The sequence below is a fragment of the Mesoplodon mirus genome (assembly GCF_964341445.2).
Source record: "Mesoplodon mirus genome assembly, chromosome: X".
In the NCBI taxonomy this organism is placed as follows: Eukaryota; Metazoa; Chordata; class Mammalia; order Artiodactyla; family Ziphiidae; genus Mesoplodon; species Mesoplodon mirus.
The window spans coordinates 72,117,535-73,270,967 of NC_138981.1; the positions used below are offsets into that span (position 1 = coordinate 72,117,535).

Here is a 1,153,433-nt window from a genome sequence, read left to right on the forward strand (position 1 = left end):
AAGTTCTAATGATTACCTGTCAAATGATCCTAAGAGTCATCATCACTAGAAAGAGCAGACGTGGCAACTTGTACGGGAAGGGCATCTCATTGCAGCCCCACAGCTAAACTATGTTAATAGAAAGAAAAGTAGCTTTCAAAGTGTGACCTGGGATGTTGTGTTAAACCTCTTGCATTTTTAAAAAGCCATCATTAAAGAAGAGAATTGAAACATATCAAAACACTTGTTTAAGAAAAAGAAAGTGTGAATACTCATGAACTTCAAGGTGCTTGAAGGATAATACAGCTACTTGTTTAAAAATTCAATTAACCTTATCTTTCTTAAACTTGATTCATTAATAATCTCACAGATAAATTGCTAGTTTTGAAATAATGATGTTATCTTTTGAATATGTCCTGTCTGGGAAGGTTTAAAAATGACTTGGAATTGACAGAAAATGTCACTCTTCTTTAATTATTTGATTCAAGAACAAATCATAGTTCAGTGAATGATTTCTGCATGAAGAGAACATCAGCAGTCTCTTATCTGTTGCAAGTAAGCTGTTGGGGACTCAACGACCACAAAGAAAAACACTTCAGGTTCTCATTCAGCAAGTAAATAAGAAAAACGTTTCAGATTCTCATACACTAAATGAGATGCAAAAACAGTTTGCAGGTAATGTATTGTAAAGGCATATCCCATGCCTCAGAACACTGATTTCAAACAGAATGAGATCTGATGCTGGCATCTAGAACAGTTTGCTAAGTAAACCATAACCATGTATCATTTGATTGCCTTTTTCACAAACCTGACACAGTTGGCAGACGCCTAGAAATAAAACCAAGTATACAGCTGGACAATTAGCTAAGAATTTAAGTAATAGACCGTTATCAACAAATAAATCAGTTCCAAGACAATTTTTAATTTCTTGGTATATATACAAACTTTTAATATTAAAAAATAGGATACCACGCCTGAAAGGCATTAAAAACAGACTTTATTTCCTCTGAAAACTTACTGTTACAGTGTGCAAATTATGAATAATCATATATTCATGCTTTTGGAAATGCATATAAGAACATCAATCAAGAGTTAAGAGAGAAATTATCCAATACCAATAGCAGTAAATAACTTATTTGTAAGAAAACTGCTTTGAAGGATCACTACTATTTAGCAATCAAATTTCAACAAAAATTTTTCAAGGTTTTTAGGACTTTAGACAAAGGGCTGCCTTCTCCAGAACTACAGCTGTGACCGAAGTTAATCATTAGTGTGGCCATTATTTTACACAAAGTGCTGCCCATCTCAGAAACTACTATTCCAGAAGTTAACCATTAACATGACTATTTTCCTATGAGCAGCTAGATATCATAGAAGATGGGGAAATTATAACTCAGTTTTCCTATAGAAAAATATATATTTATAATATACATATCATATATATCTATCTTTTTCTGGGTAGGCATACCAACTAGACAAAAATACAGTAGCAACATAGGGTTAGTAACCAGTTTTCATGTTGATCACTAAACTGAATGGTATTATCATTTTTGGTTAATAAGAAGCATGCATAACAAACATTTTAAACACATGAATAAAAATTCTTTGATAATAGCTATTTTCAAAATTTAAAATTAGCTACTGAAATTTCTGCATCACATACAGCATCTATATTTTATTCATATGACTTCAGGTTTATGGTTTTACAACAAAACTAAAAGGTTTTCCTTTAAAGCTATGAAAACAAGTATATGCAGTAATTAAGATAGCTGAAAAGAATGCTCTTAGAATAATTTCTATTACATTCTGAGGCAACAGGAAATATCTAAAGTTCTCTAACACAAGGTTTTTAACAGTTGTGTATTATCTTAATCATCACTAATCATATTCAGGAGCTTTTAAACATTTCAACCGTATTTAATAAATAACCTGGAAGAGAAATTCCGATGCTGGCTAATGGATGAAATAGGGTACAGTATGGACTGGGCCATGAGACCACAGAATATCTCCTTCATTGTTTTAGAGAGCTGTAGTAAAGCTATCAGTATTTTTCTAGTCATTCTGGGTGTACCCTGATTGGCTGTTTACATAAGTGTGCATGCTGCATCAAGAGGCCTTAACTCTAAGACTATAACAAAGTACAATATCTTAATTGGTGCAGCTTACTGCAATTGTATTCAGACTCAATACTCTCATATAGTGGAAGCTTTTATATTGCTGGTACTGTGGGGCAGAGCCAATACCCGGTGCTTATAGGTATGTATTGTGCATTTAGCGCATGCCGTAGTTGGGTTTCAGGAAATATGATTTAAGATAGATCTGAATCCATATAACAAAGTAGGTTATAATGTGATTCTATTGTCCCTGATTTGTATAACATTATGAAAGGGGAAGAAAGGGATAGAGGGGATTAAAGAGATAGGGGAGAGGCTATACAATGGGGAGAAGGATTAGGAGTAGCCTGAGAGGCTGGGAAGATTTTCTTCTGGATTCAGCTATATCTGCAGGGGGGTTTAAAAGGTGAGGCAAGAGCTACATTCCTTGATTCTTTCCATTTCTCATGAGTCTGTGACCTGACAGAGCTGGCTTCCTTTAAGATCTCTGAAGTCTGGAGAGGTCAGAGCCCTGCTGCAGCTGAAGTATGTAAGAACTATGTGCTTTCTACTGCAGCTATGGCTCTCTGATCAGCAAGATAGGCCAGACTGAATGACAACGCACTTTTAATGTATTTATTTATTGAAATAAGTTGTTGAGTCCAAACTATTGCTCAAAAAAGGTAAACCATTAGAGCTTGGCATTTGGAAAGATTTTAATATAGGCACTGTCACTGTAACTAGATTTGCTGCCTATGTACAGCCCTTATATTTTTATGTTAAGTGCATCTTAGGGTTTACCAATTGTCATATTCTATTTAGAGTCCTTGGTGGTTTCAGGTTTACCTACTAGAAGAGGAATACGAAGAGTTTATAGACTGTTTTCCTTATTAAGATTCAAAACCACAATTCCATGTTACTATGTTTACTTTTCTATTAGACTATAAAATATTAATTAAGGAAATAGACTTTTATTTTAAAAGCTTAATGCAATAAGAACACTGTGATCTATTGTGTTGGGGGAGGTGACAGCAAACAATTATTTGCTGCATGAGATCTTTGATATTCACCCCCAAGTCAATGAGAAAATTCTAAAACAACTTTTATTCCAGAAAAAACATTCTAAGGATGGCACTGCATTTATCTTCAAAATCATTCTCATACAGTAGACATATGGAGAAACTGAGGCCCAGAAGTTAAACAATTTGCTTAATATCATCGGTGGCATAGCTAAGACTAAATTAGGTCCATAGACAATTAGGCTAGTGCTCCAGATACCCGACTAGACAGAATTTCCAAATACCAATGAGCCTATTCAAATCTTTCCATTTCTTCAGTATTGAACCTTCCTAGTGTGTTCAGGATTCACATACAAATATCACTACTAACATTTAAAAGAAAAAAAAAACACTGAGTAATGAACTCATGACTTGTTTGTAAAAATGTCTACTTTAATATTAGCATTTTCAATACTCAAGATAGAAAACAAAACAAACCTCTATTTCAAGCATAGGCTCCTGCCTGGATCATGACACTTTAGTTTTTATCAGCTATATTTATGTATGCTTTTATCATTTGTGTCACGATGCTCATACCCATAAAGAAAATATAACTCAAATAATCAAATGAAATATGTAAGCAGATTTTGAAGATGTGGTTTTCAAACAAAGATCCAAAGTGGCAAGCAAAAGCTGTCCTAATACCATAGAATTATTAACAATGCATAGGATCACTTTCTTAAACATAGCTATATTTCTGGGAATCAATCCATTTATAATTTGTATCTGCTAATTCCACAGGTTTGGTATCTTAACGCAGGCAAGTCAATGTGCTTTACAAGTGTTTTGTGGTCTTGGAATGTCTTTTTAAGGAAAATTCCCTTTTGGATTTCTATCATCTGTTTCTCTTGGTAATTCTGCATGTCAACTGGCTGCTGCTTTGTAACATTTTTCAAACAGTTCTTCCATCAAGAGGACTCTGAGGCTAGGAGGATTTTCCAAAATGTGCTATTCAGTTTGGTGTATACTCGTTATTCAGAGGGCTCCTCTGGGTTTCTCAGATTTGCGCTTTCCTTGGGAGTCTCTGAGTTGGCCTCTGGTATAGCACTGGATTCTGAAGCCTCTGGTTGTAAACTGTCTCCATCCAGGATAATGTCTTCAGGATTTGGTGGGGGTGGACAGAAGTCTTCGTTGGGGCAGATTTGTTGGAAAAGTGCTTCAGCCTGGCCAGGGAAGAAAGGGCACAAGAGTTTTTGAACATTAACTTAAAATGTATATGCCTTTCTGGAACTATCAAAAAATGAAGTATCACCCTTAAAATATTCTTTAAGTTATAGAACTTTACATAGCACACATGACCTTCTAAAAACTGCTTTCAGAACTCCGTGACTTTTCTCCCTCTAATTTATACATTCATTCAGGCCCACCCTTCAAGAATATCAGTACTTGCTAAGACTCTTTATGAAGTGCTCAGATAGTTGAGATTTTAAGGTCATTCATTCTACATGTCAACAGAAACACAATTTCCCTTAATATCCTTTATATAATTTCCTAATAGAGCCTGTTTGTGATATTTGTACAGTCTAATTTAGCAAATACTAAGTTTAACAAGTCATTGTTCAAATCAAGAAAATTCTTCATTGTTTGCTGAACTATTTGCTTTTCTAATTTTCCTCTCCCTGTGCTTTGAGGAATATAACACAGTGTCCAAGACAATGGACACTGAATAGATAACCATGCCCAAATGCTGGCTCTGCCACTTAGCAGCGATGTGATCTGGGGAATGCTTACTCAGCTTCTGAGTCTTGCCCTCCTTGCCTATAGAATGGCAGAGAGTAAGCCTCTCTATTTGGTAACTGTAATCATTGTTATTAATAATAACATAAATTAAAATGTTGAGATTTAAGCTGAGCTTAGTCTGGCAGGGTAAGAGAATAATAAAGTAAATGTGATCTTAATTAACAACAACAAATACACACACATACAAGAAAGTAAATGTGGCAAGTAGCACTGTTATTCTATTCTAAACATATTCCTGCTATTATTTAGATGAATACAGTTCTTTGTTAGATAAGGGTCCCTGCCAGGCTAGGGAGCTTGCACTCTAGCCTACTGGTAAAAGAACATCATTAAAGGGTTTTAAACATATGCTTGTTTTGCTTTAAACGTTACAATGTCTGTCTGTACCACTTCAACCCTTCTTCCCAAAGTACACGCAAGGTCATCCATTAGGCCAGGAGTTGACAACTATGGCCCACATGCTAGATCCAGTCTGCTGCCTGTTTTCATAAATAAAGCTTTATTGGAACACAGTTACTCTCATTCATTTATCTATGGTCTACAGCTGCTTTTGCACTGCAATGGCAGAGTTGAGTAGTTGCAATTATATACATACATTATATGGGCTGCAAAATCAAAACTATTTGCCATTTGGCCATCTATAGCTGGTAAACTCCTACATCAGGTGAATAAAACCAGTATTTTTGGGATAGGGTGAAGGGTTGGTTAAGCAGAAACTTTTGAGCTTTGATGTCGAGTTGAAAGAAGGGACAGGGAGAGAAAAATAGCTTCTTTCCTTCTTAAGTATAGTTCAAAGTTATATTTTTAGACGTGCCATTTTATTATGGATATTTTGAAAGTAAATATTTGAGATGCCTGCTTTGCTTCCATCCTGGGGTCTTACCATATACATCTTTGCTGGAGACATTTAGTCCCTAGAAGCAGGACTGAGGTCAGACAGAGCCTCTACCTCACACTTTAGTTCCTCTAATGGTCATTGTGTCTGTTATCTCTACCTTGTCTGCCTATAGAAGTTCTCCTTCTCCTTTACTCTCTGCATGCAATCAATCAGCAAATCCTATCAATTTTATCTCTTAGTTCTTGACTCCACCTGTTCCTCCACTAGAGACATAGCCCAGATATGCACCATCTTTCCTCTGGACAACTGCAACATCTCAGAACTGGACTGGTCACTTTGCCTCTAGGGTTCCCCTGTGTAATCCACCTTTATGCTGCCCTTAGAAGGGTCAGTGGAATATGAAATTCTGTTTATGCCTTTTTTTGGCTTAAAACTCTTCTAACAGGATAAAAATCCAAGATACTTATTATGTCAAACAACACCCTTCAGGCCTATCTTCTCTGGTCTCATCATCTTTTTCTTCATCCCATCTCTGCCTCTCAGGCTTTTTGCTACACTGTTACCTGTTTATCGGTACTTTTTCAAACATACCATGATGTTTACACCCTGGGCTGGAGCAAATGCTATCAATTTGATTGTCTATCACTTGGATGAAGAATTGTTACTCATCTTTTATATTCTTCCCTGTAAGGTTATCTGACTCCTAGATACAACTCATGGCTCCTCTATATTACATTTATACTTTCGATATCATTCTCTTATTGCATATACCACACTGCAATGTCATTTGTTTACACGTTTTTCTCCTTTACCAGACAGTGATTCATCCAGGAATAATGACTGGGTTTTAGTTAACTCTGAATCCTTAGTGCCAGGCATGGAGTAGAATCTCTCTTTCTATCTCTCTTTTTATATATATATTTTAATATATATATATATATATATATATATATATATATATATATATATATATATATATATAAATGGAAGAACTTTAGAAACTGTATATTATACAAATGTTGAATATAAATATTGTAACAATTATTATTATTACTATTATTACTGTTCCTCTTACTTCTACTCCAATTCCTCTGTATCTCACACCTAGTCTCCCTTTTGCCACCTCCCTCTAGGATAGATTTTCTCCTGAACTCCAGTCCCTGTGGCTAGATCCCACTCGACCTGTTTTTGTATATCCCTGTCATGAACAATGTGTGTCCTAAGACTGCCAAACAATTGCAGGTTGCTGCCCTGCTTTTATTTGTGTTCTACCTGCTTGTGGAAATGCCACCTTCAGCTCACTGCCATTGGCCCTCTCTGATGCCAATTTCCTACAGCCAGACTCCAGTCTTTCCCAAGTCTCTCCTTTTTCCAACTGTTGGAACCTTTTAGGGTCAACTGCCACTTTCTGGAAGGTCTATCTAATGCTTCTTGGTGAACTTCATTTCATTTGTCAACTAAGCCCCAGTTCTGAGAGTTGTCACCAAGAGGTTGGTTCAGAGTACTTAACTGTCAACTTTTAATCTTCCTTGCTCTTTTAAAGCCAGAAGTTAGCTTAAAGGGTAAAGACTTTCATGTGGTTAAAATAATTAAAAAGGGCTAATTATATTGTGAATTAGTTTCCTTATATTGGGAAGTACAGAGAGGACACACTGAGTTATTTAGATATTCCTATGTTTCTTAAACATACATCTACACAAAACAAATATTTTGTCAATCTAGCAGTTTAATGTATTTAGGATGTATCTGCATTAACGAGTTGAAAGTAGCATAGTATACGAGATGAGTGTACAAGCACTGGGGTCCTACAGACTTGAGGTTAAATCTTGGATAAAAAATGTAACAGCTATGTGATCTCTGGAAAAGTTATTTAGCCCCTTTGGGGCTTAGTTTCCTCATCTGCAAAATGGGGATATCACAGATACTTAACTCATAGGGTTGTTGTGAGAACCAAATACAATAATATATATGAGATGATTAGGACAATGCCTGGCATATAGAAAATGCTCAATGAATGGAAGCTTCAGAAGATATGACACCTAAAATTGCCCTCTCCCTCAATGGCTTGAGAAAGTGAATGCTACTGCACTATGTGAGCAACTTGACAGTTCCTACGACCTATAAAGCTGGTGTTCAACTTACAAATTATGTACCAAAAGTCATAAGCAAGATGCTGATCTGTCCATATGAAAAACATTCTACATGGTGGTTAGACTGCCAGCCCAGTCCACATCAGCCAATATAACCCATTTCATACCTTAAGTATAATACAGAGTACAGTACTATTTAACTATTCTTGCTCCCAAGGCAGTGGCAGCTCCTAGGCAATGGGGGCTCCTGAAGAAGGAGGGAGCTATCACTGGCTTGGGAGTATAGACAAGTAGGGACTATAGACCAGTCTGTTCATCAGTATCTGTGGGTAAATGAAACACTCCCTGTATTAAGAAAAGAAGTATCTATGTCAGGTTCAGAAAAAAACTGGAGTAACATAAACTACAATAACTAGCAAGTCACAGAAAGATTCACATAATAGGGAATGTCATGGTATGCTCCTGCACACGACTTTAACTTGTGAGTAATAAACAGATCAGATTACTTTATATTTTTAATATGTCTTCAAATCATAAATAGCTTCATATGAACACAAGAGAGACAGGTCTATGTTATTCAACATCTATACATTTACAAATAAGAAGAGCAGATGCAAACTTGCCAACTAGCAAAATGAAGCATTTTATTTCAAAAAAAATAGAGAAAAAGAAAAATGAAATCTGCAGGTACTTATGTTTCCTACACAGGCAAAGCTTAGGTGATATTCTGAAGGGCTTTTAGAGATAATTTCGAAAACAGAGTCATCAGTTAGTGTTTGGGATGAACACAGCATGACATACTGGAATTAGAACAGATTTTATCTGAATAAACTGGCTATTTTTAAAATGTTATTATTGATGCCCTTTAAAGTAGGCATTATAATATTTCTTCCCAAACTGATGTGAGGTTAAAAGCTGTATAACAAATATAAACCTACTTATAATTAATAGTATACAACAATTAGCACCCTAACTAGCATTATTACTGTTTTCTTCTGTGAAAACACTGCACTCAAGTCTATCTTCTTGGGAATCATTATCTCATGATAAAATTATCCTTTAATTATAATCTTTTAGCTTGCAGTTTAGATCATATTAGCACTTCATATTAAGTCCTTATTTAAGGCCTTCCATTTTGGTTAAAAAAAAACATTAAAGTTCACTCAGGAATAAAGTTACCTGGCTGATAACTTGCTGGTAATTTCTTCTTGGAAAAAAATGGACCATCAAAGTAAAAATGACTTGGCCATTTTAAGCCATAAATGTAGATATTGAACCATCCTGAGTTCCTATTAAACTAACAGAATAAATGATGGATGAGAGATGTGACTTCCTATTTTTGTTTGTTATCACTGATTAAATATGATTATCCTGGATCACCACTAGACTCTGAAGATGAGAAACAAAGAATCTGGTAAAAAACTGTAAATGTATAGGTCATAGCCTTGCTGCTATGCCTAAAAATTAGATTAAAGGCTCAAAAAGGCCATCTGCTCCTATAAGATCCCTACCACTACTGGGAATGAAACTTCCATCTGTGGTCTTAGAACAACGTTAAATTATCCATTTATTGTTTCAATAAACAGATGAGCCAACTATATTGGTGAAAAGTTTAGACTTATACCTTAAAAAACGGTATTTTCTGCTCTTCTCTTCCTGTCAAGTGCAGAAAAGTGTGTTTGTACATGCATATGAATTTTCAGCTTAGTAGACTCATAATTCACTTTTGGCATTTTGTATCACCTGCCCTGTACCTATTCATAACCCTGCCCAGGAGTGCTGTCACAAAATTCCACCTTGATTTAACATACTCCTCAGCAGCTATTATAGTAGCTTTGGGACACCAGCTTGTGTCAAAACATTAAAGGAATCATGTTAATTGTGAAAAACTATATGTTCTTTTCCATGGTAAGAATGTGCCTTAAAAATGTTCCATTTTAAAAATACATTTTGTCTATTTGGGTCTTCTGCCCATTTTTGGATTGGGTTGTTTGGTTTTTTTTGCTATTGAGCTGCATGAGCTGCTTATAAATTTTGGAGATTAATCCTTTGTCAGTTGCTTCATTTGCAAATATTTTCTCCCATTCTGAGGGTTGTCTTTTGGTCTTGTTTATGGCTTCCTTTGCTGTGCAAAAGCTTTTAAATTTCATTAGGTCCCATTTGTTTATTTTTGTTTTTATTTCCATTTCTCTAGGAGGTGGGTCAAAAAGGATCTTGCTGTGATTTCTGTCATACAGTGTTCTGCCTATGTTTTCCTCTAAGAGTTTGATAGTTTCTGGCCTTAAATTTAGGTCTTTAATCCATTTTGAGCTTATTTTTGTGTATGGTGTTAAGGAGTAATCTAATCTCATACTTTTACATGTAGCTGTCCAGTTTTCCCAGCACCACTTATTGAAGAGGCTGTCCTTTCTCCACTGTACATTCCTGCCTCTGTTATCAAATATAAGGTGACCATATGGACATGGGTTTATCTCTGGGCTTTCTATCCTGTTCCATTGATCTATCTTTCTGTTTTTGTGCCAGTACCATACTGTCTTGATTACTGTAGCTTTGTAGTATAGCCTGAAGTCAGGGAGCCTGATTTCTCCAAAGAAGATATACCGACTGCTAACAAACACATGAAAGAATGCTCAACATCATTAATCATTAGAGAAATGCAAATCAAAACTACAATGAGATATAATCTCACACCAGTCAGAATGGCCATCATCAAAAAATCTAGAAACCATAAATGCTGGAGAGGGTGTGGAGAAAAGGGAACACTCTTGCACTGCTGGTGGGAATGTGAATTGGTACAGCCACTATGGAGAACAGTATGGAGGTTCCTTAAAAAACTACAAATAGAACTACCATATGACCCAGCAATCCCACTACTGGGCATATACCCTGAGAAAACCATAATTCAAAAAGAGTCATGTACCAAAATGTTCATTGCAGCTCTATTTACAATAGCCCGGAGATGGAAACAACATAAGTGTCCATCATCTGATGAATGGATAAAGAAGATGTGGCACATATATACAATGGAATATTACTCAGCCATAAAAAGAAACAAAATTGAGCTATTTGTAATGAGGTGGATAGACCTAGAGTCTGTCATACAGAGTGAAGTAAGTCAGAGAAAGACAAACACCGTATGCTAACACATATATATGGAATATATGGAATTTAAGAAAAAAAAAACAAATGTCATGAAGAGCCTAGGGGTAAAACAGGAATAAAGACACAGACCTACTTGAGAATGGACTTGAGGATATGGGGAGGGGGAAGGGTAAGCTGTGACAAAGTGAGAGAGAGGCATGGACATATATACACTACCAAACGTAAGGTAGATAGCTAGTGGGAAGCAGCCGCATAGCACTGGGAGATCAGCTCAGTGCTTTGTGACTGCCTGGAGGGGTAGGATAGGGAGGGTGGGAGGGAGGGAGACACAAGAGGGAAGGGATATGGGAACAGATGTATATGTATGATTCACTTTGTTATAAAGCAGAAACTAATACACCATTGTGAAGCAATTATACTGCAATAAAGTTGTAAAAAATAAAATAAAATAAAATAAAAATACATTTTGTATGCCTTACTAGTTATACGCCTTTTGAAATGACTCAAGTTTACAGAGGAAAAAGTTTGTGTATTTCAAAATACAATGATAGGCCACCATTTAAATGAGAAGCAATGTTTCTTTAGAATACTGGCATTGTAAATCCATTTTTCTGAATATGTATTTCTAACATCTTCTATCTTTATTCCCACAATGGAACTCAAATAATCTCTTGTAGGTCATCATTATATTGAAGAATGTGAAAATATTTGATATTAAAGTGGCTTTGTTGTTCACCGAGAAAAAGTTTAGGGGCAAATTGCAGAGATGTTATTAAATGAGAGAGATGCTTTTTAAGTTTCTTTTCACACCTCCTAGAGGAAAAAAAAACAATTCACTTTCCCTACCACACCAACTTCCTAACATAAAACCAAGAAACACCAACAGCCTTACCTGTTTGACTGCATTATCATTTCCTAAAGCACAGTCTGGGCCAGAGCAGACATAAACGTTGGATGGTAAATCATTATATGAGTTCCTGCTGACGTCTGAAGAATCTCTCATATTGAAGTAAAGAGCCCACAGAAGTCTTGGCTTTTCAACTTCTTCATTTTCTAAATGTAGACATAAATTTTACTTACATCTAAAGCACAACATGCCTCTCAATTACTACAACATGTAGCCAATTGCTAACAAAGCTACCACTATATATTTTAGTAAATCAGAGCTTTGTATGTAAACTATAGTAAATCTGTATCCACACACTCTAATACATGTGTATATTTCAAGCAATGATGGCTTTTCAACCTAAGACAAGTTAGATTTTTAAAATTATTTTGATTATTAGTAAGTTACTTAGATTTAACTCCAGTCATGTTCCCTTGGATTTCTCTTATTTCTCATCACCAGTATGAAAGCACTTATGATCACATTCATCTTTAAATTATGCCAATGAAGTGAGAAGTTAACATAAATTGATTTTCTTATGTTTCACATGGATAAACCAACTTAAACAATTATAAAGTAAGTCAATACTATATACAGGATTATGAGATGACCAGAATAGAGAAATCTATAAAGACAGGAAGTAGGGGAATTCCCTGGCGGTCCAGTGGTTAGGACTCAGTGCTTTCACTGCCGAGGCCCAGGTTCAATCCTTGGTTGGGGAACTAAGATCCCACAAACTGCGTGGCATACCCGCCCCACCACCCTCAAAAAAAAGACAGGAAGTAGATTAGGGTTACCTAGGGCTGTGGGGGAATTGAGCGTAAGTGCAGGTTAATGGCTAATGGGTATGAGGTATGGGTTTCTTTTTGGAGTGATGGAAATATTCTAAAATTGACTGTGGTGATGTTTGAACAATACATTTAAAAACATTGGATTTTATACTTTAAATGGGTGAATTGTATGGTATGTGATTCTCAATAAAGCTGTTATTAAAAAATAGTATATACAGGATTAAAAATTGGATCCTAACTCACTAACACTCTGTCCTACTAGATTACAAAAGTAATGCCAACCAACAAACAAATAACAAAAATATGATTATGAGACTGTAAGTTGTTTTCAGTGCACATTCTCTCATTTACAGCAAGCATCTATTATGTGTTAGGCATCAGGCTAGGAGCTGGGGATACAAAGATGAAGTAGACTTAGCCCTTATTCTCTTGCTCTTTCATGCTCCCTAATACAGAGCCTAGCACATAACAGATGCTCAATGAATAATTTCTGAACCAATTTTAATTTTGCTTTCAGGTATAATCAAAGCATCCTGTGCTTATTAAAAGATCCAGCCCTCTTAATCTCAATACCTAAAGCCTAATTCTTGCTATCTTAATAATTATTTCTATGCCTCTCTTCTTTAGAAATGTTATAATTATATTTACTTTGGTTGAAAACAGAAAATATTGCCGTTAATATATTTATTGACTACAGTATTTTCTTAGCCTGAATCTGAAGAAAAATTCAAATGCTGTACAATGATAATAAAGGATGTGCATGATGATTACCCAAGACCATAAGGCACCTTGTGAATCATAAAGAAAATTCTAAAGGTATAATTATCTAGTTAATTAACTCTTACTGGTAGATTTATAATCAGTGTAGAAAAGTTAGCTAACTGCAATCTTCAGTTAAAAAGAATGTCCCATTCCCCAATTCAGGACAAATAGGTTTTTTATTATACTTAATTTAAAATATCTCCACTACAACAATACCAAATATGTTCTTTTTCTAGTTCATCCTGAATAATCCATAATTATTAATGTGATAGGATGAAGAAACTCTGGATGAAGTGATCCTTTAAGATGCCCCTTTCTAATGCTAAGATCTATGAGTCTAAGGTATCACTAACTTCATGTAAAGCACACAATAGGTGGCAAAACCTACTTACTGACAAAATAAAGGAACATAAGACACTCATATTTCACAGCTAAAACCATATGGCTCTTAGTAAATTTATTGGTGAGCTTAGTTTCAGTAAATCTTACAGGAAGATAGTTAAACATACTGCCTATCACTTGTGAAACCAGACTCTAGGAGCATTGCAGAAAAGTGAGCTAAGGTCTGGAAGTCCTTTAATATTGCTCATTCCATTTCTAAGCATATACTAAGAGAGCTTATCTTATATTTTATGAAAGTTCCAGCTCAGAGAAGGGCTTTCACTCAGTAAAAGTTGGGGGAAATGAATAATTCAATTATAGGAAAGAAATTTCATAGAGGTTGAAGATTTGAAAAGAAACTGAGAGGAAGATGAAAAGTTGACATAGGCTGAAGATAAATGCTCTAGATACAAGGGAGTTATCGGGCTTTGACCTTAAAATCCTCAAAGAAACATGTAATTGCTTCATCTTTCTTTGAGGCCAGCTGGAAGGCAGAGAGATAGCTGGAAAAATAACATGCAATTGTGCAGTGCAAAATTGTCAAAAAATTATTAAAGCTGTCGAGGTTTGGTTAGGAATACATCACTTGGCCAGAAATAGAACTGGTTTTCTGTAATAGCTCATTTCATTCAATTAGATTGTGCAAAGGACTAAACAAGTAATAGGTAATTTAGAATAAAATCTTGGGCGAATTAAACTGGGGCAAGTACAGAATAAAGTAGGCTGAAGAAAATCAACAGTGACACACCAAATAAAAGCAACAAATAGTCCATAGCTGCATGCCATGTTTAGGGAGAGAGTGAACTATTTTAGCAACATAGCACAGTAGCACAAGACCAAGAGAGTAGGAAGACTGCCACAGCTGTGACCTAGACTGGACACAACAAATACAAAAAGGAATTAACATAAGGCATTTTCCTTCTCAGCTCAGTAAAAACACCCTCACCAGCCACCTATTTCAAAATGACACCTATAAGGGGAATTCCTGCTTTTAGGCAGTGCTGCTCTTTTGAGATAGGAACTGAATGAGACAGAATGAGATAACGCCACATGCTGTAACCAATGGAGGGAAAAAGAGAAAGATGGTGCAGTGATGATATTACACTGCAGACATTTGAAGATATTGTACTAATGAAATTCTTGCTTCAATTTGTATGGAAAAATCTCAATTTCCTGGGTAAAATAAGAAATCACTTAGGAAAGTTCTACCCATGCTTTGAAGGATATTATGGAATCTGGAAGAATTAATGCACATACGAATGGTGAGCAATCACCTCATTTTCTCACTTGCAGAATCAGGTTTACTAAGCATAAAGTATCTGAAATTTCCTTGGACTGTCAAGTAGGGAAGAGTTTAGAGATCTCTGATGTTCTTAAAGGAGGCTGGGAAGTAGGGCTCTTAGAAGTATTAGTACAACTGCTCCTTAAGACAGAGCATATGTTACGAGCTCCAGCTGATACCTTAAACACAAACAAGTAAGAAAGAGAAGGAATAGAAGGAATACCTTCACAAGGCTATTGGATTCCTCAGATACAAAGGCAAAGAAGTACTGTGTTTGAGAAGAGAACATTATCTTTTAATATGATAAATAAACTTCACTGCAAAGTGACTAGGCTGACTTTCACAAAAGCTCAGGAAGCACAGCACTACACAGAACATATAAGTCGAATAAAAAGAAAATAAGCTTAAATAATGTTATTCCTCTGGCACACATTTTAAAACAAAATATTTATAAAGCTTTAAATCATAAGGTTTCATATCATTGTCAAATAATTAAAACATAATAGTAAAAGCCATCAATCTGTGAAAATAGGGGCTTTTGCTACAGAGAAGGATGTGCTTTAATGTATTAAAAGTCCATATTGCTCATAAAGTTCCTTCTTCCTCATTTAGGCAGGAAAATGAATTGAGTTCTCTTCTCCAGGTGACTTTGCCTCTTTGACCTGCCATGGCCCAGTGCTCACTTTATCTGGTGATTCATTTTCAATAACTCCAACAGTATTTGTTCTGACATTTTAATTAAAATATGACCACTACCTCATCCTGATGATAAAAAGGCCTATGTGTCAGTGAAAACTGGCTTTTCAGTGCCTCAGTGCACCTGAGGACCCCTCTGAGCACATAGTTCTTACTAAAGAATTTCACTCAGGTTCTAAACAATAAAGCATTTCAAAATGGGATCACATTAACCATTAAGATTAATGTTTAAAAATTTAAAATGGCTAGAGGATGCTAAGTAATGAATATGTAATTTCCCCATCTTGATTTTTTAAAAAAGAAAATGCATTTAAAAAGTGAAGAGCAATGATATAATATTCAAATTTAGTATATTATTTAGGACCACCACACAATGAAATTACAACCAAAAATTATGAAAAAATTCAGAAATAAAGAAGGAATTCTGAGTTTTTATAAGCAAGGTAACTAAAGCCAAAGATAAAACTATTATTCCATTTTACATTTAGGAATATTATTGTGTACTGTAACTCTGCAATCAAATTTTTAACAATACATTTATATGAGACTTTCCAATGGAAAAAAAAAGTAAATATGAAACAAATTAAATTCCAAACTAAAGTGAAGTAAATTTTCAGACTGCAGAATTTGATTCAAGCAGCCCAAAAAGAAATTAATTATATTGATATTAGCTCCTGAGAACGGAGCAGTTTGTTTTCCTATGTAAATGTAAATGCCCCTTTATGCACTATCTTGCAAAGAAAACAAACAAGACACACAGAAGATGCGCTAAAAGGAAATACAATAGGTAGGGGTAAATAAATGGTTGCCTGAACAAACATAACATCCAAAGAAAATGAAGATATATGAATTAATGAACTGGCCAGGATTCAAGTGGACATCCAAATCCTATAATGAAAATCACCGTCACTTCATATAAATGAATAAGATCCATTAGGCCATGTTTTGATCACCTACACATAGAATTCACTATAATTTGCTCCATTCACAGCTACAAGGGCTACCCTATGATGCGGGGAGAAAAGTTAAAAAAAATTCGTGGTTGAAAAGCATCTTTCCACCATGAGTAGGCAGCAAAGTGGCATATATGTTTTGAAAGCTAAATATTTATCACATCACTAGCATGCTATGTATGAAAAGACAATTATTGGTTATGAAGGATTCCTACATTTGCCAATTAATAGCTTAACCTTCTCTCAGTTGAACTAAGTTTTTTTTTTTTCTTTATAAATGAAGATAACTTTTTCTGATAAAGGAATATATGCTCTTCATACAACATCTATAAAATAAAGAAATTAAAAGGAAAAAAATATACATAATCCCACCAAAATTGAGAGATTTCCTGACAGTCATTTTTCTATGCATATGAGTATGTACACATATAAATGTATTTTTTGCACTTAATTATATACATTGTGTGTGAGATGTAGCTTTTTCACTTATCATTATAAATATTTCCCCATTTTTAGGAAGAGAATGTGCTTAGTCATCCTAGTAAAACATGTAAGCATTGGTGCTGAATACATCACCTTTCAATTCAGGTTGCAGAAACCTTCCTGAGATCTCTAAAGAGGAGTAAAGTGGTCACGTTACCTTTCCATCATGAATCACTGATTATTGTTCTTACCTATCTCCTTTTCGGTATATGGAGTAAACAATTTCTGCACAACTGGTTCTAAATCTTCTCTTGCTGTTTTAGAAGACGTACACGTCAAATGAACCAAATCTGTTTAAAAAAAAATATTTTGAGTTCCTGCTTATCACAAATTTCACTGTGTACTCATATTCAAGGCACTAAGCTGGTGCCATGGGGAATACAGCCAAGCACATCATGGCTCCTGCCTTTAAGAACTTTATAACTTAGGGATGGGGGACATGTAAAAACCATAACAATATGCTATGTGTGTTTAAAAAAATAGTGAAAATATATGTTAACTAATAACCAAGAGGGAGCACACTAAGACTCAAGACTAAGTACCAGTTGATGGTTATGTAAAACCAGCAAGGTAAAAAAGCTTAGGAAACCATTTATTCATAGAAAGAGCTTAAGCCATCCTTATAATATTCCCAATGAGAGTGGAAAAGGATTGCTAAGCAAAATATTGTATAAAAAGACTGAAAGTGGACTGTTTTTTTTACCTAGAGAACACACACTATTCTTCAGACAGAAAAAAACATTTATACAAGCTTTACTGATAAGTTAAAAACAAATCATCTATTCATTATAGCGTTCTCTAAGGAAGTTTTTTGGGGAACATTGTTAGCTTAGTTGAATCATACATATACTTAAAAGTCCATAATATGGCACAAGTCAAAACCAGTGTAATATTTTCAGGATTTCCAAATCACTTTGTTTTGCATTTACAGGTTCATGGGGCCTAGACCTCAGAGAACGTTTGGGTTAGAGAATATCATGTACAAAAAAGGTCCTTCACAGAAGTGAAATACTGTAGCCTAAGACACTTAGAATTCCTAAAGGCCTACATACAAAGGGCAAAGGAAGGACAAAAGGTTCTACATACTGAAAGGAAGAACTAAGGGGATCCCTAAATGGGAGTATTTCTTGTGGTTTTGGAAAGGGTTTAGGGCAGAACAGAATTATGGCAGAAAGAATATATATTAGAGAAAAGTAAAACAACTGAGACATTCCTACTCCTAAAACACCAGTAGAGAAGTACACACACTTCTTTTCTAAAAGTTTACTTTAGGCTAGTAGACTTTTTTAAACCCCAGGAACATGGTTCAAAGTTTATCATGGAAGCGCAATATCAGAATAGAATTCTCCTTATTAAAATTAATTCCCCATTCTATTCTAAAATATATCTAAGCATAAAGAGACTCAATAACCATGTGAGCTAAAATCAAATTTTGTAGTATTTTTTTCCAGGTGCACCAAAGAAAGTGATATTCTAAGAAAGTTCCTGTGTTATGTATGGCCTAATAAAATATCTACCTTATTTAAGCAATGTTTTTATATGAATATAACAATGACTCCCATTGGTTCTGGGATATTGAAGGATATACAGTATTTCAAAAGTATATTCAAAATAATAACCTTTACAACAAAATTATTCCTAATGAACTTAAAATTTTCAAATGCAATATAACTTTGGTAGGGAGGGAGTTTAAAGTCCCTAGATAAATGCTGAATTAAACAGAGTATATAACTATAAAGGCAGAAATATCTGATGTAACACTTGAGAGAAACTGTCCTATCTCTCTTATCCCACAGTCTCACAAAATACCAACATTCACGTCAAAGTTCTCAATTTTCCAGTTCTTTCCTATTCAACTAATATACACTAGGGGGAAAAGCAGATGAACATGAATATAAATAAAAAAGCATATTTTGAAAAATATCTTAATGGTAAACTACTAGTTCTATGAATCAGGATATATAAAAGAAATACACCAGAGTAACTATATCCTTATGTTTCCTAACAGTGTAACAGAGTTCAGTTCATGGAATGCTAGCAAAAATTTCTAGTAATAAAGTCAGATTATCATCTTGTCCTTAATAACTTTTATTACAATTCTTAGAAGGAAAAATTAAAGACATCTATACCTTGAATTCTAATACCTTGATTCTGCTTAGATGCTACATTATTAATTCATTTACAAATTTAAGGTATGAACAATTTTTTCTCCCTGCTTATTACCTGCTTTTCCTGTTATCTATGTCACTTCCTTGTATAGGTTACTCTGAATTTATTGCTTCTTTTCAAATCAGAGGTTGATTGTATTTTTTTTAAATTCAGATTATTTTCAGAATTGGTTTATTAATCTTCATACATCTCGTAAGTCTTTAGCAAGGGCAAGTTTTAGAGTCAGTTTTCCTCTTTGTCGAATATAACTTTCACTTTTCAATAGGTGTTTAATAAACATTTGTGGCTAAAGACAATTCACTTCCCTGCCATGAGCAGACATTAAGTACTCACAGTCTTAGGAAGACATACTTGTGCATACAAATATATGTATGCATACACATGCATATGGAAAATTTTACTAGCTACTTATATGAAGTGTGGAAAAATTATCTGACTGACCAGGGTAGAAGTAAGGAAAGCATAAGTGGATAATCCTCAAATTACTTAAATCTGCCTGAGAAATGTTCACAGACGCTTTAAGATATAGCTTTAAAATTCTCAAAAGAATTTAAAAGATTATCTAGAATTTACTGTATGGTGAACGTGAATGTGTCAGACACTACCCTAAGCATGTCAGAAGTATTACTTCATTTTACCTGTGCAACAGCCAACTATTATCTTCAGTTTACAGGTGAGAAAACAGAGGAACAGTGGAGTTAAGCAGATTTCCCAAAGTTACACAATTACTAATAGGAAAAGCTGGGGCTCAGAGTTGGAATTCAAGCCCATGTGGTCTGCCTCTAGAGTGCCTGCTCTTAGTCACTGAACAATGTTGTGTAACTGTAATAATCTCCTGTAGAAGGTGCAGCTAGTCACTTAAGGCAGCAACATTCAAACTGGGAGGTGTATAAAGATACAAGAGGACTTTCCACAAGGTAAATAACTCTAAGGGAGTCACTGTCCAGATGCTCAACCTCACCTCCTGCGATTTTATTACACAATGCATTTCAAGAAATTTACTTTGTGTTTAATAATCCTTTATCAAAACTGTAATATATTTAGGATAGTTTGATTAACTTTGCACAAATATAATTGGATTAATTACTGAATCCAGAAGACATTTTTTAAAGCTTACTGTCTTCGGAAATTAAAAAAAAAATCTATTTCTATTTATTATTTGAAGTGGGTGATAGTGGGTATCAAATATCTCTGACACTTAAATTCCATTGAATACATTTAAAGGGGTGATGTTACCATTTTACCATTACATACCAACATTTATAATGTTAGAAACTACACTTTTGGGATTATTTGAATCTTATGAAGAAAAACAGTATATGTCAAATTATACGTGTTTGAGGGGTACATGAGTAAAAAGGTTTCAATACCTTAAGGTGTTAATGTAATTGCAAAACCATACCTATAGAACATGTTGTCATATTTCTACCAAAATTTAACTCTGTGTAAAATGCTCCTTTCTATTCTGTGACCTTAACTCCTCTCCACGAAACTAACTTGCTCAGTAAATGCTAAAAATGACCTCAAATTAGATCAGATGGGGCAACTGCTTTCCTAAAAGCATCACATTCATTAGTGCCAATTAACAACTATAACTAAGATTGTAGAAGATGCAATAGAACTGGAAACATGAGCCACTGGCATCATGTGAGATTATAACTGACTCAAAAAATGGTTTAAACCTTGACTCTACCTTTTATAAAGTATGCTCCTTTTACTTCATTTAGCAACTGCTTAAAGGCTTAACGGGCTAAAAGATGACAAAATGTGTTCTCTATCACAATTCTTCTCTTGGCAATATATTTAGCTTTGTATCGGCATTAAAGAAACTGCAAAATATCCTATTCAAATTTATAAGCTTTTGCACAGCAAAAGCTGTGCAAAACAAAGTGAAAAGACAATCTATGGAATGGAAGAAAATATTTGCAAGTGATGTGACCAATAAGGGCTTAATTTCCAAAACATACAAAAAGTTATACAGTCCAATATCAAGAAACAAACAACCCAATGAAAAAATGGGCAGACCTAAATAGACATTTCTCCAAAGAAGACATACATATGGCCAAAAGGCACATGACAAAATGCATAACATCATTAATTATTAGAGAAATGTGGGAGCACCTCAACATATAAGCCAAATGCTAACAGCCATAAAAGGGATAATCGACAGTAACACAATAATAGTGGAGGGACTTTAACAACCCACTTACACCAGTGGACAGATCATCCAGACAGAATATCAATAAGGAAAAACAGGCCTTAAATGGCACATTAGACCAGATGGATTTAGTTGATATATATAGAGCATTCCATCTGAAAGCAGCAGAATACACTTTTTTCTCAAGTGCACATGGAACAGTCTCCAGGAAAATCACATATTGGGCCACAAATCAAGCCTCAGTAAATGTAAGAAAACTGAAATCATGCCAAGCATCTTTTCTGACCACAACACTATGAGATCAGAAATAAACTACAGGAAAAAAAAACTGTAAAAACACAAACACGTGGAGACTAAACAATATGTTACTAAACAACCAATGGTTCGCCGAAGAAATCAAAGAGGAAATCAAAAACTACCTAGAAACAAATGACAACAAAAACATGATGATCCAAAACCTATGGGATGAAACAAAAGGAATTCTAAGAGGCAAGTTTACAGAAATACAATCTTACCTCAGGAAACAAGAAAAATCTCAAATAAGCACCTAAACTTACACCTTAAGCAACCAGAGAAAGAATAACAAACAAAACCCAAAGTTAGTAGAAGGAAAGCAATCATAAAGATCAGAGCAGAAATAAATGAAATAGAAACAAAGAAAACAACAGAAAAGATCAATGAAACTAAAAGCTGGTTCTTTGAGAAGAGAAAATTGATAAACCTTTAGCCAGACTCATCAAAAAAATAAATAAACAAACAGGAGATGACTCAAATCAATAAAATTAGAAATGAAAAAGGTGGAGTTACAATTGACACCACAGAAATAAGAAAGATCATAAGAGACTACCACAAGCAACTATATGCCAATAATATGGACAACCTAGAAGAAATGGACAAATTCTTAGAAAGGTACAATGTTCCAAGACTGAACCAGGAAGAAACAAAATATGAACAGACCAATCACAAGTACTGAATTTAAAAACTTCCAACAGAGTTCAGGATCAGACGGCTTCACAGGGGAATTCCATCAAACATTTAGAGAAGAGTTAACACCCATTCTTCTCAAACTCTTCCAAAAAATTGCAGAGGAAGGAACACTCTCAAGCTCATTCTATGAGGCCACCATCACCCTGATACCAAAACCAGACAAAGACACCATAAAAAAGGAAAATCAGAGGCCAAAATCACTGATGAACATAGATGCAAAAATCCTCAACAAAATACTAGAAAACAGAATCCAACAGCATATTAAAAGGATCATACACCATGATCAAGTGGGGTTTATCCCAGGGATGCAAGGATTCTACAATATATGCAAACCAATCAATGTGATATACCACATTAACAAACTGAAGAATAAAAACCATATGATCATCTTAATAGATGAAGAAAAAACTTTTGACAAAATTCAACACCGACTTATGATAAAAAACTCTCCAGAAAGTGGGCAAAGAGGGAAATTACCTCAACCTAACAGAGGCCATATATGACAAACCCACAGCTAACATCATACTCAATGGTAAAAAGCTGAAAGCATTTCCTCTAAGATCAGGAACAAGACAAGGATGTCCTCGCTTGCCACTTTTATTCAACATAGTTTTGGAAGTCCTGGCCACGACAATCAGAGAAGAAAAAGAAGTAAAAGGAATCCAAATTGGAAAAGAAGTAAAACTGTCACTGTGTGCAGATGACATGATCCTATACAGAGAAAATCCTAAAGATGCTACCAGAAAACTCCTAGAGCTCATCAATGAATTTGTTAGAGTTGCAAGATACAGAAATCTCTTGCTATACACTAATAATGAAGGATCAGAAAGAGAGATTAAGGAAACAATCCCATTTACCATCACATCAAAAATAATAAAATATCTAGGAATAAACCTACCTAAGGAGGCAAAAAACTTGTCCTCAGAAAACTATAAGATACTAATGAAAGAAATAAAAGATGACACAAGCAGATGGAGAGATATACCATGTTCTTGGACTGGAAGAATCAATACTGTGAAAATGACTATACTACTCAAAGGAATCTACAGATTCAATGCAATCCCTATCAAATTATTGATGGCATTTTTTACAGAACTAGAACAAAAAAAATTCAAACTTTGTATGGAAACACAGAAGACCGCAAATAGCCAAAGCAATCTTGAGAAAAAAAAATGGAGCTGGAGGAATCAGGCTTCCTGACTTCAGACTATTCTACAAAGCTACAGTAATCAAGACAGTATGGTACTGGCACAAAAACAGAAATATAGGAACAGGATACAACCTCCAGAAATAAATCCATGCACCTATGTTCAATTAATCTATGACAAAGGAGGCAAGAATATACAATGGAGGAAAAACAGTCTCTTCAATAAGTGGTGCTGTGTACACAGGACAGCTACATGTAAAAGAATGAAATTAGAACATTCTCTATCACTATACACAAAAATAAACTCAGTATGGATAAAGACCTAAATGTAAGGCCGGATACTATAAAATTCATAGAGGAAAACCTAGGGAGAACACTCTTTGATATAAATCACAGCAATATCTTTTTGGATCCACCTCTTAGTGTAATGAAAATAAAAACAAAAATAAACAAATGGGACCTAATGAAATTTAAAAGCTTTTACACAGCAAAGGAAACCATAAACAAAACGAATTGACAACCCACAGAATGGGAGAAAATATTTGCAAACAAAGCAACCAAAAAGGGATTAAACTCCAAAATATACAAACAGCTCATGCAGCTCAATAACAAAAACAACAACAAAAACTGATCAAAAAATGGGTGGAAGATCTAAATAGACATTCCTCAAAAGAAGACATACAGATGACCAAGAAGCACATGAAAAGATGCTCAACATCACTAATTATTAGATAAATGCAAATCAAAACTACAATGAGTTATCACCTCACACTAGTCAGAATGGCCATCATCAAAAAATCTACAAACAATAAATGCTGCAGTGGGTGTGGAGAAAAGGGTACCCTTCTACACTGTTGGCAGGAATGTAAATTGGTACAGCCACTATGGAGAACAGTAAGGAGGTTCCTTAAAAAACTAAAAATGGAGCTACCATATGATCCAGCAATCTCACTCCTGGGCATATACCCAAAGAAAACTGTAATTTGAAAGGATACATGCACCCCAATGTTCATTGCAGCACTATTTACAATAGCCAGGTCATGGAAGCAACCTAAATGTCCATCAACAGAGGAATGGATAAAGAAGATGTGGTATATATACACAATGGAATATTACTCAGCTATAAAAAAGAGCAAAATAATGCCAGTTGCAACAACATGGATGGACCTAGAGATTGTCATACTGAGTGAAGTAAGTCAGACAGAGAAAGACAAATATCATATGATATAACTTATATGTGGAATCTAAAATAAATGGTACAAATGAACTTATTTATAGAACTGAAATAGAGTCACAGATGTAGAAAACAATCTTATGGTTACTGGGGGGAAAGGGAGGGAGGGATAAACTGGGAGATTGGGATTGACATATACACACTACTATATATAAAATACATAATTAGTAAGGACCTACGGTATAGCACAGGGAACTTTACTCAATACTCTGTAATGGCCTACTGGGAAAAGAATCTAAAAAAAGAGTGGATATATGTATATTTAGAACTGATTCACTTTGCTGTACAGGAGAAAGTAACCCAACATTGTAAATCCACTATACTCCAAAAAAAATTAGAGAAATGGAAATCAAAACTACAATGAGGTACCACCTCGCACCAGTCAGAATGACCATCATCAAAAAGTCTACAAATAATAAATGCTGGAGAGGGTGTGGAGAAAAGGGAACCCTCCTACACTGTTGGGAATATAAATTGGTACAACCACTATGGAGAACAGTATGGAGGTTACTTAAAAAACTAAAAATAGAACTACCATATGATCCAGCAATCCCACTCCTGGGCATATATCTGGAGAGAACTCTAATTTGAAAAGATACATGCACCCCAGTGTTCACAGCAGCACTATTTATAATAGCCAAGACATGGAAGCAACCTAATTTTCCATCAACAGATGAATGGATAAAGAAGATGTGGTATACATATACAATGGAATATTACTCAGCCATGAAAAAAGAATGAAATAATGCCATTTGCAGCAACATGGATGGACTTGGAGGTGATCATACTAAGTAAGTCAGAAAGAGAAAGACAAATACTATATGATATCACGTATATGTGGAATCTAAAAATGACACAAATGAATTTATTTACAAAACAGAAACAGACTCACAGACATGGAAAACAAACATAGTTATCAGAGGGGAAAGGTGGGGGGAGGGATAAATCAGGAGCTTGGAATCAACAGATAGACACTACTAAATATAAAACAGATAAACAACAAGGCCCTACTTTATAGCACAGGGAACTATATTCAATATTTTGTAATAACCTATAATGGAAAAAAATCTGAGAAAGAAGAGATATGTATATATATATATGTGTGTATGTATATGTATGTATATACATACACACACATATACATATATATAACTGCATCACTTTGCTGCACACCAGGAACCAACACAACATTGTAAACCAACTATATTTCAATTTAAGAAAAAAAGAAACTACAAAAGAAGTTTTAATTCATAGACCATAGCATAAGGGTAATAACTGAAAAACTTTGGTGAATGGAGTGCCAGTCACAATCAGCACCACTGAAACAAGAGCATCTGAAACTCAGAAGTCAGACATCACTCAACACAAACCAGAAATAACACACTTTCAGTTCTCTAAAACTGGGTTTGGAACACCCATTTCTCACATAAATGACTGCCTTCTTACAAGTTGTTGTTTTGAAACACATGGGAAGTAGAACTTCTACTCAGAATTTGAACAATAATGTACACATTTAAAAGTGACAAAAGTGAGAAGTCTAATGTGCAGTAGCAGGGTGAGACAGTAGAGGATGGCTATGCAGGTCTGGTATTACTTTGGTCTTTGTATCAATTTGGCCAAATCAGTTTATCTCTCTGGCCTCTGTTCTCATGATTAAATGGAAGGAGTGGAATTAGTTCCATCTACAAGACTTCTTCTAGTTCTAAAGTTTTATGAATCTAACTTCATACTCATCAGCCATAATTCTTTCAATGATGACAGATGTTAACCCAAAAATTGATGACATTACAAATGTGAATGTAAAACCTAAATGAATGCTTGCTGAAAAAAATAGGAACTCTATTTCTCAAGCTTCTGAGACTATCACACACAGCAGTCATACAAGTAAGCAAAATTGTCCCAAATGCATTTAAAGAAACTTTACGTATGGGCTAGTCAACAAGTGCATTTTGTTGGGCAACCTAACTAGGACTAAATAATTTATGAACATAGGGATCGATGTGGCTCATAACTTGTCTTTCATATAGGCATAAAGGCCAAATGTCATTTATGTAATATAGTCCAAGTAAGAATATGACTGTGTCAGTAAGACAGAAAAGGTCAGAAACACATTTTCTTTATGATACCAAGTGAGCAACTGAGTTTGATGACATATGGCACACAGTTTGGTTTCTGAATCTAACCATGAAAAACTCCAGAGTAACTCGAGTCAGTTTGCACTTTCTCAATAGAATTTAATGGAAAAAACAAAACAAAACAAAAAACAAACCCTTGAATGTCAACTTAAGATCACTAGGAAAAATCAGTTTATTTGCAAGATCAAATCCGTGCTTCATGACAATACTAATAAAAGAGAAAAGAAAAAAGGCACCAATGATTGTGTTAAATCATTATCTAAACTCATTTTTATAAAAGGTATATAACATTTTCTTTAAAGAATCATAAAAGCAGAAAAGATTATATAAACCAGTACCTACATAAAATTCTTGATTTATGATCAATTCTTGATCCATTTATATATATACTTATGTGTGTGTGTATATATATATATATACATATGTGTATATATTCACGCTATGTATTTGTAAATATATATTCACACTATGTATTCATAAATATATAACCATATCACAGATAAATAACATGCTGTAACATCAAATCCCAGAATAAAGCAGCTGCTACTGACGGACCATGTACACAAAAATAGAGATTTCAAGCTGCTTAGAATACGAAAAAGTACTGTAAAAAAGTGAAACTGAATGTCAAATGGAAGGGCTACAGAGATGATGTTTTGCTCATTTACAAATTATTTTAAAAGAAAATAAATTCCATATTAGATTCATTTAGAATATAAAAAAGGATGAGTTGAAAATAAAGATGTAAGGTATGTTTTGAAAGATGCACTATGTGTGTAAAAAATATAACTTGTTTACCTTTGGAAAACATAATAAATAAATTTCAAATATTTAAAAATCTTAAAACTTGAATCAAATTACCTGGAGGGGAAGTTAAATTGATTTATAGATTAAAAAAATGTAACATTACTACTTTAAAAAGATAAAATAACTAGGCTAACCTAGGGTTGCTTAGAAAACCCCTACATTAATGGATAACAATGATTTGCTATCAGTGTATCAAATACACTTAACCAATACTGACCTCTGTTTATATTGCAATTACAGTAAGACCTCATTTATTCAGAAGTATTTCATCCACAATCAAGAACCAGGAAGTGTGCCCAAACCCCCCTGAAGAAAGGCTTCAGCACCTAAGGTAGATGTTAAAATACCCATAGACTAACACAACCACTTTCTCAGGACTTGGTTATGTTAATATTACATCAATTTCAACAAGCTTGGCTATCTTGTTTTCTGGCCCTCTGCAGATTCCAAGTAGCAAATAAGGGGGAAGAGCAGTGTGTGGAAAGAGCGGCCAGAAAGAACATCCTGACAGTTGCATGAAAACAGCTGGAGGAAGACATAAAATGTAGATGCAAGAAATGATAAAAGCATGACAGTCTAGGGTCATTTAGCATAGGAACAAATAGACTTAAACACCTCAATAGGCCTCAAGGGCATCACTGGATTACAATGAAATATAATAAATAATGTTCACAATATCCCTAAATTATAAGAAAAAGGTTAACTATATATAAAATAAGTAACTAGTAAGGACCTACTGTATAGCACAGGGAACTCTACTCAATACTCTGTAATGGCCTATATAGGAAAAGAATCTAGAAAAGAATGGATATATGTATATGCATAAGTGATTCACTTTGCTGTGCACCTGAAACTAACACAACATTGTAAATCAATTATACTCCAATAAAAATTAAATAAAAAAGAGTTAGGGACCAGAAAACAAAACAAACAAAAAAAGGTTAAATTATGTTTCATATATTCAGTATACTATGGCAAAGGAAATGTGTGAAACATGCTAGGAAGGTAATTATTAAAAAACTTCAATCCTAATAAATTTCAATCCTGAAAGGATACATTTCAGCTATCTGAAGAATGCATTTGAGGAGACTACAGCACCCTAGGGGATGCTAAAAAAATGATGCATTACTGACCAGTATTTACAAGCTAATTGATATTTCTAACTGGCTTTCAAACTACTCCTATCTAACCTCAATTCCATTGTAATGAAAACTCATTTAACAAGTCACCTAAAATATTTTCATTTTGAACAAACGGTATCTCCAGGTTCCTTAGAAGGCATCTCTGCCAGGCATTTCTGGTCTGTATGCAGATCAGATGTCTGCTTTTGGAGCAGGAAATTATTCTGAAATAAATATGGATAATCATTGGCTCAGTTCACCAACACACGTGTCCAAGAGTATTCATCCATGATTTTGGAACACACCTCTATGGTTCCTACGATCTTTCTAACTCTGGTGATCTTTTTTTTTTTTTGTGGTACGCGGGCCTCTCACTGCTATGGCCTCTCCCGTTTCGGAGCACAGGCCCCGGACACACAGGCTCAGCGGCCATGGCTCATGGGCCCAGCTGCTCCGCGGCATGTGGGATCTTCCCGGACCGGGGCATGAACCCGCTTCCCCTGTATCGGCAGGAGGACTCTCAACCACTGTGCCACCAGGGAAGCCCTCTGGTGATCAATTTTTAAGTAAAAACTAATATGTACTGAGCACTTTTTTTTTTTCTTGTTCGCGGGCCTCTCACTGTTGTGGCCTCTCCCGCTGCGGAGCACAGGCTTTGGACGTGCAGGCTCAGCGGCCATGGCTCACGGTCCCAGCCGCTGCACGGCATGCAGGATCCTCCCAGACCTGGGCACCAACCCACGTCTCCCGCATCAGCAGGTGGACTCTCAACCACTGCACCACCAGGGAAACCCTGTACTGAGCACTTTTAAGTGTTATACACTGTTCACATGAATTTGATCCTGATAACAATCCTGAGGTAGGTACTATCATCATCCCTATTTTATAGATAAGGAAGGTGAGGCACAGAGAGATTAAGTAATTTGCCTAAGGTCAATCCAACTAGTATGTTAAAGAGCTGGGATTTGAACCCAGACTGTTCTCAACTACCATACAATACTGTATCGTTAGAATGCATCTTTCTTGTTAACTGAACTATACACTATCCCCATACTACCTGAAGGTAAACTTCAATTGTACACTTACGGTTTTATAAATTCTAAATCAAGCCAAATATAAGCCATGAAAATTTCTTAAATTAAGAAGACTAAAAGGTGAAAGTGAATTTAAGGCATTTTAATGTTTTAAGTACATTCTTGGCTACATACTTAAAGACTATGGTGTGGTGCAGTATTGACATAGCATTAGATGAAGAATTAAAAAGTCTAAAGCATGTGATTTGTAAAAAGAAAAAATAAAATTGTTTACAAATGGAAAATATTGAGAGAATTATATGTTCTAGCTTATTACACAATGCCTAAAACATTAATATAAGATTGTCTTCAACAAAGACTACAAAATGAATTTTATGTCTGCTTCACTGAATGCAACACAGCAATTGAAAAATATTTAATATAAAGTATCAGAGTGTTGGTCAACCCTGAATTATACTGTAAAAGGTCACAAAATTCTACCCTGTTCTCAATGGGAAGAAAGTAAAAGCTGGTGCTGATTCAAGAATGAGCAAGTTTGAGCAGTAGATACTCAACAGAGGTAAAGATAAACTGAGCACCAGAATTAGTCAACGAGTACTTAGTATGTGCTCAGAAAGAATAACATAAAACCTTCGTTAACTAAAAGCAGAGTACCTGTGACAAATTTAAATTCCCTTGTTTTTTCATATTTATTTAAGTGGAGAAAAAAACACCTTTGAAATCAATAACATCATTAAAAGGAAATAAATCATTAGATATAGATTGCTGTGGCTAATGAAGAATGGACTATACTAGAGTTAGGCTTCAATAAAACCCAGTATTTAAAGTAAAAAAACGACTTAAGGACCTACTGTATAGCACAGGGAGCTATATTCAATATCATGTAATAACCTATAATAGAAAAGAATCTGAAAAAGAATACATATATAACTGGATCACTTTGCTGAACATCTGAAACACTGTAAATCAACTATACTTCAATTAAAAAACACAAATTTTTACTAAACAATTCCTATTTTTTGCCTAGAAGCCATAATTTTGTCATATGTCTTTCAAACAAGCTAATTTGCTCATGAATAATGTATCTTTAAAATGCATTTCACTGTTAAACAACTGGACTATAAATCACCAAACTTCACATCATTTACTTTCTATACATTTCATTTTATTAATTTTGAGGAATGAATTCAAGTCACAAAGCCTCAATGGTATATATTCTGATTATGTTTGATTTACTCAGGTACAACTGCATTAGTTACAGTGGTTGCCAACATTTGTCTTCAAGTGATTCTTTCAAGAGGAAGAACGATGAGTTTAGATTATGATTTCAACATTATAGCCTCAATTTTTAGAACAAGTGAAGGCTTTTGGTTCCACTCAGCTGGAAATACTGATTATTACATTCCTATCATTTATAAAATGGGGCCAAAGTCTAGATGTATTTGTCTACTTAAGTAACAGTTTTAAGGGAAAATAAGCCACAGTAAAACCCACTTAATGACTAAAAAATATCAAATTTACACAACATTTAGAATTTATTCTAATACTATTTTATTTTTTGATTTCTACAAAATGATGAGCACATGGATGATCAACAGCTCAACATCGTAATTAATATAAATATGAGAAAACCACAACATAGCAAACCTAGATATATAAAAACAAGAACATTCAGACAGAATAGTAAAAAGTCTTCTCTCAAGAATTCTAATTGTGATAAATTCTTCTGAAGATACATTTTTCCAAGTATGAATAATGTCAAATTCCATAGAACTCCTCCCTCAAAAGGTGGGCTCTTACACCATAAATATTCAGCACTTTCACTTCTTGGTGCTTGACCTGGGAAATAATGAAAATTTTCTGTGAAGAAACAATTATATAAATTTTAAAAACCTGTTCTACTGGGTTCAGGATATGCTTTATTCAAAAGGTTCAGGAAAAAAGACAAAACTCTTAAAAGAGATTTAGAAGTAAAAGTAGAGAGAAGAGAATGACTATGTAACACTATAAGCTAAGAAATTTGTCTATAACCAGGGAGCTTCAAAAGGAAAATAAAATGAGCTGGGACTTTTTAAATACATGCATGTTATTATAGGAAGAAAGCATACAAGATTTAAAAATGAACATGAACTTCTTTTTTTTCTCTGGAACAAGGCAACCTATAAATAATAAATTCGAACTTATCTCTTTCAGTCAACCTTCCTGGTATAAGCTGCCTTACTATTGAGACTGAAAAAACAAAACCAGTCCATTTGTCTATACTGCTGGTTTTATATTTATAAATTGATTAAGCTATAGCAAGTATTGTAAGATAATTTAATCACAGAAAAAAGAAGTGAGAAAGTTGGAGAAAGCTTTAAAAGAAAAAGGATCTTAGCTATTTTGCTTAAAATACTGTCACATACATTATTAAAAACGTATACAGGACAGGTGGCTTTTTGCACACACATGCAAAATCTGACCAATGAGGGTGTTCGATTTGTATGGGATCTTTCTAAATTCTTTAGACTAACTCCCACCCCCAACTTCTAATGAAGAAATCAAGACACAAGAAAATAAGAAATTTGTTCAAGTTTAAATAACTAATTGAAAGTAGTAATTCTGTAGACTCTTGGGCCAATATTCTCTCCACTATACCAGTATGCTCCTTAAATTTCCTATAAAGTCAAGCTGGAAATTGATTCCCACAACATTAGGACAAGAACTAAAAAACAAATTATTAGAATAATTTTTCATTTCAATTTCATGACATATTAAGACAGAGTGCCTTAAAATCCTTTGTTTTTCATTTGCTAGTGGGTAAAAAAATTCTAAGAAACTTTAGTTTTTTAGCTTTAAAGTTAGAAAATGTCACTTTAGAAACAAGACTTTGCAGGTAGCTTTTTTTTTTTTTTACTCAAAGTACTAAGCATAATGTACATATTGGGTTGACCAAAAGGTTCATTTGTTTTTTTCCATAAGATGGCTCTAGTAGCACTTAGTTGTCTTTAACTTCATTCCAAACAGTTTCCTTAGATTTTATGTGAGAGCTGTCATATCAGTGTGCATTTATGAAAGACTTATCAAAATTGGAGAACTTTTGTGTAGCAATTTTAATATTGAACATGGAAGAAAAAAGCAATTTTTGGCATATTATGCTTTATTATTTCAAGAAAGGTAAAAATGCAACTGAAATGCACAAAAAGATTTGTGCAGTGTATGGAGAAGGTGCTGTGACTGATCCAAACATGTCAAAAGTGGTTTGCGAAGTTTTGTGCTGGAGATTTCTCGCTGGAAGATGCTCCACGGTCAGGTAGACCAGTTGAAGTTGATAGTGATCAAATCGAGACATTAATTGAGAACAATAAACGTTATGCCATGTGAGAGATAGCCGACATACTCAAAATATCCAAATCAAGTGTTGAAAATCATTTGCATCAGCTTGGTTATGTTAATCGCTTTGATGTTTGGGTTCCACAAGTTAAGGGAAAGAAAACCTTCTTGACCATATTTCCGCATGCGATTCTCTACTGAAACGTTCCGTTTTTAAAACAAATTGTGACAGACGATGAAAAATGGATACTGTACTATAATGTGGAAGGAAAGAGATTGTGGGGCAAGCTAAATGAACCACCACCAACCACACCAGAGGCCGGTCTTCATCCAAGGAAGGTGATGTTGTGTATATGGTGGGATTGGAAGGGAGTCCTCTATTATGAGCTCCTTCCAGAAAACCAAACGATTAATTCCAACAAGTACTGTTCCTCATTAGACCAACTGAAAGCAGCACTCGACAAAAAGCATCTGGAAATAGTAAATAGAAAATGCATAATCTTCCATCAGGATACCACAAGACCACATTTTTTTTGATGATCAGGCAAAAACTGTTACAGCTTGGCTGGGAAGTTCTGATTCATCTGCCGTATTCACCAGACGTTGCACCTTAGGATTCCATTTATTTCGGTCTTCACAAAATTCTCTTAATGGAAAAAGTGTCAATTCCCCGGAAGACTGTAGAAGGCATCTGGAAGAGTTCTTTGCTCAAAAAGATAAAAAGTTTTGAGGAGATGGAATTATGAAGTTGCCTGAAAAATGGCAGAAGGTAGTGGAACAAAAGGGTGAATACATTGTTCAATAAAGCTCTTGGTGAAAATGAAAAATGTGTCTTATTTTTACTTAAAAACCAAAGGCACTTTTTGGCCAACCCAATACTTATGTTCTAGGAATAGAAATGGCAAGCCATGGTTCTGTTCCTCATATTGGATAAGAAATGTAAAGCTAATTATGCTATAACTACTCTGACAAACAGTATAGTATGGTGGTTAAAAGTGTAAGCCCTAGAGTCAGACTGTCCGGGTTCAAATTCTGCTTCTCCCTCTTACTAAATCTGTGACCTTGGGTGAATCATTTACCTTTTCTGTGTCTCAGTTTCCTCGTCTGAATAATAGAAAAGACAATGGCACCTATCTCAGATTTGTTGTGAGGGATAAATTAAGTTAATCCATGTGAAGTACTTAGAACAGCGCCTGTATATATTAAGTACTTGATAAATGTTAATTATCATTATTATTAAATTGTAGTAAATGTTAACTTAGAAAGAAGTTCGAGTTCTACATAAATAGAAGAGCAAAAGCCTAAGTACATGAATGAGGCAGGCGAAGGTGATAATATTTGAACTAAGATTTGAAGGATGAACAGGCATTTAACTGGTCCGCAAGGCCAACCCTTACGAAGCTTATGATAGTCTCTGTGTGAAATGCAGGGGTGAGTAGACAAAAGTTTGCCTCACCACAAATTGCTTTAACAGATACTGTCAAAGAATACACTTCATCCAAAGGTGGGGATCTCCTATATTTGGAAAGTGCAGAGATGTCCTACCACCATTTCTTACCACATAACATCTAACCCTGGAGAACTTAATAATATGAGGGAAGTTCCTTGACCTCTATAGTGATTCCATTAATAAATATAACTCTATTACATGAGAAAGCTACTAAGACAAATACATGTGAAATGCATTTTAGTGTTTCCCCCAAAGAATATACTGGAAATTTAACGATGTCAAAATTCCAAGGAAATGTCCCAGCGATGTTTAAAATAACTAAGATATTGATTTTTTTTAAAAAAAATGTGAAGATCACAGTACCACTTCATGCTACATATGACTACAGAACACAAAGATACATGCTTTGTTCTTCTCAATCATTAGAAAGACTTTCCTCAATGAACTGACCTGAAGAAGAGGTTTGGGGATGAGAAAGTATACACACACAAAAATAAATGAAATAAGCAGGAACAGAATCCAAATGACAAAGAAGGAAGGAGCCACATGGGAAAGGGCTAACTTAAGATGGATCACTGATTAAGTATGTTGTGAGGCAATTTGGAAAAGTGGTTTAAAATTTCAGGAAATTATGTATCAAAGTAGGAAGGTTTGTAATGAAGCATAAAGAAAAATGCTCAAATTTAATGACCACTTGAAACATTTTTATATTGTAGCAGCCTGGAAATAAACACCCCAAACTGTGGATTCAATTGTACATAATCAAAATTATAACAAACATCTGGTATAGTAGGTCACATTTTGGCTACACTATTATACATGTCTGCAATATGATCCTTTGTCTTTGTGGCATAACCAGATAAATCTGTTTTTAATTCATACTGTAGAGAAATCAGAAAATCAAGGTAAACAAAAAAAAAAAACCCTAAAAGTTAGTTACCTGTCTTCCCACCATTTAGGGATAACCACTCTTATGACTATTTTGGCATATACTCTTTGGAATTTGTTTCCTATACAGTGATGTACCGATAAATACACATATGTGTCTGCATATGTATAAATAAAACACACAAATAGGTTCATCCCTCACAATACAAAATTAGTTCAAAAATTTTACTCATGACAGAAAATTTATATAAGCAAACTTTATGTTATCATTATAGTTAACATGAAACCACAGAGTTTCTCTTTTTTTTAAAATCTGTATTGGAGTATAATTGCTTTACAATGGTGTTAGTTTCTGCTTTATAACAAAGTGAACCAGTTATACATATACATATTTTGCCATATCTCTTCCCTCTTGCGTCTCCCTCCCTCCCACCCTCCCTATCCCACCCCTCCAGGTGGTCACAAAGCACCAAGCTGATCTCCCTGTGCTATGCGGCTGCTTCCCACTAGCTATCTATTTTACTTTTGGTAGTGTATATATGTCCATGCCACTCTCTCACTTAGTCACAGCTTACTCTTCCCCCTCCCCATATCCTCAAGTCCATTCTCTAGTAGGTCTGTGTCTTTATTCCCGTCTTACCCCTAGGTTCTTCATGACATTTTTTTTCTTAGATTCCATATATATGTGTTAGCATACGGTATTTGTCTTTCTCTTTCTGACTTACTTCACTCTGTATGACAGACTCTAGGTCCATCCACCTCACTACAAATAACTCAATTTCGTTTCCTTTTATGGCTGAGTAATATTCCATTGTATATATGTGCCACATCTTCTTTATCCATTCATCCGATGATGGACATTTAGGTTGCTTCCATATCCTGGCTATTGTACATAGTGCTGCAATAAACATTGAGGTGCATGTATCCTTTTGAATTATGGGTTTCTCTGGGTATATGCCCAGGAGTTGGATTGCTGGATCACATGGCAGCTCTATTTTTAGTTTTTTAAGGAACCTCCATACTGTTCTCCATAGTGGCTATACAAATTTCTATTCCCATCAACAGCGTAGGAAGATTCCTTTTTCTCCACACCCTCTCCAGCATTTACTCTTTGTAGATTTCTTGATGATGGCCATTCTAACCGGTGTGAGGTGATACCTCAATGTAGTGTTGATTTGCATTTCTCTAATAATTAGTGATGTTGAGCAGCTTTTCATGAATGTTTATTTTTAATTATTTTTTACCCTTAATGTTTATATTATGCTTATAAGTTGATAAGAAAAGAATAATCAATAGACACATGAAATGAATAAGGGATTCACAGAAAAAGTATAAATACCCAATAAACACTAAGAAAGGATGGTCAACTTCATGAATTATTAAATACACATTTAAACAAAATATTTTCTACTTTCAAACTGGCAATGGAGATTTGATAAGATAATACCCAGTGCTCTTGTTTGTTTAGAGAAACAGACATGTTTGCTTATAAACTACCATTAGATATGCAAGTTGATACAACTTTGGGAGGGGGCAATTTGACATTATATATCAAAAGCCCTAAAAACTCCAGAAACATTCAGAAACTTTGGGACTTCCATTTCCACACAGGTGGGGTAAAGGTATTCTTCTCTATTGTTCTTGCTAACTACAGCTAAAAATCTTGGACATAATATATAAAACAAACATAAGAAAACCCGGGCTTCCCTGGTGGCGCAGTGGTTGGGAGTCCGCCTGCCGATGCAGGGGACGCGGGTTCATGCCCCGGCCCGGGAGGATCCCACATGCCGCGGAGCGGCTGGGCCTGTGAGCCATGGCCGCTGAGCCTGCGCGTCAGCAGCCTGTGCTCCGCAACGGGAGAGGCCACGGCAGTGGGAGGCCCGCGTAACGCAAAAAAAAAAAAAAAAAAAAAAAAGAAAACCCTGAATTACAGAGAAGAAAGGCAGACCAGCTAGGGACCTTGGGACCAAAGGAACAAAATGGCAAAGTTCCCTGGGTTTTCTTTTGTTTTTTAAAATTAATTAATTAATTAATTAATTATTGGCTATGTTGTGTCTTCATTGTTGTGTGTGGGCTTTCCCTAGTTGTAGTGAGCAGGGGCTACTCTTCGGTATGGTGTGCAGGCTTCTCATTGTGGTGGCTTCTCTTGTTGTGGACCACAGACTCTAGGTGTGCAGGCTTCAGTAGTTGTGGTGCACAGGCTCAGTAGTTATGGCTCATGGGCTATAAAGGGCAGGCTCAGTAGTTGTGGCGCATGGGCTTAGTTGCTCCACAGCATGTGGGATCTTCCTGAACTAGGGCTTGAACCTGTGTTCCCTGCATTAGCAGTCGGATTCTTAAACACTGTGCCACCCGGGAAGTCCCTCCCTGGGTTCTCTTTTTGCCTCATGTATCTCAGACTGGTTACCAGAGAAACTGGCAACCAAGAAACATCAATGGACTCAGACAAAAAAAACCCCAACAAAAGTCTGCTCTCATTAGTCAGAATACCAGGAAAGGGGCAACCTAGCAAGATAAAAAACTTTTAGACATAGTTGTTCTACCCCAGTCAAAGACCATAGAAAAAAACCAAGGCCCCACCTCTACACTCACCATTAAAGGCTGAACGGGGAGTGTAGACTTCCACTCTTCACCAGGCTATAATGAGCTGCCCCAACCTCCCTGGTAAGGTGGTGTCAAAGAAGGCCAAGTATGGAGCCAGGACTTTCATCCCCACAAGGAGGAACAGTCCCCATCCTCTACCATGTCAGCAGAGACCATGATGGGATCCTAGATTTTCACCCCTACCCAGCAATAAAGAGGACTGCTCCCCAGCCCCACTGTGGTGGTGTCATAGGAGGCCAAATGGAGAGTGAAGTCTCTCACCATTGCCTGAGTAATGAGGCCACACCCTCTCCCACGGTGTCATTGAGGCCATGTGGGGAGCAGTGTCGAGACATTGCTGCTCCTCCTAGCCAGGTTGGAATGAGTGGAGGCCTAGTGGAGAGCCAGCAGTACAATCAATCAGCAGTAATAAGGAAGTTCTCCAACGTCTGGGTGCCAGGAGAGGCCAAGTGGGGAACCAGGACTTCCACTACCACCTGGCAGTAACAAGGGAGCACTCCCTTTCCCCACCAAAGCAGTGTCAGAGGAAGCCTAAGAATAAGATCTAAGTCCCATTATATAACAAAAATGCCTGGGTATCAATCCAAAATTACTCATTATACCAAGAACCAGGAAAACCTCAACTTGAATAAGAAAAGACAATCAGCAGATGCCAACACGACACAGCTGCTGTACTTGTCTGAAGATTTAATGTAGCAATCATAAAAGTGCATCAGGGACTTCCCTGGTGGCGCACTGGTTAAGAATATGCCTGCCAATGCAGGGGACAAGGGTTTGATCCCTGGTCTGGGAAGATACCACAGGCCACGGAGCAACTAAGTCTGTGCACCACAACTACTGAGCCTGCGCTCTAGAGCCCACGAGCCACAACTAACTGATCCTGTGCACCACAGCTACCGAGCCCACACACCACAACTACTGAAGCCCGTACGCCTAGAGCCCGTGCTCTGCAACAAGAGAAGCCACTGCAATGAGAAGCCCGTGCACTACAATGAAGAGTAGCCCCTGCTCACCGCAACCAGAGAAAACCTGTGTGCAGCACTGAAGACCCAATGCAGCCAAAAAAAAAAAAAGCATCAGTGACCAATTACAAACATACATGCTGGAAACAAATGAAACAAATTATCTCAGCAAAGAAAGAGAAAGCCTTAGCAAACAAGTAGAAGATATTTTTTTGAGAAAAGATAAATTGTTTATTTCTGTCTACAAAGCACAATATACATAATCATTATAATTTATAGATAGCTTAAGAAAAAAAAGGGTTCCTTAAATCCAGAAAAAAAGAACATTAAAACATTAACAGTAATCTAAAAAATAAAAAGTCACAACCATCCCTCATCAGTTCATTCCATCTTAGTAATGAATTCTTGTTCTAATCAATCATGGGTTAGTTGTCTCCTGATACCTGCTTTTTCACGAGAGATCTGAAAGTCCTGATGCATTCCACAAGTAACAAGTAGAAGATTTAAAGAAGAACCAAATGGAAAATTTTAAACCAAAAATGTAATAATTAAAATTTTAAAACATAATGGATGGGTCCAAGAGCAGAATGGAATGCACAGACGAAAGAATCAGTGAACTTAAAAGTAGAACTGTAGAAATATGACACAATATGAACAAAAGAGAGAAAACAGACTATACGAACATGAACAGAAATACATGTAGTTTGGGCTCTTCTTGCTCTTTGTACTATCTTTGTACTCTCTGTGTCAATACTATCTTAGTATTGTTACCACTTTGGCTATACTCCTTCATATAATCCACTGTGTCTAGCAGGGTACACTGCTGTCAATAGGTGTAATAAATATCTTTGAATTAAAAAAAAATGAACAGAGCCTCAGAGACATGTGGAACTATAGTGAAAGATCTAATAGACATGTTTCCTCCCAGAAGAAGGAGGAGAAAGAGGGTTGGCTGAAAAGTACTCACAGAAATAAAGGATGAAAATTTCCCAAATTTGACAAAATATATAAACCTGCAGATTCAAGAAGCTGCACAAATTCCAAATATTGATAGAATAAATCCAAAGAAATCCATTCCAAGACACATCATAATCAAACTTCTAAAAATTAAAGACTAAGAACAAAATCTTGAAAGTAGCCTTGAGAGAAAAACAAACAAACAAACAAGCAAACACTAGCTATAGTGGAAAAACAAACAACAGCAGATTTCTTATGAGAAACCATGAAGGCCAGAAGAAAGTATACCTTACCATGGAATACTACTCTGCAATAAACAGGAATGAACTATTGATACATGCAACAGGTTGGTTGATCCTTAACGAAATTACACCGAGTGAAACAACTCAATCTCAAAAGACTACATACTGTATGATTCCTTTTATATGACATTCTCAAAATGGCAAAATTATTGAGATGGAAAATGGATTAGTGGTTGCCAGGGATTAGGTAACAGGTGTGGGGAAGGAGGGATTTGGCTGTGGCTATAAAAGGGCAACAACAGGGATCCTTGTGGTAATGTCATAAGAATCTACACATATGATAAAACTGCATACACACATTGTACCAGTGTCACATTCCTGGTTTTGATATTGCACTATATTGGAAGAAACTGGATGAAGGATACATGGGACCTTTCTGTACTATCTTTGCAAATTCCTATGAATCTGTAATTATTCCAAAATTTAAAAAAAATCCATACTTTGACCCAATAATTCCACTAAAAAAAAATCTTACAAAAAATAATGGATGGGGCTTCCCTGGTGGCACAGTGGTTGAGAGTCTGCCTGCCGATGCAGGGGACATGGGTTCATGCCCCGGTCCGGGAAGATCCCACATGCTGCGGGGCGGCTAGGCCCGTGAGCCATAGCCTCTGAGCCTGCGTGTCGGGAGCCTGTGCTCCGCAATGGGAGAGGCCACAACAGTGAGAGGCCCGCATACCGCAAAAAAAAAGGATGCTCACAAATATTTACTTATAAAGATGTCTGTTTGTTACAGGACTATCAAGTAAAATTTTTCAAAACAATCCAACATCATGGGATTAAATAAAAATGGCATATCCACAATCACTGAAAATTATATCATAGACGTGCAAAAAGATTTTTGATACATTATTAAGTCTTTTTAAAAAGCAGATTATAAAACAGTATATAAATTAGTATTGCATTTTTATGAAAATATACATGCATACACAAACAAAAAAAGAAACATAATCAGGTATTTATCATTTCTAGGTAGAAAGATTATAGTAATTTTACTTTTCTTTTTTTACGTCTTCCAAATTGTCAACAGTGAATATGCATTATTAGACTGGGAATACAAAATATTTCACATAGAAAAATAATCAATAAAAATAAATTTACAAAAATATTCACAAACATAAAATAAATGCAATTTAGAAAACTAAAAATGTGCAGTTTCATTTTATACTTAAGATGCTAACACAGATAAAAAGACACACACAAAACTGGCTAAAGTAATAGGGGAAAAATAATATGGATAGATGTCAGGGTAGAGATTTACCTGTATCATTACAAAAGGAAAAAAACCTTCTCTGAGCTACTTTTTCAAATGGAAATTTAGGATTACAGCAATATTGGATAAGTTTTCTTCCCTCTCCCTGCTGGCATCAAGCTCTCACTTCTCTTTGACCACATTTTTGTCATTTTTTTAAAGTAACAGCACTACACTTGTAAACATAGGCAAGTGTTCCTTGACTAGGCCAAACCAGATTAGTCTTCTACTTCTCAAAATTCATGTAAGAGTTTCAGAAAAACTTAATATAAGTTTATAGAATTTAAAAACATACTAGCTAATGATACTGTTATCTTTTCCTCCTATGACTCTCTAGTGTCTAGTTTGTTGGTACCTCTCTTGTGGTATTTTAATAGTCTGCCTCTTGCAGCTACTTCTGTGTTTGTCTTATGTGTCCCACTAGATTGTGAGTCCCCCAAGTTCAGAGGCTATGTTGTATTCATCTTTATCTATCCTGATATGCCTACCAGAGCACACAGTTAATATTGTCTTGTTCCATTAGATGTGCAGTAAGATTATGAATACTTCAAATCAGAAATGTCAGCCTCTGTTCCTTTATAATCCCTACAAGTACAGTTTAGGTCTAGGCATAGTGATGGCTAATGTATACATGCTGATTTCAGCTTACTGAAACATCTTTAAGAAATATGTTGTAAGAGACATGATACATGAGAGTGGTGAGACAGAAATTTTGATACACACAAATAAAAGAACAGATAGATTAATTAGTCTCTAACTTTAGTCTCATAAAAAAGAAATACATTGAGGATTTATACACGGTAGAAATTCAGCAACTAGATTAAGAATTCGAAGGAAAAGTAAAGAGGAAAACTAGCAGTAAAGAAAATAAATTTTGTGAAAGTAAGTTTCCAATAAACCTAAAAAATTAAAGAAAGAATCCTTGCAAAGGATCTTGGAACTAGACCTCTGTGAACTGGCTCTTTCAGTTTGTCCACTTAAAAGGAATAATAGGAGGACCTACAAGATGGTGGAGGAGTAAGATGCGGAGATCACCTTCCTCCTCACAAATACATAAAAATACATCTACATGTGGAACAACTCATACAGAACACCTACTGAACGCTGGCAGAAGGCCTCAGATCTCCCAAAAGGCAAGAAACTCCGCATGTACCTGGGTAGGCAAAAGAAAAAAGAAAAAACAGACACAAAAGAAGAGGGACGTGGGCTTCCCTGGTGGCGCAGTGGTTGAGGGTCCGCCTGCCGATGCAGGGGATACGGGTTTGTGCCCCGGTCTGGGAGGATCCCACATGACGCGGAGCGGCTGGGCCTGTGAGCCATGGCCGCTGAGCCTGAGGGTTCGGAGCCTGTGCTCTGCAGCGGGGGAGGCCACAGCAGTGAGAGGTCCGCGTACCGCAAAAAAAAAAAAAAAAAAAAAAAAAAGGGACGTGACCTGCACCTCTGGGAGGGAGCTGTGAAGGAGGAAAGGTTTCCACACACTAGAAGCCCCTTCGCGGGCGGAGACTGTGGGTGGCAGAGGGGGGAAGCTTTGGAGCCACGGAGGAGAGCGCAGCAACAGGGGTGTGGAGGGCAAAGTGGAGAGTTTCCCACACAGAGGATCGGTGCCAACCAGCACTCACCAGCCCGAGAGGCTTGTCTGCCCACCCGCCGGGGCGGGTGGGGGCTGGGAGCTGAGGCTCGGGCTCAGGGAGAGGACTGGGGTTGGTGGCGTGAACACAGCCTGAAGGGGGCTAGTGCACCACAGCTAGCTGGAAGGGAGTCCGGGAAAAACTCTGGACCTGCCTAAGAGGCAAGAGACCATTGTTTCAGGATGCACGAGGAGAGGGGATTCCTTCCCTGTCTGCCCACAGAAGGCAGAGCACGGCTTAAATGAGCTCCAGAGACGGGCATGAGCTGCGGCTAACAGCTCGGACACCGGAGACGGGGACGAAACGCTAACGCTGCTGTTGCAGCCACCAAGAATCCTGTGTGCAAGCACAGGTCACTATCCACACACCACCGCACCACCCCACGAGCCTGTGCAGCCCAACACAGCCAGGGTCCAGTGATCCAGTGACAACTTCCCCAGGAGAACACACGACTCAGGCTGGTGCAGTGTTACTCTGGCCACTGCTGCCACAGGCTCGCCCTGCATTCCAATTATAACTACTGTACCCCTCCCTCCCTCCGGCCTGAGTGAGCCAGAGGCCCCTAATCAGCCGATGCTTTAACCCCGTCCTGTCTGGGGCGGGGAACAGAAGCCTGAGGGCAGCCTACATGCAGAGGAGGGGCTAACTCCAAAGCTGAACCCCAGGAGTTGTGCAAACAAAGAAGAGAAAAGGAAATCTCTCCTTGCAGCCTCAGGAGCAGCAGATTAAATCCCCACAATCAACTTGAGGCACCTGCATCTGTGGAATACCTGAATAGACAAGGAATCAACCCAAAATTGAAGTGGTGGACTTTGGGAGCAACTGTAGACTTGTGGTTTGCTGCCTGCGACTGACTTGTTTCTGATTTTTATGTTTATCTTAGTATAGTTTTTAGCACTTGTTATCATTGGTGGATTTGTTTATTGGTTTCATTGCTCTCTCATTTTTATTAAGTACATTTTTATTTTTATTACTTTAGTTATTTGTTTTTACTTTATTATTATTTTTTTATTTCTCTTTTTCTCCCTTTTCTTCTGAGCTGTGTGGCTGACAGGGTCTTGGTGCTCCAGCCTGGTGTCAGGCCTGAGCCTCTGATGTGGGAGAGCCGAATTTACGGCACTGGACCACCAGAGACCTCCCAGCTCCATGTAATATTAATCGGCGAGAGCTTTCCCAGAGATCTAAGCCTAAAAGCTAAGACCCAGCTCCACCCAATGGCCAGCAAGGTCCAGTGCTGGACGCCTCATGCCAAACAACTGGCAAGACAGGAACACAATCCCACCCATGAACAGAGAGGCTGCCTAAAAGCATAATAAGTTCACAGACACCCCCAAAGACACTACCGGATGCAGTCCTGCCCCCCAAAAAGACAAGATCCAGCCTCATCCACCAGAACACAGACACCTGTCCCCTCCACCAGGAAGCCCACACAACCCACTGAACCAACCCTACCCACTTGGGGCAGACACCAAAAACAACAGGAACTACAGACCTGCAGACTACAAAAAAGAGACCCCAAACATAGTAAGTTAAGCAAAATGAGAAGACAGAGAAATACACAGCAGATGAAGGAGAAACGTAAAAACCCACCAGACCAAACAAATGAATAGGAAAAAGACAGTCTACCTGAAAAATAATTCAGAGTAATGTTAGTAAACATGATCCAAAATCTTGGAAAAAAGAATGGAGAAAATACAAGGAACGTTTAACAGGGACCTAGAAGAACTACAGAGCACACAAACAAGGATGAACAGCACCATAAATGAAATTTAAAAATCTCTAGAAGGAATTAATAGCAGAATAACTGAGGCAGAAGACCTGATAAGTGAAATGGAAGATAAACTAGTGGAAAAAATTACCACAGAGCAGAATAAAGAATGAAAAGAATTGAGAACAGTCTCAGAGACCTATGGGACAATATTAAATGCACCAACATTCAAATTATAGGGGTCCCAAAAGAAGAAGAAGAGAAAAACAAAGTGTCTGAGAAAATACTGGAAGAAATTATAGCTGAAAACTTTCCTAACATGGGAAAGGAAATAGTCAATAAAGTCCAGGAAGTGTGGAGGGTCCCATACAGGATAAATCCAAGGAGAGACATGCCAAGACAAATTATAATCAAAATATCAAAAATTAAATACAAAAAAATATTAAAAGCAGCAAGGGAAAAGCAACAAATAACATACAAGGGAATCCCCATAAGCTTAACAGCTGATCTTTCATCAGAAACTTTGCAAGCCAGAAGGGAGTGGCAGGACATATTTAAAGTGATGAAAGGGAAAAACCTACAACCAAGATTACTCTACGCAGCAAGGATCTCATTCAGATTTAATCGAGAAATCAAAACCTTTACAAACAAGCAAAAGCTAAGAGAATTCAGCACCACAAAACCAGCTCTACAACAAATGCTAAAGGAACTTCTCTAGGCAAGAAACACAACAGAAGGAAAAGACCTACAAAAACAAACCCAAAATAATTAAGAAAATGGTAATAGGAACATACATATTGATAATTACCTTAAATCTAAATGGATTAAATGCTCCAACCAAAAGACACAGAGTAGCTGAATGGATACAAAAACAAGACCCATATGTAGGCTGTCTACAAGACTCCCACTTCAGACCTAGGGACACATACAGACTGAAAGTGACAGGATGGGAAAAGATATTCCATGCAAAAGGAAATGAAAAGAAAGCTGGAGTAGGAATTCTCATATCAGACAAAATAGACTTTAAAATAAAGACTATTACAAAAGACACAGAGGACACTACATAATGATCAAGGGATCAATCCAAGAATATATAACAATTGTAAATATTTATGCACCCAACATAGGAGCACCGCAATACATAAGGCAAATACTAACAGCCATAAAAGGGGAAATCAACAGTAACACAATACTACTAGGGGATTTTAACACCCCACTTTCACCAATGGACAGATCATCCAAATGAAAATAAATAAGGAAACACAAGCTTTAAATGACACATTAAACATGATGGACACTATAAAACCCTTAGAGGAAAATATAGGCAGAACACTCTATGACATAATCACACCAAGATCCTTTTTGACCCACCTCCTAGAGAAATGGAAATAAAAACAAAAATAAACAAATGAGACCTAATGAAACTTAAAAGCTTTTCCACAGCAAAGGAAACCATAAACAAGATGAAAAGACAACCCTCAAAATGGGAGAAAATATTTTCAAATGAAGTAACTGACAAAGGATTAATTTCCAAAATTTACAAGCAGCTCATGTAGCTCAGTATCAAAAAAACAAACAACCCAATCACAAAATGGGCAGAAGACCTAAATAAACATTTCTCCAGACAAGATACATGGATTGCTTAAAAACACATGAAAGATGCTCAACATCACTAATCATTAGAGAAATGCAAATCAAAGCTATAGTGAGGTATCACCTCACACTGATCAGAATGGTCATCATCAAAAAGCCTACAAACAGTAAATGCTGGAGAGGGTGTGGAGAAAAGGGAACACTCTTGCACTGTTGGTGGGAATAGAAATTGGTACAGCCACTATGGAGAACAGTATGGAAGTTCCTTAAAAAACTAAAAATAGAGCTACCATACAACCCACCAATCCCAGTACTGGGCATATACCCTGAGAAAACCGTAATTCAAAAAAAGAGTCATGTATCACAATGTTTATTACAGCACTATTTACAATAGCCAGGACATGGAAGCAACCTAAGTGTCCATTGACAGATGAATGGATAAAGAAGATGTGGCACATATATACAATGGAATATTACTTGGCCATAAAAAGAAATGATATTGAGTCCTCTGTAGTGAGGTGGATAGACCTAGAGTCTATCATACAGAGTGAAGGAAGTCAGAAAGAGAAAAACAAATACCATATGCTAACACATATACATGGAATCTAAAAAACAAAAAAAAAGGTTCTGATGAACTTAGAGGCAGGATAGGAATAAAGACGCAGAAGCAGAGAATGGACTTCAGGACATGGGGAGGGGGAAGGGTAAGCTGGGACAAAGTGAGAGAATAGCATTGACATATATACACTACCAAATGTAAAACAGATAGCTAGTGGGAAGCAGCCGCATAGCACAGGGAGATCAGCTGGGTGCTCTGTGACCCCCTAGAGGGGTGGTATAGGGAGGGTGGGAGGGGACACAAGAGGGAGGGGATATGGGGATATATGTATACATATAGCTGATTCACTTTGATATACAGTAGAAACGAACACAACATTGTAAACAATTATACTCCAATAAAGATGTTAAAAGAAAAAAAGAATTGGAAAGTCACAGAAATCCTTTCACCGGAGAGGTTAACAATGGTGCCTGTGAAGATTTAGCCATAGAAATGTTTAGAGGTAAGGGGAAGGTATGAAATGACTTACTGTATGAACATACACTGTTTGAACAAATACTGTGAATTAAAAAAAAATATATATATATATATGGCAAAACTCTATTAACAGAACCCTGAGAACGGTAACAACAGCTGTCCCCGTTTACTTCCTAAACAAACACAAAAGACAAAATACCAGACTCTGTTGTGCTTACATGTGCCTTTCATGCATGTCATTGTTGAGGAACATAACTCAATGACCCGAACAGCAAAAGCTCCTGGTTCTTCTGCTGGCACTGTCAAAATGGAAATCTAAAAAGCAGAAACAAAATATCAGACATAGCTGTTAGATCTCATTTTCATTTTTCTATCATTAGAGTGTAATTAACTTCCAAACTGAGTGTCTTTTTTCAAACTCTCATTGGTGTTTGAAAAACATTGATCTGAAAGGATTGAATTTTAGAACACAGTTTGAAACATAAAGCATGCACATGTGTCCTAATGTCCAGTTTCTGCATTACTGATATATTTACATATGATATATATATTGCAGTACTTTAATTTGTAGACAATAAATATTTCAAATATCTTTAATATTTATTAAATCCTTCACTTACTACATATTTTCAAAGGATATGATTAATTACTTCTGAGTTGTATGTACTTCACTGTTTGAAATCAGAGCACATTAAATTAATTTTGATCATTCATATTGGCTAAAAATAGCAGTTATAGAGCACTAAAAATTTAAAATGTTACAAATTGCAAAGAAATTGAAATAAGCAAAGTATATGTCAAAATATACCAAAGTACAGCTAAACATATACCAAAATGTTTCAAAATGAATGGCTTCAAAGTAATTTAAGGACTTCATTAATATGTAGTATGCTGCCCTAGGCACCACTCTTATGCTATATGGCTTTATATTTAAAAGACTTTAAATAACCATCAGGTCAGTGTTTCTCTACAGAACCAAAAGCTTTAATATTAATTCTCAATTTAATCTTCAATCTGAGGAAACTATATCATTTTATATAGGAAGCATTGCCAAAAAGTAAAGCCCCATTTGTACTTTCACCTGTGAGCATTATGCTTAGATTTTTGACTGGCAATGTCACACTGATAGCCTACCGAGGAAGTGCCTACAAGTTCTGAAACTAGACATTATTTTGATAATCATGACTATCTTACTATCATTACCTGTATATACATTTTGGGTTTTACAATGTCTCAAAAATTGTGTTCTCAATATTCCTCTTAACTCCTTTTGCTGCTGTCTATGATAAAAAGTGTTGTACTTTAACATTAAAGAGAGAGGAACCACTAAAACATGGATTTAATGTCATATGATAATTATCAAATGACTATGACTAAAAAACATGTGTATAACTGGAAAGGTATCTTAAGGACTGTATCAACACGTAAGTACTTCTTTTGTTTCCTACAACTATCATCTATATTTTTTTAAAAATTGAGATATAATCAGTGACCCCCTACCACAGTGCCTTCTGTCTGAACCCTGAGAATGTAACTGTCTTAAATCTCAGAGAGATTATAACAGCCATCAAAAGATAATTCCTTCAACACTTTAATACCACTTCCATAAAATTTATCTAGACCAACACCTACTCTTTCCTCGAAGTCTCATCATTTTATTTGTGCTTCAAAATTTAAAAAGGGGAAAAAACTCATATAGCAAACAAAAAAAGGCAGGCCAGGTGTACATTTTAGATTGATCTCTCTGATGGCTGTATGGAGGATAGATTTATAGGAGACAAGATGAGACGCAGGGTGACCAGTTAGAAGGAAGAGGTGATGAGTTCCAAAACTGGAGCAGTGAGAATAAGGATCAAGAGGAAAAGCAGACTGGAGCAACTTCTAGGATGTACAGTGACAAGAACCTGGAGGCTCATGAGATGTCAGAGATAGGAGGAAGAAGTTGTCGTTGGAAGGATGTAAGTGCTTTCATGGAAGTAGGAAGTGATGGATGAGTAGTTTGGCGAGGGAAGACGGTGAGTTCAGCTCTGAATATGTTCAGTTTGAGGAGTCCTTGGGACAGATGTCCAGTAGGAAATTTGGCCTGTGGGCCAAAAGTCCTGGGAGATATACAAGTGGAAGGCTGTCACCAACTTTTATGCAGAGTTGGAACCAGGAGAGTACATGGAGTCAAGAGGCAAGTGTGCAAAGAGTAACAGATATGGTGGGCTGAGCTGAGAACCCCGAGGAGGCCCAATACTTAAGAGGAGGATAGAGCCCACAGAGGAGGCAAGAGAGGGAATAGCCAGAGAGTTATGAGGAAAACCAGGAGAACACAGTGTCATGGAAGCCAAAGGAGTAGAGAGTTTCAAGAGAAAGGGAATAATCAACACTCTCAAATATACCAGAAAATACCTAGTAAACAAAACCCCCAAAACGCCCTGTGGTCTTGACTAGTACAAAGTTATTAATAAACTTACCAAGAGAAACTATGGTAGGAATGTGAGGGTAGAAGCCAGGTTGGTCTAGAAATGAATGAGATGTAAGGAGCTGGAGGCAGCAAGTAGAGATACCATCTCAAAAATATTGACAGGAGCAGGGGAGAGATTGGATACTAGCTACAGATGGGGGAAGACTCAACGGAGCATTTTTCTGTTTGCCTTATTATTTTAATTTTTGGAACAGAAAATGCTAATACCTGTGTATAGGTTGAGGGGAAGGTGCCAATAGTGGGGAGAGGCTGAAAATGTAGGAGAGAGAGCAGGCATGCAGGGTGGTGTGGGTGCATGTGTGTGTCAATGGTGCTGGTGAAAGGGCTTGGCCTTGGACAAGGAGGGGAGACCCCTCATTAGTCTCTGTGCTGGTGTACATAAGTTGTGGGTGGTCGGGCAGGAGGTCAAAGGGCACTGTGCTTAGTAGGTGTCCTTACTTTTCTCAGCAAAGTGATGGGGGAGAGTGAGAGGGCTAAAGGTGGGTAAAATAGTGAAAAGTTGAACTAGGCTCTGAGGGGAGAGGGCACTGTCTGAGCCAGTGAGGAGGTAACTGGTGGTGGGTACTGAGGGTCCTGCTGGGTGAGGTTGGTGCCCCCAATACTGTGGTGGCGCCAGTCTGTCTGGTTGTACTGCTTTCCCAGTCAGCCCTTAGTGATCCAGGTGTAGATCCCAGCTTCATCCAGGGATGGGACTTTCCTCTGTGGGTGCAGATGAAGAACATGGCTACACAGGAATTGAAGGTGTTGGAGAAAGAGCAGTTCAGAAGATCCACCATGTGGTCTAGGACACAGAAAAGGAAGAGGGCAGAAGGGAGCTGGTAATCCCAGAGGAAACAGAGGGAACAAGGAATTGTAGGTCTCTTTTAATAGGTCAATGAGTAGGCTGGGTGGGGGTAAGAGAATGAAAAAGCTGGAAGGATCATAGCAGATTAATGCCACTGTAAACCCATGACCTCCAGACTCAACTGGACCCCTCAACACTGCCCAGCCATCTGACCACGAGACAGGTCACTCTCCACGGTGATTATTTTACACCCTTCCATGAGCTTTGACCCAACCCCACACTCACACCCCCATTCTCAGGAGGTAACCTCACCTTGTAATTTAAAAAGTAAATAGAACCCATCAGATGGGAACCCCCAAACCTACACATTCTCCTGCATTCACCCTCTTATTTCAAAGTGTCTCACATCCCATCTAAGGGCAATGTTTTTTACCTGTTCTCTGAATCCCATCCTCCCCAGCCTTTACTCGACCTTGCTGCATCAATTATCCTCCTTTTCTCCTGGGAATCTTCAACCTCTCCCTCTCTACTGGCCCCAACCCCATCAGTTGAAATAAACTCTAATACAGGGGGCCCCAACCCCCGGGCCACGGATGGGTACCGGTGTCTGTGGCCTGTTAGGAACTGGGCCGCACAGCAGGAGGTGAGCGGCAGGCAAGCGAGTGAAGCTTCATCTGTATTTACAGCCGTTCCCCATTGCTCGCATTACCACTTGAGCTCCGCCTCCTATCAAATCAGTGGTGGCATTAGATTCTCATAGGAGCGTGAACCCTATTGTGAACTGTGCATGCGAGGGATCTAGGTTGCACATTCCTTATGAGAATCTAATGCCTGATGATCTGAGGTGGAGCTGAAGCGGTGATGCTAGCACTGGTGAGCGGCTGCAAATACAGATTATCATTAGCAGAGAGGTTTGACTGCACAGAGACCATAATAACTCAATTGCTTGCAAACTCATATCAAAACCCTATCAGTGAGTCGCAAGTGAAAACAAGTTCAGGGCCCCCACTGATTCTGCCATATGGTGAATTGTATAATTATTTCATTATATATTACAATGTAATAATAATAGAAATAAAGTGAACAATAAATGTAATGCGCTTGAATCATCCCCAAACCATCCCCCCCACCCCGGTCCATGGAAGAACTGTCTTCCATGAAACTGGTCCCTGGTGCCAAAAGTGTTGGGGACCGCTGCTCTAATACTTTAAAGAAATGCCCTCTTCGCTTCCACATCCCTCTGCAGGAATCACTTCTTCCCTCTTACTCTTCCCAGCTTAGCTTCTTCAGAAGCATCTGTTTGCTCTCTTCACTTTTCTGCTTTTGTCACTCTTCGACCTATTCACAAAGCTTATGGTTTACTGGGAGCTACAGACAAGTAAACTGGCAACTACAGGACAGTGTGATGAGTGCTATGATTTTACCACTTTTTGCTCACACCTGTCACACTGTACTGTCGTTGCTATTTATCTGTCTGTATCTGTATCCTCTAGACTGCAAGCTATGAGGGCACAGATGCTATCATGGTCAGCACTATCTCCTCAGAACGCAGCACACTGGCTGGCATGTCGAAGGCACTCATTGTCTGCTGAATGATTAAATGAAAGAATTTGCACTCACTCGTAAAATTAACATATTTGCTTTATATAATACAAAGCTTCCAACTTAAGGAAATTTCGGAACCTATTATTAGCAGTAGCATACAGGATAGGTCTGACAGTCACACTTACTGAGTAAGCTGCTTTTATCAGTCCTGTAAACTATGGTCAGAAGGAGAAGGTGGCATACTTCTGGAATTTAAGTGTTCAAACTGAGGAAAAACCACAGGTATAAAGACATTTCTATCGAATCAGGGGTTATGAGGAGGAAGGGGGTACCGAAATGAACCATGGTGATGAGGAAATGTCAGAACTGAAAATGTGTGCTGATATTCATTCACACCGGGCCCCTAATGGTGAGCTTACCACCACTGCTGTAGGATTGGTTACCATAAAGCCTTTTCCTCCAAGATTTTTAAATGCTTCTAAATGCTTTTCTTCTCATAGTAATATACTTTCAATTTCATAGAAATAGCTGTAAAAAAAACTACGATGATTTCAATATTCCTAGAATAAATCTGTTATATAAGATGCAATTATTTGTTCCACTGAAAGGAAATCTTTAAGAAACCAAGATTATTACATAATTGCCATTATGTGTTTTTAAAATGCATTAAATGTATTAGTACATATTGGTTAATATATTTTATTTCACCAATATTAATTTACACATATTACCATGTAGATTAAGTTAGTAACATGTTATTAAAAGAGTACAGGACTGGAATTACCTGTTGATCTGAATCTGTTTTTAGTACAGACCTATCCGTAATCAAGACTGCCCTGGAGATCTGCCTGTAATGCAGAAAACAGTTAATAAGTGACTCAGATTCCATGGATACATTTCATTTATATAGCTATACAACCACCAGAAGGTATGTTTCAAAGAACTGTTATAATAAAAGTGTCACCTCCCCAAACCAAGTCAAGTTCTGCTTTAATCTTTTCTTGGCTGATGAAAGGAGGATGTGTGACCTGGAGACAGACCCCAGCTGATGCAAAGGAGTCAACATTAGGCTAGGCTCCTCCACAAAACCAGACCTTGTAAGAGAACAGTGGTAAGACACTGAATATATCTTTGGTTTGGTATACATTTGTATCTTACTTGAAGAACAGAGTCATACAGAAGTGTCAATGTAATCACACAGATGAATTTCCCCAAGTTTCACCTTCCCTTGCAGAGTGGCTGGAGAGGTGCCTTACCTGTATTGCACATGCAAGCATGTGTTCTCAGAAAAGTAACTGTCTTCCACAAGGAAATGCTTAGAGATTATTCTCTGACCAAACTGATCTATGATTGCTTTACATCTACAAAGAAGATAAGCACAGCAAAATAATTCTCATCAATGATTACATAATTGAGAAAATGAACATAATCAGCTACCAATCTTGAATCTAAAACTAATGTCTTAAAAGACAAGATTTTAAAATTGCCTACAATTTCACATTTTTGACACAAAACTTCACTAAACTGCAGAATATACATTCTTGTTGTTATTTTGAACTCTTTTAAACTATAAAATAGACTAGAACTTATTTATTTTGAATGCTTAATAATAAGAATAAAGCTAGGCCAAGTATTATTCTATAAGCTTTTCTAATGTTTAGGAACATAGAAGCTTTTTCTTTGTTTAGGAAACAGGCTTTTTTTTTTTTCCTTAACAGATCTAAGGAGAGGGGGAGGAAAATTTGATTAAATATCTTATTATATAATTCACAGCCTAGAAAAGTCACTAAAGGCTTTTTATTTTTCTGTTAAGTGTCACTTTCTCTTTTGTTCAAGAATAGCTATCGTGTCCCACGTGTGATAATGTTTTAAACCAAAAAAACGGGATGGAGCTTCTTTTAATATCTGTTTCCACTTTACTCCAAAGGATGATCATATAAAGATTTCTTTCAAGTGCTGTTTCCAAATAAGGAAAACACTTATGCATGGACATTATCAGGTCTCTGTCATCTGATATGTGTTGGGAAAATGAATCATATAGAACCCTCCACTGACCTTATTTCAATGTGTCTAGATAAAAGGATGAAAATTAGAATCCATCTCCTTACAGTGCCACAAGTTATAAACGTACTTTATAGGGCTCATTATCCAGACTAATGGACTAAGGGAAACATCCTTGAAATGGACTTACAAGCACTGACAAAGCCAGTATGCAATATTTCAGGAACTATATGCAAATGCCTGCATGTTTTCTCTATCTTTTTATTATGGAAATAGCACAATTTACTTTTGTCACAGCTTTCCTTTAGGGACTAGAATTATTTTATTAGAAATACACTTATGTGTTGCTCCTCATAAAACGCAAGCAAATAATTTCAAACTTATGTCATATTTTAAATATACTGGTATAAATTAAAATATGTTACATCACTCTAAAAATAAGCCAAGTAAGAGCTATTTACTAGGCATAAAGGCATTAACAGTAAAATGACAAATACCCAAGGCCAATTGTGAATTTAATGTGTATTCCCTAAAGGCAGATTATGATATGCTGATATTCTTGAATAAATGGTATGCCACTGTCATCAGGATAGACTATGATATCTCGTGATGTTAGATATACATATTTTTAATCAATTAACTACATATTAATGCATATGTTATATTACATTAATATTTACATGTTTTTTTCCCCATCTCACCTCCATTCCACTTCCTTTCTCTTCCCCACTTATGTTTCTATGCATATCTCTTCACATTTCATTAAACTAGAGCTCTCACTTTATAAAATACTTAACTACATAGATATAAGATATTTATACCTATTTTCCAAAATAAGTATTTAAAAACTGAAAGGCAAGTTACTCATTCAGTCTCCTGTTTTATTTATTTATTTATTTTTTAAAATTAAAACAACTTTTTTTGGGCTATGCCGTGAGGCTTGTGGGATCTTAGTTTCCTGACCAGGGATCGAACCCGGGCCCTGGAAGTGAAAGTACCGAGCCCTAACCACTGGACCACCAGGGAATTCTCTCAGTCTCTTGTTTAAGACATTCATATATAATTTAAAACACAAGGTACTTTGGCGAGGGAAAAGAGAAATCTGCTGATCCATCATGAAGCACTGATCCTTATTTGTCCTGGAAACACTGACAAGCCTTTTTCTCACCTTTAACTCAGAGACTATACAAAGTCAAGAGGGAATAATCTGGGCAGAAAAAAGAAGGTGTAAAAATCTTCTATATCTTAATAGGGATTTGGGTTATACAGATTTATCATCTGTCAGCACTCAGGTAATGAGCACTTAAGATATGGGCACTTTAGGGACTTTCTTGGTGATCCAGTGGCTAAGACACTCCCAATGCAGGGGGCCCGGGTTCAATCTCTGGTCAGAGAACTAGACCCTACCTGCATGCCACAACTAAAGAGCCCACATGCAGCAATGAAGATCCTGCGTGCCACAACCAAGACCCAGCACAGTCTAAATAAATAAATAAATATTAAAATAAAAAGATTTTTGTACTTTATCATATGTAAATATTACATCAGAAGAAAAAGCTGTAAACAAATATTAAACTCTAGTTAATGATATGCATACTGAAGTGTTTAGGGGAAATTGTACTGATACCTGGAATTTACTGTGAAGTGCTTAAAAACAGTGAATAGATGAACAGAGGGATGAATATTTGTGTAGACTTATGATTAAGCAAGCATATTAAAATGTTAACTGCAGAATCTATGTGGTGGATATATAGGTGATCATCTTGAAATTCTTTCAACATTGGCATAGAGTTGAAAATTTTCACCATAAAATGTTGGAATCAAATTGAGAGAGGGAGTGATGTTAGTACAAATCTTGGACTCCAGTCTAAGTCTTTGCAAAGGGCTCCCATTTAAATAAACCACACAACTAAACCTTGCCCTCAAGCTTGTGGAGAGCTCCTTGCTTGTAGGCTTCCAAACACTAATGGGGCTGCTTTGGTGGTAGTTACACCTTTGGTGACAGGCAGACATTGGTTTCAGAAATTATGGTATTAGAACTACTGAGGACCACTCAAGAGGGAAGGATGGGTGCATGGAGATTGGGGAGCTCAACTATGCAAGCACAATATGCCAATAAATGTGCCTCTTTATGCTGAAGCTTCTGGATGAAACAGTGATTCTTAGAGCAGAAGGAGGAGAAGGAAGCAAATCAGAATCACACCTGGGGGACTTTTTCAAATTATAAGTACCCCTGGAGATTCTGATAAGCTCCCAAATCCCAGGGAAGAATCACCATGTAGTGTGCCACAGTACTGCTGTATCTTTACGCTGTGCTAGGTGGAGAAAAGTCAACAGCTATTGCTACAGAAAAAAAATATTGATTTCTGCAGAAATTAAGGTGATGGTCACATATGCTGAGTCAGTCTGGTAGATGATAATACAACTTACCTGAAGGTCTCATGCTAAAGTACTAAGGCTCCAGGCCTGAGCAAAGCTGTTCAAACTAAAATACATTCAAGTAAGTGATAAGATTTGTTTTCCCCTCAGATACTTACTTACTGTCATATATTAGGCTTAACTGGGAGAACAACGAGTAAAGGAATATTGATTTGGTACCTAGACTTAGACTTTGTATTACAAAGATTAATATAAAAACATTATGATATTCAAGTAATGAAAAACAACAAAATGAAACAGTGCTGCCAGAGACATTAAAATACCCCCTTGTCCACCCCTCCCACATGAACCTGAGGAAGCCATTAAAGATTAACAACATTCTGGATTTAGTTGAGGGCCTTGCTGAGCCTCATAAATAGTAAATTGAGGAGGAACATGATAGGAATTTCCAGTTACACGGACACAATGACCAAGCTGATCATAAGAATCACTGAAGCCAGACAGAACATTTCTAGAGCTGAGCTTTCTAAATCAACAAATCACAACAGTTATTCAGTTCTTGGTTCAATGACATGAGGACATAAAGAGCAAAATGATGATAAGGAAGAAAAAAATCAGCAAGATGAAAACTCTTTATCTGGAATTTGGCCCAGAAGATAAAAATAACATTAAAACAGGTAATCCATTCTCTATAATCTTCAGAATTAATATCCCAACTGTTTCTATGATAAGGAATACACAAATCACATATGAAATCATGAAAAGGAAAATATATTAAGGAAATTAGAAGATTCCCAGTAATTGAAGGAAACAAGATAATTCCCCCTACTCACTATGCCCTTCCATACTTTCTCAAACACATTAGTTCAAATGCCACCTCTTCGATGAAACCATTCCAAAATGCCTATTACTCATTTTTCTTGGGTAAAAATCTGCTCCAATAGTCTCAAACATGATTACAATTCCAAACCTATGGTTCTCTGTTGTAATCAATCCCAAGCTCTGTATCCATATTTTTAACTATTACCTATTTTTTCTGGATAGGTAACAGACAGTTAAATCATGGCTCCTCACCTGCTTCCCCACTTGGAATCCCAGTCTCAGTTAACGGCATGACCAGCAGTTATAGAGTTTCCCTAGCTCAAAATCTCTCTTCCCACATCTAATCTGCTACTCAAAACTAGCCCCTTTTCTCCATCTCCACTGACACTGCCCTAGACTCTTGTTAAGTCTAATAAGACAATGGACTGCTAACACATTGGTAGCTCATTTGTTTGACTTAAGTGTGTGGCATAACAACCATGTGCCAAGCACTGTTCTAAGAGGTGAAAGCTTGGGGGGGAGGGGCAGAGTATCAGGGAATGCTCTTTGGAGGAAGTGATACATTAGCTGTTTTTAAAGCAGTTAAAACCAGTTAAAACAAGCAAATAAGAAGAACTTTTCAGTAGAAGGACAGCATCTGCAGGGGTACAGAGGCAAGTAAGAGAAATACAAGGAGGGAACCACAAGCAGTTCAGTGTTACTGACAATAAAATGGAAGCAGAGAGAGAAGAGAGATGAGCTGAGAGAGGCAGGCAAAGGTCAGACCCCAGAGTCTCATATGTCATGTAAAAGGGTCTCAGACTTCATTCTGAAGTGATATAAAGTCACCGAAACTTTTTACATAGGGAGGGACAAAGCCAGATCTGCATACTGAATAGATCTCAATGTGTAATTATCTCATTAATTTATTTGTTCTTGTTTTTTTTTTTTTTTTTTTTGGTACGTGGGCCTCTCACTGTTGTGGCTTCTCCCGCTGCGGAGCACAGGCTCCGGACGCGCAGGCTCAGCGGCCATGGCTCACGGGCCCAGCCGCTCCGCGGCATGTGGGATCTTCCCGGACCGGGGCACGAACCCGTATCCCCTGCATCGGCAGGTGGACTCTCAACCACTGCGCCACCAGGGAAGCCCCAATTTATTTGTTCTTTAATGTCCCCCAGTAGACTCTAACCTCCATGAGAAAAAAGACCATGATTGTCTTGTTCTGTGCTGTATCTCCAGTGCCTGGCACACAGATAACAACTGTGCATGGATGACTGAATAGATGGACGGATGATGGAAGTATTCCATGTATGTGAATAGTGCAGAGACAGAAACAAAGACACAGAATCTCTGATTTAGCAGGTAAACAATCTCTTTCCATCACAGTGCTTCTTCCAAATCACTTCCAATCACAGAACTTGTTAAAGTTCACTCATCTAGTAAGTGGGGAAGCCAGGGTACAGATCCAGGCCTACCTGACCTTAGAGCCTGTAATCTTTGTACACAAGGGCAAGATTCATGTTTTATTTATCTCTTTATCCTCATAGCAACTAGCATGTGGGTTGGTGGAGGTTAAATATCTAGAATATTACCACTATCATTTTGCAAATCGGACATACTAAAATCAGAAATTCAGCGATTTTCCGACAATGACAAATGGTATTAAGAATCAGTCACCTCACGCTTGTTCTAACATACTATTCATTACTAACTTCCAAGTACCTGGGAAAGGTAGAGTTATTCCTGACATCAGAGAAAAAGATATCTCCAAGAAATAGTAATAGCAGGAAATCTAGTAAGTGAGACAGCTGAAGTTCACAAGAACACTAGCTGAAGTAATTAGATTCAGACTACTGGTTACAGACACGTCTGGTCCAAGGTCATCCATACCTTACCCTAATATCAAATACTACACTGCTAAATGGCCAAATCTAATGTACAGGAGTTTTACATGGTCAGCACTGCTGCAAAGAAAAAGAAAGCTGCTCAACAAGAGCATTCAGTGTCTCCAGAAACAGTCAACAAAGGGGTTCAGTATTAGAATTTAATGAGAGGGTAGAGAAAAGAACTACTGATACCCATGTCCTCTAAAAATTAGTAAAGCAGAGTCAATGGATAATATAGCCAAGAGAGCACAGTCAATGTGGATCTCAGGAGAGCAAATTAAACAAAAATGAAAAATAAGACAATACAAGTTTTTCTTATGAAAAAGAAATACTTTGAAGACCAGGTTCAAGATGGCAGAGTAGAAGGACGTGTTCTCACTCCTTCTTGAGAGAGCACCAGAATCACAACTAACTGCTGAACAATCATCGACAGGAAGACACTGGAACTCACCATAAAAGATACCCCACATCCAAAGACAAAGGAGAAGCTACAATGAGATGGTAGAGGGGCACAATCACAATAAAATCAAATCCCATAACTGCTGGGTGGGTGACTCACAAACTGGAGAACACTTACACCACAGAAGTCCACCCACTGCAGTGAAGGTTCTGAGTCCCACATAAGGCTTCCCAACCTGGGGATCTGGCAAAGGGAGGAGGAATTCCTAGAGAATCAGAATTTGAAGGCTAGCGGGATTTGATTGCAGGACTTTGACAGGACTGGGGGAAACAGAGACTCCATTCTTGGAAGGCACACACAAAGTAGTGTGTGCATCGGGACCCAGAGGAAGGAGCAGTGACCCCATAGGAGACTGAACCAGAACTATCTGCTAGTGTTGGAGGGTGTCCTGCAGAGGCGGGGGGTGGCTGTGTCAATAAGAGGACAAAGACACTGACAGCAGAAGTTCTGGGAAGTACTTATTGGCGTGAGCCCTCCCAGACACCCATCAGAAGACAAGTGGATTAAAGTTTTACTGACCTCTGCCCACTAGAGCAACAGCCAGCTCTACCCACCAAGTCCCTCCCATCAGGAAACTTGCACAAGCCTCTTAGACATTCTCGTACACCAGAGGGCAGACAGCAGAAGCAAGAAGAACTACAATCCTGCAGCCTGTGGAACAAAAACCACATTCACAGAAAGACAGACAAGATGAAAAGGCAGAGGGCTATGTACCAGATGAAAGAACAAGATAAAACCCCAGAAAAACAACTAAATGAAGTGGAGATAGGCAACCTTCCAGAAAAAGAATTCAGAATAATGATAGTGAAGATGATCCAGGACCTCGGAAAAAGAATGGAGGCAAAGATCGAGAATATGCAAGAAATGTTTAACAAACACCTACAAGAATTAAAGAACAAACAAACAGAGATGAACAATACAATAACTGCAATGAAAAATACTCTAGAAGGAATCAACAGCAGAATAACTGAGGCAGAAGAATGGATAAGTGACATGCAAGACAGAATGGTGGAATTCACTGCTGTGGAACAGAAAAAAGAAAAAAGAATGAAAAGAAATGAAGACAGTCTAAGAGACCTCTGGGGAAACATTAAACACAACATTCACATTACAGGGGTCCCAGAAGGAGAAGAGAGAGAGAAAGGACCCGAGAAAATATTTTAAGAGATTATAGTTGAAAACTTCCCTAACATGGGAAAAGAAATAGCCACCAAAGTACAGGAAGTGTAGAAAGTCCCAAACAGGATAAACCCAAGGAGAAACACGCCGAGACACATAGTAATCAAATGGGCAAAAATTAAAGACAAAGAAAAATTACTGAAAGCAGCAAGGGAAAAAGGACAAATAACATACAAGGGAAATCCCATAAGGCTAACAGCTGATTTCTCAGCAGAAACTCTACAAGCCAGAAGGGAGTGGCATGACATATTTAGAGTGATGAAAGAGAAGAAGCTACAACCAAGATTACTCTATCCAGCAAGGATCTCATTCAGATTCGATGGAGAAATCAAAAGCTTTACAGACAAGCAAAAGTGAAGAGAATTCAGCACCACCAAACCAGCTCTACAACAAATGCTAAAGGAACTTCTCTAAGTGGGAAACACAAGAGAAGAAAAGGACATACAAAAACAAACCCCAAACAACTAAGAAAATGGTAATAGGAACATACATATTGATAATTACCTTAAATATGAATGGATTAGATGCTCCAAACAAAAGACACAGGCTCACTGAATGGATACGAAAACAAGACCCATATATATGCTATCTACAAGACTCCCACTTCAGACCTAGGGACACATACAGACTGAAAGTGAGGGGATGGAAAAAGATTTTCCATGCAAATGGAAATCAAAAGAAAGCAGGAGTAGCAATACTCGTATCAGATAAAATAGACTTTAAAATAAAGAATGGTACAAGAGACAAGGAAGGACACTACATAATGATCAAAGGATCAATCCAGGAAGAAGATAAAACAATTATAAATATATATGCACCCAACATACGAGCACCTCAATACATAAGGCAAATGCTAACAGCTAAAAAAGAGGAAATCGATAGTAACACAATAATAGTGGGGGACTTTAACACCTCACTTACACCAATGGACATTATCCAAACAGAAATTTAATAAGGAAACACAAGCTTTAAATGACATGATAGACCACACAGATTTACTTGATATTTATAGGACATTCCATCCAAAAACAGCAGATTAAACTTTCTTCTCAAGTGTGCATGGAACATTCTCCAGGATAGATCTCATCTTGGGTCACAAATCAAGCCTCAGTAAATTTAAGAAAACTGAAATCATATCAACCATCTTTTCTGACCACAATGCTATGAGATTAGAAATCAATTACAGGGAAAAAAAACGTTAAAAACACAAACACATGGAGGCTAAACAATACGTTACTAAATAACCGAGAGATCACTGAACCAAAGTGGAAGTCAAAAAATACCTAGAGACAAATAACAATGAAAACACGATGACCCAAAACCTATGGGATGCAGCAAAAGCAATTCTAAGAGGTAAGTTTATAGCAATACAAGCCTACCTCAAGAAACAAGAAAAATCTCAAATAAACAATCTCACCTTACACCTAAAGGAACTAAAGAAAGAAAAACAAACAAAACCCAAAGTTAGCAGAAGGAAAGAAATCATAAAGATCAGGGCAGAAATAAATGAAATAGAAACAAAGAAAACAATAGCAAAGAGCAATAAAACTAAAAGCTGGTTCTTTGAGAAGATAAACAAAATTGATAAACCATTAGCCAGACTCATCAAGAAAAAGAGGGAGAGGTCTCAAATCAATAAAATTAGAAATGAAAAAGGAGACGTTACAACAGACACTGCACAAATACAAATCATCCTAAGAGACTACTACAAGCAACTCTATGCTAATAAAATGGACAACCTGGAAGAAATGGCCAAATTCTTAGAAAGGTATAACCTTCCAAGACTGAACCAGGAAGAAATAGAAAATATAAACAGACCAATTACAAGTAATGAAATTGAAACTCAGAATAAAAATCTTCCAACAAACAAAAGTCCAGGACCAGATGGCTCCACAGGTGAATTCTACCAAACATTTAGAGAAGAGCAAACACCCATCCTTCTCAAACTCTTCCAAAAAATTTCAGAGGAAGGAATACTCCCAAACTCATTCTATGGGGCCACCACACCCTGATACCAAATCCAGACAAAGATACTACAGAAAAAAAAAAATTTACAGACTAATATCACTGATGAATACAGATGCAAAAATCCTCAACAAAATACTAGCAAACAAATCCAACAACACATTAAAAGGACCATACATCATGATCAAGTGGGATTTATCCTAGGGATGCAAGGATTCTTCAATATATGCAAATCAATCAATGCGATACACCATATTAACAAATTGAAGAAAAAAAAACATATGATCATCTCAATAGATGCAGAAAAAGTTTTCGACAAAATTCAACACCCATTTATGATAAAAACTCTCCAGAAAGTGGGCATAGAGAGAACCTACCTCAACATAATAAAGGCCATATACAACAAACCCACAGCAAACATCATTCTCAAAGATGAAAACCTGAAAACATTTCCACTAAGATCAGGAAGAAGACAAGGATGTCCACTCTTGCCACTATTATTCAACATAGTTTTGAAAGTCCTAGATACGGCAAATCAGAGAAGAAAACGAAATAAAAGCAATCCAAATCGGAAAAGAAGAAGTAAAACTGTCACTGTTTGCAGATGATATGATACTATACATAGAAAATACTAAAGATGTCACCAGAAAACTACTAGAGCTAATCAATGAATTTGGTAAAGCAGCAGGACAGAAAATTAATGCACTGAAATCCCTTGCATTCCTATACACTAATGATGAAAAATCTGAAAGAGAAATCAAGGAAACACTCCCATTTACCACTGCAACAAAAAGAATAAAATACCTAGGAAGAAACCTACCTAGGGAGACAAAAGACCTGTATGCAGAAAACTATAAGACACTGATGAAAGAAATTAAAGATGATACAAACAGATGGAGAGATATACCATGTTCTTGGATTGGAAGAATCAATATTGTGAAAATGACTCTACTACCCAAAGCAATCTACAGATTCAATGCAATCCCTATCAAATCCCCAATGGCATTTTTTACAGAACCAGAACAAAAAATCTTAAAATTTGTATGGAGATACAAAAGACCCCGAATAGCCAAAGCAGTCTTGAGGGAAAAAAACGGAGGTGGAGGAATCAGACTCCCTGACTTCAGACTATACTACAAAGCTACAGTAATCAAGACAATACGGTCCTGGCACAAAAACAGAAATATAGATCAATGGAACAGGATAGACAGCCCAGAGATAAACCCATGCACCTATGGTCAACTAGTCTATGATAAAGGAGGCAAGGATATACAATGGAGAAAAGACAGTCTCTTCAATAATTGGTGCTGGGAAAACTGGACAGCTACATGTAAAAGAATGAAATTAGAACACTCCCTAACACCATAAACAAAAATAAACTCAAAATGGATTAGAGACCTAAATGTTAAGACCAGACACTATAAAACTCTTAGAGGAAAACATAGGAAGAGCACTCTTTGACATAAATCATAGCAAAATCTCTTTTGATCCATCTCCTAAAATAATGGAAATACAACAAAAATAAACAAATGGGACCTAATGAAACTTAAAAGCTTTTGCAGGGGGCTTCCCTGGTGGTGCAGTGGTTGAGAGTCCGCCTGCCAATGCAGGGGACGCGGGTTCGTGCCCCGGTCCAGGAAGATCCCACATGCCGCAGAGCGGCTGGGCCCATGATCCATGGCCGCTGAGCCTGCGCATCCGGAGACTGTGCACCGCTAGGGGAGAGACCACAACAGTGAGAGGCCCGCACACTGAAAAAAAAAAAAAAAAAAAAAAAAGCTTTTGCAAAGCAAAGGAAAGTACAAACAAGACGAAAAGACAACCCTCAGAATGGGAGAAAATATTTGCAAATGAATCAACGGACAAAGGATTAATCTCCAAAATATATAAACAGCTCATGCAGCTCAATATTAAAAAAACAACCCAATCAGAAAATGGGCAGAAGACCTAAATAGACATTTCTCCAAAGAAGACATACAGATGGCCAAGAAGCACATGAAAATCTGCTCAACATCACTAATTATTAGAGAAATGCAAATCAAAACTACAATGAGGTATCACCTCACACCAGTTAGAATGGGCATCATCAAAAAATCTACAAATGACAAATGCTGGAGAGGGTGTGGAGAAAAGGGAACCTCTTACACTGTTAGTGGGAATGTAAATTGATACAGCCACTATGGAGAACAGTATGGTGGTTCCTTAAAAAACTAAAAACAGAGTTACCATATGACCCAGCAATCCCACTACTGGGCATATACCCAGAGAAAACCATAATTCCAAAAGACACAAGCATCCCAATGTTCATTGCAGCACTATTTACAATAGCCAGGTCATGGAAGCAATCTAAATGCCCATCGACAGATGAATGGATAAAGAAGATATGGTACATATATACAATGGAATATTACTCAGACATAAAAAGGAACGAAATTGGGTCATTTGTAGAGACGTGGATGAATCTCGAGGCTGTCATACAGAGTGAAGTATGTCAGAAAGAGAAAAACAAATATTGTATATTAACGCATACATGTGGAACCTAGAAAAATGGTACAGATGAACTGGTTTGCAGGGCAGAAATTTAGACACAGATGTAGAGAACAAACGTACGGACACCAAGGAGGTAAGGCGGCGGGGTGTGGTGGTGGTGGTGGTGTGATGAATTGGGAGATTGGGATTGACATATAAACACTAATGTGTATAAAATAGATAACTAAAAAGAATCTGTATAAAAAATAAATAAAATAACATTCAGAAATTTAAAAAACAATAAATAAATAAACCTTGACCTTTGGGGAAAAAAATGAAAAATAAGATCCAGCTGAAAATAAGTATGCATTTAGTTACATATTCCATATTTCTCTTCTCAACATTGGTATGATACTTTGATGTGTAATCACCATGCTAAACTCAGTGCTATGATCATTTATGCTTCTATCAGGTTTCCTCAGTGAAAGGTGAAAAGAAAAGCACAGAAAAGGTTATCATCAGTTTTTAATCTTTGTTCATTCATTTAACACAAAGCTACTGCGTATAATGGGTGATAGGAACCTGCCTTGGTTCTGGAGATAAAGCAGTGAGACCCTGACTTTTCTTAGGGGGAATTTATAATTATAAAAGGGGACCTGAGTTGGGGGGCTGGGTTCTGATCTAGTCTGTGGGATCAGGAAATAAACTTAGACCTTAGACCTGAAGCATGGTTAGCTCTTAACTACACCGAAGAGTAAAGGGGATGTCAAGTGTTCCTTATAGGAAAATTGGGGGAAAAAGGTAATATAAAACCACAAGGAGACAAATACAAACATCTGCAGATTCCTTGACTAATATGCCAATTACACTTAGAATAAACAATTACTTGAGTCAACCTGGATTGCTTAAAAAGAAATGTATGCTGGATATGCCCAAATATAAACTCAAGTTTTTCCCCTCAAAAAATTATCCCTCACTTTATATTCAAGTCCTAACAAAACATCTCCTATCACTGGTAGGTCTCTCAATTATTTGATTTTGAATGACAAAATAGTATTTGGGAAAGATACATTAGCCTGAGTCAACTTCAATCAATGCTAGCTTTAGATGTTTATAGAGACTCTTTGAGTTGATAGAATGGATATTTTAAAGAAGCAAAATTTCATAATTACTAGCAAAGATATGAATTTACACTTTTGAAGTAATGGTTGTCTCTTAAAAGAAACATTTGAAAGATCCCATACACAATTTAGTATAGTGAGAATACTGTAGATATCGGGAATATTATAAATGCAGGTCAAATGTTTAACTGTCCCACTATTAAGGAATTAAATAGTTATGGCTTGGAATAAGTTTTCCAGTATGAGAATCATATGCAGAATACAAAATGGCTGTATCTTAACCACCCCAAGATGGACAAGAAAAAAATATTCACTGGAAAACTGAGGTTCTAGTAAAATAATAATAAACAGCATAAGTAGACATCTTGCTATTTCATTTACATTCATTAAAGTAGACACATACAAGTTGTTTGAACATTTTTTTTTTCAATTTCTCACTGGGACTGAAGATAACCCAGTATGTGAGAATGGACTACATTTTGGCATATAAAACATCTTAAAATAACTTACTTCTAAGTGTTAAGGAAAAACTAAGTACTTTCAGTAACTCAACTGAAGCATGTCATAGCTGGAGGAGACTCGAAAACTACTGCAGAGTCCATCTAACTCATCTTGCAGATAAGGGAACTGGCCCAGAGAAAAGTGACTTGTGTCCACTGTCACTTATGGCAGTGACAGAGTTCCATGTCTTCTTTCCCTCCAGGGTTACCTGACCATTGCATGCCTTCAGAGTTGTTAGAGAATAACTGTTATGTTTGAGGTCCTTCTACAAAGATGCAAAAGAAATGAATTAAGACCTAGAGTCCCCAGTCCATCATGGAATATAGTACCACTGGCTAAGTCCTGAACTTTACCTTACAGATCAGTGTTTCTTAGTGTCATCTAAGGAGCACCTACATTATATTCATTTGGGGGTGTTCCTTAAAACTGCAAATTCCCTGGCTCCACTCTAAGCACATTATCCAATTTCACTCTCCCAGCGTGAGGCACAGAAATGTGTATTTTTTTTTAAACAAGTTTACCTAGTGATTCATAGGCACATTAAAATTTGAAAACTACCAAACTTTGGTCGTTAGACCCTTAGCCCTCAGCTATCTGTTGCAACTGAAATCTGCAGCAGACCACAAAGAAGAGTTCTTCTGTTCAGAGTTTGTAATAAAAACTAAGTCAAAGTTAAGGTAAATGTAGCCTTTAGTTCAACAGATGTTTTTACTGTACTAACATATCCTTTTTTTTTTTAAAACAAACATGAGCCATGCAAATTCTTCATGTCAGTAAAAGTAACGTGTAGGACTGGAATGAGGCCCCCAAAAGGTAAAAGAATCTAAGTAAATAAACACCAAACAAGCAATTCATTATCTGCCTTTACATCATGGGTACATACTCATGCTTCAAAATGAATGCATAAGGAAAAATGACTCTAAGAGTCATAAAGACAACTATTCCTTCATGAACCTCCACAGAGCCCTTCATGCATCAATATATGAGTATCTTGGGCCTTCAGGGTGGATTTTTTCACTGTAGATTATCATGCTTCATTTACGTAGTACCTTTCTGTTAAATTGCTAAAAGTAAATTATAAGCCTTTAAATGATGTGCCTATTTTATCTTATACTAGAGAATTACTTTTCTAAAGCAAATTCACTGTTTAACTATTACATATTCTAGCTGAATTTGTTCTCCACCATATCTTGAAATACTAGTCGGTGCACTATAACTGGCTTTTAAGAAGTTAATAGACATTTTATGCCACTTAGACTATACAGAATTACTGTAAAATGAAAAAAAAACAGCTTAAAACTTATATTTTTAAGCTTCCAGTTCAAGATATTAAGGTATTTTATGACCTGAAAAATACTATTTCTTTATATACCCCTAAAAACAGTCACACAAGAGATATAAGTCAGTATATGCTTAAGAACATATAACAAAAAAGAAAAATACATAGCAAATTAAATAGCTCCTAAAACTCGATCCAGTTGACCCATTTAAGTTTCAGTGTAAAACCCAGATATCAAAGAATACTACTTATTTAGTGTAATTTAGACAACAGAAAATGCTAGTAACTAAATAATAAATCCTAGAAAAATATAGTTGAAATATAAAAATACACAGATAAATAGACTGTGCTCAGCTTTCTTTAAAAGCAGGTACATCCTTATTTCAATCCTAAATCAGACTGCAGACCTCATACGGTTGTAAAAGAATTTATCCTCAGATAACAGGGCAGCATAGTTTATGACAACAATCTACCTAAAAACTCATTAAAGTCTTTTCTCTTGGAGTGACATGCATTATCAGCAGAGATTAATCTGATGAGTCTTTAGGTAAGCTCCATTTTTAAAAATGCAATAACAGAGGGCTTTGTTGTCATCTGATGAAAATCAATTAGAGGAGGTAAGGCTATAAGGAAAACTAACATCACTCATCACCCAAACCCGGCAGCTGAAATGATCTGTCTTCCAAGCTTGGATGATCAGGAGCTATAGTCATATTGTAGGGAAATTAATTTAGTTTCTATATTCTGAACTCACTTTCCTTGTTCTGGAAGATGTAAACACAAATTACTTTTAATCAAGGTTGATATGCTATTAATTCCAAGGAGGATCTTTGAAGAATCATTTTTTAAAAATCGACTTTAGCATTTTTCACTTGTGTTTGGGATGTAAATATAGGAAGGTAACTTATATCATCCTCACTTTCCAGATTCTTTGTCCACGACAAGGCACTGTACCAAATGGCGAAGACAATAGATTCCACCAAACACTGCACACATCCTAGGAAGAGAAAAGGAAAATGAGGATTAGAATTCTTGAGTTCAAAATTAGGGTAACATAATATTCTTTTAAATATCTAACATTTAATAAATTTAATTGGTCTTAGAGAAAAAAAGATTTTGACAATTTATTACCTTTTCTATCATGGTATTAAGAATCTCTCAGAGGTAAGATTAGTAATATTTTAATGCAGCACAGGTAATAGTGCTAATAATACAACGTGGAAGCCTAGAATTCAGACCAAGCCAAAAGTGTCCCTAAACAAAGCTCAGCTACCCCCAACACCAAATCAGCTACTGAGATACATAGGCTACAAATAGCCTCAAAAGGTGATGAATGAGACCCCCCCCAACAGAAGTGACCGCAAAGAAATGTTAAGGAAGAAACAAGCAGGGAAAGCTCTGGAGATTTACCATAAAAGTAAGCAAAAACTAAACCGGGAACTGAAAACCAGAGCAGTAAGCACAAGAGTTAATGCTACAGAAGCTCTAAGGAGTTTGCCTAACTCATGAATCTAAGGGCTGGGGTTTTAATGCCCACCCACGTAGGGAAAAGAGAGGCCTTAGGATCCAAACAAGGCAGGGAGTAGAGAATGAGATATTCTCTAACAACATCTGGATCCTTAAAAGGACTCAGTGAAGAGGTGATCAAGGTAGAAAATCCAAAGACTACAAGAGAGAGAAAACATAAGAAATTGTTTTACCTAAAGCCCTGTGTGGAAGAAGATATATATACCTCTATATTTATAACCAGTGGTCTGCTCTCACATAGGTTGGAAATTTGAAATTACACTACTACATGATCCAAGAAACCCTCAACCAATAAAACATCATTAAAGTGGCTCTGGGTCAGTATTACCTCCTGGAAACTTGGTGGAAGCAACTGCTAAAACTTTCTGGAGCAATATGACCTCAACCCAGGCCACATGGATTGTCACAGAGTTCCCTTATGATGACTTTATAATCTAAAATTATACAACAGATGAAGAAACACATCTTATCCTGAGTGAGAATTATTGGACACAATAAACAGCAGAATTAGATTCCCAAAACACTTTACTCAGATAGTAGAGCTATCAGAGATTATAAAATGGGTATGCTTAAAAGGGATGAATTAAAAACATAAGAATGATGGAAAGTCCAGGAAGAAGACTGTGGTAGGCTGAACAATGCCCCCATTACAGATGTTCACATCCTAATCCCTGGAACCTGTGGATATGTTCTCTTACACAGCAAGAGGGTCTCTAAAGATGTGATTAAATGAAGGATCTTGAGCTGGAGAGATTATCCTGGATTATCCCAGTGGGTGCGATGTCATCGGAAAAGTACTTTAAAAAAGGAAGCAGAAGGGTCAAAGTCAGTGAAGATTTTGAGGATGGAAACAGAGGTCAGAGTGATGCTACTGCTAGAAGGGGGTCACAAGCCAAGGAATGTAGGGGCCCTTTATAAGCTGGAAAAGACAAGAAACAAATTCTCTCCTAGAGCCCCAAGAAGGAAGATAGCCCTGCCCACCCATTTTAGACTTCTGACCTCCAGGACTATAAGATAATAACTTGTATGGTTTTAAGCTAATAAGTTTGTGGTGATTTGTTATGGCAGCAATAGCAAACTAATATAAAGACCTATAAGTATATGAATATGATTATGACAGAGGTGACATTACAGACCAATGGGGAAAGAATGGACCATTGAACAAGTGGTTTTGAGACAACTGTTTTACACCATATTCAGAATCAATCCCAGGTAGATGAAAGGTACAAATATAAAAGGCAAAGCTTCTAGAATATAGGAGGATATACATTTGAGCTCAGGGGAAAGAAATATTTCTTGAATAAGATACAAAAAGCAAAATCATAGAGAAAATCTTGAAAAAAATGAAGTATTTTAAAATTATAAACATCTGGACAACAAAAGAAAATGAAAAGCCACAGACTAGGAAAGATATGTGCAAATATCTTACAAATTATTTAAAATTATCAGTTTGGATAATAATTTGGCCATGTCTAATAAAGTTGATGATGCATACACCTACAGTGCAGCAATTCTATTAGGCATAAAACTTACAAAGACTCTCAGACATATATACAAAAGAAGACGTGTATAAAAGTAATTGTTGCTGCATTTTTTTTAGACAGCAAAACATAGTGGTTATGGGGAAGGATTCTGACTGCCTGAGTTTATACCTCAGCTATTCCACCTACTGACTGTGTGACCTTGAACAAGGTATTTAGCCTCTGCGTATCCTATTTTCTTCATCTGTAGAATGAGAATAATAGTATTTATATCACAGAGGATTCTTCTGGGAATTAAATGAGTTAATATTTGTAAAGAAGCTACACAGTGCCTGTCATACAGTATTACATAAAGCATTCATTAAATAAATAAATATAGGTACTACTTGATATACATCACATGCAACCCAAATGTCCATCAAGAGGAGAATGAACAAAAGAAAATGCGGTATATTCATATGTGTAGTAAAGAATTTAACCTGGCCCACAAAGACGTCCGGCCTTTGTTCTTGGTTTCTGGGAAGTCATCTCTAAGCCCTTGGAATGCCAAGCCTGAAAGAAGTGTCCTTGTTTGTGTGTGGCCCTTGGGGCACCAGACAGTCTAACAATATGACTTAGGGGGAGGGCTGGCCACACCAGAGTCTTAGGGTGGGGAATAGTCATGCCAGAAAGACCAAAGTGTGATTTAGGGTGGAGACTTTGGGAACTGTGGTATTTCAGTTAACCTCTGGTGGGGCTGGAGACTGAGATCAGCCCCATGGGCAAATCAGTCACACCTGAGTGATGGAGCACCAATGAAAACTCTGGACACTGAAGCTCCGCTGAGCCTCCCTGGTTAGCCATCTTCTGTGCATAGTGCTATACATCAATAAGAGGAGAATAACACGGGGAGAGGAAAACTGAAAGCTCCACATTTGGAACCGCCCTGTAATCTATCCTACACACTTCTTCCCTTGACTGATCTCAAGCTATACGCATTCCCTGTAATAAAGCATAACGGTGGGGCTTCCCTGGTGGCACAGTGGTTGAGAGTCTGCCTGCCGATGCAGGGGACACGGGTTCGAGCCCTGGTCTGGGAGGATCCCACATGCCGCGGAGCAACTAGGCCCGTGAGCCACAACTACTGAGCTTGTGCGTCTGGAGCCTGTGCTCCGCAAGGAGAGGCCGCGATAGTGAGAGGCCCGCACACCGCGATGAAGAGTGGCCCCTGCTCGCCGCAACTGGAGAAAGCCCTCGCACAGAAACGAAGACCCAACACAGCCAAACATAAATAAATAAATTAATTAAAAAATATATATATTAAAAATAATAATAATAAAAAATAAAGCATAATGGTGAGTAACAGCTTTTAGTGAGTCGTGGGAGTCCCTCTGGTGAACTATCAAAACTGAGGGTCATTTTGGGAATCCCCCAAACTTGCAGTTTGTGTCAGAAGTGTGGGAGGTCTTGTGGGGACTACACCGTCTAACTGTACAGTTGGCTTAATCTCTCACATTGTACTACAGAATACTATAAGCAATTTAAATGAATGAACTACAGCCCCATCTATCACCAGGGATATATGGCAAAAACATAAAAATTGAGTGATAATAGCAAGTTGGGGAAGAATATATCCAGAGTGATATCATTTATAAAAAGTTTTAAAACTTTATATGCAAAATAATACTATATATATATATACACACACACAATATCATTTATGGACACATATACATGTAGTAAAAGTAAACAAATATTTAAGGGAATTATGAACATGAAATTCAGGATAGTAGTTATCTCTGAGAAGGGAAAGAGTGAAAGTTACACTGAAGGTTTCAATTGCTCAGTTTCTTTAAAAAATATATTGAGAGCAAATATGGCAAAATGTTAAGATTTGGCAAAACCGTGAGTGGTTACATGGCTGGTCTGTATATTATTATCTGTACTTTCTGAAACATCCTTAAAATACTTCATAACCAGATTATAATGAAAAATATAAATGAGTGATACAGATAAGTGACTCTCTCTAAATATGGCATAATATTCTTATTGTATTTCTAAATTCAATCATTTTAGTAGTTATGACCAAGCTAATTAAGTTAGGTAATAATTCCTTCTGGTATAGAACAACGAGGAAATCAGGGTTTTTTTTCCCATTGAAAAATTTAGACTAATACAAGAAATGGCACACTAGAGCAAGCAAGCAAAATTTCATGTGTTCAGAAACCCTTTAGACTGCAAATTGTACCCAGGACATTAGCTACAAGATATTCTCTTCTCCTTGTTTATCTTGTTCACCAGTCACATATCAAATTATGAAACTATTTATTACCTGCGTTGGTTCACCTGGTATTATTTGAGACATTGTACTCAGATTCTAAAGAGTGTTAGATGAGGTCATATTTCTGCTGGACTGTTTAGCTACATTTCTCAAGTGATATTCTGCCTCCTGTTATTGGTAAGGGAATACTGATACAGTGAAATTGATGTGATCACGACAAACAGCCCAACTTTCACCATCAATTTCCTGATGATATTGAAGATCATATGCACATGAAATGTTACTGGCCCACTAAAAACAAATAGGCTGAATTAGGTTAAGGCCCCAATATGGACAAGCAAGTTAAAAGTGTGAACCACATGATTAGTATTCTCATTAGCCTGGCAATATCTTTTTCATGTGAATAGTAGCACCAGTGTTTCCAACTTCCTCTTAAGTAGCTACAGATGAGCTGTTACCAACTGACCTGTGGAGTTTTTCATTTCACTTAGACTGGTACGTTTCTCTCTCTCTCTCTCTCTCTCTCTCTCTCTCTCTCTCTCTCTCTCTCTCTCTCTCTCTCTCTCTCTCTCTCTCCCTCTCCCTCTCCCTCTCCCTCTCCCTCTCCCTCCCTCTCTCCCTCCTCTTTCTCCCTCTCCCTCCTTTCTCTCTCCCTCCTCTCTCCCTCTCCCTCTCCTCTCTCCCCCTCTCTCCCTCTCTCTCTCCCTCCCTCCCTCTCCCCCTCCTCTCTCCCCCTCCTCTCTCCCTCTCCCTCCTCTTTCTCTCTCCCTCCTTTCTCTCCCTCCTCTCTCTCTCCCCCTCTCTCCCTCTCTCTCTCTCTCTCTCTCTCTCTCCCCCTCTCTCCCTCTCTCTTTCCTTCTCTCTCTCTCCCCACCCCCAACACACACATCAATTCCCCCTCTGGGGAAAAACAATTTTTTTTTTTTTTTTTTTTTGCAGTACACGGGCCTCTCACTGTTGTGGCTTCTCCCGTTGCGGAGCACAGGCTCCGGACGTGCAGGCTCAGCGGCCATGGCTCACGGGCCCAGCCACTCTGCTGCACGTTGGATCTTCCCGGACCGGGGCACGAACCCATGTCCCCTGCATCGGCAGGCGGACTCTCAGCCACTGCGCCACCAGGGAAGCCCGGGAAAAACAATTTTAAGTATCTTCGCAGATTGCAAGAAAGGCAAGGGGATCAAGTTCAGAATTAGTCAGAGATTGTATAAGGTTAAAAAAGCATAAAACATGTCATAGATTACAAGTTTATCAAAAGCATGAGAAATCCACTTAACTAAAATGAAATGCAATTTTCTACAGAGACCTCCTTTCATTATATATTGCACTTGTTTATGAAACATATTGCTACTTTAGTATATAATATTATCAAGTATCTTTTTGTTTGAAAATTCATTTCTATGAAGTTTTTATGGTAAATGAGACCTCTGAAAAATACATTTAAATATAAAATGTAATAGAGGCATCTATATTTATTTTAGTAAGCCATGAAAAAATTACCAGGTTTTCAAAAACATGATTTATTAACAGTGGACATATACTATATGGAAGAAACATAAGAACGTAAAGATGTTAAGAACTGGTTTGTGAGGATGATGGTGAATATTACAGAGGAAGAAGTACAATAATGACACTGTCATGATAATCCAACAAATTTCCTTTTAATTTTAAATGTGAACATAGGAAGTATTTTGTGCTCTTGGAAAGATGACTTGATATCTTCTGTAAGTGTCTGTAACTGCAAAAGCATACAGTTGTATGTATATGTGTTTTTCATACTGCTTCTCACTGGCCTTTTTTCCCCTACAGCAGGTTTACCTGTTAGGGGAGCTATGTGTTGCTCACAGTGGTGGCATTTGTTCTTTCTCACTTCAGTATTTTCATCAATGTACCTAGTGCCCAAGTGACAAAAAACAGTGTTTTGTAAAAAGTGCCGGGCAAAATGATGGGATTGATGAAAACTCCACTGTGTGATATTCTTATGAAGCATTATCACACTTAGTCTTTTTAAAAAAAATGTTTGTGGTTAGGGGAGAGCTACTTGGTGGTAATGAGCCACTGAGGAACTCTTTTATGAATGGGTAAGAAGCACAGCAGCAGGCAGTTCTTGAGAGCTGCATTCAAAACTCATTTACATGAGAAGTAGGGAATTACATGAGAAGTGAAGAAATAACTGTTGGCTACATAGTGGTCTTTGGTGCACACAGTCAATAATAATGACAACAATACAAATAATCAGCATGGCTAGCACTGAGTGCTCACTAAATGCCAGAAGCTTTACATGTATTAACACATTGTATCCTACAAATCCATGAGGCAGATTTTTAGAGATTTGGAAACTGAGGGAAAGAGAGGTCAAGTGACTTGCTTAAGGTCATTTAGTAAACGGTACTGCTGAATAAAAACTCAGGCGATCTGGCCCCAGTGGCTTCTCAGTTAACCATCATACAAACTGCTTCACTGTCAGTACCATCTTTTTTGGTGTTATGAAGGAAAGCAACACGGAGTCAGTCAAAGTTACTCTTAGAATTGTTCTAATTCCTGACGAGTTGTAAAGATTATTACAAAGAGTAAAATAACTCCTCAATTTCTACATTGTCTCCTAAAAAGTACATGTTTATTCTCTATCTTTAATGTTAAATGGATTATGTGTGACTTCATTTTAGTTAGAACATAGCTCAGAGTAAGAATAACCATGGGAGTTCTCATCTTTAGAGTACTTAGCAAATTATGAATACTTTGCAATTCACATTTTAAAAAGTGATTTATAAAGTATATATTGGTAAGCTAGAGATTTTTAAACAGAGAAAGTGCTGTTAGTAGAAAGAAAACACTTTACCATTAATTCTTTGGGAGGTAATAAGGTTCTACAAGACACGTTTTCTTCCAGTGCATTAAATGGCAGCCTAGTGATCCAAGGGTTAACATGCCTTTTGATGGACAATTAAGCTGCCAAAGATGGTGAACATCAATGACTATGATGCCAGTCAGGTCCCAGATTTCCCAGTTCATATCAGCCATCCTGGGGCCTAACATAATGCCTGGCAAGACAGCTCTGTACATCTACCTTCTAGAGTGTACTATGGGGCTAAGAGGCAAGCAAGTATACGTTTTATGGGACTTAAAAAACATCTACAAACATACTAAATACAGTAGGTAATACTATCAAAAAAAAAGTCACTACAGAAATACATTTGAAACACTTTATCAAATACCATTAAAAACAAACCAAACAAAAAAGTCCATTATAAGAGAGTTCTGAGTGACCACTGATCATCATCACTGTGCTGTAGTGACACTTCAGCTTAACCTGTACTGATACAGAAGTTCCAATCAACAGTAATTAGGCAAGTCTAAGTTTCATTAGAGACAGACAAGCTTCAGTGATTCCATCTATCTATACAAAGTTCAACTGCAGTTACTTATTTGTAACTATATTCAGACACATACATCTATCAGAGCACTACATTTAAAGTAACATATTGAGCTTTCCATCATGTTTAACCAGTGCCTGCTGGTCTGAAAAACCTGTGTGAGGAGTCTTACATGTAGGTGTATGTGTTTATTTTTAAACATTTAAATACACACATACACACAGTGGGTCCCAAACGTCTTAGTGCTGTTGACACACACATACTTTTAATATATATTACATAGAATAGAGTATGTTTATGGGTTACATACTTACATTGCATATTTATACTACTACATCATGTTAACTGGTTACATATTTATATTACTTAGCAGGGTGTTTACTTATACTACCATCCTTTTTTCCCTTTTTTTCTACTTTCTTCCAGCAGGAAGTAGGGAGAAGGAGGGTGACTGTATAGTGGGTGTCAGAAATGAATGATGCATTTTTCCTGTAGTTGGTCTGTCTCCTGGGAATACAAAATTGGGCAGCATGTAAGTCACAGCATCATCTCCCCCCTCCACTCAATATCTCCCCAACAACTGAAGCTAGTGTCATCCAACTCAGCATAGACTTCCTATTGGCCCAGAACTGAATGCTTTCTTGAGAGCAAGAGCTACACAACAGGGAATGATTCCTGAAGCCTCAGGAAACAGTTATGTTCATAACAATCCCAAGCTAGGCCTCATCCCTTGCTATAAGTTCTTGGGATTCATTACTATGAAGTTTTAGACTATGCAGCAAGACCATGAAAAAAGAAAGAAAAACAAAAAAACCAAAAACACCTCAAATGAGTGCTCCATTACAGCGTGGTCTCATTCACAGTGATCCAGTATGATCCAGTATGATGATATTGGTCATGGTGATAGAACCCAAAGGAACTTGTTTAGCAAGCAGTGATCACCAAAACTAAAAGGTCACTAAAAGTCAAGTGTAAAATCTCAGTCATGATGTACAAATTGCACAGAGATCAAGAGATCAGCTCTTAGAGGTGGTTGTGCAATCCATGTGGATGGTCAACCTCTGGAGTCAGGCTGCCTAGGTACCTATCTGGATTGCCCCACTTACTAGCTGTGTGACTATGCTTCAGTTCTCAAGACTATAAAATGGGGATAATAATAAAACCTATCACATAGGGTTGTTGCGTGGATTAAATGAGCTAATGCCTGTGAAGTGCTTATTCTGTGCCTGATACACCATAAACATTCAATAAATTGTAGCTTTTGTTGGCTATCACCTTCTATAGCAAAGAGGACAATGATTAAAGACTGTACCACCCATGTGGGGTTTATAAGGCTAAACTGCCATTACTATGAGAATCTGCCTCCAGGTGTTCAAGGCCTGTAGTTTCTTCTAATACAATTTAAGCAACTTAGGTACCTAGTCAAGTCAACTACCTTCCCCAGAGGAAACTGTGAGAGTTGTAAGAGAACCGCTGATGCTGATGAGCGCTGAGATTTACTTCTTCATTCCTAAATATTTATGAAACTAGGCCTACTATGCATCAGCTGTAGTTCTGGATATTAGGGATATAAAAGTCAACAACACAAACACTGTCCTTGCTGACACATAACTTATCTAGTACACAAGAGAGACAAGAAATAAATAGTAAACAGTGATATGTGTTCTGAAACAGTAAAACAGGATAACGTGAGGGTGATACATGGGTCTGAACATTAGATAGGATAATCAGGGAGAGCCTCTTTGAGGAACTGATATTTGAGCTGAGACGTAGGTGACCAGAAGACATCAACTATGTGAAGATCTAGAGAAAGAATATACTAAGCAGAAGAAACAGCAAATTTGAAACTTGGAAGTGCAGAGTAGCTCGGTGTATTTGAGGAAGAGAGAGAGCACCAGTGGGGTTGGAATGTAGTGACTTAGGGAGAAATATCGTATGAAATGGGGTCACAGAGATAGCCAAGGTCTTGACCATGCAGGGCTTCAAAGGCCACAGCAAAGATATTGAATTTTATTCTAAGAACAATGAGAAGCCACCAGAAGGTTTTGAGCAGGACAGTGACACAATCAGACTTGTATTTTTTTTTTTTTAAATGAGCCTGGCTGCTGTCTGGATAATTGTCAAGGGGGCAAGAGTGAAAAAGGGGAGGCCAATTATGTCTGCAGTAGACCAGCGAGAGATGATGGCGGCCTGAAGCAGGGTCATGGCAATAGAGACGAAGTGGAGAGACTGGGGACATATTTGAGACATAAAGCTGACAAGAATTGCTGATGGACTAGATATAGCAGGAAGATATCTTCCTGAAGACAAGTTTAAGGTAATGCACATATCCATGAGAGCAGTCTCCCCTCTGAAGTGTGTAACAATCAAATTCAACTGCTCAAGTCTGGTACAGTCTTCCCGTACAAGCAGCGCTTTGAAGGGCTTCTGCAGAAACCCTCTTCCTCCACCTGGGGTGTGGTTATTAGAGTCAGCTATTTGTTACAAACTCAACAATCACTAACTCCTGACCATTCATCAAAATTACTACTTAATACTAATTTCTACACAGGAGGGCACAATGAACGGATTAGTTTCTGTGCTTTCAAGGAGTTACCATGGGCCTGGAAGGGCACAGCATTATTAATGATTCAAGAAATTATATGGTATAAGTATCTGAGTCAGTGGGTCTTTTGATGCAAATTTCACACTCACTGAAAAGGTTGTGGGCAGATGGATTGCCCTTTAGGCACTGCCGTCACTCTGGGAAGGCATTATCATCATGCTTAACTTAGAAAAAGCTGCCAAAAAGCAGTACATAGCCTTCAGAAAACTCACTCCCAGAAACTGCCCCTATTTTATAGATCTTAGCCATATATCTAGCTTCCTCTGTTCTTGGTGACATTCGGTAGATGATTCATTCTTTTTTTGTTCCAGCTTTTCCAGCTGTCCTTAAATTTAACTTTCTGTGGGAAAAGTCACAATAAAACTATATGTATTGGATGACAGAAACTGATCTGTATGTAATAACTGCACCAGGGGCTCAGAATAAATTAGCATAAATTATAGAGTACAAGTCATCATTCAATCTTTAAAAAATAAAGTCTTCCAAAAATACTGGGGGTCAATTTATACGCTTGGGTCACAACCTGGGTTCTGTATCTACAGTTCTTGTGTAAAATGGCTCCCTGGTTTGTAAAAGGGCCAGAATCACCATGCCAACTCAATGATTCTTCAATACAGCCCATCACAATGACATCCACAGAGCTTTTAATGAAAAATCACTGGTGTTTCCTGACTACTCTTTAAACATATTATAAACTAAGCTCTTGATAAAACTGAATTTTTCAGTCTGAACACTCAGGCTAATAGCCTCATGTTTCTTATTTGCCACATGTCTGCTAAGGCAAATTCATTTAAAAATAGATCTTTCAAATTCAAAAGAAAGCCTTTTGTTCAAACTTTTGGGATGTAGCAAACATGTCTACAGTAAACCAACTTATGTTCTCCATGAGATTTCTTTTGATTAATCTCCTTTCTCAGACTTTCTCTGTTTGACATTCTGTAAATGACATACTCATCTCTTGTTTGAATAATCCTTATTCAAACCCTTGATCCATTTTCCTGCGTAGTCTTCAAAACTCAAATTGTACAAATAACACAGGTAAAAAGGCATCAATTTTCAATCAGGACAATAATATACTCTTTTATTTCTAATGCCCTTTATGATTATGTCAAGTATTATGTAAGTCTTTCTGAATGTAGACACAAGAATACCCAAAGCAAATATCTTCAGAGATCCCTACATAATGACCCCTGGATCCCTTTCATGAGCTGAAAAATATGTGCACAGCCATCTTCTCAGACATAGTCTTTCATGCTATTTTCCTGCCTTCTCACATTGCCTTGTGAAACAGCCCTTCAGCTAATACTCTTCAGCTTAGTATTTTACTATCTACAAGCTCTCAGTGTCAACTATAAATTGGAAAGCAACTGGGAGAGTTACTATGCTGACCCCCCAATCATTTAAAAAGATGTTAAAAAAAAAAACCCAAACATTGATCCTTAGGAGAGCCTACTGTAAAAACCTCTCCATGCAAGTAAGAGCTCATTTAAACCACCCGTTTGTTTCTTCCTTCCTGTGTTTAAGCTAGATCTCTATGCATGACTAAACATTATCCCCAACCCCATGGGGAGAGGACATTTTTTTAAAGCAGTCTTGGTATAAAATCTTATCAAAGGCTTTTTGAAAATCTAAACTGTTCACTGGCTCCGCCTTGTTCACACCTTATTTACCCCTCTCAAAGAACCCTGTTAGATGCTGAGGTATAATTACCTCACAAAAACCATGTTCTTTCCTCCTGTGGGTTATATGTTCAATAACTTCACCCTTTAGCTATTTATTACAAAACTGACTCTCAAGTCGAATAGTTAGCCTTATTCCTCTGTGGTTCCTTGGGCTCCTTCTTTAAACTATGCACCCTTTACACCTCTACAAACCAAAGCAATTGATTTCCTTCAACTGTCCCTCCCAACCTGAACCCCTGCCCAAGCCTGTCACATTTTAAACTGAGATGGTTCGCACACAAAAGTGACCCAGGGCTCTGCAATCCCAGATCCTTTCATTTTTTTTTTCCTTTGTTGACAATTCATATAGTAAAATAAAACAAAGTAGAGTCACTTCTGTTGGGCAAATCCTAGAAATGGCCTGCAAACCTTCTCAGTTCAAAGGTTAATGGTACTGGCCTGGGACCTGAAGGTAGAGCTGTCAGCCATGATTCACCTCTGGCTGTGTTATGAGACTGAAAGTGCTCAAATTAGCCAACCAGTTACCTGCCCTGCACTAATTTGCAGTAGATGCAAAAGTATTAAGTCATGGACTTAGCCCTCTGTTAAGCATATGAGACAAATGACATTACTAAGCGCAATAACTAGAGAAAAACTGAAGATTATATTATGTGGTAGAGACTAAAAGCATTCTAAAAGTGATTTCAGAGAAGGAAGAGGTCAACATGTTGGAGGAGGCAGAATTACAGAAACAGAGAAAACCTTTACAACAGCTGGACCAATTCCCTGTTACAGAACATCAGAGAAGTTAAACTACTTGCCAAAAAGCACACAGCTTCTTGCAGCCAGAGGTACTGGAAGATCTGATGGCTGGCCCTGAATCAAGCTTTGGAAGAGGAAAAGGGTAGGCTGTTAGGGGTGGGGGCTGACTCTAAAAGGTGAGAAAATATAAGGAAATGTATAAAGGTGAGAATGTATATAGATATCTGAATAACTGAATGGATGTACAAACTGGGGAATGACAAGAAGGAGTTGAAGGATCAAATGATTATGGAATGGGGTTAAAAGGTAGGTAGAAGCGTTGGATCTGATGTGACAGACAACAGAATGCCACTGGAAGTGACATGTCATCTCAATGAAGGTGGCAGATACTGGGAGCAGGAGGGCTGCTAAGGGTTACAGCAGGAACCCAGTTAAGTGATAAGTCCTGGATCATGGCAGAAGAGTGGAAACTGAGGAAAGCATAACTCTAAGAAATTGAGAAGAAATAACACAGTAATTAGGACAGAGTCAAAGTTTAACCCCAGAATTTCTAGGCTGTCAACTTGTGACAAGAAAAATATCGCTGGAATGCTTGTGGTTTCCTTAAGGGGTGCTCAATTTATATAGTAACTCAAAATCCAAGTCTAGACTTCGCAAATGGTATGTGCATGGTATAAATACACTACCTACCACAGTTGCTAACTAAGAGTTTGATGTAATGAAGAAGAATTTTAGAATGGCTATAATAATTTTCAAAAAATCTCAATTTGGTGAAAAATATCAGCCTCTTAAATGCACAAATAAAAATTGTCATTTACCTATAGCAAGGAGTTGCCAACTGGAAGTCCATAGGATAAATCCACCTGTAGATAAGTTTTGTATGACATCACAGTTAAAAAAAAATTCCCTTGGCAAAAACGATCTGTATCTCTAGCTTCTTTGAATAAGAGAAAATCTGACAACAATGGGTCTGCAATTCAGACTTAGGGTCCTATAGCAGCTGCTCCCTTTAGATGCATCCTGTGCTCAACAGTTCAGTGTGGTCTCTATCACTCCCAACATGTCCTTCCCAACTTCACTTCCTTTCTATGACCTGATTGGTCCCTGGAGACATTTGTCATTGCAATCCCTATGCCTCTGTTGTTCACTAAGTTTTCTTTTGATATTTTTATTTACCTTGTCATGAATGTTGTATGTTAAACGACTATTATTCAGGATGTTGTTCATTACAATTTAAAATAAGGATCTTCTAAAAGAAAAAGAAATCCATTAAAGACACAGCAAAATGCAAATGTTAACAGAATTGGTAGAATTCTGACAGTGTTCATTCATTTTATTAGCTATAGAAGATACTGAAAAAGGGAAAGGTATTTGATGTTCTGAGGTGGCCACAATTTATTTTTCTGAAAACAAGTAGGGTGTTTCCATTTCAAATTGACTGTAACAAGTAATGGAGGAATCTTGGGAAGGCTTGTGAATTATCTCAGCTTCCTTTAGATTAAAAAAAAAATCTACCTATGAGAGGCAGTGTTAAATCAAAGGTTAAACCTTATTTTGAATTCCTCTTACTTAGAATGCTAACACATTTTATACTTCGGTTATTTACTATTTAATACAGAGATATTCTTTGTACTTTTCAGACATTAAAATTAACACAATGAAAATACAAATTTGAAAAATAAGCAATGGTCATTCATGTGAAATTCACATCTGGGTCTGCCTAATGACAGAGAATAAAGACAATTTTCCTCACTTGTGAACATGTCTTCCTCTGTCAAACTAAAAGGAAAAAAAGAAAAATGTCACTTTCAAAGATACAAAATAAAATAATTATACTGCACATTAATTAGAAAAAGTGACAACTTGTTTTCTAAGTTCACAAAGTCTCGGATTTTTTTCAAATATAAATTTATTTTAATAGGCTCTGACAGATGTAATGCTTGACTGCACAAAGCTGTGGTTAGAGTTTAAGTATCATCAGCTATGAGTGGTGGAGATCTACCATTCCCATACATGCAACTGTAAAAAATACAAAGCTCAGCAGCAAGAAATTTCCCACTTGTCCCACTGTAATTAAGTTAAAAAGAACATGCGAATCCAAGTAAATAAGTTCCTGAAGAATAAGAAGCACTGAGTTTAATGAGATATATTTTTTTTCTGTTTCATATATTAAGCTGCCACTTCAATTACTTGTTCATAACAAGCTCAAGTAAAATTCATAAAAGCAACATAATATCTATCCAATATATTATTCAGATAATTGTATATATTTGGAGCATAACCTAACTCTTTGATGCCATTAACCCCAAACAACAGACATTTAAACTGATAGAAGTCTAATTGAGTACTGCTTCCAACAGTGATTTAGATTTTACTGAGAGCAGACCAACACTGTACTCACTTTCAACTTTGCCCTGGTGACATCAAATTGTATTACAGATAAAATTGTGAAAATTTTTGGCTGGTAGCCCTTATCCTACATAGCCTTTAAAAATCCAATTTCAGTGCCTATCAAGGTAGGAATCAGCAGTGGTAATTTTTTTTTTAATACAGATGCAAAACAATAGGACCCATTACTAGCTGAACTTTTGACAGCACTATTCATGATTTATGAGTTTGTATATAATTTGATTATTCTATTAATTCTGCTGATTACTGCTTCAGCTAATAAACTGAAGGTCACTTCCAAAATAAATCTTCATTACATTTCACAGAAAGTAACTGCCTCCAACTAGTTGTTTTCTCTAATTAAAAACTAATGTTAACAAGAAAGAAAATAGACTTCAGGGTTACTGCATCTGTTGCTACAAGAAAAATGTACTGTGTGGATATAATGTTCCCAGGACAAATCCAACAAAACAGAAAGTATCTCTTCATCTAATTTCTTTACTTTCAAAATGGAAGAACTATTTTATACATATCCATTTGTACTAATTTTGAAATTACAAGAATAAAATCTGAACTGTATTAATGCTTGAGAATTTGAAAACAAAGAATCTTTGAAAATATTCTTTAAATTCATTAATGTAAAATGTAAGGCAATGTTTTCATTTCTAAAGTTATAAATGTGGGATTCTATTCAATATATATGAAAAATGAACAGTAGGTCTTTGCCTTAACCTGAGTTTTTCCTAAAGGTGGCAAGAGACCTTCTCTGCCGCTTAAGATAAATACTGGGCACAAGGCCCTGACAGCTTTGGAGGGAGATCAGAGGAAAAATGGCAAGGGCTCACATTAATATATTATTCTTATTTAATCTATTTTTACACACAGAACATTCTGTGTCCTGGATTTAATGCTTCATTTTATTATTTTTTTAAAGTTCTCTAGACCTTCAGCTGAGGTCCTATCATCAAAGCTGTTGAATCATACAACTACACAAACCAATAAAGAAAATTAAACATGATGCATATTTTTCCACAGAAGTCAAAAAGTAATCCTCAAACAGGAAATCATATTTCAAAAGATAGAAAGTTTGCATATAAGAAATTATTGGGACACAGAGATGCTACAAAGAGCAGGTAGCAGTGATTTGTACGCTCACCCATGGCCTCAATTGGGGTACTGTCACAAAGTCCACTCTAACTTGCTCATTGTGCCCTGGTCATATTAACCTTTCTATAACTCAGAAGACCCCAACTTAGACCTTTGACACAGTTCCCGCTGCCTAGAATCTTTCCTCAAATCATTGAAAGCTGAAACGGTACAATCTGTGGTGTCACTACACTCAAATGCCACCCCCTGAGTGGCCTTCCCTGACCATCACAGCATCTAATGGGGCACCTCCCTGCCCCGACCAACAGTCACTTCCTTCCATATCATCCTGTATTTTCTGCACAGTACATATAATTCTCTTAAATTTTGTCTACTGTCTTTCCATCCAACACTCTTCAACATTCCCACCCCACCAGAGACGTTCTGTTTCCAACAATGTATGTCTAGCACCTACAGAAGAGCTAGTATAAAGCATTCAGTACATGCATTTATTAAATGAATTCTAATTTTTATTCTAAATTTGCATATGATAAAACAGAGCGCTCAAATTTATAGTCAACGCTCTCCTAACTTTTCATGTAAAACAGTATTCGTTTTAGGTCTTTGGTAAAAAACTCAGTAACTGTGACCCAGTGAGTGAGTGAGTGAGTGTGTGTGTGTTTGAGTGTGTGTGACAGTGTATGGGTGTTTAGACAAAACGCATATGGCTACCAAAGAATGAACAAAAACTGCCAATGTATTGGTGGTAACAAACATAATGAACACTCTTACTAGGCTCCTCCTGATCAAGAGTACACATCTGCAAGACACGTTAGTGGCTCAATCTTTGGCCAGGGAAGATATCCGTTTCCAAGAGGACATATTCAGTGGAAAGGAAAAAAAAAATGAGATCAGAACCTGTTTAAGTCTCCAAGGTCTCAGAAACTTTTTGCAGTTTACAGGTTTATTTTAAACTTTCTAATGTAGGAAAAGCTGATTTCAGTGAAACTTCAAGTTTCTAGTTTAATAATAATAATAACTAGTATTCTTTACTCCTGTAAAAAAGTAGTACATAAACATATAAACATTGAACTATTTTCTACACTATTCCTACATTCTGGGAAAAAATGTTTTGACTCTGATAATTTGACCTTGGAAATATACACTCTTCTTCCCAGTCCTCACTGGAACCTTGTGAAAACACATTAAAAAAAAAGAGGGTGTGTGTAATCCTTTCCCATAACTTAATTTCCCCAGTATATGGACTCAAGCATACCTCTTTTAACTCTAATGGGAAATTCAAGTTTTTATCAAGTTATTTACAGAAGGATCAGTTTTTTCCTTTGTCAATAAACAATGTAAATATTTAAAAAGGCAAAACGTGCTTACAACACTAGAAGCCATGGTAGGGAAAAAAAAAAGCTTTAACATTCTCAGACTTAGACAACAACAACAAATTTGTTTATCCAATGATACTTTCCATATTGAGCAATCTGGAGGAACTGTTTTGGTTTTCAAGCATTAGAGTAGTTTTGACACTATGCATAAATTAAGGCTGGGATACTAAGTAAATAACAGGATGGTCAAAGTAAAGAGGATAAATGTTAAGAAGGCTATTTTAAAAACCAAAATGATTCAAAGTAATTCTGATTAAAAAAATTATCTCACTAACTTAATTTTTACATTCTTCATACTTTCTATACTATCTAAATTTCTTATCATAAGCATGGATATTCTGATAAGCAGAAAGAGAAAAAAAATATTTCCTTTTAGGAAAAAAATAAAGCTCAACTTGCTGCAATGTATAACCAGGAAATGTACAGTAGCACGTTAGGAAAGAAAACAGCAAAAGAGTATCCGAGGCTTATTGAATATATTTATGCACTGCTGAAGACACATCTTTCAATTGGCTTTATGGAATTAAAAATACATAAAAATCTAGAACCACAGAGATAGCTCATATATCTTATATACTATGTTTTTCTTCTGAACAAGACATCTAAAATTATGTTTTCCTTTATTCCTAGAACACAAGGAAACATACATATTGGCTGTTAATAAGCTACCTTCCATTTGGTAAGGTAAAAGTGATAAAAGCCATCACTCATAGGTGAATTCCAGATTTTGTATGAATTTTATGCTAAGTTTAATAACATAGTGGTTCTCAACCTTGGTACTCTGCAATACAGTGTGCCTTAAGCTTGTGGGAGAAAAAAAAAAGGTGGCGTTACAGTGAGACTTATGCAGAGACTATAGCCTCTCAACAAGGCCAAAGCCTGAGTGGGTCAAACATGCAAATGGATGGATGCCCCATGTATGCTGATAAAGAAAGGGCTTGAGAACTACTGGTTGTCTAAATATCCTATTCTTAATAAAACAAAAAAGCATCCTACATCACAGAGAACCTCAAAGCTGTCCAAGTACCTTTCACTACGCTTTTGTGCTTTGCTGTCTTCGGCACCCTTTTTGCTACCGGGATTTTATTTCCCAGACAAGTAGCGTGTTTTTCTCATACCATTTCAACATATTAACTACATGCTCCAAACTGACATTAAGGAATTAAACCCACTTAGGTTTGCAAACTTAGCTTTGTATCCCTAGAGAAAACATTCCTACTTATGGGGAGATTTTACCCATGGTTTGACATCTTCCAGGAGGAACAAAATGCACAGAAGCTCAAGTTTAATCTGCAAGGTTGACAGATTCATTTTCTTAATCTCACTAACTATATATCATATATGAGGGTATTTAAAAGACCTTTCTGAATGCAGTGATCAGGCCAATTTTACTAGTATTCTGTGACTAAGATCATTCCCATAAAGAATGGTTAACAGCAGAAACATTCAGTCTGCTCAACTGACTGAACATCAAGAGCATCAGTATATTTATTGGGCCCTTAAAAATACCAGCTCCAAAGTTTACATTCCAAGGAAAATTCTTTTCTACTCCAGCCAGTATTCAGGAATAAAGCAATATCTTTTCTCATGTAAGTTTTGATAATATTAGATCTCTAATTATTATATACCAAAAAGTGTATTGGAGATAAGTAATAGTCTCATTATGGCCAGAATATTTAAAATTTGAAAGAAGATAACCAAATGCTTCTGCTTTACACTTGATTTATCTGTACCATACAGACACTGCCTTAGTCTGCTGGTTTTAAAAGAGTCCATTTTAAGCATTAAAAGGTTCATGTCCTAAACAGACATTCAATAGTGGTTTTTATTTCTACTTTAGAAGTACAAAGAAAACTAATGCTTGTTTTCAACTGATTTGTTTGTGAAACAAGTACATCATAACATGCACTACCACAATGCAGGGAAAAGTCAGGTCTAACCTCACAAAAAAGGGACAAGCAACAAAGCCAGTTCTAGGCAGGGGAGGAGGTGTTGTACTAGATTTCAGACAGCAGTGGCTCTGATCCTGGTACATCCACCTCTATCCTAGGACCACTACAGGATGACAGTTAAGTGTTGATTTTGAAGACATCATGGAAGGTGGAAACACTTCAGTAAAAAATTTGGCTCTCAATTCATTAAGCATTTGGAACCACTCCACTATACCTAAGAACCTGAATTCACATCTGCACAACTTAAGAAACTTGGAAATTTTAAAATTTTGTATAACAAAGGCTCATGTAGTGCTTATCATGAGCCAAGTACTCTTCTAAGAGCTTTGCAAATATTCATTTCCTTAATCCTCATAACAGCCCTATATTGTTATTCCATTGTTATATAGGAGGAAACTGAAAACACAGGGTGGTTAACCAGTAGGTAAGTGCCAGAGCCAGGATTCAAACTCAGAAAGTCTGGCTTCAGAGTCTCTACTCTTAACTACTACACTATGCTACCTCTAGGATATGATATGTTAAAACATAAAATTAGGATCAAAGTTAATTGTTCATTCAACAAATGTATGTAATTCAAAAGAGGTTATTTTAGAGTTAATTCCTTCTATTTTTAAATGCACCTGAAGAATATGGGTCTATGCATATGGGACCACAATTAAAGATTATAGATTCAAAAATGAGTATTTTCAAATTCAAATATAAAAGAGATTTACTTAAGAAAAATAGCCACACTGTGATCCCGTTGTTCTTTTTTTTTTTTTTTTAACATCTTCATTGGAGTATAATTGCTTTACAATGGTGTGTTAGTTTCTGCTTTATAACAAAATGAATCAGCTATACCTATACATATATCCATTTTTCTTTTAAAAACTCCAGTTGGGTAAGCAAAAAGTTTGAAAAATATGGCTGTTTACAAATACATGTGCACTTGTATGAATTAACGTAGGGATACCAGTCTAAATGTAAGTTAAAAATTACAGGTTTATTATATTCAATGTATGTGAATTAAAAACTGTAGGAGTAATTAAAATAATTAGTTGAAACTAGTTTGGCTTCTTGAGTAGGCTAAATATACCTTCCTGTTTATGCTACTCATTTGTTTAGCAAACTCTGTTTACATACAGAGTATAAAGTAAAAACATTCAAATTGTTATGAATGTTTAACTGGTGAGATTAAAATTGGTGAAGTTTTGCCATATGGAAGTGGGGTGTTTTTTTGGCAAAACTTTTATTCTATTTCAATATATCAGGCAAGTGAGAACCTATTGCCTAATTTGGGGAGAGGGGAGAAGATGAGGCATGAACAGATAGAAAAATAAGGAGGAGGAATGGTTAAAAGCTACATTAATTATTTCAGCCCCAAGAGAGCTCTCTTTTACAAATTATTTCTCTAGTACCTGAAAGATAAAACAGTTTCTGTCCTGCAGTATTTAATTTCTTTCCATGGTAATTTCTAATTCCGTTTTCAAAATATTTAACTTATTAAGCACCTATTATGTGCCAGCCAAAGTTCTAAGCAGTTAACTATGTATGAGAAAAGTATACCAAATTCAATAGTAAAAAAAGAAAAATTATGGAGTACCCATTTACGCGTTAGGAACTACAGGAGACATAGAGATGACTTAATTTTATACCGCAAATATATCTATCAACAGACTTAAATTATTAGGTAATTTAATTACATAATTAAATTCTAAATCTAGTTTGTATAAACTGGTCTACAATATATAAATTAATGTTTCAGTAATTACAAAAGCATTAATTCTAAATATCGAAACTGTGAAGTCATTCAATTTTTGTTATAATACCCTACATCAGTGTTGGACAATTTTCAACATACTTTCCCTAACATCATCACATTTAAGTCTCACAATAGCCCAGGTCAGGAGGTAGGGTTAGATTTAATTACCCATAATACAGGTAAAACAATTGAGGCTCTGAGAATTTAAATGACATGTTCAAGTTCATGCAAGTAATAACATGACAGAGCTAGAATCAGAACCCAATTCTAAGACTGATACTTTCATAATACATGGAAAACTTTCTTTCTTGGAAATAGGACAAGGTATTTTATAAAAAGATTCCGTTTTTGAGCATTCCTTACTAAAGTAGAATATAAACTGATGAATAATTGGAAATGAACAGCTTTGTTACAACTATAGATGATCACATTAATTAGATCAATCTGGAACAAAACCAAATTAAACAAGGGAAGTGAAGAGAACGTCTGGAAACCTAGCTATCTAACATAGCTGGCAAATAAAGCCTTAGATCTTTGTAATCTGGCTGCCCTAAGGTTTTTTTTTTTTCCCTCTTTGAATTGACTGGAAAATAAACACACTTCACATATTATTTCTATTACAGTTGCATAATAATATATTGGCTCCAAAGAGATGGGTTAAGAATTGTTTTGAATGATACTTAAGTTAGTCTATGCAATCACACAGTGTTACCTTTCAATTTAATCAAACTAAAATTCCAGCTCTAAACATGGACTTAATTGAAATATCATTGGACTTAATGCGAATATCACTCTTGCCCTATATATAGTCAGCCACCTTTCACTCTAATACAAGTTATTAGAATTATTTTAAGACCTGGAATAGCACACATAGACCTGGCATAGTTACTTGAGGAGAAAATGATTGGGTGAGTTTAATCTAGTATCTGAATAGCACTGAAGGGGGAAGGGGACTATTAGTAAAGTAGAACCTGAAACTGTATAATTTGTGTAACCAATATAATTCTAATATATTCGTAAGAGTCACAATAAATGCTCCAGCACCACACACTTAAGTGTAATATGTTTTTTTAAAATTAATTAATTAATTTATTTATTTATTTTTGGCTGCGTTGGGTCTTCATTTCTGTGCGAGGGCTTTCTCTATTTGTGGCAAGCGGGGGCCACTCTTCATTGCGGTGCGCGGGCCTCTCACTATCGCGGCCTCTCTTGTTGCGGAGCACAGGCTCCAGACGTGCAGACTCAGTAGTTGTGGCTCATGGGCCTAGTTGCTCCGCGGCATGTGGGATCTTCCCAGACCAGGGCTCAAACCCGTGTACCCTGCATTGGCAGGAAGATTCTCAACCACTGCGCCATCAGGGAAGCCCGTAATATAAGTTTTAATAAGAGGTTATTCCCAAATTAAAAGACTTGTCCTGTCAAAACCAGAGGAATAATGCAGGAAAGGACACAAAAGCATTCCACTGTTTTATTAATGACAACGCTCACTGATCTGTGAATAACCTGGAAAAAAATGAAGATTATTGAGTTACTTTACCTGTCTATCCATCCATCACCAGAGAACAGGTTTCAAAATGATGGATTATCTCACCACCCTGCAGTTTATCCCACACAATACTCTCTCATACAAATATCATCATGCTTACCCCCTATACTTTATGTATCATCTCCATGCCAATATCAACTATTAACTAGAGGGAAAACTGTCTGGAAAATCATATACAAAAGACTCAAAAAATGAGGTATGTCACTCTGTTTATTTTACCCTCTAGGAGTTTACAGTTTATAAAAAGCCTATTCAAAAAATAGTCCTCAAACTATTGGGAGACAGGCTTTTGGTTAACCTATTCTACAATGCTAATTTAATAAGGACAGTTCTCAATTGAAATAGTACATTCCAGTGGTTCCTAACCTTTCTGAGGTGTGATACACCCCTTGAGACACTGATAGAAACTAGGAACCTCCTAAAAACTGCAGCTATGCACATTACACACACAGAATTTGGCATGAGATTTCAGGGTATATACCCCCAAACTCCTGAAACCCAGGTGATTTATTCCAGGCATTGGAAGCCAGGTTAAGGACCCCTGAATTTGAAGAATGCCTATTATTATACCAGCCTTCCACTGCTGTCTATTTTAAGCTGAGATATGTGTTTTTAAGATGATGGCTATAAGTTGGCTTATGCTATAATTGAAGATGGCCAAATTAAAAAAAAAATTAAGAGGATTGTAATTACATGTATTCTTTAAATGTGTGGATTGAAAGAAAGGAAAAGAAAATATACCAAAATATTTAGTGTGGTTATTGTTAACAGGTGATGGGATTTAACTATAATAATCAATAGTAATGCTTCTGTTCCTGTTTTCCAAAATTTCTGTACATGAAATTATATTTCTTTAAAAAAATATTTATTTATTTATTTTGGCTGCACTGGGTCTTAGTTGTGGCACACGGGATCTTTAGTTGTGGCACATGGGATCTTTGGTTGTGGCATGCAGGTGGGATCTAGTTCCCCAACCAGGGATGGAACCCAGACCCTCTGCATTGGGAGCACAGAGTCGTAGCCACTGGACCACCAGGGAAGTCCCTATGTTTCTTATATAATAAAGACATAATTTAATTAAGCATGTTGACACCAACAATAGGAAAATGATTAAATAAATTATGGCACATAGGTCCATATACCAGAGAACTGTTCATCCCTTAACATTTTAAGTATGCATATACATACATGTTCATACATAGATATATGTATAAGCATGGGAAATATGGGAAGATATGCAACTAACTTAACAATGGTTAACTCTGGGGGTGGAATTCTAGGGTGGGAAATAGGGCTTGCATTTCTTTATAAAAGTGAGTGTCTGGGGGCTTCCCTGGTGGCGCAGTGGTTGAGAGTCTGCCTGCTAATGCAGGGGACGTGGGTTCGAGCCCTGGTCTGGGAAGATCCCACATGCCACGGAGCAACTGGACCCGTGAGCCACAATTACTGAGCCTGTGCATCTGGATCCTGTGCTCCACAACAAGAGAGGCCACAACACTGAGAGGCCTGCACACTGCGATAAAGAGTGGACCCCACTCGCCACAACTAGAGAAAGCCCTCACACAGAAACGAAGACCCAACACAGCCAAAGATAATAAATAAAAATGTGACACCTTTATTTAAAAAAAAAAAAGTGTCTGTGTGCTTTATTATTATTTTTTCAGTATTTTCATTTTTTTCCTACCTACTAAGATTATATGTTACCCCAAAATTTGCTTTTTAATGGCTATTTAACATCTCCTGACAGGTATACTTTGCTAAATGACCTACATGAATTATTCCATTGATTCAAGTGCCAAGAGATTTTAAACTGTTCTGTTCCTTAAAGAATTTTTACATAGTTCCAGATTATAGAACCAAAGGTTGAGTAAGAAGAATGTAAGAAAGACCTGAAAGAACATTTTATTCTCCCTGCCTGTCAACATTTAACTAGAGTAGACTACACCAAATTAAATATATACTGAGTTGGACTAAACCAATATTTCTCAAACAGGGATTATTTTGCCCTGGGGGACATTTGGCAATGTCTGGAGATATTTTTGTCTGTCACAAGTAGGTAGGTGAAGGTAGTGGCATCTAGTGGATAGAGGCCAGAGATGCTGCTAAGTAAACATCTTAAAATGCACAGGACAGCTCTTCCAACATCACAACAAAGAATTATACTGCCAAAAATGTCAACAATACTTCAATTGAGAAACTAGCCTAAATCAAGAGCCTCTAGAACAGTTATGTATCTCACAGAAATGGACCATGTTCAATGACAGGTGGGGTCAGACCACTGATGGTTCTTAGCATAGAGTGGAGCCCAATCTTCTTGCTCTTTCCTAGAAATGGATTGGTTAACAGAGCGGTCTGAGATTCCTATAACTTCCTAAGTGTCATCTGTGTGCTTTGATTAAATTAATTTCATATCATATCTGTTTAGGCTCCTTCAAATCATTTCTGAGTACTGATGGCATTCATTCCTGCATTGAACATTCTGGAACCTGATGAAATATGTTTTCTTATTCTTTAATTGGCCCATGAGTGTGCATTTTATTTTCTTTCCTCAACTACAGTAAACACTATTGACACTGCCATCAAAGTCTGACTATGTCATATTCTTTTTCATATATATCCACTACACCTAGGAGAGTATAAAGTAGAGAACAGATGCTTAAAAAATAGCTGTTGAATTAAAATGGGAAGAAATGAAAATAATTAAACTTATAACAAATGACAGAGATGCTTCTTCACAAGTTTTCTGTCACTTTAACTAAATCTTTTCCTTCTTGTTGATTAGAATTGGGCCTGGAGAGCAATTCCCCTGGCTGCTTCCTCTTCAGCAGTGTTCCCTAAACAAGCAGCATCAACAACATCTGGAAACTTATTAGAATGCAAATTTCCAGGCCCCACTTCAGATCTACAAATCAGAAACTCTGGGAATGGGACACAGTCATCTGTTAAATTCTGACGTAAGTGAAAGCTTGAGAAATACTGCTCTATGGGCCCTTTAACACCTAATTTTTGCAGCAATTCATAAATACCAACTATTCACTCATTTATCCATCAAATACTTAATGAATGACCAATAAATACCAGGTATTGCACTCAGGCAATTTCCTAACATCAGGGTTTTAAAAAAAAATTATTATTATGTTTTGTAGGCACAAGTCTATCCAATTGATTACACTAGGGTTGGAAAACCTGCCACCTATTTTTGTAAATAAAGTTGTTTTGGAACACAGCCATGTCCATTCTTTTACATACTGTCTAAGACTGCAAATAGTTTCAACCAAAACCATATGGCTTGCAAAGCCTGAACTATTTACTATCTGACCCTTACAGAAAAAGTTTGTTGACCCACTGGATTAGAACACAAATCTAGCTCAGTTCCTAACTTGGTCTCATACTTGTCCTGGTAGCATTCTACAACAGCAGCAACAGCAGCAGTAATCATCATAATCATAGTAACAGTAAGAGTAATAACACCTAACACTTATGTAGTACTTACTAAGGCAAGCACTGTTTAAGCACTTTCTAGATATTAATTCACTTTAAGCCTCACAATCTATGAAGTAGATACTACTATTATTATCCCCATGGAAAAATTGAAGAGACTGGAACACAGAGAGGTTAAATAACTTGCACAATGATACACAGCTAGTACATGGTGAAACCGGGATTTGACCCCATTGGTCTGGCTCTAAAATGTACACTCTGGTTCACTGCACTAAACTTACTTCTCCACACCACTAGAGCACAGATATCTGCTTGCATCTACCCAAAGAGGTACTTGTAAATTACAGTTCCAATAGCAATATTTTCAAGTTTTCCCGTCTCTCCCCAGTCTTTAGAGCCCAGAAGCACCTTTGTTATTCACTCTTTAGAACCTCTTCTTTTTATAAGCTCTTAAGGATGATTATCTGAGTAGAAAAATAATGCTTTCTTTTATAGAAAATTCTCACAATGGTTCTCAACCCTTATTAGGTCATGGATGCCTGTGAAAATCTGATGAAACTACAAATATTTTTATGAAGATATACGTATAACCTGTTATATATAAGTTCCAAGGACCTATGGACCCTAGATTAAGAACCTTTGGTATATTTCAATGCAGTTCCATTCAGCTGCACTGCTGCAAAACAATAGTGTGTAGCGATCCACTATGAAAATATTTCTTAACCATATGATTTATATACTTGATGTTCAATTAATTAATCCGTTTCTTTTTAATTCACTCTGGCAATTTTTTAACATTTAATTTCAAATATTTAAGGCTTGATTCAATAATCAAGCCTTACATAAATACATACACACATACATTTGGATTGGTCAAATCTACCAACAATTAGACATAGGGCCAGATTCTGCACCTAGGTGTATCGTGGAGTTCTACTTATGACACTGTGGGAGGAAACCAATGGGATTTGGAGCATAAAACAGATCAATGCTAACTGGTCCCCCAAATGTATAAAACATAACTGCTACTGGGCTCATCTGCATTACTGTTCATCAAATGCATACATACAAGTTATAGGGGTGGGGGTGAGATCGATTTGCTCATGGTCTGTTTCTCCTTTTACCTTTATCAATTAGGTAAATTTGGGAAGTTGACATAATTTCTTTATTCATCTAAACTGGTATTTCCTATTGGGCATAGAATCAGAACATGTTTCTAGACCATGGTAAGGATGGCCCTTATTCTCTCCTGTCTTTTTTGTGGGGGTGGTGGGTGGTGGTGGGGGAATGACTATGCATTGACTGTGAGAAAAGAAATCATAGCAAATTACAAGTTGTTAAACCACAGATATTTTAAAATCCCCCCAAATAACAATGTTTTAATTAACTATCTCCTCAAATTTTTCCAGAAAACACTGTTTAAAGAAACATTGTAGAAGAAGTGAGTTGTGTAGAATGCATACCAGGAAATCTGCTTTCTAGCCTCAGCCTCCCTTTACCTTAACTTTCCTCATTTGTAAAATTAGACAACCGGTCAAAACAATGTAACAGCATTCTTCCAACTCTAAGATTTTCTGTTATATCACTAGCAAAATAGTAGGGAGATTTTTACAAGATGAGAGATTAAGGAGAATGCTGATGAGGGGGGAAAAATGTACCATTAAAGAATCTAGATCCGTAATCTAGCCCACACTTGTTGGGGTGAAGGGGTAAGAACATTGGGGGCAGACAGTAAAAAGCCATCTCAATTTAGCTTTTTCTGACTTCACATGCAGTTGAAGCCATAAATAAACTCATAAAATTTTCCATCAGTATAATCTTTCATCAATTTTAAGGCTTCTCTTGGTTTTCAAATATGTCGATCCAGGTTAACAAACATATCTTAGATTTCTGAAAATTCTCTGAATAAAAAAACTTGATTACAGAACAAAATAAGCAGGTTACTTTGGTCTGAGAGATGTTTTATACTATGAGTTCTCCAAACGGAACAATACAACATTCAGTAAAGTGTATGTTTTGATCTTGGACTTTGGACTAAAGAAGTTATTTTTTTAAAGCAGAGGAAAAAAGACAAAATATAAAATACCTTACACTTTATATTAAAAAACAAATTCCATGGTTATGACAAAATCATAGTAGCATCTATGTGGCCCATTTGGGGCACCATTCTTTCTGCCATTACTGATTGAATGTATCAAATGTGAGATTCCCTTTCCTGTTGTTCCATGCTATTCCTATAATCTTGAGCAAGTTACTTATATGTTTAGGACTTTTGGTGTTCTTTCATTCTCTTTTTTAAAAAGCTCTAAGTTAATCAATGTGTGTTCCACAATTTCCTGAGGTAGATCGCACATCTATTCAATTTTCCATATACAATACTCAGGAAAATGATATTTGAATGCGAATACTTGGTACAAAATATTCAGTGGTGATTTTACACACACACACACACACACACACACAATTTATATTACATGTTAAAAGTAAAACATACTCATTCTGTATGTTTTAACAATCCCATTACATTAAAGGAAAAAAAGGAAATAAAATGTAGGCTGAAATCTGAAGAATGGAAGGCTGAATTACCTAGTAAACTATTAGTTAAATTCTCTCTCTTTACAAAAAACAAGTAACAATCTCTGGGTAGTCTAAGTCTATTTATAAAAAAAAATGTAGAGTTTGTTTGCTCCCACAGGTACTGCTCCATTTCATAGGTTATGAAAACATGACACAGTATATGAAACCCATTCTGAACTAGAAAGTAGTTCTAAAGGCTACCATGTTACCAACCACACAGATAACAGAAACAAATTAGTTGGTTAGGGCTTAAAAAGGACTTCTGTTTGGAAGATATAGTGTGAGAGTTTAAAAACCTATATACTGCATACATATCCTGCCCAGTGTGCCAGGAAAAATATTAACCAACTAATATACAGTAGGGGAAATTCTATGGCTTGCTAGACTAGAAAAATATATAGGTTTCAATGACTTTCTTCCAGTATGGTTCAATTTATGTATCTTGACATATCAATGGGTAGTAGGTAGCACAATAAATAAGCTTCATTTTCTTTGCTGAAAAAAACCCTACCTATTTAAATTGATAAAAAGCTCAAAGGGTGTTCATTCATGAAAGTTATCTCCAGTAGTTAAAATGTTATACTGTTTATGCAGAATTCATTTAGAATGCAAGGATATGACTTACAAAAGTCTTTGAATCCTTCACATAAATATGCATGCATGCCATTTATAACAGTAGCCTTGATGAGAACACACTGTAACTGGCTGTGAGAAATGCTTAAGAGGGTTATATTAAAACAGAATATAAAATGGTGGTTAGAAGTCACAGAACAGGTGATACCTAATTCTGATAACCTGGTGATAAAAAGTGTAGACTATGTATATGTATAGATGGTGGTAGTGTTAGTACTTTAGGATATAAACAGAACAATATTTATATGAAATTATAAAGCATTATGCAGGGAATCAAATATAAAATTAAAAGTTAATATCCCTAGGCCAAGTAAATATATTTTATTGTAATTTATAAACACACAGATTCATATATATAATATGTAGGAAGAACTCAGAGTTGCCTTAATTACCAAAGAACCACCCAAAAGTTTAATATACTACTTCAAACAGTCTTTTGTTGTTGTCTTTAATATCTATCTATCTACACATACACATACACATTTAATTATATCATTCCCTGAAATTTCAATTCACTTCAAATTGGAGAGAGCTAGATATAATTTTTATAACAAACATTAAATATGAACCACACACAAAATTCTGAGATAGGTTTGCAGAGGATAAAAAGATACAGAAGGCTGATAAAACCTCAGCCTTAAGAAGGTTACAATCATCTTTGGTGAAAAAGATTTCCTTTGTCTAGAATTCAACATGTAAGAGTGTCATTCAAATTTTTTATCAGTACAGGACAAACAAATGAAACTTTTAAATGCTGTTTCCCTTATAAACAACAAATAAACAGACATTAAATATATATTGACAAATATATGAATTAGGAAAGGAAATAAATGGATTTTGTGAAAAAATAAGAATGAGGTTAAATATTCCATTTTCATAAAGTGCTGGTAAGGAATCCAGTGGGCTTCTGCTCACTCCCCAGTGAACTGTTCATTTTGTCCCTATTCCTTACCCTATCCTTACCCTAGAACTCCCCTATTAGTTTCAATTGATAGGAGGACCTCTGGTCCTGGGGGACATGACACTGCCCATTCATCCCTACTTTGACAATAGGTGGAGGAGGAAAAACTTGTCTGGAATTACACAGACCTATCTTTCAGAATTAAGTTACTTTCAAATTTATATCATTCTTACCACCATTCATAAAATCACATATTGGACTAGATACTGTGAAGGGACCTCCTATTACTAACAAAAGACTATTTCTTACATTAAACATAATTTTTATTGCACTGCTGAGAGTGAAGGAAATAAGAGAAATGTCCATAGGAAATCCACAACCCCAAACACACATATGCACAGTACAAACCCTGAGCTGAACTCAAAGCTTTGAGCAACAAACAGTGCAATTAAAAAAACAAAAACCAAGTTGTGTTGCCTGTATCAGTGTGGGAGCTGTATCTGGGGTTCCTTTATTAAGCAAGGACCCCCTGAAGGGAGTTAGAATGGTCCCAAGTCTTTAGTGCCTTCCGGCTGAAGGAAAAAACAAATAATTCTTGAAGGAAAGCATTCTTAATTTGGGGCCCCAGATTTCCACAGATTAAAATCAATCAAATACAAACTCTCAGTCAAAAATAAGCATGGCACAAGGAAATAAATCATTAACATAAATCAACAGAAACAACACATGGCAGAATATAAAATATCTGTATATGAAAGAAATGACCAAGCAAAAGAGACTATCAAACAATGACAAGGAAGATTTGGGGGGAAAAAGCAGAACTTCTAAAAATGAACGATAAAAATACTGGAGTAAAAAAAAAAGGGTTAAATTGCAGATTAGTTACAGGTGAAGAGAATTAATAAACTGGAAAACAGACCTTTATTAGGTACCCAGAATGTAGCAGGAAGGACAAAGAAACAGAAAATATGAAAGAAAGATTAAAAAACATGGAAGAGAGAATGTTAAGTTCTAAAACATACCTATTTGTGGTTCCAAAAAGGTGAAAATAAGAGACAATGGATAAAAACAACATTTGCAAGATACTGACTGATAATTATCTAAAATAATAAATGACAATCCACAGATAGAGGAACTTGCAATGTAGTTGTTTGAACCATATGGAATTGTAGGTCAAAATGTTTTAATATTGTTAATTTCATATGGTTTGACCTATATCAAGCTAGATAAATACAAAGGAACCAATACCTAAATTCACTGTAGTGAAAATGCAGAACACTGTAGACAAAATATCTTAAAAACAGCCTGAGAAAAAAGAGATATCACTTATAAAGAAATGACAATTAGGCTGACATCAAACAACAACAAAATGGAACCCAAATGACAGTGGAATAAAATGTTAACGTACTGAGAGAAAAGAACTGCCAATGTAGAAATGTTTACCTAACAAATATTCACTCAAGAAAAAAAGGCAAAAAAAAAGTTATTTTTATATGCACACAAACTAGTAAGCATTAACTGCCCAGAGCATAAACTAGAGGAACTTTTAAAATTATATACTTCAGAAGGAAGGAACAGACTCCTGTTAACTGCACTTACACTACTTGGTAAAAGATAGAAATTGTCAGATGGAATTAAAAATATGTAATAATATGCTATTTAGAGCTCTAAACATAGTTGAAAAATAAAGGGATGGAGAAAGATATAACAGGCAAATATTAAAAAGTTGGAGTAGCTCTTTGATATTAGACAAACTAGACTTTAAGAAAAAAATATATATTATTAGGTTTGGAGAAAGTCAGCAGACTATGCAAAACCTTAAATTCATCAGGAAGATTAAACAATTATAAATTTATATGATCTTAAGAAATTGCCTCAAAATACATATAAGGTAAAAATTGATAGAATTATAGGGAGAAACTGACAAATCAAAAATCATAATGGGAGATTTCAAAACACGTCACTCTATTATTGACAGATCAAAGAAAAAACACTTCAATAAAAATAAAGTTTGAAAATGACAACTCGAAGCTTGACTTATCAGACTTCAAGAGCAATAATTAGAGAGCCCTGTAACCAACAACTAGATAAACACATTCTTCTTGAGCACACGTGGAAAAATTATTTAAAAAATTGATGACATACTAAGTCATAAAGTTCAAAGAATTAGTACCATAAAGACATATTTCTATACAGAGTAGAATTAAATGAGATGGTAAGTGCAGAAGAATCAACCAGATTAGCTATTTTAAAATACATAACTCATGGGTCAATGAAGAAATCACAATGGAAATTAAGATAATTAGGATTAAAAGATCATGAAAATAATATATAATAACTGTGTAAAATTCAAAACAATAGTTAGAACTTTACCATATTAATGTTTATATTAGAAAATTAAAAATGTGACTATTTAACTCATTAGGTTTCAGCCTAAGAATTTGCAAGGGCAGGGCAGGGGAGGGATGAGTTGAACAAAACCCAAAGAAAGCAAAATAAAGGATAATAAAAACCAGAAATTAATGAACTAGGATACAAAGAATCAAAAAACCCAAAAGTTGATTCTTTAAAAACATAATAAAGAGATTGAGAAACTTGTCCAAGGTTACATGGCTAATAAATAGAGGAGCCAGGATTTAAATCTAGGCAGTCTGTTTCCATAGTCCAGGTTCTTAACTACTATGCTCTACTTCCCCCAAAAGTGCTAAGTATAAAAGAAAAGATTGCTATATTTGACTACATTAATCTAAATGACCTCCACACATCATAAATACCATAAGGCAAGATACATGCAACACATTTAACTGAGAAAAGATCAGTATTCAGAATATATAAAAACACCTACAAATCAATAAGAAAAAGACAACAACCCAACAGACAAATGGGTAAAAGACATGAACAAGCATTTCCCAAAAGAGAAAACATGAATAGCCAATAATCATAAGAGAAGACGCTCAACCTCATTAGTAATCCAGGAAATGTAAAATAAAAATACAATGTGATGATACTTTATGTGAATTAGACTGACAAAAATTAAAAAGTCTGATAACATCAAATGTTGGCAAAGATGTAGAGCTATGAGAATTCTTATATACTATACTGCTGGGGGAGGTAAACTGGTACAACTCTCTGGAGAAACAACTGGGCACTATCTTGTATGAACCTTCATATATCCCATGACTCAGTAATTCCACACCTAGATATGTATACTAGAGAAAATCTTGAACTTGTATACTCTGAAACATACACAGGATGTTAATAACAACAAAAAACTGGAAAAACCCTGTGTCCATCAACAGACAAATAGAATAATAACTTGTGGTATATTCAAAATGGAATACTATGTAGCAATGAAAATAAGTTTAACTATAACCACACACAACAAGGATGATGCTTTGAAACATAATACTGAGTGGAAAATGGAATTTACAGTAGGATTCTATTTTATAAAGTTCAAAAACAGGCCAGACCGATTATATCATTTAGGTAAGTAGGTAGGCAGGCAAACAGATTATAAAAGAGTAGGACAACAAAGTATATGTTTGCATATACTAAATCTTGACTAAATCTCATTTTTGTCTATTTTTCATCTGTTATTCAAGTATTAGTTTAAAAGAGATAAGAAAACCAATACCTGTCTTACCTGCAGAAACACTGAGGGAGTTCTCCTTGGCCATATAAAGGAAACAAAAATGGAGTGTTGCCATACCGCCCAAGACAGTGAAGAAAGTTTTTGGTAGCTCTGAGACCATCTATAGTACTGCTGGCTGTCTCTGATGTCATTGCAATTGAATGTAGGACAAAATATTGGAGGTTGGGGGTCAATTTCTGAGTTTTTAAATATTCAGAAAATGTAATTTCCTCATAGGCTATGAAAAGAAAGATGAAAATTTATCAATTAAAATCAAAACCAAACTTCTATTTAAAACCATTGCACAAAAATGAGATCAGGTCTGTTTAAAACACTTGGCAAAGGACACAGGTGGTAATATTATTACATTTTATTTTTATTTTTATTTTTTTTCGGTATGCGGGCCCCTCACTGTTGTGGCCTCTCCTGTTGCGGAACACAGGCTCCGGACACGCAGGCCCATCAGCCGTGGCTCACAGGCCTAGCCGCTCCACGGCATGTGGGATCTTCCCGGACCAGGGCACGAACCCGTATCCCCTGCATCGGCAGGCAGACTCTCAACCACTGTGCCACCAGGGAAGCCCCTATTATTACATTTTAGACAGAGACCATTGATTGTGGGAGGACAAAAAAAAACTAGAAACAATCTCACTATCCTAATTGGACTAATGATACAACTTTTAAGCTTTAGATGATGATTCTTTGTTTAGTATTTTATGGATTTAAAAAATTAGAAAAGTATTAAATAATTCATTAATCATCACAACAGGTTTCCACAGTTGGCAATAATCTTACTTTATTATCATTAAAACTGCAGAATAATGCCAATAATTATACTTTGAAATATTAAATATGACAAATGGCAATTTTTTTGGTGAAAACGATAGAGTAATACTTGATTTTTTTGAATTGCTATTTCTTCCTAAAACTACGAATAATGAACTATGACTAAAAGGTAATGACAATAATTTCTGTATGGCTAGTGGAATCAGTCTTACTGCCTTATAATCACACCTCAAAACATAAGGATCCCCTAAATACTATCCCTTTAAGCCAAGAACAGAAAAAATGTAATTGGACTGTTAGTGGTAGACAAAAACTTTATAGAAATAATATAAACAAAAATTATAAAAATTTCCTAAGAGAATATAAGTTTATACTACTGTGGAGAACAATCTGGCAGTATCTAATGGACTTGAAGCTTTAAGAACAAGTGCTAGACTTTTAATATTCCATCTAATATAAAAAAAAAACTGCTGTATTTCTCATTGTAACTTTATAAGTGAATTGTCAGTATATTCCTATTCTGGATAACTCTTCCAGCTCAATGCACTTTACGTGTAAAGCCCTGATATTAAAGTGGTGTATTCAACTTTCAACAAACTCTGAAGTAACTGGTCCCAGATCACACAGTGAGATGGGTCAAAACCAAGACTAGAAACCATCCATATCTTTGCCTAATCCAAGGGTTTCCCACCCCCATACTATCTAGCTTGTTTTTAATCAATCAAAATAAATAATTCAACATTCCAAGCAAAAGTGATCCTGGAAAAATGAAAAAACATACAGATTTTTAAATGACTGATTAAAAAATTAATGGATGGGGGTGTGGGAGAGTAACATATACACACCACTATATGTAAAACAGATAAACAACAAGGACCTACTGTACAGCACAGGGAAATATATTCAATATCTTGCAATAAACTATAACAGAAAAGAATATGAAAAGGATATATATATATATAATATAAATATAACTGAATCACTTTGCTGTACTCTTGAAACTAACATAACATTGTAAATTAACTATACTTCAATTTAAAAAAATGATTAAAAAATTAATGGATAATGAAAAGGTAGTATCATCTATGAAGAACCAGTTGACAGCAGTGTTTAATTAACAAGAATAAAAATGAACACCCAGCACAGAATTGCTGTCATGATAAAAATGTTCTACAGCTGCACTGTAGCCATAGTAGCCACTAGCCACATGTGGCCACTGAGCACTCCAAGTGTGGCTAGTGAGACTGAGGAACAAATTTTAAATTTTATTTTATTTTAATTAATTTAAATTTAAATAGCTACATTTTGCTAGAGGCTAACCTATTGGACAGTGCAAAGTAAAAATATTCTAAAAGCATAGCGAGTGGCTCATTAAATCAGAGCAAGCATATTAAAATAATAAGAAATCTCAAATAATGTAAGGAAACAAATTTAATGAAAAACAATACCTTTATATTCATCAGGATGTTCCTCATACTCCATACAAAATGTGAGAAACTTCATTAGCATTCGCTTTTCTACCATAGTAAGTTGTTTGCTATTAAAGACATCTGCTCTGGAGCAAGGAACCTGAAAAACATGATTTTAAAAGTTAAGAAACTGCTTCCTAGTGATACAATTATTCCAAATGATATTTTCTTTCCCTTTAAATAGAACAAGATTATTATTCCCTTTCTAATCAGGCTATTTCATGTTACTTTCCATCAGTTCTTATGGCATCTCTGTTGACTTCAGAGCTAATTAACTTGTGAGCTCTCTTACTTAATCCTGCCAAGTTGCTCTTTATGCCATTAAAAGGCCACCAGCATGTCACCCCTAACTGGGAACAAATGACAGCTCAAATCTAGCAACGTTGTCTGAAATTAACACTTTCTCAACACCAACATCAAGCTGCAGAATAAATCATGAGAAAATTAACATTAGACATTTTAATTGGCAATCTCTTACTATTTACAGTTGTTAATTACCATGCAGGATTGGATTTTGCTGCTTTACCAGGAAAATAACAGTCTCATTTGCTTATCCTTCCCAAATAAAACACAGTAACTCAAAATCATACCCAGTTACAATACTTGCTCAGCACAGTACCTGTTCCACTCTTCCTTCTCGAAATGCAAGAATCCTGGTAATGTTTTTGAACTCTGCATATCGGCTAACATTAGATTTGATTAGAAGATCAATTAGCAATCCTCGAGAATACAGCAGCTGTACAAAGAAAATATTTTAGAGAATGAAATAAAAGGTGAAATACTGGAAAAACTGATAAACACTAAATAAAGACATATAATTTTGTTATATTTTAAATTATTTGTAAAAGGCATTATACCTATTAATATTATAATACATAACACAATTTATTATAGGTTCACCACTGATTATCTGAAATTCAAAAAATTCTGGAATCCAAAGTTTTTTCATAACTGACCCAAACTGATACAAGGCTCTTCCATCCGCTTGTCCCAGTTAATGTGAATATTCATACAACTCACTGCAGAAATATTAATATGTTTAATTATAGAGTGGCTCTTCAGACCCTGCTAAGAATGTTACATCATATATAAAATATCAGCCAGCATATATACTGTATTACTTTCTAAAATATATATTTTTTAATTCAAATAACAACACACCAAGTCCCAAGCGTTTTGGATAAAAGACTATAGCTTTACATAAGGCCAGGTGGTTATTAAGAAGAAACCAGCCTGCTGGACCTCCTCATAAACTAAAAAAGAAAAAGACTGGCTACGCATGTCCACCCAAAGAGTCAAATTATACGGTCTCTGTAATCCTAGCAGTCTAGATTTATATGATACGTCTTTCTCAAGAAGTGAGGATGATGGTTATTGCTAGCGCGCATGTGAAACTGATTTAATCTTTCAATATATCTCATAAGCAACTTCAGAGAGACAAAAACAATTTCAAAAGTATTATTTAGCATGCTTTGAATTTAACCAAAGGGATAAATGCAACAGATTTCACTACTTCCTACACTGAGATACCTTTAAGTACCTATAATGCGATAAATATTAAAAATGTAAATATTACTTCTGAAATAAGGAAGAAAAAGAAAAAAACAGCTTAACTACAAAAAAAGGAAATTTAAATAATCAATCAAAACCATTACTTTGGGGGTGGAACCTTCAAGATGGCAGAGAAGTAAGATGTGGAGATAACCTCCCTCCCCAAAAATACATCAGAAATACATCTACATGAGGAACAGCTCCTACAGAACACCTCTGAACGTTGGCAGAAGTCTTCAGAACTCCCAAAAGGCAAGAAAATCCCCACGTACCTTGGTAGGGCAAGAGAAAAAAGGAAAAACAGACACAAAAGAATGGGGATGGGACCTGCACCTCTGGGAGGGAGCTGTGAAGGAGGAAAAGCTTCCACACACTAGGAAGCCCCTTCACTGGTGGAGATGGGGAGTGGGCAGGGGGGAAGCTTCAGAGCCATGGAAGAGAGCGCAGCAACAGGGGTGCAGAGGGCAAAGCAGAGAGATTCCCACACAGAGGATCAGTGCCGACCAGCACTCACCAGCCAAAGAGGCTTGTCTGCTCACCTGCCGGGGCGGGCAGGGCTGGGAGCTGAGGCTCGGGCTCATGGAGAGGACTGGGGTTGGCTGCATGAACACAGCCTGAAGGGGGCTAGTGCGCCACAGCTAGACGGGAGGGAGTCCGGGAAAAACTCTGGGCCTGTCTAAGAGGCAAGAGACCATTGTTTCGGGGAGCGCGAGGAGAGGGGATTCCTTCCCTGTCTGCCCACAGAAAGCAGAGCACCGCTTAAAAGAGCTCCAGAGATGGGCATGAGCTCCGGCTACCAGCTCAGACACAAGAGATGAGCACAAAATGCTAACACTGCTGCTGCAGCCACCAAGAATCCTGTGTGCAAGCACAGGTCACTATCCACACGCTGATGCACCACCCCGCGAGCCTGTGCAGCCCACCACTGCCAGGGTCCTGTGATCCAGGGACAACCCCCCCAGCAGAACACAGGGCACGCCTCAGGCTGTTGCAACCTCACTCTGGCCTCTGCTGCAGCAGGCTCCTCCGGCATTCCAATTGTAACTACCTTACCCCTCCTTCCCTCCTGCCTGAGTGAGGAAGAGGCCCCTAATCAGCCAATGCTTTAACCCCGTCCTGTCTGGGTGGGAACAGAAGCCTGAGGGCAACCTACACTAAGAGGTGAGGCTAAAACAAAAGCTGAACCACAGGAGCTGTACAAATGAAGAAGAGAAAGAGAATTTTCTCCTTGCAGACTCAGGAGCAGCAGATTAAACCCCCACAATCAACTTGAGGTACCCTGCATCTGTGGAATACCGGAATAGACAAGGAATCAACGCAAATCTGAGGCGGTGGACTTTGGGAGAACTGCAGACTTGGGATTTGCTGTCTGCAATTGACTTGTTTCTGATTTTTAAGTTTATCTTAGCATAGGTTTTGGGCTTGTTATCATTCATGGATTTGTTTATTAGTTTGGTTGCTCTCTTCTTTTACTTTAAATATTTCTTAAATTTTAATAATTTTATTTTATTGATTTTTTTTCTTTCTTTGTTTCTCCCTCTTCTACTAAGCTGTGTGGCTGACAGGGTCTTGGTGCTCGGGCCTGGTGTCAGGTCTGAGCCTCTGAGGTGGCAGAGCCGAGTTCAGGACACTGGACTACCAGAGACCTCTAGGCCCCATGTAATGTCAATCAGCGAGAGCTCTCCCAGAGACCTCCATCTCAATGCTAAGACCCAGCTCCGCCCAACAGCCATCAAGCTCCAGTGCTGGATACCGCATGCCAAACAACTAGGAAGAAGTGAACACAACACCACGTATTAGCAGAGAGGCTGCCTAAAATCATACCAAGTTCAAAGACACCCAAAACACACCATGGCATGCAGCCCTGCCCAGCAGAAAGACTAGATGCAGCCCCAACCATCACAACACAGGCACCAGTCTCCTCCACCAGGAAGCCTACACAAGCCACTGAACCAACCTTACCCACTGGGGGCAGACACCAAAAAAAACAGGAACTACAAACCTGCAGCCTACAAAAAGGAGACCCCAAACACAGTAAGTTAAGCAAAATGGAAAGACAGAGAAATAAACAGCAAATGAAGGAGCAAGGTAAAAACCCACCAGACCAAACAAATGAAGAGGAAATAGGCAGTTTACCTGAAAAAGAATTCAGAGTAATGATAGTAAATATGATCCAAAATCTTGGAAATAGAATGGAAAAAATACAAGAAACGTTTAACAAGGTACTAGAAGATCTAAAGAGCAAAAGAACAATGATGAACAATGCAATAAATGAAATTAAAAATTCTCTAGAAGGAATCAATAACAGAATAACTGACAGAGAAAAACAGATAAGTGACCTGGAAGATAAACTAGTGGAAACAACTACCACAGTGCAGAATAAAGAAAAAAGAATGAAAAGAACTGAGGACAGTCTCAGAGACCTCTGGGACAACACTAAATGCACTAACGTTCGATTACAGGGGTCTCAGAGGAAGAGAAAAAGAAAGGAAATGAGAAAATATTTGAAGAGATTATAGTTGAAAACTTACCTAATATGGGAAAGGAAATAGTCAAACAAGTCCAGGAAGCACAGAGAGTCCCATACAGGATAAATCCAAAGAGAAACGTGCCAAGACACATATTAATCAAACTATAAAAAACTAAGTACAAAGAAAACATATTAAAAGCAACAAGGCAAAAGCCACAAATAACATACAAGGGAATCCCATAAGGTTAACAGCTGATCTTTCATCAGAAACTCTGCAAGCCAGAAGGGAGTGGCAGGACATATTTAAAGAGATGAAAGGGAGAAACCTACAAACAAGACTACTCTACCCAGCAAGGATCTCATTCAGATTCGATGGAGAAATTAAAATCTTTACAGACAAGCAAAAGCTAAGAGAATTCAGCACCACCAACCCAGATTTACAACAAATGCTAAAGGAACTTCTCTAGGCAGGAAACACAAGAAAAGGCAAAGACCTACAAAAACAAACCCAAAACAATTAAGAAAATGGTAATAGGAACATACAAATTGATAATTACCTTAAATGTAAATGGATTAAACGCTACAACCAAAAGACACAGACTGGCTGAATGGATACAAAAACAAGGCCCATATATATGCTGGCGAAAAGAGACCCACTTCAGACCTAGGGACACATACAGGCTGAAAGTGAGAGGATGGAAAAAGATATTCCAAGCAAATGGAAATCAAAAGAAAGCTGGAGCAGCAATTCTCATATCACACAAAATAGACTTTAAAATAAAGCCTATTACAGGAGCCAAAGAAGGACACTACAGAATGATCAAGGGATCAATCCAAGAAGAAGATATAACAATTGTAAATATTTATGCACCCAACATAGGAGCACTTCAATAAATAAGGTAAATGCTAATGGGCATAAAAGGGGAAATCAACAGTAACCCAAATACTACGGGACTTTGACATCCCACTTTCACCAATGGACAGACAGATCGACCAAGATGAAAAATAAGGAAACACAAGCTTTAAATGATACATTAGACAAGATGGACTTAATTTATATTTATAGAACATTCCATCAAAAAACAAAAGTATAGGGCTTCCCTGGTGGCGCAGTGGTTGAGAGTCTGCCTGCCAATGCTGGGGACGTGGGTTCGTGCCCCGGTCTGGAAGATCCCACATGCCACGGAGCGGTAGGCCCGTGAGCCATGGCCGCTGAGCCTGCGTGACCGGAGTCTGTGCTCTGCAACGGGAGAGGCCAAAACAGTGAGAGGCCCACATACAGCAAAAAAAAAACAAACAAACAGAATACACCTTCTTCTCAAGTGCTCATGGGACATTCTAGAGGATAGATCATATCTGGGGTTACATGTGAAGCCTTGGTAAGTTTAAGATAATTGAAATTGTATCAAGTATCTTTTGTGATGACAATGCTATGAGACTAGATATCAATTATAGGAAAACACTTTAAAAAATACAAACACATGGAGGCTGAACAATACGCTACTAAATAACCCAGAAATCACTGAAGAAATAAAAAAAATATCTAGAAACAAATGACAATGAAAACACAAGGACCCAAAACATATGGGAGGCAACAAAAGCAGTTCTAAGAGGGAAGTTTATAGCAATACAATTCTACCTCAAGAAAGAAGAAACATCTCAAATAAACAACCTAACCTTATACCTAAAGCAATTAGAGAAAGAAGAACAAAAAATACCCAAAATTAGCAGAAGGAAAGAAATCATAATAAAGAACAGGTCAGAAACAAATGAAAAAGAAATGAAGGAAACAATAACAAAGATCAATAAAACTAAAAGCTGGTACTTCCAGAAGATAAACAAAATTGATAAACCAATAGCCAAAGTCATCAAGAGAAAACAAAGAATACTCTAATCAACAGAATTAGAAATGAAAAAGGAGAAGTAACAACTGACCCTGCTGAAATACAAAGAATCATGAAGGATTACTACAAGCAACTATATGCCAATAAAATGGACAAGCTGGAAGAAATGGACAAATTCTTAGAAAATCACAACCTTCTGAGACTGAAACAGGAAGAAATACAAAATATAAACAGACCAATCACAAGCACTGAAATTGAAACTGTGATTAAAAATTTTCTAACAAACCAAAGCCCAGGACGAGTTGGCTTCATAGGCAAATTCTATCAAACATTTACAAAAGAGCTAACACCTATCCTTCTCAAACTCTTCCAAAATATAGCAGAGGGAGGAACACTCCCAAACTCATTCTACGAGGCCATCATCACCCAGACACCAAATCCAGACAAAGATTTCACAAAAAAATAAAACTACAGGCCAAAATCACTGATGAACATAGAAGCAAAAGTCCTCAGCAAAATACTAGCACACAGAATCCAACAGCACATTAAAAGGATCATACAACATCATCAAGTGGGGTTTATCCCAGGAATGCAAGTATTCTTCAATATACACAAATCAAGCAATGTGATACACCATATTAACAAATTGATGGAGAAAAACCATGATCATCTCAATAGATGCAGAAAAAGCTTTTGACAAAATTCAACACCCATTTACGATAAAAACTCTTCAAATAGTAAGCATAGAGGGAACTTACCTCAACATATTAAAGGCCATATATGACAACCGCACAGCCAACATCGTCCTCAATGGTGAAAAACTGAAACCATTTCCACTAAGATCAGGAACAAGACAAGGTTGCCCACTTTTGCCACTATTATTCAACATAGTTTTGGAAGTTTTAGCAGCAGCAATCAGAGAAGAAAAAGAAATAAAAGGAATCCAAATTGGAAAAGAAGAAATAAGCTGTCACTGTTTTCAGAAGACATGATACTACACATAAAGAATCCGAAAGATGCTAACAGAAAACTACTAGAGCTAATCAATGAATTTGGTAAAGTAGCAGGATACAAATTTAACACACAGAAATCTCTTGCATTCCAATACACTAATGATAAAAAACGTGAAAGAGAAATTAAGAAAACACTCCCATTTACCATTGCAACAAAAGAATAAAATACCTAGGAATAAACCTCCAGAAGGAGATAAAAGACCTTCATGCAGAAAACTATAAGACACTGATGAGAGAAATGAAAAATGATACAAACAGATGGAGAGATATACCATGTTCTTGGATTGGAAGAATCAACACTGTGAAAATGACTCTACTACCCAAAGCAATCTACAGATTCAGTGCAATCCCCATCAAACTACCAATGGCATTTTTCACAGAACCAGAACAAAAAAATTCACAATTTGTGGGGAAACACAAAGACCCCGAATAGCCAAAGCAATCTTGAGAAAGAAAAATGGAGCTGGAGGAATCAGGCTCCTCAACTTCAGACTATACTACAAAGCTACAGTCATCAAGACAGTATGGTACTGGAAAAACAGAAATATGCATCAATGGAACAGGAGAGAAAGCCCACAGATAAACTCACACACCTATGGTCAACTTACATTTGATAAAGGAGGCAAGAATATATAATGGAGAAAAATTAGCCTCTGCAATAAGTGGTGCTGGGAAAACTGGACAGCTACATGTAAGAGAATGAAATTAGAACACTTCCTAACACCATACACAAAAATAAACTAAAATGGATTACAGACCAAAATGTAAAGGCCAGACACTATAAAACTCTTAGAGGAAAACTTAGGCAGAACACTCTTTGACATTAATCACAGCAAGACCCTTTTTGACCCACCTCCTAGAGAAATAGAAATAAAAACAAAAATAAAGAAATGGGACCTAATGAAACTTAAAAGCTTTTGCCCAGCAAAGGAAACCATAAACAAAACCAAAAGACAACCGTCAGAATCGGAAAAACTATTTGCAAACAAAGCAACTGACAAAGGATTGATCCCCAAAGTATATAAGCAGCTCATGCAGCTCAATATCACAAAAACAAACAGCCCAATCCAAAATTGGGCAGAAGATCTAAATAGACATTTCTCCACAGAAGATATACAGACTGCCAACAAACACATGAAAGAATGATCAACATCATTAATCATTTAAGAAATGCAAATCAAAACTACAATGAGGTTTCATCTCACACTGGTCAGAATGGCCATCATCAAAAAATCTACAAAGAATAAATGCTGGAGAGGGTGTGGAGAAAAGGGAGCCCTCTTGCACTGTTGGTGGGAATGTAAATTGATACAGCCACTATGGAGAACAGTATGGAGGTTCCTTAAAAACTAAAAATAGAACTACTATATGACCCAGCAATACCATTACTGGGTATATATCCTGCGAAAATCATAATTCAAAAAGAGTCATGTACCACAATGTTTATTGCAGCACTATTTAAAATAGCTAGGACATGGAAGCAACCTAGGTGTCCATTGACAGATGAATGGATAAAGATGTGGCCCATATATACAATGGAATATTACTCAGCCATGAAAAGAAAGAAATTGAGTTATTTGTAGTGAGGTGGATGGACCTAGAGTCTGTCATACAGAGTGAAGTAAGTCAGAGAGAGAAAAACAAATACCGTATGCTCACACATATATATGGACTGTAAAAAAAAAAAAGAAAAAGGAAAACAATGATTATGATGATCCTAGGGGCAGGACAGGAATAAATATACAGACAAAGAAAATGGACTTGAAGACACAGAGAGGGGAAAGAGTAAGCTCGGACAAAGTGACAGAGTAGCAATGACATATATACACTACCAAATGTAAGATAGCTAGTGGGAAGCAGCTACATAGCACAGGGAGATTAGCTCTGTGCTCTGTGACCACCTAGAGGGGTGGGATAGGGAGGGTGGGACGGAGACACAAAAGGGAAGGCATATGGGGATATATGTATACATATAGCTGATTCACTTTGTCATACAGCAGAAACTAACACAACATTGTAAAGCAATTATACTCCAATAAAGATGTTAAAAAAAAAAACAACCTATACAGAGCATAACCAGCCAAAAAAACCCAAACCAAAACGAAACAAAAAACCATTAGTCTGAGTATGCAAGAGGTTCAGTACAGACATTCTGTAAATCAGTATCAGTTAGGTAAATTTTTAAACTATTATATTAGGCTAACATTGTGCAGAAGAAACACAACTGACACTGCTTTTTTAAAAAAATCAATTACCCTGACTAAATATGCCATGTTACTTCATTACCTTCAGCCTAATACACTACACAACTCATATAGCTCATGCTTTTAAGAATATATTGCCAAGTCTTAATTCTATAATTATAATAAAAAATTCACTTCAAATACCTTATTTGTTTAAAAACACAAATACTCAAGATTCAATGATCCCTCACTATCATAATAATTTTATAAATATTAATATATCAAACACAGAATGTATTTTAAGATCTAATAAACCTTAAGATTTAATGCCAGCTTTAAAAATAAAGCATTTAAGATACCACTGAAGAGTGAAAACACATTTCAATAAAAACTACATAACCTTTTGTCTGAAGCTTAGAAATCATTATGTACCATATTTAAACCTAAGCTTCTTTTCCATCATTATGTAAGTGACCTACCATAGCAATTTCACAGTGGTGAGAGGCTAAAGAATACTTCAATTTGATTATAATAATGGCAACAAAATTAAATAATTAACAACTCTTGCCTCACTTGGCAGGTTGGTTTCATAATTATTAAGGGTATGGACTTTCTTAGAAATGAGTTTTATTTGTAAGAACTTCTTCTTTGATCATCTTATCTATAAGTCTAAGCAGTATAGTACTATATTTTACTTAACTAACCTACCCTGAGCTATAAGATTTCTTTTTAAAAGGCTGTATACAGGGATGAGTTTTGTAAACTGTAAAGCACCACAATACGTGTCAGTTTTATCATGATGACTCTGAAATGGAATGCATGTAGAAATGTCAAATAGTTTGGCGATATCAAATTGGACTTTAGGAAAGAGGTAGGGCTTCAGGTAGACATTTATCGATCACCTTACACTCAGATGTAATAACTGCAATTATTACAACAGATGGAATTTCCCAGGAGTAACTGATTCACCCAGTATCATGGAATATACTGCTTTCCACACAGTAAGTACTCAATAAATGTTCATTAAATGACTGACTTTTTAAAAAATTATAATAAACCTCTTGTATTGCTATGGTTATACATTCTTTAGCTACCCCTGCTTTTGTAGGATGAGTACAGTAAATCATTATTAGTTATTTTTTAAACATGTGAACCCATGAAACCTATGCAGGACAAAATACAACTGCCTTAACTCCTCTAGACGTGTTTGTTTTTAATTTACCCTAAGAGAACCACTATTATTAACTGTTCAAACTCGTGAAAATACCCAGAAATCTCCTTCAGAGTCTCCTCAAATATCTCAGCATCTAATTAAACTATCTCCCCCTGCACCACAACCAGCCCACATTTTCTTATACAACTGAATCATTTCCTACAATAATTCCAAAAATTCTAACAGCACTTCTTCTACCATTTCCCTTTGCAAGATTTATACTATATTTCAGCTAACATAAAGGTTAGAGACTTTTATGAAGTAGTCTTGATTCTTAACCACCATTTATATCACCGTTTCTTTCAATTAAGCATTACAAATTCCACGTAACTAATTCAAAATGAAAATTTCAGAACAAAACCTATTTGTTACTTGACTACTTCAGTGTTTTGTCTTATTTATTGTTTTTTGTTTTTTTAAATTCTTTCCTGCTCATGAGAATAGGAAGACTATTAGTGAGCTATGATTAAACTTCCACCCAGAAATTAATAGCCAAGGTAACATGGAAAGAATGCTAGATTCCAAAGGATGGCAGGATCAAAGTAGGTGGAAGATACGGTACAGAAATATGAGGTAGGACCAAGGCAGTAGCCAACTCAAACCAAGGCAGAATCAGGCACAGAGAGCTATGTCAGAAAGAAACTATGAGTAGTAAAAAGATATTCATATTTTCAGGCATCAGGTTCAAAGAGATCAGCAGTATGAGGATGTGTGATTGGATCAGCAAAATGTGAGGAGCATTAGTCCCTCTCTTTATAACCTGGAACTTCAGGAGAGCACATTAAATAGAAAAGCCTAGTTTTGAGGCAACTTTGATGTTATTCACCACCCTCTCCTACTTCTTTTCAATTTCTCATTTGCCCTCAACTTACGGTATTTGGTCTGTTTCTTTCTACTTTCACCAGCCCTATATTGTAACCCTTTAAGGCCATTACCTTTTATGTTACTGGTTTTCTATTTTTTGCACTAAATTAGCCTTGCTTCCTATAAACCCAGTACAACACTATACCCTCCTAAGACTCAGGGACCTCTTCTGAAGTCATACTGACCTAACATTAGAGGTAAGGATAGAAAAATAACTGAAGTAAATAGCATTCTTCCCAATCTCCCTGCCCCCACTACTATTAAATTATCCTCCAAAGTCCTCACACCTGAACCGATAATTTTCAAAAACGCATTGTTCTTTTCAAAATGTTCATCATCATACAGATGTTAAAATAGTTACTATATAAAGAAGGGCTAAACAAAAGTTCATTTAATGGATTGACTATAAATAACATGCATCTGTAATTAGGTTAATTAGACTTTTTTCTTGGTAGAATTCATAGTGCCCATGCAGTAGGAGGAGAATATTAGGGTGGAATATGTGTTCCAATACAGAAGAATCCTTGATATAGTACTGAGCATTCTTAATGCGTTTTTAACTATGTTTAAAGAATATTTTAATGGAACTATAAACTTCAGATAATATCTCTTTATAAAGTAAATGTTCTACATTTCAGAGAATAAAATTATTAAAATTGGGTTTATGGACCCAGATGCTATTTTCAATCAATTAAAATTTAGTATTATTCTATGAAAAGATGGGTAAAACTGGTACTTACCTTTGATACCAAATCAATATTAAATCTCCTGCCTTCCTTAATAATTTGCGAGTAAGTAATCCTATTTTTCTTTGGTTGCTCTGCAGTGTCTTTGGCCATAGGCACACTTTCACTTGTTTCCTTTTCTGAAGTTGAGGGCACAGAAGTTTTATCATCACAATCGTTTTCTTTCTCCCCTGTCGCTTCAAAATCATTTACTTCTAGGGCACTCTCTGGATCACTGCTTGGAGTTTGTTCTGTGGGTATTTCACAGCTTGCAGTACTTAATGACTGATCTTCTGTAGGCAGGCAGGCAGAATCTGCAGCTTCTGTGGAGTTCGCAGATGTCACAGAAGCGTGATTTTTCTGCAGTGCACCAGCTTCTTCGACATCTTCATGCAAATCCTGACTAATGAGAAATTATAATAATAATCCACACCAGGCTTTTGATAATTATACTTGGCTACCTTTTTGTATTATTTTAACTTTCAATGGCAATTTTTATTTCTTTACCTCTTTTATCTTGGATGTTTTGCTTTATGTGACACACATTTAACATTCATCTGTTAAGGTTTCAATACAATATGAAACGTACTTAAGATGTGAAAAATATACATAAAGATTTCAGGGTTTAGCAGGCCATGCCATGTGTGTGTGTGTATTTTTTGGTGAAAAGCAGATTCTTATTTTTTAAATATAATTTTTATTTTATATTGGGGTATAGTTGATTTACAATATTGCATTAGTTTCAGGTATACAGCAAAGGGATTCAGTTATACATATACATATATCCATTCTTTTTCCGATTTTTTCCCATATAGGTTATTACAGAATATTGAGTTCCCTGTGCTATACAGTAGGTCCTTGTTGATTACCTATTTTATAAACAGTACTGTGTATATGTTAATCACATGCATATTTTTGAGCATTTAAGGCAGACGGGAATTGTATTTTAGAAACAAATCAAAACAGTGCTTACAAGTACATCCTTCAGAATAAACAGATCGAGGTTCAAAGCCTCACCCTAGGACTAGATAATTCTGTGAACGTAGACAAGTTTTTTATCCTCTCTGACCTAAATTATCCATCTATAACATAGGGATAATGCCACCTACCTCACAAGGTTGTTCTGGAGATTAAATAAAGTATCACGTGCAAAGAACCTGACACAGTGCCTGGCCCACAGTAAATGCTCAACAGTGGTAATTACTGTTGAGCAAAGATTATTATTCAAAGATTATTACTGTGGTGTGACAGAGCTAGAAAAAACTGCCGTGAAAGTGTAAGTTGGCTTATCACAATGTGGTATCAAACAGGATCTTTCTAAATTCTTTCCTGCTGTATTTTGTTTTATTGTTAGTGTCTATTACTTTACTGGAAGTGCCACTTCCAAAGTTACTACTAGAGTTAACATTCTCAGTCCATTATTGCCTTGATTGACACAACAGGCTCCCGTTCAGTGTGTCTGCATCATGTATCTCTCCATGATGTTTTATCCTCCACAGAACCTACGTTTCCACTGATTTGCCCTACTGCTCAACACTAAAAATTCCTTGTACATGACAGGCTGTGGGAAGTAAACATCTGCTAATTGATTGCTCAAGAACTAACAGCAGTTCTTTCTCATACTGAATCTCAACCCTACCCCGAAAAATCTTCCTCTTCCAGTCTCTAAACCAAATCACCTTCTTTATCAACTATCTTCCTTGTCTCATTTCTCCTACTTTCTGAAATGGCATCTCTAACTCCTAATTTATCAACTCAAATCTCCATGATTTGGCCCATGTTAATTGCTTCTTCTGGGCTATTCTTCCCACTTCCTGTAATATCACAATTCCCTCATCCCCAAACAATCACATACCTCACCAATCGACACATTTTAAGAAAAAGTTTAAATTTCACTTCCAACAAGTCTTCCTTAACCCAACCACAGTCATCATTCTGTTACTCCATGCCCCATAGCACACACATGCAATTTACCTTGCATTTATTTATCAGTTCCTTTTTAATAGCCTTTTGGCTGCCCCATATATACTTTATCTTCAACTAGACTTTAATTTCCTTGAGGGAAGACCCTATCATCTTGTCTTGAGTGCCCCTCACAACACTTACTGCATTACTCTATAGATGTGGTATTTAATAAATACGTGATGAATAAATGGTTTATACATGCAAAAGATGGAAGTATAAATATATATTTATATAAAAATTTATAAATACATATTTATAAATATATATATATATATATTTAAATATGAAATAAACATTTGTATTATAGAAAACACAAAAAAACTAGGCCAGGAAAAAACAATAAACTTTACATTCAAAAGTTTGTGGGGAGGAGCTTCAAGATGCTAGAAGAGGAAGACGTGGAGATCACCTTCCTCCCCACAAATACATCAGAACTACATCTACATGTGGAACAACTCTTAGAGAACACCTACTGAACACTGGCAGAAGACCTCAGACCTCCCCAAAGGCAAGAAACTCCCCACGTAGCTGGGTAGGGCAAAAGAAAAAAGAAAAAACAGAGACAAAAGAATAGGGACGGGACCTGCACCAGTGGGAGGGAGCTGTGAAGGAGGAAAGGTTTCCACACACTAGGAAGCCCCTCCACGGGTGGAGATTGCGGGTGGTGGAGAGGGAAAGCTTCGGAGCCACGGAGGAAAGCGCTGCAACAGGGGTGTGGAGGGCAAAGTGGAGAGATTCCCGCACAGAGGATGGGTACTGACCAGCACTCACCATCCCGAGAGGCTTGTCTGCTCACCCGCCGGGGCGGGTGGGGCTGGGAGATGAGGCTTGGGCTTCAGAGGTCAGAGGTCGGATCCCAGGGAGAGGACTGGGGCTGGCTGCGTGAATACATCCTGAAGGGGGCTACCATGTCACAGCTAGCTGGGAGGGAGTCCGGGGAAAAGTCTGGAGCTGCCGAAGAGGCAAGAGACTTTTTCTTGCCTCTTTGTTTCCTAGTGCGGGAGGAGAGGGGAATAAGAGCACCACTTAAAGGAGCTCCAGAGACGGGCGTGAGCCGCTGCTATCAGCGTGGACCCCAAAGACGGGCATGAGATGCTAAGGCTGCTGCTGCCGCCACCAAGAAGCCTGTATGCGAGCACAGGTCACTATCCCCACCCCCCTCCCGGGAGACTGTGCAACCCGCTACTGCCAGGGTCCCGTGATCCAGGGACAACTTCCCTGGGAGAACACACGACGCACCTCAGGTTCGTGCAACGTCATGCCAGCTTCTGCTGCCACAGGCTCGCCCCGAACTCCGTACCCCTCCCTCCCCCCAACGCCTGAATGAGCCAGAGCCCCCGAATCAGCTGCTCATTTAACCCCGTCCTTTCTGAGCTAGGAACAGATGCCCTGAGGCGACCTACACACAAAGGTGGGGCCAAATCCAAAGCTGAATCCTGGGAGCTGTGAGAACAAAGAAGAGAAATGGAAAATTCTCCCAGCAGCCTCAGGAACAGCGGATTAAATCTCCACAATCAACATGATGTACCCTGCATCTGTAGAATACCTGAATAGACAACGAATTATCCAAAATTGAGGAGGTGTACTTTGGGACCAACAATATATATATATTTTTTCCCTTTTTCTCTTCTTGTGAGTGTGTATCTGCATGCTTCTGTGTGTGATCTTTGTCTGTATAGCTTGTCTTCTACCATTTGTCCTAGGGTTCTGTCCGTCCTTTTTTTTTTTTGTTTTTTTTGTTTTTTTGGGGTTTTTTTTTTAGGATGGTTTTCAGCACTTGTTATCATTGGTGGATTTGTTTTTTGGTTTGGTTGCTCTCTTCATTCTTTCTTTCCTTTTTTTATTACTTAAAAATGTTTTTTTTAATTATTATTTTTTAATGACTTTATTATATTTTATTGTACTTTATTTTATCCTCCTCTTTCTTTTTTTTTCTCCCTTTTATTCTGAGCCGTGTGGACGACAGACTCTTGGTGCTCCAGCCAAGCGTCAAGGCTGTGCCTCTGAGGTGGGAGAGCCAAGTTCAGGACACTAGTCCACAAGAGAACTCCTAGCTCCACGTAATATCAAAAGGAGAAAATCTCCCAGACACCTCCACCTCAATGCCAAGCCAGCTCCACTCAACGACCAGCAAGCTCCACTGCTGAACACCCTATGCCAAACAACTAGCAAGACAGGAACACAACCCCATCCATTAGCAGAGAGGCTGCCTAAAATCATAATAAGGCCACAGACACACCAAAACACACCACCAGATGTGGACCTGCCCACCAGAAAGACAAGATCCACCTTCCTCCACCAGAACACAGGCACCAGTCTCCTCCACCAGGAAGCCTACACAACCCACTGAACCAACCTTAGCCACTGGGGACAGATACCAATAAACAACGGGAACCATGAACCTGAAGCCTGTGAAAAGGAGACCCCAGACACAGGAAGATAAGCAAAAGAAGAAGACAGAAAAACACACAGCAGATGAAGGAGCAAGGTAAAAACCCACCAGACCTAACAAATGAAGAGGAAATAGGCAGTCTACATGAAAAAGAATTCAGAATAATGATAGTAAAGATGATCCAAAATCTTGGAAATAGAAAGGAAAAAATACAACAAACGTTTAACAAGGAACTAGAAGAACTAAACAGCAAACAAACAGTGATGAACAACACAATAAATGAAATTAAAAATTCTCTAGAAGGGATCAATAGCAGAATAACTAAGGCATAAGAACGGATAAGTGACCTGGAAGATAAAAGAGTGGAAGTAACTACTGCAGAGCAGAATAAAGAAAAAAGCATGAAAAAATTGAGGACGGTCTCAGAGACCTCTGGGACAACATTAAATGGACCAACATTCGAATTATAGGGGTCCCAGAAGAAGAAGACAAAAAGAAAGGGACTGAGAAAATATTTGAAGAGATTACAGTTGAAAACTTCACTAATATGGGAAAGGAAATAGTTAATCAAATCCAGGAAGCACAGAGAACCCCATACAGGATAAAGCCAAGGAGAAACACACGATGACACAATTTAATCAAACTATTAAAAATTGAATATAAAGAAAAAATATTAAAAACAGCAAGGGAAAAACAACGAATAACACACAAGGGAATCCCCCTAAGGTTAACAGCTGATCTTTAAGTAGAAACTCTGCAAGCCAGAAGGGAGTGGCAGGACATATTTACAGTGATGAAGGAGAAAAACCTAGAACCAAGATTACTCTACCCAGCAAGGATCTCATTCACATTTGACGGAGAAACTAAAACCTTTACAAACAAGCAAAAGCTAAGAGAATTCAGCACTATCAAACCAGCTTTACAACAAATGCTAAAGGAACTTCTCTAGACAGGAAACACATGGAAAATGCCTACAATAACAAAGCCAAAACAATTAAGAAAATGGTAATAGGAACATACACATTGATATTTACCTTAAATGTAAATGGATTAAATGCTCCAACCAAAAGGCTTAGACTGGCTGAATGGATCTAAAAACAAGACCCATATATATGCTGTCTACAAGAGACCAATTTCAGACCTACAAACACATACAGACTGAAAATGAGGGGATGGAAAAAGATATTCAATGTAAATGGAAATCAAAAGAAAGCTGGAGTAGCAATTCACATATCAGACAAAATAGACTTTAAAACAAAGACTATTACAAGAGACAAAGAAGGACACTACATAATGATCAAGGGTTCAACCCAAGAAGAAGATACAACAATTGTAAATATTTATGCACCCAACATATGAGCACCTGAATACATAAGGCAAATACTAACAGCCATAAAAGGGGAAATCGACAATAACACAATCATAGTAGGGGACTTTAACACCCCACTTCCACCACTGGACAGATCATCCAAAATGAAAACAAATAAGGAAACACAAGCTTTAAATGATACATTAAACAAGATGGACTGAATTGATATTTATAGGACATTCCATCCCAAAACAACACAATACACATTCCTCTCAAGTGCTCATGGAACATTCTCCAGGATAGATCATATCTTGGGTCACAAATCAAGCCTTGGTAAATTTAAGAAAGTTGAAATCATATCAAGTATCTTTTCCGACCACAATGCTATGAGACTAGATATCAGTTACAGGAAAAAAAAAACTGTAAAACATACAAACACATCGAGGCTAAACAATACACTACTTAATAACCAAGTGATCACTGAAGAATTCAAAGAGGAAATCAAAAAATATCTAGAAACAAATGACAATGAAAACATGAGGACTCAAAACTTATTGGATGCACCAAAAGCAGCTCTAAGAGGGGCGTTTATAGCAATACAATCCTACCTTAAGAAATAAGAAACATCTCAAATAAACAACCTAAACTTACACCTAAAGCAATTAGAGAAAGAGGAACAAAAAAACCCCAAAGTTAGCAGAAGGAAATAAATCATAAAGATCAGATCAGAAATAAATGAAAACGAAATGAAGGAAATGGTAGCAAAGATTAATAAAACTAAAAGCTAGTCCGTTGAGAACATAAACAAACTTGATAAACCATTAGCCAGACTCATCAAGGAAAAAAGGGAGAAGCCTGAAATCAACAGAATTAGAAATGAAAAAGGAGAAGTAACAACTGACACTGCAGAAATACAAAGGATCATGAGAGATTACTACAAGCAGCTATATGCCAATAAAATGGACAACCTGGAAGAAATGGACAAATGCTTACAAATGCACAACCTTCCAAGACTGAACCAGGAAGAAACAGAAAATATGAACAGACCAATCACAAACACTGAAATTGAAACTGTGATTAAAAATCTTAAAACAAACAAAAGCCCAGGACCAGATGGCTTCACAGGCGAATTCTATCAAATATTTACAGCAGAGCTAACACCTATCCTTCTCAAACTCTTCCAAAATATAGCAGAGGGAGGAACACTCCCAAACTCATTCTATGAGGCTCCCATCACCCTGATACCAAAACCAGAAAGATGTCACAAAGAAAGAAAATTACAGGCCAATATCACTGATGAATATAAATGAAAAAATCCGCAACAAAATACTAGCAAACAGAATCCAACAGCACATTAAAAGGAGCATACACCATGATCAAGCGGGGTTATTCCCAGGAATGCAAGGATTCTTCAATACACGCAAATCAATCAATGTGATACACCATATTAACAAATTGAAGGAGAAAAGCCATATGATCATCTCAATAGATGCAGAAAAAGCTTTTGACAAAATTCAACACCCATTTATGATAAAAACCCTCCTGAACGTAGGCATAGAGGGAACTTCCCTCAACAAAATAAACACCATATATTTCAAATGCACTATCAACATCGTCCTCAATGGTGAAAAACTGAAACCATTTCCACTAAGACCAGGAACAAGAGAAGGTTGCCCACTCTCACCACTCTTATTCAACATAGTTTTTGAAGTTTTAGCAGCAGCAATCAGAGAAGAAAAAGAAATAAAAGGAATCCAAATTGACAAAGAAGAAGTAAAGCTGTCCCTGTTTGCAGATGACATGATACTATACAAAGAGAATCCTCAAGATGCTATCAGAAAACTACTAATCAATGAATTTGGTAAAGCCACAGGATACAAAATTAATGCACAGAAATCTCTGGCATTTCTATACACTAATGAAGAAAAATCCAAAAGTGAAATTAAGAAAACACTCCCATTTACCAATGCAACAAAAAGAATAAAATATCTAGGAATAAATCTACCTAAGGAGACAAAAGACCTGTATGCAGAAAATTATAAGACACTGATGAGAGAAATTAAAGATGATACAAATAGATGGAGAGATATACCATGTTCTTCGATTGGAAGAATCAACATTGTGAAAATGACTATACTACCCAAAGCAATCTACAGATTCAATGCAATCCCTATCAAACTACCAATGGCATTTTTCACAGAACTAGAACAAAATATCTCCCAATTTGTATAGAAACACAAAAGATCCCGAATAGCCAAAGCAATCTTGAGAAAGGAAAACGGAGCTGGAGAAATCAGGCTCCCTGATTTTAGACTATACTACAAAGCTCCAGTAATCAGGACAGTATGGTACTGGCACAGAAACAGAAATATAGATCAATGGAACAGGGTAGAAAGCCCAGAGATAAACCTATGCACTTATGGTCACCTTATCTTTGATAAAGGAGGCAAGAATACACAGTGGAGGAAAGACAGCCTCTTCAATAAGTGGTGCTGGGAAAACTGGACAGCTACATGTAAAAGAATGAAATTAGAACACTTCCTAACACCATACACAAAAATAAACTCAAAATGGATTATAGACCTAAATATAAGGCCAGACACTATCAAGCTCTTAGAGGAAAACATAGGCAGAACACTCTATGACATAAATCACAGCAAGATCCTTTTTACCCACCTCCTAGGGAAATGGAAATAAAAACAAAAATAAATAAATGGGACTGAATGAAACTTAAAAGCTTTTGCACAGCAAGGGAAGCCATAAACAAGACGAAAAGACAACCCTCAGAATGGCTGAAAATATTTGCAACTGAAACAAGTAACAAAGGATTAATCTCCAAAATTTACAAGCAGCTCATGCAGCTCAATATTAAAGAAACAAACAATCCAATCCAAAATTGGGCAGAAGACCTAAATAGACATTTCTCCAAAGAAGACATATAGATGGCCAAGAAGCATGTGAAAAGCTGTTCAACATCACTAATTACTAGAGAAATGCAAATCAAAACTACAGTGAGGTATCACCTCACACCAGTTTGAATGGGCATCATCAGAAAATCTACAAACAACAAATGCTGGAGAGGGTGTGGAGAAAAGGGAACCCTCTTGCACTGTTGGTCGGAATGTAAATTGATGCGACCACTATGGAGAACAGTATGGACGTTCCTAAAAAGCTAAAACTAGAATTACCATATGATCCAGCAATCCCACTACTGGGCATATACCCAGTGAAAACCATAATTCCAAAAGACACATGCACCCCAATGTTCACTGCAGCACTATTTACAATAGCCAGGTCACGGAAGCAACCTAAATGCCCATCGACAGACAAATGGATAAAGAAGTTGTGGCACATATATACAATGGAATATTACTCAGCCATAAAAGGAATGAAACTGCACTGTTTGTTGAGACATGGATGGATCTAGAGACTATCATACAGAGTGAAGTAAGTCAGAAAGAGAAAAACATATATTGTATATTAACGCGTGTATGTGGAACCTAGAAAAATGGTACAGATGAACTGGTTTTCAGGGCAGAAGTTGAGACACAGATGTAGAGAACAAACATATGGACACCAAGGGGGGAAAACTGCGGTGGGGTAGCGATGGTGGTGTGCTGAATTGGGCGATTGGGATTGACATATATACACTGATGTGTATAAAAATGATGCCTAATAAGAACCTGCAGTATAAAAAAACAAACAAACAAAAAACAACTAATACTAAACTTTCTTTGGGTTATCTGTATGGAAATATGTAAATATAAATGTTTCAGACATTACATGAAATTTCTAGAAATCTTATATGTTCTGGTATCATAAGTCATAATTCTAGTTATTACTTTATAATGTGTATCACAGAAATAACTAAATTTCCTTGTCAGTTGCATTATTATGAACTTTCATCAAATCTTTAACTGTGGTCATTTTTAAGTCTTTTGCCATTTACAGACAGTTCTGGGTGTACTGTGATGCTTTTGCAAAAATGTTCCTATAAAAGGGTTTCCTCTTCAAGGAGTTCATGGAAAAGACTCTGACAAGTACAGGTTTCTGGTAACTGACTATACTGCTGAACTGAAAGAATAAGCATTTTCAGAACTCTAATGGAAAACTGATGAATTCATAAAAGTGCTAACAAAAGATCAAGATAAAAAAAGAATTAATTACATGGGACTGGGTGAACTGATGAGGCTGATTATAATTTTTGTGACTTTCTGTTTGAATTTAAAAAAATCCCACAAGGACTCAGAGGCAAAAAACATACAAATCAGCTTTCACTGCAAAGTAAAGGAGCTGTTCCATCAGAGGATTACTGGACTGAATGTCAATAGTATGACATAGTATGAGTATGTTTCGTGTTTGGTAATTGCAATCATTATTTCTTTTGTTGTGGTCATCCATTTACAATGCTTGGTGTCAGTTTATTTATCTCTTGTAAAAATAAAATACAGTGTATGTGTGTGAAAAAACAAACAAACAACCCATTCCAAAAATGGGCTGAAGACCTAAATAGACATTTCTCCAAAGAAGATATGCAGATTGCCAACAAACACATGAAGGAATGCTCAACATCATTAATCATTAGAGAAATGCAAATCAAAACTACAATGAGATATCATCTCACACTGGTCAGAATGGCCATCATCAAAAAATCTACAAACCATAATTGCTGGAGAGGGTGTGGAGAAAAGGGAACCCTCTCACACTGTTGTTGGGAATGTAAAGTGATACAGCCACTATGGAGAACAGTATGGAGGTTCCTTAAAAAACTAAAAACAGAGCTACCATATGACCCAGCAATCCCACTACTGGGTATATACCCTGAGAAAACCATAATTCAAAAAGAGTCATGTACCAAAATGTTCACTGCAGCTCTATTTACAATAGCCAGGACATGGAAGCAACCTAAGTGTCCATCAACAGATGAATGCATAAAGAAGATGTGGCACATATATAGAATGGAATATTACTCAGCCATGGAAAGAAACGAAATTGAGTTATTTGTAGTGGGGTGGATGGACCTAGAGTCTGTCATACAGAGTGAAGTAAGTCAGAAAGAGAAAAATAAATACTGTATGCTAGCACATATATATGGAATGTAAAAAAAAATGGTCATGAAGAACTTTAGGGCAAGATGGGAATTAAGACACAGACCTACTAGAGAATGCACTTGAGGATATGGGGAGGGGTAAGGGTAAGCTGGGACAAGGTGAGAGAGTGGCATGGACATATATACACTACCAAACATAAAACAGATAGCTAGTGGGAAGCAGCCGCATAGCACAGGAGGATCAGCTCAGTGCTTTGTGACCACCTACAGGGGTGGGATAGGGAGGGTAGGAAGGAGGGAGATGCAAGAGGAAAGAGATATGGGGACATATATATGTGTATAACTGATTCACTTTGTTATAAAACAGAAACTAACACACCATTGTAAAGCAATTATACTCCAATAAAGAGTTTTAAAAAATAAAAAAATAAAAGAAATAATTAAAAAAAAAAGTTTGTGGGCAGTGAACAAAAAGTGCCTCATTGAAATTAACACAAAAAACACTACAATAAGAAAGGTTACAAGGAAAGAATAACTTATTTTAAATGTTAAGAAATAAAATACCATTGTTACTGTTATAATCTAGTAATTTCAATTAAATATAATGAAAAAAGGATGATATCATTAATGTCAAAACAATTTTCAGATCTAGGAAACGGTAGTGGGAAAATTCTAGTCCTGGGTGTATTACTTAGCAGATATTAGGCAAGTCACTTAACCTTTCAGATTCTCGATCTACGAAATGGGAGACCATTCATCTGCCTTAACTTTCATGAGGCTTTTGTAAGATAAATGAGCTAACATATATGAAGAGTATTTTTCATAAACTCCAAAAGGTTAATCAAACATAAGATATTAATCAAACCTAAGATATTGTTAAATTTCCCACAGGTCAATAGGCAACTCAAAACATGTGTTCTTAGGTTTTTAATCACATGTTGAAAGCTCTCTGGCCACATAACCACAAAGGAGCAGCACCACTGCCATTAAGCAACATTAAAAATGAAGAGCAATAATATGAAATGTGATTTGTATATTTTCTACAGAATTGTTCATGCTTTGCATTCACTTGCATTATTTTGCAAACCAGTAAACCAAAGTGTGTTCCATGAGGGATCTAAGGTGACAACTTTCAGCCAAAAGTTCCACGTCTAAAGATTAAACTAAGAAATGGCAGGATAATTAATTATACTTTACAGGTAAGACAGAATATGGCAATTTCTCTTATTACAGAGCATGATGATGACACCATGGAAAGTGAGCACAGCTACTAGCTGGTCAGTGGCTCTCTATTATATTCTGAGAAAGGGAGCTTTCTAGAGTGAATGAAATGCATTAACCAGTACTGGACAATCTGGAAAATATAAGTCCAAATACTTAATTAAGGGTATAAGTTTAAGGAAAGGAGTTATTCTTTGTGAATTTGTTCTACATGCATAAGCTATTAAGTTTTACTATTCTCAACATCATAATCTGGTGAAATTCCTAGCACTATGGAAAACACATGCAATAGAAACACTATTGTTTCCTTACTTTCCATTAACGACAACTAAAATATTTTTTGGAGTTCTGCCAACATTGAATTTAATACCTAACTAGAAGTTATAAAGACACCAGAAAACTCCCCAAATTCCACTTAATTCCTCAGCAAGCAAAATTCTGTTTATCAAAAATGACTTATCATCCCTCAAATTTAAAACTTTATACTGTGGTTAAAAAAATTTTTTTTCTTAAAAAAATAATTCAAACTTTGGAGAACACTTCAGAATAATAACTCAATTTTATTAATTTTAAAGTATCTGAAAAGTATAAAAACACATTTGCCATTTGTTAATGAATGTGGCTGAATTATAAGCTCTCGAGGGCTTTGAGTTCTAAAACACTACTATGATTTTAACATACAAAGGGGAAAAATCTGCATCATTAGTTCTTATAAAAATTTTCAATATGAAAATAAATTGACAGATGAAATCTAATGTCACTTATGTTGCTTATTTGAATTTCAAAGGATATTTACAATACAGTGTAACAATATTTTTGAGATAATTTTACCTAATTGCAACTGCTGAATAACTGCTTAGTTGAATGCACTTTTTACCGCTTGCCACAATCTACATATAACTCTGAGAATTTAGGGGTATAAATTCTGATATTATCTAGTATCGCTTATCAATTAATGGTAGTAACAAGGGAATGCCTCAAAATGAATATGTCTTATTAATGCCTTGTAACAGTCACCCTTTTAGATAAGTCAAATGAAAAATTGCCAACCAGCTGGTTAATTTATTCAGCACAGGTGTTCACTATTTATTTTTCAGTCATTTGCACCATTTTCCCCCACAGTATAGCTTGTTGCAGAAATTGTATTCTTTTACTTTGATGTATGCACTTTGTGCTAAGGCCATTCACTTTTGATTTTCACAGTACACGTTACACTGCTACCCAGCTGTTTATTCCTGCAAATAAATGTTTAATGGTTACTCATAAGAATCAGACTATCAAAAAGTTGTTGTTCCAGAAAACAGCAATATAAAAAAACCACTGTAGTCGATTTTGAATTGCTGCAATATAATATATTGGTAGATATATTTCCTTATTTGTTACCAACTTAAAATGTTAACATGTTCAGTAGAATATAGCTGAAGTATCAACCTCTTGTCACATTTCTCCAAGAACAAAATAGCATAAGGTGGTGTACAGTAGGTACTATTGGTTGCCTAATCAACAACCATTATTGGCTTCCTCCCTGCCATAAGAGCTGCAATTTTGTTCCAATATCAGGCAGAAGGTACCCAGAACTAGGGGATGGATCATGACTGATTAAAACCAATTATGGTAATTTTACTGCCCTTTGTTAGTAAGAGTGATTGATTTAAGAGTGAGCAGGTTATGTAGTTTTAGCCAGTGAGACAAGGGAGAATCTGCTGGGGGCTTTGGTAAAGACTCCCTAGTATAATAGTAACAAACAAACAAACAAAAGCATACACATGTTAGAAGAAAATCTCTCCCCCTTCATTTCACGTTGAGATTTCTGCTGTGTGAAAACCTGTTCAGAATCGTGGCAACTATCTTGTAACTCTGGACAGGAAGCTAAGAGAAGTGCTGGGCACCTACCCCAACTCTTATGTGATTAAGATTCTCAATTAGTAAATTCTGCAACAGGACCAACCAATCCACCCACCTGCCTACCCTCCCACCTACCCATCCACTTTTAGTTGGGCACTGTGTCACTTATAGCCTAAAACAAACTTACTTGTACACAGTGGTAAATTATAGCTTCCTCTAAATTATAAAACTTATAGGTGATTTTTCATTTTTTTAAATTTTGTATTTCTTTCTTCTTATTGGTATTATTATGTTTTTGCTTAAAAGGCTCATGTTACTTATAAAATTTTTAAATTAAAGTTTTAGAATCTAAAGTAAATAAACAGAATTTTAGATGACTATTACAATGTCTTTATTTTAGTATCAATCCACCAAAGAGCTGGTTCATCTGTAAATCTAAGAAGCAAGTTTTCATCCTGTTTTAACATTATCACGCCAGAATGGGGGAAACAGTGTTCAGTATTATGCAAAAAAAGAAAGGACAAAAAAGGTACAAGTTCTTGCCAATATTTTAGAAAGATAAAAATCTCTTCTCACTAAAGAAACTACATGACATCATGTAATTAATAGGCAATCATCTTTTACCTAAGAACTGTTTGGGTTTGCATAAATTAAGTGTGAACTAATGTACTGTGCCTTTTCATCTTCTGTTGGATATTTAAAACCAGAAATAGCAGCTGCTTTTATTCCCTCACCTAAACTACTGTATCTTGTGGCGTACAAACTACAGTCACAACAACTAAAGGTTACTGGATTCATCCCTTATCTTCCAAACATTGGGAGTTAGGCACTTTAATTCCCCAATATAGATATAATTACTTTACAATTCTAAACACTATTCTAGTAAATTAAAGAAGTAAATGTACTTCTTTAGGTGCTAGTCTTCACAAAGGAAATACTTTATTCACTTGGTGGAATGGCTTCCTTGATGCGCATACATGTATTTATCTGATTCCTGAAATACAACGTGACACAATGGAAACAGCACAAACTTTTGAGTTAGATAGATGTGGGCTCAAATCCTGGTTCTCCTATCTCTGGCTCTCCCTGGTCATAGCACAGATTAAATGAAACTGAATGAAATAAAATATGTAAGGAAGCAAGTTATAGCAGCTGCCACAAAGATAATATACAATAAATGCTATAGTTCTTTTACTCTTCCCTTCTATAAGTCAACTGTATAATCACAAAATTTGTTTCAAAGAAAGATAATCTATGTATAGCAAAAGTATTTCTGGCCCAAACTAGAGATTATCTCACTTATTACAAGCAGCATTCAGGGTAACAAATCACTGATAAAACAAAACAATCTGGGTAGTTCTTTATAGAATCTGTGATAACTGGACTTAAGTTATGAAAAGAGACTAATCCCTACAATTTCTATTTTAATATTTAGCCTAAATATGCAATAACCAAAAAATACTAACTTTAATGTTCAAAAGATCACTAAAACCTTTAGATTGAACACTTAAGAATTATTTTTGAAAATAAGTAAAGTCAACAATCATAAAAAAAAATAATGTGCTATCCTATATGTTTACATTAGAATATGGTGTTACTGACTTGCCATGTAGTTTGAGGTATTTTCCAAGCAGTGGTGATGGGTTTGCACTGATCTACTTGCATCCTTGCCCTGTCCTCCTTGTAATCAAAGATTAAAAATCAAAAGGCTACTGGTTATGACTATAATATTGTTTGTGGCCAAGAGATAGACACTATTCTTCCTTGATGAAATATCAAGCGACATCTATGAGAATCAAACCATAGATTTTGGCCTAATAAATGTCAACTCTATAAGCTAACTCATCTGGTCTAAGATGGGAAGACAAGTCATAATATTTCAGCATTCATATCATTATAAAGCTATCTTTACATGATATTTTAGAAATTTACCAAATTATCAATATTTAAAACAATATTCTATATGCATAATTTACCAAGGATTGAGGTTTGACTTCTCTCTATATGCCTGATGCAACTAAATAAAATAAACTCTTGGCATGAATGACCATTAAAGTGTAAGGCTTTTGGTAATTTGTCATTTGGTCAGATTGTGGATTTGACTTGCATATGCTGAGAGAGTAGTGTACAAGATCAAGATAATTAGCAAGTGAGAGAACCTAAATGATTGCCCAGCATTAGCGTATAATTACAAAGTCCTCAGGAAGTGATAATAACTTCCTTTATGAAAAAAATGCTCATTAAGTGAGCCTAAGGATAAGCAGAAAATACAATTAACTTGCAGTATGTGGCTATGGACAGAAAACACATGACTCTCAATAGAAAATAGACTAAAACAAAAGTCAGTGGAAAGGAAGACGTAAAACCGTTCCTCTTTGCAGAAAACATGACTGGCTATGCAAAATTCCGAAGGAATCTACCAAAAAAATCCTAGAATAAGCACGTTCAGCAAGATTTCAGGATAAAAGATGAATGCATAAAAACCAATTATATTTCTAGATACGAATAATGAACAAGTGAAAACCAAAATTAAAAAGGCAATAATACCACTTACAATTGCACTTGCTTCAAAGAAAATTAAATACTTAGGTATACAATTAACAAAACATGTACAGAACTGGTATGCTGAAAATTACACAATCCTGTAGAATGAAATCAAAGATGACCTCCCTAAATGGAGAGGCATACCTTGTTGATGGATTGGAAGACTCAAAATAATAAAGATATCAATTCACCCCAGGTTGATCTGTAACTTTACTGCAGTTCCTATCAAAATTCCAGCAATGTTTTCTAGACATGGACAGGCTTATTAAAACATTTATATGGAAAGGCACAAACTGTAGAACAGCTAAAACAATCTTGGTAAAGAAGAATAAATTGGGGGAAATCATTCGAACTGATGTTAAGTCCAACTATATAGCTGCAGTAATCAAAACAGTGTGATATTGGTGTGGGAAAAGACACAGACATCAATGGAACAGAAAACAGAATCCAGAAATAGACCATCCAAGTCCAGCCAGTTGATTTTTGACAAAGATGCAAAAGTAACTCAATGGAGGAAAAACAGCCTTTTCAACAAATAGTACTGAAGCAACTGGATATCCTTAGGTTAAAAAAAATGAACATTGACCTAAACCTCACACCTTATACAAAAAATAATTCAAAGTGGATCATGGACTTAAATGTAAAACGTAAAACTACACAATATTTTTTTTAAAAAAAATAGGACAAGATCTCTTGGCTCTACAGCTAGGCCAAGAGTCAGAAGAAAAATTTGATAAATTGGACCTCATCAAAATTTAAAACATTTGCTCTGCAAAATACCCTGTGTAAAGAGGATGAAAGACAAGCTACAGACTGGGGGAAAAACTTGCAAACCACATATCTAACAAGGGACACATTTAAAATATATAAAGAACTCTTAAATCTCCACAGGAAAAAAAAAGTCCATCCAATTAAAAAATGAGCAAAAGACATGAACAGATATTTCACCAAAAAGGACACATGGGTGGCAAATAAGCACATGAAAAGATATTCAAAATCAGCCATCAGGGAAATGCAAATTAAAACCACAACAAGATATCACTACTACACACCTATAAGATTGGCTAAACTAAAAAAGTTACACCACCAAATGATGGTGAGGATACGGAGAAACTGAATCACTCACACATGCCTGGTGGGAATGTAAAATGGTACCGCTTCTCTGGAAAAGTCAGTTTCCTCTAAAACTAAACATATATATGACCCAGGAATTGTACACTTGGGCATTTATCCCAGAAAAATAAAAATTTACGTTCACACAAAATCCTGTAAACCAACATTTATAGCATTCTTATTTTTTTTTTTTTTTTTTTTTTTTTTTTTTTTTTTTTTTGCGGTATGCGGGCCTCTCACTGTTGTGGCCTCTCCCGTTGCGGAGCACAGGCTCCGGATGCGCAGGCCCAGCGGCCATGGCTCACGGGCCCAGCCGCTCCGCGGCATATGGGATCCTCCCAGACCGGGGCACGAACCCGTATCCCCTGCATCGGCAGGCGGACTCTCAACCACTGCGCCACCAGGGAGGCCCAGCATTCTTATTTGTAACAGACAAAATGGAAACAGCCCAGATGTTCTTCAATGGATGAATGACTAAACAAACTGTGGTACACTGCTACCATGGAATACTACTCAGCAATAAAAAGGGACAAAATACTGATGCAAGCAACAACCTAGATGAATCTCTGGGTAACTATGCTGAGTGTAAAAAGCCAGTGGCAAAAGGTTACATACTGTACAGTTCCATTTACATAATGTCCTCAAAAATGACAAAATTAGGGGGCTTCCCTGGTGGCGCAGTGGTTGAGAGTTTGCCTGCCGATGCAGGCGACACGGGTTCGTGCCCTGGTCCGGGAAGATCCCACATGCCGCGGAGCAGCTGGGCCCGTGAGCCATGGCCGCTGAGCCTGCGTGTCCGGAGCCTGTGCTCTGCAATGGGAGAGGCCACAACAGTGAGAGGCCCGCGTACCACAAAAAAAAAAAAAAAAAAAGACATAATTATAGAGTTGGGAAACCGATTAGTGGTTGCCAGGAGTTAGGACTTTGGGGAAGGAGATGAGGTGTGATTATAAAATGGCAACAGGAGGGATCCCTGTGGTGATGGAACTGATCTGTTCTCTGACTGTGATGATGGTTACATGAACCCACATATGTGTTAAAACTGTACAGAATGAAACACAGACACACACACACACACACTATATCCACAAAATGTAACAGTAATATCAATAACACATATGTAAACAAAGCAATAACAACAAAAAGCCAGGAACCTGCACCATATTTTTCATTACATATTTACAAAAGGGGATTCACAAGGAATTTTGTGATGTATCCCACAAGAATGTTGAGGATCTACTACATAGTGATATCATTTCTTAGGGAGAAAACGAGGGAATTTTCTAAGAAAACCAAAACTAATCTCTTAAAATGATAAAATTTTTATTTTAATCAGTTTTTTTTTTTTTTGGCTTCGTTGGGTCTTTGTTGCTGCCGACTTTCTCTAGTTGCGGCCAGAGGGGGCTACTCTTTGATGCTGTGTGCGAGCTTCTCATTGCGGTGGCTCCTCTTTGTTGCTGAGCACAGGCTCTAGGCGCATGGGCTTCAGTAGTTGTGGCTCGACGGCTCAGTAGTTGTGGCTCAAGGGCTCTAGAGCACTGTCTCAGTAATTGTGGCACATGGGCTTAGTTGCTCTGTGGCATGTGGGATCTTCCCAGACCAGGGCTCGAAACCGCATACCCTGCATTGGCAGGCGGATTCTTAACCACTGTGCCACCAGGGAAGCCCTCTAATCAGTTTTAATACTCATCTTTCTAAAGTGTATTTCAAATATCCCCACCTTTTCAAGTGGAGTAGAGAGAACATAATTTAACTTTTGCCTGAAGACATCGGGATAGAATTATGATCAATTGTTATACTGTGCTATAATACAGTGATGTCTTTGAGGGATCCTGATTCGAAGCCATTTGCCCCTACACTAAATGGCCCAAAGCCTGCTCTCAGCTTTCTGATTCTGTCTACTTTTCCTCTGTTAGTCTATCAACTAACACGTAAAACAGCAGCATGTTGGAGCCCACAGGGACTTCTGAGATGACCTAGTCCAAGGGGACATCTTTTGCTCAGTATCACACAGTAAGTTGAATCATAAAGGCAGAAGTATAACCCTGGTCTCAGTGTGGTTCTTAGTGTGCCTGCCTCCAGCAGACACCCCTTTCCTATTTGCCGCTTTAAACTACTATAGTAGGAAAACCAGAGAATAGGGTTGTCAGAAATATGTATTCAACAAAGTTTTTGATTTAAGCTAGTGGGTCCTGGGTGATGAATTCTCATATAAAGTAAATCTTTGTGACAGGTATTTTGGTCCTAGTCCTTTTCATATAATGCCAAGTTTGTGGTCATGATCCAAAAGGTTAAGGATGCCATAGTCTGGCTGGGGCTAAGAAAGGTACTGTTATTCCTGTTTACTCATGTTTGTAGCACTTATTATAGACAAGTGGATTTTCTGTACATTCCCCCACTGGATGCTCTTAGGGCTCATCCTGCTTACTATGGCATTAATAACTAGCTACCCTTTTCCAAGTAAATGAAGACATATAGAACATTATCCCAGTTCACCTCTTGTTCCACACTCTAATGGGCAATGAAAATATATAGCAGAGTCCTACTTTTCTGTTTTAAAACAAACCTTCCACCACCAATCTTTTATCACTTTCAGAAGTTCCAAAAATGAAACTGAAGAGATCAGAAATAAAAAACAAGATGATTTCATCTGCACTCAAAATGTGTCATTTCAGTCACCAGAAACCATAAACACTAATTGTCATGAAGCATAGAGAAATCAAAGGCCTTGAAATAGCAAAAGTACCTCTCAAAGGGCCTGAGTGTGACTGCCACTATATTCTAGTCAAGTAGTATTCATGGACACACAAGAAAGTTACCAAATGTTTACTCTTGGTTTCATTAAAGCATATGAATTTTCAGTTGAGATCACCTTCTGTTCTAGATCTGTCTACGCTGGGTCTAAACAATATCAGAGAGTTACACCTTTCCATACTGAATGCCATTTAGCATTATGCAAATTGTAATACGTATCTGACATTTCAAAGGCTGTCCTTTTGCAGAAAATCATAGAATATTAACTATGTATTAATGGCAGAAAATGCTAGTCACCTGACAGATATGAATATAGGTTAAGAAATCAACCACAGGTTCCCCAACTTTTCACAGGCTCAGGTCACGCTTACCACTGTGCCACAACAAGGATATGTATGGTGACAGTACATGTCCTGAAAAATTTCTAATATCTTGGATTTTAAGTTTTAATTACTATTAAAGAGCTTGACAGTCTGATTTCTAAATCCCTCAACTCCATAACTCCGTAACAGTTGAACTGAACTGTGTGATTGTTACCTTTCAGCCCATCAAACATGTCATCTGAAAAAATAAACTATTCCAATTGTTTTAAAACAATTAATCCTTTCACTCAGGAGACACTGAAAACATTACTTCCCCCCCACTTCTCTCTGGATTTACAAAAATATGCCCCCAGATGTCATGGCCACTCAATTTGATTTTTTTAATTCAAAATTATAATTTTCCATTTCGCTACACTTAATGTTATCTAAGAGTTAGAAGAACACTGAATTAGGATTAAAAATCCCTGGGCTTTAATCTTGGACTCCACCACTATCTAGCTTAGGTATGGCCTTGACATTTATCAAGCCATGTGACCTTCAGCAAATTAAACTCTTTGAGCTCCACTGAGGACTCTGTGAAAAATCTAACTAATACTATTTGCTCTATCCTAGCACAGGAGCATTGTAAGGATCAAATAAGAACACTCTTGCACTGCTGGTGGGAACGTGAATTGGTACAGCCTCTATGGAGAACAGTATGGAGGTTCCTTAAAAAACTACAAATAGAACTACCATATGACCCAGCAATCCCACTACTAGGCATATACCCTGAGAAAACCATAATTCAAAAACAGACATGTACCAAAATGTTCATTGCAGCTCTATTCACAATAGCCCGGAGATGGAAACAACCTAAGTGTCCATCATCGGATGAATGGATAAAGAAGATGTGGCACATATATACAATGGACTATTACTCAGCCATAAAAAGAAACAAAACTGAGCTATTTGTAATGAGGTGGATAGACCTAGAGTCTGTCATACAGAGTGAAGTAAGTCAGAAAGAGAAAGACAAATACTGTATGCTAACACATATATATGGAATTTAAGAAAAAAATGTCATGAAGAACCTAGGGGTAAAACAGGAATAAAGACACAGACCTACTTGAGAATGGACTTGAGGATATGGGGAGGGGGAATGGTAAGCTGTGACAAAGCGAGAGAGAGGCATGGACATATATACACTACCAAACGTAAGGTAGATAGATAGTGGGAAGCAGCCACATAGCACAGGGAGATCAGCTCAGTGCTTTGTGACCACCTGGAGGGGTGGGATAGGGAGGGTGGGAGACGCAAGAGGGAAGGGATATGGGAACAGATGTATATTTATGACTGATTCACTTTGTTATAAAGCAGAAACTAATAAAAAAATACAAAAAAAATAATGTATTTAAAAGAGGTCGCGGGATTTCCCTGGAGGTCCAGTGGTTAAGACTCCATGCTTCCACTGCAAGGGGTGTGGGTTCGATCCCTGGTCTGGGAACTAAGATCCCACATACCACGCAGTGTGGCCAAGGAAAAAAAGTTTTTAATAAAAAGTAAAAATAAAAGAGCTCAGTAAATTATAAGTCATTAATATATTATCTAAACAGAGAAAACTGAAAGTTTTATTTTTTTCTTCCAGTTTTATTGTGATATAATTGACATAATGGCACTGTATAAGTTTAAGGCGTACAGCATAATGATTTGATTTACATACATCATGAAGTGATTATCACAATAAGTTTAGTGAACATTCATCATCTCATACAGATACAAAATTAAAGAAATAGAAAAAATATTTTTCCTTGTGATGAGAACTCTTAGGATTGACTCTCTTAACAACTTGCATATATAACACACAGCAGTGTTCATTATATTAATCATGTTGTGCATTATATCCTTAGTACTTACTTATAACTGGAAGTTTGTAACTTTTGACCGCCTTCATCCAATCCTCCCTGCACCCTGCTGCCACCCCCCACACCCCCACCCCCATCTCTGGTAACCACAAATCTGATCTCTTTTTCTCTGAGTTTGTTGGTTTTTGAAGTTTAATTGCGACAACATTGATGGACCTAGAGGGTATTATGCTAAATGAAATAAGTCAGATAAAGACAAGTACTACATGATATCGCTTATATGTGGAATCTAAAAACTATTACAAATGAACAAACATAACAAAACTTATGTTACATTTTTAAAAATGCAAACCAGCATATCAAGTAGACTTGTAGCAACCAATGCCATATAAATTCTTACTGCTGGCTTCTTCTGAAGACATGTGAATAAGAAGTCATGAACATAGTTTATTGTAAGTAAATACTTTTCATACCTGGCATAACAAATCACTTCCACATGTTGAATGGTTTTGTCCTTCCTGCTAAGAGCAATAGCTTCTTCATTTTCAAGGATCTTCTCTTGCCACAGTGTGCATTCATTTACAATATCACTGTTTTCCTAAACAATATACAGATAAGAAATTGTAATTAAATTGGGTACTCTGAACCTCTACTTTTCTGAGAAAATTTATACCTTTCTAAATTCACGCTTTTCCTCTCATCCCATCAAAATGCACATATTACTTATTAATAATAAAGTTTTACATTTTGTTGTTAAAATAGCAGGCCCAAAATTACTTCATTCTGCTTACTTTCAGATTTTTGAAGGTTGGTCACTAGCCGTGTCAAATTTTGATTATATGTAAAAGTATTTTTGAAAAGTACTCAGCCCAATATAACTAAGGACTTTATAATAATCGACCTGAATATTTTATATTTAGAAATACAATAAAAACAAGAACGTATAACAAAGTATATAAACTCTCACTAAGGATTGAAAGTGGCCCTTTAAGTTTTTCAATAATTCCTAATTATATTTTATGGAGAAAGTTACATGATACAATATTTGAATACAGGGGATTTTTGAAGATGTCAAGATATACATTTTCCAAAGGCCAAGGATCAATTTTTAATCTGTTTAAAATTTTAATCCATTTGTTACACATCTCTCAGAGAGAAAAATGTTTTAATGTATTATATATAGTCAACAAACTAGTAGTGAAATATAACTACAGTAGCCTTTGTTTTAAGCAAATTCACCTCAGAAAATTTCTAAAGTTACAGATTTCATAAAGTAGGGCAATAATTATTTTTAAAAGGCTGCATTGTCCTGAATTTAATATTTTAAGCTGAAGAAAAGTAGTGGCAGATGGCTCTTATTATCAAGTGTAATTATTAGACAGCATTAAACATCCCAACGTAAATAGAAGAGGAGGTGAAGTACGGGAACTTTGAACATATAGACAGGGGTTAGCAGCCTGAAAAAAGAACTATGGACCAGGGACAAAGAGTGAAGGGAAAAAGGATATGGTGACAGAGTCAAGATGTTGGAGTAAAAGAAGCATTAAAATAAAAGAATCATCTACAAAAATATTTTGTTTTAATAAATCTAACCCATTACCAAAATTTATTTTTTAAAAATCCCTTCACTCACCAAAAATTTTCCATTCAGACAATTAGGGTATTTTTGTTGCTGTTGTTCTGAGAATCTAGACTAAATTTTTGCATGGAAGTATTGAATATGCCTCAACATGAGGCGATCCTCACACACACTTCCCAAGGATAAGGTTCAAAAAAGGGTTTCTGATCAACATAAAATATTTGAGGCATATTCACATGAAATATTTGAGGCATATTCGTTTAAACAGTTAAATGAATCTATTTATAACATTTATTTTCTTGATTTATACATAGTTTGAGTTATTACATGAAATGTTACTTTACAAATATTGCTTGTTTCTCCACACTCTCATTTCATACAATAATAAGATTCAAACTGAATCGTCAGTGTACCTTCAATGTCAATGTCTTTGTCATCACTACACTTTTTGAGTCATATATACCATTAAATCAATCAAGAAAACTAAAATGCTTAGCTTGGTACATGGTAAGTGCTTAGTTAAGTCTTAGCTGTATCATTCTTAGTTAACTGAATACAATTTTCTAGAGTCTATCATCCTCCTTTCCCAAATGTCTGAACCCTTTTGAAATACAGCAGTTTCTGGTTCTATGTATGATGTTCTCAGGAGGAATTCCATTTCAAGCCACATGCACCATTTACATAAAATTAGGACAGTTTTTTTAATGCCTCATAAAAACTGGTAAACTGCATGACAATCAACTTCCCGTGTTAAACGTACACTGTAAATGATCTCTAAAAACTTCTTTACAATGATATCCAACAGTTGTAGTAGTGAGATCCTACCCTTAGGGAAAAAAATTACTAAATTTATAGTTTATTTCCTTGCATTTTGTTTTTCTGTCAGGTATGATTCTGTCAGGTGACTTCTATAAATATGTAAAACCACCAATGACTGAGATCATTTCAAATTAATGTATCTTCCCCAAACACTAGGTTTTTTTCCAAAACATACTAACTGAAAGAACAACTAGTAATATGTGAGATTTTATAAGGACTGAAATATTTTTTCTGAAAGACTGGGAGAAAAAAAATCTTGCGTGATATTTGGGCATACAGAGTAATTAGCAAATGGTATGAAACATATATGATTTATTCTTCAGCCAATGTTATCTGTTTATACTTAAAAAGTGAAATCTATATTTTAGAGGTATTGGAAAAATATTAGCTGAAAAGGTGGCTGCACAGGTTTTGTTAAATAAGTAAATAAAAATAAGTTATCAATCCTATATTACAGATGAAACTCCGTGTCTTCTTCAATGCAGGGTTGTTATGTGATACAAAATATAACCTAGTAGATTAAAAAATCAGATAAGAACTTTACCTGGTGTTCCTTTAGCCAGGACAACAGTCCTGAAAAGCTAAAACTGGCCCAGTTTCCTCCATAGTAGCTTCTTCTGTAACAATAAAAAATAAGAGTAAAGAAAAGGGTATAAAAAAATCAAGTCACTGATCTTCATCCCATGTCATTTTCAACATTGCTACCCCAGAGTTCAAAAGCACACATAATAGGGATGCTGAGATTAGAGAAGACAGTAGAACAAAATAAATAGAAGTGGGTCTTTCAGATCTCAAAGTCAACTTTTCATTGTATAAGGAGTTAAAAGATCACTTTGGCCCCCTTAGAGCTTTCAGCACTGATCAAGTGCCACTGGATCATGTGATTATGAACATCCTGATATGGTCACTGAGCAGTATATTTGTTTTAACATAAACAAATCTCACTCCTGGGTTAATAAAAATGGCTGGGAAGAAAATCTTGGTAGATCTCAAAGAAAGCCACTGGAAAAAACTGTTAAGTTTTCCACAAGCAGTAAATATCCACTGCTAGCACCACCACCAAACTCATCTCTCATGCCTAAATAAATAAATAAATTTTGTATATATACATATATAATTGGCTACCCGAGATCTACTGGAAGGCCCTGTGCCACTCTAAGCCTTCAGGGCCACAAATAAAAGTAGATCCTGGGACACAGTCATTCACTTCGATTTCTGTGGTAAGTATAACAACAACAGTATTTCCACTGGTAACTGGGTAAACTATTCTTCACTCCACAGTCCTGTGAAGATCACTCCATTTTAGAGAACCCAGAGGTCTCCCAGCTAGGATCAGGTAAACCTTGTAGACACTGGACTTCTGATTAACTTCTGTAAGTAGCAGACTTTTGGCAACCAGAACTCTCAGTACTACATACTGGGCTTCCCAATCCTTGCAAAACTCATCACGTTATACTGATTCTTTGTATGATGAGCCCCAAAGTACACTCAAACCCACCTACAATATCCACTCTAGTTCTGAGAGATTCTTGGTTTTGTTTACATTTTTGCTTCTCTGTATCCTTCTCTAATGAAATAAAAATCTATAAAAGGTCTTCTTGAAACAAAAACTGAAACCTTTAAGATGATATCTAAAATTACTCATCCATAATGCTACTGGATATCTTCTAAAAATTCTGATAGATTTCTCCTCAATCAACTCTTGATTGGTCTCAAGAAGAGTCAGTTTTCAGGCTCAAATATTTTACCCAAAATCACTGCTTGCTCTAACAGAGAAAATGGTTAAACTGAACACCTGTGCAGGTAGGTCTATTAATACAGATCACTACTTTACTTATAATCTGATAGTTCTCTTGGGGATGATGCAAATCCCTACACTGTCCAGATCTCTAGAGAGCTTTAAAATTTAGGCAAAATTTCAGCTATACTAACAATTCTAGGTGTTGGAATCAAGGAAGCCTAGAAGCTATGATCCCTTGGATCAGAGACAACAGTGGAAGGAGAAGGTGGGCAATAGCCAGTATAGAGAAGAATGAGGGAAAAGAGAGGGATGTTAGAGTTTTCCCATAGCAAATTTATACTCTCCTCTCCCTTGCCTGAGAATAATACACTTCTGCCATGCCTTCCCATCCTCTAAATATATCACTCAACAAAACTATAAAATATCCTGAGTGTTGAAAAAAATAACCCTGAAGCAGTGATAAAAACCACTGTCTTTACATTTTTTGCTGAGATATTTAGATTTCTTTTAAGCCACCATAAGGTCCTAAGTGAGAAGCTCTGACCACTGGGTGAAAGCTTCAAGACCTAAGTAAAAATTTTTAATGGCTACATCAATTTATAAGTAGTAAATATATATCAGAAATCTGACAATCAGGGTAGACAAAGACTTCTCAGACAGGACACAGAAAGCAATAAAAACTATCGATAAATTAGAATTCATCAAAATGAAAAACTTTTCCACAAAATACGTCATTTCAGAAAATGAATGGGCTAGGCACAAAGTAGGAGAAATATTCACAAAACATATCTGACAAAGGACTGGTATCCAGGATATAAAGAACTCTTTCAATTTAAAAATAAGACAAATATGCAAATTTTAAAGCGGGCAAAGGGTTTGAACAGACATTTCACAAAGGAAGATAGATGTGGTTAATGAACATATGAAAAGGTGCTCAACATCATTAGTCATTGGGTAAATACACATTAAAATAAGCATTAAAAATGAACATGAGATACTGCTACACATACACCAGAATAGGTAAAATTAAAAAGACTTACAAGACCAGGTGTTGGTGTGGATGGCCAGAATGCTCACACATTTTGGTGGGAGTAAAAAATGGTACAAATACTTTGGAAAACTGTCAGGCAGTTTCTTAGCAAACTAAACATATACCAACCTATGACCCAGTAATTCCATTCCCAGGTATTTACACACAAGGAAAGCATATGTTCACAAAAGAGCTGTACAAGTTTTTTCATAGCATCTTTATTCGTCAATAGCTCCAGACTGGTAACAATTCAAATATCCATCAATAGGAGACTAGATAAATAAGCTGTGGTATATCCATATGATGGACACTATTCACTAATGAAAAGGAACAAACTACTGATACAAATATAACAACGTCAATGAATTTCAAAATACATTTTGCTAAGTGAAAGAAGCTTTGCCCCAAAAGAGTGCATTCTCCATGATTCCTTTTATATGAAGCTCTGGAACAAGCTAAATTAATTGATCTGTGGTGAAAAACATCCTAAGAGTGGTTGCCTTTGAGGGTGGGAGTAAGGGCAGGAATTGACTTTGAAGGGGCGTGAGGGAACTTTCTGGAGCGATGGCAATGTTCTTTATCTTGATAAGGTTCTTAGTTACACAAGTGTATGCGTTTGCTAAAACTTATTAAATGGTACACTTAAGATCTGTGCATTTTCTTGCAATTTTATCTCAAAAAAAAGAACCATGAATAACTAGTTAATGATACACATGCTGAAGTGTTCCAGACTGAAGGTACTGGCCTTGTACAACTTACTCTGAAATGCATAAAACAGTAAGATGGAATGATAGATGGATAGAAAAATCAATAAATGGATAATTATATAATAAAGCAAATACAGCAAAATGTTAGTGGTAGAATCTAGGTAGGGGAAACATAGCTGTTCACAGTGCAATTTTCTCAACTTTTCTGTGTATGTCTGAAAATTATCATAATAAAATTTTAGAAAAACAAAAGTAATCTAACATGAGTTTTCAAACACTGACCACAATGTGCCAATTTCCAAGATAGTTTCTGCTATTATTAAAAGTCTTAAAAAGCTCTAAGAAGGGCCATCTTGCTGTTTCTTTCCATTATTAAATGACCTGAGGTCAGTTCATGGTCAAATTCTATTTTTCTCCCCTATACTTGCTCATATGGTTTTTGACAGAGCTAATTGGTTCTAGTATTTTTCCATGCAGCTCCTATTTTCAACTTTTCCTGTTGATGTGCTCTTAACATCAGCATCTGGTGATCTCATCCAATTATGTATGTAAAAGGTGAAACATGGTTTTCATTACTGTGGTCTTTCTGACAAAAGAGGGTAACATAATTATTAATAAACGCACTATAAAACCAAAGCAGATTTTGACTAAATTTATTTTGGTATTTGCATGGTTCTAAATATTGTTTACAATACCCTAAAGAGAAAGCCAAAGAATTTAGGTAACAAAATCACGACAAAAAGAAAAATAAAAAATCAATACAAGATTGTAATATGCTCTCTAGAACATTATTGCAATAGAAATAGTAATAATTAAAGCCCACCAAATATTTTCTTAAATTTTATCTTTAAAGATATAGCTTCAGAATTCTGACATTCAAATTCAATTATAAAATACTATTTCTACAGTCTTTAAAACTGTTTCTGTAATGAATAACAAGGCTAAGTTACTGGTTTTGTTTTTAAAACCATAGATACGATTTTAAGGACAAAGTGAGAACTTCCTGACTGAGGAAAAAGGGGAATGGAATATTTTCTGCCAATTTTGTGTCACATCTGTCTCTGTACATCAAGTAAAGGAAAAAGTAGTTTATGATGAAGGATGACGTTTATCTCTATTGCCAGGAACACTATTTTATATGATGAAAAAGACTTCCTTAAAACCAGAGTCTCTCTGTGAAACTAGAGAGTGAGTATTCACAGTATTTAAACAGCAAACATAAAACTATTATCTAAAGCCCTCTCAAGTTTCATGATGGAAAAGTGACCTCTAATTTTTAGCTGGAACAGTAAAAATCACAAACGGACATTTTTTATTTTCAAAGGCAGAAAAGCCCAATTATCACAATACTGAGGTACAGCTTTGCATTGTGTGAAATATTGACTTTACCATTGTAGAAAACATGGTTTTAATCTTTCTAAAATTTCATAAAGCTTACTCAAAGTACCACCTACGTTTTTCCAGACACACAAAGGAAATGAGTTACACAACTGTCTTCATTAACACCAACCAGTAAGACAGAAAAAACAGTATTAAAAGAGTAACGAGATTTCTCATCGTTTACATAGTGTTTAATATTAAAGCAACATCACTTTGCTTAATGTCTACTAACAGAAAAGAAATACATTACAGGTAGACATAAAGAAAGTTGAGCTGTAAGAGAAGGCAGAGGATGAAACCTATTAATTAGAGCCTATTAATTAAATCCTAATAATGTTCTTTTCTATTGTGCATCATAATTACAAATCAGTATTGAATATTTAGCAACAGCCATAGTTACATGATGCTAAACTACATCCTGTATTGGGAAATGGCTTCTGTAAACAAGGACAAGAACATTGACAAAAGATAGAGCTACTGACATTCAGGCACATTCATCTGGGAACCATTTTAATTATTAGGAAACTGAGGAGTTGAAAATGTTTTCAGGAAGGTAGCAGATGGAGGGCAAGCCTGCTCAACAGAAAAGAGAAGCAGCTTAGCCTAAACTCTAGATGGCTGTATTCTATATTCACTGCTCCTAAATTCCTTTTCCTAGGATAGTAGTAATACCACCTTCCACTGACAGCATCTTTCATTTTCAAAATTGTTTTCACAACTATTTTCTCATGGATTCTTCCAACAATCTTGTGAGGCAGATAAGGGTGTTATTTTACAGATGAAGACACTGAAAATGGTCTATGTAGAGATTAAGTCATTTCAGGGCCACACAGCTACAACTGGCAGGACTGCCACTGAAACTTAGCTTTCCAAACCCTAATCCTGTCCACTGCAACAAACAATCCCAAACATCTAAGCTGGCTAGCAACATTTAGACCATAGGATACTATAATGGTCGCTGTGGTTTAATGAAGCCAAACACTTAGATATCAAACAGCACCTGGACCCAATTACTAAATTCACCTTTACCAAACTGTATCCCATCAATAACATGGGCTGTTAACAGGGATTCCAAGAAAAAAGTTTCAATGACAAAATAAATTTGGAACATGCTACATTTAAAAGAGTAAAACCACCAGAAAATGGTTTATTTATGGCAGACCTTCTCAGCACCATTAAGTATCTTAATGTCTGTTCTCTCCAAGAAGGAATACATTCAGTTAACCAATGAGCATTTTTTTTCTTGAAACAGCATTTGGTTCAACAGCGTATTTTGAGAAATGCTGGTTTAATTCATGTTAAGGGGAAGAAGAAAAATAGGTACTATATATGTTGAGCTTGTCATTTTCCATTCACTATCTCATTTAATCTTGACAAGAATCCTGAGAGATCAGTGCTATAATTATCCCCATTTTAAAATTAGAAGGAAAAAGAAAAAGACCAACCATGAAGTTGAGTATCTTGTTTTAACTCACTCAGCTAGGAAATGGCAGAGCCGGTCCTTAATTAAGCCCAGGGCATATCAGGCCCCCAAGCCTATGCTCTTTCCACTATATAAAACACTGCCTGCTATAATAAACAGGATTGGAATACTTAAAATTATAAACATAAGCACATAATACAAATCTTGGAATCTGACTTACTGTAAGTAAAGGCGATGGGATCTATTGATATTTACAGACATTAGATGGGATGAAGTCTAATTTTTGTTTTGTTTCTCCAACTCATCTGGATAATGAAAATGGAATAATAACTTCATGAATACATCTACTCTAATGCCAAACCTGGAGGGACTATTCATTTCTAGGACCTAAAATACAATCAATTTTATTACATATCTCATATTTAATGTGCACAAATATTTTTATGTATATGATAGGAGTAGGAAAATAATAGTGTGGCATGTCTACTTGTATCAATTTGCCAGCTATACACCATGCACACTGAAAGAGGCTCTATTCAATTTAAATTTGGTTGTAGTATTACAAAGAACCATGACATGTTTCTGTCTTCCTTGTTGACAAATAACAGAACAGCTCAGGGAATATAATAGACTTACCCCCTACACAAATTCTCATTTACTAAAAGCTCCATATACTTGATACACAAGAAAGTCAAGCTCCTTTCACCATACCCTCATTCTAAGATCAAGGAAGGTCAGCCTCCTTGGTAGAGTATGCAGATGCAGTTCTAATGTTAGAGAGGAAGACCAAGCCCTTACTTGGTTTTTAGAGTCCTATAAAGCTATAGGAAACTGCTTTGGCAATTAAATCAGTCTGCCGGAACGAAATGGCAGGCTGTGTTCCCAGTCATTAGGGCTGGAGAAGAGACCTTCCTATGTTTAGAGTTATTAGTCATTCCACACTAGTCCACCCATTCAAATCCATTTTTAGACAACCAAGCCAGGTAGACGAGTGGGTAATGTACAAAGGCTGCCCTCAATTCTTGTCTTCCTCTATGATCTCATCTATTTCAACTGACTCAATCATCACTTCTCTATCAATGACTCACAAATTGCCATCTGCAATCTGGGCCCTCTGGGGAGAGCTCCAGACTCATAGCTATTGACATTTCTGTACTGAAAATACATATCATGAGTCATTAGCTTACTGGACATCACCCTCCACTAAATATCCCAGATTAATTTTAATCTCTACAGGTCCAAAAGGCAAATTTATTAACTGTCCCCCACCCAAAATTTGGTTTTCCTCCTGATTTCCCCATTTCAATAAATGCCAACACGATTCTCACAGCTGCCAATGCTAGAAAATCTTGAACTCACTCATCATCCCTTCCTCATTTGTCAATTCTAGTTAATTTCTCAAACCCTTTCTATCTTTGGATCCTTACAACTGCTGCCTTATTTCAGGCCCTCTCTCTTATCCCATTTTTTTCATTAGCCTCCTCAAAGGTTTCCCTGCCTCTAGTTGCTTCCCTTCCAACCCAACCTTCACATTACTGCCATTGTGATCAGGTCTTGGCAGACCACATTATGTCATTCCCTGGCATAAAGATGTTTAATGGTTTACTAATGCCTCTAGAGTAGAGTCCAAAATCCTTGGCATCGCTCTAAGAACCTTCAAAACTTACTTCCAACTTACTGTCCAGCTTTATCTCTAGACATCACTCTTCGCTGCCATGCATCCAATACATTAGCCACAACCACACAGTTAACACTGCCTGAGTGAGTCAAGCGCCTGCATGTCTCTCTGCTTTTATTAATGCTATATCCTATACCCAAGGTTATTCCATCACAAAACTAATGGTGGAACTAGTCAAACCAGTCAGAACTACTCAAATCCAGTATCATTTTCTCTGTGAAGCCTTCAGCTCTCCAATAGATAAATAAAACTGATCTTTGTGCTTCTAGAGCTCTGCACATACTTCTGTAAGAGCTGTCATACTGTCTTTTTTTTTTTTTGGTGGTACGCAGGCCTCTCAACGCTGCGCCCCCCCGCCCCACGCCACCCACGCTGCGGAGCACAGGCTCCGGACGCACAGGCCCAGCGGCCATGGCCCACAGGCCCAGCCGCTCCGCGGAACGTGGGATCCTCCTGGACCGGGGCACGAACCCACGTCCCCTACATCGGCAGGTGGACTCTCAACCACTGCACCACCAGGGAAGCCCCATACTGTCTTTTTTAATGTGAAAAAAGAAATTCACGTGTATTTACAGGTATAACAATTCATGCATTGATAAAGAGGTAGTAATATGATTGCTTTACCTTAGCGCAGTATAACCGATATGATTGCTTCATGGTAGCCTAGCCTATACACTAATGAATGAATCATTATACAATTTTTATCTGTCATATTGTCTTGTAATTAGACTGCATGAGTGTTTCCTCTGACTAGACCAGGAGAAACTTAAGGGCAATAACAGCAGTTTGGTCATCTTGGAACCCTTAATGCATGGTCATAATTGTTAACTAAGAGGAGTAAATGCATTGCTATTAATCAAGGCTTCAGGATCATATGGACCTGGGTTCAAACCCCAGCTGTGCCTCTTACTAGCTGTGTGACCTCAGTCAATAACCTTACAGTTACTCTTTAAAAGCCTCAATTTCTTTATCTTAAAAATAGGAATGAAAGCACTTAAAGCAGTGCCTAGCCCATAGTAAGTTATCATCCTCCCCCACCCTCTATGCCAAGTGTAGACACAGGAGAACACGCCCACAGGAGTCTCCAGTGCCCTTTTCATTGGCAATTACCAGAGTCCAGTGCCAGCCAGGCATAGCTAGGTTCACTGACAACCCTGAGAAGGAAGGAGAGAGACAAGAATGGGGACTGCTGAGAGAACCACAGAACTGACAAGTCAAAGGATTGAAGATTGCTGACCCCCTCTCCCTTCTTCCCTATCCTCTACTTCATAGTCACAGCTCCTAAAATTTACCCTTGCTTTGCCATGGAAAGGCAAATCAAACTCCAGTTTCATTAATGGGGAAAAAAGGAGAAATTAGAGTGATAAGAAAAAGCTTTAAGCTTTATTGCTGTTGATCACTCTGCTTCCAGCTGTCAAGCTGATTAACAGTCTTCAAAGCTCCAAGGAGCTGGTAAGAACAGTTGCCATTTCAAAGTAAAAACAAAACCCACAAAACCCTCCTTTTCAAAGGAGAAGGAGGGTGAATGATAAAGAAATTGCTCAAGAGGAAGAAGGTGGGGGGGGAGAGGTAGTGAAAAAATACATATGTACATTCAATTATCTTTGCCTGTAGTTTTCTGGTCTATGTGAAAGCTATCCTCATTCAAACGCACTGAATAAAACAAGTCAAAGTTAGTAATATCTAGAGAGATGCTGATATATCATGATTTCTGCAAAGAGCTATCTCAATCAATCTAGCTTCTGTTTGAGCTCTATAGGAAAAAAAAATCCTCCTTATGCAAGAATTGTCATTTGCAAATGAAGCTCCTGTCATACAGATTTCAGTGACCTAAAGATAAAATGACATTTGTCTCAAAACCATAAAAATTCACGAATTGCTTCCAAGGATTTTTTTTTCCACACTGCCCTCCAAAATAAAGACTGAACATATTCCCAGTGATTCCAAAGTAAAAGCCTTTTAGTGAACCTGGTACATATGACTGTCAGACCTTGCTGGCCACACCTCAATTTTTTACATGTATCCCACTGGTCCCTCACAGGGACTCTTCAAGGTAGGTGGTACGCTACGCCAATTTTACAGTTGAAGAAAACAACATAAGTCACATAACTAATCAGTGACAGAGTAACAGCCTGAATTGGGTCTCTTGATCATCAAACCCAGGATTTGTTTGTCTTCCAACCCTACAGCTTATCTTAGTGAAAGAGCATAGGCTTTGCAGTCTAATGGACCTGGCTTTAAATCCTGGTTCGTCCCCTTAATAGAAATGTGACATTGGACAAGTTATTTCAATTCTCTGAGTTTGTTTCCTCATCTGCAGAAGGAGAGAATTTATACTTCTTTTAGAGAAATATAATAAAAATTAAATAGCTTAATATTTGTAAAGTACCTAACACAGTACTGAGCAAATATTTAGTAAATGGTAGCTATTATTATTACATCACGTTGTTTGTAACAGCATATACCATCCTGAATACTAGATTACGTTAAGCAACTGAAAACTACTTTCATTCATAAATTAGTGCCACAGACCTCATGAAATGTCTTTAACATGGGGGAAGAGAGAGGGAAAAGCTAGGGTAACACTTGCTTCTTTGATACATTTTTCTCATCCTTACAGGAGACACAGTGAGGTTTTCTTTCTTTCATCTAGGTAATAGAAGGTAAAATATTTTTTTTTTCTTCTAAGTGAGGTTACATTTCTTTTACTTCCCTATCCCTTTATGGTAGTCTTAAATCTAAAACCTTTCAAATACTTATCTTTGAGCTACCTTATTGACATATGTGCAAGTATTCCAGTATAAGAGAAACAGCCATGTTGTTTTATTTTTGCATTAAAAAAAAACATAAACAGACCTGAATTTTCACAAACTAAAACCACTAAAAAGAAACTTCACAATAGGATTAGCTGTTGAATCAATACTGGTTCCTTTTATTAGGAGCCAATAATCATTGAACATCTGAACAGATTATTTTTGTTCTTTCACTGCAGAAGAAAGGCATCAGACCTAAATTTTTCCCACAATTCCACATATTAATTTCCAGGGCAGAAAAAACATCATAGAGTTCATTTAACACACAACTGCAGATGCAATTTCTGAGGTGACTCAATGAGGTAGAGTTCTATTAAGCCACACACAAAAAAAATGCCTCTAATAAGAAATCACTTTAACTCTTTCTATAAAAGGAAAATGATGCTAGTTCTCAAAGATCCTTATAGTCCCATATCCATGGTGAGAAGTCAATAAGAAGTTATTGTAACCACTCCCATTCAAGCCACCCTCCTACCACCAAATCTAAATAATGCCCCCATTACTCTCTTAGAGCACTACCCTTTTTTCCTTCATAAGCACAATTTATAATATAAAATTTAAGCATGTTTAATGTCTGTTTCCCCCTACTAGGGTCCAAGGTCATCATGAGGGCAGGAGTCATGATCCGTTTTGTTGTTCACCTCTCAATACTTGGGGACTAGCAATACCCATAATCTCATCCGGTTTTACAACTGGTTTCTAATCATAATGTATACATTTCTTGAGAAGTGACAATTCTTGGCAAACTTTAGTGTCTCCCACCTCAGTGCCAAAACATAAAGATGAAAAATGATATAGAGGAAAAGGGGATGTCAAAATAATGTCAAGTCAATGGTGGAGAAACAGTGAACCCAGAAAGTGTCTTTTGAAATCGTGGTCAGCCATAGCTCTACAACTCTCAAGAAACTTACTGGGATGAATTTTCCTAATACAATCCTATATGATCTCATCTAGTTTTGATCAACTATTTATCGGTGTAAAAATTGTTTTTTAATTGTTTTTTCCACTATTAGTACCATAACATAATATTACTAAATAATATCCTTAAATGTGAAAATTATGTGCAAACAGACACGATGATGAGACACTATTATGGCATATTTTCACCTCATCAATTCAATTCATTTTATCCTTTCACTCATGCATTCATCCATTCTCATAAAACTACCTTTAATTCCACCAGATACAATACACCACACCAACAGTGGTCTCTCGGGAGTGGTATGTGGGCAGAATGACATGTATATTTTTATGTATATGTGCATGTAATATACAGACATATACATTGCTTAAATCTTTATGACAAACATATGTATATTTTTATGATTAAAGGCAAAACGTTTTTTCAAACAAACAAAAACAGAAAACAAACCAGAGACAAAATAATTGTTTACTTCTCTTTATCACAATTCTTAAATAATTCTTAACTAGACACAGTTACTAAATAGAAAACAAAAATTTCGTTTGTCAGACCAAAGAGAAATCTAGCCCAGAAACTGATAGACATGTAATGGTGACATCAGTTCCTAACCCCACAAGATAATACTATTTAGATTAATATCCTTCTTTGGTCAAACTATTAAAGTATAACAATGTTTTCAACTTTCAGAAATAATAATATGGTTATTACATAAGACTAAAACATCAACAGCTGTATCTGTGACATTCATTTGGGTTGACATCATAAATCCACTAAATACTTAACAGAATCGGATGTAAAGACTTCAAACACTGAATACTCGTTTTTAAAAAAGACTCTAAGAAACCATGAATTTGGACTAATTCAGTGAGGTAACATCATGATTTTCAATTTATTTAGTTTATGTTCTCTTTGTCTGAAGCAGTTACAGTAGAAAGTAAAGACTTATAGGAAACAAAATAAAACTAAACAATGACATATATGATTAGAAGAAAAGACTGACTGAGGATGTGCAGATGAACAATTATTGGTAGAAGCAGATTCTGTTCAAGTGTAAACTTTTGGTCCTGTTGCACCTCCCTCCAGCAACTTCAAGATTAAAGTAAATGCCAATCTCTACATTCTGAATTGCTAATTGCTTTTCTAAATCACAGCACCTATTCTCGAACTTTCACATGTCAACAGCTCATTAATATCTACTGTAAATGTAGTTCTCTAAAAAGAACCACAGATTTTACATTTATTTAGACAGATCATTGGCACACAAAAATAGGGCTCCTTCAATTACAATTTGGCAGAAGTTAACTTTAATTTAAAATCTGCCTGTGAAATTTATGACAACACAGCAATGAAATGACTATTTTAAATGAGATTAGCTGCTGTTGATAGTGATAATGCTTGGATAGTGCTTATAAATCAACAGAGGTTGTACTTAGGATTTTATAATGAGTCATTTCAGAACCATCAACTATCATCACTTAAATGGTATATAAATGTAAACAGTGTCAGGAGGTTAAAGTACTAAGTTGATCTTCACAAAATCATGAATGTAATGCATACACATAAAAAAACTCAAAGTACATTTTTGCCTGCTGTTATTCCTACAGCTTTTGTCTCAGTTAATATTTAATGTTTTAATATAAGAAAGACTTTAACCAAGATTAGAAAAACAATACCACTCAACAGTTCATCAGGATGAAATAATCAGTTCAGGTCACTATTCTGCTGGCTAACTACATAAACCTTCCTGCAAAAAAAGAGAGAATTTTACCTAATTCCTTATCATAACACTTAAGTTTATTGAGGCACAGCAGTTACACAATCTCATTAAAGTCACTGACTTTGTGAATTTTTAAATTAGAGAAAAAGAAAAATATCATAAGGTGATTTTACAAATATACAAATGTGGTAAAAATTTGGGAAAATATCCTTTTTCCCAATATTAGAAATTTATAAATAAAAGCCATATGTATATGGATGTCCACATTTTGCTTATACAGGAAACTGGAAACAGCCTCAAATACAGCAGTAGAGAATTGGTTAAATAAACTGCAGTGAGTTTGTATGAATAAAATAAAATATAGCTCACTACAATTAATTGGAAAACCACATTTTTGGCAAGTTAAAATGTTGTTTAAGTATAAAACAAAAAAAGTACATCTTCCCAGGAATGCAAGAATTTTTCAATACCCATAAATCAATCAATGTGATACACCACATTAACAAATTGAAGAATAAAAAACATATGATCATCTCAATAGATGCAGAAAAAGACTTTTGACAAAATTCAACATCCATGTATGATAAACACTCTCCAGAAAGTGGGCATGCAGGGAACATACCTCCATGTAATAAAGGCTATATATGACAAACCCACAGCTAAAATCCATACTCAATGGTGAAAAGCTGAAAGCACTTCCTCTAAGATCAGGAACAAGGCAAGGATGCCTACTCTCACCAATCTTATTCAACATAGTATTGGAAGTCCTAGCCACAGTAATCAGACAAGAAAAAGAAATAAAAGGAGCTCAAATTGGGAAAGAAATAAAACTGTCACTGCTTGCAGATGACATCATACTATACATAGATAATCCTAAAGACGCCACAAGAAAACTACTAGAGCTCATCAGTGAATTCAGTAAAGTTGCAGAATACAAAATTAATGAATGGAAATCTGTTGTATTTCTATACACTAACAATGAACTATCAGAAAGAGAAAGTAAAAAAAAACACCCCATTTACCATCGCATCAAAAAGAATAAAATACCTAGGAATAAACCTACCTAAGGAGGTAAAAGACCCAAACTCAGAAAACTATAAGATACTGATGAAAGAAACTGAAGAGGATACAAACAGATGGAAAGATATGCTGTGTTCTTGGATTGGAAGAATTAAAATTGTTAAAATGACCATACTACCCAAGGAAATCTAAAGATTCAATGCAATCTGTATCAGAATACCAATGGCATTTTCCACAGAACCTGAACAAATAATTCAAAAACTTTATGGAAACACAAAAGACCCCGAATAGCCAAAACAATCTTGAGTAAGAAGAACAGATCTAGAGGAATCATGCCCCCTGACTTCAGACTATTATACAAAGCTACAGTAATCAAAACAGTCTGGTACTGGCATAAAAACAGACACATAGATCAATGGAACAGAATAGAGAGCCCAGAAATAAACCATGCACTTATAGTCAATTAATCTACAACAAAGGAAGTAAGAATATACAGTGAAGGAAAGACAGTCTCTTCAATAACTGGTGCTGGGAAAACCAGACAGCTACATGTAAAAGAATGAAATTAGAACATTCTCTAACACATGAAAAGATGCTCAACATCACTAATCATCAGGGAAATGCAAATCAAAACCACAATGAGATATCACCTCATACCTGTCAGTATGACTATCATCAAAAAGAACACAAATAACAAATGTTGGAGAGGATGTGGAGAAAAGGGAAGCCCAGTAGGAATGATATGTGGTGTTCAGAACTTGGTTTCTAAATCCCATTCTCAAATACACAGAGAGAGGGTTCTTGGAAAAGTGGTTGATTCTAGGGCTAGAGCAGGGAAAACACAAGATGAGGCTGGAGCATCTTGCAGTGTCAGAAAGTAAGGAAGTGCTCAAACAAGGATAGGATATTTCACAAGGACACAGGAACCAACTGGAAGAAACTCACAATGACCAAAGCTGGAACAATTTGAACAACAAAATAAACAATGGTAGTATGAGATTATAACCCCTAGTATAAAATAAATATCTATGAACCCACAGTGATACATATAATTTAATAAATAAATAAATGAAGAAGAAGAGACAGCTCTTATTTACAGAATAATTGCAATAAATAAGTGAAGATGGAAGAGGAAAATAGAAAATGACCATTAGGCAAACATTAGTGTACCTTGGGGGAGATAATTTGAGACTATTAACAACTAAATGCAAAGTGGGATCCTGGACCAGAACCTGAAACAGAAATATAACATTATTGAAAAAAATCAGTGATATTCAAATTAGGTCTACAGTTTAGTAGTTAGTATTCCACCAATATTAATTTCTAAGTTTTGATAATGGTACTATGGCTACATAAGATGTTAGCATTAGGAGAAGCTGAATAAAGTATATACAGAACATCTCTGTACTAATTTTTCAACTTTACCACAAATCTAAAATTTGTGCAGAAAATCTTAATATTTTAATGCATTTAATGTATTATAATGTTTATAAAATTTACACATGCAGGCAGATGCTCCACTGTTTATCCTTTGGCTTCATATGCCACCACCACCCCAAGCGCCAGAACACCACTACAGTTTGAGAAGCAAGATTCTAATTTATTCAACAGTAGAACTTAATTGAGAAATAAGCAAAAATACAAGGTAATGATTTTCTACTGTGTCTACAAATTAGAATTAGTTAGAATAATTCAACTAATTGGTTTTTAATATATACAGGTACATCAACAACAAAGACAGTGTGGTATATTTCAAAGAATGTTGGAATAGGAATAAGATCTGAGTTTTTCCCCAGTCATCTGCTTGTTTGACTATGGGCAAACCTCAACTTTCTCATCAACAGATAACTCCCTTCCAAACTACCATGAATCTACCATCTGTAGATGAGCAAGGACCAATGTTGCACTGAGCATATATGAGGTAATTCTAAATTCCCATCACTAGAACAGTGTCTTGGCATATATAATATTTATCAAATATTTATTTAGGGACTGCTGTATTCCAGACCTCTCAGGCACTGGGGATATAAAGATGACTAAGACATAATCTCTAAGAGTCTAATAGAGCCAAGAGATCTATAAACAATAATAATACTGTGTGAAAAACATTATAAGAACGTACAGAATACTTGAAAGTAGAAGCAAATAGAAAAATTAATACTACTTGGATTATAAAGGAAGACTAGAATACCACTAGAAAGTGGTATACTAGCTGTGTCCTAAAGAAGGAGTACTCTATTCGCATAGAATAGGGACCAGCATGAAAAAAAGCATAAAGATGTGAGAGAATACTGTATACTTAGAGAGAGTACAATGATGGGATACTGTTGAAGCAGGCTATAGGCGGAAGGGGAAATTTCTATGAGAATTTACAACTGCAAACTTGAACCACAGGTGATTATGGTGTTCTAATGCATACTACTCACGTAAACCAAGAAAACCTCAAGCCTAGAAATTAACATACAAATTGTTTTGAGCCAGTGTAGATGATGGTTCCCCAAAGTTGTTGATGTCCTAATCCCCAGAAGCTGTGAATAAGTTATCTTATATGGCAAAACGGACTTTGCTAACATGCATAAATAAAGTATCCTGAGATGGGAGGAATATCCTACGGTATCCAGGTAGGCCCCAATGTAAACAGAAGGTTCCTTATGAGGGAGGCAAGAAGGTCAAGGGCAGAAAAACAAGGTAGCATGATAGAGGGTGAAGTGAGGCTCTTGAAGACGGAAGAAGGGGCCATGAGCCAAGGAATGAGGTGGCTTCTAGAAGCTGAAAAAGATAAGGAAACAGATGCTCCCCTGAATCCTCCAAAAGGAATGTAGCACTGCCTGCCTACAACTTGATTTCAGACCCGTAAGATTCATTTCATACTTCTGACCTGCAGAACTGTAAAAGAATAAATTTGTGTTGTGTTAAGCTACAACATTTGTGGTAATTTGTTACAGCAGCAATAGGAACTAATATGGTCAGTAATAGCACTAGCTGACCAGGCAAAAGTAAATGCAAAACCACTTAGTACGAACATACCCCCTCAAACAGGTCACACAGCGTTCCCACAGATAAAGCCCCACTAAAGAAAAACTGGAAATTTTAGGGAAAGGAAATAAGAGAAAGTACTGACCCTGAAGATGGAGAGAAAATGACAAACAGCAGTATTAAACCTCAAAGAACTTCACATAAAATACTTCACGTTTTAAAAAAAAATGAACTGAAACACAAAGAAAGAACATGATGGCTTTAAAAAATAACCCAACAGGACTTCTAGAAATGAAAGTCATTGAAGAAAATGATAGCTAGGATAAACAGAAAATTAGACTCATCTAAAGACAGAATTAATGAACTAGAGGTTTGCAAACTTTTTCTATAAAGGGCCAGATAGTAAATTTTTAGGCTTTGCAGACCACACAGTTTTTGTTGCAGCTACTTAGCTCTTTGACTTTGTAGTGTGAAAGCAGCCATAGTCAATATGTAAACATGTATATCTGTAAGTATGTAATAAGCATGGTTGTGTTCCAATATGACTTTATTTTAAAAAAAAAACAAGTGGCTGACCTGTGGGTCATAGTTGCTAACCCCAGAACAAGAAGATAAAGCTGAGAAAACTACTGAGAATGCTGTATCAAAAGGTAAAAAGATGAAAAATATGAAAGTGACATTAAAAGACATAAAGGATAGAATGAAAAGGTGCAATTTATAAGAGAATTTCCAAAAGAAAGAAGAGAGATGTTTGAAGAAACAGTCGAGGGTTTTCCCACCAACAAAAGGCATAAGTCATCTGATTTCAAGAAACAAAACAATTTCTGAACAGTATAAATAGAAATAAAATCCACACCTTGACAGATAAGAGGAAGACTATATAACTATAAAGACAAACAGAAGAATATCAAAGCAATCAGAAAATAAAAAAGAGAATTCACCTACCAAAGTATGACATTTCTCAACAACAACAAACAACAGTATTGTTAGAGTAATATAAGTTAACATTTACTAAGGGCTTACTATGTTTCAGGCACTGTTATAAATCCATTACATTGATTATTTTATTTAATCCAATAAACAATCTTATAAATTACTATTATAACACACTTTAGATCAAGAAACTGAGTTACAGAAAGATTAAGTAACTTGTCAAAGGTTACACACCTAGTAAGTGAAGAAACCAGGACTTAAACCCAGGTATTCTAGCTTAAAAGCCCATATACAACTTCCCAGTTGGAGCCAAAGCACGGAAAGTTGGTTGAAATGTAAAAGGTACCATTGCTACAGAAAGTAGTAAGGCAGTTCCTCAAAAAATTAAAAATAGAATTACTATATCAATTCTGGGTATATATCCAAAAGAACTGAAAGCAGGATCTTGGAAGATATATATGCACATCATGCTCATAGCAGCATTATGCACTATAGTCAAGAGGTGGAAGCGAGTCAAATGTTTATAAACAGATGAATAAATATAGTATATACATACAATGGAATATTATTAAGCCTTAAAAAGGAAGGAAATTCCGACACATGATACAAAATGGGTGAGCCTTGAGGATATTATACTGACTGAAATAAGCCAATCACAAAAAGACAAAAAACGTATGATTCCAATTATATGAGGTATTTGGGAAGTAAAATTAATGGAGACAGAAAGTAGAAAGGTAGTTGCCAGGGGCTGGGGGGAAGAGGAATGGAGAGTTATTGTTTAATGGGCATAGAGTTCAGGTTTGTAATATCAAAAGTCCTGAAGATATGCTACACAACAATATGAATATACTTAACACTACTCAACTGTATACACTTAGAAATAGTTAAGGTGGCAAATTTTATGTTATGTGTTCTTTTTACCACAATTTAAAAGTTATTTCAAAAAAGATATACTCCAATAAAGATGTTAAAAAAAAAAAAAAGAAAGCATGGTAAGGTATGTCCGTGGAATAGAGACATATGTACTACTGTAGATGTAAAGCAGAAATGAAAGGGCTATGGAAGATTGAATCTAACTATGAAGAACCATAAATGCTAAAATGAACAAAAATGAGAAAATATTTAAACCTGGCTCAGAGCAGGAAAACATTCTATAAATCAATACCTAGATGTATCTAAACTCTCAAAATCTACCAAGTCTGAGGCTCTAAAATAGAAGAAAAAAGTTTTGTCACTTTGAAATACTATGTATTAAGGTATAAGTTCTTAAAATTATCAAGTCTTTCTAATTGATTCATTGTTAATCGAAATTAGATTTAGCTTCTTATATTCCTAATCAAAATTTACTTTGTAATATCAGTAAACCCTATGTGATTTATAAAATATTCTTCATTGTGTGAAGATCTCAGGTTTTAGAATAAGAAAACACAAAATAAATTTGCATTTAAACTTAGACATGCACTAGCTGGGTAAAGTTAGAAAAATTACTTAACCTCTCTATGCCTCACATCCCACCCCCATTTGCTAAATTGGGATAACACCACACTCCTCACTCAGCTGTGATGAGAGTTAAATTATATAACGTGTAAAGAAACTGATATGGGAAGTAGCTTACAGTGCGAGCACAACAAATAACTTTGGGAAATTTAAGATTTTATTTTCAATTTTAGGTTAATTAACATTATCAGAAATAAATTTGAATTTACATTCTTATTAAGCCTTTTTAAAGCACACTGGCCCAGTACCTCAGCTTTCAAGGCAGCAAGTTTTTCAGCATGTGAATCCCTATGTCAAAAAGACTGAATTAAGGCATTAACACAGCAGTTACACACGTGATAGTGAAAGATAATTCCAAGAGCAGGACTTGAGAACAGAAACTAATTTAATTTAGAAATTTCATCCAATAACTGAGGAGTTATGTTTTGAAAATAAATCTAGAAAGGGTAAATGAACTAATACCACTTTTGGATTCCTACATATTTACAATGGGATAATATATGAGAAGGCACTGTGGACTATAACAAATCTTGTTATTCTTAGTATTCTGACATTCTGAAAAACTTGCAGTTACTATCAAACAGAAAATATAAAGTCATTATTTCTTGTTTCCTTTCTACTCCTATTTAATGAACAATTAAAGGGCCAAAATGCAATGGTCAAAAGCACTAAATAGATAGGCAAAAAGTTAAGGGTTTGTTTCAGGAGGAAGGGAAAGATTTATGCTTTATCTTAAACTTGAATTTTCCATTAACATCCTTTTTATCATCACATTTAAGGAAAAAGGGGAAAACAAAATTCTAGATATTCTAGATTTTTCTAATAGTTTAAATTTTGATGAATTTTAAGAAAACCACATACTCTTATCAGCCGATTTTTTCAACAATCAAATGCAAAGCCTAAAATACAACAGCATATACAGGTTTTACACACCCACACAGGTATATAATTAAAAGGTCAGGTGTGAGGTTTCCAAGCCTCTTGGAGAATTACCATTTAAAAAAACAAAATCACTCGTGAAAAATAAAATTATGGTACATTTGGTTTATGCTCAAAGGAAACAGAACACTATTTCACAGAGTATAATAGTAAAACCTGTACATTATATATTTCACATGTTTTTGGTGAAAATTAAACAATTCCAATTATTTTCCTAACTTAAAAAGTTTATATAGGACGCATATATATATACACACGTGTGTGTATATTTAAATTTTAATTTTGTATAGAGGTATTTAGGAAGTATCAAATGCTACCATTGATAAACTTACGAATCAACATGCAGAACCCTCTGGCCACTTCTTGAACATGCAGCCGCAATGATGGATTCAGGCAAACCTATAAAAACATACACCTATATCATTTAGAATGTAGAAATATATATATATATATATATATATAAAACACAAAAAATGTTCATGCCGTCGCTGTATAGAAGAGTTTAACAAAAGAGGCTCATTCTTGTATTCAAAATTATAGTTTGTATTATGCTGTTGAACGATGTTTCTTAAACATATACTACTAATACTGAAAATTTTATCATGTGGAAAAGAGGTTTTTAAAAATCAAGTACTTAAATTCTTTTTATCTACCAATTACCATAAATGAGCAACTGTCAAAATATTGTTCATATAGCACTTTGTTATTTAGAAACTATGTTCACACACTAGCTCATGTGATTCTCCCAAATGCACTGAGAGAGAAGGATCTGCATACACATTTTAGAGATGAAGAAGAAACTAGGGTGCAAATTGGTTAACTTGCTGCCCAATGCTTTAAAAAAAACAAAAGTTCTAGAGTTGAAATTTTAACCCAAATCTTAACTCCAAGCCACAGTGCCTCTTTGAGGGAATGGCATACATTTTTCAGTTTAAGCAATAGGTTAACTAATTTAAAAAGAGGCCATTTACATGATATATTATTTTACTTTTGGTTAATACACCAGTTTGATAAGAATATTACTGTTTGGGAATTAAATTAAGCCACACCATAAAGTTTGTTATCGTAAAAGGAAATATATATATTACTACTACCAGTACCAAAAAAAATTTCCTAAAGATAACAATTTTATAATAAAAAATTCAGATGTTCAGCTACATCAGCTAGTTAATACTCTATGTTGTAAATTCAAGACTCTTCCATAACTTTTTATCATAAGAGCTACCATTTCAACAGAGGCTATTAAATCTTTTATATCAGTCCGATGAACAAAGCATGTTTTGAAGGTTTAGTGCTGCTACTGTTTCACTACAATGAGATACCCCGGTCCTCTTGGATTTTTACCTAGTAGAAAAGAAATAGCATTCTTTTGGCAAGGGTTTAAACTACACACTAAGTGTCAAGGATTTCAAGAAAAGAGAATGTAAAAAGCATTCTTTATGTAAAAAGCAATATGCATATGGAAGCAACTGATGTAGTCAATCTGTAGTTAAAACCACATTAAATAAAAGATCCAGCTGCATTCATGGAAGAACTAGAGTTTTCTAGTGGTGAACACTTTGTGGGTATAAAATGTTTGGTTCAAAAACGAAGTTCTGACCAAATGTACTGAATATAGCCATTAAATATCAATTATTGGAAATAAGCCATCATAAAGTTGCAACCTTAACTTTGGATATAATACATAGGAAAAACAGTTTGTGGTGTAGGAGGAAATAGAAGGAAGAAAGGAAAATTCTAAATAGTTAAGCATATTTAGTTCTTCAAACAGTTAAAACTGTATTGTTCTAATGTCTTTTATCTTAAGACTATCTGAACTTTTTATATCTAAAAAATAACTTTCCTTATTAATGAAATGCAGTCACTATGGTACTGTAAAAGCTGCTAAGTGGCTTAAAAAGGACAATAGCAAAGAAATATTCAGGAAGCAGAATTAGTAGTATGTTTATGTGTGTAATAATGACAGCATTAATAATACACCACCAAACATCAGTACAGGGCTTTATGATTCACAATGCATTTCCATATACATCATCTCATTTATTCCTCATTATAACCCTGGGAGGCAGGCAGTATTATCCATGTGAAAAAAATGGGATGACAAATGTTAAATAACTTGCCAAAGATCAAGTAATTCAGTAATTCGGCATCACAAATTCAAATTACCATGGTAAATTCACTCTCTCCAACTTGGACAAGAGTCTGAGAATGAGGATGTAAGGGCAGGATAGCAACGTAATGAAATGGGCATGGTCCCAGTCAGACAGAGCTAAGTTTGAATCTTAGTTTTGCTGCTTAACTAGCTATGAGATCTCAGGCAAGTCACTTGCCTTCTCTGAGCTTTTGTTTCTTCATCCATCAATGGGAATACCACCATCTACCTCGTAGGGTTGTTCAGTTGTTAGCAGAGGGTACTTGCTCTATAAAGAATACCTACTTTTATTTTCTTCAGAAAGATATTTTAGAAGCACTACATTTTTACCTAAATACTACTCCAAACATACACCCATTTTTACCAGATGCCAACTCCAATGGCAAACAATAATAAAATTACCCTCCTCTATTTGGATCAAATTAGCTGTTACTTTGGATTGCGATCAACACTGTCAGGAGTCCTGTCTCTGCTGACAAAGCAAAGCCAAGGACAGGTTTCAATACTGAACATGATTTAAGTTCAAATTACATAAAACCAAAATGATTATCATTTGTGTTTTCCCTTAATATTTCCATGCAGACATCCCCTCAAGTTCGTGAAACTGATAGGCTATTTCTGTGTTAAATGGTAAGGGCCTATTATCGTCATGCTTTTTTTTTTAACTGTGAATAAATTTTAGTAAATGGACAGTCATGCAACTACCACCACAATCACGTTTTAGAACACTTCCATCACCACCAAATTTTCCTCGAGCCCCTTTGTAATTAATCCTCATCCCTACCTCATGCCCCAGGAAACCAGTTTTGCCTTTTCTAGAATTTCATGTAAATGGAATCATACAGAACAGTATATATAATTTTTTTCTGGATTTTTTTTTACTTAATATGATACTTTTGAGATTCATCCATGTTGTTGTATCAGCACTCCATTCTTTCTAGTTGTTACTAATCCATTGTATATCATCATTTTCTTTTTTTATCTGTACATCAGTTGATGGGCATTTGGATTGTTTCCAGTTTGGGACTATCATGAAATAATGATACTATGAACATTGATGTATAAGTCTTCCAGTGGTCATATGTTTTCATTTCTCTCAGATAAATACCTAAGAGTGGAATTGCTGGGTCATATGGTAAGTGTATTTTAACATTTTAAGAGACTTCATTTTTTGAAATGGCTATATAGTTTTGCATTCCCACCAGCATTGTATGAGATTTCCAGTTGCTCCACACTGTCACCAATTCTTCTTATTTTTAGTCTTTTAAATCTTACCAACTCTAGCGTGGGTATAGTGGCATCTCATTGTGGTTTTAAGTTGCATTTCGCTGAGAATCTTTTCATGTGCTTTTTGACCATCCATATAGTTTCCTTTGTGCAGTATCCAAGTATTTTTCTCATTTTATTATTGGATTGCTTTCTTATAATTGAGTTGTAAGAGAACTTTATATTGTCTGGATACAAGTCCTTTTTAAAATATATGCCTTATAGGTATTTTCTCTTTATCAATGGCTTACCTTTTCATTTCTTGTGTTTTTGATAAGTTAATGTTTTAATCTTTATGAAGTCCAACTTACTATATTTTCTTTTATGATTCATGCTTTTTGTATTCTATGTAAGAAACTTTTACTTGATTCAAAGTCACAAAGATTTTCTCCTAAATTCTTCTAGAAGATTTACGGTGCTAGCTCTTAGATTTAGGCCAATGATCTGGGAGTATTTTTGTTTGTTTATGTTTTTTTTTTATTGGGGTATAGTTGTTTTACAACGTTGTGTTAGTTTCTCCTGTACAGTAAAGTGGAGTTTCCTGTGCTATACAGCAGGTTCTCATTAGTTATCAATTTTATACATATTAGTGTATATAGGTCAACCCTAATCTCCCACTTCATCCCACCCCCACCCTTTCCCCCTTTGGTGTCCATATGAGAATGATCTGTTTTGACTTAAATTTTGTGTATGTTATGAGGAAAAGGTTTAGGTACCTCTCTTAAGGTCGATATCCAATTATTCCAGCATGATTTATTGAAGACTATTTCCTACCTTGGTAACTTTATCAAAACTCAATTGACCATGTCAGTGTGGGTCTGTTTCTGGACTCTCTGTTGCATTAATCCATGTGTCTATCCTTATGCCACTACCACACTGTCTTGATTATTGTACATTTTACGGTTAAGTCCTAAAATCAGGTAGAATAAGTCCTCCAACTTCATTCTTTTTAAATATTGTTTTGGCCATTCTAGATCCTTTGAAGTGCCGCATCTTCAATACGCTTTAATGTTATATAATGCTACACAGTTTTATAGACAAAGAAGCCACAGACACATAGAGGTCTGGACAATTTGTCTGACTTTACAAGGTTGGGTTTCCTGTCTCTTTGTGGCCACAACTCACTTTCCTACTGGAATGTCAGCTTCATAAGAGCAGGGACTGTGTATATTTTATTCACCACTGAATTCCCAGTAAAGCAGCGTTTGTGGTAGGTTTTCAACAAATATGTGTTGAACAGAAGATATCTTCATGCTTAGAATGATTAGAACGACAGACTAATAATACAGTTAATAATGTCTTCCTGGCCAGGATTTCATATTTCTTTCCACCCATTCAATAAACACCGAGTTCCTTGAACAGAGGAGGCACATAGTAGATTCTCTATAAATACCTGTTTAAGGAAAGAAAAGAAGAAAGACATACAATAATGGGGAAAGGGAAGAGAGAGAGTGAGGGATAGAACAGACTGTGATAGGTAGTGAGGGGAAAAAAAAAGATAAAGGCAATGCCTAGCCTAAAAGAGCTCAGAGTCTAAAGAATAAGAATTTAAAGGAACTGAAATAATAAAGGTAATTAAAACTGTTAGGGGAACACAAAGGAAAGAAGCATTCCCTCTGTAGAGGGGAGTCATGGAAAGCTCCAAGGAGCAGGGGACACTAACCAGCTGGGTCTTTCAGATCTGTAATAACACAACGGAAAAGTGTAGAAGAAAAAAGCTGAAGGAAAAGGGAAAGTTGAAGGGAATATTCTTGGCAAAGGGTGAAGGAAGAGAGTACCAAAAAGTGATGCCCAAAAGTGGTTGGAGCCAAACTTTGGAGTCTGAACTTGAACCTGTAAGCAACAGGGAGTCTAAGATTTTAGCCATAAGAACAAGATCTAATCAGTGTTTCAGAAAAATAACTCTAGGCACAGCACGAAGGATGAGTTTGCATAAAACTGGAGCTTTAGGTTTCACTTTTTTTAAAATTCTTATTTAGGAAAAGTTAACATAATTAAACTTTTTGGTCTTACTTATAATTTAGCAAAATAAGTAAAACAACTAACTGCTTGTTTTGCTTAAATTAATATTTATAAGCTCAATTTTAATACCTTTTAAACCCTTGACTAATTTCAAAATAAAGCCTTTTTTTTAAAACAATTGGCACCATAAAAAGTGAACGACTTAGCTTCTGAATCATTACTCAAATTCACACAACATCCTTGTGAGGCATTTATATGGAACATATATAGGCTTATTACAATGAATTATACAGTCTCTCCCACAAGGGAAAGCCAGACATGAGTTAGAAACAAATAATCAGGGTTAAGTCACACAGCATTACACTGGAAACACACCGTAAAAAATGTGAGTACAAATATACAAGGACAATGTTTTCAACTGTAATATAGGGCTAATAATATATCTCATAGGGATATAGGGAGGAATAGGTTAAAAAATGATATAAAACACCTTACACAGTGTCTCCTAGCACGTCGCTGACATTCAATAAATATTGGTTCTCTTCCCTTCTCTTCCTACCCCTTCAATAACAAATCTGAAGTTACCTGAAGTTATACTTAAGTTATTTGAAGGGAAAAAAACTACCATTTGTTTACTATTGACTTAAGTTATCCTCAAAGATCTAACAACTTAAAATAGTTTTTTGAAAAGAAGTCCAATAGCCTTTTCTATACATACACTATAGGGCTTTTCCAGATGTATGCTACAGAAGTTCATCAAATACTTAATATCATTTAAACATTTCACACATTAAATATGATCATTAAATTTATTAATGAGGCTGTTTCAAAGAACTCTGCCAAAGGATTGTAGGAAAAATGTATAAATCTGATGCAAGATCATCAACTTTTACTGGCAAGTCATTTTTATCAAACACAGGTAAATACTAGGTATTACATTAGCATTTCATAACAGCTTGTAACAGGGGAAACTGAGGTTTGTTACATTACATCCTTCTCAGTTGAGGTTCTGTTATAAAGTTGGCAACCAGAAAAAAATATATTAGAAGCTTACAGAATGTTATATGATCATATAACAAACACATAGTCCCAGCTCTATGATTTTCCAAAACCTGTCTAGATAAAATAAAGATGTTTCACTATCAAACGAAGCTAAGCTAAAATCAAGCCCAAAAAGGTATGAAATTAGCGTTTTCAAGAATCTTATCTAAAATATTTTATAGGAACGAAACCATTAATTATTCATTTTTCAAAATCCCCTTTTAATCCAAATCCTTAATGTTGAACCTCATCACTTACAACTAAGTTTACAACTAATTTAGCTTAGCACTCTATGGTCTATTCTTAAAATTGTATTAGTATCTGAAATTGATTTTTTCCTAACACTATACTTACATAAGATAAACATTAAATACTTACACCACTCCCAGCATATCAAACAATAAATAATAGATTCCCCTGACAGGACTTTGATGACCTGGCAAAGCCTGAGTGCTTTCAGCCCAAATCATATGAAATCATAAATCAATCTTTATTTTATAGAACATTTCAAAATGGATTCCTGCTTTCTACCTTGAAAGTCATTTCATGTGTTATTTATAACTAGTGAAGACCAGAATGGAAAGAAAATTACATAGAACTAGAAAATTTACTGCGACTTTTTATAAAGAATAACTTCTTTTTTTTAGGAATAAAGTAGAATTACTGGCAAGGAAAAACTTGTGAGTATAAGAAGCTTTTAGAGAGCCACATCCTTTACTACTTAAACAACCCTATGTACAGACCTTCTGTACCATCGTAAACAAAGCATAAACAACATTAGGTACAGAACTGACTAGATTGAGCAATGCAAAGGTAAAGCGACCCACTTATCTCATGTCACAGCTGCTCAAAAAAAGTGACATCACAAAATTAGACAGAAATTAAATTTCAACCCAGGTTTAAGTAGTTTTGTTCATTCTTATTAAATTATTAGTTAAAAGGTTTATATCTTATATTTACTTTTCAGTGGTTACCTTAAAAAGAAAAAAACTGCCAGTGAAATAGCTTAGGGAAATTCCAAGAAGTATAGATAAAAAGACTGTTTTTAAATTGACAATTATTGTAATTCACTTTGACCTACACGAAATATCAAACATACTAATAAATGTAGTAATTTAATATTTATGGACTTCTTCCTCATGGGAGAAAATACTGTTATTAATATCTATGTAATTTTTAGAACTTTGGATAAATATACTATCCATTAAAATATTAACTCACAAAATTTATGTTAATTTTTAAAAATTCAATATAGTGTGAACTTTTAGGAATGTTTAACAAGAACACTGTTTCAATACTAGGAAAATTGGATTCTTGTTTTCAGGTTTATACTAAATAGCTGAAAAGTCACTTAACCTCTCTGGAATTCAGCTTCCTTATAAATATCCTTATAGATAAAATGAAGAGCTTGAAATAAGTGACCCATAAGGTTTGCTGCAAGTTCTCAAAGGTGATTGCTAGTGATAGATCAACAACTTGGACTCTGTTCTTGTGCAAATTACTTGAACTTAAAAATAAAAACAGGATAAGATGGTATTAGCAGCAAAGTTGCTGAATCTCCCTGAGACCCCATGAAAACAGACAGTGCAACCAGGATACCGAAACCAAACTCCCAGGGACAACATCTACAACAAAGCTAGATGACAAAATATCGTGATGAACTCCAAAATACAAGTGGGTCATTACAAACCTTCAATAGCTATAAGACCAACGTGATACCAGAGACTGTGCAAGAGGAAATGAAGGGAAGACAAAGAAATTTGTGACAGCGCTGAGAGCCAGAGAGCCCCAAAACTGCTGTCAGGCACTCACTGGAAGCTTGCAAGGTCATTGTGAAAATAGCAGCAGAAAGTGGTAGGGGACTTCACAGGCTCCAACCTGTGGATGAGTGCAAAGGAACCCCTGGGAGTGCTAGGGTGGTGAGGGAGTGGGAATGGAGTTGGGCCCTATGAACTTAGGAAAATGAAAAACTGTCCTTCTAGATAAATCCCTGCACAGAGGAGTAACTCTTGGGAATATAATCCAAATTCAGCAGAACAGGGAAAATAGGTGCAAAGGGTAGAGAAGGCCCATACAAAACTGGGGGAGGGTGACACAGCTATCAGATCTCAGATCTCAGGCTATTTTTTGGATTACTTGGTGAAAATACAGGAGAGCTCTAGAGCAGTTAATTAGAAAAGCTATCCTGATCCACACTCCCTATTAAAAACACAAGGAAAACTTTTTTTCACTTAAAAATGAGCAAAACAAAAGGATCTTTGTTGAATCCCATTCAATGCACAGTAAAATATATATATACATGAGAGAGAGAATAGAAGTGAAATAACAGCCTAACAGACAATGAAAGCATCCCAGAAAGACATGCTTGCAAATTAGATGAAAACTATAAACTAACTATGGTACTATAAGCTAAAAGAAATTAAGAAAATAATAGACGCTCTGAAAGAACATAAATCAGAATTAGAAAAACTTAAAAAGTGTGGTGATTAGATAATAGGAATACTTGAAAAAAGAATAAAATGACTCAAGAAGAAATGAAAGAAAAATCATTTCAGAAATAAAAACTAAGCTAAAAGGAGTACTAGAGCAAAGAAATACAATGGATAAATGCCTTAGGAAGAACTGAAAATGCAAACAAGGGCATAAAGCTACTGTAGTTATGTTTAAAAAGGAGAGCCCTTGTCCTTTGCATATATATTGAAATATTTACAGATGGAATGATATAATATATGGGATTTGCATTAAAATAATCCAAGATTGGATCACGAAATGAGAAGGTGGAAGGTACAGAAGAAAAGAGGCCATAAATTGATAACTGTTGAAACTGGGAGATTGGTACATGGGGAATTATTTTATTCTATTTTGTTATGTTTGAAACTGGCCATAATAAAAAGTTTAAAAAATAAAATTTAATACCAAATTTACAGATCTAATGAAAGGCTGGGTCTACCAAATAAAATAATCCCTTGGAAAGCAGAGATTTAGCATTTTGTTTTTTATCTAAACCGAGAAAACTATATCAACTCAAATCTCTTAATGAAAGTTTTATTAAGTAATGTAAATATTTGCCAAAGACCTATTCCATGCCAGGAAATAAAATAAGCAGATTCCACTACAATTTATTTTTACTTAATTTTCTTAATACTAATATTTCTGTTGTATCAATTTAAGTGACCAAAATGATCTTTTCACAGCAAAGGATATCCCAGTTGAGCTCTCTTCAAACTTAATAACAAATAACATTTAACTCGTGATGAGGAAAATAAGGTTTCTTTAACAATATTTAACTTGTAATGAGGAAAATAAAGTTTCTTTGTTCAGAACATATTTTACTTACGTGCCACAGAAGAAAAATGACCTTTACTGTATTATTTATAAAGCTATGAGACTAAAATAGATGATGAGACTGTGCTCATTCCAAGAATGTTACAAAATCACACAACAAATAATTTTCCTTCCTTATATGAAATCCTATAATGAAATCCATTTTTTAAAAAGTAGAGAAAAAAAAACCTTATGAGCCTTATAAACTAAATTTGAAAGGGCCTATGAATTTGTTACTATATACCACTCCTTAAGGTAAAACACTTCAAATTAAGTTTTAAATGTAGTCTCATTATGTATCTAAGAGAAAACTGGCTACAGTATCATTGAGAAAACACTGAGGATAATTATCTTATCCTGCTTATTAAAAAGCTGAACAGTGATTACACTGAGTTTATTAAAATAAAACAAAGGATAAAATTTTATCTAATGGGGCTTCCCTGGTGGCACAGTGGTTGAGAGTCCGCCTGCCGATGCAGGGGACACGGGTTCATACCCCGGTCTGGAAAGATCCCACATGCCGTGGAGCAGCTGGGCCCATGAGCCATGGCCGCTGAGCCTGCGTGTCCAGAGCCTGTGCTCCGCAACGGGAGAGGCCACAACAGTGAGAGGCCCGCGTACCGCAAAAAAAAAAAAAAAATTATCTAATGAAAATTACAATTTTATTGCATTAAGAATTTCTTAAATGCTGTAACAAGAGGGATAAACCAAAATCAATGTAAAAGGTTTATGAATCACTTGCCAGTGATTTTACACTTTAAAATGTATATTAAAAAATACTTTAAAATCAGCAGGACAGTTACTTTTCTTTTTCATTTCCTCTCTTACACTGTAAATATGATACAATGCTAAAGAAAATATTTTAATCAGCCATAACCCGACCCCTAACAAATTTTTCTTTTCGTTTTTCCTTTATTTTCTATTCTTTGTCCACAGGTACACATAAGGCAGTAGAGGATGGGGAAACTGAAAACAGGGGTTAAGTACTTTACCCAAAGTCATATACCCAGTAAATGGCAAAGTTAATACTGGAACCTATCTAGTCTGGCTTCAGGACATCTAAATCTCTTTGTCCATCCCCATCAAGCAAACTTAGAATTAATTCAGCTTCCCAAATGGCTTCAATCTTGGAAATAGGTACTCTAATTGGTAGATACCAGTAATACTAGAAAGGTATGTTCCCTTTTGTAAATTAAAAAATTGGCATTCAGGGGCAGCTATTAAATCAGCTATTAAGCAGCTATTAAGCAGCTATTAAGAAGGAATCAAAGACCTAGAAAAAAACAACATTTTGCAAGTCCTGATGAAAATACTTATTCATATAAGGACTACCTATTGATGTTAAAACAATGCTGTGAATAGCTGGTATCAAATTGAATGTTTGCATAGTGCAAAAAGCAATATACAGATTATTTTCAATACACAGGGGAGGGGCTTCCCTGTTGGCGCAGTACATCCAAAAATACATCCATACAATGGAGGCATCATATTGTCATCATCCTAATCCTGGGTCAACCTAAGCAACACTCATAGTGGATCAACCAGATATTTTGTCTTCTGGTATGATCCAACACGACATCCATATCACCAAAGATGTTCTAGCCAAAAACATTAACCTTGAATCCAACAAGCCTTTAGATGTAACTTTCAGTTTACAGGGAAAAGACAGTCTAGAGGAACAAGGTAAATGATACTACAAGGAAGAAAGCAGCCAAACCTAAAACGTAAGGATCACTGGCCTAGTCTCTCTGTGACATCTCAGTCATCATTTAAAAAAACAAAAAAAAGACAAGCTAGAATAAAACAGACTTACAGGATATAACAACCAGAAGCAATGCATAATAATGAACTGGACACAAGTTTGCATATATCAGCTGTAAAGGGTATTTTGGGGTGGGAGAATGTAGAAAGTTAAACATGGTCTGTGTGCTACATGGGATAAAACAGTACTGGAATGGAAAGAAAAGTGAGAATTATTGACTGAAAAAGTTGCAGAACGCCGTGTACCTAACGATCTTATTTTGTCGTGAATGTGTGTTTATGACATTATACATTTCCTGAGGGAGGCAGGGGCCTTGAAAAGCTGAAAACCAAAGGGCAAATAAATACAATTCTTTTGGTGAATATGCATAACTTACTGAAGTTGAAGATTTGCAAGCCTAGAATACTATATAATAGCTGTGTGTGTGGGGGGGGGGAGTATGTGGGGGAATTACACCTATATGTATCTGTACAGACGAATCTCACAAGCATAACACTGACCAAGGAAAGCAAGTCACAGAAAGAATACATAAAGTAGAATTCCAAAAGTTAGACAAGGGTCAAAAACAGGAAAAATTAACAACATATGGTTTGGTGATATACATGTGATAAAAAAACACTTTAAAAAAAACCAAGAGGACAATTAAAGCGGTTTACCATAATGGTTACAGCTGTGGGAAAGGAAGGGGAGATGGATCGTGGTGCACCCAGGGAGCTCCTATGGTACTGGTAATATTCTGGTAGTGTTCTGTTTCTTTAGGTGGGTCATACATACATGCCACTCACTTTGTTATTGTCCACTGAAAGAAAGAAATAAAAAATATGTATACATACACACACATATATTTCATTTGTATGTATGATATTTTGTAATAAAAAATATCCTAGGCCACACTGTAAAACTGCCTACTCCATCAGTCCACCAGAATCCTCTGAGACATCAGGGCTCTTCGATATACAACATTATTTCCAAGCTTTACTATGATAAGCAGCTTTAAAATAGATGTTGTCACCCTTGTAGCTTTTTACCTCTATTGAATGATTTTTCTCACAATAAATTCTCAGATCTGGAGTTACTGAGTCTAAGGGAATGAACATATTGACAATTCTTAGTACGAACTGTTACTCTGCCAAAATGTTGTCCCAATTTATAATACCATCAGCATTTCAACTGAATACAACTTCATCAACAATTAGTGATTACTGCTTTAATTTAATGTTTTTAATTATCAGGTTAGTTTGCATTTGACTATTAATCAGAAAAAATATTTTCCCTGCAGTTTGTTGACTATTTGTAACCTCTCTTGTCTGTTTACACTCTCTGCCCATTTACCTGTAGAGATCTTGACATTTTTCAAACAAATTTGAAGGTATTATTTTTATGTAATTAGTCCTTTGTTATGAGTTGAAAATGCTTCTACTCTGTTTTCCTTTTTCTTTTAGTTTGCTATTTTTCAGAGTAGATGCTATAATTTTTTTATATATTCAAATATTGCCTTGTGTTTCTTGAGATTTCAAAGAGGGAAAGTTATCATTTCTCTACAGATCAGATGACCCAGTCTATTCCCACTTTATAGTTCCCACTACACTAAAAGAGACACCCAGATTACTGGCAGAAAGTCCAAAAACTGATCATATAATAAAAAAAAATAAAGGAAGTATTTCAATTCAGTGGAGAAACAATCGATCGATGGTGTTAGAATAACCAGCTAATGATTTAGAAGGAAAAAACCCTCATATTCTACAACAAAGTAAATTTCAGGTGAATTAAAATTTAAATGTAAAAAATAAAATATTAAAAAAGAAACTAAGCATCAATATTTACTTAATCTCGGAGGGAAAGTCTTTGTATGCATATCTCCAAAGGCAGTAACCATAAAAGAAAAAAACATTTGATAGATTTCACTACGTGAAAATTATAAAGTTTCATACATGAGAAACCACCATAAAAATAGAAGGCAAATTTACAAAATACATGACAAAGATTTAAAGTCTTTAGTATATAAAGAATTATTACATGTTGAAAAGAAAAAATGGCACAATAGAAACATGGGTAAGGGCAATTTACAAAAGAAACATAATTGACCAATATACCTATTAAATAGTCAACCTCACTTATGATTTGAAAATGTGAATGCAAACAAGGAAATATTTTTTTGGCTACGATGTTGACAGTAATTAAGAATAAGACATTCATAGACAATGTTGAAAGACTATGGAAAAATAAGCATTCTCATACTCAGCTGGTGAGATTAGACTGGCAAACTTTCCTTAAGGCAATTCATCAATACAAATCAAAAGCTTTACGTAACCACCCTCTAAAATTCAATTTAACAGTTACAGTTCTAGGTATTTATCCTAAGGAAATAATTAAATACGTACAAAAGATTTAGTCACACCATGTTCATCACAGCCTTATTTTATGAAAGTGAAAAACTGAAAACCTTAAATGTCCAACAAAAGTTGCTAATTTAAATAAATGACAGGACACTTATAGAAAATAATATTTACTAAGCATCTACTTAATATGACATTTAATAAACTTTTGGAAATGACATAATCATAAAGATGAAGAACAGATTAGGGGTTGCCAGAGTTTAGGGATGTAGGTAGGAGGGAGGTGTCAATGACTATAAAAAGGTATCATGAGAGAGTATGATGAAACTGTTTTGTATCTGGATGTGACACCAATCTTCACGTGATAAAACTGTACAGAACTAAACACACACAAGTACATGTAAAACTGGTGACATCTGAATAAGGTCACTGGGTAAGGTCAATTACCTGGTTATGCTACATGTAGTTATGCAAGATCTTACTTACCACTGGGAGAAGCTGGGTGAACATATACAGGATTTTCCTATATTATTTCTTACAACTGCATGTGAGTTGAATTATCTCCAAATGAAAAGTTTTTTAAAAAGACACTGAGGAAGAAGATTTGATTAATATGGAATGATGTTCATAACATACTGTGAAGCAAAAAACAGAATAGCATACACATGGGTCTGGAAGTATATTCGTAAAAGTGTTAGTTATTAATATTATTTGTTAATGACACAGCCCTTGGAGGGAAAAGATACCACATCTACTCTGTCAATTACGATGCATCCATTGCAAGTGCTGACAATTGTTGACAACTATAGGAACCAAAAGAAGAGTCAATTAAAAAAAGAAAAGCTTCATAAACAGAACAATGAGTCTCATACTTGATCTTGAAAATTCAATTTATAAGTGCTTAAAACTAAAAAAAAAATCTTAAAAAGACAAAATGGCAAACCCTCGCACATGCACGAATAGCCTATAGGTCTTTTTTTTTTTTTTTTTTTTTTTGCTGTACGCAGGCCTCTCACTGTTGTGGCTTCTCCCGTTGCGGAGCACAGGCTCCGGACGCGCAGGCTCAGCGGCCATGGCTCACGGGCCCAGCCACTCTGCGGCATGTGGGATCTTCCCGGACCGGGGCACGAACCCGTGTCCCCTGCATCGGCAGGCGGACTCTCAACCACTGCGACACCAGGGAAGCCTCTATAGCTCATTTTTAACAATGGTTTTATTTCTGTGGGAAATTACATATCTTGTAATCAAGATATTTTTCCTAGGGAAACAGATTATCACTTGAAATATGACTGTATTTTCTGATCCCATTTCTAGCCATTACTTTAGTGGCTGATTCTGTTTTTTTCAGTTTTAAGGGATAAACACAACCAAGTCATTCAGTTCACCTTCATCAAAAGGTTTGCAAGTTGACGACAGATGTCATGATGCTGTCAATAATGAGTTAACACCACAAGGCTTTGCTGACATCAGGATTTTAATGTCAACAATGGTAACTCCCCACAATGAAGCAACTGTCAACTGCTAAGCTAGAACACAATAATCTAATCTTGAGAGTATAAGGTATTTTTTCACGTGGAAGAATCCAACCAGCTCAATCTAATACCTACCCAGAGCAACTCCAGTCTTAACAGTTTGACCTCAGTCAAACTTAACTAAGCCTTAGGTTCCACATTTGTAAAATGGAGATAACAATAAGCATCTAACACAGACAAGGTTACTGTGAGAATCAGATGAGATAATGCATTTAAGGGCTTAGCACTGGATTCAGCATAATAAATGCCAGAAATAATTTCATATATTTGTTTAACAGTGTGTTGTACATACTAAATTTAATTCTGTGTCCTCTATTTGGCCTAGATAGCTCATGCCAAAGTAACAGAAAACTAAGGATTAGAACACAACTCTGCATCTTCCTAATACGCCTGCTATCTGTATGTAAAACCTTCTTTCTCTGTACTTTAGCTTGTGCAAACTTTTCCATAATTATTTTAAATGCATATACAGAAAAGCAGTTTAACAAATGTGCAAATTCAGATCACAGATACATGATCCAAAACAGTTCAAAGCAATACAAAATGACTAAAACTGCCATTAACCAATAGCCATTGTAACTCAACATCAACACTAGACTGGACAAAAAAGATATGTATGAACACTACTCAGGAGAAAAAGCAGATGTTGGTACTTTTGTAAATGTGATATAAACCAAATCAGTCAAGCGGTATGACATTACCCACTTAAGCTCTTGGTAAAATCTAATATGAGATCAAACACTCATGTGAAGCACTACCCTGGCGAAAAGCTGCCCCTGGTCTCTTCACCTATTTTCAAACTATTTTTTAAATAGTCCCATTATGATAACATGATAGCTCTCATAATCACACTTGGAGAAATCAGTATCTGTGATAAATTATCATCTCTTTTTACACTGCCCTTTAATAAGATTATTAGAAAAGCAAAAAAGAATATATCAATCTTTCAAAGTATCCCTATTTTGTTGGTCACAACTAAATATCCCCAAAATGTTTCCAATCTCTCTAGCATATATACATAATATATACATGTGTATATATTGACACGTATGTGTATATATATGTAGTTTTGTAATATAAACTGGGAACTGATGATTTTTAGACTATTTTACTTTTTAAACCATTTACATACATAGCAGGCACAGGCACAGCCTAACTTTTCAGTGGAAAGACTGTAGTGAAACTGCACAGATGATTTAGCATGAGTAACAGGTCAATTACATGGAATTATAATTGTTTCTGTGCATTGGGATTTTATGTGAAACATGAGAATGTGATGGTGAGCAGCCGTGTTTGATTTTAATTGCTGTATCTTGAGTTCTCCAAAACATCATGATACTGGAGAAAATGAGAAAATGACGTGAGGCATGGGAGATGAAAATGATGCTGCGGAGAGAACTCTGGTAACAGATGCGCCTCTCTCTGAGGGATTGGCTCAAACTTATGATTTACAGGGAAGCGTAAGCCTCTCCAGAGAGTCTTCTCCAGAGTTATATAACTCCCTTTACTTTTCTAGGTATTGAGAGCAGAAAAGGCATACTTTTCCATCAATAAATGCGTGAAGAATTGCAAAGCATTTTTCAGAACAGCAAAACCTGTAAGCTCTCTTTAGCTCCTTCAGCATTCTTACACTGACAAGGAAGAGTTTCACATTATGCCTCAAACAAGACAAATCTGTTCAAAACAAATGACAAAAATGAAAGCTGGTGAACAAAACAGAGTAAAAGAAAAAAATGGAAAGAAAACCGTCAGTTCAGAAGTCTGATAGAAATAGTGGTAACAGACACACAAAGGTCTTAAAGAAAAAAAAAAGTAAAGAAAACCGTCAGTTAAGAAGTCTGATAGAAATAGTGGTAACAGACACACAAAGGTCTTTCCCACCAAACAGCCAATGGGAAGAGCAGGAAGATGACTCAGACACCTGAATCTTTCCACTGCTCTCCATGAAAGCTATGAGCCTTTCCTTGGAAGCATTCATGTAACAGTAGTGGTGATAAAAGCACCTCAGTATGGCATTATGGGCTATAAAAATCAACTACATTTTCTGAGCACTTACTAAGCATTTTACAGAATTATTCCATTGAATCCTCAACACAGCTCTGTGAGATTTATTCTCTTTTAGAGATGAGAAAATTGAAACTTAGACATTAAGGAACATGCGTGAGGTGGCACAAGAGGCATAGCTGACTCAAACACAATCTGTCCCATTTCACAGCCACCTTGTCAATCACTACACTATGCTCTCAAATGAGATACATACATGTCAAGGTAAATAAAACATATGGATGGTATAGCATTTGTAAAACCAAATGACTTTTGAAATATTACTTTCATTCCTACTCACTATGTTATTCAGTTAATCAATATTCTCTAAACTTTAAAACTTTTTGCCCCTAGCCACCCCCAAAATATATGTGAATATATGTATGTGTGTGTGCTTCACACAGTGATACACACATGAAATATATGTTTCATGAAACTATACTCATCCTGGGACTTCCGTGGTGGTCCAGTGGTAAAGAATCCACGTTCCAACGCAGGGGATGTGGGTTCAATCCCTGGTCGGGGAACTAAGTGGGCAACTAAGCCCGCACGGTGCAACTACTGAGCCTGCGCACCTCAACTAGAGAGAGAAAACCTGCACGCCACAACTAGAGAGAAGCCCACGCACCACAACAAAGAGCACGCATGCCACAACGAAGATCCTACGTGCCACAACTAAGATCCAACACAGCCAAAAATAAATAAATATTTTTTAAAATGTTGCATACATGTAATATATTCTAATACGTATTCTATTCTACTTCTGTTTTTTTTTAATGCTGGAATTGATTTCATGACCCACAAATAGGTGGCATCTTGCAATTTAAAAAAAAACCAACTCTGCTCTAGACTACAGGTTCATGGATTTTTGGAAATACAGGCAGAGAAAGTATGGACATCCTCTGATATTAGAACCACACACAGGCATCCTGGGAGAGGATTAAATAAGATACATATATGAGAAATCACTTGGCAGAGAGTCTGGCATAAACAGGTATTTAGTAAAAATCAGTTTCCACGATACCTCCTACAACATTACTATCCCCCAACGTTTAGAGAAGTGAAGTTACTCCACCACCATCATAAGCATTATAGTCAATGAGCTGCTGGCCAAAGTTAACCACCTTAAAGTTTCAATGCTCAACTAACATCAAGAAATGGAGCTGTGCTACCTACATGACCTTTCCTGATGAAAGCAGCTTATCATTTCCAAGAAAATGTTTTTTTATGAACCACTCTGATAGAAAAATTTCTGAAGTATATCAAACACTGACTTGACTTCTTAAGAGGACTATACAGAATTGTCTTTTCTCAAGGACCCAGGGTCATAATTATGCACACACAATGGTAAATTTTAGAGCTGGTAGATGCCTACCTTAGAGGTCACCTAATTTAAGTCTCTCACTTTACAGATGAACAAATTGATGTCCCAAGATGTTATGCAATTTGCCCAAAGTTACCCAGTAGGAAGGTTAAGTGATTCCCATTATGCCATGCTGCCACATCGATTTTGGACTATGCTGAGCATGATCTAGCATGGTAGTCAGGATTTAGGAGCAATACTCCTTGTAATTTTCCCCATGTTTGTTATTTTTGTTATCTCACTTCTTTCCCCATACTCTTTAGCAATAAAACTCTTAAATCAAAATAGGATCTATGTGTTTATGCTCTGCAGGAAAAATGTTAAGCTAGCCTACTCCACAGGCCATTTAGGGGAAGAATTCCAAAATATAATATGTGTGGTGTACTTTAGTAAGGAAAGGGATGCAGAATGAATCTCTACGTGGCCTTCAGAAAGCAAGAAGGATGCAATAAAAAGGCCACATTGGCTTAAAACAGCTCTGAGCATGTGACAGTCAGGAACCCCAAACAGCTCCTCAGAATAGGCAACACAGTAAATGTCACAAGGGCAGGGATTAGGCTCTCAGTAAGTGTGGGTTGAATATCCTAAAAAATGGGTAGTCTGTCACTACACTAAATGGTGCCAGGTCATTGTGCTGTCCGATGTAGGTTTGCATTTTCGGTATTTGTCTCTCCCCTTTCCCATAAGGATATGAACTGTCACTTATGTCTAATGACACCTCTGAAACACGGCTTTTGCAGAAGTTGATAATGTTTCCTATATCTTCTAATAAGATGCTTCTAATACACTCTGAGCATGCTAGAATTTTCTAAAATAAGAATGAATATGCTCTAAATAAGAGAATGAGGGATTCCTCTATGTAAGAAGCATGCTGATATTATCCCATAACTCTCATAACTTCCATCTTGTCTGCCCTTCTGTTGAGTGGATGGCTCTGCTGCGGGTTACAGATTACACAGATTGCCAGATAAGTCACCTGCAGTGAGGTATTATGCTACTGGGACTATTTTTAACCTGCAACTGATGATACTTCTCTGTAACCCGCAAAATTATCACTCAAATGTCTTTTTAAATGGCAAAATGCCTTAAAAATGACAACCGTGGGCCTCCCTGGTGGCGCAGTGGTTGAGAGTCCGCCTGCCAATGCAGGGGACACGGGCTCGTGACCCAGTCCGGGAGGATCCCACATGCCGCGGAGCGGCTGGGCCCGTGAGCCATGGCCGCTGAGCCTGTGCATTCGGAGCCTGTGCTCCGCAATGGGAGAGGCCACAACAGTGAGAGGCCCACGTACAGCAAAAAAAAAAAAAAAAAAAAAAAAAAAAATGACAACCGTGCACCCAAACTGAAGGCCATTTTCTAGACACTTATTACTATATCCATTTTTAAAAATAATTGTCATGATTTTTTCATTAATTTTTTTTATATTGAACTCACTATATCCATTTTTGTCCTCTCCCTTGAGACTCCATTTGGCACTCCTTCCTTATTCCATTTTCTTCTATATTTTCCATGGTTCAAGTACTTTATCTTATTCTTCTGCCTTTGGGTGTTCAAGTGATATTTCCTGTATTTTGTAATCAGGAGGAAATGGGCTTAACTAAGAAAATACATACAAAACTTTATTTTCCCATAATCTCTTCAAAACATGATCTTAAGGAAAACGTTGTGTTATGAAGAATGAAAAGAAATACAAATTAATCAAGGTCAAAGGGGTTTAAAATATTATCCACAGATTATTTTACTTGATAAAGCAATTGTCTCTTGATGACCTTTAACTATAATTAATCTGCTAAAAGAAAAACTGCATCTCATAACCTATTTCTTCATGTTTCTGATACATGCATGATTAATTCTGCTTTTGTTATTAAAACTGAATCTTTGAAACACTGATTTTTCTATGATTTACTCAAGCTAGTACATCTAGTAAGGCAAACACATCTTAAAGACCACTTTCAGCAAACTATTTCAGAACAGAAATATTCCAAACACATTAAAAATCATTCTTATTCAGTAATGATTGGAATTATTGGATTCGTTTATTTGGGAAATGGCTTTTATCCAATTTTTCCACTTTGACTTACCTAAAAACAAAGCTTCATATCATAAATTTAAACAATGTGCTTGAAAAGTAAAATTGTGTTCACTAAGTGATATGAAAAACTTCTAACTCAAATAAGTTCTTCCCATACTTTGAGAAATAACATTACTCTCATGGAAGTAAGTCTAAAATGAATCTTTTTCCAAATACACCAGATACCCCTGATGCAATTTTCTGGATCACTCACAGAATCTTCCTACCTCTATCATAACGGACTCTAACAGGATGGATGTAATCCATATTATGAACTGAACTAGAAGGCAAAATATGTCTTATATAAGAATTAACAGCACTTAATGATAAGAATTAGCACTCTTATCAATTAAAATTTGAATCAAGATAAGAAAAAGTATCTTAATGATTCAAAGTAATTTTTAAAACACCCTAAGTGCCAAGGTAAAACAACAACAGCAAAAAAGGCAGTAACATAGGACCCAAGTATGGTATAACAACTATTCTAAACTGGATATTGTTCTAAGTTTTAGGATAGACTGGAGAGAATAAATAGCGTCTGCTGACTCCTTCCAGTTCTCATCCAACATCTGTTCATAGCAGCTACAGCAAGGTTATCTGTAGCCATGCAGTTTTCAGCTTGAGAATAAACATGTCCGTGCTGTTTTGAAAACAATTCCCCAGGTACAACTAGAATAAGATAATTTTTGGTTAGACAACACTGGAAAGGTTATCTAGTTTACCCTCCTTATGTTCAAAAACAAGGAAACTGAGGCTCAGAGAGATTAAGTTCCTAGCCCTAGCAACGCACACAGTTAGTTAGTGGCCAAGCAAGGTCTAGAACCAAGTTTTCCCAATTATTTCTATTAATATGGGTTAACTCTGAGGGTCAGAACCACTGATTCTCCTTCTGGTATGGAACTGACCTTTGGAAATTTACCGGCTGTGTGATCTTGAGCAAATTGCAACCTTTCTAAGCTCTTTTGCCTCCTCTGTATAGTGTAAAGAATACGTACTCTAACAAGATTGTTGTGAGGATTATATATGGCTTGTAAAGTGCTTAGCACGTCGATTAGCAAATAATAAGCATTCGAAAATAAGCAGTTATTATTTTTACTCCCAACCTGGAAACATGGCTGCTCCTACTGTTTAAGAAGACAATGAACTGAATTCATCAACACAATGGACAGAGTCTCAACCACCGGGGTTCCCCAGCCTACCACGTTCTGTAGACAGGAGAAAACCCCACCCAACAAACTATTTCACCCCATCTAAAATCCACCCTTTACACTGTTAAGAAAAACAAAATACCAACTGCTGCCAAATGTTTTCTGCCACGTGTTGTACGTGTAATTTGTCGACTAGAAATTGCAGGGGGAGTTCTGGCACCACCCAAAACATGAAGAATAAATGATGGGAAAACAAGGGGAAGATAAGATCACACACCTGAACTGGACTCACAGACGCTTGTTCTCAGCTCATTTAGCTGTGGGTAGATAGGTGGGTGGTATAAAGCAAAATGATTTCTTTCAGCACCATAAAGCAGGAATAATGGCCACCACAACAAATTACAGCCCCCTAGGCTTCTCAGCAAAACATAAAATAGTCCGTTTCATCGCCTTAGTAAATTAAAATGTACACGGGCAACAACTGAGTAACAAAATGTATCCGAGCTGCACTGCACCCTAGGATTATATAAATATAAGAAAAATTCCTATGAAATGGCGAGACAAAATGATGGGGTATATCACCTTGAAATTAACAAGGAGGAAATCATGTCATGCCAAAGGTGTCTCCATTGACAAAATCCTCACCCTCCGTTCTCATGACACTGCAAACCCACCTCCCTCTAAGGAAATTACAGGAATCACCCGCAGCAACCAACCTCAGCAATCGACATCGACCAGATCGACCCCCACTCAAATGGCGCTAAGCACCGCGGGTCCAAGCCCCTCCCTGCAGCTGCCAAGTCCCGCGCTGGCTCCAGACTACTTCGCTTCCTTTCCGTCCTCCCTCTCACGCTCGACCCCCAACATTTCTCGCCGACCCTCGCCACTGACAGAGAAGGTAGGAACGGGAAAGACTTCCTACACTTTGTCCAGGGAGTACCAGAGCCACACATACCCGTCCCTATTACGACCACATCAAACTCCGAAGGTAGATTATCCGCCATCTTGACAGGAAACGTGTCATGTGACTATTGCTTGTGGAAAAGAGATCAAGTTAAGCATTGCCGTTGTAGAAGGCGGAAGGGAAAACACTGCATTCTGGGTATTGTAGTTCCTGGGTGGCGGGTCCAGATAGGCGGCTACAGCATTGTATTTGAAATGTTTTACGCGAATGTTAAAAGCTCTATTCATTTTCCAGGCTGAGTGCAGTAGTGCATTTAGCCTGGAGTTTGGGGGTAGAAAAGAGTTGTAGATTTTTACTCTGATGGCCAGGATGAATGTGGGAAGACCTGGGAACCCCTTGACAATGATGAAGCAAGAATTGTTAGGAGACAAGGAGGGCGGAGTGAAATTGAAAGGGGATTGCTTTGTGAAGAAAGGAAATTTTCATTCCAGTCTGGAAACTGTTTGTTTCCCCCAGCATGTCTGTATTTTCGTTTCGGCCTGCGAGGCATAATTTTCACACCAATACCTTCAAACTCTATCCCTTATCTTTTTTTGTCTCTGTCTCCCCAATGAAAACCCACGAAAAATCTCGCCCTAGCTTCGCCAGAATGGAACCGTCACTGCATCTGTATTTGCTCTAGTTAGTCCGATCAGCCACCTTGGCCACATACATATGCAAAATTAGTCTTGCTTTACAGGAGGGAAAAAAGTTATGAAAACATAGTAGTTGCTTGATAGGCGTTTATTGATTCTGAATCTGGTTTTATATATGTATACAAGGAGTTCATACAAGATTTTCCCAATAAGGTACCACAGAAATGATCAAGGTAAAGTGGCCTTTATATTCAAGTGATTGTATTTGTTGAAGAGGATTTAGATTGCCTGTGCCAAGCAGCTAATGTAGCTCTGATAAGTATTTTCAAGGTCGACCTCCTCCCACCCGTACCCCCAGCCCCATTATTTAAAATGCTTTGCTGTCTGACAATTCCAAAGTAAAAAAGAGGTAGAGAATGCATGGGAGGGAGGGAGGGTAATTTTTGGATCCCAGAAATTCATTGTGTAGTTATTTTACCATTGGTTCAAGATAATTCAGAGAGTGTAGTGGTGGACCTTCCCTTACACCACCTGACTGACCTCTGAGCTGTTTGTGGTTCCCCAGTCACACTGTTGTTCCTTCATCGTGGAATGGTCTTCCCGTTCTCTAGCTAACAATTATCCCCAAGGCTCAGAGTCATTTCCACCACCTCCTCTTACATTTCCTCCCTAGACTGGGTTATATTTCCCTACATTGTGCTACCTCTCTGTCATAACCTCCCATATTGCACTGAAAATTATTTCCATTTATGTTTGTTCCTATACTGGACACATATCCCCCAAAATACATACCCAGATATACAATACCCTAAATTATAAGCCCCTATATGACAAGGATTGTGCCTTATTTATCTTTTTACCCCCTGCATCTAACATAAGCCTGGTGTATAGTAGGAATTCAGTAAGTGTTCGCTGAACTAAGCTTGGCTTTGATTCCCCTAATAGATGGTAAGTACTATAGATTCAGAAATTTCCTAACAAATATAATCACACTGTGAAGATACAACTCATTAACTCATTTAATTTTCCTTAAATACTCATTGAGTACCTACTATGTGCAAGGCACTGATTTAGATGCTGGGATTACAGCAATGAAAAAACAGACAAAAACCCCTGTCTTCATGAAGTTTACATCTAGTGAAGTAAAACAAAATAAACAAGTAATTGTGCTGTAGTGCTAATTTTCCACTCTGTTTTTCCCCAAATTTAAAATCCTTTTCTTCCCCCTGAGGATAGAGAGCACAACCCTCAGAAAGGTAAAAGTGACAGCCTATACTTAGCTTCCCTTTCTTTAAAGTTATCACACCCTCTCTGGGCATAGAAAAGATTATTATATTCGAAAAATATAAAGCATCTGCATGGAGAAAATGCTCAAAATACCTTTTCCTCCCAATGTATTTTTGTTAATTTTTTACAAGGCAAAAATGAATGTGGGAGTTGACAACATCAATAAAATAGCATAAAACAAAGCAGCTTAATTGCTGTCTATTCTATTATTCTAAGGACATCTATTTTTGAGAACTGAAATATTTTATTTGGATAAATCACAATACAATGAGATGATGGATACCTACAATTTGACTACCCTGTTAAATCACTGTGACATTGATTTTTTACTTAATGTTTTCTTGAATTGAAAAATCACAATTCCCTGGACATTTACCTTGTATTCAGAAGTTTATTCAAGTGTGGGATCTGATGTATCATATTTTTACAAACCAGTAATTTAATGGTCTCCTCCTATGCCTTTTCTTTGAGCTCCAAATCCATATATCCAACCCCTTACTCAGTATCTTTTCTGAACATGTCCAATACTGAATTCCTGAATACTTCATCTCCACTCCCAAACCTCTTCGTCCAGTGTTCCCCAGCTTAGAAATGGTACCACCTTCCCAACGGTTACTCAAGTCAAAAACTTAAGTACCATCCTTGATATATTACTCTCTTTCACCCTTAAACCAATCCATCAGCAACTCTTGCCAGATTTATCTCAAAGATATATTGTAAATATATCCACCTCTAAATCTGTTCTGCCCCCATAATCTCTTCCTAAACTGCAATAGATCCCAGCTGGACACATCATTCATGCTTGCTTCTCCCCAGTCCACACCCCACACTGTCGGTAAACTTTTAAAAATTCAAATCTGATCATGTTCTTCTTTACCTAAAACGTTCATGATTGCCTATTGCTCTTAAAATCTACTCCAAGATTTTCAACGTGTTGTAAAAGGCCCTGCTGAACTCAACAGTCTCATCTCATACCTCTCAATTTTCTCTAAGCTCCAGCCATATTGGCTCTCCTTCCTTTCCTCTGATATCCCATACTCCTTCCTACTTCAGGACCTTCCCACATGCTCTTCCATGTGCCTGAGGTAAACTTTGATCCTGCTTCCCCCTTTCTTCTAGCTTAATCCTCATTTTGCAGTTCATTCGAAACAACACATAATCTGGCAAGTGCCTCGGTCTATCTTAGGATCTCACCCTATACTCCTCCTCTGTTGAACTTTTCATGATGGGAAATATCAAGTTCCTTATGCAATTACGCATTTCATATCTGCCATCCTCTTAGAAGGTAAGTTCCACAAAGTCAAGGACTGTTCCTATATTGTTCATCATTATATTCCCAGTACATCATTCAGTGCGTGGCAAAAAATAGACACTCAAAAATATTCGATTTATGAGTATATATCCAAAGCAAATAAAAACACTATCTTGAAGAGATATCCATATTCACTGCAGCATTATTCACAGTAGCTAAGATACGGAAACAACGTAAGTGTTCATCAATGGATGAATGAAGAAAATGTGACATATATATGTATACTAGATATAAATATTATTTAGCCTTAAAACAGAAGGAAATCACACAGATGAACCTGGAGAACATTATGCTAAGTGAAATAAGCCAGAAACAGAAAGACAAATGTCACATGATCTCACTTATAAGTGGAATTGTGAAACAAAATTTTAAGTCAAACTCATAGTAGCAAAGAGTAGAATGATGGTCACCAGAGGCTAGGGGTAGGAATAAAGGGGAGCTATTGATCAAAGGGTACAAAATTTTAGTTATAAGATGAATAAATTCTGGAAACATAATGTACAGCATGGTGGCTAGAGTCAATAATAATGTATTATATACATGAATTTAGCTATGATTGTAGATCTCAAGTGTTCTCACCACACACAGACACACAAAAGGTAACTATGGGAGGTAATGAATATGTTAATTACTTTTATATGGTAAGCATTTCACACTGTATACATATATCAAAACATCACGTTCTATACTTGTATACCTTAAATATATGGAATTTTTGTCAAAAAATAAATTTCAATCTACTTAGTGAATGGATGAATAATACGGTGGAGGAATTCTTCAGGAAACAACACAAGAGTACAATTTTTTTTTTTAGTTTCTGCTTTATAACAAAGTGAATCAGTCATACATATACATCTGTTCCCATATCCCTTCCCTCTTGCGTCTCCCTCCCTCCCACCCTCCCTATCCCACCCCTCCAGGCGGTCACAAAGCACTGAGCTGATCTCCCTGTGCTCTGTGGCTGTTTCCCACTATCTATCTACCTTACGTTTGGTAGTGTATATATGTCCATGCCTCTCTCTCACTTTGTCACAGCTTACCCCTCCCCCTCCCCATATCCACAAGTCCATTCTCAAGTAGGTCTATGTCTTTATTCCTGTTTTACCCCTAGGTTCTTCATGACATTTTTTTCTTAAATTCCATATATATGTGTTAGCATATGGTATTTGTCTTTCTCTTTCTGACTTACTTCACTCTGTATGACAGACTCTAGGTCTATCCACCTCATTACAAATAGCTCAGTTTCGTTTCTTTTTATGGCTGAGTAATATTCCATTGTATATATGTGCCACATCTTCTTTTTCCATTCATCTGATGATGGACACTTAGGTTGTTTCCATCTCCAGGCTATTGTGATTAGAGCTGCAATGAATATTTTGGTACATGTCTGTTTTTGAATTATGGTTTTCTCAGGGTATATGCCTAGTGGTGGGATTGCTGGGTCATATGGTAGTTCTATTTGTAGTTTTTTAAGGAACCTCCATACTGTTCTCCGTAGAGGCTGTACCAATTCACATTCCAACCAGCAGTGCAAGAGTGTTCCCTTTTCTCCACACCCTCTCCAGCATTTACTGTTTCTAGATTTTTTAATGATGGCCATTCTGACTGGTATGAGATGATATTTCACTGTTGTTTTGATTTGCATTTCTCTAATGATTAATGATGTTGAGTGTTCTTTCATGTGTTTGTTGGCAGTCTGTATATCTTCTTTGGAGAAATGTCTATTTAGGTCTTCTGCCCATTTTTGGATTGGGTTGTTTGTTTTTTTGCTATTGAGCAGCATGAGCTGCTTATAAATTTTGGAGATTGATTTTGTCAGTTGCTTCATTTGCAAATATTTTCCCCCCATTCTGAGGGTTGTCTTTTTGGCTTGTTTATGGTTTCCTTTGCTGTTCAAAAGCTTTGAAGTTTCATTAGGTCCCAGTTGTTTATTTTTGTTTTTATTTCCATTTCTCTAGGAGGTGGGTCAAGAAGGATCTTGCCATGATTTATGACATACAGTGTTCTGCCTCTTTTCCTCTAAGAGTTTCATAGTTCCTGGCCTTACATTTAGGTCTTTAATCCATTTTGAGCTTATTTTTGTGTATGGTGTTAGGGAATGATCTAATCTCATACTTTTACATGTCCCTATCCAGTTTTCCCAACACCACTTATTGAAGAGGCTGTCCTTTCTCCACTGTACATTCCTGCCTCCTTTATCAAAGATAAGTTGACCATATGTGCGTGGGTTTATCTCTGGGCTTTCTATCCTGTTCCATTGATCTATCTTTCTGTTTTTGTGCCAGTACCATACTGTCTTGATTACTGTAGCTTTGTAGTATAGTCTGAAGTCAGGGAGCCTGATTCCTCCAGCTCCGTTTTTCGTTCTCAAGATTGCTTTGGCTATTCAGGGTCTTTTGTTTTTCCAAAAATATTTTGAAATTTTTTGTTCTAGTTCTGTGACAAATGTCAGTGGTAGTTTGATAGGGATTGCATTGAATCTGTAGATTGCTTTGGGTACTAGAGTCATTTTCACAATATTGATTCTTCCAATCCAGGAACCTGGTATATCTCTCCATCTATTTGTATCATCTTTAATTTCTTTCATCAGTGTCTTATAATTTTCTGCATACAGGTCCTTAGGTAGGTTTATTCCTAGATATTTTATTCTTTTTGTTGCAATGGTAAATGGGAGTGTTTTCTTGATTTCATTTTTAGATTTTTCATCATTAGTGTACAGGAATGCCAGAGATTTCTGTGCATTAATTTTGTATCCTGCAACTTTACCAAATTCATTGATTAGCTCTAGTAGTTTTCTGGTAGCATCTTTAGGATTCTCTATGTATAGTATCATGTCATCTGCAAACAGTGACAGCTTTACTTATTCTTTTCCGATTTGGATTCCTTTTATTTCCTTTTCTTCTCTGATTGCTGTGGCTAAAACTTCCAAAGCTATGTTGAATAAGAGTGGTTAGAGTGGGCAGCCTTGTCTTGTTCCTGATCTTAGTGGAAATGGTTTCAGTTTTTCACCATTGAGGATGATGTTGTCTGTGGGTTTGTCATATATGGCCTTTATTATGTTGAGGAAAGTTCCCTCTATGCCTACTTTCTGCAGGGTTTTTATCATAAATCGGTGTTGAATTTTGTCAAAAGCTTTCTCTGCATCTATTGAGATCATCATACGGTTTTTCTCCTTCAATTTTTTAATATGGTGTATCATGTTGATTGATTTGTGTATATTGAAGAATCCTTGCATTCCTGGAATAAACCTCACTTGACCATGGTGTATGATCCTTTTAATGTGCTGTTGGATTCTGTTTGCTAGTATTTTGTTGAGGATTTTTGCATCTATGTTCATCAGTGATATTGACCTGTAGTTTTCTTTCTTTGTGACATCCTTGCCTGGTTTTGGTATCAAGGTGATGGTGGCCTCGTAGAATGAGTTTGGGAGTGTTCCTCCCTCTGCTATATTTTGGAACAGTTTGAGAAGGATAGGTGTTAGCTCTTCTCTAAATGTTTGATAGAATTCACGTGTGAAGCCATCTGGTCCTGGGCTTTTGTTTGTTGGAAGATTTTTAATCACAGTTTCAATTTCAGTGCTTGTGATTGGTCTGTTCACATTTTCTATTTCTTCCTGATTCAGTCATGGCAGGTTGTACATTTCTAAGAATTTGTCCATTTCTTCCAGGTTGTCCATTTTATTGGCATAGAGTTGCTTGTAGTAATCTCTCATGATGTTTTGTATTTCTGCAGTGTCAGTTGTTACTTCTCCTTTTTCATTTCTAATTCTATTGATTTGAGTCTTCTCCCTTTTTTTCTTGATGAGTCTAGCTAATGGTTTGTCAATTTTGTTTATCTTCTCAAAGAACCAGCTTTTAGTTTGGTTGATCTTTGCTATCATTTCCTTCATTTCTTTTTCATTTATTGCTGCTCTGATCCTTATGATTTCATTCCTTCTGCTAACTTTCGGGCTTTTTGTTCTTCTTTCTCTAATTGCTTTAGGTGCAGGGTCAGGTTGTTTACTCGAGATGTTTCCTGTTTCTTATGGTGGGATTGTATTGCTATAAACTTCCCCCTTAGAACTGCTTTTGCTGCGTCCCATAGGTTTTGGGTCGTCGTGTCTCCATTGCCATTTGTCTCTAGGTATTTTTTTAAATTCCTCTTTGATTTCTTCAGTGATCACTTCGTTATTAAGTAGTGTATTGTTTAGCCTCCATGTGTTTGTATTTTTACAGATCTTTTCCTGTAATTGATGTCTAGTCTCATAGCATTGTGGTCGGAAAAGATACTTGATACAATTTCAGATTTCTTAAATTTACCAAGGCTTGATTTGTGACCCAAGATATGATCTATCCTGGAGAATGTTCCATGAGCACTTGAGAGAAACGTGTATTCTGTTGTTTTTGGATGGAATGTCCTATAAATATCAACTAAGTCCATCTTGTTTAATGTATCATTTAAAGCTTGTGTTTCCTTATTTATTTTCATTTTGGATGATCTGTCCTTTGGTGAAAGTGGGGTGTTGATGTCCCCTACTATGAGTGTGTTACTGTCGATTTCCCCTTTTATGGCTGTTAGTATTTGCCTTATGCATTGAGGTGCTCCTATGTTGCGTGCATAAATATTTACAATTGTTATATCTTCTTCTTGGATCGATCCCCTGATAATTATGTAGTGTCCTTGTTTGTGTCTTCTAATAATCTTTATTTTAAAGTCTATTTTGTCTGATATAAGAATTGCTACTCCTGCTTTCTTTTGATTTCCATTTGCATGGAATATCTTTTTCCATCCCCTTACTTTCAGTCTGTGTGTGTCTCTAGGTCTGAAGTGGGTCTCTTGTAGACAGCATATATATGGGTCTTGTTTTTGTATCCATTCAGCCAATCTGTGTGTTTTGGTGGGAGCATTTAGTCCATTTACATTTAAGGTAATTATTGATATGTATGTTCCTATTCCCATTTCCTTAATTGTTTTGGGTTTGTTATTGTAGGTCTTTTCCTTCTGTTGTGTTTCTTGCCTAGAGAAGTTCCTTTAGCATTTGTTGTAAAGCTGGTTTGGTGGTGCTGAACTCTCTCAGCTTTTGCTTGTCTGCAAAGGTTTTAATTTCTCCATCAAATCTGAATGAGATCCTTGCTGGTAGAGTAATCTTGGTTGCAGGTTTTTCTCCTTCATCACTTTAATTATGTTCTGCCACTCCCTTCTGGCTTGTAGAGTTTCTGCAGAGAGATCAGCTGTTAACCTGATGGGGATTCCCTTGTGTGTTATTTGTCGTTTTTTCCCTTGCTGCTTTTAATATGTTTTCTTTGTGTTTAATTTTTGACAGCTTGATTAATACGTGTCTTGGCGTATTTCTCCTTGGATTTATTCTGTATGGGACTCTCTGTGCCTCCTGGACTTCATTAACTATTTCCTTTCCCATATTAGGGAAGTTTTCAACTATAATCTCTTCAAGTATTTTCTCAGTCCCTTTCTTTTTCTCTTCCTCTTCTCGAACCCCTATAATTCGAATATTGGTGTGTTTAATGTTGTCCCAGAGGTCCCTGAGACTGTCCTCAGTTCTTTTCATTCTTTTTTCTTTATTCTGCTCTGCAGCAGTTATTTCTACTATTTTATCTTCCATGTCACTTATCCATTCTTCTGCCTCAGTTATTCTGCTATTCATCCCATCTAGAGTATTTTTCATTTCATTTATTGTGTTTTTAATCATTGCCTGATTCATCTTTATTTCTCCTAGGTCCTTGTTAACTGTTTCTTGCATTTTATCTCTTCTATTTCAAAGATTTTGGATCATGTTTACTATCATTATTCTGAATTCTTTTTCAGGTAGACTGCCTATTTCCTCTTTATTTCTTAGGTCTGCTGGGTTTTTATCTTGCTCCTTCACCTGCTGTGTGTTTTTCTGTCTTCTCATTTTGCTTATCTTACTGTGTTTGGGGTCTCCTTTTTGCAGGCTGCAGGTTCGTAGTTCCCGTTGTTTTTGGTGTCTGTTCCCAGTGGCTAAGGTTGTTTCAGTGGGTTGTTTAGGCTTCCTGGTGGAGGGGACTAGTGCCTGTGTTCTGGTGGTTGAGGCTCGGTCTTGTCTTTCTGGTGGACAGGTCCACGTCTGGTGGTGTGTGTTGGGGTGTCTGTGGCCTTATTATATTTTTAGGCAGCCTCTCTGCTAATGGGTGGAGTTGTGTTCCTGTCTTGCTAGTTGCTTTGCATAGGGTGACCAGCACTGTAGCTTGCTGGTCATTGAGTGAAGCTGGGTGCTGGTGTTGAGATGGAGATCTCTGGGAGATTTTTGCTGTTTGATATTATGTGGAGCTGGGAGTTCTCTTGTGGACCAGTGTCCTGAAGTTGGCTCTCCCACCTCAGAGGCACAGCACTGACTCCTGGCTGCAGCATCAAGAGCCTTTCATCCACCCGGCCAGGTACTTGGGGAGTTTCTTGCCTTTTGGGTGGTCTGAGGTCTTCTGTCAGCATTCAGTAGCTGGTCTGTAGGAGTTGTTCCACGTGTAGATGAATTTCTGATGTATCTGTGGGGAGGAAGGTGATCTCTGTGTCTTACTCTTCCGCCATCTTGAAGAGTACAATTTTAAATGGGAATAAAATGATTTGCTTGCCCAGTAGAATGTTTCATCAGCAGGTTTTGTGTTTATAATTGAACAGGTAATACACACGTGGTGAAGAAAAAATTAAATCAGCACAGAATGTCATACAAAGACATATTAGTAAGTCTCCATACCCTCATGGACCCCCTGTTGTCTTCCCCAGAAATAAACACTGTTATCAGTTTCTAGTGAATCCTGCTAAAGATTGTGTGTGTGTGTGTTTGTGTGTGTGTATGAGGGGAGCGGTAATCCCTTTATTTCTTTTTTGACAGAGACAGTAACATGCTGTAAACATTATTCCTTATTTTACACCTTTATTTTTTCGTTTAATACATATTTGGGAGATCCTGTATTCTCAGTACATATAGGGGTGCCTCATTTTTAATGGCTTCCTGTAATTCCATTATATGGATATGCCATGATTTATTTAATATTCCTTTATTGATGGATATTTAGTTTTTTCTAGTCGTTTGCTACTGTAAGTGATGCTGCAATGAACAGCCTTTTCTTAGAGAGGCAATATAGGATAATGGTTATGAGTTCAGGTTTGAGTCCCTATTCCATCCAACTGAACAGTCTCAGGTAAATTATTTACTCTCTCTGAATCTCAGTTTCCTCATTTGTAAAGTGATGACAATAATATTACTAACACTCCAAGGTCGTTATGAAGGGTAAATAAATAAAGTGTTTAAAACTACATTTGACTGGTAGTAAGCACTCAATAAATATTATTCTTAATAGTAGTAACCTCAGCAGTAGTAGTAGTCATTGTGAGCATGAGGGTGGTAACAACTTTCACCAATCTGATTGGCAAAAATGAAAATATTTGATAATATAGTATTGGTAAATGCATGGGGAAGTGGGCACACTGATACATTGCTAATAGAAGTCAAAATTAATATAATTTTTTGGATGGTGATTTGGCAATATCTGTCAAAATGTTAAATGTATATACTGGTGATTTAGCATTTTCTAGTTTGGACTTTATCCTATTTGTGAACTTTTAAATTCTTATTTGTGATACTATAATGCCATATTGATCATTTAAATATTTTTCTGATCCTTGAGTTTCAAATTCGTGTGATCAAAAAATAACTTTTTAAACAAATAACATTATAGTAACTTCTCTAAGAGACCATATTTATTTAGTGTAGAAAGGGAGGAATTATTCATGATTCCTATCTTTTGCTCACATATGTTCAGTTTCTTCTTTGTAATTTTCTTGTGGTCTTAAAAAACTTATGTTTATTCTTTTAGCTGTCATTTATATTTTTTGTGAAATGGTGTTTATGAAACAAAATAGAAAAATAAATAACAGAGGTAGTTAATGTACCTGAAAAAAATGACGTTTTATGTTAATAATTATTTTGACATGCAGTACCATAGCATAGATAATCTGTTCTCAAAAAATATATAAAATGTGTTCCCTCCAAGATGGCTTGGGAACTGAACATATATACATATTTAAGAAAGGCTTATATAAATTCAAGAATCATAAGTTCATGGATAGGAAACTTTGTTCACTGAACTATCCCAAGCATCTAGAAGAATGCTTGTAATTGAATAGGAACTCAATAAATATTTCTTAAATGATGAAGGGGTGGAGAGCTATAATACTTCCCTATGAAATCCCTTTCACTACCATGGTTAACCTCTTTCCCAAAGTGTGTTCTGGGAGGAGAAAGTAATTCTTCAGGATATTAATAGGGGTTTCATGATCAAATACATTTAAGGAGCAATTAAATTTAAATGGTTTCTTTACTGGAGAACTCTTCAAATCTTTTATAATAAATATACATGTGAATTATGAGGATTTCACAATAACTTTTAAGCCACAGAACACACTTTAGAAAACACTGGGCTGGAACTGGTCTGATCCAGAATGGCATTTCTTATGTTTTCATAGATGATGTTATTGCCCCATCATCACTAGGACATGCAAAAGAATTTCTAGGAGTGGTAATGAGCCAGACGAACCAGAACTATTATATACTTTTCCCAGATTTCAGTGTTATTAGTACAGTTTATGATCCAGCAGTCACATAATTTTACACACACACACACACACACACACACACACACAATTGAATCCACTACAGTAGAATCTCATTCTTACCATATTGTAGAAAACCAAACTAACCAGACACTGATCTTCTACTGTATAAACTAAAGCAAGAGTGTCATACAAACCATCAAAACTCTGAGTTCTTTAAGAGAGCTTCTTAGAAAATAGCTATGTCTGTATGAATGTATAGCTCTTAACACCCCCCCCAAAAAAAAACAAGCAATAACAGTTCAGGAAGTAGATTATTAACATCTTACTACAAGTTCCAGACTTACAAAGGAAAGTTTTTAAAAACGAAGACCTAGTGTTAGAGCTTGCTTTGAATTAAAAATTTTCTGTCTAAGCCTGTTGTTGTAGTGGTAACAAAAATTCACAAGCACAAGTGCTCTGGACAATAAAACATAGCTAAAAGTGGAGAAAGTCCAGTCTACTGGAGAAAACAACCTGAAATTATACAAAGTAGAACTTTTGTGAGCACACAAACTATCTCAGTTTTACAGTATACACAGATGAAGTCAACTTAGACTTTTCCATTTCAAATAAGTATAAATATTATTACATCCATTTTCTGCTGTATAAAATTCAGGTTCTTTGAGTTCATGTTCATTTCCATCTTTAAAAAGTATTCAGTGTAATCACAGGAATCATTTCCACTATATCAGAAATATGTTTTAAGTGCTAGTTTTAGTAACAAGATGATTATTTGTAGTAACTATTGTATTTGTCAGTTTCTTCAAAACAGAAATTTTCAGAACACTTTGGCATTTTTTCATATTCCTTACAAAAAAAACCAATAAACTTAATAATTTTGTGGGAATTTCATGAACAATTACAGAAAGCCTTGCTGCTCTTCTTTTAGCTGTTTAATTGTAATGTCATAGTAACAGAAAGCAGCATACCCAATTCTGCATGGATGAATAAGCACATTCAATAAGGAAGATTTAACAGAGTAAATCAAACACTGGATTAAACATTTTATGCATAACAGACCACAAAATGGGCATTCATTTTACCAATGGATCCTTGGCATTAGAAGCAAATAGAAGTGCATACCAACATAATTAAACTGAATATTCAGTGGCCTGATTGTAAAGTTTCCCTATATTTTATCGAACTAATATCCAGTTAATTAGAGTTGTCTAAACATACTCAAGCACACACAATGAAAAGATTAAGTATAAACATTATTCATTTGCATTTCATCACTCAATAAAATAATTTGTTTTCTTCTGTTTTATTATCCCCAAAGTTTGAACGCAGCAAATTTTCTGTTTGGTTGCACAAAGTAAAAAGTTTAGACAAACACATGGAAATCTGCAATATAGGATGGGATGGCTTCCCATTTAATTGTATTTGATTTTTCATTTTTGATAAAAAAATTCTTATTTAAAGAGATAATCTCAAAGGGTGAGCTATTTCCCCCCAAATTTGCTGACACAACATTACATCAGTATTTATAACATGAATATTCATAGTAAAATTTTAAAATATTCTATAATTTGTACCAGTAGTCTCTCCTATTATTTGTGTTTTATTAGTACAGTTTGTTTTTACTATAATACATAGTATTACTATAATACATTCTCAATGCAAAAGCATTTTAAATTACTCTTTTTCAGGAAATGGTTGAACAACTTAAGATTCTGATCCTCAAGGATAATGTTTTATTAAGTCTATGTATGACTCAAACCATTAGGAATAGAAAGAATCATTTCATATTTGGACTAATTTTGTGACAAGTTTGAATATGGTGAGGTCATTTGAACCATATTTTACATTCTCTATAGGTATAGAATGGGAGTCTTGAGAGAAATATATGAAATACCTACTAAAAAGCAGGAATTGTCTCTGTATTTCTGTAGTACCAATGTCTACCATTGCCACTGTACCTCCTGGGAGCTACCACTCCTACATCCTTCCAAAAGGCAGCAATCATGTTTTAAATACCACACAACTTCAAGCCTCTAACCACTGGAGGAAAAGGAATAAAGCTGACCAAAGAGAATCCATGGCTTGCCAAGATTTATGCCTAGACTTGAGGCCTGTTTAAAAAGATAACCAAGGCCAACCAAATTCCCTGTTCGGGAAATTCTAAATAAATGACATAGATAGAAGATATAGTATAAGAGAAGCTGAAAGAAGTATTGAGATTTGTCTTGATGTAAAATGGGCTGGAGCAGCCATTGTGTAAGGCATCCATGTTGTATATGGCCATAATCAAGATAAATAGGCTACCTGAAGAAAAGGCGTTGTTCTTCAAGAGGAAGTCAACTGGTAGAGAGAAAGGAGAGTGGAGGAGACCTGCAAAGAGAAGTACAGGTGCCATGAGAGCAAGAGCAAGTTCCCACCCTTGTGAGGAAAGAGTTGTGTTATCTGTCCCATGATGATTGACTGTGTTTTGTTCTTTTATCCTCCAGTTCCAGCAGACTCCAGTGTATCTTTACAATAACACCGCCTTTTCTTCACGTAGCCTGGGTGAGTATTGCTACCAAAAGAGTTTTAATTAAAAGATTTTAAAACACCCATGTAACCAAGGACAAATTAGCATATGTGCCCTATAAAATAAGAGACAATTACAGATGGTTCTCTGCAAACTATTTCTCCACCCAAAAATTACAGCTGAAAGAGGTTTTTATTATCACCATTCAAATATTATCACAATTCAAATTTAAATAGTGATCAAGAAATCATAGGATGAGAACAGATCTTAAGAGATAATCTATCTTTTGCCTTCAACCCAGTTCATAGCCAAATTATTGCAGGTGGCTGGAAGAAGCTATTATATTTTGAATACCTCTGGAGATTTGTATTTCATTATTTTTTGCCCATTTCTTAACTGTTAGGAAACAACCACTGCAATGCTGGTTTCTATAATTTTTAATATTAAGTTTGGAGTTCTAAGTGATGTATTAATGACTTATTAACATATCATCATGAAATGATTGAATATAAAACAAGTGATGTCAATTCAGCCTAGCATTCAAAACCCTCCATACAATGATCTGAATATAAGCATGATGTCAAGGAGTCTGTGAGAAATGTTATAGAACTATCAAAACATATGAAATCAGCTGCATTAATGGTGAAAACTCAGAGTCCTAATTGCCCTACTGCAGTATACAAATTACAGGTTTTCATCAAGACAGAAAATTGAAACTGTGGTAGCCAGCCTCCAAAATGGCCCCAATTGGTCCCACATCCTGGCATTCATGCCCTTGTGCAGTTCTTTCCCATGTAAACTTGGCTGACCTGTGTACAAATAGGATTTTGTGGAAATGATGGAGTGTGACTTCAGAGGACAGGTCATTTAAGACATTGCAGTTTCCACCTTACTCTGTCTAGGATCACTTGCTCTGGGAAAATCTAGCTGTCAATTTATGAGGACATTCAAAACTCTGTGGAGAGGTCAATGTGGCAATAACTTCTGTCCACAGGCAGCAAGGAACCAAGGCCTCCTGCTAGCAGCCATGTGAGTGAATGAGCATTCTTGGAAGTGGATCTTCCATTCCCAGTTAAGCCTTCAGATGCCTGCAACCTCAGCTGTCATCCTGACTGCAACCTGACAAGAGACCTCAAAACAGAGCTCCTCAGCTAAGCTGTTCCTGAATTCTTGATCCACAGAAACTGTGAAATAATAACTGTCTATTGTTTTAAGATACTAATTTCTAGGGTGATTTCTCATTTAGCAATAGGTAGCTAGTAAAAGAAATAAAGCACTATAATCCACCTCAGGAAGACATTTCGATCATGCTATCTCATGGAGAGAACTGCCACTGCTACAGCCAAGAAATCTATGCCCCTACTTCATCCCAAATGTTTTAGTCAAGTCAAGCCCTAATCTAACCTTCCCAGCTTTATCTACCATTACTTCTCCACTACCTATACTGTATGGTCCAGCAAAACTGGTCAATTTCACTATTCCTTGAACATTTTTATGCCTCCATGTCTTCATTCAGATTGTTTTCTCTCACTGAAAAGCATTTGTTTTTCCCGTCTTTGCTGTGAAAGTCACATTCCCTTCAGAATTCCTTTAATTTGCCATCTGCTCCATGAAAGCTTTACTGATCTCCCAAACTGGGTGATACAGTTTCTTACTTTTAAGCCCTGTATTATTCAGGACTATTTTAGCTGCAAGTGTCAGAATCGCAAATCAAACTAGGTCAAGAAAAAAGGGAATATATTGGCTCACAAAAGTGGGTTAGCCAAAGGGTAGAGATGATTTAACCATGACTGGATCCTGAGGCTCAAACAATGTCATGATCTCCCTCTCCCCCCACCCCTCTCTCTATCTCTCTCCATATATAAAGGAAGACTCTGACTGTTCATGTCTATCAGGGTCCCAGCAGGAATTGAGGGCACACTCAACCTGCATAATTTGTTCTCAGAGTTTGGGGAAACCTGCAAAGAATTTTGCAGTAATTACAACTGAGGAGAGATGTTATCCTCACTGGACCAGAAGAGATAAGGGGTGGGGATAGTTACATGAGTCCAGAGAGGGTAGCTGTATGGAGAAGGCCACCTGGCATGTGCTGTGACTTCAGTAGAGGGATGCAGCCAATTCACAGCAAACTTGCAAAGAAAGAACCGCAGGAATAAATATCCTGGCTGGCCTCATTTTCCTCCCTCCCTTATTTTAATCTCTTGAGGCTCCTCACTGGCTGAACCCAAAAAGAAAACAGAGGACAAAGAAGTCCATTAATTTATTTCATGAAGGTCAGCCTTCCAGGGCTCAGAGCAGAATATAAAAGTGTAGATAATATCAATAGCTCTGGAGAGAGGGAGGGAAAATATTTAGGACACCCTACTTTGGTCATATGCCCATACATAGACCAATCACTGTGGCACAGGACAGGCTAGTCAGGTTGACCAGCTTGTGTCACATGATCACCCTGGGGGAAGGGGACTGAGGTGGGGGCAAAGTGACACAATAATTAACAGAACCACTAGAACTGTAGATTGATACAAGGGTAGTACCCCAAATGATACTGGATAAAAATGTATGTCTAATGCAAACCCAGTTCTGCTTTAGACCTTTTTTGAGGGTATTTATTGATTTCAGTCTTAAGTTCTGACTTCTCTTACCCCACCAATCAGAGTAAAAGCACCTAGAGAACACAACTTATGTGTTTTTTTTTAAATCATCTTTGAGTCCCCTGCAGCCTCTATCACAATACCTGGAGCATAACAACTCTTAAATAAAGTTAATGAATATTCAGTTGAAATATCTTTTGTTTATATATTTTGAGAACAGTTAATGGAAATATAAAGTAAAGCATTTATCTTCATTCTATTTTGAGAAGTTTCATATGTTCCAAGTTGGCTCAGAGATGTCTTTTTTAAATGCCTGGTAATGAATGATTTGTATGTTTTTGCTCTTACAAAAAGTTATACCAGAGCTTGCATTGTTGGCACAGATGCCCTTATCTAAGAGTGACATGAGGTTATGATTTACAATCTGTCAGATTTTCTCAGCTGGAAACCCTGCCCCCAAGGTACATTTCCTGCACATACATGGATGCTTTGCTCCATATATTTATGGCCATCTGTTTCTAGGCATTTAGGCATACTAAAAAGTTGGTTTGACCTTTGCCATAGATCTTAAATAATGATGAAGTTGAGAGAGATTAACTGTACTACATGCCATGTGTTATTTCTCCTAATAAAACTTTGAAATGTTTAAATTATCAATACATACACTTATGTGCAAAAAACTATTTGTTAGTGAAATGAAATAGTAATTAATATCTTTATTATCCTGGAGATATACTTTTATTTTAATAAAATCACAGATCTGTGCAAATTTCATAGAAGTGGCATGATTTGACTTGTCATAATGTAACATTGGGGCCTCCCTGGTGGCACAGCGGTTGAGAGTCTGCCTGCCGATGCAGGGGACACGGGTTCGTGCCCTGGTCCGGGAGGATCCCACATGCCGTGGAGCGGCTGGGCCCATGAGCTATGACCGCTGAGCCTGCGCATCCAGAGCCTGTGCTCTGCAACGGGAGAGGCCACAGCGGTGAGAGGCCCGCATACCACAAAAAAAAAAAAAGTAACATTGACAAAATTTTGCACATAATCTAATAAATATTCGTTTAAAATCACCAAAAGAGGGCATCATTTTTGAAACTAAAGTTGTAAGTTTGTCTTTGCTTTTCCTTTGCAAACTGCCTGGCTCCATTAGGACCTAGTCTTAGAATCAGAAATAGTGTCATGGCAGTTGAGGTATGAGTAATGTGGGAAATGTTTGTGACCACAATCATACAGTTGTGAGAAGATGTGCAAACACAGATATAAAATGGTCCTAACTTTGGATTTGCTGTAATTAAAAGGGGAAAAAATAAATACTTCAGTTTATAAATGCTATCAAAATTATTCTTTCTTATTTATCCTCTATTTCACACATCCACTTACTCCTTTATTATATTTTCTGTTGTGAGTCTTTTTATTCTAAGAAAACATCAAACAGCTTCTACAAAAAGATATTTTTAATGTGAATATTCAGTCTCAATTATATATTTCCTATGATACAAGCTCATAGGTGTTCTGAATTCTTGTTTAAAGGATCTAACCTATAGTAGGCCTTCAGCTTCTTCTTCAATATCTTTATTTTATTGTGTTTTTATATAGCTCTTTCTTTGCATCTGCCTCTCATTTTATCTTTCCCTAATCCTATGTGGCACATTTCTTTTCCTTCCATTCAATGAACATTTTAAAAGCACCTATTATTTTCAAAGATGAATAAGAGAGATGAAGGGTCATGATGGAAAGGATGGACACACACACAGATGTTTTATATAATATCAGTCATAAGATGAGTATGATAAGAAAAGTGTAAATAAAATAATATGAGCCTGCAGAATAAAGATCTATTCATTCTTTTTTAATTAATTAATTTATTTATTTGGCTGTGTTGGGTCTTTGTTGACAAACACAGGCTTTCTCTAGTTGTGGCAAGTGGGGGCTACTCTTTGTTGTGGTATGCGGGCTTCTCATTGCAGTGGCTTCTCTTGTTGCAAAACACGGACCCTAGACACATGGGCTTCAGTAGTTGTGGTGTGCGGGCTCAGTAGTTGTGGCTCGTGGGGTCTAGAGTGCAGGCTCAGTAGTTGTGGCGCATGGGCTTAGTTGTTCCACAGCATGTGGGATCTTCCCATACCGGGGCTCGAACCCGTGTCCCCTGCATTGGCAGGCATCTTCTTAACCACTGCACCACCAGGGAAGTCCCAAGATCTATTCATTCTGCCAAGAAGGATGGGAGAATGCATACAGGAGATGGTAGCATTAGGGTAGGCCTTAAGGAAAGAATAGAAATTAAACAGATGGAAATGAATGAAACAGGCATTATCAACAAGAGAGAAAACATGATCTGGGATATGGAGGCAGCAAAGTTCATGAGCTTTGAGGAAAAGAATAGACTTATGTGGTTGTAGTATGGAACATGGGGAAGAATTGGTTAAAAATGAGATTTTAAAAGTAGTTACAGTGAGATCATGAGGGACTTGAAAGAGAGGCTAAGAATTGTGGACTTTATAGGTAACTGGAAGCACTGAGAACTTTTGGTACAAGCAAAGGTATAATTATATCTTTAGAAGAAAATTCTGCTTGTGGTATGAAGGATATAGTAGAAAACAGGAGATAGAATGATCAGTTAGGAGGCTATTGCAACAAATGAGGAAAAGAAAATGAGTAATGAAACTAGGGCAGTGGCAGTGAGAATGGAATGAGAATGAATTTGGGAGACTGATCAGTAGAAATGACACACCAGTCAATATGTTGTGGAATGGATGTGAGGAGAAATAAGAAGTCAAACTTGACCCTAGGTGATTGGAGGATGGCAATGAAGCCAAAGATTTTATCAAGGCTACCATGTTGCCCAGTTCTAGGAGGCACCACTGACACTGTGTTCTATATAAATGGCATCCTCTGGAGTAGTGCAACACACAGCCTGCACAGCTATAAACAGGGGTCCTGGTTTCTGTTTCCCTCCTTTATTAAGAAAGTACCATTTACTGTTATTGACCAATAGAAATTTTAATGACATTGATTTCTGAGATGACAAGTAAGCCATATAGTAAAGCGGAAATAAAACAGTAAGAGAATAAAATTTAGGGAACAGCAAGTGAACAAGTTGAATAATAAACCATTGAAGTGACTAGGGATGTGTGTTTAAATGTTATTTATGCATCAGTTTATTATGCTGTTTCATTTGTATTGTTACAAAAAGCAGTTGTCTGGGACTAACAGTGGACTTTCAAACTAGTGTTCTCAGGGTTTAGGACAAAGCAGAGTTTGTTTTAACAGCTTTATTGAGAAATAGTTCATATACCATAGAATTCATTCATTTAAAGTGTACAATTCAATGGGTTTTTAGTTTTTTTCACATAGTTGTGCATCAACACCATTTTAGAACATTTTCATCACCCCGAAAAGAAACTCCATACTCTTTAGCTATCACCCCCTTTTCCCTTTTGACACGCTCCCACTCCCTAACTCCTGGCAATCACTAATCTACTTTATATCTCTGTAAATTTTCCTGTTCTGGACATTTCATATGAATGGAATCATAAAATACGTGGTCTTTTGTGTCTGGTTTCTTTCACTTAGCATAATATTTTCAAGGTTCACTCTTGTCATAGCATGTATCAGTACTTCATTCACTTTTATGGCTGAATAACATTCCATTGTACAGATACACCACAGTTTGTTTATTCATTCATCAGTTGATGGACATTTGGGTTGTTTCTACCTTTTGGCTATTATGAGTAATGCTACTTTAGTAATGCTATAAATATCTGTGTACAAGTTTTTTTTTAATATGTTGGGGGTAGGAGCTTATTAATTAATTAATTAATTTTTGCTGTGTTGCATCTTGTTTCTGTGCTAGGGCTTTCTCTATTTGTGGCAAGCGGGGGCCACTCTTCATCGCAGTGCGTGGGCCTCTCACTATCGCGGATTTTCTCGTTGCGGAGCTCAGGCTCCAGATGCGCAGGTTCAGTAGTTGTGGCTCACGGGCCTAGTTGCTCCACAGCATGTGGGATCCTCCCAGACCAGGGCTCAAACCCGTGTCCCCTGCATTAGCAGGCAGATTCTCAACCACTGCGCCACCAGGAAAGCCCCCTATGTGTACAAGTTTTTGAATGGACATTTGTTCTCGTTTCTTTTGGGTATATACCTGGGAGTGGAATTGTTGAATCACATGATAACTCCATGTTTAATGACTTGAGGAACTGTCAAGACTGTTTTCCAAAGTGACTGCACCATTTTACACTCTCACTTGCATTGTATCAGGGTTCTGATTTCTCCATATCTTCGCTAACACTTCTTATTATCTGACTTTTTAATGCTAGCCATCCTAGTAAATGTGAAATAGCATCTCATTATGGTTTTTATTTGCATTTCCCTAACTGTTTGGAGCTAATAGCAGACCTTCAAACTAATATCCTCACATTTAGGGTAAAGCAAAGGTTATTTTTAAATCTTGACATAGTTTATTTAAGAAGATATATTTACATCATTTTTTTGAGTATGCAAATGAGAAAGAATCAAAAATCGTTAAAATTAAAAGATATATTGAGTAGACCTAGTAGGTACAACACATCAGCAGAGTATAAAAGATGAATAAGAAGTAGACATATCCTTCTTTGAGAAAAGAAACAAAAAGTGGCTTATTATACCAGACATTAGATGATAAGTGCCATTATACAGGAATAAACAAAATGCCATGGACATGCAAAGGAAGGAGTTCTTCCTTCTGCTCCGTGGGCTGGTAGAAGTCTTCAATGAGATTAAAGCATTAAAGTCAAGATATGTCTGAAGAACTAGGAAGAGGTCTGTCCTGCTGTAGCTAAACAAACTGTCAAACTTATTTCTTCACATAAAGATTATTTTAAGTAATAAAACATGTATTCTGGATATCTTTATAATTGTTAGGTGATATAGCCAGTTTCTTCCCTTGGTGTAATTAATATATGAATTCTTACATTGTCCATTAAACATTTATGCTGATTAGGACATTGACAAATATAGTTTGAAACAAGTTCCTTTATAACATGTGGACTATAGGTAGAGATTTAAATGGCGGAATAATGTGTAATTTTGAACAATGTATATTGAGCTAACAACCTAAGTGTCCATCATCGGATGAATGGATAAAGAAGATGTGGCGGGCCTCCCTGGTGGCGCAGTGGTTGAGAGTCCGCCTGCCGATGCAGGGGATACGGGTTCGTGCCCCGGTCTGGGAGGATCCCATATGCCGCGGAGCGGCTGGGCCCGTGAGCCATGGCCGCTGAGCCTGTGCGTCCGGAGCCTGTGCTCCGCAGGGGGAGAGGCCACAACAGTGAGAGGCCCGCGTACAGCAAAAAAAAAAAAAAAAAAGAAGATGTGGCACATATATACAATGGAATATTACTCAGACATAAAAAGAAATGAAATTGAGCTATTTGTAATGAGGTGGATAGACCTAGAGTTTGTCATACAAACTGAAGTAAGTCAGAAAGAGAAAAACAAATACCGTATGCTAACACATATATATGGAATTTAAGAAAAAAAATGTCATGAAGAACTTGGGGTAAGACAGGAATAAAGACACAGACCTACTAGAGAATGGACTTGAGGATATGGGGAGGGGGAAGGGTAAGCTGTGACAAAGTGAGAGAGAGGCATGGACATATATACAGTACCAAACGTAAAATAGAAAGCTAGTGGGAAGCAGCCACATCGCACAGGGAGATCAGCTCGGTGCATTGTGACCACCTAGAGGGGTGTGATAGGGAGTGTGGGAGGGAGGGAGATGCAAGAGGGAAGAGATATGGGAACATATGTATATGTATAACTGATTCACTTTGTTATAAAGCAGAAACTAAAACACCATTGTAAAGCAATTATACTCCAACTAAAAAAAAAAAAACCAAAAACTAAAAAACTAAATACAATGTGGGACTTCCCTGGCTATCCAGGGGTTAAGACTCCATGCCTCCACTTCAGGGGGTGCGGGTTCAGTGCCTGGTGGGGGAATTAAGATCCTGCATGCTGCATGGCAAAACAAAAACAAAAACAAAAACACAAAAACTAAATGCAATGAGCTATAATAATAATATTGTAATTGCCATCATTTCTTATGGGGTTGCTGTTAGGTATCTTAAGTACATTATCTCTAACCCTTTGGGGAACTTTACAAGGTAGATATCTTCGTCTTCATTTTGTAGATTAAATAGCTGAGGTTCAGAGAGGTACAAAGGCATTTGAGACATAATTCCTATATTGAACTCTCTCATACATAACTAACTTTTCAAGCCAATGTTTTGGCTTTACACCCCATCTGCACAATGTGACTATAATTTGGCCTCCCACAAAACTTGACACAAAACTTGACTCCTTCACTGGCTTTCACAAGAATTCCAATCATATTGAGCATATCATTCTTGTTTGTCTATGTTTGCTTTTTTGTTTTGAGTTTTACTGAACATTTGTGGGAACACAGTATGATCACTGCACGTTGCATAAAATTTAATGACAAAAATCCTTCTAAGTTTCTCTGGTTGCATCAACAATGTGTGTGCGTGTGTGTGGGTGTATGTGGTGTGCGCTTAGCAGGGAGGGGGCCAGCGATTCTTCCATTCCCTCCTTCCTATTTACTTGCAGTCTTCCTCCTTACTGTCCAGTCTTTTTGACTTGGATCTTCTTTGATCCAAGATCTTTCCCCTGGACCTTTTAACCTTGCTCATTTCTTCAACAGCACTGAGTTTTGAATTTTTCCTCAGCTCTTCCAAACTCATACAGCAGGTATAAATTGCACTGTCCCAAAATTCAGATATGAAACTTCAGAACTTCTATTTTACTGTAATTCAGATTAGCTAATGAATCCCATTTTCACAAATGGCAGAAAACTTAAAACTACCAATTCAATGTAACTCAGTCACCATATTTTTAAATATGGTCAGTGCAGGACTTGAATTTATCACTTCCTCCTCCTTTTATCTTCAAAATTGGTTGCATCAGCACTGTGTTGATCTCTTCTTGGGGTTCTGTAGCACATAGTTGCTTTACAGGCACCATGTTGAGGTATGCATGATGTATGCAGGCTGCCCTGAGGTCTATCTTCCTAAACACCTCCCACCACAATTGCTGATCTACTGCCAAGGTACATCCCTAGGAGGCTTTTAGTTTTCAGTACACTACACCTTAAGAAGCTAGGCAGTGGTCTCTGGTGGTCTGCTTTCCACACTCCGAAAAACAAAAACATAACAAAAGCCTCACTTAATGGCTGATGATATCAACGCCGTGTTCTCCGCTTTGGCTCCATATATAAATTTTAGAATGCCAGGAACATTTTTTTTATCAGCTATACTTGGGTCTTATAAATCAAAATACTTTGGATTTTAAATTATCACGTCTGTTATAAGTTTCAAAATCAGCTCGGTGCTTTGTGACCGCCTGGAGGGGTGGGATGGGGAGGGTGGGAGGGAGGGAGATGCATGAGGGAAGGGATGTGGGAACGGATGTATATGTATGACTGATTCACTTTGTTATAAAGCAGAAACTAATAAAAAAATTAAAAAAAAAGAAATAATAAAGGAAATTCTTCAAGCTGAGAAAAAAAATCCAATCAGCAACTCAGTTGACATCTTTAAGACAGGTTCACCCTTCAGGCATGGGCAGGGCATATTGTAAGCTATCTCTGTTGCCCAATTAGTGGGAAAGAATAATGGATACAAGGGATAGAGGCAGTGGAGATGAAGGATCTCAAAATATTAGCTCACAGTAGTTCACATAGACACCCACAAGAGCTCAACAAATAAAGGTCCCTAAATTTACCACTATTCACACTCCCTAAAACGCAGTGGGAAATTTGAAAAAAATTAATCATTTCTGTTATACAATAATATAACATTAATATTGAGACATAACTTTAATATTTACTTACTAGAGAAGAGGAAGGAAAAATGACATGTGGAAATATATGTACACTTCATACGTGTTCCACTGAAACTCTGTTTTTGTCAACTTTTGTGAACAAGGACATGAGAAGCATGAGTGTAAACTAGGTTGCCTACCCTGTTATTCTAGGACAGTAAGCTCCATGAGGGCAGATATGCTGTCTGTTTTGTTTACTGTTTTTATCCTTGGTGATTAGAATAAGGCCTGGAATATAACAGTAGAAGCTCAATAAATATTTGTTACATAAATGAATGCTGGAATTTGTTTGGCATGCACAGTGTTGACAATAAAAGAATAGTTGCCAATATTTAAAAATTGGAGTATTTCATTTAAAACTACAGATTTTGAGGCTTTCTTGAAAATTCAAGGGATATGGCAATACTGGATCTGTATCCCCACAGGACAACGGAATTGAGTAGCATATTTGCTTCCCAATTCACTGCAGTCCCCACTGATCCTTTGTCTCAAATAGCCCACCTCCTTCATTCATATTACCTGCCTTTATCTGTGTAGATATTTGAGTGTGTGATCCTTTCTTAAAGTTATTAATTAATTCCACACATATACACATGCACATGCGCACACACACTAAATAACTTTATGTTAAGATATCCACTACTTGAGTGAATGAAACAAATAGTCTATGAGGAAATGTACATTTTATCCATTTTCTGATTAATTATTTTTGAAAATTTGAGGTATAAAACTTATTTCAAAAAAGTAAATATAAGCTTCTCGTGTAAGGTTTTAAAAATCCACAGAAATGTTCTCCTTTATTTACCAACAGGACTTCTTAATCATTTGATTCCTTCCCAAATAGCTTAGCTTCTAAAGTCTTCAAGAAAAAGAACAGGATGTCCACTTGTCCCCACAACAATTTTCCTCGGAAGTGTTGTTTTTCACCCACCCCCAGTTTCTTTCGACTCCTAAATCTGTCAGCTTATTTGTTCAGCTTGTCCTGTGGAGGCAACTCACTTTATTCTACATACTTTATTGAGTGTCCTTGAAGTTTTCTGGACTCTTCTGTCAGAACATTATGGTGCTTTGGGTAGATATAAGTTCACAACTTACTACTCCTCACAGACTTCCTGATGATACATTTGTATCAGACAGAAAATCAAACTCAGACTGCCTCAAGTTTAAAGAATTTGTTGACTTGTATAACTGAATATCAAGGAGTGTGGCCCAAACAATGTCACTTCATTTTTCAGCTTTACCTTCTGCTGTATGTCACTCCTTTTTCAGACTGTGGTGGCCCTCCAGTGACTCTAGGCTCTCCTTTTCTAGTGACAAGATGGTTGCTATAGCTTGATCCTCTTAGTTAAATAGTCTTAATAGGGAAGATAACTTACTTTTCTTTCAATCAACCCAGTAAAAGTCTCACTAGCTCCAACTGGGCCATGTGCCCATCTCTGAACAAATCATTGTGGAAATACGAAGTTCTTAATGGCAAGGATCAAGTGACATAGGTGGCTTGCCTTAGAACTTGGGATGGACTCAGCTCCACCCTAAGTACATAAACTGAATAGAAGAGAAGATAGTACCTCTAAGGAAAATTATGGTACATTTTGTCACAAACCAAGTGCTGAATGATTCCTCAGGAACAAAAGTAATAGACGTCTACTATAGCATCTTAAGAGTAGGAAAATATATTGGGCTACATTTTCTATTTTTATTGATATATTAAACTTGCATATAATTCAATTTCTTTAAGACCCTGTTAATTTCTTTCACATCTCAGAATTCAAGGCATTTACTAATTTACATTATTGTTTATAGTTTCTGGCAATTTAAAATATAACCTTTATTTTCTCTTTTTCTTATTGCTTTATATTCATGTGTACATCCTGTTAGCATATATTCTATATTTCTGTGGTAGACATGGACAGGATAGAGGAAGAGGCCCCTGGAAAGTGCCTTTCCTGGGAAGAAGTCCCAGGAGTTAATTCTTAAATAATATGACAACTAAGAAAGTTATCACTTGGGATACAGCTTCATTATATTGGATTGGCCAAAAAGTTTGTTCAGTTTTCCATAACATCTTATGGAAAAACCTGAACGAACTTTTTGGCCAGCCCAATATTTTAATCTCTCTACAGCTGCCTTAGAGCACAATTTTTAAACCTATATTTTGTTTTAGAGGCTCTAAAAACTAAAATCATACCTAAAATCACCTTTTTATATGGTTTTTGAGAAAAGGTAGACAACAGAAAAAATATACTGTCATGTTTGTCACTTAAGTTTTCTAGATATTTGAGCATAGAGCCAAGATCTGTGGAGTCTAAGATGAAAGCTACTGGAGAAAGAGCTGCAAATGGGCTAGGAAGACTAACATTACTGTCCTGGATATGGGTAACTGGTTCCATCTCACCTGGCATCTGTGTCTAATTCTCAAGGGTTCTATTTGTGGTTTAGGCCAAGACACTAGTAATCCCTTCAGAGAAGTGGATTAAGATTCACTGAAAGGGGCAGAAACTAAGTCAAAGTGACTGAAATTACATGTGGATGTAGGAGGAAAAGATTGCAGCTGGTTGAAAATGCAGGTGCCTGTGGAGCTTCCCTCAGGCATACTGAATATTGGATTAGGGCAGGAGTTCTCCAACATGAGTATCAGAATCACCTGGAGCACTTAAAACAGATTCCTCCACTCATTTACCAAGTTCCTGATTGGATAGATAGGTCTGAGGTGGGGACTGAGAATTTGCCTGGGAATTTTGCAGCAAGTTCCTATGTAATAATGATGCTGCTGCTCTTGGGACTTCACTTAGAGAACTACTGGATTATGGCAACAAGACTAATTACAGACTCTCATCTTCTGGTGGAAATTGAGAGCTCCGGGTAAAATGCCAGGCTTGGTCAAGCATTGTTTTAGGAGGAGATGATACTAAACCTTCAGTCTGAAGGTTTCAATACCTAAATCTTGATAGGGCAGAGTAAGTGGGGACTGACATCTCCTGGGCCATGGTGCGCTGGAGCCGTCCACATCTCTTCCTAGCTCCAGGTTCAGGAATGTTAGCTTGGTGGCTTGAAATCGACCTTGGTGGGAGATTTACACCACACATATTAACCAGCACATCACTGCCTACAAGTGATATTGAGTGGTGGTATATGATAAGGTTAGATACTCTACAGACCCTATAACCCACAAACGCGGCTTTTAAGAACTTATATTCCAAATACAATTATAGCTATCCCATTAAAATTGTGGGGTATTATTCATTCAACAAGCATTTATTGAACATTTGCCATGTGTCAAGAATGGTGGCAGATGATGGGGATACAGCAATGAACCAGAAAATCAAAGTCTTTACCTTCTTGGAGCTTACACAATTCTAGAGAAAAGAAATAGTTGTAATGTGAGTGATTTAGCTTAAATAATTCTTTGTTCAATAACTGCTGAAAGTACATTAGCAACAAAGAGTATAAACTGTTTTTAAAACTCAAAATAATGAAGAAGGTTCCTAGTTGCTATCTTTACAAGCCCTGAAGCCCAGTGGAATACTGTAATTATGAAAATTATTTTTATCTTTTGACATTTACTACATATCCAATATGCTTATTGAAAGTGCAGATGTAATTACAGTCTATCTGGCTCTCTCCAATACCAAATGTGTTCAGATTTAGAAACATTGTGGGTACTTACTGCTTCTTAGGTAAATGTTCCCTCATTGCTGGATACAGAGTTCATTGCCTTCACTCTCTGTGTATCATTTTTAAAAAGAAAAACTTGTGCCATCTGGGAGAAAACAGTTGAAGGAAAGAGGCTTAAAGGTTAGGCTTAAAATATTTACATTTTTGCCAAAAGGATAAATACACGTTAATTTCAAGAAGAAAGTGGTGTGTTTTTTTTTTTAACATGGCTTGGTTTTGTCGATTATCCTTGTTTCTATTATACAGAGTGACAAATTTTAAAGAAGTAATTATTTAATGTGTGTTAGGTATAGTAGGGCAATTTCTGAAGTAGGTAATGGAGAAGAGGATAGGAGTGGGAATTTAAGAAAGACCTGACATGAACATAAATGTTGCTTCTGGGCTCTACCCTAGGCACCCCTCTATCTCCACTCCCTTGCCTGCTAGAACTTGCCAGGTTCGAACAAGGGTGTCAGAATGGGCAAAGGCCTGCACTTTTTGGTTGCTGGGTGAGTGAGGATATGAAAAAATAACACATTTTTACTCTCATCTCACGGTCTCACTAATAATATTTCAATTGCATAATTAACATGACTTCCTCTACAGTCTTATTATATTCTGAGGCTACTCAAAGTGAAGTCCTTTGACCAGCACCTGACCCCAAACTGTTATGGGCCTGGGATAAGTACAGAAATTGAGAGTTAACATTAACAAACATTTATACGAATTAACAGTAATTTAATGTATATTGAATATAATAATTAAAAACTGGGGCCTGTATTTTATGTCTTTTCATTTTTCTAGTAATCATTGTATTTTACAAGTATCAGTCTGTAATTACAAATTTCTTAAAAAGTTACTTCACAACAGATGGTTTGAGAAGCAGTTGTCTAAGCAATTTTTAAGTCAATGTACAGTTATTACCTTTAAAATTGTTGATAGGGTGCTACTTTGGGAGACAGATCTCAAGGGTGAGAAACCCCTTTACCCTGCTCCTTCTCTAGCCATACTTCTCCTTTGAGGCATTCGTGGGATGGTAAGAGGACAGAGAAGATGAGAACGGTAATAGCTTACAAATACTTGTCCTTCTCATGCCATTCATTCCCCCCACATACTGAATGATAACCATGACCCACTGACTGCTCACAGCTAGAATGCTCTGCTATATCTACGTACCTCTGCTCTGCTGGTTGTATACTTAGCAAGAGTCAGTTTATGAAAACGAAATCAAATATCTCAGACCGACTGAATAAAGTTTAGTTGCTTAAAAAAAAATGTTGAACTGTGGGGAAACTGCCACAGAGTGGGAAAAACCATAATCTGAAGAATTCTGCACTTAGACTTACTTACAAAGGTCTTTAAGGTTTTTCCTTATTTAAAAGAAATAAATTGAAATAGTAACTGACTGTATAGAACTTGAGTCAGCAGACGTGCTCTCAAAGAAAAGCCTTGGCTTCTATGTCAACAGATCATCAAATATACATACGTTTATATTATTTACATTTCAACAAAATGTTTTAGATATGTCACATTTTTCACTAAATTTTTTAATGAGCATAGTTGCTTTACAATGTTGTGTTAGTTTCTGCTGTACAGGAAAGTGAATCAGCAAGACATATAAGTATATCCCCTCTTTTGTGGATTTCCTTCCCATTTAGGTCACCACAGAGTATGGAGTAGAATGCCCTGTGCAATACAGTATGTTCTCATTAGTTATATATTTCAGACATAGTATCAACAGTGTACATATGTCAATCCCAATCTCCCAATTCATCCCACCCCCCTTTCCCCCTTGGTAGCCATACCTTTGTTCTTTACGTCTATGTCTCTATTTCTGCTTTGCAAATAAGATCATCTATACCATTTTCCTAGATTCCACATACACACATTAATATATGATATTTGTTTTTCTCTTTCTGACTTACTTCACTCTGTATGAAAGTCACTAGGCCTGTCCACATCTCTGCAAATGACCCAGTTTCATTCCCTTTTATGGCTGAGTAATATTCCATTGTATATATGTACCACATCTTCTTTATCCATTCCCCTGTTGATGAACATTTAGGTTGCATCCGTATCCTGGCTATTGTAAATAGTGCTGCAATGAACATTGGGGTGCATGTGTCTTTTTGAATTATGGTTTTCTCTGGGTACATGCCCAGTAGTGGGTTTGCTGAGTCATATGGTAATGCTATTTTTAGTTTTTAAGGAACCTACGTTCTGTTCTCCACAGTGGCTCTATCCATTTACATTCCCACCAAAAGTGTAAGAGGGTTCCCTTTTCTCCACACCTGCTCCAGTCTTTGTAGATTTTTTGATAATGTCCATTCTGACAGGTGTGAGGTGCTAAGATACCTCATTTAGTTTTGATTTGCATTTCTCTACTACTTAGTGATGTTGAGCATCTTTTCATGTGTTTGTTGGCCATCTGTATGTCTTTGGAGAAATGTCTATTTAGGGCATCTGCCCATTTTTTAATTCTGTTGTTTGTTTTTTTGATATTGAGCTGCATAAGCTGTTTGTATATTTTGGAGATTAATCATTTGTCAATTGCTTCATTTGCAAATAATTTCTCCCATTCTGAGGGTTGTCTTTTCATCTTGTTTATAGTTTCCTTTGCTGTGCAAAAGCTTTTAAGTTCCAATAGGTCCCATTTTTTGTTTGTTTTTATTTTCATTACTCTAGAGGTGGATCAAAAATGATCTTCTGCAGTTTCTGTCAAAGATTGTTGTGCCTATGTTTTCCTCTAAGAGTTTTACAGTGTCTGGTCTTACATTTAGGTATTTAATACATTTTGAGCTTACTTTTGTGTATGGTGTTAGGGAGTGTTCTAATTTCATTCTTTTACATGTAGCTGTCCAGTTTTCCTAGCACCACTTATTGAAGAGACTGTATTTTCTCCATTGTATATTCTTGCCTACTTGTCAGAGGTTAGGTGACTGTTGGTGTGTGGGTTTATTTCTGGGCATCCTATCCTGTTCCATTGATCTATATTTCTGTTTTTGTGCAAGTACCATAATCTCTTGATTACTGTAGCTTTGTAGTATAGTCTGAAGTCAGGGAGCCTGATTCCTACAGCTCTGTTTTTCTTTCTCGAGATTGCTTTGGCTCTTTGGAGTCTTTTGTGTCTCCATACAAATTTTAAGATTTTCTTGTTCTAATTCTGTGAAAAATGCCCTTGGTAATTTGATAGGGATTGCATTGAATCTGTAGATTGCTTTGGGTAGTATAGTCATTTTCATGATATTGATTCTTCCAATACAATAACATGTATGTCTCTCCATCTGTTTGTGTCATGTTTGATTTCTTTGATCAGTATCTTATAGTTTTCTGAGTACAGGTCTTTTGCCTCCTTAGGTAGGTTTATTCCTAGGTATTTTATTCTTTTTGTTGCAGTGGTAAATGGGAGTGTTTCCTTAATTTCTGTTTCTGATTTTTTGTTGTTAGTGTATAGGAATGCAAGAGATTCCTGCGTATTAATTTTTTATCCTGCAACTTTACTACATTCATTGATTAGCTCTAGAAGCTTTCTGATGGCATCTTTAGGATTTTCTATGTATAGTATCATGTCATCTGCAAACAGTGACAGTTTTACTTCTTTTCCAATTTGGATTCTTTTATTTCTTTTTCTTCTCTGATTGCCATGGCTAGAACTTCCAAAACTATGTTGAATAAAAAGCGGCAAGAGTGGACATCATTTTCTTGTTCCTGATCTTAGAGGAAACGCTTTCAGCTTTTCACCATTGAATATAATGTTAGCTGTAGGTTTGTCATATATGGCCTTTATTATGTTGAGGTAGGTTCCCTCTATCTCCACTTTCTGGAGAGTTTTTATCATAAATGAGTGTTGAATTTTGTCAAAAGCTTTTTTTCTGTATCTATTGAGATGATCATATGGTTTTTATTCTTCAGTTTGTTAATGTGGTGTATCACATTGATTGATTTGTGTACACTGAAGAATCCTTGCATCCTTAGGATAAATCCCACTTGATCAGGGTGTATGATCCTTTTAATGTGTTGTTGGATTCGATTTTCAGGTATATTGTTGAGGATTTTGGCATCTATATTCATCAGTGATATTGGCCTGTAATTTTCTTTTTTGGGATATCTTTGTCTGGTTTTGGTATCAGGGTGATGGTGGACTCATAGAATGAGTTTGGGAGTATTCTTCCCTCTGCAATTTTTTGGAAGAGTTTGAGAAGTATAGGTGTTAGCTCTTATCTAAATGTTTGATAGAATTCGCCTGTGAAGCCATCTTGTCCTGGACTTTTGTTTGTTGGAAGATTTTTAATCATAGTTTCAATTTCATTATTTGTGGTTGGTCTGTTCATATTTTCTGTTTCTTCCTGGTTCTGTCTTGGAAGGTTGTGCATTCCTAAGATTTTGTCCATTTCTTCCAGGTTGTCCATTTTATTGGCATATAGTTGCTTGTAGTAGTCTCTCATGATCCTTTGTACTTCTGCAGTGTTGGTTGTAACATCTCATTTTTCATTTCTAATTTTATTGATTTGAGTCCTCTCCCTTTTTTTTCTTAATGGGTGTGGCTAAAAGCTTATCAATTTTGTTTATCTTCTCAAAGAACCAGCTTTTAGTTTCAATGATCTTCACTATCATTTTCTTCATCTGTATGTCATTTATTTCTGCTCTTATCTTTATGATTTCTTTCCTTCTACCAACTTTGGTGTTTCTTTGTTCTTTTTTCTCTAATTGCTTTATGTGTAAGATTAGGTTGTTTATTTGAGATTTTTCTTGTTTCTTGAGGTAGGATTTTATTGCTGTAAACTTCTCTCTTAGAACTGTTTTTTGCTGTATCCCATAGGTTTTGGATCATTGTGTTTCTGTTGTCATTTGCTTCTAGGTTTTTTTTTATTTCCTCTTTGATTTCTTCAGTGATCTCTTGGTTATTTAGTAGCATATTGTTTAGCCTCCATGTGTTTCTGTTTCTTACAGTTTTTTTTTTCCTGTAATTGATTTCTAATCTCATAGTGTTGTTTTTGGAAAAGATGCTTTGTACGATTTCAATTTTTCTTAAATTTACCAAGGCTTGATTTCTGTCCCAAGATGTGATCTATCCTAGGGAATGTTCCATGAGCACTTGAGAAGAAGGCATATTCTGCTGCTTTTGGATGGAATGTCCTATAAATATCAATTAAGTCTATGTGCTCTAATGTGTCATTTAAGGTTTGTGTTTCCTTATTAATTTTCTGTTTGGATGATCTGTCCATTGATGTAAGTGGAGTGCTAACGTCCCTCACTCTTATTGTTTTACTGTCAATTTCCCGTTTTATGTCTTTAGCATTTGCCTTATGTATTGTGGTACTCCTATGTTGGGTACATAAATATTTACAATTGTTTTATCTTCTTGGATTGATTCCTTGATCATTACATAGTGTCCTTCCTTGTCTCTTGTAACAGTCTTTATTTTAAAGTCTATTTTGTCTGATGTGACAATTGTTACTCCAGCTTTCTTTTGATTTCATTTTCATGGAATACCTTTTTCCATCCCCTCACTTTCAGTCTGTATGTGTCCCTAGGTCTGAAGTGGGTCTCTTGTAGACAGTGTATATATGGGTTTTGTTTTTGTATCCATTCAGCCAGCCTGTGCCTTTTGGTTGGAGCATTTAATCTGTTTACATTTAAGGTAATTATATGTATGATACTATTGCCATTTTCTTTCTTGTTTTGCATTTGTTTTTGTAGTATTTTTTTTCTCTCATGTTTCCCGCCTAGAGAAGTACCTTTAGCATTTCCTGTAGAGCTGGTTTGGTGGTGCTGAATTCTCTTAGCTTTTGCTTGTCTGTAAACTTTTGATTTCTCCTTTGAATCTGAATGAGAGCCTTGCTGGATAGAGCATTCTTGGCTTTAGGTTTTTCCTTTTCATAATTTTGAATATATCATGCCAGTGGTCCTGCATCCTGGACACAGCACTCCCACCCCAGAGGCCGAGGCCCAACTCCTGGCCAGGGAATTAATAGCCCACAAACCATGAGAAAAAAGAAAGGAAAGAAAGGGGGAAAAAAAGCAAAAGAAAGTAGACAAAAGCCAAGACAAATAGCAAAAACAAAAACAAACAGCAACAACAACACACACATACAATAAAAGAAGGAACAAAACAAATGGATACAACAAACTGAAGACAAAGAAAACAACAAAACCGAACTAGCAGAAAAAAAGAAGACAGAAAAGAAAAAAAAAAGAAAATACAAGACAACAAACAAACAAAGGAACTAAAAAATGAAAACAATCAATAAGGACTAAACTACCGAAAACAAAAATTGCAAAATAAGGCAAAAGCAGAAAGCAAACTAAAAAAAATGCAAAGAAAACATAAACAAACACATAAAAATGATCAAAAAATCAAAAAATAAAGAAAAAAGAACGAAACAAGAAAAAACCAAACAACAAAAAATAAAGTAAAAATAGAAAAATAAAAAGATATATTAAAAAAATAATAAATAATAATAATGAAAACAACACTGAGCAAAATGAAACAAACAAAAAGAGAATAATAGTAATAAGAATATTTTCCTGGGGCCTCCTCTGTCAGTGTTCTTACTCCCTCAGTGAGCCATGGCCAAACCCCGCCTCCCCAGGAGGCCCTCCAATACATCTAGGTAGGTCTCTGGACTTGCTGTGGGCCCTGTGGGGGTGGCTCAGACTCTGACCTGGCCCAATTCCCACATGTACTTGCCCCCAAAGTCCACTGCTGCTGAAGCTAGACCAGTCTCAGTTGTGGGAACACTTGTTGTCTATTCAGATATTCCACAGACAAAGGATTTGCCAAGGAGATCATGGGGATTTAATCTGTGGCTTGTGTAGCTGCAAGGAGAGATTTCTGTTCCTCTTCCTTAGTTGCACCGCTCCTCAGGCTCAGCTTTGGTTTTGGCCCCACCTCTGCATGTGCACCACCCTCAGACATCTGTTCCCCTCCCAGGCGAGAGGGAGCAAAAGCAGGGGCTGATTCAGGCACACTTGCTCACTTAGGCCAGGGAGGGTACAGTGGCCACAACTGGGGTGTGTGCAAGTTGACTGTGGCAGCATAGACCGGCAGGCAGTTGCAACAGACTGGGGTGCACTGGTGGGAGTCCCTCCCAGTGCCTGCTGAGGCAGGGGCTGGCAGGTGGGTGCTGTGGTGTCCTTGTCCCTTGTGTGACACTCAACAATGGCACCTTGTTTCCTAGGTATACCACGCTTCCTCTAGGGACATTCCCGGCCTCAGAGCCCCTCACTCCTGTCCCCTCTGTTGTATCCACACAGCCAACATTGGTCCTGTACCCAGATCTACTCTCTTAACCCCATGCTTTAGCACTCAGCCCCCATCAGCTTTGGTGGATTCCTGTTTCAGGTAGGGGTGCCCAGGACTGATTCCCAAGGAGGCTTTGGGATGGGCGGCACTCAGGACCCCAGAGCCTATGCGAGTGGAGGAGGCCTTGGCTTGAGGGGCAGGTGAGCCTGTTCAGATGGGTGCCCGTCCCAGTGCCGGTGGAGGCTGAAGAAGCCAGCAGGTGGGGAAAGGGGTTGTAATGGTGGCTCCGACACTTGCGCGCCACTCACCAATGACACCTTTCTTCTATGGTGTCCTGGGCTTTTTCTGCAAATTTTCCGAGCTGTGGCGCTCCTTACACTTGTCACTTCAGGCTATCTTTTCACAGCCAACAGCTGTCCCCTCCCTGGGTCCATGCTCCAAGCCCCACTTTCCAACACCCAGCCCCTCTCCACAACAGGAGACACATGACTCAGGCTTGGGTGCACAGGGGTGCAGCACAGACCATGCACGCAGTTCTTTGTCCTGCCTTCCACAGACCGTCTGCTGTATTCACCTTTGAGCCCCTGAACGTCCCTTTCTGTCCTAGCTATTTTCCCCACCATGAGGGGGTTTTCTGAGTGCAGGGACCTCTCTTCACCTTCAGCTTCCCACCAGGGTTGCTGGTCCCTTTTTTGATTCCTCTTTTCTTTTTTTCTTTCTTTCATCCTACCTGGTTGAGAGGGTTTTTTTCTTGTCCTTTTGAGTGTCCGAAGTCTTCCACTAATGTTTAGCATGTGCTCTGTGAGAACTGTTCCATTTGTAGATGTATTATTATTATTATTATTTTTGCAGTATGCGGGCCTCTCACTGTTGTGGTCTCTCCCATTGCAGAGCACAGGCTCCGGACGCGCAGGCTCAGCGGCCATGGCTCACGGGCCTAGCCGCTCCACGGCAAGTGGGATCTTCCCAGACTGGGGCACGGACCCATGTCCCCTGCATCGGCAGGCAGACTCTCAACCACTGCACCACAAGGGAAGCCCTGTAGATGTATTCTTGATGTACTTGTGAGGAGAGACGATTTCCCCATCCTCCTGTTCTACCATCTTGACTTCTCTTTCATTAATTTTTTAATAGTAACCTCCAAAGTATGGTTCCCAGTTACACTGTTTAAGAGGGCATCTACAGTATGGACAAAGGTATGACAAGTGTTCATAGAATGGAGGGATTATATTGTACTGGAATTTCAGGTATGACATCATAGAATACTTGGAGAGACATTGAAAGATGGGTAGTATCGATAAATATATTAGTTCAGGAAAAACTGCAGGAGAAAAGGGATAAAGACAGGAAGGCATGAGCATATTTCTGAGGGGTACAGTGGGGCTGGGTCAAACGTGGAGGAAGGTTCATACCAGGATCATAGACTATTATTGTAGATTAGCTAAAATAAATTCTATGACCTCAGAGCAGCCATCCTGGTTGAGGGCTCTCAGCTGTGCTCTGGGCACAGTTGCTTTCAAAAGTTTTGGGGGCAGCAACCCACAGTAAGTTTCTATTGAAACTACATATATAGAAGAATTAAGGAGCATCATCAGGAAGAGAAGGGACCAGTAGGAGAGGAGCAAGAACAGCATAATGACAAGAGTCTGGAGGAATCCTTTAATCCTGATGTGAATAATGAGAAAAAACCAAAGTCAATCTGGGTTTTGATGCCTCATCTAATGTTTAACAGTATCTACAATTCCTTTAGAGTTTTCAAACCAAGCATACTACTTTTTTTCTGAATATTAGAAAGAAACAACTCATGCCCATCATATTACTTAGGCATATATGCATATCTGTGTTTTTGCCGAGAGAAATTGAAGTTGAAGAAAAAAATAGATTTTATAAAACAACTCAGTACACACATGATGTATTATGTGTACTAGAGTCAAAGTGCTCTGATATTTTCTATTCAATTTGATTTCATTAAAAAATGCTGGCTGGTACCCACTAAACTGATTTCAGTACCCAGTAAGGGTTGTGCCTCTCAGCTTGAAACGTACGATCTAGGGAAGTGGTTCTCAATGGGAGGTACTTTTTTCCCCCAGGGAACACTTGGCAATGTTTAAAAATATTTTTTGTTCTTGCAATTGCAAGGGTTGGTGATGAGGTGGGGGTAGCTACTGGCATCTAGTGTGTAGAGGCCATGGATGATGTTAAACCTCCTAAAATGCACAGGACAGTCTCTGTCCCTCCTCTCCCAACAAAAAAATTATCTGGCTCCAATTGTCAATAGTCACAAGTTGAGAAACTCTGCTATAGAGAACCCATTACTGGTATGTGAGAATTTGCTCTAGAGATTTTTATTTTCCCTAAGACTCCGGTGGTTCCTTTATTGCCATCCTGCAACTTCTAATGAGTACAGCTGGATGAGAATTCACTCTCCTCTTTTCTATTGCTAGGTGCCCTTAGGTCCCTTCTGTAGCACAATTATACAGAGACAAGAGGATTCACTCCTAAGATAGTTAAGATGTCACTATCCAAATTCTAAACTTCATGAACTGACTGTAGAATGGTTAGATAGGTGCAGTTTATAGTCTTTCATTCCACATTGGTGTTCTATTTAGATTGTTTTGCACATGCCACTGTGCCTTTTCTGAGGCCATAACATTAAATATATTGACTCTGCTATAAATTTGTTGGATGCTGTAGAAACGTGAAGTTAACACTGGAGGGTAGAATATGGGAGAAGTGTTATAAAGAAAAGGAATGGTTTCTTACAGGAATTTGGAAAGTCAAAAATACAGTCAAAGAAAGGAATTTGTTCACAGTGCAGCATATGATGAAGTGCCAAAAGGAAGTGAGGACATAACTCCTGCCTACAGCCACATGAGTGAAGTTTAAAGTGGATCTTCTTAAGCCTGTCAGCAGCCCGGTGAGTGAACCTAGACATACATCGTCCCCCAGAGAAGCTTTGAGATGGCTGCAGACTCAACCAAACCTTGACTGCAGCCTTGTGAGAGCCCCACAGAAAGTATTCTTAGCCCACAGAAACTGGGAAATAGATGCTTGTTCTTTTAAGCCAATACGTTTTGAGTTTAATGTTTGTAAATTATATCTTTATATATCCATTTCCTTAATTTTTTTAAGTTTTGAAGCTTCTTTTGTATTATATATATATGTATTTTTAATTTAATTTATTTTTATTTTTGGCTGCATTGGGTCTTCGTTGCTGTGCATGGGCTTGCTTTTTTTTTTTTTTTTTTTTTTTTTTAGTTGCAGCGAGCAGGGGCTACTCTTTGTTGCTGTGCATGGGCTTCTCATTGTGGTGGCTTCTCTTGTTGTGGAGGACAGGCTCTAGGCACGTGGGCTTCAGTAGTTGCAGCACGCAGGCTTCAGTAGTTGCAGCATGCAGCTCAGTAGCTGTGGCACATGGACTTAGTTGCTCTGCGGCGTGTGGGATCTTCCCGGACCAGGGCTCAAACCCGTGTCCCCTGCATTGGCAGGTGGATTCTTAACCACTGTGCCACTAGGGAAGTCCCTACATCCATTTACTTTCAACCTATGTCTTTTAATTGAAAGTATATCTCTTTTAGACAACAAATAGTTGGGTCTTACTTTCTTTCTATCCATTTTGACAATTTCTACCTTTTACTAGGTGTATTTAGTTCAGTAATTTTTAGTGTAATTATTGACATGTTTGATCCTACCAACTGCTTTTGTTTTCAACTTGCATCCTCTGCCTTTCATTTCTTTTTCCCTCCTTTCTTGACTTCTATTCAATTATTTGAATTTTATAGAATTACATTAAATTTCTTGATGAATGCTTAGCTATAATATGCATTTTATTTCTTTGTCATTTTATTAATCCATAAATTCTGTAGTTCACTTATAGTTAATAATATCCTTTCTGCTATAGTTGTTATATGTACTATATCTAAATACTTTCTAATGACTGCAAGACAATGTTATTTTTTCATTAAACAGTTATGTGATTTAAAAAACAATTAAGAACAAAAGGGCAAAGACAAAGTCATTTTTGCATTTACCCAGATATTTGCCATTCCAGTGGTTTTTATTCTTTCTAATTGTCTGAGTTTCTATCTGGTATTATTTTCCTTCAACCTGAAGAACTTCCTTTAGCATGTCTTGTCATGCATATACAATAGTGATGGAATTATCTTAGCTTTCTTTTTTTGAAAATGTCTGTATTTCCACTTCATTTTTGAGGAATATCTTTGTTGGATATACAGTAATGGGTTAACGGTTTTCTTTATTTCAGCATTATTTTTTTCTCTCCATTCTTTTGTAGCCTCATTCCTTTCTGATGAAGCCAGGTGTTAATTGAACTATTGTTCCCCACTACCACCATCACCACCAATATTGTTTTACTCTTGCTGCTTTCAAGATTGGCTCTTCATCTTTGGATTTCAATAGTTTACTTGTGATGTTCCTTGGTATGAGCATCTTTTTGTTTATTTTGCCTGATGTTTGTTGAATATCTTGAATCTTCAAATTTCTGACTTTCATCAACTTTGGGATATTTCAAGCAATTATTTCTTCAAAAAATTTTTCTACCCCATTCTGTTTCTCCTCATCTTCTGGAATTGCATTTTCACACATGTCAAATCACTTGATATCACCTAATGGTTCCCTGACTCTTGGCCTTTTATTTTTCAATCTTTTTGTTCTCTGTACTTCACCTTAGATAATTTCAATCAATCTTCAAGTTCACTTACTCATTCCTCTGTCATTTCCATTTGGCTGTCAAGTCTATTCTGAACTTTTAATTTCAGAAAGTATATTTTTTCAGTTCTAAGATTTCCATTTACTTCTCTTTTATTATTTCTCTTTCCTTGCCGAAACTTTTATTTATTCAAACCATATTTTTTCACTTCATTGAGGATGGTTATTATAGCCACTTTAAAACTGTTGTATATTAATTCCAACAACTGATTCATCTTGGGATTAGATCCAATTGATTATTTTTCTCTTTCTGAAATGGTCCATTTTCTTGGTTCTTTATATGCATCATAATTTTCTACAATATCCTGGATATTTGGATGTTAAATTGTGAAGATTTTGGATACCCTTATTTTTCCCCATTGAGTGTTTGTTGACTCCTTTGTTTTAGGAGGTGACTTTTTTTGTAGGTGGGGCTGGGCTGAACTTCAAACTCAGTTCAGATTGGATTTAGATATGTCTATGTTCAGGAATTACCCATGACTTGTCAGTTTGCAATCTCTGGTCTACAGTTATATGGTTTAGCTGAGATGTTTTCAGTCTGTTCCATACATGCCCAATTCAGAGATCACTCAGAAACGTGGATGGACAGAGTTTGGGGATCCACTCTTTGGTTCTTTCCCTTGCAGGATTCCTCTATTCGCATCAGCATTCCCAGTTTCCTGCATTTAATGTTTTTATTTCACAGGCCAGAGACAAGTTGTGTTTTGTTGTAGTTGTTGTTTTTCTACATGAATCCCAGCCAGCTGTGGACTGCAATTAGCCTCAGGCTAAAAACTGAACAGATAGGAATTTTTCTCCCTTCCCCCAAGTGAACTTGCCCTGCCAACCCAGCACAGATTTCTTTTCACTCTCCAGTATGTTCAGATGTGTGCTTTTTGTTTTATGCCCAGATTTTATAGTTACTTTATGCAGTGGGGTGGGGGTGGAGAGTTGTCAGGGAGGGTCATAATCTATCATACCTGGAAGTGGAACTCTATGTAGTTTAAAATTTTTTAATAAAAAATTTCAAACAAAAACAGAAAACAGTACAGTGGATCTCCATATACCTATCACCAGACTTGGTAACTATCAAGATTTGCCTCACTTGCTTCAGCTATCTCTTTTTTGCTTCTTCTAATCTTTCTTAGGTATTATTTTTTATATCTTTATTGGAGTATAACTGCTTTACAATGGTGTGTTAGTTTCTGCTTTATAACAAAGTGAATCAGATATACATATACATATGTTCCCATATCTCTTCCCTCTTTCATCTCCCTCCCTCACACGCTTGCCATCCCACCCCTCTAGGTGGTCACAAAGCACCGAGCTGATCTCCCTGTGCTATGCGGCTGCTTCCCACTAGCTAACTACTTTACGTTTGGTAGTGTACACATGTCCATGCCACTCTCACCCTGTCACAAATCACCCCTCCCCCTCTCCATATCCCCAAGTCTATTCTCTAGTAGGTCTGTGTCTTTATTCCCGTCTAACCCCTAGTTTCCTCATGACATTCTTTTTTTCTTAGATTCCATATATATGTGTTAGCATGCAGTATTTGTCTTTCTCTTTCTGACTTACTTCATTGTGTATGACAGACTCTAGGTCCATCCACCACATTACAAATAACTAAATTTTGTTTCTTTTTATGGCTGAGTAATATTCCATTGTATATATGTGCCACATCTTCTTTATCCATTCATTTGATGATGGACATTTAGGTTGTTTCCATCTCCTGGCTATTGTAAAGAGAGCTGCAATGAATATTTTGGTACAAGACTCTTTTTGAATTATGGTTTACTCAGGGTATATGCCCAGTAGCGGGATTGCTGGGTCATATGGTAGCTCTATTTGTAGTTTTTTAAGGAACCTCCATACTGTTTACCATAGTGGCTGTACCAATTCACATTCCCACTAGAAGTGCAAGAGTGTTCTATTTTCTCCACACCCTCTCCAGCATTTATTGTTTCTAAATTTTTTGATGATGGCCATTATGACTGGTGTGAGATGATATCTCATTGTAGTTTTTTTTTATTCGTTTCTGCTTTATAACAAAGTGAATCAGTCATACATATACATCTGTTCCCACATCTCTTCCCTCCTGCATCTCCCTCCCTCCCACCCTCCCCATCCCACCCCTCCAGGCGGTCACAAAGCACCGAGCTGATCTCCCTGTGCTCTGCGGCTGCTTCCCACTATCTATCTACCTTACGTTTGGTAGTGTATATATGTCCATGCCTCTCTTTCGCTTCGTCACAGCTTACCCTTCCCCCTCCCCATATCCTCAAGTCCATTCTCAAGTAGGTCTGTGTCTTTATTCCCGTTTTACCCCTAGGTTCTTCATGACATTTTTTTTTTAATTTCCGTATATATGTGTTAGCATACGGTATTTGTCTTTCTCTTTCTGACTTACTTCACTCTGTATGACAGACTCTAGGTCTATCCACCTTGTTACAAATAGCTCAGTTTCGTTTCTTTTTATGGCTGAGTAATATTCCATTGTATATATGTGCCACATCTTCTTTATCCATTCATCCGATGATGGACACTTAGGTTGTTTCCATCTCCGGGCTATTGTGAATAGAGCTGTGATGAATATTTTGGTACATGTCTCTTTTTGAATTATGGTTTTCTCAGGGTATATGCCTAGTAGTGGGATTGCTGGGTCATATGGTAGTTCTATTTGTAGTTTTTTAAGGAACCTCCATACTGTTCTCCATAGTGGCTGTACCAATTCACATTCCCACCAGCAGTGCAAGAGTGTTCCCTTTTCTCCACATCCTCTCCGGCATTTATTGTTTCTAGATTTCTTGATGATGGCCATTCTGATTGGTGTGAGATGATATCTCATTGTAGTTTTGATTTGCATTTCTCTAATGATTAATGATGTTGAGCATTCTTTCATGTGTTTGTTGGCAGTCTGTATATCTTCTTTAGAGAAATGCCTATTTAAGTCTTCTGCCCATTTTTGGATTGGGTTGTTTGTTTTTTTGCTATTGAGCTGCATGAGCTGCTTATAAATTTTGGAGATTAATTCTTTGTCAGTTGCTTCATTTGCAAATATTTTCTCCCATTCTGAGGGTTGTCTATTGGTCTTGTTTATGGTTTCCTTTGTTGTGCAAAAGCTTTGAAGTTTCATTAGGTCCTATTTGTTTATTTTTGTTTTTATTTCCATTACTCTAGAAGGTGGGTCAGAAAGGATCTTGCTATGATTTATGTCATAGAGTGTTCTGCCTATGTTTTACTCTAAGAGTTTGACAGTTTCTGGCCTTACATTTAGGTCTTTAATCCATTTTGAGCTTATTTTTGTGTATGGTGTTAGGGAGTGTTCTAATTGCATACTTTTACATGTACCTGTCCAGTTTTCCCAGCACCAATTATTGAAGAGGCTGTCCTTTCTCCACTGTACATTCCTGCCTCCTTTATCAAAGATAAGGTGACCATATGTGCATGGGTTTATCTCAGGGCTTTCTATCCTGTTCAATTGATCTATATTTCTGTTTTTGTGCCAGTACCTTACTGTCTTGATTACTGTAGCTTTGTAGTGTAGTCTGAAGTCAGGGAGCCTGATTCCTCCAGCTCCGTTTTTTGTTCTCAAGATTGCTTTGGCTATTTGGGGTCTTTTGAGTTTCCATACAAATTGTGAAATTTTTTGTTCTAGTTCTGTGAAAAATGACAGTGGTAGTTTGATAGGGATTGCATTGAATCTGTAGATTGCTTAGTGAAGTAGAATCATTTTCAAAATGTGGATTCTTCCAATCCAAGAGCATGGTATATCTCTCCATCTATTTGTATCATCTTTAATTTATTTCATCAGTGTCTTATAATTTTCTGCATACAGGTCTTTTGTCTCCTTAGGTAGGTTTATTCCTAGATATTTTATTCTTTTTGTTGCAGTGGTAAATTGGAGTGTTTTTTTTATTTCACCTTCAGATTTTTCACCATTATTGTATAGGAATGCCAGAGATTTCTGTGCATTAATTTTGTATCCTGCCACTTTACCAGATTCATTGATTAGCTCTAGTAGTTTCCTGGTAGCATCTTTAGGATTCTCTATGTATAGTATCATGTCATCTGCAAACACTGACAGCTTTGCTTCTTCTTTTGCAATTTGGATTCCTTTTATTTCCTTTTCTTCTCTGATTGCTGTGGCTAAAACTTCCAAAACTATGTTGAATAAGAGTGGTGAGAGTGGGCAACCTTGTCTTCTTCCTGATCTTAGTGGAAATGCTTTCAGTTTTTCACCATTGAGGATAATGGTGGCTGTGAGTTTGTCATATGTGGCCTTTATTATGTTGAGGAAAGTTCCCTCTATGCCTACTTTCTGCAGGGTTTTTATCATAAACGGGTGTTGAATTTTGTTGAAAGCTTTCTCCACATCTGTTGAGATGATCATATGTTTTGTCTCCTTCAATTTGTTAATATGGTGTATCACGTTGATTGATTTGTGTATATTGAAGAATCCTTGCATTCCTGGAATAAACCCCACCTGACCGTGGTGTATGATCATTTTAACGTGCTGTTGGATTCTGTTTGCTAGTATTTTGTTGAGGATTTTTGCATCTATGTTCATCAGTGATATTGACCTGTAGTTTTTTTTTCTTTGTGACATCCTTGTCTGGTTTTGGTATCAAGGTGATGGTGGCCTTGTAGAATGAGTTTGGGAGTGTTCCTCCCTCTGCTATATTTTGGAAGAGTTTGAGAAGGATAGTTGTTAGCTCTTCTCTAAATGTTTGATAGAATTCACCTGTGAAGCCATGTGTTCCTGGGCTTTTGTTTGTCGGAAGATTTTTAATCACAGTTTCAATTTCAGTGCTTGTGATTGGTCTGTTCATATTTTCTATTTCTTCTTGTTTCAGTCTTGGAAGGTTGTGCATTTTTAAGAATTTGTCCATTTCTTCCAGGTTGTCCATTTTATTGTCATAGAGTTGCTTGTAGTAATCTCTCATGATCTTTTGTATTTCTGCAGTGTCAGTTGTTACTTCTATGTTTTCATTTGTAATTCTATTGATTTGCGTCTTCTCCCTTTTTTTCTTGATGCGTCTGGCTGATGGTTTATCAATTTTGTTTATCTTCTTAAAGAACCAGCTTTTATTTATTTATTTATTTATTTATTTGAGGTATGTGGGCCTCTCACTGTTGTGGCCTCTCCCATTGCAAAGCACAGGCTCCGGACGTACAGGCTCAGTGCCAATGGCTCATGGGCCCAGCCACTCTGCGGCATGTGGGATCTTCCTGGACAGGGGCATGAAGCCATGTCCCCTGCATTGGCAGGCAGACTCTCAACCACTGCACCACCAGGGATGCCCAGAACCGACTTTTAGTTTTATGGATCTTTGCTATCATTACCTTCATTTCTTTTTCATTTATTTCTGATCTGATTTTTATGATTTCTTTTCTTCTGCTAACTTTGTGGATTTTTGTTCTTCTTTCTCTAATTGCTTTAGGTGCAAGGGTAGGTTGTTCATTTGTGATGTTTCCTGTTTCTTAAGGTAGAACTGTATTGCTATAAACTTCCCTCTTAGAACTGCTTTTGCTGCATCCCATAGGTTTTGGATTGTCATGTCTCCATTGTAATTTGTTTCTTGGTATTTTTTTGATTTCCTCTTTGACTTCTTCAGGGATCACTTCGTTATTTAGTAGTGTATTGTTTAACCTCCATGTGTTTGTATTTTCTACAGATCTTTTCCTGTAATTGATATTTAGTCTCATAGTACTGTGGTCGAAAAGACACTTGATACGATTTCAATTTTCTTAAATTTACCAAGCCTTGACTAGTGACCCAAGATACGATCTATCCTGCAGAATGTTACATGAGCACTTGGGAATCATGTGTATTCTGTTGTTTTTGCATGGAATGTCCTATAAATATCAATTAAGTCCATCTTGTTTAATGTATCATTTAAAGCTTGTGTTTCCTTATTTATTTTCATTTTGGATGATCTGTCCATTGGTGAAAGTGAGGTGTTAAAGTCCCCTACTATGAACGTATTACTGTCAATTTCCCCTTTGATGGCTATTATTATTTGCCTTATATATTGAGGTGCTCCTATGTTGGGTGCTTAAATATTTAAAATTGTTATATCTTCTTGGGTCGATTCCTTGATCATTATGTAGTGTCCTTCTTTGTCTCTTCTAATAGTCTTTATTTTAAAGTCTATTTTTTCTGATATGAGAATTGCTACTCCAGCTTTCTTTTTGTTTCCATTTGTGTGGAATAACTTTTTCCATCCCCTCACTTTCAGTCTGTATGTGTCTCTAGGTCTGAAGTGGGTCTCTTGTAGACAGCATATATTTGGGTCTTGTTTTTGTATGCATTCAGCCAATCTGTGTGTTTTGGTGGGAGTATTTAGTCCATTTACACTTAAGGTAATTATCGATATGTATGTTCCTATTCCCATTTTCTTAATTGTTTGAGGTTTGTTATTGTAGGTCTTTTCCTTCTTTTGTGTTTCTTGCCTAGAGAAGTTCCTTTAGCATTTTTTGTAAAGCTGGTTTGGTGGTACTGAACTCTCTCAGCTTTTGCTCGTCTGGAAAGATTTTAATTTCTCCATCAAATCTGAATGAGATCCTTGCTGGGTGTAGTAATCTTGGTTGTAGGTTTTTCTCCTTCATCACTTTAGATATATCCTGTCACTCCCTTCTGGCTTGCAGAGTTTTTGCTGAAAGATCAGCTGTTAACATTATGGGGATTCCCTTGTGTGTTATTTGTTGTTTTTCCCTTGCTGCTTTTAATATGTTTTCTTTGTATTTAATTTTTGACAGTTTGATTAATATTTGTCTTGGCATATTTCTCCTTGGATTTATCCTGTATGAGACTCTCTGTGCTTCCTGCTCTTGATTAACTATTTCCTCTCCCATATTAGGGAAGTTTTCAACTATAATCTCTTCAAATATTTTCTCATTCCCTTTCTTTTTCTCTTCTTCCTCTGGAACCCCTATAATTCGAATGTTGGTGCATTTAATGTTGTCCCAGAGGTCTCTGAGACTGTCCTCAGTTCTTTTCATTCTTCTTTCTTTATTCTGCTCTGCAGTAGTTATTTCTACTATTTTATCTTCCAGGTCACTTATCCGTTCTTCTAACTCAGTTATTCTGCTATTGTTCCCATCTAGAGTATTGATAATTTCATATTTTGTGTTCTTTATCGCTGCTTGTTTCCTCTTTCATTCTTCTTGTTCCTTCTTAAATGTTTCTTGCATTTTGTCTACTCTATTTCCAAGATTTTGGATCATCTTTACTATCATTATCCTGAATTCGTTTTTCAGGTAGACTGCCTATTTCCTCTTCATTTGTTAGGTCTGGTGGGTTTTTTATCTTTCTCCTTCATCTGCTCTGTGTTTTTCGGTCTTCTCATTTTGCTTATCTTACTGTGTTTGGGGTCTCCTTTTTGCAGGCTCCAGGTTCGTAGCTCCCGTTGTTTTTGGTGTCTGTCCCCATTGGCTAAAGTTGATTCAGTTGGTTGTGTAGGCTTCCTGGTGGAGGGGACTAGTGCCTGTGTTCTGGTGGATGAGGCTGTATCTTGTCTTTCTGGTGGACAGGTCCACGTCTGGTGGTGTGTTTTGGGGTGTCTGTGGACTTATTATTATTTTAGGCAGCCTCTCTTCTAATGGATGGGGTTGTGTTCCTGCTCTGCTAGTTGTTCACCATAGGGTGTCCAGCCCTGTGGGTTGCTGGTCATTGAGTGAAGCTCGGTGTTGGTGTTGAGATGTTGATCTTTGGGAGATTCTCACCATTTGATATTACATGGAGCTTGGAGGTCTCTTGTGGCCCAGTGTCCTGAAGCTAGCTCTCCCACCTCAGAGGCACAGCACTGACTCGTGGCTGCATCACCAAGAGCCTTTCATCTACACGGCTCAGAATAAAAGGGAGAAAAAGTAGAAAGAAAGGAAGAAAGAGGATAAAATAAAATAAAATAAAGTAAGATAAAATAAAATAAAGTTATTAAAATAAAAAATAATTATTAAGAAAAAAATTGTTTTAAAGTAAAAGAAAAGAACAACAAAACAAAACAAAAAGACGGATAGAACCCTAGGACAAATGGTGAAAGCAAAGCTCTACAGAGAGAATCTCACACAGAAGCATACACATACACACTCACAAAAAGGGGAAAAGGAGAAAAAATAATAAATCTTACTCTCAGAAACCACCTCCTCAATTTGGGATGATTTGTTGTCTACTCATGTATTCCACAGATGCAGGATACATTCATTTGTTTGTGAAGATTTAATCCGCTGCTCCTGAGGCTGCTGGGAGAGATTTCCCTTTCTCTTCTTTGTTCACACAGCTCCCCGGGCTCAACTTTGGATTTGGCCCTGCCTCTGCATGTACGTCGCCAGAGGGCATCTGTTCTTTGCTCAGACAGGACGGGGTTAAAGGAGCAGCTGATTAGGGGGCTCTGGCTCATTCTGGTCGTGGGAAGGTAGGGGTGCGGATGCGGGGCGTGCCTGTGGCGGCAGAGCGTGGCGGGACGTTGCACCAGCCTGAGGTGCACTGTGCGTTCTCCTGGGGAAGTTGTCCCTGGATCCCGGGACCCTGGCAGTGGCGGACTGCATAAGCTCCCCGGAACAGAGGTGTGGATAGTGACCTGTGCTCACACAGAGGCTTCTTGGTGGCAGCAGCAGCAGCCTTAGCGTCTCATGCCTGTCTCTGGGGTCCACTCTGTTAGCTGCGGCTCACGCCCATCTCTGGAGCTCCTTTAAGCAGTGCTCTTAATCCCCTCTCCTCGCGCACCAGGAAACAAAGAGGGAAGAAAAAGTCTCTTGCCTCTTCGGCAGGTCCAGACATTTTCCCATACTCCCTCCTGGCTAACCGTGGTGCTCTAAGCCCCTGCAGGCTGTGTTCAAGCCGCCAACCCCCGTCCTCTCCCTGCACTCCAACAGAAGTCCGAGCCTCAGCTCCCAGCCCCGCCCGCCCCAGCGGGTGAGCAGACAAGCCTCTCGGGCTGGTGAGTGCTGGTCGGCACCGATCCTCTGTGCGGGAATCTCTCTGCTTTGCCCTACACACCCCTGTTGCTGTGCTCTCCTCCGCGGCTCCAATGCTTTCCCCTCTGCCACCTGCAGTCTCCGCCCACGAAGGGGCTTCCTAGTGTGTGGAAACCTTTCCTCCTTCACAGCTCCCTCCCACTGGTGCAGGTCCCGTCCCTATTCTTTTGTCTCTGTTTTTTCTTTTTTCTTTTGCCCTACCCAGGTACGTGGGGAGTTTCTTGCATTTTGGGAGGTCTGAGGTCTTCTGCCAGCTTTCAGTAGGTGTTCTGTATGAGTTTTTCCACGTGTAGATGTATTTCTGATGTATCTGTGAGGAGGAAGGTGATCTCCGCGTCTTACTCTTCCGCTATCTTCCCCCTCTCCTCTTAGGTATTTAAGGAAAATCCTAGGTGGCATTATTTTGCCTCTGTGTACTTCTGTATGCATCTGTAAAAATTTTAGATAATCTCTTACATAACCACAATGCCATTATCATGCCTAAAATATTAACAATATTTTTGGTATTATCTAATATCTACTCCGTAAACAAATGTTCCTGATTGTTTAAAAATGTATGTTCAAATTAGGATTCACATGAGATCCACAAACTGCATTTGATTGATATGCCTCTTTGGTCTCTTTGAATCTAAAGCAGTATCTTCTTTCCACCTTTATTTTCCCTACTATTGGCTTGTTGGAGAAACCACATCGGTTGTTCATATGGAATATTCCACATTCTAGATTTGTCTGTCTCCTTCCTTGAGGTGTCATTTTACTTGTTCCTCTGTCCTTTATGTTTCTGTAAATGAGAGTTAATTCTAGAGAGGTCAACTTCTTGGCAAGAGTAGTTCACAGATGATGCTGTGTACCTAACACCACAATGTCTGGACAGGTTAACAATATTTTGCTCTAAACCAAAAGTCACGAATTAATGACAACACATGACCAAATCTCGTACATTGACATATTTGAATTCAATTGTTAATTGCTATTTCTTGTTTTGCTTGCTTTGTTGTTTTTCCTAAAGTAATTCCAAGGAAAACAAACAAAAATAGCTGTAGCTGTTTGTCATCAAGTGTGGGAAAATGGAAGACCATGATTGCTTCCTATTTCAAGATAATTCTTACACCAGAGAGCTTCATTCATTTATATTCCCTGCCAGGCCCCTGTAAACATATGAATGTGACTGCTGCTATACATATTTCCAACCCATCATAGCAGGTACACCAAATCTCTGATCACGTGTTGAACCTACTCTCAGTAGTCAACTCACCTTTATCCAAACCACATAAAATTGTTTTTGGTGTACTGAAAACTCTGTGTCTCTGTATAGCTGAACTCCAATTTGATGCTTACATTGTCTTTACTTTTTAAGAAATGGGAAAATTAGGGAAATTAAAAGAAAATATAACCGTCCTACAACCCTGAAAAATAAAATTATATATGACCAAAAAATCTTTCATAATCCCCAAAGTTTTGAAACTGATTAAACTCCTTTTAGAGTTTTACCACATATTTTCCACAAAATTCAGAGGGTTTAAGGTAGTTCGTAAGCTAAAGCACTGATGTCTCTCATATGCAATATCTTAACTTAGACTCTTTAAAAATAAACTATAAACAAAAGGCCATATATGAAATGAGTTTTTACAAACTCAGATTTGTTGAAGAAGACAGTATTTTAAGCTCACAGGGATATAAATAAATATGAAACTTTAGTACCAAACATGCAAACCAGAATGTTGAAAAACATAAGTTACAGGTTAAGCAGCATGTTGCCCGTTCCTTCAGGGACAATATATTTATGTAGTGTCTAAATTGAGACAAAAGAAGTTAGAAAGAGGGGGGAATTACCAAAAGAGTGTGTTATAAGTATTCTCCTTGAGATGGTTTTTGAAAGTCTTTAAAAACTGGGTGTGTAAGTTAAAGCTGCTTTTAGCACTTCCTCGACAGCTCACCTTAGATTTTGCTAAACTTGGCAGCATGATAGGGGTCATATTTTCACACGGATGCACTCTTCCTGAACAGAATGTATTTGACAGAAACAAGTGTTTCTTTCATGCCAGGCATTTGTGTGTCTGCTTTCCATAACAAACAGCAAGACAAAGCTCACCATTCTGGACTCTCTCCCAATATTTCTATGGGAGAGAGCTATGAAATTTAGCTATGAAAACAAGGTTTTTATTTCATAGTTTGGAGGCATGACCTTTAAAAGTTAACTCTTTAAGAGAACACAAAATTTTCCCTCAATAAACATTTTATCTTTTACGATTTGACTTTTGTTTTCATTTCTTTAGATATCCCAAAGTCTATCCTCAAATCACCTGAATTGATAATGGAGATGTTCTCATAACTTAGCCTTTTTTTTCCCTCTCACAGAATTTAGCATTTTATTATAGTTCTTATTTGCATTATTTTCTGTTTCAGATACTAAGTCTGATCTCCATAATCAGATTGGGGCAAGCATATATTTTGTTTCTAGGTTTTTTGACAGAGTCTGCAAGAGTACAAAGCTGCCAGAGTTTTGTCTGAAATGGATTGTTTTTCAAGATTTCAGCTGTTTTCATATTCTATCCTTTCATAATGAATAGAGTCTGTCCCCAAAAAGGACAAATTATTATGGTAGGTTAGGATCTTAAGTAAAAAAAAAAATCTTGCCAGTCTATATCTAAAATATATGTACAAATATACCACAAGTCTAACTCCAGGAGTTCCAAAGCCAGCATGCCATGCTGCCAGTATTCTGCCTTCCATGGAAGTCAAAGCATCCAGTGAAAACTTTGACCCAAAGAATGACCCTTCAGTTCTTTGTTCTAAAGCAGGTTATTAGAAGGAGACTGGCAAGAAGACCTATTTTTAAAGGGTTACATTCCTCTTAGGAAGAGAGACAAATGTGTTTTTTTTATTTTTAAAAGAAAATGGATGAATTAAAATTGATATTTTATCTGAATATAATTATGTCATCATAAACATCATCATTATCTTTGTGACCCTAAGTGACTGAATTGGAATAGCATGTTAGTATATTTCGCATAACCCCTTAATTTTTACTGTCATGGTTTCCTTTTTAAAATTTGCTTTATTTAGCTTCTGATGTGTTCAGAGATGCTATTATCATCTTTTCCAGTTCATAGGTCCACATTATTCACTGTTCAAATACAATATAAAACTAGAACAACTATTTTGTGCTGAAATCAATTTTGCCATTTTTCCGGGAGAAAAAAATATCAAGTTTCTTATAGACAGAAAACTGATATACAGAGATATTAATTGATTCCATACTTCATAGGAGTGCTACTTGTACCTGAAATGAGATATTAGAAAACATTAATATACGTATCATTCTGTGTGACTTCACATCACTAAACTTATGAAAGTCTATTTAGAATAGTGGTGAATTAGATACAAATCAGATGCAAAAGCATCATAAAAAACAATTTTATATCATTTCAATATGAGTTGAAATTTATTTTTAGTCTTTCTCTTAGTGTCCAATATAGTCGTTATAAAGCAAGGATTACACTTCATGAACTAGGCCTTGTTAGCATTCGCAAAAGTGTGTGATTGTGTGTGTAGCTTTCAAGTTTTAGTTTGAATACAAAACTGAACTTTGCTGCCCATGTGTAAAATCCCTGAATTTTCTAGGCTATTCCAGCCTGAGGAGAAAAGTTATATCATCAGAAGAACAACAAAACTAAATTTTTCTGATACTTCTCCCATAACTATTGCAAGAGACCAGGAAGAAGAAGAACGGGTGGTGTATCTTAAATAACAATGCCCTTCCTCTCTATTTTTGTCTAGCTAACTCCTGACCCCCATTTTGAGTTAGGTGGCTTGCCTCTGTACATCCATAAAACCTTATGCCTAACTTTATCCGCTTTTCACAGTGTTGATTATAGAATTGTAATAATTGATTTACATATTTGACGCCTTATGCCCTTTCCGTCATCTCATTCCTCTTCTTCTTTCTCTCCTCTTTTTCTCATTTCCAAATGACCACACGTACACAAGACTATGAGCTCCTCTCTGGTAGGGACTATGCCTTGTTGGGCTTTGCATTTCTAGCACTTAGAATAATGTCTGGCACATATAATGACCAAGCAGTATTTATTGAATGAATGTGTATGAATAAATGAATGCTTAGGAACTAGTCATATCAACTGTCACCATTTTCTTTGTTTCCTCCAGCTTGCTAGCATAATGTACCCTGTTGCTGCTAATTCCCACCATATTAGTGATGCCCATAACAAAATACTACAGACCGGGTGGCTTAAACAACATAAATTTATTTTTTCATAGTTCTGGAGGCTACAAGTCTGAGATCAATGTGTCATCAGGGTTGGCTCCTTCTGAGGGCCGTGGAGGAAAGATTTGTTCCAGGCTTCTCTCCTTGGCTTATAAATGACCATCTTCTTCCTGTGTCTTCACATGTTTTCCCTTTGTATATGTCTGTGTCCAAATTTCCTCTTCTTCTAAGGTATAGGGATAACACTCATATTGGATTAGGGCCCACCCTAATGACATCATTTAACTTAGTTACTTCTTTAAAGACCCTTTCTCAAAATAGTCACATTCTGAGTTTAATTTTGGGGAGCGCACATTTCAGCTCATAACACCAAGGGTGCTGTTACTAGTAATAACCATGTCGTTAAGCATGTATTTTCTGAGCACATATTTTGCATCAGAAAATGTGCTAAGTGCTTTATATGCACATCTGTGACACGTAAGGTTACCCCCGCACCTACCACAGGCAAGCATACCCACGGAAACCCACCAATATTTTGTCCATTCTGTGGTTTAGTAGTTAACCCCTCTAGAGAAAGTACCCTTTACGTCCATTGGTGTGATACCCTCCTAAGGCAGGTACAGAGAAGCACTGCTCAGTACAATTAAAGACTTAAAGACATAGCTCTTTTCCTTTTTTTTTTCTTTCATTGCATTCTCCATGTATGATACCTCAGCCATGAGTCCACAGAAGGTAAACCAGGGGACGATGCTGAATGAGAACCTTGGGGCTATACTCAGAATTGTACCTCCCCATCCATCCCCACTTACTGTCTTTATGTGCTTTGATTCCCTCTTCTTTTAGTTTGAATTTCCCCCAGTACTTACATGTAATAGATCCATGGCCAAACCACTTCCTTTATATCTCCAGATATATCTGATTCCTAGAAAATACATAGCCTAAGCTCTCAATTGGAGATCCCAGCTAAATCTAGCTGCAAATTGAGTCTTCACTATGTTTTCTAAAAAATTTTGACCTATGAAATTGTTTTTTCCATTTTAAATATACTGTGAGAGGTGGTGAAGTGGTAACTTTCTTAAACCTGTAAGCATTAGTTTTTTGTTATGAGGATTGAGGAAGTTTGGGCAGAACTGGAAATTGAGAGAACCTGAGTGTTTGGGGGAAGAAAGAGACTGTAATGTAAAGGGAAATAACCTTGTGAGTTCATGAAGTCCATCTTTTTGGAGCTAGATTATACAAATGCCTATATAATAAGCACTTAAGAGCATAATTAACTTCTGCATTTTTCCTTCTCATGAGAAAAAGTTTATACTCAGGTAGTGGAAAAAGAAAGGAGTTGGTACATGAGTGAAAAAAAATCAATTCTCTTCTTTTAGTGGTGTTGAGAATAGCTACAACTGTAGCGGCTCCAAAGCTGAGCAAGTCCTGGTAGGTGAATATGTTCTACTTCAGCCTCTCTGTGGATTGATAACAACATCCTGCATTCAGGGCCAAGGAATGGTTGACTTACTCAGTCCCTCACCATGTGAGTAGAGACAGAGTTGCCCAAGGACTTTATTCACCTAGCTAAATCCTTCCCTCTAAAGATGATTTTGGAAATCCAATTACTCTTGTGTTAAAAAAAAAATGAATCCTAAATATACGCTGTAAGCTTTCTTTATTTTAAAAACTTGAAATCAATAGAGAAAAAGGGAGTTCAAAGTTATTTTCCATTCTATAAGGGCTCCACTACACGATTCAATTAGCACCTTTGTATTTATCACAGTTTTAAATTTAATTGACAACATGTTTCATAGTCCTTTAGTATTGTGATTACATTGCAGTACATTAATAATATCAAAACTTTTCAAGCTAGATTACCAAAATTGTGGTGACCTTTGCCAGGACTTGACAGAGATTGTTTCCCCATACTTCAATCCTTTCATCCTGTTTAGTTTACCAGAGCCTCTTATAATTGCTGTTCTTGTACTGTCAGGTAAAATTTCACATCTCTTTGCAGAGTTAAACTTATTGAGTTGGTGTTTCATATGCCAGACCTATACATTTTTTTCTTATCCTTGGGGATTGCTTATTCACATTAGTGGCAGCTGAGTAAACATATCAAGCAAACAGGAGCCATCCCTTCACTTGAGAACCAGGTAACAAGGGTACAATTATCAGTGCTAGTAGTATTACATCTCCAGTAGAATTTAAAGGATCACTTTTAATTACAGGTAGAGAACGCAACATAGCTGAACTATTTATAAAATTACAAATCCCTTCACAAACATTTTGGAAACTGACTTTTACAAGTTATCATTATCATAAAAATGTATTTTTAAATGTATGCAATTAAAATTTTTACCAACAATCACTGTGGAGAGGAAAAAGTCCCTTAGTATGAATTCTTTAGGAGAAGGCAACACAGCATTTTTTTCACCTGGAATTTTAATTTGCAGATCTAATATCCCTGTCCAAAGAAATGCAATTTAGTATAACTTGCACCAATATGTAACATGCCACTTAGGTGTCCCAAACAAGGTCAATCTCCATCTCAGTGACCCTTAAGTAGGGCTTAAGGACTGACAGGATTTCTTTACAGTTCTAGGCTTTACACTGTTGGCACTTCTCATAGATTGAAAATGCTTCATTAGATCTTAAATTTTCCTAACAATATTATATGATATCTATAGGTGAGTCTTCATGTTTCCCAAGCAACAACAAAAAAGGGGCTATTATTAAAGAGAAAATATTATTAAATTTTCTGTTTGGTATTGATTCCTTTTTTTAATATAATATCTACTTCACAGTATTATTTTTACCCCTAACTAATAAGCCAAACCAAATATATGGCAGGTATAGAGCATAATTTGGATATTTCACTGGTCAGTTCTTTTCCACACCATTATTGGGAACATCATCCTACTGGCTATAGAAGCAAATGACTAAAACTCAAGAAGGCTTATATTATACTCTCATGTATACTCAAAGGGTCTGATGAGAGGAAAAGTGACATGTAAAACCCTGTGTAAATAAAATAATCCTATACTATTCTATGTAGATAGTTCTTTGGGACAAACAACTTATGTTAAAAAGCTTTGTACAGGGACTTCCGGGTAAGATGGCGGAAGAGTAAGACGCGGAGATCACCTTCCTCCCCACGGATACACCAGAAATACAGCTACACGTGGAACAACTCCTACAGAACACCTACTGAACGCTGGCAGAAGACCCCAGACCTCCCAAAAGGCAAGAAACTCCCCACATACCTGGGTAGGGCAAAGCGGAGAGATCCGCACACAGAGGATCGGTGCCGAGCGGCACTCACCAGCCCGAAAGGCTTGTCTGCTCGCCCGCCGGGGCGCGCAGCGTTGGAAGCTGAGGCTCGGGCTTCGGTCAGAGCGCAGGGAGAGGACTGGGGCTGGCGGTGAGAACTCAGCCTGAAGGGGGCTAATGTGCCACAGCTAGCCGGGAGGGAGTCCGGGAAAACTCTGGAGCTGCCGAAGAGGCAAGAGACTTTTTCTCCCCTCTTGGTTTCCTGGTGCGCTAGGAGAGGGGATTAAGAGCGCTGCTTAAAGGGGCTCCACGGACGGGCGCGAGTCGCGACTGAAAGCGCGGAGCCCAGTGACAGGCGTGGGACGCTGGGGCTGCTGCTGCCGCCGCCAAGAAGCCTGTGTGCGAGCGCAGGTCACTGCCCACACCGCCCTTCCGGGAGCCTGTGCAGCCCGCCACTGCCGGGGTCCCGGGATCCAGGGGCGGCTTCCCTGGGAGAACGCACGGCGCGCCTCGGGCTGGTGCAACGTCACGCCGACCTCTGCCGCTGCAGGCTTGCCCCGCACTCCGTGCCCCTCCCTCCCGCCCGGCCTGAGTGAGCCAGAGTCCCCAAAGAGGCTTCTCCTTTAACCCTGTCCTATCTGAGCGAAGAACAGACGCCCTCCAGCGACCTACACGCAGAGGCGGGGCCAAATCCAAAGCTGAGACCCAGGAGCTGTGAGAACAAAGAAGAGAAAGGGAAACCTCTCCCAGCAGCCTCAGAAGCAGCGGATTAAAGCTCCACAATCAACTTGATGTACCCTGCATCTGCGGAATACATGAATAGACAACACATCATCCCAAATTGAGGAGCCCGGAGTCAGTGCTGTGCCTCTGAGGTGGGAGAGCCAACTTCAGGACACTGGTCCACAAGAGACCTCCCAGCTCCACATAATATCAAACGGCGAAAATCTTCCAGAGATCTCCATCTCAACACCAGCACCCAGCTTCACTCAACGACCAGCAGGCTACAGTGCTGGACACCCTGAGCCAAACAACTAGCAAGACAGGAACACAACGCCACCCATTAGCAGAGAGGTGGCCTAAAATCATAAAAAGTCCACAGACACCCCAAAACACACCACCAGACGTGGACCTGCCCACCAGAAAGACAAGATCCAGCCTCATCCACCAGAACACAGGCACTAGTCCCCTCCACCAGGAAGCCTACACAACCCACTAAACCAACCTTAGCCACTGGGGACAGACACCAAAAACAACAGGAACTACGAACCTGCAGCCTGCAAAAAGGAGACCCCAAACACAGTAACATAAGCAAAATGAGAAGACAGAAAAACACACAGCAGGAGAAGGAGCAAGATAAAAACCCACCAGACCTAACAAATGAAGAGGTAATAGGCACTCTACCTGAAAAAGAATTCAGAATAATGATGGTAAAGATGATCCAAGATTCTATTTCCCAGATCCAAAATCTTGGAAATAGAATAGACAAAATGCAAGAAACAGTTAACAAGGACCTAGAAGAACTAAAGATGAATCAAACATCGATTAAAAACACAATACATGAAATAAAAAATACTCTAGATGGGATCAATAGCAGAATAACTGAGGCAGAAGAACGGATAAGTGAGGTGGAAGATAAAATAGTGGAAATAACTGCTGCAGAGCAAAATAAAGAAAAAAGAATGAAAAGAACAGAGGACAGTCTCAGAGACCTCTGGGACAACATTAAACGCACCAACATTCGAATTATAGGGGTTCCAGAAGAAGAAGAGAAAAAGAAAGGGACTGAGAAAATATTTGAAGAGATTATAGTTGAAAACTTCCCTAATATGGGAAAGGAAATAGTTAATCAAGTCCAGGAGGCACAGAGAGTCCCATACAGAATAAATCCAAGGAGAAATACGCCAAGACACATATTAATCAAACTGTCAAAAATTAAACACAAAGAAATCCTATTAAAAGCAGCAAGGCAAAAACAACAAATAACACACAAGGGAATCCCCATCAGGATAACAGCTGATCTCTCAGCAGAAACTCTACAAGCCAGAAGGGAGTGGCAGGACATACTTAAAGTGATGAAGGAGAAAAACCTGCAACCAAGATTACTCTACCCAGCAAGGATCTCATTCAGATTTGATGGAGAAATTAAAACGTTTACAGACAAGCAAAAGCTGAGAGAGTTCAGCACCACCAAACCAGCTTTACAACAAATGCTAAAGGAACTTCTCTAGGCAAGAAACACAACAGAAGTAAAAGACCTACAATAATGAACCCAAAACAATTAAGAAAATGGGAATAGGAACATACATATCGATAATTACCTTAAATGTAAATGGACTAAATGCTCCCACCAAAAGACACAGAGTGGCTGAATGGATACAAAAACAAGACCCATCTATATGCTGTCTACAAGAGACCCACTTCAGACCTAGAGACACATACAGACTGAAAGTAAGGGGATGGAAAAAGATATTCCATGCAAATGGAAACCAAAAGAAAGCTGGAGTAGCAATTCTCATATCAGACAAAATAGACTTTAAAATAAGGACTACTAGAAGAGACAAAGAAGGACACTACATAATGATCAAGGGATCGATCCAAGAAGAAGATATAACAATTGTAAATATTTATGCACCAAACATAGGAGCACCTCAATACATAAGGCAAATACTAACATCCATAAAAGGAGAAATCGACAGTAACACACTCATAGTAGGGGACTTTAACACCCCACTTTCACCAATGGACAGATCATCCAAAATGAAAATAAATAAGGAAACACAAGCTTTAAATGATACATTAAACAAGATGGACTTAATTGACATTTATAGGACATTCCATCCAAAAACAACAGAATACACATTTTTCTCAAGTGCTCATGGAACATTCTCCAGGATAGATCATATCTTGGGTCACAAATCAAGCCTTGGTAAATTTAAGAAAATTGAAATTGTATCAAGTATCTTTTCCGACCACAATGCTATGAGACTAGATATCAATTACAGGAAAAGAGCTGTAAAAAATACAAACACATGGAGGCTAAACAATACACTACTTAATAACGAAGTGATCACTGAAGAAATCAAAGAGGAAATTAAAAAATACCTAGAAACAAATGACAATGGAGACACGACGACCCAAAACCTATGGGATGCAGCAAAAGCAGTTCTAAGAGGGAAGTTTATAGCAATACAATCCCACCTTAAGAAACAGGAAACATCTCGAATAAACAACCTAACCTTGCACCTAAAGCAATTAGAGAAAGAAGAACAAAAACATCCCAAAGTTAGCAGAAGGAAAGAAATCATAAAAATCAGATCAGAAATAAATGAAAAAGAAATGAAGGAAACGATAGCAAAGATCAATAAAACTAAAAGCTGGTTCTTTGAGAAGATAAACAAAATTGATAAACCATTAGCCAGACTCATCAAGAAAAAAAGGGAGAAGACTCAAATCAATAGAATTAGAAATGAAAAAGGAGAAGTAACAACTGACACTACAGAAATACAAAAGATCATGAGAGATTACTATAAGCAACTCTATGCCAATAAAATGGACAACCTGGAAGAAATGGACAAATTCTTAGAAATGCACAACCTGCCAAGACTGAATCAGGAAGAAATAGAAAATATGAACAGACCAATCACAAGCACTGAAATTGAAACTGTGATAAAAAATCTTCCAACAAACAAAAGCCCAGGACCAGATGGCTTCACAGGCGAATTCTATCAAACATTTAGAGAAGAGCTAACACCTATCCTTCTGAAACTCTTCCAAAATATAGCAGAGGGAGGAACACTCCCAAACTCATTCTACGAGGCCACCATCACCTTGATACCAAAACCAGGCAAGGATGTCACAAAGAAAGAAAACTACAGGCCAATATCACTGATGAACATAGATGCAAAAATCCTCAACAAAATACTAGCAAACAGAATCCAACAGCACATTAAAAGGATCATACACCATGATCAAGTGGGGTTTATTCCAGGAATGCAAGGATTCTTCAATATACGCAAATCAATCAACGTGATACACCATATTAACAAACTGAAGGAGAAAAACCATATGATCATCTCAATAGATGCAGAGAAAGCTTTCGACAAAATTCAACACCCATTTATGATAAAAACCCTGCAGAAAGTAGGCATAGAGGGAACTTTCCTCAACATAATAAAGGCCATATATGACAAACCCACAGCCAGCATCGTCCTCAATGGTGAAAAACTGAAACCATTTCCACTAAGATCAGGAACTAGACAAGGTTGCCCACTTTCACCACTCTTATTCAACCTAGTTTTGGAAGTTTTAGCCACAGCAATCAGAGAAGAAAAGGAAATAAAAGGAATCCAAATTGGAAAAGAAGAAGTAAAGCTGTCACTCTTTGCAGATGACATGATACTATACATAGAGAATCCTAAAGATGCTACCAGAAAACTACTAGAGTTAATCAATGAATTTGGTAAAGTTGCAGGATACAAAATTAATGCACAGAAATCTCTGGCATTCCTATATACTGATGATGAAAAATCTGAAAGTGAAATCAAGGAAACACTCCCATTTACCATTGCAACAAAAAGAATAAAATATCTAGGAATAAACCTACCTAAGGACACAAAAGACCTGTATGCAGAAAATTATAAGACACTGATGAAAGAAATTAAAGATGATACAAATAGATGGAGAGATGTACCATGTTCTTGGATTGGAAGAATCAACATTGTGAAAATGACTCTACTACCCAAAGCAATCTACAGGTTCAATGCAATCCCTATCAAACTACCACTGGCATTTTTCACAGAACTAGAACAAAAAATTTCACAATTTGTATGGAAACACAAAAGACCCCGAATAGCCAAAGCAATCTTGAGAACGAAAAATGGAGCTGGAGGAATCAGGCTCCCTGACTTCAGACTATACTACAAAGCTACAGTAATCAAGACAGTATGGTACTGGCACAAAAACAGAAAGATAGATCAATGGAACAGGATAGAAAGCCCAGAGTTAAACCCACGGACATATGGTCACCTTATCTTTGATAAAGGAGGCAGGAATGTACAGTGGAGAAAGGACAGTCTCTTCAATAAGTGGTGCTGGGAAAACTGGATAGGGACATGTAAAAGTATGAGATTAGATCACTCCCTAACACCATACACAAAAATAAGCTCAAAATGGATTAAAGACCTAAATGTAAGGCCAGACACTATCAAACTCTTAGAGGAAAACATAGGCAGAACACTCTATGACATAAATCACAGCAAGATCCTTTTGGACCCACCTCCTAGAGAAATGGAAATAAAGACAAAAATAAACACATGGGACCTAATGAAACTTAAAAGCTTTTGCACAGCAAAGGAAACCATAAACAAGACCAAAAGACAACCCTCAGAATGGGAGAAAATATTTGCAAATGAAGCAACTGACAAAGGATTAATCTCCAAAATTTATAAGCAGCTCATGCAGCTCAATAACAAAAAAACAAACAACCCAATCCAAAAATGGGCAGAAGACCTAAATAGACATTTCTCCACAGAAAATATACAGACTGCCAACAAACACATGAAAGGATGCTCAACATCTTTACTCATTAGAGAAATGCAAATCAAAACTACAATGAGATATCATCTCACACCAGTCAGAATGGCCATCATCAAAAAATCTAGAAACAATAAATGCTGGAGAGGGTGTGGAAAAAAGGGAACACTCTTGCACTGCTGGTGGGAATGTGAATTGGTACAGCCCCTATGGAGAACGGTATGGAGGTTCCTTAAGAAATTACAAATAGAACTACCATATGACCCAGCAATCCCACTACTGGGCATATACCCTGAGAAAACCATAATTCAAAAAGAGACATGTACCAAAATGTTCATAGCAGCCCTATTTACAATAGCCCGGAGATGGAAACAACCTAAGTGTCCATCATCGGAAGAATGGATAAAGAAGATGTGGCACATATATACAATGGAATATTACTCAGCCATAAAAAGAAATGAAATTGAGCTATTTGTAATGAGGTGGATAGACCTAGAGTCTGTCATACAGAGTGAAGTAAGTCAGAAAGAGAAAGACAAATACTGTATGCTAACACATATATATGGAATTTAAGAAAAAAAAATGTCATGAAGAACATAGGGGTAAGACAGGAATAAAGGCACAGACCTACTAGAGCATGGACTTGAGGATATGGGGAGGGGGAAGGGTAAGCTGTGACAAAGTGAAAGAGCGGCATGGACATATATACACTACCAAACGTGAGGTAGATAGCTAGTGGGAAGCAGCCGCATAGCACAGGGAGATCAGCTCGGTACTTTGTGACTGCCTGGAGGGGTGGGATAGGGAGGGTGGGAGGGAGACGCAAAAGGGAGGGGATATGGAAACATATGTATATGTATAACTGATTAAATTTGTTATAAAGCAAAAAAATAAAATAAATTTAAAAAAAAAAAAAAAAAAAAAAAAAAGCTTTGTACAGAGATCTATTTTTCCAAGTGTTTTCTGCTTGAATGGCTTTTGATGCTCCCACGAGAAAAGAATAGATGGCCCTTCCTTGTAAGTGTTTTATTGCTTCTGCTGTACTGAGAGTCTGCATTGAGAAACAGTTACAACTGGTAAGAGTTAAATCTAAAAAGGGCTGTTCCCAGCCTTGGCACTCTTTTTTTCTCTCTCCATGTTGTCTCTGATTAATTTGGTTTCTGTTTTTTATAGCAAGCGTCTTCCTTAAATATCTGATGATATTTGGCTTCCCATTCTTGTTGAAAATGAGACACCACAAAGCTATAAAGCTATTTTCAGATGCACCAGGACATAAAAAGCACCTTCCATGCAGTACTCAGAAAGTGACTGAGGATATAGTCTACCAAATAAAGGAGTAAATTAGGAAATAAGAGGATTAAAGGAACATAGGATTCAACACAGGATGATGGAAAAGGGAATTCCTAGAACAATAAACATGCAACTGACTTGGAATGAAAGTAACCTAAAACGGAGTAGAAAGGTAAAGTGCTCCAGGAGGGAAGTCTTCTGGGAAAATATGAACTGAGAAAGTATTTGACATGTTTGCTTATATGGAAAAAAGTATTGAGACAGTGATGGGGTGTTTGGATCGAATTAGTAATAAGTACATAAAAATCTAGGCATATATGAGGCAATTATCAACATCTGGGGAAACAAGAAGTTGTTAGAGTAAAGAAATGAAATCACAATATACTTACTATTGGCTGAACTCTGAATGAGATGTATATGATCATACCAATGTAAACACTGAATACTGATTTTACCCAAATTGTGATATAACTATACTGGGAGTGTGGGCGAGGGGAAGTATAAGGGTGGAAGTGGAAGGATCCTAAACCTAATCAACTGTAAGAGGAAGTCAAAGGGAAATATTTAAAATTGATTAATCAAGAAATAGCAATATAAGCATATTATTTAGGAATGTGGAGGTAAATGCCAGTAGAAATAACTAAAATATATGAAAGTTGTTTCCTTTTATGAGGAAGTTTAAGGGGTTGGGAATAGATTGGCTGGGGGCCTATTATTTACTGAGGGTCTTTTAGCATTGTTTGACTTTTAAAACTATATTCATTTTCTACTTTTAATAAATTAAACAGATTCACCTGAGCAGTTAATTACAAAGCAGATTCCTGGAGATATGGATTCATTTAGCACACAGGGATGAATCTGCATTTTAAGTAAACATCTCAATTCTAAGAAACACATCAGTGTAGCCCGTTTTTGTTCTTGTTCCAAATATAACTTTTTTAAAAGGCACGTTTGGAGATTTTACATTGTTCTTCTAATTTTATAGTTGTTATCCCTTCCTTGGCTTGAACCTTCCTAATAGTATATAAATGTGTCATTTAAAAATATTTGTCCTTGAGTGTGTTTATTTTTCCATGTTTTTTTCTTTTTTTTGCGGTATATGGGCCTTTCACTGCTGTGGCCTCTCCCGTTGCAGAGCACAGGCTCCAGACGCACAGGCTCAGCACCCATGGCTCACGGGCCTAGCCACTCGGCGGCATGTGGGATCTTCCCGGACTGGGGCACAAACCTGTGTCCCCTGTATCGGCAGGCAGACTCTCAACCACTGCGCCACAGGGAAGCCCTATTTTTCCATCTTTTGTATGCCTCCTTTTACAGTCTGAGCTTTTATAATCTGAGCTCATCTGAAAGCTCCCTGTAACGTAACATCATCTTTAGATTCACTCTCCCTTTCTTGTACTTGGGGATTATTTTTAGTTATATAGGGAGATTTTCATTTTTGAGAGCTTCCCAACCTCTTAATGCAGTTTCTCATTCCGAAGTACTCCTTGGTGTGAGCCTTCATGGAGTCCGCCATTAGCCCCACCAAGGAGGGGCTGCTGTGTCGCCTCAGGCCAAACAACCAACAGGGAGGGAACTCAGCTCCACCCATCAGAAGACAAGCAGATTAAGTTTTACTGAGCTCTGCCCACCAGAGCAACACCCAGCTCTACCCACCACCAGTCCCTCCAAGCAGGAAGCTTGCACAAGCCTCTTAGATAGCCTCATCCACCAGAGGGCAGACAGCAGAAGCAAGAAGAACTACAGTCCTGCAACCTGTAGAACGAAAACCACATTCAAAGAAAGATAGACAAAATGAAAAGGCAGAGGACTATGTACCAGATGAAAGAACAAGATAAAACCCCAGAAAAACAACTAAATGGAGATAGGCAACCTTCCAGAAAAAGAATTTAGAATAATGATAGCGAAGATGATCTAGGACCTCGGAAAAAGAATGGAGGCAAAGATCGAGAAGATGGAAGAAATGTTTAACAAAGACCTAGAGGAATTAAAGAACAAACACCTAGAAGAAATAAAGAACACAAAACAGAGATGAATAATACAGTAACTTAATTGAAAAATACACTAGAAGGAATAAATAGCAGAATAACTGAGGTGGAAGAATGGATAAGTGAATCTGGAAGACAGAATGATAGAATTCACTGGCACAGAACAGAAAAAAGAAAAAAAGAATCAAAAGAAATGAAGACAGCCTAAGAGACCTCTGGGACAACATTAAGTGCACCAACATTCTCATTATAGGTGTCCCAGAAAGAGAAGTCAGAGAGAAAGGACCTCAGAAAATATTTGAAGAGATAATAGTCGAAAAGTTCCCTAACATGGGAAAGGAAATAGCCACCCAAGTCCAGGAAGTGCAGAGAGTCCCAGGCAGGATAAACCCAAGGAGAAACACACTGAGACACATAGTAATCAAATTGACAAAAATTAAAGACAAAGAAACATTATTAAAAGCAACAAGTGAAAATGACAAATAATATACAAGGGAACTCCCATAAGGTTAACAGCTGATTTCAAGGCAGAAACTCTACAAGCCATAAGGGAGTGGCACAATATATTTAAAGTGATGAAAGGGAAAAACCTACAAACAGGATTACTCTACCCAGCAAGGATCTCATTCAAATTCAACGGAGAAATCAAAAGATTTACAGACAAGCAAAAGCTAAGAGAATTAAGCACCACCAAACCAGCTCTACAACAAATGCTAAAATAACTTCTCTAAGTGGGAAACACAAGAGAAGAAAAGGACCTACAAAAACAAACCCAAAACAGTTAAGAAAATGGTAATAGGAAAATACATATTGATAATTATCTTAAATGTGAATGGATTAAATGCTCTAACCAAAAGACACAGGCTTGTTGAATGGATACAAAACAAGACCCATATATATGCTGTCTACAAGAGACCCACTTGAGACCTAGGGACGCATACAGACTGAAAGTGAGGGGATGGAAAAGGATTTTCCATGCAAATGGAAATCAAAAGAAAGATGGAGTGGTAATACTCATATCAGATAAAATAGACTTTAAAATAAAGAATGTTATGAGAAACAAGGAAGGACAATACATAATGATCAAGGGATCAATCCAGGAAGAAGATAAAACAATTATAAATATATATACCCAATATAGGAGCACCTCAATACATAAGGCAACTGCTAACAGCTATAAAAGAGGAAATCGACAGTAACACAATAATAGTGGTGGACTTTAACACCTCACTTATACCAATGGACAGATCATCCAGACAGAAAGTTAATAAGGAAACACAAGTATTAAATGACACAATAGACCAGATAGATTTAACTGATATTTATAAGACATTCCATCCGAAAACAGCACATTACACTTTCTTCTTAAGTGCACAGAGAACATTCTCCAGGATAGATCACATCTAGTGTCACAAATCAAGCCTCAGTAAATTTAAGAAAATTAAAATCATATCAAGCATCTTTTCTGACCACAACACTATGAGATTAGAAATCAATTACAGGGAAAAATATAAAAAACACAAACACATGGAAGCTAAACAATACGTTACTAAATAACCAAGAGATCACTGAAGAAATCAAAGAGGAAATAAAAAAAATACAAAGAGACAAATGACAACAAAAACACAATGCTCCAAAACCTATGGGATGCAGCCAAAGAAGCTCTAAGAGGGAAGTTTATAGCAATACAATCCTACCTCAAGAAACAAGAAAAATCTCAAATAAACAATCTAACCTTACACCTAAAGGAACTGGAGAAAGAAGAACAAATAAAACCCAAAGTTAGCAGAAGGAAGGAAATCATATAGATCAGAGCAGAAATAAATGAAATACGAACAAAGAAAACAATAGCAAAAGTCAACAAAACTAAAAGCTGGCTCTTTGAGAAGATAAACAAAATTGATAAGCCTTTAGCCAGACCCCATCAAAAAAAAGAAGGAGAGGACAGAAATAAATAAAATTAGAAATGAAAAAGGAGAAGTTACAATGGACACTGCAGAAATACAAAGCATCATAAGAGACAACTACAAGCAACTCTATGCTTATAAAATGGACAACCTGGAAGAAATGGACAAAATCTTAAACAGGTATAAACTTCCAAGACTGAACCAGGAAGAAATAGAAAATAGGAACAGACCAATCACGAGTAATGAAATTGAAACTGTGATTCAAAATCTTCCAACAAACAAAAGTCCAGGACCAGATGGTTTCACAGGTGAATTCCATCAAACATTTAGAGAAGAGCTAACACCCATCCTTCTCAAACTCTTCCAAAAAATTGCAGAGGAAGGAACACTCTCAAACTAATTTCACGAGGCCACCATCACCCTGATACCAAAACCAGACAAAGATACTACAAAAAAAGAAAATTGCAGACCAATAACACTGGTGAATATCGAAACAAAAATCCGCTACAAAATACTGGCAAACAGAATCCAACTACACATTAAAAGGATCATATACCATGATCAAGTGCAATTTATCCAAGGGGTGCAAGGATTCTTCAATATATGTAAATCAATCAATATGATACACCATATTAACAAATTGAAGAATAAAAACCATATGATTATCTCAATAGCTGCAGAAAAAGCGCTTGGCAATATTCAACACTATTTATGATAAAAACTTTCCAGAAACGGGGCATAGAGTGAATCTACCTCAACATAATAAAGGCCATATATGACAAACCTACAGCAAACATCATTCTCTATGGTGAAAAACTGAAAGCATTTCCTCTAAGATCAGAAATAAGAAAAGGATGTCCACTCTCACCAGTGATATTCAACATAGTTTTGGAAGTCCTAGTCATGGCAATCAGAGAAGAAAAAGAAATGAAAGGAATCCAAATTGGAAAAGAAGAAGTAAAGCTGTCACTGTTTGCAGATGACATGCTACTATATCTAGAAAATCCTATATATGCCACCAGAAAACTACTAGAGCTAATCAATGAATTTAGTAAAGTTGCAGGATACAAAATTAATACACAGAAATCTCTTGCATTTTTATACACTAACAATGAAAAATCAGAAAGAGAAATTAAGGAAACAATCCCATTTACCACTGTGACAAAAAAGAATAAAATACCTAATAACAAACCTACCTAAGGAAGCAAAATACCTGTACTCAGAAAAGTATAAGATACTGATGAAAGAAATCAAACACGACACAAACAGGTGGAGATATATACCATGTTCTTGGATTGGAAGAATCAATATCGTGAAAATGACTATACTACCCAAAGCAATCTACAGATTCAATGCAACCCCTATCAAATTACCAAGGGGATTTTCCCCAGGATTGGAACAAAAAGTCTTAAAATTTGTATGGAGATACAAAAGACCCTGAATAGCCAAAGCAATCTTGAGTAAGAAAAATGGAACTGGAAGAATCAGGCTCCCTGACTTCAGACTATACTACAGTGCTACAGTAATCAAGACAATATGGTACTGTCACAAAAACAGAAATATAGATCAATGGAACAGGATAGATAGCCCAGAGATAAACCCATGCACCTACAGTCACCTAATCTATGACAAGCAGGCAAGTATATACAATGGAGAAAAGACAGCCTCTTCAATAAGTGGTCCTGGGAAAACTGGACAGCTACATGTAAAAGAATGAAATTAGAACACTCCCGAACACCGTACACAAAAATAAACTCAAAATGGATTAAAGACCTAAGTGTAAGGCCAGACAGTATAAAACTCTTAGAGGAAAACATAGGCAGAACACTCTATGCCATAAATCACAGCAAGATCCTTTTTGACCCACCTCCTAGAGAAATGGAAATAAAAACAAAAACAAGCAAATGGGACCTATTGAAACTTAAAAGCTTTTGCACAGCAAAGGAAACCATAAATAAAACAAAAAGACAACCCTCAGAATGGGAGAAAATATTTACAAATGAATCAATGGACAAATGATTAATCTCCAAATTATATAAACAGCTCATGCAGTTCAATATGAAAAAAACAAACAACCCAATTAAAAAATGGGCAGAAGACCTAAATAGACATTTCTCCAAAGAAGACATACAGATGGACAAGAGGCACATCAAAAGCTGCTCAACATCACTAATTATTAGAGAAATGCAAAATCAAAACTACAGTGAGGTATCACCTCACACAAGTTAGAATGGGCATCATCAGAAAATCTACAAACAACAAACGCTGAAAAGTGTGTGGAGAAAAGGGAACTCTCTTGCACTGTTGGTGGGTGTATAAATTGATACAGCGACTATGGAGAACAATATGAAGTTTCCTTTAAAAAGCTAGAAATAGAATTACCGTATGACCCAGCAGTACCACTCCTGGGCATATACTCAGTGAAAACCATAACTTAAAAAGACACATGCACCCCAATATTCATTGCAGCAATATTTACAACAGCCAGGCCATGGAAGCAACCTAAATGCCCACTGACAGCAAATGGATAAAGAAGATGTGGTACATATGTACAATGGAATATTACTCAGCCATAAAAAGGAAAGAAATTTGGTCATTTGTAGAGACATGTATGGACCTAGAGACTGTCATACAGAGTGAAGTAAGTCAGAAAGAGAAAAACAAAGATGTATATCAATGCATATATGTGGAATCTAGAAAAATGGTACAGATGAGCCAGTTTGCAAGGCAGAAATAGAGACAAAGTTGTAGAGAACAAACATATGGACACCAAGGGGGGAAAGCAGAGGGAGGGTGATGGTGGTGGGATGCATTGGGAGATTGGGGTTGACATATATATGCTAATATGTATAAAATGGTTAACTAATAAGAACCTGCTCTATAAAAAATAAATTTAAAAAATGTATAGCTCAAAAAAAAATACAGCTTCTCTCTTGGGATCTCAGTCAATGAGTTCAGGTCAAAATTTTTTCTGAACTTAATTGTCTCGGGTTATGTAGACAATCAGAGTTGTCTGAGTTTCAATTTGTTGTCTTTGTGTTAAATTTAAGAATTACCTCTCTGTCTAATTCTTGCCTTATGATGCCACAGGATACAATAATATAGGGCCTTACTGCTTTTCCTGACGCTACAACAAAATCTCCTATTTCTGAGTTTACACATGGGAGGTTTTCCTCTGATGGATTACTGTATCCTAACCCCTGACCTACTTGCTGACTTTAAATAAGAAATGCTGAATGAATTCAAAACATGCATTTAATATACTTTATTATTTTTTTAAAATTTATTTATTTTATATTTATTTATTATTTTTGGCTGTGTTAGGTCTTCATTGCTATGTGTGGGCTTTCTCTAGTTGCGGTGAGCAGGGACTACTCTTTGTTGTGATGCGTGGGCTTCTCACTGTGGTGACTTCTCTTGTTTCAGAGCACGGGCTCTAAGCACACAGGCTTCAGTAGTTGTGGCTCACGGGCACCAGAGCATAGGCTCAGTAGTTGTGGCGTGTGTGCTTGGTTGCTCTGTGACATGTGAGATCTTCCAGGACCAGGGATGAAACCCGTGTCCTCTGTATTGGCAGGCGGATTCTTAACCACTGCGCCATGAGGGAAGCCCAAAACATGCATTTTAAATGGGAAGCAAAATATCTAGCTTAGAATTGAAGAAACTAACATGAATATTTGGAGAAATTAATCTTTCATTTAATGTCCTTTAATTTCTACTATAACATTCTGACTGATGATTTCTGGACACCAGATAATGTCTTTTTTTTTAATCTATCTAACTAAAGCAAAATGTTGCTTCTAATGATTCCTCTTGCTATATTAAATATCTTACTTAGGAAATTTTACCCTTCTTTAAAATTTAAGATTCCCGTAATACAGACGAAGTAATGACCACTTGAGGCATCAATCTGGGAAAATGTACTTCTGATGTTTGAGGTATCTGTGCTTACTCAAATTAATCATTTTAATGCCCTATTAATTTTCACATTAATCATAAAAGATTTTGGATTTTCTTAATGTTGAAACCATTACATAATTCCTATCACGTTCTTTATTTGCATACATTAAAGCAGAGTTATGTAATATCCAGGATATAACACAGGCACTCATTAAATGTTTCTCAACTTAGATTACACTTCTGGGGTAAAATCATGAATATGAAGACAGAGAAAGATGACCAGGAACAAAGACTATTTTATATTACTTTGAATATTTTACATGATGCAAATAGATTGTCTTTTAAATACGGAAAATAAATTTTTATAATTCTCAAATAACAACATAATTGAATCAGCATTGTATGTACTTAATTCAAAATCATTTAAAACATACTCCAACCATAGACCAAATATTCCAATTAATTAGTCGATGTCTATTTCTAAGGCATTAACTGATGCCTTAATCCTTACATTCCTAATATTAGGACTCAGTTATATCACTCTGGCATTTCTTGAATACAATTCAATATTAAATTATGAAAGAGCTAAGCCTCAGAAATCTACTGTTACTTTTGTTTTCCTTTCTAGCCCAGATGGAGAAATGGTTATATCACACACATTTTAATGTGACCTCTATAACTTTTTACAAGACAGATTAATGAGATTTTGTTCCAGTGACTCTGTGAAATTAAAAGTGGTTGCTAACCTAGAGACCCAGAACTTACCCATTCATATTTAAGGGTTTTCCTTACTGGCAGAGTGAAAAGAACTGGCCCAATCACCCCAGCAGTTCTTCAACTGATTGAAGTGATTAAATTGCCCATTTTGAGTGATCAGTATCCATGGTAAATGTTTTTATCCTGTTCCTTATGGAAAAATGAACTAACTAAAAATATTATACATAGTTCTTTGTATTTTTAAAAAGTGAGGACAGATGGTTTTTAAATAAGCACTATTTGACACTAAATACTAGTTCTTTATAAAATGTGGACATTACCCGGAAGTTGCCATTTGTAGTCAGTAGGGCTGCATTTGATCGTTAAGAAGTCTGAACAGAAATCCTGCAGTACCTCTGTGTTTCCTAGTTTAAACAAGAGGTCACTTTCCAGATTGAGGTTACTGTGTGTGTGACCCTGAAAAACGATAGTAGGGCACTGTTTTTTTTTTAAAAAGAAACTTTCTTACTCTTACACAGCTAGATTTTACAGATATATTTAGCACAACTTATTTAATACCCTATTTCTGAAAGAATTCTAAAATATTTTGACCAAATGTTAACACTTTTTTCCTTCAAGGCAATATTTATGTAGACATGAATGCAAGGAAATCATTTGTGACAACATCTCAGGAACCTGCACACACAGAAACTTCTCAAGATAAGAGCTGCGTATGTAAGCACATTCTATAAAAATAGCAAATTATTATTATTGAAAACAATTGGTAAGTCAATAAAAAAGAAATATTATTTCAGCATTGAATTTCAATAAGTTTAAGATGCACAGGAACACATAATATGTAGTTTACATTTTCATCACAAAGTAAAATGTTAACATGCTAGAAACCTGGAGGAAGTCCAATTTATTTGAAAACAAAAATAATTACCTTATTTACAGTCAAACAATGCTGTGGCAGCTATATTGTAGACTGAAGAGTTCTTTCAGAGTCTTTCTATTGATTTTATTGTTTATTTCCATTTTCTTTTACCTTTAAAAATTTTAGGCAATTTAGTTTTGAAAAATAAAAGGATTAAATACCCCTATTTGTCACTAGATGGCGGTAACTCCAGGATGGGTCTCTTGCGGTAAAGCAGTAAAATGGAAATTTTTGTTTGCTTGCACTAAAGATAAAGGTACACCACTAGTTACCTATGATTGAGATTTTAGTGGTAGTGGTAGAATTAGTGTGTGTTTGTGGGAGAAGGGAAGATGGAGGCATGTATGTGCGTGTGTATGTGTGAATGTTTTTGTGTTGAAGACGTTGTCCATGGCTTACAAGAGAATTGAAACTCTGTTTTAGATTACTTTTTTGCATATGTATGAAATTAAAACCAAATAAGGAATTAGAAAAAGATAAAAATTTCATATGGTAAAATACAGAACATTTTCATTTTCATACATTACCCTTTTGTGCAGACATTTAGTATTTATATTCCAAACAGAATGATTTACAAATCATTATTGATGATGATAGCAGGACATCATTTTTATATAAGAGCAGGTCACATCTTCTATTTGGCGTTTTCTTCCTTTTCAGACATTTTGGACTCAGAATGCATAGTTTAGAGAAGTCATTTGAATATGCATGTCTTATTGAGTTTTAAATGAATTTTTGAGACTCCTAGTGAGAAGTGATAACAATGGGAATTTATACCTTGTATGAAGAGCCCTCCCAGGACAATAGAGCCAAGTGTGATTTGCTACAGTAAAGGCCTCATGGTGAGAAATTTTAGTGAGTAGCATGATGAAAAACAGTTCATGCTTAGAGCAAAACTTTTCAGAAGTCAGTATCCAAATAGGATACAAACATCAGTTTATGTTAAACGGTATTTGGTTCTTTCATCAACCATCAGTTATTGGTGAAAAATTTCCTTTTGGAGCACTCAAATTTCCTACTCCAGCCATAAAATTGCACTGTGACCTGACATCCTGACCGTTGGAAACAGTTGCATAGAATGTGGAATGTGACATGTTCAAAGAAGAGAAGTGATCAGATTCCTTACTGGAGAAAATCAAAGGCTGATCAGCTCTCACAGAGCAAGGTGAAACCTGTTGAAGGTTCTGAAAGAAGAGAAAGAATTTTGGACAGAGCAGAGCTTTGTATTCTTTTAAGCAACTGTTTTTGCACAACGGCTGCTGTGTTTGCACCTGTCAGACTTCACCGTGAACTTGGAGAAAAGGGTTGATAATTCAAGTAAAGTAACGTCCCTTTCACTTTGTTTTATCATTGTGAAGTTTGAGTTTTGTAGATAATCTGAAGGTCTCACCCCTATATTTCATCACTCTCTCATACTCCTATCCTCCAGCCATATTTACTATTATCTTCATGCCTCTACCTCACACATCTTGCCCCATCCTTCCACCCACTTTCTTCACCTAGCTGACTTCAAGTGATCTTTCATAATGGCTCAAGGATCAACTCACCTGAGAAGCCGTCCCTGATTCCCCCTGTGTAAGGGTTGCCAGATTTAGCAAGTAAAGTTAAGGGAAACAACTAAACTTGAATTTCAAATCAGCGATGAACAATTTTTTGTGTATGTCCCAAATATTGCATCCTGTATTTTTACTTGCTAAATCTGGCAACCTTACCTTAGTTAAGAGATTTTTTTGTCATTTACAAAATGCAGTGTTTCATTGACCTTATCAAATAATTCCACATGAGAATTCCTTCATCATTATTTGTTTCATATACTAACAAAGTACATGAGTATGGCTTTTGTGAAAGGACTGATTACAAAATGTTACAAAGTGGACTTCAATACAAAATTCTCCATTGTTCCTTTTTGGCCTGATTAAACTATGTTTATATCTTTACTCTGCAACATCTTAGTATGGCAGAGGGATAGCCTACCCTTGCTAATTGATAAGCTTTCAGTGTGATAGAGCAATGTAACAAAAGAAGAGTTCCTCGGTTTATTTCAACAGAAAGAAGGGTTTATGCCTGAGTATTGTTACTCATAGTTGATAATGGATTAAAATACAGTTATTGTAAGAAGTATAAATGCCTCTATTAGATCTTTGTGAAGAAACCACCATAAATGCCAATCAACGAAAATATCTCTAGTAACTCCTTCTTTTACTTAATAAGGGATATCCCATCTTTAAAACATTAAAAACAGATGTCACTGTGCTTCACTGCTGATGTATGTAATAGAAATGACACACTAATTAATTTAATGCAGTATAAATGTACTGATTATTTATCATGGCTGACAATAAAATTATGAAAACATTCAATTACAATCAGTGGTAATTCATTATTTATTGATTTTACATTATGCACACGTTAATACAATGCACTTACTTACGCAGAAGGGATAATTTTTCTGTTGATATCCAGACATTTGAATTCATCAGTTTTATTTAAAAAAAATTAAGTTTGAGTAATAAGAGTTGATCCAAACTGAAATAAGAATGTGCTTGAGATATTAATATCAAACCGATTTGTCTCCTTTAAAGGGATGCCTAAGAAATATAAGCTTCTGAGCAAGATTTCATTAACTTTTAATATGCTGCTCAATTATATATCTCTGAGATGGCCAATGATTTGTCACTTCCTAGAACTGCACAGCTTTCAGCACTTAAACACATACCCTGCACAATGCCTAATAGAATATCTTGTGTACAGTAGGAATGCAACAAATATCTGCTGTCTAAATGTTGATCTTGAAAAAAAATGTAAGAAATTTTTATGATGGAAATGTGTTCTATAGATTTTCGGAGAAGGTATTGTCACCTCTGCCTGTGGCAGTCAGGGAAGACTTTAAAACTGACCAAATACTTTGGAAGATAGATTTTAATAAGCTGAGCGAGATAATTTTAGGCAGAGTAACAGCATACACAAAGGCTTGAAGGCATGGAAGAGAAATGCTTTGAGGATATTGACTATAACAGTTTTTGAGGATATTGACTATAACAGATATTGACTATAACAGTTTGACTTGTAGGAGAGTAGTGAGAATAAAATGTGACGATTCACTGGGGCCAGGCTGGGGAGCAGGACAAGATAAGCAGGGTGTCTAGAAAAGGTGAGTTCATAGTGGAAACAAGTTCCATCACTTACCAGTGCTACCCTAATAATTGTTCTTCTACCATGCCATAGGCCCCAAGTAGTCCCTTGGCTTGGTATCTTGGCTCAACCTAATATTGTATATATAAATGAATTTTTAAAAGCAAATTATTCTATTTGGTGTAGGTCATTGGAGAGAGCAGGGGGCTTTTTTTTCTTACAGTGCAAGACAGTATTTCTCCTACTTTAAGGTTTCCATTAAACTGAGTTTGATTCAGTATATTAGTAAAGCCAAAACTATAGTGAAACTTCTCCCAATACTATCACCTGAATTCTACACTACAAGCATAATTTTCTTTTTAGTTCTGACAGGAAATTATTTTCATAATCATTTTTCAAAACAGAAAATGAGTGACTCTAATTTAAGCAAAGGAGAAATCAGCTTTCTAGTTGGTGAAAGGGGGGAGGAGAACTATAGCCTCCCTTTCCAACACTTTTCTTTGCTTGTTTTTGGGGATGTAACTCACTTAATTGTAAAGGTATACTGTTCGGGATTCCATTATTTGAACAACTTTCTTTCTGGAAGCCTATTTCCTGTTAGTTTTTCCATATCTCTTATAACCTACATAAATTACTATTCACAGAAACTTAGAACATGTTTGCATTTATAGAAATTTCTAATGAAGAATATAGTGTATGTACTTCAGGGTCTCCTTGGCTTTCCTGTTCACTGTCAATATTATCAATTCTACTTCAGCACCGGCAAGTTAAGACATTAAACAATATTCCATGTACTACATTTAACTTGAAAATTAACTGAGAATTGAGTTCTTTTAGGGACCAGGCATATGTGTGGCTTTTTTGTTTATACAAGTAGATTTATGCACTTGATGAAGATGATTGCAATAATGGAAATGGATTGAGGAGAAGCAGTATTATAGGTAAAAGTTCTCTGACAAGTATGTCTCCTCTCTCCTTTGCCTGCAACCTGGCAGTCTTAAGGTTGGGTTAAGTTGTCTGTGAGAAGAAATGGTGGAAATGGGAACTCAGGAACACTAATGTGTGAGTGGAGCTTCATAGACAAAACTGATCATTCTGTTATGACTATGAAATCAGTAGAATTCTGGAATCCAGACAGCATGGAGGAGTACAGCACCAGCTAAGGCTTCCTGTTTATTTTTATGCATAGGACCCATTAAAACTAAGTAGTTGAAGGATAAATGGACAAGATGAGGCCCAATCAACAGCCAGATGAAGGATAAGTAGGTATCTTTTTTATATAATGTGTTCCTGGAGAATATATATTTTTAAAATTCTTTACCATAAATGAAAATCAAGCAACAAGTGTACTTTATCCTGAATGCGACTTTATCCTGAATGCATGTGGAGTGCTACCATCATCTCTTCTGACATCATTGGAAATCACTGATAAGTGGTTAAAGTAGGCAAGAAGTGGAGAAGATAGATCCTTCTCCAACTGCGAGGGCAAGGTTCCTCAAAATGTCTTTAATAGAGGTCATATTTGATGAACTTACAACTTTAGGCATCCAGATTTAGAAGCACTGACCCCATGAGTGCACCCAGAAGCCCTTATAAATGGATTTTAAATGTATTAAACTGAGACGATGACTCTGGCACATTAAGAGATGGACTTACAAGGGCTTTTTTCACATTATAAATGACCAATACATAGGACTGCCCAATTAGTGTCATTTGTCGTACTTTGCTCATAAGAAACTGCTCAGAATTTCCTTCTTTCTCCTCTCCTCACTTGAGGTTTCAAGGAGAGGCTTATCACCTTGTTTCACTTTAATGCTGGTTGTGTGCGCATTAGTAGATGGTAACAGTGCTCCTCGTTCTCTAGTCTACCATTCAAATGTTCACAGCCTTTCAGGTGTTATGACTCAGTTTCTTCTTTCTCAAGCTGCAGATCTCAGAGAAGCATAGAACCCTGGAAGTTCTAGATGAAAAAAATCTTTTGGGGAATCCTTTAAAAATGACCCCATTTAGAATTAATTTGTTTCAACTCTTCTTCCTACCAAACATGCTGTCGGATCTTCTTGCCTGTATCTCAATTCCCTCCTTCTCAGATGCCTGAATATAATTCTAAGGCCTGGGTTGCTTTCCCTCTGCTTCTTGTATGCCCCCCTGATTGCACTGCAGAAATGTATACTTTGTCTCCTACTCATTTCCCTTTTCTATTACTACTTGTCTGCATTCCCCTCTCCCTAAATTTCTAATTCTTCCCAGTTTGGGGAGTCATAATTTGTATATACTGAAACCGAAATTTTGAAAAAAATGTTTAAAGATAAATTATAATAGTTAACAGGAATAGCACTCTGTGACAATCACTATTCTAAGCGCTTTAAATTTGCTGTATATATTAACTCTTGCAATCTCACAAAATTCTATGGGAAAGTACTATTATTATTGTTCCGATTTTATAGATCAGGGAACTGAGGCAAAGCAAAGCTAATTTGCCCGAGATCACCCAGTTTACTAAATTGTGGAGCCAGAATTTGGACCCAGGAAGTCTGGCTGCAGATTCCACTCCCTTATCACTAGGCTAGACTGCTTTCTCAGAGAGGAATAACTAAAATTTAGTCTGAAGGGATCTTAAGGTTGTGGAGGGATTGCTGTATTGTAGAGTTCTAATTAAGCACCAAACAATGAATAAAACAGTCAACTGTAAAGTACCAACAAGTACAATTACTCCTACTATAGTGGGACATCTTGAGTTTATGTTCATTTTCATGAAGTATTCCTCTTCATTGGTTGAATTTAAGGCAAGTTTTGGACATGTTGAAAATTTTTCAATAGTTTGGAATGTGCAGATACATTTTTGTGCCATTCTCCCTCACCTCAGAACTTAGGGATTTCAAATGTAAACTCTGAACGTTGTTTTATTAACATTAAAAAAAAAGCTTAAACCTGCAATTTATGCTTTGTGTCACCCTATGCGGAATGGCTTAAAATCCAAGATAAAAGCTTTATCTAATATTCAGATGGGGTATTTTTTCTAACATTACAACCCTTCTATTTCTTAAAATAATTTTCCTATCTTGTTTATTAAAGATGCAACTTTATATTTAAAATATCTGAACTTAAAATTCTTTTAAAATTTAGTGTAGAGCAATATTTTTTAAAGAAATGAAAGTGTAAGCATAGTGCAGTGGTTAAGATTTGGGTTTCTAGGGACATATCTGAATATTATTTCCGGCTTAGCCACTTCATATCAGTGTGACCTCAGACAAGTTAATTATTTTAACCCACAGTCTCCTCATCTGAGAAATGGGGATAATAGAATCTACTTTTCATTGCTGTCTTGAAGATTAAATAAGATGACGTACAGAAAGTTTTTAGTACGATGCCTGCACAAAGTAAGCATTCAATAAATGTTAGTTATATAAATAGCAGTACAGTAACTTTATTATGAATATTTTACATTTTTAAACAACTCTCTCAACTATCAGATGGTGTGTATATATATTAACTAGTAATATATTATATTACTAGTTAATATAAGTAGCTAGAGCTGTTTATCTATATGAATTCAGCCAAAAATGCTTCACTCATTTTTGTCTGAATTGTTCCAGCAAAACCTAGGGAAGGCCTTAGCTATGTTTTCAATAACACATCAGTTAGAGTTCTTGCTTTCTTTACTCATCTTTTGCAGAAGAAAAATAACAACAACAAAAGGCAATAATTGCCTAGTATTCTGATGCCTCTGGGAGTATAATGCCTCATGTTTATATTTGCCTCATGTCAAAGAAAGGTACTTATTTCTCTCCTACTCAAGATGAAGAGGGGTACAGTCTCTTTTTTTTTCTCAAGTCAGAGCTGGTTATTTTGCATTCAGTAGTAAATTTACATTAGCTTTGTGTAGTTTTAACATCTCCCAGCAATGATTAGAAATAGTTATCATCCCAGCAATATTTAGAAATAGTTATGTCAGTGACTTAGTTCCTCAGTCAAAATACCCTTACATAATACAAAACATGTAGAATAAAAAAGTTAATAAGGTTTCAAACAGAGATTTAAATGTTTTATTACATAATTATGTAAATTGAATATATTTTATTATATTTATTATATTTTATAATATATTCATTGTAAATGTATAACAAAATTTTTAGGGTTCATAGAAGCAAACATAACAATGTAAATTTATCATATTTAAAAAAGCTTTTGTGAGGAAATTAATGCTTAGATAAGTAAAAAATTAAATAATTCTTAAGTAATCTGAGAAGCCAGCCATCACTAAAAAGATCTAAAAACTACTAATAAGCAAAATCATCATTCTTTTAACAAAAAAAACATATCTTTAATGCACACCAACCTCTTAGACTCTACTTCAAAATTGTTAATAATGAACATTTATATAACTTATCAGCTTATGAATGACTATCACATATCATTCATTTATTAAACACGTATGGGCACCTACAATGAGCCAGGCACTGTGGTTGGCACTTGAAATGGCATATTGGTTAGATACGCGTGATCCCTAACCTGACTAACGTTATTCTAGGAGAGGACCTAATACAAAAGACTGTAATAAAAGGCAGCATGTTTTAACTGCGTTAAGAGAGGCACAACATGCTATGAGAGTTCAGAAGAGAGACAGCCCATTTCTGGCTAGGAAAAAAAAAATGAAGGAGTTCTTTGTGGAGGTGAATTGGAATACAGTCTTAAAGGATGGTTAATATTTGGATGGGTGGAGGTGAGGTGGCATGCAGCAACATATTCTATGTGGAAAGAATGACATAAGCATTAACACCAAGGTGGGAGGGTATAAGAGGTTTGAGAAGAGTGGAAAGTAATACCCATTTACCAGTGTACAGGCAACATGTCAAGAGTATTGGAGGAAAGGATGAAAGGTAACTCAAAGAAGAAGTTAAATGTCACTCTTAAAAGTTTGGAATTTATCTGGTGGCCAGAGAGCTAATAATGAAGATGTTTAAATAGCAGAGTGAAACTTTAGAAAAAATAACCTGGTATACTCGCTAGATTGCAGTAGGAAGCACCTGAAAGTAGAGAGACTGAGGTAATTGTTGTAATGGTACAAACAACCAATAATGGACAAAACTAAGGTGGCAACATTGAGAATGGAAAAAGGTATTGCTGAAAGGGAAGTCACGAAACTTAGTGACTAATTGGATGAGGGTATAATGGATACAGAGAAATCAAAGGTTTCTTCCAAGTTTCTGTAACAGGTGACTAGCTGTATGGAGAAAGCATTAAGAAATATCAGAAGTGAAAATCAAAGAACAGATTTGAAGGGAGTAAGATAATTAATCAGTTTGGGGCATGCTGAGTTTGAGCTGACCATGGGACATCCAAGTGGAAATGCCCAATTTGCCAGGAGAGTTTTAAGAAAGCTGGAAATAAGGTTTGGGGTAATCTGTAAAGTGGTAGTTGTTGAAGCTGTAGAAAGTTGATGAAATCACCACAAGTAAGACTATAGACATTAAGGAATTTTAGCATTTCAGGGTCAAGAGCAAGGACGTGAAAAGGAAAAGGAGAGTAAGAAAGAGGAGAAGCAGATTACTGGAAAGCCATGAACGCCAAGGATTAGGTGTTCAAGACTGATGCCGGTAGTGTAAAAAGCTTCAGAATCTCAAAGGATGAGGATTTAGAAAACAACTTTGAACTTGGCATTAGGAGATCAGTGATTACCTCTGTGAAAATAGTTTCAGCCAAGTGGTGAACAGAAATCAAATTGCAAAAGGTTAAGGCATGGAAGTTTGCTAAGGAAGAAGAGAAACAATTATAGATTTTCAAAAAGTGTATGAAAGGTTGGTAACTCCAGGGCAAGTGGATCTCAAAGTTTTGCAGACATTGGAATCACCAGGGCTTGTTACAATGCAGGTTGCTGAGCCTCACTCTCAGAGTTTCACATTCAGTCATTCTTGGGTCAGGCCTAACAATTTGCATTTCTCTCAAGTACTCAGGAAATGCCAGAGTGGTCCACAGACCACACTCTGAGAACCACTGGTTAGGGTTGAGGAAAGTTTTTGTCTGTCTGTCTAAAGGATTTCTAGCCTTGAACATTTTTAATAATAGTAAAAGGGGGAAAAAAGATCAAGTAGAGAGGAAGAGATTGGAGATGCCGAAGAGAGTGACTTGGAGGTAAGAGGGGTCATGAATATCAGTGAAGGGAGTAGAGAAGACTTTTTATTTTCCGAGGGATGAAGGAAGAAGTAGAAGATAAGAGGGAATATGGACAAAGCTTTTTAGGGGAAAAAGGAGGTGGAGGGAGCTCCTTTTGAATAACTTTGTGGTAAAATCATAGAGAAGTAGGAGGCAATAGCTGATGAGAGGGAGGGGGAGGGTGACTTGCAGAGTAGAAAAGGGTTGGAGTTGCTGCTGCAGGGAATTTAACAGGGAGTCAACAAAATGAATAAAAGGATACTAAGTAGTAGTGGGCGTCCAGCTGAAGTTAGAATGGCTTGAATTTGAACAGTCAAAAGCCTAAGATTTAAAGGGGAACGATACATATGGAGATAGAGATGGACTTTAAAGTTGACACATCTCCTTCTCCCGTAGAACAGTGCCATTAGGGGTATGATATGTTGAAAGTTGGCAAGTTCTTATACTTTCTGAGGTGCTTTCAGAGTTTCTTTTTACATTTCAGTTAGCAAATATTCATTTTTTCTTTAAGCATATGATTTTTAACTGTTAATCCTTCAGTTTTGGCCAGTGGTTTTCTCTCTCCAGTGGACCCCCTTCTCCATCTTTGCCTCCCTTGGAACTCATCTTTAATTTATTGTTAAACTGAATGAGAAAAAAGAATTTATATTATAGAAGGCCATTTTATAGCCAGTTTCCTAAGAAACCATATATTCCATTGAGTGGGGTATACCTATAGGCTTTAGCCTGTTAAACTCTTGATTATATGAATGCTTTCATTTCACATTTATTGCCTTGCCCAATCAACTTCCTTTTATTGTTTGTCTGAAAATGAACCTTAGAGGACTCTTGAGAGGTTCTGATTAGAGGCCATATTAGAGGGTGCAACCTCAGTCATCTGAGGATTTCAAATAATACCATTCATTACCTTGGGTTTTGCTTGAATGCCCATTCTAAAAACCACCCCCTTCAAATGGTTCTCGACATTTCATAATCCTGCATAAGATTGCCAATATATTTATTTATTTTTAATGAAAATGGTGCCTGCTTTCACTGACAATGTGGAACAAAGTAGAATGTTTTGCCTAAAGTCACAAATGAGCACCCTCCCCCTCCAAATTGAGCATGAATTAGGAGTAAATGTAAATTGCTAATTAAATCACAGAAGATTATAGCATTTCAGTGTATGAGAGGCTACACTTAGGCCCCAAATCATTCCACTGGAATAGTGGCATCTAGAACTTCTTGTTCTGATGAGATATGATATCTGTTTGCATTAATTTTGTTCTTATTTGCTGGAGTGCCTGGAATGCACACACCTTGAGTATTTACGTAGTTTTAGTTTAGTGCCTCTCTCCATAAAGAGTCATCTCCCAAGGGTACTCTGTTTACTGCAGCCTTTATGATTTTATATTGCTTCATGCAGTTCCAACTTACAGGGTGTTGTTGTGCAAGGCTTCCTTGGGCCTTGTAGAAACCCAGACTTATTTAGAAATCTGTTTGGTTTATGGAAGACATTAAAGTCAGAAAGGGATAAAAGCAAACTCTCCATGTGGAATTTGTCTCAATCTCAAAGCCTAGATAATAATAAGAGAAGAAATAGCATAATAGAAATAAAGTAATCAAAATATCAAGAAAACCCAAGGAGAAAACACCTGGTCTATTAGATCTAAATGACTAAACCTTTAAGTTACAAGTATCCTTTATGAAAATTACCAAGTTTATTTTCTAGAAGGCTGCAAACGGGAGGGAATTCAAATAATGAAGCCAATGGTTTTTTGTGTATTTCAAGCTTCCAAGGGACTTTAACCCTTCAATGATCAATTTTAGTCTCTAGTATTTCTACTAGAATTTGGACCTTAATCTCTGGTAATAATCAAAATATTACTACATATCTGATAGATCACATTAAATATATGACATATCTAGTTTGAGCCTTTTCAACAGTTGTTTTCAGTAACAAAAAGTAACTTTTTGTTACTGAAAACAACTTTTGTTTTTCAATATTACAAATAGTGATTGCAGGCTGAATGTTCTACCTTTCCTTTTTATGTATCAGAATTTCTTAAATTTGAAACATTGAAATATCTGTGCAACATTCCATTCCTGAAAACTCCAAACCACTCTGCAAATAAAAAGGATTTGATAATGTGAGTGTAGCGATACACAGGGAGCACAGCTTGGCCTTAGGATTTTTAATGCAGTTAGAGAAATTTCTAAAAAGAAAAAAAAAACACCCAAAAACCTTCCCTTTTAAAGTCAAACTTATTCATCTCGAAATTTCAATCACACTCAGTTATCAAAGTTGAGTTATTTCAGCACACAGCTTAATAGACATTTCTGTCAAAACACTTGTTGAACACAATTTGGGATTTATCTTTAAAAAAACCTGGTAAATACCAACATTTCTATTAGTGCTTTCCTATTCTTTTCTGAAAATCTCTACTTTTCAGAATAATCTGATAATCTTTCTGATAATTTTTATCAATTGTCCTTTTTTGTTCCTTCTTATTTTCTTTCCACAACAGTAGCAAACTAGAAAGAACAATTCAATGCCTTTTGTGGCTGCACCCATTACAGTCTATTATGTTAGAGTCACTTTTCACCATTATTCTAAAAGCAACTATCATCATAACTTCTTAGCATTTTGACTCCATACAATTAAAAATTGAAACTTTAAAGTGACTCAAAGGATAGTTCTTACTACATGGTTGATGAAATGATAAAAGGAGAAAAGATGTTGAAGAGAGAGGCTGAAAAATCCAATTTAGGACATTTATATCTTACTAAGGGAGGGGAAAAAACGCCCACTTATTCCTACTCTTTGATACTGCTAAGTACAAGGAGATCTGAGTAAAATTCAGTAAGTTGCTAAAATTATTTACATTCTGTAAGAGTATTGGAGACGTTGTCTTAGCTGTATCATTGATAACGTTTTGTAAGGAAACAAAAGCATAGATTTCACTTTCTGAATAACAGCCTCTAGAGGAGAGGAGCACAGGAAAGGAAATACCTTGATCTCAAAGAATTGAAAGGTCGACAAGGAGTCTTCAAACAACTTTGCTAGTGATCTAACCACCATATGGTGTGTGGAAAAGACCATGTCTTTTCCCTGGAATATACCTTGCCTAGACATTTTGCTTATTATGAGCTCTTACAGTGCATTTGAGGGCACTTGACAAGTGGAGAAGGAGAAATCTTGAGCAACACTTCAGGACGTGGAGCTCTAATCACTGAACCATCCAAGCCCACAGATGAGGGAAGAAAATGCAATATTAAAGAGCACAAACCCTGGCTCTTCTCTCATATTCTGTAATGACTGTCTTGAGACATAAGGGAAATTTTCTTATCAATTTTAGCCGAGGATGGGACAGGGCAATCCTGAAACTAAGGGATGGCGACACAGAAAGCCGAGTCTGTTCCAGGATAGCGGCGGAAGTTCCGTAAAAAGAGGCGTCCGTCCGCCACCCAAAAACCAAGTATCTGCCTGTTTCCAAAGTGTTCACAGGCTCGCTGTGCCTGCTGATTGTCAGTGCATAGGAGCGGGTTAGCAACCCGCGACTGTGATTTGAGTGCGATATTGGACGCTGGTTCCTCTGTGCACTGGATGTGGGAGAACTTACACCAAGCGCACTAGATGGGCTGGAGAAAAGCTGACTGTTTACTTCTGAACTCACTGGACTCATCCTCTTGGAAGCTGGGCGAAGCCATTTCTTAGCTCCCGCAGAGTTTGGGAGCAATGTGCAAATGGAATTGGAGCTGCCACCTCTCTTTCCTCGACTGAACCCGGGTGCGGGGTGGCAGCAGATTGGGGCGAGGCACAGTCTGGAATCCCCCTTTGTGTTCCCACCTCGACACCCTTGGGGCGCGGAGGGGAGGAGTTCGTATCCTAGGCCACTTTGAGAGCTCTGCGTAATAATTGGACGTTCTCTCGTCAGACTGCTAGGCATGAAGCAGAGGCACCACACCGCCCCCTTCTCGGGCTCCATCCCCATTCACCCGCTGGCCCTGAACTGCCTCAGGTAGTCGGGAGGCAGGCCAGGAGTCTCCACCTCCTCGTGGGCGGCAGCCATTCGGCGCGCTCGGGAGCCGAGGGCTTGGGACCCATTGGCTGGGGGCCGCTGCCAGTCTCGGGAGGGGGTGTGGTGGGGGTGGGGTTTCGGACCGCCACTGGTCTCGGCCGCCTACGGTTTGCTGGGTGGTGGGTGAGCGTGAGCTTAGCTACTGTAGAATTGCAAACAGTTGGGAGCAAGCGAAAGCGCGCCAGAGAGAGAGCGAGAGAGTGAGGGAGAGAGTAGGAGGAGACCAAAAAGAGACAGGGCAAGAAAGCGAAGGCCTGAAGACCAACGATTTGAGACTGAATGACCATGGCCGTCTCCGCACCTCCGGTGATCTCTGCAACTTCCAGCGGCACAGGCGTCGCGGGGGGCTTATTTCGGGCCGAACCCCTGTACTCGACTCCTGGAGAGCCTCCTCGTCTCACCCCCAATATGATCAACAGTTTCATGGCTAATAACCACAGCGGCAGCGCGGGGGGTGGCGGGGTCGGTAGTGCTAGCGGAGGCAGCGGCAACACCAACACCAACGAGTGCAGGATGGTCGACATGCATGGGGTGAAGGTAGCTTCGTTCCTGATGGACGGCCAGGAACTGATCTGCCTGCCGCAAGTCTTTGATCTCTTTCTCAAGCACCTGGTGGGAGGGTTGCATACAGTGTACACCAAGCTGAAGAGACTGGACATATCTCCGGTGGTGTGTACTGTCGAGCAGGTCCGGATCCTCCGCGGGCTGGGGGCCATCCAGCCCGGGGTCAACCGCTGCAAACTCATCACCAGGAAAGACTTTGAAACTTTGTTCACCGATTGCACCAATGCCAGGTGAGATACTCGTTTCTTGGCTCGCTCTTCCCGCTTTGCCCTCTTCTGCATGTCTCATTCTCATCCAACTTTGTAGAGAGTGAGTATTAACTAGCTTGCTCTACTCTTTACGGTGTAAGACGGTGGGGAAAGAGGACTGGAAGGACTCATTAATTGCCTGTCCCTTCTAGTCCGAGCTCAGTGGCAGGGCTTGGGTCTAAGAAAATCCCGCACAAACTTCAGTTTGCGGTCCTGTACTGAAAGTTTCCAGCCTTTCTCCCATATCTTGCATGGCTTTCTGGCTGCTTGTGGTTATTTGTTAATTTCTCTATTTTGTTTTCTTTCTTGCTCTTTTGTGGCCGTACGGGTCGGATAGGTTTTTCTCCTGAACACGGACACCAAGGGCTTTCTCGATGAGTGGGCTGGCTGAGCTGTAAACTGGGCTCCAAGCTGGCAATCCAGAACACAGCATTTGGGGGATGCAGAGGGTCGGAAGTCTAGAATCCATCCCAGAGGGTGATTCGTTCCCCATCCTGTGTGTTTGTTGTGAGAGTGCGTTGGTGTGTGGTGGTGGTGATGGCGATGGTGTGTGTGTGTCTGGGTGTGTGTGTGCGTGTGAGAGAGAGACAGAGAGAGAGAGAGAGAGAGAGAGAGAGAGAGAGCGTGAGGACAAGTGCTCACGCCTGCTGCGCAAAGCTTCCCCGTACACGATACAGGAAAGTCGATGGAGCCTTTTTTTTTTTTTTTTTTTTTTTAAAGAACGATGACAGATGTCACTTTCCTGGGATCGTCCCTTTGGGTCATCTGCAGAGGGCAATGTGGGGCATGAACGCTGGGTTTGGGACCGGGTTGGGGGTCGGAGTAAAAGTTGGCAGGTTTTCCAGAGAGGATGCTTTCAGCTTTTACCCCCAGGCAAACAGTTGGAAGGATCCCATTCCCCCAAAGAGAGGATTCCATAAATGATGATGGCCAGCTTCTCTGGTTGTAAGTGTACCTCCTTCATATCACAGCTCAGAAGTACATTATAGAACAAATAGACATTTGCATATGTCCATAAGCAAATTTTATTCAATGTTTCTGAGTTTTATAAAAAAAAGAAAAGTAAACTATATTGAAGATTATTTGATTTTTTTAAGACCTGTAAATTAGTCTTCTTAGTATTTATTCCATCTGCAGTCTGTTAATATCTGTTAGGAAAGTACACATTTGGCAGATGTGATTAGCATACAAACTAAACCACCATCACCAGGCTAAAGGGAGCAAAGTGTTTTGTTGTAAAATAGCACTGCTGTTGATCATTTTGCAGAAAACTTCTGAAGAGGTAGACTTTCTTACAGTGCAACTTTAGATCATAAGATCTCTGGGTTTATGAACCAAAACTAACTCAGTTGTCACATCTGTTGTAAAAGCCAAATTACTATGTATAGTTGAAGTATACTGGCAACTTGTAGACAAACTGTTGCTGACTGCTACAATCAGATAATGGTACAGAACTTACAAGGCAACCTTTTGTTTTTCTTTTTTTCCCTTTGAGCAATGTTCTCCTGTGTTCTAGCAATTAAACAGAAACCTGTTCATATGAGAACTCCTACCTGATTCATATCTGGGGCTTAAAAACCTGGTTTATTAGATCACATTTTCTTAAGGAAGATGGATGGCCTTAAAACACAAAGGATAACTGCTCTCTCAATAAAATAAGCAAATATAGGTTTTAAGAGTAGAAAGGATATTTTATTTTGACCACAAAGCACCCTACTAATACACAAACTCAGAGGGTTACGAGAGATTTCAGATGAGGGCCATCTAGTTTATTTGTTGTCATTTGAAAAGATTTAAACAATCGCAGACCTGAAAACCTAATCTTTTCTCCTCCTCCTCCTCCTCCCTCTTTATCTTCTTTTTCTCCTCCTTCTCCTCCTTTCTCCCTTCCCTCTTCTCTCTCTCTTACAAATGCCCACTCTTAAAGAGGAACAGTGATTACACATAGGAAATTCTACGTTCTTTAATAATTAATTTACACACCCTTGAGCAAAATCTATGACTTTCATTAAAAAAAAGATTCGTATTTTAATGTGATTTTGATGCTTTCCTCTGTAAATAGAAACTTTAATTTTTATTAGAGCTACTTACTGAAGGCAAAAATGACAAATTTCTCTGTATCCAGAGGCAAGTGTTCTTATACTATTTTTGGACCCTGTTATATGATGTGTTTTTAGGTTATTATTTTTATTCAGTTAAGTTTTATTTAATCCTTATCACAGCATTTACAATGCCAACTTTTTTTGGAGTTTAGATTGCTTTTGTGTATGTGCACATATAAAGGTGATAGAGAAATATTAAAAATGTAAGAATAAATATATATGAGATATGATGCAAGTGCTTCCTATGGCAATTTTTTTCTTTATGAGTATTTACTGCATGCATTTTCTATAATTGTGTTACAAGTGTTGCAATATATAACTGTAAAAATTTATGAAATATATTCTATGAATTCAATCTATAAATAAAGATGAGGAAAACTACTAGAAACATCTATATTGCAGTTTCTAGGTAGTAAACAAACCCTCACAATTTCTGGAAAAAAACTAATTAACATTACCAAATTTTGTTGCAAAACGCCCTCATCATCACATAGTTAAAAAACTACAAAATATGATAATGCTTGTAATGAATGCCTTATGACTTGAGGTAACATTACTTACAGATCTGTGTACTTTAAATCATTCCCAACATCTGAATGATTTTATAAAATTGTGAAATTAGTGTTTAAGTAAACATTATTTCTATGACTTTTCTATTCAGTGTAAAGAAAGATGAGGGCTGTAAATAGGAATGAGGCCCAAGAGAGACAAAATATGGTAGATGAGCCACAGAGCCAGTAAGAGAAAAGAGATGTAGGATATGAGCAGAATGATGCCATGAGAGGGAGTGAAAGATGGATCAGAAGAGCTTATAGAGATGCCCAAAGAAGATGAGCGAAGTACCAGTGGAGACTTGGCTAAAGAGGATTGTCTTGCAGGACTCATGACTTCCTAACACTTTAAGCTAAAAGGGGGAAAAGTGCAAGGAAAAAGTCCGAGTGGAAACTCCTACATACTATTCTTATTTGAGAAAAGAGATTTATCTTCATGTCCTGATGGATAAATTTCCATAGTGTATTGTAGAATGGAAGGCCTATTTGTAATGGTGTCATTGGCAATTTTCTTTTCCTACATAACAAACATTTCTCCCCCTCTCTGTCAGATAACTGGGGAAGAGTATAAGTCCTGATTTAGGGTATTTTAATTTGAAATGCTTCCTACACTATTCCAGAACACACAAAATAGACCATTTTCAAATTGGTCATTTTCAAAGACCTTAAGGTATTGCCACTAAGTGACACTTTGATTTAGCTCAGGGCACGTTTTTATTAATGCACGCTGAAGAAAAATGAATGAGTAAAATACATATATGATTGTTTCTTTGACAGTACTGAAAGCCACAAAAAGAACTCAGTCAGTGCCTTACATTAACTACTTTTATTAGCTAATTATCAAAATACTCAAAGTTGTCTTCCCAGAAAAGAAGTTGGAAAATAATACCTGCCTCAGCTACTAGAGAATAGAAAGACTAAAACTCTTGACTATTCATTGTTCTATTAAATAAGTCAAGCTTTACATCACTGCAGTTGCAGAGGGCTATATAAGTATTTTTCCTTGATACCCTTTAGCTTCAGAAATTAATTGTAAAAAATATTATTTTGATGGTTATTAAGAAATGATAAAAAGACCCAAACCAAATAGGAAAAATTGTTACCTTGTTTTTGCAGATAAAGCACCGTGATTATTTTTTCTACTTCTTGTCCAAGAGAACTTGGAGTTTTAATATCAGAGAATGCAGGCAGGTCAGAAAGCAAATGTCTAAAAATCTCACTCTTATGCAATGGATTTTCCTTACTAAATTCTTCAAAGTTTAATGTGGAAGTAAAATATTAAATTAAAAATTGGTATTCAGTAAATGTGAAAAATCAGCCAATACATTTTAGTGTTATCTCTCTTTATCTACCTATGTATATAAGAGTTACATTGTCAGATTTCATGATCAACATTTAATTTCATTTGAGGACCAGCTGATTAAATGTTATTCAGTCATTTACATATAGTTAAATGGATGCTTAAAGAAACAAGAATGTATGATTAAGAAAACATTTTAATGCATTTAGAGACATGATTCAATATATATTCAAATTAATAAAGTTCATTTTTTAAGTAAAAATTTAAATGATCCAGTTGTGGTTTACTGTTATTTTGACTGTGTGAACAGAACATAAATGGGCTTCCACATTAGAATAACTTTATGTGACTTATACTGACTTTTACAACAGTTTAAAACTACTGCTTTCAAGTACTAGAAATATGATTATTTTAAGCATTCAATGAGTTTGGCTTTGTATTCACACTTGATGAATATAGTTCATAATCCATAAAGAATAACAATTTACTTTGAAAATTGATGTTTTCATTCATAGTAAAGTTAAGCAAAATCAAATTTTTGAAGAACTTGCATCACTTTCCTGGGCTAATATTTTGTATGACTTACATTTTCGGAAATGATAAAAGGTTTTAGAAATTAATCTGGGCAATAAATGCAGACATTTTAATTCATGGGATAATGAGGGGATAGTCATGTCTGTTAAAAGTAGTCACATAGTCAACAATGCACTGTCTTTTATTAGAGAATGATGTCAAGATTATAATTAAAGCAATCTAGTCATGTGCCAGTGCACAGAACTTCCACATGCACATTCATTTTAAATGCACACTTCTGTATAACCAACAATATTTGTATTTATCTAATACTTTAGCTGGATTTCATATTTGTCCCAAACACTCATTATTGGGTGAGGGATATTATATTAAAGAAATGATGCATGGTATCATGGAGAATATCTTTGGATATTTATATATGATATTAACCTCAGTGTATAGTACATGAATGCCAATAAATAATTAGGAAGTGATGGTCTTCAGACACTGATGTTTTAGATGGTTTCATACAGGAAATCCCAAATAACTGTATAAAATATCAAGTCTGAATTGTTTGCTGCTTTCTTAAGTAACCTTATTTTGTCTTAATGAAATCTCTAGATGTTTTAAAAGTGCTTCCAGCTGGCAAATGTAATTGTGAGAAATCCTAATCATAATATATTATATTTCAGTTGGCAATCTATATCTCCAGTGGCACTTTATCTGGTGCATTTCAAGAAACAACTGATTTAGATAGATCCACTCTATACATCTCAAATATACATTAAAACTGCCCTAATTGACAAAAACTGAAAAGATCATGTTTTCAGAGAAAGGACATCAAACCTTTCCCCAAAAGGAAAACAATTAGGTATTAATGATATTCTTGTTGCATATTCAAAAGGTCTTTGGTAGCATTTTTTTCCTCCTTTTCTTCCCTTTCACCATCTCAACCTGCAAAACTCTTCACTGTCACTTCACATCACACAATTCTAAAAAGATAAAACAACATTTAAACACATTTGCTTTGGAAGGGAAATCGAGCATTTGCACCCAATAAGCCTGATTGTGGAACTGCATGCAAATTGTGTTTTGATTTATCTCTTTTACACTTTTTTCCATTTGAATTGATCTTGCATTAATTTCACCAAGCAGCTCTGTGAGGCTGCAGATGTTGCCCTGTGTTTAATAAATCAATGAGACAGATCTGAATGAATCACTTCAGATGGATTCTCTGCTCGGTTTGATGTCTAGATGTTATTCTTAGCTTGTTATCATGACAGATGCATTAATGTTCCCATACACTGCCAGCAATGTCAAAGAGACTGAAGCTTTTAAAGTGGCTGCATCCTTTTTTCCATTTTCTGCTAGAACAACTAAATTTATTTTATTTTATTTAGGAATCAGAGAAAAATAACAAACCAATCATACGTTTCTTCATGGGAAAGATTCTTAATTTTCATGCTATGTTAACTCTTCCAAAATGGTGGAAATCAGTATCTTAAAAGCTAAATATAGTGTAGCTGCTTAATAGTGCCTCCACATTAATATGTAATCATGGTAGGAAAAATGAGAATAAGTAATATATGATTGGGACACATTGAAAGTGTCACTATAAATAGAATAATGCTGTATCCAAATTGATTACAGAAGGGTGTTAGTTTTTAAATCCTTACTAATAAGCTTCTTGTTGGCTTAATGCAGCTGCAATATACTCTTACCAAGGGATTTAGGACTCCTTCAGGATTTAATATTTCTTTTTAGTAAGAAGGAGACAGCCTGTGCATTGTGTATTTATCATTTCCTCACTTTGCAGTGCTGAAAATCTTAGAAAAGTTTATTTCATTTTAGTATGTCTCAACTATTATATTTTGGGTAATTATTTGTAAATTACAAATCATTCAATAACTGTAAGTGCTACTTTTATAATTTAATTTCTTAGACTATAGAAAAACATATGCACTCCAAAAGGAACTTCTATAACTCTAGTGAAATTTATTACCTACCTGCATTAAATATCGTCACTATCATACTTTGTTTCCTTTCATCCATGGCATCATTGCCTTGGTTTTTGGAGAGAAACAATTCTGTTAATTGTTGTGAAGTATTTTGAGTTTAATGTTGTCAGTGTTATAACTTTTTAGTTAATCTCTGATGTTTGAAAATACAGATTTTAAAAAAGATATTCAGTTTTTCTCTTGTTTAACTTTCTGGAGAATATATATTTTTAAAAATCAGCTTTCAGAGGTAGTTCCTCTTTGCAGGCCTTTACAGTATTCTTTCATCATAATTTTACTGTTAGCTTTATTAGAATAGGAAAACAGGAAACATTGTTAACTGATACCATTGAGGTCTCAAATTCTTCAGGACATTTTTATCTCCAGTGTTAGGCTAATCTTGGAAGCTTAAGATTCATGCTATGATCTACAGTATAGTTTAAAAAGAAGTTTCTAATGAAGTTCAGTAAGTTATGGACAAGAGTTAACTTTTTTTTTTCAAATTTTGCTTAAAGCATGGGAATGTCTTCATGGTGAGATCTTGCCACATCCTTCTTTAAAGATAAATTTATATATTAGAATTGGTGAAATTATTCTACTGAGAATGTGATTATAAGATGTAATATACATTGTTTTATGCAAAATTGGATATAATATAGCTAAAGAGCAAACTGATATATTTATCGCTACCTGTAATGATATCCCTAAAATAAAACTGAATTTTTTACATAAAACAAAACCTTGGATTTGTAATAATAATTTCTGAGGAGTTATCTTTAACTTCAGTAATATTCACTGTAAAACTTTAGTAAGCCTGATATTGTATACATATTAGACACCTAATTCACATTTGTTAAATGAATACAATCATGGACACACACACACACATTTATTCCTCTCATCAGAATTCTTTACACAAATTGCTGTGCTTTAAAAAAAAAGCTAAGAAGTAGTTATGTAAAGTATACAATTATAAAAAGACACTCATCCTAAAATTTTAATTCCATTATAAAACCATTTGTAATCATGCCATAAAATTTTCACAAATATACATATAAAGCTATCAAAATCTATTACATGAAATTAGAATGTTTAAGTGAAATGTATCTTTAAAGAAAGTGTGACTTCTTGATTTTTTAAGTGAAAACCCATAGGAGGTGTTCTAATATTATTAATAGGCAAAAATTAATAAATAAAACAAGCCTACTATCATAAAATGATTCTCAACTATTTAGATTTATACTACTTGATGTCAGCATTAAACCAGGCAGTTGACTTGATCTTTTTTCAAACAGTGAATGCACGTTTATGAAAAATGAGTTAGTAAGAAGAGGGTTCTCCTTCCTTCTATCTACAGTTTGTGAATAGAAAGAGAAATACTTAAGTATAATGATTTACTTTTTTCTTGGATAATCTCAAGACACATCCAATTGCAACACAAATTTGCATGAAGTATTCCCCCCCATTTAAAGGAATAGCTTAGTTTGTTCTGGTGTAATTAATTTTGAAGAGTAACATTTCCTTTCATCTAGGACCCCTGAGGTTGAAACTATTCTTACGCATGTACTATTTTGACCCATTACAATTATTTAGTTTATTAGAGCAAATAGTGGTGAAAACTTTGTGATTATACTACTGGAAAAATATATAGTACAGGAAAGTTTAAAAAATAATGAACCACAGTATTTTTATTGCTCTATAACCTTTTTATTTTTAAACAGGTTAATAGTGTGAAATGTAGTGTGTATGTTAAGGTATAAAACATTCAGTTGCAATTGTGTCCAATGATCTTATCAGGTTGCTGGCAACTGCTAGCTGCTAACAGCATTTAGGCTACATTTAGTCTATCTGCTATTTATGTGATGGGTTAAAAAGAAAAAAAAGTAATATTGATCTGTTTCTGGATTAAAGTTTGAAATGGGCAACAGCCTGAACACAAAAGACTTTTTTTTTTAAAGATTTCTCAGCTTGCCATTGATCTCCTGGTTTTATCGCATTCATTATTTATTAAAAGAATTTGCAAGCTAAACATAATGTTAAGCTAGTTTGCACACAGGGACCACACTTAGGAAATTGAATGGAAATTGCATTAGAGATGAACATCTGTGCTATTTTTCCACTCATGTGTTTATGGGTTTGTATAAAAGGTGTATTGGATTAACAGTTATAACCATTATAGCTTACAGCAATATGTTAGATTCTGAGCTTTTAGTTATTTTGTAAGAAGTCTGTCTCTCAATTGTTTGCCTAAGAAGTATAGTAATATCATCAGAAATAATATTTGGATAAATTTATTTTATTATTATATTTGTTAATGCATTATCTACATTATGTATCAATTGTGAGACTCCCTGCTTTATTGAAGTAAAAACAGTTTTTAAAATGCATACTTAATTATCATGTAAGACTATACTATCTCTTAATGGATTTTGATAGTGGGATACATAGGTGCTATTTACACAGTACCTATTTTAAGAAAATTGAGTTTAATGCCATATTAACGCACACCATATTCACAGAAATTATATAAAAATTTTAATGTGACCATCCATAAAATGTTATTATATATATATATATATATATATATATATATATATATATATATATATATATATATATATATATATATTAGGCCTTGATCCTTCTGAAAGGATAATAAACATTCAGGCACTGAAGACTTGCTCTATATAATACTACAGACAATAGGGTGAGATGCTTTATGATATGGTTCCCCTCTTGAATTCAATCCAAGCTACTTTAATTATAAAAACTCAAGAGGAGCTCACCTGAAATAGTTCTCTGGAGGACATAAGTTAGATCCTAGTGAGTGTCTTCATTGCAATATTGTCTTTAATCTGTAAACTTTTGGAAAATTCATTCTATCCACTTAATTATTAGAATTTAAATAAAACAAAAACTTCTTTACAATAATTTTGATCTCTCATGATTAGATTTGTCATAATTATGTGTGTGTGTGTGTGTGTATAGAGTATATTCTGTGGTGCCAGGCAGTGTTTGTTCTGGGTGAAGAGAGTGAACAAAGCAGTCTCTTCTCTCATGGAGCTTACATTCTAGAATCATGCTGTCTTTAGCTTTTATATTTTATATATTTTATATTTTATATCCCCCCTTTTATATTTGTTAAATTGTGAAATCTTTGAGATTACAAATTTTTGCCTTATCCAGTGTTGAATAATTCTTAAATTTCCTTTCTCATATCTGCCTCTTATGTTATATCAGTAAACACTAGATTTTTTTGTCTTTAGAATTATACCAGAAAGGTCCAACTAAAAATAGTCAGTTATTGATATATAAAATATTTTAGTTTTATGAATGTAGGGAATTACTTAGGTTATAAATAAAATATACATCAAGAGGAGCTTGGAATAAAACAGGTATTTCCACTTAAGAATGGCTGTAGTTAATTGACTTTAATATCTTTTCTCTGACATATATTTGTTACAAGGAATATGAGTCCTTAAAAATTGATAAAATTAGTCATTCTATGAGACATATGCTTTTGTAATAGAATGTGCAACTATGGATTAGAAAAACATGTGTTTTTTTCCCCATGTAAAAAAGCTTGCTTTCATTTATGTTAGAGTTTTAAATAGATCCTCAAGCTTGATTTGCTTTGGTTATAGTGCTATACAATATTATGTGCCAAAAATTAAAACACAGATGAGAAAAAGTTATTTGTTTTTATTTGTGCAGAATACATTGACCCTTACATGTTTTACATTTAAGCATACATAACTCTGGAAAATAAGATCACTTGCAAACATGTATAATTAAATGTTTAATGTTAATGTTAAATTTGCTGCCTTGAAAATAGAATATGATCTGTTAAACTTCTAAATGTATTTTGTAAAAAAGTTTACGAGTACTATCTAGGTTTTTATTTGAGGAAGACAAAAGGGGAATTCATTCATACAAAGAAATTTACTGCATAGTACATTTTATGCATTGAACACAAATTTTTGGTCTCATTTTATAAGCCAGTTAGAATATTCAGTTTGAACACACACACACACACACACACGTGTGTATCGTGTGTGTATACGTATATATAATATGTATCTATTGTATATTTCCAATTCACCCCATTTGTCACTTCAACAAATATTAAATAAGTTCCTGCTATTAGTCTGTACAAGGCTACTTTTCAAGGGGAGAGTAGTGATCTTAAGAACTATCCAAATTCTTTTTTGTCTCATCTCCAGATTACCTAGGTAGAGTTTTATTATTACATGGTTAACTTTCAACTAACCTACATTTATGCAAGGAATAGTAAAATCGTGGAAAATTAAAATAACATTAATTAGGCTTTGCAGTACGTTAGAAAATGTTTATGGTACCTTTACCTGTCTAAATATATTTTGCTTACTTTATTCTACTATTAAATTGTATTTACATTTTATAAATATGCACTGGTGGGAAGGAGAGATAGCCAAGAAACATGCTAAGGTTGAACTAAATCTGAAATTAAATGCTTCGTGTAGAAAACATCTGAAGTGAACAAAGCATAAGCAGACATAGAGCTTATTTGTCATAGCTAACAGCTGTGTACTGTATCATGTTAGTTAGCACTTAACTAAATTAGTATATTTTGCTTGAATTTTTTCTTATGTTGTCTAGGGAAAGACTTATCCACTTAATGGATACAGTACTCATTATAGCTATTAGCAGATCAAAACCTGGCAAACTGCATGAGTCCAGTTGTTGACTTTAACATGCTTTCCTGTACTTAGGACCCCTAAATAACCATCTTCCATAAGTTAAATAAACATTCGTTCACATCAGAGGAATCATGGCTTTTGGGTTAAAACACATTGATAAGTATAGCACTAAATCAGATTTTTGTGAAGTGTTCATGATTGGGATACTTAATCGATATTCCACTTGCAGTTTAAAAAATGGAACATTATAGTCTTGATGCTGATTATGTCTTGCAAGAGTGGGCATTTTGACGATGGGCACATGTTGAACACTGTGATCTCTGAAGAGGGTAGTAACTGCTCCAGAGCTTAATTGATGCAAGTACATTTGGCATAGCTGCTTTCTTGCACTTCCAGTTGTTTTGGATGTGTCCTCGACATACTATAAGACTGACAGGTTTTTACTATTTTAGGGGCATGTTCTTTCTCATCAGGTTGTATGATGTTTACATAATCCCCATTCTCCCAGTATAAAGCTTTTCTTATTCTTTGTAGTTTAGTTCCATTGAATTGAATGACTGCTCTTCTGCGTATTGTTTTGTTTTTTTCCCCCGCAGGGACTCTCAGTTTTTAAATGTAAATACAACTCAAGAAATTCCGCTTTTTAGATCTTTTTCTGTATTAGTGGGAAAAATGTAAAAGTGCCCATCAAAGAAGCGGCAGTGGAGCTCAATAATTTAAAGTTTTCTGTCCAATTAGGAAGGTTCTTGATTTTAAAGATAGGAGGACTCTAATTTGGGTCATGTTAGCATTGATGTAGCTCCATTTGTGCATGGACAACGGAATGAAGTTAAATAAGGGTGAAGAAAACTTGATGAGAAAATATTTCTCATGGAAATATTGAATGGACTACGAACTAGATGATAGATTAGAGGAAGGCAGCATAATGTAGACTGATGAAGTCCTTTCCGTAGCGCTGTTGAATGATCTCTTTTAATTGCATTCATTTTATTTTAGCAGTTAGTTTAAGCAGATTCATGAGCAGGAACAGAAAGGATAAAAATATTAGCTATAAGTAAAGATAAAAAACACTAAAGGTAAAATGTTATTCCATTTGCGGTGAGATGGTAGCATTTGAAACCATAATAGAACATTTGCATATGTGTTGTCACTAAAATAATATTCCTTTACTACACTAGTAAATGTTACATTAATTTTTAAAATGTTTTATGCAGTGTCCATTTATACTTCTTCTGTAAGTTGCCTTACTATTACTGGTCTGTTAGCCTGATTCTAGCTTGCCATAGTAGCACATTTTTGAAACACATGTTGAGTATGAATGTTTTAAAAAGGGTTACATTTTGCCTTTGGGTATGTGTGTGAAGTTTTTATTGTATTCAATAGTAACTAAGTTTGCATTTTAGGGAGTAATTTGAACCACTGCATTCAAGATTGTTTAATGAACATTAAAATTTGAATTAAAGAACATCAAAGTGGCATTTTTGTCATTTTTGTATTTAATACGTACAGTAAAGTTTAAATATTTCCTTCATGCTTTCTGCCTGAAAATATATCTGGAAGTTTAAAATTACTAGCTAGGTGTAATAGTAAAAAAAACTTTACATGTAGGGCTTCCCTGGTGGCGCAGTGGTTGAGAGTCCTCCTGCCGAAGCAGGGGACACGGGTTCGTGCCCCGGTCCGGGAAGATCCCACATGCCGTGGAGTGGCTAGGCCCGTGAGCCATGGCCACTGAGCCTGTGCTTCCAGAGCCTGTGCTCCGCAACAGGAGAGGCCACAACAGTGAGAGGCCCGCATACCACAAAAACAAAAAACAAAACAAAAAAACTTTACATGTATATACTGGTTTATAGTTTATATAGTACTTTCATATACATTAGTTCATTTAATCTAATCCTTAGTCTATTTTTGTAATTTTGTTGTGAAATTTCTAAATTTTTCATAAACAGATGGCTGATCACTTTACAACATGATACTTCTGGGGGTCACTTAATCTCATATAGACTTTTTTCACTCAATACTAAATCATCATCATCCATAGTTATATGAAACTTATAATGCTTCTAGGGGAAGAGTAGTAGGAACAAGATCACAGTGGTAATGTTGGGGGGTCATATAGGGCCTTTTAGGACATTTTGAGGACTTTGAATGAAATGGGGAGTCACTGCAGAGTTTTGAGCAAAGCTATCACATGATTTGACCTAGGTTTCTAAAGGATCACTCTGGCTGCTAAGTTGAGAACAGGCTTCAAGTCGGGCAAGGTTAGAAGCAGTTAAGATGCTACTGCAGTGAACAAGGAGAGAGATGGTGGTGGTTTAGACCATTGTGGTAGAGTAGAGATAGTAAGAATTGGTCAGATTCTGGGTGAGTTTTGAAAATAAAACCCATAGAACTTCCTGATGGACTAGATACTGAGTATGAGAGAAAGAAAAGAGTCACAGAAAACTCCAAGATTTTGGTGTGAGCAACTGGAAGGATGCATTTTCCATCATTTGTGAAGGGGAAGGCTGTAGGTGGAGCAGGTTTGGGGAGAAAGTTCAGGAGTTCAATGTTATACGTGTTAGTTTTTAGATACATTTTAGCCTTTTCAGCAAAGATGTAGTCATTGGATGTAAGTCTGGTGTTTGAAAGATATACCTGAGCAGGAAATATAAATTTTGGAGAGGAGTGACTGTAAATAGAAAAAAGGAGAGTTTCAAGGACTGAGTTCTGGGCTCACCAACATAAAGAGAATAGGGAAAAGAGGAGGAATCAACAAAAGCCTGAGAAGGAACATGCAAGGAGGTAGGAGGAAAACCAAGAGAGAATGGTGTCCCGAAAGCTAAGAATAGAAAATGTATCAAAAAGGAGGCAGTGATCAACTATATCAAATGCTGCTAATAAGCTAAAAACCATGAGGGCTGAACATTGGTCACTGGATATGGCAATTGCAGTCATTGGTGAGCTTTATGAGAGTAGTTTGGGCAGAATAGTAAGAATGAAAAGTCTGAGTGACGTATTTAAGAGAGATTATTAGGGCTTCCCTGGTGGCGCAGTGGTTGAGAGTCCGCCTGCCGATGCAGGGGACGCGGGTTCGTGCTCCGGTCCGGGAGGATCCCACATGCCACGGAGTGGCTGGGCCCGTGAGCCATGGCCGCTGAGCCTGTGTGTCCGGAGCCTGTGCTCCGCAACGGGAGAGGCCACAACAGTGAGAGGCCCGCGTACCGCAAAAACAAAACAAAACAAAACAAAACAAAACAAGAGATTATTAGGAGGAGATGAAATAGAGAGAGTATAGACAACTCTTTCCAGGGATTTGCTGCAAAGAGAGCAAACAACTGGAGGTGGGAGGGAGTAGCTTGAGAGTAGGGGGAATGGATCAAGAGGTTATAGCATGTGCTATTAGGAATAATCCAGTAGAAATTTAAAAAATGATGTTGTACAAAAGAGAGGAGTATTGCTGAAGTGATATTCTTGAATAGGAGATAGCAGATAGGATCTAGTGCACAAGCAGAGGTGTTGGCTTTAGGTAGGAGCAAGGTTAGTGCATTTCCATTAACAGATGGTGTAGATACTGGTTGCACTGGTATTGGGACTCCATGGGAGTCCTCTTCTGAATGTTTCAATTTGCTCAGTGAAGTGGGAAACAAGTCATTAGTTAAGAATGAGGATTGGAAAGGAGGTTTTGGAAATTTGAGGAGAAAGAGAAAATGTAAAATAGCCATCTTTATGAGTAGGAGAGTAAGCTACTTAAAGTTTAGTATGATTGCCAGGCAACGTTAAATGCCCATTGAGGTTTTTGGTCATAAATTCAGAATGGTCACTATGGCTGTGTGTTTTAATTCCACCATGTAAAGCTGCATCAGCCTGATGCAAAGAATGCAAATAATTGGATTTAATAAGAACTGTGGTTTTGCTAAGTCATATGAGTATAGCAAAGCCAGAGGGTGCAAGAGACTTGAGGGTTCATGCAAAAAGTGATTATAATGAATGACAACACACTTTAAACTGGTAAGGAAAAAAGAGGATTTCAAGGAAGTGAGAGACAGTGAAAGGATGGTGGTTTCAATGAATTGGAGGTTCCAAGAAAAGGTCAAATTATTTTTGCAGTTGGAGTACTAGAAGGAGTGAACCAGAAAGAAGTTGTGGTAGTCAGAGGGTAGGATGCCTGAAATTAAGAATATGGAGGAGTTGAAGTTATTGCTAATTACAAGGTTTAGGGTATGGCCATGAGCATCAGAAGTAAAGAGAACAAGATCTTTGGACGAGAGGAGGTAAAAAAATGGAAAGGCTAGAATGTTGGTCATTTCATCTATGTGTACATTGTTCATTGAAATTCCTATGGATTAAGAGAGGAGTTTTAATGAGTTTCAAATTTTGTAGTACATAGAGTAATGCTGTTAGAGTTTGCTTTGTTAAAAAAACTAACTTAATTTCTAAAATTTTAAAATTAAATTTATTAGAATTAAGAACTCAGGGAGATCAACTTGACAAATGTATTCTTTAAAAATAATCCACATTAACTATATTATGAAGATTTGAATATTTACTTAATAATCCCTGTTTTGCCATGGGCATGCTGTGCTTCAGTTCAGCCGTCTTGAAGAGTATGAAGAAAAATAACATTTTCTAAATAACTGAAATAATGTTTGGTTTATTTCATGTGTAGCTAACATTATTTTACAGTAGATGAGGAACTTCATTTTATTATGAACTGATTTTATACCAGAAGCATTATTGGTCCCAGGATGTGTGTTTGTTGATCTTATTAGTGTGTCATATACTCATGAAGAGTACATTAGGCTCCTACTTTCATTTCAACACATTGGTAGTTTATAAACAGAGTAGTACAAAGCTGCTACTCATGGTCCAGAGCTAGGAAATAGTCATGGTTCTTTACTTATAGATGGTTCATAATGTATTCAAAGTGGCATAAACCCAATCAATATATATACTTAACACCTGCTGTTCTGATTCATGTATTATTAACCTCACATGGAATCTACTTAAACAGCTCCTGCTGTAGTCACTACTTCTCCTCACTGCTCTTTAACTCCTTTTGGGATTTCTGTGACCTTGGAGGTTTGATGATGAAGAAATAGTTAAGCTTTAAATCAGGTTCTCATGTGAAATCATAGCAGAGAAAAGCTAAGAAGTTGGTGATCTCAGTCTTAATTCCTTGCTAATTACCTAGGAAACAAAGTTTTTCTGGTGGGGCATGCCCAGCCATTCACCCGGTACATTAATAGAGTGGTTGGGAAGAAAGGTTTGGTCAGCTTTTGCAAACTAATAGATTGTGTCACAGATTCTGAGTGAGTTTTAATTTCTGCAGCTGGAGAAGAGCAAGGGAAGCCAGATGTAGTAACATCTGCTCCTAAGACTCTTGTTTAGGGAAAAAAAGGCAGATCCATTGTTAAAATTTGATTTTAGCTCTGTTGGGTTGATTAAAAAATATCTCGTTTCCCTTCTTTATATAGCACTGAAAAGAGATATGTGCATACACTAGACACTGGGTTATCTTAATTAGGATAGGCTGTGCAAAGTGTTGTGGAAAAACTATTTTAAGCACTAGGACCCTAATATCAACTCCACAAAAGCCAAGTAAAGGAACAAGTGATTACTCATCCTGCCCAGTATTTCAAATTTGATGAGTTTAGAACTGCAAATGAATATTTTATGCAAGCATGAATCATTGGCGGGTTTGTTCAAACTGAATGGAAGTGAACTAAAGTAATGTAAACTGCTTAAGAAAACTGAAATCAGAAAATGTTAAGGTTGAGGTTCCTTTCCAGGAAGAATTGCATTATAGAAATACTCAAGGTCTTGTTGAAAACAACCATCTTTAATAACTTTTTTTCTTTTTTTTTTTTTTTTTTTTGCGGTACGTGGGCCTCTCACTGTTGTGGCCTCTCCCATTGCGGAGCACAGGCTCCGGACGCACAGGCTCAGCGGCCATGGCTCACGGGCCTAGCCGCTCCACAGCATGTCGGCCATGGCTCACGGGCCTAGCCGCTCCACGGCACGTGGGACCTTCCCGGACCGGGACCGGGACACGAACCCGTGCCCCCTACATTGGCAGGCGGACTCTCAACCACTGCGCCACCAGGGAAGCCCCGAAAACAACCATCTTTAAAGATCTAGCTGAAGTCTTAGCTCCCTCTCTGAGGACTTCTTTTATCACCTGCAGTGATCTCTTGCTTCTCTGAACTTTGATCTGTAGATAGCCTTTCTTCTCCTTCCCCTTTCCCCTCCCCTTCTCCGCCTCCTCCTCCTTCTCATTTTATAAATTGTTTTAATCTGTATATGTTTTCTCCCTCCCAAAACTACCTTCCAAATTCCTCAACTTCAAGCAGTCTGATGTGTTGTTTTATCATTCATAGCGCCTAATATAGTACATGGATGTAAGTACTCAAAATGTTTTCAGTTTGTTGCTTTGACAGTGTAACTATGATTTATTATAATTAAATGCATTTAACTTAGGGAAATGTTCATATTTTAAGGAAATTTTTTGTTATACCTAAGGGGTGTATTTTTCTGATTCTGTTTGACAGCTCCTCTTGAACAATGAAAGCCTAGGGAATTACTATTCTGTCTCAGATAGCCACATTTTTCCTTACACTTTCTAGATGTATGACCATCTAAGCCTCAGTTTTTTCATCTAAAAATGGGGATACTCTTAGTCACATAACTTCTGGGCTGGTTAAGAAGATTAATTGAGATCATGTACATAAAGTGCTTAGCACATAATAAGAGCTCAGTAAATGTTAGCTCTTCTTAGTGAAAGTGGTATCACACTACTATGTGTGAGCACACACATACATTCAGAGCACAAGAAAAAGAGCAAATCTCAGAATAAAATGAACCAGTTTTCAGAAATTTTTGCTACTAGAACTAAATTAACTGGTTGACTGTGAGTGACACTGTATGCACTTCATTTTCTAGGAAGTTCCTGTCTGTTGACTTTCTAGGCTTATATGGCAGCTGGTAGGCCATTTATTACTAGTTCTATTTTGGTGGAAAATTCAGCCTTGTGTGTCATTTAGAGTTTGTGACACATGTACCCTCCCAAGGCTTAATGAGTTGTCTGCAGATGGGCTGTTATTTATTACAGTCATGTAGAATAAAATTGATTGTCTTCTAAAATTAATTTTTCATTTGCCTCCAGCCTTGCTTTAATAGAGGACACACAGTTGCCTGTTTGCAGAAATACTGTTTAATCACATTAATATCTCAGCCCCCCAGGCTGAAGAAGATAATTGTACAAACGAACAGCAAAATCTGTATCTTTAACTTCTTTTTATGATTAAATTATGCAAATGACTTATCTCCTGCCCTTCCAAGCACTAATCATCTAATTAGGAATGATGTGTTAAAGGGATGGTTTTGAATCAGGAGAGGGATGAATGCAGAAAGCAGAAAATGGGAGCTGACAATGAAACCACTGAAGGCACAGTAATGTGTACTAGATGAATCTACATATATAGTACAAAAAGAAATGGGAAGGCTCATACATACTATCCATAGACCTGACATGTGTCATCTTTTGGCAGGAAATATAGTTCCCTACCTCTGATGACATCTTTTTTGGGATTAACTTCAAATTCTTAGTAAGGCAAGTGTTAAGTTTCCTGCGTTCTTGAAAACTCAAGAGATCTAGGGGTTTTATTACCTCACCCAATGAAGGTGTTGGCTTGCTTTTTGAATCCATGGAGGATAATCTGCAGCCAGGGAATGGGACTGCATATTGATTATGAATATACACAAGGTTTTCAGATTACTGGTTTAACAAAAGCAGTTCCCCTTTCCCTGAAAATTAAAGTCAGGACATGCAAACCCAGAAAAAATATAGTCCTCCTGTTAGGGAACTTATCTTTAAATTCCAAGCATCATTCCAGGTATGTATTTGCAAGATCTTACCTTCTCAGTTTTGTGCTTCTGCTTCCAGACATTGATTGTGAAGAGATTTTAGCACAATTGTCCTATTAGCTGTGGCCATAATTATTCTGTACAATATAGAGATCATTTCTTTATCAATGATAAATACTTATTATGTTAATTAATAACTATAATGATAATAAATAATATTATTAATGTTCCTTAGAAACCATGTCAAATTTTATACATTGACATAGTACTTATAATGTAAAACAAAACATAGTAAATCAGACCATAGCAATAAAATTACTGTGGGTATTTTAGAGCCTCTTAAAATTCTTTCTTATAGGTACATTTATGAGAGTCAGAAATCATAATGTTTATGTCCTTTTAATATAGTCTTTAATTGATTTGAATTTTGTGTTGGTTATTACAGTGACCTCCAAGGTATTTTCTTCATATAATGTAAACCATTTCCCAACATATTTGAGAACAAAATCTCAAGAAATATATACAAAATAGAACATAATTTTTTTTTGTTTTTTTGTACCAGATTTGTACCAAATAAACATTCTCAAGTTCTTGAAAGTCATGAAAGTGCTATCATTCTGTTACTATTTCTCATTGAGCTTATTCTCCTGCATGTGCTGGTTCAGTTCACCGAGAAGACCCAGTGATCACCAGCAGCTGCTGTTTATTGGTGTGTGGCAGATCTTTACTATATTGATGCCAACTGGATATAGGCATTTATTTAACATCTTTTCATGTTAAGAGTAGGCATCAAACTATAGTTTATCTGCTTTTATTGAGGAAAAATGTTTAAGCTGTTTATTCGGACAGTTGAAGCCAATGAGTCTGACTTACTGTACTTTCCAAGGTTGACATTTTTGAACTCTGTTGTTGAGATTTGACATGCATTCCTGTAGAGGACAGCCATTTATATTTAGATTTCTACAGTGAAGAGACCACTGCTTTCAGGATTGCAGTGAATTCAGAAGGGTTAAGTTAGCCTATGGAAGTGAATAGTGAGTCCTTTATAACTTATTTCATTGCCATCCCATGAAGCTTTTTCTCTCTTTTCCCTTTGGAAACTAACATGATTATTACATTTCTCACCCCCCCCCAAAGTCGTGCATTACCATATCATATGATAAAAAACAGTGAACTGAATATGTCCCTATTAATACATTCTTTTTTGAGATTGAGTTAATCCTTAGTCACCACTGTGGTTTTCTAATGAGTCTAAATAAGTTTAACAGGACTTCCCTGGTGGCACAGTGGTTAAGAATGTGCCTGCCGGGCTTCCCTGGTGGCGCAGTGGTTGAGAGTCCACCTGCCGATGCAGGGGACACGGGTTCCTGCCCCCATCAGGGAAGATCCCACATGCTGTGGAGCGGCTAGGCCCGTGAGCCATGGCTGCTGAGCCTGCGCGTCCGGAGCCAGTGCTCTGCGATGGGAGAGGCCACAACAGTGAGAGGCCCACATACCGCAAAAAAAAAAAAAAAAGAATGTGCCTGCCAATGCAGGGGACACTGGTTCGATCCCTGGTCTGGGAAGATCCCACATGCCACGGAACAACTAAGCCCATGGGCCGCAACTACTGAGCCTGTGCTCTAGAGCTTGCAAGCCACAACTACTGAGCCCATGTGCCACAACTACTGAAGCGTGCATGCCTAGAGCCCGTGCTCTGCAACAAGAGAAGTCACCACAATGAGAAGCCCGCACACCACAACAAAGAGTAGCCCCCACTCGCCACAACTAGAGAAAGCCTGCGCGCAGCAACGAAAATCCAACACAGCCAAAAATAAATAAATAAACAAATTTATTTAAAAAATAGGTTTAACAGACATTCCTTTGGTTTTAAGGGCGCCAAAGAAGAATGGTTTGAATATCTGGGAATAGTAGTAATCGATTTTATAATCCCTGGCTTCCAGTAAGTTTTCCACAACATGTCATTTGTATATGATGATAGAACAGTGATATTCAAACTCATTTTTATTATTTTATTATAATAAAATAAATATTTATATGATTTATCATTTAATTCTTTACAAAAAAGATTAACAGAAGATCTGCTTTAGTTGACTGAGAAACTCAGTCACAACATCAAGTGCTACCCGTATCTCCTGGGCTCTTAAAACACCTTTACAGAATCCTTGGGTTATGAGAAGCAGATTTTAAAACATAGTTTGGAGCAACTAAGTGCTTTTTAAGTATTATCAAGAAAATTAGAAAACAGTTTGAATCTAAAACTCCACTATTTTTTCTTCATTTAAGGCCTAGATGCATAAAACAAGCTGACTATCCACCAAATGGGAGATTAGGTACCCTCTACAGGAAGCTTATCTTCTCTGAGAATTGAAAAAACACTCAGAGAAGTTTATCATCTACTGTTACATTATAGTCAGAATTAAGAGATCACTTTCTTAAAATTCCAAACTACAAGCATTTGGGCTTGTAATATGCCTCAGGAGGACTCAGAGGAATAGGAAGTATGGGAGATTAATGTGCTACTGTTTTATTTCTCCTCCTCTTCAATGATTGGGAAGGTGAGTGATCTTTGGAAAACCTGAGCTTGCCATCCATTTATGGTGACTTGGTATATGTCAAACCTTAGTAAATCATCTGATGGCGAAGAATATATGCCTCTGGTGAACCCTACCTGTAAGAGGCAACCTTCTTTATTCCCTAAGAATGTAGGGAAGCACCATCAATAGTTTTTCTCAGTGCTGCTCTCATTCATGTGACTATTTCTTTTCTCTAATCCTTTATACTGTGTAGTGGTAGGGAATCTTAATGAGATGGGACAGGGCCTAACTCCAGGCTGTAATTTCTAGATAATTAGTTTAAATGACTGAAACAGAGGAAGAACATGTCTTTTAGTTTGCTAAAGGGCCTGATTCCTTACCCAGTGCATACTTAACCTTCTGGCATGCCTGGTTCTCTAGAATCTTGCCTTTGGTTGATACCAGTTTTGTGGTAGTGATTAATTTCTGTATTTTTTGTAGGAGCTCTTGAAGTTCACTCATTTTCACAGTTCTAATAAACCATTCAGAATGATATTTATTCAATGTAGAGCATTATATAGCCTTCTTTCATACATATTCTATATATAGAGGTTATTAAATAAATTTTGAATAACTTTCTAATGCCCCACAGCATTAGTTTCAAAACCTGATTTATTAAATGGCATTCATTACCATGTATCTGTACCCAAACAGACATGGTTGCTGCACTGTAATTAAATGAAAATTTGTAGATTGAAGTTCCTAAAAAAAATCAGTTTGCAATCTTTTTATAGGGTTTGAAGTTATAATAATAATTTCCATTTATTGAGCATCATCTGTGAGGCAGACATGGTGCTTAGGACTTTCCATTCGTTACCCAATTTAATCCTCACAACCACCATACAAGTTTGCTATTGCTAGTCTATTTTTACAGTTGAGAAAGCTGAAGCTAAGGGAAATTAGATAAAAGAGCTAGTCAGTGGAGAGCCAGGAATTCTCTGACAGCAAACCTATGCTCTTTTTGACTATTCTATTCTGTACTAACTAAAATAATACACTAATTAAACATCTGTAAATTGGGTCACCAACTGGATCAGACTTGAGGAAAGGATATTTGAAATAAGGACAGAAAATTGAAATGATCTGTATTTGGTTGCTTAGAATATAGAACACATCTTGATCACTGATATATACTAGTGCATTTTTGAGGGGTAGCAGTGTTGGCAAATGCTAGTTTTCTTCAGATATATTCCCATCAAGCTCTGATTATGAATGGAATAGAGATTGTCATCTGTGTAATGAATATCTGTTTATTTTGACAAGTCAGTTATTCATTGAACTTAACAGTAAACATTCCAAATAATGAAAAATATATTGCAGGGGGAAATAGAGTCATTGAACCTACAATTGTTCTCTCTTGTCTACTGCCTTTAAATGATAAAATGGTGTTTTGAAGACAGGTAGTAACAATCCTCTAAAAAATAATTCAGGCAGTTGAATGTTAAGTAGGATGTTTATAGGGAGCTATAAACTGGAAAAAGTCTTACATCTCTACTGCACAGGACTTAATTATGCAATTTGCTGCGACTTCAAGGAGAATGAGAGACCACGTTCCATTCAACATTACAAAGGAAGCCCATTGGGGAAAGGAATAGTGAGAATCCATACAAATTGGGGTCCAGACCCCAGGCAGGGTTATAGAATAAATCAATTAAAATTTTCCTAATTATAAGGGTGATCTAAATTGTAGGGCATATATGGATTTCCTTTTTCATACATATATTTTCATGACACTTTGTTAAGTTAGTACTATCTCATTTTGCGAATGGAGGCACCAAGTCTCGTAAGGATTGTGTCCTATCAAAGCCAAACTGGCAATGGTGGAAAAAAAATGGTAATGTACTTAATTTGAGTCCTCTATTCATCAGACAATGTTTTCTATAATGTCATTTTCATTGCTATATAACTCAATTTACACAGGGATCTTGGAATAGCTTATTAACAGTAGTTAATGAAGTATTACGGTTACATAGGATGACAATAAAATTTAATGAGAGGTATTTCATTATAACAGAGTGAGATGTCTGACTGGATATTGTGAAAACATGGTCAGAGGTGTCAACTACCTCGAGATTATAATTGATTCTATCAGAGGAAAATTTCTCCTAAATTTCTGCCATGGCATAAACCATTATAAAAGTGTATAGAAAAAGGTTTACTAATGATCTCTCTTTCAAATCTTACCATATAAGGGAGAAACTGCAAGATATTTTAGTTGATATATACTTCCTATTCAGTAGTAACTAATGAGGTAACTTGCCATTTGACTTAGATGGTTTTTGGGAAAACACTTAACAAAACTTTTCCAATTTGAGAACAGGAGGGTACCAGTATGTATCTAAGTCTGAGATTCCACTATGAGAAAGGAGGAAACTCTAGGACATAGAACATCAGAAGGGTTAGAGTAGAGAGGATATACATACCACGGAGATGGGATAAAATAAATAATAATGGGTTTCCAAGATTGATTTATTGTCATATACTTCTAAAATGGTTTGCAAATAACTACTGACCTGTCTTCGGGCAACTATTAATAAGGAAGTGCTATGTCAGTAGGGAAGGAGGTTGTTTTATTGGTTAGATAGTCTGTTTAACTACAAAGAAAGGGAGCTTATAAAATTTTATGTGGTCTGGAACATTTTAGGTATTTTTATCTGTACAACTGATAAAACGAAAGGGATACTCAATAGTAATTCCAGACCAGCCAATGTCTGCTGATAGTGTAATGAGCATAAATTGTTAAGTCCATTTTCTCTGGTCTTTATTTTCTTTTTTCTCTTCCACTGTTTAAATGCTGTAAATCAAGAACTAAGGGAAGATAGGGAGGATAGTGATTAAAACTCAGGGCAAATCAGTAGTTGGGAAGAGTTGTGTTGACCTTTACTCCCCACCTTCAGTCTGGTTATAGGTAAGGAGATATTCTTTGATGGTGCTTACAATAGAGTATTTCTGTGGCTGCAACACTGATCTTACCAGATAAGGTACTTGACATCAGTTTCTGTCTTTTTTAATATAAACCTTGTGGTTGGCTGAATAATGGCTTCCCAAAGATTTCCACATCCTAATCCTCAGAACCTGTGAATATTACCTTATGTGGCAAAAGGGTTTTGCTGATGTGATTAAGGTTAAGGATCCTAAAATAAGGAAAGTATCCTGGATTTTCTGAGTGAACCTGACATAATCAAAAGGGCCATTATAAAACTTAGGTAGGAGTATCAGTCAATAACAGGAGATGTGATGATGGAAGCAAGAGGTTGGAGTGATGTGAGGAAGGAGCCATGAGCCAAAGAATGCAGGTAGTGTCTAGAGGTTGCAAAAGGCAGGAAAATGGATTCTCCCCTGAAGGAACCAGGCATGCTGATACCTTGAGTTTAGGCTTCTGCCCTCCAGAAATATAAAAAAATGCATTTGTGCTATTTTAAATCACTAAGTTTGTGATAATTTATTACAGCAGCAGTAGGAAACTAATATATACCTTAAACTCAGTTGTCTCTTCCCATAATATCTATTATGTGACTGAGTACACGGTAGACAGTAAACATTTTTTTGCTTGGCTATATTACCAGAAAAGCTAGTAAAAGATTAACTAGAAGTGACTTTGAGGATCTTTATATAATCAGTGGGCAGTTGTTGAAAAGATTTGGAAAATCTTCGACATTTTTGTAAAATGCTGGAATTTGTCCCAGAGAGATTAAGGATTAAGGTAGCTAAATTCTATGCAAAATACTATAGGTCTCCATATTCACACAAATATTTAGAAAGTATAGGAAGTTAGTTGTCATTAGATATTTTGACTGTGTTTACATTTAGCTCTGGCAGAAATGTCTGAATGCGATGGACCATCCACATTGCTACTTTTATTGCTGGAATTAAAACCAAATTATATTAAATAGGAAGAATGATAACTTCGGGAGTTTGGGGGGGCTTTGGTTGCATTCACCTTCATAAACCATTGTCAGTGAGCAAATGTAATTTATTCAATTGCTTATTAAGACTTCATCATATTGATAGGTGCAAATAATGGACAAGAGCACGTCACAGATAGGCACGTTTAAAATAACAATAGCCTGTATGGCTCTGTAACAGCCTCAGAATGAGTTATATAAAATACTGTGCTTTTCAGTTTAGTCTGAAGGCCCTTAGGTAGGGTGTATTAGTCATTAAGTAAAGTAACTAAACCAAAAGAATATAGGTAAGACTTTTCTTAGGTCATGGTACCAAAGTTCTAAGTAAAAATGTTACTATGTAGGATATAGCTGAATTAAAAATACACAAAATATTAAAATAAAAAATATGTCATATTCATATTTTAATGTCCCTCTGGCAATGAAACATCATAAAAATGAAATTTATAATTTTCCTATTGTCAGATGGTCACTCTTTCTACTTTTTCTATCTTGTTAATAGTGTCACCTAATCCCCTAGACTTTCAATCTCATAATAGTTAAAAAAAAAAGAGACTTCCTTTGTTTTTCACATCCAAACTACCAAATCCTGCTGCTTCTTTCTTCTCAATATTTCTGAGACCATCTCCTCCCTGGACTCCTATGCAGATCTCTACATTTCATTCTTTGCATCATACCATAAACCCTATACTAACTCCTCTTTTTTCATCCTCTGCATATTTGACCAATTTCATTACTCATTACTCTCCATCATGGAGGCTTTTCTGCAGACATTTTACTGTGCTTCAATTTCCCATACTCAAGAAGCATTCACTTCTGGAAAGCTCACTGCACTCCTTTACACTAATACATGTCTCTTACCCTTTTGAAAACTACTTCAAAACTTCTGTTTTAAAACAATCTCTTTTAATTAGTCTTACCCAACTTTGATTCCCCTTTATTCTTACTGTAGTTTCTAACACCTACTGATTCCATTACTTGTGTTTTGTAGGTGAAGCAGTGCCAGCCCATACTCACGATGACACTCTTCTTGCTAGGTGCTTGGCTCACCTTACCTCTATCAATGTCCCAGACGTGTGTAGTATCTGTTGAGTGTTCTTGAATGCAGTTTCAGATTTATACACAGTCAAGTTTCATAGAACAATGGCCAAAAATATTACTCCATATTCTCACTATTATGAATAGTGTTGATGTAAACAATTGTTTGAAAAAGAATCCAAAAAACCCTAGTTAAAGAAAAGAGCACTTTGTGTATGTGATTGCTGCTTTCTAGGTTGTTATCACCTTGAAATCAATAAGAAGCCTTGTGTGTTTTGATTTTTCCACAAAACAGTGGCTCACAAATAGGAGGTGCTCAATAAGTATTGAGTTTAATCAAAACATTATAATGAATATTTTATTAATGATTAAATGATACAACTGCTTTTGGTTTTTACTATTCAGTCTGTTTGCAACCAGCTTGACTTTATCAGTGAGAAATACTGCCCAAATCGCGATATAGTGAAAAGTCAGTATTTTTTATAAAGTAAGTGTGTGTGGTTCTGTGTGTTATATACCCTGGTAAAGGGCCTGTCACATAGTGAATGCTAGTTTAATGGTAATTGATAAGAGTAGTATTTTTAAAGATCCAGTCTTCCTTTATGGGATGTGAAATAGAGATTTGGTGGATTTTTTTTTTTTTTAGTTTTTTTTAAGTTAGTTTCTGCTTTATAACAAAGTGAATCAGTCATACATATACATCTGTTCCCACATCCCTTCCCTCTTGCGTCTCCCTCCCTCCCACCCTCCCTATCCCACCCCTCCAGGGATTTGGTGGATTGTTGCTATAAGTTGTTGTCTTGGTTAACTTCATGTAAATGTCTAAAATACATTTACCAAGTAGGGTTCATTAATATATTTAGCACTAGGACACAGATGGTGGATTCCAAAGATTTGAATGATCTGCTCGTTTTTCCTACCTTCAATGAATCCCATTGGATAAACAACATCTGCACACGTGAAACAACAAAAGAATATAATTATCAAAACATGCAATATAGACTCCTTAGGTTCTGTAGAAGTTTAGAAAAGGATCATGATGTTTTCAGTTCTTTAAAAAACGTATGTCTGCTTTTCATTTATTTTGGATGGTGTGGAGAATCACAACCTCCTTATCCTTAAACATTTAAACTATACACTGCAAGAATTTGGCTTATCTTTTTTATGCAGTAGAGTGCCCTCTGGTGAATGTTCATTCCAGTGTAAGGATTCTTTTTCACTGAAGTTTTTTTTTTTTTTTTTGTAAAATTAGTCATTCTATGCAATATTATTGGAAAATAAATTCTATTTGCTCATCAGTTTCCACAAAGTAAGGACATGTTGAATAAGAGGAAGACAATATCTGATTTATAATTAAAAATTTAAAATGATTGTGACTTAAGTCCGTGTAAATTTCTTTTACTCAGTACAACAAAAATTTGCCTGCCTTCTTTTTTCCATTACCATCCTATGTGAGAAGTAAATTCAACTCCCTGCATTTATTGACAGTGTTGCCAGTTGTTACTTTTGCATTTCTAAAGATAAAGAGGTTGTACTAATACTGATGGCTCAATAAAATGCAACAACGTCAAGGAAGTTATTCTTCTACAGGGGAAAGCATTTGATCTGCAGGCTCAGATATCACAGGTCAAAATTGGGTTGTGTTATTTTTCCCCTTATTTAAGCCATGAATTCTGTTAACCTTTTCTTTAGAACATGCTTGCTTAAGGAAGTAGAATCTATGATTTTGTGGATGTAACTAGAGGATATCTTGTGTTTAAAGTGGCGTTTAACAATATAACAAGTCAGGGAGAATAGATATTTTAGACAGATATGTTTTAAGAATTTCAATGTAGATTTTTATGACCTCAGCCCAATTCTTGACTCTTTTCAAGGAGTAAACCAAACGTCACCAAAACAAGCAAGGTGAATATCTTAAAAGAACAATAATCATCCTTACCAATTATTTTGTCTAGGTACTAAGAACTCCTTTAGACAGTTTACTTACTAAGAGGTATGTGCGGTTAGTCACAAGATAACTAGCTGCAGGTTCCATCTACTATTTGTGAATAACTCTATTGTTTTCTTTATATACTTTTATATGACATTAGTATTTCAAAGATCTTCATATCATTTTTTTAATTGGACATAGGTTGAAGAGAATATACTGTAAATTCTTCTAATTATTCATAAGTCAACTTCGCTGTTCACATCATTGTGATGTGATCTTCTTGCCCCGGTAGTAACCTTTATGTATATAACTTGAAACTGACAGATTGATGGAATTGTTTAGAATTCTGCCCCAATTCAGCTAATTTGACTGAGGGAGACTAAATAGCACTGAGTTGATTTTTTGTAAAAATATCAAAGCCATGGAGAACTTGGTTAAAGTGAAACCCATCTTATGTTGGGGATAGTGCATCTTGGGAAAAACCCTGCATATTCTTCATGAAGAAACTTATAAGCTCATTAAAATGTAGTCTCCTTCCAAGATATAACTAAGTAGAAATATTTGACAAATATTATTTTATGCACTTAAAGTTATTTATTTCAGTTGGTTGTTCATTGTAAAATACTTGTGGTTTCTTAAACTACTCTTCAAGGGAGAAACTATTAAATATTTAACATGAAAAACTTTATAGAATGAAGATGGAAAATTATGGGTTAATAAATAATATATATAAGTTATTTAGTAGTAATTAGTTTTCCTAGATTAAAGTATATTTTATTTGGGTATATTGAGAGAGTAATTCTACCATGATCTCTATTAAATTCAATCTAAATTCATACAACTTGGACAAGTGCTTGCTATGATTTTACCTTTTTCAGACTAGAAGCATACTTACTCTAAGTGACTCAGGTTCTAGTCTGTCCCTTTCCCATTTTTTTATCAGTTTTATTGAGGAATAACTGACAAATAAAATTGTATATATTTAAAGTGTTCAATATGATGAGTTGATATATGTATACATTGTGAAATGATTACTATAATCAAGTTAATAACATCCATCATCTCTCATAGTTAACTTTTTTTTTATTCCACTTGTAAGTGATACCATACAGCATTTATCTTTTTCTGATTTATTTAACTTAGCATATAGCCCTCCATTTTCATCCCCATGTTGTCAAAAATGACAGAATTACCTTATTTTTAAAGGCTGAATAATATTCCAGTGTGTATGTGTGTGTGTGTATGCCCATGTGTTTGTGTGTGTATTTGTATCAATATAGTCACAGTTTCTCTATCCATTTATCTGTTGGTGGACACTTAGGTAGGTTCCATATCTTGGCAATTGTGAATAATGCTGCAATGAAAATGGGATTGCAGGTATCTCGGGGAGCTACGGATTTCATTTCCTTCAAATACATACTGAGAAGTGGGGTTGCTGGATCGTGTGTTAGTTCTATTTTTAATTTTTTGAGGAGCCTTCACACTGTATTGCACAGTTGCTGCACCGTTTACATTCCCACCAACAGTGTACAAGGACCTGAATAGACATTTTTCCAAAGAAGACATACAAATGGCCAATATGTACATGAAAAAGTGCTCGACATAACTAATCATCAGGAAAATGCAAATCAAAGCTGCAATGAGATATCACTTCACACCTCCTATTATCAAAAGGACAAGAAATAAATGTTGGTGAGGATTCAGAGAAACAGGAGCCCTTGTCCTTTTCTAACTTACTGTGTGACGTAGGACAAGTCACATATTATTCCTCAGCCCTGTTTATTTGTAAAAGAGGGATAATAACCACCTTACTTACTTCTATGAGTGATTGGAAAAAACTGAATAAAAACTGTGAATGTAGGTTTGCAAAGCATCAATATACATTTTTATATCTGTTTTATCCTTCCCTTCACTAAATTATAAGCTATTTGAATACAGAAACTGTATTATCTCATCCTAATTTTCATTTAGTAGATACCTACTATGTCTAGGCTCTGTTCTAGCTACTTGGAACAAAAAGATTAATAAAATACAGTCCCTATGCTGGAAGAGCATATGCTTTATTTTATGGAGGGAAGGAGGATGGGATAAGAGATTTTGAGGACTTGGCAGTGGCAGTGGGGATGGAGAATGGATTTGTTTGAGAGCCATCTCTGAAGTAACATTTGACAGGATTTGCAGACTGAATGAAAAAGTGGAGAGAGCCTTTTTTGGTCTTGTGACTCAGAGCAATGCACCATACCTTGTACATAGTAAGGGGTCATTAATTTGTTGTCTAACGGGATTGATTAAGGTTTGTTGAGTAATTGAAAAAATGCATGAAAGAATAAATGCCAGCTTGTATGTATAATGTTCCATCTAAACAAGGCATGGTGGAAATTTCAAAGACAACTAAGATCTGGTTCTTTACCTTCAAAAATTTGTAATGGAGTTGTAAGCTCTTACCTGCTGTCTACTCCACATCAATAGCTTTTATGCTTTACAAAGTGCTTTTATATTTATTCTTTCACTGAATCTTCATAAAACTCTATGAAGAACAGACTTTTCCCTCATTTTATAGGGAGGGAAAAAAAACTTACCTAGGTTCTACTACTAATAAATGATAGAAGGACTAGTGAAAGCTGTCCTGTGTGTGTTGAAAACCAAACTCTGACCAATCCCTTGCTAGTAATCTGTCACTGATGAACCACACCCACTTTATCATTTTGTACAGTCAGCATAACATATGAATTTGCACTCCTTGGTATATACATTCAATTTTTTCTTAAGTTATTTTCACTGGGGGTTGTTCCAAAAGGAAGAAACTAGGTTTACTTGTTTTTCAAATCCTCTCCTAGTTAGTGTTCTGTCGGCACATGCTGAAGAATTCATGTCACTGAGAATCTTTGGCACCAGATGATGGTTGGGTCTGAGTCTGTTTATTATTTTCCCTTCTTTTTTTATTTTTATTTTTATTTTTTATTAGTTCCTGCTTTATAACAAAGTGAATCAGTTATACATATACATCTGTTCCCATATCCCTTCCCTCTTGCATCTCCCTCCCTCCCACACTCCCTATCCCTCCCCTCTAGGTGGTCACAAAGCACAGAGCTGATCTCTCTGTGCTATGTGGCTGCTTCCCACTATCTATCTACCTTACGTTTGGTAGTGTATATATGTCCATGCCTCTCTCTCGCTTTGTCACAGCTTACCCTTCCCCCTCCCCATGTCCTCAAGTCCATTCTCGAAGTACTTTCCCTTCTTGCATTGCCTGTCTCAATGAACACTGTTGGTAAGGTACATACTGCATTTGTAAAATGTAGACTGATTTGCACATGTCTTCTGAAAAATAAAAATACAAAAAATGCCTTCCACTTATCAGGAAGGCATCATGATATAATAGAAAGACACCAGAAACTGGATGAGAGTCAGAAGGCCGAGTTCAAGTCATGGTTCCAGAACTTATAAACATGTAGCCATGGCAAAGTAATTTAGTTTTGCTAACTCTCTTTACTCATTTGTAAGATGGGAATAATAATAACCATCCTGTTTGCCTCATTGAATATAAAGTGTCTTGTTTTCCTCACAGTTTACTATCAGAGAATCTGTCCTTGGACCTACCCCTATAGCAGTTTTCTAAACTAGAGCAATGCCACACACTAAATGGACTTCAGTGGCCTGAAAGGTTAATGCTCTTTCATAACATGGGATGTTTGTTCCCATACTTTAGGAGGGAAATCTAGGTGCAATATTGGGTAAGTCCCTTATAATCTTTATTGTAATTCACTTGAAAACTGATAATGTCACTTGATAACATTATAAACCAGTGATTCTCAATGTTTGGAGAGCAGCACAGTCTGCAGTGGACCTTGTACATTTTCATGTGACACCAAAAGATTCAGTGGTTTGGTGTGGGAGAATCGCTGTTACAAACCCTGTTTTAACCATGAAATGATCAAGGAACAAGGAAGTAAGGTAAAATGGTTTAGTCAAATGTAAAGATTAGTCAGATACATGTTCCCAGTTTGGGGTCTATTATTTTATGCTCCAGGCCACACTTCTGCCTTCTATTGTCAAGAAGGGGAGAAGTAGATTGGGTGACATTCCCATATGTCCTAGAACACAGATCCATTGTTTTCTCCTTCCGTAGATTCTACAATCCAATCAGTCTTTGTGTAATTTTGCATCATATTGCTTTACACTAGTGCCAGGATCTTTTTAGTGGATGTAGTCCATTCACAAGCTATCAAATTTTTATTAACAAATCTGATGTGGCTGCAGATTTCGCTAGGCATATGCTAAAATATGCTGCCATTAAAAATAAATTTTTAGGATTTTGTTACCAATTATGATTCTGGTAGAAGACCATAATAAATCTGGAAACCTTAGACCAACAGCAAACGTCTGTATTTTTAAATAAAACTATATTTTTGTGGACCCGTAAAATGACTGAGAAAGAATATAATTTGGTTTTGCTAAAGTAAAGAGCCAGGTAATGGGTATCGGAGCTGAAGCTTTGAATTAAAACATTTGTAATACATCGGGCCCAAAATGATCTCCTTACACACCCTAAAATGGAAGAAAAATACCTATTTATGTCATAAGATAAGTAGCTTTGAGGTAAAATTTGGACCTAAACATTTCCTATACCATAATACTTATATCGGCTTTATTTTATTCTATTCTATTTTAGTTTTGAATAATTTTCATTTTCATTACTTGATAGAAACCCCATAACTTGCTATATTTGATTTGGGTTAATGAAAAAAATGCAAACAGAAAAACAGAGTTCATTCTAGCAAGTTAAGCATTTCAGCCTGCCCTCCACAGTACTTTTCCAGCATGGTAATGATATTTTGCTATTCAAAATTCATATAGTTTATAATTAGAAAAGACTACAGTTCCTAATACAAGGTCCAAATATAATACCATTTCTTGATCACAAATAATAACTTTTTTGAAAGTTAGAGCACCTCAGTGGGGTTTTGGGATTGGGGTTACATTTCTTTGTCCATCTGTAGATTGATATTTACAAAACTATTGGGCAGAGAGTATGTTTGTAGAGGACTTTGAACTCCTAGCAGGAAAAGCATAATTTAAAAAGTAGCTTTTTTGGGCTTCCCTGGTGGCGCAGTGGTTGAGAGTCTGCCTGCCGATGCAGGGGACATGGGTTCGTGCCCCGGTCTGGGAAGATCCCATATGCCGCGGAGCGGCTAGGCCCGTGAGCCATGGCTGCTGAGCCTGCGCGTCCGGAGCCTGTGCTCCGCAAATGGAGAGGCCACAACAGTGAGAGGCCCGTGTACTGCAAAAAAAGAAAAAAAAAAGTAGCTTTTTATTATCATCGCACAACCATTATAATTGGTGCAATTTGTTGTGTTGAGCGCTGAAGATCAGGGTTCGTGGATTACATTGTCAGTTTTGTCATAAACTTCCTATTTGATGTGAACATCCAACTTCACACCTTTTGTTCCTGAATTTGCCTTCTGTAAAATGTGGATAATAATATTTAACTACATCATACAGGATATTATGAACCTTAACTTTCCTTTTTCAAGATTCTCAAATATAAAGGACCATAACAATTATTAGCACACTTTATTCTGAGTGGCACCTTTGTGGACAGTCTTAGCATAGCATGTATAAATAAATTATAGAGATAAAATCTTCTCCTTCTCTCTAGTATGTAGTTATAGAATTTTTCATATATCTTTCCCCTATATTCCCTCCTCCCACTCATGGACTTGATGGCGGGATCTTGTATTCTTCTGACTTAAGTTGAAATATTATTCATTTCACTCATTATATAAGTATTTATTGAACACCTACTGTGTGCCAGGAATTGGGTTTAGTGCTGGAAGTTCAAAAATGGTACTTCCCTGTCTCTGCTTTTAGAAGGCTTAGAAGTATAGATCACAGGTTTCTTCAGCTGAGTTCTGCTGTTCTTCAGGCACATGCAAGAAAGCAGCGTGCTGACAGGGCCCAACAAAGCATGCCAGTTTATCATGCCTATTATTTCAAAGGAGAGAAGCTTGAGGTGCTGGCTCTTAGCTTCCATCATTCATCTATTACCTAGCTGTGTGACCTTGGGCACAGTAGCATAGCTCCTTTGCGTCTCAGTTTTCTCATCTGTAATCTTTAAGACCTCATTTAGTTCTGAGTTTCTGTGAGTTTCTGTCGTCCTGCTATAGGTAAGACAGCAGTTCTTAAAGGCAAGGGAGTTTGTTTCTTTTGATTAGCCTTATTAGGCAATCAAGATTGTAGAAGAATGTCTGAGATGAAAGGTCCCCTATCAACCCTTGAATAAATAACACCTTTCATTGTGTATGTAAAGGGAAATGATGAGCTTGGTGATCCTATCTAGCCCACCATAGACACAAACACAAACAGGCTCTCAAACTGAGTTTGTTGTCTTCTTGGATTACATTTCCTTAATTTAGAGGACCAACCAAAATTGGACTTTACTTTGAGGCTGTTGTTGTGTGCAGTGTTAAGTGAAGGCAGAAATGAAATGTTCATATGATATACATTTTAATATAAAAGCTATTTTGTATTAAAATGCATGAACGTTTGCATTTAGGATGTGTATAATTTTTCTGTGTGATTATATCCTTTTAAGAATAAATAATTTAAAAACCACTTTTAATCTTGTGATAGTTTAATTTTTAAAAAATCCCCCAAAGCAAAGGAATGAATTAGTCATAGCTTTATTGTTGTTAGTCTATGGACTTTAGCTCTGTAAACTTCTGTTCAAGATTCCTTTGATTGAGAATTAAATAAGAAAAGTTTAAAAAGATAGACAAGAAACACTGACATAAGCTCCAAAATTTTTTGCTGACTTTTAGTTAACAAAGCTCTAAATGGCTCCTAGTCTTCCACCTGCAATCAAGTGTGATAAACCTCCACAGCAGAAGTAAAATTCTAGGGGAAAAAAGTTGGAAGCTCACACTTACACCATAAAACCTTGTTTATTGCAACCATCAGTCTTCTAAGATATGCCCCACAATGGGATTTGGTAAAGCCATTACAAGGTGCCGTATGAGTTCCATTTGCCTACAGTAAATAGAATGTCAGAAGTGTCAGGGGGAAATAAATATCGGTCTGGTTAAAAGGGAGCAGAGATGGCTCAAAGCATCATTGAGAGGATTGATTTATCTGGCGTGCTGTAATGACTGCAGATGTGGATCTGTTATTCTAGATGAGCAATGAATTTGATGAGCTGATAACACAGGGCCAGAGAGGCCTGGTTTTAATTACTGATGAGGAATTTATCTGTGAAGCACTGTGATTTACTGAGGGTTTGTTCTGTTATTGACAGGTGACCTTGGGGCTTTTCTTTTCTGATGAATCCCCAAAAAGGAGGTTTTAAAAGAAATAATCAAACAAAATGTATTTTATCTGTACTGAGAACACAACGAAGTCATTTGAGATACATTGTTGGGGTGGAAACTACATTTTTTCTACACATAAAAAGTTTGCAGTTCTGAGTATTTGCTGCTTATAAATTACTGCTGATATTTACTCAAGTATATTTTTGTATTTTTCCTTTTAAGTAAGCCTTAATTATGTGAATAGATGTTGGCATTTATTAGTGTGCCTCTGTCATTAGTATAAACTGTTGGGGCAGATTTGGACAGAACCCTGGGATGCATAGCATAGCTGCTTCATTAAACGATGGCTAATTTGTGTAATTTGAGTTGGGAGTCAGAGAGGGGTTTATGGCTCAGACATAGCTCTCTTGGTGGCCAGCAGTTTCTTGTTCTTATGAATGGTGCAGAATAGTAAAATTAAAGAAAGGAAGGTCAAAACCACAATGATCATTTGTATTCATTGTATTAACTCCCCTCCTTAAAGTTATAGAATTTGCCTTAAGTTAACTAAATGACAAATTTTGGATATTTGTTGTGCTATTTCTATGCCTTTTATCTTGGTAAAGTGGAGTTCGGTATGGAAATTCTATATATTAAAATATTAAAATGTAGCACCTTTAGGCCTTCATCTAAAGTATACTTTCAAAACTATGAGCTCCAAAGAATCACATACCTATTTTACTTTATTTCAACCATCAGGTTACAGAAGTGATTCTGTGGCAAACACAGTAATTTCTGTTGTTGCAATTGTTTGTAAGAAACATTGACCCTGTCCAGTTTACAGATACAGTTAATTGTTTACAAGCTATTTAAAAAATCACTAAAGCAGGAAAACATCTGGACCTCAAAGGTTCCTAGAAGAGACCTGACTTGCCCTGAGTGGTAATTATGTGTATAAATGTGCTATTAGTTTGTTTGGGAGAAAATCAAGGATCAATCAGTTGAGAGGTAGTCACCTAATTTTCTGTGGCAAACTTTATATCTTATTGTATTTCTTTCTTATTTTGCTTTTATTTCTGAAGAGCTAACAGGCAGTGGCACTGCAATTTCTTTCTGAGGATTGTAATGTTTTCTGCAAAAATTGTTATATAATCTAGAATGTTGAAAATCTTCACATATATAAATAAGCTGAGGTTTGTATGTCTGCATTTGCATGCATGTACAGATCAACAACTAACTAAGCTATTTTATTTATAGTGGATTTCATTAACTAATATCCTGAATATTTTGGATGGGAGAATTTTATGGTGAAAGACAAATGTGAATATTTTAGAATGGATTTATAACTTAAATAGCACCCCAAATTGTGTTATTATAATGTATACTTAATGTATGCATTCCTGAAACTATGATTTTTTGATTTATCAAACCTTCTTGACTTGAATTTTTTTTTTCAATTAGAGTAAATTATACTACAAAACTATGGTAATCAAAGCAGCATGGCACAAAAAACAAACACACAGATCAATGGAACAGAATAGAGAATCCAGAAATAAATCCATGCCCCTATGGTCAGTTAATCTATGACAAAGGAGGCAAGAATATACAATGGAGAAAAGACAGTGTCCTCAATAAGTGGTGCTGAGAAAACTGGACAGCTACATGTAAAAGAATGAAATCAGAACACTCCCTAACACCATACACAAAAATAAACTCAAAATGGATTAAAGACCTAAATGTAAGGCCAGACACTATAAAACTCTTAGAGGAAAATATAGGCAGAACACTCTTTGGCATACATTGTAGCAATATTTTTTTTGTATCTGTCTCCTAAGGCAAAAGAAATAAAAGCAAACATAAACAAATGGGACCTAACTAAACTTACACAAAGTCTTCAGTGCAGTCTCCTGACAGCATTCTATTAGTCTCCATGGCCAAACTCCAAAAAAAAAAGAAAGTAAATGCCATAAATTCCATTTACTGTGGTGAGACTGAGAAACCAAAATTAAATACTTTTGAAAAGTTGATCCAGTAAAGGAATGAACATAATTAAGAGGCTACTGATAGACAAAGGAATAAAGGTGGAGTAGGCACTTGCTTATGAATTATGTCTACAATGTGATATTTAATAAACACATCAGAATTTCTGTATCTAAACTAATTATTTAGATATAAACATTTCTCACTAATACTGTTCCTGCTCATAACATTTTTCAGTCACCATTTTTGCAATTATATTCTAATCATGTATTTCATTTTTCTTAGTCATTGGTGTCAGCCCTTTAGTATGATTTATCTTTCATTATAACATCATAAATCTACATATTAGTGAAAAACTGGAAAACTCAAGTAATCTTTTTCTAAGTCCCATTTTACTTGTTTTTTCTGCAGCCTTTGAGAAGTTTGGAATTCTTTCTTCCTTGCCTTCTGTGACAATATAATTTTCTGGTTTTCTTTGGACTCTTTGATCACTCTTCATCATTTGCTGGTCCCACTGCACCCCCATACCTAATGAATAACAAAATTCTGTCCCAAGCTCTCTGTTCTTCTACCTCTATATTCACTACCTTGGAGAGTTCGTGACTTTAACTGTCGCCTCTTCAAAAACGATCCTCAAACTCCAGAAACAATAGCTTCTCTTTTCTGTCTTAAAATTCTAGCTGCCTTCTGTCATGTCCTACTTCACATATCCCAAACTGAACTTAGAGTTTTCATCTCTAAATCAGCCTTCATAATGTCCTATATTTATTGGTTGTATGTATAATAACTGTATATATTTTTCATAGTTGTGTATAGCATCTCTATGATTTCATTTGACAAGCTTATGATTCCCACTCACACTTTCCTGACTTTTGACACCATCTCCCCCTCCACCCACTTTCCTCTCCTTCCCTACTTTCCATTTCCAGCCAACCGTAACATACAATAACTATAATGTTGAAATAGCTTCCTGGCTTTTTCAGTCTCTTCATTTTTCTGGTTTATCCTTCATATTGCTTCTATTGATTTTAAAAATTGTACAGCATGCTGTTATTTTCCTTAAGAATCTTTAGTGACTTTTTAATTGCCTTTAGTATTAAATTTGGACTCCCTAGCTAAGTATTCAGTCCTTTCCATTAGGTGATTACCACCTACCTATAAGTACTTATCTGGCCTTCAGAGTGTTCACTCTAACAGCTTCAACGATCAGTCATGGGCTTGTGGCTAACAAATTAATACCTTAAATTTGATGTTGTAGAAGAATGATGAAACTGGTGAATCAACTCACTTGGCTTTGCCTCTAGCCAAGTAAGTATGAGTAAGTCAGAGATCTCTACAGTGCATGCAGAAGACACTCAAAAAATGTTGATAGAATTAAAATACTGTCTTAAAGTTTTCAGGACTTCCCTGGCGGTCCAGTGGTTAAGACTCCGTGCTTCCACTGCAGGGGGCACAGGTTCGATCCCTGGTTGGGGAACTAAGATCCTGCATGCTGTGTGGTGTGGCCAAAAATATATATATAATAACATAACATAAAATAAAGTGTTTTCTCTCTGTATGATTATTTAAAAATAGTTATCTTTATTTCCACGGATGAACATGTATATCACAACTATAATGAAATCCAGAGAGCTTTCTGCATTAGTTCTAGACCTTCCTTTGTTTTTATTCAGTTTATTATTATTATTATTTAGCCTCAGCTGGCATTGGTCTAGGACTAGGTTAAAGAACAGGTCTTGTTTTGTTTTTTTTAAACATCTTTATTGGAGTATAATTGCTTTACAAGGTGTGTTAGTTTCTGCTTTATAACAAAGTGAATCAGCTATACATATACATATGTTGGGTGGGCCAAAAAATGCCTTCATTTTTTAAGTAAAAATAAAAGACACATTTTTCATTTTCACCAAGAACTTTATTGAACAACATATTCACCCTTTTGTTCCACTACCTTCTGCCATTTTTCAGGCAACTTCACAATTCCATCTTCCCCAAACTTTTTACCTTTTTGAGCAAAGAACTGTTCCAGGTGCCTTTTACAGACTTCCAGGGAATTGACACTTTTTCCATTAAGAGAATTTTGTGAAGACCGAAATAAGTGGAAATCCGAAAGTGCAATGTGTGGTGAATACGGTGGATGAATCAAAACTTCCCAGCCAAGCTGTAACAGTTTATCCCTGGTCATCAAAGAAACATGCAGTCTTGCGGTATCCTGATGGAAGATTATGCATTTTCTGTTGACTAATTCTGGATGCTTTTTGTCGAGTGCCGCTTTCAGTTGTTCTAACTGGGAGCAGTACTTGTTGGAATTAATCATTTGGTTTTCCGGAAGGAGCTCATAATAGAGGACTCTCTTCTAATCACACCATATACACAACATCACCTTCTCTGGATGAAGACCCGTCCTTGGTGTGGTTGGTGGTGGTTCATTTCACTTGCCCCATGATCTCTTCTGTTCCACGTTGTTGTACAGTATCCACTTTTCATCACCTGTCACAATTTGTTTTAAAAACGGAGCGTTTTCATTACGTTTCAGTAGAGAATCGAATGCGGAAATGTGGTCAAGAAGGTTTTCTCGCTTAACTTATGTGGAACCCACCCAAATGTCAAAGTGATTCACGTAACCGAGATGGTGCAAATGATTTTCAACGCTTGATTTGTATATTTTGAATATGTCAGCTATCTCCCGCGTGGTATAATGTTGATTGTTCTCAATTATTGTTTCGATCTGATCACTATCAACTTTAACTGGTCTACCAGACAGCGGAGCATCGTCCAGCAAGAAATCTCCAGCACGAAACCTCGCAAACTACTTTTGACACGTTCGATCAGTCACAGTACCTTCTCCATACGCTGCACAAATCATTTTCATGTTTCAGTTGCATTATTACCTTTCTTGAAATAATAAAGCATAATGTGCCAAAAATGTTGCTTTTTTCTTCCATCTTCAATATTAAAATGGCTACACAAAAATTCACCGATTTTGTAAGTCTTTTTTTTAAATGCACGCTGATATGACAGCTGTCACATACAATCTATCAAAATTGTTTCAAACAAAGTTAAAGACAACTAAGCGCTACTAGAACCATCTTACAGAAAGAACCAAATGAACCTTTTGGTCCACCCAATACATTTTTCTTCATGCAAGCTACACACAGTATACTACTCTTCTTCATCCTTATACGCAAACGTTTTTATTTGTATTTATTTATTTATTTACTAAATGGAAAAAAGTTAACTCTTAAAATATTCCTTATTTTCTTTAACATCTCAGCAGAATTGGGCATTTGATGGCTTCTGGGCATTCTTATTTTGGCTTCTCTGGAATAATATTCTTGATTTCTTCCCTACCTTCTTGATCTCTTTTTGGAGACCCTTTTAAAAACACTTGATGTGTCCATGGCATATGTTTGGAAATAGATCTTTATTTTATTCTAATTTTCTTTGAGGCACCATTTCTCTTAAAATGGCACAGTAGGATTTATTGAATTAGAAATTTTTATGGGATTTTACTTCCTGTCTCTATAAGAGTCAAAATAATGAAAATTAGCAGCTTTCATAGTTTTCAGAGTCATTGGGTTCACAGTGAAGGAACTTGTGGTTGAACTGAATGTTCTTGCATCTCTTTAGTTGTTTAGAATGGAGAGAATTACACAGTCATTAAACATTTATATCATGTAAATATAAAGCGAGAGAAACCTAAACTTCTTGTGTTGAAAACAAAATTTATTTATTCAAGTAATTAACATTCTAAAACACAAGGTTGACATTAAATTATGAGAAAAGCATTTGTGATGTCAGTATATGGCATAAGGTGTAAAGAGTAAGATAGTTTCCTTTCTCTTTCCCCTCTTTCTGTCTCATTCTTGGTTACAGTCCTTCCCAGTGTCCCCCAAATTATATTAACTCTTTCCTTCTTAGGCAAGATATGTCTTTTCCCACCTTTTTTTATTTTCCTCTACACTTTTTGGGAAATAAGCTACCCTTTGGAAGGCACATAGTTGACAAATTGGATCACATCTCTAGAATACCTGGATCTAAGGGAAACATAGAGTTCAACCTCAGGAATTCTACCATGTAAGAATTCTTGATAATATATACCCAGAATGGACTGAAGTTTCTTAGATATTCTTTTTGGGAAGAGTTTGCTAAGCCAAACAGTAATGATAAGGTTGAATATGTATTATTTTAAAAACTATGCAAGACAACTTTCAAATGTTTTAGTCATATCTAGGTATATACAAGCAATGGATGTACTATCCTAAGATGCAGAATATAAATAGACTTCTATAAAATCTAGGTTCTGCTTGAATAGATAGTGGATGCATGTGTTAAGAAAAATTACAAAAGGCTATGGTGTAAAAAGGAAGTCTTCCTTCAATCACCCCCTGTCTGCCACTCACCTAGTTCCCTTTGACTGGGTTTACATTTATTGAAGGTTGTGGCACTTCAGTTCTGAGCACCTGCCCCTTGCAAATTAGCTGAGTAGCCTGAGAAGAGGTTGGTGAGGATGCAGGCACAAGGGCTAGGTTCTTGTATTCTTTTTTTTTTTTTTTTTTTTTTTTTTGCAGTACGCAGGCCTCTCACTGTTGTGGCCTCTCCCGTTGCGGAGCACAGGCTGTGGACGCACAGGCTCAATGGCCATGCCTCACTGGCCCAGCCGCTCCACGGCATGTGGGATCTTCCCGGACCGGGGCACGAACCCGTGTCCCCTGCATCGGCAGGCGGACTCTCAACCACTGCGCCACGAGGGAAGCCCAGTTCTTGTATTCTTGATAGCAGATGAGGGAAGCTCTGCTGTTTGAAATAACTTGACAAGAGTAAGGATAGATCATTACCTAAACTTCTACACAAAAGAAGTCAGGTTAACATATGTTAGATTCAAAAGTTTTTATTATGACAAATGTGAATGAGCCGTATTTGAGTATTAAAACAGTACTTCTTGGCAACTTTGTTAGCAGTTCTCAGATATGACTATATGGATCTACCTTCTATAAATACAAAATTTTCACTATATTCAATGACTATTTCCTCCTTTCCTGAATGAGCAAATCTGTGTATATTTATAAAATGATAAACTAAATATATTAATAACTAATCCAACAATATGATGATTTTGTGTGCATTATAACATCCACCTTTAAATATATCATTGATCTCAAATTTGATACAACATTTGATTGCGCATGTATGAACAGGTTGTGACCACCAAATATTGTCAGGGAGATATCATGGCTTTAGGAAATATAATTATAAACAAAAGATTCATACTTTTGGAGATAAATGTTTTTCTGGATACCTGTTTGATAGTTTTTATCTGTGACAGGGAGATTGGATTGAATGCTGAATTCAACAAATACTGCTCCAGTGACTTTTCAAGAGGGGTTTGGAAAATTAATATAGTTGAAAAGAGAGGGAGATAGCAAAAGTGAACAGTAATAGTTATAAACATTGAAAAATAAAGGGACTGTAATAACTATACAGGCACTTCTTTATTCAATATGGTATTGAAATACATTTTACCTTTGAATAATGCAATAATAAAAGAAGCATTAAAGGGAATATAAAGAATGTGAAAGGTAAGAATGAAATAAACATAGTAACTAAAATGCCATGTCATCTATTATACACATCCTATTTGAAAAAAAAATAGGTTTATTTACAAACCACTCTGCCCCATTTTGTTCTTCTACTCTTAACTAATAACAAAACAATTATGCATCATAACTTCTATTCATGAGATTTAAAAATGCCCTTTTTGATAATTAATGTGTAAGCTGTAAATTCATTATTAATAATAAAACTACAGAAAATGTCACTTATCACATCTAAATATTTACAATGGAAACTTGAGACAGTGAAAAGTATTGAAAGAATAAAAGAACAATTTATTTGAATAGTATATTACTATTTCAGGGAACATACTAATGCACATGCAAAATGCATAAAATATTAGTTAAGTCAGTAATCAAATCTGGTGGTTAAACATAGGTCTGGATTTGAGAATGATAGATAATATCAAAAACACAAAAATAGAAATAATGAGAGTCTTACTAAATGTAAAACTGCTTTAAAAAATACTAGTGGTTTAGGGCTTCCCTGGTGGTGCAGTGGTTGAGAGTCCACCTGCCGATGCAGGGGACACGGGTTCATGCCCTGATCCGGGAAAATCCCACATGCTGTGGGGCGGCTAGGCCCGTGAGCCATGGCCGCTGAGCCTGCGCTTCCAGAGCCTGTGCTCCGCGACGGGAGAGGCCAAAACAATGAGAAGCCCGTGTACCGCAAAGAAAAAAAAAATTACTAGTGGTTTAGAAAAAGAAACAAATAATATTAATAACATTATAGAAGAAATCAGTAGATGAAGGAGGAAAGATCATGTAGAAAGCAAAAGAAACAAAATGGTTAGAAATTGTAAACAGAGTGAATACAGGTAACAAATATGTCATGAAAACTCTCAGGTTACACATATCCAAAGGTGAACAGATCCAGTGTTTTTCCAACTGTGGTTCTTGGAATTCCAATATCATGCAGAGTTGCCTCAGGGACTATGGAGCAGGATGGGGTCTGATAGTTGTAAAGGGGCATTAATTAGAGTAGTTCTGTTACATGTTGGGCTTCCAGGTAGGACTGCTTAGATAAAGGATATAGTGGTGTATCTCCTCAATCTCTTTGTTTTTCTGTCTCTGTCTATCTTCTTGCTCTGGGTGACTGCCCAGCTAATATGAGAAAAAGCCATGAATATCATGCTGTATATTACAGCTAGGATAGTGTGTAAATCAAACAATCTAGGAAGAACATATGAATTTATTCTGCCTCAAAAACATTTCAATCTTCAAAATTAGATCTTAGTTTGTGATAATTTTATAGAAAAAAGTTTATTAATAAATATTTATCTTGTTATACTAACGATTTACATTGTCTTTAAAGATTATTATATAAATGGTTTCCTCAAAATAACTGTTAAATTACTGTCAATCTTTCCTCAATTGTTGAAAAATATTTTCCATTTATTGATTTTTCTAAAATTGGTCCTTAGCAGAAAACTTTGTTAGTGAGAGTTAGTGAAAGTCTGCTTTTTTGGTTAACTTTTAAGTAAATGTTATCAGCACTATCACATTTATTGCATGGTTAATACTTTCTGATCACCCTTTGTGCTGAAGTTTGATGGTTGACGGTAAAACTGGAGTATATAATTCCATGAATTCTAAAAAAGAATAAAAGACAATTCTTTGGATCACAGTTTACTTGTGGAACTTTAAAATTCATGAGGGCTTATGCCATCTTTCCCCTTTGACTCTTTTTGTGATTTCCCATTAGGATCTGCACATTGTATAAATTGTGAGATTTGAGTAAGGACAATTATTTTTATATTATTTGTATTCCATATAACTTAAAAAATTCAATTTTACTTAAAAATCTATGTAAAAGGAAATACTTCCCCAGTCCCACAAAACTTGAATTCTTAACTCTGGGTTGTAATTACTGGAAATGTGATAAAAGGATTTTAAAGAAATACATAGAGGGTTGATCTGCTCTCATTTCTTCTTTGATATCCTGAAAGAACTTGGGAAAATAGTTTGAATGTCCTTCAAATACACATTGATAGAAATAAGATGTATGATCCATTTTTATATTTTAGTAAATTTTTTTTAGTAAAAACTGGCACTATGATGAACTACTTAATGTCACTTTTCTAATGTAACATTTGTACAAACTCAGAATGTAAGTTGATGCATTTAGATTGTAATGTTTGGGTTTATGCAATATTTTCGATTGGGGACATTGCATATGAAATAGTTTCCCTCTTAACAATTTCTGAGAAGAAGGTTTATGATCCCTAGGGAACTTTCCATGGAATCATTTTTTTTATATCATGTTGTTTAGTACAAAAGAGCTTGTAACCAAACTACTTTTAAATAAAAAATATTTGGTAAGTTGAAACATGAATAGTGAAAATGGTTATCTGTTTTAACACAACATTAAATCTTATATAATGGAATTTGTGGACCAAGTTAGGACATAGAATGTCATTACATTAAAATAAAAAGTTAAATGAGAACACAGCACTATAATGAGTTCTAGTTATTTTTCCTTGAAGGAAACTTAATTTATGATCCCTACCGTCTAATAGTTGGTGCATTTATAGTCATATTTTAAATAAGTATTTATTAACATAAATAACAAACTGGAGCAATACTTAGATCCATAAAGTCAGATGTATTTGTCTACTTAAGCTGCCGTAAAAAATATACCACAGACTGGATGGCATAAGCAACAGAAGTTTATTTTCTCACAGTTCTGGAGGCTGGACCTTCAAGATCAAGGTGTCAGCAAGTTTGGTTTCTCTTGAGGCCTCTCTCCTTGGCTTGCAGATGTTTGCTTTCTTCCCTCTGTCCTCTCATGGCTTTTCCTCTGTATGCACAAATGCTAAAGAGAGAAATCTCTGATGTCTCTTCCTTTTTTTATATAGACACCAGTCATATTGGATTGGAAGTCCACCCTTATGACTCATTTAACCTTAATTACCTCTGTAAAGGCCCTATATTCAAATACAGTCACATTGGGGGTTACGGCTTCAACATACAAATTTTAGGGGGCACAATTCAGTCCATAACATCAGGTAAACCTCCTAATATACAGTTTGCTTTACATGAAAATAATGCATTTAATTGGATTAACATATAAGAATAGGAATCTCTCAATCCTCTCAAATATTAGCAGGATGAGTTGGGTCTCTAGAAATGATTGCTTCAGATTGTGACAGGCTGGAGTATTGGGTCAGTTCTAGATGATGAACTGTGATGCATAAAGGGATCTACACATGGTCTATTCAGAATACCATTCTGGAAGTACAGGATGGGCTCTGTCCGACTTAATAGCAGCTCATGAACAAATGGCCTAAGAGCCAACAGTGCAAGAAGGGGATCAAGGTAGGTATCAGTTGGTAATGAGTAGATTCCTTTGGGAATTGGATACAAAACAATCATATGGCAACTAGAGGATGAGAGTTCTGGGGCATGGGGTCAGTTATTGGATGGGAGGGTTTAGGCAGTCAGGGATAACAGAAAGATAGTGCAACTGGTACTGAGAAGGAGAAGCTGACAGTAAAGTGGTAGTTGAAGAGTCCCAAAAGGCAGACATAATTTCATGATTTTACCGAAGGGTGCTAAATGGAAGTCTAAGGAAGAGAATGCAGCACTAGGGAGTGGGACACAAAACAGACTACTTAACCAGGAACGTTGGATCAAGGAAAATGGCCACCAACCAGGAGAGCATTGGAAGGGAGAGAAAAGTCTGAGGAAGTGGCATGAAAGAAAGAAGGGAAATTACCACGGTCCTATGCGAAGGGAGTCCAATTTTTTATTAGGCCAAAGTTGAAGATGACCAAAAAAGAAGAAAATACTTTAAATTGTACAATAAAAAAGGGATATGTGTGGGGGCAGAGAGAGAAGTTTAATGTCTAGGAAAGAGGGTACAAACTTTGTGTTATGATGCAATGTGAACCTGCCTCAAAAATTACACTACCAAATAGCTACAACTCCTGCTTACAAAGTGGGGAGTATTCCACAAAAAAGCATATTATTGAATGGTTATATCACAACTCATGGATGAATTAATAACTCATTGCTTTGTAAACAATAAGAACTTAATAAATAATACCTAACTTATATTCAGTCACTGGCCTTTGTGCTATAGCTATTTATCCTATCCATAGGAAGGGACTGAAGTATACCCAGTGTTGAACTTCATATTTTTTATGTATAATGTAATGTCCTTAATAGAGAACTTTGCTTCCTTTTACATCAAACCTCAAAAAGATGTTTTCTTTCTTACCTCTAGATTTTGGTTTCTGTTGGTGTCTTTTAAAATTTTAGCCTGATACCCTTTTTGTTAAATCTCCAACGTTAGCATGATGTCCCAGCAATGAAAAATTCCCCTTCCTGAGCTCAAGTATACTCTGAATTTTGATGCCGATAATTAACCTTACATAGTTATGTATATTATGTAAGTAAATGTGTATTATTTTTATGTGTATATACAATAAAGGGCATCTTCTTTCTCTCCTCATTTATTTGGTGCTAGATAAAACAAAACCCTTTTTCTTGTACTGGAAAATAGAACTGGGGATGTCTTTATAATGAGGAGCTTACCATCAGCTCATAGATCATCCTGACAACTTCTGTTTTCAAGGGAAGGTCCAAACAGAAAGGGACATCACAGTTTGTATCCCTGCCAAAAGGAAAGATAGACCTGAGCTTTAAGGAGAAATAGCCTTTTGCTGTTCATCTGGCTGTTGGGGTTGGAGTTATTTATCTTCTGTTGTGCACTCATTCTAACACATTGAATGCTGGACTGATGTTCCCATTTCCAGATGATGACCATCTTTTGAGAAGTAGGGCCTTGGTGTATCGCTGTGTGGCTTGTATGTCTTAGTAACATGGAAAGGTGTTTCATCATTTATCAAAGAGGGTTCTCTTTGAAATTCTAGTTTCATAGCTTTCTCCATAATTCTCTTCTCTATGTTTGGAATGTTGTTTCTCTTTTGTCTTGGGCTATTGATCTGGTATTTGCCCTTTCCTGTAAGAAGGAAAACTGTCATTTAGAAATAATTTGAGTTTCTGAGTTTATTGGGTTTTTTTTTTCACTTAGGAACTGAAAATGGGCTGAAGTATGCACATTTATCTAATTTATCTAGAGATGAGTTCAACTTTAAGAAGTTATTTAAGAACTCGTGTATTTTTGTGTGAAGTTTTGGTTATCTGTTTTAAAAAACAAAAATCTTGATAAGTACCATGGGAACGTATTTGATTCTTGTGTCTGTATTTGCTAGTGTGCTCACTATCTCTCGCTTGAGAAACGTATTCCACACATATTTGGTGGTGAACACTGACGCATGTGTATTCTGTAACTTATTAATCACAAACCAGCACTTTCCACACTAACTTGTACAAATACTAGTAGATGACCCAAGTTACCCAGAACTTTCATAATGAGTTTAATAACCATCCTTATTTTCAATTTGAAATGTATGTTAATAACTTAAAAAGTGAGGTGACATCACAAGCCTTTTTCTAAAATTAGGTTTTTGCTTAACATTTTATTGGGAGGCAAAATTTGCAAATATAATTAATAAAACATTTATAAGAGGAAAGGGTTTTCTCAAATGCTGAGAACAACTGGATTTTCTTTTCAACTAATTCAGCATTCTGTTAATCATACTCCTGAAATAATGATTTAATATGCAACCATTTTATACAATTTAAGAATAAGAAAATGCATGAACTTCAAAAAAACATAGAGTTTCCCTGTTATTGGCATCACAAATAATATGCTTTACTCAGCAAAGCTGCTTTGTTGTTTCTAATACAACCCCCAGCTCCACCACCACCCCCATACTTGGAGAGTTTAGTTCCTGCATGTGGCAGGAGCCTTCATTGAGGTTCTGAATGATTGGTTAGAGCTGACAGTACTGACAGGGAATGGAGATGTTCTTTGTTAACAAAGGCAGAGATGCTCTTCACTTCCTAGTGTGCTCTGGCCTTAATATTTCTGTAATAAAATTATGAATTTTGCATGCCCTCTCTTGAAAATCTATGAACACTCTAAAATGAGAGCTAATTTGTATTTCCAAATATGCTAATCACCTGCATCCAGAAGTGTAGGGAACATATATATATATATATATATATATATATATATATAATTCTGTATATGTTTCAACAAATAATTTTGTTGCGATTTTGTTTCAATTCAATATTTCAAAATATTCATCCTCCCCAAATACCATGTTAGGAGGCTAGTGTTCTTTTAAAAAATTCTTTAACTAGCTGATTTTCATGACTGGCAACTAGTGGCTTGGGATGTTTTTATTTCAGATTCAGGCTTGGAATTATCTAGTTTTAGAATTTACCAAAGAGATTTTCCCCCTGTTATTTCTTTTTTTTTGCATAAAAGAGGTCTTGGTTTACAAAATGTGACACAGATTTTTCTCAGTGGATATTATTTTGAAGTTTTTGAATATGGATCTGAAATTTGTCTACCCTTTGCTTCACAAGGTTTCTCCTTTGAAAAAAAAAGTCTGGAGCTACAAAGTAGCCTATTTGTCCCAAAACTTATGAAAAGGAGAGGGAGGGAATGTTGGGACTCATCTTGATAACAACAATCATCCTTTGTAAGGTTTCTTTCCAGGCTAATGGCTGGTGAAATTTTTCTGGGTAGTTAAAATGAAATGAAATGAATTAAAGAACATGAAGGAGAGCAAGCAGAATGGTTTATTGCTCTTCTTTGAAGGCACAATAACTATACTCTGTCTCTTTTTGTTACTCATATCTGTGTGGCAGATATTTAAAGCCAGGGTCTTGAATACCATTATGGCTAAATAAGGGCTATAAATCCAGAACTATGGTGCAAAATTATATGGCTAATAGGTACTAAAGCAGGATGCCAAAGACTCCAGTCCCCAAGTTGTTTTAACTGATGAATATTCATAGTTGAAGAAAGGAGCAAGCACAGTTCGTTCCCCCCTTTGAGAAACATCATACTAGAAGTGGCAGAACTAATGCCTGATTAAAAAAAAAATACACAAATTGAATATGGACATAAGAAAGCAAAGCACTGTCCGAGTCAGAGTTGTTATTTCTTTTGGAACTGTTCAAGAGTTTTCCTGAGAACTCTATAAAGAAGAATGTGGTTTTGAATGTATGAAACAGTTAAGTGGTAGGTGATTTAGTATAATTCAATTAAAAAATTAATCAGCTAGGTGACTTGGATTTTGGAATGAACAAAAATTGGTCTGGAAGCTTGCAGCTATCAATGCAAAGGTTTCATGAATTGGTATAATTCAGCTTAAAAAGCACTTGGTTTTATGGTGTTGTTACACAGCTGAAAAAATAAAGTGTCATATCAGGTTGGGGGTCACATTTGTCTAAGAAAAACTAACAGGAGGATTTCTTTTGTCAACATAGGAGATGAGTTGTATGATAAGGGAAAATTATACTCTCTGATCTACCTTTCTGTTACAGAAGTGACTAGGGATTAAAGCCTCAGTCTGGAGTTGCATTACTTTTATATATTTTTCATGTAAGGCAATTTTTGCAAAAAAATTCTGGCAAAAAGAGTTCCAAATTTCTTTACAAATCACAAGTCTGTTTGGGATTCTCAGTTTTCTTTCTTTCTTTAGTTTTCTGACAAATGGATTTAGAAGGAAAGAAAAGCCAAGTACTCCAAGTCAAGAAGTTGTGTGTATGCATACTATGTGTTTCTAATATGTCTGTATCCATCATAAGTTGTATGTGAAAAACAATTCTCTTATTTTTACTTAAAATAATGGAATGTACATTGTAGTGTCAATATAATTTGTCATTGGCAAATTACACTAATTTCTCATTAAAATACACTTTTAATGTTAACTGGATACAAATTTTGTCATGAAAATATAAAGAGATTTTTTTTGAGAATTTTTGCCCTTGTCATTTGGATATAGAGATAAATTTAGTCAGTCATTTAGTCTGACAGAAAAAAATAGTCTACCTACTCTTCCAAATGTGGAGATCACTATTGTTTTAAATATACGTCACTATTAAAATAATGTAATAGTTGAAATTATTTGACATTTAAAATAATGTTTTACATTTATTGAGCATGTACTATGTGCCCAACAGCAATATAATAAGCTCAAGCTCAATCATCTGAGATGGAGCTCATTGATGAATGAAGTAGGATTATATCCAATATGTTTTAAAAATTATGATACCTGTGCTTGCCTTTTTTTTTAATACCACAGATTAGTTGGGTACAAGAAAAGTGCTATGTTGGTTTATAAGGAATTAGCTTCCTACTTCTATAAAGAGAGCTTTTCCCCTATATCCTTTGGTGTGTTTATTCAACATCTTTGCTTGGTTTTCTTTATCTCACCAGCCATCATATGTAATTACTTCATTTTTTATCATCCCTGTTTGTATTAAGCATTCTTTTAGCCATACTCTCTGGAATAGGCTTCAAAGAATACTCATTCTGCCAAAAATATTTACTCCTTATGAACTAACTTTGTTCCTGAAATTCTCAATACTAGTCATGTAGGTCCCCCCACCCCGCCAAGATCTTGGCATTAATGCCTCTGTTAAAATGCTGTTTGGTTCTTCAGGGTTGGCCTGGATGTGGTATGCAACCCTGGGCATGTTGGCCCTGGATAACCAGTAGAAGGAAGGACAATTGGGAGAAATCATGTTGATGATCTTGAAAGATGCTAAAGACAAATCTGCCTCAATTCGTTTGCTTATTCATTACCACCAGCCAAGAATGGTGTAATGAGTTGGAATTCTGAACTCTTTGGAGGTACCAAGAATGCAACTTCTCTGAACCATCCAGTTAGACCAGTTTCCAGGTTGGGACTTGAAAGCCCATGTTCTGGCAAGAGTAAATTCTATGTGCTCTAGGGTGGGAGATAGTAGTAAGGATAAACCTAGGGAAATAAAGGACAGTGGGTTGTGCCTCTGGGAGAACTTCTTAAGGTAAGTTAGAGGAGGACTCTGTAGATGAAATTCTTTATAGGAAAATGGATAATGAGGAGTTTTTCAGTGTAGGTGTTCGTAATTCAAGATAGATAAACATCTCTCTGCATTTGATTCCCTTGGGAATATATTTTTCAGGGGGATGAACTTAAAGGACATAAACTTTGGATGAGGAAGATTCTTCTAAATGGTACAAATTATATCATTTGAAGGCTGTGGACACTGACATTTGCATATAGAATGAGTGGTGACCTGGTCAAGAAGACTGAGTATAATTTAATGTGTTTTGAGAAATATCAAGCTGGTCTACCACAATTGGACTGGCTTCTCTGATTCCAGCTATTATTATTTTGCAACATGAACTCTGCCTACAAATTAATCTTACGTACTCAACATTTCCTGAACACATACAGCACTCTACCAAATTTTTACCTTGGCTACCCCCCTTTTTAAAATAGATCTTATTTTTTAGAACAGTTTTATATTTATAGAAAAAATGAGAAAATAGTACAGAGGGTTATCATATACCCTATACCTCATATACCCTGTACCTCATTTCCCCTGTTGTACATTAGTATGGTACATCTGTTACAAATAATGAACCAATATTTACAGCTTATTATTAACTAAAATCTATACTTTATCCATAATTTCTTAGTTTTTAACCTAATGTCCTTTTTTTTTTTTCTGTTCTGTGATGCCATCCAGGATGCCATATTACATTTAGTTATTACATATTACATTTAGCCTCTCTTGAGGCTCTTGTTTGTGACAGTTTCTCAGACTTGTCTTGTTTTTAGTGACCTTGACAGTTTGGGGGGATACCAGTTAGGTAATTTGTAGAATGTCCTTAATGAGATTGTCTGATGTGTTTCTCATGATAAGCCTGAGTTATGTTTTTCTCATAATAAGCCTGAGTTATGAGTTATAAGACCACAGAGGTAAAGTGCCATTTTCATCACATCATATCAAGGATAGATACTATCAACATAATTATAACTGTTAACTTTGATCTTTTAGGATAAAGTTTTAACTCTTTGGTTTAGCTTCCTATCTTGTCTCCTTTTCCACCATTTCCTGCTACCAACCTTCACTGAAGCCACATTGAACTACATGTACTTCACGCTGTTTCACCTCTTTAGACATGCAGTTCCTTCTGTTTACTTTTCCATCTTCATCTAGGTCATGCATTCATGTAGTTCATGCCTCCTCCGGGGTGTCTCTGCTCAGTCAGATTTAGATGAGCCTCTTCTCTGTTGTTATAACAATGTCCATATTCCTATAAAGCTCTTATTAAGCTGTTTGATAGCTGTTTTTACTTGTTTGACTTTCCCACTGGACATAATCTCCAGGACAAGAACCATGTGTTATTTGAGTTTGTATCCTCAACCAGCAAACGATGTCTCATACTTTGTGGGCACATAGTAAATACTTATTGAATGAATAAATGAATGCAGGAGTGAGTAAAAGAACTATGAAGTTGAAAACACAGTTGTTAACATAAGCTCATACATTTTATGTCTCACATAACTATTTCCCCTATAATTCACTATTAAAAGGAAGCCTATTTAAAAAGGGGAAAAGATACGCATCCGTTTCTTGTTGAAAATCTAGAACGGATGAGTTTGATGGAGTGTCCTTTGGCAGTACATATTTTGTCCTCTCTTTGTTCTACATTTGATGTGTTCATTGACATGCAGAATTATGATCATGTGGTCTTGTGAGATCTTTAATTATTTTAGATTAATGTTGTTCAAGTTTTGAAACAAAAGCAGTTTTCACCTTAATCCTGAGGTAATCAGAATTTCCTGAATCAGAATAATCCATTTGTGGCTCTTTTTGGCTAATCAACGTTCTATTATAGTTTTACTTGACAGATTTTGCAGGGTCATATTCATGGTAATAAATATTTCTTAATTCTAATGATTTGTCGACAATCACTCTTTTTACCTCATTAGCCTCATTTTTGTATGATGATCTTTAGATGCCTTTTGGTAGATTCCCCTTCCTAAACATCATCAATTTTTTCCTAATGATACGGGAAACATTCATAGTATATTTCTGACAATCCAGGTTGGATTAAAAATAAAGGAGGAGGAGGCATTATTTTGCTGTGCTGACCAACTTTTAAATATAACTTTATTTCCTCCTTTGAAAACCTTCAAATATTTAATGGCTATCTGGTAGCACTAGACAAACATGATACATTCTTGCAAGGAAATAATCAAGTCCTTCATGGCAAAAAGACAAATGCCAAACTAGCAGCTTTTTATGGTTATGAAACCTATTCTTAAACTTTGAAAATGATGTATATGTTGGTAAAAATATAATATTCCAGCAAAAGTCATTGCCCATTTATTAAGCTGCTACAACAGTACTGTGTTTACATAATGAAAAGCTGACATTTGGGTAGTGTTTACTTTAATAAAATTGTCCATTGCTTCTCTCTGATTGTATCTGTACTTATATAAAAGAGCAATTCAGATAGAATAATAGTTTGCATGGCATAATGAATGTGTGTCCCTGCCAGTACATAATGCAAGAACGTGAAATTAATCAAAATATAAGGTTTTTAAAGTTTCCAATACTGGGTGTATGTTTTTGTCTTGAGTTCAGTTGATTCGTGGAATAACTGAATTTTATATTAAAATTCAATAAAAGAGGGTTTTCATTTAAAAATATTAAAATTGTTATTTAAACAAAACAAGCAAATATAAATCATGATAAAATAATTCAGCCATGACAGGATGTGGCTGTGTTATATGGATTAACGGGGTAACTGCTAGAAAGTGAAAACTACTAAAAATCAAAGGAAAACAAAGAGGAATCTTTAGGATTTGCATTTTTGTTGCCAGTGAGCCACTTCTCTGCTAATAGAGAAAAGAGTAAGGTCACAATACCAAATTATATCCATCACAGTTTATATCATATTTTATGTAGTATTATTACAGGTAAGAGTGATGAGATAAAGCAGTCATGGTTACTGGTGTGAACTAAGGTAACTAATTTAGGTTGTTAATTTTAGGTTGTTAATTTTCTTTTTATTCCACCTTTTTTTTTTTTTTTTTTTTGTGATACGCGGGCCTCTCACTCTTGTGGCCTCTCCAATTGCAGAGCACAGGCTCCGGACGTGCAGGCTCAGCGGCCATGGCTCACAGGCCCAGCTGCTCCGGGGCATGTGGGGTCTTCCCAGACGGGGGCACGAACCCGTGTCCCCTGCATTGGCAGGCGGACTCTCAACCACTGCGCCACCAGGGAAGCCCCTTTTTTTTTTCCATCTTAATGAAATATACCTACAAAGGAGTGCACACATCATAAGTATACAGCTTGATTAATTTTTGCAAGTAGAATACGCCTGTGCTTGTGAAGCCAGCACCCTGAATTAGAGCATCAGCAACACCCCAGAAGCCTCTTGTTTGCCCTTTTCAGATACTAGCACCCTGCCAAAGGTTAAGCTGTATTCTTACATTTATCATCATATGTTTGTTTGCCTATTATTTTTATAAGTAATACTTCCTTTGTAGTTATTACATAATATTGGCTATATTCCCCATGTTGTATAATATATCCTTGTAGCTTATTTTATACCTAATAGTTTGTACCTCTTAATTCTGTACCCCTATATTGCCCTCCCTCTTTCCCTCTCTTCCCACTAATGACCACTAGTTCTCTATTTCTGTGAGTCTACTTCTTTTTTGTTATTATTCACTAGTTTGTTGTATTTTTTAGATTCCACATATAAGTGATCACGCAGTATTTGTCTTTCTCTGTCTGACTTATTTAATTTAGCATAATGCCCTCCAAGTTCATCCATGTTGCTTCAAATGGCAAAACTTCATTCTTTTTTATGGCTGAGTAATATCCCGTTTTATATATATATATATATATATATATATATATATATATATATATATATATATATATATATCACATTATTTATCCATTCATCTGTTGATGGACACTTGGGTTGCTTCCATATCTTGGCTATTGTAAATAATTCTGGCATGAACATTGGGGTGCATGCATCTTTTTAAATTAGTGTTTTTGTTTTTAGATACATACCCAGGAGCAGGATTGGTGGGTCATACGGTAGTTCAATTTTTAATTTTTTGAGAAACCTCCATACTGTTTTCCACAGTGGCTGCACCAATTTTCATTCCCACTAACAGTGGATGAGGGTTCCGTTTTCTCCACATCCTCTGAAGTATTTATTATTTGTAGACTTTTTCATCATGGCTGTTCTGACTGGTGTGAGGTGTTATCTCATTGTGGTTTTGATTTGCATTTCTCTGATGGTTAGTGATGTTGAGCATCTTTTCTTGTGCTGTTGGCTATCTGCATTTCTGTTTGCCAATTATTGAGCTTCCTCTAAATAGAATCACGATGTATGTAGCCTTTGTATGTATCTGGCTTCTTTTATTCATTGTATCTGTATGTATACAATGTATGCATATATCTGAATGTATCTGTGAGATACATTCATATTTTTATGTTTAGTGATAGTTTGTTCTTTTTTATTGCTGCATAATATTCCAGTGTACGAATATATCACAATTTATTTTGTCATTCTAATGTTGAGGGACTTTTGGGTTGTTTCCATTTTGGAAGCTATTATAAATAGTGTTTCTATGAGCATTCATGCTATATATATAGGTTGTATCATAAGATACTCTTATTTTAAGTTTTATAGATGCTGCCAAATAGTTTTATACTCCCATCACCAAGCAGAGTATGAGAGTTCTGGTTTCTCCACTTTATTATTAACACTTGGTATAATCCATCTTTTTTGTTTTAAGCATTCTAGTGTCTGTTTAATGAAGTCTGTTAAAATTATTAGAAGGGAAAATATGTATCTGTATAGGAATTTTTAAATATAGAAAAAGTTTTATTCAGTCAGTGAAGATCTGTAAGTGATAACCTGATATTAATTGCAGAGTCACCTGGCTGGGAAGAACAAGTGTCCTACTCAGTGTCAGCATTTCTCCATAGAGAAGCTCAATGTCATTCACTTTATTTCAGTCTTTTTATCTCACCAATTTCAACTAAAGCAAGCAACTTCCAAACTGATTCTATTTAAACTGTCATTTGAAACCAGCCCTGTAAGCTAGTGGAATCCTGGAAATGAAATATTTAATAGTCTTGAAAGATTAACCTGATTAAACCCAATTCTGAATTCTAAATATATACTCACCAGGCCAGAGTTTTGACGTTTTTTGGTGATTAACAAGTGGGCTATGCATTTTGAAAGTCTATGTAACTTTTAGGAAATGTCAAAATTGGATACTCTCAAACAAGAGTATACGTAATCACTGTGGCTGCTGTATCAGAATATTTTACTTCTTGTTCTTCATTTTTTCTCGTATGGTTTTTAAAACTAGATGTCAGTGAAGAGATAGTTACTCTGCCAATCATCATTTTCTGATCATTACCTCTTTAAGAGAGATTATTTTTCATCTGCTTTACCAGATTATCTTGATGTGGTAGGTTGCCCACTACTCAGAGAAAGTGGATTTACACAGAGGCAGAGAATATATTCTTTGGTTTTGTTACCACTCAGGGTTTCTTCCAAGAAAGATGTGTTCTCCACAGTCTCTGGTTACCTTTTTCAGTTAATCAGAATAAATATGTAATTATAACATAGAAAGAGGAGATGTTGAAAGGTACCTGATCATTGTTTATGAAGGCTAATTTATAATATATCAACAATTTCAATCAGGTCATAAATTAACTCAGAGGTGGCATTGTTTTCAGAGTCATGGAATCCATAAGATTTTTCTGTCTGAAGCCACCAGATTATTAACATTTCCACCCTATCACCCTAATATTAGGCAATTGGCAGTATTTTTGTAGCATTATATTTAATATTTTAATATTTGTTAAAATTTTTGTGTTCATAGTTTAGAATAATTTCATTTTTACTTTACCATATGTCAGTATCTGACTATCTGGGAAATTCAATGAGTGTTCTGTATTCACAGAGCGATATTTGTATGTCAGGTCTACACTGTAATATATTTTAAGAATTGGTTATCTTGTATTAAGAAGTGGGGGGTTATTCCTAAAAGGGTTTAATCTGTTATTAGGTCCTAAGTGAGGTCACATTGCAAAGCCACTCAAGAGCACTGGTTACATCAATATGAGTTTATTGCATGTCTACACTGAATTTAAAAAAAGGATAGAAGCTTTTCTATTGTATAATCAACCTCTGAGTCAATTGATTATCCTAATACTACTAATACTACTTCTAATACTGAATAAATATCTTGGAAAGATATAGTTATAATTAATTTATGGATGGAGCAAGGAAAGTTATTTGATTAGATTGAGGTTGAGGTATAGCAGAAGGAAGGCTGGAATAGCTGGCGGAAAATTTATAGTCCTTAGTTGCTATCTGTGTAACATTATGAAAGTCACTTAACTTCTCTTGATCTTAGCTTCTTCATCTGTAAAAGGAGGAAATATTTACCCTTACCATCTTATATATCCATCATAAGCATTAAAAAGATGTGCAAACTTAAAGCACTCTGTAAACTTAGTACACTGTTATTAGGATTTTACGAATCTAGGTTATAGAGATTGGCACTAAAATGTATTACAGGAAGAGAAGAAAACTTTATTTCTGTTGAGTACACATTATATATGATAACTGGTAAAATAATGGAACATAAAACAGAAAAATACATTTGCACCTTGTGTTATGTATATTATGCAATTTTAATTATTGAATAAAAGTTTGCACTATCAGTAAGTGATAGTCTGATAAAGGATTTAAGGCAAGACTATAATAACAAAATTAATATTATTATAGAAAATAATATAGGATATAATGTGATAAAACCAATAAAACAAAGATATTGTTATAACTATCTTACTTTGAGGAAACATTGAAAAAAATAACTCATTCTGAGTTCTCCACCACCAGTTCTTCCTATCCATGGCAAAGGAATGAAAGTAAATGTGAAAATTCAAGATTATCAAAGACAAGTTAACTAAAATGTCATCAGTGGGATCATGTATATGTAATGGCTGGGTATGTTTGAGAACTGATTCTCTATTATTTTGGTACTAGTTTTGGAGGGATATTAAATACTTGCCTATCACTTGGATATTTGTAGCTCAATCAGAGTATTGCTTTGTTCTAGGGAAATAGGTTCATATTGTTTTATGGATATATACAATTAATTGGAGCTATAAAAATGATTATTAATAATATTACGTATTTTATGACTGTACTATTTCTTCTTTTTACATCTTTTCTCATTTTCTTCATTTTAGGTTATTATAAATTCTGAAAACGTTATCTGAGTTCTATACATTCTTATTACAAACTCCCTTTATAGGTAACCACAAAGTTCCAGGAGTAGAGAAATTAGATATACCATTCTGAATAACATTTATTTGGTTTTTAATTTAATGTCACTGAAAGGCCTCTGCAATATAATAATTCAGTGAATCCACAGTAATTTAACACCAAATAAAGAGCTTATAATATTGATCTTTCTAGGTTATTACATCTGCTTTTAAAGGTAAATGAAGCATTAACACCTGAGGCTACAGCATTGATCATAACAGTGCCATTGTAAAAGCCTCACTGCTGTCAGTTTACTTCTAAGATAAAATAAAGGGCAGCCTACCTTTAAATCAGGTGATTAACTTACTGGATGCGCAATGTGAGATTTCCAGTTAGTTGCAACAAAGCACATTTCCCTGTAGGTGTTCTGACTCTTAACTTGTACAGATGCTGCAAGCATCAGATGCTTGCTTGCATTACCTTTCCAGTTATACAATGTATCCACATTTGCTCTGAGTTTTAAAAATATATCATTAAAAGAATTTATGTAAAGCACAGTTGTCTATTTAAAACAGATATATGCTTTAAATGAGTCTTGGAGATGCTCTGTCTTCACAGTCTCATAGAAATATCAAAGATGTAAAAGTAGCAAATTTTGTCTAAGTTTCACTAAATGAAAAAATATTTTAGCTTGTTCGAAATTTCTCGTTCACTGACAATCTTATCGCCTCTTAAATGACTACTTCCTAAATTCCCTTCTGTTAAATTGTTGTTGCTCAAATGATCAATATGTGTTGCTTTTTTGCATGTTGATGTGCAAATCCAAGAATTTCTAAAAAAAAACACCTTCAAACAAGACTAGTGAGATTCAAATTTAACATCTAAATAGCCCTGGAAAATAGAGTTCTAAACCAGTTTTGACATGAGAGGTAAATAATAGATTTTTATGGCTTCAGTTTAAGACTTTTAAGGGAACTTAGTATAAACATGTGACTCAGAGGAATGTGCTAATTGTCAACAAAATTTTTTTTTACTTTACTTTCTATTTGCCTTCATCTTTAGTTTAAGAACCAGATGGATTTTGAAAACCAGGAAGCTCTGGGATGGATGGAAATGTAAAAAAGGCTAAATCCATAAATACCATATAAGCCATCCAGGAATCTGGTTGGATTCTTCATGTTTACTATATTAGGGAGGTGATTCCAGTAAGGAGGTGACAAATATTTGTAGATTATGTTATCTGTACTTGTGATGCTCTGGTCAGTATGCTTCCCATATTTACAGATAAATATATTAAATCCTAACAAATATTTTGTATGGTTGATTGGATTTTCAAATGCTCCTTATGAATATTATAAATCAGGAAATACTAAATTGAAAAGAATCAGCTCCAAGAAAAATCCCTGGGTATAAAAGGGGCATTAAAACTTTTGTTAGGTGATCAACTTTAATCAAAACATAGTTTACTTTGAATATAGTATCTACACTTCAGAACATGGGGAAATTGGTGTTTCTGACAATTGGCTAATACTTTCTAACATGTTTAAATGAATTTGAGCATGTATTATAGATGATCATCAGACACACATATATATGTAACAGCATCACTTTAATATTCTTCTGTCTATTTCAGAGTAAGGCAAATATAATCTTCAGAATTGTTGCTGAAGATGAATGACAATTTATCCATCTTTTCTTTCTCTTATTCATTACCTTTTTAGAAACTTGAGATTCTTATATGATGCTCTCTCCCTTTCTTTGGTGTTTGCTCTCAAATATTTTTTGCAAAGCAATTAAAAGTCTTATTTCAGTAACTAATTTATATCATATGCCAAATTCAAAAATGGTAGCTAAGAATAAAATTCAGCTCTAGCAAGGAGGCTTTTAACAAAGAATCCTTGCATCTATTCCAGTGACTTCCCAGTGGTAATTAAATAATTTCTTGACTCACTATTTCTGCACTTCTCTGCAAATGAAACTTCTCTACTTACTTTTTGTTTTATTTCACAAGAACTAAAGTACTCATTAAAACAAGGAAGGAATGAAAGCTAGTACAACTTAAGATACACTGCCAAGTATGTGGTCTGTCATTCAAATATATATGCGAGGGAGGAGGTTTGTAAAACAAAAATTGTGTTAAATATATTTTCAGTTTGCTTAAAGAAGAACTCACAAAATAAGTTTTTCTGAGATAAAGATGAAAAATGCACATAGGGACAGGTGGTGCCATTAACCTTGCTGTTGGGACTGACAGATCAGTACCCAAGTGGCATCAGGACAGGGAGGCATCAGCTTCAGTAATGGAGAGATGTCTGGGGGAAAGATTACTCTATCACAGTGATGGGTTCCTAGCATGTTATAAATCGAAGATTGTTCTTTCCTGCCACTGAGATGAGCAGCTCTTTCTCCTTTCCAGAATGAAATGTCGGACAGAGACAGGGAACAGATGAAAAGAAAAATGTAGGAGAAAATTTTATCTCTTTAACATAAATCTCCAGGAGGGACAGAAAGACAGTGTAGTGCCAACCTCCAGCTTAAAAGTGAGGTGAAGAAAATGCCCCCTTGATGCAATTCCTTCTCATCCTCTCATGCAGAATAGTTTGAGGATGATAATAATTTTCTACTTGGCTTGATGTAGCTTATTTCTTAATTTTAAAAAGTCAGACACAGAAAAATTTTAAAGAACTCACAGTTTTGGTTTAGCATGAAAGCCATCTTGGGCTGGGATGATATTCAGTTAGAAGAAGGTACAGTATGTAGTAAAATATATAGAGCTCAGGTCTCGATTTCTGGCTAACCACAATTCTACATAAGCAACCCTGCGATTTTAAGCAAGCTACTTATTATTACCCTCTTTGAGTGTAGGTCTCCTCATCAATAAACTGGGAATAATAATACTGATCTCATAAGTTACTGAGAAAATTCATGGGATGACATATAAAAAGAACCTAGCACAGTGCTTTGTGCATTGTAAATAATTGAAAATGTTAGTCTCTTTCCCTTTCCAATAGCCTGTTAACTTATGTAGTGAGCATTTGTCTTTTCCTAGAAATGGTTAAATGGCAACAAAACCTTTTTTTTCTTATTGTTTAAAAATTTATATTACTGTCATCAGTATGATAATATCATCTAGGATATGTATGTGCATATATATATATATATATATATATATATATATATATAAAATCACTAACTTACGAAAACTGATAGCATTTTGAATAAACAAAATGAAACACACCTAATTTACAGAAGAAAAATTTCCAACAAATTATCTAGAGTAAATCTGTAACATGAGGAGGGTGGTAACTTAATCATCGTCATTTTAGCCACAGGTTGGTTTTAAATGACTGGCCTAAAACCCCAGAGAGGATTATTAGCAGAGCTAGAAATGAGCAACAAGTCATTTTTCTTTCTATGCAGCACAATCTTGTTTGGTTTATATAATTTGTCACTGGGCAAGCTAGATTCACATAGGGATTTTCTTAAAAAAAAAGTAAAAGAGAAGACAAACTAGCAGAAAGAAAGCATGCAATGCAGACTCGGGTACCCTTTTTAGGGAAACAAGAAGAGCATCAGGAGATCCTAATTGATCTATATGCAAATTAATCATCATACTTGTCAACAGTGGAATGCCAAATTAGAACTCCTTGAAGAAGAGCATATTGTTCCTTGACCTACTCTATTCTGAGCAAAATAATAGATCATAATTTCCTCGTGAAGAGAGCAATACCACTGGTCTGAGAGCATTTTTAATAAACAAAATGAAAGATACCTAATTTACAGAACAAAAATTTCCAACAAAGTATCTAAGTTTGTAATATGAGGAGGGTGGTAGCTTTATCATCATCATTTTAGCCACAGGTTGGTTTTAAGTGACCTGCCTAAAACCCCAGAGAGAATTATAGTCAAAGTATAGAAAAAAATTCTTACAAAGTAACATGTTGAATTAAGGCTGCAGCTCTCAAAGTGTGGTTTAAGGTTTGCCTAGGAGCCCCTAAGATACTTCCAGGAAGTCCAAACTGTCCCCTCCTTTTCCAATTACACACGTGTGTAAGGCTGGATTTTTCTCTGTGTATTTCAACCAAAACAACATAGTGCATCAGACTGAATATAGAAGTAGATAGAGAATTCAGCTATCTTCCAGATATACAAAAATGTAAAATAAAGCCATTCTTCTCACAGAATGTTAAAAAATGTTTTTTTTGTAAAATAGTTATTTTTGTTAATATATATTGGTTTTATTATTGTTATTTATTTATTTATATTATATTATATTATATTATATTATTATTTTTAACATCTTTAAGTATAGTTGCTTTACAATAGTGTGTTAGTTTCTGCTTTATAACAAAGTGAATCAGTTATACATATAAATATGTTCCCATATCCCTTCCCTCTTGCGTCTCCCTCCCACCCTCCCTATCCCACCCCTCTAGGTGGTCACAAAGCACCGAGCTGATCTCCCTGTGCTATGCGGCTGCTTCCCACTAGCTATCTATTTTACGTTTGGTAGTGTATATATGTCCATGTCACTCTTTCACTTTGTCACAGCTTACCCTTCCCCCTCCCCATATCCTCAAGTCCATTCTCTAGTAGATCTGTGTCTTTATTCCCGTCTTATCCCTAGTTTCTTCATGACCTTTTTTTTTCTTAGATTCCGTATATATGTGTTAGCATACGGTATTTGTTTTTCTTTTTCTGACTTACTTCACTCTGTATGACCGACTCTAGGTCCATCCACCTCACTACAAATATCTCAATTTTGTTTCTTTTTATGGCTGAGTAATATTGCATTGTATATATGTGACACATCTTCTTTATCCATTCATCCGATGATAGACACTTAGGTTGCTTCCATGTCCTGGCTATTGTAAATAGAGCTGCAATGAACATTTTGGTACATGACTCTTTTTGAATTATGGCTTTCTCAGTGTATATGCCCAGTAGTGGGATTGCTGGGTCGTATGGTAGTTCTATTTTTAGTTTTTTAAGGAACCTCCATACTGTTCTCCATAGTGGTTATATCAATTTACATTCCCACCAACAGTGCAAGAGGGTTCCCTTTTCTCCACACTCTCTCCAGCATTTATTGTTTCTAAATTTTTTGATGATAGCCATTATTATTGTTATTTTAAATGAATTAATAAGTTGGAAAGTGATCCTAAGACCAAAAATCTGCTACACTAAGATGTAAGGATTTTTATTTGTGTTTAGAGATTAGATCATCTCATAATTTACATATATATATATATATATATATATATATATATATATATAGTCTGATTATAAATGTAAAATATGCTAGAGAACATTTGGGAATCTATATAAACGCAAATATAAACCTCCTATATTTCCACCATCCAGAGGTATTGCATATCTTCTCTCTTTTCTTCTATGCATATATCTACCTATTTATTTAAACAAAACTGTGATTACAAGGCATACACATTTCTCTATTCTTTTTTTCCATTTAACTTTATATCATTAATACTTTTTCAATGTTTTTCATAATCTTTAGAAACATTCTATTTACTGATGGTGTAATGATTCCTTATATGTAATCTTTTACATTTTATTAATGGTGATCTTATTATTATCATCTTCATCATCATCATCACTCTTGTCATTATATCAATTATTGAGTTTTACTTATGTTCTAGACACTGTGCTAAATTCTTAACATGCCTTATAGCATTTAATTCACTTTTGAGGTGTCTAGCTATTTCCTCTAAGAAGTAATCTTCTTTTTTTTGTCCCTTGAGTTCTTTCTATCATGGGATATAGTGGGCAGATCATACTTGAAAGGGAGTGAGGTATATTGGACCATCTCTTGCTTTTAGTAAATAAGAAGCAAAGGGAAAAACTGTCTAATTTTTGCAATCTAACTCATTCTAATGAGCACTATCTATATAAACATATTGTGGTTATTATTTTTTTTCTGCTTCTGTTTGATGTGATTAGCTAAGGTCCTCTCTTCCTCTCCACCCCTTCTTCAGGATTCCTGGGATGGAGGAATTTGCTCCATTTAGTTTGGTTGGAAATACCACAGATATGGCTCCAGGTCTGGTAGGGGCCAGGAAGCCTTAAATGCAGAGAAATCACCTCACAGATATGCAGTGTACTGCTAATTCCAGTCTACTGTGTTAAGAATCCAAATAAAGTCTATAGTTTAATACTACTGTACCAATGGTAATTTCTCAGTTTTCATAAATATACTATGGTTATGGAAGATGTTAACAGTAGGGGAAGCTAAGGAAAGGTATATGGAAACTCTCTGTACTATCTTTACTCTTCTGTAAAGCTAAAATTATTTCAAAATAAAAAAGTTTTTGAAAAAAGAAACAGAAAAGAATGCATACCAGTGGTTATGAAGACAATCAGGCAGGAGAATGTGGATCTCTCAGTACAAGCTCTCCATGAGGGTTGTGGAGTACTAATGACATTTCTTGCATATTGAACAAAAAATATTTTCCAGGATAAGGTGCCAACATAGAAATTATAAGTTTTGACTGCCTCATTTTCATACAGTTCTGTTTAAATTATTTTATCAGAAAGTTGTTCACACTTTTTAAGCTTGGCTTTGCACATTAGATTTTTTTGAGAGTATTTGGGCACATTCTAAATGGCCCAGACATGAGGAAACTTAAAGCACAAGTTTATTGAAGTGAAAAACTCTGAGAAACAGTTTTCTTTCACTGAATTTAAAATTCGTTCTATTTTGCCTTTGGAAATGTGAGTTTGATTTACTTAGATAGGAAAATCAGAGGCTAATCAGATTTTGCCCCTCCTGTGCATGTGCAATGCCAATTGAAATAAGTGATTATTTTTCATTATAATCAAGATTATGTATTATAAATATTTTAAATACCATATCCTATAGTTTAGGCATATATGTTTTAAATGTAACTTCTTAAGAGAAAATCAGGTTAGAAGTATAGCAGCTAGGAGTGAGAATGAGTTCTTAAAATCAATGATAAAAATGTATGAAAGGACAAGAATACTTAGTCTAATACATTTTCCTGGGTACATATTTATGTGCCATGCTTAACTTCAGAGTTGTATTCTTTGAATAATAACTTGTTATTTATAGAACAAAATAATTTTTCAGAAGATACCCATGTTGCTTGTGGCAAGACTCATTAAACATTTAAATAGTGTTATTCAGTACATCATTAAAATACATGTACAAATTGTTTATTTTAAGTTGTCTATCTGTATATCAAATATAAAACGTTATTAATGTTCTGAGTGGAGGAGATTTTGACTAATTTTTGAATGGGTTTATTGTCATCTAATATTTTGGGAACCTTTCTTTTCTTTAAGGAGACTAAAGGGAACTTTTATTTCTGTGGGTGATCGTGACATGCACATTTGAAAATGAAATGCTTATAACCAGGACATGGAAGCAACCTAAGTGTCCATCAGCAGATGCATGGATAAAGAAGATGTGGCACATATATATAATGGAATATTACTCAGCCATAAAAAGGAATGAAATTGAGTTATTTGTAGTGAGGTAGATGGACTTAGAGTCTGTCATACAGAGTGAAGTAATCAGAAAGAGAAAACCAAATACCATATGCTAACACATATATATGGAATCTAAGAAAAAAAAAAGTCATGAAGAACTTAGGGGTAAGACAGGAATAAAGGCACAGACCTACTAGAGAATGGACTTGAGGACGTGGGGATGGGGAAGGGTAAGCTGGGATGAAGTGAGAGAGTGGCATGGACATATATACACTACCAAATATAAAATAGATAGCTAGTGGGAAGAAACCACACAGCACAGAGAGATCAGCTTGGTGCTTTGTGACCACCTAGAGAGGTGGGATAGGGAGGGTGGGTGGGACATGCAAGAGGGAGGAGATATGGGGATATATGTATATGTATAGCTGATTCACTTTGTTATAAAGCAGAAACTAACCCAACATTGTAAAGCAATTATACTCCAGTAAAGATGTTAAAAAAATAATTTAAAAATTAAAAAAAAATAAAAATGAAATGCTTAATGGATTCAAGAATAAATGGGAACAGGTTTGTCTGTCAAAAATTAAATAGCAGTATTCTTTGACTAATATCAAAATCTAATCTAAAATAGTTTTAGCCATTTCATACAGGTGACATCTGTGCTTAAATATAATTTTTCTCTCCCGGTTCTGGCATGACTGTTAATTACTTACTCAATGTAGTTCAACATTTAGTTAATAAATATGTCAAGCTTTTACCATGGTGTTCTTTTTGCAGAGTTGTGAATTTACAATTAGTTTTAGATTTACAGCATGGTGACAGACAGTGCTGTATAAATAGAGGTTAAACACACAATTTACATATTAATTTCATGATTCATTTATTCAATGATTTATGTGGATATAGATTGTATTTAATCTCTGTGCTGTAGTTGTTTCAGGCATGACGAACAGAATCACTATACTAGCAGAGAAGTAATGATGTCTGTATTGAACTATAGGAAGTTGAGAGGAAAATAAGAAACATTTGGAAACACGATTCACTATCTTTAATACTCTCTGAGAGGCAAGTGAAAAGCAATAATGGATTTTTAAAAGGACCATGTCTGACAACACTGAGAGTGGAGGAGGAGGGAAGTTAACCAGCTAGCACAGTGCCTTGCACATAGTAAGCACTGAAACATTTGTTAAATTGCAGCGACTTGAAATTGAAGATCATGATATATTTTTAAGTCTGGATAAAACTTAAGTTAAACTTTGAGAAGTTGTAAGCAATTATCTTTAACTGGTTTCTGTTAATTAACCTTGTTTCCTTGTGACAAGTACACCCATAGTTTTAGAATTTTCTTATCCATTCATGTACCTTTATTTGATATTCTTGGTCATATTGAGGTAATGCTAAAATATAGATTACAGTAAGAGATTTTCTTTCTGCTTATTTATATTTGAAATATTGATATATCTGAAGGATTGAAATAGATTGTGTCATGTAATTAAAAAAAAGTTTGTAGTGAACGTGGGTTAGGTTTAAATTGACCTATTTAAAGTTTTCAACATATTTCAAAAAAAGAACTATTTAAGATAGGTAAATTCTGTATATACACTTCTTTTTGCAATATCAAACCTTATGACAAAGCAGTTTAAATCAGACAAAACTTAATAGTTGTGGTAATATTCCTGGATCAGCTTGTGGTCTTCAAACTGACCTCATTTTGTTCCTTTTAAATAGGAACCACACTATTGTGGAGAATCCTTAACTTAGTGCTGAGAGATTGACCTTGTTTTGTTTTCAAGAAGGAGATCATGCCCTACAAACCTGATATTCTCAAGGCCCTCTCCTTTGTGAAGGTACAGATGTAAAACCCATTAATGCTCAGCAAGGACTGTGGAATGCTTTCACAGGTCACTGAGCTGGGTTCTCCCAATAGGTAAACTACTTTGGACATCTTTGTATTAAGCATGAACTTTTTAAGTCACTAGGGTTAACATTTCGTGTGAGAATTGGAATTTTTGAAGTGAACTTCTAGTGGCATGAAATAATAACAAAAACCAGGCACCATTTATTTAATTTAATAAAATAAATCTATTCAGTATGCTTTTATTTAATTTCTTTTTTAATGCCAGGTCCTTTTACATACTCAAAAGATCTCATTTAATCCTCAAATACCCCCTCAATAAGGTATTATTACTTCCGTTTTACAGATGAAATATCTGAGCCTCTGAGAGATTAAGTGGCTTGCCCCATGGCCAATTTATGAGGATTCGAATCCAAATGGGGGTTCAATAGACTTACTTTTTCTTTCACATCATGTTGTTTCCTGTTAAGGGAAGGAGTTTATGTGTTTGCAAAGTTATCTGAAATATCCCAAGAAGTAAAAATGGAGGATCTAACCCAGGTGCTCAATCTTCAGTCTTGGCAACATTGCTTCCACTCTTTTTTTTTTTTTTTTTTTGCGGTACACGGGCCTCACTGTTGTGGCCTCTCCCCGTTGCGGAGCACAGGCTCCGGACGCGCAGGCTCAGCGGCCATGGCTCACGGGCCCAGCCGCTCCGCAGCATGTGGGATTCTCCCGGTCCGGTCTTGGTCATGAACCCGTGTCCCCTGCATCGGCAGGCAGACTCCCAACCACTGCGCCACCAGGGAAGCCCTGCTTCCACTCTTAATGTTGCTCAGTCTAATAGTGTCTATGATGATTCCAGTAATTTTATCTGATTTACTTAGTGGACAAAGTTGATTACTTCTATTGCCTTTGTTGCCTTTTGTTGGTTCAATTCCAATTATTTCTCAAGTTTGGAGTTCCCATATACTTCAGAAAAGTTCTAAGGGCCAAAAGAGTTGGCCCTTAGACCAATGACAATACATGTTCACACTTTTCCACTCAGTAGTGTCTCAGTTCTTTTCTTGAATGCAGTGGTTTCTTTGACTTCACTCAGAAGTGATGAAAAACTGTTTCCAATAGAGATACTATACAAATCTGTGATATGTGTTCAGTCCCTGGGGTAATCTAATGACTTAATACAGGGGGATATAGTGGAAAGTAAAGCCCTGGTATCAAAACAGTTGGGGTAAAGCAAACAGAAAGTTTCTCAAGCCAGTTCTTTGCTTCCTCTTCCCCTAATGGTTCTTATCTCCTTTCTTCACTCCTGTATTCTATTGCCATGCTGCTTTCCAAAGAGTGAGGCAGGGATTAAGACTTGATTTCATCTGAAAACGTCTTCTGACTACTTAAAATTCACAGTAAGAAGTGCCGGATTTAACATTGTCAAAAGTGATTGACTAGGAGTGGAGGGTGGAGAGGAATTCCTGGGAGGAAAATGTTTAATAGAGTATATGTCATTCTGGGGCCAATACTTGAAATGATAGCTATTTCCATTTGCTGAGCACTTAATAGGAACTTTTCAACTTTAGCAAATGGAGGAGAATAAAATAAGCCTCTTTCCATTAAGAAAACTTAGTTTATTATAGCCTTCTGCACTGTGAGCTGTCTTCTCAGCCAATGAGCAATGCCACCTAGAGCATGCATGTGGAAGAAAATTGAAGTAGGGTGAGTGAAGTGGTCATTTTTAACAGTAGATTGCCTAGAAAAAGGTAATTTGAACGAACAGGCAGGTATTCTTGGTAAGATTTCAAATATGATCTAAAAAATAAACACTTGAATGCTAAGGGCAGGAAAGGGTGCCAAGTCTTAAATATTCTTCTCCCATATAACCCCACAAAGCTGAATCGATTTCATTTCCATTTATTTAAATAATTTGCATACTATCAGCCGTGTAGTCTCATCTTTGTTTATAGATGAGTTTCTTTTTTTCTTAATAGACATAGAGTTAAATCTCACTTTTAAATCCCTAGAAATTGTAATGTGATGAGTAGCTGACTATAGGGAGCAGGTGTCAAACAATATTTAAATGACATTCTCAACAAAATAAATATTGAACCGCCCTGTCACTTTGGTGAGGGAATAATCTGCTCAGAAAAATCCCATTCATTGTATACCGCCTCTGACATTTGTTCTCAGGAATTATTTGCAGTTTATCTTATGAGCTGGAGCCTTTTATCAGCACAGCAGTTGAACTACAGTGTGAAAAAATGGTAATTGAGTATTTTATCAAATGCTTCTAACAAAACGGACTTTGTAAGTCGTAAATGAAGATTAAAACCATTGCTCGCAGGGATGAACAAATTGGAATGATTTATTATCTGAAGCATCAATATGTCATTGTTCAGAAATAAAATAAAAAGAAACAAACAACCCCAGCTCCCCTCCACATTAACACTCCCCTTCACCACCCCACCCCGAGAGATATGCACCCAAAACACCCTTAGTTGCAGCCAAAGCAGTGAAGGTAAGTACAATTGAATTATTTGCGCTGGTGAAACCGCTAAAGAAAAAGACAGGAAAAAAAGCATCATAATAATAGGCCAGCTGCTGCGGGACATTATGTAAGGAAAAGAGACAGTAATAAAAGAACCGTGTCAAAGGAAAGCAACTATAAATATGTATTTCAGTGCTCCTGATTACAGAAAGAGGATTAAATATAATAAATGGGGCAATTTAGAAAAGTGAATTTACTGCTTATGTTTAACACCTAAGTAGCCAATGCTTTTAAAGTGGGCTTTATCTCACTTATCTAAAATAGCTTTAAAGAATGATGTTAGAAGAATATGCATTGCAGGAGTGCTCTGTCTTAATTATTTTCATTTTGGAATGATTGGATTAAATGCAGCATGTCTGTGTATTCAGACTGTAGCCACCAAGTAGATTAACAACATGAAAATCATTCATGGGGACTTGATATGTTTTTCTCACATTTTATTAAATAAATATTAAGGTTTTTCTTTTATAAGACCAAAGGTCAGAATTAAGTTGAGTAAAAGAGAAACCTTTTTTGTGATAGTTCAAGCTACAAAAAATGGTGTTGTGTGACTCTGGGAATGTCATTGAATGAGAATGTTTAGCTTCCTTCCAGGCTGCCAGCAGGATGCCATTGTCTTTGCAGTTCATTCTCTGTGTGAATCTAAGAGCTTACCACTCATGACTACTCACTAAGTACAAATCAAATGCGCTTACATCAGGTAGAAATCCAGGCTGGAACCATTTAAGGCATGTGAAAAAGAATTAGGTACAGCTCTTTTGGTTAGGATAAAGGAAGCTTTATTCTCTTCCCTCATTGCCCCCAAACTTCTATCTCTTTCAGATTTTTGGATATAAAATTTAAGAGGCAATTGAATGTTAACATGCCAAGCACAGAATAATTTTATAAAGAATTCATATGTTGTTGAATAATATTTTAAAAAGTTAAAGAATCTTCTCCCTTGCAATAATGCACATGGAAACAAAACAATTTTCTGAATATAGTTTTTGTATAATATATGCTTAAAATATTTATGTGATTTAGATATTGACAGCAACTTGAAAACTGAGTTCATCCAGATAGATGCACAGATTTGAGTAAAGCTAGCAAATTTGTAGAAAAAACAATATAAAATCAGATGTACTAACTTGCACCTGGGAGAGGACATTCTGAATTAATGAAAAATTTGAGTTATAGGATACTCCTAAAAATTACAATTATTAAAAAATAACAAAGGGATACATATTGGAGTCCCCATATTTGAGGTGATGAATATGTTTGTTACCTTGATTGTGGTGATGGTAACATGAGTATATACATATGTCCAAACCAAATTGTATATATTATACCTCAATAAAACTGGGAGAAAAAAGAAATTATGTGCTTCACACGGAAACAAGCATTCATATGTAAATCTATTGCAACATGAGGTATAAACACTACTACACTAGTACTCAATTCACCATATTCATTTGTGACATTGATGAAAAATTTGATCTTTCCAAACAAATTTTGGATATGATTCTCCTTACAGACACAAAACCAAGAAGTTAGTTATATTTCTGCTGAGGAAAAAAAAATAAGTTGAATATTTTAATGTTAGCTGGTTAAAATTAGTAAGTCTTGGGAATTCCCTGGTGGTCCAGTGGTTAGGACTCGGCACTTTCACTGTCATGGCCTGAGTTCAATCCCTGGTCAGGAAACTAAGATCCTGCAAGCTGCTCGGCACGGCCAAAAAAAAAAAAAATTACTAAGTCTTATTACAAACTGTACTCTAAAAGTATTGGTAATCACGCCAAATATGTTAAAAAAATTAAATTTGAAATGACAATATTTTTCATGGACACTGAATATAAACTCATTTATTACAATATTTTTTCAATGCTAAAAAGCCAAAAATAAAATCCATCATAGAACAGTGAAAGAAAAAACTACAATTTTTCATGTACATTCAGTAACTTCAATTGCTCTTTTCTGACAGCTATTCTAATGACTATTCTAATGAATAGATATTTATATACATTTGTTGTGGGACTGTGCTTAAGTAGCTTGTTTTCTCAAGTGGGTTAAGTCAGCTCACCTACCACTTTATTTGCACCTATACTAAGTTTTTTCAAATTTCATTTTTGTTAAATAGGATAAAGATATTCAGCATTTTATTTGAGAAACATCAAGATTAAATCCTTTATATTAAAAGCTTGGTATCACCAGCAGTTCTTTCCAATCCACGTTAAATTAGATAGGTTCAAACTCAACAGCTTTTAAAAACCTGAAGATGTTACAAAACTGTTCTCTTACAATGTAACCAACAGTGAGTTACTACAGGTAACAATGTAAAAATCTTTCACTAGATTTCTATATTTATAAAAAATGGGAATATTAGAAATAGTATTATTGAAAGAGAGGCGTTATGATGTTATAAAAAGAGTGGTGGGTTGGACATTAGGAGATGTGAGTTCTGCTGCATGTTGGTCATGTGACTGGAGTAAGCTAACCTCTCTAAGCCTTTGTTGTCTTATTTGTGATACGAGAGAGACTTGATAGATTATTTCCTTTAACTCTTAACTATCTGTGACTTCCTGAAACTGGAACCAGAACCTTAGCGTCCTGTTTTATAGTTCATGGCACTGTGCTATATAGACTTGTCCCTCACTGTAAAGGTTTCTTTTGGGCTGGAGAAAAATAATTCCCAAGTTCTCAGCTCTCTGTGGGAAATAGGCTTTATCATGATTTTTGCTGAAGTACAAACCTGGGGATAAGATAACAAGAGGACTGCAACTAACATCTCTAGTCATAAAGGTGCATGAGGAGTTGAGAAAGGATGGATAATCTCCACGGTCATTAGGTTCAAAGCCATCTTAAAAGTTTTACCTGATAAGATCAGCATTGAAATGTACAGAGATCAGTGCATATTATGGGGAGTGAATGTTAACAGTTCCTTGTACTTCCCATGTTTCAATAGAAGCAGTTAGTTTTATAAATGAACACACGTAGGCAATACTACTGTGGGAAGGATGAGTGGTAAAACAGATTATCTCAGTCTTCGTAGAGTGTAGAGGTCTCCTTAAGGGAACATTTATATTTATCTCCAATAGTACCTGTTGTATTAACTTTCTAAAAGACTAGTGTCACTCTGTATTTTAAAAGACTTGTTACCACTTTCCCCCCTTTCAGTTGCCTAAAACAAAGGCAAAACGTGAAGGTTATCAAAAACAGAAAACATTACCTAATTTTTGTCTTTGGTAATCAGAGTTTTTAAAAAATTCAACCTCGAAACAGAATTCCAATAACATTACTGCTTTATTTTTTGAATAAGTACTAGCTGACTAAAGGTAATTTGATGGACATGCCCTGTCTTTGAACCAATATTTTGAATGTTGAATCAGCACATTTGTGCACAGTATAAAATCGGAGAATAAACAAAGCATTAATTGTGCATTTCTATTTCTTTAGTTAGCACACTTCTAGAGTCATTGGTAGTCTAGTAACTTTGCATCTTATGAAAGAAGTGGTGCCTGCTACAGTGTGGTCCACAGATGCTGAGATCAGAGATAAAGAAGACGCATTTTACTATCTTAAAGAGGAACTTTGGTAGAGGGGAGATTTTCTTTTAAAGGTAGGTGAGCGCGGAGATTGGAATGGAAATATGTCTGGGGTATGGTAGAACTATCTACACAGTACACCTAAATAACATGATCATACCTATTTATGTATATTATGTAGATAATATTAGTTATAATTACATTTATACATATGATCATGTTATCTATGTGTATAATGTAAATAGTATAATGTATATCTATATATGTAAAAATAAAATTTGTGTATGTGTGAGTATATGAAAGGAATTGTTTCTTATTCTGTCTGTAAAACTAATGGGATTTCAACTAACAAAATGAAGTTGTCCAAAGCTATGACTTGAATTTAGAGGAAAAGCAGGTTCTAGGCCAATGGTTTTCAAACTATCATGGATCAGAAACTCCTAGAAATCTTGTTAAAACACAGATTGCTGAGCCCCACCCCTTCTTTCTGATTTGGTAAGTGTCCTGTGGGACCAAGAATTTGTATTTCTAACAAGTTCCCAGGTGATGCTGATACCACTGGTCTGGGGATCACACTGAGAAGCACTGTTCTGGAATCAATCTACTAGATTTTTCCTTCATATCCAATCTATCTTAACTCTGTAGGAAACAAGGACAGGTGCTAGAGTCAACTCAACTATAGGTAATGAAATGATTTTAAACAAGTTCCAGAACCTCCCTGAACCTTAGTTTCCTCATGCATAGAATGAAGGGATTAGACTTGCATAATTTTGAAGGCCACTACAACACTGAAATTCTAAAAATAAAAGAGAGATAATGACAATTGATAATATCAAAGTATATAATTTTACTATATTATATGCCTTCATGAAGTGGTTTATGCAATGTATTTCATGTAAATTTGTAGCATGATCTGGAGGCACCATAGCTTAATAGTTAAAAGTGTAGGTTCTGGAACAGACTGCCTGGATTTGAATGCTGGCTTTGTTGCTAACTTGCAACGTGAGCTTGGGCATGTTACTTAACTTCTCTGTTTCTCAGTTTTTTCAACATGTTATGTGGTTCCTACCTCATGGAGTTATAAAGAATAAATTATATTATCCATGTAAAAGTGCATAAAAAAATTTCCTGATGGTCAATAGGTGCCATATAACTATCAGTTACTAATATTATTAGCCAGTTATATAACTTTATCTCTACAAAATATTTTATGGAATATTGAACTAATTTTTCTGTTTTGTCTTTGATAGTCAATATCTTCTTTAGATAAAAAATAATTTAGATAGTAGTCTGAAATAATCATAATCGCGCAGCTCAGATTACTTTCTAAATTATTTTTCTAAATGTTTAAGGCCAAATTTAAATCAATTCAATTTGTTTGATTATTTTTATATTGATTAATGATCATGAGTTTACACTAATGATTAGCCTTGCTTTTGATTTGTAATTTTTGAAAGGAATATATCATTCATTACTGTGGATGAAACCTTCTGTATACATATACTGAATATTCAGTATCTAAATTTTAGAGAATATTCCACTAAGTTCTAGAAGACAAATTGAGATAAGTGAACATAACTTTATTCATTAGAATTTCCTATACTGTTGAGATGCATGTTCATATGAAGGTCTGTGAAGGTAAGAACCTATTTAAGTATAAATAATTATATATCTGCAGACTGTCTTGACTGTGTTGACATGGAGAAGTCTGAAATCTGAAAATTTCAAAAGTTACTGATTCTTTTAAAATATTGTGTTTCTTGAAAATCAGTACCTGAAGTGGAGAGTAATGATTGAATGCCTTCTCCAAGATGAATTCATATGTTTTCTCATGTCACTTCTCCCTGGGTGTCATTAGTCTATTCATTTAGTCATTTTAGGCCTAAGTCACTTCATCTGTAAAATGTGGTCAGAATTAATGGTTTTAAGATCACTTTTAGCCATTATGTTCTGTGATTCTTTTCCTATTAGTACTATAAGAAAGTCATTACAGTAGTGTGCCAAATAGAGATTGTTCATATTCATTGTCTTAATGTTTTAAAACCATTCCTGGCTTAGTATGTTAAGCATATACCTCCACTTTTTGGCACTAAATGTTATAGTTAGATTCATTGTTGACTTAAATTTCACCATACATTGTCTTCATGGCTAATATAGGTAAAACAAGTTCTTATTACATTAATGTCACAGACCACAGCCTGCCAGGTTAAATTCTGACACCAGAAAATTTGAGGTCAGTCAGAAGGAGAAGAGAGAGAGTAAGGACCTAAGAAAATATTTGAAGAGGTAATAGCTGAAGACTTCCCTAACATGGGAAAGGAAACAGTCACCCAAGTCCAGGAAGTACAGGGAGTCCCAGGCAGGATAAACCCAAGGAGGAATACGGCAAGACACATAACAATCAAATTGACAAAAAATTAAAGACAAAGAAAAAACATTAAAAACAACAAGGGAAAAGCGACATATCACATACAAGGGAACTCTCATAATGTTATCAGCTGATTTCTCAGCAGAAATGTATTGGGGGGAACAGTAGTGGATGAGAACAATTGGCAGGGAAAACAGATGACTAGAAACATAAGGACTTTTTTTTTCTTTCAAGGAAATTAATGGTTTCAGCTCTGTGGATGAAAAGAGCTGGGTTAAGTTCATTTTATCATGTGTGAAACTGTAATAATAGATTTTATTGCTTTATTCATCTCATGGAAATATAATAATCTCAAATTTCTTAAGTTCCTTGAGAAAAGCTAGTGTGCAAATTAAAAGCAATTATAGTGAGTAGTAGCTAACATTTAGTGAATTCTTACTATGTGCTCGGAATTCTTCTAAGTGCTTTATATATATTGACTCATGTAATCCTCACAACAACCTTTGAGTTAGGTACTATTTTTATCCCTGTTTTTCAGCTGAGGCACAAATAAGCTAAGCAATTTGACCCATCTCACATGGCAAGTAAACAGTGAAGCTTAATTGAGGACCTAATAGTATACTAGTGATAAGAAATACTCCTTAGAGACTGTTATTACTAGGTGCAAAATTACCTTCTTACTCAAAGCTACCTGAGCCAAATATACAGTAATAGTAGAGATAATATTTTTAGAATAAGTTTACAAAACAAAAAAATGATGATTCCTCAAAATCAATACCTAGGCTTTATCTAGGAGGGAAGTTGAAGGTGTGGCTAGGCTGTCCTAGATGTTTGTGCTATGCGCTCTATTGTTGCTGTCTTTGGAGAAATGTAAGTGTTGGTGAAAGCCCTCTGGCTTATCACCATATTTGGCTTGAACCTTTAGCAGCCAAACCCTACATACCACATAAAGGGACAATCCACTGCCATGTATTTTAGCGACTCTGCCAGTAGTCTGCCTATTTTTTAAAAATGTAAGTTCTGATAATACAGATAATCAAAATTCACAATTCAGAGAATAATCTGGTCTTCTGTAAGGGCAGGGAGAAAATTTTCTTCCACATAAAAAGAACTCAACAGTTCACTGGATGCATTATCTTTTTTAATATCCTCAATCCATAGAACCTGATATCTTCTTTTATCAAAGGCAGGACTAAAACCTAAAACTATATTACAACGGGACAAAGTTTATGTAGAAATGAAACGTTAAGCGTCAACATGCTTAACTGTACAGCAGAATGGGCTGAAATTATAGAACTTGATCGTTGTTCTCTAATGGGGTTCTTTAAGATTTGTCATTTTGTGTTAAAAATTACTCCCAGACTTTTAAGTCTTTGCTGTTGGTTGTATATATATACTATTTTTATCTATTAGGTTTGAATTTTTAAGCTAATGGAATGATTGTTTCTAAATGTGAGGCTTTCAGAAAAGTGAATAGGTATTAATTCTCCACTCACTCCTCTAAGTGGAAAACAACCAAAGATGAAATTCATCTTTTAATTATATTTTTTCTTAAAAAATTAATGAACTCTCACATCTATTTTCTAATTTATATTCAGAAAATTCTTCAATTGGGTAAAGCTGGGTTGGGGGTGGGAATGCATGCAGATTGTAGAAATTCATGTTTTCAAATGGGTGTATTTTGGTCAACACAAAGTTGAATGACTTATAGAGCTTTGAAGGCTGATATTGGAACCTAATGCTGCTGATCCTTAGACTTTGGTACAAAATATGACTTTGAATAGTAAAACCATTGTTTCTACACTGATACTGAATACAGAAAAGAAACAACACATAGATTTCTTTTTGAGACTATAGCAGGGGACCTATGATTATGAAGCAAGTTGGAGGGAAAATGAGACAATGATTATTAAGTAAATTTCTCCATATGCATACTTGTGAATAGCTCACTCTATATAAAAGAGTTATGAATCACATGTAATTTGCCAGCACCTCTAAAAGTCATTTGGATTAAAAGACATGGTTAGTTAGAAGTTGGATTAATTTCAGGTGAGATTTTTCTATAAATTTATGTTTAATTCCTCAGTAGTCATTGATTCTGATGCTTCAAAACCACAAGAACATAAAAATCTCTTCACTCTTTATACTTGCACATATTTTAGCAATTTTTCTTCTAACTCATTGATTATCACTCTTGCCAAATTCATTATTATATTTGGATAATAGGAGGACAGGATATAGACTCAACAGTATTTGAAGTATAGTTTTCCATTTGATTTGACAATGTGCAGATTTCATCTGTTTCACTTTTAACATGTGAGTGAACACAGATATCCTTTTTGGGTGCTGATAAGTTCCCCAAAGAGGGAGATATTTCCTCTTTTTTTAAAAAAAAATCAAAATAAATCAAATTAATATTTAGACAAATGTCTAAAAAAACCCTTCAATTTGCATAAATAAATGAATAAACCAATTAACTATTTCTTGGTTGTCTACTATGTGTCTACTCTATAATATATATTGTAGGGGACATTTATAAGAAATATAAGATGTTTGGGCACTCACACAGCTTATAGGCTCCTGTAGGAGTCAAGACACACAAAAAATAGTACACAACATCCCTATATCAAGTAAGTGCAAAATTGTATACTATGGAGAACAAGTGCTCTAGGAGGACAGAGGAGAGATAGTCTCATCAAGACCCCTCAAAAATTAGTTTCTTTGACTCGCTGTGTTAATGTTGTCCTTTTTTGTTGATGCTGTTCAGCGCCTCAATATTTCCTGCCCCACCCCCGCTCAAATTTCTACTTGCAATATTTTAAGGCTAATTCAAATATTACCCTTTCCTTGAGTCCCCACAGTTAGATTTGATTTTTCCCTTTTCTGTGTGTAGAATATTGTAACACAATGTTTCTAATATTTTGTTTGTCTCTAGTGCCTATCACAGTGCTTTGCTCATAATAGAACTTCAATATATGTTTGTTCAATGGAATTGTTATTAAAGATGGGAACTGTAAAGAAGCTGGGCCCTGAGAGATGAGTAGGAATTGGTTAAGCAGAGAAAAGTAAGGAATACAGTTATGGGGGTGCAATTGAATTTGGCAATGTTATAAGCAGTAGAAAAGTGCATTCTAAAATATAGTTTTATTTGAGTATAATAAAGGTATTTTTACACTTTCCATTGTATTCCTCAGAACCAATGGCTATCAATGTAAGAGCTAAGATATGCTACCTCAAATTTTATTATGCCCTTGTTAAAATAGTTTTATAAAAAGGTTTGGTGTGTTTTTAATTATCCTTCTTAAAATAATACCTATGATGTTAAATATATTATTTTAATGGAAGAGGGCATTTTGAGGAGAGTGGGGAAAAAAGTAAAAGATGATAAAATTTAACTTGGATTAAGAAAGAACTTAAGAGTAAATGATAAGAAAGTTAAGTTTATTGTAGAGGTCACTCTCTGAAAGTAGCTAGAGTATAGAGATAAAACAACTAAAAAAAAAGAACATGAGTAAAACTGCCTTGTATGAGGATTACTAAGATAGTTTGGATTGGGATAGATTGGACACTTAATTAAAGGGTTGGAAAGATCTCTAGTTATTTCTGATGCAGAGTGAAAATGACATAAACCTGTACCATTGAATAGCAACTAGATTTAGATTGCTGTCCCGTTGAATTGTATGGATCAATTCAGAAGTCAACTCAAGTAAGGTGGTGTACATCAGAGAAAATTCCCTGCAAAGATTTGCTTGATAATTCCACATCATAAGATCAGTTGAAATTTTTTTTTGAATAAACAAAATCTTTCCCTAACATAGTAAATACTGAAAGACTCTCAATGGGATAATGTAGCTTTTATCAATATATCAGCAAGTCTGTGGCTCTCTTGGTTTTGTGTATCAGTTGTAATAATTTTTCGGTGGGAGAGGACTAAAGATTTTGACTACTGACAGGACCACAAAAGAGCTTCCCCCCACTCCAAATGGTTATCTTCCTCTTTAACAAAGATGACATCCAAAGAGGGGACATACAAATGACCCCATGCCACTCAACAGACAAACCAATTATTTGGTAATAGAGAGATTTTTAAAAAACTATTCATTCATGTCTCTGTTACTATTCATAAACCATTTTATACTGCCCCAGTTATCTGTATATGTATTTTAGGAAAACAAAATTATAGAAAAATAAGTTATATGTTTTTACAAATAATATATAGTTATATCTGTCTTTCAAAAGGTCTTATTACTTCACTTTTACTTTCAATTAGCCCTATACATTAATTTCCTATTTATTTATGAAAGAATGAGCATTTCCTTTTTTTTCTGAAATCTCCTACTTTATTTGAACAGGATGCCCAGCCAACTTTCCTAGGATTTCTATTACTTACTGGTTGTTAGTTACAACTCAGTTCTAATTTACTCAGTCAATTTTAATGTACTCTTTTTGGCCTCTATTTAACACACTTAAATTATTACATATTAAATGATGCCTTAGTCAGTGTCCTAAAAGAATACACATATTCCTATTTGTCCCTACTGAGAACGCAGACTATAGCTAATAAGTGGGAAAAGTCTCCTTTAAAACAAATATTCCATCAAATAACATAGAAAATTACTAAAAAGAGTTTCAGCATATCACCATTTAGTTTTTCTTCAGATTAAAAACAAAAGCATGTTTTTGATATAAAGTTAGTAATACGGGATATGGTTTTTGAGAGCTCTATATTATTATGGTACTGTGGGAAATAAAAAAGATTAGTTCACCTGCAAACAAGCTATGCTCTCGATATCAGTAACCTTTGGGAAAATCAGAAATGCTTAGCATTTCCAAATTTTGTGATTCTGGTTTAGTAGGGTTACACCCAGCTTCATATTTAAGAGAAACCCTGTAGGTCATAAAAATAATATGCTTATTGCTTTCACAGTTGATTTTAATGTTTAGAACACTTTCTTTTGATCTTTACAGAATGTGCATTTTAGATCTAGGTATCCTATTTCGGTATTTTTATATTTTTCCTTTAGGGAATATTATTCGAGTGCATCTTGCACCAGAAGTTTCAAGGTCAGCATTACTTGCACAGTTGTAATAGTCCCAACAGAAAGATAAATATATATAGACTGAGGCTGGAGTTCCAGTTCTTTCATTTGCTGAAGGTCAACAGCCCCTTAGAGGTACTTTCTAACCTTCAAATGTCTATAGGTTAAATTACTGATGAATCACTGCACTTTTCTAAATGGAGGAAACCTACATTGCACTGGGAAGCAGCCCAATATATTGTCTTTTGACTGATGTAATTCTGAACAAGATGGGAAGCAATTTCAATTCAGGCCCAGTTCCAAAACTTTATGGAAATGACTGTAAAACTGACCACTCAGGCTGAATATACTGGCCAAAAAAATATTTAGTGACACCATTTCTTTTACAAACCTGAGTTGAAATGTTGTCTTAGGATAGATTTAGAATGAGCTGACAATTTAAGTTCTCAATCATGTAAAGATTTTAAATTATGTAATTACTGAAGGCATATAGTATTTAAAAGACTAGGAGTGTTGGGGAAAGAATTAATTAATAAAAACAATAAAGAGCATTACAAAAGAGGGTAATATAAAAACCATCTTCAGTGAATACAAAATGATTTGAAGCTTGAGGTAATTATGTAGCACAGAGTATTGAAGGCAGCACAGCAGGACATAGTAAAACTAAATGAGACACGACTTTGCACATTTCTACTGGCATGTTTTAGAGAATTTGATCCCTGCAGGTCAGGGTTGAAGGAATTAAACAGGCAGAATAAAGAAGAATTCATTGCAGCTGGTGAATATTTTTCCTCCTACATATAATGAAGTAATACATCACAAAGGGTTTAAACCACAAACCTTACTGTGTAATTTAAAACTTCTTTTTAGTTTAGTAAAATTTCTATTACAGAAAGTTAATACCACAACACCATTTTGATATTGTCCTTTCAAAAATGATTTCATGTTTAATTATTTAAATTTTAATTATAGATTGATACTAATTTAGAATCACTTAGTTAAAATCTTGGATGGAATAATAATTTAAAATAACTTTTTGTAAACTTTTAATTTTATATTGGAGTATAGTTTATTAAAAATGCTGTGATAGTTTCAGGTGTACAGCAAAGTGATTTAGTTATACATATACATGTATCTATTCTTTTGCAAATTCTTTTCCATTTAGGTTATTACATAATACTGAGCAGAGTAGGTCTTTGTTGGTTATCCATTTTAAATATAGCAGTGTGTACATGTCGTCTCAAACTCCCTGACTATTCCTTCCCCCTATCTTCCCCCCGGTAACCATAAGTTTGTTCTCTAAGTCTGTGAGTCTGTTTCTGTTTTGTAAATAAGTTCATTTGTATCATTTCTTTTTAGATTCTGCATATAAGTGTTATCATATGATATTTCTTTTTCTCTGTCTGACTTACTTTCACTCAGTATGACAATCTCTAGGTCCATCCATGTTGCTGCAAATGGCATTCTTTCTTTCTTTTTAATGACTAATATTCCATTGTATATAGGTACAACATCTTCTTTATCAATTCATATGTCAATGGACATTTAGGCTGCTTCCATGTCTTGGCTATTGTAAACAATGTCCCAATGAACATAGGGGTGCATGTATCCTTTCAGACCATGTTTTTCCCCAGATGTATGCCCAGGAGTGGGATTGCAGGATCATATAGTAGCTCTATTTTTTTGGACTACAGGCCTTTTGTCTCCTTAGGTAGGTTTATTCCTAGGTATTTTATTCTTTTTGATGTGATGGTAAATGGGATTGCTTCTTGAATTTCTCTTTCTGATCTTTCATTGTTAGTGTATAGAAATGCAACTGATTTCTGTGTATAAATTTTGTAACCTGCAACTTTACCAAATTCATCGATGAGCTCTAGTAGTTTTCTGGTAGCATCTGTAGGATTTTCTATGTATAGTATTATGTCATCTGAAAATAGTGACAGTTTAGCTTCTCCTTTTCCAATTTGAATTCCTTTTGTTTCTTTTTCTTGTCTTATTGCCATAGCTAGGACCTCCAAAATATGTTGATAATAGTGGCGAGAGCTCTCAGCTTTTCATCATTGATTATGATGTTAGCTGTAGGTTTGCCATATATGGCCTTTATTATGTTGATGTATGGTCCCTCTATGCCCACTTTCTGGAGCGTCTTTATCATAAATTGGTGCTGAATTTTGTCAAGAGCTTTTTCTTATCTATCGAGATGATCATATGGATTTTATTCTTCAATGTGTTGATATGGTGTATCACATTGATTGATTTGAGGATACTGAAAAATCCTTGCATCCTTGGGATAAATCCCACTTGCTCATGGAGTATGATCCTTTTAATGTATTGTTGGATTCAGATTGCTAGTATTTTGTTGAGGATTTTTTCCATCAATGTTCATCAGTGATATTGGCCTGTAGTTTTCTTTTTTTGTGGTATCTTTTTTTTTTTTTAAACATCTTTACTGGAGTATAATTGCTTTACAGTGTTGTATTAGTTTCTGCTTTATAACAAAGTGAATCAGCTATATGTATACATATATCCCCATATCCGCCCCCCTCTTGCATCTCCCTCCCACCCTCCCTATCCCAAGCTTCTAGGTGGTCACAAAGCACCGAGCTGATCTCCCTGTGTGATTCAGCTGTTTCCCACTAGCCATCTATTTTACATTTGGTAGTGTATATATGTAAATGCTACTCTCTCACTTTGTCCCAGCTTACCCTTACCCCTCCCTGTGTCCTCAAGTCCATTCTCTACGTCTGCATCTTTATTCCTGTCCTGCTGCTAGGTTTGTCAGAATGACTTTTTTTTTTTTTAGATTCCATATATATGTGTTAGCATATTGTATTTGTTTTTCTCTTACTGACTCACTTCATTCTGTATGACAGTCTCTAGGTCCATCCACCTCACTACAAATAACTCAATTTCATTTTTTTTCTTTTTTATTGAAGTATAGTTGATTTACAATATTATATTAGTTTTAGGTGTACAACACAATGATTTGATTTTTTTTTTCTTTCTTTTTTTTTTTTTTTTTTTTTTTTTGCGGTATGCGGGCCTCTCACTGTTGTGGCCTCTCCCGTTGCGGAGCACAGGCTCCGGACGCGCAGGCCCAGCGGCCATGGCTCACGGGCCCAGCCGCTCCGCGGCATATGGGATCCTCCCAGACCGGGGCACGAACCCGTATCCCCTGCATCGGCAGGTGGACTCTCAACCACTGCGCCACCAGGGAGGCCCAGTGATTTGATATTTTTATAGAATACTCCATTTAAAGTTATTATAAAATATTGACTGTATTCCCTGTGTGTACATTACATCCTCGTGTCATATTTATTTTATACCCTGTAGTTTTTATCTCTTAATCCCCTGCTCCTATCTGGCCTCTCCCCTTTCCCTCTCCCAATTGGTAACAACTAAATTGTTTTCAGTATCTGTCAGTCTGTTTCTGTTTTGTTATATTCATTTGTTTTAGTTTTTAGATTCCACATTTAAGCAAAAACATATGGTATTTGTCTTTCCCTGTCTGACTTATTTCACTAAGCATAATACCCTCCAGGCCCATCCATGTTCTTACAGATGGCAAGTAATAGCTAAGTAATATTCCATTGCATGTGTGTGTGTGTGTGTGTGTGTGTGTGTGTGTGTGCGCCTTCCTTATCCATTCATCTCTTGATGGACACTTAGGTTGCTTCCATGTCTTGGCTATTGTAAATAATGCTGCTATGAACATTGACATGCATGTATCTTTTCAAATTAGAGTTTCCTTTTCTTCAGATGTATAACCAGGAGTGGAATTACTGCATCATATGGTAGTTTCTATTTTTGACTATTTGAGGAACCTCCATAGTGTCTTCCATAGTGGCTGCACCAGTTTGCATTCCCGCCAACAGTGTACAAGGCTCCCCTTTTATCCACATCCTTACCAACATTTGTTATTTGTGTTCCTGTTGATGGTAGCCATTCTGACAGGTGTGAGGTGATATCTCATTGTGATTATTTTTATTAGTTTCTGCTTTATAACAAAGTGAATCAGTTATACATATATATCTGTTCCCATATCCCTTCCCTCTTGTGTCTCCCTCCCTCCCACCCTCCCTATCCCACCCCTCCAGGTGGTCACAAAGCACAGAGCTGATCTCCCTGTGCTATGCGGCTGCTTCCCACTAGCTATCTACCTTACGTTTGGTAGTGTATATATGTCCATGCCTCTCTCTCGCTTTGTCACAGCTTACCCTTCCCCCTCCCCATATCCTCAAGTCCATTCTCAATAGATCTGTGTCTTTTTTCCTGTTTTACCCCTAGGTTCTTCATGACATTTTTTTTCTTAAATTCCATATATATGTGTTAGCATACGGTATTTGTCTTTCTCTTTTTGACTCACTTCACTCTGTATGACAGACTCTAGGTCTATCCACCTCATTACAAATAGCTCAATTTCATTTTTTTAATGGCTGAGTAATATTCCATTGTATATATGTGCCACATCTTCTTTATCCCTTCATCTGTTGATGGACACTTAGGTTGCTTCCATGTCCTGGCTATTGTAAATAGTGCTGCAATGAACATTGTGGTACATGTCTCTTTTTGAATTATGGTTTTCTCAGGGTATATGCCAAGTAGAGGGGTTGCTGGGTCATATCATAGTTCTATTTTTAGTTTTTTAAGGAACCTCCATACTGTTCTCCATAGTGGCTCTATCAGTTTACATTCCCTCCAACAGTGCAGGAGGGTTCCCTTTTCTCCACACCCTCTCCAGCATTTATTATTTGTAGATTTTTTGACAATGGCCATTCTGACTGGTGTGAGGTGATACCTCACTGCAGTTTTGTTTTGCATTTCCCTAATGATTAGTGATGTTGAGCATCCTTTCATGTGTTTGTTGGCGATGTGTATATCTTCTTTGGTGAAATGTCTATTTAGGTCTTCTGCCCATTTTTGGATTGGGTTGTTTGTTTTTTTTGATATTGGGCTGCATGAGCAGCTTGTATATTTTGGAGATTAATCCTTTGTCAGTTGGTTCATTTGAAAATATTTTCTCCCATTCTGAGGGTTGTCTTTTGCTCTTGTTTATGGTTTCCTTTGCTGTGCAAAAGCTTTTAAGTTTCATTAGATCCCATTTGTTTATTTTTGTTTTTATTTCCATTTCTCTATGAGGTGAATCAAAAAGGATCTTGCTGTGATTTATGTCATAGAGTGTTCTACCTATGTTTTCCTCTAAGTGTTTGATAGTGTCTGGCCTTACATTTAGATCTTTATTCGATTTTGAGTTTATTTTTGTGTATGGTGTTAGGGAGTGATCTAATTTCATTCTTTTAAATGTAGCTGTCCAGTTTTCCCAGCACCACTTATTGAAGAGACTGTCTTTTCTCCATTGTATATTCTTGCCTCCTTTATCAAAGATAAGGTGACCATATGTGTGTGGGTTTATCTCTGGGCTTTCTATCCTGTTCCATTGATCTATATTTCTGTTTTTGTGGCCAGTACAATACGTTCTTTTTTTTTTTACATATACATGTTTATTCTTTTTCAGATTCTTTTTTTTCTCACACCCACATTGTATTTTATTTTTACAAGAGATAAAAAAACTGACACGAAGCATTGTAAATGAATGACTGCAACAAAAGCAAAAATGATTGCAATTACCAAACATGAAACACACTCATGCTATGTCATAATATTGACATTCAGTCCAGTAATCCTCCACTGTAACAGCTCCTTTACTTTGCAGTGAAAATTGATTTGTATATTTATTGCCTCTGAGTCCTTGTAGGATTTATTTTTTATTCAAACAGAAAGTCACAAAAATTATAATCAGCCTTATCAGTTCACTCAGGCCCATGTAATTAATTTTTTTTTCATCTTGATCTTTTGTTAACACTTTTATGAGTTCATCAGTTTTCCAGTAGAATTCTGAAAATGCTTATTCATTCAGTTAAGCAATATAGTCAGTTACCAGAAACCTGTACTTGTCAGAGTCTTTTCCATGAATTCCTTGAAGATGAAACCCTCTTATAGGAACATTTTAGCGAAAGCATCAGAGTACACCCAGAACTTTCTGTAATGACAAAAGACTTAAAAATGACCACGGTTAAAGACTTGATGAAAGTTCATAGTAATGCAATTGATAAAGAAATTTAGTTATTTCTGAGATATATATTTTAAAGTAATAACTAGAATTATGACATAATATTATACCAGAACATATAAGATTTTTAGAAATTTCATGTAATGTCTGAAACATTTATATTAACATATTTCCATACAAATAACCCAAAGAATGTTTAGTATTAGTTTTTTATGGGTTTGTTTTGTTTTTTTATACTGCAGGTTCTTATTAGTCATCAATTTTATACACATCAGTGTATACATGTCAAACCCAGTCCCCCAATTCAGCACACCACCATCCCCACCCCACTGCATTTCCCCCCCCTTGGTGTCCATACGTCTGTTCTCTACATCTGTGTCTCAAATTCTGCCCTGCAAACCAGTTCATCTGTACCATTTTTCTAGGTTCCACATACATGCATTAATATACGATATTTGTTTTTCTCTTTCTGACTTACTTCACTCTGTATGACAGTCTTTAGATCCAGCCATGTCTCACCAAATGACTCAATTTCATTCCTTTTTATGGCTGAGTAATATTCCATTGTATATATGTATCACATCATCTTTATCCATTCATCTGTCGATGGGCATTCAGGTTGCTTCCATGACCTGGCTATTGTAAATAGTGTTGCAATGAACATTGGGGTGCATGTGTCTTTTGGAATTATGTTTTTCTCAGGGTATATGCCCAGTAGTGGGATTGCTGGGTCGTATGGTAGTTCTATTTTTAGTTTTTTAGGGAACCTCCATTGTGTTCTCCATAGTGGCTGTACCAACTTACAATCCCACCAACAGTGCAAGAGAGGTCCCTTTTCTCCACACCCTCTCGAGCATTTGTTATTTGTAGATTTTCTGATGATGCCCATTCAAACTGGTGTGAGGTGATACATCATTGTAGCTTTGATTTTCATTTCTCTAATAATTAGTGATGTTGAGCAGCTTTTCATGTGCTTCTTGGCCATCTGTATGTCTTCTTTGGAGAAATGTCTATTCACGTCTTCTCCCCATTTTTGGATTGGGTTGTTTGTTTCTTTAATATTGAGCTGCATGAGCTGTTTATATATTTTGGAGATTAATCCTTTGTCCATTGACTCATTTGCAGATATTTTCTCCCATTCTGAGGGTTGTCTTTTCATTTTGTTTTTGGTTTCCTTTGTTATGCAGAGCTTTGAAGTTTAATTAGGTCCCATTTGTTTATTTTTGTTTTTATTTCTATTACTCTAGGAGGTAGGTCAAAAAAGATCTTGCTGTGATTTGTGTCAAAGAGTGTTCTTCCTATATTTTCCTGTAAGAGTTTTATAGTGTCAGGTCTTGCATTTAGGTCTTGAATCCATTTTGAGTTTAATTTTGTGTATGGTGTTAGGGATTGTTCTAATTTCATTCTGTTACATGTACCTGTCCAGTTTTCCAGCACCACTTATTGAAGAGACTGTCTTTTCTCCATTGTATATTCTTGCCTCCTTTATCAAAGATAAGGTGACCACATGTGTGTTGGTTTATCTCTGGCCTTTCTATCCTGTTCCATTGATCAATATTTCTGTTTTTGTGCCAGTACCGTACTGTCTTGATTACTGTAGCTTTGTATTATACTCTGAAGTCTGGGAGCCTGATTCCTACAGCTCCATTTTTCTTTCTCAGGATTGCTTTAGCCATTCAGGGTCTTTTGTGTTTCCATACAAATTTTAAAATTTTTTGTTGTAGTTCTGTGAAAAATGCCATTGGTAGCTTGATAGGGATTGCATTGAATGTGTAGAATGCTTTGGGTTGCATAGTCACTTTTACAATGTTGATTCTTACAATCCAAGAACATGGTGTATCTCTCCATATATTTGTATCATCTTTAATTTCTTTCATCAGTGTCTTGTAGTTTTCTGCATACAGGTCTTTTGTCTCTTTAGGTAGGTTTATTCCTAGGTATTTTATTCTTTTTGTTGCAGTTGTAAATGGGAGTGTTTCCTTGATTTCTTTTAGGTTTTTTTCATTAGTATGTAGGAATGCAAGAGATTTCTGTGCATTAATTTTGTATCCTGCTACTTTATGAAATCCATGGATTGGCTCTAGTAGTTTTCTGGTAGTATCTTTAGGATTCTCTATGTATAGTATCATGTCATCTCTTTGTCTGGTTTTGGTATCAGGGTGTTGGTGGCCTCATAGAATGAGTTTTGGAATTTCCCTTCCTCTGCAATTTTTTGGAACAGTTTTAGAAGGATAGGTGTTAACTCTTCTCTAAATGTTTGCTAGAAATTGCATGTGAAGCCATCTGGTCCAGTACTTTTGTTTGTTGGGAGCTTTTTAATCAGAGTTTCAATTTCAGTACTTGTGATTTGTCTCTTTATATTTTCTATTTCTTCCTGGTTCAGTCTTGGGACATTGTACCTTTCTGAGAATTTGTCCATTTCTTCCAGGTTGTCCATTTTATTGGCATAGAGTTGCCTTTAGAAGTCTCTTATGATCTTTCATATTTCTCTTCTGTCAGTTGTAAGTTTTCCTTTTTCATTTCTAATTTTATTGATTTGAGTCATCTCCTTTTTTTGATGAGTCTGGCTAAAGGTTTATCAATTTTGTTTATCTTTTCAAAGAAGCAGCTTTGAGTTTCATTGATCTTTGCTACTGCTTTCTTTTTCTTATTTCATTTATTTCTGCTCTGGGTTTTATGAATTCTTACCTTCTCATAACTTTAGGATTTGTGTGTTCTTTTTCTCTATTTGCTTTAGGTGTAATGTTAGGTTGATAATTTGAGGTTTTTAATGTTTCCTGAGTTAAGATTGTATTGCTATAAATTTCCCTGTTAGAACTGCTTTTACTACATCCCATAGGGTTTGGATCATTGTGCTTTCATTCTCATTTGTCTCTAGGTATTTTTTTTATTTCCTCTTTGATTTCTTCACTGATCCATTGATTGTTTAGTAGCATATTGTTTAGCCTCCATGTGTTTGTTTACAATTTGTTTACATTTTTATTGTAGTTTATTTCTAATCTACTTGCATCATAGTCAGAAATGATGCTTGACATACTTTCAATTTTCTTAAATTTACCAAGTCTCGCTTTTTGGCCCAGCATGTGGTCAATCCTGGAGAATGTTCCATGTGCATTTGAGAAGAATGTGTATTCTGCTGCTTTTGAGTGGAATGTTCAATAAATATCAATTAAGTCCATCTGGTCTAATGTGTCATTTAAGGGCTATGTTTCCTTATTGATTTTCTGCCTGGATGATCTGTCCATTGATGAAAGTAGGGTGTTGATATCCCCCACTATTATTGTGTTATTGTTGATTTCTCCCTTTATGGCTGTAAGTATTTGCTTTATATATTGAGGTTCTTCTCTCTTGAATGCATAAATATTTACAATTGTTATATCTTCTTCTTGGATTGATCCCTTGATAATTATGTAGTGTCCTTCTGTGTCTCTTATAACAGCTTTATTTTAAAGTCTATTTTGTCTGAAATGAGTATTGCTACTCCAGCTTTCTTTTGATTTCCATTTGCGTGGAATATCTTCTTCCATCCCCTCACTTTCAGTCTGTATGTGTCCGTAGGTCTGAAGTAGGTCTGTTGTAGACCGCATATATATGGGCCTTGTTTTTGTATCCATTCAGCTAGTCTATGTCTTTTGGTTGGTGCATTTAATCCATTTACATTTAAGGTAATTATCTATATGTATGTTCCTATTACTATTTTCTTAATTGTTTTGGGTTTGTTTTTGCAGGTCTTTTTTCTTCCTTTCGTCTCTTGTTCTCTTCTCTTGTGGTTTGATGACCATCGTTAGTGTTGTGTTTGGGTTGCTTTTTCTTTTTCGTTTGTGTATCTACTATAGTTTTGGGGTTTGCTATTCCCATGAGGTTTTGATATAGCAGTCTTTATATGTACAATGTTGTTTGAAGTTGCTGGTCTCTTTCCCGCCTAGAGGAGTTCCTTTAGCATTTGTTGCAAAGTTTTTCTGATGGTGCTGAATTCTCTTAGCTTTTACTTGTCTATAAAGTTTTTGATTTCTTTATCAAGTCTGAATGAGAGCCTTGATGGTTAGAGTATTTGTGGTTTTAGGTTCTTCCCTTTCATCACTTTAAATATATCATGTCCCTCCCTTCCAGCCTGCAGTGTTTCTGCTGAGAAATCAGTTTATAACCTTATGGGAGTTCCCTTGTATGTTATTTGTAATTTTTCCCTCATTGCTTTTAATATTTTTCTTTGTCTTTAATTTTTATCAGTTTGATTACTATGTGTTTCAGTGTGTTCCTCCTTGGATTTATCCTGCACAGGAATCTCAGCACTTCCTGGACTTAGGTGACTATTTCCTTTCCCATGTTAGGGAAGTTTTCAGCTATTATCTCTTCAAAAATTTTCTCAGGTCCTTTCTCTCTCTCTTCTTCTGGGACCCCTATAATGTGAATGCTGTTGTGTTTAATGTTGTCCCAGAAGTCTCTTAGACTGTCCTCATTTCTTTTCATTCTTTTTCTTTATTCTTTTCTGTGGCAGTGCTTTCCACTATTCTGTCTTCCAGGTCACTTATCCAATCTTCTGCCTCATTTATTCTGCTATTGATTCCTTCTAGTGTATTTTTTATTTTAGTTATTTTATTGTTCATCTCTGTTTGTTCTTTAGTTCTGAAGGTTTTTGTTAAACACGTCTTGCAACTTCTCGATCTTTGCTTCCATTATTTTTCCGTGATCCTGGATCATCTTCACTATCATTATTCTGAATTCTTTTTCCTGAAGGTTGCCTATCTCCACTTCACTTAGTTGTTTTTCTGGGGTTTTATCTTGTTCTTTCATCTGGGACATAATCTTCTGCTTTTTCATTTTGTCTAAATTTCTGTGATTGTCATTTTCGTTCCACAGGCTACAGGATTATAGTTCTTCTTGCTTCTGCTATCTGCCCTGTGGTAGATGAGTCTATCTGAGAGGCTTCTGCAAGATTCCTGATGGTAGGGACTGGTTCTGGGTAGAGCTAGGTCTTGTCCCTCTGGTGGGAGGGCTGTGCTCAGTAAAACTTTAATCTGCTTGTCTATTGAAGGGTGGGGCTGTATTCCCTCCCGGTTGGTTGTTTGGCCTGATGCGACCCAGGACTTCAGCCTACAGGCTGTTTGCTGGGGCTAATGCCAGCCTGTGGGAGCTCCCACACCAATGAGTTCTTCCAGAACTGCTGCTGCTAGTTTCATTGTTCCTTCAGTGAGCCACAGCTGCCTCCTGCCTCTGCAAGAGACCCACAATACTAGCAGGTTGGTCTGTCCCAGTCTCTTATGTGTCACTTATTTTTTCCCCTGGGTCCTGGTGCACACAAGCCTTTGTGTATGCCCTCCAAGAGTGGAGTTTCTGTTTCCCCCAGTCCTGTGGAAGTCCTGAAATCAAATCCTGCTGGCCTCAAAGCCAGGTTCTCTGGGGACTCCTCCTCCCATTTCCAGATGCTGAACCTGGGAAGCATGGTGTGGGACTCAGAAATTTCACTCTAGTGAGAGAACTTCTGTGGTACTGTTGTTTTCCACTTTGTGGGTCACCCACCCAGCAGGTATGGGATTTGACTTTATTGTGATTGCACCTCTCCTACCTTCTCTTTTTTTTTTTTTTGTGGTACACGGTCCTCTCACTGTTGTGGTCTCTCCCATTGCAGAGCAGAGGCTCCGGATGCACAGGGTCAGTGGCCATGACTCATGGGCCTATCCGCTCCACGACATGTGGGATCTTCCCAGACTGGGGCACGAACCCATGTCCCCTGCATTGGCAGGCGGACTCTCAACCACTGTGCCACCAGGGAAGCCCCCTCCTACCTTCTTGCTGTGACTTCTACTTTGTCTTTGGATGTAGGGTATCATTTTTGGTAGGTTCCAGCACTTTTCTTGTCAATGGTTGTTCAACAGTTAGTTGTGATTCCAGTGTTCTTATAAGAAGGGGTGAGAGCACGTCCTTCTACTCTACCATCTTGAGCTAATTCCAAGATAACTTTTTTTTTTTTTTTTTTTTTTTGCGGTACGTGGGCCTCTCACTGTTGTGGCCTCTCCCATTGCAGAGCACAGGTTCCGGACGCTCAGGCTCAGCGGCCATGGCTCACAGGCCCAGTCGCTCCACGCCATGTGGGATCTTCCCGGACTGGGGCACGAACCCGTGTCCCCTGCATCGGCAGGCGGACTCTCAACCACTGCGCTACCAAGGAAGCCCCAAGATAACTTTTTTAACAAAATTATTTGTGAAAGTCATATATGAAATATCTTAATACAGCCTATTGGTATAATTTGTGACAAATGCATCACCTCAGTTATATCTAAAATTTAATCTTTACTGTTAGTAGAGCATATGTTCAAATTTTCCTATAAAATATAAAAATCAATGGCCATGTCTTCCATAAATTTATATCAGAGGAATAATCTCTTTTCTATCATTAACCTTTTTATTATTAGACACTCCTTGTTATTGTGCTTTCTTTTAATTTGTCTATAAGCTGAATAAAAATGGAATCCTTTTGATTTCAAATAGAGATTTTGAGATTTACATATATATATATCATGTTGATTATAAAGGGCTCTGGTGAAATTGATTATGTATGTACTTGTGTTATTATATTTTATAGGGTTTAGTAATTTTATTATACAGGATTATTCTTGAGAATTCAGGTTTTGGGGGATATGTAGAGACTGCACACAGAAGATAAAATAGTAGATGCTACTGGCTACTTGTTTGAAGACAGGGAGCCCAGAAACAGGGATGCAGCACATATATACACACATTCCATAATACACCCATTCACAAACATACTTTTTCTGGTTTCAAAGTCATATACAGAAACATACAATTATATACAGAAGCATAATCTGAGTAGTTAAGGTGATGAAAACTCTCCAATTCTACCAATACAAGTTGTCAATCTGGTATCCTTATAAAGTGTGACAAGTAGCTCCATATTCACATATCATAGGGTTAAAGAAAAAAAAAAGAGCTTTGACCTTCCTGGACACATTCTTTCCAATGACCAAGGGACAAATGAGACCAAGTTAACAGTCCATGGTCACAGCTGGCTCTCATTATGGTTTGTTACAACCTGTATCACTACCCAGTGATAGAAAGTGCCTTTCTGCTTTTGGTGTAAAAAATTAATTTGTCAGTTGTATTGTCTGTGAGCAGCTGTCTGAACACTAAAACATACAGCAACCCCATCATAGGAGGTTAGTTTTACTATGAATAGGTGGTCCTGTGACCATACGATTTCATTTTATGTAGAACATTTCAGAATTTCTGCTTTCTTAATGAAATCGCTTTCTGACAAGAGTAATGACAAAAGGATAATTTATTGGAATTCAGTCAGAATGTATGAGACTGTTAAATTACTCTACTGCAAGTGAATCAGGGGCTAAGTGTGTGAAATTGGAGGTAGCTGAATTGTGAGTGATAATACTCAGTAGTCACACCAAATTATGTTGGCTTAGAAAATGTTTCATGCTGTACTCATACTGCTGTCAGAAGAATAATAGCTGGATAAAAGAAAAAGTAAAGATATTTCCTCTAGTAGATAATTCTACCTATTTATATATGGTCAATGGGATATTAATAGGGAGGCCATATAATTTATCTTCCATACTGGAACATTATTGAGGGTGAAACTGGGAGTGCCATTAATAATTACATCAATTAAATGGGCATAAACTAGGAAGGACTGTTTCAGACAAATTGGGATGTATAAGTATCTTAAGAATGAGATGGAAAACTTTACAAGATAGTTCCACAGATGACTGAGGACTGGCCAATAGTGAAACTCATTGTCATCTGCCTAGTACTGAAGTTACATTTGTATAAATGAATCAATTTCCATATAATATGTATTCACTTTATAACATGAGGATATAATATAGTTCCTGAGCATGTTGAGTCTATGGATTTTTCTTCTGAGACCTAAAGAAGTTTGAATGTGGTAAGGTGTTGCAATATCATTGGATGGAAATGACTCATACAATGGCTGCCATCAAAAGTGATATAATTCTGTAATTTCTACTAGTGTTTTGACCTTTTTGGCCTACTTCCAGTTTCTGTTTCCTTCTTAGAATTTTTGTTTGAGACTGATTTACAATCTAACAAAATGTGGTATGTTTTATTTGCTTCCCCTTTGAACCCTATTTTTTCTGCACATCTGACTAATATGTATATTCTAGTTAAAAGAGAAGCTTGAGAAAAACACTCTTAATTCTCTTGTTTGCTCTGATACTTTCTCACTGTGGCCTCTTAGACAAATGGCCAAGTGGTTTTGTTAACATCTTTATGAAGTTTTATAATAAACTGTGAATACATATTATGCAACTTCCTTAGTTTTTTCAGCTGAAAGATGATATAGCCACATGGAGTATTATTATCTCAATAGAACCACAAACTAAGTGCTTTAGAGGTGTAACAGTCATCCACAAGTCTTTAATTCACTGTTCAAAATGCGGTTGAAAAGATTTTTCTAATTTTGAAAAGGCTGAATTATATCAGTTGTTCCAATGCCTCTGAATTATTTTCATAGAAAAAGGTTTCAAAGTTCAGGTGCAACTTGTAAATGATGGCAAAAATTATTTTAGCTGTGAGCTGCTTGGTTAGTTCATATTTGTTTCTGTACTTCTGCACCTTTGATGTAAAACTAGATCTATTTAATTTTCATAATATTTTGAGAAAAAACAATTCAATTAAATTTTTTTTTGTGACTGTGTAACTGTGCTGTTGAAAGATAAGGACACTCACTCCAACCTCTTCATTGGCTAAGAGGAAATGTAATCATCAATGTATTCTCTTAGTTCAGTCCATTGTCAAGTTGCATTATTTCTTAATTTGTATCTTTAGATTCTGAGATATGTTGAGTTTGGAAAGTTCCTCTTTACTCTGTCAACACCTTTGTTTCCTTTTAAATAATTTTCCACTTTTTAACGCACATATTTTAGTAGCCTCAGACTTTACTTTTGTAAGCTACACAACCACTTTTCATGAATATATAGTATCTTTTTTTTTGAAGGAGACTAGGTAATGCCAGTTGCATTTTGTAATTAAGTTACTCTGGGTCAACCTTTGCACAATAAGTAAGAAGCAGTTTTATCATGATTCCTATGTTACATGCAGTTGAGTTCACCTTCTTTACCTCACTCCTCTACCCTAAATGAGGATTTTCATTCTACTTCTGCTTTTTTATATCCAGTGACATGTGAATATAATGATTATGTTTAACTATGCAGTGACTGTGAAAGTGCTCAGCACAAAGTAGGTGCTTCTTTGCTGAATATGATTTGGCCATAAAATTTTGTTTTGTAAAAGATTTGTATGCTGAGATATGATTACCTAAGGAATATTCAGGACTACCGGGAGTTGTGATGGTTGCTTTAGTCTAGGTTTTACCTATAGTAACAGAAAAAGGTGAATACCTCCTCCAAATCTGTTTCATATTCTGAGAAGTCAGGTTATTCCATAACTTGAAAAAGATGTCATTGCTCATTCAAATGAAGAAACAAATGTTTCCAAATAATGTGCATCCACATAGATCTCAGCTTAAAATCAGGGCCATTTGTAGCATTTCTCCCCATTTGGCCTCTTACATCCATCAGCATTTTGAGAAGGGTGTATGCATTTGCAAGCAAGTAGCCTTTCCATAAAATTTGCAGGTTGCTGACAGTAACAACATAAAACCTATTTTAGAGATTCTCATTCTATATTTTTTTAGTATACAGTCATCCCAGATAAAACACTTAATGAAGAAACTTTAAGGAACTACTACACTTTACTTCTTTGTGAAAGAAAATTGCACCATGGTGATTGCGAAAATGTTGTCTCTAATTCAGTGTTGATAATGTTAGGTTTTAATGGGATTTCACGTTACTGGTAGAATTTCTCAGATTATGTTACTTTTATTTTAGCCATGAGAGATATTTATTTTTTAAAAAGTTTCCTTTATAAATATACCAGTTTTTAAAATAAAACATTTTAAACTAGTATAATAAAAAAAACAAAATAAAATCCAAGAGGCTCATCTTAATTTAACTTCCCAGTGGCTTTACCCTTGAATACCTGACTGTACAATTTATAGTAATCTTAGGTTGTGGTACATGAAAATTCGATTTTGCTAGCTTTTCTGCTCATTCAGTTTCCTACAATTTAAAATTTATTTAAATGGAACAAATATTTACCCGCATCTAAGAAAAATTTTCTTTCAATTTGAAACAATGCAAATGTTAATGTCGGTATTGTGACCAATATAATATGAAATGGATTTCTTTAGTGGTCCATATGTTAAGAAAGGTAACAGGGAAAAGGAAAAGGAATACAATGTCTGTGTTATATGTGATCTACCTTGCCCTTAGAATATTGAGCTAACACACTGGACTCAAGCAAGGTAAGAGGAATAACGATCATAAAACATATACAAGCATCCATTACCTGTGGCTTTCAATTATTTCAGTCATGGAAAAATTGGACATGAGAGAGAAGAGTAATGAGATTATTCTATATATTCTGTAATGTTAACAAAGAACATTATAGAAATGTCTTAAAGTTTTCACTGTATTACAATGGATTGGGCAACAGATCAACATAACAGCATAATTTTCTTTGTATTTACCAGAACCAAATATAGATTAATAAATATTTTATTGAAAGCATTTAGTTTTTAAAACCTTGTCATACTGCTCCAGTGATAACAAATTATCCTTGAAATATATAGAAAATTATTCTTGAAATATAAAGAAACTGCCCTGTGGTCAATGATAGTCTTAACTACTTGTCAATCAAAAGCAGAAGTTTGTGGAGACATTTAATTGCAAGATAATGTAGTCATCAAAATGTCGTTGTGGTAACTGACAGCTCATTTTGGACTGAAAGCATACAACTACCTCCCCTGAGGTCAGAGATGTTCAGAGGTTAACTTAGTAATGACAAGTCCTTTATTATCACATAATGACATTGAAAAACATTGCAATTATACTAATAAATTAATAACAGTAATAAAATGACAGTCATAATTGCATAATATACAAGTTGTCAACTGAATTTTTGTTACATGGTCGGAATTTTTATCTTATAAGTATATCTGCACTATGTTAATTGTTCTCAATATGGCATAGACAAAGAAAAATTTCTGAAAATTTTCCAAAGCCATGTCTATATTTATGGGAGGGCAGTATATCCATATTTTTGATCCCACTTATTTTCTTTCCTCCTCTCTCTCTTCTTCTATTTTACAAAGCCTTAAAATAAATATGGAGAATTAGTAATTACCACCTGACCCAGTGTAAATATGTAGTTAACATCCTTATTACTTCACCAAGCTTTATCTTCTGTCTTCTTAAGGTTTTTTGGCTTAAATGTCTTCTACTTCATGCATTCAGATAAATGAAGGGAAAAGGACCTGGTTTGACATTTTTCTCTTTTCTTTTATTCTATAACTCTCCTCACTCTTGGGAAGAATACATTGTATTTACCAAACATTTTGCACAAATGTTTTATAAAATAGATCCACTTTTTATGTTAAAATGAATGATAATGTCAGTAATTACTTCTAAATAGCCAGAGATACAATTTTAGTATTTAGATTAGTCTAAATAGCTGTAGACAAAATCTTTTATTTCCTAACTTTGCATAACTCTAGAAAATAGATCTCTTTAGTATCTGATTTCTTTCTGCTGTGAAATCTTCCAGTTAATCTAATTTAAAAAAGGATAAATTTCTCTATGAGTAGATTAATAATAGATTTATGCGTGAAGTGATCTAGCTATGAGTTTGCACTTGGTGGTTGACATTTATTCATACAGAAAGCCTCTGAAAAAAGGTTTAGATGGCTACTGCTTCCATTGGCCTGAATTACAGAGAATTAATTGTATGTTTTTGCAAACTTTCTCCTGGGATTGGAAATGACCTTTTATAATGGTGAGTTGTTCCTTTTAAAATATTTTCTTACAACTTTTTCTTTATATCTTCTCTTGAGTGTGCTTAAGCACTCCTGAGTGTGCCAAGGAGAAAAGTTTTCCTCTTTGGTACCCAAAGTCAGAAAGTTTACCCAAGTCACTGCCCAGGCCATAAGATTAATAAACTGTTAAAGATCTAATTTCTTTAAGATAAATTTGAAAGTAGTGCACAATAGCTATATATAAACAAAGAAGCTTATATTGTTTTTTTTTCCTCAGTGGAGAGAAGGAATGCTTATAGTCAAAATACTAATGATAATAATAATAACCAGTATTTACTGAATAAAGTTAACTACGTTCTGGCACTATTTTAAGAACATCACATATATAATCACACATAATCCACCAAAACTGTATGGGGGAGGTACTACTATTATTGACATTTTGCAGGTGAAGAAACTGAGGCGCAGAGAGGGTATGTACAACTAGTATGTTGTAAAGGTGGGTTCAAACCCAGGAAATCTGTCTCCAGAGTCCATGTTCTTAAGCCACTAAGGATATCATAGGACAATATACTGTAAAGAAGTCTGGAGTGGGAATCAAGAGACCTGGATACTAATTTTATTTTTACGGTTAGTAAGTAGTCCTATGATCTGCACAAGATTATTCACTGGTCCCAAGTCTCCTCACATGCAAAATTGAAAAGTGCAGGGGTCTCTAATCTGGGGTTATGAGAGCTTCAAAAGCAGACTAATTATTTTGGCATCCACACCTTGCCCACTGAACTGCTTCAATGCTTAACATTTGTTATATTGTCTATAGAGGGTGAACTTAAAGGAAAAGAGGTTTTGGCTCAAATGTGAAGTAGACCTTGTTAGTCTAAGCTGTCCAAAGATGGAAGAGGCTAACTTAAGCATATAGTGCATTCACCGTCAGTGGAAATTTTCAGGCAGAGGTTTAGAGGACAATATGATGGGGTGCTTAAGAGAGGACTCAAGTACCAATTATGCAGTAGGGTAGACTGGATGACACCCACTCAGCTTTATTAAAGTATGATTGACAAATAAAAATTGTATATATTTAGTTTGTACGATGTGATTTTTAAAGTGTATAATGTGATGATATATACATTGACTTTTAATGTTCTTTCTACTCTGAAGTTTTATGATTCTGTAAATCCCATCAACATCTTATTCATTCATTTAAAAAGAGCAATCTATCTATAACTATAGGTACATATATATGATTATGTGAATATACTGTATACATTTTTTCTTTAAGAATCTGGCTTATAGAATGAATCTTGCATGAATTTCATCTATTTAAAAAGTTTGTAGATGTTCTAGTTCTAAAGCTAAAATGTAAGTGGCAATTTTGCTTATTTAAGAAAGATAGAATGTTTAAGAATATAGATTTATAGCTTAATATGGCATTATACAGAAGGCTTCAACTATCTATTAAGCAGATATTTTGTAATGGAACATACTCTAACTAGGTGAAACTACATAAAGAATGGCATTGGAGATAAGTTGTACTCCCTTGACACTTCCTTCCTTATACCTTAATTATAAACAACAGAATGGTTGTGAGTATGGGACCTAGAGAAAGCATTGTCTAGATTTAAATGAAGGCTGTACCATTACTACCTGTGAAATTTAGGAAGTAATTTAACATTTTCAAATCTCACTTTCCTCATTTGTAAACTGGGGCTAATAAGGGTCCTGTCCCCTAGGGTTATTGTTAGGATTAAATTATTTAATATGTGGGTCTTTTAGCCAGTATTTTATATCTATGTTTTTTCTGTTTTATTTTTTAAGCTTTATTGAGGTATAATTTAAAAATATGAATTGCATATATTTAAGGTGTGCAACTTGATGTTTGTGTTTTATTTTTTAGTGTGATCCAATATTGACTTAAAGATTGTGATAGAAGATTGATGGTATGTTTAAGGGTCATATAATGTCAATATTGCTACGTGAATACCTGGTATCTAAAGCATATGGCTTTCATGTCAATATACGCTAGCTATCTGCACTCTAGGCACTTGTCATAGAGCTCCTACATAAATGAGTAGTTCACAGCTTCCACCAAAAGTTCAAGAGAAATGAGTGAAATGAGTGAAGTGAGGGATGGAGAAAAAGAGAGACAGAGAGAGAGAGAGAAAGAGAGAGAGAAGGATGAGTTAACTAGGTTATTTCAGAGCCATGTTTTTAAATCAAGTTGGATGACTCAAAAGTGTATCTGTAATGTAGTACCTGATTGTTCTTGCAAATGCTCTTACTGAATTGTGATTTAATATTTGAGGCTGTACTTTTATTGAGTATTGAATTAAATTTTAGTCAAATGAACAATAAGCTTGAATCTATTTTTAATATAATTATCTTCTTGTAACTTGATTTTTTATTTTTATTTTAGTTTAATTTTCATTGTTGCCATTGGTATCGTAAGGATATTGTACAATCAACTTGGTGCCATTTTAATGAAGCCATTACTACTTATCAGTAGTAATTTTGTTCTTTACAAAGGTGGAAGCTGGGAGTAAAGTCTTTCACAATAACATTCCCAAATTTAGAAGAAGTGTCATTATTTTGAACCTATGGGGGGGTGTTTAAGAAATAGAATGTTGTTGAATTTAGCTAAATTCTTTAATTAAAACAAGGTGAACAGAATTTTTTGCCTTATAGAGAGACTATTACAGTATAGTGGAAAAGTGGAAGCTTTGAGTAGATAGATGTGGTTCTAATCCTTGCTTGGACACTCACTAGCTGTGATTTTGGGTAAATTACTTAGTTTTACTGAGCCTCAGTTTTTTCATTTTTAATTTGTATTAGTAATATCTGCTGGACAAAGCTGGAGAACTTCATTAAATAATGCATGTAAAACTTCTGTTGAATACTTGTATGTGAATGACTATTTCTGGAGAATTTAAATTTCTCACCTTGTCAGGCTGCTCCCTTAAATTTCTCCAGTGGTCACCATTTGCACACAATAAAATGTGAATGGCACACCTTGGAGTTGTGCAATCTTCGGCCCTTATTTACATGTTTAAATTTTCTTTCTTAAAGGACCTTTACTTTCTAGATTTTAAAGAGATAAATTTTAAGTTGGATGTGTTCAGAACAATTCTAATGACCCTATCTTCTGTGAGGAGTGAAGAAGCCAAGTGAAGGAAATAATGATCTGTTCATCGATCTATCCATCTACCCATCCATCCATCCATTATTCCATTATGCTGGTATTTTTCAAGAGTTGGCTGTGTGCCAGGCACCATCATAGTAACTCAAATCTGTGTAAGTGGATGAAAAGAAAATATGTGTTTGAACTTGAGTAAGTAAACACCTTGAGGGATAAAATGACACAACTACTTTTTTAAAATAAGGGCTCTCTGCTGTTAGATAAAACTAGGTATTTTCCCTTCACTTAGGACATCTGCCTAATATTCCTTTGGCTGTCACTGTGAAATACTGGGCATTTTTAAATGGATGGTGAAAATTGAAAGGAAAGGAAATGTTAATGTAAATACTTTCTTTCTAATAACTTGCAGATTCTTGTGTTTTCCCCACTTCTGGCTTTCCTTTTCACCAAGAAACATATATCATTCTTAAACCAGTCTTACACCCTAGGCTTTGAGAGAAAAATAGATGTTAGATTGAGATTCCTATTAGTTTTCCAATGGTTGGTTATTCCTGGTGAATCAATATTCTTTACTAAATGCCAATATCAAATAGTAGTGAAGTCAAGAATAGATTATTTTTCCTCTGTTCCCATTACAAAATTAAGCTATTATGAGTGTAAGAGAAAAGATTGGAAAAAATCAGTAATGTATACCTTAAAGCTTTTCAGTGATTTCAGTTACCTTAGAATTTTCACTGATTAAGAGACAGAAGGGACATTAGAGATCATTTAGTTTGATGTCTCATTTTATAGATGAGGAAACAAAATCTAAAAAAAAAATGATATGGCTTGCCTTTCGTAGCTCAGATGTTTAGTAATAGCCACTGGAACCTAGTTTTTGAGACTCAGCCCAGTGTACTTTCTGGCACATCAAGCTTACTCTCCTCAATTTTCCCTTATTATTTCATTTATCTTCAGGACTATAAGGGATAACTAGAACAAATATTTCTTTTCAATCCGCATTAAATTTTTATTTCAGTATTTTTTACTTTCCTTTCTGCATTTGTGTATTTCCCAATCTTCCTTATAATTAGTAGCTTTTCCCCATTCCTACAATACATGTTTTTTTTTTTTTTTTCTTCTTCCTTGGTAACTTTCTTTCTCAGCTGGTTTTCTTCTTTTTTTCGTTCTTCATTGGAAATGTTTACTATAGCTACATATAAAAACACAGAAACAATTTCATTCACACCTACCATGTTAACTCTGTGGTTTTGATCTCTCTATGGATCAAGAAGGATACTCTTTTCCTTTTGGTTATGGACACTGTACAAGGAATGAAAGGGTAGAAATCCCGGTCTAATTATATCCTGTGTATTAAGCTTCTTAGGAGAGAAACATGTATTGTATTTGTGAGATTATAATCTAATAAGGTATTAGGAGCATCTCATTGGGAAAGTCATTCACTTGAAGAATATCACTTTCATAGGTGACCATTAACCAGAAAGTGAATATTGGAGGTAAAATAGGATAAGTGTTCACTTAAAATTGAATTTCCAAGTAAGAATCATAAGAAATGTATTAATTTCCTTGCAGCTTTATTTTTAATCAGAAAAATCTTTGATTTTTTTTCTCTTTATCTGCCAATATGAACCAAATTGTGTGAAATGTTTACTTCAGTAGAAGTTCCAGAAAAAGAAGAAATTCAGAAAGAAAAATGGCCTCTGATTTTGAGGCCTGAGACTCCTACTTTTCAGCTTTCTCTTCAGTCTCTAAAAGTAGTGTTTTGTAGACTGTTTCCATTTGGGTTTGGGAAGATTCTGCTTATACTTAGCTTTCAATTCATTTGCCTTTAATTCTTGAAATTCAATTAGATATAAACATTTTTTTCTTGCCCCCACTTCCCTTTTGCTTTTTAGGACAGCAATTTGGAAGGGTTGGGTGGGTAGGTTACCATTTTATCCATCTCTATTACTCTGACTGATAGAGTTATTAAGTAAAGGCAAACTGTAATTCTTTATTATCTGCCTGCCTCATTCTGCTCTTTGCCCTTGAGAAGAACTGGTTAAAGATCAGAGTATTATTGAAAACTCCTGAAAAATAATAACTTGTTTGGCCACTCAAGCAATGACAATTCCTTGGGAAAACAGGTTTATTGTGTATGTGTGGATGGGAAGGGGTATTCATCTTGAAGTACTTAAGTGATGTGATGGGGGTGGAGAAATTATTCCTCTAGAGTAGTTGAGAAACAGTGGTATTCATAAAGAGAAACTGAGAACATCTATATGATAAATACCCTTGTAATTAGTGAGATCATTAGCATGGACAAAGTATACTTTAGCATCCACAGAGAAGTCTTTAAGCTAAGCAGTTAGCTTCACTATGAAGGGGGGGGGGAAACCAAAATGAGCTATATACAGCTGAATAGGCTTTTCAGAGTCTCTAAGGAGGTGACTTGTCTGTTGATGGCCAGTGGGGGTAGACTGGTGAAATAATTACTTAACAGCATGTAAACAATGTGAGATGTGAAGTACACTTTTCCCCCTTTTACCCCCCTTTTTCATTGAGAGAGTTTCTTGTTGCAATGGCACCACTGGGACAGGCAGCAGAGAAATTTGATTAAATGGATGCCTGGAGTCATGACCCTGTCTAAACATGGTGCAGCTCTCAGCATTAATCAAAGAAATTTTTTTCTTACTTAAAAAATTCTGACCTTGCTGTATATGAGTATTAGTGAGCTTTGGATTTGGTTGTGGTTGAATAAGGGGCTGTGTAAGTCCATGTGAGCATTCTATTTACAGATAAAAAATGGAAGAGGAGGCTGTCTTCAAGGACAACAGAAAAATATAACATTATTTTATATCATGTTAAGGGACTTTCATTTCATAATAGCCTATCAACAGCCAGTGGGATTTGGAGCTCCATTAGAATTCACTAGGACTCATTTATTGCAAACCACTGTTGACATTGATCTGAGTGTTTAGAAGATATTTATAACATTGTAGTTGGTGTGGGATTCCAGTGTTCAGAAACTCTCTGGGAATGCTTTTATTTTGAGCTAGTGTTTGAAAACTCATTGGAAGTGATTTTTCTTGGAAAATAGAGAAATATACATGTTTGGTGACAGAACAACTAGAATTGTGGTCATTGGTGACTCAGATAAAAGCAAGAAAAATGGAACTTTCCTGAACAGGCATGTGCCATTGTATTATTGTATTATGCCCGAGTAGGCATGTGCCATTGTATAATAAGCAGAATATTTGCTTCAGGTGAGAGATTTGTTATTCATCCTTGTTTTAGGAAAGAGAACAAATTTGGTATAACTAGATAGATATTTCCCTCACAGGAATTGGCTTATCAGAGTGTAAAACTGATTTTATATCATCAAAATATTACTTGTTTCAAATAAGAATTTTTGTGGAATGTGGACTTACATTAAAAAGCTTTATTAACATGATGGATCAGGTAAGGAGGTCCAGCTAATTGAAGTTAGTCAAATATTTTATTGCTAATCCTTGTTGAAAATCTTTTTAATAATATTGGCCCATTTTATTGCCTGCCTTATGTAGCATAGTACAGTGAACATAAATATAACTTTATTTGGGTGATTAAGCTCTTAGGACCTCAGAATCATCATTCTCTCACCATTTTGATTGTGCAGCAATGTGGATAGATAGAAGTTTGGTTTTTCTGTGTCTTGCAATATGCTTGTAAGTTAGTGATAAAACAATAATAATTTTAAAATATCACTTCTTTATATTTTCTCCTAATCATAGTTTATAATTAAATAAATGGTGTTAATTATTCTAGCTAATTGAATTTTAGATAATCAAGGTATTTAATTTAGGTTTTCCTTGGATGACAGTGATGGAAGTTATGTTTACATGTTTTTGTGTGAAGTAAGTAGACTTGTTACAATACTTTTGACAATAAACATATGGGACCTTAAGAAATACAGACGTGGAAAGCATCACTCCCTTGAGGTAAAAGTATTAATTTAGTGACTTGAATTGAATCATTTAGATTGCTTAGACCATGGCCATGTGGATTTAGTCACTACTTCATGATTTGAACATCTATGGAGAACATGATTTCAAATGTACAGAGATCATTTGAACTTAGCATACATATACATGAATATTTACTTACAAACCCACAATTTCACCGTTACTCTGAGAATGGAGGAGTGTATTTTTCACTACAGAATTATGATTCAAACTGGTGTACTGTAAAAAATAAAACCAGCTTTGTATTTAAACATGGAAATCTACTTAACAATGCTTGTCCATTCACCATGGAGTTTGCACATGTCCCAGCAAACAGTTTTTGCTTCATACATCATCGGATGAAAGGCTATCAAGTTGCTACTGTTGGGACAGTTACAAGAGGCGAGGCTGTTGATGTCAGTAAATGTAGGCTTCATCAACAAAAGCTAACCGAATGCGGTCAATTATACTGCTTGATGACAACAGGGCTTTAAAATAACAGCAAGGTCACTTGCATAATATTCCAGACAAGAGCCCTTTCCTAGAACCTTGATATTACCTCTAGCTATAGAATATTAAATACTCTAAATTACAATGTAAATCCCTGAAGAAAAAAATGGAAGCAAGTCTGTCTGCAGTCTAATCGTCACTGACTAGTGCCTGTCCTCCAGGTTGACATTGCTATCATATAGGGGATTTTATCTGCCCTCTACTTTTACATAAAAGGTAAATTGGCAGGAAAGTGTACATGTCAGAGAATTATTATGGAAAATATCAACGCTTGATTGTAGGTGATTTTTTACTATCAAATGTCTACTTTCACAATTAAAAATCATAGATTAATATTAAAAATAAAATTTGACTAATATAGGTGTCAAATCTTTCAACTCGCAGTGGGTGTGATGGGTGTGGTTTGGAGGAAGGGAAGTAGAGACATTACACAATTCCAGGATCTAACCCTTCTCAAACCTGCAGGTGCTTATGTTAGTGATGATACATGTACTGAGTAAGACCCTGGGAGGTCCTGAGCCATCAGGAAAAATAGGATTGAAATACATTCCCATTCTGAGCTTATAAGGCTCCGTTTGAAAAGATTTTCACCAACTAGGAGTTTTCTGTGTGACGCTCAGTTAACCTGAAAATTAAGCTTAAGTGAAAACTCACATTTGCCTGAAAAGTATGGTAACTAAGGTTTCATTGTAAAATGTTGATAAAGTGTCATAAATGTATGACTCTATAGTCACTGAGCTAATATCTAGAAATCTATGCAAGTGGTGGGTAAATTTTTTATGACATATTGGTATATATATCTTAGTACTCTGTGCTACTTATTTCTTACCATTGTTTTTGTGATAAATGAAAAGATTTTATTTTGAAAACACTTTGATTCTTCAAGATCAGTACTGTCTAATTAATAAATACTATTTTCCATGATACTAAATTGTATCTAAGTATCATATTATTGGTATGGCCTCAGATGGCTAGCTATTAGCTCTATTTGTGTATGATCAGATCTAGTACTAAGCAGTGTATTTCAATAAGTACTTTAATCCCTGAAAAGTAAAATGAGGAAAACTTTGGCTGCAGTTCCACCTTTACTACTGAACTCAACTTCTTAATAAGAGTTAGTCAATCTGTAATTAATGATTATAGTATCTATCTTCAGGTACTATTTTGGTATATGTGTATTGAGATAATATATTAAGATCATTTTGAGTTCTTTAAAGAAACGTTATTATAGACACATAACACTAACATGTCTAAAATACAGGGACCTGACAAAATGCTGTATTGTTATTATCAGAGGATTAGCTGTGATAGTAACAATTATGCTGAACTGAACAATTTTTAAAAGATAGATTTAAATTCTGAATATTTATCTATCTTTTGTGTTTGTTTAGGATTAGAAGACTAAAATTCCATAATGGCAGGCTAAAGAATTTCATCAGTGCAACATACTATAACCTATTCGTTTTATCCCATCAAATTTATAAGATTATATTACAGGAAAAAAATACACCGAGAGTAAGAAAAGCATGTGTATATTTGTGCATGTGTTGTATTTTGCTTAATGCTATCATTTTAAACAAGCGTTAAGTAATTTACACTTATTAGTTTCTCATTGATTTGTTGCTATGACTAGTACTTTATAAATTGATATTATACTGACTCTTTTGCAAAGAAAAGAAAACAACATATGGAAAGTACCTTGTGATTTAGAATATTCAAAATGCAGAGCTATACCACTCTATGATTTAATGCCTCCAGATGTAGACTTCTTATATTTTCATGAGTTTTCTTCTTTTATTCTATTGATTTCCACATTTTGAAGTTTTCATATTTAGCAAGGACCATTTAATCTCATTTCCTCATTCTTCAAATGAAAGAACACTTAAAAGATGAAGTAATTACATATTTAAAAATCATGCACACTTAAAAAAAGGTGAGCTTGCTGGATAATTTCAAAAGGCTGTGTCACCGAAAGCCTGCATTATGTTGAAGGGAAAATGCAATAGAGACTTACTTCCCATCCTTGTGTGAATTCTCCAGTGAGTCTGTGGGAAAGAATGACCTTTGCTGATCTTCTCACACTCTTAGCAGTAGCAAGTGTGGTCACTTAGTCTGAACTTGAAGCAAGAGGATGGTGAAGAGAGCTTAAAAGCTAATAATGAGAATTAGTAACTAGTGGACAAGTCTAAACATAGGCAAAATGTGCCCTTGTTGCCTTAAATCAAAGGAGCCTGACACTCCTTTATGTACCAGGTTTCTCTTGATACTGGTCAAAGAGTGGTAGATATTTGGGAAAAATAATGAGATGTACAATACTATAAGGTTAATCTTGATTGAAATGTTAGTCTTTGATAATTATTTCAACATTAAATTGAAATGACTATAAATATGAATTTCATTAGCTGGCACAAAATGAAACAGGAAATATCGTTAAATCTGGTACTACCTCTCAAAACAATTGCAATACCTGGTGGAACAAGAACTTATTCCTTATAACATTGTTTCACAAGAAATCAGAGCAAGGGAACTCACCAGTCCAGATTTCTACATTTTGAAGTTACATTTAGTAAGTATGGTAGATTTTATAGACTTTCTATCCCCATATATCAAATAAAACAAATTCCCTTTACTCTTATGGTAATGATACTTGGTTTACCAGAATAGTAATTATAGCAGACATTTATATCCCTTACTATTTGCCAGGCATTAACATGAACACCTTAATATATTTTGAACTCATTGAACATAGGCAAAAACCCATGAAATAAATGCTGTCATTATTCCTATTTTACAGATGAGGAAACTGAGGCACGGAAGATTGAATTACTTGGTCAAAGTCACACAGCTAATAAGTGGTGGAATTTTTTTTGAATGAAGTTCCTAATCCTGGCTTCAAATTCCATGCTCTTTATTTCTTCACCACAGTGCCTCTTAGGTTTTGTGCAAATTTGCCAAGAAATCAGGAAAAGGGAAGGAAAGAGTCTGAAGGTCTGCAATAGTTTTAAAAACTTCTTTCTGAAAGATTCTATGAAAAATGAGAAGCAGATTCACTATGTGTACTGTGTTTCTTTCCTTCATGAGGTTAAATGAAACTCTAGAAGATAGGAAATTAAATACCCTGATACTGCAACATTGAAATTTTTTCACAGAAAAATATGTCAAGAATTGTTGGCTACATAAAGTACATTAATAAACTTTGTAAATTATCTTTAAATAATTGCCAACCTTTTTGAAATCCGTTTAAAAATGATTTGAAATATTTTCATCACCTTATCACCTGCACAGTTAATAAAAATCAATAAAAACATTGTTTTTTACCTTTTACCTGGCAAATATTTTTGAATTGAGTGATTTTCCTAGGATGCCTTAGACTACTGTGGGATTTGGGTACTGGCTTATTCTTTATCCAGGAAGATAAGTATCAATCAAGTATACATTACTGAATGGAAAAAAGAGTCTGCTTCTGTCAGAGAGCTATTTGTAAGTAATTGAACGTGGTTGTGTGTGTGGGGGGGTACTATTTGACAGCTTTCTTGGTACTTCAGATAATAAGTTTCTAACGATTCTTGACCAGGAAATTGGAGACTTAATCCTGTCAGCTGCTGATCTGAGTATGTTTATAGCCTCAATTCCATTTTGCATCATCTGTGCCCAAAACTGTAGGGTGACATAGAGCCTAGAAAATTACAACAATAGAGACTTCTAATCATATCCAATGGAAGAAGTATCCATTTTTTTAAAAGGTAGAATTCTGCTGCAGTCACCTATTGTCTAGAGGAAAAGAGAGAAAGTAGCCGAAGTAGTAAAGGTCAAGAATAACAACTAAAGTGATAATAACACCCTTGGCATTTTAGGCATTAGAGTTTGGACTTAGAGAATTCAAGAATAAGGGTAAGGTCTTTAAGGATTTAGCTGGAGATTAAGAGTACATCACAAAGGTTAGCAGGTGAAATTACTTGTGAAATAGTGTTCATTATACTGATACCCTTGGAAGATATAATTTAAAATATTCTACAATCTATTATATATTGGATAGATAGTGGAAACTTAGATTACTATTTTCAAAATTCTAGAATTCTAGAAAGAAACAGCAAATACCAAGGGTTTAATGATATAGCCCCAATCAAAAAGTAACTGAAAGTGTGAATGTATATAGAAATATACATCCTGTTGAAAATTGAGATCCTCTTTGGACCCCTTGCCCATTTCTTTTACATCATTAATTTTCTAGTTCTCTAGGTTCGAAACCATATCTTTACGTTTTTGTCTTTGGTCTCAGGCAGTATATCAACAAGACCTACCAACTTTTTTTTCTGTGTTGTATTTTAGAAAAACCTTTTCTTTTAGTTTTATTTTCTTATTTTTCATACTGACTTAGGCTGTTTTCACTTCACATCTGGAACTTCTTTTACCATCTTTTAGTCATATTTGCTTCAGTCCACAGTCATTTTTCCTTTCTAATCCTATTGAAAGATACTCTTGCCTACAATTAATTTCTTCCATATTGTTTCTATGCTCAAGTATCTGTGGTGAAAAGTCCGTAGGCGGGCCTCCCTGGTGGCGCAGTGGTTGAGAGTCCGCCTGCCGATGCAGGGGATATGGGTTCGTGCCCCAGTCCGAGAGGATCCCATATGCCGCGGAGCGGCTGGGCCCGTGAGCCATGGCCGCTGGGCCTGCGCGTCCGGAGCCTGTGCTCCGCAACGGGAGAGGCCACAACAGTGAGAGGCCCGCATACCGCAAAAAAAAAAAAAAAAAAAAAAAAAAAAAGTCCGTAGGCTCCTGCCTGACGTTCAGGGCTTTCTGACAGATGTCTTTCCCCTTGTCTAACTGCTGCAGGAGAGCACACACACATCTGACCAACTTCTTTTCTGGTTAGCTTTTATAGGCTTTCATTTCTGGATCCATAAATCCTAATTAAACTCAACAACCTTCAATGAGTATTGCATTTAAAATACTTGCAGTTTTATTTGTCTTCTGGATTTTATGTTACTGATGATATCCTTTGGATACTGTAGTGTAGTTATAACCAGGAATTCCAGAGACGTATTTGGGTGAGCAGTATTACCATGATATTATTTTTCCTTTCATTTTAAATCATTAAACTTTTCAAGATATTTTCTGTATTCCTATAAAGTTTCTCTCCTCTTTCTGTGAAAAAGAGGTAATTCAGAGCTAAATTTAACTTTAATTAACCAATCAGGGTTGCTGGGGATCAATGTGCTTATCCTGATGAAGTTGATAGTTCAGCTATGGCTTCTTTATCCTTATGGTCTCAGGAAATGGGAAGTGTTGAGGTTGTTTCACACCTTCTTTTTCAAAGCCAATAAACCACATTTTAATAGCCTCGTGAGTTTACTGTTTCACACATGAAATGATGAGAGGTAAGAATACAAACTCTTTTCGTTTATAGATAGATTTCCTGACAAGGATTAGATTGTGTTTTTAAATTCATTGCAGAAAAAAAATAAAAGGAAGGAAGAGGAAAGAAAAAAATGGAAAGAAAAGATAGAGGAAGGGAGGGAGCAAGGAGTGAAGTAAAGAAGGAAGGAAAAGAAAGAAAAAAACAGTCATGTAAGTAACAGAAAGAAGAATAAAACTTATTTGAATCAATTTTGTCACTTTCTAGAGGTAAAAGTATTATTCAAGTTTTATTCAATAAATTAATCAAGTTTCTTAGAAAATATAATGGACCATGCAACCTCAAGTTACACCAACTGTCTGACAAGGCAAAGCTGGATTTATGCAAGTCTCCTGTTTACCCAAGAATGCAGACATTTCCCTTACGAAATGAGGCAGCCTTATCTTTATTATTCTAATTCATTTTAGTTTACAGTTTTGCTGTAAACAATACTTCAGAAGCTTACTTCAAGATTCCTACATAAATGAACAGGAAAAAATAATGCTCAGTGGTGGTAATCTACATTTCATATACTGTATGATTTAAAAAAAGGTATTTCTGGATAACAGAAAAAATAATTAAACAATGATAGTTGTGCTTTATTTAGTAGAATCTGTGTGAATAATGGAAGGTAAATTGAGCTGCTGAAAAATCTTTGTATTTTCTAAAAAATAAATGTTAGTCAGATTGTGATGACTTTGAAACTCAAGTACTAGGAACATCAAAGAAGACATTCCTATGTCTTTTAATCTATGCCAAAATTGCTGTTATGGTAAAACATTTTTACTTGAGTACTAGTACGCAGTGCACAATAATCTGCCTAACCTCTAGTCAGGGCATAAATTCAACTTGGTCCCATCTCTCTTTCTGTGCAGGTTGAAGACCAGAGTTTTATTTGCTCTGGCAAACATTCCTTGGTGAAAACCAAGTAATCTAATGTTAATTGCATTGCCTTACCCTGATACCCACAGAAAGTGTCATTTCCATATTTCAGGAAAAATTTAGAGTATCTGTGTTCATAGAAAACTATCCATTACATGTCATAAAAATTATGTAAGTTAGACCTGAAAGTATTACTAGCTTCCGAAGATAAAATCCTATAAAATGAAACAGTTCAGCATGGGTTGGAGCAGTATGTACCGCTTTCATCTTAAGATAAAACCCAATAAAATAAAACAGCTGACTTGAGCTGGAACAGGGTGTGCTATCTCTATACTACAAATCTGTTTCTTATTTCCTGTCTATATAACTGAAACATCAGTTGTAAAGTTTTTACAGTATTTCTCCCTTTCCTCCATTCAAATAACACGTTTCCTTGGTAAAGGTGAATAAAAATGTAGATTCCCTATTGAGTTTCCCTTTTTGGTGTTAGTTTTACGCCCTGAGACGCTATGGGAGAAATTTTTTTTTGTTTGTTTGTTTTGGGTTTTTTTTTGTGTGTGTGTGGTACGCGGGCCTCTCACTGTTGTGGCCTCTCCCGTTGCGGAGCACAGGCTCCAGACGCACAGGCTCAGCGGCCATGGCTCATGGGCCCAGCCGCTCCGCGGAATGTGGGATCTTCCCGGACCAGGGAACGAACCCGTGTTCCCTGCATCGGCAGGCGGACTCTCAACCACTGCGCCACCAGGGAAGCCCTATGGGAGAAATTTGACTACATACAATCACTGAGAACATAGACTTTCATTTTAGAATTCAGGATGTTTGGGGGCTCAACAAATAATTATTTAAGTAGTTTTCAGCTTTAAAAATTAATATACTTTTATTTATTTTATTTCATATTTTAAATTCATGTCCTAAGTGCTCTTTAGCATAACTTTTTCAGGGAGAAGTTGTTTGTAATTTCAAGCACACAAATGCATTTGCAATTTCCCTTAAATAATAAAGAATTATCAGTGTAAAAAGAATAATATAAAATCTTGGATCGTGATTCTTCTGGTAGAGGTAGTTACTAGTCACACTTGGATTCTATGATTCTCAGTGGGAATTTTATTTTTATAAATACCAAGGAATTTAATTTTTATATAATAATATTATCTATTCACACCCCATATTCAAATGTCATCATTTTTTGCAAAAATGTCCTTTACAGCTAATTTTTTCTTCCAGTTTAATTGAGATATAGTTGACATACAGTACTGCATAAAGTTAAGCTGTACAGAATGATTTGACTTACATCTTGAAATGATTATCAGAATAAGTTTAGTGAACATCTATGATCTCATTAATTTATTTATTTTTATTTTTATTTTTTAACATCTTTATTGGAGTATAAATACTTTACAATGCTGTGTTAGTTTCTACAGTATAAAAAATTGAATCAGCTATATGTATACATATATCCCCATGTCTCCTCCTTCTTGTGCCTCCCTCCCACCCTCCTTATCCCACCCCTCTAGGTGGTCACAAAGCACTGAACTGATCTCCCTGTGCTATGCAGCTGCTTCCCACTAGCTATCAATTTTACATTTGGTAGTGTATATATGTCCATGCTACTCTTTCACTTTGTGCCAACTTACCCTTCCCCCTCCCTGTGTCCTCAAGTCCATTCTCTACGTCTGTGTCTTTATTCCTGTCCTGCCCTTAGGTTCACCAGAAATTTTTTTTTTTTTTTTTAGGTTCCATATATATGTTTTACCATATGGTATTTGTCTTTCTCTTTCTGACTTACTTCACTCTGTATGACAGACTCTAGGTCCATCCACCTCACAACAAATAACTCAATTTCATTGCTTTTTATGGCCGAGTAATATTCCATTGTATATATGTGCCACATCATCCTTTATCCATTCATCTGTCGATGGACACTTAGGTTGCTTCCATGTCCTGGCTAATGTAAAAGTGCTGCAATGAACATTGTGGTACATGTCTCTTTTTGAATGATGCTTTTCTCAGGGTAAATGCCCAGTAGTGGAATTGATGGCTCATATGGTAGTTCTATTTTTAGATTTTTAAAGAACCTCCATACTGTTCTCCATAGTGGAGGTATCAATTTACATTCCCACCAACAGTGCAAGAGGGTTCCCTTTCTCCGTACCCTTTCCAGCATTTACTGTTTGTAGGTTTTTTGATGATGGCCATTCTGACTGGTGTTAGGTGATACCTCACTGTGGTTTTCTTTGCATTTCTCTAATGATTACTAATGTTGAGCCTCCTTTCATGTGTTTGTTGGCAATCTGTATATTTTCTTTGGAGGAAGGTCTATTTGGGTCTTCTGCCCATTTTTTGGTTTGGGTTGTTTGTATTTTTGATATTGAGCTGCATGAGCTGCTTGCATATTTTGGAGATTAATCCTTTGTCAGTTGCATCATTTGCAAATATTTACTCCATTCTTCAGGCTGTCTTTTCTTCTTGTTTATGGTTTCCTTTGCTGTGCAAAGATTTTAGGTCTCATTTATTTATTTTTGTTCTTATTTCCATTTCTCTAGGAGGTGGGTCAAAAAGGATCTTTCTGTGATTTATGTCATAGAATGTTCTGCCTATGTTTTCCTCTAAGAGTTTGATAGTTTCTGGCTTTACATTTAGGTCTTTAATCCATTTTGAGTTTGTTTCTGTGTATGATGTTAGGGAGTGTTCTAATTTCATTCATTTACACGTAGCTGTCTAGTATTGCCAGAACCACTTACTGAAGAGACTGACACTTCTCCATTGTACATTCTTGCCTCCTTTGTCAGAGATTAGGTGACCATAGGTGCATAGGTTTATCTCTGGGCTTCTATCCTTTTCCATTGATCTATATTTCTGTTTTTGTGCTAATACCATACTGTCTTGATTATTATAGCTTTGTAGTATACTCGGAAGTCAGGGAGATCGATTCCTACTGCTCAATTTTTCTTTCTCAAGATTTCATTAACTATTCGGGGTCTTTTGTGTTTCCATACAAATTGTAAAATATTTTGTTCTAGTTTGGTGAAAAGTGCCATTGGTAGCTTGATAGGGATTGCACTGAATCTGTAGATTGCTATGCGTACTATAGTCATTTTCACAGTTTTGATTCTTCCAATCCAAGAACATGGTATATCTCTCCATTTGTTGGTATTGTATTTAATTTCTTTCATCAGTGTCTTATAGTTTTCTGCACACAGGACTTTTGTCTCCATAGGTATGTTTATTCCTAAGTATTTTATTCTTTTTGTTGCAATGGTAAAATGGGAGTGTTTCCTTAATTTCTCTTTCAGATTTCTCATCATTAGTGGATAGGAATGCAAGAGATTCCTATGCATAAATTTTGTATCCTGCTACTTTACCACATTCATTGATTAGCTCTAGTAGTTTTCTGGTAGCATCTTAGGATTCTCTATGTATAGTATCATGTCATCTGCAAAAAGTGACAGCCTTACTTCTTTTCAAATTTCGATTCCTTTTATTTCTTTTTCTTCTGTGATTGCTGTGGCTAAACTTCCAAAACTATGTTGAATAATAGTATTGAGAGTTGACAGCCTTGTTTTGTTCCTGATCTTAGAGGAAATAATTTCAGTTTTTCAGCATTGAGAGCGATGTTGGCTGTGGGTTTGTCATATATAGCCTTTATTATGTTGAAGTAGGTTCCCTCTATGCCCACTTTCTGGAGAGTTTTTATCATAAACATGTGTTGAATTTTGTTGAAATCATTTTCTGCATCTATTGAGAGTTATCATATGTTTTTATCCTTCAGTTTGTTGATATGTTGTGTCATACTGTTTTGCATATATTGAAGAATCTTTGCATTCCTGAGATAAACCGCACTTGATCATGTTGTATGATCCTTTTAATGTGCTATTGGGTTCTGTTTGCTAGTATTTTGTTGAGGATTTTTGCATCTATGTTCATCAGTGCTATTGGCCTGTAGTTTTCTTTTTTGTGTGACATCATTGTTTGTGGCTGGTATCAGGGTGATGGTGGCCTCGTAGAATGAGTTTGGGAGTGTTCCTCCCTCTGCTATATTTTGGAAGACATTGAGAATAATAGATGTTAGCTTTTCTGTAAATGTTTGATAGAATTTGCCTGTGAAGCCGTCTGATTGGTCCTGGGCTTTTATTTGTTGGAACATTTCATTCTTTTTTTCTTTTTTTTTTTTTTACAACTTTATTGCAGTATAATTGCTTCAAAATGGTGCGTTAGTTTCTGCTTTATAACAAAGTGAATCAGTTATACATATACATCCGTTCCCGTATCTCTTCCCTCTTGTGTCTCCCTCCTTCTCACCCTCCCTATCCCACCCCTACAGGTGGCCACAAAGCACCTATCTGATCTCCCTGTGCTATGCAACTGCTTCCCACTAGCTATCTACCTTATGTTTGGTAGAGTATATATGTCCATGCCTCTCTCTCACTTTGTCACAACTTACCCTTACCCCTGCCCATATCCTCAAGTCCATTTTCAAGTAAGACTGTGTCTTTATTCCTGTTTTACCCCTAGGTTCTTCATGACATTTTTTTTTCTTAAATATCATATATATGTGTTAGCATACAGTATTTGTCTTTCTCTTTCTGACTTACTTCACTCTGTATGACAGACTCTAGGTCTATCCACCTCATTACAAATAGCTCAATTTCGTTTCTTCTTATAGCTGAGTAATATTGCATTGTATACATGTGCTACATCTTCTTTATCCATTCATCCAATGATGGACACTTAGGGTGTTTCCATCTCTGGGCTATTGTAAATAGAGCTGCAATGAACATTGTGGTACATGTCTCTTTTTGAATTGTGGTCTTCTCACTGTATATGCCCAGTAGTGGTATCGCTGGGTCATATGGTAGTTCTATTAGTAGTTTTTTGAGGAACCTCCATACTGTTCTCCATAGTGGCTGTACCAATTCACATTCCCAACAGCAGTGCAAGAGTGTTCCCTTTTTCCACACCCTCTCCAGCATTTATTGTTTCTAGAATTTTTGCTGATGTCTATTCTGACTGGTGTGAGATGATATCACATTGTAGTTTTGATTTGCATTTCTCTAATGATTAATGATATTGAACATTCATTCATGTGTTTGTTGGCAGTCTCTATATCTTCTTTGGAAAAATGTCTATTTAGGTCTTCTGCCCATTTTTGGATTGGGTTGTTTTTTTTGTTGTTGTTGTATTGAGCTGCATGAGCTGCTTATAAATTTTGGAGATTAATCCTTTGTCAGTTGCTTCATCTGCAAATATTTTATCCCATTCCAAGGGTTGTCTATTGGTCTTGTTTATGGTTTCCTTTGCTGTGCAAAAGCTTTGACGTTTCATTAGGTCCCATTTGTTTATTTTTGTTTTTATTTCCATTTCTGTAGGAGGTGGGTCAAAAAGGATCTTGCTGTGATTTATGTCATAGAGTATTATGCCTATGTTTTCCTCTAAGAGATTGATAGTTTCTGGCCTTACATTAAGGTCTCTAATCCATTTTGAGCTTATTTTTGTGTATGCTGTTAGGGATTGACCTAATATCATTTTTCATGTCCCTGTCAATTTTTCCCAACACCATTTATTGAAGAGGCTGTCCTTTCACCTCTGTACATTCCTGCCTCCTTCATCAAAGATAAGGTGATCATATGTGTGTGGGTTTATCTCTGGGCTTTCAATCCTGTTCCATTGATCTATCTTTCTGTTTTTGTGCCAGTACCGTTCTGTCTTGATTACTGTAGCTTTGTAGTATAGTCTGAAGTCAGGGAGCCTGATTCCTCCAGCTCCGTTTTTCGTTTTCAAGATTGCTTTGGCTATTAAGGGTCTTTTGTGTTTCCATACAAATTGTGAAATGCTTGTTCTAGTTCTGTGAAAAATGCCAGTGGTAGTTTGATAGGGATTGCATTGATTCTGTATATTGCTTTTGGTAGTAGATTCATTTTCACTATGTAGATTCTTCCAATCCAAGAACATTGTATATCTCTCCATCTATTTGTATCATCTTTAGTTTCTTTCATCAGTGTCTTATAATTTTCTACATTCAGGACTTTTGTCTCCTTGGGTAGGTTTATTCCTAGATATTTTATTCTTTTTGTTGAAATGGTAAATGGGAGTGTTTTCTTGATTTCATTTTCAGATTTTTCATCATTAGTGTATAGGAATGCCAGTGATTTCTGTGCATTAATTTTGTATTCTGGTACTTTACCGAAATCATTGATTAGCTCTAGTATTTTTCTGGTAACATCTTTAGGATTCTCTATGTGCAGTATCATGTTATCTGCAAACAGTGACAACTTTACTTTTTCTTTTCTGATTTGGATTCCTTTTATTTCCTTTTCTTCTGTGATTGCTGTGGCTAAAACTTCCAAAACTATGTTGAATAAGAGTGGTGAGAGTGGGCAACCTTGTCTTTTTCCTGATCTTAGTGGAAATGCTTTCAATTTTTCACCATTGAGGATGATGTTGGCTGTGCGTTTGTCATATATGGCCTTTATTATGTTGAGGAATGTTCCCTCTCAGCCGACTTTCTGAAGGGTTTTTATCATAAATGGGTGTTGAATTATGTCAAAAGCTTTCTCTACATCTATTGAGATGATCATATGGTTTTTCTCCTTCAATTTGTTAATATGGTGTATCACGTTGATTGATTTGCATATATTGAAGAATCCTTACATTCGTGGAATAAACCCCACTTGATTACAGTATATGATCCTTTTAATGTGCTGTTGGATTCTGTTTGCTAGTATTTTATTGAGGATTTTTGCATCTATGTTCATCAGTGATATTGACCTGTATTTTTCTTTCTTTGTGACATCCTTGTCTGGTTTTGGTATCAAGGTGATAGTGGCCTCGTAGAATGAGTTTGGGAGTGTTCCTCCTTCTGCTATATTTTGGAAGAGTTTGAGAAGGATAGGTGTTAGCTCTTCTCTAAATGTTTGATAGAATTCGCCTGTGAAGCCATCTGGTCCTGGGCTTTTGTTTGTTGGAAGATTTTTAATCACAGTTTCAGTTTCAGTGCTTGAGATCGGTCAGTTCATATTTTCTATTTCTTCCTGGTTCAGTTTTAGCATGTTGTGCATTTCTAAGTATTTGTCCATTTCTTCCAGGTTGTGCATTTTATTGGCATAGAGTTGCTTGTGGTAATCGCTCATGATCTTTTGTATTTCTGCAGTGTCAGTTGTTACTTCTCCTTTTTCATTCCTAATTCTATTGATTAGAGTCTTCTCCCTTTTTTTCTTGATGAGTCTGCCTAATGGTTTATCAATCAATTTTGTTTATCTTCTCAAAGAACCAGCTTTTAGTTTATTGATCTTTGCTATCATTTCCTTCATTTCTTTTTCATTTATTTCTGATCTGATTTTTATGATTTATTTCCTTATGCTAACCTTGGGTTTTTTTTTTGGTGGTGTTGTTGTTCTTCTTTCTCTAGTTGCTTTAGGTGCAAGATCAAGTTGTTTATTCAAGATGTTTCCTGTTTCTTAAGGTGGGATTGTATTGCTATAAACTTCCCTATTAGAACTGCTTTTGCTGAATCCCATAGGTTTTGGGTCGTCATGTCTCCATTGAAATTTTCTTGTAGGTATTTTTTTATTTCCACTTTGATTTGTTCAGTGATCACTTCGTTATTAAGTAGTGTATGATTTAGCCTCCATGTGTTTGTATTTTTTACAGGTCTTTTCCTGTAATTGATAACTAGTCTCATAGCATTGTTGTCGGAAAAGATGCTTGATACAATTTCAATTTTATTAAATTTCCCAAGGCTTGATTTGTTACCCAAGATATGATCTATCTTGGAGAATGTTCCATGAGCACTTGAGAAAAATATGTATTCTGTTGTTTTTGGATGGAATGTCCTATAAATATGAATTACATCCATCTAGTTTAATGCATCATTTAAAGCTTGTGTTTCCTTATTTATTTTTGTTTTGGATGATCTTTCCATTGGTGAAAGTGGGGTGTAAAAGTCCCCTACGATGAATGTGTTACTGTTGATTTCCCCTTTTATGGCTGTTAGTATTTGCATTATGCATTGAGTTGCTCCTATGTTGGGTGCATAAATATTTACAATTGTTACATATTCTTCTTGGATAGATCCCTTGATCATTATGTAGTGTCCTTCTCTGTCTGTTCTAGTAGTCTTTATTTTAAAGTCTATTTTGTCTGATATAAGAATTGCTACTCCAGCTTTCTTTTGGTTTCCATTTGCATGGAATATCTTTTTCTGTCCCCTTACTTTCAGTCTGTATGTGTCTCTAGGTCTGAAGTGGGTCTCTTGTAGACAGCATATATATAGGTTTTGTTTTTGTATCCATTCAGCAAATCTGTGTCTTTTAGTGGGAACATTTAGCCCATTTACATTTAAGGTAATTATCGATATGTATGTTCCTATTCCCATTCTCTTAATTGTTGTGGGTTTGTTATTGTGGTTCTTTCCTTTCTGTTGTTTTTCTTCCCTAGAGAAGTTACTTTAGCATTTGTTGTAAAGGTGGTTTGGTTGTGCTGAACTCTCTCAGCTTTTGCTAGTCTGTAAAGTTTTTAAGTTCTCCATCAAATGTGAATGAGATCCTTGCTTGGTAGAGTAATCTTGGTTTCAGATTCTTCTCCTTAATCACTTTAAATATGTCCTGCCAGTCCCTTCTGGCTTGCAGCATTTCTCCTGAAAGATCAGGTGTTAACCTTATGGGGATTCCCTTATGTGTTATTTGTTGTTTTTCCCTTGCTGCTTTTAATTTGTTTCTTTTTATTTAATTTTTGACAGTTTGATTAATATGTGTCTTGGCATATTTCTCCTTGGATTTATTCTGTATGGGACTCTCTGTGCCTCCTGGACTTGATTAACTGTTTTCTTTCCCATATTAGGGAAGTTTTCAACTATAATCTCTTCAAATATTTTCTCAGTCCCTTTATTTTTCTCTTCTTCTTCTGGAACCCCTATAATTCGAATGTTGTTGCGTTTAATGTCGCAGAGGTCTCTGTGACTGTCCTCAGTTCTTTTCATTATTTTTTCTTATTCTGCTCTGCAGTAGTTATTTCCACTATTTTATCTTCCAGGTCACTTGTCTATTCTCCTGCCTCAGTTATTCTGCTATTGTTCCCATCTAGAGTATTTATAATTTCATTTATTGTGTTGTTCATCATTGCTTGTTTCATCTTTAGTTCTTTTAGGTCCTAGTTAAATCTTTCTTGCATTCTATCTATTCTATTTCCAAGATTTTGGATCATCTTTACTATCATTATTCTGAATTCTTTTTCAGGTAGACTGCCTATTTCCTCTTCATTTGTTAGGTCTGGTGGGTCTTTACCTTGCTTCTTCACCTACTGTGTGTTTTTCTGTCTTCTCATTTTGCTTATCTTACTGTGTTTCGTGTTTCCCTTTTGCAGGCTGCAGGTTTGTAGTTCCCATTGTTTTTGGTGTCTCTCCCCAGTGGCTAAGGTTGGTTTAGTTGGTTGTGTAGGCTTCCTGGTGGAGGGGACTAATGCCTGTGTTCCAGTGGATCAGGCTTCATCTTTCCTTTCTCGTGGGCAGGTCCACATCTCTTAGTGTGTTTTGGGGTTTCTGTAGACTTATTATGATTTTAGGCAGCCTCTCTGCTAATGGGTGGGGCTGTGTTCCTGTCTTGCTAGTTGTTTGTCATAGGGTGTCCAGCACTGTAGCTTGCTGGTCGTTGAGTGAAGCTGGGTGCTGGTGTTGAGATGGAGATCTCTGGGAGATTTTCGCCTTTTGATATTATGTGGAGCTGGGAGGTGTCTTGTGGACCCGTGTCCTGAAGTTGGCTCTCCCACCTCAGAGGCACAGCACTGACTCGTGGCTGCTGCAGCAAGAGCCTTTCATCCACACAGCTCAGAATAAAAGGGAGAAAAATTAGAAAGAAAGAATTAGTAGATGTAGAAAGAAAGAAAGGAAGAAAGAAAAGAAAGAAAGGAGGGAGGAAGGAAGGAAGGAGGAGAGAAGGAGGAAAAAAGAAAGAAAGAAGACAAAGTAAAATAAAATAAAGTACGATAAAATATAATAAAGTTATTAGAATAAGAAATAACTAAGAAAAAGAAACAAACAACAACAACAAAAAAAACGGATGGATACAACCCTGGGACAAATGGTGGAAGCAAAGCTATACAGACAAAATCTCACATAGAAGCATACACGTACACACTCACAAAAAGAGGAAAAGGGGAAAAAATCATAAATCTTGCTCTTAAAGTCCACCTCCTCAGTTTGGGATGATTTGTTGCCTAAAGGAAGCAAGGAAGGAAAGAAAGAAAGAAAGAAATGAAGAAAGAAAGAAAGAAAGAATTTAAAGTAAAATAGAATAAAGATAAAATAAAATAAAGTTATTAACATAAAAAATAATTATTAAGAAAAAAAATTAAAAAAAAAAACGGATGGCTGGAACCCTAGGACAAATGTTGGAAGCAAAGGTGTACAAACATAATCTCACACAGAAGCATACACATACACACTCACAAAAATAAGGAAAAGGGAAAAAATCATAAATCTTGCTCTCAAAGTCCACCTCCTCAATTTGGAATGATTCATTTTCTATTCATGTATTCCACAGATGCAGGGTACATCAAGTTGATTGTGGAGCTTTAATCTGCTGCTTCTGAAACTGCTGGGAGAGATTTCCCTTTCTTTTCTTTGTTCTCACAGCTCCCGAGTCTCAGCTTTGGAATTGGCCCTGCCTCTGCCTGTAGGTCACCGGAGGGCGTCTGTTTTTTGCTCAGACAGGACGGGGTTAAAGCAGCAGCCGCTTCGGCGACTGTGGCTCACGCAGGCCGGGGGGAGGGAGGAGTACGGAATGCGGGGTGAGCCTGCAGTGGCAGAGGCCAGCATGACATTGCACCAGCCCGAGGCGCACCGTGCGCTCTCCCAGGGAAGCCGTTCCTGGGTCCCGGGACCCCGGCAGTGGCGGGCTGCACAGGCTCCCTGGAAGGGGGGAGTGGACAGTGACCTGCACTCGCACACAGGCCTTTTGGTGGCGGCAGCAGTGGCCCCAGCGTCCTACGCTCCTCTCTGGGGTCCAAGCCTTGAGCCACAGCTCGCGCCCATCTCTGGAGCTTCTTTAATCAGCGCTCTTAATTCCCTCTCCTCACGCACCAGGAAACAAAGAGGGAAGAAAAAGTCTCTTTCCTCTTCAGCAGGTTCAAATTTTTTCCCAGACTCCCTCACGGCTAGCCGTGGTGCATTAACCCCCTGCAGGCTGTGTTCACACCGCCAGCCCCAGTCCTCTCCCTGCACTCTGACAGAAGCCCGAGCCTCAGCTCCCAGCCCCGCCCACCCCAGCGGGCGAGCAGACAAGCCTCTTGGGCTGGTGAGTGCCTGTTGGCATGGATCCTCTGTGCGGGAATCTCTCCACTTTGTCCTCCGCACCCCTTTTACTGTGCTCTCCTCCGCGATTCTGAAGCTTCCCCCCTCCGCCACCTGCAGTCTCTGCCCATGAAGGGGCTTCTAGTGTGTGGAAACCTTTCGTCCTTCATGGCTCCCTCCCACTGGTGCAGGTCCCATTCCTACCTTTTTGTCTCTGTTTATTCTTTTTTCTTTTGCCCTACCCAGGTACGTGGGGACTTTCTTGCCTTTTGGGAGGTCTGAGGTCTTCTGCCAGCATTCAGTAGGTGTTCTGTAGGAGTTGTTCCATGTGTAGCTGTATTTCTTGTGTATCTGTGGGGAGGAGGGTTATCACCGCGTCTTACTCTTCCGCCATCTTCCCCGGAAGTCCTCTTGGAACATTTCTAATCACAGTTTCAATTTCAGTGCTTGTCATTGTTCTTTTTATATTTTCTGTTTCTTCGTGGTTCAGTCTCGGAAGGTTGTGCTTTTCTAAGAATTTGTCTATTTCTTTCAGGTTGTCCATTTTATTGGCATATACTTTCTTAGAGTAATCTCTCATGATCCTTTGTATTTCTGCAGTGTCAGTTGTTACTTCTCCTTTTTCATTTCTAATTCTATTGATTTGAGTCTTCTCACCGTTTTTCTTGATGAGTTTCTGGCTAACGGTTTATCAATCTTCTTTATCTTCTCCTCCAAGAACCAGCTTTTAGTTTTATTGATGTTTGCTATTATTTCCCTCTTTTTCATTTATATCTGGTCCGATATTTATGATTTCTTTCCTTCTGCTAACTTTGGGCTTTCTTTTGCTCTTCTTTCTCTAATTGCTTTAGGTGTAAGGTTAGGTTGTTTATTTGAGATGCTTCTTGTTTCTTGAGGTAGGATTGTACTGCTATAAACTTCCCTCCTAGAACTGCTTTTGCTGCATCCCATAGGTTTTTGTTCATCATGTTTTCATTGTCATTTGTTTCTTGGTATTTTTTGATTTACTCTGATTTCTTCAGTGATCTCTTGGGTATTTAGTTGTGTATTGTTTAGCCTACATGTGTTTGTATTTTCTACAGAATTTTTCCTGCAATTGATATGTAGTCTCATAGCGTTGTGGTCAGAAAAGACACTTGATACGATTTCAATTTTCTTAAATTTACAAAGGCTTGATTTGTGACCCAAGATATGATCTATCCTGGAGAATGTTCCATGAGCACTTGAGCAGAAAGTATATTCTGTCGTTTTTGGATGGAATGTCCTATAAATATCAATTAAGTCCATCTTGTTTAATGTGTCATTTAAAGCTTGTGTTTCCTTATTTATTTTCATATTGAATGGTCTCTCCATTGGTGAAAGTGGGGTGTGAAAGTCCTCTACTATGATTGTGTTACTGTCGATTTGCCCTTTTATGGCTGTTAGTATTTGCCTTATGTATTGAGGTGCTCCTATGTTGGGTGCATAAATATTTACAATTGCTATAACTTCTTGGATGATCCCTTGATCATTATGTAGTGTCCTTCTTTGTCTTTTGTAATAGTCTTTATTTTAAAGTCTATTTTTTGTGTTATGAATATTGCTTCTCCAGCTTTATTTTGATTTCCATTTGCATGAAATACCTTTTTCCATCCCCTCACTTTCTGTCTGTATGTTTCCGTAGGTCTGAAGTGGGTCTCTTATAGACAGCATATATATGGGTTTTGTTTTTGTATCCATTCAGCCAGCCAGTCTTTGTCTTTTTGTTGGAGCATTTAATGCATTTTTATTTAAGGTAATTATCAATATGTATGTCCCTATTACCATTTTCTTAATTCATTTGGGTTTGTTATTGTAGGTCTTTTCCTTCTCTTGTTCTTCTTGCCTAGAGAAGTTCCTTTAGCATTTCTTGTAAAGCTGGTTTGGTGGTGCTGAATTCTCTTAGTTTTTGTTTTTCTGTAAACGTTTTAATTTATCTGTCAAATCTAAATGAGATTCTTGCTGGGTAGAGTAATCTTGGTTGTAGGCTTTTCTCCTTTATCAGTTTAAATATGTCCTGCTACTCCCTTCTGGCTTGCAGTTTCTGCTGAAAAATCAGCTGTCAACTGTAAGGGGATTCCCTTGGATTTTATTTGTTGCTTTTCCCTTGCTGCTTTTAATATTTTTCTTTGTATTTAATTTTGGTAGTTTGTTTAATATGTGTCTTGTTATGTTTCTTCTTGGTTTTATCCTGTACGGGACTCTCTGTGCTTCCTGGAGTTGATCGACTATTTCCTTTCCCATGTTAGGGAAGTTTTCTACTATAATCTCTTCAAATATCTTCTCAGACCTTTCTTTTTCTCTTCTTCTTCTGGGAACCCTGTAATTCGAATGTTGGTGAGTTTAATGTTGTCCCAGAAGTCTCTGAGACTGTCCACAATTCTTTTCATTCTTTTCTCTTTATTCTGCTTTGAGTCTGTTATTTACACTATTTTATCCTCCAGGTCACTTACCCATTCTTCTGCCTCAGTTATTCTGCTATTGATTTCTTCTAGAGTATTTTTAATTTCATTTATCGTGTTGGTCATCATTGTTTGTTTGTTCTTTAGTTCTTGTATGTCTTGGTTAAATGTTTCTTGTATTTTCTCCATTCTCTTTCCAAGATTTTGGATATCTTTCCTATCATTACTCTGAATTCTTTTTCAGGTAAACTGCCTATTTCCTCTTCATTTGTTTGGTCTGGTGGGCTTTTACCTTGCTCCTTCATCTGCTGCATATTTATCTGTTTTCTCATTTTGTTTAACTTACTGGGTTTGGGGTCTCCTTTTTACAGGCTGCAGGTTCATATTTCTCATTATTTTTGGTGTCTGCCCCCAGTGGGTGAGGTTGGTTTAGTGCGTTGTGTAGGCTTCCTGTTGGAGTGGACTTGTGCCTATGTTCTGGTGGGTGAAGCTCTATTTTGTCCTTCTGGTGTCAGGGCCACATCCAGTGGTGTGTTTTGGAGTGTCTGTGAACTTAGTATGATTTTAGGCAGCCTTTCTGCTAATGGGTGGGTTTGTGTTCCTGTATTGCTAGTTATTTGGCATGGGGCATCCAGCACTGGAGCTTGCTGGCCATTGGGTAGGGGTGGGTCTTACTGTTGAGACAAAGATCTGTTGGAGAGCTCTCTCTGATTGATATTACATGGAGCCAGGAGGTTCCTGGTGGTCCAATGTCCCAGGCTCAACCCTCCCACCCCAGAGGCTCAGGCCCAACAGCTGGCCAGAACACAAAGACCCTATGAGGTACAGGGCTCAGAAGAAAAGGAAGAAAGAAAAAAACAAAAATGAAAACAAAAACAAAAAATGGACAGATAGAACCTTAGAACAAATAGTAAAAGCAAAGCTATACAGACAAAAATTACACAAAGAAGCATGCACATGCACATTCACAAAAAGAGAAAAAGGAGGAAAAAAAAATATATATATATAAAGGAAGAATGCCATCATACCAATAAACAAATTCACCAATGATAATAAGCACTAAATACTAAACTAAGATAAACATAAAACCAGAAACTAATTAGACACAGAAAGCAAACCCCAAGTTTTAGTTGCTCCCAAAGTCCATGGCCTCAGTTTTGGGAACATTTGTTTTCTATTCAGGTATCCTTCAGATGCAGCGTTTATCAAGTTGATTGTGGGGATTTAATCTGCTGATGCTGAGGCTGCACAGAGAAATTTCCCTTTCTCTTCTTTGTTCGCTCAGCTTCTGGGGTTCAGCTTTGGTTTTCGCTCTGCCTCTGCATGTAGGTCGCCCTCAGGCATCTGTTTCCTGCCCAGACAAGAGGTGGTTAAAGCAGCGGCTGATTAGGGCTTTCTGGCTCACTCAGACTAGGGGGAGGGAGGGGTACGGTAGTCATAATTGGCATGTGGGGCAAGCCTGTGACGTTAGAGGTCAGCATAGTGTTGCGACAGCCTGAGGTGTGCCTTGTGTTCTCCCGGGGAAGTTGTCCCTGGATCACAGGACCCTGGCAGTGGTGTGCTGCACAGGCTCCTGGGAGTGTGTGGATAGTGACCTGTGCTTGCACACAGGATTCTTAGTGGCAGCAGCAACAATGTTAGCGGTTCATGCCCGTCTCTGGTGTCTGAGCTGATAGCCACAGATTGCGCCTGTCTCTGGAGCTCATTTAGGCACTGATCTGCCTTCTGTGGGCACAGGGAGCAAGAATCTCCTCTCCTCGTGCACCATGAAACAGAGGTGTCTTGCCTCCTTGGCAGGTCCAGACTTTTTCCCTGACACCCTCCCAGCTAACTGTGGCACAGTGCATTAGCCCCCTACAGGCTGAGTTCACACAGCCAACACCAGTCCTCTCCCTGGGATCTGACCTCTGAAGCCTGAGCCTCAACATCCAGTTACCGCCCGCCCCAGTGGGTGAGCAGACTCAGGTTGGTGAGTGCTGGTCAGCACTGACCCTCTATGTTGGAATCTCTCTGCTTTGCCCTCTGCACCCATGTTGCTGTGCTCTCCTCTGTGACTCTGAAGCTTCCCCCCTCTGCCACCCGCAGTCTCCACCCACGAAGGGGCTTCCTAATGTGTGGAAACCTTTCCTCCTTCACAGCTCCCTCCCACTGGTGCAGGTCCCATCCCTATTCTTTTGTCTCTGTTTATTCTTTTTTCTTTTGCCCTACCCAGGTACGTGGGGACTTTCTTGCCTTTTGGGAGGGCTGAGGTCTTCTGCCAGCATTCAGTAGGTGTTCTGTAGGAGCTGTTCCACATGTAGATGTATTTTTTTTGTGTGTGTGTGTGTGGTACACGGGCCTCTTACTGCTGTGGCCTCTCCCATTGCGGAGCACAGGCTCCGGACGTGCAGGCTCAGCAGCCATGACTTACGGGCCCAGCTGCTCCGCGGCATGTGGGATCTTCCTGGACCGGGGCATGAACCCGTGTCCCCTGCATCAGCAGGCGGACTCTCAACCACTGAGCCTCCAGGGAAGCCCTAGTTGTATTTTTGATTTATTTGTGGGGAGGAAGGTGATCTCTGCGTCCTACTCTTCCGCCATCTTGAAGGTCTCCTCAGTGGGAATTTTTAATTTAATAAGTTCTAACTGGTGAAATTGCTTAAAAGAATAAGTGAAGGAAAACCAGCAATATTCAAATCATCATTATTCCATTAGTATTGCTTATTCTGTCTCTTGAAGTATTTTCCTCTGATTAAGTGCAATTTGGATTTTTCAAGGCCATAAAATAAGCAATGAATTACCCACAACAGTATAGCTGAAGTAGTCAGAAAGTACAATTTCCTCTCTGTATTCCTGTCCACTCAGCACGTTGGTACACTTGCATACACATACACACAAGGGCACAGATACACACAGCATTTCTTTAGTTGTACAGCCTCACTCTAGGAGGTTTCTCTCTTTCTAATTAAATACACATAATCCATTCGGCACCTTTGTGAAGTTCACAAGTTGATTCCCTCTCGCTCTTTCTCTTGTCTTCTCTGTTTTCAACTAGACAATGAAAACAAAGATACAGTATAACTCATTTTCTCATTATTGATTTCATGCACCAGCTGCCAGCTGTTTTAGCTTGTTCATTTATATAACCCTCTGGGTAACTTTTTAAAAGTACTTTTCTTGGACCATCTGTTAAATATGATTGCTTTAATAATTAAAGACTCACCATCATCTTTCAAAGAAACATAATTGTTGATGTTGCAGCTGAGATATCAACATTTTGGATTCAGATACACAGACGGGTTTCATTCCATGAATCAGTATCAAATCAAATTCTTTGAGACACTAGTACTTCATGATTCCCCTCCTGTCGCCTCCCCCTCCACCACATGCCCTGCCAAACAGTTTATGTTAAGGGGAAAAGTTCCTTAATATTTACAACTTAAGCTTTCTGTTTAAAGTCTTATTTTCCCCTCAACTTTTGTTTTCAGGTATTAGGGATCAATACTTAAGCCTGTTAAAATCTCATTTTTATGAATACACAGGTAGTTTTTAAGCATATATTCAGGAAGGCACTTCAGGTGGATGTACTCATAAGACCACCCATTGTAATGAATGCAGATATTTTTGTAGAGAGAATCAAGCTCATGGATTCTAATGTGGAAGTATTGTTTATGAGTCAGCATCTCACCATCTGTCTTTTACTTAGTTGAAGGCTATCTCATGTACAGACAGAATCTGGGAACAAACCTTCTACTCAGACCCTTATCATCTTGGAATGTTGCTAAAATTGACACGATTTGCCATTAGGCTTATGAGTGATGCTCTTTCTTAGTTTTCTTTACTTACCATGGTAGATATCTACACTTTGTGTTATTGACTCAGGATGTGTAGGTTTTTAATCTTTAGCATTGGAAGTGCATTTATTGGGTGATAAGCAAAAGACATCAAACCATTATTTGAATGTCATCACCAGAGTTTAATTCAAATGTGAAAATGGATACAACCTCAGTTTGAACTCTTCTTTAAGGCTCTGACTAGGCCTAAATGTTCCAATGATTTTTTCATTGCTTAAAATGTTTTTTGAGGAAAACTTGCTTATAAAAGCTTTTGCCTTTTGTTTCCACTATGTACCAGTTCTATAGGGTGAAAAAAGTATATCAATTTTTATGCCACCTCTATACTATTATCAGTACATTTAATTTTTTTACAGAATTATTTGTTCAGACCTATAACTCATTGCTCTAAAATTCATGTTTGCTAAATTTGACATGAGGGAAATTGCAGTATATATATATATATATATATATATATATATATATATATATATATATATATATTTTTTTTTTTTTTTTTTTTTTTTTTTTTTTGCGGTACACGGGCCTTTCACTGTTGTGGCCTCTTCCACTGTGGAGCACAGGCTCCGGACACGCAGGCTCAGCAGCCATGGCGCATGGGCCCAGCTGCTCCACGGCATTTGGGATCTTCCCAGACTGGGGCACGAACCCGTGTCCCCTGCATCGGCAGGTGGACTCTCAACCACTGCGCCACCAGGGAAGCCCGCAGTATATTTCAGATTTTTGAGGTGTAGGTAACATTTTCTTTTTGTGAAATCTAACAAAACAGTTTTCTTCAAAATAGAATAAAGGAAATGTTTTCTTAATACGGTGAGCATAACTTATATTAGCTTCTGTGAACATGAGAATTTGGACATTTTGTTTAAAAAAAGCATTCCCATCTTTAATAATTTTGTCATTATAAACACAGCTCTATTCTAGTCAGCTTTGGACTCTGGCCCCTGTTAATTTTTAAAATGGAAAAGAGTAGGTTGACATTTCTGAGATAACTGCTTAAATATTCTTACAGATCAAATTGATCTCATTCAGCTTATGGTGTTGTTTGAATGGGAAGCTGCATTTTTACAGTAATATTTGCTTTTCCATGAACCTTCTCATCATAGTTCTTTTACATCTCACACAGCATAATCATTTTTAGAAACATTACCAAGTTCTAATGAACTATGGAAACTAAGCTGAACAGTGGTCCTCTGAGTTGACTTTCTCTGTGTATTCTTAGTTATATTAACGTGTCTATATTATATTTGATGAATATTTATTAAAGCACTGCATTTATTATTTTTATTCTGTACAAACAGGATTACAAATTGTTTAGCAGTTGATTCTGTGTCTTAGTTTTAGGAAATAGGCACAAAAAATACTTCCTACCATTTAGAGTTTTTAAATGCCTGGGTACACAACGTTTTACACAGTGGAAGCAACCTGAGCTCTCTATGAGGAAACATAGGTAAGTGTTCCCCTTATAGAAGCCAGTACAACTTTTAGGGTCAGGTCAAAAAATAAATAAATAAATAATGATCTTATCCTTAGGGTGAAATTCTATGATGTAACATTCTTCATATATGTAAATAAACTAGAACAGAGTAGTACCATTTTTCCTAAGCTTTTTCATGGCTTTCCCAAACATGTAGCCTTAATAAGGAGTGCTTGGGTATTACCTCCGTGTTTTAAAATTCATTCTTACATTCACCTGAAATCCAAAGGAAGAAACTGAATTGCTACACCAATGTACACTTGGTTAAATGGAGTGAACTGATTAAAGAATAGCAATAAAGATCCTGTTTATGTATTTCTTTTTTTTTCTGAATATACATCAGGCAAAAGTATTGATAGAAATATTCTCCCCTTTATTCCAAAACAAAGGGCTTAGGTCAATCCTGTAGAGACAGAGAAGGTGATAACTGAGTGGAGTTTCTAAGGATGATTAGGAGTTGGCTGGGCAGAGAAGGTGTGTGTGTGTGTGTGTGTGTGTGTGCGCACATGGGTGTGTCTGTGTGTGTTGGGGGGGCAGAATTACAGGCAGTGAAGGCACAAGATTTATGGATTGCTCTCCTCCTCACACCCTATTTAATCTTTCCTCAACCTTCCTGTCACCTACCCTCCCACCCCAACCCTGTGTTTTTCCCCTCCAGAATTTTGTTTCAGATTATAATTTGAATAAACTCAAGTGTAGTCTAATATTTGCTTAATACCAATATTTCTATATAGAAATAGTTATACCAACAAATTGGACAACCTAGAAGAAATAGATAAATTTCTAGAAACATACAATCTTCCAAGACTGTTCATGAAGAAATAGAAAATCTGAATAGACTGATTATTAATAAGGAGATTAAAACAGTAGTCAAAAAGCTCCCAGCAAACAAAAACCAAGGACCTGATAGCTTCACTGGTGAATTCTACAAACCATTCAAAGAAGATTTAATACCTATCCTTCTCAGACTCTTTCAAAAAATTGAAGAGGAGAGAAACCTTCCAAACACATTTTGTGAAACATTACCCTGATACCAAAAGCTGACAAGGAAACCACAAAAAAAGAAAATTACAGGCAAATATGCTTGATGAACATAGATGCAAAAATCCTCAGCAAAATACTAACAAACCAAATCCAAAAATACATTAAAATGATCATACACCACGATGAAGTGGGATTTATTCCAGGAATGCGAGTATGGTTCAACATCTTCAAATCAGTTAGTGTGATTAACAAAATGAAGGATGAAAATCATATGATAATCTCAATAGATGCAGAAAAAGCTTTTGACAAAATTCAACACCAATATTTGATAAGAACTCTCCACAAAGTGGTCATAGAGGCAACATGCCTCAACATAATAAGGGCCTTATCTTACTCAGTGGCAAAAAGCTAAAAGGTTTTCCTCTAAGATCAGGAACACGAGAAAGATGCCCACTCTTGACACTTTTATTCGACATAGTATTAGAAGTCCTAACCATGGCAGTTGGGCAAGAAAAAGAAATAAAGCCATTTAAATCAGAAAAGAAGAAGTAAAACTGTCACTACTTACAAGTGACATAATACTATATATAGAAAACCCTAAAGACTCTGCCAAAAAAACTGGTAGAACTAATGAATGAATTCAGTAAGGTTTCAGAATAGAAAATCAATACACAGAAGCCTGTAGCATTTCTATACACTTATAGCAAACTCTCAGAGAAATTAAGAAAGCAATCCCATTTGCAATTGCATCAAAAAAGAATGAAATACCTAGGAAAAAGTTTAACCATGAAGTGAAAGACTTGTGTGCCAAAAACTATATGACCCTAATGGAAGGAATTGCAGAAGAGACAAAAAATGGAAAGAAACTCTGTGCTCATGGATTAGAAGAAATCTACAGATATAATGCAATCCCTATCAAAATGTCAATGGAGTATTTCACAGAACTAGAACAAATAATCCTCATATTTTTATGCAACCACAGAAGACCTTGAATAGCCAAAATATCTTGAGAAATAAGAACAAAGCTGGATGTATCACACTCCCTGATTTCAAACTATATTACAAAGCTGCAGTAATGAAAACAGCATGGCACTGGCACAAAAAATGACAGATAGATTAATGGAACAAAATGGGGAGTCCAGAAATAAACCCACACATATATGGACAATTAATCTATGACACAGGAGCAAAGAACATATAATGGAGGAAGGACAGTCACTTAAACAAATAGTGTTGGGAAAACTGGACAAGCCACCCTTTTACAACATACACAAAAATGAACTCAAAATGGATTAAAAACTTGAATGTAAGACCTGAAACTGTAAAGTTCTTAGAAGAAAATATAGGTGGTAACCACATTGACTTCAGTCTTAGAGATATTTTTGTGAACTTGACTTCAAAGGCAAGGGAAACAAAAGCAAAAGTAAACAAATAGGACTACAGCAAACTAAAAAGCTTCTGTACAGCCAAGGAAAGTCTCATCAAAATGAAAATTCAATCTACTGAATAGAAGGTATTTGCAAATCATATATCCAAGGGGTTAATATCCAAAATATATAAAGAACTCATACCACTCAGCAACAAAGAAACAAGACAATTAAAAAATGGACAAGGAATATCTCAATAGACACTTTTCCAAAGAAGACATACAAATGGCCAACAGACATATGAAGAGATACTCAACATCACTAATTATTAGTAAAATGCAAATCAGAAGTACGAGATGTCACCTCACACCTGTTAGAATGGCTATTATCGAAAAGACAAGGAATGAAAATGATGGAGAAGATGTGGAGAAAAGGGAACAGTTGTGCACTGTTGGTGGGGCTGTAAATTGGTGCAGCCATCATGGAAAACAACATGTAAATACCTCAAAAAATTAAGACCAGAACTACCAAATGACCCAGCTATTCCACTTCTGGGTATATATCTGAAGAACATGAAAACACTAATTTGAAAAGATACATGCACCACAGTATTCATGGCAGCATTATTTACAATTGCCAAGATATGGATACAACCTATGTGCTCATTCATGGATGCATGGATAAAGAAGATGGAATATATATATATATATATATATATATATATATATATGTATGTATATATATATATATTCCATATATATATATGATGGAATACTACTCAACCATAAAAAAAGATGAAATCATGCCATTTGTGACAACATGGATGGACCTTTAGGGTATTTTGCTATGTGAAATAAGTCAAATGAAGAAAGACAAATAACATATGATTTCACTCATTTGTGGAACATTAAAACAAAACAAAGAAAAAATGAAAACAAACACATCAATACAGAGAACAGATTGGTGGTTACCAGAGGGGAAGGCAGTTTGGGGGTGGGTGAAGGGGGTCAACTGTATGGTCATGGATGATAACTAGACTTGTTGTGGTGATCACTCTGGTGTTTGCAGATGTTGAACTATAATGCTGTACACCCAAAATTAATATAATAATAATAGTAATAATGATAGTAGTAATAATATTTAAGCAAAGAAATAATTATATCTTTCAGCCAAGTTGTAAGAGAGAGAAATAATTCACTTTAGAAAATCTGCATTACTAGCTAGGGCTCTTTGAGTTTGTATGTTTCTTCCAATCACTTTCTCCACTGGCTAAATAAACTTGTTTACAGTACTAGTCAGAATAGATTTAGTTGAGACAAACGTGTGTTTTCCAAATTATCCCCTCTGAGTCTTCTCAAACACATACACACACACGTGCACACACCCACCCACACCCACACACACACACATACTCCAGATCTGGGTAGCAATTATGGAGTTGTTGTAAAACCCCTCCGACCCTGCTGCTAACTGATAATCCTCTTCTTTTTAACCTCTTATTGTTTGGCTTCCTGAAAACTCTATGGAACAGATTCATCTTGAGAATCTCAGCCAGAAGGAATGCAGCAGCATGGTAGCAAAAATGAGTAGGGAAAAAACCCCTATTAGGAGCTCTTTCTTCCTCTCAGCTCATCTTTGATTATTCTTGATTGCAAAAAGAAAAAAAAAATATAGTCTCCATTTTTCAAATGACTGATGAAAGGATGCTATGAACATGCTGTTAAGACTGAAATTTTACGCACTTTCTATGGAAGTCCAGCTTTAACCAGTCTATAGCTGACATATCCTAGTAACAATCTGATTAATGGGGGTTGGAGGAACCTTCAGCTCCTTGGATAAGAAGCTAGGCCTGCAGAATATCATTGAAATTTCCATTTTTGAAACTTTCAGATCAGATTTGAAAATGATGATCTAGTGTTACAGAGCTAGGTTGCATAGCCAGTGGGAAGTGAGAAATGTTAATGGATGTTACATATTGGTCAAGAATGTGCCACAAGAGAAAGGAATAAATAGGACCATTACGTTTTGCCTTGTGTGTGTTTAACTAAAAAGGATATCTTTAGGTTCTTACAGATAATTTTATTACAGTTAAGATTAATTAATGTTGCTTCTGATGCTGAATATAAATGCTATTATCAACCTGAAACATAAAATTCAAGGCCAAACGAAGAATTAGGATGAATTATATTGCAATACAAGTTTCATATGAAAATGTCACCTGTGGGCTGAGCTATATTTTAATATTATACATTAAAAATATCCACCCTCCATAATTTGTGACATCTTGCATTATTCTAGAACACAAGATTTTCTAATATCATTACAGCAGGGAAAGGAATCATAAACTTGTATGGTAACGTAGAAGACTAAGAGCAAAGTGAGAAAGCGTTACATTCTGTTTTCAGTTGACTAGAATGATTCCTCCTGCACATTTGATTCATCTGTTCATTTTAGATTTGTGGTTTCTCTAAGATTGTTTCATCTAATTAAATATTCATTGTTTATATAGCATCCATATAATGGTATCCAATATGTTACATATCTATATGTCTTCTGTTCCTTTAGACACTATAAGCATTTGTAGGATAATAACGTAGAATCAGATGTTTCTATATCACAATCACTACTACCCTGCAGAATGATCTCATTCCCAAGGATATTTCCCCCACTACTTCAAGCTTCCGTTCTGTTGGCATCTTTATATAAAACACTGGAGGAGTGGTAGATGGAGGATAAGAGTGAAACATACACACACACACATCCAAGCACATGTATTAGAATGGACATTTCTTACTTATACCTTTTTCTGTTTTTTCCCCAGGAAAATAAGATCAATAAATTTTTCATTCTTGATGACCCTATAAAGGTTTAAGGAAAAAACACACCTTTACATTTCATAGTATCAACAAAATGCATATTTTCACCCTATTGTTTAATAGTTCATTAGTGTTTTTTATATGATTGTTATTCTTCCAAAAGCCTGCAGCTCATGTACATTACTTTTGATTTGAGTGCATCTCCCTTCTATTCTTTCCTAAGAAGAGACTGAATCTCTTTTTATCCTTTTGGTAATGAAAAACTTTAACAAGCCAATGCTAAATGATTTCCAAAACAAAAAATTTGAACACAGATATATGACCAATAAATAACTTATTCAAAAGACACTTTTACCCCAATGGCATTAAAAGAAGCAAAACTTACATGTTAAATAATATTTTACTGGTACCTTAATATTTATCTTTGAATGATGATCCGGAATGCATTTTTATTGATGAGCATATTTTGAGTTATGGTATGCACTTTATTATTCTGAGGGACCCTTGAAAAACCCATTATTACAATGTTATTAAGTCAAAACACATATAAAACCTGAAATAATCTTTTGGAAATGAAAGAACAACTTGTCTTTTTTTTCAGTCCCATCTGGCAATTTGCTAGAATTTGAAAAACTCTTTAAAATGTACCTGCATTTTAAGCATTTTTCAGCAACAATATATAATTTGTAATATTGTGCATAATTTTATTATTTTGTGTGTAGACCTACTGTCTATCATTTTGTCTTTGTTGTTGTTTTTTAATGTTTTTGTTGGAGTATAATTGCTTTACAATGGTGTGATAGTTTCTGCTTTATAACAACATGAATCGTTGTTGTTTTAATTGGAGTGTTTAAGGTCACCAGAGGCAAATTGTGAATATTACTTAATATTATAGTTTAAAAAATGTGGTTGATATCTAAGGATGGCGGTTATTGAAATGATACATTTTTCAGTTTATATATGATTTTTTTTTCAGTTGAATAATTTTTATTCCATTATTTAATTCCAGTGTTTCAAAAAGAGAACTCCATTGGCTTTCTTGATATTTTATGAGAGGATCTCCCTTTCAAGAGATATAATGGCATTTCAGTTTGTGTAATCATAGCAAGGTTATTATTCATTTTGTTAACACTTTTTCTCTAAGCAAAATAAAATTATTTCATAATTAAGTATAGTGTTTAAAGAAGGGCTTTATTTGGAAGGTGTCAAGATACCTTGCAAATTGGTGTACTAAGACTTATAGTTTTTTATTCAGTAGATGCAAGCATATTTGCACTATCACAAAAAGATATACATTTAATAAACTGCTCATTTTTATAAAATATTCTAAACATAGTGCTCTACTTGCATCATATGACAGAATGATGAATATTTTGACATGAAAATGAAGTTGAAAAGAATACAGAATAAATTATATCTATTTTCTCCTTTAAGTATTGAGTTAAGTATGACAGATTCAAAAGGATTTCTTTTGAAGCATTTAAAAAATAATAGAGACCACCACTCATTTAAAAATTCAGAAATAAGAAAACTAACTTACCAGGTATTACCTTGACGGTTACAATTGTAATAATTATGAAAAAGTAAACAAACATCTGATCCATATTAGTAAATCTCTGTAATACGTCCAAATGATTATACCTATAGTAAAACATGCTGGGACTATTTCAGAAAAATCCTTGGATTATTCTTGCTTTTCACTAAGCAAATATTCATTGTGTGTTTAATGAGTGTTAGCCTTTAGAGCAGTGCTAGATACTTTAGAACAATGCTAGAAACTTAAATATTCAAATAAGGTGTTGAGAGTTTACATAGTCACTATGGCCCAGGCCAAATATGAATATAAAATTTAGAGTCCATGATTTCAGTTATACTGTGAGGTATAAATTCAGAGAAAGAGAGTATCTTTTTGGCATTAATTTTAATAACAGAAGTTATTAAATTATATATAGTTGTATATATATGTACATGTATACACACACACAGAATTGACAGAAAAATGCAGATAGCCAAAAAATAAACTTTAAAAAATTGGCTAGGGGTCTTCCCTGGTGGTGCAGTGGTTGAGAATCTGCCTGCTAATGCAGGGGACACGGGTTCGAGCCCTGGTCTGGGAGGATCCCACATTACGCGGGGCAACTAGGCCCGTGAGCCACAACTACTGAGCCTGCGCGTCTGGAGCCTGTGCTCCGCAACAAGAGAGGCCGCGATAGTGAGAGGCCCGTGCACCACGATGAAGAGTGGCCCCCACTTGCCACAACTAGAGAAAGCCCTCGCACAGAAACGAAGACCCAACACAGCAAAAATAAATTAATAAACTCCTACCCCCAACATCTTCTTAAAAAGAAATTGGCTAAAGTCTAAAGTGTAAAAGTGATGAATTTTAACGAACATCTTTAAAATAAATTAAAACAAATTTAAGATGGTATAGTAAATAAAATAAAGAAGTTTAAAAGGAGGGTTGTTTTGAAAAAATATTCGTAAGAGATATACCAATACAACATATGGATAACTTGGGGGAATTCATTTGCAAAGGAAAGAAAAGTCTTAATTCCTTGACATTCCCCCACTTCATTCTAATAATTGTTTCACGTGAAAGGAAAACATACACTTTCATGTTTTCTAAGACACTTAACCTCTCCCTTTTCTAGAGCCTGTGCAAACAGAAGTGCTTATAACTCCAACATGTTACCAACTTACTAAACTTTGAAAAGACAGTGACTCTGAAATAGTGTAGATTTGCCAGTTGCTAAATAGATGATTTTTCAGTACTATATTGTAGTTAGTCTTACATTTAATTGTGATAATACTTGTATTCTAGAAATCATAGTATTAGCTTAGGAGCAGTTCATCAGTATTTAGCAAAAATCCTTTGGTGAGATGGCATAGACTTGAGACTTCGTGCTTAAATTCTAAGTTTTCTGGCACTTTTGGCTAGTTCAAATATAAGAAAATAAGGCCAGAATCTAGTATATGACACTGATTAATTTTCAACCCAAAGAAAAACTGGTTCTAGGAAAAAAACTATTTGTCAAGAAATTCAGATTGTTTGGAATTTATTCCTATTTAATAACATAATATTTCCCTAATAAAGTTTTTCTAATAAGACATATATGTTTAGATTATACTTTAAGTATATCAAATAATCTAGGGTTTCAAAGTCAAATTTAACTGCTTTATTTGGAATCAAATTTTCTTAAGTTTCTTTTTTTTTGAAAACGTAGTAATTAAAGAAGTAATTGATTTGGGGCCTCATTTTTCGTTTGTTAAGGTATTCTTGGTGTTTCAAATAGATTCCACAGAAAATTTTCTGTCTAATTATCATCCTGTTTACAACTTCATAACCTTTAAAAGTTTGCACTAAAATATGATATGGTCAGCATTAAAATATTGTGATCATGTAAAGGATCCTGTTGATATTGTCATGTGACAGCGTGGTGAGGTAAATTTCCCTATGTTGTGACAATGGGCCTTGCCTAACCACAACTTAATCCTAACATTTGAGAAGTTGTCAAAACTATATTATAACTGATTTTCAGAACTCTTCTATGAAGACAGCTTGCTTCTACTTAATTGAAAATATACATGATTGCTTTCACTAGTCTTTTTTTTTTCCTTTTAGCAAGAGACCAAAATTGGAATTTTAATGATGACAGTTAATTATAAAATTATCTTTTCCCCTGAAAAATAGTTCAGAAAAATCATGTGGTCTAGTATTAAGATTTCATTTCTCTGGATGGACCACATACATGTTTATATGTAGGCTTACATTCTACACACACACTATGTTCAGCAGATGAAATGTTTGAACCACAAGAGTATTTAAAGGACATAAAAGGTTATTTGATTAGCAGGCTATTGTTACTTACAAATGAATTTTGTCTCCTACAATTAAAAAAAAAACATTTATCCTTGTGTTGCACATGGTTTTCATTTTACTTTTTGATTTTAGTACTCAAAGACTATTAAAATAGGACATTAGTTTCTTTCCTATTAAAAGCCTTTAAAGAAAGTGATGTTTTTAAAAGAAAGTCAAGACTTTGAACACCTTTGAGTTTTTCTCCCATTTCTAAATGCTCTGTAAATTGTGTGTGAATAACTGAAGACCTGTATGCTTATATTGTGACATTGCTATTGATTTGTAAAATTTTTGTTTGCTGCAGATTTTAATGGGTAAATGACAAGTGTGAGGTAAGAAGCACATGCTATTTGTGAGCATGACAAAAAATGTATTGTTTCCTACTAGGAATACACCTTCAGAAATAACTGGGTGGTCTTTTATTGCCACTTGATGTGATTTTTAGGGGGAAGCAGTCACAGATACAAAGACATTCTTCAGGATGTGATCACTATAAGACCAAGGACCTTACAAGTAAGCAGAGTAAAAGCCTAAAGATCTCATGTAGGATTGCCACATTGGTTAGAAGAAAAAAAGGGAAGACCTAGTTGCCCTGGAGAGATGAGGAGGCAGTCTGAAATCTCTTGATTTTCCGTGTGAAGATTGCTACACTTTCTACAGTGTGGAAGAGAAAGAATGCAGTACTAAGGAGTCCTAAAAAAGGGGTGACTATAGAGACACTAGGAGAAGCATGATGTGATGGGTGGAAAAGACCCACAACACATGCTGGGGAGTATTGAATCATTTCTATTAACAATGATTCATATTCATATAACTAACAGAAGGGTAGAGTCCTTTTCTTTCATTCATTCTTTTATTGTTCTTTTCTTTCATTCTTTTAAAATTTTGTTTGAATTGAGAGACAAAATGTTAGGAAGAATTACCTCCAACTACCTGTGACAGTATTGCTGATAAACTTTCAGAAAAAAAAAATGCATGGCTGGTGAAGTTTTAGACTTAAGGGGGCATATCTTCTAACAGATGGAGTATACACATAGCTATGTATGAATAAAGAAGATGCTTATGCATTATTTGAGAAGACAGTTATGGGAGTAACCTCTAATAATTTATAAATTGAAAAGGGTAAATATACAAAAGGACTAATACAGACAATTTCTGAAAAGGAGAGAAAAACCCCACTTAGTCACTTAAACAAAGAGAATAACCAAAAGAAAATATTAGGTAGTGAAATAGCTAACAACCTTCATAGGTATTCATTTAGAGCTAATCATAACCCTTGCTGGGAATTTAGCTAAGAGATGTATATTTGAATAAGCTGCCTAGATATCCATATATTGGAAATTTTGTTTGAAGACTTAATGGTGGGCCTGTTTGATTTTGCTAAAATGTTAAAATTGACACCTAAAATACAAGACAGTATCAGAATATTGATTTTCACCAAGGAGAAATAATTATTTTACTTTATTGGGATCAAGTGATAAAGGCAAAAACTTGTATTAAAAAAACCTGAGTGAGGGGCTTCCCTGGTGGTGCAGTGGTTAAGAGTCCACCTGCCGATGCAGGGGACACGGGTTCGTGCCCCGGTCCGGGAACATCCCACATGCCACAGAGCGGCTGGGCCCGTGAACCATGGCAGCTGAGCCTGTGCGTCCAGAGCCTGTGCTCCGCAACGGGAGAGGCAACAACAGTGAGAGACCCGTGTATCACAATAAATAAATAAATAAATAAATAAATAAATAAATAAACCTGAGTGAGATGATACATAACACTTTTGAGGCAACAGAAAACTAACTCTGGAATGTGTGGAAGGACTACAACAATAATATTTAGGGAAGGAAATTTTAGTTAGAGGAAATTTTCTGTAATTCAAAATTCATAATTCATGGCATTGCAACAAGATAAAAAGTATTAAAATCAGATAATATAAAAAAATTCAAACTATGTTCATAAAGATTTTAGTAGTATACACAAAAATCTGGGGAATAATGAACATAATAAAGAAATAAAGATTAATTTTAATTTCCATTAAAAAGCAATATTTCATTGCATCAAAGATTTGATATAAGACCTGGAAAAATGAGCTTGCTCTTGACATTTACATTTGAAATAAATACCATCACCTCAAATACTTTTTATCAAACATGTGTCTTCTAAAGACTTTAATCATGTTTTATAATGTTAGAGCTGATTTTGTTATCAAGGGGGTGTTAAGTAGTTAGGTTTTGTTGTTCTCAAAGAATCACAGCATAGTGAGAGAGACACACATATGACTGAGTGCTATGACACAGGCAAGCACAAAGTGCTATGTGAGCAGAGGGGAAGGAGCCATTGTTAGTTTATGTCTTTAAAAAATGTAAAAAAAAAGAGGCAACCAAGGTTAATGTTAAGATCAGCACATTATTTGACCTCATTTTACTATTAGAAAGGAATAGGGGAACTTATTCAGAGCAGAGGGACAGGAAGTTTCACAGCCCTTCTAAATGTTTGTTTTCACCACTTTGTCTTAGAGGCTTTGTGTACATGATCTTATTGTTAGACACTACAAGGAGCTATCCATTAGTTATGGTTCTTGCTTTTAGTTGTTTGCATTTTAAATGATAAAACCAGCAGATACTGATGGGGTTAGGTAATGTTGAACATATCAATAAATAGATGAAAATGTACATACTGTTATGTCTTTTCACTTTTATCATAGGTGGAGGAAGTGGGATGGTTGACAGCAGTTAGTGGGAGTGGTGTTTTTTTCTCTGTGTAACTGTTAGGCAAACTATGTCTTTCATTTTCTATGTTTCTAGGAATTTTCCAATGAGGAAGTCCCAGATAAAACTAACTGTCTAAAGGAGAAATGAAAATAACAGTGACTTTCTGGATGAATGACAGCTTATTTTTACCTGCATGCAGGGTTATAGGAAAGACCTGAAATTCTACAGGATAGATGAGATTACAACATTCCTATAACCCCACTCAGAATGTTATGTTTAGTTCTGGTTACCATATTTTTCAAAAAGATGTAGCATTTGAAAAGCGGAATTAGATTGACCTAGAACTACCAGGTATTAACTGTGAAGACAGGATAGAACCCTGAATTTCTGTAATCTTTAAAGAACAAAGGTTGAAGAAGATTTAATTGACAATAAACTCACTTCAATATACATATAGATAGAGACGTATAAATTTCAATAGAAGTGAAACTTGCTTCTGTACTTCTCAGGTTTTCAAGTCAGTTTTTCTGTAGCATGCAAACAGAGCAATACTCTACTGATTTCCTTTGTGAAGTAAAATGTCTGAAGAATTTTCATTCAATACTTTTCTGAAACATAGAAAGGATATGCCCCTTAGCTGAATACCACTGACAGACATTGTGCTAACTATTTATGAATCAAGAAAAAGTATGTCTCAGGAGTGGCAACTAAGTTACAATAGCTACTAATTTCTCAGAGAAATTTTAATTTAATCTACCTGTATTTTAGGCAGGTTGTTGGCAACTCGGAAATCAGAGAACCATAGAGTATTTGAGCTATGATAGGCCGGAGAGGTCAATTTATCCAACCCTGGTTTTACAAATAAGGATACTGGGATGTAGAAAAGGGCAATCATTTGCTCATGGTCACACATCCGGTTGCATTGTTGATACTAATACCCAAGTCTCCTTATGTCTTGTTCAGTGTTCTTTCTGTGACACTATTGCTTACAGAATAGGTTGTTTGAAAATTCATTTATAACTTGGTTTCATGGAACTTGGAAAGTCAGTTTTCATGGAATCAGTCATAAGCTCAGAGTTCTCCTTTGTTCCATTCTATACTTTGTTTCCATGTTAATTTAAGCTTTAAGTCATATTAATGCTAGCTTTAGACTCTCTGTTACACATGTCCATTCCTTTTTATTTTCATCTCTATCTACCTGGTTATCTCATGCTGAGGACATTGCCGCAATCTTCTGCCTGATCTCACCTCCAGACACTCTTGTAGCAATTCATTCTGCCCATCCTGTCAGTTTCCACTTCCTAAAGCATTGTTATCCTCTTTCTTTGTTTTCCAAAACCTATCTATTCCTCTAGGCCCCAATCAAACGTCATCTCTTTCATAATGACTTCACTTGCCACTCTAGGTATAAGTGATGGCTTCAACTAAATTCTTATAGCTATTAGTTTATACCACCATGCATTCAACTTTCATTCATCTGATATTTTTAAATGCCTACTCTACACCAGGAAATCATGTGGCGTTTATCACTCACAGACTTTCAATGTAACAGTTTGTGACTATGATATGTCTCTCGTTTCAGATTGTAATATTCTTGATATCAGGGACCATGCTTGAAGATCTTTGTATTCTCCATAGCCTATAGCAGAGAGGCTTTTGTGCATAGTTGATGATCAGTAAGTATTTGTAGATAAATATTGAACTAAGAAAGTGCTATCATAGGGTAAGGAGATAAATGTGGCCTCTGTGGGATCAGTACGAAAACTGTTAGCTATCAATTATAAGTATGTTTGAAGAGCTTCCCTTAACCCTTAAAGAAATTGGTTCTTTACATATCGTGAAAGTGATCAAGCAAAAAAAGTATCAAGAAAAAGGGATATTTCATTCATATTTAGATAGATAAATATTGTCAACAACAGGAAGTGGAAGAACACTGAATCAAATTAAAAAGCCTTTAGTCTCAGTTTCTACATATATAAAAGTGGGAAAGTGTTTCAAACCCACTTTTGTGCACAGAATAGTTTTACTCCTTTAGTTAATGATGAGAAAAATGTTCTGTTAACTGTAAAACTATGTAACAATAAGGTCTTATTATTTAACATGAGATTTTGGATACAAAAAGGAGCTACATCAAAAGGTAATTATTTGTAATGTTAAGTATCTGCCTCTGATGTCTTAATTGGTGAGGAACATGTTTTTTATTTTATGTTATCTTATCCTATTTTATCTTATCTTATTTAATGGTGGTAGAGTGGTCCTTGTCAGAGATTAAATCAAGGGATGAATGTAAAGAATTTAACAGACTTTGAAATAAGTAATCTTCTTCATTCCCACTCCCACCTCTTAGTATTACATTGAGAGCATGTCCAGGCTGAGATTCCTTTGCTCTGACCCTGCTTGATTGTCTTCATCTGCAGCTAGACTAAACCAGATAGGATTACCAGAACGATCAACTGGCAAATGAGCTCATTTTGTTAGAAACAGCTTAGCTGAGTTCTGCTTACAGAACTGTTAGTGTTTCACGTCGAGTTTAAGCTGCATTAAACAAATAAGCCAAATGTTAGAAAAAATTAAGGTATAATTAAAATAAACTTTAGAATATTCTTTCTCTCTTGAATAACTTTATAATGACTCTATACTTTTCACCCATCAATAATTCAGAATATTTGATGCCATTAACTAAATTTGGGCTCATGATATTTCTGATCAACTTTACCTACTCAGTGAAAATTCACTCATTCTAAAACACACCAGCTATCCTTATATAAATTAAGCCCCATCATCAATGATGTAAATCAGTGTAGCATAGAAGAACTAGGTTCTTAAAATATATTTTATTAGAATAAGCTCGAAGACTCTATACAGTGATGGATTTAAATGAGTAAATTGTCCCTTCACATAGCCAATATTCAGTTCATTGACAAATTTTTACTGAGTGCCTAGTCTGTGAACAAGAAACCTAAACTCATTCTTCAATGGAGATTGCATTTCAAAAGGAAAATAGATCTAAGACATGTAAATAAATAAAATATTTACACATTACTATAAATGCTATGAAGGAAACACCATCTTAATCAGCAATTAACAGTTGGAGGCTGCGACAAAGTTCTCTCTACAGGCAGCATACAATTTAGAAGTAGGCCAATTTACTATCATCTTAGTGTGTTATCAAACCATCAAAACCAAAGTTAACTAAAAGCTGATAAAGCAGTGTTTGCATCCAATGTCTCAGGGGCTTTAATGTACATCTACCATAAATGTTTGGTTTGGCTTCTAGAACATTTACTTAGTGTTTTCTCTGAGCCATTCTGAACATACTATAGAAATACATAATCATCAACCAGAAGACATGAAATATAACTAGTGTAACAGGGTTTAAAAAGTCCCTTACAAAAGGCTGGCTAGAACTCCCATATGGATCAAAGGACAAGATTCAAAGGGTCACTCATGGTGTCCTTAGCCAAACCTACAAACAAGGAGAAAAATTTCCAACAGAAATATTGTGAACAAATATGCCAGAACAATAAATAATTTAAAATTTATGAAGGCTTTGAAGGATTTTAATGTTAAACTTTATACAGTAGAAATGATTTCAGATAGGTTATCTAATAATTAAAGTTAATTTATGTGACTGATATTTACAATATATATGTATTGAAACCCCCTTCTTACAAACAAAAATTTTAAAATGCTGTAAGCTCATTTATCTTTACTATCAACGCATCCCATATGTAATTTTCCCTTTTTTTCCCTTTAGACTGTCTTTAAATCACACTGACATTTAAAGCGTCAAGCTCATGCACCAAACTATTTCAGAAGAAACATATTTAGTATGACCAAGGTTTTTGTTATTCTCAAATAGTTCTAGGAAAAATAAATTTCTGAAAGGAGGAAAATAGTTTTATTTTTCAGGTTCTTGAATCGGAAGATCATGCCTTTAGAGACTTAAGTGATCAAGAGGTTGTTTGGATACCCTCTGGAAACTTAAATGAGCCTAAAATATCCAGGCCTCTTTCAGTTCCTTTTTCTTTTGAAATACATTCTTGTCAAAGAATTTCCAGGATCTCTAAAGAGATTAAACAGGTTTATAAAAGCTGCTGTGGAGCAAGAGTTGACATATAAAATGAATAAAATTATTAGTTAAGAGTGAGGGAAGCTCCCCAAAACCTCCAAAACTGGAAATGCAAAAGTTAACATGACTTAATCATGTCTCCAGAAAGAAACTAAAAAAAAATTTTATCGACACGTATTTACTGGTCATTCATCCCCTACAGATGAAGTTCGGGATAGGGGCAGGGCATTGCTTGACTTATGTCCTATTTATTTATCATATTTTTTCCCAAATCAACATTTTGTTTATTGTATTGGGCCAGGAAAATACATTACATGACTAAAAGATCTTGTCTGTGTGAGGAACAGCTAAAGCCTAATTTAGCAGTCCCCAAAATATGGTCATATATGCCAGGTTAACAGGTGACTTCCATTTAAAAGCCTGAGACATTTTTCCAGCTTTATCGAAGTAACTGGCAAATCAAATTTGTGTATTTTTGAGGTGTACAATCATTTTACATATATCAAAGCATAGGAAACATTTTATTGATCTTTTGGAATTTTAAATATATGGTTACTACTCTGATTGAACGATACTGCTTCTGAACAAATTCAGAAATATAGAAGTCACGTTTTAGTTTGAATGTCAAAAATAAAGTATATGTATTTAACTTGTGGTCCCTAAAGTCCTAGAATTATAGCTAGTGTTAGGCAGTATTGTAAAATGTATTCTCACATTTGACAAGACAAATGAGAAATTTTCAAAAGTCGAGGTAAACTCCTAATTTTCTAAGAAATTTTAAGATCCTTAATAAAAGGACAGTTAACTCACGTATGTTTATATATTTATTGTATAATTCTAACAAGAATGTTTCAGTATTTGGTAATTTCAAAATCTATGCTTAAATAATCTATGAAGCTCAAGCTATAGAAGATTTAAATTATTTTTAACTTAGCATAATTATGTACATATGGTGACAGTCAAAAATGTTGTGTTGTCTTCAGGAAATATTATAGTTAAAAAAGGAGGATCTCTGGTAAAAGGGGAAAAGTCCTCCAATATAAAGCTCATTGGATTAAGGAAGTATGCATTATCATTGACTTGGTATGTATGAGTATATTCTACTTTAAGAAAATGTAATTTCAAAACAGGTTGTGTGAGTGAACTATAAAGCAAAATCAAATAGTTCTGACAATCAAGTGACAATCAAGAACACAAGAGTAGGTGAAAAAATGCTCACCTTCCTTCACTGCCACCTCCTTGCCCCCACAACCCCAGATATATGTTTGCATCTGTGGGTTTTTTTTTTAAATGTTTCCATAGGCCTTTAAGCAGGGAAGCAGTTGCCTTTCAAAAACAAACAAACACCTGAAATGAGTCTTTTAACAAAAAGGCTATTAGAAGAAGAGATTATGAAGGGGGTGATGAACTAACCATATATATTTGTAGTGGACATTAGAAGGAGGTTTCTGTCTCTATACTACTAAGAAGTGCAATAAGGCTCAAAATAGCCAAATTACACTACTTATAGTTTTTTTGTATCTTGTCATTTTAAATTTCATTGTTCTTTATTAAAGGGTTTAGGAACACCGGGAAATACTATACTACTGGAAATAATGGTTGTTTTGTTAACTAAGATAATTATGTGGGTTTTTTATTGATCTCTTTTGTATGTGTTTAACTTATTTTGTGCAGATGTGTGTATGACTGTGTATGTGTGTTTGTGTCTGAGGGTGTGTGTGTGCATGTGTAACCCTTTTGGGGAAGATGTAAGATAGTTCAGTATTGCTTCAGAAATCAGTATATAGTGAGCTGTGTGATTAATGGCTCCATATTTAGGAAATTAAGGCATAACATTGATATTGGCTTACTTTCATCATCCTGTTGGCCAAATAAAAATGAGAAAAAAAAAAAAACTAGAAGAGATTTTTGTTCCCTAAAAAGTGTTGGAATACCCAATGGGATGGGAAGGAAGGCTCTTGAAAGAAAGGGGAAAGACACAATATTGCTGAATCTTTTTTTGGAATTGTTATGACCCGAGGCCATTTTCTTCAACAGAAATTTACAACCATATTTCCTTGCCTTCATGTATAGAAAAGCCCTAAACCACATGACATTTCACATTATTCTATACTCAATGGGGATTAGACTAGAAATGTAATAACATTATTCATATATTTAAAACACTGTCTAATAGAAATTTAGGCTTTCCTACCTTCTTTGTGCTCTTCCCTGCTGGTGTTTCATTGTGTGTAACCTATCTAAAATTTCTGCAGAATTTAAGAAGATTTTTTGTGAAATATAATAAAGCCTTGATTAATTGGAAGCTACTAACCAGAACTCTCAATTAACCAGTTTTATTTATTTATTTTTTGCTACACTCTCCTTTTAGAAGGAAGAGGCAAATGACAAGAAAACAAGCTGTTAACAGGTATTTATGTATTTATTTTTTAAAAATCAACTTCCTGGGAATGTCCTGGAGCCTGTACAGATTCAGCCCAACATCAGTAATTTTATTCCTTGTACTATACTTACTAAGGTAGGAAAGTAGAGCCATTTAAAATTTTCAGCAGCAAATATTGAATCTTGCTTAATCTTTAGTTAATAATAAAAAAAATGAAATTCAAATAGCTAATTAGAACCTGTCTATCCATTTGAGGGTTCTAGTTAATTGGGGTCTTCATGGTTTCACTATTGCCAGTTAGTGATCATTCATATGTATTAACTGGGAGTGAATCCCAGGAATCCGAAGTTGGGAGATGACTTCCAGTCACAGAGAGCAACTCCTTCCCTGGGAACTAAAGCAGAAGCTAGAGAAAGGCTGCAAAGTTGATGGGGGTTGAGTAAGGGTCACTGACATAAAAATCATGACATCTATGTAAAATAATGGGAAGTAATTCACCTGTGCCATGGCTCTGAAATGCTTAGGAAGGTACATTCACTTTTGCAGGGCAGCACAGGCTATTAAGTGTGCTACAGCAATAATGGCAAAAAACAAAACAAAACAAAACAAAACAACCCAGGCCTTCTAATCATCTGGAATTTTTCTAAGCATTAAGCACAGATATATATATATATATATATATATATATATATATATATATATATATATATATATATAGTAGGCATGCTACTATTTCTAAAATATTAGGAATTATTTTTTCTCTAAAAATACATTTTTAAAATATTTGGAAGTCTAAGATTTATGCTTGAAACTTCCTAAAATATCTATGAAAATTTCAGTTAAATTGCAATCAGAGACACCATACTGCTCCAGACTTCATACCTTTTAGGTTGTAATGGGAACAAAGAATGGGCAGTTAAATCAGAGATGCAAGGGAGAAGGAGGGCAACCCATGATTCTAAAGTACAGTTTGATATTGACTGCCACACACCCTTCTCAGGTTAAATCACCTTATGGTGATTTTACCCCCTTCCTTCAGGGCTGCTCATGATGCATGTTTTATCTGTAATTTTCTACAAGAAAAATGTCATAGTATTGTTAGAGAGATGGGGACCACACCATGTGATTTATCCTGGGTTTTCAACATAGAAAATGAAAATCATCATGGTGGTGTTTCTAATATCTGGGGCATTTTCTGTACTAAATATTACTCTTAAATATCATGCACACTAAATAGTACCCAAGTGACCTGAAGCAGTGGATGTGCCTCCTTAAGTGCTAAACTTATTTTTAAACTGTGACTTCAATGCTGGCGGAGACTAGAACCCACTAGATTTCATTAATGAATGACTTTAACTGAAAAAGTTTAAGTGGATTGAGTTTTGAGATTAGGTTTGGGATATTGAAAGTAAGTGCTTTGATTTTATATGAATGCAATTGAATTCAGGCATTGAAATTGACATTTTTTTAGTAAAATATGTAAATGAATGTCAACTTCTTGTTTTTAATTAAGCATAACAGTAGTTTATAACTGTATAAATTTATTTCTAGATTAATCAGAACACACATTACATATATGTGTATATATATATATATATATATATATATATATATACACATATATGTAATGAGTTTTTATACTAACTGTAATCTGAGGAAAACTGTGAAATGTTTTTGAAAGTATGTGTGCTGACACTCAAATAAACTACAGAGAAACAGGAGAGTTGCAAACTCTAATGCCTACTGAGACAAGGGTGGTAGCATAAATGAAAGGCCATAAGCAATAGGGAGTGGTGGGGACTATGGTGACCTAGAGAGCATATATTCTTTCCAAAGGTGGCAGCTATTACTTAGCTCAGCTGATTGCTACCAGGTGGGAATGCAGGCCCACTGTTGTTAAGATTTGACTTTTTAAGAGAAACTTGGAATCCAGATTTTTATATGAAATTCTCCAATTCTTAAATGTTGGTAACTAACTCAATAAAAAGCAACACTATGCAGGCAAAGCAAAACCCATCTGTGGTCTGGATCTAGCCCATGGGCTATCAGTTTGCAACCTCTGCTTTAAACTGTAAGTCCTCTAGGTACTGTGGTTTAGAAAATCACAGTATGTTATAAATGCACCCAGAGATCTTGATGATGGAAAATTCAAGTAAAGTAAATAAATAATAAGTGGAGTGCTTGTAAATAATTCTCCTGATACTCAAAATGGTGGTTATGCACTTTGTGATTTTTTCTTACTACATGGAAATAGCCAAGATATTTTTCCCTTAATGTGGTTTGAAAACTAAGATAAAATTATGAATTTTTCATTTTCATATTTATCAGTGCAATGCAGTATGAAAGATAATTTCTTCTATGTCCAAAAGAGAATATTTAAGTTAGGCTCTGTCATATAACATAATTAAGGCTACTACTTAAAGCCCAATTTATGGTGCTTTAATGGGAAGAAAGTCATGTATATAGCATGTGTTGTTTTATTTTAAATTGGCTTGCCTTTAAACAAATTCCCTATTTTATTTGGTGAAATTCCTTTGTTTTTACAAATGGTTAAAGTAAGAAATAAAAGAAATGTAAGTAGTTAGCACAACAAAACTTCATCTGAACTTTTGATAGGCATTGGCAAAGATAAAACAAAAGCTGGTCATTTGAGATTTTATTGAGGTAACTTTTTGACTGATCTGAGACTTTGTTTGTTTGTCTGTCCTGCCTTGGACCTTAGCACATAATCCCACTGTGCTAAAGTGCTTTTGACATCTGTATGTCCCTTTCATCACTGGCAATCCAAAAGAATATTTGTCTAAAAAGGAAACAATTAAATTCCAACCTCTCTAGCAAAAAAAAAAAAAAGAAAACCGAAAAAAAAAAATCCAACACTGCTAAACCTGCTTTAATGACTCCTATGATCTGTACCACAAATCCTTAGTCAGGATGGTAAGTTAATATTGCCATTTTTGTTGGGAAACATTTATCAGAGGACTTAAAAAAAAGAGAAAAGTAAAAAAGAAAGAGAAAGAAAAGAATTCACAATCTCAAATCCTAAATTAACTAAAAAAAAACCCACCCCTCATTTGTTGACATATTATTCTACTTGCAGATTTAACACAAAAACATATGAAAGATGATAAATTGTTGGACAACTGGTCAACACATATGACAATGTGCAAAATAGCTGATGTTTTACTTAAATAAAATTTGGGTGGGCAGTGCTACCCTTTCTAGATCATCAGATAGTTTTGACCACAGGTAATCTGTTGTGTGATAGGGATGAACTACGTTTAAATGTATTAATTAATTAAAACCATTCCCTAAAAACTCTAACAAGTAGAGATTCTTAGTTAATTGGCTAGTCCTGAAAGATACAGAATCTAAGAAATAAGTGACTTTTTGATGCATTTGACCAATGTAGACATATAAATAAGGTTATTCAGGATAAATTTTGATGAACTAGTACTTTTTATAATATCTAACATTTTTTGAACATGATATCCCTGGTGTTTTCCATGTATTAGTTCATTTAATCATCATAACAGCCCTATAAGGCAGGTGCTATTATTGTGATTCTTGTTTTATGGATGATGACATTAAGGTACAGAGAAAGTTAAATGATTTATCTAATGCCACACAGCCTACAAATACCAGAGTCAGCATTTGAATCAAGTCCATTTGATTTCAAAGCTCATATACTTTGGATCAATATATTTTATAACCTGACAACTGGAATCAGACTAATTACCAAAACATGTAATTTCATTATATTTATATATATATATACATATACATTATATATATATATATATATATATATATATATATATATATATATATATATACTTTTTCTGACTTATCAAAAATGACATTTCTATTCTGAAATCAATTTTGGTAACATCACTTTGGTAGTGTGTAAAGTTAGCAACATTAATTTTAAAATAGTTCAAATAGAAAGAGCAGGAAATAATGAGAGATACCTGTGGACCAATAATCAGGTCTACATTCTGCTACATTTGATTCAGAGCTCAATTGAAAAAATTACAGATACAGATGTTTCTGTAAAGCATTAGTGATATGATTAACACTAATATTCTTTCTATTATACTTCACCCTTCATTGGAAGTAACCACTATTTTAAAATTGGTGTGTACCATTGCTATGTTTTTAAATTTTATGTGTATTTATACGTAAATAATATGCAGAATTGATTTTTGTGTTTTTAAAATGTACCTAAATGGTTTGGTATTATAGTATCATTTTGTAATTGTTGTTTTTGCATTATGTTTTTGAGATTTATCTGCATTGATACACGTAGATCTAGTTCATTTTTAAAAATTGTCCACTATACTCTTTCATTCTCTGAGTATACCACAGTTTGATTATTTTTTACTGTATTGATGAACACTTAGGTTGTTTCTAATTTTTGTTGTAATGGGCATCATGTTTTCTTGTGCCCCTGTGGGAAAATTTCTCTGGTGTATGAGCCAGAAGTGAAATTGTTGAGCTGTGGGCTATGCACATCTTCAACTTAATAGTTACTGCCAAATTGCTCTCTAAAGCTGTTCTGATTTACCCTCCCACTAGCATTTTATGAGAGCTCCTATTTCCCAAGATTCTTGCAAATGTAGTAGGTATTTTTAACAAAAATTTCTTTGAAGAAAAAATAATTATTTTTCATTGATTCTCTTTCATGATTATACACAGACAAAACGTTTATTCCGATCACAGTGTGCATGATGATGTTTACTGATACTATATATGTGTCATTATTTTTCATTAAAAATATATGCAGTTCAGGTAAGCATAAGGATACTACGTAAAATTTGGAAAGTTTTTTCCAGGTTTCAAAGCACTTTTCCATAAAGCCTCATTTGATGAGATATTGTGGTATAGCAGGAAGAGCTCTGGAAAACGAGTCAGAAGTTCATGGCCTGAAAACAACCCTGCAAATCACTCTATGACTTGGGACCTCAGTTGCTGCATCTAAAATTAGGATGTTGGACTAAGCTATCTCTTAGAGACATACTATAACCTTTGATCTATGATACATATCGCCCCTTTTCCTTGAAGCTGTAATTTACTTATTGTGCATAAAACATAAAGACAAAATTGAATCTTATCAATTTGTGAAACTGTTGTAACACACTCTCACTTAGTTAAGATCATGAGTTTATCCTGTTTATCTTTGTGTTTCTCTTAATTCAAGGACAATTGGGGGTGGGGGGGAAAGAAGATGGGAGCAGGAGCTCAGCATTATAAGGACTAGTCAGTAGCAACACACCATCTTGAATTAATCTTCAATGTTCCACACTCTGAAGCATTACATTGCAAATGCTGAAAATACAATGAAAGTTCAACCACTATTTTTTGTGGCTTTGTGTTTCTTTTCAAGCTCTTTTTATGCATTTCAGATTCAGAGAAAAGAATATTCAGTATTTTCAGCTCACTTAAGATTTGATTCTATCAGTGCTTTTTTGGTGCTGCACATAGCTACTTAAAGTAGAGGGAGGACTAAGGTTGACTGTTCTGTATTTCTTTTTGGATGGGGGAGGGTAAGTAATTGATTTTGTGTTTGGAGAGACTTTTCATTAGAAAGATCTGGTTCTTTAACCTGAGGCTTAACAAAGAGCTTTCAGGCTTTCTTAGATTCTATGTGTACTGGAAAGAACACTCAGTTAGAAACCTATGTAATATTGTAAGAGATTAAAGTATAAAAGGGAGAGAGTTGAAACTGATTTTATTTAACCTCCCAGAATTGCAAATATACCACACTCACAAACACTCACACATTCACACACACAAGTATATCCTATCTCAAGCACAGAATACCTATTATTTTCAATGACTTTTAAAAAGGAAACTCAGTTTATCTACGAAGATATTGAACAAAGTTATGTTTTTAGTGAAGCTTCTACTTATGGAAGGTAGCAACTCTGGCAAGCAGAATCTAAATCAGTTCATCTCTGGTGATGAAGACATTTTGGGGGGCCTCTCATTTTTATGAATAGTCCTGGGAAAAAATGTTTGACTACGGCCTTCCTAGGAAGTGAATTGACCTCCTACAGAGATTCAACATCAGATATTACAAGAAAATTGTGGTTCACACACTTTGTTCAGATGATCTCCAGATTAATACAATTCATGTGTATCCCTCATTGTCCAAATGTGACACTAAGCCTAGAGAATCCCACATAAGTTGCTTTTGAGTATTCTTACCCACTTTGACGTATTTGTGAACTGACTGTGGGGCCCATATCTAAGAACTTCCATTGCTATTTTTGCTAACTGGCATTTTGCTTTACAGTTTAAGCATACTCTGAAAACCACTATTTTGCTCATTGTGTTACTTCCACTAGTTCAATGAAGAGGAACTTGTGCCAAGTTAATCTGGACTATTTTTGCCCTGATCTTACTTATCCTATGTGGGGATTTAATCAGGTTATCTAACTTCTTCAATAAGCACTAAATAAATCACTCAAAACACAAGATATTCCAAAGTCTTTCAGCTAGTTTCTGTAGGTCAGAGCATTTTTAAGACAGCACATCTTGGATATAACCACAAAGTAGCTGATAAGACTGTTGGGAAATTACTACTCTACTTTTAAAAAGAATAAAAATCATGGTTCTGAGTGTTTATTAAAAAAAACAGGAAAGGAGGAAATGTAAGCATTGCTGTTTTGCCTTTTCATCTTCATTTCTAAAAAGTATTATTTGCAGTTGAGATATTAATGATCTTTATTTACAAAACCGTTTGCTGTTGTTCTATGTACTACTCCTTACTGAGTGCAGACGCTTTTGTTAGCTTGAACGAATCCTTGGCAAACAGCATTTATGTTTTATCCACAAAACATCAAAATCATGGACACTGTTGTCTTTACCACTGTCTCCAAGAATACCCAGGTGCTCTGCCACTGATGGCATTTAGATAATAATACTATAATATTAGTATGAAAAGATTCCTTTTTGCTTTTATTGAAAACCCAGTTTGAACCTTGAGCAAGTCATTTACATGATGTTTCCTTGGGATTACCTACATTCTTGTCCACTCTGACCTTGTAATTTTGCTCACAGTTGGAAATCTAATGCAGAGTGACTAAGATAATGTAGTTTACACAGACTTTAAGTGGAGTGACATTATAGTCAAGCAAGTGTCACATCACCCAAAGTGAAGGAAGACTTAATTACCATAATCCCGTGAATACTAAAATTTCTTGGCTATGTGTAGCATAATAATGCAATGTTCTGCATGTTCCATTTAATAATGTGAAGGTGCAATACATTAGGTTTCAGGTTGTGTGTCCCTTTAATATAAAGGAAAGGAAAGTGAATTATAGACGGAAAATGGCCTTTTGTAAGTAGGATACTTGTCTGAATGTTCAGGTGAAGTTGGTCCTTTCTTTTAAACTTAGAAGAGTTGCTTAGTGATGTGAAAATAAAGGGACTGCTAAAATATCCATAAATCTAGACACCAGTGAGTAGAGTGACAGACCATGAATTTCTCTGGAGGGTGCAGGGTAGATTTAACTAAATGACTGAGACAGGATAAAGAGGAAAGGTTGATAACCACCTATTATTGTGCAATGCGGAACATATCATTAATTTACAAAGAGAGTGGTGACATTTTCTAAAAATTGTATAGCCCTATTCTTAAAAGTTTGTCAGTGTAACTAATTAGTTGCTAAAATGGAGTGGATTCTAAGACCCAGTATGAATGCATTTGAAAAGGCAGTGCATTGTCCCTAAATTGGTAGGGTTTGTAATACATCTTGATGAATGCTACAAAATAATGTTCAGAAATGGGACTATTATGCCAAAATGGCCGTTCTTTGGTTTGTAGTCCTTGAAGGAGTTATGTTCCATGGCAACGTGCTCAACAGTCCTGCATACATGTGAAGTGCCTTAAAGACGTGTCCTGCTTTCTGTTTTTGGTAACACTGAGTTTTCAATACAAAGAATAAACTTACTCAAAGTGTTCACCTCCTCCCAGCATATTAGGATTACAAAGATCTGCTGTTACTTTGGATTATTATTGGGAATTTTTGTTTTTTAACTAATTGTAATCTTCAAAAGGGGGCAAGTACAAAATGATTCAGCCACAAAATGTAAAACATTATTTTAAAAAATCCATTAGAAAACTAAGATGTAAAAACTGTATGTAGCCCAATCAACAGATTCATGTAAGTTGGTATCTCATAATTCATGATATAAACTGATAGATCATCTGATATCTAGTATTCTAGATTTTTAAAAAAATATTTAAAAGATGTTAAAACATATAAAATATTGAAGCCTATTAATAATAGCAGTCATACTTTGATTTATTGCAATTAGAAGAGGTTAAAGCATTTTAAACTGATTTATCATTACCAAATATTCTGCCTGTGATAATATTTTTATTTAAATATATAAACAAAGTTATTCTTTGATTTCTATTTGATGAAAATCAAATAACTTGGATGTTTTCATTTAAAATAGCTAATTCTAACCAAATAGTATATTTCTACAATACAATTAGTCTGTAGAGCTGTATACTTATACTGCTTTAAAATGAAATTAGCCTAAATAACAAATATAGCTATTTTATATTCTTTATGCTGCAAGAGTTTTACAAATACCCATTAAATCACATATTGATGTATCTAACATATTATGTATAAAGAAGTTAGTAGTTTTTATTTTTTAATCATGGATTACTTTTGGAAATAAAGCACCCACTGTATTCAAAACATTATATGAAGGGATTTGGGACATCTGTTTGAGGCAGCCCATTAAAAAATTTTATATACATATTTTACTTTTTGGTTGCATTAACTCAAATTGTGCTTTCCTTAATTCGTTTGTCCAGCTCTCCTTCTTCAAAAATCACTGCTTGTGATTTTTGGGACTAAGTTGGACTCCTATTCATGTAGAGATAAAACAGTTTTTAATTAAGTTGGGCTTGGCACAAAAATGGTTAGAGGCAATGTTTGTTTTTTTTTAATGAAGTTTTTGTTTTGGAACAGTTTTAGATTTACAGAAAAATTGCAAAGGTAGAGCGACTTCCCATGCACCCTGTGTCCATTTTCCTAATTGTTGTTAATATTTTACAATTAATGAATCATTTGTCACAATTAATGAACCAATATTGACACACTATTGTTAAAGTTTATAGTTTATTCAGACTTCTTCAATTTTTTTCCCTAATGTCCTTTTTCTATTCCAGGATATAGGAGACTACCTCATATTTAGTCATCATATCTCCCTAGACTCCTCTTGGCTTGTGACAGTTTCTTAGATTTTCCTTGTTTTGGATGACCTTAACAGTTTTGAGGAGACAGGTTAGGTGTTGGTAAAATGTCCCGTAATGGGAGTTTGCCTGGTGTTCTTCTCATTGTTAAATTAGGTTTTTGGAAGGAAGACAACAGAGGTAATATTCCATTTTCAACACATCATATCAAAGGTACATACTATCATTATGACTTATCATTGTTGAGGTTGACTTGATCACCTGGTTCCTGTACTGTTTGTTAGGTTTCTCCACTGTAAAGTTACTTTTTTCCTTTTTCTTGACTGTACTTTTTGGAAGGTTTTGGAAGGGAGTCACTATGTGCAGCCCACAGTTAAAGAGCAGGGAGTTAGTTATGCTTGACATTCTTGTTTTTTTTTTTTTTTTTTTTTTTTTTTTTTGCTGTACGCGGGCCTCTCACTGTTGTGGCCTCTCCCGTTGCGGAGCACAGGCTCCGGACGCACAGGCCCAGCGGCCATGGCTCACGGGCCCAGCCGCTCCGCAGCACATGGGATCCTCCCAGACCAGGGCACGAACCCGTATCCCCTGCATCGGCAGGCGGACTCTCAACCACTGCGCCACCAGGGAGGCCCATGCTTGACATTCTTAAAGGCAGAGTATTTGCAGAAATTATTTGGAATTCTTCTGCAAGGGAGATTTGTCTCTTTTTAATATTTATTCATTCATTTTTTTCACTATGGTCTCATAAATATTTAATTTATATTTTAGATTATAATCCAATGCTACATTATTTATTTTATTGCTTAAATTTTTCTAGCTTTGGCCATTGGGCACTCTTTCAGTTGGCCACTGGGTACCTTCTACATGCCCCTATCATTGTAAATTTTTTGAGCCCTTCTTTACTTTCTAGCACTACAAGATACTCCAGGCTCATTTGGTAGATTTACTGCTCTAGTCCTAGAATCAGCCATTAAGGGAAAGTTTGGTTAGAGGAAGATTTGATCTTCTCAATCATGAGCAAGTGTTGGAGGTGGCTAAGAAAGAGGGTCAGGGGGACTCTCTCAGATCCATTTTCTTGTTGGTACCCTAAAGTTTCCATCATCCTGATAATACACATAGACCTCATTGTTTCACCACATATATCTCCTCATTTCTTTCACAATATCTAGTGTTATCATATCATATCTTCTAGATATCATAGTCTTCTACAGTCACACACATTCATGGTCATGCATAGATTTAGAAATGTACTGTGCAACTCTCCAACATACATGTCCTTTCTGCAAAACACCGCTCATGCCCTGCATCCAATATACTAAGTTTATCAACAGTTCCTGAGTCACTGTGGATTCATTTTTTTTTTTCTTCAGAGAAGGTTTGTGGTCAAATAAGTTTGGGAAATATGGGGTTCAGTAAAAATAAACAAGTTTGTTTACCACAGGTCTTCTCAGGGTTTATACTTTGTTAATTTTCTCTATGAATGTATAAGATGTAATATACACAATTTCTCAGTCTTTTTCGATTAAAAGAACCTTTTTGTTTAGAGAACTAGTGTTCCATGAAGTACACTTCTGCTATAGTGGTAAGAGTCCTGAGTTTGTAGTCAGAGATCTTGTGTTTAATCCCTCACTGCTAACAGCTAGCTCTCTGATCACAAGCAAATCACTTAACATCTCTCTTTGTTTTCTTATCGATCAGATGGACCTATGGATGTCTCTCACAAGATTGTTGTGAAGGGCAAAAATGAGCAAAATATGCAAGAACTTTTTGGAAAAGCTAAAACGCTTTGGAAATTTAATAACCACTGTGAAGGTGGGGACTGTGCCTTTGTTTTGTTGACCACTGTTATCTCCAGTATCCAGCATATTTTCCTGACATTTAGTCTTCAGTATCCAATAACTATTTATTGAGCAATTGAATATTACTATCACTTACATTATTTTCTATTTTTCTCCTAGTGCTGTATAGCAGCCTATGACATTTTATAAATTGTTTCTGAAATTAGGAGTCTATGTAAAAAAAGGTAATAATAATAACAGCATGCAGGCACAGTTGAAGTGGCTATATGCATGAAAAAAAAAAACTTTTGATTGCAGCCTTTGTTTTACTGAGCATGTGTTCCCAGCCAATGACTGGCTGCATTCAGATTAGTTTCCATTGCTTCAAGCTGACCAGATTTCCTTTTGAAATAAGGGCACTGGAGCTTTCACCTCGACACTGTGGTGATGTAAAATTCCTGCTGCAGAGTCACTGAGCTGGTGCTAGAAGAAGAGGAGCACCTGTGAGCACAGGCTGTCAGAAGGCCCTCTGAACCCTAGAGTGTTGAGGCTACAGCTGCTGGGTTGAGAAGCAATTGGAAGCGCTTTGTCACTCCTTTTTGTGCAACCGCAGGAGAGCCACTAAAGGATTTTTACCTTCTTTGGATATATAATCTGTGTTGATTAACAGGAGTTATTGGGTGGATCTGTGCTGCGGGTGGCAGGGCAGGCCCTGTTAAGCAACATATTTTGGTAAGGATAGTAGTGTCCAGATAGTAACAGGAACAGGGACCTCACATCATCTGTTTTGCCTAATCCCCCACAAAACAGCATATTCTATAAGTATTCTCAAAGGCAAACATTTTAGGTTCCAGCTTCTCTTTTCAGGAAATCAACTGGAGCATGTTTATTATATTTGATTTTGAAAAATTGTCAGCCTCCCTAGAAATGCTAGGTGATTATTTGAAATGTAGGAAGACACATTTAGCTTTGGAAATTGTAAAAGTATTTTAATCAAGTTCTAGGTTTGTTGGTAAGTTAGTGAGACAATAGGCAAGATCAATGCAGGGTTTTTTCCTTTCTTACTATTTAAATCATAAGGACACATACTAGCAAAGCTTTGTTCATCATGTAGTTCATGAATGCTGGAAAACAAAAAAAGCTTTAGTTAAAAAAAGCCTCTATATAGGATACTTTTCACTTTTCACAAGTGTTGGTCAGACATGGAAATTCCACAGATAGTTTAACAATTTGTAAAATTGCTCTTATTTACACTCTGAAATAGTTAGAAATATCCCCCATGTCTCCTTCCCCATTAAAAGATGAAGTATATACTTTAATTTAAAGCTTCTATAAAATATGTGTGTGGGTGGAGAAGCGAGGGCTTAATATTAGATTATACAGTACTATGACTGTATTGCCTGATGGATGTATTATTTTTTCTCTGAATCTACCTTCACTAAATTATTCATTGCAGATTTTAACCAAATTTATTAGTTCTGTATTTAATTGAATAGATTGTGGGACAAGAGATTCTTTCACATGTGCTCTTGAAAATTTTGCAACTTTTATGTTAAATAGAACCATCTTCTTTAAAATAAGCATTTACATGAAGGGGTTTTAAGCAAGCATTTAAACCTTAGTGCAGAAATTACATTCTGGAATCTTTCCTTGCACTTTGAAAATTCACCGAGTTTTTTGAATTTATGGAAGCACAGCTAAATTCCAGCAACTGCAAAAATAATTAGTAAAATTAAGTTGAAAATTTTGTAAACAAGTAAAGTAATTATTCATTCTGTACCATACCACAAATGTGGGAGGATATGTTAAATGATAAATTAGGCATGAACTGTTTTAATCTGTAAACTGAACATGTTAGCAAACGGCTTGCGTTTGTAATTAGTATTTACGGCCACAGGAGAGTGCCTCTTTTAAAACAGTGACAGGAAATTGATCAGTTTAGGTTGTCATAGCAGCCAAAATAGTTCCATTGCTTCTGTTGGGTTTAGCCTATTATGCTATATGCCCATGTTTAGAAATACATTTATGAACTATAAACTACTCAATAATGCAAAAGAGGTTGGGATGCCAAAATGCCAAACTGACAGAAGTCTGAATGAATGCTTGAACAATTCATAACAAGCTTAAGTGTTCTATGGTTGTCATGACATTTCTTTTACAAAGCAAGTGATGTCTGGAAAAAAATCTTAAAACTAGATGAAAATGCAAATCCCTTTATGACAGTATGTGGCTGTCACATTTATAATAACAGACAATAATTGATGATTTATGAGATGACACCATGGCGACAAAGTCTTTCATCATTGGCACCCCTAGGTTACTTTTATATGAGGGGCTTGCGGGTGCCTGTGAAAAGTTTCTAACATGACATACAAGAAAGTCTACTCCTATCTTAATCCATTAGATCTCATTTAATGCAGGTTGGAAATATGGTAGAGATTTTCAAATCATCTGACAAAGTGAAAGCTGGCAATGTCTTTGGTAAAAAAAAAATGTTAAACTAGTGAGCACGTTCAGTAGCTGAAAATGGACAGATTTGTTTCTGTCACTTAACGTTTCAAAGAAAATCTGTAATGCCGCTCTTAAGTGTGAGTGCAAGCTGTTAGGTTGTTTAAAGTTATGGTATCTGATAATATCCTTATATAGGGAGGTGGGAGAAGGAAAAGGGGGTGCAGTGTGCATTGAACTTGCTTGAACTCAGAAGAAAGAGGATTTTTAAATTTGATTTTAATGTTGAGGTCTTTCTAAAAGTGGAATAAATGTACAATTGCATATTCTAGGTTGATTTTAATGTGTGTGGTAGACTGAGGAATAACATGTTGCCATTATTTAAAGAGGATCATCTATCAGTTTTTCTGTTGTAGGTTATTTAAAATATTGGAAATATAATGAACCTTCTGCCTTGGTTTTACTGTCAATTTATCAAAAATGAAATTATTCGATATTTGGACCTCTAGAAAGTTTCCTGGATTTTTCTGCCACCTATTTGATCAAAACAAAGGGATAAATAGATAATCATTTTGAGATCCTTTGAGTGGAGTTATCTATGTTTTATAAGGAGCTGTAGAAACATCAAAAATCAGAGATATTGAATGTAAAATGCTGAAACTATCTGACTTTAAATGACAGAAATATAACATAAGCATGCATATCAAAGTTAACCTAGCTTTTATACATGAGGCTTTAAAAAAATGGATGTAAGGAATTTTCCAAACACTTACTTCTTATCTAATTTAAACCTTTCTAAGGATAAAAATACCTAGTACTTATTTCATTCAGAGGATCAGATAAGCCAATTATATAAAGTAGGATCTCTGGTATCTATTCATTAATACCTTTTATTTATACATTTCCTACAAGGCTCTGGTAGGAATATAAAATCCTTAATTAACTCTGACTATTCTCAGAGTTAGTAATTTTGCTCCCAATTAATAGTTAAGAAAATGGAGTTTACCATTCAATGTCATAATGATTTACCTCAGTTTATATAAGAAAATAAGTTAATTTTGATTACAAATCTTCTTCTAGATGATGGAGGAATCACACAAGAAGACATGATTTTTAATTTAAAATGACACCTGGTCTTGGCTCAAGATTTTACTCAGTGATCTGGAGTATATATAAGATGCAGAACGCATTGTCTCTATTTCTTAGGAGTTTATAATTCAGTTGACCAAGATATTAACTATAAGCATGAATCAACCAGAAAATAAACGCAAAGTACTGAATTAAGAAAGCATAATGTTGTATTATATATAGATCACAGGCATAAGAAGTAAAGCTATTTGTGATAAGGGAAACAGTCTGAAATGGCTTCATAGATGATAATAAGTTAGGAGGTAAGAATATTCTAATTCAGACCTTAAATGAATTTGGGAGATTTGAATTGTCAGAAAAGTGCTACTCTAGGTTTTGAGAGCCCAAATGAACAAAGACACAGAGATAAACGTAATCATGGAATATGATAGGAACATTGTAGAACTCTGTCTGACTTAACACTGAAGTGATAGCACTGGGGACTAGTAAGAACAACACTTTGATATTGAATAGTCACCTTATTTGTTTCTCTACCTCTGTTCTTGACTGATCTTGAGAATTAGTCCATCCTCCACACTGCTGCACATCACTACTCCCCTTGATTTTACAATAAAGTCCAAATATCTTAACATGACTTTCAAAGCCTTTATATCAGTGGCTCTTAACTGGAGGTGATTTTGCTACCACTAGATATTTGGCGATGTTTGGGGACAATTTCGGTTGTCAACACGGGGTGGTGGTGGTGCTACTGGCATCTAGTGGGGAGAAGCCAGGAATGCTGCTAAAATTCTGTAATGCAGAGGGAAGCTCCAGAAATACCAAAGAATTTCTCAGCTTAAGTCGTCAATTATGCTGAGCTGGAGAAATGAGAAATGCTACCTTATATGTAACCCCTGCCACCTTTTTAATCTCATCTCAAGCTACTTTCTCCCTTACTATCAATTCCACTGCTTTGGTGCCCTTGAACATTTCAGTTTCTCTCTCACTTTCAGATTTTCATAAATGCTCTTCTCTCTACCTGGAACACATGTCTGTTCCCCTTCTTCCCACACTTCTGTCCTTCAACCTGCTAAAACCTATTTACTCTTCTAGATATGCCTATTTAAAAGACTCTGAGTGCAGGAAGCATGTTGTATTCATCTTTGTATCCCCATTGCTCAGCATGTTGTTTGAGACACAATAAATTCTTGTTAAAGAAATAACATCACTTGGTAGGGGTTTGGATACTGAGTTAAACAAAGATGGTAAGGACCTGGGTGATTATCTATAAGGGCTGTGGGAGTGAAGAGGAAGAAGTAAATTTGAGAGAGACTGCAAAGGGAGAATTTCCTCAGATTGGTAAATGATTTGATGTGGATTGTGACAGGAGAGTCAAAGATGATTTCTAGAAACCAGGTAGACTGAGGGAATGGGGACAGAAATGATGGAGTTCATAAGGAAGCTTGATCTTGAAGAGTTAGGTGATGATTTACTGATGTCTATAAGCAGCGAGAAAAATATTTCAGTCTGAGTGAACTTACTAGCTCTGTGATCATTTAACCCCAGTTTCTTTATCTGTAAGATGGGTAAAGTATGAGTACCTACCTAACTGGATGGCTGTAAAGATTACATGAGTTAATACAGATAGATCCTATGTTCAACTGTACTGTTATTGAAGAGGTAATAAAGCAGTCTGACTTGAAAAAAAACACTTATCAAAGTGCTAGACAGATAGTTAACACTTAATAAATGTTAGCTATTATTATTATTTTGCTGTAAGTGTCCTTTCCTTCATTGGTCTTTGCCTTTTGTTTTTGTTTATTTTTAATTTTTATTTATTTATTTTAACATCTTTATTGGAGTATAATTGCTTTACAATGGTGTGTTAGTTTCTGCTTTATAACAAAGTGAATCAGATATACATAGGTTCCCATATCTCTTCCCTCTTGCGTCTCGCTCCCTCCCACCCTCCCTATCCCACCCCTCTAGGTGGTCACAAAGCACCAAATTGATCTCCCTGTACTATGCGGCTGCTTCCCACTAGCTAGCTATTTTACATTTGGTAGTGTATATATATCCATGACACTCTCTCGCTTTGTCACAGCTTACCCTTCCCCCTCCCCATATTCTCAAGTCCATTCTCTAGTAGGTCTGTGTCTTTATTCTCATCTTACTCCTAGGTTCTTCATGACCATTTTTTTTTCTTAGATTCCATATATATGTGTTAGCATATGGTATTTGTCTTTCTCTTTCTGACTTACTTAACTCTGTATGACAGACTCTAGGTCCATCCGCCTCATTACAAATAGCTCAATTTCATTCCTTTTTATGGCTGAGTAATATTCCATTGTATATATGTGCCACATCTTCTTTTTTTTTTTTAAATTAGTTTCTGCTTTATAACAAAGTGAATCAGTCATACATATACATCTGTTCCCACATCCCTTCCCTCATGCATCTCCCTCCCTCCCACCTTCCCCATCCCACCCCTCCAGGCGGTCACAAAGCACCGAGCTGATCTCCCTGTGCTCTGCAGCTGCTTCCCACTATCTATCTACCTTACGTTTGGTAGTGTATATATGTCCATGCCTCTCTTTCGCTTTGTCACAGCTTACCCTTCCCCCTCCCCATATCCTCAAGTCCATTCTCAAGTAGGTCTGTGTTTTTATTCCCGTTTTACCCCTAGGTTCTTCATGACATTTTTTTAAAAAATTCTGTATATATGTGTTAGCATACGGTATTTGTCTTTCTCTTTCTGACTTACTTCACTCTGTATGAGAGACTCTAGGTCTATCCACCTCATTACAAATAGCTCAGTTTCGTTTCTTTCTATGGCTGAGTAATATTCCATTGTATATATGTGCCACATCTTCTTTATCCATTCATCCGATGATGGACACTTAGGTTGTTTCCATGCAGCTCTATTTACAATTACCTTTTGAAATTAAACTTCCTTCAGTACATCTACTACCTTTTCCATGAAGCCTTTTATGATGATTCAAGGGAAAGATGATCACCTTCCTCCTCTAAACTCCTATATCATTTTAGTTTAGCAACTTTTTTTTGCACTTCTCACATACTGCCCAGTCCTACATTTGCGCATGTATTTACATTGTGAGTTCCTCGAGGGTAGGACTGTGACTTACTCATCTTTTCTTGACATATAGAAAGTGCTAAATAAATGTTAGGTTATGATAATTAGTTGTCATTGTTATTATATTTGGGGAATCATTAGGGTATGATAGTTTACTCTTAGAATTAATGTGTTCTCTCATTTATATTCAGTATCAATGCTCCTAATATTTTCAAAAAGCATCAACTTTGTTTTATGAAATAGTACAGAACATCATTTTAAATTGAGTACTAAGCAATTTGAATAATTTAAATGTATTTAATTGATGCTAGTCAAGTTTCATTATTATTGGAATGCACACTTGATTAAAGAGCATTTTTTAATTAGATATTTTTAAGCTATTATGTAATAGTGAAAGGTGTTTTGTTTATAAGTTATGAAAGACTATTTTTGCTTTTAATGCCAAACCTTTGAAGAAACAGATGTATTAAAAGATTGCATAAAAGATGATGGACTTTTTTAAAAAATGAAATAACCAACGTCCATGAATTTCCAAGAATGCACATCCCTTGTGGTTTCCCTTGAGATTGAAGATATAAAATATCACTTATATAAGTGTTCAGAACTAAGTTCAGAAAATACAGCCCAGGGATGTCTGGAAAGTTTTGTAGTTACATTATGTAACTTAAGAACTTCAGTGTGAGATATTCTTTCATGTCTTTTGCACAGATTTAAGTTCATTCAGTGATTCAATAAACTTCTCTGTGCTTAGGGAACTGTTTTATATTTGTAATTTATTTACTATATGTGGGCATGATTCCTAGTTGGATCAACCTTCTTTTACTATAGATGTGAGTACACCTGCCATAGAATTCAATTGGGACTTCAAGTGCACATCTTAGGGACATACTTTCCCTTTGGTTTACATGTGTAAGCAGGACAGTGTAATAAATGAGTCTTAACTGAAAGGTTACGTGAGCATACTCTGATTTATAATGACCAGCTCTAACATATAACATCAAAGGACTAGGTGAAGCCCCATTTGGAAGATGTAATTTTTAATATGTTACAGTATTTCCTTCCAAGCAATTTCATTCTATCTTATAAAAACAGAACTTTTCCAAGTTTTCAGTAGCCTTGGTTAAGTGGTACATAATTAATCAAGTTATTTTTTTTATTTTTTTTGTGGTACGCAGGCCTCTCACTGTTGTGGCCTCTTCTGTTGCGGAGCACTGGCTCCGGACGTGCAGGCACAGCAGCAATGGCTCACGGGCCCAGCCACTCCGCTGCATGTGGCATCTTCCCGGACTGGGGCACGAACCCGTGTCCCCTGCATTGGCAGGCAGACTCTCAACCACCGCGCCACCAGGGAAGCCCTAATCAAGTTATTTTTGACATTTGGGATAGTTTCTTTGATGTGATTAGCTATTAGGCAAATGTACATTTTTCAGAAAATCGTGATAGTTTCTTCAAAGAAGAGAAAAGGTGGAGTTACCTGGATGTTGCATGAATAGCATGAAGAATATTAATATTTGTTTCACTATTCACGAACTTGCATCAACAAGTGGTGACATTTAGCTGGTAAAAAAATAACTGAAAGAGGTAAACTAATGAGGCAGTATTCCATAAATATCTATGAATATTTGGTTGACTTCCTCAGAATAGGTGAGACAAGGGCTAGAAATAGATGTAATTTCATAAATGTATAAACACATTATAGACCAGAAAACATCTTATTATTCAACCTTTTATTTAATCAACTTGAGTGATATTTAAACATAGCTAAATTCAACTTCTTGAATTATACAGGGAAAAGTGCCTATCATAATTACTTTTATTCTCTGCCTCTCCCATTCTTTAAGGCCTAGATTATGTCACCTCCTCCATATACCCTTCTTGAAGGGAAGGGAACAAAAAAATATATTCCCCCTTTTCTGAACTCTTCTTACATTCTTTGTTGTGTATCACTCATATATTTATTATTTCTTTCAGTTTATTAAAAATATTTATTGAGTACCTATATGTACTATAGGTACTATTCTAGGTACTTGACATACAGTCATGAACAAGGTAGACAGAAAAAAAAATTCCTGCACACAAGGAACTTACGTTCTAGTGGGTGGAGACAGACAACAAACAAGATAAACTAGTAAAATGTATATATTATATTATATTATATTATATTATATTATATTATATTATACAGTAATAAGTGCTAGAGAAAAAATTAAAGATGTAAAGGGGGATTTGAAATTTGAGGAAGAGGTGAAGAGAAATTTTGGATAAGGAGACTGGGGAGTCTTTACTGAGGTGGCTTTTTTTTTTTTTTTTTTTTTTTTTTTTTTTTTTTTTTTTTTTTTTTTTTTTGCGGTACATGGGCCTCTCACTGTTGTGGCCTCTCCCGTTGCAGAGCACAGGCTCTGGATGCGCAGGCTCAGCGGCCATGGCTTATGGGTCCAGCTGCTCTGTGGCATGTGGGATCTTCCCAGACTGGGGCACGAACCCGTGTCCCCTGCATTGGCAGGCAGACTCTCAACCACTGCGCCACCAGGGAAGCCCTACTGAGGTGACTTTTGAGGAAATACTTGAAGGATGTGAGTGAACCAGCCATGTGGGTATCTAGGGGAAGAACCCTCCAGGTACAAGGAACAGTAAGTGTGAAGTTCCTCAGGCAGGAGCTTTGACTGATTTCACCAAAGAACTGCAAGAAGGGCAGTGTGGCTTGAGCGGAGTGAATGAGGGAATGAGTGGTAAGAAAATAGACGAAAGAGGTGACAAGGGGCCAGAACATGTAGAGTCTTGCTTTTACTTTTAAGGAAATGAGAAGCCATTGGAGGGTTTTGAAAAGAGGAGTGACTTATTGTTACTTAAGTTTTAATATAATTATTCTGTGGAAGGATCTTGTCTACTAGGATATTTTAACCAAGGATTATAACAGGAATATATACAGTCAGAGAATGATCCAGGTATCTAAAATCTTCAAAAGATTAGAAAGAATGACCTGTAAATCAGTAGATGAGTCTAAAAGAGGACTATTTGATGAGTATTTTGATAACATGGGGTTCAAAGCTCAATGTTTTACAGAAAGAGTGAAAATGATCTGGAAGCAATAATGAGGAGCAAGGTAGACACCTACTTCACCTCAGGCCCAGTAGTATGAGGGGTGTGGGAGAGTAAGCAGCTAACACTTGAGTAGGCTCATATATTTTAACCATGTAATAATGTCTTTAACTGCGGTCGATGTAGGCCTTATACACTCAACTACACTGCAAGTCTTCTAAGTAAGATTGAATAAGAGTGTGGAAATTCACAGGTCTCCAGGTTATATATATACGTACCTCACTGTATTTGTTAGTTCCTGGGGACAAGGGCAAGGTCAATGTTCAGGAAATTCTTTGTATAGGAAACAAAACTTCACAAATAGTCACCTTTTAAAATAATGAATCAGGGAATTCCCTGGCAGCCCAATGGTTAGGACTCCGTGCTTCCACTGTTGGGGACCCTGTCCCTGGTCAGGGAACTAAGATCCCGCAAGTCACATGGGGTGACCAATAAATAAATAAATAAATAAATAAAAAGCAAAAATAAAATAAAATAATAAATCATAATATCCTTCAGAGAACAAAGTTGCTTTAAAAAAAGTATTAGTAGTGTAGATTGCAAATAAAAAGAGAAAACATAATTCTATTATGACAGAATGAAGTCATATAAGCATACAGAGAACCATAAGAAAACAATTCTTTCACCTGATGCATTAAATGACATAATGAAAATACTCAAAAATATTATACTTAACACTATTTTAACAACTTATGAGGATAGAACAAGTCAAGGTTGGTAAAACAAAAAAAGAGAGTACTTTTGCCATGAGTGATTCAAGCAATTAAAAATAAATGTAAAAATGTTTTCTGTTACTCATGGCAATATGAGTATGAAACAAGTTCAAGTAATAAGATGTGTTATATGTAAGGTTTATTACTTCTTCTCAAATAGGAAAATGCTTTATCCAAAGAACACTGAGTTGTTTTTGTTTGTTTGTTTGTTTTTGCAGTATGCGGGCCTCTCACTGTTGTGGCCTCTCCCGTTGCGGAGCACAGGCTCCGGACGCGCAGGCCCAGCGGCCACGACTCATGGGCCCAGCCACTCCGCGGCATGTGGGATCTTCCCAGACCGGGGCACTAACCTGTGTCCCCTGCATCAGCAGGTGGACTCTCAACCACTGCGCCACCAGGGAAGCCCCACTGAGTTTTTATAGCAAGGGAATATAATAGGAAGAAAAGATGCTCATAGGATTCATTACTAAAAATAACACTAAAATATAGTATTGACAGTATTTTTAAATTAATTAGGAAGTCTGTTAGAGGTGTTGATAATGAAACTGGCACGGTTTTAGTTTATGTTGACCTCATTTAAGGCATAGACATAATTTATGTTTGTTCAGAAATACTAAGATATGTCCAGAATATATGAGAGAATGACTAATCCCTATAATAAACTTTCAGTCGAATGCTAGGAAAAATGTATTCCAGATTTTCACTTATGTTCTTACATCAGAAACAGATCTACATCCCTATTTTCAAAGTTTCTGCAGAGAACAGCATGTATATCTGGTTAATGGTCTAAAAAATAGTTTTAGATCCAAGTTTTTTAAAAAAAAAAACTTATTACAATTACTTACTTTAGATTTTTTAAAAATGAAAGCGTCCTATCTGAAGAATTTTAAAGACCTAAAAGGAAAATGTGGAGGAGGGAAAATGCATGTGAATCAACTCATGAAACACAAACATTAGAATTAGTTTCAGACTGGATTAATTATTTTTCTTCTTCTTTGGTCACGTAGAGTAAAGCTACTTGAACACAGAAACTTGAACTAACATGATTTAGCCTGAAAAGTTTTAGTTAACATGATAATGTGATAATCAACTAAAACAGTGCATTCATCGATTCATTTATCAACAGTATTGAGAACTGATAGTACTGTGCTAGGTGCAGGAAACAAAGCTTGGAAGTTTGGAAATCTAGTTGGGAATACAACATAGCAAAATTTAATGAGCATGGTAGACCTGGATTTATATCCCCAGCTCTTCCACTTGACCTTCTGCCAGTTACATAATCTTGTTGAGACTCAGTTTTCTTATTTATAAAAAGGATAATAATATTCTCTATGATATTGCTTTGTTGTGGGAATATATGATGCATGTTAAGTACCTACCTATCCTTCAGTACTCCATCTGCAAGGGGTGGATTTTCTCTTTAAATTTCAATCCATTTTCTGTGATTACAAACTTGACATGATTAGTACAGACAAAAGTTTTGAAGAGGGAGAGATCACTGTGGCCTAAAATACTTTGTGACTCCATGGATGAGAGAATGGCATTGAACTTTGGTTGAACGTTGAGTTGTATTCAATGGCTAATGGTTGGGGAAGAGCTTCTAAGTGGAGGTACACCATACTCAATGATGTAGAGAAAAGAAGGGAGAAGTTTTTTTTAAAAAAAATTTTGTGGAAGTATAGTTGATTTACAGTGTTGTGTTAGTTTCTGGTGTACAGCAAAGTGATTCAGTTATATATGTTTGTATATATATATATATATATATATATATATATATATATTCTCTCTATATATATATGTATATATACATACATATATATGTATATATATATATATATATATATATATATATATATATATATATATATACATACATTCTTTTTCATATTCTTTTCCATTATGGTTTATTGCAGGACATTGAATATAATTCCCTGTGCTTCCCAGTAGGACCTTGTTGTTTATCTATTTTATATTTAGTAGTTTGTATCTGCTAACCCCAAACTCCTAATTTATCCCTCTGCTATCCCCTTTCCCATTTGGTAACCATAAATTTGTTTTCTATGGGAGTCTGTTTCTGTTTTGTAAATAAGTTCATTTGTTTCATATTTTAGATTCAACATATAAGTGATATCATATGGTATTTTTTTGTATATATTTTTATGGTATATATCTTTTTCTGACTTACTTCACTTAGTGTGATAATGTCTTGGTTCATCCTTGTTGCTGCAAATAACATTATTTTATTCTTTTTTATGGCTGAGTAACATTCCATTGTATATATGTACCACATCTTCTTTACCCATTCCTCTATTGATGGACATTTAGGTTGCTTCCATGTTTTGACTATTGTAAATACTGCTGCTATGAACACTGGGGTGCATATATCTTTTCAAATTAGAGTTTTCTCCAGATACATGTCTAGGAGTGGGATTGCTTGATCATATGGCAACTCTATTTTTAACTAAGGAACTTCCATACTGTTTGCCATAGTGGCTACACCAATTTACATTCCCACAAACTGTGTAGGAGGGTTCCCTTTTATCCACACCCTCTCCAGCATTTGTTATCTGTAGACTTTTTGATGATGGCCATTTAACAGGTGTGAGGTGATACTTCATTGTTGTTTTGATTTGCATTGCTCTAATGATTAACGATGTTGAGCATCTTTTCTTGTGCCTCTTGGCCATCTGTATGTCTTCTTTGGAGAAAGTTTTATTTAGATATTCTGACCATTTTTTGACTGGGTTGTTTGTCTTATTTGTTACTGAGTTGTAATGAGCTGTTTGTATATTTTGGAAATTAAGCCCTTTTTGGTCACATCATTTGCAAATATTTTCTCCCAGTCTGTAGGTTGTCTTTTTGTTTTGTTTTGTTTTGTTTATGGTTTCCTTAGCTGTGTAAAAACTTATAAGTTTGATTAGGTTCCATTTGTTTATTTTTGCTTCTATTTCTATTGCCTTGGGAGACCAACCTAAGAAGACATTGCTATAATTTATGCAGATGAGTTTTGATAAGTCAGTTGAGGCAATTTTTTTTCTAGGGCCTTGAGGCCCAAAGGTTTAAAAGCATGAGTATTACATATGAAAAAGATAGGCAGAATATTCAATCTCAAGGATGGATGAAGATTTTGCAGCACATTTAAACAGCTCTTCAGGAGAATTATTTGAGAAATTGAAAATGATACTTCTTTGACTTTTGTGTTTTCTATTTTACAAAGCTTTCTCCTACTCCCAACTCATTTGTTTCTCAGGCCATTCATTTGAAGAAAGCAATAATAATTGTTTTCCTTCTTTTTTTCAGGTAAGAAAATAAACACTGTGGGTTCTGTAATTAGTAATTGGCAGATTTAGGACTTAAACACATGTCATTTGACTGAAAGCACAATACCCCCTTCACTGCACTGTACCACTGGAGTGCTATTCAACGTCACTATACTATGGGTTCAAAACAAAATGATACTATTTGGACTATATACAATTAACTAGTGATGGATTCTCAATTGCAGTCTTTAGAAACTGTAAAGTCTAGCCTATAACAACATTTGAATGCACTATGACCATATTTGATAATCTCTGACAAGTATAGAATAAACGTCTATTATATGCCAGATACTGTGTTGGATAGAAGGGATACAAAGATGAAAGTAACCTGTCAAGTAGCCCTGTGTATTGTGAATATTAGGTTCAGATAGTTGGAAGAGAATGGGAAGTTGTGGGAAACAGTTTTTTTGTAAGCGTGTTAAATTGTATGCTAGTGGTATGATTCAAGTGCTATGAGAACACATGAGAGGATTCCTTTCCCTACCTTAAAGTTAGGAAAAGAACCTCAAACACAGATAAAGTAGATAACACTACTGGGTCTCTAAAAGTACTGTTCTTATATAAATGTCTTTTACACAAAAAATAGCATATTAGATCATTTTACTAGGATTGCTTCAATTAGAAATTTTAATGCTAACCCCATAGGTAAACCAGCTGCATTTGTGTGAGAATCTTGAGATTTGAGAAGAAGAAGTTGAATTAAAGTGGAGTAGAAAGAAAATATCTGGGAGGAGCTCTCCTGGAATATGTGCTTCCTATCTATTCCTCTTAGGACCTGGACACAAGACAGCTCTTGAATTGCTTTTAGTCACATGCACCATGTATGTTTTGTTTCCCTAACTTCACTGTAAACTTCTGGAAGACAGGTGTCAAGAAACTTGTTTTGATAACCTAGATGCAATAATGTGGACATTAATAGTTGCTCAATAAATAAAATAAATAAATGAATCATCAAATAAATATGAATCAATTTAAAAAATGTTTGAACTAGGGTAGAAGGTGACATTAAATTAAATAGACATATATTAAGTCTTTACCCCAGGTCCTTCAAGAGCCTACCTTCTTTTTCCATCCAGGATAATCCAGGGGAGTAGTTTAATTTTTGAGATTAGTAAAGGGAGAGGAATATTTGGCTAGCTGTCTATTGAAGAGCAAGAACTAACCATTACTCTTCTTTGCTGATGGTTTGTCAAGTTACTCATACAAAGCTGAATAATTTTTAGTTATTTTTACAGACCATTACTTATCCTATCAGCCTTCTTAGGTTACATAGATATGGTGTGTGAGGCAAGTGTTAAGAAAATATATTCATAATTAAGTGACAATTGATTACTGAAACACTTGGAGCAGTAACTGGGCAGAGTAGTACTTCATTTCAATATACAAGGAGTAATACAGAAAATATAGGAAAGGGAGTAAAATATATTTTTTTATATAGTTGACCTAAAGCTTGTTCAAATTGATAAATGCCTTCTTTCCAAACAAAAAACTAAACAAAAGCAACTGAAAACTTGCTCTGAAGTAAACAGGTGAACAGTACGTAAGACAAAGCAGTTCCTCAAAGGCATTCTTAGTACATGGTCATTATTTAACCCCTGACTGAAAATAAACAATGCTGACAGAGTGTGTTGGGGAGCCATGATATATGAACAGTGTCAATGCTGTAGGCTGATAACCTATAGCTTGACATCCTTATCTATAAACTTTGACAGATATATCACTTTGTTACTGTCACTATATTAACTTGTTTCTTTGATAGCAAAAGATAATCTTTCCACTGTCTAAAACAGCAATACTTTACTGAGTGAAATATTTGCGAAGCTGTCAGTGATGTTCAGTTTTTACTAAGGAACAATCCTTTAAACTTGGATTCATATTAAATTGCTATTTCTCAATATGGGATTAAGTTGTTTACATATCAACAGTAAACAATAAATTGTTTTGTCATATTGAATTATTGGTGCCAAATAATCATGACAGCTTCCTTTTAAAAATAATGCTTTGCTAGAAAATGTTGCTCTGGTTGCCTAAATTAAACATTGTTGCCTAATAAATTAATATTTTCGTCTTGTGAATTTTAATAGGAAATTAACAGCTGTTCCTAGTTGGAACTGACTACTTGCTTTCCTAATAGTCTTCTACTCTGTGGATACAGTGGGAATTACACAAGCCTCATTAACATGGGAAATTAAATTTGTTTCATCCTATTGTGTCTGGGAATTTGAAGAATAGTCTTCTAGTGACCCTTTTTCAACAGTTCAGTTTTTTAATTTTTTGCTTGATGTATTTTCTGCCATTAACCTGATATCATTCACTTGATATTAGATTAATTACTAATTTCAGTTTGAAATTTGTTGCCTTAAATCCCAAACCAAACATGTTTGGAGATGGGATGCCGATCCAGATTGTGCTTATTCTTCTCACCTTTTCTTTTCCCAAGGAATATCGTAATTTACCTTATTTTCATTAAAGAACATCTTCCCTATTCTACCTCCACAATGTCCTTGTTGTGTCCTATCTCTGGGAATCTTTAATTGACAGTCCAGTCATCTTTCTGCTACACTTGCTGGATCTGCCTATCCACATTAGTCATACAGTTTATTGTCAAAGTTGTACTTAGGACATGAGAATGGTTTCATGAGCTCTATGGCTTTGGCAAGTGTATGTATCAAGTGTTAGTCTACAAGGAGATGATCTTCTTCTTCTTGTTGAGATGTATTGCCAATATGTGCTGAGCACATGTGTCTTATTAAATAGTCCAGCGCTGTTAGAAAAAAAATGAGACTTAAAAGCAGATTGAGATTATTATAGCTAGGAAAGAAAATCAGTCTTTCTTTCTTCTTTCCTTCCTTCCTTCCTTCTTCCTTCCTTCCTTCTTTCCTTCCTTCCTTCCTTCCTTCCTTCCTCCCTCCCCCTCTCCTCCCTTCCCTTCCTTTCCTTTTCTTTCTTTCTTTCTTTCTTTTCTTCTTTCTTTCCTTCTTTCTTTCTTTTTCTTCTTTCTTTCCTTCTTTCCTTCTTTTTCTTCTTTCTTTCTTTTCTTTCTTTCTTTCTTTCTTTCTTTTCTTTCTTTCTTTTCTTCTTTCTTTTCTTCTTTCTTTCCTTCTTTCTTTCTTTTTCTTCTTTCTTTTCTTTCTTTCTTTCTTTCTTTCTTTCTTTCTTTCTTTCTTTCTTTCTTCCTTTTCTTTCTTCTCAAGGACCATTTATGGAGAACATGGTTAGAATTGCTTACTCAAGATCATGCAGTTTCCTCATTGCTCTCTGTGGTGTGTATCAGTCCCTGGAGAACAGAGCCCTGTTGGAAGAAAACTAGTAACATTTGTTCTTATTTTGCTTAATTCTAAATTATCTTTTTCTTTGATTTTTTTGTGGTAAGAAAAAGGAATTTATGACTTCCCTCTATATTTTTATCCTATTTCTATAGCATCTTAATTTTAGACAACAGGCTCTCATAATTTTTTTTTTTAATTTTACTCCAGGATGTTATCTTGCTTTTGAGTTTGGCTTGGTGCAGTTTTATCTTAAAGTTCTTCCTCATTCACTCTTTCCCTTCCCCTCCATTCTTGGTACTGACATTCAATTTTCTACATCATATTAAAATACTTCCAAGAAGATTTCCCTCAAATTTATAAAAAATAAAATATTACTAGAGTGATTTGTACTCAACACAAAATTTCATCTGAAGAAAATGTGCACTCCCACTGTACCTTGGCTCAAGTCCAGAATTTCCAGCAAGAGGGAAATTACAATATTTTCTCAACAAGGAGGAAATTGTTAGTCAGAGGATGTCTGAGAGAGTTATCCACCTGATACACTGAGAAACTCTACCAAACTATTTTGTATATATAAGAAGATACGACTGCCTCTATAAACCACCAGGTTTCCGAGGGGAAGAAAGAAAATGGGCTCACTAGTTTTATTTCTCTTTTAAATATTCTCAACCCCTTTCTGTTTATATTTCTGATTTGCAGTCAAACAATAAGTTTGCTGGCCCTTATTGAGAAGCTGGTGGACCAAAGCGAGAGTCGTAACTGGGAAATAGAGAAGTCAAGCAAAATGTGGGAGATTGAAGGATGTAGATTTAGGAATTTAACAAGATTCTATATACAGAAACCTCCTTTTTTTTGTCCCTGAAATGAGATTCCACAGAGGTATGAAGATAAATGTGACTTTGTACTTAGTTGATGAAATGAATGCTTGTTTTTTTTGGGGTGGTGGGGACTGTGTTGGCTCTTCATTGTTGCACGCAGGCTTTCTCTCTAGTTGTAGTGAGCGGGGGTTATTCATCGTTGTGGTGAGCAGGCTTCTCATTGTGATGGCTTCTCTTGTTGTGGAGCACGGGCTCTAGGGTGTATGGGCTTCAGTAGTTGTGGCACGTGGGCTCAGTAGATGTGGCTGGTGGGTTCTAGAGTGCAGGCTCAGTGGTTGTGGTGCACAGGCTTAGTTGCTCCACGGCATGTGGGATCTTCCCAGACCAGGACTCGAACCCATGTCCCCTGCATTGGCAGGCAGATTCATGGCAACTCTTCCATCAGGGAAGTCCTGAATGGTTGGTTTAATTTCTGAAGGGACTGACTGGGTAGGGTGGGAGGAGTACAACTCAAAAAATTGACTCATAGTGAATGGATTCAAATAACTTACCCTCTGGTTTTGCTACTTTCATTGCCTTAATTGGAATATATATATATATATATATATATATATATATATATATATATATATATATATATATATATACATATATAGTGTTTCTTGTTGCAGTTTATATGTGATATTTTTAAATATAAAAGAAAGGCTGTCTGAGGTGTGTGTGTGTATGTGTAAACTCATTTATTATAAATGAGCTTTCTGTTACTTAACAGAGACTTAGGTTCCTTTAAATAACATTTCTTGGTATAATAGTAGCAAAAAGATGCAGAAATATCTGTTCATAAGGAAGGTGGGAATGCAGAACTCTAGATAAACTTAATTGTTTAGAAGGCAACTTTCTCATGTTTAGCTTGTGCAATATTGAATGGGAATTTCATGAAAGTGTAGCTCTTGTGGGACGGGTCTCAGAAAATTTTGTGGAACGGTAACACCAGTAAGTAGTTGCTTTTGTAAGTGAGCTCCTGATTCTTGGATTGAGGCAGGGCAGCCATAAGTTCATACAGGTGATACCCAGCTTCAGGTAGGTAGCATGGTCTAATAGAAAAGGCATAGGTTTTGACATCAGAGAAATCTTGGTTCAAATCCATGTACTATTTCTTCTAGCTATTGGGAATTGGTGAAAATTTCTCACATTCTGTGAGCTCAGTGTCCTCAGCTGCAAAATGAAAATAACATTATCCTAAAGGGTCATTGTGTGGAGATTGAGACCTGACACATATCAGTGCTCAGTAAATGACAGTCTCATCTGCAATGAGCATTCCTAGTTGTACAGTTTGCCTATTGGCTTCAGTTCCCGATAGAGAACATAAACAGTTAAGGAATAAAGCAGGGCATCTAGTCAATCATATTTACCTCAATGATAGGAAGCTGTGCCAGTAAACGCATGGGCCAGTACTATATGCCAGTTAAATAAACAACCGCACTTTCTGTGTCTATAATTTATTATGCTCTAGGTCTCTGAATAAGATACTTTTCTTTTGACCAGAAATAAACATCACTGATGACTTTATTGTCTTGTGATGCATAAATGAGGAGGCAGACTGTTAATAAATTTTTGTGACAGATGCAGACATGCACACTTACTTTTCCTTGAAGAATTATAAATTAGCATCTTTAGAGAGGGCTTCCTTAAAATATTCCATGGAGTATATGCCTTGTCTAATAAAATCCCAAGTACTGTACATGTATTTGTGCCCAAGCATTTTTCTTTTTGTAATAGAACACATTTACATGAACAAAAAAGAGAACCTGTCACATTTTCCCATAAGTTTATTTTTATTCTATAATTGCGTTACAGAAAATTTACCCTCTGTGTAACCCTTAATCATATTCACATGCACCTAAACTGTATTGCTTAGTGTCATAAGTTAATAATAATAATATCCTTCATTTACATTAATGTAAAATTGAAAGAACACAAGAAATTATAAACATTTAAAGTTATTTGCTTCATTAAGGCATAAATTAATAAAGGTTTTGAATTTATGAATTCAGTCTCCTAGATATCAGTAATTTTGATTACATTTTATTTTTTAACCATAGAACACTTTGTACAGTTTTAAAGAAGTTTAGTATATTGTATGCTGCCCTTAAGTTTTTAATGACTTTTTACATAATGAATCACATACAAAGAAAAATATATATAAATAATTATATATTATGTAGGAGTTTCTAGGAACTGACGGTCGAAGCTAGTTTTCAGCCACTTATACAACTATAAAATGTATGTTTCTTCTCTAGACTTTTCCTTTTCACTCCATTTACCATGCACCAAACCACACAATACTTTATAATGTACACTTGCACTCTGATTTTTAGTATAAGTACATTGTAAATTATGAATGTAAGTTTTATGGCATAACCTTATAGAGCTTGAAGATAAAATATTTCATGGATATGAGCAGATGCTTTCATACATGTGCCCAGCAAGTACTTTTAGAGTGCTTACAACAATAGTTAACAATTGTATAGTGCTTCATAATTTAGTAAGTGGTTTAGCACATGTTATTTCATTGATCTTTAAAGCAGCCCCAAGAGTTAGGTGGTGCCAAGTAAAGAGTCCCTTTAGAGCGACAGATAAAGGATGCCAGGATTATTAATGGCTGAGGGAAGATTTAAAACATAGTATTTGAGCAGTGCCTTGAAGGGTAATTGATTTGAATGGGTGTAGGTTAGGATTAAGGATATTCCAGGTGGAGGGAATTGCACAAGCAAGAGTGAAGTGGTGAGAAAGCATAGGGTGTGTCTGAGACATGCAGAACAATTCTGTTTGGCTATAAAGAGAAACAGGTTAAAGTTTTTTGAGTGAAGACCTGGTAAAAGAATTTTCTTTGCCTTGTTAATTTCTTTAAAGATAAATCCAAATTTCCAACACAGAAACCTTTGTTGTATGAATGTATTGGTATCATCTTCCTTTGTCAAATCAACTTCTATTATAAAATAATTCAATTTTTGGAATGCTACTTAGCTTTTAACTAGAGGGGGAAAAATTCTCAGACATATGGAAGAAACACTTTGTTTATCCCAGCTGGTTGTACTGGAAAAAAGTCCTGCTTAGTCATATAGGATAACATTTATAATACTTAAATTCTTATACCATTGACATTACAGCTATGTAAATAGCTTCATAGTTTAATGGAAAATGAGGGAAGCCCCCTGGGGAGGGTTGAGGCAACAGGCCAGAATAAAGTTGAAAAACTTAAACTTATGCCAATAATGTGCATGTAGGAACTACAATGAAAATTGGAGGAAAAAACTCTCACTGTGTAAATATAGTTCATTGTTTGTTAGTATTTAAGGATATGACATCCTTACAATTAAGAAGCTTTTTCTTAAGTTAGTGCAGAACAGAAAAGAACTGACATTTATAGTATGAATGGTGAAATGAGTCAAGTAAATACTCTACCAGGAAAAAAGTTGCAGATCCAAGTTTCTATTTGATCTTTTTCTTTGTCTTTTCCCTGAATCAACTGACAGAATAGTTTTAAAAGACTAATTTGTCCTTGTTTCGTTTTATATTATGATTCCATTATTTATCTTCTTTGGCTATAGTTTTCCTTCCTCTTCTGGAGGAAGTTGACAGTGAGAATAGCATTGCCGTATTTGGAATCTTTTGTGATATTTGGGGGGAAGGTTACCTTGTAATTGATTGTCCTTCATACATGAAAATCACCCTTTTGAGTCTTGCTTTTGATGTTTTTAAAAAAATTCTTTTGTTTTATTTTAGCTCAGTCTATGTTATCTCTTCTAGGCCACGCCCTGTTTTCAATGGTATGCCTTTGCAGAAAGCTTCTTAGGAGACAGTCTGTAATTGTTGGTCCACATAGGGATCAAAACCTTTGCTTTGGCCTAACCCAGTGTTCTAACTAACCAGTCTGTATTCATGACGAGTCAGATACTAAATTTCAAATCATCAGCCAACCATTATTACACTTGAGCTGTTATTTATTATACTGCCCTACTGTCCTCAAAGAGTTCATTCAGCCTTCAGAAATAACTTCATACTCTTACGAATGGTGTATAATGGAAAAAAATCATAATGATCAGATTCATCATTTTTATCATATTAAATATCATCCAGTAAACACGTATTTACCATCATTTCATGCTAGGTAGAAGCTGTACAGATAATCTAAGTATAGTGATATCTTCCTGAAGGATTTTAAAATTGAAGGCAAATCTAATGCACATCAACACCTAATGGATACATGGCAGGATGAAAACACTGAAGAAATGTAAATAGGTAAAATGTATACATTATATACATGGGAGGGCTAAATGTATTTTAGGTGAGAAGACAGTAGATACATTATTTTTGTAAGTAGAAAGAGGTACAGTTAATTTTGAGAGATCCATATATTGATTGTAGCTGGATACAGGAAGATGATCTCTCCTTCTTTGATCACTCCAGAAAGTTTCAAAAAGTGGAAGGATATTAAGGGGTTACAAGTAGGAATAGCAATGAAAAGGTTTGGCAATCTTTGTAATCGTAGGAGGAGCTTTTCTTGTGCCATTTGGGTGGAGCCCTTGAAGGAGAGGAAAGGAATTTGCCATACTCAACCTAAGTTACAATTAGGGGAATAGGGTTAAAAGATCAGCTTTACTTAGGGTAAAGAGTCCTGGTGAAGAACTATGAAGCACAGATTAAGTAAGGTGATAAGCTAGGGTTAGGTAAGGTTTAAGGTATGGTATGACCCAGATAATGGCTAGGATGACAGCTTTCCTGAAGCAGCAAATAACTATGTTTAGTGGTAGTAAAGGGTGAAAGAACAACTTAGAAATTATACTAGTTGGGGTGAGCAGGTGTAAGATCAAAAAATAAATTAGTACAAAGGAATGCGTGTAATACTGAAAGTGAATGCTTAGGAGACTGATATATTAGGAAAATTATGTAATAATGTTGTGATTTTAAAATAGCAAATATTTTAGCCATGGAATTGAATGATGAACATGGAGCTCTTCTTCTTCCGTATTTGGACTTGGTGCGTGCATAGTTAACTAGGCAAAAGGATACTTATCAGAGTATTAAAGTTGATGGTACTGAAGTTTCCATCTGTTGATGGGTGTGACATTACTTATGTGGGGTGTGTGTGTGTGCACATGTGCATACGCACCTAGCAGGTTTCTCCCCCACTCCATGTGCGCCCTCTTTTTCCTTTGGTAGCTATAGTTATTTCCTTAAAGTCTGACTTGCTTTCTCTCTCTACTTAAGAACGAGTTTTACCAGTTCTGAGGGTTGATTTGACTGTGTTGTCTAAGGTGTTTCTCTACACACTTTTTAAAAAATTATCAGTTCTTTTTTTACACTATAATTACTAAAGAAACGCTTTTTGTAATATATTCATTAGATAACTTTGTAATGTAATGTATTCTTAACTCTGAACAACTTTGCTAAATTTATAGTTATATAAACTTCCCCCCAATTCTAGATGCTTATTGGAAGAATTAAAATAAAATGTGCCTTTATTTCCCTGTCTGCCTCCAGCTTTCTCTTTCAAACAGAGAGAGGATAATTTCTTGTCATTGTGATTAAAATATTTCAATTCATTATGCTTACTAGAGTGCTGGCTTGTAGAACTAGCATTCTGAGTCTAAGTCTCATTCTTCAGTCTAACCCCAAAGAGACAAGGTACAGATTTCCTCTAGGTATTTATTCATTTTGAATAATTCCGTTTGCCTTTACTTACAAAATAGGATAAAAATAAATGAAAAATAAGCATAAATATGCAAATAAGAAACTAGAAAAACATTTAATGAGAATAAATTATATCCAATTTAGACCCTTTAGAAGAGCTGATATGTTTGCTTTCTTTAAATAGATTTCACTTAGAGAGTGCCTATCAGCCAAAATGCAGGAGCAGCATTAAAATATTTAGAGTACATCCCTTTTTGTCAGTTTTCTTTTGTTATTTCTTTTGCCTGATGATTCCACTTATATCATTCAAAAGAATTCAATCCAGATGATAGGAGCTCTTTGTTACATTTAATAACTTACAAGAACAATTTACTCTTTTTTTTCCTCCACATTATAGGGTAGTCCTTTATTTTTATTTTTTTAATTTTAACATCTAATTGGAGTATAATTGCTTTACAATGGTGTGATAGTTTCTGCTTTACAACAAAGTCAATCAGCTATACATGTACATATATCCCCATATATCCTCCCTCTTGTGTCTCCCTACCACCCTCCCTATCCCTCCCCTCTAAGTGGACACAAAACACCAAGCTGATCTCCCTGTGCTATGTGGCTGCTTCCCACTAGCTATTTATTTTCCATTTGGTGGAGTATATATATGTCCATGCCACTCTCTCACTTCATCCCAGCTTCCTCTTCCCCTTCCCCGTGTCCTCAAGTACATTCTCTACATCTGCGTCTTTATTCTTGTCCTGCCCCTAGGTTCATCAGAACATTTTTTTATTTAGATTCCAGATATATGTGTTAGCATATGGTATTGATTTTTCTCTTTCTGACTTACTTCACTCTGTATGACAGTCTCTAGGTCCATCCACCTCACTACAAATAACTCAATTTCGTTTCTTTTTATGGCTGAGTAATATTCCATTGTATATATGTGCTACATCTTCTTTATTCATTCATCTGTCGATGGACACTTAGGTTGCTTCCATGTCCTGGCTAAACAATTTACTCTTACATTAACGAGTCTGCCCTTTTTCTTTAAAGACAGGCTGTGTTGTAGATTGAAGTCTAGGGTTGGTTGTATATTGAACATGGATCATGCCTTTTAATTGGTTCACAAAGTATTGTCTTATGTTTGAGGGAGAGATGTAGGTTTTATAATTTTTTTTTGAAAATAACACTGCGAATTGGGCAAAATCTTTTATAAATTCAGAATTTGAGATTCTGGTCAATAGAAAAATTTTGCAGATCAGTTCTACCACTCCAGGGAAAGATTTTTGCCTCTTTTTCTTATCAGTGATTTATTTCTATGAAATAAATTTGGTCTCAGTATATGATGGATTGTCTGCAGAGAAAAGAATTCCATTCTGGGACTACAAATGTTAGGAATGTCAGTTGTTCTGCAGTCTCTTGGAAGTATTTCCACAGGTTTAGACTATGGGTGGCTTGATACTTGGAAATTCTCTAAACTTTAGGTTTTTCTTTGCTGAAACCGAAGCTGATTCTAGATCCCTGAGAAAAATTTGTTTATAAAAAGAAGTGTTCTTCTAGCCATGGTTGTCAAAAATAATGGTAAACTTTCCAATATAAATGAAAAGTCTTAAACATATAATATTTAAGAAGCAAATACCATTAAATATTTACTAACTTGATTCAGGAAATGGAAATAAAAACAACCAAGGCTAGAAAAATCTGAATCAAGTGACCTACTTGATAATATAAGGGACATATTTACATATATGTTTGGATTTAAGTTTTCTTGTTCTAGTTCCAGAAAAGATAATGGTTGGAGGTTTATTTTAGAAAGCAAAAGGTTGATGTAGTATAAGTATTTCTTGATTTCAGAAACTGACCTTGACAGTTTTTTAGGTTGAGTGATAAAAAGATTTGGAGGATTCTTCAAATCCCAATGCATCTAAACAGAAGTTTGTATATTATTTAAAAGTTAGAACACTATTTGTTTATTTCAAAACTGTGATGAAATTTATACTAACTACAGTGAGATTGTTAAATTCAGAATATGCAATAAAGTTAGCAAGAGAGATTAAATAGAACCTTTAGATCCCATATTATACAATTTACAAATTAATAAGACAGTAGCTTAAATATAATGTAGATATATTGTGTAAAATCCCAAATAAAAGCAGAAAATTTAAGATTAAAAAATAGCCACTGAAACTGATATCATACATATACTCTTCAAGAAATGTCAGTAGAAAAATTCAAACAAAAGGATGAATATAAATACAGATTATTAAATTTATAATTTATAGATGCATATTTTCATAATGTTACTGAATTCAGTTGTTAAAATGCTATTTTGCTTGGTTTTTATTTTTACAAAAGCCACCAGTGCTAATGCCTACTTGATTGTTGGCCTGCATGAGGCGAATGGCTAATTACTATTGATGATATTATGAATTTATGGGCTATTTTAATTCTACAAATACAATTCCTACAGCCAACTGAAAGTGCCTATTTATTAGAACTGGAAAACAGTCAAATGAGTGGCCTAGAGTGAAAGGCTATGTTAAAACTGTCTTCTTTAGCTATTTTAAAAACTTTTTTTGACATCTAATTTACTTGATATAGAATTTTCATTCCAGACAAAAATATATAGTATATTCTTTAATTTGTATTCTTAAATTCCTTATTCACTTTGTTTAAATTATCAAAATCTTTAATAACCTGAATTTGTCTAGAAATTCATGTATCAATACTATGGGAGCTGGTCCCTAAACTTGTTATTTTTAAAGTGTTTTATAATGTTAAGACAATATTGAGTGGTAATTGTCCCCTTTTATACAAATGAAAGATAGGTTGGAAACTTAAGAGCCAAGTATCTAGCTATAAACTCCATTAATTCAGGGCCAGATCTAGCTTGCTTTTTATTGTACCCTTAGCACCTGGTATGCTGCATTGCATATACAGGTTGTTGAATATATAAAGGCCAGATTAGAGTCTCTGAATTTGTCCTTTACAAAATTCAAAATTTTTTGGACTTTTGAAAATGCAGAGGAGACATTTATACTTTTTTTCTGATGATCACAAAAATTGAGAAGCTAACAAACCTGTATAAATAGAGTGGAGAATCTTTCTCTGTGAATTCACTTCCATTTGACCCTATAATTTTTTTCTTTTTCCCATTGCATGTTCCCCCATACTTTCTATAAATTGTGTCCACTAAGATTCAAGTAAGCAAAATTTTATTTTGACTTAAACACTTGGGGTATTGAAATACATAGATTTCAAATGTAACCTACAGGTGTTTCAGAGGATTAAGTTCTATTTTTTACTACTATAATAATGTAACTCAAAAGCTATCCATCAATTCCAACCAATAGTGATAAGAAACATGCTAAGAGTCACTTATGTGATGTTGAAGCCTGAGTTTTGCTACCTAGGAACATTAGCTTGTGGTCCTATTCAATGTAGCAACCCCTGTGCATATTCCCTTCTGTATAAGCATTAACTCTGTTATGAGTGACTAAACTCTATTGTTTGCTGCCTTGAAGTTGTCTAAATTTTATCTATCCATTGAGTAAATTTCCTCTGCTATTTTGGGCTTGCAAGTGAATAATCTATGTATACCAATCATATATAGTGATTTTTTATATGTTCATAGTTCCTCCAAGTAGAGAACAGAAGCTGCGGAAAGGAAAATTATATTACTCATAATGGTCTTTATGAGTTAAAAGTGTGTAGCCACCCTTACGTAAATTTTGTGTCCCTGGGAAAATTGAGGTGATTATTATTTAGCCAAATTGGTTTTATTGAATTATTTAAGGATGAAGTAATGGGTTATGCAATGCTCAGAATAATTTTTAAAGCAAATTGAAGAAAATAGGTGAAAAAGAAAAATGAAACAAATGGTGTCTCATTTAGAAAGTAATATTCAAATGGATTTAAGTACCACAAAATTTTTTCACAATACATAGTCAGCGATGATAGGGAAGAATAATATGAGCTTTTGAAAACTTGTATCCAACTGAGAACATGAAAGATCAGACAGTGAATGTGAATGTGATGATTGGTGCAAGTAGTGTAGTGGTAGAAATGATACAATTATTTAAATGCATGAGTCTGAGTATCGTACACAGAGTGACTCAACTCCCCTGTTATAATACCATTACTGCCACCACAGAATCACAACAATAATAATAAAAACAGAATAATAACAGTGTAATGAGAGTAATACCAGTGGTCATTTGTACAGTCTCTTAAAATTTCAGGTTCTGAATCATTAGATTATTTACTCAAGACTAGTTGTATAATTTGTACAACCAGTAGACAATGGCTGTTTTGAGTTTTGTACTAGTCATCCATTTGACTTTACATTCTTTTTTTTCTGAATTATTCTTTAAACAGCTCATAAAAGTTGAACCTGTAAAGGTACCATTGATCATTCTATTTGTGATAAAAATATGATATTTGGGCAAAAGGGCTTGGATTAATAAAGACTTTTCTATATTTAGTTAGAGTTTTTCTGGTCTTAGTGAAAAAAAATTCTTTCTGGATTGTCAGGTCTATAATAAAAAGGAAGTTTTAGGGTCCAGAGAAAACTCACTTAAAACAAAACAAAACAAAACAAAACAAAAAAACTATCTGCTAGTTTTATTTGGATTGACAAGTGTGCCCAGGATACACTGTTGGCTGCCACTGAAACATGCTTCATCAGAGAAGTCCACAAAATCCCAAGTCAGCTGAAATGTTAAATAACTTAGACTATCGGAATCTTGGAAAAGTTTGAGCAACAGGAAACAAACTGGGTGTTTGTTTTCCGTTCGTTTGTAGGTACAAAAAAGAATTCGGAGAGTATTTACATCTTCCCATGACATTTTGTGCTGCTACAGTTTTCAACAGATTAGAGTATAATATTAAATAAATACAACAAAATGAGCTCAGGGTTCTGTTTTCCCTGGTACTGAGTGACAGTAATCCGCTCTGACAAAAGAGGGTTTCTGCCCTTAGTAAAAGCTGTTATGTAGTTTCCTCTATAGCCTGTAATGCACATTGAGAAAGGAGGAATCAGAAATACCAGACTGAGAAGAAATACCATTCATCTGAAGCTTGGAAGAGTAGTCAAGTGTTCCAAATGTTCCAGACAAATATACATTTTTCAAGCTTTATTGAGATATAATTGACATATAACACTGTGTAAGTTTAAGGTGTACAGTGTAATGAAATGATACTCATATGATTTGGGAAGTGTTTACCACAATAAGATTAGTTAATACATCCTTCACCTCACATAATTACCATATTGTTGTTATGCTGAGAACATTAAAGCTTTTACTCTGATAACATTTTTCAAATATATAATACAGTATTGTTAACTATAATCACCATGCTGTACCTTATACCCCTGGAAATTATTTATCTATAACTAAATGTTTGTACCCCTTTGACCAAAATTTCTCCATTTCTCCAATACCTCTGCTGCTGGCAACCAGCATTCTACTCTTTGTTTCTATGAGTTCAGTGTTTTTAGATTCCACATATAAGTGAGATCATACAGTATATTTCTTTCTCTGGTTTATTTCACTTAGAACAATCCAGGCAAATATCTTGTTTAGCAGACATTATAGTTGTTGTGTACAACTTACACATAACAGTGTACACTGGAGAGTCAAAATGATACATCTCATTTATAGAATGGAATTTGGTATAAGACAGGTCTGTTTTTCTCCATCCTGTGGGTTTATTACTATAAATATCTCTAAAGAACCTAATCTATGAAATTACTTCCATCTGGAGTATTAGTTTTAGGTTTACAGAATTTTGCTCTTGCATGGCCAAGTGAGAGTTGTACCCTAATTAAAAATTGTGCTTGTGGATTTTGAATCACATTATGAAAGCAAAACTGTTAAGACTACAAGATACAATTCTGTTATATGAGAATTGGAGACGATCAGTAAAATCATACTTAGAAGAAGCATAGTATTGTAGTTGAACACATGGACTCTGAAGCCAGATTGTGGAGACTCTCACCCTAGATTCAGCATTTACTAGTTATGTGATCCTGTCCAAGTTGCTTAAACTGTCTCTTTCAGTTTCTGAATCTGTAAAACAGGGATGGTGATGATAATAATAAGGCTGTTTTAAGAATTAAATGAGTCATTATTTGTAAAATACTTAGGACAATGCCTGGTATGCTGGAAGAGTATATGTGTTTGTTAAACACATACATAAAATTGGGGGAAGAAATTACTTCAGCCCTCACCCATGAAATTATAGGTTGATATTTCCTGTGGTGGTATCTAGAAAAACTTTTCTGATTAGGTCCACATGGTTAGACATATAAAGCTCAAATACAGTATTATTATGATTTCTTTGATAAATATACTGGGTGTTCCAGATTTCCCAGGATAAGTCTTATAGTACATGCAACTAAAATAATGTCCACTGGTAAGAAAAAGAATAGGCGATTCTCAATAATTTAGGGGCTGTTTATAATATTCCTTTTCTTATTTCTTTTTTTTTTCGTTCACCTTTTGTATACCAAGCTGTGTGCCGGGCATTTAAAAATTTTACTAGAGCATGGGTAGATAATATAAAAGGAGATGAAACTCCATTTTTAAAGTTATCAGTAGCTATGATAGATGGTTTGGCTGAAGGAACCATTTAGGTTGCAATTGTGGGAACAAATGCATGGTTTCATTTCAATTATTATGTCTTTACTTTGGAATTATGTAGCTAGATAATTAAACTGTTCTGTAAAATTAGGCTAAGAAGTTAACCCATTTAATTTCTCATTGGCAGCAGATTATCAGGTATTTACTGTACTAAGAACAAAGAATGAAGAAAAATGATCAGGAGTTTATTGTATTTAACAATGAAAGTCCAAGCAATGCAGAAAAATATCACATATATTCTTGGGTCAAAGGGAGAACAGGCTTGTGAATGATGCAGCGCTCATGGAAGGTTATCTGCAGCATCAAGTGACATGACACACAGAAAAGCATTAATTAATTGGGACTGTGCTATGCAGGGTGTAATTCTTAACTCATTTGGTGTTTTGGTCAAGAGCTTACCTGTATGAGAGAAAAAAAAATCTACCTTTTACCATGCAGAATTTGATTTGTTAGCTTTTAGTGCTTTCATGTATATGATAGCAACTTGACCATTTTTTTCCTCCTCATGTACATGCAATTTTATGCCTACTTTAAAAACTGTGCCTTTTTGAAACTTAAGCTAATTTCTTCACTTATGACTTCCTGATTGGCTACTGTATAATATTTTCTCAATCTTTTCAAGAATAAAAAAAAATCATTTATCTTGATGGTTCATTTATCCGTCATGATATACTAATATAATTGTGATTCAAGTAAAAGTATAGAAGCATATTGTATTATACAAACTCATTTTGCAATCTGACAAGATTAAAGGATAGTTGCAGAAATTCCTAAACTATCTACATCATGTGTGACCAGGTTCCATTTTGTTTTTGTCATGTGTATCCATGGAAATCCCTTCCCCTCACTACATTTTTATTTTCTTGAATTCTCTTCAAATGGAATTCAGTGAAAAAATATCATTTCTTAGTGAGGGCTAAATTAAAGGAGTGTCATTTGGATAAATCAATTGTGACTTATAAGCTGATGACTGGTATATATCTTTGAAAAATATTTAACTTCTTGATTCTAGCCTCTGTTGTGGCAATTACTTTCCACATCTGTCAAGGTCTTTTAGCATCAAGTTTTTCACATTTTGATTAAATATAGGGTTGTTACAGAAATGGTTAGCAGCTTATATTGAAAACCTGTGTATTCCAAACTTATATCAATTTGAAACTTATAATTCTGTTTGTACATTAGCAGAAACTTAAGTTAAATAATAAAATATTAAAATTTAAATTTGATTTGAGCCAGAGCAAATGTGGCTAAAAATATTATGATGTATTTAATATTAAGTTCTCAAAAACATATGAAGTGTGACTTCAAAAAATTGTCCCAACTGCTGTTTTGGTTTGGCATCCCCAAATAGGGACTATTTTGGATTAATTCTAAAAAGAAAATACAATAGCAGATTTGGATGGAAGGCTGAATGTATTATTTTTAAAGGTCTAGGACCCTGTATCAGTGTACACAAATGAGTTTACATTAGTAAAATGTCAGTTTGTATACTCCCAGAAAACTGGCTAGAAATGGCAGCACAAGATTGTGCATTCATTCTTAAAGCAGTTCTACTCTTTTTACAAATAAATGACACACTCTGAATGTACAAAACAGCATTAAGTGGATAATGACCGTTTTAACATGGGATTAGTGATCCAAAGAAGTGAAATCTGTTTCCACTCAATTTGTGGCATTTTGCATTTATGTATATCTTTATTCCATGGCAATTTTTTTATTAGTTTCTGCTTTATAACAAAGTAAATCAGTCATACATATACATCTGTTCCCACATCCCTTCCCTCCTGCGTCTCCCTCCCTCCCACCCTCCCCATCCCACCCCTCCAGGCGGTCACAGAGCACCGAGCCGATCTCCCTGTGCTATGCGGCTGCTTCCCGCTATCTATTCCATGGCAATTTTTAAGAGGATTGACTGATTTCAAATGAATTTGATATACTAGGAAATAGATTGCAGGATATCTCAATATGCATATCTTCTGTAATTGTCCTGAGGGAGATCTATAGTTCATTAATTAGTCAAATTTTATTAGCTTACAATGTATTCTGAAATATGAGCAGTCCTTTGAATTATAGACTTCCCATTGAGCTACACCATAATCCTGAAATCTCTACTGATATACCATTAAAAATTCAGAAGTTATGCTCATAAGAAAAATTTTATCAACTACTAATTTTTTTTTTTTTTTTTTTTTTTTTTTTTTGCGGTACACGGGCCTCTCACCACCTCGGCCCCCCATTGCAGAGCACAGGCTCCGGACGCACAGGCCCAGCGGCCATGGCCCACGGGCCCAGCTGCTCTGTGGCACGTGGCATCCTCATGGACCGGGGCACGAACCCGTGTCCCCTGCATCGGCAGGCAGACTCCCAACCACTGTGCCACCAGGGAAGCCCTATCAACTACTATTTTAATTCAAGGATGTAACTGGAACTGTTCAGTAACATCAAAAATCAGTCAACTCTCTTGTTTTCGCCTTTTTCAAGACTAAATTTCTGTGGCAAAATGGAACTGAGACTAGGTGCATTTTCCTCTCCCTGAGGTTTTTTTATAATAGAGAAAACATAGGTAAGAATAGAATACATATAGTTTTTTCTTTAGCCTGTTATGTGATGGAGTATATAAATTCATTTTCTTTTATTTATGTTTTTAACTGAAGTATAGTTGATTTACAATGTTATATTAGTTTCAGGAGTACAGCATAGTGATTCAGTGATTCAGTGATTCAGCATAGTGATTCATAGTGATTCAGTGCTCCATTAAAAGTTTTTACAAGATAATGGCTGTAATTCCATGTGCTATACAATATACTCCTGTTGCTTATTGATTTTATACCTAGAAGTTTGTATATCTTAATCCCATACCCCTATCTTGTCCCTCCCCATTCCCTTGCCCCTTTGGTAACCACAAGTTTGTTTTCTGTATCTGTGAATCTGTTCTATTTTGCATATACATTCATTTGTATTACTTTTTAGACTCCACATATAAGTGATATATGCTATTTGTATTTCTCTGACTTACTTCACTTAGTATGATAAACTCTGGGTCCATCCATGTTGCTGCAGATAGCACTATTTCATTATTTTTTCATGGCTGAGTAATATTCCATTTCATATATATACCACATCTTCTTAGTCCAGTTGTCTATTGATGGGTACTTGGGCTGATTCCATGCCTTGGCGATTGTAGATAGTGCTGCTGTGAACACTGGGGTGCATGTATCTTTTCAAATTAGTGTTTTCATTTTCTTTGGATACATATACAGGAGTGGAATTTCTGGATCATATGGTAGTTCTATTTTCAGTTTTTTTTTTTTTTTTTTGCGGTACGTGGGCCTCTCACTGTTGTGGCCTCTCCCGTTGCAGAGCACAGGCTCCGGATGCACAGGCTCAGTGGCCATGGCTCACGGGCACAGCCTCTCCGCGGCATGTGGGATCCTCCCAGACCGGGGCATGAACCCATGTCCCCTGCATCGGCAGGCGGACTCTCAACCACTGCGCCACGAGGGAAGCCCCTATTTTCAGTTTTTTGAGGAACTTCCATACTGTTTTGCATACCGGCTGCACCAATTTACATTCCCACTAACAGTGTACAGGGGTTCCTCTTTCTCCACATCCTTGACACATTTGTTATTTGCAGGCTTTTTGATAATAACCATCTGACCGGTGTGAGGTGATATCTCATTGCTGTCTTAATTTGTTTTTCTCTAATAATTAGTGACGTTGAGCTATGCCTGTTATCCAGCTGTATATCTTCTTTGGAAAAATGTCAATTCAAGTTTTCTTCCCATTTTCTGATTGGGTTGCTTGTTTTTTGCTATTGAGTTGTATGAGATGTTTGTATATTTTGGATATTAACCCCTTGTCAATCACATAATTTGTTATATTTTCTCCCATTCAGTAGGTTGTGTTTTCATTTTGTCAGTGGTTTCCTTTGCTGTATAAAATCTTTTAAATTCAACTAGGTCCCATTTATTTATTTCTGTTTTCATTTCTTTTGCCTTAGGAGACTGATTCAAAAAATGTTGCTACAATTTATGTCAAAGAGTGTTCTGCCTATGTTCTCTTCTAGGAGTTTTATGACTTCAATTTAGGTCTTTAAACAATTTTGAGTTTGTTTTTGTACATGGTGTTAGGGAATGTTCCAATCTCATTGCTTTACATATTACTGTCTAGTTTTTCCCAGCAACACTTGTTGAAGAGACTGTTTTTTACTCCATTGTATATTCTTGCCTCCTTTGTTGTAGATTAATTGACCATAAATGAGTGGGTATATTTCTGGGCTCTCTATTCCATTCCATTGATCTATGTGTCTGTTTTTGTCCCAGTACAATGCTGTTTTGATTACTGTAGCTTTGTAGTATATTCCGAAGTCTGGAAGGGTTATACCTCCACCTTTGCTCTTTTTTCTCATATTCCTTTGGAAATTCAGGGTCTTTTGTGGTTCTATATAAATTTTAACATTATTTGTTCTAGTTCTGTGAAAAATGTCATGGGTATTTTATAAGGATTGCATTAACTCTATAGATTGATTTGGGTAATATGACCATTTTAACAATGTCAATTCTTCCAATCCAAGAGCACCAGATATCTTCCCATTTCTTTGTATCATCTTCAATTTCCTTCAACAATATTTTCTAGTTTTCAGTGTATAGGTCTTTCACCTCCTTGGTTAATTTTGTTCCTAGGTATCTTATCCTTTTTGATGTGATTTTTAAAAAGGTTTTTTTTTTACTTTCTCTTTCTGATATTTCATTATTGGTGCATAGAAGTACAATGGATTTCTATATATTAATCTTGAATCCTGCAAACTTACTGAATTCATTTATTAATTCACATAGTTTTTGGGTGGAGACTTTAAGGTTCTTGATGTAAATTATCATGTCCTCTGCAAATGGTGACAGTTTTACCTCTTTCCTTCCAAATAGGATACTTTTTATTCCTTTTTCTTATCTGATAGCTGTGACTAGGATTTCCAATGCTATGTTAAATAGAAATGGCAAGAGTAGTCATCCTCTTCTTGCTCCTGAATTTAGTGGGAAGACTATTAGCTTTTTTATTGAGGATTTTTGCCTCTATATTCATCAAAGATGTTGGCCTGTAATATTCTTTTTTTGTAGTGTCTTTGTCTGGTTTTGGTACCTGGATAAAGTTGGCCTCACAGAATTAATTTCAAAATGTTCCCTCCTCTTCAATTGTTTTGGAATGGTCTGAGAAGGATAGGTATTAGTTCTTCTTTATGTGTTTGGTAGAATTGCCCTGTGAAGCTGTCCAGCCCTGGACTTTTGTTTGCTGGGAGGTTTTTTTTTTTTGTTATTACAAATTCAATTTCAATTCTCGTGATTTGTCAGTTCAAATTGTCTGTTTCATCTTGATTCAGTTTTGGCAGGCTATATGTTCCTAGAAATTTGTCCATGTCTTCTACGTTGTCCAATTTGCTGGCATATAACTGTTTATTACATTCTCTTATGATTCATTCAAGAAGACATAATTCAGTATGAGACTTGTTTTGTGGCCTCGTATGTGATCTATCCTGGAGAACGTTGCATGTGCGCTTGAAAAGAATGTGTATTCTGCTGTTTTTCAACGTAGTATCCTGTAAATATCTATTAAGTCCAACTGGTCTATAGCGTCATTTAAGACTGCTGTTGCCTTATTGATTTTCTGTCTCAGTGATCTGTCCGATGATGTCAGTGAGGTATTAAAGTCCTCTACTATTATTGTATTATTATCAATTTCTCCCTTTATGTATACTAGTTTTTGCTTTATATGTTTAGGTGCTCCCATATTGGGTGTGTATATGTTAACAAGTGTAATATTTTTCTTGTATTGATCCTTTTATAGTTACATATGCTCTTCTTTGTCTTTTGTTATAGCCTTTATTTTGAAGTCTATTTTGTCTGATATGAGTACTGCTACACCTGCTTTCTTGTCATTGTTGTTTGCATGAAATATTTGTTTCTAGCCCCTCACTTTCAGTCTGTTTCTTTAGCCTTGAAGTGAGTCTCTTGTAGGCAGCTTATTGAAAAGTCTTGTTTTTTTAATCCAATCAGCCACCTTTATCTTTTGATTGGAACATTTAATCCATTGACAGTTAAAGTAATTATTGATAGGTATGTACTTATTGTCATTTTATCACTTGTATTCCACTTGTTTTTGTAGTCTTTTTCTGTTCATTTCTTTTTCTTTTGCCCATTGTGGTTTAATGATTTTCCTTAGTAGTATGCTTGAATTTCTTTCATTTTGATTTTTGTGTATCTATTGTAGGTTTGTGATGTGTGGTTACCATGGGATTCATATATTGACTTATAATTATATCTACTTGATTTAAACTGATAGTCACTTAAGTTCAAACACATTCTAAAAGATCTACAGTTTTTCTCCTTTCCCTCACATTTTTTGTTTTTGATGTCATAGTTTACATTTTCATGCTTATCTCTTCAATGATTATTATAGTTATCACTGCTTTTACAATTTTATGTCTTTTAATCCACATAATGGCTTATTTAAGTAATCTTCAATATTACTACGTATCTGCCTTTTCTAGTGGGATTTACTCTTTCATATAGATTTTTACTTTTTTTTTCCATTTAGAGAAGACACTTACTTAAACATTTCTTTTAGGGTAGGTTAGTATTGCTGAATTCTTTTAGAGTTTTCTTGTCTGAGAATTTCTTTTTCTCTCCTTCTATTCTAAATGATAATCCTGCTGAGTGGAATATCATAGGTTTCAGGTTTTTCTTTTTCAGCACTTGGACTATATCATGACACTCCCATCTGACCTGCAAAGTTTCTGCAGAGAAACCAACTGATACCCTTATGGGTATTCCCTTGACATGACTCTTTGCTTTTCTCTTGCTGCCTTTAGAATTATCTTTTTATTCTTAACTTTTGGCATTTCAATTCATATATATCTTCCTGTGGGTCTGTTTTGGTTCATCTTGTTTGGGAACCTCTGTGCTTCCCATACCTAGACATCTTTTTCCTTCTTTAGGTTTGGGACGTTTTGAGCCACAATTTCTTCAAATACATTTCTATACCCTTCCCCCTCTCTTCTCCTCTTGGAACTCCTATAATGCGAATTTTGGCATGTTGAATGACATGCCAAAGATCTCATAGATTTCTTTCATTTGTTTTCATTTTGTTTGTGGCATGGAGTGAGCAGGGCCTGAGTGTTCACTCAGCTCAGACTGGGGAGTGTTGTGAGGCAGCAGCTGCTATGGCAGATCTCTCTCTGCCTTGCCTGGGGTCAAGTCCAGTACCTGTGCCCTCCTCACAAGTGGAGTCTGTGCTTCTCCAGCCTTTCTATCTGTCCCAGTGGTTCTCCAATCAGCCAAAGGGTCTTGTTTCCCACATGTAGGACCCCAGGACTGGGATGCCTAGTCTGTGACTCTCCAGAGTGTCCAGCCGTGCAGTCTCCCTTTTCATTTGAGTCCCCTTCCGGGGTACAGGTCCTGACCTAATCTCTTTTCTTCCAGTCCTACCTGACCACATGTGTATCTTTCTTACAGTCTCAGTTTTTTTTCTTTTCTTTTTCTTTTTTTTTTTTTGTGGTACACGGGCCTCTCACTGTTGTGGCCTCTCCTGTTGTGGAGCACAGGCTCTGGACGTGCAAGCTCAGCAGCCATGGCTCATGGGCCCAGCCACTCCGCGGCATGTGGGATCTTCCCAGACCAGGGCACAAACTCGTGTCCCCTGCATTGGCAAGCGGACTCTCAACCACCGCACCACCAGGGAAGACCCTAGTCTCAGTTTTACATGGATCTTTCTGGTGGTTTCCAGTTAGTTTTCCAGGAGAATTGTTCCACATGTAGATGTATTTTTGTAGTGTTTGTGGGGAAGGTGAGCTCCATATCCTTTTAGTCTGCCAGCTTGATCACCCTCTCCACTTCACATTAATTTATTTTTGAAAGTTGAACCAGCCTTGCATACCTGGAATAAATCCCATTTGTTCTTGGTGTAAAATTATTTTTATACATTGGTGGATTTGATATGCTAATATTTTGTTGAGTATATTTGCACCTATGATTATGAGATTTAGTCTTTTTTTTGGTAATGATTTTGTCTGGTTGTGATGTTAGGGTAATGCTGGCCTCTTAGAATGAGTTATGGAGTTATTTCCTCTGCTTCTATCCTCTGAAAGAAATACTGGAATATTTATATAATTTCTTCCTTAAATATTTGGTAGAATTCACCAGTGAACTCACCTCAGCCTGGTGCTTTCTATTTTGCAAGTTTATTAATTCTTGATCAATTTCTTTAATATATGTAGATCTATTCAGATTATTTCTTTTTATAAGATTTGCAGATTGTGTTTTTTAATGAATTGGTCTATTTCATACAAGTCATCAAAGTTATAGGCATAGAGTTGTTTATAATATTCCTTTATTATCCTTTTATTAAACTTTTAATGTCCATGACATCTGTAGTGATGTCTCCTCTTTCATTTCTCATATCAGTTTATTTGTCTTCTTTTTCCTTAGTTCACCTAGTTAGAGGCTTATTGATATTATTGAACTTTTCAAAGAACCAAATTTTGATTTCATTGATTTTCTCTATTAATTTAATCTCTTCAATTTCTTTTATTTCAACTTTACTTATAATTATTTTTTATGTTTTGCTTACATTAGTTTTAATTTGCTCTTTTTCTAGTTTCATAAAGTGGAAACTTAGATGATTGATTTTAAATCTTTACTTTTTAAAAATATATGCTTTCAGTGCTCTAAATTTCCCTCTGAACAATGCAGTCACTGCATCTCATGCATTTTGTTAAGATGTATTTTCATTTTCATTCAGTTTAAAATATTTTTACATTTCCCTGGAGACTTCTTCATTGACATGTGTTATTTGGAAGCATGTTGTTTAATCCCTAAGTAGTTTGGAATTTTCCAGCTGTCTTTCTGTTATTGACTTCTACTTTGAATCCATTATGGTCTGAGAGCTGATATTGTATGATTTCTCTACTTTTAAATTTGTTAAGATGTATTTTATGGCCTAGCTTGGTGAATCTTCTATGTGAGCTTGAGAAGAATGTGTATTCTGCTGTTGTTGGATGAAATAGTCTATAGATGTTCATTATATCCAGTTGATTGATGGTGCTGTTGAGTTCAACTATGTACTTATTGATTTTCTGCCTGCAGGATCTGTCCATTTCTCTTAAAGGGGTGTTGAGGTCTATGACTATAATAATGTATTCATTTATTTCTTCTTGCAGTTCTATCAGTTTTTGCCTCACATATTTTGATACTCTGTTGTTAGGGTTAGGTACATACACATTAAGTATTATTATGTTTTCTTGGTCAATTGACCCTTTTATCATCTTGTAATGGACCTTTTTATCACTAATAATTTTCCTTGCTCTGGAGTCTGTTCTGCCTGAAATTTATATAATGACTCCACCTCTCTTTTGATTAGTGTTTGCATGGTATATCTTTTTCCATTCTTTTACTTTTAATCTACGTATGTCTTTATATTTAAAGTACATTTAAAGTATATTTCTTGTAGACAACATATAGTTGGGTCTTGTTCTTTGATTCACTGTGACAATCTCTTTTACTTGACATATTTTAGATCATTGACCTTTAAAGTGATTATTGATATAGTTGGATTAATATCTGCCTTATTTGTAACTGTTTTCTGTTTGTTGTCCTTGTTATTTGTTCCTATTTTTGTCTTTCACCCTTCTTCTACATTCTCTGGTTTACATTGAGCACTTTTTTTAATTTTTACTTTTTATAGATTTATTTATTTATTTTTGGCTGTGTTGGGTCTTTGTTGCTGCACGTGGGATTTCTCTAGTTGTGACGAGCAGAGGCTACTCTTTGTTGCAGTGTGCAGGCTTCTCCTTGCAGTGGCTTCTCTTGTTGTGGAGCACTGGTTCTGGGTGTGCAAGCTTCAGTAGTTGAGGCACACAGCCTCAGTAGTTGTGGCCCTTGGGCTCTAGAGTGCAGGCTCAGTAGTTGTGGCACACGGGCTTAGGTGCTCTGTGACATGTAGGATCTTCCCAGAGCAGGGATTGAACCCGTGTCCCCTGCATTGGCAGGTGGATTCTTAACCACTGCACCACCAGGGAAGTCCCTGTATTGAGCACTTTATATCATTTAATTTTCTCTCCTCTTTTGCAAATCAATTATACTTTTTTTTTACATCATTTAGCAGTTGTTCTAGTGTAATGGAACATACATTTTGAACAAACCCAACTCTACTTTCTAATAACATTGTACTACTTCCTAGGTAGGGCAACTACCTTATAATAACAAAATATCTCTAATTCCTTCCTCCTGTCCCTTGTATTATTACTGTCATTCATTTCACTTATATATAAGCTATAGTCATTGAATGCATTGCTATTATTTTGAACAAACTCTTATCTATTAGCTAAATTAAGAATAAGAAATGTTAAGGTTTTATAGTACCTTCATTTATTCCTTCTCTAATACTTATCTTTTCTATATGTAGACAGAGTTTCTGACCTACATGATTTTCTTTCTTTCTGATTAACCTATTTTAACTTTTTTGCAAGCCAGGTCTACTGGCAGCAAATTTCCTCAATTTTTGTTTGTCTGAGAAAGTCTATTTCTCCTTTACTTTTGAAGGATAATTTCACAGAATACAGAATTCTAGTTTGGTGGGCTTTTTCTTTCAACACTTCAAATATTTCACTTCACTCTCTGCTTGCTTGCATGGCTTCTGAGCAGAAGTCAGATGTAACTCTTTGCTGTTCTACAATCAATTTTTTTTTTTTGGCAACCTGACTTATATCCAGGTATTTTTCTTAATCTCTGGTTTTCTGAAGTTTGAATATTATATGATATGTAGTCAAATGTAGTTATAATAGCACTGTCTTCTGCCTCCCTATACCTATGGAATTGAATATGAGGATGAGAGCTTGAGAGTTTCAATAATTTATTCAGAATGCAGCCTTATGCTTATGGAAAAAGGAAGAGGGAATAAGATGTCATCTCAGCAGCCTGTGGTACTCAAGGAATTCTGGGTCAGGAGGGCAGATAGCAATTCTGTAAGTAACAGAAGTGGTTGGGATCAGAGTACTACATGGCCTGTTATCTCAGCCAGACTGTGAGAAATCTTCGTGAGGCATGGCCTGTTACAGGATTAACTGTGCTTAGTTATGACTGATTGAGAACAGCTAGGCATTCAGGGTCAAGGTAACCTACATGCAAGAATCTCACAATCAGTTTAACTTATACTATTGTGTAAATTTAAGTGTAGGATGTACCTAAAGAAAACCAACTAAATTCATGCTTACTTATTTACTAGTTAAAATTCTCTATTGATCGCATGTGCTAGGTTTAGTTCTAGGCACAGAAATGTAATAATGAACAAAACAAAATTATATTTACATTATAGTTGAGGGAGACAAATGATAAATGAGTAAACAAATAACTTATAAGTCATATGAGATAAGTACTATGAGGAAAAATAAGGCAGAGAAAACAAATGAAAATGTCTTTGGGATATTTTTTCAATTAGGTGGTTAGAGAAGGCTTTTCTGATGAGGTAGCATTTGAGCCTGAATAAAACGAGTGGCAAACAACCTAAATATTGGGTAAGAATATTTTAGGCAGAGACAGCAGAAAGTACAAAGACTCTGAAGCTAACACTTTAAGGCTTAGTCTGGTGAGAGAAGGGTGAAAATTTTATACGCATTGGTGTTTGTTTGGGGTATGGCAGATCCCCAAAGTGGATTGTCCCCAGCAATACTTACCAACATGAAACTACACAGTAGTCAGTTTTAAATAAAACATCTCACTTCATTTAGTAATTATATTTTAGTCTATTCCAAATCGTTCCAGTAAATTTGATTGACAAATTACATGAAAGAGAAATTTTGGTTTTAGACTCTCTTTCTTATACGTTGCTCTTTTTACAGTATCAGAGTCTAAACTTATAATTGAACTATCCAAACTCTTCTTACTTTTCAGGATATTTTATACTTTATGCTCTTTTTGTGTCATATTTTACATAATAAAATTTTCATTAAAAAGCTAAATATTGGAAAAAGCTCCGAGTCAAAAAAGATTTTTCAATATGACATTCATGATAGGATCTGTAAGTCTTTAAACAGGACTGGATTAAGACCTTGTGAGTAATGTGAAAGGGTAACATGCAATCTGGAAATAAAACTGTTCACCCAGTCAGGGGCTGATAGAATGTGATTAATGAAGGAGATAATGGACTGAAGAAATATAACAAAAAAGTACATTTGTCTTGGTTTTGGCCTGTGTTTTGATGCAAGCTAAAGAATACAGTTTTATTCCTGAGGGGAAACTAACAGTAGGTAGTCTTAGGACTTCTGATAGGGATGATGTGGTCACGAGATAATACAGCGTTTTGGTTCTCAATTAATATTCAGCTTCTGTAAATAAGAGATATTTATTATAATGGGTTGTAGAAGTTGGTTTCACGTTCAAGTCTGTACCAAAGAATTTGTAACAGAAAGAGCCAGATATAGTATAATTGGAAACAATTATAAAGATTTCTTTGAAGGTAAAGTGTTAAGCATGTGAGGCAAAATTTACTATATGGACACATTACTTATTATATAAGGGCTTAAACAATTTTAAAGTAAAAGAAATAAGAGGGATGGTTTTAATCACAAATAATTGGTTTCAAGTCGTGTAAATATTCCAAAAATAAACATTTTTTTCACCTCAAACATGAAAGTAACATGCTGTTTTGTTCTTCAGTTGTTTTATAACACATGTTTTACCCTGTAAAACTTGTTTCCCTAAGAAGCTTAAGTTGTAGATTGGAAGAGATATTTATAGAAGCTGTATAAACTATTTATTTTATTTTCCATTTTTTTCTTTTTACTGGGGTATAGTTGTTTTAAAACGTTGTGTTAGTTTCTATTGTACAGTAAGTGAATCAGCCATATTTATACATATATACCCTCTTTTTTGGATTTCCTTCCCCTTTAGGTCACCACAGAGCACTAAGTAGAGTACCCTGTGTTAATACAGCAGGTTCTCATTAGTTATCTATTTTATACATATTAGTGTATATATGTCAATCCCAATCTCCCAAATCATCCCACCCCACCTTTTCCCCCTTGGTGTCCATATGTTTATTCTCTACTTCTGTGTCTCTAATTCTGCGTTGCAAACAGGTTCATCTGTACTATTTTTCTAGATTCCACATATATGCATTAATATACGATATTTGTTTTACTCCTTCTGACTTACTTCATTCTGTATGATATTCTCTAGGTCCATCCACATTTTTGCAAATGATCCAGTTTCATTCCTTTATATGGCTTTATCCACTCATCTGTGGATGGGCATTTAGTTTGCTTCCATGACCTGGCTATTGTAAATAGTATTGCAATGAACATTGGGGTGTATGTGTCTTTTTGAATTATGAATTTCTCTGGGTATATGCCCAGTAGTGGGATTGCTGGGCCATATGGTAATTCCTCTTTTAGTTTTTTTAAAGAACCTCCATATTGTTCTCCATAGTGGCTATATCAATTTACATTCCCACCATCAATGCAAGAGGGTTCCTTTTTCTCCACGCACTCTCCAGCATTTATTCTTTGTAGATTTTTTGATGATGGTCATTCTGACTGGTGTGAAGTGATACCTCACTGGAGTTTTAGTTTGCATTTCCCTAATAATTAGTGATGTTTAGCATCTTTTCATGTGTTTGTTGGCCATCTGTGTGTCTTCTTTGGAGAAATGTCTATTTTGGTCTTCCATCCATTTTTGGATTCAGTAGTTTGTTTTTTTGATATTGAGTTGCATGAGCTGTTTGTATGTTTTGGAGATTAATCTCTTGTCCCTTGATTCCTTTGCAAATATTTTCTCCCATTCTAAGGGCTGTCTTTTCACCTTGTTTATGGTTTCCACTCCTTAACACCCTACATAAAAATAAACTCAAACTGGATTAAAGACCTAAATGTAAGACTGGACATTATAAAAGTCTTAGAGGAAAACATAGGAAGAACACCGTTTGACATAAATCACAGCAAGATCTTTTTTGGCCCGCCACTTAGAGTAATGAAAATAAAAACTAAAATAAACAAATGGGACTTAATGAAACTTAGAAGCTGTATAAACTCTTAAGGACCATTATAAGGCATCCGGATGCTTCTCAAAAATATTTATGAAAAGATTAATTATACTTTTGCAAGAATTTTAACTGTTTCTTGAAAATGCTGTCTGAGAGAATCCTTCAGTTATTTAAAAACGACCTTTGAGCACTCACTGTGTACCTGACACCATGCTGTAGGCTTTATATGTTTGCACATTTGGATTCATGAGGATTCAAACATATTTTACTAACCTCTAAGTTTGTGTGACAAATTAATGATGGAAACAGATATATTTCACTGATTTTAAACTTAGCAAACTTAACTTGTAAATATTGAAGATAATGAAAATGCTCTGGTTCATTCTTTGTAGTTTATGCTTTCTTAGATAATGCTTAGTTTTACTTGGAATAAGAGTCTCCTAAACTTCATTTTAGCACATCTAATGATTAGAATTGCAACAATTTTATAACAAAAACATCTCTGATATGATAGTAAGTGTGCAGATCTGGTGCTATTAAGTAGCATACTTAGCTATTTTTAGTCCCAAAGTTATGTTCCTTTACTCAAAAAAATTTTTGATAAAATAAAAATGCCATGCACAGGATAATGAATGTCTTTTTATATATAGGACTATAATAAGAAGCTGCCTTTGTATGATATTAATAATGTTCTCATTACTTACTCTTTACTGTAAAATTGTCCAGTGATTCTCAAAATGTGTTTGTGCAATTGAATTGCTAGTCAAGACTTAATTTGAAAATCAAGTTTGCTCCCCCTTCAATTTTAACAACTCAGAAACTTCTCCGTTTTTCTTTCTTTTCAATCCACACATATGATTTTAATTGAGCATATTCATTACTTTGAAGACATTTAGAGAATTATAATAGATCCTTCTTTTGATATGTAACTTTTAGTGTACCATTACTTTGATATAATTACTTTTTTTTAAAACAACTTTATTGGAGTATAATTGCTCTACAATGGTGTGTTAGTTTCTGCTTTGGAGGGGTGGGATAGGGAGGGTGGGAGGGAGGGAGATGCAAGAGGGAAGAGATATGGGAACATATGTATATGTATAACTGATTCACTTTTTTATAAAGCAGAAACTAACACACCATTGTAAAGCATTAAAAAAAAAGTGAATCAACCATACATATACATATATCCCCATATCTCCTCCCTCTTGTGTCTCCCTCCCACCATCCCTATCCCATCACTCTAGGTGGTCACAAAGCACCGAGCTGATCTCCCTGTGCTATGTGGCTGTTTCCCACTACCTATCGATTTTACATTCGGTAGTGTATATATGTCCATGCCACTCTCTCATTTCGTCCCAGCTTACTCTTCCCCCGCTCCCGTCCTCAAGTCCATTCTCTATGTGTGCGTGTTTATTCCTGCCCTGCCCCTAGGTACATCAGAACCACATTTGTTTTTTTAGATTCCATATATAGGTATTAGCGTATGTCTTTTGTTTTTCTCTTTCTGACTTACTTCACTCTGTGTGACAGCCTCTAGGTCCATCCACCTCACTACAAATAACTCAATTTCATTTCTTTTTATGGCTGAGTAGTATTCCATTGTATATATGTGCCACATCTTCTTTATCCATTCATCTGTCGATGGACACTTAGGTTGCTTCCATATCCTGGCTATTGTAAATAGAGCTGCAATGAACATTTTGATACATGACTCTTTTTGAATTATGGTTTTCTCAGGGTATATGTCCCATACTGGGATTGCTGTGTCATATGGTAGTTCCATTTTTAGTTTTTTAAGGAACCTCCATACTATTTTCCATAGTGGCTGTATCAATTTACATTCCCACCAACAGTGCAAGAGTGTTCCCTTTTCTCCACACCCTCTCCAGCATTTACTGTTTGTAGATTTTTTGATGATGGCCATTCTGATGGGTGTGAGGTGATACCTCACTGTAGTTTTGATTTTCATTTCTCTAATGATTAGTGATGTTGAGCATCCTTTCATGTGTTTGTTGGCAATCTGTATATCTTCTTTGGAGGAATGTCTATTTAGGCCTTCTGCCCATTTTTGGATAGGGTTGTTTGTTTGTTTGTTTGTTTTTTTTTGATGTTGAGCTGCTTGTAAATTTTGGAGATGAATCCTTTGTCATTTGCTTCATTTGCAAATATTTTCTCCCATTCTGAGGGTTGTCTTTTCATCTTGTTTATGGTTTCCTTTGCTGTGCAAAAGCTTTGAAGTTTCATTAGGTCCAATTTGTTTATTTTTGTTTTTATTTCCATTTCTGTAGAAGGTGGGTCAAAAAGGATGTTGTTGTGGTTTATGTCATAGAGCATTCTGACTATATTTTCTTCTAAGAGAGAAACTTCTCCCTTGATTCATAACAAATGAAGAGCTGGTTACTTAAAAATAAAAGAGAATCAAAAGCTCAGAACCTCAGCCTACTGTCACATGAGTAAAACATGTTAGGGATCATAGTGGTTTCTTAAAGAAATAAACTTACAAAAAAGATATTTTGGCACTAAAATGTGTAACAACAATTTAGTAAGTTTTATCAGAGGAGAAATTTAGCCTTTGAAATAGAAAAAGATTTTTTACATGTCTCTATATACAATATTATTTAATTACTATAAGATTACTAAATTTCAAACTGCTATCTGTAAACAAATTATGAATGCTATGTTTAAAATGTAAGCTTTCTCTGGGCTTTCTTTTCATAAAGAATGCTTAGTGTACTCTAACCAATTATAGAATTGAATTCCAGTATAATAGAGCTTATTTTTAAAACACATATGTGATTATACAACAGGTCAAATGCCATGTTTAGAAACATAACCAGTATGTGCCTTAATATTGAATAAATATTATGCATTTAACTATGCAAAATATTGCACTAAGCATTTATATTCTTGTGTTCTAGCATGTATTGTTTACTATCTTAAATATAAGCATCTGAAATTTTTAGATTATAAATTATTCATTATCAGAATGTATCCTTGTTTTACAGGCAACAAAACTCAGTGATCTGAAAGATTTTAAATTTTTCCTGAGAATTGATAGCAAAGGAAATATCTCAACAAATATCGATAGATCATTAGGCAAGGAAACTTACAAAGGAGTCTAGAACAGTGACACAATTTGGAATTATATTCTAAATTAGTAATTTTCAACAAATTCACATGTAAAATAAAAAAAAGAGATCCATGATGTTAACAAAATCTTTATTGCCTACTCTCCCACCACAATGAGATATATAATTGTGAACATAACATGGCTTCATTATTGCTTGCCTACTAGAGCCTCAGCCTGTAGACTTAGACTTACTTTACAAGTCTAAGTCAAAGTAATACCCATTTTTAATTTCATGAAAAAAACAAACAACAAAACTAGCCAGGTGCTTAAGGCAGCTGCTAGCTTAAAATTAAATTAAATGGTCTCATATTTTAATTATTCATGCTAAAAAAATCTGTGAATTCCAGTGTAGCTTTTTACACTGAATTCCAGTGTAACCCTCTTGCACTTGAATGCCTCAATAATGTGTGAGGAATAATTTGTGTTATTTTGTCATCATATACCATCCAATTCAAAATACAATATTCAAGTGTTTGAGGGAAGCACTTGTTTGAATGAATGGATTAAGGACTCATATTTATTTAATTATTCTTTAGTGGATACATTTTGAATGCTGTTCACTTACATGTAATATTTCTTAAAATGGGATCAATGCACAACATTAAATCTAAGGAGCATTGAATTGAGATGGTTCTCTTTCCCACTCCCACCTCATACGTTTGGAAGAAGAATGTTATGCAAGTAAAAGTATGGGAGAAAGAGTTTTTTTTTGCTTTCTTTACTTATTGCTAGAAAAGCTTAGTGGTATTTTCAAAGTGATATTACCCCTCAGAAAAGGAGTAATGCATCTTTAAAAGCTAAACTACATCTTCTTTACTTTTATCAAATTCTCTATAAATCTTTCATGACAGTTTATTTAACAAAGTGTCATTGAAACTGTATAGATGATTGATGTGACCCATGTAAGATCAACATGAAATGTTTGTAAATGTCAGCAAAATGTGGCCATCTAAAAGCATATAGTGATGGAGTTTCTGTGAAAGTGAAAAACAAACAGAAAAATGTTTATCTTATTCTTTACTTTCTGGTATGCAATTACACATTCATAGAAGAAGTATTGTATTTAATTTTCCTTGGAGTTCATGTCATCAGAGGTCTAATTTGCTTTTGACATTTACCCTTTCAAATCTTTGGTCTCTTATTCATTGGATAGGTTTTCTCTATCATGTATGAAAAAATACTATAGACCCAGAACTTCTTAGCAAAAAGATAATTATTTTGGAAAGTATTAGCATGACCTTGACCAAAAACCTTTATGGGAGGCTATCCACATAGAGATGCCATTGAAGAGATCCCATCTATATGTGTAGACAAAAAAGTGTTGTTCATTTTCCATTTAATTGAAAAACATTTATGATGTAAAAACAAATGTTATAAGATAGAGAATGAAAGAGAAGGAAAATAACAGATTAAACTATAAATATATGAGTACCTCAGTAGCTCACTCTGACTTGAATAGTTTCTTTATATTTCTCATAGATGTATTTTTGTATAAAACAAACATTATCCTTAGAATAAATTCCTTCCTTGGGAGTGATGTTTTGGTTGTTATATTTTTGCATTATATTGACACAAAAGCAGAATGAATAGAGTGAAATTAATGCAGATGATGAATGGGAAATGAATAGTAGAGAATACAAAACTGAAATTTGAATATCAGTTGTCATCGTGAGATTTTCCCATTGAAATGAGAACATTTTTGCAGGAGGGGGATTGTACATGCATTGTTCACCTAACTAATACATTCTTCACTCCTTTTGGCAAATGAATTCACAAGTCCCCAATACAATGAAGAATTGCAGAATGCCTATTCATCATTATAAGCTGCTTCCTATCATAATGGTTTTGAATGATTTTGTATATATATGTATTTATACATTTGTAAATTTTGTATATATGTATTTATACATTTATAAGTATATATACATATATACTTGCATAGTATATATTTTTAAATGGTATATGGATGCCGGTTGGAAATGCTTGGCAATGTTACAGCAGAACCATGATTAACTGAAAAACAAGTACTTTAAATCCTCAATTAAACAAATTTCTCTGGGGAGTTGTACTTAACTTTGAGGAGAATATGGCAAGATAAGGCAATTCAAGAAGTATCTTGGCATCAGTACCCATTTCATTTCAATTTTATTTGCTCTCTGCATCTCTATGGCACAATGTTTAGTTATGTTCAGAGTGATTACATTAAGCTATAACAAGATCTCTGTTATCTGAGAAAGATTCCATTTTATTTATAAGCTTGTATTTGCAAAAGTAGGAAATTGTTCTAACATATTTCTAAAGATATTAAACTATAGGACTTTAAGCATAATTTAAATAGTCATTTTGAGCAGATTCAGCAAAGCTCTATGACATACTAACTATAATATTCCATTCCCTGAACAATTCTGTTAATTATTATACTTTGAAAAACATGTTAACTATCTTTAAGCCTATTATATGTGTATGATTTTATTTTCATGTATATGATAATACTCAAAGAACTGTACTGGACATTATAGGAGTATATGTAGGCACATGTTTTTCCTGCTTGACCCTTGAATCTAATATGAGAAATAATTCATGTATTTCTGTATTGATTAAATAAAAGGTAAGAAATGTAAATGCCTTAAGACAGGTATAGAAAAAGATAGAGAATAACGTGGCCTCAGAAGGATGAAAGGCTTTTAGCTGCTAAGAATAGGAAGACTTACAATGAATAAGAATGACTGAAAGTCAAAGTGTCAATAAGAAAAGAACTATACATTATTAAGAAAAGAACAGAGCTGAGCTCAGTATTATGCATTTTCTTGACTCTTAAATTTCTACAAATCATAATTCAAAACTTAACAATTTTTATAAATTTACTTTACTGTTTTTCTCTGAAAGAAAATGTATGGATAGTTTTTCTTCCATGACAATATTTGATTTTTTACTCTAGTGAAAATATAAAACTTGAAATATACTACAGCTTTAAATTCAGAGAAAGAGAGACAAATAACAAAATATTTGATAATGTCATAAAGTTCAACTTAATCAAAATGCACAAATGGGAATTTTTGGTATATTTGGAACTCTTCTATCCTTTCAGAAAAGAGGTATGGACAGATATTTGCATGTCCAAAAAAGAGTTGAGCTATATTTGCTTCCTTTGCAAACCCTCTGTCTTGATACTGTCAGGGATACTTGCATGTTCCCAGCAGCTCCGTTTTGAAAGGAAACTGTGGTGTCCATCAGATCATGCTTAAATGCATGGAGCACCCAAGACTATGGCTTTGAATTTGTGACATTCTTGACTAGCAGAATGCACATCCAGATATCATAGTTTCTGACAGATATCTGTAGGTCCTTTGAAGTAAAGGGCACTGGATCCAATGAAACTGGCCATAATTTTGACAACCTGGAAGAGATGTGTACATAATGTTGTGGGATATCACATTGATGCCTTAAGTCTTCTGTGCCCTGACTCGTGCAAGCTTTAAAAAGGTGGTTTAGAGTATCTGTTACTTCAAAAAGAATTACCTAATTTTAATCTCAATACAGAGAAAGATTGCTTTAATATATTCATTTTCAATGCTTTTTCAGAATGAATGACCTGAAGAGCTTTGCATTTGGGGCTCTCTGTATAGTAAACACAAAAATGGGATAATGCATTTGTTTTGTCTATATGTTACTGATTTCCTATACTATGACCTTTGAAGACCTTGATAAATTCATTTTATTTTGCCAATTTGGGGCAAGGAAGCTGGAGGTGTTAAAGACTGTGCTATATGGTTCCCCATGGCTGCACAATCTAAATGCAAATCTAACATTGCAGATGAAAGTAGTAGGCTACATGGATAAGTTGTTGAATGGTAGAAGTGGGGTTGGTACTTTATAGTGACAGACAGAATATGGTTTGTGAGGATTCTTCAAGCTCATAAGGCTATTTTACATGTTGGGGTAACTGGCTTCAAATACCTACCCTTGTAATTTAGAAAATGTTCTAAAGGTGAAATCATGGTGTCAGCAGAAATGATGCTGAACTCTCTTTTCTTTTTTCCTAAGTAATATCTTATTGTTTCTTGTTATCAGCAACCAGAAGTGATTAGAAAGTTCCAATTCTGCTTAAGAATGAAAGATGTGAAAGAATTACCAGAGCAAGCCTTGGTTACTGCATTCTTATTTGGACAGTATTTTCAATCTAGAAATATATAGTAACTGTCAATGGTTATGAGTCAAGTTCATTTGTGCTTGAATAATAAAATAGAATATAAGCAGAACACCATGAAATATATAGAGCTGCATGTTTACATTTTGGTGTTAGAGTATTGCTGACTACAGTAATGTTCTAAGTACTTGGATGTCATTTAGGGAGCTCTCCTCTTCATTTGCGTACATTTGTAACTTTGTAAGCTATTTCCCATTTTATTCATCTTATTATTTTCTTGTTATTATTTATTGGTATGCCATTTATCATTTGTCCTTATTCCATTTTTAACTGAGCATGTCTTCACTTAATTATTTAATTCTAAATCCTTCTTTTAAGATGTCAGGGACTCTCTTCATTATGTCTGTTGAAAGCTAGTGGGCATATTACCAATTCTTTTTTGAGCTTTTTGCTAAAGATATGAACTCATTTCTAGTTAAGGCATCTGTAAAATACCACTCTATATGCTGATTCCAAGCTTGTTACTCCTAGAATTTAATGCACCCACCGAACAAGTTTAGGAAGTGTGTCTTGTCATCATGTTAAAGACTTGTATTCAAAATCCAACAAAACCCAAAAGACAGTTATAATGTGATATTGTCTAATATGTTGGAAGTTAAAGACTTAGCTGTTTATTTAGCCTGTGTGGCTTAGGAAGGGAAGGGTAAGGACAAAGCGATAAGGACCAACAGTTGGAAGAAGACATATTTAATGTCCTCCATTTTAAACCCCAGTCCGCAGTAAGCCTCACAAAGATAACATTGTTGGTAGAAGAGATGTGACAATACATTTTTAGGGAGTTACCTGTGGAAAATTAAAGTGGATTAAATCATTAAGTCATTCAATAAACATTTATTAAGTGTTTACCATGTGCCATGAATTCTACTAGGTTCTGGTGATGTGGAAATGTATATACACACATATATACATATTTTATGCATGCATCTATGTTTTTGTGTAAAGTTTCCAAATTCTACTAGATTGATAATGAGTGCTAACCAATGGTAAATATTAATAATTCAGTAAGCATTTGCTATATCAAATTGAATGAATTGAGATTGTTATTGCCTTATTCTCCAACTTTGAAAAAGGGAACTTAACATTGTTTCCTACCGAAACTGTCTCTTTCTATCCTGACAGATGCTCTCGGTAAGTTAGATATTTCATTGATATTCTACTGTGGCACTGCTAATCTTATTTTGATTGAAACAACATTCTGGACAGCAAAATTGATGGGTGCTTATGGTGAGGCTGTTGCAAAAAAGTAGTAAGAAGGTTTCATATTTAGGTGTGCCTGGGGCAAGAATTATGACCTTCTTTAAAGTTATAATTTAGAAAATATTCTGCTTATTGTGTTTATTTTAGCACAGTATGGATTATCAATATATGTATTTAAGGATTTTTAATATCTATATTTTGATTGACATACCTTTTGTCATTTTCAATGATTTTCTTGCCTAAACAACATATAATAGAGTTTCACAGTCGACAGGACATTTATCTTTCTTGTTAGGTGATACCTTTTCCAACACAGAAGCCGTGCTGTCAGCCATATGTCATATAATAACATCATCAGATTCTTGAAGACCACTATCATGTAGCATATTTGTTGCACAAGTTAATTTTAGGACAGTTTTGTTAGATAGAAAATATAAAGAGGAAGTAAAATAAAAATTAATACAATGTGGAAGATATTATGCTTAACTTAAAATACACATTATATGTCAAAAGATAAGAGATATTTTTGCACAGCGCTATAATTTAGTCATTAGTCTAGCTCTTTGCTATTATCTAAAATAAGTATTTGAACTAAACTAAATTATGATCTAAAAATGCAGTAAGCCTCACTAATTGGTGGAATCCAAACCTCCAAATTATTATCATTATTATTTTTACTAAATCACAAGCTGAGCTATTTTTTTTTAATCCAGTGACTCAGAACTGGAAATGAATTTATAGATTTTCTATAACGATTGAACTAGAACAAAACCAGTATATCAAAATAGCCTCTAAACTGAGCAGATATCTCATTCAGTTCACTCATTCTTAGCATAAAATATTTTTATACTATACCTATCCTTAAGATATGTTTAAAAATAAACTTAGAACACTGACAACCTTGTGAGTTTTGCCACTTTAATATTTTATTTATAGTGATTGTTTGCGAGACTGTTTTCCCCTCTTTATTTCTGGCTTAAAATACCTTTTAATTCACTAGTTAGTTTTAATTAATGTTTAGAATAATGAGTAACTTAGGATGGAGTGTTCTATATCTGATAAAATGTCAACCTTATTATTTGGATTTATGGCAGTTTTATTTATTAACAAAACTTGAATTCTCTTTGGTTTGAATTCTGCTATGATTTTTCACCTAGGAAACATTTTCCTCCCTATATGAAATAAGGATTTTACCACAGTAAGCATAGGAAATGAAGAACTATTTTCTAATCATTCAATAAGACATTATTCAGTATTAGGGCTGTGTGCATCTGAAGAAATAAAGTTGTGGGGGTATAGATTTTTTTTTTTCCTGAAAGAAGGGAGAAATATTTCTTGAAAAGAGACAGATGGCAGCATGATACATTATTCTTCACTTAGGGAGAGATAGTGTAATAAGACAACTTTCAGTTGTAAATAGCAGTTATGATTTAAGTAAAGACCTGTTTTTGTCCTGTAAGGCAAAAACATTATAATAGTAAATGATCACTAACTGTTCAGATATAATCACCTTATGTTGTACATGTCCCCACTAAACTGCATTATTTAAAATAACATATCTCAGACATTATTTAATTAGTTGAGTTGTTTCAATGAATAATTAGTTATTCTAAAAATATGTCCATATAGATTTTTTTTTCTGACAGCTTCTTGATCATAATTAAAACCCATGTATGTTTTACAAGGTTCAGAGATGGAGGATTTGAAGAAAACTTGTAAAACTAACAAACACTGCATGCTAGATCATTGGACACATTGAATATCAATTGTTTTGCTAACATTGTTAACTGAACCTGGTGACTCATGAGAGATTTTTTTCGTTCAGAACCAAACTCAAATACTTTTCCTCAGGGTTAAATTACAGCCAGAGAGAGTGACATTACACACACACACACACACTTAATCTTCTATTCTACAGTACTATTTACTCCCATTCCAGATACTAAACATACTGCCTCTTATAGGAATGTTTTACATTAAATTTATATGACAAAAGTAATACACACTTAATACTATTACCTGTTGGGGGAAATCAGGATTTTGAAAATTGAAGAGGATGATAGGAATAAAAGGCAGATATTGTTTTCTGATAGACTAAATCCACTATTATTGCTGTCTTTATATTCCAACTAATGTGCAGCAACAAGTTAATACCCAATGGCAATTGACATTAAGACTGGCTAATGGTCAATGTTTGATATATGTAAAAGCACAGTTTATACTAAACCAGCTGTACGTACCATGGAAAATCATATATAACTAGAAGATACAATGTTTATCTCATATATTTGTTTTGGATTTTTTCCTGCTTTGAACACTAGCTAGATTCTCAAGCTAGTTTTGATTATGTGATTTTTTTCTAGCAACACATATACTAAAATTGGAATGATACAGAGAAAGATTAGCATGGCCTCTCTACAAGGCATGCACATTTATGAAACAATCTTCACATTTATCATTCTCATCTTTAAGGACCAGATCAAATGCCACCCCCTTTGGTCTCTTCAGGATGAATATTTCTCTCTTTTTGTCCTCGAAATGCATTGTTTATGTCAGTATTTTAGTCCTTAGTGTAAACGTATATTTTTCTTATTATATTTTGAGTTTTGACCATGCATAATGCATCTTTATACTCCCCACAACATCTAACACAGTGCCTTGTGCATAGTGGGTGCTCAAAACATCTTTACAGAGTTGAATTTTTATGAGTCATTTGCTGAACATTAGCTACAGTATGCACATGTGCAAGTACACAGGTTTATAAATTATATAAAATAAATGAGAGAAGATCACTTAAATTTACCAGTTGCTCTAAGTTTTGGAAGCTTTCTGGATGTCTAAATGATAAAGGAATTGGTGACAGATTTTAGAAAGAGAGGAGAAGGCATTGCATATGAAAGGAGAAATATCCCTGGTTCAGGCCTCACTTTTTAAAGCAAGCAGTTGTTTGGAATTCTAAAACAATTATACTGACTATTAAGGAATAGGCTCATGTAAAATATTGTGGCAGTAGCTGAGCTTACCCCATTATGTCATTTGGGTTCTGTGTTTATTTTTGTTATATATCGTGGCTTATAAGTGTACCATTTTCCCTTTGGGACTACTAGAGTGACCTCTTTTCTCAGTATGTATAAAAAGTTAAAGGTATCTTGTAACAGCTTACAGCTCATGGGGAAAATGTGCCTTTGCATCTGTTTGCTTGTAGACATTGTGTTATTAAAGAGTTGCCATTTTTTCCCAAAAATAGTATTTAGGAAAAAACACAGTCTGGAAAAGTTATGGGCATTTTATTTTCAGCACATCTAAAGCTTTCCAAGTGTTCTGAATGAGCCACTGCACACTTTGATATTTTCACCTTCAAGTCTCTCTGTCTCTCTGTGTATATGTGTATCTATGTATTATGTATGTATGCACACACACAGGTATATATTTGTTACATTTTTTTTTACCTTTCTCAAATATGCCATGGTAAACAAATGGTTGCCTTCTATTAACTTGCAGAGAATATTAGCTTAACTGTTTTGACTGGTGATGCTGAAGCGCAGCAACGATTCTGTATCTTTACTGCAATCTTAAAACTTGCCACGAGTGGAAGAAGGATTGTTGAATTGCCACCACTATACAATTGCACCAAGATTAAGTAAAATGTTCATTAAGTAAAATGTTCACCTCTGTAGAATTTAGCTGAATAGAATCCATCAAATCATGGTCATATTTTTCTAAGTGTGCTTGGAGCTCTGTGGATGTGCAAATGAAGGACCGTATGGAGGTGGCTTTCTCCAAGGTACCAGTAGGTATGGTTTTGTGGGTTGCACGTGCCTGTTGGCACTGTTGGCAGTTCAGCACCCTGGGAAAGGCATTGCTTTCAAACATGAGTAATTGATGAATTGTACATAATATGCAAATGTGAATGCATAAATCTCCTGAATGACAGCTTAATTTATGTAAGCTTTTAAGAATGTGGGATTACATTTTAATTAAATATCTTCAAAGGCACCCTGACTTATTCAGTCTTTTGGCTGCTGTCTTTAAAAAGAAGTGGGGGAAGGTTTAAATCAAAATTTTACACACACTATTCACATTTTCCAACTAAGTGGTCATTGCTTAACAGAAAAATCAAGGTATTTAAAGAAGAAAAGCATTTGTCTTTAATTATAAGAACACTGCCATTATATTACAATGGTTGCAGTTTGTCATATATGATAGATAGATATAGAAAAAATATATGTGGTTTGAAAATTAATGTCTTAAACTTTATATGTAATTCTTAAACATATTTCAGATACTACTATATATTTTAGTATGCCAAATTGAACAATGGTAATTGTGGATAACATTTCTTAGTATAGATTGTTGGGATAGTAATACTGTATATGACCTCCTACATGTTATTATCTTAAAAATACCTAAAATAAAGAGTCAATGGAGACAGAGCTGAACTACCCACCTTTGCTCTTAAATATGTAGTGTGTAGAGATGTAGTTGTGTGTGTGCATAGTTTTAACCTCTGTTTAATAATAGTATATCAAACTTTATGTAATATGAAGACTAGGATAAAAAGGGTAATTAAAAATCTTTGAAATTTTCCACTTAATCTTTCTAAGTGATCAGATTATGAATTAAAAGGATATAAATTTAATAGATCCACTTAAAGTATGTTGTAAGTGCTGTTAATTCTTTTAAAGTATAGCACAGGGAACTCTACTTAATGCACTGTGGTGACCTAAATGGGAAGGACATCCAAAAAAGAGGGGATATATGTATATGTATAGCTGATTCATTTTGCTGTACAGTAGAAACTAACACAACATTGTAAAGCAAATATACTCCAATAAAAATTAATTAAAAATAAAATATATTTCAATTTATTTATAGTTTATAGTGAATCACATTGCCCATAAGTAATAAATTTTATAAATCTTGACCAGTTATAGGCTATGCTTAGTTTTTACCTATTTTTTCCTACATATTCATTTTCTCTTAATTTGCATTGAAAAGCTTAATTGTTGACTACAGAGAAGTGGTACCTATATGGCTTTGCTTGAATATGCTTTTCCTCTAATGTATCATTGTAGTGGTTAATTGAACAAACTCTGGAATCATACTTCCTAGGTTTCAAATTCCAGCTCTAACACTACCTGTTGTGTGACTTTGGGCAGATCATTTAACTGTGCCTAAGTTTCAGAATTTCTGTCAGAATGTGGTGACAATATAAATCACTTAGAAATGTGCCTGGTACTTGGTAAGCCCCATGCAACTTATTGTTATTATTTATTTTCACTGTTCCCATCATACTCTCATTTTTACCTTGCAAGCCTGTCTCCTCTCTGGTCCCAAGACAGCTTCATTCTTACCTCTATGATTTAGTCTGGAATGGGTGTACCATGCATCTTCTTGTCCAGGTCCTATCCAAATAGAGACCTGGCTAAGGGCTCCTTTCCTCCATAAAATCTTCACTGACTCCTACCTCTGAGACAGCTCCACTTTTCTTAGTTTTCCTCTGTCACAGTCTTTGTTGTTTAATCATTTCCTAATTTCTTTTGTTTGTACCAGATTTACAGTTGTGAAACCTATAGTCCACTTATTTGGTTTCTGTCATGTAACCTAAAAATTACTCCTAGTGTGAAGTACTAGCCCCCTTTATCTTTTTTGCCTTTACCCAAGTTTAGTAAATCGTGGAGATGCAAGATGTATCAAGCCTCAAATGAGATGAGATGACCAGGCAAAACTCCACCCTTCAGGCCCTGCTTGTTCTATTACGTTATGGTTGAGTTTGTTTCTTCCACTCTGAAGAGGTGCTCTTCTGTTTATCAGAAATTAAGGAAGTGTCATTTGTCCTACACTAGGTCAAGAAATACATGCATATGATATAGTGGATTTAGAGTCAGACAGATGAGAGCTACAGTTTGTATCTCTTGGCTGGCCTTCAGCAAGTTAACCTTTCTGAGGGTTAGCTTCTGGTCTTAAAATAGGGGTAATAGTACCCATCTTATGGAATTATTCAGAGAATTAAATTAAGTTGATGTGAACTTTAGCATAATGCTCAGCACATAGTAGGTGTTCATTTGTCAGTACTTTTCCTTCCTTTTAATCATCCAACAACAGTAACAGAACTCATAATAACGGGCTATGCAATGGAATTAAAGCTCTTCCTTAACTGAGATCTGGGAAAGGAACAGTGGAGAGTTTGTCCAGGAGCAGTATGTGACTAAATTTTCAAATTTCTTCTCTGCAGGGACCAGAATGTATATATGCCTAATTTTAACACATACTATTATTTTTTAAAGGAAATAAAAAGGACCAAAATCACGATGATGCAGCTGTTTGGGGTTTTTCAGTCAGAATATGGACTTAGGTTTTTCCAGGTCTCAGAGAAGACAAACATTACTCCACTGTGGGCTCATAATTGGATTCACTTTAAATATAATTTATCTGGCTGTAGTCATTTCAGCTCTTTGAAACAGCCTATTATATACTCTTTCCTGTTTGATTTTGTGAACTGGGTATACTTTTTCTGTAGTCTAACTCAAACTACATTTGTGTGTAAGATACTATGCCAGGAACTGTGGTGGGCTCAATGATGAAATCGGTAAGCCTCACACAAAACTGTCCATGTGGGCCTAATATGGTGAGGAGATCTTGCAGAGCACTTTGCACTAGCTAGGGTCTCACTAAATATCTATTTAATTTGATATTTCAATTCCTAGAGAATAGAACTTTTTCATAGAGTATGCATGTAAGACTGTTTACCTCTATTCCTTTTTCAAGCTCACTTTTTTTTTAATAAATGACAGTTCTATATTTAAAATACTCAATGACAGTTTAGGTTAAAATTTTCTCTTCCACACCATAACATAGATTTTAGCAAAAATAACTTTTTTTTTTTTTTTTTTTTTTTTTTTTTTTTTTTGCTGTACACGGGCCTCTCACTGTTGTGGCTTCTCCCGTTGCAGAGCACAGGCTGCGGACGCGCAAGCTCAGCAGCCACGGCTCACGGGCCCAGCTGCTCCACAGCATGTGGGGTCTTCCCAGACCGGGGCACAAACCCATGTCCCCTGCATCGGCAGGCAGACTCTCAACCACTGCGCCACCAGGGAAGCCCAACTTTTTAAAAATAATAAAATGTCTAATTATAAATGATCTCTTAATTGAAACCATTCTTATCAACTACCCGTAAATTAGAAAAATAAATTATGATCTTTGTTATAAAAGGAAAGCACACAAAGTTTTTTTCTCCATGAGGTAAAAGTTGTAAAATATTTTCATATTGCAACCACTACTCAGATAGTACAAAGAACATAGGAGTTTAAAGTCAAGCAGACCTGATTTTGAATTTACTTACTAGCTGTGTGACATTCGGCTGGTTATCTGATCTCTATGAGCCTCAGATTCCTAATCTGTAAATTGAGGACAATAATATCTACTAGCAGAGTTTTGGTAGTTATTATATATGTTATATCCATATATCTATATTATCTATATCTCATTCTATCCATCTATCTCTCATCTATCATACTTTATATATCACACTTTATATCTCAGTGTTTCCATTTACTTTTGCTTGTATACAGTCAAATTCAACTCAGATAATTATAGACATGCATCATTTTTAGTAGTCCAGATTGGAAAAATGAAGCAAAGGAGAAATGCTTAAAGGGATTATAATGATTATTATGGAAAGACCCATGGGCTGGAAATCAGTAAACATGGGTTGCAATCATGGTTTCTTTCTAACTAGCTGTGTGATCATAGATAGGCAAGCCATTTCATCTCTTTGAGCTTTAGTTTCCCTATTTGTATGAGGAAGAATTTGCAGTGTCTCCTCAGGTTCCTTATAGCTTTAACTTTTTAGGATTCTTTAGGTTCTTTGACTCTTGAGTTAGCATAGCATGGCAAGTCAGTGTGTGGGACCAAGATTCAGATTACCTGGGCTCTAATCTCAATTACCCAATGTAATAGCTGTATGACTTGGGAAAGTCACTTAATCCCTTGAGCCACAGTTTCCTGATCTTTACAATGAGCAGGACAATAATCATATACACTTTGTAATGTTGTTAAGAGTATTAAATGATTTGACATACATAAAGAACTTAGAAGAATTCCTGATACATAGTAAGTACCTACTAAAAATTACGTTATTATTACACAAAACTGCAGAGGAGGTATACTAATGAAATATGTCCTGCTTATCTCATATCCTGATGATGCAAGCATATATTCATAAGGCCAGTGAGTATAGCCATTAATCCAGCAGGATAGTTTACCCATCTGTTTCAATATTGAGATCTTACTTTGAATCTGCACAGAACTGAATAACCTGTATTTAGGTCCAATATTATATTTCCTTATATTGTTAGACATCCCTTCATTAATTCATATCTTACATTTGTAAAGTACTTGAAAGCAAAATTCACATCTTATACTTTCTATTGTCCCTCATTCAGATCATCTGACATTGGACCTTACTCCTAGTAGATGCTCATGAATAGTCGACTGATGATACAGGTTTTAATCCTTCCCAGAGTAGCTGCATTAAAAAAAAAACTCCACAGTTCTCATTTTAAGTTTAATATGACTCTAGATACATATTTATGGAAGAATGCACCCTGAATCATCATGAGCAAATAACAATACTGGGCAGTATGGATGATAAAGGTTACAGATGACCTCAATTTATAAATCACATTTTAGGCTAGACTACTTTCACCATCACATTTCTGACTGATTCTTTTCCGAAATAATGTATCCTTGTATATTATATTTCTAGATGTTAAATGCTCACTGTTGTGCTATAAGATTGGAAAAATATTGTCTTATTGTTAGAAGAAGAAAATTCTGCTGATTAAAAGAATTAGAAAGTCTCTTTAAATCTATTCTTTATAATTATTTAGAATGTTTACTTAGTATGGTTTGCATGAGGCTTTAAAACAAATAGACTAGAAAATTACTAGAAAATAGCCTCTTTGGGCAACAAGAATATTTGCTCTGTCATTAATGTTTACTTAAGGAAAAGCTATGTAATTAAAGTCAGGAAGTCACAGTATACTTTAGAAGGAATCTTAAACTCTTTTTGCCTGCTACCATTTGGACATAGTTACAGAGCGCATCCATGTATTCTCTTATTCATTTTGCAATTTATTTCCTCTCCATTTGTTTTAATTTTCAGAGCACTCACATTACGTGCACTGTAAAATGGAGACAAGTTGTTTTGTATTCTTTGTTCCTAAGTAGAAAAAATAACAAGTACAGACATCTCCGTAAAATATTGTATGTCTCATTCTAAAAACAAACCAAGCCCAGGCTAATTTTGTAGAATGCAATAGTGAACAAAAAAGGGTAAACTTCCATTACTGGTCCCTGTGCTGGGGGCAGTTGTGGATCTTAGAGCAATGTACCATCACTGGTCTCATAATCTGGAGGCAATACAGGAGATGGCTCTCAGAAACAAAAATAGAATGTCAGATAGTCTGACTATATCTGAATAATAATGCCAAGAAATGTAATGCTGGTTACCAGCAATCGACCTAGGTCAAGTTTGTTCATTTCTAGTAGAATCAGACCAAACCCAGATACTTCATTCCCTTTTAGTTATCCGAGTTTGAGGAGGCTATGTGCTGGGTAGGTCATATAATGATTTCCTGTGGCTTAAAACTCACCTTTAAAAGAAATTCAGTAGGTCTGGAGTAAGGCCTAGGCAGCTGTAATTTTTAAAAGCCTCACAGGTAATTCTGATATGTTTCTCAGATTGAGAATCACCAGGTTAATCTTTTCTATGATAAAAATTGTCTCCCTTTTCCATTTTCTTCAGGATGAACTGCTTTCCCAGTGAGACTATAAATTAAGTGAGCAATGGTTTGCTGTAACCATTAGAGTCTTAACACTGGTAGATTTTTTTAGGTAGTGAATTGTAACCCATCTCTTATAGATGTAGGCAGGTCCTTTCAATTGATGCGTGTATGGATTCATGAATACAGTTGTATGTGACTTGATTTGGAGGATTGGAGTTGAAGACCATTAGCTAAAATGGTAACATAAAGTACGTTAAAATCAGCCTAGATACAGAAATAAACTCCAAGTAGAAGCAAATTCAGTTTCTTAATATGTACTATGCACTCAGTAGACAGAATTCCTTAGAATACAGAATAATTCCACAAGAAAATACAACTATAGCCTAAAATGTAAAAAGTTTAATCAGCCAGTCTGTCTTCTGGCTATTTGATGTACACAATACCTTGTACTCCAGATGTTTTACTTACATGAACATAACCATTGTACCGGACAAACTTCTTAACAGGATGACTGAATTTCTCATTACTCATGTAGGTATTTTGTTGCAATACAGTTGCCACTTCAGATGTTAAATCTGTTTTGAAATACAAGGATCCCTAATTTCTTTACAAAACAAACTCTATGCACAATGATGTCACTAAAAGTGGCCATAATCAATATTCAAATAATGTATACAATAATACAAAATATTTCATTTAACAATGTTTGCTTCTATATGAAAAAAGAAACAAACCTTTATTTTGGCAGCAAGCATTTCCAAAGGAAGCAAATGTTTTAGTCACTGTGGCCAAAATAAATGTTTTCTTTAAGGCTGTTAAGGCAGCCAAATGTTTTCATAGCATTTTCAAAATGTTTCCACCCTTTATTTTCACAAAGAGAGTCTCTCTCCTTCCCACCCATCACCCTATGGAAATATTTTGAGAATGTATTTTGACCATGAAAACAGCAAAAACATTTTGAAAATGTTATCTTTGTAAGTGTTAGAAGGATGCTCTCAAAGTTTAAGGAAGTTTAACCAAAAATGACAGTATAGTGCAGTTGAAAGAATACTAGAAGTGATGGAAATAGATACTGGCTTTGACTCTGTAGCTTACTTGTTAGGTCATCTTTAACTGATCACCTCACCTCTCTCAGGTTTCAGTTTATTAATCAGCAAGATGAGGGAGTTTTACTAAATGCCATATAATTTGCATTTCAGTAAAATATCTATTGAATACATCGCGACAGGCAGGGACTTGGGACCTGGGACCTGGGACCCATTGCCGCAGTGCTGCAATGCTTGCACCTGGACAAATCTCTCCTTGAGCAACAAAATACAAAGAAACTATAGGGTCTAAAAATAACTGCGTGCATGCCCAGTTGGGGCAAATTCTAGACAGAAATATACAAAAGACTAAAAAACCCAACTGCCACTTCTGAAGAGCCCAAGGCAAAAACTGGGCATTGGGAGCAAAAGCAGGGTACTGCGCATGTCCCCTGCACACACCACCACCTAAGGGGTGGGCACACCACCTAAGCCACCCCTCCAGCCTGACCCCTGGACACTCCCCTACCCTCACCCAATATAAGGAACAAGCTCGCACCCCCCCACTCACGGAGCCATTGAGTGAGCAAGGGAACCTGTTACTTGTTCTTGCTCCCCAGCAGGGGCCCCAATAAAGCCTTGCCTGAATTTCTTGTCTGGCCTCTGGTCAACTTCTATTGATTGGGGAAGACCAAGAACCCTGGTCAGTATCAACATGAGTCTTCAAAGGTCTAAGTATCTTCTATATTTTTTAAATAAAACGCGACCCATATCATAATTTTATTTTTATAATGGTAAATTCTCTTGCCCTTATGTTTTATTTAAATAAAAACAAAGAAACAAATAAAACAAACATAGTATTCTGAGACCTGAATTAAGCATTTCCAGTTATGTGCAGGTACTATAAACCTGAGCAGCTATGGATGGATTCAAGTGTTTTCCAGCACAATACAACCGTCTCTAAAACCAGTTTAAATGATTTTCCTCTTTGTCTCAGTTTCCCGGACTGGGCAAGTAAAAATACCTGCATCTGTCTTAAATTTGATAAAGAGGAAAAAAAGTGAATATAAACACTAAATGAACCATGAGTAGTATTTTTTTCATTGTTCTGTCACTGTGGTTTAAAACTTTAGGCTGCTTATGGAATTCTAAGGAGATTTACTCAGACAATATGGATAAGAAATTTGAGAAAAGCAAAATATGATGCTCATTATGTACTATACTACAGTGAAAGAAAAATGTTATACCAATTAAATAAACTGCATCAATTTAACAGTTCTAAGGTTCTTAATTACAAGACTACTACCAATAATAGCTGTCAAATTGTCAAGCACAATTATTAAAGACTATGTACCAGGCACCACTCTGCAGGCATACTTTGTCTCTCATGTGTGCTCATGTGTGTGTGTGCTCATGTGTGTGTGTGTGTGTGTGTGTCTTTTCTATAACTCTGAGAGGTAGGTGTTAATACTTCTAATTTGCAGATTAAGAATCAGAGACACATAGAGGTTAAATGACTTGCTTAGTATCAAATCACTTGCCTAGGTACAGCTGGCAATAGGCTCAAAACCTGATCTACATGATATTAAAGGAATTAAAACATCTGTGTTTCTTTGTCATACAACTGCTGCAACTAACAGCCTTTATAATAGTAATGCGATAGATAGGTGAAGGGTATGAGCTGGACAGTTTCATCAGTTCCTAGAGACCTTTTCACTTGGACTTTAGAATGAGACTAAGACAGAAGCAATCTTGATTGTCCTGACAAATGATCTGTCCAAAGCAAGGCTCCAAAGTCAAACTCTGGTCATAATTCTTGGAGGTCTATATCATGCCTTTTGACTTAGAAGGCCACAAGGTGCTTTCAGCCCATTAGTGTGGCCTAAATGGAAAGGGTGTTAGCCCTGCTCTAGTATGACCATGGATGTTACCTCTGCCTAATTCTGAATGACAGTGAAATCCATATGGCTGCAGGTGAGCAAATAGTATAACAAACTTACAGGAAGATGTAGCCGTGACATTTTGCATACATGGAGCAAGGCTGTAGCAACTGAAGAAAGGTATCTGGAGGTGCATTTTAAAAATTTATTTGTTTGTAAGGACTGCTCTTGATTTGTAGTTGTTCCTAAATTAGAAATTTTCCTTTCTGTGTCAATTTTTAAAACTCACAAATATTGAGTGACTACTAATACCCCAACAATTTTTTAGCATCAATAATGTATGTAACTAAATATAAAGATGCAGGGATCCTCAACGAACTTGAAATACAGTTAGGGAAATAAAACATTAATTAAATTTTAAATTGGAGAGACATGAGCACGTCTGACTAAGATATAAGAAATGTCACAATGAAGCTGAGTGGAATGAACGAATAAAGTAACTTCAGAGCTGTGATTGGGTGCTTAACTCCCAACTTCAACATCTTCCAATCAATATGTTTAATCTTGTAGTTTTTTCTGGAATAAGCCACTATGCATATTTCTTTTCTACCGCTGAATCACCAAGTGACAACTTTATCTCTCTTGGTTTCATCTTGTCTTTTTCAGACTCTTTTTTTTTAATATCAATGAAATGAGGTTTAAAAAACAAAGATCATTTGATGCACCAATATTTACAGACGACTATATGTATTCTAGACCAGTGTTGTCCAATAGAAATATGATGAGCCACAAATTTGATCCCCATGTGTAATTTTAAGTTTTCTAGTTTCGACATTTAAAAACTAAAAAGAAATAGGTAAAATTAATTTTAATACATTTTATCAATCCCAATATATCCAAAATAATATCACTGCGACATGTAATAATATAAAAATATTAAAGATATATTTTACATTATTAATTTTTTGTACCAAGATTTCAAAATCCAGTGTGTATTTTAGTTACACAATATCTCAATTTGCACTCACCATGTTTCAGGTGCTCAATAACCACATGGGGCTACATAATATTATAAGGCATATTTTGATGTGTAAATTTCTATACTTCAGCTGTAATTATTGTTATATTAAAGAACAGTTTAAATGAAAGAAGTGCAATGCTTATAAAAGCTAGAGCTATGATAAACTATTCCTTCAATACCAAAATCCATTCTTATTAAACAGGCAAATAAAAGTGAGTGACCATAGTTTTAGCATACGGCTGAACAGTGACACTGCAAATATAGTTTGCATTACAGGTAGATGATTTACCGAAATATCGATAGCTAGGTTTCTAGCATAGATATGGTATTAACATTAAATGTTTTGGAAATGCTTTTAATTGCTGCACATCACATTATCTGTACTTTCCACCATGTGAACATACATATTGTAAATAATTCCTTAGAACTGTCCCTGTTTAGGAGACTGGCAGTTACTTAGCAGTCAACTTAGACTTTTTTTTCAATGTTGCATTTTTAATTTAGGTAAGAATCATACCTGTTTTATAGTTATGACTTCCCATAAATTATCATGAATTATCACTAAATATGGAGATGGCCTAAACCAATTTATTCATATGCCAATATTTTCTCTTTAGCACTTGAATGTATACTGTTTGGCCTGCCTGTTGAATAGCATTTTTCTCAAAAGTGTATAAACTCAAAGTCTGAAATATTAAATCAATTCGTTCTTGTCTTTGTCACTCTAAATCTAGTCAATTTTGATTTATATATTACTTATAAATATTTGTTTCTGGTTAAAGGCTGATAACTTACTTGCTTTGTGTTTCTTTGCTGATATATATTATACTTAGAGAGTTTTAAAAAATCATCACCATTTTAAACGTTTGCATCATATCAAAAATTTAATGTTAAAAAAATTAATGTAGTAACATTGTACATTAACTACCAATGTGTACATAGGCAGCTTATTTCTTTTGAAATATCCTACTCAGATTACAAAAAACAATTTTGGATTTGAAATAGTTAATTTTAACTGGAAGTAAGGACACTGTTGCTCAGAATACAGTTGGATTAGTTGGCTACCCATTTACCTTTGTGGATAGTTAATGTACAGAAAAGAAGAAGTCTTGATAATGTAGGAAGATCCAATAAAAAACCTCGAGACTCTGAAGAGTGAGAGTTGCTATTGAATTCTCCATAAGCCATGCTGACTGTTATTGTCCCCCCATAAAAAGACAGGAAAAATTGACCCATATGGAGGCAAGTGAAGGCTTTGGTATTATCCCAAAGATCCTATAATATTAAATAGAAGGAACAGAGGTCATTTAACCTGACATCTTCAGCTTACGAATATAGAGAAATGGCGTCCAAGGGGTGGGGTAACTCACCCAAGATTGTGCAGATTATAATGGCAGTTCCAAATCTGTTGTAATACTCTTATGCTTCTAAATATGCTCATTTCCAGGACTACTAAATGTTTAAGAAAAGAGCTTTCCATATCTTTTGGTATATAGATATGTTTCTCATAGTTAAGTTTTGCTAAAATCAGATACTTTACACTGTGTTTCTTCATGATTTTTCATTGCAGATATAATAGTTTTATCTTCAATTATATAAAATATGAAAATGGCAAGGTCAAACAAAGAATTATTTGATTTAGAAAACATGACCACCATGGTTTCCTTTCAGACAGTTATGTTCTGGTAAATGTTTAACAACTGGCTGCGGGTTAGGGTGGGAGTGGAGCTCTGATTTGTAGTACTGGCTGATTTCCGTGGTGTAAATACTCCCAGCACGGCCTATTTCAAGCTACCGACATGAGATCCTCAATGTGAAGTTAGGAGTTGCTGCATATAATTGGTGCTCGAAAGCTGGTAAAAATTGGTTCTGGCACATCACTGCTTTCAGAACCCAAATGACAGACTGGGGATCTGATTCAGGGTCTTTTTTTTCACTTGGGTTCTGAGTTTTAGTTTATATACTTATACACTCACTGATACATACATTCAACTTCTGAATTTCATGATTTTGTCTGTATTCTCTTTCAACCTGATGCCGACCAGGGTTCTTGGCCTTCCCCAATCAATAGAAATTGAGGTCAGATAAGAAACTCAGGCAAGGCTTTATTGAGGCTCCTGCTGCAGCAGGGGGGAGCAAGAACAAGTAACAGGTTCCCTTGCTCACTCAATGGCTCCCTGAGTGGGGGGGCGAGCTTGTTCCTTATATGGGGTGAGGGTAAGGGTGTGTCCAGGGGTCAGGCTGGAGGGGTGGCTTAGGTGGTGTGCCCACCCCTTAGGTGGTGGTGTGTGCAGGGGGCATACGCAGTACCCTGCTTTTGCTCCCAATGCCTAGTTTTTGCCCTGGGCTCTTCAGAACTGACAGTTGGGTTTCTTAGTCTTTTGTATCTTTCTGTCCAGAATTTGCCCCAACTGGACATGCACACAGTTATTTTTAGTCCCTTATAGTTTCTTTGTATTTTGTTGTTGGAGGGGATGTGTGCCTTGGTGCAAGTATTGCAGTACTGCAGCAAAGGGTCCCAGGTCCCAGACTGTCTCAAACCCAATATCCATCACTTTGGTAATGGATTACTATTTCTCCATATATTAAAAATATTACCTTGAGTAGTAATAGATGCTTGCTCATAGGAGGATGTAAACCTTAACATTAATCAGGACATTTCTTGATTAAAAACAAAACAAAACAAAAGGAATTTCCCAACACTACAAGTAGCAATATTTGAGCAAAACCCTCATGTCTTTGACTTTGACGTGAGGTCCTAAATAATATGACATACTTCCTCTAAGAACATCCTTTATTCATATCCCACACTACCATTCACTCCTTCAAGGAATGAAGTTGTAAAAAAACAATGCCATTTAAAGTAGAAATCTTGAAAAATAAACTATGAACTTCCAGTGTAATGTTTCAGAGGACGGAAACATCTTGTATTCATTGCAATTTATCTGGAACACAACTTACTTAGACTTTCTGTAGTACTCTTAGTCAGAGGTGATTAACCACCAATTTTAGAGCACTGACAGTTGCACAATGTTAATGTTTAATTAGCTAAAGGGAAACACCTGTAGTGTGGAGGAAGCGACTAAGATTAAACTATATGCATTCAGGTTGTAACAAAAGGCAAATTAAATGAGCGTACTATTTATCTTCAGGGAAAACATAGTTGCTAAATTGTTGGACATCCCCAACTCATGGGAAGTACAAGCAGTGAGTAACCTTTTGCATGTATATTTTGTTGCTGGCTTTTTACCAGTAAATTCCAATGAGGAATGTTTGTGAGTTTTCCTGTCCTTCCAGCACAAAGGCAGGCTGATTTTGTTCGGGACGTTTAGACAGATCTATCACACCTTCAGTTTAATGTTTCATGCCTTGCACTTGACATGTTACATCTCACCCAAAGAATTGGTTTGCCTCCCTTTCCTTCTCTTCTTCATCAGCCTTCCTGTATTCAAATGGAGGGGATTATTCTAAGTGCTTTCTTAACACCTTTCCTTTGCTGCTACTTTCACATTTATAATTATCCTTTCACGAAAGGATAAAAAGATTTAAAATGATTATTCTTGGCAACAGGCCTAAGGTGAAACCCTGTTGTAGTTAACGTGTAAATTATAATGTGTGCAGTTGTGAAGATGGGTTTGTGAAATGCTCCTCTAAACGCAAGAATTTAAAGGAAGCTGTCATAGAGTTTGTACTCTTTAACGGCTTATAGTCATTGAAAAGCATCTCAAGATATGTTATATCTGAAGGGTAAATGAAGAGTTTAAGTTAAATACAACCACTAACTTTCTGGAAGACAGGAAGATAAAGGATACAATAGCCTCTCAGCAAGGGTTTAGGAAAATGCAAAACCCCTTCCTTCCTCACTGTTACTTTGAAGTTTATTTGGAATGATTAATTTTCCTGTGGCTTAATGTAAATTGAGAATTAAATAGAAACTGTGTTACCTCACTGACTTTGCTTCCCCAGTTTTCAAACTAAGCTTGTGGATGGCTTTTCTAACCAAGTGCATTAGAAGTAGAACAAATCCTTTCATTTAAATAGGAAACTAAAGGAAAATACTTTTCGATTTTTATATCCTGCCAATTTTCAAAAAAGTTTTCTTTCAAAAGTTTAGATTGCAAAAAATATTCAGTGTGATTCTCTCCTGTTGCACTAATTGTAAACCTGCCACCTGTTAATATTTTTTTATTTTAAGCCAGTTCTGGGAGAGTTCAGGAGCCAAATATATTTGGCTCTTACTTCTGCCTCCAAAGCTCCAAAGCAATCTAACAAAAGCACTTCCATAGCATAGTACAAAGAATCCTGATAAAACATGAAAAATAATTCTCTTTCCCTCCCTCCATCCTTTCCTTCCTTCCTTCCTTCTCTCCTAGATGATGTTTACTTTGTACCAAGAATTTTGTTAGGTACAATCAAGAACTACATATTCAATAAGCTATATAGTCCCTATCAATAAGAAATTTAGAGTTAAGGCAAGTAGCTATATTCTAGTTACATCTTTTTTTTTTTTTTTTTTACAACAGGCAAAGTGGGACAAGCTGCTAACTTTACCATGGTGCTGAGATGAATTTAATTTACATTCATACAATGCCTGAAAGGATGAAAGTGTTGTACACATGAAATGCAAGGAAATGCTTTGCTGTTCCGAACATAGAAGGAGCATTAGAGTGAGGGTCATCATCAGCTCTTTTGTGAGGTGGATGTTACATTGCTCTCAGTACACCCCACTGATGGGGTTAACTTGCCAAGAGTCTTTAAGAATTTTAAATCTTCTGTGGTTTTGACCTTGATAAATGTTATTTTTTTCCCAAAAAGGAGAAGCAATCAATAGGTTTTCACTGCTTAGAGCAGGCTTTAAATTATATTTAATAATTATGTAATAGAAGCATGTTAGTTGAATTTATCTTGGAAAAAAATATCAGTGATAAAACACTTCTTTTTGAAATACTTCTAATTTTAGGTTATAAAAGTTTATTTCTATCTAATCCTCCTGCCTTGAGGCGAGTGTTATTTAACAGCATATTTGTTATTGTTTAGCCTGCTGTGCCAGAAAATAGCATTCTCTCAAAGAAGAAAACAACCCCCAGAAAGAGAAAGTCCAAAGACAATGAATACATACACGCTGAGATTCTGTCACAAAAAGTATTTTCTAGTACAATATTTATAATAATATTAATATAAGAGTAATGGTCTAGATAATGGCATGAATCAAAAAACAAAAGCAAAACCACACAGAATAAATACATTTTTAATAATAAATAAATACTCATTTCTTATTTATAAATACAGTTCCCTCTTGTAAACTTTGAAAAAGTTTCTAATGTTTTTTTACTCCATTTCCCTCCCTATATTTTGGGATAAATTTTGTGAATTCAAGTGTTAAACAGTGAACATAGTGTGTATATATTCATTTTCTCACAGTAAAACTATGGTTTTCTATTTTGAGCTGTGTCAGGCATTTTTCTAACCTTGAACTGTGCTGTGGGTTTAGCCATCAGGAAGGAGCCCACAACAACATATCCTACTCTTAGAGGCCTATATAGGCTTTGAATCTAAATCTAACATATGGATAAGCTGGTGAAGTTTGATTTCAAGTTTATCTCACATTAGTTAGAAGTCAGTCTTAAGGACTTGTATCACATTGCCCTTTTTGCAACCTTGTTTTGTTGCTAGTAGGAGCTATAGGATCAAATTGTCATCAGTATTATCAAGAAATCTCATCTGAAATGGAGACCCACATTAGCCATGGGTGCTATTAAATTCCATTTTGCTTCAGAAAGTGGTAAAACATTCTAGTGAGAGTCAAATGTACTTATGAGGGAACATTAAAATATGCAAATTGCATTGATTTTATTTTCCTATAGTTAAAGAAGAGATGTAAGTTATAGGTATGGGGGGAAATAACCATGTTTTTTGGAAAAGGTTCTCTTTTACAGGAAGAGTTTATTCACACTGGGTGAGGGGAACCTAGAAGGAAATAGGAAAATAATCTTTGCCAGCAGTTGGATTTGTTAAGTTTGTTTGCGTGAAGACAGTGAAGTAAAAGGTTATTTTGAGAATTCCATACTGAAAGTGATAGTACTTTTGACTTAGAACAGCTAATTGAAAAACAAAAAAACAGCTTCAAGTATACCCCTATAAAAACATTATCAAAGTAATTGTATGCTGCACCACACCACTACTGTATAAAGTGAGAATCTGTTTAAATTGGAAAATTCTGCTCAAAGATGCTCACACATAATCTATTTCTTTTCCCTTCTTGCATATTATTTTATTGTGGAGGATTTTAGAGAGGGGAGTTTCCCTTTCCAATTCTTCATAATTCCTTGAATCAAATCATTTTGATACCCATTTAGCAGATGATAAAACTGAAGCATAGAGAAGTTGAGTTTCTCAGGGTCACAAACTGTATCAATGGCACAGATAAATTCAGTTTCTGGGTTCATAGTCGCTTGCTGGGCTATTGAATTTTGCTGCCTCACGGGAACAATGATTTAGGAAGAAAAATGACTTTTAGAAAAGTGTGTTAATGTGCATCCAGGCCGCACTGTGTCAGGATTTACTCGTGATATTTGAATCTACCCAAATTTACCTGACTTCAAAATGAAAGGGAGGGTGGGCAGGGAACCTTATAAATGCATGTCCACTGCCATGGCCACCTTGAAGATCTTCATGCCTATTTACAAAAGTTTAGCAACTTATCCATGACTATGCCACAGTCAGCAGCAAAGAAAAATTAGAATTTAGTTCTCTATTTTCTAGTCAACTGCTATGAGCTATTCTGTCTTTGATGAAAATTTTCTTTATTATTTCGAAGCGGGAAAGAGGTGGGGGACAAAGGCTTTTAGGGGGAGGAATACCTAAAAAAACTGTTTTCCTATCAAAGTAAGGAATGGGGAAGGAAAATGAGAAAGAGATCTGTATATAAACATGTATTACATGTATTACAGTTACCTTAAGGAAAAATTAGAGTTGTGAAATTAAAGTGTAAAGGTTGAGCTCTTGAACTTTGCCTTACAAGTAAGGACGTATTGGGACGTAAATTAAGTATGTAGTAGGAGATGGTTGGGAGAGTTGGAAATTCTTTCAGTACTATCATTCAGATGAGACAACTACTTTTCTAACATGTAAACTGCAGGATATATCTCTCTGGCTAGACTTATTTTGGCCTTCAAAATTATTTCAGTGGAAATTTAACTCAATTAATAACTGCAAGCATAGTAATATTACTGTTGAATTTATATAGCACTTTAAAAATTGTGGTAAAATACATATAACATAAAATGTATCATCTTAAGCATTTTATTTATTTATTTGAAAAGAATTTTGGTAAAATACATGTAATATATAACTTACCCTCTATACCATTTTAAGTGTATAGTTCAGTAATATTAACTGTAATCACATTGTTATGCAACAGATCTCCAAAACTTTTTGATCTTGCAAAACTGAAACTCTATGCCCATTGAAGAACAACTCGCATTTCCCCCCCTCCTCCCAGCTACTGGCAAACACATTTCTACTTTCTGTTTCCATGAGTTTAATTACTCTAGATACCTCATATAATTGCAATCTTATAACATTTGTCTTTTTGTGACTGTCTTATTTCACTTAGTATAGTGTCCTCAAGGTTCATCCATGTTACAGTATGTGTCAGAATTTTCTTCCTTTTAAGTTGTATAGCACTTTTAGCTTTTCAAACTGGTGTTCACATATATTGATTAATTATCTACACACAACTCTAAGCTGAGGATAATGCTATAGTATTATGCACATATTTTGCCCTTTTTTGGGGTAATTTTCCATAGGACCAATCCAGCAGCTTTAGCTAAAATAGACATATGAGAAAGTGGAAAACTATGTATACTTAGAAGTTAATGAATTATCTGCTTTTGACCAGAAATGTAGCATGATTGTAATGATCAGATTAATAGATTATTTAGTTTACATCTCTAATCGTAAAATGAGATAACATATTTAGAATAGTCATGTAATTTGCCTGAGGTCAAACAGCTCAATAATGGCAAAACTGGTATATTAGTTTTCTGTTGCTGTGCAACAAATTGCCTCAAATTTAGCAACTTAAAATAACAACCATTTACTGCTCACAATTCTATCTGTCAGAAATCTGGAGGGGCTTGACTCTGTTCACAGTCTTACAAGGCTGAAATCTAGGTGTTGGTCAGGGTGGGCTGTTATCTGGAAGCTCTGCAGTAGAATCTGCTTACAAGCTCATTGACGTTGACACAAGCTAGTTCATTTCAACTGTAAAACTTGTGTACCTGTTTTCTTGCTGACTGTCAGCCCAGGGTTGCTCTTGGCTTCTAGAAGCTACCTGCATTCCTTGACATATAACGCTGTCCATTTTCATACCAGCAATGGTGTGTTCTCTAATTTTCTGTTTTTAAAGAGTTCATATAATTAGATTAGATCCACCTAGATAATCTCCTTTTCAATTAGCTCAGTCATGTGATTTGTTACCTTAATCACATGTAGAAAATCACCTTTGCCATGTAATATAACTTAATATCTCATTACATTCACAGTTTTAGCAGTTAGGGTTGGAAATCTTGGGATGGAGGAGAATTTTGGAATTCTGCCTCCCACAACTGAGATTAGAACTCAGGTTTAAGTCCTAGTGCTTTCCACTGCATTACACTGAATATCTAAGATTGTTTAAAGTAGTTTTATTTTAATATGGGTTGCTAATATTTATCCACATAGAGCAAACTTTTAAAAATATTTTAAATCAGCAAGGAAACTGGCTTCTGTATTTATCAATTAAATATGTGCTTCCAGGCTGTATTCCTAACCATAGAGACTAGTGCAGTCAGGTTAATAGTGATCAGCTTCCTAAAAATCTTACTCAACTTCCTAAGCCCTCCAGAGTTGTGATATTAACACCATACTCCTTAGATTTCTGATTGACATTCAAACATGAAATGTTAACTCTTGAGATCATCATGGGATTATGCACAGACTGACAATTACCAATGGTAATTGCCAGACATGAAAAATAATATTTTGGCTAGTTGTAACACACTCCCTTAATGCTGGTACTGAGTTCCCTTTGTGATAATCATTAAAGAGATCCTGTATGATGACACAAAGTAAAAGGCAGTGGCCTTTCAGAAAAACAGCACCGTTTACAGCAGGTTATACTGAAACCTTCCCAAGACAGTGGAGCTTAACAAAATTTTTCCCCAGGAACCCTAATACCTTGAAGATATTTCACAGTGGAAGGGTTCTAGTGTCAAATACTATGCTTAGCAGATAGTGAATCTACTCATCCAGCTGGAGAAGAACATTCATTTAAGAAGTAATTAGAGAAAAGGGAAGAAAGATATATTGAGGCAGATTGCTAGACCAAGGCATTTATAATTTATTTTGTATGCACTCAGGAAGTATTGAGGGTTCTAGAGCAAAAGATGACATAATGAAAGGATGTTTCACCAAAATTCAGATCACAGTTTATGTAGAATGTATTGGAACAATGAAACAACTTGTTGAACATAACCTGGGCATGAAGTGATGAGGGCCTGAAGTAGGGTGTTAGAGATAGGAATGGATAGAGATGGAAATTTGCAACATATATTACAATGGAACAAAAATATTGGAGACTGAAAATGAAGGGAGAGGTGGAGGGAGAATCAAAATTACCCTCAAGTTTATAGTTTTGGCAACGAAAAACATGCCTATATTGCTGACAAGACAAGAGAAGGAAGGTGTGGGGAGTGGGATTTGGGGAGGCATATTTTGAATTTGAGATGCCAGTGGAATGTATCCAAATGTGAATGTTAACTTCTTAACATTCTCTTAATATCAAATTTTTGAGCAGTGACACATTCTTTGAATTCAAGGATGCCTGTATTTTAAAAACATTGTGTCTGACAGTGATATGATACACTTTAGAAAGGGAAATGGTTCTTTTTTAAGCCTTTTATTTTATTATTATTTTTAACATCTTTATTGGAGTATAATTGCTTTACATTGTTGTGTTAGTTGCTGCTGTACAACAAAGTGAATCAGCCATACGTATACATATATCCCCATATCCCCTCCCGCTGGCGTCTCCTTCCCACCCTCCCTATCCCACCTTTCTAGGTGGTCACAAAGCACCTAGCTGATCTCCGTGTGCTATGCGGCTGCTTCCTACTAGCTATCTATTTTACATTTGGTAGTGTATATATGTCAATGCCACTCTCTCACTTCGTCCCAGCTTACCCTTCCCCCTCCCCGTGTCCTTAAGTCCACTCTCTACGTCTGCGTCTTTAGGGAAATGGTTATTTAATTTGATTCACTCTAAGATTTACTACGGTGCAGTGATTCTATCGATGTTAATCGGAATTACATAAGCAGAACGAAAAGAGGCTACTAAGAATTCGTCATATGCCAGCATTTCTGTTATACAATCTTTGTTAATTATACTAAGACGTTTATTAGAATTCAGTCAATTTATGACAAAAACTAAACTTGTTTAAAGGTGCTAACACCAGGCTTAGAGCACATTTAATTTAAATAGGGAGCAGAGTTAAGTAAATGAAGTATAAAATAGCTTCACATTTATACTTTCTAAGAAGTGAGTAGTCAACCCTTAAATTGTCTATTACATCAGATTTCTTTTTTATTGAAGGAAAAATAGAAATTCAGCATTAGAAAAGGAATTAAATATCACCATTTAAAATAATAACTATAAATTATCCAATTTATTACAATCATAAGATTAATGCTAAACATGAATTATTCTACATGATCCTTGGTACTGTAATACATGACCCCAACAAGGAAGATTTTCCCTCATCCCCTGAACACCCTTATGTTAAAGATAATTTCCTTAGCTTCCCTAACTCTAATGGAATGCTGGTATTGATGCTTTTAATGTATTCAAATTTAAGATTTGGATATGCCTATAAGAACTGAAAAAGGGAGTAAATGGTAATGGAATATAAATGACCTTGCCTCTGGTGTGTTTTTTTGTTCCTTGTGTTGATAACTCCTAGAAACATGATGAGCCACACTTTAAGTTCCCATAAACCAAGAGCTGATTGACGCCCAGTTTAACATAAGCACCATTTTATGAGAGTTACCATAGTGACCAGGTTCCAGTTATCAGCTTGAACAATTTCATATATGATTAATGTTAATTGCCCATTTTGCATGGATGACTTTTTCCCGGGTGCTGAATTGGTTGCTGCTGCCTTTGATCTGGTTGAGAATACAATCCAGTGCAATAGTTAGACAAGTGATCAGTTTGCTAACACTGAGAGAAGATGGATTTAAGTTGCTGTGAGGTCAGAGTTTGTTTCTCTTCATAAACACTGAAAGGTCAGGTAGAGTTTAACTGCCATTGGCATCCTTGAAATGTTGTAATAAATGTCAGGCCTAAGAGATTATTATTATCCACAATGCAATTAAAAGTCTTATTGTTCTGATAGAAAGATTCTTATTCAATTTAACAAGCATATTGAAAAGTCAGAGCAGCATTCTCATAGTCAGGTAAACAACACCTTCAAAGCTAATGGCATTCTTGGTTTTCTTGGTTTCTAATGTAATTGAAAAAACGACACATTCAGGGACTATCCCAAGGGATTTTAAATATCAGTGATGGCTCTGAAAAGTGAATCCCAGGTCATGGCTCGCAGCTCCCACTTCAGGAATCCAATTGCAGCGATCTTTATAAGTTGCTGCTAATATCACAGTTAACTGCCACTATATCCTCAGTTTGTCCAAGAATGTTATGAGTGTTTCTTTAAAGAGTAGTAAGCCAAACTTTCATTGAAGAGGATAACATGACTTGTGGTTCCTCGCTAAATCATGTGCTGACCATATATGGTTTACATTAAATATCTTGAAGTCTCATGACATCACTAATTAATTTATTAATAAGATATTTTCTTTGAAATAAAATTACTCAATTGTTTACTCCTTGATTCATATACAAATGGCTGATGATACAAGATAAAAATAACTCCAACAGTGAAATTTCATAATCTTAATGAGCAAAGTATCAGCTACTTTATTACAACTTGGAATAGATATTTCACAGACTGTGGCATATCTTGTTGACACCAGAAGACCTACTGAATTTCTTTCTTAGGGACCCGTCAACTCTACAGAGTTTATAAACTTTGAGGTAACACTCTGATGGTAATCCTCTTTAACTGCAGAAAAAAAAATACTGTTGATACATATTTCAATTTTTTTTCTTTAATCTCAGGAAGCTGAGTTACTATTTCATTTCTCCTGAAGAAGTTTACAGAGTGAAGGGTAAAATACATATCAGGATAAATTATGTTATAGGATGAACTGGACCCAGAGAAAATCATGATTCTTTGATATAATTTCCTTCCAAACCACCTATAAATGTTACACCTAATGTTGATTTTATAAAGCTGATGATCTCAAAGATTTAGCTGAGCTTTTAAATAAGAGTTTTGCTATTTTGGCGGGTTGTTTGCCTTGTACCATAAAGTTTTGTTTATGGTGCTCATGGGTGATATATCCACTGAGCCATTTGAGTGGGAACTTTAAAAAGGGCCTGTTTTATTTTACAGAGTACAAATAACCTTGTAATTAAACTGAAAACAAATAATTGCCAACAAGCAATTATCATTCATTTAAAGAGTAATTACATGGTTATTTGTGCCCTGTAAAATAAAGCATTACTGAAATCAGTAACACAATCAATATTTTAACAGAAACAGGATGCTGCAATGATGAACCTTTCAACCTATGCTGATTAAACTGTCACCCAAATAACAGTTTTCTAGTTAAATCACCACATGTTTATTTGTCTCGATTAATATGTAAATATCTGCCTAATGCTAATAAAGCTCTTAAAGATAAGAAGTGTGGTAAGATCATCTATCAAGAATATTTCCCAACTTTCTACAGAGTCCTCCATAGTCTTTCGTCATGTTGTCAGGCTTGTGTTCTTTGAAAAGAAATGCAAGAACTTTATTGCTAGGAATGTCTTACTACTGAGGGTTATTTGGTCTAAAAGTAAGAATAAATCTATCTTGTATTAGTATGGAGCTCTATTGATTATAAAGCACCTTCACAAATTTTATTCTAATTAGTTTACCCTAGGGGCCCAAGTCTTCTTTCCAAGAGTATAAACAAAGACATCTGAATATGATTTTTCTCTCTGATAAGTTTAAACAAGTGTGGAAGGATACATCACACAACCATACTCACTAAAGAGTTAATCATAAATTTTAAATAGCAGGTCAAACACGCATCTCTATCACTAGACCTTAAGCTCTTCAAAGGCAGAAGCTGTTCTAGGTTCTCACAATATATCAATGAACAAACAGACCAAAACCCTTGCCCTTGTCAAGCTAACTTTTTAACCTTGTAACCCTGATACCTAGTTTCAATGCCAGATACACACTGAATGGGCACTTAGTGCATGTTTGTTTATTGGATGATTGAATAAGTGAAACTGTCATTACACATGAATAACTGCTGGAACCTTCAGCCCTTGAATAGGTCTTGAAGTTTGTAGGAACTTTCAGACGTAAGACAGTATCTATCATCTACCCTTCTTTAACCTTGTAAATAGTCAGATTGGACTGGATCATATTTTGAAGCTCTTATAATTGCTGTAAAGTCCAAAGTTTAAAAGTGATTACCTGATGATTAAATGATGGCTTTCAATTTATTTGGTCAATAATAGAGCAATCTAAGGAATATTTGGAAACTGTAGCCATGGCAAAATAATGTGTCCTATCATTACTTATTAACTGATTTTATTTAACCATTTACCAGCCCCTACTGTGTGCTAGACACCATGAGAATTGCTCAGGGTATAGTGACAAACAAAAACAGACATATGTGCTGCCTTCATGACCTTACGTTTTAGTTGGGGAGGCTCACAACTAATCATATCAACATCATAAAATTATAAACTGAAAATAATGTTAGGATGGAGAATATGATCCTCTTGGCTTATAGCATTTGTAGTAAATACTACCGAGCCATTTGTGACATTAGCCATGAATTCCCCAATACGTAATCTGATGGTGGGAAATTTGACCGAATTTTTCAAATCTTGGAATTTAAGGTAGAACCATCAGACTAAGAGGCCTGTAATCTAGTGCCCCCCAAGCCAGAGTCAGCTTACTGGAAAAGAGCTACATCAAATTGTGAGATTGACCAATAAATTTAGAACAGAACTATTTAAAACTTATAGCTTCCAAAGTATACTGTCAACAACTGTCTCAGGGAAGTAGAGTGAGCATCAGGCTGCTTTCTTCTGGAGACAGCCTGTCTGAAATTGATTATAAGCATAAAGACAGCACTGAAATTTTTATGCTGGAAAAGTACAGAGTTATCAGGTGGTCTTTAATAAAGGTAGTAGGCTTGAATTCTGACAAATAGAAAGATACAAAGAATCACTTGGAAAGTACAGACTTGGTGACGATTATTCAACAAAAAATGCCTTTTTCTAATGACTGCACATAACCTGATGAATATTGTTCAGTGACCTTGGGATCCTTTAGGGTATTTGAAGTAAACTGGATATTTTTCTTATCACTATTCCTTCAAAGAGTTAGGAAGCCATAAAACAGGGCAAGGACAAACAGGATAACAATGCTGAATTAAAGAAAATAAATTATAGCCCAAACTTGAGTAGAAAGAGGGAGAGGAGATTCAGTTTATAAAATTGAAACATTAAATGAGAAAAAAAGAAACTTTCATGCTAGATTGATATACAATACTGATGTACAATGAAAGAAAATAACATCAGCACAGTGTATGAAAAATGAACGGGGTAATAGTACCTCTGTGTAAGGTTGCTAGAAGTTGTCTTCATTTAAAAGCAGAGTTTGTCTTACATTGATGGAGCACTTTGCTACTGCAAAGTTGATAGAGTGAGGTTTAACTTAAATTTCTTTGTGAACAAAAAGTCATTTTTGGAAATGTTCCTTATCTGAACCTTATAAATTTTTGCAGCTTGGGTTATTTAATATAGTATTTTGCAGTATTTTGTCAAAATCCCTCTTATTCAGCTTTGTAAACTGAATTTCTACTAAGAAGCAACAGCAATATTTTAAGTAACGTTAAGAAAGTAATATTTGAAATACACTGCATGACTTGAGAATGACTTGATCCTAATGTTCAGTGACATAAGTCTGTTCATGTGGTGACAGCTTCTAAATGATATATTCAGTACACTGACTGTATTAGGGTACAAGATGGAAGCCTGATACTGACTTTCTATTTCATTATTTTATGGATTAACATTTGCAACTGCAAACTGTTCACACCTGGGTGAAGAATGTGCAAATAGAATAGGTTAGGTTAATGTGTTAAGTTTAGCATCAACCCATCAGTTAAAAATACCAATTAATCTGTGAGACAAAACAACCTAGATTGCAAAGGTGGCAGGTTTCCTTAGTACAGCCACTCCAAGAGAGTGTACTGCTGGTTATACAGCCTGGTTTAAATAATAGGTATGAAAAAAACCTGAGGGCAGGGGTTCTTTGTTCCTTGTGGGCTCCCAGCAGCTGTGGAAATGTTAGTAAATATCAGGTCTTATTCTACATGTCAGCTTTTTACCCCTCACCTCTGGCATGCTGAGCAGAGACTTAATCACTTCACATTCTATACGATCCTAATTCTGTAACCCCCTATCTCAGATCTCAGTTGCATGTATTAATACCAGGGATCAAGTGTACCTTTAAGAGCGGGGGTAACTTTGGGTTTCTCACAACAGGTAAGCTGTATTGCAAAGTGCTGGCTTGTAAATAGAATCTAAACTAGAAATTGATCTCTTATGGTTTTAATGCTTGCCATAATTATTTTGGAAGTTTAGTATAAAGTATTGGTGCTTTAGTAATCAATGAAAATAGTCTTTAATATAAAATTCTATCATTCTTGGCAATTAAACAAGATTTAGGCAAATGTAGCAAGTGATGGTATTTCCAAAGAGCATATTTTAACCTGATCTTTGTCTGTTTTTCAACAGTTCAAGGCCTGGAAGGCCTCCTAAGCGTTCTTTGGGAGTGTTGCAAGACAATGCTCGCCTTCTGCCCCATTCAGTCCCAGGCCTCTTATCACCAGGACTTATCACTCCGACAGGTAATAAAATCCATCCGATGATCAGCCTTGTCTCTTCATACTGCCCAGCATTTGAAATGAACTAATATTGATCTAACTGCCTTGTCCTTCAGGGTTTTTCAAGCTCTACTAGAGGTTACATTATTGAATTTTTTTGAGTATTCATGAAAACATTTTGTTATTCCAGTGACTCAAATCAAATGGACATGACTTAAAAATTAATTGTCATTTCCTTGTAAGAAATCTCTTTCAAGGCCTTATTGTGTGTATGTATGTATGTTTTTGTGTGCTGTGGGCAGAGATGGCGGGGGGCGGGGGAGACTGGCCAAACTAGCATTTTCTCAAAGCCTCCTATGGGATGTAGTATACCTGCTTGTTGATATGTCTCAATAATATTCCTTTTGTTTCCAAAAGTTCTGGGCATCTGTGTATCTTTTCCATGTTACTTCTCTAGGATAAAATGTAGAAATAATATGCATCATCCCTGGTAGTACCTTATGATTAGAAAAGAAGAAGGTGCAAGTAGTAATTGTCTTAAATAATGATTCAGTGTTTTTCATCGAACACTGTGATAAACAGTACTCCCCTAAAAATACCAGTCTCATAAATTTGCATTTTTGAATCTCTGAAACAAAGAACATAAAAGCACATAAAACACTCAAAAATAAGCTTGCAACTATACCTCAATTAAAAAAAAAGAATTGAAAAAAAATAAGCTTGCTATTTCTCTAACTGAACCTTTAAAAATCATTAAAGCTACTGTGTGGTAGAAAATGTATTTAATGGCAATATGATCTTTGTATCTTCAATAATACATAAAACTAAAAAAAACCTAATGTGTTTTGAGTATTAGGTCCTAGGTAATGCAAAATTATATGAGCAGTAGTCCTTGTCACAGTAGAATTAGGGAGAAGGTCATGTAAACTAATAATTTCAATTTCATTAAAGTATGATAGAGACTATAATACAAGTACATACAAGTTGCTATAATATCACAGAATGGGAGCAATTAAGTCAATTTGTTAAGTTGAGTAATGCTCATAGAGATTTGAGTTATGTCTTATAGGCTGAGTGTTGGACAGATGGAGAATCAGAGGAAAAACATCCTCTGTAGACAGATATACACTGATGAGAAAGGGCCTGGTATGCTAGGGGGAATAGCAATTAAGTGGAAGAGACTGGAGCAGAGATTTAAGATGGGAGACTTATAGGTGATACAGTTAGAGTTAGAAAGAGTGGGAAAAACCAGCTTGTGAAGCTATCTTGTTTAACAGTTTAGGATTTTCCCTATAGACCAATGGTTTTCCAAAGGATCTTTCAAGGACTTTCCTTACTGGCTGACATGGGATTGGAGAAGTACTTCTAGGTTCCCCACTTCTGCCTCAGAATTTTACATGTTCTATTTCATATAGGATTTTGTTCAAATAATAAAACAAATGCTGCTGTAGGTAAAAGGAACCACTGATAAGTAACTGAGTAAATACTTTAAAAACAATTGCTGTTGAAGGTAAGTAGCAATGAAGGGAGAAATACTGAGGACCTGAATTGAGGAGAATTCAATAGAGTAGAAAAGAGATTCATAGTTGCTTCATAATTAGAATTAATCACACTTGATAACTGATCAAAATAGAGAGTGAGAGGATGAAATCTAGGATGATTCATGTCTAGCCTAGGTTATAAATTGGATGATTATGTCATTAGCTAACATAGAGAATTTAGGAAGAGACTCAGGCTTTGGGGATTAAATAATGATTTTTTAGACTTTAAATATTTATAAACAAATTCTGATACAAGAAGAAAGCAGCCCTGTGCATATAAATGAATATAGAGGGCATAACAGTGCCTGAAATATATTACCTTGGTGCTCAATAAATGATAATCTATTTATTGACTTCTAAAATACATTGACAGAGCCTAGAATCAGTACCATGTAAATAATCAGGTCTCTGTCCTGATGAAAGATGTATCCTGTGTAGATGGAAGAAAAAAAGATTTTATAATTGGTTTGAGGCTAATGTACTCTTGAGTAAACTTCGGTACCTTATCTGTTGAGAAAAACCTGTAATATATATTAAGTTTCTATTATGTACCAGACATGGGTGCTAAGTGTTTTATATAAACTTTATTTAATCTTATAGTAACCTTATGAATATTGTCTTCATTTTTCAAGTAAACAATGTATGGCTCAGTGAGTTTAAATTAATTGCTTGAGGTTACAGAGCAACTGAGTGGCAGAACTGGGTTTTAGACCCAGGTCTTTTAAAGTCCAGGGCCCATACTTTTTCCTCATCATAATGATGTCTTATAGTAATGTTAAAATCCAGTTTGAGGTTTTCATCCCCTCCTAATTTGCTTGGCATGTATGCTTCAATTCCTACAAAATAACGGAGCCTCCTTCCTTGGATTAGAGCCTTGGCCTTCCGTCTTACAACTTGGATTTACCACAATGAGAATTATTGGAACAAAAAAAGACTCCTCAATTCATAACCCTTTGCTTGTGCCTAGAATGAGATGGTAGAGACAGATAAAGGATTGAGTACGGAAAGGCATGAATACTTCAGTCTAAATGGCAGACAGTAGAAAAATCATTAAACGGGAAGGAAGAGGAATCTGCACAGCTCTATAGTAATTTCTCTTCTTAGAATACATTAATTTATTTCACATGCTCAAGGATATCCTACTCAATTACAGTCATATAAGAAGAAAAATGCTCTGTAAGCCAAGTAGAAATAATTCTGGGATTATGCATTATTTTGTATTAGACACGCTTCTTCACTCCTCCATTAACAAAGATAATTGAGATAGAATCAATTCTCAATTTAGCTATCAGTAAGTTTCATATTTGGCATTACACTTACTATCCATTAAAAACTTAACTTTCATTAATTTTACTTAAATATACTTTTGAAGAATTCAGTTGATATTTTTAATGATCTGTTATGGGTTGAGAATTATCCTTTTTTTCCCAAATGATTGTTAAAATGCTTTACAGTATTTTCCTGTTTCAGGTCCTTATGTCTCAACATTTTTTTTGTAAAGAAAGAGATAATATTTTACAGCTCTGTATAATTTTACATACAACTGTCAAATTAATTATTGATAAGAGTCTGCTGTTATCTTCTGTTTCAATGTCATATGTCTGGAGAAGCCTCTTTGAACCCTGCTGAGTTTGCCTAAGTAAATGAAACTTGTTCTCCATTTGTTTATATTATTTCTTTGCATATGCAACTTGAAAATGGGGTCTAAGGGTAACAAAATACAATGATCATGACATCTCTTTTTAAATATAGTGGTGTTTTGTATATTATTTTTGCCTTTAAATTGTTATTTCCCCCCCAACAGTTGCAAGCAAAAAAGTGCAAGTAAAAAGGTTGAGAAATGGTTAAGTCATCATGCTTAGATGTGAGAAGAGTTCTCTATTTATTCATATAGCTTGACATGTAAATTCTTTAAAATGCAGAATAATATCAGGTATGCCATATTGTTTTAACTGCTTAGCATAAAGGTATTTCAAATTTTCTACTTTATGTGATTTTATTTCCTTTTTTTGATGTGTATCGTTTTTCCATTTCAAAGATGTTTATTTTCCTCTTCGTTATATTTCCTCTATATAATGGAAACTGATTCATTCAAACCCCACTAATTCAGATCTTGAGATAATTCAGAGAGTGGCTATGCTAAAGTCTCTGGTATTAATAAACGTATCTCATTTAGCAAATGAAAAGTATAAATAAAAATGTGTGTGTGTGTGTGTGTGTGTGCATTGGTGTAGGGTCATTAAAATACTTGGGAAACTTAAATGTACTTAGGTATCTAAAAATTACTTCAAAAAATTAATTTCTATAAGTATAATCAACATACTAATTACTGATGATAATTCTATTTTCACTAAGATAGGACCCCACAGGTACTATTCTTGACAATATTGTCTGATATCCATTTAGAGATTATATCTATGTAACTACAGACCAAGAGATATAGTATGTATGTATATATGTATGTATCTATCATCAATTAATACCTGTCTATAGATAAAACTGTATATGAATTCATGATTTTCATTTAACATATGTTTCTTTTTTTAAATTGGAGTATAATTGCTTTACAATGTTGTTAGTTTCTGCTGTACAATGAAGTGAATCAACTATATGTATACCTATATCCCCTCTTTCTTGGACCTCCCTCCCACACCCCCCCATCTCACCCATCTAGGTAGTGACAGAGCACCGAGCTGAGCTTCCTGGGCTTTATAGAGTGTTCCCACTAGCTATCTATTTTACTCACAGTAGTGTATATATGTCAATCCTAATCTCCCAGTTCATCCCACTCTCCCCTTCCCCTCCTGTGTCCATATATCTGTTCTCTATGTCTATGTCTCTATGCCCGTTCTGCAATAGGTTCCTCTGTACCATTTTTCTAGATTCCACATATATGAGTTAATATATGATATTTGTTTTGCTCTTTCTGACTTACTTTACTCTGTATGACAGACTCTAGCTCCATCAACATCTCTACAAATAACCCAATGTTGTTCCTTTTTATGGCTGAGTAATATTCCATTGTATATATGTACCACATCTTCTTTATCCATTCATCTGTTGCTGAGCATTTAGATTGTTTCCATGTCCTGGCTATTGTAAATAGTGCTGCAATGAACCTTGGGGTACATGTGTCCTTTTGAATTATGGTTTTCTCAGGGTATATGCCTAGTAGTGGGATTGCTGGGTCATATGGTAGTTCTATTTTTAGTTTTTTAAGGGACCTCCATACTGTTCTCCACAGTTGGCTGTATCAATTTACATTCCCACCAACAGTACAAGAGGGTTCGCTTTTATCCACACCCTCTCCAACATTTATTGTTTGTAGATTTTTTGATGCTGGCCATTCTGACCAGTGTGAGGTGATACCTCATTGTAGTTTTGATTTGCATTTCTTTAATAGTTAGTGGTGTTGAGCATTTTTTCATGTGCTTCTTGTCCATCTGTATGTCTTCTCTGGTGAAATGTCTATTTAGGTCTTCTGCCCATTTTTTAATTGGGTTGTTTGCTTTTTTTGATATTGAGCTCCATGATCTGTTTGTATATTTTGGAGATTAATCCTTTGTTGCTTCTTTTGCAAATATATTCTCCCATTCTGAGGGTTGTCTTTTCATTAACATATGTTTCTTGAACATCTGTTCGGCACCAAACATTATGAGAAAACATTACAACACATTGAAATAAAATTCATTTTGTGAGTCAGATTTTTCTCAAATTCCATCTAGACTTTTATTGAGTTACTACAAAATGATGAAATTTAATATTTTTGCCTTCATATATTGCACTGCTGATATTCTCATCTCATGTTTCTGTCTCTGTTTCTATTGTACAATCTGTGTGTCTTAATTCCCTGATAAGTCATTAATACAAAATAATCCTATTACCTAGTATTTTCTGTAAAATATTTTGAGTTATAGAGGGAAAAAGAAGAAGGACTTTTATCCCCATCTTTCTCTGCAGATCTGGAGAAGTGCTGATATCCCTGGATCACACTCAAAGCACGGATTAGTCATGTGTGCCTTTGAATTTCCCAAAATATGACTACTCCCCTTTCCTCAGTTTATGAATCATTTCAAACAGACAGACATGGAATTTGTCCTGAGAGAGATTTAAACTGACAGCTTACAAGGAAGTAATAAAGTGCTTCAAATGAAATTCCTGTAGTGTTCACTCTTTAAAAGATAGCAGATTCTTCATCTTTTTTTTTCCTTCGAGTTCTATTGTGACAAAATATTTTTAGGAATTTCAGCTGCCATCCAATTCCCGGGAAACTGAGCCTGTGAATATCCAATCCTGTAATAGTAGCTACAACAATCAACTCAGGATTGGCAGAGCCATAAGTAGAATCCTGCCAGGTCTTTGCAGTGAGATTTTAGCTTCATGATATGGAATAATGCCAGTTAGCCTGATAGCATGATTGGAATCAGCACCCTTCCCTTTTCAAGATGCATTTCATGTTCTTACTCAGTTGGCTTGGATGCTAAGAAGTGGTCATAAGGAGGACAAAGTGGTCCTAGGCCTTTCTTCTGTGAGTGTAAGACAGGAGAGATCTATCTAGAAAGAACCAAACCAACCTTTTCAATTGTCAACTTAAGACATTTCTGTTTCTGTGACTATCTTTGACGTTTTCAATGAGTAATATTGTAAAGCATGCTTCATGTCACACAAATGGTAACTACTTTCATGTCATTGCATTTTCTTTATTTCTCATGTGTCCAGGAAGAACCATTGGCCTAATAGGAGCCAGAGTTGAATGACTAAAATTTTCTAATATAGAGTTTAGACTAACATACAATTTTGGTATCTCCACTAAACAAAAAGATTAACTACATCAGTTTAATAACAGGAACTTCATTCATTATATTAGCTAAATCTGGGTTTCCATAACACTGATTTCTATTTAAATATTTGTCAGTGCTTTTTTCTATATATATTATAATTATCCTAACCTAAAAATGTCTCCACCCAATGTTTTTAGGTGCCTGCGATGGCTCATAGAGCAAAAGCCATTGCTTATTTCCAATGTAGATGGAGGAGAAAACTTGGAATTTAAGCAAACCTTACAGGATGGTGATGGTGATGATGATGATGATAAGCTTTATAGTGCTTTTTTAAGTGCTCCCAAATCTTTAATGTGTGTCTATGTGTATGTAGGTAGCTAAACTTTAAGTTTTAAAAAAGAACACTTTTCAAGGTCCATCCATGTTGTCACGAATGATGGGATTTTATTCTTTTTTATGGCTGAGTAGTATTCCATTTTATATGTATACCACTTCTTCATTATGCATTCATCTATTGATAGGAACATAGGTTTCTTCCATATCTTGGCTATTTTAAATAATGCTGCAATGAATATAGGGGCATAAATATCTTTTCAAAATAGTGGTTTTGTTTTCTTTGGATAAATCTCCAGGAGTGGAATTGCTGGATCATATGGTAGTTCTATTTTTAATTTTTTGAGGAACCTTCATACTATTTTCCATAATGGCTACACCAATTACATTCCCATCAACAACACAGAGCAGTTTGCTATTCTCCACATCCTTGCCAATATTCGTTTTTTGTTGTCTTTTTCATAATAGCCAACCTGATAGGTGTGAGGTGATACCTCATTGTGATTTTGATTTGAGTTTCCCTGACGAATAGTGGTGTTGAGCATTTTTTCATGTGCTTGTTGGCAATCTGTATGTCTTCCTTGGGGAAATGTCTACTCAGATTTAATCAGGTTGTTTGTCCTTTTGATGTTGCACTGTATGAATTTTTGTATATTTTTGGATAAGAACTCCTTATCAGATATATCCTTTGAAAATATGTTCTCCCGTTCAGTAGGTGACATTTACATTCTGTTGATAGTTCCTGTCACTGTGCAAAAGATTTTTACTTTGATGTAGTCCCATGTGTTTATTTTGCTTTTGTTTCCCTTGCCCGAGGAGATGTATCAAAAAAAATATTATTAAAACCGATGTCAAAGAGCTTATTGCTTGTGTTTTCTTCTAGGAGTTTTATAGTTTCATGTCCTACATTTAAGTCTTCAATACATTTTGAATTTATATTTGTTCATGGTGTGAGATAGTAATCCAGTTTGATTCCTTTGCAAGTAACTGTTAAGTTTCCCAACACTATTTACTGAAGAGGTTGTTTTTTCACCATTGTATGTTCTTACATTCTCTGTTGTAGATTAATCGATCATAAGTGTGTGGGTTTATTTCTGGGCACTCTGTTCTGTACCACTCGTCTATGTGTCTGTATTTGTGCCAGTACCATACAGATAGGATTACTATAGTTTCATAGTATAGTTTGAAATCAGGAGTGTGACATCTCCAGTTTTGTACTTTTTTTTTCTTAATATTGGTTTAGCTATTTGGGGTCATTTGTGTTTCCACACAAATTTTAGAATTTGTATTCTAATCCAAATGAGGAATTATTTATTACACTTCTATGAAAAATTCCATTTGTATTTTGTTAGGGATTGCTCTGAATCTGTAGATTGCCTTGGGTAGTATGGTCATTTTAACAATATGAATTATTCCAGTCCATGAACATGATATATTTTCCATCTGTCGGTGTCATTTTCAATCTTGTTCATCAGTGTCTTATAGTTTCTTAGAACAGGTCTTTTCCTACTTAGATTTATTCCTTGGCATGTTATACTTTTCAATGAGATTGTAAATGGGATTGTTTTCTTAATTTCTCTTTCTAATAGTTCATTGTTAGTGTCTAGAAATGCAACAGATTCCTATATATTAATTTTATATCCTGCAACTTTACTAAATTCACTGATGAGTTCTAGTACTTTGGTGGTATCTTTAGGATTGTCTATATATATTATAATGCCATCTGCAGAGTAACAGTGACAGTTTTATTTCTTCCATTCCAATTTGGATTCCTTATATTTCTTTTTCTTGTCTGACTGCAGTGACTAGCACTTCCAAAACTATGTTGCATAAAATTGGTGAGAGTGGGCATCCTTGTCTTGTTCCTGATTTTAGAGGATATATTTTCAGTTTTTCACTGTGGAGTATGATGTTAGCTGTGGGCTTGTCATATAAGGCCTTTATTAGGTCAAGGTTTGTTGCTTCTATACCCATTTTGTGGAGAGTTCTTATAATAAGTGGATGTTGACTTATTAAAACAATAGTTCATTGAAGTTTAGATAATTTATGTTTTCTGTATTTCTACTGTAGAGCTAAGTGATTCAGATATATATATATATATATATATATATATATATATATATATATATATATATATATATATATATATATATATATATATATTCTTTTTCATATTCTTTTCCAGTATGGTTTATCACAGTATATTGAATATAGATCCCTGAGCTATAAAGTAGGACCTTGCTGTTTGTTTCGTTTTTTTCTTTTTTTAACATCTTTATTGGAGTATAATTCCTTTACAGTGGTGTGTTAGTTTCTGCTTTATAACAAAGTGAATCAGTTATAAATATACATATATCCCCATATCTCTCCCCTCTTGCATCTCCCTCCCACCCTCCATAACCCCCCCTCTAGATGGTCACAAAGCACTGAGCTGATCTCTCTGTGCTATGTGGCTGCTTCCCACTAGCTATCTATTTTACATTTGGAAGTATATATAAGTCCATGCCACGCTCTCACATCTTCCCAGCTTACCATTCTGCCTCCCCATGTCCTCAAGTCCATTCTCTACATCTGCATCTTTATTCCTGTCCTGCCCCTAGGTTCTTCAGAACCATTTTTGTTTTAGATTCCATATATACATGTTAGCATATGTTATTTGTTTTTCTCTTTCTGACTTACTTCACTCTATATGACAGACTCTAGGTCCATCCACCTCACTAAAAATAACTCAGTATCATTTCTTTTTATGGCTGAGTAATATTCCATTGTATATATGTGCCATATCTTCTTTATCCATTCATCTGTTAATGGACACTTAGGTTGCTTCCATGCCCTGGCTATTGTAAACAGAGCTGCAATGAACATTGTGATACATGATTCTTCTTGAATTATGGTTTTCTCAGGGTATATGCCCAGTAGTGGGATTGCTGAGTTGTATGGTAGTTCTATTTTTAGTTTTTAAGGACCCTCCATACTATTCTCCATAGTGACTGTATCAATGTACATTCCCACCAAACTTCTATGAGGGTTCCCTTCTCTCCACACCCTCTCCAGCACTTATTATTTGTAGATATTTTGATGATGGCCATTCTGACAAGTGTGAGATGATATCACATTGTAGTTTTGATTTGCATTTCCCTAATGATTAATGATGTTGAACATTCTTTCATGTGTTTGTTGGCAATCTATGTGTCTTCTTTGGAGAAATGTCTATTTATGTCTTCTGTCCATCTTTGTATTGCATTGCTTTTTTTTTTTGATATTGAGCTACATGAGCTGCTTGTAAATTTTGGAGATTAATCCTTTTTCAGTTGCTTCATTTGCAAATATTTTCTCCCATTTTGAGGGTTGTCTTTTGGTCTTGTTTATGGTTTCATTTGCTGTGCAAAACCTTTTAAGTTTCATTAGATCCCATTTGCTTATTTTTTGTTTTTATTTCCATTTCTCTAGGAGGTGGGTCAAAAGGATCTTGCTGTGATTTATGTCATAGAGTGTTCTGCCTATGTTTTCCTCTAAGAGTTTAATAGTGTTTAGCCGTACATTTAGGTCTTTAATCCATTTTGAGTTTATTTTTGTGTATGATGTTAGGGAGTGTTCTAATTTCACTCTTTTACATGTAGCTCTCCAGGTTTCCCAGCAGCAATTATTGAAGATGCTGTCTTTTCTCCATTGTATATTCTTGCCTCCTTTATCAAAGATAGGGTGACCATATGTGCGTGGGTTTATCTCTGGGCTGTCTATCCTGTTCCATTGATCTATATTTCTGTTTCTGTGCCAGTACCATACTGTCTTGATTACTGTAGCTTTGTAGTATAGTCTGAAGTCCGGGAGCCTGATTCCTACAGCTCTGTTTGTCTTTCTCAAGATTGCTTTGGCTATTCGGGGTCTCTTGTGTTTCCATAGAAATTGTGAAATTTTTGGTTCTAGTTCTGTGAAAAATGCCATTGGTAGTTTGATAAGGATTGCATTGAATCTGTAGATTGCTTTAGGTAGTAGAGTCATTTTCACAATGTTGATTCTTCCAATCCAAGTACATGTTATATCTCTCCAGCTATTTGTATCATCTTTAATTTCTTTCTTCACTGTCTTATAATTTTCTGCATACATGTCTTTTGTCTCCCATGGTAGGTTTATTCCTAGGTATTTTATTCTTTTTGTTGCAAAGGTAAATGGGAGTGTTTTCTTAATTTCACTTCCAGACTTTTCATCATTAGTGTATAGGAATGCAAGAGATTTCTGTGCATTAATTTTGTATCCTGCTACTTTACCAAATGCATTGATTAGCTCTGGTAGTTTTCTGGTAGCATCTTTAGGATTCTATATGTATAGTATCATGTCATCGGCAAACAGTGACAGCTTTACTTCTTTTCCATTTTGGATTCCTTTTATTTCTTTTTCTTCTCTGATTGCTGTGGTAAAACTTCCAAAACTATGTTGAATAATAGTGGTGACAGTGGGCAACATTGTCTTGTTCCTGATCTTAGTGGAAATGCTTTCAGTTTTTCACCATTGAGGACGATGTTGGCTGTGGGTTTGTCATATATGTCCTTTATTATGTTGAGGTAAGTTCTCTCCATGCCTATTTTCTGGAGGGTTTTTTTTTTTCATACATGCGTGTTGAATTCTGTCAAAAGCTTTCTCTGCATCTCTTGGGATGATCATATGGTTTTTCTCCTTCAATTTGTTAATATCGTGTATCACAGTGATTGATTTGCATATATTGAAGAATCCTTGCATTCCTGGGATAAATCCCAGTTGACCATGCTCTATGATCCTTTTAATGTGGTGTTGGATTCTGTTTGCTAGTATTTTGTTGATGATTTTTTCATCTATGTTCATCGGTACTACTGGCCTGTAGTTTTCTTTTTTGTGTGACATATTTGTCTGCTTTTGGTATCAGGGTGATGGTGGCCTCGCAGAATGTGTTTGGGAGTGTTCCTCCCTCTGCTATATTTTGGAAGAGTTTGAGAAGAATAGATGTTAGCTCTTCTGAAAATGTTTGATAGAATTCACCTGTGAAGCCATCTGGTCCTGGGCTTTTATTTGTTGGAAGGTTTTTAATCACAGTTTCAATTTCAGTGCTTGTCTTTGGCCTTTTTATATTTTCTGTTTCTTCCTGGTTCAGTCTTGGAAGGTTGTGCTTTTATAAGAATTTGTCTGTTTCTTTCAGGTTTTCCATTTTGTTGGCATATAGTTGCTTATAGTAATCATTCATGATCCTTTGGCTTTCCCCAGTGTCAGTTGTTACTTGTCATTTTACATTTCTAATTCTATTGAATTGAGACTTCTCCCCTTTTTTCTTGATAAGTCTTGCTTATGGTTTATCAATCTTGTTTATCTTCTGAAAGAGATAACTTTTAGTTTTATTGATGTTTGCTATTGTTTCCCTCATTTCTTTTTCATTTATTTCTGGTCTGATATTTATGATTTCTTTCCTTCTGTTAACTTTGGGGTTTCTTTTGTTCTTCTTTCTCTAAGTGCTTTGGGTGTAATGTTAGGTTGTTTATTTGAGATGTTTCTTGTTTCTTGAGGTAGGATTGTACTGCTATAAACTTCCCTCTTAGAACTGCTTTTGTTGCATCCCATAGGTTTTGGGTCATCGTGTTTTCATTGTCATTTGTTTCTAGATATTTTTGAGTTATTCTTTGATTTATTCAGTGATCTCTTGGCTATTTAGTAGTGTTTTGTTTGGCTTCTATGTGTTTGTATTTTCCACAGTATTTTTTCTGTAATTGATATGTAGTCTCATAGCATTGTGGTCAGAAAAGACACTTGATATGATTTCAATTTTCTTAAATTTACCAAGGCTCGATTTGTGACCCAAGATATGATGTATCCTGGAGAATGTTCCATGAGCACTTGAGTATCATGTGTATTCTGTTGTTTTTGGTTGGAATGTCCTATAAATATCAATTAAGTCCATCTTGTTTAATGTATCATTTAAAGCTTGTGTTTCCTTATTTACTTTTATATTGGATGATCTGTCCATTGGTGAAAATGGGGTGTTAAAGTCCCCTACTATGATTGTGTTACTGTCGATTTCCCCTTTTATGGCTGTTAGCATTTGCCTTATGTATTGCGGTGCTCCTTTGTTGGGTGCATAAATATTTACATTTACTAAATCTTCTTGGATTGATCCCTTGATCATTATGTAGTGTCCTTCTCTGTCTGTTCTAGTAGTCTTTATTTTAAAGTCTATTTTTTCTGATATGAGATTTGCTACTCCAGCTTTCTTTTGATTTCCATTGCATGAAATATCTTTTTCCGTCCTCTCACTTTCAGTCTGTATGTGTCCTTAGGTCTGAAGTGGGTCTCTTATAGACAGGATATATATGGGTCTTGTTTTTGTACCCATTCTTCCAGTCTTTTTCTTTTTGTTGGGGCATTTAATGCATTTACCTTTAAGGTAATTATCAATATGTGTGTCCCCATTACCATTTTCTTAATTCAGTTGGGTTTGTTATTGTAGGTCCCTTCCTTCTCTTGTGTTTCCTACCTAGAGAAGTTCCTTTAGCATGTGTTGTAAAGCCTTTGTTATTGTAGGTCTTTCCCTTCTCTTGTGTTTCCTCCCTAGAGAAGTTCCTTTAGCATGTGTTGTAACACCGGTTTGTTGGTGCTGAATTCTCCTATGTTTTGCTTGTCTGTAACAGTTTTAATTTCTCTGTTATATCTGAATGAGATCCTTGCTGTGTAGAGTAATCTTGGTTTTAGGTTTTTCCCTTTCTTCACTTCATATATGTCCTGCCACTCCCCTCTACCTTGCAGAGTTTCTGCTGAAAAATCAGCTGTTAACCTTATGGGGATTCCCTTGGCTGTTATTTGTTGCTTTTCCCTTGCTGCTTTTAATATTTTTTTCTTTTTATTTAATTTTTGATAGCTTGATTAATATGTGTGTTGGCGAATTTCTCCTTGGATTTGTCCTGTATGGGACTCTGTGCACTTCCTGTACTTGATTAACTATTTCTTTCCTTTATTAGGGAAGTTTTCAACTTCAATCTCTTCAAATATTTTCTCAGTCCCTTTCTTTTTCTCTTCTTCTTCTGGGACCCCTATAATTCGATTGTTGATGCTTTTAATGTTGTCCCAGAAGTCTCTGAGACTTTCCTCGATTCTTTTCATTCTTTTTTTTTTTTTTTTTTTATTCTGCTCTGTGGTAGTTATTTCCACTATTTTATCTTCCAGGTTACTTACCTGTTCTTCTGCCTCAGTTATTCTGCTGTTGATTTCTTCTAGATAACTTTAAATTTCATTTATTGTGTTGTTTATCCCTATTTGTTTGCTCTTTATTTCTTCTAGATCCTTGTTAAGCCTTTCTTGAATTTTCTCCATTCTATTTCCAAGATTTTTGATCATCTTTACTATCATTACACTGATTTCTTTTTCAGGTAGGCTGCCTATTTCCTCTTCATTTTTTTGTTTTGATGGGATTTTACCTACTCCTTCATCTGCTGTATGTTTCTCTGTCTTCTCATTTTTCTTAACTTACTGTTTTTTGGGGTCTCCTTTTTACAGGCTGCAGGTTCATAGTTCCCATTGTTTTTAGTGTCTGCCCCAAGTGGGTAAGATTGGTTCAGTGGGTTATGTAGGCTTCCTGGTGGAGGGGACTGTTGCCTATATTCTGGTAGATTGGGCTGGATCTTGTCTTTTGGTGTGCAGGACCACATCTGGTGGTCTGTCTTGGGGTGCCTGTGACCATATTATGATTTAAGGCAGCCTCTCTGCTAATAGGTGGCATTGTTTTATGGTCTTGCTAGTTGTTTGGCATAGGTTGTCCAGCACTGTAGCTTGCTGGTCGTTGAGTGGAGCTAGGTCTTAGCATTCACATGGAGATCTCTGGGAGGGCTTTCACCATTTGTTTTTTTGTGGAGCTAGGAGGTCTCTGGTGGACCAGTGTCCTGAACTCGGTTCTCCCAATTCGGAGGCTCAGGCTTTACTCCCGGCTGCATCACCAAGACACTGTCAGCCACATGGCTCAGAATAAAAGGGAGAAAAAAAGAAAGAAAATAATAAAATAATATTATGAAAATAAAAAATTATTAATAATTAAACAAATTAAAAAGTAATAAAGAAAAGAAGAGTCCTCTCCCCGACCCTGACGGGTGGGCAGGCTGCCCTGAGGAGGCGGGGAGGGGAGGGCTGGGCCGGCCGGCGGGCAGACGACGATGCCAAACTTCTCCTTGGTCCCCAACTGCACGTGGAAGCACACACAGTCGGACCTGGCCTTTTTCAGGTTCCCGTGGGATCCAGCCAGATGCCAGAAGTGGGTGGAGAATTGTAGGAGAGCAGTCTTAGAAGATAAAACACCTGATCAACTAAGTAAACATTATCGATTGTGTGCCAAACACTTTGAGACTTCTATGATCTGTAGAACTATACATTTTGCAGAGGCATTAGAAAACTAAAGAATGATTGGGTTATTTTATTTCTCAAAATTAATTGAAGCAGATACTTGTGAAGTCATTGGGAGGGCCCTTATAGGACAGTTCTTTGAGATAATGCAATACCAACAATATTTGATCTTACCAGCCACTTGAATAATCCACACAGTAGACACAGAAAACGAATAAAAGAATTGAGTGAAGATGAAATCAGGACACTGAAACAGAAAAAAATTGATGAAACTTCTGAACAGGAACTGAAACATAAGGAAATAAACAACAGCAATGCTCAGAACCCCGGTGCAGAAGTGGGTGAAGAACAGGAGGAAGACATTTTACCTCTAACCCTTGAAGAGAAGGAAAACAAAGAATACTTAAAATCTTTATTTGAAATTTTGATTCTTATGGGAAAACAGAACATACCTCTGGATGGACATGAAGCTGATGAAATCCCAGAAGGTCTCTTTACTCCTGATGACTTTCAAGCAATGCTGGAGTGCCGGATCAATTCTGGTAAAGAGGTTCTGAGAAAGCGCTTTGAGACAACAGCAGTTAACACATTGTTCTGTTCAAAAACACAGCAGAAACAGATGCTAGAGATCTGTGAGAGCTGCATTCGAGAAGAAACCTGCAGGGAAGTGAGAGACTCTCACTTCTTTTCCATCGTCACTGACAATGTGGTGGACATAGCAGGGGAAGAGCACCTGCCTGTGTTGGTGAGGTTTGTTGACGAATCTCACAAGCTGAGAGAAGAATATGTGGGCTTCCTGCCTTATGAAGCTGATGCAGAAATTTTGGCTGTGAAATTTCACACTACAGTAACTGAGAAGTGGGGATTAAACATGGAGTACTGTCATGGCCAGTCTTACATTGTGTCCAGTGGCTTTTCTTTCAAAATGAAAGTTGTTGCTTCTAGACTTTTAGAGAAATATCCCCAAGCTATCTACACATTCTGCTCTTCCTGTGCCTTAAGTATGTGGTTGGCAAAATCAGTGCCTGTTATGGGAGTATCTGTCACGTTAGGAACAATTGAGGAAGTTTGTTCTTTTTTCCATCAATCACCACAACTGCTTTTAGAACTTGACAATGTAATTTCTGTCCTATTTCTGAACAATGAAGAAAGAGGCAAAGAACTGAAGGAAATTTGCCTTTCTCAGTGGACAGGCAGGCATGATGCTTTTGAAATCTTAGTGGACCTCCTACAAGCACTAGTTTTATGTTTAGATGGTATAAATAGTGATGCAAATGTAAGATGGAATAACTGTATAGTTGGCCAAGCATTTTTACTCTCTAGTGCAGTAACAGATATTGATTTCATCATTACTATTGTTGTTCTTAAAAATGTTCTATCTTTTACAAGAGCCTTTGGGAAAAAATCTTCAGGGACAAACTTCTGATGTCTTCTTTGCAGCCAGTAGTTTGACTTCAGTGCTGCATTCCCTAAATGAAGTGATGGAAAATATCGAAGTTTATCATGAATTTTGGTTTGAGGAAGCCACAAATTTGGCAGCCAAACTTGATATTCAGATGAAACTCCCAGGGAAATTTAACAGAGCTCAGCACAGTAACCTGGAATCTCAGCTAACCTCTGAGAGTTACTATAAAGAAACTCTAAGTGTTCCAACAGTGGAACACATTATTCAGGAACTGAAAGATATATTCTCAGAACAACACCTCAAAGCTCTTAAACACTTATCTCTGGTACCCTCTGTCATGGGACAGCTCAAATTCAATACATCAGAGGAGCATCATGCTGACATGTACAGAAGTGATTTACCTAATCCTGACACACTCTCTGCTGAGCTGCATTGTTGGAGAATCAAGTGGAAACACAGGGAGAAAGATATAGAACTTCCATCCACTATTTATGAAGCCCTTCATCTGCCAGACATCAAGTTTTTTCCTAATGTTTATGCATTGCTGAAGGTCTGATGTATTCTTCCTGTGATGAAGTTTGAGAATGAATGCTATGAAAGTGGACGAAAGCATCTCAAAGCATACCTGAGGAACACTTTGACAGACCAAAAGTCAAGTAACTTGGCTTTGCTTAACATAAATTTTGATATAAAACACGATTTGGATTTAATGGTGGATACATATATCAAGCTCTATACAAGTAAGTCAGAGCTTCCTACAGATAATCCAGAAACCATTGAAATACCTAAGAGAATTTTAAAATAGGCTTTCTCTTATATTTGATATTTGAAAAAAATCTGTAAGAAATTTGAAAATATCTTACAGAAAAGTTGTAAAGTGTACGTAGGCCACTTAATCACTGAATATCTTGATCTGTAGGCTCCCATTGAGTACATTAGTCATTGATAATCTGCCTGTTTAAATGGCCCGTTTGAAGTCCCATGCTTTGGAGACCTAACTGTTCTTCCAGAAGATAGCATTGAAAGTACCATGTTACACTCTGTGTGATCTCTGCTAATGGCACTTTGAAATTGTATTAAGTCATTTTAGATATAACATTTGTCACTGTGGATCCAATTGTCAGGTACTTAGTTATCAGTTCTTTGAAGAAATAAATTTTGAGGAGGTATGGGGGGAAGGAATACATTTTATAAAACATTACAGTGAAGCTCATGACTGACCTTTGAATAGTAGGAGTTTTAAGTATGCTGTTAAAAATCTGTAAGGGATCATTAAAATGATCAAACTTGTAAGAGAAACGTGTGAGCTCACCAAACTAGGATTTCAGTGTAGATTTTGCCCTTATCAAATGAAGTTGAAGGAACAAGTTATAGTTAAAGTTTGAATGGAAGAGCCTGCCATTGTTGTTCCACATCTGATTGTTGCTGTTTACGTTCCTTTATTGAGCCTACATCTTCATAAGCTTTTTGACAGGTATATGTTGAACACTTCTGTTTCATGGTCAAGACAGGATCAGAGACCATGGATACTGCCAACTGATTTGTCTGTTTTCTTCTGTCTTTTTCCAAGACTATATCTACTGCCTCATCTTGATTTACAAGCAAAACCTAGAAAACCTACAAAAATAAGTGTTTTGTGGTTTGTCTAGGAATAATATAGAAAATATTGCTGTTATTTTTGGTGAAGAAAATCAATTTTGTATAGTTTATTGCAACCTAAATAAAATGTGAATTTTGTTTAAAAAAAAGGAAAAGAGAGAAAAAAAGAAAGAAGAGAGAAACCAAACTAAAAAACAAATCCACCAATGATAACAAGAGCTAAAAACTATACTAGAAAACAAACAAACAAATGAAAAAAAAAATGGACAGACAGAACCCCAGGACAAATGGTAAAAGCAAAGCTATACAGACAAAATCACGCAAAGAAGCACACACATACAGTCCCACAAAAAGAGAAAAAGGAATATATATATATATATTAAAAGGAAGAGAGCAACCAGTTCAATAAACAAATCTACAAATCATAATACACTCTAAATACTAAACTAAGATAAACATAAAAAACAGAAACAAATTAGAGGCAGAAAGCTAACCCCAAGTCTACAGTTGCTCCCAAAATACACCACCTCAATTTTGGGATTATTCATTGTCTATTCAGGTATTCCAGAGATGCAGGGTAAATCAAGTTGATTTTGGAGATTTAATCCGCTGCTCCTGAGGCTGCTGGGAGAAATTTCCATTTCTCTTCTTTGTTCACACAGCTCCTGGGGTTCATCTTTGGATTTGGCCCCGCTTCTGCATGTAGGTCGCCTGAGGTTGTCTATTATTCGCTCAGAGAGGACGGGGTTAATGTAGCAGCTGATTAGGGGGCTCTGGCTCACTTTGGCCAGGGGCAAGGAGGGGTACGGAATGTGGGGTGAGCCTGTGGCAGCAGAAACTGGCATGACATTGCAACAGACTGAGGCACCCTGTATGTTCTCCCGGGGAAGTTGTCCCTGGATCACAGGACCGTGGCAGTGGCGGGGCAGCATAGACTCCCAGGAGGGGAGGTGTGGAGGGTGACCTGTGCTTGCACACAGGTTTCTTGGTGGCTGCAGCAACAGCCTTAGTGTTTCATACCCGTCTCTAGTGTCTAGGCTGATAGCCGTGGCTCACGCCCATCTCCGGAGCTCATTTAGGCAGTGCTCTGAGTCCCCTCTCCTCGCACACCCCGAAGCAATGGTCTCTTGCCTCTTAGGCAGGTCCAGACTCTTTCCCGGGCTCCCTCACGGCTATCTGTGGTGCACTAACCCCCTTCAGGCTGTGTTCACACAGCCAACCGCAGTTCTCTCCCTGGGATCTGACCTCCAAAGCCCGAGCCTGAGCTCCCAGCACCCAACCCACCACCCGGCGGGTGAGCAGACAAGCCTCTCAGGCTGGTGAGTGCTGGCCGCCACTGATCCTCTGTGCAGGAACCTCTCCACTTTTCCCTCTGCACCCTTGTTGCTGCACTCTCCTCCATGGCTCTGAAGTTTCCCACCCCCTCCACCCACCCCCTGTCTCCACCAGTGAAGGGGCTTCCTAGTGTGTGGAAACTTTTCCTTCTTCACAGCTCCCTCCCAGAGGTACATGTCCCATTCTTATTCTTTTGTCTCTGTTTTTTCTTTTGTCTTTTGCCCTACCCTGGTACATGGGGAGTTTCTTGCCTTTTAGCAAGTCTGAGGTGTTCTGCCAGCATACAATAGGTGTTCTGTAGGAGTTGTTCCACATGTAGATGTATTTCTGATGTATTTGTGGGGAGGAAGGTGATCTCCACGTCTTACTCCTCCGCCATCTTGAAGGTCTCTCCTGGACCTTGCTGTTTGGGTGTTGAATTTTGTCAAAGGTTTTTCTGCATCTATTAAGATGATTATATGATTTTTATTTTTTAATTTGTTAATATGGGGTGTCTCATTCATTGATTTTCAGATTTTGATCCATTCTTACATCCCTGGGATAAATCCCACTTGATCATATTGTATTACCCTTTTAATGTATTGTTTAATGTATTGTTGTGGATTTTTGCATCTATGATTATTAGTGATATTGGCCTGTGATTTTCTTTTTTTGGTTATCTTTGTCTGGTTTTGGTATCACTGTGATGGTGGCCTCATAAAATGAAATTTGAAGCATTCATTCTTCAGCAGTTTTTTTGGAATAGCTTGAGAAAGATGGGTGTTAACTCTTCTTTAAATGTTTATTAGAATTCACCTGTGAATATATCTGGTCCTTGAATTTTGTTTGTTTTTGTTTATTATAGATTCTATTATATTACCTGTAATTGGTCTGTTGTTATTTTCTATTTCTTTCTGGTTCAGTCTTGGGGGATTGTACATTTCTTGGAATTTGTCCATTTGTTATAGGTTGTCTATGTTATTTGTGTATAATTGTTTGTAGCAATCTCTTATTATCATTTGTGCTTCTGTGGTGTAAGTTGTGTCTTCTCCTCTTTCATTTCTAATTTTATTGATTTCAGCTCTCTCTCTTTTTTTTCTTGATGAGTATCTCTAAAAGTTTATCAATTCTGTGTATCTTTTCAAAGAACCAGCTCTTAGTTTCATTGATCTTTTCTATTTGTTTTAGTCTATATTTCATTTATTTCTATTCTGATCTTTATGATATCTTTCTTTCGTTTAATTTTGAGTTTTGTTTGTTCTTCTTTTTCTTGTTACTTTAGGTATGAGGTTATGTTGTTTGATATTTTTCGTTTCCTGAGTTAGGCTTGTATCACTATACAATTCCTTTTAGAAGTGATTTTGCTGTATTCCATAGTTTTTAGATTGCTCTGTTATAATTTTCATTTGTCTCCTGGTGTTTTATGATTTCTTCAGTGATCCACTGGTTGTTTAGTAGCATATTGTGTAGCCTCCACGTGTTTGTGTTTTTTTGCAGTCTTTTTCTCAAAGGTGATTTCTAGTCTTATAGTGTTGTGGTCAGACAATATACTTGATATAATTTCAGGTTTATCTAATTTAATGAGACATTTTGTGGCCTGGCATGTGATATATCCTGGAGAATTGTTCCATGTGTACTTGAAAAATATGTATTCTGCTGCTTTTGGGTGGAATAGTGTATATATATTTCTTAAGTCCTTCTGGCCTTATGTGTCTTTTAAGGCCAGTGTTTCCTTATTGATTTTCTTTGTGGATGTTGTGTCCATTGATGTACTAGGGGTGTTAAAGTCCCCTACTATTATTGTCTTATTGTCAAATTCTCTCATTATATCTGTTAATCTTTGTTTGATGTGTTTAGGTGCACCTTTGTTGGGTGTATATATACTTACAATTGTTATATCTTCTTGGATCAATGCCTTGATCATTGTGTAATGTCCATCTTTGTCTCTCGTTATTCTTTGTTTTAAAAGTCTATTTTTACGGATATAAGTATTGCTACCCTGGCTTTCTTTTCATTCCCATTAGCTGTAATAACTTTTTCCATTCCCTTACTTTCAGCATGTGTGTGTCTTTAGATCTGAAGTGAGTCTCTTGTACATAGCATATATATGGGTCTTGTTTTTGTATCCATTTAGTCCCTCTATGTGTTTTGGTTGGATCATTTAGTTCATTGACATTTAAAGTAATTAATTATTGATAAGTATGTACTTATAGTTATTGGTTTGATTTTGTAGTTCTTTTTTGTTCCTTTCTTCTTCTTTTGCTTTTTCCCTTGTGATTTGATGACTATCTTGAGTGTTATGTTTGGATTTCTTTCTTTCTCTGTGTGTGTGTGTGTGTCTATTATAGATTTTTAGTTTCTGGTTACTATGAGGTTTGTATATCACAATCTCTCTATCTCTCTCGGATTATTTAAGTTTCTGATTTCATAAGTTTAAACACATTTTAACAACCTTGCATTTTTACTCCACCCCTCCATGTTTACCATTTTTGATATCATATTTTACATCTTTTTTTGTGTGTATCCCTTAACTATGTATTGTGTATATAGATGATTTCATTCCTTTTCTCTTTTAACCTTTCTACTAGCTTTATACATGCTTGATTTTTTACCTTTACTGTATATTTGCCTTTACCCATGAGATTTTTCCTTTTATAATTTTCATATTTCTACTGTGTCCTTTTGGTTTTCATTTAAAGAGGTCTGTTTATTTCTTACAAAGCTGCTTTTATGGTGCTGGACTCTTAGCTTTTGCTTGTCTGTAAAACTTCTCTTTTTTCCATCAAATCTGAATGAAAGCTTTGTTGGGTAGAGTATTCTTGGCTGTAGGTTTTTCCTCTTCATCAGTTCAAATATTTCATGCCACTCCCTTCTAGTCTTTAGATTTTCTTCTCTAAAGTCAGTTGATATCCTTATGGTCATTTACTTGTACCTAACTGACTGCTTTTTCCCTCACTGCTTTTTAATATTCTCTCTTTACTTTTTACTATCTTAATTACAAAGTGTCTTGGTGTGGTCCTCTTTGGATTGACCATGTTTTGGACTCTCTCTGCTTCCTGGACATGGATGTCTGTTTCCTTTCCCAGTTTAAGGAGGTTTTCAGCTAATATGTCTTCAAATACGTTCTCTGCCACTTTCTCTTCTCCTCCTGGGAGCCCTATAATGCAAATGTTAATATGCTTGATGTAAATGTTTCTTAAAGGGTCCTTATTTATTTTTATTCCTTTTCCTTTTTTCTGTTCAGCTTCAGTGATTTATGCTAATCTGTCTTCCCACTCACCAATCAGTTCCTCTATATCATCTGAACTACTGATTATTCCTTCTAGTGTATTAAAATATTTCAGTTATTGTATTCTTCATCTCAGTTTGGTTCTTCTTTATATTTTCTAACACTTTATTAAAAACTTCTATCTTCTCACTCTGTTCATCCATTCTTCTCTTGAGTTCTTTGAACATCTCTATAATTGTTATGTTGAACTCTTTATTGGGTAGATTGCTTATTTCCACTTCACTTAGTTCTTCTTCTGGGATTTTATCTTTTTTCTTCAGTAGGAACATATTTCTCTGTTGCCTCATTTTGCCTAATTTGTTGTTTTTATTTCTATGTATTGGTAGGTTGATTACTTTTCTAGACCTTGGAGAAGTTGCCTTTTATAGGAGACCTCCTATGCTTCCCAGTAGCACACTCCCCTCTGCTCATTAGAGTTATATGCTCTAGGGGTGTCCCCTATGTGGACTGTGTGGATCCTTCTGTTATGACAGGCTGCCTACTGTGGTTAGTCTGGTAGGTGTGACTCACCCCCATTTCAGTTGGTTGCCAGGCCTTGCCTTGTGCGGAGGCTGTCAGTGCTGGTGGGAAGGGCTGGGTTTGGAGGCGCTGCTGTGCAAATACATGTTCCAGAGTAAATGGTTGTGGCCCTTGGAGTTCTGGATCTACTGTTGGCCTGCTGGTGGATGGGGCTGTTTTCTGACATGGTTGGCTGCAGGTTCCATGGTGTTGAAAGCTTGTGGTGGCCTCCTGGTGAGTGGGACTAGATCCTGGGCCAGCTGGCTGTGAGATCCAAGGTGTATCAGAGCTGGCATTGGGCTGCTGATGGGTGGGGCATTGCAAAGACATGTCCTGGGACTGGTGCCAGCCTGCTGGTGGGGGCAAGGACTGAGGCCCAGGGCATCCCAGAGCTAGAGATCACCTGCTGGTGGGGTTTTTGGCTGCAGGACCCTGAGGTCCTGGAGCTGGTGTTGGTCTGCTGGTGGGTACAGCAAGATCCCAGGGTGGCTGCCTGAGGGGCCCAAGGTTGCCAAATCTCCTGTTGACATGCTGTTGGGCAGAGCAGGGTCCCAAAGAGTCTCAGAGTTGGTGCTACCCTGCTGGTGTCTGGGCTGTTTCCTGACATAGTAAGCTATGTGGCTGTGTTGGTCCTAGGTCTGGTGCCTGCCCACTGGTGGGTGAGGCTGTTCCCAGGACTAGTTCTGGCCCATTGGTGGGTAGAGCTGCATCCTGAGGTCTCTGGCTACAGGGTCCTCAGAGTCCTGGTGCTAGTGCCATTGTACTCGTGTGTGAGCCCAGGTCTTGTGACGTCTGGTGTGCAAGGCTGGGTCCTGGTGCTAGTAAGCTAGAGTGAGGATTACAAAAATGCACTTGCCAGCACTGGAGTCCTTGTTGTAGAACAAGCTTCCAAAAATAGCTGCCTCCAGTGTCTGTATCCTCAGGGTGAGCTCCAGTTGCCTCCTGCTTCTCCTGGAGGCTCTCCACAATAAGCAGGTAGGTCTGACCCAGGTTCTTGTCAAATTACTGCTTTTGCCCTGTGTCCTGGAGCACATGAGGTTTTGTGTGAGTCCTTTAAGTGTGGAGTTTATTTCCCACAGCCCTCTGGCTCTCCCAAAAGTAAGCTCTCCTGGCCTTCAAAGTCAAATGTTCTGGGGGCTCTTCTTCCAGGTGCAAGATCCTTGAGCTGGAGAGTCTGATATGGGGCTCAGACCCCTCACTCCTTGGGGAAAACCTCTGAAATTGTAATTATCCTCCTGCTTGTGGGTCACACACCTAGGGCTATGGGTCTTGATTATACTGTGTCTCTACCTCTCCTACCCCTTTCATTGTGGTTCCTTTTTTATATGTTTAGTGGTAGAATATCTTTTTTGCTAGTATTTTGATCTTTCTTATCAATAGTTATTCTATAAATAGTTGTAATTTTCGTGTGCCTGTGGGAAGAGGTGAGCTCAGGGTTTTCCTGCTCTGTCATGTTGGCCACTCCCCCATACTACATTTTCTTTAACCATTTCTCCATCAATGGGCACTTATGTTGTTTCCATATCTTGGTTGTTGTAAATAATGCTGTGTGATTTCACTCACATGTGGAATCTAAAAAAAGACAGAAACAGACAAAATAAAAACAAATTTATAGATACAGAGAACAGATTAATGCTTACTAAAGGGGAGAGGGAGTAGGGGGATGTGCAAATTGGGTGAAGGGGGTCAACTCTATGGTGATGAATGGTAACTAGACTTGTGGTGGTGATCACATTTTAGTATATACAGATCTTCAATTATAATTCTGTACACCTGAAATTTATATAATAATAAAAATTAAAAGAATGATTTTCAAATGTTTTCTCATGTGATACTCGTAGCAATCCTGTAAGCTTAGCATTAATATTTCTTATTAACAGATGAAGAAATTGACTGTTCAAGAATTTAAATGATTTGCCTCAAATCTTAGAGACACTAAGAGGTGGAGTCAGAATTTCAAAGCCCAGGTCTCTTGACCATTAATACCATAACTTTACAAATACACTGAGCTATATCTTTCAAGCAAAAACTTGACAATGAAAATTGAGGCTATAAATCTTCAGGGTCATATCAGAACTGCTTAAGTTAAATATGAGAGATAGGATGTGTCATGTTTTGGAAGTAGGAAATTCTTGGAATAATCCATATAATTAACTGTTGGTGATTGTATAACTTCAATAAAATAAAACCTTGATCTTCTCCTTTCCTTTTTTGATCATTCTTATAGAAGTTTACAGTGTGGGACAGCTATTATAATTAGATATGGCTATAGTTTTCTCTTCAAGAAGTATAAAAAAAATCTTTTGAATGATTGCAACTTACTTTTCCTGTAGAAAAAGGTAACAGTTATAAATTATTTCTTGTGACAACTCTTGAGTGAATTACTTTGATATATCTGGCTAATGAATTAATATGATTAAGTTAATGAGAAATAGAAATGTTGCCAAACTCCATTAGTCTGGCTGTAATGCTTCTCCACATTTACAGTTCTAGCTTCCCCCTATGTTGAGAGGATAACCACACACTGTCATTGTGATAAATGATATATTGCATATTGCCCTGCTTTCCATCTGGTCAATACTCAAACCATCCCCAAATGAGAAATCTTATAAAAATCACATTGTCGCAGACCAAGTCTAGTGAATTGTAGAAAGATACATTTGTCTTTCCAGGACCCATCCCCCAACCCTGTCTTCTCAATCATAGGCAACGTACATGAAATGAAATATACAACTCTTCACCTACTATATGTGTGACTCTTTCAGTATCTGCTCTTTATGCTGGCTTGTTTTTTCCCAGGGAAGAAGGAGTCCATTTAAGTAGCACAATAAAACTTTCCATTGTACAATATGCCTGACAGATGATAAGCTACTTTGTCACCACTTTATTTTATTGGCTGCAGTGGAGGGCTGTATTGAAATAACCCATTATAATACTAAAGCATGTAGTTAGGCTAATCAAAAAATATTCTGTATAGTTATTAAAAAATACTCTGAGTATCAATCATTCAAGGAACTCTACAGAACAAAATATTGAATACATTTCATACTATTTTCAATTAAAGAAGTTAAGGGTAATAAGATTTAACACCTGTAGGCATCATGTTCATATTGTGACCAGCAATGAGTAACAAAAATTAGCCTCAATACCTGGTTCCCACCTTTAAAAAAACTCTATAGACCACCAGATATCTTTCTTTTATTATCAGCCAAAAGTTGGAGGTAGGGATTGATTACTGTGGTGTTCGAGGTGGTGAAAAAGTTTTGTGTGACTTCTTTGTTCCCCCCCCCCTTTTTTTTTTTTTTGCTATACATGGGTCTCTCACTGTTTTGGCCTCTCCCATTGCGGAGCACAGGCTCTGGACACGCAGGCTCAGCAGCCATGGCTCATGGGCCCAGCCACTCCACGGCATGTGGGATCTTCCTGGACCAGGGCGCGAACCTGTGTCCCCTGCATTGGCAGGCGGACTCTCAACCACTGCGCCACCAGGGAAGCCCCTTTGTTCCCCTTTTTGCAATGTATAAACTCTGGATCATATTTTGAACTCATTTTGTTTATAATCAATAGAGACAAAATCCTGAGAGTTCTCAAAATGGAAAAAAAATTATTGTGTTTTTGTACACATGCCTGAGTCATTGTAGAGAGTGCCCAAATATAGAACTTAAAAATGCTACTAATATATGCTTTTAGTCTCAGAGTGATTTCACTTAATCCTTTTAATGTATACCTGAAATTACCAGGTGAGAAGTTTTAAAAATCTTTCTGTAAAATAAATCTGGGTTAGCAAATCATTTAATATTCTACTTACATTAACACTGGAAATAAAAGTTATAATTCTGACTTTAAATGACAACATAAAAAGGGCCAGTTAAACTCTGACTGAGTTTTCTCTGTTGTCTGATTCCTCAAAAGTAATGTTTTCTTTTTCAGTATTGTTACTTCTGTAACCCAAGCACCAACAGAGAAGAACTATCTTTTTAACCATATAAAATACCCTTTCCCCCTTGTATCCCATGTGAAGGTACATAAAGTTACTTAAATCACTGTAATAAAAAATAAATGAAAGCATCTATACAGGATAGCAATGAATATTAATTTGAAGTCAGGGTGAGAAAAGATGGGTAGTTTCTCATATAGAAACTGGCATTGGTGAAAAAGGGCAATTGGCAATAATCAATTGGTGGATAGAGTGTCATCATATGCAACTGAGGATTGTTGCCTATGTATCTTTATTTGAAAAAGATTGAGAATATTCCTTGCTAAAAATACATTCTTTTTAAAAAGGTTTTTTTTTTGGTGGCATAACTTTCATAGAATAAACTTTACATATCTAAATGTACAATTTGGTACTTTGACATATGTGCATACCCACAAAACCATCATCACAATCAAGAATGTGAACACATTCAATACCCTAAACTTTCCTATTTCCCCAACCGTACTTCCCTGTCTGTCTCCCAGGCAGCCATCAATCTGCTTTCTGTCACTATAGCTTGTATTTTCTAAACTTTTATATGAAGGGAATCATAGAACTTGCATTATTTTTGTCTAATTTATTTTACTTAGCATAATTATTTTCAGATTCCAAGTTGTTGTGTGTATTAATAGTTCTTTCATTTTTATTGCTGAGTAATATTTCATGGTATGGATATACCACAATTTATTCCTACATTTCCCTCCTGTAGATATTTGAGTATCTAAGTTTTTGGCTATTGTGAGTGATATTGCTTTAATCCTTTGTCTACCCATTTTTCTGTGGATATGTATTTTCATTTCTCTTGAATAAATATAATACTGGGATTACTTGGTTGTATGGTAAGTGTATGCTTAAGTTTATAGGTAACTTTAAAACTGTTTTTCAGAGTTGTACAATTACATTCCCATCAGCAATGTGTAAAAGTTTCAGGTGCTCATATCATTGCTCACAGTTGGGGTGGCTGGTTTTAGAAATACATTCTTTGACAATCTATCCATAAATCCTGAATTCAAGCCTTTGCACCAAATACTGTACTGTTTAAAGGTTAATCCTTGAATTAAAGTAAGTCATACTTTGTTTAATCATGAGACCTTAGTATAAATGGGTATCTATTTCTGCTTAAATGTAGGATTATAGTCAATGAGGAATGAAGATTGAGGATCAGAGTGAAGGGCCTATCCTTCTGGGGTGATAAGTGGTTTCTTTCTGTGTAACATCATGGACCTTGACATTGTGAAGTAGAACAAAAGAAGGGACAGGGGAGAGAAGCCAATATTAGAGAGATAGGAAAGATACCCAAACATATTCTTCCTACCTCATGGTTTGCCTAGAGTCATCGCAGGGTAGAATTAGACAAATATTTTCAAGCTGAAAGTTGGAATCATACATTTTATGACTTTCTTATTTCACAGTTTGCTCTTTGATTGGGATCACACTTGAAAGCTGAAATAGATATTTCTGGGGGAAAAAAAGCAACTTCTCATAAGGGTAAAGAAGAAAAATATTTTTTTTTGAATTCATTTATGTGAAGGGCTTTATGTACAGACCACATACTTTGGGCTTAGATGCTTTGGTCACAAGGGGTAAAAAAACCAAGTCTAGTTTTTCAGGAAAAGCTCTCAAGATATTACACCTCACTGTGAAAGTGTGAGTTGAATTAAAAGCTTAATTAAACTAATTAGATAAATGGATTAATAGCAAAGAACATTGTCCTTAAACTGTGAGAAATATGTGGTATTCCATCACACTATCAAAGAAAAACCGAAGTTTGAAGTCAAACATTTTCTGGTGTGTATTTTAGTGAAGAATATATGGTCTATGGAAGTGGACCTTTACATTTTCTGAGCATAACTTCTATGCCTACTACTAAAAAAAAACAAAAACAAAAAACTTTTGTGTGTCCCAGGCTGATGTTGATATCTGTACATTTGATTTTATTTTAGGACTACAATATCTGTTGAGTGTTTTGTGAAAGATAACTAAAATGACCGAGGGTGTGGAGAGGCTTGCATAGGAAGCAAGTTAAAATGAATTGCACGCTTTATGCAAGATAGATAAAATTTAGAAGAGAATATGGTCTAAGTATACTAGCCTGTTAAAGACATGTACTGAGTGATTGAAGACCTGTTTACTAATTTTCATAATACGAAACAAATATCTTGAAGATTGGAGGAGGATATAGGAGTAATACTTGAAAACTTTATAGGCTGAAAAGGAGAGAAAGATATTGATTTTTTGGTTTAGAAGTGTGTTTGTCTCAGTTATAGTCCAGTGAATTGTCTGTTAGACTTATTCAGATAACAAAGTCATAGAGAATGATTAAGAAATCTTAGGAATGTTCATGATAAACCCATTTTCCCCCAAAGGTGACATTTGTTGAAGTAAATGATCATGATTTCCCACAAATCATCCTTGAGTGTCCTGTTAGAGGTAGAACAAAAGAAAGGCCTATTTTCTCATGACATTGCTTACATTGTTCATTTCTAAAGAAATAACATTGTTTAAAAGAGGTATGTAAAATAAAGTTATTTTTGTCCTTTTGTATGTTTTTGAGGAATTCCAGCTAAAAATATGTTTGTTTAAATATTACCTTTGTTCATTTGAGCAGCAATGAACACTCCTTTAATAAGTTACATATTCAAATTTATTTTATATTAGTAATTTACAACTAACAGTAACTGATATATTGTGGTTTTCCAAAAATTTAACATAAAAGTTAACTGAAGATAAAATACATAGCTTCCAAAGTTGTGTCCATGTTTAAAATCCCAAAAGGAGAGTTCTTTAACATTAGTCCTAGTTGTAGTCGACAGATCAACCCTCCTGTAGTCAACCCTCCTGTAGCACTTCTGATCTTTCAAAAATACAAATCTCTTATTACCCCTTGCTTGAAACTCTTCTATGGCTTTTTATTGACAGCAGAATAAAGTTCCTTAACATGGAAAAAGAGTCTTTCTGATCCAGGCTCATCATAACTTTTTACCATCATCTCCTACAACTCCTTCCTCAAACATCATGTACTGTATAACCTCATTAAACGTCTCTCTATTCTTCAGATACCCCTTGCTCTTCCACACATCCATGACTTTGTGTATACTCTTCCCTCTGGTCTGCTCTACTTATGAAGGTGAACAAAAGCTATTATGTCAAAACAGAATCAATTTTGACATAGGAATGTCTGAATTAGCATAGCAAGATATTAATTGTATACAATTATTTTATTCTCTTTAAAATAAAATACTTGAATAGTGTGACCATTTCTGTCAGTTTACTATGAGTATCAAGCTCTTTCAACGAAAGTATTTAATGAATACTTATTGAGCATGATTTACATTTTGACTTTTACAACCTCTTTGGTGTCACTAATTTATGCCATTTTAAGGTTTTGATTCCAGAATGGCAGGACTAATGATGCCACATAAAGCCAAATAATATCTCTGGTGTGTCAAATGTGTGCAAAAGTAAGAACTTCTATGATGCGATCTCCATTGATTTGATTACTTGAAAAAAGGCACTGCCAACCTTTGTGAAGTCCTAAGAATTACTTACTACACATGCTCTGTTACCCAGAAACATGGACTGACAACTTGAGACTGTTAAAAGTACTCTGGAACATTGATTTATCTGCTAGCAGCTCCCCTGTAGCCCGATTACATTTTTATTTTTAATTTATTAATTTGAAGTCCCAGCCATTTGTCTGCACTATTGCATGATGGAGTTGGGGAGAGCAGCTGGAAGGAAAGTAGAAATCAAAGATGGTGGAGAGAAAGTACCCCAAGATGAAGCTTCACCACAGTATGACTACCATTGTATGAAGTTACAGAAAGGGAGGGAGGAAGTTAATTGTCCATTTTGTGTTTGTCTAGCTAGTAAAAAATATGGGTTGTATGCAGTGTTTCCATTCACAGCATAGGAAACTGAAGAAGTTCTGAATTTTATCACCTGGGTTGGGTATAGTATGATGACAAACAAATAGATAAGGAATTAACAAATTGTTTGAAAGGGACAACATCTCTTCTCTTTCATTAACATTCTTCCATATTAATCAAACAAAAATTAAAAACCTATGTGCATTGAAGACTGTATGACCAACATTTTGTAATCAAGTCCTACTGGCCAGACCATATTCACCTTGGGTTAAACCATGCATTAGATTACACTTATAGTTCTTGCCAGACTCAGGAGTACTCCCCTTTCTTTCTATGGTTGGTCCATCTAAGAATGACCTAAAACTCTATTTCATGTAACCCCATGACTTTAATAAAATGCCATTTCTTTTTAAATTGTATATTTTCCTTTATGGATCTTCAGTATTTGACTGTGTCTTTCTTCTCGAAAACCTTATATGCTTTTGGCTTTATGACTGTACACTATTCCTAATTTTTCTCTTAATCCATCCTATTTTCTGCTTACTCCATTTTTGTACCGTTTAAATATTATTTCTGGCAACTTATTAACTATTTGTTATTTTTAATTGTTTATCTTTTTTCAAAATAATTAATCTCAAATTTTCAATTTATCTCATCAAATTTACCCTGATCCTCACCTAAATATAAAGGAAATCCAGTTATCTGACTACACTGAACTTGTTTATAATTTTCCTGTCACATACAAATTTCCTTAATAAAAGCAAAGAGATAAAAGGGACAGCCAATATGTAGAAATTTCTCAGTTAATTGTGATATGCCAAACAATACATAATTTAAAAGTTATTCATAGCTCTTTTTACAAAGCATTGTTTTTAAAAAATGTTTTATGTTTTTTGAGGTGGAAGTAGTAACTTCATCTATGTAATATCTCATTCATTCAACTCATTTATTTAGTATTTAGTCAGTGGGGATTTGAAGTTTAGTATAACATGAGACCTGCCTTCAAATAACTCACCCTCCAAGTTGGGAGAGTGTCTCAATAAACTTGCAGTTATGAGATAATTGTATTTAGGTCTCTTTGCATATGAAAGAGAGGACACCATAAAAGAGAGACTGAGACTGTTTTAGACCAAAGAAATAATTTTGTAATTGAAATATTTGAATGTGTAGGGAGACAAAGGAGTTTACCATAAGAATAAGGGTGGGGGGCACATTTCTCTAAGTATAACGAGTGAAAAGTGGAGAGAGTCATGACATACTTTCCAAAAGACAGATATCAGTGTTCACCATAGGTATGTGTCCTTTTGAGAACAGCTCCAGCAAAAAGACCTCGAGTGTATCACCTTCCCACTTTCATTTTATAATAGCTTGAAACAGTTTGTTTTGTTGCTGATGATGATTACTCTCTTAAGCATGCGTAGTACCTTAGAAATTTAAAAGAATTTTGGTGACTACTACCACATTAAATCCTTTAAGGTAAAGTGGAGTATTTATCTCAACACTTTTGCTGATAATGAAACTGAGGCTTAGACAAATTAAATGGTTTGCTCAAGAATACAGAGTTGGGGCTTCTCTGGTGGCGCAGTGGTTAAGAATCCGCCTGCCAATGCAGGGGATATGAGTTTGATCCCTGGTCTGGGAAGATCCAACATGCTGTGGAGCAACTAAGCCCATGCACCGCAACTACTGAGCCCACATACCACAACTACTGAAGCCCATGCACCTAGAGCCTGTGCTCCACAACAAGAGAAGCCACTGCAATGAGAAGCCCGCACACCGCAATGAAGAGTAGCCCCCGCTTGCTGCAACTAGAGAAAGCCTGTACGTGGCCAAGAAAAAAGAATACAGAGGTAATAGAAGTAGAATCAGAATAGAAATATAACTTTTATGGGTCCATATTTAGTGCTCTTACAATGGCAAAAATGTGAAAACTGCTATGTTGAGAACTGAGTGCATTTAAATGTGAGGCACACAAAGGTGTTATATAACTAGCTCTATGACTGTGAGCCTATTTTTCTTTCTTTTCTGTACCTGACTTTCCTCACCCGTAGAAAGAAGATAACAATAGTGCTGGCCTAATAAGTGTGATGTAAGAGTTAAATGACATTATGCATGTAAATAACTTAGCATGGTGTCTGGAATAATAAGCATTCAATAATGGTCAGCTATTACTATCATTATTATTATTTGGGAAATATGACTTAAAATCATGTAGCCATGGCATAAAGGTACTATATTACAGCTGATCCATCTGAAAGGGGGTCTTTCCATTTACAACTTCACTTGGGAGGTTTAAGAATCAGCAAAAATAATTTAAAAAAATGAATGATTGTAAAATTATGGTCATAAAGCAGTCCCATTTTTCTCAACTTAAAAAAGTTATAAAATAATGTTTTGCTTAGCTCTGATAAATTCAATACATCTTTAAAAAATCTCTGTCTAAACATAACATTATTTAATTGTTTTTGTCTGGGCATTTTAGAGAATGTATTGGGTTGGCCAAAAAGTTCATTCAGGCTTTCTGTAACATGAAAATCCTGAACGAACATTTTGGCTAACCCATTTGATTCATCACTTTTCCACTACTGGGTAGTTGCTGCCTGCCAATTTCCGGATAGTCCTAAGTACCTCTCAATTGACCTTTTTCTACATAAGAGGAAAATCAGGAGTAGCCAGCACATATAAATATTCATCAGTTTATACTGGGCCTACTACTATCTGAAATAAAATGCCAGGAAGATCAAAAACTAAGAAACAGGATGTAGAATGTGAAAGACCCTGAGGACAGAGGCTACAACCATGATGGAAGGAAAATTTGCATCACCTAACCTGTGTGAGAAACATTAGCAGCTTCACATCCATTTTTGTAACCACATTTGTATGTATAAGAAGTAGCCCAATCAGCAGAGTCATTGTCAGGTATGAAGCGTGATACCATGTGTCTTGATCTCTTCTGCTGGCACATTCAGTACTGTTACATCTTTTGGTGAATACCCAAATTATGGCTGCTGATCTGGAAATTAAATTGCTGGACCGGTAGCTGTTCCTCAGCTGGAAAATGGTATGAGTTATTTATTTATTTATTTATTTATTTATTTATTTATTCATTCATTCATTCATTCATTCATTCATTATGTAGCATAGAGCTGATTCACTTAGTTTCAAAATTACAGACTCCAAATTAGATAAATATTTGCTTTATGCTGTAATTTTTAGTGTTATGATTGCTATAATTTGTTGCTCTTCTGACAGTCTGTGAAAAAGATGTGGGTCTTTAGTACATTAAAATACAATAAATTAACGGAAACTACTGTGTTAGAGAAGTAATAGTCCATATGTTTATGACTGCTGATGGGATGCCTGGTTGGCATCCAGGAATGTTAGGGCTAAACAAAGTTTTCATCCAATAATGAATATCATCTCTCACTCTTTGGTCCTGATGAGCCAAGGGACTGAAATATTCATGACCAAATGCTTACCTGTGAGAAAGCCATGTATTGCAAACATGTGGGTGCTAATATAATGATTACAGTGTTTAGTTAATCCTATGTCAGAAATACATTGATATGCAAAGCAGATTTCCTTTCTTGCTGTAAAATCATTTTTTTGACTGAAGACATATCAGGTTCTCATTCCTACTGTATTGAATTTACAAAATGCAAGAGAATATGTAACTGTTACTTGATGATGTTAGAACGTGTGCTCCATATCACACAGTTTTGGCCTCTGTGATAGTGCTTCTTTACATCTATACTGAATAATAGTTGCTTTCTTCCCACACCAGTTTATGGGCTCACTGTGGTCCAAGTCTGTTTTATTCTCTCCCATCCCCTCTCCCTGCCAGTGTCTAACATTGTATATTACCTTTAATAGTTGTTGAATATGTGTTTGTTGAATTGAAATATGCATATAAAGATATGCATATCACATATCTAGGCTAAACTCGAACAAAGAGTTTAAATTTGGTTACCTATTAACTCTTTGTCCTTGATAAAAGACAACCCAGGCTTCCTTGGGTTAACAGTTATACACCTTAATTTGTAAAATGGAAAAAGGGAAAAGTCTGATTTTAGTCCAAGAATTATTATTAAAAAAACAGGAAAAGAGATCAATAATACTAAATTTATTTAAGATTATATTTGTGAGAAAAAATAATAGATAACATTTATTGAACACTTTGAATGCCCAGTACTGTACTATACACACATCATCTCATTTAATCTTCACAACAACTATATGAGATAGGTAATGTTACTATTTTGATGTTATAGATAAAGAAATTATATAACACTAATATGGGGGGTGGTGATGTGATTTTTCCAAGGAAACAATCTGCCATAAATGTTGGCCATAAGATTTCAACCCAGCAGTCCTGACTCCAGAGCTTGTACCCTTAACCTTTGCATTTTTGGGAAAAAAATAAGTTTTTTTTTTTTGAGTGTTAGGGGATGATTAATCATTATCTTAAGAATTTGCTACTTTTTACATTTTAGAATAAATACCCCATCTCCAGCCAATACTTGCCCCATGATTTCACTATGAACAGTTTGTTTGTTTGATTGCAGAGATAGTGATGTAAAGATGGAGGACACTTGTCTGCCTTTTGTCTACGTCTCTGCTTGTTTGCTTCTCCACTGGACAGGTAAGGGTAGAAAAGAAAGCAAAATTCCCTGGAGCAAGAGTAAGGTATCAGATTTATTTCGCATTTCAATCACCCTTCCACTCAATAACACAGATAATCTAAAATTTAATATAATCCCTCCAGTCTGAAAAACAACTAAGGGCAAAAATGTTAAAGTGATTTAGAGCCCATGATCTTTTTTATAAGCATCAAAATTTTCATCCAACTCTTAGTCTATTTTGGCAAGTTAAATACGTAATATTACTCTTATTTTCATACCTGTAATTTAAATTAAGAGTTAGACATTTTTTAGGAAAAAGTTGTTAAGAACAGATCATATATATATATATATATATATATATATATATATATATATATATATATATATATATTTAGCTTCCAACATTTTATTTAGTTTTTTTATTTTTTTAACATCTTTATTGGAGTATAATTGTCTTACAATGGTGTGTTAGTTTCTGCTTTATAACAAAGTGAATCAGTTATACATATACATATGTCCCCATATCTCTTCCCTCTTACATCTCCCTCCTTCCCACCCTCCCTATCTCACCCCTCTAGGTGGTCACAAAGCACCGAGCTGATCTCCCTGTGCTGTGAGGCTGCTTCCCACTAGCTATCTATTTTATCTTTGGTAGTGTATATATGTCCACTGCCACTCTCTTACTTTGTCCCAGCTTACCCTTCCCCCTCCCCGTATCCTCAAGTCCATTCTCTAGTAGGTCTGCATCTTTATTCCCGTCTTGCCCCTAGGTTCTTTTGACCATTTTTTAAAAGAACAGATCATATTTCATAGTATTTTTTGTATCTGAGAAATATGGGCAGATTAAAAAGTGAACCCTAAAGGGAAAGAATAAACTCAAGAAATGAAAGATATAATCTTTCATAAGTCTTAGCCTATTGAAACAATATTTCTACACTGTCTTATTAAATTAGGCAAGATTACCTTTTCATTTTACTAATGTAGATGGTTTGTGTGGTTGTGTACTTTATTCCTAAGGAAAAAGTGCATGAATCATATCACAGAATAAGAAATAAAACATGGGCTAAAATAGTAGTAATTTAGATGGCATTTAATAGTATTCGTTATTTTTCAATTATTTTTGTAGCAGGTTTTTCCCTTGAAAGGCTCAATTAATATGGGAATAAATCATGTGCAAATTGATTGGCTATCCCTTTCAAATGAACTATTTCCAAAATTCCACCAGCAGGTGGATTCAGCCTAAGGTGGTCAGTGTTCAGTGTTTGGCTTGGTGAGCTGAACCTCTTGCTTCTGAAACCTTGGGGAGGGGCAGATGCCGCTAAGCTGTTGTTTGCCCATATATACCTTTTTTTTTTTTTTTTGCAGATTGTAAACCAATTGAACTGTGTCTTCTTTTACTTTCCTTAGTATTAGCACGGTGGGACTTGACCTTCTCCGCCCTTGTCCTGGTATTGTCAACCTCAACCTCACTCTTGAAGCCCCTTTATTTAGACATTGGACGTATAGAGTATAGAAAAATTTGGGTCACATGTCTGTGGATTAGAGGAACCTTTTTTTTTTTTTTTTTTTTTTTTTTTAGAGGACCTGTTTTTAGTGGAGGTGTGAAAGCAATGTAACATTCTCCAATGCCCCAGTCTTGTTATTTTGCCTGATGCCCTTTTGCCATGCCAGAGAGAATCTCTATTACATAAAAGAAAGAGGTTAACTTATAGAAACAACTGTATATCCATTCAATGAAATGCTATTGAACACCGACTAAGTGCATGGCAATTAAAGTAAACCCTAGGAGTTTCCTTAGATATTATTTATAATTACATTGGTCAGTGAGAATGTCTATTATGCATTGGTAATAGATGGAAATACATTTTGCAAAGGTCACCATTTATGAATCAAAGTTTGTATATATAAGTCATTGATGTTGTTCTCTTAATTGTTCCTATGATCATTTTGACCTTGTCATTTGATGTACTGTTTTGCTTTATGTTGGGATGGTGCTGCCTCAGTCAGCTTTTAGAAGAAATGAAGCCTAAAGTGCTGCAGCACACACATACATACCACCACCACCACCATCATTGACACCACACATACCCCACACACCAAGCAGCTGCTTACAGTAAAACACATTATTGACATGAGTCAATTTTGAGGGAAAGATGGTGTCACAGTGTTTTCCTTTGTACCATTTCTGGTTGATTTTAAATATGTATTTTAAAATCTATTAGTAAAGGAAGCAAACCTACCATTGTATGGCTGATTGGTATGGGTGGTAACTTGGGGATGTAAGGTAGCTAACTCCTTTTCACATTACATATTACATGGTAAGGAAAGCACAATGCATTAGGAAGAGTTAATTCCCACTATCATTAACGCTAAATGGTTCTGCACATATATGCAGAAAGCTGTTTTTGTTACTCCCTGCACACACTCAGTGCTCATTGGAGTGCAGTTGACTTGGGCCTAGCAATCACTGAGCAGGTGACTTGATTACACTGAAATCAGGCAGAAAATGTCCTCTTCTGGCCACTCAAGTGAATCACTCAAATTATCGAGTGGCAAAACTAATTCTATGCCTTGGGACACCAGAGCTGCCACATCCTATAAGTCAAGCCTTCACTTAGAGTAAAATTGTTTTTTATTTTATTCTCTTTCATTTATTATGCTTATTTCAGTTAAACCACTTAGTGAATGTGAATCAGTCAGTGTGCTTGGGTAGGTTTAGATATTCAACCTCCTCATCTACTGGTGCCAATACTTTAGAGTTGCAATGCATTTAGGAAACATCCAAAATTTATTATGATTCTTACCATTATTAAATACAAACAATGCTATAATTTTAAAATGAGGCACAATAGGGAAGAAAATATTAAATAATATGAGCTTTAATGAAATTTTACTCCTACTAAATTTTTCTTAGTAGAAGTACAGACACAAGCTTTAGAAAATGGGACATACTTTCAGTTAAATACAGATTCTTAAGTGAGAGATAATTTACTCTTGGCTAAACAAACAGTGCCTCCTGCCCATCTCTGAAGCAAACCTCCATGCAGTTTCTTACCCACTTTTGAATTTCTGGATCAGATTTAACTCTTTTTAACAGAATCATTGTTATATTTGTGCATATGTGTAGAAATTAAAGTGCACAATAGAATCCTTATATACATATCAACTTCTATTTATCATTTTAATGGGACAAAGAAAATGTAACATCTTAAAATATGTAACACAAATTTTATGTAACGTGCAGTTTTCTGTCCACTTCTGCTTATTGCTTGTATATAATAGGAAAATGTACTATTTTGTAGCAGTCAAAAACCTGAACTTAAGACCAACATTTTAAAGAATAGTCAGTAGTTGCATATGTTTCTGTGATTGGGAGCATTTTCTTAGTGACGTAGTAGACTATTTGAAGATTTGTTCTCCTACTACAGAATGTCCCTTAAAATTTTGTTGGGAAATGACAGTTGAATTGCTGAGAATTTTCTGCCTATGTATGTTCATTTAACAATATTCAGTTGTACTTGCAAAAGTGGATGAGTTATAGTGTAGGATGTTAGATGTCACATGTCAGATGTCACACACACGCATTTCTTCAGGTTGGCAGCTGGGAAAAGATACCATGTTCTACATATTTTGTTTGACATCTCAAGAGGCATTTGTGTATTTTGAGATATACAGGTATGAGTCCTTTTCTCTGGGAACAATGTATCCAAATTATACATGATATTTTTGTATTGATAATAATAATGATGTTAATTTCCCACTTTAGATAACACAGTTTAAAGCCATAATGAATGCTTTGTTCCTGGTAGAAATGTTTTCAATTTCTGTAAGGCAGTTATTAAGAAATAGTTTTTGGCATGTTTAATAGCATTTTCCACAATTTTGAAGTATAGTATTATATAATTCTAGTAACATGTAAGAGGAATATTTAAAATCGTATTTAAAATGCATAATGCATGAATACTGCTTAAACTATGCCCTGATTTAACAATTGTTAAAATTTTCAATGAATTCTGTTAGGTATACAGTGAAATAATTTTTAAAAAAATATTTATATGTAAAAAAGATCAGGTCAGGAGAAAAATATTTTTTCTCCTTTATATTCTTTCAGGTGTAAGTTAAAAACACTATTTTTCTTCATAACAAGATTGGGATTATGAAGGCTTTTTTAACCTAGAAAATCACTAAAAGTATAGTCAGACCTACCACTTATATTTTATTAAATCTACATCTGACATTACTGGTATATTCCTAAGAATAATTGGAGTAAAATGCATTTACATATTAAGATGTTTAATTTGAATGTTCACTTTTCAACTTAATTTCCATAAATAACTTTTGGAGTCAAGGAATACATTAATTTAAAATAGTTATTAATCAACCCACACTTACCTTTAATAAGTGACCAGATTTATACTAAGAATGTAAGTAGGCCTCAATCATCACTTTCTGTGAAAACTATTATTTATCAACAAAAGATGAGGTTTATTTTCCTGGCTTATAAATATGCAGATTTATAGAAATAATTACAGTAATCTTTGTGTTGAAAATTGGAGTCTTTGGAGTCTAATGGAGATCACCTTTGATTGCAAAATTATATGCCTTCATGAGATTAGAACTTGAGTGTTGCAAATTTCTTAGTGATACCGAGAAAATTATATTGAAATAGTTGGATCTTTTAAAACTTAAATGAAGCATATGAAGACTCTTGAAAAGTATACAAGGCAATACAGAGATGATAATTTTGAATGATTTGATTTTAAATATTTGGAATTTTGCAATATCTTATAAAAGAAAATTGAATTTAATCTATGGAAAAGTTTCATTTCAGATGAGTATGTTTGGTTTTTCTCCTCCATGACAAGATGGGAGAAATATGTTTGTGTAATCTAACTGCAGAATAAAAGCTTCTAGGATTAAACTATTAGATAGATGAAATGAAGTGTTCTATAGCATAAGTGCTAATTTTTTCCCTGTGTAAGTTAGCAATGGAAACCCTCATTGAGTGTAAAGGCTAAAAAAAGAAAAACAAGTCCTTTATTTTTCTTCAAATTGGGGCCATACTGTTATGTCCTTGTGCCATTCTCAGGTTGTGATAGCCCAATGATGGCCTTCCTGGAGGGAAAAAGAAATCCTGGTCTCAGAGATTTTTATGCGTAAAAAACAGGTTGTAGGTAATTCTATCTGCTTTCACTTTATCAGTTACAAGAAGAAAATGCCCCACAAGGAGGTCAGTGGTGAATACCCTCTTCAAGTGTTTGGGTTCTGCTACTAAAATACTGACTATAACTGAGACTACTGTCATGAAAACTGTTGAGTATTATGTGGAAAATGGTCTAGTTATTGTGTATCTGCTAAAATTAATTCCCAGAGGTTTGTTTTACATGGAAAATATGATTCTTACAACAAGCTTTTAAAAAGTGAAGGAGTGAAGTGGGAGGTGGAAGTATGGTTTCAGCATCCTCTCAGTGGCAACAAATAAAAGATTTGTTCTTCATTAAGCCATTTCTTGATGTTTCCCAATAGATTTTGAGTTGAACACTTGTTAATCCCAAAGCTCTGACAAATGAGGCCTGCAGAATTAGGCCAGCCACAAATAGTGTACATGAAACGGTAATCATTGCTTTCCAGTCTATTATTAGATTAACTTCATAGGGATTGCTTTTTTCTCCTGTGAGTTGATGCATAAATGACATGCTTTACCCTCCAATAAATCTAATAGCAGAGTGGCTATGGCATGATGTTCATAGCCCTTGGTCCCATGACAGATTATTTTTGATTGCTATAGGAGCTTGGAGCAGCTTAAAGCTATTAGAATTTAAAGGCATCATTGAAATGTTACAGCATACCTGCTTCATACAGAATACTGCTGATTCTGAGTTATGTTCACAGCTTTTTGCCCCATGATCTCGAATATCACTTAGTAACTAACTTAGGAAACTGATTACAAATCATCAAGTTGAAAAACAATTTTACACCAAGTCGTAATAAGAGTGATGCCTCTGTCCCTTGAGGATTTTTAGCATTGCTAAATGTCACCGTGAAGAGTTTCTGTCAATACTTTGTATCTAACTACATTAAAACTTCTTTTTCCTCTTATTAGTTATATTAGGAAGGCATGATATTGGATGTCAAGCCTCCTATACAGGTAATTCTAAATACATTATTTCTGTAGCAGAAAAATTTTATTTTTTCAGAGAATCGGTAACTTGTTTCGTGTTGGTATTTCCTTCTTACCTCAATATATGAATTTTTTTTTCTCCTGATGACTCAAATCCAATCTGTTTATCACTTCTTATCTTGTGGAAATGGCTTAGATAAGTGCTTAGTAGAAGATGTAATCTGAGCGTGCTTTTTCTAGGTTGTGGAAACCTGAAGATTTGCAGGCCTGGTTCCAAGTGCTTCCTGATTCCCTTACAATTTAATTTTAGGAGATCTATGTATTAAAACTAGGGTGATTCATTTTTCTGAGATTTTCTTGGTCTATGCTTGGTCTGATGCCCTGCCTGCTTTTGTGTTTTATCACTCTCAAACGTGCCTTTATTTGAAAGATAAATTGTACAGTTATCTTAGTTATTAAGCCATCTAATTTTTATACGAGTAAATTTATCTTAGTGCCTTTTGAAGCTTAATATGTATAGAAGTGAATTCTAACATTATTTATTGTTCCTCTCACTTACATAGCCAATAGCTCTCAATTAACACTTTTCTGACTGTAAGAAAATAAAGAGGCATATTATGCATAGCAGGCTACCTCATTTCAGATATTCTTATGGAGACAATGGGAATGTTAAAATGGGTATTAAAAAATTAAAAATTGTTGTACCCACCATTGACCATCACCCTGCCCATGGCTAAACTAACTGTAAAGTAGCACTTTAAGTATTCCAAATTTTCTGTATATCATCATAATGTGAAGTGCTAAGACATATTTAATGATATGTTTCTATTCATTGTATTAGGCACTGGCATTATTGCAAAACACCCCAGGCAGCACAACTAATGAGGGAGCTAAGGATGGGTCTCTCTCTCTTTTTTTTTTTTTACATCTTTATTGGAGTATAATTGCTTTACAATGGTGTGTTAGTGTCTGCTTTATAACAAAGTGAATCAGTTATACATATACATATGTTCCCATATCTCTTCCCTCTTACGTCTCCCTCCCTCCCACCTTCCCTATCCCACCCCTCCAGGCGGTCACAAAGCCTCGAGCTGATCTCCCTGTGCTATGTGGCTGCTTCCCACTATCTATCTACCTTACGTTTGGTAGTGTATATATGTCCATGCCTCTCTCTCGCTTTGTCACAGCTTACCCTTTCCCCTCCCCAAGAACCTAGGGGTAAGACAGGAATAAAGACACAGACCTACTAGAGAATGGGTCTCTTCTTAGGAAAGATTAAAATGCAAAGCAAGTTTGAATCACTTTAATCAGAAATTTTGAACACTTAAAAATGTTAAAGGTAACGATAAAATTCATGCTATGCAAATGCATGGTATGCTTGATTATAGCTACATATGAAGTAAAATGTGCTATAACTTGTTTGAAAAATGCCTTCATTAAACTTATAGCAGGATTTGTTACACACAGAATGTAAAGCTAATGTGAATCTAATCTAATCCAATGGCTGTTAATTACCCCTCCTGTCTTTTAAAATAAATAATAGACTTTCCTGGCTTCCATATTCAGTGTATAGTAGTACCTTGACAGCATTGAAAGTCCCATAGGAAAACAAAAATATTCCTAACATAATGGTTGTTGTTACTTATGTAATACATTTTAATAACTAAATATGCATCAGATGATACACTATGTAGTATATAATCAAGATCCAAGAAACAGACACATTTAAGGAAGGAAGTTTACTTCAAAGAAAGAAAAAATGTACATAGCAATGGTAGATAAATATGTGAGTTTAGATGCTTCGTAGATAGGTAGAAAAGTTTAGTAAGTAGGTAGGTAAGTTTAGAAGTCAAATGTATTGGATATGATTTATTTCACACAGTGAGTTGTAAAGTCCAAACGTGATGAACTGTTGATTCCTGTTTCCAGGGTGCTTAGATCTTTCTGGTGGCTAATAGCCTTTCTTGACCATCAGTTAAAAAACATCTTTAACCTTATTTGCCGAGTTTAAATGGTTCATGGATAAAAATAGGACAAAAACAACAACACATGTCGGAGTACTGAGGTCAGAGCACCACATTCAGTGACTATTCAACACAATTATTTTTGTTTGCTAATGTGCTTTAAAACAGGTTTCTTGTGTGTGTGTGGCAATATTTGATTTCCCTAATACAGCTAATTTAGAAACTTTTTTAAACATCTTTATTGGAGTATAATTGTTTACAATGGTGTGTTAGTTTCTGCATTATAACAAAGTGAATCAGGTATACATATACATGTATCCTCATATATCCTCCCTTTTGTGTCTACCTCCTACCCTCCCTATTCCTCCCCTGTAGGTGGTCAAAAAGCACTGAGCTGATCTCCCTGTGCTATATGGCTGTTTCCCACTAGCTATCTATTGTACATTTGGTAGTATATATATGTCCATGCCACTCTCTCTCTTCGTCCCTGCTTACACATCCCCCTTCCTGTGTCCTCAAGTCCATTCTCTACATCTGCGTCTTTCTTCCTGTGCTGCCCCTAGGTTCTTCAGAACCATTTTTTTTTTTTTAGATTCCATATATATGTGTTAGCATACGGTATTTATTTTTCTCTTTCTGACTTACTTCACTCAGTATGACAGACTCTATGTCCATCCACCTCACTACAAATAACTTAATTTTGTTTCTTTTTATGGCTGAGTAATATTCCATTGTATATATGGGCCACATCTTCTTTATCCATTCATCTGTTTATGGACACTTAGGTTGCTTCTATGTCCTGGCTATTGTAAACAGAGCTTCAGTGAACATTGTGGTACTTGACTCTACTTGAATTATGATTTTCTCAGGGTATATGCCCAGTAGTGGGATTGCTGGGTCGTAGGGTAGTTCTATTATTAGTTTACAAGGGAACCACCGTATTGTTCTCCATAGTGGCTGTATCAATTTACATTCCCACCAACAGTGCAAGAGGGTTCCCTTTTCTCCACACCCTCTCCAGCATTTATTGTTCCTAGATTTTTTGATGATGGCCATTCTGACCAGTGTGAGGTGATATCTCATTTTAGTTTTGATCTGCATTTCTGTAATGATTAGTGATATTGAGCATCCTTTCGTGTGTTTGTTGGCAATCTGTATATCTTCTTTGGAGAAATGTCTATTTAGGTCTTCTGCCCATTTTTGGATTGGGTTGTTCGATTTTTGGATATTGAGCTACATGAGCTGCTTGTATATTTTGGAGATTAATCCTTTGTCAGTTGCTTCATTTGCAAATATTTTCTCCCATTAGGAGGGTTGTCTTTTCATCTTGTTTATGGTTTCCTTTGCTGTGCAAAATCTTTTATGTTTCATTAGGTCCCATTGTTTAATTTTTGTTTTTATTTCCATTTCTCTAAGAGGTGTGTCAAAAAGAATCTTGCTGTGATGTATGTCATAGAATATTCTGCCTATGTTTTCCTCTAAGAGTTTGATAGTTTCAGGCCTTACATTTAGGTCTTTAACAAATTTTGAGTTCATTTTTGTGTATGGTGTTAGGAAGTGTTCTAATTTCATTCTTTTACATGTAGCTGTCCAGTTTTCTCAGCACCACTTATTGAAGAGGCTGTCTTTTCTCCATTGTATATTCTGGCCTCCTTTATCAAAGATAAGGAGACCATATGTGCTTGGGTTTATCTTTGGGCTTTCTATCCTGTTCCATTGATCTATATTTCTGTTTTTGTGCCAGTACCATACTGTCTTGATTACTGTAGCTTTGTAGTATAGTCTGAAGTCCAGGAGCCTGATTTCTCCAGTTGCATTTTTCTTTCTCAAGATTGCTTTGGCTATTTGGGTTCTTTTGTGTTTCCATAAAAATTGTGAAATTTTTTGTTCTAGGTCTGTGAAAAATGCCATTGGTAGTTTGATAGGGATTACATTGAACCTGTAGATTGCTTTGGGTAGTATAGTCATTTTTACAATGTTGATTCTTCCAATCCAAGAACATGGTATATCTCTCCATCTGTTTGTATCATCTTTAATTTCTTTCATCAGTGTCTTATAGTTTTCTGCATACAGGTGTTTTGTCTCCTTAGGTAGGTTTATTCCTAGGTATTTTATTCTTTTTGTTGCAATGGTAAATGAGAGTGTTTTCTTAATTTCTCTTTCAGATTTTTCATCATTAGTGTATAGGCATGCAAGAGAATTCTGTGCATTAATTTTGTATACTGTTACTTTACCAAATTCATTGATTAGCTCTAGTAGTTTTCTGGTAGCATTTTTAGGATTCTTTGTGTATAGTATCATGTCACCTGCAAACAGTGACAGTTTTATTTCTTCTTTTCCAATTTGGATTCCTTTTGTTTCTTTTTCTTCTCTGATTGCTGTGGCTAAAACTTCCAAAACTATGTTGAATAATACTGGTGAGAGTGGATATCCTTTTCTTCTTCCTGATCTTAGAGGAATAGGTTTCAATTTCTCACCTTTGAGAACATTGTTGGCTGTGGGTTTGCCATTTATGGCCTTTTTTATGTTGAGGTAAGTTCCCTCTATGCCTACTTTCTGGAGGGTTTTTATCATACATGGGTGTTGAATTTTGTTGAAAGCTTTTTCTGCATCAATTGAGAGGATCACATGGTTTTCTCCTTCATTTTTTTAATGTGGTTTATCACATTGATTGATTTGCATATATTGAAGAATCCTTGCATTCTTGAGATAAACCCCTCTTGATCATGGTGTATGATCCTTTTATTACATACAGGTTTTATAAACCTAATGAGAAGTTAATACAATTGTTTTGATGCTTTAGTTGGATTCGTTATTGCTTTCATAAGTATCAAGAGGAAAGGTGTAATCGTATCACCCAGAGGCAGTCTGTATTAATAATAATAATAATAATAATAGGGATAATAATGATGATTATGATATATTATACAATTTATAGCTACCTTCTTTTTGGAAATGTATTTCCTGCTTTATTCTCACGATTTTAATTGGTCAATACATTTTATTTTTAATATTTTTGCCATGCACATGTACAAGATGAAACACTGTATCAAATGGAAAGTTCTACTTCCAATTCAATTTTTTTTACAGGGGCTTTATTGGCCTATATTATGTCTTTTATGATTGAAATGAGGGCATATATTATTTTTCCTCAGAAATTATAAATTGGGATGGAGCTGGTCAAGAGGAAGTAGTTATGCTAGCTTCTACTATTACTTAGAGAAAATCATGATATATCTTTTCTTCTGACTCTGTTATGGCAGCATGATGCTGTAGAATGAGACTGGATTGGGTCCTAGCTAACAACCAAATAAGTATCATTTCTGGTAAGTCATATTTATCTTCTCCAAGGAATATTTTTCTCATCTGAAAGATGTACGAGGTCATGCTTGCCTTGTTCATTTATTCAGTTATTACGAGTTGCAAATGAATGTATGAATTATGTTTGAAAATGCTTTGAATGATGCAAAATACTGTATTCAGTACTATTCTTACTTTTGTCAATGTTTTAATATGAACGTATGCTACATTATGGAATTAAGACATAGATTCATTGTAATGTGAAGGAAAATATTTTGATTTTGTGGCTATCGTAGACTAACCCATGAGCTGAATCATTTTTTCCTGACCTATGAAATATATTTCATTACCACAAAAATGTATCATTCATCCACTGTTTGTAAACCAGATAGCTAATAACATATGGAATAAATATTCTACACACCTGCCATTTAACAGTTTCCTCGTGCTATAGCATAATACCTTAAGTAATACCAAAGCATACTTCTAATGACTTCAAAGCTATCCAAAATCACATTCATACTGAAAACATTTTATTATTTGTAATTTTGGGGCTTTTCTATATTAAATGCAAAAGAAATGAGTTTTGTAGAAAGACATGCCTTTCCATATGTGAGAAATATAATTTGAAGCTCACATATGCTCTCAGGAGTTAATGTTTTCAATATTTACAAGAGCAAATCATTCTGGAAACCATACATGCTATGTATGCTATCAGTTGGGCAGTCAGCCACCATTTAGAAAAAAGTATTCTTATTTCTATCATCCTATAATTTACTCCAGTAAAAATTGAAACATAATTTGTATCTTTGAGAAGAAAAAATGCTAATTGAAACCATGTAATAAAGTATAATTTAGTAAAAATATTAGTTTTGTATTTTTACTATTTTAAGCCTATTATTTTAAAAATTACTTTAGTATTAAAAAGGCTGTAAACTTGTGCTCAGTGTCAGCAAATTATGTCTTAAAACATTTTAATTCTCATTTTTTTTGCTTAAATAGAAAAGCTATAAATTAGAAACTAAAATTAATTGAATAAACTCCAATTGAATGTTTTTATATTTTTGTATGCATTTAAAAAAAGTGCATTGTAGGGGCTTCCCTGGTGGCGCAGTGGTTGGGGGTCCACCTGCTGATGCAGGGGACACGGCTTCATGCCCTGGCCTGGGAAGATCCCACATGCCACGGAGCGTCTGGGCCCATGAGCCATGGCCGCTGGGCCTGCACATCCGGAACCTGTGATTCGCGGCGGGAGAGGCTACAACGGTGAGAGGCCCGCATACCGCAAAACAAAACAAAACAAACAAACAAACAAAAAAGTGCATTGTAAATTTTTCAGAGCTGGTGACAGTGGCTAACGTGTTCAACCCTTCCAAATTTAATGCAGTGCAAGGGAAAATGATGTTGTGTGAAGCACAGTTTATTTTCAGTTTTTAAACCTAATGTGTTTACTAAGTTAATATACACTTTAATTCCAGCATCTACAATATTTAAATTAGATTTGACCAGCATGATTTCCCAACCAATACAGAAAGTATGATTTGTACAATAGTTATTTTAACCCACAGGCTCCCCAAATACCTTAAGTATTACCTTAATGAGTAAATACCTTAATACCTTAATGAGTAAAAGTAAGGCATCCAATTTAAAGGCATCCTTTCTCTATGCTAAGGATGCTTCTATTCATTTTGATAATAGAACTCTTATAGAATCCTAGAAAGCTAGAGTTTGCCATCACTCATATGGTACACAATGCCAAATTCCAGTACTGGAGAATGGGGGTGATGGAAGTTTACAATAGGGAAAACGCTCCTGTTTTTCACACAAGCAAATACTCATTAGAAGCAGGTAGTTGTAAGGGAGAGGATGCTAATTAATGGCCTAAAAGAAAACTGCTGCCTACTCTATAGTCAGAACAGGAAATTCTTTTTAATTTAAAGAGTATATTAACGTAGTCATTCTCTTAGTCAGTTTGAGCTATAAAATATACCATAGACTGGGTGGCTTAAACAACAAGTATTTATTTCTCATAGTTCTGGAGACTGGGTTGTCCAAGATCAAGGTGACAGCAGATTCGGTTCTTGGTGAGGGCTGTCTTCCTGCCTTGTAGAGAGCTGCCTTCTCATTGTATTCTCACATGGCTGAAAGAGGTGGAGAGAAGGAGAGTGAGAGAAAGGGAGAGAGGGAGAGAGGGAGACTGAGAGAGAGGAGAAAAAGATAATAGTTTTTCTCTTGCTATAAGGACATTAATCCCATCATGGGGCTCCCCTGTCATGACCTAATTCATTTCTGAAGGCCCCACTTTCAATATATGAATTTTGGTGGACACAAGCATTCAGTCCATAGCAGTCATGTAACAACAATAGAAAAAGCTTCACAAGTGTTTGCTATATGTCAGGAACGGTGCTGGGTGCTTTATATCCATTTTCTCACTTAACGTCCGCAAGAACTTATGAGTCATCATTATCCTTGTTTTATAGATGAGGAAACAGAGATTCAGAGAAGTCACAGTGCTAGTGAATCAGTGTTAAGTCTATCTGGATTTTCCAAGATCCTGCTCTTAACTACTGGACCACATTACCTTTTTCAGGTTCTAAGTTCCAGGTGTGGTATATGCTAGTAGCTGTGGGATATTGGAATAACAAAAGGAGCAGGTACTCTTTCCTTGCTGTGCCTATAGTCAGATTTCGAACTGGGACAAATTGCTTAACTTCACTGTGCCTCATTTCCTCATCTAACAAATCGGGATGATAATCTGTCTATAGGTCATTGGGAGAACAAAATTAGGTGAGAGATGTGGGTGGGCTCTGAAAAAATATTTTGAAGATACTATATAAATGAGTTTATATTCCAAGGCAAAACTTCCCAATAACACGTTTCTCTTATTTTCCTCATTTTTAAATATTTAAGAGTGAGGTGACATTTTATTATTTTTCTGTTCATGGGGGTGGGTACTATTATATCGCTGCTTGTCTGGAAGTTTGAGTTTTCAAGAATAAGGTGCATTTCTTTGCCTGTAAGATTTGTTTTGGTTATTCATTTTTTTCCTCTCAATTTGTCTGTGACAATGAGATTGTCTGTTTCACTGCAAAGAGACAACACAATCTCATTTTGTTTGAAACAACTTAGGGTGCTTTCCCAGTTATATGCTTCTTATGAAGGGTACATGGCTTCAAAGGAAAGATTAGGAAGGTTGGAGAAATGAAAAGCTCTTCCTTTTCTCATTATAACCAGACTGTATACCTAATCATATCAATGTTTCTGAAACCTCTTAATATAAATGGCCTATATTTCATATTTGAGCCACCTACTTAATGTTACTTAAAAGTATATATGCATATAATACATACACATTCACACCAAAGTAATGGAAAATATGGAAGCCTATTTTATTAATTTGGTGTGGAGATATATACATATATATCTATATATTATCAATCTTTGGTTTCCTAACTAAATTTTTTATTGAAGTAACATTGTTTTATGACATTATGTAAGTTTCAAACAAACAAAAATCAAAATAAATGGTTTTATAACTTTAATCCAAAAAGTAAAATGGTTTACTAAAATTAATCCTAAATTTGAATGGTAACCCAGGAGGTTTGTGTGTGAACAAAGCGCATTGATAAGCAGTTAAAAAGGGCACATGGTCTTCCAGACACTTCTTTTGTAAGTTATTATTCCTAATGACTACAAGATTTGTTGGTGATATCATAAATGTTTTGCATCATTAATGCATTTTTATCATTTTTATTTCCTTATTCAAAATCCAACATTTATTGGAAAGTAAATAGATGAAAAGAATTCAATAACAAAAATATGATTGTATTCCCATTTCTTTTAATATTCAAAGATAGAAATTATAGATAGCCAAATATTAACTTGACAGGCATATGAAGAGGATTTGGACTTTATGAATATATTTCATTGCACAAGGTTTTAGATTGATCTGGGTTTCTCAAAGAAAAGGGTCAGGGAAATCTATATTTGTTTCTTGTTAGCCTTTTGTAGGGGAATTATGTTTTTTCTGAAATAGAATTTTATAATACATAATATGGGTATTCAGGAGAGACTGTGAATTAAATTTCTGCAAAATAGTAGGTGGTTTTTATGGAGTCAAAGCTGCTGAACTAATTTTAAGGAAATTCTATTATTTCATGTATGCTTACTGCACCAATATAGAAATATCACAATTATTTTTGATTAGAAATTAATGTTAAAGAAAGAATATTAATTTTATAGTCTTGACCATTTAAATGTGTATTGCCATCTTAGAAGTCCTACTGATTATTATAAAGAGTTTGGCTAAAAAATAACAATTGGGTATGAATCAGGCAATTGTATCATTGAAAACAAGTGTAATATTAATTTGAAGGTACAATATTAAAAGTGTTACAGGGAAATATTTTAGACTTCTTTGGGACATAAAATTCTACATATAATATTATGTTTGTTATTTACAATGAATGTCAACTCTATTTAATTTGGGAACAAAATGGAACATAAATGTTGGACCAAGAGACCATATGTAGTTATGCAAACAACCCCATGTTTTGTCTTATTTCAGGCACTAGCTCTGTATCTTGGGGCAAATCTTTTTATTCTCTTTAGCCCTCAGATTTCAATATGCACTATTATCTCTCAAGTCCCCCCTAAGTTCTTTATCCATTGATCCACTTCTGTAAAACAGTGAACTAACATAATACATGATTATTGTTGGTGTTATAAGACAAATTGTATTGCCAGCATTATAACCAAAAACAAAGCACAAAAATTATATTGATCATCTAAATAAATTTCCTGATTTCCACATGTTTGTTTTACCTTTAAGGAAACTGCACCTCTTAGTTTTAAAATTTTCTCAGTTAACCCTTCACATGTACTACATCTTATATACCTGTCACAGCAGACAGTGATATTCAGGAGCAGCCAATAAAACTTAAGATAATTGAAGGAAGAACACTTTGATAATTTCCCATTTTCTTTCCTGAACTGTAGTACAAAATCCAAGTCAATGTCATATTGACATAGCTTTTCTATTTGCTATCAGTTATAAATGCTGGGATTACCTGAGTGATTGTTTTCTCAGAAAGCCATAATGTAATCTCAAACCTAATACTCCAACAACCATGCACTAATTAAAACTGCAATTATATTTTTGCTCAAACAAAATGACTTAATAAACATTATCACAAACTGTTTACCCTTCCCCAAAACAATTTATGCTCTCTAATACAATTTCCCATTAAAACTGCTGCCAGGTAAATTAAAAACTCTTGAAATAGTAAGTAAGTGGGAAATTAATTCAACAGTTTAATCTAGATCTAATAACAGTTGCAAGCTCAGAAAAAGATTGCTACAGCGGGGAGTTAATTAACAGCTTATCCCCCATTTGATAAAAGTAATCCACTCTAATTCCAGTGTAATCTACCTCAATGTAATATAAAACCACAAGCTGCCTCGGGTGCTGGTAATTATTAGCTTTGTCCTGTGGTCACATTGACAATAAAAGTCAGCTGTATCTTAATAATAAGAGGTTGTCTGCTAAATGCCCACAATTAAAGACATAATATGAAATCTTCCAACAGCAGCAACCATGTATATTGCCACACAAGCAGAGGTCCCAGTTTAGAGTTAAACTGCATTTAATTGTTCCATCTAGTTCTACGAAACAGGTGTGCCATGCGAAAAGTAAGCATTTCATTGGCTTCATATAGGGAAGCATAGGGAAATTAGGTGACGAATCCATCCCATTCTTTCAAGCCCTAATGCCACTTAGTAGAACTGTCATCTCTTTTTACTTGGACAATTGTACAAATTTATGTAGTTTTTCTGCGCAACCCAAACACCAACCCATTCTCTGTGTAGCGACCTGCAAGAATCTCATCTTGTAACCACCTTGGATACCTATTGCTGCAAGATGCTACCTATTGTCTGCAAGATGAAGTTGAAATTCCCTAGCATGACATAAAAATTATTTCATGTTCTGGCCCTTAATCTACAGTTTAAACCTTACTTATCAGCTTGGAAAATAAATGAAGAAGATAAATTCTGTTGCCTGCAATTCCCTTTCCTGATTTATCAACACTTTCCTTGCTGATCTACCACCTCCTCTGTCAAGTTTTCTTTGACACTCCCCAATATTTCATCACCCCTTTTTCCTATTCTATTACAACACTTTAGATTCTTCTATCATTTCACTTATTTTAGTGCCTTTTATTTCTGTTAGCATGTTTGCCTCCAACCACTAAACAGTTTACAAAGTGTGGTCCCTGAACCAGCAGTATCTGCAGCATCTGGGAACTTGTTAAAAATGCAAATTTTCAGGCTTCATCCCAGAACTACTGCTTCAGAAACTCCAGGGTTGGGGCCTTTCAATCTGTTTTAACAAGCTCGCAGGTGATTCCGATGGACAGTAAACTTTGGGAACCGTTTAAACGGTGGGCATCTTGGGACCATGGACAATAGCTTATGCATTTCTAAAATCTTCATCACATGGCCAATTATAGCACATAGTAAGGACTAAGAATATTTTTTCAATGAATACTTTAAGGGAAGATGTAATAAATGGTAAGCAAAAATGGCAAATCTTAGAGAAGCTATGGAAGATACAAGTAATTTTCAAATTGCCCCTTTCTCCAACAAAAATGCAAAATCTATGTTTCCCTATGTGTGTGGATTCTTTATTTTAAATAGTGAAACCAAGATCATAAATTATCAATACATCAATTCCTTCTGTGCAACAAAAGATAAATCCCACAAAAGTATGTTTGTATGATTACTGATATTCTCAGAAGGTTAATATAGCTATTTTATCTTTGGAAGTAATGTTGTGGGTGAAAAAATATTGACTATCTTATGCAGCAAAGATAGTCTAATTCGTTTAAATATTGATATTAATACTCTTTAGTTAAACTCATAACTTTCAGCTAACACTTGAGCATTGCATGCTATAACATATGTTGTATGTTGGCTGTGGGTACGAAGGTTCTATAAAATTGATTTGTTATTAAGTGAATACATTAACATAGATAAGTAATATATAGATAAATAGGACCAGTAAGAATATAGACGTTATCAAACTACAATGAAGTCATTGAAAAGTACATTTTTATTTCTTAAAGTACATTAATCTGAACTATAAAAATAATGTATGTTATTATCCTATTACATTAGATGTTAACAAGGGTTAAGTGTTTTTCTTTCCCCTGTATTAGGTATAACATTTGTTTATAACATGAATCTACTTGAGCAGCCTCCTTCTAGACTTTTAACACATTTTTTATGAATATAACATATTTTGGGAGGAGTTCCATCAGATAGAAAAGTCAAACAAACTCAAATGATATTATAATGTAAACTTTCTCTTTAAAGTTTATATTGGAGTATAACTGATTTATAATGGTGTGTTAGTTTCTGCTTTATAACGAAGTGAATCAGTTATACATATACATATATTCCCATATCCCTTCCCTCTTGTGTCTCCATCCATCCGTATCCCACCCTTCCAGCTGGTCACAAAGCACCAAGCTGATCTCCCTGTTCTATGTGACTGCTTCCCACTAGCTATCTATTTTGCATTTGGTAGTGTATATATGCCCATACATACACGAACACTCTCTCACTTTGTCCCAACTTACCCTTCGCCCTCCCCGTGTCTTCAAGTACATTCTCTAGTAGGTCTCCGTCTTTACTCCCATCTTGCTTCTAGGCTCTTCATGACGATTTTTTTTTTTTTTAGATTCCATATATATGTGTTAGCATATGGTATATGTTTTTCTCTTTCTGACTTACTTCACTCTGTATGACAGACTCTAGGTCCATCCACCTCAATACAAATAACTCAATTTAGTTTCTTTTTATAGCTGAGTAATATTACATTGTATATATGTGCCACATCTTCTTTATCCATTCATCAGTTGATGGACAGTTAGGTTGCTTCCATGTCCTGGCTATTGTAAATAGAGCTGCAATGAATATTTTGGTACATGACTCTATGAATTATGTTTTTTTCAGGGTATATGCCAAGTAGTGGGTTTGCTGGGTCATGTGGTAGGTCTACTTCTAATTATTTAAGGAAGCTCCATACTGTTCTCCATAGTGGCTGTATCAATTTACATTCCCACCAACAGTGCAAGATGGTTCCCATTTCTCCACACCCTCTCCAACATTTATTGTTTGTAGACTTTTTGATGATGGCCATTCTGACAAGTGTGAGATGATATCACATTGTAGTTTTGATTTGCATTTCTCTAATGATTAATGATGTTGAGCATTCTTTCATGTGTTTGTTGGCAATCTGTATATCTTCTTTGGAGAAATGTCTATTTAGGTCTTCGGCCCATCTTTGGATTGTGTTGTTTGTTTATTGATATTGAGCTACATGAGCTGCTTGTAAATTTTGTAGATCAATCCCTTGTCAGTTGCTTCATTTGCAAATATTTTCTCCCATTCAGAGGGTTGTCTTTTCATCTTGCTTATGGTTTCCTTTGCTGTACAAAACCTTTTAAGTTTCATTAGGTCACAATTGTTTATTTTTGTTTTTATTTCCATTTCTCTAGGAGGTGGGTCAAAAAGGATCTTGCTGTGATTTATGTCATAGAGTGTTCTTCCTAGGTTTTCCTCTAAGAGCTCGATAGTGTCTGGCCTTACATTTAGGTCTTTAATCCATTTTGAGTTTATTTTTGTGTATGGTGTTAGGGAGTGTTCTAATTTCATTCTGCTAAATGTAGCTCTCCAATTTTCCCAGCACAATGTATTGAAGAGGCTGTCTTTTCTCCATTGTATATTCTTGCCTCCTTTATCAAAGGTAAGGTGACCATATGTGCGTGGGTTTACCTCTGGGCTTTCTATCCTGTTCCATTGATCTATATTTCTGTTTTTGTGCCAGTACCATACTGTCTTGATTACTGTAGCTTTACAATATAGTCTGCAGTCCAGGAGCCTGATTCCTCCAGCTCCATTTTTCTTTCTCAAGATGGCTTTGGCTATTCGGGTTCTTTTTTGCTTCCTTAAAAATGGTGAAATTTTTTTGTTCTAGTTCTGTAAAAATTGCCAGTGTTAGCTTGATAGGGATTGCATTGAATCTCTAGATTGCTTTGTGTAGCATAGTCAATTTCACAATGTTGAGTCTTCCAATCCAAGAACATGGTATATCTCCCCATCTATTTGTATCATCTTTAATTTCTATCATCAGTGTCTCATAATTTTCTGCATACAGGTCTTTTTTCTCCTTAAGTAAGTTTATTCCTAGATATTTTATTCTTTTTGTTGCAATGGTAAATGGGAGTGTTTTCTTAATTTCACTTTCAGATTTTTCATTAGTAGTGTATAGGAATGCAAGAGATTCCTGTGCATTAATTTTGTATCCTGCTACTTTACCAAATGCATTGATTAGCTCTAGTAGTTTTCTGGTAGCATCTTTAGGATTCTCTATGTATAGTATCATGTCACCTGCAAACAGTGACAGCTTTACTTCTTTCCCAATTTCGATTCCTTTTATTTCTTTTTCTTCTCTGATTGCTGTGGCTAAAACTTCAAAATTATGTTGAATAACAGTGGTGAGAGTGGGCAACCTTGTTTAGTTCCTGATCTTAGAGGAAATGGTTTCAGTTTTTCACCATTGATGACGATGTTGGCTGTGGGTTTGTCATATATGACCTTTATTATGTTGAGATAAGTTCCCTCTATGCCTACTTTCTGGAGCATTTTTATCATTCATCAGTGTTGAATTTTGTCAAAAGCTTTCTCTGCATCTCTTAAGATGATCATATGGTTTTTCTCCTTCAATTTGTTAACATGGTGTATCACATTGATTGATTTGCATATATTGAAGAATTCTTGCGTTCCTGGGATGAACTCCACTTGACCATTCTGTATGATCCTTTTAATGTGCTGTTGGATTCTGTTTGCTAGTATTTTGGTGTGGATTTTTGAATCTATGCTCATCAGTGATATTGGTCTGTAGTTTTCTTTTTCTATGACATCTTTGTCTGGTTTTGGTATCAGGGTGATGGTGCCCTCATAAAATGAGTTTGGGAGTGTTCCTCCTTCTGCTATATTTTGGAAGAGTTTGAGAAGGATAGGTCTTAGCTCTTCTCTAAATGTTTGATAGAATTCGCCTCTGAAGCCATCTGGTCCTGGGCTTTTGCTTGTTGGAAGATTTTTAATCACAGTTTCAATTTCAGTGCTTGTGATTGGTCTGTTCATATTTTGTATTTCTTCCTGGTTCAGTCTCGGAAGGTTGTGCATTTCTAAGAATTTGTCCATTTCTTCCACCCATTTAATTGGCATAGTGTTGCTTGTAGTAATCTCTCATGATCCTTTGTATTTCTGCAGTGTCAGTTGTTACTTCCCCTTTCTCATTTCTAATTCTATTGATTTGAGTCTTCTCCCTTTTTTTTCTTGATGAGTCTGGCTAATGGTTTATCGATTTTGTGTATCTTCTCAAAGAACCAGCTTTTAGATTTATTGATCTTTACTATCATTTCCTTCATTTATTTTTCATTTATTTCTGATCTGATCTTTATGATTTCTTTCCTTCAGCTAACTTTGGGGTTTTTTTTTGTTCTTCTTCCTCTAATTGCTTTAGGTGTAAGGTTAGGTTTTTTATTTGAGTTTTTTCTTGTTTCTTAAGGTAGGATTGTATTGCTGTAAACTTCCCTCTTAGAACTGCTTTTGCTGCATCCCATAGGTTTTGGGTCATCGTGTTTTCATTGTCATTTGTTTCTAGGTTTTTTTTTTTTATTTCCTCTTTGATTTCTTCTGTGATCTCTTGGTTATTAAGTAGTGTATTGTTTAGCCTCCATGTGTTTGTATTTTTTACAGATTTTTCCTGTAATTAATATCTTGTCTCATAATGTTGTGTTCAGAAAAGATACTTGATACAATTTCAATTTTCTTAAGTTTACCAAGGTTTTAACTTCTCCGTCAAATCTGAATGAGATCCTTGCTGGAAAGAATAATCCTGGTTGTAGGTTTTTCCCTTTCATCATTTTAATTATGTCCTACCACTCCCTTCTGGCTTGCAGAGTTTCTGCTGAAAGATCAGCTGTTAACCTTATGGTGATTCCCTTGTATGTTATTTGTTGTTTTTCCCTTGCTGCTTTTAACATATTTTCATTGTATTTAATTTTTGATAGTTTGATTAATATGTGTCTTAGTGTGTTTCTCCTTGTATTAATCCTGTATGATACTCTCTGTGCTTACTGGATTTGATTAACTATTTCCTTCTCCATATTAGGGACGTTTTCAAGTATAATCTCTTCAAATATTTTCTCAGTCCCTATTTTTTTTTCTCTTCTTCTTCTGGGACCCCTATAATTTGAATGTTGATGCGTTTTGTATTGTCCCAGAAGTCTCTGAGACTGTCTTCAATTCTTTTCATTCTGTTTTCTTTTTTTCTGCTCTGCAGTAGTTATTTCCACTATTTTATCTTCCAGGTCATTTATCCGTTCTTCTGCCTCAGTTATTCTGCTATTGATTCTTTCTTGAGAATTTTTCATTTCATTTATTGTGTTGTTCATGATTGTTTGTTTGCTCTTTGGTTCTTCTATGTCCTTGTTTAAAATTTCTTGTATTTTCTCCATTGTATTTCCAAGCTTTTGAATCACCTTGACTATCATTATTCTGAATTCTTTTTCAGGTAGACTGCCTATTTCCTCTTCATTTGTTAGGTCTGACAGGGTTCTACCTTGCTACTTCATCTGCTGTGTGTTTCTTTGTCTTCTCATTTTGCTTAACTTACTGTGTTTGGTGTCTCCTTTTTGCAGGCTGCAGGTTCGTAGTTCCCGTTGTTTTTGGTGTCTGCCCCCAGTGGCTAAGGTTGGTTCCGGGGGGTGTGTAGGCTTCCTAGTGGTGGGGACTAGTGCCTGTGTTCTGGTGGATGAGGCTGGATATTGTCTTTCTGGTGGGCAGGTCCACGTCTGGTGTTGTGTCTTGTGGTGTCTGTGACGTTATTATGATTTTAGGCAGCCTCTCTGCTAATGGGTGTGTTTGTGTTCCTTTCTTGCTAGATGTTTGGCATAGGTTGTCAAGAACTGTAGCTTGCTGGTCATTGAGTGGAGCTGGGTCTTGGCTTTGAGATGGAGGTCTCTGGGAGATTTTCACCATTTGATATTATGTGGAGCTGGGAGGTCTCTGATGGACCAGTGTCCTGAAGTTGGCTCTCCCACCTCAGAGGCACAGCCCTGATGCCTGGCTGGAGCACCAAGAAGAGCCTGTCATCCACACGGACAAATGGAAAAATGTATATATATATATATCTTTTCTACCAAAGGCCACCTCCTCCATATGGGATGATTCATTGTCTATTCAGGTATTCCACAGATGCAGGGTACATCAAGTTGACTGTGGAGATTTAATCCTCTTCTCCTGAGGCTGCTGGGAGAGATTTCCCTTTTTCTTCTTTGTTCTCATTGCTCCTGGTATTCAGCTTTGGATTTCGCCCTGCCTCTGGGTGTAGGTCGCCTGAGGGCGTCTGTTCTTAGCTCAGACAATTCGGGGTTAAAGGAGCAGCTAATTTGGGAGCTCTGGCTCACTCAAGCCTGGGGGGAGGGAGGGGTACCGAGTGCGGGCTTGCTTGCGGCAGCAGAGGCCGGTGTGATGTTGCACCAGACTGAGGCACATCGTGCGTTCTCCCGGGGATGTTTTCCCTGGATCACGGGCCCCTGGCAGTGGCGGGCTGCACAGGCTCCCAGGAGGGGAGGTATGGACCTATGCTTGCACACAGGCTTCTTGGTGGCTGCAGCAGCAGCCTTAGCATCTCATGCCCGTCTCTGGGGTCTGCTCTGATAGCCGCAGCTCGCGCCCATCTCGAGCTCCTTTAAGCAGCACTCTTAATACCCCTCCTCGCACACCAGGAAACAAAGAGGCAAGAAAAAGTCTCTTGCCTCTTTGGCAGCTCCAGTCCTTTTCCCGGACTCCCTCCCAGCTAGGTTTGACACACTAGCCCCTTCAGGCTGTGTTCATGCAGCCAGCCCCAGTCCTCTCCCTGGGTTTCGACCTCTGAAGCCCGAGCCTCAGCTCCCAGCCCCAACCCGTCCTGGCGGGTGAGCAGACAAGCCTCTTGGGCTGGTGAGTGCTGGTTGGCACTGATCCTCTGTGCGGGAATCTGTTCGCTTTGCCCTCTGCACCCCTGTTTCTGTGCTCTCCTCTGCGGCTCCGAAGCTTCACCCCTCCGCCACCTGCTGTCTCCACCCGTGAAGGGGCTTCTAGTGTGGAAACTTTTCCTCCTTCACAGCTCCCTCCCACTGGTGCATGTCCCGTCCCTATTCTTTTGTCTCTGTTTTTTCTTTTTTCTTTTGCCTTACCCAGGTACGTTGGGAGTTCCTTGCCTTTGGGGAGGTCTGAGCTCTTCTTCCAGCGTTCAGTGTGTGTTCTGTAGGAGCTGTTCTACGTGTAGATGTATTTGTGGGGAGGAAGTTAATCTCCACGTCTTACTTTTCTGCCGTCTTGAAGCTCCTCCTCCTCTAATGTAGCCTTTTTGTCTTTCTATTTAGATGTATGTGCTTTTCAGAAGAAGAAAATAAACCTTGGAAGATTAAAAAAGTTAACAATTGTGTAGGAGCAGCATAAATCATATTTGTCATGTAGATGTAGGTGAAAACAGTTATTTGTGAGATATGAATTTATGTGTATGCCCATACCATATGGTTATATTTACTGTGGCTTTTAATGGGGATTATTTTTAAAATGGACAACTCTCTATATATACACGTGAATATTTGCGTCATGATAATGTCATAGTAAAACCTTTATTTGTTTCTAAATATTTTCATATTCAATTTCTTATTTCATTCTCACAATATCATGTAAGGTAGTTGACACAGATATTATTCTTATTTTATAGATGAAGGAACCAAGACCCAGATAACTGAAATGACAAAACTGGAATTAGAACCCAGGTTGCCTGAATGCTAGTCGAGTGCTCCTTCCACTTTGTTATATTTCTCCCATACTTATACAGATTCAGTTCTATTCACCAAAAATGTATAGACTGACTGCTGTCTGCCCGACATTATGCTTGGATATATTTGGGTATGATGCATTCCAATGTCTTGAAGGATATTAAGTAAAAAGCAAACAAGTCTAGCTTGGAGTTATGACATAATAAAAAGAGATGTGGTTTAAGCCAAGGCATACTGAAGAATGAGTAATGAATGAATAATGCACTTTGGAGAGAAGTGGGGTATTGGAAAGACAGATTAATTTTGGTTTTAATAAGTGTACTGTTCCAAAGTGAAGTTTGAACCTTATAGGAAGCCAATGAATTTCTTTTGAATAGAGGATGCTGGAACAGAAATTTTCTGCAGATTTATCTGGCAGTTATAGGTAATTATATTGGAACAGAGAAGTAGGTGGGAGGAGTGTCTAGAGTTTTTGTCTCTAATTACAGGTTGCCATTATCCCAATTTGAGAACGTGAGGCCTGAGCTAGAACCTCAGCAGTGACAATAGAAAAGAGTGATATGTGTTTTCCTCATCTGTACATGTGTGGAGTGTGCTGTCTCTCTTCATTGTTTACAAGATCCTTGATGATTCCTATGTGCAGTTTCTAAAATTTCTACACGTTTCCCCTACAGCTTGGCAATTAAAGTGCTTTGCTTATTGTAGATGCCTGATAAATATTGTTAACTGGCTAGCTGTTTGAAACGTTCATTGTGTTATAGTAGATGAGGTTATAATGACATTTATTTTTATAATTTTAGGGTTGGGCTTTGAGTTTTTAAAAATTCCACTTGTAATTGAAACTTTAGTTTTAGCTTACACATGAATTAAGGGACAGTAAGGTTAGAGTGGAAGGTTACACTGAATATTTGAATTACCTGTTTTTAGAAAAGTAATATCAAAACTTCCTATTTTTTCCATAGTTTATATGGATGAAAATGTAACGTGTGAAATATCACATTTTGTATGTGACTCATGTTTCCTGCATATTTGGTGTTTTTATGCTAGATTCCTGACGACTGAATGCTGCTGTATAGATCTATACTCTAGACAGTGTTTGATTACTACTTGACAAATATGATGGTTTTGCCATTAACAAAAGTCATTATGCGGGAAGGAAAATATGTAGATAAATGAAATATCAAAAATCCAAAGTTATTGAGAAATGGATTTGGGAAGAAGTTAGTTATATCAGTCATGATCACTCCTAGTGTCACCTTTTGGATCTTTTCTGCTAGTGTGGTAATACCTTTCCCCTATCTTCAGTACAGAATCTCTTATATATCTGAACAGATTTATAGCTCATAATTTTTTTTTTCTTTTTGCGGTATGCGGGCCTCTCACTGTTGTGGCCTCTCCCGTTGCGGAGCACAGGCTCCGGATGCGCAGGCCCAGCGGCCGTGGCTCACGGGCCCAGCCGCTCCGTGGCATATGGGATCCTCCCAGACCGGGGCACGAACCCGTATCCCCTGCATCGGCAGGCGGACTCTCAACCACTGCACCACCAGGGAGGCCCTAGCTCATAAAGTTTTAAATACATGAATATGTTTTTTTAAGTCCGATCTGACAGAGGATTTAGCCCAGTCTTTGGATGCATTACTAGCAGATTGTACTATGAGTTGGTTCTTCAGAGCTTTGATCAGGCAGACTCTTTTGTTCCTGGTTGATATTCATTTATTACACCAAGCACATTTTTTCTACAGTACATTAGGTTTGGTTAATGATGACAATATGCTAAGGCAGGTATCTCTCATCCTTGATGAGCTCCACAATTATCCTAGGGAACTCCTAGCAGCTCACTTTAATGTTGTACAGATCTAATAGGCTCCGAAATTAGGGAATCATCCATAGTTTGTGACAAAAGTATAATTGGAGGTACTGTCTTCATGCTTATTACTCTTTAGTTCTCAGTTAATTGCACTACCAAAAACAAACTAACCACAATAAAATGAAAATTCATCCTTCCTAAAAAAATAAGAGGAAGTGACAGAATACCATCCTAGACCTCTCTCACCTAAGCTCCAGACTATATGTTCACCCTCTTTCTGGGTACCTAGATTTCTAAAATACCACTTAAACCCAACATATACAAAACCAAGTTCATTGTCTTCACCTTCATTATTTTATCCTCCTCCCTGAGTTTTCTTTCTCAGAGAAAGTGGTACAACCCTGGCCAAACCAGAAATCTGGAAGTCATCATTAACTTCTCCCTGAAGTGAACAGTCAACTTATCCTATAGATTTTACCTTTTAACCCTCTCATGTCTATTTCTTCCCATCTGTTCTCACTACCAATACCCTAAAAATGCCCTTCACTGTTTTCATAGGCAACAACTTATGCCCCTTTAACGGATTTCAACTGATCTCTATAGAAGCCCCCCTCCCTTTACTAGGCTATAATTTACAAACAATAAATATTGTCATTTTATATGTACCGAGTGATGAGTTTGACAATTGTATGTAGTAATAATCACCACAATCAAGATTTAGAACATTTCCCACCCCCTTTGCAGTCCAGTCCTCTCCCCTGATCTCAGTCCCAGTCAACCACTGATTTGCTCTCCATTACAAGCATACATGATGTAGTCTTTTGCATCCAGCTTCATTCACTCAGCATAGTCCTTCTGAGATTTATATATGACATTACCTGCATCAGTAATTCATTAAATTTTCCTTTATGGACATACTGAAATTTGTTTATCCATTCATTAGTTGATGATGATTGGCTTGCTACCATTTTCGCTACTATGATCTTATGGTGTTATACTTACAAGTCTTTGGATATATGTTTACATTTCTCTTGAGTAAAAACTAGGAGTAAGATTTTTGGGTCAGATGGTAAGCGTATGGAACTTTAGAAGAAAACTGCCAAATTGCTCAAATGACTCAACTAATTTGCATTTCCACCAGCAGCACAGGAGATCCAGTTGCTCTACTGGATTATTATTATTGTTTCTAAATATTTAATCAGATTCACCAGTGAAGCTATTTTGTTCCGGCATTTTGATTTTGGAAAGGTTTGAATTCAGATTTTATTTATTTAATATAGAGCTATTCCTGTTTTCTCTTTCTTCTTAGGTCAGTTTCAGTCATTGTAAGGTCCTTTCTGTAACATCTTTATTGGCGTATAATTGCTTTACAATGGTGTGTTAGTTTCTGCTTTATAACAAAGTGAATCAGCTATACATATACATATGTCCCCATATCTCTTCCTTCTTGCATCTCGCTCCCTCCCACCCTCCATACCCCATCCCTCTAGGTGGTCATAAAGCACCGAGCTGATCTCCTTGTGCTGTGAGGCTTCTTCCCACTAGCTATCGGTTTTACATTTGGTAGTGTATATATGTTCATGCTACTCTCTCACTTTGTCCCAGCTTACCCTTCCCCCTCCCTTTGTACTCAAGTCTATTCTCTAGTAGGTCTGTGTCTTTATTTCTGTCCTGCCCCTTGGTTCTTCAAGAACTGTTTTTTTTTTGTTTTTTGACTTTTTGTTTTATGTTGGAGTATAGCCAATTAACAATGTTGTGATAGATTCACATGCACAGCAAAGGGACTCAGCCATACATATACATGTATCAATTCTCCCCCAAACTCCCCTCCCATCCAGGCTGCCACATAACATTGAGCAGAGTTCCCTGTGCTATACAGTAGGTCCTTGTTGGTTATCCATTTAAAATACACCAGTGTGTACATGTCGGTCCCAAACTCCCTGAATATTACTTCCCCCTACATTTCCCCCCGGTAACCATAAGTTTGTTCTCTAAGTCTGTGAGTCTGTTTCTGTTTTGTAAATAAATTCATTTGTATCATTTCTTTTTAGATTCTGCATATAAGGCATATCATACGATATTTCTCTTTCTCTGTCTGACTTACTTCACTCAGTATGACAATCTCTATCCATATTGCTGCAAATGGCATGATTTTATTCTTTTTAATGGCTGAGTAATATTCCATTATATATATATATATATATATATATATATATATATATACCACATGTTCTTTATCCAGTCCTCTGTCGATGGACATTTAGGTTGCTTCCATGTCTTGGCTATTGTAAACAGTGCTGAAATGAACATTGGAGTGCATGTATACTTTTGGACAATGTTCTTCTGTGAATACTTGCCCAGGAGTAAGACTGCAGGGTCATATGGTAGTTCTATTTTCAGTTTTTTAAGGAACTTCCATAGTGTTCTCCATAGTGGCTGTACCAATTTACATTCCCATTTTACATTATTTATTTTTAAAAATGTAATCAGATTCACCAGTGAAGCTATTTTGGGCAGGCATTTTGAGTTTGGAAAGGTTTTAATTCAGATTTAATTTATTTAATAAAGCTATTTCTGTTTTCTTTTTCTTCTTAGACCTGTTTCAGTCATTGTAAGACCCTTCTTGATCTGACTTCTGCATGACTCTTCATTCTCATCCTTCACACCATTCCTTCATCACAGCTCTTTGCTTTAGTTGATATATATGTATCAGGTTGCAATTCGTCTGAACATAACATACTGCTTCAAACTTCCTTTACACAAATTTATTGATCTGTTGTTTGGAATGCTGTGTCCTTAGCTTCACATAGCTAATTATAAATTCTTTAATGCTCATTTCAGGATGCTCCCCTTTTCAGGGAAAACTTCAGTGATTTCACTTGATGTTTCCTTTGCCCACACACTTCTTCATTTCCCACTGCCAGCTGTCTTAAGTGTTCTTCCTTGGTCCTCCCCCGAGTACCATGTGTATAATGCAAGTGTAGCCCTTCATATGTGTAGTAATTGTGTTTTCCTTCTTTTCTTATGAGACTTAGGTTACTGCAGTTAGGGACCTTGAGTTTTATCTCTGTATTTTTTTGTGTCAAGCACATGGAAAATATTCAATTATAATGAAAGAAGGAGAGGAGGGAATGAGGAAGAAAAGAAAAAAGGGAGGGAGGGAGGGAGGAAGGAAGGAAGGAAGGAAGATCACAAAGGGAGGGGGAGAAAACCAGAAGATGTTTAAAGATGGTTTCTGTATCTGGGGCCCAGGCTGCATAGCACGGGAAACAAAAGCAGCTTTCAGGCAGCTATACCAAAACAGTTCTTCTTTAGTAGCTATACAAACAATCTCTGTCAGTTGCCATAATTTTTACAGTCAATTAAAAAATATGGACCAATATTACTTGATGTGATGACATTTAATTGGTGAGGCCTGTCTGAGCCATTACTGTTATTACCTGACCCATTGATCTTTATAATTACAAATCTAAAGATACACCTACATATATTAACAAATGCATGTGTCCAAGCATACAGATACACATAGGGTCATTTTGGAGATTTTCATTGTGTATCTTCTCTCTTTTATCATACCCATCTCTCTCTATATATGCAAGGGCAGGCATTGAGAACTATGCACATAAATACTGCACATTTTAAACTTAAGATAAGTATTTTAAATATTAAAATAAAAGAAGGTAGTGTTACATATAGAAGTTTTGCATTACAGTTGACCTTTGAACAACACTGGTTTGAACTGCAGGGTCCACTTATATGTGGGTTTTTTCCCAATAAACACTACAGTACTACACGATCTGTGGTTGGTTGAATCCCTGATGTAAAACCACAGATAGGGAGGGCCAACTATAAAGTTATACATAGATTTTCAACTGCTGGGGGGGTGCCCAAACCCCTACTTTGTTCAAGGGTCAACTGCATTTATTAAATATGTATATCCAATCAGGTTGGGGTATCTACTTTAGTATGCTCTTATCCTGAAGCAATGCTGTCCAATAGAGAAAGTCAGAAGATTTTAGGTTCAATTCTCGACACCTAAACTCTTTCTTATGAGGAGTATATCAAGTATTGATGAGATGTGCACATCAAAGCCTCACAGGGCAGAACACACAATACAGATCCATGGTAGCATGATCTAGTGAAAACTGTTGGTCATCTGCAAAAGTGGGGGAAAATCATAGCTTACTTTTCTATGCCATAGTTACTTCATGAAAGTAAATGATTTGTGGGAGATACAGGCCAGGAAAGTTATTTAATTAAAAAATTTTGCTCATTTTATTGTGGAAGGCCCTGAATGTATAAAAGTTTGAAAGGTAAGTTTATGATCAGATATTCAAATGCACTGCTTTTCCTCGGTCATTTTGCTAACACTCCTTCAGGACCTGAGAAGTATTTCCTCTTTTCTTAATAAAACTATCAAACATAATTTTAGACTTGTTTTCCTTTCAAAATAAATGTCTCAATTTCCAAGGAGGTCCTGTATGTTGCAATATCAGGGAATGTAAGTTAGTGATTAAGATAGATAATCAAGGAGGCAGGGGGGCCTGACCAGAGCCTCCTGATATACTCAGTTAATTACTATTTCTTTATTTAAAATATCTTTGTTAGTAGCTAAAGGAAGAACAATAAAAACTCAAGTTAAAAATAACTCTCATGGTAAAATAAAAATAGCACATAAACATTTGTTACTAGCAATTACTTGGTGATTAATGTTTTATAGTTGATATAGCAATATGAGAAATAGATGAGAACTATATTTGTTTAATAGAGGGAAGGAATTTCCTTTTTATCTGAATGTGGGTCATTGGTTTGCTGATATGCCATGTTGGGCTCTTGCTAGTAAGGAACTGTGTTTCCATTATAAAGAGCATTTTAGTGAGTTAAAGAGAAAAATAAACTATGAAGACTAATGCCAACTTTAAGCTCATTCTATAATAGATTTGGCACTTGAGAGTAATTTTTTCTTTACAAATTTTAATGACCAAAAAATTGATCTGGCTTGCTTTTGAGTTACAGCGAATTAAAACAAATTGTTAATTATGTTCAGCTGCAGTTTGGGGAGGGTGCTTAAAAACACAAACAATGAATATGATTTCAATCAAAGTTGGCAAGTGATGAGCCCAGAGTTTTAGTTGGGTTGTATGTTCCATTTAACAGAAGGCACCTAAGCAGGAGATTGAACCTTGGAGAGTACTCTACTTAATTTGCAAATGAATTTTATGTGGTACCCTTAGCCTTTTCTTGAATTCCCTGGAACTCCAGTATAACATAATTTTTCATCAGAGCAGAATTCACTAAATCCTGAATCTCTCTTATGCTTAGAAGGGGGTGGGTAGTTATTGAAAAAATAAAAGAAAAACACATTAGAACACAATAGAAATACAAGGCTGCTCACTTAAGCAAGTTCATAATAAGTAATTATTGATTGAACTGCAATATTAAACAGAAGCTCCAGTGTACTTTGACAATAGGGTATTGCTGTTCAGTTCAGCTAGGTTTCACACTATACATATAAGGCATAGGTTGTAAGACTTTTGGGGCAGTTAGTTCCATGGTCATAAATTGTGGCTCCCCTCAACTAGCTGTTTTGCAAATATGTGGTACTGGTCACAGAAGAATGAGCTATATAAACTAGAGATAGTACAATTAAAATCTCTCTCCATTAGTGTTGAAAACTACCTACTGGTTTCACATATGCATGCACAGATGCACAATGAAGCTGCACAGTGTTACTCTTTGAAGTCAAATGTTCAAAAGAAATACAATGGCAATAATTATTCATTTATTCATCCACTAGTTCATTTATTCAACGTATATTTTATGCCTTTAAGGTCCAAGCACTGTGCTAAACACAGAGCATTAATAAAGAAGATAACATTTGCCCTTAAAGAGCTTAAAATTTTGGGGGGTCTAAGGTACTTCATAAATAGTCAATACTGAATATAAATAGTATAAGAGAGAAGCAAAGAAAAGAATGATATAGTTTGTGAAGGGATCAGGACATGTATTATAAAAGAGATATGATAAGGCTAGATATAAGAAAATCGTATTTGATTTTGCCTAATATGCGTTAACATATTTTACCCTAACTTTACAAAGGGAACCTATTTTTAACATACATTTTTATATATAATAAACTAAATGGTTTGTCCTTAAATTCACATACAATATAGAACACAACATAAAATATGTAGAATAGTTTTGGGTTAGGAAATATTTACAATAATTGATAATTTCTACTCTAGCCATTCTGTTCCCTTATCTACATGATAGGTCTTATCTCAAAACAACATTTTAAAATTCTTTTTCAAAAGTAAGTTTAACCTAAGTATCCATCGACAGATGAATGGATAAGGAAGATGTGGCACATATATAAAATGGAATATTACTCAGCCATAAAAAGAAACGAAATTGAGTTATTTGTAGTGAGGCAGATGGACATAGAGTCTGTCATACAGAGTGAAGTAAGTCAGAAAGAGAAAAACAAATACCGTATGCTAACACATATATATGGAATAAAAAAATATTTATGAAGAACCTAGGGACAGGACAGGAATAAAGACACAGATGTAGAGAATGGAATTGAGGACATGGGGAGGGGGAAGGGTAAGCTGGCACGAAGTGAGAGAGTGGCATGGACATATATACATTACCAAATGTAAAATAGATAGCTAGTGGGAAGCAGCCGCATAGCACAGGGAGATCAGCTCGGTGCTTTGTGACCACCTAGAGGGGTGGGATGGGGAGGGTGGGAGGGAGACACAAGAGGGAGGAGATATGGGGATATATGTATATGTATAGCTGATCCACTTTGTTATAGAGAAGAAACTAACACACCATTGTAAAGCAATTATACACCAATAAAGATGTTTAAAAAAATAGTAAGTTTGAGCCTCATATCAAATGCTAGACATCATTTACTTTCATTATTATACTACTAGTTATATTCAATAAATATTTACTTTTTACTGTATGTCAGGTATTGTAATGAATGCAACATCTAATTTAGATGAAATAATGCACCATTAGTGACAGTTGCAATTATCTTTATTTTCTAAAGGTTTTTGATGTTTGATTGTGTTTGCTTCTGAGGGTTTGTTTGTGTGTCTTGGAGCAGGAAAGAAGGAGTTAGGCAAGGTAGAAGCAAGTAGGAATGAAGTAGATGGCTGTCAAATTTTTGAAAATAGGCTATTATAATTAATTCTAGAGCTGTTTTACAGTAAAATACTCTATTATTCAGAATCTAGATCTGCTGTATTCCTCAATTTAAAAAAAAATTAAAATACTACTTTAAAATAATATGGTAGTGTCTTTTGGTATAGTGTTGTATAGATATTTTAAATAAAGTATTTAAAAATATTTTGAGACTTACAGAAAAGTTGCAGAGATGGAAATGAGTTTCCTTATGCTTGCACCCAGTTTTTCCTTTTATTAGCACCTTAGATTACTACTGTATATTTGTCACACATTTTGAACAAATATTGATACATTATTACAACTAAAATCCATCCTTTATTCATATTTTAAAAATTTTAAATTCAGATTTATTTTGTTTTTACCATTTTAAGAATGTCATATAATTGGAATCATAGTATATCTAGCCTTTCCAGACAAGCTTCTTTCAGTTAGCAATATGCATTTAAGACTCATCTATATTTTTGTGTGGATTGGCAACTCATTCCTTTTTATCTCTAAATACTATTCCATTGGATGGATGTACCACAGTTTATCCAGTCACCTATTAAAGGACATCTTGGTTGCTTTCAAGTTTTGGTGATTATGAATAAAGCTGCTATGAATATTCATGTGTAGAATTTTTTTCATACATAAGTTCTCTATTCACTTGGGTAAATATCAAGAGCATGATTACTGGGTTGTATGGTAATGTTTAGCTTTATAAGAAGTTGCCATATTATCTTTCAAAGTGTGTGTACCTTTTTGCATTCCCATCAACAATGCAAGAGTTCTAGCCACTCTTCAGCCTTGTCAGAATTTGGTATTGTCAATATAGTTTAAAAATTAGCCATTCTAGGGCTTCCCTGGTGGCGCAGTGGTTGAGAGACCGCCTGCCTATGCAGGGGACATGGGTTCGTGTCCCAGTCCAGGAAGATCCCACATGCCACGGAGTGGCTTGGCCCATGAGCCATGGCCGCTGAGCTTGCACGTCCAGAGCCTGTGCTCCGCAATGGGAGAGGCCACAAGAGTGAGAGGCCCATGTACCGCCAAAAAAAAAAAAAAAAAAAAAAAAAATTAGCCATTCTAATAGATATAGTGGAATAAATCTCTGGGTTTAATTTGCATTTCACTAATTGCTGATGATGCTAATTATCTTTTCATGTGTTATTTGTTAAGAGTTTTTATCATGAATATATGTTAAATTCTGTCAAATGCTTTTTCTATTTATTGATATGATCATATGATATTTTTCTTTTCACTTTCTTAATGTGATGTATCACATTTACTGATTTGCATATGTTGAACCATCCTTGCATCCCAGGTATAAGCACCACTTGATCATGGTGAATGACTCTTTCAATGTGCTGCTGAATTCGGTTTGCTGGGATTTCACTGAGAATGTTTGCATGTGTATTCTTACATATATTGGCCTGTAGTTTTCTTTTCTTGTAGTGTCCTTTTCTGGCTTTGGTATCAGGGTAATTCTAGTCTTTATCTTTCTTGACCTATGTAATGGGCTAGGATCTCCAGTACTATGTTGTATAGGAGTGGTGAGAGTAGACATCTTTGCCTTGTTGCTGTTAGGGGAAAGTATTTACTTCTTTTGCTGTCAGATGTGACGTTAACTGTAGGATTTTTGTAGTGCCCCTTATTAGGCAGAGGAAGTTACTTTGTATTCCTATTTTGCTGAGAATTTTTACCATATTTGAATATTGGTTTTGTCGAATTCTTTCTTGCATCAGCTAATAAGATCATGTGTTTTTTTTCTTCTTTAGACCACTGCTATGATGGAGTATATTGTTTGATTTTCAAACATTGAACCAGCCTTGTATCCCTGAAATAAACTCCAATGGGTCTTGGTGTATAACTATTTTATATAGCTGAATTTTATTTACCAATATTTTTTAAGGATTTGTGTGCCTATATGATGAGAGATATCTATCTGAATTTTTAAAAAACATATTTTCTGGTTTTGGTATGAGGGTAGTGTTTGCCTTCTAAAATGAAACAGGAAGTGTTTCTTCTAGAAAAATTATGTAGAATTGGTGCTACTTCTTCTTTAAATGTGTGCTAGAGTTCTGCAATGAAACCATAGAGTCTTGGAAATTCCTTTTTTTTTTTTTTTTTTTTGTTTTGGAAAGATGTCAACTATCAATTCAATCTTTTTTTTTTTTTGCGGTACGCGGGCCTCTCACTGTTGTGGCCTCTCCCATTGTGGAGCACAGGCTCCAGACGCACAGGCTCAGCAGCCATGGCTCATGGGCCCAGCCGCTCCATGGCATGTGGGATCTTCCTGGACCGGGGCATGAACCCGTGTCCCCTGCATCAGGAGGCAGACTCTCAACCACTGCACCACCAGGGAAGCCCTCAATTCAATTTTTTAATGTTTAGAGGAATATACTATCTATAAACTATCTTTATCTCTGTGAGTGAATTTTGGTGGTTTGTGGTTTTCAATATATTGGTCAATTTCTTATGAATTGTTGAATTTATGTACATAAAGTTACTAATATTATTTCAATATTTTAAAAATTTTCAAGTGTGTGAGCTAGTCCCTTTTTCATTTCTAATATTTTCTCTCACTTTTTCTCTTTCATGCTTGATATTTTTCTATTTTATTCATCCTTTAAAAGATAGTTTTTGTTTTCATTGATTTTTTCTATTTTTCTGATTTCTGTTTTCTAATTTTATGTTTATATAATCCTTCCTTCTGCCTTATTTTTCTCTTCCTAAATTCTTAAGGTGAAAGCTTAGATTATTAATCTGAGATTTTTTTCTAATATAAGCATTTAATGCAATATTTTTCTCCTCAATATTGCTTTAGCAGAATCTCACAAATTTTAGTGTGTTTTATTTTTATTTTTGTTCAGTTCAAAATATTTTCTAATTTATCTTGATATTTCTTCTTTGATCCATGGATCATTTAGGAGTGTGTTGTTTAATTTCTAAGTGATTGGATATTTTCTTATGAATTCCATTATTTATTTCTAGTTTGATTCCAGTATGATGAGACCTTACTTGTATGATTTCAATTCTTTTAAATATGTTGATGTTTGTTTAATGATGCATACTATGTTGTAACTTGATGTATGTTCCATTTGTGCTTTCTGCTGTTGCAGAATGAGAGTTCTATGAATGTCAGTCAGATCCAGTAAGTTGATGACATTGCTTAGTTTTTCTATATTCTTGCTGAGTTCTTTCTTCTTGTTCTATGAATTATTAAAAGAGAACTATTGGAGTTTCCAAATACAGAAACTTTCTCACCATATAGTTTTCTTTATCCTCCCCTTTTATGTTTCTTTATATTTATATAGGTATAAATATATAGGTATAAATTTATATATATTTATATATAAATATTTATATACGTATAAATATATAGATTATATTTGTATTTTTAAGAGCTTTATTGAAATATAATATTCTTAATATGTGTGTATTATGGCATATGCATGCACAGAAAAGCTCATGAAACAATGCTACAACTTTTGCCTTTATTTGTCAAATCTACTTTAAAAATCTCAAGACAGGAATAACTGTTATATTTACCCAAATATTTAAGCATTTCTGTTATTCTCCCTTCATTCTTGATATTAAAGGTTTCTTTCTTTTAAAATTACTTGGGCTTCCCTGGTGGCGCAGTGGTTGAGAGTCTGCCTGCCGATGCAGGGGACATGGGTTCGTGCCCCGGTCTGGGAAGATTCCACATGCCGTGGAGCAGCTAGGCCTGTGAGCCATGGCCGCTGGGCCTGTGCATCCAGAGCCTGTGCTCCACAACGGGAGAGGCCACAGCAGTGAGAGGCCTGCATACGACAAAAAAAAAAAAAAAAAATTCCCTAAAGAATTTTCTTTTGCAATTCTTTTGGAGCAGACCTACTGGCAATATTTTCTCTTTAATTTTTCTTCATTTGAAAATATCTTTATTTTACCTTAAGTGAAGGGTATTTTTCAGTGGATATAGAATTATATAGAATATTTTTTCTTTCAGTGCTTATAAATGTTGTACCACTTCATTAAGTTCTCCACAGTTTCAGATAAGAAATTCAAGGTCATTCATATAGTTGTGCTTATTTAGGTAATGCATAATTTTTGTTTAGCTGCCTTAAAAATTTTTTATGGTCTTTTCCTTTCAGTAGTCTGATTATGATGTGTCTGGCACAGATTTCTTTGGGTTTTTTTTTGCTGTCCAAGGTTCATTAAACTTCTTTAATTAGTAGGTTTATGTATTTTGACAAACATGGGAGGTTTTCAGCCATTATTTCTTCACATATTTTTCAGCACTGCTCACATTCTCTTCTCTGATACTCAGATGACATGAATATTACACCTTTTGTTATTATTCCACAGATCTCTCAGGTTCTGTTCAATTTTTTTCAACTTCTTTCTCGATGGTTCAGATTGGATAATTTATATTGATCTAGCTTAATGTTCACTATTTCCTTTGTAATCTCTATTCCCCTATTGAGTTTCTCCACTGAGTTTAAAATTTTGATTATTATATTTTTAAGTTCTAGAATTTCCATTTGTTTTATTTCTTTTGTTATATATCTATCTATATATATAGATATAGATATAGATATATTAAAAATTTGCATTTGTTTCAAGAGCATGCATGATAATTTTGTTGAAGCAATTTTATATATAGTTGCTTTTATATCTTAGAGAATCCTAACAAACTATAGGATCTTGTCATTGGTATCTCTTAATTATTGCATTTTTAAGAGCTTTATTGAATATAATACACATACCATACAATTCAGCCATTCAAACTGTACAATCCAGTGATTTTTGTATATTCACAGTTAAGGTGAATACAATTCCCCAAGGAAATCCTATACATATTAGGAGCCATTCTCCATTCCCTCTGTTCCCCTATGTGCTAAGCAAATACTAATATAATTTATGTTCCAATAGATAAGCCAATTCTGTACATTCCATATAAATGGAATCATACAATATGTGGTCCTATGTGAGTTGTGTCCTTCACTTAACATAATATTTTCAAGACTTATTTATGTTATAGCATATATACTTTATTAATTTTTATTTCCAAGTAATGTTTTATTGTATGAATATACCATATTTTGTTTATTCATTCATTAGTTGATAGACATTAGGGTTTTCTCCACACTTTTTGGCCATTATGAATAAAGATACTATGAATATTTGTGTACAAATTTAACTGTTGCTTTGATTATACCCATCCTAATGGTGTTATCTCACGGTGTTTTTTTATATTTTGAATCAATAGACTATTTTTTCAGGCCAGTTACAAGTTTACAAAAAATCTGAGTAAAAAAGATAGAGTTCCCATATACCCCTCTCCCCTCACACACAGTTCCTCCTATTAATAACATTTTGCATTAGTGTGGTACACGTGTTATAATTTGATGAGGCAGTATCAATATTCATACATTATTAAGTAAAGTATGTTAAGGTTAACTCTTTGTGTTGTACAGTTCTGCAATTTTTCACAAATGTAAGCCATGTATCCATCATTATAGTATCATGCAGAATAATTTCACTGACCTAACAGTCTTCTGTGATCCACCCATTCATCCCTCCTTCACTTCCTCTGAAACTCTGGCAAACACTGATCTGTGTACTGCCTCTATAGTTTTGCCTTTTTCAGAATGTTATATAGTTGGAATAATACAGGATGTAGCATTTTAAACCTGGATTCTTCCACCTAGCAATATGCATTTAAGGTGACTTTATGTCTTTTCATAGGTTGATAGTTCATTTTTTTTAACTTGGTGAATAACATTCCATTGTATGGATGTATCACAGTTTGTTTATCCATACCTATCGAATAGCATCTTGTTAGCTTTAAAGTTTTAGCAGTTAAGAAAAAAAAAGAATGAAGCTACTATAAATATTCTCATGCAAGTGTATGTATAGACATGAATTTTTAACTCATCTGGGTAAATACCAAGGAGCACACTTGTTGAATCACATGGTAAGAGTGTGCTTACTTTCATAAGAAACTAACAATCTATCTTCCAAAGTGGCTGTAGCATTTTGCATTCTCACCAACAGTGAAAGTGAGTTCCTGTTGCTTTACAGCCATACCACCGTTTGAAGTTGTCAGTGTTTTGGATGTTTACCATTTTAATAAGTGTGAAGGGTATATCATGTTTGTTTTAATTTGCAGTTCCCTAATGATATGTGATATTGAACATGTTTTCATATGCTTATTTGCCATCTGTGTATCTTTGGTTACATCTGTTCGAGTCTTTGGCCACATTTTCAATTCGGTTGCTTGTTTTCTTACTGTTGAGTTTTAAGAATTCTTTGTATATTCTGAAACAAGCACTTGGCAAGATTTTCTTCCCAAATATGGGAGAAATCCCAAAATGTGCCTTTTTATTATGTTAAAAACCTTTTTGGCAGATAATAAGCTTTTAATTTTAATTAAGTACAAATTATCAAATTTTTTTCATAGATTATGCTTTTAACGCTGTGTCTAAAAAGACATCACCAAACCCAAGGTAACCTAGATTTTTCCATCATGTTATCTTCTAGGAGTTTTATAATTTTGTTTTACATTTAGTTTTATGATCCATATTTAGTGAAATTTTTGTGAATGATGTAAGATCTATGTCTAGATTCATTTTTTTTTGCATGTGGATGTCCAAATGTTCTACCAGCATTTGTTGAAAACACTATGATTTCTCCATTTAATTGTCTTTGTTCCTTCATGAAAGATCAATTGGGCCTCCCTGGTGGCGCAGTGGTTGAGAGTCCGCCTGCCGATGCAGGGGATACGGGTTCGTGCCCCGGTCTGGGAGGATCCCATATGCCGCGGAGCGGCTGGGCCCGTGAGCCATGGCCGCTGGGCCTGCGCATCCGGAGCCTGTTCTCCGCAACGGGGGAGGCCACAACAGTGAGAGGCCCGCATACCGCAAAAAAAAAAAAAAAAAAAAAAAGATCAATTGGCTATATATGTATGAGGTTATTTCTGGGTTCTCTACTATGTTCCACCGATCTGTTTGTCTAAGGTAAGTCTAAAAGTGATGTAGTGTTCATCCTTTGGTTTTCTTCCCTACATTTGAGTATCATGTTGCTTATACTGGGGCTTTTGCATTTCTGTATACACTTTAAAATTAGTTTGTTGATTCCACAAAATAATATCCTGAGAGTGTGATTAGGATTGTGATAATTGTATAAATCAAGTTGAGAAGAAATGACAATGTAATATTATTGAGTTTTAGATGTATCATCACAGAATCTCTCTATTATTTAGATCTACTTAGGTTTCTCTCATCAAAGTTTAGTAATTTCTTCCTATATTTCATATACATATTTTGTTAGATTTGTACCTAAGTATGTCTTTTTTGATGCTAATATAATATATAATATATAATCCTTTATCTGGTGCTTCATTTGCAAATATTTTCTCCCATTCTGAGGGTTTTCTTTTTGTCTTGCTTATGGTTTCCTTTGAGGTGCAAAAGCTTTTAAGTTTCATTAGGTTTCATTTCTTTATTTTGTTTTTATTTCCATTTCTCTAGGAGGTGGGTCAAAAAGGATCTAGCTGTGATTTATGTCATAGAGTGTTCTGCCTATGGATTCCTCTAAGAGTTTGATAGTGTCTGGCCTTACATTTAGGCCTTTAATCCATTTTGAGTTTATTTTTGTGTATGGTGTTAGGGAGTGTTCTAATTTCATACTTTTACAGGTACCTGTCCAGTTTTCCCAGCACCACTTATTGAAGAGGCTGTCTTTTCACCACTGTATATTCTAAGTGTCCATCAACAGATGAATGGATAAAGAAGATGTGGCCCATATATACAATGGCATATTACTCAACCATAAAAAGAAACGAAATTGAGTTATTTGTAGTGAGGTGGATGGACCTAGAGTCTGTCATACAGGGTGAAGTAAGTCAGAAAGAGAAAAACAAATACTGTATGCTAACACATATATATGGCATCTAAGAGAAAAAAAAAAGGCCATGAAGAACCTAGGGGTAAAACGGGAGTAAAGACACAGACCTACTAGAGAATGGACTTGAGGATATGGGGAGGGGGAAGGGTTAGCTCTCACAAAGTGAGAGAGTGGCATGGACATATATACACTACCAAACGTAAAATAGATAGTTAGAGGGAAGCAGCCACATAGCACAGGGAGATCAACTCGGTGCTTTGTGACCACCTAGAGGGGTGGGATAGGGAGGGTAGGAGGGAGACACAAAAGGGAAGAGATATGGGAACATATGTATATGTATAAATGATTCACTTTGTTATAAAGCAGAAACTAACACACCATTGTAAAGAAATTATACTCCAATAAAGATGTTAAAAACAATTTTATTGGCATATATTTGATCCACAATGCTGTGTTAGTTACAGGTGTAGAGCAAAGTGAGTCAGTTATAAATATACATATACCCACTCTTTTTACATTATTTTCCCATATAGGCCATTACAGAGTATTGAGTAGAGTTCCCTGTGCTCTATGGTAGGTTCTTATATAGTTATCTATTTTATATATAGTAGTGTGTATATGTCAATCCCAATCTCCCAATTTATTCCTCATCCCCTTATCCCCTGGTAACCATAAGTTTGTTTTCTACATCTGTGACTCTACTTCTGTTTCATAACTAAGTTCCTTTGTGGCTTTTTTTTAGCTTCCACATATAAGCGATATTGTATGATATTTGTCTTTCTGTGTCTGACTTACTTCACTCAGTTTGATAATCTCTAGGTCCATCCATGTTGCTGCAAATGGCATTATTTTGTTATTACTTATGGCTGAGTAGTATTCCATTGTATATATGTACCACATCTTCTTTACCCATTCCTCTGTTGATGGACATTTAGGTTGCTTCCATGTCCTGGCTATTGAAATTGTGCTGCAGTGAGTATTGTGGTGCATGTATCTTTTCAAATTACGGTTTTCTCCAGGTATATGCCTAGGAGTGGGATTGCTGGGTCATATGGTAGTTCTACTTTTAGTTTTCTAAAGAACCTCCATACTGTTCTCCATAGTGACTGTATCAGTTTGCATTCCCACCAACAGTGTAGGAGGGTTCCCTTTTCTCCACACCCTCTCCAGCATTTATTTTTTGTAGATTTTTTTGATAATGGCCATTCTGACCAGTGTAAGGTGATACCTCATTGTAGTTTTGATTTGCATTTCTCTAATAATTAGCCATGTTAAGCATCTTTTCATGTGCCTTTTGGTCATCTGTATGTCTTCTTTGGAGAAATGTCTATTTAGATCTTCCCACCATTTTTTGATTGGGTCATTTGTTTTTTTGTTTTGATATTGAGCTGCATTGAGCAGTTTGTATAGTTTGGAGATTAATCCTTTGCCAATTGCTTTGTTTACAAATATTTTGTCCCATTCTGAGGGTTTTCTTTTTGTGTTGTTTATGGTTTCCTTTGCAGTGCAAAACTTTTAAGTTTGCTTAGATCCCATTTGTTTATTTTTGTTTTTATTTTCATTACTCTAGGAGGTGGATCAAAAAGATCTTGCTGTGATTTATGTCAAAGAGTATTCTGCCTATGTTTTCCTCTAAGAGCTTTACATTGTCTAGCCTTATACTTTAATCTATTTTGAGTTTATTTTTGTATATGGTTTTAGGGAGTCTTGTAATTTCACTGTTTTACATATAGCTGTTCAGTTTTCCCAACACAACTTATTAAAGAGGCTCTCTTTTCTCCACTGTATATTCTTCCCTCCTTTGCCAGAGATTAGGTGACAATAGATATGTGCGTTTATCTCTAGACTTTCTATCCTGTTCCTCTGATCTACATTTCTGTTTTTGTACCATACTCATACTCAGTACCATACTCATACTGTCTTGATTACTGTAGCTTTGTAGCATAGTCTGAAGTCAGGGAGTCGGTTTCCTCTAGCTCTGTTTTTCTTTCTCAAGATTGCTTTGGCTATTCGGGGTCTTTTGTGTTTCCATACAAATTGTGAATTTTTTTGTTCTAGTTCTGTGAAAAATGCCATTGGTAGTTTGAAAGAGATTGCATTGAATCAGTAGATTGCTTTGGGTAATATAGACATTTTCACAACATTTATTCTTCCAGTCCAAGAACATGGTATATCTCTCCATCTGTTTGTGTCATCTTTTTTTTTTTTAAATCAGTATTTATAGTTTTCTGACACAGGTCTTTTGCCTCCTTAGGTAGGTTTATTCCCAGGTATTTTTTTTCTTTTTGTTGTGATGGTAAATGGGATTGTTTCCTTGATTTCTCTTCCTGATCTTTCATTGTTAGTGTACAAGAATGCAAGAGACTTTTCTGTATTAATATTGTATCCTGCAACTTAACCAAATTCATTGATGAGCTGTAGTAGTTTTCAGGCAGCATCTTTAGTGTTTTCTATGTATAGTATCATGTCACCTGCAAAGAGTGACAGTTTTATTTCTTCTTTTGCAATTTTGATTTCCTTTTACTTCTTTTTGTTCTCTGATTGTTGTGGCTAGGACTTCCAAAGTTATATTGAATAATAGTGACAAGAGTGGACATCTTTGTCTTGTTCCTGATCTTAGAGGAAATGCTTTCAGTTTTACACCATCGAGAATGATATTTGCTGAGGATTTGTGGTATATGGCCTTTATTATGTTGAGGTAGGTTCCTTCTATGTCCACTTTCTGGAGAGTTTTAATCATAAATGGGTGTTACATTTTGGCAAAATCTTTTCCTGAATATACAGAGTTGATCATATGGTTTTTATTCTTTAATTTGTTAATTTGGTGTATCACACTGATTGATTTGCATATACTGAAGAATCCTTGCATCCCTGGGATTAATCCAACTTCATCATTTTGTATGATCCTTTTAATGAGCTGGATTCTGTTCGCTAGTATTTTGTTGAGTGTTTTTGCATCTATGTTCCTCAGTGATATTGGCCTATACTATTTTTGTGTGTGCATGTGTGATATCTTTGTCTGTCTTTGGTGTCAGTGAGATTGTGACCTCATGGAATGAGCTTGAGAGTGTTCCTTCCTCTGTAATTTTTTGGAAGGGTTTGAGAAGGATAGCTGTTAGCTCTTCTGTAAATGTTTGGTAGAATTTTCTATGAAGACATCTGGTCCTGGACTTTCGTTTGTTGAAAGATTTTGAATCACAGTTTCAATTTCATTACTTGTGTTTGGTCTGTTCATATTTTCTATTTCATCCTGGTTCAGTCATGGAAGGTTGTATCATTCTAAGAATTAGTCCATTTCCTCCAAGTTTTCCAATTTATTGGCATATAGTTGCTTGTAGTACTCTCTTATGATCCTTTGTACTTCTGCAGTGTCATTTGTAACTTCTCCTTTTTCATTTCTAATTTTACTGATTTGAGTCCTCTCCCTTTTTTTCTTGATGAGTCTGGCTAATGGTTTATCAATTTTCTTTATGCTCTCAAAGAACCAGCTTTTAGTTTCATTGATCTTTGTTATATTTTTTTGTCTCTATTTTGTTTATTTCTGCTCTGATCTTTATGACATTTTTCCTTCTACTAACTTTGCATTTTGTTTGTTCTTCTCTCTCTAATTGCTCTAGGTGTAAGGTTAGGTTGTTTATTTGAGATTTTTCTTGTTTCTTGAGGTAAGATTGTATTGCTATACACGTCCCTCTTAGAACTGCTTTTCCTGCATCCCACAAATTTTGGAGTGGCGTGTTTTCATTGTCATTTGTCTCTAGGCATTTTTTGATTTTCTCTTTGATTTTTTCAGTGATCCATTGGTTATTTAATAACATATATTTTAGCCTCCATATGTTTTCATTTTCTACAGATTTTTTCCTGTAATTGATTTCTAATCAAATACCATTGTGGTCAGAAAAGACGCTTGATATGATTTCAATTTTCTTAAGTTTACCCAGGCTTGATTTGTGTTCCAGGATGTGATTCATCCTAGAGAATGTTCCATGTATACTTGATAAGAAAGTATATTCTGCTGCTTTAGGATGGAAAGTTGTATAAATGTTAATTAAGTCTATGTGGTCTAATATGTCATTTAAGGCTTGTGTTTCCTTATTAATTTTTTCTCTGGATGACCTCTCTATTGGTATAAGAGAGGTGTTAAAGTCCACCAGTATTTTTTTGTTACTGTTGATTTTGCCTTTTATGGCTGTTATCCTTTGCCTTGTATATTGATGTGCTCCTTTATTTACAATTGCTATGTCTTTTATTTTGGATTGATCCCTTGATCATTATGCAATCTCCTTCCTTTTCTCTTGTGACCATCTTTATTTTAAAGTCTATTTTGTGTGATATGTGTATTACTACTCCAGCTTTCTTTTGATTTCCATTAGCATGGAGTATAATTTTCCATCCTCTCACGTTCAGTCTGTATGTGTCCTTAGGTCTGAAATTGTTCTCCTGCAGACAGCATATATATGGGTATTGTTTCTGTATCCATTCAGCCAGTCTATGTCTTTTGGTTGGAGCATTTATTCCATTTATATTTAAGGTAATTATTGATATGTATGTTCCTATTGCCATTTTCTTAATTGTTTTGGGTTTGTTCTTGTTGGTCTTTTTTTCTGTCCTTCCTCTTTTGTTCTCTTCTCTTTTGTTTCCTGCCTAGAAAACGTCCTTTAGCAATTGTTGTAAAGCTGGTTTGGTGGTGCTGAATTCTCTTAGTTTTGCTTGCCTGTAACACTTTTGATTTGTCCTTTGAATCTGAATGAAAGCTTTGCTTGGTAGAGTAATCTTGGTTTTAATTTTTTCCCTTTCATCAATTAAAATATACTCTGCCACTCCCTTCTAGCCTGTAGAGTTTCTGCTGAAAAATCAGTTTTATTCAGATTACCTTGTGTGTTATTTGTTGCTTTTCCCTTGATGCTTTTAATATTTTTTCTTTGTATCTCACTTTTGTTAGTTTGATTGATATGTGTCTCAGTGTGTTCCTCCTTGGTTTCATCCTGTATGGGACTCTCTGTGCTTCCTGGATTTGGGTGACTATTTCCTTTCCCATATTATGGAAGCTTTCCACTATAATCTCTTCCAATATTTTCTCAGGCCCTTTCTATCTTCTTCTTGGACCCTGATAATTCGAATTTTGGTGTGTTTAATGTTGTCCCAGATATCTCTGAGACTGTCCCCATTTCTTTTCATTCTTCTTTCTTTATTCTGTTCTGCAGCAGAGATTTCCACCATTTTGTCTTCCAGTCACTTATCCGTTCTTCTGCTTCAGTTATTCTTATATTGCTTCCTTCTAGTGTATTTTTTGTTTCAGTTGTTGTATTGATCATCTCTGTTTGTTCTTTATTTATCCTATGTCTCTGTTACACTTTTCTTGTATCTTCCTGATCCTTATCTCCATTCTTTTTCTGAGATCTTGGATCATGTTTACTATCATTACTCTGAATTCTTTTTCAAGTAGATTGCCTATCTCCTCTTCATTTAGTTCATTTATCTTGCACCTTTGTCTTCAAAATATTTATTTGTCATCTCATTTTGTCAGATTTACTGTGTTTGAGGTCTCTTTTCCACAGGCTACAGGATGGTATTCTTTCTTCTAGTGTCTTCCCCCTAGTGGGTGAGGTTGGTCCAGAGGCTTGTGCCATTACCCCTTGAAAGGGGGATTAATTGGTGTTGTAGAGACAAGAGCCTACCTTAGGCATTGAGTTGAGCCCCCACTTTGTTCTGCAGTTGTCACTGCCCTGTCAGGGGTGGGGTCTGCTCCCTGTTTGTTGGAGTAGAGGCCCCCAGATCTGTTTCTTAGCTGAGATTCTGATATGCAGTGTGAGGTAGGCAGGATTGGAGCACTCCCAGTGGGAGATAAGTCACTGAGTATCCCTCCTCTGGAGCTGTTCAACTGTGAATGTGCTCTGTTGTGTCCCCTTTCACATGCTGTGTGGGCTCATAAAGTACACAGCTGTTTGCATTGCTCTCGGTCGTGCCTTAACTGTGGGTATGCTGGCAATTAGACCTGGTGACTTTCAGACATTGTTTCACAAGGCCACTAGTACAGATCCACTGAGGTCAGGTCCCAGGACTGCAGTAGTTGTGCACCTGGACCCAGTGTCAGTGCTATGGAGGAAGCCCAGGTACTGGTCTGGTGCAACCCCTGTGGGTCTGTGCCCACAAAGCCCACAGCTGCTAAGCCAGACCCATCTGTGCTGCCGAAGCACTTGTTGTCCTTTAGGATGTTTTGCAGGCACCGAATTTAGGAAGCTGTCAACAGAGGTGTGACTCTGCAGTTTGTGCAGCTGCGAGCAAAGATTTCAGCTCTTCTTTCTTAGTCACACAGCTCATGGGGCTCAGCTGTGGTTTTAGCACCTCTTCTGAGCATATTTACTAGTGGGGGTAGCTATCTGTGCCCTCCCAAGGCAGTGTGTGCAGGTCCCAGCACCCACTGGTGGATTTCCTAGTGGGGGTGGTGTCCATGTACTTCTGGGACAGCAGTTCAGGGTCTGGGACCCACTGATGTATTTCCTAGTCATGGTAGTTCTCTGCACCTTCCCTGGACAGTGTGAGCAAGTCCTGAGGCCCACTGGTGGGATTCCTAGAGGCAGGAGCTTTCCACGCCCTTCCTAGTCAGTGGAGGAGGATCCTGTGGCCTGCTGGCAGAATTGCTAGTGGCTGGAGCCGTCTGCACCCTTCTATGGCAGCAGGGATTGATCCTGTGACCCGCTGGTGGAATTCCTAGTGGGAGAAGCTCTCTGTGCCGTCCTGGGACATCAGGGCAGGTCCTGGCACCCACTGGTAGATTTCCTAGTAGCAAGAGCTATCTGCATGCCCCCAGTACAGCAGGGCAGGTCCTGGCACCCACTGATGGATTTCCTAGTCACTGAATCTCTCTGTGCCCTCCTGGGATAGCATGGGCAAGTCCTGGGGACTGCTAGTGGAATTCCTAATGGTCAAAGCTGTCTGTACCCTTCTGGGTCACCGGGGGAAGGTCCTGGAGACCGCTGGCTGGTTATCTATTTAACTATAGCTGTGTGTACATGTCAACTCCAAACTCTCAGTCTATCCACCCCTTCCCCCTGGTCCCCCACCCTTCCCCCCAGTAACCATAAGTTTATTCTCTAAGTCTGTGAGTCTGTTTCTGTTTTGTAAATAAGTTAATTTGTATCATTTTTTCTAGATTCTGCATATAAACGATATCATATTATATTTGTCTTTCTCTTTCTGACTTACTTAGTATGATAATCCCCAGGTCCATCCATGTTGCTGCAAATGACATTATTTCATTCTTTCTAATGGCTGAGTAATATTCCATTGTATATATGTACCACATCTTCTTTATCTTTTCATCTCTTGATGGATATTTAGATAGCTTCCATGTCTTGACTATTGTAAACAGTACTTCAATGAAAATTGGGGTGCATGTGCATGTATCTTTTCAAGTTAGTGTTTCCATTTTCTTCGGATAACCCACCCAGGAGTGGAATTGCTGAATCATGTGGTAGTTCTATTTTTGGCTTTTTGAGCAACCTCCATAATGTTTTCTACAGTGGCTGCACCAATTTACATTCCTACTAACAGCATTCTAGAGTGCCCTATTCTCCACATCCTCTCCAACATTTGTTATTTGTGGTCTTTTTCATAATAACCATTCTGACAGGTGTGAGGTGATATCTCATTGTGGTTTTGATTTGCATTTATCTGATGATTAGTAATGTTGAGCATCTTTTAATGTACCTGTTGACCACTTATATTTCTTCTCTGGAAAAATATGTATTCAGGTCTTCTGGCCATTCATTAGTTGGATTGTTTGTTTTTTTGATATTGAGTTGCATGAGATGTTTATATATTTTGGAAAAAAAACATTATCAGTCATGTCATTTGCAAATATTTTTTTTTCCCATTCATAGTTTGGTTTTTTGTTTTGTCAGTGGTTTCCTATGCTGTGGAAAAAGCTTTTAAATTTAGCTAGGTCCCATTTGTTTAGTTTTTCTTTTGTTTCCTTTGCCTTGGGAGACAGGTCCAAAAGAATTATTGGTATGATTTATGTCAAAGAGTGTTCTGCCTATGTTTTCTTCTAAGAACTTTATGGTTTCCAGTCTTACATTTAGGTCTGTAACCCATTCTGAGTTTTTTTTTGTTTGTTTTTTTTTTTGTTTGTTTGTTTTTTTTTTTTTTGGTGCATGGTGTAAGAAAATGTTCCAATTTCATTCTTTTAAATATAGCTGTCTAGTTTCCCCAGCACCACTTGCTGAAGAGACTGTCTTTCCACATTGTATATTCTTACCTCCTTTGTTATTGACTAATTGAACATAAGTGCATGGGTTTATTTTTGGCTCTTTATTTTGTTCCATTGATCTATGTGTCTGCTTTTGTGCCAGTACCATGCTGTTTTGATAATTGTAGCTTTGTAATATAGTCTGAACTCAGGGAGAATGATACCCCCAGTTCTGTTCTTCTTTCTCAAGATTGTCTTTTTTTTCCACACAAAGTTTAGAATTATTTTTTCTGATTCTGTGATAAATGCCATTGATATTTTGATAGGGATTGTACTGAATCTGTAGATTGCCTTTGGTAGTATGGTCATTTTAACAATTTTAATTCTTCCAATCTATGAATACCATGCGTCCTTCCATCTGTTTGTGTCATTTTTAATTTTGTTCATTAACCTCTTATAGTTTTCTCATGTCAGGTTTTACACCTCTTCAGTTAGATTTATTCCTAGATATTTTATTCTTTTTTTTTTTGCATTCACTTTATTTTTTTATTTTTTTGCTTTATAACAAATTTAATCAGTTATACATATACATATGTTTCCATATCCCCTCCCTTTTGCGTCTCCCTCCCACCCTCCCTATCCCACCCCTCCAGGCGGTCACAAAGTACCGAGCTGATCTCCCTGTGCTATGCGGCTGCTTCCCACTAGCTATCTACCTCACGTTTGGTAGTGTATATATGTCCATGCCGCTCTTTCACTTTGTCACAGCTTACCCTTCCCCCTCCCCATATCCTCAAGTCCATTCTCTAGTAGGTCTGTGTCTTTATTCCTGTCTTACCCCTATGTTCTTCATGACATCTTTTTTTTCTTAAATTCCATATATATGTGTTAGCATACAGTATTTGTCTTTCTCTTTCTGACTTACTTCACTCTGTATGACAGACTCTAGGTCTATCCACCTCATTACAAATAGCTCAATTTCATTTCTTTTTATGGCTGAGTAATATTCCATTGTATATATGTGCCACATCTTCTTTATCCATTCATCCGATGATGGACACTTAGGTTGTTTCCATCTCCGGGCTATTGTAAATAGGGCTGCTATGAACATTTTGGTACATGTCTCTTTTTGAATTATGGTTTTCTCAGGGTATATGCCCAGTAGTGGGATTGCTGGGTCATATGGTAGGTCTATTTGTAGTTTTTTAAGGAACCTCCATACCGTTCTCCATAGCGGCTGTACCAATTCACATTCCCACCAGCAGTGCAAGAGTGTTCCCTTTTTTCCACACCCTCTCCAGCATTTATTGTTTCTAGATTTTTTGATGATGGCCATTCTGACTGGTGTGAGATGATATCTCATTGTAGTTTTGATTTGCATTTCTCTAATGAGTAAAGATGTTGAGCATCCTTTCATGTGTTTGTTGGCAGTCTGTATATCTTCTGTGGAGAAATGTCTATTTAGGTCTTCTGCCCATTTTTGGATTGGGTTGTTTGTTTTTTTGTTATTGAGCTGCATGAGCTGCCTATAAATTTTGGAGATTAATCCTTTGTCAGTTGCTTCATTTGCAAATATTTTCTCCCATTCTGAGGGTTGTCTTTTGCTCTTGTTTATGGTTTCCTTTGCTGTGCAAAAGCTTTTAAGTTTCATTAGGTCCCATTTGTTTATTTTTGTCTTTATTTCCATTTCTGTAGGAGGTGGGTCAAAAAGGATCTTGCTGTGATTTATGTCATAGAGTGTTCTGCCTATGTTTTCCTCTAAGAGTTTGATAGTGTCTGGCCTTACATTTAGGTCTTTAATCCATTTTGAGCTTATTTTTGTGTATGGTGTTAGGGAATGATCTAATCTCATACTTTTACATGTCCCTATCCAGTTTTCCCAGCACCACTTATTGAAGAGACTGTCCTTTCTCCACTGTACATTCCTGCCTCCTTTATCAAAGATAAGGTGACCATATGTCCGTGGGTTTAACTCTGGGCTTTCTATCCTGTTCCATTGATCTATCTTTCTGTTTTTGTGCCAGTACCATACCGTCTTGATTACTGTAGCTTTGTAGTATAGTCTGAAGTCAGGGAGCCTGATTCCTCCAGCTCCATTTTTCGTTCTCAAGATTGCTTTGGCTATTCGGGGTGTTTTGTGTTTCCATAAAAATTGTGAAATTTTTTGTTCTAGTTCTGTGAAAAATGCCAGTGGTAGTTTGATAGGGATTGCATTGAATCTGTAGATTGCTTTGGGTAGTAGAGTCATTTTCACAATGTTGATTCTTCCAATCCAAGAACATGGTACATCTCTCCATCTATTTGTATCATCTTTAATTTCTTTCATCAGTGTCCTATAATTTTCTGCATACAGGTCTTTTGTCTCCTTAGGTAGGTTTATTCCTAGATATTTTATTCTTTTTGTTGCAATGGTAAATGGGAGTGTTTCCTTGATTTCACTTTCAGATTTTTCATCATCAGTATATAGGAATGCCAGAGATTTCTGTGCATTAATTTTGTATCCTGCAACTTGACCAAATTCATTGATTAACTCTAGTAGTTTTCTGGTAGCATCTTTAGGATTCTCTATGTATAGTATCATGTCATCTGCAAACAGTGACAGCTTTACTTCTTCTTTTCCAATTTGGATTCCTTTTATTTCCTTTTCTTCTCTGATTGCTGTGGCTAAAACTTCCAAAACTAGGTTGAATAAGAGTGGTGAAAGTGGGCAACCTTGTCTTGTTCCTGATCTTAGTGGAAATGCTTTCAGTTTTTCACCATTGAGGACGATCCTGGCTGTGGGTTTGTCATATATGGCCTTTATGATGTTGAGGAAAGTTCCCTCTATGCCTACTTTTTGCAGGGTTTTTATCATAAATGGGTGTTGAATTTTGTCGAAAGCTTTCTCTGCATCTATTGAGATGATCATATGGTTTTTCTCCTTCAGTTTGTTAATATGGTGTATCACGTTGATTGATTTGCGTATGTTGAAGAATCCTTGCATTCCTGGAATAAACCCCACTTGATCATGGTGTATGATCCTTTTAATGTGCTGTTGGATTCTGTTTGCTAGTATTTTGTTGAGGATTTTTGCATCTATGTTCATCAGTGATATTGGCCTGTAGTTTTCTTTCTTTGTGACATCCTTGCCTGGTTTTGGTATCAAGGTGATGGTGGCCTCGTAGAATGAGTTTGGGAGTGTTCCTCCCTCTGCTATATTTTGGAAGAGTTTCAGAAGGATAGGTGTTAGCTCTTCTCTAAATGCTTGATAGAATTCGCCTGTGAAGCCATCTGGTCCTGGGCTTTTGTTTGTTGGAAGATTTTTTATCACAGTTTCAATTTCAGTGCTTGTGATTGGTCTGTTCATATTTTCTATTTCTTCCTGATTCAGTCTTGGCAGGTTGTGCATTTCTAAGAATTTGTCCATTTCTTCCAGGTTGTCCATTTTATTGGCATAGAGTTGCTTATAGTAATCTCTTATGATCTTTTGTATTTCTGCAGTGTCAGTTGTTACTTCTCCTTTTTCATTTCTAATTCTATTGATTTGAGTCTTCTCCCTTTTTTTCTTGATGAGTCTGGCTAATGGTTTATCAATTTTGTTTATCTTCTCAAAGAACCAGCTTTTAGTTTTATTGATCTTTGCTATCGTTTCCTTCATTTCTTTTTCATTTATTTCTGATCTGATCTTTATGATTTCTTTCCTTCTGCTAACTTTGGGATGTTTTTGTTCTTCTTTCTCTAATTGCTTTAGGTGCAAGGTTAGGTTGTTTATTCGAGATGTTTCCTGTTTCTTAAGGTGGGATTGTATTGCTATAAACTTCCCTCTTAGAACTGCTTTTGCTGCATCCCATAGGTTTTGGGTCGTCGTGTCTCCATTGTCATTTGTTTCTAGGTATTTTTTAATTTCCTCTTTGATTTCTTCAGTGATCACTTCGTTATTAAGTAGTGTATTGTTTAGCCTCCATGTGTTTGTATTTTTTACAGCTCTTTTCCTGTAATTGATATCTAGTCTCATAGCATTGTGGTCGGAAAAGATACTTGATACAATTTCAATTTTCTTAAATTTACTAAGGCTTGATTTGTGACCCAAGATATGATCTATCCTGGAGAATGTTCCATGAGCACTTGAGAAAAATGTGTATTCTGTTGTTTTTGGATGGAATGTCCTATAAATATCAATTAAGTCCATCTTGTTTAATGTATCATTTAAAGCTTGTGTTTCCTTACTTATTTTCGTTTTGGATGATCTGTCCATTGGTGAAAGTGGGGTGTTAAAGTCCCCTACTATGAGTGTGTTACTGTCGATTTCTCCTTTTATGGCTGTTAGTATTTGCCTTATGTATTGAGGTGCTCCTATGTTGGGTGCATAAATATTTACAATTGTTATATCTTCTTCTTGGATCGATCCCTTGATCATTATGTAGTGTCCTTCTTTGTCTCTTCTAGTAGTCCTTATTTTAAAGTCTATTTTGTCTGATATGAGAATTGCTACTCCAGCTTTCTTTTGGTTTCCATTTGCATGGAATATCTTTTTCCATCCCCTTACTTTCAGTCTGTATGTGTCTCTAGGTCTGAAGTGGGTCTCTTGTAGACAGCATATAGATGGGTCTTGTTTTTGTATCCATTCAGCCACTCTGTGTCTTTTGGTGGGAGCATTTAGTCCATTTACATTTAAGGTAATTATCGATATGTATGTTCCTATTCCCATTTTCTTAATTGTTTTGGGTTCATTATTGTAGGTCTTTTCCTTCTGTTGTGTTTCTTGCCTAGAGAAGTTCCTTTAGCATTTGTTGTAAAGCTGGTTTGGTGGTGCTGAACTCTCTCAGCTTTTGCTTGTCTGTAAACGTTTTAATTTCTCCATCAAATCTGAATGAGATCCTTGCTGGGTAGAGTAATCTTGGTTGCAGGTTTCTCTCCTTCATCACTTTAAGTATGTCCTGCCACTCCCTTCTGGCTTGTAGTGTTTCTGCTGAGAGATCAGCTGTTATCCTGATGGGGATTCCCTTGTGTGTTATTTGTTGTTTTTGCCTTGCTGCTTTTAATATGATTTCTTTGTGTTTAATTTTTGACAGTTTGATTAATATGTGTCTTGGCGTATTTCTCCTTGGATTTATTCTGTATGGGACTCTCTGTGCCTGCTGGACTTGATTAACTATTTCCTTTCCCATATTAGGGAAGTTTTCAACTATAATCTCTTCAAATATTTTCTCAGTCCCTTTCTTTTTCTCTTCTTCTTCTGGAACCCCTATAATTCGAATGTTGGTGCGTTTAATGTTGTCCCAGAGGTCTCTGAGACTGTCCTCTGTTCTTTTCATTCTTTTTTCTTTATTTTGCTCTGCAGCAGTTATTTCCACTATTTTATCTTCCACCTCACTTATCCGTTCTTCTGCCTCAGTTATTCTGCTATTGATCCCATCTAGAGTATTTTTTATTTCATGTATTGTGTTTTTAATCGATGCTTGATTCATCTTTAGTTCTTCTAGGTCCTTGTTAACTGTTTCTTGCATTTTGTCTATTCTATTTCCAAGATTTTGGATCTGGGAAATAGAATCTTGGATCATCTTTACCATCATTATTCTGAATTCTTTTTCAGGTAGAGTGCCTATTACCTCTTCATTTGTTAGGTCTGGTGGGTTTTTATCTTGCTCCTTCTCCTGCTGTGTGTTTTTTTGTCTTCTCATTTTGCTTATGTTACTGTGTTTGGGGTCTCCTTTTTGCAGGCTGCAGGTTCGTAGTTCCTGTTGTTTTTGGTGTCTGTCCCCAGTGGCTAAGGTTGGTTTAGTGGGTTGTGTAGGCTTCCTGGTGGAGGGGACTAGTGCCTGTGTTCTGGTGGATGAGGCTGGATCTTGTCTTTCTGGTGGGCAGGTCCACGTCTGGTGGTGTATTTTGGGGTGTCTGTGGACTTTTTATGATTTTAGGCCACCTCTCTGCTAATGGGTGGCGTTGTGTTCCTGTCTTGATAGTTGTTTGGCTTAGGGTGTCCAGCACTGTAGCCTGCTGGTCGTTGAGTGAAGCTGGGTGCTGGTGTTGAGATGGAGATCTCTGGAAGATTTTCGCCGTTTGATATTATGTGGAGCTGGGAGGTCTCTTGTGGACCAGTGTCCTGAAGTTGGCTCTCCCACCTCAGAGGCACAGCACTGACTCCGGGCTCCTCAATTTGGGATTATGTGTTGTCTATTCATGTATTCCACAGATGCAGGGTACATCAAGTTGATTGTGGAGCTTTAATCCGCTGCTTCTGAGGCTGCTGGGAGAGGTTTCCCTTTCTCTTCTTTGTTCTCACAGCTCCTAGGTCTCAGCTTTGGATTTGGCCCCGCCTCTGCGTGTAGGTCGCCGGAAGGCGTCTGTTCTTCGCTCAGATAGGACAGGGTTAAAGGAGCAGCCTCTTCGGGGACTCTGGCTCACTCAGGCCGGGAGGGAGGGAGGGGCACGGAGTGCGGGGCGAGCCTGCAGCGGCAGAGGTCGGCGTGACGTTGCACCAGCCCGAGGCGCGCCGTGCGTTCTCCCAGGGAAGCCGCCCCTGGATCCCGGGACCCCGGCAGTGGCGGGCTGCACAGGCTCCCGGAAGGGCGGTGTGGGCAGTGACCTGCGCTCGCACACAGGCTTCTTGGCGGCGGCAGCAGCAGCCCCAGCGTCCCACGCCTGTCACTGGGCTCCGCGCTTTCAGTCGCGACTCGCGCCCGTCCGTGGAGCCCCTTTAAGCAGCGCTCTTAATCCCCTCTCCTCGCGCACCAGGAAACCAAGAGGGAAGAAAAGTCTCTTGCCTCTTCGGCAGCTCCAGAGTTTTCCCGGACTCCCTCCCGGCTAGCTGTGGCACATTAGCCCCCTTCAGGCTGAGTTCTCGCCACCAGCCCCAGTCCTCTCCCTGCGCTCTGACAGAAGCCCGAGCCTCAGCTTCCAGCGCTGTGTGCCCCGGCGGGCGAGCAGACAAGCCTCTCGGGCTGGTGAGTGCCGCTCGGCACCGATCCTCTGTGTGCGGATCTCTCCGCTTTGCCCTACCCAGGTATGTGGGGAGTTTCTTGCCTTTTGGGAGGTCTGGGGTCTTCTGCCAGCGTTCAGTAGGTGTTCTGTAGGAGTTGTTCCACGTGTAGCTGTATTTCTGGTGTATCCGTGGGGAGGAAGGTGATCTCCGCGTCTTACTCTTCTGCCATCTTACCCGGAAGTTCGATATTTTATTCTTTTTGATGCAATTGTAAATGGGGTCATTTTAGTAATTTCTCTTTCTCATAGTTCATTGTTAGTGTATAGAAATGTGACAAATTTCTGTATATTAATTTTTTATCTTACAACTTTATTGAATTCATTGATGATCTCTAGTAGTATTTTGGTGGTGCCTTTTGGATTTTCTATGTATTATATCATGTCATCTGCAAACAATGATGATTTTACTTCTTCCTTTCCAATTTGGATTCCTTTTGTTTATTTTTCTTGTTTGATTGTTAAGGTTTCCAATACTGTTAAATAAAAGTTGCAAGAGTGGACATCCTTGTCTTGTTCCTGATCTTAGAGGAAATGCATTCAGCTTTTCATTGTTAAGATGGTGTTTCCTGTGAGCTTATCATATATGGCCTTTATTATGCCAAAGTATGTTGTTTCTATACTTACATTTTTATTATAAATGGATGTTGAATTTTGTCAAAAGCTTTTTCTGCATCTTTTAATGTGATCATATCATTTTTATCCTTCCTTTTGTTAATGTAGTGTATCACATTGATTGATTTGTGGATATTGAACCATTCTTGCATTCCTCTAATAAATCCCACTTGTTAATGTTGTATAATCCTTTTCGTGTATTGTTGAATTTGGTTTGCTAATATTTTTTGTGGAATTTTGCATCTATATTTATCAGTGATATTGGCCTGTAATTTTCTTCTTCTGTGATCAGTTTGGTTTTGGTATCAGGATGTTTCTGGCCTTGTAGAATGAGTTTGGAAGCATTCTTTCCTTTGCAACTTTTTGGAATAGTTTGAGAAGGATAGATGTTAATTCTTCTCAAAGTGTTTTGTAGAATTCACCTGTGAGGCCATCTGGTCATAGACATTTTTTCATGGAGAGATTTTTTATTATTCAATATCATTCCTGTTAATTGTTCTGTTCATGTTCTATATTTCTTCTTGGTTCTGTGTTGGGAGATTGTACATTTCTAGGAATTTGTCCATTTCTTCTAGGTTGTCCATTTTATTGGTATATAGTTGTTTATAGTAATCTCTTTTGATCCTTTGTATTTCTGTGGTGTTGGCTGTAACTTCATTTTCATTTCTGATTTTATTGATTTGAGCTCTCTTTTCTCTTATTGAGTCTGGCTAAAGGTTTATCAATTCTGTTCATCTTTTCAGATAACCAACTTTTAGTTCCATTAATCTATTCTGGGTTTTTTTGGTGTCTATTTCATTTATTTCTGCTCTGGTCTTTATGATTTCTTTCCTTCTACAAACTTTAGGCTTTGTTTTTTTTCTTCCTTTTCTAGTCTTTTAGGTGTAAAGTTAGGTTGTTTGGGTCTTTTCTTCTTTCTTGAGAAGGCCTGTATCATTATACATTTCCCTCTTAAAACTGCTTTTGCTGTGTCTCACAGATTTTGGATTGTTGTGTTTACATTTTCTTTTGTCACCTGGTCCAGGTGGTGCTGGGGCTAGTGCCAGCTTATTGGTAGGCATAACTTGACCTGGGGTCACTGGCTGCAGGGCACTGGGGGTCCTGAAGCTGGTGTTTGCTCATTGGTGGTTGAGGCTGAATGCCATGGGCCACTGGCTGAGGGGCCCAACGTGTCCCAGAGCTGTTGCTTGACTGCTGATTGTCAGGAATGAGGTCAGGATGGGGGTTCCATGTCTGGTGCCAGTCTGCTGGTGGGTGTGCTGGGTCCTGCCATGGCAGGCTGCATGGCTGTGGTGTTCCTGGAGCTGGTGTCTGTCCATGGGCGGGTTTACATTGGCTTATTTTTTTATTTCAGCAGAAAATCACTTAGTTTATAACCATTAATTATGATGTTAACTGTAGAATTTTTGTGATGTTCTATAACAAGTTGAGGAAGTTCCCATCTATTTCTACCTTATTGAGAGTTTCTATCAAGAATATGTGTTAGGGCTTCCCTGGTGGCACAGTGGTTGAGAGTCTGCCTGACGATGCAGGGGGCATGGGTTTGTGCCCTGGTTCGGGAAGATCCCACATGTCACAGAGTGGCTAGGCCCGTGAGTCATGGCCACTGAGCCTGTGCATCCGGAGCCTGTGCTCTGTAATGGGAGAGGCCAAAACAGTGAGAAGACCGCATACCACAAAAAAAAAAAGAATATGTGTTAGATTTTGTCAAATGCTTTTTCTGAATATATTTATATAATCATATGACTTTTCTTCTTTATCCTCTTGATGTGACAGATTACATTCACCAATTCTCATATGCTGAGGCAAACTTGCATAACTGCAAGAAATCTCATTTGATCATGGTGTATAAATTTTTATAAATTGTTGGACTCAATTTACTAATATTTTGTTAAGGACATTTGTGTCTAAGTTTATGAGAGATATTCATCTGTAGTTTTTGTTTCTTTTAATAAAAGAAAATATTTGGTATCAGTGTAATGCTGGCCTCAAAGAATGAGTTAGTAAGTATTCCCTCTGCATCTATTTTCTGTAAGATATTGTAAAGAATTGGTGTAATTTCTTCTTTAAATGTTTGGTTTTATTCACTAGTGTAACAACTGGGCCTTGTGCTTTCTGATTTTGAAGTTTATTAAGTATTGATTAAAATGTTTAAAAATATATGGGCCTATTATCTATTTCTTATTTGTTTATTGAAGTATAGTTGATGTACAAAATTATGTTAGGTTCAGGTGTAAAACATAATGTTTTGACATTTAACTACTTTACAAAATGATGACCATGATAAGTCTAGTAACCATACAAAATTATTCCAGTATTACTGACTATATTCCTTGTGTTGTATATAACATACCTGTGACTTATTTATTTTATAACTCCAGTATGTACCTCTTAATCTCCTTCTCCTATTTCATCCAACCCTCCACTCCCCTCCCCTCTGGCAACCACCAGTTTGTTTTCTGTATTTATGAGTCTGTTCCCTTTTGTTATATTTGTTAATTTGTTTTGTGTTTTTTAGATTCCACATATAAGTGAAATATAGATTTTGTCTTTTTCTTTCTGACTTATTTCACTTAGCATAATACCCTCTAGATCCACCTGTGTTGTCACAAGTGGCAAGATTTCATTCCATTTTATGCCTGAGTAATATTCCATTGAGTAATATACCATATCTTCTTTATCCTTTCATCTATTGATTATGTTGCTAATCCTAGGTTACCTTCCATATCTTGGCTCTTGTAAATAATGCTGCAATTAACATAATGGTACATGTATTTTTTCAAATAAGTGTTTCTGTTTTCTTTGGGTAAATACCCAGAAGTGGTATTGCTGCCTTGTAGGAAGTCCTATTTTTAATTTTTTGAAGAATGTCCATACTGTTTTCCATAGTGGCTGCACGAATTTATATTCCCACTGATAGTTCACGAAGGTTCCCTTTTCTATACGTCCTTGCCAACTTATTATTTGTTGTATTTTTGACAAAAGCTATTCTGACAGGTGTGAAGTGATAGCTCATGGTTTTGATTTGTGTTTCTTTGATGATTAGTGATGTTGAGCATCTTTTCATGTGTCTGTTGGACATTCGTATGTCTTCTTCAGAGAAATGTCTATTTGGGTCCTTTGCCGATTTTAAAATCCTGTTTTAATGATTTTATTTTTGATATTTAGTTGTGTGTTTTCTATTTATTTTTGTTATTAACCCCATATCAAATATATCATTGACAAATAACTTCTCCCATTCAGTAGATTGCCTTTTCATTTTGTTGATGGTTATCTTTGCTGTGGAAAACCTTTTAAGTTTGATGTAGTCCCATTTGTTTATTTTCACTTTTTTTGCTTTCAGTAATTTGTGTCTTTCTAGGAATGTTTCCATTTCACTTATGTTATCAAATTTGCAAACATAGTAATTTTCAATATTTCTTTATTAGTTTTTAATGTTTACAGGATCAGTAATAATGGCCCCTCTTTCATTTATGATATTAGTAATTTAATTCTCTCATCTTTTTTCTTAGTTAGGCAGGTTAAAAGTTTTATAAATTTAATAGACCTTTTTCAATAATCAGGTTTTGGTTTCATTGATTTTCTGTTTTCAATTTCACTGATATTTTCTGTAATTTTATTATTACTTTTCTTGTGCTTTCTTTGGATTTAATTTGATTTTCATTTTTTTAGTTTCCTAAGATGAAAGCTTGAATAATTCATTTTATGTCTTTCTCTTTTGTAATATACTAATGCAATTTCATAGATTTCCCTCTAAATCCCGCAGTCATCACACTCCACAGATTTTGATAAATTGTATTTTCATTTTCGTTCAGTTCAAAATACTTTAAATTTATCTTGAAATTCTTTTTGATCCACGTGTTATGTAAAAATATGTTATTTAATGTCTATATGCGGCTGCTTTCCAAGTATCTTTCTATTATAATTTCTAGTTTATTTTCGTTGGGAACTGAGAGCATACTTTGTATGACTTTTAGCCCTTTAAAGTTGTAACAGCATGTTTTATGGACCAGCATGTGGTCAGTCTTGGAGTATGTTCAAAGTAGTCTGAGAAGAATGTGTATTCTCCTGTTGTTGGATGAAGAATTTGTAAATGTAAACTAGGTCTAGTTGATTGATGGTGCTGTTCAGTTCAACTCTCTCCTTACTGATTTTCTGCCTGCTGGATCTCTCAGTTACTGATAGATGGGTGTTGAATTCTCCAACTATAAGAGTGGATTAGTTTTTTTCTACTTGAAGTTCTATTAGCTTTTGCCTTATGTATGTTGATGCTTTGTTGTTAGGCACATTCACCTTAAGAATTAAGACTTTCTTGGAGAATTGACCCCTTTATCATTATGCAGTGCCTTCTTTATTCTTAAGAATTTTCCTTGCTCTGAAGTCTGTTTTGTCTGAAATTAAGAAAACAACTTCGGCTTTCTTTTGATTGCTGTTAGCGTGATATGTCTTTTTCCATCTCTTATTTTAAATCTATCTGTGTCTTTATATTTAAAGTTGGTTTCTTATGAATAAGATATAATTAGATGTTTTTAATACACTTTGATAGTCTCTGCCTTTTAATTGGTATATTTAGACCACTGACATTTAAAGTGATTATTGATATAGTTGTAATAATACCTATTGTATTTGTAGCTTTTTTCTTTTTTTTGAAGCTTTTTTTATTCATTGTCCTTGTTTTTAGTGTCTGCTTTTGATTCCTACTCTTTTTCTGCCTCTGAATTTAACTGAGCATTGTACATGAATCCATTTTATCTTCCCTTTTAGCATTCCAATTATATTCTTATTTTGCTATTTTTTTGTGGTTGCCCTAGAGTTTGCAATATACATTTATGACTAATCCAAGTCCATTCTCAAATAATACTACATCCAAAATTTTACAGTTAGTGCAATTACCTTATAATAGAATATTCCCAATTCCTCTCTTCTCTCCCTTACAATATTGCCATCATTCATTTTTGCGTATCTGTATGTTATAAGTTGCCAAGTGAGTCAGTGGTATTACTATTTTGAAGATACCGCTAACTGCTAAATCAATTAAAAATTAAGAAAATAAAAGATTTCATTTTACCTTCATTTATTCCTTGTCTAATGCTCTTCCTTTCTTTACATAGTTCCAGATTTTAGATATATATCATTCTCCTTCTTTCTGAAGAACTTCTTTTAACATTTTTTGCATGGCTAGTCTACTAGTAAAAAATCCCTTCAATTTTTGTTTGTCTAAAAAATCTTTATTTCTCCTTTACTTTTGAAGGATAATGCTGAGGAGTAAAGAATTTTTGGTTGGTGTTTTTCTTTTCTTTCAACACTTTAAAAATTACACTTCACTGTCTTCTTGCTTGCTGGTTTTTGGAGGAAAAGTCTATATAACTCTTGTCCTTGCTTCTCTATAAGTATGGCTTTAGCCACCTACTTCTTTAATTTATGATTTTCTCTTTGTTTTTGATTTTCTCTAGTTTGAATATGATATGCCTAGTTATAGTTATACATACAGTTGACCCTTGAACAACGTGGGGGTTATGGGTATGACTCCCCACACACAGTTGAAAATATGGATAAAACTTTATAGTCAGCTTTCTGTATCACTGTTTCTGCATCAATGGATTCAACCAACAACAGATCATATAGTACTGCAGTATTTATTGAAAAAAGTCCACATATAAGTGTACCTGTGCAGTTCAAACCCATGTTCTTCAAGGGTCAACTCTGTGTGTGTGTGTGTGTATACACACACACACACACACACACACACACATATATAGATATAGATATAGATATAGATATATAGATAGATAGATAGATAGTGCTTCTTGTTTTATGAGCTCCCTGGACCTATAATTTGGTGTCTACAGTAATAATTTCATTATTACTTCAAATATGTCTTCTGTCTCTGTCTTTCTTTTCTTTCTGATATTTCCATGAAACATATATTACAACATTTGTAGTTTTCCCACAGTTCTTTTATGTTTTGTTCCATCTTCTTCATTCTTTTTTTCTCTTTGATTTTAAGTTTTCAAAGTCCATATTGACCTTTCTTCATGCTCACTTATTCTTTCTTTGTTTCTTTCCAGTCTATAGATGATCATATCAAAGACATACATCATTTTGTTACAGTTGTTAAAAACTTTCTAGTATTTCATTTTGCATATTTCTTGAGTTCCCATCTCTTTACCTACATCAGTTCACCTTTTCTTGCATGTTGTGTACTTTGTCTATTAGTATCCTTAGCATATGAAACATGGTTATTTTTAATTCTCAGTCTGATAATTGTTAAATCTCTGCCATATCTGAGTCTGGTTCTGATGTTTGCTCTGTCTTTTTAAACTGTTTTTTTTGTTTGTTTGTTTTTGTTTTTGTTTTGTCTTTTATTGTGTCTTGTGATGTTTTGCTGCAAGCTGAACAAGATGTACTGGATAAAGGAATTTAGATAAATAGGCCTTTTAGTGTGAGGTTTTATTTTTATCTGGGTGGTTGCTAGCCTGTGTTTAACGTTTGCTATCTTTGTAGGTGTAAGAAGCTAAAATTGTCTCTATTTTCCTTGTTTTTGTCTACTGTGGGCCTTGGGTTTCCCTAGAGCCTACTTCTTAAATATTGTCTAGACATGGAGATTTTTCAGAGCTATCTGGAGTTAGGTTTTTCCCTTCTCCAGGTCAGTTAGTTTCCGGTAAAACTCCAGTCAGTTGGGTTCTGGTAATATAGTCTCCCTGAGGTCATTTTCTATTAGAAGAACAGAATGCTCTGGGTGTATTTAAAAATGGCTACATTCCCCCTCTTCTGACCAAAAGTACTAGGGGATTTTTCTCTGATCTTCACTATGAGGACCTGGTAGATCTCGTGGAGGTAAAACACCTAAAAGTATGGGGGACCCTCTAAGACTGTCCTTCCCTGGCATTTTTAACTCTCAAGCTTGTCTACTTTGAGCCTTCAGCAATTTGTCAATTACAGTTTAAGTTTTCTGCCTTGGTATTGGCTCTAATAGTAAAATTCTTTTTCTAAGCTGCTGTTCTAGTAAGCTGTAAGTCTGTATATTCGACATCTTTCATTATGGTTTTAACTTGCATTCCCCTGGTGGATACTGATACTAAACATGTTTTCATGTGTTTATTGGCTATTTGTATATAATTCATTAGAGAAGGGTTGATTCAGATCCTTTTGCCCATTTTTTAATTGGGCTATTTGCCTTTTAATTATTGAGCTGTGTTTTAGTTTTCAGAGTATTCATTTTTCACTTCTTTTGTTAAATTTATTCCTAAATATTGTATTTGTTTTGATATTATTGTAAATTAATAGTCATTTCAATTTCATTGTGTTATTTTTAGGTGTTTATAGAAATACAATTATTTTATATAATGATTTTGTATTCTACAACCTTGTTGATCTACTTTATTAACTCAGTAGCTTATAAAATTGAATTCCTTAAGATTTTCTATATACAATATCATGTGATACAAGAGTAGAGATAGTGTTATGTCTTCCTTTCCAATCTCATAGCTTTTTATTTTATTTACTTCACTAATTCCTATAGCTTGAACCTCCAGTACACTTTTCAACAGAGGTGGCAATAGCAGGCATCCTTTTCTTTTTCATGATCTTAGGGGCAATGCATTAATTATGATGTTCTGTGAGATTTTGTATATGCCCTTTATCTGGTTAAGTTCACTTTATTCCCAGTTGTGGAGTATTTTTTTTACTAAGAAAGAGTGTTGTATTTTGTCAATTTTTTTGCTTCTATTGATATGATAATATGGTTTGGACCCTTTATTCTATTAATATGGTATATTACATTAATTGGTTTTCTATGTTAAGCCATTCTTGAATTCCTCAGATAAATCTCAATTGGCCATGGTGTATACTGCTTTTTATATGTTGCTGAATTTGGTTTGCTAGCATTTCGTTGAGGACTTTTGCATTTGGATTCATAGGAAAAATTGTTTTTTAGTTTTCTTTTCTTCTGATATCTTTGATTTTGGGATTCTATTTACTTAAATTAGGATAAAACTTTCCTCAGATGAAGAGCTGCGGATTGTTCCCTCCTCTTCTATTTCTGTAAAGGGTTCATGAAGGATTGTGTTAATTCTTTTTTAAAAGCTTGGTAGAATTCTCCACGGATGTTATTGGATTTAGGGCTTTTCTTTGTGGGAAGTTTATTTCATCTCTTTTCTTGTGATAGATCTAGTCACATTTTCTATTTCTTCTTGAGTCAATTTTGATAGTTTGTTTCTGTTTCTAGGATTTTGTCCATTCCACCCAGGCTTATAATCTTTTTTATTTCTGTAGGTCTTTAGTAATGTCTTCTTTTTTATTTCTGATTTAAGTCAATTGAATCTTCTCTCTCTCTTTTTGTCTGTCTATCTAACAGTTTGTCAATTTTGTTGATCTTTCAAAGAAACAACTTCTGATTTCCTTGATTTTATTTATCGATTTCTATTCTCTATTTCACTTATTTCCCCTATAAACTTTACCATTTTCTTTCTTCTACTTGCTTTGGGTTGAGTTTTCTCTCCTTTTATTTCTGGTTTCATAAGGTAGAAGGTTGTTGTTTTGAGATTTTTTGTGTGGAAAAATACACATAACATAAAGTTTAGAAGGAGGAACTGTCTATTTTCCCTTTTATTCTCTACCTCAAAGATTCAACTTTTCTATTTTTATTTGAATTTATAATTTATATATATCTACTGCTAAGTACAAGTTAAGATTACAAAAAACAGCACACTTACCATAAACACAGAAGTAGAAAATTAGTGTATGAAGGTGAGAAAAAGCCTACTAAAAACTTGGGTTAATACCATTGCAGTGTTTATGCTCAATCATGGGATCTAGCCATTCTTTTCTAATTTGGTGAATTTGTGGATGTAGGGATGGGTCTACATTGGGTTAACAAAATGAACATCTTAGTTAAAGTTTTGAGGGATCCAAGTAAATGAAAATAAGTTTTAAAGGCAAAATTTTTTTACCATTTTAACCATTATAAAGGGTACAATTCAGGAGCATATGTACAGCCACAGCATTGTACAATCACTATGTTGCTCCAGAATTTTTTCATCATCCCAAAGTGATACCTTACCCATTAAGCAGTCACTTTTCATACTCACTCTCCCAGCCCCTGGCAGCCACTATTCTGTTTTCTTTCTCTGTGGATTTGCCTATACTGGATATTTTATGTGAAAAGAATCATACAATATGTGGCCGTCTGCATCTGGCTTCTTTCACTAGCATAATGTTTTCAAGGTTCATCTATGGTGTAGCATGTATCAATATTTATTATTTTCTATGTCTATTATTTTCTATTTTTTATTATTTTTATAGATATACCACATTTTGTTTATCCATTTATCAGTTGATGGACATTTGGATTATTTCCATCTTTTGACTACTGTGAATAGTGCTGCTATGAACATTAGTGTACAGGTTTTTTATTTAAGACCTGTTTTCAATTATGGTATAGACCTAGGAGTGGAATTCCTTGCTCAGATGGTAATTCTATGTTTAACTTTTCCAAGAACCACCAAACTGTTTTCCACAGTGATTGCACCATCTTACAATCCTACCAGCAATGTATATGTGTTCTAATTTCTCCACATCCTCCCCAATTCTTACTTATTTCTTTTTCCATATGGTCATCCTCATGGGTGTGTAGTGGTACCTCTTTGTGGTTTTGAGTTGCATTTCACTAATGACTAATGACATTGAGTATCTTCATGTCCTATTTGGCTGTTAGTATATCTTCTTTGGAGAAATGTCTACTCAGCTCCTTTGCCCATTATTTAATTGTTTGTCTGTTTTTTGGTTGTAAGAATAATTACATTTTCTGAATACTAGAATCATATCAGATATATGATTTGTAAATATTTTCTCCTGTTAAGTGGGTTGTCTTTTCACTGTTTTGATAGTGTTTGATGCACAAAAATGTTTAACTTAGTAAATTACAATTTACGTAGCTTTTCCTTTTGTTCCTTGTGCTCAGTGTCATACCTATGAAACTGTTGCCAAATCCAAGATCATCAAGGTTTACCTTTATAATTTCTTCTAAAAGTTTTAGAGTTAGTTCCTGTTGTACTAGCATCATTTGTTGAACAGACTATTCTTTCCCCACTGAATGGTCTCTTCACCCTTGTGTTCATAGATGTGTGGGTTATTTCTGGATTCTAAATTCTATTCCATTGATCTAGGTATTTATCCTTAAGGAAGTACCACACTGTCTTGATTACTACAATGCTGTAGTAAGTTTTGAAATTGGTAAGTTTGAGTTATTCAACTTTGTTATTGTTTTTCAAGATTGTTTTTTTTTTCTATTTGGAGCCCTTTGCAATTCCATATTAATTTTAGGATTGTATTTTCCATTTCTGCAGGAAAAAAAAAGAGCTGTTGGCATATTGATAGGGGTTGCATTGAATCTATAGATTGCTTTGGGGTGTATTGCCATCTTAACAATATTAAGTCTTCTAATCCATGAACATGGGGTGTATTTCCATCTTCACATTTAATATAGTCATTTACATCTACAAATTTCCCTTTAAACACTTTTTTAGCTACATTCAATAAGCTTTGGTATGTTGTGTCTTCATTTCATTCATCTCAACCTACTTTCTAATTTCCCTTGTGATCTTGTGTTTCAACCATTGGTAATTTTGGAGCATGTTTTTTAGTTACCTCATATTTGTGAATTCCCCAAACTTCTTCATTTTATTTATTTATTTAATTTATTTATTTATTTTAAAATTTCTTTCTTTCTTTCTTTCTTTCTTTCTTTCTTTCTTTCTTTCTTTCTTTCTTTCTGTGTTGGGTTTCTGTTGCTGGGCACGGGATTTCTCTAGCTGCAGCATGTGGGGGCTACTCTACATTGCAGTGTGTGGGCTTCTCACCGTGGTGGCTTCTCTTGTTGTGGAGCATGGGCTCTAGGTGTGTGGGCTTCAGTAGTTGTGGCATGCGGGCTCAGTAGTTTTAACACATGGGCTTAGTTGCTCCATGCCATGTAGGATCTTCCTGGACCAGGGCTCGAACCCATGTCCCCTGCATTGGCAGGCAGATTCTTAACCACTGCACCACCAAGGAAGTCCCTTTCATTTTATTAATTTTGAGTTTAATTCTACTGTGTTCAGAAAGTAAAACTTGCATGTTTTCAATTCTTTTAAATTCACTGATATTTATTTTACTGCCTAACATATGGTCTATCCTGGAGAATGTTATCTGTACTTGAGGAGAATGTTTTCTGCTGGTTTTGGGTGTAGTATTCTATGGGTGTCATTTAGGTCTACTTGCTTTGTAGTATTGTTCAAATCTTGTAGTTCCTTGTTGACCTACTACCTAGTTGTTCTATCTGTTATTGTAAGTGGATTACTGAAGTCTCCAACTATGATCTGAATTATCTATTTTTACATTTATTATTTCAGGCTTTGCACTATGCATTTTGGAGCTCTGTTTATAGGTGCACATGTATCTATAATCATTACATCTTTGTGATTTATTGAACATTATTATTATAAAATGTCCCTCTCTATTACTAGTAACATTTTTAAAATGTTTATTTTATTCCTCCTCAGAGGGCACAGCCTTTAGCATAAATACAGTCACTATGGGATGACAAGGTTTTATCATGGCTCTCTTTGACTGTCACTTTCTCTGATATCTCTGTCAAGCTGTTTGCCTCTGTTGATGTCTCACCCATCCCTTAGCCCTGAGTCATAACCAGATGATTTTTCTCTTATTTTTGACAATGCATTGAGGGTATAAATACTACATATAGTCTGACCCAATTATATTCTGGCCACTCTGCAGGGGTTGATTTTATAAGCTATTCTTTGAGGTTTGTTCTGACCCCAGGAGGGATCTTCTTAATTGTTTATTTCCCTGGTTTTCTCTTGTCAGCTAGCTGGCCTGTGGTTTAATTGGTTGTACTCATGGAGTTATTAGCCTCCTCTTTATTGCTTACATCTAAAATATCCATTATATTCAACAGCACCATGAAGTTCTTTTTTGTTTGTTTTTGTTTTTTGCGGTACGCGGGCCTCTCACTGTTGTGGCCTCTCCCGTTGCGGAGCACAGGCTCCAGACACGCAGGCCCAGTGGCCATGGCTCACGGGCCCAGCCGCTCCACGGCATGTGGGATCTTCCCAGACTGGGGCACGAATCCATGTCCCCTGAATCGGCAGGCGGACTCTCAACCACTGTGCCACCAGGGAAGCCCAAAAGTACACTTTTTTTTGTTTGTTTGTTTGTTTTTGCATACCATGAAGTTTGAACTTTCCAAAACTCTTCCAAATAAAGTCAGTTCCCTTGGGAAGAGCTTCTTAGTTTTCTGTTATTATGGCCCACCTCTGTCTCTCCAGTAAACAATTGTGCACCATTTCTCTGGATTTGGGGACAGGGCGGTGGCTCACTTCTCTCAGAATAACACCCCTGCTTCACATAGCAGTAACTTCTGCTCTTCTTCACTTGCCTTTCCCAAGATAGAGCCTTTGTCCTTTGAATGGGCTGGGACAAAAGTGATCTGGGCTACACTGTTTCTGTTCTGCTGCACCTTGTTAGAGCTTCTGCCTTGTAAATTGTGGCTAGGTGGAGGAAGAGAGACCTAGAACATTCAGAATGTAATAGAGCTTTTGCAACATGGAACTGAGGAGGATGAGAAATGTCTTTCCATCCTCAGAGATATCATAGCCCTTAACTGGGATCTGGGGGAAGAGACAACCCTGTGTTTTTGGTCACACCTGCTCATAGTGGAGCTCCTGTCCTGCTGAATTGAAGCAGAGGGGAGGGAGAGAGGGTTTCCTGGCTCAAGTGTCACTGACTCTTGCTGTTCTTATTGGGATTTTGTATATTTTTTTTGGGGGGGGATAAATGTTTCTTCTTTTGCTGTATTTAACTGGGACTATTTCTACAGACTTAAAATTTTTGGTTTCATATAATTCTTACCAATTATGCTTTCCCCTTGGGAGCAGTTCTGCAGAGCTCCTAACATCACTGTCCTAGAATTCATCTCTTATTGATTATTTCTTCCATGCAAGCTCAGTCTTTCCTTGTTCTTGTGTATCTAATAACTTTGGATTTTATTCTATATATTTTGAATATTATGTTAGATTTTAGGACTTATTTAAAGCCTATGCAGAATGTTGCCTGTGCAGAATGTTGATATTTTGTTTTATCAATGAAACGATCTTTTTATGTTCAGGCCACAACTTCTCATCCACACTGTGTGTGTTGTGCTTTCAATGTAATTGTTGTTAAAAGTCTGTGCAGTGATTTTGAAATCTATCATTTGTGTGCATTACCTAGGGCATTCTGGTGCTTGGCAGTGGTTTCATTTAGTTTATTTCTCAAAGTCTTTGGTATGCAGAATAAGATCAGATCCCCATGCACACACAGTTCAGAATTGATACCAGGATCTCATAAACTATTTTATAGGCTCAGTGTCTTGAGTACCTCCCTCTTCTTGATTTCTCCTGTGATTTCAAGTTCTTTGGGTCTCCTCTTTTCAGACCTTTGGACAGATATTTGTGACTTAGTTACTTAACCATATTGAGCACTTCCATTCCTGTGCCTGTGTTCATTTTCAAGTGGTGGGGAGTCAGAAATAAAAAAAAAAAAACAATATCAATGGGCTTGGCCCCACGTTCTTGGTACCAGATCTCCTCTGATCAGAAGGGGAACTTCCTGTACTCTTGGTTCCATACTACAGATTGAGAGCTAGGACATGAGGGATTGGAGAAAGGAAAACAAAGAAACAAAAAAACAAAAGCAAAAAATCAAGGATTTCCAGTATCTCTGAATGGTAGGAGTTCCCTTTCCTGCTCCTTAAGCCAGAAGCAGAGGGTTTCTCCTATTTCCCTCTCTGTCTGCACCAGTGCCCATTTATATGTTTCAGGCTATGTTGAGTTCAAACTAGAAGATACTGGAAGGGAAATTGTGCAAACCTACTACCAGATCAGTAGTACTTTGAATTCTGAAGTTCTTACTCTATCCTCCTGCTAATATACTATTCAGAATTCTCAAAGAGCTACATCATGCATTCTGTCTAGGTGTCATTGTGTTCTGTGAGAGAGAAAGGGTGGTATGTGTTTACCTGTTCTGCCTAGAAGCACCACCAACTTTGTTACAGCATGTATTTTGGCCTTTCCCTGTATGGCAAGGTATACCATTTCTGTACCACTAATCACACAGGTAAATTATGGTATATGATTTTAGTAGTCCTTGCTGCACATGTAACAAAGGCTCTGAATTTTGATGAACTTTGATTTGGATTACCCATCAATTTACTGATTTCCCCTTACAGTCTTAAGGGAAAGAGGAAATTCATACTACTATGGAGTACAATTAAACTCACAGCCTTTCCTTCACAATTTAAGACCTTGAAATTTATTTCATTTGCTGCTAGTAATGTTGGCAAACTATTAAGTTTGTAACTCAAATGTTTATTTTAGTGAATATTTTTATTTAATTTGAAACCATTATTACTTCATTAGAGTAAAGCAAAACTGTGTTATTACTGTATATCTTCTATTACAGGTCTTTAATGTAATAAAGATCTGTAATGTGACTTTAATATTGTTTCGATTTTAATGTCATAGAAAAATACTCTGAAGATGAAATAGTTCTTATTTACTTTTCACTGTAATGAATAGTATGTCAAGGGAAAACAGACATCTTTTCCTTCTGTTCAGATAGAGAACAAATATGTAGTCATCTGTGAATAGATACATTTGGAAATTATGATTGAGGCCAATGGAAACCCAGGCATACAGACTTCCTTTCTCAATTAAAATAAAAATCCTGACTTAAAAAAAATAAGAGCAGGCAGTAAACTGTCCAGTTTTCATGATTTCTGGTTGAAGGTCTTCATTATAGGTTTGTTATTTTTACTGCAATATACAACACAGATTCCTTTCATTATTGAGGATCATACTATTAAGTTCTTTCAAGTAGAAAAGAGCTTATTTCCTTGGGAGAGTGTGCTGCTGCTACTGCTGTTGTTTTTGTAGTTTTTCAGTCTCAAGGACAGAGTTATATTTTTATCTTTTGAACAAGTATTTAATATAGAGGATGCATTGAAAAAAGGGAAATGTTAACATCTAGAGACTTGGTGCTTATTTCAAAATGAATAGGTGGAATAAAATGTACCTTAGTTCTTTTGTGCCTATAAAATTATAGAACTCTACTCTCTTGTGAAAATCCTTAATTTCCACTTGTCTTGCTTTAAAGTTTTTCCATCCTCTTCCTCCTCTTCATTTATTCCATAAACACTTATTGCATGCAAATGTTTCTTTTGTTCTATAACAATTTAGTGAGAATATATACAAATCAAAATTTGATTTAGAAGAGAAGCAACGTGAGGAGTCAGTTGAGCACTGAAGCTCATTGAAACAGGCCACCATGGCCCTCCACAACCCACAGTATATTTCTGGAGATCTTAGCCCTGATGAATTCCATTAGTTCTTTGTGACTCCTTGCTCTTTGGTTGAGCATCGTCTATGTGGTGGAGCAGTTCTGCCTGGTGCATAAGCTGCTGATGAGCTACCTAATGGAGAAGACTATTAGATAATTGAATTTGGTGTTAATGAAATAACTGAACCCACTGACACTTTGCAAAGAACTCCCAACTACATACAGTATTTCAAACACATTGAATCCTTAGGCCCCTCAATTTATCCTTATTTGCACAACTTCCCAAAAGATCCCTGATGACATAGATACAGAAGTGAACTCTAGCTCCACCAAATACCAGTACTCAGGCTCTGCCCTTGCTCTGGATGGCAGCACTAACGTGGAGGTGGAAGTTTTAGAAAATGGTGGCATCTTGGGTGGTCTTGGACAAAGGGAGCGTAAAAAGAAAACAAAAACAAAAAAAAGGCCACCTGGGTAGAGTTACTTGAAAGATGGCAGCGAGTGTAGCACTTCCACAGAAGCCCTGGTCAATGGCCATGTCAATCCCAGAGTCCAGAACAATGTAGGCGCAGAGGATGCAAAGTTGGTGGGTGATGTGCCCCTGTCAGGGACACCCAGAACTTGTGGCAGCCCCCAGGATGCCACGGACTTCAGCAGTGATGCTGTGCCTAGTGGTTCTTTCCCAGAGCCTTCATCAGCAGGGCCAAGACTGCAGGGGCAGCCTGAGGGTTGCCTGTCGTGGGGCTGACCTTGAACCATCTTGCTACCCCACAGAGGCTGCCAGGGACACCCTCTTGAGGACAGCTGTGGCTCAGCCTTAGGTTGGGACTGATACTACTGAGAACCTTGGAGGTGCCAACGGACAAATACTTGAATCCTTGGTTGAGGGCACAGCTGCCGACAGGGTGCAGTTGCACACTGTGCAAGCTCAGACACGGACCCTGTGAAAGCTAAGAGCACCTCCCCTCCTGAAGATGCCCAGGCCTCTGTGGTAAGTCCTGTTGCCACCAGTTGGCCTGCAAAGTCGTGGGTCAGTCTTTTTCAGGATTCTAAGCCCTCTTCCTTATACCGCTTCCCGTCCCCTCTCCCTCCTCGTCTGTGGTTTCCATGGAAACTAAGTATTCCCCTCCCACCACTTCTACCCTGGTCTCTGAAAAGCAGGTTGAAGTCAAGGAAGGGCTGGTTCCAGTTTCAGAGGATCCTGTAGCCATAAAGTTTGCAGAGTTACTGGAGAACATAACCTTGATTCATAAACCAGTGTCATTGCAACCCCGCGGGCTGATCAATAAAGGAAACTGGGGCTACATTAATGCTACACTTCAGGCAATGGTTGCTTGCACTCTGATGTATCACATGATGAAGTTCATTCCTCTGTATTCAAAAGTGTAGAGGGCTTGTATATCCACACCCATGATTGATAGCTTTGTTCGGCTAATGAATAAGTTTACTAATATGCCAGTGCCTCTAAAACCCAGACAAGCTCTTGGGGATCATGAGGGATATCCGCCCTGGAGCTGCCTTTGAACCAACGTATACTTATAGACTCCTGACAGTTATCAAGTCGAGCCTTTCTGAAAAGGGTCACCAAAAAGATGCTAAGGAGTACTTATGCTTCATTCTAAATGGACTTTATGAGGAAATGCTGAACCTAAAGAAACTTCTCTCAGCAAATAATGAAAAACTTACTATTTCCAATGGACCCAAAAGCCACTCAGTGAACAAAGACGAGCAGGAAGAACGAGGCAAAGGAAGTGAGGACTAATAGGAGCAAGTTGGTCCCTGAAATAAGACCTTTTTCATTCACCAGGCGGATTTTGTCCAGGCCCCAATCACTGGCATTTTTGGTGAACACATCAGGTCTGTGGTTTACCAGCAGAGTTCAGAAGAGTCTGCCACCCTACAGCCGTTCTTCACTTTGCAGCTGGATATCCAGTCAGACAAGATACACACCGTCCAGGATGCATTGGAAAGCTTGGTGACAAGAGAATCTGTCCAGGGTTATAACACCAAAATCAAACAAGAGGTTGAGATCAGTTGAAGAGTTACTCTGGAAAAACTCCCTGTTGTTCTCGTGTTGCACCTGAAATAGTTAGTTTACGAGAAGACTGGTGGAAATCAGAAGCTTATAAAAATATTGGATATACTGTGGACTTGGAAATTAATAAAGAACTGCTTTCTCCAGGGGTTAAAAATCATAATTTTAAATGTCACAGAGCCTATAGGCTATTTTCAGTGGTCTACCACCACAGCAGCAGCAACACTGGTGGCCACTACAACATGGATGTCTTCCAGATTGGTCTGAATGGCTGGCTGCACATCAACGACCAGATGGTCAAGGTGATTAACCAATACCAAGTGTTGAAGCCCACTACTGAGCACACAGCCTACTTCTTGTATTACTGCCATGTGGACCTGCTGTAGCTGTTACTGTCTGTGCCCAACACTGCTTGTTGAGCACCAAGTCTCACCGACTTCCCTCCTATCTTTAATGATTCTTTAGAGAGAAACTCTTTCTCCCTGTTGCAAAAATGGGCTAGAATGAAAGGAGACGCCTTGGAGTTTGTGCACAACATAGTTTATGTTGACTTCTAATTTCCAAATCAAAATCATTTGATTGAAACAGATTGTCACTTGACTTAACAAAATACACAATCTGTATATCTTCTTTGGAGAAATGTCTATTTAGATCTTCCACCCATTTTTGGATTGAGTTGTTTGTTATTTTGATATTGAGCTACATGAGCTGCATGTATATTTTGGAGATTGTCAGTTGCTTCATTTGCAAATATTTTTTTCCCATTCTGAGGGTTGTCTTTTCATCTTGTTTATGCTTTCCTTTGCTGTGCAAAAGCTTTTAAGTTTCATTAGGTCCCATTTGTTTATTTTTGTTGTTATTTCCATTTCTCTAGGAGGTGGGTCAAAAAGGATATTGTTGTGATTTATGTCATAGAGTGTTCTGCCTATGTTTTCCTCTAAGAGTTTTACAGTGTCTGGCCTTACATTTAGGTCTTTAATCCATTTTGAGTTCACATATGAAAGGATGCTCAACATCACTAATCATTAGAGAAATGCAAATCAGGACCACAAAGAGGTATCAGCTCACAGTGGTCAGAATGGCCATCATTAAAAATCTACAAACGGGGCTTCCCTGGTGGCTCAGTGGTTGGGAGTCCACCTGCCAATGCAGGGGACACGGGTTTGTGCCCCAGTCCAGGAGGATCCCACGTGCCGCAGAGTGGCCGGGCCCATGAGCCATGGCCACTGAGCCTGTGTGTCCAGAGCCTGTGGCTGAGCCTGTGAGTCCGGAGTCTGTGCTCTGCAGCGGGAGAGGCCACAGCAGTGGGGGACCCGCATATCACACACACACAAAAAATCTACAAACAATAAATGCTGGAGATGGTGTGGAGAAAAGGGAACCCTCTTGCACTGTTGGTGGGAAGGTAAATTGATACAACCACTATGGAGAACAGTATGGAGGTTCCTTAAAAAACTAAAAATAGAACTACCATATGACCCAGCAATCCCACTACTGAGCATATACCCTGAGAAAACCATAATTCAAAAAGAGACATGTACCACAGTGTTCAGTGCAGCACTATTTACAACAGACAGAACATGGAAGCAACCTAAGTGTCCACTGACAGATGAATGAATAAAGAAGATGTGGCACATATATACAATGGGATATTACTCAGCCATAAAAAGAAATGAAATTGAGTTATTTGTAATGAGGTGGGTGGACCTAGAGTCTGTCATACAGAGTGAAGTAAGTCAGAAAGAGAAAGACAAATACTGTATGCTAACACATATATATGGAATCTAAGAAAAGAAAATGTCATGAAGAACCTAGGGGTAAGACCGGAATAAAAACACAGACCTATTAGAGAAAGGACTTGAGGATATGGGGAGAGGGAAGGGTAAGCTGTGACAAAGTGAGAGAGTGGCATGGACATATATACACTACCAGACGTAAAATAGATAGATAGTGGGAAGCAGCTGCATAGCACAGGGAGATCAGCTCGGTGTTTTGTGACCATTTAGAGAGGTGGGATAGGGAGGGTGGGAGGGAGGGAGAAACAAGAGGGAAGAGACATGGGAACATATTTATATGTATAACTGATTCACTTAGTTAAAAAGCAGAAACTAACTCACCATTGTAAAACAATTGTACTCCAAAAAAGATTAAAAAAAAGAAATTTTAAGGGAAAAAAAATCAAACCATATATCTGAAATAATGCTGACTCTCCATCTAACTGTACAGTAGAATAGATCCTGCTCCAGTAACAACACTTTTAAATTTGTGGAAATGATTTTTTTCTTTCCTTAAAAAGTAAATGTTTTAATACATCACACTTTCCTCCCCCACCATTTAACTTTTTGATAAATGATAAAAATGAGCTATTATCAGAGAAGAAATAGTTTTTACTTCAAAAGATAAATAAACAAAAAATAAGTTGCTCTTTCCTAATAGGAAAAATACGCTAACAATTGTGTGATGAGAAGCTGCTTATGTGCACATTGCAAATGAAATATTGGAGTTAAGATGTTAGCCATATAGATGGGTGCTTGTAAGTTTATTGCCATTAAGAGATTTCAAATTGCATTCATGCTTGTGTACACATAATGAAAAATGGGCAAAATAATGAAGATTGACATTGCCCTATGTCTGCTGTTTAATTCTGCTGCCTGCTCCTCTATGATGCTACATCTCTAATTGTACACAGCTAGTGATACCTAGAGTCTAAAGTTGTCGTCGGTCAGTAAAAAAAAAAAAAATCACAGAGCTGGTTTAAAAAAATGTTTATCCTCATTTTAAAAGAAGTTTATTTTTTTGCAATTTAAAAATTTTAATTTTCCTAGTTTGGAATTGTAGCTTTCTGTATCTAGAAGAAGAAGAAAGTAATTTATGACTTGAATCATATTTGTAAAATGGTAATTATAGATTGATAGATGAAAGTATATCTTAATGAGGGACTTCCCTGGTGGTGCAGTGGTTAAGAATCTGCCTGCCAATGCAGGGGGCAGGGGTTTGATCCCTGGTGCAGGAAGATCCCACATGCCATGGAGCAAGTAAGCCCGTGTGCCACAACTACTGAGCCTGCACTCTGAGAAGCCCACACACTGCAACAGAGAGTAGCCCCTGCTCTCCACAACTAGAGAAAGTCTGCACACAGCAATGAAGACCCAATGCAGCCAATAAATAAAACAATAAATATTTTTTTAAAGTATACCTTAATGAGAAAATGAAAAGATAGCATTCTCAGTGTGGTTTTGAAAACCATATCAAGGGATATAAATACACCACATACTTTTCATTCCTGAAATCTGAGGAAAGTATTAGATATTACAGAAAAGTTTCCTGGCTTTCTGTTGAGACAAATATTGGTTTAAGAAATATGAAAAAAACTAATAAATATATAATAAAATGTATTAAGTTGTATGAACTGTTTATATATTTAGGATATTAAAACTTGTTGGACATATTATTTGTAAATATTTTTTTCCTATCCCATAGGTTTTCTTTTCTTTTTGTTGATGGTTCCCTTTGCTGTGTAAAAGCTTTTAATTTTAACTAGGTCTCCTTTGTTTATTTTTGCTTTTATTTCTTTTGGCTTAGGGGACAGATCCAAAAAAATATTTCTCCAATTTATGTCAAAGAGTGTTCCTCCTATGTTTTCTTCTAGGAATTTTATAGTTTCAGGTCTTACATTTAGGTCTTTAATCCATTTTGAGTTTATTTTTGTATTTGGTATGAGTAAATGTGCTAATATCATTGTTTTACATGTAGCTGTCCAGTATTCTCAGCACCACTTGTTGAAGTGACTGTCTTTTCTCTATTTTATTTCCTTAGCTCTTTTGCCATATATAAATTGACCATAAGTTCATGGTTTATTTCTGGGCTTCCTATCCTTTTCCGTTGATCTTTGTGTGTATTTTTGTGCCAGTACCATGCTGTTTTGATTACTGTAGCTTTGTAGTATAGTCTGAAGTCAGGGAGGGTGATACCTCCAGCTTTGTTCTTTTTCTCAAGATTACTTTGGTAAATTCATGGCCTTTTGTGGTTCCATATGAAATTTAGGATTATTTGTTCTAGTTCTGTGAAAAATATCATGGGTATTTTGGCAGGGACTTCATTAAATCTGTAGATTGCTTTGGGTAGTAGGGCCATTTTAACAATATTAATTCTTGCAAAGTAATAGCATAGGATAACTTTCCATTTCTTTATATCATCTTTGAATTCTTTCATCCGTATTTTATAGTTTTCAGAGTATAGGCCTTTCACCTCTTTGGTTAATTTTATTCTTAGATATTTTATTCTTTTAGATGTGATTTTAAATGGGATTTTTTTTCTTACATTCTCTTTTCCTGATAGTTCATTATTAGTGTATAGAAAAGCCACAGATTTCTGTATACTAATCTTGTATCCTGCAACTCTACTGAATTTATTTATTAATTCTAGTGTTTTACGGTGGAGACTTCAGTGTTTTCCACGTATAGTATACTGTCTTCTTCAAATAGTAACAGTTTTATTTCTCCACATCCAATTTAGATGCCTTTTATTTCTTTTTTCTTGTCTGATTTCTGTAGCTAGGACTTCCAATACTATGTTAAATAGAAGTGGTGAGAACACTACTTCTCACCTTGTCTTGTTTCTGAATATGGAGGAAAGGATTTCAGCTTTTCACCATTGACAATGATGTTAGCTGTGAGTTTTCATAAATGGCCTTTATTGTGTTGAGATATGTTTCCTGTATACCCACTTTGATGAGAGTTTTTATCAAGAATGGATGGTGAATTTTGTCAAATGCGTTTTCTGCATCTGCTGAGATGATAATGTGATTTTTATCCTTCCTTTTGTTACTGTGTCACATTGATTTGTGAACGTTGAAACATCCTTGGGTCCCATGAATAAATCGAACATGGATCATGTTTTGTGACCATTTTTATATGTTGTTGGATTCAGTTTGCAAATATTTTGTTGAGAACTTTTGCCTCTATATTAATTAAAGATATTAGCTTGTAGTTCTATTTTATTGTAGTGCCTTTGTTTGTTTTAGTATCAGGGTAATGGTAGCTTCATATAATGAATTTAGGAGTGTTTCATCCTCTTAAATTTTTTGGAGTAATTTGGGAAAGACATTATCTCTCCTTTCTATATTTGGTAGAATTACCCTGTGAAGCTGTCTGGTCATGACTTTTGTTTGCTAGGAGTATTTTTTATTAAAAATTCAATTTCACTACTAGTAATTGGACTGTTCAAATTGTCTGTTTTTTCTTGACTCAGTCTTGGCATGTATGTTTCTATAATTTTTCCATTTTTTCTAAGTTATCCAATTTGCTGGCATATAACTGTTCATAGTATTCACTTATGATTTTTTGTATCTCTGTGGTATTGTTAATTATTTCTCCTATTTTATTTCTTATTTTGTTAATTTGGGTTCTCTCATTTCTTCTTGGTGAACCTTGGTAAAGGTTTAATCTATTTTGATTATTTTTTCAAAAAACTGCCTTTTGGTTTCATTGCACTTTTCTATTATTTACTCTCTATTTTATTTAATTCCTCTATGATCTTGATTATTTCCTTCCTTCTGCTGACTTTGATCTTTCTTTGTCATAATTTTTCTAATTCTTTCAGGTGGTAGGTTAGGTTGTTTATGTGAGATGTTTCTTCCTTCTTGATGAAAGCCTGTATTGCTATAAATTTCCCTCTTAGAAGAGCTTTTGCTGCATCCCAGAGATTTAGGAATGTTGTGTTTCCATTTTTATTTGTCTCCTGGTATTTTCTGATTTCTTCTTTGATTTCTTCATTGACCCATTGGTTTTTTACTAGCATGTTGTTCAGTATCTATGTGTTTGTTTGTTTCTTCATTTTTATTTATGCAGGTGTTTTCCAGTTTCATACTGTTGTCCTCAGAATATACGCTCGATATAATTTCTGTCCTATTAAATTCGTTGAGGCTTACTTTGTGATCTAGAATGTGATCTATACTGGAGAATGGTCCATGTGTACTGGAAAAGAATATGTATTCTGCTGTGTTTGGATGGAATGTACTGTAGCTCTCTATTAAGTCCAATTAGTCTATAGTGTCATTTAAGGTCACTGTGGCCATATTGATCTTCTGTGTGGATGATCTGTCCATTGATGGAAGTGAGATGTTAAAGTCCCCTAATATTATTGCACTCTTGTCAGCTTATCCTTTAATGTCTCTTAGTATTTACTTTGTATATTTAGGTGCTCCTGTATTGGGTACATATGTGTTAACAAGTGTGATATTCTCTTCTTGTACTAATCTCCTTATCATTGTATAATGCCCTTCTTTGTCTTTTGTTATAGTTCTTTGGGTTAAAGTCTATTTTGTCTGAAATTATTATTGCTAACTCCACTTCCTTGTCATTTCAATTTGCATGAAATATCATTTTCCATCCCATCACTTTCAGTCTGTGTGTGTCTTTACTTCTGAAGTGATTCTCTTGTAGGGCACATAGAGATGGTCCTGGTGTTTTCTTTTATCCAATCAGTCACTCTCTGTCTTTTGATTGATGCATTTAGTCCATTGACATTTAAAGTAATTATTGATAGGCATGTCTTATTGCCATTTTATTAATTGTATTAGGGTTCATTTTGTAGTTATTCCTTGTTTACTTCTTCTTTATGTTTCTTTACTTGTGGCTTGATGATTTTCCATAATGGTATGCTTGAGTTCATTTATTTTTGTTTTTGTGTATCCATTGTGTGTTCTTGATTTGTGGTTGCCATGGAGTCCATATATGTTGACACATAATTATATCCACTTGTTTTAAACTGGTACTCATTTAAGTTCAAACACATTATAAAATATCTACATTTTTTACTCTCCCAACTCATAGTTTGTGTTCTTTTTACATCTTTATTGGGGTATACTTGCTTTATAATGTTGTATTCCTTGCTGCTGTATAAGATAGTGAATCAGCTATATGTATATATATATCCCCATATCCCCTCCCTCTTGAGTCTCCCTCCCACACTCCCTATCCCACCCCTCTAGGTGGTCACAAAGCACAAAGCTGATCTCCCTGAGCTATGTAGCTGCTTTGCACTAGCTATCTATTTTACATTTGGTAGTGTATATATGTCAATGCTACTCTCTCACTTCATCCCAGCTTACACTTGGCCCTCCCCATGTACTCAAGTGCATTCTCTACATCTGTGTCTTTATTTCTGTCCTGTCCCTAGGTTTGTCAGAACGTTTTTTTGTTTGTTTGTTTGGATTCCATACATACATGTGTTAACATACGGAATTTATTTCTCTCTTTCTGACGATCTTCACTCTATATGACAGACTCTACTTACATCCACCTAACTACAAATAACTCAATTTCGTTTCTTTTTATGGCTGAGTAATATTCTATTGTATATATGTGTCACATCTTCTTTATCCATTCATTTGTCTATGGACATTTAGGTTGCTTCCATGTCCTGGCTATTGTAAACAGTGCTGCAATGAACACTGTGGTACCTGTCTCTTTTTGAATTATTTTTATCTCAGGGTATATGCCCAAGAGTGGAATTGCTGGGTCAAATGGTAGTTCTAATTTTAGTTTTTTAAGGAACCTCCATACTGTTCTCCATAGTGGCTGTATCAATTTATATTCCCACCAAGAGTGCAAGAGGGTTCCGTTTTCTCGACACCCTCTCCAGCATTTATTCTTTGTAGATTTTTTTGATGATAACAATTCTGATTGGTGTGAGGTGATACTGAATTGTAGTTTTGATTTGCATTTCTCTAAAGATTAGTGATGTTGAGCATCCTTTCATCTGTTTGTTGGTAATATGTATATCTTCTTTGGAGAAATGTCTATTTAGGTCTTCTGCCTATGTTTGGGTAAGGTTGGGCTTCTTTTGATATTGAGCTGCATGAGCTGCTTGTAAATTTTGGAGATTAATCCTTTGTCAGTTGCTTCATTTGCAAATATTATTTTCCCATTCTGAGAGTTTTCTTTTCATCTTCTTTATGGTTTCCTTTAGTGTGCAAAGATTTTAGGTCTCATTAGGTACCATTTATTTATTTTTGTTTTTATTTCCATTTCTCTAGGAGGTGGGTCAAAAAGGATCTTGCTGTGATTTATGTCACAAAGTGTTCTGCGTATGTTTTCCTCTAAGAGTTTTACAGTGTCTGGCCTTACATTTAGGCCTTTAATACGTTTTGAGTTCATTTTTGTGTATGGTGCTAGGAAGTGTTCTGATTTCATTCTTTCACATGTAGCTGTCCAGTTTTCCCAGCACCACTTGTTGAAAAGATGGTCTTTTCTCCATTATATATTTTTGCCTCCTTTATCAAATTTAAGGTGATTATCCATGCGTGTGTTTATCTCTGGGCTTTCTATCCTGTTCCATCGATCTATATTTCTGTTTCTGTGCCAGTACCATACTGTCTTGGTTAATGTAGCTTTGTAGTATAGTCTGAAGCCAGGGAGCCTCATTCCTCCAGCTCTGTTTTTCTTTCTCAAGATTGCTTTGGCTATTTGGGGTCTTTTGTGTTTCCATATAAATTGTGAAAATTTTTGTTCTAGTTCTGTGGGAAATGTCATTTGTAGTTTGATAGAGATTGCATTGAATCTGTAGATTGCTTTAGGTTGTATAGTAATTTTCAAAATGTTGATTCTTCCAATGCAAGAACATGGTATATCTCTCCATCTGTTTGTATCATCTTTAATTTCATTGATCAGTGTCTTATAGTTTTCTGCATACAGGTCTTTTGACTCCTTAGGTAGGTTTATTCCTATGTATTTTATTCTTTATGTTACAGTGGTAAATGGAAGTGTTTCCTTAATTTCTCTTTCAGATTTCTTGTCGTTAGTGTATAGGAATGCCAGAGATTTCTGAGCATTAATTTTGTATCCTGCTACTTTACCATATTCATTCATTAGCTCTAGTAGATTTCTGGTATCATCTTTAGGATTCTCTATGTATAGTATCATGTCATCTGCAAACAGTGACAGTTTTACTTCTTGTTTTCCGATTTGGATTCCTTTTATTTCCTTTTCTTCTCTGATTGCTGTGGCTAAAACTTCTAAAACTATGTTGGATAAGAGTGGTGAGAGTGGGTCACCTTGTCTTTTTCCTAATCTTAGGGGAAATGGTTTGAATTTTTCAACATTGAGAGCGATGTTGGCTGTGGGTTTGTCATATATGGTCTTTATTTATTTATTTTTTCTCATTATTTGCAGTCTATTTTTTCATTTGCTCAATTCTAGAATACACATAAAATATTTAAAAATCATTAACCTCTACACGTGTGAAAAATAAATTTACTAACAAGTTCAATATTTGTGTACATTTCTTTTTGTCTTTAGCTTTTCAGTATATATTGTGCACGGTTAATTACAGTATATTAAAATACTGTTTTCCAAAGTTACTTAGGTTAGCTCTTTCCCACCTCCTTCAGTGTGTTTTTTTTCTTCTGCAGTGTGAGGAAATCCAGTACTTTGTGTTCAACTCAGACTACCGAACCAGAATTTCTAGCAGAAAATGTGATAATCCATATGTGCAATAAGATCCCCACGTGATTCTTTTCATTGGGGAAATTTGAGGAACACTGCTTGACCTCTCTACAATTAAGATGTCTAAAATGAAACTTCAATTATTCCTTCTTCCAAACTGTCCCATCCTGCAAATCTTTTCTTCCTCAGTGAATGGTGCCATGATTCACACAAAAACTAACTCAATGCGTTTTTGCATCTGGGAATGATCCTCAATTCCTTACTGTTCTTCACTTTCTGCATAGACTGCGTCATTAGGTCCTCTGGAATCGTCTTTATTATGTTGAGGTAAGTTCCCTCTATGCCCACTTTCTGGATAGTTTTTAATGATAAATGGTGCTGAATTTTGTCAAAAACTTTTCCTGCATCTATTGAGATTATCATATGGTTTTTATCCTTCAGTTTGTTAATATGTTGTATCACATAGATTTACTTGCATATATTGAAGAATCCTTGCATTCCTGGGATAAACCCAACTTGATCATGGTGTATGATCCTTTTAATGTGCTGTTGGATTCTTTTTGCTAGTAGTTTGTTGAGGATTTTTGCATCTATTTCATCAGTGATATTGATCTGTAGTTTTCTTTTTCTGTGACATCTTTGTCTGGTTTTGGTATTAGGGTGATGGTGGCCTTGTAGATGAGTTTGGGAATGTTCCTAGCTCTGCTATATTTTGGACGAGTTTGAGAAGGAAACATGTTAGCACTTCTCTAAATGTTTGATAGAATTCACCTTTTTAGCCATCTGGTCCTGGGATTTTGTTAGTTGGAAGATTTTAAATCACAGTTTCAATTTCCGTGCTTTTGTTCATCTGTTCATATTTTCTATTTCTTCCTGGTTCAGTCTTGGAGGGTTGTACTTTTCTAATAATTTGTCCATTTCTTCCAGGTTTTCCATTTTATTGGCATATAGTTGCTTGTAGTAGTCTCTCATGATCCTTTGTATTTCTGCAGTGTCAGTTGTTAATTCTCGTTTTTCATTTCTAATTCTATTGATTTGAGTCTTCCCCCTTTTTTTTCTTGATGAGTCTAGCTAGTGTTTTATCAATTTTGTTTACCTTCTCAAAGAATCAGCTTTTAGTTTTATTGATCTTTGCTACTGTTTTATTCATTTCCTTTTCATTTTTTTCTGATCTGATCTTTATGATTTCTTTACTAACTCTGGGTTTGTTTTTGTTGTTCTTCTTCTTTCTCTATGTGCTTTAGGTGTAAGGTTAGGTTGTTTATTTGAGATATTTCTTGTTTCTTGAGGTAGGATTTTATTGCTATAAACTTCGCTCTTAGAACTGCTTCTGGTGCATCCCATTGATTTTGAGTCATCCTGTTTTCTTTGTCATTTGTTTCTAAGTACTTTTTGATTTCCTCTTTGATCTCTTCAGTGATATCTTGGTTATCTAGTAGTGTATTTTTTAGGCTCCATGTGTTTGGATTTTTTACAGATCTTTTCCTGTAACTGATATCTAGTCTCATAGCATTGTGGTAAGAAAAGATACTTGATATGATTTCAATTTTGTTAAATTTACCAAGGCTTGATTTGTGACCCAAGATATGATCTATCCTGGAGAATGTTCCATGAACACCTGATAAGAATGTGTATTCTGTTGTTTTTGGTTAGAATTCCCTTTAAATATCAGTTAAATCCATCTGGACTAATGTGTCCTTTAATGCTTGTGTTTTCTTATTTATTTTCATTTTGGATTATCTGTCCATTGGTGAAAGAGGGGTGTTAAAGTCCACTACTATGATTGTGTTCCTGTCGATTTCCCCTTTTATGGCTGTTAGCATTTACCTTATGTACTGAGGTGCTCCTATGTTGGGTGTATAAATATTCACAATTGGTATATCTTACTCTTGGATTGAACCCTTGATCGTTATGTAGTGTCCTTCTTTGTATCTTGTAATAGTGTTTATTTTAAAGTCTGTTTTGTCTGATATGAGTATTGCTACTCCAGCTTTCTTTTAATTCCATTTGCATGGAATATCTTTTTCCATCCCCTCACTTTCAGCCTGTATGTGTCCCTAGGTCTGAAGTGGGTCTCTTGTAGGCAGTATATGTACAGGTCTTATTTTTGTATCCATTCAACCAGTCTGTGTCTTCTGGTTGGAGCATTTAATCCATTTACATTTAAGGTAATTATCAATATGTATGTTCCTATTACCATTTTCTTAATTGTTTTGGGTTTGTTATTGTAAGTCTTTTCCTTCCCTTGTCTTTCCTGCCTAGTGAAGTTCCTTTGGCATTTGTTGTAAGGCTGGTTTGGTGGTGCTGAATTCTCTTAACTTTTACTCGTCTGTAAATGTTTTAATTTCTCTGTCAAATCTGAATGAGATCCTTGCTGGGTAGAGTAATCTTCGTTGTAGTTTTTTGCTTTCATCTGTTTAAATATGTCCTGCCAGTCCCTTCTGTCTTGCAGAATTTCTGATGAAAGGTCATCTGTTAACCTTATGGAGATTGCCTTGTATGTTATTTGTTGTTTTTCCCTTGCTGCTTTTAATATTTTGTCTTTGTATTTAATTTTTGATAGTTTGATTACTGTGTGTCTTGGCGTGTTTCTCCTTGGATTTATCCTGTGTGGGACTCTCTGTGCTTCCTGGAATTCACTGACTATTTACTTTCCCATTTTAAGGAAGTTTTCAAGTATAATCTCTTCAAATATTTTCTCAGACCCTTTGTTTTTTTTTTCTTCTTCTTCTGCAACCCCTATAATTTGAATGTTGGTGTGTTTAATGTTGTCCCAGAGGTCTCTGAAACTGTGCTCAATTCTTTTCATTCTTTTTTCTTTATTCTGCTCTGTGGCAGTTATTTCCAATATTTTATCTTCCAGGTAACTTATCTGTTCTTCTGCCTCAGTTATTCTGCTTTCGATTCCTTCTAGATTATTTTTAATTTCATGTATTGTGTTGTTCATCATTGTCTCTTTCCTCTTTAAGTCTTCTAAGTCCTTGTTAAATGTTTCTTGTATTTTCTCTATTCTATTTTCAAGATTTTGGATCATCCTTACTATCATTACTCTGAATTATTTTTCAGGTAGACTGCATATTTCCTCTTCATTTGTTTGGTCTGGTGGGTTTTTACTTTGCTCTTTCATCTGCTGTATATTTCTCTGTCTTCCCATTTTGCTTGACTTACTGTGTTTGGGTCTCCTTTTCACAGGTTGCAGCTTCGTAATTCCAGTTGTTTTTGGTGTCTGCCCCCAGTGGGTAAGGTTGATTCAGTGGCTTGTGTAGGCTTCCCGGTGGTGGGGACTGGTGCCTGTGTTCTTGTCATGGGGCTGGATCTTGTTATCCTCCTGGGCAGGACCACATCCAGTGGTGTGTTTTGGGGTGTCTGTGAACTTAGTATGACTTTTGGCATCCTCTCTGCTAATGGGTGGGTTTATGTTCCTGTGTTGCTAGTTGTTTGACATGGGCCATCCAGCACTGGAGCTTGCTGTCCATTGGGTGGAGCTGGATCTTAGTGTTGAGTCAGAGATCTCTAGGAGATCTCTCGCCAATTGATATTATGTGGGGCCAGGATGTCTCTGGTCGTCCAATGTTCTGGACTCAGCCCTCCCACCTTGGAGGCTCAGGTCCAACACCTGGCCGGAGCACCAAAACCGTGCCAGACACATAGCTCAGAAGAAAAGGAAAAAAAAAAAAAACCATGAAGAGACAGACCCCTAGGACAAATGATAAAACCAAACATAAGGAGACAAAATCACACAAAGAAACATACACATACATACTCATAAAAAGGGAAAAAAGAATAAAAAGAAAAAAGAAAAAGAAAAGGAAGATAGTAACCAAACGAATAAACAAATCCACCAATGATAACAAGCACTAAAAACTAAAGTAAGTTAACATACAACCAGAAATAAATCAGATGGAGAAAGCAAACCCCAATTCTACAGTTGCTCCCAAAGTCCACCACCTCAATTTTGGGAACATTCATTGTCTATTCAGGTATTCCACAGATGCAGGTTTATCAACTTGATTGTGTGGATTCATTCTGCTGCTCCTGAGGCTGCACAGATGAATTTATCTTTCTGTTCTTTGTTCACACATCTCCTGGGGTTCAACTTGGGTTTTGGCCCTGCCTCTGCATGTAGGCTGCCCTAAGGCATCTGTTCCCCGCACAGACCAGAGTGGTTTAAAGTAGAAGCTGATTAGCTCTCTCTTGCTAACTCAGGCCATGGAGAGGGAGGGGTACGGTAGTCATAATTGGAATGCGAGGTGAGCCTGTGGCGGCAGAGGCTTGCATGACATTGCCACAGCCTGAGGTGCACCATGTGTTCTCCTGGGGAAGTTGTCCTTGGATCACAGGACCTTGGCAGTGGCATGCTACACAGGCTTCCGGTGGGGGGGTGTGAGTAGTGACATGCCCTTGCACAAAGGATTGTTGGAGGCTGTGCAGCAGCCTTAGCATCTCATGCCCATCTCTGGGGTCCAAGCTGATAGCTGTGGTTCATGCCCATTTCTGGAGCTCGCTTAGGCAGTGCTCTGCCTTCTGTGGGCACATGCAGCAGAAAGCCCCTGTCCTCGCACACCTCAAAACAATGGTATGTTGCCTCTTTGGCAGGTCCAGACTTTTTCCCTGACTCCCTCCTGGCTAGCTGTGGTGCACTAACCCCCTTCAGGCTGTCTTCACACAGCCAACCCTAGTCCTCTCCCTGGGGTCTGACCTCTGAAGCCAGAGCCTCACCTCCCAGTCCCCACCTGCCCCGGTGTGTGAGCAGACAAGCATCTCAGGTTGGTGAGTGCTGGTCAGCACTGATTTTTTTTGCTGGAATCTCTCCACTTTGCCTTCTGCATCCCTGTTGCTGTGCTCTCTTCTGTGACTCTGAAGCTTAACCCTCCCCACCCCCCATCACTGCCTGTGAAGGGGCTCCCTAGTGTTTGGAAAATTTTCCTCCTTCACAGCTCCCTCCCAGAGGTGTAGGTTCTATCCCTTTTCTTTTGTCTCTGATTTTTCTTTTTTCTTTTGCCCTACCCAAGTATGTGGGGATTTTCTTGCCTTTTGGGAAGTCTGAGGTCTTCTGCCAGCATTTAGTAGGTGTTTTGTAGGAACTGTTCTACATGTAGAAGTATTTTTGTTGTATTTATGGGGAGAAAGGTGATCTCTACATCCTACTGCTCCACCATCTTGAAGATCATTTCTGACCCAGTACCCAGGGAAAATCAGTAGCAGGTCAGCTATGAGGCACTGGAATCTTCGGGAGAAAGCCTTCCTTCTCGGCAACCTCTCAGTCACAGTGCCTTCTGGGAGAGCACATTTTGTATTTTTGATGTTGTATTCTACATCTTCATGTTTATCCCTTCACTGTTTATTGTCATTATAGTTGATTTTACAATTTTTTGTCTTTTATTCTCCATACTAGTTTATTTAAGTGGTTGATACTCAATCCTTACTATATAGTCTTTCCTAGTGGGATTTTCCCTTTCCTATAGTATCCTACTTCTTCAGTTAGAGAAGACGCTTCAACATTTCTTTTAGGGTAGGTTTAGTATTGATGAACTCTTTTAGTTTTTGCTTTTCTGAGAAGTTCTTTATCTCTTCTTCAATTTGAATTGATAATCTTGCTGGATAATGTATCCTAGGTTATAGGTTTTTCCCTTTCTGCACTTTGAATATATTGTTCCTCTCCCTTCTGGCCTGCGAAACGTCTGCAGAGAAATCAACTGATAGCCTTATGGGGGTATTGTAAATGACTCTTTGTTTTTCTCTTGCTGTCTTTAGAATTCTCTGTCTATCATTTTGCTATTTTAATTATTATATGTTTTGGTATGGGTCTGTTTCGGTTCATCTTGTTTGGGAACCTCTTTGCTTACTGTACCTGTATATATGTTTCTTTCTTCAGGCTCAGGATATTTTCAGCCATAATTTCCTCTAACACATTCTTGACCCCCTTTTCTCTCTCTTCTCTTTATGGTACCCCTATAATGTGAATTTTGGCATGTTTAATGTTATCCCAAAGATATCGTAGATAGTTTTCATTTTGTTTGTGGCATGGAGTGAGTAAGGCCAGGGTGTTCACTCAGCTCAGACTGGGCATTGTGGTGAGGCAGTAGCCACCGTGGCAAACCTATAATGCAAATGTTGGTATGTTTAATGTTTTTACACAGATCTCTTTGTTTTTCTTTTTCCTACACTGGTTTGGTGGTTTCCATTATTCTATCTTCCAGATCATTTATCCATTCTGCTTTATCACTTAGTGTGCTATTCATTCCTTCTAGTATACTTTTTTTTTCAGCTGTCAAATTATTCATTTTTGATTGGGTCTTTTTTATATTTTCTAGTTCCTTATTTAAGTGTTCCCTATGTACATGAATTCTTTTCCCTAATTCAGTTAACTTTTTTATTACCAGTGGTTTGAATGTTTTTTCTGATAAATTATTTATTTGTTTCATTTTTTTTAAAGTTTTTCTCTTGCTCTTTCATTTGAGAGTAGTTCCTGTGCCTTTTCATTTTGGTTAACTTTCTCTGCCTCTATGATTTTACTTGAAACAGTTACCTATTGCTGTCTTGAAGGAGCAACCTTATGTGGGAGCATCCCTATACAGACTGTGAGTGCCCAATGCCCTTGGTGGAAGAGTCGGATTTGATGTGGCCTCAGGTCACATCTTTCCTCAGTGTGTGCTGGAAGCTCTCACCTTGGTAGGGAGTGGAGCTGGAGATGGAGTAGCTAGAGCTGGTGCCAGTGTTTAGGTGGCACTTCCCCTCTGGTCACTGGCTGTCACCACCTTATCAGGGGTGAGGTCTGCTCTCACATTGATGGAGCAGAAGCCCTGAGTGTCAGGCCTGAGCTGGTTCTGTACCTTTAAGTGTGTGTTTTCCTTCTTCTTGTACTGAGACCCTTGCCCTGGAGAAGGGGAGTGCTGAGGCAAGTGGGGCTTGTGTGTCTTTTGGCTCATGTTGGCCATTGACTGACATCCAGTGCACTGCCTGTGGAGGCACCCACAATTGTTTCCCTTGCTCCACTCAGACGAAGCATAGGGCATAAGTTTCCTTTGTCCCTTGCAGCTAATCACTGCTTCCAGCCTTTACTGCCAGCACCCTGTTTAAGAATTGCTCTGTAGTTCACGAGGGGCCCACATGGCTGCTTGGCTTGTATACAGAGGACAGCTGTGATTGATGGAGATTGATGGACAGCTGTGATTGTCAGAGATCTGGGCTGCTTCTGAGTCACTGCTTGAATAAGTACCAATAATGGCCACTGTTGTCCCACCCAGGCTCCACCTTGTGACTGGGTCTCCTCTGAGTCCATGGTCAAATATTCTCCGTGGTCATGTTTGCCCCAGATCCAGTGCTGTGCTGTGTTATGGAGTGGGGCCAGAGTGTTCGCTCAGCTCAGGCTGAGATGCACTTGCCCCTGGGGGCAAGCCTGCATGCTTGTGCTCCTCAGGAGTACAGTCCATGCTTCCCAAAACCCTTCTATTAGTTCCAGCAGTCCTCCAACCAGCCAAGGGGGCTTTTTTTCCCTTATGTAGGACAGAACTGGGGCATCCAATCTGTGGCTTGAGCTACTAACTCCCCAGGGCAGATGTCCACCCATGTAATCTCCCTTTTCTGCTGAGTCCCCTTCCAGGGGCACTGGTCCCAACCCGATCACGTTTCCTCCCATTATACCCAGTTTAATATGTCCTTTCTTACAGTGTTCATTGCACAATAGTCTTTCTGTCAGTTTCCAGTGAGAATTATTCCACATATAGATGTATTTTGATGTATTTGTGAGGGGAGGTGAGCTCCATATCCTCTTACTTTGCCATCTTGATCCCACAGTTTATTTTTTTTTAATAATTATGTTTATTAATTTTATCTAAGAAATCTTTGCATAATCCAAGGTCACAAGGTTTTCTCCTATGTGTTGTTCTAAAATATTTTATAATTTTGAGTTTTACTACAAGTTTATTATATTAGTTTGCTAGGGCTGTTATAACAAAGTATCACAAGCTAGTTGGATTAAATAATATAAATGAATTTTTTCACAGTTCTAGAGGCTGGTAGTCTAAAATCCAAGTGCCAGCACAGTTTGTTCTGTTTGAAGGCTGTGAGGGAGTGAGTGAATGATTTATTCTATACCTGCCTTCTTGGTTTATAGATGGTCTTTTCTATATGTCTCTTCACATTATCCTAACTGTATGCATGTCCCTGTGTCCAAATTTCCTCCTTTTATACGGATATCAGTCATATTGGGTTAGAGCCCACCCTAACTGACCTCATTTACTTTTTTTTTTTTTTCCTTTGGCCATGCTGCATGGCTTGTGGGATCTTAATTCCCCGACCTGGTATTGAACCTGTGCCCTCAGCAGTGAAAGTGTGGATTCCTAACCACTGGACTGCCAGGGAATTCCCATAACTGACCTCATTTAAACTTGATTACCTTTATAAAGACTCCACCTTCAAACGAGACTGTATTTTAAAGTACTGAGTGTTAGGGCTTCAACATACGAATTTTGGTAGAGGGGACACAGTTCAACACATAACACTCTGCCTTCTGACCCTCCCACTAAATTATCATTTCTCACATGAAAAGCACATTCACCACCAACTCAACATCCCCAAAAGTCTTATTCCATTTCAGCATCAATTCTAACTCCAGTATCTCATCTAAACCTCATCTAAATTGGCTGTGGGTGAGACTCTGGGAATTATTTATCCTGAGGAAAAATGCCTCCCCAACTGTGACCCTGTGAAACCAGACAACAAATTATCTGTTTCCAAAATGCAATGGTGGGACAGACATAGGATAGACATTCACCTTCCAAAGGGGAGATACCAGAAGGAAGAAAGGGCTCAGAAGGTACCAAACAAGTCAGAAACCTAAGAGGGACAATTCAATTAGATTTTAAGGCTTGAGAATAATTCTTTTTGGCTCTATGCTCTGTCACCTGGGCCCACCAGGTGGCGACCCCACCCCTTGTCTCTGAAGAGCAGTCCCGCCCACTCAGCCTGCACCTTCTTGCATGGAGTGGCAGTGGCAACCCCACCAGGCCCTGCATCTGTGGCTGTGTCCTCAAAGTCATTCTTCCTTTATTTTGTCCCATCTCTGTTTACTTAATTTAGGCTGACAATGTTTATATTGGTATAACATTCTCAAAAACATTGTTAGCCCCTTGTGTAGTTCATGGGAGTCCAAGCCATTGAACAAGAAGGTCCTCCACGTATATTTTCTGAATAAGCAAATATCTGTTCCTTGCTTCTGCTAAGAAGGTTGATTGGATCCATGAGTCACAGGCTTATAGCTCTTTAGTTGTCCAGCCTCAGCCTTGACCCTGTTTCTGGAGCACTTTATCTGGATAGGCTGAGAATTTTCATTTTTGCTTAATAATCCGCCCCCCCTCATTTTACTGTAGATTGCAAGTAGAAATCAGGTTGCTCCTTCAACACTCTGTTTAGAAATCTCAGCTAAATACCCAAGTTAATTGTTTTCAAGTTTCACCTTCCATCCAACAGAACACAATTCATACAATTTCCCTACTACTTTATAACAAAGATCACCTTTCTTCCCGTTTCCAATAACATCTTCCTCATTTTCATCTGAGATCTCACCAGAAGCACCCTTAACATTTATATTTCTAACAACATTCTGTTAATGACAATATATGTATTCTCTAAGATGATAGAAGCTTTCTCTACAGTTCTCTTTTCTTTCTGAGCTCTCACCAGAATTGCCATTAACATCCATATTTCTACCAACAGTTCCTTCAAGGAAATCAAGGCTTTTTATAGCATGCACCTAAAAATTCTCCCAGCCTCTGCTCATTACCCAATTCTACATTTTTATGTTTGTTACAACAGAGCCCCAGTACCTGGTACCAAAATCTGTGTTAATTTGCTATGGCTGCCATAAAAAAATACTACAGACTAGGTGGCTTAAACAACAGAAATTTATTGTCACAGAGTCCTGGAGGCTGGAAGTAAGAATCAAGTTGTAGACAGAGATTGTTCTTTCTGGGGCTGTGAGGGAAAAAATATCTATCCTATGCCTTTCTCCTTGGCTTGTAGATGGTCATCTTCTCTATCACTTGACGTCTTCCCTCTATGCACATTTCTATGTCCAAATTTCTCCTTTTTATAAGGACATTAATTATATTGGGTTAGTACTTTAGAACGTGACTGTATTTGGAGATAGGGCTAATAAAGAATTTATTAAGTTAAAATAAGGTTGTTAGGGTGGAACCTCATCCAATCTGATTGGTGTCCTTATAAGAACAAGAAATTTTAACACAGAGATGCCAGGGGTATGTGCATATACCTGAATGACCCTTTGAGGACACAGCAAGAAGGCGGCCAACTGCAAGCCAAGGAGAGAAGCTTCAGAAGAAACCAAACCTGCTGACACCTTGATCTTGGACTTCTAGCCTCCAGAAGTGTGAGGAAAAAATTCTGTTATTTAAGCCACTGAGTCTGTGGTATTTTGTTTCAGCAGCCCTAGGAAACTAATGCACCCACTCAGCTACCCCTATCTTAATATCTTGCAGTAGTATGACAGATTTGTTGCAATTAATGGACCAATATTGATACATTATTATTAACTAAAGTACATACTTTATTCAGATATCATGAGGTTTTACTTAATATTCTTTTTCTGTTCCATGATCCCTCCAAGAATACCACATTACATTAGTCACCTCGTCTGTTTAGGCCCCCTTTGCTGTGATAGTTTTTCAGACTTTCTTTGTTGTTGATAACCTTGACAGTTTTGAGGAGTACTGGTTAGGTATTTTGTAGAATACTTCTCACCTGGTATTTGTTTGATGTTTGTCTTATGATTAGACTGAGATTGTGTGTTTTCAGAAGAAAAACAACAGAAGTAAAATGTCTTTCTCATCACATCACACCACTGTTGATGCTAACCTTGATCACCCAAATGAGATATAGTGTTTGCTGTGTTCCTCCACTGTAAAGTTACTCTCTGGTTGCCCCTTTCTATACTGTATTTTCTGGAAGGGAGTAACTATACACAATCATACTAAAGGAGAGGGGAATTAAACTCCACTACTTTGAGGGAAGAGTAGCTATGAAAATTATTTGGGCTTTGTCTACGTGGGAGACTTGTCTATTCTCCTTCATTTAATTGTTTATGTAACCACTTATATCAATATGGAGTCATGACAAATTATTTTATTTTGGGTTATAATCCAATACTACTTTATTTCTTTTATTACTCAATTTTTTCTAGCTTTTGCCATTGGAAACTTTTATTTGCTGCTATGTCCCCAACATTGTGTTTTTTAGTTTGTCTTTTGTTTTTCTAAGCACTTTCTTATTTTCTGGAGCTGCAAGATGCTCCAGGATCATTGTGTATATTTCCTACTACAGTCCTAGATTAAACTATATATCCAAAGCACTGGTTTTTCTTATTATAGAATGGTATTTAGAACCCAAGATCTGAGTTTTAGGTGCTAGTATATTGTTAAATTTCTGATTTACTAAAGATTTTTTTCTTTTAAATCAAATAGCTGCTGAATTTTGACAAATGCTTTTTCTGTCTTTTGAGATGATCATATGTTTTGGCTGTGTTTTTAATCTGTTGATATGTTGAAATACATTTACTGACTTTAGAAAATTGATCTGACCTTACATTTCCTGGATACACTCTGGTTGGTCATGATATATTACCCTTTTTTTTTTTGTACTGCTGGAATTGCTATGCTAATTTCTTGAATTTTTGTACATAAGATTTCCCCCCAAGATTCCTGTCTCCTGGTTCTTCAAACAATATAGGTTTTGCTGTGAAGGCATTTGAACATATAATTAAAGTTACTAATCAGCTGATCTTAAAATAAGGAGATTATCTTGGATTATCTTGTTGAGCCCAGTGCAATCACATGAGTACTTAAAAGAATATGGTGAAAGCAGAAGTGTCAGAGGATGTAGAGAAAGAAGAAGGGGAAAGAGATGACTCAGAAAAAGTCAGAGATATTCCAAGGATAAGGATTTGAAGCTCTGTTGCTGGTTTTGAGATATAGGAGGCCATGTGTGGGGACTGAACAGAGGCCATTGGGAGCTAAAGGCAACCACCGACTGGAAGCCCGGCAAAAGTATGGGGAACTCAGTCCTATAACTGCAAAAACTTGATTCAAATATAAACCTGAATGATCTTGAAAGTGGATTTCTTCCCAGAGCCTTGAGTAAGGAATCCAGCCCTTCTGACATCCTTATTCTATTCCTGATTCTAAGTCTTGTGTCAGACTTCTGACCTACAGAAACCAAGATAATAAATTTGTGTTGTTTTAAAGCGCTGTCTGTTCAATTTTTTTACATGAGCAATAGAAAACAAATGCACTTTCGTTATAGTCATTTCTACTTTCCTCAAGTAGTTATTGTATATTTGGTGGCATATTAAAGGTCAGATAATAATTAAAAGAATGCTGATATATATACACACACACACACACACACACACATATATATATATATATATATGTATACACACATATATAAATATATAATTATGGAAAAGTTGAAGCAGTGACATACATTATTTAATAAAGTAAGACATATATTGCTAACCCTGGAACCTAGTCTAAAATCCTCTTCTAACAGATGAGGTAACTGAGGCATAAAGAAATTCAGAGACTCAATCAAAGACAAATAATGAAACAGTGGAAAAGCAAGATTTATAATGCAAGATCTTTCTCCCTGAATCTTTGTTAAGGACAAAAAAAGGGGCTATTTTAGTCAATATGTTCTTCAGGTGTTCATAAAAGGATGTAGGATAAAGTTGCTGGGAATAACTTCACAGATGAGACTGAAGTAGGTACTAAATTATGGGTAAGATTTATGTAGTTCAACAAACAAAAAATAGAAGTTTAGATACAAGAATGAGCCTGGTACATTAGAGAAGCTTGGGCAGTGGGTTAAGACTTATAGAGGTCTGATGGGAAGAAATGAAGAAGAGCATTGAACAACAGAAAAGTTTGTACTTTATACTGAAAGCTGTAAGCATTTCTTTTTTTTTTTTTAAACTATATGACCAGCCAGGCTGCCATTAATGCAAACTCCAACCAGGCTTTCCACAAAGCTCAGAAACCTTCTTATTTGTCCTTGATCAGCTTGTTTTCTTTCCCCACAGCAGCTATTTTATATTTTTTTAAATTTTATTTTATTTTATTTATTTATTTATTTTTTGCTTTATAACAAATTTAATCAGTTATACATATACATATGTTCCCATATCCCCTCCGTTTTGCGTCTCCCTCCCACCCTCCCTATCCCACCCCTCCAGGCGGTCACAAAGCACCGAGCTGATCTCCCTGTGCTATGCGGCTGCTTCCCACTAGCTATCTACCTTACGTTTGGTAGTGTGTATATGTCCATGCCGCTCTTTCACTTTGTCACAGCTTACCCTTCCCCCTCCCCATATCCTCAAGTCCATTCTCTAGTAGGTCTGTGTCTTTATTCCTGTCTTACCCTTATGTTCTTCATGACATTTTTTCTTTAAATTCCATATATATGTGTCAGCATACAGTATTTGTCTTTCTCTTTCTGACTTACTTCACTCTGTATGACAGACTCTAGGTCCATCAACCTCATTACAAGTAGCTCAATTTCATTTCTTTTTATGGCTGAGTAATATTCCATTGTATATATGTGCCACATCTTCTTTACCCATTCATCCGATGATGGACACTTAGGTTGTTTCCATCTCCGGGCTATTGTAAATAGGGCTGCTATGAACATTTTGGTACATGTCTCTTTTTGAATTATGGTTTTCTCAGGGTATATGCCCAGTAGTGGGATTGCTGGGTCATACGGTAGTTCTATTTGTAGTTTTTTAAGGAACCTCCATACTGTTCTCCATAGTGGCTGGACCAATTCACATTCTCACCAGCAGTGCAAGCGTGTTCCCTTTTTTCCACACCCTCTCCAGCATTTATTGTTTCTAGATTTTTTGATGATGGCCATTCTGACTGGTGTGAGATGATATCTCATTGTAGTTTTGATTTGCATTTCTCTAATGAGTAAAGATGTTGAGCATCCTTTCATGTGTTTGTTGGCAGTCTGTATATCTTCTGTGGAGAAATGTCTATTTAGGTCTTCTGCCCATTTTTGGATTGGGTTGTTTGTTTTTTTGCTATTGAGCTGCATGAGCTGCTTATAAATTTTGGAGATTAATCCTTTGTCAGTTGCTTCATTGGCAAATATTTTCTCCCATTCTGAGGGTTGTCTTTTGGTCTTGTTTATGGTTTCCTTTGCTGTGCAAAAGCTTTGAAGTTTCATTAGGTCCCAATTGTTTATTTTTTGTTTTATTTCCATTTCTCTAGGAGGTGGGTCAAAAAGGATCTTGCTGTGATTTATGTCATAGAGTGTTCTGCCTATGTTTTCCTCTAAGAGTTTGATAGTTTCAGGCCTTACATTTAGGTCTTTAATCCATTTTGAGATTATTTTTGTGTATGGTGTTCGGGAGTGATCTAATCTCATACTTTTACATGTCCCTGTCCAGTTTTCTCAGCACCAGTTACTGAAGAGACTGTCCTTTCTCCACTGTACATTCCTGCCTCCTTTATCAAAGATAAGGTGACCATATGTGTGTGGGTTTATCTCTGAGCTTTCTATCCTGTTCCATTGATCTATCTTTCTGTTTTTGTGCCAGTACCATACTGTCTTGATTACTGTAGCTTTGTAGTATAGTCTGAAGTCAGGGAGCCTGATTCCTCCAGCTCCATTTTTCGTTCTCAAGATTGCTTTGGCTATTCGGGGTCTTTTGTGTTTCCATACAAATTGTGAAATTGTTCTAGTTCTGTGAAAAATGCCAGTGGTAGTTTCATAGGGATTGCAGTGAATCTGTAGATTGCTTTGGGTAGTAGAGTCATTTTCACAATGTTGATTCTTCCAATCCAAGAACATGGTACATCTATTTGTATCATCTATAATTTCTTTCATCAGTGTCTTATAATTTTCTGCATACAGGTCTTTTGTCTCCTTAGGTAGGTTTATTCCTAGATATTTTATTCTTTTTGTTGCAAACCTAAATGGGAGTGTTTTATTGATTTCACTTTCAGATGTTTCATCATTACTATATAGGAATGCGAGAGATTTCTGTGCATTAATTTTGTATCCTGCAACTTTACCAAATTCATTGATTAGCTCTAGGAGTTTTCTGGTGGCATGTTTAGGATTCTCTATGTATAGTATCATGTCATCTGCAAACAGTGACAGCTTTACTTCTTCTTTTCCGATTTGGATTCCTTTTATTTCCTTTTCTTCTCTGATTGCTGTGGCTAAAACTTCCAAAACTATTTTGAATAAGAGTAGTGAGAGTGGGCAGCCTTGTCTTGTTCCTGATCTTAGTGGAAATGGTTTCAGTTTTTCACCATTGAGGACGATGCTGGCTGTGGGTTTGTCATATATGGCCTTTATTATGTTGAGGAAAGTTCCCTCTATGCCTACTTTCTGCAGGGGTTTTATCATAAATGGGTGTTGAATTTTGTCGAAAGCTTTCTCTGCATCTATTGAGGTGATCATATGGTTTTTCTCCTTCAATTTGTTAATATGGTGTATCACGTTGATTGATTTGCGTATATTGAAGAATCCTTGCATTCCTGGAATAAACCCCACTTGATCATGGTGTATGATCCTTTTAATGTGCTGTTGGATTCTGTTTGCTAGTATTTTGTTGAGGATTTTTGCATCTATGTTCATCAGTGATATTGGCCTGTAGTTTTCTTTCTTTGTGACATCCTTGTCTGGTTTTGGTATCAAGGTGATGGTGGCCTCGTAGAATGAGTTTGGGAGTGTTCCTCCCTCTGCTATATTTTGGAAGAGTTTGAGAAAGATAGGTGTTAGCTCTTCTCTAAATGCTTGATAGAATTCGCCTGTGAAGCCATCTGGTCCTGGGCTTTTGTTTGTTGGAAGATTTTTTATCACAGTTTCAATTTCAGTGCTTGTGATTGGTCTGTTCATATTTTCTATTTCTTCCTGATTCAGTGTTGGCAGGTTGTGCATTTCTGAGAATTTGTCCATTTCTTCCAGGTTGTCCATTTTATTGGCATAGAGTTGCTTATAGTAATCTCTCATGATCTTTTGTATTTCTTCAGTGTCAGTTGTTACTTCTCCTTTTTCATTTCTAATTCTGTTGATTTGAGTCTTCTCCCTTTTTTTCTTGATGAGTCTGGCTAACGGTTTATCAGTTTTGTTTATCTTCTCAAAGAACCAGCTTTTAGTTTTATTGATCTTTGCTATCATTTCCTTTATTTCTTTTTCATTTATTTCTGATCTGATTTTTATGATTTCTTTCCTTCTGCTAACTTTGGGATTTTTTTTTTAATTTTTTGCTTTATAACAAATTTAATCAGTTATACATATACATATGTTTCCATATCCCCTCTCTTTTGCGTCTCCCTCCCACCCTCCCTATCCCAGCCCTCCAGGCGGTCACAAAGCACCGAACTGATCTCCCTGTGCTATGCGGCTGCTTCCCACTAGCTATCTACCTTACGTTTGGTAGTGTATATATGTCCATGCCGCTCTTTCACTTTGTCACAGCTTACCCTTCCCCCTCCCCATATCCTCAAGTCCATTCTCTAGTAGGTCTGTGTCTTTATTCCTGTCTTACCCCTATGTTCTTCATGACATTTTTTTTTCTTAAATTCCATATATATGTGTTAGCATACAGTATTTGTCTTGCTCTTTCTGACTTACTTCACTCTGTATGACAGACTCTAGGTCTATCCACCTCATTACAAATAGCTCAATTTCATTTATTTTTATGGCTGAGTAATATTCCATTGTATATATGTGCCACATCTTCTTTATCCATTCATCCGATGATGGACACTTAGGTTGTTTCCATCTCCGGGCTATTGTAAATAGGGCTGCTATGAACATTTTGGTACATGTCTCTTTTTGAATTATGGTTTTCTCAGGGTATATGCCTAGTAGTGGGATTGCTGGGTCATATGGTAGTTCTATTTGTAGTTTTTTAAGGAACCTCCATACCGTTCTCCATAGCGGCTGTACCAATTCACATTCCCACCAGCAGTGCAAGAGTGTTCCCTTTTCTCCACACCCTCTCCAGCATTTATTGTTTCTAGAATTTTTGATGATGGCCATTCTGACTGGTGTGAGATGATATCTCATTGTAGTTTTGATTTGCATTTCTCTAATGAGTAAAGATGTTGAGCATCCTTTCATGTGTTTGTTGGCAGTCTGTATATCTTCTGTGGAGAAATGTCTATTTAGGTCTTCTGCCCATTTTTGGATTGGGTTGTTTGTTTTTTTGCTATTGAGCTGCATGAGCTGCTTATAAATTTTGGAGATTAATCCTTTGTCAGTTGCTTCATTGGCAAATATTTTCTCCCATTCTGAGGGTTGTCTTTTGGTCTTGTTTATGGTTTCCTTTGCTGTGCAAAAGCTTTGAAGTTTCATTAGGTCCCATGTGTTTATTTTTGTCTTTATTTCCATTTCTCTAGGAGGTGGGTCAAAAAGGATCTTGCTGTGATTTATGTCATAGAGTGTTCTGCCTATGTTTTCCTCTAAGAGTTTGATAGTGTCTGGCCTTACATTTAGGTCTTTAATCCATTTTGAGCTTATTTTTGTGTATGGTGTTAGGGAGTGATCTAATCTCATACATTTACATGTCCCTATCCAGTTTTCCCAGCACCACTTATTGAAGAGACTGTCCTTTCTCCACTGTACATTCCTGCCTCCTTTATCAAAGATTAGGTGACCATATGTCCGTGGGTTTATCTCTGGGCTTTCTATCCTGTTCCATTGATCTATCTTTCTGTTTTTGTGCCAGTACCATACTGTCTTGATTACTGTAGCTTTGTAGTATAGTCTGAAGTCAGGGAGCCTGATTCCTCCAGCTCCATTTTTCGTTCTCAAGATTGCTTTGACTATTCGGGGTCTTTTGTGTTTCCATACAAATTGTGAAATTGTTCTAGTTCTGTGAAAAATGCCAGTGGTAGTTTCATAGGGATTGCAGTGAATCTGTAGATTGCTTTGGGTAGTAGAGTCATTTTCACAATGTTGATTCTTCCAATCCAAGAACATGGTACATCTATTTGTATCATCTATAATTTCTTTCATCAGTGTCTTATAATTTTCTGCATACAGGTCTTTTGTCTCCTTAGGTAGGTTTATTCCTAGATATTTTATTCTTTTTGTTGCAAACCTAAATGGGAGTGTTTTATTGATTTCACTTTCAGATGTTTCATCATTACTATATAGGAATGCGAGAGATTTCTGTGCATTAATTTTGTATCCTGCAACTTTACCAAATTCATTGATTAGCTCTAGGAGTTTTCTGGTGGCATGTTTAGGATTCTCTATGTATAGTATCATGTCATCTGCAAACAGTGACAGCTTTACTTCTTCTTTTCCGATTTGGATTCCTTTTATTTCCTTTTCTTCTCTGATTGCTGTGGCTAAAACTTCCAAAACTATTTTGAATAAGAGTAGTGAGAGTGGGCAGCCTTGTCTTGTTCCTGATCTTAGTGGAAATGGTTTCAGTTTTTCACCATTGAGGACGATGCTGGCTGTGGGTTTGTCATATATGGCCTTTATTATGTTGAGGAAAGTTCCCTCTATGCCTACTTTCTGCAGGGGTTTTATCATAAATGGGTGTTGAATTTTGTCGAAAGCTTTCTCTGCATCTATTGAGGTGATCATATGGTTTTTCTCCTTCAATTTGTTAATATGGTGTATCACGTTGATTGATTTGCGTATATTGAAGAATCCTTGCATTCCTGGAATAAACCCCACTTGATCATGGTGTATGATCCTTTTAATGTGCTGTTGGATTCTGTTTGCTAGTATTTTGTTGAGGATTTTTGCATCTATGTTCATCAGTGATATTGGCCTGTAGTTTTCTTTCTTTGTGACATCCTTGTCTGGTTTTGGTATCAAGGTGATGGTGGCCTCGTAGAATGAGTTTGGGAGTGTTCCTCCCTCTGCTATATTTTGGAAGAGTTTGAGAAAGATAGGTGTTAGCTCTTCTCTAAATGCTTGATAGAATTCGCCTGTGAAGCCATCTGGTCCTGGGCTTTTGTTTGTTGGAAGATTTTTTATCACAGTTTCAATTTCAGTGCTTGTGATTGGTCTGTTCATATTTTCTATTTCTTCCTGATTCAGTGTTGGCAGGTTGTGCATTTCTAAGAATTTGTCCATTTCTTCCAGGTTGTCCATTTTATTGGCATAGAGTTGCTTATAGTAATCTCTCATGATCTTTTGTATTTCTTCAGTGTCAGTTGTTACTTCTCCTTTTTCATTTCTAATTCTGTTGATTTGAGTCTTCTCCCTTTTTTTCTTGATGAGTCTGGCTAATGGTTTATCAGTTTTGTTTATCTTCTCAAAGAACCAGCTTTTAGTTTTATTGATCTTTGCTATCATTTCCTTCATTTCTTTTTCATTTATTTCTGATCTGATTTTTATGATTTCTTTCCTTCTGCTAACTTTGGGATGTTTTTGTTCTTCTTTCTCTAATTGCTTTAGGTGCAAGGTTAGGCTGTTTATTCGAGATGTTTCCTGTTTCTTAAGGTGGGATTGTATTGCTATAAACTTCCCTCTTAGAACTGCTTTTGCTGCATCCCATTGGTTATGGGTCATCGTGTCTCCATTGTCATTTGTTTCTGGGTATTTTTTCATTTCCTCTTTGATTTCTTCAGTGATCACTTCGTTATTTCCCTTTCTCTTCTTTGTTCTCACAGCTGCTGGCACTCAGCTTTGCATTTGGTCCCGCCTGTGCGTGTAGGTCGCCAGAGGGCGTCTGTTCTTCGCTCAGACAGGACAGGGTTAAAGGAGCAGCCTCTTCAGGGACTCTGGCTCACTCAGGCCGGGAGGGAGGGAGGGGCACGGAGTGCGGGGCGAGCCTGCAGCGGCAGAGGTCGGCGTGACGTTGCACCAGCCCAAGGCGCACCGTGCGTTCTCCCAGGGAAGCCGCCCCTGGATCCCGGGACCCCGGCAATGGCGGGCTGCACAGGCTCCCGGAAGGGCGGTGTGGACAGTGACCTGCGCTCGCACACAGGCTTCTTGGTGGCGACAGCAGCAGCCCTAGCGTCCCACGCCCGTCACTGGGCTCAGCTCTTTCAGCCACGACTCGCGCCCGTCTGTGGAGCCCCTTTAAACAACGGTCTTAATCCCCTCTCCTCGCGCACCAGGAAACCAAGAGGGAAGAAAAAGTCTCTTGCCTCTTCGGCAGCTCCAGAGTTTTCCCGGACTCCCTGCCGGCTAGCTGTGGCACACTAGCCCCCTTCAGGCTGAGTTCTCGCCGCCAGCCCCAGTCCTCTCCCTGCGCTCTGACCAAAGGCCGAGCCTCAGCTTCCAGCTCCGCCCGCCCCGGCAGGCGAGCAGACAAGCCTCTCGGCCTGGTGAGCGCTGCTTGGCACTGATTCTCTGTGCGGGAATCTCTCCGCTTTGCCCTACCCAGGTTTGTGGGGAGTTTCTTGCCTTTTGGGAGGTCTGGGGTCTTCTGCCAGTGTTCAGTAGGTGTTCTGTAGGAGTTGTTCCACGTGTAGCTGTATTTCTGTTGTATCCATGGGGAGGAAGGTGATCTCCACATCTTACTTTTCTGCCATCTTACCCGGAAGTGTGTAAGCATTTCTGATAATAATCATTTCTGATAATAAAACCATTGATTATAAGTATTTTGTTACCTTGACAATTAGGTAGTAATATGAGCACTGATAAAAATAACATTTATGGAGACGTTATTTTATTCAAAATGTGTTCAAAATTGACTTAAATTTAAACTCTGTATATAGAATTTTCATGGATACTGGAATTTTGATCTATGTTTCACATGGTCTCAATGATCCTGCTGCTCTGTAGATGGCCATTAAGTCATTTCCCCAATTCTCAGTAAAGGACTGAAAAATTTTGTAGGAACTCTTTCCTTCAGGAGCTGGTGAAAAGTGTTTGTTGTCGTCTCAAACTGGTTCTGTTCATCAGTTATTTGGTGGTCTTCTGGGGTTCATCAATCATGGAAACAAAATTACTAATGCCTTTTAAAACCACAAATTTGTGTTAGAAGCTTGTTTTTGCAGGCTTTTAATTTTATTTTTGACATCTTATTCTTTCTGAGAAATGTCCGCTTGAGTCCTTGAATGAATTAAGGAAGAGAAAAGTAGGCCATCAAGGAAAGGAAGGGTAGGTAGTTTTGAGCTGTTTTCCAAAATAGCTAGTAGGAATTGTGGGATATGGGTATTTATGTTTAATGAAATGTGACAGTGACACTATCTAATAATATTGTTAGTTGCTTACCCCATATACCTACCTGATTCCCAGGAAGTTAGATTGAACAGAATAAATATGTATTTGAGAGATTATTTCTCTTCTTCAACCTTGTGGCTGAGACAAATAAGAATGTTAGATTACACTGTAATTTTTTTCTATGGCAGTAAGGAAACTAAACAGACATAAAAACCCATACTAATTTTTAATTTGTGTTTAAAAAACACACGATAACTCCCATTTCCCACCAAGGTACTTTTAAAGGTTTTAATGGCCAAGTCCATCCTTAAAAGCTCTAGAGATACAGCTAGAATCACTTGTGGTTCATTCTTACTTCTGTTTTTTCCCTTCAAACAAGAATTAGAAGCGCTGTCTTTTTGTATGGAAAAAATTGGAAGTTGAGAGAATTTGCTTCTCAGCTATTTGTGATAACAGAGCTTGGTTTCTATGGTAAGAGTAAGATATTATTACCTGCAATGTGTTGGAGCTGGAAGATAAACTTGGAAGTATTTTTTTTTAGCTTTTATTTTTTATTAGTTTCTGCTTTATAACAAAGTGAATCAGTCATACATATACATCTGTCCCCATATCCCTTCCCAGTTGCATCTCCCTCCCTCCCACCCTCCCTATCCCACCCCTCCAGGCGGTCACAAAGCACCCGAGCTGATCTCCCTGTGCTATGCAAGGTCTTTTAATTCAACCCTCTCATGTTTCAGATCAGGACACCAAGGCACATACATGGAATTGTGATGTGCCCAAATTTACAGAGGGAATCAGTGACAAAGCCAGGACTAATGTTCCTGTGTACTGACTGTCGGACAAATGCTTTTCCTCTATAGTATTCTATCTATTATTGCTGGGAAAATGTTAGTGGATTACTTTACCAAGTCCTAATTCGTGGATTAGTGATCACATGATAGATTTATTCCTCATAGGAAAGGGCCAGTCAAATTATCCCAGTGCATATTATCTCCTGGACACTTCTCAGAAGTTCTTTGACTTTTTCTGGAAATAATTTACAATTAAATGATCCATAGACATCTAGAAATATTAACATATTATTTAAATTGTCCAACTTATTCTTAAGAAATCTCTTTCTTGTCTTAAGGAAGAATACAGGGCAGCAAAGAAAGTATTTGCTGACAGCCTGTTGTATTATCAGACTCTGTACTAGCCATGTCAGAGCTTATGTTACTTCAGCTAGTTTTAAAAGATAGATATTATTTTACTCATTTTTCTAGGACTTCAAATCGCTTTTTAAAGTTTCACAATATTTACCATCAAGAAATTTATCTTTATAACTGATCTTAATTTGTTTTTCAATGTTGTTTTCCTAGCTAAACATCTAGTTTTATGTATCAGGAGTTGAATGCATATTAACATGAGTAAGTAGTAGAATATATTTTATTATATAAATCTTTACAATTTGCAAGCTCTTTAATTCTTAATACAGAGATTTTGTGCTCATTTATCAGCTAAATTATAAGCTTTGTCTTTTCAGTAGTTTTCGGTTTTAAATAACCTATCATTTATTTGTGGTTAAAAGAAGGCTCTGTCCCTTAGATCAGGGGTCCCCATCCCACAAGCCACAGAATGGTATTGGTCCGTGGCCTGTTAGGAACCAGGCTGCACAGCAGGAGGTGAGTGGCGGGCGAGCGAGGCACACTTCATCTGTATTTACAGCCACTCCCTATCGCTTGCATTACCACCTGAGCTCCACCTCTTGTCAGATCAGGAGAGGCATTAGATTCTCATAGGAGCGTGATCCCTACTGTGAACTACGAGTGCGAGGGATCTAGGTTGCCCACTTCTTATGAGAATCTAATGCCTGATGATCTGAAGTGGAGCTAAGGCCGTGATGCTAAGCACTGACGAGCGGTTGCAAATACATATTATCATTAGCAGAGGGGTTTGACTGCACAGAGACCATAATAAACCAATTGCTTTCAGACTCATAACAAAACCCTATTGTGAGTGGCAAGTGACAATTAAGCTGCATCTTATGGAGTAGACCGGACATAAGCAACACACTTCAGGTGTCACTGTCTCCCGTCACCCCTAGGTGAGACCATCTAGTTGCAGGAAAACAAGCTCAGGGCCCCCACTGATTCTGCATTATGGTGAGTCATATAATTATTTCATTGTATATTACAATGTAATAAAAATAGAAATAAAGTGCACAATAAATGTAATGTGTTTCAATCGTCCTGAAACCACCCCCCCCATCCTGGTCCATGGAAAAATTGTCTTCCATCAAACTGGTCCCTGGTACCAAAAATGTTGGAGACTGCTGTCTTAGATGAAAGGGTCTTTCCCACTTCCCATCTCTTGTTAGTGTAGGTGTTCCTCTCTCACCTTTCTCTTTCATCTCCATCTGTGAATCTCTTATATATTCCGTGCTGGCTACTGCTCTACTGCTTCTGCCGCCTTTCTATTTCAGTATATATGTGTATGTGTGTGTGTGTGTGTGTGTGTGTGTGTGTGTGTGTATATAGTTGGCCAGAAAGTTCATTCAGGTTTTCCCATAATATCCTACGAAAACCCAAATGAACTTTGTGGCCAACCCAATATATTATATATAATATATATAATTCCTCTTTAAATTATTATCTTATTACTATTGATAAAATCTATTAGTAATGTCTTCACTTAAGAATAAAATATTGTCTTATTTGGTATAATCCATGGGCAGTAACTTCCTAGTAGATTATGCTGTCTTGGATTTGGGAAGATGAAACAAATTATTTCCAGTTTTTAGTTTTGCCTACCTTAGCAGAACCTCATAATTAAAAGAAAAATTGTTCAATTATTAAGTTATCTGGATTCTAGTATTTACTGAGAATAAAATACTGTCATTGATGCCTTCTTACCAGATGGTATGATCCCTTGATACCTCTTATAAAATATAATACATAAGCATATATATCAATAATTCAGGACCCATGGCATAAATCAGTCATATGGTCTGTTCCAGCAGGTGGGGCAGGTTCTTCTATTTTCATACTGAAGATCTAATTCATAGCACATTATTCAAGCTATTTCTACATAATCCTCATATACTCATAAAGGAGAAGTGCATAATATACTTTCTGGTATAAACTAATGTTGACTCTTCTGAAAAACATTACTGTAGACCCATACAAATATTACTGTATTACACAGTTCAGCATTTTACTCAAAGACAAACTACAGTATAACAATATAATTTTCTTAAAGCAATTTATTTTTCAAGTGAGAAATTTGATCTGTTGGAAAAAAAATATTGATTATTGTTTTTTTTCCAGGCTCCTTGACCAAATGACTATATGATTTAAATGGGTAGGTGTATATTTATCAGCACTGAACAATAATCATGTTAAGATTCATTAACTTAGCTGGAACTTGATAGTGTTTGGGGAATCTTGAACTCTACCTCTAACAAGCAATCTTATTAATGGGAAACATAATTTATTTGTAATACTCTACTCAGACTTTTGAAAAATGATTCTTAGAATGATATTCAAGAAATAGAAAAAAATAAGAAAAATAAGATATTGGGACTATTAAGAAAATTCTTAAGAAAAACACCTATCTTGGCTATAATACTTTAATGTTTACAAAAGTATTTGTCATATCTCATTGACACCTCACAATAAATCTGCAGAGAAGATGTTATCTCCATTCTATAGGTAAGGAAATTGAAGCTTAGAGTTTAACATTATTCCCTTGATTCTGTATTCAGTGTTCTTTCTACTACTTTCACATCATATTTTTTAGTTTTAGCAGGCCACTGCTATTTATGTCATAGCAAAGGGCTTAGAAAGGGTTGGGGGAACATACTGTGGTTAAAGGAAAATTCTAAAAATCCAACTGCCAAAAAATTTTGAGGGAACACAGCTCAATCATTAACAAAAGTGGGTTAATTCATATCTTCATTTAAGGCAAACTGCACCTAGGAGGTTAAGCAGTTTAAGATGCCCAAATCTAAAAACAGAAAAATAACATTTACAAGATTACTTTTATGTCATTGATACAAGTTCTCGCCCAACATTTGGCAAAGAATAGCAAAGTTTCTTGAATATGTCTATTAAAATTCTGTTCTTTTCCCATGCAAAGCCTTCTTTGGGAGAGGAACACAATGAATAAGTCCATACAGTATTAGATCACTTTGAAAGCTTCTAAAGCACTGCATCAGGGCCTAATGTCACCCTTTCCTTTTAGTCCTTTCTGAAAAAAAACCTTAACGCAAACCAGAAAAGGAGAGTTTCTTCACCTGGAGGTATTGCTGTCAGAGTGTAGATTTGAGTTTCTTGAAGCAATTCGACTGCATTTTTTATCTCTTTTCTCCTTTAAAGTGATATTTCATGTCTTTCTGGGACAAAATTAGCAAGTAGAAATCTTTTATAAAGCAAACTATCCTGTCTTCAGCTTATTACTCACAACACTGATTGGATATTGTTGCCCCTGTCTACATACGAAGAAACTGGAGTTCTGACACGTAAAGTGAATTGGACAAACTAAAGTGTTAGAGCTGAAATTTGAGACCGGATTTACATAACTCCAGATCACCATGGTCTGGTGGTGGAAACTAGACTACATATTTCAAAGACTACTACTAACAATAATTATACTCTGTGTATATATTTATTATATTTATTGATTGCCCAGTGTATGCAGATGTTTTATTTTCATAATCCATCTTAATCCTCACAGCAACCACACAAGTTGTAAAGTATCATTTTCTTTATTTTATAAGTGAGAATACTGAGAATTTGCACAAGATCATACATCCACAAAGTAACTAAAACAGTATTTGAATGTAAATCTCTCTGCCTACAGAGCCTATAATCTTTCTTCTATGCTACATTGACCTTATAGAGAGATAGCAGCCATTTAATTGCCTAAAGTTTTAGCATAAGAATTTTCTACCAAAATTGGTAGTAGTTTATTTTCTACAAATATTGGTAATATTTGTGTCAACTTACATATGGTACATGTTAAGCACACATAAAGTAGCCAAATGTTATTAGAAAAAGTTCCTTTTTTTACCATAAAAAAACTCTCAAATATAAGTATGATAAAAAACATTATTTCTCAACACAGAATACGGATTTTTCAACTTAAAAAGCCCAGTTTTGAACAATGCATCATGAAATAGCCTTGTGTATTAAAACATTAGACCATAGTGAAAACTTTTGCACTCAATTCTGGTTCCACCATCATTTAGTTATATGAATGGGCCAAGATTTTAACTTGTCTGCATTTCACTTTCCCTGTCTGAAAAATGAGACAACGTTCAATTCCTTTGGAATTATTGGGAGAATGAATTGAGACAGTGACAGTGTATGTTTAAAAAGGTATCATATTGCCAGACACAGTTTATGAGCTCAATGAATATTATTTTGGTGTTTGGTGGTTCAGTGCAAAATGTACTACTATATTTTGTTCATCATGAATAAAAAAGAAAATGTAAGAAAGCATCATTATTTTATAAAAAACTTTTCTGTGTTTTGATTGTTTTTCTCTATGATATTTGATATCATAGAGATATAAAATGGATACATATATCTTATACAGTGCATAATATATATACTTGTTGAAATGTGCTAAGCTTAAATTGGACTACTTTGTAGAAATTTTCTGATGATTAAATAATGTTATATATGTGAATGTTTTATGTAAACTATGAATCTATATATTGATGTAAACTATTATTAGTATTGATCTTTTAAATGGACAAATACATAGGTAGACCATAATATACAAAGTTAAAAGCCAATATTTTCTTTCAGATTTTTTATAAGTAGTTTTATCTTTTTATAGTTTACATTAGATTTCTTATAACTAACTGCCTTGTGTTTCGTCTAACTCTCAATTATATTTCAGTTATTTGGAAATAAATACACCTTTTAAAATTGAATGTTTTGGCAGATTTGGGAAAAAAGAAGAGTATATACTTGCTCATTTATATAAGCTACATGGAATTTCACAGTTGAATTGGCTTACCTACCATGTTTTATACTTTACTTACAACATCTATTTGCTCATTTTTTAATGTACACAGAATCGTCTCTCATGATGACTTAGATTCAGCTCTAGCCTTTTAAATCTCATACTTTCTGTCATGTGTTTTCTCCCAAACAGTCCAGCTATTCATACCGATTTATAATTTTCTATGAAAATATACCTGATAGTCTAAAATGAATTTCCTTTAACTGGAAAATTATTTGTAAATGCTGGGAAAGAAACTTGATCATCAAGTATAACCAGGATCTCTAAAATATTTTTTTTTAAAAGGAAGAGAAGTTGAAATAGTCAAATACCTGTTTGAATAGGTCTTTTAGGAACCCTACCACATAAAAGCATAAAATAATTCTATGTAAAAATTTCCTTTGAAAAAGCAATGTCTGTTGTAATTGAATACTATGGTTTAGACTCAGGCAATCGAGATATGTCATATTTTATTTTCTATACATTAATCAAATATTCCTGAAAACCAGAAAATCATTCCCAGGCAAATGTTCTGTGTGAATTTCTTTTTACTGAAGTCAACAGGGACAAGCGAGGATATGGGAGAAATGGTTTTTAACTTAGTATCCTAAATACCTGTGAAATACATCAACCTATTTACCTCAAGAATATCTACCTATAAGGAATAAACTGTTTTGAAAATCATCCTATGCTCTCTGTGGCATTAACATAAACTCTTGAGACTTCTTCAAGCCATAGATCCTGACTGACATTGCTATTAAATAAAACATGGTCCTCAGGATTTGAGATGCTGCATAATACCCACCTATCATTTTTCCTCACAGGAACTGTGCGAGCGAATTACTGAATGAACAGAAAGACACAGTATCAGTTGTGCTTGGACTGATAATACAGTGTTTTGCCTTAGTCACTGTACCATTAAATGTATTACAATCACTCTGATGGTTTAATCACATTTAAAAATGGAAAATGTTTAGAGTTCTGCTAATGGAGGCATGCGTTAAATACAATACCAATTCATTATAAACAGAGAAATTGCAATGCAGTTGGAAGGTAGACGTGAGGAGAAATAGTGTTCTATTTGTTAAGGCTCTAGCAACTAAAATATAAAATATTCCAATTAAATGTCCGTCAAAAAGATAAAAATGTTTTTACTAGTCACAAATTTTTATCATAATTTTAACATTAAGAAATATTTTAAACTCAAATGAACTTATTTCAATCTTTGATATGTGTAGCTAGCTTTCTAATGACTAGTTTTTTTACTGAGAAAAATTGCAACAAAAGTAAAATACGTTGTTTTTTTTTTTAATTCACTGACTGCTTTACGTAGGTTGCAAATTTTAACTCTTATAATGGAAACATAACCATGATTGTTTGAAGGATGACTTTTCAAACTTATTCAATCAAATATCCACAGAATTAAAGTGGTTGAATTTTCCTTTATTTAGATCTTCAGTGATTGAAATGTTCCATTTCCCCTTCTCCCACCTCTACCCTTCGGCACTAAAGGTAAAATCATTCCAGTCAACTGTTAACTGTTCCTTTATGGTCATAACTTTTAAAATGGAAAATCTAGTTACCTTTAAAGTTGTACATAGACAAAGGACATGAAATTGAATGGCCTCTTCTCATCAATCAAGTAACTGCTGAGACTGTCACTTGTGCTTTGTTCCCTGTCGCTTTCAGGATTAGAGTTGGCTAATTGTTTTGAAATATGGAGAATAATTCTTCCTTCTCCATGGGCAACATGGATAGCACCCTTCCCTAGCTTCCTTACCATCATTCACATAAAAAAAGGCATCAGAGAAGATAACCACTAAATGTTAATTGTATGCTTTCTGTCTTTTACATGCTTCCTCCTACTAGAGCTTTTTACCTTGAAGGATTGAAAAAAACCCTCAATGATCCCCTGACATTTTGGTCTGTTTTTCTTTTGAAACTAGAATGCCAAACATATTGTAAAATCTGAGTCTCAAAAGTATTTTAATCTGAGCCTTCTATCCTCAGGATGTTTATATTTTGATTTGTTCCAGAGAACAGTTAGAAAGTTCTTTTGCTATTTTCTCTACTGTGCTTTATGTTTGTGATCGAGACAGACTGTGAAAGTGCTAGGGTAGAGGACTGAGGAGTGGGACAGTGCAGGAGAGGAAGAAATGGCACTGAATAATCTTTTGACAAGGAAAGAAAGAAAATAAAAGAAAGGAGAGAAAGAGGGTATCCTAATCTACCCCATGTTTTTCAAAGACAAGTAGATTTGCAGAGACCTCCAATTCTGGTTAGCTGTCAGTTTTCAGTACAGAGAGTCCTTAATCTTTTTGATTGACATCCACCTTTTTAGAGGCTAGTGTGACATAGGAACTATGGGTCTTTCTTTTAATAAAGTTGAAAAGTTTAAGATCTGTTGAAAAGAGGCTGTTGTATATGATGTTTCCTTTGACTTTTGTTTTCCCTTCTAAAATCATTTGCTAATCTATTCAATATTAATTTGGAAACTCAAGCTTCTCTTTAGAGTCAATGATCTTTGTGGTGATCCTTGTCTTAAAAAAAATCCACTGGGTAAAGTCTTTTGATAGATGATGGGAAGCTGTCACTTAGAAATCTCTTATTCTTTTTTTTTAAGCATTACAAGATGTAGATACTTAAAGACAGCTTGCACCTGCTAAGAGAAGTGGCACATTAAGACAATTATTAGGATTACTCAAGAAATAATACACAATATCCTAAACTTTCAGGCTGATAATCTGTAAGGTTTTGACAAAAGTTAATTTGGGGAGGCATGCATTATCTAGACAAGTGCTTGATAAATTAAATAGTATAACTCATCCCCACATCTCAAATAATGGCCTGTATTGTATATATAAGTCTATCAAATTATTGTAGTTTTAAGAATCATTGATTCATGGAACTAAGAAAAATAACTCTTTTTTTTCTAGCATTTTAATAATTAAACAGCAGCATGGAAATGATAGAACTTTGGAGTTAGATAAAGCTTGGTTCAAAGCTCTGCCTTATTACTTATTCACTATATGATCTGACAGAGCTAATTAGTTTCTTCTACTCTCACTTTCCTCATTTGTATTATTGGCATAATAGTCCTTGCATTTTCATAGGGTGGTTTTGAAGATTAAATAAGATAATGTATATAATGTTCCTACATGGTGCCTGGCATATAGTAGTGAGCTTAGCTTTTTGTTCTTCTTTTACATTGGCATTGTCCAATGATGAGCTACAAAGTAACAATAAAACTCTTCCAGCTCATGGAAAATGTACATTCAAGTGTACTTAAAATTAAGAACGCTCTTTGCTATTTACAAATTTGTGGTGGCTTCAATGATGCTTTTCTTTGAAGAGCATTTCATAGGAAACTTTTGGGTTTTGAGTTCCCTTTTATGTTTTTTGAAAATATATCATGAATATCATTTGATAGTGGCACTTATAGATGAAGAAAATGTGTTTGCCACTATTATTTTAATACTAGCTAACAAAGTAGGAATCTCTTTTACTAAACTTTGCTAAATGCTAAAGTAATACAGAGCTATTAAATCCTCAAGAAGAAAGCCAACTCATTTCAGTCATGATATCACCTAAAACTGAAGTATTATATAAAAGCTAAACAATGCCAAATGGATTTGGCTGAGATCAAAAGCCAAACCTATTTCTTTTCTTTCATCTTCAGTGTTCCATTTCCTGGGAGTATGACCTTAGTCAAACATCTATTAAAGTTACCTTTTGATCTCAACCCCCTTTTGGGGTAAAAGAAATGTCAATCTTTAAATTTTTCTTCTAGAGACAATCACTCTATTGTGTTTTAATGTTCCAGTAGTGTGTGAGTAAATAGGATTCTCTGATATATGTGATAGAAGACTGGTTAAATGGGACAATCATTTTTGTGTCAGAGACAAGAATCAAAAGGAAGCATTCTTCAGAAGCTATTAACTGGAAAAAAATTTCCCCAGGTTAATAGAAACATGTTAACTGGTCAGTCTGCTGCCTTTTTAGGTCCTTTGATGAAAATGCCTTGTAATTTGATAACAGGTAGCTGCTCATTTGTAATGTAATTTTCTCCTCACCAGTCATAGCTACTACATGACTAATCAGAGGAGAATACTTTTTCTCCACAGATTTTGTTAGATAAAAACTTTGTTTTAAAAATATCTTAAAATCACTAGGAAGGATTATGTACTTCTCATTCTTTCTTTCATATATTAAGTAAACTATAAGGAAATTTCCACGACATATAAAAGACAAAAGAGACATGACAGCACATGGTGATTATTTGAATTAAACAGAAAAAAGTGGTGTTTGATGTCAGTGTATGTATGTGTGTGTGAGTACTGTTTACCCATATGTATGACTACATTCTGAGTATTGAAGATCTTTATAACACCTTTTCTAAACCTTTTTCTACATAATGGTAAATTCATTAGACATACATTTATTAAGTACTGCCTACAGCAAGGCAACATTCTATATCCTGCTATGAGTACAAAACTGAGTAAGACATAATGCCCTGCAGTAGCCTTCACAACCTTCTTCTTAGGTGGGAAAGTGATATAATCATAATAAGGCAGAAAGTAACAAATATGTTTATATAAATGTGTCTATATAAAGTACTGTGGGAATGTTCAAAGAAGAAGATTATTTCCAATTATAAGAATTAAAGCTTTTTGTAGTTGATGGCATTTAAGTTGTGCCTTAAAGATTGTTTAGGCTGCAGCTGTCAAGACAAGAATAAAAGCATTCCAGACAAAAGAGACAACCTACAGAGGTGTGAAGATGAGCTAGTACTGGTTTTGTATGAGCAACAGAGTGTTCAGTCTGGTTAGAGTATGCAGTATATGATGGAAAAAAAGTGGAGCTTTACCTGTAGAGTTGGGTGGGAGCAGATTGTGGGAGGTTGTAAATACCAGATTAAGAGCTCTGGACTTTATTCTATAAGAAGTGGTGGACCACTAAAATTTTTTTATGTGGGTGAGTAATGTGAAAATAATGCTATTTAAGAAAACATTACTGAGAAGTAAGAGATTATGGAATGTACTGGAGGTGGGGGAGAATTAGAGCCTGGGAGATTATTTAGGAAGTTCTTTAAGTAATCTAGCTAAGAAGGAATGTAGACCTATAAAAAAGTGATTGTGAAATTCTTAGTTCATTTTACAGAATCAAGATACCCCTTTTAGATTCATAACGTATGAGTTTGTAGTAATGTTGTTTAAAATTTGTTGTGTTTGAAATTACTGGTAACAGGAATACTAACTAAAAAGTAAAATGCACTTTGTCTATAAAATCTGATTATTTCATGCGGAACGTTTTGAAGTTCCTATGCTCTCAATTCAATTGCAACCAGCCAAAGGAAACCTTTTTTTTTAATGTATCAGTCTTCCTGAGATACAAGGCAAACAAAACAAAACAAAACAAAACAAACAAAAAAACAAAACAGCACACATAACTAGACTAAGGCTCTGTTCCTTACAAACGTAGAGAGTAATAACTTGTTAAAAAGTTGTTTAATTTGACAGTGTTGAAGGGGCTTCATTACTAGGATCACCAACAGGAAGAATAGTGATATAGATCATGTTGAAATGATACCTTTAACTAGAGAAAGCCATTATTTATGACAATCTGTTTGCACAAATTACTACACTCTTAATGGAAACACGGTCTTCCAAAAATATCAGAGACCTAGGAGGATACGAAAGAAAAAGGCACAAATACATTGAAATGAAAGGGAATAAATAGAACATAGTTTGGAGAGCTGGAATCTGGGATGATGATTCTGTTCTTATTTATTGGTTCTGGACATAGTATCTTATTCACCGGAACAAAAGCCATGGAAGTTTACAAGCCGCAAAAGATGGAGTTCCTTGTCTCATCATCAACATGGTGTAGTGTTCCTAACATTTTTCTGGACTGATCTGTCTGCATCTATCTCCCAGCTGTGTGTGTTTGTTTATCTCTAGCTATAGCAGTTTTGAGGTCAGACATTATTACCAAAATGTTTGGAATTCTGTCTTAAAAAATGGTTAGAAAAGAGACACATTTCTTTAGGGCTTCTATTTCATTTGATCCCTTTGAGTTAGTGCCCCCCTTTAGCAACCTCAAGCTATTGGTTGAAGCAGAAAAAATGGTTTGTATCTCTCTCTGAATTTATTGTTAATAGGACTGTGATGGAATTCGGGAAACCAGAAAGTATGTGCCACCTTATAAGTCATTCATTAGTCCCCAGCTCTGTGAAGAATCATTTTTATTGTGTGTGCATGCTTGTGTGTGTGTGTGTGTGTGTGTGTGTGTGTCCCCTCTATTAATGATCTGGCCTAGTTTTTTAATTTCAAATTATTTTTCTGTCACCCAAGCACTAACTAACTCGTGTCATAACTCGTGAATGATCAGATAAAGATGCTTCTGAGCAGGATGGATAGGAGTCAGAATTCTCCTTTGTAACTATTTGTTCTACTGGGCTATAATGAAATATTGCATGCTTGTAGTTCAACTATGTCACCTTAGTATCTTAACTGAGGATAATATTCTCCACTGAAATTTTAGGGGAAAATCATGCCCACTGGATACTTTTTTAGTATTGTATGGAAATACCTCATAATTCCCTAAACCCTGCCCATCTTGGCAATGATACTGCTCTCAGAAGAAAGGCAGCTCAATTTAAAGTAAAACTTCATATGTTGTGGAAGAATGCTTAGCCATGTCAACACTCTGACAGCCAGGTTTTTCTGGTCTTAGAAATTTAGAGAGTGTAGTTTTAATATGGAAATAAGAATATCAAAATCTTTTATTATACTTGGTTATTACAAATGTAATGGACTGGTATGTTTCAAAAATGACAAAGGTCTTGAGTTATCACACTGCATTTTATGAGGCAAAGTAACGTAAACTTTGACAAATAATCTTGCAAGATACCTTGTGTCCTTTGAAGATTCAAAAATAAGAGCCAGGTTCTCACGGTACCTATTTACTGTGCCTTATAACTCATATAGCAAATGTTCATGTTGTTGTTGGTTGTTTCAGGTAGCTCCAAGTAATTATACATTCTGATAGATAATAGAGGCATAGTTATCAATATATTTATATTTCAAAACATGTAGGAACATATACATACAATTGAATATTATTATCATAGTGGGCATAATTTAGACTTTCTTCTTTTGTCTATATTTCTCCAGAGTTTTAGAATTAATCTCTTTAAAGTTTTAGATTTAAAAGAATTAGCATTCACATTTATTAAAATATTATACAAATGGAAGCCCCTGAGATGTGACCATTCATTTATTCATACGTTTGCATCAATACACCTATGGTTAACTTCATGTGCTCCTTAAATTGCAAATAAGATTAACTCTGTTGCAAAATTTTTCACATAATTATGTTTAATATAGCACATTGCTTTTCCTTCTAAAACAGATTCTTGACATATACTTCTTCAGTAAGCATAAGCATAAGCTGATGACAAAGAATGGCACCATCAGACAGTGAAAGAGTAAAACAAACACAGACCTATTGGCAGTTCCAGTGTTTGAGTGAACCATCTCTTTCCCCACTTCTTATGCTTGTTGTCATGTCTTGGCAGGAAGGTCAGGCAGAATGTGATTGTGGAGAGAATGCAAAATAGTCCTACTACTAGAAAACCATGCACAATTATTAGCGTTGGGCAAGTAAAGTAGACCTTTTTCTTCCTTCTGGCAGTGTCCCTCACAATACCCATTGGTTATTCTGCAGTCATTCACTGGGCACCACCAACTACCCACTACTATGTCAGGCACCAAGGAATGCAAAAAGTTAAGAATAATATAAAAAAAGAACAATATGTAGTTTCTTCAAGTAAGGAGCTTGCAGCCTAGATAGGGGAGACATGATTAACATATAAAATTAATATATGACAAGTCAATAAATTGTTATCTTGGAAGTAATTATTCCATGTAGACTCATTGAAAGTTAATGGTGGATTGAACCTCATATTTTTAAGGACACTATTTTTAGAGTAGTTTTAGGTTTATAATAAAGTTGAGAGGAAGGTATAGAGATTTCCCATAAACCCCCTACATCCACAAATGCATAGTCTCCCCTATTATCAATATCACTCAGCAGAATGGTACATTTGTTACTAAGGATGAACCTACATTGACCCAACATTATAATCCGAAGTCTATAGTATACCTTAGAGTTCATTCTTGGTGTCATGCATTCTGTGGGTTTGGACAAATGTATAATGACATATATGCATCATTATGATGTTACACAGTATTTTCAGTGTCTTAAAAATTCCGTGCTCTCCCTATTTGTCCCTGGCCCCTGCCTCCCACCCTGGCTCCATCTCTGACAACCACTGATATTTTTATTGTTTCAGTAATTTTGCCTTTTTCAGAATGTCACATAGTTGGAATCATACAGTATGTAGCCTTTAGGACTGGCTTCTTTCACTTAGTGATATGCATTTAAGGTTCCTCCATGTATTTTCATGACTTGCTAACTCATTTGTTTTTAGCGCTAAATAATATTCCATTGCCTGGATGTACCACATTTTATTTATCCATTTACCCATTGAAGGACATCATGGCTGCTTCCATGAACCTCATTTTTAAGAAAAGAATATTGATTCTGAGAGAGTGTAAAGTGACTCAGATAGGCATATAACTAACTATAGGTAAGTCCAGATTTAATATCCAGACCTTCTGATTCCTCATACAGTATTTTTTACATCATAATTTGGGCCACACAAGCACTCTTCTTGCAATTTTCTCAGGTCTTTCCTGATGTTATATATTACACCTTGATTATCATAAATATGCAGATTATCTTAAAATGCAGGGTTTTCTGACCAATCAGCATTTCAAGATGTTTTGCTGGATTTTTTGGTTTTTATATAAGTAGTATATAAATATTTAGGATGCAAATGTCATAATGTTGAATACAAATAACAAAGAATCATTTTAGTAGCTCTATGGGCAACAGACCATGACAGTGTTTGAGAACTACTATCTAGAAGAGCAGAGAATCCATTGCACAGTTGATTCTCTGGCACTTATGGCAGATACAAGGGAAAACCAACTACTTACAAGCCATGAGTGGCAGTGATCTTCAAGAAGCCAATTACCTTTCTGGAAGGTGGTTTGTTATCAGTGTTTAATATTCTTATAGTGGCAGTTTAATATCTTTTAATGAACACAAAATACATTTGAATTGTCATTAGCTGCTACACAGAAGTTAGCACTGCAGCTTAATTGTAGACCAAAATATATTTGTAATTTGAGGCTAAGTTCCTATTTATTTTATTTCTAAAGGAAAATGGGTAGGAAGTTTTCCTCCTGAATTTGCCTTCTAAAAAAATATATTTTATTTAATCTAATTCTGAAATGTATTGCTGGTTTTCCACCCAGGCAAAACTGGCTTTCCAAAAAGCAGCAGGAATTCAAGTCTTATAGCTGCAGTGAGCAGAACAAATCATGTAGAGAAAATGAAATTCCACAAAAATCACTGATCACTTTTTTATATTAATATCCTTAGTGAGAAGTCTTAAACTATATCTTCCTAAACATCTTCTGATTTCCTGAAATGCATATTTCAAAAATACATTTAGTAAACTGAATTTCCTTTTCAATCTGGAATGTATCTGAAGGCAAATGACTTTTGTTATAAATTTGAACTTGGCTAGGTTTGTTTCTCTTTCTCTCCTATTAATTCTGTAAATGCTAATCTTGCTCATTTCTATTAATTGGTGATACCTGCTGCAGAGCAATACCAAATCATCTAAATGTAGGCCTCACTTCAGTTGATTACTGTTATTATTGATTTGCTACTCAAAATTAAATTGAGCTAATGGATCACTATTTGTTTTTCAGCTTTCTTCTAAGAATGTGACTTTTTTTCTGTGGCTGTCTGTTTCTATAAATTAAAGTTATAGTTCAGATATTATATATTTTATTGTATAATATATATTTTATTGGCACCATAGAGTCAAGCACACTTCAAAATAGAAATTAATTTTGGTTAACATGCTTAAACTGAAACTTAAATACTTTCTTTGAGCAACTATGGGAGAAAAATAGCCACAAATTTGGTAGTATGCCAGAATTAATAATCTTTTTCTTCTTTTATATCCTTGTTATCAGTTTTGATTCATAAGAGATCACTGACTTGACCAAATATGTTTTCTTTTGCTCTGATAAAATACACATAGCATAAAATTTACAATTTTAACAATACTGTTCAGTGGTATTTAGTACAATACATTCACACTGTTGTGTAACTATCACCAAAAATGTGGAACATTCCACAAACTTGCATTTTATCCTTGTGCAGGGGCCATGGTAATTTTCTCTGTTTTGTTCTAATTTTAGCATATGAGCTACTGAAGCTAACACCTAAATATGTTTTATAAAGTGTCAAAAATCTCTTTGAGACTAAATAGAAAAAGTAAAATAAGTTGACTAGTGAAACAGTATTCAAACTCATTTTGGTATATAAACTGTTAGCTTTTAAGTATTTATCTGGCCTATTGAATTTGATAGGTATCTGAGAGACCATATTTCATAGATTGGTAGGTAGGTTTCTTATCTGGTGGGATGGTCTATTTGAAGAAATCCTGCACTTGAGGATGGAAGGGCTCTGGAAGGAGGCTGCTGCAACAGTTCTTAGCTTCCTGCCTTCTTGAGCTAACTAGTTATGGGGACAGCTACTCTTGTCCTAATGTCAGAAATTTGAGGTGTTTTGTCACCCTTAATCTATATCTAATGCATACCCTCTCCTAGACTTACGATGGGATTTGCTGGGTGTGCCATTGCTGGTTTGAAAATCAGACCAATGGGAAGTCAGGGCTGCAAGGCATTAGAAATTATCTTGACATGTCTACTCTATAATACTCTACAAAAATGCTCTAATAAGGTACCTAGGGACGTGTATAACCTACAAGAAGTTGTACGTACCATTAGAAGAATTTTCATAGCTCAAATTTTCATAAATAAGAAATGGTCTATTGAATGGTACCAACAACATAATTAATAATTGTCAGTGATTATGTTTAAAAACCTGGAACATTTCTAATTTAAAAGGATATCACCAAAGTCAAGTATAACTGATGATTACTCAACAAGATAGTAGTTAGCTTTGTGTAAACTGTGAAAATTCCTGATATATATCAATATATATTGAATAGGTATTCCATGAAAATGAGTTTCATTATTCAAAATGTTTAGAAAATGTAGTGTGCTCTCTGCCTCTTTTGGAAAATCACAATAAATATTAGCATATTATAAGCTTTGAAACTACCTGCATTAAAGAAGCCTGGAGCCAATGTGCCTGAGTTTAAAGCCCAACTTCAAGGTTTATTAGCTATGTGACATTAGACATGTTTTTCAGTTTCTGTGATTGTTTCCTTATCTGAAAAACGGAAATAGTGATGGTACTTCCCTCTGAAGGGTTTTGTGAATATTAAATAAATAAATATGTAAAGAACTTACACCAGTGTGTGGCATATGATAAGTGCTATATGAAGTTTGCTATTTTCAACCCAGTTTTCTCAGCTGGTCATGGAACTCCCTCACCTTCCCTTTTTTTATTTAAACAATTCTCTTTTGACATTATATGAAACAAGCAGGCAAATGGAAAATAATTTGGAAGATGTTGGTATAGGTTCAATAGGGTGTTTCTTTCTTGCTTTTAATCTTTTAACATTAGATATAATTGGAACATTTGAAGAGATTATTAGACTTTCAAAGGCATTTAAAAATGCCTTTTATGCATTTTCAGAAGGGTCTACAGGAAAATAAACAGTTGCTTGGCAACCTGGAATTTTGTTCTAAACTGCTTTTCATTTTTGGAGGGATATTATTAATGCAACACTTCGTTAATTTAATTAAATGCTATTTTTAAAATATAAAACCATGTTGCAGTGAACTGACTTACCATTTCATTTAATTGTAAACCTCAAGATTTGATTACTCATAATTCCCCTTTAGTTAATTTACTTATTCACAGTTTTGACAGAAAAGCTTTCAAACTAATATGAAGAGATAGGCACAGTATAACCAATTAGGAAACTATAAAATTGCCTTAATTTTTGTTCAATCATTGCTGCAAATCCAAATTCACTTTTTTCCCCCTGTAAATTTTTCTACGAACCATGGATTTTTTTTCCCACTGCACTTCTAGGTTGAGGACTATAGATCACATAAAGTTATAAGTCTAATGCTTGTTTACTAGTGAGAAAGGAGTGCAAGAAAAAATTTGCTTTAGAGCATGCATGGATAACATCAATACAAAACCAGAAGTTTGACAAAACTATACAGTACAAAGTAAATCTAGTCAGAATTATTGCTTCATAAAGGACTGCAAAGACCACTTAGTCCAACCCCTTCATTTTTCATATTGAGTAACCTGAAGCCTTGAGAAGTTATATGACATGATTTCTCCCTTGTTCTGGTCAGTGACTTATAATGCCTCTCTTCAAACCCATTTAGAGAGTTTTAAAGAAATTAAAATCAAGATTAAGAAGGTTGGATTTAGTGGACAAAGCACTAAGGGTACATGTCAGGAGACATGAGTTCTCATCCTAGCTCTACTGTCTGTGTTGTATTAAGTCCCTCACTTTTCCTCTCTAGGATTCAGTTTTTCATTTGTAAAATGGAGGGGTTGGTTTAGATATTCATTAAAGTTCTTGTGACTCTTAAGAACTATTTTCACCACTCTAAGTCTAAATTTGGAGCTTGTATACTTACCAACTGTAATAATAATCAATCACATACACACGTGTGCACATGTGCATACACATGAAATTATGATATATTGGACACTTTCATATTGTTATGTTGAATTTTAGATTAGGAAGTGAATGTAAATGATCATAAAGGCTGTACATTATGACTTGGTCAATAATTATAGTGACTAGACATGAGCCAATTATGAAAGTAGGTGAACAAAAATGAAAGGTGCTGAGGTTACAGAAGTAAATGTGCAAGTATCAGAAAATGCAAAAGGTGAATATTTTCCCAGTAACACTGAGCCTCTGCCTTGACAAATTATACTCAATCAGTTAAAATATGTAATTTGAACAAAATGTAAAAATTACCATTTTCAAACTCAGTCACTGAAAAAGACAACTTTTATGCTTCTAGATGTTTATATAGATATTTACCTATAATTATAGCATTTTCATTTTTAAAGGCATGTTTCAATCTCATTAAAGTATTTTCTACTTGTCTAATGTGAGCTGAAATTCTGGTTCCCAAGTAAAATTTAACTCAGCAGCTCCTAAATCAGCTTGTTCTTTGTATGTGTTATTCCAGGGCTGCATTTTGAGAACTTGGTGCCAGGAGCTAATTTGCTGTTTTAAATCCATCTTTGTTACACTGAGCCACATCCTGAGGTTAAGAATTTAAATGGACAGTTGAATAAAAGGATAAATTGCTAATAAAATATCAAATAAACCATAACATCTTTTCCATTGCTTTCCATGTGTTTGATTATGGTTTTCCCCAAAGACAGATATTCAGATGCTGTACTGAAGACTCAACAAATAGGATTTAAGATTTCATAAGTTTGATGTCAATGCAATATGGACCATGAGGCAATGTGAAACATGAATTAGAGGCTAGGCTTCTAAACTTCAAATCAAATGTAAGGAGATATAAAAATACAAGTAATAATATGAGACTGTATGTGATAAGGAAATCATATCCGTTTAGAGATTTTCATTAATTCATTTTTGAAGTACTTCAGTACTTAAACAAATACATCTAGATCCCATCAGGAAACTTGAGTTTTGGTCCATATTTTCCCCTAAATAACTTATCTATGACATGTCATTGTGAGACTATTTCCTCATCTTCAAAATGAAGAGATTGAACTAGATGGTTCCTAAATATCTTTGTAGTGCTATTATATTATGGTTCTTTACCACCTTAATGTTACTTTCTGAATTTACTCACTGATTTTTTCTTCACTGTTATCATACAGATAACATTTGCTTGAAAGAATGCATAGATATTGGAACTTAGCACATTTTTTATGAATTAAAAATATGAGGGGACTCTTGCTCATTAATTCTTAGTGTCATTGTGTGAGACACACATTTTACCTGGAATTTCTTGTCTATATTTTGTCAACTTTTATTTTTCACAGTGCAAGAATCCATACAGTGTTCACAAAAATCCACTATTTATACTTCCAATAATGGAACAACTAATAATTCAATAATTATTAGAGTCAAGATCCAGTTCTGAATTGCTAGTCAGGGGAGCTGATATAAATTTTGGAAACATTTTCATTTTTGGGGTGCTCAGCCCTAGCAGTCCTAAGCAGGATCCCTTTGTTTAAATCATTGCCATCATATTTTCTGCCCAGAGTTACCCTAGGATTTTGGACAGGCCAATTTGAGCGATTGTAATTCAGTAATGCCAAATATGGCAAGAAAATCTCTGGGACTATCTAGGAATTGTGCAAATGTATACCATCATTTCAGATATTAAAGCAATTTTCTTTCAGATACTTTCTTTGCCATGATTCATAGACAAGCTAGTGTGGTGAAAAGTTTGCTTCATTTTGTGTTTTCCATGTATTGTAAAAAGTGCAGAGTGGCAAAGCAGAACCGCAGTGATTCCACCAAACATAGACAGTAAGATGTTCTAGGCTGTACTTACTTCCCCTTACACCTTTGATAAGGATTCACTCTGCCCCTTAGAATCAGATTTTGCTAATAATAGTAGTTATATATTCTTTTCTTTTTTTTTAAATTGGGGTATAGTTGCTTTAAAATGTTGTGCTAGCTTCTGCTGCACAGCAAAGTGAACTAGCCATATGTATACACATGTCCCCTTCTTTTTGGATTTCCTTCCCATTTAGGTCACCACAGAGCACTGAGTAGACTTCCCCGTGCTATACAGCGGGCCCTCATTAGTTATCTATTTTATACCTAGTGGTGTATATATGTCAATCCCAATCTCGCAATTCACCCCACCCCCTCCTTACCCCCCTGGTCCACATGTTTGTTCTCTACATCTATGTCTCTATTTCTGCTTTGCAAGTAGGTTCTTTTGTACCATTTTCATCTATACCACTCATCTGTACCATTCCACATATGTGTTTATATACGATATTTGTTTTTCTCTTTCTGGCTTATTTCACTCTGTATGACAGTCTCTAGGTCCATCCACGTCTCTACAAATGACCCAATTTCTCCCCTTTTTATGGCTGAGTAATATTTCACTGTATATATGTAACACATCTTCTTTATCCATTCATCTGTTGGTGGACATTTAGGTTGCTTCCATGTTCTGGCTATTGTAAATGGTGCTGCAGTGAACATTGGGGTGCATGTGTCTTTTTGAATTATGGTTTTCTCAGGATATATCCCAGTAATGGGATTGCTGGGTCATATGGTAGTTCTAGTTTTAGTTTTTTAAGGAACCTCCACTCTTTTGCAACAACCAATACATGCCTTCTTTTCTTTGATTTGCATTTGCAGGGGAGAATGATTTCACTGAATTCTAAAATGCTGTTTTAAATCTGCCTGATTTTTTTTTTTCTTTTTGACCTGTGGTACCAGTGCCCCAGTAGATGGTTAGGGATTTCAATACTATTTAAAAATAATTTAGTTGAATTCACTAGACGTTTTGAAGGGCATTGGTGGAGTACAGATTGATCTATTTTAGTACCTATTTCCTGATATATTTCTATGGTTTTGCTAGATATAGACTTCCTATGAGGAAGAATTTCACACTTATGCACTCATATTTTATCTTTGGGTTTTTTATTCTTACCTCTTTGTACCATTATATAGAGTTTTAAAATTTCATTATATTAATACAAAAGAATGTAATTATACTACAAGGGCTGGCACACTTTCAGAGGTGGCCTGCCAGGTTTTCATTTATTTGTTTCCTCAGTATATAAGAAGGAGACCAGTAAAAGGGTATAAAGACTACTTTGTGTTTCCTCCCCTTAATTCTTCTTTCTAAGGTAACTCTTGTAAGGAAGGTAGCCCATTCTTTAGCAGAAGTGCCAGCAAGGATATTCACTAGAAAGTCGCTCCTTCTAGCATTTCAGAGTGCTTCCTCCGACAATGTTTTAAATGGATTTTAGTGCATGGTGAGCTCTGTCTAAAACAACTGTCCAGAGCTCTTAATAGACACCAGAACACATTAGCAAGAGTTTTGGAATTTCTCAGACAATTTTCACATTATGCTGTCTATTTTCTCTGTGCTGTTTTCAATTGGGAGTCAGACCCATAATGCTTTTTCAGATTTTCAAACTGTCCATTGTAAGAAGAAGTTATTACAGGAGTTGAAAATTACTTTGTTAAAGGATATTATTCATAAATTAGACTTGGGTTTACTTTTGGCTTGTGCTGTGCAGCACAGGCCTGTTAAAGAAATGTATCCAGTCTTCAGTCACATTAAGAAATGGTCCCTGTTTTAAAAGGAATGGTTCTGCTTTTAGGTATAACAGCTGCAGCAATGGCTGAGGCAATGAAGCTGCAGAATATGAAACTTATGGCTATGAACACTCTTCAGGGAAATGGAAGCCAAAATGGGACCGAATCAGAGCCTGATGATCTTAATTCTAATACAGGTGAGTGTCTTCAGGAATCCAAAGCAAATGACTCTCATTGCTTTATTCTGGGAAGGGAGAGAGGAAGGCTGAGGGGAGAGGAGAGAATAATATGTATACTTTTATTATCAGCAGTTAGTAAAAAAGGAGGCTTAACATTGCCTCTAACTTGTACATTGAAATTAGAAAATTATTATGGGTCAGAATCCCATTTCAGGAAACATTGATTTATCTCCATTGTTTTGTTGTGGTGGGGTTAAATTCTAATTTTTATAGTGCTAACTATTGCACCTTTTGATTGCAAAAAGCTGCCTCCTTCAGTTTCACCTCAGGCTTCTTCATTTTTATGTAAATAATTTGCCACTGAAATGCAGTTCTGAAAATCCACCTTTGCTTCAAACCAGAGTACCACCTCCTTAGATACGTGAGGGTGCTGGGAGACTTGAGGAATTATTGGCGGGGGCTAAAGATGTAGAACAAGAAGAAGCAAAGAAAAAAAGATGGAAAAAGGGGAGACGAGAAAGATGCCTGTGGAGTGGAATGTCCCCTCCTTTCTTAGTAACTGGATTTTTTTCCTTGACCCTGTGATAACTGAACCTTGACTTGATCATAAGATCACCCCTGAGATCTCTTTTGGAAGTAGGTGGGATTATAACTATCAACATACATGAATGGATAAATAAATAAATAAAATGTAATTTTAGTGGGGAATAATAAGGGGCAACCTAGGATGGTCTTAGGAGCCACAGGCTTCCAATCTGCGTTTGCAGTTAAATTCAATATAATGTGATAGGCAAATAGGTAGCAGCCTTTTCTCTCTTCTTTTTGGCTTCTAGAATTTCAAGCATGGTAAGTCTTTATTTTGGAGGGAAAAGGAGAGAGGAATTAAAGAGGGACATTATTGAGTCAAATCAGTATGATAAACTCATTTAAAGCTGAAGTGTTCATGGTGAATTATAGAGTGAGAATGGTCTTCAACCAGTGCTCACATTGGGGAATAAATGGAAACATGCTCAGTTTTACATCGTATAAGTTTGAGGTGTACAAAGTGTTGATTTGATACACTTATACATTACAATATGATTATCACAACCGTGTTAACTAACACCTCTGTCATGTCATAATTATCATTTCTTTTGTGTAATGAGACATTTTAAGATTGTATCTCTTAGCAACGTTCAAGTATTTAATGGAGTATCATTAACGCTAATCACAATGTTGTACATTACATACCCCAAATTTATTCCTCTTCTGTCTCCCATGTTAACTCATTTATTTCTTACCAAATTTTTGGAAAAAAGGGAAATCTTAATATTCCAATTTTTTTCAGATTGGGAAACAGAGGAACAGAGTGTTTTGGCTTTGCCCATAATCACAAAGCTAGTAAGTGGCAGAGCTAAGTATCAATCCCATATATGGTTAAGTCCAAAATGTTTAATATTTTCACATTCTTCCTCCACTTCAGTGTTGTTTTGCAACAGGAATTTTTTAAAATTTATGTTCATTTTGGCTGTGTTGTGTCTTCATTGCTATACATGGACTTTCTCTAGTTGTAGTGAGCGGGGGCTACTCTTCATTGTAGTGTGGAGGTTTCTCATTGCGGTGTCTTCTCTTGTTGTGTAGCACTGGCTCTAGGCATGCGGGCTTCAGTAGTTGTGGCACGCTGGCTCAGTAGGTGTGGCTCATGGGCTCTAGAGCACAGGCTCAGTAGTTGTGGCACATGGCCTTAGTTGTTCCACGGCAGGTGGGATCTTCCTGGACCAGGGCTCGAACCCATGCCTCCTGCATTGGCATGAAGATTCTTAACCACTGGGCCACCAGGGAAACCCAGGAATTTTATTTTATTTAACCTCTGGAATAAAGTTTTTATGATGAGGATACAGTAATAAAATTATGATCAATTTCCTAGTCTTAACACCTCTCTTAACTGATACTGGCTTTAAAATTTTTTGGTGTCTTGGAAGTGACCAACATTTTACAGGAAGCCACTTGCAAATAAAAATAATGTTTTGTACCAATAAAATTAGTAGGATCTCAAGGAATAATTTCTGTCATGTTTTTCTCAGGTATACCAGTTTCTGAAAAAGACTTTCTATAAAACTTCTATGTTGTTCCTTTATAAAAAGACAACAAAAATATTTTGAGAACTATACTGGTTACCTAATTTCTGACTTAGTAAATAGTTAATTTTCCTGGTTAACTATAAGCTGACTTAACTCCAGGTATCCATCTTTGTGAAAAAAGAAAGTAGTAGGTTTCCATCTATGTATGTTATACGTGATGTTATAGAAATGGAATTAGAGTAGTTACTGTGCTTGACTTTAAATATAAATGGATTAAACTCACCAATTAAAATGCACTGAAAGGATGAATGGATAAAAAAAAATAAGATCCAGCAATAAGATTAGGTCGAAAGTGAAGTGATGGAAAAAGGTGTACCATGCAAATGGTAATGAAAATAAAGTAAAAGTGGCTATGGTTATATCAGAAAAAATGGACTTTAAGTCTTAAACTATTTTTAGAAACCAAGAAGGTCATTATATAATTATAAAAGGGTTAATTCAATAGGAAGCTATAACATTTATAAATATATGTGTACCCAGTAGCAGAACACTTAAATGTATAAAGAGAACATTGACAGATCTGAAGGCAGAAATTGACAGCAATACAATAACAGTAGGGAAATTCAATATCCCACTTACAATAATGGAAACAACATCCAGACAGAAAAGCAATAAAGAAAAATCTTACTTGAACAACACTATAAACCAAATGGACATAACAGAAACTTACAGAACTTTCTACCTAATAGCAGAAGAATACACATTCGTTTCAAGCACACAGAGAACATTTTTCTGGATAGATCCCATGTTAGGTCACAAACCAAGTCTTGACAAATTTACCAAGATTAAAATTATATCAAGTATCTTTTCCAACCACTGTGAAATAAAACTAGAAGTCAATGACAGCAAGAAAATGGGAAAAAATTATAAATATGTGGAAAATAAGCAATACTCTATTGAGCAACCATTGAGGAAAATCAAGAGAGGGAATCAAAAGAACATTTAAAAAGTATCTGGAGACAAATAAAAATGAAAATAAAACATACCAAAACTATGGAATGCAGCAAAAGTAGTACTAAGAGGGAAGTTTATATTTAAAAAATACAAAGTATCAAATAAACAATCTAATTTTACACCTCAAGGAACTAGAAAAGGAACAAACCAATTCAAAAGTTAGCAGAAGGAAATAATAAATAAATTAAAATAAATAAATAAATAAATAATAAATCAAGTGGAGGATTAGAAAGCAATAGAAAAAAAATCAACACAACTAAAGTTGTTTTTTTTTGAAAAGATAAAATCAACAAAACCTTAATTAGACAAAGATAAAAGAGATAAGACTTAGATAAATAAAATCAGGAATAAAAGAGCAGGCATTTAAATGGTACCTCAGTAACATAAAGGATCACACAGGACTAATAAGCACAATTATACATGAACAGACTGGATAACCTAGAGGAAACTGATAAATTCCTAGAAATATACAACCTACCAAAACTCAATCAAGAGGAACTAGAAACATGGATAAATCAATTATTAGTAACAAAGTTGAATCAGTAATCAAAAACCTCCCAACCAAAAAAACAAAAGCAAAAACAACAAAAAAAAAGCCACCACTGCCACCAACAATAACCCAGCTCCAGATGGTTTCTCTGGTGAATTTTACCAATGTCTAAAAAATTAACTCCAATCTTTTTCAAACTCTTCCAAAAATTGAATGGGAGGGAGTACTCCCAAGCTCATTTTACAAGCTCAGCATTACACTGATAATAATTCCAGATAAAGATGCTACAAGAAAAAAATTAAAGACAAATATTACTGATGAGTACAGAGGCATAAATTCTCAATAAAATACTAGCAAACCAATTTTAACAGCACATTAAAAGGATCATACACCATGACCAAGAGGGATTAATCCCTGGGATGCAATGTTGGTTTAACATATGCAAATAATCAGTGTGATACAAAAAAATAAATGAAAGAATAAAGCCACATGATTATCTTAATGGGCAAAGAAAAAACACTTGACAAAGTTCAACATCCACTTATGATTAAAACTCAACGAAAAGGTGTAAAAGAAAATTAACTCACAGCTTATAGACCATATATGAAAAGCCCACAGCTAACATCATAATCAATGGAGAAAAACATAAAACTTTCCCTCTATGTTCTGGTACAAAACAAGGATGCCCATTTTCAACACCTGCTCAACATATTACTGGAAGTCCTAGCCAGAGCAATTAGGTAAGTAAAAAGAGTAAAAAAAGCACCCAAATCTGAAAGGAAGAAGTAAAGTTATTTCTATTTGCAGATGATATGATCATATATGTAGAAAACTCAACAATGACAATAAAATAATTAGAACTAAAAAATGAATTCAGTAAAGATGCAGTATACAAAATCAATATACAATATGTTAAGATGGCAGAGTAGGAGGACACTGAGCTCACTTGCCCTCACGAGCACATCAAGAATACAACTACATGTGGAACAGCACTTTCTGAATATGAGCTGGAGATTGGCAGAATGGCTTTTCTGCAACCAAGGCTGTAAAGAGAGATCCATGCAGAGTCTAGCAGGAAGGGAGGAGAAGTGATCTGGTTGGGTCCCACATCCCTAGCTGGCGACCCAGAAAAGGAAGAGGATATCATGTGCTCTGGGATCCTCTCTGGGGAGTGAAGGGTATGAGCCACATATTAGGCACCCCAGCCATGGGGTCTGACAAGGAAGATGAGCTCCCTTAGCTTGTTTGAAAACCAGTGAGGCTTACTGGAGATCTATAAGAAACCAAGACTGCTCTTGAAGAGCCCATGCACAAGCTTGCTTATTCCTGGTCACAGTGTGATGACAACAGATTGAAAAGTTCCTGGGACTCTGGCTGGCCTGCCAGGACAACCCCAGTATGCCCAAGCCTGCACCAGGCTCTTACTCCAGTCTCTCTTGCCATTGCCAATGAGAGAGTGCACACTTGGAAGGAATGAACCTGGCTTGGACCCTGGCCCTGTCTCTGACAAGGGTGGAAGCAGCCGTTGCTAGCAAGTGTGTCCTTGCCCCTTTTGTGGGGAGCAAAATTGGTTCCAAGGTGGAGACCGTCATTCCCAGTGGACTGAAACCAGCTCAGTAGTGTGGCACCAAAACCTCTGGTTCCAACCCAGTCTCTAACTAAGGTGCACATGGTGAGGAAAAAGTTAAGCCAGCACAGAACTGCAGCACCAAGCCCTCAGGCCCCAGTCATGACCCCAATCTAGAAAGAGACTAACATCAAAACCTGGAGACAAAAAAAAAATCTACCTTGGGGCTTATGCTACAAACCCCTTGGTCCCTGCCCCAGCCCCAGCCCTTAAAGTGGTAGTGGCCACTGAGCCTAGGAGAAACCCTGACTCACACCTGGTTCTGGCTCTAGCCTCTACAAATCCAGTCTTACCCATGAAGGTGGTGGCTGAACATCCAAGGGGAAGACACAGCCTGTGCTCACTTCAGATCCAGCTCTCTAACCAAAGCCACAGGGCACACACAGACTGCATAGGGGTGTTCCCACACAAGGACATGCCTTCGAGATCAGGATAGGTACTGTTTCACATAATTTCATAGAGACACAGAAAGTTAAACAAAATAAGACATAGGAATATGTTTCAAATGAAAGATAAAGAAAAAAACTGAAAAACTCTAATGAAACAGAGATAATTTACCTGATAAATAGTTCAAAGCAATAGTAATAAGAATACTAACTGAACTTGAGAAAAGAATAGATGAACACAGTGAGAATTTTAACAAAGAACTAGAAAATAAAATAAAAAATATAACCAATCAGAGCTGAAGAATACAATAACTGAAATAAAAAATACAATAGAAGGAAGTAATAACAGATTAGATGATACAGAAGAAGACATAAGTGATCTGGGAGATAGAATAACAGAAATCACCCAATCAGAAGGGCAAAAGGAAAAACAAATTTTAAAATATAAGGATCATTTAAGGGACCTTTGGGGCAACATCAAGAGTACTAATATTCACATTATAGGGGTTCCAGTAGGAAAAGAGAGAGTGAAAGGGGTTGGAAATATATTTCATTAAATTATTGCTGAAAATTTCCCACATATGAAGAAGGAAACAGATATCCAGCTACAGGAAGCACAGAGTTCTCAAACAAGATGACCCCAAAGAGACCACAGCAAGACATATCATAATTAAAATGGCAGAAGTTATATAAAGAGAGAGTATTAAAGGCAGCAAGAGAAAAACAGAGTCACATACAAGGGAACTCCTATAAGTCTATCAACTGATTTTTGAGCAGAAACTTTGCAGGCCAAAAGGGAGTGACATGATATAGTTAAAGAGCTGAAAAGGAAACATTTTCAACCTAGGACACTCTATCCAGGAAGGTTATCATTCAGAATTGAAGGAAACCTAAAGAACTTCTCCAAAAACCAAAAACTAAAAGAGCTAATCAATACTAAACCAACCTTATAAGAAGTATTAAAGGGTCTTCTTTAGGAGAAAATGTAAGGGCTACAGAATTAAACAAGAAAATATAGGAAAGGAAAAATCCCACAGGTTACGGCAAATATATAGTGAAAGCTGTGAATCAACAACTTAAATAAGCTAGTGCAAAGGTTAAAAGACAAAAATTGTAAAATTGATTAACAGTTAAGCGATAGGCATGAATATGTAAAATATGACATCAAAAACACAAAAGTGGATGGGGGAGCAAAAAATATAGCTCTTCTAGAATGTGTTTGAACAGAAATATCAGATTAAACAAGTAAATATAGTTAGAGGTCAATGTATATGACCTCCATGGTAACCACAAATCAAAAGCCTACAATAGATACACAAAAACTACAGAGAAAGGAACACAAGCATCACACTAAAGGAAATCATCAAACTACAAAGGAAGGGACTAAAAAAAGAAGAAAAGAACAGAGAAGAACTACAAAAATGACCAGAAAACAAGCAAAATAAATGGCAATAACTACATGCCTATCAGTAGTCACTTTATATGTCAATGGACTAATTGCTCCAATCAAAAGACACAGGGTGGCTGATTGGATAAAAAAACAAGATCCATCTATATGCTGCCTAAAACAGACTCATTTCAGAGGTAAAGACATGCACAAACTGAAAGTGAGGGGGTGGGAAAAGATATTCCATGCAAATGGAAATGAAAATAAAGCTGGGGTAGCAATATGAATATCAGACAAAGTAGACTTTAAAACATAGTCTATAGCAAAAGACAAAGAATTGCATTAGTAATGATACATGTATCAATACAAGAAGAGGATATAACATTCATAAACATATATGTACCTAATATAGGAGCACCTAAATATACAAAGGAAATATTAACAGAAATAAAGGGAGAAATTGACAGTAATACAATAATAGTCAGGGACTTTAACACCCCACTGGTATCAATGGACAAATCATCCTGACAGAAAATCAGTAAGTCAACAGTGACCTTAAATGAAACATTTGACCAGTTGGACTTAATAGATTTCTTTGGGACATTCCATCCAAAACCAGTAGTATACATATTCTTTTAAAGAGCACATGAAACATTCTCCAGAGTAGATCAAATGCTAGGTCACAAAACAAGTCTCAACAAATGTAAGAGCATAGAAATTATATCAAGCATCTTTTCTGACAACAACAGTATGAAATATAAATCAATTAAAGGGAGAAAAATGGGAAAAACACAAACAAGTGGAGTCTAAACAATATGCTACTAAAAAACCAATGTGCCAATGAAGAAATCAAAGAGGAAATCAGAATATACCTTGAGACAAATGAAAATGAAAGCATAGCTTTTTGAAATCTATGGGGTGTACAAAAGCAGTTGTAAGAGGGAAGTTTATAGCAATATAGGCCTACTTAAGGAAACAAAAAGCTCAAAAAAGAGCAAGCTAACCTACCCCCTAAAGGCATTAGAAAAAGAAAAACAAAGCCCAAATTCAACAGAAGAAAGGAAATAGTAAAGATCACAGAGGAAATAAATAAAATAGAGACCAAGAAAACAACAGAAAAGGGCAAGTTTTTTGAAATGATAAAATTGATAAGTGTTTAGACTCATTAAGAAAAAAAATTGAGAGAACACTAATAAATAAAATAGGACATGAAGGAGGAGAAATAGCACAGAGATACAGACAATCAGAAGATGATACTATGAGAAATTACATGCCAACAAACTGGACAATTTAGAAGAAACAATAAATTCCTAGAAACATACAAACTTCCAAGCTTAAATGAGGAAGAAATTGAAAATCTAAACACACAATTACTTGTACTGAAATTGAATCCATAATCAAAAAACTTCCAACAAACAAAAGTCCAAGACTGGACAGATTCACAGGGGAATTCTACAGATCATATAAAGAAGGGTTAATACCTATCCTCAAACTATTCCAGAAAATGAAGAGAAGGGAACACTCCTAAATTCATTCTATAAGACTACCAGTACCCTGATAACAAATCAGAAATAGACACTATAAAAAAAGAAAGCATTACAGACCAATATTTCAGACTACTGTAGATGCAAAAACTCTTAACAATATACTAGCAAACTGAATTCCACCATATATTAAAAGCATCATACACCGTGATAAAATGGGATTTATTCCAGAGATGCAAGTATGGTACAATATCCACAGATCAATCAATGTGATACACCACATTAACAAAACGAAGGCTAAAAGTCATATGATCATCTCACTAGATGCAGAAAAGCATTTGACAATATTCAACATCCATTCATGATTAAAACTCTCAATAAAGTTGGTATAGAGGGGACATATCTCAACATATTAAAGGCCATTAATGAAAAACTCATAGCTAACATCATATTTATTTGTGAAAAGCTGAAAGCTTTTCATCTAAAATCAGGAAAAATAAGAGGATGACCACTATCACCACTTCTATTTAACACAGTAGTATAAGTCCTAGCCACAGCAATCAGGCAAAAAAAAAAAAAAAAAAAAAAAAAAGAGAAATAAAATTCATCCACATTAGAAGGATGGAAGTAAAACTGTCACTATTTACAGATGACATGATACTTTACACAGAATACCCTAAAGTCTATGCCAAAAATCTAGTAGAACTAATAATTGAATTCATTATGGTTGCAGGATACATAATATATAGAAAAATGTTACTTTTCAATGCACTAATAATGAACTATCAGAAAGAGAAAGCAAGAAAACAATCCAGTTTAAAATTGCATCAAAAACTAATAAAATACCCAGGAATAAACTTGACCAAAGAGGTGAAAGACCTATACTCTGAAAACTATAGTACATTGATGAAGAAATTTGAAAATGCTACAAAGAAATAGAAGGATAGCTTATTCTCTTGTATTAGAAGAATTAATATTGTTAAAATGCTCATACTACCCAAAGCAATCCACAGATTTGATGCAATCTGTATCAAAATACCCATGACATTTTTCACAGAACTAGAACAAATAATCTTAAAATTTATATGGAACCACAAAAGACTCCTAATTGCCAAAGCAATCTTGAGAAAAATAACAAAGCTGGAGATATCACATTCTCTGACTTCAGACAATACTACACAGCTATGGTAATCCAAACATCATGGTTCTGGCACCAAAAACAGACACATAGATCAATGGGGTAGAATAGAGAGCTCAGAAATAAATCCACACACCTATAGTCAATTAATCTATGACAGAGGAGGCAAAAATGTACAATGGAGAAAGTAATATCTCTTCAGTAAATGGTGCTGAGAAAACTGGACAGCTACTTGTAAAAGTATGAGATTAGAACATTTCCTCACACTATATATATAAAAAAAACAATTTATTAAAGATCAAAAGGTAAGACCTGAAACCATAAAACTCCTAGAAAAGGACATAGTCAAAACACACTTTGAAATAAATTATAGGAATATTATTTTGAATCTGTTTCCTAAGGCAAAAGAAATGAAAGCAAAAATAAACAAATGTGACTTAAACTTAAAAACCTCTGCACTGAAAAGGAAACCATTGACAAAATGAAAAGACGACCTACTGAATGGGTGAAAATATCTGCAAATGTTATGATTAATAAGGAGTTAATATCCAATATATATAAACAGCTCATATAAGTCAATAACAGCAACAAAAACAACCCAATGAAAAAATGGGCAGAAGACCTGAATAGATATTTTTCCAAAGAAGACTTGAAGATGGCCATCAGGCACATTAAAAGATGTTCAACATCGCTAATTGTCAGAGAAATGCAAATCAAAACTACAGTAATATATTACCTTACATCTGTTAGAATGGCTATCATGAAAAAGAACACAAGTAACAAATGTTGGTGGGGATACAGAGAAAATGGAACCCTTGAACACTGTTGGTGGGAATGTAAGTTGTGAGTAGACTAAAAATAAATCTACCATATCATCCAGCAATTCCACTCCTGGGTATATATCTGAAGATAACAAAAACACTCATTCAAAAAGATACATGCACCCCAATGTTCATAGTAACATCATTTACAATAACCAATATATGGAATCAACCCAAGTGCCCATCAACAGATAAATGGATAAAGAAGATGTGGAATACATATACAAGGAATATTACTCAGCCTTTATAAAAAGAATGAAATTCTGTCATATACAACAACATGCTTGGTCCTAGAAAATATTATGCTTAGTGAAATAAGTCAGACAAAGGCAAATACTATATGATATCACTTACATGTGGAATCTAAAAAATACAGAAAACTAGTGAATATGACAAAAAATAAAGATACTCACAGATATAGAGAACAAGCTAGTGGTTACCAGTGAGGAAGGGGAAAAGGAGAGGGGCAAGATAGGGTTATAGGATTAAGAGATACAAATTACTATGTATAAAATAGATAAGATACAATGTGTGTAATGTACAGCACAGGGAATATAGTCAGTATTTTATAATTACTTTAAATGAAGTATAATCTATAAAAATATTGAATCACTAAGCTGTATGTCTGAAACCAATATAATATTGTAAATCAACCATAATTCAGTATAAAAAGGAAAAAAATTGATATACAAAAATTAGTTGTGTTTCTATACACACACAATAAACTATCCAAAAATCAATTAAAGAAACAATCATTTACAATAGCAACAAAAAGAATAAGGACTTCCCTGGCGGTCAAGTGGTTAAGACTCTGAGCTTCCACTGCAGGGGGCACAGGTTCAATACGTGGTCAGGCAACTAAGATCCCTCATGCCATGCGGTGCGGCCAAAAAAAAATTAAATATTTAGGAATAAACTTATTGGTTAGGGTAAAAGACTTCTACACTGAAAATTACAATATAGTGAAAGAAATTAAAGACACAGATAAGTGGGAAAATACCCCATGTTCATGGATTAGAAGAATTAGTATTGTTTAAATGTTCATACTAACCAGTGTGATCAGCAAATTCAATTGCACTCCTTATGAAAATTCCAATGTCATTTTTCATGGACATAGAACAAACAATCCTAAAATTTTTATGGGACCACAAAATACCCTGAATAGCCAAAGTGGTCTTGAGAAAGAAGAAGAGATCTGGAGACACCACACTACCTGATTTCACAATATACTGCCAAGCTATAATTATCAAAACAGTACAGTAATGGCATAAAACACACACATATACCAAGGAAAAGAATGGAAAGATGAGAAATAAATCCATGCATTTATAGTCAACTGATCTGTGACACAGATGCCAAGAACACACAAATGGGGAACGAATAGTATCTTTAATAGATGGTGTTGGGAGAAGAAGATATCCGCATGAAATTAATAAAATTGAATCCTTATCTTGCACCATATACAAAAATCAACTTCAGATGGATAAACGCTGAAATGTAAAACCTTTAAAAGTAAAACTACTAGAAGAAAACATAGGAAAAAGTGTTTCTTGATGCTGATTTGGGAGATGATTTTTTGAGTATGACACCAAGAGCAAAAGCAACAAAAGCAAAAATAGACAAATGGGATTTCATCAACCTAAAAAGCTTCTGCACAGCAAAAGAAGCAATCAACATAGTGAAAACCCAATCTATGAAGTGGGAGAAAATATTTTCAAACTATATATCTGATGAGGGGGCTGAAATCCAAAATATATAAAGACCTCAAACAATTCAATAGCCATAACAACCCCCCCCCCATAATGGGCAATGGATCTGAATAAGCACTTCTCTAATAAAGAAATACAAATGACCAACAGGTATTTAAAATTGTGCTCTACTTCAGTAATCATTATGGAAATGCAAATCAAAACCATGAAATATTACCTCACACCTGTTAGAATTGCTACTATCAGAAAGAGAAAAAGATAATATGTATTGGCAAGAATGTGGAAAGAAGAGAACCCTTGTACACTGCTGATTGGAATGTAAATTTATAAAACCATTATAGAAAATAGCATGGAAGTTTTTCAAAAAAATTAAAAATAGAACTTGTTTATGATCTAGCAATCCCATTTCTGGGTATATTTTTAAAGGCAATGAAATCAGGATCTCAAAATGATATCTGCACTCCCATATTCATTGCAGCATTATTTGCAATAGCCAAGATATAGAAACAACTAAAATGTCTCTCCAAAGATGAATGGATAAAGAATTTTGTATATATATACAAAATGAAATATTATTCAGCCTTTAAAAAAACACAAATCCCTCCACTTGCAAAAACATGGATGAACCTGTAAGACATGCTAAGTGAAAGAAGCCAGATGCAGAAAGACAAATACTACATGACCTCATTCATATGTTGGATTATAAAGTAGTCTAACTCATGGAAGAAGAGAGTAGAGTGATGGTTACCAGGGGCTGGGGGTGGGGGAAATGGGGTGATCTTGGTCAAGGTGTACAAAGTTTCAGTTTTACAAGATGAATAACATTTGGAGATCTAATGTACAACTATGTGACTACAGTTAACAATTCTAAATTGTATACTTGAAATTTGCTAGGTATTCTCACCACAAAAAATGAAAAAAATAAATAAAATCCTAACTATACAAGGTGATGGATATGTTAATTTACTTGATTATAGTGATTATTTCACAATGTATATGTATATCAAATCAAGTGTATATCTTAAATATATACAATTTTTATTTGTCAATTATACTTCATTAAATGGAAGAAAGTTTGGATAAGTGAAATCTGTGTTCACTGGAAAATAATAAGCTTCAGTTTCAAAGTGATCATTTACAAATGGAAATTCATATCAAGAATGTTAGATATGAAAATTTTTGATAATCCATGTACTAGTATATCTTTGATGCCCTTTGGGTATCCTATTACAGGATTTAAACTGGTTGTATTCTTTAACTTGTTTGAGGTAAAAGACTGGGCTTGATTTCTCTTTTTGAAAAATTTCCATGGTTATAACCTTTGATTTATTTTAGTGTATTCCAAGAAAGCAAAGAACCAGGTAGACAGTGAAAAGGAAGACATCAGTTAACAGCATTTAAGTCTGATTACTGTTAATGGACATGATCTTTCTGAATGTTTCGGTTCAAGCATTAATGGGAAATCAGATATTCAAACCAAAAAAAAAAAATAATAAAACTGTTTGGAGAAACACAAAGGCTCTATTTACAAGATAGGTACTAGATCCAATCAGGCAAAGAAAAATCAGTCAATGCAGTTATAATATTCAATTAAATTGTGAGGTATCATATGAGGAAAAAACATATTGAATGTTTTATATAATTTGTGTGTTCACCTAGAGTCTGGGCATTAAATTATGATCTAATGTGATTATGAATTCCAGTGGTATGGTTGAAGTGACTAGCAAATGATAGATATTCCTAAATGTCCAGTATGTGAATGAAATAAGCCATATAGCTAGTGACCATTAATTGCCACTCCATAAGGGATTATAGTAATTCTTGAATAGTTTTTTAACTAAATTCAATTTTCATCCACAATGTACAATATTCCAACAATGAAAAAAAAGAAATACATTGACACTTTGAGGAGAAAAGACAAAAATTATTGACTTTCAAATGCTTATGATCTAGGAGAAGAAACATTAAAGTGAATCAATGAATAAATGACCATACTCTGAGAAGACGTGATAAAAGCAACGAGAGGAACAAGGAACTGTGAGACTATAGAGAAAGAAGGAAATTCTTCTGAATAAGAGAATCAGGAAGGAATTCAAGCTTAGGATGTGACATTTGAACTCACCTTTGAAGGATGTCAAATTGAAAATGAGAAAAATGGATAGATTTAAGTTATGTGTTAAGGAGACTGTATAAGTGATTCCCCAGGACAGTCATTTTCAAATAGTGGTTCTCAGGGCCTTGGCTTATCTCTAAGAGTTGGGTAAGAGTTGACTTTTTGTTTGAGGAAATATTATGTTTGATACCAGAAAGTTTTAATTAATTGCTCTTAGGTTAACTATAAAGCAACTGTTGTTTACATTTTTATTGGCAAGTATTTCTAAAATTAAATTTTAGAGATCTAAATGACTTGAAATAAAGTACAATCCCCTTATACTACAGATGATGCTTGGAGGATGAGAAATTGGCTTATTTGTGGTCACACAGATAGGTAATGAAAGAGCTGGCAGTGATCTTTCTGCTATAACATTATGCTTCTGATATTTGAACTGATTTTCCAGTATAGTCTAAGGTATATAATAAAACTTATTTCCTTTATATTGAGTCTTAATCAATCAATAAGCCTGGAGATGGAGATGCAGCTGATAAAGGAGACTGTCCCTAATTTAGACTGACCAAAGTTCTATTTACATGGTCAGCCCTAAGGTCAGACTTGACCTGACCTCAGGATCTACTGTGAGTATTACTATTTTGACTCTATTTCTGACAGGTGTTCTTTCTTGATATTATCTTCTTTCTCATAAATTAAGTGTGGTATAGAACAGAAGTGTTTATAGTTCTGAAACTGGGTTCAATTAATTAAGCCTTAAAATATGCTAAACCCACAAATATTCCAATGATGAAAAATGATTTAGAATTTTCTATCATTTTAAAAATATAGCTCAATGACTTATATATCAGATCTTAAATCAATCTGAGTGAATGTTTTAATTTTTCCCTCATGAGCAACATTTGTTTTTATAAGGCAAATTTGTAAATAGGAATTAATAATCTCTCTTAATCCCATCTATCTGTGGCCGTGTGAGCATTTTACCTTAGAGGAAGATGTTTAGCTCCTATAAGCCATTTTCACAACCATCTATATAATCAGAAAACTCAAGAAAGGAGGAGAATTCTTTTCATTTTAGAAAGAACATGCTCTATTTTAAACATCATATTGTGGCAGGATTGCCATTCAATTTCATCCTTGTTACTAGTTGCTAAATCCCCGAAAATAAAGTATGACAGCTGTAAAAATATATCAAATATTCAATGAAAATTTTGTATTGGTGTTAATATGTTTACAGTTTTGTCATTTAAAAGATGATTATATTTTAGTTTGCACATTTCTCATAACTTTTTTTTTTTTTTTTTTTTTTTTGTGGTACGTGGGCCTCTCACTGCTGTGGCCTCTCCCGTTGCGGAGCACAGGCTCCAGACGCACAGGCTCAGTGGCCATGGCTCACGGGCTCAGCCGCTCCGTGGCATGTGGGATCTTCCCGTACTGGGGCACGAACCCATGTCCCCTGAATCGTCAGGTGGACTCTCAACCACTGTGCCGCCAAGGAAGCCCTCTCATAACTTCTTATTCCAACCCCCATTACATGCTTGACTCTTGTCATTTAACTTTTGTTTATGATACATTTTATCAAAATAAGGAGTGAAACATCACCTTTTCCATACTTAACAGGAAATGTGCAGAATATAACACTTTCCTCCAGGGTATGGGATCAACCATTGCCTATTTTGTTCTTCAGATAACCAATAAGGGTAGTCACAGAGCACGTGCTCCATGACCCAAGGTAATTTTCAAATCTATTGACATCCTGAAATAAGCAGGACAGGAAGCCTGTATTTAGTTGAGATATTTGAATGTGAGTAAACAGGAATTTTCCTTCTGTGAATTCTTATATCTCCCTCTGTTTGGTTAAAATTGATATTCTTGGATGATTCTGTAAGAATAGAGCCAAAAAATATGAAGTTATAGTTCATAACACTAGACTTTAAAAGGAAAAGCAAACATAGATGTTAGAGGATCCTTAGGCAAGAACAACATTTTCTCTTTTGAAGACCTATAGTTTCTTTGATTCGAGGTTTTGTTTAATAGCTTCTATAATGGCTGCACCATGACTCTGCATCAAGATTTCAGCATGAATAACACCCTGCTCGTGTTTCATTTAGCTCCAAATAAGAAATTCTGTCTTTTTTTGTTTTAGGAAATTAGTCTGTGTACTATTGCTCCTGGAGCTTTATAATTAATCACACTAAAGGTTATGGCTATGGAGAGTTTGTGGGAAATAGATGCTTGAATGATTATAATTGTAGCTGTCAAATCAGAAATATAGTTATACAGCAGCAGGTCCTTTTTTTTTTTTTTTTACTATAACAAAGATTTCAAGAGTTGCCCATTTACTTGTAGAAAAAAATGGAGTATTTTTAAACTGCATTGCTTATTTCAGGAAGAACTTTGCACAGTGACTTCCTCTGGAGAATCCAAGATGATTTTCATGTAAATCTTTATCTTCTGAGTCCCTGCTTGTTCTGACTTTTGTGTTGGTTTAGCTTCTGAGCAGATGTTAAGTATTTTACCTTTAGAAAATATAGTTTATAGTGGAAAGAATCAAAGTATATGTGGTTGATTAACTTGCAAAGTAGAATTAGAAAATACCAAGGTTACCGTTTTTCTTTATTTTATCCAAACACCTCATTGGATATGGAGCAAGATGTTTCTAGATAATCAAGTGAGGCATGCTTGTTTTCATTAGATCCTGTCACTAAGAACTGTTTTTAGATGGCTTTTCTCATAGAACTGTAAACTTTTATCACACTATCCATCTTTCTTCCATGTCTATGGCCCCTTATAAAGGATGTAAACAAGGAGAACTCATTGTATTTTTAAGGACCCTTCTAAAAATTTATTCCAGGAATAAGCAACTCTCACTATTGGATAATTATGATGTCCACACTTAATAATTCATGTAGTGGATTAAGAACTTTTTTTGTCAGTGTTACTAAGGCAGTTTGTGTAAAAATACCTCCACGCTAATCCTAACCATTTCATTTCTTTACAGTGAATAATTTGAAATGATGTGATATTTCCTTATAGATCTTATTTGCCAACCTATAATCATTCTGTTTTTTTCCCTTAATCTTCCACCTTCCTCCTGCCCCCATATAGAATATCATTAGAACAAAGGGCAGAAATCTACTTCTGAGGAAGAATCTAACCAGTGTTGGGTCTACTGTCTTGGTTCCTACAGGTTATATACTCCTTAAGCATTTCTGTGTTTTTTTGTGCATTAATACTAAATACCTAGCTCTGGTACAGTTTTGTCCTGTACTTTTGAATGAGTCCTTTCCTCTCTTTGGGCCTTAGATACAATGAAGGAGTTTGAAATAGTATCTATTGCCTTTGAATCTAATCTTCATTTCTATGATTCTCAAACATCATCTGTTTGTACCCATAGTCTGCTTGTATTGTTTTTACTTAACAGGTGCTCTCCAGAATCCAGTGCTCTGACATTCCATATCATTCATTTCTTATTGAGTCTTCATTTAGTGATGTCACTTCAGATTCTGAATTCATCTTCAGAAGTTTTGGGCTAGTGTCACCTGATCAAAATTATGCCTATGTCCATATTCAGGACACTGATACAAACATTTGCCTGCCCTTGGGAATCTGGGAGATATTTTGTATTGTAACCCCGGACTGACATTTATCCACAGGTGACCACATTTAGAGTGCCCTCCTCCTGCCTTCTGAGAACTCTATGTAGGTGTATGACCTGCTTGAATTTTCACAGTTTATTGATGAGCCAATTGTTTAGTCTGGTCTCAAAAACCTTGATAAAGTCAAAATAAATTGCATCTATTGCTTCCCCTCTATCTCTCAGGCTGTCATTCTGTCACAGAAGGAGATTAGATTTGTCTGACAAGACTTGATCTCTAGGAAGCTATGTTGGGTTTGCCCAGCATACTTTTCTCTTCAAGGTATTTGCAAATTGATTTGCAGTATCATCTAGAAAACACATGTTTTCATTACAGATTAAATGCAAACAGGTGAAAAGTAACAGAAAAGGAAAATGTAAATGATAGTTCTTAAACTGGACCAAAAAATAGAATTTTAATTGTTTTCTCTAAAACCTTTGGAGAAATTATTGTAAATAATTTGTTATATATGTTGCTTGAGAGATTGTGTTCATAAATGGAGTTTATAATAGCTGACTGTTGTACATTTTATCATTTTAAAGATCATTTGTGAATTAATTGGAACTTGGCAAAAAATTCGATAGTAATTTGCTTATTACAGTGCCAGGTTTCAAAAGCTGATTTACAGCATATGTCTACCGCTTAAGAGTATATGTGTAACTACAAAATTAAAATAATAGTTATTATAAACTGTCATTATTGTTCCTATTTCTTTTATAAATGACAGCTTAATATACATAAAATTTTACATAGAACTGGGCACATTAAATATTTTCTCACATTTAATGAATATTCACATTTAGTGAACACATTAGTGTAAGGGACCCAGAAATAATCAGTATTTTTTTTCTAAATTCTATCCTTTATAATTATGTGGTACTTGGATATCATCATTTCTTCAGTATGAATATGACCAGTGTATGCAATGAACCTAAATGCATGCATTGAACTGAAGTTCAATAAATACTTGTGTCTCTTTTGGAAAGTTTAAAAGTTTTCTAGCATCCAAAGTGAATTTTTTATCTTGTAAAAGCAGATTTTATTATACAGAAACAATTTTGAAAGCAATTGTTCAGAAAGTTTCTATCATTTTGTGGCTCAAATTAATGTTAGTCTATCAACCACAAATACTCTTTTCTGCACTTTGGAACTAGAAAACATAATTATTTAACCTTTGTTAATTGAGATATAATTGGCATATAATATTATATTAGTTTCAGGTGTAACATAATGATTTCATATTTGTATATATTGCAAAATGATCACCATTATAAATCTAGTAAACGTCTGTCACCATACGTAGTTACACAATTTTTTTTGTGTGTTGAGAACTTTTAATACTCTTTAGCAACTTTCAAATATGCAATATAGTATTAACTCTAGTCACTATGCTGTATATTACATCCCCATTACTTTAGTTATTTTATAACTGGAAGTTTGTACCTTTTGATTCCCTTCACCCATTTTGCACATCCCCCCTCCCTGTCTCTGGCAACTACAAATCTGTTCTGTTCTCTGAATCTATGAGCTCTTTATTCTTTTTTTTTTTTTTTGGTTCCATATATAAGTGAGATAATAGTATAATTGTTTTTCTCTGTCTAACTTATTTCACTTAGCATAATGCAATCAAGGTCCATCCATGTTGTCACAAAGTGATTTTTTATAAGTTTTATTAAAGTATAAGACATATACCACAAAATTCACCCTTTTAAAGTATACAATTCAGTTGTTTTAGTAAGTTTACATTTGTGCAACTATCACCATTATCTAATTCCAGAAATTTTTATCACCCCTGAAAGAAACCCCATAGCTATTAAGAGTCACTCCTGTTTCTCCTACTCCCAGCCCCTGGCAACCACTAATCTACTAATGCATTATATTGTCTCTATGGATTTTAGATATTTCATATAAATGGAATCATACAATATGTGATCTCTTAAGTCTGACATCTTTACCTTGATATGTTTTTAAGGTTCATCATACTTTAGCATTCCTTTTAATCCCTGAATAATATTCCATCATATGAATGAATAGTCTACATTTTGTTTCACAGTTCATATATTGATGGACATTTAGGTGGTTTCCACTTTTTGGCTATTATAAATAATTCTGGTATCAATGTTTTCTTTGTTTTTTTTAACATCTTTATTGGAGTATAATTGCTTTACAATGGTGTGTTAGTTTCTACTTTATAAGAAAGTGAATCTGTTATACATATACATATATCCCCATATCTCCTCCCTCTTGCATATCCCTCCCACCCTCCCTATCCCACCCGTCTAGGTGGTCACAAAGCACAAAGCTGATCTCCCTGTGCTATGTGGCTGCTTCCTCTAGCTAGCTATTTTACATTTGGTAGTGTATATATGTCCATGCCACTCTCTCACTTTGACCCAGCTAACCCTTCCCCCTCCCCGTGTCCTCAAGTCCATTCTCTATCTGCTATCAATGTTGATGTGCAAGGTTTTAGGTGGACACATGTTTTCATTTCTCTTCCATATATACCTAGAAGTGGAATTGCTGAGTCAAATGGTAACTTTATGTTTAACATTTTGAAGAAATCCCAAACTGTTTTCCAAAGTGGCTGCAACATTTTACATTCCTAAAGTAAATTTGTGGTTTATATATCCACAGATTGGTTTCAAAAATTACATTTTAATATATCACACATTTGTTTGGATACTCTTCATTCTGTGGTCTTTGTTGTGTAAATTCCATAGCATTCCAACGTTAAAATTCCCCTTTTTAAAGGGAAGCTGATCCTGCTGAGTAGCAGAAACTCCAGTGCCCCCAAGAATGTTAAGAAGAGCAAAGGTTGTGACTTTAAAGAAAATTTAAGAAGTGAAATATGATAGTTCGGTTGATGTAGGGAGAGAGGAATTGACCTCTGACTTTTCTAAAGTTTCTAGTACATAAATATACAACAGAGAAATAAATCATACCACAAAGGGATCGTTATAGCTGTATTGTCATCAAAACCAGTGCTTTCATAGATAAAATCGTCCTAGAATTAGACTGGCATTCTAAAACTTGGCTACTGGTCACAGGTGGAGGTAAGATTGTTCAGAGAGGAAAAGGTTCGTCAAAAGAGTGAGAAGAGTACTACTAGCAGGGATAAAGCCATGCCTATTTGATTCTGGGTTGGGGAGAGCAAGGAGGGTTGTGCAAGTCTTTCCTACTGAAACAGCATGAACAAGGCAAGAAGAATTCATATACTGTAGAGTTTGTCACTGGCTGAAAAGTCTTAAGATACATTGTTTATGGATTCAGGTATGTCCTCAAGGGAGTTATTATATCCTCTTAGGACTTTTCCTTTCTCTCCCAGTTTACCATGTAGAATTAGGCCTGAATCTTAAACAGTTAAATAAGAGCCCTTTCAAGGGAATTGTCACACCAAAAATCACACACACACTTTTTTTTTAATCTGTATATAAGCACATGTATCATCCTAATGATAAAACGGTAAGGCTTATACATAAGTAATTATTAAAATACTCAGTATATTTCTGCTTAAATTTTATTAACAAATAATTAAGTGGTAACATAGAAAGCTGTGGAAAAACAAAGCAAAACACAAATCTTAGTGCACACAGTGAAAATGATTAGATCTTCAGGAGTAAAAGAAGAATATATTTGGAGAACATTTCCAGAAATCTCAATTAAGACCACCGACTCTTAGGGTAGAAGCTCAGTGTAGAAACTTAATGTAGGCACTCACTGTAGGAAATATTTATTTCACTTATGTGTAAGAGTTTTGATTTCTGACTTACTGAGAGAAGTTGATTGGGTATGGATTCTCATAGAGCATGTTTCCTTTAGCAAAATTAGATTCAATTAATTAAGTAATATAAAACACTTCATCAGAGCCGGTCTGATCTGTAAGTAAGATGATTTCATGGACTCTGGGAAATCACATCAGTGTTTGTGCCATCGTCAACTCCCCTAGCACCTGTCTAATGCAAAGTATAAATTCATTTCAAAGCTCCCCAGGGCATTATAATTTTCACACTTATCAGTTGTTTACATCTTAGTAGGAATGAAAGTTTGAGAGTTGTTGCTGATGAAAGGAGGGAGTTCCCTGGGCAAAGCCTAACAGCTAGAGATTGTGTGCAACCAGAAGAGAGAACTGAAGTTTAGGACCCCAAACACTTAGTCTGACACTTTCACATTTAACCTCGTTCTTTTCTGAACCCACAATATTTCCTAAGGAAAGGTATATCTAAATTTAAAAATTTCTCAATTTGAAAATGCCTAACTTCTCTTTCTTGCCAAAAAAAAATGAAAGTCACTTCACAGGGATTATTCTCCACGTGCAAACTGAGTCCATGTCTACTTTACCTAATGTATTCCCAGTCCACGTTTCTTTTTCTATATGAATCAAATTGTCAAGCCTCTTTAGCTGGGTCATGAATAGTTACAAATACCTTCTCTAGGTGATCATTATAAGATCCTAATATTTATCTTAAATGGCTTGCAGAAATTTGTGAAGCAACCTCTAGAAACCCCCAGGACTTATTTGCATCTAAATCATTCTTAACCAAGAGGCAAAAGTTTGTTTCTCCAGATGTTCAAGGTTTGCATTATATGGGACAGCAGGTTCTGTGAAATATATATACCTCATTATAAAAATAGAGCACAAATGCTCTTCCCTTCAAACTTTCTGGCTTTTAGACTGCTTTATCCTTCTGGGAAATAATCAATGGAACATCGATGCATTGTACTGGAGACCAAACCTGCTCCCATAAAGGACTGAGCAAGGAACAAAGCATTTGTTTTCCTTGTGTAGCCTCTGAAGTTAACATGCATGGTTTAATAAATGCTTTTGTATTCCCAGTAGAGATACTAAGCAGTACTAAATATTTCAGTGGTATTTCCTTATGAAATTCAAATGTTTTGAATGTGGACCTTTTTTGGAGAGTGTAAGATGGGTGACATTTGAGGAATCCAGATGGAGAGAAGTGTTCTGTTATAAAATTTTATTGTTGTTGTACCTTTTTTCCAAATCTACCTGCCATGGAGTTTGCTCATAAATGCAAACATCCTTCACAATCTGTTTTTTAAAAAATACACAAATACATCACTCAGAGGAATATTTAAGGAATCGTCAGGAGGGGAAAAACTCATTGGTTTAATGGAATGCTGTCAAGTCAGATCAGCATCACAAATGGCACTGGGGCAGAATTGATACTTTTGCACTGACATGTTAAAAGAAAAGCCCATGCATTATTTAGAAAACCCAGAAATCTGTCAGCTGTATGATTGCCGAGTTAGCAGAAGCAGGAGGATGCTGCTCAAGTTGAAAAGAAACGCATAGACACAGATCCATATTGTAACCTTTCATGTCTACACCCACCATGAATAGTCAGCTATTATGCGGTCAGCATTTTTGAGTTTTTCTCTTTTAAATTTTCAAGTGCTTCAAAAGGCAAAAGAGGTAGGTCTTTTATTCTAAAAAAGCAAAATGTCTAGGCTGTTTTTTTAGTGTTAGAGTAAAGATGACAAGACCAAACAAAGACTGTTTTTCATCTTTATGAATGCTGTGCATGTTTCCCAGGAATGTTTTAGTGTTGTTAAGGTAGGTATTATTTTTACACATTTATCCCATGGACAAAGTATTATTTTAACCATTTTCCTTTCAACAAACAGGAGAAGACACTTTGATTTAATGTTTTAACCACACTAACATACCATTTATAAACATGGTAAGTTTTATCCTGTACTAATATAAAATGAATATATAGATACTATATATATGAACATTTAAAATAATTCTATTAAATACATAATGGTGTCATCTTTCTAGTACTATATTACAAAATATAGTTCTTGACCTCATCATGCCCTTGCATTACCCCTGTGAGGCAAATAAGAAGCCAGTACTCTTCCTGTTATCCTATAAAAGACAGGCACAAACAAATCCAGTGCCTTCTTTAAGGTTACAGAGTTTTACAATAGGAAAAAATTAATGGTAATAGAGACAAGATTTTATGTTTTCAGCATAGTGAGCCTAGTGGGCTTTCTATGCTACTGTTACATCCAGACTTTCCTCTGTAAGTTGCTGTGCATTTATGGGTTTAATTTGTCTCTGTGCCAGAAAACACTTAATAAAGATCTTCTATTCCATATTAGCTGATAATTTATAATCAATGAAGAAAGAATCACATAACTACCTGATCAAGAGTAATGGCATAAAGTTGGAAAATAAGATTTTCAGTGTCATCTATATTTTGAAAAACTCTGTCCAGATAGGTTGTAGAAGTTAAATTGCTAATGAGATCCAGTTTAAAACTGCACCTTACTTTGGTAGAAAATTATAAACCTTTGATGTTATTACCACTGGAAATAATGAATACGAGTAATTTATAGAATGCATGTTATTCCTTGTTTTCTGCATCTCTAGCCTCTCTATGGAGAGAGATGTGCATATTTTGGCATATAAATGCTTAAACTTTCGTTTCATAAGTTCTTATGGGTTTTGTGTTACAAAGACTCCTTTGGGACGAGCATCAATTTATACTTCTTATTTTCAGAAAACTCGTCATCATTACCATTACCTGCTATTTCAACAGACTAAATCACAATAAGTGAAATTCTCAGGGAGCTAAATTAATATTTTCAGTCTACCTGTGGAATGATCTGAGGTCTAAATTACCACTTTATCTAGCTTCTTTGTCTCTTGTTGATGTTTTCTAACTCTATCTTCTTTTCCTCTTCACCAACCTCTTTTTACCCTCCTTCTGAGCTGTGTCTACCTTTGGAATTAATGGCCATCTACATTAATAAGAGAATTTCATATCCTGCAGTAATGTTTCTGGAGGTGTGTGTGAAAGAAAGAAAGAGAAAAGAGAAGAGGGAGAGAGAGATGTTCCTCCTAGGCAAAGTCTTCCTGACTATTTCTGATTATTTCCCACTTTGAATGGTATCATTATTTGTTACAGTTATTTTTCAAAATATATTTGGTACATACTGCATTTTATGAAATAGTTGTGTTGATTGAAGATAACTGGATTATATCTGATCAAACTGAAACCCTGCCCTCAAGCAAGAAACAAGAACTGCCAGGAATGTTTGGAAATGAGGAAAAATAAGAGAGTACATTTGAGGTTAAGTTGTAAATTTGCAGACAAAGCCAGCAGACTATTAAATGTTAGGAGATCTGGGTTCTAGAACCAATTCTGCCAAGAAGTAGCTGTGAGACCTTAAACAGTTCTCTTCCTGTATCTGACCCTGTGCTTTTCGACGTGTAAAAATAGGAAGTGGAACTAGATGACATTTAAGGATAATTCCAGCTGTGGTAATTCTACCTTTGTGCACAGGGTAGAATTATTTCCGGCACTCTAATTTCAGAAGGGGGCAAGAGAAGTGTTCTATGTATAGGTAAGTGTGGCTGTTTAGTTCAGAGACTGCCTGTAAATATATTTTAGAAAACTAATAATGCAGATATGGTTTTATTGTGAACCCTCTGTTACTTTTCTAGAATTTTAGTGTAACTAGAGTACATCTTCTTCATACATATTAGATAAAACTGAATTGTTATGTAGTGTTTCTCAACAGTACATGATAAAGAAAGTGGCCCTGGCCCAAATCCCCTTGCCCTCACAATAAAAGGTAAAAGTATTAATATAATATATGCCAGAAGAAGAACTGGGTTTGCCACTGTTCTTGAAAGAGTTAAAACTCAGATGAGAAGCCTTCTATCTCCCTTGCTTGTAGGACCAGATCAATTTTATTTATCTCCTTCAGTTTAGAAGAATTCTGATTTCCATGAGCTGTATGGCTTAACATACTATGAACAGCAACACTTTAAAGCTCTCTTTGAACTACCTGAACAGACTATCTGTGGGAAAAGTTGTAACTAAATAAAGCACAATAGATTGTATACTTCAGCTGTTCAGCAGTGCTTCAGGGTATAGTCTTCCCTGGATGCATTAACGTTAATGGGAACTGCATGCACTCATTGAAGGAAAATATATACCTTTTAGTTTGTATTTCAGGCATTTAGGCATATTGCATGATCTACTTTACTTGATTTATCTAGTCTGTAACCTTCCTTGCATTCTAGAAACTGGCACTGTGTTTTAATAGCAGAAAATATAACTTTGTCTCATTGAATCAAAATTACCTGCTTGCAAGTAATCTATTTTCATATGTAAGCTTTGTTGTACCAAATTTACTTTGAAGTATAAGGAATATGTCTTTGTAGAACATAAAGAAACACCTCCAGGCACCTGCCAAGTAACAGGGAAGGAACCTTTCAGTATCTTGCTATATTTACTACAAGAACAAAAGGCAGTGCAACAAAAACTAATGATAAAAATGCAAGTAGCACAGTTATACTGTTTAGAATGAAGCACTTTACATGTCTATCACCTTGCTGATCTTCTACAAATTTATGGGCTCTGAGTACAGAGCATAAATCTTCAAAGCTTAAAAAACAGAGTTGTAGCATGAACTAATCTTCATTTTTCCCCCTATCTTCTTACAGCAGCACTAATGGAAATGTATTTTGTTTAATGACTCTGAAATCCTGTTTGTAATTAGATGTGGGAATTGGTCTTACTTTGTAACAGATGATACTGGAATAATAATATGAGAGATGCTACACTGAGACCACTATCCTCCTAAATCTATATAATTGTTCATTTTATTTACAGGAGATATGTGCAAGGAACAAATAAATTGATTTTTTAAAAAGAGGAAAATAAGGTCTAATAAAACCTTCCAATCCAAATATTTTAGTGTTACTTTCAATATATTGCAGTGAGGGAGGGAAAGGGTACATACCTTGTTTTTAATTTTAGGAAACAAGGGTTTTGGATTCGTTGTTTTGTTCCTGATAATCATCTTTGAATGTTATTGCAAAGACTAGGTAGAGAAGTTTAATTAAGTGAGAGATCATATCATTGAAGCATGTATTATATGTTAGGATGATTATACAAAATAATATCATCTTCTAAAGAACAAATTTTATATTTAAACAAAGAATTTAAAGAGTGGGCAGACTGAAAGCAACAGCTGTTCTGTACATCATGTTCTTCATTGTCAGTAAATGCTACCATCACAAATCATTCTGGTCACTGAAGATTTAGTAATGTTTGTAGATATTAGATGTTTTTACATTTAATGCTAATGGACTGCAGGAGCCACAAAAATACTTACAAAGAAATTAGTTGTGTTATGGATAGGTTTCATCTTCTCTTCAAACACATGTGTTATTGCCATTTATAATAGTAAGAATGCTTGGACATTTTCTTGGAGATTTTGATTAGTATGTACTTAATAGTATATGTTCATCAATTGAGGTGTTAATGAATTCCTTTGCTCTCTAATTTATGTGTTGGACTCTTCTTAGTAGATCTAAGACTTGTCAAAACAGAAAAAATATTGTGGATCATTTCCTCAGAAGCTCAAACTTTTTAGCGATTTACTTTACAAAGCAATTTTTATATCTATTTGTTTCCTTTGGTTATCACAAAACTCCTGTAAAGTAAGCAGAACATGTATTATCATTATCCCTTTTTGGTAGCTGAAGAAACCAAAGTCCCCAAAGGCTCAAAGATTTGGCTAAGTTCAAACAGATAATATATGTTCAAATATATTACTTTTAACTCCAAAGCCAACATTCTTCCATGGCAAAATTACTCACTGTGAAGAAAGTAAATTGAGAACACATATGGTTCCATCAATATACAGGTTAATAGATTTTGGTGAATCCAAGATGGATAAGAACACAATGTAATTAGAAAATTTTCCCAAACCTTGGGCTCATAACTCTGCTCACATTTTAAAGCAATGGAGTGGATTTCAATTCACTGATGGTAAACAGAATATTTTCTGCGCTGTGATAACTAGCATATTTTTTCATGAAACGTAGGACCACCACTGGGTTCCCTACCCTTTCCTTGCAAAAGAAATCAAAGATCATATCAATGACAAAGCAACAATTATAAAATCCTTGTTCTTTAAGATTAAAAAAAAGCATGTGCGCTTTACTTCTCCTATTGTAATTTATTGCAAACACCAACATATTTGTATTGAAGGTTTTCATTAGATTTTCTTTTCCTAATTTAAAAAAATCAATTTCTTTGTTATTTGTACATATAATCAGTTAGCTATAAGGGCTAATAAAATGACCTGTTTGAGTTCAAAAGTACAAATTAACTGTAGGGATTCTAGCTGCTTTATTAAGAAATAGTAGAAAACTCTTTATACTTATGCAGCAATACAGTAAATGTCTCATTTTCCTGTTTATATTCATTAGCTTAGAATAATATCTTAATATAAAGTTGTATGGTAAACACATAAAGGATGTATCAATTATCAACTTTAACCGATGTTCCTAGGATGTAGTAGGTACTCAGTAAATATTTACTGAATGCAGATTATGTAGTGTGCATCTTATTCTATACATTACACTGGAGTGCTATGGATTACTACACTATATTGTCATTCTAGCTCTGTCTTCATTATTGACAAAGATACTTTTGTTAAGAAAAACAAAAAAATGCATTTCCCTGCAAAGTCCAAAATAAATACATAAATGAAAATGTTATGACTAACATTATTTTGCCTTCTAAGCAGCCTACAGAAAAGTATACCTAAAAGTAAAATAGTTATAATGAACAATTATGTTATAAGTTTCAACTTAGAAACTTCAAAGGAAAATGTTGAATTTGTTGCCGTGATTTACTACTACAAACAAAGTCAGTCACAAAGTACTTATCAATGGATTATTTTGAATCACTTCCAATTTGAAAGATAAGTTGTCTTAGTGATGGGAGCATTAGTACAGGAAAGTTTAGGTATTAAGCATGGAAGGTAACATATAAAGGTGATCATAGAGAATTTGGAAAAAATTCAAACCACTGAGAGCACTAAAGTTTAACATATTTTGACCTGTTGCTGATAGTTTTGATAGCATGTGTCAGAGTAAATGGAAGAGGGCAGTGGTGGGTGTTGGCCAGTAGACATAAAGCTAGACAGAGTTGGAACAACAGAAACCAAACCAGTGGAACCTAGCTATCCCCAAAGCAAAAGTCAAGTGATGGTGAATGGAGTCAGTGGAAGTCTGTGAAAAGTCATGATACTGAATATAAAAGAGGCTCAAATAAAATAAATCCAGGAATACTGGATTAGAGTGATCAGTAAAATAAGCAAAGAAAAAAAAAATAAAAGCAAGTGTAGGCATATCTACATTTTTCACCCGTTTATTTAAGCACTTAGAGAATCTCATGTCTGAGTTGAATTCAGTTATACAAAGTATACTGAATTAGGATATTCCTAAAGATAGGAATGCAATATAAGTCAGAAAGGAAATAGTCCTCAAACTATAATGCTAAAGAAGAATACAGGCAAGATTGTATACTTAACCATCTAAAACATCATTACATATGTAGAATTGGAGACACAGATTATAGATACATTGTCAAGAAATACCATAAAAATAAATAACAAACTGCTTCTTTTTTTATTCATTTACACATCCACACAATTGTTGACCTTAAAAAACAAAAGGGCCAGTTCTTTACCAGCAAAATGTGTTTATTCAAGAATAGCAGAGAATTGTAATTTGGGACAAGCAAACTATGACCACCATAGGAAAGTCTGAAGAACAGAGGAAGGGGACTTGCTTTTATAGAGGAAAAGAGTAAGTTGGGAGTGGCTATTTCTAAGAGGGCGGTAATGGCTTCTAATTGTCTAGGCTGTTGCTGGGCAAGGAGAAATTCTTTCCTCCTGGTGGGGTCTGAGTAGTGGTGCCTGAAAGCTCTGCCTTCAGGGTTTTCTGACTCCATTTTAAACGAGGTTTCCTATATTTATTTTCACACAATCTGTCTATTCTTCTTTCCTTTAATTCATGTAATCATTCAATAAACATTTATTGATTGCCTACTCTGTGACATTGATGGTAAGGAAAGGAAGAGTCTCTTCCCTAGAGATACTCGTAGAATTGTTGTGAAGATCAAATGAAATAACAGCTTTGAAAGTGCTTTCAAAAACTACAAGTACTTTACAAATGCTAAGTGTTGTTATTGCAAACTCCCAGTATGTATGATGACTATCTCATAAACCTGGATAATGTATACAGACAGTTCATTTGAATGAATTAGGCCTCATGACTATCTTTTTCTTAATTTTTAAGATAATTCTGGGAAATATATGTTGGTGGAAAAGTGAATAGAAAGCTTTTCTGTATAACTGCAGTAATATTTTGTAGTTATATAGAACTTTTATTTCAAAGCTGTTTCATCTCCATTTTCTCACGAGTTCATGTTGTGAAAATCAAATGAAATTATGGATGTGAAATATACTTTTATAGATTCTAATTGTCAAACATATGTGAGGGGTAATTATTTACTTTATTTAAGAATGGAGATTGTTTTTCTCCCAGAGGAGAGATATCACCTTCATATCCCCTGTGAAATCTACCCTAGTTCCCAACCTAAGCTTGATACCTATTCTGACCCTTCATCCTTGTGCAGAGTACACTTCTGCACTTATATTTTTTGACTGATGAACAGAAACAGGTTTTAGCAGTAAATTAATGGTCCAGCCACTAAGTGACAGTGAGATCTTGATCTTCCTCTGTGTGAATCTCTGTTTCTCCCATCTAAAAATGATCATCTTGGGTTTCCCTGGTGGCGCAGTGGTTGAGAGTCCGCCTGCTGATGCAGGGGACACGGGTTCGTGCCCTGGTCCGGGAAGATCCCACATGCCATGGAGTGGCTGGGCCCGTGAGCCATGGCCGCGGAGCCTGTGCTCCACAACGGGAGAGGCCACAACAGTGAGAGGACCGCGTACCGCAAAAATAAATAAATAAATAAATAAATAAATAAATAAATAAATAAATAAATAAAAATAAAAATGATCATCTTAAAAGTTCCTTCCAGGGGCTTCCCTGGTGGCAGAGTGGTTGAGAGTCCGCCTGCTGATGCTGGGGACACGGTTTCGTGCCCCAGTCCAGTAAGATCCCACATGCCATGGAGTGGCTGGGCCCATGAGCCATGGCCACTGAGCCTGTGCGTCCGGAGCCTGTGCTCCACAACAGGAGAGGCCACAACAGTGAGAGGCCCGCGTACCACAAAAAAAAAAAAAAAAAAAAAAGTTCCTTCCAGTTGAAATATACTGTTACTATAAGTACAAATGAGAATTTTTTGTTGCTCTTTTTACATTTAACATGAAGGAATAGGGTATGGGTACTGCTGTAGTTAACAAACTAGGCAGTATATTTTAACTCACACCTTATTGTGACTCAGTTGTCTTTTCTGAGGAGTTACTGCTACCTAGCTATTTAGTGCAGATAGACTTTCTGGTGACAGAAATCAATGGAGCAGGGGTGTTTTCAATAAGATATACTAAAGATGACAATAGTAATGGCCTCACAATCCAAATTTTTAACGTGTATTCACTTGATTGAATTGTTTCCTTTATTTTATCAGCATAACAATTAAATTTTATTTGGTACAGTGTCATATCTACTATATGAGTAGAAAATAGATGAAACTAAAAATAAATAAATAAATATAATTATTCTCTAGCACTACAATTCTCAGTCATCTTAACTGTATATATGTAATACCTTCTAATTCAAGTAAGATCAGCTATATTCCACATTAGCTTGTTAAAATCCATGCATTGTACTAGCATTAATTTATTAATTAAATTTTAAAGGCATTGATTTATTAATAATAATTTGGCTAGTTCTAGCTCATTAACCTTGACACCAAAAGTGTTATAGTGGATAATTTTTGGATAATTTTGTTCCCTACATAATTCCCCAGAACTCTGAAGACGTTTTGTAACCCTCTACTCTTTTCTTTGCTCTCTCAGATAGAGCCAAAATTCATCAATGGTTCATTTTTACATGTGTATTCAGAGGGCATCCTTTATTACTCTTACTTAGAAGTCACCTTCACAGACTCTCAAAAGAGAAACCATTTGCCTCTACGTAGCCACAATCTCGCATTTGACAACTTTGGAATTCACAATTTATTGGACTTTATTAGCCACAGGGCTCAGGAAATATGTGACTGGAAATTTAGAAACCATAAGTGTCCAAGTGTTCTAGCAGCAAAGAAGGCTGTGGCCCCAGTGTCAAGCTTGTTCTATCTTGAATTGATTTTTATCGGTGTATACATACAGTTGGTTTTGATCTTTTACAGCTGAATGGTCCAAAGTGCAGAATAGTGTCACATTTGATATAGATCAGGACCCACTCATTAAGATGTTTTACTTATTAAGGTTAAGTAACGTCATAGTGGATAGAAATCTTTTGGGTTTTCAGTGTTTATCTTCTCTGGCTTAGGAATGCCATTGCACAAATTAAAAATCAGTCTCTCTTCTGCATTTTGGTTTGTCTTATTTGATAATTGATAAAAATACAAGATTTCTACCTCATAAGGAAATGACAGGTATTTTAAGCTAGTTTTGTTCACTCTGTGAAACCTGGATACATCTACTCCTCTCCCATCGGTATTTGGTTAAAAGAAGTCTTGCCCTTAAGTTCATGTACCACATCCTAACATTAAATAATTTGTCTTAGAACCAAATAGAGTAGCCAGAGGTCATTGTGTGTATTTTTCCCTTTATTATTATTATTAATTTTTTAATTATTTTATTTTATTATTATTATTATTATTTATTTTTTTTTTTGTGGTACATGGGACTCTCACTGTTGTGGCCTCTCCTGCTGTGGAACACAGGCTCCAGATGCACAGGCCCAGTGGCCATGGCCCACGGGCCCAGCCGCTCCGCGACATGCGGGATCCTCCCGGACCGGGGCACCGCATCAGCAGGCGGACTCCCAACCACTGCATCACCAGGGAAACCCCTCCCTTTATTATTTTTAAAGAAGAGTTGAAATACAGAAAACAAATATGTAACATATATGTAAATTATAAAGTGTAATAATACAAATATCAGTGAACCCACCAGGCAACTCAAGAATTAGAACATACAAAACTTGCATTTATTTATGTGCCCATCTCTTTTCCCATCCTGCCTCCCCACAAACAGTAAGCACTTTCCAATATTTTGTGTTTAACTTCTCATTTTTTTAAAACTGCTTACTTTAAAGGAAATATTTATTTACAGGAACAACTTACAGAATCATAGAACACCAGAGCTGGAATGCTCTTTTGAGATCATCCAGCTCAACTCCATTATTTTACATAAAGAAAAACCAAAATCCATAGAAGGTAGAATGAGGATGTTAGCTTATAAGTTAGAGTATTATCATCATTTGGAGGTTGGAAAAATAGTAATATTCTATGAATCTACTATCCAATCAGTGATAACCACAATCAAAATGATTGATATTGAAAAACTTAACAATAAAACTAGGTGTTATAGTTCGCAAATTAGGAGTCTTGGTAAGTTAAAAATATAAAAATTATATACGGATGTATTTTCAGAAAAACTTCTTATAAATTAAAGTTATATATATTATATATTAGTCTCTTATTTATATTATAAACACAGCATCAGTCCCATTGGAAAGGAGCAAACTTTAAAATGTGCAGTAAATTCTTATAAAAGAAATATCTCAGTGAAAAATAACTTTTGATGAAAATATTAATCTGCTCTGATTTTCTTTAGAATTATATTGCTGCATACATTAAAATAGCATGGTGAACTACTGAACTAATGTGATAAGTTCAAGTATGTGTGCATATTCTCAGACCAGCGAAGCAGAGTATTAATTTCCAAAACTATTCCTAGAAATTGTAGCACATTATTCCTTTGTTATCACAGTCATCTTCTTATAGGATTGATAATTAAAGACTTCTTTCTGATTCCTTGTCATTTTCACACTCCATATGTTGGCTACTGGATTCATTTAAGGGGCATTGTGAGTAAGATGGCACTGATTTAGCTAAATAGTCTTGCTAAAGTTTTTCAGAGGCTTAAAAAGACCATCAAACTTTTAGAGGGAATCATAGGCAGAACACTCTATGACATATATCACAGCAAGATCCTTTTTGATCCACATCCAAAAGAAATGGAAATAAAAACAAAAATAAACAAATGGGACCTAATGAAACTTAAAAATTTTGCACAACAAAGGAAACCATAAACAAGAGGAAAACACAACCATCAGAATGGTAGAAAATATTTGCAAATGAAACAACTGATAAAGGATTAATCTCCAAAATTTACAAGCAGCTCATGCAGCTCAATGTCAAACAAACAAACAACCCAATCCAAAAATGGGCAGAAGACTTAGACATTTCTCCAGTGAAGATATACAGATTGCCAACAAGCACATGAAAGGATGCTTAACCTTGCTAATCATTAGAGAAATGCAAATCAAAACTACAGTGAGGTATCACCTCACACTAGTCAGAATGGCCATCATCAAAAAATCTACAAACAATAAATTCTGGAGAGGGTGTGGAGAAAAGGGAACCCTCTTACACTGTTGGTGGGAATGTAAATTGATACAGCCACTATGGAGAACAGTATGGAGGTTCCTCAGAAATCTAAAACTAGAACTACCATACGACCCAGCAATCCCACTACTGGGCATATACCCTGAGAAAACAATAATTCAAAAATAGGCATGCACCACAATATTCATGGCAGCTCTATTTACAATAGTCAGGAATTGGAAGCAACCTAAGTGTCCATTGACAGATAAATGGATAAAGGAGATGTGACACATATTCTGAAGAACCTAGGGGCAGGACAAGAATAAAGACACAGACGTAGCAAATGGACTGGAGGACACAGGGAGGGGAAAGGGTAAGCTGGGACAAAGTGAGAGAGTGGCATGGAGATATATACACTACCAAATGTAAAATAGATAGCTAGTGAGAAGCAGCCACATAGCACAGGGAGATCATCTTGGTGCTTTGTGACCACTAGAGGGGTGGGATACGGAGGGTGGGAGGGAGATGCAAGAGGGAGGAGATATTGGGATATATATATATATAGCTTATTCACTTTGTTATAAAGAAGAAACTAACACAATATTGTAAAGCAATTATACTCCAATAAAGATGTTAAAAAAAAAAAGAAAAGAAAGACACTGGTGTTTTGTAAACTTATCATAATGTGTTTCTAATTGTTTATCATCTGAGTTTATTTAAATTGGAGCTTCTTGCCCTCCTACTGAGGAAATTAAAGGAATTCTGAATCCTTTTGTAACTTGAAGACCCTGTATTTGATTTATCTGTTTTTAAATTCATAGTTTTGCCTAAAGTTCAATCTCACCAGTTTGTATTAATAAGGAGGTAGTAAGTCTGAAATATAGACCAGCACTGACCAGTAGAACTTTCTATGATGATGGAAATGTTTTTACATGTTGTCCACACTAGACACATGTGGCTCTATAGCTCTTGAAATGTGGTGAGATTGACGCATTGAATTATTAATTTAATTTATTTGAATAACTTAGATAGCAACATGTAACTTTTGGCTACCACATTGGAAAGATCAGATAAAAATTAATAAAAGGTTAACTTGGCTATATTCAAGAAATAAGGATATAATCATAAAGAGACATCCTAATGGACATGTTCATCTGAGTAGATAAGCATTTGTAATGACTATAATGTTTGTTTTAAAATAAATAATTTTAGGTTAGTTTCTAATGTAAGTAAAATAAATAAAAAAATGAAAAAGTGTTTACCTTAATACATTTCTTTTCATAGAGTGGGGAAAGACATCCATCACCTCACACTTTATTAGTACAGTTACATATTCTAAATTTATTAGTGTAGATTTGTCATTTTCTCACAAGGAGTAACAATGGAGGGGGACACAGTGATATGATTCTCATTTAACACAAGGAATAATAAGAATAATTTCAAAGACAAAATAGAGGAAAGCCTACCAATAGAAATACTGGACCTCTAAATATTTAGTTCCTATGATAGCATCCTTAACTAAATACCCTGCATGACCATTTTTGTGATTAGAAAAAGGGATCTTAGAATTAGGTTAATTAGTTCCTAAATATTTTAACAGGTAACTTTTTCCTGAGTTGCCATTTTAATTTAGGAAGCATAATAATAATGACAATAAAAATTTTAATACGAATATGTAAATTTTATCCTTGAAACTATTGGTTTTGCCAATCTCTAAAGATCCCTTAAAGCTTCTTTGAAAAGCTAGCTCTGCCATTTCATTGAAAACTATCAAAAAGAATGCTATTTTCTGACTATTTTCCTAAAATTAAAAGAGAAGCTTCTTTCCATTGACTAAAGAGTTCTCTTGCCTTTTAATCATGTAAAAATGAAAACATTGCCAATCTGTCTTAAACTCTGGCCCACAATTAAGTTAAAATAGGCTTTGGGTTTTCAATATACTCAGGTTGTAAATAGTAGTTTGACATCAACTGAAAGCAAAATATGGGGGGGTGTATGGGGGGGCATTATTCCTAAAGTATAGCAGGTGCAGTAGTCCTGTGTGATAGGGACATTAGGAGACCATGTTAAAACAATTTTATCAAACAACCAACTCAGTTATTCGAAGTAAAAAGTGAATTCTCAAGTTTTACAAAGTACGAGAGCTTTGGGAAGTGTGTATTTGTCATTATAGTTAATATGCACATACCTCACTGAAGAAAAGGCCAGGGGAGCTAGGCCGAGAACACAGCTGTACAGGCAGCTCAACTAATTGCCTTTCCATCCTCAACCTCATTTATCTTCATTTCTTCCCAATTATACCAAATTATGAATAGCCTCTTTTGCATCAGAGTCTTAATCCCCTTTATTCAGGCAGCATTAGATAGTGGCAGATGAATTCTTGGAGGGAGTCAGGGTAAACAGCCATGAAATGCCACCTCTGGCAGATGGTATTGCTCACAAGAAATGTGACAAAACATTTGGAATTTGTAACTGGGCATTGGTATGAAGAGGCAAGCTGTTAATATTTTTTTTTAAAGATAAGGTGGTACGTGGGAAAAATGTAGCCCATATTTTAAGGAGAAAATACAAAGGTGCAAGTGTTCACATTTCAGAAGATTAATATATTTTTAGATGTTATATTCCCACTGAGCACTGTAGCCATGAAATCCTTTCAGGCCATGATATTTTATGATAATAAGTGGCTTATTTTCATTTGAAACAAGGTACACACATTCTGTATTCAAAGACAAAATATTATTTATTTTTCTTTCCAATCGAATAACAGAATGTGAAATATTTATTGTGTCTATTGCCAAACTGAAAATGTGCTTCAAAATTGGAAAACAAATGTAACATCAAAAAGAAAACATATTAGTGAGACAGCAAAGTTTGAAACCATTTAAATTTTTTATTTGGTAAAAATAAGACAATAAGAATTCATGTTTGTATCATTTACAAAATATCAGTAGCAGAAATCTAAATAACTTCATTTGATCAAAAAAATTGTTGATTTGCGGTAGTAATTGCATATCAAGTATGTTTTATAAATTTGACTTTCAGATGCATATGATCTATAGACATTATTACATAGGTGTAATAGGATAAATAAATAAATAAGAGCAACCTTTAAAATAAAATGTAAAATAGTAAAATAGACCACCTTAGTGTATTTTATTATCAAGTCAAATACATATGTACAAGAGCTAGTGAATTTATCTTTGAACTTTTCTGCCCTGGTTAATGAGTAGTTATCTCATTCATCTTTGTCACCTGCATACTAGATGCTGAATTCAACTGAATGACTTCAAATTAGATCCCTTTGGTCAGTGACAGAGAAGGGGGAATAAGGGCAAATATATGGAGTTACCTGCTCCCTTGGCATCCCAGCTTCCATATCTTCATGTCCTTTTCTCTTCTTAGTCTAGTCCTAGGCAACAATCTTACATCATCCTCCATCAAGTTACACCCCAGAAATGTTCCTTCTCATCTGAGTTTCTACAATAATTTAAATTTTGCAAGTTTACTTTATAAAATGTGTCTGAACAATCTAGACTGCATGAAGTAAACAGATATGAATTGAACTGTTAATCAAGCTTGGGAAATAATAATTTCTAACCTTTTTAAAAAACTTGCTCTTGTGGCTCCTTAATTTGAAACCCATTTTCCAAGGCTACTTTGTATTGTGCTGTGTTAGGTTGGGAAGGTTAAGGAAATTTGTGTAAATGTGCAAGGCTGAATTGCCCCTTCCCCCACCAACAGAACTATCAAGAGCTCATCCCCCTCTTTATTTAGTGATCCTATGTTCTGTTTTCTGTTCTAAAACCTGGGAAAAACATATATTACTACTACTGAAAACAGCACAAAATAACAATTGTAGACAAATTCAAAGTTTTAAGATGCCTATAGTTTTATAATGTCAATAAGTTTGAAGCTACTATTATTTTATAAAACTTCAAAAAGTTAGTTTTAAAATTTAATATACAGACTTTGATTTCAGTGCCAGGCATAGGTGATGCATTGTTTTTTTCCAAATGTGTTCATCACGCCAGATTCTCAGCCTTGGAAACAAAAGTCTGTAAACTGGCCAAAAGCACCAGACATTCTTTGGCTATAAGTCTTTGCTACCTTTGCTGCATTGCCAGCCCTAATGAGCTGAACCTGTGTGGTGTGAAGTGCATATTTAACCTTTAATCCTTACAGGAATGAATCTGAGCTTAATGGTGGTTAAGTATTGAGATTTCGTAGCCCGTGAACAATAAATAGAGAATCTCATACTAAATTACATTATGCAACTGAATCAGGGCTTGTATGTGAAAAAATCTGTGGTCTATTAGTAATTCACAAGAGATAAAATACATATTTAGGCAAAATAGACCCATTTGTTTAAATTCTACTCTGTCTTTTCTGAGCATATCATACATATACGAAGAGATCATGTCAAAGAATATAATGATTGTAAAATACTCAGTTCTTAATTGAAAAGTTCCAAGCATACTAAATTGTATTATTTTTATTTTGAGACTAATTTCACTCTTCCAAATCCTGCTGAATTTTGAAAATGAACACTGAAGCATAACTAAAATATTCTAAAACTTTTCTAATTATTGCACTGCTCCTGAATAACTAAAACTTGTTCAAGTTAACTAGTGATCATCCAGCCATTAGTGAAAAATATATAATCATATTTTTGAAGCATCTGCCTGTTACACATCTGTGTATGTGTATGTGTAGTAAAAAATTACAGCTAAACTATTAACATATTAAGGATTTTATGCACTGTTTTATTTCTTTCTTTGAAAAATGTATTCAAAGGAACAACCTGAAATCAGAAAAAAATTATCAGATACTTTTTCTTGCTATCCTGCCTATGGTACAGTGAATGGCCATTTGTAGATCAAATCAGTAGTACTTCTTGATCACTTGAAAATGTAACGTATATCTTAACTACACTCATTATTTTCTTTAAAAAATTTAGTGGCTTTATAGTCAGTAAATTTATTTTACTTATTTAATCTATAATGACTCATTTCCCTTGGTTTTAAAACAGGACATTTCTTTATCTAGGACTCAGTTCACAGGGAGTTGAGACCATGTGTTTCAAACTCATAAATCGGTATGTATGTCTGATTCCATTCTGTCATGTTTGATATGATCTTCTTGAATTTGTTTCTTTATGATATGGTTAGCATATAATATCAAAAGAATGCAGCTACTAAAAGGATGTGCTCTCTTTTTCCATCAAGAAAACATACAGTCTTATTTCTAATGTCTGTCTAATGCACTACTTGAAAAATAATTCCTGTTGGTTAAATAGAGGTTGGAATTGAGGTTAAAAAAACAAAAAACAAAAAACAAAAAACAAAAAACTGGAGTTTGATTCAAGATGGCGGAGTAGAAGGACATGAGCTCACTCCTCCATGCAAGAGCACAAGAATAACAAATAACTGCTGAACAACCATTGACAGGAAGACAAGGTAACTCACCGAAAAAGATACCCCACATCCAAAGACAAAGGAGAAACCACAATGAGATGGTAGGAGGGGTGCAATCACAGTAAAATCAAATCCCATAACAGCTGGGTTGGTGACTTACAAACTGGAGAACAATTATACCACAGAACTCCACCCACTGGAGTGAAGGTTGTGAGCCCCAAGTCAGTCTTCCCAACCTGGGGGTCCAGCAAAGGGAGGAGGAATTCCCAGAGAACTGATTCTGAAAGCTAGCAGGATTTGATTGCAGGGCTTTGACAGGACTGGGGGAAACAGAGACTCCACTCTTGGAGGGCACACACAAAGTAGTGTATGCATCAGAACCCAGGGGAAGGAGCAGTGACCCCATAGGAGACTGAACCAGACCCACCTGCTAGTGTTGGAGGGTCTTCTGCAGAGGCAAGGGGCAGTTGTGGCTCACCACAGGGACAAGGACACTGGCAGCAGAAGTTCGGGGAAGAACTCCTTGACATGAGACTTCCTGGAGTCTGCCGTTAGCCACACCGAAGAGCCTGTAGCCTCCAGTGCTGGATCACCTCAGACCAAGCAACCAACAAGGAGTGAACTCAGCCCCACCCATCAGCAGACAAGCAGATTAAAGTTTTACTGAGCTCTGCCCACCAGAGCAACAACCAGCTCTACCCACCACCAGTCTCTCCCATCAGGAAGCTTGCACAAGTCTCTGAGATAGCCTCATCCACCACAGGGCAGACAGCAGAAGCAAGAAGAAATACAACCCTGAAGCTTGTGGAATTAAAACCACATTCACAGAAAGATAGACAAAATGAAAAGGCAGATGACTATGCACCAGATGAAGAAGCAAGATAAAACCCCAGAAAATCAACTAAATTAGGTAGAGATAGGAAACCTTCGAGAAAAAGAAATCAGAATAATGATAGTGAAATTGATCCAGGACCCCAGAAAGTGAATGTAGGCAAAGATCGAGAAGATGCAAGAAATGTTTAACAAAGACCTAGAAGAATTAAAGGACAAACACCTAGAAGAATTGAAGAACAAACAATTGATGAACAGTACAATTACTGAAATGAAAAATACACTAGAAGGAAACAAGAGCAGAATAACTGAGGCAGAAGAAAGGATAATTAACCTGGAAGACAGAAGGGTGGAATTCACTGCTATAGAACATAATAAAGAAAAAAAGAATGAAAAGAAATGAAGACATCCTAAGAGACCTCTGGGACAATATTAAATGCACCAACATTCACATTATAGGGGTCCCAGAAGGAGAAGAGAGAGAGAAAGGATCTGAGAAAATATTAGAAGAGATTAGAGTCAAAAATTTCCCAAACATGGGAAAGGAAATAGCCACCCAAGTCCAGGAAGTGCAGAGAGTTCCAGGCAGGATAAACACAAGGAGAAACACACTGAGACACATAGTAATCAAATTGACAAAAATTAAAGACAAAGAAAAATTATTAAAAGCAACAAGTGAGAATGACAAATAACATACAGGGGAACTCCCATACTTAACAGCTGATTTCTCTGCAGAAACCTTACAAGCCACAAGGAAGTGGCATGATATAGTTAAAGTGATAAAGGGAAGAAGATGCAACCAAGATTACTCTACCCAGCAAGGACCTCATTCAAATTCGACAGAGAAATCAAAAGCTTTACAGACAAACAAAAGCGAAGAGAATCCAGCACCACAAACCAGCTGTACAACAAGTGCTAAAGGAACTTCTCTAAGTGGGAAACACAAGAGAAGAAAAAGATCTACAAAAACAAACCCAAAACAATTAAGAAAATGGTCATAGGAACATACATATTGATAATTACCTTAAATGTAGATGGATTAAATTCTCCAACCAAAAGACAGACGGGCTGAATGGATACAGAAACAACACCTGTGTATATGCTGTCTACAAGAGACCCACTTCAGACCTAGGGACACATAAAGACTGAAAGTGAGGGGATGGAAAAACATATTCCATGCAAATGGAAATCAAAAGAAAGCTGGAGTAGCAATACTCATATCAGACAAAATAGACTTTAAAGTAAAGACTATTACAAGAGACAAAGAAGGACACTGCACAGTGATCAAGGGATCAATCCAAGAAGATATAACAATTATAAATATATATGCACCCAACATAGGAGCACCTCAATACATAAGGCAAATGCTAACAGCTATAAAAGAGGAAATTGACAGTAACACAATAATAGTGGGAGACATTAACACCTCACTTACAACAATGGACAGATCATCCAAAATTAAAATAAATAAGGAAACACAAGCTTTAATTGACACAATAGACCAGATAGATTTAATTGATTTTTATAGGACATTCCATCCGAAAACAGCAGATTACACTTTCTTCTCAAGTGCACATAGAACATTCTCAAGGAAAGAACAGATCTTGTGTCACAAACCAAGCCTCGATAAATTTAAGAAAATTGAAATCATATCAAGCATCTTTTCTGGACACAATGCTATTAGATTAGAAATAAATTACAGGAAAAAAACATAAAATACACAAACACATGGAGGATAAACAGGACATTACTAAATAACCAAGAGATCACTGAAGAAATCAAAGAGGAGAGCAAAAAATACCTAGAGAAAAATGAAAATAAAAATACGATGATTCAAAACCTATGGGATACAACAAAAGCATTTCTAAGAGAGTTTATAGCAATACAATCCTACCTCAAGAAACAAGAAAAATCTCAAATAAACAATCTAACCTTACACCTAAAGGAACTAGAGAAAAATGAACAAACAAAACCCAAGGTTAGTAGAAGGAAAGAAATCATAAAGATCAGAGCAGAAATAAATGAAATAGAAACAAAGAAAACAATAACAAAGATTAATAAAATGAAAAGTTGGTTCTTTGAGAAGATAAACAAAATTGTTAAACATTTAGCCAGACTCATCCAGAAAAAGAGGGAGAAGACTCAAATCAATAAAATTAGAAATGAAAAAGGAGAAGTTACACCTGACACCACAGAAATGCAAAGGATCATAAGAGACTATTGCAAGCAAATATATGCCAATTAAATGGACAACCTGGAAGAAATGGACAAATTCTTAGAAAGGTATAACCTTCCAAGACTGAACCATGAAGAAATAGAAAATATGAACAAACCAATCACAAGTAATGAAATTGAAACTGTGATTAAATGTCTTCCAAAAAACAAACGTCCAGGACCAGGTGGCTTCACAGGTGACTTCTATAAAACATTTGGAGAAAAGCTAACACCTGTCCTTCTCAAACTCTTCCAAAAAATTGCAGAGGAAGGAACACTCCCAAACTCATTCTACGAGGCCACCATCATCCTGATTCCAAAACCAGACAAAGATACTAAAAATAAAGACAATTACAGACAAATATCACTAATGAATACAGATGCAAAAGTCCTCAACAAAATAATAGCAAACAGAATCCAACAGCACATTAAATCATACACCATGATCAAGTGGGATTTATCCCAGGGATTCAAGGATTCTTCAATATTCCCAAAACAATCAATGTAATACACCATATTAACAAATTGAATTAAAAAACCATATGATCATCTCAATAGATGCAGAAAAAGCTTTTAACAAAATTCAACACCCATTTATGATAAAAACTTCCCAGAAAGTGGTCATAGAGGGAACCTACCTCAACATAATGAAGGCCATATATGACAAACCCACAGCAAACATCATTCTCAATGGTGAAAAACTGAAAGCATTTCCTCTAAGATCAGGAACAAGACAAGGATGTCCACTCTCACCACTATTATTCAACGTAATTTTGGAAGTTTTAGCTATGGAAATCAGAGAAGAAAACGAAATAAAAGGAATACCAACTGTAAAAGAAGAAGTAAGGCTGTCACTCTTTGCAGATGACATGATACTATACATAGATAATCCTAAAGATTCCACTAGAAAACGTCTAGAGCTAATCAATGAATTTGGTAAAGTTGCAGGATACAAAATTAATGCACAGAAATCTCTTGCATTCCTACACACTAACAGCGAAAGATCAGTAAGATAAATTAAAGAAACAATCCAATTTACCATCCCAACAAAAATAATAAAATACCTATGAATAAACCTTCCTAAGGAGGTAAAACACCTGTACTCAGAAAACTATAAGACACTGATGAAAGAAATGAAAGATGACACAAACATATGGAGAGATATACCATGTTCTTGGATTGGAAGAATCAATATTGTGAAAATGACTTAGACAAGACAAACAAATCTACTGATTCAATGCAATCCCTTTCAATTATCAATGGTAATTTTTACAGAACTAGAACAAAAATTCTTAAAATTTGTATGGAGACACAAAAGACCCTGAATTGCCAAAGCAATCTTGTCGGTAAAAAATGGAACTGGAGGAATCAGACTCCCTGACTTTAGACTATACTACAAAGCTACAGTAATCAAGACAATATGGTGCTGGCACAAAAACATAAATATAGATGAATGGAACAGGATAGAAAGCCCAGAGATAAACCCACAGACCTATGGTCGACTAATCTATGACAAATGAGGTGCAGATATACAATGGATAAAAGACAGTCTTTTCAATAAGTGGTGCTGGGAAAACTGGACAGCTATATGTAAAAGAATGAAATTAGAACACTCCCTAATACCATACACAAAAATAAACTCAAAATCGATTAAAGACCTAAATGAAAGAGTAGACACTATAAAACTCTTAGAGGAAAACATAGGAAGAACACTCTTTTCCATAAAACACATCAAGATCTTTTTTTTTTTTTTTTTTTTTGTGGTACACGGGCCTCTCACTGTTGTGGCCTCTCCTGTTGCAGAGCACAGGCTCTGGACACACAGGTCCAGTGGCCATGGCTCACGGCCCCAGCTGCTCCGCAGCATGTGGGATCTTCCCAGACCAGGGCACGAACCTGTGTCCCCTGCATCGGCAGGCGGACTCTCAACCACTGCGCCACCAGGGAAGCCCAGCAAGATCTTTTTTGATCCACCTCTTAGAGTAATGGAAATAAAAGCGAAAATAAACAAATGGGACCTAATGAAACTTAAAAGCTTTTTCACAGCAAAAGAAGCGATAAACAAGATAAAAAGCAGCTCTCAGAATGGGAGAAAATATTTAGAAATAAGTCAAAGGACAAAGGATTAATCTCCAAAATATATAGTCAGCTCATGCAGCTCAATATTATAAAAAAAAATGACCCAATTAAAAAATGGGCAGAAGACCTAAATAGTCATTTCTCCAAAGAAGACATACAGATGGCCAAGAGGCACATGAAAAGCTGCTCACCCTTACTAATTATTAGGGAAATGCAAATCAAAACTACAATGAGGTATCACCTCACACTGGTTAGAATGTGATTATTTGGGGCATAATCAGAAAATTTACAAAACAACAAATGCTGGAGAGGTTGTGGAGAAAAGGGAATCCTCTTGCACTATTGGTGGGAATGTAAACTGATACAACTACTATGCAGAACAGTATGGAGGTTCCTTAAAAAACTTAAAATAGAACTACCATATGACCCAACGATCCACTATTGGGCATATACCCTGAGAAAACCATAATTCAAAAAGACACATGCACCCCAATGTTTATTGCAGCTCTATTTACAATAGCCAGGTCATGGAAACAACCTAAATTCCCATCGCCAGATGAATGGATAATGAAGATGTGGTACATATATACAATGGAATATTACTCAGCCATAAAAAGGAACGACATTGGGTCATTTGTAGAGACGTGGGTGCATCTAGATACTGTCATACAGAATGAAGTAAGTCAGAAAGAGAAAAACAAACATCATATATTAAAGCATATATATGGAATCTAGAAAAGTGTTACAGATGAACTGTTTTACAAGGCAGAAATAGAGACACAGATGTAGAGAACAAACGTATGGACACCAAGTGGGGAAGTTGGGGGTGGTGGTGTTGGTGGTGGTGGGATGAATTGGGAGATTGGGATTGACATATATACACTAATTTGTATAAAATAGTGATTAATAATAACCTGCCATATAAAAATATATAAAATTAAGAAAAAAACTATCTAGAAAATTTTCTATAGTTATAGCATTTTTATTGTATTTCTAATAAGGTATATTTTCATTACTTTAAACGCATGGCTTTTTCTAAAAATTAAACGAGTGTTAACAATCATATTGGATGCAGTAATGTTGCCTTTTCCACTTCAGTTATTCTTTTCAGTTGTGGCACTAGGCCTTATATGTTCTGTCCTCTTTTCAGGGATTGTCTTCAAAGAAATGCCATTATTTTTCCACTCTTTTTTTCTCTTCATGCATCAAGCTGGCCTTTTTCCTCTTGATGCTTTGCAGCCTCACCCACATTTTCAAAAGACAGAGAAAACACTACCCAGAGTTAGACCATATGATTTATGTTTTTCAAGACTTGCTTTTAATAGAGTGACCTGAATACAAAAGCTTTCCTGCCTGCTTGTGATTGAGAGGTTTTATTTTTTTAAAATAAATTTATAAATTTATATATTTATTTATTTATGGCTGCATTGGGTCTTCATTGCTGCATGTGGGCTTTCTCTAGCTGTGATGAGTGGGGGCTACTCTTCTTTGTGGTGCGTGGGCTTCTCATTGTGGTGGCTTCTCTTGTTGTGGATCATGGACTCTAGGCATGCAGGCTTCTGTAGTTATGGCACGTGAGCTCAGTACTTGTGGCTTGCAGGCTCTAGGGCACAGGCTCAGTAGTTGTGGCACACGGGCTTAGTTGCTCCATGACATGTGGGATCTTCCCAGACCAGGGATCAAACATCTGTCCCCTGCATTGGCAGGTGGATTCTTAACCACTGTGCCAGGAGGGAAGTGCCAAGACGTTTTCTTTAAAGGCCTTCCAACTTCACCACTCATGGGTCTGCTCACTACAGATCTTGGTCTAGTCTAGTAAGCCTTTTTATTTTTTTAAAATTGTATTGGAGTATAGTTGATTTACATTTTTGTGTTAGTTTCAGGTGTACAGCATAGTGATTCAGTTATACATATACATATATTCATTCTTTTTCAGATTCTTTTCCCATATAAGTTATTACAGAATACTGAGTAGAGTTCTCAGTGCTATATCATACGTCATTGTTGGTTATCTGTTTTATACATAGTAGTGTGTATATGTTAATCCAAAGCTCCCAATTTATTCCTCCCCCTCCCAAGTTTCCCCTTGGGTAACCATAAGTTTGTTTTCGAAATCTATGAGTCTGTTTCTGTTTTGTAAATAAGTTCATTTATATCATTTTTAAATTAGATTCCAGTATGAGTTAGGCTGTCTTTAAAACTCCCATTTTCTCAGTTATGTTCACCAAGCACCTCATTTTGCTCCTTGGGGTTGATACAGAGTGCATATGCACAAACAAAGTTTTAGTTGAAAGTATTTATATCAATATGACTTGTGTAAACAACGGTTGACAAGAGTAGTTTAGTGTGTGCATTCTGGAGCCCATTTTGGTTCAATTCCTTACTGGCTATGTAAGCTTGGGAAAAATACTAAATCTTTTTGAGCCCAAGTTTTCTCTATAAAATATGACTGATTATAGTACTACTCTATAGGGTTCTTCTGAGGACTAGATGAGTATTTTCTGGCACATAGTAAGTGTTCAATAAATGTGATTCCCACAGATATGAGATATGTATTGCTATGCTTTTCTAAGTAGTGGCTCATAACTATTAATTGTAGTTTTAATTTCTAACATAGTTATAAAGTTCATTTGTGAGCTTTTTTTGATACCATCAGCAGTAACTCACAAATCCCCTCATAATAAATGTGAAAGATTCGTTACATATATCCATAGGCATTAAGAACCCAGACCTAGTAAATATTTCTTATCAAATCCATAATTGTTATGTATTGCTATGGTTACTTTGATTCTGTAATTATTCATTTCCCTTCTCCTACTCCATTTCCTTCTCCGTTCTTTTCCTTTTCCCTTTTAAAAGGCTGTGTTCTTCTATCATCTTTTTTTCCATTTAAAATATATATTTTTATATTCACTCTAATACCTCTACTTAACAAAATATATGTTTTTCCCTTTGTATTGTTATCCTAGGTTCTGCCTTGTATTTCAATTTATTCCATTTTGCCAAATTTTATAGCTTTCTGTGAATTTTGGTCTTTAGCTAAAAGCCCTATACCTGTTATCTTGTTTCTCTAGTGTAGATTTTGTCTTTAAGTAAAATTATGATTTTTTTTTTCCTGGTGAAATTCTCCTTTCCCCTGGATCTTGTACTTTTACATTGTTTGCCTACTTACTTTCTCTGTTATCTTTTATTATGTTTTGCATTCATTTTAGAGTGACATTAAAACAATTTTAAAAGGTTATAATCCATTTTTTTCTACCAACAGTCTCCTCATTTTAGTGCTTATTTCATCTTTTTAAATATGTTGCTCTTTCTTATGGTTCTTCTTTCAAGAAATCCTAGGATTAATACCCACTGTCTGCCATCCAATCTCAGTCTCCTCTGTACAGAAAGAAAGAAACAAACAATCTCCTTCTGCTTTCCCAAGACCAGAATATTTGTACTTGTTTAGATCTCACTCAACCTCAACACGCTAAGCTGTTTTGTGAATAACTTTCTGAAATGCCCACTATTTTCAGTATCTCTTTTTGTATCTGCTTCTGAGAAAAAGTCTGATTTTGCTAATAGGACGTTTTTTAAGAAAAAGTTGGGAGTATGCATTTAATTATTCAAAAGTATTTTATTGTATAATTATCAATAGATTCCTTTACCTACCTTGTGAAAGGCATATTTTTTTTAAGTATGACTGACTGATGGACAGATTGGGAATTGCTGAATTAATGGGCACATTTCAAATCCTTGGCAAGGCTTGGTGGTAATTACATCTGCTGAACCACTTGATATGTTGTTGGAAGTAGCCCAGTAACTCATATTGGAGTTTTTGATTTTAAGTGCTTTAACATACCTGATTATACAGATCATTTTAAGGACAATATGTTAAAAGGCATATGGCCATGCAAATAAATGCACTACCCACAAAAATAATGAAATTTTACCTTTGTGGATTATTCTTTTAATCTTTGGAGTCCCTGGTGCTCTTCCTCATATTGGTAGTATTGTTAAAAAGATATTTACCCTATAGACAACTTAATGATATTAATAACTAAAAATAGTTTACTTTGTCTTTTATATTCTAAAATAATTTACATGATAATTACTTACACTTATTTCATGCTTATTATGTCCAGATAGTGTGCTGTTATACATGTTCTATCTCATTTAATCCTTACAACAACCATAAAGTGGTTAAATAATATTGTCTCTATATTAGATATCAAAAAACATAGCTATTAATTGGAGGAGGCTAGATTCAACCCTTGGTCTGTCTGATGCTCTTTCTACTATGCTATTCTAGTTTGGGGAGGATATAGTTCTTCCTTCTCTTTTTTGCAACTGTCTCTATCTGTCACTATTTTTCTTAGACCTTTACCAGTTGACAACTACCAGTCAAGTAAGATCATTCTAACCTCACCACTCCAAGGCATAAAAATCTCCACAAGCAAAGTTACTGTATGAGTAATAATTAACTCTCCTCATCTGCTCCAAAAGATCAAAACAGCTTCACTTCAGTTTCCTGGGCAAAATTAATTCTATTATGTAGAGACTACTTTATGGTTCCCTCAAATAATTTTTGTTACTCGTAAGGATTACTCTGCAGGAAAGTGGAATTACTTGTAGGGATAATATTAATATACATGTATTATACATGTTACTCATATGTATACATATGATAATTATGTATATCATATTTGATGGGGGCTAAAACCCAGAAAAGGTGAATTCATCTGCCTCATTCCATTTGGCCAGTCTTGTCTTTTGCTTTTTTAGGTCTAACTCATTAGCTTTAAAAGTATGGTTTATTTGGTTAAGTTAACAGTGTAATAGAAGCAGTAAATGGCATTGTAAATGACAGGTTTGTAGATCATAGCTCTAGTGTGTAAGAAAATGAAAAATGAGAGTTGTAAAAATTGAACATTGTGAATACATATTTTGAGAGGATTTCTGATAGATTGTGAAAACAAATTTAAGTTTGTGCTTCCTTTTTAATTTTTTTCAAATTAAGGCAGTTTTCTGAAAACTTTTGTTCATGTACCCCATCAGATAAATAATGAGCATGCTCTTTTAGTATGCATAAGTTGAATTATAAGCTTTATACTTGTACTAACATATGTACACAAGGTAGAAATTAAATGTTTACACTAAGATTATAAAATAAGATTTCAACTAAAGCATTTTATTTATCAATGATATAAAAACTTTAAAATATATTATTAATAGCAATAAGAACAATACAACTAATATGTCCTATCTGATGACCCTGACAATATTTTACCTCTTAATGAAGGTGAGAAAAAGTTACTACCAAAAGGAAAAGTATCAGCTCTGCTATTTTTCTGTTCATCTCCTGTGCTTCCATTATCTTCAATCTGTGCTTGTGTTGTTCATTAAGTAAGACATAGTTTAGTTAAAAATGAATAAGGTAGCCCATTAATCCACTCAATTGGGCATACATAGATCACATCACAATGAGGTAGGAGTAAGTGTAACACTGGAGTTGCCAATCGTCAACCACTTGCTCTGCTTCAAACTCCCACTTTTCCTTTGAGATACCTCTAGCACTTGAATGGTGAGGGCATCAGTGATAATCCATATCTTAAATATTAGCAAAACATAATGTTGTACATCCTTTTCAGTTAAAATAGAAGGAAAACATTGAACATCTTGCTTTATCTTCATCTTTTGTATTTCCTAGGGTATGCATACCTCACTTTAGGGACCTCTAGTTTAAAATATATTTCACAAAAGAATATGTCACAATTTATGAATTCTAGGACTCATATCTTTATAATAAATTCTTAACATTTTTCTCAGCAGTAGATATTCAATATTTCAGAAATATGACAGAAAAAGGGAGAAGATAGATATTGGTATTATATGATTATTTATTGCAAAGTGACGATAGTATGACTGTCATTTAGACAGGCCTCATGCTGTTAAGGGTGACAGAGAAAACTCAAATTCGGATAAGGATGTACTTTCAATGGCTTGAAATTGTATGTTTTTGAGAATCTTTCAACTTTTACTACTTATAGTAGCCAAGAAATGAATCCAAATTTCAAAAATACTGTCACGTCACATACAAAAAAGTTCTGTACTAGCCACAGCACACAGTTTATATGAAATTGAAGGACTTTTAAATTTGGCTCCAAGAAACACAAAGTTATACCAGATAAATACAAGGACAACTTAAAAATCTGTGGGGTTCACAGGAGTGTATCAATAATTAAGATAAGTGTATCATTTGGAATTACAAAATAATAGCAGACAAAACCCCATTTTCTTCCTGTCTTCAGCAAAATTCCTTTTAACCAGAGTCTTTTTCAAGTTATACAGACTAACAGTTTGCAAGAGTTTCTGCGACCCTGTCATCACACTCAGCGGGTCGTACAGGTGAGCACTGTGCCTTCATTACATGTGACTTAATTCCCTATATATCTGAATTAATCTTTGAAACTCAATAATGTGATGTTCAGGTTTTAGCTACTGTGCTCTGAAGTGGCACACAGGGGATATGCACATCTTGTAGCATTTTAATTTAGAAACAAATGTGCTGGGACTTTGCTTGAGTTTTACATTTACTTAGTGAAACATGTCAGCCTAATTCTTAGAATGATGTATGAGTCAGGTGCAATTTATTTGGATAAGCCTGAAATGACTACTTAATTTTTAATTATTAAATACACTTTTAAGCAATAATTTTCCATTAATTCCAGATATAAACTTTTGGGCTTGACTTCATATCCTTTAGGGTGGTGATGATGATAATGATAAAAATGTAAAGTGTTATTTTCCTAGTTAGGGTGGTGCTGATACATTGATACAACAGCTATAGAGCATGCCTGTCCATACTCACTCTTCTGTACTAGTGTTCATTGTATGTAAACTTGGTGGTCATGGAACCAAGGTATTCCTTTCTTGCTTTCCAGATACTGCTCTTCTGTTTTCCCCCTACTTTTCTAATTATCCTTCCTGAAACTCCACCTTCTTTATTTTGGTTTTTGATAGCTTATTTTGGCAGCAGTGACAACGGTCACTTGTAGAAGAAGATCCAAAAGGATCTTCAGGTAGGAACGTCAGTTAAGAGACTCTTGAGATAAGTGATAGAGTAGCAAGGGTCCAAATGAAGGTGGTGGCAGTGGGAATGGAAATGGAACAAATGCAAGGTCAATTCCAGAGACTCGGTCACTTTAGCAGGGAGTGAAGAGATAGAGAGATGTCAATGATACTTATTAGACAGAGATCTTTGAGGACAAGGGCTCTGTTATCTCTGTTTTCTCAGTGCCTGAGAATGGCACCTGACACATATTGGGAACTCAAAAAGTTCCATTTAAAACAATTAAATTATGCAACTACCAGATATAGAGAGTAAAGGGACTAGATCTTTTTCATTGAATAAGTGTCAATTTAGTATTGGATATGAATATTGGATAAATTGATACTGAAGATGCTGTAGATACCTCTATGTATTAAGTTGTTTTACACAAACTGCTGACTCCTTATACTCTAGAATAGCACTGTCTAATATAACTTTCTACAGTGAAGGAAGTGATCAATATCTGTACCTCCCAATATGGTAGTCTCTAGCCATATGTAGCTTTTGAGCACTTGAAACGTGATTAGTGCAACTGAGGAGCTGAATTTTTAATTTTATTCCATTTTACCCTATTAAAAATAAAATTTAAGTAGCCACATGTGAAGACTGGCTACTGTATTGGAGAGTGTAGCCCTAGAGATCCATCAACAAACTGCCATTTTTACCTCTGAGGAAACTTGAAACTCCTAGCCTATAGTCTTAGGATGTGGTTGTTCCTATAGGCAACATTTCAAATCAAATACAAGACAAGCTTCTTTAGAGACCTCTTCAACATTTTTGAATGGATACTTGTTATCTATTTTCTATAAATATCAGTTGAAACTCCAGAGACAGTGTATATTTTACATTACCAATCTGGACCAATCTAGAAAGTTGCTAAATGTTCATTTTTGTGAATGCATATAAGAAAACCAAATAAAAACATAATAACAAAGTATGTAGATTGTAGCAGATCTGCACACATACTCCTAGATTTCCATTCATATATTGCCACTTTTTTAAAATTGAGGAATAATTGACGTGTAACATTATATTAGTTTCAGGTGTACAGCATAATGATTTGTATACACTGCTAAATGATCACCACAATAAGTCTAGTTACCATCCGTCACCATTCAAAGTTAAAACATTTATTTCTTTGTGATGAGAACTTTTACTCTCTTAGCAACTTTCAAATATGCAAAAAAATATTATTAACTGTAGTCACCATGCTGTACATCACATCCTCATGACTAATTTATTTTATAACTGGAAGTTTGTACATCTTGAACTCCTTTGTCCATTTTTTGCATGCCCCCCCACCCCCCATCCTGTCTGGCAACCACCAATCTGTTCTCTGTATATATGACTTTTGCTTTGTTCTATTTTGTTGTTCATTTATTTTTTGTTGTTTTTGTTGCCTTTTAGATTCCATATATAAGTGAAATTATATGGTATTTATCTCTTTCTGTATGACATAATACCCTCTAGATCCATCCATGTTGTCACAGATGGCAAGACTTCATTCTTTTTTCTGGCTAATGTTCCACTGTATATGTATACCAATCTTCTTTGTCCATTAATCTATCAGTGGACACTAAGATTGTTTCCATATTTTGGCTATTGTAAATAACGCTGCAATGAACAAAGAGGCATATATATCTTTTCAAATTAGCGTTTTTGTTTTCTTCAGATAAATACCCAGAAGAAGAATTGCTGAATCATATGGTAGTTCTATTTTTAATTTTTTGAGGAACCTCCATAATGTTATCCATACTGGCTGCACCAGTTTACATTCCTACCAACAGGACATGACAGTTACCTTTTCTCCACATCCTTGCCAACACTTGTTATTTGATGTCTTTTTAAGAACAGCTTTTCTGACAGGTTTGAGGTGATATCACATTGTGGTTGTGATTTGCATTTCCCTGATTAATAGTGAAGTTGAGCATCTTTTCATGTGCCTATTGGTCATCTGTATATCTTCTTTGGAAAAATGTCTGTTCATGTCCTCTGGCCATTTCTTAATCCAGTTTTTTTGTTTCTTTGAGGTTGAGTTTTATGAGTTCTTTGTATTTTTGGATATTAAATAATTATATATGATTTGTAATTTTTTTCCATTCAGTAGGTTGCTTTTTCATTTTTTGATGTTTTGTTTGCTGTGCAGAAGCTTTTTAGTTTGATAAAGTACCACTTGTTTATTTTTGCTTTTGTTGCCTTTGCTTTTGGGGTCAGATCCAAATAATCATTTCCAAGACAAATGTCAAAGTGTTACTGCCTGTGTTTCCTCCTAGAAGTTTTATGGTTTCACGTCTCACATTCATGTCTTTAATCCATCTTGAGATAATTTGTGTGTAAACTGTAAGATAATAGTCTAGTTTTATTCTTTTGACTATGGCTATCCAGTTTTCGCAGAGCTATTTATTGAAGAGACTGTCCTTTCCCCATTGTGTATTCATGCCTCCTTTGTCATACATTAATTGACCATGTGCATGGGATTATTTCTACACTCTTGATTCTGTTCCATTCATCTATGTGTCTGCTTTTATGCCAATACCATATTTTTTTGATTATTGCAGCTTTGTAATATAGTTTGAAATCAGGGAGCATGATGCCTCCAACTTTGTTCTTCTTTCTCAAGATTGCTTCAGCTATTCAGGGTCTTTTTTGTATCCATAGAAATTTTAGGATCTTTTTGTTTTATTTCTATGAAAAAAGTCATTGATTTTGAGAGGGAATGCATTGCATATGCAGATTTCTTTGAGTAATATTGATATTTTAACAGTATGAATTCTTCCAATCCATGAGCACAGAATATCTTTCCATTTATTTGTGTCTTCTTCAATTTCTTTCATCAGTGTATTATAGTTTTCAGTGTATAGGTCTTCCACTTCCTTGGTCAAATTTACTTCTAGCTGTATTATTCTTTTTCATGCACTTGTAAATAGAATTGTTTTCTTATTTTCTCTTTCTCATAGTTAATTGTTAGTGTATAGAAATGAAAAAAAATCAATTTTTGTATATCGACTTTGTATCCTGCAACTTCACTGGATTCTTTTATTAATTTCAACAGTTTTTCTATAGAGTCTTTAGGAGTTTCTATATATAAAATCATGTCAACTGCAGACATTGATAGTTTAACTTTGTCCTTTGTAATTTGGATGTCTTTTATTGCTTTTACTTGCCTAATTGCTCTGGCTAAGGCTTCTACTACTATGCCGAATAAAAGTGTCTTGTGATTTTAGAGGGAAAGATTTCAGCTTTTCAATATTGAGTGTGATGTTAGCTGTGGGCTTGACATATATGGCCTTTATTATGTTGAAGTACCTTCCCTCTCTACCCACTTTGTAAAAAGATTTAATCATAGAAGCGTGTTGAATTTTTTCAAATGCTTTTTCTGCATCTATTGAGATGATCATATGATTTTCTTTGAACATGATATTTCTTTCCATTTACTTGTGTCTTCTTTAAATTCTTTCATTAATGTTTTGTATGCTTTTTAAAACATCTTTATTGCAGTATAATTGCTTTACAACGGTGTGTTAGTTTCTACTTTATAACAAAGTGAATCAGTTATACATATACATATGTGCCCATATCTCTTCCCTCTTGCATGTCCCTCCTTCCTGCCCTCCCTATCCCACCTCTCTAGGTGGTCACAAAGCACTGAGCTGATCTCTCTGTGCTATGCGGCTGCTTCCCACTACCTATCTATTTTACATTTGGTAGTGTATATATGTCCATGACAGTCTCTCACTTTGTCCCAGGTTACCCTTCCCCCTCCCCATATCCTCAAGTCCATTCTCTAGTAGGTCTGTGTCTTTATTCCCATCTTGCCCCTAGGTGACCATTTTTTCTTTCTTTTTCTTTTTTTTTTCTTTTTTTTTTTTTTAGATTCCATATATATGTATCAAAATGTTCATTGCAGCTCTATTTACAATAACCAGGACATGGAAGCAACCTAAGTGCCCAACAACAGATGAATGGATAAAGAAGATGTGGCACATGTATACAATGGAATATTACTCAGCCATAAAATGAAATGAAATTGAGTTATTTGTAGTGAGGTGGATGGACCTATAGTCTGTCATACAGAGTGAAGTAAGTCAGAAAGAGAAAAACAAATACTGTATGCTAACACATATATAGGGATCATATGATTTTTATTCTTCAGTTTGTTATTGTGACATATCACATTTATTGATTTGTGGATATTGAACCACCCTTGCATCTGTGTGATAAAACCCACTTGACTGTGTTGTATGATCCTTTTAATGTATTCTTGAATTTGGTTTGTTAATTTTTTGAGGAATTTTGCATCTATGTTTATCATTGATATTGGCTTGCAGCTTTGTGTGTGTGTGTGTGTGTGTGGTGTCCTTGTGTGGTTTTGGTATCATGGTAATGTTAGCCTTGTAAAATGAGTCTGGAAGCATTTACTCCTCTTCAGTTCTTTAGAAGAGTCTGAGAAAGATAGGTATTAAATCTCTGAACATTTAGTAGAATTCATGTAGTCCTGGACTTCTGTTTGTTGAGAGATATTTGATTACTGATTAAACCTCCTTACTAGTAATCAGTCTACTCAGATTTTCTATTTTTTCGTGATTCAGTCTTAGACAATTGTATGTTTCTAGGAATTTATTAATTTATTTATCTTGTCGAATTTGTTGGCATATAATTGTTCATAGTAGTCTATTATGATATTTCAGACTTCTTTGGTGTCAGTTGGAAATTCTCTTTCATTTCTGATTTTATTTGAGTTCTTGTTCTCTCTTTATTAAATAGTGAGTCTAGCTAAAACTGTCAAATTTTCTTTTTGCTGTTCTGTTTGGGTGAGTTCCACTGCCCGGTGTTCCAGAGCAATGATTACTTCTTCTGCTTCATCTAGTCTGCTGTGGAACCACTCTAGTGTATCTTTCAGTTTATTTATTGCACTCTTTAGCTCTGTGAGTTGTGTTTTGTGCTTTCTTATATTTACTGTCTCTTTGTTGAAGTTCTCACTGTGTTCGTCCATTCATCTCCTGAGTTTGGTGAGCATCTTTATGATCATTACTTTGAACTCTTTATTAGGTAATTTATTGCCATTTCATTAGGTTTTTTTTCCTGATGTTCTATCTTTTTCTTTTATTTGTAGCATATTCCTCTGTTCCTTCATTTTGCTGTGTTTCTTTCTATGTATTAGGTGAAACAGCTACCTCTCCCACTCTTGAAGGAGTGATGTTGTGTAGAATATGAACCTTAACGTTCAACCTTGCTCTAGCTCTTGGTTGTGTTCTGAAATTTTGTGAATGTCTAAGCAGCTTGATTTATCCTTGCTAGGTCTTGGTTATTGAGTGTGTGCCAATACCTGTCAGTGTTGCAAAGGGTTAATCTTAGCACCTAGTTTCAGGTTGAGTGGAAGTCAGATTCTCAGGCTGCAGCTTTTAAAATATGCAAATATGTACAGTCTTGTGGGACCCAGTTGTAAATCCTGCTTGCCCCCTGACTAGGTTATCTGCAGATGTCTCCTGAGTGATAGTTTCAAAATTTGGGGCAGTTGAGTGTATAAGCTCCTTTCTGGGAATTACCAAGCTGTAATGAGGCCAAGGAAAAATGAAAATATGACATTCCCTAGCCTATGTTTCCTGAGAGTCCCTCCATAGCCTCTAGAAGTGTGGCATACCTGAAGCCTGCCTCTCAGGCTGAAACTCAAGGACAAGTAAATAAGCTCTTTTCCCAGGAAAACTGGGGATGTGTGTCAGTTTGCTGTGAAGTGTCCTGTAGCCCACCAAGAACTGTCTCTCCAATTGTTTTAGTCATGTGTGTCTCAGCAACACAAGTCCCCCTGGCCAAAAGAGCCAGGCAAGCTAGCGGTGTCCCCTGTGTGGACTCTGTATGCCTGCTGGCTTTTACCAAGGCAGGGGAAGAGTGCAGGGCTTGGGCATATCTGCTGACTTCAGCTTTAGTGAGGCAGCAGAAGAGCACAGGGTTAGGGCCCACCTGCTGGCTTTAGCAATGCAGGGGGACAGTGCAGGGCTAGGGTACTCCCGCCTTTTTAAATTAGCAAGTGGGAGAGCACAGGGGTGGGGCATGCCTGCTGGCTTTAGTGGGACAGTGGAAGAGTGCTGTGACTGTGCATGCCAGTTGGTGCTACCATGGTAGGGGAACAGTGCCAAATTCGTGCTGGCCAGTGTCAGTGCCAGCCAGGTAGAAGTAGAGGGCGAAAATGCCACCCTCCAGTGCCTCTGTCCCTGGACAGAGTCCCACCAGACCCATACCCTTTCACCAGATGCTTTAAGATTAGCAAATAAATCTCCTTCACATATAGTTTAGGCGCTATTCAAACTGCTGCTTTTGTGCTGGGTCTCGGGGTGAGTGAGTCTTTGAGTGAGCACTTTAAGAGTAGAATCTCAGTTCCCTACATCTCTTTGGGTTCCTGAATGTAAACTTTGTTGCTCTTCAAAGCCACACATTTTGGAAGCTCATGTCTTCAGTGTAGGTCTCAATGTTTGGGGTGCTGACATTGGGTACAAACCCCTTACTCCTTAGGGAAAGCTCCATAATTTTTAGATCACTCCCAATTTAATGATTTAATTATGACATTTTTGTACTAAAAGCTACATGCTATTTAGAGTCATCAAGCAATGTGCATTCAACTACAACTCTAGCTAAACAAAACAGTCTGTGAATGAGAAAACAAACTTGACTTAGGTCATATGCTACATAGACTTTGCTTCTTATTTGGCTTCTTGCTTTGCACCTTATGTATATAAGATTACTGGAAGCATGATCAATTTAGGCACATATTTCAAATAGTCTGAGTTATATGTTTTGTTCTGGCTACAAAAGGCTAAAATTAAGGATAGCTTGTTATAAATATTTATATTTTTTCATATCCAAGACCATACTTTTAGATTTCATAATTAACTTATATTTTCTCATAATAAGTAGCATTTACATTTTTGCTTTCCAATTTATATTAGCAACTCCTACTATATTATTCTTCTTAAACTGCAAAAGACACACTCAACTTTAGTCAGAAGACAGAGATAATTTTTTTAAATATGAAATCCTTGTAGATGACTCACTTACACCTAGTAGTCTTAAAAGCTCAAGCACACAGAAGTAGTAGTTTATGAACTTATAGAGGATTACTCACCCCTAAGGGGGTATGATGATCACTGATTACTAAATTATCCTGATACCCTTCACTGTGATTTCTGTCAATGTTTTATTAGCTCCTTTCCACTCGTTCTTAACAGCAAAGCACATTAAGAAAGTGAAGACCAGTAGTCAGGTAAAATGAGAGTGTTATGGTTAAGAATGATGTGTGGTATTGGTGCTTAGAGCCTTACTGGTGGGTTTCTTTTATACCCATTTGAAATAAATTGAGGGTTTTGGCTTGTAGGCCTATGATAATTTGTTTGAAACATATACTATTTTCCATTACTTTTCATGAACCTGACCACAGTAAACATTCTGTTATTAGGTGTGTCAGAAGAGTGGGGGGTTGGAAGAATACTAGTTAGGCAAAATTTTGGTGAATTAAAATACTGCCTTGGGTCCTACTCATGTTCCTGCTTCTTTTCAAAATTATTATTTTTAAGTAAATGGATATAAAGGTTCTGTCCATCTCTGAAATTCTATGTGTCTATTGCAAAGTCCCCATGATTCAGAACCCTCTTCCTTCTGGCTACTTCTCCCACAAGGAAAAAGCAGAAAAAATAAACAATCCTCTGGGAACCCTAACATTTCACAATGGGTTTTAAAGAAAAAATAAATTGCAACTTAAGAGTTTATAACTAAGACAACAAAAGTTTGTCAAATGCTTTGTCAAATTAATATTTCCTCATAGTTCATTACTTAATTATTCTTATGCTGATTCTAATTAAGAATATGTTTCTACTAGGTGGAAACTTATAAAAATATACTTCTTTCTAGTTTTCTCATAGGAAAGACTGGGATCATATTAATTAGTTAACTATAGTATTAATGTATAACAGTCCTTATACTGCTTATTTCATAGTTTTAGTTTTTCTAAGCATTGAGCTAAAATAGTGATAAGTAGATGATATGGAAAAGCTGAAATCATTGATTCAATTCTTGAGGATTAGCTGTGTTTTCTACATTTTCTTTCTCTACTTAGGACTGTGTTGTGTTAGGTTTATACTTAATATGAAGTTCCTTGAAGTAAAGATGAAGGCTTTGATAAGCCTTCTCTGTTTGCTGTAACTACTGCCTATTTGGTTTCTTAGACATGTCTTGTTGAAATGTTGCCCAGTTTTTCTTCTCTTTACTAGAGGGATTCCCTCTTAAAGCTAGTATTATCTGATTCAATAAAGGGTACATACTCTTGGGTTATGGGCTGAATTGTGTATCTCAAAAATTCATATGTTGAAGGCCCGCAATACCTCAGAATGTGACCATTTGGATATAACATCTTTAAAGGGTGATTAAGTTAAAATAAAGCCCTTAGAGTGGTCTCTAATTCAATCTGCTTGGTATCCCTATAAGAAGATGAAATTTGAACACATAAAGAGACATCAGAGATACACACACATAGAAGAAAGACCATGAAAGGGCACAGGGAGAAGATAGCTATCTGCAACCCAAGAAGAGAGGCCTTGGGAGAAGCCAAATCTGTTGACACCTTGATCTTGGACTTCTAGCCTCCAGAACTGTGAGAAAATTATTTTTTGTTGTTTAATCTGCCCACTGCATGGTATCTTAGTCCATTTGGTCTGCTATAACAGAAATTCCATAGATGTGTGGCTTGTAAACAACAGGGAATTTATTTCTCACAGTTCTGGAATCTGGAAGACCAAGATCAAGATGATAGTTGATTTAGTATCTGGTAAGGACCCACTTCCTGGTTCACAGACAACCATATTTTTGCTGTGTCCTCACATGGTATAAGGGGGCTCAGGATGTGCCCTTCACGTAGTGGTAGAAGAAGGTTGACTCTAGATTACATTGGTAAAAACAATTTTTTAGCTTTAAGTGCAGTGGATGTTATTACAGATTGGCACAAGGGCATAGGGTAATGTGAAGTTTTGGGCTACCAAAGCCTCCATACTGAGTCATAAGTCAATTTGTATAAACTTTAAAATGGTAAGTATTTTAGGTCAAAAGACAAAAATGTGTCCAGAGGTTCCTTTGCAAATATCAAGGATGTCCCATACTCCTTTGTCACTCACTTCATATATAGTTGCCTTAAGAATTCAGGATAATTTCATATATTTATACTTGGTGAACATGGGCACAGCTGGTAACCAGCTTCCTTGTATCATTTTTAACCCAGTAGTTAAAAAGATGAGAATTGTTGGGAAAAGTTCATCGAAAGCTCTCATAAAAGCAGGCACAAAAACACCTGGAATCCTTTAATGAAGTTTAAAAATCATTTATATTCAAGTTATTTGGAATATGTAATATATAAAATATTAGACAATATTTAATGTACCATTTTTTATTGAAAATTGACTAAAGGATTTTCAATTTATAAAATAAATATTAACATAATCTCAGCCCTAGTATTGTTGCATGCTGTTGCTGCTGTGATGGTGCAATACCATGTTAATATCAATGGTATAATTTAGTGTCTTCTAAATGTATCTTTCTTTGTCAATGTGTTGCTCATCACTTTAAAAATTACAGTTCTGTAATGGTGAGATAATTCATATCTTAGACATAGTGCTAAAATGATGGAGTTTTTCTGTTGTTGCTCAGCAATTGATCTTCCAAAATTTTGCATTTTCTGGTATTAATCATGTTTATGGGCCCAATGTTACTATAAAGAATTCTCAGTGTTGCAATGTGGTTACTTTCATCATTTATTAAGATATTCCCCTCATCCCCCTCCACCATTCTTTTTCATTACAGCATAACAATGCCATATTGATTTTAATTGGAATTTCAAATTTGTGAATGCTAAATTATGTCAATGCACCAACCATAAAATATCTCCCTGCTCTTAGGCAGTGACTAAACAACAGCAAACATCTGGATGAAAAGAGAGAACAATTGGTGTAATCATAAGGGTGTTGCATGTTTTCAATAAACACACCAAACCTCAACATGATCAAGGGAATGATTTCTGGTCCATTAAGCCAATCTATCAATTTAACCAAATTTCCTATCTTTAAGCTTCCATGCATGTTAACTGAATGGCTTAAAGCAGAAACTGAACAATTAGCTACTTATTTCTTCCCCATTTGATTGGAAAAACTTTGTTTTTATAAGCATGGCCAAGTACCCCTCAGACTTTATATATGCTGATGGAGAATCTAGTGTTTCCTTGTCTGAAACTTGTCTAATTGGAAATTGGCCAAGACTCCCACTTTTGGATTAGGAATTGATTTTGGCCACAAGATGATTTGAAAGAGTCCAGCAGAGGGGATTAATTCCCAGAAGTGGGATAAGGGCAGATGAATGGGTAAAAAGGTTAAAAAACAAAACAAAAGAAAAACAAACAAACAACTAAAAGCCTCCCAGAGATTCTAACAGTTTGCTTAAATAAAATTTAAATCTTCAGGGAGAACACCATTTTGCCTTGAAAATATTTCCCTAAAAAGTCTACGACTCTAAAAACTGATTTTGCAAATGTGATACTTGAAGGCAAAAGTATAAACTAAGTAAATACTATATTTTATAAATAAAAAAATGCAACCTCTTTGACACAGAAATCACACTCTAGGGAATTGATTGAGTCTAAGGAAATATTCAAATGAATGTTGTTATTACAGTAAATTTATAATAGTGACAAATTCGAAACAAATTTATAATCCAATATTTAATAAATTATAGTACATTAACTCAGTAGACTGCTATGTAGCCATTACACTTTGTAAATCTGATACCTGAAGCAACAAGGCAGAGATGTTTATAATGTATAAATGAGTATCCATATGAACAAAGCCTAGGAGGGAACTCAAAGAAGTGAAAAAAATTACAATGTTGAATGATAGGAATATGAACACCTTGATTTCTTTCTACTTTTTTCTTAAGCCAGTAAGTGCACATATTTTACAGAATGCCCAAGATCCCCAGGCCTAAATCTCTCCACAAAACCTGGTCAATGTTTTGGCAATCAGATGAGATAGAGTCAGCCAGGTGGAGATGCTAATGTCACAATTCCAGCATGGGAATAAGAGCAGAAACACTGATCTCTGAATTAATGAAATACATCAAGTGAATAGATGGGGCTGCCCACACAACCATTTTGTTTTCTAAAGCCAGACTGTGTGCTACTGCAGTGATTGGAATTCAACACTTACCCCTCTGTTAAAGTATTCTTCTTAAAAGGATGCCCTGGAAATAATTTTGTGGTTGTTTCCTATATGCTTTTAAGCAATGGTTCTGGCCCACAGTATGCTAAGTGCCAGATGAGATAGCTATGCCACTGTAGATTATTATGATGATATAGTATAGTAGTCTGCATTTATGCATACTTTACTTCACTCTCTAGCATGGATGATCAAAGTAAAGCACAATTTCAAATTGAGAGCTGTGGTTTTATGTTTTATCCAGCTTATTTTGTATAAAAGCCTGCTGTGTATGAAGAGATTAACTTTTAGAGGGCTGGATCTGAGAACAAAATAACTGATCATTTTGTATCTTACCACATATTTCTGCATGTCATCATGCTCTTATGAATGTGTTCATTTAGAGTGAACAGCAACTGCTCTTCATTAAGATATAGCACACGTATGTTAGAGGGTTGGAAGGAGAGGCAGTAGTGTTCAGTTAAAGGCCTTCAACATATAAACGCTTTCAAAAGTTATTCATTATGCTTCCAGATTTTTTAGACTACCTGTAAGGCAAGTGAGCCTATACTATTAGTGAAAGCTGCTTAGTCTTCCCAGAGTCAGCTTAAATCCAAGGCTATTGAAAGTTTTTGAAACCATCATAAAAATGAGTCACTTATGTTTAATAATAATTTTCTATATAGTAATATTAATAATTATAACCCTCAAAAGGGAGTTTAAAAATTCTTCTCATGGAAAGTTGTTAACTTGCAATCTGTTTATATGAATGTTTTTCAGGTGGAAGTGACTCTTCCTGGGATAAGGATAAGATGCAGTCTCCTCTTGCTGCTCCTGGACCCCAACATGGAATTGCTCATGCAGCCCTGGCTGACCAGCCAGGCCTTGGAGGAGCTCCTACACTCAATCCACTGCAGCAGAACCAGCTACTCGCCAATAGTATGTATACTGTCCTCCCAAAATTTGGTGTGTAAGAAAAATACCACCCAAGACACACTGGACAACTTGCAATACCAGGGATGGTTTATTTCTCTTCAATAAGGTTTAACAATTTGAAGCTAGGAAGGTAGATAAAGAGGAATTCACTTGAAAGCGTGAGGTTTTTAGAACAGAGATATATTAAGTGGCCATATAGCAGAGTAGAGGAGGAGGCTATGTAAGAGAGTAGTTAAGAATTGTGGCTATAGTCACATAAACTTGGGCTTGAATTCCACATCTTTTGAATTCTGTATCACTGTCTGGTTCTGTAGAAATCAGATAAATTTTCCAAGTCTCAGTTTCCACAACTACAAAATAGGAATAAAAGTATACCTAGGCATTAAGGTTATTGAGAGGGCTAAAAATAATAAAGGAAAAATTGTTAGCAGTGACTTGCATATAGTAAGTACTTATTACTCAGTAGTCAAGCTACAGCTGAATTATACAAATTCAGGTTTAAATAATGTTTTTAGGAACTTCAAAGACTCAGAAATCTTTCTGTAGGAAAGCAGGCCTTATATATCTTGCTTAGTTAAAATCTTACTTTTCTTACAGACAGGAAATCTGGGAGAAGAATTCCATTATTCCTTTCTCTGAGACTTTCATTCCTCCACTAAGATTAAGACAGCAGAGGAATTCTGAGATATTTTAACATGATGCCCTAAATCTTAATGAAATTCATCAGTTATTAAGCATATAAAGTAAGTTATGGTGTCATCCTTTAAGGAGATTATAATCTAAAGGATAAAATGTCTCATAAAAATGTAATGTTAAGCAAAGACAAATAAAATGAATGCCAGAAAAGTTGTAAATATTATAAGTCAGAACCAAGTGATTAAGATAGACATGTCATAAGGAAGGGGAGCCTAGAGAACTTCTTGTTTCTGGTCTGACATATAAAGAGCTTATAAGTTGTCATTCTTGTCCTCACAACAAGAAAAAAATGGACAGTCTGAAAATCAACAGCTCTTTTAAATCCATCAGAGACTGAGTACACAGGGTACAGTTATCCCCTAAACTAGATAGATTGGCAGATACAGAGAATCACAGATTATAGGGAGAAGAAGCCAGAGCTAGAGCCTGGTAGAAGAATTTAAAGAGTAATTGAGTTATTTCTGAAGATTCAGAGTGTATCTAGCTTGAGAGGTAAAAGCTCCTGGGGGCCCATGCTAAGGGGGTCCCTACAGTTTCATGAGTTTTACCTCCAGAGCCCCATGAAGTTCTCAGGATGAAGACTTGAGACAGTTGTCTTCATGCTTCTAGAAGAGGAGAGAAAAAATAACCATTTCAAAATATGTCCAGAATGTTCTCTTCTCCTTAACAGAAGACCATCCTCAAAGGAAACTACTTTACCAGAGCTTAAACTATTTGGTTTCACCACAGCCTGACTTGGTGGAAGGGATACAGTAAACTCCAGTACCCTGTAGCCATTGATGTGAGGGAATAGAGATACAAAACTCCATCCCCTTTAGTTTTTCATGTGGGGAAAGAGAAATACTCATCTCTAGTCCCCTCTAGCCTTCCTGTCTCATCAAAGAGGGCAAAAAGGCAGAAAATAACTTGTGAAAGTCACAGCTCAAGGGCACAATCTCACTAGGAGGCTGAGACTTGATCATAAGATTATAGACCATTTCTTCTCTCTACACATTAGGGCTCTGCCTAATAACAGGGGGTTACAACTGAAAGAACAGAAAACCTCAGAAAGACTCTAGGAAAAAACAAAGACAACAGGGAAGATAGGAAAATACAGCTGCTAATATGACAGCTACAGCAAACAGTAAACAGTCTAACTCCTTGCCAATAAACATAAAACTTCCCAATAAAGGTCTGTTTATGTCACTTCCCTTTACCCAACACACAATTTCTGGCTTTAAACAAAAAAATTGCAAGGCATGTAAAAGACAAAAAACAGTATGAAGAGAAAAAACAAGTGACAGTACCAGAATTACATATAGCAGATATTTTAGAATTATCAGACTAGGAATTTTAAATAACTATGTTTAATATAATAAGAGAATGGGAAAAGTGGAAAACAAAAGTATTCATGGAAATTTTAAGCAGAGAAAGGGAAAATCTAAGCATCAAAAGGAAATACTGAAAATCAAAAATACTCCAATAAAATGAAGAATGACTAAGATGGGTTCATCAGTAGAATGGCCAGGGTCAAGGCAAGGATTAGGAAACTTGGAGATATGTCAATAGAAACTTCCCAAACTGAAAAAAAACAAAGCAAAAGTGAATGAAAAAACAAACAAACAAACAAACAAAACCAGAACAGCATATCCAAGTACTGTGTGGCAATTACAAAAGGTGTAGCACACATGTAATGGAAATACTAGAAGGACAAGATTGAAGGAAAGAAAGAGAAGAAGTATTTGAAGTAAGAATGGCTGAAAAATTTCCCAAATTAATGAGAGACTCCAAACTACAGATCCATAAAGCTTACAAAACACTAAGAAAGATACATATTAACAAATCTACTGCTATGTATATTATAATCAAAATGGAAAATCAAAAAGAAAAAATCTTGAAGGAAGAGAGAGGGGGAAAAAAACTCTTTACATATACAGGAACAAAGAGAAGAATTACTTTAGACTTACTTTCAGAAGCCAGGCATTAAAGAATAGAGTGATGTGAAATTGTTGGTGATGAAAGAAAAAATTCCACCAACCTAGAATTTTGTATCCAGTGAAATTTTCCTTTAAAATGAGGAAATAGGGGGCTTCCCTGGTGGCGCAGTGGTTGAGAATCTGCCTGCTAATGCAGGGGATACAGGTTCGAGCCCTGGGCTGGGAGGATCCCACATGCCGCAGAGCAACTAGGCCCGTGAGCCACAACTACTGAGCCTGCGCGTCTGGAGCCTGTGCTCCGCAACAAGAGAGGCCGCGATAGTGAGAGGCCCGCGCACTGCGATGAAGAGTGGCCCCCGCTTGCCACAACTGGAGGAAGCCCTCGCACAGAAACGAAGACCCAACACAGCAAAAATAAATAAATAAATTAATAAATGCCTACCCCCAACAAAAAAAAAATAAATAAAAAATAAAAAATAAAATGAGGAAATAAAGACTTCCTCAGATGAGCAAAAGTTAAAGGAATTTGTTACCATACCACCAGATCTGCCCTGTAAAAAATGTTAAAAGAAAGCCTTCAGAGAGAAGGAAAATGGTATAGGTCAGAAAGTAGGATCTACAAAAAGAAAGGAAGAGAGTTAGAGAAGGAATAAATTAAGGTAAATTATATGTGTGTGTGTGTGTGTGTGTATATATATATATATATATATATATATATATATACACACAATCAAACAATTAAACTGTTCCAAATAACAATAACAATGATATATTGGGTAATTACACTTTATGGATAAGTGAATAAGTGATATAAATGACAGTGATTTTATAAAGGACAGGAGGGAGGAATTGGAAATACTCTGCTATAAGGTAACTTCACTACCGATTAAATGGCTTAGTGTTATTTGAAAGAAGATTTAAATAAGTTGTAAAATGTATATTACAAACTCCAGGGAAATCACTTAAGTTTTTTTTTAAATAAGTATAATTAACATGATAAAAGAGGAGAGAAAAATGAATCATATTAAATGGTCAGTTAACACCAGAGATGGCAACAAAAGAGTGGAAGACAAGATTTTAAAAAAAGAAAAAGACAAGGACATGAATAGAAAACAGTAACAAATATGATAGCTACCTATCCAAACTATCATAATCACTTTAAATATGATTGGTCTAAATACACCAATTAAAGACATAGACTGGCCCATGAATATTAGTGACCTGGGATATTGATGATTTTGCTTGTACTTAAAATATTTCTTGTATAATCAGGTATCAAGTAAAAAAAAAAAAGGGAAAAGAAAAAGCAACAACAGCAAAAAGAAAAAATAATGGAGACAAAGTAGATAAGAAAACCCAGGAGCCAGACATGCTGAGAACCACCCTCCCACCAGTGGGCTGGCACAATCCCTGGGACTGCCTGAGCAGTGCAGCCAGCCCAGTCAACACCCAGCCCTACACACCAGTGGGCTTGAAGCCATTGCACAATGAAAGGCCTGGCAGCCAAATGGGCTGGGGACTAACCCCACCTACCAGTGTGCCCATAGTAGTTGAACCCATCACAACAGAAGGGCTCATGCAGCCCAGACAGAAGGCACTCCTAGAGCACATAGCTCTGCCGACCAGAAGGTTTATGCTGCTGTGCCCCATAGGACGTCTCCTATAAAAGGCCAATTTTCCAAAATCAGGAAATGTAACCAACCTACTTAATACATAGAAATATACATAGAAAATTAGGCAAAGTGAGGAGACAGAGGAATGTGTTCCAAACAAAGGAACAAGACAAAACCACAGAAGAAGAACAAAGTGAAGTGGAAATAAGCAATCTACCCAATAAAGAGTTCAATTTAATAATCATAAAGATGCTCAATGAAGTCAGGAGAAGAATAGATGAACACAGTGAGAAGCTTAACAAATAGTTACAAAATATAAGTAAGAAGTAAACAGAAATGAAGAATACAATAACCTAAATAAAAAATGCACTAGAAAGGATCAATAGTAGATTAGATGATACAGAGGAATGCATTGGCAAAATGGAAGATAGAGTAGTAGAAATCACTCAAGCTGAACAGAAATAAAGGAAAATAATTTTTTAAAATGAGAACAGTTTAGAAGACACCTGGGACAATATCAAGCATTCTAACATCAGCATGCTGTGGGGGGGGGCAGGAGGAAAAGAGAGGGCAGATAAATTATTTGAAGAAATAATAGCTGAAAACTTCCCTACCCTGGGAAAGGAAGTGAACATCCAGGTCCAGGAAGCACAGATAGTCCCAGACAAGGTGAAACCAAACAGATCCACACCAAGACAAATTATAATTAAAATGACAAAAAATAAAGAAAACAGTAATATGCAAGCAGCTGGTTACTTTGAAAGGAACTTCCATAAAAATATTGGACACTTATCAGCAGAAACTTTGCAGGCCAGAAATGACTGGCATGATGAAAGTGATTAATGGCAAAAACCTACAATGAAGAATAAACAATCTGGTAAGGCTGTCGTTCATATTTGAAGGAGAGATAGTTTTACAGACAAGCAAAAACTGAAGAGTTCAGCACCACTAAAACTGCTTTGCAAGAAATGTTAAAATAACTTCTTTAAGGGGAAAAGACCACAACTAGAAATATAAAAATTATGAAAGGAAATGTCTCATTGGTAAAGACAAACATACAAGAAAGGTAGTAGATCAACCACTTAAAAGCTGGTAGTAAGGTTAAAAGATAAAAGTAGTAAAATCATCTATATCCACAATAAGTAGTTAAGTGATATAAAAAACAAAAAAATGTAAAATATGACATCAAAAACATTGCCTGTGAGGGATGGAGAATAAAGTGCAGGGTTGTTAGAATCTGTTTGAACTTAAGAGATCATCCACTTAATATATGAACCACATGGTAAACACAAACCAAAAACCTATAATAGATACACACAAAAAAGGAGAAAGTGTTCAAACATAACATTAAAGATAGTCATCAAATCACAAGGGAAGAAAGCAAAAGGTAAGAAAGGAACAAAAGATAACTTCAAAAACAATCAGAAAACAAAATGACAGTAAGTACATATCTATCAATAATTACTTTAAATGTAAATGAACTAAATATTCCAACCAAGAGAAACAGGTTTAGTTATATGGACTAAAAAACAAGACTCATACATATGCTGCTTATAAGAGACTCACTTCAGATCTAAAGACACATACAGACTGAAACTGAGAGGATGGGAAAAGGTACTTCATGCAGATGGAAATGAAGAAAGCTGGGGTAGCAATACTTATATTAGACAACACAGACTTTAAAACAAAGACTGTAGCAAGAGAAAGAAGGGCGTTACATAATTATAAAAGGATCAATCCAACAACTAGATATAACAATTATAAATATATGTGAACTCAACATAAGAGCACCCAAATACATAGCAAATGCTATCAAACATAAAGGGAGAAATTGACAGTAATAAAATAATAGTAGGTGACATTTACACCCCATTTACATCAGTGGATCTATCACTCAGACAAAAATCAATAAGGAAACATTGGCCTTAAATGACACATTAGATCAGATGGAATTAAAAGATACATACATAGAACATGCCATCCAAAAGCTTCAGAATAACATTCTTTTCAAGTGCACATGGAACACTTTCCAGGATAGATCACATGCTGGGCCACAAACAAGTCCCAATAAATTTAGCAAGGTTGAAATCATATCAAGCATCTTTTCCCACCACAACGCTCTGAGACTAGAAATCAGCCATAATGAAATGAACTGCAAAAACACAAAAATGTGGAGGCTACACAATATGCTACTGAACAATCAATGTGTCAGTAAGAAATCAAAGAGGAAATTAAAAATACCTGGAGACAAATGGAAATGGAAAAAAAATAATTCAAAATCTATGGAAAACAAAAGCAATTCTAAGAGGGTTGTTTATAGTGATATAAGTCCATTCCTGGAAAGGAGAAAAATCTTAAACAACTTAACCTTACACATAAAGGAACTAGAAAAAAAAAACCCAAAGTTAGTAGAAAGAAAGAAATAATAAAGATCAGAGCAGAAATAAATGATATAGAGACAAAAATAGTAAAGATCAAGGAAACTAAGAGTTGGTTCTGTTAAAAGGTAAACAACATTGTTAAACCTTTAGGCAGACCCATGAAGAAAAAAAGGGAGAAGACCCAACTAAATAAAATCAACAATGAAAAAGGAGAATTTAAACCAAAACCGTAGAAATACAAAGGATCCTAAGAGTTTACCTCAAACAATTACATGCCAATGAAACAGAATAGGGAGCCCAGATATGATCTGAGACTCACATGGTCAATAAATCTCTGGAAAAGGAAGCAAAGTTTACAATGGGGAAAAGATAGCCTCTTCAGTAAATGGTGTTGGGAAAATGGACAGCTACATGGAAAAGAAGCAAACTGGACTACTTTCTCACACAATATACAAAAATAAACTCAAAACAGATTAAAGACTTAAAAGAAAAACCTGAAACATAAAAGTCTTATAACAAAACCTAGGCAGTAAGTTCTTTGACATCAATCTTAGCAATATATTTTTGGATATGTGTCCTCAGGCAAGGAAAACAAAAGCAAAAATAATCAATTGTGACTAACTAAACTAAAAAAAAACACTTTTGCACAGTGAAGGAAACTATTAATAAAAGAAAAGTCTGCCTACTGAATGGGAGAAGACATTTATAAAAGATATATCTGATAAGGCATTAATATCCAAAACATACAAAGGACTCATACAACTCAACATCAAAAAATCACTTGATTAAAAAATGGTCAGTGGACCTGAATTGACATTTTTCCAAAGAAGACATGCAGGTGGCCAACAGACACATAAAAGTATACTCAACATCACTAATCATCAGGGAAATGTAAATCAAAACCAAAATGAGATCTCACCTCATGCCTGTCAAAAAGACAAGAAGTAACAAATATTGGCAAGGATTTGGAGAAAAGGAACCCTCATGCACTGTTGATGGAATGTAAATTGGTGTATCCACTATGTAAAATGATATGGATATTCCTCAAAAAATTGAAAATAGAACTACCATACAATCCAGTAGTTCCACTCCTGGGTATTTATCTGAGGAAACCAAAAATACTAATTTCTAAGAAAAAATATGTACTTAACTGTTCATAGCATCATCATTATTATTTTTTTAATTGTATATGATGATTTATTATTTATTATTTTTTTAACAAGATCTGTCCTCAAGGGAAGCTATTTTTTTTTAGTTTCTGCTTTATAACAAAGTGAATCAGGCATACATATACATCTGTTCCCATATCCCTTCCTTCTTGCGTCTCACTCCATAACACCCTCCCTATTCCACCACTCCAGGTGTTCACAAAGCACCGAGCTGATCTCCCTGTGCTATGCAGCTGCTTCCCACTGTCAAGCTACCGTAAGTTTGGTAGTGTATATATGTCCATGCCTCTCTCTCACTTTGTCACAGCTTACCCTTCCCACTCCCCATATCCTCAAGTCCATTCTCAAGTAGGTCTGTGTCTTTATTCCTGTTTTACCCCTAGGTCCGTCATGACATTTACTTTTTCTTAAATTCCATATATATATATATGTGTTAGCATATGGTATTTGTCTTTCTCTTTCTGACTTACTTCACTCTGTATGACAGACTCTAGGTCTATCCACCTCATTACAAATAGATCAATTTTGTTTCTTTTTATGGCTGAGTAATATTCCATTGTATATATGTGCCATATCTTCTTTATCCATTCATCCGATGAGGGACACTTAGGTTGTTTCCATCTCTGGGCTATTGTGAATAGAGCTGCAATGAACATTTTGGTACATGTCTCTTTTTGAATTATGGTTTTCTCAGGGTATATGCCCAGTAGTGGGATTGCTGGGTCATATGGTAGTTCTATTTGTAGTATTTTAAGGAACCTCCATACTGTTCTCCATAGTGGCTGTACCAATTCACATTCCCACCAGCAGTGCAAGAGTGTTCCCTTTTCTCCACACCCTCTCCAGCATTTATTGTTTCTAGACTTTTGGATGATGGCCATTCTGACTGGTGTGAGATGATATCTCATTGTAGTTTTGATTTGCATTTCTCTAATGATTAATGATGTTGAGCATTCTTTCATGTGTTTGTTGGCAGTCTCTATATCTTCTTTGGAGAAATGTCTATTTAGGTCTTCTGCCCATTTTTGGATTGGGTTGTTTGTTTTTTTGCTATTGAGCTGCATGTGCTGCTTATAAATTTTGGAGATAAATCATTTGTCAGTTGCTTCATTTGTAAATATTTTCTCCCACTCTGAGAGTTGTCTTTTGGTCTTCTTTATGGTTTCCTTTGCTGTGCAAAAGCTTTTAAGTTTCATTAGGTCCCATTTGTTTATTTTTGTTTTTATTTCCATTTCTCTAGGAGGTGGGTCCAACAGGATCTTGCTGTGATTTATGTCATAGACTGTTCTGCCAATATTTTCCTCTAAGAGTTTGATAGTTTCCTGCCTTACATTTAGGTCTTTAATCCATTTTGAGCTTATTTTTGTGTATGGTGTTAGGGAATGATCTAAGCTCTTAATTTTACATGTCCCTGTCCAGTTTTCCCAGCACCACTTATTGAAGAGGCTGTCCTTGCTCCACTGTATATTCCTGCCTCCTTGATCAAAGATAGGTTGACCATATGTGCGTGGGTTTATCTCTGGGCTTTCTATCCTCTTCCATTGATCTATCTTTCTGTTTTTATGCCAGTACCACACTGTCTTGATTACTGTAGCTTTGTAGTATAGTCTGAAGACAAGGTGCCTGATTCCTCCAGCTCCGTTTTTCATTCTCAAGATTCCTTTGGCTATTCAGGGTCTTTTATTTTTCCAAACAAATTTTGAAACTTTTTGTTCTAGTTCTGTGAAAATTGCCAGTGGTAGTCTGATAGGTATTGCATTGAATATGTAGCTTGCTTTGGGTAGTACAGTCATTTTCACAATATTAATTCTTCTGATCCAGGAACATGGTATATCTCTCCATCTATTTGTATCATCTTTAATTTCTTTCATCAGTGTCTTATAATTTTCTGCATACAGGTCTTTTGTCTCCTTAGGTAGGTTTATTCCTAAATATTTTATTCTTTTTGTTGCAATGGTAAATAGGCGTGTTTTCTTGATTTCACTTTCAGATTTTTCATCATTATTGTACAGGAATGCCAGAGATTTCTGTACATTAATTTTGTATCCTGCTACTTTGCAAAATTCATTGATTAGCTCTAGTAGGATTCTGGTAGCATCTTTAGGATTCTCTATGTATAGTATCATGTCAGCTGCAAACAGTGACAGCTTTACTTCTTCTTTTCCAATTTAGATTCCTTTTATTTCCTTTTCTTCTCTGATTGCTGTGGCTAAAACTTCCAAAACTATGTTGAATAAGAGTGGTGAGAGTGGGCAGCCTTGTCTTGTTCCTGATCTTAGTGGAAATGGTTTCAGTTTTTCACCATTGAGGACGATGTTGGCTGTGGGTTTGTCATATATGGCCTTTGTTATGTTGAGGAAAGTTCCCTCTATGCCTACTTTCTGGAGGGTTTTTATCATAAATGGGTGTTGAATTTTGTCGAAAACTTTCTCTGCATCTATTGAGATGATCATATGGATTTTCTCCTTCAGTTTGTTAATATGGTGTGTCACATTGATTGGTTTGCATATATTGAAGAATCCTTGCATTCCTGGAATAAACCCCACTTGATCATGGTGTATGATCCTTTTAATGTGCTGTTGGATTCTGTTTGCTAGTATTTTGTGGAGGATTTTTGCATCTATGTTCATCAGTGATATTGGCCTGTAGTTTTCTTTCTTTGTGACATCCTTGCCTGGTTTTGGTATCAAGGTGGTGGTGGCCTCGTAGAATGAGTTTGCGAGTGTTCCTCCCTCTGCTATATTTTGGAAGAGTTTGAGAAGGATAGATGTTAGTTCTTCTCTAAATGTTTGATAGAATTCGCCTGTGAAGCCATCTGGTCCTGGGCTTTTGTTTGTTGGAAGATTTTTAATCACAGTTTCAATTTCAGTGCTTGTGATTGGTCTATTCATATTTTCTATTTCTTCCTGATTCAGTCTTCGCACGTTGTGCATTTCTAACAATTTGTCCATTTCTTCCAGGTTGTCCATTTTATTGGCATAGAGTTGCTTGTAGTAATCTCTCATGATCTTTTGTATTTCTGCAGTGTCAGTTGTTACTTCTCCTTTTTCATTTCTAATTCTGTTGATTTGAGTCTTCTCCCTTTTTTTCTTGATGAGTCTGGCTAATGGTTTTTCAATTTTGTTTATCTTCTCAAAGAACCAGCTTTTAGTTTTATTGATCTTTGCTATCATTTCCTTCATTTCTTTTTCATTTATTTCTGATCTGATCTTTATGATTTCTTTCCTTCTGCTAACTTTGGGGGATTTTTGTTCTTCTTTTTCTAATTGCTTTAGGTGCAGGGTCAGGTTGTTTACTCGAGACCTAGCAGCATTATTTATAGTAGCCAAGATAATGGAAGCCTCCTAAATGTCTACAACTGATGAATGGTTAAAGAAGAGGTGGAATATTACTCAGCAATAATAATAAAGAATGAAATCTTGCCATTTGCAACAACGTGGATGGACCTGGAGGGTATTATGCTTTGAGAAATGTCAGACAGAGAAAGACAAACACTGTATGTTTTCACTTATATGTGGAAGTTAAAAAAACAAATCAAATTAACAAATATTGCAAAACATATGCAGACTCACAGATTCAGAGAACAAAATAGTTGTTACCACAAGGGGCATGTGTGGGCGGAAGGGCAAAATAGTTGGCAGGGATTAAGAGGTACAAACTACAGGTTATAAAACAAATAAATCTTAGGGATGTAATGACCAACACAGGGAATAGGGTCAATATTTTATAATAAATTTATATGGTGCATAATCTATAAAAGTATCAAATCACCAAGTGTACACCTGAAGCTAATATAACGTTGTAAGTCAATCATATTTCAATTAAAGAAAAGAAATAGTCCAATTAAAAATGGGTCAATGACCTGAACAGACACCTCATCAAATAAGATATACAGATGACAAATAATCATATGAAAATATACTCAATATCATATGTCATTAGGGTGTTTCAGATTAAAACAAAATAAGATACCCCTGCACACGTATTGGAATGGCTAAAATCCAAAACTTCATCAACATTAATTGCTGGTATGGATTTGGAGCAAGAGGAGTTCTCATTCATTGCTGGTGGGAATGCAATATTGGACAGCCATATTGGAAAGCATTTGACAGTTTCTCACAGAACTAAACAGAGTCTCCCTTGTTTATGAAATGAATTGAAAATTTATGTCCACACAAGTATCTACATACCAATGTTTATAGAAACTCTATTCATAATTGCTAAAAGTTGGAAGCAAACCACAGTGTCCTTCAATAGCTGAATGAGTAAACAAACTGTGGTATATCCATGCCATGGAAGAATAGTTAGCAATAAAAACAAATGAGTTGTGATGCTTGGAAAAGACTAGTGCATATTTCTAAGTGAAACAAAGCCAGTCTGAAATAAAACAAATACTGTATGAGTCCACTTATATGGCATTCAGGAAAAGGCAAATCTATAGAGACATTAAAAGCCAAGTGTAAGAGGAGGAGTGAATAGATGGAGCAGAGGGGATTTTTAAGGCCAGATAAACTAACTATTCTGTATTATACTGTAATGGTAGATACATGATACTGTGCATTTGTGAAAATCCTTAGAATTTGCAACACAAAGAATGAACCCTATTCCACACTATGGACAGTAGTTAATAATAATGTATCAATATTGATTCATCCATTGTAGTAAGTGTACCTCACTAATCCATGATGTTACTTAGAGGGGAAACTGCTGGTGGAGGGGAAGTATATGGAAATTCTCTGTAAATTCTGCTCACTTTATTTTCTATAAACCTAAAACTGCTCTAAAATTAAAGTCCATTGATTAAAAAGAGGAGGAGGACTTTTACCATACCCAAGTAAATGCATTAGAGTGGTAGATTCCAGAGAGAGGCATCAACAAAAGTGAAGGCTAAGGTAAGTTAAAATTGCAGAGAGCTACAACTAGTCCAGAGGGGTTAGAGTAGAGCATACACAGAGGGATATAGTGAGATATCAAAGCTAGAAAGATATTTTCACATGAAACCAAAGAGCTTATATTTTATTCTAGAGACCATGAGTAGCCACTTAAAGTCTTAAAATTGGAGTGGAAAGACAAATTAAATGGCATAGGAAAACCAGGAAGACAGATTACCTTCTAGGCATGGTGGGATTGGTGCCTGACTGTAGAATGCAATATATCACAGAGGAAAGCATGACTTGGAAACCAAATGAATGTGATATTTTAGAGGGAAGATTAGAGTATTATTGAAGTTTGTAACCTTAATGGCTGGGAGGAGGTGGTGCCATGCACTTACATAAAAGTTATAGGAGTTGCCAGAATACCAAGATGCATTAGAAAGAGTGCTTATAGTCCTCTTCCTGATGCCCTTGTGGTTGACAGGAAAGAAAAAATCCATTTTGGTGATTTTTAAAAAGAGTTTGTCTTCATTACCATTCTATTAAAAGTTGCTGTACATGTCTGACATGTGACTAAATGAGCCAGATTGCTGGAGTGTTGTATACTATTGATGACTCTTAATGTTTCCAGCTTTGGGAAAAGGTTGACTTACATAATTCAGTATTTGCATATGCTTTACATGTGCAGGTCAACTGGGGTCACTGTTAAACTTGCCTGTAATATAAATATTAGCTTAAATTCCAGGGTACTATAGTCAACTCATGGTTAGTTATTGTAGGTCATGATATGACATTGTGACTTTTAAGCACTTCATGGTTATTTGAAATGTTTGATGAATTGTATTTTAAAACTGTCAGTGGGCTGTTAAATTCTGTTTGTAGTTGCATTTAGTTTGCATGCCAATTGGACTTTACGTAGGCATATGACTTGATACCGCCAGATGTTATCTGGATGATGCTGGAAAACTTTGGAGAATGAGGAAAGATTATTATACTGCTAAGGGAAATGTAAATTGAACAAAAGTTTATTTAAGCATTTGAGAGGTAAATGGAAGCACTGATGGCTACTTTTCATCTACGGTTTGATCAATTTTCTATTAAAATACTGAGTACATAAAGAAGAATTGGAAGTCTATAATTATCTTGGGTTTGTGGTAAATGAGAACCTTATATAGAAATCTATGTATGTTACTGATGGTTGGTATTATATGGAGCATAAAGTGAAGGTTGTTAGGGGAAGATAAATAGTGATTAATTTATGTTATGGAATATCCTATCATTATAGCAAAGCTGTATGATGGTTAATGTATAAAATGCATATATATATCTAAGTAATTTTGAAAGCTTAACTGAAAATAAACCAATTTAAAACGGGGTGCAGAAATCCATTTTGAATTCAGTGTTTACATTGTGTTCAGGTTTTAAATTAATTATCACAGGAAAAAAGGTTTCACAACTGAAAAGTATGTTTTGATAGACTGCTCCTAAAAAGGATTCAGAGACTGAGCCATAAGTGAAGTGATAGGGAAAAGTTTAAAATACGTTATCAATATTCTTTGGGGATTTGGAGTCATAGGAAGTATAGAATATGTTTCCCTTCTGGGGTTCCATGCAAAACTTGTTTCTAGCTTTTTTATTATCCTTGTGTAATTCTGATAACAGTGCATTTTGTGGCTATCTTTATCAGAAATATTGGTGATAGTTGTATTCTTTATTTATGAGTTTCTTTAATAGAGATAACCACTTTAATGTATGAGACCTGTCATATCTGGAAGTTTGTTTTATTGTGCTGCTTTTGAAATTGTTTTGTTAATGACTTTAATTCAACCATTATTGTTGAACCCAGAAGATGGACTTCAAATCAATTCACAATGTTTCTTCCTTCTAGACTCCTTTTTGTCCTAAAAATATGTGTGTAAAGTGTTTGAATTACTGTTACTGTTGTTTTGAGGAATGATATTTAAGGGGCCTGTGAATATATTTCCTATAGATTCATTGTTGTACACTTGCTGTTGTGATATGGGAAGCAAGAAAAAATTAGGGGATGGCAAAGAGGAAAAAGGGATGTTATTAACGGTTGATAATTGTGTGCAAGACAAACACAAACATTGCCCATAGTAGAATGTTAATAGTCTGTAATAATTTAGGAAAATTTTAGGCAAGCATGTTTTAGAACATCTGTTAAAGATTGCTAGTTTCTGGGCTCATGTCCAAAAGAAGGCAAGATTACTATCAAGACAATAGTTAAAATACATTATACATTGCTATGATTTACTTATTGTAGTCATGTTAACATCCGTAAAGTTAGGCTAACTTTCCTTATCCTCTGTTCAAAGGTATTTCTTCACAAATCCCAACCTTATAAGGGGAAAGTAGACAACTATTTTAATTTGTTACCATTTTCGTGATGACATATCTGTGGCTACCACAAGTGTAATGTGGATAGTACTTGAAAGATATTAAGAAATTCAAAATATGTGAGAAATATTTCACATTGCATAAGAAAACAAATGGAATTCTTGACACTACTCAAAGATATTGGTATTTGTTATTAAACTGGAAAACAAGCTGATATTTTGATAAGGGAGTTATTCCTTACAGACAAAGTCTCCAAATTAGAGCTATACACATTCATTTTAGAGATTTATAACTAAAAGAGTAGGACATATTCCCAGTCTTATTTTCTTCAATAATTCTGAAGCCTAGAGAATCTATATCTTATCATACCAGCGCCACTATTGTCTGCTAAAGAAAGAGTTAAGCTAGAAACTATCTACACATCAGTACATTATAATGTTTAAAAAGAAAGTTACTTCTTTTTGTTAAACAAAGTGATGTTCAGCTCAAAGATTTCTGTTTGTTTTTATAAGTAAAAACGTTTGAACCTTGTAACTATTTTGGGAGTGAGAGCATGAACAAGGAATATTGTTAAATAAAAGTCTGTGGATATAGGAACTTTTTTTTTTGTGGTACATGGGCCTCTCACTGCCGTGGCCTCTCCCGTTATGGAGCACAGGCTCCAGACACGCAGGCTCAGTGGCCATGGCTCACGGGCCCAGCTGCTCCACGGCATGTGGGATCCTCCTGGACCGGGGCACGAACTCGTGTCCCCTGCATCAGCAGGCGGACTCTCAACCACTGTACCACCAGGGAAGCCAAGGAATATTTTTAAATTATAAAAAAAATGTTAAATCCCATAAGTACTAGTAATTTCTCAAAGACATACTAGGATATATTAAAAATTCATTTTAAAAAATTCAACAAGAGTGAAATATAGATTTTTTTTACTATTTTATAGGATCAATTTTGATGTGATTTCCCTTTGTCCAAACAATGTAACTGATGTAATTATTTAACATGTGCTGTCTCTTTTAGGACTTGATCTGCCATTTATGATGATGCCTCATCCCCTACTTCCAGTCAGCTTACCTCCTGCATCAGTTGCCATGGCAATGAATCAGATGAACCATCTCAATACTATTGCCAACATGGCTGCTGCAGCCCAGATTCACAGTCCACTCTCCAGAGCTGGGGCCTCAGTTATAAAGGTAAGAATCACGATTCAGAAGAGGACAAAGGTGTTAATTACATGTAAATTTTGATAAAATAATAGCAATACCACTAGATCTTCAGTATAAACACACAGCTCATTGACTCAGTTGCTTACCATAAAGTATTGAGTTTGATTTCTGACTAGGCCTGCTAAGGTGTTATTTATTTATTTTTTGTTATTCTTGTTGTTTGTTTTCATTAAATGACCACAGATATGACCTTTATTTCTAGCTTCCTGTCTTGCATTCATGAGAACAGTGTGTGGGAGGTGTGCCCAGCTAAGGACAGAGTAGAAGAATGTGCAAAATCCTCTCCCATTGCTAGTGTAAGACAAAGTAACCACTGCATCTTTCTGTTGTTTGTGATGCAGTTGTGGAGTAGTATATACCATACAAGACTTATAGTCAGAAAGACCTGAATTTCAATTCTTATTCTTCCAATTAATAGCTGAATGACCTTGGATATGACAATTAACCCTCCTGAACTTGTTTCCACAACTGTAAAATATAGGTGATAGTAATGATCTATACCACTTATTTCACTGGCTATCTGGAGATAATATGAGTAAAATAGAGTTTAAAACTGTGAAATATTAAATAAATACTTATGATAATTTATATCATTATCATCATATTCTAGAATAAACTTTTTCAAAATTTCAGGACAACTGGGTAATGAAACACAAATAATATTTTATAAACCTCCTTATGTCTCCTATTAGTTTGGCACATGGTCTCTCTGTCCTCCAAGTAACACGTGAACTAAACTCTTTAATATATTTTTCCTTTTGTTGAGGAGATAATATAAGGGTATATAGGATCAAAAGAGTATAGCTAATCAGGGCATCCCTTGAGTTGTTCCTTTGTTCCTCCATTTATTCAACAAATATTATACTCTTGATATATACACATCTCAGAGAGCAATATAGGACACGAATAGGACATAATTCCTGACTTCCAGGACTCACAAACAAAATTTAAGACAAACAACAAGTACTATTTAACTTACATAACAACACAGACTGTGATGGATAGCATAGAGAATAACCAAGTATTAGAAGAATTTAGAGGAGGGAGAGATCAAACTTAGATTGGAGAAAGAGGGAGAAGGAATCACAAATGGCATTACAGTTGATAGATTTGAGCTGGACCTTGAAATATTGATATGATTGTAATAGATGCACATGGGAGTGAAAGAAGTGAAGGCAGAAGAAATGTGAGATTCTAGACATTTTTGTTCCATTTTAAATTGGCTTCCAGTTTGGGGGACTTCTAAAACAATGAAGAATGGATAAAAACGATGTGGCACATATATACAATGGAATATTAGCCATAAAAATAAACAAAACTGAGTTATTTGTAGTGAGGTGGATGGACCTAGATTCTGTCATACAGAATGAAGTAAGTCTGAAAGAGAAAGATGAATACCATATGCTAACACATATATATGGAATCTAAAAAAAAATATATTGTCATGAAGAACCTAGGGGTAAGATGGGAATAAAGACACAGTCCTACTAGAGAATGGACTTGAAGATATGGGGAGGAGGAAGGGTAAGCTTTGACAAAGTGAGAGAGTGGCATGGACATATATACACTACCAAACAGAATAGTTAGCTAGTGGGAAGCAGCCACATAGCACAGGGAGATCAACTCGGTGCTTTGTGACCACCTAGAGGGGTGGGATAGGGAGGGTGGGAGGGAGGGAGACACAATAGGGAAGAGATATGGGAACATATGTATATGTATAACTGATTCACTTTGTTGTAAAGCAGAAACTAACACACCATTGTAAAGCAATTATACTCCAATAACATGTAAAAAAAAAGAAAGAAAGAAAATTTAAAACATAACCTTTGTAGGAAAGGAAAAGAAAAACTGATAAATTTTTATTAAGCTCCATATATATTTCCATGGCCAAGAGGCAGTGTGCTTCCTGTAAATATTGTGGTCCTCAGTGAATTAGTCTACCCCAGCTAATCAGAGCTCTGTTTGAATACTTGGTCAGAACGTAAACCAGGAATTGGAGTTGTCTTTGAGACAAAAAATCATCCATGAACATTATTTAAAAGATCGAATAGGGGCTTCCCTGGTAGCGCAGTGATTGAGAGTCTGCCTGCTGTTGCAGGGGACAGGGGTTCATGCCCCTGTCTGGGAAGATCCCACATGCCATGGAGCGGCTGGGCCTGTGAGCCATGGCTGCTGAGCCTGCGCATCCAGAGCCTGTGCTCCACAATGGGAGAGGTCACAACAGTGAGAGGCCCGCATACCACAAAAAAAAAAAAAAAAAAAAAAGATGGAATAAATTTCCTATGATTTTGAAACTGGATGGCTACTACATAAATATGACCCCACACGAAACAGGGAAACTCTATTATGAAAAAAAATATGATTTACAGTAATGGAATTGTCACACTTACTTTGAAATGATGAAAAAATACTTTCAGTAGAGGCATGATTATGGCTCTTCAGAGGTACCTTTGCTTACTTTCTTAATGACCATTACTCAGACTGAATCAGCTACATTTTGGTTGAATGTTTGGGACTTTTGATAGTTTTGTGATGAATTTGGATCAAAGAAGCACTTGGGGATGGAGTTCATGACTAGTATTTGGTTATTGGTGGAGATAACGATTGAAATGGAAAGGATAATTATCTTTTCCTTTAATAATCCAAATACTGTTCATGTATAAAAGTAATATAGGTATATTTTTGTTTATTGCTGATTTGTCTATTTCATATGTGACCTATTTTAAGAGGAAGTCAGAGCCTTCACAAACACAATTGGATGCTGTTTTGTAAAAGTTGACATGGATCACATGGTTATTTAAGTCCTGCAAATATGCAGAAACCATTTTACACTGAAGAAGATTACATCTACTTTCATATAGTTATTTTGACTAAAGTCAGTTGGAAACAAAATATTTATTTTGAATTCCTTTTGATAAATTTCTCTGCAAATCTATTGAAATAGATTTCCATCAGAGGATGAGAAGGAAATTAAAAAAAAATATTTTTTTAGGGCTTCCCTGGTGGCGCAGTGGTTGAGAGTCCGCCTGCTGATGCAGGGGACACGGGTTCGTGCCCCAGTCCGGGAAGATCCCACATGCCGTGGAGCGGCTGGGCCTGTGAGCCATGGCTGCTGAGCCTGCGCGTCCGGAGCCTGTGCTTCGCAACGGGAGAGACCACAACAATGAGAGGCCCACATACCGCAAAAAAAAAATACAAAGAGTTGATTTCAGTGAATACGTAGTGAGAAGCTTTTAATATAGTTGCCAAATTTTCTTGTTTATTTTTACAATGGTGCTATTGTATGATAGTAACATTATTAGTTTTAATATAATAATTCACAGGAACAACCATAACAAAAATATTTTAATTAATTGACAAATTAGGTGTTCATATGTTAAAGCCTCACCCCTTCTGTCAAGAACAGTTATCAATATGATACTAACTATGTGGTACCCAATTATATGGACAGAAATTTCACACGTCTGTTGATCTATATTTCAACGGAAATTTGTTTTCAATGTGCTTCTTGGTGAAGCACATTTTCAAAGTTCAAACTATTAGAATATCACATGCAGTGGGCAAACCTATGAATTGAGAGTTTATCATGTACTACTACTTGTCGCATACAGGAACTATTAAAAAAAACATTTTCTCTGTTACATTTACAGATTATTTTTATCCTGGTAGTTTGTCATAAAAAAACAGGTATTTAAATTTGTATTACTCATTGTAATTACTCACAAAGTATTTGCATTGAAGTCATCAGGTCTTTTATATTATATTTACCATTTAGAGGTAAACTGTACTTCCAAAATTTGAATGATCAGAAAATTTAACATTTAGAAATAAATGACATAATTATGGAATTTGATTTTTTTCTGACAAATCCACTATGAATTAAGGAATGCCACAACAGCTTGCTTCACAAAACCCTCTTTGCTGTGTATTACATTGTCTGAGCTCAGGCGGTCTGCTATAACAAAATATCATAAACTAGATGGCTTAAACAAGATAAATTTCTCACAGTTCTAGAGGCTGGGAAATCCAACACCAAAGTGCTTGCGATTATGTTCCTGGTGAGAGCTCTCTTTCTGGTTTTCAGACAGTCATCTTCTTGCTGTGTCCTCACAAGGTGAAGAGAAAGAGAGGAAGCTAGCTCTACCGTGCCTGTTCTTATAAGGGCACTAATCCCAACATGAAGTTTACCCCCTTATGACCTATTACCTCCCAGAAGCCCCATCTCTAAATACCACCACATTTAGGTTTAGTTTCAACCCATGAATTTTGGGGAGACAAGCTTTCAGTCCATAGCATAGACAATCTAATGTGATTATAGAGTCATCTAGGAAAGCATCTCTGTAGTTAAAAGTCGGCTAGTATTTCCATTATATCCCTACTTTCAAGCGATTTAAAACACAGCTGCAGAAAAAAAAAATATATATATATATATCAGAAACTTGAGATTCACAGTAAGAGATTATAACACATTACAAAAAGTCTGAAATATGTGTTTAGTTATATTAAAATTTACAAATATGCACAAAAAGAGCTGCCAAACTTGATGTGTTTAAATTATTCTTCTTGTTCGTATATCTTTTTTTTTTACTTTCAAGTAAAATTTTTCCTGTTTTCATATCATTTTTTTAAATCTCTGGAATTAAAAACATGCTGTGATATTGTTTTTAGAATCCTTCTAAACACCTGCTACTCTCCTTTAGCATAGTTTGTGTTAAGCTGGTGCCTGTGTGTTGTCATTGATGCTCATGAGACTGTGATCACAATTTCCTTTGGAAGCTGGACTTGCAGCATTTGCTTTGAATATATGAGAAACAGAGAATATCAAGTTAGTGAATGACTTGCTCCATAAACCATATTTAATTTCCAGCACTTAGCATTTCTTTTTTTATATTTCACATATTTTGACATTTTATTGTTAAAGGGTTTTATTTTATTCTTTTTCAAAATATTTTCCCATTTGGTTATTACAGAATATTGAGCAAAGTTCCCTGTGCTATACAGTAGGTAGCTGGTTAACTATTTTACAGTAGTATGTACATATGTGTCCCAAACTCCCAGTCTATCCCTCACCCCCACCCCATGCTTCCCTGTGACAACCATAAGTTCTTTCTCTAAGACTGTGAGTCTGTTTCTGTTTTGTGTATAAGCTCAGTTGTATAATTTTTTTTAGATTCCACATATAAGTGATATCATATGATAATTGTCTTCCTCTGTCTGACTTACTTCACTTAGTATGATAATCTCCAAGTCCATCCATGTTGCTGCAAATGGCATTATTTCATTCATTTTATGGCTGAGTAATATTCCATTGTATATATATACCTCATCTTCTTTATCCATTCATCTGTTGATGAACATTTAGGTTGCTTCCATGTCTCGGCTATTGTAAACAGTGCTGCAATGAACATTGTGATGCATGTATACTTTCGAACCAAGTTTTTCTCCAGATATATACACAAGAGTGGGATTGTTGGATCATATGGTAGTTTTATTTTTAGTTTTTAAAGGAACCTCCATACTGTCCTCCATAGTGGCTGTACCAGTTTACATTCCCACCAACAGTGGAGGAGAGTTCCCTTTTCTCTACACCCTGTTCAAAATTTATTGTTTGTAGATTTTTTGCTGATGGCCATTCTGACTGGTGTCAGTTGATATCTTATTGTAGTTTTGATTTGCATTTCTCTAATAATTAGTGATGTTAAACATCTTTTCATGTGCCTCTTGGCCATCTGTATGTCTTCTTTGGAGAAATGTCTATTTAGGTCTTCTGCCCATTTGTTGATTGGGTTGTTTGTTTTTATACTATTGAACCACATGAGCTGTTTGTAAATTTTGGAGATTAATCCTTTGTTGGTTGCATCATTTGCAAATATTTTCTCTCATTCTGTGGTTGTCTTTTTGTTTTGTTTATGTTTTCCTTTGCTGTGCAAAAGCTGTTGAGTTTAATTAGGTTTGTTTATTTTTTGTTTTTATGTTCATTACTGTGGGGGATGGATTGAAAAAGATATTGCTGCCATTTATGTCAGAGAGTGTTCTGCCTATGTTTCCCTCTAAGAGTTTTACAGTCTCACATTTAGGTCTTTAATCCATTTTGAGTTTATTTTTGTGTGTGGTGTTAAAGAGTGTTCTAATTTCATTTTTTTACATGTAGCTGTCCAGTTTTCCCAGCACTATTTATTGAAGAGACTGTTTTTCCTCCATTGTATAGTCTTGCCTCCTTTGTCATAGATTAATTGACGATAGGTGCATGGGTTCATTTCTGGGCTTTCTATCCTGTTCCATTGATCTATGTTTCTGTTTTTGTGCCAGTACCATACTCTTTTGATGACTATAGCTTTGTAGTATAGTCTGAAGTCAGGGAGCCTGATTCCTCCAGTTCCGTTTTTCTTTCTCAAGATTGCTTTAGCTATTTGGAGTCTTTTGTGTCTCTATACAAATTTCAAGATCTTTTTGCTCCAGTTCTGTGAAAAATGCCATTGGTAATTTGATAGGGATTGCATTGAATCTGTAGATTGCCTTGGGTAGTATAGTCATTTTCCCAATATTCATTCTTCCAATCCAAGAACATGGTATATTTTTCCATCTGTTTGTGTTGTCTTTGATTTCTTTCATCAGCATCTTATAGTTTTCCAATACAGGTCTTTCTTCTCCTTAGGTAGGCTTATTCCTATGTATTTTATTCTTTTTGATGTGATGGTATATGGGGCTGTTTCTTTAATTTCTTTTTCTGATCTTTTGTTGTTAGTGTATAGAAATGAAACAGATTTCTGTGTATTAATTTTGTATCTTTCCACTTTACTGAATCCATTGATGAGGTCTAGTAGTTTTCTGGTAGCATTTATAAGATTTCCTATGTATAGTATCAAATGTATAGTATCATGTCATCTGCAAACAGTGACAGTTTTGCTTCTTCTTTTGCAATTTGGATTCCTTTTATTTCGTTTTCTTCTCTGATTGCCATGGCTAGGACTTACAGAACTATGTTGAATAAAAGTGGCAAGAGCGGAAATCCTTGTCTTGTTGCTGATCTTAGAAGAAATGCTTTCAGCTTTTCACTGTTGAGTATGATGTTAGCTGAAGGTTTGTCACATATAGCCTTTATTATGTTGAAGTTTGTTCTTTCTGTGCCCACTTTCTGGAGAGTTTTTATCATAAAGCGTGTTGAAAGCACTTAGCATTTCTGATTGACGTGCCTGGGAGGAAATATTTTAATATTCCTGTGCTTCACTTTTTCTTTCTGCAAACTAGACCTCTCACATTCTTTACACTTCAGTTCTATGTTTCCATTTCTTCTGATTGAGTCTACATCAGAAAACTGGTTAGGCTAATCTATAAGTCATGTTAACTCCTAATCATAATTCAGGTTAGCCAATTTGGCATTTGTTAGCAAGTATATTGTTAGCTATTTGAATCAGAAGAAGCCACTGATATCTGGTTTAAAGCCATCCATATTTTTTTGTTCTCCATTGATTGAGTCCCTATTATGCATCAGGTGGTTTTTAAGGCTTATAACCTAATGGAAAGATACAAATAATGAACAGAACTCTTTATTAAAAATTTAAACAGATAAAATGAACTAATATGTACTATTTTGAAAACATGCTTTTGCTGATTTCGTTTTATACTCCATGAGACCAGGATTCCTGTCATAAAAAAATGGAAACTATGTATAATGATTTAAGTTTTCCTACTTTCTCTGTGCTTAAAAGGTTACTTGTGGATGATTGTCAGTGTGCCATGTTTGTCCTTAATTTTTCAGGTTATTTAAAAGGACCAATGTAGAATGCATACAACTGTGATTGCATATTTGCATAATATTTGTTTTAATAATGTGACAGTGTACTTGAGTTCGTTTGAATGCTCATAGACTAAAATGAATGCAACACTTAGTGTACTTATACATAATCTTGTTATTTGCCTAGTGTGATAATGCTAAACATTAGAATGAAATAAAAAACTTTCAAATCCCTATAATAGACTTAAAAGTTCAGTGTTTTAGAATTTATATTTGGTCCAGCATCGAGTGGTGTGTCTGTAAAGCAGCTCTTCATAAACAAAACAAAATAAAAAAGAAAACCTCTGATTTATAACATTTGCCAATTTCTAAGGTGTAAATATTCCCACCATGGCTGATTTCAAGTTAACAACAGCTTAACACTTGGCTCACAGAATTACTGTATATTTAACAATTATCTCTAGTTTGAGCAAGACAACACTCTCCTTTTAAATCATTACATGAAATATGAAATGTTTATCAAATCAAACTTTCTATACCAATATTCTCCCACATCCATTAAGCAAATCAAACAAAATCTTTTCAAAGCAGTTTACCTATTATATTTTCTTTCTTCAGAAAGGCATAACATGTGAGTCAAAGTTTGAGAAATCTCTATAAAATGAATGAATAATTAGTTTCTTTGACAATTGATATTATACCAGCTTAACATAGAATAAAGTCAAATTGGAAAGAGCATAATTGCATATGTGCCTTTTTCTTCTACCAGTGTGTAAATATTTCTACCCTAGTGTGAAAAAATTAGGTGATTAGAGGTGTTGACTCCTGCAAATGTCCTTAGATAGTGAAAGCTAACCCAAGGTAGACTAGACCTGGCTTCATCTTTTTCATTTCCTTTTCACAGGTAGGAGAGAAAACCATAGCTTTTTAGAGCTCTGAGAAGTGATGTGACTTTTAGAAGCTTAGAATCTAAAGAAAATATATATTTGCTTATGGTTTAATAAATTTCCCGACCTCCATGGTGGTACACAATTAACAAAGTATCTTAGGCAGATGCATAGCACATACCTACTATAGCAACACTATTCAATATAGTAACCACTAGCCACATGTGGCTATTTCAATTTAAATTAATTAAATAAAATGAAAACTTCAGTTCCTCAGATTCAACTAGCCACATTTCAACTGCTCAATAGTCACATGGTTCTTGACTACCGTATTAGATAGCACAGGTAAGGGACATTTGTGTCACTGCAGAAAATTTTATTGGACAGCACTGTTCTAGAGCATTAGAGAGGATGGTTGGAAAGTTCAGAATCACTAGTAATCTTTGGGAAAAAAAAGGATAATACAGATTGAAAAATCAGCAAGTGTATTTCAATTAGCCTTGAATTTGGCCAGAAATGATAGCTGTTGTTGAATATTGTCTTACTCCATTATTATTGTCAGCTTTTTCTATTAGGAAACAGAGAGCAAGAACACAGAATTCACTGATTTAGCAAAGGTCTAATATGTGCAAAAGATCATGTTACGTTGCTTTATCAAAAACACAAAATGAAACAGGCAGATGCCCCATCCCCAAAATAATTTATAGAATTATATAATGTTTCTGGCCAGAGTCATCATAGTTTGTCAGCTAAGTAAGATGCATTGAGATTTCACTTGAGGCAGTATGGCATGATGGGTAAGAACACAAGCTCTGAAGTCAGATTGTCTTCCTGTATTTGAATGCTGGTTTCAAAATTTCTTTTTATATGACTTTAGGAAAATTAATTAACCTGCCTGTATCTCAGTTTTCCTTATTTCCCAATGAAATGGGGATAATAATTGTACCTATTTCATAGTGTTAACAAGAGACTTAAATGAGACAAACTTGTTAACATACTTAGAGCACTGTCTGACATCTAGTAAATACTCAGTATATATATTAGCTAATATTATTTTCTTTTATTATTTTTTATACTTATGTTTTCTTTTATTATGTTTTCTATACTCATATAGAAATAGTAATAAGTAGAAACCAAAATCATGGCAGAGAGCTAACCTGAGAAAGAAGTAGCTTTCCCTATATACATTTGTCTGTGCAACTTCTTATCAGTACCAGGACCAAGGGCTCCCCACCATTAGATGCATATACAGGTATTGGACCCACCCTCTAGAGAGCATCTGTTCATGTGCAGTTGCTGTTTTGATCTCAGTGCCACAAAAGAAAAGTTAGGGATCTGGTGGGGACTGGAGAGAGGTGCCCATTCTGATATCAAAATTGATCTAATTTGTATTTTATTTTAACCTATCTTTAAATGTTTATATGTGGATTATTTAGTCTTTAGTCTGAACTATGAGCATCTACACACCATATGAAGACACTCATAGACCTTTCTTTCATCCTCAATGGGTATATTAGCCACTCAATAAATGTTTGTTGCATGAATTAATGAAAACTAATGATTCATCGGATATTAGACTTTGGGGAGTGTTTTCAACATAAATGATCATTAGTGATACAGACGTTAATTCCCAAGCTGGAAAAGACATTAAAAGTTGCGAACAAATTTTTTTGGTTTTGGTTTTGTTGTTGTTGTTTGTTTCTGCTTTTTGGCCAGAAATTAGTTTGGGAATATCGTTATGCCAGGCACATAGTCTTTAGGTCTGGCTCAGATATTACCATTTGTAGCTAGTAACGAATATAACTATAACATGAATTGAAAATTGCATTAAGATCATTAGGCTTTCAAAGTTTTTCATCCTTCAGTTATATTACTCAATGTGGCAAAATCCTGAGAGAATAATAGGTAAAATACCTGACTGATATGAAAATATATTTTCCTACATTTAAATATTTTATAATACAGTCTTTCTCCATTTGTGGGAAACTTTGTCATATCAGTGTGCCATAGTTTTCTCTGATAACAAATTTAAGAAATTTAAGTAGGAAGCTGTTATTTGGCTGTTTACCAGTATCATCTGATTAGCTGTGTTTTTTGTTTAGCTGAGCAGCTGGCAATTAATGAATTGATTGGAAATGGTCACAAGGCAATGGCATTAGCATGTGAACATCTGGTATTAAAATTAGTCAACACAGAGAGGGTTTTTTTGTGATAATTCAAATTCACTGAAAAAATCACTAGTTGAGTCTTATTCTAAGTGCTCTGTGGAAAGACAAAGCTATTACTGTTTTTAGAACATGAGATGAAGATGCACTGAGTGAGAATTAAGGTGTGTGTGTGTGTGTGTGTGTGTGTGTGTGTGTGTGTTTGGATGGGTGACAGAGGTCCAAGCCTACAACATAATTTGCAAGCCATACATATTCCCACTGAACTGTCCATTCTCCCACTCGAGGTGATTTACATGCTATGAACAGATATTATGGCTGATTCCCTTCAGCTGTCAGCCTATTCCAGAACAAGTTTCAAATTGAAGAGGTGAAAGGGTCCTTTGTCCAAATATTACATAGGTCACAGTTAGGGCATGCTTATGATTTTGGACTCTCTCATGGTTACATGTTCCAGTTGCACCCCCCTCATCCGTCTGTTTTTTTTCTAAATTCATGAAAACCCTGCCATATCCATCTGTGTTAACTTAAATACATTTGTAAATTGTTGATTATGGAACACATACTCATTCTTAAACTGACTCATAAAAATTCATAAAGTGTCATGCACCCAATAGTATTCAAAGATAATAAATCTGGTCATCAAATTCTTCCTCAGGACTAATGGTAACCCAAGTTAGCAACAACAATGAACAAACTTATTTTCTTGTTCCTGATTTTATTATTTAAGTCTGTCAAATTACAATCTGTTCTGTTTCTGCATACCTCTGGTGACAGTACAGAAGGAACACATCAATTAAATATGAAATATCAAGGCAAATGCATGAATAAAATATCTAGCATTCAGATAAACTTCCAAAAGCCACTCCTAAGCAGTGAAATGCCATTAAATCCTTTAGAAACTCATTAATAGATTAACATTTGGAAGAGTAGTTACAGTGAGAGTTAAATTCCAATTAAATAAAAATAAAAAGACAAATTGTGTGTTACATAACCCCACTGAATGCTTGAGAAGAATCAATGTCATAAAACATCAGAGGTACAATTTAATATTGAGATAGGTGTTTTTAAAAGGCAACTATGCACATGAACACATACATATAAACACGTTTAATATGCGTGTATTAGTACTTCACAAGTTCTGCATATATTATATTTCCAAAGATGTAAAGAAATACATTGAGATGAATAAAGGATCTCCATGAATATGGGCAGACTTGATACCTTAGTGCCAACAAACTAAATCCTATACCAAAATAACTGTGTTAAACCTTGTATAAAACTGATTATTCTCAGCTTTGACCCTGGTTTTGATTAAGGTTCAAATGTACTTTCAAATGATTTAATATGATGAACATCTCCTTTGACCATATGTACCCCCGAAAAAGGGAAACATTGTGATAGAAGAGGGAATAATAGGTACTAATTAAAAACGTTTTCTATAATGACTCTTTCTTCTTAGGCACAAGCCTTGAACTATGTAAGTACATGCTAGAATTTGAGTTATTATTGCAGATAATTTAACTAATTTCAGGGGAAAGTGGGGATTGATTGGGTAAGTATGTATTAGTTTTGGAAATCCCCCTCCTTTGCTACTTTGACTGAATATGGAGAAAACTTCCGCAGTGCTTCAGAAGAGCTACAGCTGTTTTTGATGGGGCACGAATGAAAGGAAGAGTAACAGTGTTGTAAAAGTCCTAAATACCAAATAAAATTAAGTCATCAATGAGTAAAATGATTGGAGTTATAGATTTGCAATTTTCCTTTTTAAACGCACTTATTGATTTGTTGCAAATACTGTTAAACCTGTATTTGGCAAATGGTGAAGACATTATCACTTGTGTTCTCATTTGTAATAAAACAGATTAACTTGCTGTGAAAAGTTAACTAGGCTGAGCCACAACAGTAGCCACCTAATGAACCAAAACACGTTACAGTTAAGTAGCTAAATAGATGCATACTGATTACAGGGCTGAAAAATGGATCTGTTTACTTGCAAAGTAGAAATTGTTTATAGAACTATTCATTATTTTAGGAGAAATTAAACATTCCCAGTTTCCTACAGATTTTTTTTTTGAGGTATGCGGGCCTCTCACTTTTGTGGCCTCTCCCGTTGCAGAGCACAGGCTCCAGACGCGCAGGCTCAGCAGCCATGGCTCACGGGCCCAGCCGCTCCGTGGCATGTGGGATCTTCCCGGACCAGGACATGAACCCGTGTCCCCTGCATTGGCAGGCGGACTCTCAACCACTGCGCCACCAGGGAAGCCCATGATATATATATATATATATATATATATATATATATATATATATATATATATATATTTAACCCACCTAATTCTTAATCAGTATAAGGCACTGGATTCATCTAATGTTGTTTACATGGTGAAAAATGTCTGACCTCTGTGAGGTCTTAAGAAACAATAACAATGAATTGAAGCTTAATCGAATTTGGAAAGTGCAGGCTACAAAATATTAAAGCAGAAGTATGACTTTATGGAAAATGTTACTGTAGCTGTAAGTCAGGTTTTCAAAGTTAATTTATTTTTCCACCTAATGTACTGTTCAAAATGTCAAAGAAAGAGTTTAAGAGTAAATTATTTGAGTTCATATTATTTGTTCATATGAAAATTTTAAACATTTTGGAGGATTCCTCTTTATAGCATTGCATTTTTCTCATTATTTATAGTATTTTCTATTTGTGTAGATGTTCTTCCAATTTTTTTTTTTAAATTCAGCATGAGCTTTCATTTTTTAAGCAGGGTGAGCAAGATCAAGTATCACTGTCACTTGAATTCTCTTGCTTTTCCAAACCATCAGCTTTATGAACCACCCCCAAATTTTCCATTTTTATTATGGCAGCATATATTGCTGTGTATTATTCCTGTTTGCCACTACACAGTGATTTTGTTTGTTCAGTTCTATTTTTGCTCAGTAACTGTTGTACTTTGTCCTTATCCATTCACTTACAGGTCCATTAGAGATAAACATAGCTATTAAATTACATATTTTTCAGCAAACATCCAATGTTAGAATTCAAAGACTGAATGGACATATTTTAGCATAGAATCATTGAAACTACACAACAGTGAAAATCAAAAAAATAATTTTGACCTCATATATGAAATTCCTTTCGTTGGGGTGCATGTGTGTATGTACACATGCTATTTAGGGATTATATTTTTAATCACTACACTTTAGGTTGAATTTCACAGCTGATGAACTACTAGTCTTTTCAAAAAGTAAACGATGTGGTATAAAGTCTATATATAACTTACTGCCCATCTCCATACCTTCCCTCCAAAATACAAATATAATTATTTGGGAAAAAATGATTCTCTTATTCTGCTTTGCTTATATGTGTCTTTTGATCTTGCCCTGTGTACATAGTATTGCAACTGTATACTTAACTGTATACTAAATATAAATGAAATATATATTTCTCTGTCTTAAAACATTGTTTTTGAATCATGACAAAAGTTATAGAGCCTTTAAGGTGTAGTATATATTTACAATTATTGGTATTTAATAACTATATCATATTGCAGCTAATATACTCAAAGTCCACTATTCATTTCATTAAAATTATCAAATGTTAGCTAAATGCTAAATAATAATATATAAAACACCATTTAAAAATGAACATACTACATTGATGACTGTATTAGTTCTTTATTGCTTCTGTAACAAATTATGACAAATTAAGTAGCTTAAAACAATGCAAATTTATTATATTACAGTTCTGTGGGTCAGATGTCTGACATGGCTATCATTGAGCTAAAATCAAGCTGCTGGAAAGAGTGCATTTCTTTCTGTAAGCTCCTAATAAAGAATCGATTTCCTTGCCTTTTCCAGCTTATCTCTCTGACCATTCTTCCATAATCATATCTTCCTCTGATTTTCCTTTCTGCCCCCAAGATAATCCAGTGGAATAGCTCTATCTCAAGGTTCTCAGTCACATCTGAAAAGTCCATTTTGCCATGTAAGATAACATATTCACAGGCTCTAGCTCTTAGGATACAGACTAAACATCTTTGGCGGGGCGGGGAGGTACTATTCTGTCTGCTACAATGATAGACATTGCAAAATGTTAATTTCCACTAATGAAATAATAACCTTTAACTCTCATAATATTAATTTTGCATTAGCAGTTTTTCTTTAAGGAGTTTATCTGTTTTGGGCCTCTTGTGCAAAATCATTGTGAAAATGTATAAGCACATATTTGACAAACTAATTTTTAATGTTATGATTAGAATACTGAGGTTGTAATTACACATAATTACACAGAACATTTAAATTAAGAAATTTTTTATGGATTAATTAAATATTTTATAGAATAAACATTCTCTGTCCCAGCATGTCTATCACTGAGTCACATTTATTGCATATATGGATAAACACTACAATGTGTTTTTTTAATTAATCAAATTAATTAAATGATTTTCAGATTTATTCATCAGTTTGTGATGCATAAGCACAGTGAATAACTTCAGAGTTTTTAGCAATATTCATTATCACAAAAGTCCTGAGAACTATAACCATTACTGTTGAGATATATAAAAGAAATATTTTATTTTTATTCAAATTCGTAATTTAAAACTATAAAAATCTAAACAATACTAATGAACTGATATTGATAGGTCTTAGTGTTAGTTTCAAAAACCCATCATAGTGTCCTGTGACTGTCAAACTATTTTGTTTGCAAAATTCAGCATGAATTCTTAAGGTCTGATAGATCACAAGTATATTAGTGCCATAAGTTTTGTCAGTGCAGAAAGACACAACATGTACCAGACGCCACTATTTGTAAGTTTTATTCCAGGGTTCCAGGTGTTTACCTTTGGGGGATCTTCTTACTCAGACAGTAAGCTCACCCTCCAGGTTATGGTCTGAACATTATATCAGTGTAGAAGCTTACAATAACAAATTTTCACTAACAATAGTCACTTCACTTCGTAATTCTTGATGAATTTCCTAGGAAAGGAAATGGAAACTAACCTTTCTTGAGCTCTACCATGTATCTGGCATAGCACTGAGCCTTTCCATCTTTCTCTCTTATTTAACCCTCACAACATCCCATTAATTTCCCAAGAACAAAACATATGGTTTTGTCTGAAGATATGTGTTTAAGACCAAGTATTATGAATGTATGCATTTTCAGGATGAGAGGTCAACATTTCAAATGTTATGGTCTCCACCAACGTGAAAAACTTGGTGCAAGATGACATTTCCTTTTGTTTTTCCTTTCGTGTAAGGAACGGATCCCAGAGAGTCCTTCTCCTGCTCCTTCTCTGGAAGAGAGTCATCGCCCTGGGAGCCAGAACTCCACTCACCCCAGCAGCAGCGTGTCCAGCTCTCCCTCTCAGATGGATCACCATTCAGAGAGAATGGGTGAGTATCTCACCTGAAGCAAGGAACTGAAAGATAATCTTTCAGGAAATTCTTCACTAGGCAATAGAGAGGGGAGAAAAACCTGGGGGAACTGATGCTTTTTGAAAAGTGGTGATTCTTTATTACTGAAGCAATATGAACAACAAAAAAGGTTTTAGAAGTTTGTTCTCTGGAAGAGGCTTCATTTACTGTATCACTGGATCTCATAGGAACAATTTGATGGGATTTTTGTAGAGCATATGTTAATTCAATATGCTGGTATTTGGCAGCTAGTGTGATACAAATCACTTGCTATATTCACAGCACCCTTTGAATAATGGAAGATAAAATATCCTGTGGACAGTTGATCATGTAAGAGTGATTAAAAAGTGAATCAATATATGATTTGCAATAATCTCAGCAATTTAGATCACAAATTTTAACATGATTTTTCCTACGTTTCTTTTTTATTGTTTCAGAAGTCTTACACCACAGACACTATTCCAGAAATATTATAATGTTATTGTCAGTGATCTGGCATATTGGAGACTTGAATCTAGACACAGTCTGGCACTAACTAGCTATGAGATCTTGGGCATGTCATTTAACCACAATGACTATCTTTACCTAACATATGGATATAATTACTGCTCTGCCTATTGCACTGGAGTTTTATGAGGTCAAGTGAAATAATATGTAGAAAAAAACACTTCAGAAATTTAAAGCGCTAAGGAAATGTGAGGGATAAGCGCTAATTTTCTCTGTGTGGTTTTACCTTGATTGCTTATCGTCTCCTGATGTTTGATCCTACTCAGGTATACAGACATTACCCAGTGCATTCAGCTATAACAAATTCTCATTTGGTTTATAATAAGTATGAACCAAGTGAGCTAGGTAAAATCTTCATTAATCTTCTGTACCTACACAATCCAATTTCCTAAGTATCCATTTCCTTTAGGGAAAATAATATCTTCTCTTCTTTTAGTCTTACTATAGGGACATTTTTAATGTAAACTCTAAATTTTTACACTTCATAAGAGTGATTGCTTCAAGACTCTCCAAAATAATGTTTTTATGGGGGAGGAAAGGAATTTGAGGGATTAGGGAAGGTGTTAGGTTCTGGATTTGTGGTGGGGAAGGACAAAGATGATTTCTCTCTTGTGGAAATTCATCCAAGTCTCACTTAGCTTCTCAATATTATATATTCTTTGTTACTATTTAGCTTCATATTGAGCCCAGTGGGTCTCAAATCTGGCTCCCCATTATAATTGCCTATGGAGCACTTACAAATCTGGATGCCCAGACCACATGCTCAGGGTCTCATTTACCTGGTCTGGAATAGAGCCTAGAAGGAGTGTTCTGTTTTGCTTTTCAGTATCTTCTCAGGATATTCTAATGTGCAGCCAGAGTTAACCACTGAATTAGAACTTGTAGCTAATGGCCATAAGGGAGTAAATTTAATTCCTGGAAGAGGTGACAGAGGTTTTCTAACTTTACTCTGTTTTGTGGATACAGACTAACCTACTAGTTACAATATTGTGTGCAACAGATTCAAGGGAGTCTGAGCAAAACCTGTGGGGGTAGCCAGATGACCATAAAGGAATCAAGAAACATACATTCTTCTATTAGGATAATCTTTGTATTGATGAGGGAGGGCGGTAGAGCAGAAAAAGAGAGATAATTATTTATTGAGTGCTGGCTAAAAGCAGAGCACACAGGGAAATATGTATACTCTGTAATAGACATATCATAAGAGATGTCATACTTAGAAATAAACTATATCCAAAGCAATATAATGTTATAAAAAAATCTTGACAACATAAAACATTTCTTATTCCACCAGCAGTAATTATACTCTCTATGCTCATTCCACAATTGTCCAAGCATGATAGTGAGATTGTCTATAAGTGAATTAAAAGGTTTGATGATTTTTTGGTTTAAAGTGACCATACTTTATTGATAGTGCTATATAACATTTTAATAAAATATAACTAAAGAGAATTAAATGATAAACTGAAATTGACATGATTTTCCTCTTTCAATATGTCTTGCAAAGAAGCACTTACAATTACCAGAAAATTATATTTTATCTATTAATTTTGCTATATATTTGCAAAAACTACAAAGTAAACTAAATTCATAATTATTTTAAACTCATGAGATTAAGTGCAAAATTCTCTCTGAAGCATTTTGGGAAATATATCATTAATTATGGAGGTAAATAACTAAGTTGTACATGAATTTCAAAAGAGGAAATATTTTAAATGATTTAAAGAAAATATGTTGGAAATTATATATGTACTATGTATTAATTATACTTTAAAATTCATATGATTAAGCAGCTTATTGATTTTTAAATTTTATGATCATCAGAACAACAAAAATATTTTCACTTGTTTAGAAGTAGAAGTGTATAAAATTCATGTTGTTATTGGAGTAAAATAGGTATTTATGTAATGGTTTTCTGGTTTTTTTTTGGGTGTTTTGAAATAAAATTACTCAGTTATATCTCTTATTCATAGTTATGATGCCCAACAATAGAGAGGAACTTATTGTTGATCAGGATAATGGACCAACCATCAAAAAATTCCAAAGAGAAAATAAAGGTAAAATGACTTTTGCTTATTTGATGTACATATAAAGATCAGATATTAACTCAATTAACATCCCATTGCTGTATATTGTATCCACATTTCCCTAAGTCAGAATAGATCCATACTGGCTTTGGATAAATTCTTTTAGTAGTAAAAAAATAATATTTACCTGAAGCTTGTTTATTTGATGTTATAAATAACATATTAGCCCAAAGTTTCTCTGTGCCTATGGTTGGAAACTACCCTAAGCCCTTTTATGATGCCTGATCCGAGACATCTGATTCTCTTTTTATTGTGTATGCACTTTGTTGACTATATTTAAATGAATCACCATTTGATGGTTATGTTTGAAAAACTTGAGTTGCTGTCATAGAGGAGAGATGTTCCCTTCAACAATCAAAAGTGATTTTAAAAGTATATGCTAATTTGGACATTTCAGAGGAAAGTTTAGCAAGCAGCTCCAATCAGGTATTTACCTATAATATTGATAGGTATGACATCAACCTGGCTTGAAATCAACTGACAAACGTGTCATTTCGGCACAGTATCCAATTTTTTCTTAGGATATCTGTTTAAAGAAGGTAGGGAAAGTAAGAATTTCAAAGACATGCTTCCTTGATATGAAAACTGAGTACAACTTTATTTAAAAGGCTGTAAAGGTAAGAGTAAAGGAAAATATATTAGCATATGTTATAGGCTATGCATTATTACTGTCACCATGAGTTAGTAACTCTAAGCTAAAGAACATAAGCTAACATGTAATTTATCAGATCATCAGATGGTCTGATTGTACTTCACTATAGGGTGCATTTTTCCATCTTTAATAAAGATGCTCATAATATACAGAAAAAAACACTCCATGATCTGAAGAGTTAATGAAGAATTTTTTTTATTTCTTCTCTAGACTGAACTTGCTTTCTACCTACCTAGATGAGCATTTTAGTTAGAATTTGGAATAATGTATAATTTTAATTTCATTGATCCATTGTTGGTTTCCTTGCCACATGTTTTGTCTTTTCTTATCCAAACACTGAAAGACTGTACCCTTTGGGGCCCCAAGATATAAATGCTTGATTTCAGAAAAGTGGTCAGAATGGAAGTCAGGTTCAGTATATTAAACTACCCAAACTCTTACACAGGTAATGGAATTATAGTTAAAGATGAAATTTCATTCATAACTCAAAAACAATTTGTCCCTGAAACTTCTTTCCTAGCAAGTCATGACTATTTGAAGGACAGCTTGGAAGTAAAGCATATTTTCTAGGAAAATCTCAAGCTGTACATGATACATATGATTCTGTCAGAACTGCAAACCCCACAAGTCAAAATGGCATTTAGAACTGCCCTGTTTGCTGCAGTGTTCAAGTACACACTGCTGTGTCTTATTAAAAATCAGCTGGAGTGATAGTACAGATGTACAGTAGCCGATTTTCATAAAATACACAGTGGTATGCACTGGCATTTCTGAATCTCTTACTGTGGAATGGCACAGTTATACTCATTTCAAATAGGTTGGTCACACATCCTGGTGAGGACATTAATAGACCAGAGTGGCATGTTAAACTGTATTTCTCTGGTTATAATGGAAAACTTTCTTTTAAATGAAATTTTCTATGTTAAGGTCTACCAGTTACGTTTGTACTTAAGATAAAATATGCTTTCTTCAAATAGATTTTAGTTCTTAAAAGGGAATGCAGTTAAAGTAGAAGTCTCAACATTTATTAAATTTGACAAGTAGGCAGTTTATACAACTGTGGCAAACATATGTTTTCACATCTGTTTTGAGTAATATCGTGATTTTAAAAATGATTTATAGCTCTGGAAATTGTAAAATGCCAGCTTTGCTGTTATGTGGAAATTTTCAGAAAATGATTAGAGTATGCTTCATGTAGCCCGCCTCTTACTCTACCTTGTAAAATTGGGTGACAGCTATTGTGATACATATCTCAAATGATAATTTGTATTCTGCCTTTAATTTTCATATGCAGACATTTCAAAGTCTATATGATCTGGGCTTTCATGCAGTGATTTCCATTTTTACTGTGTCCAACATGACTTACCAAAATTGCTATTTTAGTTTTGACTCAAGTATTTTGACTAAACTGACTTGTCAATCAAATAAAGCCTTTGATTTTATTTTTCCACAGACTTAGTCAAACAAATTGACCAAATCAATCACCTGTTATGACATTGTGTTACATAATTTTTAGCAATCAGTTCTGGGATTCTTTAGAGTAGAGACTTTGGGACTATCCACCTTACTTCACCCATGTGGAAGCAAAGGTCCAAAACAAGACCCTCTTCCTTTGGCAGCCACTGGTCTCCCAAACTGCTGTCAGGAATAGGGGCTTTTTGATATTTTGCATTTTGTATTGAATGTATCTATTGAAAACTTTATATGTACAAGAAGTATTGATGATCAAATTTGGAATGCTGTATAAACATTGGAACAATAAATTTATCATCTAGCTACTGAAACATTACATGACTTGAGTCCACTGAAACATTACATTTTAAATCAGTCCACAGGTTACAGATGAAAAGCTAATAGTTTTAACATCCTTTGATCATAAGACTCTAAAGTATATCTCATCTAAAATATAGGTACTATCATATTTATTTTTATACAAATAGGCTAATTTCTGTTTAGAGGAGGGCTTGGGCTATATATTGACATTATAATAATGTAAATACTTTCTATTCAATCAGATGCTTCTTCCTCTTAATCTATTCCTGAGACAATCTCAGATACTACACTAAATCATTTTTAGAAGGTGTTTGGAAATGATTATGACCCTGGTGAAGATGGAAAATATATCTGATGAATATTATATTTTTTGAATAAGAGAGACTAAAATATTGGACCAACTAAAATATAAACATCATTACAAATAAACTTTATGATGACATTAAAATACATAAAGGAAAGTGAAAGATATAATTTTGTGCATTTTATGCCATTCAGTGATTCCAAATAGAAATGAGAGAAAGAAGAAACATATCTTACTGGAAATTTTCTTTGAATTACCTTCATTTTTAAACCTTTTTATTTAGAAAGTTGTGGACTCAAATTAAGTTGCAAAAAGAATACATAAAGATCTTATGTAAACCCTTCAACCAGTTTCCCCCAATGGCAAAATCTTATATAATTTTACCCCGATATGAAAATCAGAAGTTTTACATTGCTATGTCCACAGACGTTACTCAAATTTCACCAGTTTTACACGAATTCATTGGTGTGTATGTCTGCATGTATCCTTCTATGGAATCTTATCACATGTCTAGATTTGTATAACCACCAGCACAATCAAGATATAGGACTGTTCTATCATCACAGGGATGTCTCTCCTGCTATTCCATTATTGTCTCCCTCTGAACTTCATGATCCCTAACCCCTGAAAATGACCTTTTTTTCATCTTTATAATTCCATCATCCTAAGAATGTTCTAAAATTGGAATCATGCAGTATATGACTTTTTAAGATTGACATTTTTCCACTTAGAAAAATTCCCTTGATATTCATTCAGATTGTTGCATGTGTCAATAGTTTTTCCTTTTTTATTACTGAGTAGTATTCTATGGTATGCATGTACCAGAGTTTGTGTAACCATTTATCCATTGTACGACATCTCATTGTGTCTAGTTTTTGTCTATTATTAATAAAACTTCTAGGAACACTTATGTACAAGTTTTTATGTAGATATAACTTTTAATTTCTCTGGGACAAATGTTCAAGTTCTGGGTCATGTGGTAAGTGTATGTGTAGTTTTATAACAATCTGCCAAACTCTCTCCCAGAGTGGCTGGATCATTTTTATATCCCCACCAACAATACATGAGTGGTCCATGTTCTCCACATCTTTACTAGCATTTGTGTGGTCCTTTTTTAAAAAAAAGAAAAAAAAAATAGCTCTTCACATAGGTGCATGTAGCGATATCTCATTGCAGTTTTAATTTTCATTTTTCTAAGGGCTAGTGATATTGAACTTCTTGTTTGTATACCACATTTGATGAAATGTCTCTCTTCATGTATTTTCCCCATTTTCCAATTGGTTTGTATTTATTTTGTTGGATTATGAGAATTCTTTACATATTCTACATACAAGTCCTTTTTCAAATATGTAGTTTGCAAATATTTTCCCCACTCTGTAGCTTATTTTTATAACCTGTTAAAAGGGTCATATGCAGAGCAATTTTTTTTTTAATTTTGATGAAGTCCAGTTTGTATTTTTTTTTTCTGTTATGGTGCTTTTCCTGTCAAGTCTAAAATCTCTTTTCCTAGGCTTAGGTCCTGAAGATTTTCTCCTGTGTTTCCTCTCTGTGTTTTACGGTTTTACTTTTTACATTTATGATCATTATCTCAACTCAATGTTCTTTTTGTTTTTCTGCTCCAGCACCATTTGTTGAAAAGGCTATTCTTCCTTCATTTAATTGCTGTGGTGATTTATCAAAAATCAGTAATCTGTACTTATTCAGGACTATTTCTTTATTCAGTTTTACCTATCTATGTATCTATCCTTCTACCAGTACCACAGTCTTGATTATTGAAACCCCATAGTAAGTTTTAATATCTGATAGAATTACTCCTTCTATTTTATTCTCTTTTTTTCCAAGATTTTCATGGATATTCTAGAGACTGTGGCTTTTCCATATACTTTATAAAATATAGTATATGTCTATAAAAAACCTTGCTGTGGTTTTGATAGGAATTACATTAAAACTACAGATTAATTTGGGAAAAATGACGTCTTTACTATTTTGAGTCTTTCAATACATGAGTACAGTATGTCTTTCCATTTATTTAGGTTTTCTGTCTTTCATCAGCAAAGTTAGCTTTTGGCATACAAGTTCTGTACAAGATTTGTTAAATTCATACTTAAGTATTTCATTGTTTTTATAATTATAAATGGTTTGAATCACTATATTTTTTTGTATTCTCAAATTCAGTTTTCACACTACAGCTTTCTTAGTATATAGAAATACTGTTGATTTTTATATGTTGGTCTTGCATCCTGCCATCTTACTTGACCTCACTTATTAGCTCTACAAGTTTTTTGGTTGGTTTTAATCCTTGGGATTCCCTACATATGTATTCAGGCCATGCCATCTGTAAATAAAATCAATTTATTTCTGCCTTTTAAATTTATGGGAACTTAATTTCTTTTTCTTGCCTTATTGTCATGGCAGGGACTTTTAGTACTACATTGAAAAGCAGTGACGAATGTAGACTTCCTTCACTTCTTTCTGATTTTAGCAGGAAAACGTTCAGTTTTCCAACATTATGTATGATATTATCTGTAGATTTCTTTGTAGATACTCTTTATCTAGTTGAGGTAATTTAGCTCTGCTGTTAATTGGCTGAAAGTTTGTATCACGAATGAGTGTTGCATTTTGTCAAATGAATTTTCAGCCTATGTTTATAGGATAGTATGACTTTTTCTTTTTAATTTTTAGCCTGTTGATATGGTGAAATACATTGATTGATTTTTCACTGTTAAACCAGCCTCACATACCTGGAATAAATCATACTTGGTTACGGTGTGTAATTTTTTTTATACATTGTGGTATTTGGTTAGATAATATTTTGTTTGCAATTTTGCATCTATATTCAGGAGGGATTGATCTGCAGTCTGTTTTTGACAATGGCTTTGTATTTAGTGTCAGAGTAACACTTTTCTCATAAAATGAATTGGGAAGGGTTTCTTCTCTTTCTTGGAAGAAATTATGTAGAATTGGTGTCAATTCTTTTTAAAATGCTTAGTTAGAATTATTCAGTGAAACCATTTGGGTGCAAAAGTTTCATTTTGGGGATATTTTAAAATTCTGGATTCAATTTCCTTAACAGTCATAGGGATACTCAGACTATTTTTCCTATTAAGCAAGTTTTGGTAGTCTGTGTTTTTAAAGAGTTGATCTATTTAATCTAACTTATTGAATTTATGTGCATAGTATTTTTTGTAGTATTCCTTGTTATCCTTTTGATATCTGTGGAATACTGATAATGGTAATTTGTGCCTTCTCTTTTGTATTTGTCATTCCAGCTAGAGGTTTTCAAATTTTACTGATCTTTTCAAAATATCAGTTTTTGTTTCTTTGATTTTCTTTATTGTTCCTTTGCTTACAATTTCATTTATTTCTGCTCTTACCTTTATTAGTGCCCTTTTCTGCTTGATTTGTTTATTTTGCTCTCCTTTTTTTTAGTTTCTAAGTGGGAGCTTAGATAATTTATTTTACCCCTTTTCTCTTTTCTAATATGAGTATTTAATATTATAAAATTTCTTCTCAGTACTGTTTTAGCTAAGTTTTACTTATTTTGATATGTTATATTTTTATTTTCATTCAGTTCAAAGTGTTTCATAAGTACTTACTCATAATTTTCTCTTTCTGTTGTTCTTTATTTCTTCTTGATGTTCAAATTTTCCTTCTTTTATTTCCTTTTTGTTTAGACAATTTTCTTTAGCCATTCTTTTAAAGTAAGTCGGCTGGCAACAAATTCTCTTAGTTTTCCTTCATCTGAGAATTTCTCCATTTCCCCTTCATTCCTGAAGGATATTTTCACCAGATGCATAATTCTGGGTTGATGATTATTTTTTCAGCACTTGAAAAATGTTGTCCCATTTCCTTCTGGCCACCATGGTTTCTGATGAGAAACCCACTGCTGTTTGAACTGCTTTTCCTCTGATAGGTAATGGCTGACTACTTTCAAGATTTTTTCTTTGTCTTTGGTTTTAGAAGTTTGACTATGATGTGTCTTGGTGAAGATTTCTTTGGATATATCCTGTTTGGAATTTGTTCAACTTCTTGAGTCTGTAAGTGCATGCCTTTTGACAAATTTGGGAGGTTTTGGGACCTTATTTCTTAGAGTAGTTGTTTAACCTTGCCCTCTTTCTCCTCTCCTTCTAGGACTCTAATGACACAAATGTTGGATCTTGTGTCATAGTTCCACATACCCCTGTAGCTCTTTCTCTCTCTCTCTTTTTTTTTCCCAAAGTGTGTTTTCTCCCTCTTGTTCAGATTAAGAAATTTCTATTTTTCTATTTTTAAGTTTACTGATTCTTTCATCTGCCCTCTTCACTCTATGTATTGAGCCTGTCCATTGAGCTTTAAAATTTTGGTTATTTTAGTTTTCAGTTCTAAAATGTCCATTTGCTTCTTTTTGAACATTATTGTTATTATTATTATTTGCTGTAACTTTCCATTTCTTTGCTGATATTTTCTATTCTTTCATTTGTTTCACACATCTCTGTAATTGTTCATCAAAGTATTTTTATAATGACAGCTTTAAAATCATCTGTGAAATCTTAGGGCTGGTGGCTGTTCATTGTCTTTAGTCATTCAAGTTGATATATTCCAGGTTCTTGGTTTCACAAGTGATTGTTTTATTGAAACATGGACATCTTAGGTATTATGAAACTCTGGATCTTATTTAAATCTTGCATTTTCTCAGGCACCTCCTGACACGGCTCTGGTGGGGCAAGGGAGGCAACACTGCCTCGTTTCTACCAGGTGTGTATGGGAGTCCAGATTCTCCACTCTGCCTCCATTGAATTCCTGGGGTGAGCTAGTGCTACAGTAGTGCTGGGTGGGGGTAGTAATTCAGGCTCCTCATTCTGTTGATACCACCCTGTCTGGAAGGAGTTACTACTCTCCTTTGTGACCTTGCCTTACATTGCACATGACCTCATTCCTACTGAGCAGTGGCAAAAGTCTTGACTTTCCAATATATCTTCTCTGATATCACCCAAGATGGTAAAGGGTACTAGATAGAAGGTGGAAGTCTAGACTCTCCATGTAGTCTTTACTGATACTGTGTGTGAGGGAGTGGCCTCATTGCTGCTAAACACTGCTAAAGTCCTGAATCTCCATTAAGCCTTCTTTTCTGACACCACCCTCACCAGTGGTGGTGGGGTTTGAAGGGCATTGGCACAGCTCATTATAGGCTGGGAAGAGTGAAGTTTAGGAGGTAGGGCTGCATATTTTTCTGGGGTGTTTGTCTGAAGTAGAGCAGTTATTGTTTAAAAGTTTTTAGTATTGTTCAGCTACCCATTCCTGGTCCTTTGGCTAGAGAGAACACACTTTTCTGGGGGATTGATTTGTCTGTGCCTATTGGTGTTTCTGGATTGCTGGCTTTTCGAATAGTCAGTTAGGGATATGAGAGGCAAAGAGAGATCCCAGGCTATTCACTACTGTGTTATTCCTCAGGTTCCAATGTCCCTAACTGGTCTACCTTTTCTCTACACCTTCAGAGTCTTCTTATATTTGTTTTGTATATAATGCCCAGGGTTCTTAGCTGTACTTAGAGGGAGGAATAAGAAAAAAGTATATCTTCTCCCTCTTTTGGAGGCAGAAGTCTCTTTATCTCTCCTTCATTTAAAAAAAATGAGATGTACCACATATATAATAAAACTCAACCATGTAACATGTACAATTCGGTGTTTTTCATTATATTCTCATGGTTGTACAAAAATCACTACTATTGAACCCCAGAACATTTTCATAAACCAAATAAAATCCTGTACCCATTAGTAGTCACTGCCCATTCCCCTTTACCCAGGCCCTGAAAATCACTAACCTGATTTCTATCTCTATGGGTTTTCCTAATCTGGATTTTTCATATAAATGAAATCATACAATATGTGGCCTTTTGTAGCTGTCTTCTTTCACTAAGCATGATGATTTCAAGGTTCATCCTTCTTATGTGTGAATATTATTCTATTGTATGGATGCTATACATGCTATGTATACATGCTATTGCTATGTATGCTACATTTTGTTTAACCATTCATTAGTTGATGGACATTCAGGGTGTTTCCCTCTTTTGGCTATTATAAATAATGCTGCTGTGAACATTCGTTTACAGTTATTGTGTTCACTTATGTTTCCATTTGTTTTCTGTGTATACCTAGGAGTTGAATTGTTGGGTCATATATATGGTAACTCTATATTTGACCTCTCGAGAAACTACAACACTGTTTTCCACAGTGGCTACGGAATTTTATGTTCCCAATAGCAATGTGTGAGTGTTTCAATTCTCCCCCATCCTCTTCAACACTTATTATTATCTGTTTTTTTGATTATAGACATTCTAGTGGGTATGAAGTGTTATCATGTGGTCTTGGCATGCATTTCCTGATGAATAATGATTCTGTGTATATTTTCATGTGCTTATTGTCCATTTGTTTATCTTCTTTGGAGAAATATCTAGTTAAGTCCTTTTTTTTGTATTTTCAAATTGAAATGTTTGTCTTTGATGATTTCAAGTTTTTTAAGAGTTCTTTATATATTCTGGATACAAGAACCTAGTCAGATATATGATTTTTAAACATTTTATCTCATTCTGTGATGTTTTTTCCTTTTTTCATAGTATTGTTCATAACAAAGTTTTTAATCTTAATAAAGTTCAATTTATCTATTTTTTCTTTTGCCACGTATGCTTTTGTTGTCATATCTAAGAATACTTTGCTAAAACCAACTTTCTAAAGGTGTACTCCTGTCCTTAGATCTTTGAAGATTAAACCACACTCCTTAAAGATATACTACTAATTCTTTGATCTAAGAGTGTTATTTTAGCTCTCACACTTAAACCTATAACCTCTGTTGAGTTAAGTTTTGTGTTTGGTATTAGGCAGGGAACTACTTTTATTCTTTTGCAGTTGGGTATCCAATGGTCCCAGCACAATTTATTGAAAACACTATTATTTCCCCCATTGAGTTAGCACCCTTGTCAAAAATCACCTGACCATAAAAGTTAAGGGTTTATTTCTGGACTCTCAATTCTATTCCATGATCAATATGTCTATCATTATGACAGTATTACAATGTCTTGATTACTGTAACCTTTTAGTAAGTTTTGAAATTTGGGAATATGAGTACTCTAATTTTGTTTTCTTTTTCTTATTTTTTCAAGATTATCTTGTACATCATGGGTCCCTTATATTTTCATAAGAAATTCATAATCAATTTCTAATAAAATGCCAACAGGAATTTCTATAGGGAGTATACTGGATCTGTAGATCAATTTGGGGTGCATTGCCATCATAATATTAATATTTTGATCCATGAACATGGGATGTGTTTCCATTTATTATAGGTTCTCTTTAATTTATTCAATAATGTTTTGTAGCTTTCAGAGCATAGTTTTGCACCTGTTTTGCTAAGTTTATTCATATTTTATTTTGAATGTTTTGCATTCAATTGTAAATGAAATTGTTTTCTTAATTTCAACAATTTTGAATTGTTCCCTGCTAGGGTATAGAAATACATTCTATTTTTCTATATTTAATTTGTATTCATCAGCCTTGTTGAACTTGGCTATTAGCTCTATGGGTTTTCTGTAGATTCTTTAAGGCCTTCTACATATAAAACCATGACATTGGAAAATGAGATAGTTTTATTTCTTCTTTTCCAATCTGTATGCTTTTCTTTTTCTGACCTAATTCCCCTGGGTAAAGCGTCCAGTACAATGTTGAATAGAAGTGGTGAGAGTGGACATCCTTGTATTTTTTTCCAATCTTAGGGGTAAGGTGTTCAGTCTTTCATCAAGTATAATGTTATCAATGGGTTTCTCATATGCCTTTTATCGGATTGAGGAAGTTTCTTTCTAGGTCTAGTTCATTGAATGCTTTACCATGAAAATATGTTAGATATTGTCACATTATTTCTCTGCTTCAATTGAGATGATCATGTGGTTTTTGTCTTTTATTCTACTAATAAAATACTTTACATTGATTTTTTAAATTTTTAAAGGAAATTTTTTATAATAATTATTATTGTTTTATTGTGGTAAGAACATTTAACTTGAGATCTATCCACTTAACAAAATTTTAAGTGCACAGTACATTATTGTTATTGTAGGCACAAAGTTGTACAACATATCTTTGGAATTTATTCATCTTACATAACTGAAACTTTGTGCCCATTGAACAGCAACTTCCCACTCCCCTCCCTCTAGCTCCTGACAAACCACCATTCTCCTCTCTGTTTCTATAAGCTTAACTGTTTTAGATACCTCATATTGTGAAATCATATACTACTTGTCTTTCTGTGACTGACTTATTTCACTTAGCATGATGTCCTCCAGTTTCATCCATGTTGTTGCATATGGCAGGATTTTCTTAGTTGTGACTGAATAATTGTCCATTTTATATATATATATACCATATTTTCTTTATACATTCATCTGTTGATGGGAATTTATGTTGTTTCAATATCTTGGCTGATGTAAATAATGCTGCAATGAAATTGGGAGTGCAGATATCTCTTCAGGTTCCCGATTTCAATTATTTTGGATATATACCCAGAATCCATCACATAGTAGTTATTTATTTTTTTAATTTTGGGGAACCTCTATACTGTTTTCCATATTGACTGCAGCATTTTACATTCCCACTCAACATCATACAAGTGTTTCAATTTCTCCATATCCTCAAAAACATTTGTTATCTTTTTAAAATAACTGTCTTAACAGGTTTAAGTTATATCTCATTTTGGTATTGATTTGAATTTCCCTGATGTTTAGTGAAGTTGACAATATTTTCATATATTTCTTGGCCATTTGTATGTCTCCTTTGGGTAAATGTCTAAGTACTTTTTAAAATCAGGTTATTTGTTTCTCTCTCTTTTTTTAAATGGAGTTGTAGTAGTTCCTTCTATATTCTGTATATTAACACCTTAACACATATATAGTTTGCAAATCTTTTATTCAGTTCTGTAGGTTGTCTTTTTACCATTTTGATTTTTCCTTTGCTGTACAGAAGCTTTTTAATTTGATGCATAACTACTTATTTTTTGCTTTTATTGCTTGTGCTTTTGGTGGCATAACCAAGTAATTAGTACCTAGACAAATGTCATGAAGCTTTCCCCCTATGTTTTCATTTAGGAGTTTTACAGTCTTGGGTCTTTAATCCATTTTGAATTGATTTTTGTGTATGGTGTAAGATAAGGGTTTAATTTTATTATTTTTCATGTGGATATCCAGTTTTCCCAGCACCATTTTTGTTGAAGAGACTATTCATTGCTCATTGTGTATTCCTGGCACCTTTGTCAAAGTCAGTTTACCATATATGCATGGGTTTATTTCTGTGTTCCATTGGTCTATACTTATGCTAGTACCATACAATTGATTTCTACAGGTTTGGGATGGGGTTAGTGTTAGGGTTGGGTTTAGGGTTAATTTTAAAACAGGACTATGATGCCTCCATCTTTGTTCTTCTTTCTTAATATTCCTTTTGCTATTTGGGGTCATTTGTGTTTCTATATGAAGTGTAGAATTGATTTTTTCCTATTTCTATAAAAATACTATTAGGATTTTGATAGGAATTGCACTGAATTTCTAGATCACTTTGGGTAGTATGAACATTTTAACAATAAAAGTCTTCCAATTACTGAACATGAGATGGTCTTCCATTTATTTGTGTCTTTAATTTCTTTCTTCAGTATTTTGTAGATTTTAGTGTTCAAGTCTTTCACCTCCTTGGTTAAATTTATTCTTAAGTATTTTATTCTTTTTGATGCAGTTATACTTGGTAATGTTTTCTTAATTTCTCTTTCTGATTGTTGTTTATTAGTGTATTGAAACACAACTGATTTTTGTATGTTGATTTTGAATCCTGCAACATTAATGAATTTGTTTATTAGTTCTGATAAGCTTTTTGTGGAGTTTTTGGGGTTTTCTACATGTCACATCATGTCATTGCAAAAAGAGATATTTTCACTGTTTTTTTTTTATGTTGAACTAAACTTTTGTTTCTTGGATAAATTCTTCTTGGTCATGATGTATAATTATTTTTATATGTTGATGAATTTCAATTGCTTGTATTTTGATGAACATTTTTTGAACTTATATTCATAATTGATATTGTTCTATAGTTTTTTCCTTTCTTGTGATGTCTTTGTCTAGTTTTAGTATCAGTGAATTACCACTTCATAGGATGAATTGGGAAACTGGCCTTACAGAATTAGCTGGGAAGTGTTCTCTAACTTCATCTTAATCTAACATATTCCGTGAGTGGAAAAGTATATTGTACAATTGAGATACTGCTTTGACAATAAAGAATTATTTTTTTTACAGTGATGAAGGAACTATAGATAAAACAAGTGCACAACACCTGAAACAGCAATAGGCAAATGTGGTATGGGGTTTAATTCTCAGAAGTTTTCTAACAATTAACTGAAAGCATCCAGGTGAGGTGAACAAACCAAAAGCAATGAGCTGAGAAACCAAGGCATACATTAAATTCAAAGATTTTAAAAGGCAATGTTATTTTATAACATCTGCACATTGTTTGGCTTATTACTAGTTTGGATCAGTTGTGATCTGTGAACTAGACTTTTTCATGCCATTTTTAAGGTAAATAGTTCAAGGCATGATTTTATATGTGTCCTCAGTGATGTTTTCGCTGATAAATATATGCATACACACACACACACAAACACATATATATATATATATATACTATGCATATATATTTCTAATATAAATATATCTCCAGATAAAAAATGTCATTCTTTTTTTCCATTGTGAAACATCATGACAAAATACAGCCTTTAATAACAATAATTTAACATTCTAGATTAAAATGACAAGGAGTTTTTAAATAACTTAAACTAGATATATCTCAATTTCTATTGCCCATAGCTGAAAATCATGTTAGAACAGAGTCTGATGCTGCTTATAAGGATGTGGTGGCTATAAGAGCATTTCTGGGAATATTTTGACAAATCTCAAACCAGACAGATCAAGCTAGTAGTTTATATCTTTTAGAAATCCCTTTCTCATTATTTTTCCTTCTTATCAAAATTTGTCAAGATAAGCTACAACACTTTTGACACTGTCTGACCTGTTTTTTTAACTATTATTTTATTAGTTTCTGCTTTATAACAAAGTGAATCAGTCATACATATACATCTGTTCCCATATCCCTTCCCTCATGCATCTCCCTCCCACCCACCCTCCCCATCCCACCCCTCCAGGCAGTCACAAAGCACCGAGCTCATCTCCCTGCGCTCTGCGGCTGCTTCCCACTATCTATCTACCTTACGTTTGGTAGTGTATATATGTCCATGCCTCTCTTTCGCTTTGTCACAGCTTACCCTTCCCCCTCCCCATATCCTCAAGTCCATTCTCAAGTAGGTCTGTGTCTTTATTCCCGTTTTACCCCTAGGTTCTTCATGACATTATTTTTTTAAATTCCATATATATGTGTTAGTATACGGTATTTGTCTTTTTCTGACTTACTTCACTCTGTATGAGAGACTCTAGGTCTATCCACCTCATTACAAATAGATCAGTTTCGTTTCTTTTTATGGCTGAGTAATATTCCATTGTATATATGTGCCACATCTTCTTTATCCATTCATCCGATGATGGACACTTAGGTTGTTTCCAGCTCCGGGCTATTGTGAATAGAGCTGCAATGAACATTTTGGTACATGTCTCTTTTTGAATTATGGTTTCCTCAGGGTATATGCCTAGTAGTGGGATTGCTGGGTCATATGGTAGTTCTATTTTTAGTTTTTTAAGGAACCTCCATACTGTTCTCCATAGTGGCTATACCAATTCACATTCCCACCAGCAGTGCAAGAGTGTTCCCTTTTCTCCACACCCTCTCCAGCATTTATTGTTTCTAGATTTCTTGATGCTGGCCATTCTGACTGGTGTGAGATGATATCTCATTGTAGTTTTGATTTGCATTTCTCTAATGATTAATGATGTTGCACATACTTTCATGTGTTTGTTGGCAGTCTGTATCTTCTTTGGAGAAATGCCTATTTAAGTCTTCTGCCCATTTTTGGATTGGGTTGTTTGTTTTTTTGCTATTGAGCTGCATGAGCTGTTTATAAATTTTGGAGATTAATCCTTTGTCAGTTGCTTCATTTGCAAATATTTTCTCCCATTCTGAGGGTTGTCTTTTGGTCTTGTTTATGGTTTCCTTTGCTGTGCAAAAGCTTTGAAGTTTCATTAGGTCCCATTTGTTTATCTTTGTTTTTATTTTCATTTCTCTAGGAGGTGGGTCCAAAAGGATCTTGCTGTGATTTATGTCATAGAGTGTTCTGCCTATGTTTTCCTCTAAGAGTTTGATAGTTTCCTGCCTTACATTTAGGTCTTTAATCCATTTTGAGCTTATTTTTGTGTATGGTGTTAGGGAATGATCTAATCTCACACTTTTACATGTCCCTGTCCAGTTTTCCCAGCACCACTTATTGAAGAGGCTGTCCTTTCTCCACTGTACATTCCTGCCTCCCTTATCAAAGATAATTTGACCATATGTGCATGGGTTTATCTCTGGGCTTTCTATCCTCTTCCATTGATCTATCTTTCTGTTTTTGTGCCAGTACCACACTGTCTTGATTACTGTGGCTTTGTAGTATAGTCTGAAGTCAGGGAGCCTGATTCCTCCAGCTCCGGTTTTCGTTCTCAAGGCTGCTTTGGCTATTCTGGGTCTTCTGTTTCTCCAAACAAATTCTGAAATTTTTTGTTCTCGTTCTGTGAAAAATGCCAGTGGTAGTTTGATAGGCATTGCATTGAATCTGTAGATTGCTTCCGGTAGTAGAGTCATTTTCACATTATTGATTCTTCCAATCCATGAGCATGGTATATCTCTCCATCTATTTGTATCATTTTTAATTTCTTTCATCAGTGTCTTATAATTTTCTGCATACAGGTCTTTTGTCTCCTTAGATAGGTATATTCCTAGATATTTTATTCTTTTTGTTGCAATGGTAAATGGAAGTGATTTCTTGATTTCATTTTCAGATTTTTCATCATTAGTGTACAGGAATGCCAGAGATTTCTGTGCATTAATTTTGTATCCTGCTACTTTACCAAATTCATTGATTAGCTCTAGTAGTTTTCTGGTAGCATCTTTAGGATTCTCTATGTATAGTATCATGTCATCTGCAAACAGTGACAGCTTTACTTATTCTTTCCAATTTGGATTCCTTTTATTTCTTTTTCTTCTCTGGTTGCTGGGGCTAAAACTTCCAAAACTAAGTTGAATAAGAGTGGTGAGAGTGGGCAGCCTTGTCTTGCTCCTGATCTTAGTGGAAATAGGTTCAGTTTTTCACCACTGAGGACAATGTTGGCTGTGGGTGTGTCGTATATGGCCTTTATTATGTTGAGGAAAGTTCCCTCTATGCCTACTTTCTGCAGGGTTTTTATTATAAATGGGTGTTGAACGTTGTCGAAAACTTTCTCTGCATCTATTGAGATGATCATATGGTTTTTCTCCTTCAACTTGTTAATATGGTGTATCACATTGATTGATTTGTGTATATTGAAGAATCCTTGCATTCCTGGAATAAACCCCACTTGATCATGGTGTATGATCCTTTAATGTGCTGTTGGATTCTGTTTGCTAGTATTTTGTTGAGGATTTTTGCATCTATGTTCATCAGTGATATTGGCCTGTAGTTTTCTTTCTTTGTGACATCCTGGCCTGATTTTGGTATCCAGGTGATGGTGGCCTCGTAGAATGAGTTTGGGATTGTTCCTTCCTCTGAAATTGTTTGGAAGAGTTTGAGAAGGATGAGTGTTAGCTCTTCTCTAAATGTTTGATAGAATTCGTCTGTGAAGCCATCTGGTCCTGGGCTTTTGTTTGTTGGAAGATTTTTAATCACAGTTTCAATTTCAGTGCTTGTGGTTGGTCTATTCATATCTTCTATTTCTTCCTTATTCAGTCTTGGCAGGTTGTGCATTTCTAAGAATTTGTCCACTTCTTCCAGGTTGTCCATTTTATTGGCATAGAGTTTCTTGTAGTAATCTCTCATGATCTTTTGTATTTCTGCAGTGTCAGTTGTTACTTCTCCTTTTTCATTTCTAATTCTGATGATTTGTGTCTTGTCCTTTTTTTTTTCTTGATGAGTCTGATAATTGTTTGTCTATTTTGTTTATCTTCTCAAAGAACCAGCTTTTAGTTTTATTGATCTTTGCTATCATTTCCTTCATTTCTTTTTCATTTATTTCTTATCTGATCTTTATGATTTCTTTCCTTCTGCTAGCTTTGGGTTTTTTTTTGTTCTTCTTTCTCTAATTGCTTTAGGTGCAGGGTCAGGTTGTTTGCTCGAGATGTTTCCTGTTTCTTAAGGTGGGATTGTATTGCTATAAACTTCCCCCTTAGAACTGCTTTTGCTGTGTCCCATAGGTTTTGGGTCGTCGTGTCTCCATTGGCATTTGTTTCTAGGTATTTTTAAATTTCCTCTTTCATTTCTTCAGTGATCACTTCGTTATTGAGTAGTGTATTGTTTAGCCTCCATGTGTTTGTATTTTTTACAGACCTTTTCCTGTAATTGATATCTAGTCTCATAGCATTGTGGCCAGAAAAGATACTTGATACAATATCTATTTTCTTAAATTTACCAAGGCTTGATTTGTGACCCAAGATATGATCTATCCTGGAGAATGTTCCATGAGCACTTGAGAAAAATGTGTATTCTGTTGTTTTTGGATGGAATGTCCTATAAATATCAATTAAGTCCATCTTGTTTAATGTATCATTTAAAGCTTGTGTTTCCTTATTTATTTTCATTTTGGATGATCTGTCCATTGGTGTAAGTGGGGTGTTAAAGTCCCCTACTATGATTGTGTTACTGTCGATTTCCCCTTTTATGGCTGTTAGTATTTGCCTTATGTATTGAGGTGCTCCTATGTTGGGTGCATAAATATTTACATTTGTTATATCTTCTTCTTGGATTGATCCCTTTATCATTATGTAGTGTCCTTCTTTGTCTCTTCTAATAGTCTTTATTTTAAAGTCTATTTTGTCTGATATGAGAATTGCTACTCCAGCTTTCTTTTGCTTTCCATTTGCATGGAATATCTTTTTCCATCCCCTTACTTTCAATCTGTATGTGTCTCTAGGTCTGAAGTGGGTCTCTTGTAGACAGCATATATATGGGTCTTGTTTTTGTATCCATTCAGCCAATCTGTGTCTTTTGGTGGGAGCATTTAGTCCATTTACATTTAAGGTAATTATTGATATGTATGTTCCTATTCCCATTTCCTTAATTGCTTTGGGTTCGTTATTGTAGGTATATTCCTTCTGTTGTGTTTCTTGCCTAGAGAAGTTCCTTTAGCATTTGTTGTAAAGCTGGTTTGGTGGTGCTGAACTCTCTCAGCTTTTGCTTGTCTGTAAAGGTTTTAATTTCTCCATCAAATCTGAATGAGATCCTTGCTGGGTAGAGTAATCTTGGTTGCAGATTTCTGTCCTTCATCACTTTAATTATGCCCTGCCACTCCCTTCTGGCTTGTAGAGTTTCTGCTTAGAGATCAGCTGTTAACCTGATGGGGATTCCCTTGTGTGTTATTTGTTGTTTTTGCCTTGCTGCTTTTAATATGATTTCTTTGTGTTTAATTTTTGACAGTTTGATTAATATGTGTCTTGGCGTATTTCTCCTTGGATTTATTCTGTATGGGACTCTCTGTGCCTCCTGGACTTGATTAACTATTTCCTTTCCCATATTAGGGACGTTTTCAACTCTAATCTCTTCAAATATTTTCTCAGTCCCTTTCTTTTTCTCTTCTTCTTCTGGAACCCCTATAATTCGAATGTTGGTGCATTTAATGTTGTTGCAGAGGTCTCTGAGACTGTCCTCTGTTCTTTCCATTCTTTTTTCTTTATTTTGCTCTACATCAGTTATTTCCACTATTTTATCTTCCACCTCACTTATCCGTTCTTCTGCCTCAGTTATTCTGCTATTGATCCCATCTAGAGTATTTTTCATTTCATTTATTGTGTTTCTAATCGATGCTTGATTCATCTTTAGTTCTTCTAGGTCCTTGTTAACTGTTTCTTGCATTTTGTCTATTCTATTTCCAAGATTTTGGATCTTGGAAATAGAATCTTGGATCATCTTTACTATCATTATTCTGAATTCTTTTTCAGGTAGACTGCCTATTACCTCTTCCTTTTTTAGGTCTAGTAGGTTTTTGTCTTGCTCCTTCACATGCTGTGTGTTTTTCTGTCTTCTCATTTTGCTTATGTTACTGTGTTTGGGGTCTCCTTTTTGCAGGCTGCAGATTCGTAGATCTTGTTGTTTTTGGTGTCTGTCCCCAGTGGCTAAGTTTGTTTCAGTAGGTTGTGTAGGCTTCCTGATGGGGGGGACCAGAGCCTGTGTTCTGGTGGTTGAGGCTCGGTCTTGTCTTTCTGGTGGACAGGTCCACGTCTGGTGATGTGTTTTGGGGTGCCTGTGGCCTTATTATGTTTTTAGGCAGCCTCTCTGTTAATGGGTGGGGTTGTGTTCCTGCCTTGCTAGTTGCTTGGCATAGGGTGACCAGCACTGTAGTTTGCTGGTCGTTGACTGAAGCTGGGTGCTGGTGTTGAGATGGAGATCTCTGGGAGATTTTCGCTGCTTGATATTATGTGGAGCTGGGAGGTCTCTTGTGGACCCGTGTCCTGAAGTTGGCTCTCCCACTTCAGAGGCACAGCACTGACTCCTGGCTGCAGCACAAAGAGCCTTTCATCTACCCTGCTCAGAATAAAATGGAGAAAAAGTAGAAAGAAATAATTAGTAGAAGAAAGAGAGAGAGAAAGAAAGGAAGAAGGAAAGAAAGGAAAGAAGAAAGGAGCGAGGGAGGGAGGAAGGATGGAAAGAAGGAAAGAAAGAAAGGAGGTAGAGAGGGAGGAATGAAATAAAAAGGAAGAGTGAATGGAAAAAGAGGGGGAGGGAGGGAGGAAGGAAAGAAAAAGAAAGTGAAAGGAAGAAGGGAGGGAGGGAGGAAGGAAAGAAAGAGAGAAAGAAGGAAAGGAGGGGTGGAGGGAGGGAGGGAGGAAGGGAAGGTAGAAAAAAAGAAAGAGCAGGTAAAGTAAAATAGAATAAAGTATGAAATATAGTAGCATTATTAAAATTTAAAAGTAATTATTGAAAAAAAAAACAGACCAATAGAACCCTGGGACATATGGTGGAAGCAAAGCTATACGGAGAGAATCTTACACAGAAGAATACACATACACATTCACAAAAAGAGAGCAGGGGGAAAAATCAAAAATCTTGCTCTCCAAGTCCACCTCCTCAATTTGGGTTACTTCGTTGTAAAAAGAGGAAAAGGGCGAGAAGTCTGTAATCTTTCTAAGTCCACCTCCTTAATTTGGGATAATTCGTTGTAAAAAGAAGAAAAGGGGGGAAAGTCTTAAATCTTGTCCTCAAAGTCCACTTCCTCAATTTGGGATGATTCGCTGTCCATTCATGCACTCCACAGACGCAGGGCACATCAAATGGACCGTGGAGCTTTAATCCGCTGCCTCCGAGGCTGCACAGAGAGATTTCCCTGTCTCTTCTCTGCTCTCACAGCTCCCGGGTCTCAGCCTTGGACGAGCCCCGTCTCTGCGTGTAGGTCGCCGAAGGGCGTCCGTTCTTTGCTCACACAGGATGGTTTTAAAGGAGCCGCTGATGCGGGGGCTCTGGCTCACTCAGGCAGAAGGGAGGGAGGGGTCGCAGAGTGGGGCGGGCCTACAGTGGCAGAGGCCGGCGTGACGTTTCCCCAGAACGAGGTGCTCCATGAGCTTTCCCAGGAAAGCTGTCCCCGTGTTCCGGGACTGGGGGGTGCACAGGCCCCCCGGAAGGTGGGGCGGACAGTGACCCGCGCTTGCACACAGGCCCCGCGGCGGTGGCAGCAGCAGCAGCCCCAGTGTCCCACGCACGTCTCCAGGGTCCGTGCCTTTAGCTGCAGCTCGCGCCCCTCTCCAATGCTTCCCAAAGCAGCCCTCTTAATGCCCTCTCCTAGCGCACCAGGAAACAAATGGGAAGAAAAAGCCTCTTGCCTCTTTGGTAGCTCCAGACCCTTTCCCTGGACTCCCTCCGGGCTAGCCGTGGTTCACTAACCCCCTCAGGCTCTCTTCCTGCCGCCAGCCCCAGTCCTCTCCCTGCGCTCCTACTGAAAGCCAATACCCGAGCCTCAGCTCCCAGCCCCACCCGCCCTGGCGGCTGGGCAGACAAGCCTCTCGGGCTGGTGTGTGCCTGAGGGCACCAATCCTCTGTACTGGAATCTCTCCACTTTGCCCTCCACGCCCCTGTTGCTGTGCTCTCCTCTGCTACTCCAAAGCTTTCCCCCTCCGCCACCTGCAGTCTCTGCCCACAAAGGGGCTTGTAGTGTGTGGAAACCTTTCCTCCTTCACGGCTCCCTCCCACTGTTGCAGGTCCCGTCCCTATCCTTTTGTCTCTGTTTATTCTTTTTTCTTTTGCCCTATCCAGGTATGTGGGGAGTTTCTTGCCTTTTGGGGGGTCTGAGGTCTTCTGTCAGCATTCAGTAGGTGTTCTGTAGGAGTTGTTCCACGTGTAGATGAATTTCTGATATATCTGTGGGGCGGAAGGTGATCTCCGCGTCTTACTCTTCCACCATCTTCCTAGGGTCCCCGTCTGACCTGTTTTGATCATTATGACTGGATTTCACTTTTTAAAAATTATTTGCACCTGATGTAGAGATTTGTTATAGGTCTCAAACATCCTTATTTGGATCATGAGCTTAAAAGCCAGTAATAACACATAAAACAAACTGGATGTAACCAGAATGTATTTCTGTTATTTTTAACTAAGAGCCTTTCTTAAATAATGAATGAGCCATGGTGTGTATGTGTATGTGTATGTGTGTGTGTGTGTGTGTCCATGTGCATACTCGCCTTTTTAAGGGAGCTAAGTTCTAAGACCAGTATTTGAGATTGTATTTAATTACAATGTGAGAGCTCAATTAAGATAAACTTACTTGTTATTACAAACTTACTTGTTTTTACTAATTCTACATTAATAGTCTCATAGTCATATTAATAAAGCTCAGGCCTAAGAAACTTTCTATGATGTTATTAGAGTAGTATTATTAGATTACACAGTTTATATTCAGGTTTAAGCTAATTGAAAGTATAGACATTTGAATACAAATATAAAAAATAGGTTGGTTCACTTGGTTCTTCTCTATTATAAAAAAGCACTTTTATTTTTTTTAAATCAGTGTGTTAACTATTTTTTTAAAAACATTTTATTTATTTATTTATTTTATTTTTTGGCTGCACTGTATGTTATTTCTGGCATATGGGATCTTTCGTTGCAGTGTGTTGTCTTCTCTCTAGTTGTGGTGTGTGGTTTTCTCTCTCTAGTTGTAGCACATGGACTCCAGGGCACGTGGGCTCTGTAGTTTGCAGCACATGGCCTCTCCAGCTGAGGTGCGTGAGCTCTCTAGTTGTGGCATGTGGGCTTAGTTGCCCTGTGACATGTGGGATCTTAGTTCCCTGACAAGGGATCGAACTCATGTTCCCTGTATTGAAAGGCAGATTCTTTACAATTAGACCACGAGGGAAGTCCCAATAAAACGGCACTTTTAAAATACATTTAATCTCTTTTCATTTTCCAAGATTCTATAGTTATCCATCAATTTAGGAATATTTGTTATGCAAGGAAAAATTCTGCTCTTGGTATTTAGAAAAGTGATATACTCTGATCCAAAACAATTTATTTACAATTCCAGTAACAAATCAAAAAGTCATAGTAATGCATTTCTATTTATTTTAATTTAGTTATCCTTGTCCTTTAGAATTTATTTGTTGAGATAATAGCATCACGTATTAATTACTATAACCAGAGAATGATCATGTGTATTTTTAAAACTCAAACCTTCAATTGTTAGGTTTAATTCTCTAATAATAAACAGTTTTGTCAAGGTTTTAAATTATTTGTTCTGGATGTACTTGTTTGGATAACTGTATTATACAAAAGTCCCCAGGTAAAACTAAAAAATATATATATTTAAAATTCTTTATTATGAATGAAAGTATAGTTAAACATATTAATTTACTGTGTATATTTCCACAAACAGAGTAATCTTGATGATTTCCATGGTTACAATAGATCAGAACAGATCTTGCTAAAGTACTGTAATAGAGAATGCTATAAAAATCTAATTAGCATTTGATGCTGCAGTGATAGAATAACAAGAAGAGATCATACATGCATAATTTTCTCAAGGTCAAAAGTTGGGCCCTTCATATGATTTCAATTAATTATCTTTGTAAATAATGCTTTCTGTGCCCCACACTATTTCAGATGCTTGGAATGTAATGATGACAGGACCTTGTTCTTGTACTCAAGTAGCTTGAAAATATATTCTTTAAATAGAGATTGTGCCTTCTGTCAGTCCTTCCTTCCTGTGGTGCCTTCACACTTTGAGAAATGGGGCAGCACCTCTGGCCCACCAGCACCACCTGAGGATACCAGGAGCTGGAGAGCTTTGCCTTTATCATTTGTCCTAGGGTTCTGTCTGTCCATCTATTTTTTGTTTTTTGTTAATTTTTAGTATAGATTTACAGCTTTTTATCATTGGTGGATTTGTGTTTTGGTTTGGATGCACTCTTCATTCTTTCTTTTGAATTACTTTTTAATTTATTATTTTTAATAATATATTTTTATTTTAATAACTTTATTTTATTTTATTTTATTTTTCTTTCTTTCATTCCCTTTATTTCTTTCTTTCCTTCTGAGCCGTGTGGCTGACAAGGTCTTGATGCTCTGGCCAGGTGTCAGGCCTGTGCCTATGAGGTGGGAGAGCCAAGATCAGGACATTGGTCCACCAGAGACCTCCCAGTCCCATGTAATATAAAATGGCAAAAGATCTCCCAGAGATCTCCATCTCAACATGAAGAACCAGGTCCACTCAACAACCAGCAAACTACAGTTCTGGACATGCTATGCCAAACAACTAGCAAGAAAGGAACACAACCACACCCATTAGCAGAGAGGCTGCCTAAAATCATAATAAGTTCACAGACACCACAAAACTCAGCACCGGACATGGTCCTGCCCACCAGAAAGACAAGATCCAGCCTCATCCACAGGAACAGAGACATCAGTCCCCTCAACCAGGAAGACTACACAACCGACTGAAACAACCTTACCAACTGGGGGAAGACACCAAAAACAACAGGAACTACGAACCTGCAGCCTGTGAAACGGAGACCCCAAACACAGTAAGTTAAGCAAAATGAGAAGACAGAGAAACACACAGCAGATGAAGGAGCAAGGTAAAACCCCACAAAACCAAACAAATAAGGAGGAAATAGGCAGTCTACATGAAAAATAATTCAGAGTAATGATAGTAAAGATGATCCAAAATCTTGGAAATAGAATGGAGAAAATACAAGAAACGTTTAACAAGGACCGAGAAGAACTAAAGAGCAAACAAACAATTATGAAGAACACAATAAATGAAACTAAAAACTCTCTAGAAGGAATGAATAGCAGAATAACTGAGGCAGAAGAACGGATAAGTGACCTGGATGATGAAAGAGTGGAAATAACTGCTGCAAGCAGAATAAAGAAAAAAAGATTGAACAGAATTTAGAACAGTCTCAGAGACTTCTGGGACAACATTAAACACACCAAAATTTGAATTATAAGGGTCCCAGAAGCAAAAGAGAAAGAAAAAGGGACTGAGAAAATATTTGAAGAGATTATAGTTGAAAATTTCCCTAATATGGGAAAGGAAATAGTCAATCAACTGTAGGAAGCACAGAGAGTCCCATACTGGATAAATGCAAGGAGAAGCACTACAAGACACATATTAAACAAACTATCAAAAATTAAATACAAAGAAAAAATATTAAAAGCAGCAAGGGAAAAGCAACAAATAACATACAAGTTAATCCCCATAAGTTTAACAGCTGATCTTTCATCAGAAACTCTGCAAGCAAGAAGGGAGTGGCAGGACATATTTAAAGTGATGAAAGGGAAAAACCTACAACCAAGATTACACAGCAAGGATCTTACTCAGATTAGATGGAGAAATTAAAACCTTTACAAACAAGCAAAAGTTAAGAGAATTCAGCAACACCAAACCAGGGTTACAGCAAATGTTAAAGGAACTTCTCTATGCAGGAAGCACAAGAGAAGGAAAAGACTTACAATAACAAACCTAAAGCAGTTAAGAAAAAGATATAACAATTGTAAATATTTATGAACCCAACATAGGAACACCTCAATACATAAGGCAAATGCTAACAACCATAATAGGGGAAATCGATAGTAACACAATCGTAGTAGGGGACTTTGACACCCCATATGACCCATGGACAAATCATCCAAATTAAAATAAATAAGGAAACACAAGCTTTAAATGATACATTAAGAAAGATGGACTTAATTGATATTTATAGGACATTCCATCCAAAATGAACAGAATACACTTTCTACTCAAGTGCTCATGAAACATTATCCAGGAGAGATCATTTCATGGGTCACAAATCAACCCTTGGTAAATTTATGAAAATTGAACTTGTATCATCAAATATCTGTTTTCAACCACAATGCTACGAGATTAGATATCAATTACCAGAAAAAGATCTGTAAAAAATAACAACACATGGAAGCTAAATAATACACTACTAAATAACCACGTGATCACTGAAGAAATTAAAGAGTAAATCAAAAAATATCTAAAGAAAAAAAAAAACGACAATGAAAACACGATGCCTCAAAACCTATGGGATGCAGCAAAAGCACTTCTAAAGTGGGAAGTTTATAGCAATACAATCCTACCTCAGGAAAGAAGAAACATCTCAAATAAACAAATTATACACTTAAAGAAATTAGAATACGAAGAAAAAAATAACCCAAAGTTAGCAGAAGGAAAGAAATCATAAAGATAAGATGAGAAATAAATGAAAAAGAAATGAAGTAAATGATAGCAAAGATCAATAAAACTAAAAGTTTGTTCCTTGAGAAGACAAATAAAATCGATAAACCATTAGCCAGACTCAAGAAAAAAAAGAAGACTCAAATGAATAGAATATGAAATGAAAAAAGGAGAAGTAACAACTGACACTTCAGAAATACAAAGAATCTTGAGAGATTACTAAAAGAACAATATGCCAATAAAATGGACAAACTGAAGAAATAGACACATTCTTAGAATAGCACAACCTCCCGAGGCTGAAATAGGAAGAAAGGGAAAAAATAAACAGACCAATCCCAAGAAATGAAATTGAAACTGTGATTAAAAATCTTCCAACAAACAAAAGCCCAGGAAAAGAAGACTTCACAGGCGAATTCTATCAAATATTATGGAAGAGCTAACATGTATCATTCTCAAACTCTTCCAAAATATACCACAGGGAGGAACACTCCCGAACTCATTCTATGAGGCCACCATCACTGTGATGCCAAAACCAGACAAAGATGGAACAAAAAAGAAAACTACAGACCAATATCACTGAGGAATATAGATGCAAAAATCCTCAAAAGAATACTAGCAAACGGAATCCAATATCACATTAAAAGGATCATACACCATGATTAGCTGGGGTTTATCCCAGGAATGCAAGGATTCTTCAATATACACAAATCAATCTATAAGATAAACCATATTAATAAATTTCAGGAGAAGTCCATATGATCATCTCAATAGATGCAGAAAAAGCTTTTGACAAAATTCAACACCCATTTATGATAAAAACTCTCCAGAAAGTAGGCATAGAAGGAAGTTACCACAACAAAATGAATACCAAAGCTGACAAACCCACAGCCAACATCCTTCTCAAAGGTGAAAAAGTGAAACCATTTCCACTAAGATCAGGAACAATACAAGGTTGCCCACTCTAACCACTATTATTCAACATATATTTGGAAGTCTTAGCCACAGCAATCAGAGAAGAAAAATAGATAAAAGGAATCCAAATTGGAAAAGAAGAAGTAAGACTGTCATTCTTTGCAGACAACATGACACTATATATAGAGAATCCCAAAAATGCTCCCAGAAAACTACTAGAGCTAATCAATGCATTTAGTAAAGTAGCAGGATATAAAATTAATGCACAGAAATCTCTTGCATTCCTATACACTAATGATGAAGAATCTGAAAGAGAAGTTAAGATACCACTCACATTTACAATTACAACAGAAAGAATAAAATACCTAGGAATAAACCTACCTAAGGAGACAAAAGACCTGTATGCAGAAGACTATAAGACACTGATGAAAGAAATTAAAGAAGATACAAAGAGAGGGAAAGATATACCGTGGTCTTGGATTGGAAGAATCAACATTGTGAAAATGACTATACTACCCAAAGCAATGTACAGGTTCAATGCAATCCCTATCAAACTACCAATGGCATTTTTCAGAGAATTAGAACAAAACATTTCACTATCTGTATGGTAAAACAAAAGACCCTGAATAGCCAAAGCAATCTTGAAGAAGAAAAACAGAACTGGAGGAATCAGGCTCCCTGACTTCAGACTATACTACAAAGCTACAGTAATCAAGGCAGTATGGTACTGGCACAAAAACAGTAATATAGATCAATGGAACAGGATAGAAAACCCAGGCATAAACCCACACATGTAGGGTCACCTTATCTTTGATAAAGGAGGCAAGAATATACAATGGAGAAAAGACAGCCTCTTCAATGTGTGGTTCTGGGAAAACTGGACAGCTACATGTAAAAGAATGAAATTAGAACACCCCCTAACACCATACACAAAAAGAAACTGAAAATGAATTAAAGACCTAAAAGTAAGGCCAGACACTATAAAACTCTTTGAGGAAAACAGGCAGATCACTCTATGACATACAGCACAGAAAGATCCTTCTTGACTCACTTCCTAGAGTAATGGAAATAAAAACAAAAATAAACAAATGGGACCTAATGAAACTTAAAATTTTTTTTCACAGCAAAGGAAACCATAAATAAGATGAAAAGACAACCCTCAGAATGGGAGAAATATTTGCAAATGAAGCTACTGACAAAGGATTAATCTCCAGAATATACAGGCAGCTCATGCAGCTTAACATCAAAAAACAAACAACCCAATCCAAAAATGGGCAGAAGACCTAAACAGACATTTCTCCAAATAAGATACACAGATTGCAAAGAAACGCATGAAAGTATGCTCAACATTACTAATCATTAGAGAAATGCAAATCAAAACAATAATGAGGTATCACCTCACACCAGTCAGAATGGCCATCATAAAAAAATCCACAAACAATAAATGCTGGAGTTGGTGCAGAGAAAACGGAACCCTCTTGCACTGTTGGTGGGAATGTAAATTGATACCACCACTATGGAGAACAGTATGGAGGTTCCTTAAAAAACTAAAAAATAGAACTACCATATGACCCAGCAATCCCTCTACTGAGTATATACCCTGAGAAAACCATAATTCAAAAAGAGTCATGTACCACAATGTTCATTGCAGCTCTATTTTCAATAGCCAGGAGATGGAAGCAACCTAAGTGTCCATCGACAGATGAATGGATAAAGAAAATGTGGCACATATATACAATGGAATGTTACTCAGCCATGAAAAGAAACGAAACTGATTTATCTGTAGTGAGTTGGATGGACCTAGAGACTGTCATACAGAGTGAAGTAAGTCAGAAAGAGAAAAACAAATACTGTATGCTAACACATATATATGGAATCTAAAAAAATTAAAAAAAGTTCTGAAGAACTTAGGGGCAGGACAGGAATAAAGATGCAGATGTAGAGAATGGACTTGAGGACACAGGGAGGGGAAGGTTTACCTGGGACGAAGTGAGAGAGCAACATGAACATATATACACTACCAAATGTAAAATAGATTGCTAGTGGGAAGCAGCCAGATAGAACGGGGTGATCAGCTCTGTGCCTTTTGTACATCTAGAGGGGTGGGATAGGGAGGGTCAGAGGGAGACACCAGATGGAGGAGATATGGGGATATATGTTTATGTATAGCTGATTCACTTTTTTATACAGCAGAAACTAACACACCATTGTAAAACAATTATACTCCAATAAAGATGTTTAAAAAAAAAGCCAGCAGAAATGAAACCACATTCTAGTGCCTTATGTACTATACCAGGAGAACTGATATCTAGGATATCTTCTTCATGCTCTTGCAAAACTCAGAAATAAACGTTTGTGATTACAACATGATCTGTCCTGCAGAAAGGCCTGCTTCTAGCTCTTAACCCATTTCTGCTGTTGGAGTCCCTGCAAAAACCTGTATTTTCTAATTAATTCCCTCTTTTATTTACACTGAAAAAAGAAAGATATTTTTAAAAAATAGAGATTTTTTTCTGTGAGTTTAGTATTTTCCATAAGAGTCTATACATTTACATGGATGTTTCTAATATATATATACATATATTTAATAGTGTTTATTTTAGAGTATTTAAAACTGTTTCCACAGCATTTTGGTAATTGTCTTCTAAAGTAATGTTTTGCATAAATGTTTTATAAGGTACAGTGAGCTCAAACACATAGTGACATATTTATTCATTCATTGTAAACATGCATTGAGAATTCTGCTTCTAACAATATGTCAAGTTAGATACACTAAATGGCTCTCCTGACAATGAAATCCTCATTAAAGGAACATATATTTAAATACATATTTAAATGCATTGTTTGATTCACAAGAGGCAAATCTCAGTGAACCAAAAAAAAAAAAAGAGAGAGAGAGAGAAAGACAGACAGAAAGAGAAAGCGAAGGATGGAAGATGGGGAGGAAAGAATGAAGAAATGGAAAAGTAAAAGGAAGTATACACAGAACTGAAAACCAAGTGTAAGAAAGCAGCTATATGAAGTAAGTAATAAATTAATAAGTAAGCTTGGTTGTCATAGAGATGAATATCTGTATAGTAGTGAGATCAAGATACAAAGCTTTGAGCTAAAAGCAAGGTGAGGATGCTGAACTTGAGACTCCTGCATTAAGCTAGGATCTTTATGTCAGTAGGACTTCTTGGTTCCTAGCATAAACCAATACATTTTTTCCACTAAAGTAAAGCTTCTCTATTTTAGGTTCTTGGGGTTCTCACAATTAAATTTAACCAAATATGATCTCACTCACACATACACAAAAATTGTTTAAACACCCAAGGAATCAAACCACCATAAGAGAGAATCACAGAAACAAACAAACAAACAAAAAAACAATAAAAACCCATAGATTTAGACCCCTAAGGAACTCAGATATATAGTCATTTGATACCTTATGAGAACTGCCTAAAGAAATAAAAAATGAGATCAAATTAATGTTCAAGAAACTGCTCAACATATTTTTTAAATTACAAAACAGAATTGTTAGAAATAAATATAATATTTAAAATTAAAAGCTTGGTGCATATGTTAAACAACAGATTAGATGAAACTGAAGAGAGCAATAGTGGACTGGGAGACATCTCTGAAGAAATTATCTAGGATGCAGTACAGATAGACAAGGAGATGGAAAATATGAGAGTTTAAGAGAAATGGGGGTAGGGCAAGAAATTCCAACACCTATTTAGGTGGATTCTCAGAAGAAGGGAATAGAGAACACAGAAGAAAAGAAATATTCAAAGAGAAATGGCTAAGAAATTTTCCATAACTTGTCTCTGGAACCAGAATTAATATAATTAGATAACTATGTTGTCTGAAATTGGAAACAGCATGTGTAGACTCCCTTTAATAGAGTTCAGCAGTCATGAGAAGGAGAGAGTGGATAGTGGCATGAGGGTAACAGACTTCAAGATTGATTTTTTTTAAAATGGAGAAACATTTTTTCTTGATAGAAGGTTAGAAGCCATTGTGAAAAATATGTAACTCAAATCATCTAGCTAATGAAATTGTGTCCAGTAAATGTTTGGGTAACCCAAATCCTGGGAAGAAAAGAAATCCCACACTTTCTTAATAGCTTAGCTGGATTAGGTTATATTAAGTGATAATACAATGTTTTCACATCAGTGTATTAATTATCCTCTACATTTAGGACAATTATCTTGCTGAATTCAGTAACCTTGACATGGCTAATGGTTTATTTCTGTGAATACAGAATACATATTAGACATCTATTTGCTTGGATTTATGTGTTGAAATCTTTACAAAATAGACAATACAGAGAGAGATGCAAAATGAAAAAGTATATGAAAAGCTAATCTTTACTGTTCTGAAAAAGACATAGAAATTGAGAGCCGCTGAAGAGAGTAGCTAAAGTGTCAATTAGTATTTCAAGTACTTTAATCTCTAACATACTCTTTTGATCAAATTTGTACCCAGCATGCTACTTTGAAACACTATCTGATTTGCTTACTTCTGCTGTTTTAGTCCATACAGGATTTTAGCACCAATTTCCTGTTTGACAGAGTGCATTTCTTCTCATAGAAAGCAATTGATAGCTTAATAAAAGTTAATAGAGATATGAACAGCTTAAACATGGGCTCCATTAAGCTACTCTATTTGAAGATATAGGATGTTATGAGAAAATAATGTTTATATAGATGCATTCTGATAGATACATATTATAAATCTGTGTTAAACTTGATATCATTCTATGTATATCTATAGCCATATATCTAATATTCTGCCTTCCAAGAAAAAGAAAGGGAATTTGAAAAGATAAATGCAAGTATCTATTTATCTTTTGACATACTTATCATAATGCCTCAGGTATTATAAATTAAAAGGAATTCAGATGAAAGGGAAATTTAATAAATTATTTTTATCCATTCATCTGTTGATGGACACTTTCGTTGCTTCCATGAACGGGCTATTGTAAATAGAGCTGCAATGAACACTGTGGTACATGACACTTTTTGAATTATGGTTTTCTCAGGGTATATGCCCAGTAATGGCATAGCTAGGTATGGTAGCTCTCTTTTAGTTTTTGAAGGAGCCTCCATGCTGTTCTCCATAGTGGCTGTACCAATTTACATTCTCACCAACAGCGCAATAAGGTTCCTTTTCTCCACACCCTCTCCAGCATTTATTGTTTGTATATGTTTTGATGATGGCCATTCTGACTGTTTTGAGGTGATACCTCATTGTAGTTTGGATTTGCATTTCTCTAATGATTAGTGATGTTGAGCACCCTTTCATGTGTTTGTTGGCAATCTGTATATCTTTGGAGAAATGTCTACTTAGGTCTCCTGCTCATTTTTGGATTGGGTTGTTTGTTTTTCTCATATTGAGCTGCATGAGCTGCTTGTAAATTTTAGAGATTAATCATTTGTTAGTTTCTTCATTTGCAAATATTTTCTACCATTCTGAGGGTTGTCCTTTCGTCTTGTTTATGGTTTCCTTTGCTGTGCAAAAGCTTCTAAGTTTCATTAGGTCCCATTTGTTTATTTATTTATTTATTTTTTAATTTTCATTTCTCTAGGAGGTGGGTCAAAAAAGATGTTTCTGTGATTTATGTCACAGAGTGTTCTGCCTATGTTTTCCCCTAAGATTTTTATAGTGTCTGGCCTTACATTTAGGTCTTTAATCCATTTTGAGTTTCTTTTTGTGTATGGTGTTAGGGAGTGTTCTAATTTCATTATTTTACATATAGCTGTCCAGTTTTCTCAGTACCACTTATTGAAGAGGCTGTCTTTTCTACATTGGATATTCTTGCCTCCTTTATCTAAAATAAGGTGACCATATGTGTGTGGGATTATATATGCAATGGAATATTACTCAGCCATAAAAAGAAACAAAATTGAGTTATACATAGTGAGGTGGATGGGCCTAGAGTCTGTCCTACAGAGTGAAGTAAGTCAGAAAGAGAAAAATAAATACTGTATGCTAACACATATATATGGAATCTAAATTAAAAAAAGTTTCTGAAGAACCTAGGGGTAGGACAGGATTAAAGATACAGACCTAGAGAATGGATTAGAGGACATGGGGAGGGGGAAGGGTAAGCTGGGACGAAGTGAGAGAGTGATATGAATGTACATATACTACCAAATATAAAATAGATCTCTAGTGGGAAGCAGCAGCATAGCGCAGGGAGATCAGCTCAGTGCTTAATGACTACCTAGGGGGGTGGGATAGGGAGGGTGAGAGGGAGACCCAAGAGGGAGGAGATATGGGTATATATGTATATATAGCTGATTTACTTTGTTATAAAGCAGAAACTAACATACCATTGTAAAGCAATTATACTCCAATAAATATGTTAAAAATAATAACAAGAATTAATGGGAGCAGGTCATCAATTTATTACTTAGACTCATCTGGAGTAGCTGAGTAATTTGATATATTACTTAAAAGTACTTATAAATAATGATTTATGACTATAAAAAAGCTGGAAATGTGACAAGTACAAGTCACATATTACACTATATTGTGACATTGTTTACACAGCATTAAATAAATATGCTTTTAAAACTAAACAGAAAATATTATTGTTAAAGGTAAAAGTAGATGAACAAACCAAAGATTAAAACTATCAAGGATTCAAACCATCATTTCACTGCAAATGGATCAAAAGAGAGAGGTGATTTTGTCACCTCTTGAACACTCTGCAAAAACTCCCTCAAATAAGTGTAACCTGAAAGCCATTACTTAGATCACTGGAAAAATAAGAACTAAAATAAGTTATATCTATAAATTAGAATCTACAAGCAGTTATTTTCAAATGAATAGTGTTTTTAAAAATAAATCCTCAGAGACCTTTAATATAGCAGAGGAGTGAGACGTGGAGATTGCCTTCCTCCCCACAAATACATCAGAAATACATCTACATGTGGAACAAGTCTTACAGAACATCTAATGAATGCTGGCAGAAGAACTCAGACTTCCCAAAAGGCAAGAAAATGCCCACGTACCTGGGTAGGGCTAAATAAAAAAGAAAAAAAAAACAGATACAGAAGAATAGGAATGGGACCTGCCCCTCTGGGAGGGAGCTGTGAAGGAGGAAAAGTTTCCACACACTTAAAAACCCCTTCACTGGTGGAGACTGGGGTGGCGGAGGTCCGAAGATTTGGAGCCACGGAGGACAGAGCAGCAGATATGGTGCAGAGGGCAAAGCAGAGAGATTCCCACACAGAAGATTGGTGCTGACCAGCACTCACTAACCTGAGAGGCTTGTCTGCTCACCTGCAGGGGCAGGTGGGTACGGGGAGCTGAGGCTCCAACTTCGGAGGTCAGATCCCAGGGAGAGGACTGGGGTTGACTGCGTAAACACAGCCTGAGGGGGCTATGGAACCACAGTTAGCAGGGAGCGAGTCCGGGAAAAAGTCTGGAACTGCCAGAGAGGCAAGAGGCTATTGTCTCAGTGTGCACCAGGAGAGGGGATACAGAGCACCACATAAACGAGCTCCAAGGACTGGACTGAGCCACGTCTATCAGCATGGACACCAGAGACAGGCGTGAAATGTTAAGGCTGCTGCTACAGCCACCAAGAAGCCTGTGTGCAAGCATAGGTCACTTTCCACACCTCCCCTCCTTGAAGCCTATGCAGCCCACCACTGCCAGAATCCGGTGATCCAGGAACAACTTCCCAGGGAGAATACAAGGCACGCCTCAGGCTGTTGCAACATCATGCCGGCCTCTGCCACTGCAGGCTCACCCCACATTCCATACCCCTCCCTTCCCCTAGCCAGAGTGAGGCAGAGCCACCTACTCACCTTCTACTTTAACCCCGTCCTCTCTGAGTGAAGAACAGATGCCCTCAGGTAACCTACACCCAGGGGTGGGGCCAAATCCAAAGCTAAACCCCAGGAGCTGTGCGAACAAAGAAGAGAAGGGGAAATCTCTCCCAGTAGCCTCAGGAGCAGCAGATTAAATCTCCACAATCAACCTGATGTATGATGCATCTGTGGAATACCTGAATAGGCAACAAATCATTCCAAAATTGAGGTGGTGGACTTTGGGAGCAAAAATATGTACTTTATTTTTTTCCTTTTTCTCTTTTGGTGAGTGTGTATGTGTATTCTTCTTTATGTGATTTTGTCTGTATAGCTTTGCTTTTACCATTTGTCCTAGGGTTCTGTTCATCCATTTCTGTTTTTTGATTTTTTTTTTTTAGTGTAGCTTTTAGTGCTTGGTATCATTGGTGGTTTGGTTGCTCTCTTCTTTCTTTCTTCTTTTTTTTGTTTCTTTTATTACTTTCTAATTTTTCTTAAATTTCTAATAATTAATTTTTATTTTTATTTTAATAACTTTGTTTTACTTTATTTTCTTTCTTTCTTTCTTTCTTTTTTTCTCCCTATTCTTCTGAGCCATGTGACTGAAGGTTCTTGGTGATTCGGTCAGGGGTCAGGCTGGTGCCCCTGATGTGGGAGAACCGAGATCAGGACACTGGTCCACCAGAGACCTCACAGTTCCACATAATATTAAATGACAGAAGATCTTCCAAAGATCTCCATCTCAATGCTATGACCCAGCTCCATCCACTGATGAGCAAGGTACAGTGCTGGACACCCTACGCCAAACAACTACCAAGACATGAACACAACCCAACACATTAGCAGAGAGGCTGCCTAAAATCATAAGGTCACAGACACCCAAAACACACCTCTGGACATGGTCCTGCCCACTGAAAGACAAGATCCAGCCTCATCCTCCGGAACAGAGGCATCAGTCCTCTCCAGCAAAAAACCTACACAAACTACTGAACCAAACTTAGTCACTGGTGGCAGACACCAAAAACAATAAGAAATACAAACCAGCAGCCTGTGAAAATGAGACCCCAAACACAGAAAGTTAAGCAAAATGAGAAGACAGAGAAACATATAGCAGATGAAGGAGCAAGGTAAAAACCCACCAGACCACCCAAATAAAGAGGAAATATGCAGTCTACTTGAAAAAGAATTCAGAGTAATGATTGTAAAAATGATCCAAAATCTAGGAAATAGAGTGGAAAAAATACAAGAAACGTTTAACAAGGACTTGGAATAATTAAAAAGCAAGCAAACAATGATGACCAGCATAAAAATGAAATTAAAAATTCAATAGTAGGAATCAATAGCAAAATAATTGAGGCAGAAGAAAGGAGAAGTGACCTGAAATATAAAAGGGTGGAAATAACTACTGCAGAGCAGAATAAAGAAAAAAAATAATGAAAACTATCGAGGACAGTCTCAGACACCTCTGGGACAACTTAAAATGGACCAACATTCGAATTATAGGGGTCCCAGAAGAAGGTGAGAAAAAGAAAGGGACTGAGAAAATATTTGAAAAGATTATAGTTGAAAACTTTCCTAATATGGAAAAGAAAATAGTTAATCAAGTCCAGGAAGCACAGAGAGTCCCATACAGGATAAACGCAAGGAGAAACACGCCAAGACACATATTATTCAAACTATCAAAAATTAAATGCACAGAAAAAATATTAAAAGCAGCAAGGGAAAAACACAAAATAACACATAAGGGAAGCCCCATAAAGTTAACAGCTGATCTTTCAGCAAAAAACTCTGCAAGCCAGCAGGGAGTGGCAGGACATATTTAAAGTGATGAAAGGGAAAAGCCTACAACCAAGATTACTCTACCCAGCAAGGATCTCATTCAGATTTGATGGAGAAATTAAAAACTTAGGGAAAACCAAAAGTTAAGAGAATTCAGCACCACCAAACCATCTTTACAACAAATGCTAAAGGAACTTCTCTAGGCAGGAAACACAAGAGAAGGAAAAGACCTACAATAACAAAACAATTAAGAAAATGGAAATAGGAACATACATATCAATAATTACCTTAAATGTAAGTGGATTAAATGCTCCCACCAAAAGACATAGACTGGCTGAATGGATACAAAAACAAGACCCGTATATATGCTGTCTACAAGAGACCCACTTCAGACCTAGGGACACATACAGACTGAAAGGGAGGGGATCGAAAAACGTATTCCATGCAAATGGAAATCTAAAGAATCTGTAGTAGCAATTCACATATCAGTCAAAATAGACCTTAAAACAAAGACTATTATAAGAGACAAAGAAGGACACTACATAATGATAAAGGGATCAATCCAAGAAGAAGATATAACAATTGTAAATAATTATGTACCCAACATAGGAGCACCTCAATACATAAGGCAAATGCTAACAGCCATAAAAGGGGAAATTGACAGTAACACAATCATACAAGGGGACTTTCACACCCCACTTTCACCAATGGACAGATCATCTAAAATGAAAATAAATAAGGAAACACAAGCTTTAAATGACACATTAAACAAGATGGATTTATTGATATTTATAGGACATTCCACCCAAAAACAGCAGAATACACTTTCTTCTCAAGTGATCATGGAACATTCTCCAGGAGATATCATATCTTGGGTCACAAATCAAGCCTTGGTAAATTTAATAAAATTGAAATTGTATCAAGTATCTTTTCCGAATGCAACACTATGAGACTAGATATCAATTGCAGGAAAAAAACTGTAAAAAATTCAAATACATGAAAAATAAAGCATACATTACTTAATAACCAAGAGACCACTGCAGAAATCAAAGCAGAAATCAAAAAAATACCTAGAAACAAAGGACAATGAAAACACGACCACACAAACCTATGGGATGCAGCAAAAGCAGTTATAAGGGAGAAGGTTATAACAATACAAACCTACCTCAAGAAACAAGAAGCATCTCAATTAAACAACCTAACCTTAAACCTAAAGCAATTAGAGAAAGAACAAAATAACCCAAATTTAGCAGAAGGAAAGAAATCATAAAGATCAGATCAGAAATAAATGAAAGAGAAATGAAGGAAACAATAGCAAATTTCAATAAAACTAAAAGCTGGTTCTTTGAGAAGATAAAAAAAAAATTGATAAACCATTAGCCGGACTCATCAAGAAAAAAGGGAGAAAACTCAAATCAATAGAATTAGAAAATAAAAGTAACAATTGACACTGCAGAAATACAAGGGATCTTGAGAGATTACTACAAGCAACTATATGCCAATGAAATGGAAAACCTGGAAGAAATTGACACATTCTTAGAAAAGCACAACATTCTGTGGCTAAACCAGGAAGAAACAGAAAATATAAACAGACCAATCACAAGCACTGAAATTGAGACTGTGATGAAAAATCTTCCAACAAACAAAAGCTTACGCCCAGATGCCTTCACAGGCTAATAGTATAAAACATTAAGAGAAGAGCTAACAATGACTGTTCTCAGACTCTTCCAAAATATAGCACAGGTAGGATAACTCCCAAACTTATCTATGAGGCCACCATCACCCTGATGTGAAAAACAGAAAAAGATGTCACAAAGAAAGAAAACTATAGGCCAGTATCACTGATGAACATACATGCAAAAGTCCTGAACAAAATACTAGGAAACAGAATACAACAGCACATTAAAAAGATCATACTCCATGATCAAGTTGGGTTTATCCGAGGAAATCAAGGATGTTTCAATACATGCAAATCAATCAATGTGATACACCATATTAACCATATTGAAGGAGAAAAACCATATGATCATCTCAAAAGATGCAGAAAAAGCTTTTGACAAAATTCAATATCTATTTATGATAAAAACGCTCCAGAAAGGAGGCATAGAGGGAACTTACCTCAACATAATAAAGGCCATAGATAACAAACCCAAAGCCAACATATTTATCAATGGTGAGAAACTGAAAACATTTCCTCTAATATCAAGAACAAGACAAGACAAGATTGCCCATGCTCACCACTATTATTCAATATAATTTTGGATGTTTTAGCCACAGGATTCAGAGAAGAAAAATAAATAAAATGAATTTAAAAAGGAAAAGAAAAAGCCAAACTGTCACTGTTTGCAGATATCATGATACTATACATAGAGAATCCTAAAGACACTACCAGAAAACTACTAGAGCTAATCAATGAATTTGGTAAAGTAGCAGGATACAAAATTAATGCACAGAAATCTCTTGCATTCCTATACACTAATGATGAAATATCTGAAAGAGAAATTAAGAAAACACTCCCATTTACCATTGCAACAAAAATAATAAAATACCTAGGAATAAACCTACTGGAAGACACAAAAAAAACTGTATGCAGAAAACTGTAAGACACTGATGAATGAAAGTAATTACACAAACATATGGAGAGATATACCATGTTCTTGTATTGGAAGAATCAACATTTTGAAAATGACTCTACTAGCCAAAGCAATCTACAAATTCAATGTAATCCCTATCAAGCTACCAATGGCATTTTTCACAGAACAAGAACAAACGTTTCCACAATTTATAAGGTAACACAAAAGACCCCGGAGAGCCAAAGGTATCTTGAGAAATAAAAACGGAGCTGGAGGAACCAGGCTTCCAGACTTCCGATGGTACTACAAATCTACAGTATTCCAGAAAGTATGGTATGGCACAAAAACAGAAATAGAGATCAATGGAACAGGATAGAAAGCCTAGACGTAAACCCACTCACTTTTGGTCACCTTATTTTTGATAAAAGATGCAGGAACATACAATGGAGAAAAGACAGCCTCTTCATTAAATGGTGCAGGGAAAACTGGACAGCTACATGTAAAAGAATTAAATTAGAACACTCCGTAACAGCATACACAAAAATAAACTAAAAATGGATTAAATACCTAAATGTAAGGCCAGACATTATAAAACTCTTAGAGGAAAACATAGGCTGAACACCCTATGACATAAATCACAGCAAGATCCTTTTTGGCTCACCTCCTTGAGAAATGGAAATAAAAACAAAAATAAACAAATGGGACCTAATGAAACAAAAAAGCTTTTGCACAGCAAAGGAAACTATAAACAAGACCAAAAGATAACCCGGAACCCTCATGCACTGTTGGTGGGAATGTAAATCATTACAGCCACTATGGAGAATAGCATGGAGTTTCCTTAAAAAAACTAAAAATAGAACTACCATGCGATGCAGCAATGACACTACTGGGCATATACCTTGAGAAAACCATACTTCTACAAGAGTCATGTACCACAATGTTCATTGCAGCTCTATTTACAATATCCAGGAAATGGAAGCAACCTAAGTGTCCGACTGATGAATGGATAAAGAAGATGTGGCGCATATGTACCATGCAATATTACTCAGCCATAAAAAGAAACAAAATTGAGTTATCTGTAGTGAGGTGGATGAACCTAGAGTCTGTCATACAGAATGGAGTAAGTCAGAAGGAGAAAAGCAAATACCGTATGCTAACACATATATATGGAATCTAATAAAATTCGTTATGGAAAACCTAGGGACAGGAGAGGAATAAAGATGCAGTTGTAGAGAATGGACTTCAGGACATGGGGAGGGGGAAGGGTAAGCTGGGATGAAGTGAGAGAGTGGCATGGACTAATATATACTACCAAGTGTAAAATAAATAACTAGTTTGAAGCAGCTGCATAGAGCAGGGAGATCAACTAAGTGCTTTGTGACCATCTAGATGGTTGTAATTGGGAGGGTGGGAGGGAGATGCAAGAGGGAGGAGATATGCGAATATATGTATATATATAGCTGATTCACTTTGTTATAAAGCAGAAACTAACACACCATTGTAAAGCAATTATACTCCAATAAAGATGTTTAAAAATATAAAAATATAAAATAAAAACGAAATCCTTATAAATCTTGTACTACTCTGTGGGTGTGGAAATGAGAGAAAGATGAGTTTATTTTCCACCTTTTCATATTTTTTCTTTGAGTGTCTTCCATTGGTAATGTGTTTTACTAGTCCGTGGAATCTGGAAGCCAGCTCCCAGATAGTTGGGAAAATAGAGTATTTTTTTATTCTCTATAATGAATAGAAATAGTAGAGATCTGTCTGCATGTTGCTAATTCAGTATGGAAGGCACAGTCTTTTTTAGGATGTCAACATCCCACTTAAAAAAATATTATTACAAGCAAATTATCAGAGTGGGAAACATTTTTGAATTAAAAGCTCTAAGTCCTTTGTCACTGTTTTCCAACATACTAGCTAATGTATCTAGAAAATAATTGACCTTTGATGATATAAATGAATTAGTTAAGTAATTAATCAATGAAAAATTAGACAAGATAATCTCTCTAAGCCTTAGTTTCCTTATCTATAAGAAGAAAATATGTGGCATCTCAGTGTTGGTCTGAAAATCAGTTGTATTGACGAATATGAGACTATTTCTTTTTACATTGTCAATTTAAAATTATTTATATATAGGGTAGGTTTGTTTTCTGTTTGTTTTAAAAATGAAAATGTCAAAGATAGAATTTCTCCTTAATTATTATTAGGATCCTTTCATAATTATTAGTAAAATAAACAATTAAAAGCAAATTTTTGAGCACTAAAGAAACCAATAGAAGCAGATTCATATCTATCAAGGTCTCATTTCCATCTCTCATGTGCCTTACATCAGCATAATTAAATATCTTCAATATCTTGCCAGTGTAGCTGTTTCTCTTTCAAAATACTTAGCTATGATTCTCTTTCCAGATATGTAATCTGAATTTGAATTTCAGAAAAGAAGGAAAACCTTTACATTTAAGCCTCCATTAGATTACTACTTGATTTGAAATATCTGTTGTTTCATATATTTTAATTGATCTAACAAATAATTATGTTTTATTTTCCTCAGTGAAGCACATAACAAATGAGAATGGTTGCAATTTTTTTGGTGGCTGCATTTTTTATAGTCACAGATAGCAGAGAGATGATCCTTATGAAGTCCAAGTGTTATCTTTATTCATCTTTTCAAGAAAAATTATAACAAAATCTGTAGAAACTTCTGTATATAATAATTTATTATAAATAGTGTTAGTCTTCTATTGCTACCATAGCCTAATATCTCAAACTTACTGGCTTAAAACAATACAAATTTATTATCTTATATTTCAGTAGGTTGGGTAAGTCTAGTATGGCCTTTACTAGACTGAAATCAAGGTGTTGGCAGTGGGTTTTCCTTTCTGGAGTCTCTAGGGGAGAATCTGTATCCTGGTCTTTTGGATTGTTGGCAGAATTCAGTTCCTTGTGGTTGTAGGACTAAGGTCCCTGTGTTCACACTGGCTATCATGTGAAGGCTGTTTCCAGTCTCTAGAGGCCATCTGCATTCCTTAGTTCACATCCCCCTTCCTCCATCTTCAAAGCTAGCAATGGTGGGTTTAGATCTTCTCATGTTGTATCTCTCTGACCCACTCTTCTCCCTTCGTGTTTAATGACCATGCAGTTACACTAGGCCCATCCTAATAACCCAGAATAGTCTCCTGATCTCATGTCCTTAAGCTTTATCACATCTACAAATTCCCTTTTGCCTTGTAAGGTAATGTATTCACAGGTTTTAAGAATTAGGATCTGGACATCTTTGGAGTAGGGTCATTATTCTGCCTATCATAAAGAGAGACATAAAGATTCTTAGTTCCGGGCCTCCCTGGTGGCGCAAGTGGTTGAGAGTCCGCCTGCCGATGCAGGGGATACGGGTTCGTGCCCCGGTCTGGGAGGATCCCATATGCCGCGGAGCGGCTGGGCCCGTGAGCCATGGCCGCTGGGCCTGCGCGTCCGGAGCCTGTGCTCCGCAACGGGGGAGGCCACAACAGTGAGAGGCCCGCATACCGCAAAAAGAAAAAAAAAAAAAAAAAAAAAAAAAAAAGATTCTTAGTTCCAAAGATATGGTAAAAATGAACAACCATGACCTAACATTAGATTGGACATCTGAAAAACAAAGACAGTGATACCACAATGTGAGGTTAACTACAAAATAAAGGAATAGAAAATGAAAAAAATGAAGTAGCTATTGTTATTTTTTCAATCTCTTGAGTCCATTTTTTTTGTTATATGAACAAGTAAGAAGTATCAGGTAACAGTATCTGGCAGCAATTAATGTTTCCTGTTTGTTTGTTCTTTTCTAGAAAATCAACTATGAGGAAATTATGAGAAATAGAGTGTAATGATTTCTGAAAAATATGTTAACAGTGCTTGAGTTTTGAGATAAGAACTTGACAAATGTGTAAATTTGATGCAAAACTGCTTTTGAAAACGGGAGAGATTGCCATTCTTTATATTGTGTGCCAAGATTTGTGCATTTCCACTGTTAGCATTTGGTCTGATTTCAAAACTGATAAATAATGATATTTGCTATGGAAACAGCTTTGCAAATTTTTTTTTTTTTTTTTTTTTTTTTTTTTTTTTTTTTGTGGTACATGTGCCTCTCACTGCTGTGGTCTCTCCCGTTGTGGAGCACAGGCTCCAGATGCGCAGGCTCAGCGGCCATGGCTCACGGGCCCAGCCGCTCCACGGCATGTGGGATCTTCCCAGACCATGGCATGAACCCATGTCCCCTGCATCGGCAGGCGGACTCTCAACCACTGCGCCAACAGGGAAGCCCTGCAAAAAATAATTTTAAAAGACTATCCTTTTTGTTTCTTATAATGGTTATATTCAAGTTATTGAAAATGTATTATGTGCATATAAAAAAATCTGTTTGCATCTGTAAAACAGATTTTAATTCATTCTAAAATATTGATACTCACAAAAATACTGCTTATTTTGTTTGAAATTTTATTCCTTGTTATTATTGTTTCTGAATGTAATTTGGACTATCATTACATCTGTTATAGCTGTTTCAAAAACTTGTAAATACTACTTTTTAGATGGTGGCACTCTATAAGGAGGGTCTATTTACATTTAGTTAAAGGCAAAATATAATATTATGAGCACACATCAGTGATTTATCTATGAAACTTACTGTTCCACGTTACATGGAACAGTAAGTTCCAGCACATATTTATCAGAGGGCCATCAATCCAGAAAGATCTCAGCCCCACATAAAAACACAATTAATTGTTGAATATCAGCAAGTGGGTTTTGCTTTCAACAATGCAGTAATCTAAGTTCAGTAGTTCCCCTTTATCTGCAGTTTTATTTTCCATGGTTTCAGTTACCCAAAGTAAACCATAGTCTGAAAATATTAAATGGAAAATCCCAGAAATAAACAGTTCATAAGTTTTAAATTGCACACCATTCTGATATCATGATGAAATCTTATGCCACCCTATTCCATCTCATCTGGGATCCCCAACCATCAACATCTTCTGCTCCTGACATCCAACCATCCACATAGTTATGGCTGGATGATCCAAGATCAACTGAAGCAGATGATCCCCCTGATCTATCATAAGAAGATCAATAATAGCCTAATACTATGTCACAATGCCGATGTCATTCACCTCATTTCATCTCATCATGTAAGCATGTTATCATCTCACATTATCACAAGAAGAAGAAGTGTGAGTACAGTAAAATAAGATATTTTAAGAGAGAGAGAGAGACCATATTCACATAACTTTTATTACAGTATATATTATAATTGCTCTATTTTATTATTAGTTATTGTTGTTAGTCTATTACTGTGCCTAATTTATGAATTAAACTTTATCATAGGTATGTAAAAAACAGTATATATGGGGTTCAGTACTATCTGAGGTTTCAGACATCCACATGGGGGTCTTGAAATGTATTGCCCTCAGAAAAGGGGTGGGTGCTAATGTATCTAGCATTTATTAAGAACTTGTTATGTGCCATGTATTGTTATAAGTGCTTTGCATGGTTTGTCTCATTAAATCTTCACATTATGTTTCTCATTTACATATGAGAAAACTGAAGCCCAGGGAAGTAAAATTTCTTGCCCAAAGTCACACGCAAGAAGAACTAGGTCTCATACACAAGTCATTGGACACATTCTTATTCACTATGTCTTAGTCATTCCCAGTATATCAAGACACTGTACCAAATCATTAAGTTTAGGTGTTAACTCAATTAAGGAACATGGCTCTGCAATTTAATAAGGACTAAGACATGGGGAAGATGTGAAACAGCATATTGTAGGAAAAATAATTCTGCACTTGGAATCAGAAAGCCTGGGTTCTAGCCCCACACTCTTCATTTGTCTGATGTGTGACATTGGATAAATCATTTAACATTTCTCGACCTTGGTTACCTCATTGGTGAAACAGGAATAATACTTCACTGTGTTGTTAGAAAATTTAAATGAAATGATGTTTATGAAAGTGCTTTGCACTATACACATTGTAGATATCTATTATAGGTCTTTAAAAAGGTCGGGTGAGGGCTTTTTGTCAGTAGTAGAGCATGTGATAGTAAAAATTATGCCAGTGTAAAACCACAGCAACACCATTTTTAATGCATGGTGTTTAACATGGTGGCACTGAATCATTACGCTTTTACTCTCTTCTTCCTTTTCTTTTACATATGAATTGGTATTTAAAATAAGATTATTATAGACCTTAATGACATTCTAGGAAAACCCATTCTACACTTGATCTTTTGTTTCTCAATATAATTGTAGAACTATGTGTTATGTAGTAAACGTACAGAAACCTAGTAGTGTGCATAACCCAAAGCATGTCATTTTGCCTATTTTCCCCATCAGGGCCTTTTATAAATCTGAAATTTGGAACCTAATGTCTTTCTTTCACCAGTAGCACTTCATTCTTGAACCTGCCTTCTTTCTTCTATGACTTGGCTCTATCCTGACATTCTTTCCTTTCTGGCTACATTTTTTTCTATATTTCATTGGTCAGCTTCTTTCTCTCCTCCAAATTTAGATGTTCCCTAACATTCTTTCCTCAGAACTCTTTTTTTTTCTGTAAATATTTTCTCGCTTAAAAATCCTGTCCATGTCTGTGGGTTTAACTTCCAGCTCTAGGGAAATTATATCATTTGTGATATATCACAAATTTAATCATTTGTCTCCTAAAATTCTCCAATACCTCACACTTGTTTCCTAAGATAAATATTTTCCTGACCCTGTCATTGTAATTCTTAAACACAGTAGTGTCCTGAAAAAAGTTCGTCAACTGGCTCTCAATAAATAAATAACAAACAGTGCTGATTTGGAGCATTTGCCAAATTCTGTGGTGTAAATTCTTCTGCTATGGCCAGTTTCAAGCTAACAATATGATGTCACTGAAAGCAAACATGAAAAGAGATGCTAATAGTCACCTCTGGCAAATTAGTGTGAACCATTTCCAATACGCCACTACATTTACCACGTATTCAAATTTTATCTCTAGCTTTATTGCCTCTTTCTGCACCAAATTAGATTAAACAATTGTTTGCTGAGTGTGCACCACACATTTCTACCTGTATACTTTATAAATTGCTATTTTGTTCATGTTATTGACTAAATTTGGAAAAGCCTCACACTCCACCTTTACCTAAATGAAATCCTAATCAGCTTTTAAAAGAGGGTTCCTTGAAGATTGTTCTGGTATCAACACTAACTTACTCTATAATGTTTTCTTTTGTGAGTTGCTTTTACAAAATTCCAAACCTCTCTATCTTTTTTCCACCATCAAGGTTCTTAATCTCTTGAGTCCAGGGATTTTTTCTTCCTCCCAGTAGTACTCAGCCCAGCCTTGCTTATATCCTTAATGCCTACAGTTGAAACAAATTGATAGCTGATGGACAGACCAATATCTCACTTGCAGCTAATTGATATGGTTTGATTTATTCTAGTGATACATTTACACTCTCTCCTTCCCCATTTTGTAAAGTAGCAGAAACAAATTTTCCTGAAACAGATCACCAATACTCCCCCCAAAAAAAACACTTGTTTAACCTTGTGTAGACTTGACCTATATCCAGTGAATCATTGCAGTGCACAATTGTCTTTAATAATTAATTTAACATTAGATTTAATTGATCATAAAATTTCACTATTGTAAGAAAATTAATACCACCAAAATCCCTTTGCTTTATCTGCTTTTGGGCTGCATAAGATTTGAATGGGGTTAATTCATTGGGTAGAACCTCTGAAGCAATATTTATCTTCTATAATGCTCCTAATTTGTATTTTATTTATAACATTATTCAAACATATATTTCTCTCCTTCCACCCTAGTTTAAGCAAAATATCACAAAGAAAGAAATGTCCCTTAAGTATTCAAATGATAGTTGCATTTTCTCTAGAAAGCATCAAGAAAGAAGGGAACTTGCCAGAAATGTGGGTGAGTGGTACTCTGAGAATCCATGTGTGTAAATAATTAGAGTACAGGCTTTTAGAAACTTCTCCAGTTACTACTAACTAAACTATAACTGTTGCCAACTCTTAATTTGACCTTTTCTGTTATTTGCCACTCTAAATTCTCTTTGGCAAATTTATATCTCAAGCTAACTCAGGTGGCCTAGGATATATTTAACTACATTTAATGAATTAAGCAATCAACAAATACACACAAAATGCTTATAATATAGTTTCTGCTCAAAGAACATGGTGAGACAATTGAGGAACAGAAAGAGTAGGCAATTTGGCCACTTTGACATAGCTAGTAAGCATTACACCAAAATCGGAACATAGGTGTGCATGTTCTTTGCCCTATAATTCATTGCCTGACCACCTTCATAAAATATCTTCTGGATACTGAGCGTGCTGTTTTTTCCCTGTTAAGAAAAGGGTTCATCCATTAGAGACTTCTAGATGACATGGCAGGAAAGGTCAGTGGGATTCAGCTGTAGAACATCAGGAGTTTCAGGGAAAAGTGTTAATATTTTATTTTACAGGTCTAAGAGTCGTGTGATCAAAACACTGTTTTTGAAAGGTAAATCTATTTGTCATTTGCAGGATGGATTAGAATGGGGGAAATTAAGTCTGCTTTTGCTCAGAAAATTGAGATTTGGGAGCATGCTATAATTTAAGCAAAGCAGTTAGAAAGGAAAATTATCTTAAAATTATATAACATCTTTCACAATCAAATGAATTCGCTGCTTTGAATTATCCTCTGTATTAGATTTTCCTTTCTTTGGCATCTTCCTTTTATGGATAATTAAAAATTGGCTCTATTATTGCTATAATATATCATGAGAAATATTTTCCCTGTAGGGTAGTATATGGAATAGTATTTCTAAGTAACAAATCATTCACAGTTTTAAGCCAAACTTAAACATGGATTCTCTCATCACATTTGATATTTGTAAAGTGATTAATGGATTTTTTGGAAGATCAATAAATTATCAATATAAAAAAATAAAGAGAAAGATTGTGTGTTTGGCAGAGCTTCGTGATTAATAGTGTCCTCTTCTGAAAATAATTATATTTACATTTCCTTTTTAAGGCTGCACATTTTTCAACTTCATTCTAGGTAAAACACTGAAAACTGTCAGCTCTGTTTTTCTAATTGTCTCTTTCTATTTGGAAGAAAACCAGTAGAATGTAGAAAGAGTTTGTTAGCAATTATTGGAAAATAATTGATCTTGGAGAGGGTTCAGTAACCTTATGATAAAAAAGAACTTAAATGATAAATCTATATATCTTAAAAAAGATTATTTTGCATATATTCCAACTAATTTTTATAAAAAATGACAAGATATGTATATTACTAACTAATTTGATATAATTTGGAGTGTTACAATATGACTTTATGATTTTTTAAAATTCTATAATCATGTAAACATATAGTTGTATAGTCATATAAGAATCAAAGACATAGACATTCTCATATTCTAGGCAGTATCGCAGTAGGTTGAGGTAAAGTTATTTCACCTTATGTGTCACATTTATTATTTTAAGGACAGGAGGCTGTTATTGATTTTGACACCCAAAATGATACCAGAAGCTCTGTGAGATTCCGCAGGTATACCAGTAGTAGAAGATTGTAATTACAATGACCTTTTACCATGCTCTCATTTTATATAGGGAATGCTCAGTGACATCACCATTAATTTTAAAGCACAGATACATACGTAAACACATACCCAACAGTGACTGTATATGAGCCACTTGCTTATTTTTTATTCAAGCACCAATATACAATATTCATGTGGATGCATGAATTTCCACAGCAAAATTATAGTGGTCAGTAATTCTTGGCTTTAAGAAAACTGTGGAGTCCAAAGAAGAAACATCTCTATCCATTCCTCTGTCGATGTACATTTAGGCTGTTTCCATGTCCTGGCTATTGTAAATAGTGCTGTTATGAACATTGGGTTGCATGTGTCTTTTTGAATTATGGTTTCCTCTGGGTATATGTCCAGTAGTAGGATTGGTGGGTCATATGGTAGTTCTATTTGTAGTTTTATAAGGAACCTCCATACTGTTCTCCATAGTGGCTGTACCAATTCACATTCCCACCAGCAGGGCAAGAGTGTTCCATTTTCTCCACACCCTCTCCAGCATTTATTGTTTGTAGATATTTTGTTGATGGTCATTCTTACCAGTGTGAGAACCTCATTGTAGTCTTGATTTGCATTTCTCTAATAATTAGTTATGTTGAGCATCTTTTCACATGTTTGTTGGCCATCTGTAAGTCTTCTTGGAGAGATGTCTATTTAGGTCTTCTGCCCATTTTTAAATGTGGATTGTTGATTTAAGAACATTCTACTTTTGTAATATATGAATTTAAAGCAAGAAATTTTCTCTAAAAATACTTTACCTGCATCCTCCCTGAGTTGGCATGCTATAGTTTTATGCAATTCAATTTTTTCTAATTTCCTTTATAATTTCTTTTTATCACTTTTTCCAATATAATTATGTTTTGCCTAGGTGACATAGTCTATAGGAATTCGATTTTTTGGCATTCTATAATATTAATACTTAATTTATAGACTCTTATATAGTCTATCTGTGTCAACATTTTATCTACACCTGAAAACAATGTGTCCATTAATCCTCAAATCTGCAGCATCACCATATTAATGCTTCACTGCATGCCTACTGTTATTTGTTTTTTTACATCTTTATTGGAGTATAATTGCTTTACAATGGTGTGTTAGTTTCTGCTTCATAACAAAGTGAACCAGTTATACATATACATATGTTCCCATATCTCTTGCCTCTGGTGTCTCCCTCCCTCCCAAACTCCATATCCCACCCTTCTAAGTGGTCACAAAGCACCGAGCTGATCTCCCTGTGCTATGCAGATGCTTCCCACTAGCTATTTTACGTTTGGTAGTGTATATATGTCCATGCCACTTTCTCACTTTGTCACAGCTTAACTTTCCCCTCCCCATATCCTAAAGTTCATTCTCTAGTAGGCCTGTGTTTTTATTCCTATCTTACCCCTAGGTTCTTCATGACAATTTATTTTTCTTAGATTCCATATATATGTGTTAGCATATGGTATTTGTCTTTCTCTTTCTGACTTACTTCACTAGGTATGGCAGACTCCAGGTCGATCCACCTCACTACAAATAACTCAATTTTGTTTCATTTTACGGCTGAGTAATATTCCATTGTATATATGTGCCACATCTTCTTTATCCATTCATCCAATGAGGAACACTTATGTTGCTTCCATCTCCTGGCTATTGTAAATAGAGCTGCAATGAACATTTTGGTACATGACTCTTTTTGAAATATGGTTTTCTCAGGGTATATGTCCAGTAGTGGGATTGCTGGGTCATATGGTAGTTCTATTTTTAGTTTTTTAGGAACCTCCATATGGTTCTCCATAGTGGATTTATCAATACACATTCCTACCAGCAGGGCAAGAGTGTTCCCTTTTCTCCAAACTCTCTCCAGCATTTATTGTTTCTAGATATTTTGATGATGGCCATTCTGACTGGAGCGAGATGATATCTCATTGTAGTTTTGATTTGCATTTCTCTAATGATTAATGATGTTGAACTTTCATGTGTTTGTTGGCTATCTGTATATCTTCTTTGGAGAAATGTCTATTTAGGTCTTCTGCCCATTTTTGGATTGGGTTGTTTGTTTATTTGTTATTCAGCTGCATGTACTGCTTGTAAACTGTGGAGATTAATCCTTGGTCAGTTGCTTCATTTGCAAATATTTTCTCCCATTCTGAGGATTATCTTTTGGTCTTGTTTATGGTTTCCTTTCTGTGCAAAAGCTTTGAAGTTTCACTAGGTCCCATTTGTTTATTTTTGTTTTTATTTCCATTTTTCTAGGAGGTGGGTCAAAAAGGATCTTGCTGTGATTTACTTCATAGAGTGTTCTGCCCATCTTTTCCTCTAAGAGTTTGATAGGGGCTTCCCTGGTGGTGCAGTGGTTGAGAATCTGCCTGCTAATACAGGGGACATGGGTTTGAGCCCTGGTCTGGGAAGATCTCACATGCCGTGGAGCAACTAGTCCCGTGAGCCACAATTACTGAGCCTGCATGTCTGGAGCCTGTGCTCCACAAAAAGAGAGGCCGTGATAGTGAGAGGCCCGCACACCATGATGAAGAGTGGCCCCCGCTTGCCACAACTTGAGAAAGTCCTTGTACAGAAATGAAGACCCAACACAGAAAAATAAATAAGTAAATTCCTACCCCCAACAACTTAAAAAAAAGGAGTTTGATAGTTTCTACCCTTACATTTAGGTCTTTAATCCATTGTGAGCTTATTTTTGTGTATGGTGTTAGGGAGTGTTCTAATCTCATACTTTTATATGTACCTGTCCAGTTTTCCCAGCAACACTTATTGAAGAGGCTGTCCTTTCTCCAGGGTACATTCCTGCCTCCTTTATCAAAGATAAGGTGATCGTATGTGAGTGGGTTTATCTCTGGGCTGTCCATCTTGTTCCATTGATCTAAATTTCTGTTTTTGTGCCAGTACAATACTGTCTTGATGACTGTAGCTTTGCAGTATAGTCTGACGTCAGGGTGCCTGATTCCTCCAGCCCCATTTTTCGTTCTCAAGATTGCTTTGGCTATTTGGGGTCTTTTGTGTTTCCATACAAATTGTGAAATTTTTTGTTCTCGTTCTGTGAAAAATGCCAGTGGTAGTTTGATAGGGATTGCATTGAATCTGTAGCTTGCTTTGAGGGGTAGAGTCATTTTCACAATGTTGACTCTTCCAATCCAAGAACATGGTATATCTCTCCATCTATTTGTATCATTTTTAATTTCTTTCATCAGTGTCTTATAATTTTCTGCATACAGGTCTTTTGTCTCCTTAGGTAAGTTTATTCAGAGATATTTGATTCTTTTTGTTGCAATGGTAAATGGGAGTGTTTTCTTAAATTCACGTTCAGATTTTTTCATCACTAGTGTATAGGAATGGCAGAGATTTCTGTGCATTAATTTTGTATCCTGCTACTTTACCAAATTCATTGATTAGCTCTAGTAGTTTTCTGGTAGCATCTTTAGAATTCCCTATATATAGTATCATGTCATCTGCAAACAGTGACAGCTTTACTTCTTCTTTTAGATTTGGATTCCTTTTATTTCCTTTTCTTCTCTGATTGCTGTGGCTAAATATTCAATAACTATGTTGAATAAGAGTGGTGAGAGTGGGCAGCCTTGTCTTGTTCCTGATCTTAGTGGAAATGGTTTCAGTTTTTCACCATTGAGGATGATGTTGGCTGTGGGTTTGTCATATATGGCCTTTATTATGTTGAGGAAAGTTCCCTCTATGCCTACTTTCTGCAGGGTTTTTATCATAAATGGGTGTTGAATTTTGTCAAAAGCTTTCTCTGCATCTTTTGAGATGATCATATGGCTTTTCTCCTTCAATTTGTTAAAATGGTGTATCACGTTGATTGATTTGCATTTATTGAAGAATCCTTGCATTCCTGGAATAAACCCCACTTGATCATGGTGTATAATCCTTTTAATGTGCTGTTGGATTCTGTTTGCTAGTATTTTGTTGAGGATTTTTGCATCTATGTTCATCAGTGATATTGGCCTGTAGTTTTCTTTCTTTGTGAAAACCTTGTCTGGTTTTGGTATCAGGGTGATGTTGGCTTTGTGGACTGTGTTTCAGAGTGTTCCTCCCTCTGTTATATTTTGGAATCGTTTGAGAAGGATAAGTGTGAGCTCTTCTCTAAATCGTTGATAGAATTCGCCTGTGAAGCCATCTGGTCCTGGGCTTTTGTTTGTTGGAAGATATTTAATCATAGTTTCAATTTCAGTGCTTGTGATTGGTTTGTTCATATTTTCTATTTCTTCCTGATTCAGTCTTGGCTGCTTATGTATTTCTAAGAATTTGTCCATTTCTTACAGGTTGTCCATTTTATTGGCATAGTGTTGCTTATTGTAATCCCTCATGATCTTTTGTATTTCTGCAGTGTCAGTTGTTACTTCTCCTTTTTCATTTCTCATTCTATTGATTTGATTATTCTCCCTTTTTTTCTTGATGATTCTGGCTAACAGTGTATTAATTTTGTTTATCTTCTCAAAGAACCAGCTTTTAGTTATACTGATCTTTGCTATCATTCCCTTCATTTCTTTTTCATTTATTTCTGATCTGATCTTTATGATTTCTTTCCTTCTGCTAACTTTCGTGGTTTTTTTTTTTTGCTCTTCTTTCTGTAACTGCTTTAAGTGCAAGTTTAAGTTTTTTATTTGAGATGTTTCCTGTTTCTTAAGGTAGGATTGTATTGCTATAAACTTCCCTCTTGGAACTGCTTTTGCTGCATCCCATAGGTTTTGGGTCATCGTGTCTCCATTGTCATTTTTTTCTTGGTATTTTTTTATTTCCTCTTTGATTTCTTCAGTAATCACTTCGTTATTATGTAGTGTATTGTTTAGCCTCCATGTGTTTGTATTTTTTACAGATCTTTTCCTGTAATTGGTATGTAGTTTCATAGCCTTGTGGTCAGAAAAGATACTTGATACAATTTCAATTTTCTTAAATTTACCAAGGCTTGATTTGTGACCCATGATATCATCTATCCTGGAGAATGTTCCATGAGCACTTGAGAAAAATGTGTATTCTGTTTTTTTTCTGGATGGAATGCCCTATAAATATCAATTAAGTCCATCTTGTTTAATGTATCATTTAAAACTTGTGTTTCCTTATTTATTTTCATTTTGGATGACCTGTCCATTGGTGAAAGTGGGGTGTTAAAATCCCCTATTTTGAATGTGTTATTGTCGATTTCCCCTTTTATGGCTGTTGGTATTTGCCTTTTGTATTGAGATGCTCCTATGTTGGGTGCATAAATATTTACAATTGTTATATCTTCTTTGTGTATCCATCCCTTCTTCATTATGTATTGTTGTTCTTTGTCTCTTGTAATAGTCTTTATTTTAAAGTCTATTTTGTCTGATATGAGAATTGCTACACCAGCTTTCTTTTGGTTTCCATTTGCATGGAATATATTTTTCCATCACGTAACTTTCAGTCTGTATGTGTCCCTAGGTCTGAAGTGGGTCTCTTGTAGACAGCATGTATATGGGTCTTGTTTTTGTATCCATTCAGCCAATCTGTGTCTTCTGGTGGGGATATTTAATCCATTTACATTTAAGGTAATTATCAATATGTATGTTCCTATTCCCATTTTCTTAATTGTTTTGGGTTTGTTATTGTAGGTGTTTTCCTTCTCTTGTGTTTCTTGCCTGGAGTAGTTCCTTTAGCATTTGTTGTAAAGCTGGTTTGGTGATGCTGTACTCTCAGCTTTCGCTTGTCTGTAAAGTTTTTAATTTCTCCGTCAAATCTGAATGAGATCCTTGCTGGGTTGAGTAATCTTGGTTGTAAGTTTTTCTCCTTCATCACTTTAAATATGTCCTGCCAGTCCCTTCTGACTTGGAGAGTTTCTGCTGAATGTTCAGCTGTTAACCATACGGGGATTCCCTTGTGTGTTATTTATTGTTTTTCCCTTGCTGCTTTTCATATGTTTTCTTTGTATTTAATTTTTGACAGTTTGATTAACATGTGTCTTGGCATGTTTCTCCTTGAATTTATTCTGTATGGGATGCTCTGTGGTTCCTGGACTTAATTATATATTTCCTTTCCCGTATTAGTGAAGTTTTCATCTATAATTTCTTCCAATATTTTCTCAGTTTCTTTCTTTTCCACTTCTTTTTCTGGGACCCCTATAATTCGAATGTTGGTGCATTTAATGTTGTCCCAGAAGTCTCTGAGACTGTCCTCAGTTCTTTTCATTCTTTTTTCTTTATTCTGCTGTGCAGTAGTTATTTCCAGTATTTTCTCTTCCAGGTCACTTATCCGGTCTTCTGTCTCAGTCATTCTGCTATTGATCCCTTCTAGAGTATTTTTAATTTCAGTTATTTTTTGTTCATCATTCTTGTTTCCTCTTTAGTTCTTCTAGGTAGTTGTTATATGTTTCTTGCATTTTCTGTATTATATTTCCAAGATTTTGGATCATCTTTACTATCATTATTCTGAATTCTTTTTCAGGTGGACTTTCTATTCCCTCTTCATTCGTTAGGCCTGGTGGGTTTTTATCTTGCTCCTTCATCTGCTGCGTGCTTTTCTGTCTTCTAATTTTGCTTATCTTACTCTGTGTGGTGTCCCTTTTTACAGGCTGCTGATTCGTAGTTCTTGTTGTTTCTGGTGTCTGTCCCCAGTGGCTAAAATTGGTTCAGTGGGTTTTGTAGGCTTTCTGGTGGAGGGGACTAGTGCCTGTGTTCTGGTGGATGAGGCTGGATCTTGTCTTTCTGGTGGGCAGGTCCACGTCTTGTGGTTTTTTTGGGGTGTCTGTGGACTTATTATGATTTTAGGCAGCCCCTCTGCTAATGGGTGGGGTTGTGCTCCTATCTTGTAGTTGTTTGGCATAGGGTGTCCAGCAGTGTAGCTTGCTGGTCGTTGAGTGAAGCTGGGTGTTGGTGTTGAGATGGAGATCTCTGGGAGATTTTCACCATTTGATATTATGTGAAGCTGGGTGGTCTCTTGTGGAACAGTGTCTTGAAGTTGTCTCTCACATGTCAGAGGCATAGCAGTGACTCCTGGTTGCAAAACCAAGAACCTTTCATCCACATGGCTCAGAATAAAAGGGAGAAAATGTAGAAAGAAAGAAAGAAAGAAAGAGGGTAAAATAAAATAAATAAAGTTAAAATAAAATTATTAAAATAAAAAATAATTATTAAGAAAGAAATTTTTTGAAAAGTAAAAAAAAAAAAAAAAAAATGGACGGAGAGAATCCTAAGACAAATTGTGAAAACAAAGCTATGCAGACAGACTCTCACACAGAAGCATACACATACACACTCACAAAAAGAGAAATAGGGGAAAAATAATAAATCTTGCTCTCAAAGTCCACCTCCTCATCTTGGGATGATTCATTGTCTATTCAGATATTCCACTGATGCAGGGTACATCAAGTTGATTTTGGAGCTTTAAACTGCTGCTCCTGAGGCTCCTGGGAGTAATTTCCCTTTCTCTTCTTTTTTTTTGCACAGCTCCCAGAGTTCAGCTTTGGATTTGGCCCCGGCTCTGCATGTAGGTCGCAGGAGGGCATCTCTTCTTTGCTTCGACAGGATGGGGTTAAAGGAGCCGCTGATTCAGTGGTTCTGGGTCACTCAGGCCGTGGGGATGGAGGGGCATGGAGTGCGGTGCGAGCCTGTGGTGGCAGAGGCCTGCGGGACATTGCAGCAGCCTGAGCAGTACTGTGTGTTTGCCTGGGGAAGTTGTTCCTGGATCCTGGGACCCTGGCAGTGGTGGGCTGCACACTTGATCATGTTGTATGATCCTTTTAATGTGCTGCTGGATTCTGTTTGCTAGTGTTTTGTTGAGGAGTTTTATGTCTATGTTTATCAGTGATATTGGCGTGTAGTTTTCTTTTTTAGTGTCATCTTTGCCTTGTTCTGGTATCAGAGTGATGTTGGCCTCGTAGAATGAGTTTGGGAGTGTTCCTCACTCTGGTATATTTAGGAAGAGTTTCAGAAGGATAGGTGTTAGCTCTTCTCTAAATGGTTGATAGAATTCGCCTGTGAATCCATCTGGTCCTGGACTTTTGTTTGTTGGAAAAATTTTCATGACAATTTCAATTTCAGTGCCTTTGATTTGTCTGTTTATACTTTCTATTTCTTCGTGGTTCATTCTCAGAAGGTTGTGATTTTCGAAGAATGTGTCCATTTCTTCCAGGTTGTGCATTTTATTGGCATATAGTTTCTTGTAGTAATCTCTCATGATCCTTTGTATTTCTGCAGTGTCAGTTGTTACTTCTCCTTTTTCATTTCTAATTCTATTGATTTTTGTCTTCCCCCTTTTTTTCCTTGATGAGTCTCGCTAATGTTTTATCAATTTTTTTTATCCTCTCAAAGAACCATCTTTTATTTTAATTTTTATTGATCTTTGCTTCCGTTTCCTTTATTTCTTTTTTATTTATTTTTGATCTTATCTTTATGATTTCTTTCTTTCTGCTAACTTTGGGTTTAGTTTGTTATTCATTCTCTAGTTACCTTAAGTGTAATGGTAGGAGGAAAACATAGGCAGAACACTTTTTGAAACCAATTGCAGCAAGATCTTTTTTGAACCACCTCCTAGTATAATGAAAATAAAAACAAAAATAAACAAATGGGACTTACTTAAACTGGAAATCTTTTGCACAGAAAATGAAAGCATAAACAAGACAAAAAGACAATGCTCAGAATGGGAGAAAATATTTACAAACAAAGAAACTGACAAAGGATTAATCTCTAAATATACAAGCAGCTCATGCAGCTCAATATGAAAAAACAAACAGCCCAATAAAAAATGGGTGGAAGATCTAATAAGACATTTCTACAAAGAAGAGATACAGAGGGCAAACACACACATGAAAAGATGCTTACCATCACTAATTATTAGAGAAATGAAAATCGAAACTAAAATGATATATCATCTCACCTCAGTCATAATGGCCAACATTTAGACATCTAGAAAAAAAAAAAGCTGGGTAGGGTGTGGAGGAAATGCAACCTTCATGCACTTTTGATGGGAATGAAATTTGATACAGGTACTATGGAAAACAGTATGGATGTTCCTTAAAAAGCTAAAAATGGAACTATCTTATGACCCAGCATTCTCACAACTTAGTGTATACCCTGAGAAAACCATAATTCAAAAAGTCATGTGCACCCCAATGTTTATTTCAGCACTGTTTACAATAGCCAGGACATGGAAACAACCTAAAAACAGAGAAATGGATAAAGTAGATGTGGTATGTATATACAATGGAATATTACTCAGCCGTAAAAAGGAATGGAATTGGGTCATTTGTAGAGATGTGGATGAATCTAGAGACCGTCATACAGAGTGAAGTAAGTCAGGAAGAGAAAAACAAATATCGTATATTATTGCAGATATGTGGAACCTAAAAAGATGGTATAGACAATGTTATTTACAAAGCAGGAATAGAAACACTTATGTAGGGAACAAATGTATGAATACCAAGGGGAAAGGGAGGTGGGTGCGAGGAATTGGGAGATTTGGATTGACACATATACACTATTTATAGTATGTGTTAAATAGATAACTAACAAGAACATAATGTATAGCACAGGGAACTCTACTTAATGCACTGTGGTGACCAAAATGGGAAGGAAATCCAAAAAACAGGGTCTATCTGTATATGAATAACTGATTCACTTTGTTGTACAGCAGAATGTTACAGAACATTGTAAGGCAGCTATACTCCAATAAAATTAATTAAAAAAAGAAAATTTTGGAGATAAAATTTTGATTTGGGACAGGGCAAAGATTCCTAGAAAAATTCCAAACCACAAGCCATGAAACAAAAAGAAAATGTTTTCGTGGACTAAATAAAAATTTAAACAAATAATTGCTATGAATGGAAGGCAGTGGCGACTGCTGCAGCTGGCTCAGCTGTGCAGGCTGTATCCTCCCTCAGCCTGTGAGAGGAGGAAGCTAGTGGAGGACCTGCACCAACAAAACCAAGGAGGAAATCAAGGGTCATCCCTCTTCTGAATGAGTTTAACCTGCTCCACCAGGAAGGGGCTCTCCCAGGAGTTACAGTGTTGGGGCTCTGTGGGGGAAGAATCCAGGGCATGCAGGTCCACAGGTGCCTGGTTCAAGTTCTTTTCCATGAGCACGGTGGCTCCCAATTAGTCTTCGGTTTTAGCCCACTCATGTTGTGGAGGTTTCTTGTTGTCTTGGATGACAGGGTGGCCACCGCACTGGTTTTGCATTTTCAAGACACTTGGCGCCCTCGTGCTTCTCCTTGGACAATTTCCAGAAAAGAGGCCCACACTCTCCAGAGCCACATCATAGATATAGAAGCCCAGAGTGAGCCGTGTGTCTGACAGATTCTTGGTGCTCTAGCTGGTTGTAAGGCCTGAGACTCTGAGGTGGAAGATCGGAGTTCAGGACATTGGACCACCAGAGACCTCCTGGCCTGATGAAATATCAATCAGCAAAAGTTCTCCCAGAGATATCCATCTCAACACTTAGACCTAGCTTTACTCAATGACCAGAAGGCTACAGTGCTGGACACCCCATGCCATACAACCAGCAACACAGGAACACAACCCCACACATTAGCAGAGAGGCTGCCTAAAATCTTAAGTTCACAGACATCCAAAACACACCATTGGACGCAGTCTTGCTGACCAGAAAGAAAAGATCTAGCCTCATTGACCAGAACAAAGGCACCAGTCCCCTCCACTAGGGACTCTACATAACCCACTGAATCATCCATACACACTGGGGGCAGACACGAAAAACAACGGGAACTAAGAACTTGCAGACTGCAAAAAGGAGACCCCAAACACAATAAGATAAGCAAAATAAGAAGACAGAGAAATACACAGCAGATGCAGGAGCAAAGTAAAAACCCACCAGACCAAACAAAAGAAGAGGAAATAGGCAGTCAACTTGAAAAATAATTCAGAGTAACGATAGTAAAGATGATCAAAAATCTTGGAAATAGAATGGAAAAAATACAAGAAATGTTTAACAAGGACATAAAAGAACTAAAGAGCAAACAAACAATGATGAACAACAAAATAAATGAAATTAAAAATTCTCTAGAAGGAATCAATAGCAGAATAACTGAGGCAGAAGAGTGGATACATGACCTGGAAGATAAACTAGTGGAAATAACTACCACAGAGCAGAATAAAGAAAAAAGAATGAAAATAATTGAGGATATTCTCAGAGACCACTGGGACAACGTTAAACACAACAACATTCAAATTATATGGCTCTCAGAAGAAGAAGAGAAAAAGAAAGGGACTGAGAAAATATTTGAAGAGATTATAGTTGAATACTTCCCTAATATGGGAAAGGAAATAGTCATTCAAGTCCAGGAAGTGCAGAAAGTCCCATATAGGATAAATCCAAGGAGAAACTCGCCAACACACATATTACTCAAGCTATCAAAAATTAAATAAAAATAAAACATAGTAAAAGCAGCAAGGGAGGGCTTCCCTGGTGGCACGGTGGTTGGGAGTCCACCTGCCAATGCAGGGGACATGGGTTTAATCCCTGGTCTGGGAAGAACCCACATGCTGTGGAGCACCTGGGCCTGTGTGCCACAATTACTAGCCTGTGCTCTAGAGCCTGCAAGCCACAACAACTGAGCCGCATGCTAAAGTTGCAGAAACCCATGTGCCTAGATCACGTGCTCCACAACAAGAGAAGCCACCACAAGCAGAAGCCTGCACACTGCAATGAAGACTAAATAAATAAATTTATTTAAAAAAATCAAATATGTACATTTAGAAAAAGAAAAAAAGCAGCAAGGGAAAATCAACAAATAATACACAAGGGAAACCCTATAAGGCTAACAGCTGAACTTTTAACACAATCTCTGCAAGCCAGAAGGGAGTGGCAGAACATATTGAAAGTGATGAAAGGGAAAAACTTACAACCAAGATTACTCTACCCAGCAAGGCTCTCATTCAGATTTGACAGAGAAATTAAAACATTTACAGACAAGCAAAAGCTAAGAGAATTCAGCACCAAAAACCCAGCTTTACAGCAAATGCTAAAGGAAATTCTCATGGCTGGAAACACAGGACAAGGAAAAGACCTAAAATAACAAACCAAAAACAATTAAGAAAATGGTAATGGGAACAAACATATCAATAATTACCATAAATATAAGTGGATTAAATGCTCCAACCAAAAGACATAGCCTGGCTGAATGGAAACAAAAACAAGACTAATATATATGCTGTCTACAAGAGACCCACTTCAGACCTAAGGACCCATACAGACTGAAAGTGAGGGGATGGAAAAAGATATTCCATGCAAATGGAAAACAAAAGAAAGCTGGAGCAGCAATTCTCATATCAGACAAAATAGACTTTAAAATAGAACTATCACAAGAGACAAAGAGGGACACTATGTAATGATCAAGGGATCAATCCAAGAAAAACATATAGGTATTGTAAATATTTATGAACCCAACATAGGAGCACCTCCATACCTAAGGCAAATGCTAACAGCCATAAAAGGGGAAATCGACAGTAACACAATAATAGTAGTGGACTTTAACACCCCACTTTCACCAACGAACAGATCAACCAAAAAGAAAGCAAATAAGGAAACACAAGCTTTAAATGTCACATTTCACAAGCAGTTCTTAATTGATATTGACATTCCATCCAAAAACAACAGAATACACTTTATTCTCAAGTACTCAATGAACATTGTCCAGGATAGATCATATTTTGGGTGACAAATCAAGCCTTGGTACAGTGAAGAAAACTGAAATTGAATCAAGTAACTTTTCCGACCACAACACTATGAGACTAGATATCAATTACAAGAAAAATTCTGTAGATAATACAAAAACATGCAGGCTAACCAATACACTACTAAATCACCAGGAGCTCACAGAAGAAATCAGAGAGGAAATCAAAAAATATCTAGAAACAAATGTAATGAAAACACAATGACCCAAAACATGTGGGATGCAGCTAAAGCAGTTCTAAGAGGGAAGTTTATAGCAATATAACCCTACCTTAAGAAACAAGAAACATCTCAAATAAAAAAGCTAACATTAAACCTAAAGCAATTAGAGAAAGAAGAACAAAAAACACCAAAACTTAGCAAAAGCTAAGAAATCATAAAAGTCAGAACAGAAATAAATGAAAAAGAAATGAAGGAAATGATAGCAAAGATCAATAAAACTAAAAGGTGGTAATTTGAGAAGATAAACAAAATTGAAAAACATTAACCAGATTCATCAAGAAAAAAAGGGAGAAGAGTCAAATCAACAGAATTAGAAATAAAAAAGGAGAAGTAACAACTGACACAGCAGAAATACAAAGGATAATGAGAGATTACTACAAGCAACTCTATGCCAATAAAATGGATAACCTGGAAGAAATGGACAAATTCTTATAAAAGCACAACTTTCTGAGACTGAACCAGGAAGAAACAGAAAATATAAACAGACCAATACAAGCACTGGAATTAAAACCATGATTAAAAATCTTCCAACAAACAAAAGCCCAGGACCAGATGGATTCACAGGTTAATTCTATCAAACATTTAGAGAAGAGCTAACACCAGTCCTGCTCAAACTTTTCCAAAATATAGCAGAGTGAGGAACACTCCTGAACTCATTCTATGAGGCCACCATCACCCTGATGCCAAAACCTGAAATAGATACCATAAAAAAGGAAAATAACAGGCCAATATCACTGATGAACAACAATGCAAAAATCTTCAACAAAATACTAGCAAACAGAATCCAACAGCACATTAAATGTATCATACACCATGATAGAGTAGGGTTTATCCCAGGAATACAATGTTTCTTCAATATGCACAAATCATTCAATGTGATAAGCCATATTAACAAATTGAAGGAGAAAAACCATACGATCATCTCAATAGATGCAGAAAAAGCTTTTGACAAAATTTGACACCCATTTATCATAAAAAAAAAAAACTCCAGAAATTGGGCCTAGAGGGAACTTACTTCAACATAGTAAAGGCCATATATGAGAGACCCACAACCAACATCGTTCTCAATGGTGAAAAACTGAAACCGTTCCCACCAAAATCAGGAACAAGACAAGGTTGCACACTCTCACCACTGTTATTCAACATAGTTCAGGAAGTTTTAGCCACAGCAATGAAAGAAGAAAAGGAAATAAAAGCAATCCAAATTGGGAAAGAAGAAATAAAACTGTCACTGTTTGCATATAACATGATACTATTCGTAGAGAATCCTAAAGATGCTACCAGAAAACCCGTAGAGCTAAAGAATGACTTTGGTAAAGTAGCAGGATACAAAAATAATGCACAGAAATCACTTGCATTTGTATATACTAATGATAAAAAATCTGAAAGAGAAATTAAGGAAACACCCCCATTTCCCATTGCAACAAAAAGAATAAAATACCTAGGAATAAACCTACCTTATTAGACAAAAGGTCTGTATGCAGAAAACTATAAGACACTGATGAAAGTAATTAAACGTGATACAGACAGAGAGATATACCATGTTCTTGGATTGGAAGAATCAACATTATGAAAATGACTCTACTACACAAACCTATCTGCAGATTCAATGCAATCCCTATCAAACTACCAATGTTATTTTTCACAGAACTAGAACAAAAATTTCACAATTTGTATGGAACACCCCAGACCCTGAATAACCATATCAAACTTGAGAAAGAAAAATGGAGCTGGAGGAATCAGGCTGCCTGTCTTCAGACTATACTACAAAACTACTGTCATCAAGACAGTATGGTACTGGCACAAAAACAGAAATATAGATCAATGGAACAGGATAGAAAGTCCAGAGGTAAACCCACACACATATGGTCACCTTATCTTTGATAAAGGAGTCAAGAATATATCATGGAGAAAAGACAGCCTCTTCAATAAGTGGAGCTGGGGAGAGTGGACAGCTACATGTAAAAGAATGAAATTAGAACATTCCCTAACACCATACACAAAAAATAAACTCAAAATGGATTAAAGACCTAAATGTAAGGCCACACATTATAAAACTCTTAGAGAAAAACATAGGCAGAACACTCTATGACATAAATCACAGTAAGATCCTTTTGAGCCACCTTCCAGAGAAATGGAAATAAAAACAGAAATAAACAAATGGGACCTAATGAAACTTAAAAGCTTTTTCACAGCAATGGAAATCATAAACAAGATGAAAAGACAACCCTGAGAATGGGAGAGAATGTTTGCAAACAAAGCAACTGACAAATGATTAATCTCCAGAATATACAAGCAGCTCGTGCAGCTCAATATCAAAATATCAAACAACCCAATTCAAGAATGGGAAGAAGAGCTAAGTAGACATTTCTCCAAAGAAGATGTACAGATTGTCAACAAACACATGAAAGTGTGCTCAACATCACTAATCATTAGAGAAGTGCAAATGAAAACTACAGTGAGGTATCATCTCACACCGGTCAGAATGGCCATCATCAAAAAATCTAGAAACAATAAATGCTGGAGAGGGTGTGGAGAAAAGGGAATCCTCATACACTGTTTGTGGGAATGTAAATTGATACAGCCACTATGGAGAACAGTATGGAGTCTCCTTAAAAATCTAAAAATAGATCTACCTTATGACCCAGGAATCCCACTACTGGGCATATACACTGAGAAAACCATAATTTAAAAGAGACATGTACCACCATGTGCATTTCAGCACCATTTACAATAGCCAGGATATGGAATCAACCTAAGTGTCCATTGACAGATGAATTGTTAAAGAAGATGTGGCACATATATACAGTGGAATATTACTCAGCCATAAAAAGAAATGTAATTGATTTATCTGTAGTGAGGTGGATGGACCTAGAGTCTGTCATACAGAGTGAAGTAAGTCAGAAAGAGAAAAACAAATACTATGTGCTAACACATATATATGGAATCTGAGAAAAAACATGGTTTTGAAGAGCCTAGGGGCAGCACAGGAAGAAAGATGCAGATGTAGAGAATGGAATTGAGGAGTCTGGAGGGGGAGGGGGAGGCTGGGACAAAGTGAGAGAGTGGCATTGACATATATACACTACGAAATGTAAAATAGATAGCTAGTGGGAAGCAGCTGCATAGAACAGGGAGATTAGTTCAGTGCTTTGTGTCCAACTAGAGGGGTGGGATAAGGAGGTTGGGAGGGAGACACAAGGGAGAGGGGATATGGGGATAAATATATATGTATAGGTGATTCACTTTGTTATACAGCAGAAACTAACACACCATTGTAAAGCAATTATATGCAAATAAAGATGTTAAAAAAGGATTAATTTCACAAAGAAAAGAAATATGACAACTGTAAATATTTATGCATCTGCCCATTTTTTGATTGGGTTGTGGGTTTTTTTGATATTAAGTTGCATGATATCAAAAAAACAACTCAGTCAAAAAATGGGTCCATCAACAGAGGAATGTGTAAAGAAGATGTGGTACATATATACAATGGAATATTACTCAGCCAGAAAAAGGAAGGAAATTTGTTCATTTGTAGAGACGTGTATGGACCTAGAGAGTGTCATACAGATTGAAGTAAGTCAGAAAGAGGAAAACAAATATCGTATAATAACTCATATACGTGGAATTTAGAAAAATTGTATAGAGGACCTTGTTTGCAAAGCAGAAATAGAGACACAGACGTAGAGAACAAATGTATGGATACCAAGGTGGGAAGGGGTGGGGTGGGAACATTAGGACATTTTGACCAACATATATATACTATTGATGTTATGTATAAGATAGACAACTGATGGGAACATAGTATGTAGCACAGGGAACTCTACTTAATGCACTCTGGTGACCTAAAAACCTAAATCCAAAAGGGAGAGAATATATGTATATGTATGGCTGATTCATTTTGCTGTGCAGTAGAAGCTAACACAATATTGTAAGGCAACTATACTCCAATAAGTATAATTAATAAAAAACAAAGAAGAATCATAAGTTCACAGTGTCAAAGACTTCTCAAATGCCAGCCCATTGGCTTCAGAAACATCTTTTGAAGAATCATGAAGAATTATTGGCTGTGTTAGTCTTGAGGTAGTTGTAAATATTTCATTTGAATTGCCTCTGGTTTCCCCACATCAGATTAGCTCATTTTCCCGAGTCAACTGTAAACATAAAGCAAAATTCTGCCTTTTCGCCCTGACCAACTCTCATCACCAAATGGTGCTCAAAGGTAAATGATACATTTATAAATCTATCAATTCCATTACTCAGAGATGGTTACAGTGTTATCTTTCTTGACCGTTTCAATCAATAGCTGGTCAGGTGACAAGGTCAAACTCTCAAATGTGGCCAAATACCATATTTTTCAGAGGAAAATAACATGTTTTGGATATTAATCATAGCCAAAGAATCAAATGAATGTTATTTTAATTCTGGGGCCCTAATAATAAGAGCAACTAAGATATAAAGCATTCCTTGAGAAATACTATGTTATTTTCAGTTGACATGTTGGTGCCTAATACAGCGTCTTACTTCTGATGGTATGCTCCAGATGCTAGTTAAGTATATAGAAGTTTGTAAAGTGCTCAGTGCATAACTCACTGGAAATGGCTAATGTCCTCAAATTTTAATCCCTTAATATGTAGCATCAGTACATGTTTACATACTATATGTTAACTATTTTATTCTTGTGGTAGATTTTGGGTTTATGGTGACACTTAACCGGGTAACACTTTTGGAAAACAGAACAAAAATAGTATGGTCTTCATTTGAGCACCATAAAAATGTTGTATGGCTTGCTTGAAACTGAGGCTTATAGTGACACAGTATCCAGGAGTTGGGCTCTGAGTTACTTACAAGTCAGCTGGATGATGAGTCTGCTAAGGTTGCATTTGAACTGCTTTGGTTTGCTTGTTTGCTTATTAAATTGATTTTTTATGCCTTTCATTTGTGATTGATCTAAAGTGAGAATGAAAATTATGATATTCCATGTTTAACTACATTGTCTCTTACTGCTAAACAAAATATACAAAATATTTAAAGATAAACACTGAAAAGGCTTTTTAAATTACAATTCCTTAAAATATAAATTCAAGCCATGGTTTCATAAATATCTGAAGTAGATCTAGAAATTATGGTTTTCATGAGCCAGAGAGATACTAACGTTTGTACCAATTGTTTGCTTTGAAAGCATAACTTGAAGTTAATATTGATGCTAGAGTATGAAAGTGTTTAAGTGGGGAGGTAATGTTAACTCAGCAGTATCATTGCTTTGATCTTTGTTTAGTCTTATAAAACTAGATTGCTATTTAATTGACAACATTGTCAAGAGTGAATGAAGACTGACACCATAATATTGAAAATGCAAAGTTTAGAAAACTTGAAACCCAAGTTTTCTCATGACACTGCTTCTTTTGTAGAAGACTGCATTTTACATTGTTTTAAAATAAATGTGTATGTTACTAGATACAGCTAAACCTGGTGGGTGTTAGGTCTTGGCTTCTTGAATCCTGTTCACCTACTTAAACACATAGTTTAGGTGTGTCCCTATTAGCAAACATGACTGAGGATCTTTGCTGTAAGGAAAACTCAAAAACCAAAGCCTCAACATCCTAACATGTGTTCTTTTTCAGAATATGACTTTATGGGTTTGTGAAATGTTGATATATTAGTACAGTGTATCACAAGCCAGGCATTATGCTGTGTAGTTAAGAGACAGTTGTTAAGATTTCAGAATCTGGAATCAGACAGAAATGAGTTCACTTCTGAGCTTTGCTTTGTGATTTGGGCAAGCATCTTTAACCTCTCGAAGTCTGTTTCCTGAGCTAGAAAATGGGAGAATAATAGTACCAATCTTATGCTGTTGTTATGAGGATTAAGTGAGATAATGAGTGTAAAGTGCTTAGCATAGTACTTGGCACTTGTATAACTATTACTGTTACTATAGGGCTTTTTGTTGTTCCTAATTTTGACCTTATAGAAGTATTCATGCTTTGCAAGTAGAGTGCAAAGTACCCATTCATCTTCTTTATATATAGCTGCAAAAATTGTGAAAACATAGAGATTATGAAATCATTATAAAATAAGGCACGGTTGTTTTGTTTTTTCCTTCATCTGAGAAGAGTGGTGATAGAACACTATATTTAAATAAGGTGAGAGACAAGGGAAAAAGACACTGTCAGGGTTGTTATTCCCATTTTAATTGCCAGAAATATGCCCTATATTTCTACTCCCATTGCATAGAATTAGTGTTCTGAAATGGCTTCCCTAAACATACAATGTGAAATGAAATCTTGGGTTGAATTGCCTTAATGGAGTCACACCATCATCAGTAAAAGACATTTATAGAATTCCTAAGGACATATTTTTCCCTACTATATGAGAAAGGCATATTTATGTTATTATTGTTTTAAGGAAATTATAAGCCCACGCACATTGAGAATTTGATCAGGTGTTTTGTGGAAGTACACAAACTACACAAGTCTATCATCTCCTATTTTCCAGGAGCTTAAAATCTAACTGAGAAAACTAAAGTTTCCTCTATAAATCCAACCTCAAAATATTTCTAACTGTGGTAATGATTCTTTCTAATGCAGAAAACCAATTTATGTAGGTAACCAGCTCACCATATTTTTACCTTTCTAAACCATTACAAGCCACCTAATGCTCTGAAAAGGACTCCAGTTTTTATTCTAACTTAGTGGAACCTGAAAGAGTCTCTCATAATGTTTAATAAGGAATCATAAATCTTGGCTAGGAATATGAATGCTTGGGTTACAAGAACACCTAGGTAATTAGCTTAGTATTCATTGCTTGCATTTTCTGTACGGAATTTTCAGAGTAAAATTTAGGTATTAGTTTTAGTGCAACAAAATTGCATCATTCCTAAAGGAAACAATTCTGATAGAATGAAGTGCTGAAATTATTTTGTTTATATATAATACCTATGCTTTAGGCTTGGTTTACTTCAAATCTTATTTTAGCCCAGTATATTTTATTAGCAAATAATTTTTCATTTTCTTTCAAAGTATTTTTCAATGTCATGATTTGATTATTTTGACACTTTTATAACTTGAATTTACAGCTTGAATTATCCACTTGTAAATATCAACATAGCAATAATGAGAACAATTCCAAGTCTGTGATATTTTTCAACATTTATGCTCTTTGTTTAATATTTCAACACATTCTCAGAGTCACCCATCAGTGGCATTGGAAAGCGGCAATGAAACTCATTAGACTTACACCTCACTGTCAGCATCTTTACCACCACAATACTAACACATATCAGAGCCTTTCAGCATCAGCTTTTGTAATTTTCTTTTCTTTTTCTGATTATGCCCATTTTTTCTCTTTATAATTTATTCCTATTTCTCATCATCTTAGAAAATTGTAGAAATATTCTAAATTAGGCATTTAGAAACTAATTAAGTTCTGCTTTGAAAACAAATATTCCTATGGTGCTTCACTCAAGTTTACAAAAGCTGTTAATTTTTTCCACTGCAAATGAAAAAAAAATCCTATGTAAACAGCAGTTTAAGTATCTCCATGGTGTTTTGAGCTTAGGACATTTCCTTAAAAAGAGATAAGTTTCTGCCACCCGTTTAAAACATGAGTCTTCATTTACTGTTTTCTTTCATCTGTTGAAATAATTACTTTTGTTTTCTGCCTTCAAGAGTTTGTTCTAGTCATTAACATTTTAAAATTAAGTTTGAAAGGTGCTTTCAGTGTTCAGATAGACTGCAGTGCACATTTGGCTGTTAAAATCAACCTACTCAAAGCTGAACTAATGTTTTAACACTCACAGCTATATGAAGTAGTTCACTGCCCAGTTTAATGGTTCTGCCAAGGGCAATGAGCATATTACTTGCTATTATATTTTGGAGGGTTTGTTATTCCAGTAATAAAGACAATCAATGGCATTTCTGAACACAGTGGCTCGAGTCCTTTACATAGTGCTTTCCCACTAACAAGCTGCAAAATGCGATTTCAGTGGAAACGGTAAGTGGGAGGCATTAGTTGAGTTCTTTTTCATGGCAGTTCACTGAGAAAAGAAACTATTCACGACACTGTTGATAATTGTGTATGTGCATGCTTATATGCACACAAGTGACAATGCATTTCTGTGTGTGTGATGAGTATAAACTCATTAGACAGGTTTCTTTTTGTATATGAAATTTAGAGAAATCAATCTTATTATATTATTACCTTGTACAAAATAGAGTAAAACATAATCAACAAATAATCATTGTGAATATATAATGTCTGCAAAGCAGTTTTCTAGGTGCTGTAGGAATGTAAAGAGGTTTAATAAAGAGCTCTCCTTATAAAGACCTTAAAAGTATATTTAGGAACAATAAGGACATCAGGAAAGGGAATGACACAAAGCAGGAAAGGATCACTTTGCTAATGACTAGTATAGCCAAGCGATGTGCTGTGAGTGCAGGTAGTCATGAAAGCCTTTATGGAGGAGGTGGGACTCGATTTAACTATGAAAGGAAGAGTATGTTTGGATTAAGTAGAGTTAAGATATGAAATGTTCCAGATGACATGAATAAATGTACAGTGAATGATAATATCCTCAGCCCATCTTGTTATTGAGCAGAGCAGAACAGTAGAAATCTAGTAGCAGAAGAAAATGTCTAAAGTACAGTGCTGCTTGCTACCAAGGAAATGTTGAACTCACGTTTAGAGTTTGTTCTTCTTACACATTATCCCATCCAAAATATTTTTGAAATAATATTAATAGCAATAAAAACCTAATAAGATCTTACTTCAGGCCAGACATGGCTCTAAGGACTTTACAAGTATTAACTCATTTAAACTTCAAAATGACCTTATACAGTAGGTACTATTTCAATCCCCATTCCACGGATGATAAAACTGAGGCCTAGGGGGAAGAAAATTTCTCAAGGTCACTCAATAAGTCGTGGAAACTTAATTTGAATCCAGACCATCTGACTCTAGAACTTGCATGCGTAATGGCTAAAACATGTTTCTTTCTAGACTGTCTGGCCTAGGCATGAGACGAGGTAAAGGAGATCATGCACTACTTTCCTGAAAATATCAGAATGGCATATACTTTAAGATATCTGAGAATGATGGATAAATTGGAAAGTTCTGGTTTACTTTGAACAAGTATATTTTCTTAGAGTTTATCCTTTTGTGAAAGAGAATATTTTGGACTAGAATTCTTGTGTACACCTTCATACCTGTCCCTGCAGATTAATAGAGTCCTAGAAGAGGGGGTTCTCACTGGTGGCTGGGAGGAAGAATTAAATTTTGAAAATTTACTGATAGACACTCTTCCTGACATTAAGGGACTCTCTAGTTTCTGTTTTCTATTTCAGATTATATATTATTTCCTTAAATATCAGTGTTTTGATGAAATACAAGAAAAATATGTTATATATTTGCCTAAAAAGTGCATACTCATTCATAATATTTATGTTTATGTCTTTTAGATAGTTTTAAAAATCCCCAGTGCATTTTTTTTTGTCTCTCTCTGAATAGAAGTGACATATTTAAATGGTTTACTTAAAAAAATCAGCTTTCATTTCTGGAACAAATAGCTTGTCAAACTCACTTTCTTCTATCAGCATTTTCCAAATTCCTTTGAATGGCCAAACTCTATTCTGCAACCCTAGTGACAATGCAGCATATGTTTAATATGAATATAAATAGATAATATCTAAAAGGATACCTCAGGTAACATATAGAAATTTCATCTTAAAGCTTTTTCAAAGCAAAGTAAAAATCAGACAAACATGTCAATTTCAGTCACCTTTAAGTTGTATGCATCATCAAATAGTCATTAAGCATACTATACAAAGACACTAAATGTATAATGCAAAAAAGTGGAAGCAATAGTGTTTACTCCCAACAAATTTTTATAGCTTAGTTAAGGAAATAAGTCAAATGCATGCAATGCTCAGTAATAATGAAAGACCTAACTACTGGTTTAGGATTTTAGAAAAGAAAATGAATCCTAATATGTATATTATTAAATGAATAATATTGTGTAAAAATGAATAATATTCATGATGCCCAGATTGAATAGAGCCATAACAGTGCTTTAATTTTTGCTTCATTAAATTAACTAACATTTATTGAATGTCTACTATGTGCCAGCCAGTATTCTATGTGCAACATATACAGCATTAAATAAAGGAGCCACAAATATGTACTCCTAAGGAGGTTATATTTAGTTGGAAAAGATAGGTCATAAAGTAAATTATATATATTATATATATATGCATATCCATGTTTATATATAACTATTATCTGTCTATTGAATGTTACATGGTGATAAGTGCTATGGAAAGAAAAACTACAAAAGAGGGATGGGCTGTGTTGGCAAAGGTGAAAGACATTCCATTTTAAATAAGGTGGCTATAAAAGATCTCGCAGAAGGTAACATTTGAATAAAGAGGTAAAGCAGGTGAGGGAGCTAGCCATACTGATACTGATGTCTGAGGGAAGCTCATTCTAAGCAGGGAGAATAGAAGATGTAAGGGTCCTGAGGACTGAGTATGGCTGAAGCAGAGTGAGTAAGTGGGAGTGTAGTAGGAGATACAAGCAGAGAGGTAAAGGGAGCCAGATCACCTAAGAGCATTTAGCGTCTTTGAAGGATTTTAGCCTTTCCTCTGTGATTGGAAGGCATTGGAGTTTTCTGAAGAGAGAAAAAATATAGCTTTACTTACGTTCTTAAGGATCACTCTGAGTACTCATTTAAGAAGTGCTGAAACAAAGAGTAGTCAGAATGAAACTGCAGTGATGTGATGTGAGACTATAGTGCCTTGGCAGGGAGGTAGCAATGGAGGTGGTCAGAATTGGTCTGATCCTGGATATGCTTTGAAGTAGAGACCAAAGTGTTTGTGAAAAGAGTTGTTATAATGTGTGAGAGAAAGAAGAGAATCAATGTTGATGCCAAATTTTTTTATTCTAAGCATTTGGAAGGATGCATTCGTTTTTTTTTTGTTGTTGTTGTTGTTTGTTTGTTTGATTTACATCTTTATTGGAGTATAATTGCTTTACAATGGTGTGTTAGTTTCTGCATTATAACAAAGTGAATCAGTTATACATATACATATGTTCCCATATCTCTTCCCTCTTGAGTCTCCCTCCCTCCACCCTCCCTATCCCACCCCTCTAGGTGGTCACAAAGCACTGAGCTGATCTCCCTGTGCTATGTGGCTGCATCCCACTAGCTATGTATTTTATGTTTGGTAGTGTATATATGTCCATGCCACTCTCTCACTTTGTCACAGCTTACCCTTCCCCCGCCCCATATCCTCAGATCCATTCTCTAGTAGGTCTGTATCTTTATTCCCATCTTACCCCTAGGTCCTTCATGACAGTTTTTTTTCCCCTTAGATTCCATATATATGTGTTAGCATATGGTATTTGTCTTTCTCTTTCTGACTTACTTCACTCTGTATGACAGACTCTAGGTCCATCCACCTCACTACAAATAACTCAGTTTCGTTTCTTTTTATGGCTGAGTAATATTCCATTGTATATATGTGACACATCTTCTTTATCCATTCATCCGATGATTGACACTTAGGTTGTTTCCAGCTCCGGGCTATTGTGAATACAGCTGCAATGAACATTTTGGTACATGTCTCTTTTTGAATTATGGTTTTCTCAGGGTATATGCCCAGTAGTGGGATTGCTGGGTCATATGGTAGTTCTATTTGTAGTTTTTTAAGGAACCTCCATACCGTTCTCCATAGCGGCTGTACCAATTCACATTCCCATCAGCAGTGCAAGAGTGTTCCCTTTTCTCCACACCCTCTCCAGCATTTATTGTTTCTAGATTTCTTGATGATGGCCATTCTGACTGGTGTGAGATGATATCTCATTGTAGTTTTGATTTGCATTTCTCTAATGATTAATGATGTTGAGCATTCTTTCATTTGTTTGTTGGCAGTCTGTATATCTATTTTGGAGAAATGCCTATTTAAGTCTTCTGCCCATTTTTGGATTGGGTTGCTTGTTTTTTTGCTATTGAGCTGCATGAGCTGTTTATAAATTTTGGAGATTAATCCTTTGTCAGTTGCTTCATTTACAAATATTTTCTCCCATTCTGAGGGTTGTCTTTTGGTGTTGTTTATGGTTTCCTTTGCTGTGCAAAAGCTTTGAAGTTTCATTAGGTCCCATTTGTTTATCTTTGTTTTTATTTTCATTTCTCTAGGAGGTGGGTCCAAAAGGATCTTGTTGTGATTTATGTCATAGAGTGTTCTGCCTATGTTTTCCTCTAAGAGTTTGATAGTTTCTGGCCTTACATTTAGGTCTTTACTCCATTTTGAGCTTATCTTTGTGTATGGTGTTAGGGAATGATCTAATCTCATACATTTACATGTCCCTGTCCAGTTTTCCCTACACCACTTATTGAAGAGGCTGTCCTTTCTCCACTGTACATTCCTGCCTCCTTCATCAAAGATAAGTTGACCATATGTGTGTGGGTTTATCTCTGGGCTTTCTATCCTGTTCCATTGATCTATGTTTCTGTTTTTGTGCCAGTACCACACTGTCTTGATTACTGTAGATTTGTAGTATATTCTGAAGACAGGGAGCCTGATTCCTCCAGCTCCATTTTTCGTTCTCAAGATTGCCTTGGCTATTCGGGATCTTTTGTTTTTCCAAACAAATATTGATATTTTTTGTTCTAGTTCTGTGAAAAATGCCAGTGGTAGTTTGATAGGGATTGCACTGAATCTTTAGATTGCTTTGGGTAGTAGAGTCATTTTCACAATATTGATTCTTCCAATCCAGGAGCATGGTATATCTCTCCATCTATTTGTATCATCTTTAATTTGTTTCGTCAGTGTCTTATAATTTTCTGCATACAGGTCTTTTGTCTCCTTAGGTAGGTTTATTCCTAGATATTTTATTCTTTTTGTTGCAATGTTAAATGGGAGCATTTTCTTGATTTCATTTTCAGATTTTTCATCATTAGTGTACAGGAATGCCAGAGATTTTGGTGCATTAATTTTGTATCCTGCTACTTTACCAAATTCATTGATTAGCTCTAGTAGTTTTCTGGTAGCATCTTTAGGATTCTCTATGTATAGTATCATGTCAGCTGCAAACAGTGACAGCTTTACTTCTTCTTTTCCAATTTGGATTCCTTTTATTTCCTTTCCTTCTCTGATTGCTGTGGCTAATACTTCCAAAACTAAGTTGAATAAGAGTGGTGTGAGTGGGCAGCCTTGTCTTGTTCCTGATCTTAGTGGAAATTGTTTCAGTTTTTCACCACTGAGGACAATGTTGGCTGTGAGTTTGTCATATATGGCCTTTATTATGTTGAGGAAAGTTCCCTCTACGCCTACTTTCTGCAGGGTTTTTATCATAAATGGGTGTTGCATTTTGTCAAAAGCTTTATCTGCATCTATTGAGATGATCATATGGTTTTTGTCCATCAACTTGTTAATATGGTGTATCACATTGATTGATTTGCGTATATTGAAGAATCCTTGCATTCCTGGAATAAACCCCACTTGATCATGGTGTATGATCCTTTTAATGTGCTGTTGGATTCTGTTTGCTAGTATTTTGTTGAGGATTTTTCCATCTATGTTCATCAGTGATATTGGCCTGTAGTTTTATTTCTTTGTGACATCCTTGCCTGGTTTTGGTATCAAGGTGATGGTGGCCTCATAGAAAGAGTTTGGGAGTGTTCCTTCCTCTGAAATTGTTTGGAAGAGTTTGAGAAGGATGGGTGTTAGCCCTTCTCTAAATGTTTGATAGAATTTGCCTGTGAAGCCATCTGGTCCTGGGCTTTTGTTTGTTGGAAGATTTTTAATCACAGTTTCAATTTCAGTGCTTTTGATTGGTCTATTCATATTTTCTGTTTCTTCCTGATTCAGTCTTGGCAGGTTGTGCATTTCTAAGAATTTGTCCATTTCTTCCAGGTTGTCCATTTTACTGGCATAGAGTTTCTTGTAGTAATCTCTCATGATCTTTTGTATTTCTGCAGTGTCAGTTGTTACTTCTCCTTTTTCATTTCTAATTCTATTGATTTGAGTTTTCGCCCTTTTTTTCTTGATGAGTCTGGCTAATGGTTTGTCTATTTTGTTTATCTTCTCAAAGAACCAGCTTTTAGTTTTACTGATATTTGCTATCGTTTCCTTCATTTTTTTTTCATTTATTTCTGATCTGATCTTTATGATTTCTTTCCTTCTGCTAGCTTTGGGGTTTTTTGTTCTTCTTTCTCTAATTGCTTTAGATGCAGGGTCAGGTTGTTTGCTCGAGATGTTTCCTGTTTCTTAAGGTGGGATTGTATTGCTATAAACTTCCCCCTTAGAACTGCTTTTGCTGAATCGCATAGGTTTTGGTTCATCGTGTCTCCATTGTCATTTGTTTCTAGGTATTTTTCAATTTCCTCTTTGATTTCTTCAGTGATCTCTTCATTATTGAGTAGTGTATTGTTTAGCCTCCATGTGTTTGTATTTTTTACAGATCTTTTCCTGTAATTGATGTCTAGTCTCATAGCATTGTGGCCGGAAAAGATACCTGATACAGTTTCAATTTTCTTATATTTACCAAGGCTTGATTTGTGACCCAAGATATGATCTATCCTGGAGAATGTTCCATGAGCACTTGAGAAAAATGTGTATTCTGTTGTTTTTGGATGGAATGTCCTATAAATATCAATTAAGTCCATCTTGTTTAATGTATCATTTAAAGCTTGTGTTTCCTTATTTATTTTCATTTTGGATGATCTGTCCATTGGTGAAAGTGGGGTGTTAAAGTCCCCTACTATGATTGTGTTACTGTTGATTTCCCCTTTTATGGCTGTTAGTATTTGCCTTATGTATTGAGGTGCTCCTATGTTGGGTGCATAAATATTTACATTTGTTATATCTTCTTCTTGGATTGATCCCTTTATCATTATGTAGTGTCCTTCTTTGTCTCTTCTAATAGTCTTTATTTTAAAGTCTATTTTGTCTGATATGAGAATTGCTACTCCAGCTTTCTTTTGATTTCCATTTGCATGGAATAACTTTTTCCATCCCCTTACTTTCAATCTGTATGTGTCTCTAGGTCTGAAGTGGGTCTCTTGTAGACAGCATATATATGGGTCTTGTTTTTGTATCCATTCAGCCAATCTGTGTCTTTTGGTGGGAGCATTTAGTCCATTTACATTTAAGGTAATTATTGATATGTATGTTCCTATTCCCATTTCCTTAATTGCTTTGGGTTCGTTATTGTAGGTATATTCCTTCTGTTGTGTTTCTTGCCTAGAGAAGTTCCTTTAGCATTTGTTGTAAAGCTGGTTTGGTGGTGCTGAACTCTCTCAGCTTTTGCTTGTCTGTAAACGTTTTAATTTCTCCATCAAATCTGAATGAGATCCTTGCTGGGTAGAGTAATCTTGGTTGCAGGTTTCTGTCCTTCATCAGTTTAATTATGCCCTGCCACTCCCTTCTGGCTTGTAGAGTTTCTGCTGAGAGATCAGCTGTTAACCTGATGGGGATTCCCTTGTGTGTTATTTGTTGTTTTCCCCTTGCTGCTTTTAATATGATTTCTTTGTGTTTAATTTTTGACAGTTTGATTAATATGTGTCTTGGCGTATTTCTCCTTGGATTTATTCTGTATGGGACTCTCTGTGCCTCCTGGACTTGATTAACTATTTCCTTTCCCATATTAGGGACGTTTTCAACTCTAATCTCTTCAAATATTTTCTCAGTCCCTTTCTTTTTCTCTTCTTCTTCTGGAACCCCTATAATTCGAATGTTGGTGCATTTAATGTTGTTGCAGAGGTCTCTGAGACTGTCCTCTGTTCTTTTCATTCTTTTTTCTTTATTTTGCTCTACATCAGTTATTTCCACTATTTTATCTTCCACCTCACTTATCCGTTCTTCTGCCTCAGTTATTCTGCTATTGATCCCATCTAGAGTATTTTTCATTTCATTTATTGTGTTTTTAATCGATGCTTGATTCATCTTTAGTTCTTCTAGGTCCTTGTTAACTGTTTCTTGCATTTTGTCTATTCTATTTCCAAGATTTTGGATCTTGGAAATAGAATCTTGGATCATCTTTACTATCATTATTCTGAATTCTTTTTCAAGTAGACTGCCTATTACCTCTTCCTTTTTTAGGTCTAGTAGGTTTTTGTCTTGCTCCTTCACCTGCTGTGTGTTTTTCTGTCTTCTCATTTTGCTTATGTTACTGTGTTTGGGGTCTCCTTTTTGCAGGCTGCAGATTCGTAGATCCTGTTTTTTTTGGTGTCTGTCCCCAGTGGCTAAGTTTGTTTCAGTAGGTTGTGTAGGCTTCCTGATGGGGGGGACCAGAGCCTGTGTTCTGGTGGTTGAGGCTCGGTCTTGTCTTTCTGGTGGACAGGTCCATGTCTGGTGATGTGTTTTGGGGTGCCTGTGGTCTTATTATGTTTTTAGGCAGCCTCTCTTTTAATGGGTGGGGTTGTGTTCCTGTCTTGCTAGTTGCTTGGCATAGGGTGACCAACACTGCAGTTTGCTGGTCGTTGACTGAAGCTGGGTGCTGGTGTTGAGATGGAGGTCTCTGGGAGATTTTCGCTGCTTGATATTATGTGGAGCTGGGAGGTCTCTTGTGGACCCGTGCCCTGAAGTTGGCTCTCCCACTTCAGAGGCACAGCACTGTCTCCTGGCTGCAGCACCAAGAGCCTTTCATCTACCCGGCTCAGAATAAAAGGGAGAAAAATGTAGAAAGAAAGAATTAATAGAAGAAAGAAAGAGAGAGAGAAAGAAAGGAAGAAGGAAAGAAAGGAAGGAAGGAAGAAAGAAAGAAAGGAGGGAGGGAGGGAGGGAGGAAGCATGTAAAGAAAGGAGGGAGAGAGGGAGGGATGAAAGAAAAAGGAAGAGTGAATGGAAGAAGGAATGGAGCGAGGAAGGAAAGAAAGAAAGAAAGACAGGAGGGAGGGAGGGAGGAAGGAAAGGAAAAGAAAGTGAAAGGAAGAGGGGTGGGAGGGAGGGAGGAAGGAAAGAAAGACAGGAGGGAGGGAGGGAGGGAGGAAGGAAAGAAAAAGAATCAGTGAAAGGAAGAAGGGAGGGAGGGAGGGAAGAAGGAAAGAAAGAGAGAAAGAAGGAAAGGAAGGGCGGAGGGAGGGAGGAAGGGAAGGGAGGAATAAAAGAAAGAGCAGGTAAAGTAAAATAGAATAAAGTATGAAATATAGTAGTGTTATTAAAATTAAAAAGTAATTATTGAAAAAAAAAGGACAGATAGAACCCTGGGACATATGGTGGGAGCAAAGCTATACAGAGAGAATCTTACACAGAAGAATACACACACACATTCACAAAAAGAGAGCAGGGGGAAAAATCAAAAATCTTGCTCTCCAAGTACACCTCCTCAATTTGGGATACTTCGTTGTAAAAAGAGGAAAAGGGCGAGAAGTCTGAAATCTTGCTAATTCCACCTGCTTAATTTGGGATAATTCGTTATAAAAAGAAGAAAAGGGGGGAAAGTCTTAAATCTTGTCCTCAAAGTCCACTTCCTCAATTTGGGATGATTCGCTGTCCATTCATGCACTCCACAGACACAGGGCACATCAAGTGGACCGTGGAGCTTTAATCTGCTGCCTCTGAAGCTACACAGAGAGATTTCCCTGTCTGTTCTCTGCTCTCACAGCTCCCGGGTCTCAGCCTTGGACCTGGCCCCGCCTCTGCACGTAGGTCGCCGGAGGGCGTCCGTTCTTCGCTCAGACAGGATGGGTTTAAAGGTGCCGCTGATGCAGGGTCTCTGGCTCACTCAGGCAGAGGGGAGGGAGGGGCGCGCAGAGTGGGGCGGGCCTGCTGCGGCAGAGGCCGCCGTGAAGTTGCACCAGACCGAGGCGCTCCGTGCACTTTCCCGGGAAAGCCGTCCCCGGGTTCCGGGACCGTGGCAGTGTCGGGGTGCACAGGCCCCTCGGAAGGCGGGGCGGACAGTGACCCTCGCTCACACACAGGACCTGCGGCGGCGGCAGCAGCAGCAGCCTCAGCATCCCACGCCCGTCTCTGAGGTCCGCGCCTTTAGCCGCGGCTCGCGCCCGTCTCTGGCGCTTCCCAAAGCAGCCCTCTTAATGCCCTCCCCTCGCGCACCAGGAAACAAAAGGGAAGAAAAAGCCTCTTGCCTCTTCGGCAGCTCCAGACCCTTTCCCCGGACTCCCTCCGGGCTAGCCGTGGTGCACTAACCCTTTCAGGCTCTCTTCCTGCCGCCAGCCCCAGTCCTCTCCCTGCGCTCCAACTGAAAGCTTATACCCGAGCCTCAGCTCCCAGCCCCGCCCCCCCCGACGGCCGAGCAGACAAGCCTCTCGGGCTGGTGTGTGCCTGAGGGCACCGATCCTCTGTACTGGAATCTCTCCACTTTGCCCTCCACGCCCCTGTTGCTGTGCTCTCCTCTGCTACTCCAAAGCTTTCCCCCTCCGCCACCTGCAGTCTCCGCCCACGAAGGGGCTTGTAGTGTGTGGAAACCTTTCCTCCTTCACGGCTCCCTCCCACTGGTGCAGGTCCCGTCCCTATCCTTTTGTCTCTGTTTATTCTTTTTTCTTTTGCCCTATCCAGGTATGTGGGGAGTTTCTTGCCTTTTGGGGGGTCTGAGGTCTTCTGTCAGCGTTCAGTAGGTGTTCTGTAGGAGTTGTTCCACGTGTAGATGAATTTCTGATGTACCTGTGGGGCGGAAGGTGATCTCCGCGTCTTACTCTTCTGCCATCTTCCCAGGGTCCCCCTCAAAATTCAGTTATTTGTATCTCAGAATTTGACAATTACATCATGAGAAGCAAATCTTTTTAGGAATATACAGGAGGAACCAGGGAGCGAAGAAATTGGTATTCCCCTCCTTCTTTCATTAATCCCAAATACAGACCATTAACTACTCCCTAACACCAACCCATCGCATATACCCTGGTCATGGACTTTGGAGAAGGGTAGGAGAGAGGAGGCAGAAATGAAGTAAGGCAGGTAAAAACCACTTTGAAGTGGGGTGACAGAATTGAAATAAAAAGAATATGAATCTTGGCTCCCTTTCCTCTCTCTTCAAACTGGAGCACAAAGAGAAGAATCAGAATTTCCAGGAATATTAAGTAGGAGAGTGGAAATGCACATGCACGAATGGACCTAAAGAGCAAGCTGCTGCCCATTAGGTTGTGAGTACTTGGTAATGATTATATCACAGCTGATACATCTGCAACCTGCAGGGACCAAACCACAAGCAGTCAGTGCTAGTGTCATGGTTATCATCATGATAAGGAGGCAGTCAAACTAATTACCGTAAGTGATGGATGAGGATGTAGATGGAAACAGCATGCCCAAATTAGTCTGATGAAAATTCTTACTGATTTTTTGATAAAAGAAAAAGAAAAAAGCATCTCAAATGTTCACAGTAGTCCTGGTTAATTGTTTACAAACCACTTATAAATACTTGTAAGTAATATTTTTTTGTTAGTATTTCCTGTGCCAGTTGCAACACAGCACTGTGATTACTGGATTGTGAAAAGGTTTTCATTTAATGAACAGGAGCTGTGAACAAATTTAAGACTAATGTAGTAAGCAATATTTTCCTCGAGAAATAATTTTCTTTCATCATCATTGCCTTTAATGAGGGGCTCAAAATAAATCTTCAAATGATGCCACCCAAATCTAGTACCAACAAAGAACCTCTCTAGAGGCTTAAATGGAAAACAATTTCGTGTTTTGACACCTTTGAGTGAAAATTAAAAGATTCATTTTACTCTGTCAAGGCTAGAAAAGGAGTTAATTTTACAAAAACATAGACACACTGGCTAGAATGTGACACATAACAAATCCTATTTCTGTTCTCAAGCACATAGCTATGATGGAACATATTATTTGAGACCCCAGTCAATGAAATTCAAATTGCTTTTACAAGTTATATGCCTTGTCACAATTGTTGAACTACAGTGATACACAAAATTTGTAATTATGCCACTTTCCAATTTGCATTTTTCTATGATTTCTTTATTTTAATTGATAATGCCCACAGTTCAAGCAAATGAGGATTTCCCTTTTCCCTTACTGTAACTTAATGAAGCTTCTTCTCTTCCCAATGCCTGAATTACAGAGGTGAGGAGAATAATAGCTCAGACACAATCAGACAGTAAAAGAAAACTTATTTGTATTTACATTACACAAAAGTACCTTTAAATTACTGGAGACTCACTTTTAAATTTCTCCTTTGTTTTTTTCCCATCTTGATAAAATACCTACTTAATTAAAGTTGAATCAGGTTCTAAGAATATGTAGGAGGTATTCATTTTTCAACATAGGCTGTTTCTACTCCAAAGGTTAAACTAATTATACTTTTCCATACTGATTAGTCCTTAGATGTGGGGCTAGCATTCCAACTTGTGAGAATTTCAATATGTCTTTTTGAAAAAAAATTTCCATGTATCTACATTTGAGGATTTATATTTTAGTTTTATTCCCCTAGGACAAATCTTTATTTTCAACCTATATAACTCTAGATAATTTTTACCATGCATGTAAAACTGTGTGTAACCATGATTAATGATTCATGAAAGAAAAGCAAAGTTGTTAATGTTATTGAAAATGGTTAAATTTTACAGACTTCTCTGTGGTTTCAGTAATGGAGAAGGACAGTGGCTCCCACAGGGTAATTTTATCTTCCTCATGAAAGGAGAAAATCACCCTTGTCTCTGATGGATATTTTTGCATGGCTTTCCAGTTTCAGGTATTTAATAGTAAGTTAGGTTTTAAAGGGGTAATCGACTATTTGGACTGTGGGTTTTTTTGCATGGCTAACAGAGGTACATTCCCCCTAACTTTTAGGTTGTAACAACCTCTTGAAAATCGTTAAAACCCAAAAGGTTACATCTGGTGTCAGTAATTCTTTTATTTAATTAATTAAATAATTATTATTATTTTTTTTCAGTATGCAGGTCTCTCACTGTTGTGGCCTCTCCCATTGCAGAGTACAGGCTCTGGACATGCAGGCTCAGTGGCCATGGCTCACGGGCCTAGCCGCTCCATGGCATGTGGGATCTTCCCAGACCGGGGCACGAACCCGTGTCCCCTGCATCGGCAGGTGGACTCTCAACAACTGCGCCACCAGGGAAGCCCAGTAATTCTTTTAGTTGCAAAACCAATAGATGAAGCCTATTTCAAATGCTACGCACAATTTGGAAATCACATCTCTGCCTTTACAGTATCTTCAATTACAATGTTAAAATACTGTGTTTAGGGCTTCTCTGGTGGCACGGTGGTTGAGAGTCCGCCTGCTGATGCAGAGGACACGGGTTCGTGCCCCGGTCTGGGAAGATCCCACATGCCGTGGAGCGGCTAAGCCCGTGAGCCATGGCCACTGAGCCTGCGCGTCTGGAGCCTGTGCTCCACAATGGGAGAGGCCACAACAGTGAGAGGCCCACGTACTTCAAAAAAAAAAAAAAGAAAAGAAAAAATTACTGTGTTTATTCAAAAGGCATAAAAAGTCTTATATGTATTAAGCCCTAAATAATAGCATACAGCACTATCTATCCTGGTCCTTCTAAATTAATTTGAATAAGGTTTAAGATACTGCATTATGTTCAACACTGAAGGGGGATCAGAGACAAAAGGCAGTTAATACTATACATTTATGTGTAATTGTCTTGTTTGTACATGGAGATACTGCAGCATAGAATTAACTTTCATTTCTGCTTTTGAAATACAATGACAAAAGGATTTATAAAGCTACCTTTTTCTAAAGGTACTAGAAATAGATGTCACCTATATCCCAATTGATGTACAATTTGACAAAAGTTGAGGGTTGGAATCAACCAAAGAAAACAACAATAATTGAATTTCCCAGTTGTAATTCAATCTGAAGGAATGCATCAGTGGTACAGAAATTCTTTCATTTTTGTATAGAAAAAAGTATTTCAGATGTGTACTATATTTCTTGGTAGAAATGAAGATGACTTCAAGTTTTATATGCACTTGACTCAATCCACATGCATATGCACACACAGAGTTTAGTCATTAAAATTGAATTGAACAGTCAATTCAATCTGAAAACATGTCTTCTCTGTAAGATAACTAATATGATTTCTTTTTATCTCAATTTACTAAATGTTTTATACCAACCTGTTTCAGTAAAAAGGATTAAAATAGTTGCATGTGTAGAAACAACTCAAGGTGTATACCACTATAGTTAGTCTCTTTAGAAAGTGTAGTATTCAGGAATAAATTATATTTTGTTCTACCTAATAAAGAACAAGTACATAAGAACTTAAAATCTACAAATTTAAATTCACTTTTTCAAAATATTAAAAGTTGAATTGAGGAATAACTCCAGTTTAGATTATAAATCTTGTGTTGTTAGTAAGGATAAAAAACACTTATGTAATCACTGTCAAATAATGAGAATCTAGTTCCCACCAAGCATAGAATGTTGGTTAAAGAAATGTTCTCAAGTAATGCTGTGAAAATCATACATTTTCTTTTCAAGCTCTAAAAACTTATTCATTTTGGATTTAGAAAATTTTGATTTGTTCAGTAGTGAATCAGTACCTCAAAATCTTATTCTTACCACTAGACATGTCTACAATTTCTAACAATCTCACTCCAACCACAAAATAGGTGCTATCCCATTGAGTGTTCTTTCCTTAAATTGGGATCATGGAAAGTTTCTAAGTATTCAGAATCTAGAGATCTATTTGCCTTTGTTGCTTCTGTGTTCTAAGTCTTGATATGTGCTCTCTAGATAGCCCTAACCTCTTTAACATATTCTTATTGTTTCAAGTTCTAAGTAATTTAGAAATCAAACTGCAAATATACATTGATGTCAATTGTGTGTATGGCAAAATGGTAGTCTGTGAAGAGGAAAAAGAGAAAACTAATTAGGCAATAGTCCCCGTACTCAAATAATTTAATGTCTGACTAGGGATTTAAGGTAATAACATGAATATTTAATTACAGATAAAAGCTGTAAATAGCATTATGGGAAACATATTTTAGTAGATAGCACAAGTTTCTATATGTGTGCTTCAGAAGATTATCCCTGAGAACTGGAAGGCTATTGTGGGCTAAGATAGTCAGGAAAATATTTAATGAAGAATATTAATTTAAGATCTTAAAGATGGATGACATTTCAAAATGTTTAGTTGATGTGGTAATATTTTAGTCATGTGTGTTGAAGAAAAACTATAGAAATTAGAAAGCTTTGTGAGTAGTAGGTAACAGGGAGACAAACAGGTTGAGTACAACTGAGAATTTTGTAGGGGAATATTTTTGGATGAAGCACAAAAGGTAAGGTAAAATGAGATCCTTGAAGGCCTATTTGTTTGTTCACAGGGGATTAAATTGATTGGGGGCAATTTAGTCTGGTGGGTAGTGTCCAAAATGGAATAGGGTAGGGAAAGACCAAAGCTATGGACTCTAGTTAAGGAAATTGTTTTAACTAACCAAGTGCAAAGTGGTTGGGACAGGAGATATTTTAATAGTACTAAGAGGAACTGTTTAGAAAGATTAGATATGAGAGAGGTAAAAGAGAGAAAAGAGTCAAAGCAATTAGGAGGAATCAAGCCTTGGTAAGAGATGGTGAAAATGACAGAATGAAAATGACAAAATAAGAATCAAGATATGAAGTCATATTTGGTTGAGTCCTGTGCTTGGATGATAATTGGCCTTAGTAAAGTGATAGGTTTGCTTTCTCAATATTTTCATGTAATAACTGAATATTCCAGTGGAAGTGTCTAGCAGAAATGGGAAAGTATAAGATTGGACCTAAGAGTAAAAAAGTCATTGCTAAAAACACAGATTAGACAGTTATTAATTCTTTCTCTTTCAAAGAAAAATAAAAAATGGAACTATACCTTTTCTTTCTTCAATGGTATGGACAACTTTAAGAGTCAGGAAAGAACAATTAATACTTATGACATATTTAAGAGGTTTCAATATTTTGGCAGACATATAATATAATTGATAAAAAAGACAGCTGGATAAGCAGAAGTTGGTAAAGGTTTTATATTTCATGATAATAAATATATTCTTTTGGAAAAACAATTGGGAACCATTAGTCAATTTTGAGGAAAAAACTAATTAATTAAAAAGTGATTAATGAAATGCATAAAAGAGAATAAATTCTTTGGGATAAAACAACGATGTGGAAAGAGCCCTTTTACTTTATCTTTTCTGTGATTCAATATTTTTATAGATTATATTCCATTTAAAGTTATTACAAAACAATGGCTATATTTCCTAATGTGCTGTACAATATATCCTTGTTAGCTATTTTTTTACTTTTGATAATATTATTAAAATAATGTAGCTCCCCATTTATTTAGGTTTTATTTTATATTTTTCTACAGTCTTATGTAATTATTGATAAAGGATTTGTCCATCTTTCATTAGATTTATTCATAGAAAACTTGTTACTTTTGTTGCTGTTGTGTGTTTTTCATGTTCTAATTTCTAATTGCTTGTGTATTTGAATGAAATTTTAGTAAATCAATATTTTATCCAGTAATCTTGACAAATTCCCCTCTTATATTCCACAGTTTGTCTTGAAGAGTTTCCTGAATTTACTATGAAAACAATCTTATTTTTACATCATCTTTCTTTCTTTCCAGTCTTTTTATCTTTAATTTCTTATTGTGCTGGCTTGTACCTTCAATAAACAGAGAATAGAGGTAGTGAAAGCAGGCACCCTTGGTTTGTTCCTGACTCTAAATAAATGCTTCAAACATTTCTCCAATATGCATGATGTTTGTTGTAGATTTTTGGTAATCTGTACTAAGACATAGATGTTCCCTTCTCTTCCTAGTTTACTAAGAGTTTTCATCATGAATGAGTGTTGAATTTTATCCGTTGGCTTTCCAGTATCGAGTGAGATGACCATATGACTTTCTATCAATGTTAAGCCATCACTGAAATCTTGAGATCAACCCAACTTAGTCATTGTGTATTTTTTATTTGCTAATATTTAATTAGAATTTTCACATTTATATTCAAAACTGACTTGACTTTATAATTTTTCTTTCTCATGGTGCCATTGCCTGGTTTAAATACCAAACTTAAGCTAGCCTCACCATATGAGTCTAGAGGCTTATTGTATATTGTTCAAAATCAATCAATGTTTCATAATTTTAATGGCTTCACTAATGTTTGTATCATAATTTAATTACAAATCAAAGAAGACACTATATATATAGTTTGTCAGTGATTTTAATAGTGAAAATGTTATATTTAACAAACCCAATTTTAAATAATCTGTTATTTTCCTAATCTATTTGATTCTACCCTTATTTCACAAAGGTTTTCAGGTCAAATGGGTATGGCTGGCACTTACTTTTTTTGTTGAGGTTCAGTTCCTCCTCCAGAGGACTGTCATACTTGCTGCTCTGAAGTTGGAATCATTTCAGATGACTCAGCTTGGCCCAGTGAACTTGAGGTTGGCCTTTGACTTACTGGGCCATCTTCTCTCTATCCCAAGACTATGCTAATACATTTTCTTCCATTAAAATATGAAGGCTTTCTCTGCCTTCTGTGCTCCCCTGAGTCCTCTACTTTCTCTTATATTTAAAAAAAAGTTTTACATGCATTTATTTTAATTATTATTTTAATTAGAGTATAGTTAATTAACAATGTTGTGTCAGTTTCAGGGGTAGAACAGAGTGATTCAGTTTTACATATACAAGTATCTATTCTTTTTTCAAATTCTTTTCCCATTTAAGTTATTGCAGACTATTGAGCAGAGCTCCCTGTGGTATACAGTGGATCCTTATTGTTAACTCTTTTAAATGTAGCAATGTGAACATCTCCATCCCAAACTCCCAATCTATCCCTCCCCCTCCAACATTTCCCCCTGGTAACCATAAGCTCATTCACTAAGTCTGTGAGTCTCTTTCTGTTCTGTAAATAAGTACATTTCTATCATTTTGTTTACATTCCTCATATAAGTGATATCATATGATATTTGTCTTTCTCTGTCTGACTTACTTCACTTAGTATGATAATCTCCAGTTCCATCCATGTTGCTGCAGATGGCATTATTTCATTCTTTTAAATAGCTGAGTAATATTCCATTGTATATGTGTACCACATATTTATCCATTCATCTGTCAATGGAAATTGAGGTTGCTTCCATGTCTTGGCTATTGTAAACAGAACTGCAATGAACATTGGGATGCATGTATCCTCTTGAACTATGTTTTCTCCAGATATATGCCCAGGAGTGGGATTGCTGGATCATGTGGTAGCTCTATTTTCAGTTTCTTAAGGAACCTCCATACTGTTTTCTATTGTGGCTGTACCAATTTTCATTCCTACCAACAGTGTAGGAGGGTTCGCTTTTCTTCACAACCTCTCCAGCATTTATTATGTGTAGACTTTTTGATGATGGTCATTCTGACTGGTGTGAGGTGATATCTCATTGCATTTTTGATTTGCAGTTCTCTAATGATTAGTGATGTTGAGCACCTTTTCATGTGCCTATTGGCCATCTGTATGTTTTCTTTGGAGAAATGTCTATTTAGGTCTTCTGCCCATTTTTTGATTGGGTTGTTTGTTTTTCTTGAATCTGAGCCACATGAACTGTTTGTAAATTTTGGAGATTAATCCATTTTCAATTGCATCATTTGCAAATATTTTCTCCCATTATTTGGGTTGTCTTTTCATTGTGTTTATGGTTTCCTTTAATGTGCAAACGCTTTTGAGTTTATATAGGTCCCATTTGTTTACTTTGTTAAAATTTGCATTACTGTAGAAGATGGATCATAAAAGATATTGCTGCAATTTATGTAAAGAGTGTTCTGCCTATATTTTCCTTTAAGAATTTTATAACATCCACTCTTTCATTTAGGTCTTTAAGCCATTTTAATTTTATTTTTTATGTGTGGTATTGAACAATGTTCTAATTTCATTTTTTTTCCTGTAGCTGTCCAGTTTTACCAGCACCACTTGAATCTGTAGATTATCTTGTGTTGTAAGGTCACTTTGATGATAATCATTCGTTCAGTCCAGAAACATAGTGTATCTTTCCATCTGTTTGTGTCATCTTAGATTTCTTTCATCAGTGTCTTACAATTTTAAGAGTACAGGTATTTTGCCTATTTAGGTTTTTTTAACCTCTTTATTGGAGTATAATTGCTTTACAATGGTGTGTCAGTTTCTGCTTTACAACAAAGTGAATCAGTTATACATATACATATGTTCCCATATCTCTTCCCTCTTGCATCTCCCTCCCTCCCACCCTACCTATCCCACCCCTCCAGGCAGCCACAAAGCACCGAGCTGATCTCCCTGTGCTCTGCGGCTGCTTCCCACTATCTATCTACCTTACGTTTGGTAGTGTATATATGTCCATGCCTCTCTTTCGCTTTGTCACAGCTTACCCTTCCCCCTCCCCATATCCTCAAGTCCATTCTCTAGTAGGTCTGTGTTTTTATTCCTGTCTTACCCCTAGGTTCTTCATGACATTTTTTTTCTTAGATTTCATATATATGTGTTAGCATACGGTATTTGCTTTTCTCTCTCTCTTTTTTATTTTTTTAACATCTTTATTGGAGTATAATTGCTTTACAATGGTGTGTTAGTTTCTGCTTTATAACAAAGCGAATCAGCTATACATATACATATACATATATCCCCATATCTCTTCCCTCTTGCGTCTCCCTCTCTCCCTGTGCCACCCCTCTAGGTGGTCACAAAGCACTGAGCTGATCTCCCTGTGCTATGTGGCTGCTTCCCACTAGCTATCAATTTTACATTTGGTAGTGTTTATATGTCCATGCCACTCTCTCATTTTGTCCCAGCTTACCCTTCCCCCTCCCCATGTCCTCAAGTCCATTCTCTAGTAGGTCTGCATCTTTATTCCCGTCCTGCCCCTAGGTTCTTCATAACCTTTTTTTTTTTTTAGATTCCATATATATGTGTTAGCATGCGGTATTTGTTTTTCTCTTTCTGACTTACCTCACTCTGTTTGACAGACTCTAGGTCCATCCACTTCACTACAAATAACTCAGTTTTCTTTCTTTTTATTCCTGAGTAATATTCCATTGTATATATGTGCCACATCTTCTTTATCCATTCGTCTGTTGATGGACACTTAGGTTGATTCCATGTCCTGGCTATTGTAAATAGAGCTGCAATGAACATTTTGGAACATGACTTTTTGAATTATGGTTTTCTCAGGGTATATGCCCAGTTTATTCCTAGTTATTTTGTTCTTTTTGATGCAATGTTAAATGGGGTAGCTTCTTTAATTTCTTGTTCTGATCTTTCATTGTTAGTATATAGAAATGCAACAGATTTCTGTCTATTTATTTTGTACCATGCAACTTTACTGAATTCTTGATGAGCTCTAGTAATTTTCTAGTAGCATGTTTAGTATATTCTATGTATAGTATTGTGCCATCTGCAAAAAGTGACAGTTTTACTCCTTCTTTTCCAGTTGGATTCCTTTTCCTTGTTTTTCTTCTCTGATTGCCATGGCTAGGACTTCCAAAACTATGTTAAATAAAAGTGGTGAGAGTGGACATCATTTTCTTATTCCTGAACTTAGAGGAAATGCTTTCTACTTTTCCCTATTGAGTATGATGCTAGCTGTATGTTTGTCATAAATGGCGTTTATTGTATTGAGGTATGTTCCCTCAATGCCTAATTTCTGGAGAGTATTTTTTTATCATAAATGGGTGTTGAATTTGGTCACAAGTTTTTCTGCATCTATTGAGATGGCAATATGTTTTTTTTTCTTCAATTTATTGATGTGGTGAATCACACTGATTGATTTGCAGATATTGAAAAATGTCTTGCATCCTTGGGATAAATCCCACTTGTTCATAGTGTATGATCCTTTTAATGTATTGTTGGATTCAGTTTGCTAGTACTGTGTTGGGGATTGTTGTGTCTATGTTCATCAGTTATATTGGCCTGTATTTTTCTTTTTTTATGGTATCTTTGTTTGGCTTTGGCATCAGGGTGATTGTGGCCTCATAGAATGAGTTTGGGAGTCTTCCTTCCTCTGCAATTTTTTGGAGTAGTTTCAGAAAGATAGGTGTTAACTCTTCTCTAAATGTTTGATAGAATTTTCCTGTGAAGCCTTCTGGCTCTGGACTTTTGTTTGTTGGGAGTGATTTAATTATGCTTTCAATTTCAGTACTTGTGATTGGTCTGTTCATATTTTCTATTTCTTCCTGGTTCTGTCTTGGAGATTGTCCTTTTCTTAGAATTTGTCCATTTCTTCTAGGTTTTCCATTTTATTTTCCTATATTTGCTTGTAGTTGTAGCTCACGATCCTTTGTATCTCTGTGGTGGCCATTGTAACTTCTCCTCTTTCTTTTCTAATTTTATTGATTTGAGCCTTCTCCCTTTTTTCTTGATGAATCTGGCTAAAGGTTGATCGACTTCATTTATCTTTTCAAAGGACCAGCTTTTCGTTTCATTGATCTTTTGTATTGTTTTCTTTGTATCTATTTCATTTATTTCTGGTCTAATATTCATGATTTCTTCCCTTCTACTATGTTTGGGTTTTCTTTGTTCTTTCTGTAGTTGCTTTAGCTATAAGGTTAGGTTGTTTATTTGAGATTTTTCTTGATTCCTGAGTTATGATTATATTGCTATAAATGTCCTTTTAAGATCTGCTTTTGCTACATCCTATAGGTTTGGGATCATCATGCTATCCTTTTCATTTGTATCTAGGTATTTTTTTATTTCCTCTTTGATTTCTTCAGTGATCCATTGGTAATTTAGTAGCATATTGTTTAGCCTCCACTTGTTTGTGTTTTTTTACAGTTTTTATCTGTAATTGATTTCTAATCTCATAGCATTGATGTCAAAAAAGATGCTGGATATGATTTCAGTTTTCTTAAATTTACCAAGACTTGCTTTGTGGACCAGCATATGATCTATCCTGGAGAATGTTCCATGTGCAGTGTTTTCTACTGCTTTTGGTTGGAATGCTCTAAAAATGTCAGTTAATTTTCTGTGCTCTAATGTGTCATTTAAGGCCTGTGTTTCCTTATGGATTTTCTTTCTGGATAATCTCTCCATTGATGAAATTGGGATGTGAAAGTCCCCCACTATCATTTTGTTACTGTTGATTTATACTGTTTTGGCTGTTAGTAGTTGCCATATATATTGAGGTGCTCCTATGTTGGGTGCATATGTATTTACAACTGTTGTATCTTCTTCATGGATTGATCCGTATGTAGTGTCCTTTTTTTGTCTCTTATAATAGTCTTTATTTTAAAGTCTATTTTGTCTGATTTGAGTATTACTACTCCAGGTTTTTTATTCTTCCCATTTGCATGTAATACATTTTTCTGCCCCCTCAGTTCCAGTCTGTATGTGTCCCTAGTTCTGAAGTGGGTCTCTTGTAGGCAGCGTATATACAGGTCTTGTTTCTGTATGCATTCGGCCAATCTTTGTCTTTTGGTTGGAACATTTAATCCATTTGTGTTTAAGGTAATTATTGATGTGTATGTTTTTACTGCCATTTTGTTAATTGTTTTGGATTTGTTTTTGTAGATGTTTTTTCTTCCCTTCCTCTTTTGTTCTCTTCTCTTATGATTTGATGACTAACATTAGTGTGTGTTTGGATTCCTTTTTCTGTTTTGTGTGTGTATCTATTGTAGATTTTTGGTTTACAGTTACCACGAGGTTTTGATATAGAAGTCCATATATAAACACGTTGTTTTTAAGTTGCTGGTATTTTAGGTTCAAATGCATTTCCAGCATTCTGCATTTGTTCTCTCCTCTCTCACAAATGCTGGTTTTGTTATCATTTTTGTGTGCAGATGACTTCCTACCTTTACTGTATGTTTGCCTTTATAGGTAAACTTTTCTGTTTGTATTTTTTCTTTTTTCTAGTTGTGGCCTTTCCTTTTCTGCCTAGAGAAGTTCCTTAGCATTTGTTGCAAAGCTGGTCTGGTGGTGCTGAATTCTCTTAGGTTTTGCTTGTTTGCAAAGCTTTAGATTTCTCCATCAATTTTGAATGAGAGCCTCGATAGGTAGAGTATTCTTAGTTGTAGGTGTTTCCTTTCATCATTTTAAATATATTGTGCCACTCCCTTCTGGCCTGCAGAGTTTCTGCTGAGAAATAAGCTGATCACCTTATTAGAGTTCTTTTGTACATTGTTTGTTGCTATTCCCTTGTTACTTGAAATATTTTTTCTTTATCTTTAATTTTTCTCAATTTGATTGCTACGTCTTGGCATGCTCTTCCTTAGGTTTATCCTTCCTGAGACTCTCTGCACTTCCTGGACTTGGGAGACTGTTTCTGTTCCCATGTTAGGGAAGTTTTCAGCTATTATCTCTTCAAATACTTTCTGAGGTTATTTCTATTTCTCTTCTCCTTCTGGTACCCCTTTGATGCAAATGTTGGTTTGTTTAATGTTGTCCCAGAGGTGTCTTAGACTGTCCTCATTTCTTTTCATTTTTTTTCTTTATTCTGTTCCATGGCAGTGATTTCTACCATTCTGTCTTCCAGCTCACTTATTCATTCTTCTGCCTCAGTTATTCTGCCATTGATTCCTTCTAATGTATTTTTCATTTAAGTTATTGTATTGTTCATCTCTGTTTCTTTTTTAGTTCTTCTAGGTCTTTGTTAAACATTGCTTGTATCTTCTCGATTTATGCCTCCATTCTTTTTCTGAGATCTTGGATCATCTTTACTATCATTACTCTGAATTCTTTTTCATGTAGATTGCCTATCTCCACTTCACTTAATTGTTCTTCTGGGGTTTCATCTTGTTTCTTCATCTGGGACATATTCCTCCGCTGTCTCATTTTATCTAACTTTCTGTGATTCCGGTTAGGCTGCAACATTGTAGTTCTCCTTGCTTCTTCTCTCTGCCTCCTGGTGGATGAGGCTGTCTAAGAGGCTTGTGCATGTTTCCTGGTGGGAGGAACTGGACCCTGCTCACTTGTCGGTGGAGCTGGTCTTGTCCCTCTGGTGGGCAGGGCCATGTCAGGGGGTGTGTTTATCAGACAGCTGTTTATTCAGGAATACTTGAAACAGCCTGTCTCTTGATGTTTGGGGCTGTGCTGCCACCCAGTTGGTTGTTTGAACTGAGGCATCCCAGCCATGGAACCTACAGGCTGTTGGTTGGGGCCAGGTCTTGTTGAGAAAATGGTGGTCTCCAAGAGGGCTCACACCAGTGAGTACTCAGCACAGTACCAGTGCTGTCACTGACAGTATCCTTGTCCCCACTGTGAGCCACAGTCATGACCCACCTCTACAGGAGAACCTCCAATACTAACAGGTAAGCCTGGCCCAGTCTTTTATGAGGTCACTGCTTTTTTCCCTGCATCCTGGTATGCACAAGACCCTGTGTGCTTCCTCCAAGAGTGGAGTTTCTGTTTGTCCCAGTCCTGTGGAAATCCTGTGATCAATCCCCACTGGCCTTCATAGCCAGATTCTCTGGGGACTCCTCCTCCTGTTGTCAAACCCCCTGGCTGGAGAGCCTGATGTGGGGCTCATAACTTTCACTCTTGTTGGAGAATTTCTGTGGTATAATTGTTCTCCAGTTTGTGGTTCACCCACCTGGCGTGTATGGGATTTCATTTTATCACTATTGAGTCCCTCCTACCATCTCGTCATGGCTTCTTCTTTGGATGTAGGATATTTTTTTTTTGGTATGTTCCAGCATTTTTTTCCCAGTGGTTGTTCAGCAGTTAGCTGTGATTTTAGTGTTTCCATAAGAAGGGCTGAGATCACATCCTTCTATTCTGCCATGTTGTCTCCAGCTTCTGCTTACCTATTTTATATAGTAGTTTGTATATTTTAATCCCATACCCCTAGTGTGCCCCTCCCCACTTCCTTCTCTTTGCTGATAACCACTAGTTTCTTTTTTATATCTGTGCATCTCTGTTTTGCTATATACATTCATTTGTATTATTTTTTAGATTCTACATATAAGTGTTATAATATAGTATTTGATGTTCTCTTCCTGACATATTTCACTAAGCATAATACCCTCTAGGTGCATCCAAATTATTGCAAATGGCAAAATTTTATTCTTTTTTTAGGGCTGAGTAATATTCATTGTATATATATATACCACATCTTCTTTATCCATTAATCTGCTGATGAACACTTAGGTTGCTTCCATATCTGGGCTTTGTAGAAAATTCTGCTATGGAGATTGTGGTGCATGTTTCTTTTCAAATTAGTGTTTTCATTTTCTCTGGATGTATGACCAAGAGTGGAATTGCTGGATCTCTGGATCTAGCTCCTCTATCTCCATCCCCACCCTTTACCAGGATGATAACTGCCATCACATCATGAGGAAATATGTGACTGTAGTCCACATCAAATCTAGCCTTCCTACCATAGTCACTGGGCACACAGAGTCTGCATAGGGACACTAGCACATAAGAACTCCCATTCAAGACCACAATCGATAACTGTTTCACCCAAATTCACAGAGGCAGACAGAGTTAAACAAAATGAAAAGACAGTGGAACTATACTCAATTGTAAGAGCAATAGAAAACCCCTGAAAAAATAAATAATGAAAAATAAATAAACAATTTACCAGATAAAGAATTAAAAATATTGGTAATAAAATTGTTAACTGCATTAGAGAAAATAATGGATCTAAATACACATAATTTTAACAAGGAACAAGGAAATATTAAAAAATTCCAATTATGAATGAAGAATTCAATAGTAAAATAAAAAAACGCACCAGAAAGATTGAATAGCAGACTAAATTATACAGAAGAACACATAAGTGATCTAGAAGAGAATAATGGAAATCACCCAATAACAGCAGCAAAAAGTAAAACTAATTGAAAAAGTGAAAACAGTTTAAGAGATCTCTAAGATAACATTAAGCATACCAACATTCAAATGATAAGGGTGCCAAAATGAGAAAAGAAAGACAGGGTTTGAAAATGTATTTGATGAAATTATGGCTGACAATTTCCCAAGCTTGAAGATTGAAGCAGTATCCAGGTACAAAAGCTGAGGGTCCCAAACAAGATGAACTCAAACAGACTCACAACAAGACATATCATAATTAAATGGCAAAAGTTAAAGATAGGGAATTCTAAAGGCAGCAAGAGAAAAATAGAGTCATATAGAAAGAAATCCATATAAGGCTATCAGCTGATTCCTCTACAGAAACTTTGCAGGCCAGAAGAGAGTGTCATGACATATTCAGAGTGCCAAATGGGAAACCCCTGCAACCTAGGATTCTCTATCCAGAAAGATTATCATTTAGAATAGGAGGAACATAAACAACAAGGATTTACTGTATAGCACAGGGAACTATAGTCAACATCTTGTAATAACCTATAATGTAAAAGAATTTTAAAAAGAATATAGATATAGATATATACACATATTTATGTATAAGTGAATCACTTTGCTGTACACCTGAAACTAACACAATATTGTAAATCAACTGTACTTCAGTTAAAAACAATACAAGGAGAGATAAAGAACTTCTCAGACAAGCAAAAGCTAAAAGAGTTCAACAATACTAAACCTACCCTAAAATAAATGTTGAAGGGTCATCTTTAAAGGGAAATGAAGTAAGAATCTATAATAAAGGGAATATCCCACTAGAAAAGACAAATATAAAGTAAGGATTGAAGATCACCCACTTAAATAAGCCAGTATGTAGATTAATAATTATAAAAGCAACTATAACTACAATAAACAGTGATGGGATAAATATGAGGATGTAAAATATGACATCAAAAACACAAAATGTGTGTGTGGGGGGTAAAAATATTGATCTCTTAGAATGTGTTTGAACTTAAGTGCATTTATTTCTTCTGTCTTAGGAGACATATCCAAAAAAAATATTTCTACACTTTGTGTCAAAAAGTGTTTTGCCTGTATTGTCTTCTAGGAACTTTAGTGTTTTGGGTCTTACGTTTAGGTCTCTAATCCATTTTGAGTTTATTTTTGTATATGGTGTGAGGAAATTTTCTAATCTCATTCTTTTACATGTAGCTATCCAGTTTTCCCAGCACCACTTATTGAAGAGACAGTCTTTTCTCTATTGTATATTCTTGTCTCTTTTGTTGTAGATTAATTGACAATAAGTGTGTGGGTTTATGTCTGGGCTCTCAGTTACCTTCCATTGGTCTGTGTGTCTGTTTTTGTTCCAGTACCATGCTGTTTCAATTACTTTAGCTTTGTAGTATTGTCTGAGTTCAGGGACCATCATACCTCCAGCTTTGCTCTTTTTTCCTTAAGATTGCTTTTTATGTTCAGCGTCTTTTGTGGTGCCATATAAAATTTAAGATTATTTGTTCAGTTCGGTGAAAAATGTCGTGGGTATTTTGACAGAAATTGTATTAAATCTGTAGATTGCTTTAAGTAGTATGTACATTTTAACAATATTTATACTTCTAATCCAAGATAATGGGATATCTTTCCATTTTTGTTGTATCGTTATCAAGTTCCTTTATCATTGTCTTATAGTTTTCAGAGTATAAGTCTTTCACCACCTTGGTTAAGTTTATTCCTAGGTATTTTATTCTTTTTGGTGCGATCTTAAATTGTATTATATTCTTGCTTTCTCTTTGTGATAGCATTTTATTAGTGTATAGAAAGCAACAGATATTAGTCTTCTGTCCTGAAACTTTACTAAATTATTAGCTCTAACACTTTATTTGTAGATACTTTAGAATTTTCTTTATATAGTATCATATCATCTGCAAATAGTGACTGTTTTACTCCTTCCCTCCAGTTTTACATATTCCCAGTTTTCATCCTTCTCCTTACCAATTTGGATGACTTTTATTTCTTTTTCTTGTCTGACTAGAGTGTCTAGGATGTCCAATTTTGCATTAAATAGAAGTGGGGAGAGTGACATTTTCGACTTGTTCTTGATTTTAGAGGAAAGGATTTCAGGTTTTCACAGCTGAGTATGATATTAACTGTGGATTTGCCATTAATGGGCTTTATTATGCTGAGCAATATTCCCTCTGTACCAACCTTGATGAGAATTTTTATCATGAATGGATGCTGAATTTTGTGAAATGCTTTTTCTGCATCTTTTGTAGTGATCATATAATTTTTTTTTTTTTTTTTTTTTGCCATACGTGCACCTGTTGTGGCCTCTCCCACTGTGGAGCACAGGCCCTGGATGCACAGGCTCAGCAGCCACAGCTCACGGGCCCAGCTTCTCCGCGCCATGTGGGATCCTCCTGGACTGGGGCATGAACCCGTGTCCCCTGCATTGGCAGGCAGACTCCCAACAACTGCGCCACCAGGGAAGCCCCGATCATATATTTTTTTATACTCCATTTTGTTAATGTGGTATATTACATTGAGAGATTTTCAAGTATTGAAGCATTCTTGCATCCGTGGAATAAATCCTCCTTGGTCATGGTGTATGACCCTTTTTATATATTATTGGATTATTTTGCTAATATTTTGTTAAGGATTTTTGCATCTATAGTCATCAGACATATTAGAATGTAATTTTCTTTTTCTGTAGTGTCTTTGTCTGGTTTTGGTATCAGGGTAATGGTAGCCTCATAGATTGAATTTGGGTGTGTTCCATCCTGTTTAATTTTTTAGAGTATTTGAGAAGTATAGGTACTAGCTTTTCTTTATATGCTTGGTAGAGTTCCCCAGTGAAGCCATCTGTTCCTGGATTTTTGTGTGCTGGGAGGTTTTTTTTTGTTGTGGTTTTTTTTTTTTAATAATTCAATTTCTCTACTAGTGATAGGTCAGTTCAAATTGTCCTTTTCTTCTTATTTCAGTTTTCATAGGTTCTATGTTCTAGAAAATTTCCCATTTCCTTGTATGTTGTCCAATTTCTTGGCATATAATTGTTCACAGTATTTTGTTATGATATTTTGGTATTTCTGTGTTATCAGTTTTTATTTCTCCTCTTTCATTTCTTATTTTCTTTGCTTAGGTCCTTTCTTTTTTTTTTTCTCTTGATGAGCCTGGCTAAAGGTTTATCAATTTCATTAATCTTTCCAAAAAAAAAAAAAAAACAAGCTCTTGGCATCATTGATCTTTTCTATCATTTTTATCTCTGTTTTATTTTTTTATTTATTTCCTCTCCTGTCTTTATTATTTCCTTCCTTCTGCTGATTTTGGGCTTTGTTCTTCTTTCCCTAATTCCTTTAGGTGATAGGTTAGGTTGTTCATTTGAAATTTTTTTTGTTTCTTAAGGAAGCCTGTATTGCTATAAACTTCACTGTTAGAACTGCTTTTGATGCGTCCCATAGATTTTTAAAATTCGTGTATTCATTTGCATTTCATTCTTGAAGTACTTTCTGATTTCCTCTTTTATTTCTTCATTGAACCATTGTATTTTTATGTAGCATGTTCTTTAGTCTCTACATGTTTGTGATTTTCCCATTTTTCTTTCTGTAATTGATTCCTAGTTTTATACAGTTATGGTCGGAAAAATGCTTGATATATCTTCTAATTCTTAAGTTTGTTGAGACTTGTTTTGTGGCCTAGCATGTAGTCTATCCTGGAGAATGTTCCTTGTGCACTTGAGAAGAATGTGTATTCTGCTGTTTTTGTATGTAACGTCCTGTAGATATACATTAAGTTCAACTGGTCTATTGTTGCATTTAAGACTGTTGCCTTATTGATTTTCTGTCTGGATGATCTGTCTATTGATGTAAGTTGGGTGTTAAAATTCCCTATTATTATTGTTTTATTGTAAATTTTCCATTTATATCTGTTAGTATTTGCTTTATATATTTAGGTGCTCCTGTATTGGGTGCATATATATTAATGGGTATAATATCCTCTTCTTGTGTTCATCCCTTTATCATTATATAATATTCTTCTTTGTCTTTTATTATAGATTTTGTTTTAAAGTCTATTTTTTTCTGATATGAGTATCATTATCCCTGCTTTCTTGTCTTTCTGTTTGCATGAGATATCTTTTTTCATCATGTCACTTTCAATGTCTTTAGCTCTGAAGAGAGTCTCTTTTAAGCAGCATAGAGATGGGTCTTTTATTTATCCAATAAGCCACTCTATGTCTTTTGACTTATTCTGTTGACATTTAAAGTAATTATTGATAGATATGTACTTATTGCCATTTTATTACTTATTTTTCCATTGTTTTTCTAGTTTTTCTCTGTTCTTTTCTTTTCTTTATGTTTCTTCTCTTGTGTTTTGATGATTTTCTTTAGTGGCATCCTAGTGTTCATTTCTCTCTAGTTTTTGTGTATATGTTGAGTACCATGGGGTTCATATATGTTGATCTATAACTGTATCTATGTTTTAAAAAGATAATACTTTAAGTTCAAACACATTTTTAAAGATCAATGTTTTTTACTCTTCTCCCCCACGGTTTGTGTTTTGATGTCATACTTTACATCTTCATGTTTATCCCTTTACTGATTATTGTAGTCATAGTTAATTTTACAATATTTTGTCTTTTAATTTTCACACTAGCTGCTTTAAATTGTTGATCCTCAGCCTTTACCATATATTTGCCTTTTTATAGTGGGATTTTTACTTTCCTATGGACTTTTACTTTTTGTTATAGACTTTTTTCTTTTTTTTTTCTTTAGGGAACACCTTTAACATTTCTTTTATGGTAGGTTTAACATTGATGAGCTCTTTTAGTTTTTGCTTGTCTGAGAAGTTCCTTGTCTCGTATCCTAAATGAAAATGTTTCTGGGTAGAATATTCTAGCTTGCAGGGTTTTCCCTTTCAGCACTTTAAATATATCATGCCACTTCCTACTGGCTTACAAAGTTTCTGCAGAAAATCAGCTGATAGCCTTATGGGAATTCCTTTGTGTATGACTCTTTGCTTTTCTCTTGCTGCCTTTAGAATTATCTCTGTCACTTTTGCCATTTTAATTGTGACATGGGTCTCTTTGGATTTATCTTGTTTGGAAATCCCTATGCTTCCTGTAGCTGGATATCTCTTTCCTTCTTTGGGTATGGGACATTTTCAGCCATAATTTTATCAAATATATTTTCAATGCCCTTCTCTCTCTCTTCTCCTTCTGGGGAACCAGAATGTTAGTATGCTTGGTGTTATTCCAAGATTTCTTATACTGTTCTCACCTTAACTTTTTTTCTTCCTTTCTGCTGTTCCCTTTGGATGACTTCCATTATTCTTTCTTCCAGATCACTTATATGTTCTTGTGTATCATCTAGTCTGCTATTATTTCCTTCTAGTGTGTTTTCCATTTTAGTTATTGTATTTTTCAGTTCTGACTGGTTATTTTTTTGTATTTTCTAGTTCCTTATTTAAATTCTTACTGTGTTTATCTATTCTTTTCTCTAATTCAGTTAACATTCTTATTACTAGTGCCTTGGACTATTTACCTGGTAAATTGTTTATTTCTGTTTCATTATTTGTTTTCTCAGGGTTGTTTTCTTGCTCTTTCAGTTGAAACCAATTCCTCTATTATCTCATTTTGCTTAACTTTCTCTGTCTTTGTGAAATTAAGTAAAACAGATACCCTGATGAGGTCTTGAAAGTGTGTCCTTATACTGTCTGCTTGTGCCCAGTAGCTTTAGTGGGAGAGCTGGATATGACATGAACTTGAGTCATGTCTTTCCCCCAGGGTGTCCTGGAAGCTATTACCTTGGTAAGAGGTGAAGCTGGAGATGGAAAGACTAGGGCCAGAGCCAGGCATGAGCTGGGGCTGCCCCTCTACTAAGTGACTTCACTGCCCTATCAGGTGCAGGGTCAGGTCTCAAGTTGCTGGATCTGAAGCCCTGAGATTCAGGTCTGAGCTGACTCTGTTGCCCTCAAGTGTGTTCTCTCTCCCTTCCCAGTCCTGGCACCCTTGTCCCTGAGGGGAGCAGTGCAAGAGTAAGAGATGTTTATGTGTGTTCTGGGAATCTCATGGTGCATGGCCTATGGTAGTCAAGCCACAGACAGAGGTCAGGGCTATTTCTGATGCACTGTCTGTGTAAGCACCAGCAATGGCTGCCCTGCCACACTAGATGCCTTTTTGGGTCTGAGCCCCCTTTGTCCCTCACAGACAATCTCTCCCCTTGGCCTCTGCTGCCTCTGCTCTGGTGTGGAACTGCACTGCAGGGCAGGCAGGGTCTGTGTGGGCTCTCAGCATGTGTCAGGGCTCAGGCTGTGGAAGTTCAGCCACAAACAGATGTCAGAGCTGCTACCAGTGTACTCCCTATATAAGTGCCAATAATGGCTGCTCTCACCCTGCTCAGACAAAACTTTGTATCTTAGCCAGTTCTGTTTCACAGCTGAGCTTTTTCCTTGGTTAGGCAGCCCTTGTTCCAGTGTGGAGCTACAATGTGAAGTAAGCAGGGCTAGAGATCTCTCATGGCTCAGACTAGGCTGTATGCTGCTACGGTCACAGGAATCCAGTCAGTCACCTGTGCAGTTTTAGTCTGCCCTCTCTGCCCTGCTTTGTGAGCAAGCATATGTGTGTGTGCTCCTCACAAGTAGAGTTCAAGCTTCCCACAGCCCTCCTGTTACTCTCACCAGGACTGTTCCTCCAACCAGCCAAGGGTGCCATCTTTCCTGTGTCAACCCCAGGACTGGGGTGCCCAATATGTGACTTGAACTGCTCACTCCCCAGGGAGGATATCCACTTGCATAATATCCTTTTCCCTCTTAATCCCCTCCCTAGGACACAGGTTCCAAACTGATCACTTCTCTTCCCTTCCTATCTTATCATGTGTGTATCTTTCTTTCAGCCTTGCTGGTACAGGAGTCCTTCTCCCAGTTTCCAGTTAGTTTTCATTGAGAAGTGTTCTACTTGTAGATATATGTGTGATGTGTTTGTTGGGTAAAGTGAGTTCCACATCCTCTTACTGAACCATTTTGATCTCCTTCCCCTCCTTTTACGTGTCTTGAATGTTAGGGGAGAATACACACACATATATGCATATACACATACACTTAACATTCCCTGTTGACAAATATGGAAATGAAATTTATGAGGCCTGAACAGAGGCAACATGTAACAGTGAATAACTTAATTTTTAAATAATTCATGATTTTCTAAAAAATTGAAAAAGCATAAAAACAAAAACATATATTCCAAAATTCAATTCCTATAATCCAGAATTTAGGACTTGACTGTCTTTTCTTCTAAGTTAAACCCTAAGTATACTACCATGAAGAATGCATAGGCCATTTTTCCCTACTTTGACTCATTTCTACTTTATAAAAATGTACAGCACACTGAGTATGTAAAATGTCATTTTTCTTTGCTAAATTATAGTCACCAAACAATATCTCGTGCAGAAATAGTAAAAGCTATGCAGAAGGAAAATGCATTTTTTGCCTTCGTTTTGGTAAATGTATTGTAGTATTGCAAATTGGCAGCCAGATTATTCATTATCATATTAGCATACATATTGCATTGCACTTAAAATCTTTTTAAATTAACGAACAAGGCTTGTGAAAAATCAAGGAAATTATAAAGAGTTTGAGCTGTAATGTATAAGAAGACCTATTCTATTCTAGCTCTTAAAATTATTTAAACAAGTGCTTTGGGAAGCCATTGCATTTATAAGGCTTTTAAGATATTTACAGCAAAACATTTTTCCCTGTGATAGAATTTTTCAAAGTACTAAGATATCATGGAGAAATATATTTTCTAACAGTTTTATGGCTCCCTAGATACATTCTCTACAAGTGTTGTACCTGCTTGGACACAAACAATATTACAAAAAGGCCATGTAATTTGAAAAGGGTATACAGCTTTGAAAGGGTATATGCAACATACTAATGGGAATGCCAGTATCATTAGTGTAATACAGTTTTAAGACGTGTATTTTATTATAGTGGACCTGAGTAATTTGTTCCTCTCTTATATCTCCATTTTATTAGAGGTATTTTACATCTGTGGAAATACTACTACTGTGTGTCTTTACTTCTTGGCTTCAGAGGATAGCATGGGATATGCTATTTAAGAAGTCTAAGCAGGGAAAGACATAATAGCAGAATTATCCTTTATAAAATGTTTTATTTCATTGAAAAGTAAATAATAAATATTATCTGGGACCTGAAAATTCAGCCTCTATATACTTTAAATATTTGGAAGGGCTTACAAAGTTTAAAAAGCTATGAGGTGTTGTTAATAGAATTTTGCTAACCGTAGAGCCCACTTTCTAGGCAAATGGGAATGGTAACACATATTATAAGTATCCAGATAAGAAAGTATCTCATGGGATGTTGTAAGCAATAAATATACATTAATGTCTAAACTTGAATAGCATATTGTGTTGCCTTTACCCTTTGAAAGTTTTTCTTAAAACATCAGATTTTCTCACAGACAGTGTTAAATTAGATTCGATGGTTACTTGGGTTATTAGTACATTTTTCCAAGAAACTATAATACAGATTTTGCTTGAGAATCACAGGCTAACTATAACACATTTCACTATCTGTTAATACAGGTGTTTTAACTGAAGGTAGGATGGAATCCATTGTCAGTAACCAAAAGTAGGAATTGATTTCAATATTGTATAAAAATATGGTATTTTCACACTGGAAAAATGTCAAGTGGAAACTGAATAATGGCTGGGAGGTGACAATGGGCCCAGAGGCAGTGATCAATTCCCTAGTGATCAATTCAGATTAGGGAAATGACAATCTCTGAAGGAACTGGATGAATACAGCTGCTCAGCGGATGGAGTCATGTTCCTTAAAGCTATCCAAAGCAAATATGAAGACATGTGCAGGTCAAATGCAGAAATGGCTAATATATGGTACTAAAATGAATATAATTTCATTGGAATCGAATGTTATAATGTTGCTCTTTAAAGCACTTTACCCAAATAAGTGAATCATAAAAGAAAACAATTTCATAGTATTGGAATCTAGAACAGAAAGTTTGGGCAATATATTCAAGTCTGATTACAACACATTCATAATGCAAGATATTAGGTATTATTTCTTAATTTCTTTTTTTTTTCTGTTTATTCTCACTACATGATTCCTCTGTCTGAGTTCATAATATTTTAAACATTCATAGAAATAGAAAGTGTTAGAGAACTGCATTTAATGTTAACTGTTTGTTTTTGTTGGGCTTTGTGCAAAGTGAATCTTAAAAATATAAGTTTTCCTCAAAAGAAATATCATTGATTATGAGTATGTATAAGGTTGGGATGAGATAAGGAAAGAAAAAGGAGAAAATCAGAGGGACCTAAACTGTCACTGGAAGTTGAGAGCTGAGAAATAACCTGGGAAGTTCTGATCAGTTTGTGCAGTATTATAGTAATTTTGATCACCCAAACAATTATTCCCTTTGTTTCACGCTTTGAATATATATATATATATATATATATATATATATATATATATATATATATATATATGCAGGGTATTAAAAACATCAAACTCTATTTTGTCTGCATAGACCCAGTTTCATCATAGACAGAGTCTTATAATAATTCTAAATATTATATTCAGTGAACGTTTTGGATTTTTTATTCAGACCTGAGCTCTTATGATAGAAGATGAAAAAAATCCTCAAGTACCAGGGTTATTAGTGAAAGTGAAAAATACCTGCAGTGTCTCGGCTTCAACATCTGCCATTCCATATGGATCCATAAATATTTGTAACAGATAGTATGTGAAGGAATTTCAATGTTAATAAAATAAGGCTGAATTTGGCAGGAATACTTAAGATAGATTTTTCCTGTTTTCTTTTTCTTTTCAGTAGAAAGCACACTTATTTTAAACTTACAATTCTCCATGGAATAAAAATGTAGCCTCAATTAAATTTAAGGGAAAATATGTGACTCAAATTATGTGAACCTGAAGTCTTCCAACTACCTTGGAACTAATCTGAGAGATTTTAGTTACAAAACTGCAAGTTTGTTTTTTGTCTGGTTATTAGGAAAACAAAATACAATGCTACAAAATCTTAATTAATGGTTGCTACATTAACTAAATCTTTCAATCAATTTACCATAAGAAATTTAAAGAAAAAGAAATTTCATGGGTGAGTCAGTGTACATTTAGTTCAATCATTTTTCTTAAGCATTCCATATTTAGAAGGCTAGCATAGTTTCAGATTTAGCCAATTTTTACTAAGGGCCTACTATAGGCTAAGTACAGTGTTAGGTCCTTCCATGTTCCTTTTATCATGTAAAACTCCCACAAACACTCTGAAGTAATTCTTCCTATTCTACAAATAGGGACACTGAAGTTTAGAGATGTAACATTCGAAGACACAGAGAGATTCAGTCATGTTCATTGTGTTTTAAGTAGAACAGCAGAATCATACATTTTAGTCAAAAAATAAAAATAAAATAAGAAACTGGGAGTATCTGGTGATTAACCTTTCAGTAACTATTGAAGTTACTGTGAATGATACATTTGTGAAAACTTTCCAGTTGTTTCAGATTTCTAATATAATTATTAGAGGAAATCACTACAACACTTTTCAATTTACAAATCTGTGAACTCATAATTTACACCAAAATACCAGGCATAACTTACTCAAGTGTTTCCGATAAATGTCACTAAGTTAGATGTGAATATTGATATAGAAGAGAGTAAAATTGAAACAAGCCCCACAGCCTAACTAGAAATGTAGATGAGGAAGAAGCAATGTTAAAACACGAAAGAAAATGGCACACTAATTTGTTCTAGTGATGAAGTTTACCTCTCCCTGTTCTCCTGCTTATACCTTATGAATTATTTTATTATTATGATCATTTATTATTATCATTTTACCAAAAACAAACTTGTTCACCAGATGGTATAGGCGTTCATAACAATAGACAATATCTAAAAATATCATTGTGCATTTGGTGAAGGTTGTTGACTTGAGCATTATTAACAGATATCTGCTTCTTTGATAAAACTTCAGAGGTTTCCAAAGGAGAAGCAACAGTTTTGATGGTCTTAATGCCGACATTACACAGAAAAGGAAAACTGAAAATTGCAGTGCTTTGCTCTAATAATTAACATTTATTTTAAAGAAAATTCAGTTTTGTAAAATAATTAAATTAAATGATTGGTGTCATTTTGAACTGGCTAGGTTTACAATAGTGTAGTCATTGTGATTCCAAAACTCAACTATTAGAAAAACCTTAATTTTTTCTATTATAAAAATATGGTGCCTCAGTGCCTCAGCATTTTATTTCCTAGCTGAAACAGAAAAATCAGTATATATTCTCACCAATGTGTGTGCATGCATTCTTGTGTGTCTGACAGAGACAGAGACAGAGAGAGAAGAGAAGAGAGAGATAATTAATGAATAAAAGAATGTTCTCAATTTTATATCATTGGTACTGAGGAAACATCAAAAATATAAATATTCACAGACTATAAGCAGGTATAATTGCAGAGTTATTAGTGAGCATACACATATAAATGTCAAACCTGTATAATTATCTACATATTCCTTATTACAGAGTTTATAGGAGTTGACAAATTATAAACTGCTATATAGACTGTTCTTGCCAAGTTCTCCATGAGAGTGTCATTCTGATTTTAAATCATCTTTAATTTTTAACCTTAACCCTACCAAAATACCCACTTTCCATCTTTCATGGATACAAGGAAATAGTACTCAAGGATTAATCCATAGAACTGCTTACTGAACAGTTGCTTATGTTAAATTCATTCTTGGAAAAGTATTTTGTTTTTACCTGTATAGACTCACTAATTGTTTTTACTGTTTTGTTTCCTGATTCTATGCTGCAAATAGGTTCCATTATACTTTTTTTTTCAGTGCAATGAAAATTGGTTTTCAGAATCTCTAGGTCTGTAGAACAGGCTAGTTGATGTATCTCTAATTTTATGCAATTTCTTGAAGCTGTGGAAATACATACTTAAAGTTAGGTAACATTTTGAAATTTCTTAAAATGGCAAAGACAACTATTTTTAAAAGGTACTATAATAGGAAACAATATTAATCATCTTTAAATGTAGCAAATTTTACTTTTATATAGCTCAGTGGTTTATCAAACTGTGGTCCCCACACCAGGAACATGAAACATCAACTGGGCACTTAGGAATTCCAGTTGCTAGGTCCTACCCTAGACCTACTGAATCAGAAATTTTGGAAGTTAGGGACGATTTTTAAAAGACTTTCAGGACACTCTGATGTATGATAAAGTTTAAGAACCACTGATGTTAAGGTACTGGATGAATAACTTGCTCCCTTGTACCTTCTACTGATCCACTCTACTCAGATATGTTAACTAAGTCAAAAAAAAAATCAGTGATTTTAAAGTTAGGACCTGAACTGCCAGGTCACAGCAGTAAATTTCTCTTCCTGATTTGTGCCAGATAAAGGAGAGAGCTTTCTTCCCTGGTTGATGGAAAGGATTGCACATTTCCCAGCCTGGAAGCAAAATGAAAAATCTGCTTTACAGCCTCTGCAGTTAGCTAGATGACTGAACCCCTAGTAAGGGTAAAAGCGAGCTTATATTAGAACCATGAGACCATTTTACAGATAAACCAAGACAATGAAACATTGTCCCCTGGAAGGGTAAGCTGATTGATGGAAATATGTGCACTCTCCCCCATTTTTCCTAAACACATCTCATTAAAACATCAGCTTCCTTCGCACTTTACCTCTATGCCCACTCCTGCCTTCTGCTTGCCAATTTCTAATCTAAACTCTTACATACTAACTTTTCACCCATTTAATGTTCTTCTCTCTGCAGCCTTTTTCACAGAGGTATCCAGGCTTGTTTTCTGGAGAAGGGACTTGTACATGCCTCTGGTGCTGTTTGGTTGTTTATATTAGAAACTCTTGTCTGTCTTGCAGTTTTTAGATGAAATTCTAGTCTCTGTATGAAACTTCTTTGTATTCCAAGTCCCCAGCCTTTTTCTATTTCTAAGCTCTAGAAAATACAGATGTACTTCAAAAAAAATTCAGTCAAGTTTGCTTTATCTTTGATGCAATAATACATCATCTCAAAGATGATAAGAAAGTATGTGTATGGGCCAGAAATATTTATACTTTTACTATCTTTAGTCTTCAAAGGACTATGATATGCAGACAGGTTAAATGAATATACAATAGTCATCCTTTAATAACTATATAAACTATTTTTCAAAATTGTAATATTTCAGTTTATCACAATATCTGTAGACTACAGTAATCATTTATTTTATTGGAAAGGCTAAGAGTTGATAAGAAACTCTTTAGTTCGACGCCCTCTTTCTTCCTTCCTTTCACCACATACTTGTAAAACAACTTAAAATTATATATACAAGTATTTATATAATTTTACCTTTTAGGAATAGAAAGAAAAAAAAGGAATCAGTCTGATAATCAGGAAACTTACCTCACACTTTAAGATTACTGGTACGTAACTAAAGTCATTACAATTGTTGTAGACCCTAGACAGTTACTATTCTAAATGCCGAGAAGATAGCAATGGGAAATAAAAAAAAAACAGGAAAAGTCCTCACTTTCATGGAGAGTATATTGTAGTAAAATGAAACGTAACAAAAATAGTGAATAAATAAGTTATATTGTATATTAAATGGTGACAAATTTTATAGAAAAATGCATGTTAAGTGGATGGAAATAAGGGTGCAGGCTGCAGTGTTAAACAAGATGTTTGGTGTAAGTTTCATTAATAAGGTGATATTTGAACAAAGAACTGAAGTCAGGAACCTGAAATTAAATGCACAAGAACTCTAAAATATACCTTGTAAAGTACTGTGTTAGCTCTACATCACTGATTTGATCTTATTGTCTTATTAAGCATATTAACTCTATAGAATAAGTTTAGTACAGAAAGGGAGAACTAGTGAACTGTTCATTCATTGAGATTTTCCCATGTAATGTTTTTTACATCATTATTGGAGTATAATTTCTTTACAATGGTGTGTTAGTTTCTGCTTTATAACAAAGTGAAACAGTTATACATATACATATGTTGCCATATCCCTTCCCTCTTGCATCTCCCTCCCTCCCACCCTCCTTATCCTACCCCTCCAGGCGGTCACAAAGCATCGAGCTGATCTCCCTGTGCTCTGCGGCTGCTTCCCACTAGGTATCTACCTTACGTTTGGTAGTGTATATATGTCCATGCCTCTCTCTCGCTTGGTCATAGCTTACCCTTCCCCCTCCCCATATCCTCAAGTCCATTTTCAGGTAGGTCTGTGTCTTTATTTCTATCTTACCCATAGGTTCTTCATGACATTTTTTTTAATTCCATATATATGTGTTAGCATACGGTATTTGTCTTTCTCTTTCTGACTTACTTCTCTCTGTATGACAGACTCTAGGTCTATTCAACTCATTACAAATAGCTCAATTTTGTTTCTTTTTATGGCTGAGTAATATTACATTGTATATATGTGCCACAACTTCTTTATCCATTCATCCGATGATGGACACTTAGGTTGTTTCCATCTCTGGGCTATTGTGAATAGAGCTGCAATGGACATTTTGGTACATGACTCTTTTTGAATTATGATTTTCTCAGGGTACATGCCCAGTAATGGGATTGCTGGGTCATATGGTAGTTCTATTTGTAGTTTTTTAAGGAACCTCCATACTGTTCTCCATAGTGCTGTACTAATTCACATTCCCACCAGCAGTGCAAGAGTGTTCCCTGTTCTCCACACCCTCTCCAGCATTTATTGTTTCTAGATTTTTTGATGATGGCCATTCTGACTGGTATAAGATGATATCTCACTGAAGTTTTGATTTGCATTACTCTAATGAATAAAGATGTTGAGCATTCTTTCATGTGTTTGTTGGCCATCTGTATATCTTCTTTGGAGAGATGTCTATTTAGGTCTTCTGCCCATTTTTGGATTGGGTTGTTTGTTTTTTTGCTGTTGAGCTGCATGAGCTGCTTGTAAAGTTTGGAGATCAATCCTTTGTCAGTTGCTTCATTTGCAAATATTTTCTCCCATTCTGAGGGTTGTCTTTTTTTTTTTTTTTTTTTTTGGTATGCGGGCCTCTCACTGTTGTGGCCTCTCCCGTTGCGGAGCACAGGCTCCGGATGCGCAGGCCCAGCGGCCATGGCTCACGGGCCCAGCCGCTCCGCGGCATATGGGATCCTCCCAGACCGGGGCACGAACCCGTATCCCCTGCATCGGCAGGCGGACTCTCAACCACTGCGCCACCAGGGAGGCCCTGAGGGTTGTCTTTTGATCTTGTTTATGGTATCCTTTGCTGTGCAAAAGCTTTGAAGTTTCATTAGGTCCCATTTGTTTATTTTTGTTTCTATTTCCACTTCTTTAGCAGGTGGGTCCAAAAGGATCTTGCTGTGATTTATGTCATAGAGTGTTCTGCCTATCTTTTCCTCTAAGAGCTTGATAGTTTTGGGCGTTACATTTAGGTCTTTAATCCATTTTGAGCTTATTTTTTTGTATGGTGTTAGGGAGTGATCTAATCTCATATTTTTACATGTACCTGTCCAGTTTTCCCAGCACCACTTTTTGAAGAGGCTGTCCTTTCTCCACAGTACATTCCTGCTTTCTTTATCAAAGATAAGGTGACCATATATCCGTGGGTTTAGCTCTGGGCTTTCCATCCTCTTCCATTGATCTATCTTTCTGTTTTTGTGTCAGTACCATACTGTCTTGATTACTGTAGCTTTGTAGTATAGTCTGAAGTCAGGGAGTCTGATTCCTCCAGCTCTGCTTTTCATTCTCAAGATTGCTTTGGCTATTCGGGGTCTTTTGTATTTCCATACAAATTGTGAAATTTCTTGTTCTAGTTCTGTGAAAAATGCCAGTGGTAGTTTGATAGGGATTGCAATAAATCTGTAGATTGCTTTGGGTAGTACAGTCATTTTCACAATGTTGATTCTTCCAATCCAAGATCATGGTATATCTCTCCATCTATTTGTATCATCCTTAATTTTTTCATCATTGTCTTATAATTTTCTGCATACAGGTCCTTTGTATCCTTAGGGAGGTGTATTCCTAGATATTTTATTCTTTTTGTTGCAATGGTAAATGGGAGTTTTATCTAGATTTCACTTTCAGATTTTTCATCATTAGTGTATAGGAATGCCAGAGATTTATGTGCATTAATTTTTGAATTCTGCTACTTTACCAAATTCATTGAATACTTCTGGTAGGTTTCTGGTAGCATCTTTAGGATTCTCTAAGTAGAGTATCATGTCATCTGCAAACAGTGACAGCTTTACTTATTCTTTTCCAATTTGGATTCCTTTTATTTCCTTTTCTTCTCTGATTGCTGTGGCTAAAACTTCCAAAACTATGTTGAATAAGAGCAGTGAGAGTGGGAAACCTTGTCTTGTTCCTGATCTTAGTGGAAATGCTTTCAGTTTTTCACCATTGAGGACGATGTTGGCTGTGGGTTTGTCATATATGGCCTTTATTTTATTGAGGAAAGTTCCCTCTATGCCTACTTTCTGCAGGGGTTTTATCATAAATGGGTGTTGAATTTTATCGAAAGCATTCTCTGCATCTATTGAGATGATCATATGGTTTTTCTCCTTCAATTTGTTAATATGGTGTATCACGTTGATTGATTTGCCTATATTGAAGAATGCTTGCATTACTGGAATAAATCCTACTTGATCATGGTGTATGATCCTTTTCATGTGCTGTTGGATTCTGTTTGCTAGTATTTTGTTGAAGATTTTTGCATCTATGTTCATCAGTGATCTTTGACTGTAGTTTTCTTTCTTTGTGACATCCTTGTCTGGTTTTGGTATCAGGGTGATATTGGCCTCTTAAAATGAGTTTAGGAGTGTGGCTCCCTCTGCTATATTTTGGAAGAGTTTGAGAAGGATAGGTGTTAGCTCTTCTCTAAATGTTTGATAGAATTCGCCTGTGAAGCCATCTGGTCCTGGGCTTTTGACTGTTGGAAAATTTTTGATCAGAGTTTCAGTTTCAGAGCTTGTGATTGGTCTGTTCTTATTTTCTATTTCTTCTTGATTCAGTCTTGGCAGGTTGTGCATTTGTAAGAATTTGTCCATTTCTTCCAGGTTATCCATTTTATTGGCATAGAGTTTCTTGTAGTAACCTCTCATGATCTTTTGTATTTCTTCAGTGTCAGTTGTTACTTCTCCTTTTTCATTTCTAATTCTATTGATTTGATTCTTCTCCTTTTTTTTCTTGATGAGTCTGGCTAACGGTTTATCAATTTTGTTTATCTTCCCAAAGAACCAGGTTTTAGTGTTATTGATGTTTGCTGTCATTTCCTTCATTTCTTTTTCATTTATTTCTGATGTGATTTTTATGATTTCTTTCCTTCTGCTAACTTTGGGTTTTTTTTGTTGTTGTTGTTGCTGTTCTTCTTTCTCTAATTGCTTTAGGTACAAGGTTAGGTTGTTTATTCGAGATGTTCCCTATTTGTTAAGGTAGGCTTGTATTGCTATAATCTTCCCTCTTAGAACTGCTTGAAACAGCAGTTCTCAACCAGTATTGACGTTTATGCCAGATAATTATTTGCTGGGGATGGAGACAGAGGGCAGGGCATCCCTGGCCTCTACCATTAGATGCCAGTAGCACACACCCCTACCTCCACAGGTTTGACAGTCAAAAATGTCTCCAGCCACTGCCAAATGTCCTCTGGGCAGCAAAATTGCCCGTAGTTGAGAACTACTGACCTTGACTTAGGACGACTCCTCAGACCTTTGATAACTGAGAAAGTAACATTAGCCTTATTTAGGGTGAAGCCAGGCTCATCCAGTTATTACCTAGAAGAGGATCTTTACAAAAGGTCTTTCATGAAGTGTTAGTGGATGCTTAGGTGGTCAAATATGTTACTATGTTCTCTTCCACTCCTGGGAATGTTCAATTAACAATGTATTTAACAAACATTTATATTGCATTTACTTTGAGTAACTTTACAAATTTTAGCTTATTAATATTTATAACAGCCATATAAGATAGGTATTATTATTATCTTAACTGTACAGATGAGTAAAGTGTGGCACACAAAGATTAAGGAATTTTTCCAGAGGCTAGCAAATCATAGAACAGGGTTGCAAACCTAGACAATCAGACTCCAACATCTTATACTCTTTGTCACTATGCTCTCAGCTATCTAATTTAACATGTAACATATGTTAATATTTAGAATTAACATTTTAAATGCTCTGAGATATTCAGATTTAATAAATTTAGCCAATTTGGGGATCTAGTTTTTCTTTTCCAAATTTGATGCTGGCAACACTTGAGTCATTGTTCTACTCAGACCATGAACACTTCCTCATATTCATGCAGGTCAGATTATTTCACAGCAGCTGGTCATTTTGCTGTTGTTATTGTTCCTCATTTTGGAAGAGGGAAGCAGGTGTCTTGCTTTTGCTGAATGTAATACTAATGACACCAATAAAGGAGAGTCCCCTGGCCCAGCTTTATTTAGGGGAAAGCTCTTAAATCAAATAATGAAATAAAGTTTATTTGTTAAAGAATGAAAACTGATGACCTGGTAGTTGGATGTATCTTTCCACTGTTGAGTTAGTCTGCTGTGTTCAATTTCCATTCTTGTATCACAATCCTCAAAGCCCAGAGGAAAGAGGAAACCCACCTACATTAACCCACTGTAACGGTGGGAAAACAAGCACTAGTGTCATACAGAATGGTTCCAGCATCTTTGACTTTAATTTTTAGTGGGACTTTTCCATCCTGAGCATTTACCATATGGTTTATCTTTTTTTTTTCTACAAATACACTTGTCAACTTTTGCATCTATTCACCTGGGCCCTAGGTAAGAACTTAAAATTAAAAGCTTGTTCTCTAAATGGATTTCCAAGTGCTATTACAAAGTATGACAGGCTTAACAAACAAGTTCAATAAAAGCAGTCTCCAATTTGCTTCAATAAATTAAGAGGTTGTTCATACCCTCAGCTAGATAGTGGTTGTCCTATTTTTATCTTCTAGGTTATACCATTGTTTCTTAAGTGTTGATAAATATTTTAATATATACATTTTGAACACTAGCCTTTTTAACTCAAAATGCTCTGTCAAAACCCTTTCTCCCTGGATTACAAAGAGATGTTCTTATTTCACTGACAATCTATATTTCTAGAACTTGTTATATTTTATTTCATTGCCAATTCGTATTTCTCAATCCTATCTAATAAATCCCTACATAACAGTGCATCAATTCAAACTCTGAGGAAAATGTAGATGGCATTCAGATGTGAAAACTTATTACATGATTGAAATAGATTTCTAATGCATTTATCATTCATTTTTGTAGCATGTGATTTAAATCAGAAAAAAAATGATGAATGGCTTGACAGTTTCCACTCACATACACCAAACATAATACACATCGACTAGTTTTTGGCTATTATGGACCTTAACATTCAATGTGACCTTGGTCTGGAAAAGCATGTTTGGTTTGCACAGAAACTTAATCGTAAGAAGTCATAAGTAGAAATCTTCTTCTTTACTGTCCTTTTCTAGGACTAGGAAATTTATTGCTTGTGGGACAGGTAAGGTATGAACAATGGGCCAAATAGAGTCCAGGGTTATCTCATCCACGTGAAATCTGCTGCTGAAAATCGATGTGACCTCTGCTACACTGTCATCCCAATTCCCACCTTCTGTGTCCTATTTGTCTTTTGGTAGAAGCTTAGATCTGTGTGCTGTCTCTATGTGTCTCTCTTGGGCCAGATTATCAAAATGAATCATTGCCTGCACACCTCTTATATTTCTATTTATTTTCCTGGTGTTGACTAGGTCTGATGAAATATGATTCTTTTTGCATTTGATCCTCACTGCAGCAAGCAGCACCTAATTCAGCTGTGTCTATCTCTTTAAAGAAGAGTAATACTATTTTGAAACTTCAATCTTCTATACAGCAACACTACAAACCATAGACCATACAACCTGTCTTCATAGACAATAGTAATCTTACTTTCAGCCAATTTAATGGCATTTCATTCATCTCCAAATAGAAGAATTCTGATGATTTTAATGTAGTTCTAATTTTGTTTTATGCATACTTAAAGTATTGCTTTCATTTTCAGGTATTTTGTTTGTAGAATACCCTGATCACTGAGGTTACATGTGTGTGTAGAGTGATACATGACAAAGAATCCATAATTTTAAGAAGTCTCCCCTGATGCAAAATATTTATTCAGGAGAAACATTATATTATCTCGGAATCAGCAGGAAGTCAATGTTCTAACTTTGTGGTGGTTTATTTTATAAAAATAGATCTTCCAGGCTACATAAATTCATCTTTAAATTTATAAACATCAATATAAAGATGTTGAACCTCCCCAATTATTATTAATATTGATAGATCATAATGAAGTCATTCTACCTATCCACTTAAGGCACTCATGTGCAGAAGACAAAATACTAGCTAAATACAGACTTCAAGTAACACAAATAAAGCATAATATTGCTTCGTTAGCTGTTGAGAAATATCCCTTAGAGACATTAGAGCTGGTGCCTAAGACATATTTTAGAACTTATATTTTTAATGAGATATTTCCAATGTTCAAACCTTGTACTTGAAGTAGATCACAGAACATGTGCTCACTCCCTCTGGAATACTTTGCCTCTCCAAAACTACTACTGACAAAGAAGGAAGGGAAGGAGGGAGGGAGGAAGGAAGGAAGGAAGGAAGGAAGGAAGGAAGGAAAGAAGGAAGACATGTTCTATAAGAGGTTAGGGTTAATTTTACAAGTAAGTTGTATAAAATACATGCATCAGGCATTTATGATCAACATATTATTTGTAAATTTTACTAAAAAACAATTCCTGGGAATATGTTCATTATAGTTTCCTGTGCTAAAAGAAAATTAACAAGCTATTTTTTGTATACTATTGAATTCTTTAAAACTGATAAACAAATACATTTTGGATTCTAATAATGTGAAACTGTTGATTCTCTAAAATAATCATTAGCATTTTTATCCCTATAGGTTTTAGAAAGTTAGAAATTATAAAGGTGATCTATATCAAGAGTATTTTATTCAGAGATAATGCTATCCCATTAAGTAATCCCACAGAAGTTCCCGCAATTGTATGCCACAACTTCCCACACAAGAAATCCCACAGCAAACCATGATGACTGTGAAATCAATAGGGTACAAGACTCTGCTCACTAAATATATAGGCTGCTTGCAATTGAAAAATGAGTTCTAACTGTATAACAAATCCATATTCCTTTCCCTACAATGACCAGACCAATAGCTAGATTTTTGTTTTCAAACCATGTGAAAATTGGTTAAGTCTAGATTCAAGCCTAATTTATTTCCTGAATGAGTCTCAAAATATATGGAGTCACTGAAAATTTTTATGACCAGAGAGATACATATTTTCAAACGTTGCTTGTGCTCAGCTACTGGTGAGTAGAGTAATTTTGTTTGAGGTGCTGTGATCAACTCATTGTGCACTGCTATTGAAGCCATTTAAGAATGGCAGGGTTTCTTTGGCTACATTTCAAGATTACCTCTGTAGCAGTTTATTTTTACATATATCAAAAAAGCCCCAATTCCTAATTGCAGAGGTAATTTTGCTATCTGTTTCATACATCTCACAAAGATTTTCAACAGAATTCAAGTATATAGCCAAGTAGTTAGCTTCTCAAAGTAAGAGGATATTCCTTTTGTAATTAGATGTATCTGTGTGAAACAAATCTGAAAAATCTTATTAGACAAAAATTCTATTAGTATCTCTTCATATGAAGCTAAGAGGGAATCTCATTAAAGTAATTAGTGTGTGGGAGAAGTTAATATAAAAAATATAAGGGGAGAAAATATACACTTTTTTGTTTTACACATAGGTGGTTATTTTTTTCATAAGAAATATTCTTCAAAATAAAAGGTAACACTGGAAATAACCCAGATGCCAAACTAGTGAATGATTAAACAGACAGTCATGTATCCATGCAATAGAAAACTTTTCAGCAATAAAAAGGAAAAAAAAAACACTGATACATGCCACAACATGGATGCACCTCAAAAACATTATGCTAAGTGAAAGAAGACAAACACAAAAGATCACTTGCAATATGATTCTATTTATGTAAATATCCAGAGAAGGCAATCCCATAGAGACAAAAAGGAGATTAGTGGTTTCCAGGAGCTGGGAATGGGAAAGGAGATTAATTGTAAATGGGCATGAGGGGTATTTTGGGGGTGATTGAGGTGTTCTAAAATAGATTTTTGGTAATGGTTGTACGATTCTGTAAATTTACTAAAACTCATCGATGCATACAATTAAAATAGATGAATTTTATTATATGTAAATTATACTTCAATAAAGGTGTTAAAATATGGACATGATAGATATAGACAGATTTAAAGAGAAAAAATAAATAAAGCAATTAGTGTTTTACTAGGAAGTGATCTGATTATTTAATATATAGATATTAATAAGCATGTCAAATTTGTTTCTCCTAATTTTATGCCAATTAGCAGTAAATGTTGGTTCATTTTTCACGGATTCTTTACTGAAACATTTATTTTGAGAAATGAGAGGCAGCTGGGAAATAGGTATGACTTCCAGTTATGAGTTTTCCATCATTTAGCTTTAGAAACAAAATCTTTATAGAGATAAAGGAAACATAGTGAAAATTTTGAGCTGTTAGTTTATGAACCTTCTGATATTAATTTTTCTTGCAGAAGAGGTACCCATTCAAATTCCAATGATGAAGTCACCCCTGGACAAGATCCAACTGACTCCTGGGCAAGCATTGCCTCCTGGATTCCCTGGACCATTGATTTTTGCTGATAGTCTGTCCTCTGTGGAGACTCTGTTGACCAACATTCAGGTCAACAATATTTCTATAAACAAAATAAATGTAATACAAGACATTAGCACCTACATAAATTATTTCATATTTGAGAAATTAAAACAGATAAGATGAACTGCATGTCATTTGCTGTATTTTGACAGGGTCTACTGAAAGTGGCTTTGGATAATGCTCACATCCAAGAGAAGCAGACTCAACAAGAAAAAAAGGAACTGCGAATGGAGCTCTATAGAGAGAGAGAAATTAGAGAAAACCTTGAAAGACAACTCGCAGTTGAGCTTCAAAGCAGAAGTAAGTTTAACAAGTTCAATATAAGTGAATAAGGTAAGATTGTGTTGGAGATATTTTCAGTACTAATAGAAATATTCTCAGGGATAGCCAGGAACTGCTGAAAACAAATGACAAGCTAAGAATCAAATACTGTGTGCAATCCACAAAGTAAAATGTTTACACTATTTCTCTTTGTAATTAAACATAATGAGCAAGATCTACACTTCATTTCTGGAAAAATGAATATGCTTACTTCTCTCACAATTTCACAAAATACTCCTGGAGATATATATATATATATATATATATATATATATATATATATATATATATATATATATATATATATATATATTCGAACAATTCCTTATGTATTAAATGCTTACACTTTGCCAAGAACAATGTCAGATTCTGGGGTTAGAAGATAAAACTCAGTCCCTGTCCTTGAAAGATTTATATTTCAGGAGACTAGCACAACCAACCAGCTAATTATAAGGCAAAGTGGAAAGAACAATGATGTACATCATATATGCTTATATAGAGAGGGGGTAGATAGCTCAGCTTGGTGGTGTGGGGAATTGATGGTCGAAGGTTTTCTGATGTTGACACTTGAACCTGAGTCTTGAAGAATCAGTAAGCCAAGAAAAGCATGAGAGTAACTGAGTGATCTGGTCATTCTAGAACAATGAACATAGGCATGGAGGCAAGAAGCCTCAAACATGGTCAAATATATACAGTGTATTAATACCATGACTTTGAGTTTTATGAAGTGAATGTTGGGGAATAGTGCATAACAAAAGTAGAGGGTAAATTATAAAGGCCATTTTCTTTTGTTAACAACTTTATTGGAGAATAATTGCTTAACAATGGTGTTTAGTTTATGTTTATAACAAAGTGAATAAGCTATACATATGCATATATCCCCATATCTCCTCCCTCTTGTGTCTTCCTCCCACCCTCCCTATCCCACCCCTCTAGGTGGTCACAAAGCACCAAGCTGATCTCACTGTGCTATGCAGCTGCTTCCCACTAGCTACCTATTTTACTTTTGGTAGTATATATGTCAGTACCACTCTCTCACTTCGTCCCAACTTGACCTTCACCCCTCTGTGTCCTCAAGTCCATTCTCTACGTCTGCATCTGTATTCCAGTCCTGCACCTAGGTTCTTCAGAAAAAAAAAATTTGTTTCTTTTTTAGGTTCCATATATATGTGTTAGCATATGGTATTTGTTTTCTCTTTCTGACTTACTTCACTCTGTATGACAGACTCTAGGTCTATCCACCTCACTACAAATAACTCAACTTTGTTTTTTTTTAAAGCAGAGTAAAATTCCATTGTATATATGCACCACATCTTCTTTATCCACTCATCTGTCAGTGGACACTTAGGTTGCTTCAATGTCCTGGCTATTGTAAATAGAGCTGCAATGAACATTGTGGTACATGACTCTTTTTAAATTACGGTTTTCTCAGGGTATATGCCCCGTAGTGGGATTGCTGGGTGGTATGGTAGTTCTATTTTTAGTATTTTAAGGAATTTCCATACTGTTCTCCATAGTGGCTGTATCAATTTACATTCCCACCAACAGTGCAAGAGGGTTCCCTTTTCTCCAAACCCTCTCCAGCATTTATTGTTTGTAGATTTTTTGATGATGGCCATTTTTATTGGTGTGAGGTGATACCTCATTGTAGTTTTGATTTGCATTTCTCTAATGATTAGTGATTCTGAGCATCCTTTCATGTGTTTGTTGGCAATCTGTATATCTTTGGAGAAATGTCTATTTAGGTCTTCTGCCCATTTTTGGATTGGGTTGTTTGTTTTTCTGATACTGAGCTGCATGTGCTGCTTGTAAATTTTGGAGATTAATCCTTTGTCATTTGCATCTTTTTCAAATATTTTCTCCATTCTGAGGGTTGTCTTTTCATCTTGTTTATGGTTTCCTTTGTTGTGAAAAAGCTTGGAAATTTTTTAGGTCCCATGTGTTTATTACTTTTTTTATTTCCATTTCTCTAGGGGGTGGGTCAAAAAGGATCTTGCTGTGATTTATGTCATAGAGTGTTCTGCCTATGTTTTCCCCTAAGAGTTTTACAGGTCTGGCCTTACTTTTAGGTCTTTAATCCATTTTGATTTTCTTTTTGTGTATGGTGTTAGGGAGTGTTCTTAATTTCATTCTTTTACATGTAGCTGTCCAGTTTTCCCAGCACCATTTATTGAAGAGGGTATCTTTTCTCCATTGTATATTCTTGCCTCCTTTATCAAAAATAAGGTGACCATATGTGTGTGGATTTATGTCTGGGCTTTCTATACTGTTCCACTGGTCTATGCTTCTGTTTTTGTGCCAGTACCATAATGTCATGATTACTGTATTTTTGTAGTATAGTCTGAATTCAGGGAGCCTGATTCCTCCAGCGCCATTTTTTTTCCCCTCAATATTGCTTTGGCTATTCGGGGTCTTTTGTGTTTCCATACAAATTGTGAAATGTTTTGTTCCAGTTCTGTAAAAAATGCCACTAGTAGCTTGACAGGGATTGCATTGAATCTGTAGATTGCTTTGGGTTGTATGCACATTTTTACAGTGTTGATTCTTCCAATACAGGAACATGGTATATATCTCCATCAGTTTGTATCATCTTTAATTTCTTGTGTCAGTGTCTTATAGTTTTCTGCATACAGGTTTTTGTCTCCTTAGGTAACTTTATTCCTAGGTATTTTATTCATTTGTTGCAGTATTAAATGGGAGTGTTTCCTTAATTTATTTTTCAGATTTTTCATCATTAGTGTATAGGAATGCAAGAGATATCTGTGCATTAATTTTGTATCCTGCTACTTTACTAAATTCACCGAACAGTTCTAGTAGTTTTCAGGTATCGTCTTTAGGTTTCTCTGTGTATAATATCATATCATCTGCAAACAGTGACAGATTTACTTCTTCTTTTCCAATTTGGATTCCTTTTATCTCTTTTTATTCTCTGATTGCTGTGGCTAAAACTTCAAAAAGTATGTTGAATAATAGTGGTGAGAGTGGGTTACCTCTTTTTCCTGATCTTAGTGGGAATGGTTTCAGTTTTTCACTATTTAGAATGATGTTGGCTGTGGGTTTGTCATCTATGGCCTTTATCTTGTTGAGGTAAGTTCCCTCCATGCCTACTTTCTGGAGGGTTTTTATCATAAATGGGTGTTGAATTTTGTTGAAAGCTTTTTCTGCATCTATTGAGATGATCATGTGGTTTTTATCCTTCAGTTTGTTACTATGGTATATCACATTGACTGATGTGTGTATACTGAAGAATCCTTGCATTCATGGGATAAACCCCCCTTGATCATGTAGTATGATCCTTTTAATGTGCTGTTGGACTCTATTTGCTAGTATTTTGTTGAGAATATTTGCATCTTTGTTCATCAGTGATATTGGCCTGTAGTTTTCTTTCTTCATGACTTCTTTGTCTGGTTTCGGTATCAGGGTGATGGTGGCCTCATAGAATGAGTTTGGGAGTTTTCTTCCCTCTGTTATATTTTGGAAGAGTTTGAGAAGGATAGGTGTTATCTCTTCTCTAAATGTTTGATAGAATTCGCATATGAAGCCATCTGGTCCTGGGTTTTTGTTTGTTGGAAGATTTTTAGCACAGTCTCAATTTCAGTGCATATAATTGGTCTGTTTATATTTTCTATTTCTTCCATGTTCAGTTTCGGAAGGTTGTGCTTTTGTAAGAATTTGTCCATTTCTTCCAGGTTGTCCATTTTATTGGCATATCGTTGCTTATAGTAATCTCTCATGATCCTTTGTATTTCTGCAGTGTCAGTTGTTATTTCTCCTTTGTCATTTCTAATTGTATTGATTTGAGTCTTCTCCCTTTTTTTCTTGATGAGTCTGGCTAATGGTTTATCTTTTTTTTTTGTCTTCTCAGAAAAGCAGCTTTTAGTTTTATTGATCTTTGCTATTGTTTCCTTCATTTCTTTTTCATTTATTTCTGATCTGATATGTATGATTTCTTCCTTCTGCTACATTTGGGGATTTTTTGATCTTCTTTCTCTAATTGCTATAGGTGTAAGGTTATGTTGTTTATTTCAGATGTCTCTTGTTTCTTGAGGGTAGGATTGTATTACTGTAAACTTCCCTCCTAGAACTGCTTTTGCTACATCCCATAGGTTTTGGGTCATAGTGTTTTCATTGTCATTTGTTTCTAGGTATTTTTTGATTTCCTATTTGTTTTCTTCAGTTTTCTCTTTGTTATTAAGTAGTGTATTGTTTAGCCTGCATGTGTTTGTGTTTTTTACAGATGTTTTCTTGTAATTGATATCTAGTCTCATAGCATTGCAGCCAGAAAAGATACTGGATACAATTCCAATTTTCTTAAATTTACCAAAGCATGTTTTGTGACCCAAGATATGATCTCTCCTGGAGAATGATCTCTCCATTGGTTAAAGTGGGGTGTTAAAGTCCCCTACTATGACTGTGTTACTGTCTATTTCCCCTTTTATGGCTGTTAGATTTTGCCTTATGCACTGAGGTGCTCCTTTGTTGGGTGCATAAATATTTCCAATTGTTATATCTTCTTCTTGGACTGATCCCTTGATAATTATGTAGTGTCCTTCTTGTCTCTTGTAATAGTCTTTATTTTAAATTCTATTTTGTCTGACATGAGAATTGCTACTCCAGCTTTCCTCTGATTTGCATTTGCATGGAATATCATTTTCCATCCCCTCACTTTCAGTCTGTATGTGTCCCTAGGTGTGAATGGGTCTGTTGTAGACAGCATATATACGGGTCTTTTTTTTTTTTTTTTTTGTGGTACGTGGCCCTCTCACTGCTGTGGCCTCTCCCACTGTGGAGCACATTCCCCTGACATGCAGGATCGGCAGCCACAGCTCAGGGGCCCAGCTGCTCCGCAGCATGCAGTATCCACCCGGACCAGGGCATGAACTCATGTCCTTTGCATCGGCAGGTGGACTCTCAACCACTGAGCCACGAGGGAAGCCCCACGGGTCTTGTTTTTGTATCCGTTCAGCCAGTCTGTGTCTTTTGGTTAGTGCATTTAATCCATTTACCTTTAAGTTAATTCTTGATATGTATGTTCCTATTACCATTTTCTTAATTGTTTTGGGTTTGTTATTGTAGGTTTTTTCCTTCTCTTCTGTTTGCTGCCTAGAGAAGTTCCTTTAACATTTCTTGTAAAGATGGTTTGGTAGTGCTGAATTCTCTTAGCTTTTGCTTGTCGATAAATATTTTAATTTCTCTGTCAAATCTGAATATGATACTTGCTGGTAGAGTAATCTTGGTTGTAGCTTTTTCCCTTTCATCACTTTAAATATGTCCTTCCACTCCCTTTTGGCTTGCAGACTTTCTGATGAAAGATCAGCTCTTAACTTTATGGAGATTCCCTTGTATGTTATTTGTTGTTTTGCCCTTGCTGCTTTTAATATTTTTCCTTGTATTTAATTAATTAATTTATTTATTTTTATTTTATTTTTTTTGTGGTATGTGGGCCTCTCACTGTTGTGGCCTCTCCTGTTGCAGAGCACAGGCTCTGGATGCACAGGCTCAGCAGCCATTGCTCACGGGCCCAGCCGCTCCGTGGCATGTAGGATCTTCCCAGACTGGGGCACGGACCTGTGTCCCCTGCATCGGCAGGCAGACTCTCAACCACTGCGCCACCAGGGAAGCCCTGTATTTAATTTTTGATAGTTTGATTAATATGTTTCTTGGCATGTTTCTCCTGGTATTTATGCTGTATGAGACTCTCTGTGCTTCTTGGACTTGATTGACTATTTCCTTCCCATATTAGGGATGTTTTCATCTATAATCTCAAAATATTTTCTCAGTCCCTTTCTTTTTCTCTTCTTCTGGGACCCATGCAATTCAAATGCTGGTGCAAGTAAGGTTGTCCCAGATGTCTTTGAGACTGTCTTCAATTATTTTCATTCTTTTTCATTTATTCTGCTCTGCGGTAGTTATTTCCAAAATTTTATCTTACAGTTTGTTTATACGTTCTTCTGCCTCAATTATTCTGCTATTGATTTCTTCTAGAGAATTTTAAATTTCATTTATTGTGTTGTTCATCTTTGTTTGCTCTTTAATTCTTCTAGGTCCTTGTTAAACGCTTCTTTTATTTTCTCCATTCTATTTACAAGACTTTTGATCATCTTTACTATCATTACCCTGAATTCTTTTCCAAGTAGACTGCCTATTTCCTCTTCATTTGTTTGATCTGGTGGGTTTTTACCTTACCCCTTCATCAGCTGTGTGTTTCTATGTCTTCTCATTTTGCTTAACTTACTGTATTTGGGGTCTCCTTTTCACTAGTTGCAGGATTGTAGTTCCCATTGTTTTTGGTGTCTGTTCCCAGTGGCTAAGGTTGGTTCAGTGTGTTGTGTAGGCTTCCTGGTGGAGGGACCTAGTGTCTATTTTCTGGTGGATGAGGCTGGATATTTTCTTTCTGGTTGGCAGGACTGTGTCCGGTGGTGTGTTTTGGGGTGTCTGTGTCCTTATTATGATTTTAGTCAGCTTCTCTGCTAATAGGTGGTGTTGTGTTCCTGTATTGCTTTTTGTTTGGCATAGGGTGTCCAGCACTGTATCTTGCTGGTCATTGAGTGGAGGTGGATCATAGCATTGAGATGGAGATCTCTGGGAGAGCTTTTGCCATTTGATATTATGTGGAGGTAGGAGGTCTTTGGTGGACCAATATCCTGAACTTGGCTGTCCCTTTGTGCCCAGAGCACCAGGGCCCTGTCAGCCACATGGCTCAGAAGGAAATTTAGGAGAAAAGAAAGAAAAAAGTAAAATTAAAAAATTAAAAAGTAATAAAAAGAGAAAAAAATAACAAAGAGAGTAGCAGCCAAACCAAAAAGCAAATCCACCAATGATAAAAAGCACTAAAAACTATACTAAAAACAAAATAATACAAACAAAAAAACCAGACATACAGATCTCTAGGACAAATGGTAGAAGCAAAGCTATACAGACAAAATCACACAAAGAAGCATGCACATATACACTCACAAAAAGAGAAAAAGGAAAACTATATATATATATATCGTTGCTCCCAAAGTCTACTGCCTAAATTTTGGGATGATTCTTTCTCTATTCAGGTATTCCACTGATTCAGGGTACATCATGTTGATTGTGGAGATTTAATCCAATGCTCCTGAGGCTTCTGGGAAAGATTTCCCTTTTCTTCTTTGTTCACACATCTCCTGGGGTTCAGGATTGGATTTGGCCCCGCCTCTGTGTGTTGGTCACCTGAGGGCATCTGGTTTTTGCTCCATAAGGATGATTTTAAAGGAGCAGCTGATTAGGGAGCTCTGGTTCACTCAGGCCAGGGGGAGGGAGGGGTATGGATGAGGGGCGAACCTACAGTGGCAGAGGCCAGTGTGACATTGCGACAGCCTGAGGCACACTGTGTGTTTTCCCGGGGAAGTTGTCCCTGGATCACAGGACCCTGGCAGTGACAGGATGCAGAGGCTCCTGGGAAGGGTGGTTTGGAGGGTGACCTGTGCTTGCACACAGGCTTCTTGGTGGCTGCAGCAGCAGCCTTAGTGTTTCATGCTCATCTCTGTTGTTTATTCTGATAGCCGTGACTCGAGCCCATCTCTGGAGCTTGTTTAGGTGGTGCTCTGAATCCCCTCTCCTCACGCACCCAGATACACATGTCTCTTCCCTCTTAGGCAGTTCCAGACTTTTTACTGGACTCCCTCCTGGCTAACTGTAGCACACTAGCCCCCTTCAGGTTGTGTTCACACAGCTAATTGCAGTCCTCTCCCTGGGATCTGAACTCTGAAGCCCGAGCCTCAGCTCCCAGCCCCCACCCATCCCGGCCGGCAGGTGAGCAACCAAGCCTCTCAGATTGGTGAATGCTGGTCGGCACAATCCTCTGTGTGGGAATCTCTCTGCTTTTCTCTCTGCTTCCCTATTGCTGTGCTCTCATCTGTGGCTCTGAAGATTCCCCCACGTCACCCCTATTCTCCGCCAGTGATGGGGCTTCCTATTCTGTGGAACCTTTTCCTCCCACAGGCCCCTCCCAGTGGTACAGGTCCCATCTTTATTCTTTTGTCTGTTTTACTTTTTTTTCTTTTGCCCTACCCAGGTACATGGGGAGTTTCTTGCCTTTTGGGAAGTCTGAAGTATTCTGCCAGCATTCATTAGGTGTTCTGTAGGAGTTGTTCCACATGTACATGTATTTCTTATGTATTTTGGGGGAGAAAGGTGATCTCCACGTCTTACTTTTCCACCATCTTGAGGGTCCACGCATAAAGGCCATTTTTAATCATGTAAAAGATTAGCTTAGACTTTGTCCTGTAGGTTATGGGAAGTATTAAAAGATAAGCAGTGGATTGATCTGGTCTGCTTTCAATCAGATAGACCACTCCGGTGTTGGGAATAGATTAGATGGGACTTGGAGTAAGACTACAAACAAGGAAACTATGTAAAAGGGGATTGCCCTTATCTAGGCTGTGGTGATGAGGGCTGAATAGGGTAGCATAAGTATGGATGGAGACAAAAGTGAGAGAATGGAAAATATTGTTCACAAATAGAAATAACTTACTAACAATTGGTAGGCATTTGATAATCTATAGATGTGGATAATGAGACTAACGTATCAAAACCAGAGAAAATTCAAAACTTTAACCAACAATTTTCACCTCTTCCTTATATTTACCATAAAATACAAAACAGCAGCAAAAGTGACTAATGTGCTTTTCAGCTTCTTTCTCTTCTTTGCTTATTCTTCTATAGAATGATCACAAAGCAAAAGTCAATTAAAAGAGTTAAAGAGTGGGAATGAGAGGCAAAAAAGGAGAGAAAATTCACAACCCAGAAAATGCCTCCCTAAACTAGGAAGAATTACTCCAGTTGAGTGAAATCCACTAACTTTATACTATTCCAATATAGCCTATTATATTCTGAAATTTGCATCAAGAAATTGAAATTTTACTGTATATTTTCCTTAAGACCTAAGAATTATTAGTTCAGTTCAAAATGGAAATTCAGTCATTACATCTAAAAAGAATTAAACCTCTTCTTATCTTGCCAAAGTCATTAAATATTACTAAACAGAAGCTAAATTGTCTTTCTAAAGTTTGGAGAAATTAGTTTATTTCTGATATTTGGGATGCAATATATATTATTATGATTAGGAGTCATAAAAGCACATTTCTTTAGTAGGGAAATTATTTATACTAAAGTACCTAATATGTTAAATATAATAACATTCGCAAATTGACTTAGGAAAATCTACTACATATAGTAAAATTGGCTTCTAACTTTTAGGGATCTACTCATACCGATTTCTATTTACTAACTTCTTATAGAGTCTTCGGGTCTGTCTTTATAATTGGTATCATAACTATTGTCTTTTAAAAAGTCTTAGACATTGTAGATGTAATATTGTATCTATTATCAGATTTCCTATGAAGCATTTATATTTAATAAATTTAGCAATTATTATGATATAATAATTATACCACTACTAATATTCTATCATCATTACTACTACTGTCATTACTGTCACTACTACTATTACCATCACTAGCTAATGATTATCAATTGTCTGCTATGTGCTAAGCACTGTTTTTAACATTTTTCATCTTATGACTAGCATAATGAAAAGAAACTACTCTGTTATCCTCATTGATTTAGAGAAACTATCTGCTTCATCTCTATGAATCTCAGCATCATCATCTACTACAATAGTCGACTGCATGATCACTTAAATTCCTTTCTAGTTGTCTAAATATCTCCTACCCAGTAAACCTACTTTTTAGGACAAAGGGTGAGCTATTTATCTAAAGTCATATGATTGAAAAGTAAAATGGAGAAAATTGATATTGTAGTTAAAAAGTAATGTCTCTCTAAGTTTTTAGAAAAAAATAGTAGCAACATATATACATATATAAAAATCATATGTAGAACTGTATATACATATATAGTAAACTATATATATATATATATATATATATTATATATAATTATGTATATAGTAAGAATCCCTATGAGTATCTTTTTTTAAGGAAAACATTATTTCACACTTATATATTCCTTCTAACTACTTTTTGTTCCTAGCCAGAATGTGTTACTTGAAATAAATATATGTTATAATATTCTTTGCAGTTTAAACACTTAGAATCAAAGAATGATAGAGCTACAAGAGAGTTTGGAGCTCATCTGTCTTGGTCCTTGATGAACTATATGGTCCCCAGGCTTTGAAACAACTACCTATATGATCTTTGGCCCTCAAGCTATGAGAACTACTAGTTCTGGGATCTTGAATAAATTTCTTGACCTCTCAAGGACTCAATTCCCTCATCTATAAAAATGGAGATAACAATATATTCCTTGCTGAGTTGTTGTAAGTTTTAAATGAGATATAGTCCTAGAAAAATGTTCAGTACATGGTAGGTCCTAAATAAATTAGAGTTATTATTTTTACATAATTTTAATGTAATATTCTGTGGCATTGTTTATAATATATGGAATCATAAATTTCAAGGGAATCAACATATGGAATGCTTTTGAATAAATAATTTTACTAGAAGCAAAATTTTGTCTTATCAAGGACATTGCTATACATTAATTTGAATAAATCTATGCTTTTGATTTAAATAATTTACTAAAAGCTTTATTTGAATGATGATAATCAAGTATAATTATGATAGTAAAATATTTTTATGCTTAACCTTATTTAATAGTATTTTATGAAAAATAACAGAAACCAGACATTCTCGGTGTCTTTATTCCAAGATTCCCATATTGTTATTACTTTAGTCCTCTGAACTTTTGTCTTAAATGAACATAAATTTAGATGAGTAAATGACTCTCTTCAAGTTGCTGAAGGTAATTTATATGAAAAGACATTGAACTGTGAGATAAATACAACTGAAACTCAAATTAGCATCATATTCACTTTAGTGCAATCAAAATATTTTGATTGTATTTGAATAATTTTAATATTTTTAAAATGTCATATACTTTGTAATTTTGTTTAATGTTCCTTGAATATTTTTCTATTGTCCTAATATCAATATCTTAAATTTTTACAACTGATTTAGGATGAATGTGAAGGTCGGTCTGCTTAGAACCCTGCAATGAGCCAATATATTGCTGGAGCCCAGTAATTCTGTTTGAGAAATTATCACAGATTTCAAGGTTTCAGAGAATAGTAACAATCATACATTAGGGCAGTTAAAGTTTCTAGTTAAGACATAAGGCCTTGAGAGTTGAGTTTTTGGAGATTAATTTAATTAATTAATTTTGGAGATTAATCCTTTGTCAGTTGCTTCATTTGCAAACATTTTCTCCCATTCTGAGGGTTGTCTTTTGGTCTTGTTTATGGTTTCCTTTGCTGTGCAGATGCTTTGAAGTTTCATTAAGTCACATTTGTTTATTTTGTTTTTATATGCATTTCTCTAGGCCGTGGGTCAAAAAGGATCTTGCTGTGATTTATGTCACAGAGCGTTCTGCCTGTTTTCCACTAAGGGATTGGAAGTTTCTGGCCTTACATGTAGGTCTTTAATCCATTTTGAGCTTATTTTTGTGTATGGTGTTAGGGAGTGATCTAATCTCATACTTTTACATGTACCTGTCCAGTTTTCACAGCACCAATTATTGAAGAGGCTGTCCTTTCTCCACTGTACATTCCTGCCTCCTTTATCAAAGATAGTGTGACCATATGTCCATGGGTTTATCTCTGGACTTTCTATGCTGTTCCATTGATCTATCTTTCTATTTTTGTGGCAGTACCATACTGTCTTGATTGCTGTAGCTTTGTAGTGTAGTCTGAAGTCAGGGAGCCTGATTCCTCCACCTCCGTTTTTCGTTCTCCAGATTGCTTTCACTATTCAGGGTCTTTTGTTTTTCCAAACAAATTTTGAAGTTTTTTGTTCGAATTCTGTGAAAAATGCCAGTGGTAGTTTGATAGGGATTGCTTTGAATCTGTAGATTGCTTTGGGTAGTAGAGTCATTTTCTCAATATTGATTCTTCCAATCCAGGAGCATGGTATATCTCTCCATCTATTTGTATCATCTTTAATTTATTTCATCAGTGTTTTGTAATTTTCTGCATACAGGTCTTTTGTCTCCTTAGCTAGGTTTATTCCCAGATATTTTATTCTTTTTGATGCAATTGTAAATGGGAGTGTTTTCTTGATTTCACTTTCAGATTTTTCATCATTAGTGTACAGGAATGCCAGAGATTTCTTTGCATTAATTTTCTATCCTGCTACTTTACCAAATTTATTGATTAGATCTAGTAGTTTTCTGGTAGCATCTTTAGGATTCCCTATGTATAGTATCATGTCATCTGCAAACAATGACAGCTTTACTTCTTCTTTTCCAATTTAGATTCCTTTTATTTCCTTTTCCTCTCTGATTGCTGTGGCTAAAACTTCCAAAACTATGTTGAACAAGAGTGGTGAGAGTGGGCAGCCTTGTCTTTTTCCTGATCTTAGTGGAAATGGTTTCAGTTTTTCACCATTGAGGATAATTTTGGCTGTGGATTTGTCATTTATGGCCTTTATTATGTTGAGGAAAGTTCCCTTTATGCCTACTTTCTGCAGCGTTTTTATCATAAATGGGTGTTGAATTTTGTCGAAAGCTTTCTCTGCATCTCTTGAGATAATCATATCATTTTTCTCCTTCAGTTTGTTCATAAGGTATATCACATTGATTGATTTGTGTATATTGAGGAATCCTTGCATTCCTGGAATAAACCCCACCTGATTATGGTTCATGATCCTTTTAATGTATTGTTGGATTCTGTTTGCTAGTATTTTGTTGAGGATTTTTGCATCAATGTTCATCAGTGATATTGGCTTGTAGTTTTATTTCTTTGTTATATCCTTGTCTGGTTTTGGTATCAAGGTGATGGTGGCCTTGTAGAATGAGTTTGGGAGTGTTCCTCTCTCTGCTATATTTTGGAAGAGTTTGGGAAGGATCCTGTTAGCTCTTCTCTAAATATTTGATAGAATTCACCTGTGAAGCCATCTGATCCTGTGCTTTTGTTTGTTGGAAGAATTTTAATCACAGTTTCGATTTCTGTGCTTGTGATTGATCTGTTCATATTTTCTATTTCTTTCTGACTCAGTCTTGGCAGGTTGTGCATTTCTAAGAATTTGTCCGTTTCTTCCAGCTTGTCCATTTTATTGGCATAGAGTTGCTTTTAGTAATCTCTCATGATCTTTTGTATTTCTGCAGTGTCAGTTGTTACTTCTCCTTTTTCATTTCTAATTCTATTTATTTGAGTCTTCTACCTTTCTTTCTTGATGAGTCTGGCTAATGTTTTATCAATTTTGTTTATCTTCTCAAAGAACCAGCTTTTAGTTTTATTGATCGTTTCCTTCATTTGCTATCGTTTTGCTATCGTTTGCTTCATTTCTTTTTCATTTATTTCTGATCTGATCTTTATGATTTCTTTCCTTCTGCTAACTTTGGGGGATTTTGTTCTTCTTTCTCTAATTGCTTAAGGTGCAAGGTCAGGTTGTTTACTCGAGATGTTTCCTGTTTCTTAAAGTTGGATTGTAGTGCTATGAACTTCCCTCTTAGAACTGCTTTTGCTGCATCCCATAGGTTTTGGGTCATTGTGTCTCCATTGTCATTTGTTTCTAGGTATTTTATTTTATTTCCTCTTTGATTTCTTCAGTGATCACTTCGTTATTAAGTAGTGTATTGTTTAGCCTCCATGTGTTTGTATTTTTTACAGATCTTTCCCTGTAATTGATATCTAGTCTCATAGCATTGTGGTCGGAAAAGATACTTGATACAATTTCAAATTTCTTAAATTTACCAAGGCTTGATTTGTGACCCAAGATATGATCTTTCCTGGAGAATGTTCCATGAGCACTTGAGAAACATGTATATACTCTTGTTTTTGGATGGAATGTCCTATAAATATCATTTAAGTACATCTTTTTTAAAGTATCATTTAAAGCTTGTGTTTCCTTAATTATTTTCCTTTTGGATGATGTGTCCATTGTTGAAAGTGGGTGTTGAAGTCCCCTACTATGAGTGTGTTACTGTCGATTTCCCCTTTTATAGCTGTTAGTTTTTGCCTTCTGTGTTGAGGTGCTCCTATGTTGGGTGCATAAATATTTTCAATTGTTATATCTTCTTCTTGGATCAATCCCTTGATCATTATGTAGTGTCCTTCTTTGTCTCTTCTAATAGTCTTTATTTTAAAGTCTATTTTGTCTGATATGAGAATTGCTCCTCCAGTTTTCTTTTTATTTCCATTTGCATGGAATATCTTTTTCCATCCCCTGATTTTCAGTCTGTATGTGTCTCTAGGTCTGATGTGGGTCTCTTGTAGACAGCATATATATGGGTCTTGTTTTAGTATTCATTCAGCCAATCTGTATCTTTTGTTGGGAGCATTTAGTCCATTTACATTTAAGGTAATTATAGATATGTATGTTCCTATTCCCCTTTTGTTACTTGTTATGGGTTCGTTATTATAGGTCTTTTCGTTCTGTTGTTTTTCTTGCCTAGAGAAGTTCCTTTAGCATTTGTTGTAAAGCTGATTTTGTGGTGCTGAACTCTCTGAGCTTTTGCTTGTCTGTAAAGATTTTAATTTCTCCATCAAATCTGAATGAGATCCTTGCTGGGTAGAGTAATCTTGGTTGCAGGTTTTTCTTCTTCATCACTTTAATTATGTCCTGCCACTCCCTTCTGGCTTGTAGAGTTTCTGCTGAGAGATCAGCTGTTAACCTGATGGGGATTCCCTTGTGTGTTATTTGTTGTTTTCCCCTTGCTGCTTTTAATATGTTTTCTTTGTGTTTAATTTTTCACAGTTTGATTAGTATGTGTGTTGATGTATTTCTCCTTGGATTTATTCTCTATGGGACTCTCTGTGCCTCCTGGACTTGATTAACTATATCCTTTCTCATATTAGGGAAGTTTTCAACAATAATCTTTTCAAATATTTTCTCAGTCCATTTTTCTTTTTTCTTTTCTTCTTCTGGAACCCCTATAATTTGAATGTTGGTGCGTTTAATGTTGTCCCAGATGTCTCTGAGACTGTCCTAATTTCTTTTCGTTCTTTTTTCTTTATTCTGCTCTGCAGCAGTTATTTCCATTATTTTATCTTACAGGTCACTTATCCGTTCTTCTGCCTCAGTTATTCTGCTATTGATCCCTTCTAGAAAATTTTTAATTTTATTTATTGTGTTGCTCTTCGTTGCTTGATTCATCTTTAGTTCTTCTAGGTCCTTGTTAACTGTTTCTTGCATTTTGTCTACTCTATTTCCAAGATTTTGTATCATCTTTACTATCATTATTCTGAATTATTTTTTAGGTAGACTGCCTATTTCCTCTTCATTTGTTAAGTTTGGTGTGTTTTTATCTTGCTCCTTCACCTGCTGTGTGTTTTTCTGTCTTCTCATTTTGCTTATCTTACTGTGTTTGGGTGTCTCCTTTTTGCAGGCTTCTGGTTCGTAGTTTGCGTTGTTTTGATGTCTGTCCTCAGTGGCTATGGTTGTTTCAGTGGGTTGTGTAGGCTTCCTTTGGACGGGACTGGTGCCTGTGTTCTGGTGGATGAGGATCGATTTTGCCTTTCTGGTGGACAGGTCCACGTCTGGTGATGTGTTTTGTGGTGTCTGTGACCTTATTATGATTTTAGGCAGCATCTCTGCTAATGGGTGGGTTTGTGTTCCTGTCTTGCTAGTTGTTTGTCATATGGTGTGCAGAACTGTAGCTTGCTGGTCGTTCAGTGAAGCTGGGTGCTAGTGTTGAGATGGAGATCTCTGGGAGATTTTTGCCATTTGATATTATGTGGAGCTGGGAGGTCTGTTGTGGACCAGTGTCCTGAAGTTGGCTCTCCCACCTCAGAGGCACAGCACTGACTCCTGGCTGCAGCACCAAGAGCCTTTCATTCACCCGTCTCATAATAAAAGGGAGAAAAATTAGAAAGAAAGGATCAGTAGAAGTAGAAAGAAAGAAAGAAAGAAAGAAAGAAAGAAAGGAGGGAGGGAGGGATGGAGGAAGGAGGGAAGGTAGGAAAAAAAGAAAGATGGAAGATAAAGTAAAATAGAATAAAGTATGATAAAATATAAGAGTTATTAAAATAAAAAAATAATAATTAAAAAACACGGATGGATAGAACCCTGTGATAATTGGTGGAAGCAAAGCTATACCGACAAAATATCACTCAGACGCATACACATAAACATGTACAAAAAGAGGAAAAGGGGAAAAAATCATCAATCTTGCTCTCAAAGTACACCTCCTCAATTTGGGATGATTCATTGTAAAAAGAAGAAAAGAGGAAAAAATTATAAATCTTGTTCTCAAAGTCTACCTCCTCAATTTGGGATGATTCGTTGTCTATTCATGTATTCTACAGTTGCAGTGTACATCATGTTGATTGTGGATGTTTAATCCGCTGCTTCTGAGACTGCTGGGAGAGATTTCCCTTTCTCTTCTTTATTCTCACAGCTCCCGGGTCTCAGCTTTGGATTTGGCCCCGCCTCTGCTTGTAGGTCACCGGAGGGCGTCTATTCTTTGCTCAGACAGGATGGTGTTACATGAGCAGCTGCTTCAGGGACTCTGGCTCACTGAGGCTGATGGGAGGGAGGGTTACGGAGTGCAGGGCGAGCCTGTGGCGGCAGAGGCCAGCGTGAGTTGCACCAGCCCGTGGTGTGCCGTGCGCTCTCCAGGGGAAGCTGTCCCTGGATCCCAGGACCCTGGCAATGGCGGGCTGCACAGGCTCCCTGTAAAGGGGGCGTGTACAGTGACCTGCGCTCACTCACAGGCCTCTTGCTGGCAGCAGCAACAGCCCCAGCATCCCACACCCGTCTCTGGGGTCCGCACTTTTAGCCACGGCTCACGCCCGTCTCTGTAGCCTCTTTAAGCAGTGCTCTTAATCCACTCTCCTCGTGCACCAGGAAACAAAAAGGGAAGAAAAAGTCTCTTGCCTCTTCAGCAGGTCCTGTCATTTTCCCGGACTCCCTCCCGACTAGCCGTGGTGCACTAACCCCTTCAGGCTGTGTTCACGCCGGCAACCCCAGTCCTCTCCCTGCTCTCCATCCCAAGCCGGAGCCTCAGCTCCCAGCCCCGCCCACCCTGGCGGGTGAGTAGACAAGCCTCTCGGGCTGGTGAGTGCTGGTTGGCACTGGTCCTCTGTGCGGGAATCTCTCCGCTTTGCCCTCCGCACCTCTGTTGCTGTGCTCTCCTCCACTAATCCAAAGCTTTCCCCCTCCGTCACCCGCAGTCTCTGCCCATGAATGGGCTTCCTAGTGTTTGGAGACGTTTCCTCCTTCACGGCTCCCTCCCCCTGGTGCAGGTCCCGTCCAGTTCTTTTGTCTCTGTTTATTCTTTTTTCTTTTGCCCTATCCAGGTACGTGGGGAGTTTCTTGCCTTTTGGGAGGTCTGAGGTCTTCTGCCAGCGTTCAGTAGGTGTTCTGTAGGAGTTGTTCCACGTGTAGATGAATTTCTCATGTATCTGTGGGGAGGAAGGTGATCTCCACGACTTACTCTTCCACCATCTTCCCCTCTCCTCCTGCCATTGGTAATTTGATATGGATTGCATTGAATCTGTAGATTGGTTCCAGTGCCATAGTCATTTTCACAGTGTTGATTCTTCCAATCCAAGAGCATGGTATATCTCTTCATCTGTTTGTATTGTCTTTGATTTATTTCAACAGTGTTGTACAGTTTTCTGCATACAGTTCTTTTGACTCCTTAGGTAAGTTTATTCCTAGGTATTCTATTCTTTGTATTGCAATGGTAAATGGGAATGTTTCCTTAATTTCTATTTCTGATTTTTCATTGTTAGTGTATAGGAATGCAAGATATTTCTGTGCATTAATTTTGTATCCTGCTACTTTACTAAATTCATTGGTTAGCTCTAGTAGTTTTCTGGTAGCATCTTCAGGATTTTCTATCCATAGTATCATGTCATCTGCAAGCAGTGATGGTTTTACTTCTTCTTTCCCTGTTTGGATTCCTTTTTTTGTTTGTTTGTTTCTTTTTCTTCTCTGATTTCTGTGGCTAAAACTTCCAAAACTATGTTGAATTATAGTGGTGGAGTGAGCACCCTGTGTTGTTCCTGATCTTAAAGGAAGTGCTTTCGGTTTTTCACCAATGAGAAGGAAGTTGGCTGTGGGTTTCTCATATATGGCTTTTATTATGTTGAGGTAGGTTCCCTCTATGCCCACTTTCTGGAGAGTTTTTATCCTAAATGGGTGTTGAATTTTGTCAAAAGTTTTTCTGCATCTATTGAGATTATCATATGGTTTTTATTCTTCAATTTTTTTAGTATCACATTGATTGATTTCCATATATTGAAAAATCCTTGCATTCCTGGAATAAACCCCACTTGATCATGGTGTATGATGGTTTTAATGTGCTGTTGGATTCTGTTTGCTAGTATTTTGTTGAGGATTTTTACATCTATGTTCATCAGTGATATTGGCCTGTTTGTTTTTTGTGACATCTTTCTTTCGTTTTGGTATCAGGGTGATGGTGGCCTCATAGAATGTGTTTGGGAGTGTTTAAAGACATACAAAGTTTTGAAACTCAATAAATATCATTAGATTTTCTGTGTTTTGAAATATGTATAGGAATAACCTGATGAATAATAAGAATATTTTTCTTAATCAATTTATAAAATGTTTCAAGCTATCACTAAATTCCTGTAGTCAAAGTAGAAAACAATCTTCCGCCACTACTACCACCACCATACAAATACATGTATGGTGTTGGTAGAGCATACTTACTGGAGATGTGAAAGCAAAAATAAGTTGGTTGCATGATAGAATACTCTTTGGTTGAGTCTTATGATAATTGGACTCAAAAGAAGGTAATCTTATGTTGACTCATACATTTATATATCTCTCTGAATCTGTATCTATGGTTTTTAATTCATCAAAACCGGCAACCTGATTTCAATGATTAAGCCTTTGCAAACTATTTCCATTTCCATATTTTAGCTACCATGCAAAAGCGCCTGAAGAAGGAGAAAAAAGCGAAGAGAAAACTACAAGAAGCCTTGGAATTTGAATCAAAGCGAAGGGAGCAAGTGGAGCAAGCATTTAAGCAAGGCACTACCAGCAACAGTGGATTGAGGATGTTGAAAGGTAATGTCTGTATTGCATCTTCACACTCAAGGTACACAAAGCAGAGAGAGGGAGAGAGCCAGGGAGGGAGAGAGGGAGAAGGAACAGAAGGAGGGAAGGAGGGAGTGAGGGAGAAGCTTTGTCCAGGAATACAGTAATTAAAAAATCAATTTGAGGCCAAGTGCTTTAGTTCATTAATTAAATCTGTCAAAACAAGCCCTATTCTGGGAGATATAAATAGTCTAGGAACAGGAAATCCTGCTGCTTTTTGCAGAAGAAGTAATATTGATAACTTCCCTGCACTTAAAATGTAAGTGTTTTAGGTCCATTCGTGTTAAAATATGCTGATGTTTGGTGTACTTTATTTTAATGAGCTTTAGAATGCTGGTTCATTTAATGCAGATTGCATCAGTGATGAGGGCTTAAAGAGTGCTTGGTTGAAAATGAATGTTCTAAGTAAATTCATGTAGCTCCTGTGAGAAGAGGTGTTTCTGTCATAAAATCTCTTGATTCCAAACTTTTCTGATTCCATTTTAAATTATGAAACCCCACAATATAATTTCATTTCATAGGCTATTCAAGTTTTTCTTTTAGAGCACACTAACAGCTGGTATATCTAACTGATGTGTGTGTGTAACAGGGATGAGCCTAAGAATATTATACACATGCATACACATACTACATACCTAATATGACACACACATGAAATAAAAGGGGGTTGCTTCAAGTGTCCCATACTAAGAATGAATAGAGAATACTGTACAATGTTCAATCGTATTTTTATCTTTCCAAAAGTTCACTTCCCTTTTTACTGTGACTGTCTTGGATCATTGTCCTCACAATGGATAGAAATACAGAGGTAGATTATTAGCTCATGACAGCCATGCCTCACTGAGAAGCAGGAGAGAGAAGATAAATAATAATACATCAATATCTCATACTGAGGAACATCTTAGACAGTGGGAGCCAGCAATGGGACCAACATTCTATGCACTCTAATTATTTGAGGCTCTGAACATGTAGCTCTGAGGAGGTTTGTCATTTTTCTTTTTACGTATTTAAAATGAACCCATATGTGAATTCCACTCTAGCTCCAGTGTTCTCTGTTATAAAGGAAAAGCAGCTGTTTCTACAACATGATGGTAACTTGTAGTCAAATCATTTCTTTCTCACATCAATCCTTGATGGATGATATATGGGCGCCTGTTATCACATTACCCAAGGGTGTCTGAGCAAATGTATATATATAGAAATGGCCATATTAAGCTATGCTTCATGTATATGAATAACTTTTAAATAACACATTTCATATTTAAAATTGAAAATAAAAAAGAAAACAACTCTTTGTTTCTTTTCCTCAACTTTTTTTGAAACAATTCATGTATCTCTTGGCCCCTAGGACCAGTACTAAATAAAGACCACAAATCGTAGCCTGTGTTTTGGTGTTCATGTGCATTTAGCATAGAGATAATCTCATCATCTATCACATTTAACAAATGGAAAATATACCATAAGAATGGGGCACTTCTACTTATGCAATTATATTCAATTTTTTTTTTTTTATTTCACAGTCAGGGAATGTTACCTGATAGTCTGAGGGGGTTTTATGGACAGATTATTTTCCTGAGTTTTATCTTTAGAGTGTAAAATGAATAAATAAGTATTTACTATATACCTGGAAATATATGCCCAATTGTAAAATTCAGTTATGGTTTATAATTATCCCTCCTACCATTAAAAACATATAGACATACAAAAAACAAAAACAAAATGCCACACAAAGTCTCATGTTATCTATAGGACCAAAACACTGGTGAACAGAGTTTTCACTTTAAATGGAATCAGGAAAAATAGAAATGTACCTTAATATTGAATGTCACTTCTTTCAGATGCTGGGATTCCAGATATTGAAATAGAAAACAGTGGAACTCCTCATGATAGTACTGCTATGCAAGGTACAGTAAACAGTGTACTTCTTTCTGTAACTGCTTAATATGTGACCCCTGGGTGTGGGAAGGGGATAAGCTCCTATGTTGATACTTTTCATATAAGGAAAATAAATGTTTAACTTTTCTTACTTCATGATAGAGGAAAAAGTTTGCAGTGTTTATTGAGACTATGTATTTAGGGACTAATAATTTTACATACACAATGTGAGCAAATTTCTTGTATGTTTATCCATTAAAAGGATGTACATTTATATGTTAGGCATATTCTAAAAATGCAAAATGTGAATATAATTTACCTTTCAGAAGTATAAAATAATATATTTTTAAAATCTTACTACTGTACTGTTTGTAAAAGTCACAGGTACAATAATCATAACCTATCAATATTTGCAAAGTATTTTAGGCAACATTTTTATCAGTATTTAAGTCCTGATGCTAATTTTAGATACTTTTCAAAACCGACTAAATATGAAAATAAGAGCAGATCTTGTAATACATAATTTTCAGGATTCCCACAGCTGTTTAGATCCTTTATAATATTTTTAAAAGTATTTAGTAGTAAGAAAATAGGGAAAACAAATCAATATAGAGTCTCATTGGAGCACAAAGAGAGCTAAAAATAAAAATTGACCACTGGAGTTTTTCAGTGCCTTTCTAATGCAGTTTTCTAGCCCTCTGCATGCAGATTACATTGATTTTCACATTTATGTCTCACTCTAATAAAAAGGAAAAGGCATCTCCTTGAGAAAACGACTTCCTAACTTTCAAAAAGGAAGACAGCCATAGAAAGGTTGCCTGCTGGATGTTTAACTAATCAGTGCATTTCCACGGTGTAATGACAGATATCTATGAAGGCAACAGAACTGGATGTGACCAAAAGATCCATGTGGGTTCATCTTTGGGTTACTATTTTGTATGGCAACTTCAGAAAATTTAGAAATCCTGACTCATGTAGTTTTGCACATCATCTTTGCAAAACCAGGAGTGTTAGAGATCATGGATCTTCTGGTAATGCCGGATTCTGCTGCAGCTGGATAGACCTAACTAATGCATTAACTTTTGTGAAAGCATGCATGCTTAGCTCACTCAATAAAGTTTTTTTCTGTTCTTTGTCCCTCTTTTGCTTACCTGCTTTCTTCCCTCAACTTAAAGGCTCTGTCTGTGTGAGCAAAGCCAATTTTGATGGGACTCAGTGTTTATCCAATCAGTACACCACAGTGAAACATATAAATAAAGCCCCACTAGTTGTGGTTGCCACCATAGATCTAAGATAGGGTTGAACAAGTCTGAAGCACTTGATCCCTTCTGAATCTGTGACACACGCACATAGACCCAGTCTTTAAGGAGCATTGAGCTTGATTGAACCTTTCTTTGTGGGATGTAAGGTCAGCTTTGTAACTGTAAGAGGTAAACAATCACTGGGTTGTATCTTTATTATCCTTTAATTATACTTCATTATCCTTTAATCCTATACTCCCAATTTATTGCTGTTTGTTTAATATATATATATATATATATATATATATATATATATATATATATATATATATATAATTCTTTTAGTTCACAGTAGTAACATCTTTCTACTAACTTTCTAACTCTGAGATAAATATAAATTTTTGAACTCTCCTAAAGTTGTTGCTTCATTTCCATTCAACAAACAACAGATAACTTATCCATGGAAGGTCAGTTAGGCGATATAAGGAAAAGCTAGATTCACTATTTGGCTCAGTTTTTTAATTTTAATGGAGTCTACAAAGAATGGCTTTTACATATTAATTTGTGATTAGGAGAGGACACATTTAATATTTGTTTTCAGTGAGCATGCTTTTACTAAGCTCTCCTAGTTTTTACTGGGTAAACAAGAGAGAATTAGCTCTACCTTTAAAATGATTGAGATGGAACATATTTTAAAGCAAGGGGATTAACTTTTATATATATTTTTCAAATTACAAATCAAATTGTCTAGCATTTGTGATTAATATTTTCAATATATGGTAAAGTATGGTGAGTTAATAATTCTTACTAAATGTCTGCCTTTTAGGTTATGTTAAATAGTATTCTTTTTTTTTTTTTACACAATTTTTTTTATTAGTTTCTGCTTTATAACAAAGTGAATCAGTCATACACATACATCTGTTCCCACATCCCTTCCCTCATGCATCTCCCTCCCTCCCACCCTCCCCATCCCACCCCTCCAGGCGGTCACAAAGCACCGAGCTGATCTCCCTGTGCCATGCGGCCGCTTCCCACCATCTATCTACCCCACGTTTGGTAGTGTATATATGTCCATGCCTCTCTTTCGCTTTGTCACAGCTTACCCTTCCCCCTCCCCATATCCTCAAGTCCATTCTCAAGTAGGTCTGTGTCTTTATTCCCGTTTTACCCCTAGGTTCTTCATGCCATTTTTTTTTTTTAAATTCCGTATATGTGTGTTAGCATACGGTATTTGTCTTTCTCTTTCTGACTTACTTCACTCTGTATGACAGACTCTAGGTCTATCCACCTCATTACAAATATCTCAGTTTCGTTTCTTTTTATGGCTGAGTAATATTCCATTGTATATATGTGCCACATCTTCTTTATCCATTCATCCGATGATGGACACTTAGGTTGTTTCCAGCTCCGGGCTATTGTGAATAGAGCTGCAATGAACATTTTGGTACATGTCTCTTTTTGAATTATGGTTTCCTCAGGGTATATGCCTAGTAGTGGGATTGCTGGGTCATATGGTAGTTCTATTTTTAGTTTTTTAAGGAACCTCCATACTGTTCTCCATAGTGGCTGTACCAATTCACATTCCCACCAGCAGTGCAAGAGTGTTCCCTTTTTTCCACACCCTCTCCAGCATTTATTGTTTCTAGATTTCTTGATGATGGCCATTCTGACTGGTGTGAGATGATATCTCATTGTAGTTTTGATTTGCATTTCTCTGATGATTAATGATGTTGAGCATTCTTTCATGTGTTTGTTGGCAGTCTGTATATCTTCTTTGGAGAAATGCCTATTTAAGTCTTCTGCCCATTTTTGGATTGGGTTGTTTGTTTTTTTGCTATTGAGCTGCATGAGCTGTTTATAAATTTTGGAGATTAATCCTTTGTCAGTTGCTTCATTTGCAAATATTTTCTCCCATTCTGAGGGTTGTCTTTTGGTCTTGTTTATGGTTTCCTTTGCTGTGCAAAAGCTTTGAAGTTTCATTAGGTCCCATTTGTTTATCTTTGTTTTTATTTCCATTTCTCTAGGAGGTGGGTCCAAAAGGATCTTGCTGTGATTTATGTCATAGAGTGTTCTACCTATGTTTTCCTCTAAGAGTTTGATAGTTTCTGGCCTTACATTTAAGTCTTTAATCCATTTTGAGCTTATTTTTGTGTATGGTGTTAGGGAATGATCTAATCTCAAACTTTTACATGTCCTTGTCCAGTTTTCCCAGCACCACTTATTGAAGAGGCTGTCCTTTCTCCACTGTACATTCCTGCCTCCTTTATCAAAGATAAGTTGGCCATATGTGCATGGGTTTATCTCTGGGCTTTCTATCCTGATCCACTGATCTATCTTTCTGTTTTTATGCCAGTACCACACTGTCTTAATTACTGTAGCTTTGTAGTATAGTCTGAAGTCAGGGAGCCTGATTCCTCCAGCTCCGTTTTTCGTTCTCAAGATTGCTTTGGCTATTCGGGGTCTTTTGTTTTTCCAAACAAATTTTGAAATTTTTTGTTCTAGTTCTGTGAAAAATGCCAGTGGTAGTTTGATAGGGATTGCATTTAATCTGTAGATTGCTTTGGGTAGTACAGTCATTTTCACAATATTGATTCTTCCAATCCAGGAGCATGGTATATCTCTCCATCTATTTGTATCTTCTTTAATTTCTTTCATCAGTGTCTTATAATTTTCTGCATACAGGTCTTTTGTCTCCTTAGGTAGGTTTATTCCTAGATATTTTATTCTTTTTGTTGCGATGGTAAATGGGAGTGTTTTCTTGATTTCATTTTCAGATTTTTCATCATTAGTGTACAGGAATGCCAGAGATTTCTGTACATTAATTTTGTATCCTGCTACTTTACCAAATTCATTGATTAGCTCTAGTAGTTTTTCGGTAGCATCTTTAGGATTCTCTATGTACAGTATCATGTCATCTGCAAACAGTGACAGCTTTACTTCTTCTTTTCCGATTTGGATTCCTTTTATTTCCTTTTCTTCTCTGATTGCTGTGGCTAAAACTTCCAAAACTATGTTGAATAAGAGTGGTGAGAGTGGGCAACCTTGTCTTGTTCCTGATCTTAGTGGAAATGGTTTCAGTTTTTCACCATTGAGGACGATGTTGGCTGTGGGTTTGTCATATATGGCCTTTATTATGTTGAGGAAAGATCCCTCTATGCCTACTTTCTGCAGGGTTTTTATCATAAATGGGTGTTGAATTTTGTCGAAAGCTTTCTCTGCATCTATTGAGATGATCATATGGTTTTTCTCCTTCAACTTGTTAATATGGTGTATCACATTGATTGATTTGCGTATATTGAAGAATCCTTGCATTCCTGGAATAAACCCCACTTGATCATGGTGTATGATCCTTTTAATATGCTGTTGGATTCTGTTTGCTAGTATTTTATTGAGAATTTTTGCATCTATGTTCATCAGTGATATTGGCCTGTAGTTTTCTTTCTTTGTGACATCCTTGCCTGGTTTTGGTATCAAGGTGATGGTGGCCTCGTAGAATGAGTTTGGGAGTGTTCCTTCCTCTGATATTGTTTGGAAGAGTTTGAGAAGGATAGGTGTTAGCTCTTCTCTAAATGTTTGATAGAATTCGCCTGTGAAGCCATCTGGTCCTGGGCTTTTGTTTGATGGAAGATTTTTAATCACAGTTTCAATTTCAGTGCTTGTGATTGGTCTATTCATATTTTCTATTTCTTCCTGAGTCAGTCTTGGCAGGTTGTGCATTTCTAAGAATTTGTCCATTTCTTCCAGGTTGTCCATTTTATTGGCATAGAGTTGCTTATAGTAATCTCTCATGATCTTTTGTATTTCTGCAGTGTCAGTTGTTACTTCTCCTTTTTCATTTCTAATTCTATTGATTTGAGTCTTCTCCCTTCTTTTCTTGATGAGTCTGGCTAATGGTTTGTCAATTTTGTTTATCTTCTCAAAGAACCAGCTTTTAGTTTGGTTGATCTTTGCTATCTTTTCCTTCATTTCTTTTTCATTTATTTCTGATCTGATCTTTATGATTTCTTTCCTTCTGCTAGCTTTGGGGGTTTTTTGTTCTTCTTTCTCTAATTGCTTTAGGTGCAGGGTCAGGTTGTTTACTCGAAATGTTTCCTGTTTCTTAAGGTGGGATTGTATTGCTATAAACTTCCCCCTTAGAACTGCTTTTGCTGCATCCCATAGGTTTTGTGTCGTCGTGTCTCCATTGTCATTTGTTTCTAGGTATTTTTTAATTTCCTCTTTGATTTCTTCAGTGATCACTTCGTTATTGAGTAGTGTATTGTTTAGCCTCCATGTGTTTGTATTTTTTACAGATCTTTTCCTGTAATTGATGTCTAGTCTCATAGCATTGTGGTCGGAAAAGATACTTGATACAATTTCAATTTTCTTAAATTTACCAAGGCTTGATTTGTGACCCAAGATATGATCTATCCTGGAGAATGTTCCATGAGCACTTGAGAAAAATGTGTATTCTGTTGTTTTTGGATGGAATGTCCTATAAATATCAACTAAGTCCATCTTGTTTAATGTATCATTTAAAGCTTGTGTTTCCTTATTTATTTTCATTTTGGATGATCTGTCCATTGGTGAAAGTGGGGTGTTAAAGTCCCCTACTATGATTGTGTTACTGTCGATTTCCCCTTTTATGGCTGTTAGTATTTGCCGTATGTATTGAGGTGCTCCTATGTTGGGTGCATAAATATTTACAATTGTTATATCTTCTTCTTGGATCGATCCCTTTATCGTTATGTAGTGTCCTTCTTTGTCTCTTCTAATAGTCTTTATTTTAAAGTCTATTTTGTCTGATATGAGAATTGCTACTCCAGCTTTCTTTTGATTTCCATTTGCATGGAATATCTTTTTCCATCCCCTTACTTTCAATCTGTATGTGTCTCGAGGTCTGAAGTGGGTCTCTTGTAGACAGCATATATATGGGTCTTGTTTTTGTATCCATTCAGCCACTCTGTGTCTTTTGGTGGGAGCATTTAGTCCATTTACATTTAAGGTAATTATTGATATGTATGTTCCTATTCCCATTTCCTTAATTGCTTTGGGATGTTATTGTAGGTATATTCCTTCTGTTGTGCTTCTTGCCTAGAGAAGTTCCTTTAGCATTTGTTGTAGAGCTGGTTTGGTGGTGCTGAACTCTCTCAGCTTTTGCTTGTCTGTAAACGTTTTAATTTCTCCATCAAATCTGAATGAGATCCTTGCTGGGTAGAGTAATCTTGGTTGCAGGTTTCTCTCCTTCATCACTTTAATTATGTCCTGCCACTCCCTTCTGGCTTGTAGAGTTTCTGCTGAGAGATCAGCTGTTAACCTGATGGGGATTCCCTTGTGTGTTATTTGTTGTTTTTGCCTTGCTGCTTTTAATAGGATTTCTTTGTGTTTAACTTTTGACAGTTTGATTAATATGTGTCTTGGTGTATTTCTCCTTGGATTTATTCTGTATGGGACTCTCTGTGCCTCCTGGACTTGATTAACTATTTCCTTTCCCATATTGGGGAAGTTTTCTACTATAATCTCTTCAAATATTTTCTCAGTCCCTTTCTTTTTCTCTTCTTCTTCTGGAACCCCTATAATTCGAATGTTGGTGCGTTTAATGTTGTCCCAGAGGTCTCTGAGACTGTCCTCTGTTCTTTTCATTCTTTTTTCTTTATTTTGCTCTGCATCAGTTATTTCCACTATTTTATCTTCCACCTCACTTATCCGTTCTTCTGCCTCAGTTATTCTGCTATTGATCCCATCTAGAGTATTTTTCATTTCATTTATTGTGTTTTTAATCGATGCTTGATTCATCTTTAGTTCTTCTAGGTCCTTGTTAACTGTTTCTTGCATTTTGTCTATTCTATTTCCAAGATTATGGATCTTGGAAATAGAATCTTGGATCAGGTTTACTATCATTATTCTGAATTCTTTTTCAGGTAGACTGCCTATTACCTCTTCATTTGTTAGGTCTGGTAGGCTTTTATCTTGCTCCTTCACCTGCTGTGTGTTTTTCTGTCTTCTCATTTTGCTTATGTTACTGTGTTTGGGGTCTCCTTTTTGCAGGCTGTAGATTCGTAGTTCCCGTTGTTTTTGGTGTCTGACCCCAGTGGCTAAGGTTGTTTCAGTAGGTTGTGTAGGCTTCCTGGTGGGGGGGACTAATGCCTGTGTTCTGGTGGTTGAGGCTCGATCTTGTCTTTCTGGGGGACAGGTCCACGTCTGGTGGTGTGTTTTGGGGTGCCTACTGCCTTATTATGTTTTTAGGTAGCCTCTCTGCTAATGGGTGGGGTTGTGTTCCTGCCTTGCTAGTTGCTTTGCATAGGGTGACCAGCACTGTAGCTTGCTGGTCGTTGACTGAAGCTGGGTGCTGGTGTTGGGATGGAGATCTCTGGGAGATTTTCGCTGCTTGATATTATGTGGAGCTGGGAGGTCTCTTGTGGACCCGTGTCCTGAAGTTGGCTCTCCCACTTCAGAGGCACAGCACTGGCTCCTGGCTGCAGCACCAAGAGCCTTTCATCCACCCGGCTCAGAATAACAGGGAGAAAAGGTAGAGAGAAAGAATTAGTAGAAGAAAGAAAGAGAGAGGGAAAGAAAGGAAGAAGGGAAGAAAGGAAGGAAGGAAGGAAGAAAGAAAGGAGGGAGGGAGGAAGGATGGAAAGAAAGAAGGAAAGAAAGGAGGAAGGGAGGGAGGAATGAAAGCAAAAGGAAGAGTGAATGGAAGAAGGGAGGGAGGGAGGGAGGAAGGAAAGAAAGAAAGAAAGACAGGAGGGAGGGAGGGCGGAAGGAAAGAAAAAGAAAGTGGAAAGAAGAAGGGTGGGAGGGAGGGAGGGAGGAAAGAAGAAAGAAGGAAAGGAGGAGCGGAGGGAGGGAGGGAGGAAGGGAAGGTAGGAAAAAAAGAAAGAGCAGGTAAAGTAAATTAGAATAAAGTATGAAATATAGTAGCGTTATTAAAATTAGAAAGTAATTATTGAAAAAAAAAAAAAAACGGACCGATAGAACCCTGGGACATATGGTGGAAGCAAAGCTATACAGAGAGAATCTTACACAGAAGATTACACATACACATTCACAAAAAGAGAGCAGGGGGAAAAATCAAAAATCTTGCTCTCCAAGTCCACCTCCTCAATTTGGAATAATTCGTTGTAAAAAGAGGAAAAGGGGGGAAAGTCTTAAATCTTGTCCTCAAAGTCCACTTCCTCAATTTGGGATGATTCGCTGTCCATTCATGCACTCCACAGACGCAGGGCACATCAAATGGACCGTGGAGCTTTAATCCGCTGCCTCCGAGACTGCACAGAGAGATTTCCCTGTCTCTGCTCTCACAGCTCCCGGTCTCAGCCTTGGACCCGGCCCCGCCTCTGTGCGTAGGTCGCCGGAGGGCGTCCGTTCTTCGCTCAGACAGGACGGGTTTAAAGGAGCCGCTGATTCGGGGGCTCTGGCTCACTCAGGCAGAGGGGAGGGAGGGGCGCGCAGTGTGGGGCGGGCCTGCGGCGGCAGAGGCCAGCGTGACGTTGCAGCAGCCCGTGGCGCTCCGTGCGCTTTACAGGGAAAGCCGCCCCCGGGTCTCAGGACCCCGGCAGTGGCGGGGTGCACAGGCCCCCCAGAAGGCGGGGCGGACAGCGACCCGCGCCCGCACACAGGCCCCGCAGTGGCGGGCGTCGGCGGCGGCGGCGGGCGTCGGCGGTGGGCCGCGTCGGCAGCGGCGTCGGCGGCGGGCGTCGGCGGCGGGCCGCGTCGGCGGCGGCGTCGGCGGGCCGCGTCGGCGGCGGCGTCGGCGGTGGGCCGCGTCGGCGGCGGCGGCGTCGGCGGGCCGCAGCGGCGGCGGTGGCGGGCCGCGTCGGCGGCGGCGGCGGCGGCGGGCCGCGGCGTCGGCGGCGGCGGGCCGCGTCGGCGGTGGCGGCGGCGGCGGCGGCGGCGGCGGGCCGCGGCGACGGCTGCGGCGGCCGCCCACACCCGTCTCCGAGGTCCGCGCCTTACCCGCGGCTCGCGCCTGTCTCCAGTGCTTCCCTAAGCAGCCCTCTTAATGCCCTCTCCTCGCGCACCAGGAAACAAAAGGGAAAAAAGTCTCTTGCCTCTTCGGCAGCTCCAGACCCTTTCCCCGGACTCCCTCCGGGCTAGCCGTGGTGCACTAACCCCTTCAGGCTCTCTTCCTGCCGCCAGCCCCAGTCCTCTCCCTGCGCTCTGACTGAAAGCCGATACCCGAGCCTCAGCTCCCAGCCCCCCCGCCACAGCGGCCGAGCAGACAAGCCTCTCGGGCTGGTGAGTGCCTGAGGGCACCGATCCTCTGTGCCGGAATCTCTCCACTTTGCCCTCCACACCCCTGTTGCTGTGCTCTCCTCCGCTACTCCGAAGCTTTCCCCCTCCGCCACCTGCAGTCTCCGCCCGCGAAGGGGCTTGTAGTGTGTAGAAACCTTCCCTCCTTCACGGCTCCCTCCCACTGGTGCAGGTCCCGTCCCTATCCTATTGTCTCTGTTTATTCTTTTTTTCTTTTGCCCTACCCAGGTATGTGGGGAGTTTCTTGCCTTTTGAGGGGTCTGAGGTCTTCTGTCAGCGTTCAATAGGTGTTCTGTAGGAGTTGTTCCACGTGTAGATGAATTTCTGATGTATCTGTGGGGAGGAAGGTGATCTCCGCGTCTTACTCTTCCGCCATCTTCCTCCGGGGTCCTAAATAGTATTCTTGATAAAAGTGGTAAAAATGAAAAAGTACACATTCTCACATCTCTTAGCACAGCATTTAAGCATGGTAAATGATAAAGTTCCTATCATGAATTTATGAAAAACTAGAGTAAATGCCTTGCATTAATATGAGAGTAGAGTCAAAATTTAATATCTAAAATAAATTATTTTATGAGCAAAACCAATTTATTCTATTCCAGGGGAATAGGTGCCAGACAATATTATCAGAGTTAAATATAATTCATAAAATCAATCAATTCAAATAATTACCAAAAAAACTCAATAATATTACTTTTTTGTTTAAGATGTTCAGAATTGAAAGATTACTTTTATATGTACCTATGAACTAGAGAAAATATATTATGCTTGGAAAACAAAATGCAAGCTTAACCATTGTTTTTCCATTCTGCCTAATAACTTTGTTCTTGTGTGTTATCGTTCCTTTCTTTTGTGACATATTTTGATACTGTTTTCATCTTTTTCACTTCCCTCAATTACCCATTTTTTAACTTGGAAGGTTATTTCCCAGCATTGTTTGTGAGGTTCAATTAATGCATACCAATCCAATGCCATTTCCCCAACTCATTTTCATCACAACAAACAATTCCAGCATCAGTGAAGTCTTTTCCTATTGTCAATAGCTCTACTGGATAGAAATCTATTATTCTCTTTCTCTGAAATTCAGTTAGTTGCTTTGAGACATTTCCTTAAGAGGACTTGGAAGAATGTTGCTTGGCCATCATTAGAAGTAATAAAGTCATATATGGGAGCCGTCGCTGGAGGTCCAGTGGTTAAGACTCCGTGTTTCCAATGCAACGGGCGCAGGTTTGATCCCTGGTCAGGGAACAAAGATCCCACATGCCACGTGGTGTGGCCAAATAAGTAAATAAATAGTAAAATAACTAAAAAAAAAAAAAACAAAAAAACCCCTAAAAAAGCTCATATATAGTTTTATGATAATTTCCACAAACTGCCCATGTACTAGTATTCTTATATGTATTCTAAATCTCTTCAGGTTAGTTATTTTATGTCTTTTATGCTTTGAATGTTTGACAGACAAGGTACCATGCATAGACCACTTTCTGATAAAAGGGTTTCTGTATCCCTGATATTTTAGTAGTCTATGATAGCAACTCCTCCTGTATATTTTAAGGTGATTAAAACATGAATACACACCCACTCTGATAGCGGTGTCCACTATTGCTGGCAGTGAAGGATATACACTAATATCCTCCCACACATATTCCCATAACTCAGTTGGGGGCCCATAAGACAGAACATCAACCATCTTACCAACCAATCTCCATTTCACATAAAATAAACACACCAGGTGTCATTAAGTGTACCTTCAGATCAATGATTTTTGCAAATGACATTCAAGTACCATTTGTGTAGTGCATTTTTGCTGATAAAAGCAAATTAAATTAGCACAACAACAAGTGAGCTGATAAAAACTAAAACCGAACAGCAGTACCATTAGCTAACAAAGTAATATTTTCTCTTTACTGCATTCTGCCATTTAGTTATTATCCTATTGGAAATCTAATTATAATCCTTTTACTCCCTAGTCAAACTTCACAGTTTTTGCAAGCTTAGCACTGACAAGTGATTTCATTACCTTTGATTGCCCGTGCCCCGATTGACTTAACTTCACTTGGAGACCTAAAAGCCCTATCAGTTTCTTAGATTCCCTGTTTGCACATTACAACAACAGCTCCTTTAATTAATTAGCATGAACAGCAGTAACATGAACTGCTGAACAGAAAATAACATCATTTTATGATCACAGGGAGACTTCTCCTTTTGCATGTTTATACCTTAGTTAACTTTTGTATGACTATATTTCATTGTTAGGAGCTACTGGTACAGTGCATGTTTCTTTAGTTTTTGAAAATTGATATCATGATCTTAATAATAATAATATATAAAACAAATCCAGAATATGAAACTTCTATATTTTAGAAAACAGACAACAGCCTTCATGAACTGACTTTCTAGTAACAAAATAAAATAATTTTTTAAAAAGTTCAGAGGAAATAACATCATAAAGTACAAGGGCACACAATGACACATTGCTCCCATTTCTGCCACTGCATTTGTTTGGGAAAAAGAACAAAACAATACAAAAAAGCTAGGAGCTGCTTTTGCAAGAGGAATGTCAATATCTTTGAATAATTTTTACATTAGCTTTTTTGCCTACATGCTTGACAATGACACAAAATGGTTTAACACTGGAATATATTTTTCATCTGATATTTTTTTCAGATATATGGTGGAATCTTGAATAATTTTCCCTTCTTTTTGATACTAACACACCAGAAGTAGATAAGAAATCCAACCTACATGTCAAAGCTAAGCAAAATTTGATGTAAAAAATAAACATATTAAACCATTTGTTCCCTCAGAACCATTTCTGTTTAGAAAAAAATGTGGGAGCTTATTCAAAGAGTATAAACTTACCGTTCTGATATGTAAAATCCATGATCTCATCTATGCAGCATTTGGTGAAGATGCCACTGAAGAATTAAAGCAAAGTGACTAAAGTGTTATTTGACTCTAAAAGCAACAAACACAATTTTTACATCTCTATGTTAATAAGAACACATATTTTACAATGTAATTTAATATACATATATTTATAATATAGAATTTTAAATATATTTATACTATGAAATATATATGAATATGTATATTCTTATCCATCTTCTCAAAATCAATTTGAACAGTGTTTATCCTTCCTTGACCTTTGATAGCTCATTATCTTCCCTCTTTGCTGCTCACTTGGTAACTAAAACTACATTTTTCCAAAGAGCTTAAGATGCCATACCAATATTGATTGAAAACAATTACCCTTGGGCTAAGATTGTCATTGCAGGATTTGATAAAATAGCAAGGAAAGTGATGGTAGAGGCAAGTAAGGGGACTGGAAAAGAGAAATCAACATATGATTTCTTGCCATGTATGTGATATGACAAGAAAAACTAAAAGGAGAACAGATAGAATTTCTCTACAGGCTTTTCTCCTAACTCACACCAGAGTGTGGCTTACATCTTTCTCTAGGGGGTCTATAGACTATTTCCTGCCCTACCCTCATAACCATTTATTTCCCTCCCCTTTAATGTCTTCTCCTGTGTTGAAAGATATACATAAGCACTATAATATTCCCATTGTTAAGTAGAAATGTTCTCTTACAAAGTAGAAATACATAGCATGCCAGCGATTAGAAGGATTGTGGGAAGTGGATCATCTTTCCTCATAAATATGTCCTTTAAGAGTTGGAGACTTTTACCACCCAGAGAAACTTTACTGCAACTGCCATCATAGAGTGTGAAAAGGCTGTAGCACACACCCCACAGAAAAAAATCCTAGCATCTTTCTCTAAAGCAGCAACATATTTTTCCTGTAAGATTCATTAGATGGCCTCATTCTTTTTCCTTTCTATCCCAGGAAGTATTGTCTTTCATTTTCTTCATCCTCCACAGGATCTTTATTTTAACTGATGGTACCTCCCAGCCCATGTCATACTTCTTTGCTGTGAAATACCTGTCAGATTATAGAACACATTATGATTCTATTTCTTTATTAGGAGAATGTGATAAACGTTACTTGATACTTTAGGGCCTGGTTTTCATGGAGTAGCTTGCACCACTTACCACTGTATTGTTAAAAGAATATTTGCAGTGACTAAAAGGCTGTCATGCTAATTATGATGATAACATAAAATATCATCTACAGCTCTAAGACTTACAATTCTAGCTATATCTCACTCACATAATAGATGAAATTGTAGTTGTAGGGATAGCAAGATAGTCAGACTTGCAAGACAAAATATCAATAGGTTTTTCTGCTACTAAGCGTTTTAGAGTCTACAGGGCTAATTCATTAATTAACAGGTCTTTCTGACTATAGTATAGGAAGAGTTGTTTTTCTGACTATAGTATAGGAAGAGTTGTTTAACTCAACTTGTATAACTGTTAAACTAGTCACTTTATACCCCATCCTCCTTACATATGCAATAAATTTTTTTAAGCTGAAGAGTCACCCTATCCCACTTACCAACCTAGATACACCTAAGGAAAATGCAAAAGGAAAGCCTTTCTTGAATTAAAAGTTTAAGTTTTATTTTTCACTTTCACATCTCTGTTTTAAATAAGAAAACAGAGAGCATTTTCATAGAAGGCTGTAATCAGAGGCCACTGCTGTCACATCACTGAAAAAATAGAATTATCATATTACTGACATGTTGATGTGTGATGGTTCTATGCCAAGATGCTTATCACTCTTGGAATGAGGAATTGATATTCTAAAATTGGAACAGTGAAAAAGAAAGACAATACCTAATATTTGTAAAACCTGGTGAAATTTTGCCTTTTTTTTTTCTTTTTTGGGGGGCTTAATTTTAAAAGGTAATTTATTGGGTGACTTAGCTGACACTTCAAAGGATAGATTCAGACCTGGCTGGATCCAGAAACCCAAAAAATAAATCCAGTCAAAATGTCTCCCTTCCCAGTTTCTCCCAGTCTCCCTTCACTTTGAAGACTTTGATATTTCCTTTTTAGATTTGGCTAGGTTTTCTTGTTCCATTGCATAAAATGTTGCAAGTCCAGGCTTACTGCTAGCTCTCTCATTGGTAACATATTCCATCATAAAGAAGAACTTGTCTTTGTGCCTTTCTTTTTTTTTTCTTTTTTTTAATGAATTCAAAATTTAGTACACAACTGCAGTTAATCAAACCAATGCGTTACCAGCATAAGAATAGATATACAGACAGATGGAATACAATTGAAAGTCCAGATTTTAATTAATACATCTGTGTCCAATTGAATTTTTTTTGCATTTTAACTTATTTTTTTATTAGTTTCTGCTTTATAACAAAGTGAATCAGTCATACATATACATCTGTTCCCACATCCCTTCCCTCATGCATCTCCCTCCCTCTGACCCTCCCTATCCCACCCCTCCAGGCGGTCACAAAGCACTGAGCTGATCTCCCTGTTCTCTGCGGCTGCTTCCCACTATCTATCTACCTTATGTTTGGTAGTGTATATATGTCCATGCCTCTCTTTTGCTTTGTCATAGTTTACCCTTCCCCCGCCCCATATCCTCAAGTCCATTCTCAAGTAAGTCTGTGTCTTTATTCCCGTTTTACCCCTAGGTTCTTCATTACATTTTTCTTTTGAAATTCCATATATATGTGTTAGCATACGGTATTTGTCTTTCTCTTTCTGACTTACTTCACTCTGTATGACAGACTCTAGGTCTATCCACCTCATTACAAATAGCTCAGTTTCGTTTCTTTTTATGGCTGAGTAATATTCCATTGAATATATGTGACACATCTTCTTTATCCATTCATCCAATGATGGACACTTAGGTTGTTTCCAGCTCCGGGCTATTGTGAATAGAGCTGCAATGAACATTTTGGTACATGTATCTTTTTGAATTATGGTTTTCTCAGGGTATATGCCAAGTAGTGGGATTGCTGGGTCACATGGTAGTTCTATTTTTAGTTTTTTAAGGAACCTCCATACTGTTCTCCATAGTGGCTGTACCAATTCACATTCCCACCAGCAGTGCAAGAGTGTTCCCTTTTTTCCACACCCTCTCCAGCATTTATTGTTTCTAGATTTCTTGATGATGGCCATTCTGACTGGTGTGAGATGATATCTCATTGTAGTTTTGATTTGCATTTCTCTAATGATTAATGATGTTGAGCATTCTTTCATGTGTTTGTTGGCAGTCTGTATATCTTCTTTGGATAAATGCCTATTTAAGTCTTCTGCCCATTTTTGGATTGGGTTGTTTGTTTTTTTTGCTATTGAGCTGCATGAGCTGTTTTTAAATTATGGGGATTAATCCTTTGTCAGTTGCTTCATTTGCAAATATTTTCTCCCATTCTGAGGGTTGTCTTTTGGTCTTGTTTATGGTTTTCTTTGCTGTGCAAAAGCTTTGAAGTTTCATTAGGTCCCATGTGTTTATCCTTGTTTTTATTTCCATTTCTCTAGGAGGTGTGTCCAAAAGGATCGTGCTGTGATTTATGTCATAGAGTGTTCTGCCTATGTTTTCCTCTAAGAGTTTGATAGTTTCTGGCGTTACATTTAGGTCTTTAATCCATTTTGAGCTTATTTTTGTGTATGGTGTTAGGGAGTGATCTAATCTCATATTGTTACATGTCCCTGTCCAGTTTTCCCAACACCACTATTGAAGAGGCTGTCCTTTCTCCACTGTACATTCCTGCCTCTTTTATCAAAGATAAGTTGACCATATGTGCGTGGGTTTATCTCTGGGCTTTCTATCCTGTTCCATTGATCTATCTTTCTGTTTTTGTGCCAGTACCACACTGTCTTGATCACTGTAGCTTTGTAGTATAGTCTGAAGTCAGGGAGCCTGATTCCTCCAGCTCCATTTTTCGTTCTCAAGATTGCTTTGGCTATTCGGGGTCTTTTATTTTTCCAAACAAATTTTGAAATTTTTTGTTCTAGTTCTGTGAAAAATGCCAGTGGTAGTTTGATAGGGATTGCATTGAATCTGTAGATTGCTTTGGGTAGTAGAGTCATTTTCACAATATTGATTCTTGCAATCCAGGAGCATGGTATATCTCTCCATCTATTTGTATCATCTTTAATTTCTTTCATCAGTGTCTTATAATTTTCTGCATACAGGTCCTTAGGTAGGTTTATTCCTAGATATTTTATTCTTTTTGTTGCAATGGTAAATGGGAGTGTTTTCTTGACTTCATTTTTAGATTTTTCATCATTAGTGTACAGGAATACCAGAGATTTCTGTGCATTAATTTTGTATCCTGCTACTTTACCAAATTCATTGATTAGCTCTAGTAGTTTTCTGGTAGCATCTGTAGGATTCTCTATGTATAGTATCATGTCATCTGCAAACAGTGACAGCTTTACTTCTTCTTTTCCAATTTGGATTCTTTTATTTCCTTTTCTTCTCTGATTGCTGTGCCTAAAACTTCCAAAACTATTTTGAATAAGAGTGGTGAGAGTGGGTAGCTTTGTCTTGTTCCTGATCTTAGTGGAAATGGTTTCAGTTTTTCACCACTGAGGACAATGTTGGCTGTGGGTTTGTCATATAAGGCTTTTATTATGTTGAGGAAAGTTCCCTCTATGCCTACTTTCTGCAGGGTTTTTATCATAAATGAGTGTTGAATTTTGTCGAAAGCTTTCTCTGCATCTATTGAGATGATCATATGGTTTTTCTCCTTCAACTTGTTAATATGGTGTATCACATTGATTGATTTGCGTATATTGAAGAATCCTTGCGTTCCTGGAATAAACCCCACTTGATCATGTTGTATGATCCTTTTAATGTGCTGTTGGATTCTGTTTGCTAGTATTTTGTTGAGGATATTTGCATCTATGTTCATCAGTGATATTGGCCTGTAGTTCTGTTTCTTTGTGACATCCTTGCCTGGTTTTGGTAACAAGGTGATGGTGGCCTCGTAGCATGAGTTTGGGAGTGTTCCTTCCTCTTTAATTCTTTGGAAGAGTTTGAGAAGGATGGGTGTTAGCTCTTCTCTAAATGGTTGATAGAATTCGCCTGTGAAGCCACCTGGTTTTGGGCTTTTGTTTGTTGGAAGATTTTTAATCACAGTTTCAATTTCAGTGCTTGTGATTGGTCTATTCATATTTTCTATTTCTTCCTGATTCAGTCTTGGCAGGTTGTGCATTTCTAAGAATTTGTCCATTTCTTCCAGGTTGTCCATTTTATTGGCATAGTGTTTCTTGTAGTAATCTCTCATGATCTTTTGTATTTCTGCAGTGTCAGTTGTTACTTCTCCTTTTTCATTTCTAATTCTATTGATTTGAGTCTTCTCCCTTTTTTTCTTGATGAGTCTGGCTAATGGTTTTTCAATTTTGTTTATCTTCTCAAAGAACCAGGTTTTAGTTTTATTGATCTTTGCTATCATTTCCTTCATTTCTTTTTCATTTATTTCTGATCTGATCTTTATGATTTCTTTCCTTCTGCTAAGTTTGGCGTTTTTTTTTTGTTCTTCTTTCTCTAATTGCTTTAGGTGCAGTGTCATGTTGTTTACTTGAGATGTTTCCTGTTTCTTAAGGTGTGATTGTATTGCTATAAACTTCCCCCTTAGAAATGCTTTTGCTGCGTCCCATAGGTTTTGGGTCATCGTGTCTCCATTGTCATTTGTTTCTAGGTATTTTTTTTAATTTTGTCTTTGATTTCTTCAGTGATCACTTCATTATTGAGTAGTGTATTGTTTAGCCTCCATGTGTTTGTATTTTTTACAGGTCTTTTCCTGTAATTGATGTCTAGTCTCATAGCATTGTGGCTGGAAAAGATACTTGATACAATTTCAATTTTCTTAAATTTACCAAGGCTTGATTTGTGACCCAAGATATGATCTATCCTGGATAACGTTCCATGAGCACTTGAGAAAAATGTGTATTCTGCTGTTTTTGGATGGAATATCCTATAAATATCAATTAAGGCCATCTTGTTTAATGTATTATTTAAAGCTTTTTTTTCTTATTTATTTTCATGTTGGATGATCTGTCCATTGGTGAAAGCAGGGTGTTTAAGTCCCCTACTATGAGTGTGTTACTGTCAATTTCCCCTTTTATGGCTGTTAGTATTTGCCTTATGTATTGAGGTGCTCCTATGTTGGGTGCATAAATATTTACAATTGTTATATCTTCTTCTTGGATCGATCCCTTTATCATTACGTAGTGTCATTCTTTGTCTCTTCTAATAGTCTTTATTTTAAAGTCTATTTTGTCTGATATAAAAATTGCTACTCCAGCTTTCTTTTGATTTCCATTTGCATGGAATATCTTTTTCCATCCCCTTACTTTCAGTCTGTATGTGTCTCTAGGTCTGAAGTGGGTCTCTTGTAGGCAGCATATATATGGGTCTTGTTTTTTTTTATGCATTCAGCCAATCTGTGTCTTTTGGTGGGAGCATTTAGTCCATTTACATTTAAGGTAATTATAGATATGTATGTTCCTATTCCCCTTTTGTTACTTGTTATGGGTTCGTTATTGTAGGTCTTTTCGTTCTGTTGTTTTTCTTGCCTAGAGAAGTTCCTTTAGCATTTGTTGTAAAGCTGATTTTGTGGTGCTGAACTCTCTGAGCTTTAACTTGTCTGTAAAGATTTTAATTTCTCCATCAAATCTGAATGAGATCCTTGCTGGGTAGAGTAATTTTGGTTGCAGGTTTCTCTCCTTCATCACTTTAATTATGTGCTGCCACTCCCTTCTGGCTTGTAGAGTTTCTGCTGAGAGATCAGCTGTTATCCTGATGGGGATTCCCTTGTGTGTTATTTGTTGTTTTTCCCTTGCTGCTTTTAATATGATTTCTTTGTGTTTAATTTTTGACAGTTTGATTAATATGTGTCTTGGCGTATTTCTCCTTGGATTTATTCTGTATGGGACTCTCTGTGCCTCCTGGACTTGATTAACTATTTCCTTTCCCATATTAGGGAAGTTTTCAACTATAATCTCTTCAAATATTTTCTCAGTCCCTTTCTTTTTCTCTTCTTCTTCTGGAACCCCTATAATTCGAATGTTGGTGCGTTTAATGTTCTCCCAGAGGTCTCTGAGACTGTCCTCTGTTCTTTTCATTCTTTTTTCTTTATTTTGCTCTGCAGCAGTTATTTCCACTATTTTATCTTCCACCTCACTTTTCCGTTCTTCTGCCTCAGTTATTCTGCTATTGATCCCATCTAGAGTATTTTTCATTTCATTTATTGTGTTTTTAATCGATGCTTGATTTATCTTTAGTTCTTCTAGGTCCTTGTTAACTGTTTCTTGCATTTTGTCTATTCTATTTCCAAGATTTTGGATCTTGGAAATAGAATCTTGGATCATCTTTACTATCATTATTCTGAATTCTTTTTCAGGTAGACTGCCTATTACCTCTTCCTTTTTTAGGTCTGGTAGGTTTTTATCTTGCTCCTTCTCCTGCTGTGTGTTTTTCTATCTTCTCATTTTGCTTATGTTACTGTGTTTGGGGTCTCCTTTTTGCAGGCTGCAGGTTCGTAGTTCCTGTTTTTTTTGGTGTCTGTCCCCAGTGGCTAAGGTTGTTTCAGTAGGTTGTGTAGGCTTCCTGATGCGGGGGGCTAGTGCCTGTGTTCTGGTGGTTGAGGCTCGATCTTGTCTTTCTGGTGGACAGGCCCACGTCTGGTGGTGTGTTTTGGGGTGCCTGTGGCCTTATTTTGTTTTTAGGCAGCCTCTCTGTTAATGGGTGGGGTTGTGTTCCTGCCTTGCTAGTTGCTTGGCATAGGGTGACCAGCACTGTAGTTTGCTTGTCGTTGACTGAAGCTGGGTGCTGGTGTTGAGATGGAGATCTCTGGGAGATTTTTGCTGCTTGATATTATGTGGAGCTGGGAGGTCTCTTGTGGACCCGTGTCCTGAAGTTGGCTCTCCCAATTCAGAGGCACAGCTCTGACTCCTGGCTGCAGCACCAAGAGCCTTTCATATACCCGGCTCAGAATAAAAGGGAGAAAAAGTAGGAAGAAAAAATTAGTAGAAGAAAGAAAGAGAGAGAGAAAGAATGGAAGAAGGAAAGAAAGGAAGGAAGAAAGAAAGAAAGGAGGGAGGGAGGGAGGAAGGATGGAAAGAAAGAAAGAAAGAAAAAAGGAGGGAGGGAAGAATGAAAGAAAAAGGAAGATTGAATGGAAGAAGGGATGTAGGGAGGGAGGAAGGAAAGAAAGAAAGAAAGAAAGAAAGACAGGAGGGAGGGAGGGAGGAAGGAAAGAAAAAGAAAGTGAAAGGAAGAAGGGTGGGAGGGAGGGAGAAAGGAAATTAAGACAGGAGGGAAGGAGGGAGGGAGAAAGGAAAGAAAAAGAAACAGTGAAAGGAAGAAGGGAGGGAGGAAGGAAAGAAAGAGAGAAAGAATGAAAGGAGGGGTGGAGGGAGGGAGGGAGGAAGGGAAGGTAGGAAAAAACAGAAAGAGCAGGTAAAGTAAAATAGAATAAAGTATGAAATATAGTAGTGTTATTAAAATTAAAAAGTAATTATTGAACAAAAATGGACAGATAGAACCCTGAGACATATGGTGGGAGCAAAGCTATACAGAGAGAATCTTACACAGAAGAATACACACACACATTCACAAAAAGAGAGCAGGGGGAAAAATTAAAAATCTTGCTCTCCAAGTCCATCTCCTCAATTTGGGATAATTCGTTGTAAAAAGAGGAAAAGGGCGAGAAGTCTGAAATCTTGCTCTCTAAGTCCACCTCCTTAATTTGGGATAATTCGTTGTAAAAAGAAGAAAAGGGGGGAAAGTCTTAAATCTTGTCCTCAAAGTCCACTTCCTCAATTTGGGATGATTCGCTGTCCATTCATGCACTCCACAGATGCAGGGCACATCAAGTGGACCGTGGAGCTTTAATCTGCTGCCTCCGAGGCTGCACAGAGAGATTTCCCTGTCTGTTCTCTGCTCTCACAGCTCCCGGGTCTCAGCCTTGGACCTGGCTCCACCTCTGCGCATAGGTCGCCAAAGGGCGTCTGTTCTTTGCTCAGACAGGACGGGTTTAAAGGAGCCGCTGATTTGGGGGCTCTGGCTCACTCAGGCAGAGGGGAGGGAGGGGCGCGCAGTGCGGGGCGGGCCTGCGGCGGCAGAGGCCGGCGTGACATTGCAGCAGCCCGAGGCGCTCCGTGCGCTTTCCCGGGAAAGCCGTCCCCGGGTCCCGGGACCCCGGCAGTGGCGGGGTGCACAGGCCCCCTGGAAGGCGGGGCGGACAGTGACCCGCGCTTGCACACAGGCTCCGCGGCGGTGGCAGCAGCAGCAGCCCCAGCGTCCCACGCCCGTCTCCGGGGTCTGCGCCTTTACCCGCGGCTCGCGCCCATCTCTGGCGCTTCCCCAAGCAGCCCTCTTAATGCCCTCTCCTCGCGCACCAGGAAACAAAAGGGAAGAAAAAGTCTCTTGCCTCTTCGGCAGCTCTAGACCCTTTCCTCGGACTCCCTCCGGGCTAGCCATGGTGCACTAACCCCTTCAGGTTCTCTTCCTGCCGCCAGCCCCAGTCCTCTCCCTGCGCTCCAACTGAAAGCCCATACCCGAGCCTCAGCTCCCAGCCCCGCCTGCCCTGGCAGCCGAGCAGACAAGCCTCTCGGGCTGGTGTGTGCCTGAGGGCACCGATCCTCTGTGCCGGAGTCTCTCTGCTTTGCCCTCCACACCCCTGTTGCTGTGCTCTCCTCTGCTGCTCCAAAGCTTTCCCCCTCCGCCACCTGCAGTCTCCGCCCGCGAAGGGGCTTGTAGTGTGTGGAAACCTTTCCTCCTTCACGGCTCCCTCCCACTGGTGCAGGTCCCGTCCCTATCCTTTTGTCTCTGTTTATTCTTTTTTCTTTTGCCCTATCCAGGTATGTGGGGAGTTTCTTGCCTTTTGGGGGGTCTGAGGTCTTCTGTTAGCGTTCAGTAGGTGTTCTGTAGGAGTTGTTCCACGTGTAGATGAATTTCTGATGTATCTGTGGGGAGGAAGGTGATCTCCACGTCTTACTCTTGCGCCATCTTCCTCCGGGGTCTGTGCCTTTCTTAATACACACACCCTCTAGCAGGATTATTCCTGTGTGATATTTAAGAAAGGTATAATTAACCCCTATTTTATAAGTAGGAAAATAACCCAAGAGAAGTTAATTGGCTTGCTATTGGTAATGGGTTCTAAAACACAGGAATATTAACTCCCTTACCCATTGTTTTCACTATCAATCCATATTGATAATATCACTATCAATCCAAATCTGTAAAAATCTCTCATAGTTAGTAAGCTAGCTAGGATATTTAACTAGACTTTAATATTCTCCCATGCAAAACAATGCAGCAGGGCTGGGGTGGGGAAAGGCTTCTCCAGTTTGTAGTTAATTAACCAAAATAGACTAAAGCCAACTATAATTTAATAATCACTTCTGCCTTAAAACTTTGCAGAGATTGGAGTAATACTTACAAAAATTACACAAGTGCAATCTCTCTTTTCTATATAAAACTGTGTAGAGAAGCTGAAGTAGGAGTAGAAAAAATCTTTTCTGTTTTTGTCTAAACTCACATCACCCTATTGGAACTAGATCTTAACAGATTTTCAGTTATCTAATTTTAGGCTAGGATTCCTTTCTGTGGGCCATTAGCAGAAAGTTTTATTTGTTGCTCTCAGGAACTTTTTTCTCATTTTTTATGGCCATGTAACATTCAATTTTGAAAATTAAAGTGAATTTAAAGGAAAACGTTGTTTATAATTTTTTACAGACCTCCTTGACATTCATTAATCTGTTAATCACAAAGTTCATGATTTACTTGTTTAATGTTTGAAGATTAACACCAGTAGTAATCCACATACTTAAGTTGGAATCTACTTTACCTCAGTAATACAAATGGTTATTTGGACAATGCTTTCACCAATTCCACTATTAGCTTTTAAGAAAGCATCATTTTTTTATAAGCATTTCTTCTCTATTTCCCTATTCTCCCATAATTTAAGTGCTCTTATTTTCTTTAAAACAATACAAATGAATGTCATGTTGATCTTAGCATTGATGAGTAACTATTTTAAATGAGTGAGACCAGGGAGATCAGCTCCATGCTTTGTGACCAGCTAAAGGGTTGGGATAGGGAGGCTGGGATGGAAGGAGATGCAAGAGGGAAGAGATATGGGGATATAAATATATGTATAACTGATTCACTTTGTTATAAAGCAGAAACTAACACACCATTGTAAAGCAATTATACTCCAATACAGATGTTAAAATTAAAAATAAAATGAGTAGGCAAAACCTGCAACTCAAACCTTACAATCGCTTGGTAACTGCATTTCAACCTTCTATGGGAAATGTTGGATGTGGTCATTTTTAACGTTGTTCAAATTAACATTTACTGTTTTTCCATTACTCTCATTTTCATTTTTCTCCATATTTTGATTCCGTTATATGATTACTTTGAATTGAGAAATTACAGTGTTTTTCTAACAGTTCAGCATACAAAAGGAGTAGTTAAAACTTATACAAAGAAGAACATAGTTCTACTTTTAAATATTACATTAAGAATTTTCCTAGTGGTCCAGTGGTTAAGACTCTGTACTTCCACTGCAGGAGGCACGGGTTCAATCCCTGATCAGGTAACTAAGATCCCACAAGCTGAGTGGTGCAGCCAAAAAATAAATAAATAAAAAGCTAAAACCAGCCTAAAAAACAAAAACAAACAAAAGGTAAAACTATAAAGCTTCTAGAAGAAAACTTAGGAGAGTATCCTTGCAAACTTTAGTTAGGCAAAGCCTTCTAAGAAAGGACATAAAAAGCACTAACCATGAAAAATTGTTAATTGGCTTTCATAAAAGATTTTAAAATCTGTTCATCCAAAGATGTCAAGAAAATCAAAAGACAAGTCAAAGACTGGGAAGAAATATTTGCATTACATACAGCCAATGAAAGACTTATGTTAGAGTATATAAATAATTTGTACAACTCAATAATATAAATAAAAAAATAATTATTACATTAAAATATTTCCAATATGCATCCTATACAAATCTCAAGTAAATTTGACCTTACAAAACCATTTTGTAACTATGTACTTATGGAAGGTAGGTGATAATGACCGTAGATTTTTTTACAGCAATGACATAGCACGTAAGTAGCTTACCTCTTTTTACCATGACATCATCTACAACAAGAAATAGTGAAAGAATATGGCATTCCACATATGACATAAGTGCTTAGAATGACTTAGTATGGCTCCTAACATAGTCAGCATTCCATGAATACTAGTTTTTATTTATTCTCCTTTCCCTTTCTTTCTCTTCCCTGCTGGAAAGTAGAGTTCAAATATTTCTAGAGTTCTTAGTGTAGCTCAAAATTTGCAGGTCTGTGTATTGAACACATGCACTTTTGTTGCTATTTTATAACTGGTCTATAGGAGGCACAATGAAGTTATGGGAAGAAGTCTAGTAGTCAAGGTTTCTCAGTTACTAATTCACTAACTCAGTTAACTAACCCTGAGAAGTCATTCAATTTATCTCTCCCTTAATTTTAGTAAAATAGTAATATTTCCCTAATCCCCCTCGTCAGTAAGTTAGATCCATACACATTGACAAGTACAGTATATTATTACTACTATGCCCTATAAAATACATATGAAGTTAACACTTATGTTTGTATATGTAGATTTTAATAAGGGTGAAATAATTGGCATATAATTGATATATAAAACCATCTCTAAATCATATGTTCTTCAGTGTAGAGTTGTGGTAAATATAGTTTTATATTTTATCCCCATATGAGAATAGGAAGATAGCCATATCCCTTTCTAGGGTGTTTCTTACAAGAACTAGAGATTAAATAAAAGAGAAAAGCATATATTAAAGAATTAATTCACAAAAACAAAGTGAGTTAAATGAAAGTGAGAGAGGTTGATACGCCATTATTATACAATTTGCAAAGAAAAGATGACTTGTACTGGTCTTTGTTTCTATTCTATTTTATTTTATTATTTTTTACATCTTTATTGGAGTATAATTGCTTTACAATGGTGTGTTAGTTTCTGCTTTATAACAAAGTGAATCAGTTATACATATGCATATGTTCCCATATCTCTTCCCTCTTGCATCTCCCTCCCTCCCACCCTCCTTATCCCACCCCTCTAGGTGGTCACAAAGCACCGAGCTGATCTCCCTGTGCTATGCGGCTGCTTCCCACTAGCTATCTATTTTACGTTTAGTAGTGTATATATGTTCATGCCACTCTCTCACTTTGTCACAGCTTACCCTTCCCCCTCCCCATATCCTCAAGTCCATTCTCTAGTGGTCTTTGTTTTGATTAAAATATAAGTCAGAAAATTTTTAGGGCTAATAAGGCTAAATGGTTATTATTTTCACTAAACCCCCATTTTTTTGAAAAAGTGCTACATTATAAAAATAAGCACTAGACCTTTCTGAAAAATGACTCTAAAACTATGCTTTTCTCTAGATAAAGAGGAATCAAATGCTATACTTTTATTTATCTGCCCCTATCTTGCAAAAGTCTACTTTTCCTACTCTCAGATTAGAAGCACTGTATTTATATTATTGTACTAATATCTAACTGGACCCCCAAGTAACCTCACTACTGTTGCTTATTTGATTTGAGTATGTCCCATTCTGAACATGTTTGACAATTGAAGTAAACTTCATATAAATAATTGCATATTTAATTTGGATTGAACCTAAGAGTGGAGCTCTAACCAGCATTTTTTTTTTCTTTCTCTTACTCAGGTCAGGAAAACATGATCTTTTAAATGTGATCTTATTTAGTGCCAAATAACATAATGCCCATTTGAAAATTAGAAACATATCACTAATTAAGCAACTTCAAAAAAAACAGAAAGCATAAAACTTAATACTTAGCAGGAGAAATCGTTTATAAAATATTGGCATCTGTTCAAGTATAAGTTAGCTACCCACCAAAAAAAAGGTCTGATAGCTCAAAGTATGCCTGTGATGAAGCCTAGTAGTTTTTAAGGAAATCCCTTTGTTTATATAAGTGAATTAGTGGTGAGGCAACACTTGGAAGGAAATATGAGCTTTGGGTAGAAAATATAATTTTTTCTAAACTTATATTTAAGCCTTCAAAAGTGTTATAGACATGTTTCTTGGTAGTTTTCAAAAAAATAAATAGTGAGAAGTTACTTTTAAATAACCATCCTGTCAGGGAAGGAAATCTCATCCTGAAAGGAAATTGCAATCATTAACAAAGATTTTGATTCAGAGAAAACGGCGTGGATCTTTACTCATGTTTCAGACTGTGAAGGGGAAAAAAAAAACTTTTTAAATGGCTTGCTTATTAAGCTAGTCATGCATTTCACTGCAGGTTGTAAAGCAGTAGAACATGCACAAGAGGCTCATAAGCATATTTTAGAGATAGGAAATATCATTTATACCATTTTTATATTGTTAATATCTCACCTAGAGAATTTGCTTAAGCTTCAAATTACTGTAAATCTACAGTTTTGCTCACCTTTGTATAATTTTGTTTTTAATAGAATGAGGCCCACATCAATGAATATATGATTAAGGGATATGTGTAATAAAATAATACATTTATTACACAGAGATTTATTCAAATCTTGAACATATATAGCAAACAAAATACTATAAAGCCCATTTGTGGTTTTTAGTGAAGTTCATTGAGTAGATTTTGGATTTTCTTTGTTGGAATGAAATTTTGACCGGTTTTATTGTTTTTTTCTGTGCAGCCTGAACACTGAAGCCAGAACTCCAACTGATCATAGGCACGAATAGGGTGCTGTAGCAGTTACCTGCTTATCTAATGCTGTAATTCTTTAAAATTCATACTTAAATTCTTAAAATATGGAACCATCTATTACTATTTGTTCATTACTGATAATTAGAACCTGGCACGTACAGGAAAAATGTGTTAGAGAATGGGCTTCACAAGTGTTTAGGGGATAATCATAATGATGATTGAACATGATACTTTACACTTCTATAACCCCTTTCCTCCATGGAGTTCATAGTGCTTCATAAACATTATCACATTAAACCAGAGAGCATCCTAGTGGGGTAAGTAGGTGGAAGAACTTTTAAGATATAGAAAATTCTATTTCTAAATGCTGTGACAGAAATTAAAATGCAGACACACCCACTTTAAGCTGTGATTACTATGAAATAACTTTATATTTGGCTGACCCGAGATTTAACAGGAATTAACGTGAGGAGGTAATTCATTTGTGCAAATGATCCATATTTGTTAGCATTGCTTTGGACATCACCTTTCTGAAAGAAACACTTTGCCTGTACAGTTCTCTAAGGAAATATGGAGAGTGCTAGTTTGTAGGTTTTACCACACTTAGTTCTTCCTTTGATTTGTTGATGGTGGAGCAAGTCATTTAACACCTTTCTATTAGCATATTCCTTACTGTAAAGAAGGCAATGATAAAAACACATACCTAAGCAACTAAAAATACCTCTTTTATTTTTTTGTGCTCTCCTTACATCTCCAATACTGTTTACTCTTCATTAAGCTATCAACAAGCAAACAGACTGAAAAATCTATACACCTAAGAATGGAGAAAGGCAGATATGATGGGTCAGTCACATCATGGATATTTTCCACTGCTCAACCTCTGGTCTAGACATGGCCAGATGCCTAAGATGTTCCAGTCATTAGAACCCAATGGGTCATTTGGCTTGAATTGCCCAGGAAATGGCCTTAACTATTTTTAACTGTTTACTTAATGGAGACCTGGCCAAAGGCTGGTGGCAAATACTTGTCATCATTATTTTCATGCCTCCTAAGAATCTAATAGTGCAGTATTCCAATGTGCTAAATGGTAGTCTAGTGATCAAAAAAAAAAAAATAACTCCCCTCCTAAAGTGCCCTCCTTACACCAAGCAAAACCTAATCCATTGTGTTATTTTTACATCTGCCCTCGAACTAAATTCTGATGTGACAGAAGTATCACTCATCCTATGCAAAAGTCCAACTGAGTTTTTATCCATTCTCCAATAATCAGTTCCCTGTGGCAGTACATGCAATTTCTACTGGAATGCCCAGCTTCCCTACACATTTTAAAATATCACATTAATTCATATCAGTGTGACATTCCAGTCATTCTATGCTCTGAAGGAATTTTTTCTAAGGCTTCTGGTTCTCTCTACATACTGTAGATCTATTTGTGTAGAGTAGGTATGTTGCTTTAACCTAATTCAGTGAAATAGTGCCAAATTAGAAATAAGTCATGGAGAAGGACCAAGGCAAATAACATTTTTTAGAACTTTATTACTATCAAATATCTGAATTGAATAACAAAGAGGTGTGACTTAATAAATAACATCCAGAAACGTCTCATTATTTGATAGTCAGAGGATATATTGAACTATAGGGGAAATTGAACAGCATTTTCAAATTAATTAAGTTACTGAAAAATAAATATCTTTTTAAAAATAGATATGTTAATTGACTTTGGTTGAACTATAAGGAATCCTCGTGCATTTTCTTCTGGCCTTTTTCTACATACCTGCCTTTTTGTGATGCCTGATTTTAGCTTTTTTGTTTTTTTTCATAAGCTTCAGATATATACCACAAAACGCAAGTCTCACACTTACTTGAGTTTGTGACAACCAGGTGTGACCCTTTAAAGATAACTTATCAGCAGAGGCTCATCTCCTGTATGCAGGAGGACCCACCAGACTCCTGTGCCATGGGTTATGCCCATATCAGGCAGTGCTGTGCTAAGCCAGGGACTGTATGGGCCTTCTATTTTATTTTTAAAATGGTCACATTTGTGTGTATTGAATCCCCCTTTTACTTATCTGATATATCTTAAAGCAATAAACTTTGCAGCTCTCCTGAAATGTCAGTGTGTGTCACTCCTTGTAAGTTCCCAAGCTCCCTAACATTCCTCTGGAGAGGCTTTGTTCATTGCTCTTCCTGATCTTTAATCTTGTTTACATCCAGAATGCATATTAGATCATCTCTGTTTGGAGCTCAAGTGCAAACCCTTTTAAAAACATGAAACATTCAATTACTAATTAGCTGTTTCCTGTTCCTAATGAAGTGAGCATACCAGGTTTGGATTAAAATTCAGCTACTGCTCTCCTCTGTTTATGGTTCCAGATGTTTTTGTTTTATCTAGAAGTTTACTTTGACAGCTGCTACTAAATGATAGATCACTCATATTATAGCTGAAATGCATTTTGAAATTGAAATGTGACAAACTTTGAGATTGCTCCAAGGATCAGTGTCAGTTAGCAGGTCAATATTGGCTCCTTCCATATGATCACAGTAGTGGCATATGTAAAAGAGTAACAGAATCTGTGTCAACATTGTACAGCATGCTACACAAGAATCTATTTTGCTACTATCCTCTAAATTAGGAGAAACAAGTTTAACTACAGTGAAATCTCAACTTATTTTATTCTACGTAGAAAAATTGATTCATATTAATACTGTCTTCTGCTGGCCTAGTTTTTCTTTGGATTTTTGAACTGCTGTGGAAACACTTCCTGGTAGGCCTTATAAACTGGCATATTTAATGAAGGGTGTAGGCAAATATGTTTGTCTTTTTTAACAAAGACAAAAATTAAACATAATAAAGGAGGGCAATTTTTCAGAAACTGCATTTTTCTAAAGGAAGATGGTGATTGCTTTTTGCCATTTGTTACTGTGTTTATGTACTTTTTTTTTACAGGATGTTACTTTTACCATTGCTTTCAAATTTGTAGTGTTCTCAATTTGTATTGCATGATTTAAGTTTTAACTATATTGTATAAATTTCAATTCTGGTAAAATGAGTGTCTGCTATTTGATGTTGAAGAGCTTTCTTTTGACATTTAGGCTGTGTATACAGAGGACGAGGTAGACTGGAAAACAAGCAACTATCTGGTGAATTTTATCAGAATAAATATTCTCAGACACCACAAAGGAGTCTGAACAATTCTCTGGGGTGACAGACTACTACACAGTTTCCCAAAATTCAAGCTTTGTTTTCTTCTTCCCTGGAAATGTTCCAGTGAATTCCATGGGCTCTTAAGCAAAATGCCTGGTTGCCCTCTAATGAAGTCTGAAGCTCCAGGTGGTCTAACATAGAACCACATTCTTTTATTCTTCTATTACCTTACCACATCTTTATTTTTGGTTCTGAGGTATTATCCAGAAAACTCCACTGACTCGCAATACCTCTGACACAGAAAGAAAAATATTTTAAAGATTTTATACATTAAGGGGGGTATGTCTTCCTCCTGACATTGCTAAGCTTTGACTAGACTGAATTAATATTTTAGATGAGGCATATCAGTCCAACAATGATAATGTATTTTCCTTTATATGTGAAGATGATACAACAAAGACCTTAAGTGTTTTTTAAGCCTGGGTGATGGATTTGTACTGATCATACACACTTTTTTCCCTTGTTCCGCTTTTGTCACCAAAAGCCAATTTTTATGAGGTAGCTGGATAGAGACTGGGGCTATAAGCCACGGCTATGGAAAAGAGGAAAGTTAGACAAAAATAGGTGGACTTGTTTTTGGAAATTGTTTCCAACTATAACTTTTACCCACACCATCAAATATTTTCTAACTCTAGAATGGTATGGATTCTTTTGATTACCCATATTTAAATAGATACCAGTTTCACTAAACACTGTGGTTAAATGATATTCAGAACGTGTCTCCCTTCATGCAGTATACATGGACAGTTAACCTGGGGAGAGGAAACAAAATGTTTCATCAAAGCTGTTATCACCTTAGATCATAACCAGACATTCTTTTTTCCTTGTTTTGGTAAACCATCTGGATCTCAAACATAGCATTCTGTACAAAAATAAAAGTAATGTAGATAACAATAGACATCATAGTTTATGAAGAGTCTTCTCAGTCTTTGATGTCTTCAGTGTAGTGGAAAGAAGAAAAGAAGCTGTAGCACACAACTTGAAGGATCTTTGAAAACTGACACATTAACCTATAGAAGTGTTAAGAAATTTTAAATTTTACCAATATTAAATCAAGCCTGTAACATCAGATCATTTAAGTTCTTGAAGATAGAAGTTTAGTATTTTAACGCACATATTAGAATTATTCCTCAGAAAAACTAACTTGTTTTCTTTTTTTTAAAGGAGGTAACTATTACTATTTAGCAATGGCACAACAGTTTTATTCGTCCTGAAAGGTCCTCGCTGGCTTTACATAAATGAAGATGCTTGTGATTCCAGGTTATCTCTGAAACTATTCAACATGGAGTTAATTCAATTGTATTTATCAGCAAAGCTTTGTTTACTGAAGCAGTTATTCAATCTATATTACATTTTTTAAAGAAAGAATGTGTGTACATTTTAAAAGCAATGACGTAAATTTTGTTTTTGCAATTGATTAACCAATTTAAGAATATGAGCTAAATTCTAATGACTAAAGTAACTTGACCATATTTGATGCTTTTCTATGCTCACTTCAGCTTGGCTTTTTGTCTTTTAAGGGAAAAATGCGGTAGTGTGTTAGAGACTAGAAACATATATATGGTTTCTCTGTTCTACCATATATTAAGTTAAAGTACACCTTCTTTGTTAAAAATGTACTTGCTAAACTTCAGCAAAATAAAAACATTTTGACTTTGTCAGTTGAACTGAGTGTTTATTTTCAAATTGCCAACTGTAATTATTGAAGTGGAGTCAGAGCACAAATCAAAATATAGGAACTAAGAACATGTTTGCAAAGCTTCCTCTGGTTTGATTATTTCTAAACAAATATGAACATGCATCTTACTCCATTTCACCTGTTGAAACAATTGTCTCCAATTGTTCTTATTGAATCGCACAAGACATTGCCTTTTCCTGGCTGTGTGTGCTTAGTAAACCTGCTTCCAGGGGGAAGGGTTGTACTGGGAAGCAGGAAAATTGTGGTGAATCCAGCTGGAAAATATTTTCTGAATATCTATTATTTCAAAAGAGTTTCTCCCGTTTTCAGTGGTGAATGAAAATATGAAGGGAACATATCTACTTGGGCCCAAAGAAAATCCAGGTCTCCCTCTACCTCCAAATAGTTATTATAGGCTGATGAAAAATGAAAGCAAGTGAAAAAAAGAGCCTAATGATAAGCCAAAACCATAGCCCTGCCCTACAGTTTATCTAATCTGTCTCCACTTTCTCCTTGGCTCATTTCCACTAATATCCTGGAGGTCACCCAAATTCTGGTTCACCAAGGAACCCACAGTTTTTCCTGTGAAGTGCCACTTCCACTCCTCACCCTTTCTTATAAAGGGTGTGTTGTATCACAAAATGCTTCTAGCTGGCCAGCCAAAGACTGTAGGTCTTCTGTTTGGGAACTGCTTTCTTCCACAAATATTTCCTCTCACCATAAGCTCATCATCATCCTTGTTTATGGAATTTTTAAGAGTCCTGAAAAGGCTAAAGCTCTTCCTCTGCTCTAAAGGATAGAGATTCTTAAGGATTTTTGTTGGTCAAACAGATGTGCTCTGGTAGTGTACCCTGTCCCCACCATAGCACAATAAGCAGGGTACCAAATAGTTAATCATATGATATTCAGGGTTGCATTATTTAAAGCTTAATGCAATGACCAGAGGAGGTCTGTGCCATTAGCTGCCCAACTCTCAGGGGTCCAGGTGCCCAGTACTATCTGTGGTTTAGCCTCATCTGCTGGAATTTATCCACACTGGCTTAACATTGATGAGAGTGATTTGATTCTGGGTCACATAGATAAGTGGGACTTGTTGAGAAGTGGTGCAACTATAGGAATCTCCTGGTTATTTGGAGCCCAGTTAATTAGCCCATCTGGAAAGAAAGAGCCAGATAATTACCTGGAGTGAAACCCACCGTGCACCACCATGTTTGCTGGGATAAGATTGTTTGCCATTTCAAAGCAAACCCTTGACCACACTTCCACAGTCTCCTCCTCACTACTTCCTTCCTCCTCCAACAACATAAGAACCTTAAGAAAAGAAGCTGGATATAGGATAAGAATTCCTTCATTGCAGGGAAGTGGTTTCACTCTATGTCAATTCTTTCTCAGGTATAGACTGTCTTCTAGGGTTGGGAGGATCACTGTTACATCATTGTCCTTGCACTTTCTTTGAAAAACATACAGATTACATTCATCCTGAGACTATGGCTAGAGGAGCTGGATCAGTCTCATACAAACTTAAGGGACTCTGATCTCAAGTTCACTGCTTGTGGAGTAATGGTGGGAGAACACAACTGCTCTCACCTCCACACATACTCACAGTACCTTCATGTATAAATACAATCCTAGTATAAGAGAAGCACCTAACCTTTTGTGGGATCCAATTGTTGTCACCTTCCCAGCTAACTAATACATGTATAAATTAACCCCAAGGGATTTTGTCGTGAAGGCCCCCTCCACCAACAAACACCAACATTGTGCCTTCTTAATCAGGGAAAAGTGTCTCTGCAAATAGCATTGCAAAAATAACTTACAGGGACTTCCCTGGCCGTCCAGTGGTTAAGACTCCATGCTTCCAATGCAGGGGATGAGGGTTTGATCCGTGATTGGGGAACTAAGATCCCACATGCCACGGGGAACAGCCAAAAAAAAAAAAAAAGAATAACTTATAATAGAATGTTAGATTAGGAAATTAGTGGGAGGGTCTTCAAAAGCTATCAACTGCCTGACATCTCAATGGTAGGCACACAATTACAATTATTTGAACAATTATAATGACACAGAGCTACTATTTGTTAGAGAGCTCTCAGTTTTAGAAAGGTCAAAACTGATATTGAACCAAAATTTTGCCACTTCAACTTGAACTTGGTGAAGGAAAACCACACCCAATTACACACATAGCTAGTCACTCCTTATTTAAAATGATAGAAGTCCATCAGATATTATAGGTATTAGAAAATGAATAAACATGGTTTCATTCCTCTTTGCATTCATGTGTGTGCATGTGTGAACACACACAGTATATACACACAAAACATGTCTTCTTTTCTTTGTCAATGAATTATTGAAATCTAATTTGGACATTTAAAATTTTTCACCTGATTCAATTCTCCCTTGAAGTATATGAGCAGCTAAATTATGAGATACAAAAAGAAAGTCAAGTGTAAAGATAGTTGATTATCATTGGGTAGGGTGGTAGTCATTTCAAATATAAAATGCCTAAATGTTGATGATAATTCTGAATCTCAGCTCTTTAAAGGTTTAAATAAAAAGTCCCCTTTCTCGGCCTCCACTAGCCATGTAAGATTTCCCCTTTTTACACATTATCTAAGTATATTGTAATACTTCTCTAAAGTTTCTAGTTTTAAACTAAATAATAATAGAATTGGAAATACAGACCTGGGACCCTGTTTTAAGCCATGATACATTAGAAGTACAGGAGGCAGAAATTCCAGAAAGGCAAATGTACTGATTCAGCAATGGTAAGGCTGTCTGGTATATCAGGCATATTTATTAAAATCTTTGGAATAAATCTGTCAACAACTTCTCTCACTTACTTTAATCAGGGAGCCATGGTGACCAGTATGCACTACAATAAGCACAGATGCAGTTGAACTCAACCAATGAACTTTTCAGGCCGTGCCATGATAATTCACTATATTATGATGGGGAGAATATTTCTTTACCTTTGGATGATTTTTTTAAATAAAACGAGTTAAAACTCTTTGGGTAAAATGTATGCTTAAAAATACATTAGAGCTTGACTCTTGGGTTGCCATGGCATCTGAGATTAGCAGAATGTGAATGAAGATCTTTGAAATTCCAGAGCAACATGAACACACCAAAATTTCTATCTTAATTAGTCAAAGAGGAGAATGAACATTAAAAGAAAGTATTTAGGTGCAATTCAATGTCAGACACTAAACATTTAATTTTTATGTAACAAAAAATCCCAATAGAGTTAAAGCAACTTCCAATTGAGTTAAAGGGTTTACATTATAAATAATTAGAAATCACTATAAATGCTAAATAATTAAATGTCAATATGCATGGTACAAAGGTTAAAGGAGAAAGAACATGTTATATGCAAGGATAATGGGCAGTCATTATGAAACTTGAATAGAGCACTAAAGAACAAGTAGGACTAGGGATGGGTGAAGATAAGAGATCAGCACCTGCTAAGCCAGAGAGTAAGAAATTTAGTGGATTGACATATGCACTCTAATATGTATAAAATGGATAACTAATAAGAACCCGCTGTATAAAAAAATAAATAAAATAAAAAATTTGAAATAAAAATCATGTACAATGCAAGGGGCATTTATGATTCTTAAGCTGAATCTTATGTAATGGTTTAAAATAAATACATCCTTATCAAAAGAAAAAAGAAAAAAAAATTGGAGTGGTATGTACTATTCATGAACAGTGAGGAATCCACTAAAAGGAAGCACAGAATCTTGTCCAACCTTAGTGGGAGATAAGGTTTTGTAGTTAAGATGGGACTAAATTACAGAGCACCTTGAATAGGTAGCAATAAGCATATAATAGGAACCCATTTGAGAGATTAATCTGAGAGTAGTGTAAAATGGATTGAATGGATGGATTGAATTAATGGTACAGGAAGAGAGACAGTTACAAGCCCTAAAATAATACTTTCATATTTTCCTCTACATATTTTTAATTTGTAAGCAGTATTTGTTGTAATTAAAGATGACACACTCACTATTAATTTCCATAGATGGTTAAAATCTTAGTTAACTGTGAAAATATCAGGTATCCTGTGGGTCAGTCAATATGAAGAATATGTTCTTGGTAAGATTTAATATTTGGATTTAAGCTTCTACAAACATCAAAAAAATCATAAGCTATAAACTGAGTTTTATTTGAAATAAGACATTTCAGCTGAAGGCTCAGTTAAACTAATTCTTTCACCTTTACTAATACAAGCAACCCTTGAATTCTAAGCAGCATAACAGTGTATGAAAACAGCTCCAGCTTTCCTTCATCTCCTTTCCTACTATCGAAGGTTTCACTGTTTTTGCTACTTGTAGATGTAGACTGTTGTACCACCTGAGAAGAGAAGCTCCCAATGAACTCTTGCCCATCCCCTACCACCTGTACTTCTGTGTCCAGGCTAACCCCAAAGTCAGGGACTCTAAAACATTCACAGCCCATGAAACTCCTTGCTTCCATCACTCAGTAGCCTGAAATGGGAAATAAATAATTCCATATCCTGCTGCTAAAGATACACTCGTTTCTATATACTTCAGGTCTAATATAAAACTCAACATAAGGCTGATTTTTTCCCATGGACAAGACTGCTAGATTTGATAGGTAACTGGGAGTTTTAAATGACTTATTGTTCTATCTACAGATCAGATATCCAATTGGTTTAATTGTATTTTTTGTTGGTTTTAGAAGGTAAACATTGTAAATGACAAGATTGATAGGGAAAATTTATATTTCATTTGGAACAACTTAGTCACCAATGAAACTATTGAACACATTCTAGGTGGAAATCAAGGGTTGCCTAATAGTAATACCACACAATTAGCCTTTGACAGGGAACAAATTATGGTCCATAAATAAATTTTCCCAACAGCTAAAATTATTATTTTTTGTAGTCACTATGTTGTACATTGCATCCCCAGAAATTATTCATCTTATATCTGGAAGTTTTTATATTTTGATCGCCTACCCACATTTCATCTACCTGCCATGCCCCACCTCTGTCAACCACCAATATATTCTCTGTATCTATCAGTTCAAGTTTTCCAGATTCCACGTATAAGTGAGATAATACAGTATTTGTCTTTCTCTGTCTGACTTTTATCACTTAACATAATGTTGTCAAGGTCCATCAAAGTTGTCCATCCAAAAGGCAAGATTTCCTTCTTTTCTATGGCTGAATTGTATACATATATCACATTTTCTTTTTCCATTAATTCATTGATGAAGACTTAGGTTGTTTCCATGTCTTGTCTATTGTAAATAATACTGCAATGAACATGGAGGTACAGGTATGTTTTGAAGATGGTGCTTTTGTTACCCTCAGATAAATACCCAGAAGCGGAATGGCTGGATCATATGGTAATTCTAATTTTAATTTTTTGAGGAAACTTCATACTGGTTCCCATAGTGGTTTCACCATTATACATTCCCACCAAAAATGCACAAGTGTTCCCTTTTTATCATATCCTCTCCAACACTTATTTCTTATCTTTTTTAGAATAGCTGTCCTAACAGGTATGAGGTAGATATCTCATTGTGGTTTTGATTTGCATTTCCCTGATGATGAGTGATGCTGAGCATCTTTTCATGTACCTGTTGATCATTAGGATATCTTCTTTGGCAAACTGTCTATTCAGTTCCTCTGACCATTTTTTAATCAAATAGTTTGGTTTTTTGTTGTTTTTTTGCTGAGTTTTATGAGTTCTTTATGTATTTTGGATATTAATCCCTTATCAGATATGTGATTTGCAAATATTTTCTCCCTTTCCATAGGTTGCTTTTCATTTTTTGATGCTTTCCTTTGCTATAAAGAAGCTTTTTAGCTTGATGTAGTCTCACTTTATTTATTTTTGCTGTCGGTGTCAAATCCAAAAAATCATTACCAAGACAAACGTCAAGGAGCTTTCATCATATGTTTTCTTCTAGGAATCTTATGGTTTAAAGTCTTACAGTCAAGTCTTTAATCCATTTTGAGTTGAGTTTTGTGTATGGTGTAAGACTGTGGTCCAGTTTCATTCTTTGTATGTGGCTGTCTAATTTTCCCAACACCCTTTATTGAAGAACCTATCCTTTCCCCATTGTATATTCCTATCACCTTTGTTATAAATTCATCGACCATATAAGTGTGTATTTATTTATGTGCTCTCTATTCTGTTCCATTGATATATGTTTCTCTTTTTATGCCAAACTTTACTGTTTTGATTACTAAAATCATTATTTTAAACACTAAAATATTGGGGGGAGGACTAATTGAAAAATCAATCACATATATACCATATATGTCTCACTTCCACATGTTCTAAGATCTAATTTATATTTTCTTTATGATTCAGGATTGTAATTATTTTTTTCTTATGGACTAACATGCGGGGAATCCAGCATTTCAGTTTGCTTGACTCTTCCTTCTATGTCCAGCAGGCAACTATAACTTTTACTGTCTCTGTGACTGGTTCTAATAATGTCCATTCTCCGCTACCTACCTTTTGGCTGGTTGAAATCTCCTGTTGCATTCAGAATCTCCTGGTGTGGGTCTCTAACAGTTTAATATGCCAATTTATGCAAAGACTCTGATTCTTTCAAAATAGACCATATATTCACTCATTTCTTCCATACATATATTCAGTCTTTCATACAAATACTTATGGAGCTCTATGCCATATGTTGGGATGTGGTGATGGATAAGGTAGCAATGGACCCTGTCTGCAGGAACCTCACAGTCCTTACAAATAATTATACTGTTTTGTGTGATGTTGGGGTGGCGGGTGGGAATAAAGGTTTCTGGGGGAGCACCGAGGGGGAACATTATTTAAGACCTGGAAGTCAAGGAAGACTTCCTGGAGAAAATATCATCTCACTTGCAACCTGAAGGACAAGCACCATTAACTAGGTGATCAGAGAAAAGATACAATTTATTTCCAGAAAAACTCTACCTCTGTTCCCTAAAATCCTTCCTTTTTTAATATCTTCATACTCTAAGAATAAATAAGCCTAAAGTGTCCTCATCTCTATTTATCCCTTGATTTTCCCTTCTCTGTGATCCACTATTTCCTCAAAATTAGAGATAGCCCCAAATACAAGATACTCACTCCATAGTCCATAGGGCTTGAGGGTTTCTGAAGCCCCTAAAAGCTTCCAGTGCTTCAAGGCTCAAACATCTTCCCAGGTTAAATCACCCTTCCTTATTTCTTATGATATTTCCAACTGTGAGAAGAGAAAATATGTGTTTTATTCTCTATCCTCAATGATGAGGGTGACAAGTTTTATCTTACATGACTAAAACCATAGCAGATATTTGTGTAGGCATTTGACAAGTTGTCTTTACATAAATCATTTCATTTAATGTTAACTATTCAACACGTTTTTAAGGAAATATTAATTCCTTTATTTCCATATATCCCTTCATTATACATCCCTGATGCTTTCCAGAAGTTTTCTCTAAGAAGTATGGCATGAGTGACATGGGTCTCAGGGATGTATACTCAAGCTGATTTTATGTTAATAAGAATAAAACTTTAGATCATATCCTAAAGGAATACACGCTATGGTTTTAGTCCAGAGACATTGTGAACAATATTTTAGCTTCTCAGGCTGATTTTCTTATTTTGGAATTAGAAACTACTTGTGAAGAAGATGAATGGCCAGAAATCAGAGAGAGATAATTCAAAATTGTTGCCGAAGTCACAACATATAGTCTTACTGGAACACAAACATTTCTGGACTCATATTTCCAAGTGTCTGCTGTACTTCTCCATTTGCACATTACACACACAGGGTATGAAATATATTCAAAACAAAAATTTTGATCATTTCTTTGAAACATGCTCCTTTTGGTATAATCTTTTTCTTAGTTAAGTCATAACCATCCCTGAATCTCTCAAGTTAGAAACCTCAGAGACATTCTTGAATCCTTCCTTTTCTTTATTACCAACATTGAATCAGCCAGCAAATCCAGTCAGTTCTGTCTTAGAAATATCTTTCAAAATCATTTTCTTCCAAATTGCCACTGTATTAGTTCAAACCCTTATTTTCTCCTACCCAGATAATTTCAGAGCCTATCTGGTCTTTCAGATTCTAGTCTTTCTCACTCATTTCATCATAAACCCACCTACTAGAGAGATCTTTCCAGGATTTTATTTGGGTCATGTTATTATTAGTCCTAAACTTTCAATGCCTTCTCCTTAATTGGGGATGACATACAAGACAGTCTTACTTTTTCCACCCCAGTTCCTACTACATTCCCTTACATACCAAACATGCACTCACAACCTAAGCAAGAGGAAAGATTTAATGCCTCCACTTCCGTATATCTCATGTTCTTTCTGCCTAAAATGATTAGCACCTAAGGCCAGCTACATAAGTTTTGAGGCCCAATGAAAAATGAAAATGTATGACCTTGTTCAAAAAGCAGGGAAAAATTGCCATTAAATGTACATATAAAGGCTTTTCCTTTCTACCACGGCCTCTCCCTAATCCTGACATGATGGTTTTTAGTTGCTATTTAATATCACTCTATGAAAAATAAAATTATTAGCATGCATTTTTTACATTCAACTTTATTATGTGTGTTGTCAGTTTTCAATACAAAATTTAGCCTGCCAGTATCTCTTCTCCATCTGGTGAACTCCTACCTCAACCTTTGAAACTCAGCACAATTATTTTCCTCTCTGTAAATTCTTCACAAAGCCAATTTTTTATTGACTTCATAATGCTTTACACTTTTCCCTGTTAATGTACACAGGCTTTGGAACCAGATAAATAAGTTTGAGACCTGAAGCTATCTCTGTGACATTAGACAAAATATTTAATTATTCTGAGTTTTAATTTGTCTGAAATGTAGGTAACAGTATGCACTTCACAGGATTGGTATGAGGCTTAAAATCATTTAAATAATTTGAACAGTGCCTAACACTTAATATAATGGTAGCTTTTAATGCCGTTATTAGTGGGTGACAGTATACTGATTATTTGTATTGTATTCATCTCCTCACTAGACTAGAGATCATCTGTACACTATAATTACCCCAATATCTACAACAGCTCTCAGAACACTCAATAAAAGTATGCTGAATGAATGAGATACTGCTTTTATTGAGCACTTAGCACAGCACCTGGCACACAGTACTCATTCTTTTAATGTGTGTTGTATTACCTGTGAAGGAATGGTTGAATGTTTTAACCACCATGATGTGCTTTCCAGTTGAAGCTGATATTGAGTGTTAAAAATCCACAATAAATTTCAATTGTGGATCCTTCTCAAAACAGATTTTTCTAGAACTCAGAAAAATAGTTATTCACTTACCTCCTAAAGTCACAGTTCTCAGTTGCAGCCAAACTTAGGAAACAAAGGATGTAAGTGGAGGGATTGAAAGGAAGAAATTTTCCTTTGCACTCCAAGGAAATAGAGTTATATTTAAAAGAAAATATTGAGGAGAGGAGATTATCAAATGTTTCCAGTCATTCCTGTCTTAGGGGATGCTGGAGTTTTTAAAAAAAATTCTGACTTAGGCCAAGATTTTTTTTTTTCATTTTTAACATTTCTTTTAACACCATAGCACAAGATGCCCAATGGAAGGCTTTGTTTTTCTTTTCTTGTTGAGACTAGCTCTTAGAATTCCACAATAAAATAAATAGAGATTATAAACTATCTTTCTGAATTCCAAGTTGTCAATGTTCCTGTTATGCTCAAGTAGTAAAAGAAAATGTTGATGGAATGACATCTGATGTTCTGTCACAGTGCAGCAAACTTTTCGACACACCTAGAATGTCAGTTCAGGCCCATCTGTATCATTAACCTTCTGTGAACTGTTAGCATGAAGCCTCTGGGCATAAGCTTATCAATTCTCACACTGCTGATTGAAGGAGCAGTACTATTTTCTCTTATGACTAAACTCCCAGTGAATTTTCATTGGTATAACTTAAAGATTAAAAATAAAGTTTAATGGTAGGCATTTCATAAAGAACTTCAAGAGCCAACTGCCTGCATTTTCTTTAACTTCCCACAACTGTAATTTTAGTATTTTCCCTCAAACCTTGCTTTACATTTCTCTAAACTACACTGATATTAGCTTGGTGGTATGTCATTGACTTCTAATTCACCCTTCCAAGAAGAGGTTTAAACATCAAACTACTGGCAAATGACATTTAGAGAATTATTAGGCTTTATAGGAGAAATCTATAAAGGTCTTATTAGCTTTCTACTGATAAAGATTGACAGGCCAGGATATAAAGCACAAATATCTCAGCCTTACCTAATTAAATGGTTTGTAACTAATATTTTGTTTTGCTGAGTTTTTCATACATTCAATATGACCAAATTAGGATTATCAATGAGCAACCACTGGTTCCTAAATATGACATTCCAATTAATTAATAAGAACACAAATGTTACCTTTGTGTAACTCCCATGTCAATCAGGCTGCCAGAAAACATCCATACATGATGAATAATATTTCCATTTAAAGGATGTCAAAGAGCTCCATAATAGTAATGTTTCTCAGTGGGATTGTCTTTCATGGTGAATGTACCCTATATCTGAGGGAGCCCCAGTGACGAATACAGAAAAGAGTAAACTGTATATCTGTGACTTCAGTCCAGAGAGATCATCTGTAGAGACCCTAAGGCACTGCAGCAACTTTCATGCCATAAAAGCATAACTCCAATAACCATCTGCACAGAATTACTTATTACACAATTTAATGTTTAAAATATTCATTTGTAACATGGCCTGTCTCACAATACCTAATGACAAGTTGCAACAATGGATTGCTGTTGAATGAATTTAGATTTATTTTTCTAAAAAAGAGCAGTTTCTTTGCAGGACAACAATCTCCAGTGAAAAGCTGAAGACAAAGCATATTACTTTTATACAGTACTAAGTGATTCCAGTTTGAAAATTAAAATGTTCCAGTTATGTACAGATTAAAAGTCACAAGGAACTATTTAATGTTAGTTTTCTTTAACTAAATGGATAAAAGTCATCAGCAGCATCATCATCAGGACAGGCTTATTGGATCTACAAGTTATCTAAAATAGTTACTACAGGAAATTTTAGTTGATAATTGGTATAGAAGATGTACGGCAGTTAACAAGAGTACACTTTCCAATTACATCGTCTATTTTTACTGTATGAAATATAACAATACATATAAAAGTGTTACTATGATTTTAAATGAGCAGTCCTCAAATGTATGTAAGTGGATTAATACCATGCTGAATGTGTAAATCCAGAAATGTTTTGAAAAACAGCCACGGTAGAATGTTTTAGGATATAACCATGATGACAAGTGAAAAATTACAGCTAAAGCATCAACACGTCATTAACATGTATGTGCACATATCCTTATACTGACAATATAGATGCTTATAAAGGAGAGGAAAAAAAAAGAGTTGACTTGCCTACATATATACAGATATACATGTATATCTGTATCTATGCAGAATATTATGCTTGTAGTTGTAAAATATTTAAAAAATATACTAGTAAACATTCTCTTTAAGATTCACAGTCATTTGCTTCATTATGAGATGTATTTAAATGTGCCTACATGAAATTTGCAAGTATAATGACTGCTAACTTTAAAAGTCTCATTTTTTAAAGAAACCATAAAAGTAATTAAATTAATACAGATTAATATCTATATTGTGTTGTGAAGCAGGCCTCTCTAAGCATAACTCCTGAGGCAGAAACCATAAAGGGAAAGACTTACCGATTTGACTCTTGGCAATAAAATATACCTGTATATTAAACATAATATAAAACAAAATTTAAAGAAAAATAACAGGTAATATATTTGCAAAATATACTGAGAAGAGGTTTATTACTTTAATACATAAAGTTAGTGATGATAAATAAGAAAAGTTAAATAAAAAATGGACAGATTCATCAATTTATTAGAATATTCAAATGTGAAACATGTCTAACATCACTTGTAATAAAATGCAAATTGAAATGAGAAATCCTCTTTTACATATAATATTAACAAAATGAAATAATAATTATCTCTAGAGTTAATGAAGATGTGTGGAAAAAATCATTCAAACATTGCAGTAGATCATGTTTATTGTTACCATTTTGCAGGATAATTTATCAATATGTTTTTAAAGCTTTATAAATATGCATACAATTTAACTTAGTAATTCTCTTTCATAATTTTTTCTATTAAATCCTTGCCATAACTATATGAAAATGAATATGCAATATTGCTCACGGTAGATTTTTTGTATCAAGAGAAAATAGAATCTAGGGGTGTCATAATCACACAGAAACACACACACACACACATATACACACACAGACATCTGTAAATCTGTAAGTGCTACACTCTAAAGTTGGAAATTGTATTGTATATAGAGTTAATATTTTTCTTTTTCGGATTTCCTAACCGTGCTACAATGATTATGGAATATTATTATAGGTATTTAATTAATTAATTATTTATTTATTTTAACATCTTTATTGGAGTATAACTGCTTTACAATAGTGTGTTAGTTTCTGCTGTATAACGAAGTGAATCAGCTATACATATACATACATCCCCATATCTCCTCCCTCTTACATCTTCCTCCCACCCTCCCTCTCCCACCTCTCTAGAGGGACACAAAGCTACGTGTTTATTTTTAAAACTTAAACTAGATATTAATAAGCTTTCTGCTAAGAAAATCTAGAACCAGGGCTAGCCATGCTTTATTATTCGACTTGAGTCCTGACATTCATAGGTAACTTTGTCCATAAAAGTTAGACACCAATTTATAAAATGCACAAACCTTCCCAATTGCATTGTTACTTAGATAAAATTTATTTTTTCTCATTAGAGAAATAATATCTCATTATAAATAATTTTTAAAACATGTAAAAGGAAAATTAAAAATTTTAGCCTAGAATTTTACCACTGATATACAATCACCAATAACTTTTGATCTTTTCATCTTGCTTCTATTTATTATCAAGATAAAGTAGGGAAAGTTATCTAAAGCTTTTAAAAAAATGTAATTATATTGTACATACTTTTTAATAAAACATATAGTTGTGTCATGATATTCACTTTAACAATTTGTCTTTTAATTGGCATATTTAAACAATTCATATTTAAAGTAATTATTAATATAGTTGGTTTAATCTTAATCTACTACATTTTTACATATGTTCAGTCCATTTCCCTTGTTATTTGACACTCATTTTGTGTTTTGGTTTCTTTTGCTTTAATTGAGCTTCTTTTTTTTTTTTTTTTTTTTTCCGGTATGCAGGCCTCTCACTGTTGTGGCCTCTCCCATTGTGGAGCACAGGATCCGGACGTGCAGGCTCAGCGGCCATGGCTCACAGGCCTAGCTGCTCCACGGCCTGTGGGATCTTCCTGGACTGGGGCACAAACCCGTGTCCCCTGCATGGGCCGGCGGACTCTCAACCACTGCGCCACCAGGGAAACCTTAATTGAGCATTTTCTATGATTTAATTTTTACCTTCTTACTTAGCATTTCAAATAAGCTTATTTTAATAACTTCTAAGTGGATGCCCTAGAGTTTGCTTTATACACTTACAACTAATCTAGGTCCATTTTCAAATAACACTATACCTCTTCATAGGTAGTATAAGTATCTTGTAACAGATTATTCCCAATTCCTCCCTCCCATCTATTATAATATATTTGTTATTCACTTTTTTATCCATAAATTATAATCACCAAATACATGGTTGCTATTATTATTTTGAAATAAATGGCTATTTTATATCTGTTAGATCATTTCTTTTCATTTCAGTTTTGGAAGTATCTATGGACACATCTTCAAGCTCACTGATTCTTTCCTTGGCCATGTCTACTCTACTGATGAGCCCATTGAAAACATTCTTCACTTCTTTTTACAGTGTTGTTGATTTATAACATATCATTTTGAATTTTTCTTATTATTTGCATCTGTCTTCTTACATTACCCATGTGCTATCCCACATTGTCCATTTTCTATTAGAGTTCTTAGCATATTTATCATAATTATTTTATTTTTAGTTATTTATTTATTTTTGTGTGTGGTAGGCGGGCCTCTCATTGCTGTGGCCTCTCCCGTTGCAGAGCACAGGCTCCAGATGTGCAGGCTCAGCAGCCATGGCTCACAGGCCTAGCCGCTCTGCAGCATGTGGGAACTTCCCGGACTGGGGCACGAACCCACGTCCCCTGCATCAGCAGGTGGACTCTCAACCACTGCACCACCAGGGAAGCCCTGTTGTTTTGTTTTGTTTCAGGAAGGGCCATGGTTAAGGAGAACAGAATGCTCTGGGTGTTTTTCAAAATGGTTATTTTTCTCCTCCCTGTGCCAGAAGCATGAGAGGATTTTTCTCCAGCCTTCACCCTGAGAACTTGTTGGGGCTCCTAGAGATAAAACTTTCAAAGTTTTGGGAGCTGCACTAAGACTAGTCACACCAAGTTTTTAACTCTCAAGCTTGTTCTCCCTGAGCCTCTAGCAATTCATCCATTAGAGTTTAATGTTCCAACCTCTACTGGCTCTAGGGGCAGACTTCTGCTACTGGTAAGCTATGATTCTCAGCATCCATCTCTCCAGTTTTCCTGGCAGTTGTTCACCCTCCAACCTCAATTCTCTGATGGGTATAAGAAAAAGTGTTGATTTTCAGTTCACGTTTTTGCTTATTGTGATGAAGATAGTGACAAATTCTAAGCTTTTTACATGTCAGACCAGAAATCAGAAATCTCCCTGTACATTTAATTTTGGAACCTCTTTAATTCACATAACATCACATCATTTTCTACAATACAGAATATTTTTAAATGGCTACATTCCATTCCATACTTCAGAGGTATAATAGTTTAAGCTCATATTATTAGATCCTTAGGTTGTGCAAAATAATATAATTTTGAGAAAGATGGCAATATAGTAAGTTCCCTACTCATATCCTCTGACAATAACAACAATTTTGCAGTCATCTATGGACAAAAGTACCTTTGTGGGAGCTTTGGGACCCATGAAGGAGATGGTGAAACATTGATTCAGCCCAAGACCAAACAGGAATTATTAAGACTACTATCATCAATTATATGCCCCCAAAACGGATAACTTAGAAGAAAATAATAACTTCCTAGAAACATACAACCTATCAAGATTGAATTATGAAGAAATAGAAATCTGAAATGTTCAATAATGAGTAAGGAGTTTGAAGCAGTAATAATATACCTCCCACCAAAGAGAAGTCCAGGATTAGTTGGCTTCATGTGTGTATTATACCAAAAATTAAGGAAAATTTACACCAATCCTTCACAGACTCTTCCAAAATATTAAAAAGGATGAAACATTTCCAAACTAAATTTATGAGACCAGCATTATTCTCAAACCAAGGCCATAAGGGCATGACATAAAAGAACATTACAGGCCAATATCCCTGATGAATATAGATGCAAAAATCCCCCTCCCCCAAATACTAGTAAACTGAATTCAATAACACATTAAAATATCATAAAGCATGATCAGTTGTAATATCTCTTCTTTCATTTCTAAATGTTACAGTATGCTTACCTTTACCAGTGTCTTATATATTTGCTTATGTTTTCATGTTACTAATTAGAAACCTTTTGTTTCAGCCTAAAAAACTTCTTTCAACATTTCTTGTGAAGCAGAAGTAGTGGTGATGAACTCCCTCAGGTTTGGTCTGGGAAAATCTTTAAGTCACCATCATTTCTAAAGGACAACTTTGTTGAGAAAAGTATACTTAGTTGGAGGTTTCTTTTTTTCAAGACTTATATCCCATTCACTCCTGGCCTGTAAAATCTCAGCTGAGAAATCTGTTGATAGTCTTGTGGGGGTTCATTGTATGAGAGTATTTTTTTCTACTGCTGCTTTAAAAATTATGTTTTTATTATGATTTTAAGCAGATTTCTTATAATGTGTCTTGGAAAAGATTACTTTGGATTGAAATTTTGGGGTGAACTATTAGCTTCATGAACTTGGATGTACAAATCTTTCCTGACTTTTGGGAAATTCTCAGCCATTATTTCTTTAAATATGCATTCTATCTCTTTCTCCCTCTATTCTCCTTCTGGCACTCCAATGCTGCCTATATATATATATATATATATATATATATATATATATATATATATATATATATATATATATATATATATATATATATATATATATATATATATATATATATATATATATATATATATATATATATATATATATATATATATATATATATATATATATATATATATATATATATATATATATATATATATATATATATATATATATATATATATATAATGATTTCCCATAAGTGCCATAGGCTTTCTTTATTCCTTTCCATTCTTTTCTTTTTTTGTTCCTCTGATTGAAAAATTGCAATGGATCTGCCTTACAGATCACTAAATCTTTCTTCTGCTTGGTCAAGTCTGCTGTTGAAGCTCTCTATTAAAATTTTCAGTTCAGTCATGTTATTCTTCAGCTCCAAAATTTCTGTATGATTCTGTTTTTTTTGTTTTCTATTTCTTTGTTAAGTTCTCATTTTGTTCTTGTATTGTTTTTTTTTAAAAAATATTGGAGTATAGCTGCTTTACAATGTTGTGTTAGTTTCTACTGTACAGCAAAGTGAATCAGCTATAAGTATACATTTATCCCCTCTTTTTTGTATTCCTTGCCATTTAGGTCACCACAGAGCACTGAGTAGAGTCCTCTGTGCTATACAGTAGGTTCTCATTAGTTATCTATTTTATACATAGTATCAATAGTGTTCATATGTTGATACCAGTCTCCCAGTTCATCCCACCCCCCCTTCCCTCTTCTTATACATACGTTTGTTCTCTACATCTGTGTCTCTGTTTCTGCTTTGTAAATAAGACATCTATACCAATTTTTTTTCAGATTCCATACACATGAGTTAATATACAATATTTGTTTTTCTCTTTCTGACTTACTTCACTCTGTATGACAGTCTCTAGTTCTATCTATGTCTCTACAAAGGACCCAATTTCATTCTTTTTTATGACTGCATAATATTCCATTGTATATATGTACTACATCTTCTTTATCCATTCCTCTGTTGATGGACATTTAGGTTGTTTCCATATCCTGGATATTGTATATAGTGCTGCAATGATCATTGGAGTGCCTGTGTCTTTTTGAATTATGGTTTTCTTTAGCTATATGCCCAGTAGTGGGATTGCTGGGTCACATGGTAGTCCTATTCTTATTTTTTTAAGGAACCTCCATACTGTTCTCCATAGTGGCTATACTAAAGGGTTCCCTTTTCTCCACACCCTCTCCAGCATTTATTGTTTGTAGATTTTGTAATGACGGTCATTCTGACCAGTGTGAGGTGATATCTCATTGTAGTTTTGATTTGCATTTCTCTAATAATCAGTGATGTTGAATGTTTTCTCATGTGTTTCTTGGCCATCTGTATGTCTTCCTTGGAGACATGTCTATTTAGGTATTCTGCCCATTTTTTCATTGGGTTGCTTTTTTTTATTGAGCTGCATGAGCTGTTTGTATATTTTGGAGATTAATCCTTTGTCTTTTGTTTCTTTGGAAAATATTTTCTCCCATTCTAAGGGTGGCCTTTTTGACTTGTTTATGGTTTCCTTTGCTGTGCAAAAGCTTTTGAATTTGATTAAGTCCCATTTGTTTATTTTTATTTTCATTACTCTAGGAGGTGGGTCAAAAAAGATCTTGCTGTGATTTATGTCAAAGAGTGTTCTACCTATGATTTCCTCTAAGAGTTTTATATTGCCTGGCCTTACACTTAGGTCTATAATCCATTTTGAGTTTATTTTTGTGTGTGGTGTTATGGAGTGTTCTAACTTCATTCTTTTACACGAAGTTGTCCAGTTTTTCCAGCACCACTTATTGAAGAGGCTGTCTTTTATCCATTGTATATTCTGGCTTCCTTTGTCTTGTATTAGGTGACCATAGGTGTGTGGGTTTATATCTGGGTTTTCTATCCTTTTCCATTGATCTATATTTCTGTTTTTGTGCTAGTACCATACTGTCTGGAGGCTGATTCCTCAAGCTCTTATTTTTTTCTAAAGATTACTTTTGTTATTCACGGTCTTTTGTGTTTCCATACAAATTGTAAAATTTTTTGTTCACGTTCTGTGAAAAATGTCATTGGTAATTTGATAAGGATTGCATTGAATCTGTAGATTGCTTTGGATGGTATAGTCATTTTCCCAATATTGATTCTTCCAATCCAAGAGCATGGTATATCTCTCCATCTGTTTGTGTCCTCTTTGCTTTCTTTCATCAGTATCTTATAGTTTTCTGCATACAGGTTTTTGCTTCCTTAGGTAGGTTTATTCCTAGATATTTTATTATTTTTGTTGCAATGGTGAATGGAAGTGTTTCCTTAATTTCTCTTTCTGATCTTTAGTGTTAGTGTATAGGAATGCAAGAGATTTCTGTGTATTAAATTTGCATCCTGCGGCTTTACTAAATTTGTTGATTAGCTCTAGTAACTTTCTAGTACCACCTTCAAGATTTTCTACATAGAATATCATGCCTGCTGCAAACAGTGACCATTTTACTTCTTCTTTTCCAATTTGGATTTCTGTTATTTCTTTTTTTTTCTGTGATTGTGGTCAGTTTCTTGATATATTTAAATTGTTTATCTGTGTTCTCTTATAACTCTCTGAGTTTCTTCAGAACATTATTTTGAATTCTTCACTGGGCATTTCCTGGATCTCCATTTCTTTGAGGCCAGTTACAGGAAGATTGCTCTATTACTTTGTTGAAATCATGTTTCCCTGATTCTTCATGATTCATAAGCTTTGCACAGGTTTCTGTGCATCTGAAGAAGCAGTAATCTCTTTCAGAGTTTAGTGATGACTTTAGTAAAGGAAGATTTTTCACCACAGGTAAAGGCATATTGGAGTGTACTGTGATCTTCTGTCTAATAGTGCAGAGTGTCAAGTGTAAGACAGTGTGGCAGCAGCAGGTCTGGGAGTGTGTGATATCCCTTTTACTTAGGCCACTGAGGTCCACAGCATCAAGAACTGTGGTCCTTTATGAGCATTATGATGAGTCTGCAGTGGCTGTATGATCTGTTGGGATTCTCAACAGTGCCTCCGTAACCAATAGCTAGGAACCAGGGTGGCAGTGGTGGTGGCTGGAGCTGGTGGTATGCACACACTCCCCTGTGGGGGCAAGTTTCAGGTGTCTGTATAGTGGGAGGAGTAAGTTGCAGAGACACACAGTGTGAGTGGCAAGGCAGACAGCATGGTTGTGGTTCAACTATGGGCTTGCTGGCAGCTGTGGGTGTGAAGTACAATGGCTGCTGGGTTTTACCCTGGGTTCATGGCAGTGGAGGCCAGTGATGGGTGTCATGACAGATGTACGTATTTGCACAGTTGGAGGCACTAGATGCTGGTAAGCACAATGGTGTAGGCCAGTGACATAAGTCAGAGCCTGCTGATCTGGACCCATAAGCAACTGTGGATCCCTGGCGGTTGGCATACTCTGATTGTGGCTGCACAGTCTCCCCTCAGTGGAGACAAGTTATGGGCATCAGACCAGCAGCATGCAGATGTATTCTTGGAGGAGCTACCCCCAAGCATGTGCATGGAAGTAGGGGTCAGCCAGAGAGCTCTAGATTGGTGTCTTGCATTTGCATAGCTACAGAGGCCTGGGCTGGCTGTTAGTGTGGTTTCCAGGCTCCAGCAGAGATGGGATGGGTAAGGAGAAGCTAGGGACCCAGACAACTGGCATCAACAAACAGGTGGAGTGAAAGTTGGTGAAATCTGCTGGCTCTTGGTTTCTTAAGTACTAAAAGCTGCTGAGTTTGTCTGCAGAGAAGGTCACTGTGAACCATAATTGTTCCTGCTTTGTGGCTGTTACTGGAAACCCCTGCTTTTCTTCCTTGTTCCTGGCTGTCTCTATACATCTCAGCTTTGCTGATCACAGTGGGGTGAAACTAAGGCAGAACTTTCTTGTGGTTCCCTGACCAGCTAGAGAAGCTCGTCCCCCACTCTGATGTTCCATTTCCTGGTGAAAGAAACTCTTATATCTGGGAAGTTCTGTCTTGGCACTGAGTAATGACAGCTTGGGTGATGAGATTATGCAGGCCAAATGAGGCTGTATTCCTTCTCTTCCTGTGAAGTTATTCTCTGTTTGTTTTTATTCCCACTGTGTTGTTGAAGTTTCATGAGTAGACTCTAGTGCTCCCCCAGAGATGTTTTTGTTCATGGATACCTGTCTAATTATTGATCTTTGCAGGGAGATTGCTGGGGTCTCCTATATCGCCATTTTGGTGACATCATCTGCAACATCACCACTATTATCCAACATAGTTTTGGAAGTTTTAGCCACAGCAATCAGAGAAGAAAAATAAATAAAAGGAATCCAAATCAGAAAAGAAGAAGTAAAACTGTCACTGTTTGCAGATGACATGATACTATACATAGAGAATCCTTATACTTTTTTAATTACTTAACTATATTTTATTGTATGTATATACATTTTATTTATTCATTTGCCTGTTAATGGACATTTGTAATGTTTCCACTTTGTGGCCATTTATAAATAATTCAGCAAAAACATTTGTGTACAACTTTTTATTTTGAACACATGTTGTAAAGTTTTGGTTATGTGTATAAGAGTGAAGTTGCTGTATCATATGGTAACTGTATGTTAAACTATTTGAGGAACCTCCAAACTGCTTTCTACAATGGCTGCCCCATTTTATATTCTCATCAGCAATGCATGAAGGTTCCAATTTCTTCACATCTTTGCTAACAATTTTTATCTCCTTTTTTAAATTATAACCATGCTAGTGGGTTTGAAGTTGTATCTCACAGGTTTGGTTATCAATAGTAGTGTTGGTTTACTTCTATGCTCTCTAGTCTGTTATATTTGTCTGAATGTCAGTTTTTATGCCAGAAGCCTACTTTTTTTAATACTGTAGGTTTTCAGTAAATTTTGAAACCAGGAAATATGAACCATCAAACTTGATTGTTTTGGCTATTCAGGGAAACTTGCATTTTTGTATGATTATTAAAATAAAATTTTCCATTTCTCCACAAAAAAACAGGCTTTTGGAATTTTGATAGGAACTGCTTTGAATTTATAAATTAATTGGTAAGAATTGTCATCTTAACAACCTCAAGTCTTTTGATCCAGAAACATGGGATGTCTTTCCATATATTTACATCTTTAATTTCTTTCCACAATGTTTTATAGTTTAGGTATACAAGACTTGAACTTCTTAAGTTAAATTTATTCTTAAATATTTTATTCATTTTGATGCTATTTAAATGTAATTGATTTCCAATTTAATTTTCAGATTGTTTATTACTAGTGTGTGGAAATACAACAAATTTTTTATATTAACCTTTTATATGGAAAAATGTATGAAATCCGCAGGGGAAAAACTATTAGAGCTACTAAATGAGTTTATTATATTTGCAGATAGAAGATTCACCCAATCACAGAATAATACACCTTCTTCTCAAATGCACATGGAACTTTCTTCAGAATAGACCATGTGATCGGCAACAAATTGTGTTCCAATAAACTTTCCAACAATGAAATCATACAAAGTGCCTTCTCAAACCACAATGGAATTAAGCCACAATAGAATTATATATGTTACTGATATTGTGGTTAATGGAATTAACCACAATATCAATAACAGAAGGAAAACTGGAAAATTCACAAATATGAGGAAATTAAACAATACACACTTTACCACATTATTGACTGGCGTATTTTTGCAGAAACTAATTCCTGTGGCCATAATATGTCTCTGGTCAAAACTCTGTTAAAATCAATGGATCAAAGAAGAAATCACAACAAAAACTTGAAAATACATAGAGGTGACTGAAAATAAAAACACAATGTATCAAAACTTATGGGATGAAGTGAAGATAGTACTCAGAGTAAAATTTATACCTGTAAATGGCTAATTATAAAGAAAAAATGAACTCATATGAATAAGGCTGCTTTACAACTAAAGGAACTAGAAAAAAGATGAACTAAATCCAAAGTTAGCAGAAAGAAGGAAATAATAAAGATTGATGTAGAGATAAATAAAGTAGAGAATTGAAAAACAATAAAGGGAATAAAGGAAACCAAGTTTCTTTCATTTCAAAGTTGTTTCTTTGGAAACAACAACAAAATCAAACCTTTAGCTAGACTGACAATAAAGAGAGAGAAGATGCAAACAACTAAATTCATAAATGTAAGTAGATACATTTCTGCCACCATTAAAGAAATAAAAATGGTCAAAAGACTATACTATAAACAATTATGTCAACATATTAGACAATTCATATGAAATATAAACATTCCTAAATGACTGAAGAAAAAACAGAAAATTCTCAAAAGTACCATAACAAGTAAAGACATTGAATCAGTAATCAAAAATTTTCCAATTAAAAAAAGTTCAGAACTGACACAGAGGGCTCAGACAGCTTACCCCAATATGAATTCTGCCAACAGGCCACAGAACCTGTCCCTGCTGACCTGGAAGGGTGTGAATAGCTCTAGCCACTAAGATTCCACCAGCCAGTGCCAGGACCTGCCTATGCTGTCCCAGGAGGGCACTGAGAGCTTCCACAACTAGGAAATCCATCAGTGCATACTGGAACCTGCCTGGCTGTCCGAGCAGAATGTGGATAGTGCCCTCCCACTAAGAAATCAATCAGCAGGTGCCAGGACCAGCCCATGCTGTCCCAAGAGGGCATGGATAGTTCCCCCACTAGGAAATCCTCCCAGTAGAGGATTTGAAAACACAGATGAGCCACAAGGGCTGTGTGGCTAAGGAAGAAGTGCAGAAATCTCTCCTCATGGCTGCATGAAATGCAGAGTCACACATCCATTGACAGCATCCTAAATTCAGCACCTAGGAAACATCTGAAAAGACAAGTACTCCTGCAGCTGAGATGTCTGGCTTTAGCACCTGTGGGCTTTGAGGGCATGCAAATGCAGGGGTTGGGTCAGACCAGAATCTGAGTTGTCTCCAGAGCCCCCACAGTGGGTACAGGTGCACGACTACTGCAGTCCTGGGACCTGACCTTAGTGGATCTGTGCCCGTGGCCTGCTGAAAGCAATGCCTGAGAGTCACCAGAGCCAATTACAGGCATACCGACAGTTAAAGCAGGAACAAGAGCAGTGCCAACTATAGGGTACTTTGTGAGCCAGCACAATAGATAAAAGGGGACACAACAGAACATATTCACAGGTGAACAGCTCCAGAGGAGGGATACTAGGTGACTTTTTTCCCATTGGGAGTGCTCCAATCCCACCTACCTTGAACCACAGATCAGAATATCAGCTAAGAAATAGATCTGGGGGCCTCTACTCCAACAACTAGGAAGCAGACACTGCCCCTCACAGGGCAGTGACAACCACAGAGCCAAGGGGAGGCCATGATGAATATCTAGGGTAGACCCTGGTCAACACAACACCAATCAAACCCTTATCAAGGAGATAATGACACAAGCCACTGGACAAACTGTACCCACCAGGGGGCAGACACAGAAGCAAGAAGAACTAGGATCCTGTAGCCTGAGAAAAGGAGACCAAAAACATGGCAAGTATGACAAAATGAGGGAACAATGACATATGCTGAAGATGAAGGAGCAAGATAAAAACCAACAACAACAATTAATGAAGAGGAGATATGCAATCTACCTGAAAAATAATTCAGAGTAAAGATAATAAAGATGATCCAAGATCTCGGAAAAAAATGGAGGCTCGGATTGAGAAGAAAATGAGAAATGATTTAAAAAGACCTAGAAGAACTAAAGAGAAAATAGAGATTGACAATACAATAACTGAAATGAAAAATACACCAGAAGGAATCAATAGCAGAATAACTGAGGCAGAAGAAGGGATAAGTGACCTGGAAGACAGAATGGTGGAAATCTCTTCCACAGAACAGAATAAAGAAAAAAGAATAAAAAGAAATGAGGAAAGTCTCAGAGACATCTGGGGCAACATTAAATGCACCAACATTCAAACTATAGGGGTCCCAGAAGAGGAAGAAAGAGAAAAGGTCTGAGAAAATACTTAAAGAGTTTATAGTTGAAAAGCTCCCTAACATGGCAAAGGAAATAGTCACCAAAGTCCAGGAATCACAGAATCCCATACAGGATAAACACAAAGAGGAACACACTGAGACATTAACAAAACTAACAAAAATTAAAGACAAAGAAAAAATATTACAAGCAGCAAGGGAAAATCAACAAATAACATACAAGGGAATCCCCATAAGGTTATTAACTGATTTTTCAGCACAAAGTCTGCAGGTCAGAAGGGTGTAGCAGGATATATTACAAGTGATGAAAGGGAAAAATCTACAACCAAGAATACTCTACCCAACAAGGCTGCCATTCAGATTAGACTGAAAATTCAAAAACTTTACAGACAGGCAAAATTCAGCGCCAACAAACCATCTTTACAACAATTGCTAAAATAAATTTTCTAGGCAGGAAACACAAGAGAAGAGAAAAAAAGGAAGGGAAGGAAAAAGACCTGCAAAAAGAAAACCAAAACAATTAAGAAAATTGAATTAGGAACACAGGTATCAATAACTGCCTTAAATGTGAAAGGATTAAATGCTCCAACAGAAAGACATAGACTGGCTGAATGGATAAAAAAAAAAATCCCATATACATACTGTTTACAAAAGGCCTACTTCAGACCTAGGGACACATACAGACTGAAAGTGAGGGGATGGAAAAAGATATTCCATGCAAATGGAAATCAAAAGAAAGCTGGAGTAGCAATTCTCATATCAGAAAAAAATAGACTATAAAAAAAGAATGTTATAAGAGACAACAGAGGACACTACATAATGATTAAGGGATCAATCCAAGAAGAAGATATAAGAATTATAAATATATATGTATCCAAAGTAGGAGCAACTCAATATATAAGTCAAATGCTAATGGCCACAAAAGGGGAAATTGACAGTAACACAATAAGAGTCAGGGAATTTAACATCCCACTTACATGAATGGGTAGATCATTCAGATAGAAAATTAATAAGGAAACACAAGCATTAAATGACACATTAGACCAGGTAGACTTAATTGATACTTATAGGACATTCCATCCAAAAGCAGTAGAATACATTTTCTTCTCAAGGGCACATGGAACATTCTCCAAGATAGATCACATCTTGGGTCACAAATCAAGCCTCAGTAAATTTAAGAAAATTGAAATCATATCAGCCTTCTCTACCAACCACAACACTATGAGATTAGAAACCAATTAAAGGAAAAAAAGTATAAAAAAACACAAACACATGGAGCCTAACAATATATTACTAAAAAAACAGTGGATCACTGAAGAAATCAAAGAGGAAATAGAAAAATACCTAGAGACAAATGACAACAAAAGCACGATAATCCAAAAGCTATGGGACACAGCAAAAGCAGTTTTAAGAGGGAAGCTCATAGCAATACAATTCTATGTCAAGAAACAAGAAAAACCTGAAATAAACAACCTAACCTCACACCTGAAGCAATTAGAGAAACAAGAACAAACAAAGCACAAAGTAAGTAGAAGGAAATAAATCATAAAGATCAGAGAAGAAATAAATAAAATAGAGATGAAGGAAACAATAGCAAAGATCAATGAAATTAAAATCTGATTCTTTGAGAAGATAAGCAAAATTGATAAACTTTTAGCCAGACTCATCAGAAAAAAAGGGAGAGGGCTCAAATCACTAAATTTAGAAATGAAACAGGAGAAGTTACAATTGATATCACAGAAATACAAAGGAAAATAAGAGACTACTACAAGCAACTATAAATATATGCCAATAAAATGGACAACCTGGAAGAAATGGACAAATACTTAGAAAGGTACAACCTTATATATATTCTGTCATTAAGTCCGTCAAGTGTCGTTTATGGTTATTGTATTTTTCAATCCTAAAATTTCCATTAAGTTCTTCATTATATCTTCTATTTTTTCTTGAAATTTTCTATTTTACCATTTGTTTGTAGAGTGTTCGTGATTACTTATTCAAGCATTTATATAATAACTGCATTAAAGTCTTGATCAGACAATTTCAACATCTGTTTTATCTCATTGGTGTTTCATTATTTTCCCATGGAAACTGATATTTTTGTGGTTCTTCATATGCCAAGTAGTTTTGAATTGTATCATGGACATTTTGAACAATACCTTTTGTTGCTCTGGGTCTTGTTTAAATTCTGTGGAGCAAGTTGATATTACTGTTTTAAAAGAAAATTGATCTGTTTCATTCAAACTGCAAGTTAAAAACTGCCTTTTGTGGGCTGTGGTTTCAGTGTCGGTTCTTTTTCCAAAGCCTTTACAGTGCGATTTAGATTTGTCCTGCATGTCTGTCACCCAGTGGTCAGTCCAGGGCCTAAGTGGAGATCTATGTTAGCTCAGTTTTCAAAAGCTTTGTTATGCTAATTGAGATTTGACATACTCAGGTCATGGGTGAACTCAGGAGTTCACAAACAGATTTGTAAGTTTGCTTTTCTGAACTTTTCCCTTTACACTATCTCCCAAGAATTTTCAGTTCCCTGGGGTTCTCCTTTATAGTCATGTGGCCAGAAACCACTCACTTCTGAAATTATAGTTCAAGAATGGGAGAAGTGAGAGAGAGAGAGAAAAAGACAGTGCTTGACTTTGCCCTCTTGCTTCAGCTCCACCTAATGTAGAAGAATATTTCTTATCTTAAGAATTTTGGCTCTGTTAAATTCCCATTGCTGGCTACTATCACTGCTGCTTGGTATTGCCTGGGGCTGGGGCACAAGAGAAAAGAGAAAAAGGAGAGAAAAACAAAGGCGATCTTGTTTCCTCTCTCTGAGACTCAGAAGTTCACTTTCTCACTCTTAGAGCCAAGTTTACTCTGATTTTTTTTTACCTCTGTGTTCACTTATATATTATGTATTGCATGAATTTAGACCAGGAGATACTGTAGGGAAGAAATGGTAAACTCACTGCCAGTTAGTGATTCTTCATATGCTAGTGTATTTCCCTTAACTGCCTGTTGCTATTCACTTTTAAGCGTTCTCTAATAGCTGGGCCATGCATTTTGTTATAGCTGCATTCAATGGGAGAGTAAGGTAGTGTGAGTTTATTCCATCTTACTCCAAATTGAAACTATCTTAAAGTTATATTTTAATGCTAAATATCCTAATCCAGTTGCATGAATTAAGTTTCTGGACTAGTGAAGAGTTAGGAAAAATTTTATTCCTTCAATCATTCATTTATTTGTTTATCCTATGTTCATTGAGTCCCTGCTATGTGCCAAATACTATTCTAATTACTAGGGTTATAGCAATGAATAAAACAATGACTCTATTACAGATGGTTTTTATTTTAGTAAGGGAAGATAGATAACAACAAAAAGCAAATAAAAATATATTATGCAGCAAAAGAGTTTGAAGAAAAATAAAGTAGTATATGCTTTTGTTAGGGTTAGGCTGTTGTCTGTAGGTGGTTAGGAAAGACATCGTCAGTGAGGTGAAAATTTAACATATATTTGAAGGAAATTAGGTGGTGAGTCATACAGATATATGGGGCTATATAACTCCAGAAAGGGGAGAAAAAAAAACAATGCAAATGTTTTAGAAGTAGCAAGACAAAGTATCCTACTCTTGTCAGGTTATCTGTTACCTTAGTATATCCATTAATAGTACTCACTTATACTTTCCTTCAATCACATTAGCAACCTGGCTTGGACAATACCTTAGGTGATCACCCTATCCAAGGCAGGAAATAGTGTGGCTTGTTTAAGGCACATTGAGGAGGACAGTATGGCTATATAACAGTTAGTGAGCAAAATAATTTATTTTATGCACTGCAAGTGTATTGAAAAGTTGGAAAACAGGCCAGCTACATGTAAAATAATGAAATTAGAACACCACATAACTCCATACACAAAAATAAGCCCCAAATGGATTAAAGAACTAAATGTAAGACAAGACACTATAAAACTCCTAGGGGAAATCATAGGAAAGATACTCTTTGACATAAATTGCAGCAAGATCTTTTTTGACCCATTTCCTAGAGTAATGAAAATTTAAAAATAAATAAATAAACAAATGGGACCTAATCAAACTCAAACACTTTCGTGCAGCAAAGGCAACCATAAACAAGATGAAAAGACAACACTCAGAATGGGGGGAAATATTTGTTAATGAAACAATAGACAAAGGATTAATCTCCAAAATATACAAACAGCTCATGGAGCTCAATAAAAAAAAAAAAATCCAATTAAAAAATGGTTAGAAGACTTTAATAGACATTTCTCCAAAGAAGACATACAGATGGCCAGTGGGCACATGAAAAGATGCTCAGCATCACTAATTATTAGAGAAATGCAAATCAAAACTACAATGAGGTATCACCTCACACCAGTCAGAATGGTCATCATCAAAAAGTCTAGAAACAATAACTGCTGGAAAGGGTGTGGAGAAAAGGGAACTTTCCTGCACTGTTGGTAGGAATGTAAATTGATACAACCACTATGGAAAATAGTCTGGAGGTTCCTTAAAAAGCTAAAAACAGAACTACCATATGACCCAGCAATCCCACTACTGGGCATATACCCTGCAAAAACCATAATTCAAAAAGAGAAATGTACCACAATGTTCATCACAGCACTATTTGCAATAGCCAGGACATGGATAAAACCTAAATGTCCATTTACAGCTGAATGGATATAGAAGATGTGTCACATATATACAATGGAATATTACTCAGCCATAAAAAGAAACAAAATTGAGTTATTTGTAGTGAGGTGGATGGACCTAGAGTCTGTCACACAGAGTGAAGTAAGTCAGAAAGAGAAAAACAAATACTGTATGCCAACACATATATATGGAATCTAAAAAAAAATAGTACTGATGAACCTAGTTGCAGGGCAGGAATAAAAGTCGTAGACATAGAGAATGGACTTGAGGACATGGTGGGGGAGGGGGATGCTGGGGAGAAATGAGAGTAGCATCGACATATACACACTGCACTACCAAATGTAAAATAGCTACTGGGGAACAGCAGCATAGCACAGGGAGATCAGCTAGGTGCTTTGTGATGACTTAGAGGGGTGGGATAGGGAGGATGGGAGGGGGGCTCAAGAGAGAGGGGATATGGAGATATATGTATGCATATGGCTGGTTCACTTTGCTTTATACAGAAACTAACAATATTGTGAAGCAATTATACTCCAATAAAGATCTATTAGAAATAAAATTTGGAAAGCACCCAAATGTCCAGGAGTAAATCATAGTTTAAATAAATTATGGTGTATCTGTATAAATAAGTAGTATGAACCTATTAAAATGTCGTCAGAATGTCCACTGGTTTCAAAAGATGTTCACATTATGTGGTTAATTAAAAAGACTAAAAGCTAGCACTCACATCGTGCTGTTCCAAGTACTTTATTTATATTAACTCCTTATAATAAGCTATCATGTAAGTGCTATTATATCTTTATTTCACAGATGAAAAAACTTAAAGCCCATATAGTTTGGCTTTCCCAATGTCACATAATTAATAAGTGGCAGAAGTGGGATTTGAGCTCAGTCCACATGCTTAACCAAGAGAAAATATTTTATTTAAATACATTTAAATACTCAACCAGAGTAACTTTTTAAAAAACATAAGTCAGAGCATGTCATTTCTCTGTTCCAACCCATCCAAAATCTTCCCATCTCATGTGAAACAAAACTCATGTCCTTTCTATGGCCTATAACATTCTGATACACACTGGATCCTTTTTTCTTTGATGTCATTAGTTGTTACCACTATTCACTTCACTCTAGCACACCAGTCTTCTTGCAGTACTTTCTTGCAATACCTTCACAGGTTTTCCTCCTTCTGTCTAAAAATCTCCGACCCCAGGTATATACGTGTCTCATTCTTCACTTTTTCAGGACTCTGCTCAAATATTACTTTAGCAGAAAAGCCTTCCCTGACTATGTTTTATAAAATAGGACACTGTCCCTCTCAATTTCTTTACATTGCTTTATTTGGTTCATATAACTAGCTGACATTATATGTCTTTGTTTATTTTATATTTACATTACAAACATTTAAGCTTCATGAGGGCGGGAATTTTGTGTGTTATTGTGAACTGCTAAATCCCCTCCATTTGGAATAGTGCTTGGCACCTATTTTTGTGGAATGAATGAATCACTGTACAGATAGATGGCAAACTCCAAATCTAAAAGGTTGATATTTATCCATTACTTTCACAAATATTTATGGGACACCTATTATGTGTTAGGAGCTTCTGGATATACAGTGTACTCAGCTAGCATAATTTAGTTTTCATCCAGATTAAGAAAGATTTGATTATTTGTACTTTTAATTCAACATAAGAAACAAAACTAAAATAATTTGGTATTTTAAATATATCTTAATATTTGTAGAATTTTTTCCTTAGCTTGTGCCCTTTATGAAATAGAGCCTGAGTCAAAAACATATGGGATAATACTTTATTAAGGAATGCAGTCAAGGAGCAGGAATGAGTTAAGGATGAATGAGGTTAAGGAAAGAAAGTTGAGTACATCAACCTCTGTTAAAATAATATTACCATGAAAAAGTGTAATAATTTTAGCTGTTACTCTTAGTAAAAGAAAAATTATGGGGAAAAGTTTACAAGGAAACAAGTATGCAGATAATGAGGGCAGAGTCACTACTGAGTTCAAGTGAAGGGTACAAAATGGGAAATTTGAGGGAAATAATGACAAAGATCATTTATTTCACTCTTATTTTTCTAGAGTAGCCCTGATTAAAGTGATGTTTTTTATATTTTTCCAGTCAAGGAAAGTTACTATTGTTTCAAATGTTTGTTCTTCTGTTAACTGAATTGCAAGTTATACCAAAGAAAAAAAAACAACAAAGTCACTACCTGGATATTCATGATGGTGGTTGAATGCCTTTGTTTATGAAGGAAAGTAGTTCATCTCTCCACCTTAGGAAATCCTTTGTATCTGTGATGGCCTCCAGTTAACCTCTAAAAGTTTGGATGTTACACATGAATTTACAGGATGAGGCAGCCCAACTAATCTGATTCACTAAGAGAATTCCCTGAGCTGCTGAGGACAATAAGGTGGGAATCACCATATTGTTGGCCAAATGACAGACTAGTTCACTTTAAGTGCATGGAAATTTGGGAACCAGATTTCATTCATAGTGATAGTCATTAAGAAGAAACTTTAAAAGGAAAATCATTTTTTCAAAACATATTAGAACCACAATGAGAGTTTTGCCTATTTGGATAACTTCCTTAAGTATTTTTCTGTCAGTGATAATTAGGCCTCCTCACTCTTCTTTTATTCTCCATGATATTTCTGTCATTGCTGGGTGTAAAGCAAGGGAAGAATAATCCTTTTGGTATCGATAGACTATTGCATATCAGTGTTTGGGGGACGATGATCTGTAGAGAAATGAAAATATGAAAGTGTGGCATATGAATATTACCATTACAATATGACAGGTAGAGTAATGTAAAATGAGTTGATAAACGTCAAAACATTTTTATGTTATACTTGAAAGGTAATTCTTTTATAGACATCTTTTGTTATCACATAAGTAGTATGTTTCATTTATACTTAGATACATTCAAAACTTTTATTTGGTTTTCACTTTTAACACTGAATCCTTTTCATGAATTAAGAAACAATGAAAAAGATAGTCCTTCAAAGCATAATCAATAAATATACTCCCCCAAATTTCTATCACTGGGCTCATTCTCCTTATCCCATTTTTGGGAAAACGTGTTTTCTTTCCATTTCTGGATTCCCCAAAATATCCCTGCCCTTTCATTTATTTATTTATTTATTATTTATTTTTTTTTGCATTTTTTAATTAGTTTCTGCTTTATAACAAAGTGAATCAGTCATACATATACATTTGTTCCCACATCCCTTCCCTCATGCATCTCCCTCCCTCCCACCCTCCCCATCCCACCCCTCCAGGCAGTCACAAAGCACCGAGCTGATCTCCCTGTGCTCTGTGGCTGCTTCCCACTATCTATCTACCTTACGTTTGGTAGTGTATATATGTCCATGCCTCTCTTTCGCTTTGGGAGGGAGGCAAATATGGAGGGTAGGAATGGAAAGTGAGATGAGGTTTAATCTACTAAAAAATATGTCCTCAGGCCACATAGTGGTCACTGAAGAGTCTCTGTTACATAGGAAAAAAAAAAAAAACTTTTGATGAACAGACAACTTCTAATTTCTGTATGAATAAAGGGATCCTAAATTACTTGCAGTCATTATTCCAAAAGGAAAAATTAATTGTAAATAACTAGAAGTAAATTAAACAGGGTTCTGCCAGGTAATGCAAATCTTTTATAGTTTTGTTTCAGTTAACTGCCTCATTAATGCTTTATAGATGTGTATACAGCTTTGGGAACCATAGCATTATCTAATGCACTCAGATAATAATTACATATGAAAAGAACTATGTAGCTCAAGGGAAAATCTCTGAAATTACTTACTCCCTTAAATTTAACCATATTAAAATGCAAAGCATTTAGAAATAGATTATGATGTTTTATCATGTTTTTGACTCATAATGTTGTCAATTTTTAAAAGAAAAACTGGGATTTTCCATCATATTAAAATGTTTACATACTTCTCCAGTGCACAGCATGCAGAAACATTAAGGATTATTGAACAATGAAAGTAAGCAATTTATTTAGTATTTAGGAGACCAATTCATAAAACATTTCTTCTCTTTGTGTATTTTTTATATGTGAAGAGTAAAATTTTTCACAGTAAGACAATTTATAAGCCAAAAATATATTCTTTAATCTTTTAAAGTTATTATTATACTAGAACACAGGTAATTTTAAGATAAAAGTCATAGCACATCAGTTTCCCACCAGATTGCATCCAGTATTTATGGCAATACTTTTTATTACATCCGCTATTTCTTTACCTCCAGATTTTCCCACATTTATTTTAACATCATTTGTTTAAATCCTTGTCCGTTTCTTCTTTGGTGACTATATTTCCTGCATTTTAACTGCTTAAATGATATATATCACCAATGATTTCTTGCTTGCTTTCTCTTCTGTGTTTGATGAACATATATATTATTTTGAACATCTAGGTTCTTAATTCTGACTTTATATTTACAAATAATGTGTATTCACAATTTCAGAGACTTTTATTACCTCAGTGAAGCTTCAATATTAACAAATTTCTGGTTTTCTGGGTATGTTGAAACAGAATAGAAATTGATAAGCAATGTGAGAGAGAAGTTAAAAAGCTACATATTTTTGGTTGTTAACACACTGCTTAGGAATATGTATCCTACAGATTAATTACACAGAATTACAATTTGTTATTGGGCATAATGTCAAAACTGGCAAACACACTTAGACCTTACTCTCTTCCTCTCAGAAGTTCTACTAAGTCAGGCTTTAGGTGACATTGAAATAACTTGTTACTCATACACAGCACTTTCTCACTGAAAAAAATGATAGCATGTACACATGATTGCTAGGAAGATAAAATGTAATACTGCATAGAATTAGCTGAAGATCATAAACTTAAAATAGGACTTTGTATTTTCCCATTAGGGTTGAATTTTTATTTAAACTTTCAGCATTAAAACAAATCAATGTGTTTTTTTGTTTCATAGCAAAAGCATGATTTTTAGTTAAAAACAGAACATATATTAAGAAAAAATGGAGGAGGCTGGACAAGATGATCAATATGTCTTTTTCATTTCTAGTTTATATGATTAAGTGGCAAATCTTTTACATTAGTTCACATTAATGATGTATTAGGTTATATAAAAAGATAAAAATGATACCACATGAATAAATGTTAAAACTTTGATATTGGTAATATAGTGGAGAAGACCAAAATGAAATAGCAAGGAAAAATAAATATAAATAAGTCCAAGGGAACATTATACATTTTTTGGTTTTTGACCTTAAATAAGACTTCCGACATTATTTGCACACATGAAACATGTGCACTTGGAAAAATCTTATTCTTTTAATATATTTTTTTGTGATCTAAATATCCACTATTTCTATGGGAACCAAATTTCATGTTTTCACAGATTATGCACCTTTATACATTACAACAGTTCAGAAGGTTTTATTTACAATGAAACTTTCTTAAAATCACTCAGCCATAAGGCATAAGTAATTTTCTCATTTCCTAATAATTCTAGACTTGGACCATATAAAAGCAAATCTTCAGGTCTTCAGTTTTTGTTTTTTTTTTCAGATTTTCAGATTTAAATGGAAGGGAAAAAACTGCCTAAGAGAATATTCCTGCTCTAATCTTTCTCAGATTGTTATTTAAAAGAACATTTAATAAAAACCAGAAAATATTAATAAGAGAAAAACAGCAAAAACAATAAGAAATACAATTTTAAAATTAATAAGAAAAAGCTAGCAAAACCTAGACAAGAAGCACAGCCCAATGTAATTAGTTTCAAAAAGTGGCAACCAAAGAAAGAAGTTATAATGTGGAAGAACAGATGTTAGAGAGGAATATGACAAGGCCCACCCCACTCCTACACTTTAGAAACCATAATGGTGATTCCACAAAACTCTGAGAATTTTCACTAATTTTACCTAATGTGGGAAAGCAGACTAATTGGATATCCTTATTTTGACTCTCTTAGAGAAAACAGATGCTGGAACATAAGTGTAAAACAGAGGAAGTTATGTAACTGAATTTCTCTGACAGAAGTGAAGATTCTGAGGCTAATTGTATTAGTGAAGTAAATTTGAAATTGGAGGATACACATCAAGGGAATGGAATACATTTGACAATTAGGAGAGTTCATTTTGGTACAGCAGACAAAACAAAACCTGGGAAAGGGAATCCAGGCACAAGAGTGTCCGTTCTTCTCTCTATGGAAGCAGACTACAGGAAAAGTGGATAGGGCATTAAGAGACCAGACGGAAACAACTGTTCCTTGGAGGAAACATTTAACTGTCAGAAGCATTGTCAAGGGAGTTAAAGTTACCCATCTTAAAGGAGAACAAAGAAAAAGGTCTAGACAAAGCTACAGGGATTCCACAGTGTGAAAAAGCTAATAAGATTTGGCATGGATATTAATGGCAATGCATTACAACAAAAGAAGAAAAATGTGAGACATTTTCAATACAAAAGACAGAGAAAGAAACTATACCTAAAGAAAACATAAGCCAAGGAACACAAGGCAAGTCACCACAAATGTTTTTACTGTAGATCAACTTGGATTAAACAAAATGAGCTAAAATATGAGAGAAAAATGAGATTATTGACTTAATAAATCAAGGGTCAAAACTTCTTTAGGTAATTAATAAACTAGAAATAGCAAAGAACAGATCTGGATAAAAAGCAAGTTATTAACATGGAAGAAAAGCTTAAGATAATTACAGTGAACACAGCTGTGAAAGACCAACTAAGCAGAAAAAAATAGATATGGAAGACAAAGAAATTTTCCTATGTGGATAACTGGTGTCTCTAAAGTAAAGAACTTAACATATTGATTAGGAAAATTATTAAAATATTTAATAAAAGTGAATTTCCAGAGAATGAAGAAAGAGTTATAAAAGCTTCCAGGAAAAACTGACACTGAATGGTCACACTAAGTAAGACATATCCCATGGTTAAGTGATTGAGCTTTAAGACCAAGAAACATCTTATTCCTAAAGGAAATAAAATGTGACCCAAGAATTCTTCACCCAGAAAAAAAATGGTGAAACATAAAGGCAATAAGCATTCTGAAATATGAAAGAATTGAAGAAGTAATATTTCTGAAAGCTTTTTGAAAAAAAATAAAACTCCTTGATGATGAAACCAAGTGAATTAAGAGATACATCAAATAAAGAACAAAGCACACATTATAAACTTGTTCAAATTTTAGTAACAGAAGATACTTAAATAATATAAATCTTGATGGTGTAAAAATAATAACATAAATACCAAGTCAGGAAAAGGAAGACAGGGAGGTATGACAACATGTAATAATACTATGTCTATCTTTTAGGCACAGAGCCAATTGATACTTTGTAAACTTTAAAAGAGGAATTAAAGACACAAAAAGCAAACAATTGTTTTCAGAATATATTTTCTTATATTTAGAGATAAATAACAAGGAACAATTTCTTTTTTGAAAAAAACACTTTATTGACATATAATTGATATAAAAAGCTATACATAATTAATGAATACAAATTGATGAGTTTGGAGATAAATATACATCCATAAAACCACCACCAATATCAATGCCATAAACATATTCATCACCTCCAAAAGTTTTCTCCTACACTCTTTATTATTATTGTTACTATTTTTGTGTGATAAGAACACAGCATATTATCTACCTTGTTGGCTAATTTTTAAGCATATAATACAGTACTATAAACTATAGGTACTATACCATATGGTAGTTCTCTAGGACTTAGGCTAAATGAAATAAACAAAATAGAGAAGGACAAATACTACATGTTACTACTTAGATAAGAAATCTAAAATAGCCTAACTCATAGAAGCAGAGAGTAGAATGATGGTTACCAGAGGCTGGGAGGAGGAGGAAACTGGGAGGTATTAGTCAAGGAAATAATTTCTTATGATGAAGTAATACTTTTAAAAATCTTCAGCATTTCCCTAAATTTCACTTCAGTTTCTTGATAAACTCATATAAATTTTCATTGAATATTTATTTTTTAAAATAATGCATGCATTAGTGTCCAATACTTATCAAACATTTTCTAATATTAATTTATTTATCTATCATCAATCTATCATCATCTATCTAAATACCTACCTATCCATTTGTCCATCCATCCATCTATCTATTTACCTTTATATCTTTCTAATTCATTGCCTGGAATGATATTCAGCTGATGTGCATAATTAGGTATGGTACAACAAACTCTGCGTGTTTTTTGCATTTTCCTATATACATTTTCTTAATTTCTTAAATTTATATAATATTTTTCCAAAAACAAAAAAATAATGATTTTTGTTAAAAAACAAACACAGTTTGATAAAGATGGAATGGTTTCATGATTTAAATAAATCACAATCTTCCAGACCTTCATAAAAGGTACTTTTACTTTTGGGACTAATGTTGATACCAATTTGATACTAATAGATACTCACCTAGTTCTTTAGGGAGAATCATACCTGATGCATGAATGCATGAAGAAACAACCTTGAAAATTGTCATCCAGCATCTGCTTAAACACTCTCAGTGATGAAGAACTTACTATATCACAAGGTTGTCTTTTGCATTTTAGGATTTCTTTACATTTTTAGAACATTTTTTCTTTAAATTGGCCTAAAATGACTATCAGTCTTAAAACTAATCCCTCTTCCACATAAGAGCATTCTTATGTTTGGAAAGAGCTATTGCTTGCCCTTCCCTTTTAATTTATCTCTTCCAATTCTGTAGTTCCTTTAATTTTTCTTCATGTATCAGTGCTGTGAATACCCTTACTATTTGGTCATTCTCCTCTGGTTTCATACTTTTTAATGTGCCATCTATAAACGTGGTACTATCAATTTCAATTTTTAGACAGGGATATCTATTAGTGCATTCTAGGAAGGGAATGACCATTTGAATTCAGTTCAGTCTTTTGACTGACATGGAGCTCACCATTGTCTTTTTCACAAATGTTGAGAAAAATGCCCCTTGTTTTGTATGGCATAAGTTTTTTTTTTTTTTTAATTGGGCCACAGGCACATCTTGTAAATATCTTATTTTTGTATGTGATTATCTATTATTTATATTTATATGTTTTTTAGGCCACTTTATTCAGCTCATCAAGATGATTTGAAATTTTCTTCTTGTTAGTTATATATTTAATGTAGTCTCTGGTGACAAAATATACCAGCATGCTGTCAAGTCAATAAAATTTAAAATAAAATTCAAAGCCAAAGAATCACAAAAGCTACCATATTTTAAGGTGCAGTACAACCCCTCGTTTCACCTTGCTGATGATTAATTATCTCCTTTTAATCAAATCATAGAGACACAGAAGATAATCTTAAAGCTTTAATACAACTTTCCATCCAGTATAGGAATTCCTGCTATGGCATCTCTAAAAGTTTCTCCTTAAAGAGTAGGAGGAGCACAAGGATTAGAAAAAAGGAGCACACATTTCTTCTCCTCAAGATATTTAAAAATTCTTCTTTTGAATTTTCATATTTCTCTGTGTAATTTTAGGCTTTCATTTTTCTCTTCTACAATTGAGATCAACACAGAATGAGACTTGTCAGTATTCTATATGACAATTTTCTAAGATTTGAAAGAGCTATAATATTTATCTTCATTTGTCTCTTATCCAGGTTAACACATGAAAATTTTCAAAATTTCTAACATGGTTTTTGTTATAAAGCATTTCAAATGCAGAACATGTAGAAAACAATATTATAAACAACCATGAACCAATTACAAAATTTTAATAGTCTCATATTTTTTCAAATTATTTTTAAAAGAAATAAAATTCTGCAATGATCATAGTGATGCATATGTTTTCAAATTTCCGTGTTTTTTTTTTGTTTTTTTTGTTTTTTGTTTTTGTTTTTTTTTTGTTGTTCTTTGGATAAAAAACCCAAAGTAGGATAGCTGGTTCATATGGTAGTTTTATTCTTAATTTTTTGAGGAATCTCCATACTGTTTTCCATAGTGGCTGCACCAAGTTACAGTCCCATCAACACTGTACAAAGGTTCCATTTTCTCCACATCCTCTCCAAAATTTGTTATCTCTTGTCTTTTTGATAATAGCCATGCTAATAGGTGTGAGGTAATCTCTCATTGTGGTTTTGATTTGCATTTTCCTAATAATTAGTGATGTTAAACATCTTTTCATGTGCCTGCTGGCCATCTGTATTTCTTCTTTGGAAAAATGTCTATTCATATCCTCTACCCGTTTTTTAATCAGGTGTTTGTCTTTCAGTTGTTGAATTGTATGAATTCTTCATATTTTTTGCATATTAATTCCTTATTGAATATATGATTTGCAAATAGTTTCTCTTACTCAGTAAGTTACCTTTTTATTTTGTTGATGGTTTCCTTTGCTGTGCAGACACTTTTTAGTTTGATGTAGTATTTTTGCCTTTCTTGCCTTTTCTTTTGGTATCAAATCCAAAAAATCTAATTTAAGATATGTGCACCCCACGTTCATTGCAGTATTATTCACAATAGCCAAGATATGGAAACAACCTAAGTGTTCATCAAAGAATTAATGGATAAAGAAGATGTGTTATGTATGTGTATATATCTATATCTATAGATATATATAGATATATATATATATATCTAAAACATCTATATCTATATCTAAAATGGAATAGTAATCAGCCATAAAAAGAATGAAATCCTGCCGTTTGTGAACAACATGGATGAACCTTGAAGTTATTATGCCACGTGAAAGAATTCAGAGAAAGACAAATACCATATGATTTCACTTATATGAGGAATCTAAACAAAAAAACAAATGAAGAAACAAAATAAAACAAAAACAAACTTATACAGAAATCAGATTAGTTGTTACCAGAGGGGAAAGTGTTTTGGGGTGGGCAAAATGAGTGGAGGTCAACTGTATGGTGATGGATGATAAGTAGATTTATGGCAGTGATCACTTTGTAGTGTGTACAGATGTATAATTATAATGCTGTATACCTGAAAATTATATAATGCAATAAAGTATAATAATACCAAACAAAATAAAAAGAAAGAAAATGTTATACACATAGTTATAATGCCATGTGTGCCTCTCATCAATTCCATTTGTCTTTCTCCTCATTGATGATGGCTGTACTGAATATTATTGAATTTTACACTTATTCATACATATGTGAGTTTGTGTAATCACTCATTATATATCTGTGCATTCATTAGTGTTATAAAAATTGCTGTGATGATGTAACATTTTATAAACATGATATAATACTGTACTTAAATATGTAACTTGTATATTTTATCTAATGTGGTAAAGATTTATCCATATTGATACATTTGATATAGTTCATTCATTCTCACTGCTGAATAGATTTTATTGGATTTATATACCAAAATATATTCATCCACTTTTCGATTGATGTATATTTAGACTCACTCATTCTTTTTTTTAAAAAAAATATTTATTGAAGTATAGTTGTTTTACAATGTTGTGTTAGTTTCTACTGTACAGCAAAATGAATCAGCTATATGTATAAATATATCCCCTAATTTTTGGATTTCCTTCCCATTTAGATCACCACAGAGTAGGTTCTCATTAGTTATCTCTTTTATACATAGTATCAATAGTGTATATATGTCAATCCCAATCTCCCAGTTCATCCCACCACCACCCTTTCGCCCTTGGTATCCATATGTTTGTTTTCTATGTCTGTGTCTCTATTTCTGCTTTTTAAATAAGATTGTCTATACAAATTTTTTCAGATTCCACATACATGCATTAATATAGTTGTTTTTCTCTTTCTGACTTACTTCACTCTGTGTGACAGTCTCTAGGCCCATCCACGTCTCGACAAATGACCCAATTTTGTTCCTTTTATGGTTGAGTAATATTCCATTGTATATATGTACAATATCTTCTCTGTTGATGGACATTTAGGTTGTTTTCATGTCCTGGCTATTGTAAATAGTGCTGCAATGAACTTTGGGTGTATATGTCTTTTTGAATTGTGGTTTTCTCAGGGTATATGCCAAATAGTGGGGTTGCTGGGTCACATGGTTGTTCTATTCTTAGTTTTTAAAGGAACCTCCATATTGTTCTCCATAGTGGTTGTATCAATTTAAATTCCCACCAACAGCACAAGAGGGTCCCCTTTTCTTCACACCCTCTCCAGCATTTAGTTTGTAGATTTTTTAATAATGGCCATTCTGACTGGTGTGAGATGATATCTCATTGTAGTTTCTATTTGCATTTCTCTAATAATTAGTGATGTTGAGCATCTTTTCATGTGTCTGTTGGCCATCTGTATTCTTCTTTGAAGAAATGTGTACTTAGGTATTCCACCCATTTTTCAATTGGCTTGTTTGTTTTATTTTGATATTGAGCTGCGTGAGCTGCTTGTGTATTTTGGAGATTAATTCTTTGTCAGTTGCTTCATTTGCAAATATTTTCTCCTATTCTGAGGGTTGCCTTTTTGTCTTGTTTATGGTTTCCTTTGCTGTGCAAAAGGCTTTAAGTCTAATTAGGTTCCATTTTTTAACTTTTGTTTTTATTCTCATTACTCTAGGAGGTGGGTCAAAAAAGATCTTGCTACAGTTTATGTCAGAGTGTCCTGCCTATGTTTTCTACATGTAAAAAAATGAAATTAGAACACTCCCTAACACCTTTCACAAAAATAAATTCAAAATGGGTTAAAGACCTAAATGTAAGACCGGACACTATTAACCTCTTAGAGGGAAACATGGGCACATCACTCATTCTTTTATTGATTTTTCTTTTCATTTCTGTCACCAAGAGGCTTACTATGAACACTTTTATACATCTCATTGCATAGATGTTCAGTTTTTTATAGGCTAAATTGGAATTCATTGATCAGGTTATTAGATTTTTGTATCCTGAACTTTACTAGATATTGTCAAATTGCTCTCAAAAATAATTGTACCAACTTATAACCCCACATTCATTATGTTACACTTTCTGTTTCTCCATATCATTGCCAACATTTATTGCCTGATTGATTTTTTTTGTCAGTCATATGGATGTAAAAGAGTATCTTCATTTTAAAATTTGCATTTATTTGATTACTAATGAAGTTGAGCATTTTTTATATGTTCATTGCCCATTCTTTTTTTTTAATTACCTGTTCATTGACATTGCCCATTTTTATTGATTTTTCTTTATGTTATTAATTTGGAAGTATTCTTTCTGCCTATAATGTACATTGTTAATGTCTTCTAATATGGGACTTACTTTCAATTTTGTTTTGATGTCTTATTGTGAAGAATATTTTAAGCTTAGGGTGGCCTATTTATCATTTTCTCATTATTTTTCTGGGTACTTTCTTTGTGTATAATTGAATAAATCCTATCCAACCCAATTAACATTGCAATAGTATCCTGGGTCTCCCTTGAAATGTTATAAACTTTTTTTTCCACATTAAGTTTTTTAATTTTTCTGAGCTAGCTTAGTTTTTTTGTACATTAAACATAATAATATTTACATACAGAATTTCTGTAAGAATTAAATGAGATAACATATATAAAAACACAGTATTACAAGAAACAGCACACTGACTTTTTTCATTTTCTGTGACCCTGGACGGGCTCCTGGGAAGAGCACTGCCTGGTTACAGGAACAAATGCAGCCTTAGCATTTGCAAATACATCAGAAAAAATAAGCCAAGGGCAGAAGACACATGCCCAGTCAAGGTTAAAACTAAATGAATTTTGTAATGTGTTCTCTCTTCTCACTTCAATGAACTATTAAATTTCCAGTGTTTCATAGAGACAAAAATTAATTTATCCTATTTTTCATAAATGGGAAGGCTTCAACTCTGTGCATTAAATTTTGTTATTCATAGAAACATCCATAAGTGGTGGAAAAGAAATTTGCAAGGAGACTTTCTAAGGAGCATTCATTGCAAAATGAGTGGGAAAGAGGGCAAATGCTATGTCTGTATGGTACAGGGTGGCATTAAAGTCTTTGAAGATTGTCCTAAGGGCATATGGAAAATGAAGAAACATTTATTCAAGAAAATATTGTGAAGAACAGCAAGAATCTGTGGCACTTGAACCATGACTTACTCCTTGTCTTCTTACATCACAGCTCAGTGTAACAGAGACTACTCAACATAGATGTGGCCAAGAAAATGGGAATCCCTATCTCCCAGGCTCTGATTCTTAAGAAATCCACACATGCACACTATGAGTTCAGCAAATTTGCAGGATACAAGATCAATATACAATAACAATTGTATTTCTGCACACTATCAATAAACAGTGCAAAAATGAAATTAAGGAAACCATTTCACTTAAAACAACATCAAAAATATTGAAAATATTTAGAAATACATTTAACAAAATAAGTGCGAAACTTAGACTCTGAAAATTACAAAACATTGTTGAAAGAAATTAAAGATGTAAATAACATTAAGTAAATATACATCCCATTTTCATGTATTAAAGACAATATTGTTTTCAGGACAATACTTCTCAAACTGATCTACAGATTTGGTGAAATCCCTATAAATTATTACTGCTGGTTTCTTTGAAGATGTTAAAAGCTGATTGTAAAATTCATAAAGAAATTGAAGGGACCCAGAACAACCAAAACAATTTTGAGACAAACAAAAATGAAGAAGGCTTAATATTTTCTTTTTTAATTTTTATTTTATATTGGAGTATAGTTGATTAACAGTGTTGCATTAGTTTCAGGTGTACAGCAAAGTGACTCACTTATACATATAGAAGTATTTATTCTTTTTCAAGTTCTTTTCCCATTTAGGTTAATACAAAATATTAAACAGAGTCCCCTGTGTTATACATTAGGTCCTTGTTGGCTATCTATTTTAAATATAGCAGTGTGTATATGTCAATGCCAGACTCCCAATCTATCACATCCCCCACCCTTCTCCCCTGGTAACCCAAAGTTTATTCTCTAAGTCTGTGAGTCTGTTCCTGCTTTATAAATAATTTCACTGTATAATTTTTTATAGATTCTGCATATAAGTGATATCATATGATATTTGTCTTTCTCTGTCTGAATTATTTCATTTAGTATGATAATCTCCAGGTCCATCCATGTTGCTGCAAATGTCATTATTTCATCCCCTTTTATGTTTGAATAATATTCCATTGTATATGTGTACAACATCTTCTTTATCCATTCATCTGTCGATGGAAATTTAGGTTGCTTCCATGTCTTGGATATTGTAAACAGCACTGCAATGAACATTAGGGTGCATGTATCCTTTCGAACCACGGCTTTCTCTGGATAAATGACCAGGAATGAGATTGCTGGATCATATGGTAGCTCTATTCGTACTTTCTTAATGAACCTCCATACTGTTTTCCATAGTGGCAGTACCAATTTATATTCCCACCAACAGTGTAGGAGGGTTCCCTTTTCTCCACACCCTCTCCAGCATTTATTGTTTGTGGAATTATTTATGATGGCCATTCTGGCTGGTGTGATATCTTATTGGAGTTTTGACATGCGTTTCTCTAATAATTACTGATAATGAGCATTTTTTCATGTGCGTCTTGGCCATCTGTATGTCTTCTTTGGAAAAATGTCTATTTAGGTCTTCCACACATTTTTTGGTTGGGTTGTTTATTTGATATTGAGCTTCATGAGCTGTCTGTAAATTTTGGACGTGAATCCCTTGTCTGTTGCATTGTTTGCAAATATTTCCTCCCTTTCTGTGGAGTGTCTTTTCATTTTGTTTAAGGTTTCCTTTCATGTTCAAAAGCTTCTGAGTTTAAATGGGTCCCATTTGTTTATTTTTGTTTTTATTTCCATGACTCTAAGAGATGGATCAAAAAAGATCTTTCTGTGACTTTTGTCAAAGTGTGTCCTGACTACATTGACCTCTAAGAGTTTTATATCATCTGGTCTTACATTTAGGTCTTTAATCCATTTTGCATTTATTTTTGTGTATGGTGTTAAAGAATGTTCTAAGTTCATTTTTTACATGCAGTTGTCCAATTTTCCCAGCACCAATTATTGAAGAGACTGTTTTTCTTCTCCATTGTATATTCATGCCTACTTTGTCATAGATAAATTGACCAGAGGTGCATAAGTTTTTTCTGGGATTTCTTTCCTGTTCCATTGATCTGTGTTTCTGTTTTTGTGCAAGTACCATATTGATTTGAAGACTGTAGCCTTGTAATATAGTCTGAAGTCAGGGAGCCTGATTCCTCCAGCTCCATTTTTCTTTCTCAAGATTGCTTTCACTACTCAGGGTCTTTTTTGTCTCCACACAAATGTAAGATTTTTTTTTTGTATTTCTGTGAAAACTGCCACTGGTCATTTGATAGGCCTTGCATTGAATCTGTAGACTGCCTTAGGTAGTATAGTCATTTTGAAAATATTCATTCTTCCAATCCAATAAGATGGTATATCTTTCCATCTGTTTGTGTGATTTTAAGTTTCTTTCATCAGCATCTTATAGTTTTCAAAGTACAGGTCTTTTGTCTCTTTAAGTAGGTTAATTTTATTCTTTTTGATGTGATGATAAATGGGATGGTTTCTTTAATTTTTCTTTCTTATTTTTCATTGTTAGTGTATAGAAGTGCAATGGATTTCTGTGTATTTATTTTGTACTGTGCAACTTTACTGAATTCATTGAAGAGCTCTAGTAGTTTTCTGGTAGTATCTTTAGGATTTTATATGTATACTATCATGTCATCTGCAAACAGTGACCGTTTTACTTCTTCTGTTCCAATTTTGATTCCTTTTACTTATTTTTCTTCTCTGATTGCTGTGGCTAGGGCTTCCAAAACTATGTTGAATAAAAGTGGTGAGAGTGGACATCCTTGTCTTCTTCTTGATCTTAGAAGAAATGCTTTCAGGTTTTCCCCATTGAGAATTATGTTAGCCATACGTTTGTCATAATGGCCTTTATTATGTGGAGCTATGTTCCCTCAATGCCCACTTTCTGTGGAGTTTTTATCATAAATTGGTGTTGCCAGACCCCCCAGGCTTGGGAGCCTGACGTGGGTCTCAGAACATTCATTACTGTGGAAGATGAAGTTCACAGAAGTTCTGTGATATAATTATTTTCCAGTTTGTGGGTCGCCCACCCGCAGGTATGGGATTTGATTTTATCGTGATTGCACCACTCCTAAACTCTTGTTGTGGCTTCTTCTTTGTCTTTGGATGTAGGATATCTTTTTAGGTAGCTTCCAGCTTTTTCTTTTTGTTTTCTTTTGTCCATGGTTTTACAGAAGTTAGCTGTTATTTTGGTGTTTTCATAAGATGTGAGCTCATGTCCTTCTACTCTGCCATATTTTCTCTGTCTGAGAAGGGTTAATATTTTCTAATTTTTAAATTAATATGAAGCAAAATTAATCAAAATAATTTTGTATTGGAATAAGAATAGCTGTACAGAACAGTAGAATAGAATTAAAAGTCCAGAAATAAGACATCACATTTTACGGTTAATTCATTTTTGTCAAAGGAACTAAGATGTTTGAATGGCATAATCAAGTAGGACGGGTACAACTGGATACCCCCATGAGAAAAAATGAACTTGAATTCCTTCCCCATACTATACAGAAAAATCAACTCAAAAGGATCATAGACCTAAGTGTAAGGGTTACAACTATAACACTCTCAGAAGCAAATATAGAATAAGTATTGCTGAATAGGGGTTAGAAAAAGGATTTTTATATGATATCAAAAGCACAGGGATGAATATGAAACTTGTTTTACAATTGAATAAAAATAATAAATTACATAGGAATAAATTTAACAGTGTACAATATTTGTACACTGAAAAATACAAAATATTGTTGAAAAAATTTTAAGGAACTAAATAATTGGAAAGTCATTCCATGTTCATGAATAGAAGAAAATATTGTTAAGATGGCAATATTAAGCAAAGCAATCTACAGATTCAATGCAATCTCTATAACTACTTTAGTGTCCTTTTTTTTTTTTTTTTTTGCAGAAGTGGGAAATTTGGTCTTAAAATTCCTATGTAGCTGTAAGGGACCTCAAATAGCCAAAACCATCTTGAGAAGGAAAAACAAAGAAGACTCCTCATTTCTTATTTAAAACTTACTACAAAGGTTCAGTAATCAAAACAGTGTAATACTGACATAAGCATAGACAAATAGACCAGTAATGTGGAATTGAGACTTCTCAAATAAACCCATATTTCTGTGGTCAACTGCTTTTTGACAAGGACGAAAAAACTTTTCAATGGAGAAAGAATAGTTACTTTAACAAATGATGCTGGAACAAGTAGTTATTGACATTAAAGTGAATAAGTTGGACTACTTACCTGACATCATATAGAAAAACTAACTCAAAATGCACCAACAACCTAAATATAAGAGTTAAAATTATAAAACTCTTAGAAGTAAATTTATGTGTAAATCTTAATGATCTTAGTTTTGGTAATGGCTGCTTAGTTATAACAGCAAAAGCACCAATAAGAAAACAGTAGTTGAATTGGACATCACTAAAATTACAAACTTTGTGCATCAAAAGACAATATCAAGATAGTGAGAAAACAACTCTCATAGTGGAAGAAAAAAACACAAAGCATATATTGGATTAGGGCCTAGTATGAAGAATATAAAAAGAACCCTTACAACTCAAATCCAAAAACGTAAATAACCCAATTAAAATATGGGCAAAAGGCTTAAATAGACATTTCTCAACAATAGATATGCAAATGGACTATAAGCACACAAAAAGATGCTTAACACTATTAGTTATTGGGAAAATGAAAAAAATCTCAATAAGGTACCACTTTACATTAACTAAGATGGTGATAACTAAAAACAAGAAAAGAAAATAGCAAGTTGTGTTGGTGAAGATGTGGAGAAATTAGAAAAAGTGTTTTTTCCTTGTGGAAATGTAAAATGGTGAATCTGCTGTGGAAAACAGTTTGACAGTAACTCAAAAAGTTAAACATAGCATTAACATATGACCCAATAATTCCACTCTGAGGTATATATATCCCAAATTATTAAAAACAGGTATTAAAACAAATATTTGTACTTGAATGTTTATAGCAACACTACTGACAATATCAAATATGGCAAAATAACACAAATGTACATGAACTGATGAATGGATAGAAAAATGTGGCACAACCATACAGTGGAATATTATTTAGCCATAAAAAAGTGAAGTTCAGATGTATCTTTTCAAATTGGAGTTTTCTCTGGAGACATGCCAAGGAGTGGGATTTCTGGGCAATTCTATTTTTAGTTTTTTTGTTTGTTTTTTACTTTTTATTTTATATCAGAGTACAAGTGATTAAAAATGTTGTGTTAGTGTCAGGTGTACAACAAAGTGATTCAGTTATACATATACATGTGTCATCTATTCTTTTTCAAATTCTTTTCCCATTTAGGTTGTTACATAATATTGAGCAGAGTTCTCTGTGCTATAGAGTAGGTCCTTGCTGGTTATCTATTTCAAATATAGCAAAGTGTACATGTCAATCCCAAACTCCCTAACTATCCATCCCCCCCAAAAATCTTCCCCCCTGGGAACCAAAAATTCATTCTCTAAGTCTCTGAGTCTGTTTCTGTTTTATAAATAAGTTCAGTTGTATCATTTTTTAAGATTCTGCTTATAAGCAATGTCATACTATATTTGTCTTTGTCTGACATAATTCACTCAGTATGACAATCTCTAGGTCCATCCAGGTTGCTGCAAATGGCATTATTTCATCCTTTCATATGGCTGAGCAATAGTCTATTGTATATATATTTACCACATCTTCTTTATCCATTCCTTGGTCAATGGACATTTAAGTTACTTCCATGTCTTGTGTGTTGTAAACAGTGATACAATGAACATTGGGGTGCACGTGTCCTTTCAGACCATGTTTTTCTCCAGATATATGCCCAAGAGTGGGATTGTGGAATCATATGGTAACCCCATTTTTAATTTTTTAAATGAACCTCCATACTAATTTCCATCGTGGCTGCACCTATTTATATTCCCACCAATAATGTAGGAGAGTTTCCTTTTCTTCACACCCTTTCCAGCATTTATTTGTAGACTTTTTTTTTCTCTCTTTTCCTGCGGCACGTGGGCCTCTCACTGCTGTGGCCTCTCCTGCTGTGGAGCACAGGCTCCAGACGTGCAGGCTCAGCAGCCGTGGCTCACGGGCCCAGCCTCTCCATGGCATGTGGGATCCTCCTGGACCGGGACACAAACCCATGTCCCCTGCATCAGCAGGCGGACTCTCAACCACTGTGCCACCAGGGAAGCCCTATTTGTAGACATTTTAATGTTGGGCATTCCGACTGGTGTGAGGCAATAGCTCATTATAGTTTTGATTTACATTTCTCTAATAATTAGTGATGTTGAGCATGTTTTCTTGTCCTTATTGGCCATCTGTATGTCTTTTTTGGAGACATATCTATTTAAGGCTTTGGCCCATTTTTTGATTCGGTTATTTTATTATTATTATATTATTATTTTTGTTATTGAGTTGTATGAGCTGTTTGTATATTTTGGAAATTAAGCCCTTGTCAATTGCATCATTTGAAGACCTTCCAGTCCACAGGTTTTCTTACTTTGTTTATGGTTTCTTTTGCTGTGAAAAGATTATAAGTTTGATTATGTCCCATTTGTTTATTGTTCCTTTTATTTCTATTGCCTTAGGAGACTCACCTAAGAAAACATTGCTATGATTTATGTCAGAGAATGTTTTGCCTATGTTCTCTTCTAGGAGTTTTATAGTGGCATGTCTTATAGTTTTACAGTGTCATGACTTATATTTAAGTCTTTTAGCCATTTTGAGTTTATTTTTGTGTACAGTGTGATCAACTTCATTTATATACATACAGCTGTCCATCTTTCCCAACACCACTTGCTGAAGAGACTTTTTCTCCATTGTACATTCTTGCCTCCTTTTTCAAAGATTAATTGACTGTAGGTGTGTGGGTTTATTTATTGGCTCTCTATTCTTTTCCATTGATTCATATTTCTGTTTTTGTGCCAATACCATGCTGTTTTGATTACTGTAGCTTTGTAGTATGGGAGAGTTATGCCTCCAGCTTAGTTTTTGTTTTTTTTTCCCCCTCAAGATTGCTTTGGTAATTCTGCATCTTTTATGCTTCCACATAAATTTTAGGATTATTTGTTCTAGTTCTGTGAAAAATGTCATCTCAGCATCATAAGGATGGTTCAACATATGCAAATCAATCAATGTGATATACTACATCAACAGAAGGAAAGACAAAATCTACATGAGCATCTCAATAGATGCAGAAGAAGCATTGGCTAAAATTCAACATCCATTCATGGTAAAAACTCTTACCACAATGTGTAAAGGGGAAACATATTTCAACATAATAAAACCTATTTATGACAAATCCATAGCCCACATAATACTCAATGGTGAAAAGCTGAAAGCCTTCCTGCTAAAATCTGGAAAAGACAAGGATACACACTCTCATCACTTCAATTAGACATAATATTGGAAGCCCTAGCCACAGCAATCAGACAAGAAAAAGAAATAAAAAACGTATCCAAACTGGAAAGGAAGAGGTAAAATTTTCATTATATGCAGATGACATGATACTATATATAGAAAACCCTAAAGACTCCACATAAAAACTACTAGAACTGATAAAGGAATTCAGCAAGGTAGCAGGATACAAGATTAACATACAGAAATTAGTTGCATTTCTTTACACTAACAATGAAATATCAGAAAAGGGATGTAAACAAACAGTCCCTTTAAGAACCCCATAAAAAATGAAATACTTGGGAGTAAACCTCACCAGGGAGGTGAAAATCTTATATGTTGAGAACTACAAAATGTTGATAAAGAAAACTGAAGATGATTGAAAGAAATGGAAAGGTATCCCATGATCTTGGATTCGAAGAATTAATATTGTATTTTTTTATTGTTACTGCTCTGCTTGGGTAATTTACATTATTGCACCTTCCAGGTCAGTTATTCTTTCTTCTGTATCACCTAGTCTGCTGTTAATTCCTTCTATGACGTTTTTCATTTCACTTATTGTAATTTTCAGTTTGGACTGGTTCTTTTTTATATTTTCTAGTTCCTTCATAAAATGCTGACTGTGTTATCTATTATTTTCTCTAATTCTGCTATTGTTCTTATTATTTATGTTTGGAAAACCTTTTTCTGGCAAATTAGTTATTTCTGTTTTATTAGTTGTTATTTCAGGTGTTTCTCTTGTTCTTTCAATTGAAACATATTCCTCTGTCTTCTCATTTTCCTTAACTTCCTTTGTCTCTCTGAAATTAGGTGAAACAGTTACCTATTATGGTCTTGAAGGGGTGTTTTTCTGTGGGAGCATCTTAACACAGTCTGTGTGTACCCAATAGCTTTGGTGAGAGAGCTGGATTTGACATGAGCATGAGTCGTGACTTTCCCCAGGGTATGCTGGCAGCTATCACTTTGGTAGCAGGTAAGGCTGGATATGGAGGTGCTAGGGCCAGAACAAGGTGTGAGCTGGAGTTTCTTCTCTGCTCAACAGTTAGTACCACCCTACTAGGGGTGGATGGGAGTCCTAAGTTGCTGGAGTTGAAGCTCTGAAGTTCAGTTCTGAGTTGGCTCCATTCCCTTTTAAGTGTTTGCACTCCCCACTCCCAGCACTGGCCCTCCACCCCAGAGGGGGAGTGGTGTTGTGCCAAAAGGACCTAGTGTTGGCACTTGGCATGGGTCTGAGTATGGGCTGTTGTGATCCAGCCAGTGTCAGGGTCTCAGACTGCTTCTGGTGTGCTCCCTCTATAAGTACAATTAAAGGCTGCCACCACACCACTCAGATGATGCTCTGGGGATGAGCCACCTTTTTCCCTCACAATGGAGCTCTCCACTTTGGCTACAGCAACCTTCACCACAGTGTGGAACTGTATCAAGAAACAAGCAGGAGTGGAGGGAGCATTGGCCCAGGCTGGGGCACATTCCTGTCATGGGAAATAGTTTAGAAACTCTTTAACAGTTTAACTGTTAGAAACTGTTAGAAACTTTTTAACTAACTGGAAACTGGAGAATTACTCTAGTACAACTATGGCTGTAAGAAACATACAGACCTAATTGGGTAGAACAGGAATAAAAGCAGTTGGGTTGGGACCTGTGCCCTTAGGAGAGGACTCAGAGTAAAAGGGAGGTTACACAGAAAACACCCACCCAGGGAAATCAGCAGTCAAAACCACATATTGAATTCCCTAGTCCTAGGGTCCTACACTGGGGAGATGAGCACACTTGGCTGGTTGGAGGACTGCTAGGACTAAAAACAGGGCAATGGGAAGCTTGGACTCTTCCCATGAGAAACACATGTGCTGGCTTGCCCCCAAAACAAGACAGAGAGAGTCCTGCTCTAGCTGCTGCTGGGTTCCCTATGACTGTCTCAGTATGCTCACCAGCCTAAGCAAAGCAAGCACTACTCTGCTCCCTTGTTCCATATCACAGCACAGCACTGGATCAGTGGCAGCCATGACTGAAGAGAAGTCTCGACCATGAGACACAGTGGTGACTAACTCCTTGGGCAGAGCCTGGGTGGAGTAGTGGCAGCTGTTGTTGGCACTTACTCTAGCAGTACATCAGGAGCACCCCAGATCTCTGAAAGTGGCTACTCCTCCCCAGCTCACATCCCAATAAGTGCTGAGAGTCCATGAAGGCTCTGAACACCCTGCAATGTGGCTCCACAACAGGGTGGAGCAAGGGAGGCTGGCAGCAGTGATCGGTTGTGAGGGACAAAGGGGACTTAAATCCAAGGCTGCATCTGAGTGAAGCGAGGGAAACAAATACTGGTACCTGCACAGACAGCACATTGGAGACAGCCCAGACCTCCCTCTGTGGCTGACACAAGCCAAGAGCTTTCACTGTCCCCACATGCTTCAGCTCTCCTCCTCTCTGAGGCAAGTGTCCTGATGTTGGGAGAGAGGAAAACAAACCCTTAAAGGGAACAGAGCCAGCTTGGGCTGAACCTAAGGGCTTCTACTCCAGCAACCTGGGATCAGACCCCACTTCTGATAAGGTGGTGACATTCACTAAGCAGAGGGGAAATCCCACCTTACATCTGGCTCCAGCTCGAACCCCACATACTAAGGAAACATGTGTCTGAAGTCCACATCAAATCCAGCTCTCCCACCAAAGGTGTTGGGCACATGTAGTCTGTATAAAGACACTCCCATGTAAGAACACCCCTTCAAGACCACAATAGGTAACTGTTTTACTTCATAAAAGCAGAGAAAGTTAAGCAAAATGAAAAGGCAAAGGAACTGCTCTTGATTAAAAGAGCAAGAGATTGCCTTGGGTAGTATAGTCATTTTCAAATTACCAATGGCATTTTGCACAGGACTGGAATAAACACTTTTAAATTTGTATGGAAATACAAAAGGCCCTGAATAGCCAAAACGATCTTGAGAAATAAAAACAGAGCTGGAGGAATCAGGGTCTCTGACTTCAGACTACACTACAAAGCTACAAAATCGAAACAATATGGTATTGGCACAAAATCAATCATATAGATCAATGGAAAAAAGATAGAAAGCCCATAAATAAACCCACACAGCTATGATCAATTAATCTATGACAAAGGAGGCAAGAATATACAATGGAGAAAAGATGGTCTCTTCCATAAGTGGTGCTGGGAAAATAGGACAGCTACACATAAAATAATGAAAATAGAACATTCTCTAATACCACACACAAAAATAAACTCAAAATGGATTAAAAACCTAAAAGTAAGACTGGATACTATAAAACTCCTAAAGGAAAACATAGGTAGAAAACTCTTTGACATAAATCACAGCAGTATCTTTTTGGAACCATCTCCTAGAGTATGGAAATAAAACCTAAAATAAATAAATGGGACCTAATTAAACATAAAAGCTTTTGCACAGCAAACCTTAAAATAAATGAAAAGACAACCTACAGAATGGAAGAATATATTTGCTAATGGTGCAACTGAAAATGGATTAATCTCCAAAATATACAAACAGCTCATACAGCTCAAAAAAAAAAAAAATCCAAAAAGTGGGCAGAAGACCTAAATAGACATTTCTCTAAAGAAACCACACAGATGGCCAAAAGGCACATGAAAAGATGCTCAACATCACTAATTAGAGAAATGAAAATAAAAATTACAATGAGGTATCACCTCACACTGGTCAGAATGGCCATCATCAAAAAGTCTACAGGTAATAAATGCTGGAGAGGGTGTGGAGAAAATGGAATGCTCCTACACTGTTGGTGGGAATGCAAATTGGTACAGACACTATGGAGAACAGTATGGAGGTTCTTTAAGAAACAAATTAAAACTACCATGTGATCCTGCAATCCCACTCCTTGGCATATATTCAGAGAAAACCATAATTGTATCCAGTGTTCATTGAAACACTATTTACAGTAGCCAAGACATGGAAACAACCTTAATATCCATCGACAGAGGAATGGATAAAGAAGATGTGGTATATATATACACGCACACACACACGCACACACACACACACACACACAGATATTACTAAGCCATAAAAAGAAAGAAACAATGCCATTTGCAGCAACATGGATGAACCCAGCATTTATCATGTTAAGGGAAGTAACCCAGACAGAAAAAGACAAACATATGATGTTGCTTACATGGGGAATCTTTAAAAAAATGATAAAAATGAACTTATATACAAAACAGAAATAGATCCACAGACATAGAAAACAAACTTATGGTTACTAAAGGGAAAGGAGGGAGGGATAAATTAAGAGTTTGGGATTAACATATACACGTTACTAAATATTAAATAGATAACTGACAAGGACCTACTGTATAACACAGGGAAATATACTCAACCTTTTTAAATACCCTATAAGGGTAATTATAATATTATAATAACTTTGTATGGGAACAGATGGCTATTAGACTTACTGTGATGATTATTTCATAATGTATGCAAATGTCAAATTACTGCATAGTATGCTTGAAGCTAACATAATATTGTATGTCAACCCTATTTCAAGGAAAAAAATTAAAAAATGAAAAAATCCAGCAGCCTTTCAAGATTAAAAAAAAAAAAAAACACTAGGCACACTAGGAATAGAAGGGAACTTCTCCAACATGATAATAGTCATATATGAAAAATCCAAAGCTAACATCATACTTAATGCTGATAATCTGAAAATGTTTCCTGTAAGACCAAGAATGAGATAAAGATCATGTCTTGCTACTTCTATTTAACATAATGCTCACAGTTTTAGCAGGAACAAGCAGGCAAAAAATGAAATAAAAGACATTCAAATTTGAAAGGAAGGAGCAAAATTATTCCCATTCTTAGATGGCATGAACTTTATTTAGAAAAATGTAAAGAATCCAAAAAAATTGGTAAAGCAATGAACAGTACAAAAAGGAAATTAAGAAAATAATTTCATTTACACTAGCATGAAATAACATTCTTAGAAATAAAATTAATAAGTGAGACAAAAGATTTCTGCAATAAAAGCTATAAAACTGTTGAAATATATTGAAAATAATGTACATAAATAGAAAGATATCCTGTGTTCATGGAATTGAATGCTTAATATTATTAAGAAGTTAATGGCTTTGTCCCTGCAGTGAACCACAGCCACACCCCCACATGCAGGAGACCCTCCAGCACTAGCAGGTTCCTGATTGGTGGCTTAGAGACTGAGTGCCCTCATGAACAATCTGAGCTATAATACTCCACTTGCATGGGCCCCTGAACAAGGTGAAATTCTAAGGGGGAAGATGGCGGAAGGGTAAGACACGGAGATCACCTTCCTCCCCACAGATACAACAGAAATACATCTACACATGGAACAACTCCTACAGAACACCCAGTGAACGCTGGCAGAAGAACTCAGACTTCCCAAAAGGCAAGAAACTCCCCACATGCCTGGGTAGGGCAACAGAAAAAAGAATAAACAGAGACAAAAGAATAGGGATACGGCCTGCACCAGTAGCAGGGAGCTGTGAAGGAGGAAAGGGTTCCACCCACTAGAAGCCCCTTCCCAGGCAGAGACTGCAGGTGGCAGAGAGGGGAAGCTTCAGAGCCACGGAGGAGAGAGCAGCAACAGAGGGGCGGAGGGCAAAGCAGTGAGATTCCTGCACATAGCATCAGGGCCGACCAGCACTGATCAGCCCGAGAAGCTTGTCTGCTCACCTGCCGGGATGGGCGGGGCTGGGAGCTGAGGGTCGGGCTTCAGTCAGAGCGCAGGGAGAGGACTGGTGGCGTGAACACAGCCTGAAGGGGTTAGTGCACCACTGCTAGCTGGGAGGGAGCCTGGGGAAAACTCTGGACCTGCTGAAGAGGCAAGAGACTTTTTCTTGCCTCGTTGATTCCTGGTGCACAAGGAGAGGGGATTAAGAGTGCTGCTTAAAGGAGCTCCAGAGTAGAGTGCAAGCCGTGGCAAACAGTGTAGACACCAGAGATGGGCATGAGACTCTAAGGCTGCTGCTGCCACTACCAAGAAGCCTCTGTGTGAGCACAGGTCACTATCCACACCTCCCATCCCAGGAGTCTGTGCAGCCCGCCACTGCCAGGGTCCCGTGATCCAGGAACAACTTCCCCGGGAGAAGGCACCATGCGTCTCAGGTTGCTGCAACGTCCCACTGGCCTCTGCAGCTGCAGTCTTGCCTCGCACTCTGGGCCACTCCCACCCACCGGTCAGAGTGAGCCAGAGCCCCCAAATCAGAGGCAATTTTAACCCCATCCACTCTGAGTGAAGAACAGACACCCTCAAGCAACCTACATGCAGAGGCGGGGCCAAATCCAAAGCTGAACACCAGGAGCAGCGAGAACAAAGAAGAGAAAGGGAAATCTCTCCCAGCAGCCTCAGGAACAGAGGATTAAATCTCCACTATCAACTTGATGTACCCTGCATCTATGGAATACCTGAATAGACAATGAATCATCCCAAATTGAGGAGGTGCACTTTGAGAGCAAGGTATAATATTTTTCCCCTTTTCCTCTTTTTGTGAGTGTGCATGTGTATGCTTCTGTGTGAGATTTTGTCTGTATACCTTTGCTTTCACCATTTGTCCTAGGGTTATCTCTGTCATTTTTTTTTATTTTTTTAATTTACTTAAATTTTTTTTTCTTAATAATTATTTTTTTTTCTTTTTTATTTTAATAACTTTATTTTATCTTACTTAATTTATTTTATTTTATACACTTTCTTTCTAATTTTGCTCCATTTTATTCTGAGCCGTGTGGTTGAAAGGTTCTTGGTGCTGCAACCAGGTCTCAAGGCTATGCCTCTGAGGTGGGAGAGCCAACTTCAGGACACTAGTCCACAAGAGACCTCCCAGCTCCATGTAATATCAAATGGTGAAAATCTCCCAGAGATCTCCATCTCAACACCAACACCAAACATCACTCAATGACCAGCAAGCTACAGTGCTGGACACCCTATCCCAAACAACTAGCAAGACAGGAACACAATCCTACCCATTAGCAGAGAGGCTGCCTAAAATCATAATCAGGTCACAGACACCCCAAAAACACACCATCAGACGTGGACCTGCCAAGAAGAAAAAAAAGATCTAGCCTCATCCACCATAATACAGCACAAGTTCCCTCCACCAGGAAGCCTACACAACCCACTGAACCAAATTTAGCCACTGGAGATAGACACCAAAAACAAGGGGAACTATGAACCCACAGCCTGCAAAAAGGAGACTCCAAACATAGTAAGATAAGCAAAATTAGAAGACAGAAAAACACACAGCAGAAGGAGCAAGATAAAAACCTACCAGACCTAACAACTGAAGAGGAAATAGTCAGTCTACCTGAAAAAGAATTCAGAATATTGATAGTAAAGATGATCCAAAATCTTAGAAATATAGTAAAGAAAATGTAAGAAACATTTAACAAGGACCTAGAAAATCTAATAAGGAAACAAGCAATGATAAACAACACAATAAAATAAATTAAAAATACTCTAGAAGTGATCAATAGCAATATAACTGAGACAGAAGAACAGGTAAGTGTCCTGGAAGATAAAATAGTGGAAATAACTACTGCAGAGCAGAATAAAGAAAAAAGAATGAAAAGAACTGAGGACAGTCTCAGAGACTTCTGGGACAACATTAAACACACCAACATTGGAATTATAGGGGTCGCAGAAGAAGAGGATAAAAAGAAAGTGTCTGAGAAAATATTTGAAGAGATTATAGTTGGAAACTTCCCTAATATGGGAAAGGAAATTGTTAACCAAGTGAAGGAAGCACAGAGAGTCCCATACAGGATAAATCCAAGGGTAAACATGCCAAGAAACACATTAATCAAACTGTCAAAACTTAAATACAAAGAAAATATATTAAAAGCAGCAAGGGAAAAACAACAAATAACACACAAGGGAGTCACCATATGGTTAACAGCTGACCTTTCAGCAGAAACTCTGCAAGCCATAAGGGACTGGCAGGACATATTTAAAGTGATGAAGGAGAAAAAAACTACAACCAAGTTTACGCTACCCAGCAAGGATCTAATTCAGATTTGATGAAGAAATTAAAAACTTTACAGACAAGCAAGAGCTGCGACAGTTCAGCACCACCAAACCAGCTTTACAACAAATGCTAAAGGAACTTCTCTAGGCAAGAAACAGAAGAGAAGGAAAAGACCTACAATAACAAACTGGAAACAATTAAGAAAATGGGAATACTAACATACATATCGATAATTACCTTAAATGTAAATGGATTAAATGCTCCCACCAAAAGACACAGACTGGCTGAATGGCTACAAAAACAAGACCCATAAATAAGCTGGCTACAAGAGATCCACTTCAAACCTAGGGACACATACAGATTGAAAGTGAGGGGATGAAAAAAAATATTCCATGCAAATTGAGACCAGGAGAAAGCTGGAGTAGCATTTCTCATATCAGACAAAACAGACTTTAAAATAAAGACTATTACAAGAGACAAAGAACAACAATACATAATGATCAAAGGTTCGATCCAAGAATAAGATATAACAATTGTAAATATTTATGCACTCAACATAGGAGCACCTCAGTACATAAGGCAAATACTAACAGGCATAAAAGGGGAAATTGACAGTAACACATTCATCGTAGGGGACTTTAACAACACACTTTCACCCAAGGACAGATCATCCAAAATGAAAATAAGTAAGGAAACACAAGCTTTAAATGATACATTATGCACGATGGACTAAATTGATATTTATAGGACATTCCATCCAAAACAACAGAATACACATTTTTCTCAAGTACTCATGGAACATTCTCCAGGATTAATCATATCTTGGGTCACAAATCAAGCCTTGGTAAATTTAAGAAAATTGAAATTGTATCATGTATCTTATCCGACCACAACACTATGCGACAAGATATCAATTACAGGAAAAGATCTGTAAAAAATACAAACACATAGAGGCAAAACAACACACTAGTTAATAACGAAGTGATCACTGAAGAAATCAAAGAGAAAATAAAAAAATACCTAGAAACAAATGACAAAGGAGACACAACAACCAAAAACCTATGGGATGCAGCAAAAGCAGTTGTAAGATGGAAGTTTATAGCAATACATTCCTACCTTAATAAACAAGAAGCATCTCAAATAAACAACATAACATTACAGCTAAAGTAATTAGAGAAAGAAGAACAAAATTACCCCAAAGTGAGGGAAGGAAAGAAATCATAAAGATCAGATCATAAATAAATGAAAAAGAAGTGAAGGAAATGATACTAAAGAGCAATAAAACTAAAAGCTGTTTTTTTGAAGAGATACACAAAATTGATAAACCATAAGCCAGACTCATCAAGAAAAAAAGGGAGAAGTCTCATACCAATAGAATTAGAAATGAAAAAGGAGAAGTAACAACTGACACTGCAGAAGTACAAAAGATCATGAGATATTACTACAAGCAACTCTATGCCAATAAAATGGACAACCTGGAAGAAATGGACAAATTCTTAGAAATGCACAACCTGCCAAGACTGAATCAGGAAGAAGTAGAAAATATGAATGGACCAATCACAAGCAATGAAATTCAAAATGTGATTAAAAACATTCCAACAAACAAAAGACCAGGACCGGATAGCTTCACAGGCGAATTCTATCAAACATTTAGAGAAGAGTTAACACCTATCCTTCTCAAACTCTTCCAAAATATAGCAGAGGGAGAAACACTCCCAAACTCATTCAACGAGGCCACCATCATCATGATAGCAAAACCAGACAAGGATGTCACAAAGAAAGAAAACTACAGGCCAATATCACAGATGAACATTGATGCAAAAATCCTCAACAAAATACTAGCAAAGAGAAACCAACAACACATTAAATGGATAATACACTGTGATCAAGTGGGGTCTATTCCAGGAATGCAAGGATTCTTCAATATAAGCAAATCAAACAGTGTGATACAGCATATTAACAAACTGGAGGAGGAAAACCATATGAACATCTCAGTTGATGCAGAGAAAGCTTTTGACACAATTCAACACCCATTTATGATAAAAAAAAAACCTGCAGAAAGTAGGCATAGAGGGAACTTTCCTCAACATAATAAAGTCCATTTATGACAAACCCACAGACAATATCATCCTCAATGGTGAAAAATTGAAAGCATTGCCACTAAGATCAGGAAAAAGACAAGGTTTCCCATTTTCACCACTCTTATTCAACATAGATTTAGAAGGTTTAGCCACAGCAATCAGAGAAGAAAAGGAAATAAAAGGAATCCAAAACGGAAAAGAAGAAGTAAAACTGTCACTGTTTGCAGATGACATGATACTATACATAGAGAATCCTAAAGATGCTACCAGAAATCTACTAGAGCTAATGAATGAATATGGTAAAGTAGCAGGATACAAAATTAATGCTCAGAAATCTCTGGCATTCCTATACACTAAAGAATGAAAAATGTGAAAGTGAAATTAAGAAAACACTCCCATTTACCATTGCAACAAAAAGAATAAAATACCTAGGAATAAACCTACCTAAGGAGACAAAAGAACTGTATGCAGAAAATTATAAGACACTGATACAAGAAATTAAAGATGATACAAATGGATGGAGAAATATACCATGTTTTGGGATTGGAAGAATCAATATTGTGAAAATGACTCTACTACCCAAAGCAATCTACAGATTCAATGCAATACCTATCAAACTACCATTGGCATTTTTCACAGAACTAGAACAAAAAAATTCACAATTTGTATGGAAACACAAAACACCCCGAATAGCCAAAACAATCTTGAGAATGTAAAACGGAGCAGGAGGAATCAGGCTCCCTGACTTCAGACTATACTACAAAGCTACAGTAATCAAGACAGTATGGTACTGGCACAAAAACAGAAATATAGATCAATGGAAAAGGATAGAAAGATCAGAGATAAACCCACACACATATGGTCCCCTTATCCTTGATAGAGGACATTGGAATGTACAGTGGAGAAAGGATAGCCTCTTCAATAAGTGGTGCTGTGAGAACTGGACAGGTACATGTAAAAGTATGAGATTAGAACACTCTCTAACGCCATACACAAAAATAAGCTCAAAACGGATTGAAGACCTAAATGTAAGGCCAGACACTATCAAACTCTTAAAGGAAAACATAGGCAGAACACTCTGTGATGTAAATCACAGCAAGGTCCTTTTTGACCCACCTCCTAGAGAAATGGAAGTAAAAACAAAAATAAACAAATGGGACCTAATGAAACTTCAAAGCTTTTGCACAGCAAATGAAACCATAAACAAGACCAAAAGACAACCCTCAGAATGGGAGAAAATATTTGCAAGTGAAGCAACTGACAAAGAATTAATCTCCAAAATTTACAAGCAGTTCATGCAGCTCAATAAAAAAAAAAAAAAAACAATCAAAAACGGGCAGAAGACCTAAATAGACATTTCTCCGAAGAAGATATACAGATTGCCAACAAACCATGAAAGAATGCTCAACATCATTAATCATTAGAGAAATGCAAATCAAAACTACAATGAGATATCATCTCACACTGGTCAGAATGGCCATCATCAAAAAATCTAGAAACAATAAATGCTGGAGAGGGTGTGGAGAAAAGGGTACACTTTTGCACTGCTGGTGGGAATGTGAATTGATACAGCCACTATGGAGAAGAGTATGGAGTTTCCTTAAAAATCTACAAATAGCACTATTATATGACCCAGCAATCCCACTACTGGCCATATACCCTGAGAAAACAATAATTCAAAAAGTGTCTTGTACCAAAATGTTCATTGCAGCTTTATTTACAATAGCCAGGAGATGGAAGCAACCTAAATTTCCATCACTGGGTGAATGGATAAAGAAGATGTGGCACATATATACAATGGAATATTACTCAGCCATAAGAAGAAACGAAATAGAGTTACTTTTAGTGGGGTGGATGGACCTAGTGTCTGTCATACAGAGTGAAGTAAGTCAGAAAGAGAAAGACAAATAGCATATGCTAACACATATATATGGAATCTAAGGGAAAAAAAATGTCATGAAGAACCTATGGGTATGACGGGAATAAAGACACAGACCTACTAGAGAATGGACTTGAGGATATGGGGAGGGGGAAGAGTAAGCTGTGACAAATTGAGAGAGTGGCATGGACATATATACACTACCAAACGTAAAATAGATAGCTAGTGGGAAGCAGCCGCCTAGCACAGGGAGATCAGCTCGGGTCTTTGTGACCACCTAGAGGGGTGGTATAGGGAGGGTGGGAGGGAGGGAGATGCAAGAGGGAAGAGATATGGGAACATATGTATATGTATAACTGATTCTCTTTATTATAAAGCAGAAACTAACACACTATTTTAAAGCAATTGTACTCCAATGAAGGTGTAAAAAAAAAGTAGTTAATGATCAAAGTAATCTATAGATTCCCTGAAATTCAAAACAGTGTTCTTGCAGAAAAATAAAAACCCATACTAAAATTCATATGAAATATCATGAGACTCTGTAAACCAAATCACTCTTGAAAAAGAAAGCCATAGTTGGAGAATTCTTATTTCCAACTTCTAAAATTATGATAATGCGATGGTAATCAAATCAGTTTGCTACTGTCATAAAGAGACATATAAAAATATAATATAATAGAGACCTAAAATTAATCCCTCACATCTCCACATCTATGGTCAATTGATATCTGACCACTGAGTACCAAGACTATTCAATGGTAAAAAGGCATTTTTTTCAACGCATGGTTCTGGGTCAACTAGATATTCACATGCAAAATAATTATGTTGGATGTTTACCATATAACAGATACAAATACTGACTTACAATGGATCAAAAACCTTAACATGGAGATAAAACTTTTAGAAGAAAACATAAGAAGAAACCATGACATTGGATTTGGAAATGATTTCTTGGATATGGAACCAAAAACACAGCAACAGAAAGAATGCATATAAATTAGACTTCATGAAAATTAAAACTTTGTGCATCAAAGGAAATTATCATAAGAGTCAAAGATACCCTGCAGAATGGGATAAAATATTTGCAAATTGTATAACTGATAAGGGATTATTATCCATAATTTACAAATAATTCCTAAAACTCAACAACAAAATGTCTAACAATCCAATTTAAATATGAGCAAAGGGTTGATAGGCATTCTCCAGAGAAGATATACAAATAAGATGAAAAGATACTCAATATCATTAGTCGTTATGAAAGTGCACATCAAAACTACAATGAGATACCTCTTCACACCCACTAGTATGATCATCATTATAAAAGGGGAAAATAAACAAGTGTTTCTGAAGATATGTAGAAATTGCAACTCTCATGTATTGCCAATGCCAGTGTAAATGGCTCAGCTGTTGTTGAAAATAAGTTGACGATTTTTTAAATTAATTTTTTGGAGTATAGTTGCTTTACAATGTTGTGTTAGTTTCTACTGTACAGTAAACATTGAGTAGAGTTACCTGAGCTATACTGTAGGTTCTCATTAGCTATCTATTTTATACATAGTATTAATAGTATATATATTTCAATCCCAGTCTCCCAATTCATCCCACTCCCTCACCTTTCCCCCACTTGGTGTCCATATGTTTGTTCTCTACCTCTGTGTCTCTATTTCTCCTTCACAAATAAGATCATGTATACCACTTTTCATGTTGATGGTTTAATAGTTTGAGTATGTCATCTTCTTTTGGACCATACACTTACCAGTGGTGTGCTGAAGCCAGTTTATATCAGCTCTCAAGAGATGAGTGTAAATATTCAGGAATTTTGGCTGTTTTTGTTAAAACATTGTTAACTTCATCTTGACTATGGTGTGACTATTTACATCATGGAAGTCAACATACACTCCATACAGGACGTGTATGCCTATTTTTAAGAGCAAGTTTATCAGAATACTACTTTAAATCTTTCTATGTGATTTTTTTTTGTCCAACTAAGATATCTACTATCTTCCCTATATAGGTTTTTTCAGTGATCTTAACAAAGGAGCTTATAGTACAGTTACCCTGTATTTGTTCTTGGTCCATATCTTTGGGTGATTTTGATTGAGTGATAAACATTTTTATTTTTAATTATTTTCTAGACTCTCTATCTTTATGCTAATTTTGCCTGAAAATTATCCAGTTATTTTCTGATCTCATCTCTGTCTTGATTATTGTAGGTGGTAATTTTTTCAAATATCTCACTACTGGTATAAAACTATTTGCCATTTCTCCAGCTTCATATAAAAATTTCCTTGTTATTTTCCCACTGTCCTATAACAAATATTTTATGTCTCACTACTGGGTCTTAAAACCAATACCACACATGTTAAGTTGTTTTTACAATAACACCTTACCCAAATTAACATTTATATTTGTTGATTTTTACTATGATAATTCTTCATAATAACCACCCCCCCCCAGCAAAAAACTCTTCATTGGCTAAAAAAAAATATTTATTCTTACTCATGTATTTATGGGTTAGCTAATATAGGACGGGCTTGGCTGATCTTGACTCCAAGCGTAATTTTGGATCCAGGTCAGTTACCTGAGTCTTTTGTTCAGCTTGGTGTCAGGATATAACAGGCATGTTCTTTTCATGGCTTTAGCAGAAATGCAAGAGGGCAAGTCCAACTGTGCAAATATGTTTTAAGCCTGTGATTGTGTCACTTCTGAAAACTACTCATTAGCTAAAGTAATTCATATAGCAACATCCAAAATCAAGGGACATGGATGTATACTCTGTCCATGAAGAGGCCACAGTAAGTCATATGATAGCTCCAAATAAGTGAAGCAGTGAAATACATTGTATCCATGGAGGTGAGAATGTTCCCAATTATATGTTAAACAATAGTCTAATGTACTACATGGGCACTCAATGAATTTGTTAATGATTGAATGAATAAAGAAATGACACTTGTTACATGAATCTTTTAATATGAGTATAAAGGGGAGCAAAGGGATGGAGCAAGATGTGGGGGGAATGTGGTATCAAGGAAATATTTTTTTTCAATAAAATAGATACAAGAATATGTTTCATGTTTATAAGCTAAAGGAAATACACTGTAGAGAGAGAGAGACTTATGATTGAGAACAACAGAGGTGTTGGTTTAAGAGGAAATATTTCCTCAAATGTAAAAGAGGTGATGATAATGATGATGATGATTATGATGATGATAGCTAACATACACAAACATATAGTGCTGACTCTTTGTGAAGACATTGTTCAAAGCATTGTATACACAGTACTTATTTAAACCTTATAGTAACTCTATGCACAAGCTACTATTATTTTCTGTACTATAGAGATGAGGAACGTGAGACAGAGGAAGTTTAAGCAATTTGTGTGAGGTTGTAGAACTAATAAGTGATAGAATTAGCATGAAGGAAAATTGATTTGGATGTAAAGTTTTGCATTTGATGCTGTAAAATGATGGTATCTGATGCCTTCTATTTTCTCAACAAGGTTTTGATAAGACCATCAGCTGAGAATGAGTGAGCAGGTGGAAATATCAGACATTTGAAAATAACAAGTTTTTAAATAGCTATCTTAGGGAGTGAGAAAACATTTTAACAGGGACATGAGATGATTTTCTTGGCCTCATTAAGTGGACATTTGAAGGTTATAATCATGAGTTTAAAATGAATTCAATCACTATGATATCCAATCTTGAGTAAGTTATAGAAGAAGCTGGGTCATCAGATGACCTTTAGGTTTTACAAAATCCAACTAGATAAAATGGATATTCCAATAAATATTTGCAAATATGAGACAGATGAAAAATACACCCTCCTGAGCCCCTGTAGATACTCAGCATTAGCAACAGTTAAAAGCAGCTGCACTGGGAACCTCCAGTACCAATCAGAAAATTGAGGGCATTGTAGAGGAACTTCAAATCCCTCTTCCCCTCAAAATGTCAAGGTTTTTCCTTGTTGCATTCAGTAACTTATCTGGAGAAGAGCCTGATCCAAAAAAGGCCTATCCTTTCAGGCCATGGTTTCATCACTCAGTGGTTAAACTATGAGGAGAGAGTGTTTCCTTTGTCCTATTGAAGATCACTGAAGTAGTAAACAGCTCTTCAACTTAAGACATGCAAAGAAAATTTATACTGCATAGGTGAAAACTATGTAAGATCTGATCAATCCATTCACACTATATTGTAAGCAAAAATCTGGCCTTGATAAAATGTTTATTATTCAAGTATATATACATAAATGGGCTGAAAGTTAACAACATAGTTTCAGAGAAAATGTAAACTTTTCAGCAGGAAACAAGGGTGAATTTTAGGCATATGTTATTTTGTATTGTCAGTTAAATTGAAGAAAACATGGTATCTGTGAAACAATGAATGAAAAAGATAAAATTAAAATACAGGAGAGTAAGTTGAAAACAAAACTGATTGAGACAGAAAAGAATCGAAAGAAGGTAAAACAGCCTAGAAAGGAGTGCATTAAAATGAAATTTGTGATAGTAGACTTTGGAATTACCTAGAAAGCAATATAGAACAGCATACATTATGCAGATGATTGAATCAGTTGAATGAAGAGAAAATCTGATAAGCTATACCAGAAATTGGAAGAAAAGATAAGAAGGGAATTAAAATGAGAGAAAAGGTGATTGAGATAGAGACTAGGAAGCCAACACACAGATAATTGGTGCTGCTAATAAAGACAGAAATAAAGATATACATTTAAAGATATAATCAAAGAAATCATATTGAAATGATTGGCAAGATACTAGGTAAAGTTATGAAAAAGAGACCAACATTCAAACACACACACACACACACACACACGTTTGAAAATTTTTGAACTTCAATTATAAAAAGAATCTAATAAGCATAGAGAAAATAAGGGACTTATAAAAAGGACAAGATTCTAGTTGCTCTCAGAATTATTTTACACAATATTATTTTTCAAAAGATAATGGAGAAATATCTAAGATTTTAATTAGAAAGGTTGTCTTTCACAAATCATACTCTGCCAAATTATAAATCATGTCATCTAATTTCAACAAAAAGTCATTCTAACTTATACAAAGGCTTATACCAAAGCATACTGTTATTGTGCCATTTCTGGAAACAGACAACATAAATAATATTTGGAAAAGTATTCTGTCATATACAAGAGATGAGTCCAAATAATAGACCAAAGTCTGAGTAAATCATAGTATAAAAAATCGATTATAAACATTAAATGGAGAAAATTTAAAATTGAATAAATTTGTTAATATTTAAATACAGATACAAATTTCATTGAAAATAACTTAAAATGAAATATTAGTAATAGAAATATGTGTAATTTGAAAATGATAAATGAAGTACAAATATAAGATGACCCCAAAATAACAAATACTTGTAATTTGATAAATTTTTTCTTCACATAGATAATTGAAAATATATATTTCAATTAAATATAACCAAAAATAAAATTAAAATATAAGGTATGCTTTACAAATAATAAGAACAAAGAAAACATAAAACATATAGGAAAATATAATAAAAAGTGAAATATCAATTAAATATGATGGATTGTCAATACATAATTATCATCTATCTTTTTGACATCATATTACAATAAAACTGATGTAATAAAATGCACTAGGCTCAAAAAAATGAATACAAGGTGAAAATGAATATCAGCAACTGAGATATTTAAAAAAATATATGGAAAAGAGGAAACAAATAAAGGAGTAGTAATTAATACAGTGAAGCAGAAGATGTCTCCATGTAGAGTCTGGAAGGGAATAAATGAGAATAAAAAATTAGATTACTTGGTAAAACCCAGAATACCAAATTCTTACCAAGAGATTTTACACACATTCACTCACACACACATACTGCAAATAGAGCAGTTTTACTTAAAAGTATAGATGACACTTCCTTAATAAAGTATTAAAAATTCATTATAGCTATATAGTACATAAATACATAAAAGCAGAGATAATTCAGGACAAAAGGAAGTATAATAGGACATATAACATAATTTATCATATCAGTACCACATAAGAAAAATATATGATGATGAGATTAAATAAAGAAAACATATTTAATAAAGTTTATTTTCAGTTGGTTTTAATTTTTAAGGAATATTTTTTAAGGAGGAATAAGAAGATAATCTTTTAAGATAAAGAATATCTAGCTCATTACAGGAACAACTATCATATTTAAAACTAAAATGCAATAATTATCATTATATTCATGAATAAAATAAGGCTCTCCATTTTATCAGTAATAATTAGCCTTATTCTGGAAGTTCTTGCTAATGATAAAAATGATAAAAGAGAGAATTCCCTGGTGGTACAGTGGTTAGGACTTGGCAGTTTCACTAATGTGGCCCAGGTTCAATCCCTGGTCAGGGAACGAAGATCCCAAAAGCTGTGCAGAGCAGCCAAAAGAAAAAAACGATAAAAGATATAACAGGTGAACTGCTTGCAGCATGTCAGCTTTCTCCCCAATGAAATTGGTTAAAGTTATACAGAAACAACCATTTGAAGCTTCAGGCAATGCTTCTAAGATAAAAGAATAAATGAAGGAACAGCAATTGAAGAAAATTTATAAAAACTTGGTAATAAAGGTGAGAATTTCCAATACTTGAACAAAAACCACTTCCTCCCAACTCAGTGAGATGGAGACTCCACTCTAGACTGTAACAACCAATAACACAGGGCTCCCTCACCTCCAGCTTCTAGTCAGGGTCTTTCTTTTTGTAAGGGGCAGGATTTCAGCATTTCACATCCTGCCTTAAGCTACCTGTTGCTGAGGCTAAATCCTGGCCAAGTTATTTTCAAGAGGTGGAGAATCCACTCTTCCACCCAGTTCCTACTCAAAGAATGCTAACTCCACCTTGAATATGCCATACTAAGATTAATATGGGCCTGATTGACCTTACTGTCGTTCATGAGGCAGTGGTTCCAAACCGAGTGGCAAGCCAAGAGGACATCAAAGTGCTGCACCCTCTAGTAAGTTCTTCTCCCAAAAGAATTGACTTCATTTGTAACAGAGAGCTTCCTAAAAAGAGGGCTTCCCTGGTGGCGCAGTAGTTGAGAGTCCACCTGCAGATGCAAGGGACACGGGTTCATGCCCTGGTCTGGGAAGATCCCACATGCCACAGAGGGGCTGGGCCCATGAGCCATGGCCACTGAGCCTGTACGTGTGGAGCCTGTGCTCCACAACGGGAGAAGCCACAACAGTGAGAGGCCTGCGTAAAGCAAAAAAAAAAAAAAAAAAAAAAATTGAAAAAAGAATCAATTAGAAATTCTGGAGTTGAAAAGTACAATACTTGAAATTTAAAATTCACTAGAGGAGCTCAACAATAGACTTAAACTGGAAAAAGAAATAATGTACTCAAGAACATATCAATAGAGATTTTACAAGCTCAAGCACAGAGAATAAAAAGAATGAAGAAAAATGAACAGAGCCTCAGTATTAAGTGCAATAATATATGTGTAATGAGATTACCAGAGAAGAAAAGCAAGAGAAATCAGCAGAAAAAATATTCAAAGAAATAATGACAGAAAAATATCCAAATTTATTTTTAAAAACACACAATAATTTATGCATACAGGAAGTAAATAATCCCAGTTTGATAAATACAAAGAGATCCACAAAAAGACATATTATAGAAAATATGATGAGACTCGAAGACAAGGAGAAAATTTTGAAAGCAACAAGAGACAGAGAACATATACTTACAAATTAATTCCAATAAGATTAAAAACTGAATTTTCAGTATAAAAAGTGAAAGCCAGAAAACAATGGGTTAAAATAGTTAAAGTGCTCAAAGAAAAAGAACTGTCACTCAAGAATCATATATACAGAAATCTTTCTTCAAGGGGGAAAGGTGGGAGGTTGGTGGTGGGAGCTGGGATGAATTAGGAGAGTGGGATTGACAAATATACACTAATATGTATAAAAGAGATAACTAATAAGAACCTGCTGTATAGCACAGGGAACTCCACTTCTCTCTGCAGTAGAAACTAAAACAACATTGTAAACAACTATACCACAATAAATAAATAAATAAATAGTCATGCCAAAAAAAAAAAAAAAAGCTTTCTTTACAAATGAAGGTGAAAAACATACTCCCAGATTAAAAAAAAAATGCTGAGGGAATTTGTTGTTAACTTAACCACTTTACAAGAAATGCTAATGGAAGTTCTTCAGGTTGGAAGCAAGTGGTTCTACCTGTTTATCTGAATCAACATGAAATAAAGAGCACCTGTAAAATTAATAATGTAACTATAAAAAGCTCAGTATTAATACATATTTTCTCCTTTATTCTCATAACTTATTTTTAATTGTATAAAATAATATGTATATAATATAATGTTAAGTCTATAACATAGAAATATCACATATGTGCAATATATTTGCCAATATCACCACAAAGAAGGTGGGAGGAGCAAAACTATCAGCTGATGAAATGGCTACAGGTGGCAAATTCATACATAAACTATGTATAACAATAATACTATGATAGGAAGAAAAGAGAATAGAATTATGCAGTAGTAACATTTCTATACAACACTAGAATTATGAGAGTATAAATATGAAGCTAATTCTGATATGTTAAAATGCATATGGTAAACTCTAAGGCAACCATTAAAAAATTAATTTAAAATGCTGTAATCAATAAGAGATTACAGAAATTAGAATGGTACACTAGAAACTATTCACTTAATTTAAAAGGGAGCAGTAAAGGAGAAATAAAAATAGAAAAATACATGATTCATATTAAAAAAGTAAAATGTAGATATTAATCCAATTATATTACATGTGAATTAAACAGTCCTACTCAAAGACAGAGACTGTACACTGTATAAAAACCTGATCTAATTATGTGGGATCTACAGGAGACACACTTTAGATTGAAAGATGTAAATTGAAAATTAATGAACAAAAAAGATATTTCATGTAAACAACAACCACAGGAAAGCCAAAGTTGTTACACTAATAACAGACAAATTAAACTTTAAAGCAAAAAAATTTTACCAGAGATAGAGAGGGACATTTTATGATGTTAAAATGTCAATTAATCAGGAACAATACAACAATTATAAATGTACATGCCCCTCACAACAGAGCACCAACCTACCTGAAACAAAACTGACAGAAATAAAGGATGAACTATTCAATTAAACATAATAATTGGAGACTTTAATATCCAATTTCAATTATGAATGGAAGAGCTAGACACAGTATTAACAGGGAAATAGAACATTTGGTCAACTTAATAAATCAACTAGACCTAACATTCATCCATAGTACACTACCCAGTACCAAAACAAAATATACAATCTTCTCAAGTGCACATGAGGCAGTTTCCTGATATCCAATATGCTAGGGCATAAAACAAACTTCAACAGACCTAAAAGTATAGAAATAATACAAAGTTCTTCAACAACAATTGAGTAAAATTAGAGATCAGTAGCAGGAAAATTTTGGGAAACTCATGAAGACATGGAAATTAGACAGCACATGTCTAAATAAACAATGGATCAAAGAATATATCAAAAGGAAAAGCAGAAAATAATTTGAGATAAATGAAATGGAGAGAGAACATACCAAAACTTGTGTGACACAACTAACATAGTCCTTGGAGATAAATTTATAAATTTATAATTTATAAATTTATAAATTTATAAATGTCTATGTCAAGAAAGAAGAAAGATCTCAAATCAATGTTAATCTTCCACCCTAAGACACTGGAAAAAAACAAGAGTGATGTCAACAAGATGGCAGAGTAGGAAGCCCTGGACTCCTCTTCTGCCCACAAATACAATAATGCAGCAATAATCCATGGACAAATTCCCATTGTGAGAAATACAAAAACTAATTGAAAAGCTTCTGCACCCCAGGTGAATATGAAAAGCAGAGTCAATGAAGCACGTATGGAGATTCTGGACACTCTTCCTGGAGTCCCTGCCTTGTGATCAGGAAGAGACCCCCTAGTTCTCAACTTCTCTCAAGGGAGGGAGGAATTCGGTTCATGTGTCCAGCATCTCAACCTTTCAGAGGAGGCTCCATAGAAGACTGGCTTCTGTCTTGTCTCTCTTGAAGTTCTGATGGGTCCAGCAGAATCTAGCTGCCTGTGGGAGAATAGAAATGGAGGTTTAGAATGATAGATGCCATAGACCTTCCCCCTGCTCAGCACAGAGCCAGTGGACAAAAAAATCCCAGCTCTCAGATACCACCGGGGGAGGAAGAGTTGATCCATGAGTACAACGCCCCTATTTCTCTAGGGCTGTCCAAAGAACTGGCATCTGTATAGCTAGTTTATGAATGAAGGAAGATTGGACAGAGACTCAGGGGGCACAGAGCATAAAATTAAAAGTATGATGAGCAGTCTGTGGCACTGAGGAAAGGGCAGGGAAAATCAACTTATTATCTAAAATGAGATCCCACCACCTCTAAAGTTTATATATTTTAGGAATGTGAAATTAAATAAAAACTGGACATAAAATTTAGAAGATACCAACATGGGAAGTAGGAGAGAGAGACATAGAGCAGTAAAAGCTTCCAAAATTATTGAATTGTCTTGGGGGGAAAATTTTTACTGAAAAAAGTATTTTAAAACAAATATAAATTTAAATATTTCAGTGAAAATATTAAAGGTAATTATTAAAATAAGAGACAAATAATGTATGATATTAGTCCATTAAAGAAATATAGAAAACCCATGTATACCATCATAGGCAATAAAATGGAAAAATGAAATAAAGAGAAAGCACTAACTGGCAGGCCTGGATTTATAATATGAGTAAATCAATAAAATTCAACTATTAAAGAGAGAGACTCAGATTTAGTTTTTAATCATTTTATTTTATTTTTATTGAGATATAATTGACATGTAATGTTATAGTAGTTTTAGGTGACAATGTAAAATTTTTCTTTCTTTTTTTTTCTTTTTTTTTTTTTTTTTTTTGCAGTATGCAGGGCTCTCACTGCTGCAGCCTCCCCTGTTGCGGAGCACAGGCTCCGGACGCGCAGGATCAGTGGCCATAGCTCAAGGGCCCAGCCACTCCATGGCATGTGGGATCCTCCAGGACTGGGGCACAAACCCGTGTCCCCTGCATCAGCAGGTGGACTCTCAACAACTGTGCCATCAGGAAAGCCCCCAGAATTTGATATATGTATATATTAGGAAAAGATTACTACAATAAGTTTAATTAACATCCATCACCACACAGTTACAAATTTGTTTTTTTTTTGTGATGAGAATGTTTATATCTACTCTCTCAGTGACTTTCAAATACAAAACGCTGTGTTAACTACAGTCACTAGGCTGCGTATTGCATCTCTAAGACTTATTTATCTTATAACTGGAAGTTTGTACCCTTTGACCACTCTTACCCATTTTACCCACTCCTCACCCATTGCCACTGGCAACCACCAATCTGTTCTCTGTACCTATGAGCCTGGTGCTTTTATTTTTATTTTTAATTTTTTAGATTCCAAATATATATGAGATTATATATTATTTGTTTTACTCTGTCTAATTTATCTTACCATAATATAATGCCCTCAACGTTGATCCATGCTATCACAAATGGCAAGATTTCCTTCTTTTTAATGCCTGAATAATATTCCATTATATGTATGTATATATATATATATATATATATATATATATATATATATATATATATATATATATATAAATCTTCTTATCCATTCATCAATCAATGTACACTTTGGTTGTTTCCATGTATTGGCTACTGTAAATAATGCTTCAGTGAACATGGGGTACACATATCTCTTTTGTTTCATTTGGATAAATACCAAGAAGTGGAATTCCTGGATCATATGGAAGTTCTGTTTTTATCTTTTTGAGGAACCTCCATACTGTTTTCCATAGTGGCTGCAACAATTTACATTCCCACCAACAATGCACAAAGTTCCCTTTTCTCAACATCATTTACAACACTTTCTCACTCTTGTCTTTTTGATGATAATCATTCTATTAGATATAAGGTGATATCTCATTGTGGTTTTTGATTCACATTTCCCTGATGATTAGTGATGTTGAGCATCTTTTCATGTACCTGTTGGTAATTTGTATGTCTTCATTGGAAACATGTCTGTTCCTCTGCCTATTTTAAAATCAGAATTTTATTGCTATTAAATTGCATGAATTCTCCATATATTTTGATATTAATCCCTTTATCAGATATATTATTTGGAAATATTTTCCTCCATTCTTTACATTGTTTTTTCATTTTGTTGATGTTTTACTTTGCTGTACAAAAGCTTTTCAGGTTGATGTAGTCCCACTTGTGTATTTTTGCTTTTGGTGTCAAATCCAAAATAATCTTTGCCAAGACCAATGTTTAGGAGCTTACCCCCAATGTTTATTTTAGGAGTTTCATGGTTTCAGGTCTTACATTCAAGTTTTTAACCCATTTTGAGTTAATTTTTGTACGGTATTTTATAGTGGTCCAGTTTCATTCTTTTTTTATGTTGCTGTCCAGTATTCCCAACTCCATCTATTGAAGAGACTGTCCTTTCCCTGTTGTATATTCTTGGTTCCTTTGTCAAAAACTAATTGACCAAGTACATGCAGGTTTATTTCTTGGCTTTCTATTTAGATTGGGTTTCTAACAGTCTAGTCCCATTCTGTTTAAACACACACCTAAAACAAAACAGCACTGATAGTGTACATATGTCCATGCCACTCTCTCACTTTGTCCCATCTTACACTTCCCCCTCCCCATATCCTCAAGTCCATGCTCTAGTAGGTCTGTATCTTTATTCCTGTCTCACCCCTAGGTTCTTCATTACCTTTTATTTATTTTTTCTTAGATTCCATATATATGTGTTAGCATACGGTATTTGTCTTTCTCTTTCTGACTTACTTCATGCTGTATGACAGACTCTAGGTCCATCCACCTCACTACAAATAACTCAATTTCGTTTCTTTTTATGGCTGAGTAATATTCCATTGTATATATGTGCCACATCTTCTTTATCCATTCATCTGTTGATGGACACTTAGGTTGCTTCCATGTCCTCGCTATTGTAAATAAAGCTGCAATGAACATTTTGCTACATGACTTTTTTTTGAATTATGGTTTTCTCAGGGTATATGTCCAGTAGTGGGATTGCTGGGTCATATGGTAGTTCTATTTGTAGTTATTTTTAAGGAACCTCCATACTGTTCTCCATAGTGGCTGTATGGGAAGTAGCCACATAGCACAGGGAGATCAGCTAGGTGGTTTGTAACCCCCTAGAAGGGTGGGATTGGGAAGGTGGGAGGGAGGGAGACTCAAGAGGGAAGAGATATGGGAACATATGTATATGTATAACTGATTCACTTTGTTATAAAGCAGAATCTAACACACCATTGTAAAGCAATTAGACCTACTAGAGAATTGAATTGAGGATATGGGGAGGGGGAAGGGTAAGCTGTGACAAAGTGAGAGAGTGGCATGGACATATATACACTACCAAATGTAAAATAGATAGCTAGTGGGAAGCAGCCACATAGCACAGGGAGATCAGCTCAGTGCTTTGTGACCACCTAGAGGGGTGGGATAAGGAGGGTGGGATGGAGGGAGATGCAAGAGGGAAGAGATATGGGAACATATGTATATGTATAACTGGTTTGCTTTGTTATAAAGCAGAAAGTATCACACCATTGTAAAGCAATTATACTCCAATAAAGATTTTTTAAAAAAATGCTTGGCCTGTAGATAGACAGATATGTAAGCTGATAAATTATAATGTGGCATTCTATGGGCTGGAACAAAGAGATGAAAAAATATTGTAGGAAGCCAGAACATGAAACCTCTCATTTTGGGGACAATTTGGCTTATATGTTCTGATATAGACCTTTCCTGATTAATAAGCCAAAAACAAGCCAAATAAAGGAAGTTTGTGGTTTAAAAAAATATGTTAAAAAAACACAACAACACTGATAAGTTGAGCATAAAGGTATTCCACTCTTGGCTAAATCACTCCTACATCTTTCATTTGATCCTTGATTACAAATTGCAATTGTATGAGAATTTACATTCTGTTTCCCACCTTAAGAATATTTTTATTTTTCTGTCAGTGTTAATTATATTTCTAAACAAACATGCAAACGAAAAGCCAAACTCATAGTAAAAGAGAATAGACTTGTGTTTACCAGGGGCCTGGCATTGGAAGAGGGGTAATTGGATGAAGGCATTCAAAAGGTACATACTTTGAGTTATAAGATAAATAAGTACTAGAGCTGCAATGTACAAACATGATCAATATACTAAACACTGCTGGATGTTATATATGAAAATTACGTGATAAGTCAAATCATTATGCAATATACCTTTTACTTATAAAGTGCTATATGTCAATTATATCTCTAAAACTGGAAGAAAAAAAAAACTCACAACAAAAACACTGATAGTACTGTCATTCTGTGGCAAAGAGTGGTGAATTTGCCTATGGCTAATATAGTACCAAGATTTGTACCCAGGTTGTGAGGCTCTAGAGTCTGTGGTCTTATCACTGTATTTCCTCTCAAAGTGCTTCACATCCTTTGCAAAAAAATGTAAGAATAATTTTGATGTTTTGTGAGAAAATTTAGATTAAGGATCAAAAGTCCCAGGAAATAACAAAATATTAAGCATAAAGAATATCTTAGGAAGCTGGAATCTATAAAAAGATTTGTCTAGGGAAAAGTTTCAGCTACTAAGTAAAAGTAAATGACTTTAAAAACTGAACTTTTTGACATTAGATTTTAAGTGTTGCTGTGTTACACTACAGTGTAATCTTCCAAATGTGATCTCATAACATACATCAGAATAGTAATAAATGTTTTTGATATAGGAAAATAACTATTTCTTTATCTAAACTATAAGCTCCAGGAGAGCAGGAACATCATATATTTTTCACTGGTGTATTTGTATTATCTACCACAGCACTGAGAACAGAGTGGCGTTCAATAACTCTGTTCTATGAGTAAATTAAAACATGCATGAATAAAAGAATGAAATGACCCAAAGCCAATCAGTAGGATGGTTGTCACATAAGCCAACCATATCATTTATTTACTTAACCAATGCTAAATCTCTTATTTAATTTCTTTCATAGATGAATATTCAGTTCCTGCTTTAAAATAATCCATTGTACCTTGAATGAGTTTAAAATTAAAACAAAGGTATATGTTCTTATGTGACTATATCTCTTGAATTCTTACTAGGGCTAATGCTGACGGGTTACAAATTATTCTGTAAATTACAATAGATATTCAAGTTTGAAAAAGTCTTGTGTCTGCTGATACATTTAATAAAAATATTCTTTTAACTCTACAGATTTAAGTGCATTTGGATCTGTCTTTGTACAAAATGCACTATTGCTTTGCTAACATAAACACATATACATGCATAGATCCAAGTTACCAACTCTAAATCCCATCATAGCTCATTGACTATAAGACTAAAAATGTTTCTTTATTGTTAAGCACAATTTAAATTATATTGAGAAACATACCAAATAAATGTTATGTGCGTAGCAGGCACTTAATAAATAAACTTTTAATTAAATTGATTTTTAGACTATCAGCAGAAACGATTTTAATGAAAATTCTTCTCTAATTTTCAAAGGCATTAACAGACTTTTAGACAGTCTGCATGTTTTCTAAAGTAATGAAAAACATATTAGTTTGATTAAACAGCTTTTGGAAATTTGCTTTCAGTAAAACATTAAAATTTTGATACAGTGTTCAATGGCTGAGTGAAGAGTAACAGTGTTAAGCCAAAAGAAGACAGAAAAAAAAGTCTGTTAACTCTATATTAATTATAAAGTTAGTATTTTGGGGAAGGAAAATATTTTTTGGGAGGCAGGAGATATCTTTATTAGAAATTAATGAAAGAAAACATTTAAATGTTTTACCTTGGTTATGCTGATGCCAAATTATGGACATTTCTCAATTTCCATTAATCATTTACTTTTACATTTTAAGTTTTATAAGCACAGATGAACATAGCATACTGATAGTTCAATTATATTAAGCTTATATAGATTCAAAGATTTTTCAGGTTATTATATTTTAACAGACTAGTACTGCATGTTTAAATGCAAAATTGTTTTTCCACTAAAGAAACAAAACATTTCTTAGAGCTTGCCTTTATTGTACATTTGGCAAGTTTTCAGGAATGCTTACTCTCTTTTTCTCAGTCTTCTAGGACCTATAGACTCGACAAATAAAATTATCATGAAGATATTTTAAAAGGTTTGAATCCTATGGTGATCCCCCTTCCTTCAGTATTTAATAAGGAAAATCACCTTCTGTTAATTCAATAAAAGTTGAGGCCCTCACAAAGATTTATACCATATTACACACTGAAATCCTGTTTACAATAGTTCCCACGTGTACTCAGTTATCAGAATAATATTCTTATACTGTCTGATCGCCTTACATTTTATGCCAACAACAGAAAATTTAATATTACATGGTGCAGAGGCTTGTAATAAATATTACATGAAATATTTATTTACATATCCATGTGCTCATACCTTAAATAGGCTAGGTAGAAAAATAATTTTGGATATTTACATTTATTTCTAATGCATAATGTGAGCTTCTAACCCAATAATAAGACTTTATCATGTTTCCATTTTAATGTAGATTTTCAAATAAAAGTCTCTGTATTGTTACAAACATAACTTCAAGTCAACTGACTGTCAACTTACGTTTATGTCAGCAGCCTTCATAAACACATTGCTTTCTGTTATTTATAAAAAGAAACTTCCTTTTAAAAAATCGAGGTAGAGAGTCACTGCTCTCATGGACACTCCCATACATTTATTTAAACACTCTTATTTCTACTTAACTTAGAAAGACACACCTACATATGTGCAGAAATGTAGTCTGCTTGCAAGGAAAATGCACCATTTAATTTCATACATAAATAAGTCTTTCATATATATCCAAAGTGCTTTAACTAAGATACTGTAATGCCAGACATCTGTAGAATTTTGTTTGCACAACACATATTTGTGGTTTATTAGCCAATCTGCTCTCTGTTTACAGTTGCTGCATTTGTTTCATAAGCAGCTATAAATTATGTTATTGAACAACTGTGCTCCAATGGATTCCAGAGATCATTCTCTGACAGTGCACACATATACACACACATGTGGACTTGCAAGAACAAAAATTGTAGCCACATAATTGTATAGAATTCAATTCTGGTTAGTAGAATGTTTTTTTATATAAAAAATATGGCCCTCTGAAATAACTGTGTATGACACAGAGAAAAATAAATTAATATAAACTGTACTAATATTAGTATTACTATAATTATTATCATGGTTCAAATGTAAATTGTTAACATCATTGGAGTTATATTTTTAGTTGTTTTGCACTGAGAATGCTGACAGCTTGGGAAAAATAATGTAGCAATCCCAAAATTGTAAGTGGAAGGTTTGGAAATGTACATATTTGCTACCACAAAATGACTTTTTCTTCCTTAATGCCATGTAAGGACTCAATCGATGTATTTATTTAAGAAAAAATAACTAATTGTCATGCTAATAATATCAACTGTTTTAAGAAACCCACATGACAGGCAGATATAGTAGAAATCAATCCAAATAAAGTTTTTCTTAGACATGCAATGAGTGCATTTAAAATCATGTGTCCAGAGCAGTATCCTCCCAATATTGGGGGAGGAAAAGTAAAGATGAAATCATCTTCAACTGAAAATGAAATAAGATATTTCATATACTTAGCCTGAGGCCCATTTAAGGCATTACATTGCTAAAGGATATTTGAAAGTATTTCTGTAAACTGGTTACCAGTTTATAGAATACATCTACATCCATTTGAGTGGCAAGCAAACAGTAGAATAGGAAATACTTTTACAGGAGAATCATATCTAAATAGTCACCATTATAACACCTTGTTTGTTATAATGAGGCTATTTCCATGTTGTAGCAGGTGGCCCATAATCATAATGCTTTGTTGATTTGGTGACAGTGACATCTATTAAACCTCAAATCCTGTATAACAGATGGTTTCATCCAGCACTTGCCCATGGAGATGTCAAGGTCTATATAACAAGACATTGCTGTTTTTGCATTTATCTTTTATGTTAAAACCATATTTCCCAGAAATGTAAAGTGTTTTTAAGATTTATAGAATTTATAAAAAAAAATTGTTAGTAATTGAGACCTAGAATCCAAGAGGCACTGGATGAATAGAACAAAGCCAGAATGGGAGGAGATGTGAAAAAGCATTCAGTATTGAATAATGATTCCATTAACATTCACGTTTTTTTTTTTTTCTGAAATTGTAAACAACACTTCCCTTTGGACACTAATGGTAATTCACCATTAAAATTTTTTAATGTAACAATAATTTTTATGGCCCATTGAATTTGTTAAAATGAAATTCTTCTAGTTTAGTTATTAAACTGTCAATATTACTTCTGTATCTATATAAATCATCTTATTGTGTGTAGAGAAAAATATATTTAAATGTTGGTTCTCATTATTTTACATGGTCAAATAATGGTTAAAAGAACAGATATAATTGTTTTTTTTCTGTGAAATGATCCCCGAGAACCATCTTTCCAAAATTCAATGACTACTGCTTAATAGTAAATTGCTAAACTAAATTTTACCGTTGCTTCAATTTTAGCACATTTATGGGTAAAGTAAAGGGGCTTTGTGAAAGTTAATCATGCAAATACATCAGAGCTCTTCCTTGTTACCAGTCTTGACACCAGTGCATTAGTCAGAGTTGGTAAAAGTGAGTTTTTAAATTAGTTAATATACAAGTGGTATTTTTTTATATTTATGGTTTTTGATTGTCTCCCTGTATCACTCTTCTTCCAACTAGATCTTGAGTGTTATAAGGATAGGAATCTGTTGTTGTTGTTGTTGTTGTTGTTCACTGGTAAATCACCAGCATCTAGACTAGTGCCAGGAAAAACGTAAGTACTCAATAAGTATTTGTCAAATGAATGAATGTTTAAAACCACATTCTGAGTTCTCAATAGAATTGATGGGGGACGAGTAAAGAAGGTGGAATAGGAGGTTGCAGAATTCTTCTCTCCTCACAAGTGCATCAAGAATACATCTACAAATGGAACAGTTCTCACAGAGCACGTGCTGAACATTAGTGGAAGACTTCAGACACCTAAAAGGGCAAGAAAAATCCCCTCACAAAAGAAAGAGAAAAAGAACAAGGAATCAAAAAGGGACCAGCTACCTTGGTGGGAAGCTGAAAGTGAGCAGAAAACCCTGCATTCAGAAACCCCCCCTTACAGTGGGAAAATCAGCTGGGACAGAAATAGACCTTCAGGGAATCAAAGGAGAGAGCAGCGGACAGTCTATGGAAGGCAGAACAAAGTAAGAACTGAGTGTATGGTCAGTGCTGCAGCTGTGCAGACCTCAGCCTGAGTCATGTGTCTCCTGTTGCAGAGGGGAGCTGGGTGCTAGAAAGTGGTGTTTGGAGCATTGATCCAGGGAGGAGACAGCTGTTGGCTGTGAAAAGACAGCCTGATGGGAGAGGAGTAAGGAACTCCACAACTGGGAATGTTTGAGGAAAAAGCCAGGGACACCATACAAGCAAGGCATCATTGTTGAGGGGTGTGCAAGGGGCAGGACCACCATTGCAAACTCTTGCCCCACCCGCCGGATTCTTTGGCCTCTGCAGGTACTGGGAAGGGCACTCATCTGAGCAGGCTCACCCACCCCTGAAGCCAAGGCCTCCTCCACTCGTGTACGCTCCAGTGTAATGAGTGCCACCCATCCCAGAGCCTCCTTGGGAATCAGCCCTGGGTTCCCCTGTCTGAGATTGGAATCTGCCAGTGTTGATGGGGCCTGAGTGCTAAAGCATAGGGTAAAGAGACCAGATCCAGGGAGAGGACAGCTGTTGGCTGCACAGATACAACAGAGAGGACAGGAGTGAGGGGCTCCGTGTCCCCTAGAGGAAATGAGGTCTACCTAGGAAATGAGGTGCCATTGTTGAGTGGTAGGCAAGGGGTGGGGCCACCCCCCCACATACCAGCCCCTGCTTTCATGGGCACTGGGTAGGACTCCCACTAGAGTGAGTGCACCCCAATCTCTTGCAAATGCCTGCTGGTCTATGATGCTGCAGGCAATTCATGCACACCCCAGTTGTGGCCGCCATATCCCTCTCGACCTGGGTGAATAAGTGTATCCCAGTCAGCTGCTGCTTTTGGTCCCTCTCACCTGGGTGGGGAACAGACAGCTGAGGATGGCCCACATGCGGAGGTGGGGCCAAAATAAAAGCTGAGCCCCAGTGGTGGTAAAACTAAGGAAGAGGAAAGGAAATCTCTCCATGCAGCTGCACAAGCCACAGATTAAATCCTGTGATTGGCTTGGTAAATCCTGTTTCCATGGAGCATATGAATACACAAGTGTTCCCACAACTGATACCAGTCTAAATTTTGCAGCAGTGGACTTTGGGTGCAAGTACTGGCATGAGTTGGGACAGGTCAGAGTGAGATTCCCCCACAGTGCCCACAGAAGATCCACAGATCTACCTAGAGGTATATGAGGGCCTGCTGGCGAGGTGGGGGTTAGCTGTTGCTCACTGTGAGAACAAGGAAACAGACAGAGGAGGCCCAGGAAAATATTTTATTACTATTATTTTTGTTTTGTTTTGTTCAGTTGTTGGTGGTGTTGTTTTGATTATTTTTCATTTTTTTACTTTACTTTAACTTTTTAAAATACACCTTTTTATTTTTCTATTTTTATTTACTTTCTTACTAATTTGTTTTTTTCTTGTTTTTATTCTTTGTTTATTTTTTATTTTTTGATCATTTTTATGTGTTTGCTTTGTTTCTTTTTTTTTGCGTGTGTGTTTTGTTGTTCTTGCTGTTTGTTTGTTTTGGTTTTTACCATTTGTCTTGGATTTTGTATGTTTGTTTTTTTTCTTTTTATCTTTCATTTCTTTCTTTTTTCTCTTGCAGTGCTGTTCAGCTTGTGGGCTCTTGGTTCCCCAAACAGGGGTTGGTCCTGGGCTTCTGGGGTGGGAAAGCCAAGTCTAGGATTCTAGACCAACAGAGAATTCCTGGGCCCAGTGAATATTAATCAGCATACACTCTCCCGAAGGTATCTATCTCGATACCAAGACCCAGCTCCACACAACTGCCTACAGGCTACAGTGCTGGAGACCTCACACCAAACAACCAGCAAGATAGGAACACACACCTACACATCAGCAGACAGGCTGCCTAAAGTTGTACTAAGCTCACAAACACCCTAAAACACACACCCTTATGTGGCCTGGCACATCAGAAGGAAAAGACTCAGCTCCACACATCAGAGCACAGGCACCAGTCCCTCCCACCAGGAAGCTGACAAAAGCTCCTGGACCAAACTTACTCAAAAGGGAGCAGACAACAGAAGCAAGAGGAACTACAACCCTGCAGCCTGTGGAAAGGGGACCATAAATACAGTAAGTTAAACAAAATGAGATGACAGAGAAATAAGTTGCAGTTGAAGGAGCAAGGTAAAATCCCACAAGACCAAATAAATGAAGTGGAAATAGGCAATCTACCTGAAAATGTATTCAGAGTAATGATAGTAAAGATGATCCAAGATCTCAGAAAAAGAATGAAGGCATGCTTCAAGAAGACACAAGAAATGTTTAACAAGGACCGAGAAGAAATAAAGAACAAAAAATCAGTGATAAACAACACAATAACTGAAATGAAAAATACACTAGAAAAAATCAATAGCAGAACAATTGAGCCAGAAGAAAGGATAAGTGAGCTTGAGATACAATGTTGGAAATAATTGCCACAGAGCAGAATAAAGAAGAAAGAATGAAAAGAAATTAACACAGTCTCAGAGATATCTGGGACAAGATTAAATACACCAACATTTGAATTATAGGAGTCACAGTAGAAGAAGAGAAAGAGTCTGAGAATATATTTGAAGAGACTATAGTTGAGAACTTGTCTGACATGGGAAAGGAAATAGTCAATCATGTCCAGGAAGTGCAAAGAGTCCCATACAGGATAAACCCAAGGAGAACCACACCAAGACAAATATATTTCAAACTAACAAATATTAAATACAAAGAAAAAATATAAAAAGAAGCAATGGAAAAGCAACAAAAAATGTACAATGGAATTCCCATAAGGTTATCAGATGATTTTTCAGCAGATAATCTGCAGGCCAGAAGGTAGTGGCAGGACATATTTAAAGTGATGAAAGGGAAAAACCTACAATCAAAATTGCTCTGCCCAGCAAGGATCTCATTCAATGGAGAAATCAAAAGATTTACTGACAAGCAAAAGGTAAGATAATTAGGGACTAACAAACCAGTTTTACAACAATTGCTAAAGGAACTTCTCTAAGCAGGAAACACAAGAGAAGAGAACAAAAAAGGAAGGGAAGAAGACCTACAAAAACAAACCCCAAACAATTAAGAAAATGGCAATAGGAAGATACATATCAATAATTCCCTTAAATGTAAGTACATTAAATGCTCCAACCAAAATACATGGACTGGTCAAATGGATACAAAAGAAGACCCATATATATGCTGTCTACAAGAGACCCACTGCAGACCTAGGGACACATAAAGACTGAAACTGAAGGGATGGAAAAAGATATTCTATGAAAATGGTAATCAAAAGAAAGTTGGTGGACTTCCCTGGTGACGCAGTGGTTGAGAGTCCGTCTGCCAACGCAGTGGACATGGGTTCGTGCCCCGGTCCGGGAAGATCCCACATGCTGCAGAGTGGCTGGGCCCGTGAGCCATGGCCCCTGAGCCTGTGCATCTGGAGCCTGTGCTCCACAATGGGAGAGGCCACAACAGTGAGAGGCCCGTGTACCACAAAAAAAAATAAAAAAAAAGCTGGGGTAGCAATTCTCATATCAGACAAAATAGACTTTAAATTAAAGGCTATTACAAGAGACAAATAGGACACTAAATAATGATCAAGGGATCAGTCCAAGAAGAAGATATAACAATGGTAAATATTTATGAACCCAACATAGGAGCACCTCAATACATAAGGCAAATGTTAACAGCCATAAAAAGGGAAATCAACAGTAACACAATAATAGTGGGGAACTTTAACACTCCACTTACACCAAACATTAATAAGAAAATAAAACATTAAATGACACATTAGAACAGATAGACCTAATTGATATTGATAGGACATTCCATCAGAAAGTATCAAAATGCACTTTCTTCTCAAGGACACATGGAACATTCTCCAGGATAGATCACATATTGGGTCAGAAATCAGGCCTTGGGAAATTTAAGAAAATGGAAATCATATCAAGCATATTTTCCGACCATAGTTCTATGAGATTAGAAATCAATTACAGGGAAAATAAAGCAAAAATAAAAAAACAAACACATGGAGGCTAAACCATATGTTACTAAACAACCAAGGGATCACTGAGGCAATCAAAGAGGAAATCAAAACATGCCTAGATACAAATGACAACAAAAACATGATAATTCAAAACCTATGGGATGCAGCAAAAGCAGTTCTAAGAGGGAATTTTATAGCAATATATTTGTACCTCATGAAACAAGAAAAATCTCAAACAAACAGCATAACTTTACACCTAAAACAATTAGAGAAAACAACAAAAAAGAAACAAAGTTAATATAAGGAAAGAATTCTTAAGATTACAGCAGAAATAAATGAAATAGAAATAAAGAAAACAATAGCAAAGATCAAAGAAACAAAAAGGTTGTCCCTTGGGAGACAAACAAAATCAATAAAACTTTAGCCAAACTCATCAGGAAAAAATGGGAGATTACTCAAATCAATAAAATTAGAATTAAAAGAAGTTACAACTGACACCACAAAAATACAAATTATCATAAGAGACTACTGCAAGCAACTATATGCCAATAATATGGACAATGTGGAAGAAATGGACAAATTCTTAGAAAAGTACAACCTTCCAAGAATGAACCAGGAAGAAATAGAAAATATGAACAGACCAAACACAAGTAATGAATTTGAAACTGTGATTAAAAATCTTCCAACAAACAAAACTCCAGGATGAGATGACTTCACAGGCAAACTCTACCAAACATTTAGAGAAGAGCTAACACCTATCTTTCTCAAACTCTTCCAAAAAGTTGTAGAGTGTGGAACACACCCAAGTTAATTCTACGAGGCCACCATCACCCTAATATCAAAACCAGACAAAGATACCACACACAAAAAAAAACAAAATTAGATGCCAATATCACTAATGAACATAGACACAAAAATCCTCAACAAAATATTAGCAAACCTAATCCAACAACATCTTAAAATGATCATACAGCATGATCTGGTGGGATTTATCCAAGGGATGCAAGGATTCTTCAATATACACAAATCAATCAGTGTGATACACCATATTAACAAACTGAAGAATAAAAACCATATGATCATCTCAATAGATGCAGAAAAATCTTTTGACAAAATTCAACACAATTTTATGATAAAAACTCTCCAGAAAGTGGGCATAGAGGGAACTTCCCTCAACATAATAAAGGCCATGTATTACAAATTCACAACAAACATCATTCTCAATGGTGAAACCTAAAAGCATTTGCTCTAAAATCAGGAACAAGAAAAGGGTGTCCACTCTCGCCACTATTATTAACACAGTTTTGGAAGTCTTACCCTTGGCAATCAGAGAAAAAAAAAATAAAAAGAAAGAAACGGAATGCAAGATGGAAAAAGAGAAGTAAAACTCTCACTTTTGGTAGATGGCATGATACTATATATAGAAAATCATAAAGATGTCATGAGAAAACTACTAGAGGTAATAAATGAATTTAGTAAAGTCACAGGAAACAAAATTAATACACAGAAATGTCTTGCATTCCTATACACTAACTACTAAAGCCCACCTGCCTAGAGACCATGCTCTGCAACAAGAGAAGCCACCTCAATAAGAAGTCCATGCACTGCAATGAAGAGTAGCCCTTGCTCACTGCAACTAGAGGAAGCCTGCACACAGCAACAAAGACCCAATGCAGCCAAAAATAAATAAATAAATTTATTTTAAAAAGGAATCAAATACCTAGGGCCAAACCTACCTAAGGAGGCAAAAAACCTGTATTCAGAAAACTACAAGATACTGTTGAAAGAAATCAAAGACTACACAAGCAGATGGAGAGATATAACATTTTTGTGGATTAGAAGATCAATATTGTGAAATTGACCATAATTCTCAAAGCAATCCACAGATTCAATGCAAACCCAGTGAAAGTACCTGTGGCGTTTTTCATAGAATTAGAACAAAAAACTATACAATTGCTATGGAAACAAAAGAGACCCCAAATAGCCAAGCCACCATGAGAAAGAAAAATGAAGCTGGAGGAATCAGGCTCCCTGGCTTCAGACTATACTACAAAGCTACAGTAGTCAAGACAACATGGTACTGGCCCAAAAACAGAAATATAGATCAATGGAACAGGATAGAAAGCCCAGAGATAAACCCACACACCTATGGTCACCTAATATGACAAAGGATGCAAGAATATACAATGGAGAAAAGACAGCCTCTTCAATAAGTGGTGCTGGGGAAACTGGACAGCTATATGAAAAAGAATGAAATTAGAACACTCGCTAACACCATACAAAAAATAGACTCAAAATGGATTAAAGACCTAAATATATGGCCCAATACTATAAAACTCTTAGAGGAAAACATAGGCAGAACACCATTTGACATAAATTGCAGCAAGATCTTTTTTGACCCACCTCCTAGAGTAATGAAAATAAAAACAAAAATAAACAAATGGGACCTAAATAAACTTAAAAGTTTTACACAGCAAAGGAAACCATAAACAAGACAAAAAGACAACTCTCAGAATGGGAGAAAATATTTGGAAATGTAGCAACTGAGGAAGAATTAATCTCCAAAATATACAAACAGCTCACGCAGCTCAATATCAAAAACAAACAAAAAAACTAACAACCCCATCCAAAAATGGGTGGAAGATCTAAATAGACATTTCTCCAAAGAAGTCATACAGATGGCTAACAAACACATGAAAATATGCTCAATATCACTAGGTATTCAAGAAATATAAATCAAAGCCACAATGAGGTATCACCTCACACCAGTCAGAAAGGTCACCATCAAAAAATCTACAAACAACAAATGCTGGAGAGGGTGTGGAGAAAAGGGAACCCTCTTACACTGTTGGTGGGAATTTATATTAATACAGCCATTATGGAAAACAGTATGGAGCTCCCTTAAAAAACTAAAAATAGAACTACCATATAACCCAGCAATCCCACTACTTGGCATATACCCTGAGAAAAACATAATTCAAAAAGACACACACAGCCCAATGTTCAAAGTGGCACTATTTACAATAACCAGGGCATGGAAGCAACCTAAATGTCCATCAACAGAGGAATGGATAAAGAAGATATGGTACATATATAGAATGGAATATTATTCAGCCATAAAAAAGAACAAAACTAAGTCATTTGCAGAGACGTGGATGGAACTAGAGTCTGTCATACAAAGTGAAGTAAGAAAGAGAAAAACAAACATACATATATTAAGGTATGGATGCAGAATCTAGAAAAATAGTATAGATTATCTTATTTACAAAGCAGAAGTAGAGACACAGACATATAGAACAAACATATAGTTACCAAGGAGGAAGGAGGGGGATGGGATGAATTGGATGAGTGGGCTTTACATATATACACTATTGATACTATGTATAAAATAGATAACTAATGAGAAGATACTGTATAACACAGGGAAGGTATTCCATGCTCTATGGTGACCTAAATAGAAAGGAAATCCAAAAAAGAGGAGTTATATGTGTATGTATAGCTCATTCACTTTCCTATACATGAGAAACTAATAAAACATTGTAAAGAAACCATACTCTAATAAAAATTAATTTAAAATAGCTATAGCTGGATGAGTTTGCAAAAAATGAATACATAAAGCAAAAAAATAGAATTGATGAATCATATCTAGTAATAAAGTAGATTGTTCAAATATATCAAAGATATATTATTGGTTTCGTATGAAAATAAATCAATGTAATATTCTATCTACTTTCACTAATGTAGAAAAGAGAAACATAAAATAAAATTGTATGGGGATTCGACTAGAACATTCCACTTTGCAAGGGGAGATATTTATTTGAAAACAAAAATTCACTGAAAGACCAGTTTGCTCACTTATAATTTAGAAGACTTGACCAAATTTGACAATAAACATATTTCAAGTAACTGGATTGCAATTAATTACTAGCAAAACTCATAATGAAATGTCATATATCCAAGTGATTTGCATTTATTTTGAATAACACATGGACAAACCATAATATTAAGGCAATAAACATTTTAAACAATGAAAAACACTTGTTCTTTTTGAGAATATAATAGTTTAAAATTATCTGCAATAATTGAATTTTCTGCATAATAAAAATAAGGATTTATGCTGGAGGATTTTAGTACTATTTGATTTGTAAGTTCCTTTTAAATCTTACACATATTAAGATGAACAAACTTAATTCATTAGAAATGTTATTAAGCTGTAGATAAATTGTTCCATGACAGGCTGACAAAATGCTTCACTATCATATTAATGAGACTAGTAATAACATATTAGAAATATTACAACAAAGGCTGAGAATGTTAACATTTTCTAGGAAAATTATGTCAATAAAAATGTGAAATTTCTTAGGTATAATGTTAATCCTGCATGATAGAGCACATAATGAAACCATTTGGTTATTTAAATCAGTAGTCAGGAATTGGTTTCAGAAACTCCACAACATCCTGTTCATTTTATTTCTCTCATATATTGGTCATTATAAGGAGTACAGGGCTTCCCTGGTGGCACAGTGGTTGAGAGTTCACCTGCTGATGCAGGGAACACGGGTTCGTGTCCCGGTCCAGGAAGATCCTACATGCTGTGGAGTGGCTGGGCACGTGAGCCACGGCTGCTGAGCCTGCACATCCGGAGTCTGTGCTCTGCAACGGGAGAGGCCACAACAGTGAGAGGCCTGCATACTGCAAAAATAAATAAATAAATAATAAATAAATAAAAAAGAATAAAATATAAAAGGAGTATAAATATATCCCCCAAAGCCTTCAATTCTGGTCCTTTGTGTAAATTATTTCTAATATTTCCACTACTTTTCCTGCAAATTTTGAGCCCCACATCATTTCCTACTTTGATTTATACTTTTGTGGACTACATAATAGATTTTGATATTTTCCATCTGAGGAGTGATACACTGATCACTCTTTGAAAGGATGAAGAGAATTAAAAATACCAGGTTATGTAAAATCTATAAAGGCAGAAATGAATTCTCATCAGATATTTTTATAATTTCCATTTTCATAAAATTATGATGAATATGTTCTCAAAACTACAAAACACTTGAAAAAAATTATTGCTCGGTTTCTTTGGCTAGACACTTTTAGTGTCATCTTTGACACCCTTGTTCCAGCATCACTATATAAGTAAAGGAAAGAGGCACTGGTATTTACCAATCTTGTGATTCAAGTAAGTGAATGATTATATATTTTAGGAATATTACAAAGTGAGCTAAATAAATGTTTTACTTTCTATGACTTTAGATGCTATTGGCTTGAAATTTTGTGTTACTTAGATTCCCCCAAATAGTATGAAGTAACTCAGGGTGTGTTCACTTTAGTTTCTTCTACATTAGGTTGCTCTTTTGCTCCTAACACCAAATGTTTCTAACTAGCTTTTGAGGTCTGTACTGATATACTACCATTTACAAGGTTATATATGGGTAGTAGTGGTAACTCCAAGGTCAGGAGATAGATTCCCCAAAAGGACTTAAAAGCGTATCTAACATTTATTACTACAAAGTGAATTTTATGCTGAATTCAACATGAACTTTAACGATGTGGAGTTGTTTCTATTCATCTAGAACAAGAAAGAAGTAACTTTTATGAAAACAGTTTTAAAATTTGAGTTGTGACTTAATGACCATGTGGGACCAACTGTGAGCCATTCCTCATTTTTTAGTATACTGATAATAACTACTCTTTATTAATTAATTATTGATATGTCATAATTTACTTATATTAACTCATTTAGTAATTACAATAGCTCTGTGATTTCTTTATAGTTATTATTTTTATTTGACAGATGAGGAAATTAATGGTCAGTAAGTTTAAACAATCTGTTTAATATGACAGGGATAGTAAGTAAAAAGTTAAAAATAAAACAAAAACAAGTGTTGTTGGACTTCAGCTCACACATTCTTAACCACTGTGTCATACTGCCCTCCAACAGTATGACTGACCATTCCAAACTTGCCTATTACAGAGAATGTTTTCTGAAATCTTACTAGGGAAGTTGTTTGATACTGTGTAGCTAATAATACTTAGCTTTAAGTAGAGGTTGGTTATATAACTAAGCAGGTATCTTCATATACTTTCTTAAATATTTTGAAATTTAGGTTACCTCTGAGTTCTAAAGCATTCACATTTGAAAGTAAAATATCGGTGTAAGTAAACCAAGGGATTTTGCTGGATTTAGACAAAACCCTGAAAAAATTATGTTTTATTAGCTGAGATCCTCCTTAATTCATTTTGTTTTTAATTTCTACCCTTTGTTTTTGGTAAATTCATGCACCATTACAAATATATAAAAATCTTTTACATTTCCTTTTAGGTTGAGTATTGCATTTTAAAAAAATTCTTTCATACTTTTCCATACTTTTAACTTATTTTTTATTTGAAGGGTTTCTTTATAATTTTTACATTAATGACACATTTATGTTATTTTATCTATATATGTAAATATGTAATTTGTTATTTTGTTCTTGGAACAAGAAATGCAGGAAATTGTTTGAGTCATATGACTTCTTAAGGTTTTTTGCAGTACATGCTCCTGAAAAACTATTCCAGAGAATATTATAAATAGAAAAAAATGGGGGAGATAAAAAAAATCATCTATGATCTACATATTTTTCCTTAGGGCAAATTTAAAGTATATGAATTTATATCCATTTTGGGCTTACTCAGAAGTTATGCACCTAAGGGACAGATCCAAAGAATTATAGGAAAGGATTTGAAAACTGAACTTGATATAAACCACCATTCAAGTACCAGACAACACCTTTATGGCACATACCCTGGGGAGAGCAAAATATTGTAAGTAAATTTAAGAACTGAAGTGATATTTGAACCATTGCACACAAAATGTGAGACAGAACTTGAAGACCAAATCCAACAAGATTGATTTTTCTGCTAAAACAACAAAAACAAAATAATCTACATTCTACCCAGAATTTTAACAGGATCCAGAATCTTACAACATAATATTCAAAATGTTCAGAATACAGTGCAAAATTACTTGACATAAAGAGACCGAGAAAAAAAAAAAACCCTCAATTCTCAAAGGAAATTATAATAGATGCCAACCGTGAGATAAACCAGGTGCTGGAATTATCAAAGAAAGGCTTTAAAATAGTAATCATAAACATGCTTCAAGAAGTAGAGGTTAGCAATCTTGAAATGAAATAAAAAATATAAGCTTGTGGAATAGAAATATAAACTTTATACTACAACTATAAAAAAGAAAATGGAAACTTCAGAACCTAAAATTAAAATATTTGAAAGACAATTATTGGATTGGTTCCAAAGTAAAATGGAGACAAGAGAGGAAATAGTAAACATGAAGACAGATTAATAGAAATTATCCAAGTTTAAGAGCACAGAGAAAAATAGTTACAGAAAAGTGAACAAGAGAATCAAGAAAATGTGAGACAATAGCAAAATGTCTAACAATTATGTCATTGGATTCTCAAAAGCAGAGATAAAAAAAATTGGAAAAAATATATTTGAAGAAATATATGGTTAAGCCTGTCTCAAATTTACTGAAAATTTACAGATTCAGGATGTCAGAGAAACCAAAAATTAAACTAAACTGCTGAAGACCAAAGATAAAGAAAACAATCTTGAAAGCAGCTAAGAGAAATATAAAATATTACATATGGGAAAAAAAGATTCAAATGATGACTTCTTTCCAGAAAACATGAAAGTGAGAAGATAGTGGTGCTTAAAGAAAAAACTGTCAAAAAAAAAAAAACACCTGTCAATCTAGAATTCTATATCAAGCAAAATTATCCTTTAGAATGAAGGAAAGATAAAGGCATTCTCAGGTGCATGAAAACTAGGAGGATTCAGTGTAAGAATAATTGCTCTAAAAGAAAAGATAAAGTAAGTTTTTCAAGCTGACAGAACTTGAAACATCAGAAAATAAGAAAGATAAACATAAATGACAAACTCCTGGTGAAATATAAGACACTAAATTTTTCTCTCAAATTATTTAAAATATGCATACTGTTGAATGAAAAATTATAACTTTATTGGAATGCAGCTCAACATTTACAGATATAATACAAATGAATGTTGTAACATAAAGGAGGGAGGAAAAGAGTCTTATATGATTAGAAGGGTGTGATTTGAAGTGATAAGTATTAATCCTAAGTAGACATGAAATGGTAGGTATATTGTAATTCCAACAGTAACCAATAAAATAATAATACAAAAAGATGCAGTCAAAAGCAATATATAAATTGGAGTTGAAAACTAAAAGAATTTAATAATCCAAAAGAAGACAGAAAAAGGGGAAAGATAGGAAAAGAGCGAGAGACATACCAAAACAAATTATAAAACCATAAAATTAAATCCAAACATGTCAATAATTATAGTGAATATAAATTTTCTAAATACACAAACTAAAAATCAAAGAATTTAAATGAATGAAAAACAAGACCCAGCTTACTGCCTACAATAATTCTACATTAAATAAGAACATACAGGTAAGTGAAAAGAATTAGAAACACTATACTATGCAAACATTAATCAAAAGAAAGCTCAAATTGATGTATTAATATTGGGTAAAGTAGATTTCATAACAAGTTAAATTACCAGGAATAAATAGAGGTATTACACTATGATAAAAGGGTCATTTTACCAAGAAGGCATAAAAATCCTGTATATGTGTGTTCTCTTAAGAGCAGAGCTCCAAAATACATGAAGCAAAAACTTATAGGACTAAAAGGAGACATAGATAAATCCATAATTATAATTGGAAACATCAATATTTGTCTCTTACCAACTGATAGAAAAAGTAAACAGAAAATCAGCGAGAATATAGAATACTTCAACAAACTATCAACTGACTTGACAAAATTGACATTTGCCAAGCACTCCAGCTAAAGGCAGCAGAATACATGTTGTTTTTGAGCATCTGTGGAACATCCACTAAGATAGAAAACAATTCACCATGGTTAGAGGAAAATATCAAATAATAATTTAAATAAATGCAGAAAAAGCAATCGGGAAAATACAATATACATTGATGATAGAAATTATCAACAAAAAGGTATTTATAACCAATTTGAACTATAGATTCAACTCAAATTTGATCAAAACCCCAGCAGATTTTTTGGTAGATACAGATAGGCTGATCCTAAAATTTATATAGAAAGATAAAGAAATTAGAATATCCAAATTATTTAGAAAGAGAAGAACAATGTTGGTGGGCTTGATTTCAAGACTTACTGTAAAAGTACAATAATCAAGTATTGGTGAAAATACAGACATATAGATCAATGGACATGATACAGAGCACAGATATCACAATATGATGAACTGAAGTTTGAAAAAGATGCAAATGTAATTCAATGGGGAAAGGATAGTCTTTTCAACAGACAACACTGGGACAATTGGACATTCATGTGCAGAAAAATGGATCACAACCTAAAGCTTATACTTCATACAAAAATTGTCACAGAATATATCATGGATCTAAATGTATATTATAAACCTGTAAAACTGTTTAAAAGAAAAATTTGGAGAGTTTTTATTATAAATGGGTGTTGATGTTTGTCAAAACAATTTTCTTCATCTATTGAGATAATCATATGATTTTATTATTCATTTAGTTAATATGGTGTATCACATTGATTGATTTTCATATACTGAAGAATTCTTGCATCGCAGGGATAAATCCCACTTGATCATGGTGTATGATTCTTTTAATGTGCTGTTGTATTAGGTTTGCTAGCATTGTATTGAGGATTTTTGCATCTGTGTTCATCAGTGACATTGCCCTGTAATTCTCTTTTTTTGGTATCTCTGCCTGGTTTTAGTATCAGGATTATGGTGGCCTCATAGAATGAGTTTGGGAGTGTTCCACTCTCTGCTATTTTTTGCAAGATTTTGAGAAGTATAGGTGTTAGCTCTTCTCTAAAATTTGATAGAATTCTCCTGTGAACCCATCTGGTCCTGGACTTTTTTTTGTTGGAAGACTTTTAATCAGAGTTTCAATTTCATTACTTGTGATTGGTCTGTTCATATTTTCTATTTCTTTTTGGTTCAGTCTTGGAAGGTTGTACTTTTGTAAGAATTTGTCCATTTTTTCCAGGTCGTCCATTTTGTTGACATATAGTTGCTTGTAGTAGTCTCTTATGATCCTTTGTATTCCTGTGGTGTCAGTTGTAACTTCTCCTTTTTCATTTCTAATTTGATTGATTTGAGTCCTCTCCCTGTTTTTCTTGATGAGTCTGGATAAAGATATACCTATTTTATTTATCTCCTCAAAGAACCTGCTTTTAGTTTTATTGATCTTTGCTATTGTTTTCTTTGTTCCTGTTTCACCTATTTCTGTTCTGATTTTTATGGTTTCTTTCCTTCAACTAAATTTGGGTTTTGCTTGTTCTTCTTTCTCTACTTGCCTTAGGTGTAATGTTAGGAGGAAAACATAGGCACAACACTTTATGAAATAAATTGCAGCAAGATCTTTTTTGACCCACCTCCTAGAGTAATGAAAATAAAAACAAAAATAAACAAATGGGACCTAATCAAACTCAAAATCTTTTGCACAGCAAAGGAAACCATAAACAAGAAGAAAAGACGAACCTCAGAATGGCAGAAAATATTTGCAAAAGAAGCAACTGACAAAGGATTAATCTCCACATATACAAGCAGCTCATGCAGCTTAATATAAAAAAAACAGGCTAATTTAAAAAGGGACAGAAAATCTAAATATACATTTCTACAAAGAAGACATACAGGTGGCCAACAAACTCATGGAAAGATGCCCAACCTCACTAATTATTAGAGGAATGAAAATCAAAATTAAATGAGCTATGACCTTACACCAGTCACAATGACCATCATCAAAAATCTAGAAACAATAAATGCTGGAGAGGGTGTGGAGGAAGGCAACCCTCATGCACTGTTGGAGGGAATGTAAATTGATACAGGCACTATGGAAAACAGTATGGAGGTTCCTAAAAAAAACTAAGAATAGAACTGCCATATGACCCAGAAATCCCACTACTTGGCATTTACCCTGAGAAAACCATAATTCAGAAAGACACATGCACCTCCACGTTTACTGCAGCACTATTTACAATAGCCAGGACATGGAAGCAGCCTAAATGTCAATAAACAGAGAAATGGATAAAGAAGATGTGGTACATATATACAATGTATATTACTCAGCCACAAAAAGGAATTAAATTGGGTCATTTGTATGGACATGGATGGACCTAGAGAGTGTCATACAGAGTGAAGTAAGACAGAAAGAGAAACAAATATCATATACGAATGCATATATATGGAACCTAGAAAAAATGGTATAGAAAATCTTATTTACAAAGCAGAAATAGAGACAGCTGTATAGAACAAATGGATGAATACCAAGTGGAAAGTGGTGTATGTGGGAGGAACTGGGAGATTGGGATTGACACATATACACTATTGATACTATGAGTAAAATAGATAACTAATGAGAAATTAAAGTTTAGCACAGAAAACTCTACTTAATGCACTGCTGTGACCTAAATGGGAAGGAAATCCAAAAAACAGGGGATATATGTATATGTAGAGCTGATGAATTTTGCTGTATGACAGTAATGAACACAACATTGTAAAGTAATTATATCCCAATAAAAATTAATTAAAAAATAATATTTTGGAGATAAAATTTTTGGTTTTGGACTGGGCAAATATTCCTAAAACAATTCCAAACCATAATTCAGGAAAAAAATGATTAGGTGGACTAAATAAAATTTTAATAAAGAATTGCTATGAATGGAGGGAGGTGGCTACTGCTGTAGCTGGCTCAGTTGCACAGTCTTTACCTCCTCCCAGCCTTCGTGAGGAGGAAGCTAGTGGAGAACTGATGCAACAAAACCAAGGAGTAAATAAAGCATCACCCATCTTCTTGATGAGTTTCAAATGCTCTTCTAGGAAGCTTCTCTCCCAGAAGTCACAGACGTGGGGGTCTGTTGGGCCAGAACCCAGGGCATTCAAGTCCACAGAAGCCTGGTTCAGGTTCTTCTCCATGAACACAAAGGTTCCCACAGTATCTTGGGTTTTGCCCCACTCAACTTGGGGAGGCTTCTGCTCTCCTGGAAGAGAGGGCAGCGACTGCACAGGTTTTTGCATTTTCAAGAAGCTCAGAGCCCTCGTTCTTCTCCTTGACAATTCCCGGAAAAGTGGCCCATGCTCTTCAGAGCCACATCATCAAAATATAAGCCCTGAGTGAGCGGTGTGGCCAAAAGTGTCTTGGTGCTCTGGCCAGGTGTCAGACCTGAGACTCAGAGTTGGGGGAGCCGAGTTCAGAGCACTGGTCCACCAGAGACCTCCTGGCCCCATGTAATATGAATTGGCACAAGTTCTCCCAGAGATCTCCATTTCAACGCTAAGACCCAGCTTCAATCAACAACCAGCAAGTCCAGTGCTGGACAACCCATGCCAAACAGCAAGCAAGACAGGAACACAACCACAACCATTAGCAGAGAGGCTGCCTAAAATTATACTAAGTTCACAGACACCCCAAAACACACCACAGGAGGTGGTCGTGGCTACCAGAAACACAAGATACACCCTCATCCACTAGAACAGAGGCAACAGTCCCCTCCACCAGAAAGCCTACACAATCCACTGATCAAATCTTACCCACAGGAGGAATACACCAAAAACTATGAGAACTACAAACATGCAGCCTGTGAAAAGGAGACCCTAAATACAGTAAGTTAAGCAAAATGAGAAGAAAGAAAAATACACAGCAGATGAAGGAGAAAAGTAAAAACCCACGAGATGAAATAAATGAAGAGGAAATAGGCAGTCTACCTAAAAAGGAATTGAGTAATGACAGCAAAGATGATTCCAAATTTTGGAAATACAATAGAGAAAATAAAAGAAACATTCAAGAAGGACCTAGAAGAATATAAAGGGCAATCAAACAATGATGAACAAAACAATAAATGAAATGAAAAATTCTCTAGAAGGGGCTTCCCTGGTGGCACAGTGGTTGAGAGTCCGCCTGCTGATGCAGGGGACATGGGTTCATGCCCCAGTCTGGGAAGATCCCACATGCCATGGAGCAGCTAGGCCCTTGGACCATGGCCACTGAGCCTGCATATCCGGAGCCTGTGCTCCACAATGGGAGAGGGCACAAAAGTGAGAGGCTCATGTACCGAAAAAAAAATTCTCTAGAAGGAATCAGTAGCAGAATAACTGAGGGAGAAGAATGGATAAGTAACTTGGACTAGTGGAAATAACTATCACAGAGCAGAATAAAGAAAAAAGAATGAAAAAAATTGAGTACAGTCTCAAAAACATCTGGGAAAACATTAAGCACACCAACATTCGAGTTATAGGGGTCCCAAAAGAAGAAGAGAAAAAGAAAGGGACTATAGTTGAAAACTTTCCTAATATGGGAAAGGAAGTAGTCAATCAAATCCAGGAAACACAAAGAGTCCAATACAGGATAAATCAAAGGAGAAACATGCCAAAGCACATATTAATCAAATATCAAAAATTAAATACAAAGAAAAATATTAAAAGCAGCAAGAGAAAAACAACAAATAACATACAAGGTAATCCCCATAAGGTTAACAGCTGATCATTCAGCAAAAACACTGCAAGCCAGAAGGGAGAGGCAGGACCTATTTAAAGTGGAGAAAGGGAAAATCCTACAACCAAGATTACTCTACCCAGCAAGGATCTCATTCAGATTTGATGGAGAAATTAAAACCTTTACAGACAAGCCAAAGTTAGGAGAATTCAGCACCAGGAAACCAGCTTTACAACAAATGCTAAAGGAACTTCTCTAAGCAGGAAACACAAGAGAAGGAAAAGACCTACAATAACAAACCCAAACAATTAAGAAAATGGTAATAGGAAAATACATATTGATAATTACCTTAAATGTAAATGGATTAAATGCTTCAAACAAAAAATATAGACTAGCTGAATGGAAACAAAAACAACACACAGATATATGCTGTCTACCAGAGACCCACATCAGAACTAGGGACACATACAGACTGAAAGTGAGTGGATGGAAAAAGATATTCCATGCAACGGTAATCAAAAGAGAGCTGGCACAGCATTCTCAAATCAGACAAAATAGACTTTAAATAGAGAATGTTACAAGAAGAAAAGAAGAACACTACATAACGATCAAGGAATCAATACAAGAAGATATAACAACTGTAAATATTTATGCACCCAACAAAGGAGCAGCTCAATACATAAGGCAAAACCTAACAGCCATAAAAGGGGAAATCAACAGTAACACAATAATAGTAAGGGACTTCAACACCCCACTTTCACCAACAAACAGATCTTTCAAAATGAAGATAAATAAGGAAACACAGTCCTTAAATGGAACATTAAATGGGATGGGCTTAATTGTTATTTAATGACATTACACATAAAAAAATAGAATACACATTCTTCTCAAGTGCTCATGGAACATTCTCCAGGAGAGAGCATATCCAGGGGCACAAATCAAGCCTTGGTAAATTTAAGAAAATTGAAATCATATCAAGTGCCTTTTCTGAACACAGTGATATGAAACTAGGTATCAATTACAGGAAAAATATGTAAAAAATAAAAATATACGGAGGCTAAATAACACACTACTAAATAACCAAAAGATAACTGAAGAAATCAAAGAGAAAATCAAAAAATACCTAGAAATAAATGAGAATGAAAACACAACAACCCAATGCCTATGGGATGCAGCAAAAGCAGTTCTAAGAGGGAAGTTTATAGCAATACAATCCTACCTCAAGAAACAAGAATAATCTCAAATAAACCAGCTAACCTTACGCTTAAAGCAATTAGAGAAAGAAAAATAAAATACACAATGTTAGCAGAAGGAAAGAAATCATAAAAATCAGATCAGAAATAAATGAAAAAGAAATGAGGGACACAATAGGTAAGATCAATAAAACAGAAATCTGGTTCTTTAAGAAGAAAAACAACATTCATAAACCATTGGCCAGACTCATCAAGAAAAAAAAGGGAGAAGACTCATATCAACAGCATTAGAAATGAAAAAGAAGTAACAACTGACACTGAAGAAATACAAAGGTTCATGAGAGATTACTACTAGCCACTATATGCCAATAAAATGGACAACCTGGAAGAACTAGACAAATTCTTAAAAAAGGACAAATACAAGAGACTCAACCAGGAAGAAATAGAAAATATAAAGAGACCAATAACAAGCACTGAAATTGACACTGTGATTAAAAATCTTCCAAAAAACAAAAGCCCAGGACCACATGGCTTCACAGGGGAATTCTATCAAACATTTAGTGAAGCACTAACAACTATGCTACTCAAACTCTTTCAAAATATAGCAGAGGGAGGAAGACTCCAAAACTCATTCTATGAGGCCACCACTACCCTGATACCATAAACAGAAAAAGATGTCACAAAAAAGGAAAACTACAGGCCAATATCACTAATGAACATAGGTGCAAAAATCCTCAACAAAATTCCGGCAAACAGAATCCAGCAGCACATTAAAAGTATCATACACCAAGATCAAGTGGTGTTTATCCCAGGAATGCAGGAATTCTTCAATATACACTAATCAACCTATGTGATACACTATATTGACAAATTGAAGGATAAAAATCGTATGATTATCTCAAGAGATGCAGAAACATCTTTTGACAAAATTCAAGACCCATTTATGATAAAAACTCTCCAGAAAGTAGGCATAGAGGGAACTTGCCTGAAAATAATAAACACCATATATGACAAATCCACAGCCAACATCATTCTCAAAGGTGAAAAACTGAAACCATTTCCACTAAGATCAGGAAGAAGATAAGGTTGCCCACTCTCACCAGTGTTATTTATCATAGATTTGGAAGTTTTAGTCACAGTAATCAGAGAAGAAGAAAATAAAAGAAATCCAAATCAAAAAAAAAAAAGAAGTAAAACTGTTGCTGTTTGCAGATGATGTGATACTATATATAAAGAATCCTAAAGATGCTACCAGAAAACTACTAGAGCTAATTAATGAATCTGGCAAAGTTTCAGGACACAAAATAAATGCACAGAAATTTCTTGCATTCCTATACACTAATGATGAAAAATTTGAAAGAGAAATTAAGGTAACACTCCCATTTACCATTGCCACAAAAAGAATAAAATACCTAGGAATAAACCTACCTATGGAGACAAAAGACCTGTATGTGGAAAACTATAAGACACTGATGAAAGTAATTACAGATAATACAAACAGATGGAGAATGATACCATTCTTGGACTGGAATAATTGACATTGTGAAAATGACTATACTCCACAATGCAATCTACAGATTCAAAGAAATCTCTATGAAACTACCAATGGCATTAAAAAAAAAAAAAACTAGAAAAAAAATTCACAATTTGTATGGAAACACAAAAGACCCCGAATAGCCAAAGCAATTTTGAGAAAGAAAAATGGAGCTGGAGGAAACACGTCCCTGACTTCAGAGTAAACTACAAAGCTACAGTAATCAAGACAGTACAGTACTGGCACAAAAACAGAAATATAGATCAATGGAACAGGACAGAAAGCCCAGAAATTAACTCACGCACATATGGTAAACTTTTCTTTGACAAAGGAGGCAAGATTATACAATGGAGAAAAGACAGCCTCTTCAATAAGTGGTGCTGGGAAAACTGGACAGCTACATGTAAAAGAATGAAATAAGAACACTCCCTAACACCATACACAAAAATAAAATCAAAATGGATTAAAAACCTAAATGTAAGGCCAGACTCTTTAAAACTCTTAGAGGAAAACTTAGGCAAAATACTCTATGACATAAATCACGGCAAGATCATTTTTGACCCACCTCCTAGAGAAATGGAAATAAAAACAAAACAAAAAACTGGAACCTAATGAAACTTAAAAGCTTTTGCACAGCAAAGGAAACCATAAACAAGATGAAAAGACACCCTCAGAATGGGAGAAAATATTTGCTAATGAATCAACAGACAAAGGATTAATCTCCAAAATATACAAGCTGCTCATACAGCTCAATATCAAAAAACAAACAATCCAATCCAAAAATGGAAGAAGACCTAAATAGATATTTCTCCAAAGAAGATGTACAGATTGCCAACAAACAATGGAAAGGATGCTCAACATCACTAATCATTAGCAAAACGCAAATCAAAACTACAGTGCAGTATCAACTCACACCAGTCAGAATGGCCATCACCAAAAAATCCACAAATGATAAATGCTGGAAAGGGTGTGGAGAAAAGGGAAACCTCTTGCACTGCTGGTGGGGATGTGAATTGATACAGCCACTATGGAGAACAGTATGGTGGTTCCTTAAAAAACTAAAAACTGAACTACCATACAATCCAGCAATCATACTCCTTGGTATATAATCTGAGAAAAACATAATTCTAAAAGAATCATATACCACAATGTTTATTGCAGCTCTATTTACAATAGCCAGGAGATGGAAGCAATCTAACTGTCCATCAACAGATGAATGGATAAAGAAGATGTGGCACATATATACAGTGGAATATAACTCTGCTATAAAAAGAAATGAAGTTGAGTTATTTGTAGTGGAGTGGATGGACCTAGAATCTGTCATAGAGAGTGAAGTATGTCAGAAAGAGAATAACAAATACTGTATGCTCACACTTATATATGGAATCTAAAAAAAGAAAGTTCTGAACAACCTAGGGGCAGGGCATGAATAAAGATACAGATGTAGAAAACGGACTTGAGGACATGGAGAGGGGGAGTGTTGAGCTGGGACGAGGTGAGAGAGTGGCATTGACTTATACACACTACCAAACGTAGAATTGATGACTGGTGGGAAGTAGCTGCATAGCACAGGGAGATCATCTTGGTGCTTTGTGACCACCCAGAGGTGTGGGATAGGGAGAGTGAGAGGGAGATGCAAGAGGCAGGGCATATGGGGATATATGTTTATGCATAGCTGATTCACTTTGTTATACAACAGAAACTAACACAATATTGTAAAGCAATTATATGCCAATAAAGATGTTAATTTTTAAAAAATTAAAAAATATTAAAATAAAAATATTATATTTTATATAATTAATTAAAATTAATTAATTAATTAAAAATATAAAAATACACTTAACATGAAATGTGTTAAGTGTATGAAAATATTTGCAAATCATATTTCTTACAGAGATCTTTAATTCAGAATATATACAGAATTCCCCATACTAAATGATAAGCAAACCTAATTTACAAGATTTGGAAAGATACTACACGAAAAATATATATGGAAACATTATTCATCATCATTAGTTATTGGGAAAAATCAAATTAAAACCAGAAATAGACAGCACTACACATCCATTATGATAACTAAAATAAGCAAATAAAGACAAAAACCACCCTTACATGTACCAATTCCTGGCAAGAATGAAGTACATGTGAAACTCTCAGTCATTACTTTTTAGAATTCAAAATGACACAGCCACTTTGGAAAACAGTTTGGCCATTTCTTATTAAGTTAATCACACTTACAAAATGACCCAACAGTTCTATTTCTAGATATTTACCCAAATGGACTTAAAACTTACATTCACATAAATACCCATATGTAAATATAAATAGCAGCTCTACACAAAATCATCAATAACTATGAACAAGTGAAACTTCCTTCTTTTTGTGAATGGACAAATGTTAGTGTATCTATACTATGAATACTACTCAGCAATAAAAAGGAACATGCTTTTGATACATGTTACAACATAGATGAAGTTTAAATGCATTATGTTAAGCGAAAGAAGTCAGTTTCAAAACACCACATAATTGATGATTCCTTTTATGTGACATACTTGAAAAAGCGAAACTATAAGTATACAAAACAAAGCAGTGTTTTCCAGGAGTAAGTGTTGGGAGGACTATTTGACTACAAAGGACTAATGTGCGTATTTTTGGAATGATGGAATTGTCCTTTACCTTGATTATAGTGACAGTTGTGTGATGCTATGTATTGGTCAAAACTTATAGAAGTGTTCACCAAAAATGTTGGTTTTATGTTATGTAAATTAAAAAAATAAGAATAAAATTGATGGTTCAGGCTTCTGAAGGAAGAACACTGTTCTTCATCTGTGATATCATGATGATAAAGGAATACAGTTGCAAAAATATTAAAGTCAATTAAGGTAGAGTGGAAAGTACCCTAGACAGGTTCAGAAAACTTATGAATTATGACTTTTTGTTAATGAGTAATATTGAGTAAATAAATTAACCTCTCAGAGCCTTGGTCTTCTAATTTGTAGAGTGGGGTAATACTGCTTATTTCATCTAAGAGGTTCTAATATTTAACTGGGTTTATATACCTGAACTCTCCTTGCAAGCTATAAGGTGCTATTCCAAAGTCAATTCATTCAGTGAATGTTTAAGGAATGCCTACGATTCTAAGCACTACAGGAAATACAAAAATAAATTAGAAATAGTTTGTACAGTCAAGGAGTTTAATGCCAAGAACAGTAGCATATGTAGAAAATACATATAATATAAGAAAGAATGTAGTAAGTGAAAATGAGAGGAAGGGAGAAATGGCTACATATGTCTTGAATTAAAAATATTATCATGGGGGGAGGGATAAATTAGGAGTTTGGGATTAAAATATACACATTTCTATATATAAAATAGATAACCAACAAAGACCTACTGTATAGCACAGGGAACTATACTCAATATCTTATAATAACCTATAATGGAAGAGAATGTAAAAAAAAAATAATACATATAATCATATATATATATATATATATATATAGCTGAATCACTTTGCTGTACACCTGAAACTAACACAACATTGTAAATCAAATATATTTCAACAAAAAATTAATTATATTAAAAAATATCCTGGAGAGAATTCCAGTTCACAATGGCATAGAAATATCCTGAACTCACCTCCACCCATGAAGACACGAAATCTACAGTTTCATATAGAAAAATTTCCTCTAGGAAAATCCCCCAGAACTAGTGGAACAACCCCTTTACATTACGCAAATTGAAAAAAAAAAAAAACATTGAAATGGGTAGGAAAGACTGAGACACAATCTAGCCACAAACCCCACCCATGGCATGATGACCCACAATCAGAAGGGAACTCAAAACCGAGAGTTTCTCCCTGAGAAGCAAAGGGTTCATACCCCAAATTGGTCACCCAACTTTTAAGACCTGCACCTGAGAGATGAGACCTCAAAACATCTAGCTTTGTAAAACAATGGAGTCATATCCATGAGACCTGCAAGGCTGTGGTGAACTCAGAAATGGCTCTTAAAATGCTCTTGCCAAAGGGTCCAGCACAAAAGTCACCTTTGGAAAGTGCCCAGACTTTACATGAAAGAGACTCATTTGCTAATTTTAAAGCATCAGAGTGAAAGGCAGGGACCTGCTGGGATATTCCAAGGGATGGAGACTGAGGGATGCCATCTTCCCACTCTCCCTCTATTTTACTAAAGCCAGTGGGTATCATCTTTTCTTTTTCCAGACAGATGCCATCTTTTCACTACAGTCAGCAGACACCATCTACATGCACTATTTTTCTGCCTTGTTAAAGCCAGTAGATGCCATATTTTTCTTTTGTGTATTCTTTCATTATTTTCCTTTTTTTCTTTTTATTTTTTTTTCCCAGCAGGTGTCATCTTTGCACACCCTCTCTACCTCCATCCAACTAGTGGGTGACATATTCATTCTCTTCTCTGCCTCACTAAAGCTGATGGGTGTTATATTTTTTTCTTTTTCTTTTTTTTTTTGTTTTTTGCTCTTTTTCAGTAGTTGCCATCTTTGCACTCCCTCTCTGCCTCATTACAATATATCCAGAAGAGGAACTTCTATATGAGTTTGGTATCCTGATTTTTATGTTGGGGGATCCAAGTTTTGTGGATGAAGCCCAGGGGATGTCCCTTAATTGCCTGGCTTTGGAGGCCAGAAATGCTTGTGTTCCTGGGTCCCATGGGATTGTAACAATCAGAGAGACAGTTTTTAGCAGATTACCACTCCAATGGCACTGCACAGAGAGCAGACTGAAACACACCCTTAGTCTTTTTGAGAAACAGGCCTATTTCCTCATTTAGGGGTTTTGACCTGAGGAGTAAGCTTTTGGTTTGGCACAGGTAAGGGGGCCTATGGAGGTGCTCTCAAGAATGGAGTCCAGTGGACACAATCTTTGTACTCTCCCTCTGTCTTGATCCATCTTTTTGGTATCTTCCAAAAAAGTGTATATAACCTTGTCTCCTCCCTGATTTTTGTGCTGCTGCCTCTACATTAGCAGGCTCTGGTTCCTAGTGGGGCTTATGCTCAGAGGTCAAAGGGACTATAACCAAAGGAGAAAGAGTTCTTAAAGAGCTACCACCATCAGGGCACAGCAAGAGGCAACAGACCAAGAAGCTCAATCTTTTTGTGAAAGAGGCCTATAGCTTATCACAGCTACAGCCTGAAGGGCAGGCTTCTAATTAACCTTACATCTAATGGCTGGCTCTAAATGTTTCCAGAGAACTTAGAGGACGTACACCATCTTTGTGCTCTCTCTCTGCTATGCTCCAGAGCACCATTGTCTCTCAGAGCAAAGCTCTTATACATGTCTCAATCACCTGGCCTTAATGGCCAGAGGGGCTTGTATTCCTGGGTCCCACAGGACTGTAACAATCAGAGAGACAGTTCTTGGCAGGCTACCCCAGGGCACTGGAAAGACTGCAGACTGAAATACACTTCCAGTCTCTCTGCAAAAGAGGCCTATTTGTTTGACTTGGAGCTTCAGTCTGAGGGGTAGGCTTCAGGTTTGGCACACAGTTAGAAAACTATGGAGGTACTCTCAGGGAATGTAGGTCAGGGGACACCATCTTTGCACCTCCTATCTCTCTAGAGCTCACTGGTATTTCCCAGAGATGAGCTTATACACTGGTCTGGAACCCTGATTTTTGTGATTACTGTCCAAGGGACACCTCCATATTGCTTGGCTCTGGTGGTCACCTGGGCTTATGCTTGCAGTCCCATAAGCCTATATATATTTGTATACTTTAAAAGCTGCTTGTTTAGTCTGGCATCCAACCAGCCCAACCTAGGTTCTGACTAAGATCCTTCCCTTTGTGACACTGATAGATCTTGAAGCACTTTCAACAACTGACAGATAGTAAAAATAAAACTGGTTGCTTAGACAATCAAAGGATTTAAGAAACAATCAGGTGCTAGGGCAGGATTGAAGAATAAGATTCATCTCCTACACAAGGCCACTTCTTCAAAACTGAGAGAGATGACTGTTTCACCTAATGCATAGAAACCAACACAAAGAGTTAAGCAAAATGAAGAAACAGAGGAAAATATTCCAAATAAAAGAACAAGATAAAACCCTGGAAACAAACTGTAATGGAATGGAGATAAGTAAGTTACCTGATAAGAAGTTCAAAGTAATAGTCATAGAAATGCTCACCAAACTCAGGAGAAGAATGAATGAACACAGTGAGGTCTTCAACAAAAAGAGAGAAAAAATAAGAAAATACTATATACAAGTTACAGAGTTGAGGAATATAATAACTGAAATGAAAAAATACACTAGAGGAGTTCAACAGCAGACTAGATGAAGCAGAAGAAATAATTCATCAACTAGAAGACAGTACAGAAGAACTCACCCAGTTAGAGTAGAAATAAAAAAAAAAGAATGAAAAAAATTGAAGATAGCTTGAGGGACTTAAGGAACATCAAGCAGACTAACATTTATATTATAGAGATCCCATACGGAGAATAGGGAGAGAATGGGGCAGAACATTTATTTGAAGAAATAATGGCTGAAAATTTTCTAACCTGGGAAATAGATATATAGAACCAGGAAGCCCAAAGAGTTGCAAATGAAATGAGCCCAAAGAGACCCACACCAAGACACATTAAAATTAAATTGTCAAAAGGTAAAGACAAGGGGAGAACCTTAAAATCAACCAGAGAAAAACAACTTGTTAAGTACAAAGAAACTACCATAAGACTCTCAACTAATTTTTCAGCAGAACTTTGCAGGATAGAAGGGAGTGGCATGCAGTCCTGCCTCCGTGGGCTCAAAGAGAATGCACCCCAGCTGCCGTCTCAGGGTTCCTGCCTCAGCAGGCTCCTGCACCCCAGCCGTCACCTCAATGGGCTCTAGGAGCAGATGCTAGTGGGTTTCCCGCTCACAAAGGTGAGGCTGAAACCACAACTGGGCCCCAGGGGCTGTGCAAATCAGGAAGCAGAGCTGAGAGCTTTCCCTGCAGCTGTGTGAGCTGTAGATTAATACCTCTGCCACCAGCTTTGTAAATTCAGTGCCTGCAGGACATCTGAGTGGACAACAGGTGCTCCCACAGCTGGGATGGGTCTGGTATTAGCAACTGTGGGCTTTGTGGGCCCATGAACATGGGGTCTGGGCTGGGCCATGGTCTGAGCTGCTTCCATAACTCTCACAGTGGGTCCAAATGTGTGACTACTGCAGTCCTGAGACCTGACTTCAGTGGATCTGCGATGGTGGCCTCATGAAAAAAACACCTGAGGGGCCTCAGGGCTGATTGCTGGCATTCCCAAGGTTGAGATAAGTCTTAGGACAGAGTCAACAACAGTGTACATTGTGAGCCAGCACAACAGGTGACAGGTGACACAACAGGGCACACTCACCAGTGAACAGCTCTGTCAGAGGAATACTCAGTGGCTCCTCTCACAGTTGGAGCACTCCAATCCCATCTAACTCACACTGCAGACCAGAAATGCAGCTCAGAAATAGATCTGGGGGCTTCTACCCCAACAACAAGGGAACATAACTGGCCCCTGACAGGGTAATGACAGCAGAGCAAAGAGGAGGCCCCACTCAACATCCAGTGCAGGCTCTGGTCACCGCAACACATATCACACCTCCAATCAAGGGGATAATGGACAGCATACACTGAGGAATGTGGAAACAGGCAACCACACTAAAATGAAACTTTGCACCATAAAATATTAAAGCTACACAGGGATGCTTCCACATAAAAACTGCTCTCCAAGACCACAATAGATAATTGTTTTCTCCTAAACTCATAGAGCAAGAGAAATATAAGTAAAATGAAGAAACAGAGGAACCACTCCATAATAAAAGATCAATAGAATTCCCCTGAAAGAACAAAAAAATGAAACAGATCTCTTCAGTTTAATAGACATTGAGTTCAAAAAGGAGATAATAAAAATACAGAATAAATTCAGGACTATTGATAGAAATGCAGATTACTGTAATAAAGGTACTAGAAAATATAAGGAGGAGCCAAGAAAAAGAAAATTCATGTGCCAAGATGAAAGATGAGTGAAAGGCAATGAATAGCAGAATGAATAAAGCAGAAGAATGAGTAAGTGATCTGAAAAATACAATAATGGAAATCACCCAATCAGAACAACAGACAGAAAGCCAAATGAAAATAAAAGCAATGTAAGAGACCTATGGGATAAAATAAAGCATGTCAATCTATGCATAATAGAGATCCCAGAAGGAGAAGAAAGAGAAACAGGGATTAAAAATGTATTTTAAGAAAGTATGGCTGAAAACTTCCCAAACATAAAAAAAGAAAGACATATCCAGGTACAGGAAGCACAGAAGGTCCCAAACAAGATAAAATGAAACAGACTTACATGAAGGCATATTATAACAAAAATAGCAGTAGTTAAAGAGAGGATTCTAAAGGTAGCAAGAGAAAAACAAAGAGTTAATTATAAGGGAGCCCTGATAATGCTATCAACTGATTTCTCTACAGAAAGTTTGCAGGCCAGAAGGTCTGGACAAGATATATTCAAAGTCTTGAAAGGGAAAAGTCTGCAACCTAGGATACTCTACCCAGCAAGATTATAATTTAGAATAGAAGAAGAGTTAAAGAATTTCTCAAACAAGCAAAACCTAAAAGAATAAAGCAATACTAAACCTATCTTAAAGGAAATATTGAAAAGTCTTCTCTAAATAAGAAAGACGTAAGAATCTATAGGAAAAAGAAAATCACGATTGGAAAGTGAATTACTTAAATAAGTCAGTACCCAGATTAAAAAAATAATAATAAATTCTGTTAAAGTGATGATAACCACAATGAACAGTAAAAGGATGAAAATGAAGATGCAAAAGAGGACATCAAAATTTTACAATGTGGGGGAGGAGAGAAAGAAAATGCAGATTTTTTTTTTCTAGAATGTGTTTGAGCCTATATGAGTGCCAGTCTAAGGCAAGTAGATATAGGAAGGGGTTAACATACTTGAAAAACAGGGAAACTGTAAATCAAAAACATACAATAGATTCAAAACAACCAAATAGAACATTAGCATAATACAAAAGAAAAGAATCAAACCACAAAAGGAATAACAAAAAGAAAAAGAAAGGGACAAAAAAGAAATATAAAATCAATGGGAAAACAAGGTTTAAAATGGAAATAAATACATATCTATCAATAATTACCTTAAATGTCAATGGAATAAATGTTCCAATAAAAAAACACAGTGTGGAGCTTCCCTGGTGGCGCAGTGGTTGAGAGCCTGCCTGCCAATGCAGGGGATGTGTGTTCGTGCCCCAGTCTGGGAGGATCCCACATGCTGCAGAGTGGCTGGGCCCATGAGCCATGGCTGCTGAGCCTGTGCGTCCGGGGCCTGTGCTCTGCAACAGGAGAGGCCACAGCAGTGAGAGGCCTGCATTCTGCCAAAACAAACAAACAAACAAAACAAAACAAACAAAAAAACCCCACAGTGTGGCAGATTGGATAAAAAATCAAGAACCTACAATATGCTGCCTACAAGAGACCCACTTTAGGACAAAGGACACACATAGGTTGAAAGTGAGGGGATGGCTAAAGATATTTCATGCAAACAGAAATGACAAGAAAGCAAGGGTTGCAATACTCATATAACACAAAATAAACTGTAAAACAAAGGCTATAAAGAAAGATAAAGAAGAACACTATATAATGATAAAAGGATCAATACAAGAAGATAATATTACACACCTCAACATATATGTACCCAATATAGGAGCACCCAAATAAATAAAACAAATACTAACAGACATAAAGGGAGAAATTGATGGGAATTCAATAATAGTAGGGGACTTTAACAGCCCACTCACATCCTTGGACAGATCTTTGAGACAGAAAATCAATAAGGCAAGAGAGAATCTAAATGATACAATAGAACAGTTAGGTTTAATTGATATTTTCAGGACATTACATCCCGAAAAGCAGAATACACATTATTTTCAAGCACACACAGAACATTCTCTAGAATTGACCACATACTATGGCACAAAACAAGCCTCAACCAACTTAAAGGTATAGAAATTTTGTCAAGCATCTTTTCTGTCTACAACGGCATGAAACTAGAAATCAACCTCAGAAAAAGAAACAAGAAAAAAACAATTACATGGAGACTAAACAACACACTAATAAAAAAACAGTGGGTGAACAATAAAAGAAGAAATTTTAAAAATACCTTGAGGCAAATGACAATGAAAACACAACCCTACAAAATCTATGGGATGCAGGAAAAACAGTTCTGGGGGGCTTCATAGTGTTACAGCTCTTCTTTAAGAAATAAGAAAAATCTCAAACAAACAACCCAACTCGCCACCAAAAATATTAGAAAAGGAAAAACAAAACCTAAAGTCAGCAGAAGGAAGGATATAATAAATATCTGACAGGAAATAAATAATATATAGATTTTAAAAAATAGAAAAAGATCAATAAAACAAAGAGCTGGTTCTTTGAAAAGGTAAACAAACTTGACAATCCTCTGGCCAGGCTCACCAAGAGGAAAAGAGTGAAGACCCAAATAAACAAATTAAGAAATAAAAGAGGAAAAAATCACAACAAATTCCACAGAAAAAAAATCATGAGACTATTATGAACAATTATGTGCCAACTAATTGACAATTTAGAAGAAATGGATAACTGTCTAGAAACATACAGCCAACCAAAACTGAATTAAGGAGAAATAGGTAACTTGAACAGACTGATTACTAGAAGTGAAATAGAATCTGTAATAAACTTCTTACAAACAAAAATCCAGGGCCAGATGGCTTCACAAACAATTCTACCAAATATACAAGGAAGAATTATACTGATCCTTCTCAAACTCTTCCAAAGATTGAAGAGGAAGAAACACTCTCAAAGATATGCTATGAAGCCACCATCACCCTGATATCAAAACCAGACAAAGACATCACCAAAAAGGAAAATTACGTCAGAAAGAGAAAGACAAATACCATATGATATCACTTACATGTGGAATCTACAACATGACACAAATGAACATATCTATGAAACAGAAACAGACTCACAGAATTAGAGAACATACTTGTGGTTGCCAAGGGGGAGGGGGCGTCACGGAGGGAATGATTGGGTGTTTTGGGTTGGCAAGTGCAAACTAGTATATATAGGATGGATAAATAACAAGGTCCTACTGTATAGTACAGGGAACTATATTCACTATCCTGTGATAAAACATAATTTAAAAGAATGTGTAAAATTATATATATATATATATATATATATATATATATATATATATATATTCATAACTGAATCACTTTGCTGAAAAGCAGAAATTAACACAACATTGTAAATCAACTATACTCCAATAATTTTTTTTTTAAAAGAAGGGAGTGGCATGATATATTCCAAAGGGATGAAACAAAAAAACCTACAACCAAGAATACTCTTCCTGGCAAGGTTAACTTTCAAATTTGAAGGAGAGAGAGTTTTCCAGACAAGTAAAAGTTAAAGGAGTTCATCACCACTAAACTGACCTTACAAGAATTGTTAAAGGGACTTCTTTAACCTGAAAAGAAAGGATACAAATTAATAACAAGAAAATATATGAAAGTATAAATCACACTTGTACATGTAATATATTGTGATGGTAGTTGTTTAATCACATATAATGATAATATGAAAATTAAAAGAAGGAAGTAATAAAATAACTGTAAATACAATAATTATTTAAGGATACACAAGATAAAGAGATGTAAAATGTGACATCATAAACATAAAACATGGGGACAGGGGAAAATAAAAATGTAGAGCTTTCAAACTTAAGTTGCATTCAAACTTAAGTTGTTGTCAACTTAATATAGACTATTATAAAAATTTTATCTTGTATTTCCAGCTTCAGCTCTGACATGTAAAATCTTGGAAATTTTCACTCTTATTAATACTATAGGAAAGAGGTGGACTATTTGGAAATCAATGACTTTTCATGGACCTATCAGAAAATTGAGGTTTCAGGGCAACTCATCACCATGAAATCTGAAGACTCATGCTCATTAAAGCAATATCATGGACTTTTCTTTTTTGATTTTTAATTACTAAATAAATCTCTTTACTTGTGATAGGTCTGTTCAGATTTTCTATTTCTTCTTGTTTCAGTTTAGGTAATTTGTATGCTTGTAGGAATTTCTACATTTAATCAATATCATCTAATTCATGTATGATTATTCATAGTATTATCTTATGGTCCCTTTTTAATATCTGTAACATTGATATTAATGTCTCTGCTTTCTTTTCTGATTTTAGGTGTTTGTATCTTCTCTTTCTATTTTTTTGTTAGTCTATTTATAGTTTTGTTAATTCTGTTCATCTTTTGAAAGAACTAATTTTTGTTTTATTGCTTCTATTGTTTTTCTATTCTCTATTTTATTTGTCTCTGCTACAGCATTTATTATCCTCTTCCTTGTGCTAGCTTTGGGTTTAATTTTTTCTTCTTTTAAGTTCCTCAAGGTGTAAAGTTACATTTGATTTTATATACAGTAAGTCCCCTATATATGAATGAGTTCATTTGTGAGAGTGTGTTCATAAATCCAATTTGTTCTTAAGTCCAACAATGTTAGCCTCGGTACCTAACTAACACAATCGGCTAGGTTGTACTCTACTGTAATAGGTTTATAATAGTTTTCACACAAATAATACATAAAAACAAACAAAAAATAAACATTTTTAATCTTACAGTACAGTACCTTGAAAAGTACAGTAGTACCAGCTACATCAGCACTGTTTTTATGCTTGCTTCCATAATCCTGAACTTGAAATAAAGATACTGTACTCTATATAGCACTGTACAGTAAAGTACACAAAAACACAACCACGTAGAGGATGCACACATGTGACATGTACACCAGACACACGTGAACTAACTTGTGTGATTGGACATGCAAACGCATGTTCGCTTCTTTGAAAGTTCACAACTTGAAGGTTCATAGGTAGGGGACTGACTGTATATATATATATATATATATATATATATATATATATATATATATTAATGTAGGTATCTATAGTTATATAGTTATAAAATTCCCTCAGCACTGCTTTCCCAAGGCTGGGCAACCTGGTGTCTATTGGTGGGGGAAAGGAGTCTGAGTTCCATGACTACAAATAAGCATCCCATTTGGTTGTTTGTTGTCATTGAGTCCCTCTTGGCACTGCAAATCTGACAGCCTAGTATCTCTCAACGAAAAAGTAGACTCTAAGGCCTAGCTGGAAAGGACAATAACACCCCTGGATACTTATTTTTAGTGGGGCTCCCTACTGATTCCCTTTCTCTTTGTGCCATACTTGCCGAGTGTTGTGGCAAACTCCTGACAATCTAAGAGTGCAAGGTCTGGCTCACCATTTTCTGTTGGGAGTGCAAAATAAAATGCCCTGCCACTGTCTCATTTTTCCAGTCCTGGGGTCTGAAATGAGTGCACCTCTTTCTCACCACCTGTTAGTGCTCTCCTTTGGTCACCTCTTTTGATAATTTCAGGGTTTATATTTTTACTTAGCAGAGAAGTGTAAGGAGAAATGAGTCTACTGCGTTATGCATGAACTGGAAGTATATCTTATGCATTTTTATCAGCTGAAATTTGAATAACTGAGCCCTTTATATAATCTTTTAACCCATTGAGGGAAAAATATAGAGAAAACTCCTATGACATAATCTAATGATTAACTTTTTTTTTTTTCAACATAGACAAAGCAATTATTTTGAAGAAAAGTTTAGAGGACATAGAATTAGTGAGAACCAAAAGGTATCAGCACTTTTTAAAGTGTACTTCACTAAGGGGATAAAGAGCCCTAGCCTTGTGTTTTGTTGTTGGTTTGTTTGTTTTACTTTTGTTTACCTCTCCAAGCTGCTTCTTGCTAGGTAGACTCAGTTAACATTCTTAAGGAACTTGGGAATGCTCTAATGGAAATTAGAAGTCTTTTAAATGACATATTTTACTCTATTGAAACATAGAGATAGCACATAAATTCAAACTTTTTAATCAATGAGTTAAAAAATGTCATACAAAGTTTTTGCATATTAATGTGTCCCTACCCAATATTTCTCAAATAAAAGATCCCAATATAGCAGTCATTCAATTGTGAGTGTGAATAAAAATACTTGGAAATACATACGTATTTAGAGAGTTATACTCATTGGGAGAATTTTCTTCAGGGAAGAATAAAGCTTGTCAAAACTGGAATTGTGGGCTTCCCTGGTGGCGCGGTGGTTGGGAGTCTGCCTGCCGATGCAGGGGATGTGGGTTCGTGCCCCGGTCTGGGAGGATCCCACATGCCATGGAGTGGCTGGGCCCGTGAGCCATGGCCGCTGAGCCTGCGCATCTGGAGCCTATGCTCCACAACGGGAGAGGCCACAACCGTGAGAGGCCCGCATACTGCAAAAACAAAAAACAAAAAAAAAACAAAACTGGAATTGTATTAATATTTAGCTCAAACTTTGTTTCCTTTGTAAAAATAAAAATATAAATACTTCCCTTATCCCACAGTTGTTTAAATTTTAAAACATAAAAATTATAATGCATAATTCTAAAAATAATTTAATGATTCCTACCTAATAATGTGGAGGAAAGGAGCTTAAGTATGTAAACTTTTTATTGATTATGTTTTCTATTTTTAGCTAACTTTAAAAATAAATGGCTTAGATTATCATTTCTCTGTTAATATTTTTATAGAGATAGGTGTTGATTTTTTATTGTCATTTCAAATATTGGATCTCTCTAATTTTCTAGGAGATTTTTTTAATGTATGCTATAAATATTAATGGCAATTCAAACAATCATCATTACTACAATTAAAAAATTTTTCCCACAAGTATAGGAAAATCTTGCTGAGGGGATAGATTTATTTCTATTCATATAAACAAGGGAGAATTTATATAGACCATGTTTTTTATTCCATAGAAGGACAAATTGGCATCTGGTGAATTATCCTGTCATTACTTAGAGATAGGCCAGTTTGACCAAATAAAAAGTAAACGGAAGTCAGAGGCAGATAACTCATCATTGTCTAATTAGTTCTTGGCATGACAGACTAATGGCTCAAAACATTCCTTTGTCAGAATCTATGTATCAAAGATTATTTGGGTAAATCTTGATAACAGCGATGTAATCCTCTTACACACTGAAGGCAGGCTACAATCTAGTTCACTTAATTTAAACAGAACTTTTAAATGGCCCTGTACCCTTTGACCTACTCATGTACTTTCTGACCTCAACCTTTTACCTATATTTATTCTTATTTTGAGAGTCTTCTTGTAAATGCACAGAGCACTGAATTGGGGGTCAAAAGGTCTGAGGATCTATTCCTCACTCTTCTATTAATATTTATTATTCATGTAAAGTTAGACAATTCAAAAGATCACTTTGAAGTGTGATTTCTTCATTCATATCATGGGCATAATACCACCTGACCTAATCAAAAAGCATTTCCCTTAGAATCAAATTAAGTAATGTATGCCAAATGCTTGATAAAATGTAAAAGACAATGGAATTGTAACATGATGCAATGAAATACATAACAATTGTTGGAAAGTCAAGTGTATACATCTCTGAGAATGTTCATAATAATTTGTCAAATGTGTAAATACTCAAATATATCTGCAAATGTTCATAATTAAATGATTAACTGGTTAACAATGATGCATATGTAATAAAGGTGTACATAATTGATATTTCTGTTCTTACATGATTACATATTTAACAAATGAAGACTTTTCATTTGGGACTATTAGCATATTAAAATAATATTTACTTAGTCACACAGACTAGGTTTTTGAGTTTGAAATTATTGCTCTAATTATAAATAATGAAGAGGAAGATATTTGCTTAAAAAATATTTCTGGTACTTAGCACAGTCCCAGAGCACAGTGATAGCAAATTATTATTATTACTCTTATTATTATTTACATCATGTCAAATAACTTTAAAACAGCCCCAATAAGTTGTTATTATCCCTATTTTTATGGAGAATATTAAAGCTTAAAATAATTTGTCAGGGATTACATAGCTCAACATCCTTGTGATATGTGGAAAACCCATAAATAAGATGAATAATTTGAATAAAAGAACTCACTGAGAAAAAATGTCATTACAATCATGCATATATATTAGCTCAAGAATGTAGGGTATTTATTGGTTTGTGGACATGAGCCAAGCCTTAGTTTGTGGGTGAGTGGAAAGTAAATGCATTTACATCTAAGGCTGTGACTATAGGGCATCATAATAACTGATAATTTAGTATGGGTCAAGACATGTAATCTATTTGTTACTTAGTTGATAAGTCAAATCTAGTGAAACGTTGAATCTATTTTCCATTTAGACACAGCTTCAGCTAGAAAAAAAACAAAAAAAAACCCAAAAATAAACAGAAAAACAGACCACTGTGTGCTAGTCTATAGAAGCCATGTTTGTCTTTCTCTGTCTGACTTATTTCATTTAGCATAGTGCTCTCCAAGTCCACCAACGTTGCTGCAATTGCAAAATTTCATTTTTTTATGGCTGAGTAGTATTCCATTGTATATATTTGCAACATCTTATTTATCCATTCATATGTTGATGGACACAGGTAGCTTGTTTATCTTTGTAACTGTAATAATGTTGCTATGAACATTGGGATGCATGCATCTTTTCAAATTTTTTGTTTTGTTTTTTCGGATATATTCCCAGGAGTGGAATTTCCGGGTTATATGGTAGTTCTATTTTTAGTTTTTTTGAGAAACCTGATGTTACCCACAGTGGCTGCACAAATTTACATTCCCACCAACAGTGTACTAGGTTTCCCTTTTCTCCTCATCCTCACGAACATTTGTTATCTGTGTTCTTTCTGATGATAGCCATTCTGACAGGTGTGAGGTGATATCTCACTGTGATTTTGATTTGATGATTAGCAATGTTGAGCATCTTTTTATGAGGCTGCTGGCCATCGGCATTTCTACTCTGGAAAAATGTCTATTCAGTTCTTCTGCCTATTTTTTAATCGGAATTTTTTTTTATGTTAAGTTGTATGAGCTATTTATAAATGTTGGATATTAACCTCATAACTCATATCATTTGCAAATATTTTCTCTGGTTCAGTAGGTTATCTTTTCATTTTGTGGATGGTTTCTTTTGCTGTGCAAAATCTTTCAACTTTAATTAGGGCCATTTTGATTACTTTTGCTTTTATTTCTTTTACTTTAGGAGATGGATCCAAAAAATATTACTATGACTTATGTCAAAGAGTGTTCTGCCTAAGTTTTCCCCTAAAAGTTTTATAGTATCTGGTCTTACTTTTGGTTCTCTAATCCATTTTGAGTTTATTTTTGTATGTGGTGTTAGATAATGTTCTAATTTCATTCTTTTACATGTAGCTGTCCAGTTTTCCCAGCACCACTTTTGAAGAGATGGTTTTTCTCCATTGTTTAGTCTTGCATCCTGTGTCATAGATTAATTGACCATAAGCACATGGGTTTATTTCTGAGATCTCTATCCTGTTCCACAGATCTATGTGTCTGTTATGGTGCCAGTACCATACCGTTTTGATTACTGTAGCTTTGTAATATAGTCTGAAACCAGAGTGCATGATTACTCCAGCTCCATTCTTCTTTCTCAAGACTGTTTTGGCTATTCAGGGTCTTTTGAGTTTCCATAAAAATTTTAAAATTATTTGTTCTATTTCTGTGGAAAATGCCATTAGTGTTTTGAAAGGGATTACATTGATTCTGTAGTTGCTTTGGTTGGTATGGCCATTTTAACAATATTAATTCCTGCAATCCAAGAACACGGTGTATCTTAACATCTTCTGTGTCATCTTCAATTATTTTCCTCTGTGTCTTATAGTTTTCAGAGAACAGACTTTTGCCTCCTCCTCCTCCTCATTATGATTATTATCATTATTATTATTCTCCATTTAAAGTTATTATAAAATATTGGTTACATTCCCTGTGCTGTACAATATATCCCAGTATCTTATTTATGTTTTATACAGTAGTATGTACCTCATAATTCCCTAACCCCTATCTTGTGTCTCCACCCAACCTTTTCCCCACTAGTAGCCACTAGTTTGTTCTCTGTATCTGTGAAATTCTATTTTGTAATATTCATTCTTTTGTTTTACTTTTAGATTTGACATACAATTTATAGTATACAGGTTTTGTCCTTTTATATCTGACTTATTTCAATAAACATAACATGCTCCAGATCCATTCATGCTGTTGCATATGGCAAAATTTTATTCTTTTTTATAGCTGAGTAATATTCCAGTGTGTGTGTGTGTGTGTGTGTGTGTGTGTGTGTATTGTTGTGGGTATACATAGACACCACAGGTTTATTTTTTTTAATCTTTATTGAAGCATAGTTGCTTTACAATGGTGTGTTAGTTTCTGCTATATAACAAAGTGAATCAGCTACATGTATACATATATCCCCACATCCCCTCCCTCTTTTGCCTCCCTCACACCCTCCCTATCCCACCCCTCTAGGTGGTCACAAAGCACCAATCTGATCTCCCTGTGCTATGCAGCTGCTTCTCATTAACTATCTATTTTACATTTGGTAGTGTATATATGTCAATGCTACTCTCTCACATGGTTCCCAGCTTACCCTTTGCCCCACCATGTCCCCAAGTCTATTCACTACATCTGCATCTTTATTCCTGTCCTGCCACTAGGTTCATCTGAACCATATTTTTTTTAGATTCCGTATATATTTCTTAGCAGACTGTAGTTGTTTTTTTCTTTCTGATTTACTCACTCTGTATGACAGACTCTAGGAGCATCCACCTCACTGCAAATAACTCAATTTCATTCCTTTTTATGGCTGAGTAATATTCCATTGTAAATATGTGCCATATCTTCTTCATCTGTTCAGCTGTCAACGGATATTTAGGTTTCTTCCATGTCCTGGCTGTTGTAAATAGTGCTGCAATGAACATTGTGGTACATGTATTTTTTTGAATTTTGGTTTTCTCAGGGTATATGCCTAGAAGTGGTATTGCTAGGGCGTATAGTAGATCTATTTCTAGTTTTTAAAGGAACCACCATACTGTCCTCCATAGTGGCTGTATCAATTACATTCCCACCACAGTGCAAGAGGGTTCCCTTTCCTCAACACCCTCTCCAGCATGTACTCTTTCTAGATTTTTTAATAACGGCCATTCTGACCTACATGAGGTGATACATCATTGTGGTTTTGATTTGCATTTCTCTAATAATTAGAGACATTGAGCAACCATTTATGTGTTTGTTGGCAGTCTTTATATCTTCTTTAGAGAAATGGCTATTTAGGTCTTCAACCCACTTTTATATTGGGTTGTTTTTTTTTTGATATTGAGCTGAATGAGATGCTTGTATATTTTGGAGATAATCCTTTGTCAGTTGCTTTGTTTGCAAATATTTTGTACTATTCTGAGCGATGTCTTTTTATCTTGTTTATGGTTTCCTTTGTTGTTTCCTTTAAGGTTCATTAGGTCCCATTTGTTTATTTTTATTTTTTTTCCATTTCTCTAGGAGGTGGGTCAAAAATGATCTTGCTGTGATTTATGTCATAGAGTGTTCTGCCTATGTTTTCCTCTAAGTGTTTTATAGTGTCTAGCCTTACACTTAGGTCTTTAATATCCATTTTGAGTTTATTTTTGTGTATGGTGTTAGGGAGTGTTATAATTTCATTGTTTTACACATAGCTGTCCAGTTTTCCCCAGCACCACTTATTGTAGAGGCTGTCTTTTCTCCATTGTGTATTCTTGACTCTTCATCAAAGATAATGTGACCATATGTTCATGGGTTTATCTCTGGGCTTTCTATCCTGTTCCATTGATCTATATTTATGTTTTTGTGCCAGTACACACTGTCTGATTACTGTGGTTTTGTAGTATAGTCTGAAGTCAGCGAGCCTCTGTCCTCGAGCTCTGTTTTTCTTTCTCAAGACTGCATTGGCTATTTGGGGTCTTTGTGTTTACATACATATTGTAATTTTTTTTTTTTTTTGCTTTAGTTCTGTGAAAAATGTCATTGGTAGTTTGATAGGAATTGCACTGAATCTGTAGTATAGTCATTTTCACATGTTGATTCTTCCAATCCAAGAACAGGGTATATATCTCCATCTGTTTGTATCCTCTTTGATTTCTTTCATCAGTGTCTTATAGTTTCTGCATACAGGCCCTTTATTTCCTGAGGTAGGTTTATTCCTTGGTATTTTATTTATTTTTGGTTGTAGTGGTGATTGTATTTCCTTAATTTCTCTTTCTGATCATTTGTTGTTAGTGTATAGGAATGCAAGAGAGTTCTCTGCATTACTTTTGAATCCTGCAACTTTACCAAACTCATTGATTAGCTCTAGTAGTTTTCTGGTCGGATCTTTAGGTTTCTCTATGTATAGTTTCATGTCATTGGCAAACAGTGACAGTTTATTTCTTCCTTTCCAATTTGTATTCAATTTCGTTTTCTTCTCTGATTGCCCTCGCTAAAACTTCCAAAACTATGTTGAATAATAGTGGCTAGAGTGGGCACCCTTGTCATGTTCCTGATCTTAGAGGAAATGGTTTCAGTTTTTCACCATTGAGAACGATGTTAGCTGTGGGTTTGTCATATATGGCCTTTATTATGTTGAGGTAGGTTCCCTCTATGCCCACTTTCTGGAGAGTTTTTATCATAAATGGGTGTTGAATTTTGTTGAAAGCTTTTTCTGCATCTATTGAGATTACCATATGGCTTTTATCTTTCATTTTGTTATATGGTGTATCACATTGATTGATTTGTGTATATTGAAGAATCCTTGCAATACTGGGATACACTGCACTTGATCATGGTGTGTGGTCCTTTTAATGTGCTGTTGGATTCTTTTTGCTAAGATTTTGTTGTGGATTTTTGTATTTATGTTTATCAGAGATATTGGCCTGTAATTTTCTTTTTTTTGTGACATCTTTGTCTGATTTTGGTATCAGGTTGATTGTGGCCTCCTAGAATGAGCTTGGGTGTGTTCCTCCTTCTGCTATATTTTGGAAGAGTTTGATAAGGAAAGGTGTTAGCTCTTCTCTAAATATTGAATAGAATTCACATGTGAAGCCATCTGGTCATAGTCTCTTGTTTGTTGGAAAAGTTTTAATCACAGTCTCAATCAGTGCTTATGATTGGACTGTTCATATTTTCTATTTCTTCCTTGTTCAGTCTTAGAAGGTTGTGCTTTTCTAAAGTTTGTCCATTTCCTTCATGTTGTCCATTTGATTGGCCTGTATTTGCTTGCAGTAATCTTTCATGTTCCTTTGTATTTCTGCAATGTCAATTGTTTCTTCTTTTTCATTTCTAATTCTGTTGATTTGAGTCTTCTCCATTTTTTTCTTGATGATTCTGGCTAAAGTTTATTAATTTTGTTTATCTTCTCAAAGAACTAGCTTTTAGGTTTTTTGTTTGTTTGTTTGTTTGTTTGTTTGTTTTGTGGTACGCAGGCCTCTCACTGTTGTGGCCTTTCCCGTTGCGGAGCACAGGCTCCGGACGTGCAGGCTCAGCGGCCATGGCTCATGGGCCTAGCCGCTCTGCGGCATGTGGGATCTTCCCGGACCTGGGCATGAACCCATGTCCCCTGCATTGGCAGGCGGACTCTCAACCACTGCACCACCAGGGAAGCCCTAGCTTTTAGCTTTATTGATCTTTGCTATTGTACGCTTCAATTCTTTTTCATTTATTTCTGATCAGATCTTTATGATTTCTTTCCTTCAGCTAACTTTGGGTTTTTATTTTTTTTCTTCATCGTTCTCTATTTGCTTTAGGTGTAAGGTTTGGTTGTGGATTTGGGATTTTTCCTGTTGCTTGAGGTAGGTTTGTATTGCTATATATTTTCCTCTTAGAAATGTTTTAGCTGTATCCCACAGGTTTTGGGTCGTTCTGTTTGCCTTGTCATTTGTTTCTAGGTATTTTTTGATTTCCTCTTTCATTTCTTCAGTGATCTCTTGGTTATTTCATAGCATAATGTTTATCCTCCATGTGTTTGCATTTTTTTCCAGTTTTTTCATGTAGTTGACATCTAGTCCCATAGCATTGTGGCCTGGAAAGATATTTGATATGATTTCAATTTTCTTAAATTTACTGAGGCTTGATTTGTTACCCAAGATATGATTTATTCTGGAGAATGTTCAATGTGCACTTGAGAAGAAAGTGTATTTTGTTGTTTTTGGATGCAATGTCCTATATATATCAACTAAATCCATCTGGTCTAATGTGTCATTTAAAGTTTGTGTTTCCTTATTTATTTTCCTTTTAGATGATATGTCCATTTTAGAAAGTGGGATGTTAAAGTATCCTAATTTTATTGTGTCACTGTCAATTTCCCATTTTATGGCTGTTAGCATGTGCCTTGTATATAGAGGTGATCCTATGTTGTGTGCGTAGATATTTAGAAGTGTGATATCATCTTCTTGGACTGATCCCTTTATCATTATGTAGTTTCCTTCTTTGTCTCTTGTAAAAGTCTTTATTTTAGTCTATTTTTTTCTGATATGAGAATTGCTACTCCAAGTCTTTTGATTTCCATTTGCATGGAATATCATTTTTCATCCCCACATTTTCAGTCTGTATGTGTCCCTAGGTCTGAAGTGGGCCTCCTGTAGGCAACATATATACAATTCTTGTTTTTGTATCCATTCAGCCAGTCTTTGTTTTTTGGTTGGAGCATCTCACACATTTACATTTAAGGTAATTTTCGATATGTATGCCCCAAATACCATTTTCTTAATTGTTTTCTGTTTGCTTTTGTAGGTTTTTTCCTTCTCTTGTTTGCCACCTAGAGAAGTTCCTTTAGCATTAGTTGTAAAGCTGGTTTGATTGTGCTGAATTCTCTTAACTTTTGCTTGTCTGTAAAGATTTTAATTTCTCCATTGAATCTGAATGAGATCTTTGCTGGGTAGGGTAATTTTGGTTGTAGGTTTTTCCCTTTCATCACTTTAAATATGTCCTGCCACTCCCTTCTGGCTTGTAGAGTTTCTGCTGAAAGGTCAGCTGTTAACCTCTTGGGGTTTCCATTGTATGTTATTTGTTGCTTTTCCCTTGTGGCTTTTAATGTGTTTTATTTGTATTTAATTTTTAATAGTTTGATTAATATGCATCTTGGCATGTTTCTCCTTAGATTTATCCTGTATGGGACTTGCTGCACTTCCTCGACTTGATTGACTCTTTCCTTTCCAGTATTAGGGAAGTTTTCAACTATAATCTCTTCAAATATTTTCTCAGTCCCTTCTCATTCTCTTTTTCTTCTGGAACCCCTATAATTCAAATGTTGGTGCATTTAACGTTGTCCCAGATGTCTCTGAGACTGTCCTCAATTCTTTTAATTTTTTTTTCTTATTCTGCTCTGTGGCAGTTATTTCCACTATTTTATCTTCCAGGTCACTTATCTGTTCTTCTACCTCAGTTATTCTGGTATTGATTCCTTCTAGAGTATATCTAATTTCATTTATTGTGTTGTTCATCATTGTGTGTTTGTTTCTCATATTTTCTCCATTCTATTTCTGAGATTTTGGATCACCTTTACTATCATTACTGTGTATTCTTTTTCAGGTAGACTGCCTATTTTCTCTTCATTTGTTTGGTCTGGTGGGTTTTTACTTTGCTCCTTCTTCTACTGCATATTCCTCTGTCTTCTCATTTTTTTTAACTTACTGTGTTTTGCATCTCCTTTTTGTATGATGCTGGTTCATAATTCCTCTAACTTTTGGTGTCTGCCTCCAGTGGATGACATTGGATCAGTGACTTGTGTTGGCTTCTTGGTGAGTTGTCTGGTGCCTGTGTTCTGGTGGCTGGGGCTGGATCTTGTCCCTCTTATGGGCAGGGCCACATCTGTTGTTGTGTTTTGGTATGTCTGTGAACTTAGCATGATGTTAGGCTGCCTCTTTGCTAATTTGTGGGGTTTTGTTCCTCTCTTGCTAGTTGTTTGGCATGGGACATCCAGCACTGGAGCTTGCTGGCTGTTGGGTGGATCTGGGTCTTTGTGTTGAGACAGAGGTCTCTGGGGGAACTCTCGCCGATTAATATTACATGGGGCCAGGAGGTCTCTGGTGGTCCAGTGTCCTGACTCGGCTCTCCAACCTCGGAGGCTTAGGCCCAACACCAAGCTGTGGAACCAAGTTCCTGCCAGCCTTACTGCACAGAAGAAAAGGATGAAAAAAAAATGAACAGACTGAACACCAAACAAATGGTAAAAGCAAAACTAAACAGACAAAATCACACAAAGAAACATACCCACACACTCAGAAAAATAAAACAAACAAACAATGAAAAGTCAAGCAGACAGAATCCCAAGACAAATGTTGAAAGCAAAACTAAAGAGACAAAATCACAGAAAGAAACATATTCACACACAGTCACGGGGGGGGAGGTGGAGAACGAGAGCAACCAAATCAATGTACAAACCCACCAATGAAAACAAGCACTAAAAAGTAAACTAAAATGAACATAAAACCGAAAACAAATCAAACACAGAAAGCAAACCCCAAGTCTACAGTTGCTCCCAACGTCCACCACCTCAGTTTTGGGAACATCTGTTGTCTATTCAGGTAATCCACAGATGCAGGGTTTATCAAGCTGATTGCAGAGATTTAATCCACTGCTCCTGTGGCTGCACAAAGAAATTTCCCTTTCTCTTCTTTGTTTGCCCTGTTCCTGGCTTTCAGCTTTGGTTTTGGCCCTACCTCTGCATGTAGGCCACCCTCAGGCATCTGTTCTCTGCCCAGACAGGAGGAGGTTAAGGCAGTGGCTGATTAGGGCTCTGTTGCTCCCTCAGGCCGGGGAGAGGGAGGAGTACAGTAGTCATAATTGGAATGCAGGATATGCCTGTGGTGGCAGAGGCCAGCGTGATGTTGTAACAACCTGAGGTGTGCTGTGTGTTCTCCCAGGGAAGTTGGACCTGGATCATAGGACCCTGGCAGTGGTGTGCTGCACAGACACCTGGGGGGCTGTGGTTAGTGACCTGTGCTTTCAGGATTCTTGATGGCAGCAGCAACAGTGGTAGATATCCATGCCCACCTCTGGGGTCTGAGATGATACCCATGGCTTATGCCTATCTCTGGAGATTTATTAGGTAGTGCTCTGCCATCTGTGGGCATATGGAGCAGGAAGCCCCTCTCCTTATGCACCGCAAAACAATGGTCTCTTGCCTCGCTGGCAGGTCCAGACTTTTTCCCAGACTCCCTCCCACCTAGCTGTGGTGCACTAGACCCTTCAAGCTGTCTTTGCACAGCCAACCCCAGTCCTCTTCCTGGGGTCTGTCTTCTAAAACCTGAGCCTCAGCTCCATTTCCCACCTGCCCCACTGGGTGAGCAGACAAGCTTCTCAGGCTGGTGAGTGTTGGTCAGCACTGATCTTTGTGCAGGAATCTCTCCATTTTGTCTTCTGTACCCCTGTTTCTGTGCTCTCCTCTGTGGCTACGAAGCTTCCCCCCTCCGTCCCCACCAGTGAAGAGGCTTTCTAGTGTGTGGAAACTTTTCCTCCTTCACAGATCCCTCTCAGAGGCACAGGTCCCATCCCTATTCTTTTGTCTCTGTTTTTCTTTTTTCTTTTGCTCTACCCAGGTACGTGGGGAGTTTCTTGCCTTTTGGGAGGTCTGAGGTCTTCTGTCAGTGTTCAGTAGGTGTTCTGTAGGAGTTGTTCCACATGTAGGTGTATTATGATATATTTGTGGGGAAGAAGGTAATCTCCACGTCTTATTCCTCCACCATCATGAAGGTCTCCTCAACATCACATATTCTTTATTCCTTCCTCTGCTGATGGGTACTTAGGTTTCTTCAATATCTTGGCTATTCATGCTGCTATGAACCTAAGGGTGCATATATGTTTTCAAACTAGTGTTTTTGTTTTCCTCAGATATATACTGAAATATGGAATTGCTGGATTATATGGTAGATATATTTTTAATCTTTTTGAGGAATTTCCATAGTGGCTGCACTTAGTTATTGTGGGAAATTTTCCCAACAGTGTACAAGTGTTCCCAACAGTGTACTAGGGTTCCCTTTTCCCCACATCCTTCCAACATTTGTTACATGTGGTCTTTTTGGTGATAGCCATTTTGAAAGATATGAGGTAATATCTCATTGCAGTTTTTATTTGCATTTCTCTGATGATTAGCAATTTTGAGCATCCTTTCCTGTGTCTGTTGGCAATCTTCATGTCTTCTTTGGAAAAATGTATATTCAAATCAACTGCCAATTTATAACTTGAGTTGTTTGTTTGTTTTTGATATTGAGTTGTATGAGGTGTTTAAATATTTTGGGTATTAATTCCTTATTGGTCATATCACTTGCAAAAAATTTCCCCCATTCATTAAGTTGTCTTTTTGTTTGATCAATGGTTTCCTTTGCTGTGCAATAGCTTTCAAGTTTAATTAGGTCCCATTTGTTTGTTTTGTTTTTGCTTCCTTTGCCTGAGGTCACAAATGCAAAAAAAAAATATTGTTACGACTTATGTCAAAGAGTGCTCTGCCTATGTTTTCTTCTAGGAGTTTTATGGTTCCTGGGTTTACATTGAAGTCTTGAATCCCTTTTGTGAGAAAATATTCTAGTTGTTTTCTTTTACTTTTAGCTGTGTTTTCCCAGCAACACTTATTTGTAGAGACAGGCTCTTCCCTTTTTAATTTTTTGCCTTCTTTATCATTGGTTAATTGACTATAAGTATGAGGATTTATTTTTGGACTCTCTAATCTGTTCCATTTATCTCTGTGTCTGTTTTTGTTCCACTACCATACTATTTCGATTACTATATCTTTGTAGTAGAGTATGAATTCAGGGAGCACAAGGCTTCCATCTTTGTTCTTTTTTCTCAAGAGAGCTTTGGCAATTCAGGGTCTTTTCGTTTTTATATAAATTTTAGAATTATTTGTCCTAGTTCTCTAAAAAATGTCATGGGCATTTTGATAAGGATTGCATTAAATCTGTACATTTCTTTGTGTAGTATGGACATTTAAAAAATATTAACTCTTCCAATCTATGAACACAGGATACCTTTCCACTTTTAATATCATCTTCAACTTTTATCATTAGCATTTTATTGTTTTCAGAGTATAGGACTTTTACTTGTTTGGTTAAGTTTATTCCTACTTATTTTATTATTTTGATATACTTTTAAATGAGATTGTTTTCTTACTTTCTCTTTTTGATAGTTCATTATTAGTGTACAGAGAAGCAACAGATTTATGTATATTAACCTCGTATCTGCAACTTTGCTGAATTCACTTAGTAGTTCTTATAGTTTTTTGGTTGAGACTTTAGGGTTTTCTATATAAAGTATCATGTCATCTGCAAACAGTGATAGTTTGACTTTTTCCCTTCAAATTTATTTATTTTTCTTGTCTAATTGCTGTGTCTAAGACTTCCAATACTATGTTAAATAGAAGTTGTAAGAGTGGGCATCCTTGTCTTGATCCTGGTTTAAGAGGAAAATCTTTCAGCTTTTCACCATTGAGTATGATATTTAGCTGAGGGTTTGTCATAAATTGACTACTATTTTGAGATATTTTCCCTCTATATGAATTTTGATGAGAGTTTTTACTATGAATGCACATTGAATTTTGTCAAATGACTTTTCTGCATCTATTGAGATAATGATGTGATTTTAATCCTTCATTTTGTTAATGTGGTTTATCACATTGTTGTATTTTTGAAGACTGAACCATCCTTGGCTCCCTGTAATAAATACCATTTGATCATGGTTTATGATCTGTTTTATATATTGTTGGGTTCGGTTTGCTAGTATTTTGTTGAGGATTTTTGCATCTGTCTTCATTTGAGATATTGGCCTGTACTTTTCTTTTGTTGTAGTGTCTTTGTCTGATTTTGTGTCCAGGTAATTGTGGCCTCATTGAATGAATTTGGGAGTTTTCCATTCTCTTCAATTTTTTAGAATAATTTGAGAAGGATAGATATTAGCTCTTCTTTCTATGTTTAGTGAAATTCCCCTGTGAAACTGTGCAGTCCTGGACTTCTGTGTGCTGGGAGTTTTTTGATTACTGATTCAATTGCACTACTAGTGATCAGTCTGCTTAGATTATTTATTTCTTCCTGGTTCAGTTTTCAGAGATTGTTTATTTCTAGAAATGTTTTTTTCTAAGTGTTCCAATTTGTTGGCATATAACTGTTTATAGTATTGTCTTATGAGTTTCTGTATCTCTGTGATAGCATATGAAATTTCTCCTCTTTCATTTCTTACTTTGTTTATTTGGGTCCTTTCTCTTCTTTTCCTAAATGGGCTGGCTCAATGCTTATTAATTTTGTTTATTTAAAAAAAAACACATTTTTTAGTTTCATGAATATTTTCCTTGGTTGAGGGGTCTCGTTTTATTTATTTCCACTCTCATATCTATTATTTCCTTTCTTCTGTTGACTTTGGGCTTTGTTAGTTCTTTTACTAATTCCTTTATATAGTAGGGTAGGTTGTTTATTTGATATTTTTCTTGGTTCTTGAGGCAGGCCTTTATTGCTACAAACTTCCCTCTTATAACTGCTTTTGCTGCATCCTATAGATTTTGTGTATTCATTTTCATTTTCTGATTTCTTCTTTGATTTCTTCATTGACACATTGGTTTTTTAGTAGCATGTTGTTTAGTCTCCACATGTTTGTGTTTTCCCCATTTTCTTCCTGTAATAGATATCTATTTTCATACCACTGTCATAAAAAATATGTGTAATATAATTTCTCTCCTCTTAAATTTGTTCAGACTTGTTTTGTGGCCTAGCATGTGGTCTATCCTGAAGAATGTTCTATGTCCAATTGAAAAGAATGTGTATTCTTCTTGTTTTGAGTGGAATGTCCTATAGATATCCATTAGGCCAACTGGTCTAATGTGTTTTTTAAGGTTGCTGTTTCCTTATTGATTTTCTGTATGGATGATCTGTCCATTGATGTAATTGAGGTATTAAAGTCCCTTATAATTATTGTATTAATATCAATTTCTCCCTTTATGTCTTTTAATATTTGCTCTGTATATTTAGGTGCTACCATATTATGTGCATATATGTTTACAAACGTTATATCCTCTTCTTGTTTGTCCCCATAATTTCCTTTTTTGGTGTTTATTATATAATTTGGATTAAAGTCTGCTAGTCTGATATGAGGATCACTATCCCAGCTTTCTTTTTCTTTCATTTTCATTTGCATAGAATATCTTTTTGCATCCATTAAGTTTCCATCTGTGAGTATTTAGCTGTGAAGTGAGTCTCTTGTAGGAAGCATATAAAAGGTCTTGTTTTTCTATCCAGTAAGCCATGCTATATCTTTTGATTTAAGCATTTAGCCCACTGACATTAAAGTAATTATTGATAGGTATGCACTTATTGTCTTTTTATTATTTGTTTTCTGGTTGTTTTTGTAGTTCTTTTTGTTCATTTCTTCTCCTTTTTGTTTCTTCCTTTGTAGTTTGATGATATTTTACCACTATGTTTGTGTTACTTTTTTAAGATTTTGTGTGTCTATTGTAAGTTTCTAATTTCTTGTTACTATGAGGTTCTTATATGTTGGTCTAGAACTATATCTACTTGTTTTAAGCTGATAGTCATTTACGTTTGAACAGATTTTTAAAAGATCTACATTTTTTACTACAGTTTTACTTAGTTTTGTATTTTTTGTTTTACATCTTCATATCCATCCCTTAAGTGTTTGTCATAGTTATAGTTGTATATACAATTTTTGTCTTTTAATCTTTGTGCTGCCTTATATAAGCAGTTAATCCTCAGGCCTTACCACAGATTTGTCCTTCTTAATGGGAATTTTTCTTTCCTATAATTTCTTAGTTCTTTTCCACTTAAAGATGAACCTTTAACATTTCTTTTAGGTTAAGTTTAGTATTGATACATTCTTTTAGTTTTTCTTTTCTGAGAAGTTTTTTTTATCTCTTCTTCTATTCTAAATGATAATCTTGTTGGATAGAGTATCCTAGGTTGCAGGTTTTTCCCTTTCAGCACTTTGAATAAATTATGCCACTTCCTTCTGGCTTGCAAAGTTTCTGCAGAAAAAGCAGCTCATAGCCTTATGGGAATTCTATTTGATATGACTCTTTTTTTTCCTCTTGTTGCCTTTAGAATATATCTTATTTATCTTTGACTACTGCCATTTTAATTATGCTATGTCTTGATATGGGTCTGTTTGGGTTTATCTTGTTTGGGGCCCTCTGTGCTTCCTATACCTGGATAGTTGTTTCCTTCCTCAGGTTTGGGAAGTTTTCATCCATAATTACTTCAAATACATTTTTGATCTCCTCCTGTCTCTCTTTTTTCTGGGGCCCCTATTTTGCAAATGTTGGTATGCTTAATGTTATCTCAGTGTTCTCTTAGATTGTTTTCATTTATTTTAAATTGTTTTTTCTTGTTGGTATTCTGATTTGGTGATTGACATTATTATATCTTCCAGATTACTTACACATTTCTTCTCTATCACTTAGTCTACTGTTAATTACTTCTAGTGTGTTGTTTATTTCAACTATTGAATAGTTCTTTTTTGATTGGGTATTCTTTTATTTTTCTAGTTACTTGTTAAAATTCTCACTGAGTTTATATATTCCTTTCTAAAGTGTAGTTAACATTCTTGTATTTATTACTATTGTGTTGAACTCTTTTATCTGGTAAATTTTTCTTTTTCATTAGGCGATTTTTTTTCAGTTTTTTCATTTTCTCTCATTTGAAACATATTCATCTGTCTTCTCATCTTTTTTTAACTCTCTTTGTTTCTAAGAAATTAGGTAAAACAGTTACCTATCCCAGTCTTGAATTGGTTTCATTGTTTGAGAGTATTCCTATGCAGTCTGCATGTGTCCACTGGCTTTGGTGGGAGAGCTGCATCTGAAATGAGCATGGGTCATTTCTTCCTCTGAGATGCACTGGTAGCTTCCATCTTGGTTGGAGGTTGAGCTGGAGTTGGTGGGTGGAGCTAGAGCAAGAGCTTTGTGTGAGCCATGGCTTTTCCTGTGATTTGTAGGACTCACCACTATACTGGGGGCAAAGTTGAGGCCCAAGGTTCTGGATCAGAAGCTCTTAGGTTTGAGTCTGTTCTAGCTCTATTCTCTCTAAGTGTGTACACTCGGTTTGGCAACAGCAGCCTGTACTTGACTGGAAAGGAGTGCTGAAGCAAGAGAGACTGGACCATATGCATGGTGCAGTCTAGGGTGCACATTGGGATGGTGCTGGCAAGCTGGTCAGAGTCCCAGACAGTTTTTCTCCTGGCTTTGTATGTGTGCTGTTAATGGCTGCCTTTTTCCTGTTCAGAGGCAGGGTCAGGGCCAACCTGGCTCTGTTCCCTTTCAGTAAACACACTCTACTTGGCAATGGAAACTTTGCCTTAGTGGAGAGCTGTGCCAGAGAAAGAAAGGCTGGAGCAGGTGTGTCCCATGCCAGCTGGGTTGCAGGCTGTGGTGGCCACAGGAAAAATCTTCTTCTTCTGCACTATTCCCAGAAGTAAGCAAGTGTGCATGCATGCTCTTCATGAGCAGAGTCTTGCTTTCTTATTGCACTCTAGTAAGTCTCACTGGTCTGCAAACTATGTAAAGGGACTCATCGTCCTTGTGTTGGACCCCAGGGCTGGTGTGCCTAATATGTGGCTCAAACTCCTCACTCTGCAGAGTCGAATCCTGGGCCTCTGACATATCCCTCTTCTTATGTGTCCCCCGCTAGGGATGCAAACTGATAACTTCTCCTCCCTTCCTACCTGATTCCCTGTGGATCTTTCTTTACAAACTTGGTTGTAGAGGAGCGTTTCTACCAGTCTCTAGGTTGTTTTCAGTGTGAGTTTCTCCCCATATACATATATTTTTGATGTGTTAATAGGGTGAGTTGTGCTCAGTATCCTGCTACTCTGCCAGCTTGATCTCCCTTCTCTAGAAAAAGAATCTTCAAACTTTTAACAGAGTTCTACAAAGATATATTTCTGAGTATTAATCTCTAACATTTTAATGATAAAACAAAATATTTTAATCAATTAGTATTTGGAAAACAATACTGATACATCTACACAAATATTGCCTTTGGTACTTCATTGTTTAACCAAAATAATAATCATTAATAAAAAGTGTGACCCCAAAATATATCCCTCTCTATTATATTTTGTTATAAATGAAAATGCATAATTTAAAAAAAGAAGGAAGAATAAAGAAAGAAAGATGAAGAAAGAAATGAAAGAAGAAAGGAAGGACAGAAAGAAAGAAAGAAAACACTGTTTAGAAATGGGATGATGGAGGTTTCAGTAAAGATATTATAATGTGGCATTTGATGTCTTAGTGGGATTTCAACAAGTTTTGCATGGTCAAATCCCATAAATAAGGTGGCTTTCTTCCAAGGATATGTGTGTCCCTCTCGTCTGCCACTGTGTCCTCAGTGTGAGAAAATCTCATCTCACCTGCTGAATTGTAGCACATTTCTAATTGCTTCTTTTTGCTCATTAGCACTAAACTGTTTTAGATAAAATTAGAACTTTATATCCAGTGTTACTGATCAAGAATAAAAGAAAAATTCTAAAGAAAAAAAAGCATAACTCTACATTCTTTTAAGAAAATAATAAATTGATATTTGAAGTTGCTACTATTTACCTCATCTTTTCAAACAGAACATTAATTTTAAATAAAGGATCCATGGATTCTATTGATTTGCATAACTCACTGTACCTTGTCCACAGTAGTATTTGTGATTTAAATAAATACATTTTAATAATGCTGTAAACTCTGAATTCATCCTGAAATATTTAGAAGTTATTGGCCAATCGTTCTCAATCTATTTTCTATATTATAATCTAAATAATCAAGGTATACAATGTACTTCCATCAATAACAGCTGCTCACTAGACAGTAATTTGCATGCATGAAGAATGAAGAGTGAGGTGACAGTAGGGTGGTACAAGGCCTCTATAGGTGCATCAGAATCTGGGGAAGTAGGGATTATTTAGTTGGAAAAACTATTATTTCCAAATTGTTCTGATATGTTTTCCACATCCCACCTCTGTGTACCAATTTTAGAATCATCATTATGCCTATCTGTCCCTTTTAACAAAGGTAAAATTAAACTCACGTCATAGGCAACAAAATTATTTTAAATTTCCATTACATTAAGTTGAAGACAAAATAAATCAGAGTACATCAAATTAGGATTTAAATTAATACCCAAGCCAAGGAAGGAAGGAGTCAGTAGTAAGTGAGAAAGAACTGCAGACTTGGGCATGGGTTTGGGACTATGGCTCTCAAAGTATGGCTCGCAATAGTACTCAAGATTAGGTGCAGGAAGTTTAAGTTCAGTTTAGGCTGTTAACCAACAGTAGTAGTTTGATGCAAAGCTAAGGAGATAAGAGAAAAGGAAACAGACAAAGAATGGAATTGGTAGACGTCAAGAAGGAAACATGCATCCAGTATATAGTTAGACACTTCTCAGGCATGAGAACCTGAAAGGAGAGAGAAAGCCCAAATATCAAAGAGAACTAACATTAAAATTGTAAATAAGGTAAGTTTACCTCTTCATGATCAGAGAAGAAAGAGAAAGCTACTTCCTGATAATATCATGCCCCAAATGCACTGACTAGTCATGGCAGAGTGAATATCCTGCCTGAATGGGGTTTATTGACTCAGAGAGGAGGATTAGAGTACCTGCAGGAGGCTGCAATTGTATAGTGGGTGATGTCGGGCTGAGGGAAGACAGTACTTAATACCACAGGATGAAGAAGCTCATTTCCCAGGGATCAAATTATGATAAAATTTCCACTTATAACTTGTTTCTAGACACAATCTTCAATGATTTGAAAGCAATATTATATACAATATTTAACTTTCATCCTTTATTCAATTAATTAACTAAATATTCATTTCCTTTGCCATATAACATTTCCATACTTAAACCAACTCTGTGGAACTTGTGAGATATACATATTTTCACTAGTATGAACACTTTAATTTTCCCATGTCTCATCCACTTTTATTTTAAAAAGAGCAAATCATAAAATATTTAAATAACTCCCCAAGCATCCTCTACAAAGACAACAAGACTTCAGAAACTTGACTAAATCTTTGGCTGGCAGCTAATATATAAAAGTCTGAGTCTGATACATGGAGCTTAAAGATATCATTTATTACACATGAACATGCAGGATATTTGAAAGTTAGATTTATGGAAGTTGAAGTATGTTTATACAAAAATAGTTAAAATATGTGCAATATATGCTTAAAGCAACATTTACAAAACTGCATTCCTCAGAACACTACTATTTTGTTTTGTTTTGTACTGTTTGTTTCTTTGTTGTTAATGAAATATTAATAATAGGTCTAAGAGAAAAAATTCTCCATAGTTAATAAGTTTGACCTACTACACAGGTTATCTCTGTCTTGGAGAGTCATGACACACATTACCATAATAACTTTTAGAAATCTTGCAGTAACGAAACATTTTTATCTTTGAACCATCACTTCCTCAAATTCTTGACCAAAGAACACTTTTTAACAGAAACTGTTTTAACAGGTAACAGATGCAGAAGCCACAGTCCCTGCCTTACAAGAGCTTTCATTCTATTGGGGAAGACCAAAATGCAACATAGTTTTAAAGACAAACTTGATAATTATTATAATTGAGGTGCAAATAATTAAATGAGGATGGAGAAAGGAGGGATTATGCCATCAGAGTAAGAATGCATGGAAGGTTTAGAGGTTTAGATGGACCTTAAGGTCCTCATACATAGCTATGAATCCAAGAGAAAGATAGGATATCTGAAAAGAAAGACTTTCTCATGAAAAGACACAGAAACAGGAAAGTAGAGAACATATTGGAAAATATCAAGATGATAAATATGGCAGAAATATGTTTTCTGAAAGGATAAACAAGGTTGGAATTGGGGCATGTAAAACTGGAAATGCACATGGCATATATATATATATACATATATATATATACATATATATATATATATATACATATATATATATATATATATGTATATATATACTGCAATAGTAGTAAAAAAGGAAAATTTAATTATAATCTTGGAATGGAGAAAGTCTTTCAAATTATGAGTCAAAATATGCCATGAAAGAAAAGATTGATAATAAAATTACATTTTCAAAACTGTAATCATGGCTAAAAATACCATACCAAAATTCAAATACAGGTGTCCAGTTGGAAAAAAAAAATTGTAACTCATAGAATTAAAAAGGTAATTTCTCTAACGTATAAATACCTCCAAAAACCAAAATTAGAAAAGAGTAATAACTTACTAGAAAAAAAGGCAAAAAATATGAATAGAGAGTTCCCAGAAAGGAAATATAAATAATTCTGAAACTTAAGAATAGTTGCTCAAGTGACATTAACAAGATAGCATAATAGGAGGTGCCAGATCTTATCCCCTCCACAGAAATACAGATTTGGGCAGACATCCATGGACAGAAAATACATTTGTGGGAGCGCTGAAGTCTAGTTGAGGTTCAAACATTATGGCAGAGCAAAATCTGAGAGTGATGCCTTGAAGGGCATAAGATGAGTACTTTCAATTTAACAGCATTACCCATCCTCCAAGGCACTGATTCCTCCCATGGGGGAAACTAAGAGTGTAATGAGTATCCAGTTTCTCTGGGCTTGTGGGATGCTACCCAGATGCCCCACTTCTGTCTCAACCCACCCAGATCACTGAGGACATCATCATGGCTGAATTATCTGGGGGCAGCTAAAAGCAGGGAGAAGGGACAAGAGTTCACAGAAACTGGAGTGTGGTTCTCAACAGCCAGTTGCAGAGCTTGCTGACTGGTTTATGCACTCCACCAAGAGGTCCACCAATGCCCCCCCTCCCAAGATGACTTCCCTGAAGACCTCCATAACCAACTTATGCATTCTTCCAGCACTCTGCATGCCCCCCTCATCCCATAGATAATATTCCACACATCCTAGTGCATGACCTGCATGAGTTCCCACTGACAGCACATGGATCTCAACAGTAGTTATGGATCTTAGCAGCCAACTGACTCTGCTGGTTTGGGAGAAGTCACACAACACTGAACACTTCAGAGAACTTCCCCAGGGAAAATAAACTGGAGGTTCTCTGCACCACACCTGGATTTGTGGGATTGAGAGAAGGCACATAATCTTAACACAAGGGAAAAGAAAAGTAGAGCAGATGTATTCACAGAAAAGGTCTAAAAGACCCCCAGAATGCAGGGTTCACTGGTTAAGATCTTTCTCTCCCAAAGCTAATCAGTAAAAACTGGAGGAGGTAAGCACTTTTCCAAGTGTGAACAGAGCAATGCAAGGCTTCAAGAAACATGAAAACTCAAAGTAAAAATATACCATCAAAGGAACAAATGAAGATCTACAACTTGCTTGAAAAACAATTCAAAATAATTGTCTTAGAGAAGCTCAGTAAGACACAAACAAACAAAGATAGGCAAATAAATAAATTTAGAAAAATAATACATGAACAAATTGAGAAGTTCAAATAAAAAGCTAAAATCCATAAGCAAGAACTAAAGAGAAATTCTGGAGTTGAAAAATAATATGTCTGAACTGAAAAATTCAATAGAGAGCTTCAACAGTAGACTTGAAGTAGCATAAGAAAGAATCTGAACTCAAAGACAAGTCATTTGAAATTATCCTGTCAGAGGAATAAAAAGGAAAAAAAAAAGTAAAGAGTGAAGAAAGCCTATGGGATATTTTGGGAGCCCCAGAGGGAGTAGAGAAACAGAAAGGGGCAGAAAGTTTATTTAAAGAAATGAGAAAACTGACCAAATCTGTAGAGGAAAATGAACATCCAGATCCATGAAACCCAAATATCTCCAAATATGATGAGCAAAAAGAGATCTTCACCGAGACAAATTATATACAAATTGTTAAAAGTCAAAGACAGATAATTTTGAAAGAAGCAAGATAAAAGTAACTTATGAACAAGTGAAGACCCATACGACTTCTAATTGAAGCAGAAACCTTGTAGCCCAGAAAAGAATGGGAAGAGATATTCAAAGTACTGTAAGAAAAGAAAAAAAAAAAACAACTGACAATCCAGAATGCTATACTTGGCAAATATGTCTTTTGGAAATCAAGGGGAGATAAATAATTTTTCAGAAAAACAAAATCTAAGGGAATTCACCACGAGACTTCTTTACAAGAAATGTTTGAGTTCTTCAAGTTAAAACAAAGGACATTAATTAGCAAATCAAAACGAGAAGGAGATATCATCTCACACATGTTAGAATGGTATTTAGAATACAAAAGGCCTGTTAGAATACAAAAGACAACAAGTGTTGGTGAGGAAGTGGAAAAAGGGAACGATTGTGTGCTGTTAATGGGAGTGTAAATTGGTACAGCCATTTTCTAATACTGTATGGAGGTTCTTTGAAAATTAAAAATAGAACTACCATATGATCTAGCAATTTCTCTTTTGGGTATGTATCCAAAGGAAATGAAATCAGCATCTTGAATCCCATGTTCATTGCAACATTGTATACAATAACCAAAATATGGAAACAACTTTTAACATCCATTCACAGATGAATGGAAAAAGCAATTATGGTATATACATACAACACAATATTATTCAGCGTTTTTTTAAAAAGGAAACCCTGTCATTTGTAACAAAATGGATGACCCTGGACTACATTATGTTAAGTGAAGTAATCCAGACATAGAAAGACAAATATAAGTATGATCCCACTTAAGTGTGGAATATAAAATAATCAGACTCATAGAAGCAGAGAGCAATATGGTGGTAACCAGGCTCTGGGGGAAAGGGAAATGGTTAGGTGATGGTTAAAGGGTACAGAGTTTCAGTTATGTAAGATAAAAGTTCTGGAAATCTACTATACAGCATATTGCCTATAGCTAACAGTACTATATTGTATACATAAAATGTGCTAAGAGGATAGATCTTATGTTAAGTACTCTTACCAAAAATGAAATAAAACAAAACTAAAATTGATAATGGTAAATGAGGTGTGAGGAATCTTTAGGAGGCACAGTATGTGTATATATCCTTCATGGTGGTAATGGTTTCACAGGTGTATACCTATCCTGAAGCACACTGATAGTACACATTAAATACATACAGCATTTTATATTTAAATCATACCTCAATAAAGTAGTTTAAACATAATGAATAAGTAAAATACTCTTGGTGATAGTTGTACAGCATTATGAATGTGATTAATGTCATGGATTGTACACAATATTAAAAATGGCAAATTTTGTGTTACATATATTTTACTACAATTTTTAAAAATCAATATCAATATATCAGAAACCATCAAATTGTACACTTTAAATGTGTGAATTTAAATTGTGTGATATGTGAATTATATCTCAATACATCTATTAAAATATTTTTAAAATAATAGTTGTTCAGTCAAACTTATATTAAACAAAAGCAAATAAGACTACACTGAACTAGCATTTATTCATTATTAGAAATGAAAAATTCTGAAGTTTTGATAACACACTCTATTGTCTAGATTGTGGGGAAACTGAGACACAGGAATTGCTAGTAGGAATGTAAATTAGTACAAAATCTATGAAAGACAATTTAGTGGTAATTTTCAAGTTACAAATTCTTTTAATTTGATGGAGCTTTTATACCTGAAATAATTAATTGCACATTTTTCTAGCACATATGCAAAATAGTTTTTGTACAGAATTATTCATTGAAGCCTTGTTTCTAATAGCAAAATATTGGAAATAATGCAAATTTCCATCAAAGGAGGACTTCTTAAATTACATTACATGCATGCAATGGAATATCATTCAGCTGTAATAAAAGAATGAAGATGCTGTCAATGCACTGCCTAGAAAATAAAAGCATGACATTAAGAGAAGAAAAAAAAAACAAGGTACAAATCAATGTTTGGATATACTACATTTTGTGTAAAGAATAAGGGAAATGAGAATGTCTTTTCGTCTTTGCTTGTATGTGCAAATAAATTCTGGGAGGATACAAAATAAATTAATACAAATGGTTGCTTGTGCAGGATTGGGGGTAAGGTGGAACTGGCCAGATGTGAAACAGAGATGGTAGGGAGATGTTTCACTGTATATCTTAAATGTTTTATTTGAATGAAGTGTACTTACTAGTTATTCAAAATTTTCAAAAGAATAAAACTTTGGATAAACTATACAGTTATGGCAATAATATTTTGAACAACTATAGCTACATGGATGATAATGATGTTGACCAAGACAGAAAATAAAATTGGACAGAATAATTTGGGTATATGGAGAAACGCTGACTGAGTTCTGTTTGGGATATGTTGATTTGTGGTATCTAGGTTTATATGCACATGGAAATGCCCAGAAGACAGTTAAAAATAGGTATCTCAGGGCTTCCCTGGTGGCGCGGTGGTTGGGAATCTGCCTGCCAATGCAGGGGACACGGGTTCGTGCCCCGGTCCGGGAGGATCCCACATGCCGTGGAGCATCTGGGCCCGTGAGCCATGGCCGCTGAGCCTGCACATCCGGAGCCTGTGCTCCACAATGGGGGAGGCCACAACAAGGCCCGCATACAGCCAAAAAAATAAATAAATAGGTATCTCAGGAGATTTTAATTTGAGGGAGGAAAATATGAATGTAAAATCAAACAGCACACAGTAACCCATGCTTGTTATTTCTGTCAGTGTTAGCTGAGTAAGAATAGTTGGTGAAGTCATTCTAGAGGATGAAACTATTTTAGTAAAGCCCTTTGAGAGATATTAGTAGGTGAATCCCATGAGACTTTACTATAAAATCAAGGGTTGTCTCAAGGGCAGTTCTGCAGTTTCTCACATTTGTGTTCAACAAGATAGTTTGAGGATTCCAGGTCAAATTCAAAATAGAATTTTGGAAAAAAAAATGAGAGCAATAGGGTATATTAGCGATTTCTATAAATGAGGCACCCCACACAAAAACAAACAAACAAAAAACAAAAGAAAAATGTTAGCTTATTGGATTTCATATTTGGTCCCACCTTTCTCTGATTCAAAGTAAATTGTATTGGTCAGAGGAAGCATTCTAGAGAAGTATAAGATTAAGCAACATTTACAATGTGCCAATTTCCATCAGGCTTGATTATTTAAAGATTAAGACACCTATAAATCATACATAACCAGTAGTATGTCAGGTATTAAGCATGGAAACCTCATTATAAAAGTACATATGTGTGTGTATTGGTTTTCTGTTTTCTATTGCTACATAATAAATATCTACAATCTCAGCAGCTTAATACAGCACAAATTTATTATCTTCTGTGGGTCAGATGTCTGGGCATTGGTTAGCTGGGCCCTCTGTCAGGATCTCATTAGGCTGCATTAAAGACGTTGGCTGAGGCTGTGATCTTATCTGAGTCTTGGATTCATCTTTCAAGTTCACTTGTTCTCAGAAGAATTCACTTCTTTGTGGTTGTAGGACTGAAGCCCTTAGCTCCTAGGGCTGCAAGTTACTCGCTGCCAGATGGCCCTCTCAACAAACTGGCAGTCTTCTTCTTCAAGACTAAGTGTAGAGCATCTGCTGCTGCTTCTCTCCTTTATGAGCTCATCTCTTTAGGTCAAGCCCACCAGGGTTATTTCCTTTCTAATTAAATCAAAGTCAACTGACTACAAATATTACTAAAATACTCAAAATCTCTTCTCAATATAATGTAATGCAATCATTGGAGTGATACTCATCACATTCAGTTCTCACTTATAATCAAAGAGAGGAGATTGCACAGGTTGCGTACAGTAGGAGGGCAGGAATCTTGGTGGTCATCTTAAAATTCTGCCTATCACACTGTGTGTGTGTGTCTGTGTGTGTGTGTGTGTGTGTGTGAAAGCACACACAAGCATGCTCATTTGGGATTGGGGAATGGCCAAATTATAGGGTGTATTTACATTACTTTCTCAAGTGTTACATTTTTTTTGTCAGATATTTTGAGCATTATTAAGACCAACGTATTTCTCATTCCACTTGTCATTTTTCCTCATAGAATAGTAATTTTGAGTCAGTACATATACAAGTCAATGTATCACATAGAAAAACTGTTATATCATGCCTAGTATTACTCTAGTGGCCATCAAGTGCTAATGAATAAGGCCTAAATAATACTTAGAATATTTTGTAAATAAGTGTTTATGTTACCCTTCTCATATCTGGACTTGGTTGATAACATTAACAGTTGATTAAGGGGAGAACATTCAATGAATACTGGCCACAGTCTGGCTTAATAAGACATTGAGGATATAAAAGGAAATGAAGGCAGCTGTGAAGCAGTTGTGAAATCACTAAGTATATCTCATAGATGCAGTGTCTGTGACAAACCAAAGGAAGAGTCACAGGATATCTGTTCTCATGCCTACTGGCCTCCAACAGCCAAGGTGATTCACAACTAGTAGACAAGTGTTCTTATGGTTTGAATTTGAACTGCAGTCTATAGATTGTTGAACTTCATCTGAGAAAGATGCTAAGTGCCACCTGTCAATATATAAATATGTTATCATAACTTTACTTTTGGTACACTTGAATTGTTTTCATCTTGAGCTTATGAATAAGTGTCTTCTTCTATGAATGTACGTGAAAAGTTAAAGACCAAAAGAGAGTATTGTAATTTCATAATTTTATTTCATTGTATATTGTATATGCTGTATGTACAATTTAATGTGATGATGTGCTATTTAAAACTTATATGTTACTTCTGATATTTTTGCATGGATTTTTTAATAATCACATTTGTGGGCTGTGACAAAATAACATAAAATTTAAAGGCTAGAGTGCTATATTATTCATTATGTAGAGAGTGGAAACTAGTTAGAGTACAATTTAAGCAATTCTTGCCCACAATTTTATAGCAGATGACATTTAATTAGTGTAAAGATATTCTATCCATATTATATTTGTTCACTTGTCTTACTGGGCAGTTGATGTCTGCTGTGAGGCATAGAGTTTTTTTTTTTTTTTTGTCCTAATCCCTGTGATATGACATGATTAATGAGATAAAATTCCCATTTGGAATTTCCTACCAATCAATAGGCAGATGGGCAATAGTGGATGTTGAGCAACAAGACAGCAGGAGATGCTTAAGCTCTTGTTACTATCTTGTAACAAAAAATATATATATTTAGAGAAATATTATTTAAAGCTACAGTCAACATTTTTGCTACCTTATTTCTATATCAGATATATTTCCTCTTGTTGAGTGCTTTGTGTCTCAAGCATATTCTTGTGCCAAGTGAAGATTTTAGCACACATGTTCTCATAGATACTAAAAAGAATAAGAACGCAAACAAGAGAATTTCTAATGCTTCACACTTTTGCTAAAGATCATATAGCTGTTAATATGTGGGTGAATAGCACAATATATACAATTTCTTATTACATTCTTACATATCAATATGAATATTTGTAGGCTGTAGCAGTCGCTCTTCCATCTAAAATATAGTTGCATATTAAGCAAACCATTTGATATATAGATCGTGATTTGCTTGAATGTGTGTCAGAGATATTTATCTTTTTCATACCTTTATCAAAGCATAAAAAGAAATCCAAACTTTTTTCAACTTCTTTAGTATTAAATCATTGCATATTGTGCACACCTTGCAGAATGTAGACTTATTTGCAAAGGTTTTTATCTATTTAAATTTTACCCCTAAGGCTATGTACTACAAAATCGTTTTTATTCTCACCATTATTTAATAAGTGACACATAAAAAGAAGGGAAAAAGGATTATTCTCTGAATTCTGTCAGTAAAAGTCACCTGTAGTAAAAGCATGAAATATGATCTTAAGGCTTAGATGAATCATAGGCAATTTCAAAAGGTCTTTATAATAGCTTTGGAGAGAGTAGCATATTTTGTTGTACTCTTTTATTTTAAAGAATTTTCCCTGTATATTATGAACTCTTTAAAAAGTTTAAATTCAATTAATTCTAGTGTGCCACAGATAAGAAATAGAGGGGGAGTAGATGAAATTTAAGTCATTAAAATTTCTAAAAATGAGTATAATTTACATAGATTTCCTGCTGAGGACTATAGATATCACTGTAATTACTCTAAAAGCAAACTAGCAGGTGGGGGAAGCCATGGAGCTCATTTGACAAAGAGATTTAAAGTCTAATGTGTAATCTTTGCTCTTATCTGTCATTAATATTTCACACGTGCCCTATAAGAGGACCATTCTAGTTCTTTCAATATAAAGACATCCAAGAAATACTTGCTTCCATGTCATGTAGAGACCATCATTGGTCTTGTGTATATTATCTCTAGTCAGGAATGTGCAAATTATTATTTTCCCATTATATACTTGTTCCCATGTCTCCTTTTATAATTAAATAGAAATAAACTAGCTATATAATGTCTTTAAATTAAAAAAATACAGAGATAAAGATAAATGCATTACAGGATGAAAAGTTCTATTGAATTATCTGCTTCATTCCCCTGCTTTTGCATCATTGATCACAGCTATGTATTTTCTGTACCTTTTTAAGGTTTATCTGCAATGTTCCTAGAGAGAATGCTCTTCTATAATACTGCTATCCAATAGTTGATGCTTCAACAACACAGTAAAGATCTTTGTACTGCAAAGTTATCTGCCACTGATAGCTACCTTCTCCCATTCCCACATGGCCCATTCCACACACATATATACAGTATTCTTTACAAATTCTTTACAATAACAATAAAAACAAGCTTTTTTAAAATTCTTATGGTGTGTTTTTATAATTTTTTTTATTGGAGTATAGTTGCTTTACAATGTTGCATTAGTTTCTACTGTCCAGCAAAATGAATCAGCTATACATAATATATATCCCCTCTCTTTTGGACATCCTTCCCATTTAGGTCACTACAGTGCATTAAGTAGAGTTCCCTGTGCTATACAGTATGTTCTAATTAGTTGTCTATTTTGTATATAGTAAAAATAGTGGATATGTATCAATCCCAATGTCCCAATTCCTCCTTGCACCCCCCTTTCCCACTTGGTATCCATACACTTGTTCTCTATGCCTGTTTCTCTATTTCTGCTTTGCAAATAAGACGTCTATAACAACTTTTTCAGATTCCACATATATGCATTAATAAACGGTAATTTTTTCTCTTTCTGACTTACTTCACTCTGTAAGACACTTGCTAGGTCCATCCACATCCCTACCAATGACCTACTTTCATTCCTTTTAATGGCTGAGTAATATTCCACTGTATATATGTAACATATTTTCTTTTTTTGTTAGTTTCTGCTTTATAACAAAGTGAATCAGTCATACATATACATCCCTTCCCTCATGCATCTCCCTCCCTCCCACCCTCCCCATCCCACCCCTCCAGGAGGTCACAAAGCACCGAGCTGATCTCCCTGTGCTCTGTGGCTGGAAAGCAGCTGCAGAATATATTTTCTTTATCCATTCATCTGTCAATGGACATTTAGGTTGTTTCCATGTCCTGGCTATTGTAAACAGTACTGCAATGAATATTGTGGTGCATGTGTCTTTTTGAATTATGGTTTACTCAAGGTATATGACCCATAGTGGGATTGCTGGTCATATAGAAATTATATCTTTTAGTTTTTTAAGGAATCTCCATACTGTTTCCCATAGTGGACGTATCAGTTTGCATTATCACCAACAGTACATGAGGGTGCCCTTTTCTCCACACCCGCTCCAGCATTTATTGTTTGTAGAGTTTTTGATGATGGCCATTTTGACAGGTGTGAAGAGATATCTATTGTGATTTTGATTTGCATTTCTCTAATAATTACGGCTGTTGAGTATCTTTTCATGTGTGTTGGCCATCTGTATGTCTTCTTTGTAGAAATGTTTATTTAAGTCTCCTGCTCATTCTTGGATTGGATTTTTTTTTTGTTTTTTTGACCTGCATGAGCTGCTTGTATAATTTGGAGATTAATATTTGTCAGATGCTTCATATGCAAATATTTTCTCCCAGTCTGAGTGTTGTCTTTTCATTTTGTTTATGGTTTCCTTAGATATGCAAAGCTTTGAAGTTTAATTAGGTCCCATTTGTTTATTTTTGTTTTTATTTTCATTACTCTAGGAGGTGGGTCAAAAAGATCTTGCTGTGATTTATGCCAAAGCGTGTTCTGCCTATGTTTTCCTGTAAGAGTTTTATAGTATCTGGCCTGCCATTTCAGTCTTTAATCCATTTCGAGTTCATTTTTATGTATGGTGTTAGGGAGTGTTCTAATTTCATTATTTTACATGTAGCTGTCCAGGTTTCCCAGCACCACTTATTGAAGACGCTGTCTTTTCTCCATTGTATATTCTTGTCCCTTCATCAAAGATAACATGACTGGGCTTCCCTGGTGGCACAGTGGTTGGGAGTCCGCCTGCCGATGCAGGGGACACGGGTTCGTGCCCCGGTCTGGGAAGATCCCACATGCCGCGGAGCGGCTGGGCCCGTGAGCCATGGCCGCTGAGACTGCGCCTCTGGAGTCTGTGCTCCGCAACGGGAGAGGCCACAACAGCAAGAGGCCTGCGTACCGCAATAAAAAAAAAAGATAACATGACCATATGTGCATGGTTTATCTCTCAGCTTTCTATCCTGTTCCACCGATCTATATTTCTGTTTTTGTGCCAGTACCATACTGTCTTGATTAGTGTAGATTTGTAGGATAGTCTGAAGTCAGGGAGCCTGATTCCTCCATCTCCGTTTTTCTTTCTCAAGATTGCTTTGGCTATTTGGGGTCTTTTGTGTTTCCATACAAATTGTAAAATGTTTTGCTTTATTTCTGTGAAAAATGCCATTGGTGATTTGATAGGGATTGCATTTAATCTGCAGATTCCTGTGGGTAGTAGAGTCATTTTCACAATATTGATCCTCCAATCCAAGAACGTGGATTTCCATGTGTCTGTTGTCTTTGATTTCTTTCATCAGTATCTTGTAGCTTTCTGATTTCACATCTTTTGCCTCCTTAGGTAGGTTTATTCCTAGGTATTTTATTTTATTTTATTTTTCATGCAATGGTAAACAAGATTGTTTCCTTAATTTCTTTTTCTGATATTTCGCTTTTAGTGTACAGGAATGCAAGAGATTTCTGTGTATTAATTTTTTATACTGCAACTTTACTAAATTCATTGATTAGATCTAGTAGTTTTCTGATGGCATCTTTAGGATTTTCTATATATAGTATTGTGTCATCTGCAAACACTGACTGTTTTACTTCTTCTTTTCCAATTTGAATTCCTTTTATTTCTTTTTCTTTGATTGTCATGGCTAAATCTTCCAAAACTATGTTGAATAAAAGTGGCGAGAGTAGACATCCTTGCCTTGTTCCTGATAGAGGAAATGGTTTCAGTTTTTCGTCATTGAGAATGAGGTTTCCTGTGGGTTTGTAATATATGGCCTTTATTATGTTGAGGTAGGTTCCCTCTATACCAACTTTCTGGACAGTTTTTTATCATAAATGCGTGTTGAATTTTGTCAAAAGCTCTCTCTGTTTCTATTGAGATGATCCTATAGTTTTTATTCTTCAATATGTTATTATGGTGTATAACATTGTTTGGTTTGCATATATTGAAGAATCCTTGCATCCCTGGGATAAATCCAACTTGATCATGGTGTATGATTTTTTTCATGTGTTGTTGGATTCAGTTTCCTAGCATTTTGTTGAGGATTTTTACGTCTATGTTCATCAGTGATATTGGCCTCTAATTCTCTTTCTTTTTTGATATCTTTGTCTGTTTTTGGTATCAGGGTGATGGTGGCCTTGTAGAATGAGCTAGGTGTATTCCATGCTCTGCAACTTTTTTGGAAGAATTTGAGAAAGATAGGTATTAACTCTTCTCTAAATTTTTGATAGAATTAGCCTGTGAAGTCATCTGGTCCTGGACTTTTGTTTATTGGAAGATTTTTAATCACAGTTTCAATTCCATTACATGTGACTGATCTGTTCATATTTTCTGTTTCTTCTTGTTTCTGTGTTGGAAGGTTGAACCTTTCTGAGAATTTGTCAGTTTCTTCCAGTTTCTCCATTTTATTAGCATATAGTTGCTTGTAGTAGTCTCTTATGATCCTTTGTATTTCTGTGGTGTCCCTTGTAATGTCTCCTTTTTCCTTTCCAATTTTATTGACTTGAGTCCTCTCCTTTTTTTTTTTTTTTTGATGGGTCTGGTTAAAGGTTTATCAATTTTGTTTATCTTCTCAAAGTACAGCTTTTAGTTCTATAAAGTTTTGCTATTGTTTTCTTCATTTCTATTTCATTTATTCCTGCTCTGATCATTATGATTTCTTTCATCCTGGTAACATTGGACTTTATTTGTCCTTCTTTCACTAGGTGCTTTAGGGGTAAGGTTAAATTATTTATTTGAGATTTTTCTTGTTTCTTGAGGTAGGATTTTATTCATATAAAATTACCTTTTAGAACTCCTTTCATTACATCCCATTTGTTTTGTGTCATCGTGTTTGTGTTGTCATTTGTTTCTAGGTATTTTTTGATTTTCTTTTTGATTTCTCCAGTAATCTCTTGGTTATTTAGTAGTGTACTGTTTAGCCTACATGGGTTTGTATTTTTTACAGTATTTTTCCTCTTATAGATTTAAAATCTTATAGCTTTGTTGTCAGAAAACATGTTTGATCCAATTTCAATTTTCTTAAATTTACTGAGGTTTGATTTGTAACCTAAGATGTGATTTATCCTAGAGAATGTCACTTGAGCACTAGAGAAAAAAATATATATTCTGTAGTTTTTGGATGGAATGTCATATAAATATTGATTAAGTCCATCTGATCTAATGTGTCATTTAAAACTTGTGTTTCCTTATTGATTTTCTGCCTGGATGAGCTGTCCATTGGTGTAAGTACATTGTTAAAGTCCCCCACTATTATTTTCTTACTGTCAATTTCCCCTTTATGGCTGTTAGCATTTGCCTTATGTATTGAGGTGATTTTATGTTGGGTGCATAACTATTTACAATTGTTATGTCTTCTTTATGAATGGGCCCTTGATGATTATGTAGTGTCCTTCCTTGTCTCTTCTAATAGTCTTTATTTAAAAAAATCTGTCTTGTCCAATATGAGTATTGCTACTCCAGCTTTCTTTAGATTCCCATTTTCATGGAATATCTTTTTCCTTGCCCTCACTTATCACTTTCACTCTGTATGTGTCCCTAGGTCTGAAGTGAGTCTCTTGTAGACAAAATATATTTAGATCTTTTTGTGTATCCATTAAGCTAGTCTGTGTCTTTTGGTTGGAGCAATTAATCCATTTACATTTAAGGTAATTATCAATATGCATGTTCCTATTGAAATTTTCTTAATTGTTTTGAGTGTGTTTTTCTAGGTCTTTTTCTTCGTTTTTCCTGCTTAGATAAGTTCTTTTAGCATTTGTTTTAAAGCTGGTTTGGTGGTGTAGAATTCTCTTAGCTTTTGCTTGTCTGTAATGCTTTTGATTTCTCCATCAAATCTGAATGAGATCCTCACCTCATAAGGTAAACTTGGTTGTAAGTTTTTCCCTTCTGTCACTCTAAATATGTCATGCCAGTCCCTTCTGGCCTGCTGAGTTTCTGCTGAAAAATAAGCTGATAACCTTATGGGGATTCCTTTGTAGGTTATTTTTTACTTTTCCCTTGCTGCATTTAATATTTTTTCTTTGTGTTTAATTTTTATTAGTTTGATTAATATGTGTCTAAGTGTGTTCCTCATTGGGTTTATCCTGTATGGGATTCGCTGTGCTTCCTGAACTTGACTGACTATTTCCTTTTGTATGTTAGGGAAGTTTTTGAGTACAATCTCTTCAAATATTTTCTCAGGCCTTTTCCCTTTCTCTTCTTCTTCTGGGACCCGTATAATTTGAATGTTGGTGTATTTAATGTTGTCCACGAGGTCTCTGAGACTGTCCTTGCTTCTTTTCATTTTTTTTTCCTTTTTCTGTTCCTCAGCAGTTATTTCCACCATTCTACATTCCAGGCCACTTATCAGTTCTTCTGCCTCAGTTATTCTGCTATTGATTCCTTCTAGTGTATTTTTCAATTCAGTTATTGTGTTGTTCATCACTGATTTTTTGTTCTTTACTTCTTCTAGATCTTTGTTGATCATTTCTTGTATCTTCTCAATCCGTGCTTCCACTGTATTTCCGAGATCTTGAATCATCTTTACTATCATTCCTCTGCATTCTTTTTCAGGTAGACTGCCTATTTCCTCTTCTTTTATGTGATTTAGTGAGATTTTACCTTGCTCCTCCCTCTGAAACCTATTTCTCTGTTGTCTCATTTTGTTTAACCTACTGTGTTTATAGTCTCCTTTCCACAGGCTGCATGGTCATATTTACTCTTCTTTCAGTTCTCTGCCCCCTGGTGAGTGAAGCTGGTCCAGGTGCTTGTGTATGTTTCTCTGTTGGAGGGACAGATACCTGTGATCATTTGGGTGGAGCTGAGGCTTTTCCCTCTTAAGGGCAAGGCTGCATCATGTGGTGTGTTTTAGGGTGTCTGTGAGCTTAGAACAACTTTAGGCAGCCTGTCTGCTGATGTGTGGGGATGTTTTCCTCTCTTGCTGGTTGTTTGGTGTGAGATGTCCAGCACTGGAGCCTGCAGGCAGTTGTGTGGGGTGCCATCTTCTTGTTGATATGGATACCTCTGGGAGCGTGCAAGCCAACTACTATTCCCTGGGCTGGATAATTCTCTGGTAGTTCAGTGTCCTGGATATTGCACTCCCACACCAGAGGTCCAGGTCTGACACTTGGCCAGGGAACCAAGACCCCACAAGCCACAGAGTAGGGCAAGAGAAAAATGAAAGAAAAGAAAAGAAAAGAAAGGAAAAAAAGAAAAGAAACAAAACCAAAGACAAATAGCAAAACAACAAAAAACAGCAGCAACAATAACACAACACACACACACACACAGAGAGTAAAGCAAAAAATAAAAGGAAAAAATCGAGGAAAAAATACAAACAAAAAGAATTAAGAGATGAGAACAATACCTAAGGGTTAAAGTAACTAAAACAAAAATGAAAAATTAAACAGACAGAAAGCAAAAAATGCAAAGAAACATAAAATGTACACATAAAAACAATCAAAAAATAAAGAAAAATAAATTAATAAAAACAAAGAACAAAAACAAGAAAAAAACACAAAACAAAAAAGTAAAAATAGAAAAAAAAATATATAAAATATATAAAAATAAAATTAAAAATAAGAATGAAATTAGAACACTCCGTAACACCATACACAAAAATAAACTGAAAATGGATTAAAGACCTAAAAGTGAGGCCAGACACCATCAAACTCTTAGAGGAAAACATAGGCAGAACACTCTATGACATAAATCACAGCAAGATCCTTTTCGACCCACTTCCTAAAGAAATGGAAACAAAACCAAAAATAAACAAATTGGACCTAATGAAACTTAAAAGCTTTTGCACAGCAAATGAAAGCATAAACAAGACCAAAAGACAACCCTCAGAATGGGAGAGAATATTTGCAAATGAAGCAACTGACAAAGGATTAAAAGGATTAATCTCCAAACTTTACAAGCAGCTCATGCATCTCAGTATCAAAAACAAACAAACAAACAAACAACTGAATCCAAAAATGGGCAGAAGACCTAAATAGAGATTTCTCCAAAGAAGATATACAGACTGCCAACAACACATGAAATAATGCTCAACATCATTAATCATTAGAGAAATGCAAATCAAAACTACAATGAGATATCCTCTCCCAGCAGTCAGAATGGCCATCATCAAAAAATCTACAAACAATGCTGGAGAGGGTGTGGAGAAAAGGGAAACCTCTTACACTGCTAATGGGAATGTAAATTGATACATCTGCTATGGAGAACAGTATGGAGGTTCTTTAAAAAACTAAAAATAGAACTACCATATGACCCAGCAATCCCACTCCTGGGCATGTACCCTGAGAAAACCATAATTCAAAAAGAGTCATGTACCAAAATGTTCATTGCAGCTCTATTTATAATAGCCAGGACATGGAAGCAACCTAAGTGTCCATCATTGGATGAATGGATAAAGAAGATGTGAGACATATATACAATGGAATATAACTCAGCCATAAAAATAAATGAAACTGAGTTATTTGTATTGAGGTGAATGGACCTAGAAAATGTCATTCAGTTTGAAGTAAGTCAGAAAGAAAAGCAAATACTGTATGCTAACATATATATATATGGAATCTAAAAAAAAAAAAAAACTGTTCATGAAGAACCTAGGTGCAAAAGGGGAATGAAGATGCAGACCTACTAGAGAATGGACTTGGGGATACAGGGAAGGGTAAGGGTAAGCTGGGACAAAGTGAGAGAGTGACATGGACATATATACACTACCAAACATAAAATAGATATCTAGTGGGAAGCAGCCACGTAGCACAGTGAGATCAGCTCAGTGTTTTGTGACCAGGTAGAGGGCTTGGATTGGGAGGGTGGGAGGGAGGGAGATGCAAGAGGGAAGAGATATGGGGACATATGTGTATGTATAACTGATTCACTTTGTTATAAAGCAGAAACTAACACAATTATATACCTATAAAGATGTTAAAAAAATAAAATACATGATAAAAAATAAAGCAACAACACCAACAGCTGAACAAAATGAAACAAACAAAAAAGAATAATAGTAATAAGAATATTTTACTGGGGCCTCCTCTGTCAGTGTCTTTGCTCCCACAGTGACCCAGAGCAAATCCCTTCCTCCCCAGTAAGCCTTGCAATACCTCTAGGTAGGCCTCTGCACCTGCTGTGATCACTGTGTGACCATCTGAAACACTGGACTTGCCCAACTGCTGCTTGTACTTGCCCCCAAAGTTCACTGCTGCAAAGACTAGAGTTGTCTCCCTTTTGGGAACATTCATTCTCTATTCAGGTATTCCACAAATGCAGGATTTACCAAGCCTATGCCAGAGAATTAATCCATGGCTTGTGCAGCTGCATGGGAAGATTTTCATTCCTTTACCTTAGTCACACTGCCCCTGGGGCTCAGCTTTGATTTTGACCCCACCTCTGCATATGTGCCACCCTCAGGCATCTGTTCCTTGCCCAGGTGAGAGGTAGTGAAAGCAGAAGCTTCATGGGGCACACTTATTCACTCAAGCTGCAGAGTGGTACAGTGGACACAATTGGGGTTATGTGTGTTGCCTTTGGCAGTGGTACCAGCAAGCATTTGCAACAGCCTGTGGCAAGCTAGCTCTGTTGGGAGTCCCTCCCACTGCCTGCAGAGGAAGTAGCTGGCATCTGGGAGCAGTGTCAGCCCTGCTCACTGTGCACTTCTCAACAATGATGCCTCACTTTCCAGGCTTCCTCTAGTTGCATTCCCGGCCATACATCCCGTCACTCCCATCACCTCTGATGTATCTGAGCAGGCAACAGCACTCCTATCCCTGGATCCATTCTCCCAACCCCATGCTTTAGCACTCAACCCCCACAAACATTGGCAAGCTCTTGTACCAGGCAGAGACGCCCATGGCTCTTTCCCAAGGAGGCTTTGGGATGGGCAGCACTCAGGCGCCTGTACCCCGCAGGCAGAGGAGACCCCGGCCGGAGGAGTGGACATGCCCACTCAGATGGGAGCCCCTCCAAGTGCCCACAGAGGCCAAAGAAACCACGGGTGGGGAAAGAGGTTGTAATGGTGGCTCCACCCCTTGAACGCCACTCAACAATGATGACTTGCTTCTATGGTGTCCCGGGCTTTTTCCACAGACTTTCCCAGTTGTGTAGCTCCTTACCCCTGTCCCTCCAGGCTGTCTTTTCACAGCCAAGAGCTGTCCCCTCCCTGAGTCTGCAGTTCAAATTCCACTTTCTGGCACCCAGCACCCCTTCGCAACTAGTAACTCACGCCTCAGGCTGGAATGCACAGAGCTGTGGTGCAGACCATGCAAACAGTTCTTACTTTGTCCTACCTTCCACAGACCATCCACTGAATTCTCCTTAAATTTACCCAAAGGTCCTTTTCTGTCCCAGCTGTTTTCCCCACTGTGAGGAAGTTTTGCTGAGTTTGGGGGCTTCCACTCACCTTCAGCTTCCCACCAGGTTTGCTTGTCCCTGTTTTGATTCCTCTTTTCTTATTTTCTTCTTACATCCTGCCTAGCTGTGACAGGATTTTTCTTGTTCTTTTAGGTATCTGAAGACTTTTGCTAATGTTCAGCAGGTGCTCTATGAGAAATGTTCCATTTGTAGATGTATTCTTGGTGTACTTGTGAGGAGGGATGAATTCAACATCCTCTTATTCCATCATCTTGACTCCCCCCTCTAAGACAAGTTTTATTTTGCTTTCCTTACTCCCAGAGTCATCACCCCTCATGGAATTAGAAAGAGCAGAGATGTGAGTATCATCTAATTTTGAACTTTTATTATCTTCCTAAGATGTTTTATAAAAGGATATATGTACTTTTGCTTGATAATTTATCTTCAAGTGAGACATCCCATAGGTAAATCAGTGTTTTAGTTCAACATTAAAGTTTATAGAGTTTAATCTATCCCTTTGGACTTAACTGATGCAACCTACTTGATTTTTTTTTTTTTCAGTACGTAGGCCTCTCACTGTTGTGGCCTCTCCCATCGCGGAACACAGGATCCGGATGCGCAGGCTTAGCGGCCATGGCTCACGGGTCCAGCCGCTCCGTGTAATATGGGATCTTCCCAGACTGAGGCACGAACCCGCATCCCCTGCATCAGCAGGCAGACTCTCAACCACTGTGCCACCAGGGAAGCCCCTTGATTTTTGATATATATAATTGTCTTCCCTAAAATTAAGCTGTATATTTTTATACATAAGATTGGTTTTAATCAACATTGAAAAGGATATTTAACACTGATACAAGTAATGATATATCTATTATGAAATTTCTTAACATAGAATTTCAAAGAGACAATGTTGAAAACAAACACTGCACTTATTTTGCTCATAATCTTAATCTATGGCAGTATCTTCTAAAGTTAGAAGTTTATTTACAGCTTTTTCTTTCTTTTCTTGAGAGTTACAAGTTAAGTTTTATTTGGGACAAAATGAGGACTGCAGCCCAGGAGACAGCATTTCAGATGGCTTGGAGAAATTGGTCCAAGGAGGAAAACGGCAGGGAGCCTGGATATATAGAAGTTTTGTAACAAAGGGCAGGTAGTCTAAACATCAAAAGATTATTGTTAATTAAAGAAAACCAGATATCTCAAGTTAAGGAAGTTAGTGATTTTTCTATGTATGAGAAGATGCAAGTGTCCGTGCTCACTGAAATCTTTCCTTTGATATGCACCTCAGCTATCTGTGTCCAGTATCCTGTGTTTTCACATCCTGAGTTTCCTCAAGGCTCACTGTAGGGAGTGGCTGCAGTCTGATGGCTGCCACATGGCAGGTATTATTTTTGGCCCTGTGTTTCCTCAGGGCTTACCAGCTCACATTGGAGGGGTTCAATCATTGATGACTGTGACATCCTTTGTTTAAATATTCCATTTGTCAGTCCCTTCTCTTGGTTGGAATTTCAACCAATGTTTGGGAGACATTTCATGACCAAATTTTGCCCCATGGTACTGAGAGGCTCATCCTAGATCAGGCGAAAGTTCTTGTTGATATCCCACACCACGTGTTAATTTCTGGATTAGGCACTGTTGACAATTAAAGATTCTCTGGATCCTCTCTCTTACTAGTCTACTATGATGCAGGAAATATTTTCCTTTGTTGCTTCTTCCCATATATAGAATCACACTATTAAAATTATTTTATGAGTCACAAATGTGATCTATTTTCTCAAGATGTTTAGCCATAATCAAATTTGTTGGAGGCCTGGTTACACATTGAGTACTATAAGAGACAACCATCTTATAAAATTGACAGGATATAAGTAATGCAATTAGTAATATTGACAAAGTCATAGTGCAGGAGGGAGACACAAATCATCAACAATTTGGAAACAAAGAGCAAATTAAAACAATGATTTGGGGACTTTCCTGGTTGCACAGTGTTTAAGAATCTGCCTGCCAATTCAGGGGACATGGTCTCAATCCCTGGTCTGGTAGGATCCCACATGCTGCAGAGCAACCAAGCCCGTGTGCCAAAACTACTGAACCTGTGCTCTAGAGCCTGTGAGACACAGCTACTGAGCCCACATGCCACAACTACTGAAGCCCACGCATCTAGGGCTCACCACCCACAACTACTGAGCACACATGCTGCAACTACTGAAGCCTGCCTGCCTAGAGCCCATGCTCCACAACAAGAGAAGCCACCAGAATGAGAAGCATGAACACCTCAATGAAGAGTAGCCCCCCACTCGCTGCACCTGTAGAAAGCCTGCATGCAGCAATGAAGACCCCAACACAGCCAAAAAGAAAAGAAAAAAAAATGATTAGTTGTAATTCAGTTGCAATAAACCATCAAGTTCATAGGAGAGCCAGGTGGAGAAGCCAAATTCTGGCAGGGTCAGGTAGACAGAAAAAGATAAATGTTTTATCTTTGTTTTACAAAGGTATACTTTATCAACTTGTAGGTCATAGCGTAAGATAAAAGGTTTTTCTGCAAAACAAAGATTAAAGCTAGTATATTTCCCAAAGTCATAAAGTTATAAATCATATTCATCAGTTCATTCAGTTCATGTAATTGATTCCTATTGATCTGGATGAAGTATTCAGGTTTTCTGTCATTTCTTATACAGATCAGTGGTATTATCTAAAGGCCATCAGAAGCTTATGTTTGTTACAAAAAAATATTTTTATGAGTCTTCTTGAAAATCTTCATTTTGTAAAAGCATCAGGACAAAACTTACAATAGCAAGGTTTAAAGATTAGAATACAATGCAATTAGTAGGAAACTTGGATATTTCTGTGACATATAACATTTTAGAATAAATAGAATTATGACTGATAACATTATATCAGGGCTTATCAGATGTTAGGAAATACATATCAATTTTGGAATATCTGTATTAATGACATTTATCCATACACTACAACCTAAGTTTCATCTCCAGTCATTTGACAAATTTTCTGAAGTAATTAAACATACCAAATAAACTTAGTTTAATGTTCCTCTTTAAGATGTCTCAGAGATATTCCTTCAGAGCAGCCCAGAGTCAGCTGGAGTCTAAAAGAGCTTTAGTTGGATTTTAATATTTGGTAAGTTTGTTAAAAATATCAAGACGGTTTTAAAACACAACAGGTCACTCTGAAACAATACTTATTCATTTACCCGAAGTCTCAAAAACATTACTTATGGGCACAGAAACTCACAAAAATCTGTTATCAAAAAGGAGCACTCTAAGAAACTTTGTTCAAATCCCAGTCTTGTACAAGCTTACTTAACAACAAAATCTATTTACTTAGTTAACTTCAATCTAAATTTAGTTAATCCTGACCATGCATAAAACTTTTTTTCCCCTAATGGTTTCTTTCCACAATCTTTGATCACTTTCTGTATTCATATGAGCCTGTCCCTTATTTTTATATCCAAATAAACCAGGACATACTTTCTTTCTTTTCACTCAATAAAATGTAATTCCATTCCTCATACCTTCTTTACTAGAAACACACATTTTCTTTTCCTACTGTACACTGAATTGTTTCCATATTATTCCTGTTAACTTTAATTACGTGTTTAAATTAGAATCCTCAACTCTGAAAAACCTGAATTTCTATTGAAAGTTAAGAAGTAAGCAACTGTGAACTGTCTTTTACATTAGTATTCTGTACATTGATGAACATAAATACCAGTGATAATTTCTAAAAATATGTGTTTTCTTATAGAGGTCATCTCAGTGTGGCACCAAACATTGTCATTAATAGTCCTAAATACCTTTAGTTTCTCTACATGGAAATTGATGTCTCAGTATCTTTTTTTTTTGGAAATTATCTAGCTACACAATAAATTTTCAGCACTTAAATTAGCACAACTCTAGAAGATATCAGATATCTGAAGAGATATTTTTTCTTTTTTTTATTAGTTTCTGATTTATAACAAAGTGAATCAGTTCTACATATACATCTGTTCCCATATCCCTTCCCTCTTGCATCTCCCTCCCGCCCAACCTCCCTTTCCCACCCCTCCAGGCGGTCACAGTGCACCGAGCTGATCACCCTGTGCTATGTGGCTGGTTCCCACTATCTATCTACCTTACGTTTGGTAGTGTATATATGTCTATGCCTCTCTCTCGCTTTGTCACAGCTTACCCTTCCCCCTCCCCATATCCTCAATTCCATTCTCAAGTAGGTCTGTGTCTTTATTCCTGTTTTACCCCTAGGTTCTTCATGACATTTTTTTTTTCTTAAACTCCATATATATGTGTTAGCATATGGTATTTGTCTTTATCTTTCTGACTTACTTCACTCTGTATGACAGACTCTGGGTCTATCCACCTCATTACAAATAGCTCAATTTCATTTCTTTTTATGGCTGAGTAATATTCCATTGTATATATGTGCCACATCTTCTTTATCCATTCATCTGATGATGGACACTTAGGCTGTTTCCATCTCCAGGCTATTGTGAATAGAGCTGCAATGAACATTTTGGTACATGTCTCTTTCTGAATTATGGTTTTCTCAGGGTATATACCGAGTAGTGGGATTGCTGGGTCATATGGTAGTTCTATTTGTAGTTTTTTTAAGGAACCTCCATACTGTTCTCCATAGTGGCTGTACCAATTCACATTCCCACCAGCAGTGCAAGAGTGTTCCCTTTTCTCCACACCCTCTCCAGCATTTATTGTTTCTAGATTTCTTGATGATGGCCATTCTGGTGTGAGATGATATCTCATTGTAGTTTTGATTTGCATTGCTCTAATGATTAATGATATAGAGCATTCTTTCATGTGTTTGTTGGTAGACTGTATATCTTCATTGGAGAAATGTCTATTTAGGTCTTCTGCCCATTTTTGGATTGGGTTGATTTTTTTTTTTGCTATTGAGCTGCATGAGCTGCCTATAAATTTTGGGTATTAATCATCTGTCAGTTGCTTCATTTCCAAATATATTCTCCCACTCTGAGGATTGTCTTTTGGTCTTGTTTATGGTTTCCTTTGCTGTGAAAAAGCTTTGAAGTTTCATTAGGTCCCATTTGTTTATTTTTGTTTTTATTTCCATTTCTCTAGGAGGTGGGTCAAAAAGGATCTTGCTGTGATTTATATCATAGAGTGTTCTGCCTATGTTTTCCTCTAAGAGTTTGATAGTTTCTGGCCTTGCATTTAGGTCTTTAATCTATTTTGAGCTTATTTTTGTGTATGGTGTTAGGCTGTGATCTAATCTCATACTTTTGCATGTTCCTGTCCAGTTTTCCCAGAACACTTATTGAAGAGGCTGTCCTTTCTCCACTGTATATTCCTGCCTCCTTTTTCAAAGATAAGTTGACCATATGTGCGTGGGTTTATCTCTGGACTTTCTATCCTCTTCCATTGATCTATCTTTCTGTTTTTGTGCCAGTACCATACTCTCTTGATTACTGTAGCTTTGTAGTACAGTCAGGGAGCCTGATTTATCCAGCTCCGTTTCTCGTTCTCAAGATTGCTTTTGCTATACGGGGTCTTTTGTTTTTGCAAACAAATTTTGAAATTTTTTGTTCTAGCTCTGTGAAAAATGCCAGTGGTAGTTTGAATGGGATTGCATTGAATCTGTAGATTGCTTTTGGGAGTAGAGTCATTTTCACAATGTTGATTCTTCCAATCCAGGAACATAGTAAATCTCTCCATCTCCTTGTATCATCTTTAATTTCTTTCATCAGTGTCTTATAATTTTCTGCATACAGGTCTTTTGTCTCCTTAGGTAGATTTATTCCTAGATACTTTATTCTTTTTGTTGCAATGGTAAATGGGAGTGTTTTCTTGATTTCACTTTCAGATTTTTCATCTTTAGTGTACAGGAATGCCAGAGATTTCTGTGCATTAATTTTGTATCCTGCTACTTTACCGAATTCATTTATTAGCTCTAGTAGGTTTCTGGTAGCATCTGTAGGATTCTCTATGTATAATATCATTTCATCTGCAAACAGTGACAACTTTATTTCTTCTTTTCCAATTTAGATACCTTTTATTTCCATTTTTCCTCTGATTGCTGTGGCTAAAACTTCCAAAACTATGTTGAATAACAGTGGTGAGAGTGTGCAGCCTTGTCTTGTTCCTGATCTCAGTGGAAATGGTTTCAGTTTTCCACCACTGAGGATGATGTTGGCTTTGGGTTTGTCATATATGGCCTTTACTATGTTGAGGAAAGTTCCCTCTATGCCTACTTTCTGCAGGGTTTATATCATAAATCGGTGTTGAATTTTGTCGGAAACTTTCTCTGCATCTATTCAGATCATCATATGGTTTTTCTCCTTCAATTTGTTAATATGGTTTATCACGTTGATTGGTTTGTGTATATTGAAGAATCCTTGCATTCCTGTAATTAACCCCACTTGATCATGGTGTATGATCCTTTGATTGTGCTGTTGGATTCTGTTTGCTAGTATTTTGTTGAGGATTTTTGCATCTATGTTCATCAGTGATATTGGCCTGTAATTTTCTTTATTTGTGACATCCTTGTCTGGTTTTGGTATCAAGGTGATGGTGGCCTCATAGAATGAGCTTGGGAGTGTTCTTCCCTCTGCTATATTTGGAAGAATTTGAGGAGGATAGGTGTTAGCTCTTCTCTAAGTGTTTGATAGAATTCGCCTGTGAAGCCATCTGGTCCTGGGCTTTGGTTTGTTGGAAGATTTTTAATCACAGTTTCAATTTCAGTGCTTGTGATTGGTCTATTCATATTTTCTCTTTCTTCCTGATTCAGTCTTAGCAGGTTGTGCTTTTCTAAGAAGTTTTCCATTTCTTCCAGGTTGTCCATTTTATTGGCATAGAGTTTCTTGTAGTAATCTCTCATGGTCTTTTGTATTTCTGCAGTGTTAGTTGTTACTTCTCCTTTTTCTTTTCTAATACTATTGATTTGAGTCTTCTACCTTTTTTTCTTGATGAGTCTGGCTAATGATGTATCAATTTTGTTTATCTTCTCAAAGAACCAGCTTTTAGTTTTATTGCTCTTTGGTATCGTTTCCTCCATTTCTTTTTCTTTTGTTTCTGATCTGATCTTTATGATTTATTTCCTTCTGCTAACTTTGGGGTTTTTTGTTCTTCTTTCTCTAATTGCTTTGGGTGCAGGGTCAGGTTGTTTACTCGAGATGTTTCCTATTTCTTAAAGTGGGATTGTATTGCTATAAACTTCCCCCCTTAGAACTGCTTTTGCTGCATCCCGTAGGTTTCGGTCGTCATGTCTCCATTGTCATTTGTTTCTAGGTATTTTTTGATTTCCTCTGTGATTTCTTCAGTGATCACTTCGTTATTAAGTAGTATATTGTTTAGCCTCTATGTGTTTGTATTTTTTACAGATCTTTTCCTGTAATTGATATCTAGTCTCATAACATTGCTGTCGGAAAAGATACTTGATACAATTTCAATTTTCTTAAATTTACCAAGGTTTGATTTGTGACCCAATATATGATCTATCCTGGAAAATGTTCTATGAGCACATGAGAAAATTGTGCATTCTCTTGTTTTTGGATGGAATGTCCTATAAATATCAACTAAGTCCATCTTGTTTAATGTATCTTTTAAAGCTTGTGTTTCCTTATTTATTTTCATTTTAGATTTTCTGTCCATTGGTGAAAGTGGGGTTCTGATGTCACCTACTATGAGTGTGTTACTGTCGATTTCCCGTTTATGGCTGTTAGTATTTGCCTTATGTATTGAGGAGCTACTATGTTCGGTGCAAAAATATTCACAATTGTTATATCTTCTTCTTGGATCAATCCCTTGATCATTATGTTGTGTCCTTCTTTGTCTCTTCTAGTAGTCTTTATTTTAAAGTCTATTTTGTCTGATATGAGAATTGCTTCTCCAGCTTTGTTCTGATTTCCATTGGCATGGAATATCTTTTTCCATCCCCTTACTTTCAATCTGTATATTTCCCTAGATCTGAAGTGGGTCTCTTGTAGACAGCTTATATATGGGTCTTGTTCTTGTATCCATTCAGCTAATCTGTACCTTTAGGTGGGAGCATTTAGTCCATTTTCATTTAAGGTAATTATTGATATGTATGTTCCTATTCCCATTTTCTTAATTATTTTGGGTTCATTATTGTAGGCATTTTCCTTCTGTTGTGTTTCTTGCCTAGAGAAGTTCCTTTAGCATTTGTTGTGAAGCTGGTTTGGTGGTGCTGTACTCTCAGCTTTTGCTTGTCTGTAAAGGTTTTAATTTATCTATCAAATCTGAATGAGATCCTTACTGGGTAGAGTAATCTTGGTTGCAGGTTTTTCTCCTTCATCACTTTAAATATGTCCTGCCTCTTCCTTCTGGCTTGTAGAGTTTCTGTTGAAAATCAGCTGTTAACCTGATGGTGATTCCCTTGTGTGTTATTTGTTGTTTTTCCCGTGCTGCTTTTAATATGTTTTCTTTGTGTTTAATTTTTGAAAGTTTGATTAATATGTGTCAGCATATTTCTCCTTGGATTTATTCTGTATGTTACTCTCTGTGTCTCCTGGACTTGATTAACTATTTCCTTTCCCATATTAGGGAAGTTTTCATCTATAATCTCTTCAAATATTTTCTCAGTCCCTTTCTTTTTCTCTTCTTCTTCTGGAACCCCTGTAATTCGAATTTTGGTGCATTTTATGTTGTCCCAGATGTCTCTGAGACTGTCCTCAGTTCTTTTCCTTCTTTTTTCTTTATTCTGCTCTGCAGCAGTTATTTCCACTATTTTATCTTCCACATCACTTATCCGTCCTTCTGCCTCAGTTTTTCTGCTATTGATCCCATCTAGAGTACTTTTAGTTTCATTTATTAGGTTTCTAATCATTTATTGATTCATCTTTAGTTTTTCTAGGTCCTTGTTAACTGTTTCTTGCATTTTGTCTATTCAATTTTCAAGATTTTGCATCATCTTTACTATCATTATTCTGATTTCTTTTTCAGGTAGACTGCGTATTTCCTCTTCATTTGTTATGTCTGGTGGGTTTTTATATCACTCCTTCACCTGCTGTGTGTTTTTCTGTCTTCTCATTTTGCTTATCTTACTGTGTTTGGGGGTCTCCTTTTTTTCAGGCTTCAGGTTCATAGTTCCTGTTGTTTTTGTTGTCTGTCCCCAGTGGCTAAGATTGTTTCAGTGGGTTGTGTAGGCTTCCTGTTGGAGGGGCTGGTGCCTGTGTTCTGGTGGATGAGGATCGATTTTTTCTTTCTGGTGGACAGGTCCAGGTCTGGTTGTGTGTTTTGGGGTGTCTGTGTGCTTATTATGTTTTTAGGCAGCCTCTCTGCTAATGGGTGTGGTTGTGTTCCTGTCTTGCTAGTTGCTTGGCATAGGATGTCCAGCACTGTAGCTTGCTGGTCATTGACTGAAGCTGGGTGCTGGTGTTGAGATGGAGATCTCTGGGAGATTTTCGCCATTTGATATTATGTGGAGCTGGGAGATCCCTTGTGAACCTGTGTCTTGAAGTTGGCTCTCCCACCTCAGAGGCACAGAACTGACTCCTGCTGCAACACCAGGAGCCTTTCATCCACCTGGCTCAGAATAAAAGGGAGTAAAAGTAGAAAGAAATAATTAGTAGAATTAGAAAGAAAGAAGGAAAGGAAGAAAGAAAGGAAGGAGGGAGGGAGGAAGGAGGGAGGGTAGGATAAAGAGAAAGAGAGAAGATGAATTAAAGTAGAATAAAGTATGATAAAATATAATAGTGTTATTAAAATAAAAAATAATTATTAAAAAATTAAAAAAAACAAAGAAACAAAAAAACAGATGGATTGAACCCTGGGACGAATGGTGGAAGCAAAGCTATATAGACAAAATCTGACACAGAAGCATACACATACACATTCACAAAAAGAGAAAAAGGGGAAAAATCGTAAATCTTGCTCTCAAAGTACAACACCTTAATTTGGGATAATTTGTTGTAAAACGAAGAAAAGGGGAAAAAATCATAAGTCTTGTTCTCAAAGTCCACCTCCTCAATTTGGGATGTTTCTTTGTCTATTTATGTATTCCTCAGATGGAGGGTACATAAAGTTGATTGTGGAGCTTTAATCCGTTGCTTCTGAGACTGCTGGGAGAGATTTCCCTTTCTCTTCTTTATTCTCACATCTCCCGGGTCTCAGCTTTGGATTTGGCCCCGCCTCTGCATGTAGGTCACAGCAGGGTGTCTGTTCTTCGCTCAGACAGGACAGGGTTAAAGGAGTAGCTGCTTTGGGGACTCTGGCTCACTCAGGCCAGGGGGAGGGAGGGGTACAGAGTGTGCGTTGAGCCTGCGGTGGCAGAGCACAGTGTGACAATGCACCAGCCTGAGGCATGCCATGCACTCTCCCGGGGAAAACTTCCCTGGATCCTGGGACCCCGGCAGTGGTGGGATGCACAGGATCCCCAGAGGGGTGGCCTGGACAGTGACCTGCACTCACACACAGGCCTCTTGGAGGCAGCAGCAGCAACCCTAGGTCCCACGCCCGTCTCTGGAGTCCACGCTTTTAGCCGCGGCTCACACCCGTCTCTGGAGCTCCTTTAAGCAGTGCTCTTAATCCCCTCTCCTTGTGCACCAGGAAACAAAGAGTGAAGAAAAAGTCTCTTGCCTCTTTGGCAGGCCAAGACATTTTCCCTGACTCCCTCCCGGCCAGTCGTGGTGCACTAACACCTTCAGGCTGTGTTCACACCACCAACCCCAGTCCTATCCCTGCGCTCCAACCGAAACCCGAAACCCGAGCCTCAGCTCCCAGCCCCGCCCACCCCGGCGGCCGAGCAGACAAGCCTCTTGAGCTGGTGAGTGCTGGTTGGCACCAATCCTCTGTGCGAGAATCTCTCCACTTTGCCCTCCTCTCCCCTGTTGCTGTGCTCTCCTCCGTGACTCCAAAAGTTTCCCCCTCTGCTACCTGCAGTTTCCACCCTTGAATGGGCTTCTAGTGTGTGGAAACCTTTCCTCCTTCACAGCTCCCTCCCACTGGTGCAGGTCCCATTCCTATCCTTTTGTCTCTGTTTATTCTTTTTTCTTTTGCCCTACCCAGGTACGTGTGGAGTTTCTTGCCTTTTGGGGGGTCTGAGGTCTTCTGCCAGCATTCAGTAGGTGTTCTGTAGGAGTTGTTCCACGTGTAGATGAATTTCTGGTGTATTTGTGGGGAAGAAGGTGATCTCTGCATCTTACTCTTCCACCATCTTCCGGAGAACCCCTCTACAATGTATTTAACAATCCATTGTTTTTCCATTGTTTGGCCCTTTGGCCAAATCCAACCTACTCCCTGTACTTGTAAACAAAGTTTTATTGGAACAAATTCGTGTTATTGTGACAGAGACTGCATAGCCCACAAAGCCAAAAATATCTACTATCTGACCAATTACATATAATGTTTTCAACTTCTTTACTAACACTTCTGCTTCAATGAGAAAAAAGTAAGGTTCAATAATTGGACAACTTACCCAAAACAACTCATTTAAAAATAAGTTTCATTAAAATTATCAACTTGTCCTCACATCTTTTGTTACTATAACTTACAATAAGTGTAAAATTCAGGTTGTCATTTTTAACTTGCTAAGAAAATATACTTCCTAATGGCCATATAATTTTGTATTTGACAGATGGTTAATGAATTCTCAAAAAAACACATTAACTCATTTTTTCTTCTTTATGAGTTCCTTTTTAAAAGTTGCTAGATACAAGATATTTTCTTGTTTCAATCTTTTCCAAAAAAAACCAGTTTATTTGAATGGAAACAGAGAAAACTTGTTAAAATGTCAGTTCCTTGGGCATTCTTTTGTATATATGACCATTTGTCACCTTTGCAAACTGAGTGCCTAGTATTGTATGGTCATTGCAGATAATTATATATCAGATAATTATAAACACACACACACACACATACACACATACTTCACATGCACATAGTTAAATTCTAAGGTAGTTCGCAACAAAATAATTATAGTAATCTCTCAGGCATAACCATTTTATGCATTCATACCAAGCAAGGGCTTTTGGGTGTCCTGGGGCTCCCAATACCTTCCCTGATGTTTGCCTGAAATAGGGTTATTGTTTCCTAGATCAACCTGAGCAAAAAGGGGAGAAAAAAATAATTTGCAGCCACTCCAAGATTGTTAAATGCAGTGTTATGAGGGTTTCTCTAATACTGAAAAAAAAAAGGTAAATATAAAAGAAAAAAGAGAACACACAGAAACATATTTTCACAAGAGGTCTTTTGGTAACAATACTTTTAATTTGGGAAATTTTAAAAAACTATATCCATGATGCAGCCATTATATTTTTCTAAATGATATCAGAGTATTTTTACTTAATAATTATGAACTAGTTAAAACAGTAGAAAAAACAAATGATTAAGCAAATTGCAAAAATAACTTTAGGCATTAGGCAAAGGAGAAGATCTTGTTTGAAAAAAAACAAAGGTCAAGTAACAATTGAAGCAAAGATGTTCTTGATCAGCAGATAATTAATTTAAAACATTTCATGCCTGAGGCATGATGTCAATGCACAATAATCATCCATTTCAGAGTAAGTCATACTATTAGAATAACCTTAAAAATTCAAAGTCATTACTTAAATAGCCTTGCTTAAATCTTTAACAGATTTATTACTACTTCATACTGATGTATTCCTGGACTAATATTAGAATTTTTGTGCTGGACTTTAAATTAGACTAAGAAAGTTATTCAAATGCCACAATGTAATAAAGCAAGCCATATGCACATAGTTGGCCAGTTCATTTTGTTAATAACTTACTATATTAAAAATTTTTGTGTGGAAATAAAAATTTGAAAATGAGAAAAAGCCATAAAATAGACAGGGTGAGCAAGCAACAAATGTGGACGTCTATATATTTAGGTGTACTAAAACAGATAACAAAATGTTATAAGAATTTTTTTTTATCTCAGAAAATCCCTTTTGGTTAAAGGCAAAATATAAGGCATTTCAATTTCTGAAAGAATCATATGGTATTCTTATTGATGTTAAATTCAAAATTGTAATTTTATTCAGTAGAAAACAAAAACAAATTAAAATGAGTTCCTTGTTCCATGAAAATTTTGTCATGAAATAAAATTCACAAGAATTATCTTTGCCCTAAAGTGATGAGAGAACAGAAAATAAAATAATTTTACCATCTTAGCAAATGGCGAATGTGTTGATTGGCCTACCTGTATTTTAAAAATTACAACAGCTTGAATCTGAACTGTCATAAGTAGACTAATTGATCAGATCAAGTGTTCTAGACATATAAAGAGTTTAAATTATTAAATATCATTAAATAGTTTTGTTTATGCTGTACATCATGCCTGACTTCCAATGAAAATTACAAGTCATACTAAAAGGCAAAGAAAACACAGTTAAAGAGACAGAGTTAAGGATCAAAATCAGACTCAGATATAAAAGGGATGTTGGAATTATCAGACCATATTTTTAAAATAACTATAATTAATATGCCTAAGATTCTATTGAAAAAAGTGGACAACATGCAAGAGCAGATGGATAATGTAAGGAAAATGATGAAAATCCTAGGAAGGCCTAGAAACAAAATTCAAAAGAAATGCTAGAAAATTCAAAGTAATGTTAGAAACAAAAAAAACAGTGTAACAGAAATGAAGAATGCCTTTGATGGTCTCATTAGTAGAGTAGACACAGCTGACAAAAGAATCAGTGATCTTGAAGATGTGTCAATAAAAGCTTCCCAAATTGAAAAACAAAGGGGAAAGAGACTGTAAAGAGGAACAGAATATCTAGGAAATGTGGGACAATACAAAAGCTGAAGTATCCATGCAATAGTAATACTAGGAGAAAGAAGAAAGAAAGGAAGAAAGAAAGAAAGGAAGAAAGAAAGAAAGGAGGGAAGGAAGGAAGGGAGGAAGGAAGGGAGGAAGGGAGAGAGAGAGAAAGAGAGAAACAAAAGAAAGAAAGAAGAACGAGAAAAATTTGAAGTACTATTGACTGAGAATTTCCCTCAAATTAATGTCAGATACTAAAGCACAGATCCAAGAAACTCAGAGAATACCAAGCAGATTAAATTCTGAAAAACTACACCTAGCCATATAATAGTCAAATTGCTGAAAATCAAACACAAAGGAATAATACTGAAAGAAACCAGGGGGGCGGGGAGAAACATCTTACCTCTAAGTGAGCAATGTCAAGAAATTGCATTTTATTTCTTTTCAGAAACCAAGCAAGAATAGAGTGGAGTGAAATATTTTAAGTGTTGAGAGAGAAAAGTCCACATACTTGAACGCTGTATGCAGTGAAACTAACCTTCAAAAGTGAAGGGAAGTAAATACTTCTTTTTTCAGGCAGAAAAATTAAGAGAATTTGTTGCTAGTAAATGCACCTTGCAAGAAATATTAAAATAAGTTCTTCAGAGAGGAGTAAGATGATACAGGTCATAAACCTGATTCCACATAAAGAAAAAACGAAATCAGAGAAAGAATAAGTGATGGCAAAATAAAAAAAAATATTTTTCTTATTCTTACTGACCGAATTATAACAGTTTGTTCAGAATAATAATAGCAACAATATATTTAATGGCTTGTAGTACTTTAACAATAAAATTAAGTGATAAAAAGTAATACTAAAGTACATTATTTTAGGAGACAGCATATAAGTATTTCTATGTGTCATTAAGTACAAGTACTTAAAATACATATGCAAAACAAAATTATTAGAAGGAAGTTTTTTTAGAAAGTTCAGGTGACAGGTGATGAAATCCTGCTTAAGAATATGGCAGTGCAGATGGTGAATAGAAGTTTATGTAGAGTATGGAAACAGGAAGAAGTAATGATACACAGGACCTTGTTTTCTAGAAATAATATTTACTCTCAGAGTATCAAAAGGGTGAGACAAATTGCAGACTGGTTATTCTGGGAAATTTCATGTATGACATGTGAGAAAAGAGAATGGACACTTATGCAGGGGTCTACCTATACCAGAAATCTTGAGATAGTGAGAAGTTATATTTCGTGCCTTGTCTCCAATCTCTCATTGCTTTTTCAGCTTAAGAAAATCTAATTCTCTCCAACACAGAAAGTGACTTCCTGATAGTTGCTTGTAGACTTTGTTAAAAGGTAATTTAAATTTTAATTTTAAACACAGTTTCCTAGAATGAACAATTTATTTAAGATAACAGTTTTATTTTCTATAGTTTCATACAAATACTATGTGCAGGTACTAGTATTTCCTTCTTGTAGTAACAATATTTTCCTGACACCTGTAATAAATTTAAATGTGCAGAAATAAGTACAAAATATGGTTTTGATTTTGGTCTCAGTAAAATATGTCCATGAAACATGCATAGTGTACATTTTGGCTATTTGTATAGAATATTAAAATGCAGACACACATTGACGATATAATAATATTTGTAACCATTTACCCCACAGAGGTACAGTTCTGAACTAAGATACATATACAAAGACGTTCATTGTAGCATTGTCAATAATATAAAACATTAGAAACAATGGAAATTCACATTAATAAGTATCAACTTAAAATATACTTAATGCAAATGGGCCAATTCCTTGAAAGACAAATCTGTCAAATTTCACACAACAGAAATAGCCAATAAGAATTAACCCCTATCTGTTAAAACCAGAAAACACCAGGCCAGATGGCATCATTCATGAATTCTACCAAACATTTAAGGAAGAAATTATACCAATTCTCTACAATCATTTTCAGGAAATGAAAACAGAAGGAATGTTTCCTGATTCATTCTATGAGAGCAGAATAATCCTAATAACAAAACCAGAGAAAGATATTGAAAAAAAAATCCTACAGACAAATATCTCTCATGAATATAGATGCAGAAATCCTCCACAAAATATTAACAAATAGAATATGACAATGTATAAAATAATTATACCTGGGACCATTAGGCTTTATCCCAGGTATGCAAGGTGGGTTCAGTATTCAAAAATCGATTATTTTAAACCATAACATCATCAGACTAAAGAAGAAAATTCACACGATCATATCAATAGATCCAGAAAAAGGCATTTGACAAAATTCAACTCCCATTCATGATAAAAAGAAAACAGTATATAATGAATACAGTGGGATTTCCTTAGCTTGATATAATATCTACAAAAACCCTACAGTTAACATCACATTTAATGGTGAGAAACTTGGAGCATTTTCTCTAAGATCCACAAGGCAAGGATGTCTCCTTTCACCACTGTTTTTAAACATTTTATTTGAAGTCCTAGATAGTGCAAATAAGAAAAGAAAAATAAATGAAAGGTATAAAGATTTAGAAGGAAGAAACAAAAATGTCTTGGTTGCATATGACATGATCATCTATGTAGAAAATCTTAAAGAACTGATCAAAAAAAACCTCCTGAAACAAATAAGTGATTACAGCAAGGTAGCAGGATACAAAGTTAATATGAACAAGTCTTTCATTTTTCTATATACCAGAAATGAACAAGTGGGATTCAAAATTAAAAACACAAGACCTATTACATTAGGACCCCCCAAATGAAATACCTAGGTATAAATCTAAAAAGTATTTACACAGTCTATATAAGGAGCTCCTAAACTTGAAAGATATCAAAGAAGAACTAGATAAATTGAGAGATATTCGTTACTCATAAATAGAAGAGTCAATATTGTCAATATGTCAGTTCTTCCCAACATAATTTCATAATTTAGAGATTCAATGCAATTCCAATCAAAATCCTAGCAAGATATTTTGTGGACATTAACAAGCAGGTTCTAAAGTTTATATGAAGAGACAAAAGACAGAGTAGCCAACTCAATATTGAAGAAGAACAAAGTTGGAAGACTGACACTACATGATGTTGACTTGCTCTAAAACTGAAGTAAACAAGACAGTGTGCTATTGGTGAAAGAACAGACAAATGGATCAATGGAACAGATTAGAGGGTCCAAAAGTAGATCCTAATAAGTATAGTCAACTCATCTTTGACAAAAGGGCAAAAGCAATACAATGCAGCAAATGCAGTCTCTTCAACAAATGTTGATAGATCAACAGGACATACATATGCAAAAAAAATTTTAACACAGACCTTAAACACTTCACAAAAGGTATGGTAATAATTTTGATACATTACCAAACTCATGATCCCTGAAAAAAATAGTTGATAAGTTGGACTTCATTAAAATGAAAAATTACTCTGCAACAGATAACACCAAGATAATGAGAAGACAAGCAACAGACTGGGAGAAAATACATGCAAATACACATCTGGTAAAGGACGGTTATCCCAAATACAGAAATAAATAACCTGGAGATCATTATGCCAAGTGAAATAAACCAGACACAGAAAGAAAACTACTGCATGATCTTATGTGTGCAATCTAAAAATGTTAAGGTCACAGAAGCAAAGAGTAGAATGGAGGTTACCAGGGGTGGGGAGGTGAAGGAAATGGGGAGACGTTGTCTAGAGGATACAAAGTTCCAGTTATGGAGGATAATAAGTTCTAGAAATCAAACATACATCATGATGACTATAGTTAATAATGCTGTATTATATACTGGAAATTTGATAAAGTGTACATATCAGGTGCATTCAGCACACACACAAACACAATAGTAACTATGTGTGGAGATAAATATGTTAATTACCTTAGCTATAGTAATTCCTTCATTATGTATATGTATAACAAAACATCATGTTGTAAACATTAAATATATATTTTTTATTAAAAATAAAATCAAATAAATAAAAATTAAAAAAACCCAAATTTACAAACAACTCAAAAACTCAACAAGAAAACAAACCAAAAAAAAAAAACAATTAAAAAATGGGCCAAGGACCCTAATAGACACCTCACCAAAGAAAATATACAGATGGCAAATAAATATATTAAAAGATGCTCCATATCACATATCATCAGTGAAAAGTAAATTAAAACAATAATGAAATACCCCTAATCATTTCTTAGAATGGTCAAAATGAGGAACACTGGTAACACCAAAAAGATGTGGAGTAACAAGGATTCTCATTCACTGTGTGTGGGGATGCAAAATGGTACAGCTCCTTTGGAAGACAGTTTGATGGTTTCTTACAAAACTAAACATATTCTTGCCATATGACCCAGCCATCACTCTCCTTTGTATTTTCTCAAAGGAGGTGAAAACTTATGCTCACACAAAAGCCTGCACAAGATATTTATCGCAGCTTTATTTAGAATTGCCCAAACTTGGAAACATGTCCTCCAGGAGGTGAATGGATAAATAAACTGTGGAACATCCAGAAAATGGAACATTATTCAGCACTAAAAGGAAATGAGCCATGAAAAGATATGTAGGAAACATAAATGCATATTACTAAGTGGAAGAAACTAATCAAAAAAGGCTTCATATTATAAGATTGTAACATATGACATCTGAAAAAAGCAAAATTATGAAGGCATGAAAAAGATAAGTGCTTTCCAGGAGATAGGGATGGGGTAAAAATGATGAGTAGGTGAAACAGAGGGCGTTTAGAGCAGTGAAATTCTCTGTATGATGTTATTATGATGAATACAGGCCATTAAACATTTGTCCAGACCCTTAGAGTGCAGAACACCAAGAATGAAACCTAACGTAAACTATGGACTTTGGGTGTAAATGATGTATCAGTATAGGTTTATCAATTTTAAAAAGATGTAAAATTCTGGTGGGGTATGTTGAAATTTGGGGAAGGTGAGCGTTTGTGAGAACAGGGGCAGTTATGGGAAATTTTTATACTTTCGATTTTACTGTAAAACTAAAATCATGTTAAAAATGTAATCTTTTAAATATTTAAAATAATGGTCAAGACATTTGAAAGACATTTCATCAAAGAAGCTATATGAATGGCTAATAAACACATAAATGATAAGCCTGGCATTTTCTAAGAAAATTTTAATTTATTTATGGACATCAAATTTGAATTTTTATATAATTTTCACATGTTACAAAAGTATTCTTTTTTGATTATTATTCAAGCATTAACAAGTGTAACAACAACAACAACAAAACATTCTTAGCTCACAGAAAAAGGCAATGGAACAGATTTGGCCGATGGACCATAGTTTGCTGACTTCTAACAAGGACTAATCTCAGGACCCTCTTGCCACTGTTGGAGAAGCGCGTGACAGAGTGGAAGAGAGTATGTTTCTTTGTCTTAACTGTGACCATATGTATCACTCTCACACAAGCATTAGTGTTGGTAAAATATTGAAAGATATTTAAATATTAAGACCAGGAGATTTTCTGTACTCCACTCCTCCCAATAGTCACTGTTCCAATGACTAAGCACCTTCATATGAGGGAATTCTTCCTGAAATCTTAATTCAATCCATTGTGCTGGAGGTAAGAATGTATCACCCAAATGAGACCAAACTCCAAACAATAATGCATCTGAATTGTTTCTCCATAAAATTCCATGGCATGGAAAGAGTTTAACTGTAGGTATAAATCATAATAGGAGGGAAGTTTCTTCAGTCTGGGTGTAGATTTGCGCAACCCATCTAAATGGGCATTGACATATCAGACTCCTTGTCACCTGGAAAAATCTTTGTCAAGTTTAATGTCCATTTTATACTAAAATCTGATGATGAAATGAACTACTTCCAGAGACATGAGTTTCTCACACTGGAAAAAAGATATAAGTATGGGGAACCCACTGATTGATTTTTATAACCATATACCTCAAAAAGACTTCTACGTCATGGCAAAAATAAATGTCTTTGTTCTGGAGTAGACAATTTGAAATATTTATTTTTGCAGAGGTTAAATTTTCCTGTAATACTTTTGGTTTAGGATTCTAAGAATGGCCAGAGAGGCTGAGTCTAAAGGTTTCCTCCATATACTTTATCTACTAAAATACTTATTTGAAAATAATAAACAGGGTGAAATGTAATAACCAATTCCAAATTTCAAAATACTTTGAGAAAAAAATGTAAACTGTGTTTTTATTTAAGGAGATAATTTCATTAATATTATTTTATCTATTTACCTACCTATGTATCTAGCTAGCTACTATAAAAGAGTAAATTTTTGAGAATAATTTTATCTTATAAAACTGATCATTCTGTAAAATATAACAAAAAAATTGGCCTCCATTTAGTATGGTTTATAACAGAAGAAAAGCATTCTTTCTGTGATATTTAAGATCAATTTACTAAGTCATCCTAGATGGACAGTTTCAAGGTTGCATATGACTTTAAACATCAATAGGCTTTTCACCCAGTAATATAAGCTTTCAGTTGGAGAAGAATTTGTCATAGCTCCACAAATAATAATTGACATAGCATATCTAAGTTTCCTGCTGAATATTAACCTTATAATAAATACTATGTTGCCATTAATAATAACTATTGAGTATTCATCATACACCAGAAATGTTGGAAATAATAGCATCCCAAAATTCTGGGATAAAATCCACTTTGCCATATTCTATTATTACCTTAAAATATGGTGTGATTAGATTTTCTAAATGTTTAGAAAATTTGCATAAATGTTTATGAATGGTACTACAGTTTTCCTTTAACATGCTGTAGTTTTCTTTCCTTATAATATCTTTGTCTAGTTTTAGTCTAACTGGCCTCTGAGAATGCTGGCCTCTTAGAATGAAATGGAATATATTCCCTTTTCTTTATATAGAAGAGTTTAAGTATACATTTGTATTATTTCTTCTGTAAATGTTTGGTGAAATTTATGAGTGAAGTCATCTCTGACTGAGGTTTTCTTTGTGGGAAGTTTTGTAACTGAAAACTCAATTGTTTAATAGATATAAATGTATTCAGTTAATCTATTTCATAGCATTGTGGTTGAAAAAGATGCCTGATATGATTTCAATTTTCTTAAATTTACCAAGGCTTGTTTTGTGCCTTAGCATGTGATCTATCCTGGTGAATATTTCATGTGCACTTGAAAGTAATGTGTATTCTGCTCTTTCAGATGGAACACTCTATATACATTTCAATTAAGTCAATTTGGTTTAATGTGTTATTTAAGGCCAGTGTTTCCTTATTGATTTTTCTGTCTAGATGATGTCCACTGATGTAAGTGTGTTGTTAAAGTCCCCTACTCTTATTGTGTTACTGTTGACTTTTGCCTTATGTCTGTAAATACTTGTTTTATGTATTTAGGTGCTCCTCTATTGAGGGCATATATATTTACATTTGTTATACATTATTGGTTGATCCCTTTATCATTGTATAATCTCCTTTGTCTCTTTAAAGTCTTTACTGTAAAGTCTATTTTGCCTAACATAAGTATTGATTCCCTGGCTTTCTTTTGATTTCCATTTGCATGGAAAAACTTTTTCTATTCCATCCCTTTCAGTCTGTGTCTGTCTTTAGATCTGAAGTGAGACTCTTGTAGGCAGCACATATACGTGTCTTTTTTTTTTCTTATTTATTCAGTCACTCTATACCTTTTGATTGAATATTCAGTCCATTTACATTTACAGTAGTTAATGATATGTATGTTCTTATTGCCATATTGTTACTTGTTTTGGGGTTGTTTTCATAAATATTTTTTATTCTTTTTTTCTTCTTTTGTCCTCTTCTCTTGCTATTTGATGATTGTATTTAATGTTATGTTAGAATTATTTTTTTCTTTTTTGTCTGTATATATATTTTAGATCTTTGGTTTTAGTTACCAAGTTATATATATTCTGATTATTTTATGTTGCTGATCTCTTAATTTCAAATTCATTTTAACAGGCCTTCATTTGTACTCTCCTCCCCTCACAATTATAGTTTTTGATATCATATTTTATAACTAATTGTTTTTTGGGTCCTTTAATTGCTTATTGTGGATATAGATGATTTTATTACTTTTGTCTTTTAACCTTCTTACTAGCTTTGTGTATGGATGATTTCCTTCTTTACTGTATGCTTACCTTTATCAATGAACTTTTTCTTTTGTAATTTTTATTTATAGTTGTGGCCTTTTCTTTTTTTGCTTAAAGAAGTTCCTATAATATTTATTGTAAAGCTGGTTTGGTGGTGCTGAACTCTTAACTTTTGCTCTTTTGTAAAGCTTTTAATCTCTCCATCAAATCCAAATGAGTCTTGCTGGTATTCTTGGTTGTAAGTTTTTCCCTTTTATCACTTTAAATATATTGTGCCACTCCTTTCTGGCTTGAACATTTTCTGCTAAAAGTCTGCTGATAATTTTATGGGAGTTCTCTGGTATGTTATTTATTGCTTTTCCCTTCCTGATTTTAATATTCTCCCTTCATCTATAATTTTTGCCATTTTTAATTACAATATGTCTTCGTGAGTTCCTCTTTCAGTTAATACTGCATGGGACTCTCTGTGTTTCCTGGACTTGGGTGACTGTTTCCTTTCCCTGGTTAGGAAAGTTTTCAGCTATTATGTATTCAGATATCTCACTCCCTTTCTCTCTCACTTCTCTTTCTGCAACCCCAATAATGTAAATATTAGTGTGCTTGATGTTGTCCCAGAAGTCTCTTAAACTGTCTTCATTCCTTTTCATTCTGTGTTTCTTTTTTCTGTTCAGCATCAGTGATTTCTACTACTCCATCTTCTAGGTCACTGACCTATTCATCTGTATCATTTAGTTTACTGTTGATTCCTTCTAGTGTATTTTTCATTGCAGTTATTGTATTTTTCATCTTTGGTTGTTTATATTTTCTAACTCTTTGTTAAAAACTTCTAACTTCTTGCTCTGTGCACTCATTATTTTCCTGAGCTCTTTGATCATCTTTACAACCACTACCCTGAAGTCTTACTTGGGTGTATTGCCTATCTCCAGGCACTTCATTCTTCTTCTGGTGTTCTATCTTTTTCTTTTTTCTGGAACATGTTCTGCTGTTACCTCATTTTGCTTAAGATGCTGCTTTTTATTTTTATGCATCTAGTAAGTTGGTTACATTTCCTGACCTTGGAGAAGTGGTCTTTTGTAGGAGACATCCTGTGTGTCCCAGCAGCACACTACACTGTCATCACCTGAGATATATGTGCTAAGACTTCTTTCTATAAGGGCTATGTGTGTCCTTCTGTTTTGGCATACTCACTATGAGGAGGTCTGGTAGGTTTGGTTGGTCTCTGGTTCAGTTGGTAGCCAGGCCCTGCCTTGTGTGGAGGCAGCAATCTGCTGGTTAGTAGGACTGGGACACAAGGCAGCTGACTGTAGGACCCAGGAAGATTATGCTGGCTCACTAATGGGCAGAGTCAGAGTCCAGAAAACTCCAAGGCTGTTGACTACCCACTAATGGATGAAGCCAGGTGCTGGCGTTATTGCTGGTCCACTGGTGGGTAGAGTTGTTTTGTGGAGTCTAGTTCCAGGACCCAGGGGTCCCAGAGCTTGTGTTGGATCACAGGGGAGGGGAGGTTCCTGACACATTTAGGGACATGGTCTGGGGTGTCTTGAAGAATGTGTTGGCCTACTAGTGGTCAGGGTCAAAGCTCAGCTGGTCCCAGGGCAGGGTCTGGCCTGCCAATGGGTAGGCTAGATCTGCAGGCTGTAGGATTGTGGTTTCTTGAGTCTGGTATTTGTCCCTGGTGAGTTAGCCTGGTCCAGAGGCTAGAGTAAGCTCCCTGGAAGGAAGGCCAGGACCCAGAGGATTCTAGGGCTGGTGCCAGCCCACCAGTGATTGTAGCTGTGTCCTGAGCCCTCTGGTGGGCAGGGCCATGCCCAGAGGTGGCTCTGGGCTCAGGGGGGCTTAAGGTAGCCTGTATGTTGATGAGTGGGGGTGTGTCCCCACCCAGTTAGTTGCTTGGCTCAATGTCTCCTAGCACTGGCACCTACAGGCTCTTGGGTGGGGCCAGGTCTTGGTACTAATGAACAAGAAGGATTCCACAATGGCACTTGTGAGCACTAGTGTACACATGTTAGAAAGAGATCCAAAAAATGGCTTCCACCAGTGTGTATATTCCCAAGGTGAGCTGCAGTTGCCTCCTGCCTCTCCAGAAAACTCTCCAATATAATCAAGGAGGTCTTACCCAGGCTCTTCTCAAATTACTGCTTCTGCTCTTGGTCCCAGAGCATGTGAGATTTTATCTCCTCCTTTTAAGAGTGAAGTCTCTATTTCCCCCAGTCCTCTTGGTCTCCCAACATAAGCCCTGCACACCTCCAAAGACAAATGCTCTGGGGCTCATCTTCCTTGTACAAGAGTCCCAGGCTGGGGAACCTGACATGGGGCTCAGATCTCTCACCTCTTTGGGAGAGCCTCTGCATTGTAATCATTTACCAGCTTGAGTGTTGCCCACCCAGAGGTACGGAACTTGACTATAATGTGAGTCTGCCCCTCCTACCCATCTTGTTGTAATCCCTTATTTATGTCTTTAGTTATAAAAGATTTCTGTGGTGTGTTCCACTCTTTTTGGTCAATGGTTGTTCTGAAGACAGTTGTGATTTTTGTGTGACTGTTAGTGAAGATGAGCTCAGGGTCTTTCTACTCTGCCACCTCCATTCGCTCACACACTGTTTTCAATGAACAATCTGTTGTCATGTTATCTTTGTCACTCTGTACATAGCAGGTCTTCTCTACAACTGGTTAACAAAACTTCCTAGTAGTTCACCTGATGTCCCTGAATTATGAGTTTTTACAATCTGGCTAGTGTTAACAGAAATGATTTTAATACCTGTGTGAGCTCCATGCAGAGGTTTCTCTAATCCTTTCAAGTTGTTCTTTCCTTGGGCTTGGGTAGTTTCCTTACACACATGCATTTGTCAGTACTCAACTGAATACTTAACAGAGAATCTCTGTAGATCTCTAGATTTCTCTTTATGTACATTTCAATCTTCGTAATACTCGGAACTGTGAACTCTAGCTACTTTGGCTCACACATATTCCCAGCTCCTTACTGTTATCTCAGAGAAATTGTCAGTCTTGATCTGGTTTTTCATCCCTGTGCAGTGGACTGGAAACTTTCTCCAGAACGTAGTCCAGTGCATACATGGTACTATTTTGTTTGTAATACTTATAATAGAAGTATTACCTTGTTACTCCATTTTGGCCAGAAGCAGAAGTCTTATAAATTTTTATAAATTGTCTTCTGTTTCTTAAGATAATAAACAACTAAAATAACAGCTAGTAACTAAGATCAACAGCATGGGAACTGAAAACATTCCATCCACCTAAACATTGGTGAAACAGTGAGAGAAACAAAGATCTAGGTTGTTAAAAGAAAATTTATTATAATCAAATTTTCAATTTTCCAAAGTTTTCTTTATATTTTGTTGATGTGAAATATCTCACTGAGTTAAAAATATCTCACTTGTTAAACACTAATCATTATCAAAAATTCATAGGAGAATAGACACTTTCAAAGGATGATATTATGCATCACAATGTTAATACATTGGTCATATGGGTTGTAGAATTTTCTTAGTAAATATTGTCAAATAGTTGCTGCTGAGAAGGTATTAAAGACACTTTGCTCACCATTTCTTTGTAAAGGTAAGGTTTAGAGTATTATATTTTACACTCTGAAAATACTTCCATTATACAGCAGGCTGATGTACTCATAGTGTCAATCATGTAAAATCATGTATAAAAGATACTAAAATCACTGACTATCTCTGGGGCACCCTCTGCTATTCACATAAGTCTGCTTGAATACAGAGCAAATACAGGCTTCTTTTAACCAGAAATGACATAGTAATCATTTTATTAGACATACAGATAGTATAAAAGACATACGGATAGTATAAAATAATTGTCTTCTTAGTGACTAGGTTTTGTTAAAGTAATTTAAAACTTATCCCCAAAAAATTGACATTTTATACTGCTGTGAAGAAAGCATGTAAAATGAGTCCATGTTTTAAAACTGCAGGGTAGCTTCCAGTGCAACAATTAACTGGTAACATATGCCACTGCTGCCAAGAGGATTTTTAATCCAATTAAACAGTAATGTAACGTTTTTGCTTCTGTCACAATAAGGCAGCCATCTGTGTTTGAACCTGCTGTGAAACTGGCGATATGTTTACAGAAGGAGAAGAAACAAACAAACAAAAAGGCAAATAGGCAAGAAATTCACATTTATAAAGCTGGTATCGAAAGTAAAAATCTTTAAAAAATTATGTAATGCGTTAGATGGCTATATGAGCACTTTTGATCTGCAACTGCTCAACTGCAGCAACTGCTTTTTAAATTTTACATAAATAAGTAGTTTTTGACTGTACTATAGGACACATTCATCCATCTATCTGAAGAGTAAAAAGAAGGCAATTTAGTCTAGAACTTTTGTTAATATTTTATAAAACAAGGATTGCAATGCTTGCTTAGAACTGACCTTCGCATATTCAGAAGGAGGTAGTGTGGGTGCTTCAAAAGTTGCTAAAATTAAAGTGTAGTACAACTATACTTTAGAGACTTCTTAGAAAGTCAATGATACAAAATACATGAAGGAAAAAGTGTTAGCTTACAATTAAAAGTGTTTCTTAGTCACAAATGTTCACTTGAGCCCTAGGATGCTGAAATGGTAGCTTTTAAATTGTTACTAATTTGTGTACACTATATAATGCATGAGAATGCTCCTTCTTATATTTCACTGAATTTATTTCACTTTAATGAAAGCCAGTGTTCAATATTGAAAGAAATATAGTACAGAGTTAGAACATCACAAACCCTAGGTTCTAGGATTTAGTTTCTCTACCATATGAAAATATAAAGTAATTTAAGTACCCTGAACCTCTTTATTCAGTTACAAAAGAAAGACAACTGACAACTGTTTGGTTTAAAAATTTGTTTTCACTAGTTTAATTCTTCAACCAATAACTCACACAAGTGCACAACATGTAAAATCCATGATTGAAATAGAATGAGTAGGCCCAGAAACTCTTCTTCCTCAGAGTGCATGAGGAAGTAGTTAGAAAGCACATCAAGTTGAAAAGCTACATATTAATGAAAGAAAAAGTAGTTAATTTGTTGGGAAATGTGTGTCTGATCATAAGTTCATAGAAAAGTATAATTACTATTAATGAGATAGAAAAGTATAGTACAAATTCCAAGAGAATAAAAAAAAGAATAAAAAGGAAGTTGACTAAAGCATGAAAATAAATATAAGGAGGAGAAATAAATAAAAAGCAATACAAAATTAATAACAAAATATAGAAGTATTAAAAATTCGATATAGGTATAACTTGGAGATATTGTGGGTTCAAATCCAGACCATCTGAATAAAGCAAGTCACACAAATATTTTGCTTTTCCAGTGCACATAAAAGTTATGTTTACACTGCATTAAAATTTATTGAAAGTGTAGTAGCATTATGGCTAAAACAATGTACATAACTTATTTTAAAATAATGTTGTTGGGAAAATGGTGCCAATAGAGTTAGTGCAGGGTTGCCACAAACATTCAACATGTAAAAAAGGTAGTATTTGTGAAGTGCAATAAACTGAAGTGCAATAAACGAGGTATGCCTGTACTCTTCAGAGTAGGATAACTGGAATTGTAATCTCCACAATTCATTCATAATGTTCCTTATTTAAAAATAAATTATGAAACATGTTAATCTGCATGAAAATATGACATATAATTAAGACAAATGAACAATAAATGTACTAAAAATAAACCAAATGTTGCAATTAGGAAATACTTTAAAACAGAAATTTTTTTTATTTATTTATTTATTTATTTATTTATTTATTATTTTTGTTCTTTTATTCTTTTAAACATGAAAAAACAATTTCTGTACAGATTCTTGAGAATAATATTAGTCAATATTTCACTCAGTCTAAAGTTTTAATGTCTAAGATACATAAAACATTGTTAGATATTTTCCAATAATCTGTTTATTTATTTAAATGCTAATACATTTTAAACCATTGTTCTTCACCAGAGTTTCTTGGAATTAATAATTACAAAAAGTAATTGTAAAGTACAGATATTCAAATGCTGGTTGAGACAAGTACTCAGGATGTCGCTCTGACATAGGCTAGAAACACATGCAGGTGTCTCAAGAGCTTTTTCCATTGAAGAAAAATTTAGTCAGATTAGATGTAAATAACGCTGAATTAACTATAAAGGATCAATCTTACTGTGAAGAATTCCCTATGAACATGCCATATTTCTATGGTTAGAAGTAGACATTATCCATGCACCTAAGCATAATAAGCAGAATCATGAATATGAGGGAATTCTGTGTTAAAAAATTACTAAGGGAACTCCTGAAGATTTTTTTTCTATTTTATTTTTTAACATTTTATTGGAGTATAATTGTTTAGAATGGTGTGTTAGCTTCTGCTTTACAATAAAGTGAATCAGCTGTACATATATATATACCTCATATCTCCTCCCTCTTGCCTCTCCCTCACCGCCTCCCTATCCCACCCCTCTAGGTGGTCACAAAGCACTGAGCTGATCTCCCTGTGTTATGTGGCTGCTTCTGACTAGCTATATATTTTACATTTGGTAGGATAGATAAGTCCATGCCACTCTCTCACTTTGTCCCAGCTTAGCCTTCCCCCTCCCTGTGTCCTCAAGTCCATTCTCTATGTCTGCGTCTTTATTCCTGTTATTTAATAATATATTGTTTGGGGACTTCCTTGGCGGTCCAGTGGTTAAGACTTCACCTTCCGGATGAGCGAACAGATGTATATGTATGACTGACTCACTTTGTTATAAAGCAGAAACTAAAAAAAAAAAAAAAAAAAAAAAAAAGACTTCACCTTCCAGTTCAGGGGGTGCAGGTTCAAAACCTGGTCAGGGAACTAGGATCCCACATGCCTTGTGGACAAAAAAAAACAAAACATAAAACAGAAGCAATATTGTAACAAATTCAATAAATCTTAAAAATGGAACAAAAATATATAGTTTTTTTAGCCCCCCATTTTTGTGTTTTTTACAGTTTTTTTTTCTGTAATTGATTTAAAATCTCATAGTATTGCTGGCAGTAAAGATGCTTGATATGATTTCAATTTTCTTAAATTATTATGACTTGATTTGTTACCCAAGATGTGATCTATCCTTGAGAATGTTCCATGTGCACTTGAGAAGAAAGTGTATTCTGCTGCTTTTGCATGGAATGCCATATAAACACCAATTAAGTGTATTTGGTCTAATGTGTCCTTTAAGACTTGTGTTTCCTTATTAATTTTATGTCTGAATGACCTCTATTGGTTTAAATTGGGAGTTAAAGTCCTCCACTAGTATGGTTTTACTGTCAATTTCCCCTTTTATGACTGTTAGCATTTGCCTTATACATTGAGATGCTCCTATGTTGGGGTCATATATATTTACACTTGTTATATCTCCCTCATTGTTATGTAGTGACTTTTCTTGTCTCCCTTAACAGTCTTTATTTTAAAGACTATTTTGTCTGATATGGGTATTGCTACTTCAGCTTTGTTTTGCTTTCCATTTGCATGGAATATCATTTTTCATCCCTTCACTTTCACTCTGTATGTGTCCCTAGGTCTGAAGTGGGTCTCTTGTAGACAGCATATATATGGGTCTTGTTTTTGTATCTATTCAACCAGTCTATGACTTTTGGTTGCAGCATTTAATCCATTTCATTTAAGGTAATTATTGATATGTATGTTCCTATTGCCATTTTCTTAATTGTTTTGGGTTTGTTATTGTAAGTCTTTTTTCTTCCCTTCCTCTTTTGTTCTCTTCTCTTGTTTTTCCTGCCTAGAGAAATGCCTTTAGCATTTGTCATAAAGCTTGTTTAGTAATGCTGAAATCTCTTAGATTTTGCTTTTCTGTAAAACTTTTGATTTCTCCGTTTAATCTGTATTATAGACTTGCTGGTTGGAATATTCTTGAATGTAGGTTTCTGCTTTTCATTACTTTAAATATATCATGCCACATCATTCTGTCCTGCACAATTTCTGCTGAAAAATCAGCTGATAACCTTATCGGGATTCCTTGTATGTTATTTGTTGCTTTTCCCTGGTGGCTTTTAATAATTTTATTTATATTTAATTTGTCCTACTTTGATTCATATGTTTCTAGGCATGTTCCTCCTTGGGTTTATCCTGTATGGGACTCTCTGTGCTTCCTGGACTTGGGTAACTATTTCCCTTCCCATGTTAAGGAAGTTTTTGACTATAATCTCTTCAAATATTTGCTCAGGCCCTTTCTCTTTCTCTTCTTCTTCGATGATCCCTATAATTTGAATGCTGGTGCATTTAATTATGTCCCAGAAATCTCTGAGACAGTCCTCATTTATTTTCATTCTTTTTTTTTATTCTGTGTGTCCGTTATTTCCACCATTCTTTCTTTCAGCTCACCCATCCATTCTTCTGCCTCAGTTATTCTGCTACTGATTCTTTCTAGAGTACTTTTCTTTACAGTTATTGTATTGTTTATCTCTCTTTGTTCTTTAGTTTTTCTAGGTCCTTGTTAAACATCTCTTGCATCATCTCAGTCTGTGCCTACATTCCTCTTTTTTTTTTTTTTGGCAGTATGTGGGCCTCTCACTGTTGTGGCCTCTCCAATTGTGGAGCACAGGCTCTGGATGAACAGGCTCAGCAGCCATGGCTCATGGGCATAGTCACTCTGTGGCATGCGGGATCCTTCCAGACCAGGGCATGAACCTGTGTCCCCTGTATCAGCAGGCGGACTCTCAACCACTGTCCCACCAGGGAAGCCTTGCTTCCATTTTTTTTTTCTTAAACATCTTTATTGTAGTATAAATGCTTTACAATGGTGTGTTAGTTTCTGCTTTATAACAAAGTGAATCAGTTATACATATACATATGTTCCCATATCTCTTCCCTCTTGCATCTCCCTCCCTCCCACCCTCCCTATCCCACCCCTCTAGGTGGTCATAAACCACCGAGATGATCTCCCTGTGTTATGTGGCTGCTTCACACTAGCTATGTATTTTATGTTTGATAGTGTATATATGTCCATGCCACTCTCTCACTTTGTCACAGCTTACACTTACCCCTCCCCATATCCTCAAGTCCATTCTCTAGTAGGTCTGTGTCTTTATTCCAGTCTTACCCCTAGGTTCTTCATGACCTTTTTTTTCTTAGATTCCATATATATATATATATATATATATATATATATATGTTAGCATACGGAATTTATTTTCTCTTTCTGAGTTACTTCACTCTGTATGACAGACTCTCGGTCCATCCTCCTCACTACAAATATCTCAATTTTGTTTCTTTTTATGGCTGAGTAATATTCCATTGTATATATGTGCCACATCTTCTTTATCCGTTCATCCGATGATGGACACTTAGGTTGCTTCCATGTCCTGGCTATTGTAAATAGAGCTGCAAGGCCAGACACTATCAAACTCTTAGAGGAAAACATAGGCTGAACACTTTATGACATAAATGACAGCAAGATCTTTTTTTACCCAAAAAGGGTCAAAAAGATCTTGTGAAATGGAAATAAAAAGGAAAATAAACAAATGGGACCTAATGAAACTTAAAAGCTTTTGCACAGCAAAGGAAACCATAAACAAGACCAAAAGACAACTCTCAGAATGGGAGAAAATATTTGCAAAAGAAGCAACTGACAAAGGACTAATCTCTAAAATTTACAAGCAGCTTATGCAGCTCAATAACAAACAAACAAACAAACAAAAAACCCAATCTAAAAATGGGCAGAAACCTAAATAGACATTTCTCCAATGAAGTTATACAGAGTGCCAGCAAACACATGAAAGAATGCTCAACATCATTAATCGTTAGAGAAGTGCAAATCAGAACTACAATGAGATATCATCTCACTGGTCAGAATGGCCACCATCAAGTGCAAATCAAAACTACAATGAGATATCATCTCACACTGGTCAGAATGGCCAGCATCAAAAAATCTAGAAACAATAAATGCTGGAGAGGGTGTGGAGGAAAGGGAACCCTCTTGCACTTGTTCGTTGGAATGTAAATTGATACAGCCACTATGGAGAACAGTATGGAGGTTCCTTAAAAAACTAAAAGTAGAACTACCACACCTCCCAGCCATCCAACTACTGGACATATACCCTCTGCCTCCTTTCTTTTTTGACATCTTGTGTCATCTTTACTGTAATTATTCTGAATTATTTTTCAGGTAGATTACCTAACTCATCTTTATTTACTTGTTCTTTTTTATCTTGCTCCTTTGTCTGCAACATATTTCTCTGTCATCTCATTTTGTCTAACTTATTGTGTCTGTGGTCTTCTTTCTGCAGGCTGCAGCATTGTAGCTCCTCTTTCTTCTTGCGTCTGTCCCCTGCTGTGTGAGGTAGACATTGAGCAGGGCCTCCCATTTGCTCTGTGGTTGTCACTGCACTGTCAGGTACATTATGTTCTCCCTAGTTGTTGAAGTAGAGGCCCCGAATTCTGCTTCTTAGCTGTGAGGAAGGCAGAATAGGATCCCTCTCAGAGTGAGAGAAGCCTCTGAGTATTCCTCCTCTTGTGCTGTTCACCTATGAGTGTGTTCTGTTCTGTCCCCTTTCACCTGTTGAACAGGCTCACAAAGTACACTGTTATTGGCACTGCTTTTGATCCCTCCTTAACTGTGGGTATGCCAGCAACTGGCCCTGGTGACTCTCAGGTGTTGTCTTCACCAGACCACTGGCACAGATGCACTGAGGTCATGTCCCTGGACTGCAGTAATCTTGAACCAGGACCTACTGTGTGAGATATGGAGGCATCTCAGACTCTGGTCTGGCTCAACCATCACAGGAACATGCCCACAATCCTGACAGCTGCTAAAGCCAGACCCATCACAGCTTCAGGAGCACTTGTTGTCCTTTGAGATGTTCTACAGGCACTGAATTTAAGAAGCCATTAGTGGAGGTGTAACTCCATGGTTCTTGTAGCCATGAGGAGATATTTCTGCACTTCTTCCTTAGTTGTACAGTCCCTGGGCTCAGCTGTGGTTTCAGCCTTACCCTTGTGTGTGATGCTCCCAGCAGTGTCTGCTCCTGAGGCTTCCCCAAAGCACATGTGTCCACGCAGGCCAGCAGGGTAGGAGGTGTCGAGTGTTGTGGCTACTGGGGCCGACATGACTGGAAGAAGTTTTGGCTGGGACAGTATTGCTATGATTTATGTTAGAGTATTCTGCTTATGCTTTTTTTAAGTTTATTTTTGTATATGGTGTTAGAGAATGTTCTAATTTCGTTCTTTTACGTGTAGCTGTCCAGTTCCCCCAGCACCACTTATTGAAGAGACTGTCTTTTCTCCATTGTATATTCTTGTCTCCTTTGTCAAAGATTAATTGACCATAGGTGGATGCGTTTATTTCTGAACTCTGTACTCAGCCATAAAAATGAATGAATATTTTCCATTTGTAACAACTTGAATGGACTTGGAAGGTATTATGCTAAATGAAATAAGTCAGACAGAGAAAGAAAAATACCGTGTGATATAACTTATATATGGAATATAGAAAGAAATCTATCTATTAAATATAACAAGCAAGAAACAGACTCACAGATATGGAGAAAAAATAAGTGGTCACCAGTGGAGAGAGGGAAGGGAGAAGGGGCTAGATTGGGGTAGTGCATTAAGAGGTACAAGCTATTATGTATAAAATAAATAAGCTATAAGGATGTACTGCAAAACATGGAGTATATAGCCAGGATTTTGTAGTAAGTAAAAAAGGAATATAATATTAAAAAATTGTGAATCACTATGTTGTACACTTGTATCTTATGTAATATTGTACATCAACTATATTTCAATAAAAATGAAAAAAATCAATACACAGAATTCAGTTGCTTTTTTATACAGTAACAATGAAAAAATCTGGAAAAGAAATAAATAAAAGTATTTAATTCACATTAACATCAAAAACAATAAAATATCTGCAAGTAAATTTAACTAAGTAAGTGAAAGATATATACAATAAAAACTACAATGTGTTGCCAAAGAAATCAAAGGAGAAACAAAAAAAAATAAAATAGAAGCATGTACTTCATTTGTTGTTTGAAAGCTAATATTACTAAGATGTCCATACTACCCAAAGCCATCTAAAGATTCAATGTAACCTCTATTAAAAATCCAATGGCATTTTTCACGGAAATAGAAAAAAAAAATCCTAAATGTTGTATGGAACCATGAAAGACCCCAAACAGCCAAAGAAATCATGAGAAAGAACAACAAATCCAGAGGCATTACATGTTCTGATTTCAAACTATTCTACAAAGCTATAATATTTAAAAGAGTACAGTACAGGCATTAAAAATAGATACATACAACAATGGAAGAGAAAGAAAGCTCAGAATTAAATACCCATGTAAATGGTCAAATAATATTTGATATGGGAACCAGGAACTTCCATTGGGGGCAGTATGGTCTCTTCAACAAATTGTGTCAGGAAAACTGGATAACACATGCATAAAAATGAAATTGGACTCGTATATTCCACAGCTCAAAAAAATAGCTCAAAGTAGATCAAAGACTTAAACATAAGATGTGATACTATAAAACTCCTAGAAGAAAACATAGGGAAGAAGATTTTTGACATTAGTTTTGGCAATGCATTTTTTGGATTTGACAACCAAAGCAAAAGTGACAAAAAAAAAAAAAAAACAAGTGAGACCATATCAAACTAACAATCTTCTGCATAGCAATAGAAACAATCAGCAACATAAAAAGGCAACATGTGGAGTTGTAGAAAATATTTGTAAACCATGTATCTAATAATTGGTTAATATCCAAAATATATAAAGAACTCATAAAAGTCAATAACAAACAAGCAAACCAAATCTGGTGTTAAAATTGGGCAGAGGAATTAATCAGACATTTCTCCAAAGAAGACATCCAAATAGACAACAGGTACATGAAAAAGTGTTCAACATCAATAATCTCCAGGGAAGTGCAAACTAAAACCACAATGAGATATCTCCTGACACCTATAAGAATGGCTATTATCAAGAAGTTAAGAAATGGCAAGTGTTGGTGAGGATGTGGAGAAATGGGAATCATGTACACTGTTGATGGTACTATAAACTGGTTCAGCCCCTATGGAGAACAGTGTGGGAGTTCCTTAAAATACTAAAAATAGAACTATCATATGGTCCAACAATCTCACTTTTGGATATATATCCAAAGGAAGTGAAAATGGGTTACCCAAGGGACACCTGCAATCCCTTTAATGTAGCATTATGCACAATAGCCATGATGTGGAAATAACCTAAGTGTCCATCAACAGATGAATGGATACGGTTGTGGTATTTATATGTGCAGTGGAATACTATTCAGGCACGAGAAAAAAAAGAACATTCTGCCATTGCAACAATATGAATGGAACTTGAGGTCTTTATTCTGAGAGAAGTCAGAGTAAAACAAATATGGCATGTCATCACTTATATGTTGAATCTAAAAAAGCAAAACTCATAAAAATAAAGTAGTAAGGTGGTTAGCAGTGGCTGGGAAGATGGGGGAATTTGGTAGATGTTGGTCCAATGGTACAAACTTACAGTTAGAAGATGAATAAGTTCTGAAAATCTAATAAACAGTTTAGTGACTTTAGTCCACAATATGTTATTATATAATTCAAAGTTGCCAAAAACTAGTTCTTAAATATTCTCAGGAGAAAATAAAATGATAATTATGTGATGTGATGGAGGTGCTAGCTAACACTTCAGTGCTAAAAGTACTGCAATATATAAATATGTCAAATCAACAAGTTGTACACCTTAAAATTATACAATGTTATGTGTCAATTATGCCTCAATTTTAAAACGACTGAATATTCTAATTAAGATAAATATAATATTGGATTTGGGTAGAAGGAAATATGAAGTATACAGGAAAAAATTTTTCAAACATGATAAACATTGATAATAATGGGAAAGAAATACTAGGAAAGTACAATCAGAAAAATAATTTAAAATGACTATATTAGTATTAGACAACATAGCGTTTAAGGTAAAAAGCAGAAAATTAACTGGATATTATATAATTATGAACAGTTTATTTTTTTTTTATTTTTTGCTGTACGCGGGCCTCTCACTGCTGTGGCCTCTCCCGTTGCGGAGCACAGGCTCCGGACACACAGGCTCCGCGGCCATGGCTCGCGGGCCCAGCCGCTCCGCGGCATGTGGGATCTTCCGGGATCAGGGCACGAACCCGTGTCCCCTGCATCGGCAGGTGGACTCTCAACCACTGCGCCACCAGGGAAGCCCCTGAACAGTTTATTTTTATAAAATTATAGTTAGTAATATGTAAAAGTCAAAATAACATAGCAGTGAAGTAAAGAAAAATAATCTGAAACATAAGGAGATGGTATAGAAACAAATATAATACATTTGTTTATTATAAAAGGACATTATACACCTCTTCTAGAAAAGAACAAAGGTAGTAGATTACAATATGTATGGCTACAAAAGAACTACACAATGCAAATAATAGACCTGATTCAAAGATATATAGAAAATCTTCATATTAGACAGATCATATGCATATTGTTTTCCTAGACACATGGGCCTTTTATAAAAAACATGTTACATACTTGAATTCAAATAAAAATTTAAGGCATTTTTAATAGAAGAGATTTTTGCAAGACAAATTATCATATTTTAATCAATAAAGTTAAGAATGCATGAAAGTTTTTATCAAAAACCTTAAGTATCTGAGAATTAAGAGGTACAGTACAACACAATCCATGAACCAAGAGCTTATTAAAAGGCAATTTATCAATTATGTGAAAAAAATTAAAAAGAGAACTTTCTTCACAAATAAGTTTACAATTATCAAATATGTTAGAAAAATATTTTATTCCATTCATTATCTTTCTTTATAACTTTTAAATAATGGAGTTTTAAAATACATATAAAAGTAGAGAAAACAGTATGATGAGCCCCACACATCCATCACTTAGATTCAGTCATTACCCATATTTTATTAATATTTTTTCATCTGGATCTTCCTTTTATGTTGGAATAACTTTGAAAGAAATCAGAGACATCACGTCATGTCATTCATAAATATTTTGAGTACACATTTCTCTGAGTAAAAAATATTTCTCACGTTCAGAATATGGTTAAATATATCCTTGCAGTGCTTTGTAAATATTTATTTTTCCCTAGTGTATCCTTACAACTGGTAGTCAGATGTGTAAAGGAGTGTTTAGGATATATACCCATACTTTGGGGCCTAGACTATTTCACTGGTAGAGCTGCATACTTCCTACTGCATCATATCAGGAGGCTCATAATATATTACTTTTCCACTTTTAGTAATGTGAAAACTGGTCAATATGTAGGAGTTGTCAGCCTGATTCATCTGTTTTAAAAATCTCATCAAGCTTTCATCAATGGATGTAGTAACCATTATACATGATTTCCTTAAGAATAACAAAAGTCACATTTTTTATTTTTATTGTTTCATCTTTCTAGAGGTTCATTATGAATAAATACTGTATATATTTAAGGTGCAAAACACGATTTGTTATGTGCATTTCTTAGATTCCACATAAAATTGAGATTATACAGCATTTATCTTTCTGTATTGGCTTATTTTACTTAGCGTGATGTCATCTAGGTTCAGCACATCACAAATGGCAAGATTTCCTTCTTTCGTGGCTGAATTGTATTCCACTGAATATATGTAACCAAATTTCTCTTATATATTTATTCATCTATGGACACTTAGGTCATTTCAAATCTTGGCTATTGTGAATAATGCTGCAATGAACATGGGAGTACAATAAACATGGAAGTACAATATCTCTTTAAGATACTGGTTTCAGGGCTTCCCTGGTGGCGCAGTGGTTGAGAGTCTGCCTGCTGATGCATGGGACGTGGGTTCGTGCCCCAGTCCGGGAAGATCCCACATGCCGCGGAGCTGCTGGGGCCATGAGCCATGGCCACTGAGCCTGTGCATCCAGAGCCTGTGCTCTGCAACAGGAGAAGCCACAACAGTGAGAGGCCTGCATACCGCAAAAAAAAAAAAAAAAAAAAATACTGGTTTCATTTCCTTTGGTCATATACCCAGAAGTGAGATTGCTAGATCATACAACAGGTCTATTTTAATATTTTGAGGAATCATCATGTGGTTTTCCATAACGGTTGTAACAATTTACCTTCCCACCAATAGTGTACAAGGGTACCTTTATTGCCCCATCCTCATCAACACTTGTTATCTCATCATTTTGATAATAGCCATTCTAACATTTGTAAGGTAATATTCTTGTGAGGTTGATTTGTATTTCCCTGATGATTAGTGATGTTGAGCATCTTTTTATGTAACTGTTAGCCATTTGTATGTCTTCTTTGCAAAATCAACTATTCAGAACCTCTGCTTATTTTTCAATTGTATTCATTGCTTTATTTGAAATTGAGTTGTATGAGTTTTTATATACTTTTTCCAGCTTTACTGAGGTATAATTTAGAAACAAAGTTGTATAAAATCATGGTATACAACATAATGCATTGATATATGTATTTATTGTGAAATTATTAGCAGAATAAAGTTAAAATATCCATCACTACACATATTTGGATGTTAACCTTTTATCAGATATGTGATTTGCAAAGTTTTCTTTCATTCTATAGGTTGCCTTTTCATTTTGTTGATTGTTTCCTTTGTTATGCAGGATTATTTTAGTTTAATGTAATCTCATTTCTTCATTTTTGCTTTAGTTTCCAGTGCTTTTGGTGTCATATATCCAAAAAATGATTGCCAACAATAATGGAAAGGAACTTTTCTCCTATGTTTTCTTCTAGGAGTTCTACAGTTTTAGGTCCTGTTTGGGCCTTTAATCAGTTTTCAGTTGATTCTTATGTATGGTCTAAATACATTTCAATTTCATTTGTTTCCATATGGATTTCCAGTTTTCCCAGCACTATTATTGCCCAATTGTGTATTCTTGGCACTCTTGTCTATGATTAACTTTCTTTAGAGGTATATATATATATATATATATATATATATATATATATATATATATATATATATATATATATATATATATATATATATATATATATATATATATATATATATATATATATATATATATAGCTGGGCAGGCATTTACACAACAATCCACCCTGTGTGACACCAAGGCATCAGAGTTAACTGTTGGGACATTAACACCCAGGTAGTGGATATGTTAAAAGTCAGGAGTGGGACGTATTGTAACCAAGAATGTACACATCTGATTAAGATTATAGTAGCAAATCCTACAATAATTATACAGGCAACAATCTAAAATCCAATCCATAATGATTGTCCCAAATTTGAAGTTTACAGTTATAAAAATAGGTCAGTGATCTGGGGGTCCCTTGAAATCTTTTCAAAGGTTTGTGTAATATTGTGAAGTGTTTAACATCTTGGGCTACATGGGCAAGTGAGGAGGTCTCTGAGGTGGTGATATGTCTTTAAAGCATCACCTATATTGTAGGAGGCATAAACATCTCCAGCAGCATATTCTTGGGATGGGACAATGTCATCTGAATCAGTATCATCTCCAGGGTTGAGTCTATCTCACTCATGCGTTAGGTTCTCTGGAGTGGTGCCTTCCATGGAACAGATGACATTTCCATGTTGCCATCCAGTAGAGTTATTGGTCATGGCCTGAGGGTAAGCTAGCCTGCTAAAACTTGGAGGCTTCTCTAAAGACTTAACTACCTCTTAAATGCATGCTGCTAGTGGAACAAGCTGTTAAGAGCTCTGGAGTCTTCGGGGTCCCATGTAGCAATGGAATGGTGGTTGCCCTTACATTCCCCAGTAACTCATTCAAAGCACATAAAGATTCTGGGCAAATTTATATTCTAAACTAAGGGATATCTTATGGATGCTACTTAGGAACTCCTGGGAGCAACCTCTGTGGGCAATGGGCAAATTATGGGAGTACAGTCCCTGTAGCCAGGTGGGTTTTATTTGCAGGGAATCATAGGACCAGTTAGCTTGTAGCAATAATTGGTGTAAAGAAATTGAGAAGCAATTGCCATTTAAACATTCTTTCCAGAGGTCTCACTGCCTATAAAGGGATTCTAACACTTTGCTGCCCAGATTCAATGGCATGCTGGCCTGAGCCCTTCCAACAGGGCTCTCCAATATTCCCTGCTTTTCCACCCAGTGGCAAAATTGTGATCTGGAGCATATTGTTCCAATATTATATCTGTTTGATGGTTATGACCAAGGGGTCTACCAGTAACCCTATCACCCAAGCTATAGAAAACACTAAGAATAGCCATAGTCATATAGGACATTGACATTTGATGAACTTGGGTTGGGTTCCTTCTGGCTGAGCTCTTTGTATGTTGATTAATAGCTGAGTGTTTGTGTTCTCTGTGAGAAAGTCATGGGTAATCTCGTTTAGTGTACACAAAGGCCACAACGTGTAGCTTTCTCACCATGCTCTCATCTCCCAATATAGTTTGTATCTGCCAAATGGAGAGTTTCTTTCCTCTTCCAGACCGAAATGTTGCCACTGATTGGTCCTGGGGTAATGATTTCTACTTCCTTTAAATTGGTATGGGAACTTAATTTCATTAGCCAGCACTTATAGTCAGTATATTCAGGGAGAAGAACTCTTTTGGAAAGTCCTCAGCATTGTCAGGGTTTCCAAAGAAATATCACACTAACTTGCTGTGCTTTTGGCCAGGGAGACATTCAATTATGAGAGAACCATATTGGACTATACACTCTCAATTGGTTTGTCAGCATGAAGCAAATGACATGATGATCAAAAAATAGAGCAAAAGAGGGAAGTGGAGTCAAAGGATAAAATAAAAAGGACATCATCTTAGAGGGTAAAGGCTTGAGGATTGCCAGAGATGACAAAACATGGAATATTGAAGAGTGTATAATAGTTTGTATGTGGGGTATGAAGGATCAGGGGACAAGAGTTAAGCAAGATGAGGGTCTGGGACAAGAGATCAATCCATTTCAAGGACTCCCTGAAAAAAATTAAGTAGTATTTTTTTTCTCAGAAGACTGTTAAGATGCTCAGTGAGGTCAGCAGCCTGAGGGTGATAACCTAAATGGAAGTTCCAAATGTTGGAGAGCCCACAGTTTAGTTTCCTGAGAGGTAAAATGTGCACCCTTGTCAGTTAATAAAATCTGGGAATCCAAAGGGAACAAGAATAAATTTAGAAAAGAAAAAGATTACCTGTTTTGAAGAGGAATTCCAAGTAGGGATCATCAAGAGACATCCCATGTCAGTATCAATGACTGTGATGGCATATCTGGATGTACCAACAGAAGGGAAGAGTGGGCCAAAGAAATTAGTCAGCAGGAATATGTTTGGTGTCCCCAGGGAATATGTCCCCATCTGGATAGCCTCTATCTTTTGGTTTGGGAGCAGAGAATGCAGTCATCTATCACAATTTTGGCTGCCACTGATGAGAGGGGAGTTTCCTTGTTTGAGCCCAAGTTCCTAAGACATAAATTTCCCAATGACTCAAGGTTGTGTAGTCCCATTTCTTGATCTGGAAGGAAGGCTCAGTATCCTGAGGAGTTTCAACTTAAAACAAATAGCCTGCCAGATATTTCTCCAGCAGAGATGAGTTTATTTGGGATTGACTGAGAATTGCAATTCAGGTTCTACAACCATGGTGAACCACATGCAATTCCCTGCATGGGAAGGGAAGGAGAATGTTTTTATAGAGGGAAAAAGAAGTTGAGAGGGCTTTAGTAAACAGAATCCATGGTTTCCATTAACTGAGTCCCGGACAAGAAACAAGAGTAGTCTTTCTTCTTCCTGTTGGGCTCTGCTATTGTTGTAGTGTGTGAGAGTTCCCTCTTCTGGTTTCCCAAATCTATTTAAATTAGTTTTCTGTTTATTATTTTTTACACTTACACCTTTTGATCAAGATCTTTCTCTGAAAACATCACTGATCAAGAGTCTGATTTTACAATTTCAGCAGCTTTTGTCAATCAGGGCCAAGCAGATTGGAAATCTTTTGAGATCACACTTGATTAAAAAGGAGGGGTAAGAGGGAGAACTCAGAGGTAATTTTTATCTAAAGTCCATATGTTATTAAAAGAATAAACATTGGCGATTATCTGAAGTGTTGTGTCATTGTCAAAGTTTTGGCAACATACCTCCAACAGGTTTGGTCCAGATATCTTGGGAAAAGTGTCTTATCAGATGCTGTCTGCTTCAAATCCTTGAAATCCTTACCTTCAGGCCACAAGAAGATGTGTAGTTCCAGTCAGGCTCAGAGCTTTCTTTAGGTGTGTCACTTGAATCCAAGAGTCTATTCTTTGGACATGGTGGCACAAAAAGTGATTAGCAGTTCCTGATAAAGGCCTTTACAGCAAGATTGAAGAGAGTTCTAGAGGTGTCTTTTTCAGTAGACAAAGTATCCAGGAGGAAGGTGTGATGCTTAAGGTCTCTGTATTACAAGAGAGCACAGGAAAAGATTGCTCTGGTAAAACATGGTTACTTTTAATAGAAGTAAGTAGGCTTTTGCAATTTTGGTGTATCTCCTTTTATTAGCTGGGGAGAAAAGAAGCAGGAGCCAAGTGCACTGGGCATCCTGTGACTATCATAAAGGGTGATAATTTATGTGTTCAAAAGTGGGTGGCTCTGAGATTTACAATTCCATAAAAGTTAAAAGGATTATAAAAGAATATTATGAACAATTATATACCAAAACATGGGATACCTAGATGAAATGGATAATTTCTAGAAACACACAACCCTTGAAGACTGAATTATGAAGAAAGAGAAAATGTGAACAAGCCAATAATGAATAAGTAGATTTAGTTTTCAAAGAACTCCCAATAAAAAAAGGGCCAGTGCAAGATGGCTTTATTGAGAATTCTACAAAAAATTTAAAGAAGGCCCATTCTGCAGGAACTTCTTTAAGCAGGAAGCACAAGAGAAGAAAAAGACCAACAAAAAAAAAAAAACCAACTGGATAGAAAACCCAGAGATAAATGCAAACACATATGGTCACCTTATCTTTGATAAAGGAGGCAAGAATATACAGTGGAGAAAAGACAGCCTCTTCAATAAGTGGTATTAGGAAAACTGGACAGCTACATGTAAAAGAATGAAATTAGAACACTCCCTAACACCATACACAAAAATAAACTCAAAATAGATAAAGACCTAAATGTAAGGCCAAACACTATTAAACCCTTAGAGGAAAACATACGCAGAACACTCTATGACATAAATCACGGCAAGATCCCTTTTGACCCACCTCCTAAAGAAATGGAAATAAAAACAAAACAAATAAAAAAACAAATGGGACCTAATGGAACTTAAAAGCTTTTGCACACCAAAGGAAACCATAAACAAGATGAAAAGACAACCCTCAGAATAGGAGAAAATATTTGCAAATGAAGCAACTGACAAAGGATTAATCTCCAAACTTTACAAGCAGCACATGCAGCTCAATATCAAAAAAACAAAGAACCCAATCCAAAAATGGGCAGAAGACATAAGTAGACACTTCTCCAAAGAAGGTATATAGATTGCCAACAAACGCATGAAAGAATGCTCAACATCACTAATAATTAGAGAAATGCAAATCAAAACTACAATGAGATATCATCTCACACTGGTCAGAATGGCCATCATCAAAAAATCTAGAAACAATAAATGCTGGAGAGGGTGTGGAGAAAAGGGAACCCTCTTGCACTGTTGGTGGGAATGTAAATTGATAGGGCCACTATGGAGAACATTATGGAGGTTCCTTAAAGAATTAAAAATAGAACTACCATATGACCCAGCAATCCCACTACTGGGCATATACCCTGAGAAAACCATAATTAAAAAAGAGTCATGTATCCCAATGTTCATTGCAGCTCTATTTACAATAGCCAGGATATGGAAGCAACCTAAGTGTCCACTGACAGATGAATGAATAAGGAAGATGGGGCACATATACACAATGGAATATTACTCAACCATAAAAAGAAACAAAATTGAGTTATTTGTAGTGAGGTGGATGGACCTAGAGTCTGTCATACAGAGTGAAGTAAGTCAGAAAGAGAAAAACAAATACCGTATGCTAACACATGTATATGGAATCTAAAAAGCCAAAAAAAAAAAAAAAAGGTTATGAAGAACCTAGGGGCAAGATGGGAATAAAGACACAGACCTACTAGAGAATGGACTTGAAGATATGGGGAGGGGGAAGGGTAAGCTGGGATTACATGAGAAAGTGGCATGGATATATATATATATATATATATATATATATATATATATATATATATATATACTACCAAATGAAAAACAGATAGCTAGTGGGAAGCAGCCTCATAGCACAGGGAGATCAGTTCGGTGCTTTGTGACCACCTAGAGGGGTGGGATAGGGAAGGTGGAAGGGAGGGAGATGCAAGAGGGAAGAGATATGGGGATATATGTATATGTATGACTGATTCATTTTGTTATAATACAGAAACTAGCACACCATTGTAAAGCAATTATACTCCAATAAAGATGTTAAAAAATAAACAATCCCAAGACAATTAACAAAATGGTAATAAAAACATACATATCTATAATTACTTTAAAGGTTAATGGATTAAATACTCCAACCAAGGGACCCTGAATGGGTACAAAAACCTGACCTGTACATACACTGTCTACAAGAGACTCACTTCAGACCTAGGGACACATACAGAGTGAAAACAAAAGGAAACTGGGGTAGAAATACACATATCAGACAGAATAGACTTTAAATTAAAGACTATTACAAGAGACAAGAAGGACAATAGATAATGATCAAGGGATCAATCAATCCAATAAGAAGATGTAACAATTGTAAATATGAATGCACCCAACATAAGAGCACCTCAACACACAAGGCAAATGCTAAGAGCCATAAAATGGGAAATCAACAGTAGCACAATCATAGTAGGGTATTTTAAAACCCTACTTTCACCAATGGAAAGATCAACCAAAATGAAAATAAGGAAACATAAGCTTTAAATGACACATTAAACAAGATGGACATAATTGATAATTATAGGACATTCCATCCAAAAATAATAGAATACACTTTCTTCTCAAGTGCTCAAGGAACATTCTCCAGGATTGATTATATCTTGGGTCACAAATCAAGCCTCAGTAAATTAAAGAAAATTGAAATCATATCAAGTATCTTTTCTGATAACAATGTTATAAGACTTGTTATCAAATACAGGAAAAATGTGTAAAAAATACAAACACATGGAGGCTAAACACTACTAAATAATCAAGAGATCACTGAAGAAATCAAAGAGGAAACACAAAATTACCTAGAGGGGGAGACATTCAAGATGGCGGAGGACCAAGACGTGGAGATCAGCTTCCTCCCCACAAATACATCAGAAATACATCTACATGTGGAACAACTCCTACACGACACCTACTGAACACTGGCAGAAGATCTCAGACTTCCCAAAAGGCAAGAAACTCCCCACTTACCTGGGTAGGGAAGAAGAAAAAAGAAAAAAAAAAAGAGACAAAATAGTAGGGATGGGGCCTTCACTTCTGCAAGGGAGCTGTGAAGGAGGAAATGATTCCACACACTAGGCAGTCCCTTAACTTACGGAGACTGGGGGAGGTATCAGGGGGGAAGCTTCAAGGCCACAGAGGAGAGCAAAGAAATAGGGGTGCAGAGGGCAAAGCAGAGAGATACCCACACAGAGGATTGGTGCTGACTAGCACTCACAAGCCCGAGAGGCTTGTCTGCTCACCTGCTGCAGTGGGTGGGGGCTGAGGCTCCGGCTTCTGAGTTCAGATCACAGGGAGACGACTGGGTTTGGCTGCATGAACACAGCCTGAAGAAGGCAGGTGCGCCACAGGCAGCCAGGAGGGAGTCCAGGAAAAAGACTAGAACTGCCTAAGAGGCAAGAGACCATTGTTTCAGGGTGTGTGATGAGACGGGATTTAGAGCACTGCTTAAATGAACTTGAGAGAAAGGCATGAGCCGCGGATATCAATGCAGACACCAGAGACAGGCATGAGATGCTAAGGCTGCTGCTACAGCCAACAAGAAGCCTGTGTACCAGCACTGGTCACTGTCAACACATCCCTTCCCAGGAGCCTATTCAGCCTGCCACTGCAGGGTCCCCTGATCCAGGGACAACTTCCCCAGGAGAACACATGGCATGCCTCAGTCTGTTGTAATGTCATGCCAGCCTCTGTCGACACAGGCTCTCCATGCATTCCATACCCCACCTTCCTCCTGGCCTTAGTGAGCCAGAGCCCCTTAATCAGTTGCTACTTTAACCCCATCCAGTCTGAGAGAGGGACAGATGCCCTCATGTGACCTAAATGCAGAGGCAGGGCCAAATCCAAAGCTGAACCCCAGGAGCTGTGCAAACAAAAATTGAAAAGGAAATTTCTCCCAGCATGTTCAAGAGCAGCAGAATAAATCTCCACAATCAACTTGATGTACCCTGCATCTCCGGAATACCTGAATACACAATGAATCATCCCAGAATTGAGGCAGTGGACTGTGTGGTTTTGTCTGTATAGCTTTGCTTTTACAATTTGTCCTAGGGATCTCTCGGTCCATTTATTTATTTATTTATTTTCTTAGTATAGTTTTTAGTGCTTGTTATCATTGGTGGATTTGTTTTGGGGTTTGGTTGCTCTCTTCTTTCTTTCTTTCTTGCTTTCTCTCTTTCTTTCTTTATTTCTTTACTAGTTTTTAGTATTTTTTATTTGTAATATTTTTTATTATAATTACTTTCTTTCTTTGTTTGTTTCTTTTTCTTTCTTTCTTTCTTTCTTTCTTTTTTTCTCCCTTTTCTTCAAAGCCGTGGGGTGGACAGAGTCCTGGTACTCTGGACGGGTGTAAGGCTGGAGCCTATGTGATGGGAGAGCCTAGCATAGGACATTGGTTCAGCAGAGCCCTCCTGGCTCCATGTAATATCAAAGAGTGAAAGCTCTCCCAGAGATCTCCATCTCAATGCTAAGACCCAGCTCCATGCAAGGACCAGCAAGCTAAAGTGCTGGACACCCTATGCCAAACAACTACCAAGACAGGAACACAGTAACCCCCACTAGAAGAGAGGCTGCCTAAAATCATAATAAGATCACAGACACCCAAAAACACAACACCAGAGGCAGTCCTGCCCAGCAGAAAGAAAATATCCAGCCTCACCCACCAGAACACAAGAACCATTGCCCTCGACCAGGAAGCCTAAACAACCCATTGAACAAACCTCACCCACTAGGGGCAGACACCAAAAACAATGGGAACTATGAACCTGCAACCTGCACAAAGGAGAGCCCAAACACAGTATGTTAAGCAAAATGAGAAGAAACAGAAATATTCAGCAGATAAATGAGCAAGGTAAAAATCAACCAGACCAAACACATGAAAGGAACTAGGCAGTTTACCTGAAAAATAATTTAGAGTAATGATAGTAAAGAT

At 35.7% G+C, this 1,153,433-nt stretch overlaps 2 protein-coding genes and 1 pseudogene across 6 annotated transcripts; 2 read left to right on the top strand and 1 right to left on the bottom strand.

Annotated features, from left to right (window-relative positions):
• Positions 1-968: 968 nt before the first annotated feature.
• CHM (CHM Rab escort protein) lies at positions 969-186,079 on the bottom strand. Of its 3 annotated transcripts, XM_082610723.1 has the most exons (15): positions 186,023-186,079; positions 163,400-163,466; positions 142,836-142,908; positions 140,367-140,491; positions 117,552-117,939; positions 106,293-106,409; positions 105,653-105,773; positions 103,431-103,656; positions 69,378-69,455; positions 53,674-53,778; positions 53,202-53,265; positions 47,837-47,933; positions 17,326-17,424; positions 11,793-11,953; positions 969-4,293 (listed from the first exon to the last, which is right to left on the bottom strand). In XM_082610723.1, exons 1-15 carry the CDS (start codon positions 186,069-186,071, stop codon positions 4,102-4,104), a joined length of 1,962 nt encoding a protein of 653 aa, XP_082466849.1. In that variant the 5' UTR covers positions 186,072-186,079; the 3' UTR covers positions 969-4,101. The 3 variants fall into 3 exon arrangements, with proteins under 3 accessions (XP_082466849.1, XP_082466850.1, XP_082466851.1); XM_082610724.1 differs by lacking the exons at positions 969-4,293; positions 11,793-11,953; positions 17,326-17,424; ... (1 more) ...; positions 53,202-53,265; positions 53,674-53,778 and adding an exon at positions 67,382-67,444; XM_082610725.1 differs by lacking the exons at positions 969-4,293; positions 11,793-11,953; positions 17,326-17,424; ... (6 more) ...; positions 106,293-106,409; positions 117,552-117,939 and adding an exon at positions 130,058-130,708.
• Positions 186,080-272,698: 86,619 nt separating this feature from the next.
• Positions 272,699-951,717, top strand: DACH2 (dachshund family transcription factor 2; the record flags this gene model as incomplete). Of its 2 annotated transcripts, XM_082610726.1 has the most annotated exons (13): positions 272,699-273,213; positions 424,497-424,535; positions 517,911-518,023; positions 681,959-682,090; positions 745,931-746,089; positions 762,111-762,283; positions 778,359-778,494; positions 780,996-781,079; positions 898,580-898,728; positions 898,854-899,001; positions 917,898-918,044; positions 919,913-919,978; positions 951,398-951,717. In XM_082610726.1, the coding sequence occupies 13 exons, from the start codon at positions 272,699-272,701 to the stop codon at positions 951,445-951,447; spliced, it is 1,911 nt and encodes a 636-aa protein (XP_082466852.1). In that variant the 3' UTR covers positions 951,448-951,717. The 2 variants fall into 2 exon arrangements, with proteins under 2 accessions (XP_082466852.1, XP_082466853.1); XM_082610727.1 differs by lacking the exon at positions 780,996-781,079 and having other exon boundaries at positions 272,705-273,213.
• Positions 626,861-629,293, top strand: LOC309797210 (ubiquitin carboxyl-terminal hydrolase 10-like; annotated as a pseudogene). The gene has a single exon. The product of its transcript is annotated as a ubiquitin carboxyl-terminal hydrolase 10-like (transcript).
• Positions 951,718-1,153,433: the final 201,716 nt, after the last annotated feature.

Excerpts from the sequence above, each read along its gene's own strand:
- CHM (XM_082610723.1), bottom strand. The coding sequence starts at position 186,071 with ATGGCGGATAATCTACCTTCGGAGTTTGATGTGGTCGTAATAGGGACG. Across the intron at positions 106,410-117,551 it reads ATATTGATTTGGTATCAAAG|CTGCTGTATTCTCGAGGATT; the intron begins GTAAGTACCAGT and ends TTCTTTGTACAG. Across the intron at positions 53,266-53,673 it reads TGCTTGCATGTGCAATACAG|GCAGATCTCCAGGGCAGTCT; the intron begins GTAAGGCACCTC and ends TCTGCATTACAG.